The sequence below is a fragment of the Passer domesticus genome, chromosome 5 (genome assembly GCF_036417665.1).
Source record: "Passer domesticus isolate bPasDom1 chromosome 5, bPasDom1.hap1, whole genome shotgun sequence".
NCBI lineage: Eukaryota > Metazoa > Chordata > Aves > Passeriformes > Passeridae > Passer > Passer domesticus.
This window is the reverse complement of record NC_087478.1, coordinates 3,905,256-4,974,094: the sequence shown is the minus strand read 5'-3', so window position 1 is coordinate 4,974,094 and position 1,068,839 is coordinate 3,905,256. Positions and strand designations below refer to the sequence as shown.

General features: G+C 39.4%; 5 protein-coding genes and 8 long non-coding RNA genes across 55 annotated transcripts; 8 read left to right on the top strand and 5 right to left on the bottom strand.

Annotated features, from left to right (window-relative positions):
- Window positions 1-8,658: 8,658 nt before the first annotated feature.
- PROSER2 (proline and serine rich 2) lies at window positions 8,659-33,048 on the bottom strand. Its single transcript, XM_064421769.1, has 4 exons — window positions 32,903-33,048; window positions 23,423-23,638; window positions 13,332-13,584; window positions 8,659-12,448 (listed from the first exon to the last, which is right to left on the bottom strand). The coding sequence occupies exons 2-4, from the start codon at window positions 23,600-23,602 to the stop codon at window positions 11,457-11,459; spliced, it is 1,425 nt and encodes a 474-aa protein (XP_064277839.1). The 5' UTR covers window positions 23,603-23,638; window positions 32,903-33,048; the 3' UTR covers window positions 8,659-11,456.
- A 120-nt stretch (window positions 33,049-33,168) lies between these two features.
- LOC135301557 (uncharacterized) lies at window positions 33,169-73,253 on the top strand. 4 transcript variants are annotated; one of them, XR_010363314.1, is made up of 5 exons: window positions 33,169-34,440; window positions 46,215-46,278; window positions 50,317-54,903; window positions 67,506-67,598; window positions 69,581-73,253. It is a non-coding gene; the product is annotated as an uncharacterized LOC135301557 (long non-coding RNA). The 4 variants fall into 4 exon arrangements; XR_010363312.1 differs by lacking the exon at window positions 33,169-34,440 and adding an exon at window positions 42,569-43,377; XR_010363315.1 differs by lacking the exons at window positions 33,169-34,440; window positions 50,317-54,903 and adding an exon at window positions 42,569-43,377.
- On the bottom strand, window positions 51,687-57,398 carry ECHDC3 (enoyl-CoA hydratase domain containing 3). The gene is made up of 5 exons (XM_064421768.1): window positions 57,124-57,398; window positions 56,916-57,037; window positions 54,727-54,824; window positions 53,668-53,868; window positions 51,687-52,196 (listed from the first exon to the last, which is right to left on the bottom strand). The coding sequence occupies exons 1-5, from the start codon at window positions 57,381-57,383 to the stop codon at window positions 51,867-51,869; spliced, it is 1,011 nt and encodes a 336-aa protein (XP_064277838.1). The 5' UTR covers window positions 57,384-57,398; the 3' UTR covers window positions 51,687-51,866.
- LOC135301558 (uncharacterized) lies at window positions 65,142-70,596 on the bottom strand. Its single transcript, XR_010363316.1, has 2 exons — window positions 70,457-70,596; window positions 65,142-66,961 (listed from the first exon to the last, which is right to left on the bottom strand). It is a non-coding gene; the product is annotated as an uncharacterized LOC135301558 (long non-coding RNA).
- Window positions 73,254-76,571: 3,318 nt separating the features above from the next.
- USP6NL (USP6 N-terminal like) lies at window positions 76,572-187,367 on the top strand. Of its 9 annotated transcripts, XM_064421736.1 has the most exons (16): window positions 77,634-78,872; window positions 78,955-79,084; window positions 81,726-81,815; window positions 127,605-127,678; window positions 129,670-129,752; window positions 146,539-146,578; window positions 151,299-151,379; window positions 159,523-159,630; window positions 161,520-161,629; window positions 163,857-163,905; window positions 165,585-165,705; window positions 168,806-168,900; window positions 170,469-170,534; window positions 170,622-170,721; window positions 172,808-172,960; window positions 183,834-187,367. In XM_064421736.1, exons 3-16 carry the CDS (start codon window positions 81,812-81,814, stop codon window positions 185,276-185,278), a joined length of 2,529 nt encoding a protein of 842 aa, XP_064277806.1. In that variant the 5' UTR covers window positions 77,634-78,872; window positions 78,955-79,084; window positions 81,726-81,811; the 3' UTR covers window positions 185,279-187,367. The 9 variants fall into 9 exon arrangements, with proteins under 9 accessions (XP_064277805.1, XP_064277810.1, XP_064277806.1 ...); XM_064421735.1 differs by lacking the exons at window positions 77,634-78,872; window positions 78,955-79,084 and adding an exon at window positions 76,572-76,692; XM_064421740.1 differs by lacking the exons at window positions 77,634-78,872; window positions 78,955-79,084 and adding an exon at window positions 77,058-77,103.
- Window positions 187,368-210,160: 22,793 nt separating this feature from the next.
- Window positions 210,161-235,928, top strand: LOC135301553 (uncharacterized). Of its 11 annotated transcripts, XR_010363304.1 has the most exons (8): window positions 210,615-210,801; window positions 213,710-213,828; window positions 214,009-214,109; window positions 217,840-218,013; window positions 219,311-219,565; window positions 225,434-225,553; window positions 226,867-227,130; window positions 227,961-231,169. XR_010363304.1 is itself a non-coding variant. In XM_064421760.1 (7 exons), the coding sequence occupies exons 2-6, from the start codon at window positions 213,807-213,809 to the stop codon at window positions 225,545-225,547; spliced, it is 666 nt and encodes a 221-aa protein (XP_064277830.1). In that variant the 5' UTR covers window positions 210,161-210,312; window positions 213,710-213,806; the 3' UTR covers window positions 225,548-225,553; window positions 226,867-227,004. The 11 variants fall into 11 exon arrangements, 9 of the variants coding, with proteins under 9 accessions (XP_064277830.1, XP_064277835.1, XP_064277831.1 ...); XM_064421760.1 differs by lacking the exons at window positions 210,615-210,801; window positions 227,961-231,169 and adding an exon at window positions 210,161-210,312 and having other exon boundaries at window positions 226,867-227,004; XM_064421761.1 differs by lacking the exons at window positions 226,867-227,130; window positions 227,961-231,169 and adding an exon at window positions 235,076-235,928 and having other exon boundaries at window positions 210,608-210,801.
- A 4,074-nt stretch (window positions 235,929-240,002) lies between these two features.
- Window positions 240,003-785,554, bottom strand: CELF2 (CUGBP Elav-like family member 2). 16 transcript variants are annotated; one of them, XM_064421752.1, is made up of 17 exons: window positions 785,420-785,554; window positions 785,103-785,167; window positions 689,793-689,835; window positions 689,028-689,063; window positions 547,203-547,238; window positions 371,355-371,551; window positions 340,544-340,626; window positions 317,781-317,829; window positions 308,992-309,126; window positions 298,582-298,661; window positions 293,509-293,667; window positions 291,333-291,396; window positions 281,378-281,512; window positions 262,980-263,111; window positions 256,121-256,318; window positions 253,229-253,372; window positions 240,003-248,468 (listed from the first exon to the last, which is right to left on the bottom strand). In XM_064421752.1, exons 6-17 carry the CDS (start codon window positions 371,530-371,532, stop codon window positions 248,341-248,343), a joined length of 1,485 nt encoding a protein of 494 aa, XP_064277822.1. In that variant the 5' UTR covers window positions 371,533-371,551; window positions 547,203-547,238; window positions 689,028-689,063; window positions 689,793-689,835; window positions 785,103-785,167; window positions 785,420-785,554; the 3' UTR covers window positions 240,003-248,340. The 16 variants fall into 16 exon arrangements, with proteins under 16 accessions (XP_064277822.1, XP_064277823.1, XP_064277825.1 ...); XM_064421753.1 differs by lacking the exons at window positions 689,793-689,835; window positions 785,420-785,554 and having other exon boundaries at window positions 785,103-785,407; XM_064421755.1 differs by lacking the exons at window positions 689,028-689,063; window positions 689,793-689,835; window positions 785,420-785,554 and having other exon boundaries at window positions 785,103-785,407.
- LOC135301550 (uncharacterized) lies at window positions 436,586-438,099 on the top strand. Its single transcript, XR_010363298.1, has 3 exons — window positions 436,586-436,639; window positions 437,831-437,916; window positions 438,055-438,099. It is a non-coding gene; the product is annotated as an uncharacterized LOC135301550 (long non-coding RNA).
- Window positions 610,692-613,743, bottom strand: LOC135301555 (uncharacterized). Its single transcript, XR_010363310.1, has 2 exons — window positions 612,355-613,743; window positions 610,692-612,220 (listed from the first exon to the last, which is right to left on the bottom strand). It is a non-coding gene; the product is annotated as an uncharacterized LOC135301555 (long non-coding RNA).
- On the top strand, window positions 725,487-730,428 carry LOC135301548 (uncharacterized). 3 transcript variants are annotated; one of them, XR_010363295.1, is made up of 6 exons: window positions 725,487-725,756; window positions 726,640-726,706; window positions 727,062-727,158; window positions 727,449-727,544; window positions 727,642-727,752; window positions 727,851-730,428. It is a non-coding gene; the product is annotated as an uncharacterized LOC135301548 (long non-coding RNA). The 3 variants fall into 3 exon arrangements; XR_010363296.1 differs by lacking the exon at window positions 726,640-726,706; XR_010363297.1 differs by lacking the exons at window positions 725,487-725,756; window positions 726,640-726,706 and adding an exon at window positions 726,741-726,911.
- LOC135301554 (uncharacterized) lies at window positions 763,611-774,042 on the top strand. Of its 2 annotated transcripts, XR_010363309.1 has the most exons (4): window positions 763,611-763,845; window positions 764,719-765,007; window positions 771,799-771,899; window positions 773,833-774,042. It is a non-coding gene; the product is annotated as an uncharacterized LOC135301554 (long non-coding RNA). The 2 variants fall into 2 exon arrangements; XR_010363308.1 differs by lacking the exon at window positions 773,833-774,042 and having other exon boundaries at window positions 771,799-772,733.
- Window positions 785,555-908,960: 123,406 nt separating the features above from the next.
- On the top strand, window positions 908,961-977,371 carry LOC135301547 (uncharacterized). Of its 4 annotated transcripts, XR_010363294.1 has the most exons (7): window positions 908,961-909,373; window positions 920,776-920,905; window positions 923,114-923,213; window positions 941,172-941,311; window positions 955,419-955,516; window positions 975,201-975,354; window positions 976,544-977,371. It is a non-coding gene; the product is annotated as an uncharacterized LOC135301547 (long non-coding RNA). The 4 variants fall into 4 exon arrangements; XR_010363292.1 differs by lacking the exon at window positions 975,201-975,354 and having other exon boundaries at window positions 920,776-920,940; window positions 976,544-977,367; XR_010363291.1 differs by lacking the exon at window positions 975,201-975,354 and having other exon boundaries at window positions 976,544-977,365.
- Window positions 977,372-1,037,166: 59,795 nt separating this feature from the next.
- LOC135301220 (uncharacterized) lies at window positions 1,037,167-1,054,598 on the top strand. The gene is made up of 3 exons (XR_010362952.1): window positions 1,037,167-1,037,372; window positions 1,050,786-1,050,834; window positions 1,051,474-1,054,598. It is a non-coding gene; the product is annotated as an uncharacterized LOC135301220 (long non-coding RNA).
- The last annotated feature ends 14,241 nt before the right edge of the window (window positions 1,054,599-1,068,839 follow it).

Below are 1,068,839 nucleotides of genomic sequence, written 5' to 3'. Positions count from 1 at the left end.
ATGGAATTGGGATGGAAATGTCTTTATAAAATCATTTACTAAAGATAGTTTAGTGTCAGCTGGGGATTTTCCTGACTTCAGACTGAAATCAAAAAACAGTTCAGTGAAACCTGAAGTTTAATTTTAAAATTAATTGTTCTAATGCCAAATAAGAACCTCAAAGGTCATTGTGAGTGAAATAATCAGGGTTGAATGTACAGGGACAGACCTTTTAGCAGGGCCTGTTGCAGTAGGACAAGGAGTGGTGGTTGTAAACTAAACGAGAGTTGACCTAAATTAGATACAAGGAAGAAAATTTTTACAGTGAGGGTGATGAGACACTGGCACAGATTTCCCAGAGAGGTGATGGATGCCCCATCCCTGGAAACAGGCAGCATTTCAACCTTTTGTATTTGAAGCTGTCCCTGGTCATTGGAGGGGTGTTGAACTGGGTGACTTTTAGAAGTCCCTTCCCTTCCAACCCAAACCATTCCATGACACACAGAAAATCCCCAGTTTGCATCCACTTTATTCCTGGCCTCCCCACGTGCTGGGCCCACGTCTCGTGCTGTGCCTGGATGCTGGTCCTGCTGCTTGCACAGCAGTTTCACCACCTGACCCACGTGCAGGTTCTTGCTGCAGGGATTGCATGGCTCCCTCTCATGTCTTCGGAAAACTTTGCCTTCCTTTAGAGGGTGTTTGATTAAAATTGTTGGGTGAGCAGCCTGGGATTGATACAGAATAGGCAATTTTGTTTTGCCTTGTTTTGATCAGCATTTGTCACCTATGAATATTGCTGCTTTACCCAGATTACCAGATGTTTATTTTAATTAATGAAATGATGTTTAATGTCATCGCTTCTCTTTCCCTGCAGTGCAGTGACCCACAGGTGTATCTGGGGAAGTCATCCCAAATTCATCCTGTGACAGTGTTGGATGTTCCCTGGGAGCCTTTCTCACGGGATGCTGGTTGAAGGTGCCCTTGCAAAGAGCGTTTCTGCAGCAGTGCTCCCAACCCTGCAAGCAAGGAGTTAAGTCTGGAAAGGATATGTAGATGAAGGAGAAACTGTCTCATGGCTTTGATTACGTAAAAGATTTCTGTTATCTTATCATTCTGTGGAAAGAATTTGGGCGAAAGTCAGACCCTGGCATTTGGAGTTGTCTTCACTGATGTGAGGCTCCTTGGGCTGACGGACAAAGTGTGCTGTACAAAGGTTTGGACAAAGTGTACTTTGTTTGTGTGGGTTTGTACCCGACAATTGTGCCTCCGTTTTGATGGTAACTTCTCTTCCCACATCTCTTAAGCCTCCAAAGCTCAAGGCAGGGACTTGGGGGAATGATGTCCTTCCTATCTATAGGAGACAGGTTTGTGACCACCTGAGGAACCTGAATGTGCCTGAGTCCACATGACCTGGCAGGATGGATCTGAGGCCATCCCAGGCTCCTCTGAGGGGGCTCTGAGCAGCCTGGGCTGCTGGAAGGGGTCCCTGCCCATGGCATTGGGTGGGACTGGATGAGCTTTAGGGTCCCTTCCAACCCAAACCATTCCATGATTTGTGGTGCATCACTTGGAAGCCTGTTGGAGCTGAGGTGCTGTGCTGGCCCTTGCTCTAGGATGGAGCCAGGGTGTCTGGGAGCTCTGAAATTGGAATTTGACCCAGGAAGGTCAGTACTCAAAGGCAGCACCTTGAACTCCAGCTAATGCTGTGGGGCATCTTTCTCTACCCACAATGATGTAATGTGATAAAAAAGCTATAAATCTTCTTTTCAAGAATTGCTGAGTTTGCAGACTTGCTGTAATCTCAACTTCCCAGGCCCTCAGCATAAGAAAGCTCTTGGCCTGTTTCTGTTATGTAGATACAAATTTAACACATCCACGCACGCCTGCCGCAGCGCACACAATTTTATGTAAATTCAGGCTTAGAAAACCACCTCTATTGTGGAGTCTGCCTGCTTTCCTCAAGCTCTCAGCATTTTTCCTTTGGCTGTTCCAGCAGAGCAGTGACTGTGTGCTTGGCAGGGCAGCAGGATGGGCTGTGAGGAGCTCAGGCGCCGTGTATCCTCACCAGGTTGAGTGGCTGTTTTCAAAACCAATCCATCCATAATGATGCCACGAGTCTGCTGTTTCCCCCTGATAAATACATCAATTTTTTCCCTTCTTTGAGCTTCATCACTAATTTTCTCCACACTGAGGCTTTCCTCAGCCATGCACTCTTCTGCCCTGTGGAAAGTGCTCCTCTGAGGTGACACTGCTGTCTCTTCTCAGAGTCCACTATAAATAGGGTTTTTTCCAGCTACTCCAAAGGAAATCCCAGTCTACTGGGAACAGGAAACTATTTGAGCAGGAATTAAACAAATGAGCAAATGTCAAAATATTTACTTGCATTGTTTGAACTATAAACCTTGCTTTTAAGTTATTATTGTTGGGGGGTGAGTGTGCCCTTAAAACACTTTGTGTTTATGATCCTTGTTAGAAGAGCAAACAGTGTAAAAGCCTCTCTCCCTCCCTCCTTCCTTCCCTCCATTACCTGGATCCAAGCCGTCAGGCAAATAAAAAAATGGTTGGGACACTTAAAAAGGAGGAAGACATTTAGCTATTGCTAATGTTTATTTGTTCTTTGACATTTACCTGCAGCAAGAAAGTTTCAGTTGTGCAGGGATAAAGTGGAGTGACGTTTGCTGCCGAGAACAAGTCAGTCAACAGCCCAAGAGCTTGAAAACTTTGCTGTATTTACCCCTTAATTGTTTTGGGGGTGGTTTTTGTTCCATTTTTAAATTATTTATACTATATATATTACATACATATGCACACACATGTATCTGTTCATGGGGAACTAAAAATCAGAAGCTCTCCTGGGAAGCAAGACTTGAATGTGTCAGTGAGGCTTTGAGAACCCACCTGGAGGGAGGCTTGGGCTCACTGCTGTACTATTCCCAAACTGAATTCCTACAAGTTGCTGGGAGTTGCCTCCCTGGGGGGATGGAAGTGAAGATAACCAAGTCATGAGAGGGAGCTCAGAGGCAGCTTTGGCTGTTCCTACCTCTGCTCTGAGCAGCTTTTCAAGTGGTGGTGGGAGCTCTGGCTTCCTCCCTGGGCCCAGGGCAGGAAGAGCCCTTTCCTGGAGGAAGATTCAGCTTCAGTGCACTCCTGTCCAGGAATCCAGCTGAGCTGTTCCCAGCAGCTCACCCCATTCCTCACCCCTCCTGGGGCAGACTTTCTTTTCCAGTAAAAAGATGGACACAGGAGCAAGACTTACACAGTCTAACCCTCCCTTTCCTACTGAAATGCCTGAGAGGGATAAATAAACCAAATTTATTATTCAGGTTGGTCCCAAATCCCACACCCGTGAAAACCAGAGGTTTCTTAGTGGCTGTGAGTCTTAGCTGATAGAAAATCAGAGCAGCTTTTGGGTCCAGAGAAGGCTTCAGTCTTGCTGCAGGGTGACAAACTGCAGAGAAAGTCTCTGCTTTCAGCACAGAGCTGAGGGGTTTGTTACAGGATGCACCAGGAATTGCACACAGTGCCCATTTCCTGGGCTTGAGCTCACTGGAAAACTCATGCCATAAATAAAAATTAAACCTGATCAGGCAAACTAAAATCCATTTAGGAGGCAGGAAATGTTCCACAGTAATGAAGTTTGTGTCGTGAAGCCTGAAGACCCTGTGGATCCTCTGCTCTTGTGCAGGACTGGATATTGGAAATAGAAACGTGCTGACAACTGTTTCCTAATAGATGTTTAAGTATGAAGAAATAGTCTCCTCTCCTGCCACACCAGCTTGTAGGGATACTGTTTTCCTTCTGGTGTCATTCCACCCTCTGAGCATCAGTACAATGGGTGACTTATCTTCATTAATCAGTATGAACAGCTCCTGGCACACATGAGTCTGAGCTTCCAGGCTGCTGGATTTTCTCCTGGCTGCCAAGGAATGCTACCAAAGGGGCAGGTGTGGTGGTGGGAGAGGAAGGGTGATTCAGGCTTACTCCATAAGCCTGGAAACCCAAAGGTCAAGCTCATCTCTGCTCTTTTTCCTTGCCTTAACGTCATGGCCCTTGTTTCCCAGCTGGGAAATGCAGCCCTTGCCCTTCCTTGTGGGAAGGGATAAGCACGCAGAGAACAGATAAAAAAGTTACAGAATTTTCTGATGCTGACAACAACAGAATCTCAGGGAGTTAAGAGCTTCCTCTGAAATTACGGGAAAAAAACCGTCATGAGCATTTGAGGGTGAAGTTGACCTCCCCAGCCCTGTGAGGAAATGAGCAATCCTGTCCTAACAGAGAATCAGGGAGGGAAGGGACTTGCACGAGAAGCCCCAGGCAGCAGTGAGAGGGGGATGCTGTGACAGAGTTGGGCTGGGGGCTGCAGGGCTCTGTGCTGGCTCTCCAGGCTCTGGGAGGGCACTCACGGATCCTGAATCCCTCCTGGGCTGAACAAGGCCTGGCTCAAGGACATGGGGCCTCCCCAGGGTCTGTGTGGGGCTTTGGCAGGGAGAGGGGGGACATTGGGAGGGGGGTGTGCATTACTGGGAGAGCAGGGACATGGTTCTGGGCATCACCTCGGAAAGAGAAGTGTGAGTTTTGTGTTGGTCAGCAGTAACTGAAGCAGCCATGCCTCAGCTCAGGCTGGTGTCTGGGTGAAACTTCCCTTGGCTGCCCCAGCCCTGTCCCCAGATGCTTTTCCAGTAACTCCTGTGATCTTCCATTTGCAAAGCAGGACAGGGAGAGGAAGGATGTCCTGCTGGATGCCCTGCTCAGTGGGATGGAAGGCACTGCTGAGCTGCACTTCCCAGCCCCACCTGCTCCAGGTGCCCCCGAGCTGCCCACGGGGCTGACAGCAAACAGCAGCAGGACTCTGCACTAACCAGGTGAGAGAACCCTTCCCTTGTGCCCCGTGCAGGTCCCGGGCTCAGGTGGCTGCTGGGGCACGTGGCAGGGCTGAGCTGGTGGGCAGGGAGAGGCTGGAGGGCAGCCAGGGTGACCCTGGACTGGGTGCAGCAAGCGCCAGGGGAGGAGTAAGGCCAACATCTGAGAGCAGCAGCTCAGCAGAGCCCCTGGCTGGCTGCAGCACAGGCTCTGGGAATTGGAGCTGCTCCCTGACTCAGTGGGCAAGCAAAGGATTTGATGTATTTATTCATCTTCTTTTAAATTCAAACCACCAACATACTTTTTTTTTCTTTTTTTCTTTTTTTTTTTTTTAACAATGAGGAAAAACCCCCCAAACCCAAAAAACTTTGCCCTTCAGATAAGGATACTGTAGCAGCTGCATTTCTTTATGATACAGAGACATCCCTCTGAGAAGCAAATAATGATCCTGGGTAAGAATCCCTCAGCAGCTTTGGGAACCACTCAGAATTAGTTTGTGGCTCCTGGGGCTCTGTGAAACATTCATTAAAGCTCAGGGGCAGGTGCAAAGACCCATGAACAAAGGAGAAAATGAAGCTGAGTCGCTCCTTCAAGCCTGCCAGCTGGTTTATCTACCACTCCTTGTGCCTGCTCAGTTTAATCCCAAAGTTACTGAAGCCTCTCCTTGTATTCTTTTTTTGGCCAGTTGGAAGGAGCAGCAGGTAATTAAGGTCCGGTGGAAAATAATCTTTCCTGGCAGTTCCCTTGAGGTAAGAACACATCTGAACATTTGGTGATGTAGTCAGGGATGCACCGAGGACTTTTCAGGGAAGGCATTTCCTCATCTGGGAGGAGTCACCTAACATGGGAAGAGAAGCCCCGTTCTGGGGAAGAAAAAAGACCAAATAAAAACAAAACACACAAGACAAGGGTGTGTTCCCGTGGAAGGTTTGGTTCCATCCAGTCTAAGGACCCTCCTTACCACAGAGGAAAATATATTTATAGTTTGGAAATCAGAATTGGGATGAAGACTTGTCTCCCTTTGCCTCTATGAGATGCAGGAATTATCTGAAAGCAAGAGCAGGTGGAGGAGAGCTGATGAATTAAAGGCCTCCTCTCATTGAAAAGGTTGTCAGAGTCCCTTGGGAGGCAATACTGGAAGGCAAAGGAGTTCAGGAAGGTTGGGATGTGCTTCTAAGAAGAAAATTTTAAAGGCACAGGAGCAGATGATCCCACATGCTGAGAAATGTGCCAGCAAGGAAGGAGACCAGGCTGGCTGAACAGGGAGCTTTAGCTGGAAGGGGAAAGGGTGCATATGACCTTTGGAAGAAGGGGCAGGTAACTCAGAAGGAATTCAAGGGTGTCAGGGTATGCAGGGCTAAAGCTTAACTGGAATTTAATCTGGCTGCTGCTGTAAAGGCCAAAAAAAGGTTTCTATAAATACATCAGCAACAACAGGATGGCTGAGAAGGATGCAGGAGGAAACACAGGGACAAAGGATGAGGAGAAGGCTGAGGAACTTCCTGCCCTCTTTGCCTCAGTGTATAATGGCAGGACCATTACACAGTTCTCTGGGTACACATCTCCTGAGACAGGGATGGGGAGCAGAAGGAAGACCTTCTAATCCAAGTGGAAATGGCCAGTGAGCTGCTGCAGCACTTGGACACACAGCAGTCCATGGGGCAGGTGGGATCCACCACCCACTGTTTTGTGGGAGCCACTGAAGTGCTCCCCAAGCCCCCTCCCACCATCCTTTTCCAGCAGTCCAGGCTAGGTGGAGAGGTCTGGGTTGTAAATTGGCAAATGTGACACCCCTCTGCAAGAAGGGCTGGAAGCAAAATCCATGGAAGCACAGGCTGGTCAGCCTGACCTCAGTGCCAGGGAAGGTCACAGAGCAGATCACCCCCAGTGTCACCACGCAGCAATGCAGGACAGCCACAGGATGAGGCCCAGCCAGCAGGAACTTGTGAAAGGCAGGTGCTGCCTGGCCAGCCTCATCTCCTGTGGCCCAGCTGGGATCAGGGAAGGCTGTGGACATGGCTCCCTGCACTCCAGAAGAGCCTTTGACACCATCTCCCACATCACTCTCCTGCAAAAGCTGTCAGCCCAGGGCTTGGCAGTGGCTCTCGTGGCTGGGTTAATCCTGGCTGGGCAGGGCCCAGGGAGTGGTGGGGAATGCTGCTGCACCCAGGTGGCATCTGGGCACTGTGGTGTCCCCCAGGGCCCAGTGCTGGAGCCAGCCCTGGTTAACATCAGTAATGATGAACTGGACAGGGGGATCAAGGGAGTCTGCTGTGCCATGGAGCTGGGCAGGAGTGTTCATCAGCAGGAGGAGGATCAGGACAGGCTGGATCCATGGGCCAAGGGAATGAGGCTGAACACCACCAAGTGCCAGGTCCTGCCCTTGTGTCACAACAACCCCATGGATCCCTCCAGGCTGGGGATGAGTGGCTGGAAAAGTGCCCAGTGGAAAGGCAGCTGGGGGTGTCTGGAAAGGGCCCTGAGCTGTTCCTGAGCTGTCCCAGCCCTGCCTCCCTGCTCCAAGGCCCTTCCTTTGCAGCTGCCTCCAGAGTAATCCCACTGCTGTGCCTGAGCTGTGCTTCCCTGCCTCCCTCTCTGCCAGGAAGAGCAGTGAGTAGCCAGCTAAGGAAGGCTGTGGTTTTTCTTTGCTGGGTTCAGCCACACAACACTCTGAGCTTGTTCAGCAGAGCTGTAAGTTACTCTCTGCTGAGGCACAAACAAGACTGAAAACCTGCCCAAGCTGCTGGATTAACACTACCACCTCCCTTCAGCCTCCTGCCTCCCCTGATCCCTCTATGGATAACACTTTCTGAAGTTGACTGTTCTAAAGGGAGGAGAAACTAAATTCCACATGTGTGTGTATGAAACAGGAGTCAAAACATCAAAAGCTTCTCTTCCCCAAGCTGCAGCCACTTGAAAGGCTGCAGGTGCTGGGGCAGCTGTGAGGCTTCACCTCCAGCACGGGTGAGGCACTGGAACCTCCTCTAAGTTTCATTACAGATCCAGCCAAGTTAAATTCCTGCCTCTGGCTCCAGGCTGGAGCTGGACACAATTACAAAAGGCCACCTGCCCTGCCATGGCTGAGACATGTAACTGAGCCCTGAGGCAGCCCTGGAGAGCTTGGAGACAAGGCTGCTGCACCTGCTGCTGCTCTTTGGCTACCACCACAACCAGCCTCAGGGATAAAAAAGTAGCTCAAGCAAATGCGAAGTATTTCTTTTTTCTAGAGTGATTTCTAGTCTCTCTTTTATGACATATGATGTTTGGACAAATGCTCAACAACACCTGAATACTTACATAGAAATCCTCCTTCAAAAGGCAGAAAAGCAGCAAACAGATGTGGAAGGGATGGGTAGGAATGTTCTCTGACAGGGAACTTTGACCTGTGCAACAAGGAAGACTTCCACACTCAGCAGGACCACACTCACTTATGGTAACAGCCTTGGAAACAAAGATGTTATTCTTCTTTCACATATAAAATTTTCCCCTTGGAAAGGTCATTTTAATAATGCAAAACATAGTGAGAGAGAGGCTTTTGTCTAATTCAAACACTGTTCAGGATGAACTTCACTCTGGCAAGGACACTGATCACAGCTGCTGAAGCCCAGCAGTGAGAATGCACATCTCCTGTCAGACACAGCCTTTTTTTTGTCCCTCCTCCAGCACCTGCCATGACAGGGTTGGGCTCTGGCTCACACACATCCACAGTTGCAAAATAAAAGGTTATTAAATCAGTATTAGCCATTAAGAAAAAGTCACCTCCCTCCTCCAAGGAAGAGTCATGCTACTGGGTGGCAAAGAACACAATGGCACCTCCCATCAGCCATCATTTCATTGGGTTTATTCTAATACAATAGATGATTTATCAGATTTGTGCAAGACAGTTACCTCTAGCACAAAGGGAAAGAAAGTAAAATTACAGCAACATATACACACAAAACAAGATACACAAAATAGAGCTAAATTTATATACAGGTTATTAGCAGCTAGACTTAACTTCATTTAGTACATGGCTTTACTCACTACAGTTTTAGGCACAGAGAAGAATTTATCTGCTATGATGAAGGGCCACAATGAATACCTCGTTCCAAGTCCTCCCTGGGCAGAAACTGCTTTACCTAATGAAGATTTAACTCTCACTTCTCACCAGTTGAGGACACAGCCCTGCACAAAGGATGAGACAACATGATCCAGCTAATTCAGCATACAGCAACTTTAGATATTAAATATCTGGGGTGTTCTTAAGTAGGGTGACATTACAGAGTTATTGAACTAGACTGAATTTCAATGAAACAGTGTCAGGGTTTTTTCCCCCCCGTTTGCTTAGCAAGGACTCTCAGCTGTAAACAACTCAAAGAAGAGCTGGCAAGAAATGATTAGATGTGGAGATTGCTTTGTACGCACTTCACATTCATAATGAAGAATTTGCTTTACCAGGATTTAAAAGCACAAAGGCCATGAAACATTTAAATTTACTTATCAGGTTATGTTAATAAATGATTATGCATCATCCACATGTCAGCCTCCATTGCAGCCTGCACTGCAGCACGTGCTTGGGTGGATTTTCTGTGCTCCCTAGTCTTTCTGATTTAGGACTGCAGATCAGAGCCCAGCAGAACAAGCCTGTGCTTTACTTGCAGCACACAAGCAGCCTTTTTTGCTTCAGCAGCACTTCTCATGTTTGATTATGCATGCCCAAGTGCTCTGCCAGCCCAGGAACGGCCACATATTTTAATTACTGATTGCTTATGTATAGCAAGCCTGTCACAATGAGGAACATGATCACTTACCCAGTGAAAACGCTGAAAAGAATAACTACATAACAGAAACAGCCAGATACCATGACAACACAATTAAAAATTTAAGCAGCAAGCTGATAATTAAAAAAAAAAACAAAAAAACCCCAAAACAAAAACAAAACAAAAAAACCCAAACCCAACAACAAAAAAAAAAACCCTTAACTTATGAGGCAGGTTGAGAATGACACAAAGGTTTTTCCTTCACGACAGCTTGGTTTACAAGTACAGCTCAGCAAGTTTGAAATACTTTATCACAAGAATTACAAACTTGTTTATCACAGTTATGTCAGAGCTCCTCGCCAAAGGGTGTGTCAGTTTCTGCTGCAGCCACCCCTCCTCTTCTTTAAGGTTTATTGCTCAGCTACTCTGGAGAAGGAGTGCCTTGGTCGAGGCTTCAGAAAGTGCAGAGAGTAAGTCAGTTTTTCCCTTTAGAAAAAAATCCAAAACACTGAGAAATCAAAATGTGAAGAAATAACAACAAAAAAAAATGGAGAGTTTGGCATTTGATTTTAAAGTGGCTATTCTTGATGTTTTCAGGTAATACAAAAAGGGAAGGAGTTTCAATGTGGAAGGGCAGCTTTGCCATGTTAAAAAACCCAAAAACATACTTACACACAAAATATATTTTGGGATCATCTTTACCAGCTTATCTATTGAACAAAGGCAAAATACCACCAACTTGGACCATTCAGGGAAGGTGCAGCTCTCCTGAAACTCCACATAGCCTGCAAGAATTTTGGCTGTAACTTCTGTTATGCATTGGCAGGGCAGAATCAAACAAGGCTGTGAACAGGGGATTTTTAGGGCTGTCAAACTACAGGAAGACCAAATGACAGTTTTAGAAGTAACAGAACTTATAATTTGTGTAGTACAGCTACTGTTCAAAACGTAGCAGCTCCTTCCCAGGAACCCCAACATAAAAGAGAAGACTTTTAACATACAGGTCTTGCTTTTGGTACAAAGTTAACTTGTTCCTATGGCTTCTCTGCTGTGAGGTCCTCCCTGGGACAGAGCAGCTGGGGTCACAGATTGTCAGGAGACTCTTTGGCTGTCAGTGCGAAATCCGGCGCCCGCTGCATATCCTTGAGGCTCTCCTGGTGCCTTTCCCTGGACACGTGGCCGCTCGGGTGTGACAGGGAAGCAGGTGGCTGGGAGGGGAGGGCAGACTCCAGGCAGTCACCCGTTCAAACCTTGGCCTGCTCTGCCCAGGAGAAGGTGGAAGCAGAAGCCATCCTGTGCACAGTTTGAGTCAAGGGGAGAGTGAGGGAGCAGAAGACTCCACTGCTGGCAGGGAAAGAAGCCAAGCCAGGTAACACAGACAACAAAAAGTCACAGAAGGGTGTCACACTGTCAGAAATTTCAGCTGTGACATTATCTCGAGCTCCCATGGACAGACAGACAGACATGTGGGCAGGACAGATGGAGCTCTTTGTTTTGGCTTCAGAAAGAGCAAAAGCAAGATTTGCCATTCAGTTTGCTATGTACAACAATACTGCACTGTACACTTCATTGACGAGATGCTGCCTGCTGCAGTCCAGCATTAATTAAATAAAATTCCTCTTAGTCACAAAGAGCAATGAGTATCTCTGTAGGAAGGAGAGCCAAACCCCACTGCTGTACATGACCCTACGTGGTGCCAGTCCTTCTGGGATGAACACAAGTGGCCATTCCACAGGGTCTAATACCTTCCTGGCTTGCCTGAAGCAGAGAACTTTCCCTTTTTTCTTCCAATCCACTTGATCCCAATCCTGTTGGGAGTGTTCCAGCACAAAGCCATGCTATGACTTTCCCCCTACTGCCACAACATTCCCATCCAAGTTAGGCAGTCTCTTTCAGCAGTCCCAGTTTCCGGAGTGCCTCTCTCCTGGCTTCTTCAGTTGAGCCACGGCCGGAAAACTTCACCGTTATCCCTTGGGATCGAAACCCTGAAGGTCTAGGCAGTGAACCCGACCTCCTCCTCATGTCCAGGCTTACACCAGCTTGTTTGTAATCATTGCAGCTTTTTTCTGTGTTCTGCTGTGGGCTGCTGACTTTGTTAGTGGCAAGGGCCACCTCTGGTCTGATTGTTACAGTTTTGCCCATAGGAAGGAAAGGGCTGGGCTCACTTTTTAAAATCTCATGGATGTTTTGGTATCCATTGGTAACAGCCTCTGACTGCTTGGGCTGCACATCAGGCTGCTGAGTGCTTGGGGCATGGTCCACTTGGTCCTGAGCTGGCTTTCCCTTAACCAGGCCAAGTTTTGTCAGGGCTTCATAGCGTGTTTGCTCAGAGGAGAGATCCCGTAAGGAGGAACTTCTGTTACGTGACAAGAAATCGTTTCTGTGCAGCTTCTCCTCCAGTTCAGCTGCCAGAAGAGCTCCCCCATTGATGTTGGCCAGCACCTGAGCCCGCCGCTCCTGGACGTTAACCGCCGCTTTGGAAATGGTCTCGCTGAATTCCTTGCCACTGACATTTGTTATGTTGATGTTGCTTGGGAACCGGTGCAGTTTGGGGGCGGGGGCAGGAGGGTGCTTGGGTGCAGTGGAATAATCACCGTTGGCTACCGGGGTTTTCTTCCTGTCGGAATTCCCTTCCTTGAGGGCGCCGGGGAAGCGCGCCCGGCTCTCCACCTGCTGCTCGCAGATCTTCTGGGCCATGATGAGAGGAGTGGGGACAGAACGGAGCAACTTTGGATGCTGCACTGGAGGAGGGGGTGGAGGGGGAAGAGGAAGAGTCTCGGACACCACTGGTGGTGGTGCAGGGGGGTGTGGGGCAAGGTCAGCAGCTGCAGCTGGCTGAGGGCTCTCGGCTCTCCGAGGGGCATCCAACACTGAAAGGCAAAGCAGCAGAGAGGTCATTAACTCCTCACACAGAGCAGAATGCAAGCTAAAATGCTTCTTTTAGCAGCATTTCTTTCCTCTCCCTACCCTTCTAACTCAACCTCAACCCAAATAGCCAGTAAGTGAAGTCCCAGCAATGGCATCTCTTAGGCACGGCTATAGCTCAAATCAGCACGTTTACCATGTGTCACTATCACAGCCCTCCCTCTGCCTTTCACTCAGTCTGCATGTTGCTTCACTGTGCTTCAATGGCTGCTCTTTCATAAGAGTTTTGCAGTTCTTATTTTTTATTAAAACAGCCAGGAGAGGACACATTATGTCCCACTGTGTGTAGAAGCTGATAGATTCATTGTCCCAACACAGAGAGAACACACTCCATGGGGTGACAAAAACAACATGCCATATGCCATCTTGTCACAAACTCACTGAAGGATCGTATGCCTTTCAGTCCCACACAGAGTAACACTGAAAACAATCTGCTATCTTAAAACTCTTGGAAAAAATCTTAAGAAGTCTTGGAGAAGAGCAGAGTGTGAACAGGTTGGTGAATGCAGTCTGCTTTGTTGCAATGACTGTGCACAACAGTGACAGGTCAGTCTCCAGGCAGAGGACTGAGACAGCAAACCAACTTCATCAGATGCATGACCCCCGTGAGGGAAAAGGAAAAATTAGAAAAAAAGTTACAGTAGCAGCAAGAATTTCAAAAACCCCAAGAAAATTAAAGTCTCAGTCTTTGGAGCTCCTGATGAGTAACAAATTTATCTTGAGGTAGTAAGGATGGTACAAAATTTCTTAAGCACTTTCTACAGGGAACTAGAGTAGGTCAGGACTGGATTCAAAGAGAAAACCCACACTTGCAAGAAACCCAACTACCTGGTTCTGTATCTCTGCTGGAAGGGCCTTCATGGTCACTGCTCTCGGGTGTTGACTGCACCAAGTCAATGATATCTTCAGTCTCTGAATGACTGGACACGTTTTCTTCTGTTGACCTTGGGGACTGACAGTGGATGCCACTGTCACGTAGGGCCATCTCCTCCAAGTCATCTTCTAAGGCATCTATGGTTTCCTCAAAGAACATGAGAACATCCTGTTCTTCGTGAGTTAAGTATTTCAAACTTTCATCATCCTATGGGGGGGGAAAAGAAAAAAAAAAAAAGATTGACACCTTCCCAAAGAGACATTTAGACATTACAATGTTAGAGGACAAAAAAAGGTTAAAAACCAAAACAGCAGCAACTGGTAGTACATCCTTTAGTTTAGCAAAAAAGTCTTCATTTGAGTTGTACAGAGCAAATTACTAAAAGATTATGAAAGCCATAAGAGCTACTAACAAACAAAAAAACAAACCTAAAATAAAAAGCCCTACACACACCTGTGCCTTTGCAGGAGTCAGGATAGCTGCTTCTGATTCCAAACTGGGGCAAACTGTGTTCTGTGTCAGATTCAGGGACAAGGCTTGGGGAACAACATGAGAAGGAAAGGGTGCACTCAGGACAGCCCCAGAAATGTGCTGATTCTCTTTTTGCTCAAGTCCCAAGGGTGACTTGACTTCTAGAAGCAATGCTGGAGCTGAGAAGTGTCCCTGCCACTACAAACTATAAATTATCCAGAGGTATGTAAGAGATTACAAAGAGGTAATAGTAAGGACGGAGAGGGTTTCTGAAGATTTTAACTTTGAGTTACAGAAAGGAAAACCCAAGAACAAATATGAAGACCTGTTCCCTAGCAGTATAGTGCCTTAGGCTATTTTCTTCAGCAGGAAATAATCCTGTAGACCACAGAACTGATAAATAATCACTTGGATTATCCAGTCTTCATTTTCTCTGAGTCACTGCTCTTAATTAACTTGATTAACACATTATCACTATGCGAAGCTGGGCAGCAATGCTCTAACTCTTTTCCCTCCACCCTGGGAAACACTCACTTTTCCAGAAGCTTGGAGATGACAAAGAATGATTAAGAAAAGCACTGCATTAAGACAATGGATACAGGAAAGACATTTCCCAAGAGACCTGTGTAAGTTCTGGAATGCAAGTATATATTGTTGAAAAGCAAGTGAGGTTTACCCTTTTCTGGACTGAATTTCTCCCCTGCCAAGCATATACTGGAAACTTTGCTGTCAATAACTCAATGAGAAGCACCAAGGACACCTCATTGCACGTGCAGACAGGGTAAAAAAGCTACTTCTCAGTGGAGGGCTGGGAGAGTTTAGGTAAATACATAAAGGTATGCAGTACAAATATTCAAGAGGTAGCACGTTCTTGCTAGGGCAGCACAACTTGCTTCAAACTCACCTTGCCTGTTCAGATCATCTTACATTAGTTCAGACTAAAAAAACCTGTGTGCAGCTCTACTTGTTAACTCCTTGCACAAACAAAGTTTTTATCCCCATTTTCAGCACTAAAAATAAGAATGACATAGCTCTGTAGCAAAATAATGCCTATAGATTAAGAAATACAATGTGCTGCATTGTACCCAGTGGCAGTTGATCTCCAAGCACTCAGAATGTTACAGATGAGAAAATAAATGGTTTGAGGCTCTTAGCCTGTGTGGCCAATGAACATTTGGTAGGAGGGAAAGATGTACAGAGGTATGGTTACTTCTAACTTAGTCTTACTATCCACAGTGTACTGTCAGAATAAGTAACTTATTCCAGCTTGCAGCAAATTTGTTACAAAAGCTAAAATTTGGATGCCCTTTGCCAGCGCTGGTTTAAAAGATGAACTTCAAAGGCTGACGTAGTCCACAGCTCGCACCCACCACATGTCAGCTTTCAAAGGCCAAGGAAAGTTTTACAGCTGCACTTGAAAAGCAAGAGACAGACAAGCCTTCCTTTTTTGTTTTTTCATTTTTTTTGTGTGTGGTTTTTTTCCTTAATGGATGTTGCAATCTCCTTCCTTCCCCACCCAAATACTCATAGGGCTGCTATGTCTAGTAGGCGAGAGAATGACAGGAAAGGAGCCCTTGTGAGGTAGCCCTGAGCTGGAGCAGAACAGGACTCCAAGAGCCTTTTGTTGGGGGTGAGCTCACTGCCAGAGCCAGACTTACACAGGCAAAGGAAAAGAAGAGGGGGTTGTATTTAAGACATTCATAGTGGCAACAGATCCAGAGTGTGGTACAGGAATTACTGTCCACCTAAAAAAATCTGCTTCCATATTAGCTTAATTTTTTTTGATCAAGAGCTGAGCAAAGAATAAAGCAAGGAAGCAAAGACTTAGAAAAGCACTTCCTTGCATCATTTTCTGTGCTGCAAGACTGAACATTTTTCCATTACAGGTAAGATTTGGAGGACAGCCTTGCCTGATTTAGCCACCTCTCATGGATCTTGCTGAGTCCCCTTAGGTAAAGGATCTAAATTGAGTAACCATCCCTTTGCAAACACATTTGTAATAAATAGCATACAAAGATGTGAAAGGCCAACTTCATCTCTGTTAGTACTTTGATAATCTTGAAGGGAAACTGCACAAGGAAACAGATCAATGTCACATTTCATCAGAATAAAACCCCCAAACAAACAACAAAACCAAAACCAACAGCTCTGGAGAATAGGCAGTGTTAGGTCAGGGCACTGTACTGAGATGCAAGGCATCCAGTCTGGAGAGAAACTCCCTCAGGCCAGATATGTTTCAGTTTGCCAGCCAAGGAAACAATCCCATTTTAGACACACAATCACAGTAGAAAGAAAAACCTACTCAGGCTGGTCAAACCAAAGGAGCTCAGAGATGTAAAGCAAGCAGTGACTTGCTTTATTTCCACCTGTATTACTTGTATTATAGCAAAGCCTTCAGAAAGATGGGAGGAATTTTTGTAACTTAAAGGTGCCAGTTTTAACTAAGGCTACCAAGTCTTCTTGCAATTAGTTCATTTTCCATATATTCCAAGTACTGGAACAGTTAATGTTCTTTCCAGGCTGGTTTTCCAGGCCTCCTTTTTTCTTGAAGAATCTGTGTTTTTTAATAGTCAAAGAAAAGTCTTTTCAGCTACTTGAGTTATTCACCTCATACTTTCCATCTACTCCCTACTCTTCATACACAAACACACCTCCCTAAATTAAATCTCACATACACCTAACACTACAAACTTTGAAACTACTGTCAAAATACAGCCTGAATTTGAAACTTGAATATTGTCCTTCAGCTTAAAATTACATTAAATTAGGAAGATTAAAAAGAGTGCTCAGACAGAAGAAATTTGGGATGAAAACAGCTGAAATAGCTGAGCATGCTCAGCTGGCATTAATATTTTAGATCTCTGTGCAGCCAAACATTTCCTGCTTATGCCAAACAGGAAAGAGTCTGTTATAACACTGTTTGGTATAAAAGAGGAAAAATAAAGAAGTAAGAGAAAGAATAGAAGAATAAATCTATTTTATAGAAAAGATTCATTGATTCCTTTCCTAACTGTTCAATACAGTTATTTAATATCCAGAGGCCCACAATTTTTCATACACATCTGTAGAAATTCTGAACATCACATCCAGATCTAAAATCCTAAGACCAGCACAGCTTTGACAGAAACAGAACACCACAGGAAATCCCAAGACATCTGCAGTGCTTAAAAAATCTAAAACCTGCTAAGGAACCAAACGTCAATTAGCAAAACACCAGGAGAATGCCAGATTCAACTGATTTATCAATCACTTGACAGCACTGAAGAATTAATAGGCACAATTCCATGAGAAAGAAGTGACTGGGTGCTTCTCAAAAGAACCAAGAAGGGAACAAACTATTCTAAGGTGTAGTACAAAGGGCAGTGTAGCAACTCTTGGGCCACAGTCTGTTAGTAACAAGGCAGTTCTGCTTGTTAGAAGGGGTGAAAAGGAAAGCCCTGCGTGCAGGAACTGCACCAGAACACACATAAAAGCTTTAGCACAGAAAAAGTCAAGTACCTCTGACTAGATTTACAGGAAAGGGAAATGGAATGGATTGTACTGCTGTGTTACTGAAGCTGGAAGCAAGAGAATTACAGCTAAGAACACGAGCTACTACACAGGATCACACCAAAAAGCCCATTTAGCTCAGTAGCCTTCAGCAGCTATGAACAAACAGGAGTAAGAGAGGTTGTGGGAGGTGTTGCTGTATATTTTTTCCTTCCCCAAATCCTTCCAGTTTCCAGCAACACATGGCTTAAAGATTTCCCAGATGCATTGGCATCTGTGTATTTAATAGCCCTTAATGAGCTTTTCTAGCATGAATTTGTCTTATTGTTTGAGCCATGGAAATGACTGGCGTGCACAGCATTCTGTGGCAGGGAGTTCCAGAGTGTAATTGTGTGCTGTGTCAAAAAGTGCTTCCTCTACAACCCACTATCTGATGGTTTTGATAATACCATTTCATTTGGTGAAGAAGACTATAATATTGAGTCTTGTTTTCTTCAGTTTACAAGCATAATTGTACCATGTGCTTCATAAGAGGTAGCAAAGCATATAATCAATAGGTCCTAAGTGAGGAAACAAATTATCTACAAGTACTTAAAAGATAAACTAGATGAGCTAAAGTCATAAACTGACTAAATTACTCCTAACCTACTTTTAAAGAAAGCAAGCTGAATATCTGCTTAAACTCTGAAGACATCTCTTTGATAAACAAAATTAGGCTGATCAGCCTATAGAAATTAAAGAGAAAAAGAAATTGTTAGAACAACATTGAGAAAAACAGGGAGACACTTCAGGCAAAAGCCACTAAATTTTTATTAGTCACACCAAGCTCATTTCTCATGAGAGGGTTATTGACTTGACCAATAGGTGCAAGCACAAGATGTCACATACCTTGATTTGAAACCTTTATGACACGGCCCCCAAAAATGAACACACAGATGAACAAAAAAATGATGCTGAGATGAAGTTACTGCAAGGTACCTGTGCAATGTGTGATTCTGTCAGTTTAAGTGCCATAAAGAGGGGGAAATCTGCTGTTCAGGGATGCAGCTCTCATTCTGGGATATATTAACCAGGGTGATGACATGACAGCACATCCTCATTCGGAACACAGAGTTCAGATTCAGCTGCTGAACTTTGGAAAGGATGCAGCCAAGCTGGACAGGGTCCAGAACAAAGCACGGAGTGCTGTGAGCTTAGCTGCACAGGAAGGCTCAAATAATGGAACACTTTACACTTAAAACAGGGGAGAATGAATGGGTGGTGGGCAGATGCAGCCCTGTGTCCCTGTGTGTATTTTAAGACACAAAAAGTTGACCACCCATATAATTGCTACAAATCTTTACATTCACTGAAGGTAAGACATGTAGAAGTTAACTTTCACATTACAGAAACTTTAATGCAAGTATTCAGTGAAAAGTGGTGAAATATATGAAGAAAACACTCTGGAAGTCTAGGAATGTCTATCAAGCATGGTTTAAAAAGCAGATTTGCCCACCTGCTGGAATAATCTCTATCTACCAGATCCTGCTTTGAAGCACAAGATACAGTTTGTGCACAGAGCCCAAACTGCCTTCAGGATCTGTATTCTCACTGGCACATTTTACAGCAAGAACATTCCTTGCTAGGAGTCAGGCTCTTATTTTTCCAAGGCACACTGCTTCCAGGTCATACTAACGTCAGCTTAAAGTGGATGAAGCATAGCATAGCTCCCCACACCCTGTAAGGAATGGCTTCCACCTGCCCCAAGGCAGCTGTATCCACACAAAGCAAACAGTCAAAAATTCTTCTCATATTTTGTGTATTGTTATTTGGCAAAGTCCTTGGACACACTGAAAGCTCTTGTAGTACAGCAAAGCCTGTGGAGTATCAGTATCAACAGGGAAAACCACATTAATTTTATGAAAGGAGTCTTTCTCAGGACTTTCCCTTGAATGTACCTAAAGTGCAGCTCAGCATCACAAGACTCATTCAAATTGTGAGGAAAAGAGATGGCAGTAGGCTAACAGACACATGATCTGTCCTTTTCCAGAACTCCTAAATCCACACTGGATTTCCAGTGGATTCTCTTCAGGGAGGTTGAGGTAAAGAGATACCAACATGGTGCACTTAGAATGCCAGGTCTGTGGCATCTGAATTAATTTTACTGATCCAAAAAAGGATAAGGATCATAACAAAGAATTTTTAGGCTACAAGAGATGCCATAACCACAAAACAACCAGGTCACCCCAAGATGAATGGCTGAGTGTGTGAAACAAAACAATGAGCCAGCTCAGACTACTCACAGCATAGTTGCTCTTCATGTCTACGTAACCAACGTTCAGAATGTCACCTGTACTGTACAAGGGATCCAGGAGTGACAAACCATCTTCAGTGACTGACTATGAAGTCATGCTAGAGCCAGAGAGGAAGCTTGTTTGAAGAAATAACAATCAGAACAAGCAAAATCTCTTCAGGACTCATGGCCTCTCCCAGTTTAAGCCATTTGATTAGTGATCAAATGAAATAGTCACTTGAACAAATTCTACAAGTCACCATTGCCCCAAAAAGAGTGGTGGGGAACTGTGGCATTAACCAAGGATCTGTCTGATCCAAAAGCAAAAAAATAAAATATAAAACACAGTGTGATCCACCAAGAATAACAAACTCACTATCCCTCAAAGCTATCACTCAGTAAAACATGTTCAGATACAGAAGGTAAAGTACTGAAGTTGTAGCAACAGATCCAAGGCACTGGCACAGCTTATTATTATTGTTCCAATTAGCACAGCTCATTTCAGGTACAACCAGCACCTCTGTCATGGTTTTCACAGGTAGCACAATTGTCCCAGCACATTATTCACACTTAGAAACTAAAGCAGTTACTCATGGCTGAGAATAGATACCCAGTCCAATTATCAGAGACAAGCACTGGAAGAAGGACTGGCTTTAAGAAGCTGGTCTTTGCCTATTCAGTCAATAGAACAAGGCAAATTGCTTGAAAAAAAATCCCCAAGACCTAGTTTTATCTTCAAATTAAGTGTCCTTAAATTGCTGCAACTGTATTTCATGGCAAGTTGATTCTTATACCACATGTCTGGCAGTGTCATTACAGACTGGGTTTTGGAAGCTAGAATTGCCAAGAACAGAGTATTTTTGTTTGCCCTCACCCTTGGGTAAGTGCAACTGATTCTCCATGCATTGAGAGAATATACTTCTCTAAAGCAGATGTATGGATACCTTCTTTTAACAAATAAACCGAAATATGTGTGCAAATTAGTCCTCACATATAACAGCTTTTATGGTTACTAACGTTCATTGAGATGAAGATATCAAGGCATACATTTCTCCCATCTCAACTCAACCTGCTGTGACAGATTTGGCAGAATAAGTCCAGACCTGAACATCTATAATTTCTATGGAAATACTCATAAAATCAAGGCAGCATCTTGCTTTCCATTTCAAAAATAAATTTGGCTTAGATGCCTGCAGTTGTCAAAGATAACTGCAAGCATCACTATATAGGTAAGAGAAGCTGACAAATCTGGCAAAACCAAACTGAAGTGACAACAGCTGACTGGGAAGGATCCCACATACAGAATTTTAAGCCCTTTTCAGCACATGGAAATTGATGTCCATCTCCTAGTCATTCCTAAACTGACAACCAGTTCCCAGCAAGCAGTGCCAGCACAGACAGGATGCAGGACCAGCCAGGAGTCAGCCAAACCAGCTGTGAGCAGTCAGCAAAGGCTAAAGCCAGTCCAAGTGTTTGTCCCTATTATCACATCCCTGGGTTTGTTTGAATTCCACAGATGCAATACAAAGGTTATATTTAGTAACTAATGCAGCTTGACACTGAGAAGCTTAAGAGCCTGTTTTTTTCACAATCAAGTAGGAAGAAACCTGGAGCAGCACAGGCCTGTCATAAGAAGCACTGCCACAGTTCTTTACTTTGCAATGCCATTACAAAAACCCATAAAAATCAAAGCCAACCCTGACCTTTCTTGCCATGTCTCTAGGTGAACAGGCCCAGGAAAGTGATAAATGAAGAGGCAGTTGGTTCATTACTTGCTTCTGTTTCAGGGTCCAGTAAAGGTCCAGTGTGCCTGAAAAGACTTCCCCACTTTTCTCAGAGATGGCATAATAGAAATTCTTTGTCTACATAAAGTTATCTATCCCTTTCTTCTCATTAGGCCATCAAAGCTTCTGCATCTTTTAAACTTTTATAACAAAACTACAGAAACAAGAAGATAATTTCTCTAGAAGCATGTTCCAGCAATTAAGCAGAATTTCCTTCATGTTCAGTTTAACACAGACTCCTTCTCAAATTCAGAAACTGAAATTATGCCTGTATTGAAGACTTTATATTGTCCAGCCTGTTGCTCCACACATGAAAGTTGTCACCCTTACTGGACATGCCACCTACTACACTGCTGGAAGAAAAATCATGGAGGGGATCTGTGGCACCCCAATTAAATTTGTTGGTACACAATTCACAGTCTTCATGCACAAACTCAAACAAGACAAATAAAGGCTCTGTGAACTGCTAATTCACAGCTCTGACGGGAATTGCCTAAGCCTGCAGCTAACTTTTACTCCATCTATAAATTACTGCATTACAGAGTAGGAAGGGATTCCAATTCTAGCTGATGCATCATCATACGGGTTATCACATGGCAGGATCTAGCTGGACTAAGGGAATTTACGTCATTTTCTGACACAGCAGACCTGGGATGAGACTGTACAAACAGACTCATTTATACATAGCTTTGTTATTCAATACTGATTTTTTCAAATGTCTAGTCTCATGCCTGCTACTGCAGCTAAGAATAAAACCAAAGGCAATGTGATTGAGACTATTACTGTGTTAACCTGGAAACTAGTGGTAGAGTAATAAACAAAATTAACTTGCAATTCTGTATAAAATTAAGTTGTAATTATCTAGCAAAGCACTACTTCCACCCTAATTCTCTAAAATTCAACCAGCTTTCATAAACAACATAAACTAACTTCCTGAGTCCAACTTCTGTACTTAATCTCTCCCACCCTGACCCTTCACAACTTTTTTCTAGAACAGATCAGAAACAGTTAAGGAACTAAATTTTGTCATACTTGTTTTGTGTTTTAACTAGCAACACAAGCTGAAGGATACAGTGTCATATTAACAGCAAGTATTTTCAGTAGAAACAACAGAAAAAGGACCTGCATTTGAATTGCCTCCAGGTACCAGAAGGCTCACAAAGTAGCACAAAACCATGAGTGTGTCTGAGCTATACAGATAAATACAGGTTTTGCCACTAACTCTTTCACAGAAAACTACAACATTAAAAGGAAACCACCAGGGAGGGCAGAGAGAAGGAGACAGAAAGCATAATTCTGTATTTAAGACAAGACAGATTTAGATTTCCACTTAGGGCAAGCATGTTTACCAGAGTGCTCTTTCCTCAATTAAAAATGGATGTTTTTCAAATGGTTGGGATGATAAAAAAATACGGAAGGAACCATACCTGCGCTTTCTAGGCTTAGCTTGCCACAGTACGAAGTGTACTGTTGAGTTCACTGCCTGATTCACCCTGCTAATTGGGAAGAATGCAGAAGTGCATCCTACTCCCTCAGTTACTCACTCATGGTTTGAATGGCCACACACTCATACTCACTAATGCGAGCACAGCTTTGTTTATGGTGACATATTTGTTACTCATCTAATTAAGGTGGAATAAGCTGAGACCTTTATTCAGGAGTGTCAACAAAGAGATTAAGCAAAAGCAGTGTGTAGAGCCACCACTATCCTTAAGTTTTTTTTATGAGCTATTTAAGAAAGCAAGGGCAGAGCAGCCCTTACTGCCATTCCTGGTTCTCTGGGAGGAAGGGCTGGAGAGAAGCACTCTCCAAGCTCTCAGAGACAATCAGACCAGAATAACAAGCTGTTATAACCAAAGCTGAGAAGTTATTTCTGGCCTTTGAGTTTAACAACCGAGACAACACCAGCAACCACTTAGGATTAGAAATGGCAGAAATCAATCTTAATGAAACAAAAATCGCGTGATGTGGGACAGAGCTATTAATGTGATCTGTATCACTAAGCACAAGGCTCATTAAACACACTTACCAAGGCAAGATTTCTGCACCTAGCTTGGCTGCCATGGTTCTCCACACTGCCAGCCCTTTCCATGCTCCCATGCGTGTGCTCCGGAGAGATCTCAGCTGCCATTTCAGGAGAATCCACCAGGAGATTCCTGGGCATCACACCTTCTTGACCTATTGATCCCGACGCAGCACAGAATGCCATCGGTGTGTTACGTGGGGCTGCTTGCTTTATTCATGTCTGGAAACAGAGAAAAATGTGGTATGGGGTTAAATCTGCTGGTTATAACACTTGAAAAGAAATGGAAAATAAATGGCAAAAAAATATCCCACACAAGTTAATAAAGTGCATATCTTTATGTCCTGAAACACATCTGCTTTACGGGCGTCTTTTAAAACACTGGTTTTGTTCAAAAAGATGACCAAAATTCAACATAGAAAGGTCTGCACCCACCTCTTGTGCTTCCAAATGAGATGTCTGTGGACAGTTAGAAGCAAGGATCCTGCATATATCCCTGTCCTACAAACTCAGTTTCTGTTTTCCATTATGGCACATCATTAACAGTTATAAAATCCCACTGGCTGAGATACCAACTGGCCCAGCTCAAGTACCTTTATTTGGTTTTAAACAAGAATTCTATTTATGGGATCACATGAGGGAAACAGAACCCCATTCATTTCCTAACACTGCTGCAGTTAACTCCTGCCACTGAAGCAGCTCTATGCCACCTGCTTCTGGTGAAAGATCCATGAGCAGAACTTGGTGCCATTTTTGCATCAACGCATTATAAATTGTGTTTTAAAGCTTCAAGAGCTTTTATTTCACTCAGCCATGAAGAAACAGTACTTGTACATTTGGAAGACACTTACTGAAACAGACATATGCACCAGCATATTCACTGGAGGAAAAGCCCCCAGTTTTTTAAGCTTTCCCAACGCCCAGTTCTGTAAAACCTCTGAATTGTCACCATCTCCCAAAACACTCTGGCAGAACTTTTTGATTCTCAAGGACACAAACGTCATCTTAGTGCACTAACAGCACAAGCAGGGGGTAGGCAAACCATAGAACCTTGCTCATTTCTCACTGCAATACATTAAACCAACCTTTGCAATGAGAAATTGCCTTGCTTGCTAACAGTCCATCTTTTCACCCAGCCTGCCTGTGACCCGTGGACAGCAGTGACACATTCCTCAAAACAGCTGGTTCTGAGGTGCCACGTTATATGCAACCAGCTGGGAAATGGACACCATTCCCCTGACACTGCACAAATTAAATGAGATGCTCCTGCTTCCCAAGTGCTTCTCCCTTTATTATGGCTCAAGAGGCGACACGAGAAGCAAAGTCAAGCCCACATTTCCAATTCAATCGGATTACTTCTCCTTGCTCCCCACAGCTGTGGGCTGAGGGCTGAGAAACCAGAGCCTTCTGGTAAGCTGATTAGTGTTTCATAGCAGTGAGATAACATCTGCCAATACTGAGCAACAATTCCATCCCGCTGATCCCTCCTCCCAGGAGAGGGCTATGACATTACCAGAGGTGCCTCGCCTGCGCCGCAGCACCAACGTGTCCTGTGGGAAAGCTCCCACACAAAGCAGCTAGGCTGCAGTCCAGCAAGTCTTGGAAGCACATCCACAACCCAGAGCACTGGGTTGCCACAACAAAAACATCTCATAGCCCTTCTTATGAACATTAGGTCTAACGATCAAATTTAGCCTTACTTTTACACAAAAAGAACAATCTTCCTTTTTTTCTTATTAAGAGCTTTAGCTATCAATGACACAGTGCATCCTCAGGATTATGGGCTTTAAGTGATGCCCAGAGAGGTAGAAGCAAGCTCATGGTCCTGGTTTTCAAACTGTCAGGACAGGCAGACACAGGAGCACTGAGGCAGCTGCTGTCCCTTTGGCTGCTGCAGAAAGCCAAACAGGAAAACAGCAGCCCAAGCATGGAACAACAGCAGCTCCATCTACAACAAACCCCGTGGTGCTGAAAAGCCACACACGAACACATCCACACAAGAAAATATATGCAATTTTTGGAAGCCAACATTACCAGTGAAAATCTTGACTCCTCTGAAATCCTACACTTGAACAAGCACACACAAATACAGATATAATTTTCAGAAGGCAAGACTCTCAGAGCATCTTGACACCTCTGAAATTCATAGAAAACTCCCACTGACTTCAGATTCCATCCTATGACAGTCAAGGTGATGTTCAGATGGAAAAGAGAGACCAGCAAGAGGTGAGTATTTCTCTGACTGACATTCAACACATGGCAAATGTTATTTCTCTTCAGCACTTTCAAGTGGCAGCCTCAAATTTTTATGCAGGTGTCCCCAACGTAAACTGAATATGCGATGTTTGTTCAGTCCCTCAGCGATGCTGTAGACAATTGTGAGATTTTTAGAACTACACTCAAAGCTGTGAACATTTTATGGACTATATTATGACAGGTCACTCCTGCAGATTACAATAGATATCTAATTACAATTACAGATTACAATAGATATCACAAATAAAACCCACATTTAAAGACTAACCAGGAGAAGATATTCATTTGTGTTACCAAGAAACAAATCAAGAGGCCCAGATTTTGAGGGAGAAGTATTTAAGAGCATTGTTCTGCTTTCTCCAACAGCAATACCTCAGTTTAACCAGGACTAAGTTCATGGTAGGCTATCTGCATTCAGGACAGCAGGAACACCCAGATTCAGCAGCAATAAACATTAAAGCCATGACTTATAAATAACAACAAATAACTCTGCTCCCAGCAAGCTCCCATTACTCATCCTGGAGCTGCAGTTCAGATATTTCACAAAGCTCCTGAACAATGACTAAAGGCAGTGAGTGCAACTGGTTCAGAGAGCCACCCACACAAGAGCCAGTATCAAACATTACAGCACTGGTCCTGCTTTTGTGTTAGAAGCTCTGGCTTCTTTGGGAGTTTTAGTCATTTCAGAAAAGCTTGGGAGCCGTGCAAGGTCTGTGAGCCTGCAGAAAAGGTGTGGGGGAAGATTTTTTTTCCCCTTCTACCTTTTACATCATCTTTACCACAACAAAGGTACATCTCAATAAAATTATAATTCATTTATATACATGATTTCTTCTTCCCCTTTGCTGTGTTCTTTGTGCTTTGAGAAACTCCTACACTTTTGTAAAGTGTCTAGAGCAGCCAGAGCTGAGGTGAGGCTGCCCGGCACTGCTGCAATACATACAGCAAGTTTTACTCACAAACTCCTCTTCTAACCATGGTTAACTAAAGTCACTTCATCCTGTTTATGCCATCTCTATAAAGGGGAAGACTTTATAAGTTCAAGATAGAAATAGTCAAGGATCTAGTGAATTTCCAGACCTCACTGTGTCAGTGGGATTGCCAAGGTAATAGGCAGGGTTCAAAAATGAGGTAACCTTGCTCAGAGAGAAGGAACAGCAGGACAACAGGCAGCTGTTCCTCCTGACCTTCAGGGATGCATTAAATATGAAAGTTGCTCACAATGGGATTTGTTGTTCAGTCATTGCAGCTGGGTATTTTTTAGCTTGGTTTAAGAGATGTGTGCCTGTACCATTAGGGATTAATAATAAAAAAATATCAGATCATGACACAGGAGCACAGAAGTGTGACAGGACAGTACTATTTGGAGAGAGGATCCCAGATATTAAACCAGAAATGCATCTTGGGGCAGATGTGATTCTATCATCTGAAGTGATCACTTCTTGGTTACACTAGAGATAGCTTTCATGAGATATTTAAAACAATACAAGTCACATATCATGCACGTTTTTCAGAGAGCAGAGGAGGAAATTGAAAGATTCTGAAGTTAGCACTGAATTTCACCTCCAAAGATTTAATTTTGCTTTGACAGAGGCAAATAATTCAGAGAAGATGTATTAAGTTGCCATCAAAGATAAGGTGCGGTCTGTCCTTTCAAAAAGGATATTTTTACAGTTTTGCTGACTAAGGTTACTTCTTCACTGAAGCTCAATGTTAGCATTTACAAGGGACTGTTTCTATAGTAGCAGGAGATTGAAAGAATTTTTTATTAACAATCCTGTTTGAAGACTAGCTTAATAGGCAAAAAGATCAATCCCACAAAAGTGCAAGACATTTGAATGCTAAAAATCAACTGCTACATAAGCCAGGAGCCAAAAGTCAGCAGAGAGCACCAAGCCATTAACTGCACAATATACTTAAGGTGAGTTGACAATTTTTAGAAAATTATCATGCATTTTTAAAAGGGCACAAGACCAGTCTGTCCCTTTCGCTATACATACAATTTCTAGAACACTCTCTGCATGAAACATTTCTGAAGGTAGATTTCTAAGCCTCGTTGTACTCTGAGCATCACACAGACTTTGCCTTTGTTCTTAACCAGCTCTTTCTCAGTGATTCAGCTGAAACAGAAGTGGCCAGTGAACTTCAAGGCTGGTTTAATCTGTCAGCAGTGCACAGACACAGCAATGCACACACTGTCAGTCACCTTGCACTCCATGGTGGTGGCTGAGTTTGGAGAGTTAAGCATCTGGAAAAAAACATCTGGAAACACTCTGTGGTCATTAGAAGTGTTACCATGGGATGGGTTTTATAGAAATGATGGTACAGGAGCACACTTTATCAGCCTCTGACAGTTGGCAGCAGAGCAGTAAAACAAGGCAAAGGAGAGCAGGAATTCATTCAGATTCCTGCACGCTGTGGTCAGGAGACCACAGGGCTTCCCAAAACAGGTCAGGTATTTATGTCTATTAACCTCATGAATTTTTCTTTGTATTAAGTGCTCCTGCAACATACCTCTGAACCAGCTGTACAAGACCAGAGCTGAACAAAACCAGCTGACCCATGACATGTCCTCACTGAGCCACTGCTGTTCCAAACTCCTCAAAACTAACTGATGGTTAGTTATGGTGGACACATCTCCTTGTGAACAGGGCTATCAGCAACTCGATTCTTCTTACCTCCTTCAATATGTGAAATACTGAGTAAATCCTTGAGCTTTAGGGGAACCCCTACTCTGTGATATACAGTAAGACTGAAGCTTTCTGGTAAAAGAATAGACCAAGTAACAGCACTGCCTACAGAGGCCAAACCTCACAGGCAAGTTGACTAATTCTAGGAGTACACAGGATAAACTCATGAAATTTTGCTGAACACATAAAAATCCCACAGAATCAGACAGTAAATTTATAAGCTGTTTTTACAGAAAGAAACAAAGCAAAACTGAAGTAGCAACAAGCAGCTGATGTTTGGGAACCAAGGCAAACCAAAACTGGCCAACATGGTTAAATTCTGACTTTTCTTCTCTATATCATAGTGTAGAAGCTTCTGATAACAGTGAGTATGATTCACAGTTTTTGTCTGCTCATGAAAAATCCCATGTGTTTGAAACAGTCATGGCTATTTAAAATCCAGTAACCCAGAATTACTCCTGCCCTTGCTTAGAGAGGGACTGTCAGCACAGTATGGCCAGACAAATAGAAATGCTGATCATTAATAGAAAAAGAACAAAAAAATAAATACACAGACACAGAATCTATGACAGTAAGGTCTACTAAATGAGAGCCAGGCCAACAGCATTTTTTAGACACTTCCTTGGACATCAATATTGATTTGCAGAACAGGTGACAAGTAGGACTGAATAATGTGAACTCGGGGGGCTCTCATGGCAGCCCATGGCAGATATGCAACTACATCAAAGTAATCAGAGTGACAACAACCATGCAAGTCTCCCAGAATTCAATGTATATAACCCCAATATTTTGTTTTAAACTTTCTGGTTTCTGTGGCACACTTGTTACAATTCAAACTTTCCTTTACAGGCTGGGGAGCTACAAAATCCGTTAGTTTTAGAGCTAAAAACAAAGATTCTCTCAGTCCTCTAAATCTGGAAGCTGGAGCCTCAAGAAACACACTGAATGTCATTCATACAACTCGCAACAGAATTTGTGAGAGCTGCCAACAGTGAAATAACTAATCCTGTGTACATACATTTTTGAAAGAACTAGATGGGCAAGGCACCAATTCAGTAAAACTTAAATCTGTTTGACTTCACTAGGACATTCCATCACACGCTTAAATGGTTCGGTGAATTGGATCTCAAATTAAATGTAGCAACCACTTAAAAAGAAAGGAAACAACCACAAACCAACCAATTTTCATCACCCAAGTAATAATTCAATTACTACACTGAATTCTCCAAATCATGCTTTGCTCAGGAACAATGCCTAAGTTTACACCTTTGACCACGTTAATCCAAGCCTGATGATACCAAAAAACGAGGATTCCATACTGTGCTTCATTCTTAACTGGTCTTTCTAGATTTTCAAGAACATCCTTTTTACTGTTTTGAGACCCTATGGTTCAGAGACTTTGTTACATAGAACCAAGCCAGCACAAGAGCACAGCTCATCACTACCTCATACTCCTCTCTGCAGTGTTTGGGAAATGCTCCTTCTTTTAAGGCAGTGGAATACCAGGGCAGGATTTGATGATGCTAACCACATTGGTCCACCCTCAAGATGGGAAAAGATGTGCCCACATATCTTTGCCTTTTCCCTTGCAAATAAATTCTGCTCCCAGTTCACTACATCAGCAACAGCATCAGCTGAATCTTGTTGCCCGAAATGAAGGCCAGTGGCAAAGGCTCCTACACAACACTGTGGATTAAACCACCACAGAAGCCTGAAGTGCTCACATTTCCCACTTGTTCAGAGTGACAGCATTGCCTCCTGCCCCAACTGAAAATAAAACTACACCAGTGACAAGCAGTTACTTTCCTGCAGATTAAGGTCTTACCTAAGGGCAATGATAAGGCTCTCACTGGGACTCTCCAGTTGAGATTTGATGACCAGCAGCTGCCCAGTGGCAGAACTACCTGTGACACCCAGAGCTGCCTCTCCAGTCCTACGTGGGGCTTTAAACACATCCAGATGGTGGCTGAGCTCTCCTCTGACTTCAATTTGCCTTATGCAAATTTCAACAAGGAAAGCGTCCCATTCTTTTCAAGTTACTCTTTTTTAATCTCCCCTGTTAACATCAGGGTGGTGCTATCTGTGACAGCCAACACTTTAAAACCATGAAGTGTACATAAACAATTTCAGGCACAGACGCCTCTGTAATTAGTCAACTTCTGTCTTGTTACAGGTGCAGCATTGCTGGGGTTTAGGGTTTCATTATGTAACTGCTGCTACAGTCATAGCAATGGTGAGCCAAATCCTGTTTTACACAGCATTTAGGATAGCAAGGCAATTTTCAGCCCCAGTACAGCTGTGGCACAGGCTCACAATTAGATTTTAGGCTGCTCTCCTACGTTTCTTCCTGCGACTGCTGTGCTGGTGTGGGGAAGAAAGCAGAGGACATCTGAAGCACAAAACACGGGTGTTTACTTTAAAAATTAGCTAATTTTGGACACTTAATTCCTATGTGAGTACATAAAGGTCTGCCTGCCCAAGGTAAACAAAACTGAAAACAGCACTGGCAAAAAAAGAGCAGTAGAGTCTTGGCCCTGGACTTTACTTGGTGCAGGGATCATCCATACACACCCAATTGAAAAGAATCTATTTAAGCAGTTAGTTATACTGGAAATTAAAATCACTTGCTTTTATTTTTTAATTAAAAAAAAGGAGGAGGGAGGATTTGGTAACAGTAACAGCCTGTCTGGCTGGCTTTGAAAGCCACATTCATATGCTCATTTATTTTCATGCTCCAGTATTTCAGAGGTCAGTCAGCCTGAGACTTGTCAACTGCTCAGGAGTTAAGTTGTTCCAGTTACTATATCCAACCAGCAATCCGTCTGCCAACATTCTTGGTTAATATTTCTCTCAGAGGCATGCAGAGAAAAAGCAGCTATAACTAACAGGATGAGAGGAGTTTTACTACTGACAAAACAGAGATGCAATACAGAAATCTCCCTGCTCCCTTTTAATGCCAGGCATTACTTGCACTTCTAGTCATAAAACTTCATTCTACTCATTCACTCCCTATAGTAAAACCCCCAAACAAATCCTTGAAACGAAAGACACTGCTGGGAAAATCTATTCCATTTCTGAGAAATAAGTAATATCTTAATTTCTTAGAGACTCAAGCAAGCAACATTTTTTTTTCCCCCTTTTATTGTTTAAATATCAGCTCCCTCCTTACAAAACAGTAATTCCTGCAAAGGAAGGAGAAAAGCCACAATCATAATTTTTTTTAAGTAGTGCCTGTACAAGGAAGGCCAACTACAATGCTGCATTAGTCAAGGATCTGTATCAAAGTCTTAAAATAATACCTTTTTATTGGCATAAGCCAGAAATTGCAAAAGCTTTTAAAACTAAGACTTATGCTTTAGAATGAAGTCTTTCATAAAAAAGGGAGGGGGAAGGAAGTAACTGTTACATTTCTGACACTTGTTACAGCTTAAAATCCTTGAAAAATGTTTAGAAAAATTCGGAAGAGGCTGTCTTATCTCTTTCCTATTTCATCTGCGTGCTTGTTACCACAGGAATCATCATCTCTTGCTACACCCATGCAGAGGACCAAGCACAAGAGAGCTCCACTTCCAGCAACCTCCTCTCGCTGCCACACTAGAACAAAAACTATTCAGGAAACATGCCCTTGAGATCCTGGATTACTGAAAATCCCAGGAGTGTTTTTAAGGCTGTGCTTTCTCTTTACAGGCACTAAACCTCACCCGAACCACCTGAGATTAAGATCTTAAGAAGCACCAGCCTTCTCATGCTTACCAGCTCCAGAAGGAAAAGGCACCTGACAGGGGGAAGGGAAAAAAGGGGAAGGGGAAAAAAGTATCCTGAGCTAGAATCTGCTACTGTTTACACCAACAGCTTTTCCAATGGAAACCTTAAAATACAGACAGTCAGAAAGCAAACGGGAGGCACAAGGCAGCCGTTCCTCATCACCCTTAGTCAGGCACGAACAGCATACATCAAAGTTTTACAGGTATCAAACCTCTGCTTAAATATATTTTCTTAAAGTTGCCGATAAGCAGAAGCAAATTTTAGGTTATGCGAGGGAAGAACAAGAAATCCGCAGGGGTAAAAAAATTCTTAACAGCGCAGTAGTGGGAAGCCAAGCCTCACACACGGCAGGGCAGCAGTTTGCTGATAGTTTTTCTCCTCCCCGCCTGTGTACCAAAACTAACGCAAACCCAAAGCTGCTCTGCGGGGCTGTGCCGGTCCCTGTCCCCGGTCCCGCCCGCCGCCCAGAGCCCGCACGGAGCACCCGGCGTCCCGGCCGCCGCTGCTCTTGGAACAGGAGGGAAGAATAATTAAAAATCCATTAGTGAGTAATAAGAGCAGCGCCGAACCACTGCCGTGTCGGGCTGGCCGGGGCGCGCAGCTCCACGGCCTCTCCCCGCGGCCAGCCCGAGCCGGGGGCAGGCGGAGCGGCGCGGGCTCGCCCCTCACGCCAGCGACCCGAGACCCGGCGGGGACGAGCCGGGGCAGCGAGGACTCCCTCAGCCGGGGGCCCGCTCAGAGCCAGGGGAACCCCCCGAGGAGGGGCGGCACTCACCGGCTTTGGGGTCCGCGCCTCTCCCAGCCAAGGGCGGAACGAGCCCCGGCGGAGGACAGGCAGGTGGTCGGAGCAGCACCGCGGGCTCCGCCGAGCAGCCGCCCCGAACTCATGCGCACTGCGCCGGCCGCCACCCACGGCGGGCGGATAAAGCGGCCGGGCGGTGGCTCGGCCCGGCCCGGCTCCGCCTCGCCCGGGCGGGACCGCCGCCTTTGTCCCGGCGCTCGGGGCAGGGCGTGAGGGAGGCAGTCTGCCCTGCCGGAAGGCGGCTGCGGTGCGGTCGGGGCTGAGGGGCTGCGCTGCTCAGCTCGAGCTCTGTGTGCTGGAGCTACGAAGTTCGTCAAGGGTCTGGAGAATCTTGCGAGGAAAGAGGGAGGTGGGCTTGATCAGCCCCGGGAAGAGGTGACTGAGATGGGACCTCATCAATGTCTATCAGTAACCAAAGGGAGGGTGTCAGAGGATGGATCAGGCTCTGCTCGGTAGTGTCACCCCGCAGGAAAGAGGGAAAGGGCAGAAACTGATGCCCAGGAAGTTCCACCTGAACATGAGGAAGAATTCCTGTCCTGTGCAGTGACTGAGCACTGGAACAGGTTGCTCAGAGAGGGTGTGGAGTCTCCCTCACTGGAGATATTCCAGAAGCGTCTGGACAAAATCCTGTTCTTCACCGCTGAGGTCGCTCCCGACCGACCGATTCTGTGATTCCGTGTCCCTGCATGTGTGGGGGACATGGGTCTCCACAGCCGCCCTGTGAGGGCAGAGAGCGGGGAGCCATGGTGGGCACAGTGGGACAGGGGACAGTGACACCCTTGGCTGCCTCAGGGAACCCTGAGGTAAAACCTGCCCTGATCGTGCCCAGGGAAGTTGTGGATGCCCCATCCCTAGAAGCGTTCAAGGCCAGCCTGGATGGGGCTCTGAGCAACCTGGTCTAGTTGAAGTTGTCCCTGCCTGTTGCAAGAAGTTGGAACTGGATGATCTTCAAGACTTCCAACTCAAATCGTTCTCTGCCTCTATGATCTTGTGAGGTGTAAATTGTGTTGGATCTGTTGTCTGAGGGGCTTGTCCCTCCACTAAAATACTGGGAAATGATGAAGGTAAAAGAGAAAATCACTGTCACAACTGCCTGTGTCTGCCTCCTCAGCGGGGAAAAGGTTTACATGTCTTGTTAATCTGTGCCACCCATATACTTAAGAGCTCAATAACAAATATTGCCTATTTGTACTCTTATTTATTACTAATATATTGTCACAGTCACAGGTATTTATCAGGTGATTGTGTCCTCTCCCTTCTTCATTGTGCAAGGCCACAGCAGTCAGCAAATTAACAGTTTGACTTATATTACACTGTAAAAATTTCAAGCTGCTTTCAGAAATCATTATTTTTCACCCATGCTGTGGTGGCTGAAATATTCCTAATGCAAGAAGTACCTCAAAGTGTGGAAGATGGAAATGTTTCAAAAATATGTGGGCCTGCCCAAATAAATGGCATTACAGAACAGGGAAGGGGAAGCTGTACAATGTCGGTCAGTGAGGGTTGACAAGGTAAGAGCATTCCCATTTTTTTTTTTTTTCCATAGAAAGATGGTAAGACCATACCGTTTTTTAAAATGTGTTCTCCAAAGCTACAGGAGCAGTGTCCAGGAGGAAAACAAATTATTAAGACACTAGTTATGTAATTTTTGGTTATGTTAAAGCTGGTGCCTAATGTAAGCTCTTTTGGTTATTCTACAGCTAAGAGAGGGACTTTCCACCAGTTGGAGAGAGGCTGGACAGATCACAGTGTGAGGAAACCTGTCTCTAGTGGTTGTAGTGGGGAAGCCTGAGCAGAGTCATGTGTGTCTCTTGACTGGGGGCCCAGTTTAGAGCTTGCTGATGTTAGGCTAAATGAATCCCATCTTTCTCTTTTATTCTTGGCTCTGTCAACAGCTTGGTACAGGATCACATGCCTGTCCTGTGCAACAACTGTTACACAAGAGCACAGGAGAGGAAAGCTCCTTATTTCATCAAGGAGCAAAGTGGGAGTGGTGTCTCTTGCATACAGCACGGACACCCCAGCTAAGGAGAGCATCTCTGTTCTGGGAACATTTAATTCAAGAATATACTTAAAGGCAAGCATGTACTTTTCAGATTTCCAGTGTGGGAACATCAATACACAGAGGGAGAATGCTTTGAGATTCGTCAAGGTGGAATGTTAGATAACTTCATTGTATTATTTTTGCAATATATTATATGCTAATTTGACCTGCTTGAGCTAAAGTTCTCCTTGCTAAGTAGGACACCATTCTGAGGAAGATTTTACAGTTCCAGGACTTTATTTAGCGCCACAGTGTTATTTTCTTTATTTCTTGATTTACTCTCATCACCTTGTAATATCAGGTGTAGTCTCACATTAAAAATGTGCCCTGTCAACATTTTTCTACCCCAGGTGAGTCCAAAAGGGTTTTTTTGTCCTTTTGATCATCATTTGTATGTTTTTTTCCCCCTCTTTCCTCGTTCTTCAGCATTACTGATTACTAGTCCTGGCACTGAGTTTATTCTAGGAGACCAGCTGTGTGTTGACACATTCTGTCCTGAAGGTGGGGAAATTTATGGAGCACAGTTCCAAGTACACAGCCCATTACTGTGTATTATAGAGAACTTCCCTCCTCTGCTCAGTGAAAACTTGTTATACCAGTTCAAAAATATGTCAGGTATGCATCTCCTTCCTCCAGCATTAATCATTAATTAACATGTGATACTGACATTTCTGGTTGCTACTTAATGTAGCAAAACAGTATTTTATGTGCATTTCTAATTTGTTCTATCATCCTCCAGCCTCAGCGGAGGGTGACACATCCAGCTGTCAGTGTCAGTGTGCTGGCAGTGCTCCCCAAAACAGAGCCACAAGAACAAGCCCATGTCCATAAAACTCCTCTTGCCAGTCTCACTCCTATGCCTCGTGTTACAGGCCAAAATTCATGTTTCTTCTCACAGAATGTGCTTATACTGTTTGCTGCTGCAAATAGCTGAGAGTAGACACACTGAACTAAGCACCTGTGATCAGAAAGGATCTTATTCACCTGGTTTGGACTTTTTTTCACAAACAGTTTTCATTTTGGGTCTGTCTTTTCTTTTTCTCTGTATGTGTCCTGGATTTGATAAGAATTGGTAGAATGGAGCAGTCAGAAAGAAAACATAGACTGATGGGAAGCTATCTGGTTTTTACTTGAATTTCAGTAGGCTTAGAAAGCTCCATGGTTAAAGTTCAGAGCCCCTTGTGTGAGGCAGTGTATGTAAAGTAAAAGAGCAGGCAACAGATAGACAAAATAGGGAAATAAATATGTACTGAGATATGAGATAACCATGAAAGAAACAGGGTTTAGTCAAAGTGAAGGTCAGGTTACATTTACAGCCATTATGGTTGACTTAGTGTTGTGATAAACATGGTATTATCATGACTTGTTATTTGCATAAGAGTGGCCATAGGAAACCTCCAGACAAGAGCATGGCTTGTTGTACAAAGTACTGTACCAACAGCAGGTCACTATTATTGTTTACAATCACTAATCCCACATGAAATGTGCTCTGGGACTGATTCATACAACTTTTCCCCTTGATTGACCACTTCCTTCTTTTGGCTGGGCACTTACAGCCAGAGCCAAAGGAAGGCTTTGGTGTCACAGCACTCCTTGCTTTTCAGTGCCCAGCTGGCAGAATGCATTTCCAAGCAATGAGATAAATTTACTGTAACCAAAACTTGCTGCTTTGCCTGTGACTCAGTAGCAGTTGGATATCCCAGCCCAGATATCGCTGCTGCCTCCCTCTTGCCAACTCCGTGGCTTTTGTTTTGTGGTCAGGCAGGTTTGTGTAGTGAAACAGCTTAAAACAAACAGGACAAGATTGAAAGCTCCCTCCCCAAGTTTGCTGATGACACTAAACTGGGTAGTGAGGTGGACATGTGGGAAGTGACAGCAGTCTTGCAGAGACACCTGGAAGGGCTGGAAGAGTAGACTAGCAAGAACTGTATGAGGTTTAACAAGATTTAACAAGACAAGAGGCAAGATCCTGCACCAGGGACAACATAACCCAGGAACCCATAAGAGGCCAGGCCACACCTGGAGTACTGTGTTTGGTCCTGGTCTGTGTAATTCAAGAGAGGGTCCAAAGTAGGGCCACCAAGATGATCAAAAGGCTGGAGAGTCTGCCTTGTTAAGAAAGACAAAACCACTTAGGTCTTTTCTGCCTGGAGAAGACTTTGGGGAGACCTTATCCAGCACTTAAAGGGTGACTACAAAGAGAGTGGAGGCTCACTCAAGGAGCCACGTGGAGAAGACAAATGGCAATGAGTACAAATTGCTCAAGGTAAAGTTTCATCTTTATATGAAAAATATTTTTTTATGTTGAGAACAGTCACTCACTGGAACAAACTCCCCAAGGAACCAGGTAGAGCTGGAGGTTTTCAAGATGTCACTGGACAGAGTGCTGCATAATCTCATCAAGGCTCCCTTCTCCATGAAAGACTGGACTTGATGATGATTTGAGGTCACTTCCAGCCTGGGCTGTTCTATGATTCAGTGATTATTTTTGGGAAGTGCTGATATCTTTTTTTAAACCCAGATGTTTTTGCATTTGGTTTGGACTGACTGCCGTGGGACAAAAACTTTAGGATGAGGGAGACAGATCTGAAACCAGATCCACTGTTGTAGGGACAGGAATTGTAGGAACCTTTGAGCTGCACAGAGCAACTTCCATCCCCCCCCAGGTGATCCGGGTACATGTGTGGAGAGTGAGAAATGAGTTTGAGCACTGGGTGGTTCAGAGGCAATGGTGGCATCTTCTAGATGGGCACTTCCAGAGAAGTAGTTGAGATACCATCACTTGCTGTGAAAAACAGTCAGGATAGGATCTCTGGAGATCAGATACAGTCAGTGTTTATTTGGCACTCTTTAGGAACGCCTTTAGAGTTTAGCCCTGTTTGTGATTAAGCCAGAAGAATATCTAATTTCCAGGTTATGTTATAAATTAATTGAGAAATGGCCCTGAGGCTGCTGTGGTTCTTTGCCTGTACAGAAGCAGAGCTGGAGGCATTGTGAGCTGTATTTATTAACATCTCTCCAGCCAACCCTCACAGTCTTCCTTCTGCCCTCTGGATATGTAGATTCCCTGCTGTCCCCTCTCCAGTACCTCTTCTCCTCCCTGCACTGCAGTCACTGTCACTGCTCACTGTCCCCAGTCCCCTCTGCCTCCTCTGCCAGCACCTCCACCCCACCAAAGCCTCGGGACCCACCCTTGTTCCCCAGAACTCTCGCTATTGCCCTGTGGTTTCCTACTGCTTCTCTCTCCATGATGCCAAGTCCCTCTTCCTTGCCTGCTCTCACAGGCACACTAGTGAGTTGTCTTGGAACTCAGACCTAATTTCATTCCTCTCCTTACATCTGGTGTTAGTGCACCTCAGTGGTGAGACGAGATTTGCAGGTACAAGGAGAAGGCTGCAGAGGAAGAGGCAGTTCCCTAATGGCTTGTGCTGCCTTCAGGCTTTGTCTGCAGTTCACCTGGGGGGAGAGAAAGTGCCAAAAATACACCCCAGCTCCCCTTAGTACCTCACTTTCATTTAAATTCCAGTTTCAGCTCCTAAATCCTCTATTAGATCTAATCTATCATCTTTTCCTTCAGCAGATCCTACTCTGAGAGCAAATACTTCCCTTTCCTATGTTTTGTTTAGAGGGGGGTGGGGCAACTTTCTCCTGGTGTTGCAGTATCTGGTTAAAAGTGGTCTGATTTTAATAGCTGTTCCTTGGCTTCTGCTATTTAAAACATATGTTTTCTGACATTTAATGATGTTTGTTCTCCCGTACATCCCAACAACTATAAACAACTGGTTATTTTCCAGTGTCAGTGAGTTTGAAATTAATGCAACTTATTTTCCTATGGGTAAGGGGGACCCATATGTCACTGAATTGAATTAAATATTAATTGTATTTCCAAAGGGGAGAAGTGCAACTAGAATCAAAGAAATATAGAAAGCTCTTTATTCTGAGACAGCACAAAATACATATACTTGGAAATAAACCTGTCTTTTTAAATTGCTGTGGGGTTTTGAGGTTTGTGCTTTTTTCTATTTCTTTTATTTACCCTTTGTTTTTCTTTTTTCTTAAATTTTGTTTTAAATTTCTGGTTTGATTTCTTTTAGAACTGAAAGTTAATTCTTCTAATGGTATTCCATTGGCCCGTGATGTGTGCCTGGATGATCTTAATTCCAGTTCCCAAGGACAGGGTGTCCTGTGATACAGCAAGCTGTATTTTGCATTTGAGCTGTATTTTCTGTTTCAGCAGGACTGAATGGTTTATGGAGGAGGAGAGCAGCATGGAGGGGTTCCCTGCAGATCATATTTGAGGGAAGGACTTGCCACTGTCCTTCAGGATATTCTGGAAAGGAATTCTGGTGGGTTTGTGGGCTCTGCCCAGGGTCAGCTTCAAGTCAGTGGAACAAATCCCAGTAATTTCATTAGGAGCTGAATCAGGCCTTTACTAGATGGGGAAAAGGGTTTAGACTTCTGTAGCAGAATGTAGATGGACTTTAGACATTTAAATTTCATCTGCTATCCAAACAGTCTCTGCTTATCAGCCATCGAAACCCACTTCTGCCTTATCTCCTCAGGAGCCTCTCCGTTTTCCATGGCAGTGCAGTGGCTGCACGTGCTGTATGAGGTGAACAGAAGACTTCAGCACAAACTTAACCTTGTCCAAAAGAGTGGCTCACACATTTTCCATCCTCCATATCCTTCCAGAGTGTCCACAGTCTGTCTGGGAATACTCAGGGGTATTTACTTGTGCACTTGGGTTCTGTGACTGTACCTCCATAAAAACTGGATTGGAGGATACCCATCATGGTTCAGAAAGTAAAAGCAGAGATAAAAGCTTCTACTCAAGGCACTACAACAAGAAGGTGAAAGGAGGAAAGAGGGATGGAAATCCTCACCTCCAGATCTTCAGGGACAAATAATGTATTTTACATTGCCATTGATGGATAAAATAACTCACCATGGTGGCAAGCCCCTAATCCCACAGGACAAGGCTATTAGAGGATAATCCTAACCTAAATTGCAACCCTGTGTTTGAGTACTGGTTCTCCTAATGCTCCAGGATACAATTACAGAACAAGGCCTGGAAACCACAGCCTTTGTTCTGCCTTATTGCTTAATTGTTTAATGAAGTATTCACTTCATCTAAGTGAGTGCTTTGTAATTTTGTACTTGCATGCAGCTGGCAGAGGCAAAGTACTGGCTTTTTTACAGAATAACTTGTTCTTTTGGTGGAAGAAGGTACCATTAAAAATATCAGGCTGCAAAAGTAAATAATTTGAGAGATCTCTCCACAAAAAGGAAATCTCACCCTTGAAAATGAGGAATGAAAGTACATTTTTCACTGCTGTTTTTTTGTCCCTTTTCTTCCTTGATGCTGTGCAACGACAGATGGAAGAGGCAGTGGGACAACCAGCACCAGATCTTTCACTAACAGGTCTGTTCTGAGGTCAGGACACTGCTACCATGTGCACCTCTCAAACTGGAATGGGAGAGGCCTTCCCAAATAAACACTAAAAAAGAAGTATTCAAATAAGCCTTCTATCAAGAGAAAAGCAATATTCAGGCCCTTAAGTAAGTACAAAGTCACTATATATAAGTGCAAATAACATGAAAAAAATTATTCTAAAAATTTCTATGGGTTTCAACAGTCTCCCTGTTCTACTCTTGAAAATATTCCTGTGCTCAGGACAATGTGTCAGGCTCCTGAGTAGTTTCCTGATGAAGGTCAAGTGCTCTGAGACATCCTTTCCCCACCAGCTGCAGGTAGGCAGATCTGTACCTCCCACCATTTCGGGGATTTTGATCTTTTGAAGCTTTTCTTCCTCTTTATAACTATAGAAGGAGCTTAGACAATTAGCTCTGGGCTTGGATATCATTTTGGCTGGCAACATGAGCTTCAGACACAGGATATCAGGGGATTTGCAACAGGGTAGGGAGAGAGAATGGCCCTGGGAACAGGAGGAAATAATCTGAACGATGGAGGCTTTTTTGAGTTCCAGCCATGCAGGGCCCTTGCAAATGCTAAATACCAAAGAAACATTGCCAGTCTGTAATACCAAGATTTTCTTCAATAGCTATGAAAGTGTTCTATGAATAACATCAGTACAGACAGAATAGGTGAGGTCACCTGTGTACCTTCCTCTCCTGCCAGCCCTGCCTCTTGGGAGGCTCTGCCTGTGGATCCTTTCCTGGTTCTCAAGGAAGGGTGCTGGGAGCACATTGCTAGAGGGGCACAGCAGTGAGGTGAGAGAGGTGGTTCACTTGGTGCTTTCCATGCAGACTCTGCTGTGGAGGCTGTTCTTATCAAGTCCGTGGATTGCAGATGGTTTCTGGAAGGAAACCATCACACAGTTGCATTTGAGGTACCAACAAACAGAACAGCACAGGGCACCTGGATGTGTATGGTAGATGCAAATGTATATAGTTAATACATTGTTCTTAGCCCCCCAAAGTGACAAATGGATTACTTTTAACTGCTGTGTTCCATTTGAAAACAAGTACAGGGCAAACAAGTTTGTAACTTGTTTTCATGCAACTACCATTTTCAACATCATTTAACAAGTCATTATAGACCTTTTAATAAATTATAGTCATTAACCTTGCCTAGAGTAACTGAGGGCAAGATTTTAATTCAGGCAGTGAAGAGTCTGTCCTCTAGGCCTGTGTTCAAGATCACAAGAGTGGCAGAGCCAACATCAATTCAAGGACCAACAGGAACACACCTGGCTCACAGCCATCTGTTGTTTGTACCTTTGCTCATGCCAGTGCACAGAGACTTCTCAGGCTGCTGTTATCCACGCTCATTCCAAGCTGCCTCTGTGACCTGTTCTTGCAGTTGGAAGTGCTAAAGCCTGAGAAAACCCTGGCTCCTTTGCCTTTAAGGACATACCTGGCAGCTTCTCTGTAGGGAGTTTCCTGCAGAGGCAGGAATCTGACTCATGGCTGCTGGAGACACCTCCTGGAAGAGCTGTCATGGAATAGCCACAGGCAGTTGTGATTCAGTCCCGAGCAGTCTCATTAGCACCTGATTTCTTCATGGCATCCCGTATAAACTTAAATTACCAGCTATTTTTGTATCCTCCATGCAACCAACCACCGCCTTAACAGGAACTCTCTGTCCACATGAAAGAGTGTTTTGGTTTTTGGTGGTTTTTTTTTTTAATTTTTAAATTTGTATGGAAATGCTTGCATAAACTTTCATTTAAACATTTTAAAAATTGTTTGTAATAAAGAAGGAAAAACCCCTTTGCTTAAAACTGATATTATGTAAGTTTTTTTCTGAAAACCAACACTTTAACTTTGTTGAAGATTCAAAACAGGCTGCAAAAGTATTTATTTAGCACATTTTTGGCTTAAAATACTGTCTTGCCAGGTCTTTGTTATTGGTACTTATCACTCTGAGGTAACATTTGCAATTTCAGTTGTTTGCTTTTAGGGATGTCACTGGTGGTGGCTCAATATCTGTGGCTACAGATGGACATAGTCTGAAATGGCTCCTGCCTGAACCAGCTTCTCCCAGTCAGGGAAAGCTCAGAAGTGGCAGGGTGGAAAACAAAGCCAAGAGCACAGGTCACCCCTGTCCTGGCTCTGTGGGAGCACACCTGCACAGCAGGGCTGAGGCTGTCTGGTGGAAAAGGTGTTGAGTCACAGCACCTGGTCTGAGTGGAGCCTTTGTAGTGAAAACTGGCAAAGCAGTTAAATTACATCTTCCACCGGTGAGAGTTGTCCAGAAGCTGCTGGGCACAAAGCTGGCATAACCTGTACCCCATTGCATGGGCTCCTGCAGGTTTGGCCTGGGCTGGACCCCACTTGCCACCTTATCTGTGTTCTGGTTGACGTGGCTGGGTTCACTGCATTCCAGAGCTGGTCGTTCAATGTTGTTTGTTTGAATTCCTCTGCTGCTCCAGCACAGCCCACTGTACTGCTTCTTTTGGTGTCTGAAGTTGTAGATTTCCCTCACTGTGGTGCTTTGAACAGTGAATGTGCTCCCCATCCTTCTTCTGCAGTATGAGAATCTGGGGAGACCTAGTGTTCCCTGAAATTCCAATTACTAAAAATATCATGACAGGTTGTCATGCTGTCTTACTTTCCATGAAGCCAGGAGTAAAACTGAGGCTCCAATAGAGACACCTGGTATTTGTATTTGTTCATATTTACAACAGTGTAATGATTACCTTCACAGACTCTTGCAGAGTCTCACCTGGCCCAAGGGATGGAATGACTCAGTAGGATATCTGCATTACAATTGGAATATTGTTCCTGCTGGGAGAGGACTTGAGAGAATATTTTTATTTTTCAACAGCTCCTGCTGTGCCTTGGCATTTCACTCCATCTGGACTAACACCTTCAGCAGTTGTTTCTCTGCCCAGCAGACTCTGGGCCAGCAATGACAAGAACACTGGTTCATCACCAAGCTGTGAGTAGCACAGCTGATTAATTCTTATCATTCACTGCTTTTAGTGTGTCACACAGAACTTTAGAACTTCCTTTACAGCTGGGGAAACTGAGTCATGGAGAGAAGAGCTGGTGCCACTTAGTTCACCTGCCGAGGTGGGTGGAAGAGGCAGCACTGAGATTCTGGCTGGCTGGGCCCTGGCTGGGAGGCCCATCCTCTGGATCCTATTCCTGAAAGCCTGAGGCATGAAGGCATGACTGTCACACTTCACTCACCTCTTCTACCTGGCTTGCTGACACAGCCTCCTTGGAAGGTCTTTCTGAATCATTTGTTCCATCCAGAACCTCTTACCAAACTACACAGACCCATCTGGATCTAAAATTCAGACTCCTCAGGAAAGGCAGAGCAGTTTTTCCCACACTGAGCTCAGCTGAATGATCCATCTGCCCAGACACAGCTGTACTGCTCACAGGTGTATTCCTTAAAGCAGAACGGGGTCTCCTCTTGCTGCAAAAGATCTCCCTGGAATTTTTTGCCAAGCTGTCTGTCTTGAATCGATTGCAACTGGTCCTCCAATGTAATCAGTGAGGATGCAAAGGCTGGAAAAGCGGGAGAAGAAAGCTTAGACCCCTGACTTGCGGGGCTCCCGGGGGTACTTTTTCACGCGTGCTGCTCGGAATAAACCAGGGCTCATTCCCTGGGAGCAGTCCAGTAGGAAAACAAGGCTGGCAGCACCGGCCTGGCGCAGGTCCCGGGAGCCGACTCAAGCTGCGAGCTGCCATTGCCCTCTGCCGACAGCTCGGTGTACGGTGCCCTCCCTGCAAACTGTTTTCTGTTCCACGGCAAACAAGTCCTGGGATCTGCAGAAAACTGAAGGATCCTCCCTCAGACAGAGGTTTTTGGGGTTTATTCCTTGATTTTTTAAAGTCCTTTCTCACTGTCCATTCTATTTTAGATCCTACTCATCAGTCAATCAATCAATCAATCACATATCAATCATCCCCCATCAAAACCAAGTCCAGTGTAAGCTGTTGTGCAAGGCATGGAGTGTATGGGGAATGGGAGCCAAATTTCCCCTGTAGAGGGACAACTCAAACAAAACATAATGGAAAACTCAGAGATCAGCCCCCTTTTAGCTGTAAGTCACTGAGATACTGAAAGGTCTACCTGAGCCCACAAAAAGGCAGCTCTAGTTTTCTGCTGGAAGTCAGGCTAATTCAAAGCAGAAGTAAACCACAAGTCCTGACTGCAAGGAGAATGGATCACATTGTTGGCATCTTCTTCTTTTTTTTTTAAATTTATTTTATTTTCAATTTTTTTTCATCACAAGGTTAGAAAACTCCTTAGCTCACCCAAAGCTACAATTCAAATGTTTGGGGGTAAAGCAGGCAGAAGCAATGACCTGTGATAAATAGAAGGTTGGACTGGAAAGTCACATTTCTTTTCTCCCTCTGTCAGTTTGCCCAAGGTCATAGTGGGGTTTTGTGAGAAAGCCAGGAAGTGAATCAGTGTTTTTTATTTGTTTTGGTTTTGTTTTGTCAGTTGTTCTTGTTTGTTTTGTCCAGGGCTTTACATTTTTTTTCCCTTTTATTTATGTTTCAGAATTATCTAACGAATTACATACAGAAATATATTTAAATATTATAGTGAATGGGTCAGAAATTTCTAGGACATTTAACAGGTGGGTTTTTAGCCACTGAGCTCTTTACCAACTTTTCTTGTGATAAATTCACTGTTTGTGTTTGTTATGAGCAGTGAATAAATTGGTGTTACATTTTGACCATCCAGTATCTCATAAAGATTTCAGGCTGTCAATGGAAATATTCTTGGGCTGCTTGCTCTGAATAAATGCTCATGTGGAAAAAGACTAAAAGCTTACAGGAACATCCACAGACAGCAAAGAAAAAGGACTTCTATCTTTGACAACTTCCATTTTACTGTGATGAGTACATAGCAGGGACTAAGTGTTTTTTCATAGGCTCTATAAAAGGATGAAGTCTTCTCTTGCTGCTAGATAAATGTTATTTCCCATTTCAAGCAGGAAGGGCTTCTGATTTTAGTGATTCAGACCAGTTTCCAAGCCTATTAGTGGGGAGGAACTATCAAAATCTAAATTCCTGAACTCTAGTGCTGTCATTTTATTAATTATATTATGGCATGAATTATAGCAATTTCAAAAATAAGTAATGGTATTGATAATTAATAATAGTCTCTGGCTAATGAATAAGGGGCTGGTCATCTTTGCAGGGTCCCAATGACAAAGGGGTAAATTATGTCAGCTTTTGTGTTCTCTGCGTGGGTGCTCTGGAGAGCACCTCAGTGTTTCTCTTGCTGGGCCTTCTTTCAGAGAGCCAAATTCTCTCATTACCCTGCTCTTCCATCTGTTATGTCTCAGATGTGTGGACCCATGTAAGAATGAGTAGTTTAGTCATACAAGAATCTTAGCATTCATTAAAACAAAATTAACCCTCAAGGAGGGAGAGAAAGACACAGAATAAAAGTTCTGACTTCACACTGAGATCTCAGAACTAAACCAACAAACAAAAAAAGAAAAAGCACACTAGTGAGTTCCTAAAAGAGAAGGGAGATTAACTTAGAATCATTCACCATGTCTATATTTATAAAATATCCTAACCTTCAGAATGGGGATTTTTTAAAATAGGATTAACTCCCTTAAACAACAGATGATAAAAGTTTTATTGGCATGAGGGTGTATTTCATTAAACAGGTACAAGAAACAAAATAATCATATCTAGACTAAAGACCACATTAGAAGAATGACTTCATGTGTTCATTTCCTTTTTCCTTTCCCCTGTGTTCTATATATGATTTACTAATTCTTTATTGTTTCTTTCCAGAAGCATCACTCACTGTCTACACTGAGAATGATTTTGGGCCAGGAAGTGGAGACGAACAAAGCAGGTATATATTTCACTTTATCCTTGATGCTGACAGGGCAGAGTGGGCAGGGAAAACATCACTCATCTTCCCAAACATGATTTCATCCACTGTAATTGTTTAGAGGAGAACAGGTCTGGAATAAAACCTGAGTGCCACTTTGGGAGACCTCACGCCTTCTCTGTCATCAGCAGCTGAGGCAGCCTGAATGTCAACATTCCCTTATTGCAGGGAATGTGTCCTTAAAAACTCCTTCAGGAAGCAGAGCTGCTTCTGCTCCCCCAGACATGGCCCATTACATCAGAGCTCCTGGCAGGGCTCTAAGGAGCCAGTGACAGACTCAGACACTGCCATCCATACCTGTGCTGCATCTCTGGGAGGGGATGTTCCCTCAGCAGGACTGGTGGATGAGATGGAGACCTAAATCTGTGTTAAATCCAACAGGTTAATCTGCACTGCCATCAAAGTGAGGTTAGAGTTGGGGGGAAAGTTTATTTTTAGTTAGAGTCCACAGCATTACAAGTCTTGGCTTTGGCAGGCTGAAAACACCATCCTGCCTCTAGGAGGGAAAATTAAAGGCTCTCATATTAAGTAGCTTATGAATATTAATCATTAATCAAACACATTTTAGTAGTAGAAATTCCATTAATTATTTTATCATCTGGTTCTGTTTAATTTCTTTATCCATAACAACCATAATCAATAAAATGTACAATAGCCCTATGATGTTCCCAGTATCATGTCTCCAGGATACAAATATTTAAAAGAAATATTAATGCTTTAAAACTCATAGCATGTAAATTAGTACAGTTGGGCACATCAAAGTTGAATGAAACTCTTTTCCCCTTTCCAAATACACAGTGGTATTAGGGGTATATTTCTACTATCTCCTTTTTAGAAGACCTATGGTTTTGACAAAAATAGTTCCCAATATTGACCATAAGCAGCCAGGAGGTGGTACATCATACTGTGGAGAGTGAGAAAGGTACAGCTCTGATGTTTTTTTTCCTTCCTCTGCAAGTGTAAAGCAGGATGGGAATGCATTATTCAGCAGTGAAATTCAGAATTAGTATAATTGAGACGCAATGCCAGTGGAATCAAGACAAATGAATCTTACTCGTTGCAGTATGAAATTTGTCCTATAGCTTTAGGTCATCATGGAAATTTAACCATTTGTCTAGTCTTCTTATTGCTCAGATACAGCAGCCAGCATTTCCATGAGATTATTTAAATATAGAATTATTAGAAAAGTTTGCAGCTACAGAGATAGATGGGTTTTACATAAAACCCCTGCTCTTTGTAGCAACACAGTGTGATATTGAGAAAGATAATGGTCAGAAAGTACATTGCCAGGCTTCTAATGAGAAACTGTTGACAGTAGAATTATCCCAACATTCATCAAAAAGCCAATAAATGTCAAGCAAGAGGCCTTTGATGCAGTAGCTCATAATTCCTGTTCAGAAGCCTCTGCAGTCACTTCAGGGCACGCCGTCATCCTGCATTTCTGCTGATTTTACCAAAAACTTTGTTGCTGAAGAAATACAAGGAGCAGGTGTCAGCATTCCAAGTGCCACTGCTACAGTGCCACGGGTCACTGTGAGACCTCAGGCACAGCACATTTGGCCTCAATTTCCCCGTCTGCAATACAGGAATGGCAACACAGGAATTACCCAGAGGCACTTCTGTGAAGGACATGCTGCTGCCTTCCAAATGCTCACAAATCATGAGCTAGGTGGTAAAAAGTCTGCTGCTGACTCCTGCCACTGAGGTAGCCATGCATTTTTAATGTTAACTACGTCCAGCTTTTTGGGCCTTTGTAGGAAGTATTTTCAAGCTCTCTCCTCCACAGTACAGGAGATTACTTCAAACCAACCCAGGCTGCTGAATTCTGGGCTAGGTGGCCTTAAGGAAACTCCATGAACTTTATGTAAAAGCTTATATAAGCTGTTCTTGGGCTCTGTGGAGCACAGAGGGTATAAATACCTTGCCCATTACCCATGTCTTCTGTTTAACTCTACTTTCAGTACATATTCCCCAGGTGATGTGGTGAGGCAGGTCATTGCCTGGTCCATGAATTAGGAATAATCTTGTGCCTTGTGTTGTCACTTCTCCCTGGGTTTTCATTTGCCTTGTTCATGAGGGGAGCCTGAAGCTATATCCCAAGTAAAACAATCATATCCTCTAGATTTTGCCTTTGTATCTTTTCTAAAATTTCCAGGTAAAAGCTCAAAGCCATTCCTTTAAGGCCTCCATTGACTCTGAGGCAGTTCATTCCATTCATGCTGGCAATTCCTTGCTTGCGTATCATGACTGGTTTCCATTCCAGCTGTTCCTGTGTATATGGATAGAAAATGTGTCCCTGTTGGTCATTTCCAAGGATAAGCTGCATCCTAGAGCCTGTGTGCAGATGGAGTTGCACTTAGTTTCCAGAGCCACATGCTGTTAGGGTGATTTGAAACTAGGCTAATTACCTGGCAGACTTCTCTGCAGAGAGATTCTTTAATAAAAGTGGAGGGGGTGACAAGGGATAGCATCCTTGCTATTTTGGGACAAACTCTTCCCTCAGGCAGCAGATAAACACGGTGATAAGGCTCCCAATATATCATTTGATTTGCTGTTTCTTGGCTGTAGGACTTAATTAACAATTCTGGAACTGCTCTGTTTCCCAGGAATAGCCTGTAAATCCATTAAATTAAACAGTAAGGGCAGATGTGAGCAAAAATAAAAAGCCCATACAAGTCAGAAATGAAAAATTAAGTTGTTTTGTCAGTCTTCGGGGGCCAGTGTTGGAATGTTATAAAACCTTCTGAAGCTTTTCTGTCTAGTGTTCAAGCAAGAGGGAAATGTTCCTGTGGATAGCAACATTTTTAGAACTGATGATTGCTAATTACAAAAGCACTACTGACAGGACAAGGCAGAGTGGTTTGAAACTGAAAGAGGGTAGGTTTAGATTGGGTATTAGGAAGAAATTCTTTAATTTGAGGATGGTGAGGCACTGGAGCAGGTTTTCCAGAGAAGCTGTGGATGCCCATCCCTGGATGTATTCAAGAATAGCCTGGTCTAATGGAAGGTGTCTCTGCTGTGGGGTTGGAATTAGATGGTATTTAAGGTGCCTTCCAATCCAAACCATCCTAGGATGATACTATAATTCTATAATTAAGTAATTACTTCATGAAATAGTACAAATACTGTGAAAACTGAGTTAAAACAAAAATATATTTTCTCTTCAAGATCTGAATGGGGTTAATAATAATGCCAAACCCTGTAGATGGCAATCAACTGTAGAAGAATTTCTGAATATCTGAAAGAATGTGCTCATCTAAACTGTCACTCATGCTTTAAGGTGGCCAGTGAAACCATTTCATTACTGCAGCCAGCTGGAAAGGGCACTGTTCTGCAAAATCAGATAATGTACTTATTTCTAAAAGCCTGGAACAAAAGAGCCAGTTGAGATTTGCTGAGTAGTTGCAAGATAGCCATTAAATATAAATATTTTTAAAAACAATTTACTCTTTCCTAATGCTTTTAGAGCAGCATGTGGGAACAGTCTAAGTGCAGCATCTTACATTTGCAGCATTGGAGAGGACATGATGAAGGTTATTGGGCTCCAGATTTAACTCTTCCATCTCGCAATTGCTCATATCAGCTTCTAACCTATAAAAACTAGGTGAGTTTGTAAAAAACTTACCTTAAAAAACCCATCTTTCCTGGTGGTAACAATAAAAATTTGCATTTTTAAACAGCTAGTGCCAATGATGCACATTTTTCACATTCAGTGTGAAACAGTGTAATGGTCAAATAAAGTTTAAGTTTCCCTTTTTAAAATTAAAACTTGTAGCAGAAATGAAAAATGTTGTTCTTTTGAACCTCTAGATGTTAAAAGGACTTGCTTTGTGGAACTGTGTAATTGATATTTCCACATCTGGACTTTTAGTAGCCATAGGTGGGATTAATTTGAGCTAACTTAAGACATCCAGGTCTGCACCAAGCCCTTTAGGCTGCTTTTACTGTCAACAAATAAAAAAGGCCCATCCTTACTGTGATTCACATGGTCTTGCTTAGACATCTGTTTAAGGATGGGATGGATGAGCCCTCATGATTTGGCTATGTGGAACTTCAGAAAAAATGTGTTTGCTGTGAGGTCATCCCATGCTGATCACCATGGATTGATACCAAAGGCTCCTTTCATCCAGTACTCCCATCAATAACACATCCTCAGCAAATCTGCAGATTCTGCAAAGCTGGGGCATTGGCTGACACCCCAAATGGCCTGGCTGCAATCCAAACCAACCACGATCCAAAGAGAAATGCAAGTTTCTTCACCTGGGAAGAATAACCAGTACAGGATACCAGTACAGGGGAGGAGTGGACTGGCAGAGCACAGTCCTGCTGGAAATGGGCTCCCAGGGGATGCGTGCTGAATCCAAGCCAGCAGTGCACTCTCATCACAGAGCAGACAAAACACACACTGAGCACTACCCACAGGCCTGTTCTGCTCTCCTCTGCTCAAGTCTGGTGAGGCCATATTGAGAATACAGCCCAGTTTTGGCAAAACTAGTACAAAAGGGATGTGGAGAAACTGGAACTGGTCTACTGGAGGGATGCCAAACTGGTTACCCAGAGAACATGACCTACAGGGAGGGTGGAGGAAGCAGGGCTCATCAGTCCAGCACAGAGGAATCTGAGTGTGGTCTACATGCAGCCTGTGACTGCTTGAAGAGAGTTACACAGGTAATGGAGCTAAACTTTCTCAATCATGATAAATAATGGAACAAAGGGGAATGGCCAGAAAATGCTGCTTCAAGGCTTAGACTGAATATTAATAAAAAATTCACCTGGAGGGTTGCAATTGAATACCCAGGGGAGCAGCTGAACCCCTTTTTAGGAAGTTGTCAAGTCTTTAAATCCATGGCTGAATTGCTCCAGTGCTGGTAAAAGCCCAGCTTTGAGCACAAGGATGGACTTCGCAACAAACACACCAGCCTGAAAAGTGCAACTGGGGCAAGACACTGCCTTTCACCCCAATTCATGCTCACCCTCCCTGCAGTCAACAAAACTCCCCAGAGCTGGGAGTTGTACTGATGGTGGAAAATCAGGATTTGTGGGGGACAAACTGCTGACACATACAGTTCACAGAAGATATGAGGAGCAGTGGACAACTGTGTTACAGGCGTCTGTCTGTAACACTCTAACAGTCCTGGAACCCATTATCATACCTACCAGCATCATCTCTGGAATGTGTCCAGGCCCTTCAGTTCTCTCTTAATAACAATAAATAACAATTCTCATCCAGAACTATGGAGGGGAGGTGCTGAACAAGGTGATCTGAGCTCTCTCTCAGCCCCTGTGACTCCCTGTGTAACCTGAGACACGTTAAACTGTTTTTTGCAGCACAGAGTTACTTTTAAAACCACAGATTAAATTCACTGCTATCAAAGAAAATCCATCTTCTTTGACTTTTCTTAACATTTATTACATACTTAGAGTAAATTTATTGTGTCTGGCATTTGTAAGAAGAGAAATTTAACTTTCAGTGAGAATAAAAATATAGTTCCCAAAGGCAACTGTGTGAAGAATCATAAAGCACAGCAAGGTTTGTTTAGGGACAGGACTCATTTCTTCTCCTCCTGAGAGTGTGACCAGACAGGCTTACGCTTCTGAACAAAGGCTTCAATGCCTTCCTGCCCATCTCTCAAAGTCAAATTATCAACCATGACCTTAGTAGTTATTTTGTAAGCAGTGTCAAGGTCCTGGGTTATCTGTCTGTAAAAGGTGGCCTTCCCCAAGGCCAGGACGGATTTGCTGCTTTCACATATCTTCTGAGAGATTTTCATGGTCTCTTCTTCCAGCTTTTCTTCTGGTACCACCTTGCTGACCAGCCCGTGCATTAACGCTTCGTGGGCAGAGAGAGGTTCACCTGTGAAAAGCATCTCCAGTGCCACCTGAACAAGGAAAAATATTGTATTAAGTCAACCCAACTCAGTGCTTTGCTGTGTTTGGGGAATTTCAGCCTCCTCCTTCAAGTACAAGTTATTCTTTTCACAAACGATTTAGATATTTTGGTCTTTTAAACTGCCAAAAACCTGTTAAGAAGTCTCAGCAAAGAGCAGGACTGGGTCTAAAGCTGGTCTCTTCAAACCTGCCTGCTCATTCCAGCTGTCCTAGTCTGACACGGCTGGGTTTCTATCCAAAAGCTCACAACCTCTAGTGATTGCTGTAAGAACTAAAAGAGAAGTGGATCATCTACAAAGTCAAATGACTAAACTTGGTATTTTAAGCTGGGCATATGTGCAGTTTTTGAAAACATCTGTCCTGGTTTTAAGTTTAGTATGAGTGGTTTTAAATATGGACTTTTTATAGCCACATTATTTCAGTCTCCTGGTGCTTCTAGCCTCTGATGCTTGAAGTTTGAGACTAAAAAATTCCCCAAATACTCAGTGACTATTCAATGCTATGTATCAATAAAGTTTTCCAAGACTTCTGGAGCAACTAACCAATGCCCAAATCATAAGAGCTGATTATCCTCATTAGCATCTTTGTTCTGGAGCTACAAACAATGGCAAATTCTTTTGTTAAAAGGTAAAAATCACCAGTTCTGGGAACTGCAGGGAATGTTCTTATTGTTTTGAAAAGTGGCACAGAGAAAAGTATTTCCCACACATTTTAAAAAGGTAATCCTACAGCCCAGAAATACTAACTCAGAAACAGCTGCAACTGCACACGAGAGCAGACTTGGAAAAATCCCCCATGGACTCTGTTTGAACAGGATGTCCCTGCAGATGGGAAATTTCAAGCTGAAGCTTTTATCCAGCAATGGGATGTGTGCAGTTCAGTCACTGCATCTCAGCAGAGCCCTGCTGGGCTTGGACCGTCTGCCTGCATGAATCCAACTGGCTTTACAGGTTGTACTATTTTTTATGCAGTGAGAGATGTGCAGCCACAACCAGTAGGACATAAAACAGGAAGACACTATAGGAGGATTTTAGATGCTATTTAAAGAATCTTGATCTACAGCCAGGCAGATCCTGCTGGCAGCGAAATGTCATTGCCTGGCAAGAATTGATGCCTTAGTGGGATTGTTATCCTGAACTTGCAGGGGTTTCCTCCTCAGGGGAGAACATCATTGGCTAAAGCCCTGAGCTGTCTGTTGGAAAGGAAAGGGATTGCTGAGCTGGTGGGCTGCTGGGACGAGCTCGTGCTGGTTGGAGTCACATCAGTAGAAAGCTGCCTTTCCTAAACAAGAGTTCACCCTTTATTATTTTTCCCAGTCCAAAGAGTTATGGAGATGCCTTTTGAAATAAAGTATTTTGAATGTTGCAGTGCAGGAAAATAAAGTTCAGGCAATGAAACTAAAACTCCTAACATGGGAAACAACATCATGCAAAATTATGAATATCTGGAAAGGAAGTTTACCTTTCTTGGAAGAGATCTGCCCAAGGCCACAGCTGGTGTGGAGCAGAACAGCCCAATGTTTACTCCAGGAGTAGCAAACTGAGATTTCTCACTTGCCACTGCGATGTCACAGCTTGCCACGAGCTGGCAGCCGGCTGCTGTAGCCAAGCCGTTTACTTTGGCAATCACTGGCACTGGAAGTTTCTGGATTAAAGTCATAACCTGCATGCACAAAAGAGTGGTCAGTATGGAAATTCAGAATGACACAATCCTCTTTTGGAAGCCATCAAAAGTACCTTCCTCTCTATTTACCAAAAAACCCCAGACTGCTGGATCTTGGCTCCTTTCTGATGAAAGGATGGTGAAGGCCTGGGGCTTTCACACATGGCTTTTACAGCATTCCTTAAATATGGGCTCAGCAATGTTTCAGGGATCATTAGTACTGGAGGAACTACAACAAAATGTTTCAAAGTACTCACTGTTGTCACATGAGGAGGATTAGGGGTCAAATTCTAGCTCCACCACTATCAAAGGGGATTTTGCCATTCTCTGCAAAGGCTCCAGGATTCACTTTAACTTCCCCACCTCCCTGAATTGTGTCTTAACAAGAACTTGGACAACCAGTGAGTCAGATCTTACTTTCACATTGTCTACTTGTTGTTTAAGCTGATTCTGAACTTTTAACTAAATAAATGCTGGGAAAGAACATTTGCTCACAAGTGATGTGAAAGTGGTTATCCCTAAACTTCTAGAAAAGACATTGCCCAGATACTCAGAGGCAAGGAACACTGGCTAAACTAAGGAACACACCCTGACTGTGTCCATTGTTGGATACATGCACATTGGCATTCTAGCCCTTCTAAGTGCATGCAGAGAAATCCAGGGAAAACCTAATTTCACCAGGACCAGGCATTAAAATAGCAGAACAGCAAAAATCAAGGAATGTGAAGGAATGTGAAGGAATGTGAAGGCATCTGAATCTGTACTTTAGCAAGCAGATGACCAATGGCATCCCTCCTGAAACCAATGCTTGCTCTTAACAGCAGGCAATGGCAGAGACACTCAAGAAGAACTGCTTACCTCTGCACATAATTCAAATACTTGGGAATGATGCTTCACATCATCTTCACTTGACAGTTCCTTTAAATCATGGCCGGAACAAAATACAGGTCCTTCAGCTGCAAAGAATTTCAGGAAAAGTCAGTCTGAAGTAATAAAGAAATCAGTGGTTGCAGCATATCAATGTCCCAGCTAAAGGTATGTCAATGACACGTCAATGTTCAAAAAGGAGTTTGGGGAGGGAGTTTTGAACAGAATTCCAAAATACTGCCTTCTGGGTTTTGTGGTAACTTTAAATTGCTGCAATGCAACATTTAAGAAAAGTAACACCCATTACCACTTTTCAAGGTCTCATTTTACTTATGGAAAAAGTGCATTCTTTCTTAACTCAGTCAGAAAGAATGCACTTCACCTCTGAGCCCAGTTTTGTGTAAGGATGTTCAAAACAGCTCCTTAGTACAACACAAGCTTATCAGCTGGAGCAAGGCTGGAGTGCTCTGCTCTCAGACTGATAAATACACTTAGTCCCTATTTATTGTACCCAGAATTAATTATTAACTTTTGCTAAACAAGCATCAGTATTTTTCCTGTCATGGTGCTGAAGGTCACAATGGAAAGAGAACAAAAAAAGGTTATTCTGCTACAGGAGAACCAGAAGGGTTGTTGGAGTGTTTTCTCCACTACTAAACTGTTATCTAGAGAACCCCCAAAAGCATGTTCAGGGTTTGGGCAGTGAAAGAGAAGGTTTCTGTGGAACCAAACTTTGGATTTGCTAAGATCAAAACACTCTATACAGGTATACAATCTTTACAAGTTTTCCTTTGTCATGTGACTACCTGCCATTAGAATGAACCAATGTGATGCTTTCCAATCCTTCAGAACTTCTCAGGTATGTGTATGGATGTGACATTTCCAGCTACACCTGTGCAGATCAAACCTCACCTATGAATTTGTTTCTTATGAATCAGATTATTTGGACACAATCTATCCAGAAATAACCATACAATGTCAGTCAGCTCATGGGGTTGGCAATATATATGTGGAGATTAATTACATCTACATTTGAACCTCACTGAAGAATCTGCTGCAAAGTCTGTGGTAAAGGCCCAAAGCATTCTCTGAGGAATCTTTTATTTTCTTGAATTTTCTTCTTTTGGTTCTTATTCAGCAGGGGAATTAGAAATAAACAGGAATATGCAATTTCTAAAAAACCAAACGCAATTGTGCTAACAAACTCCCAGAGCACTGTACTCCCAAAGAGCCGTCAGTGTTTCGCAAAATTTCTAACTGCTGTTTGAAATGAGGAATGTGTATATTTAAACTCACCCCTGTGAAATCAGCTCTCTTTTTTCTGTGTGTGTGTCCTAATACACACAGTTTTCCCCTATGTATAGGAAACAGCATGATCCTAAATTAATAAACCAATTTATCTGAGATGTTTGGAAGGTTACCTTAAAATAGCAAGAGGAAAAAAAGATGGCTTAAGTACGTCTCAAGTTTCACTATCTTTAAGAACTCTACAGCTTAATATGTAAATGGAAATAAACTGTAACAGGCTCTGGGCGAGGCTGTTTTACATGGGCTTATGGGTGCCTGTGGTATTGATATTGCAGTCCCTCTTTCACTGGAGTGTTTTTAAAAATAGTTCTGACAAACCAAATGATGAGGCTGTTCCTGGCTCAGAGCAGGGAAGCAGAGCACTTGATTTGCAGAAATCTTTTTTATTACAGCCTATACCTGTCAACAGGGCAACAAGCGCCATCCTACCTTTGCTTGTTCCTGCACAAAACCCCCATTGTGGGGATGTTAATGCTTTACTTTGGTAACTCTCAGAACTTTTTTTTTTCTTAAAACCAATTAACCCTGACCCTAAACTGCCGAGTGTAAACACCCTCATAACCCGACCGAAATATTGACGTGTTCATGCTTAGACATGTTGGCTAAAACCAAAAGCGCAACAAAACCCCAGGCAGTCGTTAGTGCCGAGTTAGGAATGAGGAATTAAGTACACGAAAGGGGAAGCTGGGGTGAGTACAGAGGAAAAGCGTGACAGGGAGGCCTGCCGGGCGCTGACAGCCGCGGGAGACAGGGGAGCCTTAGGGAACACACAGATCCCTTCCCGCCCCGCTTCCTGTAACTCCAGCGAGGTTTGGGTCTCGGCCGCGCGCTGGCCGCCGGGTGCCCCTGCCCGCCCGGCCGGGGCCGCGTACCCGCGATGACGATGACGCGGAGCTCCCGGCTCTTCACGTCGTGCAGCAGGTCCCGCCGCAGGCTCTGCAGCATGGGCAGCGACAGCGCGTTCCGCCGCCGCGGGTTGTTCAGGACGATGGTGCTGCAAAACCCGTGAAACACAGCGGGGTTACGGTCACCGAGCTCCGAACGCGGCCGCGTCGCGGAGCCCCCGGCGCCCCCGCTCACCGCACGCCCCCCGCCTGCCGCCGCTCCGTCAGCGGCTCCGCCGGCGGGGCCTGCCCGGCTCCCGCGGCCGCGGCGCTGCTGAAGGCGGCCGTGAGGCGCCTCGGCAGCCGGCACAGCCGGGCCGCCATCGCTGCGGGCTCGGGCCGGGCAGGGGCGGAGCTCAGGGGCTGGCGGCGTGTCCCGAGCCTGGCCCTGGCCTTGTGCTCCTGCCGGGGTCCAGTCACAGAATCGATTGGGTTGGAAAAGACCGCTGGGACCATCGAGTCCGACCTGTCACCAAACACCACCTTGTCAGCCAGACCATGGCACTGAGTGCCACGGCCAGGATTCCATATACAGCTCCAGACACAGTGACTCCTCCACCTCCCCCGGGCAGCCCCGATGTCCAGTCACTCTTTCTGTGAAGAAATTCTTCCCTGTGTGCAACCCAAGCCTGTTCTGTCACAGCTTAAGATCATATCCTCTTGTCCTGTTGCAGGTTGCTTGGGAGAGGAGCCCGACCCCCACATGGCTACACTCTCCTGTCAGGGAGGTGTAGAGAGTGAAAAGGTCCTCCCTGAGCCTCCTTTTCTCCAGGCTGCCTTTCCCCTCAGCTGCTCCTCTTCAGACCTGTGCTCCAGCCCCTTCCCCAGCCCCACTGCCCTTCTCTGGACACTCTCCAGCACTCAGAAATGTGATAATTTCTTCATATTCCACTGAGCACTTGCATCTGTGACTGTGGGATGGAGATTAGGACTGTGCTGAGAGAATTTGTCAGTGGCACTGGGGTGGGATGTGTCATGACAGGACAGTGGTGTCATGCAGAGAAAATGACATCGCTTTGAGGCCAGAGTAACTGGCATGACATGACATTCAGTTCTGCAGGGCTACTTGGGAGCTAAGAAAATCATCATTTATTCGCTGGGAACCCATCATCTAGAAATTGTCATGGGAAAGGCCTTGTATGTTCTAATTGGTTCTACAGAGTCAGGTTCTACTATCATATATAGTCTATATGATGCATTCAAGAAGAAAAAAAAAAGGCAAATGTGATTTTAAGAGGTAGTTTTGTGATTTTAAACTTCAAATATAATTTTAAAATTCAGAGTATTTAGGGACTTACAGGCACATTCACAGCTTCTCTTGAATATTGCTTATGCTTCTGGTCACCTGTGTTCCAGAAGTCAAGCTAAAAGAGAGGCAGCCATGTGGCTGAGGCAGCTGGGGAACAATCTCCTCTGCCAGGAGATGCTGTGAGGCCCAAGGACCAAGCAGCCTTTTCCCACATGATACAGCTACCCTAAAATGGAATAGATTTATGTCCAGCATGTGCTCATTGTAAATGTAAATCTGTGCTCCTGCTTCCTGATCTCCCTGTTCTCGTGAGTTGTTGCTAAGTACTTGTAGGTTCCCAGATGTGTCTCCAGTTTTTGTCACTGTCTGTTGAACCTCTGCAGCTTTTTTGACTGTAGGGGCAATTGAGGCTTCTCAGTTGTGAACATCAGCTTTATAAAAGAACCATTTGAATTTTGTGTTTAGTATTATATTTACTTACACAGATATTAACAGCTTAGTGTGGAGACTTTCTGCTTACTGATTTTTTGTTGCCTAACACAATGACTCCTCAAATTCCTGGACTTTGTGGCTCTACAGTAAGAGGCACAGTACGTTTATGTATATTTATGTACAATTTTCAGTGTTGAAGGTCACTGTCAGACCTGAGAGCTAATTCTGCTCTGGGCTCTCATGACCATTTTCTTTTTCTCAGGGCTGTTTGTACCTCATGGTCATTCACTGAAAAGTTCTTCCAAAATTTACTTTTAATATGCAGTAGGAATTTGCAGAAAAAAAAAAAAAATTCCATTTAGAAGCAAATGAGATCATATACAGATCTCAGGAGTTTCAAAGTCCCTGCTTGGTTTGGCAAAGGCCAACACACCGAGAACACAACAGGTGTGCTTGCTCTGGGAGGAGTTCCCAATCCCCTGACCACTGACCTCTTTCAGACTTGTGAACACCACCTGATTTTTTTTTTCTTCCAGTTCCTTTTCCATCTGTTTGTCCCTTTTCTGTCCATTTCCAAGGAAAGAGTATTTTTGCGGTCTTCTCCAAAAAGCTTATTTTTTATATAGTGTTTCCAGCTCTCTGGAAATTCAGTTCTTTTTAATTTTGATTGACAACCTCATGTTTCCTTTCACACCCACCCCCATTACAGATTGTTTTTTGGCTGCAGTTTCCCCAGTGCATTTAGGGGACCTGCTGCTGTCTTCTCTGAGAAAGTACTGAAAAAACTTTCCAATTTCAGGCAGATTTCCTTTTCATAGCATTTGCCAGCAGCATTATGGATGTGACTGAGCTCACAGTTTCAACTGGAGACAGACAGAAGCCTGGATTGCAAGTACCAGACAGGGCTTTTTAAACCTTTAGCTGTATAGATCCTCATAAAAAATAAAAAGGGAGATTACAAAGGATATGAGGTGACTTCATCCTTAGATCATTCCAGAAACTATCAGGGTATCACACTGTGCAAGAGAAGATGGTTTGAGATTGAAGTGTGCTGCTGTAAAGCCCTCTGTGCTCTCCATTGTGCTGTTTCTAGAGAGCATGCATGGGCAATAAAGATACAGGATCCCTTCCTTCATGAAGCACAGGTATTTATTTGGGTCTTTATTTCCTTGGCTTTCAGCGAGCCCAGATGGGATGTGAATCTTGCAGGAGCACCTGCTGCTGTAAATAGCAGGTCCACCCAGGGCAAAGGCAGACCTTGTTGGGATGCAGCTGAAATGTAAAATACATCCACATACACACATGTAAATTAGTACATTTATCCATAAAGACATTTCTATTAATTGGAATGCTATGATGAAAACTTGGGAGTATTTTATGGAACATGAGGCAGACATATCCTTAGCAGAGTTTCATGCAAATTATCTCTTGTCAAATGCTGGCATTCCCAGAGGATCTTGCGACCTGATTTTCAACACTGCTGAAGGCATTCAAATCCCACTGGGAGCCAGAGGGGTTTGGTACCTTAAGAACTGAAAGACTGCTTAATTCTGCTCAGGTGTGTAGTAGTTCCAGGATAACAGGGAGAGCAGGGTCCTGTTCTTGCACCCAGGCCAAGGAAAATCATTTATTTCCCCGCTTTGTAAATTCTGCTAGCAAAGAGATAGACTAGTGCATGATGGTGTCTCTGATGTGGAACCCTTCAGGACTGACTAAGCAAAGAAGAAAAAAGATTTTGCTTTTTTTGTTTCTATTTAGCAAGGATTCTGAGCTAAGCCCCACCACCACAGGATGGGCGCTGTCTGTGTAACATTTTTATTGTGTCCTTAGACAATTTGTGTTTTCTATGTTGCTATTAGGATAGAAATATCACAGAAACTTCAGGAAAATACTTAATTGTGCTGGGATTTTCTAAGGGCATGAAACCCTTTTATTCTGTCCACACCTCAAATTCCCATCACCCTGCTACCAAACCTCCTTTGAGTCTTACCCCTGTTTTTTTTTCTTTGAAAAGTCTGGGAAAGGTAATTTGTATATCAGCCTTTTCTTTATAGAGGCTCTAACTATTAATTATGAAGTAGTAATTAAAAATCAGTTACAGGATTAATGTATGGGAGACTATCAGAAATTTTAGTATGTACTTTGAAAGTTATATATATATATTTTTTTAATTGATTATTCTGCTAAAAGAAAGGATTTTAATCCAGTTTTAACTTCATGACTGCCATTGAGAATTTGCAGCAGCCTGTGAACCAGGCTAATCAGTCAGGCTGCCAGTCAGGCTCAGAGCAGGTCCTTCCCTGGCAGTACTGCTGCCTCCTGCCTTTCCATTTAGCATTCCTTCAGCAAACAATCCGGTGTCCTGTTTGCTCTTGACATTAAACATAAAGCTCCCCGAGTCACCGCTGCTGCAGTCCTGAGTTTCTGCTCAGAGCTGCTTCCCAGACACTGTGTGGCAGCACTGCTCCGTGTAATGGGTTGTTCTTATTTTCCCTTCTGCTTGTGCACCAGGTGATCGACCAAAGCCCTTCTGTCACTACACCCATTCCTGCTCCTCTTCATTTGCTCTCTTTCTCTTCCCCACACTCATCTTTTATCCTATATTGTCCTCACTGTTAAAGTGATTTATATTTCCCTGGTGTTAACATTAGATTTTTTTTTGTATGTGAGATTCTTAAGATGTGAACAATGACCAGAATTATAAAATATGTGAGGCTATAACAGGCTTGGAAAAAAAAGTGATATTCATTCCTTCCCTCAGAGGATCTAACCTTAGGTTCCCAATTTAGATACTTAATCCTGCAAGGCTCCCTACACAACCAGCAGAGACGTCTGTCCCTCGCAGGGCTGAGCAGTGTCTGAATGAGCTGCCTGCTCCCAGTGCCTCTCCAGGCTCCTCCTGCTCTCCGGTCATTGCACCGGTGTCGGGTTTAACCCCAGCTGGGGACCCAGCCCCGCGCAGCCGCTCGCTCACTTCCCCCGACAGCATCAGGAGAGAGTCAGAAGAGTAAAACTGAGGAAAGTCATGGGTTGACATAAAGACAGTTCAATTGGTAAAGCAAAAATAGTACACAAAACTCAAGGAATTCATGCCCCACTTCCCATGGGCAGTCGGGTGTTCAGCCATCCCCAGGACAGCAGGGGGATGTTACTGCCAAATGTAACAGTGACTTGGGAAGGCAAACACCATCACTCAAAATGTCCCCCCTTCCTTCCCCTAGTTTTACCCCATATTGTTTGGGACATCCCTTGGGTCAGCTGGGGTCAACTGTCCTGGCTGAGTCCCCTTGCACCCTTGGCCTCCTCACTGGTGGGGTGGGATGAGGAGCACAGGAGGCCTTGACCTTGTGTAAGCCTTGCCCAACAATAACAAAAACATCCATGATCTATCAAGTGATTCCAACACACATCCAAACCAGCCCCATGCAGGGCTCTCAGAAGAAAACCAGCTCTGTCCCAGCCCAAATCATCAGTAGGGAGCCAAGGCAGACTGGTCTGATGCCTCTTGCAGGGCATGTGAGCTTTCTCCTCACCCACATGAAAGGTACAAACGCTGACCTAAGCCCAGGGACCTCAATGGAAGAAGAAAGTACCAGAATCCTCTCAGCCTGATGATTCTCTAACTGTATCTCAGGATTCACTTCCAGATGTCAGTGCCTCTTTGCTGTGGTTACAGACAAAATGTAATGAAGAGATAAATTGTAGCTACTGTTTAGGGCCAAGAGTAAAAGTTTGCCTAAAGTTGTCCAGACTTGGGAACACCCTCTATTGTGGCCTGGTTTTGCTCCAAGCCCCTTCTGCAAATGACAGTTCTCACCACAAAATTGCACCCTCTACCGAGCTTGTTCCTGCCTCTGTTAGTAACTACTTTACTGTAGCAAAATACATTGAATTTCCTGGACTCTGTTTCGTGCTCTTTGACCAATTTTCAGCTAGTTTCATTTTCTTTCAATCCTTTTCATCTCATTACAACCACCATATTAGAATCAGGGAAAATATTAATTTTTCAATTAAATTGTATTTTTATCCAATGAGAATACCAGACTCTTACAAAATGAGCACGAGAATGACAGAATCCTAATAGTTAATGGTTCCTTGGCACCACCAACATCAGAAGCTGCACAGGGATAACACAGACAACATCCACCTCGGGTAGAAAAGTTTATGAAGTCCCAAAAATTAGTTCAGTCAGGAGCTGAAGCCAGTCATGTCCTCACCACACTGGCTCAGGAGGAGGAGAAGGGGGAGGTTTTTATGTGTCCTTGCAACATTTCTTGCAAGGGGCTTGACACAGAACGCTCCTCATTACTGGGTCAGTGGTGACTTACACGTCTCAATGGTGTTTCTACCTTATCTTACATCTTATCTCCAGGTGCTGTGTCAGACCTGGCAGCCAGGAGGCAGGACAAGGAGCCACCAGGGAAGCTGCCAACTGCTCGTGTGCATTTTCTTTATGGAAGGAAATGCTGGGCTGCAGGTTGGGCTCACACCATCCAGCTGGCCCCCATACTCTCACCATACACTTCCATTTTATCAAGGCCACACATCTTAAATTCACAGTGTGTTGGCACAAAGGAAGGGGCGATGGCCTGATCCAACACAGCTGTCTGATATTGTGGAGAAACATCCTGTAACTCTCTGTGTCAAAGTGCTTGTGGTTCCTGTTTCCAAGCAGAGGAAGCAGTAATACATAATGAGCAAAGAAAATGATTCTGTGTTTAGGAAATACTAACCCACAAATTAAAAGGGGCATTTTTATAATCAAGAATTATTTTAGTTTTGAAGGAAAGAGAAAAAGCTTCAGGAAATTATGTCTGCCAGTTCCCTGGATCAGTCAAGGAGATTGGAAGAGATGTTAAAAGTTGCTGGGAAATTATTGCTGAACAAACAGACAGAAATGAATGCTTGCCCTGAGGAAAAGGCTGCAGCTCAGGCTCAGTGATGCTCTCTCTGCTGTGACCTCCTGACCAGTCCATGAGTGTGCCAGTTGATACACAGCTCTCAGAGCCAGCCCTGCTCTCACCCAGCCACGAGCTACGGGCTGTGGAAGGAAGCTGAGACATGGGGTGTTTGTGTTTGTGCCACACAGACACACTGGAGAGAGGATTTACATACGTGGGGAAATGCAGGTTATTGTAACAGTGCATGACAGAATAAAAATAAGCTGTAAAAAACAGATGTAAAACTAACTGTTTACTAGTCCTGTAGTTGAAGAAAGAACCCGAGTTGATTTTTATCCCGAGCACTCCGTGTTGCTTGCCCTCCTGCTTCCTCCCCATCCCTTCAGTCCTCCTCACCCTGAGCAAATGTCCTGTGGAGGGAAGAGTGCAAGCTTTTGGCAGGTCAAACACAGCAGTGAAGCCAATGAAGCCTCTGGCTCTTCTCTAATTTGAGGTGGTAATTTGGGTCTCCAGTCTCTGTCTGGCTGTCGGTGTTCATAGGAGAGGTGGATACTTGAGATCACTGAGAACCCCAGCCTGCTGTTAAATGTAGCAGGAGACAGACAGTCTGATACTATTTCCACAGGAAACCAGGCTAAAATAACCTTCACAATCTTGTTCAACTCCTACATTTAAAATGACACAGTTGTTTTCATGAACAGACTCCTGCACAACAGCAACACTACAGTGAGCTAGAGATTTTCATCATTATCCATCTGTTTTATTGAGAGCTGAACCAATTAGTACTGGAAAGATTCTTAATATGGCAACGGACTTATCAATTATCAATGAACATTTTAATGAAGTAATCCCATTAGTGATTTTTTAGAATTTAATTTATTTTAACAGCTGACTAACTAGTTTATCTTTGTTTTTATTTTCACTTTTTCATTCCACTTTTATGAGAAATTTGGGCGTGGGCTTCACAAGACAGCAGGAGAGACGTACATGCTGATTTCTCCCTCTCTTCTCATCAGAGGCAAGGAAATCAAATGCTTCCTTGATTTACATCCTGCTTAATCCCACTGACATTAATTTACCTAAATCTGAGTACATGATTTGTTAAATTAGACCTGTACAGTATGCAAAATATGAGGGTTTGGCTAGGTCTCTTTGAAATAATGTAGCTTAATTTATCACTTACTTTTAAAACTTACTTTTAAACAAGCCACCTGCTTTTCTCCTTCATCAGTGTTTATATGCATAGTTCTGGAGGAGGCAAAAGAAGATCATTCTTAAGTAGTAAATTTATTTAAATTTGGACTTCAGTGATCCTTGTGGGTCCCTTTGAACTCAGGATATTCTATGATTTTTTAAAAAAATTTCTTCTTGTTTCAGGAGTACCTTTTGTGCTTGGCATGTTCAGCTCTGGCAACTCGGGTGCCTTAGCTGACACTACTATTCCCAGCAGGAAACCTTCAGGGAGATGAACAGCACATACTTGGACACCTGAGACAAATTAAATAGGATTATATTAATTAATTGCAGTTGCAAAGATTTTCAAGTTCTTCAAGTTTTTCATGAACATACAGATTTGGCTGTTGACAGTGGCACAAGGTTTCATTAGAATTGCTGAGGATGGAAGAGTTCCTGACTTTGCAAGGCAGCTGAATCCCAGTTCAGTTTGAAGCTGGTGGCTGGATTCTTACAGATTTCACTGTCATCAGGTTTCCATCTGCCAGTTTGCTGGACCTGGCACAGCAATTTTCACATATTGACGCTTGTGGCAACTCATGACAGTTCATGTAAAATCTACTTTCAGCTTTGGGATGTGCAGTGCCATCAAACTGGACTGGATCTAGATGAACTTTAAGGTCCTTTCCCACCAATGCATTCTGTGATTCTGTGATAATATCATCAGTGCAGTCTCACAGCCACAACAGTACAAAAAGGAATTTAGACAGCACCTTGAATCCCCAGTGCTTCCAAAATTACAGAGGTACATAATTGCACAGCTTTTTGATACTGGAAGATCAACTTTGCTTCAGTTCACATTAGCACTAATCAGTTGTCTAGATCTGGACCAATCCATAGAAGTGAAATTACAGGGACATTAGGGAGGTAGTAAATCATGTTTATTACATCAGTGCCTAAGGCTGAGAAAGTACAAAGCTCTCCCCAGGAGACACTGTACTCCCTGCTCCAAAAAAGCTCAGAGCTGGAGAAAAGCAGCTGAATATGTTTATAAAATGAAGGTTGTAATTTCAGAAAAAGCACATAGTACCTTGGTGATGTTAGAGTTGGTTTGAGAATACAAACAGAAAGAGGAAAGAAAGGAGAAGAGACACTGAAAAGAAGATTGTTGGAGTAACAGTCCCAGGAGTGAAATGAAGCTGATCTAAGAGATTTTGAGCAGAGGGGCTGGAACAAACAACCAGTGAACGTGGGTGACTTCAGCACTGCAGAGTGGCTCTGGGGGTGGCTGTCACTCCTGCCTTGACAGCTGCTCTCATGGCTTGCTTCTCCCCCATCTGAGAGCTGGTTCCCCCAGCTGGTTCCCCCAGAAATGGGGATTGTTCTCAGTATAGGTGTGTGCCAGAGCATCTATATTTAATTTTTTTTTTTTCCCTGAACTTACTTTTTAAGCAGATTTAAGGAGTGAAACACAGAGTACACAGAGGGACATTTGCAATATCATGTTGAAAATACTGCCCCAGATCTCAAGTTTAGGAACCAAAGGTGGGTATCCACTTGCTAAACTGGAGAAACTCTAATGCTGGTTTGAAATGAGATCTGGCTGCTCACAGCCTCATTGATGAGATGTTTTGATGCCTCCTTGTTTCTTCACTATATCAGCTCTAGGCCATCTCAGGATTTGACCTGTGCTGAGGGAGTTCTGTAACACACTGAGCTGTCAGTTTCTTCCATCTGCTCAAGCAGGGATTAGAATTTGTCTTGAGGAATCCCCATTTTCCTTTTTATAGCTTCACACTGATTCACCATGGGAAGGGGTTCAGTTATGAGGAATGTTGCAGGCTCTGAACTACATCCTGCTCAGCTGCACACCTACAGCTTCCACTCATTTGTAAAAAAAGACTAACATGGATGCAAGAGGGTAATTTGGTTCTGTTCCTGTTATTAGACCTGCATGACTTGATCTTACTCAGAAATAGTTTCTGGCTTTTGGACGCCTGTTATTATCATTAGACATCTTTACTACTCTTTGTAGGAAGAGGCAGGCTTCAGATGAAGAATAATTCCCCATATCCTCAAGTTCTACTGTTCCCTTTCCAGTTATGTCCAAACATGACAGCTGGAACAAAAGAGCCAGTCTCCTTTCTTTGTATGTACAGGTAATTTGTAAGTGAATTCTATCCAAGATTACAAATATACCAAAAAATGTGGAGGTTTTTTTGACCTATTTCTTTGATCCAATTCTAATCCCCCAAAAGGAAATCAGGCAATGTCCAATCCTGCAATAAAAACCATAAGGAACAAAGGATTATTTTAATGCATTTTTTAAAAGTGTACTTACTTAAAAACTTTAGGTATAGTTGATGCAGCTGGGGGTAGGAGAATGCAGTGGATGAGCCCATCTCAGTGCCCCTTCCAGCTCTGTATTCTATGATAATATGATTGGGAAGAGGATAATTATCAGCAATATCCAGTGTGAATGCAGGAGCAGATTTGGAGTGCTGCCTGATTGCAAGGTATTTGTCTGACACTCATTGTCATTGCATGAGAATGCTTTAATAAGCATTGAAAATATTCCATTACATGGACCATCTCTGGTAAAAATACACTGTCTGGTGTTTTGTGCTCTGTATAAATGCCAAGTATTTAACATCAGTTGCTACCAGTTGAAAACAGTAAATCCTGTAAACCCTTGATTCTTATTTGCAAGAGAAATACCAAGAATCTTTCAGTTTTAAGATTCTTTAAGAATCTTTAATGTAAACACTTTCTTTTCAGTATGGATGAACAATGACAAATGGTGTTTTTTCTATTCAAAAATAGATAACGACCTTATAATCATAAAAAGGACTAATGAGACTGATCTTTTGCTACAAATGCAGATCCTGTTCTGGCACCTGAACAGCTGAGTAGGAGGTAAGAGTATATTTAAAGACTAGATACCACACAGAGCAGATTCCTGTTTGGTTCTTGTACTGATTTACACTCAGTTCTCAGCACTTCAGATTATATTTTCCAAACACTTTACTTTTCTCCATTTACTTCATCAAAGTCATTCAAATCTGAATTTTAAACCTGTGTTTCTACCGAGTTGTCTGGAAGCAGATTCATTTACCTAATGTAAAGGTGAGACTGAGCACACAGATTAAGACACCTAAATTTAGGTGTCTGCACGTAGGTGCTGACCTGTGAGGCGGCTGCGGAAGCTGCGGCGCGGCCGGGAGCCACCGCGGCTCCAGACTCACTCACTGGTGATCAGATCTCAGCAAGTGCTCATGGAGCTGAGTCCCAGGTAACCAATGAAAGTCTGGAGAGTGGGTTTAGGGTGGCATCAGTCCAGTCACCCTTAAGGGTGTATCATGATCTGCCTCATGCCCTCCCAAGCCCTTTGAGTGCCCTCCAGCCCTCAGAATGGGAGCCCTGACACCTGGTTTGCACACAGGCACATGCTCTGTGGACATAAGGACCTTAACCTAAGTTAAATGAGATCCATCCCATCCAAGGAAGAGATCCTCTCAGTGGATTTCATACAGGAACAGGCTGTAGAACAGAGGTCAGAACTCAGGATAAGCAGTCTCACAAAAGCAGTGGTTAGATTACACCTATGGCCCCGTTTGTCTATGGCTTGCTTGGAGCCTTTGCACATACCAGGCTCTTCCCAGCTCTCCCACAAAGTCTAGAGAAGAAGAAAAAAATATTTATGGACAATAAGGGTGTGAGGGTGTGGCCAACAATTCCTTCTTCCCATGGAAAAGACCTGGGGTGACTGATGCAGGACACATGATTGTCCTTTTCTATCTCAATGCAACTGTTTCAGAACACAATTACCAAGAAAAGGCTGATGCAGCTTGTGTGACAGATTTTCCTGACTGTGTGGAAAGTCCAGGATGTATTTTAGGTGTCATTTAATTAACTGATACTGTAGCTACGTTTGCCCTGCCAGAGGATTTCTAAACTCTTTGTACCATCTAATTTTAGTTGAGAGACTGTACAATGAACTTACTCCATTTTCTGCATTTTCTCAAATTCAGATTTCACCCTTTATCTAAACTGGAGCAGCAGCAGCCTGTGTATTTTCCATTACCTCCTCCCCTGCTTTTAACAAAAATTCAACTATGGGGCAAATCCTTGGCTGGAAAGTCTATACAGTCCAGGATCTCCTTTGTATAAAAAGTTACAAAAACAGGATGTGTTTTATTTGACTAGAATGAACTTAATGGTCATGGGTCGTTTTAATTTTTTTCTTTTTTCAAATTTTTTTTTTCTCATGATTTTCAAATGTATTTTGTTTCTTAAATGACAGCAAGAAGAAAATGTATTTTTCTTAGCATTTTTTCTTAAGGATCTTAAGGCACTTTACTGGCAGTAATTTGCTAAATATTGCAGCCTTCCTATCTAGTGAATATGTCACTACTGGCCTTATCTGCTTTCTCAGCTTTCAGGCTTATTTCCCTCCAGTGGGAGGGAAGACCTGGGTGCTTTCCAATCTAGAATTATTAAGAGGACAGAAACACCATATATTTTTATGTACTTTTTTTCCCCTTTTTTTTATCACTTGTATTTTTCTTCACTTGTCTTCCCAAACTGAAAGCTTGATAATGAATTCTTCTTTTATTTCACTGGCATACTATTATTTTCCTTTGTATTTAAGTACACCCCAGCAAGTCTCCAGTTTGCCCTGATCCATTCATTCCCTCTGGAAGGGTTTTCAAGTTTTGAAAGTTCACCTCAGGAAGATTTCATAATAAGAACTGAAGGAAAATAATATAATCTTGCTTTAAAACACTTCCTTCCTCTGTTTTGCTGATGAATTATAACAATTCACAATACCATCTGGCCAGCAAATGGTACAGAACTTATTTCATTGTTTTAACTGTATTTGTTTCTTTTGGTTATAGAGCCCATAACATGAGGATTCCTCTGCTGCTGTTCTGTGATGAGACCCAGAGTACAACATGAGATCAAGGTGTGTCCAAATGTCTGGAACAGGGCTAGAAATAGCCCTGGCAAATGATCTGTAGACTTAGATGGAATTAGAACGTGAGTACTGTGGTGGAGGGCAAAATGCACATCTGAATTTTCCAGCTTGATCCATTTTCTAGAACCAGAGGAAAATCTGAAGAGAAATCTGATTTTCTCAGGGGAATTTTATAGAAACTTCTTAAGCTCATAGACTGATTTGAAAAGGAGAAAGGAACCTGTTTTTTTTTTTGAATCTGGTTTTGAATCTGGTTTTGACATAACTCTGAATAATGGAAATAGAACTGGACAAGACATTTTGAAGAACTTTCTACAATCCCAGTTTTGAGGAATCTCACAGAACAGTTAATGAAGTTGAGTAGTGCTCAAGCTCAAGTCTAGAAAGGACAGCCTTCATCCCAAAACCTAACTGACAAACTAAACATATCCAGGTCTAAATTTGATCACCTGTGGATTGGGAGCATTAGTGGTGTTACAAAGAGGAAGTTCCACACCTGAGCCTCCTCCCAGATCACCTGCAGCACCCAGTGCATGAGGGGAATGAGACCTCAGGGTTTCTAGGTCTTCCCTCCCAAGCACATTTGGAGCTTTCCAAACAGCTCCACACTTTCCAGACTTTCAATACATAATTTGAGGCCTGATTCAGTGTGGATCACAAGGTGGTGCAATTTCAGTGAAACTACTGCTTCTTATCTTACAGCTGTTAATTTACTTGTTTGATTTTGAAAGACTGTGAAAATGGAGAATTACTCAAAACAATCTCTAGTGACTGTGAATGTTCTTACAGCTCTTACCAGAAGGTGAATGTTATGGTGTAAAGGCACAGAGCACTCAGCAGCAGGAATTCACTGTCTGTCCCACGAGCAGGTGCCAATCCTCAGGGTCAGTGCTGTTCCACACAACCTTGCTGAGAAGTGTCATGCTTGGTGTTGATTGTTTGATATAGATCTTTTGATCACCAGCTTTTTCATATAAGCTGTGGCCAGACAATAAAAGGCAAAGGTCAGTGCCACATTAATGACAGAGGGCATGAAGTTCTTAGAATTTATTTTTAGTTCACCAAACCATTCTAGTCCTGAGGTTTAGGTTATTTAAAGCAAACACTGCTGTATACCCAGCACATGGTATTTTCTCCCATGTTTCCTCAGTTCCACATGCTCATGTCACTTCCATGTGAACTACAGCATAATGCAAAGCTGTGTTGTATTCTTTTAATTTTTACACTGAAGGATTTCAAATGGAACCTAACATAATTAGATTACATGTAATCTCTTCCCATTTTGATCCTATTCTCAAGAGTGTTTGCAAAGGAGCTTACTTGAGTCTTAAATGCACAACTTGAAATCACTCTGACGGAGATGAATAAGAGCAGCACGCTCTTAGGAAAACATCCTGATGTGCAGGACAAAGCCTCATGGCTTTATTCAGTGAAAAAGGTGTCTCCATGAGCAGTGTCTGCTTCAAAATCCTCAACACACAATTTTTTAAACTCCTGCACAAAACCTACAGCAAGTTGATTCAGAGTCTTTCCTTATCCATTTGTCTCATGAATCAACATGGACTCCTATTCATACCTGCTCGTGCCAGGGCTTCCACAGAGCTGTGTGCTTTCTATTCAGGTGTCAGCCATCGAGATAAACTGCAGTTCAGAAGGGTTTTCAAACAGGCATCCCCTTCCCGGGAGTACATTAAAAGGGATTATGCACTGCCAGACAGCAAGTCTTGTCAGGTCAGGGCAAAACAACATTTTAAGCCGATTGGCTCATATATCTCAAGGTATGTGTGTCCTTGCACAAATTCACTTTCCCCTCAACCCAGTATTTAAGAAAATCCACATGTCATGATGTTGATCGATCTGAAGTGTGGTCAGAATGAAGCCACTTATTATCCTGAGGTTACCAAAGGAGAAATGTCTCCAGATGTGATAGTAAATTACTGGATTGTAAGGAAACTTTGAGGAAAACAGACTGTTATTTGGTAGTTGATGCCTCACCTTTCAGAAAGCTGTTCTTTGCATAAAAAGGATAAAGCATGTTTACGTTTCAGAAGTATTTGCTGAAAGTTTGGGAAGCTTCATCCTGCTTTACATTCTCAAGCTGGCTTTGTTTGCCAAAGGTGAGGGGTGCCTTTATTAGCAACGGTGGCTGTGTGCAGGGACCTTGGCTTCCCTACAGGATGAAACCAGGTACCTGATGTGAACATCAGCCTCAGCAAGATCTGTGAGCACACCTTCCTCACCAGCCAGGAACCTGAGTAACCTCATGTCCCTGTGCTTGAGCAGCCTGACCCTGGGAAATGCAGCAGTGGCCCTTCCCTGGGGAATGAACTCTGTTCCTTACGGGTGTGAAACAGCTTGAGAGAGCATGCCCACCCTCTCGTTGGCTTGTTTCACTCTACGGTTGCCATATGGGCTTAGTTAGGGAAAAGATAACTGCGACAGGACTTCCACTTCCCTGGCAAGCTATTTCTGCAGTAAAGGCTTCGTAGGAAACCTTCACGCTGCTTTACCCCGAACAGGAGGCTGACCCAACACAGATGGCTCAAGGCACAGGGGGAAGAATGTGTTTAAATGCAAAGCCCAACTTGCATCCCCCACTTCACGTTGTGCTACATAAATTCTACATGAAGCGGAGCTGGGAAAAGACTCTAAATATCACATTGCTGGAAAAAAATGATTTTGATCTTTCGCAAGGAGCTTTACCTGAATGAACTGAATATGTTTCTGCTGCATCAGTCATTCACATTTGTCTTTCTGCTGGTTTCAGCAGCAAATGGAAAAGGTCATAAAGATTTAACTTTTGCGCTACATTAAACAAGTAATTACACCTTTTTCAGGATCCACTAGCACAGCACAGAGTATCGAAACGTTTTATTACAGGCTCTTGTTTTCACTTGCTTGTGACTTCATGAAAATGATTCCCTTTGAGACTTTTAGATTTGTTGGTGTCTAAGAAATTATTATTTCTGTTAACTTTGAGTTGCTTTTGACATTCTGGTGGTTATGAGTGAGTGATAATAAACTTTAATAGTGATTGTGCTCTGAAAGCTGACTATAAATACTGTCATGAGATTCCTGGTTCCTTGTCTTACTGTAACTCTACATCAGATCTGCACTTTACAAGAATGTATCCTTCAGTGACTCTCCTGGAAAATCACAGTAAAGCATGCAAAAGATGAAGCTGACATTTTGTTTTGTTGTGCATCATTGCCAGTAAGACCTAATCTTCTGTCTTATCTCTTTTTCTTCCTCTGTTTTATGTTCTACTTTTCCTTGATTTGAAAGCTGTATGATTTGATTACAGTTTTTCCCTCTTTTTCACCAAATCCCTTTGCCTTCTGCAGTGGGAGCAGGATGAAATCCTGTTAACAAGAATTTAAAACTGAGGTTCAGGCAAATATCCCAATTCATGTTTTAAAGCCAATCCTATGCATCAGTTTAGATACAGCCACACATCTTCTTCAGCCAGGCTTTCTGAGTTTTGCATTTGCTGTGCACAGCCAATTGTGCACTGTCTATGTACTTGATGTAGAAAAGGATCTCTGGGAAGTTCTACAACATAGGACAAACAGGTAAGTGACATGTTTTTGGTGTTGTGATGTTTCTCAGTGCACTGAAAAACTACTTAGTATTAAGGAGACCTTTAAAAAAGGGGTTTTGTACTGTGTAAGGGTATTAAATGTTGTTCTTTGTGTAGTTTTCATAGAAAAAGAATCTTGAAAGTTAAATCAACATATAAAAGGAGAAAGAGAAAAGACATGAGAGAATATTGAAGTAACAGAATAAGACAGAAGGAGGTGAATGGCAAAAGGCAAGAAAATGCTAGAGAAGACAGAAAATTTGGGAAAAAAGGAAGGAGAATTAAGAAAATCTGTCTTGACAGACAGAGGGGACAGAAATAGCTCCTTTCATCAGGCAGCAAGCACTGCACACATTCAAGTCTGATTCCCATGGCAGGAGCTACCAAAAGCAGGAAGAGAGGCTTGAATGGGTGAAAGCTGAACTTCAACAAACCAGCAGAGCCTGTGGACAATAGGACTGGCTGAGGGCAAAGTGAACAATCCCAACCAAAAGGAAAACAGTCATTTAGGCAGCCAGAAATAGTGAAGCAAAGGGCAAACCCTCTAAGTCTCACTTGACTCCTGCTTTTAACAGAGCCCGTCCTATGTAATGCAGCATCTCCATGTGGGCTGATGCTCCTGTGTGTGTACAAAGAAACCTCTGCCTGAATCATCAGTTCTGCAGAGCTCCTGGAAATGGCAATGACATGATCAGGCAAGGGATGGGCTGGAAATAACACCTGAAACCCACCACTTTCATTTTGGGGAAAATAAACAAAAGCAAACCCAGCAGGTGGTATAGCAGCTGAGTGCACTTCAGCTTATAAAATACTGAAGATCTGGAGCAGCTTTTTTGGGAATAAAGAAGGGGCAGAGCCACTCTCATCTGTTAAAAAGATGGCTTGTGGTCTTCCTGAAGAGACTGATAAAGGATTTAATCACTCTGGATCTACTGTAAATTGTGCTGAGTTCTATTGGATCTGTGTTCAATAAATGAAAATGAGATGAATTTATTAATCCTGGTTGTAATGTTGACCCCTCATTCTGCACCTTTTGTACAGCTCCAGGGCCTGGAGTTGTTACTCAGAGGCACGTGGGTGCCTTATCCAGCATGTGGGATGTCACCTGAGAGCTCCTGGTACCCCTCAGAACTCTCTGCTCCCCACAGGCACCAGGGACTCTCCTCCTCTCACATGGCTGCAGGTGTAGCCCTGGAGTTGTGCCCAGCTCTGTCATGTTAAAGTCATGATGTTCTCCTGCTGCGTTGTCCCAAAACCTCCAAAAACAACTTCTCTTGCAGAAAGAAGGAACAATTAAATGTTTTCTCTTCCTTTACTTCCCTTGGCTAGGGCATGGAGGGAAGTCAGAGCAGAGGGAAAGGGCCTGGCTGGGAACTGTGTTGCTGGGAAGCATTTGGGAAGCCTCTCTCCAGCCTTGGGGAGCACAGAGGGAGTTTGGGGTCATCATCTGCCCCATCCAGGACTGGGATGTGCCCCACACCAGGAGGAAGAGAGAGGTTCTCCACTTCCATTCTATGATGTGAAGCTGTGTTCTATCCATCTCCTTTTCTAAATCCTCGTTTTCCAGGTTCCTGACCTTCTTAGGCATCAAGCAGTGGGAGCTGTACCTGCTCTGCCAGCCACGTGAGTGACCCCTGTCCCTCCTGGCCTGGAGAGGTTTGGCCATAACATCCTCCCTGCTGCTGTGCCTAGGGGCTTGCCCACAGGAAACTGGAGCAGCCTTTATTATCCAAGAGCTTCCTGTGGGAGTCACTCCTCTTCTCAACTCACATACCTGCTGCCAGGGCAGAGGTGGGTTTTCCCTCCCAGCTCCTCATGTTTTCTCCACGCAGGTAAAACCACAGGGTACCTGGTGGGGTGTCCCCTCTCTCTCGAGCAGGGGGATGCCTGCTCCTCATAGCAGAGACTCTGGTCTCTACTGGTAGGGCATGGAACATTTCCTCTTTAAGCTCCTCTGAAAGTTTTTGGTGGCCCTCTTTAGTTGCCTCTCTTAAATTCCAGAAATCCTCCGTCAGTCTTTCCACGGATGAGATTCAGGCCCATAATGGGGCGGAGATAGTTTCTTCATGTGTCTGGAGTCTGCCAAACCAGAATGCCCACTTCTTCTTCTCCCTCTTCCATGCCAACACTCCCAAGGACTTGGCACATGACGACATGTTTTGTGTACACTGGACGCTGTCTGGATTATTAGGGAATTGCTTGTTATCTGAAAAGATTATCTCCAGCACAGCTAATTCTCTCAGGCACCAGGTACTTTCTGAGTGTTCCACTTGTCTTGGCACACTGAAAAGTCTTCCTTGCAAAGGTGTTTCTCCCTCATATCAACAAGAGTTGCCTCCAGAGGTTGGGAATTCCTGGTGTTTTCCTGATCCTCTGGCCAATGCCCACATCCCAGGACAGGGATCCCAGTTGCTTGGCTTCATTACCATCCAGTGCTGCACTGTTGGTCATAAGTTCTTGCCAAATATTCAGTGACTTAAGTAGAGATACTCTTAAAAGAAATAATTAAAATCAATTCCAAAGGGAGGAATTATTGGAAATTATATCACTCTCCTAATTAATTTTTTTACAGTATTGTTTTAATTAATCAAAAACAGTGTATTAGTCTCAAGCAGTGTAATTTTTCACTTTAGCCAGCATGTTGCTAAGTTTCTTTTGACAGACTTATTGTTAGATCAGCAAAACTTTCAGTTTTGCTAGACTAAGCCTGATAAGCTTCAATGAATAAAGGAAAGCTGGACAACAAGGATCCAAAATTTATGGCCCTCCAAGGACATATTGGAGCAACCAGAAAAGACTAACAAAGACATTACAGCCTAACACTGTAGACTCTGTCAGGGAAAAATTGATTAAAAGGCTGAAAAATGTGGATTAATTAGCAGTAGAAGAAAGAAACCAATAACTAATAAAACAGTAATTACTGAAGAGAGTTATGCAATTTAGAACCAATGAACAATACTTTGCTGAAAATGTGTGAGTGAAAAGTTTTGGAAATGGAGTGCATATGGCTGCAGTTATCTGCTATGCTGGGAATAAAGTAACACCTACTCCCCGATACTATAAAATAAAGAGTTCGGGAGTTTGATTTATCCCGATGTTTTGGGGTCATACTGGAGCCCAGAACTGCACACAGGAGAGTGGGTGTCCATACTGAGAGCCTTGGCAGCACAGCCAAGGAGTTTCTGAGGGCACCAGGCCGGTTTTGTGCTTTCCCCAGCTTTGTCCCCACCGAGCTCGCGGCCCCGGGCCGGCGCCTCGTCCCGAGGCCAAGATGGCGGCGGCGCGGGTCAGCCCTGTGGGAGGGGCGGGGGCGGGGAGGGTTTCCATAGCGGCGGTGTCACATCGGGGCACTTCCTGGTCGGAGGCTGCCGGTCCCGGGGCAGCGAGCAGGGACGCGCCGCTGGGGAAGGCGGCGGAGGGAGGCCCCGGGAAGAGGAGGAAGCCGAGCAAAGGTACGGGGCGAGCTGGGGCTCTGCTCCGGCCATTGTGCGGCCCCGGGATGGCCGGCTGGACCCGTCCATTGCGGGGGTGCGGGGGGGCCCGCGCGTGTGTGTGTGGAGGTGCCGCGCCGGACCCTCCATTGAAGCGGGCGGGTTCCTCCCGGCTGAGGGGAGGCGGGCGCTACCATCCTCCCCCGGGGGGGGGCGCACCCCCCGCGAGGCCGGAGAGGTGGAAGTGGCGGGAGCCGGCTCCCGCAGGGTACTGAGGTGCTGGGATTGTTCCATTCCCAGCGGAGGGGTGTGTGTTTTTGGAGGCTCTCTGCTCTTTCTGCTGGGGAGGGGGCGCCGCGGACGCGGCGGAGCCGGGAGTGCTGGGGGAGCCCGGGGGAAGCCCTGTGGAGATGCCCCTGGTCCCGTTGTGAGGTTGGAGTGAGGTGTGGCGGCGTGAGGGGCCGCAGTCAGAGCGGGGCTGGGGGGCTGCGTGTGTGGGTGTGTGCTCGAGGGAGTCACGGCTGTAGGTCCGACACGTGGGGCCTCCTTGAGGCCCCCTCCTCTGGCCATGTGGGAGGCGACAGTGCCGCCCTAGTCAGGAGCAGGGAGGATTTCTATGGCTGAACCCTTTAATGTGACTTTCTGGCGCCGCTGCTCTCTCTGTACCTGCTCCCTCCTCTGCTTTTTGTAATACTTCAGGTATGTGGTGGAAAGTGCCAGGCTGGCAGCGGTGGGCTGGGAGAGAGGGCGTCCCTCAGGCTGTGCTCAGCCCTGGCTCTCCATGGCCCTCTCCCAGCCCTCAGCCTCCCCTGGGACTGCCAGCAAAGAGCCAGTTATTATCAGGTGTTTCAGGTTCTTTCTGTAGCGTGGATGGCTGCCTGTAGAAAACCACCGAGCCACTGAGCTGCCAGCTGAACCAGAGTCAAGTGGTGACTTAAAAGTCACTGTCTCCCAACTCCTGTACCAGTTGTTCACCCTCATATGCTCGAGAATAACTTTCTTTGTGCCGTTTGCTGCTTGGAGGAGGCAGCTGCACTGAAAACTGGCTGTGAGGGAAGCTGGTTTTCAGCTTTCACTGAATTACAGTGCAGTAAAAACAAATCCACATCTGCCCTGTTCACAACAAATGTGTCTTGTGGTGGATCACTTCACTTAGGATAATTATATTAAATAATTGTTTTCTACGGTTTTTTAGCTTGCTGCGTGCCCTGCAATCTAGAGCTGCTGTGTGACAGTCGAAACTCCAACTCTGCCAGGCGTGTGTGTATTAAACGCAGCGGCCAATCAGCAGTGCCTGAAACTAAAGGCGATTTGCCTCAACGCTTTGTAGTGTAAATATTCCTGCTATGAACAAAGGAGGGTGTGTCGTTGGGCTTGTTTCATTTGTACTTCCATGTGCTTCCTCATCTGTGGCCAGTCAGTGATTCTGTGTAGGTTCTGAAACAGTAGCAATTGCACTTTGTTGTGAATTGTGCATTTGTGCTGTCTTGGGCATTTTACTGAGCTGGGGTGCTCAGAGGCTTGGTGCTATTTTAGGCATTTTTGCTATGTTCTTTTTAATAACTGTGCTCTGAAGTGACTTAGTTTTACTCCTTTTAAACTTTTTTTTTTCTGATTATAAGTTTTAAGTTAATTCAGCTGAGATGCAGTGTAAAATAAGTATTTAGTAGAACTGCCTTTTAACCAGCTGTTCCTCTGCCCTCTGATTATACAGCACAGAAACCACCAATTTCAGACTTAATGTTTTGCCAGCCAGCTATCTGTGCAACTCTAAAACATAGTGCTTCTGAAATCTGCCTGTTTTCTGTGAGGGGCCATAATGTTTGGTTTAAAGAAGACAGTAAATGACACTAAAATACTGATTTTGCAACACAGGCTCTCCTTAGACTGTTTTGTCTTTGTGTTTAAGCAGGGCAGTTGCACACTGCTCCTGTGATTCCTGGTTCTTGGGAACTGGGGGTATAAATTCTTAATGTTAACTCCTTAGTATCTAACTTAAACAGATCCTGCAGTAACACACCCAGGCTAGACCTGAATCTTTAATTCCCAACTTAAAGGAAAATCTCTTCTCTGGGTAGAGTCCTAGAAGAAGAGTCACAGAAGTACAATATGCTGTCATTTGCTTGCAATCTGGCTCCTGCTAACTATCCTCAAACAGAGCATTGGGTAAAAAAGAGACCCGGCACCAGCTATGGAGACAGGTAATTGAATGTATTGTGGGTGTGTGTGAATTTGAAGTTGCAAAGAGCTTCCCTCACTGCAGGTATTCCTGTCAAACCTCAGCTCAAGTGCCAGTAGTCTCACAGCTGCTGGAGGTGGTGCTCCCAGGAGTGAGAGAGCAGATGTGTGTCACTGGAGGAAACATGAGGTGGAATACAAGGGTTAGCTCTTGAGGAAAAGACAAAGATCAAAGGTATGTGTGGGTGGGTTGGTGGTTTGGTTTTTTGTTTTTTATTTTTATTATAGCCTTGTTGATTGCAAGGGAAATTGGAAAGAGTATCAGGCACTGCTTTGAATTAAAAGTTTTTCCAAGATGGTGTCTTCCAGAAAGACACCGAACAAGTAATAGTCTTTATTTCTGTTTTGTAGTAGTTGGTAGTATTTCTGTACAGGAGAGAATACTGCAGGCATTGAAATAAATCAGGTTGGCTGAGAAAGTGAAATGAAAACAGTTTAGTTTTGAACACCATCCCTAGGTAAAGGTGTTGTTATTGCAATGCAATAGCAAACAGGGACTGTCTGTTTGGTGGTGTTGACTTTCAGTACTGCTTGCTCTTGCTCAAAAATTGTACTCAAAAAAATAATTTGTACTCAAAATTACAGATGAAAGAAAAAACTTCCTTTAAAAAAAGTTATTTACAAGGGAAATTATATAAAACACACACGTAGTGTTATTTCAGAGAAAACCAGCTGAATTTACCAGAGGTCTGCATTGTGTGCCAAACAGATGCTATCAATGGCTAAAGAAAATCCTTAGGCACTGAAGGCAGGGCAGGAGCAGCACTTTGTGGCTGGGAGTCGGGGGTCAGGTCGCTCTGGTGCACTGGAGCCTTCACTTTTCACACGTTTAGGTAGAACAGAGTTTCTGTGTCATCCCCATCTCGTTTCCTCAGGGTTACGTGACAAGGTTTTTATAAGCAACGAGGGTGCATAATTAAGCTATTATTAGCCTTAAGTGGTTTTCAGAGCTGCTGTTTTGTTTTTTCCTAATGAACAGCCTTTTCCTGTACATACACACAATAAAATGTCATGTAACACGATGTCTCAGAGGCAAAGTATTGTTAGTTTGTATTTACAAAACTAAGGTGAGATAATGCCTTTGGCAAATCGAGTTGAATGGGAGACAGTGGTCTTCCAGTTGATTTTGCATAAGATTAAAGAAGAATTTGGGCCCCAGGGTAGTGTGAAACTGGGCAGAAGTGCTTTGGACCTGGTTTGAGGGGTGTCTGATCCATTTGATGTTCTTAACGTAAGAGGTGTTATTAGCCCAGTAAATAATTCAGTGTCATGGGAGTTATATTTGCTAATTTTGACACCAGTAATCAAGAGGAAGCTGACAAGGCTGCAGTTCTAATGATATGTTTTAACAGACACTTCATGTTTGATTGGGCTGTGTGTGCTTAAATATTTAATTTAGCAACGTTCATGGAAAGTTGACAGGGCCTGCAGTTCAAACTGTTCTTCACTGAGGTAGCATCTCACGGCTTTGTGTTCATATCTGCTTACTTTGAATGTTTCTGTGTGGATTTTTTCAGCTGCTTTCTTTCCCTGCTCAGTCTCTTCCCTGTGTTACTTTTTCAGTGCAAAAAGGTTGGTTGCAATTTTCAGTCTGCAGCTTTACCAAAGGCTTCCTTTTGGCAGTTGGATTTCTTTTTCTTGTGGTGTGTGTGGCTTTGATGTTTATTTTTTTTTAAATTGTTTTAGCAGTTGATAAAGGAACCATCTTGTGATGTCCTGTGATAGTTCCATGTACTTTTTTGTGCCCTGTAGATCTGTAAATATTAAATGAAGTCCTAATTTAGGAAAAGTTAAATCTCTTATGTCTTTTTGCATTTTACTTTGCTTTTTTTTGAGCATGAAGAGATCAGGAGAGTTGAGACTTGAAATCTGAGTCAGCACAAGATATCTTGCTGGATTAGCACATTTGGTGAGGTTCAGCAGGTTCTAATTTGTTTTGAAAAGAGGAAATGTATCACATAATATTCCTTAATTTACAGATAGTCTCTATTTGTGCAGGTATTAGAAGAAAACTCTGTATAGCTTAGTAGATATGTTGGATTTCTTCTTTTCATCTCACTGTGAATGAAGTTTCTTTCGTTTAACTGTTCATCAGACTTGGATAAACTTGCTGTTAGCAGCAGGAGGGAGATTATATAATAAATTTTTCAAAATGTACTTGCTGTGCTGTCATTGTTGGAGATTAAGTTCTCTATATTTGGCTTCAGGGAGGGCCAGGCTTATTGTTAGTGAATCCATATCTGCCCTACTTGGGTATGTTTTTTTGAAATCAATGAGGAATTGATGAACTGTAGGTTTATAGTTGCTAGGAATGGTAGCTCTTTCAGGTTTTGTTTCTGAGAAGGAAATGTTTGATGTCAGTGCCAACCTGTGCTTGTTCAGTAATCTTAATTGCGTTTCTTGTGTTTCAAAAAGTGGGGTTTTTTACATTGTTTTGCCAGCTGAGGTTGCTGAAGGAAAAGACCACTTAGGAATTTTCAGTTACTATATCTGTGTTGTAGTCTTGCACTTTTAACTTTTTAACTGCTCCCAAGAGATAACAAACATTATATTTTTATAGCACTTTTTTTTAGCACACACACAAGTTTGTAATGTGATTGTTAGAGGAAGGTGCACGTTTTGAGTCCATAAACAGCCAAATATATCCATAACAGTAAAGCTCCCCAGTCATAACAAACACAGCTCTGTTTTCCTTTTTTTTTTTTTAACAAAGAGGATGAAAAGAGAGTAGGAAAGACAGTTTATGTGTAAACATATATTCTAGTGATTTGAAGTTGAAAAAATAATTTGTATTTTTATTTTCCTCCCATCTTCAGGACATGTATACCTCTGAGAAACCTTCTCCAACAAAATACCTTGCTTCAAGACCTCTCTTGGATTATATACAAAGAAGTTTCCAGTCATGAGTAAGTAGATTTCTTTCTTTAAGAAAAAAAGAAACCCTGAGGTTGTAGTTTAGAAGAACTGTACTTCTGTAGTAGCTTTTGGGAGGTGGTTATTCCTTGAAAATATTCATACTGAGTTTCGTGTCTTCAGTCCTGTAAAAATAACCAAATAAACGTGAGAGTTGGCAGATGCCATTTTTAATCTGCAGAGTTTGATCAATGTGTGCTGTGTAGGACTTCTCTGTAGTCTGGTCTCCTTTTCAAGAAGTTGAGTTCTGTAACAAGATGATGTTTGTTTTATTCAGTATAAATAAAACATGTAACTTTGAGGGGAAAATGCCTTGGGTTTGCTAAGAATTCTAAAATTTGTGACTGCCTAGTAAATTAAAATAACTGGTAAAAATCCAACATAAAATGAACAGACTTCATTTTATAGGAAAAAAAATAAATACGCTACTCAAATTCCAGTGTAGAGGTTTGATCCCAAAGGAATTCTGGCATGTATTGAAATGATCTGAGCCACAGAAAACTGTGACTTAATGTCTGTTATGGTGGAAAAAAACAGATGAAAGCCACCGGAAGTTTTGCTTTAGATCATATCTGATGGGTAAGATAACCTCTTTTTAGTGAACTCTTTTGAGTATTTGAAGGTCTCATAAGTTTTGCAGATGTGAGACTTCTTCATGCAGCTCTTGTCAGCAATGTTACTTGGCCTTGTCTCATGGAGAAATAAGGATAAAACTTCATTTGCACAGGAACTATATTTGTAATGTAGCTCAGCTTCAACACAACTGTACTGAACGTGCTGAAGGAAAAGCATCTTGTTCATAGGATAATTATATCCTTTCTTAGTAAAATAAGACCATTTGAGTTTCTGGGAGGAAATGAGTAAAGAAAATTGTTGGTTCAATTTCTTGTCAAACTAAATGAAAAATGATTGCTCTTGACATCTGGAAATAAAAAAGAATGATGAAGGAAATGCTTGCTAAATGCAGCAGAGGAAAAATTACACCAAAAAATGCTCCGAAGAGTTTCTGAACTATAGGGTTCATGCTGGTGTAGGTAGAACTCTTGGTTTTTACAGATTTATTTCTCTTTTCTTTCATATTGCTATTCACACTTGTTTACTTTATGATATGTAAAATATTTGCTGTATTGCACAGAGGACAATTTTCCAGGCAGTTATTCAAACATCCTGATTTGTCAAACACTGTATGTGAATCGCCATTTACAGAGCTTTTCATGTTTTTCACTGCCTTATGTTCAGTCTTCCACATAACAAATGAGTGACTCTCAGTTGCTGTGTCAAGTGTGACTCCCAGGGTGCTGCTCATTTGGCTCCAGCACACACAGACAGTGCTAGAGCAAAACACCCTTGGTGTTTGGTCAGGTTTTGAGCTGATTCCAGCCTGGAGGGTTCAGCTGTTCCTTAGGAAGAATGAGGACCCTTATTCAAATGCAAGACAACGTTTTGGCAGTGCTTTTTGTGGTGGTCAGTAGTGATGTTCTTCAATGCAGGGTGCCCCATTTCTGTGGTAGGGTGGATGCTGAAGCCTGTGTTGTGATGGGCTTCAAGGGCACAACACAAAGTGCCACTCTTTAAAAATATGGTTTAGAGAAGATTCCATGTTTTCTGTTTGGCTGATGTTGAATTTCTTAGTTTATGGTTTACTTGAGAGAAAGTTGAGCTATAAGCAGAGTCCTTAGTTTATGCTCTTCTTTCCTAAATATCTCACTCAATAAGGTAAGTACTATATCTTATGAAGCTGCATTTATTTGCATGGTTCTCTATATGTGTGCTTATTCACAAAATCTGTGGGCACCTAGAATAGCTAGATGTGTTAAAAATTGTGGGAGTCTCTAGTATTCCAAAATTGTGGGAGTCTCTAGTATTCCAAAATTGTGGGAGTCTCTAGTATTCCTAAATTGTGCATCACCTAGTGTCATTCAGACAAAAAAATCTATCTAAAATGAGGTAATCTCAGCCTTCAGAAGGCCACTAAAAACTCCAGAATGCTGTTATGTGCAGGCTACATGATTGAATCCTGCTTGTTATTTTCTTGTGATGTACTTGATTCAGTATATATTGCCATTGCTCTTTGTGAAGGGCTGTCCTAGATGCTAAGTCCTAAAATGATTAAATCATTTTTCTAATATCTGTCCTAAATTTCTTCACAGGCACATCATATCTGTTTGGGTATTTTGCCAACTTTATTCACTAGATGAAGTAATTTCTACCATATAATATTTGTTGCTTACCATATAAAATTTGTTACACAAAGCTTGTTATTTTATTTAAATGCCTTGTAGAAGTAAATCTGGATACTTAGGAAGCACACACATGCTTATTTTTAAGGCCGTGATCAGTTAATTTTTTTTTTGAAAGTGAGTGAGAGTGCTGGCTTTTTGTTTAACTTGTTTAATAGTTACCAGGTGTGTAAGTGCCTGCTTTGGATCCTGTTGTACTGGAACTTTCCCTGTGTTGGGGAAGAGCATTGACAAAATTGCAGAGTTCATCATTCATGGTGGTGGTTTGTTGTTGGACAATACAAAAAATCTGTTTAAACTGAGGCAGTCCCTGTTAAGGCTTTTATTTCTGTGGAACAGCTTTGTAAATGTCTGTTTTCATAAATAAGGGTAAGACAGATTTGGATTTGAAATTGTGCTTTTCCATTGTATGCCTTACAGTACACTGAGGTCAGATCCTTAAAGGGTTTGTAATAGTATTAAGTGTAGCTAAGTGAAGTCGATTATTGATTTGTTTTGTATTTAAAATAACTTGTCAGAGAAATCCTGGTGGATGCAACTTGCCTAGAATGTCCCACCACAGAAAGAGTTGATTTAATCTACATTTTCTCCAGATATTTAGTGGCCAGAAAATGTGTAGTGTCATGATAAGTTCTTAATGTTATAAACTCTGCTCTTTATTTTTTGGGAATTTTCCTGTTCTTTCCTCCTTTGAGGAAAGGTCAGTGCAATGGAATTATTTGAGCTGGTATAATGAAACTGAAGGCTAGTGCATGCTATTGCAACAAGCTGCTGACATCTTCATTTTTTCCCCTTAAATGCATAAGATGCAGTGCCAATTTATAATACAGGATATTTCTTTCCTGACTTTGTCTTTCTGCTTCTAGGTTTATTTGTAACACACTAAAAACTTAATGCTTCATGCATTTGGGCAGATCACTTTCTTTGTGCTTCACTCCCATAATTCAGGTTTTCTTTCTGCTTGACTGAGGGTGGGAACACATTTTGTGTGAGAGAACACATTTTGACAGATGCTGTGCAGTGTACTCTTACATTCTGCAAATGCTTGGTGTGGCCTGGTAATGATGGGGCAGCTTTTGCCTCACCAGTTCAAATCAAGTCCACAATGGTGTGATTAAAGGCTGCCTCTGTTTGATGGTTGGTTACATACCTTGACCTCTCATTACAGCTCTGGCTTTCTAGTCTGTGTTCACAGAGGAACCTTGTGGTTTTGGGATTTCTGAAAACATAGATTTTGTTTCTTTTCTTCTGTGTTCTCATGTGTATGTAAAGAAATAGTTTTGGCTGTCAGTTTGCCTGTTCATGAACAATGAACTCGGGAACTAAAACAATGTTAAGGTCAGCCAGGTCAAGATGCAGGGCTGTAGTGAGTCCCTCCAGGCCAGGCTGGATGAGGCTTGGAGCAGCCTGGCCAAGTGGAAGGTGTCCTGTCCATGGCAGGGCATAGGAACTGGATGATCTTAAGGTCACTTCCAACCCAAACCATTCTACACATTATTATTTCTGTGCTGGCAGCTGAGGAAAGTGTTCTGGGTGTCTCTAGAGCTCCCTGTCCTAAGGAAAGTCTGTGAGTTAAAGCTGGCTCATTTTTCCCCCTCACCCCCCAATCTCCCCTCCTGGTGTGTCAGAATGAATCCGTAGTGAACTGAGGACCAAGTCAAACTGTTCATAAACAAAATACTGGGAAATAGTTTTTGTTTGTTTTACCTGAAGTGTAGGTGACTGTACATTTTATGTAGTGTGGGTAAAGTGTTGCAAATAATTAAAAAACTGAATTATTTGGTGGAAGAGGCTCTGTAGTCATCACTTCTTTGCAATGAGCTGAGATTGAATGAAAGAAAGGAGAAAGTCTAGGTTCTGATTCATTGAGACAACTGCATGCTGGGAAGGAAAGCTTACAAATAAACTAAAATACTTTATATATAATAATGAATAGTTAAAGGATGTCAGATTATGTTACATGCTAGATTTTTGTTTTAGTTTTGAGCTATGAACCCTGAAAGCCAATCATAAAATACAAATTTGAAGCTACAGTTAGGGTTTTCATAATTGTTGTGATTTCACAGCAGAGTTATCTTCTAATCTTCTTAAATACTGTGACTTGAGAAACAGAGAAGAAGCTCTTGTGTGTTCTGGGTTATCTTTCCTAAAACTTGAAATAGTAATTCTCTTTGAAAAACTGAAGATGTGAATAATAAAGAATTGTTGGATATGGGGGACAAAAGAGCCACAATGCAGATTTGTAAAAGGTGACTTTGATGACTTGTGAAATGTTGATAACAATTTTTAGGAGTTAAATAATAGTAACCACCCTGAAACTCAGCTATGTGAGAGAGAAGAAAACCCACAAGACTTTTAAATAGTGAACTACTCTATATTAATGTCCCCTAAAATTGTTTCATTGATAATATCAGTGTTTAATTTTTCCTCTTCTTTTATTAGCTGTCCAGGGAATTCACTGTAACTCTAGTGACACATGAGAATTTGCATCAGTAGCAGTACCCTATTAACTTTTTTGTAGTGGGGTGTTGAAGCATGAAAAAGACACGTTGTTGTTTGGCTCTGCAATCTTGCAGTAGGAGAATTTGTCACTCGCTCTTGCTTCACTGTTGCTCTTCTGTGTTGTGTTAACTTTTCAGATCTCTTTTTTAGGGTACTGCTACTTGCTGCCCTATCCCCTTTATAGGGCAGCTTGTACCTGGTGAGACTGTGAGCAGCTGGGCTGGAGATAATTTTCTGACTCAAAATACAGATTCAGAGATCAGAATTAATGAGTTACAGAAACCTGTGTTGTCTCAACAACCAAGTTTTGAATGAAGTTTCATTAGAAAGGTTTGGGCTGCAGGAGCCAAGGCTGAACTCAGAGTCTTAAAATTTCATGACCTCTTTAAAATGTTGTCCCTGCTGGTAGTGGGTCGGTGTCCTTTGCCTGCCTGAATTCCTGCATTCTTCCTTGTTACAGGAGCATTCATGAGGCTGGCTGGAACTGGGGGGGCTCCCTAAGCTCTTGCCGGGGTAGCTGCAGCCGTGGGTGCACTGCTGCCCTGCAGGGACAGCAGTGCAGGGGTGGGGATCAGTGATCTGGGGCTGAGATTCTGGTAAATGCTGGTTTTGCCTTGCTGGAAGTGTGCATGGAACTGTGGCTTGAGTTGTTCAGGAATGTGGTAATCTTGGGCTTCCTCTATGCTGAGCAAGGAGAGGCATCTCCAGAGGGCTAATCAGATCTTGGATGACCCAGTTTCTCACCAATACTGTAATGAAACTGCTCCTCTGAATGCACAGGGTGCATGAGTAGCAATAAAATATAAACCCAAATACTTTGCACAAAACTGATGTATCACATGTGGGAAATGCAGGCACGTTACTACTTGTTGTTTCAATATTTGCATTTTATTATATTGGATTTTTATTTATTCAGTTGACGTAATGATGCAGCTTCTCAGACCTTGTGCATTTTTTTCTCGTAGTACAGTTATGGAAATAAATCAGAACACACATGAAAGCTTTTTGAAATTTGTCTGTATTTAAACAGATTTAAAATTATTTTTAAAATTTGTTTTCATAATTCTTTCTTTGTTTTTGGTCACATTTTAGGATATTTATGGCTGGTAAGTCATTGCTTCCCTTGCACTTAAAATTTATTTTTAGGTCAAAGACACAGATTATCAGTTTTTGACTTTTATTTTGTCTTGTATTTACTTGAACAAAGTAAGTCTTCAATCTCCATAGTATGAAATGAAGCTGCATCTTTGCAGGAGGTTTCAGTTACCAAAAAATGTATTAATCACCTCCAGAAGCTGTGTTTGCAGGTGGTAGGTTCAATTCAGTAATGTCACATTTATAGGGCTTTGTTATTGTAAAATATTTACTGTTTAAATTAATCAATGTATAGTAAAGTTAAATTTATAAAACCCTTTGCATGCACTTCAGATACATTGACTGAACATCTTTTAAAAGGTGTTATATTTATTTTTTAATTTCTTTTTCTATAAAGGGAACTTCAAATCTATCTTCTTTCATTTGGGCTTTTTCCTGGTAGGTTGATGGGGCTTCTCTAAATAAATTAGTGCACCGTGACACCTCCTTTTAAAGAGATGTAATTTCTGTTTGTAAACCAAAATGTTGGCACTGGCAGGAAATTATTGTTAATTTTGAGCTGTGGCAGGAAAATTACCATCGTTAATGCTGTTGGAGTTCCAGTGTTTTCATATACACACTGTTCCCCAAACGTGTCCTTTTTAGATAGTTGCACTTCACGTTTATTCTGCCATGTTTGTACTGGAAATTAAGGTTGGATTGTTTACAAATTATTTACTTTATGATACTCTAGCTCTGTGTATCTCTGAAACAACAGGGATGATATAAAGATGGTTATGATAGTAATTGATGTATATTTAAACATTCATTACATGTTTTATTTGTGATATATAGTTTATGTAATTATTTTTTCTTTACAATGTAAAATTACATACCTACGTTAGAGATAGTAAAATTCTTCTATTTATGTGCTTATAAATAAAGGAGAATAATCTTTTAACATTTGTCTGCCTCTGTTTTGATTGATGGCCAGTAAGGAGTGCTGAATTATTATGACTAATTGGCATACACAGGAGTACATGCCTTTGGCATGATAATATTCTCCCATTACATCGTTTTTAATTTAAATCTTAGTCTTTGGGCCCCTCTCTGTGCTCCTTTATACAGAACATTGCACAATGATGCCTTTATCGTGGGTCTTTGGTGCTCCTGCAGCAGAAGGAGTGAGTAGCACAGGAACACTGTAACCTTGTTCTCTGGAGTGAGTATCAAGTATCTGCCACTATGTAAGCAATTCATATTTCTGGGATCCTATTCATCCTGTGATAAGTTGAGGGTGGTATTCAAGTGCATTCCAAAGGGGGATAGGATGCAGAAATTCCCAACTAAAATACAGATGAAAAGCAACAGTTACAAATGTAGATGTTTGGGTGGGCACCCCCTTCTCTGCATAAGGCACTGCAGTCACAGAACAATGTTGCAGTTACTGCAGGAGGACTTTTAGAGGCTGCAGTTTTAAGCTTCCTAATGGTGGTGTTATTTCCTGTTGGATCAAAGAATTCACTAAACAGCTGAATGGGATGAAAGATTAGAAATGGACTGAAGAAGAACTTTGCCAACAGCAGTGTTAAATGAGGTGTTCACAGGACTTTCCTTTCCTGTCGTGAGTCATGTTGATTCTCACTTTCCATACAAACGATTGAATCATATGCAGCACTGTGTAGGAAAAGTGAAGTACTGCTGCTCAGTGGTGTAGCTTTATCACAGCTATGAAAAATAATTGAGCTGCAGTCTCATTTTATGTTGTTATGCATGTTCATATTCAAGAAACAAAGCACCTGATTTAAAAGATGTGTGGTTATTTTAAGCTAAATTGACTGTGTTTCAAGAAAAACTATTTTGACATACTTTACCCAGCTACTGATAGGAAACAACTTCTTTGATTTGTAACACAGTTGGAAAATATTTGGGGTTGCTGCCAGAAGTGGGGTTATGTAAGTAACATAGCGAGATTATTGGCTCCATATTTGTTTAAGAGCTTTTCTTTACTTCAACTATCCAGCCTGTTATCCTTTCAGTATTTACAAGGATTGCAGATGTTTGTGGTAACAAAGTAGCTGCACTTAAGTGATAGGATTGATATCCTATCAATCAGCGGATTATAAGGCTTGTTTAAGCTCTCATTGCAAAGGACCCTCTCCCCTACAATTAAGGTATTTTAATTCCTAAAGTTATATGGGAGACTGGCAAGATAACACTGGAATTTTTTCAAGGCTATTGGTAAACCTGTTCCTACCCTGCTCAAAATTTCTGAAGCAAGCACAAATCTGTGTAGAACTCCCAAGTTCTTCTGGTTTGGGAAGCTGGCATGGTGTGTTGTTTTCTTTCTTCTCTTCCTTTTTTTCCTCAGTTTTATTTTGTGTGACATAATGGTCTCCAGAATGGAAGGCATACCAACACGCTGTAGAACCTCAGTGCTTTTGGCCAGGGCAGTCATTAATCTAACAGATCACTAATGTAGAAGGGCACTTTGTTTTAATAAAGCACTGTGGTTTGCCATAGGAGAGGATTCCTGAAAGCAGTCTTTCTGTTTTAGCCTTGAAAAGCTCTTTGAAAACCTGCCTAATTCTGTGGTGGAGTGCTGAAAGCCTTACTCAGAGCTCTTTTGAGCACAAGTCAGACCTGCCAGAATTTTTAGGGACATAGGGAAGTAAGTCTCTCACCAGAATGTTCTGTTGCATTCAATAGAAAGCTTTTTCCTTCTCTGTTTTCCTTTGTAGTAGAATTTATACAGCATTATATGAGGAGTTCTGTTTTGTGGTGCTACTGTGTCTGAGTTGTACAGACAGTACAATGGCATAACCTTCATTTCCTGCTCTCCCCCAAATTTAGCTTTGGAGGTGACACTTGTGGGCTGCAGCTCTGAGTTTGTGGAGTGATGCTGTGCTGCAGCCATGCTTGTGGTCAGGCTGCTCTGCAGCCCCTCTTTGCCTTGGGAGCTTCAGTGCAGTTCCAGCTCATTTTATATCTGACTGCAAATACTAGGCAAGCTTTTAGCTTCCTCTCTTCCCCAGTTGCATCAAATTACTGTAAGAATGTTTAAAGGATATCATGGTCTTGGAGAGCAGGAGGGAAAAAAATTGGTCTGTTGCTTGCTGTAAAAAGATGAGTTACAAATTGAAAAGTGTCAATTTTGCTTTTTTTCTCCTCATTTCCTTTCCTGTCCCCCACCTCCCTTTTCTATGTCAGAAGCAGTGACAAAAATATTTGTATGTTTTGCTCTAAGTATGTGGTAGGAAAGTTTTCTTTTTAGAGCAAAGGCTAATGAGTCACTTTTAGTGACATTTCAATATTTATTTATTCCTTCTGCATTAAAACAAACTAAAAGAAATAATATTTATGTGAAACTCACTGTAAGGCTCTTGAGTATTTTTCCCCCTCTTGTTAATGCAATCAATCAAGTGGAACATCCATGTAGAAGAACTAACACAATTTGTGTTTTTGTTTAACACTGTATAATCAGTGGATGATATAGCAAGGCCAGGTTACCTGGATGTTATTCAGTGAGATTTAACAAGGATAAATCCCTGCAAGGGGGAATGATGGCACTTCTGTTCCTGTAGCACTGGTGTAGTGCCTGTGGGAGTTCAAATGCTGAATGCAATACTGGGTAGTGATGACCCTTCTTGTCTGGACCGTGGCAGTTGTTGGCTGAAACTTGGCATGATTTTAAATTCTCTCCAGCTACAGAGAACAGTAAATACACTATAGTTTTCCATCTGCCAAAGCTGGGACAGTGTTAGTAGGTTCCTATGTTCTTGTTCATGGAATAAGTAGGTAAGATTTTTCATTTGGATAAATTGATTGTCTTAAGGTGAAGCTGACTGAAGAAGTCTCAGATGCCCAAGTGTTTCTACCATTTTTTCATTGATGAGGGAATAGAACTGTTCAACAGTGGGAGCGTGCAAGTAGTCACAGTTAACATGATTGTCACATTCAAGTACTAAGCTTGGATTTTTAAAACACATTAGTTACAATCTGCTTTGAAAGGCTGCATTCTGAGTGGACACAGAAGGAGAGCAGAGGTCTGAAAGTGAACAGGTAATGGTGTGTCCCATTGGAACACGAGTGCAGGAAGCAAACAGACCCAGGAACACTTCCTTCTAAAGGAGGGTGGTTCCCTTCTGCTCTCAGTGACCTTTGGCTTAATTTCCATTGGCTACTTTTGAAATGTTGAATTTGTTCTTCCTTTGAATGTGTCTCTGTAACAGTTTTTTCATTGCTGAGGTAGGTTGCTTTTGTGGGATTAGATTAGCCTACTACAGAGTATTCAAAAACTTGTTTTAAAAGTTTTGATTTTTCTTGCAGAGACAGAAAGCCACACTGTGTGCTATTTGCTGCACAAACTATGGCTGCAAATACATGGGCTTAATAAAAGTAGTGTGTACTTTGCAGTGGACTAATAAGGTTTGATGTTCTTCCTGCCTCTCTGCAGCTGCATTTTATTACTTGGATTAAATATCAGCCTGGAAATGTACATGCAGTGAAGGATTTAATCATGCTAACAAATAGCAGTGCATAGAGTTTTCTAGTTTTTTTTTTGCCTCAGGGAGGTACAAGATTATTAGTCTCATTTATATCCTCTTCAAAAGGAAACCGAGTAAGGGTTTAAATTAAAAGCAAAGTTTTTATTTTTGTTCTTTCTTTGAATTGAACACATTCATTTCTATCAGTCTATGGCTGATTAAACTAATGAATGTACTTTGACTTCAGTATTAGCACATGTAAGATAGTAATAGTTTTGATTTTTGTTTAATATAGCAAATCCAAAAAAAGTCTTTAAAGACTAGTGTGGCTTCTTTCTTTGTGCTTAGGTTTGACAGAACATTTAATGATATCCTTTAGCTTAAGATAAATTTGTTGATTAGCACTACAGCCGTGGCCCAAATCCAGGCAGTGTAAAATTGCTGCATATTATTGGGGAATATATTTTAAATAGTTTTTGTTATTGTAATTACAACTTCATTAATGTCTGATTTCTTTTTGAGACTTCTAGTATGGGACTTTTTTCTTCTCAGAAGAATCTTCATTTGCAGCTAAAGCTATCTGAAAACTTGCCATCTAATATGAGGAAGACTGGGAAATCCTGTGGGGTGTGTGCATGCACTGAGATGAGATCTTGTGCTACCATCTTCTTTCTTCCTCCTGTTTAAAAAAAACAAACCACCAAACATTATCAATCATTTAAAAAGGACTGCTTACAGACAACCTTTTTTTGGGGGTGTGGGGAGTAGTGGTGGAATTCCATTTGCTTTGTTGTTGCTTTTTTGACCATTTATTGAGCCTTATAAAGTGACCATTTGGCCTTTGAAAGCCATGGTGTGAGTGTGAAGAGAAAGAAATTGAATTAATTTGACGATTCACAATAAGAATCTGTGATTCTATTCTTACTCATTTTCATAAGGCTTTGTAGCTTGCTCGAAAAATCCTAATCACACAGACCCAAAAGACATGAGTACCCCTGTGTATAAGGAATTCTCCACTGCTGCCTGAGCTGTTTTCTTTTGCCAGGTCTTTATGGGTTAAATATCTAAGAGTTTTTGGAACCCTTTGAACTGTTGTTAAATGATGTTAAATAAGTTTAGATGCACTTGTATGTCTAAACCTACAGTTCTACAGAAAATATAAGAGCAAAGAAGCAGCAATACCCTTTGGTCATGGAGGTGACAGGTATAAAACACATTTATTGGGAAGAAAAAATAAATTGTACATCTATACATGCTTTTTTCCTTCTTGTATTTTTTTTTTTTGAAGAGTGCATCAAGACTTACACGAGCACCAACTTCTGATACTGATCTCCATTAGTGTCTGGTTTCTGCTATCAGGGTGATAAAAGTGATTTACACAGGCAGTTCCCTGGGCTTCACCATGGCTCTCTGGGAGACTCTGTCTGTCTTGTTACAGTCTAGAGCCACGTGCAGAATGTGTTGTAGCAAGAGCTGAGGGGGTCAAAACTGTGCAAGAAGGGTGACAGTGAGAGAACTGAGCAGGGATGGGCTTGTGCAATGTGTAGTTTTCCTTCACTGTGTGCTCTAAGCTCTGCAGAATGTGCCCTGTGTTTCTGCCTTCACTTTTTCCCCCAGTTACAGCATTTGTTTTTCTGTTTTGGGTTTATAGGGCTTTTTCCTGGAACAGGTAGAATTACTTCCATTGACCATTTATTGAAGTTTTCCATCATCTGAAGTTAATGAACAGCTTTCTTGTATGTTTAAAGTGTAAAGAAAAACAGACTGTAAAAAAAAAAAGCTTTCTCTTGAAATTATTACTTTTCCAGCCTTTAGATCAAGCTACTTTCTCTTCTTTAGAAGATGCCTTCTAAATAAGGCTCCTAGATCTCCATCAGTTTCTTCTAAAAACTGCAGTGATAGTTTAATGCTTTAAAATTAGTAGCAAACCTGCTAGAAATGAAGAAAAAAAATATTCCTAAGTGGATGCAAATTCTGTTGGGTTGAGCAGTTACTGACTCTGAAGGGCCATTGAGAAGACTGTGAGGATGTTTATTTATTTTTCTGGATACTTTGCAAAATGCATAGCCAAAAGCACTCATTTTTGAAAAACTATGTCCTGAATAATAAATGGAGTTGTGTCGCTGGTGCAAACATTTTTACAAGAAAGGCTATCAGAATTTCACACAGAATTCTTGAGGGCATTAGGTTTTCTTCTTTTTCCTCTTTCATGCTTCAAAGAATGATCTGTAGAAAATAATGAAGATTAAGAATTTAAAGTTTCAGAGATTTATGGGGACAGTTAATTATTGATTTGGAACTCTAGAATTCTTGTCCAAGTATGATAGATTATTGAAAATTTAGTAAAAGCTTAGGCTTCAGTTCAGAGATTGGAAAATTAATTCAAAATAGTAGTGAGAAACAACAGATAACCTACTGCATAGCAGCTGTAGTGATAATTTTTATTATGATATATTGCCTGTCTTAGAGCTCAATGCCTAATTGTTTTGAGATAATAATTTGAAGACAGGAATTGACAGGAGTATCATAAAACAAAACGTTTCTGGGGATAGTGGAGATAGCTAAGGTGTATGCCTTAGCTGCTGAATAGACTTTGTCTGAATTCGTTGTTTTTGCAAGAAATAAACAGGTGTGGGGTTTTTTGTGAAGGGACTATGCAAATGTTCTTATAATATACTTTTCCTTTTATTTGATATTTAAAGACTCTTTTCCCTGTTGCTTGACTTGTATTTCCTTAATCCTTTCATCTACTCTTGAAAACTTTTACCCCGCATATGAGAGAGTGGTTCCTGACGGGAAAATCATTTTCTGAGTCTCTTTGCTAAGATGGGAGGGACAATGAAGCAGTTGAAGCAGTTGTGCCATGTGTGGTTCCTGAAACTGCAGCTTTTAAAGCAAACATTCCAATGGGTCATCAAGAGCAGGTGCCTTCACTTTTGATGGTGCTGGAGTTTTTACAGCCCCTGTTCCAGACAGCCCTGCCCACAGCCCTGCTGACTGTCGGGTGCTGAAACTCCTTCTGGGTGTTACAGCCTAGAGAGGAGGGTCCAAAGAGCAAATGCACCCTGCTCCCTTGTAAATCCTCTTCTCCTGCTCTAACGTCAGACTTTGCTCTATTGCAGAGCCAGCGTCACCAGAAGTTTGTGTATTTGTTTGCTTTCTAAAAGACTTGAGGCTTGATCCTGCTGTCAGTGGCAGAACTGCCCTGGGCTAGGACCTTCCTGGCCATTTTGTTATGGGCTCTCCATTCCCTGGGGTGTCGGGACTGAAAGCTTGGCATTTTAACCATGTGTGCAGTCTAGGGGATAGGGAAAGGGACACAATTCTGGCTGAGGGGAACTCAGGGGAGGATGATGAAGTCAGACCTTCATAGGTTTCTGCAGAGATGTTGGAAGTAATCAGTATGCAGAATATCTGAATTCTGGACAATTCAGGTCGATAAAAGATGGAAAAGAACAGTGACAGTGATTTACATCTCCACTCTAATGTGTGCAGGACTGCTGTTCCTATGAATGAAAGCCTCGAGCCATTGCAGTGGGTTGGGTTTTTCTCTGTTAGTAGCTTGTACATCTTTCTGTAAACGAGGGCACAACAAGCAGGCACTTTTTGGGTAGCTGCAGTGCTGCCTGGGAAAACCCCGAGGGTTCTTGATGGTTTTAATAGCCTAGACAGAACGCTGTGAATATATAGACATTACAGATTAGAAGAAGAGAGTGAAAGAGAAAATATTAAGTCTTCCTCAGACTTAAATTCTGATCTTCCCCACCCCCTGTCAAATACCTTTGACTAATACCCACTGAGCCATCCTTCTGCAGCATCGTTTGTGCTGTAAATGTGTTACCTCCTGGCAATATGCTTCATGAAAAAGAACTGCATCCAAAGATCAGTTAATTATAATTACGTTAACGGAAGCATTTTTATTCTGAATTATGGTAGCTGACTAATCAGGATGCAGGTCATTTTTTTATTATGCTTGGGAGAGATCAAGGGCTGTACACAGTGATCCATAAAATCTCATCTTGGTTAACTGTTCCTTCCAATACAAATGTATTTCATCATGTTGCTAACATGTGCATGATTTCTGTATTCCCTGCAATTTTGAAGTCAAGGAAGAAAGCAAAATCCAAGAACATCATCAAGCACATATTGCATAGCAAGCTCTCTGTTGAAGAGGAAAAATGCTTGGCAGAAATTGGTGGTCTATGCACTGAATATGTAGCAATACTTTTTTCTCAGACAGAATCTACTGAAATTGTTGCACTAAATTTATGATATGGTTTCTTGGTGGTTCACCTTGTGTATCCGTGTCAGAATTGCTGTGAACTTCCATCTGGTGTATCCTTGCCCACAGTGGGTGTTTTATCAGGATGTGTGGTCTGAGAGGTGGCAGTTGCAGTGACAGATTGTATGGAAGTATCAGTTAGTTCAGTATCAGTCAAAGATAAGAGTGAACTATAACCAAGTTCTGACTCACAAGTAACAGATGAAATGATACAATTTAGTGTGTTTTATTTCTAGAAGTCTTTTTGGTATTGCCTCTATACGAAAGCAGGTTTACTGTTGCTGTCTTGGTGTATAAATTCACTTGAGGAAACACAAATAGCAGCCACCAAGCTTACTGTGTAATTCTTCAAAGTTTCAGTAATTTGTTGAAATTTCTTATTTATCATGCCTGCTTCAGACTTGCACCATTTTCTTTACATTGCATATGGAATGTTGTTTACATTTTCCTAAATTATTTTAAGGCTTTATGAGTTTTTTCAATTTTTTTCTACATGCCAATTGTCACAATAAAGAAGAGAGGGAAACTGCTGTGCATACCAACTTTGGAAACTGTTCCACATTGAGGAAGGCAGGTGTGATGTGAAAATGACTTCCAGTCCCGAAGTTCTCGTGTGTCTCTCTTTAAAAGGGGGGACAGGGACCTGTGCCAGCAGGGTAAGGGACAGTTTGGAAGAAAAAGGAATGTCTTCCTTTTTGCAGTTGGGAATAGGTGCTGAAGTGCTTAATTTCTTCCTTTTAGAATAATTTTTCACAAAAGTAGGTACAAGTCATGCCTTCTAGTTCTTTCTTCCTCTGCTGCTCCTGCCCAACTGTTCATCTTTGTCAGTCCACCATCCTCTCCTTGTTCCAGCACTTGAGAACGTTGCTGTAGCAATGAGATAATCAAGTTCATTTCAAAATGAACTGTCAGATCTGCAATGTGTATTCTTGCTTTGGAAGAACAAGTGGATGTTATTACTGAATATTTTATTCAACCTTAATCTCTTTTTTCTTCCTTTCTCCTTCTATCCATAAAATGTTAATATAAGGATGATCAAAAGTTTAGTAGTTCTGTAACAATTGTTTTGTGCACCATGAAGTTAGAAGTCAGTTTTTAGAAAAAAATTGTGATGTAATATAGTTGCAAGTAATGATATACCTTTGGTTTTATATATTTGGCTTGAAGAAAAGTTGTTTGATTACCCAACTAAATAAAGAACAAACACCTCATGGTGAGAAAAAATTCTTCCAATAGCAATTTTGAGCCCTGGATTGTTAAATAACAGACCTCCAGGTAAACCTTACTGCACAACCCTGCATTTTACATCGTACTTAAATGTTCTGAAATTATACTTGTACTGGAAGGGTCTGCTTGTGGTGATCTTCTCCAAACCTCTCTAGGTATAAAGTCATTGTTCTTAAACCTGGAATTTAACTTCAGGTCCAGGAGTTAGAAATTATTCTTTATATATGAAAGCTGAGGATTCTGTCTGTAACATTGAAACATGGAAGAATGTTTCTTCAAGCTTCCTCTTGGGTGGACAGTTGAATGTTTGCAGAGTGGGAGAAGAAATCAGACAGCCTGGCAGGGAGGAGGGTTCTACTTGTCTTTTGTTTTAACTAACCAAATAGGATAGAACTTTGGGTTGCTCTTCCTTCTGGCAGAGATTAATGGGCAGGCTGTGAATGAGACTGACATAACAGACATAGTTTGTTGTTCCTGTGCTCTCTGTGATTCAAGAGACTGACATGGACATGGATAAATATGCCAGTAAATCTTAAAATCTGAAATGCTTGTGATGAGCAGCTGGAAATGGAAAAATGGAAAGAGATGACCTCTTCTCCCCCCCATCTAACACTTAAGCAATGGGAACAGAAGGTCTAAAGGCCAGAGAATGTGGCCTGTGGTTTGTTTTCATGTTACAATTTTCAGAACATGTAGTTGGCTTCCTAAATTGATCTCTGTGTGTGCGAGGCCTCACAGTGCTGCGTAGGAATTCAGTTTTCTGAAGTGTTCTCAGAACCTCTTCAGGTCTGACAGTTATTTAAAGTGATCATATAAAACATGATTCCTCTGGATTTATTTTTTTTTTTGGTTAGCTCTGCAGAGGCTTTGACAAAAGGCACTTCTGAAGAGCCTTTGTATATTTTCCAAATGTCATTAAAAATGTTGCGGGGCACATACAGCAATCTGCCTGCCTAAAATTACGTGACACAAGTAATGACAATACCTTTGCTGAAGTAGTTCTCTGGGCCTCTGGTGGTGGGTGAGAGAATGCCCGAAATCCTCCCAGGATTTCCAGCGTGCCTCCCGGTGTGTGAGCATTCCTGTCACGTACAGAGGTTTCTGTTCGAGGGGGGAGAAGAGCAGCCCAATAAATGTCTTTAGCAGGAGCTTGCTTGTGCCTGATGGAGTTTTTGCAGGCTGGGTTTAATTTTAGTTCTGTTGGTGGGTCTGACGCTGGCTCTGCGCTGCACCGGAGTCTTTCTTTAAGCATTACGTGAAATTTCATGAACTGAGACTGACTTGAAAAGAGGATGCAGCCACACTTGTTAGTGACTGAGCCTAGGGGAGCGCGCTGCATCTGTCGCACTCGTTTCAAGGGTTTTTTTTTTTCTTTAGCTACTTTGTGAATGTTTCCTTTCAACTTTATTTAGAGAAATCAGTATGTGTTCTCTGCAGTAAACAATTCTAAAATGTTCTGTAGAAATACGTTTAGGACTGCTTGCAGTTTTTTGTCTCCTTGTGCTGAAGTCACTTTAAATCCATCACCCCAGCCTCTAGAGTCGTCAGGCAGAAATCTTGTTGGGGAGGTAGATGAGTTCCTCCTGCAGCAGTTTTGCTTGAGCATACTGAAGACAGCCATGTAATAAGGTGTAGTAATGAAACCTGTTGGAATTTCAGAGGAGCACCTTATTCCTTTGATCTTGCTAAGGAGCAATGATTCAAGTGCTACAGATTGTAAAGGATCTGGTGTCGCCAGCAAGACGGAGAACAGATGCTGCCAGGAAAGGTAAGAGCAGCTCTGGGATATACTCAGTGCTCTCAGTAACTTGCTGTGAAGCAGAAATATTTTGGGAGTTTGGTTGTAGTTAAATTGCATTCTTCATACATAAAAATGCTCTTTGTTGTGGCATGTACAGCTGCTATAATTTGGCTTAGAACTATATTAAGCCTAATTATTATCGTTTTTGCAACTGCTGCTTTCCCAAAGAGAATCCCAGTGACGTTTATCATGCGGACAACTGAGTTTGTCAGCATCTGTAACTGTTACTGTTGTACTCAAGATTTTCCTTTTTTTTTTGTTTTTGTGGTAAAAATGTTTTTGTTGTCAGGAGAGCTCAGGATGTCAAAATATTAGTCATATTCTGTGTAATCCCATCAGAATAGTTTTTAGACTCTTACTGAGAATAAGAGCAAAACCAGACTTCTTTAGTGCTTATGAAAATGAGAGACTAGAAGTGTACAGCTGCACTGCTGGCTAGGTTTTACAGTTAGATTATTTCTAGATTACAACTAACTTCAAAATCCAAAATGTCTCTTGCAAGTATATGAAAAACTACTTGAAATAATCAATGATTCTTTGAATTCAAGTGATGTTAAATGCTGTTCTTGTTTACTTCAGTGTGTTGAACATTTGTTTTTTCTTTGCTAAAGTATTGCCATCTTTTGTGGTATCTGGCATGCATCTAATGAGGAACCGATTAAACACTTCTTTTGTCTTTTACATCTTAATTATTTGCAACTGCTAAACATTTGGTTTGTAGAGGAACTAAATAATTTGTAGGGATAATTTTAAAAATTCATTCTTACTAGAATTAATTTGCTAGAACCTGTTTATTTTGTATTGAATAGGTTGTGAATAATTTAGGATTTACAGCATCTGCCTGTGTCATTTTTCTGTTCTGCCCTTACGTGTAATGTGTGGCTATAGGCAAGAACCTTTATTTCAAACCAAATAACATCAGGCTGTCTAATTGTAACAAGTCAGGTAATGAAACACCTCTGTAAGTAAACAAGAGAAGTGAAGGTAGAACTGGGCTCAGCTGTTACCCTCTTATTCTGAAAGAAAAAAAGGTAAGCTTCCTAATTATTTCCTTAGATTTTGCAGTGATTGGATGAACATCCCCCCCAAGAGCTGTATAGTTTCATCCCAGTGAATTACTTGACTTCAGTGCTGTTCACTGTTAATTTTTGATTTGTGCTGCTTCCAGAGGAGGACGAAGGGACAGAAGCTCTGCTTGTTTGTTCTGCACGTACCTCACTGGTCAGGCAGGATTTTTATAGAACTGCTGTAAGAACTGCTTAAAAAATGTAACACCAAAACACATAAAAATTCTTATTTATAAGAACATATTCAATGGAATTGAAAGGGAAAGCTTTGAAAAACATGAGGAAATGCTCTTTCTCAGTTCTAAAGCTTTCAAGTTTTTTTTTGTTTGCTTTACTCCCTTAGTGAAAGACATTAATTTTGGTCATTGTTTGGGAGGTATTCTCAAGCTGCTACTAACTGAGCTAATTAGGTGTTAGCTCCTACAGAACCTGGTGATGCATTTTGCTGAGCAGTATTAAGATCTTAACTTCAAAAAACATTCAAATGTATTCCAAAGTAAACATTTACAAAAGATGCAAAATGCTGACAGGTTTTGATGATCAATACAGTAATTTGAGTAGACATTAGGTTTTTTTTCTTCACAGCGTGCAACACTCAGCATCTGGTGTACATGAAGGGCTATATTCTGCAGAAATGACTCATTCTCAGTATTGTTCTCAGTAAATGGAAAAATGGACTGGTAAAGAAAGAGTTGCTAGGAAGCCTACTGTGAATGTGAGGTGAATCCATTGAGACATGGGGGATGATGTGTGAGGTGTTTACCAAAGTGCTTTCAAATTGGCGTTACTAAACTGTAAAGACTGTAAATCCCACTCCTCAGGTCCATCCTCCTCATTCCCTTTAAAAAATGTTTTCATTAGAATATAATTTCTTGGGAGGTAAATGTTACAAAGGAGCACAGTGTATTAATTGCACATTTCATATGTAGTATCAAGTTTAAAACTTCTTTAAGACTGAAGGTCTTAACCAAGGAACTTTTTTATAAATAGTGCATAAGGTGCGGGGGGGGGGTGAAAGGATTCCTCTGCCTTCCAATTTTCCCAAGATTTATTTTCAGACTGAGGCTTAGAAGCACAGTTAATAGCCAAGAGAGTGTCTTTTTGCATCCATCATTCAACATCAGAAGCTTGTTATAAGGTCTGCAGTAAGCACAGCTACTGTGGAGATGAAAATTCAATCCCTGTAGAAGAAATTCCTGCAGAATGCCATTTAAAAGAACCCCATTACTAATGCTTCATGAGCTGAAATGTGGATTTAATGGGGTAGCTGAAGAGCTTGACAGTTGTGGAGTCTAATTTTGGTTTTTTATGGACCAGTCTGTTTTCATTATGGCAGTGACCTATGCCACAGGTTAAATTAAATTTAATTTTCTGTATCATAAGAGTTTGATAAATAGGTGGTTTACAAGACTAAATCCCACACAGAGTCAGGCAGTGTGAGCATGAGTGTCCATCTTGTCTCCCAGTGCACGACCTGTGGTTCTGGTTTTGTCTTCAGTTTTTGGCTGCTGAGGCTGACATCAGAAAATCCTTCAGTAGGCCTGAGTCTTGCTTAGTGAATACATAGAGGGAGCTAAACAGGAGGCTTTGATTTATAATGTCTCCCATTTCCATACTTCTTTAAATCTTGTGCTGTTTAAAAATTGAATTATTCAATGTTTTTAGGAAAAAAAGTCCTATAATTGATTTCCATAGTCTTCCAATTGCAGTGAAGCTGAGTGTGTAGAGTTTGTTGTTTGGTTTTTATGGGTTTAGTTTTTGGGAAACTCCAGACCCTTTCCATGTTTAGACAATACCGGATTCAACAGAGGGGAAAATTGCCACTAGTCATTTATTGTCAGAGGAGCAACACTTTACATGCCATGTAAGTCTGGAGGTGAACATGAAGTTGTAAAGAAATTTAAGAGGTTGCCATTATTTTATTTATTAAATTGAAAGTCTGCTTTGAATAAAGTGATAAATCATGGCACTAGAAAATTCTCTTGACAAGCGTTGTGATTTGAAGCCAAACATTTTATGAGATCTGAAACCTTTCTGAATTTTAAAAAATAGTTCAGATGTTACTTGTCCTAGAGAACTCCATGTAGAGTATAAATCTACTAATTATTTTCTTCTTTTCCATCACTAAAATCTTGGTTGAAATCCAGGCTGTATAAAATTACTGAAGAAATACTCATGTTTACTTCTTTCCTCCCTTCTTCCTCTTACAGATGGCTACAGCAGAACTTAATTGGCAACATCACCTTGATGTTAGGATATAAAAAGAGACGTTGTATTAAAACACTTCTAGCAGATGGGACAACTAAATTGAAATCACAGAGTTAAAAAGGAATGCAGTATTTCAGTGTGAGAGAGAGAAACCTGAGAGAAAACTTCAGTTTGATACTATTTTTTTTTAAGAATGCAAGAGGAGGCATATGTTTGGTCACTGCACTGGTTGGGCCTATGACGTGTGTAAATGTTGGGCCAGCCAAGGATAACTGTGCTTAAATTTCCCAGCAATAAATGATTCTTGGAAGTGACTGCCTGGATTCAGTGCAGACAGTACTGTGATGGTACCTTGTATTTCACACTTAAGACTTGACAAGAAATAAGCAGTGTTTGTTTGGCTTTTTCCTGTGGCCATGGACTATGTTGATTAGTTGCAAGATGGAGAAAATAAAATAAAGGTCCCACATCAAGTAGTTATGGTGTTTTCTCTTTACCTTTGGTGATAGTAGAGGAAAAGTGTATTCAAATCAAATTCATTCCATCGAGGCTTCTACTGAAATATGGGAAACTTTCTTAAATCCCTTGATTTTTCTGTTTGTTGTAGCATCTTTTCAAGGAAGACTGAGAGTTTTGCCTCTTAAGGGAAGTTCCAGAGTTACCTGAATTTCTTATTTTGTTTCTTCATATAATACTGTTATAATCCAGGTTGAGTATTTTAACTGATAAATACTGTATTAGAAGTAAAGGTTCCTCTAGACCTGTATACCTGTCCTTGAATTACTTCATTTTTTTAAAGGAGACTTGCCAGAAGAGCCAAGTTAATAAAAATTAATGAGCTCTTCAGTGAGCTGCAAGCAGGCAGTTAAAAATATTTTTTTGGTCATTAAATATGAAATTCTGCTCACAGGAGCCAAGAAAATGTATTGTAGTCTGCAGCTCATCAGCACAGGTACACAGCTTCAATTCACAATTTACTGTGGCAAAGTTTCCAGCAGTGTGACAGAATTTAACTGTATTTCAACAGTTCTGACATTATTTGTGGTGAAGTTTCAGCTGTGCTTTCACAAATAATGAATCCTGGCAGAAATTACTCCTCCTGCCTTGCCTGTGCTGCTCACTTGGCCTCTCCATCCCAGTTCAGATCCCCACAGTGCTTCTCCCGTGTTTGTGTAGCCGTGCAGTGGTTTGGAGAGGGACACTGCACTTCTCATTCCTGTTGAACTACTGTAACCTTGATCAGTTTAACTAATCCACCTGCTAATTTAACTAATCCATGCTGGTGCAGTTCCACAGAGGTGCTTGTGAGCTCCAAGGAGGAGCCAGCAGTGGGATGTGAGTGAATCCATGGGGACAGCCTGGCTGAGGCCAATGGGAAATGCTGCTGGGATTTCCTTCTGCTGGAGTGTGAGGAATTCACCTCAGGATGATACAGACACAAGCAAGTAATAACACAGCTGGATCACTGCACAGCTGGACACACAGTGTGTATCCAGAGTGTTTTTACCTAATATACTCTATTTCTATGGCTGGCATTTGCTATGGCTCACCTTAAATAATAGTAACTTTCATGGGTTACACATACATCGTGGCTTTTCTGTTGAATTTCTTATCCTGACATTTCATTGCCTTTTTACTTCATTTGAAATTTTATTCTTCTCCTTTGTGTGATGCCAGCTGCAGTGATTAAGAAAGGTCCTGGTGCTGCTTCACCATATGTAGCTGCTAATGGCTTACTTTAGTGTCTGTGTATTTGGTTATTAGGTAGGTAGCATCATTAAACAAAGTCTGTAGATGTTGTATCTTGGGAATTGGTGTGTGGCGTAACAAAATTAGTACACACAGCTAGAATTCATTTAGCTGTGGAGGAACTACAGAGAAGAGAGGCACTTGCTTGTTTTGTCCTTCTGCAGTAATGTTAGTTACCTGAAATGAGCTAATTTACAAGCAGGTAAGCCCAGCAAAGGCAGCTCATCCCCAGCTTCCTACTGTGATTTGTTATTCTAGAATGTCTTGGGGAAAGTGTGACCCTAAACCGATGAACTGTCAACTGTAATATTCTCAATAATCCTGAAATATAATATTAGGATTCTTATTTGTAGCATGTGAGAAATGTGGGAGCTTAACATAGAATATTCCTATACAAGTAGACTTGAACAAGAAGGAAGAGTAGGGAATGGTGCTGTAATGTAATGGGGAAGAACACAACAGGTTTGCAGTGATGTTTTTGCTGGATGGGACAGAAATTCAGTTCTGTGTGCATCAGCACAGCTGTTCTGGCATCACTGAAGCTGATCTGACTTGCTGTGTGCGGGGATCTGCAAACCCTGTCCTGGCTTCACTGCAGCAGGAGGCACCTGGCAGCTGGGTGAAAAGACCAACTGAAAACAAGGTGGGTTTGTTGGGTTCCTTGAAAGAAGAGGACAATTAATGATTCATTCAAGTTTTTGATTAACATTTGGGAAGATTAATGACTTATATGGTTTTGAGCTTGAGCTGGTAGGATGAGTATATTTGGCTCTCTGTTTTCAGTGATGCTCCAGCTGAGACAAAGATTCTGTCTTGCCTGAGGCATTTGTCCACTGTGTTTGCAGTAGAGCCAAGTTCTCAAGCCTGGATCTCTGAACATGGCCAAAAGCTGTTTGTATCCTTTGCTTTCCTTCTCTACTGGTTCTTCTGCTTCTGTAGTGTGGGAAATTTACAACTAAGACATTCTAGTTTTGGTTTGGAGACTTCGGGAAAAGGCCAGGAAGCTCTGCCTGAAGGATCTAGAAAAACAAGCCTTATCCTCAGTCTTGCATTTTCATAGCTCAGGTGAACATATTTTCCTGATCTTGATTTTGGTGGGATGGCAGTTGTGCATATGCTGTTTTCAAGCATATAGAACTTTTTTCTTGTTGGCTGTCAAAGGGTAATGCTGATGTTATTTTACATAAGCAAGTATATTGCTTTCCTTGAAGAAAAACTTGTGCTGTTGCGACGTGCACACTTGAAGCAATGAGAGATCATCTAATTTGTTTTAATATGTTAAGTTCTTCAGGTTTCAGTATTTTATCCTCATGTTTATGGAATTTGGAATTCAGTGTTAAACATGAATGTTGGTGTCCATCTTTATTAATTGGGAAGCTGGTACAGAATTTATTTAAAAACCTTGAAAAGGTGACAATTTTTTTGTTAAATTGCAATGGGTATGATTAAGCAGTGGTGCAGAGATAAATGCTAATATGTTTCCTTGTTAGTTTTCAATAACTTGGAATGTGGTGAATATTTCAAAGTGACAGGGTCCCAGCTGGACATTTTCTGCAACGGGTAATTATAGCAGTTGACTGGCTTAGAAAGTGCTTTGGTGTATATTGACATTCACAACTTCCCTGGACATCTTATCTAGCTTCTTCAAAGTATTTTTGTCCTGTTGAGCTTCTAGATCTTTCAGTATAGCTTGTAAGGAAAACATCCAGACTTCTCCAATCAGCTACCAAAGCAATTTTTATTTTTTATTTTTTTAGTTAATCCTGTCTAACAGCAAATAAATATAGAGTTTTTTCTCAGTGGATTAGCTTCCACTGTTTTGTCCTTCTGGTTGCAAGTCCAAGCAGTTTCTTTTAAAGGAAGTTATCTATCAGCATTAGTATGAAACTATCCATAAAAATGTTAATTTGAACTGAATTTCCAGATCAAACAGAAAATGTAATTAATGTCAGTTAATTAAATTCTTGGTGGAAATGGGAAAATAAGTACACAGAGGCCCAAGACTGCTGCTGTCTCCTTGCTAATAAAGCAGCTAACAAAGCATTTTTAGCAGTACCTGGAGGGGCCAGGTCCTTGGTGAAAATAATTTCCTCAAGGAACAGATTCTGCTCCCTTCTGCTTTTTGTCCCAGGTGATGCAGGTTTTTTCCCCTGCTGTTATTTTCTGTAGCATTATTACACGTCAACACAAACAAATAAAAGGAAATGGATGTGCAGGCACATGATTACACACTGTTCTCCAGGAGAAGAGCATGACCCCCATGTCAGGTGTCATGGTCCCTTAACTCTGCACCCCAAGCTGGGGTATAAATCTTGGGACCTGCCACAAGGGCTCCATGTGTGCAAGTGGGCTTTGGTGCAAAATGAGTCTGGGCTGACTGGCCACAGCTCCTGTGAGCAGATTGTGGCCACATGGAGAAGCTCATGGATATTCAGCTTGTGGACTTGGCATACTCTTGTTTGCCTGATACCTTCAGCCCAGCAGTGGTGTCCTCAGCTTGAGTGCACACTGCCCATGGAATTGGTGGCCAGAGCAGTAACTCTGCAGGATAGGATTGACCTGTTCCTTTAGACTCAGGGTGTTCTGAAGACCTCGGGGGTTTTGCAGCTTTTAAGGCAGGTATCACCCTGATTCACACAGGTGAAACCCTACATCCTTGGGGAGTGAAAGCTGCCGTTGATATTTTTCCCTCCGTTCCCACTGTGTGTGTCCTAGTTGATTTTGTTGTTTGTTTGGTGTTTGTTTGGTTGTTTTTTCTTTGTTTAACAGTAATTGTTTGTCTGGCACTGTTGTGCTTTCTGGACATTAGCACAATCTGGATGCTCCTCTCCTATGGCACATTAACCACACAACTGCTATAGTCTAATCCAGATAATAATGAAATTTAAGTGGAATACTAGAAAAACAGTATCTTTATTTCCCTGTGCTTTAATTCATCATTGCAAAATAGGGTTCTGTTAAAGGATCTAAAAATCAAATGTCTTTTTCTTAGCTTTTTCTTAACTTATTAGCATTACAACTAATGTTGTAGTGGTATAAGTGATGTCTGCACCTTCCCTTCCTTGCCCCACTGCAGGCACTAGTTATATCTGAACATGGAGTGTTCAAATGTAACTTCTCTGCCTATTATTTTTTCAAAAGAAAATAGAAAAGTCCTGTAAATTTTGTGGGCAAATAGGATTGTACAAAACTTTCTGCATTTATTGACTGGAAAATATTTTTATTCCCTGGAAACTGAAGGGGAAATTGGTTGTTTTTTCTTTTCCTTATTTTTAGATGAGACGTTTATCTTTCGGATGTACTTAATATACCAAGCAAGATTAATATGTAAGCATTTGGAGAGGAACATGAGTGTGAACAGGCACGTTTCACCATATTGCTATGTGCTAACTTTTCCCCCAAAATATTTTGACTACAGGGCACTCGTCAAGCCCTTTTTTGTCTCCACTTAGTCAGAAGTATCTTAGAGAGGTTAAGGCTGAGTTTCAGGCTTCCTTTTTAGAAATAAATGCTTCAAAGTTTTAATTAATAATTTTGCTTTACTGATTCCTGTCACAGAATGGAAGTGAAGCTTTTGTTGCTAAACCTCATTTCTGAGTGGGAAATAGCAGGAGTCTGAAGGACACGGCTATAATGCAGTTCACAGGTCTCAACTGGAATGTGAGAACTTGCCTTGCTCTGAGACTTCCTCTTGCTGATAGAAAAGGAAATACTGTTTGTGCTAATGAAGGGACTTTGGTAACTTGAATATGCTGTGATCTCTCCTAGAGAAATATTTTCTGTTTCATTTAGGGTCCCATTGTTTGGATTGGTGGAACAATTCTTCATCACTTTCAAGTGTTGGGTGTTCCTGGGATGCTTCCAGGGCTCCCCAGTGTGCAATCTACTGCTGATTTCAGGCGTTGCACTTTGCTGTGTGATGTATAAATGGCTGCACCATTGCTCTGTGTCCTAATTTTTCTCCTTCTATAAAGAAAAAACCTGACTAATCCTTTCCTTTTTCTGATGCCAGCTGTACGTTGAAAAGACTTTTAAAATGTTTTGAAAAATTTCCCCATCTATGCTGCAGCTGCATCAAGTCTTGAAGCCACCATGTCACATCACTGGGTAAAAGAAAATGTTGTGTTCACAGACTGTAGTGTGGATCACACATTGCACAAATCAAAGATATGTTTTTGTCAATTCTGTGCCGTGAATTAGTACTCTGGCTGGGTTTTGAAATACGTGGGATGAATGCTAGTCTGGAGCTTGCCAAATCTATAGATGAAAAAGAAAATAAGCTACACAGACTCCAATTCCCACTACTATTTAGTTTATAGGCATTGGAATGACCTTCTAATCTGTGCAGTGATAATTGCCTGTTTTACATAATGTGTAAAGCTTTGCAGAGGAGTATTTGTAGTGATGGAACATGTATTAAAAATCATTGTCTGGCAACTAATAAGAATGTAAAGCCATTCTATAAATAGTGCAGATAAGCTCTAAAAGGAGGAATGAGCAAATATACATAGGCAAATCAAAAGACAGCTGGGCTGGGCATTTAACAGAACAGTGGCTCGTGAGCTGTGTCCATGCTAGCAGGGAGTGAGGCACTGGGGGCAGAGATGGACAGAGGAAAGCTGGGAGTTCAGCATTCCTCTGTATTTCAGCAGTTTTTTCCAGGCTACATCAAACCTTGGGTAGAACATAACTTGGAGGTAGGAGTGCATCTCCCAGATAGTTGAACCTGGAAGGAATCCAGCTTTGCATACTTCCAAGTCTCTTCCCAGCACAAAGTGGAGAGCAGTAAATAGAGATGATGTGGAGCTTTGCTCCAAAGTGCTCTTCCAATTTAGACTAAAGTGTTATTTATAGAATTGTGTGGAACATCAGTAGTCTTTTATCCCAGATTTATGATCTTGGCATTGGATAGAATAGCCTAATGAGGCTTTTCTTGGAAATAAATGGAATTTCTGGTGGGCTTGATATTTCAGGGGCAGAGGGGGATCGAGGGATTATGCTGTAAAGCACTGAAGACTGACATTTATAACTTGGGTTTTTATATGCTCTGCATCTTGAGATTAAGTGTTAACTTAATGGCAGAGTTTCTGTTTGGCCACTGTACTGGGTTTACCTGGCAGTGTTTTGGTTGCTGGGGCTGCAGAGGTGGCCAGGGTCTGCCCCTGGGCTGGACACAGGCAGACACAGCTTGCTCCAAAACAGGCCCATCCTGGGCCAAAGCTGAGCTCACCAGTTAAGCTGGTGACACCTCTGAGATAACATAGTTAAGATATGGTAAAATCCACAGTGCAGCAGTTGTGAGAGAGGAGAGAGATAAAAATATAGTGGGAATTAACTCTGTTGAGCCCAAGGCCAGTGGAGGAGCAGGAGGATGTGTTTAAGCACCAGAGCAGAGAGTCTTTGGCAGCTCTGGAGAAGACCATGGTGAGGCAGCTGTGTCCCAGCAGCCCGTGGAGAGAGCAGAGATCCACCTGCAGCTCCTGGAGAGCCTGTGCTGAAGCAGGCTCCTGGCACAAGCTATGGCCCTGGAAGAGGATCCCAAGCAGGCTCCTGGCACAAGCTATGGCCCTGGAAGAGGATCCCAAGCAGGCTCCTGGCACAAACCATGGCCCTGGAAGAGGAGCCCACACCAGGAGCAGGTCTTCTGGCAGGAACAGCAGCTTGTGGGAAAGGCCCCTGCTAGAACAGTTTGTAAAGGATTGTATCCCTTTGGAGGGATCCCGTGCTGGGGCATGGGAAGAGTATCAAGATTAAGGAGCAGCAAAACCCAAGTGTTATGGGCTGACCTATACTATTTTTAATTGCCAATAAATTAGTTTTCCCAAGCCAAGTAGGTTTTTTCTCATGAGTGTAATTGGTGAGTGACCTCCCTGTTTATCTTGATCCATGAGCTTTTTCTTTTCATCTCCCCCAGTTAAGTAGGAGGAGAGAGAGCAGGTCACTGGGCACCTGGCAGCCAGCCCAGGGTTAACCCACTACAGCAATGCTGGAGGATGTGGACAAGCTTAAACTTTGCAGTCCTCTCTCTGTTCCTGTGAGTTCTCCCCAGTCCAGGTTCCCTGGAGCTGCCAGTGATGGCAGCATGAGCAAATTCAGCAGCTGGGCTTTTCTGTTGTGGGTTGCAGTGCACTCACTTGATCCTGTTCACCAGCTCTGCCCAGAGCAGTAACTTCAGCAGAGTGGGAGACAAAGAACAGTGATGTGGTCAACAAGCACTGTAAATCCAGGACAGGATGTCTGAATGATGTCCTCCTGTCTTTGCCTTTCTGGTCTCTTAATGTACTCCTAGGTAAAATCTGTCAGTGTTTAAAAAAAACAAAAACAAAAATAAAAAGAAGTTAATAAGCTTTATAACATTTCCAGCTGCTGGTGTGTAGTAATTGGTTTTGAAACAGTATTAACTGGTATGCTAGTGGAAGTTTTGGAGCAATTTTGGCTAGTAAGTGTTAGAAATTCTAAAGTCATTGCTTCTGTTAGGAAATGTCAACAAATTATCCCTTGCATATATAATATGTGATATAATTTCATTATATGAGGAGCTTGGAGAAGAGATAATCAAATTAAGGCTAATGAGAATGTACTTGAATGTGAGGTGGCTGCAGGTGGGCAAGGGGACACAAAAAATCTGATAGTCACATCATTTCAGTGGCTTATACATATGGCAGTTCCCTGTGTCATATCCTTATATCCTTAAAACTTGGAGCTACCTAAAAGGTGACAATAAAGTTTTTAAAAAGATGCTAATTTATACCATATTTGTATTCTTTTTGTGCTGGTAAGTCTCAGTTGTGTGTTGGAGAAAACTGCTTTTCAAAGTTACTTACTGTTCATAGACTCTGCACACTAACTTGTGCCATAGGCTGTTCTTCTCCAGTTTTTTTTTCTATTTCTTCTTCATCTTATTAAGAATGTGCACTTGTTTTGCACCCATATTTTGCTTCCATAAGTTCTCATTTAGGCTTTTTCTATTTTTTTTTCTTTCATTTCAGCATTGCCTGTGTAAGCAGAGAGCTACCACATAGTGCTGATGTAATATACAGGTGTGAAGGAGGAAAACAGGTGCAAGGTGGTGGGAAGATTGGTACTCAGATTTGCTGGAATGTTGTAATCTCATACCCCTTACTGATGATGACTTCATGCTTTAACTTGACAGCTGATTCCATTCTAGCAATTTGGTACATCATCCTCTTAAAATGTCATTCCTTAGCTAAAACATCACACTTCCTCCCCCCTGCTTTCTGTCTCCTCTTTTCTTATTGTTTGCATTTGTACTGTCATTAGGTGTGACTTCTGAATTCTCACCACTCTGCTTCTCAAGTCTCAGAAGGTGTTACATTACCAGGAGCAGTGACACAGGTCACTGCCTCGCCGTGGGCTGTGTCGGGGTGAAGGCTGCAGTGTCTGAGCTGAGCAGCAGTGCTTGGGCTGCACTTCCATCAGCCCTGGAGCTCTGGCTGCTGCAGCCTTCACCTGCATCCACAGCATCAGAAACGATTTGGACTTCTCAGAGAGGAGGAGAGCCTCATTGTATTCCCACCAAAGGGTTTTGATTTAGTAAAGCCTGACTGAGTTTCAAATCCATGTATTTGTCTTGTGCCTTTGCTTAAAATCCTGTTTGTAAGAGAAAAAGTGACTGAGTCTTTGTTGGAGCTGGTGATTCAGTGAAACACCACCTGGGCTCAGTAGCACCTGAAGAATAATGGCTGTTTGTGATACTGTTTTAATTGAGAGAGAACTTCCCCAGGGTGTACAGCTGACTCATTTTTCACAGAAACCTGTCATCAGTGTGTCTGAGGTGGCCTGACTGTTACTCTGGGATTAAGCAGCCTCTTGTACCTCAGGTACAAAGTACTCTCTGATGCTTTTGTTTTTCTACATTTATAGCACATGATATCACAATAATGTGAACCACTGGTTCCTGTTGTCAACGCTTAGGTTTTGTGTGCTCTTCAAAAACAGTGGGTGGTGGCAAATAGAGTATGTGTGAGTAATTTCATCATGTTTAATAGTTACACCCCTGGATTTTTCTCTGCCAAGGAAATAAAGTGAGCTAGAGAAGGAGAAAGTGTGGAAATTCTGCTCACTATTTAAGCAGAGTAAGGTTTATACTGATGACTAATGCACCCTAAAAGCTGTTGTCTTTAGTGTGGATTATAGTAAAACAAATTGAAGTTGAAAATTATATTTCTTCATTTTCCCCAGCCTTAAGAGAGACTGACTTGTTTGTAAATTCTTTCAAGAATTTGCTGTCACAACAAGAAGTTTGTTGTTAAATTGAACAGTTTCAGAAACTCTCAGAACAGGAGAAATATTTGGTATTTGGTAGTTTTCATTCACTTTCAGACTTGTGTGATAGATGACAACTGTACGTCTGCTGAAGAGGGAAGAGTTGATGAAAGGCTCTTGGATTTTCATCCAGTTTGAAGCCCTTGCAGTGATAGTTCCTTATCCTTCCAAAATGTTGTAATTGAAGGAATGTTCATTATGTTCATCCTCTTTGTTTCCCATCCTATTCCTTTCAGGAATATGTGTACAGAGATGGTTTTGGTTTGCTGCATTACAGTTCCTTGCTTCAAGAAAAGGTTTTGGCTTTGGTTGTAGTAACATCAGAAATGCAAAGCTGTCATTTTAACATGTACTGAAGAAATGTTTTCAGTGGTAAGAGGGAACCACAATTCATAACCAAAATACATTTTTCCTTTGCAAGTAATTTTGGATTTAACTTCACTGATGAAAATTTCACTGAATTTGCAGAATTTCCATGTGAGGTCAACAGATTTCAAAATGAGCGTTGCCCCTCCCTCATGGGAAGGTTTCCTGCCTGACCACTGTGTCTACCTTTCCAAGTCAAAAAAGGGATTTAAAGGCCATATAGGCTCACGCAGAGCTTTGATCTCTAAGTTTTCTGTCTGCAGCTGGTTTTAGTTAGGGCTCAAAGCTGTTGTCTTGTGGAGGTTGGTTGTTTGGTTCATGCCTGAGGAACCAGTCTGCCCTGTTGCTCCTGGTCCATCTGAGCTGCACAAATGAGGACTTGAACCCTCCCCAAAGTGCTGAATGTCTTAACTGCATGTCTCCAGGCACAGCAGACAGTGGGTGGATGTGTGTTTAAATCCCAGCTGGTCTGTTCCTCCTTCTCTCTGGTGGAGAGAGCAGCTCATGTCTGCCCTAGGGGAGGGTTCTGCAGTGGCTCTGCTTTTCCCAGGGAACAGGATCCTGTTTGCCAGGTGCAGCTCCACAGGCTCAACCAAGTCCTGACTCTTCCTGTGGATTTTAATTCTGGATATGAAATTCACAGAGGTTGAGAGGGATCTGTTGGGAATGAAATAGGTTATATGGGCTGGACTGGAATCCATGAAAGGCTTTATTTGTGTATTGTCCTAGAGCTAATGTTGATAAACTGGAATAGGGATTTCCAAAGTACTGCATCAGTGTTTGTATCAGCTGAAGTAGGCTTTCTCAGTTCAGTGAGTTTAAAAGTGCTTTTTAAAATTTCAGGTAATTTTCTGCTGAGATATGAGAATCTGTGACAAGTAGATTTTTCTGGGTTACGTGTGGTTTTCTTTGGTTTGGCTTTTTTCTCTAATCGAGTGTAGTGGTTTTAAAGCAGATCATCATTAGTAGGTTCAGTGCATTATTGACTTCAGCATAAACAAATGGATTTTTTTCTTGATGGCTGTGTATAAGGCTTAGACTAGAATTAACATCATGTTCGTTTTGCAGTAGGAACTTGTTAAGGTGTTCACAGCATGTGTTTGTAGTTCATTTTGCATCAGTACTGAAATAAAAACACTGATTTTGGGAGAAGTCGCATTGAAGACTTCATGGTGGGTTTGTGTTACTGAAGTACCTTGGTGCTTATCTTGTTCTAAGCCAATAAAAAGGTGTGACTGATATGCCTGCCTGTTAATGCACTTATTATTAAAGTTACTGTTTCTGTGCAACAGCAGTATAAATTAATAATTATCATCTTACATCAGCACTGGATATTTGTAAAATGTTTTCAGAATATCCAAAGAATGAGCCAAATGCTGCCTCTTGCTGTGATCTCTTACTGAAGGAGATTTATAACCTCTTTGGAAAATTCTGTTCTGATCCTGTATTGTCCTTTACAATCAAAGATTGAAACAAATGCCTTTTCATTTTCTTTTTGTGGTCTTTTTCTGCTACAGCTTTGTGCCTGCCTCTTAGTGGTGCTGACATCTCAGGGTTGTCTGTACTTAACTGGAGTCAAAAATTGGGGAAAACTACCAAGACCTTTTTTGGCACACACTCCTAAGTTTTTGGGATTGATTACATCTAAAATCTAATTTGGTGCCTCCTCTAGCAGAAAAATTAAAGGTGATGGATATAATGTAGGCAGAAGGTTTTTCTTACTGGTACAGTGTTTTCTAGATACACAGCCAGACAGTTTGTCATCTTTTTTCTTCCCCCTTTCTCTCCACCTTTGGGTTGTTTTATCTGAACTCTGAAGTTGTTCTATATTGACAAAGGTTTTAATTAATGCAAACAAGGTGGAGGCAAACAAATTCATCCTGGTATTGCTAATTAGCAGTATGAATGCAACATGGCTGTGATTCGGTGGGTATGGCATTGGGATTTATTGCAGCTGCTCTGCTGGGCTTTGCCTCAGCTGGGGGCTGGGACCAGGCACACAGGACAGCCTTGGAGGCCTAATTCCTGTTTTGCATGGGAAGTGCCATGGCTGTTTACTTTGTTTTGTTTACTAGTCCTCAGTCAGTGAAACTGAAAACAACAGAACCTTCTTGTCTGCCACTAACTTCCTTTTCTCATAGCAAAGATGAGGAAACTTCCCCTGTTTCTGCTGCCATTTGACAAACTTGTTAACCTTTCAGCTGGTTGTCTCTTGCTCCTCCAGCCTTTCCTGTAACCACTTTATAAACATAAAAAACATGGATCTACTGCTGCCTGACACTTAAAATGATTTCACATGTTCAGAGGGGATTTCAACATCTTAAATGTCATTTTAATTTTTAAGTTAATGACAGATATTGTAAGCAGCCAGTTATTCAGCTCCATGCTGTGTAGACATGACTGATACAAGAGGGCAGGTACCTAAATTTGCCTTGATGTCTTTCTGTGGACTTACTCAAACTTATCACAGAGCCACAAAGAGGAGGTTTAGTGTCATATGAGCTTCTTGGTGCCATTCAGACTTTTCAGAGGATTCCCTTAGAGGATCCTATTTGTACTTAAGGTATTATTACTGCAGTTAAAATGTTTATCATGTTTATCTGCTCAAAGATGAATAGCTCAGAGACAGAGTAATTGAAGAAAGCTGTTCAGCTACGGTGAACTGAGCTCTAGTGTGTAACTCAGTGTTTTTTTTGTGAAATGCTCTAAGTATGTTGGGATTATATTTAAAGTTAAACAGAAGGGCCTTGCTCACAGAAGCTCCTCTCACTGTTACTGTGCTTTTTGGTGGTTCCTTCCGTGTATCCCAATGGTAGATGGAGGGATGCCTGAGATCCACACTCTGGGGTATGGATCACAGCAGTCTGTCTAGCAGCCTGCAGTAACTGGAGTAACTTGTGTAACGTTGCTGAAATAAAGCAAGAAATGCTTTTCATCCTGCCACAACTTCCACAATATTTAAGATTTTATTTTCCTGTCGTATATTGGGCTGAAACTGAATTTAAAGCTGGAAAATGAATGCCAAGGCCTCCCCTTGCTGTGTCCACACAGGCAGAGCAGCAGCTCAGCCCTGGGACGCTCAAGTCAGGGTGTGAGCAGAGGCTGCAGGGAGGTTTTATTGCACTTTGGGGCAAGGACTCATCTCTTGTGCTTCACGTCATCTCTTCCAGGAGCAGGCAGAAAAGCCAAAGGCTGGTAGTACACGTGCAGCTGGACAGTAAAATGTGGGGCTTTCAGGAGCTGCTCATCTGTTGCTTGTTTGTGAACGCTTTCTTTTCCAAAGTCTCATGTTTGGGCAGTGCCAGTTGAGCAGCAGCAGCTCGGTGCCAGCCCCGGGGCTGTGGGCACTGGGCAGGTTTGGGGAGCTGCTGCTGCATCCCCCTGGGGCTGTTCAGGTTCTGCTCCTGCCACCTTCAGTCACAGCTGGTGTTTTTCTGTTTTTCTGAGCTGGCTTGGAGCTCTTTGGTCTTGTTAAGTGGTAGAATAGCATGTATTACAAAAACAAACCCTCCTTTTCTTCCTGTTGTAATCAGTTAATCGGCTGTGTAATTAAATGATGAGCTGGACTGTGGGTATGGCAGTGTATTCACAGCTCGTCTGTGTAGAACAATTCTTATTTGAGCCAGTATAAAATGACACCAATGTCGATGAAATTTTGTAACTAGAGACGTGTTGCAGCTTCTCTGGCCCTAGAGAAGAAATAACCCAGCTTCCTCAAAAATTAAGGACTGCCCTCTTTTAAAAAAACTTCATCCAGAGTCTGTATGAGTGTTGTCTTGGTGATGTTTTAAACTGGGAATAGACTTCACATCATTAACGCTGAATTTTAAAATATAATTATTGTTTGCTTCATTAATTCTGACTAATGCAGAGAGAAAAATGATTAATCAGGAGACTTAACATAATTAGTGCAGTGTGGCAACTGACTACTTAAATATAAGTCTGTTAACGTGGGAAGCATAGCTCTTGTTATGAAATGTTCTACTTTGTGTCAGAATTGAAAATATTAGAACCATTTTACTCTTTAAATTGATATAGTAAATTGTAGTGCTGTGAAAACATTCATATTCTACCACTAATTATGATGTTCAAAACAGGAAATCTGAAATTATGTCGGAAATAATGTCAGCATTTCAGAGATTTTTTAAAAATGTTATTTTGATTTATGTTGCTGGGAAAAAAAATGTTTTATATGTCATCCTGATATATAGCTTTGGGGAAGCAAAGAAGAAATTTATGGCAGAGAACTGCTATGTTCAGTTTTGCTGAAAGATGGTTTTGCTTGTGTGTTTAGTAGCCTGTCTTGGTTAAAAGAAGTATGAGCAGCGTCAGTGTACAGAAGGGATATTTTAGTTCTCAAAAGCCTCTGGGAACTGCAGGCATAATATACTTTCAAAGTACAAGGAATTAAAAAAAAAAGGCATTTTCAACGAAATTTGTTTATAAAATAATAACCAGTACCTGAAAAGCCACTGGCATAAAAGAATTCCTTGACTTATAATATTAGGTTGAGGGTAAAATTCCTGAAATATTTCTGCTTTTCATCTGTCAATACTACTTCTGAGGTCAAGTGTCTGATCTTACCATATAATGCAGCAGATGATTTGCAGCATATTTTATTAAGACATAATTGTAAAGGCTAGGACTAGTGCTGGGAAAGGTCATGGATTTCAGGGGGAGTGTGGGAGTAATACTCATGAGCCATGGATGAAACAGATTCTGTGTTACAGAGGGATCAGTTCTAGCCACAGCAGGAGTTCTAAGAAATGTAATCTTTTCGTGGAAGACCATAAAATGATCTGCAGTAGTGGAAAACCTCCTGTGTTTTCCATGAAGGCTGTGTCTCTGTTGTTAGAACGTGTGTCGCACACCAGGCTCGCGGTGTCCCCTGGAGCCCGGGGTGCAGATCTGCCCCCACGGCCACTGCAGCAGGCCTGGAGGGCTGAGCTCAGCAGTGTTTGCATCTTCTGAACACACAAACGTGTAGGTGAGTGACCACTTCTGTGTGGCCACAATGCTGCTCTTTCATGGCACTGGGGAAAGAGAAAAAAATAGTGATGAAAAGGCCAGATACCAGCTACACCCTTGGGAAGAGAAGAACAAAGGATGACTTGAGCTTAGACATAAGACATGAGCTAGTTGTGGCACAAGTCAGACCAGTCTTTGCATACTGGCAAGCCCCAAATTATACCCAGCCTGAGTTTTTACATTGAAGTCTATTAAGAGCTGCCATAAATGTTCCAGGTTGTGTTGACAGAGGTTTGGGCAGGAGGGTGGCTTGTGCATTGGTTTTGTCCTCTTTTTCTTTCAAGAAAGGAGCATTGTTCAAAATTGGGCTTACTCTTTTCAGTATAGCTTGTTGAAAATTGGCAATTATGGTTTCTTCTGGCTTTGCAACTGATTATGTTAACCTTCAGCAAATTAATTATCTTCTGGCTCACGACTGCACACAACACTTTGTGAAATGGAATTACAGTAGAGCCCTGCCAGATCTTGTCACTCTACTTTGTAACCCTTGTGGGAACTTTCATAAGGCTCAGCAGTGAGGTGATGACATGAGCACTCCAACTGCAGCTTCCAGCTGGTTAGGTGTAGGTACTGCTGATGGAGTGATCTAATTTTAAGGTGTAATTATTTACATGAAACACACAGGAAAACAAATTACAAATTAAGACTAATTAAATGGCCAAATTATATTTTATTAGAGTATGTTCCTTTTCTGTTTGATTTCTGTTTTATTCTGTTTTGTTTGCTTTTATTGCTGCATTAACTAAAAGTGTTTGTAAGGCTGTGTTATTGAAAATAAAATGATAGGCATATTGCAGTAACTGATCAATATTGGTGGTATTTCTGTAAGCCCTTTAGTCCATTGTTGCTTAAAAGCAAGATGGAGTATTTGATTGAAATTTTGTGCGATACATAGAATTCTAAATTCTCATTTCATGTCTTGACACAGGCTTCCTCTGTGGAATACTGCTTAGCAGAGCTGCCTTGATTTCCCTGCTCTTGCTTTGAGTTCTTTGGAGATCACTTTAACATTGATTTGAGAGGGTTCTTAGTAGCAGTTAAGTCTACTAATTTCCAAAGTGACCATTTTCCATTGGTGAATGTACAGTGTTTGATAGGGGATGCTGCAAAACTGCAAGAGTTCTACCATAGTGAAACTTAATTTTTCATTAAGATGAGAGTTCAATCATGTGTCTTCGGGGAAGTTAAATCTTTGCTTTCATATTTTTCACTCATTACTCATGCTGTAAAACTACAGTAGTGTCTACTCTGAATGCTGATTATTAAGAGTGCATGTGTTTTGCTGTTGCAATGGGCTTTTTTTTTAGTGGAGAGCATAATGAATACATTGATTTTCCAAAGAGTTTTACTCTAGATTTTAGCTTTTTCCTTTTCTTTGGAATAGAGAGAAATTTCAGTTAAGCCAAAATCTTACCTTTTCTGTCTGTAAGCCTACTTGGAAAACACCCGCAAAATCAAACATGCTAAATTTGAGAAACCTAAGAGAAGTATCAGTACAGATCTCTACTATAGTTATAGTGTACATATGTATGTGTGTGAGTAATACGGCTTATTTCTGTCTGGGATTAATGTGTGGTAGAATAGCAGCAGTAATGTTAAAAAGCAAATTGTTTTCATGGTAAAGGGGTGAGAGAGTTAACCTGGGACAATGCTTGTGTTCATTGCGTGTGAGTTCTTGTCATCCTCACCACAAATATGCTCACAGATAAGGAAACAGAAAGTAGCTGGTTTCAGTTCTGTAGTTGTGTTATGAGCAAAGTGGAAGATATTTCTGTGTAGCAAGAGGATTGCTGTGTGTGTCAGCAGTAAGAAAATGCTGTTTTTGAGGGAAATGTGCCTGGTAGTAGACATGGCACTGGCTTAGTCTAAACTCACACTGCTTCCAGAGACTAAACTATTGACACCTGGGCTTGGGTGGGCTCCACCAGCAGTAATCAGTGGTAAAGACAAAGGAGCTGCTGCTCATTTCCAGGCTCAGTGCTCTGCCACACGATATGGGGAGGAAGATTAAAACTTAAAACAATTGAAGGAACTGTTCTTTTTTCAGTCTCTGGGGAAAAAAGAATAGTTCAACACACTTGATCAGATCTCCTGTTCCTGGCATTTTAACACTTCTCTGAGTGCAAGAAAATCACAAAATGGTTGAGGCTGGAAGAGACCTCTGGAGTTATCTGGTCCAGCCCTGTGCTCAAACAGGGCTGTGCAGAGCTGCTTGCCCAGGACATCTTATAAATATCTCCAAGGATGGAGAGAGATTCCACAGCCTCCCTGGGTAACCTGTTCCAGTGCCACTGATCATCTTTCAGCTGGCTTCACAAAGTGTCTGGTAGTGTGTGTGCTCTGGCTTGCTTAGGTTAGGATATGGAATTGGCTGGTTCCTGGCTGCAGGCATCACACAGCAGCAGAATGGCAATGTGAGGGCTAAAGTCTGTGCAGGAGAATGGCTTTGTGTGTTTGGCCTGGGATATTTGGTACAGAGATCTGGTTTTCAGGTTTTACTCCTGAATTTTTCTACTTTTATCAACAAAAATGTTGTTTTCAACTTCTGAGATCCTATGTGTTTCAAGTTCCCAAGATCTTGAAGAGTAAAAGAATGTTGATCAGAAAATATGTGAAATCTCCATCCTTTAAGTAGGGAATTCCAGTTACAGAAATCTAAACTGCATTTTTAGTTAGCTAATTTTGTGGTTTCTTAGGTAATAAGCCAGAAAGAGGGTACTTCAAGCCTCATTTCAAGTAAGTCCTTTCAGTAAAACTTTTCCTGCAGCACTTGGAAAACACTAATAAGAATTCTTGCCCAAGAGTATAACAGTGATGTGTTACAGGAGCCCTGGCCTCTGAGGCTGTTTGTTCAAATCCTTTTGTTTATTATGAGCTGGAATGCAGGGCTGTGGGCTGGGCTGGAGAACACCAGCATGGTGCCTTCGTGACACTTGGCATTAACAAATGGCATCTTTGTTCCAGCCTCTGCAGCTCCTGGAGCTGTAGAGGGGCAGTGTCTGGAAAAAGGAGCACGTGTCAAGTGGCTCAGTTGTGTGGAGCAAATGCAGCAAGTGGAGGAGGAGAACTTTTCCCCCGGTCATTTTTGATAAACTGATTTAGAATATGGTCTAGAAGCAAACAGATTTACTTCATGAAGACTAAAACAGAGCTCTACAAGGACTGGGAAGAAAATGACAGTCTAAAGACTGGTAAAGTGTTGTGTAAAATTTTATATACTGGTCTTTAATTGTTTACATTGTGCTGTTATTATCTCTCATTTCAAATTAGTGATAACTGAGTTTTAAGTAATATTTAAGGAATATAATTATGTTTAATGGTGGAAGAAATGTAGCTCAGCTTGTGGAAATACATATTTCAGAGGAAGTGTTGCTATGCAAAAAGGATTGTTTTTCTAACTAACTAGTTCATTTTATGCTAAAATCTCTTCTATGTTTTAGAAATTCTCTTTGCGTGAGGAGAAAGTATAATAAATGATGCTTAATCCCTTTTGTTCAGAGCAGCTTTAGTATTGGTGTGCAGGTATTTACCAAGATTCTTCCTTTTGAACATGGTGTACCCACAGCAAAATACTATTAAGTGTACGTCATGGCTTTTATTTCGTTGTTTATGGGAATGAACTGGAAGGAAAATAAACAGCCTGAGTATTTAAAGGACTTTCTGCTATGACCAGAGAGTTTGTTTATTGCTCTGATATGTGCTTTGAATGTGTAGATGCATAGCAGCTGGTGGTGGTGCCTGCAGACAGGAATTTGTGCCAGTGCAGCTCTTTGAGCAGTGGGATGTGTAATGTGCAAACAAGCAAGAATTTTAGTAAAGTAATGGGAAACAAATTAACATTTTCAGTTCTTTTGGGGTTTTCAGAGTGCTCTGCGGTTTGAGGGACAATGATGGTGGGATAAAGGACAAAAAGGGAAGCAATTGCTTTTCAGAATTTGGGATGAGGTTACACAGGATGCTTTTGGTGTATTGAGCCTCAGCCCCATGGAAAGAGGCATCACTGCTGAGGGTGCTGGTCCACCGTGGGTGAGCCTGAGCCAGCGTGTGCCCAGGTGGCCAGGAAGGCCAGTGGCATCCTGGCCTGCACCAGCAGTGGTGTGGCCAACAGGACCAGGGCTGTGATTGTCCCCCTGTACTCAGCACTGGTGAGGCCACACCTCAAATCCTGGGGTCAGCTTTGGCCCCCTTGTGACAAGAAGGACATTGAGGTGCTGGGGCATGCAGTGAATGGAGCTGTGATAGGGTCTGGAGCACAGGTCCTGTGAAGAATGACTGAGGGAACTGGGTTTTTTTATCCTGGAGGAAAGGAGGCTCAAGGGGGAAACTTACTGCTCTCTGCAATTCCCAACCAGGAGAGTAGCCAGGTGGGGCAGGGCTCTTCTTGCAGTAACAAATGCCAGAATGAGATGAAACGAGTTCAAGATGCATTGAGGTGGTTTAGATTGGATAGCAGGAAAAATTTTGTTCCCAAGAGGATTCTCAAGCACTGGAAATAGGCTGCCTAAGGAAGTGGTGGAGTCGCCATGCCTTGAGGTATTTGAAATCACTTGGAGGCATGGTTTAATGGTGGGCTTGGCAGTGATGGGTTAATGGTTGGACTCAATGATCTTAAAAGTCTTTTCCAACCTAAACAAATCTGTGATTCTTCTTCAATTTACGGCACATCTGTAGGAGGCAGTTTACTATACTGCTGCTGATGCATGAGGACTGCAATGTGTCTTGTGCCTACTACTCCTTCATTGTAAGGAACTCACTGAGGCTCTTGGTGGTACTTATTTCTTACTACCTTCATGAGGGAGCTGCTCTGTGGTTGTTACCTTTGGCAGGTGAGGTACAGCCTAGTCATTTTTTAGGCTGTTTCAGAGAGAACAGCTCTAGTGAGTTTGAGTAACCCCAAAGGCATTCCTATAAACTGCATGACTACTTTTGTGGGACTAGAGATGTGTGCTCAGTGGATTGCACATGGAGATCACTTTTAAAAAGGCTGTGCCTTGCTGGTTTGCAGTTCTGTAGCTGAACAGGATTAGAAGCCATGCAGGATTAGACAAACAATTCAAAATACAGGTGCTTAGTAAACCTTGTAGAGCAGCAGCTTTTCTTTTTGTGGGAAAGACCAGTGTTTTATTGTCTTCTGGCCATTCCTCCCTCAGTGGCAGCTGAGTTCTGCCAGGCTGTGATGAAAGCCAGGTGTAACTATGGGCTCTGTGTTAGTCACCCCAACCAGGAGCAGCTGAGCTCCTGCCTGGCTGTCACAGGCTGTTCAGCTCCTTCTTGACTGCTGGAAGCATAAGGGATAGTCCTGCCAGTTCCCACTCCTTTATTCTGGAAAACTGGGTTACTGCAGGGGTTGCAAGAGGGATCCTCAGTGTTTAGCTCAGTGATTTACATGAATACAAAATGACATTGTTGTAAATTTCCCCCCCTACCTTCTCTGTACCCCCACCTTAGAATAAATGTTTAAGTGGATTTTAGGGGGTCCTTGGGTCAAGATTCTCTCATGTCTGTAGGTGACTCCATCCACAGATACTCCTCATCAATGTGGAACAGAAGAGAGAAGATGGCAAGAAAGATGAAAGCAAGAGTAAAGCAGGATTTTTTTTTAGTTTCATCAGATCACGAAACCATATCTCTGTTTCTTGCAAAAATCTCTATATTTGAGAAGTTTTAATAAAATTCAGAACTCAATTTTTACATCTATTTGTAGGCCACAACCTTGTTTTTTCTTTACTAGTATTTATTTTTACCTGGATGTGTTGTTTTGCTGTTAAATGTCACTTACGACAGTTAGTGTCTTCCAGGTAGTTTAGCATTCATTAATAGAGCATAGTGTTATATACTTTTAGTTTGCATTATGTCTGTTGCTCCTGAGGAGATTCAGGACACTTGGGAATTTTCACAGTGAGAACATCCATTGGAATAATGTCCCCAGGACAGTGGTAGTTTCCCCAAGAGTGGACACTTCTAAGATTCAGCTGCACTGGGTGTTGGACAGTCTTGTCTAGACTGTGCTTTGGCCAAGAAAGCTTGGGCTGCATGGTCCGTGAGGTCCCTTCCAACCTGTCATTCTATGATTGATGGCAGGGTTTTAGCCATGCTTACTTGTATCTTGTAAGCCTGACTGATTTTGTGGGGGCCATAAAAGAGCTGTTTAGCATGCCATTGTTGACAGAATTTATCATCAGGTCCCTGCAAGTATATTTCCCCATTTTTTAGTTCAAATTGGTTCTCTGTACTAATTAATTGACTATATATTAATGTTGACCTCAATTGAGATGGCATTGTTTCCTGTATAATCTGTAATGATAACTTTTAATTAGTAAATTTACTCATAATTGTATCATAGCTTTAACTGCTTTCACTGAGATAACACTGAACAAAACTGATAAGACTTCAGAATACCGGTTGTCTTCAATTTCACAGTGATGCATTTTTGTGCCAAAGAATTTTTCTTGTTCCCATATTTAACTTTTACTTTATCAGGAATCAATGTGTAATTTCTAAGTTGGAGGTATTTAAATATTTCCTCTTATTAAAAAAAAAAATCATGTCTAATGCTTATCTCCCAAAATAAAAGCTCTTGCCCCCATCTCAAGCTGTTTTCTGGGTTTTCAGTATGGATGGATGAATGAAACATTCAACTATCTCAGTGCAGCTGGGAGGTTAAGATGATTCTGGCAGAAAGTAAAGAGGATTACTTTAAAGGCAATGAATATGATAATTTACACACTAACTGTAATTGAATTGTCATGAGACACAGAACACGCCAAGCTTTGATTCACACATTGCTTATGCAGAGGAAGGGATGGTAAGCCATGGCCACGTTTTCTGCACAAATCAGGAACTTGCTTTCTGGTGCAAATACAGTCTGGCATTCTTATAAGCAAAGGTTTAAACTTTTTTCAGCTCACACTATTGTTCTCTCTGTGTTTTTGAAGATCTATGCATGTCCTTTTGAGCACATTTTAAAATAAAAATAGAAACCATTTTCAGTTCTGTTTAAAAAATGTATCAGCTATGTACTTCGTGAATGTATTGACTACTGTGTAATACAACATTGTCTGCTTATATTCAGCCACACTCTTTCACTCTTTCTCAAATTAAATCTAATCTCTTCTACTTGGAAATTAATGATAGGACTTTTTAATCTATTTCTTCAGCAGCAGGTGAGCTTTAAACTTTAAACAAGGTAGCTTTTCCCCACAGCTGTCCATTGGCAAAGTGGAGATTTGGGTCAATCAGTGCTTGAAGTTGCTGAAGGAATGTCATGTTTCTAAGGAAGTTAAAAGTTTATTTTTTAAAAAGCCATAATTAGTCTTCTGTAAAGACTTGCTGTAAGCACACGTCTGCCTTCCAAAAGGAAACACAATTTAACTTTGGTTACAATTCCTTTATCTCCTCACTTTGAAAGTAAAACCAGGGTTCACCCATTGCTTTCTGTCAGTGTTGAGTTGGTAGCTTTAGTGGACATTGTCAGTTCAGCAGACACGCTGTGTCAGCTAGTAAAGATTAGGAACCAGATGTTGTAATTGTGCTGGGGGAGTAGGTGGTGCTGGATGCCCTGGCAGTGGTGTGAGGTTGTGTCTGTGCCCCTGGGTGTGACAGGGCTGGGGAGGGGCTCTGCAGGGCTCTGGGAGCTCTGTCTTGCTCAGAGCTCACATGGGCAGCCAGGTAACAGAGCCCTGCAGTGGCTGTAAAGCTGTGCCAGAGAAAAACAAACCAGAGACTCAACTTCTTTGTGTGATGAGTGCCCTTTCAGCTTAGGAATAAAGGATCCAGCACAGGAGGAGCAGTGCCCTGCTTGGACGCACCAAAGTCTGAGCAATATGAAATGATTCTACTCACCCCTTATCTTAAAGGGAGGAAATTATTTGTCAGTGTTGTAGCTTAGAGATGTGAAGCTTCTAAATATAGCAGATTGAGTTATTTTTTTTTCTCCCTCAAATAACTGTGTAAATACATGCACGCTGGTTCTGCTGCACACTGGAGAAAATGACAGAGCTCTATGTATTATTAATAAACAGGAGTAATGGGATTGGCAAATGATGGTGACAAAGGGGGCCAGGTGAGGGTAACCAAGTGTGACTTCTGGGGATCATAAATGAAAGCTTTGAAGAAGCAGCCAGCCCTTCCCTTAGGGAAGCTTGGGACAGGCAGTGCTGTTGGAATGCTGGTGCTTGTGTCTGTGGTGGGTCATACTGAGGTTCTCCTGGTGTTCCCCCTGGAGAAAGGTGGGGTGAAAACAAGCAGAGACCATGTTAAATCTCTAAGAGATGCCTTAGCAGGCCACCTTGGCACAACTTCTTGTCTAAATGTTGAGAAATATTAACCTTTATTAAATAAACACTAGGTTTGAACAAATAATTGTGTTAATGTCATACGATAGAAAACTGTAATATCTGATCTGTTTTTCTATTCCATAGCCCAGATGGTTGGTATGTACAATTCCTGAAGTTCATTATGTTGCCATGAACTAGATAGTGAAAAAAACCCACATGCTTGGAGTTATTTTTATAACAATGTTAGATTGAAATATATTTTAAACCTTTTTCAAGCCTTGCTTTATCTGAAGTTCATTGCTTTTTAATGATCAAAAGAATTTGATGCTTGAATATTTCACAAACTTATTAATTAAAGCTGATTTACCTCATTGCTTTGATATAATTCTATTTGGGATATTGAAGTACATTCTGTTGTTGGATGTTCAGAATAACAACTTTGCCTTTCTTGGCGCTCTCTGTTCCTGTCCATGTCCTAGAGATGGTTTCTGCTCAGGGAATAGGACTGAGCAAAACTTGAACTCCACTCACATAGTAAATGCTGCACCTGCAGTGTCCTTATGTCCAGTGCTTACTCACACACTGGGTTTTGGTTTTTTTTTGTTTTTTTTTTTTCTTTTGCCTGTCAACCTTCCTGTTGTCATATCCTTACACTTATTCCAGCTCTGTGTTGCCCAAGTTGCAGATCTGACGCTGTAATGACATCCTTCCCTGTTTTCTGAGAAATAAGTTGTAGGCAGTTTCTAAGAAGCCATGAGGTATTTCTTCAGTATTCCAATATCTTTACAAATCCTGTAAATACTTCACAGTTTTGTTTTAAGCCAGTAGTGAATGCTTCAGCTTTCTTTATTAGAATGTTTGTGGAATTGCCAATTAGCGGCCTTTAGTACTTTCTTCAGTCTTTCAGTTCGTGGGTTGTGGAGAATTATTTTATTACTGTGTTTAATATCTACATTGGTGGAAAATCAGAAGTTGTCTAAACTCAGCAATTAAGCAACTCTGCAGTAACTCTACTTTGTTTTGAGCAGTATTCAGGACATGTACCAAGGTCATATTTTGCTTTGACACAATAGCTTTGGCATTTCTCCATTGAAGTAGTCTCCCTGAAGTTGATTTTCCAAGTATTTGGCTACAGTTCTTTATTCACAAGGGGGAAAATCTGAACAACATTATTTTAATTCCTCTACAGGTGCAGATGCTGAGCAGGATGCTGCTGTCAAACTTGCCCAGGAACGAGAAGAGATAGTTGCCAAGTATGACAGAGTAAGTGAACTTTTTAGTAATTTAAAAGACATTTTATAATGAATCTTCATAATATGTCTGTTTAAAAAGTGAATCATCATTCCAGCTAGCTGTTGTTTAAAATACTCTGTTGAGTACTAATCTGATGTTTAATGATACACTGGCCTCTGGGTGAATTAAACTCTCTCTCCAGTGGGGATATTCTGGATAATGACTCAATTTCAGGTGCATAGCAAGTTACTTTGGGACTATTTCAGGGAATGTATTGTATTAGAAGTAGTGAAAGTGGGGTGTTTGAGGATGCTCAGTGTATCTGTGAGATTAGAAGGACTATAATTTTACTTTTTATTTATTTAGTCTTTGGCTATGGTAGTACAAACACTGAAATCATAGTACAAAAATTAAAAGATGAGTGAGCTGTATTGTTTCTCATCTTGTTGAGGGGAGGTAAAGAAATGCCCTGGTTGTACCATGTTTGTTCTTGGACCCCTTGTCAGGTAGAGCCTGGCACAGACTGTGCCTAGAATCCTTACGTGGTAGTCAGGAATTTTTGTTACACTTACAGACTTTTTAAGTGTCAGTGGAGTACAGAGCAACAGCTTTGTAGAGTTCAGGGAATGTTTTATGTGCCAGATTTACTGGTGGTCTGCACAGTGTGCAGTAAATGAGTGGCTCACCTCGGACTGAGGAAAAACCCGATTGTGTGTGGCAGGCTGACACCAGCTGCTCCTCACAGCTGCTCAGTCACTGCCACCTCAGCTGGGCAGGGGAGAGAAAAGGTAACAAAAGGCTCCTGAGTTGGGATAAAGGCAGGGAGAGATCCTTCACCAATGACTATCATGAGCAAAGCAGACCTGAGTTGAGGAAATCTGTTTAATTTATTCCCTATCAAATCAGAGTAGGACAAAAATAAAATAAAAACTGGATCTAAAACATTTTCTCCCCAACCCTCCCTTCTTCCTGGGCTTAGCTTTGCTCTCAATTTTCTCTACCTCCTCCACCTGAGCAGTGCAGGAGGATGGGGAATGGGGGCTGTGGTCAGTTCATCCCACAGTGTTTCTGTGATTCTTTCCTGCTTGGGGGTTTATACTCTTAAGCCTTAAACTCTTCCCTTTTTCCAGTGGGGATCCCTCCCACAGGCTGAAGTTCTCCATGAGCTGCTCCAGCCCTGCTCCCTCCATCAGGGTCAGTCCTTCAGGCACAGGAGCTCCAGCACGGGTCCCCCATGGGGTCACAAGTCCTGCCACCAAACCTGCTCCAGTGTGGCCTGGGCCATGGCCAGTGGCAGGTCCATGTTGGAGCTGGCTGACTTTGTCTCTGTTGGATGTGGGGGAGGCCTCCAGCAGCTTCTCAGAGAAACTACCCCTGGAGCCCCTGTACTAAAACCAGGCCCCCCAAACCCAGTTCACTGTGTGTTCTGAGGGGTGGCCTGATTTCACAGCCAGTAACCTGTGCACAGCCCACACCAGAAGCAGGCAGAGCTGAAATGCAGTTAAACTTCTGCAAGCCTTTTGCAAGATTGGCAGCTGGAGAGCAGGAATGGGACATGGATGAATGCATAATTGAGGGGAAGACTCAGTGCTGCATTGTTTGACAGCTGCTGCAAGTCAGCATGCACTGTCTGCAGGATGTGTTCTTGCAGGTGATAGTTCAGGAAAGATGGACTTGGGAAATGAAAGGAGTAGAGGGCACTCTGGGGACCTTGATGGATTATTGTGGAGTTTAACAGCAAGTGTGGGATTACTGTGACTGTGGTTGAAATGTATTTTGTGTATAGCAGTGACTAAAAGAGATTTCCTGTGATGAAAATGTTTGTAAAGGCTGGCATAGGTGTTCTGCTCTCTTTCTTCTTGGTTGGTTAGGTGAGGACTGGTGTTTTCCTTCTCCTCCTCTAACCTCCTGCCACCATGTCCCAAAGGTTATGCTTTCAGGGGTTGAATGCTCCCTTATGTGTCTTTATTTATTGTGTCATGAAATATAATTTGGCTTTTTGTTTTTTCCTTGCCCTTTAGGGACGTGAGGGTGCTCAGATTGAACCGTGGGAAGATGCTGACTACCATCTTTACAAAGTCACAGACAGATTTGGGTTTCTACAGTAAGTAGCAAGCCTAAAGAAAATAAGATTAAAAGTTTGCTACTATGAATATTCAGGCTCTTTATTGTATTACCTATTTGGTGAAAGTATTATTTTGACTTTAATAGATATTTTGGGAACTGCTGTGTAAGTGTTACTGCTGGCTAATCTTTCACTGTGCTTTTCAATTCAGTTTCTATCTGGGTTTTTATTTCTGTAATTTGATCTTGCATAGGGAGTGAAATGTTTTAAAATATTTTATTGGGGAGTGAAAATTGATAGTCTACAAAAAACATATTCCAAGCTAAATTGCAGATAAATTTTGGTTGTGAATAACTTAGTTGGATGTAAACAAACTTGAAGTTCTTGGAAGGATTTATAAAAAAATTATTAAAATGCTTAATTTAAAAAAATATCCCAACACATTAAGGTTACTCAATGGTTGTATATGAGCAAAAGTGTATCTCCGTCCATAAAGGATGAGTGTCTTTTGGCTTCATATATTTTTTTTAACCTTACTGAAATCTCTGCTGATTTGGGACCTAATATTGAATCAACTTTAAGTCAGAAAATGCCAGAGTCCAGGTGCAATTCCCCTACAGGTGCCTCCTTTGTAACATAATCTGTTCCTTTTTGGCAAATAGAGGATTAGAGTATTACATTGTGTTAGGGTTTTTGTGGTTGGCAGATGTAAATATCCAGCTTGCAGAAACTGAGCCAAGCTGACTTGCTACTTTTGGTGATATTAGGACTCTCTGAGGTTCTTGGTGTTTGACATTTTTGTTTGAATATATGAAATGCAGTTCAAGTCCAGAAAAATCAGTGATAAATGGAAAACTTAGTAATACCTATGTAATTCATAGTATTGGGAAGGGGATGTTTATATTCTTTTTTTGGAGGACATTTTTTCCTTCTCTTCTTTCCTTTTTGCAACGTTACTGTTTTTACAAGCTGTCAGTTAAAAGTCATCTTTACCTGCAGACTGCTTGTGCTTCACTGGGGTGAGTTAATTTGATGTGTGACATTCAGAGATCTGTTTCACACAAAGAGGTCCTTGTGGTGGTAAAGCCCAGCTGCAGCACCACGTGCCTGCAGTTGTAGCATTCCTAATGCAGAAAGGATGTCAGAGTTATTTCATTTCTGAAATAGAGGCAATGGAAGACACTGCAGGGTTCACCTCTGACTTTGGTATCCTTGAGAACTCCTGAACTTTTCCTGTTACCTGTATTGTGGTGCTTGCATTTTTATGTGTTAGGTGTAAAAGATGGTTCCAAGTTCTCTCTCCACTTGCTGCTGCTGTTCAGTCGTTACCTCAGATGTTCCTCTTGCCCAGGAACATCTCTACTCACCAACACAGAATTCATTCTCTGTATAGTCAACTTCAAGGGATGAAAGCTGAAAGATTTAAATTACATAAAGACTGCACAGGTTAACAGTGTATGCAGATAATCTCTTCACTAACTGTGCCTATTTGTAGCTTATCCATGTCTTGTTACAGGGCAGATTTCACCTGGGAGTGCTCTCAAGGCTGCGTTATGATTGCTTAAGAGAAATTCAGCTTATTGCAAATGATGTTTTTATTTTCCTGAGAAGCAAAATTTCTCCTAATAGAAGAAATATAATTAGGATAAACATATTAACTGTATTTCCCTGAAATGACAATTTATATTGAACTATAGATTTTAGCTATAGTCTGGGTCATGTCATACTTTGATGTCATTCTGGGCCTGCTGTGTCTGAAAGAAACTCCTGTTCTATGAGAGTTTGAAATGCAGCAGGATGTACCAAAAGCCTCAAATTTGTCATCCCTGAGAGCCATAATTCCCTACAATCTCTCAGGTGTTTACAGTGTAAATTAGCAGACAGGCTGATGCACACTGAAAACAAAATCTGGGGCAGTACCAAATTTACAGTGTCCTTGTTAAAGTCTACAGGGATTTGTAATCTTGTTTGTATTGACATCTTAAAATACTAAGAGAGGTGTCTTTTGTGTCAGAAGGGTGCTGGGTGTGAGGAACATGATACAAAATTAGGGCTTGTTTTCTCAAGTACAATAGGCTTTGATTACTATCAGTGGTTTTCCATTTTTCCTTGTTTGTGTTCTGTTTGCAGCTTTCCTTGGCTCTGTGAAAGGGCATTCAAAGTTCATCTGATTGCTGATAGGGCAGGAAAGATAATTTTGGGGGAATGAAGCACTCAGGCTGCATGTGTAATGTGCCACTAGATAGAATAAGGGAGAATGTCAAGTCTAGAGACATTTCAAGAGTAGTTTTGGTCTACATGTGCAATTCTTCTGGTGCCCCAGTGCCCTTATTTGTGTGTTAAACTGGGAATTTGTAAACTTGGGGGACGTGAAGACTTAACACTTCTTGTTGTCTTCTTGCCATACCAGTAGAAGTGGGCTCAGGTTTTCCTCAGAGAGGACTGAGAGGGAAAGTGCTTTTTTATTTACCAGTGGAGAAATTGGATTGTGATTGGAAACAGATACATTTCCCTTCAAGTAAAATATGTCACTTTAACCTATTTATAAGACCCTCGGTTGAGGTATCTGGCATCTTCGGTCAATTCTAAGTGATGTAGTATTTACTGTTTACAAGTTAGGTCCATCTTTACCCAATATTGTCCTAAATTTTTAGTAGCTGCTGCCTTCAGAACACAGTTTAATTTGTTTTACTGCAGTACTTTATTTTGCAGTTCTGCAAAGGAACGTGAATGTTCTAGTTAACTCTGGATATTAAAAGGAAAGTGGTGTGGACAGGTTATTAATATTGCTATTTAAAACAAAAAAAAAATATAGCTGAGTTAATACTTAATGAATTTAGGGAACAAGAAAGTGTATTCAGTGAGAAGTAGCAGAGCATTATAATAATGAGACTTATTTGAAATGAATAAAGGGAAGTTTTAGAGGGAAGTTGGATGTAGGAAGAAGGTTTCCAGCAAAGCTAAGCTGAGAAATAACCTGTGGGGAGCCCAAGGGGACTTGTCTCTTGAGATGGTTAACAGCAGAGTGTGCAAAATAAAATGCAGCTAGGAGGAGTTTGTTCAGTGGCACTGACTAAATTGTAGCAGTTATGAGCTACTGTGCTGCAAACAGAAATTGTACAGTAGAGGCATGCAGGAACCAGAAAGAGAGAAGCTCTCATTATTAGCTAAATTGTAGAAAATGTGGCCTTTACCAGCTACTGTTGTTGCAAGGCTGTAGGGAAGTGGTGGGTTGTGGTTTATTTAAGCCATGGGGTGTTGCAGGCAAACCAGACTCAACTTGGAGAATTTTATTTCATAATTTACTGCCAGGTAACACGACATACTGACTGCTGACTTGGATGCTGGGCAGGAACACTCCAAACATACCACTCTAACAGGCACCTAGAGGAAACACCTGTCTCCCCTCTGCCTCCAGGACAAACTTCCCTTGCTTTTTGTCCTGGGTTAGCCTTGGATCACCCCAGTTCCTTTGGGGAGGTGGCAGGCAGTGCAGGAACTCCTGCACATGATGAGTTATTTCTGCTGCTCCTGGTTTTTTACTTATTTTCTCCTTCTGCTCCTTGTGTCTTACATGTCTTCCCCCACATGGTGTTCCTCCCACTGGGGGTACATCTCCAGCCATGTTCTCAACATCCCCTTCCACATGTCTCTTCTGTCTCTCCAATTACTATTGTTCCTCTTAATTAATACAGACTTCTTTCTGCCAAGTGCTGTTGATCTTCCTCAGTGTCACCTGATATACATGGAATTGAATTAATACATCAATTAAATAAATATTCATATAACATGGAATAGCCTATTAACAAAAAAACCTCTTCACTTTTATAATGTTTCTTTCAGAGAATCCCATGTCAGGGAGCTTGTCTTAGTCATGACCATGAGTATTGACAGAGCAGACCAGTATATTTTATAGAAGCCAAATGTGGTTACCAATAACCCTAAAAATATATATATAAAAAAGCAGCAATATCCCTTCCCAGAAAAACCTCAGGCATGGTCCTTATTCAGTGCAATTAGTTTTCCAGTACAAATCCTGCTGCTGATTCCACATGACAGTGCAGCACTGCTGAGCAGTCAGGCTGATGTGAAAAGTGCCATTCAATTCTAAAATGAACATTTTTTCCTCTGAAGTCCAGCACCAGTGTCTGTATATACAATCTGCCAGTGTTTTGATAAGATTGGATATTCTTTTCCAGAAAGTGCAGGAGATGGAGGCTTTGGGCTGTGCCTGCAGCTGATGGAAGCCCAGCAGCCACTCTCTGGGGACTCCCATAGGGCTCAGATAAGGCTTAGCCTGTAATAGATGACTTCTGCAATCAGGTATTTGAGGAATGGGAGAAATGCCTGAGATCTCTTCACAGATAGTCATAACAAAAACTGTTTAAGCTGATTTTGGAAATGAGAAGGCACAATGTGTTTGGTATTTATAAAAAATCAGGGGTTTGTTTGCTTAGTTTTTAATTTTTCCTTTTTTTTCCTCCCCTCTCTTGTTGGATAGGTTGTATCTTTTTGGTCAGCATTGTATGAATGTTGACCCTGCACCCCACAAAAAAGCAGTTCCTCTCTATCCTATCTTGGAACCTGGCTAAATTTTAAATGTTCTAAGTATTTTCAGTGTAGACTGTTCTTTCACCAGCCTTTTTCTATACCTTGTAGATAAATTCTATTTGCATTTTTTCTATCAGCATTCATTGATAAGGGAGTAACTTCAGGGAAAAAACCAAAAACAAGAGGAGTTTCTGAGTGTCTTGAAGCTCATAGCAGGCATTCCAGTAATGCCTCAGGATGTGGGATTTCCCCCTTCCCCCTCCTGGAATTATTTAGTTGATTTGGTGCTACTTTGGAATGGTTAAAAAAGCTACTAAAATAAATACCTTATTCCTTGGGTAGTAACAAGTTCCCTACTACAACTAGGAATGTTTTAAAAGGTATTTTATTTCTTTAAACTGACAGTTTATGTAATGTCTATATTGATTTGTCTATTTAGAAGTGTATGAGTTATTTTTATGTCTAAAAATTATTAAAGTTCTTACTAGAGTAAAAAAAGCAAGAAATTCAAAGGACAGTGTTTTTATAAGTAAATAAGAATTTAAGCTTTAACTGACTGTCATTGAAGCACATACTTAAAGATGTATTTTTCATGACTATATCCCTATATTTATTTTTTATTAAACTCACCAGTTAACTACAAGGACAAAATAACTTGATTTCCTCCCCTTCTTCCCTGCCCCACACAATGTCAAGGTTGAATGGTCACAAGAGCATTGGCTGATTGAAGTTTGCAAAACAGCCCAAACTTTGTCCGTGATCCTGAAGTAGGGGAGAAGCTGAGAACAGCATTTTGCAACTGTAAAGGTCAACACCAGTTTAAAGAGCTGATCCTCTTTGGGCCCCTTCAGCACCAGGCCAAAAGTCAGAGCAGGATAGGCCAGATGGCCTCACTGTCTTCTAGAATGGTACAGAAAGCTAAAATTTGAGCAAATCTGGGCAGCATCACCAACACACCCCTATACTCCAGGTCCTGAGGGACTTTGTAGTGAAATTTGTAAAGCATTGAACAACACCCCTCTGAATAAAAAATATCAGCCAGGTTCATTTGTTTTGGTACCTGTTGGAACTACAGATTTCAGTCCTTCAGTCATTTGGGGATCAAGCAAAAATATTTTTAAAAAGTAAAATGTCCCACACTTTTCATTTTTAGCTGTGAATTAGGATTGATGTTATGTGGTCTTTTAAAGCATCCTTGTGTGTGTGTATTCTTGATGATTCTTTTATATTTCTTTCTCTGTATATCACTCAGGTGAGAAGGAGGTGTTCTGTTTTCTTTTATAAGAAAATGAGATCTTTTTTGATCTCAAGACCACAGTTTTGCTTTTCTAAGTAAAATAAAAAAATTGGTTTTTGGAATTTGGAGCAGTTACAGCTCAAGTCCAAATTTTACTACTCCTCATTGGGAAATACAGATTCTGACCTGAATACTCTGACTAATATATTGTGGAAAGTGTTTTAAGTGTTCAGACATTAATAGTTACAAAGTACAAAAAACAGAAGAAACTGCAATTTATTTACTGAAACTTTCCAAAATATTTTTCCCACCCATTATTCCTGATGAATGCCAGCAACAGAATTGTTCTGGTAACTTTTGGTGATGAGCTGTGAAAGTCATAGCAGACATGACATTATTCAAAAAATTAAAGAGTACTTTTATTTCTTCAGCCTGCACCATATCAGTTCTTTTGAGACCTTGTTATTATCAAGATTTGTGTTAATTTGTATTAGTATTTGTTATCTTATAGCAATAACCTATATTGTCACAATTTGTGGTCTGACCTGGGTGATTCACTTTAAACATGTTTTTCCTTTTACTACCTGCTCAGTAAATGGAAACTGGGGTATATATTTGGTGTGGCAGATGCTGTTATGGTGATAAATATTCCAGGATCAGCATAGTGAGACTGTTTGGAGGTTTATTTTGCAAAGTTGTTCAAGTGGGGTTTTATCCCCTGAAGACTAAGGAGTGGTACAATAGAAGTACTAGTGGTAGAAAATACAGATGTGTTCTGCCCCTCACCCCACTCATGAGGCTCCAAAATTTGGGTTAGATTCTTGTGTTACTCTTACAGTAGCTCTGTGCTGATTCTGGTGGAATTGTACAAATTCACAGCAGCTGAGAATGTGACTCATACCCTTAGTCTTTATCCCATGAGCCTGTTAAAGCAGAGAACACGGTTTGAGAATAGTTTGCTAATGATGGAGCTTATCACATTGCCAGAGGCACTTTTCAAATAGCAGAATTCATTCTTTCTTTTGCTGACATGAGACCTACCTGTTCTTCTCCATCAAACTTCACTCTTTAGCAAACCTAGTGCATTTTTATTAGCTCCAGTGCATTCCTACAGCGTGCTCCAAAAACGAGTTAGGGGAGCAAAGAAACTGAGAGCTCAGTCAAGGATTGAGATACTCCATTAAATATCTCCAAATTAAACTATTGATTTTTTTTTTCTCAGTATTATTATTTTACCCTGAACTTTTTGATAGGGAGCAATATGATGAGCAACCAGTTATCCCCTCTTGGATTCTCTTTCTTGGTAATTTGTCTGTAGCCTTGCTGGAAAATAGTCCTTGTCTCTGAAGGATTCTGTGTGCCTTCCTTAGTATTTTCTCCTGTGTGCCTGTTGAACCACATGTCCAAGAGCAATAACTCTTGCACAGCTCTCCCTGCTGATCTGGGTGGGTGCATGAGTGAATTCTCTCCAGATAAGAGTTGTGAGGATAGGTCTCTGAGGGTTCTTGGCAGCAAAAGAAGTTATGCTGAGATTTTAGGTAATAGAAAGAAAGAATAAGCACGGTTGATGTAATTTGGTAATAATCAAGTGGCATTTAACAAAAAATAGGGATTTAATATAATTGTAATTTCAAAGTCTTAGTAGGAGAGTCATGGAATCAGGGTTGGAAGACAGGATCATCAAGACAAGCAGTAAATCCAGCACCATCACTGTAACCCCATAACCACTAAACCACATCACCTAGTGCCAGTTCCAGAAGCCTCTTAAACACCTCCAGGGATGCTGACTCCACCACCTCCCTGGACAATCTGTTACAATGCCTCACCACCTAAAAAGTGAATTTTTTTTTCTAATATCTAATCTAGTCTCCTCTGCCTCAGTTTAAGGCCATTTCCTTTTAAGGCCATGCAATCTGCACATCAGAGTTCAAGGAAAGAGCTCCAAGGCTACAAGAAGAGCTGCAAAGTTACTGTTCACAGAGACATGGAGCCACCATTCTCAATTTTCTAGGTGCAGTAAATATTGCCAAACATGTTAAGTGATGTGGTGATGTGCTAAAATAGCAGTGAATTGTTTATTCTTAACAGTGCAATTATAAATGTCAGTCTTGCTGCATTTTGTTTATGCTGGTCATTCAGCAGGGACTTGCTGTCATTTTCTTCTCAGCTTTGTGAGACAGGGTCAGACTCTCTTGTCAGGAGAGTGGCTAAACTCTTCCCTCCCTTGGGAAGAAGTGTGCCAAGCTCAGCCTCCTTCAGCTGCCAAAGTCAAATCTTTATTTTAAAAAAAGTTCAGGTCTCTCTTATTAGAGAAAAGTTGTGTTTCTCTTTTTCCTAAGTATAGAAATGTGCCTCATTTTGACGTCTAGAATTTTTCATGAGACATTATAAAGATTTACCATGAGAACTCTGCTGAATTCTCTTCTCTCCATCGGAATCCTGTATCACGTGCCATGGTTCTGCCTTCTAATATGTGATACACTTGCCTTGACTGATTTTGCTGCAGAATGTTCATTGCTAATCATACTGAGGAACTGCTGTTAAAAAAAAAAAACAAAAAACATCACACAAATTTCAGCTCTATTTAACATTCTTTCCTTTTGCCCTAATAGACCCTGAGGATATTATCTTTATTTTTGAAGAGAAGTGGTAGTTTTCTTGGATTGGTTATTAGATTCAAAATGCCTTTTTTTTAGGTCCATCTTCCCAGCATTAGACAAATCCTTTTTTTTTTTTTCTTCTTCTCTTTGCATGCTTCCACAGGGAACTACTTTTACAATAGTATTTTAATTGCATTTCTGTATGACAAAACCTGTTTTGAAAACACAGCAAACATGATTTATCACTTCTGGAATTCCTGCTAAGTTGAAATGAATCCTTGCTTACTATGCATTTGTGAAATGGTGAGACTGGTTCAGAGACCAGGATAAATAGGTAATTTCATTTAAACATCCTTGGCAGTGGAAGAGTACATTGGATATGCTGTAAAATTTGCTTAGTTCTGTCTATTCTGACTCAATTTACAGCTCTGCTTCCATGATGGAAGTGAACACTGCTCTGTGAATTTGTCTGCACTCTTGGTGGATGTGTTGTGAATCTTCTCTATCCATTCGTGCATTTGAACTTGTGTCCAAAGGCATGAGCTGTCCCTGGCAGTTTGCAGTATTTGCTTCCTCAAAGTGAGGTGTTATTTTTGCAAGAGTCTGTGGTCAGAAGTGTTGCTTTAGAAGGTGTTTTGGTTACTACAAGGAAGTCTGCATTGCCTTTGTTGTTCACTTTTTCTCACACTTGTTATTTTAACAAGTGTCCTTTGTCAGCCTGATGGGGAAAAGTGGTTGTGTATTCAAAGCTCTTTCATGAAAATTGTCCAAACCAGATGTAGCAAAGGGAGAGGAACCAGACTTTCTCTCTGGTGGTCACCTGTGAGCTTTGCAGTTGCACATATTTGCACACCACTTGGGTATTTAGTAGTAGGACTTCACCAGAAGGAGAAGTGCCTAAAAGTTACGTGTCTAGAAGTTACTAATGAATTTTTCTGTGACTTGGACTGTGCATTTCATTTCTTTTGCATCAGTATTTAAGATGTTCTTCTGTTTAGTTTTTTGTCTTCCCTTTCCCCTTGTGTTGTGGTGATCTAGTGTGTGGTTCTTCTCTCACTTTCATTTCATGCATGGTCATGCTGTGGAAGGAAGAAATGTTCTCTTGTTATATGCTGTAATTCAAATTTTTTTTTTCTTTCCTAAATCTGTGTCACAGTGTTATCCCTTTCTTTAGCTTAGCTTTATTCTAAGCTTATTCTTAGGACTAGAGTAGAAATTTGAATTTCAAATCCATTCTTTCAGCTGAGTTAGTCCAGGCTGTCACTTCAGCAATCCCCTGCAGATATAGAAGGAAATGAGATGAATGTAGTCCTGCAGATTTGATGGCAAACACAAAAATAAGCTGCAGGATAATTCTGCCAACTAAGGACAAATAATGTGTTTTTTTCTTAACAGCTGCTGCTACTTGATTTCAGTGAAAGATCATCCAGTGTGTACCAGGAATTCATAAAGTACTTCCCTGTATGGAAAGAGCTATTAGCAGAACTGAAAAAAATGATTGACTATGTTAATATGATTTAATTTATACAACATTCATAAAGTGATATGCAATGGCTTTGAGTTACTGCTTAAGCTCTAAAACATAAGTATGTAGCATAATCATTATTACCTCATTTATTTCCTACTAGATTTAGCATTTCCAGAAGATGAAAGTAACTGAATGTAGGGAATGGCCAGAGTGTGTTCCACTGGCACAGGTTGTAAAGGATGCTAAAAGGGGGGACAGTTTTTAGAAGTGCAAAGATGCTGCTACTCTTGACCCAATGAAGGACTCACCAGAATGGGATTTGAGACCACTGAAGTTTATTTCCTCAACAAAGCAAGTGTAGGTACATAATGCTTTGAACTTCAGCAGTGAACAAGTATATCTTGCTGGAACAATACCATCTTAGGTAATTTATGCTCAAATATGCTTTGCATGGTACATGAATTTTAATGCAGATGAAGTGCCAACATGCAAACCATGGATCGCTGTTAATTTATGGTGTGAGTGATCTGCACAGGGAGGAACCTTTGAGCAGCACTTCAAAACAGGAGATATGTGTTTAAGGAGAAAATCCTAGGTGTTTTAGACATTTATCAAATGTAAATTAGAAGCAAGGCATTCTCTTTCATTTGCCTTTTAGACTCTTGGGAATTTTAAGGTAGCTTAGGCTAATTTTTATCTTTCTGTAAAAACTAGATTCTGAGAAGAATTTTTAACCTCAGTGTTCATTTATGTGCAATTAAAGTGACATCAAAAATCACTAGAAGTGCTGATGTGCTCAGTTCAGCAGATTATAAATTTTCTCAGAGGTGTTCTGATTCCATGCTGGGGAAACTTTCAGGCTTTCATATAGAACATACCTTTCCACTAAAAACAGAGGACAGCACATAGTTTTAGCATTTGGAAGTGAAAACACAGTTCTATTTTTTGCTATGAATTTTGTGATAATTTTTCATATTAGCAATAAAAACTTAACAGCAAAATCATCTTCTTTCAAGCAGTCAAGCACTTTACTGAAAAATCACCATTTTGAGATTTGATTGAATTTGATAAAACTTGAATTTTATTTTGTCTCATCTCTTACAGTTCACATTGCTTGAGACTTTCTGGACAGGAGCTGCATGTTCATGGCACTGTGCTGTGCAAATTGGCAGCAACATCCACAGAATCCACAAATAATAATTGCAAATAAAACCTAGTCACAAAATCACATGTGGTACAACCTTTTGCCAACATTAAATTCTTTCTTGCAGCATGTTTCCTGATAATTATATTGTGGAATGTCACACTGGCTTATCCCATATGTTAATTAATTGCTTTGGCTTGCTTATGAATTTTAACAAAACTTCTGAAAGCTGTTTTTTAATCTGCTGTAGTCACTACCCCCATACTGTGCAGAGGTTGTTCAGTGAAAATTCCAAATGAATGATTACAGTAACAGAGCTCCAATTATTTTGAGAGACAGACTCAATCAGAATTGTGAGTCTGTAAGTACATTGTGAGATAGAAAGAAGGAAGTGAGCCATAGAATTTTATCTGTGAAAAACAACAGCTTTCTTACCTTCTCCTTAATATTTTCAGAAATCTTTTCCACATATTATTGATTTTGAAAGTAACACTTTTGCTTTAATTTCCTTTGAAAAGCTGGAAGATTAAAGCAGTATTCATGGTCAGGATTCCTCTGCAAATTACCTTGAAGGTGTGATTCTGTTGCCAAGCACTGTTGTACATATCCATAACACCCCATATTGCCCTGACAGCTTTATGTGCCATGCATCAGACACTGAGGGGGAGGCAGACTTAATAGAGCACCTTGTTAGTGTGTTTATTGCTGTAGAATTGGTTTCCCAATGTGAATATTCTCATTTTTTTTGTGTCTAGTAAAGCCATAGACTCCTACAATTCACTCCTGACAAAACACACAATTTAAAACTGTACCAGTTTGGGAAGTTTACTTTTTCCTCATGTATCTGGATACTGTAATGGTGCAAGCTGTTACTTCAGCAATCTGAGTTTCATATTGTAGAGCAAGACAACTCCATTTGTACTAAAGCTCTTTGTGTTCAGACACCTGTCAAGTGAATTCTTCCCTTCTCATACCTTACCTGTGTATGACCACTCTTGCAAATTCATTTCACATCACTTTTGGTTTTGAGTTTTATACCTTACTGATGTTTTTGTGGATGATTCCTACCAAATTTATTTATCATGAAGGTTTCAAAATGATACAGATGACTATTTTTCAAAACAGTTTTTTAAAATTCTTCAAACTCCTGGGTAACAGCAAGTGTGTTTTCCTCATGGATTTAAACACTTAGTGTCACAAATGACAAGCTGAATGCACAACATTTGTTTTTTCTTGATTAACTCAATGAGACCATGAAGATCAGTGTTCTGCAAGAAACTTCTCACAGATTATATTGAAAATCTGACAATAAATATAATTTCAAAATACTTTTCATTTAAAATGAAACTGTGCAGTGGCACAATGTGATGCTATTGCACTTAGAGGAGAGCATGAGAAAATAATTGAGTAATAGTTTGAGAAAACCTTTTGCATAGGTACTGCTTTGCAGGCATTGTGAGGATTAAACATTTTAATGTCCGGGTTATAATGGGTTCAGTAATATAGAAACATTGAATATAATTGACTTTTTAAATTAGATGACTTGTGTGTGTCACAGTTATTGCCACAAATATTTCATGCTAACAAGCCCCAAAGTTCTTCACAGTGCCCTGGCCAGTTCTGAAATAGTAATTGAGAAATAAAAATATAATATACCAAAAGATTTTGAACATTGCAGTTCTTCAGGCAATTAAGCTTTGTAGCATTTTTGATGTTATTGTGGTCAATTTTTGCCACATTTTTTTTCCCCCAATGAAAATTTTGTTGTCAGGCATTGTCCAACTTGTAACTGTGAAGTAACGAATTGATCCTCTGGAATTTGGAGTTCTGGTGTAAATGGTGTACCAAGGTTTAATAGTGCACTAAATATCTTCCATCCTCAGCTGAAGCTGCAAAGGACAGAGGAAGCTTTACATTTCTTAAACTTAAGCCAGACCAGAAACAGGAAAATGCTGTGATTTGAGTCAGCAGGGAGCATACTTGGGATTCAAATACAAATGCAGGAAAAGAATAAATCTGTTGATTGTGTAATATAAGAAAGTATTTCCTTGTGTTTGTATTGAACAAATACATCAAAGTGGTCTTTAAAGATTACTTTAAAGATTTAAACAGCAGCAGTGTGTGGGGGACTCTAAGCTTTTTAAGTCCTAGACTTTTCAATTTATTTCAACTACCACTGTTACTCAAGGAGGCTAATTACAACACATGCTGTAATGGTCAAAACCATAGATCTGCATATTTAATGTTCAAAAATGACATGTTTATGCATTTGACATACTTTTTTTTTAAGTTTTCTTGAAAAGTTCATGCAAACCTGTGTTAGCCAATGTGTTGGATTTGAAGATGTAAGATCCATTAATCTTTACAGCATAATAAAAAAAGGCACTTTCAATCAGGTCTAATAAATGAAGTCTTGTCTTTGACCTTAGAGACCTCCCTAGAAGGTGGAAGTAGTCCAGACTGAAAGATGGGAGGATGGCTTTGGGCTGGTGCTGCACATCACCACCAGTGAGGACCATGGGTAGAAATTCTAAGTTCCAGTCAGACCTTGGAATCCAGTATTTACTTTCTTCCAGTGAGACATCTTTGAGGAACCTTGTAGTAGGGTGACCATCAGGCACCTTACTGTATCTGGGGTTTGATCTTGCAGTGATTTGCAGCTCCCAGACTTGGAGACAAGATCTTCAGCCCTTTCTCTTAGTGCTGTGGCTGCAGAGCTGCTTGGCAGTGACAGCAGAGCCCTGAGCTGCTGTTGGGTCCCATGTGGCTGCAGCTGGAGCTCTTGTCTTCATGGCAAGGCACAGACCAGGTGCAGTGATTGTTAATTCCTGGCTCATTCAACAGCTGACTTTACCTATTCAGATTTTATTTAGGGGGGACAGCAGAGTGTTAAGATCTCATTTCTGCTAAGTGAGACCTTATTTTCATTACTTCACTTAAAAGTATCCCTGTGACTCCTCTTTTGGATATCCAGGATTGTATGGTTCCAAGCTAATTATGTTAATCAGTTCTGTTCTCTCTGGATCCCCTAAATGAATATTACTTCAGCTATTAAAGGAAAACAGTAATCTTAGAGCAGAATATAGCTATATTATGTTAATACTGTTCACTGTTTCCCTTTATTATTTGGTGAAGTATGCAGATAAAAACCAAGGAGAAATGCAAGTTTAAATAGACTGGGAATGGTTGGAGAAGATTCATTTTTAAAAGAAATAATTAAGGTGTAACAATGTTAGATTGGCTTGGCTGGGGAAGGAAGGGAAAGATGCATGATTATAAAGAAAAAACAGAAGGTACAATAAAATAACAGGTTCATAGACATTAATTGATTTTGTGTCTGATCCTACCTAATAAAAGAAAATCTCTAAGGTTTCTGCATAGAAAACACATTAAATGGAAATATATTTATGTACCTTTAGGGGCTTTGAGAGAGTTTGTGTGCCTTCAGTCCTTGCAGGGTAGATTTTAATATTTACATATGTGAGGCTAGAGGCATAGTTGATGCCATTTTGTTAATGGGGAGGGAGATCTCCAGGAATTCCTGCATGTCCAGTGAGTTTCTGAGCAGCCCCTGGCAGTTCATTTGGCTTCTGTGCTGTTTGCCAGGTGCTCAGCAACCTCTTGGGGAATAAAAACAGGGGGCTGCCTTAATGTGCTGCTGTGGAATGCCAGTGTAGAGACATTTGTGCAGAGCTGTGCAGCTCAAAAAAATAATGAGTGATCTGGGCATAAATCTGATGTTGGATTAATTTGGTGTCTGCTTCCCAGGACATGAGGGCAGCCTTTTCCTACTCAGGAGGTTCATGCCTTTTCTTTGTACACTGATGACAACTCGCAAAACTAGCAGAGAGCAATTCCTTAATAAATCGCTGGAACTCATTCTTCCTTTGTGAGAAATAAGATTTGGTTAATCTTTCACGTGATCAGCTTCCATGCCAGTGTGAAGAGAAGCTGTCAAGTGGTACCAGTTCAGCAGAGGAGCTGCTGTGGTCGCTGTGAGTCCACAGGGATGTGGAGCTGGCAGATCCTTGCCTTGCAGGCTGCACTGGAGGAAAAAGAATTTGTTGTGCCCAGCCAGCTGCTGGTGTGACCTCGTAGGGCTGGAAGAATGAGGCTGCTGTGGGAGGCTCGTGGAGGGTAGGCAGGGCCAGCAACTGTCACTGAAGAATTGGAAATTTTAAGTGATGTGAGAAGGCCTAGCAGTCTTTGTGCATCAAACCAAACAACAACCACCCCAAGCAGATTGTATTCAATTCAATTTTTTATTCCCCTTTGCTTTTTCTTTCCACTTCAGATAAGCTTTACAGAATTTCTAGGTGATACTAGGCATACAAAGGTCCTGCTTTCAGCTGATTTAGTTATATGAGAGTGTGCACAATACTAAAATTTTGTTAACATTTACAAATAACTCTGACTAAAGGTTGTTTCTAGTGTGTTAGATGTTGATCAAGACTTTTTTTTATTATGTTGTTATTCAGCAAGAAAACTTTCAGATATTTGTTAAGTGCTTGTAAATGAATGAATTATGCTTTTTGCAATGCTACTCAAAAGCAACAGTCTTGGTTTTAAAATTAGTTTCTGAGCTGTGGACTGGAAGATTTGACTTGTGTGTGGTGTGTGTATTGACTTGTGTGTGTTATTAAACTTGTCTGTGAAGGTGTTGATGGGAGCAAGTTTTTCCATTAGATGAAGTGGTTCAAATGTATTTCTTCATTCTGTATTGCCTTATTTAAATATAACTTCTGAATCTGAAACAGCATCTTATAAATGCAATGAGATTGAGTACAATTCAAGTGTTTTGCATCAGAATGTTCTTACACTGACTGCAGCCTTAACTGCTGTAGCCTTTGCCAAGGTCACCCTTGCACAGGTCGAAAATATTGGTGGTTAACAGCTTCTCTGTAGAAAGCTATCATGATGTGGATATGAGGTTTTTTTTTCATAATATCAAGACTCAGTAGGAACTTTTAAAAGTGTTTCTCGTGTTTCCTGTGTTTCAGTCCTTTTTAAACATGGTTTTGTTGGGTGTGTTATTTATCTGACCTCAAGAGCAGAAGGGAGTTGCTTGTTACAATTGAGCTGCTGTGTTTTCAGAAGCTGCAGGGGAAGGCAGGCTCTCTCTTGGCATCAAGGTGGTCCAGTTGCTTTTGAGAGGAAAAGCACAAATTTTTTTGCTAAGAAAAACAGAAATCAGAGACCTCAGAATGAAATTAAAGGAATGGAAAGTCTGAAGATGTATCAGGTCAAAGTTTGATCTTCAAGCTTTCAATTTCTAAGCTGCCTTTTTAGGCTTAGGGTAAGAAGTGAAAAGACTTTAATTTTTAGTATTAATTAGGTACCTAGTAACAAAACCAATTTTTTTCTTCTACTTCCTGCTTGTTACTTAGAGTGAGATTTGTAGTTTTGAGAACACGGAGAACATGTGAGTTAACTCTCCTAAGTCAAGCAAAGTCTCAGTGCCTTTCCTTGAGCACAGTAGTAAAGGAGGAAACTTTTTGGGTTTTTTTGGTTGGTAAATCAGCAATATCAAAATAACAATAGTATGGTCAAAGAAAGCAAAACAAAAACCATTTGGGTTTCAGTAGTATAGCACAGAGTGCATTTACAGAAGATAAGTTTTCTTAAGCTATGCAGTGTTTTTCTTAAGTTATGCAGCTACTTTGATTTAAAATCCTTAATATACTAGTTCTTCTTTACAGTTCAGAATTCTTGTTCACTTGTTACTACAAATTGCTGGTGTAAGTGCTGACTTGTAAGAGTCTATACAGAAATGATTTTGTGCCAAGAAAAACCAAGACTAATAAAAACTTTATCTTTGTTTTCAGTCCAGAGGAGCTTCCTGTCCATGATGCAGTGATAGAAAAGGTAAGTCCACTGTCCTCTAGGTTTTACTAGTAAGTAAACATTTACAGATTTACAGCTTTTAAAAACATAAATCATTGTGAAATGAGTTGATGAAGCATTTTAGTGATTTGCATTTCTAGAGAAGCACATTCTAAGACCCCTTAGAGCTGTATCCTTGAGGCCACATTAACTCACCCCCAGATCCCTGGAGGCCCACTTGTTTTTACATTTGCTCCTGTCAGTGAGAGTGAATATTCCCCTCCCATTCTGTGGCCTAGTGAAGGAAATGGAACTGCTTAAGAGCTCACACCCAGCTCTGCCCTGAAAGAGTGAAAGCTGTGGTCCTGTGCCAGGAGCTGCCATCAGCTGTGCCGGGGGATGGATGATGTGAGTGAGGTGGTGGCACTGCCACCCGGGTCTGTGCTGCTGTCCTGAGGAGCCTGGGCTGCTTTGGGACATGGTGACAAATATCCTGCTGCCACCACGGTGTGGGGACCTCCCTTGTACTGCTGAGTTGCTGAGCTGGGTGTATTTCAGATGTGCAGGTTCTGTTGGCAGCTCCTGTGTGTCCTAGTCCAAAATTCCTTCTGCTGCTGGAGGGTTCTGGAGAAGTAGTTTGACAACTGATGTGTTGGAAATGTGGAAAAAAAAATGGGGAACTGAATTTCTTCTTGTCTGGGCCTAGTTACTGTTGGTATTTCCCCTTGGTCAGTCAGGTCTGTGGTTACCTGCAAGAACAAATCAAATCAGAAAACTGATGATAAGGTATTGAAAGTTGTAAGTTTAAGTTATCCCTCTTGGTTGCACAAATCAATAGAATACATGGAAAAAGGTTGGAATGACTTATTTCAAGGCAGCTCAGCTCTTTTGAGTGTTAAGAGCAGCAGTGCTTCTGCAAATTAATTATTTTGTGCTTCAATTATATACTGAAGCTAGTAAGAGATGCTTACTGTGAAAGAGTAGAACTTGTAAGTCTGTTTTGTTTTGCCTTGGTTCATGTGTGGTTTTGCATACACAGCCTGCAATAGTTGCCTTTTCCTGCCATGTTTCATTACATTCAATAACACAGTGAGTGTATGTATAATTTCATTTCCATCAGAAGGACACAGTAGTGGGGGGTGAGTCTCTGAGCAGAAATATTAGGCAGCTTGCAGCTACTCTGGTGGATGTGTTCTGAAGCTCTGATTCACTGTGGCTTTGTAGTTATCCTTAAATTATTTGAGGGAAATAGTGTTTTGGTTCTCTGTCCCAAATTCTCTTTGTGCTGTCTCTTAAGTGTCAGCATAGAAACTCTATTTATGGAGTCAGTGTTAAATTGCATGTCCTAGTGTGTTTTAATAATCATCCAGTGATGCTCCTGCATTAGACTCCTGGTTACACTCCTGATGGTATCCTGACCTCTGCTGGTCTGAGCTTTATCTGGCTGTCAGAATCTGCAATTTTCAAGATACCATCCATAAGGATTTCTGTGTTATATTAATGTAGGCTAAGATTAAAAGCTTTCTGCACAATGTCTTTTGCAGTCACTTGGCAGAACTATTTATGCTTTCCTTTTGCCTTATGAATTAAAAAAAATATATATTCTTAACTCAAGTTTTCATATAGTTTGCAACTTATGTAAAAGGTTGATATCCTTGTGAATTTGGAATCTGTTCTTCACACACAGAAACCCCTTAGGCTGGGATTTCTGTGTATTTTTGATCATAATACCTTTACTCTGCATTAACAGTAATAAATACTCATTTTGGTGTTTCATTACTTTGCTGCACATTTGATGCCTTAAATGCATCAAATCATTGTCCTACATTATGAACTACTTAACCTTGAGACGGATCCTCAGATAAAACAAGGGGAGGAAAGATTTTCTGGAGGAGGAAAGGAGACAGAACTGACCTCAGGAAATCTGGAGTCTGTGTCTGACTCTGATTTTGAAATTCTGTGAAATGTTTTGTAAGTATTTTTCAGTTAGGTTTTGCCATTGGTTTACTTGATTATAAATTCTCTGGGGAGCAGTTCAGCAAGTTCAGGTTTGTGGGAGGTTTCTGCTGAAGCTTTGTTTTAAGCCTCAGCCCTTGGCACATGTGCTCTCCAGGCAGGTGGAGTGCTGCACACGAGAGGGATGCTTGGCAACTTCCTGATTTTTGTGCTTTCACTAGTGCATTGTTTGCTGACATGAGAGTAGAAACCAGCTCTGCTTCAATTAGGGATTCTGTTACTCCCAATGGCAAAAATGCTTCAAAGTGTAAAATGTACTCAGAAGACAGATAAATGGATTTTTTTTTCTTTGTTTTTTGGTGACAACTACATAGAACTTGTCTGAAAGAGCAGTAGCAGCATCCCTCTGCTCTGCAATGAGCTGCCTCAGATCTGTCTGTGTTTTCAGTGTTGTACCTGTTAGACATAAAAGTGAACATAATTCAGACAGGGAAAGAAATAGCTAAAAGTTTTCAAGAACTGAACACAAAAATAATTGCTATTTTGACTACAGTAGCATCACTTGAGAATGGGTAAATTGACACAAAGACATAAAAGCTTGAACAAACATAAAACTGAAGTGAGCTTCTGGCTCAAAAGACCAAAAATCTTGAAAGCAGATCAAACGTACAAACAAAAAGACTGTGAAAGCAGATAGGGTTTTATTTTTCTTACCAATTACATGAACAACCTGTTGAGGGCAAAGACCTTTCCTGACTTCCTGTTATTCCTGCAGTGTAAACTATGCCTAAAGAACAGCTGCTTTAAGAGATGTTGAAAATGCTCATTCCTTAAAGGGGTTGCAAGTGTGAAGGAGAATCAGAAACAGTGTAGTGCGAAATTGGAAACAATAGTTTTTCTAACCTTCCCCTCTAAAAAGTCTTAAGAAATGTATATAAAAATATATAAAAGGTTTTTATTTGAGGTATTTAATTTGAGATATTGCACAATACAGCCAGAACCTGAACAGGAATGTGGGCAGTTGATTGCAACATGAGTAGTTAGATAAGGTTGAAAGAGCAGAGGCACTTTTTTTCCCCAGTACATTTTTATACTTGTGTAAGGCTTAGAGAATTTGAATTAATACAAAAAATAACTTGAAAATCCAAGCCAACTTCTTTCCAGGATTTTGTGGATGTATCATATATAGCTGGGGTGGACCTAAACTTCATCAAGTTATACTTCTGCTAATGCAAAGCTTTGGGCTCCTGGATTAAAGAAATGTAAAAAGTTAAAGAAGCCCATTGTATTTCATTGGTAGCCAAGAAAGAATGCACAAATTCTGATGGGTAAAAGCTAGAAGTAAAATTAGGATTCTATTGGGACAATAAGTAGTAATTTTCTTTTATATTCCCCCCAACATTTTGGATGCAATTGGCTTTATAAATACTTAATGAAAGTATTTATAACTTTTCAGTATCCTGCAGAGCTTTAAAATGAAACTTTTACATTGTTACCAGATTGAATCACTAACCCTATGAATATCCTTCCTGTCTTTATTAATCCCTGGATTTGAAGTTGGAGGTAGAGGGGCTGTCCTTTACAATAAAACTAAATACTTTATTTTATATTCAACTCTGAAGAGAAAGCAGTAGCCACACACATTCATTTTTCTGCTCTAACCTTTCCAGTCTGGATCTTCTGCTCCAAAGCTTTATGAGAGAGTTGAAATAGTCTCATTAAAAACATGTAACAACACACAGCTAACTATTAACTTTATACTATAATCAGAGATACTTTTCAAAATGTAAAACTGAGCTGTAAAAATAAGTGTTAAAAGACTTATCAGTGGAGCTAACAAAATACAGATTTCTGGTTGTGTGGTGCCAAAGTGCCTTGAAATTCATGGGCTAAGATGGCTGATTCCAAGTGCTTGTTTGGTTCCCAAATTTGAGAAGTTGATGGCAACTCTAGCAATATTTTTATAGACAGAAGGGCACTCTCTAAGGTAGTAGGGCTGTACTTGCTCTACTGCTTAATTTAACTATTTACTTTGAGAAAATGGCGTTTGTTTTGATTTGGATTCTCATTCTATCACCTTGTTACTGAAATATTCTTGTCAGTAATAAAATTTAAGCTAATGGATCTTCAGAAGAAATCCTTGGTGTTAGGTTACAGGGTAATTCAGGTGAAAATGTGCCTGAATTCTTCAGAAGTATGGCAAGGATTTATAGCTTTTAATGTCTAAAAATTAAAGCTTGTTCCCACTTCTGCTCCTGGAGTGTTACTCTTGCATGCATTTGTTTTTGTTCATTTTTAACTGTGTGCCTTTTAAGAAGGGGTGGTTAGTGTGATCACTTGCAAACAGAAGCTAATGATGTTTAGGACAAGTCTGGGGAAAGAATATAATTTCAGAGACAACTAACTTTTCAGTGGCTTGCGGCAGAAATTATTTGCCTGAAAACTGAGTATTAAAACAAATGGAAGTTGGTGGTTTTTTTTTTGTTGTTTTTTTTTTTTTTTTTATAAATTTTTTTTTGTAGCTTGCCAAATATATAAAAAAGAAACTTTTTGAAATCTTGTGCTTAACCTCCTCTTATAAAATACAATTCATCCATAGTGCTGAAAATAACAGTTTCTGCTTGGTTTTTGGTTGGCTGTTTTTTGGGGTGTTTTAAATGAACTGATGAAATGAACTCTTTGCTGTTCTCAGATGACTGAATAAAAAATTCGTAATGCTCTGTTAAACTTTTTCTTGTGTAGACAACATAGACAACTTTAAATGCATTTGTTTTGGAGATACTGAACATTTCTAATTCCTTTTCAGCAAAAGAACCTTGAAATCGAAAGAACTACAAAATGGCTTAAGATGCTGAAAAGCTGGGAAAAATACAAGAATAGTGAAAAGGTAAAATTCTGCATGGCTGAATGTCACTAGCTGTCATTTCGGAAAGAATGCATACCCTGAAATTAGATTGCCTATGTTTGATATCTGAAAAAAAAACCCCCAAACCCCACCCTGAAAGAATAAGCCTTTTTTGTTCTTCCGAAGTGCAATAATACCTAATAACCCAACAGTAATTACCAAACAAAATTGGTGATCAAATGCAAGGAATTGTGTTCATGTGTGCAGAATAATCTGTGGACAGAGTGGGTCGTGTCAGGTGTGCCATTAAGTGCTAAAAACTTGCTTTAAAAGCTAAGTGGGGACTTCCATGTGAGCAGTTTATTTGCTGGAATTGTGGTCTTGGTCATCTTAAAATTATGGAAGAATTTCAGCTTGAAAAAAATTTATTGAGGGGCTTTATTCCAGCACTGGGCTTTGGTGGGTTTCATATCTGGTCTTGGGGCTGTTTGGTGGATAATGCATGGAATCCCAAATGCAGATTCCTTCTTCTCTTACACAGCTTAAGACTTGTGTTAAGCTGTTTTAACACAAGAGAGCTTAACACAAGCTGGCTTTGCATTTTCTGTTGGGGCTTCTGTTGGTATAGCTCAGAATGTAGAAAGTCCATTTTCTTAAAATATGATGTGAATGCATGAAAAATAACTACTTTTCCCCCAAAGTTTTTTCTTATAATCCAACTTTTTGTCCTGCCATTTTGTCTGGGAGGCGAAATTAAGGGTCTTAACTGTTGTGGCTTTGTTTGTTTCTCTTTTGTTAATGTAATAAATAAGGAGATTTAAGATCAAATATGTTCCCAAGGCAAAGGGACAATAAAAAACCCCTCCATAACAGCTGCTTTGTTTGCAAAGAAGCTGTTAAATATGACCTTTCAGGTAACACAATAACCACATGTCATCTAAGCAGCAGTGGTTGTGCTCTTCAGCCATTGGTGACATCAGTCCACGAGACACTGAGTTAAATAAATAATCCTCTCTTCACCAGGCATGCAGAAGGTCTGGCAGATCAGCTGAGCAGAAAGAGTTTCAGTTCATGTAACAAATTATAGGCTGAACTATAAATAGGGGCTGGAATAATTCAATATGTTCATAAAGAGATGAACTTCACTTGAGGCTAGGAAAAATTTTCACTCATTGTGGAACTCCAGTGAAGCACATGAGGTTTAAAAAACAAGGGTGTTTTCCTTATGCCATTTCTCCTCTTATGTGCTAAGTGAACCAGAAGAGAGACAATAAAGAATCAGCTGCCTCCTCCTCCTGAGCATCCAGTGGAAAACCAGACATTATTTGTCACTGCTCTTTATGGAAAGCCTGGCCATGTTCTCAGAACAGTGCAAAACTCACAATTAAAGGCAGTTTTTATCTGGAAGTGTGTTGGAAGAATGCACCAGCTTTCCAAGCTCACATTCTTGAAACATGGAAGGAATTGTTCCTGAGTCTCGTTTTCTGTCTTCCCTTGACTGGATGAAGTGGTTAATGTTAGAGGAACAAATTGCTAAAGAAAATGAACAGCCTGTGTGTTACAAGACTCACATCACCTGACACTGCCATGGTTTCTGTGCAGTCAGGCTGCTCCTGAAAGAGTATTCTTTAGAAACAGCACTGAAGGGAACGTTGCAGCAACAACAACAGTGACAATGTTATAGGATTATAGATTATAATTGAACTGATATAGATTATAATTGACTGATGGCTTGGTTTTGGAAAATGGCACATTTGAGACATGATTGTGCTCTTAAGTAGGTAGGGAGACTGAGAGAAAGTGATGGTCCCAAGTATACAGCAGATATGTAGAAAATACAGGACTTTGGACAGCCTGTTTGTGATGAGCCTTCATAACATACAGCTAAGAGAGCTCTGCCTTGAAGGAACATGTTCATACTGTACACATACTGTAAATCAATCCATATATATTCCATTATTCCAAACTGTCATATGCTTAATTGCAAACTACAGTTTTCATTCAATACTCTGGCAGAGCTGCTTCTCAATTTTTTTTTTCTTCTGTCATAACTTCACAAAGAGAATTAATGAGAAAACATTAACACACTGGTGGGTGTGTTGTGTGCATTTGAGATGCTTCACTTTACATCTTCTCCTGGTCTTGACTCCTGAAGAATATATATATACACACACAAGGATGGATGGATGGATGGATGGATGGATAGATAGATAGATAGATAGATAGATAAAAGAAATAGATGAGGCATCTGGAAACTTCATACTGTTTTCGCATTAGAATTCTTGTGCTAAACCTTGTAAAAAAGGTGGGGTGGGAAATAGAGATTAGGAATGTATGCCCATGAGGAACTGGAAATAGATGGAAGAATTGTTATTTTGAGACCATAAATGTGCCAAGCTCTACCATATTTGGGTAATAGTTTAGAGGTAGTGAAGTATGATGTAATAAAGTGACCCCATGTACAGCTTCATAAACAGTGTAGAGTGACAGAATCATGGAATGGTCTGGGGTGGAAGGGAACTTATTCATCATTGAGTTCCAGCCCCCTGCCATGGGCAGGGCCACCTTCCACTAGACCACCTCCCTCAGAGCCCCTTCCAACCTGGCCTTGGACACTTGCTGGGATGGGGCAGCCACAGCTTCTCTGGGAACCTGTGCCATGGTCTCACCACCCTCACAGGGAAGAATTTCTTCCTTATGTAGGAGGTTTTCTTGTTGCCTTTATGTCCTTGGCCAGATTGGATCACACCAGGGCTTCAGCTCTCTGACTGATCCCTGGCTGCTTGGACAATCTCTCTGTATTCCTCCAAACTGCCTGTCCTTGCTTCTTCCCCATAGGCTTCCTTTTTCTGTTTGAGATTATCCAGGCATTCCTGATCATTCATAAAGGCCTCCTGGTGCTTTTGTCTGACTTGCTCTTTGTGTATAAAACTCCTTGATTCCTGTGTGGTTATTTAGGCTTCTCTTTCAGTGGAGTTTTCATGGTTCTTACAGATACCACTCTGAAGTGTGTAACTGCCCTTGTGTCTTGGCTTGATTGATATTTGTCAAAATAAAGCTTTCATCTCCCCATCAGTCATTTCTCATGCAGGAAGTGTCACAGAGTAGCAAAGTTTGTGTTTCAGCATGGTCCTTCTCTAGTTTGTGCTTTTATTTCCTATTTGTATTCTACTGCTTAGTAGTTCAGGGTACAATCAACCACCCACAGATAGTAAATCCTTCCTGGCTTAGTATGATCATAACTTTCAGGAAAGATTAAATAAAACTGTTATATGTTGTATTCCCATTTGAGTATTTCCACCAAAGTATTTCTGTCTTTCCCTGTCTGCCTTCATCTATCTGTGATTGAAGTTGCCTAAATTGAAGGGGAAAGGAAGAAGAGAAACAATCAGGGTAGCTGCCATTTCCAGCTGTTCTGGCATTCACACACAGTGTAATAATCAAGTCTCCAGTTCGTTTGAGGTCTGAACACAGAGCCTTAATGAAGAACCCTCTTTGCATTCCTGAGATTTTTGAATGAGATGGAGCAACTCTTCTGTTTGCACTTTTTCTTCCCTTTTTGCAACCCACAGAAGCTGAAGAACCTCTAAAGGCAGCAGCCTTTATAAATATATTTTCTTTTCATTATAAATATACTTTCTTGTGAGACTTCAGATTTTAATTCTTATGCTTCTCATCACGGATTCTTTTTGAGGTGGCAGAGTCCCTTTGCTGCTTGTGCAGCTCTGCCTGACAGCTGAGAAAGTTTTATTTTCAAGAAAACAAACTTTATATCTTGCAGGAGCAATGAGGTCACTTGCCACTCTTCAGGCCAGTGCTGTGTGACAGTGGCCTCATTTCTCTTTCCAGAAACCAGTTGGGTTTATGAGATGGAGAGATGGAGGCCAGGCAGGGAAGGGGAGGTTGTATGTTTTCCAGGTGTTTTTGCATCTTGGATATTATGGTCTTCATTGAGATGATAGCTAAATATTTTTTTTTTATCTTCTTGCTTTATAAGGATTTTAGTTCATTCTGTATATTCAGTGTTCTTACAGGTCCAATTAGTTTTTGCATGAGAAGCTCCTTTGAATTCCCACATGATGTGGCCTTATTTAGTTTCAGTTTCTCCTACCTACTTCAGTATGAACAATCTTATTAATAATTGCAGGAGTTTGACTGCTGTCCTTGTCTGAATATCAGCTTAGATGTGCTACAGAACTTAAACCTGTATTTTTATGTATCCTGTGTTTATATAATTACATGTATCAAGCATCATTTTCTTTTTTCTATGTCCTGTGCTGATGGAAGCACATCCCAGATCCTATAACCCCATTCTTTGAATGATGAATGTTTTCATAGATGTGTGTTTTTATCTGAACTCTGAGTTTATGTATTTGTGCTTTGTTTTGAGTAATTATTTTAAGAAAGCCTTAATCTGCACAATTTTTTTAAAATTACTCAGTATTTCATCTTCCCAGAAGCAGAAGAAAAAAAGTAACTTTGTGAATTTTCTACTTTCTGTTTTAATTATTAATTCAGAAAGAGCAGAAAAGTAGATGAGAGCTCTGCAAGTGTATAGATACAAGCAGCATTTTTCAGCAGATTTTTTACCTGGTATTACATAAGGACATAAAAGACAGCAGAGGGCACTAGCATGGTGCTTATGGTAAAGACATTCAGCTAGCTAATAACCAGTGTGCTCATTTATATTTTCTTTAACTGTTTGGTGACTGAATGATTATCAGAAATGAACTTTGCAGTGAAGTGTGTGTGAATTCCCCAAAACTTCCCAAGATTCAGCACAGCTGTGTCATTTTCACAAAACTGGAGCATTGCACAGGGTGACAGAAAGATTGGGCTTGGAAGGGGCCTCTGGAGGTCACCTTGTCCACCTCCAGCTGCCCAGGACCATGTCCTGATGGCTTTTGAGATTTCCAAGGTTGGAGACACCACAACCTGACTGGGTGACCTGTGCCAGTGCTCTGTCACCCTCACAATGAAAAAAAAAAGTTTCCTGATGTTCAAAGGAAATCTCCAGTGTTTCAGTTTGTGCTCATTGCCTCTGGTTGTGTGAGCAGGCACCACTGAACAGAGCCTGGCTCTGTCCTATTTGCACTCTCCCTTCAGGGTGGTGCAAAAACAAATTGAGAAGATCCCTCTGAGCCTTCTTTGCTCCTGGCTAAACAGTCCCAGCCCTCTCAGCCTCTCCTCGTGGCAGAGGTGGTCAGGTCTCATCATCTCTGTAGCCCTCTGCAACATGTCCATGTCTGTCTTGTGTTGAGAACTGGACACACCGTGCTGAGCAGAGGAAAGGATCCCTCCCTCAGCCTGCTGGGAATGCTTTTGTCGGGTGCAGCCCAGGATACCACTGGTCATCTTTGCTCCAAGGGCACTGTGCTGGCTCCTGCTCAGCTTGGTGTCCCCCAGGTCCTTTTCTTCTGAGCTGTTTTCTGGCTGGTGACCCCTGCAATGTTCTGGTGCCTGTGGCTGTTCCTTCCCAGGTGCAGGACTTTGCACCTCTCCTTGTTGAAGTCTGTGAGGTTTCTGGCAGCCCATTTCTCCAGCTTGTTCGCATCACTCTGGGTGGCAGCACAACCCTCTAGGTGTATCAGCCACTCCTCTCAGTTTTCCATTGGATATGAATTTTTTCACACTCGTTTCCATGTTCTTGTTTGTGTACTGGAGCCCGTGCCAGACTGAGTGACATTTCCCTCCTCTGTATCAGATGGTGAAAGTCTTTGGTCTTGTGTTCTGCTGAGTCTGTAGGCAGGATCTGGTAATGGGATGACTGAGAGCTTTTTCTCTGCCTCAATAAAATAATGGATGGAACCGCAGAGTCAGTTGAACACAAATCTAAAATGGTTTGCAAGAAGCTGTGAATGTTATTTGGGTTTATTCTGCCAGGTAGTGCAACAATTCAGAACTTAGCTACTAAAATTGTTTGCTTTCCTCCTGTTTTTGTTTGTTTGGTTTTTTCTTTTTTTTTTGTTTTTTTGGTTTTTTTTTGGCATAGCTGTAGTTGGCTGATGAAGCTGTTCACCTCTCTGTCCTTTCTGCTCTTTTAAAAGTTATGTTTGCAACTCACTTTCCAAACTTTTCTGTAAAAAGTGTTTCCACAGTTCTCTCTCTGTTTTTACTTACTGCTTTAAGGGCTCTTCTAGCATTTGCCTGTTTCAATCTAGGCACTGCAGAAGATGGGAAAATTGTAAATGCCATGGACTCCTCTGAAACTGCAAATTCTTCTCCTTCAGTTTTATTTTACAGAAAAACCCTGAACAATTCAACAATTTAGATGGATGGTTTGAATTGCTTTAATTCTGGATAAGAAGCTATTATTGTAAAGGCTTATTTCTGGCCTTTTATATCTACCTGACCTTCTCCCAAAATATTCATTTATACAACAACAGTAGTCTTGAGAATTTATTTTTCAACCAGTTGTCTTCATTAATAACCTTTTGTTCTTGGAGACATTTGAAAATAAGTTAAAAAATTATCATTAGCTGACAAAAATGTTTGTTGTGAAGGTACTGTGTTGCTGCACATGGGTCTGAGGAATAAAACTCTCTGTCACTGAGGACATAGATCACTGCGTTTTTTTCCTCATAGTTTTCTTCCAAATTTCTAGAAAAGATGTCGCAAATTTGGCTCATTCTGCTTTCCTGTAGACAGGCCAATCTCTTCCTAGGACGACTCCTCTGCACTTGGGGGCGTTTGGCTTTCAAAAGACTGAATTTTCTTCTGTCCCACAAGCAGGTACCTTTGTGTCTGTTGACACACACTGAGATCCTGTGTGACCTGAGCTCAGGGTATCCATTGTAGAGAAGGCTGCTTTGGAGCTCTCTATGTTGTTCTTCATCTTTACAGAAGAAACTCTACTGGCACAGCTGAGCTCACACTGCAAGTGTTGCTGCTTTAGCATTCTTTGTATTAATGCAACAAAGTTTTCTTCATGAAGCACAATTTTTTTGTGGACAGCCTCCAGGATGGCTGTTGTATCTTATACAAGTTTGTTTTTCATTTGAAAAAGGAACAAGGGAAGAAACCTTATTTGTGCAAGAGTTAGAGATTCTGCAATCCAGACACAAATCCTTGCTGGCATTAAAGACACCTTTAAAGAACTGATATATTCCAAATGGCAGGAGGGTTGGAAATACACTGCAATGAGGGGTTCATTTATTTCCCAAAACTGGAGATGTGAAATACGTGAAAAGAAAAACAGTCCTGTCTTTCAGGAGGACATGTCTGTAAAAATATTTCTTACTACAAACATAACTTTTATAAAATATTTAAAGGATGTGGTAGCTTTGTCAAGTAAAATTTTTAAGGTCTAACTTCCACTGTGGGATAAATGTGAAGAAAAAATTGGACAGTGGCTGTGTGGTTTGTTCTCTTTTAAACCTAATTGTCTCCTTGTGTGATCATTAAAATAATGATAAAAACATAATTTCAGAAAGGTTAAGTTTCTGTGTCAGAGTTGCCTTTTTAATTTTCCTTGTCTTAGTTATGTCTTCAAAAGACGATAACACCTTTTTGTGTTCTTTTGTTGGTTTTTTTGCAAATGTTTTAATATGCTTGTAGGAGATTGATTATTAGTTTAGAAATAGAATGTGAGATCTGTTCACTTTAGAAATGGCACATTCTGGTTTTTTTGTGACCTCACACTTTGCTTCCTTGCACACATACATTTGATCATACTGTTGCAGTACTGGAAGAATTCAAAAATCAGTTCTGCTTTTGGGTTTTTACTGATAATTTTTAAAGCTTTGTGATTTTGCTGCTTGCTTTTTTGCCATTTCTATTTATAAACTGTAATTACAGTGAGTTATTTGTGGCTTATCCTGAAATAGTGTTGCTAAGAATCTGATTTTTGGGATCTAAATTAGAAAATTTGCTGAGCAAAGGTGACACAATTTTGAAAGACCTTCCTACATGCAAAAGTCCTGGCCTGAAAACATCACCTGGGATGGTTTGGCCCATGTGCCTATTTTGTCCCTGTGCCTCTGGATTCTGTCAAGAGGTCCCAAATGGCCCTGCTGGACATATTCCTCAAAACACACTGGAACTCTTTGCCTCCAGCATGTCATCCCTTTCCTGGGGTGCTTGGTGTAATCCCATTTTTCTCTTCAGCATGTTGTGCTTTACTATTCCTTTTATTCAGAGCATTGTAAATTGTGCTGCATTTTTACCTTCTTTTATTTTTTTGCAGTTTCATAGGAGAATTTACAAAGGGATCCCACTGCAGTTGAGAGGGCAAGTCTGGTCTTTGTTGCTTGATGTTCCTAAGATGAAAGAAGAAATGAAAGACTTTTATACTGTAAGTTTGTAGAATTTCTACTTAATATTAATTTTAAAATATAAGATACTAAAGCTACAGGCTTTATTAAGCCTTTGCTGTTATGCAATGTTAAAAAATAAATTGGAAATTACATTGCACTCTACTGCTTGTTTTAGCTAGGAAAAAGGCTGTGTATTCAAAAGCTGAGCTGAGATTGAGTCTGAGTAGATGAGGATTCTTATGAAAGAAGAGGGATGTTGATATTGATGTTATCTAAATTTTGGTGTCTGCTACCTTCCTCATATTTCTTGCTCTTTAGTCTAACAGGCTGCTTTTCCTGACTAATATATTTTAAGTTCCTCAATAAGACTAGTGGGAGATCCAAAGGAGGTAAAATAGGTTATGCTGAATAATGAGTTGTGAGAAAGAATGCCAAGTAAAATTAAAAGCATTTAAAAATAGGTGAAATAATCTTCAGGAATTACTAATGTCATCTAATGCTCAGTGCAAAACAAAGAAATGTTTGTAGTTCAGATACAGAAGTAGAAAGAGTTTCTTCCATCATTATCTGATTTGTGATATACTCATCTTGCTGCTCTCTATTTTTATTTCCTGAAGTGATATGAACACTGCTCACTGCAAGTGTCACTAACAAACTGCACACCTTAAAGTCAGAAGGATAATACATGTTTATTGTAGGTCAAATAGCTTCTTTCAGTTCTCTTTGCAGGAGAAATTCCAGTTAATAACCTTCTGTCCTTCCTGGTTCTCAAACTTTTGGTACCTTTCTGTTCTTTCACACATGAGGCTGCCAAGATTGCAAGGGCTTAGGATGCTTCTTTTCCTATATTCCATCATATCATAGGTGTTTAAAACTAGAAATTTTCCCTTTGCTGCTTTTCCATCTGTGTGGGGGACAAATCCTTCTGGGTGTTCAGTTTAAATTGTACTGAAAGGTGCACATAGCTGAGATTGTGGTTAGTGTTGTGTTGGTTCAATGACTTACAAGTAATTCCTCATGTGCCTAAAGCTTCTGGTTGTGTTCAACAGACTTGATGCATGTTATTGTTCCCTGTTTGATCCCTTTGTTATTATCATTTTTTACTTTACTCTTGTTTTCTTGCAACCAGAGTCTGTAGAGTTTTGTCTTTTGATTGTCTGTGGTATTCTCTAATAGTCAGAAGTAATGTTTTAAAAATACCACATTGAATCCAGGGTCTTGCAAACTCAGCTTTTACTGACAGAAGTGAGAATAAATGAATGAGAGACAAGAGAAAATTATTGTTAAGTGCAAAAAACAAGGTGTCAGTCTAAACCTGTGCAGGTTTCATAAGTATTCAATTACAAAAATGGATTTAATTATAAAACACTAAAGCAAGTGCTTAAAGTAGACATACAGCTAAATTAGATTAGAACAGAGAGACATAGGAAATTACTAGAGAAATGTCCATTATCTGTATTTAGGCAGCTATATAGCTGTTACTTCTGCTCGAGAAAAGACAGAAGTATGAAACCACACTAAATCATTTGCTTAAAGCCTAGTCTAGAGCATTTGCATGTCAGGTTCTTGTTCCTGAGTAGCAAAATTAATTTTCTTTCTCTAGTGCTCTGCCTGCCTCAGAAATGACAATAAGAAATTTAAAATGCTGAAGCAGCCTTAAATATGGGTAGTGAATGATGTGTCAAAAACATGTATATTATGGGATTGGTCTTTCTACACCTTTACTTTGTGGCTGTTTCTGACTCATAGAATTTGTACATGTACACGATTATTTTGGAAGTTAAAACTGTTAATCTTGTGAGTTGCTATTCTGTATTGTTTTAAATCCCATGGTGGCAATTCATTCAACACAGCTGTACAGTCAAGCAGGTTTCTGCTTTTTTCAGAGTTCACAATTTTATACTTCTGTTCTTTCCTGTGCTCCCAGAAATTGAAGTATCAAGCACGAGGGTCTTCCCCAGACATTCGGCAGATTGACCTCGATGTGAACCGCACGTACCGAGACAACATCATGTTCCGGGACAGATACGGTGTGAAGTAAGTAAACTTCCATCTCCCCAGGCATTTTAGCCTTCCTTTGGATTTTGTATTCTCCCAGAATTTAATTCAGAACCAAATAGAGCAGTCTTTTTGTATGTGAGCATTTAATTATTTACAACTATGGGCCATAATGCTTTAGGATTACTTCAAAATGTTTGGTTTTGTTATATTTTTTGCTGCCGCTAGAGGAGGAATATTAGGCAGCTGTCATCTTTAAAAATGCTTAATAGTGAAAAAAGTGGGGATACAAACATCAGTATTGTTGCTTGCTTGCAGCATCAGCACCCTGCTGAGAAGAAGAGGGTATTTTTCCCCTTCTGTCTCTGTATTAGTTCAGTTTTTAATCTCCTTTTCTTGCCAAGGTACATTTTATGGTAGTCTGCTGTTCTCAAAAAGTGGTACTCAGAGCTGTGGGCTTTAATGTGATAAAAAAAAGAAACATTTTCTTACATTATTATTTTACATATTTTGTGGAAAAATCCTGAATCAGGGGAATTTCTTTGAAGGCTGTAAGGAAGGAGCACAGAGCAGAGATTCCCAGGCTGAGGTGGTTCCGTGCAGCCAGTGCAGTTCTGATCCATTTGTGCAGGGCTGGCAGTGCCTGTGCTGCTCGGGCCTCTCTGTGTTCTCTGCACACGTTTTAGGTGTCAGCAGGAGCTCATTGTCCCCTCAGTTTGGGGTTAACACAAGCAGAGCCAGCTGCAGTCCCTGTGGCTGTTGTAACCATGCCCTCAGAGTCCACAGGAAAGCCTTTGGCTGCCTAAAGCAATTTCACACTTGGAACAGATCTCAGAATTACTGTACATATATTATGCATTTCTAGCAATGCCTCGATGAAAAATTCAGAAATCATTTCACATAGCAATGAAATAAAATCCCCTGGGTGAGTCAATTGCTTGTTTGACTTTTAAGTAGACTGCATGTCTTGGAAGGTTCATTGTTTTTCAGGTCTTCAGTGCTACCATCTAGTGTAAATAATGCTGAAATCACTGTTGTTCTGTGTATGGAACTGTGACTGAGATTGAGCTCCTACGCTCAGTTGGATGTGGTCAGCTGAGGGTACAGGAGGTTCCTGTGTTCACTGGGGACCTGTTAGTTTGTCACTTTACAATGAGGCTACAGCTTAATGGCTAGTACCTTGTTACACTTTTCTTTGGTTACTGAAGAAAGGCTAAACTTCAGTTCTGCAAGAGGGTAAACCAAAACGCCACAATTCAGGTGTTTTGATAAAATTCTCCAAGTGTAAATCCTCTTCCCAAACAAAAATAAGCACCTTCTGGCTTAATGCTTTCTTTTGTTTAGTCTGTTAATAGCACTTTCCATTCATTGATTAGTAACAGGGAGAAAATGTCACTGGACAGAAAAAGGACAATATGGAAAACTCTGCTGTTAAATTTTAGCAGTTTTACTTGTAGATGGAAGTAGGCATTCAGGTATCCAGATTCTCTCCTGAACAGGTGACAAAAAGTAGCTGTGAGTTTAAAAGTGGAGAGCCCTGCAGTGTTTGTTTCATACACAACTTGGAAAGAGCAGAGTTGTGCTGGCTGGTTTGGTGTTGTTTGGGGCTTTTTGTCTGGCTGCCTTCTCAAGTTGGACTGTTTTGCAGAAAGCAAGGGACCTCTACAAAGCTTTTTGTAATTCTGGATCTGAAGTACCCAGAAATCAACAGAGGGCTGAGCACAGGATGCTGAGCCAGAGTTAATATTGTTTTTCTTCAGTTTGACAGTAGCAGTCACTAGAGCAGACTTTAATTTCAGTGCCAAGATTAAGACACCTTTGTGGCTGCTTTGTGTATTTCACATCTTCACTTCTACATCTCTGTTTGGAATCAGTAACAGCTGTTAGTGTTCTGCAAGCACAAAAAACAAGTTTGGGGAGTTTAAATTTTGGCATTCAGAATAAATCAGCGTTTGAAATGTCACCCATGCAACGTTTCACTTTACCTGTCTGTAAAAGTGATGATGTGCCACTACTCCCTTCTAAAGTATATTGATACTTTTTGAAACATTTCAACATGTAAAACATCATAAAGGTGCTAATTACAAAATAGGCTTGAAATCAGAAGCACTTACTGTTGTCAAATGTGGTTTATCCTGTTCTTTAGTGCTAGACAAGTTAAATTAGGAAAACATGTTTCCAAAATGCAGTTCACTAATTCTATGTTTTTCTCTTTTTACAAAAGATAATACTATAGTTTTTTCATTTTCTGCTCTTATTTCTCCAGGCAGCAATCTTTGTTCCATATTTTAGCTGCATATTCCATATATAATACGGTAAGCTGTGTTCCTTCACACTTAAATCTGGTTTCTCTAAATGTGCTGTAAAATGATAACTTGCATTTCTTTCTCCCTAAAAAAAAAATCAACAAACATTTCAGAGACCATTGGAAGTACATAGAAAAAAATTATTTGTTGACATATTTTGAGCTGAATTTAAAGCATGTGAATTATGAGTTTTTTTGGACAGACTGAACTATTGCTTACAGTCTGTAATAAAAATGAATTTGTGTTGTGCTGAAGTGTTATGTGACTGATATTTCCCCCATTATATTATCTGCCTCCCTGCCATTTGAATGATGGGGAGGAAAATACTGCAGAAAGATTCATGTTGGAGTCCACAGGTGTATTTCATAATCTGAAAGGTTTTAAAAATTCGGAATTAGTTTAAAAGGTTGCATCTTCTTTACATAAGTGCTTGGTCTTGGCTGCAGTCCTGAATGGGATTTACTGGAGTGGGGTTTCCAGACTGTATCATAAGGGTTAGAAGCTTATGTATTTGGTAATGTCTTTTGGCTGCATGCTAAAAATAGAAAAAGAAATGCCTTCATACCCACATTTAACTGTGGTTTAACTGTCCCCATTCCTTGGGCCCATTCTGAGCACTTCTGTGCATCTTCCATTTTATATCCATCAACAACTCCCCAGAAGTCAATATAAAATATGTTAACCGTAGAAGAGGAAAGAGAAATTAAAGCATGTACTTGAATTAAATACTGGTTTGTTTGGATTTTTTTTAAGTTCTAGGAAATGTAACCTTTCTGTCTGACCTTTTCTACCTCGTATAAAATATTGGACTGGTATTTTCAAGTTGCATGAATAATTATGTTTAAAATCAATCATCAAAGTGTAATGAAAATATTATAGTGAACTTTTTATTTTGCACTTCTGTTGTTGTATTTTTCCTCTTAATGTGTAGCAGTTCTTGTGCTTTGGTTTCATCTCTAGAACAAAGTTGTGCTAAGAACTTGTAAACCTGAAAAAACTTTACAGTTTGGTAATTGTCCTTACAAATACTTCATTGATGGGGTTATCTTTGCAGCGGAATGATAGTGACAGCTGGTTCCTGCCATAAAATTCAAAATTAATAGCAGAGGAAGTACTCAAATTCAGTTTTGGAACAATAATTTTTTTCTTTGGGTTTATTACAGTTGCTTGCTATTGGGCTGCTAGACTTGAGCAAGTTTATAGTTACAGGTCACTGTTGAAAAATCCCATGTTTATCAGATGGTACCCTGACTGTACACAAGAACAAAACCAGATACTCTCACCCTCCATAAAACCCCCCAAATTACAACTAAATGAGAAATGCATCCACTGGACAAAATGATGATACAGTAACTTGAAAATATTAGTACTGATCAAGGATTTTGTTCATCAGTAGTGAATTCTAATGAGCAATCAATACTTCCAGGTTAATTTTCAGTTGGAGGGTTGTGCATCATCCCTTCTATCTATCAATATTTTTAATGTTTAAATATGAAGTGTGTTTGGTGGGAAGCTCTGCCATCAGGACAGGCCTCATCTTTCCTCCACTAACTCAAGGAAAAGCTAAAAGCTCATAGCTATGAGGCTTTTGTTTCCAGCAAAATACTTTTTAATATTTCCACTGTATTATTTACATATTTTAATATTTTTATATTAATATTTTACTATTTCCACGGTATGATTTTCAGGAAGTTGGATACTGTCAGGGAATGAGCCAGATCACAGCTTTGCTCCTGATGTTCATGAATGAAGAAGATGCCTTCTGGGCCTTGGTGAAACTTCTGTCGGGTCCAAAGCACGCCATGCATGGTATGGAGTTTCCTGTCAGTGCATTTAGGTTTCAGCCTCTCCTATTTAAGCTGTAAATTATTTGAAAATGAAACTGTTCTGTTCTGATTGGTCAAAAATAAAACATAATGAGAGCTTTGTACTTGGGGGAGGTATTGGATGTTACTGGAGTTCTCATCCATAAGAGAGAGTAATGGTTTTTATATGTGATATCTTTCAAATAGTTCTTAATGAAAATCAGATGGTTTCCTCTTCTCTTATTCTCTCAGGGAATGTAACCAATTGAAAACTGGTTATGTAGATATCTATGTAGTAATAAAATAGTAGAGGAAGCCTAATACAGAATGTGTTAAGCAATATTGCAGCTGTGCTATCGTTTGGCAGGAGAGGAATCTACAGTAAAAAATGGACTTGTGTCTAGGCATGAACTTCAGGCTTCTCAGATTTATCTCCACCTCACACAGAATTTCCTGCCCTCATGGTATTGTTGCTCTTGTGTTATTGGTGGTTCTCATCCCATGCCAGATTTAGTATGATCTATGCATATTCCATGGCTATTGGTATGGAACAAGTCCAGGAATTCCAAAACATTTGTGATGCTACAGTTCTGCTGATTCAAAAAAGCTGTGGTTCTTGGAAGCCTGCAAAAGTAAATGTCATCCAGAACTTGGGCTTTTTAGCAAATTTCCACCAAGCTCTAGCTGCTTTTACCTGCTGAAGAATTTCTCATTCTGTGATATCTCCTTCCCAGGCTTTTCATTCTTCCTGGATGTTCTCCAAAACACACAAAACAAAGGGATAGTTTGTTACTTTGCTGTTTACAGTTCTGCAAAACTATTGACTCAGGGGGAGGAAAAAAGGGTGATCTGATGTCAATGTCATAAATGAAATTTTGAGTTCATCAAATGTCAAAAGATTTTCTTGGAGCTTTACACAATGATAATACAGACTAAAAGCATCCTACCAAAAAAAATTCTATAGATTTCATGATAATCCAAACCTGTGTAACTGCAGCCATATAGAATATTGAGCTCCTCAAAGCTCACAGAAAATTCTTACTTTGGGGGAAGTAAGTCAAAGTCAGGTCCTTATTTACCAGATCATGTGCATGATAAACAAGAGGATAAACACAGGCAGATGAGTTGCTTGAGATGTTGCAGACCTCCCTCCTTCCCTCCTTTATTCCTGTCACACACCTGTCAAGTGACAGGAGAGGGAAGGAGGGAGCTTGGAGTAGCCCAAGGCTTGGTGAGCTTCCCCACAGAGCATATGAACCATTGTGTCACAGCTTTATTATGCACACTGAAACTGTTTTGGAGTGCCTGTTAGGCAAGTTTGCATTTATAGAGGTTGATAAAACTTTAATTATAACTCATATGTTCCCAATTTATCATTTATTTAATGTTGCCAGCTAGTCTAAGGTTCTGCTTTCAGCAGGTTGGACCAGATAATCTCCAGAAGTATTGTCCAACCTGGATTTCCTGTGATTCCTTGAATTTATCTGTTTTAAATGTCACTGTGCATCTGTAAATATCACTGTAGATTCTGGAAAGGAAACTTTAAACTCAGGAAACTGACTTAACTGATGTCATATTACAGTTTGCACTTTCTATGTTCTTCTTTCTGGAAAAAAAACAAACTTAAAGCACTGTCTTTAAAGCTGAAAGAATTTCAATTCCAAATTGCCAATATCCATGAAGAAAAACTTCTGTAGTTACGCTTGATGCCACTGACCATCAGATAGTTCTCTGAAATGGGCATCTGCCTATGGAAATAATGGGGATGGGCTAAGAAATTCAATTAGAATCATACTGGCAAGATTAAGATGGTTAAAAGCTCCTCCCCACAGACAAGGTTTTTCATGGTTTTTTTCCATTTTACATGTGATACAGCAACCTGGAATTCTTTTTGGGTGCAGCCCATTAGACAGACTAATTTCTAGTATAAAACTACTTGAAATGAAGAGATGAATTTGGCCTCTCTGGTATTTCATATTGTATGGAAGATGTTAAGTCTCTAGATGATAAAATACAGACATCTGACCCTGAAAATTATCTGCTTTTTTGGAAGCTCTTTCCATTGATCTTTCTGTAGTTTTAAAAATTCAGGATAATGAGTTGGTATATGTAAATGTAAAAGAGCAGCCTTCCTTGGAAAAAGAACCTTTATTGTTATTGTTGATGGCTAATTAGCTTTGATGTAGTCACTGTTTACAGTAAGAAAAAAACCAAATGCCTTGCCTGTGTTATTGAAATTTCCTAATATGCAACCTGACATTTAAGTATTGTAGAATTTGCATTTGTATCTACGAAATACTAAACTTTTGTGAATCTGAGGTTTTAAATCTTGTGTCTTGGCGACTGTGCACTGAATTGCATAATTTGGACTAGAAGGACTTTGCTTTTTGGTTTGGGACTCAGTCACTCTTATTTTTTTTTAAGTTACATGGCTGCTATGGATCTGTACTTGTTCTTTCAGTTTTCATACTGCTTAAAGTATATTGGAGTTTTTTTACAACTCTAACTCTGCTGATACCTCAGCTGGAAAGGTGTCTTAGAGTTTTCCATGTGTAATCACTAAAACAATTAGATGGGTTTTTTAATGCCCTTTGTTTCAGTCGTGTGAGCTCAGTCTTTAGTTATAGGATATAATCATGGTATTTGGCTTGCTAGAATATCCCTCTTGTCTTTTTAATGCTCTTTTCCTCAATGCAGACAGTTCTAGTAGATACCTGTGCTGTTTACCCTTCTATCATTAATTTTCTGGGCTATAATTTCAGTTTTAGTGGGTGAGGGTTGTGATTCTTTGCTTTGGTTTTCTTTTAAAGAATAATTGTAAATGTGGTTTCCACATGATCTTATATTGGTTTGACTAACGTAGGACTGATGGATCTGCTGTCATTTGTCATTCTGATGTAATATTTGTCACTAAGGGAATGTATTGATTGTAGCTGTTTAGGCAGGAGTATGTGCATATCTGTATGGAGACATCAAAATATTGTTATGAATATCTGTTCAGATCCAATGGTCTTATAGAACCATAATGTTCTTGGAGCCTTAATGGCTTTTTTATGTCATTTTATAGTACAAACACCTGTTAAGTGGCCATCTTCTTTTCTTAGGTTTTTTTATTCCTGGCTTTCCAAAACTGATGAGGTTTCAGGAACATCATGACAAAATACTGAAGAAATTTTTGTCCAAACTTAAGCAGCATTTGGTAAGTATTTATTTCACTATGCAAGCCGTGCACATTTACAACTTTCTACCTTTGTTTCAGTTCAGGTGAACCCACTAGATAAGAATAAGGAAACCTCAGGAAAAAATGTCAAGTTTTAAGAGGCAGAAGTGCTGTTGTTTTCATTACAGACAAAGTTATGGTGCATCTTGACAAAGTTATGATAAAACTGGATCCTAAGAATTATTAATTTGTGTGTCTATCTCACTTTGGACCTCTGAGCTAAGGACAGTGTGTGGTTCTTCTATTTGGCCTTGTGTGAGCTTCTCATGCTAGAACATTTTATCAGGGATTTTTTTGTATGTTTAGCTTGTGGTTGGTTCATCTATGGACAGAGCTGACTTTAGGACCAACCAGTTTAAATTTCCATTTAAAAAATAACCTTTATAAGAGGTGTTAATGGTCCATTTAAAATACCTCTATTTTCATGAAGCTACATGTTGACTTTTATCTTTTTTAATGCTTTTAAATAGAAAATAATATGCTTTTTCTTAAATATTGGCTAAGTATTTAATATTTAGTCTAAGATGTAAATTATTTTTCAAATGGGAGGAAAATGCCCTTCCAGTAGGCATCAAGAATTTCATTTTACAGTACATTGGTACTGCCATAATACATCTCCAGTTCTTAAAAAGTAGTGTAAAAGATGCTCACTTGCAGCAACATCATTTTTCTCATCTCTTCCTGTGAATGTGTCACTAAAATGAGCCAGTATTAACTCCTCAAAGACAAAAGTAAAGCCTGCACATAAACCAAAGGGATTTGGCCCATTGTTTATTCAGCATTTGTATAACCAAGATCTCAAATTTGGTGCTTAATTTTCGCAAAGCTGAATCTGGCAAGCATAGAGTATGATTTTATCCAACAGTTAAAATTCAGGATTCCTTAACTTCTCAGCTTTTACTTTGGCTTTTCTTCTTGCTGTGTAAAGGATTTTGAAGAGCTCCACGAAGCTGCAGAGAAGCTTTAGCAGTCTTTGAATATATGTCATACCTCATGGATTATCTGTGCTCTAGGGGAAATCAGGCCCCTTAATCAAGAAATAAAATTCCTTATCAGCCTGCATCCTGTTTGAGGCCCACTGGTCAAAGAATTTGGTTGTTTTCCAATAATTTCTGGTGGATATGTATTTTTGTAAGGAAGTCCATTCAGTCTTGGGCATGAATTGTCAGCCTTGCTACAAAGAAATGAAAGACTTTATGGAGCCAGTGCCTGAACTCGGGTTACTCCAGAATACGGATTTATTTTCTTGAGAGAGGATTTTATCCTCTGCTACCTCTGTCCCAAAAACATGATAAAAGTCTAGGATGTATTAATACTTTAGCACCTCTAAGTGCATGTTCTTCAGGTGGTGAAATTAACAAAGAAAAGCTATAAAAACCAGAATTTGCCTCTGTTGGATTGAAGTAACAGTGTCTTATATAGTTAAATTAATTATTTATAGTGACTATTGAGTACATTAGCCTCAAGGGAAAAATGTTTTTTCATGGAGAATGCAAGGCATTACTTGGATTTTTGAAAGTATTTTTCAACTTCTGTGTTGTTTGCAGGACTCCCAGGATATGCCCACCAGCTTTTACACAACCAAGTGGTTTTTTCAGTGTTTTCTTGATCGTGTGAGTATGTTTTTCTTTCTGTTGCTGTTTTTAATTGTGACTTGGGGCAGACTGTTTTCACAGCATTGCCTGATTCTGTCATTGCAGACTCCCTTTACATTAAGCCTCAGGATATGGGATATCTACATACTTGAAGGAGAGAGGATTCTCACTGCTATGTCTTACACAATTCTGAAACTGCACAGAAGTAAGAAAGAAATCTGTCAAACCTTTGAAACTAAACAGAGTTTCAGCTAGTTTTGTTCTCATTTTGTGTAATTTGACCTTAATGTGTAAAAATCTTAGTTTCCCACGTGCCTTATGCTGCTTCTGACAGATATTTTTAATTCCTTATGCACAATAAGTTAAAAATCTTAGCTTTATAGTTGTGTGTGTGTTGTGGGTTGATCTTGGCTGGATCCTGGTGCCCACCAAGCTGCTCCATCCCTCTCCTCTTCAACAGGACTTGGGGAAGGGGAAAACAAGATGGATTTTTCCAGACATCAGGGCAACCGTGGGGAAAATTAACTCCATCTTAGCTGGGCCTAATGCAGTGTGATTGTAAAAAAGAAGTATTTATTAGAGTAAGAAAGTTATTTGGACCTGAAGTCAGTTGTATTGCTGACTAAACAGTGGGGAAAAGTGTGATAGTTTCATGGTCTGGAAAATGGCTTCTTTAGCCACAGGATTTAAATTAATCAAAAAACACACAAATAATCAAGACTGTGCCACTAAGTGCTGAAAATCTACCAGCAAATACCTCAGCAGCAAGGAATCACCAGTCTGTGTCACTTTATACCATTGTTTGTCCAAGAATGTAATTAAAATCCAGAATGTTTTTTTAGTCTGCCTGTGTGACCTTCTCCTTCATCTCTTGACTTTAGGTGAAGTAAAATTTGAGATTTTGAACAGAACTGTCTAAAGCATCTGTGCCTGGTTCCCCAAAGTGACTTGGCATCCTAAAGTTCCAAGGACCCAAAAAACTTTTGAGGGTGGATAGTGGCTTCTAAATAGATTTGAGCATTTCTAAGGATGATACCTTGTAGCTCAACTTTGGGACACTCCTGCTTAGCTCATAGAATCAATGTTTCAATTTCCTTACTAGTTTATCCTTCTTGAACTGAGGTGGTGCTACCTCACTGTCTCACTGGGCTGAATTCATTAGTTTGTTCATAAACATAAACTTTGAAAAATGGAACAGGTTACCTTCTACATTATTCCACTTGAGAAAGCTAAACATTTAGAGGCAAATCATTAGGCTCAACGTTTTTGTTTCTCTTCTTAATTTGCAAATAGATATCTACTTGATTTCATTTTGTTTTTATTCACCTCTCATTTAATGGGAAGACCTGAGGAAAAAGACTCAGTGTGAATTTGCTTGCTAAGCAAGTATACAGCAACTTCCTCCATGATCAAACACTGAGAGAACCTCAAGGCAGCAGAGGAGATGAGAGGGCTGGCAGAGAAGCTGGCAGAAGACAGATTCTGATTTGTTTTCCAGTTTCTTGTCTACCCTCAAAAACATGGATGGTATAGGTATTCAGTCAGTGTCATTGTGGAATACATGCCAAGAGCATTTTTATTACAGCACCAAAACAGTTTTTTTAAGGTTTCCATATTGAAATGATACATCTGAAACTTTTGATGGTGTACAAATGATGAAAAAAGAGACTTAGATATGCAGTTACAGCCTCTCAATCCACATGGCCTTACTGCTGTGTTAAAAGGGAAACAGAAATGACCTGATAATTGTAAAATGACTTTCAAAATATGACCTGAATTTTCAGAGAGCCTGAAGCAATGGTTCTGAAGTGTGAACTGCCATCATCATTTCATTGGGAGTTAATTCAGTTGTGAGTGAGGGTGCTGTGAATAGGGATTTTTAAAATGTTTATCTGCTTTTCAGAGCTCCTCATAAGAGAGATGATGTCTGTTGTACAGATCCTCAGCAGTGGTTGTAAGCTGAGGATGCAGGCTGACAAATAAAGGCCTGAAGCTGTTGGGCATGAGAAGGCTGAAGGAGGGTGACTTGCAGTTAGTTTTGTGAAGGTGCCCCTTTATGAAAAACAGTCCTAAGTAAAGAATAATGTGTAGAAAGGCTTTCCATGGTGACTTGCAAGTGAATTTTTTAATGTATTTTTAGATCTCTAGTTGAAGAAATCTGTTATCTGCCTAATTATCAAGTGTTTTTCCTTCTACTTTGAAAACAAAAGCACCTCATGACTAAAGTACATTTTTGAGTGTTCATTATCAAGATGTCTTAATGTATAATGTAATATTTTCTCCTTATATAGAGCATCTGATGAAATTACAAATGGAAGAGCTTGTAGAATTTCTGCAGGAGTCTTTAGCCAAGGATTTCTTCTATGAAGACGACTTTGTAATAGAGCAGCTCCAAAATTCTATAACAGAATTGAAACGAGCAAAGCTGGATTTACCAGTAGCTGGTAAGAAACTTGCAAATATGCAGAGTTAGATATTTGGAGTTATTCACACATTGGTAATTTTTTAAATGTTAATTAATGCTGTTGAAAACTGTGCAAATATTTTCCTCTTCATCACTGCATAGATTTGGGGAGTTTTTACCCAAAAATATTTTACAGTGTAAAATCACCACTTTTCCTTTCATGAATTTTCCTCTTCTTTTGGTGTTTTGTTTATTGTTTTTAAGGTAATGGCAAAGCACTGTGGAAAAATACCATATTCTGGTAATTTTATTAACTTGAATTTATAAAACCTTTCAGATAGAGGCTCTGATATCAAGGTTTCAAAGTGTCTGAAACACTGCATTGTCAGAAAATCCAGAATGTTTTGTAGATTGATTAGATGTGGACCAAACTTCAGGCCAAATAGCTTCTTCTGTTTGTCAAATCCAGATTTGTAATTTTTTGCAAGTGATAGACTTGCTGGGTGTTTAATGGCATAGTTTTCATTATTTCTTTTTAGCCTTTGTGCTTTTTGGTTCCAGATAAGAGATGGTTGCTTCATGTGACCTTACTTATGAAATGTATAAGATTTCTTCAAGATTCTATTCTTTTTTCTATCCCTATCTCCATAGTTTTTAATTAGAATTTTTCTTGTGATTACTCAGAGTACTTTTACTTTATCCTTGCTAATTGTAGAAAAGTATGTGAGAAAATGTTTTTAAAAAAATTACAAACATGGCAGAATTTGCCTTGAAGTAACTTTGTTAAGTTGCTGTGGTTGGCTTTCAGAAGTTAAGAAGTGTCAGAATAAAGGTTGCCTGTGTAGCATTGTTGTGATAATTTGTTCTTTCATTAATGAACTTAATTTTTTTGTTTCTGTTGACATTATTTATTGCATGTAGTATTGGGCTGTGTCAGATCTCCTCATCACAGGTAAATACCTGTTTCACCTGCTTCTTCAGATCTGTTCTTATCGAGTACAAACACTTCCTGTGTATTTGTTTCTTATTTTGCTTCTTCTCAGAGTTCCCATTTCTCTTGCTCCCTATTCCTGTGTTTTGCCTTGTTCCTGAATTTCTGTACAATCTGTCCAGCAGAACTTCTTCGACCCACAACAGGTCTAAGTCTACTTTCTGCCCTTTTCATCTGTTGCTTCCCCTATCTCACCACAGCATTCCTATCCTACCATCTCTCCAGCCTTTTCCCCAAGCTGAGTTTCAGTTTTGACTTTCTCTTCAGAAGAAGAAGTTGCTCTTTGTCCCCACACTTCAGCCAGGTGCTGTCTCAGGTGTATTGTGCAGTGGGTGACAAATCTGAGCAGCTGTGTCCTTCAGCATCAGTGCCACAGCACCATGTTACAAAGAGATAGATCACAGGAGTCCTGTCTCTTCAGTCCTAAATACAGAGCTCTCCATGGTTGTGTTTGAACAGTGAGGGCTTATCCCAACAGCTTCACTTGTCTGTAGACACATAGATTTTTTTTTTTATGGATGTGGTAAAGTAAATTTCATCAGTGAAAAGTTCCACATGAAACTGTGGTAGGGGAAGAATTGGGAAAGATTTTTGTAGTTTGCTGCTTGATGGAGTAAGTGTATCTGAAATACATGCATGTAAGTCACATTGAGATTTTTCTGTGGAAAATACAGAATTTACTGAAAATTTTCTTGATGCAGAAGGCAGAAAATCTGTTCCTAACTTGTTTGTTTTAAGGCCCTTGTTTTGGTAGAACATAAAATGTCTTCAGATGAAAGTTTGAGAATAGTCTGGATTTTCACAGAAAATTCAAGGAGGATTTAGGTGACATAAGAATCACTCCCCTTGTGACAGAAAATATGAGACTCACTGAGTCTTCTTGTGGATACCAAGAGCAAGGAATGGTGGCTGTGTCTTCTTCCTGAGACACTTTAGCAGTGGGATGCAGCTGTTTGGTTTCACACCATGCACACTTAGGTGTAACTTCTGATACAGTGAGCTGACAGCATGCTAAGTGTTTGAGCCACACTGGTTCTTAATTTTGGTAGCTAAAGAAAAATCAGTAACAAAATGTTTTTTGTGTGTTGGTTTTCTTCCCCTGAACATGAATGAGAAGGTTTAATTTTAAAACAGGAAGAGCAAAGCCAAAGTGAAGTGTGTTGGTGCTGGAATTGAGCTTTTTTCCTTCTTGATTTCAGATTAACCTGGGCAAGCCTTTCTGTGTGGTATGTTTTTGCTAGGGGTAGAAGGGAACATTGTTTAACCTTTCACAGACTAAAAATAAGATGCCTTCAGCCTAACCCTTGGGAATCTAGCTGATTTGTCTGCTCTTATTACTTGAGTGAGTCTGCCTCATTTGTTCTTGGTATGAATTTAATAAGCCTTTGGTTTTATTTTTTAAAGTTTTCTGCACTCTCCTAATTTTGGTTTTATTGATCACTGTCTTCAAGCAGTATTCTTTTTCAGGTTTTGAACATTCTCTAGACATTCAGCTTTGCTCATGTGTTGTTGATAAGATACCAGGTGCCCTGCTCAGCTGGGCAGAGGAGAGAAAACAACACAAGATTTCTGGATCAATATAAGGACAGGGAAAGATCACTCAGCAATTGCCATCATGGGGAGAACAGACTTGACTTGAGGAAATTAACTGAATTTATTATCAATTATATCAGAGTAGGATAGTGAGAAATAAAACCTTAATAAAAACCTTCCCCCACTCTTCCCTTCTTTGTGAGTTCAACTTCACCCTAATTTTTTTTCCACCTCCTCCTTCCCAGCAGGACAGGGGGCAGGGAATTAGGGTTGTGGTCAGTTCATCTTACATTGTTTCTGCTGCTTCTTTCTCCCAAGGTGAGGACTTCTCACACTCTTCCTTTTCTCCAGGGTGGGGTCCCTCCCACAGGCCAAAACCTGGCCATGGAACCTCCATGCAAATATTTGTCTGGCTCTACTCTCTTTACTACCTTGAATTTCATGGTTTTTCTTCTAATTTCATCTAAAACATATGAAACTATTAGAGGTGATACAGCCACAAAAAATACCAGCTTTCTCATTTAAGTATTCACTGTAGCCTGGGAAAATGTTTATTTTAGTTTTCTCAGCTGAAATCAAAGCACTGCTTCCTATCTTGTACTTTTTTTTATGCTGAGCAAAAATTACACCTTTAAGAGCTAAAGTAAAAATGCATGTTAGGATCAAGAAAAAAAAAAATCTTCATCTTGCAGTTGCATCAGTATCAGTCATCCAGGAATAGCAGTGAGCTAATTAAGCTCAGTGGAATTTTCCATCTGGCATCCTTTGTTAGGCTGTATAGATTTTCCTGCCCTAGTAGGGTAAGCTGCAGTAGGATATTAAAAGAGGTAATAACTTTTGTGCTACTTTAAAGTGGATGTCTGTTTATGTCTGATGTAGCTTTCTCTGGCTCACTTCCTCCATGGCTGCTCTCTCTGAATTAAGGAGCTTCTTGTTCCCTTCAGAGCAGAGAAGGAAGGGACTTTTTAAATATTTTCTCTCCGACAAAGCCCTTAAAATGCTCAGCCAGAAGAGATGGATGTTCAGGGATCTTGCTAATTTTGGGTGTCAGTGTTTGGCACTGTTTTTACCATGGCTGTTTTACTTAAAGAAGGCCATGGACTTTTCTTCCTTTCTGTGCTGATTCCTAGTTGAGTGCTGACCAGTGCAGGGTAGCCCATAGCAACTCCCAGCTCCAGAGGGTGGTTTGGAGCGCCAGTGCTTTTCCTGCAACCCAAGGTGGGCATCCCTCTATTCCCATGGCTCTGGAGACAGGGGGCTGTGTGCTAAGCACACCTGACTGGGGAGCTGGGGTTTTTGAGACCTTGGAGAAAAGAGGCTGTGACAGCTGTACATAAAAACTGTCCTTGAAGGTACTTCTCTGACCCAGCCTCAAAAAGAATAGGCATTTGGTATTTTCTGGATTGCCTGGAATGGGATAAAAGATGTCCACACCATGGCTGGTTCTTGAAGAGCACTCTCACCTAAATCTGTGTGAATTTACATCTTCTACTGGAGTCAGATCCAATGTAAATTCAGCAATCTCTTCCTTAATTCAAGGGTGATGTTAAGACCATAATGAGAAAAATATTTTTGGTATACACCATTGATTTCCAAAATTCCTTGATGCAAATTCTTTCCTTGTCTGTTATTTAAAACAGCAGCTAAATTCTATAAATGCTCACAAGATATGGATAGAATTTCTAGCTTTGCTGTAATTTTTTCCTGTAGGACTACATGAATAATGCAATGCTTAATAAACAATATTTATATATGGATAGATTTTTATAGTGTCTGACTTTAATAAACAGAAGTGCTTACCAGTGAAAGTTCCATATTAAAAATATGTTGCTGAAAATAGTTTATTAATCCAATGTTTTGTAAACAAGACAGCCAGGCCCATTTTCAAGGTGTGAAGCCCCTCAGGTCTGTTCTTGAAACAGTTTCTCACCTGTGTTTTAATATAAAGGTCCTGAAAAGGGTGGCCAGGGGACTCCTGGGTTGGTTTTTTATGACTGAAAGTTTAATAGACTTTGCAGCAGCTGAAGGCCTTAAATCAAAGACAGTGGTCTTGTACCTTAATTTTAAAGCATTATCGGCAAATTTGGAATCTGCCTGTGTCCTTGTGATTAACACCAGCTTTAAACTACAGTTTTTCTAGTTTTCCCAATCTTTTCTGTATTCGGGGAGAACTAGAAAAGTTTGAATCTTGCATTTGCCATAAATTTTAAAATGTTTATCTGATATTTATCTTTGAAGTTACTAAATTTGTTATCAGTATTTTTTTATTCAATGATCTATTTTACACAGTCTTCAGTCATAGTGCAGAAATGTATACTACCTCAGTAATCTATTAAATAATATCTGTTCTCTGCTGTTAATGAGCCTTCTGGCAGCCAAAGTAATAGAAATATGTAAATCAGCTTGACTTTCCTGTTTCTGATGGTGTCTTTCTTTTGGTTGTGTTTTGTTTCAGAGGAATTTTGGATTTTTCTCTTGTCCTTCAAGAATACACAAGTAGCTATTTCAGACAATGCACTTCATGCTTTAATAAACTAAACTGGTTTTTTCTGCCTTGTTTCTTGTGTGATGCAATGACTTTACAATACTATGAACTAAAATAATATGTGGAGTTATACTAATACAGTTAGTATATATCCTTAGCAGTTTTAGACTTTGGCTTTGCATCATTTAAAAATCTTTACTGTTTCAAACTTGCATGATCTTTAAACACATGATCCAAATAGTTGTGTTGGTCATTGTTCACATTGCTGTTTAAAACTGACTTTTCAAGGAAGTACATTTTCTGGAAGAAATGTGGAATTAGGAAGCAGTGGTTAATTTTAGAAATGTCTTTTTTGCAAAGGCACCTTACAGATGTGCAGCTGATCACCTGTATCTTCTGGCTAATAACCAAATCTGTTAAGATGTCTGTTGTTTATCTGAATGCAGATGTTTATAAAATAAGTTTTCCTTAGTGTCAGTACCATAAAAGTGACACAGCTGCAAGAGAGGCAAACAGTGCTTTTAGTTCTCCCTTCAAGTTGTCCAGCAGTATTTCATTTAGCAGCTCCTTTGCCAGTGATGGCGTATAAAGGAAGAAGGAGCAGAGGTTGACTTTCAGACAGCAGCTAGAGCTTCTAGTGCAGGCACTCAAGTTTCTTTAAAATTCTCTTGGTCTTGTAAACTGAAGAAGATGGGATGTCACTGGTCGAAAATAAACACAAAATTTCAAGTTGTCATTTTAAGAGGTTTTTTTTTTTATGACCATTACTATCCTTGAAAATTGTGTTAGAACAGTCAAAGTGCATGTATTCTGGTGCTGAAATTAAGGACTAGACTGTTATTCACCGGAGAGAGCACTTAAAGCACTTTACTCCAATTATATGTCTGCTACTCGATGCACGAGGCTGTTAGTGCCTCCTGAAGCAATTATCTGTAAAAGTCTTGTAGTGGAGATCGACTTCCACTGGGTGGTGGCCAAGGCTTGTTTGAGCAGGAGGAAGTAAAGAGAGGCAAACTTTCTTTAATACGGCTTGTCTTTCTTATCTTTTGGGGAACAGTCAGATCTGCTCATATTTGCTTTGCTCCTTTTCATGTCAGGGAATATGTTTTCCAGCTACAAACAAGCACCTGATTGTTCTTGTTTTGCTTAAGTTGTCTCCCTCTACTTCCACTGCTCTCCTTCCTCACCCATTTTTCACCACATTTCCTTTGTTGTTTGCTTACTTTATGCTATATTGCATAGAAATAAACTAAATCACTACCTTTTTTTTAAAAGGAAAACCAGAAAATCTATAGCTCCTGCTCTGTAAACTCTGATACAAGCTATTATAATGTTTGTTTTTGGGAAAAGCCAGTAAACCTACTAGTCTAGAAACCTACTCTGTTGAAGGAAGGAAGGAGAGAAAGATGAAAGTAGAGACATCCATATATCACAGGAATACTGGCAACTTGGGAAGAATCTCATTGCCCAGATTGCTTCGGAGGACAAAGGGACATTTTGATTATTGTACAGGTCAGAACAGTCACAGCTGAACTAGACAGCTTTGTCTTAACTTCTGGTTTTAAAATGCTTTCAATTCTTGTATGTAAACATCACAGATTATAGAAAAGCATTTGTCCCAAAAGTTCTTCTTGTAGAATTTGGCAATTTCTCCATTTCTCAGTCAGACAGATATGTCCAGACAGTGAATTAACTCGGATCTTGGATCAGCAACACAAACAGATACTCAATTGAATTTCCTTTAAAACATCCAGCTAAAATTCCTTCCTGCTCAAATCTGAGGAGTTTGAACAGTGAGTGTATTGAAGTAGTGCAGGAGATGGTTGAGAGCTGTGTGTGAGGCTTTAGGCAGATTTGGAGTGGAAAAATGTTAGATAAAAGAAATGGGACTTGAAGGAATTGGTGCTTTTGCATGCTTGTCTGGCGAGCTGTTTGTGTACCTCTTCAGGTAGAGATGTTTGTTGTGACTTGGTTTCTTTTGTTTGCTTTTGCATTATGGTTTTTTTATCCTCAGCTTTTTGCTTTTATTATTTTTTTTTCCTTTCTTTCTTGCTAGCATGCAGCATCCTGGGTTTCTTGCTGTTACTGCTGATAGTGGACTGCTTAAAGCATTCCCAAACACAGTTGGCATGCTCTTGTGCATTTGAAGAGTGTCCCATTGTAGTCCTGTGCATGGTGGTAATTTGGTTATCCTCTACTTGTTTATTGTGTGAACTTTTTTGGAACCTCAGGAGTTTTTATTTGTTTGGGTGGTTTTTTTTAAGTTCTCATTTCTTTGGAAGTGACAACTCCATGTGTGTGGGGGTATTTATATATGATTTGTACACTTAGAATTAAGTAGCCATTTTGCAGTTTCAGCAAATTTCCTTTAGAAGATGACTGGTTACTGGTTTGTAAGATTTTTTTTTTTGATGTAACATCATAGATCCTTACACAATTCCTTTCCTTCTAGTGATTTTTATGGCTGGAGGTGATCAGTGGAGCACCTTTGAACCAGAACAAGTCCTGTTCTGGTAGCCTTGACTCCTGAGTTGGTACCTCCAGCAATGTGGCCTTGCTTAGTTCCACAGGCAGATGTGGGTGACTGAGCAACCAGTGCCCCTTGTTGGCGTCCAAGGTCAAGTTAAAACAAGTTTTGTGGAAGTCCTGTGGCTGAGGTTTAACCTGTATTTCTTCTTTTCCCCACTGAGCCTTCTTCCACACATTCTCATTGTTCTGTATTTTGTTTTCCCTGACAGCACTGAGCTCTGGTGTTACCAGCCTATAAACACAGGATCGTGCTGTTAAAATGCAGAGGTTTTCTTCTAAATGAATTATTCTCTTGCAACACTTTCCTTGTTGCTCAGGATGTGAATTAATGTTGAATTCTAACAGTTTCACTACAGACATGGCAAAATTTCTCTGACAATCATTTTACAGCTGTAATTCATGTTACAGGATACATCATCTAGACCATGCAGCCCACATAGGGTGTTCCTTTACCTTGAAATGAGAAGGAAAGGTGACACAAAGCAGCCTTGATAGAATTCAATAAAAATGTCTGCAGTATTCTCACTTGGGTTATTAGAGCTTAATGGTAATTAGGAAACCTTAAGTGTGTGAAATTAAAAACCAAAACCTCACACAAACCCGACTTCTGTAGTGCAACCTAGTATATTTAAAGGATCTCCTATTGCTCTGTAGACATTTCTTAGAGTAAAAGCTGGGAGAAAATAAATCAGTTCATGCTTTTGATGACCCTGGGCAAATGAAGGAAGCATTGCAGCTACCAGAGAAACTGGTCTTCAGGTTTTTATATATATGACTGGAATATTTTAACTTAAAGTGTGGAAGAGAGTAAACTCTTTTTCTAAAACATGTCTTCTATACAAGGACAGAAATTAAATACCTTAGTGATGCTGCAGAGCCATTTTCTTGTGCTATTCCATAACTACTTTGGATCTCCTGGAGACTGTAAATGGATTAGCAGCCCATAAAGATTATTTCTGTATGATTTAGATGGCAGGTTTTTGGTATGTATTTTGTATGTAGCAAAGTATTTTTTCTTAATGCAGACTTCATTCTATTTGCACATTCAAGATTAGTAAGACTGAAAGCACTGCCAGTTTAAGTATCAGGAATATTTATTATATACAGAATTCATTTTTATTTAGGAGACAAGATCTTCAGCTTTGCCTAACAGTGTATTTGAGGATGCAGATGGAATTAAATTATACAAATGCCTCTTGCCAAACAGAAGCAAGCTCAGAAAGTGAACTCCTATTCATAAAGACTAAAGCACAATTTTGGAGAGGCTGGTGCAGCAGTCAGTGTATTGCAGAGCTGTTACATCACCTCTTTTCCAGCATCCATGCAACTCCTTCCTTTGTCCCATCATCTGTTCTTCCAGTGGAGGAGCATTCCTTTGCTGGGGGGTGCAGGTCTGAGAGCCCTGTTCCAGATTTTATTTGGGAATAGTGGGGGCCCATATGGAAAGAGACCAAACATCACACTTGGAATTGCAAGAGCCCCTCACTGGAGCCTAGTGCTGAGGCTGGCCCCACCGTGTTTGCTGTGTGTGAAATGAGGTTTCTGAAATTATTTCTGAAGCAAAGGGTGGGTTTTTGGTTTCCATATGACCTTTGGCACTTAGAAGGAAAAAATCAAGAAAACACTAGTTTAATTGTTTGGCAAATCTAGGCTGTTTCTATTAAGTTGATTTATTTAGTTATCTTGTGGTGATGGCACCATTGTGTTCTTCTCTGCTGTCCTCCTGCAATGGCCTGGCTGGCTCAAACTCAGAGTTTTCCTTTTGTTTATATAGCAACTGATCCGTGCTGGTAGTTTGTTAGCTGTTATAACAAATAACAGTCACCTTGGCTGCTGGCTTTCCTCAGTGTATCTGTATCATGAACCACTCATCAAAGATTGAGCTCCTGCTCCTGCCTGTATAAATGAACATAGCTCACTTGTAAGTACAGCCCTTGTCAGGGAGAGACAGTTGTGTGTTTTCACTCCTGTGAACCCTTAAAGACAAACAAAAAGAATTTAAATTTCAAATAGCTAGAAAGTGAGGTTCTAACTCTCTGATCTCTGATGGGAGGAGATTCTACAGTCCTTGCCTTAGGAAGAAGCAGGGATTAGACAAAATTATTTTTACCAACAACCATTTATATAATTTATTTTGCATAGCATTTAAGCAAGGGTAGCCATTTCTTTTTTCCTCCTTACAACAAAGCTTCTGTTTATAAATAGATACACAGTGAATAGGACTTGTTTGGTAATGCTGACTTTAAAACTTCTGTGTTTTTTTTTTTTAATGCTGAACATCAAATGAATTAAATCTAGATTAATACATTTAATAAGAAGTGCATGACCTTTTCTTCTTATAATGGGAAAGTAATGGATTACACAATTGAATAAGTTATATGCAAGTAGATATGATAAAATACTTTTGCTGTGATTATGGAGGGCGTTGACTGCTAACGAGAAGGATTGCAGTAGAAAATTTGATGTGAATTGTCCTGTGAGCAGCATGGAGCCATGAAACACTTCTTCACTGTTTCTGTATGTCACTGTGGGTTGCTCCAAGTCCCCACATTGTTGATGTTCACCACTGGCTGTTTCAGTGTGTTGAGCTCCAGTCTGGGAGAAGTTTCCATTCGTGTCCTTGTTCTGTAAATGATGTCCTTGTGTCCTGCAAAACCCGCCCATGGAACACTCAATTGAAACCATGACGTAGCCAGTGGTGGTGTCAGCTGCTTCAGTTGTTCTGTATTGATAAAAAGCTGAACTGAAAAAAGATTCTGTGCACAGAGCCTTTTACTGGGGGTTTTTCATACTGAGGATGAAATTTCTAGGCAGGAAAGGGTTTAGGGGGAACAAGGTCTTAATTGTGTAGATGTTAATGAGGAGGTCCACCCAAAAACTGAAGTGAGAGACAGTTCAAAGATGTCATCTGGGAACTTTGTGCATGTGAGGGAGGACCTGATGATGTGGCTTGCTAGAGGTGAACATTAAAGGATGACTAAATGGAAAGCAATCAAATAGAGAGTGATATTTGGAAGGATTTTTAAAGTAGACAAAGTATTTTGCTTAATGTAACAATGTGAGGAGGGTTCCTTACAGAGTTGGTACTGTAACCAACATGCCATCTAGGAAAATGTTTTTTTTCCAGCAGTGTCATGATAGAGCAAAAGCTTGGTGAGATTGCATCAGGTGTAGGAAGCAATAATGGGTTGGGATAAGAGGCTAAAGAAAATCTGTGTTTGTGTCAGTGTATAGAAGAACCTTTGAGGTGTTCAGCAGAATGGTGACCCAGAGGGAGGCCCAGTTAATTTCTAGCTATTTGTGCTTGCATGACAAACAGATCAAAGAAGGCTTCTGTACAAATGTTAATTTATGTTATTCCTGTTCTTGTTTTAGGTAAAGAAGATGAATTTCCAAAGAAGCCACTGGGGCAGATTCCATCAGGACCTCTGCCTTCTGTGCTTAACTCCACTCCAATGCTTAATGGACAGAACAGTACTGGTACACAAGCAGCAAGACAAAGGACAGAGAGAAGACCATCCACAGAAGAAGAACCAGAAAGTTCACCAAATGACCGAAAAAGAATGAATTCTGTGGAAAAGAAACCTTCATTAAAACAGCAAAAGATTCGACCAGTAGAGACACAAAACAGTTTGCCTAAGAATGAGGTGGACACCAGAAAAAAGCCTCAGCCAGCAGAGCAAGACAACTCAAGTCTATACAATAATGCAGCTGCTAATCAGAATTCTAATGCTACTTCCAATACAAGAAGGGAATTTGTACCTAAGTGGAATAAACCGTCTGATATCAAAATAATGGAAAAGACAATGAAACTCACTGCAGAGGTGAAAGGGAGGCCAGTAAACCATTCTGGTTTGGGCCCACCACCAAGTCCTGGAGAAATGCAGCCTTTGAATGTAAAGCAAAAGGTGAGGGTTTTGGATGCTGATGAAGGTAAGCGAGGGTCTAATGCTTCTCAGTATGACAATGTTTCAGAGGATGAAACTGAGGACGAGAATGTTGTTGAAGAGATGCTTGAGAGAGCTCATCCACAAAGTCCTAGGCATGTAGCATTTTCTAACAGTCCAAGAAAGCAAACAGAAAAAATACCAGCTCCATTAAAAATACCCAATAACTACACCTTCACTTCACAACCCAGATCTCCAAAATATGCATCTCAGTCTGATGGTCCATCTCATGGAATGAATGTAAAGCAGCCACTGCCAGGTTATAGTAATCCCCCTACTTACTATGGGAATTCTCCAAAGCATGTTTCCAGTATAGGCAATGCAAGTTCTGCAGCTCTGCATTACCACGGGAATCGACCCAGCCCCTCTGGAAGGCCATACGCTCCTTTGATGGCGGTAGATTATGCCCCAAATAAACTGCAAATTAATTCCTACCCTGCCAGTCGCCAAAATGCTCTTCCACCAGCCCCTGCTCAGACAGAAGTCGCTCCTGTTGATGCATACACCAGCAACTCGAGGTCCTCCCCAGGTGTCAAGTTCATAATCCCTCCAGCAGATTATTTACCAGAGGAGAGAAAGTGGCCGGACGCCGCCTACGTCTACAGACACGAGCCCTACAGGCAGCCCTGGAGCCAGGACCTCAACAAAGGCCACCTGGATAACTTCCAGAAGTACCAGCATTTTCAGCCAACACCTTTACAAGAGCGCAGTCTTCCTGCTGTTTCTGTGGATAGTCCAGTGAGATACAGGACTTCCCCAGCCTTGGAAGAGAATGGTTCCCCACAGTACCAATATGCAAACCCATCAGCTCAAGCCCAGCACTACCGGAACAGAACTGATGGATTGTCTGTGCACGAGTCTGTGCTTCTCTGAGAATCTGGCTGTGCTTAGTAAAATGGCAAGAACCAAAACCAGTTGAACAGTACTGTGTTAGTAGTAGTCCTCCTCAGTTCTCTGAAATGTGGATGGCTCGTGTGAGTTCAAAAATAACGACACTATTTCAGAGATGTTTCAGACTTTGGTTGAAAGCTGGTGGAGTTCTTGGACTTGCATGGAAGCTACTGGAAGTGATCTAATGCACATAGACATAGCAATAAGCTCATATACATCACGTGGTTCATGCTGTCGTCGCTCCTTACATTTTAAATAACTCGTGTTACAATCCTTCTGCCTAAAACCTGTAACACACTGAAAAGTTCTGACTGACATTGTTAATGCACTGTACAGATGTGTGCGTGTGTGCGCCTGTGTGAGTGTGCACTTACAGTACACAAACTCATATGGAAAAGAGCTAAAGAGTTTAAATTTAAATGCATTTAACTTTGGGCAAAGCTTGTGAAGTACTTTTATTTCATATTAATTTTTCTTTGTAATTTATTTGAGAAGCCATTCATTTTGAATGGGAATTTCTGTCATTTTTATACAGCTGCCTCAGCATCCCAGTATCTGTTCTGGGCAGGAGAGATGCTTTGGGATTATTAATTTAATCATATGTGAGAGTTAATTTCCTCTCCTTTGACTACTGTTTGTCATTTTCCTCAGCAGGAAGGAGCAGGCAGGAAAAATCAGATAGCCAAAAATGTCTCTCTGATCTGGCTAAGAAATGGTGCTTAAATTCAGGGCAGTGTTTAGGAGTTTTTTAAGTGCATCAGAAATGGAGAATTTGTACCTTCTAACCCAAATCCACTTTCAGAATGTCGTTCTATATGCAAAAGCCTGGAGCACAGTGAGGCTAATGCCAGATACAGAAATGGTGCTGCACCCTTCACTTTTTGCCATGCTGTGCTGTCAGACTCAAACTGGTTGCAGGGCCAAATCTCACAGGTATCAGAGGATTGCACAGCTCCTTGACACCTCTGTGAAGTGCACGCAGGAGTTTGAGCTTTGCTCCAAGCTTGACATTCCCTGAGCTGTGTGAGTATGCAGTGTCGCTTGTCGAGAGGATTTTGTTGTGTTTTGCCCTTTTTCCCCCAAATTGCTGGTGGGCTCCTGTCTGTGGTGGGGCTTGTGCTGCTGTGCTCGCACTGCACGGTGTTCTACACTAAAATGACCCTGACTGTGGTTAACAGGAACCTTAAACTCCTGCTGATGTAAGTAATTCTAATTAGTCTTTGCAGCCTTTTCTACTTCATGCTTCCCTTTCTGTTTTGACTGTGAATTGGGGGTGGGATTAAAAGCAGGTGAAGAGGCAGATGTAGGATGGAGCTGCAGGACACACCGACCTCTCCCCAGGAGCTGAGGCAGAGGAGGGTCTCACCAGGAGAGGCCCTTGGAGTGCTGAACAGAACTAAACATTGGTATCAACACCAGTTTGGAAGGTTGTCCTGTTCCCTTTTGTTTTGTAAGGTTTATTAACTGAAAACATAGAAATGGATATTATTTTTTTTTCTCCTTTAAAGAATGAGCTTTAGTGCCTAATATTGCTGCAGGTTGGCTCTGTAAGTTTTAAGGTACAGAAGTAAAACAATTTTTACAAATGGAAGTAACATTTACTTAGTATGTTTCAAAACATTTTTTTTTTGTGTATATAACGTGTCTGATGTAATTTTTAATAACTGGGCAATTTTATATTTTAAAAATTGCAAACTGCAGCGAAGTAACTGTAGCCAAGCACTACACTGAAATCTTGAACTAAAATTGTGAAGATAAATATGACTTGGGCTTACTTTAGTTCTGATTGCTTACAGCAGCTTAGAAATGTATGTATATAATATTGTGGCTAAATGTAATAATCTCGGTGTTTAATGATGATTCTGTAATTCATAACGAAGCTGTACAATTTATTTGTGCAAACAACTTGAGGCTCCAAAATATGTATCAGCATTAGTAAATACTGTAGATTTTTATATATAAAATATATACACACTATTTTCTTATTTCATCTGCAACAGTTTTATAACTGTGTACCCTATTTTGATGTGACTGTATTTTTAACATGTTAAAATAATAATAATTAAGCTTATGTTGTTTTGTCTTTCTTCTTAATTATTTGATTAGTTCCAGACTGGACTTTAGCTATTCTCAGCACAAATAGTTGCTTTTCATAAATGAATCATGTGTATATATATGATGTATCCTATTTAATTTGTACATGTTTATTTTTAGACTGAGCAATGTGGATAAAATCTATATAGTCCTTTTGCATTATTGCAGAAGTGGCAAGATTATTGATTATAGTTTATTACACTGCTAAACCTTAGCCTGTCATTTGCAAAAGCTAGGAGCATAAACTGTGATCATTATTTTCTGGTTTTGTTCTAATAATCTCACCCAATATCACTTTCAAAGAGAATTCTTGGCATAAGGAATTTGCAAAGTTGCATCGATCAAAATGCAAAATAATAGTCTGACTGTAGTTTCTGTCTCTCACATGTTTGGAGGATGCTGTTGAGTTGTTTGCTTTTTTTTTTTTTAAAGAAAAGCAACCCAGCCTTTTGTCATCTGTAGTGCAAAATACATTTTAATTTCATTTAACTGGACAAAGCAGACTCAAGGTACAGCCAGGTTTGAGTCTGTCATTCATACCAGTAACAAAACCCACTGGATGATGCAGAGTGAAGGGAGACACAGCTGTGCCAGGGCCTTGCTGTGGAGGGGCTCATCTCAGTGTCATGGATTAGAAATCCTCACAAGAGCTTTGCTGTCACTGCTTTCTTTGATCTGAAAACAGTGGAGTGGTAAGTATCAATATAAAATATTTGAGACCTTTTTTTTCTTCCTATGGTAGGTTTAATAATTTTCCAAGATCTCTGCTTTGAGCTGTATAAACTGTAAGTTTCTTGTCCAAGTTAGTTGTCATGGCTTTCTTTGTGTGAGAAATTCAGCGTAGGGATTTGGAGAATTAACACAGAGGAACACAGAAGACTAAATAAGGAGACATGTCTAACTTCTGTATGGCAAAAATTTAGTGAAATTAAACTAATTAGGATTTAAAGGGGAAAGAAAGGGCCTTGAGTATATGCTGTGGTTGCTTTTCCTTTCACTTGGATGCTCTGCCAGATTAGATCTAATGACTTCAGTGTGGTACTGAAGCATTTAGTCTTGTGCAGTACAAACTGTTCTGGCCATGGAAGAAAGACAAGGAGGATGGTATCTCTGGTACTCTTAACCTTTTTGGTGAGTGGGATGTGATGGCAGGATCCAGGTGCTTGCTTACCTGTATAACCAAGTTTTTATGCACTGCAAGTGAAGACAGAAGCCATCTCTGCTCCTTCCAGGGGATGATTCTGGCATCAGATTTGGTGATGAATCTGAATCTAAACATCCACTTGCCTGGGCAGCTGAGGAAGAGAATATGACCTCAGGAAAATTCTTTCCCTTTCTCCTGATCCACCTGTGGCTAGTCTGTAATGCTTTAGGAAACGCAGCACAGAGGAAGGAGAAAACCTGTTTAGCCAGAAGTCTGCTAAGGAGAGTATTCCCTCCTACACCTGCTGATCACTACTTAAAGCATGATATTGCTTGCAGTTGTTTCAAAATTACCAGACTGGAGTGGACAACCCTGTTTTTCTCATGGCCAAGATGTGTAAATGCCAGTTACCTCTGTAATATCTGTCAGCAGGATGAATCCCTTGTTGTAAAAGTAACTGTTCTGTCCCCACTATCAGTAAACTTTCAAGGCAAAAAGCCAGAGAGTTTTAGAAATCATGGAGGATGCAGAACACAGAAGTACCTCATTGCTAGTCAAAGATACAACATTGTAATAAACCACAGAATAATTCCAAAATTAGATGCAAACAGTAAACAACAACGTTGAAATGTCAAAAGACAGAACAGCCTTCCAGTGTGGGGAAGCAAATCCAAAGCTTCCCTGAGGTACATAGGCATTTTCCAGGGTGATTCTTCTCAAGAATCCTATCCTGAATTTCACTTCATCCTCAATATGACTTTGAAATGGACTTGCAAATTGCAGCCTTTTTTTTTAATCTCCCCCTTGGGTGGCATTACACTGCATGCACAAAGAAGAATACTATTTAAAATATGCCATCAAACGCCCACCGTTTCATTTCCAGCAGAGAACATTCCACTTTCGATACTTCAGTGAGAGGAAAATATAATCTTTTTTTGTAGTCCTTTAAATACTGCATTTTTGTAAAGTTCTGTAAATGTAGCATAGTTACAGTTTAACAGCTGCTTAACCAAGTATTGTTCAGATGCTTGGTTAGAGATCCTCTTTAGAGGATCTTTAGATGGCATGAAGCTACTGCATAATTTGCTGCAGTTTCTTTTTTCTTCTGGGCAATATTAAGACAATCCAAATGCTTTTAGTGGCAGAGTTGCAATGAGGAGATGACTAGGCCAACAACTGAAATTGGAAATATAATTGGAGTCATTTTGGAATAGCCTTTAAATGGTTGCCAAATCCTGGGAAAGACACCATTTTCTGGGTTCTTTGTGCCAAGAGAACTTCTTACTGCAGCAGGGAACATGTAGGTCTCTCTCCTGAGTGATTTGATTCTCTCTGCTCACACCAACTGCTTTTCTTTGTGCTTATGGAGTTAATATGTTAGTAGAAAATCAATGGAACTTTTAGAATGAATGATGAGAAAACAAAGCTATCTTGTTCTGACTTTTCTTTCTTCCTTTTTTTGTTTGTTTGTTTTACTGATTTTATTGTCAGCCTTGTCAAGGTGAGCTGTGTGTGATGTGATTCTTCTGTCTTCTTTCTCTAGTAATGTGCCAATGTGTTTTTCAGAGGTTTTGTGATGCCTTTTTGCTGCTGTTTCTGCTGCATATCAGAGGTTATTGTTTGCCTCTTCAGCTTTTCCTTTCTAGCTTATGTGCAAATTAAGGGAACAAAAATTATATTTTCAGTATTGCAGTTGGTCAGAAATTCTCCAAGAAGGGTAATTCCTGACAGAAAACAATTTAATTTGGCAGTTGGTGAAGGATGCTGTAAGGTGGAGACTTTTGTACAAGTCAGTGGAATCCAAAATTTAAGGTTGCTTCTGCTTGAGGACAAGCACCAAAATATATGGTTATATTAGACACAGGCCAAGGAAGAATTTTTTTGCAAAATGCTGTGTCCTGCCACAGAAACATGCTGGCTTGGAGCTACAGCTGCCCTGCCAGTCTAATAAGTTTGATTTGGTTAAGTAAATAACCTGTTTCCTGCTAATGCTTTGCTTTTGTCAGATTTTTCTGCTGGAAATGAGGTAAAGAATTGAAGTCTGGGCTGGGAAATGGGGTGCCTGAGCTCCTCCCTTTAATTAGGAGAACTGAAGTTGGCTTTTGGTTCAAACCATCCACTTCAGTCATTGTGTTTGTAAGTTCAGGAGTATCTTTTAGAATAATTTGTGGTATTGTCCCTTAGGACTTGGGTCTTTTTCAATAACAGAAGGTCTGTTAGATTACTTTCTGTGCCTTCTTTTTAAACTGCCCTGTTCCCATATTTCCCCAAAGAGAGCTCAGATCTGGGAAAGACTCCATAGGTAGTAAATTAATCTTAGTGGGTGATGGTAGATCTCCAGTGCTACCATCAGGTGGGTTGGATGGTATTTTCAGGCACCTTAGCACTCAGCATGAAAACTGGGGTTTTGCAGTACAGGTAAGTGGAAAAGCTTTACTGGTGCAAGGCTCCCCTTGAACTCAGCAGCAATGTGTGTTTTACAGTAAAACTCACACAGCTTTGAAGCAGAAGGGCTGGTTCTCAAACATGGTGATGCTTAACTGCCTTAACCTTTGGGAGTAGAGTTCAGTAGAGCTTGTTTCTAGCAACACTGGGGTTTTGTTCCTCTGAAATTTCACAGGGAAGGAAACCACAAGGGTTATCAAGTCCAGCTCCTGGCCCTGCACAGGACACCCCAAGAGTCACACCCTGTGCCTGAGAGCAAGTGCCCGCAGCAGCTCCTCATATGGCCTCCAGACCCTTATTACTCTCCTTTGGACACTGTAATAGTTTAATATCACCCTTGCATTGTGGTGCCCAAATCTGCACACAGCACTCAAGGTCAGCAGTATCCTGGCTGAAACACATCCTGGAGAACGTGTGCTCTCAGAGGAGGAGGAGCTGGGTTCATTCTGGAAGTCAGCACTTTCAAATTCCTGGACACATGAAGGTAATCTAGAACAAACTTGGTATCACGTTTATGTTAAAGTGGTTTTAAAACAGTGCTCTTGGCCTCAGTGTTAGAGACAGCTCACCCAATCAACCTTCCAGTCTCTAAAGAAAGCAACTGTCTTAGAAGATCTTTCTTTGATGTCATTTGTTTGGACTTTGTGTCTGGAACTCCTGAAACCCTTCAGAGTGCTCTCCTTTTTTGTTCCCCAGGTTTCACAGTGTCAGGTTTTTTTCATCTGAGTTTTTTTCAATTCCAGTAGATATGTCCACCTGTTTGCTTCTCCAGTGAATGAGTTTTCTTTCAATTCTTGTGTCAGCCTGTCAGGAGCCTCATGCTTGGTGTCAATTCATTGCATTCTCCAGTCCATCCCAAAGTCTGTCTTCAATTTGCAGTGCTGTCACTTTGCTTTGGAGAAAACACTGAAAAAGGGACAAAGTACATAATTTGGAGATCATAAAACAGAAATGATGAGTGTAAAAGCCAATCATAAGCACTTTAGAAAGGTCTGTCTGGTGGTTGTGCTGTGAGCAGCACCTGTATCATCAGAAGTGACAGAGGTGCTTATCTATTACCCTGCTAATTGGAAGGGCTGGGATCATCAGTGGCTTTGCTGAGCTGTTTTCCCCAGTGATACCTAGCTTGTGTGGGAGGTTGTGTCCATGATTTGACAATTTGATGCTGGTCAGCACAAAGGAGCAAGTCAGCCTTTGCTGGATGGCTGAGAATAGAATTCTCTGTAAATATTTAATCACACATAGTGAATAAAGAAGGAATAGTCACTCTTTGCCACAGATTGAGTACTCTCACAGCTACAGAAAGTAATTTGCAGCTGCTGGAGGTGTACAGAGCTGTACCCCAACTTTTTTGATGCTGTACGTTGTGATTTGCTGTGAAATGTGTAAAAGTGCAGCACTTACCTCTGGTGTGCTTTTTGCCATGCAGTTGTGCATCCAGGTGGGGAGTGTCCATCCTGCCTGCTCCCATTGCTTTCCTGCTGAACTCAGCTGCTGTTGGGCACACCAAGTCTGACAGGGGAAGAAATTACCCCCTTGTCTGCTCTATTCATGGCTCCTCCTGGGTGCTGGTTGTTTATTTATTTTGCGACAAAGCTTTACAATATATTCGGTTTCCACATCTCCTGGTCTTCCCTGCTCTGTCCAAATTTTGCCAAATACTAAAGAGAGGGGAAAATCATGAATTCTGGAGTTAAGCAACTGCAGACTTGACCTGCTGGAAATTGTGCAGCTCTGTCTGCTCCCCACAGAGAAAAGTTCTGGTAGCCGAACTTCAGAATGGAACAAAATAGTTTTGCTCTTTAAATGCCATTATAAAACCCCATGATTTCAGTGACTGGGTGGGGTGTCACGCTGGGCACACATTTATCATTGTAAATGTTATGTCTGAAAGGCTTTGAAATGCTTTCAGAACGTGTGATTTTGGGCACATAAGCAGATCACTTTTATTATAACCTTCATGTTGCACTCAATAGGGTTGATCAGGTGATGTTTTTCCCTGTTCATTTAAGTGGTTTCTTACAGAGGCCTTTGAGTTCCAGAATAATGTTCTGTGCAACCCTGATAATTACTTTCTTATTAACTGGAAGGCCAGACTCCCTTGTCTACCACCCCTTTTAGAAGTGAATCATGTTCTGATATTAAAATGACCCTAAGCTGAGATCTCAAGTTTCCTTTCCAGCTGAACTAATGGGGCTTGTAGGAGGGAAGAAAAACTTCCATGACTGCTAATTATCCTTGGATTGGATTAATAAAGGAAAATTACTTAACCACCCATCCAAAGATGGAGAGTTAGCTTACCTAGGAAAAGACTTGCCAGCTGCTAACAAGGTAGTTGCACTGGATTTGCCTTTTTTAAAGATACCTTGGGTGCATCCCCTGAGTACTGTACCCAGAAGGATTCATCCTTGTGTGCTGGAAGGGCTCAGCACAATCTTAGCTGGCAAGTTGGCCACCTCAGTGGATGCCTTTGGAGCTAAACCAAGGACTGTGTTTCCATCTACGAACCTGACCATGACCTGTGGAGGCCATTGGGGGTTTATAAATAATTTTTAAGGGGTTGATCTTCAGAAAAGAAAGGTGAGCTGTCTGAACTTCTCTCTTGATTCTTTTCTCTTTAAGCAAAACAATAGGAGTGAATTGCTGTGGGGTTGGAATTGTTTCCAGCCATAAGAGCAAACAGTGCTCAGACAGTGCTGAAGGAGCACTTTCCATGATGGTGTTCCTATAAGGGAATTGCATTTAATTATTTTAAATTATTGAAGCAGGCCAAAGGGTTGTGTCCAACCTTTCAAGTGACTTAGTACCCACTATTCTTCATGTAGTTGGAGGAGCCAATGTCCATGTCTCTTAGGAAGGCAAGTAAGAACTGTCTTTATATCCTTGGCATCTAACAGATGATCAGTTTTACCATTAGCATAGCTGAGCTACTTTATAAAACCTCCCCAGCCTGCATTTTCTGTCTGACACTTCGTTGATAGTGTTGTTTATATGAAAAACCTGCAGCCCTTTTATTTTTAACTCCTGTGTTAATGATGGGGATGCTTAGGGAGAAATTCCCTCTTTGCTTTTTTGCTTTTGCTGTGAAAAAATAATAAATGCTTGTCAGCCTAACAAGATGTAAAGTGCCTCCCCTGCTCTGCAACATTTAATTCCTGAGGTGTCTTTGTAACTGCACTTTGTTTTGCTGAACAGATTTTCTCAAATATTTTCTATCACATCAACTTGTGATAAGTCTAGTCTGACCTTTTGGACTTATTTTTGGCTCAGGGCATTGTGTTTCAGTCACTGCCTCCTTCTTTCTCTCCCAGCTAAGAGCTGAATAGACCTAGAGGATGCTGGTTGTGGGTATACCTGAAATGCAGCGAGCTAACAAAAGAAAATGAAAATGGCTCTTTGAATTAAAAAAGCTTTATTAGAATGTCAGCTAGAATACTTAATTATCTTAATTAGAATTCAAAGCTATGAAGAACATTCTTAAATATTTAAGTGCTCTCTGCCCTTGTCCATTAAGTGTAGATCTTTTCTTTTCTGCCCTTGTCCTGTGCAGATCTTTTCTTCCAATTCTTAAGTCAACCCAGCCATGTTTTTGGGGTTACTGCAAGCTCTGAGCTGCCCCTCTCATCCACAGAGAGTTGTCCCCACGGGATGTTCACTCTCTGCTCCTCTCAGCAGGTTTAAACCTCTCTGATGAGTCTTTCATAGCCAAGTTTCTGCTCTTGGCCCTTTCTGCTGCCAGACCACCTTCTGCTCGTGGAGCTCTGTCCCGTGCAGGCTCAGGAACCTTCATCCTCTGCTGACTAAGTCCTGCCCACCCCATCTCTGTCTCCTTGACCATGGGAACTGAGAAACCACCTGGCACAGAACCACAGCAAAGGCTGGGGCAGATTGGGATGGGTCTTGCCTGGTACCTGCCCAACCTTCCCTGCTTCTTGCTTGCAGCTGGGGAGTTCCTCCTGTCCTCGGGAGGAAAGGCTTCCATGGCAGACCAGTCCTCCAAGACTGCAAATACAGAGTGCACGAGCCCACTGAGCTCAGCAGAGCTGGGATATTTACGTGTGAGAGAATTTTCCATAAGCAAATTGAAAAACCCATCAGTTTTTGAATGTTTGGTGCCTGAGATTAAAAATTTTGAGTAGGTCTTTATAACTGTTATTGATACATTTCATACAGTGCAGAGTTGGCACTGTACAAATAGCTCTTCCTGTGTCTGATTTCCATTTTTCTTTTAAATTGCATTTCTTTAATCTTTAATTTCACTCAGTATTTGGGTGGTTTGTTTTTTTTGGGTTTTTTTGCATACACAGATGTGGGATGATGCTTTTATCTCTTCTCAGAAATACTGAACTAAGTTGGTTCTCTCTGAGTTTCTCTGTAGGATACCAAATATTTTCCTCTCTTCAGTATAGATGAACCTGTTGCTCTGGAATACATTTATTAATTCACATGGAAAAAAAAATTTTGTTGTTATTTTAATGGGAGTCTTTTCTGTAAAGATGTTGTTTAAAAGCTTGTATTTGAAATGAGATTTTTATTGTAACTGCTCCAAGAGGACCCTCATAGCCTTGACATCTGAAGTCTTCCAGAAGAAGCTAAGTGGGCTCTGTGTTTGAAGTGGCAGCACAATGCAAAGATGTAGCAGGAGGGAAACATATTGTATTAATTCTAACAAACTTCAAGAAACTTATAATATCTATGAAAGTTCTTCACATCTTTTGTTCAGAGGTGTCAGATACAAAGAACGTTGAAATCAAGGACAAAGATGCCACAAAGGCTTGTGTGAGATGGAGGACCCAGACCTCTTTATGAGAGTGAGACAACTTCTCTTGGGCTTCTTTCAGAGAAATAACAATAATAACAATAATAAAAAGCCACTCAGCAACATCTCTGAACACAAAGGCTGAACAAGTCTCTGTCCTGTGAGACTGAAATGATTATTTAATAAGTAATTAAATCTAGTCAAGGACAGTTGACACACGAGGTACAATCTGTGTTTGTGACTTTGGTTGCCAGCTCAGGTCATCCCTTGTCCCTAGACAGGCAGGATCAGACTGTGTGTGAGTGCCCATTGTATTTAGAGAGAAATTATTGACCTGCCTTGCCTGTGAGTTTGGGGTTTTTTAGCAATATTTGATGTGGGTTTTATGAGTTGCAGAAACTTTCAAGAATACATCTATTATTAGGCTGTAAAAATGGGAACAAATCAAGGGAACTTAGACATCTTCTTGTTCTCTGCTTCTAGCTGATTAATCTTAAAACTTACAGCTGAGGACCCTAAATATTGTCTACAAAAATAAATTTACAAAGGCACTGACTTCCAAAGAGCATTTACTGTCTCGTCTCTGCAAACTATTGAGAATTTAACTGATGCTGTTCAATTGGTGACTGTGCTACATATCACAGGTCTTTACAGTTTTTAAAATTACTTTTTAATGCCGTATGCAAATACTTTGGCTCAGTAAGTGTGTTGATATGAAGCACCCATGAAATGAAGCTTTTGTTCCCAAGCAAAGATCAGTTGAATTAAGACCACTATGACAGACAAGAATTCATAATGCTTTGGCTTCCAGTTCTTTGTTGAAATCTTCCTGGTTCCCAGAAGGATTTCTTTGTGTTTAGTTATTTTTTAATCAATTTGCCTGTATTATGATCCTTCCAAAAAAACCCAAACCCCAAAGTCAAAACAACAGCAACAAAAAAACCCCCAACCCTCAAACAGCTTCTTTTGTAAAACTAATTTCTGATCATCTAGTGCTATCTTATCTGTTTGTCATCTACAGAAACTTTTTACATGAGCATCTAGAACATTGATAAAATATTAAATAATATTGAGCCAAGAGTTATTCCCTGGGGAAATCTGCTGGGAAAAGCCCCACCAATTCCTGTCTCCCACTAATGCGATTACATGAAGTTGCCTTTTGATATCAGTGTTTACAATTTTAACATTAATGTCCAACAATAAAGCTGTACCTGACACTTGGGATTTCTTTGTTTCAAGTTGCCTTCTTTATTATGCTGAATTCTTGAAGTTTATAAAGTTTTCATTGAATTTTGTACTCTCCATTATTACTTGTCTGTATTTTCAACCTGACTGAAACTCCTCACCATTTCCTGCTCTGCTTTTTAATTTTTTTTCTTTTTTTTAAGTAGTTGTACTTTAACTATATGTATTTTTTGCAGATCACAACTTTTTACATGTCTGCTGGGCTTGGGTTTTTTTTGCTGTCAGGTGAAAGACCTTTATTTTTTCCCCAGAAACTCTTTATTTTGTTATGTAGCTGCAGGCCATGTCCAGCACTGCTTGCTCCTGACAGATTAGCTTTCCTTTCTCTACATGATACGCTGATTTTTGTAGTATAGTTCACTCTGTTGTCTCACCACATCTGGTTGTGTGCTCAGATGTCAGTGTTTTACTGATCATAACCCTGAGTATTCAAAGACCTCAGAGTCAGGGTCAGAATATCTTGGAGGACTGAGCCATAGGGTGTTCACTTGCCCATCAGGAGCTGAATTAAAATCTGATAATGATTTTGAGAGGGAAACAGCATTAAATACATTTCCTGTGTACCTGGTGTCTTTACTGGCTGGTAGAGATATATAAAGATATTATAGATGAGATGTAATATAAGAAAAAATTATTTCTTTACCTATTCCAGGTGTAAATGTTTTAAAGACAGTAGTCAGGTATATGGATCAGCTAGCATTTATCTGGAAGGAATATTTTGCATAACATTTTGCATAATATTTATTTACATCCTCCTCCAGAGCTGGGAATCCAGCTGCAATTGCCATTGGAATGCACAGATAGTGTTAACAATACTGGTGCCAGGAAGATTTTCTTATCCTTCTCAAATTGCCAAAGGATTTATTATCCTTTACAGCCAATACTTCATGGACTTGTGTTATGAATGTTTGTTGTTTAGAATTTGTCACTGAGGAAAGGCCAATTCCAGACGTGGTGCTCTAGATTTGTGATGTCGTGCAAAGCCCAGGTTATTTTTCATAATTATTAATATTGCTTTGGTGACAGTCCAAAGGTGAGTTGTATCTGCTCATCTCCAAATGACCCTGTGAAGATGAGCAACATTTGTAATGACTTTGGTCAGTGGCTTCTTAGCTGTTCTAAGTAATTTCAGAGCCCAGCCAAGGGATTTACGTTTCCATAAACAGATCCCACCCGCAGAAACTGTCTGAGCTTGAGGGATCTGGAAGAACTGGCTGTTCCATCAGCGTGTCCAGAGCTTCCAGCACGGGAATCAGTACAGCTCGTCTGTGAACTGGGAAGGCACCCCAGGTGGTGACATATAAAAAGGACACAGAGCATTCCCTTTCTTTCAGAACATCTCTCTCTCCTGCTGGCATTGGGTGATGCATTTTAAAGAGGATGGGTGATTTTGGTCAGAAGTTTTTCTGAAATAATTCTGTTGAATATATTTCCAAAAAAAAAACCAGAAAAAGCAAAGCAGATGCTTTTCTCTCTCTCTCTCTTTTTTTTTAATATGAACTTTTAGAATTTCTTTTGTTCAGAGTTACTGAAGGCTTTGAATTTGCTTTTTTTAGGCGAGGGAGGGGGTAGGGGACATGGGCACAGACACATGAACGGAGGATTTTAATTTTTAACACTAACCTTAAATATTACCAGGCTCAATCAAACCTTCTCAATGGGGATTGCAGAATTTAAATAGAGTTTTTAGACCTGCAGCTGAGCAGGCTTCACCTTTGCCGATGGGAACAGCTGTGGTTTGCTCCTGCTCCTAAATGAACTCTGAAAAGTAAATATTTCCATGGGGCAGTCCAAACAAAGGGGTTTTGGGGGGGGGGCGGGGAGCAGAAATTGTTTAGACGCTCTTTTAGGAAGTCTGGATGATGATTTAGCTGCTCACTGCTGCACTCCTCTGGGAGTGCCTGATAGACCCATTCCCAGGGGTCCTGAAGATTGGAGCAGATGGAGAATCTGTGGCATAAGAAAAGCAGGTGTTGCTGCAGGTCTTACAGTGGAAACATAGCTGGAGTACTTCCAGTATCCCAGGGATGTCCTGTATAAATTAATGGGAGTTTGAAGGAATACCATGTGAGTGAGGAAGAATTGGCTACTTTGGAGGTTACAAAAAAAATTAAAGCTTCATCCTGCTCCTGGAATTTGCTGTCCTGCAGGAGAAACTCCTGGGAAGAATATGCCTGAATACTGCCAAGGGCAGACACCTGGGCAGTTTCTTCAGGATCCATCCCTGGGGACAAGCCACAGAGGGCAGCAATGTGGGTCCTCTCCTGTGCCAGCAGAATGATGGAGGAGGAGGAAAAAGTCTGGTTTTCCAGTGGGGAGGAGTAGGAGTATTTGTAGTGTGTGTGTTTAGGCACACAGCAAGCCTGGAGTGGCTCAGTGGAGCTGTGCTGGGAGCCACAAGCTGCTCCCAAGGGTGGCTGCTTTGGGAAAACATCTTCCCAGCAAGCACAACCACTCAACGCTCCATCAGGAGCTAGAGGAAAGCTGGAGTACATGCAATACATCCAAACCACCTGCCCAACAAACAGAAGGAGGAATCAGATGTGATGGACAGCCAAGGAGAGGGAGAAGCTGTGATTGCCCTGACCCATTTGGGGTTTTTTCAGAGCTTTGAGAGGATTTTCCTTTGAAGATATTTACCCTAATGTTTATATTTTCTGTCATCTCATGTTTCTGCTTATGATTATTCACAGCAGCTCAAAGGTGACTTCAGCAAGACCCCTGGGCCCATGGTCACTTCCCTCAGGAGCTGCTCCTGCTCTTGGAGGCAGTTTTATGGTTCTTGGGGAGCTCAGCTCTCTCCTCTAGAGCAGCCCACTGGGGGCCCAGGTGCTTTCTGCTCCTGCTCTGTCAGCAGGGATTTGAGGAGATGGGTTTTTTCCCTGGCGAAATAGATCGACTACGTTTGACATTTAAATTGTCATGCAGAATTAACCTGCCACTGAGATAACAGGAGGAGGACAGAGCAGCTTTCTCTTCCAGCCATTCCCCCCTCCCCGGATTTTCCTCCAGAGACTTCAGTTTCTCCTCTGTATCCTTCTCCCTGTCCAAGTTTGCATCAAGCCAGACCAAAGAGCAGCAATTCCTATATGAACATTCAATTAGTCCCATATTTAAATCTTGTCACTGTGACCTAGTGAATTATGCAAAGGGCTGGATACCAGAAATCAATTGAGTTCTAATTCCCAGCCCTGGCACCGGATCTCTCAGCATATTGCTATAGGCAAGTTATTTCAGCACATTTTCTCTCTCCATTTCTTCCCCATAAATTGCACATGTTAACATTAGGTGATGCAGCAGCATCACAGATGTACTGAGATATTTGGGTAGAGGAATTACAGCAGCACATCCCACTCTTACATTGTGTGCCCAGGTCTTTGCATCAGATGTTTATTTAAAAATGCATCCGCAGCAAAACATTTGCCAAACAAAGGATGATTCAGGCTTTGTCTAACTTCCATTAAAGATACAAGGTCTGGGGAAAATATTTCAAATTATTATCATATGAAAGACAGTTTAAGATGAAGAAGAGGTTACAAGAGAGTAAAATACTCAGTATTTTCTATCCCAAAATGCTAAGTTATCACTTACATGCAGTCCAGCACGATGGCAATTCAGAACCATGGGGGTCCTTATCTCCCATGGCTCATGCAGAAATTATTGCGTATGTTGTTATCAAGAACAGCCTGAATCCAGTGGGAGAGGCTGCATCAGTGAGAAGGGTGCCATCACATGCAGGGCCTTAGGATTTTTTTTGAAGTTTTTTTCCACCTTGATGGAATGTTTTTAAGAATGGCTTTGTAAAAAGCCAGCACTAAGTCTACAGTGCTCTTCAGTGAAGAATTTGTAATGCAAAGGAAATGTAAGTATGATAGAGAAAAAGGAAGTATTATACCAGTTTACGAGCCTTTCATGTTGGTTTCTTAGAAATATTAGGTGAGTACTTTGTCTCCTATTTGCTCTCTGTTGCACCCAGTCTGGTTCTTCCCATCACACTGCACTCACAAGTTAATCTCTGCACTTTGCAGTTGTTATCTGCTAATGGAGGAACACAAGTGACTTGTGGCAGAAACCTAAATGGTATTTATATAAAAAACTACTGGAAAATATCTACTTGTGATCAGTGTTTCCTGAATGGTTTAAAATGTCATCTGAGACAAAGTTCTGTTCAGCTGTTCCCCAGTGTGATATTTTCATGGTGCAGAATTTGTGAGGCGTGGGAGAGCCAAAATGTGAACTCATGGAAGGCAAAGACTTTAAGCTGCTTAGGTGGCTGCATGAAATAGCTTGAAAAAAGCACAGGGCAAGGAGGGAGGAATAAATTATGTGGTTTAACTGTCCTTAATTTCAATTAAATATGGTAGCAGTGAAATTGGAAATGTAGTTAGCCTGATAACTTCCCTCTAACGAAGCATCCTTGGTGTGGCTTCCAGGGATCCAAGTTCACTGTCCACATTGCTGAAACCTCTTTGTGTCACACAGACCTCATCTGAAATCAGCAGTTTATTCATGGCTTCAACAGCTTTTGGCCACTTTTTGCCATCTTAATGCTACCTTGGTGAAGTCAAGCTGTTTGCACATCTTTTCCCTCCAGCCCTTAGTGGAAACTTTCATATGGATGTGAAATCCTTTGCTGTGAGGTGATTCATTGGGTCGGATATGTAATGCTCTCCTTGGTCTCTGATTGTTTCAGCCAACTGATAAATAATCAAGAACCTTGAATATTCCTTTCTGTCTGTCTGTCTGCTCAGAGTGCTTTGTTTGACTCAGTAATTTATGGTGAGTGCATTAAAGCCAGTACTGTAATGTCACACACATGAATTACCACAGTACCTTCTGTCACCTGGGGGCTTTTTCAATGCCAGGCAACAGACATGTCCCAGGGCAGGGTGTGTTTGGGCTTGTTGCTGCTGTTGTCATTTTGCTTCTCTGCATTTTTAAGTGTTCTAATTAAACAGACTGGAAAAAAAATCAAAGTTTTACACATTCTTCCAAAATCCAAGGGCATAATAGCATATAGCCCTTTTTTTTCTTTCTCAACCTTATAATCTTAAATCCAAACTGTTAGACCTTGAGACCTCTGTTATTGTTTTGTGATTGGCCAGGTGAATGCAATGAATGTCTGTGGAGCCAGGTCCTTGAAGAAGAGCTCTGAAAATTGGGATTTTCTCCAGGAAGGTCAGTCACAGAGTCTCAGCCTAGGTTGGCCTCCCCTCCTTTTGCCTCCTGGCAGTGCTTGCATGTCAAATGATTGCACTCTCAAACCGTGAACTCCAAGGCCTGAGCTCCCACTGCTGCTTGGCAGGAAGGAGAGATCTTCTGTATGGAATTAAACAGCCTCCTCTCTTCCTCTGATTTAAAAATCATTTTAAAAAGGCTTTTCTACCCCACATCTTCTACACCCTGCAAGGCTGGCAGCCTCTGAAAACAATTAGAAAGAGACCCTTGAAGGCAGGATCTGGACAATCTTGCAAGAGACATAATTTTAATCTCATAGAATGTCTTGGCACACTGGGTGAAAACAGGCTTTGTCCCTGGGATGAGAAACGATTAAAGCCAAATTCTGTCTTGCAGTGATTATGGAACAGGCTGAAGTACAACATGAGGCATGGCTAAATTGGTTGTCTTAATCCATGGTCTAATAGACTCTAAAATATCTCTCAGAATGGGGAGAGATCATCTGTTTGGGTGTCATCTGCATGCATGTCCTGACCAGCCTGACCTGACTTATATCCCCAGGAGCCTCTTCTTCCTCTGGCTTGACTTCAGCCCACTGCCCTTCCTGGCATCTGTGGCTGTCCAGCACCTGCTCCTGCCTTCCCCCAACACACAAACACAAACTCTTCACTTCTCTCGTGCAGCCTCTCCCTTTGCAGGCAGATGGCTCTGGGCAGGACATGCCACCCTCCTGTCTCCCCACAGGATGCTGCTTTATCCTCTGGCTACACACCTACCTGCTGCTGCCTCTTCTGGCAACCTTTCAAAAAGCTCTTCAAGGACAAACCCCCCAAAATACAAGAGATAATCCTAAAAAGGAAAGTCCCCTTTCCTCTCATTTAATATCACCCTAATACATCAGAACAAATACGAACTATTGTACAGTAATTTTAACCTCTGTTTAATCTCTGCCAAGCCTCACTGGTTTGAGCTGGCCAGCCCCCAGAGATGAGCTGCTGGGACCCCACCAGCCCTGTGAACAGCAGGAGGTTTCACACAGGGATCACACTTTGCTTCTGAGGCAGCGGCAAAGCATGTTGCTCCTGGTTTTCATCAGAATCATTAGCCAAAACTTTGGAATTTTGTAAAGCTGACTGAGGAGAGAAAGCCCAAGAGATTGTTGGCACAGCACAAATTTACATATTGAGTGTACAGGGTCAGTTCCTAGGTACCCAAGCAGAACCAAACACAAGAAATGTTCCTGATTAAAACTCCAGACCTCTCTTGTCAGCACTGCAACCCCAACCCCATCACATTAGGGTTCCTTCTACACCTCAGAGCTGAGTGATGAAGGATTTGGGTTCCTTTAGCTGCCAGACTCAGGTTTTATCAACCTTGTCCAGCAAAAATACTTCCCAGACACCCAGAAAACACCTTCATCTGCTGTTCTTCAACATTGAGAAGACTCAAACATGCTTTGATTTCAGGTGAGGATGTGCCTTTGTGTTGACTGCAGGTTTGTTTGGACATCAGTAGTGAGTGCATGCAAATCTGGACACTGAGGGTATTTAGTGTGCTTTATAAAACCATAAATCACTTAAAAATGGGAACAAGAGAGGTGTTTTCCTAGCAGAGAGCTCAAGTGGCCCTTCTAGGTGGTAATCTGTGCTTGCAGTCTGTCATTCAGCCCAAAGCCATCTCTGCTGCACAGCTCACTCTGCAGAAGTGGAAGTGAAATAAGGAGCAGAGATGTCACCAGACATTTGATCTAATGCAAGCCTATGTCCAAATCTTGCATGTGTGGATTCTTCTTTTTTTTTGCTGTTAGAGTTTTTGTTTGGTTTTCATGTTTGTTATTTCCTTTTTGTTTGTTTGGTTGTTTTTGTTTTGTGGTTTTTTTTGTTTGTTTGTTATTGTTTTTGTGGGGGTTTTGGTGGATTTTTTTGTTTGTTTGTTTTTTGTGTGTGTGTGGCTCTTTTTTTTTTTTTTAATAAGCTCACACACAAATCTTGATCATTGAGACCTGCACCAGTAACTACACATGGACAAATACAATCTGGAGCTTTGCTGTTGTGGCTGCACCAGTTTAATGTGGTCTGGTACACTGATTAAGGAGCTGTGGTGTTTAGAAGCCACTTGGCAATCAGTGGGTTAGTTTTCATCATCTTTGTGTCTGACAAGAGTGTAAGTGAGGAGGAGATGAGGCACTGAGATAAGGAGAAGCTTTTAATTCATTTCCTAGGTGACCTAAATTCAGCCCCTGTGGCCATCATGTCAGTCCCACAGTCTTGTCTGCTAGATTACTGATGTAAGTAATGGTGACACGTGTATTTATCCAATGTCCTTCTGTGTGGCTTCAGGAAGGACATCTCAGGGGGAAAAAAAGTTGCTTGGAGATTTAATGATACTTGTCATCAGTTCTGTTTTCCATGAACTCTGGTTTATCCTAGCACTGAGAGAGCATCTGACAGTGTGTGCCACAGAAATGTAGTGTGTTTTTCCTGTGAGGGTGGCTTGTGCTGTGGGAGATCAGACACCTCTTCTGCTGCTGAGGCAGCAAACGTGCAGAATTGGTACATGACTTACTGAAAATAATGCAAAATGCAGAATGGCTGTACAGAGATTGGCAATCCCAAGCCTTTGTGCAGGGTCAGAGCTTTTATCAGGGCTGCATAATCATGCAATATCTCTCTCTCTCTTTCTCTCTCTCTCTCCCTCTCTCTCCAACTTTAGATTTCCTCCTGTGCTGCAGCAGTTTTGGGAGGGGAGGTGATGTGTCCCATCTCCTGCTCTGAAAGAGGTGTCTGAGCTGCTGGGTCATGAGAGGAAATCTGTGCAAAGCATCCTCCCCTGTGCTTCATACCCAAGGAAAAGCTGAGACTGCTCAGGGAGCTTAAGCACAGAAAGACCTAATTTGCAGATCCCAACAGGCATGTACATGACATAGATGCAAACCTGCACAGTCCTGCTGAGATGACAACATTTCTGAGTTGCAGCAGCAAAACTCCAGATAGCTGGGTAATTACAGTGGCAAAAATTATGTGTTTATGGCCCTTCAGGAGCCTCAGGTGATAAATGTTCTGTGGATTGCACTGCCACATTTGAGTGCCCACACTCTGTCCTGGTATCCTGTGGTTCCTCCTGCCATCAGTGACACTTTGGGCATGGTGAGTGCAGGCTGCTCTAGCTCTGAATTAACTTCTCCAAAGTAATCCCAGTTTTCCTGTCTGCTTTCCACAGGTCAGCCCAGGCTCAGCAGTGACTCAGCAGCACACCTGCCCTTGCACACGTGACTGAACATCTCCTGCTGTGTGTTTCATCTCCAGCACTGCTACTTCCTAAAGTTACAAGCAAATAAAAGTCATGCTTCATGAAAAATAAATCTTTATAATTTAGGTCTCCAGCACCACCTGGTCTTCCATCCTCTCCCCTAACCTCTTCCTGGATAACATTTCCTGTGCTGATTGTATTAGTGTAGCATGGAGTGAAGTACAGTCAAAGGCTAATCTTTTTGTGATTGAATATTAGATTCCTCATTTCAAGAGGCTCTCACAAACAGCTTTTTGTCAGACTGATGGAAGATGGCAAGGATGGAAGAGAACTTGAGGGAAAAGTACATGTCTCTTCCCAAGGGTTTTATTCTCTTTTCCTTCATAGCTTTTACATTGTGGCAAATAGTATAATTTAGAGTTATAATTTCAAAAAAGATGTTCATTACTGAGAAGGCAGCCTGACCAAATCTTCCTCAGAAGACACTTAATTGACAGTATTTAGGACTGACAACACACCTGCGATGGATTACCAGCAATTCATCCTTGAAGCAGAAGCAAAGGAAGAGAAGGACAAAACAGACAGAAAGAAAAAACCTGGAGCTGCAGAATCTAAAATGGAGTAAACATGCAGCTGAATAATAACTGATCCTGTGCTTCCTGAACCCTCTTTAGAAGTGTATAAAATTTAATATTAAAACCCATTAATTGCTATTTTTTGCAGGATGAAGATCTAGTAAAAACACTGCTGCTCCTCAGGCAAAGCCAGTCCTTTACCCCTTATGTAGAAGGTGGGACCTGTCCTAGGGACTGCTCCTCCCAGGACTTTCCATTCTATCTTAAAACAACCCTCTCCTCTTTCTTCTTTTAATCACTTTTAATAGCTCTATGAATTGCTCTCCTCTCCCTACTCCCAAAAGAAAACATTTGCATGCAGGTTAGAAAGGGTGGTGTCCAGAACGGACCTGGCAGTTAAAGCAAAATATACAGATGATGCAAGTAAAATATAATATAACAACACATAATACCTGTCCCCAACCACCACCCAGTTCTGGAGGGTCTGACTTTGATTATGTCTCTCCTTGCACTTTATAAGTCCTCTATTTTTACATGGTTGCTGCTGCTCAGCCTCAACAGTTGTACTTTTTATGTTAGGAAAAGCAGGAAAAGATACACTCTGAATTCTGGTTATTTTTGTTTATCGTGGGAGGGAGGATTAAAGGTAAAGTTTCAGAACTGTCCTCTCCCAGAAAAGTAACTTGGTTTTACTTGTGCTGCTGTCTAGAAAATAAAGTGGGATTTGGGATGTCCATGAGAACACAGGGCTGAACAGTCAGCAAAGCAAAGGGTCTCTGCTTTGTCACCTCACAGCTGAAGATCTTGCTGTGAATTTGGCAGGTGAAGGGGGGAGGGACCAAAAAGATTCCTCTGCTGTTTGTGTGCAATTGTGTTTGTATTTAACATAGGTTTTAGCACTGATACCCAGGAGGAAAGGAGGATTCTGTCCAGAAACCCTGAGGAGGTGGAATTGTTTCCCTGCAAGCCTGGGTGAGGAGCCTGCAGGAGAGGTGAGCTGGCATGTGTGTCCCTGTGTGCAGCATCCTCTGTGAGCTAGCACTGACCTGACTTTCTGCTCTGGGAGTGCTTTCTTGTGGGGGTGCCCTGATCTCTCCTTGTCAGCTGGAGGCAAGGCAGCCTCTGGATTCACTCCCTGCAGTACAAAAGCCTCAAAACAAAACACTATGTCACCTAATTGCGAGAGCTGAAATTATTTATGGACCTGGCCTTTGGAGTCAGAGTCTCAAACTTCTTTAATTACCTTTGGGGATCTGTGCACAGGATACCATGGTGATGAGAATAATATTTGGAATTCAAGTCTTGTCTAGTGTGCTTTAGCAGCTGGAATGGGCAAGCAGCTGATTATGACCATAACAGAAATAATGCCAGAAAACTACATGCCCAGAGTTTGGAGTATTGGCTTTTTAATCAGATGCATAAAACTCTGGTTATCTTTCTTAAGCCCTTCTGGAAACAAAATTTGGAAGGAAAGCTCCTGTTCAATATTCAACATCCTTGTGCAGTGTGAATCTTTACCTATAAAGCTCCTCACCAAAGGAGGAAAGACTAGAATGTAAATTGTTGTCTTGATACTGCTATCTGGAGCATTAATATACATCCACCAAAACCCCAAAACTGAACATGCAAATTATTCCCATTAAAGCTCCATACCAGCATTGCTGAAATTAGTCTGTATCTATCATTGCTTGATTCAAACTTTATAAAATCTCTGGGGACAACTTAAATGTTTAAGGTGATTTATTTCTCCAGGGAAGCCATCCAGACTCATTAGCAGACCATAGCAATTGTCAGAACTGATGATATCTGGAGGCAGCTGCTGTTTTCCAACTCACCTCTAAGGATCCACTGAGGCACAGCTACACAGGACTCTCCATGGGATGATGTAAGCCTTGGAAGCACAGGCATCCCACATTCAGCCAGATCATAGCACAAATCTATCAGCCTCAGCCACGTGGGATTCATCTGAGCAAACAAACTGGTTGTCTAGTCTTGCTTTGGCACCAAGGGGAAATTGGCACATTCAAGGCATGATTCATCTTGCCCTAAAGCTGATATCTAAAATAAGTCAGCTGAGCACGCTGTAAAAGTGCCTGTTTCCCTTCACGGCTACAAAGGATGGGAGGCTCAGTGAGGCACAGATGTCTCCAGCGTGGATGTTTTGAATTAGGCAAGATGAGTCCTGTCTGTGCTGTATTTTTTAAAAATGCCCTTTGTGATGGATGCTCAGGTCTGAAATTGGAAGTACAAGTTCAATTATAAAGTACAGTGTCCTCAAGGGCCCTCAAAGAAATGCGTTTGCTCTGAGTTCAACCCTGACCCAAAGCCCTGATGCATCTTTTCCCAGAATTTAGTGACTATAACTTGACAGACACTCCACTGTTTAGTCCTCTCTATCACTTTCATTTAGCAACTGAATTCAAAGATTTAATGGATGTTTTTAGAGTTTACTCACATTAAAATTGTTTGGACCAGGTAGCATAGACATTTCCCCCTTCTTCCACAAAAAGCTCTAGGTTTTGTAACAATGAAAACATGACTTTGCCCCAAATGGCTGCTTTCCTAATTTCCCCCCCGCATTGTCTTGTGTCATCCATAACATTTTGATTGTGCCACACCTCAGAGGATAAGGTTTTTTTGAGTAGTTTGGAACATCTTGAGTTTTGATTTCTAATCAATTTACACTAACAGCTATGGAAACCAGTATAACAAGCCAGGCCTTTTCTGTCTCTTTCTCTTTCTTACATTTGGAAAAATAAATCTGAGCAGCGACGTGAGTCTTGTATAATTACTCTTCCATTTGTATTTCTAGACTTGTCAATCTGGCAAGCGCCATAGAGAGGGATTAAAAGCTTTCTCCTTCACTCTCAATCAGAGATTTCATTTGCTTCCGTGTTTTACAGTAAATATAATCAGTTCAGCAGGAGATGGTTTTGTTCTCTGCAGTGATGTCTTCCTAGTCAAGGGAGCTCTTATTAGCAGCCTGGATGTGAAGTCAAGTGACAGGAGCCCCCCACACCGAGTGCCACTGCAGCTGCAGGCAGAGTGATCAGGGCTGGAGTCCCCGTGGGACACCTGCAAGTGTGTGTCCCCAGCAGGAAACCCAAAGATCTCCACTCCTCCATTTCTGGCTGGGGTTTAGGGGCTCCAAATGAAAGTTGGAGTCAGACTCAGCCACCTTCCAGGTAATGCCATAAATCAGTTGCCAAAAACAGACCGTGCAGATTAACCTTAACTCCTGTTTAGTCCCAAACACGGGGTCTCTGGGAAGCTCCTCCAACCAGCCACAGTCCACAGCCAGGGACACTGGGAGTTCTGCTCTTTTGCCCTGGAATTGGCCCCAGTTTGGGGGGAAGGGGAGGTGCTGGATCATGGCAAGGCTTGGCTGTGGGATGGAGGGGCTTGTACTGCGGGCCATCAGTGTGGATTACAAATTATTCAGCTTACTGTAGAGGAGAAAATAAAGGAATTTTGAGTAGTGAAGAATGCATGGTGGGCATTTAGATAGCTCTAAGTTTAGACAGCAGCAGAGCAGAGAATGCATTTAAGCACCTGAATTCCACTGGCACCTCACTTAATTTGTCTTTGTCCTTTTTTTCACCCTGACTTGCAGGCTCTGTGCCTTGATTTCCAACACATAAACACAACACAAAATACAATAAAAAGAAATTGGAAACACTTTGGTTAAGCCTTGATGACAGCTGGTATGTAAATGCAAAGACTTCAGACTGTCTCTCAGTACAGAGCAACCCTTAGCACTTAGTTGTTTATAATTTTTGCATGGTCAGACCCATGGATACACCAGTGCTTCAGTGCTTTCACTGACTGCTTCATTTCTCAGCATCTGAATTCGAGAGCAATGTCTGCTTTCATGCAATGTAAGTCCTTTGCCAATCCTTCATTAAGCAAAAAGCAAACCTACCCCTAAGCCCCGAGGATTTGTTTTTTCCCCCTATATCTTTTCCAACAAGTCTGATCCCTTTATGAGCACAAAATGGCATATTTTTTACTTACTGACTTTGCAAAAGTCAACCTAAGAGTTGATATTTCTATTCTTTCCCATTGTCACCACTAATAAACATTCCGTGGTGGGGCCTGAGCTGACAGGAGTGATGAAGAGACGGTGTGGCACAGAAATACTTGATCCTCTGTGGCTGTGCTGACAGCTGGTGTGGACTGGCACGGCTCCAGCGGAGATCTGGCCCCTGGTCCTGGATTCATACAGGGAATCCATCTGCAAAGGCAGAAGCCATTTTACGGACTGCATCTCCCCTTCAGCCTGGCAGGTTTTAACAGCCGATATCAGGGTGCTGTTGCACCACAAAAGGTATTGTAGAAACCCACAATTAAGAGCAACCTCGCTTCGTAAAGCTCTTAATTTAAGCAAAGAGCAAACGGACACCAGAGCACGCCGGGGAAAAGCAGCCTGCCTTTCCAGGCAGGTGAGGCCTCCAGCGCTGCGCTCCCCGATGGGGAACGATCGAAGCGAGGAGCTCGGCAGCGCTCGTCAGGAGAGGAGCGGCTGCAGCCGGGCAGGGAGCACCGCACCCCGCCCGGCGAGGCCGCAAGCTGCTGCACAGCCCCTCGCCAGGCAGGAACGGAGCGAGCCAAGCGGCGGCCCGGGAGCCAAGCGGCGGCCCGGGAGCCAGGAGCGCCGCTGCCGTGAGGGCCCGGCCCGGCAGCCCCGGCCAAGCCGGGCCCGCAGTGCCCGCTTCTGAGGCTCGCAGATAAAGAGGCTGTGCCGGGACCACTTCGCACACAGCAATTAACAGGGAGAGACGGCACCGAGCAAATGTTCCAACTGCACGTCCAGGAGGTGCCAATATGTTTTGCCGTTCCGCGGTTGTGTTGTGGAGGCGGCGGCGGGGCTGCTGCGCTGAAGGGTCTGCTCGAGTTGGCATTTCTGCTATAAACCTAATTTATGAAAGGGGCTATGATTCGGCCGTTTTTAATTAACGAGGGGATTAAAGTTGGCACATGGGCACTGAAGGGCTGCTTGTTGCCAGTTTATTTATTTTTTTTTAATCCAATCTGTTAGGCCCATCTCAAATAATATTCTTTGTTTCCACTCGCCGGGATTGACTTGAAAGACCTTTAAAGATCTCTATGCATATGTGTGTGCTTATATTTATGTGTAAGAGAAAATAGTTTCATCAAGGTGAAGAACCACATCAGAGTAGGTGAGCAGGTTGCTGAAAGATCCCACATTCCCAAAGCTACCATAACTCATAGCAGCTCTGGGCTGGAACAGGGAATGCAGAAGCAGTTGCAAATTTTTTTGCTGAATTTTGCAGAATGTTGTCCACCTGGGACTTGCAAAAACTTTTCCCCAAACTTAGGCATCATTTTTATGCACTATACTTTGATAAATAGATATTGGTATTGCACAGCTTCAAAAGGAGCCAGGCAGCTGCTGGTAAGTCCCTATTAGAATACATAAAACCATGTAAATTCAATGATTCTGTAAGTAGTGTAAATAGACTATATTATTCTAAATCCCAAAAGTTATAGGGCCATAAACCTCTCAACATAAAAAAAATTTATTCCAGTTCTCTGTTATCCCAGCCACTGGAAAGTTTTTTCCCTATGTTTAAACGGAATCTTCCTCTTCTTAATCCTATTAATTGTCCTGTCTGCCCTGGACCTGGAAAACAGACTGCCCCTTCCCTTTTTCAGCACTTTATATGTACCAGAAGGTCATTGCTTTTTGGCAGTTCTTGCTTCTTTGGGCTTTCCAGCTTTCCCAACAAAGCCTCTGAAAATTTGTCTATCCTTAAAAAAAAGGTGTCTCACTTCTTTCTAGCTGGTCCAGCCTTTCTGGGAATGATGAAGATTTTGGGTGAAGTTTCAGCAGAATCCTTACTGCTGTCCCTTCGGGCTCAGCAATTTTGCACCTCTCAGTCCCTCTGCTCTTTCATGGATGTTTTCTCAAGCATCACCCACAGATGACCACGATACATGGAGTGTGCAACTGGACCTGTCAGGAGGAATGGCAGGATCTCTGCGTTTGTGAAACTGCTTCATACCAACACCCACTGGGAAGGCTCTGCAGCTGGCTGCATTGGAGCTCTGGAGCTGGTTACTGGTGTGTCCTTTGTTGCTCACAAGACCAGAGCTCTGTGGTGATAGAGGGATAAGAGTGAAGTGTAAATCCCTCAGGCTCTGCACTGCTCTAGCAAAAACCCTGTTGGCCATGTGAACCACTTGCCCTGTTGATATAGCTTGTTCTTCACAACGCAGACACCCTCTCTCTCACCAAAAATCACATCCCAGATCAGCAAGTCTGCAGCTTTGTCCCAGCTTTGGTCACAGTCTCTGGGCAGCTCCAGGAGTTGCTGAGCTGGTCTGGCAATGACCATGAGCTGCTTCCCTCTGTCTGTGATGCCTGTCAGTTTGTTGGCCAGTGCCTTCCCAGCTGATGTTCATCTTCACCCTGTGGCTGCTCCCCCATCTTTGTAGGTAGACAAAATGGAAATTCTCCATTAAAGCAGATGGGTAACAAAGGGTAGGTTGTCCTTTTAGTTCCAGAACTCAGGCTGGGTTTCAGCCTGAAGTGACACCTACATTAGGCTTCTCTGTATATGCTCTTTAGCCTTTAGCTTCCAGTATTTTCAGTGGAGATGAATCTGATCTGGGGAGCAGCACAGTCAGGGCAGAGCAGACAGTCAGGGCTTCATTCGTTTGACCCAATGCAGGTGTCATTCCAGAAAAAAAGTCTTGTTTAGGTCTCATGTCATACCTGCCAGCCCCATGCCCTAAGCTTAACTTCCAGTGGAGCTGATTTGCCTTGTGGGCTCTGTTGGGAGCCCACGCACCAAAACCCAACAGTGTTATTTAAAACTGGTGCCTCAGAGCTGAGGTCTGGCCTTGACACACCACCTCATCTGTTTTCCAAATAAAACACTCCAAATGGATGGGGTTTGGAGGATGCTTTGATTAAACCTGCAGAGAAAATATTTTAGATGCTGGATAGATTTCCAGAGATTATAACTGTGCTCTCTCTCTACCTTGATGTGCAACCAGGTGTGTTTCCAGACTCAGTTTTTGGACAGGAGAACAAGTGAAAAGCCATGGAAGTTGTTGAAGAAATCCATGTGCTTTGCTCAAGTCCCTGCTCTATCCGTGGCCACACTTGGAGGCAGTGCTGAGGGCTCAGCTGAACTGATCATTCCCAAAGTGAGAAAAGGGTTCTGTGTGAGCAGTGACCTCAACTCAGGGATTACTTTTGGCAACACACACTCCCCCTGGGCTGATTTCACTCCTTTCAGAGGTGACACAATACCTAGAAGCCAAGAACACTGTTCAAGAAATGTTGCTGCCTTCTGTTCTCTGGATGGGAAAGTTCCTTGCAAAGCTTTGGTTCCTCCCTCCATTTCCTCTCTCCTGGTGGCATCTGGGTGAGAGGGGAAGGGCAACAGCAAGGTGTTCCTTTCCTGTTTCTGATTTGGGGGTTTGAGGAGGGGTATTTTTGCAGGAAGTGTGTCAGTTTGCATGGCCCGGGGCGTGTTTGTCTCCTATGGATGCTCTGGCCCCGGGCAATGAGGCTGCAGTTTGGAGGGGTGCAGCAATCACTGCTCCCCAGCATGATGGGTTTGGCACCCAGGGTAGAGCTGCTCCTGGGGTGTGTGTGTTTGTCAGTTGAAATTTGTCTGCAATTTCCTTGATGGGAATTGAGTGACATGCATTCCCTCGGGAGATATTTCCATGTTTTTATTATTCTTCAGGCTCCTGTGACATTTCCCAAGTCCAGTTGCTGGAGCCTCAGGTTCGATCATCTGCTCAAGGTGCCAGCAGGGATAATTTGCCCCTTCAGCAGCAATTATGTTGGCCTCTGCAGCTCATGGTATGCACAGTTGGGGAGTGGGTTTCTCGTGTAAAACCTCAAAACCCAAAGTGGAAACCTCTGTCACTGGGTGCTCAGTGATACAAGGTCCAGCATAACTTATCACTCCTGTCAATTCCAACAATGGCTTGAAAATGAAGATTAAAAAGAAAACAAAAACTGCTTTTGCTTTCTTTTTAGGTAGAGGTACATGTAAGACTGAAATTTTCAAGCTTTCAGTGGCACGTGAAGTACAAATACAATTCCAGGAATGCTGGCCAGTGGGAAAAGCACCACTTACAGTGAGTTTCTTGGTAAAATCGTGACAGTTGACAACACCAGGTAGCAAACAAAAGCTACATAAAACAAACTGTTTTTCTGAGTGTGTTATCACTGCTTGCACGTCTCTGGCCTGAATATTGACATTAGATCAATTAATTAATATTGATTTAAAAATAATTTATTGATTTGATTAATTAATTAATATTGATTTAAAAATCTGTGGTTGGCTGTGAAAGTTTATTTCTCCCTGGACTTCAGACATCTCTGATGACCCTGGTTGAGAGTGAAGGGTTGTTGATGGATAGATCATGGAGTTGTTTCATCTTTATCACAGTGAAAGGAGAGAATGTCATGGTCTAACTCCAGCTGGCAGCTAAGTACCTCACAGCTACTCATTCACTCCCACCCCCTGCCCCAGTGGGGAGGAAAATTGGAAAAAAAGTAAAAATCACTGATTGTGATAAGGAGAGGTTAATAATTGAAACAAAGCAATATAGAATTATAATGATAATAATAGTAACAGAAAGGAGGGAGAGAGAGAGGAATAAAATAGTAAAAAAGAAAAGTGATGCAGAACACAATTGCTGACCACTCCCTGGCTGATGTCCAGCCTGTCCCCAAACAGCAATCAGAGCCCCTGGCCAACTCTCCCCCAGTTTATGTCCTGAGCATGATGTCCTGTGGTGTGGAATAGCCTTTGGCCAACCTGGGTCAGCTGTCCTGGCCGTGCACCCCCTCCCTGGCAGAGTCTGGGAAACTGAAAATCTTGGACTTAGATAAACTCTACTTAGCAACTGAAATGTCAGTGTGTTACCAACATTATTCTCATCCTAAATCCCAAACACAGCACTGTACCAGCTATGAGGAAGAAAATTAACTCTATCCCAGCTGAAACCAGGAGAAGCCACTTTTTTTGTTGTTGCTGGTATGTTTTTGGGATTTTTTTTTTCATCCTGAAAGTGCATCTACTCCAGTGGTTTGATTTTCAGGTTGCCCTGGGCTATCTGTGCTGTGCCCAGAGGTGCAGATTAATTTGTGGAGGTTCATTCCCCAGCTTGTTCTCCCCAGCATGCAGCTCTTCGAGTAGTTTGCTCCAGGAACTTCTTTTGACTCCACCAAGTCTGGTCCTCTCTGTCCTTGCATCCCTCCATAATGGACCCTGAGGTAGATTTTGAGTATTTTCAATAAATTTGTGTGGGATTGAATTAATTTCTTTCTATTTCTGGCCAGAGGAAGAAAGACTGATAGAGGTACCTGGGATGTGCCACCAACCACTGTGGAAAAAGATAAAACCTATCTTATCTCCTATTGTTGCTTTTGTTATTGATATTATTATTATACTGAGAACCCACTGAGGCCCACTTATTATGTTGTTAAAGTCAACGTTTTCCCTGTGCACTTCATTCTCCAACTTGGGAAAAATACAGAATTTTTGATAAAGTTATGCTGATAATGTTGCTAATTAGTTTCTCATCTTTAAAAATTATGACTGCAGGCAATTGGAGCAATCTCTTTGTTGCAGGACATTGTGGGCTGAAATGTCTGGATGCTTGATATCCTCTGCAGGGCTCTCACTACGTGTTAATTTGTCCTTGCAGCAGAGTTCATTTTTATAGGTCTTTGCCACTCTATTTTACAAATCCATTGTGTCAAAATAGGATCAGTCATATGTGCACAAGATGCAGGCCTCCACCAACACATATAGAGATGTGTGTGTGCACATTCACCCATAAATACCTTAAAAAAATTAATCCTTAGAGAGGTGTGTATACATATATTTATGCACACACACTGATATATTTATATTATTTCATGTTATTTAATGAAATAAAATGTTTAATAAAATTAAATGTTATTTTTTAAAATAATTATCTATAATATGTGCATGCACATGAAATTTGACATCTATTTAGGAACTCAGCATGTGAATGGCTAATTTAACTTGTAGGGCTCAGCTCTTCTAGGGAACATTTCACTCTCATTTCACTTAAAATATATAGTTTACAGCCTCCATTCAACACATACAAATTGCAAGCCTAAGTTGTGTGCTTGCCTATGCATTTTCTAACACTTCCCTCTGAACACTCATTATCATTTACTTTCAATAACTATCATCTGTCATTTTTAAAAGTTGCATAATAATGTGGTTGGTTCATATGAAAAGTGATGTTTGCTCTAAATTCGGCTATGATTTTGACATTGCTGTTAGGTTTTTTTTTTGTAAGCTTGACACCCACAAGCTGAAAAGACAGGTGGTAAGTTTATTTTTTTAAACTTCCCTTCCAACACTTCCCCCCACAATTAAAAAAACAAAAAGTCACATAGAACATTTTCAACACATTTGCTGGAATTTCTATATTCCTTTCCAGCAAAATTTCACTGAGAAAAATGAGAAAAGCTGAGTTTTATACCTCTTTGGATTAAAAAAATTGTACTTTTCAGTTGCTGAGGATTCAAATTATTCCTTATCCAATGAAAACCATCAGTAGAAAGAATATTTCTTCCCTGGTCCTGGTGTATGTCCTGGCTCCTCCTTTGTGCTAAGCCTGTGCATCATTACAAAAAATCAGGTTTTTCCCTCTCTCCTTCTCCAGATGCTGGAGCAAAGTAACAAAAGGGGCTCATGGTGTTGCATCTTCACACAGCTGAGAAATGGGAATATCTTGTTCTGAGCAGCACCTTGTGTCTCCCAGAGCTGCCAGGAGCTACAAGCTAAATGTTCCAAACACAGAGTCTCGTGGCAAATGTCCCAAACATGGAGTTCTGTTCTGCCAAAAAAAAAATCTGCTTGAAATGGCTGAACTGAGTGTTTTTCTTTTCCATCTTTTTGAATTTTGAAAATAGTACATGTAAAATAAGTGGTTTCCAGTGATTGAAAATCTGGGTTTAGAGAATTTTCAAGAACACACTTTAGAAAAGAAGCCATGACATCTTTCATTAAGAACAACTCCAACAGGGATTTTGAATTTTTTTATTTAATTCAGTTTGTTTCAATTTTTCTTTCTCTGTTCTGCCTTTGGTTACTCTCCTGAGGAGCCAGCTGTTGCAGAAGGAAAAGTTTTTCATACCTTTTCCTTCTTGTTTTCCAAGAAACTTACAAGCTGGTTGTGAATCACACTGAAAACGATTCTGTTTTCATTGATGGGCCAAAGCAAACAACAATCCTAAATGATGTTCTTTCTAGGACTGTCCTGACCAAGAGCAAACAAGCTTTCCTAATTAGTTCAGTCCCTGCTCAAAAGTAGTTTGAGGTTATGAGGGAGCTTTTTTACCATTCTGATGGTATTTCTTCTATTTGGAGTCTTCAAGTTTTGTATGACAGCTGAAAATTAGTAAATCTTGGAGAAGGAAACATTAAACACTTGGGAGATTTGGGGGAGCTCTTTTTCTTCTTCCTTTTTTTTTTTTCCTCCTCTCCTTCTTCTATTTCCAAACTCTTTACTGGATTCCACTCAAAATTGTGATTTCTTTGCCTTTTCAGGGTGCAAACTGTTCCTTTCTCCAAGCTCATGGTCATGTGGTGGGAAAAGTGTGGGAATGTGTGGGCAGGAATTTGGGGCCAGAGGGGTTAATTTCTGTGGGGCCAGCCTGAGTTCAGCAGAGGCTGGCTGTGACCTGGAGCAGTTGCCAGCTGCTCTGTCACAGATGTGCAGAGAGCTGGTTGTGACATTTTTCAGCTGTCAGGGCATACGTTATCCCAAATACCACAGGTAATTGCTTTTAGGTTTCGTTGTTTCTTTTTTTCCCCAGCAGTTTTCTGTTTTAACAGGTGGGGATGAGGAAGTGCTGGTGCTGTACCCACCTTGCCCTGGACCCAAGATGAGCTGTGAGGATCATGCATGTTGCTTTTTCCCAGAGCCTGAGACTGAACGCATGGGAGCTGCAGGATTGTGTGCCTTATTCAGGGGAACACCTTCACAGCTGGTTGGTGATGTGATGAGTGGTGTCCCAGTTGCACAGCAGTGAAAAACATGGGAGCATGTTGAGTTTTAGGAGCACTGGGCTGGCTCTGGGTGAGATGGGGCATGAACATTTGAATGCAGGGTGAGCTGGAGAGGTTGTGAATGGATAGTGATGGGAAGGATGGCTTAGGTAATAAACAGTGAGGCTGCCAGTAGCAGAGACAAAAGGGTTTTTTGGATGAAAAGGCAATTATTTAATCAAAGGGGAAGTGGAGGGGAATAACTACCAGAGGAATGACAGATTGGTGCTCTGGAGTTGCCTCCCTCTGACTGGTTGGACCCTGACTGCCTGCCCTACCTGTCAGCTACTGTCTCACACTGCCTGCCCTGCTGCCTCCACTGCTCCATTGCTCCTGCCTTTATTTCACCCAGTGGATTCTTGTCTTTAGACTGTCTGTTTGGTTGTCTGTTTTTCAGATCACCTTCTCCATCAGTTCCCACCCTCCAGCTTGTCATCACATTCGTTATTTTCAGCCCCCACCGCCCCTGCTGCTTTTCTCCTGAGATGTTTCACTGGCCCTGGTTAGCCCTGAATTGCCAAATCCTGACTCAGCTTTCACCAGACAGACACATTTTATGTCTTTATGGGCTAATCATGTCCCATCCTTACATCCACTGTGGCTGAGGATGGGTGGGCAGGTACTGGAGGTCACCCTGGTTCCTGACAGGTGTGGGAGGCTGGATTGTGCTGAAACCCATCCCAGCTGTTCATCTTGGCCTTTCATTTTTACTCTAATACAGCTTCAAGGACAAACCAACACCTCCTGGCCTCCACCAGTTGGGATGGCCTCTCCTCTAAGATCCTTAAGAGCCAGTCTTTGTACCTCAAGGCCAATTTAATGTAAAAGCTTTAGACAACTAAATCCATAATTAGACTTTACTTAGCTCCACTCTTCCCTGCTCTCCCAGCCTTGCTGAAATGGGGGCTGAGCCCACCTCTCTTCCAGGACAAAGGAAATGGGCAACATCACAATGAGGGGAAGTCTACTGCAATAATGAAAAACCACTTCTTGTTAGAAGAATTTGAATTTTGAATTTTTTCCAGGCATGAACCTACCACCCTGGGCTCACAGGGATCCCCACACCCTGTGCCTTCTGTCCTGCTCACCATGGCCCTTGCAGCACTGTGGGGCTGATTACTGTGCCAGGCTGGGTGCCCCAGCGTGCCTGCAGAACTTCTTGGGCTCAGCTGGAGAGGGAGATGGGAATGGTATTTTTGCCTTGAGTCTCTTCCACCTCTGACTAGTTCCCTTTTCCAGGAGATTTTGTATGTGAGGCTTCATCAGAGGATAAAAATTGATGCCTCCCAGCATGTCTCCCACTCATGTACTCTACAGCTGAGAGCTTCATTGCTGGGTGACATGGCAGAGAGCCTGGAAAGGGCAGAGCATCCCTTCCCAGTGATGGGGGCCACCCTGGGCAGCCCACAGCCACCACCAGCAGCTCGAGGTCTCGAGTTCACAGAGGAGGACATGTCCTCCAGACAACTACTGCTTGTTGGTTATGCAGAGCAGGTAATTTTTGCATATCTATTAACAGCTAGAGGAAGGGCAGGAGATGCTTTTATCACTGAAGAGTGATGTGCTGTTTCTCCAGAGGGTTCCCTTGTGCAACACACAGAGGCTCAGGGTTGGCTCAGCTCCTTGTGAGCCCGGAGCAGGATGTTCAAAGATCCAGGAAATCCTGGCCGAAGGGCTCAAGCTGTGATGTTTGGTTATGTTCAGAGGGAACTTAACATATTTAAACTGATCCTGCCATGCGCTTTTTCACAGATAAGAAGTCTCTTCCCAGGGCAGTGAGTGCATGGGATGGCTGGGTATTGCCTGGGTCACTAAAGGTGCTTCTTCCCAACTGCTTTCAGGCAGCAGGAGCTCTGCTGTGCTGGCTGAAAGCTGCCTAGCAAAGGATGTCTTTAATCTGTGCCACATTAACCATGGCCGTGGGGCTTTGCTTTGTCAGGGCATGAATGGGATGCTATCAGGGCAGCCCACAGAGCCATGCACTCAGTGGAGCTGGCTGAGGGAGAAACAAGTCCTGGAGCTCCCAGATTTGCATAATGGGTTTTACTTCTCTAAAGAAAATAGGCTGCGTTTGCCAGGAAAGTCACCTGAGCTACCCTTTAGGCAAAAGAATGAATGCCAAACACATTAAATACAAATCATTTGCTCATCCCTGGAAGTGCTCAAAGCCAGGCTAGATGAGGCTTGAAGCAACCTGGTCTAGTGGAAGGTATCTCTGCCCATGGCAGGGGGTTGGAACTGTATGATCTTTAAAGTCTCTTCCAACACAAACCATTCTGTGATTCTATTTTCATTCTAAGCCTGAGCCAATTATAATCATACAAAAGAATGAAACGTCAGGAATTAAAGCCCAACCTTCATGCCTGGCCAGTCAAGGTACCAGCTGAGAGTCCTTTGCAACTGAAAGCAAGGAAAAAAACATCAGAAGGTGGGATTCCATAAAAGACACACCAGAGTGGGATTTGTGAGACCTGGACTAGCTGATTGGTCTTTGCCATCTTTTTCCACTCTTTGCCTGACTCAATTCTTTGGGCTCCAGGTTCTTTGGTACATGGGATATCTCTTCCCATCCATCTGCAGAGTGGCTTGGGGCTCATCTCTGTGCTGTTGGTGTTATAAGCAGCATTTCCTGCACTGAAAATACTGCAAGTCCAAGAGTATTTTCAGAAATGGATAGAATCTAGAAACAAATTACATTTCCCAGTATTTAATCTGAACTTGGTGAAAACATTTTGCTTTGAACTGTTCCTAACTGAAAGAGGTCAGTCTTTTTAAAATGTTTATTTTTTTTATTTTAAAATTTCATGTAAAAATAACTTTCAGGCAAGGGAAGCTGCTTCTGTTGAAGGTCAGTTTCCATTTCTGTTGCACTGTGACCCTGACACAGCCATCTCCAAGCTGCTTTTCTCTGTGGCTGCAGATGGCTGGGTGGCAGATGTGTTCTCATCTGACAAGTGGCTGGATTTTAGTAGTGGAGTGAGCCATCCCCAGTAGCCATTAAAGTCAATGTTCATCACCAGTTACTTTATTCTAGTGGCTTAGAGAGTGCAGTTTTCATTTCTTGAAGAAGAAACTGCTGAAATCCTGTATCTCCTCTGTCATGTAAGAGTGTGCTGGAGCTTCCATTAATCACTGTAAGTTGCTGAGAGATCATAAGCAGGAAAGTGCATGAAAAAGCAAAATGATCTAAACATTACAATCTTCAACAAGAAAAACTCAAAATCACTGTAAAAATCAACTTCAGAATTTAAAGTTGTAATTATTTTATACTACTGATAACAGGGACATTATGGGTAGAAAAGAAGAGCAGATTCAGCCTCTGAGGGCTCACTGCATTTGCTTGATTGCTCTTAGCTTAAGCCAATGTCATCCAAAATGTACCGTCAAAAAGACATCAAAAGTAGCATTCTGATCAAAAGTGGCCAGATCCAAATCCAAAATTCACATCTGAATTCACACTTCAGCTCTAGGCAGCAATACTCTAAAACACCATGGTGATGGGACTTAGAAGATCCCTCCTGATGCTTAGTTCTTGTCTGGAAAAGACCTTTTAGAAGTTTCACTTCCATATTGAAAGGAAGAGATGGGAATAGAAATATGATTTTGCCTAAATTGCCTAAAAATCTGTTCTTCTCCTTCAGGATGTGGTTTCTAGCTCCAGAACAGCAACAGATGGTAAGGAAAAAAGATCAGCAATAGGAGAACAGGAAACAGCACTACAGAAACTTTACCCTTTATAACACCCCTAAAGGGACCCTTTATGCTGCAAGCCCCTGACAGAGGAACATGTCATGCCTGTTATTTATCTACTTGACCAGGACATTGACTTTTTTACTACAAGAGTCGTTTTCATATTGTTCCTAAGAAATCAGGATATTGTGGGCAGCACCAGAACTCCTGATCTGAGGGGTCTTTTTTGAGAAGAAAACTGAGGATAATATTTGGAGGGTCTCCATTCAAGGTCCTGTGGCCAGTATTCATGACCCAGTTATCAGTATTTGCAAAATCCCAATGGGAGAAGTTGGACAATTTTATTTATTATTATTTTTTATTTTATTGCCTCTTGCTTATGGGCTGAGCCTCATTTAAACATGTTTGTTATTCGGAAGAATCTGCTAAATGGGCTTGTGCAAAACCCCCCCCTTGGATTCAGCTCCCGTGGTGCTGCTGAGTGCCAGGCACCAGGCACAAAGTGCACCATTTGTGCTGTGTCATCAGCTTCCTGTCTTGCTGGGGATTATTGCTTTTCCATGGCTGGATGCTTCTATCTTTTAAAGCAGAACAATCAGGAATAAAGAATGTCAAATGAGAAATGAACTATGAAGGACAAATATTTCAATTCCTGCACAAATAGCCTGTCCTTGCTAGCCCTGGATGATGGTCTGTGAGCAAAGAAATAAAAAGAAAAACATTATCCAAGTACCTGGATAAGCACACCGATTTCATGTTTATTTATGAAAAATAAAGGCAACTCCTGGCCTTCAATCCTCAAAAGGATCATTGTCTTATCTAATTTGGTCTCCTCTGTAGGAAGCCTATTGTTTCCACCCTGTTTCCTGCTTGAAGTTTTGTCAGGTTTCCACTTCCCGTCATGGCTGGTTCAACCATGCAAATGAATTCCTACATCTCGGCATGACATGTCAGTTATTAAAGATTACGCTGGCAGGTCAGAAGAATTTAGAAGTTCATGTTTGTGGCAGGATGTAAGCCTGAGCACAGGGTTTGTGCCATCAGCTTGGTGGAGGTGGCTTGTCCTGCAAAGACTGAAGCTTTTTCAAGGGCTGCAGGTCGGTCAGCCCTGATCATCCAAAACTTTGAAAGTCTTTGTCTCCTTGCTTTGGAGTGACTGATGACAGGTTGGTAGAGGAGATAAAAAGTTCTGTCTGGGGCTCTGGCTGATTAAGAAATTGCTGCTGCATCTTATACACTAAGTGCCAACGAGGGCAAACACAACATGTGGATAGTTTATAACATACTGGTTTTCTGTGTCATGTATGAATACTCAGAAAATTGCTTAAAAAAAGATGAAGCAGTGATGCTAGGAATAATTAAATCACACTGAACTAGAGGTTGGTAGCTATGTAACACTGCTTCTGTTGAACTGGGTTTAGTAATTTATAATTTGTAAATGCAAATATTGCTGACTCTGGTAGTTCTTTGTAAAGAGACCTGTTGCTTTTTTGTCACTGAAAGAACAATACAGATAGATTTTTAACAGCTGGACTAAAACAGTTTTACCTGGCTCTCAGGCACAGGACGATGCTTCTGAAAGCTGCACTGCAGGCTCACATTTGAATGAGGCTCTATTTTAGGAACAGAACAAACTAATTTTTCATTTTGCCATTTATTAGCCAATTGTGTGAAACCATTTTTCATGTTTTAATTCACTCTGCATTAGCAGGGTGTTCATCTTTCTAACCCTCAGGCCACATCATGCCTTACTACTTTCACCTCTTCAAAGAAAGAATTGCAAGGAAAATCTACCTCTCCCCTGAAAATGAGGCACATAGAAAAGGCAAGTTCCCACCTTGGTGAGCCTGGATGCTTTGTGTGTGTTTGGAGTTGTGTTTTCTGGGGAAGCACATGCCATTTTTCCTGCCCTCAGCTCTGGTGTACTAACAGAACTGAGGAACTGGAGCCTTTTCTCTCTTCTGCATTATCTGAAAGCAGTGATCATTAATTTCTAATTGTAGTACACACGGTGTAATCCCACTGCTGTCAGGCTGTGCTCTTGCTTACCCATGTGTAACCTCCAGGAGACACTTTATTACTCTTGATGGATGACCCTGGAAGAGCTCATCTTGACTTTCAGATCCTAAGCTGCATTTACAACCCTGGAAGATGAGAATCTGAAGGAGAAACATTTTGCTAGTAAACAGAGCAAATGAACATACAATAAACCTCTGAGACACAGTAATCCCAGAAACCCATGACACTATTAATAATGGGTCCCTTTCAAAGTGAAGCCACACTTCATGCCCCAAAGCCTCCAGAATTATGTTTGGGTAAACTGCAGACATCACATTCCTTGGAGGGCAATAGCTTGTATCATCCATTTCTCTGATGCAACCTATTTTTTTTTCACTTTATCAGAGATGGATATGGTTCCCTTAAGAATCCTCATTTAAGTAGCTTCAATCTTTTTTCCACTTTACACTTATTGATCTTCTGGGTAGAATGGGCACTCTGGTTAGTGGAAAATTTTAGGGTTTTTCAGTTAATTTTTACTCTCAGGAAGGATCGTAGAATCACAGAATGGTTTGGGTTGGAAGGGACTTTAAATATCACTGAGTTCCAGCCCTCCTGCCACAGGCAGGGACACCTTTCATTAGACCAAGTTGCTTCAGGCCCTGATGGAGGTCTGTGTGCTCAAGTTCCTGGCTTTAATGGCCAGTGCAGGGTTTTGGGCTGGTCTGTGGCAATCCTGGAAAGAGCTCCAACAGCCCTGGGGAGCTGCTCATCTGCAGTGAGCTCTCTCACACTCAGTTTGAGCTTAGAAACCAAATCCCAGCTCAACCACCTTGGCTCAGGTCCACAAAGCATGAGGGATTTCCCTCTCCATCCAGGCAGGGCTGTGCCCAGGAGCTGCCAGAATTGCAGGATCCGTCCCAACCTTTGGGGCAGCAGTACCCACATTCCATGTCAGGCAGTGGGGTGGGATCTTCTCCTGCTGCTGAGTCTCCTTCCTGGAGTTTACAGCTGTGATGTTGGGCCACTGTTGTAATTGTCAGTTTAGCAGTTTTCAGGGCTTTAATACACTGTATTTCTGAAAATTTGCCTTCCTGCTCTACAAGTGTTATTGATTATAATGTGTGTTGGTTTGCAGCTGGAACAGTAATATACTCATAATGGATTTCAATTTTTTTTTACTTTTTATTTTTTAACCAGACTTGGGGGTTAAGTGGATACTACATTATTCCATTATTATAACTACAATATTATTTTTCTTTAACCAGGATTGTTTATTATGCATGCACTGAAGCACAAATGTGGAACAAATGAATCTGATATCAAATTAATGCTGTGATCAGGTTCCCCCCTCCTTTCCTCTTTAGTTGCCATAACAATCTGTGATCTTGAAGCAACAATAAAATTAGAATTGCATTAAAGGTGTTTACATCATGTACACTCTGTATCCCATTATTGTTTTTCACTGTAATAAAAGCATTGAGTGTTTGCTTTGGAATAGAACACCGTTACATCTCTTGCCTTGCCACATCTCACATTGCTTTTTGCAGCCAAAACTTGTTTGGTTTTTTGTTTTTTGTTTTGTTTTGAGAACGGAGACAGTTATTTTGGAATGGAACTTCTGAAGGAGGGATGATTATGTTTTTTAAGATAATGTTTGTCTTTTACTTGTAGGATGCAATTCTGGGTGTGCTACCTTGGGATTTCAGAACTTCAAAGAATTACATCTCTGCTTTTAAATGTGTGGCAAATCTCCACCCTGATGCTTGTGGAAAGTACATCTTCTAGTGGAAAGTATGTCTTCTAGCTCTTTGCCTTACTGACATAAAGCAAATTAAAGGAAGAAGATTTTGTCAGCATGTACGTGTGCGTGGCTCACATACGTGCGCACCAATGTGTGTATGAATTAACTTCCCCTCCTCACAACTGCACAAGCTTCTGGCCGTGGGGAGAGGATGAAAGGAAAAACATGACAGATGTTAGTCATACTGCCTGGTGCATGACTTTAAAGTGCTCTGGTAGTTCAGCTACGAGCGTTATGGAAAAACATTTATGGAATAAAGGGGCCGTTATCGCAGGATCTCGGCTGTGCTGGGCATCACGGAGCCCCTTTACTGCTGCTCCTATCCAGTCTGGCACATTATTCCTTGCTGTGACATCTTTCTGTGTAGCCTTTGTAGATAATCCTTGTGATAAAGCTTCCTCCAGAAAATGGAAATTTTTTCATTTTTAAATACATAACATGATCACATTATGCTGAGACTGGACTTGAACAGAAATACCATGAGAAGATTTTCCTTCTCCACTCTCTAAGCCTGCTGTTCTCAGATGGAAACCACCCTTTGATTTTATTTTTTTTTGCAAGTTTAGCCTTTGTTAGGAACACAGGATCCATCTATTTATGAGCATTGTATGTGAGTATTTCCCTGATTAATCTGAATATAAGATGTTCAGCAGCCAGCTAATTCTAAAGCCTTTCCTGGTGGCACTAACACACCTTTGAATTCTTTATTTCAGATTCTGTGCAACACTGAGGAGAATTCCTACATCAGGCACAGGGATTTGAGGGGGGAAGGGGGCAGATAAAAGAAAATAAAATGCCATGTAGGCTGAGAGATGAATGTAGTTAGCTGTCATAAATCTCTGGAGACAAGATCCCTCCAGAGCTGGATTCATCTAGTGATCCCCTCACTGTCTCCAGTCCTAAAGATCAAAGAGTGGTGGATTAAGTAACATGTATTCTGCAGTGATGTGCTGCTGTTTGCAGTGATGTGCTGCTGGGGATTAGCGAGGTAGGAATCACCTAAATAAAAGATCACAGCACCACAGAGCAATTCTGACTGGAAAGGACCTTGTGAGGTCCTAGTTCAACGTGCTGCTCAAGGCTGGGCCGACTTTCCTGTTAGCTCAGGTTGCTTCAGGGCCATGCCTAGTTGAATTTAGAATGTCTCCAAGATCAGAGACCTCACCTCCTCTCGTGACTCCCATTCCAGAACTTTAACTCCTTTCTTGGTGAACTTTTCCTTCCCTGTATCTAATTGGAAGTGCCCTTCCTGCAAATTCTCGTGCCTGTCCAGTCCAGGTAGCTTTTTGTCCTTTTGTTGTAGGCTCCTGAGGAACATCTGTCTCTCACTTTGGGTTGTTGAACACAGCTGTAAGATCCCATCCTCCTCCACTTCCCCTGAAGCTGTGTCTCCTCCAGGATGAACAAACTCTCTGTCTCAGTATCACCACACACACCATGTGCTCTGACTCCCTCAGCGTCTTGGACAATAACCAAACTGAACTCACTCCAACCAGCTGACCACTCTCTTGGTGGCCCAAAACTGGCCCCAGGGCTCCAGATGTGATCTCACAAGGACCAAATGAAAGTGAGTAACCAATTCCCCTGACCCACTTCTGGAGCAAGGGAAATGCTGTGGGATACCATAGCTACTGATACTGCAGAGCCTTTTGAAACTGGTGCCAGCTGTCAGTGCCAGTGACCTGTATAAACGATGGCCTTAGGCCTGTTCTCACTGTATAAAGTTCACACTGATCTGGGAAAAAAAAATTACATAATTAATTGTTTCAAAAGAATCCAAAGACTAAGTGATGCTGTGTGTGGGTTTTTACTCTTTACTGTGGCATGTCAGGATGAGGGCTAAGGTTTTCCCAGGTGGCTGGGAGTCTCCAGCTGCCAGTGACATTTCTTGGTCTGTTTTGTGGTGGTCCCTATGACCATACTCATTGTCTGCAGGGGTTGCTGTCAAGGTAACTCAGCAGAGTCACTTGTCTGCCCTGGTGACTCACTATAGGTTCTGGAAATAGTATTGGACCAGTTCTCCACGTTTCTAACCAGGCTTTGCACCCTCAAGCATCTTCTCATCCCCTGGCCTGTAGCTCTGCCCTCACCCTCAGCATCATGTTGTAAAGAGAAAACAGAAACAGTCTGAAATAGGAATGGGGATCCTTGCCCCACTGATGTTTAAGGGACATGAAGCATCCCATAGGAAACCTAAGTCAAGTTGCTGATCACTGTTCACACTGGCTGCTGTGCTCAGGCAGGATATGGACCAGTCTGCCTCAGCTGCTCTTGGCAAGGGGGAAAGAAATGGATGGGCTTTTCTGTGGTGGGTTTTGCTGTGGGCACTGGTGAGTAGTGTGGCCAAGAGAGCTATTCTTAATTTCAATTAAAGTGGCTGCTCAAATGTCTTTACAGATGTTGTCCTCAGGCCTTTCTTGGTGTTGGTACCAGTAACTAGGAGGAACCAGCTGGGGAAAGAGAGAGGAGAGCAGAAGATGTCCTGTGCTGGCTCTTGGTTTGTGACCACACAGAAAAAGGGCTCGTGCTGTGTCACACAAGAGAGACACCTCCACGGTACCTGCAAGTGTGACATGGTGTAGCTCTGCCAGTGTCACTCTGTGCCCAAGAAAAGTCCTTACTTTGGAGAATGGAGATCCTTGCAGATGTGCCTAGATTGTCTCCAAGACCTCAAAGTTTGTTCTTGCATGAAGATCCAGCTCCTTGGAGGTGGAATGCTGGGTCTCCTTGCCATTTCCCAGGCAAGATGTTTGTGACTATCAAACCTTTGAGCTTTCACATTTTAGAGCAAATGCTTTATATTGTGAGAATTTACTTTTTTGAGAAATCACACAAAGCCCACACTGACTACTTGATTACTTTGCTCTTCTGATGACCACAAGGTTTGATGCAACATTTTGACATACTCAGAGCTGTATTTGTGCCTTCCTTTGGGTGACCTAGAGCTACACAGAGCAGCTCAGATTTGTAACATGCTTTCTAGTTGAGGGCATGTATTTATTATGGTACAACAAATGAATGATTAATAGTTGCCATAGTGATAATGAGAACTTGGAGTCTTTGAGCACTACAGAGTCAGATTCAAGCCTTGGCACATCTTTGCTGCAAAGCATTCATGGCAGGGTCTTGAAAATGGAGGCTCAGGAGCCAGCATCACTTAGTAACACTTACATCTTAAGGACAAAAATATTAAAAAAGTACAATATGCTTATTGAGAAATGAAAAAAAACCAAACCCAAACAAACAAAAAAAAAAAGTGGAAAAGACTCAGTTCAGGTTTTTTATCGTAGGCATTAAGTATTTTCACAGAATCTTCTTTTTTCTATGTTTTTAAAATTCCATTGAAAGCTGTTGCTTTTTACTATTAACCTTCCCTATCTTCTTTCCCCTGGCACAACTTTGCTTACTGAAATGTTACATGGACAAAATCTCTGCTTTCCAAGATCCTGCCAAAGCTTCTCTTTAATTCTAGGAATACAGTAATTTCTCCATAAATTTACTCACCAGCCACCAATAAGAAGTTTTTTCAGGGATACAGATTTTCTCCCACTATTATCTCTTGATATTCTGTGAAGGAAAATGGCATTCAGGCATCCATGGGACACTGAGGTGTGTGAGGAGCTGCTGAAGATTACAGCTGTTTGTTCAAGCTCAGGCTGGCACAAAGCCCTGTGTATTGAGCAGCTTGTGCTGCACAGTGCAGGGGCCAAAGAGGAGCTTGTTAGTGATGGCAGCTCGTGAAGTTAACCCTGGTGATGTGTCCTGGAAGTCTCAAAGTGCTTCTCTAAAAATGGCAATGCAGGAGGAGCTTTGGCTTGGTTATCCTCCACTGGATCCTGTCACCTTTGCTGCAACATTTACCCTGGAATGAAGGATCACCAGAAGTATAGATAAAACTCTGAGGGTCAGTGTGGCACAGCCCTTTGATTCTGCAGGCTGTCTTCTGAAATCATCTCCAAATCAGACTTTCATAACCCACAGGGAAAAACAGAGAGCAAACTTAGTGGCCATTAGCTACTACAATAATTAATTAAATGAGAGGGAAGGATTCTGAAACCACTACAAGAACTAATTAAATGAGAGGGAAGGATTCTGAAACCACTGAGACACACATTGGCTTCTGGTACACCGAGAAATTCCAGCTGAGAATCTGCAAGATGAGTCAACTGGTATATCCAGGAGATCAGACAAAGAGCAAGGCAGGAGTTATTGTGCCAAGCTAAAGAACATGCACAATCTTATTTGACATCAGTATGCTGACATTGCCCTCTGAGATGAAGTAAAAGTGGTGAGAAACCTTCTCCTTGTGTTACTTCTGCATCCCTCCACTCTCCTTGGGGCTTTTCCAGCTCTGAAGCATCAGGATTCTATACTGTAAAATTGAGGTAAAATTGTTTTCCTTGCTTACTCAGGCTATGGTTTTGGGAATGTGAAGTTGCTGTCAGGTCTTTGGAGTATTGAAGTCTTGAAGACACATTCTGTGCCTGGGGATACCAGCCAGTCCTCACCTCAACAACAGTAAATTAGAGAAAAAAGAATTACATGCAATGGGATAATTGAGGGACAACAAAGAGAAGTAATTTTGGTGTTACCAGCAAGAAGCAAAGCATTAATTATTAGCCAGTACTGCTCTGCATGCAGATACAGAGTGGAGATTCAGTGCCAGCAGATATCTCCCATCAACTGACACAGGCATCAGGCACCCAAACAGCTTCAAGATGTGTGAGTCTCTGTCACTAGCTATTGCCATACACCTGCCTTTACTTGGCCAAAAGTCTGAGGGTTGCTCCAGTACTGGCACAGCCTCAGTCACTGTGATCTCATGAGACCCACGTGTGTAGAATCCTGATCCACAGCCCACGTGTGCTGCACAGGTGGATTGCGATGTTGTCTTTGCCACGTGAGGTGGTCTTGTGGTCTGCCATTCTAGTTAGTCCCTCAGACAGGCAGGAATGGATGTTTGTAGTGGTAAAATGTTGTATGTGAGAGAATTGTCCTCTAATGATGGGTTTCTCCCAAACCAACATTTGGTAACTCACAGTTCCCTTGGGTTGGACACAGCATGCAGCCCAACCTGCTGTAGCTCAACTTCATCTGCAGCCACAGTGGGTCAAGGCTGGATGTTAGGAAAAATGTCTTCACTGAAAGAGTGGTTAAACACTGGAACAGGTTTTTTGGGGAAATGGTGAAATCACCATCCCTGAATGTGTTAAAAAGCTGAGTAGTTATGTCCCTTCACAGTATGTTTTGGTGGGCATGGTGTATTCAGTTGAAGATTGGACTTGACGATCTTGGAGGTCTTTTCCCACCTTAATGATTCTATGATTGTATGAAAATAATCCTGACACACATAAAGAAAAAGTGTGCATGCTATTCCTGAGCTGTAAAATTTTTCAAAAAAGGGCAAAATGACCGCTTCAGTGAGAAGGTTTTTGAACAAATTTTTGTTCAATTAGCACAACTTGATTTATTGCTGGCTGAACCCTCAAACAGCCTGTAATTACAGACCCACAACTGCAAAGTAGGAAGATTATGAAGGTTAAACATATCAAGTCTTTGCATGAGAAGGAAGTGATCAATGAGAAAAAAAAAAAAAGGAGAGTTAATGAGAGATAAAAGGATTCAGGAGTGTGGCAGATCAGTTTGTGCTAGGACACTCTGTAATGAAAGAAGACAGCTTGGCAAATGAAAGCAGAAAACCTTGATTTTGCTCAGAGTGCCATTAGAAACTTAGATGTAGTCTTCACAAATAAATCTCATTTTAAGGGCTAGTGCTCTTTCTTTTCTTTCCCAAATTTACCTGCTGTGTTAATGCAGTGTCCTCTCACATTTGTTGTTGAAAATTAATTACTTGAGTAATAAGGTGATACAAAAAAACCTCTTCAAATAGGTTATAAAAGGCGTTGTTTGTGCTGAAGGGAAGTTGCCCACTGCATTTTAAGTTTGCAGCATGAATAAATCTCTTTGTGTTCTTGTTTCAGTGCTTTCTCCCACACTGTGTCCCACCGTTGTGCCTAGAAGGGATAGACAAATGTAGTCTTTTGGGCTGGCTAGCCTTGTCCCAGAAGGATTCCTCTTAAAGACCATTTTCTGCTCTTTGCAATCTTAAATCCCATGGGAGAAGAAACTTCCCATGCTGCCTCAGAGGCAGGCTTGCCCTCTGTTACATTTCACTTTAAGGAAATATTTTCCTGATCTTCAGCCTTTATGTCTCACTCGCTTAATTCCTTCCCAGTGCACCTAGTTAGATTCCATTGTACAATTCTAAATAATTAATCACCTCCTTCATTCATTTCAAACACTTGTTGAATACAGAGCAGAGACCAAGGATTCCTCATAGAAAGAAAAGAGGGAACTAGATGAGAAAGAAATGGGAACTAGATGAGAGAGGACCAGTTGAGAGGCAAGGAATGGAGAAAGAACAGTGCTCCAAGCATAAAATCCAAACTTCTGGTAAAAGGGATACAGGAGAGCTGCAGTGCCCCGTGGCTGATTCATGCTGCTTACTTTTGCATATTAATTTGGGAAGTCATAACACAGTTCCTCCTGGGGTCAGCTCAGAAGAAGGTGCTTTTGATGCCTGTCAGTCTGAAAGAGAAGCAGTGCCCTTCCCAGGCATGGCTGGGTGAGAGAACATGAAATATGGGCAGTACCCAGTGCACCATGAACAAAAACCCTGCAGCCATCTGGGTGCCCAAAAAGCCTTCAGCAGGTGAAAGCTGCCCAGGTGGAGGCAGTCCTGCATGTGTGCAGAAGCAGAACTCAGGATAGGTAATGCTCCTCACAAACCTGCTTTCCCAAGGACATGAGTGAATTTTGCTGTACAAAATCCAGTTTAAAGGGTTGTGTTTTGGTGGTAGGTTTTTGTTGTTGTTGTTTATTTGTTGTTGTTGTTTTCAGGTTTTTTGTTATTTGTTTTATTATTATTATTTCCTTATACCTTGAAAGCTGAAGATCACAAATTTCTAGGCAAGCCCTGAAGTGCATTCTTAGGGCACACAGGCTCCTTATCTGCAGAAGAACTGTCCCAGATCACTGTGTCCATTCCAGCCAGGACGCTAAAGCCATGTCTCTGCACCAGGATCCCTTCCTCACCCTCCTTCAGCAGAGAACAAGAATTTTCTTCCAGTGCCCAGGGAGGTGGTGGACGCACTATCTCTGGATGTGTTTAAAAAAAGATTGGATGCGGCACTCAGTGCCATGGTTTAGTTGAGGTGTTGGGGCATGGGTTGGACTTGATGGTCTTGAAGGTCTCCCCAGTCTAGTGATTCTGTGAATTCTGTAATCGGTCAGGCTGAGTCTGCCATACATGTGGTGAAACCTCTCTGCCATTCTCAGTGTAGAGCGATGCTCAAACAACCAAGAACCTCAGTAAACTGAGCCCCAGAGCTGGCCACACTAAAGCTGTAATGTATCAGCAGGCATTTTGGCACTGATCCCCCAGGCTGACTCCACAGCCCTGGGACTGGAGGTAGCAACATTTCTGTTCTTTGACAAAGTGAAGAGCGAGGAGGGAGATGGCCAACAGTTAACAGAACACAGTAAGGCTAAAGGAGCTAAAGAAAATGAGTCTGGAGGAGAAGGGGGCACTCTGAACCCGTGTATTAATCCTGTTTGCCCTCCATGCAAAGCCAGGTTGGTGTTGTTTCTGTGAGTTGTGAACTTTTTATTTATTCACAGCTGGGAATGCGACCTCTCATCCCGGAGCTCTGTTCCACCAGGAGTGAATTTATGGCTGGCATATGTTCCTGCAGGAGGCGCAGGAGGTGATTTATGGCAAAGAAATTACATTCTGACCCAGTGACAAGCCATTTTGCTGAGATGTTGAAGACATAAACAGTCAGGCTGTGGCACAATCGTGGATACAATTTCAGTAATCATGGTAGCACTTACACTTGCCCAGCCCACCCCCAGCCCCACTGCTGGTGTTCAGAAGTTGGCTGAAGCTGTAACTCTTTTACAGGAAGCAGGAACACTAAAAGGGAGATACATGGGCTGAGATGGGACTGTGCTAGGCTTTTCTTCATATTGGGAATTATATTTTGGCATAAAGGAAAGCTGTCTAGTAAGCAAGCATTCCCAGTCATGCAGAGGGTACTTGGAAGGGGACAGGCAAGAGGGACATCTCACATGGGAATTTGTGATAGTATTAACTGTGTAAGGCCCATGAAGATGACCATGGGATCCACTGGCTTGGCAAATGGTGTTTACAAAAAAAAAGAAAGTGAACTGACAGTACATCTGCCTACACCACCCAATTTTCTAGGCTTGTATGACCATTGTTTGGGACAGGAGCCTGGGATGTGGGAAGGGGAGGAGAAAGAGTCCTCCATGACCTCTCTGTCTCCCTGTGCCTATGCTGGCCACGGACTTTGCACCTTTCTAGCCAGCATGTTCTCAGTCCCCGGCTGAGTGGTGCTGTTACTATTTCCCCTTTCCTCACCCACATGTTTGCTAGAAACCTGAGGTTTGCTGAGGGTGTATGGTGAATTGCAAAAAAAATCTGGGGTCAGGACAGGAGAGCGGGAGGCCCAAAACCTCGTGCCACAAGTTGTGTTCATGCCTGCAGAAGGGAAGAATGTTTTTAGCTGACTGCAGCAGACTGACACTGGCTGGCCAGGGAATGGGGTGGGTGGCTGCATTGCTGTCACTTGCGAGTGACAGGATCCTTGACAAGGATCTTGGCCATCCTGGCAGTGCTGCAGACACAGCTCTGTCACTATTGTGGGCATGCATAAGCACTCATAGGGATTTGGATCAGTGAAACATTGCCTGAATGTGCTTCACAGTAGGGTGGTGAGCAGATATCCCAGTTCTGATGCCCAGGGTTGCTCAGAATGGGCTGTGTGACTAGTTTTGTGTGCCTGCTAGAAAACTACCTGTTTCCTTTATTGGCACCTCCTGGAATTTCCTTGTTTTTATTTTATTTTAATTTTAAAGTAAAGGGAGAGGGGAATGGCATCATAATGTGCTGCCTGTCTCCTCAGCCTCACCTTAGATTCACTCACATGTAGAAGGAGAAATGCAACCAAAGGCAAGTTCAACATTCATATTTCACACCACTGCATGTCCCATCATGTGAAATTTGCAGATGACAAAAAATTTATGAGGGCTAACCAAGGATGAGGCTGTCATTCAGAGCAAGCTCAGCAGGCTGGAGGAGAGGACCATCAGGAAATGTGTGAAATTCAAGAAGGACAAAGGCAGAGACCCACACCCAGCTGTCACCTGCCAGCAAAGGCTGAGGGAGCTGGGCTTGTTCAGCCTGGAGCAGGGACAGCTTGTGGGGACCTAAGAGTGGCACACTGCCCTGGAGTCTTTGGGGAACTTCTCAAGAAGATTTAGCAGGGCTTTTTGCAATGGCATCTGGCAGGTGTGAGAGAAAAGGGCATGAGTTGCAACACTAGAGGGATCAGGAAAGATACCTTCACCATGAGGATGGTCAAGTAGAGCAACATTGCTCAATGAGTCTGTGAATTTTCTGCTTTTTATTTTATTATTCTTTTGAACAGGAGGATACATGGCCTGGGGATATGGGATGCTAAAGCATGATTACACCAGGATCAGAGACTCAAGGATCACTAATTATGTGATACTTTTGCAACATCCACAAGAAATATAAGTGATCATTTCCTAGGGATCCTCAAGGCCAAAAGCTGAATAGGATGAAACTAATGCCAGAGGTGCTCCATAGATCACGTAAGTACAAGTCCTCAGGGGTCTGGCTTTCCTGTCAGAGGGATATTCTGCATACATCTATCCCCTAAAAAGCAGTTCCAGTGCAGCTGGTGTTTTTATTGGTATGGTACAATTCCCACTTAGGGCCTATGGGACATCACCTGGGGCTCATTTGTTAACAATAGGATTCACTGAATTTCACCTTCAGCTGTCTACAAATTAGACCCCTAGAGCTCAATTTTTCTTTAATAAATGCAGGAATCAATGCCATTTGAGTTGCCCTGGAGTATCCAACATGGCCCAGGTTTAGGAAAGTGAATATAGGCCTTAAAGTGGGATTCAGCTCACAGATCCATTCTTCTAAGCTTAGGGATCCTTAGCTGAGTATCTGGATGCACCAGACTCCTACACTTGTAGTGTTTAGAGCCCTTGAAACGGCCTAGGAGAGCTGGAGGTCATAAATGCCCTATTCATCCTGCATCATGTCTGCAAGCCCTTGGAATCACAGAATTGTTTTGGTTGGAAAAGACCTTTAAGATCATCGAGTACAGCCATCAACCCACCACTGTCCTTTGCAGGGGCTGCAGTTAAACAGTCAGCAGGGTATCCTTGGGCACTGGGGGCACTACTTGAAGTCTCTACTGAGAAAACTCCCTTTTGCTCCTGTTATCTCTTTCAGTCACTGGAAAGTCAGCAGCACCTCCAGACAGGTCCCTCAATGCCTTGTCTTTAGCACACTGCTTCATGAGGGAAAAATGCAGGATGCATTTTGTTACCCTGACTGGTGGAGATGGCTACAGGGTAAAGCAGCAGCTTGTGTCTGCTGGGCTGAGGATCCTGAGCAGATGCATTGGTATCTCAATAATCTCAGCAACTGGTATCTCAGCATTTGGTATCTCAGCAGCTCTGTGGCCTGTGTCAAAGACACCTCTGTGGGATCACCATGGCCTGAAACAGCTCCTGTGCTGTTGCACTGATCAGTACAGCACCTTCCTCTGTTACTGCTGCTGCAGTATCAGGTCTGTTTGGTTAAGGTTTCTTCTGATTCCCAAATCAATTCTCTTCTCTAATAGGCCCCAGGTATCCTCAGGTGCCACTGACTCTTCTCTGCTGCCTCCTTCAAAGCCACAGGGCTTGAACACACATGTGCACCAATGAAAGCAGCTGTGTCTGTTCAGAGGAGGATGGTGAATGAAAGGGTATTTTACCTTCACACATGCCCCCTATTGATCTTTAAATAATATATAACATATAAACAAACATTCACTGCCCTTTGCTTCTACACTAAATTGACAGCTCTATCTGGGTGAAGAGGCAGGACTCAACTACTAAGATTTCTTTAGGCGTATTTATTTTATTGTTCAATTTAGGCTTTTGGAGATGGGAAAACTTCTAGTTATGCTGCAGAAAGAGAGGTAATGTCTAAAATTCTCCTCTTTCACGCACCTAGATGCCAGAGGAAGGATAAAAGGGTTTCTGGTTTAACTCTGTAAGAGTCTGCTTAGCTACCATTTTGTTAAAGATGTGGTAGCCCCAGGTGGCTGGGGCTGAGAGTAGGACAGAGAGCTCTGATGCATTGACATGGATCCTTAGGCATATTTGAGCACACCAGCAGAATCCCAGATGGGATGGGAAATGTGACATTCCCACGTACTGATAAAAGACAGGAAGGATGGCCCAGCCCATGGTTGGCTAGTTTGACATTAATTTGGCAAAAGAATGGACATATTGATATGGGTATAAACACATTAAAGATGAGGTAAACAATTAATGCCAATCAACATGTTTTTTAAGGAGGAAGGGTTGTCAAACTGGATTTCATTCTTTGATGTGATTGTAGGTTTTGGCCGATAAAAGTAATTGCAAAGATGGAATATATTCTGACTTTTGTATGTTTGACAGCACAACAGATTCTGATTTAAAAATTAGCATTCTACCCTATCAATACAAGGCACATAAAATGGATTAAGAATGGGCTGACATGTCAACAAAGAAGCTGTCAAAGGAGACTCGCTGTAGGAGAGTGGGTTTTTTTAGAGGGGGTCTGAATGCTATTGAATATTTTCAATAATGACTTGGAAGTAAATATCAAAACTGCTGATAACATTGGAAACTGTTGGAGGGGACTAGGAGTTACACGGAATTGCTCTCAGTGTGGTTGTAAGGAAGCTTTCAAGTGGAAGAACAAGCAAGCAGACCACACACACAGGAACCTGGAGCTCCATGCATCCCAGAGGGATTTCAGCATCCTAAAGGAGCAGCCCCAAATAATTCTGCTAATGTGGTGTTTTGTGGCTTTTGCATGTTATTTTTGGAGGGGCTGATGCTATCCCTGGCTGTGTCATTCAGAGGAGTAGAGTAGGGATGAAATTTTAAATTTCTGCATGTGGAACCACTTGATGTTGAAATGGCATATCTGGCTCTGGTAACCCAAATTTAGAAAGAATGTTGGGGAAAAAAGAAAAAGTCACAGAAATAAAGCACACAAATTATTGAGGGACTAAAAGAACACTATTGTGTGTGGATGCTTCCAGAGTATGATATATTTATTTTATGAACAAGGGATGAAAAGCAACTTGAGAGCTGCTTATGAGTGCCTTTGGGGGCAAATGGCAGATGTAGAAGTGCTCTTTAATGTAGCAGAACTGAGCAAAGCCAAAACCTACAGGGAAAACATCTGCAGAAGCAAGGGCAGGGATTCAGTAGATCATGCACCTCTGGGGAGTGGTGGACTTCACCCCAGCACCCAGTGCCTTCAGATTAAGATTGAAATATTTTGGTTGTGTATTTGTTGACCAAACATGGGGTGAGGGAGAAGCTGTTGACCTGCATGTGAAAGCTGAGACTTGCTGGTTTACTGTTCCCCTCTAGCCAAGACTGAAAGCCATGGTGCAGTGAGGCTGACAGCTGAAGGGGCTGATGGACCCACCAGTGTCTTTCCTACAGGGCTTCATCTCTGCTCTTCCTCCTGCATCTTTCCAAATTCCCTCCCTCCCCTCTGTGGTCTCCATCCTGAGGCTCAGGAGTGAAGCTACACAACGCTCAGAGCGAAGTTTCTCAGCTGCTGGTCGGAGGGACAGGAGACAATGCTGAAAATCTTGCCTGGTGTGTTCTCAGACAGGTTTTCAGAAGGGAAAACGCCAGAAAAACTTTGTGCCAGAAGTCAGCCCACCTTCCAAACTGACGCTGTCTCCTTTTGCTGGCAACTCAGGAATTTATGCATGTCCTGTGAGCGAGATGTCCCCAGAGCAGCCGGGGAGGCTGGGACATCGCTCCCTGAAGTGCCATCTTGAGGAAACAAGTCTCTAAGATTCAAATGCTCCTTTGTTTATGAAATAAAGTCCACCAGACCTATTGCCAATTGTTTATGCTAAAGAGCACACTCCCATTAATGCTAATGGTTCTTTGGAGCATAAATCCTTGCTAATTGATATAGGAATGTATCCCAGAAGAGTTTACTTTACTGCTGATTTAGCTGATAGATATAAATGTGTGAGAGGGAAATATTAGCATTCATGTAAAACAATTAGGTTATCAACAGGGGCAAATGATTCAGAAAATGACTGCAACTTTCCAGTTCCCTTTAATGGAAAAAAAAAAAAAAAAGAAGAAAGTCTGCTAATGAGGAAAATCAGAGGGAATACAAATATGAGCTAATAATTGTGATTATTTAATATTTGTGTTACGTCAGCAGCCCTTGAAAACCAGGGCAGGGTTCCCCGCTGAGCTCTGTGCTGATGTGGGATGGACAGGACCATCCTGCTGCCCACCAAGACAAATCTACCCTGTGACCTCTCTGGTGGAGCAGTGCTTTTGGCTTACAAGGCTGATGCATCTGGCCACTGGATGTTGAGCTCAGTAATGTTTACTAAATATGCATGAATAGAAGGATACAAGCAGCAGATAGATTTCCACAATTTAATTTTTTTTTCAGATAATATAATGGCATATGAAAAGTGAGGCAGTAATGCAGTTCAAAAGAAAAAAAGAAAGCAACCCCTCTCCCTCCCCTCCCCTCATTCTCCTGGATCTTTCTGCCAAAGGCTGACATTATTGAAGATTGATAAATACAAGAATTATGGCCATTTCCATAAAAATCAATTGTTTAAAATCTACAATTTTGTGGCAAATATACAGCCATTGAAGGAATAATTTTTATCAGTGTACTCAACAGTTTTACCTATTCAATTCCCATTTAATTAGTGGGTTTTGATGTGAAAATGTTTTTGGTTTTTTTTAAGAGAAGGCTCAATACAGGAAACGTACAGTAAGCCATGGATCTTCCCCAAAAAGATGCCTTGACCTCCAGGGTGGAATCTGTGGAATTTTGAGCATATGGGCTTTCATTTTTTAACTCTAAACCTACCTAGAATCAGGAGGAAAAAAAGTCATATACCAAAAAGTACAGTATTGTATTGTTTTATAGCATTTTCTCATTCACATATTTTAGCCATTTTTTGATTTTAGTACAAAACCAAACATATTTGCTTCTTCAAATAGAGAAAGAGATCAAAATTTCTGTATCTTAGAATCTTTTGCTGCAAGTCACTGAATGGCAAGACTTTTTCTCCCCACAGATTTCAGTAAGCCTAATTTTCAAAGTCTCCATTATTAATGAAATATCAAGTGAATTAGTTAACATTTGCCTAGGCATGGTTAAAGACCATATACCCAGGAAGATTTCATATAACAAAAAGCGCCCAATCCTAGAAACATTTTTTTGTTCCATTTAATGCTCATAAAATTTTACAGACAACAGAATCCTTTCTTAAGCTTTATTTAAGAAATCGAATACTATTATAGTTCAATATATATAAGACACATCCAGTATTGTGTTCCTGATAGCAAGTGCATAGATTTTGTTAAGATATCATTTTTATATTTAAATTTTTTTTTATTTGTTACTCAGTAGCACGTTTCATGATCACACGAAGGGATATTCCCAGTGATTTTACTAAGAGCATGAGAGAAAAAACAGAACACAGCAAAGTAGTGAAACTACAACAGAGATGAGGAACAAAAACGATCAGGCAAACTATCAGTACAGTCGATTCCTGATAAGTGAATAATCTGATTGCTTGGTCACAATGCTTTATTCACTTATCAGGAATGATTCACACTACATTTTGTTAAACTGTTTTCCTTAGCCTAATACCTAAGAGTCACACTGGGCAAAGGCACACACACTCTGGCAGGCTATTCTTTAATCAGCGAGTCTTGTGACAGTTTGGTAATTTCCCATGGCGATACACATATAGCTAACAAAGAGACATTTTGCTAACACTGCAAGGTGCCTTACATAATTGAAATTAAAAGCATGTGTTTAAGCAGGACAAACTGTTCAGCTGCATTGCTTTAAGGAACTCATTTTTCCCCCATTGTTGAAATTAAAAAAAAAAAAAAGAAGAAAGAAAGAAAACCCTGTATCTTTCAGCCCTGAGTATTTAAAAGAAACCTAACTGCAGTACAAGTCTTTTATTTTCAGTTGTATTTTTGGAAGAAAAGACCCTTCACAAGCTCTAGTTTCTTTCCTAAGACCAAGTTTGGAGGAAAAAAAGAGAAAAGAAAAAAAAAATAAAACATCCACAGCAAGCTAAAAAAACCCAGAGAGCAATTCTGATTTATCCATCATGCAAGTCAAGACTTACTTAACTGAATCCACTGGTGTCAAAATTATCCAAATCGAGATCATAAACTCTAGAGGTGTCAAAGACCCAGGATATAGTCTGACCATCAGGTTCTGCTTTCCTGCCTGGGCTGTCTGCTACAGGCTCCTGTGGTTTTAGGTTAAACCTAGAGCTGCTTGGACCCCTGACCTCTGATAACAGACCCTGCGGGATGGCACTGGAGCTCGCTGGGGGCTCCAGACTCATCACGTGTTTGCTTCTCGTGGAAACAGAAAAGTGAAAAAAAGGAAAAAAAAATCAGAAAAATAGATCGAGCAGTAACAACCAGGCCAACTCACAAGCCAGCAGAAAATTTCAAAAGTCTTCCAAACGCAGGAACCAACGTTGCTGCTGACACCACACGGATACACCCAGTGCGCCAGGACCTTGTTGGACGGTATTGATGGGGCTGTGTGTGTGTGTGAGCCAAAGCCAGAGCGCCAGAAAGACCAGGGGAGAGGAGACAAGAGGGAGGAGTGTCGTTTGGGTCTCATAAGAGCACTTTTAAGTGGTCTTCGATTCCTGAGCATCACAGAAAGTGGGACAAAGGAAAGGGATGGGGGCGTATGGCTTGAATTCCAGAGAGCACTCACCAGTGCTTCTCTCTCCTCCTTGGGTTTGGTTTGGTTGGTTTTGTTTTGTGTTTTTTTCTCCCCCCCTCTCCAAATTGTAAGGTTTGTATCTGTGATCAGAGGAGAGAAGAGATTTTCTGTAAACCAGAACAACATGGATTTTTCTTTTGCAGCTTTTATTTCATCATGGTAGACACCATTGGGGAAGAGCAGAGAGAATCTTGTGAGGAGGAAAAAATTATAGGAAAGGAAAGAATAAAAAAGCTAAGAGCCAAGTGTAAAAAATAATGAGAAAAAAAGTGCTATGGTATTTCTTTAGTCCCTTTTGAGATTTGTGTAATACTATCAGGCAATGCTGAGAAACTGCTTTGTAAGCCCACAGCAAAACTATCACCCATTGGAACATCAGGGGATCTTTTTTCCATAATTTATTTCTCCTTTTTTTAATTTTTTTTTTCTTCCACTGGCTTTAGTAGAAAGTCTTCCTGTGCTCACTTGGATTTTGTTATATTTTTTAAAGTATTATATGTACAACTGCACATAACAAGCTTGATCACCTGGTAAGATTTTGCAGGCTCTCCCAGCCCTAGTTAAGACATGATTAGTTTCTAGGGAGAGTTTGACTAACGCCATATGCCATCAGATTACTGTGCAGTTTGGAAAAAATCCCAAGGCTATATCCTCCTTTTCTTGAATGTTTCATATGCTTCTGCAATGTAGTGGCAGAGTATTTTTTTTTTAACAACTAGGAAGAAATGATCTCCATAATCCACATTTTCCAGACTGACTGAAATGCCACAGCAAAAAAAAAAAAAAAAAATTCTTTTCAGGTGTCTTCTGTGTGTTTGTGTGCAGAAGGTTTTGCAGTTTGAAGGCTAACAAAAGCTACCTTCAATAGGACTTTGCAGGAAACTCATTTAAAATGCTTCCTGCTCCAAGAGATTATCCAAGTGATAAGGCATGACTAGGGGGAGGAAAAGAGAAAAAAAAAAAAATCAAAGAAACCAGAACATGTCTAAAATGTACAAATCCTCTTTTGCCCCCCAATCAGCTATTCACTTAGGTGGAATCGACTGTATCTTTTGTACACAACCAACAAATAGAGAAAAAAAAAAAAAACAGGCACGTGAAACAGTGAGGTGTGCAGATGTATTACCAACACAGAATGACCACCAACAATACAACACACAAAGTAGAGAGACAAGTATTAGGAAAATGGTTTAATATTGGAGACAGAAGCAAAAAACTGCATCACACAATAACATACGTTACAAAAATAAGTCTGACTGTTTCAACTACACGGTTATGTTCACAATGAGGACAGAAGAATCAGAAAAAACTCTGATCTAAACAGCAAAAAAGCAAACCCCTAACGTTTTAACTAATACATTTATCCACGCAAAGTGACCGAGTACTCCTAATTCTAATTACCTTATTGTGTAACTGCACGATACAGAATAAAAAGTGAAACTTACCGCTTTTGTTAAGACAAAATTCTAAACACTAGATATAAGCAAAGGGAAAAAAAGAAATCAAGCCAAAGTTTTGAATTCTCGAAACAAAACCAACTCTCTTTCTACCGTCCAGAAATCAAACTTGAAAATCAGTCATGATCGAGGGGGCCCACGAGAGTAAGCCACAAAAATTTCCATTTGTTTTTTAATCTCCAGTATAAAAAGTTCCACTGGTACAAAATGCATAAGTACAATCAAGTTGTAGAAATAGGAAAGCCTGCTTTTTTTTTTTGCCTTTTTTTTGTTCTTTTTTTTTTTTTGGCTCAAATTCCATCAAACAACAAAATCCAAATGCATCAATAAAACAGAAACAATACTCAAATGGTCTTACAGTTTCCACTAGATTGCATTAACTTTGGCTTTTCTCAGACAATACTTAAAAACTAGTTTGTAATTCTAAACAAAATGATAGTATTATTAATCTACAAACAACAATTCCCACAGCACGAAAAAAACACAAATACATAGGTTTGTTTTTTTTTTTCTTTTTGTATGACATTATCCAAAAAGGTAATGAAACTACAGGATATTTTTTTCCTTTTGTTAATTAGCACTTAAGATAATAAAAACAGAAACAGTAAAATGATTCCAGAGTAGCACAAGCCAAGGAACTGTAACCCCTATGGTGAAAGAAAGATGAACTTGTTACTCCTTTGAGGACTGCCATTTCATTGCAATTAGCTAATTTGTTTGATAAAACAACTAGTCTAGTCTTTTGATTAGAATTTTGTAAAGCAATTTCCCTTGTTTTACTTCCTCTCTTATTAGGCCCTTGCACCCTTGCAGCTTTTTCCTTTCATTATTTTGAAAGAGAACTGGTAGATAATTTGCCTCCCAGGAGGTGTACGTTTGGGTTTTTGGTTTTGTATTTGAATTTTATTTTTTATTTTTGAATTTTTAATTTTTTTGTTTTTTTTCAGAGATGGACACTTTTCTAAGCAATTACTCATCTCAGTTGCCTGGAAGTACAGAAACATTCCTTGTCTCCCACTGCTAAGCCAATGTCCTGTGGAGTAATTCAGGGCAGCCTGATGCTGAGTTGCACCGCCCAAGGACCAGAGGCATCACCGCTCTAACCGGACTGGAAAACCCACAGGACACACCAGGGCATCTACAAAAGCTTTGGAAATTTAGACGGTGGGTACAATGAGAAAAATTAGTGAAACAGTCTCTAAACAGTCCAAATGATGATCTCATATTATATATATATATATATGTACATATATATAATATAACGTACGTGAGATGATACTTTGAATACGCACAATTGCTGCAAGTAGTACAAAATAGCCCTCAAAGGGTGTAGGAAGGCCCCAGCAGTAGTAAAAACGTGAGAAAAGTATAGATCATTTATTTATAAGTGCATGTGCTATAAGAAGGAAACTTTTTTTGCATCACTAGAGGCTAGTCCTTTCCATCCCAGGGCTCTACATAAAGAAGCATTTAAGTTGGGGATGAGAGACAAGAGTGCACCAGCTGATGTTGCTCGTATAGGGCTTCGTTTTTAATTTTAGGTGGCTTCAGATATAACCAGATAGAACTAGGAGGTGGAAGAAGTTATGGCACTTTATGACCTGTAGCAGGTACTGCTGCTCACACACATTGGATTGGCAATGAATTTGCTGAACCGGTGGCAAAGAACCGAATTTGGTTGTTGGTCACTGTTTGTGCGGTAGGAACGCAACCCAATCAGACTTACAAGGCAGTGAAAAGGGCTACCAGCATCTCTTTTCTGGCTCCTTACAAAGAGCTTCCTCCAGCAAACACCCACATCAGTCACACAGATATTCCCATGGACCACGGGCACGAGTAAAGTTACTCCTCTCTGTACGAGTGTCTGCAGGAGTAAGCCAATATATTGCCGTGACAAATAATGGCAAATAACACCAAACATTACAGTGTATGTAAACTTTATCCATAAAAAGTAGTTTAACTGCAGTGCACACTGAATTTTCACCCAGGAAGATTTAGTGCATCTGATTTAAGCAAAAGTTCATTTATTTAAATTACAAAAATATTATTATTCTTTTTTTTTTTTAATTCCTCAAGGTTTTCAAATGGTGGATTGACCGCTCCTGGTTGGGAGTGGCTCACACAATAGATAATTAAAGAATTGTTTTCTTTTTCTTTTATTTTATTAATACTGAATAGCATATTCCAGCAGCATATTAAAAGCTCTTTAAGAAAAGACAAAATCCCCAAAATCTAAAAAGGAAAACCACAAGTTAATTACTGTTTTAAATAATTTTAGTTATAGATACAGAAGAAATTTAGACAGCAGTAAAATATTTTTGTCCTTCAGATCTGCCCTGTGCATTGTTCTGATTTCAACCATGTATTAAATAAACCACAAAAAACTAAGTATATATATATTTATAGATATAGATATATATATAAAAATAAACAGCAAAATGGTGAATGTATAAAAGGTATTAACACTCAAGACAGCTCTGGGTGGAAAGGGTTAAAAGTTCAAAACTTTCTCACCTTAGAGGTTTCCATACAATATGAAGAAAATACATAGTGAGGTTTGCTTTCACAGCATTGATGTGTGCAGAGTGGTTAAAAAAGTGAAACATGGGCACTTATACAATGTTTTACAAAAAACATCAAAGAGAAATAACAAACAATAACAATTTCAGGCAACAAGACCACAGGATAGCAAGTTAACAAACTTTTTAACCTCTTTTTTTCTTTAAATATTAGGGATTTATACAAAACACATAATAAAATACCCATGTTATCAAATTACTTCACACAAGAAACACACTGAAGCTCTAGGAAGAAAGTACCTTTGGAATTTGGCACTATAGTTTCACTGATTTTTTTTTCTTTAAAAGAAAAACTGATCACATTTTGCTGAACACAAACACACCTAAATTGTTCACAATAAAAAAATGACATCAATGCGTCACAAGCCAACACAAACTTATTCTGGAATATTTTTTCATTTTCACATGAAATTATTTTTTTTAAGCAAACAACTTTTTTTTGTGTTTTTTTTGAATCTTCTTTTTGTTCTTGTTGTTCAAGTAAACCAATTTTAAACTTGTCTTTTTATAAACATAGAACACTTAAGACCATAAGACTCATGATGAAACCACAACTTAATTCACAGAAGCACCAACGTAACACATTTTACAGTAACCTTTCTTCTGTACATTGAAACAGTATAAAATATAGGTAATTTCATGTGCATTAAACCATGGATTGTCTAACTGTGAGTCAGTTCAGCAAAAGGTGACACAAGTAGGTAGCATTTGCCCTAAAACAGGGTAAATATTTTCTTATACTAATCTACAAAAAGTGGTTCTATATATATACTTTAATGAGAAAGTGAGCCACCTAAAATGGCCTTATCAAAAAACTTTACACTGCCTGAAAAATGTAAAAACTATTACAGACCTCTAGAGACTTAAAATCAGACAGTTTTATTTCTCAAACTGTTTTGGAAGTAGTCTGTTAGAAACCAACATTCTGTGCCTCTGGACACATATTGCTATTGTCACCAGTGACCAGGCAGAATGCCAATCCCTGTATAATACTTTCAAGTCTGTTTTTTTTTTTATTTTTTTTTTACGAAATGAAAAAAAAAAAAACAAAACCAAAAATCAACCAAGAAAAAAACCCAAAACAAAAAAACCCAAACAAAACGAAACAAAAACTCCAAGGAAAGAAGAAAACCAGAAAACAAAACTGAAAAAAAAGGAAAGAAAGAAAAAACATTTTGCCACAGGTTGTTTTTAAATCCTATCATTAATTTATCTAATAATAAATTTCAGTCTTGCATGAATGCAGCAATGTTTTTTCACATTGACTTCCCAGAATTCATAGCTAGATGAGGTCACATGCAAATTTCAAAGGTCAAACTAGGTCAGTAGGAGAACCAAATATGATGTGAGGTCAGAAAGACATCAGAAACAATGACGGGACGATGAAACTTTTTTTTTTTTGAGACGCCACAGGGACATGCTAGGCAAACGATGGGCTAACGGGCATGGAGATGTCTAGGGAAAAAACAAGGAAGAGGAAAAAAAGTTACACAGAATCTATGCAGCACAAACAAAATCACTTTTATGGGTGCAGGAGAAAACTAATGCAAATCTTTTATCAGTAGAGCCTACGAGCTGTTCACATAATTTGCATTAACTTACAATACTTGTCAACAAGAACACAATGGAACCCCAAAAGAATCCATCTGAAAGGAGTCAGAGAGAATGGATTCCTCTTTGGGGAGAAAAGAGAGGAAAGAACCAGTTTCTACAAATGTAACAGAAAGGTACAGGGAGAGGGGTGGGGGAAAGGGTCAGACAACTGAACTTTAAACTAGGTAATGGAAACTACGAACAAAATAACCAGACAAATACAAACAAGAGGATAAAAGCATGAACTGCAAAGGGTGGAGGGTTCAACAGTGAAAAAGCGCCCATTCTTGGCACAATTACTCTAGAGACTACTTCAAAGGATCTAGCTAGCATAGAGAGCTGCTCTTTAGGTATCCAATAAGTTAACAATAGGCAATAAATAAATTCCATTATTTCTGAGGCAGTAAAAATTTTGTATAAAAATAGAAATGCTTTTTACAAATAAAATTTACAGGCCTGTGGCTTTCTTTTTTTATTATTATTAAATTTATCTCTCAAGAAACATCAAGTATTGTCACTCATTTTATTTTATTTTTTTTTATTTTAAACCCTGTAGCTTTAGAAACAGATCTCTAAATCTTTTTTACATTAATCCTTTCCAAAAAAACAAGAACTTAAAAAAAATGAAATATAAAGACGACCAGTGTAAAATCAGACTAATATATAACAATACGTTGATTTGAACCGAAAAAAAAATCAGATCTTCTCAAAAAACAAGTTGATGTAGTGGAAAGACTTATTTCAATTTTTGTTGCAAAATAAGTGCTTCAACTGGCATGAGGCCATTTGTTTAACCTATAAACTGCTGGTGCCACCCTGGTAAAATACGATCCATCCATAGAAAACAACTTTTATTGTGTGCTAATGGCACCAGGGTTCACAGAGTTAAATTGCACATTTTTTTGTGTCTGTGTGTGTGTGCTGTTTGGAATTTCAAGACGTTTATTTTTGTTTCGAAAAGGAGATAAATTATGCTGCAAAACAAAATACAGTAACACAACTCAGTAATTACTTGGCGAGGAAATGGGAGCCAAGTGCAGTAAGGACAAGTGGGGAGATGGAAGTGGTAACTGTAAAAATAACTGTCCCTTGGTGAAGGTTGGCTCTATGTTCTTTCTTAAGCCCCCTGCAGAGGACAGGTTTGCTCATGGGACTTACCCTAAGAAAGCTAAAATAAGAGCAGTAAGCATCTGGGGTTAAGATCAGTAAGGTTTGCTGTCATTTTTGGAGCGTTTCAGCTGAACCTTCAAGCGTTTCATGCCAATCTGAAAGCCGTTCATAGCCTGGATAGCAGCTTGTGCAGAGACCGGATTGTCATAGCTAACAAAACCTGCGGGACACAGAACACAGGCGGGAGAGAAAGTCAGCTCTAGGTTAGCACAAATGTCACAAGGCATTTTGTTAGAATTTCATGACTGCTATTTATTTGACACATTCACCTGGCTTTCAATTAGTTCTTTGATCACATTTCATATCCCATTTCCTCTCCTGTTTCCTTTTGCCTTCCTCTTTACCTACATATTTCTTTACTAGCTGGGATGCAGTTGGCCAATTTTGGTGCAATGCAGTTTCCATGTTGTTATTTATATACCTACCTTAGAGACTGAAGATAATGTTTTTCAGTGTAGTATCTACATACCTCCCAGTCTATCAGGAAGTGCTATTTAGGCCAGTCTGCAAAAGGGAAGCTGAAACAGCAAGCCTGGTTCCAGAATCAACCCCCAAACTGCCTAAACCCACTGGCACACCTGAGTGTGAGTTCATGTGTGCTGTGGAATACTCATCTCCTTGGGCTCAGCTAGGACAGTTGCAATATTAATATTTTGTAATTTTACAGCTCCTTCCAGTTCAGGATCTCAGGGTACCTTAATGTTAGTTAATTTAGTCTCTTGGTCCCCAAAGGGGTATGCAAACATCAGAATTAAGCAGCATCATAAAGACAATGGTAGGGTTTGATGAGAACTCCAAGATCTGCTCCTCACATGTGAGCACTAACTAGGAGGATAATGCTTGCTTGGGTAATTCAGAATGGCTGGCCTGGCTCAGATTTCTTTTCCCTGGGAGACAGAAAATGTTCTGTTCATAATATATTCAAATCTCCCTGATTCTGGAAGCTCAAAGTTCATTTTCATATCTGGGCCTCCCACTTGTAATTGCAAAGCTCACCTAACTGCTGCTCTGCCTCAGCTTGGGCTAATTATTACTGCACTCAGCCTGCTGCTGTGCATCTGCTTTGAAATGCTCCCTCTTCTTTCCACTTGAATTTGCCTTAACATATATCCCTCACTCTCCTAAAGCAGGGATGCCACACACTTTTTCTTAACACATGGGCTTCTCAATGTCTCTCTTTCCTCAACCAGCTTCATTCATTTGTGCTTAGTGTCTGTGTACTTCTTGGATTCATAACCTCTTTTTACTTTAACCTATCCTTTTATGGCTCTTGCACTGCTGCTGTCTTCCAACTGCAGAGTCAGAGTGCTATTATGCTTTCCCCACTGCGTAAAATCTTCCCCCCTTCTCAAGGTATCCTTGTCCAGCTGTTCTCCTTCATAGATCATCCCGTGGCTTCACCTTAAATCAGCTTCACCAAATTATTTAAGTGTCTGACAGCTCAGGCTATCTTCTGTTCCTTCCACTCAAAACTACCTCTCTGCAGACCTTCTCCTGGCCAAAGCCAATATGCTCTATCCATATTGTCCTGTGGTTGATTATTTGTTACTTCCTTAAGGAATAATAAATGTTCTTCCATACTTTCCTTGGTTTTAGTAAATCTTGCCACCTCCTCACTTTCCCCCTGAGATCATTCCCTCTTAAATTTATTGCCAAATCCTGAGGAGCTTCATCACTCTCTTCCTTTCTTCCATTCCCCTATTTGGTTCTAGGAGACCATGTCTGTTCACATGACTCCAATCATTATCTTAGCTCTACATCCTGTGTCTCCCTCCATCAGCTCTTGGATTGCCTCAGGGATAGCAAAGGGAACTAGCAGGAGTTGGGAGGCAGCTGTAGCACTGTCCAGGCAGATGCTCCACAGCTGAGGTGTAGCTACTCCTACCTACCTTGACAATTCAGCATTTCCCTCTACAGCTCTCCCGACCTTCACTTTATTCTCTTAAGTGCATATTACTGCTATGAACTTATCATCACTGTTCCTTTCCTTCATACCTAGTTTTATCCACCTGGAAAGTAAGCAAGTGATCTAAACTAGTCACTTGGCATCTGTGGATGGTGAATGAAGAGAAGGAAGCACATTGCTGGCATCAGCTCCTATCATTCAATTCTTATTTGGATTCACAATTTGTCTCTCTACACAGAATGCAATACCTGCATTAGCTTGTTACACTCACATCTTCTTCCTTATTGAGAACCTTCATTCACAAAGCTTACTGAGGAATCTGGAATTCCTTCCCTTTATTTGTATTTTTCTGATTGCACCCATTCATCACTTTTTGTCTGAATTTTAAACCATAGGTTATATGTAGTGGGAATGACATTTCTTATTAATTGTCAAAGTCCCTGTCATGACAATTCTGATTTTTGTTTTAGGTCTTTGGGTAGCTCTATAATCAGGATAAATAATTTTCACCATTCAAGTAACAATTTTGCTATAAGGCTGACTGCATTTCTGCATTGATGTAACGGGGTTCCCCCTCCTCTGCCTTACTTACATATCTCATTTTTCTTATTGTAACATTTATGAAAGGCAAGAGATAAGCTGGAAGAGTGAAACCCTTTGTCTGCTGAATCAAGTAAAGCCTGTGTAGCCTGTGAGAACTCATGGAAGAGCACTTCCAGGTGTAAACACACTGTCCTGTCATCCTCACCACCATTTAATCCTTTGAGCATTCATTTTGGGTTGGACAAGAAAAGAAAATATGCCTAAGTCCTTTTCCTGCACAGAAAAGAAATTTTTTGTTTTGTGAAGCAGTTTTACATAAAGATTCATCACTGTCTATCACTCATTCAGAATGAACCTTCCCATTTCTGCCAGACAGATTTGGACAATCTTTACACCTTTTGGATGTCCAGCCTGTTCTTATCTGTAATTTGACTTCCTGCTCCTTTGGGCAGGAGATTGGAAACTCCAGAGTAGGAAGCCCTAAGCACGTGCAAATTATTACAATTACAATTACTATTTCTAGGAGCAAAATGATCAAACCAGACCAACAAATAAAAAACCCAAACCCAAACTGTACCAAGCGCAATGACCATTAATGATTCAGCAGAGAAATGGGTTCTTCAGTAGCACTATTGTCATAGTTTTGGGTGGGAGAACAGGGAAAAAAACCCCAAAAAACTTTTTGAAACACAAGTATTGGACCAAACCAAAAATTAGACAATTCTTGCTAATAAAGCTGAGGAGGTACATGATGACTATGCCACTACATTAAGCTAGCAGGTCTAATTCTGACTTTGCCTGTGATTTGCAGCATCACCAAGTAGTCACACACTGAATCAGAAAACTCAGCTTCATCTGCCACTTTTGCTTTTTGTTTCTAAAGCAGAGCTCCCTCCCTGGTGGCAGAGTATCTGGGAAGGAAGACTGAGAAATGGAAATCAGTGAAAGCTGCCTAAAACCAAAGAGACAGAGGATTCCTCCATCCGTTGGGTGTTGACACCTCCATTTTCCCTTAAAGAAGATAACTTTGGTGCATCACTAAGTTAGACAATTGTGTCCCACAAACCCAGGAAAATGTGTAAGAAGGTAATCAAAGAGTAAAAGAAAATGCACAAAAAGCAAGTATGGGAAACGATCTGATGAATTGAGCCACCTGCCCAAACTGATTTACATTCTTTCAGCAGTCACCACAATTGCTGCATTTTGATTAACATAGCTTGATTTGTGTTTTCATCAAGATTCCTGGAGACCTCAACAATGATTTTGTAAACCCCAACATACTAACAGAACTGGCTCTAGATCAATGGGGAGTCCTTTTCAATTCCACTTTTCAAATTTGCAAGAGCCTCAGGGATTGCTTTAACCCATTGCAGACACAGGCTGGACTATACTGGTCTAGATATGAATAATTTTTTGTAAAGCCTAAACAGGTGAATGCTTCAAAAATGAACTGAAAAACTGTGGGAAAATGCAGAATGAATGTCACACTCTTTTTGTGAACTGAATCAACTTTCCGAGTGTACTGTCCATTCCTTTTTTGTCATATATACAGGTGCATTCCTTTACTCTGGGAAAGAATTGCCACTTTAAAGAAAATTCCAGTATTTTATATCAACACTTACAAAACTCATGTCTAAGAGATTCCTTTCTCCTTCTAAATCCTCACTGTGTCTTGTGTAAGACCATAATTATTAACTCCAAAAGTTTACCACACACTGACATTCTCTGCTCCACTCCATCAAAGCACTGAACTGGTGCATCTCTGCTATTCCAAAGACATCAGCCCTCCTAATCAGCCCTAAAACTATTTTTATACCAACACATCATCTCCTCCTCTGCTGTGATCTAATTTTCTGACAGCTCAAAGTATTCTCTGGGAAACTTGACACTGATCTTGTGAGGCTCTCTTCATCCCTGCCCTAAGGTAAGGGAGATGCCACCTTCCATAACACACTGGAAGCCACCCACACCAGCTAGAGCTGCACAGCTAGACATCAGCTGTCTGCAGAATATTCTGAACCACATGTACACACCATTCAGCCACTAATTGCAAAATCTGGTACTTAATTCAGAAGAAAGAAATTCCTGTAATGTAGAAGCAATGGGTTAAACATAGAGCTTTTTTAAGTGGCTCAGCTATACAATAGAGAATAATTAGGTATCCATAATAAGGCAATTTAATAGTATACTAAATGACATTCCCCCACATAGGGTGTAATTAGTTTCATGTACTTGACACATTCATGCGAGATGTCAGACTGGAAGATTATTATTGTTTTTTTCATATCCATTTTTTAGTTAGAAGTAGTTTGTCTTTGCATCTTCCTGCTCATTTGAGGATTAACGGTCTATTATTTTTGGAATGATTTTCCAGTATGACATTTCTCACATTGCTGTTAATTTTCTTTCCTGGCCCCTTTTCAGTATAGTGCATGTGGCTTTTACTGTTGGATTTATTAAATTTGACATACCAAAGCACTTGCTCAAATTGGTCTGTTTGTCAATGAAGACTTTAGCAGAGATAACATTTCCAAAAGGCATGAACATCTGCAGAATGTCCTGGTCTCCAAACTCCTGGGGGAGGTGGTAAATAAAGAGGTTTGCCCCTTCTGGACCTTTAGGAAAATAAAATAAATAAAAAAAAGAAGTATGAAAACAGCTATTACAAGTGCAACATTTAATCTGTTTTTCCATAATACTTACTGAAGCTGATGGTCAGAAAGCATTTCACTTTCTGAAGGAACAAAAGTAAGTGGATCATCAAAAGAGCACAGCTGAAATGCAGCTCTTGAGAGCATCCCATCTTGAAAAGTGTTTACTTTGAAAAGTGTTTATTTCATAACTCTACTACAGAAGTAGTTAAATTCATCCCCTTTCTTCAATTTACATGAGTGTCTTTCAATATAATTAAGGTTAGGAAAACAGGTACAGAATGTATTGGCTCTCAAAATGCCCCAAGAACTGCACAAGGAGTCCTCTGCTGCTTCCTACACCTGCATGGGTTTGTCAGTTTAATTCCAGTTGCAGGAACTCATGGAAATGGAAGCAGGTGAGCTCAGATTTGAGTACCTCAGATTTAAACTCAAAGGGCAAGAAAATGGTGCAGATAGGAATAAAAATAGTAAGGAGAAGCACACCTTGGGTCTTAAAAGTCAGTGAGAAAAAGACATTCAAAATTAAATTTGTACTGACTCATTTAAAGATGATTTTTTTTTAAAATATAAATCCCCCACACAAAGATCTGTCTCCTGGAAGAAGCTTTGTAAAGCAAGTCTTTTAAAGAAGTTCAAAATTAAGTAGTTGGGTTGCAATTAAGTGCCTTTAGACTTAGTTCAGTTTGCAAAGAAAGATGTAAACTCAAAGGTGTTTTGAATACTTTCCTTACAGACAAGATTTGAGAAAGGTATTATTTAAGGTGTAGGTTAAAACATTAATCTTAGTACTGATAGGTTATTTTTTTTCTCCTAGCTCAATATTAACACACTGGAAACAAGCAATGGATGCCAGGAAGAGTGTGGTACATGATGGAGCCAGGCGTGGCCTCCATCCAGGCTCCAGCAGCCTTAGTGGTACACAAAGGGAGCAAACATTTCTGCTAAAACCACACCTAGAATAGCCTGATTATATATTCCCTTGCTTAATGGAACCTAAATGTGCCTCAGATGTGATGTCCTTGGTTTTCTGAAGAGGAAAGTGCTCGTGAGATTTACAGAGTTCCTTCTGCAACAGAGCCACAGAGCCTCACCTCTCCCACACAGAATCAGGCTGGCTGCTCTCTCTCAGCCTAAAGGAAAAGGTAGCAAAACTTGCCCAAAGGGAGATAAATGAATTAGATAAAAAAAAAATTCTGGGGAGGCAGGAAAAAAAAAAAAAAAGATGAAATAAACTTGTCACTTGGAAGTTTTTCTTCTTGTCAGAAGTAAACTATCATTCCCAGCAAATAATGTTCTTTAAAATAGTAGGGAAAAAAATTGCTAAATGATTTTAAGAGCATATGCACGAGGCAGTTCACTGTGTTTCAGCATTTAATATTTATATAGCATTTTTGTCTGGTACTTGTTTATCCTCAACCACTCCAGACTCTTCCATCAGAAATCATGGCAAGAGACAAAACATTGTTGACAGTATTCAGCAGTGCAATTCACTCACTTGAACTTAACCACCTACTACTAGATGCAAGATATATAACAAAAACACCGTGTTTTAAAAAGGATGCTGGCAATTCATAAAAATAAAAACTAAGCCTAAAATTGATTTGAATATTTCTGAACAGAGAAAAATTAAAATAGCTAGAAAAAAAATCAAGCTTTCCTTGACTATGTATCTTGCAATAACATGAAATAAACAATTTTTTCTGGTGTCAAATAGTCTATTGTCACTGACCAAAGGGCCTGAGGTGAAAGATGAATGACGAAAACAAAAATGATGGAAAAAAAGATTTAAAAATCCCCTTTCATTTTAAGTAATTCAAGCTTTTAGCAGCAAATGAAGGAAAGACTTGAGAGAAAAATATACATTTTAACTCCAGTGTCCCTATACAATAACCAGCTGGGGGAATGCCAAATTTGTCTTCCTAGGAAACACATCCCATAACAGTACAAAATACTATTTCAAAAGAGGATAAAAAAGATTTCTCTTGAGGATATTATACTAGGTTTATTTCCAAAGCTTATCCTTGGCAAGAGCAGTAGTGACAACATAGACACAGTCTTAGAAAGCATGCAGTATTTTCCTGTCTTTGCAGAATTAGCTGGAAATTAGGACAGGAGAAAGCAATGAAAACAGAAACAACCCCCCTGAAAATGCCTGGGAAGCATGAAGGGGAACGGAAGAGGGGAAAAGGGTAGCCTCATTTTCCTAAACACCTTGTAATTAGTATTCATTTATTCTTAGCAATAACTTCCTGAGGTTTATTTGCTGTCGGTGTGGGGAGAGGGGGGCAATCATTCACTTAGCTGCTTCCTCACAAGACCCACAATTAAGCAAAGAACCACTCAGAGTGAAAACGGATCTTGTCATTAGCTCAAAACCTTAATCAGATTAACTCCACTATGACAGAAAATGGAAACCAGAAGACAAAACTGCATCCACAGAGGGATGATTTTTGTTAGCGGCGCCTTTTTATATGGTAGTTGGTAAATGCTTTTATATAAGGAAGGGATGGGTGGCAAAGCATAACTCGAAGGACAGATGGCTGAAAAGTGAAACACATTAGACATCAAAAAAGGTGACAGTGGCAAGCAGGAGAAAACTGGAGGAAGAAGAAATCACAGATTAGACTGCCTGAGGCCTTCCGCGAAGCCTCCACGAGGAAAAAGCCGCGTGGCACCGCTTGGGCCGGGTGTGCTGGTGCGGGCACTTACCTTCCTTCTGGCTGCCCGCGGCGCTCTGCTGCTGCAGCAGGCTCTGGCTGTAGAGGGTGGGCAGCGCGGCGGCCGCGTACTGCTGGATTCCTGAGTAGGCCTGGGTGAGCGCGTCCATCGTGCCGGCCGTGCCGTTCGTCAGGCCTGTTGCGCCGAGTCCTCCGTTCAGGGCCGCCATACCTGAGAGCATTTGAGCAACTTTACAAAAAACCCAACAATAGAGAAAAGAAATTGCACTTGTTCATTAGTGCTTTCCGAAAGTCGTTGGTATTATACGACACTGACGACGACAGCAGTGCATGCAGCTCGGCACGTCACCAAATGGGACTGAGGACAAAGAAACACGACTTTGGCATCAGGATCACTTCAGCACAAGGGTTGCACAGTCAAATGGACTCGCATGCAGCCTGCTACTGGCAAGTACTACAGCTCCGTGCTCCTGAGAGCCTCTCTGCTCGTCCTCCTTGACACCTGTGCTTCTGCTGTGGTGTCTGAGGCTGGCAGTGTGGGACCTGTTTGACCTGTGTCCTTGTCTGTGGAAAAAGCAATCTGTGAGGAAACCCACTCTCTCTGACCAGGGTCTTCAGCAACAGCCATGACAACACCAGATCAGAAGTGTTCTGCTTATGCAGAGTAAGCAGAGAACCCCGATTAACTGCATTTAAAAACAAGTCTTTTTCAATCTAAATGATTCTATTATAACTCTCTATACAATTACAGGCTTTGTCCCTTAGGCTTGTGGTAGAAAGATGCACTGTGATGCTCTTTGCTTCCACCTTCCTCCTCTAGTTACTCCAGTCACTCCACAAAAGATGAACACCAACACACCCAGAGTGACTAAAAATACTTCGTCCAGACTAGGCATCTTTCATGAAGAAACAAAAGCATTTATTTCTAGCAATGTTTTTCTTCACAAGGGAAGCCGAGTCACTTTTTTTTTAACTTACAGCAATTCCACATCCTGATAAGTAACAGAGTAATTTAACTGGGATGGCTGCTAAAGAGGAAATTTCAGATGGGATTGCTAGCTGTGCAGAAAATGACATCCCTCATCCGTGCAAACAGTGTGGGCTGCATAAGGAGTTGTACTACTCTGATTTGATGGTGGACAAACTCCTGAGCTACAGCTTCCCTCCTCTGCTTCTACTGCTCAGCATGACTCCAAAATGAGTTATGTTGAAGTTAACACTGCTAGCATGTCTTTCAGCAATTCCAGAAAAAGTGAATTTGCTGTTGGAAGTTGAAAGCATGGCAGGGTTCAGAGCCCTGCTCATCTTCCACACACCCAGCCTGTGTCAACCTGAGCAACTGAGAGCCCATCAGGACTGAGAGTCAGAGCATGTTTTCTGCACAATTAGCCATCCCAGCTCCCCAGTTTCTAGGTGAACAGCTCACAAACAACTTAGAGAGCTTAACAGGCCCATAGAGGTACAGAAGATCAGTCACTAGAAAAATGGTAGGGGGCACCCAGAATCACCAGCAATCATTTCTTAGACATTGTCTAATGTTTTGATTGGTAAAATGGTGGGTGAAGATGTGACTGGTGGTGCCATATTAAGATCCCAAAGAGAGGAACAGTAAAAAGAAGGAAGGGGCTTAATTTCAGAGCCATAATAAGGGTTGGTATGTAAATTGGGGAAAAGTGGGGAAATTAAGCAGAGGACACTTTATAGTAAATTAATAATTAAGTCTATTAGACTGGGAAACAATCTTCAAGGAAGATGGAAGAAACCTTATCACATGTATAATTTAGATACAGGAAGAATACTGCAGGGAATTACCCAGCATTGACAGAGGAGGATAAAGATGCTGACCCCAGCATCCTTCTGCCTCTTATGCAGATTTGAAAAGCATATTCCTATGAGTCTCCAATAATCAGGACAATTGCTCAAGTGGCACCTTTTTGGCTCCACCAGACTCTGTGCCAATTAAGAGAATTGTACTGCATAAATTATACCTTTTGATCTTACTATAATTTGTGTGACTAAACACTTGACAGAGATGTGATATTCTTAGCCTTTCCTTAATAAAATGTCTCACTTTGAAGACTTCTCTTTCCCCTCCACCCCACTTCAGAGCATCACTGTACCCTGATGGGAGGTACTGGCTGCCACGGCTTCGAACAAAAAATCCCTGTCAGAGCTCAACAGACCTGGGTATTTCTTGTATAATGGTTCCAGTTATAAAACTGTATTGGGTTTGGGTGGTAGTGGGGAGGATAAAGGGGTGGTTTCTCTGAGAAGCTGCTGGAATCCTCCCCTACATCCTACAGAGCCAATGCCAGATGGGTCCAAGATGGACCTGCCAATGGCCAAGGCTGAGCCCATCAGAGACACCTCTGAGGTATCTTGGTAAAGGAGGAGAAAAAACCCTGTGCAATGGTGACTGCAGCTGGAGAGAGAATGTGTGAGAGAAACAGCCCTTCAAGGCTGATGGAGAAGGAGGGGCAGGAGCTGCTCCAGGCACTGGAGCTGACATTCCCCTGCAGCCCCTGGTGCAGCCCACGGTGAGGCAGCTGTGCCCTGCAGCATGTGGGGGTCCATGAGGGGCAGAGATCCACCTGGGGGTCCATGGGGGAGCAGAGATCCACCTGGGGGTCCATGGGGGGCAGAGACCCACCTGGGGGTCCATGGGGGGCAGAGACCCACCTGCAGCCCATGGAGGAGCCCACACCAGAGCAGTGGATGCCCAAAGAAGGCTGTGACCCCACAGGAAGGCAGTGCTCCTGGTAGGATCTGTGGAGAGGATTGTACTGGAGTAGGTTTGCTGTCAATACTTGTGACACCATGGGGGACCCAGTCTGGAACTGTTCCTGAAGGGAAATGCCATGGAACAGACCCACACTGGAGCAATTTGTGGGGTGCTGCAGCCTGTGGAAAGGGACCCACACTGAAGGAGCAGGTGAAGAGCTCTCTCCTGTGGGAGGGACCCCATGCTGGAGCAGAGGAGCAGTGTGAGGAGTCCAACCCTGAGGAGGAAGGAGCTGCAGGAACAATGTGTGATGAACTGACTGCAACCCCCATTCCCTGTCCTCCTGCACCACTGGGGACAGTAGGTGGAGAATTCAGGAATAAGGCTAAGCCCGGGAGGAAGGTAGGAGTGGGGAGAAGGTGTTTTTAAGATTTGGCTTAATTTCTCATTATTTTACTCTGAATTGATTGGTAATAAATTAAACTAATTTCCCTGAGTCAGGACTGTTCTGCCTGGTAAGTGATCTCACCCTGCCCTTACCTCAACTCACAAACCTTTTGTTATATTTTCTCTCCCTTGTCCAGTTTGGGAGTGGGAATAATAAAGTGGCATTCAAAATATTATAATAACAGTAATAATAACAAAACCAATATCAATAACAATTTTTATAATAAATGTACAACATACAATATATTATATACTAAATATTACTACTAATAATAATTTGATCCTGAGGCTGACTGTTGCCTGCTCTGCTGTTCTGTGCTTAGGTTTGTCTCACTGCTTGCACAGCACTGGTTAAACTAAAGGCTCCTGATAAAGCAGCTTGTATCTCTCTTTTTATTAGAGCGTTGAAATAACTTGATAACAGAGGTAGCATTAGGATACCATGTTATCTTTCGTGAGTCATTGGCCTATTAGATAAACATGCTTTGTGTTGCAATGGGCAGCATCCTCCCCCTCCTTTCCCCTGGAATCAATAGCACTTCCATCCAGATCAGCCATCAGCCAGACAACCCAGCCCACGGCACTGCCCCTGGGAAGGGCACAGCTACTGCTGCCACAGCCCACGGGGGGCACACACCTCCCTCCTGAGCAAAGCACAGCTGCAGAAAGCACCCAACACTTCTCTGTTATTGCATTTTTATGAAATCTGCAAGGCCCAGCTGCTGTTACGCATCTCTGCCATCTCTTTATTATCTCTACCAATGCACCTCAGTCACACACTGAACTCTGGTCCCTTCCTCCCTTCTGTGAAATAACCTTTTGGAGCCTCTCATCTATGGCCTTCTACTTTTCTGAGTTTCTCTACATAATACAAAAGCAACAAAGCTTGGCAAGTCCAAAGGTCTCACAAAGTGCTTTTCAAGCACCTTCAAATCTGTCATGAATAGTTTTATCTCTGTTTTACAGATGTAAATAAGGGGGCAAAAAGGCTAAGTGACTGCCCTGGGGGCACACACAAATATTGTGCCATAGCTGTCCAGTATTCTGAAAGTATGGTCTTTTCTTAATTGCAAAATTCTCTTCCTCCCTCTTTAGTATTTTTTCCTCATAATTTATAATTATTTTTGGTACTTAGAATTCTTACATTTACATGCTCAAAGCAGGCAGTCTAATGTTTTGCCATTTAAAGTTTTAGCTGCTTCAAGAATAACTGAGGGAAGACTAAATCCCCACACTTCGGTACAACTGCTGCCAAAACCTTGGAAACACCTAAACTTACCATACTCCACTTTATTTAAGGCCTCCAGATGTCTTTTTAAAATGCTTCTCTCTACAATGACAGCACTATCAGCCTCCATAGCACAGCTTATTTTCACAGACCCAGACAAGACTGAGAAAACAGATAAAATCTTCTAGTGAGCCCAGTGTGGAAGACATTCTCCACGTGATTCTCACGTGCAGGGCAGGACTTGGCTTAGGCAGAAGAGCATCTCTTCAAACCTCTATATAAATCAATGCCCAAGCCCAGTGCCACCTTCTGATTAATTTTTGGGTTAAGTTCTGTTTGGTTTGTGCTTTGGATTTTCTAATTCCCCAGCTAGAAGCATGTCACTCAATTCCAATTTGCTTCACAGTTAATTCAGGAATGTCCATGGCCAGTGAATATTTTTTATGGGCTTGCTTATGACCCTGGTATAAGCCATGTCAGTGTGGAACATCAGACTTACTGAACATGAGGTTTCCCAAAGGCAATCTCCCAGGTGGGTTTGAGTGTGCATGACTGAGTCCGACATGGTCATCACATTAAAATGGACAGGGGAGGTTATTCTAATTTGAGCAATGCTTCACTATCATCAGCACCATGAGTACCAGAGAGTGATAATCAAATTCTCTTTTAAAGGAAACAATGCCCTAATGCTGAGCTGTGCCAGGGGGAAGCAGTTTCCCCTCTTTAGCTCTCTCTCAAGTATGTATATACATAGACGGACATACCCACACACATTTTGTAAGCACCATACACATATCCATAAAAACATCCACAAAGAAGATTTGGGACCGCAGTCCCTCTCAGTACAAGTCCATGGAAGCAATGGTGACTTAAAACAAACTGAAATTTGGCACCAGGTTGTGAATACATCATTATTACTTCAAATGACACATGCAGATAAGTTTGCACACACATCACCTCAAAATACTTGCTGAGAAAATGTAAACTCTTTGCTTGCAGCCTAGCAAGGAGTGCTAAAAGGAGTGCAACAAAAGGGTTCCCACACGATAAGCTCACAGAATTCACTCCTGCTAGGTGTTGATGAAGGGGTACATTATGTTGGAGTGCTCCAGTGTGCCTGGTTCTTAGTACTTGCTTAGGGAAAGTAGTGGGATGTCATATTTTGCTCTTGATATTGTGATTTTTTTATACACCAAGTGAAGCACAATGACTGGTAATCAGAAAGGACATTTAATTGTTTCTTACTCATGACAGGGTAGCTCTCTTACTACAAGAGCTGACGAGAGAAAAGGTGAGTTAGCCTTCTATGCATGCCATTTCCAGTGGCTTGCTTTAACACCAACAGAATAAGAAGAAAGGAAACTAACATCTGCCATTTTGGGACCTAATACTAATTTTCTTAAGTTGTCCTTGAGTTGTATTTACAAAGAGGTTGTTTGGTGTGAAATGCACATGTCCTTGCCAGAAGCAAGTCCTGTTTTACACGAGACCCCATGCAACCATTCAACATTGCTACATGGACATCCATAAGCCCCCTTCCTTCCCAGCTCCCAACAATACCAACCAGAGATCACAGAACAAAAAGACTGGGTGAGCAGCCAAGTAACAGTGACAGAAAGGACATCATGCAGAGCATCAGAGTGAGCAAGAGATACTGAGGAGGACATCCATTCCTGAGGGTACATTATGATGGGTCATGGACTGCCAATGACCAAATAGATTCCTTGCATTGCAAAAGGAAATGCAAGGAGCAACAGCAGCTAAAGAAAAAAAAGAGGGAGGGGGAAAAATGCAGCTGGGCAAATCTCTTCTGTAACAGGCAAAGGTGAAGTCATCATGGCAGAAACAATAATTAAAAAAAAATCCTCCTTCTTCAAGAAAGTCTTGATCAGGGCTAAGGACAAAGAAGAATGCTCTAACATCTACTGGCATCTACTTAGCTGGAGATGCCAGGGTTTGTTAAGGTGTCATAGGATAGGTGTGTGTGCTCTGGCATTACAGGTGACTGACTGCTCTTTCTCCTATACTTGCCAATTAAAAGACCTGCTTTCATTTTTAAAGCATGTTGCTCTCAAGTCAATTACATAATTCTTACAGATGTTTTAAAGGACTGCCTCTGTGGCACTACATTTCTGAGTGAGGTTTTGTATATTGGGGTGATACACCTCTTGTCAGACTCCCTCAGTGAAAAAGGAGCCTCTCCTACAACCTTGATAAACCCAAATCCCTTGTGACAATTCTTTTACCTTTCACATGTACTGCAGGAAGAGGAGTCTTTATGCAGGGACACAAGGAAATTCACTTTGCAGAACAAACTGTGTGAAACTAAAAGACTCCAGAGAACTACATATGTTGTAGTACTAGTATGGAACTGAATCAACTTCACCCCCTTAATTGGTGTAGAGATTAAAAATCATATTATCACTTTGCAATTGATAGTTTTTGTGGCGTGATTATTGGGGAAGGCTGTCCACCACAGCAATAAATACTCACTGTTTACGGTACCTGCTAGTGCATTAATATTATTCAGTCCAACAGTGGCTCCAGCCAGTCCTTGGAGAGTACCCAGAGAAGTCAAAGAATTCATGGCCGCACCAGCTGTGGAATTAGCAGTTGATGCAGCCACTGAAAGGAAAAAAAGCAAAGGAAAATTAAGACAATTAAGTTTGTTTATTTTATTTGATCACAGAGCAGCTTACAATCACACACAGCAGCACAACAGGGCTACTTGCAAGGAGAAGGAAAAAAGAAAATGAGATCAACGAGACCAATTTTGTTGAACACATTAACAGTGTGATTGTTCATGGGAAGTGTTGATGAGCCTAGAACTGCAAATACTAGGTCACAAAATTCAGTTCTGTTATTTGCAAATATAATACCAAACCAGTACGTCTGGGATCAGACACTTTCTCAAAAGTTTGTCAATCAATCCAGCAACCCAGGCTGATCAGCTAACCAGGCTTTTGAGATTTTGCCACACACCTCAAAGTCCATCATTACACAAACAAGAATTACTCAGTAATTTTGTCATACAACAGATTACTGTTCTGGGCCCCAAACGTTCTTAGAGTAAGTTAAATTATTCTAAGTGAAGACACTGTGATCTAGGACACTGTATAAACTTCATTTAAAGACCTGAAGATTAGAACAAGAAGAACGACCAGGCAAATACAAAAGGTATGTTATTGCAGGCTTTTATCCTGGCCTTTGTACATAGATAGTCAGGTATATGCACCCCTATGATACTTTATGTATCCCCAAAAGCTCTGACAGAGGGGAAAAGATGGAAAAAATGTCCTTGATGCTAGAATGTCAAGGGAATGATGAAGGTGGTGAGATGAATCCATCTAAATTATGTGTTTAGGGAGAGAAAGAGGCTCACTTGTCATAGAAAGTAGTAAAAAGTCATCATTTGGGATAGGTTGGGTGAACTTGAAATACCTGTCTGTCTCACAGAAGTGCCTTCAATAACCCGTGTAGATTAAACACTTAACTCACAGGTAGGTAAAGGTATACCAGATGAATCACACTCATAAAAGCTGCAGAAGCAATTAAGTTTTTAGTGCATCTCCTGAGCCCTACTTTCATGTATCAGTCATAAAGAATTCCTTTTTTTTTTTTTCTTGTTATAATGTTGCATTATCTTAGGAAAAGCAAATATTTAAAGTCAGACTTTTGTTGATGATGTACTGGAAATACATCATGTCTACAACCAGGCTTTTTTTGCCCCTATTCATTACCTAGCTATGAAATAGTTAAGACCACTTTTATGTGATGCTTTTTTGGGCTGTCAAACACGTCAGATTACTCAGTGAACCCTCAAGAAAGTGAAGTCTCTAGAGCTGACAGGATCCAGTAAGAAAGTAGGAGGTAACTTTTTCACTCTGTGGGTAAACCTTGAAGCTCTAACCTACAAATAACCTGCCTTTGCAACATTAAGACCCACCAAAGACAAGTTTTCACACTCTTGGGGCCTCAAAGTACAAAGAACATTCTTGCTGTGGGGGAAGAGAGATTTCCAGACTCTGGTATGCAGTCCTTGTCTCTTAGCATCTGCGATGTTAACTCGAATAATTTCCTATGTTGCAAACAGAAGCAGCTTTGATTATTCAATCTGTCCCAACAAAGCAATAAGAATCCAATAATGTCTTTGATTAAAAAAGTAATAAAAAAAACCAAGTAAAACCCCCACTTTTTTCAATGTGGGCACCAGCAGACAAAAGAGGAAAAAACCAAAGTGAATTCCCTGTGACCAACATTGGTCTGTGTTTCTGCCAATGCTCATTAGCAAAAGATTTAAATGAAGTATATAAAACTCAAATCTGAAGGATCTGATTAGTTTTGACTGGACTAAATTCCATCCATTTTCTGCTTTAGAGGATTATTACCATTTTCTCTTGAGGAAACACATATAGTTAAGAAATTAGAGAAATGGGGACTAGGAAACTGCCTGTAAATTACATTAAAGCTGGGGGCAAATATCTCCTGTGAACAAGAGCCATATGCTTATGGATTGTCAACACATCTGTTGGAGAAGGCAAAAAAAATCTGCTTAAAACCTCCCCTCTTGTGCAGCCCACAGGGAACTATGGGGGCTCCTATTTCTGGCTGCTCAAACACTTGCTCCAGGGCTGGTCCCCAGTATCTGGGGCCAACATCTCTTCTCCTTTTCTCTCTTTTCTTTCTTTTCTTTTCTTTTCTTTTCTTTTCTTTTCTTTTCTTTTCTTTTCTTTTCTTTTCTTTTCTTTTCTTTTCTTTTCTTTTCTTTTCTTTTCTTTTCTTTTCTTTTCTTTTCTTTTCTTTTCTTTTCTTTTCTTTTTTTCTTTTCTTTTCTTTTCTTTTCTCTATCAAGTTTCTCTATTCCAGCAGGCAAATAAAGAGCTGGTGCCTCAGTATTTCTCCCACTTGAAGCTGCAATGCAGATTATCTAGTTTGCCCGAATAAAGACTTGGCAAATACTCACTGTACAATACTGGGTGAAGCCTAAAGCACCTCAGGAAGGAGGGTTATTTTGTTGGTGTTTCTTCTGCTTAGCAGTGATCTGCCTCACAAATGCAATGGGACAATGCTCTTTCCTATTTGGCTTAATATTTCTTTGAGAAGAAAGAAACTGAACACATTGTGTGGTTTCCACCATCTTATTGAACAGGGGGTGAATAGAAATGAAGGGAACTCCTTTTTTTAGGGTGCTTGGAGTGATCAAGCAATCTCTGCATGAGGATTCCTGAGAGACCCCACACTAATTGATTGAGACCTGTATGTATAAAATAAAGGTGAGGACAATGATGAGCTAAAATATTACCATAAAAGGGCTATGAAAGGTCCAAAATATTAACAGAGGTGAAAATTTCTAACAAAATGCTGTATAAAACCAACAGATGAAGCAATGGCATGCCTTGTCCCCCAGAAATCTAAAGGAAGCTGAAACAAAAGTTAAAAGGTCCTACAAGACAAGTGTGAAGGCTTATACCAGCTGAAAGTTTTTACTTTGTGTGCTCCCAGATGAAATCCATCTAGAGACAAGGACTATGCTTCTCCTGTCCTTTGCCATTTTCTAGTTGCTTTCAACTAAAAAATTGTAACATATATTAAACTGAAGGGAAAGAAGAAAAATCACATGCCTTGTGGTAACAGCAAATGACTGCACTACTTTGGGGGAACCTGTATAACTCTCTTGTGTCAGCAAAACTCTCGGGCTCCACAAATGCTCAGAGTAATGGCAAAGGAAGAATAATTCACTGTCAGAATACTTTCTATATTTATGTCTTTTAGTTGTCCAGAAGACAAAAATAGATTGGCTACCTACATAATTTATAAATTGGGTTTTACCAGGTTCCTCTGAAACCAAATAAATGAAAAATAGAAAAAAAAAATCCCAACTCCCTCCAGCCTCCACACCAGAACATTCACAGAGTCACAGAATATGCTGAGTTTGAAGGAACCCACAAGGATTATCAGGTCCAACTCCTGGCCCTGCACAGGACACCCCAAGAGTCACACCCTGTGCCTGAGAGCATTGTCCAAACACTTCTTGAACTCTGCCAGCCACAGTGCTGTGCCCTGGGGAGCCTGTTCCAGTGCCCAGCCACCCTCTGGGTGAAAAACCTTTTCCTGATATCCAACTTAAACCTCCCCTGTCTCAGCTTCAGGCGATTCCCTCAGCTCCTGTCACTGGGCACCACAGAGAAGAGTTCAGCACCTGCCCCTCCTCTTATTGTGCTTCCTCCATTTAACTGAGAAAATTTTTGTTATCAGCTTCAAGCTTCAAGCCAAGAAACTTGGCCTTTGGTTAATGTATTCATTGGCAGAGTTCTCTTTGGTACAGAGAACACGTTTTTATACACACGTGTATACACGTTTTAACTAGTAATGCTGCACTCATGGAGGTCTTTAAGGCTGGAAGGAGATGGCAATTTCAAATATTCTCAAACCATTCACTTCTGCCTCTAAATGGCTATAACACCTTTTAGGTTTTTTTTCTTTTCATTTTTTTAAACAGAAATATGAACTAGCAATTAGCCATTTCTCTTTTAAATTTTAATTTAACTAACACTTCAACACAATTCCTAAAAAAATATGCCAACCTAGAAAAACAACAAGAATTAGCACAGAAACTTCTGGCCATTCTTTTGGCTAGTTTATGTCAATAGAGTCATAATGATTTACATCATCTGGATTTGCCTCAGCTGGAAAACTAAATTCAGGATAACAGCATCTAGGAAAGGCAATGATGTGTAAATATTTCTTTGGCTTTGCTACACACACTGTGGATGGAATTAATTTCCCCACCTTTGGCAGCCTGGTTGTTAGTTTAAGCTAGTCTAGTCAAAACTAGACTGTTTCTGAAATTTAATGGTCTCCAATTCAGACACCCTACCTTTAGATTTCTATTTCAGGTTGGGCTGAATTGCCCTGAAGACCATGTGGATGAGCTCAACTACCAGATGCTACTGGTGCCTTTCCCAGTTTTGCCTCAAGCTTCTTGTGCTGCCCTGGATAAAGCAATTACTATGATTTTTGTTGCAAGACCTGCTAGTTCACAGTTGCTGTCTGTCTTTTAGAAAGCTCTGTCTTGGAGGCACAGGCACATTTCTCTTATTCCTGTTTACTTCCTACACCTCAGACCAAGGAGTGCCCTTTGAAACCACAGACCTATGCTTGTCTGCTTTGACTTGGGCAAATCCCACCCCTCTCATGTCTCAGGCCAGCTGATAAGTGAATCATAGAATCAGACAATGGTTTAAGTTGGAAGGCATTTTTAAAGATCAGCAATGAGTGATCTTCAACCGGAACAGGCTGCTCAAAGTCCCATCCAACCTGACTGTGACTGTTTCCAGGGATGGGGCATCCACAACGTCTCTGGGCAATCTGTGCCAGTATCTCACCACCCTCATCATAAAAAAGTTTCTTCCTTGTATCTAGTCTAAATCTACTCTCTTTTAGTTTAAAAGCATTGCCCCTTGTCCTGTTTCTGCTGACTCTGCTAAAAGGTTTGTAGGCTTTCTTGTAGGCTCACTTTAAGTACTGAAAGGCTTCAATAAAGTCTCCCTGGAGCTTTCTCCAGGCTGAGCAACCCCAACTCCCTCAGCCTTTCCTCACAGGAGAAGTGCTCCATCTCTCTGATCATCTTCAGGAATCCTTTTCCCACAGTGGAGGTCAGGGTCCAGGAAGGCTGCTTAAGACAAAGAACTACATAACCCACCTCTGACTGTTGCACTGAAGGAAAGAACCTATTCCAATCACACATGTGCCACTATGCTTTAGCAGAGAAATGGTTTGCAGTGTGTACTCAGGCTCATTCTTTCCTTACTTTCTTTTGGTAAATGTCTAACTGAAAAAAAATTCCAATTACTTCTCAGCAAAGTCCTGTACCACAAAAAACCGCTGGATCTCTTTGAAACTCCCTGCTCTATGTGCTAACTTGGCACTATTTATGGGCAGTGTAAACTGTGCACTTCTCCATTCCTCTCTACCTTGTCCTGTTCCCTTCCTCATTTTCTAATATGGACATCCTGCCTGGAAATGATACACAAACTGCAAGCCTTGGAGTAAGATACTAAGCACACGAGGCATTATAAACATTCTAAGTGAAGTTTCTTATTGGAAACATTATTTTGGTTTTAGGGCAGGACTAGTGGAGAGAATGGGCAAAAAAAAGCAAGAGCAGCACCAGCTCTTTGCATGGAGAGTTGCTCTACACCCTGCCAACCCCATCCATGTGAAGAGCAGCTATAATGTTTCTGGAGCAGAACCAGATTTCTGGTGCTGCAGAGCTTCAGGGCAGCTCCAAGACTGGCTTAACTATGCTAGGACTTTCCACACAGAGATCCACAATGGTAAGAAACTGTGTCAGCCCTGCTGACAGCTTTCCTTCAGGCAGCCCTTGGTTACACTCCACAATTGTCTGTCACTACGAATGCATGGCACCACAGGAAGCTCAGTGTTTAGTCTGAGTTCAGCCACTTGATTATCACCAGTCACTTATGAACCACAACTTTGTTCTGATTGTTTTACTTAATGGAGAGTTTAAATAACTTAATGTTCAAGTACATCTTTTGCGCCAGTTAAGATGATGTAGTAGTGCACCAGGGATCAATATTGCCCACAAATTTTAGGTTCAGCATCTCTGTGGCTAAGCATGAGAAGTTGCAGAGAAAACATTCTCTTTTGGGACACACTCCTGGCAGATCTGTATTGGCAGTTGTCCAAGTCCAGAATCCTCTTTCTTGTACTGAATTTGGGTGTATTTCTGATTTTGCTGCCTTCCTAAGCTCACTGACTCCAAGGGACAGATGAAATGGATCTGTCACTGGTGCTGACTAAATGGCTGACGTTTACAGGAATTCAGATGGGCAGAACTGGCCAACATGAACCTTCTGAAATTTAACAAGGATAGATGCGAAGTCCTGCACCTGGGGAGGAATAATCCCCTTCAATAACACAGCAGGGGATGGATGGGGCTGGGGAGAAGCTTTGCTGAAAGGACCTGTGGGGGTCTTGGCGGGAGGTGACCATGAGCCAGCAGCATGCACTGGCAGCAAAGAAACCAAACAGCATCCTGGACTGTGGAAGAGGAGCCAGGAAATCCAGGTTTCCTCTTTACTCAGTGCTTGTTGGATCACATCTGAATACTGCATGCAGATTTGGGCTCCTCTTTGCAAGGAGAACTTTGATCAGGTGGAGGGAGCTCAGTGGAAGCTCAGCAAGTTGGTCAGGGGCTCCAGCACTCATCCTGTAATGAGCTGGGCTTGTTCAGGCTGGAGAAGATACAGCTCCAGGTGAACCTAAAGCAGCCTCCCAGTGCCTAAAAGGAGTTCATCCACTGGGTACAGCAATAGCACATGCAGGGAAAATGAGAAGTGCATTGAAACAAGGGAGGTTCTGTTCAAATATAATTAAAAACATTTGTACTGTGAGGGTTCCACTGTCAAGCACTGGAACAGATTACCCAGATTGCTCCACCCATGTCCTTGGAGGTTTTTAAGACTTGTTTGGATCAACCTGATCTCAGAGGAGCAGGGAGCTGGGTCACAGACCCAACTGATGTTCCAACCACAATTATTCAATGGGAATTAGAGTAGTGTAGGAGAAAAGTAGAGAAAGCCAGCTGACACTATGACAGAATGAAAGAAGGCTGAAGAATGAAGATGTGTTGAAAACTGAACAGTAGAACTAGTTTCTGTTCTTGTGTCTGTTTACAGAAACAAAGGTTGACATTGAATATGCCACTTTCATCTGTGGTTTTGGTTCTAAGCTGCCACAACTACACTGTGTGGGTGAGGTTTCTAGGGCCCAACCTACATCTAACAAAAGAAGTTCTAACCTTGGATCTTTCCTTGATGTTTTAGATTCCTCTTAGATTCAGCAACGTGCAACAGAAAATAAAATCACAGTAGAATAATGTAAAGAAAGGATATAAAGAAATCAAACAAAGAGAATAAAGGCCATTAAAAAAAAGAAAATAAAAAATAATATTTCTAACAGCTCCTCAGTCAGCAATAGAAAAAAATTGTTAGATTTTATAAGAGAATTATAAGGACAAAAGAAAAAGAAATATTAAACCCAAAGTAGAAATCTCTAATTTAAGCCAGATGAATTTAAAATCTCTGTTTAGTACACAAAATCTCTTGGGTAAACAAAATATGCCTTTGTCCCTTGCTTAGTCCAAGAGGGATAATAAAGCTAAGAGACAACACTGGATTTAAGGATAATCAGATTAAGGCTGTGTTCTCTATTTTCTTTCTAATCTTTAGTTGCAGTAACCAATGATGCTTGGAACTGTGTCTTGAAAACTGTATCTAAACATGAGGAACACCTGCTGGCCTGACTGAAAGACTAAAGATATTGGACAAAGTTTTGTTGTGTAGGACAAAGTCTGTGCAGAGCTTCTGACTTTGGTTTATATTATCTTAATTTTGTGGTGATACTCTCAAAATGAGAGTAGCCATGAGAATGGCACCCAGCTGTAGGAGGCTGTTATGTAGATGGGAGTCTGGACCACTGACCTGGGGTTAGGAGGGATTTTGCACAGATCTGATCTTATGTATTTAAGGTCAATCAATTGAGGTGTGTTATCTTTATGTAGCACTAACTCAACTGGTTGTTTTGAAGAGGTGGAGGCCACAGAATTTTCTCCCAAACACACAAATGAAATGTCTTATAGAAAGGGGGAATGATTCAAATACAGTCATGCTGGAGTTTATGAAATGAGGATTATAAACACAGTGTGGGGGAGAAGTGGACAAGTCAATCATGGTGCCCGTGTGACATTGCTCTCAGGAATTTACAGTGGTTTCTGGCTGAAATGAGCTCATCCTACGGGCTCTGACTGCAGAAGGTACATTTTAAAGGGGGAGAATAATTAAGCAATGACAGAGGCATCATCATTATTAGATAATCACAACCCAGGGGCATTAGCAAACGTTGAGTGTCTCTAATCCCATGGGGTCTAATTATTCTGTGATAATAACCACACCTCCAAGTTTTAATTTATTCTTGTGGAGAATCTGGAGGGGGAGGGGGAGAAATGGGGGCATTTTAATATTTTTGCTAAAAGAAGATGCAGTTGGCCTTTCACTAGGGCTCATCAGTATTCTGATCTAACTAGCATGTGTGATTTGCATTAAATTGTCTGCCCTTTACTGTGATCTCCAGCCAATCTGAGTATCCACCCTTGCACAGACTGGTGGCCTCCCTGTTGCTAACAGTACCAGCAGGCCCTGGTTCCATTTCTCAGGACAGATTTTGGCAAAGGTGAGGTAGATTTTCCTGGTCTGGACAGGTGTATTTTCCATAAGGTCCTCTGACAAACACATTGCCATTGGTATGGAGAAAGAAGTAAAAACTTTCACATTTTCTGGTATCTCAGAAGTGCTGTCTGACATGTCAAAAAGGAAGATTCTAGGAAGTTTAAGTGCTCTGCTTGTGCTTGGATAGGATAAAATTAAAGTGACAGATGCACTCCAGGGAAAGAACACCAGAAAAGCAAGAGAGCAAGAAAGAGTCAGGGGAAACAAGAATGACAATATAGAAAGACATATACCAATATCACAGCCTTTCTCCAGTATGTCAGTGCCCCTCTGCTTCTTCATTACTCACAGGTGAACTGTGCCCATGAAATATTGTCCACTTCTTCCCAAGGAACAGGGAAAGAGAAGCAGCAGTGAGCAAAGGAGGAAGGGAGAATGCCATGCACTCAACATCTGGTCTCTTTTTTGTTTCTGTGTGCATGCATGTACAAATGAGAGAAAGCATGACAGAGAGGGAGAGGAGAGGAAGGAGTCTTTCCCCATGGTGATCCTTCTAGTTCTGGCTTTCTGAAAACAGGTTTATATTTTATTAAGTCATTTGTGAACACTGACTTTTACAAGAATAAAAAAAAAAAACAACCCAGAAAAACATAAAGAGATGAACCAATTCATTCAAATTCTTTGCAAATTTAGAAGCCAAGGCCTTCAACAATGGGAGAATAACTTTAGGCTCATAAATCCATACTATTCAGCACTGCATGAGTTTTTGAGAGCTAAGAAAGCTTGAGAGGAGTGAAAATCAGGGACACTCATTTTAATCACTTGTTTATGTTAACACCTAACCTCACATTTATGATTGTCATGAAATTACATCATGTAGACCATGGACCTTCCATAGCAGTGCAAAGAAGGAGGAGAAAACAGGGCATGCAAAGGTACCACAGGTATGGCAGACAAACTTATTAGCTGGTTATTTTTGTAGTTTTCTAGTCCTCTGTTCCATAATTTTCCTCCAAACTTATCTATCTAGCAGAAGGTATATTAACAAACAAGGGTTTATTGATTGGACATGTCTTTGTGAATGTAGGCTGGTTTTGTGAATCTTGATGCTTAAAGGCACATTTTCCTATGAGATTTTGAAGACAAAGAAAAAGGAGTAAAAAGCAAGTCAATATTCTTAGCCAATTCCACGCTGATGCTTCTGCATTTCTCAGTGAAGACCATCCACCTCTAGCACAAACTACAAGCCTGAAACACGTTGTGCATCCACCCCAGCACACCACAATGGTAAGTCACCTTTGGTTTTGGGTGGGAAGTACTTTAGAGTGGCTTGGGAACAGAATAACAATGCACAGTGAGCTGGCTTGAGTTCAGCTTCATAGCTGACCATCATATATTTCCAACTGTAACTCTCAATGAAATCAAACCAAATTGAATCACCACAATATGAGGAAAACAAAGAGGAATTGCTGAGCACTTAGGACTCAATGGGGCCAAGGGCTGTGGCTGTGCTCCTTGAAGCACCACTGAGCTCACATCAAAGCCATTTCTACAGGGAACTTCCAGCTGTGCTCTCATGTTTATCACAGCTATCTCACACAATTTGGAGCAGGCTATTGTTCTGAGATGCATGCCCTGATGCTGAAATGACCTCCATGTGGAGCTGCATCAGAATACAGCCACTTATAATTCACTTTCCAAAGAATTTCTGATCTAAAATCAAGAAGGCTCTACTGGAGGCCAGGATCTCCTGCCTGGAGTACAGGTTCCTTCACATGGCCCCTGGTGTGCCTGCAACATCTTTGACACAATTTCAGCACTAAGCATTGACAAACAATATGCAGTGGCATCTCTCCATTAACAAAAAAGAAAAAAAAGAAAGAAGAATGTCAGCGGAGTCCAAGGCTATCATTCAAGGTAAGCAATGTTTTTGTTCTACAAGTGCTTACCACATACACATATGCCAATTCAAATTCTAGTACATGGGAGAGGATGGCCTGATTCATCTTCTTTTTCACCTCTCTCATATATCTGTCTTAAGATAATGTAAACAGTCCTTGGGAGGTATTTGTCTTTCCATTGCAACAAGATATTTCTAAAAGGCTTATCTCATTCAGACACTTAGGAGTCCTATCCATGGTATTTTAGAATAGAGAAGAGCTGAACCATATATTGAAAATTTGAGTTTGTAGTTAAAGGAGTTATGAACCCTGAAGGTGCATGCAATTATTTCCATGGCAGATGGGTTTCTAAGTGGGGTGTGCAAGTACAGCCTCAGTGCAATAGCACATCCACAAAATGCAGTTGTTCACCCCTGGCAGCTGCAGAACTTGAGGATTATCTTGCCTCATGTAAAATTACTCAGCCAGGTCCTTTGCAGACCATTTGTAAAGTCATACTGAGTTCACTGTGACACTGGCTCTTTTCATTCATGTTACACATTTTTGTTCTGCAAACAGCAAAGGCAGTTGAGGGTTTACTTTACTTGGTTTTAAATTCATACAGCTGTTGGAGATATTTTTGTTTGGCCATTGCATAAAATAATTCAGTAGCCCCATATCCAAACAACTAGTTATTCTGAGAGAATCTTAAAACAATTAAGATATTATTAATAATAAAAAGTTGAATAAAATTAAGATATAAAAATTATTATTTTTTACTATTAATTATATTTTTTCTGCCTTGGGTAAACAGACAGAAGTATCCATGGACACAAGCACAATCCAGTAGGATTGAAGGAACAGCGTTGGCAGTAGTTGAAAGCTCCTTCAAATGCATGAGTTTTTCTAAGATTTACATTATTTCCTGGGTATTATGAACTGCAGCATTTTCTGGGCTTGTAACTGCTTGTAAGATATATTACATATAAGCTCACATATCTACCTGTGTAGGCAAGCTGATACTATCATTTTCTTTAGTAGAAAGCAACCCTGAATGAACTTCAAATAGTGCTTCCAACAGAAAGAAAAAAGCTTTTTTTTACAAACTGGGATTCTTGTAGCTTGAAATAGAGATTAAGAGTGGGGTAGAGAGACACTTACAAAATATAATGTATTATACGTGTTATTTGTATACTGCAAGCAAAGTAAATCCTGAAATGTGCTAAGGCAATGGATTTAATACTTTAGGAAGATGATAATGTAATAATGTTTAAAAAACAAACATGTCTCCTGTTGAATTAGATCCTACTAATCCTTGGTTTAGTACTGTATGCTGCTTCCTGAAAGAAAAAAACAAACCTAAAAAAATTAACTAGCACAATGCTTGACTGAAAATATGCACGTGTTTCTGTCCCTTGGTATTAATGGAATTCTGAGGAAACAGCTGGAGATTTCTGTGCCAAAAATTCATAAATTGATAATGTTGATTCTAAAACAGACAGGGAGCTTTACCAAAATGACCCCTACAGTTGTCAGGCAGCCTCACAGTGCTTCACAAAGCAGTTCTGCCCACCCTGAGCCCATTTGGTGCCTGAACATCCCTGAGACCCTTCAGGCTGCACTCACCTGCTCAGAAACCCTTCTGAGAGAATGTACAGAGACCTGTTACAATTTAAGGGACAAATGTGAAAACACGTCATCCCAGCGAACTGGTGGCCTGTCTGCTGCCATCAGCATCCTCCACGTTATCACTGGCTCATTTTTCCAATGAGGACACCAGGGAGAGACAGTTCCAGGGAGGCTCCATATCACCTCTCCTTCTACTGTACTGGGATTCTTTTCCTATTTTTGGCTCCAACTTGTGCTTGCATGCCTGCTTAAGAGTGACCTAATAATCAGATGGGCTTAGTACCAATATATCTCCAAGAAGCAGCATAATCTTTGGGCACTAGAGCAGTCAAAATCAACTCACTGATTGAGGAGCCTAACCACAGACTAAGAAATCTAACACCAAGTGTGTAAGACCAGCTGCCACACAACAGTTTAGAAATATACTTGTCCTGCCACAAATCTCCTTGAACTATGCAGTCCAGTAACAGGCACTGGGATGTAGGCAAGGCAAGGTTTTCTTCCATAGCTTCCTTGAAAATGTATTCTTTTAAAATATTAGTGCTGAGATCAGAGTTAGGGCATTGAAATGCTTTGACCTCCAAGCACTAAGGTAACAATGCTATTTACATAATTAGACTTAAATACAAAATTTAAAAACATATTCTTGGATTAAGTATGTGTACATACACTGTATTTTAAAACATCTATATAAGCTATGTCTTACATTTATCAACTGTATCTTTATCCTGAAAATAATGAAAATTATACTAGGGAAGTTTTTGCAAAAATATTAAAACTTATTTTAAGTGATTTCAAATAATATTCCACAATAATGGAACATGCATTAATTCCACGTGAAATGGCACAAAAATAATCAATTTGTACTACAGCACGACGAGCGCCATTCTGCATTTTAAACTGATCTTTTCCAACATGAAACATCTACTTCAATTCAGTCTTTAGCAAACTGTCAGACCTTCCTGCACACCTACTGGTAGGGTTATTTTTGAATCATCCTGGAAGCAAATCACAACTATCTCAGTGGGTGCACTGGCCTCTAACAAAATGTCATGGTGGCAGCCTTGTGCCACTGATCGGAGAAAAATGTTTTGTACTGAAGTGAACAAAAAGCAGATTTTCTAAGAGTGGTTATTTGAACATTCTCCACTGCTTCTCAGCTGAAGCATCTTGTATATTCTATAAAATCTCTACTATTTCAACAATTGTGCTCGCAACACGAACACCTTCAACTAACAAAGACAATCTTCATACTAGATTAGGGGGTAGAAAAAATAATGAGCCACGGATGATAGCTATAAGTTATAATTCTCTGCTTTGACCAGAGGGAGAGAATGAATTAATTCTTACAGGAAAGGCAGTATAATTTTTTTTCTTTTTCAGTTTATTCTATACTTCAGTCTTCCTTTTTTGGGGACTGTTATTCTTCAATGTCAGCATCTGTCTGAAAATGAGTATTTTTAGACCTTTGTGCTGAGGAGAATTTTTTTTTTTCCAGCGTAAGAGTTAATGGCTGAATACTGACATAATATGACAAAAGCTGTGCTGGATTTTAAGAGATCATTAAAGGAAAAAAGTATCACTTTCTCACTTTCTACCCTATCAGTATTTTTTCCCCAAATACTTCTTCTAAGGTTTACACAGCAGATAAACTTAAAGAGTTTTTTACTGAAGCATGAATAGCTAGTTCAGCTGTGTGAATAAATAATAGTTTAGAGAATCAAATAATCATGAAAATGTCATGGAAAAAGAAGACTCCTAGGTCTGAAACTGAATTAGCTTCTGGTTTAGCAATTCTATCCCTCCACAGCTCAGAAATGATATTGTGTATGTTCATGCAGATAAATTTGGATATATAATTAGCTGTTTCGTCTCTTCATTTACACATAGAAGGGCTTTCCTCCTGGTTACTGAAACAAACATTTATGTGTGAATTTGAAGAAATGAAATGGAAATTATCTCACAGAGGCTGTGGAATCTCCATCCTTGGAGACACTTAGACCTTGATTGGACATGACTTTCACCAACCTGCTCTGAGTGGTCCACATTTTACAGCGCTGTATTAGCTCTGTACCACCCAGGACAGTGAGAACACACATTATTACCCTTGGGAAAATTAGGGTAGTGGGTCAACTGAGGGAAATTAAACATCAGACAGTGTTAGAGACAGATACTTTGATTCTGAGCTTACATGTCCCTCCCTCACATGCACCTCCAGGCATTCCCACCACCCCCTGAATGAACCCTGCATCTCTGCAGGCTCTGGAGCAGCAGCCTCCCTGTGAGCTCTTTGCTCAGTGATCCATTTACAGGATGTGTCAAGGACAGTCTCTGGAGGAGAGAAAAAGGTTCCTGACACTCAGCTGGGATTCATCCTGTCCAAATTGGGATATTTACAGTGTGGATACCTACAGTTGAGGTAGTCCCTCCAAAATCTCCCCAGTTAACAAGAAGTGGAAACTTCCAGGTTCTCACCCAAAGGGAACTGAGACAAACTGGATAATGCAAACCTGGAGTCAGGTAAAAGCTACCCCAGCCCAAATCCTTGTGTTATGAAATGCTACAGGTGCCTGCCTTTAAAACACTATGAAGCAGTACTGGTACCTGTCTTTAAAACAGAAAAAGTATCCTAAGCAAGTGAAATGAAAATAAAGTGAATAATTAATTAACTAAATAGAGGTGATTAAAGTAAATAAAGGAAACAATTATCATATCAAAATAAAAGACAAGAAAGATGATTAAATGAGTCTTCAAAAGACCCATGAGAAACTCATGAAAGACATAATATGCCTTTACCTGGTTTTTAGTCTTCCATGATTTCATTTTAATTTTTATTCACTACCATCTGATAATTGCAAGAAACAGTTACTTTAACCATAGGCAATTTAAACCATTTAATTTTTTTTCCAGGGCCAAGAGACAAAAGAACCTATTTATTGCCTGAGGGGATTTTTACTAAAATGAAAGCTTAATCTTTCATGTTTTTTTAAGCAAAGGCTTTTAAAAAATCATTTCTAACAATGCTGTAGGGAGACACTTCCATGGGTATGCAAAATTGAAATTATAAATTTACAATTATAAAAAAATTAATAGTTTGGGGGATTGTATTGTCTCTGTTCTTTCTGAATGAATACTCTTTCAAGCTTAAGAGAAAGTATTTAGCACATGGAGGAGAACGAATGTCCTTAGACTCTCTTGCGGTCAAAGCTGTTTAGTCAGAATGTATGGAAGAAAAATCATTGGAGTTTAATTTGTTTGGAAATCCTCAAATATCAGCTGTCCCATTGGCTTCTCCCTTCCTGGCCTGTTTTTCTGTGTTGTCAATGCACTGAAGTTGGTCTAACCACTATCTACTATGCACTGATGGTTGCTAAATCTTATTGATGTAAAATTAAGCTTCAAGGTGAATTTTAACTGAAACAACCATCTTTTGGGGCTCTAATGACACATGTTTATAAAGGACAGAACAGGAGATCTTGGTCAAAGATTGATTCAGGGGGGATTTTCAGGGGAGATATATCTGGATAGAAATATGGATATGATTTATGTGGCTGCCATGGTTCAAGGCATACTGGAAGTACACACTTATGCCCATCTCCATTCTGTGAAGGATTTTGCCTTTAACAACATCAAGAAAAGGATTAAATTTAAGCATCTACCTTTGCACTGCCACAAATGTGGGCTGTTTTCTTGACTAAAAAATATTAATTTAATGCATTATCTGGAGAGATGCAAACATTTCTTACTGGGCTTAGTGCAGGCTTTGAAATCAGACAAAATAATTTACACTTATGAAACACAACAAGCTGAAGTGTTCTATTAAAGGAAAACTAGACCAAAAAAATACCCTTAAGGCCTCCAAACATCCACACATTGAAAGGCAGATTTAAATGTTTTCTGCCAACATATTTTAAGTTTGAGTGGAAACACTTTGAGCTACTATGAAAAGCTTTATCAAACTAAATTCATTTTCCATGGAGCAGAGAAGAATCATTGAAGATATTATTCAGGTTTACAAAACATGTAATAGGGTGGAGAATGTGGAACCAGATAAGGAAGGTTAAACTGAAGAACACTTTAACAAAGCTTGATTTTAGGTTGGTTGTGCAACATAAATAGGTCAGTGGACTTATTAGAGATTTTCCAAGCTGTCTAATATTAGAAACACCTGGTGCCACAGGTACAGGTGCCACCTATAAGACTTTCAAAGGCAACTGATATTCTGAAGACACTATCTGAAAGGCTAAATACCCAGAATTTTTTGAAAATAACACAAGTTCAACGTGTTAGCCAAAATCACTAACCTCTTTGGAAAAACCCTTGGTATCTGCTCTACAATACCACCCAGAGCAATAGGAAGCTCTAGTTACCTCAAAGACATATCTGCCCAGCCCAGTGGAAGCACCTGTCTGCCACGGGCCTCTGCAGACCTGGACATCAGATAAAGCAACTCCCAGGTACTCAAGGAGCCTCAAGATCTGGTTAAAAGGGAACAGCAAGTCAGACAGGCTGGGTAAGAAGACTGTGTTGGACAGGGGAGGAGAGAAATGTGGCCTTTAAGGTTGAATCCAAGTTCTGTGTGTACATGGCAAAACAAAGTGTGCAATGGGAACATTCTGGTGCCACTGTGCTGCAGAGCAGCAAATAAAAAGGGAGTTAATTTCCAGCCCCTCTGCACCACAGTGCAGTGCATTGAGCTGCCCTGGGAACTCTTGTCAGTATGGGTCAAGATCTGTTGTGTGTGTCTTGGGAGGACAAGGCTGCTCAGACATTTATCAGCTAAACTGCAGAGATATCACAGAGCATGCATGAAATGCAACATTTCTGCTTCTATAAATGGATGGAATTTGGACAGGTGTAACAGTGCAGAGGGAAGAGATTGCTCAGGTTTAAAAAGAGCACATCAGCAAGCCAAAATTATTTTCCCTCAACCTGCTTCTCAGAGATGTTGCTAATGAATATTATTTTTAGGTCAAGATGATGCTCATGCCAGAAACAGGAGAAATTCACACAGATTTAGTACTAGCCAAGCTTCTTTCCATTTAACCTCTGTCCCAAACAAACAATAAAATTGTAATATAATGGGAGCCCTGGCCAGCACTAAGACCCAGCACCACACTCAGTCCCATTTATTTTTTGCAGTGAAGACAGTTTTCCTTACTGATGAGCTCAGTCTGCCATGAATTACTTTTTCATGGGGGATAAATATACACTTAAACAAGATTAAACAGAAATGTTCTTTAGTGGTGTCTAAAATAATATGAATGTTTTTTAGAACAGCAATAAACACACTTCATGATGCAAATAATTACACCCTGCAGCCTTTATGTAACAATAAGTGGCCAAATTTTCTACTCAGCTACATCACTGTAAACCCAGAGTAACTACACTGAATCACCATCTCTCTCTGTGGATTCTGGAGATTCTGAAGTGTTACCTAAGCCTGAATTTGCCCCAGTTTCTCTCTAGGGTTTTGGAGACATCAGACATGCATGTCTGGAAATCCACATGGTGGTCATGGAGGCATTTCCACCTCTTACCCTGTCTCTTTTGCCCCCATAATGAAGTCAGAATCGGGCTGTGTATTCCTTGTGCATCTGATATCACTTCTGTAACTGTGTACTCAGGACCAGAAGAAAGCTCAATTGAGATCCAGCAAGAGAAAGGGGAATAAAAAAAAGTACTTCAGAAAAATTCATGAAGGGTAAAGGCAATACTTGCATGTGATGGGAATCAAAGATCAGTATCTTGGGGATTAAAAAGAACCACCTCAGCTGATTTTCCTTTGGATGGGAAGAATTTGGTCATGTTCTGAATTCTTTGTGAAAAGTTAATTTTATCTTAAGTTTCCCATGCAATTGTAATTTTCACGCAGAGTTTTTTAAGATGGGTCTGTTAGGCTTTAATGGCCCCTGAAATGAATCTGGAAAGGCAAACATGCCCACACTGGACCACTTGAAAATGCAGTTATTTGCTTGAAAATAACAGCAACAAAGATGTATTCAGCTGTTAAAGGTTCTTCACAATTTACATGAGCACGGACCTCATGACACAACATGGAATCAGTGTTTTAACTACCACCTTGCCCTTGACTGCCGTGTTTGTGTGTTGGAAGCAGGCACTCTGCTCTTACCAGGACTTGTGAGGGCTCCCAGAGCACCAGTCGTTGTGGAGAGAGGGTTTGCATTGGTGGTGGTAGCTGAGGTCTGGGCGGCGGCTGCTGCGGCTGCTAAAGTTGCCAAATTCTGTAATTGTAAAGCGTTCATGCCTATGTGGAGAAGCAATAGGGTTAATTAAAACAGGTAATCATCATCATAACATAATCGTCAAAAAGTGCTGTTTTCAATGGTCATGGAGCTTGGCATGTGCCTTGCCAATAAACTCAATTCTTTTCATTCCCAAGACATCTATAACCTCAATCCACCTCTTACAGTTCCTGATACCTTGCAGTTGAGAGAATGCACCAAAAACACCAGCCTATACTTCAGGAAAATTAAACCTGGATTGTGCGTCTTCTAAGGGAAGTGTAGAATTAAAAGTCATTTAAACCCTGCGTGAAGCCCAGGCACAATATTATTTCCTGACACAACAGGGGATATAAAGAAGATAACTAGCATTTAAAACACATTCAGGACAGGGTCATATAGTTGGGATGAATAAAATTTGTTTCCCATGTTTCCCAGTTTGAATGCCTAGAAACTTGTCTGATTTTTTCTGAATGTTAGTTTGCCCACAAGAGATATTATTTCACCCTGCACACTTTGTATTTCCAACAGAGGAGCTTAACAACAACTTGGACAAAATGAAAAAAAAAGAGAGTTTAAATACAATACTTGGGAAGTATGTTTGAGAAGAAAAAAAATGCAATGAAGGAGAGGTGCTGTCTAGGAATTCAGAACTCCTGCAATAATGGAGAGGGATATTATTTTCAAACACAGATATTGCAGACTCAGGTTAGTACAACCAATAATTTCCATAAAGAGGAATTCTTACTGTCACAGCATTAGGGACTGTGAAATAAACCTTTATATAAACATCTACTTCTGAATAAAGCCACAAATTTAAATACAGCATGTTCCAACAGGCAGGTCAGGTCTCAGGGGAGCATCTAATTTGACTGAGGTTCTAATGTGGGTGTCTCAGTCAATGCCCAAATTCAGTTCAGATGCTGGTGTTTCTGAAAATGTGACACTGTTGCAATGGTGGGAGTTAAGATTTTAGTTTATCCAAGAAACACCAATTCATAGTCTGGAACTGGAACAAGACACTTGGAGAAATTACATGACCAAACCTCTTTAAGGTTTCTTTTGGAGGCTAAAGGCTATCATAAAAGATAAGGCTTTTCTCAAACATTACTAATTCAAACTATTTTGCAAGACACAGTTCACATGTATGCAAACAATATTATTTTTATTTTTTAAAACTACTCATCTGACTTACTGGCTTGTCTTGGGTGTAAGTATTTTTTCCCCCCACCAAAGAATTATCTTCCTTTGTTAATAAGACTGCAGACTATTTCAAACAAGATTTTGGGGATGAAAAAGACTGGGACCCAAATCTTTGTGAACAAAGCAGTCAGTAACCCTCAAAATGAGATATGGAATTCATTTTTATCCTGGACTGATATTGGTCCTTAATTATAATTTACCTTCCTATTTCATAAGGAGACTAGGTAATTCAGCAAAGAATATCCAGCAAACATTGCTGATCTTCACTGAGACTGTATTATTGTGCCATCCTGTAACAAGGGTTTGGGAAAGCAGTGGGTTGCTCTCCTCCAGAGGAATGGCTTTCTATCACCCACTGTTTAGTTATTCATCAAAAGGATCACTCATAACCAGCTTATATTTCTTCTGTGTAAGGAAGAAGAAATAAGGAAGAAGTCCAAGTTCCTTTGGACTTTTAAATGGTATACATGTTAGGATTAAATAATTGTGATGAATTCAGAATGATTCTAGAGGACAGCCTAGGCCAGACAAGGTCAACAGGCAGCAGAGCAAACAACTGCTCTCTCTGCACTCATGAATCACCCTTGCACTTCTGTGGATGCAAAGCAAATACCATCATTGCCTTATTCCACAAAAACTTTTTTTTTTTTAAACAAGCACAGGAGGAACCCATCAATTTGGCAAATGAGTTTCAATGCCCAAAGAAGATGAATGAACAAGTGCTTGGTGCTGATGAAATTGTGTCCTCACCCAATTTGTTGTACTGTAGCAGTGAGTGTAAGACACTGGCCACAAAACAGCCTGCAGGTGTTATAGGGTGTCAGCTTTGGTGTCTGCAGGAGAAAAACCTGCTGGCTGTTGTCACACCTGAGTAAGGGAAGGACAGCAAAGACCCCCACTGAACTGAGCACCCAAATGTGAGTGTTAGCAAGGGCTCATAGCACATTGTCACCAAGCAAGCTCTAGAGCCCATTTTGTCAGCAGTTTTATCATTTAATATGCATCTTTAGGATCCTCTGTCTGCTCAAACATTTGAAAAATAAGTCCTGTCATCACTGTTTCACATTCCCCATGCATTTTACCATCTCTGCTCCCTCTTTATTAGTTTCTCCCATCATTGTCAAGAATGTCAACATCCCATTCGCTTGGAAAAATTTGGAGGAGGGAAACCAAATGCTCTGGAGTCCGACCCCAAAAGACCTTTACCTTCAAATGAGGGTTTTTGGTTCAGTTGAACCTCAGCTAAGGTACAGTTCTGCAGTTCTGTGGGATGAATCTGCTCTCTCATTCTCTCCCCTTTCACACACACTCTTCACACATTTCACATCCTACAGTTTTTTTTTTCAAAACAGTCCCAAATCCCGCAACAGAACTGGACAGCAAATGAGTAGATGGATTTTATTTGAAAGTGCTGCTCACTCAGCAAATGCACCTCTCTCTGAAGAAATGCAAATTGCTTAACGCTGAGGAACAGCCTCATAGGCAGAGCTGCACATGAAAAATGAATATCTTCCTGTAGAGGAATAAAAAGCCCCTTCTGGGTAAGGAATAACTCTTGATCTTCATGATGGAGACAATGTAGGGAATTAAAGGGAAATGATTAAAAAACCCAGATTCACAATACAGTTTGATTCCATTTTTAATAACATGTATTTACCAATGTGCTATCAGCTTGGCAAATAATCAAGATCGCAAAGAAATTCGACTTTCATTTTGTTATTTGGCAGATTAAAAAAACAATTAAATTATGTACAAAACAGATGCACAGTATGCCTTGCTTGAAACTTAAGATTTTTTAAAAAATTATTTATAAGGATAGGGGCATGAAAATTTAATTTAATGTTCACCTTAGGTAATTTTGTGTCTTATTGTTCACAGCAATTACCATAAATCTACATATCAATAAGCGAGAACAGATGTCAGTTGTTACAAGTGCTTGCCAATCAGGCCTGTTAAAAAGTGACAGATGGATGGTGATAGAACATTCTCATAAGGCCTATTAGCACATTCACAGGAAATTTTTGTAGTGCTGCACAGTCACAGATGCAGTTCTGTGAAAACACGGGGAAATTTGAGAGCACGAGATTTACATTTTACAACTTCTTGTGCTGCCTCTGACACAAACTTTCATACAATGAAGTAATTTGCCTCGTTTCAGTCACTGCAGCTTTTCTCCTGTGATAACTGTAAATTTGGAATTATTGGGTATTTGTAGAGGAGGGAAGGGAGTCACAAGCCGTTCCTCAAGATTTCTTAGGCCTCATCAGCTCTTGGGTTTCTAAAACCATAATAAAATCATATTAGAAAATAGCTGAGATTTGCTTACTGCACAAATTCCAAAAAAAAAAAAGCTACATTGAGTGGCACAGTATGCATGGAGAGTTTCAAAGTCAGTGGTGATTATCAGTACCAAATCTGATCGCTCATAAGCAGCTCCCACTGACTTGACTTCCTTTGCTTTGGAAATTTTATCCTTCTCAATTATTAGGATTTATTCCACCTGAATTAAATCCTAACTGCAGCTTAAAAAATGTGGATTAAGGTAAAATTTATCATCTCCAGGCTAAAAAGCAACTATTTGCTAACACTGGCATCAGCCATTTTGGATGCTGATGGTAAAATGTGTATAAAGGTGTGGAGGGTGAGGCTATTTCAGCAATATTCTAAGAATTAAAATAGTCAGGAGACCTACGTGCCACCTCCATCAAACCATATATATTCTGTGGCTACTTTTAGAAAAGCTGCTTATCTGAAAAGTGCTTGAGGTAGCCTGACCAGTTACTGTTTGATTGAGCAAAGCCCTTAAAACAACTTTTAAGTCCACAATTGATTCTGCCCTGTATTTTAAGAGTACATGCTTAAATCTGACTGCAGGTTCACAGAATCATAGAATGGTTTGAGTTGGAAGGGATCTTAAAGATCACCTAATTCCAACACTCCCCGAGCCATTTGTTGACTTATGTAGGATTTCAGCCCATTTTCAGGTTATACATGCTCCAAACACATTCTAGCAAGAAGGGTGGTTTTGTCAATTACAACTTCTTCAGTCCTAGTGGGAAGGATTCATCTGATCTAACTTTGTCCAAAAAAAAGTTACTCACTCAGGCTCTTGTTATAGTCAAAGAAGAGAGAGGGGGTAATGAAATAATCTGACCCCAAAAAAGAATCATAGAACCATTGACTCATAGAACATTTGGGTCAGAAGACACCATAAAGACCATCTAGTTCCAACCTCCCTGCTATGGGCAGGGCCACTTTCCATTAGTCTAGGTTGCTCCAAGCCCAAAGCTCACCTTCCAAGGGACAACTTCCACTATCCCAGGTTGCTCCAAGTGCTGTTCCACCTGGCCTTGAACACTTCCAGGGATGGGGCATTCATAGCTCTCTGGGCAACCTGTGCCAGGGCCTCACCTCCCTCACAGTGAAGAATTGCATCCTAATATGTGTAGTATTTTCCTAATATCCATAAAATAGATTAACCCCAGCCTTGGTAGGATGAATCATCAGCCTGGGAGTGACTCCCTGTTCACTGACATTGCAGGGAGATGGGATGCCTACTTTCCAAACTACTGGGGCTCAGTTGGATGAATTCCATCCATAGAGAGGCCAAGGCAATAAAAATCCCCCTCACCCTCCATTTGCTGGTTATGGAAAGCCCACACACAGCTACAGATATTGTGTCCAGACTTGGCCAAACTTGCACACCGTGCACTTTTACCACCTGAATAAGCACATCTCCCAAGTGCTGAGCACTGCTTTTTCCTCTCAAGGTGCCTCTCCTTCTCCTCTGAGAAGGAGCACTGTGTGGATTGTGAACAGGCTCACTTGCTGCAAACTCTCTCTCTCCAAAAATGCTAAACAGAGTTGTTTAATTTATTAGTTAAAAGAAGAAGAAGGCAAAAAAAAGCTAATTTTATGTGTTGAAAATAACTAGGACTTTCAATGGAATTAGTGTTACAAAAGCTGAATGTTTTTGGTCCCTGAGGTCAACATTTTCAAAACTGGTAGTTATCTTTAAGAAACAGCTATCTCCCTTGAGCTGGAAACAGTTTCTCGGTGACCTTTACTTTTAATATGATATCCCTAAAGAGGTCATAGCAGGAGAAATCCTCCTTCTGTATGGCTTTGCTGGAATGAAGCCATCGAAGAGTCAGAGGATATAAAGGATCCTTTGGCCAATGCAAAAGTATAGAGCTTTTGTGCAGATGGTCCTGGCTTCCAACTGGTCCCTCCAGATCCACTGAGCCAATCCAACAATTAGAGGAAAATATTCAGAAAGCAGAGCCTCACAGACTTTCTCTCACCCATCTGCTCCTACAGACTCTGCAACAGGAGGAAATCTGGCTTGGGTAGTGGAAGAAGGGTGGAATGGATAGAGCAGAGCTCAGGAAGGGCCAGAAGTTCAACCCAAAATGCAACCAAACTGTGAGAGAACTTGGACAGCACTGGGGAAAAGATATACATTGGAAAAATAGAAAAAGTCCCAGCTGCAGAGGGCTTAGGGACCTGAAAGAAAAGGAAAAATCCATGGTTTCTGCTCCTGTATAACTTCAGAAAGTAAAATACTCTGTCTATTCAATGAAATTAGGAGAAGACCTTTTTTTTTTTATGAGTACTGTACATTTTTTATTTCTTGAATGGCCACACATACAAAAATATTGATATATGAACCAATATTTGTTCCTGCCAAAACATTTGACATTAATGGATTGTAGAAAATTTTCCTAGACTGTACATTGTTTAAATAGTGAAAACACTGAAATATTTTCTACAATCATCCTAGCAATAGTAAACTTTCTTTTACACTATCTGTAGGGTAATTCCCAAGCTCTTAAACAGGCAGGTTAGCTTAAATAACTTCAGCTTTTAGGACCTGCTCCGGTGCCAGCCAAATTCAATACAAACATTCAAGCAACATCAATCTCCTTTGAACTAAGCTTCCCATGCAATTTGTATGTATTTGAAGGAGGAATTTTTGCTTGCTCGAAAGGTTGCTGATGTTTAATGTAGCTTACATTGTCTTTTAAAGTAAGACAATCAAACCACATAATGTAATTCATCTACATTATTAGCCTTCCCCAAAGACAAAGTGCAGGCTAGGCACTGAGGCTGGAGAGAAAACACATGAGAGGAAAAATATGAGAGGAAGCACTGTCTTTAAATTAGCATTGGCATTAGAAGATATCAGAGAAGGAGAGCAAAAGTGAGGAAGTGCTCACTATGAAATACATTCGTAAGGATGCATGTCCTTGCATGTTTTATACAGGACAATGAAGCAGACTTTGGCAAGGTAGAATTAGTGCCTGTAATCAAGACCAGGGGATTACTGTAATACCAAAGGCACCACTGCCAGCTCTCCCAACTTTATTACCAGTATCAAAATATTACATTGTTTTCTTTGGCTTGACTCATGAAGTAGAACGATTTAGTGAAAATCTCGCTTTTCTATAGAAATGAGATAGAACTAAACTGCAGAATTAGGCATGGAACCTTAAAGCTTGGAAAGCTAAATGGCAAGCTACAGCTTTTTGTCTCTCAAATTTCAGGATCTTAAATTTTCATTAAACCAGTTTTGTGATTTGCTTGGACTTCACACAATGCTGAATGTAAAGCGGGGTCAGTTGGCTGCTACAGCAAGAACTTTTAGACCTGGTGCTGAGTGTTTAATATCTGTATGTTAGAGAGTGCTTGAGAAAAATCCCCGTTTTTCTTTGGACTGTATTTCCAGCTTACAAACAAACAAGCAAACTCCAATACTCTTAAATGACAAACACCTAAAAAATCCACTCCTTTCACCAAAATCAAAGAACCACTGCTTTTGCAACGTGAGAACTACTTTAACCAGTCTGAGGCATGGTATTAGGGGAAGGGAATTTAAAACTGCACACTGAAGAGCAGTATCTTTGCTCTGCTAGCAAAGAAAATTGCTTTGATTTAAGAAATAATATACTGAGCATAGCAAATAACTCTTCACATGTGCAGTGGGGTGTGTGCTGTGCCCCCTCTGTTCTCTGCAGAGACAACACAAGCTGTAGCAGCACAAATAAACACTTGCAGATCCAAAGGGCCCTAATTTTGTACAAGGGGGAAGCTATATCAGAAGTCCTAATGTAGCAAACCGTGACTTCATCAAGATTTAAGCACAAAAGAGACGTTAGAGCCCTGACATGGAAGTAAGGGTGGAATTTCAATGGCTCATGTGGCTTTTGATCAAACTTTTAGTGTCTGAATTACGTGGTAAGCACACCCATCGACTTCAAGGATAAAAGTTGCACTCCTCAAACACAAAGTTCAAAGAACTTGAAAGCTGCAATGACGGATCTTCTTTAGCACCTCACTCAATTGTGTCTGGATTTTATTCCTCACTTTGAAATGTTATATTAATAGGCAAACTACATGCAATATGGAATTACATATTAGATTCTTTTTTGTGAAATCAACCTGTACAGCTTAAGTTAAAAAACCCTAGGCCTTCACAAATGTTCAAAGATAGCTTCAGCTAGTAATGCAAGCTCTTGCTGCAGACACAGGAGTACTTTCTTTTCCTTTCACGAAACATAATATACAAATTGTTAATACCAGGTGCACTGCATGACAGAGTACTGCCTGATTTCCAAGGAGAGGACATGAGCTCTCAGTTCTAACAATGACATAGTGCTTAGTCTTTGGCACTTTCATGTAGAGATGCAGCTTGGAGAACAATTTTGTATCATTAATTTTACCTTGAACATAAAGATTTACGAGTCACATGTTTTGGGGAAAGGAGTAAACTTCAAGCTGTTTTGATAACATAAATATAAGATATAAAATACATTTTTTTCCATGAGAGGCAGTCAGTCATCAAATTATCCCATAGATGAGTGCATTAGCAATCTAATTTGCAGTTGAAAAAAGTATATCCCTCGAGTAACAATGATGTGCCACTATGATTTCTTAAGATTACTTTTTCTCAGCCTCAAGACCATATGATTTTCAGAGAATAAATCACATCTTGGATTGAAAGCCCATCCTGGAAATACTTGACTAAAATCCTTAGTTTCAACAGTTCTTGAAAACAAAGCTGAATCTACACTAACAGTGAGAAATAGGCAACAAAAACTTCTAAGGTGCACATAATGCGATGGATATCACATTATTTTTCCTCAGTGTTCCAATTCTTTCATTTTTGTAGATCTAACCAAATATGAAAACATTAAAACACAATCTTTGAGCTCAAAACCACTTCCAAAATTCCCCAAGTATAAAACTGTTGCTGAAGCGCTCTGTTCTGTTTATCATATTAAGATACATTATTTTGATGGAAAAAACGCTAGATTGCAAGAGTAACATAATAGAACCAGCAAGCACTGCCAGCAGGTCTGAGGAAGAGAGAATAATTCAGAGATATTGTCATCTGTAGGCCAATTTATATTGTCAGACAGCAGGTTCACATTATTCTCTGATGTCACTGCAATAATGGCATAATATAACGATTGAGCAAAGAATACCTGTGGGGTATAGCTATACAGTGTGGTATATATATACTTGTTAAAGTATTTCAGGCTTCCTTCAAAGCACAACCAGAAGCAGCAAAAGACCAGGATTAAAAAAAGAATGAGAAATGGTGCTCATAAAGACTTCTGAATATTTTAGCCCTTGTTTTGTGATGATGAAGCAAGTGTAATGTTGTATTTCATTGATTCAGCGGGCTCATGATTAAAATAAACTAATGTAGCAATTTAGGGGTTTTGTGATTCTTTCTTTTTTTTTCCCTGTAACAAGAAGAAAAAAAAAGCTTTTTAACAGTTCCTCACGGCAGGCATAATGTGCATCTGTGCTCTGATTTACTGCACATGCTGCCTTCTCTAGCATCATGTTAAGTTAGGATATCAGCATGGTAGGTCACACAGTGGGAATGACCTTTTGCTAATCACTACACATCAGTTACTACTGGCACACAGCTCATTACTAAGAAACCCTCCAACTAGCTGGCTTTCAAATCCGCTCGCACTTTGATTCTTTTTTCCCCTTTTCTTTCTTTCTTTTTTTCCTCCAGACTGAAGATTATACTTTTACATAAAATCTCTGTTGTGTAATTTTGCCAACTAGGGTTCCAAAGTCAAAAAGGCACCCAGTTAATTTTCTGTGATTATAAAAGGAGCCTGAAAATTCATACTGAAGGTAGGCCTGTAATCTTGGGTTTCATTAAAAAGGTCAGAACATTTTTCCTCACCACATATTATTAAAATGTTTGAGGGCTGCCATTAATTTGATTTTTCAGGACATAGAAATCTCACTGGAAATTAGAATGTAATCCTGCTGTTGCTTTCCTGACACTTTTCATAGGGCAGGATACGGCTGCAGGGACTAAGAGCTCTCCTGCAATTTACCATTGGTTACTTTGGCCAAATGGCAGGTGACTAATGCAAGACAAACTGTTTGCACAACCTGGGAGCTCTGGGTTTAATTTCAGTTCTGAAAGAGGGGTGAAAGTGTTTCTATTGACGCTGAACCATGAGCTGTCCCCTGCCAATACATCTGCCACATTTAATACACAACACGCCCCCCACCCCCTGACAATGTGATTATTAGAGGTACAGAATTCAATAGCTTAAGAACACAAAACATAGCAGGAGCAAAATGAAAGGGTTTTTAACTCACCGGCCATTTGCTGAATGCCGCTGAAGGCACCCAAGTTACTGGAGGAAGTTGCTTGCTGCAGGAGCTGCAAATGAACAACACAGCACAGCAATCTATCTGACAGTAATGTAACAAATGAAGATAAAGCTAAAATGAGCTATCATTTCACATTTGGAGTATTTCTGCTTTCCTTTACATTTATATAGTCTCTTGCTTCTGTCTGCTGTTGGAATGAACATCCCTAGAGTCAATGCTGTAAATCCATATTAATGTCTAATCTCTATTAAGAAACACAGAGACACAAGGGAAACTCAATAACATGGCTGCTTTAAAACAATTAATCAATTTATTCTTTTTAACAACCAGGTGTTAAATCTATTTAAACCAACATAGTGTGACTAATTACAACCCTCTGTAGTCTAGTAGTTACCATAACTCATCTCTGTCAATCATGGTCCATTCTTCCCCACCCCCGTGAATTCAGTTTTTTCTTTATTATCTTTATGAATCAAGCACACAGATACTCATTAGACTGGGATTTGTACATATAGCAATTTAGCCTATCTCAGCATTAATTAGCCAACCTCAGTACTAATATATATTTTTAATTGCCGAGTAAATTGCTGTTTATATTACTATATCAAAATATTGTATGCACACAAATGATGTATTTATACATACACAATGCATATATATAGGCACATCCATTTAACAGAATCATAGAATGGTTTGGTTTCATAGAATCATAGAATGGAAGGGACCTCAGAGTTCCTCCACTTCCAACTGCCCTGTCACAGGCATGGACACCTTCCACTAGATCAGGTTGCTGAGAGCCCCATCCAGCTTGGCCTTGAACACTTCCAGGGGTGGGGCAGCCTCAGTTTCCCTGGATAACCTGTGCCACTCTCTCACCACCCTCACAGGAAACAATTTCTTCTGAATATCTCATCTAAACCTGCCCTCTCTCAGTTTAAAATCATTACCCCTTGTCCCATCACTAAATGCCCCTATACCCTCTCTAGCTTTGTTTGAGGCCCCCTTCAGATATGGAAAACTCAAAGGTCCCACAGGCTTCTCTTCGCCAGGCTGAACAGCCCTGACTCTTTCAGCCCTCTCTCCACAGCAGAAGTGCTTCAACCCTCTGATCACCTTTGTGGCCTCCTTTGGATTTACTCCAACAGGTCTGTATCTTTCCTGTACTGGGGGCTCCAGAGCTGGGTGCACTGCAGGGGGGGGTCTCACCAGAGCAGAGCAGAGGGGCAGAACCCCCTGCCTTGATCTGCTGCCCACGGTGCTGGGAATACAGCCCAGGACATGTTTGGCTTTCTGGGCTGGAAGTGCACATTGACAGGTTGTGTTAAGCTTCTCATCCACCAACACTTCCAATCCATCTTTTGATCCATGCTTTTGTGCTTGGGATTGCCCTGATCCAGGGTCAGGACCTTTTAACAACCAGGTTTTATTTGTCTTGAGGAACCCCCAAGTTATCTAAAAGATCCTCAACCAGACCTCCCAACTCCAAAGCCACAAAGGCAGAGGCTGCCTCTCAGCTGTGATGAAGGGAGACCTCTCTTGGCCATCCAGAACCAAAGATACATGGCTGTGGATTTCAGATTTTCCAGCAGGGACAGCACCTGTTTCTCATCTTACAAATGGACTAAGGAAAAGGCCATTTTAAATTGATGGCTTTTCCTGGCCACATTCACTTTCTGTATAAGGGATATGAACCATGCATGGTTAGCACCAACAGGACCATGCATTAAAGCAAAAGCCATTTCCAAATGAAAATGTGGAAATTTGATGATTGAACCACAACATTCTAGTTTAGAGGCTGCACCATATGGATATGGCCTCCACAGTGTTCAGCTGCCTATCTGTCCTCCCCTAAGGAAGAACTTAAATTTTATTCCAGCTATAAAAAAACAGACTCTAGCATTCAAAACCCCCAATAAAAGTAATGGAATAAAATTTTATTTACATTGTTGGGGTTGGAACTAGGCGATCTTTAAGGTCCCTTCCAACCCAAGCCTTTCTGTTAATCTATTAATTGTTTTGCAGATAAACACAGCCAGAAGAAGACACACTGTGTATCCTGGACAATTTAGCAATTTACTGCAGGAAGTTTAGGAGAACTGATTTACCATGGTCCTAAAATAAATAGAGTATAATACAACCACTGCCTCTGAAGTGAACTTACAGCTAGATATTGTGGTGTGAGTCCTCCAAGACCTGTGAGGTTTCCCCAAGTGGCAGTATTGAGCTGTTGCATCTGCTGAGCCAACTGCTGCTGCAAACGCCGCTGCTCCTTGTCCTTTTGGGTGTCAGCAAACTTCACCACGATTGGCGAAGAGCAGCCCTGTGGTTGGATAGATCAGGAAAGAGAGAAGGGTTAAATCACACCAGGTCATGCTCACCTCGTGAGCTCAGCCATGTCCTGTAGGGCCACTGGCACCGGCACAACCAGATCGTTCACCCTTTCTTTGTGACTGGCACGTGTAGGACTGCAAGAACTAAGGTTTTCAGGTTCTTACGAAAAGAGGCTATGGAGAAATTATTGATTCCCCCGCTCTTTTTATAAAGCACCTTTCCTCAGGCTCTCTTTTCCTTCTAGCTATCAAAATTGCTGCCAGAGACAGCAAAGTGTACCAGTCCTCTTTAATTAAGCTTCACAGCTGATGAGATGGACGTGATGCTTTGTCTGCAGTCTGTTTTCGAGGCAGCGCCAAAGGGAGAGGTGTCCAACCTCCGTGCTGCCAGGGACCACACAGCCAACAGCGCCCTGCCACCACGGTCTGGCTGTGCCATCAGGCTCAGTGCAGCTGGTGTGTGCACCCTGAAGAGCCTGGGAGCAGCAGATTTACCTCAGCACCCATTTACATCAGCGAGGCACTGGCCCTGCTCACACCAAGGACCCCCGGTCAGTTCACCCACCTGCGGTCCGCTCCTGGGCACGCTTTGTATCAAGCACCCTTGAGATGTGAACAAAGGGCAGGATGCAGACCAAAAGGGACTAGTTCTGGTGATAGCAGCCCATTCCTGATTGACACCACTTCTTCTATTGCTTCTATCAGCTTCTTGTTACATGGTATGGCAAGGCTGTAAGATGCCTTAGGGAATAGGGAAGCTGTAAGAAAGAGCTAGAGGTCTGGTCTGCAGCCTATTCCTCACCCTTGGGAGGGCTGAGGGACCCTTGGGAAGAAGCTGGAGGACACAGACCAAATGGACTTTTGAGGTAAACTGAATTTCCCTTGGACTTCGAATTGGGCACTCCTGGGCAAAGACACTGAGACAATGAGATGTGATTATGAAAGATGTCTCTGTTGATTTCTCTCTGTTTTTTTCTCTGCTATGAGATGTTTCACATTTTAACCTTTCAAGTCTTAATTTTTTTCAGATCAAGTAAGCAAGCTATATACTGCAATGATTCAGTTCTTCAAATTAATTCAAGCATTTTATGAGTCATCAAATCTGTCAATCCATTTCATACTGACTTTCAACTTCACAGCATCCAATGAATAACTTCCCTTGCCATGCTTTGTTATACTAATTTCTTGTCTAACTTCAATGTGAACACAATGACAGGAGTGATAAGTGACTCAAGTCCAAGAAACACAGCAGTGCTTTAGCCAAAGTGTATAGCGTAGGATGCAGAGCAGGGCTCCACTTCACCTACTCTTCCCACGGCTGCTCTCACAACATTGTGAACATCTTCAGAAACATCTTCAGATGTTCAGGAAACATCTTCCTCAATTAATTACAAAAAGCAGCCATGTACCTTTTCTCTGAAAAACCTCACACCAGGACAAGTGATAAAAAATATTCCAAATCATCAGATAAAATGATGAAATAAACGGCAATAATTATTATTATTATAATAATAACAATAATAATAATAAATGATCTCATATAAAGATTCCCCATCAATGCTGTTCCTTTAAAATTATCTTAGAAAATCATCGCTTTTGGTATATTATTCCACCTCCAATTCTTTTCCTGTGTGTTTCATTGTAAAAATGTCTTTTAGTGTTTCTGTGAGATAGAAAGGAGATCCATAACACTCCAGCAATCAAATAAAGATTATGAAGGAGTCGGCTTGTTACACAATTACCTCTCTCTAGTGATTTTTATACTAATATTAAAAATAAGATCATTTAGAAAAAAAAGAAGAAAGAAAAAGGAGCCAGGGGGTAGACAATGTGAGAGAGATTTTTCTGGTTTTGCTAATAAAAAAAAAGCAAGCTGTTTCTATCTTATATGAGGTACAAGTAACATTATTGGCAACACTGGGCTAAGAACAACTGGAAATTACTGCCTTCTGACTGGATGTACAGGAGAATCAAGTATATTTACAAAGAAATAGAAATGAGTATCAAAGGAAGAAATATTATATGGTTATTTTGGTTTTCAGTTTGGTAGTTCAGCATTCAACATTACAGCTGACATATTTATGAATGCTTAAATGTCAGTAAATTGTATAAAAACAATATCTCTGCAATTTATGAATCTATAATTCATTTTTTCACTGTATGCTCTATATTTCATCGCTTCATCATTTTCAAGAAAGCAAACATTCTGAAGACTGAGATTATATCTAGCAAGTGGCTCTATATGAGAAAAGGATTGTTATTGTTGTATCAAATTTATTCCATGATAACAAATTAGTGTTTTCTACTGGTGCTGCATTTGAATGACTTAAACAAACAAACAGAAAAGAAATAGAAGAGCAAACACTTTAGAGCAGCAATTACATTTTAAAAATCAGTTGATTTCACCAAGTCAGTAAGTCAGGAGGAAAGAGCAGTAAGAGAATGCATTATTCTATGAGATGTGTTCATCTGGACTTAACAACCCCATTGTTCTTTCTTAGCCCTCTTTGAAAATTCATCTTGGTCAATGATATGTGCTAAGGAACTGAAAATAATAAAAAAGGAAAAAAATCTGTAGTAATCGGGTTGAAATGCAATTGTGTACTGCATATCTTCCCCTAAGCCCACTTTTGTTTGCAAAATAGTATGAAACCAAAGTGTCCAAGATGTCTGTTTCAGGCTGAGGTTTGACATGTAACACTAGTCAACCCAATTTAACTTTTCACTAGAAGAGTATTGGCAAAAGTGAGCAAATTTTTTTTTTTTTTTTTTGCCTACAGGGTGATTCTTGTTTTATGCACTTCTATTTCCTAGCTTGAGGGGAAGCTTCCAGCACAAACACAAGGTGCATCTCCCTTCCTCATTCAATGGCTTCATATTTCCATGCCACTCAGTGCCATTTTCTTCCCAACAGCTGGTGCTGCCTTCATATTTTCCTGTTGTCAGGTTGAGTCCCTCCTCCACAGAGAGGGAGGGTGCATGGCTTCTTTCCAAGATGGGCCTCAGCCTAAGCCCAATTGATGCAATGACCCAGATGTTCAAAGGGAAAAATATTTGGAATTGCCTTGCCAATTTGGGGATGTCATTGATGATGTCTCTGAAAGTCTTGAGAAGGATTTTGAAACAAGAGTAACTATTCTACAGAACTAATCACATTAAGAGCATTCTGTCAAAATGCAGCCCCTTTTGGAGTGCTGCATACAACAGAGGACTGGGAGAATTTGTCTGGGAGGTGTTATGTCTTTATTTTACCGTCTTCGGAAGTAGAGCTGTGTAAAATTCATTTTGCTAGATGGAAAAATGCATTAAAACACGTGGAAAATATAGGTAAAACACAGTATTACCAATAAACATTTTCTTTTTACTTGGACTCAAACCCAGCAAACATATAGGTCTGAATTAATGGTGCAGTGCACGGCAGACAAATTACTACAGGTATTATTGCAGAGACTTAAAGTGGCAGTTTTTTCACAATATACTATCAGACTGCATAGACTGTATAACAGCAGCTTTCTAGTAAAGATAATTTCATTTGTTCTCATCTCATTGGCAGATTCTCAACTAAAACTGTATACCCAGGGTCTAAAAATGCATTGCACTGAAAAGAAAACACATTGATTATAAAAGAAGCTCAACCAAATTCAAACGTGATGTTTGGGAAGACAACAGCTTTGCAATGCTGATATCATTACTTGTACTATACAGGAAACAGTTAGTGACATTTTCATGCACTGGCTTGAATTTTATCTTCTCCTCCTCCTTGTCCTCTGTCCACCCTCCCACCCCTGGTGTCCCCCCTTGGCTCGTTACACAAAGCAGCTCAACGACATGACGCAATAATGATTGTTTAGCACCCAGCATGCTTTGGGAGACTAGAGCATTGCAAAGGAAAATCACTGAGAGAAAAAAAAATAAAATTGAAAGGTCCTGGTGGAAAAAGAAATAAATAAAAAAAAAAAGAAACAAGTGCACATAACATCAATGCCACCTCTGAGAAAAATCATCACTACACGAAGATACAGTATACATAATACAGTATAACATGCACTCTCCAATGATAAGCTAGAAGATCCAGAGTAAGTAAAGATTTCATACTTGTGCGGTTTTTTGTGCAAAATTCTGAAAGACCATGACAAAAATCACAGACTGAAAAAAGTTTTGAGATTGCCAGACAAGCTGTGGCATTCAATAACCACTCCAATGACCAGATCGTTAGCCAGCAGCTGAAGTCACGTTGAGTGAACTGGTTTAAAGTTTTGAGCTGCTCATCATGATAAAATATGAAGCCATAGAGGCAGTTTGGAAGGGAATGAAGAGTGTTGCTTGTGAGGGGCCAGCCACGATGGTGCTCTGCAGGAAGTGCCACACTCTGATATGCTCTGTCATCATTAGCATTTTTATTGGCTACATGAAGAAGGCAAAATAATATTAACTTAAAAAGAGATTATATTTGCAGAAAAACACATGCACTAGTAACTCAGTGTGGCCATGTTAAATCTCTTGAGCTTTTTCTCAGAGCAGTGCAAACCACGACACTTAGAAATCTATTTAAAAGAAACTAAGATTTTTCTTAGGGGGAATGCGTGTTAAAAATAGAGGTAATTTACTCATCAGAGATACTTTGAGTACGACTAAGGAGTGATATTCACAGCATTTTTATTTTCTGCTGAATGCCACTGAAAACAGGATTGAGAGCTGTGTTTGGATACCACACAGCAGCCTTATTGTGCTCTTTTAGGTGATTGAGAAAAATAAAGCTTCACAAAGACAGGTAGAGTGAGCTGGTAAAAAATTTAAATCTGTGATTGTCATGTGTCTGATCTGATCCAGGAGAGCATGGCTTTACCATTCGCAATCATTTGCACAAAGAAAACAAAGAAAGGGCAAATGATACAGTACTGTACCTCCATGGTCTGAGACTGGTGCATGGCTTTGATTGCATTCTGTGCCATTGCCCTTGTAGAAAATGTGACAAACGCACAGCCTGTGGGAACAAGGGGACAGGGAGCAGGAAAGACAAAAAACAACAAGACAAAAGGGTTGGACGCTTGTTAAACCAACACAGTCTACGAGAACGGCCACAAGACGACACTGTTCTCAGTAGTACATAAAAATAAACAACTTCTCTAGTTTATTTATTGACAGTGCTGACTTGCTAATCTGACCATAGATGAAAGAAAAAAAATTAGGTGGAGATGGGTGACAAGAAGGGGCTTTATTGAATTTTTTATTTGCTTTGTTTTGTTTTTCGTTTTTTAAATTTGTTTGTTCTGTTTTGTTACTGTTTTTGTTCTTTAGCCACAGGGTTTGAAATAAATAAGGCTTTTATGTAGCCTTTGGATTGCATAGTTAAATCTATTCAGACCATGCATTAACAATTGCTTGCTCTAGCTTTTGTGTAGGTAAACTGTGGATAGTGAATAAATGTCGGCATCACTGACAGCTGAACTGAGAATTTAATAAAGGGGTCCATAACATCACAAATTACTGTGATGCACCAAGAAGTATCATACAAATAAGAATGAGAAAAACACCACTGTGTATTCTGTGACTATTTGTGAAAAGACTCAGACAAAATTCAGTAATGTAGGTGGAATCTCAACATTTAAGAAAATAACATTTAAAAAATAAAAATCCTTATGGTATTTGTTTCTCCGAGTTCTAGGTACAAGTATAATTCTTTGATCCATGAAAGCTACTGCCAGCTTGAACAATTCTGAAGCTATGTGCATGAATAACTGAAAAAATAACTTTTTTTTTCATTCTTCAGCCTTTAAAATCATAGTGAAAAGCCAGTAGGCTAATGCCTGGGCTATTTTTCCACCCTTTTACTATTGTCAGCCATACCTGCACTGGGCATGGTGCAGGTCAACGTTTTCAGTGCATGACTCACTGCCCTTTTGGCTAATAAAAACATTGCCTCCTGAGATTTACATTTTATTCTTCATGCACCCTTGGGCATCTTAAAGAAAAAGACTGTGAAATTAATGCAGATTCAGGCTGATTTTGTAATAATACCATGGCACACTAAAAGCTTAGCTAAAGCAACACAGACTTATTTCACTTGTGATCTCTAATGACTTTAAAAGTGCATTGATTTTCAGCTCCCTTAGCCTTGCACAGTTTGAACTTAGGTTTCAGAGAATAATTTAGTGTTCCACTCAATTTCCTCAAAACATTATTATTATTACTACTTAAAAGATTTCCAAATGAAGCAGATCTAAGCACTGAGAGGCTAAAGCATATTGTCATTTTAGAGCTAATGCATGAAAGCTACATTCTGGCATCAAAAATACAATATTGTTGCCCCTGTGGCCAATGGGCAAAATAAACCATTTTGCAATCCAGCAAGCAACAGATTGTTTGGTTTATGCAAATCAATTTGGGGCATAGAATACCTTTTCTTTTTAGCTCTGTGTGTACCTGGTAAGATTATCAAGTCAAGACTGTATTCACATTTTAATCAAACAACAGTAAGAGAAAGCAATGCCTGATCATTACCCAAAAGCACTACATCTAGTCATGAAAATAAAGTCAATGCATTTTTGCATCATGCGGTATTTTTTTCTCTCTTTAGTGTAAAGGCCCTTGATTCAAAATAACCTAAGCTGGCTTATGTAGCTCTGACTGAAAGATGAGCATCATAAATTCAGAAATAAATATTTTTTTACCCAAACCTCACCACAGCATTGTGACTTTCTGTATTTCTTAGGTAACAAAACAGCTCATGATGTCTCACTACTCTTTAGCCACACTACATAATGCTATACTAGTCTTGTTCAGCAACATATTTCTGTCAAAGAATATGATGTAACAAACCAGCTTTTTGTACAGCAATCTAGACAAAATGTGCAGTAGAAGGGTAAATAATCTACAGTACTTTTCCTATATTCCATATTGCTGCTGTGCACTAAAATTAAAGAGGCCCAAATTTACCATCAGTCTCAAAGTAATCTCTCTTAATACCATTTCTGTTATTAGCATTATTCTTTTCTTGTCTTGCAAATTCAGTGGGGGACGAGCACAAATAGAGATATACTGGAGGGCAGGCAAGGAACCCCATGCAGAGCCTTGAATAATATTGTTGATAATGGTCAAGAAACTGCTTCATTCACTTCTTTGGTTCTCACTGTCCAGGAGTGTGTACTATAGCGACAATTACTGAATGAAGGTTTCAAATACATGAGAAGCATGTAAAATGTCAACAAAAATCAGTAAGACACAGTTTATGCATTTATCACAATTTCTCCCCAGCAGTTCTGCTGTAACTTACTGAGAGATGTTGCAATTAGCAGGTCTCAAAAGAAATGTGAATCAGCAGAGAAATAAGGCTGCATTCCTCTCAAGATAAGCAGACTGCCCCTTCCCTCCCTTAAGCTTTCTCCCTGTTTAACCACAGGGCTCAGCTGCTGGGTGCTTTCAGTGCCCAGCACCACTGCAAAGCCTTCCTCCTCACTCCTCAGCCCAAAACCATTTGCATGGGTCTCGTTGCCTTTGTCATGGAGCAAAAGGACCTTTGTAGCAGATCTCTGTACCAATTTGAAAGAAACTTGTTCTTTGGGCAAGGGGAATGCCTGATGAATGAGGTTATGCAGCTTGAATATGAGCATTTGGAAGCAGCATTCCACAGAGAGGATGGGGCTGCATTTTAATTAGGGTTTGCCAGCCAGAGGCTACAAGGTTAAGTCCCCTTGTTATCTCCATTCAGCAGGCTATTTCCCACCGATAGACAGTGGCCATTTCCACAGTAAATTTCCAATTTACCTCAATAATATGGCCAAAATTCAGTAGACAATGTTATTTCTAAATTATTTCAGACTTTAAGAGGTTGCCATCAAGTGCCCCAGTTAAACATTTGTTAATTTAACCATTCTTCCAGACATTCACATTCAGGGTTATTTTTCAGCTACCAAACCTGAACACTTCACACACAACATTTGTACATTTATTATGTGTGCATATATATTTTATTGTGAATGGAATATGGGATCATATATATTTTATTATGTGTGAACTGTGGACGCCTTTCCTTCATGACCAGATTGCCACACTGGATGGTAGCTTAGCCTATGTCATAGGATTTGGTCTGTTTAACTCAATCACTTTGCATTTATATTTTAGATGTTCAGAAAAAGCTGTTCTGAAATGCTTGTATTTACTGTCATGGTCAATGGCAGGACCTTGATTGTCCTCTGTGGGGCACATATGCATTGAAGGAAGATGGTTTAGTTGAGCATCTAGAATTTAATCAGAAGTTGGTGTCCAAGGACACTGGATTTCATTTTTTAATGTTTCTGAAGGGTTGGGAAAAGCCTTTCCAGCACTCTCTCCCTCACTGTGTCACATGGGTGCAGGTGGTCTTCTGGGAACACACTGCCAGCTTTAGGACCGTAAATCACAATTAGAAGAGGACAGGACTAATCAGATTTCATGCCTTGTGGTGCAAGGAAACAAGAAAGATTTCCATGGCCTCTTACCTCATCCTATGAAACATGGCATTGATTGGCGTGCCACGGAACGAGGTCTTCCCAACCCACAGCTACGAGCAAACTATTTCTGTTCTACCCCACCAAGTCCTGATATTCAATTATTCCCTTCTTACTGGACCTGTGGAGCTCTCTGGGAGGGAAAATATGGAGAGGGGGATATTTCTATAGCTAATGGCTTGAAATAACTTCAGTTTGTACAACCAGCTACCTAGCTACACCAAAAAATAGATTGTTTTGTAAAAACAGCCAACCTACAGGAACCTTGCACTTATTTATCAGCTCTGGTTTCAAAATGTCAGGAATCACTGACAGAAGGAAAAGAGGAGGGAGAGAGAAGATCTAACAATTTTAGCAGCTTCTCCAAGGCTGCCTTCTCACCCCCTACAGCAGATAAATGAGTGACTGGGAAAGGGCTGCTGGAAATAATTTCCTTCTGCAGGTGGAATTGGAGTAAGGCGCCCAGCCCTGGCATGAGAGAAATTTTTGAGCCCATTATCACATCTGCCACATTGGCTGAGAGAACATCTAAACTCACAGGGTTACTCCTTACCCCTCTCCCACCACAAACTGAAAGAGAATTCTGAAAAAGCAGTCAAATGTGATAGGCCTCCTCCTTTATCCTGGCCATCCCAAACCTAGGGCTTGCTGCTTGAGTGACTGAGTATTTGAAATATTTTAAAAAGCTCAGCTCTGCCCCATTTCAGCTCCTGCTTCCGGTGATTCTTTTCATCTCAGGTTTTTCTAGAAGTGTTGAGAAACATTCAGTCAGGAGTTCTTGCACAGCCTAACACAACATAACACCTGCAAGCTGCAAGTGAAGGAGAACATTTTTACATATGGGAGCTTCAGGTAAGGTTCATACCTACACAAGAAACATCCCTCATGACACCACCATGGTCTGCCAAAGGTTTTAAAATGAAGCCAAAGGAGATGCAAAATGCAGAGACATTGTTTGGAAGTCTAAAACCAGGGTTTTGACACAGAAGGAGACCCAAGGGATTTTCAAAGCCACCAAGCAAGCACAGTGCTGCGAGTGCTGGCTGAGCAGCTGGTGCTGTAATGGTTGCACCACAGCTTCCCAGTAACCTGTAAACAAGTTTTTCTTCAATTTCTGTAAAGAAACAAAAGTGAAAAGCTGCCAAATACTCCTGCAAGGAGTAGTTGGGATCCTCTGAGATGAAAGCTTCTATTTAAGGAAAAGATAAGGCTTGAATAAAAAGCTATGGAAATTGAAGTGTGATAAAAATAAGCTCTAGTTGGGTTAAAATGTTTCTAGCTGAGATTGCAAAGTAGACTTTTCCTTTTCCTTTCCTGTGCTAATACAGCCCAGTCTGAAGGAAAGAGCATCCTGGAAAACAGCCTTCTAATGAAGACATCACACAAAAATCTGTCTTGGTGGATAAAAAACATTTCATCTGCAAACTAAATTGTACATCAAATTGTTTACCGTAGTGATATCTCGTTGTTAAATATTACCTAAGACACACAATGACAGGTCTGAGACCAAGTGCAACAATTCAGTCTAAAGAAAATAATTTGAAAAAGCCACAGTGAAGCTCTTCAGTTTATGCATAACAGGCACATAAAGGTAACAAGAGGCACATCCTGTAACTGTGTCTCAGCTCTTCAGCTCTACTGATTTGACTATTGACTGGATGACAGGTTGTAGATTTTAAATTTCCTGAAGTTCATGGTTCCCTAGAAGCATTTCTAATTGGACCTTCAATTACCCACCCTGCAAAGTACAGACTTCAGTAAGTGGAATTTACACAAACCCAGAATTAAATGGGTATCAAAGACCATGTTCTTTAACTGTGCCTCAATGATCTTGTTGGAATAAAGCCTCTTGCAAATTATTTCATTTCAGGATTGCCTCTTGGGAGGGATTGCTGCAAAACTGCAGTAATGGAAATCTGAGATGTAGCTACTGGCCAAAGGCCAGCAGAGACATTGGTCAGTTGGATGTGTTGCTTCCCTCCCAGCTGCAAAAGAGTTTCAGCAAGGGAAAACAAAATTAAATGTGCCATAATGATTGGAAAAAATGAAAATGTTACCACACTGCAGCAAAAGGCATAAGGCACAGAGGTGCTTTTGAAGAGCTATCGAAAACACAGCATTTCCATGTCCTTGCTTCCCATCACTTACTGATACACAATTCAGAAGGCAACCCTAATCTAGGGTGTTCCCAGAGCTGGCACTTGGTATTACTTTAGCTCAGAAAGGAGCAGTAAATATCCAGAGGAAAGAAAACCCCAGCATAAAAGTCCCTCACCTATCCTTCCCTGCAATTAATTGTGATGCAAATACTAATTTTCTTTTACTAATTCATCAAGAAAACCCTTGAATCTGAAAGTTCTCAATGGATTTTCAAGAAATTAAATTGCCTCACCATGGTGTATCTCGCTATTCCGTTTCTAACCTGCTCTTAGAGTAAAGAAAGAATGAAAAAAACAATCCCTGTAATCAATGTCTGCAGAACTGTTCACTTGTCCCATGTGCCTGGTGATGTTTTGTTAAAAAATCATACAATTAGGAGCCTAGAAGATGCAGAAAAATGCATTTTGAGCTTTCTCACAATTTTCATGGTATATCCAACTCTCTCTACATGTTATTAGCAGGTTTTTTCAGTGCATGCTATTAACCCAGTTGACTTCTTTCTGGTATCTGATATATAAATCTGCACTTAGCAATACAGCAGAATAATTTGCTATGTGGTGCTCCTGTGATAAGGATAAGAGGATTTTTTTTATCATCATTACGGATGGTAATAATTCCTAGAGTGATACAGAGATATTGATCCATTGATCTAAAAAAAGCATTTTACAAAGGCAGAGGAGCATCACTACCCTTATTTTAAGCAACAGGATAACAGAGATGATGAGTGACCAACTCACCTATGGTCAATACAGCACATCAGTGTCACAGCTACACAGCTACAAATCAAACTTGGGGATTTCTGGCTACTTTTGCACTCCAGCTCTCATTGCCTGGCTGTCTGTGTTGGCATCTGTGGTCATGTAGACATTACATAGTGCAGGGAGTCAGGAGGTCTGAAAGTTTCCTTAAGCCGTTTACAATGATTTAAAATCTTAATCATCTGAGGCAGTTCACTTCTACTTCTTCATGATAATGAAGCTTAGCACATGATATCACAATCATGAATTTTTGTAAAGCATATTTAGCTCTTCAGAAAAAGTGCTGGATTAAACAACCCTGCAGGCTGAATCCTTCTCTCTGAATAATGAATATTGTACAGGAAATGGCAAGCTTCTTTAGATAGTCCCATGAACCCTGCTCAAGAGGCAGCCAGTCTCCGTGGCTGTTGGGTCCCTGGGTTCTTTATCTCTACAGCCAACAGGGTATTTTTATTTTTTAATACCTTTCACAGCTAGGAATTACTTGCTGCCAGCCAGCTAATTTCACAGGGACTATCCCAGAGCCTTTGGAAGGCAATGCCTTATGGTTGCTGCCTATTCTTGTAGCTGATTGAAATATAGCAAATTACAGGCATAAACAATGGTTATTTCTTTGATGCAGGAGTGAGTAATGATGGGGGAAAACATGACTCAGCCAAAAAAAATTCTCAGTTTCTTTAAAATACACTGCTCCACCACTGGAGCTCTGTATCATTACATTAGCCTCATTTTAGAGCTGAGTTTCAAACAGCTGACAGTAGGAATTTGGAGTGGAAAAGGTGATGGTCCATTATGAGTAGTGACAGCAATGGGTGTGACTTTATTAAAGTTCTGTCAACCCTTGGTTAGGAACTACAATAGAAACCCTTTACCTCAGCACTTACATCACACTCATCACAAAGTGTTACATTGTCCCTTGATGCCACAGGACGGGATTTCTCCTTGCTGCTGGAGCCCATGTGGTACAATACAACCCTAAATCCTGCCTATGAGTTGACAGTAGACTGTTAACCTCCCAGTGGTAAAAGTTGCAGATGTAGTGTAGATGGGCTAAAATAAAAGTCAACCAAAACCTTTTCAGTTTTTAATAAATAAAAAAGCCCAAACCCAGAGTAAACCAAAACTGTTTTACTGAGCCACGTAACCTGGAGCTATTCCTTGCAACTATCTGCTGGTAATACAGATTATTTGCCTAAACCCTTTAAGAAAGCTTGAAAACTGGCATAAATACCAAGGAAGATACTGTTCAAGCTTTTTTCATCTGAGATACCATGAGGTGTACTTGCTAAGAAATTAAAAAGAAATACCAAACAGAGTTTACTGGACCACATTTCCATCTCACTGTTGTGAGCACTGAACTGAGCTCGTGAAGGCTCTGGCATGGCAAGGTTAGGGTTTTCCTCAGACTATTTTTCATTCACCCCTCTGTGTCTGGGAAGGAAGCACATCTGGATGGGTGATGAGAAAATAAATTATGCTTGTGGCAAAGGGAGTTAACATCTTGGAAATGGTAACATGAATTAAAACTCATTAAGGCTTGGAACTCTTTACACAGATTTAGCAGTGTAAATTCTCCCTCCTGAAGCAGTTTTTCACCTTGTGCTTTTTCAGTCAAGCTCCCTCCTCTGCAGATGTCCCTCAGCACTTTTCATTTCAACTGCAATACCAACCATTTTCACAACACTCTGCCTTCTCTCATGGAGTGGTGGTTTTGTGAAGCTGATAAAAATCTGCCTGAAAACCTGGTTGGCGCAGCTGAACCCATTTTGAAGTGTGAACATGGGTGTGTAGAAAGCAATTTGAGTTTAACAAGGCATGAGGCATGAGGGCATGATAGAATATCAGTCGTGATTGTGACCGAAATGAACCCAAGCGGCACAGAGGATGCAGCTCTGCTGTGGTTACTGGTGTGTGACCTACCTGGACTGAGATCTTCAGTCTCCAGCAGGAGAGAACAGCACATTAACTGTACAGCTGTGCTGGCCAGCACACAGCACTGCCCTGCCTGATGCATTGGAGATGTGGCTTAGGAATTTCAGCTCCTGATCGTTGTGAGATTGCTGTTCACAGCAGAACAAAACCACCCCACCAACCTCACTTACTCTGCTGGATTTCATAATTAGCTTTTCTATGCTCCTACTATACTGAGTCTGTTGAATTAAAGCAAGTATGCAGTGGGATTTTTATGGATCCCAGGAAAGATCCATTTCTTTGTTGGGTGATGCTGACAAGTCAATTAAATCTTTTTTTGGGGCTCAAAACATCTGATGTGCAGATCTTGTTATGTCAGCAGTTAATTAGCTCCTTTCCCACTTGTGTCTTCCATCATCCCTTCCTTGTGCTTCTCACACAATGAAATCAGTAAAAATCAGAAATACTTATTTTGCCTCAGTGTTGGGTCTAGAAAGATAATGGCAACACCGCACTCCATCAGTAAACATTCCTTATTGAGCTGCAGGAACCAACTGTAGACCTGTGCCCTAATCTTCCGCAAGGCAAAAGCCTTGATCATGAGGCTTTCCTTGCCTGAAGGGACTGCTGCATCCCAGCCCCAAAAATTTGGGGATCACAAAGCATAAATGTAAGTGCATAATTTTCTTAGGGCTCCCTATTTATTGTAAGAGTGGCTTTTCAACAAGTCCTCTTTGTTCAGAAGTAGTACAGTACATGCTTTCAAGTAGTGCCATGATCTATAGGAATACCTGTACTTCCTTTGCTGAAATTTATAGGTGTTTTACAGAAACTAGAAACCCCCATGCACAAATTGTTGCACAAAATTCTGTGGATCCTATTGCCCACTAGAAACAAGTAGATCCAAAAGTAAAGAAAATAAATCTATACCCATATCTATATGCAAAATGGGTGCTATTATCTTTTTCTGTGCCTTTTGAAAATGTAATAAAATGCATAAACTGTGTACTTTCTATGTATTTGTTTTTCCTATAGATGTGATGTTTTTCACAGCTCCACAATTGAAATTACTTTACTCACTCCCTGTGCCATTAAATGGCTGTGACAGTTTACAACAGCCAGCAGAGAAATGGGACTATCCCTATTTCCTTTTCTACTCAGCAATCCCTGGCACTGATGTTCTGAGAAGGTTCATGCTTTGAGAATAAATTCAAGTCTACATACCATGGACTTAATATGCAGTCTGTATCATCAATATACATTTATCTTTTTTTCAATAGGTTTTCAGAAGGCCTTTCCCTAAAAGGTACTTTTGCACTCAAAAAGGATCACTGGCTTTGAAATCTCCACAGCATTTCATTTCCAAGTTGAGGTTGGCCAGTTGACCACTCTTGATGGTGACGCTTAACAACTCTGCCCTGTTTTTTGGGTTGTGGTAGGGGTGCAAGATTTAAAAACTCTTTTTACAAACTTTTGTCCAGGCAAAGCTCTCAGGTTCAAGCTAACCTCTTTGTTTCTCACTTACAGCAGACCTATGTTTTGCATAGAGTTACAGAAAACACAGGAATGGAGGAGATAGTGCTACAACGAGGGCCAGTTCCCATCACCCTTCATGTCCTCAAGCAGTCATTTACAGTCCTGTCCTTTTTTTTTTTTTTTTTTGGCCTTGTGCTACAAAGCAGAAATGGGGTCAGGGGAGCAACTTTGATTTTGTGAGAGCAGAAAACTGAGGGTGTTTTCTCAGGGTGCAAAGGAACCTTTCCAGCTGACAAACAGGGTGATAACACAAGTTAATATGTTGGCACCGAGACCTTTCTGACACTGGAAATAAAAGGTGATAATTTCAGTCGCTGTGAAAAGTTCATGTGGATACCTTCATCACGTGGGACATATTACAGGGTAACCTCTCGCTGCAGACAGTAGCTCTGCCTACCTTGGCTGTGACATAAAGCTCCCAATTAGCACTTAAGGAAAGAGACTTTACAGGCTGCACACTCACCTCGGCTCAGCCCATCTGGTCCCCGAAGGATTCGGCATTCTTCTATCTGGCCGAACGGAGAAAACATCACCCTGATATCATTCTCATTACACTTCTTCGAAACCATTCCTATGAACAATTTTCTGTCTTCCACAGCTAGAAGATAAGAATAATGAATGAGCAAAGGCCATTTCATCTTTTTGCTGTGATCAATGCTTCATTACCACATCAAACCAAGCTCCAGTCATGTGAGTCTGGCTCTGTAACTGAAGACAAGTCCTAAGGCAAACACTTTATACTTACAACCTCCCTGCCCCCTTCCTTCCCCACCCTAAATATCTCGTTTCTCTCTCTCTCTCTCTCTCTCTCCTTTTTTTTTTTAGTGGTGCTTGCTGTTTATATAACATATTAATTGGCTGTCTTAGTCACTTTGCATACACCTCCCCTTCACGGCTTCTAAAACGAAAATATCCTCTGTTAGAGACACTTTTAAAGATATCTTTGCAGAGATTCTAATTCAGATAAATTCCTTCATCCCCCTCATGTGTGAAAGAAATCATGATGGGGTGAGGGTGAAGAAGGGATTGTGCACGTAATGATACAAACTAATGAAAAATATTCCTGAGAAATGTTTTGAGAGCAGCTGCTGTCTGAGCTTTCAATTTCTGCCAACTGAATGCACAACACTGGATAGCCAGATTTGCAATGACTGCTCTGGAAAAGAATGCATTATTTTTTTCTGCAGTTTTCTTTTAGTGCCACAGCCCTTTGCCCTTCAGGAGGACACAGGATATATTTCAGGACATCACCTGAACACCCTTTGGTGTGTAATGATGCTGAGTTTGCAAAAAAACCACCATGAAAAACGTGCTTTACCTGAATTATTGGTAAAATATTTCCTGCCTGCACTGTCACCAGCACAAGCTGGACTGCTGCAGTAGGATGCACACAGTCCTATTAATCAAACCCAAATTTGCAGGTCTAAAGCTAGGGACTCTTGTCAAAAATGAAAGAGGTCATCAAAACTTAATTCACTCTGGAAAAACTTAAAAATGATAACGCACCCACCCATCTATATTAAACCAAAAATCTAAGTGCTTATTATACAGTACATACACCAGTGCTTTCTTCTTCTCTTGAAATGGCATGTAAATCCAATTCCCTGTTAATGAGCAGACTGTCAGGGTTTGTGGGGAAGCAAAGAGGGAAGGAAAGCTTTACTCCAGAGAGTCTGCAGTGCACTTACTTATTTCTATTATTGTGCAAATTATTTTTGTAATGAAGTATTTTCATTTCTAGGCTTACAAAAAAGAAAAAAAAAAAAAAGAATCCTTCCTTGCTTTCTAACTCTGTCTCCTGTATTAGTATGAGCTTGTCATATGGAAAAAATTGCAGCTGAGGAAGAAGGAATTGTGTCCAATTTTTCTAGGATTTTATTTCTGTTATACTTCAACATTTTCAGTGCATTTAATAATTTCAAGAATAACAGGAAGAGGTTCATGTTTATTGATTATGAGAAGTGTTTGAAGTAATTTTCTCCTTAAATCGCTGACTTTAAAAACTATTTGTAGCTTTTATATAAGTAAGCACCAAATCTATGCATTTTTCAGAACCCAAAACAGAGACCAGCCCCTGCAGACCCAGCTTCTCACTCTACAAGCTTGCAAGAAAATTGGTGTGAATTTAACACCCAGGGGAAGATGTTTTCTTCAGCAGAGATTCCTCAAGACTGAACATTTTCATTCACACTTTATATTGAGGTTCCACACGCAGGTGAACCTCCAGAAAGGGTTAAGAAATAATGAATGCATGGGATGAGCCAGTTATATACAGATCAGGAGCTGAATATGCGTGATTGCCAATAAGACCTGCAAGTTGGGATATATATATATGTCTTATTATGAAGCTTTACATATGATTCATAATATATAGCTGACCTTGATGCTGCTAAATATTATTTTAAGGATGGGAAAGCTGAATTGCTTTGCTCACAGCTACAAGAGGAGTACAGGCAGCCACTTCTGCTGGTGGAAGGATGCCTGTAACCTGGCTGCAGACAATTCCTACATTTCCTTGAGCAATCTCAAAGCAAACTTTGAGGAAGCTCCCTGGCCAGCCTGTCCCCTCAAAACCAGCCACAGACTATGGCCATAGTGCAGGAAAGGTTTTGAGACAAGGGACCCAGTTGGGCTGCCAGGCCTGGATTCTCCACACCACAGACTGAGGTCAGGCTGGGTGAAGCCTTGGTGCCAAGCACATTTCCAAGCATTGCCTTCTGCTCTGTGTTATGAACCTCTAATTTTGTGTCTCTGTGTCAGCTAGTACCAACCAGTTTAAATTTGATCTTAGGCTTGAAATACAGTGTGAAGGTCCACTTTAAGGGTGGCTAGGCTCCAACTCCCTTTTAAAAATAGCTGCTGGCTAAGTTGGACAAATGCCTGCCACAGCATCCCAAAGGAGGTCCCTCGGGTCCTGCTTCGGTGCCAGGACAAAGCCTCAAACCAAAGAGATTCACGTAGAGACTCAAAAGAAATGAGATGTGAACAGAAGACTTTGTTTTAATTTTCCAAAGAGTAGCAGGCGACAAACTCCCCATCGGCCTCCTTCGGTTTTGGTAGTAAAACTATAAATATGCCATTTAACTAACATGATTTGCAGGTTTGCAGCTTGAGGGTGATTTTATAGTAAATTAAACATCCAGCTCCTGTGTACTGTACATCTTAAAAATGCAGATTTCATGAAGAATGCTCAGAGTACAGAAAACATATTGATATGATGACATGCTCTGCATTCAGTGCCATTAGTCAGTCCTGATCAGTGTTGAAGCTTAAGAAAATTGCTATTCTTTTTCTGGCTGGAGGCCCAGCATAAAAAACATTTAAAGTGACAATTGTCAAGATCAAAATGACATGTTTTCACTCCATCTGAAAGAACATCTGATATTATTAGGCTGAAAGAGTTTTTCCCACACAGAGAAAGGAATACTTTTCCACCTCGATAAGACTGATTTTCAGGAGTTATTTCTGCATTTTTGGTCAGCCATTTCTTTCTTTCTGAAATGAATTCTTACCAGCCACACAGGCAAGGTTTGAGAATCAGACAACAGGGTGCAAGAAGTGTGGGTGAAATGTTTTTAGAGGTGAGCAAACTTCCCTCTGGACCTGCCAAGCCAGTGGATTTTCCTGTGTGTGTTGGATATCTCCCATGGACTGAAAAATGAGGATTAAACACACGTGACCCAGCAAAGCACTGAGGCTGGGACAGGTGCTTCTGCTTAGGGAAAGGATGGCAGCCTAAACCCCTCTGGTCTAGCTTCAGTGACCCACAGGTTTGGTCTCAGCCCAGTTGGTTGTTGGCAATGCCAAGAGATCAGCTCATTCAAAGAGTGAGACGTCTCACCTCTCCCAGCAAGGTGGGAAGGTGCATGACAAGACATTTTCTCCCTTTCTTCTCTCTTCCCAAGGGAGAAATGGGAGTCCTTCCCCTGCTAATGAGAGCAGATTACAGATTTTTTTACACTGACTGAGTAGATTGACAGATGCTGTTACCTTCCAGCCAAATCCCAGATCTTGGGCATCATGAAAACATTTAGATGTCCTGAGCTCCAGCTGCAGGGACATCAGGAATGAATGAGCTCTGAGGGGCTGGACAAAGCTTGGGAGCTGCCAGTGCTTTGGGCAATGAGAGCAGGCAAAGAAAAAGGCTGGGGGAAGGATAACAGTGTGCAAGGGCCAGCACATGTACACATATCTCAAAAACATTTCACTGCTGCTTGATAAATCTCTCTCCCACCCTTGGGGTAGGTTTCAACAATTCAAAATCCAGAAAATTTTTTTAGCGTGTGTTTGACATCATTATTTCTGAACCTTGCTTATGGGCTTAGTTGAACTTTCTGACTATTTTACACCACTCTGGGGGAATGAAGGAGATACAACTGTTTGGAAGCAGCAGGTAGAATGGGGTGGCTGAGTGCCCCTCCTTGATGGAGCAGAAGCAGCCAGAAGGTCACAGTAAACAAGGCCTGAAGTTCTGTTTATAGGAAGGAAAGTGTGAAACCGCACAGTTTCTTGATTAACACATTATGGGGTTCACCTTTAATCCATCCCAACACATTACAAATGCAGGTTGGCTGTGCTGCCAGGGCAGATCAAGTGACACATCCAGTGCTAAGCCTGCTGCATTTGGGGTGGGGTTTGCCAGAATGCAGCAACACTGCACAAAGAGGTACAGACACCTGTTTCAAAATGAGTAGAGTTGCTCTTTTAACCCCGTCAAGGTCCAGCACTGCCATCACTAGCACACGTGCCTGGGCATCGTGTTTGAGCCCAGAACTCTGCCTTAGCCATCAAAGGTTATCTGAGATGAAATCTGTCTCTGCTGGGAGGGGAACTTTTCCAACTGAGCCTCCTGTCTTCTGACAGCACCACATCCAGCTTGCAGAATAACATCCTGAAGGGTCTAATTTTTTAGCTTTACTCAATTTGCTTCAGTAATGAGCATTTCTTGCAGGCTGTATTAGATTGCTTGTGTTAACTCAGGAGGATAAAAGAGTAGAGATTATTTTCTGAATGCTACAAAAGAATTAAACCCTGTAATAATTGTGGGAAATCTCCCTGAAGATTCAACATAACTTTTATTTTCACTCTTCTAAACCCCCAAAATTTTGAAATATCAAAATTATAACCCTTTGTTGTACATTTCTGAGTAGTTCAGTCAGATAAAGAGTGAATTTTCTCCCCAGAAGACGCCTTCTCTCTTGAGCAACTAGATAAACAGTTAATAAACAGTTAATTATGTATAAATGGTGTGGAGGATTGGTTGTGTTTTTTTTTTTTTATTTATTTGGTTTTGGTTTTTCTCTTCCCATATAGAAGGGAAAAGGTGAAATCAGTTGTAAGCCTGTGAAAACCCTTTGCTACAATCTGTCAAAGTCACACCTGAATCCGGAGCTGCCTGCATTAATTATCAACTTTTCTATGTGTTAGTGCTAACATATGGCATCTAATTACTACCTCCAATTCGGCAAAGTTGTGCCACTTAGAATTTAGAATTTAAAAATTATTTTTAAAATTTTCCACTAAAAAAATCAATAAAAATAAATTATAAGATTACTCAGCTTCCCTACTTTATTTTCTTAAATAGAGAATTTTGTCATTTTCCCTGAAGCAGTGATGCTTTGATCCATTTAAGAGCTGTCTTCAGGATATGTGCCTGAAAGTATTGACTGTGTTCAAATCCAGATCTAAGACATTGAAGCATTTGCAAGTTGTAGAATGTTAATGGCCACAGACAACTTAGAGTCAAGCAGGTGTTTGTAAGTTTTTCAGCATTAGACTGGAGGAACCCTCTTTGTTTGAAAAAGGGAAAATGTCCTTAAAAGGATAAATACTGTGAGTGATGAATCTAGTAATGGTGGAGCCTTCAAAGTTGAAAACATGTTTTTTTTTGGCAGAAAATCCTCAACCAAAACTTTCTAGACAGGTTAAAACCACCTGCATAAAGGTGATCAGACCAGGATACACTACAAAATTCATCATCTGCAGATCTTCAAGAGATGGTATATTTTTCAACAGTAAGAAGCTTTTCAGAATCCCCCTGGGTAGTCAAATTAATTAAATCTGAGGGCAAGTCTTGCCCCATCAACTCTAGGTGGTAAAAGCTCGGTGGAAGAGATCAAGATTTGCTTCATCTGCATGAGCAGAGAAATGACTTAGACAGACTGTAGTCAGGGAATGAACCATGGGAAGAGGTTGCCCAGAGGAGCTGTGGATGCCCCAGCCCTGGAAGTGTTCATGGCCAGGTTGGATGGGGCTCTGAGCAGCCTGGTCCAGGTGTGTTGGAGGTGTCCCTTCCATACCCATCTCCCAGTTTCCATGAGGTGAGCTTGGTCTCTGGTGTCGAGGGACAGATTCTTCAGGTGACACAGACATCTAAGGGCAGGAACAGTGATGGAAAAGGAGGAGCATTTCATCCTGGGAGTCTCTGGCTTGGTGCTCATTCAAAGTTTTTCACAAGGGACATACTTTGGGGAGGGGGTTATTTAATCACACAGCAAATAGTGTTCTTTGAAAACCTCTGTAAATTGAGTGAGAGGACCTGTCCTTCCTCCCTATGGAACTTGAACAGGTCTATCAATCCTTCACAAACATGCATAAGCCCAGAAGAATTGTAGAATGTTCAACTTGTCCTACACATCTTTCCACAAGAAATTTTTGACCAAGAAAATTGCTTCAGCCTCTTTGCAAACTGAGAAACACCACTTTACTCATAAAATCCATGGATCCTCCCATGACTCAGAAATCAAACAGACTCAAGTATTCCTCAAAAGCTCAACCACCACGGATCATGAAAACCAGGATGCCTTGGCATGTCTTTTTTCTTTTCCCCTTTGAACTTACCAATCTGGTTGAAGAGGTACAGTTTACAGTTTGCTGTTGGCATGGATAATATAGCTCCTCAGATGGATAGCCTGGAGCATATGGGAAACATGTGCCAAACAAACCTCCACATCCCCCACGCTGTTGTTTTTTCTCTTTCTTGATCTCCAAGTGCTGGCAAACTGTCACCCACTCCATGAACCCCATGCCTACGCCCTGCCTTTCTGAGGAGCTGTACCATTATTACCATCATCGTGGTATTAGTTTGCCTTCTGTTTCTCCAGTTGATTTAAAAAAAAAATAGTTCACCACCCCTTGAATATGCCTATCATAAGTTCCCACACCCTTCAGGAATCTAAATTTAAAAAGGTGTTTAATTTGACAGTTGGAACCCTGAACTGACAACTTGTTTTTTTCCCCAAAAATACAAAGAAAGGCAAGAAAAAAAACAAAGGTGAAAAAGCCCAATTCCTTGTGATTTTTATGCCTGGAATAGATGCCAGAAAATAAGAGAGTATTCCCACAGTGCAGACAGGAGTTTCATGCAGATAACCCTAGACTAACAGCAGCAGCCAGGAGCCAGCCTACCCTGCCTTCCAAGCAGGCACTACTTGCAGAGAAGGACAGAATTTGCACAATTCCCCACAGTGTTTTTCCAATATGTTCAATCTCCTTTAGAAAGAAACACTTCAGGCAGTGAACAAGTAACTCACTGGGAGTCAATTTTGGCCCATTGCCTCTTATTTTTCTAATTTGCCAAGGAAATTGAGGTGAAATTTATCTTTGAAAGAAGAACCCATGGAGGCCATACTTAGTTCAGAGGGTTCAGGCCAGCGTTCCTGTGCCTAAGGGATAATTGTGCCCACTGCTAGCAGTAAATACTAGGGACTGGAGTCTGGATTCCAACAGCAATGTTTTCCTTGACCACAGTGGGGCCTGAAAATTTCAGTCCTTCTGCCCATCCATGTGCCTTGGCCTCTATTCTGAGCACTCAAAGACAGCAAGAAATCACTGCAAAAAGTCATTGGAAAAATGTTCTTCACCCAGAGGGTGGCTGGGCACTGGAACAGGCTCCCCAGAGCAGTGGTCACAGCACCAGACTGACAGAGGTCAAGGAGCATTTCGACAATGCTCTTAAGCATATTGTGAGATTTTTGGGATTGTCCTGCATGGGGCCAGGAATTAAGACTTTGAGAATCCTCATGGATGGATATCTGTCCTTTCCAACTCAGAATATTCAATGATTCTATGATTCCAACCTGAGAGAACACTCCCTCCAGTACAAATGGGTGACAGCTCATATTTCCTGTGCTCATAGCCACTTTTGTTTGGAAAGTTGTCATAATGGGAAACCTAGCATAATGTGAAGTTTTAATTTCCTTCCAAACTTCATAATCCTTGGAGAAGCCTGAAAAAGGGATGCACTACAATTAGCAAAAAAGAAGCCTTAAAAAAGCCTTGCGGAGAGATTTAGAGCCCAATCATAATTTACATTTGCAGGTATGTAGATCTCTAAGTGCACGGCTTCTGCCCTGATTACTAATTAATGAGGTGCAAAGATGCCTGTTGGAGGAACCAGCTCTGATTATGTGGGCCTTAAGGGAAAATGAAGCTCTTGCAATCTAAGAAGGCAGATGATATCTTTAACATATATTTTAGAAAATTACAGGAACAAATCAAGGGGCAAAATATACACGTATATATTTTTAAAGAATCACACGCTGCCAAGTTGCACTACCATTCGATTATCTTATTTCCCTGAATATATAAACCTGGCATGTTTAATAGATTTACCTTGCCATCTATTTTGCATGTCATATACATCCACTTAGGCAGTACCCTAGTATTCCAAATGGATATTACTGTCTTTATAGCATTCATTTTTCAATCGTTTTGAGGAATAAGTATACAGAGAGCTCCAAAATGGGCTTCCCAGCTCATAATGAAGCATATGATTAAAACCTAAATTTGGCTCAGATTCAGAATGGCATCATTCTGTAAAAAGGTACTTTTGGCAAATGTTTAAGGCTGATCATATACTTACATAATTTGTTAACACAGGTATGCCTTTTTGTTTCTTTTATTTTAAATTTTCAGCATCAACATTTTATCTCCATCTTATCAATTTCAGGTGCTCCCACAATACCTCACTGTTAGGAGAACCCAAGGGAAGGATGTATGCTGTGCAGTGAGGCAGGTCATGACATACAGCAGGTACAAGGAAGACCCTTTTTTGAGGACATTTCCTTCCTTCTTTAAAGCAGAAGATAAAAAAGGAGTTCAGAGCAGCTCAACACCTTCCCAGCATGTCAGGTGTAGGGAAACTGCCCATTATTTTCACCACAAAAGGAGTAAAGCAAAATCTCTCACAATGTTGTGCTTATTTTAGTTTAGAGAAAGACACAATTAAGTAAAAATAAATTAAACACATACCATTTGACTTTTCACTATCTGCAGGTTTCATCTGAATAGGATGATGCATCTAAAAACAAAAATGAAAGAGAGTAAGGCAGGTTGGATAGTCATAGAAAATCAAGAGTGATGTTTTTAATGAAGGGCTAAAAAGAGACACGATTTAATATTAAACATGTTGAAATTATATAAATTCAGAATAACACTGTATTATAGTCTTATAAGAAAAAATAAAATGGTAAAGGAGTATTTTATAATGAGGAAGTTTAAAAAAAAGATCATTGGGCCCATAGGACTCATATAAATCTTTAATTTGCTCTATCTAGTTTCAGAAGACCTCTAAAGTTACAGCCCTCATTAGTTTATGGCATGCTTGGTTTCTGTTTTACCAACTTTTTTTTTTCCTTTAGCTCAACCACTGCCAAAACCAAGATGTAATTTTCAAGTAATTTAAGAACTAGCAAGCATTTCAAATGCACTCAGAGGAGTTGAATTTGACAAATGAATTTTGCTTGTAATTAAAAAAACTGTGCTCATTCTTTTAGGACTGAAGAAGAAGAAGAGATCTTGATTCCTAAAATAGCTTCCTATAATTGTTTAGTATCTCATATTTTTGTTTTAGTATCCATTACACATTCATTCATAAAGCTTCCACCACAACACACAACAATTGTGGCTTCCATAAAAACTCCAAATCCTTTTTCCTTTTCAACCTCTTCCTCCATTCATGTCCCTCTTAATGTAAAGGAAACCAACCCTGTCTGCAGCGTTTTGTGCTGAACATCCCACCTTGGCACACTCAGGCTGCTGTGTCCTCAGCTTTCTCTACTAAATGATACTGCTACCACACTGAATTGTTGACAGCTCCAATAAAATTTCTACAAATGGTGTTTTTGTTCTTTCAGGAATAATAACAACACAGCAGTTGAGCTCCCTCATGTTCAGAGTTTTCTGCAGGACGCTGGTGATAGCCAGCCCTGAGGCCACTGTGGTACGTTCAGGGAAATTTTATTACAGATTCTCAAAAGCCTCCAGAACTGACCTCACATTGAGATTCAATGTGGGAGATGTTTAAGCTTGCAAAACCCGCCCCCCCATTTTTATTTTATTTCTTGGACTCTGCATAGTTACTGGGATTTGACTGCACAAACCTTCTGTCAGCAGCAGGGTCACTGCCTTTTCTCTCCTCAGCAATTCCTTACCAATTCACATTAACAGGTGAAAAAGATGTATGCTGTTTCTACTTTTCTATCATTTTTCAGTGCAGCGCAGCTGCGTATTGCCTGAATATGTCAGAGGCAATTCCATTTTCCTAATAAAAGATTGTTATGACAAACTCTGGGAAACAAAAACAGCTGAGCAGGAGAGAACATCCATGCCCTCGTATCAAATATGCTTTCAAAGCTGCACAGAAACCCACATCCGCATTGCTTTTGGTGAAGTAACTTAACCACCAGGGAAAAAGTTGCTGGATTCTTCATAAAACATAAAATATTGCTGTGAATGTTTCTGTTGGATTTAGTCAAAGTCCAGAATGCTCCCTGGCCTTGCAAATCAGTGTATTCCCTGAGCTGTGCTTGCACAACTCCCCAGTGTGTCCTAGGGAAAGGCAAAGCCACAAGGTAGATGTAGTTGTCAGGATGCATAAATTTTCTTCAGTTTTAACAATTCTGCTCTCTTTAAATAATTTGTTTCCTCAATGGACTTTAATAGCCCAGCACTTTTCTGCTACCACTCTTATTAGATCAGTTTTATAGAAAACAGGGAACTTCTATCATTCTCTGTTTTCTTTAGGGCTTAAGATTTTTCCTGACATCAACAATACACTGGGCACTGCAGGAGACTTAAAATTTGTGGGAATGTGAGGCAGCGTGTCCACTCAGCAAGCAAAAAAAGAAAGAAGAAAAAAGGTTTAACTTGCTCCACAAGGCCATTGCAGGTTACTGAGGTCTCTGAGGAGCAATGGAGTGGTGACAAAATAGAGGACAGAAAGGCAAGTATTGAAAAGTCAGGAATATGCAGGATATAAGAGAAAAACGCAGTTCAATTTCAGACCTTTTGTAGACAGAGAATCAATCAATTGCTCTTTACAGATGCGTTTATGTGCCCCTAAGAGGAGGTATTTTGAATAAAGGCTATTCTAACAACATTAAAAACCTCTCACTTTTCAAACTGCCCAAACCAGGGAAGCCAACTTTAGACCAAATTCACCTGAAGAAGTTATTTTTGCAGCCCATGGTCACAACACAAAGGTCAGTGTTACCTGAAAAGCACATTTACTGCATATGCAAAGTCATCCTCTTCAGTCACACACCATTACCCAAGTTCATTAACTCAGTAATCTGGTACATTCATGAACCAAGAGGTAAGACTTAACATGATGCTTCAAATAGGTTTTGACTTGATTTCAAAAGCTCCTGCTAAAAACTCATGGTCCTCTTCACACCATCAGGCTGAATTTGGGAATGATGCATTGTGCTTAAAATTATATCAGTGCAAAACCAAGAAAAAAATGCAGCTCAGGCCTGGAGAGTCTAAACTGCATAACACCCCCAGAAAAATGGATGTGATACACAAACCTGGCTTCAGTGAAGAGGAAAGTGGAAAAATACCTTACTGACAGTTTCCTAACATGAGAGGGCTCATGTTGAAGCTTGTTTAACCCTGACCATCACCAATTGATACGTTAACAACCTTTAACACTAGATTCAATAAAACATGCCATTTATAACCTGAAATGGGTTTTACAGAGTCACTGGTTCGCATCTCATTATTAAACTCATTGCTGACCTCTAGAGACAACTGCCGTGACAATACATATTATAAGCTCTCTACCCATAAAATATTTAAAGGTAGGTGTAAAAAAGAAAAGAAAAGAATGACTCTAAGAAGTAGTGAATAAGAAAATTAAAGGGGCAGTGACAAAAGTTAAATAGGTAGTATCCTTTAACTCTACAATGAACAAAAGACAAAATAATCTGTACGTTTTGTATCTCCCTTGTATAACTGCAGGTGAGAAAATAATAAAATAGCTGTGCTTTCCCAGGCCCTCCAAAAGATTACAGATGATATAAAACTGTTTTAAATTAGATGCCACTCACTAGAATCATGTCATCTACTAAATGAAGGATTTCCCGTCTTATCAGGAAGCTGTTATTGTAACTATACATCACTTATGGATCTCAAGGTAAGTGATTTCTCAGTATGTCATGTTGTCACACAGAACAACAGGAAACATTTCCTCCTTTTCTTGGAGAAAGCTTTGCCTATGAAAATACAGTATTTATGAATGCACACTTACAATTAATAAAGAGGCAAGAACAAGAAAAATAACCTCAGCAAGTCATTTATTACCTTGAACATCATCCTGTACTCAGCATACACAGCTCTCAGGCAAGTTCCTTCTGAGCATGGGCAGCATCCCCTGGCAAGCACTGTGCATGGGGATATCAAACCCAGGCTGGAGTGTGGGCTGTGAGGAGTAACCTCTCCTCATCAATGTTACAGAGGGCTCTACTGAACACATGTGTGCAGCAAGCAGGGCATGACCTGCCCTTTCTACAGGTGCTCTCTGTCCATCGGTCTCAAAACACACCATGCCACTGTTTTACATCTGAGAGCAGGCAAATGCCTCTTGCCCAAGGTTGCCAGTGCCTTGTGGCAGTGCTGGCAGCAAAGTGGGAGCTTCACTGCTGCTTGTGCTGTCACAGAGGCCACCCAAAGCCCGGGGCCATGAACGTCACAGCCTCTCCTCGGGCACATCCCAAGCAGGGGTGCTGAGGCAGTCCACAGGAACCAAAAAGGCAAAGAAACAGTTGTGAAACATGCAACCCTGAAAATCCCCCAGAAATTAATGAGAATCTGGCTGCTGGCTATGTCCAGGGCAGCAGCAGGACCACGCCAAGGCCTAGAATTACAATTGAATAGTTACATCTTTTTTCCCCCCTCTTTTTCCTGAGTACATCTTGCTGTATGTAAACATAACGTCATTAGAGGAAAAAAACACAGCAAAGCAGCCCAATGCATCTCAAAGGCATGCCACCTCTCCAGCTTTAGAGCCTCAAAGTCATCTTTTCAACAAAAATAGCAGTACCTATTTACATTCTTGTCAAAGCCATGTGACATCTGCATGGGAGAAAACAAGCCGGCTAAGAGTCTATTTCTGGCAAAAATATTGCAAGGAAATTAGATTAACCTGGGTGGAATTCTATCTGGGAATTTGGAGTCTGTCGTGGTGATTAAGTCATCATTTCTGTCAGATTACTCTAATCGGCTGTCAAATACGATTCCACAACCCCATCTGTAACTTGGCATCCTCGTTATTCAGTCGATGTTACCTTCTGTATACAAAACAAACACCAAACAAGGAGGTGTGTGCAGTCTAGCATTTAGCAGAGTCATTAGCTGTGATTACTATTGTGTGGTTGCACGTTGCACAAGGCGATCAGCTCATGGTTTGTTTTGTTTAGTCAGGGTGTGCTTAAAATCAGGTGTAATCTTAAGCCTGAGGTGTCGGGGGTGAATAGGTAAGAACTGTCTCCAGTTATGGATGAGCATTGGATTGGCACACTCCAAGTCACCACTGCATCAACAGCAACAGCTTAAATCACATTTCAGAGTTGTCAATATATTTGCTGGAAAGGCTTTTGGACACCTGCTTTCCATCAATTTTCTGAGGAGAAATGGGCATTCAGATATTCTGGGTAGCTAAAGACTTCCTGCAAGCAGCAATTTCTGCAAGTGAAACAAGGTTTGTGGGAGGAGGCAGTTGGCACTGGAAATGGTCTGTATTGGCTGCTTTAAGATGTTACACATCAGTATGTTAGTCTTACACATGACTTTGGTGATTAAAAGCAGGAGATGCCTTTCAGTGAAGATGAAGAAGCTGATGGGCTCATTTTGCTGCAGCTGTGTTGAGTCTGTGAAATTTGGATACCCTCAGCATCTCTGAAATTCTGGCCACCTAGACTGAATTTTTTTTTTATGGTCCATTGCAAAAGCACCTTTATACATGATTACTACATCTGTTAGCAGCTTTTATCGTCCATTCCTGCCACTGTGGATGCACATGCCTTGCTCCTGTTATTTCTCATGCCTTGAGGAAGGAAAACCTCTTGGCAAGAAAGGACTCTGAATGCACATCAGACCTGCCTGCACCTTCACTCAGCTCAGCATGGCAGTCAAAGACCACCTCCTGAAAGTCCTCAAAGTTAAGCAGAATGTGACTTTTCACCATCAGAGTTGAGGGACTGTGTGTGGAGAATCCTATCTATGACTCCTCACTCCTTACCACTCCTGTATTCATGTTTCTTTAATCCTTTAAAGCCACCAGCAGACTTCTAGAGATGTTAACCCTTTTCAGACCTGTCCCCTTCCTCCCTTCCCTGTCATCTGCCCTGGCTAGAAGTTTCTAGCCATGACCCAACTCACTTTGGCCCTTACCTGTCACCCTCACAGACATCACAGAGAAACACCACACAAAGTAGAGCTAAACCTCCCCCCAGGCAAAGGGTAAATTTGAAGAACTCAGGTTACTGAGTTGGGTAACAACTAAACCAAACAAAAAGCAAAAGGATTGAATGATGACAGCTTGCATGTATCTTGTAATTTCTTGCACTTTGGGACTTGCTTCTTGCTAGCATTAATCACAGTTGAAGCCAAATGGGACTTCTTTTGTATTTTCTACATCTCAGAACTGTAAAATGTCAAGAGAGAACGTGGGATAGAGAAGAAGAGACATTAGACCTTAATTAAACCCTAATTTTCTTTTTGGGTGTAGGATTATAAATTCTGAGACTTTGGGAATCAACAAGAAAACTGAAGAGGAAGTAAATATTAAAAGAAGCAGCAGAGACAGGCTAAGGGCTCAAAAGAAAAGCACCTAAACAGGTACCAGCATGGAAACCAGTAGGAAAAATAAATTATATTCTTTGCCTAACCCTGGTCTAGAAATTAATTGAAAGCTTTCTCCAAACTTCTGATCCAATTAGTGAGTGCAGTTTAATTAGAGCAGCAGTCCAAGGAAAAAAAACAAGATTAACCAGGTTTCTGAGAATCTCTACTGAGTCTGGAGTCAGGAGGGAATGTATTGACCTACCAGAATATTGGGGGAAGAAGAGAAAATACTCCATAAGCACCGGAGAATTAAATGATTTTCAGTGTCTTTAGGGACCATTGCTTTTCTGGACTATTATGTGCAGATACCTCTATACCCCCGGCTCCACCCCTCATTTCACCTTTTAGCTCCCCAGTTTTTCCATAGGAACTTACAGAGGAGCTCTTGAACACTCATTTCTCACATCATTTAATTGCCAGCTGGTTTTGCTTTTTTAAACCCTTGTGACTCACAAGTAATATGAGTTTCCCAGAAGTGAAGGAGGTGTATTTTCCTATCGAAAAGAACTGTTTAGAATGACTCCTCTAGGGTCAAACTAACTTGAATTACGCAGTCAATATCTGGCTAGTGCTTCGGGAACTTCTCTGGGAACTGGGGATAATCTCCAAGGCCAAATAAGTACTAGTGAATAAAAGAGACAAAGGACTGCTCTCTGGACCTTAAAATAAGTGGTGTGGCACAGCTTGCATTTGCACAGCCAGACTCCACCTTCCACTCAAAACAGGATATCCTTGTCCATACTGTCCGGTGGGAACAGAGTCTAGCCCATGTTATTCCCCCAAAATATGCCCACACATCAGGCAGGGAAGTGCTAATCAGCACCATGCTCCTGATGGCTTCACCAGCACAGGCAGAGCTTTGGATTCCCAGTATTGGTTGAAGTCGTTCACCTTCACTTATTCACGGATAAAAGGAGGAAAAATGTGCATTTATCACTTAGATTCTCACAAATAAATGCAAAGCAGTTTCTGTAACTGCCAGAGCGATGGCATAGCTAGAAGAGTGTTTGCTGTCATCCTTTCATAAATCCCAATTTAAGGGATTTAAGCTGTGTTAGGCATTCATACAATTTTAGTAGTATAAGAATGTGATCTGTTACTTGGCCTCCTAGATTACTGCTAGACATATATACATGCTTTTTTTGGAGAGAGAGGGAGAGGGAGGGAAGGAAGGAGGAAGAGAGAAGCAAGAGAAAATGAATATTGCTGGTGGGTGCCAAATATAGTTCATGCGGTAATGCATAACATCATTATTTTCTATTTAGAGCACAGAAACAAGCATATAGCTTGCTTAAAACAAGTTGTTTTACCGGAGAACACTAAAACCACTGAAATTCAATGGCTTTTGGAAGCTTTCCAACTCAGTTATTTGCAATCCACTACACTCTGTGGTTTAAATTCAAGTTAAATTAAACATTAGTTACGGAGACTAAAAACAATGCCACACTTTAAAATAATAACAAAATATCAATAATATTATTATCAATAATTCTTCATCTAGTGAACCCTTCCACAGTCACCCCCACATTCTGCTGTTCCGCTTATACATTTACTAATTAGGCTGTAGCACTCAGTCTCTTTTAAATGTTGTACCCTCATATAGAAATTAAAAAGTTGGATATCTTAGAAGTGACCACTTCCTGGTGTACAAATAGCTACTATTGCTCTTTTAGCAGTTCTCCTCCATTTATTTAATTCCTTAATTTCTTACCTCCCACACTAATGGCAACAACTCTAGGGCACAGGCGAGCCAAATGAAGTGGAGATAAAGAAGGGGAGGTATGGCCAAAAATTGTCTCTTCAAAATCACATGGAAAGCAAGGTTATTAACTATCTTTTCTTCAAACAAATGAGCCTTTACAGAACCTATTCAATCCTAAAAATAGACATTAAGTGGGATTCTATAACTTGTTGGGAATAATGCCTTGGGGATATTTTGCATCATCCATGCTTAAAAAGCAAATCCATTAGACATCTGAGCAAAACATCAGATATTATTTTAACAGCAAGAGTTATCCATCTCATCAGCAGCAGCAATAACTTCTGTTGACATTTTGCCAATTGAAGTTTGCGTGTCAACGGGGTGGGGCAGGGAGATAACTGAAGTCTCCTTGTGACATTAATTGGCTGGGTTTTACCCCCCACTCAAGGTGATTGCAAGGGGCAAAAACCACTGCCCAGGTTTGTGAGCAGCAAACAGAGCACGGCGAGGTGGCAGCTGGCCCAGCGCCACGCAGGGAAGCTCGGCACGGCCTGGAATGAGGATCCAGAGGGAGGGAGCCAAGCTGTCCGCACTGCACCAGAGCCAGAGCTCCTCACGCTCCAACTGATTCCTCTCCCAACACCCCTGCGAGGTACTCACTGCTGCTATCTCTCAGCAGCAGAAAGGAAGAAGGCGGGAAAAAGGCAGAGAGGCTCCATGTGATGAACCTGGAGTTATTCCACGATTGAAGCCAAGTCTATCAAGCCAAAATCTTGTCATTTTATCATCAGGTGTAGGTAAGACATTATTTAGCAGGCGTACTCCACACAAGCAGGGTTGTTTTTACAGTACTACTCCCTGGCTACCCTATTTGAGAACATAAGAACCTGACGCAGTGATCCAGGGCTGCTGGAGGAACCAAATGCCAGCCAAGCTGTTGTGGCTTTGGGATGTCAGCTAATAACTAATGCAGCCTTGTGCACTGGATGAATTTGGCCAGCATGACCTAAGATGGCAGGTCTCAATTGCCAGCATGACACAAGCCTTCCAGTCAGTGTCCCACTGGACATGACTCAAGTGTTCTGAAGATGTGCTTCCTTCCATTTCCCCAGTTGGGCGTTTGTTTCCAGAAGTCAACAGGAGACAGAGACTTTAAAGGGAGTACTTTCCCTTCAAATCTAAGAACACCCCCTCCTCCCATATTAGTATTTGGAAAACAGAGCCAGAGCAAAGCCAAAACATGCTACCTATTAAGTCATCTTCTACGTAAAGTCTTCCCATGGGAATGACAGAGGTCCCACCACCATCTTAAAAGGGGAAGGCAGCAAAGCAGAGACGTTCTTTCTTGAGTGGTCTGCAAAGGCAGATTTCACATTTCTCCCAGATTCCCCACTTAGGAAGCACGGAATCCTGAGAGCATATTCAGGGAATTTTGCCCTTCTCAGAATCTGTGAAAGCTAGAGAAGAAGTCCCCAGTTAAAAAAAAGACCTTTCCTGCTGCCAAACAAAAATATTCAAGTAGCTCAGTCTGCGGTCACCATTTTAGGGTGCTAATGCTCCAGCCTGGTCCACAGGAAACCCCTCCCTTACTACATAAATCCCTCTGATTCTACATCAACTTCTACGACAATTTTTAGAAATTTGTTAAGAAAACAAAGCAATCCTCTACCCTGTCCTTCTTCTTCCCCAGAAACCCAGTCCCAACAAAAAATAAAATAAATTGTCTTTCAGGCTACCAATGACTGTGAAGAAATTTTGTTTAAATCACAGGTTTTTAAAAACATGCAATGGCTTTTGTAATGCAAAACATAAGCTCAGTTCTGAGAGAGGCCAAAGTGACCAGGATATAAAATGCTTGTTTTGCAGGAGTTTTATTTAAAGACTTATGCTATTCTGTGCTTGCTTGTTGTCCTCTGTGAACTATGCTCTGGGAAAACACCATGTGATTATGCTCATCAATATCCTCTACCTTTGCCAAGCTGGAATTGAGGAGATAACCCTTTAAAAGGAATGACTAGCGACAGCAACATTTCAGAAAGGCAAGAAAGCATAGTCAGGGGATCTTCTGTTTCTTTCACAGTGTTATCTCATCTACACTTATCTTCTTAATTTTTTACTTTCACTCAATAAGAGTGAAACCAGCTTCAGCCACTCCCCCAGTTTCACATCACAGATTTTTCTGTTCATTTGCTAAGTGGATCTTCTGCCTGACTCTTTCTGCAGCATGGAAGGTCACCTTGACTCAACAACGCTCTTGGGCTCCTCTTCTGACAGAAACTAGAGTCTATTATTTTGTACAAAACTCAAATTCTAGGCTATGGGATTTTTTTTTTAATGTAAAGCTTTTTTAAAGTTCTGTTGGAAAGCTCTCCTATTTGCATTACAATGTACCAGCAAGAACATCTTATAGCTAAAAAGTGTGATTGAGCTAAGTCTAAAATAAGCCCCAAAAGCATCAAAATTATAAAATCTATTGAAATTCTACCTTTTAAATTAGAGCAAAGGGTACAATATATAGAAAAAGTTGGCCCTGATGATGTGGGGCCACTGCCGTTTTCACTTTTCACTTAGCAAAGGTTCAGAGAAGTTCTGAGTCCAGAATGCATGTCTTGATTCACAATTCTCTCCTCCCCAGAAGGCATACAGGCAGTCAAATTCCTCCCTGTTACCAAACACAGACCAATCCAGATTTCTTCAAAGGTCAGATGTGAGCCCCAAACTACTTATCAACATGAATGCCTCTAAATATTGCAGGGAATAGTCAAAGCATTCAGGTAGAAAAGAGGTTTTGAATTAAGATGTTAAAAGTCCTACTCTCCTGACTGAGATCAGATGGGGTAAGTAGTACAGTTTTACTGATGAACCAGCGGAGCCATAATATTTTACGCCAAATGAGGATATGGCTCATAAATTCTATTTAAGCTCTCCATGAGTTGAAGTTACAGGAATTTTCCACGACTATCCAGTATCAGCATCCAAACTCAGTGTTATGCCAATAGTCTGCCCTGGCAAAATAATCTGGCTGTGGAGAGAGAATGAAAAAGATAGCTCCGTATTCCATCCGTCTATGAAAACAGAACAATGTTGCCACAGGTCTCCAGTCACAAGCACACACAAACACACACTGTCCACATGAAAATATGAATGTCTGGTTGTGTATACATACAGTTACAAACACCAGTAAGAGTCACGTTGAGCAACCATGTTTTTTTTAACCACCCTTCGTATGAACTCATTCTCTTTAATTTTTTAGCATCTCTGTAGCTAATCTACTCTGCCAGTGCTTTCTTTGGGATGAGGAAAGTGGTTTATATTCAAACTAAACAAGCACTATATATTTATAATGCTAATCTTCAGGAGTTCTAATGCATTTGAATATTTCTGTCAATACGTGTTTTGGAAAGTGAAACAAACAAAAAATAAATGGACAACATTAGCAGAAACATATATTTTTTTAAGAATGAGTCCAGTTCCAGCTGGCTGTGGTGTTTGGACCAAGCTGTGATTAAGATTTCATTAGTAAAAGCGACAGTGCTAGGAAGAGTAAAGCCAAAATCAACCTGCCTCCACCCATCTGCAAAGCTCCAAACCAGCATCTGATCCCAAGCATGAACCTTAATGCCTGTGTCCAGAGACTGGGCCCCTTAATTCTTTTGAAAAAAAGCAACAATGCTTCATTTAGTGACTGTAAGCATCAGTATGTGAAAACTTGTCTTCTTTTACTTATTCTTTACTGCTACTGTACTCAATTAGAAATTTTCTCTGTCTATGCCCCGTGAGTAACATCTTTATGTGCAACTCACCTAAAGGTCATGGAAATCTCTTTGCAGGGATGGCTTCAGGTGGAACAGCTGGACACCACAGAGAACTACCAGGAAAGTCCTCTGATAAAACCAACTGAGCTAAAAACTCTTACATCTTTTATCCTACCTGCTCCAAAGCTAGCATTTAGAGCTACTGGGAAGTCTTGAATGCCTGGTTTCTTGGCATATACTACTTTTTCTGAGAGAGGCTAATGCAGCCTGAGGGCTGTTGCAGTGTCAGTGAAGCTATAGCAGAGGGCAAGAAAAGCACAGGGAAAGAGGAATGGGTGCAGAAAAGAAATCTTCCCCATGTCACACCCTCTATTTTTGGCTCTCATGTCAACAGCGAGGAGGACAAGTGGCAGACAATGAGGGCTGTCATCTATCAGGCCACTTTTAAACTGGGATAAATCCATGTCATTCTTTGCAAAATGACCAGGGTCACAAGAGGCAAGGCACACGTCTGCCTGAACAACCCCCAGAGCCCTCCAGACACAAGTGTGTAAGCACAGCACTTAGACTGACTCTTAGCTCTTACTTAGCAAGATCTTTCTTTTTGGTTAATCATATATTTTTGTACAAATAGGAGGATTCTATATTTACCCAGCATAGCAATTTCTTTCACTTCTTAGCAGTTGGAGAAATGAGAGATGAAAAAATCCAGCAGCTCATCTCGAATGACTTAATGCCAATACAGGATTACTGCCTATCCCATAGTTTCTAATACTTTCCTACCCCAAACACCCGTAAGGACTGGGATTTAACTTTGTATCCTTTAGAAGATTATTCTAATGGAACAGTTACTGGGTATTTTTTCCTGATACTTGATCTAGGCTTTATTTCACCTCTTATGATGGTAAATCCTTGGTTCTGTGTACAATCAAAAATAATTCCTATTTGTCACTGGCATTTGGGCAGTACTTGGCCCTGGAGGAAATAAATGTACCATCTTCATGGATGCTGCTATGGATGCTGGGTGAGGTGCTCCCACAACAGCACTTATTCTCCTCTGTATTCTCTGCAATATTTGAAAAGAATATACTGTATAATAACGCAGAACATTTTCCTCTAAGGTATTGTCAGGAATTTGCCACAAAATAGTATTAGTTACTGTCTGGTGGATATTTGCTCAAGTGATGGTCTAGAAAACAAACTCCCTTCAATCATTTGAGCCATTCAGAGCTGAATGAAAAGATAAATGTGTCATATCCCTCACATCTCTGCATGAGGCTGCAATCCCTCTGAGTGATCCTGGCAGTAGTAAGGAACACTGAGTGTTGTGTTCTCATGGTGGAATCAGGAGCTTCAGCTGTGGAGGTACCAGATTTTCAGTTCATAGCATCATAGAATGGTTTGGGTTGGAAGGGACCTCAAGGCCCATCTCATTCCAAACCCCCTGCCACAGGCAGGGGCAACTTCCACGACACCAGGTTGCTCAAAGTTCTTAGTTTAATCTTATTCTCTGATTAGTGTCTTATTTTCCACAACCTTACTTTCTTCAAACTACAATCCTATGATCTCTATCTTGAAATCAGTGATAAACCTCTATTCATGCTTTCTTAGAGATCATTACAGACTTCTAATTATTCGTTTCAGACACAAGCTTCTTTTATAGTTTCTTTCTCGGCTTTTTCCCTGTGTCTCTCCTTCAGAAGAGAAAATTTCCACTCACTGCAACTTGTAACAGTTGCAAGTGGGAATGGGTGAGCATTCCTAGGATGAATGACTGAGGCAGTGTATTAATCTGATTCCCTGATACATTGTAAATTACATTTGCAAAGCAGAGTTCCTTATTTTAAGCCCTGCTGGCATATCCCCCACCCGTGATGGCAGATAGACCATCTTTGAGTTACAATGGGGCGAGAGCTGGGATTGACTGCAGACTGCTTTAATGCCACTCTTAATGACAACTTGTGAAGATTAGGAAGTTGTCAGAATCAGATATCAGCAAAAGCTCCAGCTTGCTTTGTGAAGTCAGTCTGAATTAATTAATGGGTAGCTTTCCTTTGATATCGCTTTGATATTTGGCTGCAGCTGGATAAAAATCAACCACAAAGGAAGCTACATTTTGTTTACCACTGCTTAAGACTCTGTTTAGCTCAATGTGATTTTTTTTTCTTTTGCAGTTTTTGCTTTTTTAACTTCCCCAGCACAAGGCAATAGATACAGGCTTTTGTTAATAAATGGAATTATGGTGGCATCTTTTTCAATAGTCAGGCTACTGTCTGGTATCAAAGCCATTACTGATTTCAGCTAAGCTGATGGAGAAAAGATGGACCATTCCAAAAGTGAGAAAAACATTAGCTTTCCCCCTCTGTTAGTGCTTTTCCTGTTAAAAGGTATTTGACACTTTAAATGTGAAATCACAGAATAATAAAATCATAGAATCATTGAATAATAGAAAGGTTTGGGTTGGAGGAGACGTTAAGGACCTTTTAGTTTCAACCTCCTGCCAAGGGCAGGGACACCTTCCACTAGACCAGCCTTGTTCAAGCCTTGTTCAACCTGGCCTTGAACTCATCCAGGGATGGGGCATCCACAACTTCTCTGGGCAGTCTGTGCCAGTGTCTCCCCATCCACACAGTAAAGAATTTCTTCCTAATGTCTAATCTAAACCTACTCTCTTCCAGTTTAAACCCATTCCCCTGTGTTGCTATCTGCTTTAGAGGATGCTGGCCACTTGCTTCACTGCCAGCCTAAAACATAAGCTCTGCAACTACATGTCCTGAATGTCTTTCCAGGGTGGGAATTCACAGCCCATTTGAGCTTCTCTAAAGGTTTTGGATATCTACCAAGAAAATCAGATGGACATGCCTGTACCCCAGACTGGTGCTTGCACCCAAATGAATCTCCATGCACTTCTGGCAGCCCCAGTGGCCCCACTGGCCAGAGGAGGAAGGATTTATCTGCACAGCACAGGGGAAGAGCAGACAAAAAAGTGGCTCTTCCAACTAAGTTGATGAAGATGACAATTTCTGCCAGAGAATGAGCAAAGAATAAACTATCTCTGAGTCTGCAAAGAGTGTTTTTAATTAGGCAGAATATGATTGTCCAAAGTGTGTTATTGGAGCAGGAGACTCAATCAGGCCACCCAGTTTCACCTGTTTTTTGTAGTATTATGGGGCGTTTGAGCACAACAGAGAAGACAGAATTTCTGTTTGCTCTATTATCATGTACACTGTCCCTCTGCAGCACAGTGCACCTGCCCAGTGTGATCATGGGGGAAATCTGGCTGGGGCTTCCTCAGCTTCCTGCACCAGCACAGGAGTGCAAACACTCAATGAGCCAGCACTGCATCCCTTCGACAGCAATGGGCCACTAGAGCAAAGGTGTCTGAAGGAAGCAGCACAGCTCACAGGGCTGGACACAACAGCAGGAGGATGCTGAACAAACATTCCCTCTGATACAAACATGCCATGAGGCCCAGGCTCCTTAGTCATAACATAACTCAGATCCACGGGTGCCAAACATTGCTATCAAGGCAGGTAAATGGCATCCAAGGGCACCTCTAATGATGTTTCTTCCTGATGCCTGCAACTCTGTTTATGATTTGCCTTTCTAATTTCACTATTGTAGGAGTAGTCAGACAGCAAGGAAGGCTCCCTGAACTAGATTTTCATTACCAAGACAATTTTAATAGCTCGTGTCGTGCTGCTAATGAGGCTGACTGAAGCACCTGTACTTTCTGTTCCAGATAACAGAAAACAGCTAACACCAGCAGGAGGATAAATAGATGTTTAAGAGAGTGCCTGGGCTATTGTCCTTAGCTAAGCACCCCACCTAAATCTTGGTGAGCTTTGCAATACTCTAGAGTACTCCAGTCATGGCTTCTTGATTTTCTTCAGAGATTTCCATTCTAAAGTGCACAGCAAAATGTTCTCCAAGTCAGTGATTTTTGGGCACCCAGCTTAAAAGTGATATCCTGTGAACTGATCCTCCACCCTCGCTGAGTAAGATTTCTAATTTGGACAAAAAGTTCTGGAGGGATTTTGCAAAGTGATGACCTCAACTGGTCAGAATTAGGGAAACCAGAGGTAAATCCCAGTGTTACATGCCAGAACGGGGATGAGCTTCACATTAGTGAATTTTTCTGAGGTCAAGCCATTATTATGCATTACTTACTTTCCATCCCAATATTATTATACTAAAAAAAAATAAAATTCCTGAACTACTCCAAGAGTTCTCTAAAAAAGCTAGTGTGCATCTAACTGCTTTAGCAGCTGGACCAAAGTGCTCTTGCTTCCTAAACATCTTGATATGGATGTGTAGGATCAGAACCAGCTCACTGATGCCCATGTCCTGTGCAGCTCTGCACCCTCCTGACACACCACAGGTCAGCACCCCCCAAGTAAGGCAGGTCAAGGTTTAGCCACCTTCTCCCAGTGCCTCAGCAATGGATCTTCCTGCACTTCCCTATTCTTGGAGAGTCTCTTCCAAACCTTTGAATCTTATCCAAAGAACAAAATACTTACTAGAGCATGGACTCATATCCAGATATCACAGTACTCGAATCACTGCCCTTATTACCAGGAAACCAAGTGCTTTTCCTTGGCTTTCTCTCACTCCCACCAGAATTTGATACTTTCATACAGCTGGAGCAGCTTCAAGAGGAGAACAGTGACCCTAATCTTTACTAAATCCAGTGGTGAAGGCTCTGTTAGGTCAATCCAAGCTAAATCCTTTCAGTAAACAAGGCAGAAAGGATATGATATGAGAGGATATGATATGCATTCTCCTTGCCTGCCAGAAAGTTACCCTAATGATGAGGCTGTGAATTTGGTGAAGGAAAATTTGACCCTCCATCCCCCAATGAGAAAAAGGGACAATATAAGTATGAACTAAATGTTTTGCTCAATTTAGAGAAATTATTTTCACTTGGTCAATATTCCCCTCTCCCTGCGCAACACTCACCATTTTCCCTTTAAGCTGCAAGTTCAGCTACTTGCAGAGATTCACTGGGTTCTAAGTCACTTTTTTCCATTTTATAAATCTGGGGCTGGTGATCCATTCTGTGTTTCACAGCAATGGTAGGTGCAAATCCAACTTTTCTACTAATGTATCTGAACTTAGTGCAAATATTCATTTTCCCTGAAGCGGCAGAGTCAGTGCAACTTTTTTTTTTTGAGGGGCATGGGTAGAAGTGGTATTTTTGAAAAAAAAAAAATACCCACATGTCTTCTGAGCTGGGCAAAGTGTATCATTAAGATGGGTTCCTTTGCATAGCATTTTAGAGGAAGGAATGGGCCAGATTCACTTTCTCAACATCACTGAGTGTCTTACAGCTCACCTCCTAGGAACAGCTCCCTGGGAATTATCTTCTTTCCCATCTGGAATTTTTATAATTTAAGCAGTTCTATACTCTTTGGATCCTTCATTAAACAGCATTTGGTCATACTATACGGGTACTGAATTAGTTTAATTTGTCATCATAAATCAATCACTGCAAAGCCTTAACTAAGTTAATTGCTCTTTGAATTCCCTTTCTGTTTGTCAAAATCTCTCAGAGTCACTGATATATCATATTCAGGCTATTATTCAAATCATATTGGATGATTACCTTTTTATTACAGGTAATTTTTACAAAATGTTCATATAGTACTGACAAACCATAAGGCTTAAAACAGAGGAGGGAACTGGAAATATCCAAAACACTACTCCAGAAAGGAGAGTGTCAGGACAGTCATTACAAAGAAGCTCATGATGTAAAGCAAGAACCATGAAGATATATGAGGTTTTTTTGCTTCTTGTTGGACAAATGGTATTTAATCAGAAAGTGAATGAGGTTTCATAGTAAGTCATCATGGGTGCCTGCATTTTGGACCAGATTATTCTCATTGTTATTTTTCATATTCTACACCCCTAAATGGACTTTGAGGTTTTCTTACAGCCAGTACACAACCTGTGGGCAACGTTCCCTCTAAGCCAGTCCTGCTTCCCTATGATGTAAAAAATGTTTAATAAAATCAGTAGTGATTCTTACAATGTAAAGATTAAAAATGTTTTCCTTGGCAACATCTGGCAAAAAAGAAAGCTGTGAATATTTTACAAAACAGTTCTTACAAACTCCACCCTGCTTTTAAAATATTAAGACTTTCTCAAAATGGTATTTCTTCCTTGTTAAACCCTTAATCAAATCAATTCATATAGCTAATGTCCTAATTTCATGCCAGAACTTCAACACAAAAGGTTTTTCTGCTAATTGGAATGTACATGTATAAGCCACTTGAAATAAGAACCATGTAAACCATGATTCTGTTAAAAGCACGGGAGTGCAGACTGTGGGCTGTTAATTATTTTTGTGACAACCTTAGGTAGGAGGATATATAAAAAAAAATGCACATAAAGACAACAAATGACCCTTACCATGTCCAATAAATCTAACTTCAAATAAAGAACAAAGACTCCAAAGAGTTTTAGGCGTAGATTTTACAAATGGATGCCCATTGATTTCTGACTTCAAATAGCCTCTGCATGACATTAAAGGTGCATTTATTCAGCTACTTGGCTCCAAGAATCCAACCAACATATAGTGCTCTTGTTTTACCTCTTTGCACTTAACCCTTGCCAGGAAATCTTACCAGGTTCACTTGTCAGCAAAACAGAGCACATTCTGTTTTTAAAATAAAGCATGCTAAAACTAAAACAATGAACAAATGTCAGTGCCATGAAGGCAGTTAAAGCAGTCCCTGAATGCAGCTCTTTGAGGTTTGCCCTCTATACAGAAACCAATTTTCACTAAGCAGCAAATTAGAGCATGGGGGAACCAAGATTATTACATCTAACTGAAGATACAGAATAAATTTAGATGGGTGGAATTTATTGGATTACTCTGTTTAGGGAATAGAAGTTAAACACCTCTAACGAAGCCATGAGATTCTTAATGAAGATGAGACTAGTTAAGGCCTCAGTTCTACATCTCATCCCAAAGAAGCCCATTTCCAAGAACATTATTACATTCAAATTGAGATTTTCTCTTTTCTCCCTTCTGCCTTTTAAAACAAAATCCAAATGAACGCTCCAAGAAAACTTGCCTCTAAGCTGAATAATATAAACCACATCCCTGTGAGCTATGAGGGTATCAGCAACCTGCTCTCATGCTATGTTTGAAAAGACACATCTGAAAATTCACGTTGTTCATTTGCAAGGCATAAAAGCTACTTGTGATGCCAGCACCAAGTAAACAGAAAAGAACTGTCCCTGTTTTGTTGATCTGTATCGTATATCATAACAATATGCCTGTATTCCTCAAACACTGCATATCTGCTTCTCTGCCTAGTAGCAATCGTACATAACAAGTGATATCTAAATACATATTTTGGGAAAGATAAAAGCTCCAATATATGACAAGGAATATTATGACTAACAGAGAGATTATATTAATCATGAATAAAAAGATGATGTTTGATCCTACTTGTGCAGAAAGTTTAAAATTTTTTTTAAAAAATTCTTTTAAATTAATTTTTATCCTCAGGAAAATGATTAAAACCAGAAAAGCCTTGAGATGTCAGCTGGTGACATGTTTTTCTTCTTTATCTTTCTTTTTTGTTGTTGTTGCTGTGAAAAAAAAAAATCTGAGCGAATACAGCAAAGTGCATCATTAACTTCTTATTAATTTTATAATACAAAGGCAATTCAGTTAAAATAGTAGTGCTGCAACTTTAAATTACAGAACTAGCTTGGTATTTAATGAGAGATTTAGCACAGCGGGGTTTCTGTTAAATTAAGTTGTGCCTTCACATCACAGTGGGAAAACAGGTGTATATTGGTTTAGAATTATGGAAATGTTGACTAATTCCAAGGCTTGTAATCAAACAGCACGGCACCCTGCAATATTTTCTTCCAAGATTCTGCATTAATCATTTATGTCTGGTCTTATTTTCTTCATGTCCACTAAAAGGGTGCAGCTCAAAGGAGCAGATCAAGAGCTGATGTTTTCATGTCTCTGTTAAGGATGAAGTTCAAGCAAAAAGCAGAGATAGAGACATAGCACTGCAGGCTTTGCTCAAAAACCTACTTAAATTAAACTGAACATGCAGTCTTGGAAGGGGGATGAATTTCACACTAAACCTCCACTTTTTTGGCTTCTCCGGTGCTGATCCAAAACCTGCTTACTGAGCTACCTGGAGTGAGCCTGCATTTAAGAAATGAAGAGACCAAACCCAGAAATAATCCAGGCTCTATCAATAATGAACACAGAGCTATTCTCCTCCACACCTCTGCAGCAGTGCAGGCCACACCTGAGCGCAGGTAAAACAGAGATGAGTTCCAGCAGCCACAGCATCCCTGCAGTCCCCTGCTCCTGCCTCTGCCAGCTTTCCTTACCTTACTCTAATAAATCACCTGCCTTTGCCTTGGATTTTCATCCTGGGCTATTTAAGGATGCCTCATCTGATGCATGGTGATATTACAGCAAAAGGGGAAGGCACGGATTCTTTTGTTTCCAGGAGACACCTTATTACTGAACCTCCTACTGACCATACCTCACTTACTGGAAGCAAGCTGACACTTGATGCCCAAATGAACCTAATCCAAATTCATCCCCTGTTGTAGCTCTGACAGAAGATTGCTTCCATTTGCTCTGAGACTATTTCACACACAGAACTATCCACTACTGATTCCTGCTTGTTGGGTAAAAGCTGCTTAGCAGGCAAGAGGAACAATACAGAAATTGCTAAAATTCATATAAGGAGAACCCTGCTAACGTGAAGTGTTTCTAGCATGTGTGCCACAACTTTAAAGAGTGCTTAAATGAAGTTATTTTGGGAATAAACAGATGCAGCATAACAGTATCCCCATATATGCTGAATGTCGGCATGCTGCACGTGCAAAATATAGATTCTGTTATATAATATATGCTGAATCATTCTGAAAGACAAGTAGTAGAAATGTATTCAAGTTGTTTCTCTTTACTAGAGGCTTCCCTTTAAAAACGTAGGTATAACAACTTATAGTAAAATCTAAACATCTCTGGCTGTATCGGGAATATTTTAAAAGCCAAAGCCCCAGAGTCATGGGAATGTAGTGTCCATATTTCCTTAAAAAAAAATTTTGTAACCTCACAGTCAGGACAGGAAAAACCATCTTAGAAAGATAAATTTTAAATGACAAAGAGCTAGAGAGGGCTTTAGGGAAAAAAACCTATATTTTTGAACCTTACTTTAAAATAACATCAAAAGATACACTAGCATCTTTAACTGCTGCCTGCTCATTAGCTGTGCAAAAGTCAGGGAGAAAATGATGCCCTGCTCAAGTAAGATGCAATGCAGAGCTGCCAGCTTTGCTACCTGTATGTGAGGAAGCCAGAGAGGGAAATTGCCCCTCTGAGTCACCCACTGGGATAAATAACATCTCTCAGAACACAGCAAGCAGCCTGGGGGACTCAAGGAAGAACAGAGAAAACTAAAAGCAGCTGAAGGAGCTTGGTTTGTTTAGCCTGGAGAAAAAGAGGCTTGGGGTGACCTTACCACTCTCTTCAACTCCCTGACAGGAGGGTGTAGCCAGATGGGGGTCAGGCTCTGCCCCCAGGCAACAGGATGAGAAGACATGTCCTCAAGCTGCACCAGGGGAGGTTCAGGTTGGACATGAGAATGAACTTCACTAAAAGAGTGGTCAAGCTTTGGCTGCCCAGGGAAGTGGTGGAGTCATCATGCTTAGAAGTGTTAAAAAACCCAAATGGATGTGGCACTTAGTGCTGTGATTTAATTGACATTGTGGTTTTTGGTCAAATGTTGTACTCAATGACCTTGGAGATCTTTTCCAACCCTTATGACTCTGTGATTGTATGATTCTAAACAGACCCTGTCTACTTCTAAGGGAGGTGATGAGTAGATCTTGTGGTAGAGCTTGAGGGATGCTATTTGGGCAGGGTGCTGCTCCAGCAACTTGGGATCACCTCCATCCCACCCAGCCAGTCCTCACAGCCATTTGTCTCAAAGCATGGTGGAGAGCAATCACTGCAAGTTGGTTTAGGTGCAACATTGAATGGGGTTAGAGAGCTCTCATCCAAGGGCTTGGCATTTTCTGGCAGTAGGAAATGGAACAAACAACTGGGGCTGCAGAGACAAAGGATGCTGAGGTTCACCCTGAGCTCCAAAGAGGTCTCAAAGGGAATTGTCCTTCAGAGCCTTCCTTTCTCTCTCGAGGATGGCACATCCATCCTCTACACTCTAAAGTGGTGAGACTCCCACTGGGAGGCTTGTAAGGTCTTGGTACTGTCCCTTGCAAGGGCCAGTTGCTGGAAAACATCACTTGAAGAGGCACAACTTTTTTCCCGCTTCCTACCTTTGCAGATTTCCCACTACCATTCCCAGTATTTTCATTGGAAATGACAGAGGACTCCCATTTTAGCTTTAGCAGGGCTCGTAGGAAACTGTCCCACGACAGCACCTCTATGCTGGCCATTTCCATGACACATGAGGTGGATTCCCTGACAGGAAATCACTTGCATAAAGTGAACTGGCCAGATATAATTTTTCAAACACAGAGTGTCCATTTTCACACACACCATATAGGAGCTAAAGGAGATATTGGCCTTATAACTGTCAGTCCAGGCAATGCTCTATTTATTTACACAGTGTATTTATTTTTTTTCATGTCTGTAACCAGACACTACAAACATATACTTGAACACTTCTCCTCCATCAAGAGGGAATATACCTCCATCCTTTATATTTTTTCTCTTCCATCCTCAAAGAATACAGCAGAAAAAATGAAAATGGTGGTACAAGAAGATTTCAGAGTTTAGACATGCAATTACCAGTGATATACTTCTCTCTAGCCCTGTAATTTAAATATAAAATACCACAGGAAAATGCAAGATACAGTTTGTACAACACAATCACAACTGTTCTGAATGCTGGTGCCAGTGAGAGCAGGTGGTGAGGAGAGGTGATGTCAGGAGACAGGATGATCCTGTGCAAGCAGCTACATGGTACCACACTCCCCAACACCCTGAGATGTGCAGCCAGTGCGTTCAGGTTGTTTAGAAACCATGTGGATAAAGGCTACATTTAACAAACTTTGGCTGTGTTTTGTTTTTTCTTCTTTTCTCCATTTTCAAACATGAAACCGCAGTGGTGCAGTGTTTTCTGCCATATGTTTTCTCTCCTCCCTCCCTCCCCCTTAAATAAATTAAAAAAAATATCCACATTGTACTTTGGCCACTGTCTCTACTCAGCAGGAATCAGTACCCTTTCCAGAGAACAGCAGCTGCCTTTGGACATGATGCCATTGCTACAGGACTGGCACCAACACAGGACAGACCATCAGCTTAGCCACCCTCCTTGCAGAGATCAAGATCATTTGGGGCACCAAGCTGCATTGAGAGCAAAAGGGCTATTCTTCTGGCAATAAAATAATTAGGATCAAAAAGTAAATGTACTCACCCCAGGTAAAGTTTTAATATTGTGCAGTGCATTCTGTGCCTCAAGAGCAGCTTTTCTTGTATAAAATGTTACGAAACAACAACCTATAGAGAGAAATGAAAAGCTTTCAGAAATTAGCGAGTATGATTTGTGAGAGTACAATAGGGAGAGAGAAAAAAACAGTGGTTGAACAACACATTATGAAAGCTGGAAATGTGAATTATCCTGAGGCGCCTGAATGACATGAATAAAAGAAAGCTTGTATGATTTAAAATAAAAAGTCCCCCCCTGTGCATTGCATCTATAGCACACCTGCATTGTTAGTGAACTGTAATCACTTAGAAATTGTTAACCAAAATCCAATTGGCTTTGTACATTGTAAATAAGGTTATATTTTTCTGAAGGCTCCCCATTATACTTTGAATATAAGCAACATGGCAGGCTCAAGCAGCAGGAATTCATTGTTACATTCCAAGCAGAAAATCAGGCTAAAGCAGGACCTTATTTAAAGGGCCTTATACAAAAGAGCTAAGGTTGGTTCCCCCACTTCTTTGAAACCAGGCAGGACTGGAGGTGGAACACTCATCTCAGTTTCAAGAATGAAAAACAAGCTACAGGTGAATTCACCACTGCTGGGATAGTGGAGGCTGCTGATGGCTGACAGCATTAAGGGAGTCTCTGCTCTCCCTGCACCTGCTGAATTTTCAGTAAAGCAGGTGGTTTTAGTTGCTTTAATCCTGTGGTTTCCCTTTTGACAGCATGGTCCAGCCAGCTGTGTGTGGGACCAAACTTGGGTTGCTATCACTTTGTCCATTGCAAACACGTAAAGCAGCCTTTGCTGCAGCACACACAACCCAGGCAGCTTCTCCAGCCCCAGGATGAGGTCAGGGCTCACAGGCAGATCCTCAGGGAAGAGCTATAATGTCACAGGCAGGGGACAAAAAAGGGTTTGCCTGTAATGCCCCACAGCAATGAAGTCTGCTCCTTGACAGATGAGATGTGTGCTGCTGATGGGGTGTTTGGTGCTATGGGGAGAGGCAAACCATTCTGGGCAATGCTGGCTGGGGGCAGAAGTGGCTTCTGAAGTAAAAATCTGCTACACATGAAAGAGGATGATGCAGGTCTTACTGATGAATCAGAAAACAATCCTGTTCTCTTAATCACAGTCAGAGATTTGTTACAACTCCAGAGAAATGTCAAAACCAATCAGTAAATAAAAGAAACCCCAGCTTATGAGTCTTGGTGCTCCCTTGGAGTGTGACACAGATAAAATAATCTGTGCTTCAGGCAGTGAGCAAAGCTTGTATCAGCTCCCTAATGTTGGCCAAGGTGAAACATCCCAGCCCACCTGACATTCCTGCTTGTGTTCAACCCTGCAGCATCCCCATAGTGGCAAAGGACACAAAGGAGAAGGTGTGCACAGCAGCCCACAGCAGACATTGGAAGCAGCCATGTGGAGGTGGCCCACTTTGGAAAGAAGGGCTGAATCCAGAATGGCCCCTCCACTGCCCCTTGCTTGGCTCAAGCTGTGCATGGCATTGGGAATGCTCCCTCTGGCTCTGCAGCCAGGCCAGTGACAACCATTACCTCGGTAACAAGCAAAGGTGACCATGTATTGCCAGCTGGAACACAGCAAGTTTATCCCTAATACACAAAACCATTTGCAGGCACAGATAAACATGGGCAGGCAGGTAATGCAGACTCAACACAGCTGAGAGAAACATTTTTCATACTGCCAACAGGTTCTTTAAAATTTCACACTTTATGATGGAGATGGTTTAATAATTATTTCAGTAAGCAGGACATCATTTGCAGGGATCTATGCTAGAGACAGGCACAGCCTGTTAAGGTTTGTGCTTCCTGTGTTTCTAAAACTTCTGTTTCACTGGAAAATTCTGAATATCTGAATTATTTTACCCCAGATGAAAATGAGAAAAAAATTCCAAGTTTGTGACATTTAATAGTGTGATTTTGAGACAGTATGGCAATATTTTTCTATCCTGTCAGCCAGCTCCAAGTCTATCTCCTATTGTTTCTTTGTTTGGTTTGTTAGCTTTTTAATATAAGGCTTTTTAACCAGCAGAGAGGATTCAGAGGAGAAAATATCAAACTGTAATCACAACTTTGCAATGGCCATGTCCTTTTCCATGGGCCTGAAGAGTTTTATTTTAGATTTCAGCTCAGGGGGTTCATTCTGATAAGGAGAAATTTAAAATCTATTGGTTTATCATTCTTGGCACTACTTGAAAGAACTGCACTTGAAAGATGAATATGCTGTGAAATACCCTTTAACTGGTCATTTTTAGGAAGTAATAGCTCAGGAGAGAAAAATGTTTCTGTGAATGAGGGCCGGAAGAAACAGTAGCTTAATGGGAAATGTGCAGGTGTTTCAGGCAGGTCATTGGACCTTGACAAAAATAGAGACTTCTGAGCTCACAGACTGACACATCTGAAAATGCATATGAATAAAATTTTTTCTCAGGATGCATTTGGCTCAAAACTTCTTAAATAAAACAAACCCCACAACAAGAGCTGATTTGCTGTGATTTGAGGGGGGCATGGACCCCCACTTGTGGACACCTGAATTTGAAGGTATCTGCTACAGAGGTCAGGGCTGGACTCAAAAAAGAAAATATGGCAACAGAGAGGAACAGAAAAAGCAATAGTCCATGTTTCCCCAAGGAAATACTGTAGCTTAGCCTATGGATTTTCCAGAGGTGCTGCAGCCAGGTTACACAAGTTGTATTGAAGATGCCTCCAGTGCAAAATCCTTTTGGGTCAGTACACATTAAAAGTACCTAATTCAGTTTTTTCTGCAGGAATATTGGAGGGGAAGATGCCTGTGTAATAGGACAGGGCTAATCTGTGCTTTAGGACTGGTAGCTGTCCCCTGCTGAAAGGCAAAGAGGCAACGACTTTCCTTCCTCCATTTCACTAAAAAAATGTAATATTGCCAAAGACAAACAAGTGGCCCAGCTGGAAAAGAAAAAATATGTTTCTTACTGAAAGAAAATGAAAAAATACAACCCTTCCCTTCAGGTCCCATGCACATATAATTGTTTCATCACCAACAAACTCGACAGCAGCTTGAACCACAGCTAGACTTTTCTGACTTCCAAATAACTCAGGGCCTGGCAGTGATAACCTTCTCCTCTCCTAGTCAGGACAGCTTAAAAGGTGAATTGGTTTGTGGACATGGTTCTGCCAGTCCTCAACAGCCTGAAATACAGCCCAGTTTAGCTCCACATGGGTTAGTGTATTCTTGCCCACAGGCAGAGGATCTCATCCTGCCAGTCAGTGCCTCCAGAGCAGCAAATCTCCCACGCTCTGCTAAGCTGGTTGTGCTCTACTTGGAACAGTATTTACTACAGCGTAAGGCATTTCTTCTTTGTACCTTGAAAAAAATACTGAATGAATCATGCAGATCCCTACAGTCCCTTAAGGACATCGGCAACAACTTCATGGCTATCCTGCCAGATGCTTGAACAGACTGAATAAAACCTGCCACTCCATGCTGCTCGGTGTTTAATGGCAACAAATGGGATGCCTGAGAAACAGCAGCAGAAAACAGCCCTGCTTCTTAAGGCATCCGATGAGCAAACGCTGCAGTGTGGACACTACAATGTTCAACTTCAACACCTCATTAAAAAAAGGGAAAAGATCTCTTACTTCAGCTTGTTTTCACTCTCTCTTTCTCTCTCTCTTTTCCCCCCTCCCCCGCCCCCCCTTCCCCTTTTTTTCTTTTTTCAAAGCAAATTTAGTGCCAGAGAAAGACCTCAAGGTCCCAGCCATTGGGAGAGAGTTGACACATTCAATTCTCCATGACACATTCAATTCACAAGCCCTTGCTCAGGCTGCCAAAGGCACCAATTAGCACCACTGGTAGAGATTTTATTTATTTAATTTCCACAGAAACCTGTTTAGCAAGACAGTGACAGGGACAAACAGCCTCATGTATGGCTAGAAACAGCTTTACATGAGTCACTGTCAAAGATGGCAGCAATGGATTACAGGGGAATCCAGCCATTGGTTCACTGAAGCCATAATTTAGAAGTGAGGAATGGGAAAAAGATCAAGTGATGAGGATTTTCACACCACAGCAGCCATGGTTTTCTGCTGGCAGTGAACTTGGGTTTCTGGAGGACTTTGTGGAACTATGACAAATTGCAGTTTTCACCATGGAACTTCAAGACTTGCCATTCCTCTTGTAAGCAAGAGAATTTTTTCAAAGAGCTGCTTGTGACCCTATGCAATGGGGCTTCTCCTGACATGTGACTTCTGCTCTATGACCTGAATTTCCCTCCCAGCAGAGCAGTCACAGCTTTGTTGGGCTGCAAGGTCCAGCTCTATGACATCTCCAGGAGCTCTGCCATGCCATTATTTTTGTCACTTTCTCCCAATTCAAACACAGACTAATTATGCTGTGAGAGCTGTTTACATTCCTAATTTTGAGTAAGTAACACAGGGAAGCTCTCCTCCACTTGAAGATGTGGCTTACACAGTCCTTGTTGGCATTTAACGGCACTGGGATCTGTGTAAGAGGCTTAATCTCTCAGCCAGGATTTCATGCCTGAGTGAATATGGACACCTCCATCTTGCTTCGGGTGAGAAAAAGTCTTTTACAGCTCCCTAAACTGAATAGACAATTCCTGTGTTAAAGTTACCAGGAATTACACATGTGCATCTATATGAGAAAATAACCCTTGGATGTGGACAGGAATTAAAACACGCTCCACAAGATGCTCTAAGGTTTTGATTTGCTTGAAGAAAAATATTCTGCAATCTCCCAGGCCCAAAAATTTAACTTTTGGGAAATAAAAAAGATAAAGGAGGTAAAAAAAAAGCTCAACCCATATTTATTGGTCTGATATATTAGTTTCTTTAGTTTTCAACTGTCAAAATGTGTCAGTTTGGATCTCTCCTGTGTTGTGCATATTATCACCTGCTGCCAGTACCTGAACCCTAACCATGGGGTATAGAAATACAAGAGCTTATCAGGGCGCCTGCAAAGCCTGCAACAACTTAAAAGTATGAAATTTGCTTTACCTTCTAGACTAATAAAATAAACACTTCAAAACAGCTATAATGATTATCTGATGATTGAACTCTGTATTCTTTTAGCGAGTAATGGAATACTGGCAGACAAATTCAATTCAAAATACATTCACATTCAGGACATCAACAAAGTCATCATGTTGTGAATTGAAAATTCCTTTAAAGGCTGCGTTTGAATTCTAAGGGGCTGACAGATCAAGGGACTGAAGGCCCTGGAAGGCTAAATGAGTGAAGTCCTGCTATGTTTCTTTCTTTCTGTGAATGAAGCTCACTTTTGTGTGTGCATTTGCAAGCAGAACAGGTGCTGGCTTCATACAAGCCTGGAATCTCAATGGGGACAGTAGCTTCTTGTCAATCCAGCACAGCTCAAGCTAGTTTAAGTTCTGGAGGATTTCTTTTTCTTGTTTTTTTCCCTACTCCAAATGCTTCTCTCCTCATTTCCACATTCACTCATCCACCACCAAAATTTAAACGCTACACTAATACAGGGCAGCCTTTAACAAGGTCTCTTGCATTCCAGCCATCCACCTGAACTCTGGAATTCCTGCTCTGTACATCACAAAAAGCTGCCTGAACAGCGCGATTTCCAACCAAACACACCATGACCTGTAATGTCATTTTCCAAAAGCCAGTGAAGACATTAAAATCTCTTTTCCACTAAAGCCACTGAGAAGACCTATTTCTACTAGGCGTTCAGGTGTGTGGTTGGGCAATGAGACTTTTCACTTTGCTGACTTTTTATGCAGTGCAGTGGGAGCCTTGCCTAGCATTTCTTCTGTGCTACAGATGTTAGTGCAATTACCTAACCTGCACTAAAGACACTGGTCTAGTATTAGGAGAGGTGTTTCAAGTCTTAGACATTTTGATTGGGTGGTTCCGTACAAAACCAGAGAAAACCAGAAATGTCTGAATAGCAAATACAGACACTCCTGACAAAGACATCCAGAAATAAAAATCCTGCTATTTTTGTAACTCTGCTTATCAGAAGAAGGTGGCTAAGGTAGGGGTGTGATTTGATTCCTACCTGCACCAGCCTCATGCTCTATTGCCTATATATTGCTCTCCTATTAAGTCATGGGGGAGTAAGATGGAAAGGATTCACTCCTGAAGCCATCCCTGCTAGAATTGCCGAATACAGCAGAAACTAACCTTTAATGATGCCGCCTCCCAATTAGCTCAGGTTTGCTAATAGTTTGATATAATTGGCACCCTGATGGAAACCGTATTACCAGTCCTGTCACCAGCCAGGAAATCGCATTGCCACTCTAATGACAGCACATATTATAGCAATGCCACTTCTAATATTAATACATTAGCTGAATGTAGGCAAGGGCTCACATGTGAGAAGGATTCACAGCTGGGACGTGCCAAATTCCACCCTGTGCTCTATTTTTCCTCCGGGTTGCAGCATTCAGGGTGGCAGTGCCCCAGCCCCAGAGTGCCCCGCATCGCACCGCTCGCATTAAAGCACAAATGCTCCAGGCCGGTAACAGCCCCGTAAATGGCCACTGAAAAATGATCCCATGGAGCTCAATTTTTTCTCTCCATGCCTTGCAAGTTATGACGGCCTTTCTGTTAATTGGCCACAAGTCCTAGTTTGCTGTCAGCCTTCAGCTGCACCAGGGAGCTCTTTTAGAGGAGTCGCACTCTGTCATTCCCGTACCCTTGTGAATACAAATGCTCTCTATAAATGTCCTCTGCCTACAAAATGGAAGTGTTTTGGTTTTTGGTGGTTTTTTTTTCTTCTTGCTTTTTTTCTTTTTTTTTTTTCCTTTTTCTTTTTTTCAACCTAGATTAAATTTGCTGCATTTTCAAGCCTTTTGGGAAAGCAGCTAAGAACTAATATGCACTGGTTCATGTCCCACAACACTTCCCTACCCATTATTATGTAAATTTTGACTAAAGTGCGACACAGATAGAAAAGATATCAAGGGCAAAATTGCCAGAATCGACTTTTCTTGCTCTCTGAAATAAGCCACTTATATTAAACAGTTTTAAATGGCTAATAGGTGTACAAGTATCTGAAGCATTTCAATGTACAATTTTTCATACAGGACAGTGACAGCTTTTGCAAATTCCTGAACTCTCCTGCTGCCAGTCTAATGACTGGGAAGTGAATGGCCAGAATGCTGGAATTCTCTGTTTTACTTCTGAAGGAAGGGGCCAACTTCCACACCTGCACCTTGGCAAGACTCATATGATATCTGCACTAGATGGTGATAAAGGAGTAAAAAAAAAAGCAGATGCAGAATTATATTCTATACAAGGTGGCAGGGTAAATAAATACATACACAAGTCAGGTTTATAGCATCAAGGCAATTTTGTGTCATTAAAAAGTAATCTGTCTCTAAAGAAACCACCCCTGCATGCTGGGAAGGAAGCTGAGCTTTATTGGGCTGAGCAGCGGATGAAAGACGTTGCAACACAACCTCAGAAAGTGGAGACAGAGCTGAGCAGTCAGTGGCACTGAACCTGCCCATCAGCACTGCATTAACACCCTGATCTGCAGGAGGCCTGGCCTGGAGTGTTCCTCCTTTGCCAGCCTGTCCAAGCACCCACCCAATGCAAATCCCTAGGGAAAGCCATGGAGATGGACAGTGTCAGGCAACCATCAGTGGGAAAATCAAAGCAGCAGCTCAGTGCCTCCTGTTGAGTCCATGTTTGGTCCATTCACATTTCTAGATCTCAGGGGTGGAGAGTTATTGGGATCTTACACATCAGTCCATATGGGTTACAATAAAAACTGCTTGTCAGAGCTTTTGAAATTCTCAAGTGAGTAGGACAGCAGTGAGAGAGGGTGGGAAAATGGCATTCCACCTCTAGCTCTGTGAGGGGGTATCCCATGGGAAGTTACTGCACTTCCCACTTGTAAAATATAGGAAAGAATACACATAAAATACAATAATTTTTTAAAAAACTTGAAATAGTTTTACAAGGCTTGTAGCTATGTATATATATTGTATCAAGAAAGAAATCTTTAAATTGGGGAGATATCAAAATGAAACAACAACAACAAAAAAAGAAAACACAAATAATTATGTATTTCTTTTACTGCTTTGTAATTTTCCCTTCATCTTTTCTTTCTTCTCTTCCTTCTTATTCTTGCACTAATGATCCTTCATCTTTAATTCACTTTCTTCTTCCCTCAAATAAATTCTTATTCTTTTATTTGTTGCAGATGGTTATTGTTTCCCTTTTCTTTGGCCAGGTAACAATTACTGACTTGAGTTTACTGGCTTTAAAATGAACTAACATGTCCTCTGCACAAGTTAACCCCTAAGTCTGAACATCTGCTAAATACATCTTTGGATGCAGTAGGGGGAGAGGGTTCAGAGAACAGATGCTTAAAAAACCAGAAACACAAAATTAAGATGTCCTCCCTTATCAATCCATTATTGCAGCAGAAAACTGCTGTGACACTGTATCTCAGTTCAAAAAGACTCTACAAAGATCATGTTTACATAAATCAACATAGGCAGGGATATATCTTTCCCTGATGTAATTTCAAAAGCCCCATTGTCTCCAACCCTGGCACTCACTAGTAGCAAATCAAACTTCCCAGCACACATGTCTTATAGTCCTGGATTTCCTTCTATTTTTTCTTTCACTTGAATTCTTGAGAAAGATCACTGAAAACTGGCTTTTCCTGATAAGACTTCCAGATCACTGCTCTGATGAAACCTCTAATTGCACTGCGACTCCTGAGAAGCCACTTGAGTCCTAGTTCAACTAGGAGGCAACTCTGTAGGGAAAAATACTCAGAATAGAAGAGCCTTACCATTAAACTATCCCTTCAAAAGAATCAAATCTTTGAGAGTTATTTGCAATTTATAAACTTTCCCTATGAAAAACCTATGTTCTGTGCTGGAAATTATCTTTACTGGTTAAATCCCAAAGGCATCCTGGGCTGCATCAGACACAGCAGGTCAGTGGAGGTGAACCTTGCCCTCTGCTCAGCCCTGCTGAGGCATATATGGGGTTCTGGATCTTCTGTTTTTCCCCCAGTAAAAAGATGTGGACATACTGGAGGCTGTCTTGTGAAGGACCATGAAGATGAGGAAGGGTCTGGAGCATGTCTCATATGAAAAGCAACTGAGAGAGCTGGGACTGCTCAGCCTGGAGAAGAAAACATTGGAGGAAGATAGAAGCCTTCTAAGTGGTCCAATGACAGGACAAGATGCCATGGCCACCAATCAAAATACAGGAAATTCCATTTAAAAATAAGGAATGACATTTTTATTCTAAAGGTGATCAAACACTGTCATGGTTTGTCCAAACAGGTTGTGGACTCCCATCATCCCAAGAGATATTAAAATCCTGACTGGGCACAGCTCTGACAAACCTCCTGTAGATGACCCTGCCTTGAGCTGGGATTGGATAAGATGAATCCCAGAGGTTCCTTCTGACCTCAGCCAGATTGTGATTCTGTGAAATGGCAATGAAGGAATTTAACAGGCTTCTGACAACAACCCTCCTAACACAGCTTAACTTCCCCAGAAATATACTGCAAGCTTATTTAACTCTAGCAGACAATATCAGTTAAATTACTGTTTTATTGTTGTACCAGTTGGGAACCAGCTCTCACTCACTAGCAAATTTCACACACTAGATGAGTGTTTTTTCATAGCAAGAACACAGGAATTAGGTTTTTTTTCCTTTTTTTTTTTTAGAGAAACAGAATAAGATACCTTATAGTATCTTCTAGTACCTAAAGAGGACCAAGACGATATAGGTGGAGAGGGACTTTGACAGGGGTGTGTAGTGATAGGACAAGGGAGAATAGCTCCAAACTCAAAGAGTGATGGTTTCAGTAGGGTATAAGGAAAAAATTCTTTACCGTGTGGGCAGTGAGACAGAGGAACAGCTAGCTCAGAGAAACTGTGGATCCCTGGAAGTGCTCAAGGCCAGGCTGGATGGAGTTTTGAGCAACCTGGCCTAGTGGAAGGTATCCCTGCCCTCAACAGGGTAGTTGGAACAAGTTAATCTTTAAGGCCCCTTCCAACCCAAACTATTTTATGTTTCTGTGGTGATTCTATGAACATCCCAGCATGGCAAGTATTGCCAATAAAAATGTCTTCTGTCATACCTTTTTGTCATACCTTGTTTTAAGAAATATATTGATACATTTATGAATTAATGATAACACAATGCATTTTTTTAAAGTTGTAGTTTATCCAGTCCTGCTGTATCTGACATGAGGTTTTTTAAACCCCACTGACAGCTCTAAACCTGTCAGCATGTGTCTTCTAAGGACAGCATAGGAAAAGCTAGAACTAGCAGTACAAAGAGAAAAAAAGAAAAGAAAAAGGACCAGGGAGAAGGAGTTATAAAAGAAGGTCCATAGTGGAAAGATTGCTATTGCTGACACTTCATTCATTTACAAAACAACAAAACCAACAACAAAACCTCAACCCTACCCAGAAACCTGGCAAGAACTTTGTGCTTGGGGTGTTTTCAACATTTAGCTGGATTTGGAAGAGGTAGATATCATTTTTGCAAGATAATTTAAAATCTGACCTTGGATAACTCATTTCTAGGAATAAGGTGTTTAAATTCTTCTGAAAATAACATTCAATGCCCATCTGAATCTTTCGATACCTAAATGCTTTTGAACAATCTGGCCTTTCATCTCCCTGTGCTCTAGCTTTTCCTTGTTAAATAGAAAGAATAAAATGTTCTGAACTCAAAGGAGTACTCTGAAGAAAACATGAAAAAAATAAAAATTGAGGTAAAAAGACACAGCCATCGTAGTGACAATGAGTAACAGCAGAGCACTATGTGCCAGCGGCAGTCTGTCACACTTCCCCTGAAAGATACCTTATAGGAAAGGGAAGAAATCAATACAAGACATTTGAGATGGCTTAAGGGATGCTTGAGTAGCATGGGAAGAAATTCTAGGATAAATATTGCCTCTAAGTGCCCTGAACTTGAATCAACAAATTACTGTTTCCTCCAACACCTCCCCTGCCCCGTATTTTGCTGCTTTTGGCCAAGTCACTGAGTTATGGGCTCCATTCTTGGCTGGTGGAAGAACTGGCAAAGCCTCTACTCTGAGTCATGATTGGCTACAACATACACGCTATTTTAATGGAGATAATTTTCAACTATTTTAATTTTTTTTTCCCCCGATAAATACATTTCCCCATCTTTAAAACCCAGGTCTAAATCCATTGTCTGAAAGACACAGTGAAACACTTTAAACTCTTTCTCGACTTCAACATCATGAACCCTTGCACATCTCGTATTGATTTCTAGGCATCCACAGCTCCACTCTCACAGGGTCACAGCACATGTCAAATCTTTCCTGCATTGCACCTTCAAGCAGTGTTTCATCTAAGGAGCTTCGCTTTGCCTGAACTTGTTAGCAGTGACACATTTGTTCCCCAATTAGGCTTTCTTTGTAAGAATAATAAAAATGAAATAGAAGCAATTCCTGGCAACTTTTCTATCTTTCTAGTCAATTGAAACAATTTTATGCAGATGAAGATGCAGCTCCACAGAGCCTTTGAACTTTAAGCATCATCTTTACTTGGCTTTGAACTCTCAACAGGGCCCATGATCTTTCAAAGCAATGTACTCTGCTGTGGAAACTTCAAAAAAGAGGGAAAATGGCATGGTTAGAAAGAAAAATGCAAAAGATGGGTTTTTTAAATGCTTGATGCTCCTGGAAATAAATAAAAAAAACAACTGAGTGGTATCTGAAGAAGTGTATTCGGCACTCAAGTGTTTCCCTAATTAATTGTTTAGATGAGTGCTAAAATAAATGCAGCAGCAGCAAAGATAAACAAACCACTTTAGTAATAAAGCCATATATTTGTGCAGGCACACAAAAATAAATGGCAGCACTTAATGAGCACAAGCAATGAGAAGGAAGAACACACTTCATGTGGGGGATCTATGCTCAGAAAGCTCAAGCTCAGAGGTATTTGAGAGATATCTCACAACCACATCCCAAACAGCCTCTCATTTGCCTCTTGCACAGAATCTCGTTTTGCACAGACTAACAGTGTAAAAATGCTAAGTGTCCTGATAAAGAATTATAGCTCATGTTTCACCTGACCTGGGCAGCCTGACTGGGGCAAGGAGAACACTTCTCGGGTTTTCCCAGATTGATTTCTATCCTAGTTAGTTATTATTCCTCTTTATTTTTTTCTGATGATTAACTAATGTAAAATCAATGAAGGGAGATACAGAAGAGACATGTAACACATGTGCTTCCAAAATGAGAGAGAAAAGCTAAGATGATTCATACAGTCTTTTCATTCTGACTGGAAAACGAGCTAGCAAAGTATTAATACTGGGGGAAAGTGTTATCTTGTACATCCAGGAAAGCAGTTTTAATAGAATTATATAACTGTTAGAGGCAGGAAAATTCAGCTAAGCTCCTCTCCCAGAGAGGACAACATTACACTTCCACACATAATTCTTCCACAGTTTTATCTTGTTCTATCTGTAGATTTACCAGAATCAGACTTTCCACAATTTCCAAAAAAAAATTATTTTAATATCTCACAAGAAGTATTTTAAATATGCTTTTCAGAGCAAACAGTTTCAGTTTTGCTTAATTTCCCATTGCTCTTTATGTCATGAAATATTGCTACTGCTTATCTTTGTATACATGATTTGACAAGCAGACCAAAACATAAAACCCCACATGCCATAAAAATAAATATGTTATTCTCCCCAAAAGCCTTCATACAACTCACTATTTCTTGCAACTATCACCATGTATGCCCTGGAAAACTGAAGAAAAAAACTTAGTCACAAATATTTAATATCTATTAAGGGAAGGGAATATTGAGACTGTTGGATGAGCCATAGGACATGTAAGTCTGTTAGTTAATACCAGTTCAGAGAAGTCCAAACAAGAGTACCATGATCTATAGGTTCTATGGCTCTCCAAAGATCAAGATGTGGCATTTAATCAGAGCAAGATTTAAAATAAATCTCCAGCAGCCTGTTTTCAAGTTATGACAAGAGAAATACTTGGCTCTAGAGGTACAGGCTGTATGACATGATTGGCAACTTATCAGGACAAGAAGAGAAAGAAGCTGGATGATTGGCAACTTAATCAGAGGGAGAAGGAAAAATAGAGAAAAGGAACAAAACGAGTGCCTAAACAGTGATGTGTTGGCTCCTGCGGCTGTCAAAGGTGGCCTTGAGCAGGCAGTGGCAGGAGGGCTTACACTGAAGCTTGTCTGCAAAGTAGATGAAACTATTCAGTGTTCCTTGGCATCAATAGCATGCGGCTGCTGAATGTATCTAATCACATTTGGAGAAGCAGGATTCTCCATGGTGCTTTCCACAGGTCACCATGGCAGCCACAGGAACACATCCAACAAAATATCATGGGCGCACAGCTTCACTACCAAAAAACTCTGAGAGCTTTAGAACAAAGTCCCCAGTCTTAACTGCAAGCTAAAAAAAATGTATATAAAATAAAACCTCTGATCAATCATATTTTAATACCAGAGGTCCTTGAGTTAACTTTACAATATAACCTCGTCATTTATTCAACAAGTTGTTATTGTGTAAAATATTTCTGTTGAGCCCAAACAATGCAAAATTTTCCTGGATGGGAACTGAGAAATGGTGGGTTACAGGTTAGATTGTCAACGATTTTGCAAGCCTTGTAAACACCAGTTCTTACTGGGAACAAGCACCACTTGGTCTTTTCACAAAAAGCCCTACTCATAGATGACTTGTATTTATTAACAGAGTACAGTGGATCAACAGAGAAACTGCAAAATAATGCCCTAAAAATGTGAAGTTTCTTTTCCCACATGAAATGGGATGTGGGGAAATAAGGATGTGCTTGGAGGGCAGACTTGTTAATATTGGGGCCCCTCTCTTGTACAATATTTTGTCTCTTGCTAAGACTTACTAGGTAAAACTTAAAGATAATTTCAAGCAATTTGAAATCATCTATCAGACTTCAGCATTACTCATTGTTGCATTTTGTATGCCAGAAAGATAAACCATAATATAGAGCAAAATTATTTCTGGAACTGCATATTGCACATTTTCACTATAAAGCATATCATAAGCTTTGACACAGAGATAACTAAGCGATCACTTGTCAACCTCCTCTCATTCCATCAGTCTTAAAAATTAGGATGAAGAAAGCTTTTCATGTGCAACAACAGGCTACATATTAGTCCTGCAGAGTTATAAAAAATGTGGAACTAAATATCAGACAAGCCCAATTTAAAATGATGAAACACTTCTGAATTCTAAAACAATTAGGCTAATTTACAACACATGGCCTGATACACTGGAAGTTTTAATCCTTTTATTTTCCTTTTTAAAAGAGGGGACATTTTTTCATGCTTGTCATGAATTAGTACAATCAAGACTTTTTTTTTTTTTTTTTCTGAATACTCTTCAAGAACAATTCTTACACCTCCTAAATAACTTTGTGGAAGATTCATATTTTACCTGGGAAGGGATAAACAGAAGTAAACTACAGAGTTAGGAACGGCAAACCACGACTATAACTGGAGAAGAGCATCGTCTCCTTTTTCTGTGCCTTTTCAGTAATGCTGTGCTGCAAATTTACTCAGTTTTCACCGCTAGGTCCCTCATTTCTGCTTGTAAATCAGGTATCCTGGGGTGCTCTGAAGATTAATCAGATGAGGGTTGCAGTTTTCTCCTCTGCTCTTTGTGATGGTTTCTCCCAGAAAACACATGCATCTTGAATATTTCTGATCCCTCTGGGGATGAGATTTAAACAAACACTGACATTGGCAATGCAGCCCTGCTTGATCATGGTACTAAAAAGTCATTAAGTGTGTTTCAATATCCACTCAGTTATTTAAGTACCAGTCTTTTAAGACAAAGAGAAAACTGGAGAAACCCTTTCCTTTACCACAAGACAATGTTAGTGATGGCAGTAACATTGCTCAAATCTGACTCTGAAGAATATTTTGGCTCCTTTCTTACAGAATACTGACATTTAAAGGATAAAATATAAAACAAAAGATACAGGGAATTCACAACACCAAGGCTTTCCCTTTTGCAACACACATGGACAATGGATTTTAAATGAAAGTCCCGTTTCTCTACACTTAAGGGTATTAATATTTTAGTATGACTGCATCTGTGAATGAAGACATTCAAAAAGCCATTATGTTTTCAACTTAGGTTAATAATAAGGCTATTTTTCCACCCACTCTCTGGCACAGCTGTAATGTTCTTGGCCTCAAGTGGGAGGCAATGTGGAACAAGGATTAGCAAGATGGATGATATACAACATACAGTGCCAGTTCATATAAAATATTACTAGATTGGAAATGACTGTTTACTGTCTCAGTGATTATATGATCACTTTTTTTCCTTCCAAAGAACATACAGGATATAGTGCTCCTCTGTGCCAATAAAGCTTAGTGCATAGAACCTGGGTAATGACAAATTAATTTTTGAGCTAAACCTGATGAAGGGGTCGGCCAAAATCCTAGGCAGAGTTTATCCCCAGTACTATTTTACATGACAGAAAATGCATCCCTCCCATTCATCAATATTAGCACAGAAGAGAGATTATACAACAAAAAATAAATAAAATGGGGGGAGAGAACACAAAAAATATTAGGACTGTGTGTTTACAGTACAATAATAAAACATTTAATCATTGCATTTAGGGGGGGAGTTGGAAAGAGTGCACCATAGTCCACTTCCAAATAAAATCAGACAAAACATTTAGGAATGCACTAAACAGAACAAGCATAGATTTGGCAGAAAACAGAGTTTTTTTCATTCAAGTTAGGTTTCCAAACCTGAGACCTTTACATCCTGGAACTCAAAATCTTTCACCTATTCTAGAGACCAACCCCTATGACAAAGGCCACAGTACCCCAACGATGAGCAGCCAGGGATGCTGATTCCTGGATCTTGGCATATTTCTGAACAGTCTTACCTCAAAGCAGAAACCACGTGGGTCAAGTGTTATGTCTGATCCAGTCAATAAAACTTCTTTAACCACAAAGTCAACACCAGTTGTTTAAATACCAAGCGCTCAGCAGTTCCCGTCCCTCGGACTACTGGCCACAGCCACTGCCAAAATATCAGCAATACTTCAGAATTGAAAAATGTTTTCTTTAATAATTTTAGTGAGAGAGCATTTTCATATGAAAGAGAAACAAGTGTGTTTCTAAATGGCAAAATCATTTCTCATCCCTAAGCAAAGATCCTCTGAAAGCTGTGTGCACAATCCAAACCACCTCCATTTTCATGTGGTTTATTGATTTAATAAAGCATATAAACGGGCTTATATCGTTATTCTACCAGCTGCAGATGATCTAGATTCACTGAACAAACTATTCCCACAAAATTTTTTCATTGAAATTAATCTTAATGTTCACTCCTCCTTCCCCCACAAGCCAACACTGAGGCACTTTGAAATGCACATTAGCTACTCCAATAAATAAGTGAGCAATTCTTGGTTTTCTTAACCACGCAGGGCATAAGTGGATGATCTCTTTGCATGCCCTGGATGATGAAAAAGGCATTAAGTATTAGGATTTTTCCTGTTTGGGTAGCCCTGTGAAAGCCAGCCAAGTTTGCAGGCTTGCTCTCCCTATAATTTCCAAAGCGTCAGAGTTTCCATGAGCAGTGCCCCTCCCAGTCAGGTCACCAAAGCCTCAGCCCTGCATGCCCCAGCCTTTTTTTTTTTGCAGGGCTTTGTTCCAATACTGGGAGCAACTGCGCAAAGTTTGAAAGTCTGCTTCTTTGATACACTTGATCTGGCAAGTGTAGAAGAAATGCTGTTAGATGAGAAGAAGAAGGAAAAAAGCAAGAAGTAGGCACATTCCCTTCTCCTACGCGCTCTCTAATGATCTTTGTGCTTTCTTCTTTTAATTCTTATTTAAAATTTCAGCCCTTTACAGTAAGATCAGCAAGAACAGACCTTTGCTTCACCAAAGATGCACAAAGCCCTTTTGTTGAGGACATGGGTCCAAAACTGTGGCGTCTGGGCTGTGCTGCTCTCAGTGCAGGCACATTGTCAATCCTTCTTGCTCAGCTCTGCTGTCAGTATTTCAGGACAAAGATCATCCTGCCAATCTGTTTGTACAGCATATTGTACAATCTGTTACATGCATCTGCAATACAAACAGTAAATGATAATAAGAGCATGTGGATAAGGCTGAAGCCCCAGATTTTGGGTGCCTTTGTTATCTGTGGCTCATGGACCCTGGTCTGCAGCTGCACTTTTGACTTGCTGCATGTACACAACATACCACGGGCACTCGCCATAAAATCTAAATGCTGCCTATTCCCTATTAAAAATACCCAAATGGTGGTTTTCCCCCACTTCCTCTTATTTCAAGGGAGTAATTCAAAAGTTAAAACCATGACCATACCAATGGGAACGAGACACCACATTACCTTTTGTAATATCCTTCTCAAATACAAAACAAAGCCATGAAACTTAGGGAGAAAGAGGAACAGCTTGTGCCAGATGTCACCTAACAACTGTTCAATCATGAACACTACATATAAATGTATGAGAAAAAAATGCCTACTCTTAAACATACTGTTCCCAAAAATCACATCTGACTGCAACAGTAATAATGTTTCTCATCCTTACTAAATATTTGTCTTTTTTTTTTTTTTTAAGATGGCCAACTCTGCTGACATTTCTGCACAGAACGTGACACTCTGCTCCTTGCAGCACAGATTGCCAGACTGCTGCTTTACATGCTGATTTCTCTTTTGTGAACTGAGACCTTGAATACTTTCACGGGGGAAAAGCAGATCAATGATTTTTTAAGAGAGCTGAACAATTCCGTGTAATGAACATCAGTTAACACGGGCAATTACTCGTTCTTTTTCTCCCCCAAAACAACACCACAAAAACAAAGACGAGATTGTAACTCCTTTGAATGGCATGTGCCTCACTGACTGTACCAGAATGCCACCCACGTGCAGAAATACGGGTGGGTGAAGTTCAGGAGTGACATGTGGCTTGTTAAAATATGAGTAGCTGAATAAAAACTTTTGCCATTTGATTCAGCCAACAATAAAGAAAGTTGCTGTAGAAACTATTCTACTGTTTCCCAATTTTCATAAAAGATTGGTTCAAACCTTCTTTCTTTGTTGCTTTTGTTGCTGAATGAATGGAGAATAAAAGGTTGGGGTTTTTTTTTTCTAGATTTCAGGGTTTCTTTTCTTTTTAGAGAATGCACGTGAAAGGAAAATAAAATAATATCAAACATAAAGAAGACACAGGCTTCAATGGGAATTTTGACATTCAAAAATATTCTACAAAAACATCCAATATATCACATTTTCTCCTTAATGCTTAAAACATAAGTGTTGGAAAACTATGGCTCTCTTTATCCCTGGTTTGAAGCATGTTTCTGGCTATGTCCCTGTGTTTCCACACGTCTGAGTTTTCTGTTTATATCATGTGAATATGTAAATGCAGCTCATTTGCATTTCTGCTTTTATGTAGGAAGGCACACCAAATACCTCTCTGGATCTCATTGTGGTATAATGCAAGACTGAGAGTCCTGCATGAATAACAGCATTAAAAATACCACCAGGATTATTCAATGAAATCCCCCTGCCATCACTGCTGTTATTTGTGGAGGGCTTCCAAACCCCAGCGTGGCTTACCCCCAGTCCCTCCTGAACACCTAGACAATGCTTGGCTCCATCACTAGTGCAGCCATGACCCAAACCAGGTACCCCCAAGCTGGGAAGGACACTCATGCCAAAATCACACCTCCCTTAGGCACTTAGAAAAGCACTGGTAAGAGGGGTCTCCATAAAGAGCCTTATTAAAGGGCTCGGTGATTCCATGCTCTGCACACACACCAGTGCCTGTTCCCAGCTTCCAGGCTGCTGCTGTTCAGCAAAGCAGTGAAGGAAATGCTTTCATTTTAATCACTTGCTGAAGTCATCAGGACTGTGTGCTTAGTTGAGCAGGGGTCTTTATGAGCCAAATATTATTCTTAGTAATAAGGAGACCTGGCAATACACTAGATGGAGCTTTTGATAGTAAGTAACATTAATTCAATTAAATCCTCTTACAGCACACACTCTCCAGCTAATGCAGTTTACAGTGAAATTTTCTCTGGCACTCATTTAAATATAATTGCTGCACTTATCTTGTCATGAGGAAATTTCTGAAGGTTACTTGTACTGTGCATGTGTAAACCTACAAGCTACACTGACCTTTAGTTTTGAGATTTTTTTTTTAACTACTTAAACTGCAGCATCTAAATGATGATGATGATAATAATAATAATAATAATAGTTATAGTAATAGTAATAATTCCCTACTTCCACACAGCACCTTTTAACTCAATATATGCCCAAGTGAGAACTAGCAAGTAACACAGCACAGAAAGGCATCACATGCTAACTGGGAAGAAAAGCTAAAACTGTTGGAAATAAAAATGCTGGGAGATGACACACTTGGAAACCTGAATTTTCATAAAGTGTTTTGCACTGTTCTGAAAAACATGAATGTGTTCTCCATGGAGACAATTTCATATTTACCTTTCATACACAAGCTGGCATTAAATTAATAACAACTATGGGGCACTTGAGCAACCACTTTGGCATCATTTTCTGTCTGAATCAGAAAAGAGGTTCACATCCATTGATCCAGCAGACTGGTTTTGGTGACAGTCCCAGCTGTTTTCCTAAGGGTAGCCCAGTGATGTACTGGAAAGTTGTCTCAATCACTTACAAAACTGGAAAAAGGGAGGTGTCAGACAAAAAATCCTAGCAAACAAATTAAAACCCACCCAAGCACAAAGCAAAACTTCAGTGTGTGTGCATAACTACCCATAAATCAAAAGTCTTGAGACTTAATATGAAATATGGGAAGGACAAATGTAGAGATAGGAAGAGAAAACTGCTGAACATGATGGAAAAGAGCATTTTGGAACACCCTACCTATCCACAGTGGACATTGCAGGCCCTTGTCTTGGGTAAACCTTCCTTGACAGTTCTATCATAAGTTATTTTTCTTGTCTTCTCTTTCTCACAATGAGAAGCATCTTAAAGATTTACCCAGTTTTATCCTTTGAAACAGAGAAGAGATAGTGATTTTGGGTCACTCTGCACCAAGCAGAGAATAACCAAGCAATGAACACTGAAGTGCTGACAGCCATGGGAGGAGGGAAATACCAAATCTAAAGGGGAAAAAACAACTTCTGAAGCCACTCAACCTCTGTCCTGAGCTCAGCACTGCAAAAGGAAACCCTGCTGCCTAGTTTTTACTTCTCTTTGTGCATGGGCAGGTGTGTGGAAGGGTGGGGAAGATTTGACATGTTTATTTGAGACACTAAGGGTCATCAAGACTTTTTTTTTTTATTTTTCATATTAAATAAAAAGAGGGACCAAGGGCCCTACTTTCCCCATTTCCTTCCTCCTGCTCAGACTCAGATGCCTGCCACATTAAGAAACACCAAGCGATTTTGCTCAGCTCTTATGGCACACAATAGCAGACGTTCAAGGGAGAACGTGGGACTGCGAAGCATTTTAAAACTCTTACATAAAATGTGGGCTACAGGAGGCTCTCATTCAGAAGCAACATTTTCCCTTCCACTGAGAGTTCCCCCACACTCTGGTGAAGTGAATTAAAATTGACACTGAGAAAAATCTAATTGAGCCAGAGACAACACAACAATTTTCACTACAGAAACTCAAGTCCTGGTGGAATTACTTCAGTTAATATAGTCCATTTTAAATCTACAATGATTTTTATATCCCATGATCTGCAAATAATAAAGGAAGATTGTTGTTTAAGACTCATTGCATTAATTAGGAGTAGCACAGGAAGAGTGAGAGCCGGTGCCTTTGGGTCTGCTCCACACTTGTTTTGTAACTGCAGTTCTCATCAGATCCGATTAATATGTGAATAAACTAATGCAGATCTCACCTGGGCAGTGTTAACATAACAAAATTTTTGTGTCAACCAGCTCAGGGATTCATGCACTGAAAAGAAAGGGAGCGCATTTGATTTAGGCAAAACAACACAGCACAGAGAGGACATCATTCTCTGCCTGCTCAAAGTGACTCAAAAAATTTGGGAAAAGTCCCCCCAGGCCTCTGTATCTCAATTCTTCCAGCTGGTAAAAATGGAGTGATGCTATTTGTCTCCCTTTGTAAAACACTTGGAGATGTCTGGCTGTAGCAGCAGCCGTGCTCCTTACGGTGCCACACTCATCCTTGCAGCAAAAAGTTTCCTGCAGTACATTATATTAATCTACTCCCTATTGTGGTACAGCTCCCTAAAATTGCAGTTGAAGGCATGACATCTTGAGCTATGAGGAGAGTTTAATTACTGTTTGAAACATAAATTTTCCCAATTCAGTTGGGTGAATAAGAGACACGGTTTATTAGAAAACATCTTCCACCTCTTTACAGCTCTTCTTAGTCCTCTAAAAGAATGCCTGAATTGGATGCAGCAGTTATTTTAAATTAAAACCACAAGGTAGTAGACACTGAAGTTTTCTCTTACACAAATAATAACGAATTTATGCACCACAGAGTTTAATCTGCAGAGTGGAAGTCTAACGTCCCACTTAAAACTGCATACTCATGGGCATAGATTAGACAGTAATTAGGTTCAGTGAGAAACTGAAAAGATCCACTGGAAACATTCAAATTTAATTTATTCACTGGCTTGTCTCAGAGTGTTTTTATAAGCAATTAGAAAGACACAGATTCCTGAAAATGCATTCTTTCCCAAGACAGATGGACCAGGAGATTTATATGGCATACACAGCCTTCCACCCACAGCTCACTGGCTTGAGTTAAGCTCAAACCAGGCTTAGAAGCCACTACCAGACTTTATCCTTGGGGAGTTATTTGCTATTCTTTTGAAATATGCTGATGGTTACAGTGCACTATGAAACCAATGTCTTAAAAAAAGAGTAATACTGTAACTGGCACAGCACATCCTTTTATAGCATCTGTATCACTGAGGATGTTGTGGGTCCTGCCAGACCCAAAATAAGCCCAAATCTGCCCTCTTGATACCCTGATCCCACAAAAAAATACAGGCTGACATGGTCTGGTGCAGGGAAGATGGAAGTAATGAAATAGTAATTAATTTACACTGCTATACATGTTATACATATCTGCTTTTAATTCATTTCAAAATTATAAAGAATAGCAGACATCCTTTCAAGGCCCTCCTGGGGTTTAAATATCATGTTAAGAATTAGCACAATTGATGACATATTTATGCTAAAATGTTTTATGTGGTCTTTAGCTTTTTATTGTGACCCTTCATTGTAATATTTATGTCTCTCACATCATCTCAGCAATGACAGAAATTCTTAGTGCCTTGGAGTCTCTCCTTCTATCTTTTAACGAGGAAATCTTCCTGCAATGTGGGTTTTAATTTTAGGCTATTATTTATTTGTGCATATATGTGCACAAGCACCTGTGACTGATTTTAGTGGGGTGAAAGGAACAGAAGATAAAAGCAATAAACCGCTGGTTTTGCAGTGGAAATTAGAGATTTGGAAACTGCAATACACTCAAAATCCATGCTCATAAGGCTGCTTCCCAATTACACTTCATTTTTGACACTGCTCAGTTGTCAAATGTTTTCTTCCTTTGAGATCCTTGCCAAACTGTGTGAAGATTTCAGACCAGTCCCTACATCCTCTGGAAAATCTCCTTCCGTGTTAGGAGCAAATGATCTTGACACTAGAACAGAATAGAATAAGAAACACTACATAACAAGAGAAGGGCTCTGTGGTTTGTTTTGAAGCCTTTGTCTTTTAACAAAAACTCACATAATTTTTTATGTGACGAGTAGATAAATAGTGTGTTTATTCACGTAATAGAAGATTGGAGGAGGAAAGAATTTCAGTGCCATAACATCAAAAAATGGTCAAGTCTCATTGATGTGAGCTTTAATAGGCAACTAAAGACACTGGATACCATAAATATCAAACTGACAGTATCTGGCACTTTTATAGATGTATATATCTTAAATGTAGGCAGCAATCTTGAAAATACTTAAAATATGTCTGTGTTTTTGTCTGAGTATTATATCTATTGATTAATTCCTGTGTGCAAGTGTGTGCATGACTTGACTTAGATTTTTCCATGCATTACAGTTTTTTTTCCTTTGAGATTATATATTTGAGAAACTGAGGTTTGGCATACTATTCACATTCAACAAAGCAATTTGGTTTTTTTCAATTTTACTGGCAGTTCAGGCTGTTTTAACTGCCTGCCTATGTGGGTTTTTTCCCCAATGAAGTGATGTCATTACAAAAAACAGATAACACATTCATATTTTATGAAGATTCAGGACTCTTTTTAAAAGTTGTTCTAAAATATTCTATAAATAAATGCTGGATGATGTGCCGAAGTTGTCAACGTTATAGCACCACTGAACTGAAACTCAAAAATTCCTTTTCAAACACCCCTTTACTGAACTTGTCTTCCCCCCAAGTGTTTATCAGACATGAACATTAGAAAGAACCACAACTGGAATATGGAGTCCTGCTCCTCTTATGGTTGGTCTGTACATGGGTTTTCTATCAAATTAACTAAAAATATTAATGTAGTTAAAGTTAATACTTTTTTTTCTTCATAGATGTAATTAATAATGTGCTTATACAGTCTTAGCTTACTTTTTAAAATTCATATGCAGTTGTAAATCATAGTTAAGCTGCTACAAGACTGCAGCCAATGAGCCCCAAAGTGATCTACTTTAATCCCTCAGAGATGTGTTATTTTTATTAACTTCTTACAGCAATACCTAGAGTCCTCATTTCTGGACCCAGTTCCCACTGTGATAAATACCATAAAAATAGGAAGGGAATAGATGCCTAAAAATAAAAATAGCTCCATTCTGCTCCAGTCATTCACACACTGTATACAGGAACTTCAGAAACAAGGCTAAAAGAAAGGTTTCTGTGCTACCTCTGTATTTAAATAACACAACTGAAAAATCCTCTACCCAACTCCCCCCCACCATCCTCTAGTCTTCCCATTCTGCAATCACAGCCCCCTGCTCCTGTTACAGGGTCTTTACAAATATCTTCCATTACTTCTGCTCTGGCTGGGTTGGGATTGCTGTGATATTTTTTGCTGTCACAGGGGCTGACTTTCTTGCCATTGTCAAAGAAGGGAGTATACAGTGAGACTGATTTAAGTGGGCAATGGGGTTGCAGTCAAGTATGCAATGGGATGTTACCCTGATCTGCTCCCTCTCTTCAAAGCAATGCAAAAATATCAGGGAACACCAATCTCAGCCCTTCTTGGTGCTGGACATGGCTAAGCCACTGACAGCTTGGCACCTTGTCCTGTTTATGGGCTGAAACTGCACTTGGACACGGGGAGCAGTCGTGTCACATCCTGTTCCAGATGCATTCTTTCAGAACACTAAATGGAAACAAGCAAAAGGAAAGTTTCTTTTGGAACTCTTCTCACTGCTTCTTCTGGAAGACATTCTCTACTCTGCAAGTAGAGGAAGAAAGTTTGAGCTGAGAAGTCGAATTTTTTACTGTTGGCCTGCTGTTCCTCAGTCTTAAGTCTGTGCTGTGCAGTCCCTGGGTTTAATATTAATTGAAAGAGCTTATCTATTCCTGCCTTTGGTATGCACTTCAACATACTGCAGAAACTTCAATTGTATCCCCTTACAACTTTTTCTTTCCAAACCAAGGTACAGTCCTGTATTCTTCCTCAGCTTTTCCCCTTTTAGCTTTCTTGTACGTCAATGTTTGAAGCCCTTTACAAGTTAACCTTTGTAGACCTTTCACCATGGCTCAACCCTTCCTGACTTCATACAAAACCATGCTGCTCTTCTCTGGACCTCTGCCCTTTTCTATAGAATGGTACTAAATATTGGTAACTGTAGTTTAAACATGATTAAAAAAATCCTTCTTTAAGCGGTGCAGTATTTCCTTGAAGGCTCTATTCAATGCTTCCATTTATACAGCTCACATTTTCTGTGCCTTTTTGACCACACAGATACAAAACATCATCTCAGTCCTTTTATGATATGTGCACTCTTCAAATCTGCTCCTGCTCTCAAATCTTTGAAAAATACACTCATTCAACACATGTGTTCACTCAAAATAAAATTTACTCTTCTTGCTCATGGTTCATTTTATACAGCAGAATCTCTTTGTGTTTGATTGTTTTCTCCAGGTTATCAGGTGGCTTTTCCCCCATCTAGTCCCTTCTGCATGATCCAAAAAGTTGGATAACAAGTTGGTGGTTCATTCTGTCAAAGCCATTTACATAGAGAGTGAAAAAGTATTGATCTCCAATAACAGTCCCTGTTGCTCTCCAATCATCATCCCCTCTCTTCCCCTGGCCCGTAACCTTTCCCCATTCTAATCTGCCCTCGATCATCTATCCAGCTCCTTTCCCCATTTGGAAATGGGTCCTTCTCTGCTTCACCAGCAACTGCATGGATTAGTCTCCTGTGTGACACTCTGTGAAATGCCCCTGGGAAATCAGCTTGATTTATATAGATGATTTCACACCTGTCCGCTTTCACAGAAACTTCTTGAAAAACTCCATCAGATTTGTTGAGTAAGAATTATATTTTCTAAAAATCAGCTCACATCTGGAATATATTCTATAATGCTATTTACAACCCATTTAAAATTATAGATTTAAGATTCCTTAAGGTTTAAATTTAAACGCCCTACAGTCAGAAACTTCAAGGTAAAAACTAAACTTTAAGTTATCCTTCACTCTTCTTCCCCATTGTACTTATATTTACTGACATCTGGCTTTTGCCAGTTTTTGTTGTCTGGAACTCCTTATAGTGTACAATGCACCTGCTAAAAAATAACATGCAAGGCAGGAAAAGATTTCAAGTCTGCATAGTAACAAAATATCTGTCAGGCACCATCACCAAAATTTAGTCTAACATACACATGCACAATGGCTGTGGGCACATATCCTGCCATTTCAACAGCAAATGTGCTCATGGTGCAACTCATCTGATCTCAAAAGCTAAACAGTGTTCACATGGGCCTCTGAGAGCATTCAAAACACAGAATAAGACATGAAGTGTAAGAAACCCTGGCTCCTGGAGTTCTGGCTGAAAGGAGCTTTTAAAGAGCATCTAAAACAGTTTTGCCAAACACAATGTATTGAAAGTGCCTGAAGGAGCATTGTGTGTGGTGTCATAGGGGAAGTCAAGGAACAAGGAGCAGCTGGTCTCAGCTGCAGGTTAGGACAGTCGGGATGGAAATGTGTGACAAAGTGAGTGCCACAGCTCTGCTGCTGTGCAGGACTGCCTGAGATCCCTTTGCTCCTACTGTACCAGACTATTTTGGAAGGTCTAAACTGAGGCTGAAATAGTGCTCAAGCAAGCCAGGTAACTTTCACCTCCTATAAACATCTCTCTATTTATATATATATGTAACTATGTATACCTATACACCTCCTGGCCCACCTGGTCTCTCCTGTATGCATCAGATGAATGCCTCATTATCAGATTCCTCTGCTTGCTTCCCAGTAGACTTAAATTACCATGTTAAATAGGATAATAATAAACACTGGCCTTTAACTACAGCACATCCTTGTTCACTCAGCAGCCTCCCTCTAATCTGATAAAGGGTCTGCAAAAGGCTTCAAGGAAACACGGAGTCAGTTGTTACACAGGTGGTTCTCCCTGCTTTCTGCAGTGTGATTACTACGGCAGCACAAAGAGATTCAGGCTCACAAAGCTGGTTTAGAGGACCTTGATCCCTCCAAGAATTATCAGGTATTGAAGCAGAGGCAAGGTGCCAAAAGGACATAGTGGATCTGGCCCAAGACTCTTCTGCTGCATTTCAAAAGACAAAAGTAGCCCTGTGCCATCTGCTTGCTTCAGCACTTGGACTTCAAAACCGAAGTAGCCAAGGAAATCTTTCCGGCTTAGGAAAACAGTGGGGAGGAAGAGAGATCTTGGTGGCAGTATATGCTGCCTTCACACAGAGCTTGCTGCATTTGAGGTATTACAGAAGCTCTTTTTAACAAGCACCCTGGAAAAAAGTAATCTATTCACCCAGAATAAATTATATAAAGGGAGCAAGCTAGATTGGGAACAGAGAGGGATGATCTCTCGAGACTTCAAATCCCCTCAGCCCCCAGAAGCCAAAAGTGCCATTTTATTTCAGTGGTAGAGAATTTCCTGCCCTGTTGTTTTGAGTTTTTGTTGTTTGCGGTGGGGTTTTTTTTGTTTGTTTGGGGGTTTTTTTTGTTTTTTCTTTGTTTTGTTTTTTTGGTTTTTGCCTTTGTTTCACTTTGTTTTGTTTTTTGCGGTCTTTTGTATTTAGTTTACCTAATGCCCTGGATTTCTTTTGTTGCAGAAAGAGGAAAAAGCCTTACAAAACAACAAAAGATAAAAACGAAGTCAAATTACTTTGCTGAGCTCTTTCACACATCCAAAAGAAGCAGAGAAATGCAAGCTCTGGAAAGGATAAGGAATTTCCTAGAATGCAGCTATTCCTGAAGTTTCCAATTAATAAAGCCAAGCTTCAGCGTTTGCAGTAGTATCAATATATCTGTGGAATTAAGATGGCTTTCCTCTGGTTTTCCAGAGTGAGGTAAACTTGGCTTTCTACCTGTCTTCCTCCAGCCTCAGCTTTGCAGAGCTGGCAAGCAATACAAAAGAGGAGGAAAGACATGAACTAGGCCGTCTGTCGTTGGAGGGTATGAAAGACAGTCTGAATAACAGCAGGAGAGAGAGAAGCAGCCTATGGTTATTTTTGACAGAATTGGGAGAGACTCAGATTGCAGCTTCATAAACAGTTCATCAGAGAAAAAACTCGGTCCAAATTAGAGGAGCCCCTTTGGCCAAGCTCACAGAAATACACAACCCTTGCCTGAGAAGAGAGAAATCTTTCAAAAATCAAAGTGCTTTTCTTTAAAGAGGAAAAACTAACTGCTTCCCCTGTGTGGTGTAGTAACACCAACTTGCATTCCTGTCATTACAACTCATGGCTTGCAGCATATTCAGAAAAAAATTTCTGTGTGACACCAGGCTGTGAATGTTCTGCCTTACACAGAGTCACAATCATGCAATGAAATGAAAAACTGACTTTTTTTCTTCCTCACCCAACCATGAGGTCCCTTTGATGGACTGCTCTACAAAACTGGAGGTGATACAAAGGGTCAGCAAGCAGAAAAACGCCTGGCACAACCCAAATCCATCCAGCTCAAATTAAATAAAAATGGTTGTTTTGTGTGGGTATTTACACAGAAGAGGAGGGTAGAATTTCACTCCACATCACACACGTGATTTTTAATGTTGTCCTGTACAGAGACAGGAGTTGGACTCTGTGATCCTTGTGGGTCCCTTCCAGCTCAGGATATTCTATGATTCTATGACCTCCAAACAAAAAATGAAAATTCAGTTTCTTTTTTAAATGCCTATTAGATAGTATAGGTGAAGTATTTGTCATGCATTGTGATTAAAAGAAGACTGTAGGATGTTTCTCAAGGCAATTTTCTGTTTGTTTCTAGCATTCTTAATAATCTCTCACACCGAATCCTTTGTGCAACTGGATTAAGAAAATAAAGATCATTCCTAGTCAAGAGATATCCACAAGAAACTCAAGAGGTTTTTAGCAACCTTACTGGCAGATTCAGCCAGGAGGAAGGATAGAGCCAGCAAGGAGATACACTCCCCCAAAGCTTCCGAGGGAAAAGCTGACCACCAGAGGAGCTTGCTGCTGGTACCAGAGAAAAGGAAGTCTGAAGGTGATTCTGCCTATCTTCAGGATTAATTTCATTTACTCATTAATTAACACATAATGCCTGAAGTGACAAGCATAATCTCTGCATGGCTGAAAAGAGTCCAAGCAAAAAGCATCCCCAAAACCCAGCCACCTTTCAAAAAGAATATTGTATATGGGGATTACAAACATTGATAATTAGTCTACAATGATTTGCATGATCTATGCTTCATCCTTATGCCTTCCAGCTGCCTGATGGACAGGTACAGTGATTCCCAGAAATGGGTATCAATGGGTTTCTTCTGTCTAACCACAATATCATTCTCACTTCATTTACTGCTTAGTGGGAAGGCATTGCTGTGACCCAGGAATCAGCTCCTTCCAGATGGACAAGTCTCAAAGTTCAGCATTTTAGTGATTTAAACTAAGGAGGAGTTTGCTCATCCATAGCAGCCTGGACTGCAGAAAATCCAGTTGTTTGACCTCTTAATGCTCTCCTATCCAGCATTACAAGAAAAAGACATTTGGTGAGGGCTCTGTGCTAACACAGTAGGGGGGTACATGCTACAATACATCAATCCTGGGAAATGAGGTGGGAGCGTGGGCTGGAAGCAGAACTACACTGAAACACTCCAACCAGAAATACCTTCTGCTTCTGAATCACAGGATCATGGAATGCTTTGGGTTGGAATGGACCTTAAAGAGCACCTAACTCCAGCCCTCTTGCCATGGACAGGAACACTTTTCATTAGAGCAGGTGGTTCACACAATATAGCCTTGAACACTTCCAGGGATGGGGAAGTGGAAGAGTGATCCAGTACAAACACTTGATTAGCAGGAAGGTACAGTGAGCTGGACCCCCTCCCTGACACTGGTGTGAGATCAATGCACCAAGTCCTTTAACCAGAACTGAGAGATGCAAACAACCCAAAATAAACCATGGTCACTCTATGCATCTGACTGCTCAAACTGGGCAGCAAAAAGAAGGCACTGAGAGGTTCCTCTATCCAGTACCAGGAGAAAATGGAGATATGCTGAGCCTTGGCAGTGCTTTGCCCAAAAGCACAGGAGCACCCAAGGCTGAGCTGTGTGCCTCCCACAACGGCAGGCACCTCTCATCTCCAGCGAGGGCTGTTTTTGTTAACTTTGCTGGGAACCCACAAAATCATTCTGTGATATTCTCCATAGCATGTGTGCTCTGAAGGTTTTTAGAGTCAGTGGCAGGAGTGCAGTAAGAAGCAATAAGTGTCTAGCAACCTTACAGCCAGGCACACACATGCACATCCAGCTCTGCCTCTGAGCTATGCTAATTATTTCTAACGGTAGCAACGTACTCACGTACCAAGCCCGAATGAAAATATACAGCTAGGTAGGGAGGAAAATGCATTCTGTGAGCCAAAATACTCACTTTCAGTTTACACCTAAGCACGTGTCACACTTAAACAGCTATAATGCACAAAACTCTCATCACGTACCTAAATTTGCACAGATATACATAGCGAAAGGAAGGAATATAATTAGGGACAAATACTTTATGTGTGTATAGAAAAAATGCAGGAAGGAAAACTAACGCATTCATTTAGAACAATATCAGTGTCAACATGACTGCAGCAAAAAACCCAGATTTTGGAAAAAGGGCAGGGTGACTATTTGTAATTTTTATTGCTGCTGGAGCAATGATGTGGCAAGAACCCACCACCATAATTTTTCCCTTCTGCATCCTTAAAATATTTCCCGCCTGGGGTGCAAAGAGAGGAAATGAAAGGAAATAGAAAATTATATTTTTCATGAGCGAATCCTGGGAAGCAACCTTTCAGGTTTCCACATTTTTGGCAACAATAATTTAAACAAGGAGAGCAATATTTTCTTATTTTTTGCACAGTTGTAAATGCATACTTCCAGATAAAAGACAATTAAACTTCAGTTTAAGAAAAGGAGGAAGGCAATATCCGATAGGATTCATGAGTCCTCTCCTTTTAGGACTGCTGCATAGCTCAACACAGCATACTACAAAACTGAGAGCCCAGCTGCAAACCTCTTTGGAAATGCTGAAGGCAAGCAAGATCATCGGGAAAACAAGCAAACTGAAAGCAAAGAGAGCATTACTACTGTACCTTTACTTTGGGGAGGGTTCTGACTTCTGTCTCGGAGAACATTAATCTGGTAGACAGCTCCATAAGGCTCAAAAAGTTCTTTTAATTCTTTTTCTGACCACGAACGGGGAATCTGTCCAACAAACATCTTAATGGCATCTGGGTCTGGTTGGTCTGAATGATCCAAAGCTCCGTTCATCTTGTTAGCTGTGCCGTTACTAGAAAGTGGAAAAGGAGATTAAAAAGAGAAGACAAGTTAGGAGACTACGCAGTTTTCGTGTGGACTAGATGCAGAAGATGATGTCAATTGGCACAAAGCAGAAAAAAAAATCAGTGTTTAATTAATAGCATAAGTATTTCGAACAAAAAACAATGCTATTACATTTTTCATTTAGTCTGGTTTTCTCTGCAGGCTGCTGCTTAATGTCATTATATAAGATGAGAGCGGCACAACACAACCCAGGACTTCTGCATTTTAAAGTAGAGGATAGTGGCAAATAAGTGCAGATTTCTCTCCATGGCTGTTGTAAACAGAACTGCAGTGAATTCTCACTGAACTGGCTACTGGCAGAAACCAGGCAGTGCGTGTGTCTATGTGTGTGTGTTTTGTAATAAAGTCACATGAAAGGAGTATGAAACACTTGGCAATCTGTCAGATGACTAATGCAAGATGCCAGCGATGAATCTGCAGATTGTGTGAAGCATCCATGTGTGCATCAAATTAGTCTGATATTGCCTAGAATGGAAAACACTCCAGCTATGTGGCTGGTTGCTGCCGATTAGTTGCCTACGCTCTTTAAAAAGGAAAAGCAGTCTGGAGAGACCCAGTTTAAAGCATAGTGTTTATTGCTGCCATAAAAAAAAAAAGCACAAATCAAAAAGAGACGGCAGTGACAAAACTGCCTACATCGTTGTGGAAATGAAAATGCTGCTTCAGAAAGTTTTTTTGCCCTGTAAAAGGAGATCAAATTTTTGAACACTTTCACCCCCTGTAAATTCTTAGCCTATCTGATCTCCAGATGTACATCCTAAATCCAAGTTCAAAACAATCACACTTTTGCAGGGAACTTTGGAACAAAATAATCTGATAAGAGAGACAAATGATAGATCATGATTTAGGAGAATTCATACTCTTACACAGAAAGTACATAATTTTAAATAGTGAACAAAAGTAAAAATACATCACTTCCTCCCCCCTCCCCCCCTTGCATTATTGATAATTAAGGACAGTAGTTTCAACTAATTACTTGGCTAGAAATTCCAAAAGTGCTGATGATTTTTGGATGTTTCAGTTTCAAGAAAGAACACTAATGATGCATGAATTTTCAAGCATCCCCCCATCTTTCCACCAGGGAGAGGGGGCAAATGGCCTGTATGCAGCAATGTCAGAAGCTGATCATGGCAGAATTCAGGCATTTCAGAGCCACCTGCCACTTTCAAAAAAACTTGGCTTTAATTAGAATTTCTCTGTTTGATGATTGTTCAGGAGTGAATGCCCACCGGAGGACTTGGAACAGCTCAGAATCTGCACAACCAGATGAAAATCATATTTTACATGTGGAAAAAAAAATCTAAGAGTGGCAAGAAGAAAACAACCCTGTGCAATTCCCCTGTCTCACAGCTATAACCTGTGTGAAGACAAATTATTTCGTTTCATGTGTTTCATCTCCTTGAAAGCATAATTCACATTAATATGTCCGTATTAACTTTAGCACTTTCCCTGCTTACAGGCAAGAAGGAGAAAGTTATACTAAAGGCACATTTTACAGCACCAGCAAGAAGTTTGATCATCCCTTGTGAAGTGCTTTCAACACGGTTCAGCAGACAACAGCATTTATCACTCTCATAAATGGCTAAAATTCCTATCTACTCTAACAGGAATCTTGCCTGAGTAAGAGACTCCAAGATTTGGTCCAAACTTTTACATTACATCTCATGTACAAATATCTTGTCTTGTAAATGCTCTTCATTATGAATAAGTTCTGTAGGTCATAAGTTCACCTGCAGGAACTGTGACTTCTCCAGGCCTTAGAAGCTGCATTTCCATACAGAGACAACACTTCACCCTTGGCTTGGCTAAATCAAGCCATCCATCCCAACAACCACCCCCTTAAAATTGCCAAGAAACAGAAAAACCATGACTGACTCACTTGAGTGAAACTTCATGGGAACAACTTTCAAGACTTTCATGGAGCAGTAGGCACATATGTGACACTTAAACCTCTAAATAATCACTCAATTATTTCTTTTCAATTCCTATTCCTCTACATAAAACCCAATGTGTCAAACAGCCTGCCTACTAGGGAGGTTGAAAAATCCCTGACCCACAGCTTAAAATAACTGTGGAAAACGCTTATATGTTATTTTGAAAGAAAAGGTAGAAGTTTAGTTAAGCTCCCAGCTCTGCCCTGGGCTTGGTCAACTATTTTCTTTCATAAATTGGCTTGACTTTTCACTTCATTTATTCTCTGTGTTGTTTGTATTGAGTTCAGTTTTAAATTATGCCCTTCATCTGTTCTCTCTGTTGGATCCCTTCTTTAAGAAATCCATACACAATTGCTACTTAGCCCAGAATTACAGCTAGGGTTATGTTTAATAAAGAATAACAAGTTTATTCCTTTGCCTTTTCCTTCACCAAAACCACCTTTACCACCAAGAGCCCCACAATTTCCATTGCTAATCAGCCAATTTTTTAGGAAAGCACAAAGCCAAACACTAACACCTGTTTTCTCAGGTTAATGGCCCTATTAGCATCAAGTTCTTGCTTTGAGCTAAAGGTTTAGGCACAGGCCAAGCTTTCTTCTAATTGCACAAAACGTTTAAGCCCTTTTTTATTTTGTTGGGACTAAAGTTGAATTACATTGATCATATTCCTTAAATGCTTTATTGGCTGAAGATGGTTAAAAGCTCTGACTCAAGGCATCAGTACCATACACTATGATGCAAAGCTCCAGGGGACAGGTTTTGTCACTCACTGCCTGCATTAACTTGAGTAAGTCATTAAAACTTCTCCAAACTAAATTCCACCATCCATTGACAGCTCTGTCAATCCACTAACTCCTGCAGAGTTAGGGAAAAGCCAAGCATAATTTAGGCTTTTCTTTAAAATACTTTTATACCACAAGGTAGGGACTTGACTGAGCTGCCAACATTTTGGCGGTTTGACAGACAAGTTCAGGCCACAGAGAGGGCACTCATTTTTACAAACACAGCTGGGCTTCTTCCTAAACTGCACTGCTTTTGATCTCAGTGCAAACCAAGGCTCTCAGATACCTCAGAGTGGGAATCCAAGTCTCACTGTTGGGATTTTGAGGAGCTCATGAGCACTGTTGCAGCAATGACACTTGCAGTAGTATCCTCACCCAGCTTTGGCAGCTGGTGTAGGACTAGAGCCAATGCAGACAAAATGAACAAATGAATAAATCAGCAGAGAGATAACATTGGGGGGAAACCACCTATTTTATAGATTCTATGGATCTGATCCCTGAAGTGCACTGGAAGGATCCACTGAGGAACAAAATTATACACCACACCTGCCTGAATGTTCAGTTTGTCACAGAACTTGTTGGGTCCATACAAAATCCAGCCAAATATGCTTGATCCTTTGCAAATGATCTCTTCTAAGATGAATTCCCTTATCCTCTCCCAGCTTTCATCTTCACCCAATGGACATTACTGCTCTGCACTAAGACCTCTTGGCTGCTAACAGCTGTAGGGTTTTTGCTTCTTTCTCATTGCCAACACAGTGGCTCTCAGAGGAAGTGGCTTCTTCCTTCCCCCATCTTCCCTTCTCCTGTACCCAAGAAGTAATAAGACAAAAGGGAAACTACATGTAAACCTTCCAGAAGGAAGCAAAGCAAGCCTTGTGAAAGCTTAGGACTATTTCTTGAAAGGACAAGTGTACAGAGATAGCTGTATCTAGGGGACACTAATGAGAATGAGATTCCTTGGTACTTACTGTCAGCACCCAAATGATGATGAAAGAAATAAGGAAAAGAAAGAAAGAAAGAAAGAAAAGAAAGAAAGAAAGAAAGAAAGAAAGAAAGAAAGAAAGAAAGAAAGAAAGAAAGAAAGAAAGAAAGAAAGAAAGAAAGAAAGAAAGAAAGAAAGAAAGAAAGAAAGAAAGAAAGAAAGAAAGAAAGAAAGAAAGAGAAAAAAGAAAAGCTGTAGCAATCCTTCCCTCCATGGCAAATTTAGCCCATTGGACTCAGGGGTGACCCAGCACATCATCTTCACTGACAAGGTGTCATCTGTATCATAGAGAGCAGCCTGAGGGCAGAGATTAAGACACTGAGTCGCTGGCTGCTTGTGGTTGCTGCCAGAGCATCCTCTCTCTCAATTTGTGCCAATTTTTCTTCTAATAACCTAACTACCATTCCATCATTTCAGCAAGCTGACAGGGCCACTCTTGAGGAGATAGAGATTGTTTTAATATCCCTGCTGCTTCAGCAGGAGTACCAGAAAAAACCTAGTAGATGCCCTCTTGGTCTCTCCCATTCATATCTTTAATTACTGCAGGACTGCTAAAGTGAACTGCCCACTCAGGACAGAGAGGTAGCCTTCAGAAACAACGTCTGAATCAAAACAGACTCTCTTAAATTCATCACTGTTAAGAGCTTTGGCATTAATCCACGTTCATTTCCATTAATTATCCCAGTGTCAAGTCAGGTGCTGAAAAACAGCTGTTAACGGGGACCAAACGGATTTACATGATACCTGTTTGCCAAATCTGTTTTTAACCCTACCCAGTACCTTCCTACTGTTCTTTTTTAGTGAATTCATATTGCAACCCTCACCCTATTATTGTGGTTTTACCATTTTGTTGGGGATTTGCCTTTTTCATGTTCCATAGTATAAGATATTTGAATTCCCTCTAAGAGCCAACAGAACAAGAACATGATAAAAAACGAGTTCCAAGTGTAATGACAACTAAATCCAACCCAGTGCAGAGGTATTTACAGGCACCAAGGTGTTACAGTAAAACAGCATTTATATCTGAGCTGTGGCATCACTGCCAGGATATCACACAAAGTGACAAAAGGGACAACACCCGTTTGAAGGCTTCTGACTGCTGTCAAGAGAGACAGCCAAGCATCACCTTAATGTACTCCAAAGATCATAATTGCTGGTTTACGAGCAAATTTTGTCTGGAAGGACCCAAAAGGGCTTTATAAACTCATTGTTTAGAGAGGAATGACTTCATCGTAAGGTGACAGACGGCAGCTGTTTAATGACATGGAGCATTATCGCACAACAATTTCAGCCAGGAAGGGTAGAACAATACCGTACCCAATTGAAAACTGCAGGGGGCTGCAATTTATAGACACAGAAGGTAATTACCTACATTGGATTTTGGCCAGCAAACTAAGGGCCAGAACCTCTGACAAACAGAAAAAGAAGCTATGCAACATTTTAATGCTGTAAATGACCAGGTCTCTGTGTTTTGGGGGGAAAAAAGTTATCTCCAGATGCCTTCTAGCCCATCAGCATTTTCGCAGCACACTTGCTCAAAAGCAGCTCAAAGAAAAGATGATGTTTCAAAAATCATTAACTGCTTCTGTTGTAGTGTGTTGTAGTTTTTGGCAGAACTATTAGACTCTAATAACAGTTATAATTATTATTAAGTAACACATATCCTAAATAGCAATTGCTAAATGACCCTGACATCATGCCCAATGGAAAAAAAAACCTCATATGGTAGGATGTTCAGTTCTACACAGGCAGTACAGTCTACAAAATAATTATCTCCAGGCTTCCCTGCACCTATCAGCAGGGCTAACAACGGAGCAGCTGTAAGACTTGCAATCCATCTTACAGCCCCATAAAGACTTTAACAAAGAGATGAGCAATTCTTCATCCACCCAGCAGAGAGCAACCGCACTTGCACTCTCACACACACATGAATTACATGAAAATCCTGATGGCTTTTAATACCTGACATACAATGCTCAGATTTCATTCTTCTCCGTAGCTAATAATACTCAAGTGCTTGTGTAAGCACTCAGTGGTAAATGCAAAGATGTTTTAAGTTTTGCTGCCTCCACATTGGCAGAAATTTTCTCTAAAAGTGTAATTTTTCTTAAGAGAATGAGTTACTTTTTACTGCCCTGATAATTTAAAATCCACAGGAATTTTTCTGGTGAAATCAGAGATTTCTTGTAGCTCAGCTTTATTAGTTCTCTCCATGTAGTAGATCATACAAACCACAGCAAAAAACTGTTAGTACAGGGAATACTTTTTTTCTGATCAATTCCAAATTTAGTACATGTAATCAGTTTAATGCCTCAGTTGCAAATTTTAGGTAAGGTAAGAAGGTATTTTATCCCAGAGGAAAAATATTTGAAAATATGGGGGGAAAAAATTTCCTACCTTGAAAAATGTTTTGATGGGTAATAAATTTGGGCTGGGAGAAGGAGCAACAGAGGGAAGTTGTCTTTCAAGCAGATAGGTCAGACTGCATGATACTAAGGGCAATATGAATTGGAAAATGTACCGAACAAAATACAGACTAGAGAAACATCAGAAGAGAGCTGATCCCACCTGAGATAAAACTTGTTATTTCTCAGAGGTATAGATGCAGATTCCTTACCAGTATCACAGAAAGAAATCAAGGATACAAAAGGAAATCATAGTAAGAGCTACATTAAAATGCAGTTCTCTTTTCAGCTGGAGGTGCACATTGAAGCACATACATTCCTTTGTGCTTTAAGGCTTCTCACCTTCCTAAAATTAGCCCTCAGAGTTCTTCTCACCAAAGTTAAATATTCACCTCCAGAGGGGGTTGGCTCTCAGGTGTTCAGCCTCTGCATTCCTGCACCACTTCTATTACAAACCAGTTTGATCTAAGGCAGGGGTTTCGACTTAAACCCTGGACACCCCTTGTGTACATGTTTAAACCTACCAAAAGATGTCATTCTAATGTTGTGCTGTGGGTAATGGTTCTTGAAACCATAGAATCAAGCTTTGCAAAAGCTATGTACATCTGCTACATCTGCTTCAAAAAAACCCTTACATGCAGACACATCTTAAAAAAAACCCCAAGTCCTGCATGTTTCAGACAATCTCAACTCTTACTGCTACTGTATGGATCATTTTTTTATTTTTTATTAAGCAAATTATATTTTAGAACACGCAGTAGGACTTAATGATGTGCATATGCTTTTGTGAGTGGAGCAATGCATACAAGTTAAAATACATGTAAACAAGAGTGAATGAGTGGAGAAGCGAAAGCAAACAGAGAGGGGAAGAGGTTTGTCTTTTTTAGAGTCTTCTATTTTGGAAACGAACTAAATATCACTGCTAGTTCATCTAATAGCAGAAGCAAACCATTAAACATGCCATATATACAAGTCTGAAGTGGGCAGCATCTTTTTGTTTATGCTGATAAAACTTACAGTGGCCTATTTTGAGTATCCTGAAGGATTTGCCTACAGTAGCCTATAGATTTTACTCAACTGAAACTAGTAGAAGCTCAACAGCCAGTGACAGATACCTGCCCTTCAATGGCTGAAGAAAGTCAAAGCAAACCCCACCCCAACTGCTTTGAATTCACTTCCCCTCTTATTCAAGTACAGACAAGAATCACAAATTTGTGGGATACGTGATAAGAATGACTGAAAATAAGTCCTTGAAAATATAAACTAAGAGCCTATGCAAGCCCCAATCCTTGTTCTTCCAGGCTGCTGTAGGCTTTGGGATGGAATTAGTTCAAGGTTTGATGAGGTCTGCTAGACAATAATGTTCTGCAACATAAAGCTCAGCTTAGGCAACCACCCAATAATCCATTTTGCTTTCTGGGCAGAATTTGTTCTCTACGTTAAACACTTGAACAAGATTGGGAGTGTCTTCATCAGGTGTAAGGTGGGTGCATTTCTGAGAAGAGTCCCATGAGAGTTAAGACAGAGAATCATAAAATAGTTTGGGTTGGAAGGGATCTTAAAAGCAGTCCATTCCAACATCCCTGCCATGGGTCTAGCCTTTAACTAGACCAGGTTGCTCTAAGCTCCATCCTTGTCTTGAACACCTTCAGGGATTGGGCAGACACAGCCTCTCTGGGCAACCTGTGCCAGTGTCTCAACACCCTCACAATAAAGGATTCATTCCTTATAGCTAACTAAACCTGCCCTCTTCCAGCTTAAGGCCATTTGCCCTTGTTCTATCACTATATTCTCCATGAAAAGTTCAACAGATATTAAGTAATGACTTTTAAATATCTGTTTTCTGTTGACCAGCATCTGCACATCTCATTTTGACCTGAGATGTTAAGTAATAACAAAGACTTCTAATTTATAATTTTTCTGTGTCTAAACTAACCTCTGTTATAGCAACTATTGCAACTTACTGCTACATGCTTGAGCGCCTCAGCAACTTTTTTGGGGCATTAAGATCTGTGCTCTGTCTTAAAGGGACTGTAGTTGAAGAGGGCTTTTTTCTCTCTATATCACTATAAGATGGACCGAGCTTGAACAATTACAGTTTTGGAACATGGATTGATGCATTTTTTCACATGAAGTTGAACCTGGAGTAGCTGACTGCTCAGTATTAATGGTGTGGATTATTAATGCCTTGCCTTGCTGATTACACACATTTGCAATGAAGCACACTTCTTTCTGTGTGGCAGGAAACATTTATCGGTATTATTTTTTTTTAAAAGCACAACGGTATTTGATTACACCCAAATGCTTATGTATTTGTGACATGTCAACAACTGAATTAGAATAGTACCAGGCTTTTAAAATGCAGGACACGTAGGACCATCTGTTTTCTTGTCAACAACCTCAGTCTCTCTCTCCCCATTTCAAACACTTACTGCTCCAAATTTGCAAAGTTGTTACTCAAGTCCCTTCTTCCTTTGCCCTCCAAAAAACTTCAAAGACAGCAATGAAGCTTCAAAATTTTTTTCTTTTACCTCATAGTTACTGACATGGCTATTTCAGCAAGTTTTGTAGTCAGGCTGGAAGATATCTGCAAGTTCTTATGAGGTTTGCAAGGTCTTATTTAGTTTATGGCAAACTCTGTCCTGGAGTTGAGATGAAGGGCATGAGAAAGGTGTTCTCCAAACATTTGTTTTGAAATGCAGCCATTTCTGTGTGCTAAAATCAACCAATTATTGCAAGAAGTAATTTAGAGTTCAGAGTTTTTCAAGACTGTCACCCACATGTGTACATACACATATGCTCAGGCCTGGTCCCAGCCGAGCTCCCCAAAGTGCAGGGAATCATTTTCATGGGCCCAAAAGCCCATAAAGGAGGAGGCCAAGAGCTCCTGCCTGACATGGCTGCTTTACCTAAACAGCATCCTTAAAAAGGGAATGGAAGATCACAGCCCTGCTCGTTTTAAGGGTGCAGACAATTTTGTTCAGCCACTTTTGGTTAGATCTCAAGTAGACCATTTGAGGAAGCTGTGACATTCAATTTTCTTGCTTAAAACAAAAAAATCCTGTCAAGCTCAGCCAGGGTCTCCCCTTCTACAAATCTGAATATAAGAAAAGATCATTGTCCAAAGTGTGATGCAATTGTGTTTTAACAAGTTAAGCATCATTATAGCAAAATCCCCCTCAGCTGATTCCTTTTTTTAAACCATTTCTTCATTTTTTTGACACCACATCTGGCATATAGAATACAGATGATCATTTGTTTATATATCTGTCTAAATGCCTTTTCCAAACACAGCCAGATGGAGCCTTTCAAAATCAAATTAATTTCAGATTAATTCACTCTGGACCCACTCCAGTTTCATGACTCTTTGCTTTGAGGCACCATCTAAATTGATTTAGAGTCACGAACTTAAGAGAGCTCAAGTCCTTAGGTACAGAAAAAAAGAGATCCTTCTTGCATACTGAAAGAGTCAGCATATCAAAAGAGTCCATGATTCTAAGTTTAGGCTCCTAAAATAACCTCCACCAAATCAACATAAGAATGCCTTAGTCTACATAGTGCCAAATTCATATATAAAAAACTTCATATTTCATTCCAGAAAAATCACTTTAGAATTTACATCTTCAATGCCTCCCTTGCTGAGTCCAATAAAATTTATTGCTCTAATTAAAAAGCAAAATAAAAAAAGCGTGTTGCTCTAAACCTTGCAATAAGCAGTAGTCATGGAAAGATAGGAGACAGGTAATAAAAATCTCCACTGCAAGGGATTTATCTAAGGAACTATAAACAAATGTAGCCTGCAAACACTGTGGGCTTGCATACTGTCAATCCTCTGTGGATGCCTTTATTATCTCACTTGTTTCAATTGCAATTTGGGTTTCCATGGAGATGTAACAGTCAACTCTGGAAAATTATAAGATAAATGTCAGGCAGTGATAACGGTGTTAATGAAGCTTCATTGACAAGCAGAACTATGCTTCAAATAATAGGCATATTTCTATTAGCATATGTATAACCTGTCCAGAAAAAGAGAGAAAAAAAATCCTAACAACAGGGAAAGACAATATTAAAAAAATTAAAATTAAATTCTGTGTATAGATGATACAAGACACACAATGGAACATTGCATCCATGTGAAAGGATGAATCCCTAAGAAACAGAAGAGATGCGGATTCAAAATTTAATTTCCCGATTCCCCCTGAAATTTCTGCACTCAGCTACCAGGCTGAAAAGGCACTTTGCTGACACACGCAGCCACATTCCTGCATGGTGTGACTCTTGTTTCCTTGCAGCACGGGGCTGGAAGGATCTGCTTCACCAGGCACTTTGAAGTGGCGGTTTCATAATGCGCAAATACAGCTGCAGCGGGCTGTTAGAAAGATGCCGACCTCAGTGGAAACACGAATAGCGCACACACCAGCACGGCCCCCAGAGCTCTCGGGTGTCGTTCGTGCTCAGATCAGGGTGGCTGCTCCACCACATCTTGATACATGATGAGTTTAACGTGATACTGCCGGGGCAACAGCCGTGAGCGCTTCAGATGACAGCACCGTGTGGTCTTGACCTGCTTCTGTGTTAACCAAGCCTGTAAAAGCTGGAGAAGCTCACACTCATCTGTGAGGGGCTGTAGCCAACTTTTTTCTTCCCACAGATGGAATGGTTTTGGTGAACTGGAGGTCAAAGAGGTGACAAAGGGGATTTCTGCAGACCAGAGGGAAATGATGCTCATCCTGCTTTGTTTGAACGAGTCAAGCTCTTCATTTGGCCAGGGTGGATTTCCACCCCGCCAGGGGAAGGGGAAAGAGTTTGGCTACACCTGTACTTGAGGGTTCATTTTGACAGTTTATCAGAAGCCAGGAGTAAGGCAGGAGTGGGGCAATCCTACCCCAGAGAACAACATGGAAATTTTTGTAGGTGGGTAAAATAAGCTAAGATTTTCACTGCCTATGAGGCAGTATTGCCTCTGTTTGGACAACAAAGAGGTGCTAGAGGTTAGTCCTATCTCTTCTCATCCCACTATTTGGCCTTGGAAATTTTAGTCCCTTGCCTGCCTGTGTAGCTCTTTCAGGTAGTGCCAATTCTCCCATCCCCTCCTGTGTCTTTGAAAACAAGGTTCTGGTATGAGAAGAATGTTAGAGGGGCTATATATTAAATGAAACAGAAAATGATGAAACAGAAAATCAGAATCGGGCTTGGTTTAACAGCAGTGGAAGGTGAAATCTTAAACACACAAGCAAACAAAGAAGAAAATATTTATGCCTCCAAAGGCTTGATGTTGAAGCATGTGGGCAGGGAAAATTTCAGGAATTGTGGGGAAACACTCAAATGTAACTGCAAAGTATATTCTTATGAAGCTGCAGCTCAACCAAATATCTGCATGCAGGACAGGAAACAAACTGACTTTGTAATTTCCATGAAAAATATAACTGGGGAGTGGGGTTGGGGGCAGAGTTTTTTTGCTCCTCTTCCCGTCCTCTCCTCAAAACATTTCTGTTCCTCCTACCTTGTCTAAATTCTGTTTGTTTAGTAAAAGCAAACATGAATGTTGTCTGGAAAATACTTCCCAGTTCTCCAAGGAGAAGTCATCTTTGTCTAGACAGGTTTTAGGGGGCAGAAAAGGAGTCAAAAAAGTGCCCAGTCCTTCTGCAGAGCAGACCTCAGTGCCGATCAGATTGCTGGACAACAACAACAACATCAATAGAGGGGTTTTTCTTTAAGTTGTATTACAAGGAAGCAAAAAAAAAATTCCAAAGTTTCCCTTTTTCTGATTATTTTCTAACTGCTCCTCAATATAACAAATGAGAAAAATCTAAGTACCTCATTAAATTTCTACTAAAATGTCAATAGTTAGAAAGTGGTTTTCCCCAGTGAATTTTCCACATATTTATAACTCACTCTAGTGCTTTTTAGAGGAGTAGGAAAACCTCTAAAACCTCTAAAATTAGTGGTAGTTGATTCTATGTAGAAGGACAAGTACTCCTGCCAGCTTTGTGGAAGACAGAATAATGAGTAAAACTAGAGTCTGGCTTCAACTTCAGATGGGCAAAACATACATGCTCCTGTCAGGGTCAAATGGTGACAGAACCAGGTCCCATCAGACATGCAAACATGATTTGTAGATTAAGGAAAATAAACTGGATGTGCAGACAGAATACTGAGCAATTTTTTTTAATGAAAAATACACCCATGCATGCCGTGTGGAACACATTGTCTGCACTACAAAACAGGCCAAGTTGTCTTAATTTCTCACTTATTGAAATCTCTAAATTCCATTGCAATGTGTTCTCTAGCAAGTACAAAGGATTCATTTTCCTTTGTATCTTGGATTACCAACAATTTTACTTTTATGTCCAAACAGAGACCTGCTACACAGAAGGTCAGAAGTAACACTGGCAGACAAGTAGTCAACAGCAACTCTGAGTTTTTAAAGTAAACCCTCATTATAGCTTCAGATTTTACTTAGCCCCTTATTTTTTCTCTATTATTGCAAATAAGATATTTTGCTCTGTTGGCTGTACTGTTCTTTTGAAGCTCACAAGAAAATAAACAACTACACATAATTAGGGAAGGAGCAACTTGCCCTTTAAAGCATCATTCAAACAAACAAAATGAGAAAAACTGGTTTAAATTTTCCCAATAAACATACCCTGAAAAATCCTAACAAAAATACATCCTAGCACATACACTTGCACACACACTTCCCAAGTCATATGGCAGTCATTTATGGGGATGCTTCTGACCTCAAAGATCTTTTAATTGCAAGTTTGCAGGACACTCTGTGCAAATGCAGCATTGGGAAAACAAAAGAGGGGTGCCATTTGGAACTGTTTTGCCAAACAGAAAGGAAAATACAGCTTGAAAAATTGCCAAAACCCCATGTTTTTAAGGTCATCATAAAATAATTGAGGTAGGAAAAATTTAAAATGATGAGATAATGTCTAAACTGTACTTTTTGGATATAATCTTATCCTAGTAGATATTTATTTGCTCTGGAGGTTTAATTCACAAGCACAAACAAACCTGGGTCCTAGGGAGTAGCTGACACTTTTGCAGAAGAAATGGGAAAAGAGGAGATGGGGAAAAAACCAGGAATATCATTCACATAATTTTGACCACCCCATAATTTACAAAGACTCTTAACTCCAATACCCTTGTGCAAGAGAAAAGGTAGTTAAACAGTTGTGGATGTATTTTTAAGCTCCCTGTGACATACTCGACCTGTGGAAACTTGGCCAGCTCAGGTTTGGCTGGCTGTCAGAAGCAGTGTGAAACGCAGTGTGATTTATAGAAATCTCTGTCATCACACCACAGGGTTAATGTCTTCCCTTCTTTTTTCTCTTTCCCTCCTGCCCCTGAAAGTGGAAAACTCTTATTTGTGATGACAAGTCTTTGGAAGGCTGGAGGATTAGTAACACCACGTGGTTCCATAAGATATCTAGCCCTTTTCCAACTGTTTTTCCATATAACTCCTCTCTGTACGGTCATTGGCACCTTCGCTCAACAGATGGAAAAAGGGAAGAACCTGCCCCAGGGCAGGTGGAGGGACCAGTGCTGGCAGTGGAAGAATACAGACCTAAAGCTCACACATCTCAGCTACCTAACACAAGAAACTGAGGGAAATCCAAGCATCAAATATGGGATTTTAATAATATGAGCATTTATTTTAATGATTTGAAGGCTGAACCTGCTGGGCTTGTCACTGTAAGTAAGAGATACGGAGAAAGAAATGATGAATCCTGAATTTTCATTCTGACTGCCACCACTGGAGAGCTGTGGATTTGTGCTTTTTCTGGTCTAAGGCAGGGAAGGATATGCCCTGTGCCCACACAATCACTCAGGATAGGCAGCCACCAGCTGGGCAGCAGGTCAGCTCTGAACACCGAGCTTCATTCGAGCAATTTCAAATTCATTGAGGGGTATTACTCACAGATTATTTTAAGGCACATCAGTTTTCTTGATATAACCATCCTTCAGAGAAGACGAAATCTAAGAGAAGAACAAAGCTGGGAAGTGTGTCTAATGGTAAGGAGCAGGGAACTGTGCAACAAAAAAACTGTTTCTCAGTCACACTCTTTCATAAGTCTTTTGCCTTTGCTCTGCTTATCTCCCTCACCTTCGAATTATGATCCCATGCCAACAAAGAATTCTAAAACACTCAGAGGAAACCACTACATAAATGCTGAGCCATAATGTTATTAAAGAAAAAAAAACAAAACAACTACCCTTTCATGATATATTTTTTCTTTTAACTTGATGTAATTATAATTTTTCTTTTAAAGGCAGTGTTTGAATATTACGAAATACAGCAGAAGTACTTTCCAAAGCCACTATTATTATTTGGATTGCAAGAGCATCTCTGAGGCCCCAAACAATGCTGCCTGCTTTCTAAGTAGACATAATTTTATTAGTAAGCCCAGATGTTTTCCTACTATTTTCATAGTTAGGAAACATGACACACTCACAGACTATTTTAATAGACAGTTAAGAAATAAAGGGGAGAAGGGGACAGAGCATGTCTGAGTTCACTAGCCTACAAAGTCAGGAATTTTTAATTTACTGTTTTCTACCAAGCACCTTCATTAATTAAAACCCAAGATCTTTAATGATTCTTTAATTGGCTTCCATCTTTCCATGACTGGGCTGAATATCAATACAGTTGGCTGAAACAGTTGCTGCTCTACTAAGAAGGTCAGAGAATCTGGGGTTTCCTGGGCAGAATGGGAATGTATTCCCTGAAGTTTCAAGGTAGAAGGGAATGCAACTCTAATGTGCCAGCTCACGTCTCATTACTCTATATTTTCTAGGCATTTATCCAGTAGATGCCTTGCTATCCTTTCTTATTTAATTCAATGATGCATTCTTCCATAGAGTTGCACTAGGCTGACACATTAATTAAAACTACCTTGAAATATTAGCAGCTACATAGCATTTGATTGGTAGGAGAAAAATAGTTGGGTATGAAAATTAGTATTAGCTTTTACATAAAATAAATTATTATTCAATAAATTTTAATTGCCTGGGGCATTTTTATGAACAACAGGGATTAGCGAATATAATGTATACAATACATTGTATATGTAACAGAGAGAATAATCAAGCCTGACAGAGTACTTTTGCTTGTTTCAGAGCACATGCACAGCTCACACAGAGAAGGAACAGATTACAAGGAGCTTCCCCGTAGCCACGCGCAGCTGTAAAAGCTCAGAGTCAGCAATGGCAGCGCACTGACAGTTAAATCAAAACTATACATCCTTGAGGAGCCATTTCGTCTAAATCACAGCTTCTGATTCCTCATCTTATGTGGTCAATGGGCCTGCATTTCTTAAAAATGGCAGCACTGGTGGAGATAGGAATGAGGCTTCAGGAGAGCTGTTTTTGTGAGCTCTGTTCCACGAGTGCAGCAGAAATGTACACAAAGCTTTACAAATGACCTCATTTTTACTAGGAAAGGACAGCTCAGCTCTGTTCTACATTTTCCTGAACTGAAAGAAAGGCCCCACAGCCAAACTGTCATGTCTAATCATTGTGTTGCTGGAGAGTGTTTAAAACAAACAACTTTTTTCTTTTTTTCCTCTCTCTTTTAATACAAAGCCGTGGAGCAATTGTTGTGTTTTCAGAGTGGGAGCTGCGTTTTTTATCACATAGCCAAGACACCAGAACAGCAGTTCTTCCCAGTGCAATGAACAAGCTTTATAAGGATAAATTTTCACCTCATTAATGATCTGAGCTGATTATTCCCTTCCCCCACTTTTCCTTTTAGGTCATGGATCAAATGTGACCCACTTTCCTTGAATGCTTTCCCACCATCTATTTTTCTCATTAGAGTAGAAAGCCAGTTGCTAAGGACACATTACAAAGCAGCCACGCAACCACTACACATCTACCCCCCAAACACACACACACACTTTTTTTCTCCCCTGCCTTTATGATATTTCCCCCCTCTCATCATCCACTCTCAACAAGGCCCCGCTTTACATTCAGGAAAGCCAACAACAGAACTGCTTATAAGGACAGGCTTAGCACGAGAATAGGATTTTCTAATGACTACAGAGACTCCTGGGGCCCTTCATATTTAAAAAAATATAAAGGCAGCAGCCTTGGTTTTTAATTACTCCTAATTCTAAATCTCATGGCCTTAAACACAATAGCTCTTTCAACTCTGAGAAAAAATGACACTAATCAGTAACAGAGTCCCCTGCGCAACCTGCTAGTCCTCTGCTGGCATTGCAATGCTTGCACTGCTATGATTTTTCAAGGTTGACCAATGAGTCAGCAAAGCCAAGACAACTTAAAGGCATTAAATCATGCAACCGAAATGTTTCTTTCCAATACACCACTGGATGGGTTGCAATTACCAAGGGGAACCACTACAAGGCAAATATTGTAAGAGCAGAGATAGAGAAAGTGGGAATTAAAAGAGATGGTGTTCATTTTGCAACAAATGAGCCCCAGATGTTAAGGTATTTGTGATTTAAAACAGCCCCTCAAAACAACCAGGTAAGGAATGTAATTAAAAAGCCTTAAAGTTCAGTTGCTGAAGCTCAACAGAAACAAAATGAAAATTTAATTCATCTGCTCTACTTCCCTCCGAGTAGCTGACTAATCTTCCTACTTGGTGCAAAGTCCTGTGAAATGGAAGACTTGTGTTGTTCTACAGTGCTTTCCATGAAAATCCTTCTCCTTGGCATTTATAAAAGAAAAGATGTCATTCTAAGTGTCTCACTGAAAAAATTAAACAGAAGTATGTAACACTGCAGCTACTTGGATTTGTCTGTTTCAGCTTTCCATGTTATTTATTACACTTCCCAGAAAGATTGTGCAACACCTTGATGTTTCTATAACCAATACCTCATTCCTTTACAAAGAGAGGTACACTATATGATTAAATGTTTCACATATATAGATTCACATCTAAATTACAGTTACACAGTGGAGAAGATTGAGGATTTGGTCACAACCTGTATTTCTACTTCATACCACCCACTCTTTTTCCACAGAATATCCAGAGCATCCTTTCTCCTAACTCTCATAGAGATGACAGAAATCATAACTGCAATGGGATTTTCCATTTAGCAGGACAATGAACACGTACATCAGAGCTGAATTGTGCCACTGACACAGTGGAAAGATTAGAGTCACGAGCATCCAAGCAAAATGAACCGTAAATACAATTACTGTTGAACTATCAATGAGCAAACTAAGCATGGATTTCAAGCAGTGGCAGTCTAACAGCCTCCTGAAAAGAAGAATAAAATCATGTTGATAGCAGGAGTCCCTGAATTCAGACAAAAATCTCAATTTTTGGATTGCAGGAAAAATAGTCTAAACAACAGACTTTTAATACCAAATGAGCTGCCCACAAGAAAGGCAACCCTGACACATGGCTGAGGCTTCCAGGCACCTCAAAGAGGAAGTCCATCAAGCTCCTTAGATGTGCACTGAAAGCATGGAAAGCTTCCATTCCCTGGAGGGAATTGAGGGGAAAAGCCATCATTTTTCCATCTGAAGCAAGCAACCAAACCTATTTTTCTGGACATTCAAAGGACTTTCTGTAAGTTTGACCAGATTTTCTTCTTTATGCTACCCCCTATTCCTCTACTTTCCTTTGTATTCAGAGGGGTTTTTCCTATCACTTCTCTTTTGAATTGTCCTTAACATAACTTATATTTGCATTTAATGCATTTGTTAATCATTAAACTGATGATTCCACTAAAAATACACCAATAAGTAAGGCAACCATTGCGGCTGGCCCTTATTACTGCATCATTTCTAGGCAGAATTCTGAAATCAGATTAAGTGACAGCAACTTCAAAGCATTTAAACATCAGGTTCCTAGCACCATGTTTTATCATTTCTGAACACTGCTTGAATTCCCAAGAACTCCCTTCCAGTCTGAATAAGTATTACCCAAAAATAAATGTGCTGTAACCTGTTGATCTCTTTTCTCTTGACTATTTTGTCAAATTGCTTTTAAGCACCTGTGATAGTCTCCAGCTGCCACTGCAGCTTCGCCTTTGCTTAACTTCATAAGAAGAAACACACGAGTCATAGGCAGGAAAAAGTCATCTTATCCTTGAATCCTTCCAGTAGCCAAGGCAGAACTGTCCTCTGGAGCGAGCTGGTTATCTGTTTACTTGATGAATTCTGAAAGACAGCCTCCATATCCCCCAGCTGCCAACAGTGGCTGAGATCCCACCAGAGCTCCTGCACAAATCAAAGTGAGGACAGCGAGGCATCAATTTTTGCCACTCACTTCTATTCTGGAAGAGATGCCAGGCAGCAGCATTCAGCTGCTCTGTTTTGTTGTTTAGTGCCTTGCATCATCATTCCACTGGTATATACAAGCAGTGACTGTTTTCCAAAGGGAGACATGGGGAGCCAGGTTACAATGCAGAGAAGGACACTCATTATTGTAAATTAAAATCCTTAAACAAATCACCAACAGTGAAACAATCTCTGCTTCGATTACACTCTTAGCTAGCACATCCAGGCTTTTCTTGCTTTGGCCAGAAACACTGAAGCCATGAGTGATCTAATCTGTAATCATGTTGTTTATTTCAAATTAGAGATAATATAAAAAGCATAACAGTGAGTATATGTATATTCATAGCACCACTGCAGACATCCAAAAGGAACTCTATTTTATGCCTGCTGCTTTGCATTTTAGCCTCATTTCTTCCCCTTTTACAGTCTATGGTAAATACAATATTTGCTTTTAGAGTTCTGACTCTCCGGGGATTATAAAGGAAAAGTACTTAACACAGAGATTATCTTTCTGGTGTTGCACTGTACAAATGAAAATTGTTACATTAATGGCACTATACAGTCATGTTCAAACACCATTAAGTACCTCTCCAGAAAACCAAAGGAAAGGGAATGATGAGCTCCAGCACAGTTCTGCCTCAACTTGCAAGTATATTTGTGTTTCTCCCTCTCTCACCATGCAAATGACTCTCTGGAAAGGAATCTGCAGACTTTATTTTCCTTTCATTAACCCTTTATACCCTGCAATAAGAGTTAACAGGAAATATTAATATTTAGGAAGCACAGACAGCAAATTCTCTGAAGAATACAAGGTCTGCAACACTGCTACAAAACCTGCCATTGAAATTCTGCCCAAATATGGATTTACACCAGCAGCTCAAATTGAGACCCACTTTCACACCTAAACATCCCAAGCCTGGGTGTCTGCTCTGGGTTTAAAAGCATGTAACAAACTGTCTTCAAACACACCAAGACTCACTACTTCGTTCTTTTTCCTCTTTCTCCACGGGTTTAAGACTTATATTTAGTTGCTTTAAATCTGAATGGGTCAGATGTATATCTGCTAATGAGTATTGGTAATTAAGGTTTCAAACCACACAGCAGCAATCCAACACTTTCATGTTGCTGATATCTCTCTATACTTGTGTATATTTTCAGAGCTATGTCTGAAAGTTCTATTTGATTTAATTTCATTAAATTCTTCAAGGCTAAAGTTACTTGTGAAAGCTCAAAATATAACTAAGTGTGGATTTTTGTCCTTTTATTCTTCACAAACCTATGCAACTGTTCTGTATATTACACTTTCACTTAGCACAAAAATTTAGAGATTTATAAATTTCAGTTATATTTTTTGTATTTTGCCATGCAATAAAGTGAAAAACATAAAAGATTATTACTGAGATTATCATTAATATTATTTATATATTCCAGTGCATAGAAATACTACAGCAAGAACATTTACATGTGCTGAAGAAGCTTGATTATAAAGCTTGGCTAAACTTATTGGAAAAGCTGCAATCATAGCGCAGTTACTTCCGAGAAAACATTTTGGGAAAACTCAGCATATTTCATTTTCCTCTCATAATTCCCCTCATAATATCTGTCTAGCTTTGTCAAGTGCTTTGAAAGAGCATCTGAGAAAACTGGGACTTTTACAGGTGCAAAATATGTCAAGGAATGTAAAAAGAAATGCTCTCCTTTCCCACAGATTTCAATTTCAGTCGTTCACAAGAATTGGCCAGGTCTCTGTGAGGTCTGCTCAAACATAATTTCATTTGTATGTGTCTGCTACCCCCTGCACAGTGTAGGAAATAAAGAAGAAATGAAAGAAAGCCTCAGCATGTTCCTGAAATTAATTTTCATGATAGGAGCAATTGAGTCCATCTACTAAGGTACTTATAATTACATTACATTGCTACTTGGAAGAAAAATGGCTGGCTATATTCTAAGAAAATATTAACCCCATCAGCCCAATCACAAATCACTACATTTAATGTATTCTTCCTTTTATTAACACCCACAAGGTGCCCATTAGAGGCACCATCACTGCTGTCCTAAATAATTTCTAATTATCAGACGACCAAAAACACGACAGAAATGCTATTTCACATCTTTGAATGAAAAGCTCTTTGCTTCCAAAAGACATGTCAGCACTGGATGATTTACTCCATGATTTTGTTTACTGCCTTCAACTTTCATTAGTGTTAAAAGAGCTAAGATTGTTTTCTTGACTGCTGAGATTTCCTAGGAGAGAAGAACCACACAAACACTGAACTCTGTGGGCCAGGGAAGATAAAAGGTGAAAGGCAGGGTGCCACGTCCCATGGCTTTGCTGGGAGGTGGTTTTGGGTTGTTTTGTCACGGTTCTGGCTTTCTAGAGAATAGAGAAGAAAAAAGGCAGGACCTGTGCCATGATTTCCCATGCCTCCTCCTACTCCTGCCTTGCCATCTCGCCCCTCTCTTGCATTGGGTTTGGTTCATACTCAAGGATTTTCATTGTCCCATATTCCTGCCATCCCAAAACAAAATAAGCAGGAATCTTAAACATATAAAGTGCCTGAACTCGTTCTTTTATTCCTGGTAGGCGTCTCATTGAGATTTTTTTGTTCTTCTAAAGAGTGATTGAAATTAATGCTTGATAGATTTTTTAATAAAATATATTTCATTATCTAATTACAACTCTAAGATTTTGACTAATTTTTCAAAAAATACTAGGAGCATTTTTCAGAAGTAAAACTTTCTATCTGAAGAAAACAACTATTTCCTAAATCATCAGTCACTGCAAGATTGATACATGTTTAATCCCATTCAGAAACACATTAATACCCTCTCAAACTAAAACAAAGAAGCAAAGTATGACAACAACATATTATTAACAAGAGGGAATTAAAACAGTTAATCTGATGTTTTGCTCCTGGAATTTTTGTGCATGACAGCATGACAAGTCCCCGAGCATCCTGATCTCATTGGATCTGCTTTGATTTAGGGTTTGGAGCTGATGACCCCAGAGTTCCCAACTTTCATTACTCAATGATCCAGATATCAGCACCCTGCAGAAAAATTCCTGGAGAAGAAGGAGACAATTTAGGAAAAAAGTGTGCTTCCTTGGAGGAAACAGATTTATTTTTTTAATCAGATTATATAAATTTTTATTTATTGTAATATATTGTAATATTGTAATTTATTGTAATATTTATTGTAATATTATTTATTCCCTGGCGGTGCCATTATGCATTAGTGAAGCCTGACTCTCCCACACAGAAAAGGTGGTACAGACACTGCTCCCTCCAACCTCCAAAATGCTTCAATCTTCCACGTCTTTGCACTTCAGCTCTGTGCCTGCTGCTTGCTCTGTACACACATATTGCAATATGTGATCAGGAAGCCTGTGATACCCATTCAATCATGGGAAGCAAGAGCTGGAATTTCTGGGGATAGCACTAATTTTCTCAGGCACTGGATGAATCATAACCCTTCAATATCTAGAAGAGTTATGATTCTATCTATCCATATCACGGATGTAACATACACCTTCTATTTAGAAGCTCTGTACATGATTCATTACCATGACACAGATAGATAAGAGAATCTATGGCTTTATTATCCAGGAATTGTACTGTGGAATGATATTTTACTAGAGAAAATGCAAACATTATTCTGCTAAACCTTCTCTGTGCCATTCTGCAATGTTGTTATTAACATTCACACAAAACAATAAAAACTTATGGGTATTCACAAGCAGTTGTTATATCATTTATAAGACAATGATAAAGCTGAACACTATAATCGTAATTTGTCAAAATAGAAAAAAGGGTACAAATAGAAACCAAAATCAATTATTTAAACCATGATGAGGTATCAGCAAAAAGAACTGGTTTTCCATTAAAATTATGCAACTGGTGTGCATGATACCCTGAAACCAAAAAGCCAAACACTAAGGCCAAGACCATTGTTCTGCATCTCCTCAGCCTATGTTGGAGTGAATGATTAAAAGCTTCTATTTGATATGGCTCATTACAAACAAAGTATATGAAAAAATACTGTAGTGATTCCCTGCGTCACTGCCCTCATATTGGTGGGTCAGAAAAAGAAGCAAGCGAGATTTCCCCAAGGAGCTCATTTTGGTTGCAAACTAAAAACAACTTTCACAACCTTCTTTTAGCTTTCAGCCACTTGTCAATACTTTGCAAGAAATGGTAAATGATTTCTAGGCTGAAATCATCCATTGAAGACAGCAAGCAACAAGCTATGAAATTTAGTAACTCTCTTTCACCTTTCTTTCTACAGGACTGGCCTTGAGCAGGAAAAAAAAGCATGTTGCTTGAGAATCAGCTCTTCTGAAGCCTGTGTACTACATGCAATTCAAGGGCCAGACCATGCCTCAGTCCAGAAAGCACCATAAGGGAATACATTCCCAGGCCTTATCTTCTATTTGAGCAGCTTGAGAGCCAGAAAAATCATCATACTGGCTGTATTCCTTCTGCACACAAACAGAATGGACACCTCTTATGCATGTGTAAACAAAAGAAGGGTCTATAAATCATGTTTTCTACATATAATTTTGTAAACTATTTCCACTCAGAATACAAAAGTGAAAAGATACACCTCATTTTTCAAAAATGAAAGGCAGTGATAACTTATTTGTATATAATCTGTTCCTTACATTTTAAAAACATTGGGAACATTATATCTAAATAAATATTTATCACTGTATCAACCCTTCCTCTTGTTCTTGGTCAGACTGTAAACCCAAACCATACCTTAGAAATATCTTAACTACAAACACGCATCTCAGCAGTTCACTACGCATGGAAGCAAGTCAAGCAAAAACTAAATCAAGTGTCTCCCATCTGAACAAAAATCTGGTGCAATTCACTTCAAACATGCTTCTCTCTTGGCTTCTGAAACACCACTTTGCTGCTCTCTTCTCGGTCCCCAGTCGCCTCTTTGCCAAATGTAACACATATTTATAAGAGGTTAAAATAGAAACAAAACACTACCAACAACCAACCAAACAACCCAACACTGCATAAGGGGGAGGACAAACAGTGGAGCCAGACGTAGCAGCTTGCTTTTACTGTCTCATTGCTCTTGGGAAAATGCAGTAGTGGCTTCTGAATATTAATTGAATAAGGAGCCGTGCAAATTCCAGCTGTTGCCCGTGCACTGGGGTCTGGAAGACGGGTGTTTTCTCAGCCCCTGGTTTCACTCCTGGACTCCCAGAAACTCTGCACATATGTAGCCCTGTGAGTTGCACATTTTAATTCTGTAATCCATCTGCGAAACTCCAGCTTCCCAGACTCCAGTGGCATATCAGAATTGTGGAAACTGTAACTGGGATGAGAACCATATTTAGGGAGGCTCTCCCCTACAAGCTGGGGGTACATATGGCAATAAAGGGAGCAGGTTGTTACAGAAGAACATATGCAACCCCCACTTTTGGGGGGAATGTGTTTAACCAAGCTGAAAGGCCTTTGGGCAAGTTTGCTGGACAAGAATTGCCTCCCCTGATTTTCATGGGTTTGCTACTGAGTTACTCACACTCAGGGAGCTCCCACACAAGTCATGACCTTAGATGGCTGTTCTGTAGTGCAGTGATGTCCAGCATACAGGATCACCTCAAAGGACAGGGACATCACAGCTGGGGACCACTTACACCCACACTCAACTTGCAGGCATCAAACCAGAGGGAGCACCAATCTGTAAAAAGTGCTCACCACCCGCTTTATGGAAAGAAGGAAAGGGAAAGAAAAAGACAAAAGGGGTACTTTGAGGTGTCCCATGGCAAGTCCTTGCATCGCTGACCAGTTTGAACTTTAAAGGACATGTGGAAGTACCAGTAAGTGAAATCAGGAAGGTCTTTAAAAAGATTTTTTAAATGGCTGGGGTCTTTATCATGTCACATTTGCTGGGTACTAGTACAATTTAATTTGATTTTAAACCGTACTGTTTGATGAAATGTCCTGTTCTTTAGTTCAGTGAAGTCAAGACACAATAAATGGATTTTTAATGGACGAAAGTTCAATTTCTCTGGCAGCAGAGGCACATGAGGAAAAGAGACACAATGTACAAATGATGCACTCTGTGCTGACTTCCGACCCCAACCATTTCATGACAGGTATAAAAATGAAATACTGGGGTGAGAGGAGAGGGAAGAAAAAGGAGAGAGCTTTAAATGGCAGCAATGCTAATAGCTAAACAGCATAAAAATTGTTTAGAAACAGAGGTTGATTTTCTGTTATAAAAGCAGCACACCTGAAAAAGAGCTAAGAATATTATTTTTCTTTTCTTAATCTTCTTTTTATATGTTAGCTACTATTTCTGTTCAGTGTTTGGCTTTCTGCTTCAGAGTGTGTGGCTTAGTAAAGTCAAGTAAGGTGTTTGGAAGGGGAGAAATGTAATGATATTATTAATCTCTATATTATGTGGTAGAATCCTTAGTAGAATATATGCAAATAATTCTCTTCCTTGTTTCTATTCAGCAGGAAATTAGTTCACCATTAGAAACATGGTTCAAGGCCATGTTTCCTCACTGCTGTTGGAGAAATGAATCAGGAAACAAAAATAGCTCTGATGGTGCTCGTATTTATCAGGACTTGACTGAGCTGCATTAATTAAATAATGAATCTTTAACTGGAAAAATGATGCTGTATATCTAAAGCTCTGAAAGACCATTACAAATTATTTGAAAGCTCCAAAAATACTTCAAAAATCAATTAAATGTTATTAAAACTGAATACAAATTAAAGACCAAAGCACCCATTGCTGCCTATTTACCTCAGCTAGTTCAACTCCAACTTTAAAAACCTCTGCTCGCTTGCCAGATACAGATTGTGGCTTTTAACACACAATGTCAACAGATTGCAACTGCTCACTCCTGCTCAGTGGCTCTGGGCTTGGAAATGCTATTTTCAGTGTTTTCCCAGAGAGGAAGAAAGCATCAGCATTTAAAGGTATCCCCACAAATGTTTATCTTTGAAGCACTGTCACTAGATCTGCCAGGGGAGGCCTTCCTATGACCTCACTTACCCATCATGAGGCAATATTTAATTTTCCAGTTTAAACAGGAGGAGATACTCTACAGTTTCTGTCTTTGAACACCACTTGTCATGGCAATTAATGAATTTCCTTTCACCCATTGCTCCTGCCTTCTGCTCTGCCAGATGTCCCTGACCCCGCTGCTCCTCCTGATTCCAGCAGCTGTGGGGCTTTGGGGTTGGGCTTTTCCATCTCTGCATCTCTGCCATTTTTGTCCCTCAAACAGAGCTAATTTATCTCAGCAGCCAAGAACTGGGCACACCTTCCCCAGGAAAAGCTGACCAGAGGGGCTGGCACTGGCCTTTGGTTGGCCATGTCAAAGGCAGTGGTGTCTCTTGCCCTCTCCCATGAGTGCCCATGGCTTTTAAGACACCTTCTTATCCAAACTTCCTGATGAAGGACAAAATTTGCTGCTCTGGGAGTGATGAGCATGTCAGATCTGGAATGAAATGGAACTTTCTACAGAGAACATCAACAACACAAACCCAGTTATTGGGGGGCTCTTCTCATTGCCTTAGGACTCCCTGATTACTCAAGATCTTGTGGTCTCACATGCCCCCAAGGAGTACCAAGAGGTTCCTATTTCTTTAAGGACCTGTTTTCTCTACTTGATTAAAACATTTTTAAACTTTTCAGCAAAATAGTCAAATTTACACTTAAACCTTCATTTCCCTAGCAATTCCTTCATATACATACTGTGCTTGTTTACAGCAAACCCACAAACAATAAGTTCCCTTTTCAGATGCATTCATTTGCATTGTACATTAAATGGTTTATAACAGAGCCACATCATTCAAATGTTAACTGAAATTATCATTCTTAATTCTCTCACACCTTTATAAATTTTTCAGCTCACCTGTCTTCTATTATGAAATGCAATCTGGGTACCTTTATTTTATTTATAACCAACAAAGTGCAGAAAAGCTATGCATAAGTTCTGTCAATATTTTTATGAGGTTTGGTGCCTTCCCTTAGAGAAATTACTGAAGCTTTTTTTCATGTTCACAACTAACTTCTTCACAGAAACAGTAATGTCTTTTCCCCTGCAGTCACAGGCAACAGCAACCTTTAAATTGCTAAGGGAAAGACATTTTGAGGTTTGAGAAACACTGTGCAGAAGGCACAAATCGCTGCCATCCTTAGAATATCTTTGTATATCCTAACCACAGGGAGTTCATACCTGAATTACTGCAAAAATATTATGTCAGGGGCTCCCTGTGGGCCTCTAGTCCAAAAATAAGTATTGATGTAATGTGCACCTAAGAGTTCACAAAACACAGGTGCTAGAGGTGTCTGGAGCAGTGGTGATTCTTAGAAATGCTCTGGAGTGTTGCAGTATCTTTGTTTCCAGGCAGAAAGAGAGGGCTGCACAAAATAACATAAGATTAATCATTACGTTAAATTATGCAACAAATTCTAAGCCTGTTGTAGACAGTATTGTGCAGACCAGTGTTTTTTTATATTAGTAAGAAGTGTGGATAGAGTCAATGAATCCACATTGTCAGCAAATGCTAAAGGAATGGGGAGACAGAGCATTCTGGTGAGCTGCTAAATCAGTGAGGGAGGAAAACCCCCATTTCTTCTGCAGTGCAGCACTACTAAGAGTTCTGATGTATTTTAATTCTAGACAGATGAAACTCATGGACACCAGAGGAGACCACAGTTTTACAGAAGACAGCCAGTCTGCTGTCATCCTTGGTGAGAGGATCAGCTGGGAGAAACATCAAGTAGCTCCTCAAAATCCAAACATTCACATATTTTTTTGTTTAGAAAAAGCTTATAGTGGACTTGCTCCATTATTCCTCTCATGTGCCATTTCAGTTAAAAGATGGGTATCCAGCACACTTAATCTAGAAGTGTGCTAAATATTTCACCACCTTTCTGCATATCATAATTTTGGACTTAAATGAAAACCAATTCTTTAAGAGCTTTAAACATTCTTTCTAATGGTATGTTTTGCTTTATATCTTAAACTTTCCAGCTCTGAGATGAAGGTGGGAATTGCATATCCAGGAAAAAGTAAAAGGGATAATATACACACATTCCACAAATGGATTCAGTCCTTCCCTTTTCTTTTAAGTGGGCAAGTTACTCTTAACATTAAAAAAGCCAGCAATTTCTACAGAAAGTCAGCCAATCAGTACATCCCCCACTCCAAGGGAAAAAAAAAAAAGGAAATATTGATGAACTTAAAGTGCTTTTTTCTCCTAGTTAAAGGTTGTACATGTTCAGATCTTTAATATCTGCATTTCCCAAAAGGACTAATTTTCTTTGGACTGCCAGATTTTGGTTATATGTTGTGCCATCAAAAACATGCAGAGCACAGCACTGTGTATATTCCATGACTGGGTTTTCCAGGCAATCAAGTGTAGTTCTGGCTTAGATTCTCCCAGTTTTAAATGATTTTGCTTAACCAAACAGTACTGATGTGGCTAACTGCTGGAAACATAAGCTCAGATCTCAATCCCACTAGACTTTAGATCAAGAAAGAAACAGGTTAAACTGGCATCCTTGCCATGGACCAGACAGTGATAAAAATTAGTCTCAGGATTTCTACTCTATTCTAAACTCTGCCAGACATAGCTGTCTCTTGAAATACATATCCAAGAAAGTAAATTAAATAGAGTGACCTGCTTCCAAGCTGGTGTGCATTCCTATCCTAAATCACACCTCTATCTAAATTTTGCCCACTTGCCTTACTGCTGATTCTCACACTAAATCCCAAAAAGCAGCTGAGTTGGTCTCCTCCCTGCCCAAATACTACAGCTCAGAACACAAGCTGACAGTCTTCCATGCATGAAAAATATTAAACATTTAACTCAGGAGATGATGTATGGAGCTTCTCAGAGACAGTGAGAAGTGGCTTTGGGGCTGCTACCAGGAAGATGATGGAACCTTGACAAAACCATACAAACCAAATCCATTAAATGTGGGATGCCATGAATCCCAGACTCCCCTCTTCCTTCTGCAATCCAAGGTCAGCACCTAACACATGGTACACCTGCACGGAAAACCCTTTAAACCTTTAAAAAGCCAAGCATCTACAGACAAGAGCCACTTGGAATTACAATAGTGAAGACTGTGACTGAGGACATATTCTCCCAGCATAACTTCTGCCAAGAACTTACTGAGATTACAAAGTTGTTGGAAAAAAAATTTATGGAGAATTGCTTTTTGGAGTCATCTTGAATTAATAAATAATAGGTACCTTCCTGAGATAGCTGTTTTAGAGCTGCATACAGCTGGATGAAAACTAGCACTATGGTTCAATTTATTTACCATTAGTTTCTTTCTCTCTCTCTCTCTCTTTAAAGTCTAACGCACAATTTCAGAATACTGTGAAAGCCTCCTTAATTTGCTTCTGTATTGTGTAAAGCAGATGTCCTGCCTTTGCAAACTGATTAGTAAGTGGTTTATATTATTCCAGTGGTTGTTATCATTATTGCAAAAATGTTGAGCGAGGCTGCTGTCTGCTGCTTTTAAAAACATCTAGAATGACAGACTGCTTCTTTCAGAAGTGATACAGGTGTACAAAACCACACTTTTCTGGAGAAAACAGACAAAATAAAATTCTACAAAGCGGCCCATCATGTTTCAGGTAGAGAGGTATCTTCAGGATCACAATATATAGAGTATAAAACCAGCACAGGCTCTGGACCATGACTCAAGACCTGGGTCTTACTCCAGGCCCTTGTACACTACTAGCAACTTGGTCTTTGATAAATCTTTTTCCTGGCAAAAAATCTCAAATGTATTATCCTAGTAGCACCTAAAACATTTGAAGCAGCCTTCTGTAGTGCCTACACTTCTTCCATCACCCGTGAAAGGCCCCCCATGGATGAACATTTAAGGCAGCTACAATCGTCTGTAAAGTCCAGCTGGGGTGAGTCTTGTCAGGAGTTGCACAGGCAGCTTAACATTCAAATTAATTGTTTTTGTTGGAGAGGGTGAAACAAAGTCTGGATCTCTTATATGTTTGTTCATCAAGCGACTGAAATTGATTGAGCTCTCTGAATACTACTGCACTAGAAATTAATACTAATTATAGCTTTAAAAGGTTAGATATGTTAAATCTGCTTCTACATGTCCTAACAGTCTGAAAAGCAAAAAGAAAGGTGGGCATTTAGTTGGTTCTGAAGATATACTTCACTGCTGGCTCATCCCATAGGAACCAAGAAGTTCTTCCTGTTGCATGTCCAAACACAGAGTGCAATAGGGGTGGCTATAAATAACTTATATGCTGCAAGAACCACATATTACTACAGCAATCATTGCAAAATACAACTATGTGGTTTTTGCTTCTACAGGACGTGACAAAAATTTCTAACTTGCTCACTTTGGGTCCCAAGTTGTGCAAACCTCAAAACAAGGGCATTTCGTTAGGAGTTTTTTTGTTTAACTTCATACAAATAGTTCTTAAAGCAGGAGGAACTGACCTCTTCTCTTCTGTCAGCATTCAAATTTCCTGACTGCATTGTTAAACAGAGAGAGCCTGTGTCAGCACATATTCACAGGGTAATTTTGGTTGGAAGGGACATCTTGAGGTCACCTGGTCAAGCCACCCTCAGAGCAGGGCCAAGTAGATCAGGTTGCACAGGGCTGAGCAGATATTTCAGTATCTCCAAGGACAGTCCCTCTGGGTTCCTGCTAAACTGTTTGACCACACCATGGTGAAAAATTTTTCTTTTATCTACATTTGCCTTTCCACACTAACGCCTTGTGCTTGTGGCCTCTTGACCTAGGTACTCTACTCTGTGCACCTTTGTGAAAAGGAAAGTATCTTGCCCTGTTTCATTTGTAACCCGTCAATAAATAGTTCAGAACACCTTTAGGACTTCCCTTTCCCCTTCTCTGCCAGGATAAGGCAGCTCTTTGAGCCACTCCTTCTACACCATGTATTCCAGATCCCTAATTCTCTTGGTGGCCCTCCACCAAACTCCCCCCAAGCAGGCCTTGTACACTGCCTTGTCCTGGAGAGCTCAAACACAGAGTACAGATGTGGACTCAGGTATCAAATGGAGAAACACTCTCTTTTTCTGGCACATTGCCTTCCCTTTTAGGACACCCTAATATTGTTCTTCTGTGCTGCAAGGGTGCAAAACTGACTCCTGTGCCACTTTCTGTCCAGTCAGACCTTCCCCCAGGGCTTTTCTTGTCCCATGGAAAGACATACAGCCACAAAAAGTTAGATTGCTTATAAGCACAATACCTAATGCCTGTATGATGAGATCAAGGGCAGAAGATCATAGAATCATTTAGGTTGGAAGGGACCTTTAAAGATCACCTTGTTTCAACACCCCTGCCAAGGACAGGGACACCTTCCACTAGACCAGGCTGCTCAGAGCTCCATCCAACCTGGCCTTGGACACTTCCAGAGGATGGGTTGTCAACAATTTGTTTGGGCAACAAGATGCCAAACCAAACCAAAGTGTGGCAACTTGTACACAGCTCTAGATAATTAAATATTATAAAATCTGGATAAATTTTTCCACCATATACCTCACACACAAAAGATACAATTCAATTATCTTGTCTTGACCCAGAAATACATGGACTATTATTGTAAAGTCACTTTAGGACAATAACATCAAGACAAATTATTCTTCTTAAGACAAAGCAGAAGACACTCTCTATCCCTTACTCAGAAGTGAATCAAAGGCCCAGATTCTGACACACTCCATCTCTGCACATTTTCAAAGTACACACACAGAGCTAAACTTGGGTTTTAAAATGAGTCACTCATAACCAGCAGTTCACAGGATTTTCATCTTGAAGCCTTTCAGAAGTATCTTTAAAAAAAGAAAAAGCACTTTATAAAATACTTCAACAGAATTTTTATCTTGGGGCTCCAAGAAAGCATTAGGAGGTAAAATCTCAATTTTTCTACCGCTACAAATGTCCTCCCCATTTTAAAGACAAGTAAGCTTTCCAGTTACATACAAACCCAAGAATAACTCTAGCTGCTAAATCAAATTTCTGATATGAAAGAAAATAATCTTCAAAATGTATCAGAGAAAGCAAAATGAATGCAGTCCTGTCTGCAGAGGACTAGAAAAATTCAAAAGCACTGTTGTTTACCTCAGATTACCAATTTTCTTTAGAAAACCAATTTCTCAGTGAGAGTGCAAACTTGTCCATCTACTGAGGTAGATTCAATAAGGGTGAATATATATTTTCAAGCATCCCTTAATCAATTAAAATTTTGGTGGTTTTTGATGGTTGGGTTTTTTTTTGTACTTTGATGCATGTTACAAAATTATACCCAAGAACCATTTTTGCTCTTCCCTTCTATTAGCAGTTAGCCTGAGCTGTGTTGCTCAGGACCGACACCAAAATCTGCCTCCTAATATTTTCCTAATCTAACCTGTTCCAAGATCAGCCTCTCTGCAGATGCACGTACACATGTGCCTATATGTGGTATAAAATGCACTCAAACAACCACTTCCACAAAGAGCATACACCTTCTTGGCTGACAAAATTCTTTTTTCACTTAGGACTAGGAGAAAGAAGCTCTTCTCTAGACATTCTTCTACTTGTAAACAACATACCTTTAATAAAAAAAAGCCCTGAAATTTAAAGGCTACTATAAAAAATATCAACATTTTCACTACCCTTTTGTTTCAAAAGCACAAGTAGCCAGCCCAGATATTTCAGTGCAGCCATTAAATCCGAATGCCTTTTGAGGCAGAATTCTATGAATGCACTCTGGCTTATAAAAAATGTATTAGATGATAGCTCTGAAAAAGGCTCTGAGGCGTAACATGGTCTATCATGTTGTGCATGCATGAGTTAGCTTTTACAAGATCAGAACCAGAAGCGAAGATGAATGCTATTCATTGTAAGCCCAAAGCTTTGGAAGTTCAGTATTGCAGCGCTCGGGGGTGAGTACTAGAGCTATTCAAAAAAAAAAGACATTCTTTAGAGAATCGTCCAACTTTTAAATGTTTGGCACATGTGCCCACCCTCAATTCTTGATGGTGCAGAGCTGGGGCTGCAGCAGAACAGGCAGAAGGCCACTGCCTGCTGACCACTTCTCCCTGCTCCCCACAGCTCCACTGAGCTGAATTTGATATGAGAAGGTCAGCAGTGTTCTTGTTAGTAGGTTTTAGAAAGTCAAATATCACTTGACAGAAGAAAAGCAATGACTTCACACTGGGTGTAAAGAGGAACAATTCTGGCAAGGACTCATCCACTTACTGTCAAAGAAAATTACATACAATTTACTATTTTGACATTCTAGAGTGTGTTCGACACATTATTAGGATTTGGAGGTCTTAAAGAGAAGCAATTCAAATGAGCATTAAACTAAATGGATTTTCTTTGATGAAATAATGATAAATAATAATACAGATGACTTTGGTTGTTTGCAAAATAGCTTGTTCATAGTCAGCTGCCCACACTATTTTGAAAATATCCCAAAGCTCAGGACAAACCTTTTTTCAGCTGTTAGATGCTTTAAGGAGCTAACAATGAGTTATTATTCTTATTATTCAAACTATTATATGTATTATGTGACAACATACCTGGATAAAATTGCACAGAATCCTGAGAAATTGTATATTTCAAAAATTATCTTTGTTTTTTGCTGCTGACTCCAAGTAACAGAGGACCACAGCTGACGAAAGCCTCAACGTGGCAATGTCCCCACAAATGCACCCTCCTCAGACGCCTCCTCTGTGTTTTCCCTTGTGAGCCAATCACTCCTCTTTGCCACCAAGCTGATGTGTCAGCTGTGGCTTTCTGAGTAGCTCTGAGTAATGGGATCAGCTAATGTTGGGCACACGGAGAAATTCCATATCATTCTCCTCTCTAAAAATACCGCTGGCTGCCGCTAGAGCTACTCAGCAGTGATGAATAGCTGAAGGGACAAGCAGGTCTCTAAATTTGCTTCATATCTGACAGCCCTTCATCAGATATGGGTAATGGATCCTACTTACTGCAGACTACTGTATACTGCAAGGCACTTTCCCACCGCGAGAATATATACACTCGGTATGGGCTTCCTAATGATCGCGATTTTTTTCTTGCCCATTAAGTCAAGCTGATTACACATTAAAAAGGTGTTAGTAAATTTTGAAACGTTACTAATTCAGGCAAAAAAAAAAAAAAAAAAGGCATGTTTGGTCTTCAAATGCACCTCCACGCCTCTATCAGAGAAGGTCTCAATTGACTTCTAGGGATTTGCCTCGAGTGTTGCAAGAGTGCGCATCTTATAAATGCACACAGCTAATTATCTTCAATGACTTTAGCAGATTCACTCACTTAATACATGGGTATATCTTTCCTGGGTATACAGCATTACAGAATTTTATTTCCTGAAGGTCATTTGATGACTTTATGTGATTTTTTTTGTGTGTGTGTTTGTGTGTGTGCATTTTTAATAAGGTCCCATTTCTGAATCGGGAAAAAGAGCATTCAGTGAGACAAAGCATATTTACTGCATATCTAGGGATCTCCAGATTGGCAATTATATCATAATTGTTTTTAAATTCTAAAAAAGGGGGTGGAGTGGGGAGGTAAGAGATAATTAAGTCACATGAACAGGACCCAAATTGCATTTGCTCTCATTTTTGTTGTGAACAATATCAGTTTAATTGAATCATCTGTAATTCTTCTTACTTATTATTTTTTTCAGCCTGCAGGAATGCACACAAGACATTATGAGAGGCTGGCTGGCAAATGTCTTGAGAGCAGAGATTGCAAGTATCCATAGGATTTTCAAGAAATCAGCAGACAAGACATGTCCACGTGTGTGTGTGTGTGTGTGTGTGAGTGCACAAATGTGCCAGAGAGGGGGGAGAGGAGGGATGGCCTCTGGCAAATTGGTGTCTGTCAGCTAGCAAACCTTGATTTCATTATTAATGTCACGGTTCACCACACAAAAGCTTTCAGCGAGTATCAGCTGCGCTACACACACACATATACACACCCATATATGTATTTTTGTATATATATGTACACACTGGCTGCCCTCAGTTAAGATGGCCTGTCATATTCAATGCATCACTGAAACAATGCAATGGACAGAGTCTCTCCTAACTTGATTAGCAAAGCATTTTTCGGTAATAATTGATTTGATTAACATTCGTTTCTGTGTTTTTAATAAAGAGAAAATCTTCATGATTTAAATGGCTTTGCTTAATGGAAGAGACTCTCACTGATATCATATCAAATCATGTTGCTTGCAGTCAACACTAGAACTACAGAAAAAGCTAAGGAAATAATTATAGCACCTAATCCATAATCTTTCTATTTCAAATGAAGGATTCCAGCATATGTGTGGGCTTCATGAACTGAAATGCCATCCTTAAAAAACTGCATTGCTGAATGAAAGTGGAGCAATTGGTGTAATCTACTTGGAGATGTCCAAAGCATTTGACATCCTTGTCTCTAAACTGGATTAGATGGATGGGCCACTCAGTGGATAAGGAATGGGCTGGATGGTTGCACGCAAGAGTTGCAGCCAATACTTGGACCTGAATGGGGACCAGCAAGGAGAGGTGTTGCTCAGGTGTTAGAATTGTGACAACCATCTTGTTTGGTGACACGGGCACTGGACTGAGTGCAGCCTCAGCAACACAGAGATCTGTGGTAGGACATGCTGGAGGGAAGGGAGAACATCCAGAGGGATCTGCACACGTTGGCCCACACAAACCTCATGAAGTTCAACAAGTCCCAGTGCAAGGTCCTGCACGTGAGTCAGGGCAGTCCCAATCCCAAGCACAGGCTGGGCACAGAATGCCCTGGGGAGAAGATGTGGGGGTGTTGGTGTATGAAAAGCTCAATGTGACCTGTCAATGTGCACTCAAATCCCTGAAAGCCAAACGTGTCCTGGGCTGCACTGTAGGGACAAGGACCTGCTGGAGCAAGTCAAGAGGAGGCCACAAAGATGCTTAGAGGGCCGGAGCACTTCTGCTATGAGAAAGGCTGAGAGAATTTGGGTTCTTCAGACTGGAGAAGAAAAGGCTGGGGAGACCTTAAGCCACCTTCCAGTACATAAAGAACCCACAGTAAAGCCAGAGAGAGACTTCTGACAAAGGCTTCTAGTGACAGAACAAGGGTAATGGCTTTAAAATGAATAAAGCAGGTTTGGATTGGACATCTGGAGGAAATTCTTTACTGTGAAAATGGTGAGGTACTGGAATATATTGCCCAGACAACCTTTGGGTGCCCCATCCCTGGGAGTGTTCAAGGCCAAGTTGGATGGGGCTTGAGTCAGCCTGGTCTAGTGGAAGGTGTCCCTTTATGGTTGAAACTAGAGCATATTTAAGGTTTCTTTTAACCCAAACCATTATATGACACTCTTACAGAGAGCAATGCATAATTCTCCTTTTAGAGACTGAGTAACCTGACCAAGGTAATAACCTAGGTCTGAGGCAAAGAACTGAAATTAATCTGGGTCTGCTGAGTCTCTTAATAGTCCTGTAACAACCAAACACTATGTCCCTGTATCTTTTCATTACAACTCATTTAAAGCACAAGTTTTCGACACTGGGCTGTGGCATTCTTGGTTCCCCAGATAGTAAGCAGCAACACAGTGAAAGCTTAAAAATAAAAAGTGCGTTTCGTTCCTTTCCCTTGAAGAGCACTAAAGATTATGGGAGCATTTTTACTTCCCTATCTAAAACACTTTTATGAAAGTCATTAGATAGTTTTGTTTCTTATTTAGTTATAAAATATGAGGCCGGATTTTGCTGTTCTTTACACGAAAATGAATTTACAATAATGCAAAGGAGAAGAGGAAATCACTACCAGCTCTGCCAGCCTCACTGCTCAGGTAGGTTAACATTGCTTCTGGCAGTCCTAGAAGAGTGTGCAGAGCCAAAGTCCACACCATAAATAGCTCCTGTGACAAAGGCGTTTTGTAAGAGACACCTTTAATGATCTGGCTATTTATAGGTTTCAAACCAGGACAAATGATGGATTCTTTGGCAGCTGCTTATCCTTACCCTTGCTAAGTGTATGGGGAGAGACAAGGAGAAGGTCTAAGCATATTTTTTCACCTTTAGCCTCTCCTATCACCTACTGAGCAAGGACTACCTGCTGAGTGAACTGATGGTGAGCAGGATGACACGCAAAGCCTAGGAGCCTGCCAGGAGCACTTGTGTACCAACAAGGTGCACTTGGAAAACAAGAGATCCTGCAATGTACTTTCAGTGGTGTTAAGCACACAGAGCCCAAGCTATATCCAACATGTTCAGCTCCCTATAAGCCATCCAGAAGATGCAGTCAAGTATCAGAAGTGTTCAACATAAACAATCCCAACAAAATCAATTGAGTCTGCTGTATGTCAAATGACCTGCAACACTAGGTTGCTCATTTAGGTGTCTAAACACAAACCAACAAATGACAGGCTCTTTTGAAGTCAAGTCCTTTGAGTGTCATTCCCCAAACCTTAAAGAAATGATTTGACATCTCTTTAGTTACAACAAGGGAGCTCGAGATGCAAGGAGTTAAACTCATGAATGCTTCTGTGCTCTGAACACCTTGAGGGCTGATTTGTACAGATACTCCAGCCTATCAAACCACAATGTAAAACTGCTGCCAGAAGATATTCCTCAGCTTTCTACACTAGGAACTATCCAGTTGTTTCATTAGACTGGTCACAGGCTAGAAAAACCTCAAAGGACATCACTGTACACACTCCTGAACAAACCTGCAGGATGGACAAAAGTGGTTCTTGCAGAAGAAATACTGGAGTAGTAGTTAGAGAACAGCTGCTGAACAGGGATTAAGTCAGCTCCACTGCAGTCAGAATGAACAAAGGCTTTTTGCTACACTCTAATACACACATATAATATGACTCGCTTTATTAGTCTTTAGAAATCAGGACCCTTCTAATATGAGGCAGAGTTGCTCGGTCAGCAACATGGACAAGAGCCCAAAAGTCAAACAAGTACGCTTCTATATACTCCAGTAATTTGCCATTTTACTTAGCTTAATGAATTTTACAGTGCCTAGGAGCATAGAAATGATGGGTTATGAACTCAACGATATATCCTCAGATGCCTCTTGGAAAGGCAGCATGGAGCACTCTGTGCTTTTCTGTGCTTATGGACGTGCATATATATATATATACACACACAAACACATATGTACGTATGTCCATATATATTTATATAAGAAGCTGGGTTCTAAATGATGAAATAAAAGGTCATTAGACATGGTTAAAGTACAAGCTTGATCTAAGATAATGCAAGCAGCCCTCAAATCACTCCCAACCCCGAATAGCATTGCTCTTTTTAGTGCAATATATAATGCAGTTGAAATGGAGCTGGTAAGATAATGGTGCTACAGTGAACAGTAATAGTGGACAGGATACACAGAATATCAAAATAAAGTGAAATCAGAAAAGAAGCCAGCCTATAAAAAGCTAAGCTAATATTTGCTTCTGCCTTTTTTCTGTAGGCAGATGCAGATGCTGATACAGATCATTAATGCTCTTAAATTGTCATCATGCTAAGGTCAGTAGTAGTGTACGAGGTTGTTTGATCATATCATCGTAAAATGCTTCTGAAGTGTGCTGTACCTTTTTTCTTTTTTAATGTCTGGTTTCATTCACCCTTGACCACCTTTGTTCTATTCTAAATCACGACAGAGATGGATTGAGGGAAAATGAAACAAAGTCCAAGACACACCTGCTGCATCAGATCCTTGAAAAGTATTGAAGAGAACATTTGCAGAGGGCTCTTAACTGCAAAAACTAACAAATACACCAAAGTCCCATATATATTCCATTCCCCCTTGTTCCCCTTTTCTGTCTCTGAAAACAGAAATTGCTTTCTGAAAAAAACGTTTTTAATGGTAATGGGGTTCCAAAAATTAATGGGCTTTGCAGACTGCAGAGCCCCCAAATCTCACCCAAGAAGAAAGACAAAGGAGTCAAGTCCAAAGGTGATCACTGGCTATGGAGAACCTGATGTGTTCAGGGAAACAAGGAGGCCAATGCCCAGAACATGAGAGAGGCAATGTCTAAAACAGGCCACATGTGTGCTCTGAGGCTGCTCCTGTAAACAAGGAGGGGTGCCCTGGGTGGAAGGGCACACTCAGGAGAGATGCTTCTAGCCATGGTGGCAAGAGCATGACAGCCACAGCAAGGCACCAGAGGGACAGCAGAGGAGCACTGCTAAGAGCAGGCTGCAGACATGAATGGAAGGACTCTGAGAACCCAAAGGGTTTCTTGTTTATTTTCCAGGAACCACAGAAATTTGGTGTCTGAAAGAACTCAGACCTCATAACTTATCATGAGAAATGGAAAACAGGTTTTTTGAACATAAAATTCAAATTATAGGGAAAGCTTGCTTTAAACAGACAACCATCAGATCCTGACTGACTTGGGCCCACAACAATTAGCCCAGTACTGAACTCTCTATGTGTCATGGGCTGTCATCAGCAGATGTATTTCACAGGTGTTTAGTTTTGCTTACTCACATCTAAGCAATTTCATGATTTAAAAATCAAAGCTTAGCGACTGAAACAAAAAGTTTGAAAAAGTCCCATTTTTCAAGCTTATTGCAGAAAACTACTTTGTCTTCTAGGAAGCTACTAATGGTATGCATAAATGATTTTCCCATTTCAGGAAAAACGTGAAATCTCATAGTGCTAAGAATTGCTTCTGATGGTCCAGAAGGCATCCCTTCTCACCCCATAATCATTTGTAACTGTAAAAGCCTTAATGAGTAAAGCATCATAATTTCCAATTTTAACCTTCTTATTCTCTTCCCTGAGGTAAGAATGCAAAAATAACATCAGCTGGCTTCACCCAATGCCTAGAATTGCTGCTTCTCTACATAATGCTGTATTACATTCATGACAATAATAATTCACCATATTTAAGCTAAAAGGTGGTCACAGCACCCTCAGGAACCCTAGGAAAAACCACAGCCAGATAAACCTCCACTACAATTCAATCTGAGAAGGATCTGTCCAGTAATAATATTATATATCTGTATCTCAGTGGTTCCTCACTCTGCTAAATTAAAATGTTCATTACCTATGCTTTTAGAACTTTCAGCATCTCTAGAATGGCTCTGTACAGTATAACCTTGGGTTTTAAAGAGATGAAGGACTGTCATATTTTCAAATACCCCATCAGAGAAACCTCCAGTTATAACCCAACCCACAAGGAGTCTTTACATCCAGTGCAGAGAGAAAATTTCAGCATAAAATGTACAACCAGTGATGGCACTATCTGGTATTCAGCACACAATTTCAAGGGTGTATAAAACAAAGTCTGAAGCAAAGACAGGTAAAAACAATATTGAATTTGTATTTTCAAATTAAATGTTGCTTCTAATTTGATAAAGAGAAACAAGTGACATTGGCTGGCTGGCAGTTCCCAGTGGTTTAACCCCAGCTTCATTACTAGTATTGGAATGGAGCATTTTTGGATTAAGCTATTTTCACTGTTATTTAGTTCTGCTATAGAACTTTGCATGCAAATATACTGTCTTCACTGCTATGTTCTTAAACTGCTGTTATGATGAACTGTCCTTCTTAAAACTTGATGCAATTTCCCAGTTTGCTCCTGCCACTGCTCCCATGTCTTCAGCCTCTAAGTTCATTACTCATTCTTGTGATGTTTCTTCTGCTGGCTAGGATTATCCCAGAGAGTTATTTGGGTATAAGAAAGCAAATGAACTTAAATAAGAGGTCAAAGGCTAAGACTGGCATAAGCTGTCTTGGGTAAATGACTTAACTTTACCTAGACAACTGTTTCTCCACAAAAATGCAGTCACAGCATAGGCAGAGCCACCTCTTCCCCTCCAGTCTAGCTTAGAACAGGCAAACCAGACCCTCTCAGCAGTCAGGGAATCCATTGCTTGGGCTCTGCTTCCTTTCCTTAACTTTCTTTCTATTGAAGTTCAAGGTCTGCCAGGCTACAATAAAAACCAGCCGGGGTCTGCTCCCTATGATACGTGTAGGGAATCCTGCAGGTATGACCAAACATAAGAAAAATTAACTAAAAGTTACAAATCTGTGGATAATGCTCTGAGAAAGGCAGAAAAATGGCTTGGTTTGGGTTGTGAGTCTCTTTGCTAGAGGAACCCTTCTGTCTCTTTGAAGCAGCCAGCAAGTAATTCATGACATGCAAAAGCTTCTGATTGTAGTGGAGGAAGAGCTCAACTCTTGGTCCAGCCAAGGTGGCTCAGCTTTGCTTGAGCTCAGCTTTGCTTGAGCCACCTCATAAGCAAACACAGAATCCTCTCAGCCCTTCTGACTCAAGCTCAAACTGTTAATTTTAAAAGTGCAGAAGCAAAGAACTTGTTCACAGATGATTTTCAGCTGGAGCCAGCAGAAAAAGGTAAAGGAAAATAAAATGTCAAAACTTTTGATTCATGTCCCTCAGTAAACGTGTTTTGCAGTAATATCACCATTATTTTCAAAAGCCTTGAATTTAACTCTTCTAGCTCCCCAAACTGACACAAGAAATAATGGTTTTCCTCCTAAAGATTTGTTCTTTAATCACTTTAGTTGTTATTTTCTGCACACGTAGGAATGGAGTTCCCAGCATTGACAGTCAAAGAACAGTGTAATTGTTGTTTACAGAATACTGTTTCACAGGAGAGGAATGGGAAATCTCTAGATTTATAGAAACTGTGTGGATTGCAGCATTTTATCTGTCTTCAGACTGATTGGCAAAGGATGTAATGTCTTGTAGCATTGTGAAACACCAAATCAAATAAAAGAGGGAGGGTGCTTGAATTAACTCCTTATACACCTTGCTTTTAGAAATCATTCATAAAACTGAACACAACATTATCTGAACATAAATACAGCCTCAGTATACTTTGTTGGCAGTGACAGCCAAGATCAATATTGGAGACCAAATGCCAACAGTAAAAGGGTATGTCAGTCAGTATTTCACTGACTAACTGCCCTTATCTGAAGCTCTCATGCTTCACTGGGTGAAAATACAGCCATTGATCTTAGTGTCACAACTCAAATTCTTCATATATCAACTAGTTTCCCTCCCATCCCCCCTTCTCAGCAGAATTTCTAGGCCACTACTTATTTTTATGATCAATATTTCTATCACTCTCACATGAACTACACTTTTATTATATTAACCTTTAAGTACAATTTTTAACATATCTGTTTGGCGTAGTGTCACATGTTTTAACTCAACATCTCTTTTACAATTGCCAGAGATACAGATGAAGTCCAGGTTTCTTTAAGCATTTGTGGCAGAACTACTCTGATTAGTAGATAAATCTACCCTGTGCAGTGCCCGAGGAGCTCTCTGTGGCTGTGCAGGTGTGCTTTCAAGGATTCAGCTTCCCTTTCCAGGAATTCACAGCTCAACTGTCAGAATTTTTCTCCGAAGAGTTTTTCTTAGCAATTGATCTGACTGCTTTACCTTAAAGCATTTAAGTGTTGGAAATTAGCATGACAAAAATCCAGCCATGCAAACAGTCCTGAAGGAGATTGAGTGTTCTGCTAAACAATCCCGAGTAGTAGGAGAGGGTTTAATGTATGTAGTGTATATGGATCAGGTCTCTGGCTTGCTTTATGGTCTCTGGATTTCACTTTTCCTGTTTGCAAACTGCAAATATGAAATACAGCCTACTTTGGTTAATTACTTTGGATTTAAAAATCAATGAAACCATATTCCAGAACTAGTAAATGTAATTGTCTGATCTACATTAAATGCTCTGTGAGATTACTCATTAATAAAGCAATTGAAGTTAAATGCTTTGAGATCTTTAAATAAAAAAGCATTAGATGGATGATAAAAAATATACAGACATTGTAAAATATATTACTGTCTTAAGGAATAATATTTAAACTAAAAATTTGAGTGAAATTATTAAAAACCACAATAAAACTCCCTCCTTCTCTGTTACAGTAACATAACACTTCTCACTAGCTCATTCACTCAACTTAGTGAAATTTAGTGAAAATTACAGCAAAGTATTACTCCTGTCTATCTTGGAACTAATACAGACAGGGTAATTCCTTGATTATTTGATTATCAGGGAGAAAATCCTTGAGCTATGTGGGTTTTACTGCTCCAGAGACCTTTTCAATCTTACTTTAAGTACTACCAGGAACTAAAATCAGTGAGATACACTCAGCAATGCACAGACTATTTTTTTTTAATTATTATTATTTAAAGTTTCAGTGTATTATGTTAGGACTACAATTTTAATGCAGAAGTTGATGTCTCCCAAAGGAAATCATTCTACCCCAAAATGTTTCATCAATTATTGCGTTGTTCCATCATTATCCAAATTGTCAAAGCAATTTCATTATAAATCCCACATAAAGTAGCACTAAGGGGTAATGGCAAAATGGCTTTGGTCCCTGTAGGACAATCTCAAGAAAAATAATTTCAGGCAGAGAGGAAACAGTGCTTTGTTCTTGTGCTGTGGGAGGGAAGTTTTTCTTTCTTGGCTACGCCTCCATGACAAAAAATCCCCACAAACGGGGAGTACTCTAGCAGGAAGCAGGGAAAACTGCACACTATACACAAGTTGGCTCATTTAGGGATCCCACAGCAAAGGTTTAATGACAACGGGACTGATTGGAGCTGGATATGTAAAGAGGTTTAATTTCTCAGCTGCAGAGAGCTCTCCAAGGGAAGAATGTGGTGGGAGGATGGGAGGAGAAAAGAGCGTGTGCCCACGGGCCAGCATGCACAGACGTAGGATGGAGACGTCTGTTTGTACATAAAATACCTCTCAGTTACAGTCAAAATTTTCCTTTATCTGTCCAAAGTTGTGTATTTAGCATTAGCACACAGATTTCAGAAAGTGAGATGTATGGGCTGCTTTCTCTAATGGAAGATAAAAAGGTATAAGATGAGGATTTCCTTCAGAGCAGGGAGAAGTCATGAAAACACTTATTTTTTGAAATGAATTCCGCAAAATTGAGTATTAATTGCACAGCATCCTTGTACCTAGGTCAGGAGGACAAAACACATTAACCTTTTTTATGGTTAGAAACATCTTTTGGGCAAAGGAGTGGCAGAGAAGGTGCAAAGTCAAAAGGAAATATAAATAAATAAAAGGGCAAGGAGAACTCTACAGACCATTAAATACCCACTCCTGCACCAGATAAAATAACCATTCCCTAGACTGCAAACAGTACAGAAGAAACTTAAAACATGAATATACAAAGAAAACAATCCTGTTTTAACTGATGAACACAAAGAGAGGCAATAAAGTGGATGCTGGTTGGGGGAATTTTCATTCTATTTCTAGCTTTTAAAGAAGGAAAATCACTTCTCTGGGCCACTACAGAAGAATATGAAAAATTACTGCAGAACGCACAAGGGAATTTTTGAAGCTTACTTAACATCTAATGAAGGGTTTGACGTTCTTGTGTGAACACCACCACAACAGCACCTAATATTAATTAAAGACCAATTTTTATATGGCTGAAATATCACCTTCATCCAACTATACTTACTATAGTTTATTCCAAAGATATCTACTGGCAAGCTTACAAGTCACTCAGGCTCACTCTTTAAAATATACTTTTACTAAAATGCACTAATTAAACTTGCCAGATTTTTAGGCCTTTATTCCCAGTTATAAATAAAAATTCCTTTTATTTCAAGGTTCCATGCTGCAGAAAGCCTCAGGGTAACATAAAATTTTAAGTGACTGGATCAATGAATACTAGATTCCTAAATGCTTTCTGCAATTCTGAAATTTCTGTGCCTTAACCAATTCAGTCTCTCTGTCCTTTTGCTGTACTCATATCCCACAATGGAGACAGGATTTAAACCTCATATTAGGGATAAGTAGCACTGTATTCCAGATATAAAATACATCATCAGTGACTACATCGTATATCGGGCCATCTCATCAGCAAATATTCAAAGAAATAGTAAAAAATTAAATATGTGAATGGAGTAGTGACAAAAATTATTCTGCTTGCCTTTCTTCCCTTCTAGATAAAAAATACTTAATACAGAGAAAAAGAAAAAAATGTTGTATCTGAGAAGAAAACTCTTACATTTGCTTTTCTATCCTATTGTCTATCTTTGGATGCCAGTAGAGAAACATCAGTGTCTTGGTCATACTGTCCCTGAGCCTGTTTCTGCCAGAGGCAGTGCCACCCCAACCCTGAGAATGACACAAAAGCTCCTGAGGTGTTGAGTACAGCGTGGCTGGACCTTCAAGAGGACTGAAAGAAACTTTTCTGCCTTCCACCTTACAATACAAATATTTCATTTTGGCACACAAATACAGATTAAAAAAAAAAAGAAAAAAAGAAGAAAGAAAAAAAAAAAAGGAACAAAAAGACCAAACCCATTCTTTTCCCCAGTTAAGCACAAGTCCTACGTGCCCCTGTGCACACAGACCAACCTCCCTCTGCTTTCAAGTTACTTTTCCTGTTTACAGAGAGAGAACAAGTTTGAAACCAAACCCCAGAGTAGGATGTTAGAACCACACTCAACATTTTGCAAATCAATTTCACATCAGCTCATGTTTTTTTGAGTCATTAGGGTTTTTCCCTTACTGTGCTCAAGGTCTTGGAGCTTGTTATTACTGACTGCCATAAAGAAAAACATGTAAAAAAAAATTATATATATATGTATACATATACATGTATGTATATATATATATTGTAGCTATGGGTCCCATAATCAGGGAGCAGATTCCTTGTTGGATATAAGGGTTCATCATGCACCTGGCACCAGCCTCTCTTTGGGCCACTCCAACCCACCATGACTTCTATGTGTCTATGGATGCATTTCCAAATCTCTCCAAAATGCCCACTGCTCTGGAGCAGCTGAAAGCATCAACCTATTTGTGATTTTTCAACATTTACAGCAGCCAAAGAGAACTCTGATGAGTACAGTTTAAATATGGGATCTATTGAGGGAGAGAGAGAAGAAAATAATTTATATCGAACCAACTGGCACTGTCCATCAAGATGCTTCATGTGGTCCCTAAAAGCACAATTTTAAATGAAAAAAGTAATACATGCAGCAATTAGATACCAGCAGGGTGTGACAGGTCACTAACCAATAACAAATTGCAGTGAACCAGGGAGAGGAAGGAAAGACAGATTACAAAATATCAATAAAACTAATGTGACTGTCATTGATGGGATTAACTCTCTCAGACCAGAAGCTGAAGCAAAAGGCAAAGTTGATATTGTATTTATTGTCAATTCCCCATCTGTACTTGTCACATGAAATGGTCGTTTTGCCAATCTTTTTTTGCTGGAAAAAATATTTTCAAGAACTAAGAAACAATACTTCAAAGGGGAAAAAATCAATTCTGACAGTGGTGAGACAGGCCTCTGTCACGGGTGATAAGAAAAAGGACATTAAAAAAATGTAGATATTTATATCACATGACACAAAGCACTTTTCTACAGACATGTCCAATTTGAGTTACTTTATTGCACAGTTAAGGTGATGGCATATGTTATCGTTTTTCCCCAAGAGCAGAAAGAGATACTTATATTTCAGCATGTGAAATATGCTATCACCAGGCAGGTTGGAAGGAACTGTATTCAATTTCTACAACCACATTTTTGTGAGCTGGCATTTCATGCACCCTAAGCAAAGGGTGAGCATGCTGAATTTGAAGGATTCCACTTCTCTGGTTACACGTTTTCAAATCTGTTTTAAAGAGGCACAAAATGTTGGTGATAACTTTTGCTACTCTCATGCTTATATCTAAGAATACTGGAATGCTGGAATGTGGAGAATATACTCTATAAATCTATTTCTAAATGCAAAGCATGGAGAGGAAAACAGAAATCCTTTTAATTAGTTCTTAACTTGCTTTTTGAGTAACACATATGCAGGGGATTCAATTGTATTTTCTCTTATTGTTAGTACTTGTGAACACTTGTGGTTCATTGACTGAGCCTCATTACCCCTGGAGATTGTTTGTTCATCTGTTTGTCAGAATTTAATTACTGGAGCACAACCACTGGTATAAGGATGTTCATGCAAGAGCCTAATATTTTTCTCTTCTCCATCTAATGTAGGTCAATTTTCTCTCTAAAAAATTACTCTTAATCAGCTTGTCACTGTGCAGAACAGCACATTTCATATGAAAAGGAGGAGTCTATCAGAGGCACAAATGCTGTTCTGCAGCCATCTCTGAAAGTCTACTTTCCCAGTCTAATGAATGAAGAACTCAGCAACTCCTGACTTTTTATTCAGGAACACAAAGCCAATGGCTCTGCTGTACTCTCTGGTCACAAACTCTGCTTTCCAGCTCCATTGCTGAAGCAGAACTCCCCTGAAAAATGCAAAGGCAACACTACAGGTGACAGAAAGGAACCACAGCTGACTTCTTGGAGGCAGCAGCAGTGTGCTGTACTGCCCACTTGCCCTTGACCAGTAATGTCTGCCCACAGTGCCCCCCAAAAAGACTCCTTAGAAATTTAGCTCAGAAGACACTGTGCAAATCTCACACAGCTCTGAATAATGCACCTGCATCTGTATATTCAAACAGACGAGAAACCAAACCTCACAGCTTCACCTTTTTTTTTTTTTTTTCACTTAGGGAGAAAACCACAGGTTCACATTTCACCAGGCTGCCACCCAGCTTGAGTTATTACCTGCAAATACGTACCACAAAAATGAAGGCAAAATAAGTAAGAATCTGCATACCATATTTCAACTATTGGAATAGTTTTAAGGCCCAAATTTCCAAAACCTAGACAAAGTATAATTTTTTAACAAATATATTGAAAAAAATATTAAAATAATTTCAAAGCCTTTCTTAATAAGCATGCAACAAAAATATTGTATTAACTTTTCCCTCTTGAACATCCTCAACTATTGAAACACACTAAATTCTAACAGAAATCAACTCACAGAAAATTAGTGGCATTTCAGTAAGATGTAACATTCTTCCATCACAGTTCTGCCTGTTTTTTTAGGTAGGAAGATCAATTTTTACCATTTACTAATAAACATTCAAGCTAAACATAAGAAAGTCACTGAGACCATTAACACACATCAACAAGTCAAAGTGAACCATTTGATATCCATAGAGAGTATATTTAATTCTGCATTTTCTTCAGCATTTATTGTGGAAACATACCTCTCAAACTGAATCCAAACCAGTGTCTTGCCCCTATTTTACAATCACCATAAATGAGGATGGTCTTATAGTATTGCTATTTTAATGGCACTACTTAGCAGCATTCAAGGGAATAGAGTAGGATGCAAGAGGCTGAGAATCCTATTTGAATGCATAATAAAGAAGCATCTGAAGTTTTACTAGGTTTATTAAATTGTTTATGGCTATTTTGATAGTAGCTGTTAAATTAATTGTCCTAAAAAAAGTTAAAAGGAGAAAGAAAAGAATAGGTAACACTGGCTATATTAGTACAATTTTTATATGAGTCTAATAACAATGATACACTTTATTTTAAAAGCTCTGATTCTTGGAGTCTTATTTATATGGGTATCTTGGCTTTCATTTTCATACAAAACAGCCACTGAATAAAGCTCAGAGTGACATGAATTGTTAAGGTTCAGATATCAATAGACAACTAAAAAGGATGCAACTATTTTAAAAACTTCTCCGTTTTTAAGCCTCTGAAAATCTTGTGATGTCTGATTCATGAATTTCAGACTGGCTACACTGACATCTCCACTTCAAAGCTTTCTTTTTTCACCATATATCTAGACTGCAAAAATTAATTTCCTGAATCTTCTGAGTCATTTCATTTAACAATTTAAGCAGACAAACAATGCAGGCAGCCCTTCCACTGCCCACTGCGGCGAGTCAAATTGTGCAGATAAACAAAATGATTACCAGGGCATGCAGGAGGGAGAGAGTCAAAGAGCTGCCTTTACTGGTTGGTTAAAAACACAATCTAATTAATTGCCAAGCAGCTGTCTGCACTGTCTGCGCTCAGGGCAATTTAGAAATAAAAGGATACCTGGTGCACAGGACATACACACCTGTATGGGCATGGGAGGAGAAGGAGCAGGAAGGGGACAGCTCAAGTTTATTTTCCATCCCAGAGCCAGTAAAGCCTGAATCCCAGAACCTGCAAAGGTTCATTGCAACAGCACAGATACACCCATCCACTGCTTAAGAGGTTTGGTTTTTTTTGTTGTTTCTTTTCAGGCTCGTTTGTTTTCTTAATAATTCAACCCACATATTTGTGTTTCTTCCAAAACAAAATGATATAAACTGGAAACATTTTTAAAAATTCTCCTCCACAGCTAATTACTGATGCTGAGGATTAACATTCTGTGGCACTTCAGCTTTAGTTACTTTCCCTAATTAATGTCATATTTGCAAAGATCTATAAAAACACTGTTTAGGTAAATTATGTGCATTCATTAACTATTTAAAGCCTGTGTCTATTTTTTTTTAAGTATTTGGAATGCATCTTGAAATTTCTACAAATAACCTTTAAAGCCTCAAGGGATCTGTAAGGGCTTTAAATAAATGCCAAAATTTCATTAATTGTTCAGACAAAAGTTGCTTCTGTCAGGCATGTTGAGAGCCCTTCCAAAATGCACACATGAATTTATTTCTAAATACTTACATGAGGAACTTTTGATCCTCGCGTGCAAAATAAAAACTTCTGTGACAATGTCCAAGAGTCACCACACAATAACAACATCTAAGCTGTTATTAATAGAAGTGTGTGGGTAAGGGTGATTTCATTGCTCTGGGTGGGCAGACAAACCATCTCTGATATTCTTTTCCTTGCACAGCCCACAAGGCGAAGGCACCTTTTCTGTGTATCTTTGTGTAAACTGTGAAACGTGGAGCAGTTTATTTGGTGACAGAGGATTTTCTGAAAGCTGAGACATACAGATATTGCCACTGCAATGGAGTAAGATTTTTTTTTTAAATTTTTTTTTAAGACTACCTGCCTATTTACAGCCCTGGTGTGGGCTTGGCTGTTACAGTTTCAGCACTTGTCAGTAAGCCAGCTGAACCACAGGAAACCCTCAGTACTTGTCCTGGCCTGTTCAGCTTAAAATAAATGTTGACATTTCAGTAAATGCTTTTCTTGAGAGGGTTAACAGCCAGCATCACTATGGTCCCCTCAAGGCTAAGGCATCCTTGGGATTTTTGTAGCAAATGTATCTTTTTGACCCTGTTTTTTTTTCCCAAAAGCATTTTTACCATTGTGACAAAGACAGTGCTGCAAAGGGAGAAACTGCACCAGGCATGAGGAAGGAGATGACAAACCCCATCCAGGCCAGATGGTGTCAAGCAGGCTGGTTCTGAAGTCTGTGATGATGCCTTTGGGTGGTGGAGCCAGACAATGGCCACAGGTGCTGCTGCACACATGAGCATTGCAAACCTGTGTGATGGTTGTGTGGGGCATGGGCTCAACCCCACACAAACCAAATACCAGGCTGCACAACAAATTTCTTTGCTTTTTTAGGTTTTCTAGAGGAAAAACTGTGTGCAGTCCTGACCTCTGCCTGGGACAGGGGATATACACAGAGGGAGGAAAGTCACTCTAGACAGGTCCCTCTGCCCTCTCTACCTTCAGCTTCCTTGCAATGGTAAACAAAACCTGTTACTGTTTGGCAAAGAAGAGGCTGTTTTAAAGACAAAATTTTAGGACCAAGTTCTCAGACTGTAAATGTGACAGTAAATCCACTTGCCCTCCAGCACTACCACCATGAGATTAAACACCATCATAGTCCATCTCCTGGAGATTAGAAATACCTTTTGTGATAACCAGTAAAATAAGCATCACAGCAGGAGAGCTGTGGGAACAGGAGTCGTGTCCCCCTCTTTTCTTCCCCTCCAAATTAGTGCAACTCACTTTGTTCATCTGAGGCCCCACCACCAGAGCTGGTTTCCATGGGGGAACTCAGCCAGTACAAACCAGTTACAAACCAGTCAACATCAGGGGGCTGCAAGCAGTTTCTCCTGCCATGCCTAGCACCCTATTCTGACTGCACACCACGCTTTGTCCCACAAGTGCACACTGCTGTATGTCGTACATTCTGCAAAGCAGGTCCTCTGGGGTTTGCAAAAAGCAATGGCAACAAAAAAAATTCTGCTGAGAAAAATTAATCACATGCATATCAGTCTACAAGCTGTAGCAAAAAATGAAAGAAAATTAGTGAAAAATATGAATTTATATAAGTGTGCATAATTCAAAAAAAGCACTCTTTATTTTTCAGCCTTTGGAATATGTAGAAAATATTCTGTAAAGAATGGGACAATTTAGCACATCATTTACAATCTTAAATGCTTTCTTCAATAGAAACAAAGGACCTGTAATCACACTGAAAGGTATTTTAAAAGACAGCAGAGCTTGTGTCTGACCCAAGAAAGTAGGTAGACCTCCACTGCCTTTTAATCAAAGAGAACTAAATGAGAAAAGATAACTGTAGAAATAAGGGATAGATACAATGAATAGCCTGAAAGATTAAAAGCAGATCGAATTCAGTTATTACTTTTGCAGAAATATCAAAGCTTAATTATGCTGTTTTCACACATCGTTATTTGACTTACAGTGGAATTAAAATGAACACAATTAATAAATACAAAGTATTCAGTTAAAACAGAAGCATGGGGAACCATTCTACAACTGCTGCTAAATTGTAGCAGTGCTTTTTCCGCCCTCCTATATCATTTGTATCTTGAATATATTAGCTTTGAGTTAGGCATAAAGAATTTCATTATTATCAGTCACAATATAAAAGCAGGCTCTGTATAAACATGTAGGATTGCTCTGGCAGATACATCTAAGATAGGCTGCAAAAATTCAAGAGCAGGAACAGCACAGAGCACTTTCCATAAAACATTCCCCTCTTGATCGCCATTTAATTATAGTGTCTACTCTGTTTCCTTCTCGATTTCATTCCTTCCTCCTTCTCTTCCACTAAAACCCTCAGTGCCACACATGGCTGTGATGGTTTTAGTGGCACATTATTTGGCTGGGACCGTTTCTAAGTACTCAGCTCTCCAAGGGGCAGCCTCGTCACGCCCAGGAGTTGATTTTCACCTGCTTCAACAAACTGACACCATCACCAGAGCATCACACCACCTGCACAGCACTATAAATAATGAACTGCACAGAAATGATCCCTCTAATCTTCTGATTACACTTTCTCCTTCCACTGGAAAAAGCAAACATCACATCTGATTGCTAAGCAAGACAGTTACAAACCAAAACCAGCATTTAAAAATATCTAAAAATTCAATTTTACTACAGTCACTTGAAACACAAAGACATCTTCCAATACAATAATTGGTATTTTATTTAAAATCATTGAGAGGTCAATCTGACAACTGCAAATATACTTTTGTTTTTCAAAATGAGTCACAGAGAGGCGAGGGGGGGTGGGGGGTGGGGAGAAAGGTTGAAGAAGAGAAAAAAGTTAAACCAAATCTACCTAAACTCCTTGCAAATCTCTAAATACATTTTCCTCTGCTCTACTTTCAGAAATCCCATTCTACTTTCTACATTACAACAACACTCTCTTCTTGGCATTAATATTGTGTTCAGTGAAATGCTAATATTTTTCAGTTCACTGTCAGAGAGAACTAAATCTACAGCAAGCTAATCTGCCATAAAGTCATGTTTTATACACATGACTACAAATTGAGTTTTACACTCCATGGAAAGCAATCTTCCATCTTTAAGGGTATCATGAGACAGAGAATTAGATCTATTCTTCTGACATTACTAAATCATAAGATGAAATATAATTTGACGTGCAAATGATATTGTAAACCCAAGGCAATGAAGCACTGGGAATATTTTTAGTACTAAACTTACTTGTTTGCTCAGTATTAAGAGTATTTTTGAGAAAATTAGCCTCCATTTATAATGGAAGCAGCATTATATAAACTTTTTTTCCATAACACAGGTCCTAGACTAGAGACTGAGAGCCTGTATAAATTTATTTCTAAATTGGGCATCTGAGTTGAAACATGTGTTTCTCATCTTTTAAGGTCCTGAGATGTGAGCACTGGGAGTCTGTCACAACTACAACTTCTATTTCAGATACTCAGGGTAACATGTTTTGAATCTGGATGTATTTAGAGCTACTTTCACTTGTCAAGTTTCCAAACAACTTAAAAATAATCAGCTAATGTATTTTTTGGTTTACATTGGGAACAGGGTTTTGGTCACTTAATCCCACTGAAGAAAGCACGGGAAAGCTGACAAAGGGCTTATGGAGATGATTTTTCAGGTAAAAGGAAATACCACTGGAAGGACTGTTAAGAGCTGCTTCCCTACAATAGTAGATGTTATCTTGAAAGATAGAAATGATCTCTCCAGAAGCAACCTTGTCCCTTAGTTGTATTTATAACTCCATTTCAGCAAGGTCTGGAGGGGAACCAGTTTCTCCTTGTAACCCTTTGGGTACTTGAACTCAAAATGCCTTAATACAGTACTGTCCTCTCCATCATCAGTCAAAGAGATGCCAAGATGTCCCAATATTCATATTCTGGCCTTGCTTAACTCTATTCTTTGCCAGTTTAAGCTCATTAATCCTAGTTTAAACCAGAAGGGTCAGTATCCCCTTTTGTACCACTATATCTGCAAAACAAAGTAAGTAAAGAAAAGGCTTTCTAATGCTTTTTCAAAATAAAAAAATAAATAGTAAAAAAAAGACACTAGAATCTGACTAAGACTGTTTAAACAACACAAATGCCCTTCAGGAATCATGTTCAACATGGTTACTGGTTACTTGTGGTGCTCGTTCTTTCTCAACCCAGAGAAGGGGAAAGTTACATCAAGTCCACCTTCTATTCTACTGTGTTGGCCTTCTTGCCTGTTGGTGTTCTCTTCCTTACTTCCACAAGAACCAAGTGGTCAACAAGTGTCAATTCTCACCTGACAAAGTGGCCTCTTGCATTATCTTCTAAAGAACCAACCCCTCTATTTTGATGATCTCCTTCAACAAAAAAGACGCTCTCACTTTTGGAGGTGATTGCAAGTGGCACAACCTGAACTGCAAAGCTCCAGCTGCCCTCCAGCTCTTTGGGGAAATCAGCCAGGCAGGACAATGGAAGGAGAATGACATCACTTTGCATCCATTGCTTCATTTTGCATCCATTGCTATGCTAATTTGTGTACGGAATAGGAAATTATGGCCAATGTCAAACACTACATTTAGTTTGCTGCACATATTGACATTGATGGGATTGTATCATGTGGCATCCGCATCACCAAACACATTCCTTTTCATGGAGAAATGAATTAGAAAATATTGCTAATTGAGACATAGGAGCACCTTATGGCAGATTAAACCCTTGGTACAAACAACTCTTTGATGTTTATATAAAGTATTTTTTCAAGAATAAACAAGATCATTCTTTCACCAAGAGCAACACTTTGAACTTAAAATAATTCCTTTCATCAGAAGACTGTGGAACCTTTTACAAAGATGGCAGAGCATTTTAAGTATAGTTTTATACAGGGAGAAACTGAGGCCAAGAGACATTAAGGGAGTTATTTGAATTTTTATCAGACAGTTAAGAATACAACCCATTTAGCCAGATTCAAAACTGTATTTCAAATGAGACTGTGCTGATATAAAAGGAAAACTTCAAGCCAAAATGCACTTTTCTTTGACACTGTCTTAGAAAGTTATTTGCAGAAGTCTGAAGAAAGAAATGTCTAAAGACACAAAAGTCAAATACACAGGATCCTTTGTCCACTTAAACTTAGATGATTGTGAATGTTTTCACTTTTTTTTCCCCTCCACTTTTTAAAACATCTTAGAGGGAAAACCCATTCTTCACCTCTTTGCCAGAAGTTATTTTGCCTGTGGATATGATTAACACACATGTATTTATGAACAGAGACACAACATGCAGTGTAGGCTATTAAAAGACTGTGATACTTTATAGATGGGTATTATGCATTCACATGCAAAACAATTACAGAAATAGAATTGCTCAAACAATGTGTACAGCAGAAAAGAGAAACAGATCCAAATTTCAGGTTGTTCTTCTTTCAGCTCTGAAAGATGATGCATATGTTCTCTTTTCCAATGAATTTTAAGGAAATGAATCCTGAGTATTTGATACAAAGGGTGGAGGAGGAACAGTGAACAAGAAGAAGAAGAAATATGCCCTAAAGCTGTTCAGTTGTTACTCTGTAAAATCCTTTCCACTCACACAAAACTGCTATTTTGGTGCTCCAGGTCACAGAACAAAATCCTGGGGTTTTGAGAGCATTTGGGCACATGGAGGGAGGGAGGGAGAAGAAAGGTGGCCAAATGGGTACGTGGGCAAAGATGAGGGCAATCAAATCTCATGCTTTATACTGTGTAAGAGCAAGGCTCAGCTGTGAATAGAGCTTTACACTTCTGAAACTTCAATCAGCAGAACCCACTCTTAACCATCAGGTTAAGGTCACTACAATTACAAAAATATAAAAAATACTGGTCTTCTTCTGGAAAAAAAAAATCTTTTATTTTCCTCCTCACTTGCTTATTCTTTATCCTTTAAAACTGATTGCATTTAAACCATAATATTTTGCTTTTTTTTCCCCAAAACTTAATATGTCTCCTATATTTTCTGTTGTTTGAACAATCAGTTTTAAGGTAATTAAGGCATCTGTGAGCCGAAGCACAGTCTGCAACTCCGGGTATTAGAGCACCTCTGCTATTCTTACTGAAAGGACCATACACAGTCTTACTCTAAATATGATGTTTTTCACAGAGCTCTCATGCTGGCAAATTTCAGTTGTATTTGAGAAAAGTTGGTAAACAGGTGAAGACCATGTCAAATCAGAACTAGGGTTTTCTTTGATAACTGGTTTCAAAGGAAGGCTTTGGGAAGATACAAGAAACAGAAGGAATGAGCAGTGTAAATTATAAATATTAAATTGTTTGGAATTCAGGGTATTTCTTAGCTGCTTATATCTTCCCCTGTCTACATTCCTTAAGGATCATGCATAAAGGTTGCAGCTGCAGACTGCTCTATCTCACAGGCCAAAATTCTCAGCAAGGAAATCCCATCTACTTCAGGATATAAATAAATAAATGAATTTCTTGATTCAAATAGAGACATCATAAAAGGAACCCCCTTCCCCCATACAAAGCCAAACCCCATCTTTTCACAACAGTCACTGCTCTGCTTGTTTCAGTCTAGTGCATTGTTATTCATACCCATCCTTTTTCTATAAATATTTGTCTTGCATTTGTCAAGACTTATATTTAAAAAATGAAATTCTATTTGGGGTTTTACAGTATGGGAGGCTATTACATATACATTATCCTTATGTGCACCATTGGGGAGAATAGATGATTTGTGAAGTTATCTATTATGGGGAATAATCAAGATTAATGAGCCCTATGGCACTTGCTGAATGCCTCCAGAGATTTATTACTCAGGTTGTTCGTTTTTCTTGTTATGTTGGTGCTGTCAAGAGTCCTATAACAAATGCAAACACAGACGTGTATTAATTGCAAATGTGAAACAAGGCTACTGTGATGTTGCTAAATACTCACAGCTCTGCTGTTTGTACAGCATCTCCACTGCTCTAGGATTCCTTATCTGCCAGGTTTCTGATTAACTTTCCATTATGCTATAAAATGCAATATTTTTAAATGCCTAAAAAGATAAAGGGGGAGGGGATTAAAGAGGAGAGGGAATTCTGTTTCCATCTTGTACTTAATAATGCAAACTTTGGGCAGAACTGAGTGACAAGGCCTGGGCTTTTCCTGAAAGGCTCTGCAGACAACTCTGGAAGACCTGATCTTATCATAGGTACCTTTCAATACAAGACTCTTCAAACTCAAGTTATTGTGGCAAAAAACAACTTCCTCGAGAAGCACACGAGCTCTGTCTAAAGATGCTGTTACAACACACATCTATCAAGATGTTAATGCTGCTTTCTTCTCCTGACATTCCTGTTTTTCCATGGAGGTGTCAGGTGCCAGAAAACTCCCTAGTATCAACAGGAGGATCACTGTGACCCCTGAGCCTGTTAAGATATTTAGTAAAAGCTCAGTGTATCCTGGGAAATTTAAGTAGATGCACCTCTCTGAATATAAAAAAACACTCAAGAATTGCTCCTTGTTTATTTTAAACATCTTTTTCCTGTACTATATCTCCTCATCAATGCCATGGAGCTGCACAGCCATCAGGAGTTGCCATGCTTAACAGACCCCATCCATCCTGAATGGACAAAATTACAATATTTCAAAAAATAAATTTAGGAAGAAAGACCATTGTAAAACAAAAAAAACCAAAAAAAACCCCAAAAAACAAAAACAAAACAAAAAAACCAAACCAAACCAAACCAAAAAACCACCAAAAAACAAAACCAAAGCAAATAAAAGGGAAGGATCAACATTGCCTTAAATATTCAACATTACCTTAAATATTCCCAGCACTGCCTTTAAGTTCAAGCAACACAACACAGACTTAAATGAATGACAAAGCAGTCCATGAATGCTGAGGAAGTGACAGCATGTGTGTCCCAGTGTCACAACATCCGTAGCTTTACTCCCAGAGGAAGCAGTCGCCCTGCCAGATTATTTCTTCATTAACACGGATGTGGACAGACACCTTATCCCTTCCACCTCCTCCCACTGGATTTACACAAGAGCCAGTTCCCAACTGCAAAAATTCACAGGTCTGTCCTGGGCTCTCTGGTGTGAGCTCAAAGCAGAAGGTGTAGAATTTTCATGTTTATGCATTCATATATAAAAACACGTTTCTACCTCCCAGGCAGATGTTTTTCTTATTCACCTCGCTGGCATCAACACAGAATGAGTGGGATGATGCTAATAACTCAGCACTATTAATGTACAGAAGGGTAAAATAATGTAGCAGCAAACAGTGATATCATGAAAATATATCTAGTTCTCTCTCAAAATAGCCCAGTGTATGAGGACCTAAAAAACCTGCCAAATTCTTCCTTAGTGGAAAAGAAATTCAACAAAATCTATTTAAAACAAATGCGTAGGTGCAACTTCAGGTTTGGAAATCACCATGTTTCAGTTTGAAAACTTCTGGGAGAGGCTACAGGAAAAAAAGAATAAGATCTTTGAACTCTCACTATTATTTTATTTATTGTCACTTATACATTTTCTCTGGGTTTTGTGGAAGCTACTAGGCTAGGTCAACATTAATTTTGGTGTAGTAAAGCTGTTCAGATGCTTTTATACAGCTTGTGCTGTAATTTAAATAGCTGTTAAAAAAGATTTAGTCCTCTTTTTTAGTCATATCTTAAGTTAAAATGCATCATAGTCTAGCTACTAAGCATTGCTCCAGGAAGAGAAGCCCTCTGTCTATCCCTTGGAGAATAATTTGCTATAAAATCTCAAATCCTCCTCCTTCTGTACTTTCTACTCCTTACGTTCATGACCCTCCAGATTTAGAAGGCAAATGTTGAAGATGTTATGTTTTTGTGAAACCTTCAGGAGTGCTTTGGATGCAGCACAAGATTCATTAGCAGTAGAAACAAATACCTAAAATTGAGAAATGTAGGAAATCCTTTAAAAGGACTGGAAAGGATATTCTTTTCATTAAAGCACAGGTTTTAATTCAGATCAGAAGCAAAATGCAGCAGAGGTTTGTTTAATTTATGTCTGAATTTGGTACCTAAGTAATTTGCCATGCTGGGGGAACAGGGTCTTGCAAGATTTAGAAATGCAAATCAGAGAGTCAGCCCTGATTTGTAATCTGCTTTCATTTCTCTCTTAAGATTACGAAAAAAATGCAAAAACCTAGTGATACACAACAAGGAAATAATAGCATAGTCCCACATGATTTTTTTTTCCCCAAAAATTAGCTGAAATAGATGTGCATTTATTGGCAGATTAAAAACAAACAAAACAAAAAACAAAATAACCAAACAACAAGCAAACCCCATGTTATTAAATAGCTCAAGAACACCAATGCAGTTCTTTGCCTTTGGGTGCTACTCTGTCTTAGTGAAACAAGTTTTTGTGTGCTTGCTCCCCAGACTGATAGGTACTGTCTGAACAGCAATTTCCCCATCTCCTTAAGTGTTAACCATTTGCAGCAGTAATTTGTATAACTTCAGGCAGTAAGTTAACATGAGCCAGCTCTAGCAGAGAAAATTCAGAAATATGCAAAAATGGAGACAACCATTCCTGCTTTTGTGCATGCAGAGTTAGTAAGTCCAGGGGAAAACCCCTTCTATCTGTTTGGAAAACCAGGAGCAGAACAAGCCTCACTGCATGTATTAGCAGACTGCCAGTGCACTGTGGATGCCCAGAGGACTAAGACAGTGGCAGGCAGATTCTGCCATCAGCCAGGCAAGATGTCACGCAGTGCAGGTTGGATTCCCTGAGTCAAGGATGAGAAGAAGGGACAGAATCATTCCTTAAATTCACACACACTGCCAGCTGGCAGAAATGAGATCACTTCTCTTTAAAGCACCTTCTTTCAAAGACTTCTCAAAGTGTGAACAGCTCCAGACCAAACTTCACTGATAAGCTGTTATGGGAATATCAACCAATTTGAGATCCTGTCTCTGTCTTCTCCATATCTCTTGTATTTGCGGGGTGCCCTTGTGGCAGGAAGGAATGATGAATTTGACTCCGTATTCTCAGAAAGCTAATTTATTATTTTATGATACTATATTATATTAAAGAATACTAAACTAAACTATGCTAAAGAATACAGAAAGGATACTTACTCAAAGGTAAAAAGATAATAATAAAAAACTCATTACTCTTTCCAGAGCCTTGACACAACTTGATCCTGGCCAATAAGTCAAAACCATTCACATGAAACCAATGAAACAATCACCTGTTGGTAAACAATCTCCAACCACATTCCAAAGGAGCAAAACACAGGAGAAGCAATGAGATAATTATTGTTTTCTTTTTTCTGTGAGGCTTCTCAGCTTCCCAGGAGAAGAATCCTGGGTGAAGGGATTTTTCAGAAAATATGAATGTGACATATATCCTCCCATAAATACCTAGAGGTTCCTCTGAACCCTTCTCCTCTTCAGACTGAACAAGACCAGGTCAGTTGCATGGCATGACAGGAAGACAAGAAGCAACATATTCAAGTTAAAAGGAGAGTATCCTACTGAATAGAAGTAAAAATATTTTCCCCATGAGGACAGTCAGCCTTTGGAACAGAAACAGCGTGCAGTCTCCATCTGGGGAGGTTTTAAGACGCAGGTGTATCACACGCTGAGAAACACAGGCTGATTTCACAGCTGACCCAGCTCTGAGCAGGAGGTTGGACTGGAGATCTCCTGAGGGACCTTTGAACCTCAGCTACCACGTGATACTACTACTACTACTACTACCAACAGCAGGAGCAATACCTTATGAAAATGAGAAGTGACAAGAGAAAGCCATCAGATCATGGAGGGATGAAACTGAAATGTCAGAGAGTATGAAATAAGTGCATTCTTATTCAGGGGCAGCATAACCATATCTCGTGCACCCCAGCAGCAGCTCGGTCTTATGTGACAGGATAGAAAGCATCAAAGTTTTTTACTGTTAATAAATTATATGGTACTTACTAGCAAAGAACAATTGTCTTGCAGAGGCTAAAGATCACCAGAGCATCTCAGATTTCATTCAAAAAATCTGTCCCACTTTGCTACAAATGGCAGTTTGCAGCAATTAATGACTGTGACTTTTTGTTTAAAAAATGTCATACTAGATGTAGGAATGAGTGATGGATATTTTATAGTGCCTGATAACCTAGGCATCCTGAGAAGATACAAGATTTCTCTGTACCTAGAAATAGAGGAGAAGCCTCAATGTAGGTTACATCAAATTGCAAACTCAGCTCATACTTTAAATACAGTAAAGTTATTCTGGAAGAGCTGATATTACATATGCATGACAAAACCATAAAAGAGAAAACGAAAACAAGATAACATACATTTGAAGGGAAAAGTTCTTCCACAGTAGCACCCTCCACTCTTTAAGATATACAATTAAATATGCAGTTACAAAAGTAGGAGTCATCCTGAACATCACATCACAGTGGCTGAAGCTACAGAAATCTTTTAGCAGCCCCCAAGGAAGTGCAGTTAGAGTAATTTCATATTCAGTGTAGCATCTGCGAACACCAATGAGGTCAAATTTTTGCAGACCCTTTAGTTCTGCTTCCATAGGAGAAGCTACTGCAGACAGAGAAAGGAAAACCCCGTGAGTGAATGCTAAATGTGTGCTTTGGAACCACTTCCTGTTCAAACAACTTGTGAGACAGAGACTAAATTATAAACAGCCTGAGACAATAGATTCTAACTTGTTGGCCAATTTGATTCCCAGGTTCAACTCCACATTTTAAACCCTTAAAAACCAGATAAGCTGGTCAGACACCACCAGAGTATCTTTACTCTGATGTGCTTCAAAGTCCAGGGACCATCAGTGAATATCTCAAACTTATGAATCATCTCCAAGCTGCAGAAGAAAGAGTAAAAAAAATATTTTTTTACATCCTCAATGAGGTTTTCCCAAAATCTAATCACTGTGTTGCTTTCAATCATTTTAACTATGTCAATGCATTCACTACAATTCAAACCCTACGATGGGGTCACACAGCTGGCAAGACAGACCAAGGAAAACATGAACTGTGTGTCACTGGAAGTGCAAAGGGCTCACACATGCCAGAAGGGAGCTTTGTGTGATTACAGAGAAAGGCAAATGGATGACAAGAAGATCTGGCTTAAATCTGTAAACAGCCTGGTTTCATTTCATAAAAAATCTTGGAAATTCAGAAATTGTATAACATTTGTTATAATGTTTGTAAGAACATTTTTGCAGGCTGCCTGACTGCTGTCTCTTACTCTTTAACAATGCATATAAAAGCCATATTTAATATATATATTTTTCAACTGAGAAGTTGATGCAATTACCAAAAGTTATTGACTAAAAATAAAGAATAGCAAGCCAGCAGATGCAGAGGGACTCTGCACAGAGCCCTGACTGCTTGCAAGTATTGAAATCATAAACACGAGGTCCCTCCACCTTTGCTGTGCACATTAAAGTGGATATTTCCAAGACTGGAAATATTCAACTCCTTTCCTGAGATACCTAACAACACCTAAAAGCACCACTGCACAAAGAAATAAAGCTTATAAACCATCTAATGCTAATTTATTTTTCAGTGCTGTGCTTTTCATTCTATGTCCACACCCGTGCTGTACTTTCAGACTGTGCATTGCAGTTCTAAGAGGAAGCATCACCCTGATCTGAATATACCACCTTGCCTTTTAACTTTGCCTTCTTTCTCCAGGTATTCTGAACACAGAAGCAGTAAGGATCACGATTCCACTGCAAGACACAACCCATGTTTCACATGGGAAAATTAAGGCACTAATGCTCAGATGGGTTTCACTGAGCTGCAGAAGCCTTGGTAAATACCACATTAGTAACCCAGACACTTCCCCTTCTTTCTACAGTCAATAACAAGAAACAAGGGGACCAGACATCCCTGCCACAGATTTTTAGGTAAATGGACTTCTCTTTCAGGTTCTGTGAGGTGTGGAGAGTATTAACCCTGTTTTACATACTTTCTGCACAGAAATGTCTCTAGGGAAAGTAGCATCAACCAGACACTTTTTCAACCTACCTAAAAATCTGACTTAGCCCCTGCAGAACTTTCCTCACTGCCATGCAGTAGGAACAAAAAAAGATTTAAATCTGTAAACATTCCCCATTAGAGAAGAAGTGCTAGGTCACCAGAAGATAAAGGAATAAAAGCAGGACTCAACTCCCAGACTCCACTTTCAAATGCCAGATCATGTATTTTTTAAATCCTCTTTAGCTTCTATATTCATCTTCATGCCAAATGGTACAGTCTGACTGACATTGACCTTTCATGTATAGGAAGCTACACAGAGAGAAATGATGTGGTCATTAAATTCCTAGTTTCTAAAATTTTGGCCGGAATTAAGATCCAATATTAAGTCAGTTAAATAAGATTGTCAAAAAGAATGAAAAACTGACTAATATATATTAAACACCTGGCCTTTTCTTCCACTTTTTTCCCCCCAAATTTTTCCATCTATTCTTGGCCTTTAGAAAAAGGTGGCAAACACAATTCACTATTTTCTCAGCAAAACCTATGTTTTCTGTCACAATGTGAACAAAGGACTTTTTTTCTTTCTGGTTTGATGGACTAAAGAAGAAAAAGTCTTAGAAAATGTCTGCCTCTGCCTCTTCCTCTGATGGAGGAAAAAAAAATTGTGGGCCATCCAAAGAGAAAGAGTATAGTGAAAGTGCTGAAGATTCTTTAAATGGGAGCAAGAGCTTTAAGCCTGGTGCATGCAGGTCAGTCAGCACTTTCAGAACTTAAGAAAAGTATTTTGAGAGAGGTGAAATAACTGTACAATGATTCTGTGCCAGGCACTATCTGTTTCATTAGAAAAAGAGATAAAAAATGTTTTGATCAAAGTTGCTTCGTCTTTCTATGCTTGCTAGAACCACCAAAACACAGAACAGAAGTGGAGGTAGCCCCAGCTTGCAGCACTACAAAACTGGCTGGAGGCATCAGTAAATTTGGATGATTTGGGGTGCTTTTCTGATATTTTGTTTTTCTGCCTTTAAGTATCAAATACTACCTACACCTACAGACTATGTTCAGCTTGAATACAGTTCTGCTAAATCTTGTGGGGTGCACAACATTTGGATCTTAAATGTCTTAAAAGTACCACAAACCATGCAGAATCCTCCCACAAACAACAACTAAATAATTCTCAGAGGATCCATGGGGCTTTTACCACTGCCCATAAGTAAACTGAGGCACATACAAAAGTCCTCCCTAAAGGCTTGGGAGCTCTGCAGGTGGAGCTGCAGCTACAACTCACCAGGGACTTATGTTCCTTACCTTGCAGGCTTCACCTTATAGGCTCCAAAGCACAAATTTTCATAGCCTTTAATAATTTTTAGGCTTGGATTCTTTATAAACAACAACTGAGGCAAAAGATAGGTTGGCAGCCCCCCATGTGAGCATTCACTGGAGCAATGACAGGAGTGTCTGGGTGTGGGACCACTGGGAGATGCAGACCTGGGATGCAGCATCCACCCCAATGCCCTGACTGACAGAGATGCTGGGCCTGGTTTCAGTGCTGCACAAGGAATGGTTATTGTGTCATACAACACAGTCACAGAATGGGTTGGGCTGGAAGGAACCTTAAAAATCATCTTGTTCCAAACCCCCTGCCATGGGCAGGGACACCTGCCATGAGACCAAGTTGCTTCAAGCCTAGTCTAACCTGGCCTTGAACACTTCCAAGGATAGGAATCCACAACTTTACTGGGCAATGTGCTCCTGTGTCTCACTGCCCTTACAGGAAAGGATTTCTTCCTAATACCTAATATAAACCTGTCCTCTTTGAGCTTAAAGCCAGTTCCCTTTTCCATATCGCTACATGTCCCTGTCAAAGTCCCTCCCCAGCTCTCTCCAGACCCCTTTAGGTACTGGAAGGTGCAATTAGGTCTCCCCAGAGCCTTCTGTTCTCAGGATGAAAATGCTCCAACTCTCTCAGCCTTTCCTCCTAGATGTGTTCCATCCCTCTAATCATCTTGCTAGTCTTCCTCTGGAATAACTCCAAGAGGTCTCTGTATCATGGTCTTTTCCCTCATCCCATCCTTTAAATACATGTAGTTCCATTTATTTACTACTCCAAACCCTGTGACTTAATTCCTTTTTGCCAGTGCTGCCCAACACAACAGGATCTTGATCCCCTGTTTGAGCCCAAGAGCTGTCGTAAAACAACAGCTTTAATCTGTTTTATCCAGTCCTAGTAAATGAAGTTTTAGCAGGTATTTTTTTGCCTGCTCTACCAACTAGATACTTCATAAAGTGAAACAGAATCTCTGCTTCCTTCAGGGCACCTGCTTTCAATTACAGGAAACATACGGCACCTTCAGATTTTTCAGCTTTCAACATCTGTGCTTTCCAGGTACGATTTGTTGCATTCAAATTACTGCTAAAGCTGCAGAATGGTGTCGAGCTTCCAGGGACATGCTTGAGAAACACTAGAGATGGACAGAAAGTAATGGTTATTTGCAATTGCTTTTTAATGACTGATTAATGCCTGTTCTGAACCAAATCCTTTAAATTGTTTAGAAATCTCACCTTGCTCCTCTTGGAAACTCCATTCAGCCTCAGCTTGATTAGAAACATCACCTCTACCCTGCAGCAGACGAATATACTGGCATTGCTATCCAGCCAAATACACCAGTCTCACACCTTACTCCAAAAGATAACACTATAAATAATACCTCTAAAAGGGAAAACAGCCTGTTGTATCAGTCAGGCACAGCTGGTCACCACGCTGGGATGAGACAGTGACAGCCACAGGTTTAATTCTGCACTAGGTTAAATCTGTCAGTCAGGGACACACACATGCACACAGATTTATACCCTCCCACCTTTTCCAAACAGGACTGGTGCATACAAACCAAACCAGCTCAGCTGAGCAACCCCTCAGGACTTCTGCAGGCTGGTGCAGTATGACATAAACCTGAGTGTCTGTGCCTAGACACATCCAGGTGCACTGATGGCAAGAATCTCAGATTAACCAGCACCGTGGTGCTCCCTGCTCCTGCTGCCAGCCCAGCCTGCTGGCTCCTTATTTCAGGTATTATCACATCATAGCCGGTGCTTGCCAAATCACACAAGCTAAAATAGAACTTCATTACTGCTTCTACTGGGCCTAGCTGAGGAAAAACTCGCTGGTTCTATGGAACAGCAGCCCCAAGGACTAACCAGGAGACAGAAGGAGGTAAGGAGAAGCAGCAGAGGGAATGATGAACACTACAGTTACAAGGAAAAAACGGGGGGGAGCATTTTCTAATCTAGACCTGGAGGAATAGATTTTCATGGATGGATGGATGACAGATCTGTGGCAGAGCAGGACTCATGGGAATACAGTGTGGAATACACTCTCCAGGATCAAATCCAGTTGCTTTGCTATATACTAAAGGCTACTGGAGCATTTAGGTATTTACACTCTTTACAATTATATTTGTATTCTTTTATGATTTATAAATACATTATATTATTTCATATTTATTTACAAGGATCATCCTTCTGCTTAAGGTGAATTTAGATCCAGTGGAATTTCACTAAGCTTAAAATCACAGGAGATTACTATGGAGGTACCTGTGCTGAAGGAGTGCCCCCCTTCACCTCTTCACTGTGTAAGCAGCTGATAGGGCTGTGTATGTCAGAGAAATTAGGAACAGAGAAGAAATCAATTATTGTGCTTAGAGAAATAATATCTTAAGAGGATGATTTTAGACTTGAAAAAACTTAGAAAACTAGAAAACAACTTGGGTTTAATTAATGTAAGGCAAATCTTCCAAATTAATGCATACCAAACTTTCCAGACCATAAGTATTTTTTCTTAGATCAGCTACTTTTGTGTAAGTTTGTATCACAATAATGAGCAGAACATTGTGGCACCTACTAGTTTGTTTTATACCTTTTAATTTGGATTAAACTCTGGACTTCTGTTTCCTCCAGTTCTACTTCAGGAGACTGAAGCAGTAGGATGGGATCCAAGTTCATCTTTGCATTCCAGGCAGACTACACCTCCTACATTTGGTTCAGGACTTTTTCTAATTTAATTATGTTTGCACTTGGATGTAAGTTAAGTCACAGCTCAACCATTAACTGTGCTCTGCTGTGGCATCCACCCTCTATATTTGACTTCACTAACTGCCTAATGTTTTGCAGTGAGTTTCTGGTAAGTATGTGTTTGCAGATTTTCATGACAGACTAATAACATCAAAGGAGGCTCCAGGAACGTTTTAAATAAATATTATGTGTATATTTTCTCAACAGTGTCTGCCTACCAGCACCTTTGGAGCTACATAATCTTATCTAGAGTACGTTTGCATTCTGTTTGCACTAATCAATGTGGTCCATTGCTACTGAGCAAACTGTTATTTGATTAAAACATTATGCACAGCGTAGTTCCAGGACAGACAATCATGTGGTTCTGAAGAGGCAGCAGTTTCTATTTCTGTCTTGCAAATTTCTGCTTGCCATCATCAGGTATTTCTTCATTAATCATAATGAATAATGAGTAGATGAAGGCCTTTACCTGGGCCAGGAACTTCTTAAGGCATTGTGAGAAACTATGTGCTCTCCTGCATTTGTCTTTTCCCTTCTCTATTGTTATTCCCTATTTAGGCCTAGGATGGATGCCTGGAATGTAGGTCCAGCTGTAAATGATTGGAATTTGCTATAGCTTCAGAGCAGGAATCTTCCCTGACTGTGTCAGGAGATGACAGAACATCAATTCGGGGAAGATGCTTGAGCTTGGTGGAGAGCAGATGTTACGCATCTTAACTTTTTCTGGTAATTTATTATATTGTCATCTTTTCGGCTGCTATCAGCAGATGGTTGAACAGTTTGGAGTGGTAGCCAAACTGAAAAGAATTGAGTAGTGCCACTGAGTGCATTAGACAGACAAGACCTGATTAGGGCATTATCTTCTCATACGAAATATGAAAATTGAATTCCACACTTGCCCATTTGGACATGTCTCATTTGATGTATAACAACAGTACAGTCTAAACTATAGCAGTCACCTATATATTCCATATAGGAAATAAATTTAAGCTAAGCTAGTTACTAGTAACAGCTGTGAAAGCACAGGCTCTGAAACTCATCTGCTACAGACAAATCTCTAATCTCTTTGGCTCAGATTTATTAAATTTATGTGTGTGGGATTTCCTGTTTAGTCCGTGAAGAGAAATAATCATTTTAGAGGGTAATTCAGACTTCAGGTGGACTAAAACGGAGGTAGAAATGTTTTTTCCATTGACTATAGAGGCATCCTAGGCCAACTGTAAGATAAATACTCTATCTGTGAAGGAAGATAACAGCTTTGTTACAGCAATATCATGAAGATGAATAGAATACATATGGCTTAGAATAATGATAGCAATTATCTACCTCAGTTAGATAAAATTTCTTGTTTTCTCTTCAACTTGCCTGCTAATACTACACCAATATGCACCTGCTCTGTAAAGGCAAAGTTATCTCTTTCTATTTCAACAGCTCAAGGTGTTGTTACCCAAAGACCAGAAAGGACATCCTGTGTCACCCATCAAGTAAGGGTACACCCAAAGAGTGATCTCATTCATGTCCTGTAGCCCAGTGATGCCAGAAATAGGGCACAGACTTTGTGCTGAGCCTGCACATCCTCAGCCCCAGGCACGTCAGTCTTGCCTACACTTGTATTGCCCAACTTGGAGCCTCATTTTAGCCGCTTTAGCTGCAGCAGCAATTTTCTTAATGGCCAGGTGGCTATTGCCTAATATATTTTGTTTTTGCTTGTCTTTGCATAATGATGTGGTTTATGTGCACTTTTTATACAGACAGCAGTAACTCGCAGTTACTCTGCACAGGATGAAATATTTATGATCCCAAGGTAACAACAGAGTGCAGAGGAACACAGACCTGGTATCATAATGGAGAACTCTGAAGAGGCTATACAAGGTACAGTGCAGAGGAGTGGAGGCACAAGCAGATATTTGACAGGGCACAGCCTGACACTCAAGACCCCAGGGCTACAAAAATTCACCTACAGCTGCCTAGCAAAATGCAAATCTGTGGTTTTAGGGTAAGAGAAAAAGTACCAAGCTATGTAAGACATCACATACATATTGAATTGAAGGAGTTGCAATCCAAGGGAGAATGAGCAAGGTGTAAAAGAATGTTAGAAAACATATTTTAAAAAAAACCCCAAAAACAACAAACCCAAACCAAACCATTAAAACAGCCAGAAGAAGAACCCTGAATAAGGATTAGGAAACCATCAACATCATGCTCATAAAGGCAAAAAGGAAGAAGAAACCCCCATTATCAAGGTACCCCTCCCAATGATGCCCTTGGTATCTGACTACTTGCCCTCACCACCTCTCAGCTCCAAAAATTAAAGCTATGAGTAAGGATGAGCAAAACACCTTGGATAGGAGTAGACAAATGTCTATATGCATCTCAAATGTGTTATTGAAGCTTTCCTCCCCCATAACAGTGTTCTTTCTTTTCTCTTAATAAGTAGATGTGGATTAATAATAATAATAATAATAATAATAATAATAATAATAATAATAACAACAACATTTGATGAGACCATTAAATTTCAATTACACTAACAAAAAATTTTGCCTCTTACACAGGGAGCACATTTCACCTGCCTCTAAGAAGATTTTGTATCTGAAAATGTTCAATATTAAAGCTAGCCTGATGACTTCATTCCTTTTCTAAGACAATCAGACCAGAAACTCACAGCTCTGACCAAGAAAAGAAAAAAAGCAAAAAACCTACAAATTCTTTTAGCATGAATGTGACCAGTTTCTATCCATTACTGTCTTGTTTTCCACTGTATATGTTTACTCTTTCCATATGTACTTGCACAGTGATCACACTCCTGTTAGGCACTGCAGAGCCTAATCAAGACAAAATATTTCTAGCCTCAACTTGTAGGAGTCATGGCCTCACACATCTTTTTTTTCACAGAGGAAACCCCAGCACAGAAACAGAGCTTATTCAGGAAGTTTACAGTGAGACCTGATGTGACATTTAAGAGGAAAAGAGCAGCCATGACAATTTTATGCTGATTTCAAACGTTTGGGTTTGCTGCAATAGTTGTTGAGTAGTAACAAAGCAAATTGCAAATACCATAACAATCATGATAATATGTTAATAGTTTTAATTGAAGTAATTTCTGCAGACAATAAGAATTATACCCTAATGTGTTAATTAATATGATTAGGATATGTTGTGAAAATGAGGATGTAAAATGATATCACATGGTATCTGGAAAGGCATATACAGAGGCTGGCTCCTCGAGGTGAGATTTATGGACATTAACACACAAGGCTTCAGCAAGGTAAACAGCTGTTTCGATTTTAGTTATAATGAACATTAACTCCACATCCCCATTTCTGCTTAATTAAACCTCTGTCTCTGCAACCGATCAAGAGCAAACAGCAAAGGTAACAGGCACTAATTGGGCCCTGTGCAATTTCAGCCTCAGCTTGGAGCCCAAGTGGTCTGTCTGAACCAAAAAACTCCTGCAAAATATAAAAGTTTCTCTGCTGCTTCTCTCTCCAGCATTCCCAACAATTTATTCACTCAAAGCCAAACAATGCGTATGCATCACAAAAAAAAAAGATCATATGGAAGCACTGCAAAATGTACAATGTGAAAAAATAAATTAAATGCCTTTTCACTGCTGTGCAGCTTGTCACTTCCTTATTATTGCTTATAGAACGTCAAGTAATAAAAAAAAACCCAAACCCTGAACCCCTAAGGAATCAAAAAAAAAATACTCTCAGGAAATCTCCTGCTGGACATCTGACAGCCAGCTCCTGGGCATTTTGATTAATCTTCACCCTCCCCAAGAGAGGATCACCACTGTGCCAGCACAGAGTTAACCACAGAACCATGGAAGAGACAGAGAAGGAGGCAGCAAGCATCCTGCTCTTTAAGAGCACGTAAAACCCCCACGAGATGCATCTACTAAAAGAAAGAGCCTCAGGAGCCCCGGTGCTGTATCCCAAATGTGTTCTGAAGAGCCCACAGCCTCCCTGTACAAAATGTCCCCCCATCCTCCTCACGACATGCATCAGTCAGCACCAGGGCAGCTCCATCTGAGAGAAACTGGACATGACAGAGCACAGACTGCTCCTACCACACTTACTGAGGGAAAAAATAAAAATGGAAGGACTTATGCCCCAGAGGACACCAGATAATTTTACATTATTCTGTTAACGAATCTTTAAGACAGGATAGAATAAGAAAATGGTTAAAATACCTCACAGCCCCTCAGATGTGGAAGTGACAGCTGCAGCCTTTCTTCAAGTGCCTCACTTCACGAGCATGCTCCTCAAGGTTTCTTTCTGACCTACAACCTTTATCTGAGCTTCCTTTGTGGCTTAGCAATACAAGAAGTGTCGCTTAGTCGTTATGCTGAAACCACTCGCTCCCTGGTTAACTTTTCTTTCCCCTTACAGCTGAAAGCTTCAAGTTCACAAATGTATCAGGCAAAAGCTAAGGAAAACACCCTGTGGTTCTCTACAAACACACAATAACCTTTAATACAAAAATGCATTTTAACTTGAGGTGGAGGAATAGGCATTTGGGATTTACATGCACAACGAGGTTCATCTTCAAAAAGCACCATTTTGTAGCTCTCTGAAGGAAGTGGTAAATACTGTGCACTCCCTCGCCCCTTCATGGGAGGCTGGCTACCTATGCCCTGAACTGAGAGCAGACCTTAAGCATAAATCACTTAATTACTCCTTTTATTTGATACCCAAGTACCTTGTGCTAATAAAGTTAAGCATTAAAGAATTACAATGTGACAAATTATACTCCCATCTCATAAAAAAAATATTACCGAAACAGAGCCGGATCTGAAAGGCTCTCGACAACGTACAGTGTAGGGCTAATTTTAGATGATTCCTCAATCACTGGACAGTTTGCAGTGTACACAGCCAAGCCAGCTCAATCAACTGGCTTCTATCTCCATGACTCCAGGTCACATTATCTCATGAATGAACTGTTATGTAGGTCAGTCAAGAGTCATCTAATTGGATGCACGTTTCAGCCTTGGCATTTATGCTCTAGATATCAAAGCTGCAGACAACTGGGTAAGTCAAAAGAAAATATGAAGGAAGGGGCTGTGATAATTAGGCTTTGTTTCAGACAACAGGCATGGGAAGAGATGCTAGCAGAAACTTGTGTTTAGCCATTTTTGTTCTTACTGCATATAATGCAAGTGGAAAGCGCAGGAGCAACAGGCTCAGTAGCAAGGAGCTTTGCTGGGTCACAGGTTGGAATTTAGTCACAAATCAAACTCTGTCCTGCTAATGTCCCTCAGCTTGGCTGGGAGGTACATTGGTCTCTGCTGAGGCATGTACCAAATATGTGTCTGCTTACTTGCAGTAACTGATACCACCGAGTCTCCATGCAGAGGCCCCCGAGCGGTCATCAGGAAGGAATATTTTTGGTTGTTCCCAAATCAAGGTGGATTCTAGACAACAACAGAACTGAAAGTTTCCATTCTCCATCGCCAATCTGAGTCATGCTTGTACTTAAATGATTTAAAGAGCAAGGTCTTTGGGGAGACTTCCCAGCATGGCTCGTGAACTGTTTGTTTAGCTTTGCAAGCAGAAAGCTGATATAAAATACACTGGAGTAGTAATCCTGGTAATATTTGGGCAAAATGAAGAACATCAGACTGGAGATGCATGATGAAACTAAAGTGAAAGAGTTCTTGCTTTACAGAAATGCTTTGACAGACATTTCTTTTCACTTCCTCTTCAATCCAAGCTATGCTAATTTAGACACAAAAACAAAATTGCAACTGATTAAAATTGGGTTGGCGGTAGTTCCCGTATGAGGAAACACAGAGCTCACAATCAGATAAAAGCCAAGCTGTCTAAATGCAGCCCTGCCTGTACTTTATAGCAGTGACCCAGCAGCTATTTACTAGTTATTTGTGTATTTTCATTTTTCAGAAACAGCTCACAAAGGATTTTCTCCTCCTTTGTGCTCCCCCAACTTTAAAAATAATTTCTGGAATACAAAGGGTTAAAACTACTGAAGTGAAAGCAAAATGCTCAAGGCCAAGTTTTCCTGCAGCCTGTGTACTTGGTTGCATTTTCATCTCCTGTGTCCTGACAGCTGTTATCTTCAAGTGTGCTTCGACATGCCCACTGCTGTTCCAGCAGTCTTTTTGTTTACCTCAGAGCTTGCTTTTAAGAGCTTTAAAACCTTGATGCATGTAGGTTGTAGAAGGGGGATGCAAGAAATGACACTTATTATACAGGAGGTATCTTTTGCTCTCTTGTCTCCACCTGCTTCAAAACAGGGATTTTAAAAAAGATTCCAAAGTATGTTAAAAATAAATAAATAAATAACCCCTCAGGTAGCCCTTTTTAACCTGCTCCCCATCTCCAAAAAAGCCTTTGCTCCAATGTTCTCATGTCCCAGCAACAACTGCATCACACTCACATAGTGTGACTCCTAGGAGGATGTGAAAGTAGGTACAAACATCTGTTAATTAAGTCTCAATTTGCAGATGAGATGAGTAATACACGAATTTTACAAATGGATATGCTGCAGCACACAGCAGTGAATAAAGCTGGCCAACTTTAGCACAAGACAGAAGGAGGCAGCCCAAGTTTCCTTGTTCTGGCTATTATTATTTTAAATAAAATACAAATAAAATAAAAGCTATATAAATGCACCTGAGATGTTGACTTCTAGTCTACAAAAGGCGAAGTCAGAATAATTTTCCAGAAGATAAATACAGATATCCATACAAACAAAAACCCCCACAAACTAGTAATTGATGAATAAAATTGCATCAGGTTCAATTTGCAAGACAGAGTATTAATGTATTTTTAATGGCTGAACCAAGGGAAGGTCATTATACAAAGTTTTAATTCTAGTACATTAGTGCTGCATTTATACATTAGCAGTTAATGTGATAATGTCAAACTCTCCACTTGTGACATCATAAAAAATAAGGGATGTTTTTTATTCTTTTGGACAAAAAAATAATCAGAGCTATTATTAAGCTTTCCTTCTCCAGTCATTGAGTGATTGTTTATGCTGCTGTATCAATTTTACATGCAAGATGAAAACTATAATGGAAGGGCAACAGATGCTAAAAATGTAAATCTTTGGTAAATTGCACAATCAACAAAGGCAGACAGGGTTTTGCTTCTGTTTTCAGCTGTGGTTGTTGTTGGCTTTTTTTTTTTTTTTTTTTTTTTTTTGCAAATGAAATAATTTTAATGCTCCTTGACCTGCCAATACCATTTTTAACGGAATGCAGGAAATAAATTAACAGTAGTGAAAAAAACCCAAAAGTGAATGTGAAAGTCAGCTTGAGGAAACAGCCTCTTCAGCAGAGATGTTTTTTGGATTCTTGAAAAGCCACATGCAAAATTCTGACACTCAGCACTGTTACAAAAGGCTGATAATACTCAATGCTAATTTAGGGTAGTTCAGGATCAAAATTCAATGTGTTGAGCCCAGTATGCAGACACTCTGTATATCCACCAAAGGCAAAGTATCCTCCCAGGATTAGCACTTACAGCACAGACTATTCCCCTGAAGATCTCACCTAGATCTTCCTATACCTAGCTTCTAAATCAAGATGGTTGTGTGTTATACTACAAAACTTTAGCTTCCCCCCTCCAGCCTGTCTTCCTCATTCACTTTCTATAGATTATCATTCAGCAACATGAAAATTTCCTGAAGGTAATTACCTGGCTGCAATTCAAGACATTAATAAAAACTGCAGTTTCCTTTGGCAAGTGGCTGTGTTTGGGAGGGGTGGAGGCATGAACGCAGGGTAGGTGAACCTGTGCAGGCTCTGCCACAGCCTCTTTTGACTTGCCTCTTACTTCCTACAAGTGCTTTTGCCCCACTTGGGATTTTGGCAGGGGCACTGTGTTTCTCAGGAGTTATCTGCTGCCTCTTGGATTGATTTTTTTTGGTCCCCCGAGCTCTGGCAGATGATCTGCTGTGGATGATGCAGGGCTCTGCACAGCTCGGCTGTTGGGACGCTCTGGGGTGTGGTTGGGGCTCATCACCTCTGCAGGCACATGGTGGCAATTTTGCTAAACCACATCCTAATGAAAAAAGGGAAACTAGGTCACAGTCTTTGCTTTCACTAGTAAGCAGGTGGGGGTTTTGTTCTTTTCCTGACATTTTGTCTTTCCTGCAACTCTGTCACCTTTTCTCAGGGGTTGGCCTGATTCACCACTGCAAACTATCCCACCTGAAGGCAGGTTTAGCTTTGCTGTAGTCAGACTAAGAATATTAGAGAATTTTGACCACTGTGCTCAGAGCAGCATGGAGCTGATTAGAGCAGAAATCCTCAAACGTTCCTGAGTCATTGGTGACGAAGATGCCACCAATACTTGGACCAAAGCAATGTTGGATCACATCTGGGTTTCTTTATCTTCAGATGGCTGCATCTGTGGCCCTGACTACCACTGATACCTGTCTTTATTATTTTATTCTATTATGAAATGGCTTTTCCCCCAAACCCCCTAAAAATATAAGTAGTAATGACATAAGTTTTCATTAGTTTACATTATTCTTCCCATGATTTTCCTGACCCATTTCTTTTATCCACACTGTTAAAAATCTGCCATACCTTCAGTACAGTAATTGTTTATAGTTGCTTTACCTTGCAAATACTTTCTCTTTTCTCACAGTTTGGTGGGTTTGTTTGTTTGTTTGTTTGTTTTGGAGGCAGGTGCTTATAGACTTACAGTAAAGTTGCACCAATGTTTTGAGGACTGTTTGAATCTCTAGTCACTTTAGAAGCATAGATGAAGGAATATTTCAAAGATTTCTTCCTTTTTAACAGATATCCAGTGCTATCATCCCTTCTTGTGGGCACTGAACTCATGCCATGATCACTAATTCTCTTGTCTGAAAAAGTATGTAGGCTTATGCAAAATAAAGTAAAATTTACCAGTAAAGAAGCAGCTGACATCTTCATAGTGCCCACTAAATTATTAACTAAGCATGCAAATGGACAGCATAGACCTTCTTTTGGGACAATTTATGCAATTATGAATATGTAAGTTGTATTTTCATGTTCTGTTTTGACCTCTGCTTACTGAAATGTTGACAAGGACACATATTTTGACTGCAAGTCATGTTTTTGATGCATCCAAAAATACACAGTACAAATCAAAATCTAATCTGGAAGGACACAACAAATTATATTGCACAGGAGTCTTGGGTTTCCCTTCTAAAAATGGGCAAAGTAAGTTTTCAGTCTATGTGGCTTCAAAGAAAATAAAATTAAAATATGAAAGAAAGTTCCTAAGACAAAGAAACATATATGGTTAGATTTTAAAGTTCCTTTGTGTCACAGAAATCTGGTATTTCTCCATCAATTCAAAGACTCCTAAAGGCATGATATCATTTCTTATCACCTGAACTTAGCAGCATCTTCCCATTTTGCAAATTGTTTTAAGTTTCTCTAAGCTCTTTGATAGTTTTCATTTGCAGGGACACATGAATGGAAGCCTTCTTTGCTAAACACATTGTGAGCTCCATCCAACACAAAGATCAGTGCCAAGAGCTGCTTTATGTCAAAGTCTGACGAGGAAGGTGTCCTGGTGGGACTGACTGTGGAAGAATTGTGCCTATTTTAGTTCATTTAGCTTTTAAACACACAGCTTCAGAGAAATGCAAAATTGCCCCCTGCACCCCCCAGAAGGCAGCCTGAAGTGGCTGCAGCTGGGCTCCCAAGGCACTTGCAGGCAGATCAGGAAAACATGCAGACAACAGTATATGCTACAGAATGGTGCATCTCACAGCTCACATCTCCAGCACTCCAGGAAGTGAGGTAAGCAAGGTGATTAATATCATGGAAAGAAATCAGAAAGCAGGAGACTAAAAGTGAATAAAATAAAATAAATAAAAAAAACGCCGTCCACATTTATCTAAGTTCCATCAAAACTCAACCTGCACAAATTCTCTCCTGGCTCCCTTTGCTGTGAAAGTTTTACACCAGAGCTATTTGTTGCATGGGGGAAAATGCAGCTGGAAAAGAGATAAGAAAGGCATGAAAATGGAAGGCCTTATGACAACCATGCTTGGCTTTGTATAAGGATCACGTTACACTGGATAAATCAAGTGTAATGGTATGTGATTGGGGCAGGTAAAGACTGGAGCACTAAGGAGTACAGCTGTGGTTTAATGCTTTCCTCGGCACGCTGGCAGCAGGGTTTCCTTATCAGCCCAGGTTCGCTGACTATCACAAACCTGAGCCAACCAGGAAAAATTTCCATTACAGAATATTTATAGGGCAAAAGGTTAACTAATACAGAGAAGTGGGGCTGAACTCGCTGCAGAACACAGTCAGGGAAAGAAATCTGGAAAAATTGAAAAGGCTGAATTTTGGTACAGAGCAAATGCTAGGAACAAGTTTAGAAAAAAAAATAAATCACTTGGACTTAAAATTCAAACTGAAGTTATCACATGAAAACTTCTAGAAAAAACCCCAGAATTTCTAGTGAAAAATGAGATTATTTAATGTCCAACTATGGCCAGCAGAACTACGTATTTTAAAAGGGCCCAAGTCTGAGCACTGGTTACTCACTGTATGAAAACTGAAAAAAAACCCCCAGTATCTTTTAAAGATGGCACTTTAAAGCTCTGAATTATTTTGGGAAGGGCAGAGATAATAATGGTGATTGTAGAGAATTGTATTAGTAATTCTTGCCCATAACTAGCAACTTAGATATAAGACACAATGATCAACTAACATAAAAGGAGAAGATTCACACAACTTTACCGAACTAGGATACTTGGGATTGGAAAAATTTTGGAAATTGGTAAATTGATTTTAAAAATTACTTGAAGCTTTTGAAAGCAGAACTTGAACACAGTGCACTGAAGGCAATAACATTTTCCAGTTTTTAGCCCAAAACTTTTGACAAGTTAATAAAGAAGGAGAAAATATCACATTTCTTTTTTTTTTCATTGAGGTGCTTATGCAGTTGAAATAAACACACAGCACATATCAAACTTCCTTTTTGCTTGAGTGTCTCAATTGTTATTTTTTTAAGCCTATGATCTTGCAGTGAAATTAGTAAGCAGAAACTCATCATTAGATTTACCAAAAGATAAGTTTTAACTGATGAGACCCAGATGGGAAGCATTATGTTCATTCTGTAGTTTGAATCTAAATGTTAAAAACAGGAAACCAACTGAAAATTCAGTTTGCTCATGTTTTTAACACCTTCTTGCTAAGCTTAATAAGTTTTGCATTGTGCAATAGGAATTACTGGGCAACAACTGCTACACCACTGCCTGAATTCTGACAGATGAACCAAAGTTCCAACAGCAGTATTTAAATTTCTGAATTTTCAAATGCTTTATATATTGTTACATTGTCTCAAAGCTACTATAGAAAACTGAGAACTAGGTTCATGTGTGAGAGAATTGTAATTGGAGATAGCTATATTAATAGGTATAACATGGAATTTATGTGAAAATAAAATACTTCTGGAAAGTTGGAGAAGGATGAGCTGTTTACAAGCTATTAGATTCCTGGGATTTTGACACATTTGTCATTTTGCAGGGGTTCTGTGAGGCCTTCCCACCACACCAGCACAGTAGCATTCTCTTGTCCTTTTCACACAGCTCTGCAGACCTTAAAGCTCAGGATGAGCACAGATACCAAGGCAGGCACATGCTCATGGTTGCAAGCACTTGTGGCGTGGTGCTTTCTGTCTCCATGCTGGAACAGAGCTCCACATGTGAAAGTGAAGAACACAGCAACACGAGACTCTTGTGAGTCATCACCACATCAGCATTCTCCTTTCTTCGCCCCCAAAACATTTGGATTATGGGAAAAAATCAGTTCCCAGTGTACTGCACCCCACAGAGCTGCTCTGTAAGCTGATCCAACATACTTTGAACCAGGTTTTATGCAGGAAAATGTCCATGAGCTGAAACCTAAATCTTCCTGGAAGCATGTACTAGGTCTTCCCTTTATCTGCCAAGAAGTCAGGAAGGTTTTGTAAGAGGGGATAATGTAGGTGTTTTATAGTTCTTGATATTTTCCTGTTCCTTCAGCAGGATTTTGAAAAAGACAGTGCCTTTTGCTAGCTGCAAGAGCACGAAAGTCTCTGGAGAAATCTTTAGGAAAGAGAAGGTTTGCTATTCACCAAAGACTCAGCAAGAGCAAGGCTGCCTGTCCCAGCCACACTGCTGCCTCTCCCTGGACTCTCTCCACCCTGCACAATACTCACACACAGAAGACTAGAAAACTTCCATCTCTCCCATTGCATAGCACCATCATGTTTCCAAAAAAACATGAAGGGGAAAAAAAAAAGAACCTGAAATCGCACAGATAAAAAATGGAAAGCAGCTGAAAGTATTTATTTCAAAACTTGATTATTTAAAGCATCACTCACTTTTGTCCCCTCCAGTTAATGGACAGGCAGGGTGAGATGCCTCTGCCAGAAGATGGATAACCTGGCAGGTCCCCTGGACTGTCCTTTCACCTGCATGGTCAGAGACAGCAGAGACAACCACGAGCTCAGGGCCAGATCCAGCAGCTAGAATTGCCTCAGCAAAAACACCCAACAACTGAGGGACATGACATGCATCCCTCCCACAAACCAACCAGCCGCCTACTAAAACTCCAGTTATCTGCTTGAGCAGCAAGGTTTTGTACAAATCCAGTCTAATGCCTCATGAAGCAACAATTTTTAGCACAAGAGCAAAGCTCTTCACCATATCTGGTCCTTCTTAAGACTATTTCCTCCTACAGCCAAACCAATTCCTATACCCTCATGTGGTTACAACCTCCTAACACAACTTGAATGCTACTGCAAAAAGTTTGGCTGACTCCACAGATCACCCATGACACTTGTGGTAATTGGTAAACAAGAATGGGCTGCACATGGCCCAACAACAAATCCAGAGATCCTCAGGAAGAACAGCAGGTGCAGTGTGGAAAGCAGAAAAAAAAAAGTAGCAAGTTTTATATTGAAGTTAAAATTTAACGTGTCTACTTCAGAGAGGCTGCATTAGGTTTATGCAGCAAAGCAAGCGCCTGATGTTAGTGCACTGGCTTTTCAAGAACTATATGTAAAAATAAATTATGTCATTCAGTTTAACTGAAAAAAACCAAAACAAAACACGAAAACAAAAAATCCAAGCACAGAGCCACAAAGGGACACAGTCAACAAATAGATAAAATATTCCTTGTTGAGGTAAACACAGAATATAAAACAAAGCCACCACCCCAAAGAGGCCCAAGAAACTCTTATCTCAGTAGACCCAGACAGCAGCATCTGTCTCCGTCAGGAGCTATCAGGAAATCTGGCTCACCCTGGTCCCTACCTGGTGGCAGCAGAGCAGACACATTCAAGGCATGGCAGAAAAGAACTCAAGAAATCATACTCTATACTACTCACAGCCAGCCTTCCAAAACCTCCCACTCCTTCCCCATAGGAAACCAGAAGTAAGACACTCACTTCTCTAATTTTTTTTTTCCCAATAACGAAGTTTAGCACTTCTGAGAAACACCCAGGATAATGTTGCTTCAGAAAGTGCAAGTAAATAACAAGCAGTATCTTCCAGCCCACAGGGTAATAAGTTACACCCACAATCCTATTTAGCACTTTACATAATTCACAGTTTCTCTGGTTACATACTTCGTCAAATATGACATCCAGCTGGGAAAGTTGGTCCACTTTATTGTCATATGGCAGTTGCTTACTTTATACCATCCAAATATCAATTAAAAAGCAAAAGCAGAAATGTAAGGCAGCTATCTTCGTATTTTCATGCCACACTTGCATACATGCACACAAATACTTGCTGTCATTCAAAGAGGAAAAATCACCCTGCCTGAAATGTAAACCAACTTTACACTGTTAGGCAGCAAGTGCAGTTTCCAAAAACCTTGAAAAAGAGAACAATGAACAGATATACTTAAATTCTGCATCAGCTATTTTAATGGTGCAGTTTTTCAGATAATAGAAATTAAATCATAATATGCTGTCAAATAACAGATCTAGCTCCCAGAAGTCAACATGCCAGCTTTTTAAAAATACAGCATATGGATGCACAAGCCTTTGTGGATACATATGCACTTAGCAAATATTAGAAAAATCAATCAGAATCAAAATGCAAACTCACTGAAAAGACTAGATGCCTTGTGCTATTAATTTCTAATTCTAATTCTTGATTTCATTCATCAGCATTTATATATGCACCAGTACACTACTGAGGCAGTTAAAATTAAATAAATCCCATTCTTTTCCCCAGAAAAGTAATGGATTCTAACAGTTGTTTTATTGCAATGAGAGATATTAACATGTAATTCTACTCCTAACTCCAGGTTATAATCTAAGTGGATCCATTGATCACTTGCAAAAGGCAACAAAAAGAAAGTTTTGCTTGATGCTGATGGCAAATAAAATCCTGACCAGATTGTCCACGTGTGTCAGAGGAAATCCATCCAGTATCCGAGTACTACACAAATATTTTGCCACTGGCTAAGTCAGAATTGTGGCACACAAAAAGTAAAAAAATACCAGGAAAGGCCACATAATGAATGTACAACAAACCCATATTGCTTTTTACGAATGTAGCAAATTCATTACAAAGGATTTTACCTCCAACAAAATAAAGCAAGCATAAAAAAATCCAGAGGAAAAGATTTGTATCCGAGGAGTTACCTGAGGTTTCTATACTATTTTTCATGCCTAGCTCTCACAGCAGGTTACAAGTGCAAGTGGAATCATCTGTAACCTACAGATGGATGGAATAAGGTTAACTAGGGCAACAGAGAAAGTCAGCAACATATTCCACAGAAAAAAACTGCCTCTAACATGCACTGCATTAACAAACAGCCTTTGGAAAAGTAAATTTTACACCCATGGAGGGGGGAAAAAGGTTTAATTAATTAGTGGGTTGTACCACTATCCATTTAATGCACGCAGATCCCTATGGTTTGAATCTGAAGTTACATATGTGTATTGTATACACACAAAGTGAGGCAGTTTAGAGGGGAAAAATGGAAATTAGATAAGGAAAAAAAATTGTGCTCCTTAACTCAAGCACTAAAATCACTACAAAAGAGTAACAGCTATGAAATATTTAAGAGTCAACATTAATATCATTAGACTTCAAAGGATATCACCTTCTCAGCGCCAGCTTCTTGCATTGATCATCTGCAGAATGAGCAGCTTCACATCAGTTTGTTTGCAGAAGCTTCTTCCAAACCACATCAGCCAGAAATGAAACACTGGAATCCTCTAAAAGCCATAAAATGCCCTTGCAGAGATCGGCTCTGCACCTCCTCAAGCCCACCCCTGTATTTCTCAGGAACTTTGTAAATAATTTAATATTTCCATGGGGAGAATAGGAACGCTCTTTAAGAACAAGAAGATATTAAACGCTAACAAGGAGATAAGAGGCTTTTGAACATGAAAAGTTATATATTTGCAAAGCCTTCTTCCAGTTTTCACATAGTCTTTTCTCCATATGTAACTGCAGTGGGTAGAACAGCAGTAAACATTTAAACTGCATTGCATTATTGTGCATAATAAGAGCTTGACATTTTTATTTTCTCCAAGGAGAAGCACTGCCTATATGCTCTCTAGTGGATGAACAGGGTTTTTACAAGGTCCCTCCTTCCCCCTCCTTTAAATGTGATCATATATGAATTGAAAAGCTTTTATTCTGCCAGAATCCCAGTCCAAGGTTTTGTGTTTCTCTAGCAACGATGACACACTAACAACTGAAGCAGGGCAGAGAGCAGCTTCTCCCCAATCTCGCTACAGCTTCAGGTGCCATCCGTGTCAGAGGAGTGGGAACACCACATAACTTTTGACCTGGACACTGTCAAGGACCAAGGCTAAATGGATTAGTATAAAACTCTTTTAAGACATGTTTTGAAGTGTATGTTTGCCATGGGTATCCATACAGAAGTCCTTCAGAGGCAATTCCAGACCAGCACAAGTAACTGCATTCATCCAGAAATCAAATACCAAGTTACTGTGGTATCAATTCACCATGGAGGGGGTCTTCCCTTGCTGTCTGCCTTGCATCCCTTCTGCGCCACACTTCTCCAGGGCTCAGAAGTCCCAGCTGGAAGGAAGGAGGCTGTTAACAAAGTGTTTCCTAGAAAGAGTTTGTTTTTCATGAAAGCGTGTTGAGGAGGGATGCAAGGAGAAGGGACCCAAGTGTGACCTAAATAAAGGCCACCACAGTTTCATAAAAAACTGCTCCCTCACACAAAATAGCCAGCAGTCGGGAAGTTCATATGATGATTCACTGCTGCAAAAATAGGTATCTGTGCTTTAACCATTTCTGGGTAAACTGAAGGCTTTAGGCTCCAAGAGCAATGGCCTTTCATCAATCTGTTAAAACAAACTACCCTAAAGATGATCAGAGTTCTCCAATTTTAGCAGAAGTATTCTTTGAGAAATCCTCTCCCCTCCCAGACAGCAGGTGCACAGGCTGCAAGAGCCCATTTTCCTTTAGATTAGCTGTATGCATCACCTCTTAAAAATTTATAAATCACTTAGCTTTCCAAGAGCCAAATTCCCAATAGAGTAACTGGAATTACAGCCATGCTAGCAGTAAAGGAGGAGAGAGTTTGTTAGAGTTGGCATAATACAGTGACCAGTACTATAAATTACTTTAGGAAATGGCTGCTAATGCCTTTTCTGTGCAGGCTTGGGGGGATACTGCAGTCCACCTCTGTGGAAATTAAGGAATTTTAGTAATCTGAATGGAGAATATAAGCTTCTGCTCATCTGAAAGCATTTTTTTCCACCTAGAGGGCATAATCACCAATTACATCTAGAGAGTACAAATTTAATTATTTTTATTAGCTAATATGGTTTCTATCAGCAAGGAAAGAAAACGCACTCTCAGAACTATGATCAGAAATTAGCATGTTCACAACAAACAGCTAATCCTTGCTAGAGGAGGCACTTCTTGGGACAGATCCTTAGAGCTGGCTGATGAAGAGGTCCTGAAGGAGGCTTTGATGAACAGTGAAAAAACCAAAACTGCAGCAACAAAGAAAACCCTGAAACCCTTCTTCATTCCTTCTCATCTCACCTTTTCTTTTCTTCCTGACTCTGATTTCTGAATTTTAAAAGTCTTCAAAAATATATTTTTGTATTTTGTACATTCTGCACACTGAAAGCCATGTATCTCCCCCTTTTTGGCTTTTGAAGTCTGGCATTTTTGTAGACTGTCTTACTCTGGGACTTCAATTTTGTTTTGCTTTGAAAATATTCATTAAAACAGCACATTTTTAAAATGCCTCCCCTTCTTGGTTTCTACCCACATCCCTAGGTCTTTCCACATTGTCATCTTGCCCCATCTCAGATGCCTGAGGCTGTGTAAGTCACCTGGTTGGCTCCTTCTCTAATCAGGGACAGAAACTGGCCCTCCAAGGTAATTTTTCCGTCTGCTGTACACCAGTGGCTCAGGAAGAGATGAATATCCAGCTCTGGGATGCCCTTTCTCCCCGACCAAGGGGCACAGAGGAACCCAAGATTACAGACTCAGATTTCTGAGTTGGCTGCTTGAGCCAGGGCCAGTAATTCCTGTTTTAAGCCCTACATGTCCATGAGCCACTGTGATATAGGGATCCATAAGTAGGAAACCACCTCTGTAGCACAACCAAGCACAGCATGGGTGAATACCTACAACACTATGGGGAGGTGGTGTTGCAGCTGGGCAAGATGGAGTTCTGCTAATTATCACCCCAATATCACCTGGGGCAGAAAAAACACATCAGTGCTGGTATTCTGCAGTAGGCACAGCTCTGTTGGAGCCTGGAACTTGAGTGGCTCACTCCACAGCCTCTGCTATTGTGTCTTTTGTCAGCACAACCCGTGGCAGCCAGGATTAAAGCCTGCTGAAGGTGAACCTCTGAAAGCAGCACAGACACAACCCCAGGTCTATTAAGTGCCAGGAACCACCTGCTTTGCATTGCATTCTCTTGAAAGTACAACCATCCATCAGGTTTGTCTTTTCCTTGCAAGCATCTCTAGGGGAGAGGTAGAAACACGAGTGCTGCAGTGTGACCTTCCTCCAGCTCCAACTTTTTCCTTTCTCTTTACTTGTCCCTCGCTCTGCTCCAGAGAGGTGCTGCCTGACTCAAGAGCTGCAACCAAAACCGTGCTGCAGCACCTGTGTGCAGGGTGAATCAGCACCTTTTCCCCCCAAAAAAGGCTGCTAGGGGAGCAGGGGCAGTTACATAAGGCTGCAGCAGCTCAGGACAGTTGATGTCAGAGAGATGAGGCAAGAGAAGCACTGGCAAAGTGCATCAGGTGCCTCTCACAGAGTCCTTGCCAGGTAACCCTTTATGGGGAAGTGCACAGGCCACGCTGAGCAGTAACTCACATTTCTCATCTCTTTACAGCAAAGGCCCAATGACTTCCAGCCCTGTGTGAGGTGGAGGAGTTGGAGCTCCCTTCCCACTCCTGGTCTTGTGCAGGAAGCAGCTGCTAATTGTCCAACAGCTCTGGAGTGATGAGGGGGGGCTGACAACCCCTTCGAGGCATGTCCTGGCTCCTCCACACAGCAGGCTGAGACTGAGGGAGCCAGGCTGCACCTTGCTACAGGAGCCGTGTTGCTCCTTAAGCATCCCTGAAGGCATCATTATATCCACTGTCATTAGGGCTCTCTCTGCTCTATGGGAAGGGAAAAGGTGACTAACGACTGCCACAGGAGAACATCCAGCTAAGCACCTTGCCCACTGCACTCCAAGCTACAGCTGGATCATTTGAAAACACCCAAACTGTCAACCCTCTATCACATATTATTTTAATTGACTGCCATTTCGGAAACATTTTCCAACCTGGGAGTTTGCATCCTACTTCCAGTCTGCAAAGTCATCACAAATCCTCCCGAGCGTTTTCCATTTTCCATATTCTTTCTCGGTTTTAGGTTATGCATTTATATTTATTTCCAAAACCTCTCACAAAGCTCCCCTCAAAGGGGGCTGGAATTTGCTGCTCAGAAGCATGGCATGCATATTTGTATAGCAATGCTGACCACATTCACAAGGGACTGCTTGTGATCACTAACACACAAGACAGGAGGATTTTCCATGAGACTTCTTTTTTTTTTTTTTTTCCCCTTGTTTTTTTTTTTTTTTTTTTGGTGCTGTATTGGTTTTGAGTGGTTTTATATTTTGTTGGGATTTTTTAAATCACAATGTAGTAATCACAAATCCTGGGAGGAGATTTACTATCTGCATTACTGTCTCTGAAGCTGCCCTTTTTTACACCTTTAAACACATCCAGAAAACCTGTTCTTCACTCCCTGCCAGGATCTTTCTGCTTCACCACTCCCAACATGTTCCTTTTTCATCACTCCCTCCCCCTTCCTGCTCATTTGTTTTAGTAGCTCTTCCCCAGGACTCTGCAATTCTTCAAACAGTTCCTTTTGGAGGACAGCACCTCCTTGACTACACTAAAATCCCTCCTGAAAACACATCTGCTGAACTGCTTGTAAGAAATTAGTCCTGAAAATTGTGTGTCTCTTTATATGCACCCGTGTGCCAGTTTTCCAAGCCCAGATTCACCTACCCAGGTGCACCCTAAACTTCAGCTGGGAACAACGGATTAAGAACGGGGCGAGAAACACCTCTGGTGGATCATTCTGAACACCTAAGATTTAATGTAATAGAACTATTAATAATACATAAGAAAAGAATTATCCAGAGCTTCTTAGTCAGAAAAATCTACAGCTCAAGTCCCATCTGAATCAAAGAAAGATTTTTTTTTTTTCCTGTTCACTGGGACATGAATTAATACCAAGTACATAACCTACATTTCCAGTTGAACGTGCAGCATTGCATACAGCCCTCGCTTTATATTTTAGCTCCATCTTCCAAGTATAATCGTCTTAAACTTGCACTGAAATGCACTTGTCATTTGCTGCCCATTGTGACAACCGTCAAGGCTTTTTTTTTTAAATCCTGTTCCCTGTTCTGTTGTTCTGAATCATTAACCCCATCTCCAATTTTAGTATTTACAGCCCTAAATTGGATGGATGGCTTGTTTTCAGCACAGGAGCCCAGATTGCAATTGCTGGTGTCTCTCTTTCTCTTAATTTTCAGCACGATGTGCACAGGGTTGAATTCTCCAAGTGGTGGGAGGCAAAGTGCTTAATGCACAAACCGGACCACATCCTCAGCCCTGGACTCAGTGGGGCCCTACATCATTAAAATTAGGCACTTAGTTAAACGCTTTGCTGAATCAGTGCCAATAGCCCAGGGCCTAAAAGCCCTGAGCACCTTCTTTAAAAGCAGATCTTCTCCCCACTCCACTCCAGTGCAACCAAAAAGTTTCCAGCTCACACGAACTTATCTTTGCTCTCTCAAACGGTGTCTAATTCAAGCTTCTAATCTTGTGGCTTTTTATCTTATTCATTGCTCCCTGAATGTGGAATTCACTATCTATTTTCAAAAGGGAAGTAAGTACAACCACTGTTTCCTAGACAACAGAAGAGCAAAATTAACTCTTCCCTCACCCCTCCCAAAAAACTGACAGAAATATTAAGTTTTGATATGAACCACAGCAAAGAGGAGTTACCTCTGAAATAACTGAGGTTATAAAGCAGTGCATGGGGGAAAAAGAGAGTGCCATGCTGCTATGTCACCTTGCCTTTCACTCCACAGACCTTCACAAGCAAAACACAATTAGCCTGGGCTACAGAATCTACAGACTCATCTTGACTTATGGTAATTAGAGCAGAAAAAAGAAAATTTAAAAATTTTATTCATCTAGCATGGGTAAAAAATTCCTGCTTTTGCAGCAGGGCACACAAACAGAAAATTACAGTTGATTGTCTTTGCATGACATTTCTGTGCATACCAGCAGTGATCTCTTCTCTGAGGTCACCAATGACACTCCCCAAGGGAATGGCCTAAAGTTGTGTCAGGGGTGGTTTGGGCTGGATATGAGGAAAAGTTTCTTCACCCAGAGGGTATTTGGGCACCTGGAAGAGGCTCCCCAGGGCAGTGGCCACAGCACCAAGCCTGACAGAGTTCAAGAAGTGTTTGGACAATGTTTTCAGGCACAGGGTGTGACTCTTGGGGTGTCCTGTGAAGGGACAGGAGTTGGACTCAATATTCCTTAAGGGCCTCTTCCAACTCAGCATATTCTGTGATTCTGAGGTGCAAATCACAGAGCTGCAAAGAGACAAAGGTCAAATTAAGCACCATCTTGATAACTCTGTGATGGGTGGTCACCCAGCAGGATTACTGGTCTGTCTAAACTCCTTTGCCTTTATAACCTGGAATCCAGTGATGCCTCATGCTGGGGAACCTGTACCTGCCTTTATATTATGTCCTTGTGAAACTGCTGGTCTGCACCACTCTGAGGTGACACTAAAAGGGAATAAGCATTTTTAGACACCAATAAAATGAAACTGTTTCAATTTGTTTTATATTGTAGTGGTTTGCAGTTAGTTTTACGAGCCTTGAGAATCCTCAAGTCTTTCATGGTTGTGTTCTGTACACATTTGCTTGGGTTGAGCCCATGCACAGCCTTACAGCCCAGACCAGAGTGAGCCTTGAGACAAGCCACAATCAAATAAAAGCGATTTGGGGGAATGTTTATAAGAGATGTGAAAAAGAGATCAATTTTTTGTGTCAGGGAAAACTCTGAAGACACCATACAAGTCCTCTGCAGGTATGTATTGTGCAATAGCACAGTCTGCAAGTCTGATACATGATCATAGCATGGTTCACGTAATTCATGGATGTTTTTGAGGAAAACAGCTACAAGATAAAGAGCATTTGCAGAATGATTGGAACAGCAAACATGGGAACACTATTATAGACTTGTTCAGTTGAGAAACTGGTAATATCAGCATCTCCTCAGTTTCCCAGGAGTCAGTACCACATGCTGTCTGGTGTGAAGAAGAGAGATAACAAATTTCTTCTTCCAACAGAGATATGTTTGGGGTTTTTTGCTCACTTCCCCTAGCCCCAGTGTACAGCACAGAAATCCATCATGCTTCCCAGCCTCTTCCCCTTTACCAAAACCATTGATGCTTGTGTAGAGCTGCACTGGTAAATAAGGAAAGAAAAAAAAAAAAACCAACAAAGAAAAAAGAAGAAAAAAAAAACCAAACCACAAGTGTATGTTGTAAAGGAGGGAAGAAACTGGTTTCATAATAGTTACCCAGTAGTGCTTAAATACAAGCTTGGACACAACACATTCATATAAACTGTATTAGAGCACTTGTATATATATATCTATTCAGGCACATTTTCCTCCTTTCCAGGCCATGTTGATCTGCAAGCTGCCCTGAATGTCAGAGACATCCAGGGAGGGCTGCAGATAAGAATTTTAGACTTAAAAGTACAACTCACAAAATGCATTATTTGGCTGTCAAACCAGGACTTGCTAAATTAATGAAGCATTTTAATTCCCAGATCAACAGAAGCAAAGTTAATTTTGTGAAAGTGTGCTAGATTCCAAACCTATTACTATTAAGACTAACTTAAACCTCATCTACATTCTTCAGGGAACAGGAGAGGAGAATAAACAGAGGTGAAATTAAGCACAAATGTGAAGCGGTATTTTTTTTTTTTTTTTTGACTGCAGTAATTTTGAGGAAAGAAACTTAGAGGCCTGTTAGCACTAATTCCTAATAGACTGGTCCATTTTCCTGCAGCCTACCAGATGCCATTTTCTTTATGCACCCTTCTTTTTTTTCCCTTTTCACCCTACAACAACCAGCAAATGCATTTGGTTTTGCAGAGGTTAAGCCTGTATCTCCCAAATTATTATTTGAGTTGTAGGAGCTATTCAGACCTTTCATGGGTCAGGGTCCCCAAAATTAGGTTTTGTATAAACACAGTACAAAGAAATGGTCTTTTTTCTAAAGATCTTGCACGGTCTCAGGTCTCAAATGAGTCTGAAATGAGAAACAAATCTACTGAACAAAAGGAAGAAATGCAGAACTGAATGTGTAGCCTTCCTTTAAAGGAACAATTTTACTTTATATTTAGAAAAGGTATGATGAATTTGATGTTCTAAGACAGAAAGTTTTGGGATAGGGGGCCAGTGATGGGACAAGATATATGATCTCCACAGGCCAGGGAAGATTTAATTCTGAAGATTTGTCACTGTCCTTGTGAGTCCTGAGCTCATTGGCTTTGAGACAGAGGGATGGAGAGGCTCTACTCCTTTCTGCACTGCACAGGAAAACACCTAACAATTTGGCAAGCAGGTGACTTGGTTGACATGGAGACACCAAGGTTCAAGTTTCTCACTCAAATCAGGCCAGTCCAGACAGTGGCCCACCTGGTAACTTGCTACCTCACCTAGATCCATCTTTCACCTGCTTCCACCCCTGAGGAAAGGATAGTTCCTTGATAGAAAGCTGGCAGACTTCTACAAAACTAAATGGATAACACAGATATTTTGCAATGAGAATATTTTCACCACAAGTTCCCAAACCACATAAACCCTAAGTCTCCATCATCACTGTCAGCATTTGACAAAGAGCTTCTGAGACAAGCCTGCATTTGGGATGCTTCTTTTGCTCTTCTTGAGACTTCTGCTTTCTAGTTGGCTCTAGGGCTCAGCCCAGACAAATGGGTCAAATGGGACCAGCCAATTAACACCACATTCTTCACCTAACTTGACTCCAATCAAGATGGATTACATAAAGACAAACCTGACACAAAAATCTGGTCTCATTTCTGTGCAACACACAGGTGTCCCACCAGGCCCTTCAGAGGAAAAGGCCTGAGTAAATATTTGACAAATCCAAGATTTATCAGCCCCACTCAGGCATTTTGATCAATCAATGTCTCTAGGATAAGAAACAGTGGGACCTGAAGGGACAAATGCCCTCCTTGTGGCAACCATGGAAGAATTGTCATCTTTTTATACTGCATTAATCCCACAAAAAAAGGTGCTCACAAAGATACTTTTAGGGATAGGATCTGGGTTCCCTCTACAGACACCAGACAAAAAAGCTCCTCAGTGGAATGCAGAGCAACATTTGGCTCCAATAAGACATTTCAGAACTGGAGCCTCTCATTCTCCAGTGATTATGGAGGATGCCAAGAAATAAAATCCTCCTTGGAAATACCTCCAAAGGCTCCAGGCTGCTTCGAAAGGACAGTTTTATATTAAGATGAGAGCACAGATTCAACTTTTCTGGGCTTCAATATCAAATTTTCTTTACCAAGACATTGACACACTTCATAAAGCTGCTCAGGGCTCCTCAGAGAAAAAGCACTAAGTTAAAACTAAACCATCACTACTTCCATGGAAAATGAATATGAGATTTAACAATGTATTTCTGTGCTTGCAAAAATGGGGAGGAAGACTAAAATAATTGTCCTGATTTTCAGTGTCTAACTTTAGACACCCAAATTTGAAAATTTAGGTCATGTGACAGTCTATGCTATTTAAATCTCATCCTCTGGATTACTGCAACATGAAGCAACCTTTTACTGTTCCTGTGGTTATGATTTTAAAATGAAAACTGTTCAGGGCAAGAAGTTTTTCCCTGTATTAAAATGTTCTGAAAACTCCATCAATGTATTCATCAGCACTAGGAATGACAGCAGCTTCAAACTTGGTGCATTTTATTTTGGAGAATTAACCATTAAGAAAGGCCTCTGTGTGCCTGGAAATGCAGCACCTTTGCCAAGTTTATCAATAGACAGAGGCAAAATTGCTGTCAACCTGACCTGGACAATTGCAAAGGGTTCATTATTCATGCTCATTCAATTTCTGGCCATTTTGCTGAGACAAGGATGATACTCAGTGCCAATTGAGATGGTGGTTTGGACATGGACACTTTCCCACTATAAACTGGACCACATCCACTGGCTTATTTCATGCACTGAACAGCTGTTGCAAGAAAAAAAAATCCTGATCCAAGCCAGTGTCCCAGAGGTAAGGGATCCTGTAAAAAGAAATGGCATTCAGATGTAATGTTCATAAAATTATGTTTCAATTTAAATGGCCATTTGGGAATAGAGAAATACAAAGACTCCTTTTAACCCTTTGCTTTCTAGCTTTGAAAATAGCCATGCTCATAGAATTTTGACCCCAAAAGCCCAAAAAACTGCTCTCTCATGCAGTTTGCTACATGAAGTTTCAAAGGAGGGACAGACTTTCCTGAGTGTGTAACTAAGACACAAAGGTCAGGAGGAGAAACTGTTAAAAACCTCCCTTTTTATGTGGGGGGTTTGAATGGTACTCTTGAAATTGCATTTATGATGAACCATAATATTTTAAATATGATATAAAATATAAATATATTTAAATGTATTTATATAATATATTATAGATGTAATATATATAAAATATTTATTTAAATACAATATAAAATAGAAATATATTTTAAATAATATTTTAAAGGTGTGACACTACTATGTGAGCATAATCCCAACTCTTTGGTATTGATTACATAATAAAGATATGTGACAGCTTCTTGCAAACATTTGCATTCATTATTTCCCACTATTATTCAGGTCAAGTATCTTTATCACTAAAGCTGTAGAATAAACCTTATTTATTTTGGTTCATCTGTTTGCTCCCTAGAGAGAAAACGGCACACACAATTAGAAATTTAAAAAAACCTATTTTGCTTGCATTTTCCATGCATATTTAAAGAACCTTCCAAGAACACAACAGTCGGAAAATGGGAGAAATCGCATTTCCTTTGAATCATTCATGTAGTTCTACGCCTTGAATGTAAACAATTTCTTCTTTACCTCTTCTTATTCATATTATAGACCACCCGTCATACTGCAACAGCATCACAGTAGTTTCCAGAAGTCCAGTAATGTCAGAAACACAGGAATACAACAATCCTCAGCTTGCCTATTTACCTTGATTTCAGAAAGATGAGTACACATGATGGTAGTGGAAAACACCAGAAGTGAGTATTGTCATGTTGGAAAATGCCTCCCCTGTTGTGTACCTCCTTCTTACCACTCTGGTTTTCATACACTTGCCTGGTCACTCATGCACAGCTGCAGAGCAGGTCACACGTGCTCTAAAGCAATACCAAGGTTTTCTCTTTCTCTGTGAACTTTTAAAGAACTCTTGAGCAGGTGAACTGCAGAAAGACTTCTTTGAAAATATGTCAGTGATGTCCTTGCAGATGTCCTGGGACTCAGGACATGAAGTGCCTTCTGAAGATGGGATTGGGTCTCCCACATGGTTTCTGAGCTCCAGAAAGCACAACCTTTATCTAAGTGCAGTCACATATGGTTGTAAGTGTCTGTACACCCATAACGTCTGCTTTAATTACCCATGCAGCATATTGCATGCTTATATTAATGATGCCTTTACATCTGTAATGCAAAAACAGGAGGCACAAGGACGTTTAGAAATGCTGTAGGATTTCATATCACAGCATCAACCACAACGTGTTTCTGAACAGACCAGTCTCCAGCTCCTCAAAAAAACCCACAATGCTCCTGTCCTCTGAGCCTCTGTGGGGCTCCACCTTAGTGGCATCCAAAACTCAACTGAAAGGCTCCTATTCCTTCTACATCCAAACGCCTGTATAGGACATAATTTTGAAATAGACAGGGAAGAAAACCCAAACTCAAAAGATGTTTCCTCCCCCAGCATCTGCCAGTTTGTTTACCTACCTCTGCTTGAGCTTCTTGGCAAAATACGAGGCATATAATGCTGTGAAAAACCAAAACAAAATCCAAGTCCATTGCGATGGCAAAGGACCAAGAGGCTGGGAACAGGCATCTCCTGGCCTCTGCTCGTGCCATCCAATGAGTCTGGATGCACTTCCTGTCATTCAGGTGTGCTTTACATGTAACTGTTCACATTCCAACTTTTTTTTTTTGCTTGTTGTTTACACTGTATGCTTGCTAAATCAGGGACTTGTGGGTCTTTGTAGTATGCTTAGATAGGCTGAAGAGGAAAATGAGCCCATAGGCATCCTGTGGCCATCAAAATGCAAAATATTAATAGTTTCCAATAATCCAGTCTGCCTTCACCAAGTGAAGACAAACATCAGAAAATTAGAAGAAAAAGAAAACTCCTGTGCTTGGTTGCTCTAAAGCAATCACTGAAGACCAAATCAAGCTCATAAGGTCCTGGTTTCACTCAGACAGGGTTGTTTTTTTACCAGTAGCTGGTACAGTGCTGTGTTTTGGATTTAGGCTGAGAACAGTGTTGATAACTCACTGCTGTTCTGGTTGTGGCTAAGCAGGGTTTACACCAACTCACAAAGACTTTTCAGTTTCTCACACCTCCCCACCTGTGACATGGCTGGGGGCACAGGGAGCTGGGAGGGGACACAGCAGGGACAGCCCACCCCAAGTGGCCAAAGGGATATTCCACACTGCATGGTGTTATAAACTGGGGGCAAAGCTAGTTGGGGGCTGCTGTTCAGGAACTGGCTGGGCTTTGGTCAGGGGGTGGTGAGAAATTGCATTTTGCATCTTTGTTTTCTATATTCTTTTATTATTGTCATTCTTTTTGCCCTGTTAAACTATTTAAAGCTATGAATTTTACATCCAGCTCCCCCATTCTCTCCCTCATTCTACAGGGGGAAGAGGGGGAATGAGGGGGAATGCACAGCAAGTGGGTTAAACCACATGCTCTAAGTTGTTCCTTCTTAGATTTGCAAACTGACAGGTATTATTAAGCTTGGAGAGAAAGAGAAGCTAGCACACCCCAAAATTAAGAGACACACAGGAACAATTGCAATGCACATGCTATTGGATAGATTATCTTTAGGTCTCATACACAGTAAAGTCAAAAGGAATACATCTTCCAGAAATGTAAACATTCTCTTCCAGGGTTGTACTTGTTTAACATCCACTGCTGAATATTAGTTGCTCCCCACGTATGGCAATGACACAGTGCAGTTAAGCAAACACCACTACTGCACAAGAGGGTCAGTTTTAATACAGGCAAATGAATTAAACTAGACATAAGCAGGTTATGAAATAATGAGAGAGTTGCCAAGAATCAAAGAAGAGATTGAATTTAACCATTATTAAAATGACAAAACTTGGGATCACCAACTGTAAACAATTTTCATCACCTAATTAAACAGCCCATTAGTGTTTTCAAAAGAGATGGCTGGCGGTGGCCACTCAGAAAAACTGTTGACTTTGCAATGGTTTGTGCTCTCAGTTATGGAGTTGATTTCAAACAAGCACTTCCCCCATGCAATTCATTGCAATCACATCAAATCCTCTGTCTAATGCTGCTCACGCTGGAATCCAACCTGAGCCTGTAGTACCCAGCACTGGGGCTGCATCTGACTGTGCAACACCAACCACCCCAGGGATGCACAGAGCACAGGAGGAGGTGAAAGCACTGCCCATCACCTCAGCAACCTTGCTGGCTTAAGATTACTTAGTGTGCAAAATAATAATATTCATATACATATATATTATTATTATAAAGGGGCAGGGAAGAAACACTACACATCTAATTTTGATTTCATTCTTACATCGAGTTAAACAATATGAAATGACCAAGCAGAATCTAAAGTGTGTGCTATGAAGTTACACTACCAACGAAAAATGAAAAACCCTAGAGAAAAGTTAATTTCTATAAAAATTCTGAAGTATGCTGAGTCCCCACTGACAAGGAATGTTGCAGTTGTGAACAATGCTCCTGTCCACCAAAGTTTCTCAGAAGTCTCTAACCACCCATTGGCATCAATTTAGAAACAATCACAGAACGATTTTGGTGTGCAAGGACCTTAAAGAGCATCAAATCCAACCTCACTGCCCAGGGGCAGGGACATTTTCTACCAGACCAGATTGCTTAGAGCCCCATCCACTCTGGCCCTGAAAATTTCTAGGACTGGGACATCTACAGCTTCTCTGGGCAGCTTGTTCCAGTGCCTCAACAACCTCTCAGTAAAGAATTTCTTTCAACATCTAATTGAAACCTGCACTCTCTCAGTTTAAAGCCATTACCCTATGTAGTCCCTTGTTCAAAGTCCTGCTCCAGCTCTCTTGTTCCAGTCTTGTTCCAGCCCCTTTTGGTACTGGAAGGTGCTAGAAGGCTTCTCAAAAGCCTTCCCTTCTCCAGACTGAACAGCTTTCTCAACTTTTCTTCTAGTGAAGGGCTTAACCAACTTTCCCTGAGTACGTATTCAGTCCCAGACACCTGCTGAAGGGATTTGCCAAATGCTTCAGTGTGATCTGTGGCAGAAAACTCAAACATTGCAATTCTCTTCTGTGCCACCACCCATGCCAGGAAAGATGAGCAGAGTAAGATCTGCCTGTGGCATGGACAAGGTATTGTAAAAGTTCCCTGGCTATCCATAGAGAACAAAAAATTAAAGAGGGAAAAGATTTGCTGAACTGCTCCAAATTATTGTGAGCCATTGTTTAGAACAAGCTTTTTCCTGTCTTTATCTCTCTTAAATAGAACTGTATCTGAAAATATATTTGTTTATGCAAATTGGACATCCCTCTCCTATTTGAATTAGCACCATAAGTACATTGTGTATCAGTGCAGACATACTCAATGTATTTAATGTCAACACTACTAGCAATGATGGAGATTGGAAATACTGCTCTGCTTGTTGGCCATGGAATAAATTTGCCAAACAGAATCACTGTAGCTCTAAAGTTTAAATTAATGCAAGCAACACTGTTATCAGTAGTCTTTAGCCTGCCACTCTTAGCTTCTAACAGAAACATTTAGGAATAGGAAGCATTACATCTGGCTACAGCTGCATATTACATGGTCCATTGAGACTTAGATGCTGATGGCTGAACTGAATAACAAACAGCTGGGTATAAATGCAAAGATCAGGGAATCATAAGAAAATGCTTGTATGGTATCTTTGAAGCCTCAGACACAATGATACTGTATTAGTGCTATTAGCATCATGGAACAGAATAGCCTGAGGATCAGCATTCAGCTCCTCAGTGTGGGGAAACAGAAACTTTAAGGCAGGTAGCAGCAGACTTCCTTCTGACCGCTGTAATATTTATATTCAAACAGTGTATTTTATTAAAAAGTTGGTTGTGAAACTAACATCAATCCTGTCTGCCGTGCCAGGCAAAAGTCAGCCTTCCTCAGGAGTTATGGGACATAATTCCTCTCCATCCTTGGGAAAGTCCTCAGAATCTTTTAAAATTAGGAAGCATATTTTCAGGGCCATTGGAAATGTACAATACAAACATCTGAAAGGGGACAAGCTTGATTCAATGCAGGCACAAGCCAATTTACTGAAAATTGTGTTCCACTCCCCCATAGGTCTAAGAATTGCTGAGAAGGAAAACCAAGTAGCAGTTTTGGTGTGGCCACAGTGATGGGTCTTCCCAACTGTCCTCCAGGTGTTCCCAGAAGCACAAGCTGCTGTGTAAGCCTTGCAACTCAACAGCTTCCACTGGAAGAGGATTTTATTTTTGAGATAAAGAACAAATGAGTGTTATTCTATTAAATTTACTATACAGACTTCATGTTGTCAGGAGTGACACTTGATGCGACTGTCTGGCCTACAAAGCTATAGCACAGAAAGCATCAAAAGACCTCTCGAAGGCAACTGAAGAACAAAGACAAAAGAATCCTGAGTGTGGCAGAAGAGAAGACCTAAAAATTGTCACTAATTGGCATAAGGGAAGAAAAAAATAGCTTGTAGGCCCTTTTATAAATAGACTGCTTGTTCAGTAAGTGAATGTGAGTAGTCTGGACTTGTGAAACCTAGAAACCTGTTTTCCTGCCTAATGGGACATCCTACAGCTCAAAGGGCACTTTGTTAACTCTTGTCCAACTCTGCCAGAATTAGCAGGGAGGGCAATGCCTGGGGAAGAGGATAAGTACCCAAGATGAGTGAACATAGATGTATAATAAGAAAAAATCAAGAACATCTCTCCTTGTAGCTCCTCTCATAGAACATGTCTCCCTTTACTGAAGGCCTTTAGTGAATGTTCCTATCTCAGGAATACGGCCACCCACATTTCTGAAGCAGTTTAAATATCAAAGAGATCCCCCCAAAGACTTCGTGAAAGTCCAAGGAGACATAGTTTTGATTCCTCAGACAAGACTGAACTGGCTTGCAACTGCATTTTGGATTCCAGTGGAGAAACAAATATTCAGGAGGATGGTGGAGATGATGGCAGTGATTTGTTGAGCAACTGCAATGCTAGGTGGTGTTGCAAGCAGAAAAAGAAAATACATTTCCATCCTGCTAGAGTTAAGATGGCAGATTTATGATAAAGAAGAAAGAGAGAAAAAATGATTCTTGAAAGGGAAATTGAAAATTATAGAAAGACATCATAGTTCCTGGGCCTCAGGAGATGACAGAAAAGGTGTGAGGTGCCATGGTGTAGAAGAACACCACACATATGGAGCAGGCAGAAATACAGAATTTGCATTGTGACAGAAATCCATAAAAAGAATTAAAAAAAATAAGAATAAGAAATAAAAACAAAACCAATAAGAAATCAGAAAAATAAAAGCAAAGTGAGTTATTTTCACTAATTAGAGTACCAGTACCCTTTGATCTGTCCAGGTCTTCATATTATTATGTAAGAAGAAATTCCCACCACGATGCCAAAGTGGATTTAACTTCAGCAAAGAAAGTTGCTTCAGCTTCTCTACTGGAAACAGCCTCTGCCAATGTTGAAGACAGCTCTGAGAATTCAGGAGCATTAAAGAGGCTAATGTACTTGAGCTTTGTTCTAATTACTTTTCTTAATAAGTTTTGCTGGACCACTAAGAATAGATGCTGTCCTGGGAACTCCAGCACTCAATCACTACAGTGTTCCTGGGCATAACTTGCAGCAATCAGGGACCAGAACTTGGAGGCAGAATTACCAACTTGGGCAGCAACTGTGTAAAGTATGTGTCTCTAGCTGTCCTTATTGTCACCTGATTACAATATGATGTTTCCCAGAGCCCTTTCCACATAATGTTAGATGGTCATAAACAGATACCTAATAAGACTTACACTGTTTCATCTAAATTATTTTTAGAATTGATTTTTAGCAATAACTGTGAACCTAGGAAGGGCAAGCAAATTATTACTTCCCTTACAATAATAAAATCAACCAGCCTGAAAGAAGTGAATACACACTAATTTTAATCCAGATTATTTGTGCTTCTAACAATAAATTCCTACATTCCTGCATATATTCTCATGGATTTACAGGCATTCTGGACCATTCCTTATTTATCTATTTATTAGCATTGATGTGATCATTCAACACCTCTATGCACACTCCTCAATGCAGTAAATAACAGAACCAATAACAGCATGTGCCTTTCTATTCAAAGGCACTTATCTACCTGGTATTGGAGAGAAGCTCCACTTACAGAGACCATTCAAATGCCCCCTTTATTGGAGGGAAAATCCAATCCTAGTCAGAACTGAAGTTCATAAGAGAAAAATGAAGTGTTATGAACACTTATGAACACCCAAAAATGGGTGTTATGAACACAGGTTATTGTTACGCTGTGATTTCATTAATTTCTACTCTGAAAAGCATACTACAGGAAATCAGGATTAGCTGCCTCCACCTGGAAACCTTTATTTAGGTTTCCAGTGCTTGTTTTACACGGAAAATCAAGGATATGTATTTTCCTTTCTACTTTTGGTTCTTCAGCTACTGGAATAAAGATGGTAACACTGATGTAGGGAAGAGATGTTTTATTGAGATGTGCAGTTTGAGCAGCAGCACTAAAACTCCTCGGTGTCCAGGAGAACATAATGAAAACAGCATTTTCAGTGTTGCTGTTTTCCTCCTGAAAAATATGGCTGCTCCACAGCATGGTGTGGTAGGATGTTTCTACACCCATGTTATGATCTGTCTAATAAATCTTCTAATGTTGCCAGTTGTGAATTAAATCTCAAACCCATTAAAATATTGTAAATAAGCAAACAGAGTAATTACTTCAACTTTATTTATACTGATCTGAATTACAAATTTTAGTTTGACTAGTTTCAATGGCAAGCTAGTAGAAATAACAGCACTAGCTTGATTATCAAAAGGCCTTAATTTTCAGTGAAAATGCTCTACTGCAGGCTAACAGTGCTGGTTTCCTGTATCTGAAAGCTACAGTACTGGGCCTTATAGTTTGATTTTTAGAAGCCTTATAATGAGGGTGGAGAGGATATACATTCCATTCTTCAGCTGCATTTTTGTTCCACAAAGACTGCAATTTTCAGTCTCTTGAAAATGTAATTATAGATAATGTTTGCATCAGTGGCAAGAACACAATGAGCACATGGGGCATGAAAACTCCACTCAAATCACATCCTCTTAGGTTACGAAGCTTGTCTTTTGCCAAGAGTGGAGGCATTTCAACAAGCTAATGTTCAGTATGAAAAGAATTGTGGTTTATACCAACCTCTACATACATTCTGCTTTTACTTTTCCCATTATTCTACTTTTTGCACAGGGAACCTAAATTAACCAGAACAAAGATTAATTGGAGTCACTTTGAAAATTTGAGATCTATAAAAAAAATTGAAACACAGTAGCTAAAAGTGTAGAGGTGTACACCTCAGCACACCTTGTTCAAATGATCATGCCTTTTGCAGTTGCAAAAGTAAATCTAGATCAGAACAAAAAGACAGCAAGTGAAAAGTTATCAAGGTTGCATGAGGAGAAGTCACTTGAAGACAAACCAAGCAGCTTCAGTTTGGAAATGGGACTGAAGGCTGCTTCAAAGCTAACATGGTCAAGAATTGCAGAAAGAGAAATCAAGCATCTGATTTGTTCAGAAGACCCAGAAGAGTAAACTATTTTAGGGTAAAATAAAATATATGTATCTGATACTAAAAAAAAAAAATCTGTATCAGAGTTCTGCTTCATGTAAGTTAACTATATTGTAAGGAAAAAAGATTTGTGCTTCTCTATTTAGCAACTACCTCAGTAGTAAACCAGAATCAGTCTGAGACACAAGTGATCTTGATTCTACTGCTGTGCTACTTTCAACATATCCATCCCTTGGAGTGTCTTGAGCTCCTTGACTAAGAAAATAAACCCACTTTCTAAACAAGGTTTTACACCCAAGAAGAAGAACTTACACAGTGTCCCCAAGCCCCAGAGCAGTTCCAAGGCAGACCCAGAGACTGATGCCACAGAATATTCCAACCAGCACAAAGGATGAGAGCAGAGGGCATTCAGCCAGCAGAGAACCTCCTCCACCTAAAGCCCACAATTTTACTGCAAGTGGTTTGATGCCATTAAACAGATCAAAATGACTTTTTAAAAAGAATTAACAAAAATAAAAATAGGAGGGTAAATCAGTACCTTTAAAGCCCTGAAGGCAAATCAGGATAACCTCACAACACATGGTTATCAGCCATAACCTTCCTTCCCTTTCCATAACTTTCTCTCCATTTCATAGAGCACTGTGACTCTTAGCGCTAGGAGCCAGCACTTGCACTAATTGGGAGTCCTATCATGTAGCTACCAAAATACTTCTCTTCCAGCAGCCCCGGGGAGAAGCTCACAGTTGTGTTTCATAAGCAAAGAGGAGAATCAGACTTAAGCTCTTGTCACACTGAATATGTCCAATCAACATAAATTCTTTGTCTTTATTTGTTCGCGGTGCGTTTGGATCACAGATACAGAGTGCTTCGAAATCAAAGGGAGCCTGCCCATCGACTCAATGAGCTTTGGATTCAGTCCTTAATTTATTTAAAACAACCAGTCTTTCTGGAACCTGAATATTGGAGCTGATTCTAAACCACTCATTTTCATTGAGTTTTACCACCAGTTTCATTGTATAAAAAGTCAAGTGCTTTGAGAAAAGGTTGCAATCTGCTGAGGCCCCTGTGTCTTCCGGCAGCATCATGTACCTTGGTGCTGTATATATTTACTGTAAAGGGGAATGCTGTTAATGATGAAAGTCTCACCTAAAGAAGAAACTGCTCACACACAAGGTCTGTCAAAGCTATAATTTGGGAGGATTGCTTAAAATGTAAATCCTACTGAGTCTGACCAGGTCTTCTTTCAGTGCTCAATATTCCTGGCTGAAACTCCCCAGCCTGTCACATGGAATTAACAGATGCCCTTGAGAAAGGCATGTTGTGTAGATCCACAGTGATTTGCATTGGGTAAGTAGGGCAACTTGTGGTTGTGAGAAAAAAGAAAACAACATGATAGTATTGTATTTGATTCACAACTTGTAGACAAGACTGCTTAAAAAAATAAAGCTGAAAGAACTTACTATAACATCCATTACAAAAATGCAAGAAAAACTACTATACTTTGTCAAGCAACAGATCCCCAGAAGACCTAGAAAATCACAGTCAGGGCTGATAATTTCAGTCTGCTGGGTCAAGGAACACAGACCAGAAAAAGGCTGGTCATGCTTTCAGGGACCTTGGAAATTTGAATCACTAACTGGATGGTAAGAATATAAAATCATTAAGCACTTCAGATCTAAATTCTAGGTGGTTCTCTCCCAAATTCAATAGATTGAATTATTACTTATTATTACTCTTACTTATCAAAGAAGGAAGAAAACAAAGTAAATGTTTTACAGGTATTTGTAGGAACTTCATCTACCAGAGAAGCAGAGAAGGAATCACAGTGGTGTTTTTGTGGATATTGAAATGATGGTGGTAAGGGAGAGAAAAGCAGAATGGTTCTTAATTCACAAGGTAGAAAAGAGCAGGGAAAACTTCCTGCTTGAAACATGGATGGATCAGAGTAGGCTGAAGGCTTCTAGCATTTTAAACAAACATAAGCTGGGCAAATTGTATATTTCAGGGACAGAGAAAAATATAGCATGAAGTGGTAAGAGACTGGAAAAAGAGTTTTAGCTATGTTGATGGATTTTTAAAGTGCTACATGCTATGCTTCTTCACTGATAAAAAAATTCAGCAAGATCTATGAGAGTTTTCATTATTTACAGCATGTTATAGAATTGCATAAAAAGGCTGTTTGCTGTTCTTGGCAATGTGATTATTTGCTGTTAAATATTTACATCTTTTTTTTTTTTTCCCCCCCCAAAGAGTTTTGGGAAAGAAGAGGGAAGTTGATTTATTTTTAAGTTTCCATGAAGCCTTCCAGGTTCACGTCCAGAAATTATCAGCAGCATTTTTGCATTTTCTGGGATCTGGGGCTTTGCTGAGCTTAAAAATAAAACCTTCATTCCTGTTAGTACAAATGATGCTCCACTTTTTAAATATAACATTAATTTTAAATAATTATTTTCTCTGCTAAGTAATCCTGAATTTGCATCTTATATGAAAGCCTTGCCTAAATACATACCTTTTTCTGCTCCACAATATTAATTTGGCCCAGAGGCCTGGCATCTCTTAACTCCAAATTCACTCTGTATATGTGGCTCCAAACCAAACAGGAAAATCAGAGGCCTGAGTGGCTGAAGTCAGCAGCAGTCCTCTCTGCTGCCTTTCCCCACTTGAGAAGAAATGGAGAGCCAAGGGGTGCTCAGAGATCTTCAGATCCTCTGAAGGCCAGCAAAGTAAAGTCTAAGCATCTCCTGATGCAGAGGTGAGGACAGAGAGAGCAAAGAGGCACAGAATCAGCCAAATAGGCTCCAGCTCCTGCAGAGATTCCAGGTAGCAATATGGGCATCTGAGCAAGCTGAAAATTGCTCCTTTCTGAATTCTAGAGTGTATCTGTTGCTACAATTGGCCTGCTGTCCATCAGCACAGACAAACAGGCAGCAATGAGGCTGCTCCAGGACCTCTTCCCAAATCTGATAATCTGTGCACGTGGGGAAAGAAAAAGTGACTTGAAGGAGCCTGTAACAATACTTTAAAAACACAGAAATCAGCCAGTGTTCTTGAAGACTCTTTGGACCACATTAAGCCTTGTAAGCAATATTTCTTGCTGGAAAACAGGTCTCATTCCTCAGTGAATGTTGGTTCCAAAGGAAGGGTTTGCACTAAAGAGTTGCTGTTGTCTTACTTTCTAATGACAATGAGAAAGAACTCCTTGTCAACATCTATATGGCCAGATTGAAATAGTCACTGCAGAAAGAAAAAAGGCTCAAAAATACCCAGTATCAGACCCTAAATCATTATGTTGTGCAATAGATACTAAAGCATATACAAAGCTACATTCTATTCCAGTGAAACACCCTAGGAACAGCAAAGACATGGGAATAGTAAGAAGAATATACTGGAACCCTGAGCTTTTCCTATTCTACACAGCCTTGTCTTGAAGATAAATAAATTTGGTCTACCAAGTGAGATACTAGGCTGCACTTAGGGAACAATGAAATCAGGCAAACCCAATTGTTTTAAAAATCTGTAATATAGTGCTGGACTTCCTTCAACTATATCCGAGCACAGTTATGAAGCTGCTGCATTTACTCTCTTCTCCACAGACAACAAACCAACTTAAAAGGGAACTTGTACTCTATCTTCTGCAGCCAAACAATAAAGATATCTGTGAAAGCTGAGAGCCCTCAGGCGTTGAGATGAATCCTTCTCTCTGGCAAAGGGAAAAAGATTTGACAAGAGGAGTAGAACCCCCCTGCCCCTACCTGAGATGTGTGAACATGCCTCAAAAGAATACCTGCCCAACTCAAAGTGACTCATCTTCCACTTCATCATCAAGACAGGCACTCTGCTAGCAAGGTAGAACAGCATCTGAAAAGTTATTTGCCTCATGTTTCCATGCTGAAGTTCACTCTGAGGCGAGCAATGAGAAAAAGGCTGCAAAACCCACGTACATGACTGCAATTCATTGCTCAGAGCTGGGCAGCCTGGCACGGGATGCAGAGCCCAGCATTATGCATTCCTCATTCAAGCCAAGCTCCTGGAAGCCCAGCGGAAGTTTGGCTTGAACAGGGACTACAGGCTATAGCTGGTAATAAAACATCAGATAATAGTGCTTTACGTGTCCAGAGAGGTGCTCTTTTTCTAAGAATTGCTTCACTTGTCATTGATTTTTCCACATCCTGCAAAATTAAATGCTAATTTTATTCTTTCCTCTTCCCCCTGGTCCCCTCCCACTCAATACTGATCTCCAGAAGGAGCTGGCAACACTGAACCTGCAGGAAAAGCCAGTGCTCACCTGGCAATCCTAAAAATTCAGTACTTCGAGGAAGAAGTTGAATGACATGGGTCAGATTAGGACAAGGGTAATGACTTCTGCATTTTTTTTTCCTGGAGAGATCATCTAGATTATTTGTGGTTATTCCTTAATTCAGCATTTTTGGTTTTGTGGTCAAATCTCTGAATATCTTCCCAATCAAGGTATTTTCTGGAATCAATTTTAAAGACTAAATGCATACCTAAAGTAACAGTCACTGTGATTTCCTGAACTCTTTTTTTGTATCTCTGTTGTTTTTGGTTTTTGTTTTTGTTTTTTTTTTCTTCTTTGTTTGTTTGGTTTTTGTTTTGGACAGCAGGGGTTTAATGTACTTTGGATAGGGCCATTAGAATATGAGAAACTGGTTTCTAAGTAATAAGATCTTGAAGAAAAAATGAAACTAAATTAAGAACAAAATTGAAAGTTCATTTAGCGACTAATGAAATTATCAGCTTTTCTATATGTTAATAGAGAGACATTTCAGATAAAAGAGTATTTTTATTTCCCTGCAAGACACAACAAGGGGATCAAGTTCACTAAAACTCATGGTGAAATCAAGACAAACCACAGCCATGTAACTTGCAATTTCTAGAGCATCTTGTATGAGAACAAGGTGTAGAACAGGGTTTTCTCTAAGCAATAGCCACTGGGCATGGAGTATGTTTGACAACATTTCAAACTTCTAATGCTTGTTCTACATTCCATCTGTGTTGAAATATTAAAAAAAAAAAAGCATTTATTGATAAAGGGCAGAACCAGATGTCTCTCACTAGCAATGAATTGCAGGCAAAGGCTGACACAGCCAAGCAACTGAATGAGCCAGGAAAAAAAAAAAAAAGATAGAAGAAGGGAATAGAACACTTCATTTTGTAGATTTTCAAATGCAGTTATCCTCTTCCAGAAGCTAATAATTTTCAACTACTAGGCCTGTTTCAAGCAAATGAAGTGCACTTATCTCACACTAGGCCAGAAACCATCACTGGACCAAGTGCCCCTGGAGTCAACAACACAAGTGGTAGGTCAAGCAAGCTGTGGATGTTTGGTTTTTTTTTTTTTTTTCATTTCTGAGCAATTCAGTGGTGCAAAGCTTTTGAGGAACAAGAAATGGGAAGAGCACTTACATATTAAGCAAGAAGACGTTGTCACGCCTTTGGAATTAAGAGGACGATGAATTTTCATTATTTTTCAGGGTTATGAAACAAAAGAGATCTCTTGTCAGCTGTGACTTCCAATCAGACTGGAGCTGCTTCAAAGCATATAGGAGGTAGGAAGGGAACACAAGGGAAAGCACAGTACAACCTGGGACTGAAAGGGTCGTAGTTCTGTCATGGAGACACCCAGCTACACACACCCGCTAAAGGGTGCCTGTGTCTGGAGATTCCTCTCAAAATCTCCACTGTTGTTTAGAAGTGAGTACATTTAAGTGGAAAGACACTGAAAAAGTTGTAAATTAATGTTGCAATGAATTGCTACCTATGACTGCTGGGACAGTGTTAGGTGTTTCTGCCAAGACTACATTTTCCTTGTCACACTAACCCACATGGAAAAAAGAAACAATAATAATAATGTAAAAAAAAAAAAAAATCTGTAGATCACTAACGCCATTTCCCTCAAAGAGCAATAGCTACATCTCTGGAATAACCATGGTTGTAAACTCTAAAACCCCAGGGTAAGATCCACACAACAATTTAAGAAATGAGCAGGGATGTGAAAATCATAAAGCAAAATTCTCAGGTCGCTGTTGCTGTTTCCCTGGCAAACCTGAAGTGGCTCACTATGCACAGGCTGAGGGGAAATCAAGGACATAAATTCCCTGCATGTTTCTCTGCAGAGGATGGGTCCATCCCTGATGCAGTGGGGAGCAGGGCACAACTGGGCACAGCTGGGCACGGTGTCTCCTTCCAGGGTAACCTGGACACAGCTCTCTAATTCCAGACTAAGCTGAGCAGAAGTGGGCAGGAGCACATCCCTTCCAGCCTAACCACAGCCTGGAGCACTCACAGGCATGGACTAAGTCTCTCCACAGTACTAAGCCCCAAGTCCTGCCCTCAGCTGTGACAACATGCTGCCCCTGATAGTAAGTGATGGGTGAAGTCACAACTGGTGCAGGATCTTTCTCACAGCTCTTACACCAATGTTTATTTCAGAGCATTGCTTTTGAACTTGACTTTAAGTATTGCCACCATTTGGCAGGCAAGGGAGAAACCATCCCAGGGCAGAGAACACACTCAAGATACTCAGCCTTCCTCAGCTGAGTAGTAAGAGGCAAGAGAACGCAGCTGTTCTCATCCATAGAAACTATTTTTTTATATTTGTGTAAATGGAAAGGAAAAAAAATTCACCAAACAGGCACTATTGGTACAGTAGGCAACTCCTTTGTGAATTGGCTCATTTAGGCATTAATTTAAACACAGTAATTAAGATTTAACACAAAACAGAAGCTGCTTTCAGATGTCATTTTGAAGGCCAGATGATCTCCTCTTTATTAATATTATAATTTTAAACTATTGTCAGCTGAATTTTCAAGAATCAAGCTGTGAGCAAAGAGAATACACTACTGAAGTGTGTCCTATTTACGTAACCCAGTCTCAATAAAAATGAGAGATTGATTATAAATCTGTGATACAGAGGATGGAGAACTGCACCACTAAATCTCAGGATGCTTTATCTGGACCTTAGGAGGGAATTTATACCTTCAGCATCTGCCATTCACCTTTTCTATTTAACACCATATGGAAGAACACAACAGCATTTAAGGCAACATATTTCTGAAAACCTTTATGAGAAAGCCAGCAGCTTACTGCAAATGAAAAATGAAATCCTGAAGGGAACACAAGCCCTTCTCCTCCTTTCCGCAGTCACAGGGAATGCAGGAACGTGTTGGAAAGCAATTAAAGTATGATGATTCTAAAGGGGAATAATTATTTCACAATTACTTGAGAACATTACATTTATTGCTCCAATTAGTTTTTATTTTCCAAATAGGCATTCTTGTTCCTTCATTTTTCTTGTACCTATGAAGGTTTTTCTTGTTCTCCCACTTCTTTGCTAAGGAAAGCTCAGCCTTGCTTTCTACTTATATTCTCCTGTTTTGTGACTTTAGCCTCTGGTTAACCTTGCCCTGCCACCAGTTTGTTTTAATCAAAGGAAATCATATGAGGAGATGGAATGTACTTTGCAACTATATGAACACACAAGAAATAAACCCCTATAGGAAACAGTGTGTGGAAACGAAGGAAAAAGAAAGAAAATCAAAACGTTGCCTCTCCACTTTAAAAAGAAGTTTTTATTTGTTTAAATAATAAAACAATGATTTCTCTGTAGAATATTGTCTTGCCCAAGTGTACTCTTTCTATTCCAGGTGCTTTTAAAAAAGAAAATATTTTGTACACCTTTCCCCTGTATCGATTTGGTCAAATATTTTTATATTAATCCATGAATTAATCATGAAATTTGAATAGTCCAAATGCTCATAAGATATCAAACATCCTAAAATGCCAATGAAATATTTAGAGTTATCAAAGTTGTTAGAGCAATCATAACTGATGATTAATTTGGATGATGAATACGTGTGGGGGAGGCTTAAACTTGTGAGATCGTATCATAGGAAGTGAAAGATATATTTAAATATTGATGTGCTAAGAGTTATCGTAGGTTAACTTCTGAATGAGATTCTAGAAAAGATGATGGGGAGAAGGACACCATGAAATTGTAATTACTTAATAGACATCCAAAGATATATTTTCCTTTCTGAAGCTTCTTGGCACCAGTCAAAAATTTTCTTCTTTTTTTGCTTTGCTTTTCCTCAAGGAATGTGGCCCAAGGAATCTGTCACACAAGTAATTTAAGTAAAAGTCATATTACTTAAAATAAAGCTATTACTGAATCAAAGATAGAATAAAGTGCCAGTATAAGGATGAGACTGTGGTCTTAAAAATACCTGTCTATTTTCAGTTAGAAAATCATGATTTGATATTCTAGATATAAAAAAGACCAGAAAGTGGGGGGAAAAAGAATTGACAGGATGTTGAGTTTCCCTGTAGTTAAGTTTAAAAACATGAATTTGTTATCTCCAGATTTTTGCTAAAAAAAAAAAAAAAAAAAAGTCCTATGTTGCAGCTTTACTGCAGTAAATGAAGTTTTGGATTTTAAAATGCAAGCATGTCCTGTGAATGATGACAGTTCTTATTTACTAAAGAGCAAGTACAAACAAAAAGTATCAAAAATTGGTCTTCACTGGCTTTTTAATCAGCATATTGCACGTATCTCAGATTTTGACTCATTTTTGATTAGAAGAGAAAGAAATTTAAAGGCTTAATATTTTTTCACATTATTGCCTTGTAACCCATGCAGTTGCACGCACACTGTTGATGCATAATGCACTTTATTGGCAAAAATTAAAGTAAAATTTGAGTTTGTTTCAGTAGTAAGAAACACTGATACTCATTACATGAAAGGTAATCCCAGGCACTGAAATGCGGAACATGGAATGGAAAAATCTTCTGTGGTATTGCGGAAATCAACATGGGGGGGTTACAACGAGGAGCATTTAATCCTCCAAGCAACCACTTCACAATCATCCAGTTGGCATGTACATGTGAGCCAGTGAAATCAGCAAATTACATTGAACTCAGATTTTATAACCTCACTTAGTAACCATTAACCCTCTCCTACCCTGTCCAGATACACACACACATTTCATCTGTATGTTTCACCTACGTGTGTCGGAGTGTTCTCCTCAGAACTGCCTCTTCCCCACAGTGCACAACAGCGGTCAAACAATTCCTGATCCTTCCCAGAGCACTCACCAAGCAGGGCTCTTTGCAGGCATTTACCATGGTTAGAGCATCTAGCTTGCCATCTGTCCTCAAAAACAGAAGTTCATACATTTTTATGCTTCATATCCTAGAGTATCTATTTTCCAATGACATGTCATTAATTAATTTTTACTAGTAAATTGCCATTCAGTCACTAACCAGGTACACTGATGCCATGCATGCAGTTTAATTATACACAGTCATGCTCAATGTATCTGATGCTCTATTTTATTTCTGTTTAGCTATATAGTAACAGCAGCAAAATTTGAAAGCGAGCAGCATTTAAGAGTCATTAACATTCTCACAGAGGTAAAAGCATTTTAACTTTGCAATTATCAGGCTGGCAGCTGACTTTCACACTAGGTATGCACTGAAAGTTATTCCTTGAAAAATCCCCTTTTTCTCTCTCATTGAAATAAAGGATGATTTTGAAAATAAATCCCATTGCAAATATTTTTTTAAGTGTGCAAAGAAGTGCAAGTGATATTGTATGCTACCAATTTCCCAAAACATCTGATATGCCACCGGCATATTAAAAAAACAAAAGTCTAGTTTTACCAATTTGTGCTGCAAAAGAGAAATGTTACAGGTACATTTCGCTAATTGCCTTGCTCCAAACCAAGAATTTCCTTTCTGCTAAAGAGTGAACTGAGCTACAGGAATGGCTGGAGCAGATGGCGAGGTTAAAAGTTTTGTGCAGCGTGGTAACTCGGAGCGTGCTCTCGGATGCTCCGCGCCACCCCGCCAGCGCTGCTGGCGGCTCGCCGCTCGCCTGGGGGGGCAGCTGAAGGGGAAGGTGCTCGTGTGCCCCTGACCCCTGATGCGTAATCAAACTGCATCCTCCTCAGCACTGATTAGTCCAGAGAGCTGGGGACTTGCAAATAAATACATGTCACCACTTGGCTAAGAAGGACGAGATAAAGATGGTTTTAAACAGCGAATGACAGAGTATTAGAAAGGCAGCGCAGCAAAGCTCTCGCACACAGCGTTTAGTTTCAAGACTATTTTTGTTAGGAATAGAAGCTCCCTGAGTTCATGGCAATTTAGCCTCAATATTAATTTGCATGCATGACACAGGGTCTCTTGAAATCATACCATCTCCACAGTTAGATCAGCAGCAAAGCAAGGTTTGGTTAATACAAGGAAGCACATCATGTCATGACCACTGATGATACAGGAGGCAAAGTTTTTTCCTTCAAGAGAGCACTTAGTTACCCCTCCCCCCCAAAAAAATGCATGAAGAACCAGCACCAACCCTACAAGGATTGTGCATTTAACAACTCTATTATCAAACTTCTGGATTTCAAGATCCACTTAGGAGCTGACATTTCTCTAGACTAATTTTTGTATCTTTGGACACACATTAAGCTCTGCATCTAATGAACACTGACTGTGTTTCAAGCTGTGTTAAGATATATTATGGATGCTTCAGAGAGAAAAGGAGTATGAAGAGAGCAATGCAGAAGAAATAGTTTGACGTGGTACTCCCCCACCTCGAGGGGTAAATTGGAGATAAAGTTATATAAGCTTAAGTGACAACAGGGCATCATCAGCCACAGTTAATAGTGCCTTTGAGCTTGGAGATGTTTGTTAGCAGGATCTTTTCTGACTGCCTGGAAGGACAGCAGGTAGAAAGTCTAATCAAAGCTGAGATGATGAAAACAAGGGGAAGTTTGGCTGTGGCAGGTCCCTACAGAGGGCTGCAGAGCAAGAGATACCAATGTTCAGCTGCTACTTTGTACCCTAATGGGCAAACATCTGCGATTCCTCTGCAAAACGGGAGAAATTGACAGCACTTGTACCAAAACTGACTAACGCAAATAAACTCTGGGATTTTACAATGGGAAGAGCAAAACACAGCACAGAACACCTTTGAATCTAAGACCACAAATTTAAGACAAGAGGCAGCGTTTACACACTTTGCTGTCCTTCAAGGACTATAAAAATAGTGTAAGTCATCTGCACCAAGTAGCTTCCCCCCTGACTCTTGCCCCTCTCCCACACACTCACTAAACCTCAGCTGTCTGAACAACTGGTCACTACTGAATGTCTCCATGCAGAACACTGCTGCTGCAAGGGAAAAGCATTCCACCTCTGAGAAAGTTTGGTTACCGGTAAAAAAGGCAATAAAAGTCTGAATAGCCTTAGATGGGGGCACAGTATGCAACCTGATTTGTGCAAATTGCAGGTGACACTCTCTGATGCACATACGGGTTTATTTACACTTGTAACTTAAGTGCTGCCTCAACCAGAACAGCTTCAGTGCAGAGTCAATGCCAAAGCCTCTCGCTTCTTTCTAATGTAACTCAAACCACGTTTGTCATCCCGATGAAAGAAAAAAAAAGCAACAAAATAAAAGATATTTTGGATACTGTAAAACAATACAGCACAGTTCTCACACTTCGTATCTTTCAGCAGATGTCTATTTCATCATTTCTAGCTTTTACTTTTTCATACAAGGCTTAGGTTACCTGAAAATACCTGCCAATTGGCAATGCCCAAGAGAATGATAATAGAAACTTTCAGACCGAGATTAACAGAGCAGAGCCGGGCTAGGGGAATACTTCTCCTTCTGAAATTCCAGCATTAAGCGCCTTCCAATACATCTCAGCCCCACTTCAACTGCATGTAAAACAACCATCCTCACCCTAATTAACACTCGCTGTACCAGGCAGCCGTCGGGGACGGTACGGGGGGGGGGGGGGGGGGGGGGGGGCAAAAAAGCCCCCCAAAACCGCCAAATCCTTGCATTCTGCCTGGTACTCCCAGTGGATGCTTAGTATTTCATCTGAATTTGAAAACTGATTAAAATTTGCCGGGGGGAGGGGGAACATCTTTATTCTGCCGGCAAGGGGTGCTAAGACACGGGTGGGTCCGGGCTGCCTGCAGGGGACAGGTGTCTGTGGAGGGCTCCGCTGGGCACGGAGGGGAGAGCGCTCAGCTACGCGCGACCGACGCGCGTTTCTCCACGTTGCATCATCATCATCATCATCATCATCAGCCGATAACCCCCGCGCCCTCCGGCACCGACCTGCGGGACGCCGAGCACCCCGGGAGGGGGCACGACACGGAGACCACCAAGTGACTTGGCAAGGGGGGGTGGCTGGGGGTACGAGCCCCCCTTCCCCTCCGCGGAAGGGCGGGCGGTGCGGGAGGGAGCCGGCCGGAGCCCGGGGCTCGGTGCCGGGCGGTACCCGGGGCCGGGGCGGGGGGGGACCCGGCGGCAGCCCCGCCGCCACTTACATTCTGTCAGAGACCAGCAAGCGGCCGTCGACCATCATCTCCGGAAGGAAATCCAGCTTGAACGAAGAAGTCATGCTGGGCTCCGGGGGCGCCGCGGCGGTCGGCGGGAGGATGCGGCGGGGCGCGGCGGATCCCACAACTGCGCCGGGCGGCGGAGCGGCAGGCACAGGTGCGGAGGCCTCCCCGCGGCAGCCGCCAGCCCCGGCAGTTGTCACATTTCTCTCCCCCTCTCGGTTTTTTCCGCCAATCCCCTCCGAAATCGACTGCTGAGGCAACTGTCGGTGGAGCGCCAGGTGCTGAGCGGGGAGGCGGAGCCATCTCCCCGCTGCGGCTCCCCGTTAACCCCTGCGCCCCCGCCGCCCCGGGAGAGGCCTATTGCCGCCGCCGGCCCGGGGGCCGCCCGCCCGGGGCTCCGCGGCTCCGCCCGGCGCGGCTCCGGGGGCGGCGGGACCCGCCCGGCGCCTCGGCAGCGCTGCCCGGCCCCGCGGCCGTGAGGGGCGAGCCGAGCCCGGCGGGGCAGCGGGCCCGCGGCGCGGACAGCCCCGGGCGGGCTCTGCCCCCTCACACGGGCACGGCGCTCCCCGGCGCGGCCGGAGCCGGCCTGGGGGCACTGGGAGTGTTTGGTCGGGTTCTGGGTGCAGGCTGTCTCTCCACTCAAACTCCTGCCATTCAGACCTTGGCAGTCTTTTGAATGCTCAGAGTGATGTTACTGGCTGGCGAGAGACCGGTAGTAACTCTGTCCTCGCTGATCAGAAAGAGGGATTTAAATAACTAATGTAAATAACTAATGACGGAAAATCCTTTCTCATGGCTGTAACCTCCCGAAAACCCGCTCGCAACCTCGCTGCTCTCAGATTTGGCCGCGCACAGAAGTGTCACCACCAAGACGCGCACAAAATTCCACACATACAAATAGCTGGAGGCCCCCCCTCCACGCCACCGCCCCCTGAAAATCTGTATAAATTTTCCTTTCCAACTCCAAGACCTACTTGCATCAATACAAAGCCGCTCCAGGCAAAAAGAATATTAACATATTTACGAAGATTACTAGGTGATCTGAGCAGTCTAGACAGACAGAACGTTCCTCTCCATTGTGTGTGCTTCTCCATCTGAATCTCTCTCTAGATTTTATAATTTGATTTGTTATGGGTAATCAACACTTGCAAAAAGTAGCAAATGCAAATTAAGACCTACTATGCTTAAACTTTGCAAAGAGCATTCTAATATAAAAATTAAATTGACCCATAAAGAATGTGTTATCAGTCAGGCCAAGTTTTATTTAAATTTTTACCATTGTTGATTTGATAGGAAAAAAAATACAGAATGGGCAAGTTTTTAGAGTCCAGTTTATTGCACTAAAAGACTTACCAATTTTAAAGAGTTAAAAAGGAAGAAAACCCCCTCAGGCTGCTAAAATTTTTGCCTACTTTGCAAGACTAAAGAAAGAAAAGGTTCACTTGGCCCTCAGCATAATCCCCGTAGGACAGCTGCAATCCTGAACAGATATCTATAGTGTTATTAATCTGCTCTCCTCTATATGTTCGCATACTGTCCTCGTCACCATGGCACCTAAACATCCCCATAGAAAGGCACAAAGCAAAGCTATGGCTCCTCTTGACTAAATTCATGGTGATTCCTTTACACCACCCATCCATCACAGCGCAGGACTGACTATACAGTGGATAAAAAAATTAAGTGCAAAGTCCAAATGAAAGGAGAAACCAGCACAACTTTCTCCAGCTGGATGCAGCCACCTGGTCTTTGATCTGAGGCCTCCATGGTGGTTAATCCGGCCCAGAGCAGAGTTGGATTAACTTTCAATTTCAAAATCTTGCCACTGCAGAAGGGACAGGTTTTAGCTCAGAAGAAATACGGGCAGCTCAGTGAGGATGAAGATATTCTGTTAACTAAGAAGTCTCCACCCCCACTTCCCCCTGTGCGGCTGGATCTGCACCTCTTCATCACAAGTTTTTTTGGTACATGCTAAATCGAAGGGACTTCAGTCTCACCAGCCTGTCACTTCCAAGGACCACAGTCCCACTGCTGCTGACTGAAAAGTAAATCCACGCTTCGCACAGGATGCGAAGAGGGAGGAGGAGAGGATCACAAATAATTTTGCTTAAAATCTGCATACGGAATAGAGAGATCTTTATAAATTTGCCCCATTATGCAAGGTGTAAGTGCTTAAAAATGCTTCATTAAAACGTATGTTCTTTTGAAATATTTATTTTCCTTTTAATTACATGTGAATTAGCTGGAAGAAGCTGTAGGGAAGCCCTCTTACTGACTTAAGCCTTCTCAGCAGTTTGTTAAATTCTAGCCTCAAATCCCTTGAGGGAATAGTGGATTCAAAGCAGCTTTTAATCATACTATAAGGAGGGTGAAGTAGTATGTAAGTAGGTCATAGAGAAAGCATTACAAGTGCATAGGTTATTGCTTTATTTAACAACTACAGTGTAACACACTTTTCAAAGCACATTTGCTTTTGCCATTTAAAAGTTAGAAGCAGGAACAGGGTCAAATGCAAAAAGGAACCCTTTCTATAAAAGATACGGAGATACGACTCAAGGAGAGCTTAGAGGGAAAAATTGCATTCGAATAATTTGGTTCTCAAACATAAATTATGTAGTGTCTATGTATGAATTAACTCTCGATGGCAGAGGGTAAGTGGCAAGAAACAAAAAATCCTGATTGTTTCACACACTCTTACAGGCTCAGCTCTGTTATTTGTAACACTAATGCCATATTCTTGACTAGCACATGTGAACAAAATAGCAACTTCTATTAAAAATTAAGGGAAAAGTGGAAGCTCTGATGTGTTGCTACAGTACAGAGGGAAATGGGAAGTGAGAGTGGCAAGTAAAACTGCATTTATTTTCACAGCATAAATCAGACAATGGCTCTAAACACTGGCTTAGAGGAGCTGCATTATTGCTGCCCACCAATATTAAGTTTTTCAACTGGTGGAGCATATGGCAGTTTTGAGGGAGGAACCTAGAATTTGGCATCATCAGTTCTTGGGCTTTAATCCTATTCCAGCTACAAATGCTGCCTCCTATCCCTCCTCCCCTCATTTCAGAGGCCCAGACCCTGTTTGGCTTGTTTACTCTGTGTCCCTCAGTTTCTCCATCCATCTGAGCAGGGCAGATGAAGCAGTTTCACCTCACCTTTGCAGATTAGTCACTGTTCAAGCAGCTTTTCAAACACAGAACTGCATACAATTTCTCCAAACAACTCAACCTTTGAAAATTGCACACCTCTTCAGAGAAAAAAAATGAAACAAACCAAGAAAAAAACCCAAAAAGTTCAGCTGCAGAAGGCCAGGACTGAGCTTGTGTGTATGAGCTCACTCTGACATCACTGCCTGTGGCTTCTTCAGTGAGTGACAAAGAGAGAAGACACCCCCTTCCTTTCCAGATCCCAGAGCCAAATCCAGAGTGGAGCTCACATCACATCCCCCCTCCAGACCCCCTCCTCACCCTATAATTAATTGCCATTCTTCTAATCAACTTGCCCCCAAGTTTTGGGCCAAGGAAATGCTACTGTTGGAAGCACTTCAAGGGAAAGTTTCTGAATGACTTCACTCTCTCCCAAGCCTGCAAGGCAGTATGAAGAGAGTTCAAATCCTCTGCTTTATTCCCCCCTAAGCCAATGAACATGCTTGGGATTCTGCTTATCTCTGGCATCAAAGCAAGTTTCTAACAGAGGCAGCAGAAGCAGGGCTCAGCGACCACGGTGTAAATTTGGAGCGGGCTCGAATGACTCCAGTGGAATCACTCAGGATCTTCCACTAATGTGAGGGGAAGCAGGAATCTGATCCAGCTAGAGTTGGTGAATGCAAAGGAGGTGGTTGCTATCTTCCACAGAGAAATAACCTTCCAGGCAAGCCATGAGCCTGGAAGTAGTGGTGTGACTAAGAGCAGGCAGTACTAAGAGCATTTTGGTTTGTGTAATGGGATGTGAGCCTACCTGCCTACAAGGGAGGGAGCCCATCAGCTTAACTCTTAGTAGCAGACTTCTGGAGGGACAAGAAGGGGAGGGGGCATGAAGAAACAACAAAGCAAAGCACACGAGCACTTGGGCAGGACTACAGAATGGTGTAAAAATCATTAACAATTAGAGCAAAAAGTAGTGCATTTCCTTGAATGGTAAAAAGTAATGGGTACAATTCTAGACCATTTTACCATATGTGATTACCTGGAACAAAACTGTCTTTGTCAGTTATGTCTAATATTGGAATAAAAATTTGAATTATGAAATCTTAACCTTTCAGTAGGGATTTTGTATTTACAAAACCAGTCTTCCATTCATTTTGAGAAATAAAATAACCTGCATATAACTGAAATCCTCTTAAAAAGAAAATGAAAATATTGGTTAAAGGTGATCAATGAATTTTAAGTATTTAAAATAGTGCTTGTGTGACTCCCTCCACTTCCGTAGGCTACTGTACCTCATCAGTAATCTTCAGAAATAAACGTCATTTAAAATTAGTCCTGTGAAAAGGTCCCTCAAATTAAGCATTTCTAGAGCTTTCACTTGAAGCGCATTGATATTATGTAAACTTGGTTGCTATAGTAAAACTTCCCACTCACTTCTCTTTTTTTTTCTTCCTATTTTATACCAGTGATGAGGTGATTTCATCCCACTGTGGGTAAAGGGCCTTTGTTCCCTTTTGTGGGTAATAACTCAATCTTTCCGAAAACAATTAGGCAACAAATTGTGGCACAGGGCGGATGCTACATGGAATGGAGGGTTTTTAGGAAAGGCCTTTAATTTAACACCCTCCTTTGTGAACAGCACCAAATACACAGGACAGTCAATCATCACCCTCAGGTCCAGTCCTGCACAGGGCTGGTGCTGAGCAGAAGCTGCCCAGTAACCTCTGCTCCAGCTGGGCTGTCCCTGAGCTCAGCACTACATTAAGAGAATACTGAAGGAAACCAGAAACAAGCAAATTTTTGGAAGACTTAAGTCTTCTTGTCCTGTTGTTTATTTGCAATCCAATTGAAGAGCATTACTATTGATCCACAGGTGTTACCTTTGTGTTAGTGCCTTGTGCATATAGACACAAGACTAAGGCTTTTGTCAACCCAGTATTATCTTGACTTGGCAACAGACATTTTTTTTTAATTCTTCATTTTTTTTTTTAATGGACTCCCTTATCTTCTCACCTGCTAACTATCAACAACCACTCCCCAAAAAGGAGAGAAACTGGGGTACTGCAAACACTGACCAGACCTGATTTCCTACTAGAGAACAGACATGTTATTTATGGTAGAAAAAGGCACCTTTCCAAACAACCCTGGAAGAGGGAACTGAATAGTCTTGGATTTGGCTATTATATTATCTTCATGTGAAAACCTACGACTTAGGACAGGACAAGTCGCACATCTGGTGCTCTTGTGTTGCTCCATCCTCACAATATGCTCCACCTATTCCTTCAAAAAACAGAAGAAAAAATCCACTGTAACTAAAAATCTTCCTCCCTGCCATCTACACTCACAGAAGAACTGCTGGAGACACAAAAATCTCTCTCATTTTATATAAATTTGAGTTTTCTGGAGATTTTTGCCATTCTGGAGAAGCTGGTTATTGGGAAAGAGGCAGGATGAAGGAGGTAGATGGTGAGGATGGCCTGGATCAGGAGGTGATGCTGGAGGGCATCTCCAACTCCAAACACCACAGGCAACGATAAGTGTGAACTTCTAATGTGGCATCAGCAAAGAAAGAATGTGAGTAAGGGACATCAAAAGAGACAAGAAGCCAAAAGGAGACTTATTTTTAAAAACAAAATTTAAAGACATCTGAGGGGCTTATTACAATATCTGCATTAACCTACTGCACTCCACTTCTAGCATCAAGATCCTTATAAACTTAACCTTCATCCTCACTTCTATCACGTGTTTTTCTTTCTTTTACACTGCAAATTATTGGCTTTCACCTTAAACACAAATTGTGGCATCTTTAAGGCAGGAAATTTCACAGGTCTCATTTTTTTCATTTGCTCATTAAGTGCCTAGCATACATGTCAATCCTCAAAAGCAACAATCACCCTGAAAATACGCAAAGAAGCTATCTTTGTTTCACAGACAGAAACCATTAAATATCAGTCATGAAGGACACAAAGAAAAGGCTCCAGAAGTAACTATAAGGCATTTGGATGTACAGAAAATTGCACCATGCCTGGTTTTAGTAGTTTGGGGGTTTTCCCCCTTAAATTAATGGTGTAAGAATTACCACATAAAGCAGATCAAAATGTCCACCTAGCCCATGACTCTGCCTCTGATAAGGGATGGAAGGAGAAAAAGCATGAATATGGCAAGTGATCATTCACACCTTCCAGCAGCTGGTGGCTGAGGGACTTCCTAGAATCAAGAGTGACATCTGAACCATGATGTTTAACAAGTTCAAGTCACTGATTCAGTTTTCCTACAGATTCTCTGTCCGAGAGGAACATTGATGAAATCAATGATTATTTTTTCCAGATATACCTGTTAATTGTGCTGTTCTTAACAATTTCAGGGATTTGGGGCTCAGTACAACAAAGAGGAACATTGATTTTCTTTTCTGAACCAAATAATATAACCCAACTTAGTGTTTAACATACAGTGTTTCACTTTGAAAGGTCACAATAATTCATCGGCAACTTTTAAAGAAAAACTCAACCCCTTGACACAAAAACTTTGTAAGGGACAAGTGCTGGAACCATGAGGTTCTTGGGGCAGGCATCTAGTTAGGCATTGTTTTGTGAGAAAGGCTCTTTAGGAAAAATTTTGGTCACTTTGGATTGCTTTATTGAGGGGTGGGGGTTAACTGAGTTTAATGTATGTTCATCAGCCGTGCACAGACAAATCTCCATATGATTCATTGGAGCAGCACTGCAGAACACCTGGTGTTGCCAATGCAGTTCTGTTAGTGTTTTGTTATTTTTAAAGGGGTTATATAACTCTCTCATTAAAATTAAATGTGGGCTGAAATGATGCAGGCAAATTCTCAAGCTTCAGAGTGAGCTTCTTCCTCACAGTTTAGCAAAAGATAAATCTTTTTTAAGCAGAAGAGAAGGAAAATGAAATCAAGAGGTTGTACCACTGAATTTAGAGTCTCTAAAATTTTAAATTTTCTGATAATTCTCTGTTTCTTTTCTAGAAGCCCTCAATCCCTCAGATGCTGACCTGCAGCTTCCAGGGAGGGCATGTGCTGGATTTGAATCTTAAATTCAGTCTGTAGCACAGCCATCCTATCATCCACAGGTATCTGCACGTGCGAGGTTCAATTTCCAGATGATCTGTGTTTGAATACCATTACTTTCCACTCCTCCATTTAATTTCCCCTATCGTCTCTCTGATTTTCTAGATTTTTTTTTCCCTCTTCCTCAAACTCTCTGCTCTCTCTTCCTCCTGGTGACAGACTGTTGTCTGGCATCCTCAAAGGCTGCTCTTGAGGATGACCTGCTGATTTGCTGCCATGGGAACTCCAGAGCAAGGACAGCATTTACCCCTCACACACTGAAGGGCACAAGCAACAGTTCCTTGTGCTGCCCTTCTCGCTGGTTAAAGTTTGCCCTCCTCTGTTTCACAAGGGTCATTGGAAAGCTGTGCCTTAAATAACCAGAGTGTTGCAGCCTCTGCAGTGTCCAGCAGCAGCTGAATTATTCGGAGGAAGGTGGAAAAGTCTAATAACCGATGTGAGTATGCAAACTGCTTTTCAAAACTAGTGGAGAAAAAGCTTGGGCAACAAAGCGTGAGAGTTGAGGAAAAACCCTCTGTCATATAATTGCAAAAAGCATTATATTCATATAAGTGTTGTATTTAAAACTTCATGAGCAATTTTATTGGTAATTTTATTTCTTTGAATCAGAGAGAGTTAACTTAAAAATGGGTTGTTTTACCTGAATAAGGGACACAGGGTAACTCATCAGCACACTGAGTGTGCTACATGGAGAGATAAACAAGTAGTTCTCTCCATTCCCCTACCCCCAAACACAATTTTGTGTGTTTTAATTGAAATTGAAGGATCATTTTTATTTGGCTGCATTTTACAGGGCAGCTTGTGATCCACGCTGTGTCAGCCTTGTCAGTGCACTGGCAGATTTGCAGCCCCTCAGTACTTTCCTGCAAGCACAGGCTCATAACAGCCTAATCCAGTAACGTGGGCTTAATGCACAATATAATTTCACGAACCACCTAGAAAGTGAGTGCAAATCTGGGAGTCAGTGCTTTCCAGAAATGTCATTTAAGTCATTAGTTTAGAAATGCTGAAGATGGATCTGACTGATATTAGCCCAAGGAATGGTCACTGATCCTTATACTATCAGAGAAAATAAAGTTGTGTGTGAGAGCAGCTGAAATCCTTTTTACATCCCGCTCGAGCTGATTACTAGTTATGCTATCTCAGTCTCAAGACTGGAGTGAGAGATGAGAAAATTAGAGTCCAGATCAAGATTTATACAAAATTTGGGAGAATTCCTGACCATTTCCATCCAATAAAGATAGTTAACCTTCAGTGCATCATTAACTTACTGAGAACAGTACTAAAGCGACTTTAATTGACACATTTGCTTCTGCTGCAGGGTGAAATAACACAGAAGCAATACAAAACATTAAAAAAAATGTATATAAAAAAAAGCTTTTTGTCACAGCAAGAATGTTAGAGGGGGAAAACAAAAAAAAAATCCCGTTTTTATTTCCTCTGTGAGGATGCCAGCAGTCTTGTTTCATAAACTCCAGTGATTCATCACCATCCCAGGCAGCCAATCATTCTGCAGGTCAAGTAGAAATGGGCTGTAGAGCCAGCAACTCCTGCTGCCCTGATAATGCATGTCATTCCAGGCATGGCGACATGCTTTCTCAACAACTGCCATTTTCAGTTACCTTTTCTATGGCTGACATACAAGTAAATGTGTTGGAAGCAGTAAAACAGTCATAGGAAAACAGTTGCAAAGACAAATAGCACCTGCACGTGATAATCTCTAATGTCATTAGAAAGGAAAGAAAGATGTGTTTTGAAATAGGATTTCTCTCCTCTGAAAGCATCCCTTGACTTGGGGGGTTATGTGTGTGTGCGTGACTGACAGGGGGCTTTCTGTAGGTTTTTTTTTCTTGAATTAACATCCAGACATTCGTCTTGGTTAAGAGATACAACTAGAGGAAAAGGAAAAAAACCCCAAAACCCAACAACAAAAACCAATGCAAAACTCAAACACCCAGCATTAAATATAAAATCTTGCAAGTCACTTGTGGAAAAGGTTTTGTACAGCTGGATTTTGTTTGAATTCAATAATGCTAACTTCTCTAATTGAGGGAAAATAAAAGGATTCTCTTCAGTAATTTCTTTTTAGTCTTTATTCCTTGTCATCTAACTTACATTTCATTAACTCCTTCTTCAATAACTGTCCTCTGAATCATATGTAGTTGAATACTGTTTTGCAGATGGAAACTGAGTGGGAGTTTTAAGGGCACAGGATTATAGAAATACACACCCTCAATGAAAAATGTTTAAATTTAAGTGCATACATGTATGTATGCACACATATATGTATGTATTGGTAACAGAGCATGTGTAATTTATATACATGTACCATGTAAAGTCCCTGTGCCTGAACACAAATAGAGGAAAAAAAACCTGTTCCAAATAACAGTGCAGGAACCAGATTTCAAATGCATAAGATTATCCATATTAATTTATGGTAATCTACAAATGAATGCAGCAGAGACAGTACAGGTTATCCAAAATGGTACTTGCATTTATTGAGAGACGACCACAAAATATCTTCACGACAGATTTAGTTGCATCTTCTAATACCCCCTGAATTAATATCATGCAAAATACAAAGTACAAGCTAGGTTTCCCCTTTGGAATGACTGGCTCTTGAAATGCCAAAGGAAAGCCAAACGTTTCTCTCCACACAAAGTCCTCTTAGACATCTTGCTTTCAGATTTCATCAACTTAGGTGTTTTCAGGGCTGTAAGCAGTGAACTTTCCATCAGCAGCATCTTCAGCTAATTAACCCTCCTGATTACAATAATTAGTATTGATTCACTCCTGAATGACTTCTTAAGTATTCAAGCACAATCTACACTTGCAGTAAAACTTCTAGATATGAATATTAATTGAACACTTGCTTTGTTTTTCAGCCCCAAAGGTATAGTTTGCAATCTTATATAGAATAGAATCATAGAACGGTTTGTGTTGAAAGGGACCTTTAAAGGTCATCTACTTCCAACTCCCATGCCATGACAGGGACAGCTTCAAGCAGATCAGGTTGCTCAGGGACATGTCCAGCTTGACTGTGAATGTTTCCAGGGCAGCCACCACCTCTCTGTGCAACCTGTTCCAGTGTTTCACCAGCCTCATTGTGAAAAATTTCCTCCTTATGCCTAGCCTGAATCAACACTGTTTTCGTTTAAAGTCACAATCCCATGTCTCATACCAGCATGCCCTGCTAAAAAAATCTTTCCTATAAGCCCCCTTTAGGTACTGAAAGGCTGCTCTAACATCTCCCTGGATCCTTCCCTTCTCCAGGCTGGACAACCACAAGTCTTTCATCCTGTCTCCTTAGGGAAGGTGTTCCAGACTGACTGCTTTTGTGGCCCTCTGGATCTAATCCAACTGTTCCATGTTGAGGACTTGTTGAGGACTCCAGACTTGGAAGAGGTACTGCAGCTGGAATCTCATGAGGGTGTGGTAGATGCAGGGAATCACCTCCCTCGACCTGCTGGCCACCCTTCTCCTTCTGCAGCCCAGAACACATTTGGCTTCCTGGGCTGTGAGTGCACATTGCCAGCTCACATCCAGCTTTTCACCCCCAAGTCTTTATCTGCAGGGCGGATCTCAATCCCTTCATACTTAAATTTGATAACAGAAACATGTCAGTGTCATCCTCTCTGAACAAAGAAAATATTAGCATGTTGATGATTGTGGCTCATGAATGTGAAAGTAATTAAATAATAAATAAATACACACAGACTCCAGGCTAATAAATGAATATAATTCAATTCCATATCCCTATGGAAGCATGGAAAGCCATGTCCCAGGCTAAGACTTGTCTTGCTCTTTCTCTAACAGGTAGGACTGAAGGTGTTCATGTTTTGACATTACACGTGGTCACTGCAAGAACAAATAACAACTCATGTAGAGTCTGAATTATCTCTCTTAGCTCTGTTGTCGAAACAGATGTTGCCAAGTTTGACAACTACAAGGCACCACATTGCTTTGTGAATGGGTGAGATTCAAAGCAGGCAGCACTGAGGACACCTCTATGCTCAGGCATAAGATCTCTAAACCTATGCAGTCTTTCAAAAGCCATTACTTTCGTTAAACATGCTAAGAAATTACTCGTGTTACAGCTTTGCTTCACCTTCTTTGATGTTAATAATAATTGTTATGGCTCAGAAAGCAATATTTCAGTAAATATGCATAGAAAGATTATTTTTTTTAGTAGGATTCACACAAACTAATTCAAAAATCAGTCTTTGATGTGAATGCAATGTAAGAAAATACCCTTAGAAAAAACCAAAATAATTTTCAATCCAAGACAAAAAAAAAAAATCATTGTATATGTATTTTATGCAACATTTTATCTGAAAACATAGAAACTACAGTAAGTTCAGGAGGACCTCACCTGTGAGCAGAGTGCTTAGGGAACAGTTATAGGATTGAATAGTCCTTAAAAGTGGTGGCTGGTTTTGCTGCCCAGGTGTCTGTTGGTAGCTGCTACAGAAATGGCATTCCCACTGCTCTGGGCTATCCCTGAAGGGGAATTTCCGCATAATTGAGAGTGAGGGACTCACTTTATTGCCACTCACAAAGGGCAGTAGCTGCTAGAAAGCTCAGGCTGCTGCAACATGACATGATAGAAAAATAACTTTATAAAAACATGCCACTGTTTCCACCCTCCAGTTCAGGCAGAGCAGAGCGGTTGTGAATGAGTTAATGTTTGTCTTGAAAGAAGTTCTCCCAAGGAAGTGAATTATGTCATGGTCCCATAATATTAAACACCATCCTTGCTTTCTTCATGTTTGTGCACAACACACAGCATGCAAGCACCTGATAATCCATAACCTCTTGGCTTCTCAAGAAGTATTTTATGTGATATTACATTTTTGTTCACATAAACTCCTTGCTATTGATTTATACCATCTCAAGTCTCATGGGAAGAAGACACAATGACAAAAAAAAATGCAAAACAGCATAGCAAATATTCAGTCTCCCCACCAAATATTTTTGTGTTGAAATGTATGCTTTAGAGAGCTCTGATTGCTACCGATAAGTCTTCAATGTCTTTTTGTTTTAATTAAGGGGTCTAAGAGACCCCTCAACCATATAAATCATGCACTAGAGTCCAGTTTTTTAAAAAAAGCACAAAATCTCTACTATTAATTGATCAAAGCAAAAACCAGAAACCACTGATAAATAAATCTTTTCTCACACAAAATCATTAAACTTATTGCTAAAAGCAATACATTTACTTAACATGTAAAGTATTTAAAGACTTTAAACAGTTTAAGAAACTCCACAGAGTAATGACAATTCATTTTATTTAAGACATAAGCTACTGTCCAAGTAGTAACTCAAATTTTTTCAAAAGCTTTGTAACAATTTTTTCTCACAATGCATAAAGTTCATTTTTCCAAATTCAAACTCAAAATTTTTAACTGTTTTAATGCTAAACTATGGTTCTCTAAACAGAAAGATAATGTAAGAAATGTCATATGAATAATTTGTCTGATTTGGATAGGAATCATTCAGGTAAATTATTCTGTCTGACCTTAAAAATTCTAATGTATAAAATGTAATAAAAATGGAAAGTCACATGGGCTCCTACTCTGAGATCTAATTTATCATTTTTATTGCATTTTCATTATCTAAACAAAATTAGAAACAGTATCTTCAAAACAGCAGTTAAAGTTGATACGATCGGGCATAAAATCAAGCAAAGGCACATTTGGCAAGTATGTATTTCCCAGATTGACAGCAGTATTGTAAGCTTTCAGAATCAATAAGTTTTCTCACCACTGTTAAAGGAGAGGTTAGTAATAAATCTGCAACTTAATGCAATAGCCATAATTGTAAGATACAAACCTCCCCCTCCCTGCCCTATTAGCAGCAGATATGAACTGAAACAACCACCACAAAACAGGCAACGCACTTTATATTCTACTGTACACACAAAAAGATTAAGGGAAATGAAAAAGGGGCTGAGAAAAGGAAAGGAAAAAACCCCCAAAACAACCCAAACCACCCCATCGCCAGACATACATTAAGCTAGTTTGACAACACCATTGTTCAGCTGTCCCATTGTCAGACCAAAAGATGTATTCAATGCTACAACGTCTGCTAGCAAATAAACAAAAGACTACATTTTTCAAAGCGGGGTGCCAATTCCAGCATAATTCTGTGTTTGAGTGTGCGTGTGTGCGTGTCTGCGTGTTGTGTGTCTCTGAAAAGAGTAGTCGATGCTGGCCTCCCGCTAAACCTGGGAGCATTATTAGAGAATAGATGTGGAATCCCACATTATGGGAGTATTTAGGTATTTTTAAAACATCTTTGGGCGGTAGAGACTAGGTAAAGCATTAGTAACTATTTACATAGGCTAAGTGAAAATTAAAGTGGTATTTAGGGCACTAGCTCTAATATGGAGTCTCCCTGAGCTTTTTCCATGCTTATTCCATGCCCAGTGCATAATAATGAAGCAGGCAGAAATATTGCAAAGGAGGTGATAAAAGAAATACCAGCTCTCTTTTAGGAAGGAAAAAAAAAAAAAGAAAAGATAAATACATTTATTTTTTTCCCCTCCTTGCCCTCTCCGTACATTTGTCATTATACATGAAATGTGCGACCCGAACTAGTGGAAAATGCTACTTGCACCCAGCAATGCCTGTCTTTTCCTTTAAATAGGGAAACTACTTAATACACAGCACGGTTATAGTTGCAGCGGGCCCAGGCAACTCGAAAGCACGCGTTAAAACAAAGGAGACAACATACCTTAAAAGCAGCTCCTCATTTCTCATAGTAACAGCGGATTTGGGACAGCGCATGCTTTCTGCACCGATATTCTCAACAAAAGCCAGTTCAGAAGTGCGCTCAAACATCAATGCCACAGTAGCTACTCACTAATGGCTACTCTTTCTCTCTTTCTCTCTCTAGTCAGACGCTGAGTGGTGGAGCAAAGGGGCCCCTGCAGATTCACTAAGCAGAAATAATCCTCTCTGACAAGTTATGTTGTCTGGGCATATTTTACATTAATGCACTGTGCTGCCTATAGGGGTCTTGTTTGCGTTCACTCTAGCCTAGCTGGTGTTAGCTCTCCTAATTACCAGCCAAAAAAAAAAAAATTAGCAACATTCCCCCCCGTCCACCGTTAAAACAGAAATAATAACGTGTATATATATATATGTACACATATATATCTCTGCATATAAAAATGAAATAAAAGGGGGCAGAATTTATGGGCAAATGAGGAAAAGCTTTCCCCCTCTGGAAGGATGTATGCATGGTATGAATCTTTTGTTTGCCCTGCGAACTCAGTGAATACAGGGGCAAAGAGATGCTGTGGCTCGTGAGGCTTGTGCACTTTAAGGGAATTGGGTTAGAGGCTCTTTCTGGGGCTCTGGAGTCGCAGCTGGAGCTTTTGCTCTCTCCCTCCTTCCCTTCCCTGTTCAAGGCTGAGTGGCTTTATGGGACCTGCCAGCTCACATCAGAGGGATTGGGGAGTATTAATGCAGGCACCTGGGGATCTTCCTCAAGTTTTCAGTTTTTCTTGGCAATTTTAACCCCTGAAAAACTCAAGTCCAAAATCCCTCCAATTTTGACCCCTCCAAAACACAACTCGGTTACCAAGTAACTGGGTCTGCTTTAACCCAGACCCTCACGCTTGGCTTTGGCACAGTTCTCACAGATGGGGAAGGATGTTGCATTATTCAATGATTTACTCACTTCCTATGCATGAAAGGAACTATAGTGTGACACAGATTTCAGGGAAACAGCCTCTTTGGCCCTGTTTGGGAGATCCGCCATGTGATTTGTAGGAGCAGGTTGTGGTCTTCCCAGTTGCCAAGGTAGTCAAAGAGAGTTTTATTTTCACGTCTTGGTTTCAGCTTCTGCTGTGTAAATCTTTAAACCATGCAGAAGGATGGTTGGCTTTTTTTTTTTTTGTATTATTTTAATTTTTTTTTTTTTAATGTACATCAGATACTTGAGCAGGTGCTTATTTAGTAGACTGAAAAAGTCAACAAGTCCTTGATGCTCTTTTCAGTCAAAAGCTTTTCTGCACCACAGTGGCAGTAAAATGTATCTTAAAAATGACTGTAATTTCCTCTCAGGTCATGTTAACTTAAGGAGGTGCAAAACTCAATAAACACGAATTGTCCAAAATTGACAACTTGTCAAAAAGTCCAGTCAGGCTAAAAATTGATCTACACTTCAAAATTTTAATTCAGCTTTCGTGAGCTTTTGGCTATGTCTGTGGCTGGTCCTCAGCTTTTTTCCTACATTATATACTACAGCCTTAAAATATACTGCTACGAAATCCTGATGCACTGCTACTGCTGCTAATTCCTTAACAGAAGTTGGTATTTAGGGGCTTGATCTTTAAACTTGAGTCTGGGAATGAAGGCAAAGAGAGAGCAATCACCAGGATAAATACACTGGTAGCAAGATCTTGCCTTTCTGATGGCAGCTGTAAACTTCTATTAAGGTCATAAATTGTTTGCAACAGAAACGATCCTTTTGTTCTACACTTCTCATTGAGCACTGTGAAACCTTGGGATTAGTTTCAGTCACTCTGATGCAATATTTGTCAAATGACTAAAAGACAAATTAAAAAACAAACCTGGACATAATCTACTTTTAATGGTGTAGAGAGAAAGACAGCACCTTAGGAAACATGGATATCATGAAGGACTGCAAGTTAAGGGAAGACAGGTTCCAATTTTCTTCCCTTTTCATCTGCAAAACATGACTGGGATTCTAGTTGCTCTTGCAATAAAAAATAATAAATCATTTTAATGATTAGCAAGTCAAACCAATTCCATGTTAAAATGTCATGCTCCAAGGTCAACTGAGACAACATAGCTTGTACTTCATGCTAAAAATATCTGAACAGTCATGGAAGGCGGCCAGGAAAATACTCAACCAACATGACAAATCCCATACCTCCTGCCCCAAATACTAAATCCATTACTACCATTTCGGGCATGGCCACCAGCACTCCAGATTTCAGCTCCTTTACTGTTCACCTCCAAATGACTTGTGCCCAGCACAGCTCATGGTGGTGCCCGGGCTGCTCCAGAGCAGTCTCGGGCTGCTGAGGCTGATGTATGAGCAGCAGCAAATACCAGGGTGTGCTACAGAGTACACAGCTGAACGGGAAGTGTCAAACAGCCTGATGAACTGCTACAGTTTTCAGAAAATATGGCAAGGATCAGCATCTTAAGACACTACCAGCTGAGGGAACAAAGCTTTCTTTTCAGGCTGGAGCAGAATGGCTCACACAGAGCCCTTTGGTGGGGAATCAATGGGCTTCTGTTGGGCGGCTCCACGCAGTTGCAAGTTCTTGATCATTTCTGCACTTAGAAAGAAGGAGAAGCAGCAGCAACAGGAGATAAAGTGAAGTATTATGGAAGGACTCATCTACAGCCAAAGGAATAAATAAAAAAGAAAATAAAAAAAAAGAAAATAAAATCTACAAAGCAGTAACACAGACAGACGAAAAGAACCTACGCTTTCTATCACACGTAATGAAACGTCTGACAGAACAACATCTGCAGAGGGATCACAGCTGCTGAGGATGAGAGGGAATATGAGTATTATTTTTCAATTGTAAGATGTACTAAGCAGGAGTCCCTTTAAAATAATATGGCTGAAGGGAAGATTAAACCAGATGCACAGGGCTATCTGGCTTCTTTCAGGATGAAAGTCCAGCTGTGGGTTTAAATTCAACATTTAATATGAAAATTGATTGTAGATTCATAACTGATATGCATATATTGCAGAATGCTCTACACAAATTACATACAGTGGAAATTTGATAATTTCATCGCCCTCTATTTAATGGAAACCCAAGCCTTCCACGTATAGCCATGAGTTTGCTAAACTAATTATGTGATGCTGCAAATCCTTGAAAGGCAACAGGAACAGCAGTCATTTACACAAGCAAAATGATCAAAATTTCAGAGGCAAACCAGTAACAACGACTAATTTATGCCAATTAAAAGTGTCCCTTCTGCTCTCTACTTCTAGTTCAAATTATTTCTTGACCATTCAATTTGTTTACAGTATTTTAAAAGTATTCAGAAGCCCAAAATATAGTGGTGTTTTGCTACAATATAAAAGTCTTTCTACCAGCCAAGAGATGGACTAGATTTCATGACAAAGAAATGGTGGACAAATGTCCAGGACAATGGACCAAAAATCATGAGTGCAATCATGAGAGGCATAGAAAGCTTTGATTCATGTCCCCATTTTACCAAGTGTCCCTGTGTCAGATCTCATGCAAACCAATTAACCTCTTGCTCACATCTCCATCTTTAAAATGAAAAAATCCAATAAACTCCAGAGCAGTGTGACCATAATACAGAACACTGCAAGATGTATAAATCAGTGCTTTATTGTGGCTTGCACAAACATTTAAAATACCTCTTCTCCTCAGAAGAGGCACTTGCAGTCTAAATCAGTTATCTGCTGTTCTCTGCAGTTATTTAGGCTCAAATCACATTTGTTTTGTATAGGTGTGAAAAGCTACACTTTAATCTGATGGCATTTTAGTGTTTCAGGTGGTTAAATCCCACCTTTGAAGCTGAGCAATTAGTCTAAGCTAGTCATCTAGGGTTTCTCTATTGTCACTGAGGGGAGATTAGTTATACTAAAGAGCATTACCACATCTCTCCATTGACTACAAAGGGATTAGATCCCTAAATTTTAAATGCATATATCAGGCAAGACGAATCCCACCAAAGTGCCTAAAGCAAAGGTGAGAATTCCCATGTTCCTGTTTCAGCATCACCAGCATGTGCCCATCCCTGTGCTCCACAGCACTGCCCATCCCTGGGCACCCCGTGGCTGCTGTGCAAGGGCAGCTCAGACACTTTGAGCCTGCCTGACACTTCCAGGGAGCTGCAATCTGCCTGCAGGATGTGTGCAGCAATCAAGTTGCAAGACTGCCAGGTCTGAAACAGACTGGTCCTGAGGAGGGGAATGAAGATGCTCACAGGGCTGGAGCACCTCTCCTATGAAGTCAGGCTGAGAGATCTGGAGTTATTTCCTCGTGGAAAAGAGAAGGCTCGAGGAAGATCTTACAGTGCCTTCCAGTGCCTGAGGGGGCCCACAAGAAATCTGGAGAGGGACTTTGAGCAGGGCATGTTGTGATGAGACAAGAGAGAATGGCTTTACACTGAAAGAGGGCAGGTTTAGATTAGCTATTAGGATGATATTTTTTACTGTGAGGGTGGTGAGGCACTGGAACAGATTCCCCAGAGAAGTTGTGGCTGCCCCATCCCTTGAATTGTTCAAGGCCAGGTTGGATGTAGCTCTGAAGGATCTGGCCTAGTGGAAGGTGTCCTTGTACATGGCAGGATAGTGGAACATGATGATCTTTAAGGTCTTTTCCAACCCAAACAATTTGGTGATTCTATTCATATGTTAACCCTATGCAAAGTTTGAAGTAGAAAGGAAATTGGCCTCAGCTTCAGAAGTGGAATCTTTCCAGCATGCTTTCAAAAAGCAGACAGTTCATTTAGGTATCTTCTCCTAAAATCTAGAATAATGAGCAACTCATTCCCTGCAGCTTTTGTGTTATTGGAAATAGTGGAACACAAGCCCAGGTATTATTGTTAGAATAATTTTGCTCTGGATCACTTAATTGGTGAATGTGAATAGCAAAGAATTTTCTGTAACTCAGAAGGCTGTATCTCATCACACTTCACCTCTGCTCTAATTGAAATTTTTGTTCATTTTTACCTAGAACAAATCATCACACTTTTGTCTCTGCTTCCTTTGTTGATTTTTGGTTTTGATTATATAGCCTTTAACATATTTGCAGATGGGAGATCAATTGTTGTCCTCATCTCCAGCAATCAGACATCTAGGGTACAATTTCTATCAAGAGAGCAGAAACACTGTGACATTTGCTATTTGTATTATGCACATACATACAGGTGGAGATGTTTCTTTGGTGTTCCAGGCTAGGAAAACACAAGTCACAGAGACTCAGATCCTCACCTCTAAATACCATTTCATGGTGAAACCATATTGATCAGCTTTAGAGCCATTCGTGCAGATGTGGCCAGGTCTTCAGGACAGGTACGACCTCTGTACACCTTGTGTGTTTTAAACATACTCACAGTATCTTTGTGCTCAGGAAAAGGAAGATTAGTCTCAAGCTCTTGCAGTAGAGATACAAAAAATCACTTTTTTTTTTTTTTTTTTTTTTTTTTTTTTTTTTTTTTTTTTTTTTTGGCAACAAAACCAGTCTGAAATTTGGCCCTTCTCCTTTTGTCTCCTTTGGTAGATATTTTAGATTACATGCCTAGATTTTCTGTCTGAGTCATAGGGGTGCAATTACTGTTGGTCTGCATGCTGCAAAAGGTCTTTCCTAACATTTTTCACTTGGGAGTATCCAAATAGCATCATGAAAATTAAATAGCACAGACAGAAAACACATGAACACAAAATGTTGAGTAAATGCTGAAGATTAATACTTGGACAGCAGGGGAAAAAATTTTTGCATTTAAAGCATATAGCAGGACTGGTACCCATTGCTTGTCTGCAATAGAAGAGGTGTGTGCTGCCTGCCTTGAGCATTCAGCAGTGCTGTCTCTGCATCTCAGCATCTGGGAGACAGGAGGAACAAACCTCTCCTATCTACCTAAAAAAAAGTGCTCCATTTCTTCCCCCACCCTAGACAGGGAAGAGGGAAAAACTCTCAGTTTGTGCAGTTCACAAATTCTGACAGAGAAATGCACTTCAGTGTGTTTTTTAAAGACAATACATCACTTGAAACAACTTACAACTGGCCAGGCTGTGGTTTCAGACGTGGCTACTCTACAAAGGAAATAAAGTATTTGGAAAGATCCACATGTCGTAAGAACATCTGGCCTGCAACTAAAGGGAAGGAGGAGAAAGCTGATCAAAAGAGTGAAGAGTAACAGAAGAGGCAACAGAGCACCAGATCTGAGAGAAAGAGAGAGAAAAGGCAGAGACAGAACAAACACAGCTGGTTACAGAACCATTTATTTTCTGCTTTAATTTAAAATCTATTTAAAGCATAAGCAGAACCTGCTCTGTCTAAACAGGAATATCTTTATTTTGCACTTGTAGTAATGCCAAGATCATGACTCTAATGATGTGGGATATCAAGGACCTTGAGTTCTTGGGAGGACAATCTAAAGAAAGTGAGCATGCACAATATATACAAATGTATGAGCTGTTTGTATTAACACATATCAATGAACATGAAAAATGTTAATAATTACAGATGAGAATTTAATGGCTACTCATCCTCTTAAACTAAAATTAGAAATAGAACTACATTTAGCATTTTTATTGAACCTATTTTAAAATGATCTTATGGTGCTCTACACAGAAGGTTCATTTCACACATCCATGAAAGGCATCCAACAAGTAAGGATGAAAGTGGATATTTAAAAACAAGCTCTCACCAGAGAAAGTGATGCTGAACAGAAACTCACATGCAAGTAAAAAAAGAGAAAGGAATCTAATTTCTGGGATTTGGTATCTAGACAACTGGATGCATCTACCAAGAGAACATTTGGCAAAGAATGGGAAGTGGAAATTGGACCTTACACTGTCCTGTGACACATGTCCAACATGAAATAAAGACTTATGGGGAAAACTCATCATCCATCAAGTTTCCTGAAAGGGCAGGTAATATGGTATTGTCCTGTGTGGAAGGGAAACAAACTGCAAGTTGAAAAATTCAAACCAGATTAATTGATCTTTGGTTGTAAATACTGGTTGAGACTGCTTGATTCATTACATGGTAAAAGTCAGATGTTCTACTTAAAAATGCTTTGAAGGGAAGGAAATGTATCACTTCTATGTTGGCATAAAAATAAAAGTAATAGCTACAAAATAATTTTTACTATTTTAAAAATTAATTAGCACAGAGACTTGTTTCCTCAGCTGTTATCCTCACTAATCAGTTTTATTTCATTTTTGAAAACTAAAATCACCACAATTTTAATATCTTAAAGTCTCAACCTAACATTTTTTTGTTCAAAGGACACTCTTCCTTTCTTCCTTTTTGTCTTTAAAAATCTATTAACATTGATTAAAATGAAAGAGCTAGGATATAAATCTTCAGCTAGATTTACAACACATTTTTCTTTGACCTTTCTCATGTCATCTGACACTTGACAGTTTTGTGCGAGATGTTAAAAAATGACTAGCAATTTTTCGTGATTCTAAGTGCCCAAACTCAGAGAGTTTTGTAGGGCCTGTAATTCAGAGTTAAGATCCTGCTTTGTGGGAAGGAAGAAATAAATCAGACCCTGTGAAAACACCCAGAAGATGGATGCATTTCAAAACCTCTGATGAAAATTTTGCACAAACTGAGATTCTAAGGATAAGGAATTCCTTAAAATGTCAGAGCACAAATTTTTGAAGAAGGTATCTTTATTTTTAAAAAAAAGAAAAAAAAAAGTATCTTTATCAAAGATCTTCATGAGGGGATTGAATTCACCCTCAGTAAGTTTGCAGAGGACACTGAGTTGGATGGGAGTGTTGATCTGCTGGAGGGTAGAAAGGCAGAGCCTGGACAGGCTGGATTGGTGACCCAAGGCCAGCTGTATGAGATTTGACCAAAGTGCAGGGTCCTGTCCTGGGGCCACAACAACCCCACACAGCTCCACAGACTTGGGGAAGAGTGACTGGGAAGCTGCACAGTGGAAAAGGACCTGGGTTTGCTGGTCAACAGCAGCTAATCCTGAGCTGGAATGTGCCCAGGTGGCCAAAAAGGCCAGGGGCATCCTGGCCTGTGTCAGCAATAGTGTGGCCAGCAGGACCAGGGAAATGATTGTCCCTTGTGCTCTGCACTGGTGAGGCCACACCCTGGATCCTGGGATCAGTTTTGGGCCCCTCACTACAATAGAGATGTGGAGGGGTGGAGATTGTCCAGAGAAGAGAATGGAGCTGGGGAAGGGCTGAGCACAAATCTGATGAGGAGCGGCTGAGGAAGCTGCTGGTATTTGCTGCAGAGAAAAAGAGGTTCAGGGGTGGCTGTCTCACTCCACATCTCCCTGACAGGAGAGTGCAGCCAGGTGAGATTGGGCTCTTCTCCCAAGTAACAAGGAACAGGACCAGAGAAAACAGCCTCAGGTTGTACCAGGAGAGGCTGAGATTGGATATTAGGAGAAACTTATACAGAGAAAGGGTTATCAAGCATTGGATCAGGCTCTCCAGGGAAGTGGTAGTCGCCACTCCTGGAGGTATTTAAAAGGCATAGAGATGTGGGATTTGGGGACATGGTTTAGTGGTGGGCTTGGCAGTGCTGGGTTAATGCTTTGATTCAATGATCTTTTCCAAGCTATATAACCTATGATTCTAAAGTCCAAGTTGCTTTTATTAGTTTGTCATGCAACTAAAAAATGACACATACATTTTTTTTATAATGAGCCAACTGGGGAATGTTGTTTAAGAATGTCTTGCTGAGATAGAGTGTCAAGATACCAAAACCTTGCTGAAGCAATGGAAGCAATGCAAGAAGTTGGGTAAGTCCACTCACAAATAGCCATGGCAGGGAGGCTGTGCACAGTAGATTTACATCTTTCAGTGGGTGATGTAAATGTATCCTAAGGCACAATAAAAACTAAGCTTTCCCATAAAGATATGATTCCAGTTTGTGATCAAACTGGATCCTAATTCTGAGTCCCAAAGTGGTGTACTTTGCATGCCAAAAGTCTTTGCCAGTTCCTTCAGACATGCTTTGGTCTGATTAATGTCATTTAAGTTTGGGAACTTAACAAAGAAGCCCACAAGCATAATCAATCCCCTTTGACTTCCAATTCAATTCCTGCTCAACCCACCATGGATCTCCCTCTGAAGAAGCAAGAAGCATAGGTGAACTAGGGTCAACCTCAGCATCTCAGCTGAGCCTAAATAACGGGAGGATGTGAGGCCTCTAGGTCTACTTTGTCTAAAAACTCTGATTCTGGAATAATATCTAGGCAATGGTTGTGGCCATGGCCATGGCATCCTGTTTTAAAGTAAGCTGTGCAGTGATGCCCATGGTTCTTTCTAACCCTGCTGCAACAAAGATATGTGTGAACTACAGATGGATAAGTGGCAGCTCCAAAGACCCTTGAGATTATCCTCTGGGAAAAAACGAAATACAAGAGACTCACTCTCAGACACCTTCTACACCACACATAAGCAATGAATGCTTTTCATTCAAAGAAAAATGATCAAAACACATTTGATCAACCACACCATCACCAAACACCACCAGACTTCTTAGCATCTCATTTCCCATAATCAGATAACATTTGTCAAAACCACAAATTTCTGTGTCATCAGCAGTGGGTTTCTCACAACACATGCCATGTTGCTCACCTGACAGGCTCATGGAGCCCCAGGAGACTTTGTGAAATGAAATGGCTGCAGAGGGAATGGCTGGAGGCCTGAAGGGACACACAAGAAAATGAGTAATTTGCCTAGATTCCTTCCAGTAAGGAAATGCTGCAGAGCTGCAGAGAGATCTGTGCTTTTGGGATATCTGGCTGTGTTCTTGAATCATTTGGCACTGTGGCTGGTGCACGCAGCCCTGTGGGACCCTGTCCACATTCATCCCTGCAGTGCTAGCAGAGTGCTCAGTGCTTCAGCAAAACCTGTGCTCTGATCATTACAAGTGCCAAGAAGTCTGTTAAACTGTTTATATATTGCAACATTAAATGCTTGGTAAATTGCCACATCATTTTGTGCTTTCAATGCTCTCAAATCCACATCATTCATCTTTCTCCTGCAAGGCCAAGCCCCGCCAAACTTGCTGAATGCACTTAGCTCCAAATTAACACCCTGTAAAAACAGTTCCTCCCTTCTTCTCAAATGCTGTTATATGTAAAATCTACACCCAAAGTTAATTTCTTGCTGACCTTCTGCTGATTAATGCAAATTAAATTACATGCTAATTGCCCCAAATGGTTTGCATGCAGCCCAGAAATCAGCTCTTTTTGATGGTGGTAAAAGATATTTGCGATTTTTTACACAATGGTTACATTAAGCCATTGTTAGTCTTACAGCATCTTAAAAAGTCAGATGGTTTTCTGGCACCTTTTAGAAAGCAAGGAAAAAAACAACCTAGGAAAAAACATTATTAAGTTCTGATCCAGTCTTGTAGAAACCTCACTTGTACCTCATGGGAGGAATTTTATGGCTCGTTCAGAGCTCAGGCTCCAAGATGCATTTTACAAAACCTTGAGCCAGTTTTGTTAAACCCGTCACTCCCTAATCCCCTTGTGCTTGTCAGCAGAGCACACAGGCACTTGATTTTGGACGTCTGATTTGATAACGGGTGGGGGAAGAAGGGAGGGAAACAGGGACTGCTATTTTTGATAGATCCTACAATATTCTGGCAATTTAAGGGAGAACAAGGAATATTTCAAACAGTGATGCTGGGCAGAGAAGCTCTTAGGAAGGGGCTGTGTATTGTGTTCCAGGTTGTCAAGGTTGTTTTGGTACCAAGTCTAAATCCCAGTCATCAGACCTGATGTTTGATGATTTTCTGGGGCTCTGGTTGGCGTTTGGGAGGGGATCAAATGCAGCAGCAGATAGTGCTTAGACCCTCAGCAGTCCCAGGAGTGGCTGACATCTGCATTACAAATGCATTTTGCATTTACATCCAGCAGAGGGGATAAAAAATAAAATTTGATTGATGTCATGAGGAAGCTGGGGAAAAGAAGAATCCTAACTGTGGTGTTCTCCAAGAGAACAGTATCTGCTTCACAGGTGCTGCCATCAGTTGTCACACTCCACTCCATAGTTTATCCCAAAGTAGGTGTACAAGGTTATGTCCATTTTATAGAAGAAATTGTGACACAGAAATGTGAAAATTGATTTCCCCCATGCAGAATGAAGCAGGGCTGAAAACTGATTTAACTGGGAGAAGATGAAAGCACCCACCTGAGCACTCAAATCTAAGGAGGATTTAAGCCCCATCTGTCCTATCCATGGGCAATACATGCCCAGACCATAAAAGCACACACCAGCTGCTCCAGGTGCTCCCAGCCACACAGAACATCCCTAGCCAGGCAGCAGGACATGAGACCTGGCAGTAAACAGCCCAGATTCCACCCAGGCCCTAAACATTAGATCATAGCAAAGACAAGGGAGGTTAAAGACATACACCATGGTTATTCCTGTTATACTCATCCAAGGAATGATCAAGTGGGACAAACTGATAAAACATGACATATATGTGGTAAACCCTAGTGGATCTGACATCTAAGAATGTTCACTCACTTGGTTTTTTTTGGTAGTCTTTTCCATTATTGTTCCAATTTTAATACAATTTCTCTCTTCCTTCCCTAATATCCATGTCCCTGTTTGACCTGATTTTGGTAGCAAGCCTCTTCCTTTCTTAGATATTCTTGACTTTGACTTCTGTCAGAAACTGAGGCTGCCAAAATCCCTGCCCCCTGCACTAAAGAGAGTACAATTCACTTGATTTTAACTGTGAGTTCAAAGAAGCTTAATAAGCAATACCTGAGCAATACTCCTCAATTTAGAGATGAAAGTGTGGCCACTACCACCAAGAGCTCTGCCCCATAGCACCAGCCCTGAGGAGTCTGTGGTGTTGAGAAATAAAAGTATTCCCTCTCCAAAATGTCTCCTGAGCAGAGATTGTTGTGTCGCACTCCGTTAAATTATGTGTGATGGGTCTGTCTCTAGGATTACTCTGTAGAAGAGACAGCGTGGAGGCTGCCAGATTCATTAAACATCTTCAGTGGGACTTCATGGGGGCCTTTCACTTACCCTGAACAAACAACAAACACACCCTTTGTGCTCAAGAACAAAGGGAGTTTTTGCACTTTTGTTTGATGTCAGTCACAACTGGAGATTAAAGCTTCTGCTCTGCGGATTTCAAAGTTGTCTCCCCCCTCCAAAGCTGCTCCTCTCACTTTTTGCTAGGCACTTCAAAAAGGTTTACAGCTATAAAAACCCAAACAGAACAATATTAATAACAATCAGCTTCAGAAATGCTACGTATTTTTGGCATTTGAATGCATTTCACTCATAGATACAACTGAGAGAACGAAGTGCAGGAGTAATATATGCAGGAACTCTGTTATTCTTAATCACGTTGCATTGGGGACTGGAAAAGTGGATTTGTATAAAGGAATTTGTGTGTTAAGATTGAAGCATGGTAGGCTCTGACCCACTGAAAAAAGATCTATCCCTTCTGAATCTGGATTTGGGGAACAACTGTTTCTGTTTTCCTAGCAAAGGATGCAAGTAGGAAAACATTAAGCCCCCACAAAACCAAGTCATGGCTTCTCTTAAAGCCCCCATGCTCTGATGAGGGTCAGAGATGGATGTTCACTAATATAGTCTACAGATGGCTTAATTTTGGATGCCATTTCTGAACTGCGCTCTATGTACCTGTCACTGAACACCCATCTTTCAGAAAAAGCACCCTACACTAAGCAGGAAAGGTTAGACCTCTTTTCATCTCAGGGACAACCCAACAAACAAGAGTCCACCACCCTCATGTATTTCTTCAGGATACCTAAAGGGAAACAAGGAGAGCTGCTATAAAAGGTGCAGGAAGAAGAGTAGGTTTGGGAAAGAAACAAATCACATCAGGAAATCAAAAGAACCCTTTGGAATGTCACAATGAACAACCAAAATTAATGCTTTGATTGTATAGGAATCTCTTTCTCACCTCTGATCTGTAACACTTAATAATTTTGAGGAGTGACAGGAGCAAGTGACCGATGAAAAATGCCTTTCAAAGCAAAGGACTAAGTGTTTATACAGTTTATCTGGGAAAGAGGATGTACATTTTAGCTCTCCTGGTTCTAAAGCCTCTTTACGGACTGCATGAGAATGATTTTATGTTTCTTATAATTTTACCATAATCCATCAGTAAGGAAGAAATGCCTCTGCTTCCCACCTAAAACAACAGATTTTATGGAAAATGGTTGGTTGTTTTTTTATCCCTCAAATCATCATTTCCTATTGCCTTTAAACTAGGTGCCTGTTCAGTCTTCTAGATCTTTCTCACATTGACACCACACCCCCTGTATATTTATTTCTTAGAGAAGTTGAGCCATATGAGTTGTTACATGCTTTTAACCAGATGCCAGAACATGGCTGATCAGAAAAAAAATATAGAAATGTGTGCAGTGATTTGAAATATGCCAAACCAGAGGTTAATAGAAGCATGTGTGGATTTGATTTCTCATTTAAAGCCCTTTCTGTTCCAGTCACATTTAGAAGTGTTGACACCCTCAAAAAAAACCCTGTGCTATTTGGAACTTTTTCTGGGGCCTAAAACAACTCTTTCAAGAAATACCAAAGGAAACTGTATAAAGCTGAGAAATTAGAGGATGATTGGGGAAATCTTATGAGGGCATAATTTTTGCTTGCCAGTTCTTGCACTGGTCCATCTGATGGCAGCCAAGTATCTTATGTACAGTATCTGCGTTTTCTGATAATACTATATGAAGAACAGGCTACAAAACATATTTCAAGTTCTTCATGTTTGAGTATTTAGGAGAAGATTATGAATTTAACAATTAATCAGAGGCCCACCTTACTTCAGTTGCTTAGTAGTTCCAGTATGAAATGATCTAATTATCACAAGCAGCAGTAAACATGGTTAAATCCTTGATTTTGTGTTAGCATAGTCTCTTTTGGACATAAATTATGCAGAAAGCCTCACCAAAAGTTATGAGCTGATGTGTATTGGTAGCACAGTGCCTTAATGCACAGCAGCCCTGTCATTAATATTAGGCTTGCTTTAAATAATGAAACAAAAATAAAAATGTTTCCCAGAGGACACAAAGCATAAAGATGTAAAGTCAGAGTGTAGGCAAGAAAACAAGCTGTGTAGTTCAGAGCATCTTCATAAGCATTAAGCAAGCAGCCAGGGGATGTACTTGAGGGGTTTCTATTCCACAGCAGCTTTCCCATTCACTTCTGTGTAGTTTAATATTGGAGTTGATCATATTGAAGTCCATTGTTACAATCTAAGGCAGTTTTACAATATGCAGATCACTCTCGTGCTGCAGATTTCTTGCTGTACCAGAGTGTCTTAACCTCCTTTTTCCAGTTCATAAAGCTACACTGGGAAGGAAAGAGAGAAAGATTCTACTTAGAGATGGGGATGGCTGTTATAGGTATGGGGTAGGAAACGTGCCTGGACCCAAGTTGCCCACTGATGGCAATTCAGGGAAGGCAGATGGCAAGGGGAAGAAATGAGGACACACACAGAGTGAGGGTGGTATCCTGACCAGTCAGGATGAAGCCAGGGAGAGTAGACAGATCCGGTAGGACAGAAATGCTCAGAGACCCCACCATCTAAATGCTTGCTGAGGTGGAAGTACAGGAGTGCCAGTAGAGACATTTTGCAAGAAGTTTTTTTAGATAATTTCTGACTTCTCTCATCAGCTTCATCAGCTCTCATTGCTTCTACCCCACTGCACTTCTAACCCATGAGCACAGGATACTCACGCAGAATAGATGAGAGCTGGCACCCCCAGTTCCGTGTATCACCAATGCTTGGGTGGCCTTCAAGGTTGGCCAGGTGACTGTCCCCCTGAGCTGAAATGCTTGTGTCTAGAGGGCATCCAACTGCTCTGTTTTATCAGCTCTCAGGGCTGGAAAGAAAAACTTGCCAAGTTTGTGTGCTTGGATTGAGGCACAGCGCAAGGAAATAGGCAGACAGCACAGCATGGAAAATCCAATCCTTGGCCTTAGTGCCAGGCAGGATAAAAGACATCCTATGCTTTTCCAGAGTCTGAAATTCATACAGCATAGATCACTTCAAGAAGTCAAAGGGCTCTGGCCTCTAGGAAAGGATTATCTAACATTTCATAATAGGAAAAGAATCTATTCCATATTCTGCCTAGTGCAGTTCAACTTCACTTTATTGAAAAGTTCTTTAAAGCTCTTGACCTCTACTTTCTGAAACAGAGGAAAGATAGGAAAACGTACGTTCAAAACAGATTATGATATTCAGCTGCTCCTAGAAAATTCTCTATGCAGCACCAGTAGATCAAATTATTTTCATTATATCATTTGGTCACAAAGAATAGTGACATAATTAGGGAGCTACATAGCAACAGTTTCCTTCTGGTAAATTTGCTGTAGCTAATTTTGTTAATAAGACTGATAATTGTTTTACGCTCATTCAATATGTTAAGTTTACCTAATACTAAAACCAATCAGAACCTTTAAATTAATTTTTGTTTCATTTCCAAAGGAATCAATGTCATTATTAATCATAAAAGGAGTGCAGAGTCAGAGGATGATAAATCTCCTTTGGGCTTATTTGACTTTCATATTTATGGTTTGGATAAGGTTATTATGAAGGAATTTTCAAGAAATGATTGAGGATAATATGCCCTTTTCATAAGAAAAGGGAGAAGAGTGAGCTAGGAAACATTATGCTTGGATGCTGTGCTACTATCAGCTGCAGGAGAATGCATGCAACTAATCTGATGTCTTTAAGTTCTGCAGAGTTAAGCATGGCAAAAGTGTTGAAAACAAAACAAACTGCTCAGACTGCCAGAGCCCTAAGATGTGCAATTTTCAAACCAATATGTTCAGGAGTGAATTTGCAAGAAAGCAGGAGAGGAGATTTGGGGCACAGAACTGATGGGATTTTGTATTCCTGGCACTGGTGGGTTTACTTCTAGAGCATTTGCACAAACATTCACTCCCATTACTGTTGCTTTTGTTGCATTTCTAGCTTCACTGCAAAAAACTTACCCCAGGTACAGCTATTTGAGCTGTACTTCTACAAGTGACTCTGTGGTAATGTGGTGAAACATCGTGGATAAATGTGCCCAGTTTTCACAAAGCCAGTGCTGCCCACATCTCTTTTTACATACTTTGACAGGATAAGGTCAATGCCCATTGGCTGTGCAAGGAGTGGAGGATGTCACTGAGGTTGCTGTTGTCACTGTAACATTCCAGCTCGGCTTTGGGAGCTGGCAGTCCTTGGTGCCTGTGCCAAGGAGCTCCACGCTCACTCACTCACCATTAACTCCATCCTTTAAAATCAGCACAAACAGTGCTCCCAGTTTAAGTGCAGTGCTGGATTTTTACTACTGTCTTGAAAGGGAGAACACATGACTTGTTATGCTGAGATGTCGGTAATCAGATTTTTTTCCTAGAACTCATCGTGCTTTCTGCTGAAGAGGATTTTAATAAAACCTGAAAGCAAACCATGCTTGAATGTGGGTCTGAATTCTGCCAGTATTTGTATTCTTTGGTTATTGAAGTAATCTCCCAAACTTTAAGATCCGTGAAGTGTGTAGCAAATTCTCTTCTGCATCCATCCCACTTGAACAATGTACCCACAGAAACAAAGCAACAAAACCCAGACACTCCCTGAACAGAGTCTGTTACAAATGCTTAACATCAAACCAGCTTTCAGCAAACTGGTTTTGGTGGATGTCCTTGCCCATGGTAGGGGTTTGGGAACTAACTAGATGATCTACAACAACAAACCATTCTATGAATCCACTTTTCTATTCAAATAAATATTCTATTCTACCAAATAAATGTTTTCTGAATATATATGATGGAACACATTTCACTGATAAAATAACAAAATGTAGATTATATTAATATAGAAAAAAACTCATCAGGAGTCTTACAAAACCATCCTTTGTCTTTCCTCATATCTTTTAAGAGACAAACCTATCAAAGAAAAATGTTATGATAATGTATTACCATGCTGAGTTAATTGTCAGTTGCAGGTTACTTAAGTGTACCTTAATGATATGTTTAAAGCCTTATTTTCAACTCTAATAGCTATTAATGGTAGCAAGAGAAAATGAAACCAATTTTCCCTAGCTTAAAGTGGAGCTCTATTAAGCATAAGTGAACAAAATTCTAAATATAACAATTTCTTTAGGTATTTCAGCTAATGGGAACCCACAATGTCCATATTTCAGTCTAGCTGCATACTACTTCCCAGGAAGCACTTACATAAAATCAGTATTGAGTATGTCAGTATCACAGAAGTTGGATTCATTACTTCAAAGATATGAAATCATTCCCAAGGACCAAAACAGCTGAACTGAAGGGAGAATGAAATTCCCAGTGGATTAGTTCAGTATGAAAACCCAAGGAGACATTGAATCTTGTTTTTAAGGATTTCTTTCTCCACAGACAGAGAACAACATTTCATAGATGACCTTATGCACGCAAAGCTAAATATAGCTTAAACGTTTCTAATGGCATTCAGAACATCTAGAGTTTAGGAACTCATCAAAGAAATATTTTTGAGTGCTACAAAGTACATACCCAAATAATTTCCAATTATTTCAATTGCTCTACTACAGTCTTCTATCTGCTTCCACACAAAGGAGTGGGCTTTTCCTGTCTTGTGTGATTTAAAAGAATATTACAGTCTTGAATAATTTTTTGTCCCATAAATCAAGCAATATGACCAATTTAAGATAGAAAAATCATCAACCTAGATGACCTTCTGTCCTGGAGAAGCCATGGGTGTGAACAACTAATTGCAAGGTGCTTGCACGTTTTTCTAGAAAAGATGTTCTTTCCTAACTCATAAGTCAAAATAAATAAGATTGAACCTTTTCAATGGGAAATGGCACAGATGACAGCATGACATCTTCCACACTATCCCATGCTGGTCCTTCAAACCTGATTATTTTATTAAGGTATTTAAGTGTCCAATAATTTCATAATAAAACACACAGAGAAAATTGTTAGTAATGTGAAAATCGGCCCTTGTCAGTCATTACAGGTTCAGCAACTTTCCTTTACATGACAAAAAAAAAATTTGTACTTTCATTACTGATTTGCTTCTTGCATTAGCACTTCTGAAACAGGCCTGTGAAACCTAATTCCTCCTATTCCATTTTCATTAAGAAAAAAAATTGCAAGTCATCTTCTGTACCTTGGGAGCAAGGTACTCGTTAGGAAAAGCTGTTTCACTCAATCATCAGGTTTCAATATTCTTAAATTAAGCTACTCCTAAATCTTACAGCTATATACTTCACTTCAGTAAAATCACTCGAAAGAGGGAGATTTTCAATGTCAGAGATGTTGCAGTGTTAAATATTCTTTGTGGCTATTCTGTTGTGCAAGATGCCAGAAATAGGGTATGAACCTCCCAAATGAGAACACATGCTTTTGTTTATGGATTTTTAAGGCTAAATTAGGGTTGGGTTTTGGTTTCGTTTTTTTTTTGTTTTTTTTTTTTTAAATTAAAATCAACCATCATACAGAACCAGATAAGCTTTATAGCCAACTTTCTCTACATCTACACATCTGAAAGAACACATGTGTAGTTGTTTGTTGCTGCCTGCTAAACAAACAACAAAACTTCCAAGAGAAGGTAAACTCCCCTGAACCTGAACAATCCTACCATGTGCACGTAGTAGGAGGCAACACATGCTGGAGGCAATGGTGGCTGGATGAAAGATTAAATAATGAATGTGATTCCTAGAAGTAGGAGCATACTTTTTTTTTTCCTTGGGAATAGAACTCAGTGCTATTTTTTCTCATGTAAAAGAGGGCAATATTCTTGGTGTACATGCTCCCAGCATTCATTAAGATTAATGAAGTAGACACTAGTGAAGGAAGACCTTCAGCATCAGCTGCCAAATTGCCCTCTTCTTTGCAAGGAAGGTCTCACCTGGGCAAGGATTTGAAACTTGGATGTTCGCATTAAAAATCTGATGGTTTTGTTAACCAAGGTTTCCAGGTCCATTTGGGGTCTTGCTGACATTAGGCTGCAAAAGAATGGGTCAAAGTTCAAATGTTCCTTCCTATGGAAGCCTTTAGTAAAAGGAGAATAATTTACACAATTTGAAGACAAAGCAGCACTCACACTAACTACTGTCATTATCTTTAAACCCTTGCCAAAAAACTGCAGATTTTCACTCATAAAGTGAAAGAACAGAAGAGAGGAAGGAGGAAATGTTATGCTGTGTAAACAAATACTCTACCTGAAGGGGAATAAAAAAAGCACCAAAAATGCAGTCAAATATTTACACTTGTGAAGATTCAGGCAAAACATCAAATCAAGTTGTACTGTTAAGAGCCCTGTTCTCTTCCTCTCTTTCTTTTTTTCTTTTTAATTTTATTTTTTTTTTGCTTCCTTTTGTGTGTCCTTTTCTGCTGCTCCTTTTTAACATTGAGAGCTGCAGCTACAGAGAAAGGTCATCTACAAAGCCACAGAGATGGAGATGGTGGCCAAGGATCAACCTTGTGGAAGGAGTTACAGCAGCCTGCATGAACCCTTTACAAAATCCATTCATGTTCCTAAAAACACAACCAAAAGTTTTGGTCTTTGTTTTACTTCTTGTATTTTATAAACTGACTAAATTATTTTGGAAACCCCTTCCTTCCTGTAAAGCAAATAGTATGTAAGGTCTAATTTTTTTCATTGATTTTTTTTTGTGTGGAAAATTAAGTCCCAACTCTTTGGAGGTATGTCAGGTTGTATTTCTAGTAGACATTTGGTGCAGAAAAGGTCTGGATTAAAGGTGCCCAAAATACTACAGAGTGTTCTTCAGGTCATTCCATAAAGTGTCTGTGTGTCTGACAATCACAGTAACACACTCTCCTGCTGGAGTCTGTGTCTACCACCTAACTTCAGAGTAATTGCTCCTCAGCTTGGGGAGAAAATGAAGCAAACAACGCACTATTATTATAATTTTAACAAAAAATACTAAAATCAATATTTCATAATGGTTTCAAACATTTCTTAACTGAGGGTTATACTCCTCTTGACCAAACCAGCAGCAGAATTTTAAAATGGCCAAAAGAATTGGGTTTTAATATATTTTGGGGAAATAAAAGAATAAACAATATTTCCAATTGTTTTCCATCACAATCTATTTATTTTGCTTTTCACTGGTATTTTTTAAAACATCACCAAATAATTAAAACATTCAAAAGAATATATTTAGAAGACTGTCACATAAGAAGATGACATCTTACAGAAAGGGATTTCTCTGTATATACAGATAATTGATAGTTTCCATACCACCACATCTATCTGTGTGTTTTACTTTGAAACAAAAACTAATTTCATAATAAGCAGCTAGGGCTAGAAAAAAGTTTCAGTGGGTCACACTTAATCCCCTCTTTCATCTTTCACCAAATCAAACACTTGCTTCAAAAAAATACTTAATTGCCAAAACAAAACAATTAGTAATATCAAGCAAAGCATTGTCTTTCCACACTCTCCCTCTGGTGCATCAAGATTCATCTGCCTGTCTCACAGATTTTCAGATGCTCAGACTGTCCACTCCTCTTAAAGATCAATGAAAGCATCAATCCCTCAGAAGATCTGAAAAACCTGAAACATTAGGGCTGCAATTGGCAGCCCTAATTAGTGGATACTTCTGAAATATTGGGCATTTCAAAAATTTTAAAAGGAGCTATGTGCACGGTTGCCACACTTTAAAAAAGTGGGGTTTTTTTGTTGGTGGTTTTGGTTTTTTTTTTTAAACTTTTTATCTAAGAGAAATCACAGCTTTACCAGTGCTAGAGAAGTTAAGGATGACATGGCTATCAGTGCTGCTCTGTGTAGAGGAGCTGCAGACGCAGTCTGATCTATTTTTTTGCAACACAATAGATGGGATTTTCCATAGAGCGCCAAGAGGCACGAAAGCAAACCAGGAGCAGTGACACAGCTGCCCTACACAGTGCACACAAGTGCTCACAGCAGACATTTTGCCTCATTCACATTGTCTGGCCTAAAATCTGAATCCTTCCCCCGCACCATCCTCAGACGTACCTATGGCAGGAGCAGCTGCTAGCTCAACACCCCAGATTCCTCTTGGCAGGCAAAGGGAGGCCACCTTTGTCTGCAGTAAGGACAAGGTTGGCAGATTTTATTTCATGTTGCCTTGAATAAACCCACTCCTAGAAAGGGCACCAGCACAATTTGGGAGCCTGTCAAAGTCCTGTGTTCAAGCTTCCCTATGAACACTGCAAAGCAGAAAAACCTATTTGGCACTGAAATATATATATATAGGCATTGTTCCCACTCACTCACACACATATCACCTCTATGTTCCAGACATCATGAGCAGGGAGCTGAATATAGGTGTAAATTCTTTCCTACAGCTGCTTTATATTCCAGAGAGACATAAAAAAGACTTAATGTAGAAGATAATCAACCTTCTCATTCCCGCACTCGTGTGCGTATTATGTGAACAAACTCCTGAGAAAAATGTGTTATGGATGCTTTATATGTTGAGCAGCTTTACTGTTACTCATAAAGCAGCTTTACAGCAGTGTCAGTGATTTTCTTTGGTATATTAGTTTTATTATTGTAGCCCCCATTGTCCCTCCTCATGCACCTTAAAGACCAAATAGCCTACAATCTCCCTTAATTATATCAGTCTAAATAAGATCAGAATTTTGTTCTGTTGCTTCATTTCCCAGAGCACTGTTAGTGTCAGTTTAGGTAACTTTTCAAGTGATTCTTCCACAATGAAATTCAATGGACTTATTTAAGTTCAATATGTTTTAATATTATACTTTCGATAAAGGAGCAAGCCTGTTTCCCCTGGCATGATTTGCTTTGTAGTGAATGGGCTATCACACATCACTGGGCACACTTTAACATTTTTGTTGGCAGCACAGACAGTGGACTGAGTACAACCTCAGGAAGTTTGCCACCAACACTGAGCTGCAGTCAACATCCTGGAGGGAAGGGATGTCATCCAGAAGGACCTGGACAGGCTTGAGGGATGGAACTGTGCAAATCTCCTGAAGTTCAACAAGGCCAAGTGCACCTGGGTTTAGGCAATCCCAATCCCAAGCACAGGCTGGGCAGAGAATGGATTGAGAGCAGCCCTAGGGAGAAGAACTTGAGGGTGCTGAGGGGACATGAAGCTCAACAAGACCCAGCAAGGTATGCTCACATTCCAGAAGGCCAAATTAGTCCTGGGCTGAATCAAGAGAAACGTGGCCAGCAGGTCGAGGGGGCTGATCCTGCCCCTCTACTCTGGCAGGGTCTGGTAGGTCTCTGTTCTGGGAAGAAGGACACATCTCATGTTCTCAAAAAGGACAAATCCAGAGGAGGACATGAAGATGATCACAATGCTGGAGCACCTCACTTATGAAGAAAGGCTGCGAAAATTGGAATTAGTGAGTCTGGAGAGAAGACCCTGGGGAGACCTTATAGCACCTTCCAGTACCGAAAAGGGTTTTGTAAGAGAGGTGGAGAAGGGCTTTTTATAAGGGCATGGAGTGACAGCACAAGGGGCAATGGCTTCAAACTGACAGAGGGCAGGTTTAGATTAGACATTAGGAAGAAATTCTTTACTGTGAGGGTGTTGAGACACTGGCACAGGTTGACCAGGGAATTTGTAAATACACCATCCTTGGAAGTGTTGAAGGCCAGGTTGGGCAGGACTTGGAGCAGCCTGGGACAGTGGAAGGTGTCCCTGGCCATGGCAGAGAGGTGGGAACTAGAAGATCTTTAAGATTGTTTCCAAAACACACTATTCTGTGGTGCTGTGAATTACAGCAATGTAATAAATGCAATCCTTTCACTTTCTGTGGTTGAACAAATGAACAAACAACCCAAACAAACATTCCTCTCCTGAAAGCGCAGCTCCTCAACTCAACCCCCAGAATTTATATTCCCCCAACTATTCAGATTTTATCCAGGTATCCAGATACTTCACTACCCATGGAACCTAAAGGAAATTATACAAGTGATTGGCTTCAGGGTTATTGCAGTTCATCATTGTGCTTTCCAATCTCCAGGGTCTCAGTTCTTACTTGAATTGCACAGATTAGGTATAGTGGCATTAATGAAGTCACTGTCAATTTATAGAGATGTAAAATTGTGATGAGATTCTGCCCCAAACCCAACCAGTACAGAGACATGGCCTACCAATGGAGGCTGTACCTCTAGCTGTACACTATTGTCATTTTGTATACTAAATTGCTTTTAAATTGCAAAACCTCTATTTTTAATTTTAAGTTAGATGGATATAAACATTTAGGCTGTAAAGTGAGACTTGAATCATTAAATATTCTCCATTTGCTTATAATCAGATTGAGAAGGAGCATTAGATCTTTTGAAGCTGCTCTTGAGCAAAATAAGAATTATATATGTAATGCATCATCACACCTGATGATTTATATAATGCAGCTCTCATTTCTTCAAATTATCATGAAGTTAAAGAAAAAAAACCCAGTCAGTCTCCACTTTTTACTACCCACCTTAATTACTTAATACTTTCAATAGTCATTCCCTAGATCTTCTCATTCCTACCTGTAGCAGTGAGGAGCAAAGCAGCCTATATTAATCTCATTCAGGCATCACTTACTGCCACTTATATAATTGCATTTTAGACAAGCAGAAGGGTTTTGGAGTCTGAAAGTCATCAATATCTCATTTTTATGTGCTCCAGACATGAGGAGCATCACTATGTAAGGCTAAGAATAAAACCAGCATTAGAAATAATAATCTGGCCTTTGGACTGTTGCAAACTCTGCTGCAAGGTCTGATTTTTGCTGTAATTCTAAAAATAGGTCCCTGAAGCATGAACCCCAATTAGATAGCTAAAAAAAAAAAAAAAACCCAAACCCAACCAACCAAAAAACAAAACCTCAACCAAAAAACTTAAACAACAACCCAAAACAAACCACAAATAAACCCAGATCACTATAGAATAGCTACTGGAGGTTGTTGCAGGTAGTTCAGGAGTAAATCCAGCACCAAGAGAGTGCAATCCCAGTATAATCACAGCAGGATTTGTTTACTACATCCCTCTCTTCATTCTGATAAAAATGACATGGTAAAGTTCATAGAACTATCAAAAAACTTTATACTTTAAAAACTAGAAAGCGAGGGAGCAGTCACAGGGATTGTCACTGACTTGGTGAAGTCTTCCTTTCCCCTGAAGCGTGTTGACTTCACTCACTGTGTCACACTCCCCAGGCTTTGATCCTGACAGCTTCTCTCCGAACCAGGCTCCCTAATTTTACCACATGTGTGCATACATTCATCTTCAAACTGTTGATAAAGTACATGACTGTTGTCTGGATGTGATCTTAGATCTGCAACTTCTTTGTAGGGCAGATTCACATTATAATCATGCAAAGCAGCTTAGAAACAGTGTTTTGAAGAAAGAGATCTTAATAATTAATTCTGTCTACACAAGTCCCCTACATCACTTGTAAAATCAGTATATCAATTAGCGCTGTTTGTGGCAGTTTTACAGGAACAACAGTTTTCTCTCCCTGGTGCACTTGTAGGAAAGCCTTGTGCCTCTGCACGTCCTTCTCTCCTGTGATGCACCCCAAGAGCAGCTAATAATTTTGTTTTAGAAAACCACAGCCTTGGAAAAGCATTTCAATGAAGGTTCAATGCTCAGAAATTGCTAAAGATTCACGAGGGTTTAGTGATATTCTTATGCCTACACCTGTATCTCTGACCCGGCAATAAGAGTCACCTGAAAAACACTTGTTACAGTGCAAACTGGTTAGTAGCTAAATCAAAAATAGCATTTATTTACTGTCATTTCAGAAGGATTCCATTTCAGCTGCAAGGACTCTCATGTTTATGAACATACCACAAAACCCTGAAACAGTTTATGTTTATTTATGTCCAGAAGTTGCTACAAATAAAAAAATTGGTTCTAAGACATAACAGTTCAATGGCCCTTCTCCAGCAACCTTCAAAAATCCCCAGCATTTTAATTGAAGAGACTTTTTTTTTTTTTGGGAATTTTTTTAAAGCTGTATAATGCAAGAGAAAGAAGTTGAAGCAAAAATGTTTGCTCAGTTCAAACAGCATCACATGATGTACGTTCAGGATGGCATGCCTTTGAAAAGGCACAGTCAAAAGTCTGAAGGCTTCAGTATATTCTTCATCTGATATCTGTTTTGGATAGGACTTATAAAAGACACTCTGTGCTTTGATCAGGGAGTTATATTTAGAAGAACTACACAAGCCAAATTATTTTTCCAACAGATTCATGCCGTGTTTTCTGTCCACTGACTACCCAAATAAGTCCCTGGATGGTGATAAATGAAGGCAGTTGCTTTAAAAAGCAGGGAAAAAAGAAAGCATGGCCCATCACTAATCAGATAAAGCAAGAGATATTATTTATACTGAGGATGTACTGTTTTCACACAGCTCCAGAGGCCTCAGTTTCTCAAAACACTGCGCTCATCTCTAAAGGCAGCGAGACTTAAACAAATGCTGACATGCTTTGCTGAAACATGGCCTTGAACCAACAGTCAAATTAAAAAAGTGCAGAAGACACCAGGCATCCTTTGAATTTTATTCCTACTTAATGGACAGACAGGCAGAGGAATAGATAAGATACGTGACTGGAATGTGCGAGGAGCTGGGAATACAAAACAGAGAATCTGGTTCCAACATCTTTTGCAATACTACTGGGGTATTTCCCCCCCTTTAAGATAATTTATAAATCTATTAGGGTAAGAAATGAATTTTGTCACATTGAAATGATTAGCAGATGATCCTCATGGAAATCAAAGAACTATGTCTTGCATTTTTAAACCAATGGTAAAAGGCCAAGCTACCATGTTAGCCTCTTCTCCATGGCCTGAAAATTTTGCAGAATGTCAGGACTGCTGGAGTTTTTACAGTCTGCTGTCACATTGCTGACTGTTGCAGCATATTTCGACATGACAGGGAGTCCTCTCAGACAGGGTCGTCAGAGATCTCATTGTTGGTTTCTAATAAACAGAATGTTAAAATTTCCTATCTACCTCTATGCAAACAGAGCCTCATCTTAAAACAGGAGACCTCTTTCAGCCCACGAATCTTTGGCTGTATTTCTACTTTGTTGTCTCTCTTTAGTCTTCTAATTCCATGGATTTCTATAAAGACAGCTTTAAAAGATTTGAGAAATTTTTTTTTAGTTTAAATTTTTTTATAACCATATTTAGTAAACTGAACAAGCTCCTAGAAACTTATCTGAATGACACATTGAACCATAGGTCAGAAATGTAAAAGATAAGTACAAATAACACACAAATTTTTCAAAATCTGAGTTGAAAGAAAAATTGTCAACCATTTCATACCATATGTAACACTGAAACATGGTAGCTATTAATAAAAAAAAAAAAAAAAAAAAAAACAAACAAAACCAGACCAAACTTTCTGTAACTCTGAAAATCAAATTATTTTAAAAATAATTTCTAACATCTACTTGAATTTCTTAGCACAGAGAAATCACCTGAACTATTTATTTCAGTGGAGCAACAACACTTTAGAGCAGCCTGAGGATGTGACAGGTACGAGGTCTATTATTACACTTGGATTTAACCAGATAGAACAGCTTTCAAAGTGCATTACTGATAAGGGATGGTTTGATACGAGCAGCCTAACTTTATTAGAGGCTCAGCTGATTCTGAGGCCCAGAAATAAAGTAGCTGAAAATCCTCCCTGTTATCTTTGATAACTTCAGTGCTGTATAAGAACAGGAGACTGATGAGATTCTGATAAATAACAACCAGCATTAGAGGAGGGAAATCAGTTATGTACATTGCCATGAACAGATTTCCCAGTCCAAGGATATTCACTTCCTAAACATAGGCAGATCTGAAATCCTAAAGCAAGGAAAACTTAAATATTCAGAATCACTGTAATCCCAATATGATATTAAAAAAGGAGCAGAACCCGTGTTTGTCTCAAGCCTTTCCAAGCTTTTATGACAGACCAGCTGAGGAATTTCTTACCTTGCTGTCTTCACTGCATGTACTTGGAAGAAGCTCAATCGGATATGGTTATTAAATAATTCTCACCTTCAACAATCAAAACTCCAAAGACCCATTAAACTGATGAAGTTAAGGACGACAACCTTAAGTGTGAAACATTAAAAAAAAAAGTTGCACTCTTGACTGAAGCAGGCAGAGTTACTTACAAGGAAGGCTAATCCATTCGACCTGCTAAAGCTATATTTCACATTTGATTAAAAACATGCCACTCTAAGTACACAGAAAAGGCTGGAGCATGACGGAGTTGGGCCACTCCTGCTGTAGCCAATATTTTCTGTGAACTTGCAGGGAACTGGCAGAAACATTAATCTTCTTTCCATCCCCTCTCTCCCCCCGTTAAATCCGCTGCTAGGAAAACACTCTCTCGTGAAGCCCATGGGGAAGATGTCCCTGCTGAGACAGGATAAAAGACTCTTACATGACTCTTACTAGCCTGTATGGGTCCATCAGTGGCTCATATCCAGGAAAACAATCTTATAGTCTGTTGATCTGTGAAAGAGCCCTCCACAGATTGCAAGCGATGAGCCAGCCCCATCTAGTTCCCGCTATAAACACACCTTTGCAAAATAAATGTGTGACTGGCTCTTTGTGGTAATGGTTTACTGGATTCTGCTATCACTGTGATCACAGAGAGGTAAAAAAGATAGAAAGGACTATTGAAAAATATACCTTTTTTTTTTTTAATGCCCTGAATATTCTTAATTGTCTTTAAATTCCCTGGTGTTGTAGGACGTTAAATGCACTGGAAATTCAAATTGGCATCTAGCATCCAAATCACTGAAAGAAGAAATGCAGCAGACTAGAAAATGAAAGAAGAAGCCAAAAGACAAAAAAGTCTAAGCACAGCTGCTGGCATATTTCCCCCTTTTCTCTCCTGTTTTGCAAGTCACACTCTTTTCTAATTTGCAAGGAAAGAAATTAACCTGTAACAGAATGCCACAGTCTCTGCCACACAACAGGGGTTTGTTGCTTTTAAGCTTCAGAAAAAATTAATCATAACTTGCAAATAAGTGTATTCTCTTAATGATTTAATGGTGCCAGCCCCTTTTCTTGTATTGAGTCTGTTGAACAATTTTACAACAAATAAAGAAACTTTTCCAAACACTTGAAATATGTTTGGGCTTTCTTCTTTAATTAATGGAGTGTATCTGGGTCACTCCATAATTTAACCCCTTGTTGCATTTCAAGGCTTCACATCCTTTAATCTGGTGTAGTAATAGATGCATTTATTACTGGATAGTGCTGTCTTGAATGGAAAACAACAGTCATTGAGGAATTTTTGGAATCATAGAATCACAGAAAATTTTGGGTTAGAAGGGACCTTAAAGCTCATCTTGTTCCAATCCCCTTCTCTGGGCAGGGACACATGTTCAACACCCCATCCAACCTGGCTTTGAACACAAGGATTGAAGTGATGAATCTCAAAATCATGTTTTATATTTATTTGGCCTACGTCATCAATCTTAAAAAAAAATTAAAAGTTAAGATCTCAGCAGGCTGTTGAGATAGCCTGGGAGAGAATACACCTGTCTTGAAATGGAGCTGATAAGACTTTGAAATCATGGGTAGCCTATAGACCTGGTTACCTCGAATGCCTTTGGTCGGATGTGTCTCTGAAGGGGTAAGATTCTACTTTTAGATGTATATTAATTTCTTAACTATGATCCTGGGAATTTGTAAGACTAGGTAAAAGACCAAAGTAACAAAAAAGCCCCAAATCCTGGCACAAGAGGACAAGATTCCATTGAAAGGATCTCATGGTCACCCTGTACTACTTTAGGACAACTATAAGTTTTTGCAGGTTCATAGAGCTGGAATAAACTTGACTAAAGCAGAATAATCCTGAACTTCACCCCAGTATTTAATTATGCAAACATTAACAATGGGACCAAAGAAGCAGTGTATGAGGAACCTCAGATATGCAAACCTTATCAGAACTGCAAACATCTCTTTTGTAGGGGTCCACAGTACAATCAGAAAAAAAATTTGTCCCCATGAAACCATGCTGAACAAAGCCAGCCCATGACCTTTGAGCATGTCTCTGATGTTTCATAGTTATTTGTGGTAAAGTTCTTATCAGTCCAAAGGATCAATGATACTGAAATAGGGCAAAGCTGAAACAGTTAAGACATCGAGTTCTTTTGGATTTGTACGCTTTTGTCTCCATTACCCACTATAAAGGATGGTCTTGATTCCAAATGTAGCCTCCAATAAAGTTAAGACCTCCCCTTTCTTCTGTAATATAATTAAATGCTTTTGATTCAGCTACGAATGCCTGTGAACAAAAGATAGATTTTTCAGGAGTACTTAAGTTGCTAAATCTTCTGGGAGCCAGAAATTTATTGGTAGTGACTAGGATACGAGCCCCTAAATGCTTAAACGTTTTTCTGCTATAAACACAAGTTGTTTTCAAAACTGTACTAAATCCAGTGCTTCCCTTTCCGTCTGTGAAATGTAATTGCTACAGGCTCACTGGAGGGAGGATATTTACTGGGCCACAGTTTAGTAAAGCTTATCTGCACAAACACACAGGTAAATTAAGGTGGTTTGACTTAGAAAAGCAACACCACATTTTGGTTTTGTTGTTACACTTTCAAATAGAAGGTGGACTAATGCTGTGGAATGAGGCCAGTACGTGGCTTATTTTGAAGATAAAGCAAATTAACAAAACAATGTGAAAAGGAACCAAGAAGCAAAATGGTGGAGGGGGAAATGATACATTGTGATTTGTGGCAGTTCTGATGGGATAAATTCAGTCCACCTCATCTTATTCTTATAGATTTTAATTTTGCAAAGATGAATAAAGAGTGAAGTTTTCCATCAGGGCATGCTGACAAATTATAACCCTGTGTATCTCTCACCCTGCTTTAACTGCATTTCCAAAATTCCTAGTGTCATCACTTACCCAAACAGACTATATTGCAATACCTGAGATATTGCTTAGTCTTTTTTATAGCTTTAGTTGCTCAATGATCATTTTCCTCTAGCTTGTAAAGATTATCTATGCATTCATATTCCATAATTCTACCTTTCAGAGCTATGAAGAGTTTAATTTTGATTTCTTTGAAACCAACTTCATGAAAACTGTTTGACCATAAAAACTAATTAGCAAAGACTCTTGGTGTTAATCTTGTGCAATAGACTATAGCTGGAGGATGCAAAAAGACCATTTCTTCCATAATAACTGCAGCATTTAATCATCTTAAGATACACAGCAATGCAAAGGTAATGACATTTTTATTTTATCTTTTTATGATGGGACTCATCAATACCACTATCCATTTTCTCTTTTTTCCCTAACATCTGCTTGCAATATCCAAGCAAAGTCTCTAGAGGATCATACAATCATTTTCAGATGCTAGTACACTGAAAATGAGGATTTTGAGAATCCAAGAAGCATTGATGCCATGCAGTCTAATAATATAAAGGTTAGCTGTGCCTTTGAATTATTTGCATTACAGGCAGTTGAGAAAGACCTCCTAAAAATGGGGTGTGGTTTTTGAGCTGAAAAGAAACATAGAATGTCTTGGGTTGGAAGGGACCTAAAACCTGAAATAATTTAGTTATAGCCTCCCTTTTTAGGGGGTTTGCTCCATTTGTGCTAAGTTGATGAACAAACTTTCAAGGAACTTTTGAGAAAGAAAATCTTGGATGAAAAATCTGATACCACACATCCTGAGGGACAAACAATTTTCAGCAGATAATAGCAATGTGATTCCTGGTTGACTTATCCTCTAGGAAAAAGCAAAGTATAATGCTATATCAATCACAATCCTTCTGTGGATTGTAATCCCCTCGGAGACTTAAGGAACTAAAGTTTTTTAACAGCAGTTGCCTGAAACTGCCTTGATTGTAAAGACCAGAGCAGCTCAAATCTGCAAACTTTGGTGGCTGCATCAGTACTTCTTAGGGAAAATCCTGAGAAGCTTCACTAGCCATTATGCAACTCCTACATTGCTTGCAATAAATTCTTTTTATTGTTTGATATTTGCAAAGTACCAACAGGGTTCTGCACCAGCAGGTAAAGGCATGAAGAGAAATTCCTTGTCACAAAGAGATTGCCATTTAGATACACAGTGTACTGACAGAGGAGAGTGTAATGGGAAGCAAAGAGTGAGTAGAGTAATTGAATGATGCATTTAAGCATACATTTTGTTATCTCTGTGGGGTTTTATGTTTGTTTTCTTTTTGACTTATTGAATTCGGTGTTCATACTTTTCAATCATTCATTACCTCAACAGTTCTCTTGTGGTTTGAGTAGATTAGGAAATGAGGACTGGGACAAGCTAAAACTAGGGAAAGGGTGGGTATTTTGTTAAGCAGAGGCAGCTCACATCACTTCTGGAATACCTCTTGCTGCTTACCCATCAGCATTTACCAGGGATCTGCCTGATGGAGGCTCTGCTCTGCAGAATGGGTTTGTTCTTAATGCCAGGCAGTGCAGCCTTTACAGACCAGGTGGTTTCCTGCAGGCTCTGCAAGTTGCCCAGCCAAAATCCAGCCAACCAAATCATTGGGATTTGGAACATAAAATGAACATAGGCAGAATCTGTCTAATTAACTTGACAAACCATGGAAAATGGGTGATTTTTTTAGCATGTGTCAGTCTATTATTCTGTGAGACAGCAAAATTGAAAGGGTTTAAGGAATTATTTGTTTTTTTACCTTCTCATAGTCAAGACTCAAGGTGGTTTCACATAACTTTAGACCTTTTCTCCATTGTGCAAGAAACAATCTATACAATCAATTTTAAATATCTTCCTTGGAAAAAGTTTGGGGAAAGTGCCTTCTTTTCTCTAAGAAGCACTGAACAGCTATTCCAGATGAGGACATCTGCAGAACTGGTATCAAATATGCAGATACAACACGGTGTTGAGATTTATGGAATGTCTCAATCAATACTCCATGGGAACCATGGGTCAACAAGCATTTCAAGTCCAAAACAATGCCAAACCTAAACAGACCTATTCCAGCAGGTCTATCTATAAATATTCACTAGCAATTTAGAGATGAGATGGTATTTGAAATATGCAATGTTAAGGGAAAAAAAGCAAAATTTAACATACATTAATAATTTAGAAAATTTCAAGTGTTGAAAGTGGGTAAATTAACAGGTAGACTTTGCAACATGGTGCCCTATTTTAAAGAAAATTAATAGTAAAATGAAGAGGTTGAGTATACCAAGCTACAATGACCTGACTGTCTCACAGCTAGGACAAGCAAATATCTACAAGAATGATTTTATCCCATTTTTTAGCATCTATATAAGTAAAACTTCTCCCAGGCAAGGTAAGCAAAGTTTGGCCATTTCTTCAATATAAAATGCAGAAAAAAAATCTATTTGGAAATCTTACATGGAGAGTCCTAATTAGCCAATCAAGTTGTACTTGTAATATTACATATTACAGTCTCCTGGGACTAAAATCACATTTCTCTGTGTGTTTGTCCCTTACTGGGAAAAAAATATCCCAACACACCAACCTGACTCTTATAAGTTTTCACCATCCAACCATTAGAATATTGCAATGAAAATAAAATCTTCATGCTAAAAATGGAAGCACAGTGTACATTCAGGGTCTCCAAAAGCTGGCTGAAATCTTGTTAGTCAATATTATTCCTTCCTGCTGGGGCAGAATTCTGTGTAAGCCTTACATCCTCAGAAATGTCAGCTCAGGTTCAGTTCTGACTTTTAAATACCAGTGATGCCCAATCACCTTTCTGCATTGCATTCACAAAGAAAAAAAGTTTTCAGGACAGTACAGGTGATTTAGATACAGCTTAAAATGGAAGACACTGAAGTCACCTCCATTTATATTCGATGCTGATGTAAACCACAGCATGTAACATTTCCAGTTGCTACACACAAATCTGTCTGGACATTTGGTGGACTCTTCTGTCCATGCCTTGTTTCAGGGGCCAATTATCCCCAGCAAGGTGATTGTCATTATATGCCAAGAGGTCCTCAACTGGTGCATTGGACTATATAAGTGGGAAAGCATCCTCATATTTAGGATAACTCTGTCCTTTCAACTATTTTTGCAACATTTTATTTCAGATACACCCAGAATTGTAAATCAGTAATGTCAGAACATGCTTATCCTACAGGTTTAGGACTTCTTCTCAAAGGATCAGTTTAATTAAGTGTGGGGGATTTTTTTAATCTCATTTCATAACACTGAGGGGGTTTTGGGTGGTTTTTTTGTTTGTTTTTGGTTTTTTGGGGTTTTTTTTTCTATGAAGAGTGAAAAAATAACTTCCAAAACAAGTATCTCACATTCTGAAAGCTCTTTTTGGAACATATGGTCTTATCCTTCAGAAATTATGTGTTCTCTTGACACAGGCTGTGACAATCGAGTTGCACATGAAGTACTGCTATATTATAATTACTCGGTTATGCCAGGCTTCTCAACAAAACTTTCCCAGAAGTTCCTGTCACTCAGTTTTTAAAGTGCATTCAGAGGTTTGAAGCTTTAATGAGCCTTGATAGAGTTAAGTAAAGGTCCCACCCAGCCTGTGAAGGAAATCTCGCTCCATGCTGAGCGCCTTGGCAACAGTGAGCCCCGGGCAACAAACACCAAGTCTCAGGCAACTTCCAGAGAATTCAGAAAGCTTCAAGCTAGAAAAAAAGTAGCCCATGAAAATGGCATCAACTCACACCCATCTCCCGGGAACAGATGGATCTGTGACATAAAGCTTTGTGAACTCAGAATCGAGCCAGGCTGGAAGCGTGGTACCATGTTACAAACTCTGCTTGCATTTCCTCAACACCTTCCTATAAAAAGACTCATTATTGACATTATGTTAATACATTTCATGAGGGTCACCTCGTAGCCTCTTAACTTAATAATGGAGTGAATTTGGCTGGTGTATTAGCTGGTGCCCATGTGAGTAGCATTTTAAATCTAAATCTGAATTTATTCCATATGGAATTTGCATCTCTTCCAGATCAATTTTGTGCAACTGCAAACCCTGTGTTTTAAAGAGCTGTGCCCAGTCACTTCTCAGTGAGGTGCACAGTTTCTGATTTTCTCAGCTCTCTCTTTGCCATTCTCTTTCCAAAATCCAATGACTCCTCTCCCAAGCCCGCATAGAAAAAAAATAAAAATTACAGTGCTAAGCTGTGACAGCTCACTTCAGCAGAGCAAACAAAGCTACATTAATCATATACATCACCCTAATGAAAAGTAAATACAGTTCAGGGCTGGACATATTCTGAATAAGCCTCTGATCAGAGGTGCTGCCCTGGCCCATGGACTGGAGCTGTAGAAAACAGTCAATCTTCAGCCTGGCATCGCTGCAGACTGGATCCACAGATGGGAGCTCTTCATGGGTCAGCAGCCTCCAAACCTCCCACTTCACAAGATGCAAATAGATCCTCTGAACACACCAAGGAGATTAGCGGAGAAATAATTCCAGCCTGTGGCCAGATATTCATCCTGGGGACCTGCCAGACTTTCTACTCAGCCAATCCATTTTTAAAGACAGCGTCTTATTAGCGCCTTACAGTTCTTGAATTACTTTGTCGAGTCTTTCTAATGAGACAGCAATCTGTCCAAGGGTATTAAGAGAAGTAAATGATAGACCTTTACTTTCTGATTTGATTACACAGGTGTATTCAAAGGTTAGAGGAATGACAGCAGACTGGAAGATAGGAAATCTTACTCGGAGCAGTTGTTGGCTACATTATTTGAGGGAACAGTCTTGCAAATACTAGAATTTTGGCTTTAAAGAGAAAGACGATCTTTTCTCCTATCTCCCCTAACAGGGAATAGCTACAGTATATTCACCTTCCTCTTCCACTGAACCCCAGTACAACCTTCAGTCTTACATTATAGAACTTTTTGTATTCATATTCAATCTAAACAAATTCAAACTGTCTGCATCAGCTTTTTCTCTTATTTGCATTTTACTGACCTCTAATTAAACCAGTTCATCAAGGTGCAATTCTTAACATATATTTCTAGTTCTGCTTCCTAACATACAAGCAGTATGATAAATACTCCAAGAAAGGTAATTTTGTATTTTATTAATAACTAATGCTCAAAATGACACAACACATTTTCGCTTTACCATAGCCCTCAATTCATATGCCTTACTTTTGCCAAATGGTTTGCCAAGTGTTACCACACAATGGGTCACTTTCATCACTACAGTGATGCATTATTTCAAGCAAATGAAAACTGTAATCTCAGTCTCTCTGAAATAATGGCAAAGACAAAAGTGAAACTTTCTCCCTTAACTCCACTTGTCTCCAATATGGAACCTGTTCCATGGGAACCCTGATGCATAAGTTCCCTTTGAGTCAGCAGTGAAAACAGACAGGAATGATTCATATCTCTCCAATATGGAACTGTGGGATGAATCCCTTCACCTGAGAAGGTGGAGAGCTCAAGCTTGGCTTGCTTCAAAGCCAAGTAGGCATAACACAAACACCAGTTATGAATCATGCAAGTGGGGAACCACACAGAAACTCAACGTTTCCTACGGAAATGAGGCGGTTCGCATTTTCACTTCCATACCAGAAAGTTTAGAATTTATATTTAAATTTTTTATTGCATGCATTTCCTGTCTTCTTTTTTAGGTAGTTTTTTTCTGTGTATACCTCCCATAGAAAAACCCAGTTAGAAACCTCCATTCATAGTTAAATTGCAAAGCAAAAAACATTTTCAAAGCAACCCTTTTATGTAAAGCACAACAGAAAGGATATACTGAAAATGAGAAGCTTCTACCAGAAAAGCATGATGAGGACCTTAGTTTTAATTCCTCATGTATGGTTTGGGTCGCGATTTTCAAGAACAAGGTCCTGTCTGCATGGATTGTGCATTTGGGTCATAGCCACGAGGCATCATGGTAAAAGCAACACACCCTGTCCAGGTTGCCACTGCAGGAGCATCCCAGTATCCTCCAGCAGCCTCCCTAAGACACAGCAGGCTAGGTTCCTTTGGTCTGTGGATATGGGGATTTGTGAAAATAGACTGTAAAATCATTCCCAGCTGGCAATTTTCCTCTAGCATCAGAAGTGCATCCAACATGCAAGGATTGGATGTGCTTTATTTCTATTTCTTTTTTGTCTTTCAGTGTAGAACTCTGTGTTTCCTGAACTTGAGCTCTTCCCCAGCAAACTCCCATCAGCTGAGCAGTATCATGTGGCTGCCCTTCTCCCCAGCTCCCTGGTCATGGGAGCACAAGTCACAGGTTATAACATTAATTGGTGCAGCGTCTGAACAAGCCTACAAGATTCACACAAGCTCTGGAAGAAAGAAACCATGCCAAAGAAAGAAATCTCTCTGTGCCACATCCCTTTGATGCCCTCCACCAATCCAGCAACTTTTCAGTAATAACATATTGTGTGCAGACACAAAACCCCACACTTTAAATAATAGTCTTGTTACAAATTTGTAAACATAACTAAAGAGCAATAATACCTCCCTTCACTGCTTGTTTTTGGAACAGCTGCTGTCACTGTTGCAGACCATCTGCAGACAGGAAGGTAACTTAGCAAATACTTCCAAAATCCTTCTGCTTAATGAGCAGGTAAGGAGTGACAATCAAAAGCAGAGCTGCAGCAAGAGATGCTTGTGCTTCTCTGTTCCCACACTTTTAGCTCTTAAGGCTAATTTAAAGCTTTTGTTGATGAATTTGACCTGGGCTGGTTAAAGCCAACACGGCTCAACTGCCCTGCTGCTTGTGCAAGCATTTCCATAAGCACCAGAGGGATGCAGTCTAACTCAATCACTCTCTCTTCAGCCTTTAAAATAAGTGGTTTTATTTTTAAATATGAAGATCAGTCATTTGCTCCATCTGATGATCCCTCTCAGAAGATCTAAATTCACTGCTTGGCTTACTACCGAGCTCTCCTGAGTTCACCCTCCGGATTCTGAGGCAGGGCAAGAAAGACATCCTGGTGGTTTTGCAAGGAATGAGACACAGACAAGCTCAAGGAAAGGAAAAGGGCTGGGATGTGTAGAAAAGTGCTTGTTGTATGGGCAGCAGGAGGCAGCTCCAGGCGTGGGAGGTGAGAGAAGGCAGCACGCTGGGAGTGGGAGAAGGCTACAAAGAAAGTCAGCTTTGAGAGAAGAGAGTGAGGAACATAAGGAATATCACAGTGTGTGGGATGAGATGAGAAGAGGGATGTAGGTTTTTGGAGAACTTTAAAACAATTATAGGTTTTTACCATGGGAGGTTCTGTTTGACTAGATCAGAGCACTTGCTTCCTTGTTACGTGCCTTGAATTGAAGCTTTCTTTGAAAGAGCTTGCTAACACTATTCCATACTTTCAATTAACATTTTATTTAAATGCTTTAAGATAGTTTCTAGATATATTAAAGGCTTACTGATGAAATCTTGAATGTAATTTACATATCTAAGTCACATTTGCATTCAATAACAAGACAGCTTTCCAGTATGGAGCATGCCATCAATAGCCCCCTTTTACTAGCATCTTGCTGAATTTCCCTAGCTGCAGCCTTCATTTCAAATTCAAAAGGTTACAGATTTAACTGGAGGGGTAAAGAAAAAAAAAAGAGATAGTGATATCATCAATGATAGTCATCTTTTCCAAATATTAAGGGTATGCATTGTAGAGTACCATTTAAACATGTACGTAGTTCTTTCACCACTTGGACATATCCTCAGGAGTTTCTCAGGAGACACAAGCCTATTTTTTATTTTAATATTCTTTGCCATTAAAAAGAAGAGGAGAAAGTGTTCATACCTTTCCTACAAATAAAGCACACAGTGTCAGTATCTTTCCACAGTACCTCTGCATACTTCCTTGTGGGATTTTTCATTATAAAATCATATCTCAGTTATCAAGTCTCAGCACCATAAAGCACATATGGGATGTGTGATAAAAGCCCTTTTTTCTTTTCTTTTAAATTTTTTTTTCAATCAGGAAACAGTGGTAAAAGAGACTGGTGGTGAGGCAGATTTTTTAGGAAAGCACATTTTGAGAATTTCTACATGTAATGAAGTCTAAAAAACCTGGTGTGAGAAGCAAGTGATGAGTGATGCATTGATGCCTGAGAGCAGCAGCCCACTGGTGAGAGTGTTGCACAGGCAGTACTGGACAGAGGAAAATCATGTGCAACTGCCTCTAGTTACTCTGAGATGTTCTCACACAGCAGAATATTATCGAAGATGGGTTTGATGGAGGTTTTGGGCTTTTTGTTTTGTCTTTTGTGTCCTTTTCTCATATTACTGTGATTTTTCTCATCTTAGACTTGATGCTTCACCACAAGATTTATAGAGACCATAAATCCTATAAGCCTCCAGAAGGTCAGAAGAGACCAGCTTTGATGAATGCAGAATATGGGGCAGGGGGAGAATTTGTGGCCTTTCCTTATTTATTGGTAGTCTTTATTTCCTTATTTATTGCTTTTGTGGACTCCAGATACAATTCTTTAAATCTGTGCTTTGTCTTGCAGAATTAATAAATTAATACAAAACTAAATTTATGAGAGGAAATATGCTTTTTGATTTTTCAGTTAATCCAAAGAAGGCATCACAGCTGAAAGTCAGAAGAAAACTGGACATTCCTGTCTCTTGAGAAGGTAGAATAGGAGGGGTTATAAAAGCCATAAAAGCACAGAAAACAAGGATGAAAAGCATTGCTTTATTCTCTAAAAAGAGGTTTGGGATGGAGTTGAGAATATTTTCATCAGATATTTCTTTCCAAGACTGCTTGGAAAGACTGTTTTGCACTGCAGATGCCAGATGATTCCAGATGAGACAAACCACTGCCTTTCTCCTGAACAACACCTCTTACACTGCTGTAAAGATAAACAGCTCCTGCCCCGTTTTCTGTTATCCAGAACCATTAACAAAGCCCCACAGCACTCTACAAGCTAATAAAATATCCCCTACTTCAGATAAAAGATTGAAAATCTCCTAGAAAGCAGCAACCAAATTCACATGCCAGACTTTCAACATCTGCCTGAGCTTAGAATTCTTTTTCAAATGGATGAATAACTAAAAATGTCTGCTATGTCCCTGGCACAGTAAGATGAATTCAGGGTGGGAATTTTTTTCCCATTTATGTCACATTACCTGATGGAGCGGCTGAAGGAAGTCAATCACTCACAAGACAAAATGGAAGGCAGAAGAAATGAGGTTGAGTCTCTGGCTGCCTCGCTCTAACTACACAGCACCACGAGGAAGTACAGCTGACAAAGGTTTTCTCAGCTCTTTAAAGAAACTTTTAATTTCTTTTTTTTTTAATCTCCTCAAGTCCTTACCATTCATCAGAAATGTTTGGGTTTTTTTTTACAGAAAGACTTCAAGCAATCAGTCTAAAACTCCTGCATTAATTCTGAGAGGTTCAGAGACTGGAGAAGTACCGGGGTTGTGGCACGAGTTCACGCATAGCTCCACCAAATCAATAACCCCTTTAAACCACATTGCTCTTTTTCACCTTGCAAGTTTTGAAAGAGAAGACATAAGTTGCTGCTTTAACTGAATGTTTTTCTCATATGATTTTTTTTTTCCTATTTCTGCATGTGCTGCATTATCCCAAGGGATTCTGTGGGGTTTTTTTTCCCTGCTCCAGCTACAGAACTGTTATTTCCAGAGGCATTCTCCTTAACACAGAGGGAAAGCATCAGCACTACATCATTTCTATAGGAGAAAGCTAACAAGAAATGCCAATTAAAAGTTTCTGCTACTGTACATTCCATTCATAGTGGAATGAATACTGTCTTTGGAAATAGAAGGCAGGTGCCATACACAGCTCTGGACACGATAGTGCAGCTCCTCTGAAGAATAGGTCATGGGGGGAAATCAATAAATAAAGTACCTTCATCATTAATCATTTTCTGACTTTTTAAATCAGCCAGATAATTTACAAGTTATCCACCAAGTTTCTTTTCTTTTCTAGTGCTCAGCTTGCAGCCCATGCTTTGGTTGCATGAGTTTTTGCTGATACCAGGACCGGCTGCAGCACTGAGCCCAGAGCTCCTCTGGGGTCACAGGGGCAATATCTGTTCTGTTATTAGAGAAATTACTCAGGGCAATTTCACAGTTCAGCAAAACAGACTTATTGCTTGCATGCACTGTGTGTGCATGTCTTAACAAGCACTTGAAGTTTTTCTACCTTTGTTCCTTTGTGCAAACATTCATCCTTAGCAGCATTAGAAATGTTAGTGAGTATGGCTTCTTTTCCTACTTTAACAAGGAATTACTACCTTGCATATAATAAGGTTTCTGAGGAGTTGGACTTCCCCTCTCTTCTATAAATTCAGAGACAAAAAAGTAAACTCTATGCTTAAGAGAAAAACAACAAAAAAAGCAACAGGTGTTTTTTTAGTAACCCGATTACTTTTATTATTACATTCTGACTATTCAGTGTTAGCAGCAACCATCTCTTCTTGCAGACTTCTTTCCAAATTCAATTGCTCCATCCCTGTTATCTCTCGAGAAATAAATAGGGGCAGGACCAGGGAAGAGCAATGCTATTTCTGCAATATTTTATTTTACTTATTCTCAATGAAAATGAGAAGGTCTTTTTTACAGCTGCACAGCCTGTAATGTCAGATCCAAGCAATCAGCTAAAAAAAAACCCCAACAACTCACAGTCACTTTGCAGGTTTGAAATAAAAAAAAAAAGAAAAAATAAAAGAAAAAAGAGAAAGAAATCAATTCATGTTGTCAGAGCCTATCTAGAGTCATATTGTCTCCAGCCATTGATAGAAAATGAGAACATCTGGGGATTCAATTACTCATGACATGAATAATAATATTTCATTTTTGTTAAATGAAACTTTATAGTTGCAGGAACTTCTGCTTACTGCTCCATGCAATCCTGGAATGAAATCTGCCAGCAACAAGCCACAGTTTCTTTGGCATCCATGAGCACATCCGTGCAGGTGCATCTGTATCCCCCAAAAGAAAACTAAAAAAAGAAACCAAATTTTGAACAGCTAGTTAAAAGGTAGGCTTCTGAGCTTCAAGCACAGAAGGTTTCCTAAATGTCACAGACACCTTTTAAGATCTTGAATTAATAGCCTGGTTCAGAAAAGCACATTTATCCTTTGAACCAAAGTCAGTGGCACCTGTAGTTGTCCAGTATATTCAATTAGCCAAAACTATTCCCCTAAATAGTATTGGAGTCATTTAGGGCCTTCTTTTAAGCTTCCAGTTTATGACTCTCAGTTCATGTTTCAAGAGGATGCCAGCAAAACTGAGTTGCTATGTGTTTATTCTTCTTTCTTGATCAAGTAGAGCTGTCTATAGTCTTAGTGGCAATGCTGGGACCAAATCAAAGGATATTCATATCACCACAATGAGTAAGCAGCAACACTCATGCTGAAATTGCACTGACTTGTGCAATCACTTTGATATCAGCAGGACTGTTCTCCAAAATTAAGTGTGTGAGCCTTGTGGCATTTGTATCTAAAAGTTCAGAAGGAAAATATACAGAAAGGGCTGAAAGATCTCTGCTTGTAGGGTTGGGGCTTTTTTGTGTCAGGTACAGCCTAGTGTTGTTTTTCTTTCTTTCTTTCTTTCTTTCTTTCTTTCTTTCTTTCTTTCTTTCTTTCTTTCTTTCTTTCTTTCTTTCTTTCTTTCTTCATGGGCATTCATTAAGGTTAGATTACAGCAAAAAGCCATGATTTGCATCCAGTTTATATCACAGCTTTGCAGAGCCTTAAACATCCCCTGCACAAAATCATGCTGGAGCTCTAAAAGTTACAAAGGGTCTGGATGAAAAATATTTTCCATTACAGCCTGGAGATGAGAAGTACCACGCTGGCACTTTGCTACTGTAGAAGTGCTGTGTAGGGCACAACTTGCAAAATGCTCTGGGAGAATGTACACAGGAAAGTGGGGTAGGTCCTCTGTGGCTCCAAACTGGCAAAGCCTCCCTGCCAGTAAGAGAATTACAGTGGTGAGACACTTCTCCCAACACTGGAGCTTGGAGCTCTGGGTTAGCTGCTGACCACAGGAAAACTTTAGGGGTTGCCTGCTTCCAGTGGGAAGATATAACCAGAAAAATGGGTATCACCTTACAGAAGCAATCTCAAGTCAGCATCCTCAAAAAATAAAAAAAACAACAGGCAGCACTTACTGCTTGCAGGTCTCGTGTCTGGCTTTATGCAACATTTCTATTCCCCCTGCGCTCATTGCCTTTTAAAAATGTGTAACATTTATGGACTCCAGTAAAAATGTTTTTAATATAATGTAGATGAAGTATAAAGTGTTAACCTTGAACACCAGGGAATGCGTTAGGGTTTTTTTTTTTCTAAACCTTTTTCAATAATTTACTGAGAATTGTCTAAGATTTGCTTTTAGTTTATAGCAAATCTTTTGGAAACATTCAAATAGTCGCAATTTTTGTAAATGCTACAATAGCAGTGATTTCATAAATAAAAGCAATGCTCAGAAGGCAGAGAATGTTGAAGAGAGCTTTAAACCAGAGTCTCTGCTGTCTTAGGGAGAGCAGTGTGGGTTTCCTGATATTGCTCCATCCATGTCTCTTGCTACTGCTCTTCTGGGACCCATGGCAAGGATGGTGCTAGGAATTCTGTATATAAGCAGTTCATTCCTAACTATTTATAAAACATATGATATAATACTCTATATAATATATGACACATGCCTTGTTCATACTACAAGGTACTAAGGTACTTAGCAAAGGTACTAAGATAGAGCTTCTCTGCCGTGTTACCAAATCTCCACTTCAGTTGCTGGTTTGCTTGTGCAGAACCTGATGTGTTCTTCACTTCTCCTTTCCCCCAGAAATTTATATTTACATGTACAGTTATTCCCACAAGTCGCACTGAATTTCTAAATAACATTATTCTGATGGTTTTAAGGGCTAAAAACACACTTAAGCAAAGGATACATCCACCTGCAATGGTGCCTTTCTCTCATTCAAATTTCTTTTGAAAGGCTTATTTTTTGTTCAAACCCAAGAAATACCATACTTGTGTCAGTCAAATGTTCTCCACAGGCTAATGTAAATTTAACTTAAACCAGAAAGATATTGCAGTGCTATAAGTGGGACATATAATGAACCTAAATAACTGCTCAATCTTGTTAGTGTGGCCCTCATACACCTTCTGTGTTTCTTCAAGCCCTGCTGCTTAGCATTCATGCTGCCTGATTTGAGACTAAAATTAGATTATAGGAATGCGTGCTTTTTACAAGAGGTCTTCTATTTGTTCCATAAAGTATTTAGTACTCTTTAGGCACTGTATAAATAAAAATAATCGCGATCTTGGAATTCACCTTCAGGAATGGAAATGAAGAGATCTAAGTCCTTTCATTTCTACTGCACGTTATCCTCATTGGGCACGTTTAGCAACGCTTTGTAAAACTACTTAAAAAGATGCTTGGAAGTCTGGTTAAGGTGAATAACAGAAAAAAAATAAAAAAGAGAAGGGAATATGTCTCTAGTTTTAGATCTTCACAATAGGGAATAAAAACAAAAGCTCTACCAGACTTTTAAGATAAAAATCTGCTGTCAAATTCATTAACGTTTTTGAGATATGCCTACAGTTGCTGGGTAAAAATGGTTGTGGGTTCCAAACCAGGACTCTGAGTAAAATCACTTACACTCAGTTATAAGATTCAAAGGCTATGTGTAATTATGAACTCTTTCAGGGCTGCTGTGATTTCTGAGGGCTCTGCACTGTGAGAAGAGTTCCTGCATTCTGGGTCAGAGCTGTATCAAGTCCAACAATGATGTCTGTCTGACTTTCCCCCCTCCTTCCCAGGAGCTATATTTAGGACTTAAGTACGAAATATTGAAAGTTTTTTTGAGGTTAAGCATGCCAATGTCCTCAAAACTCCAGCAGGCATCAGCTTACGTCACTTGGCACTTTAACACTTATAAAAGTCTGGCTGCTCACCTTAAATTAAAGCTATCATCAGGTGAAACATTTAGTCTGTTCTTATTCCCCCAGGCTCCATTTACAGGCAATGGAGAAAGAAAAACAATTCCCAAGGTTATTCACCTTGCCCTGAGATGAAGCACCTATTTTTCTCCATTTCTCCCCTGGTTCTTTTGACAGAGGACTTTTGTGATAGCTAAATTTAGGCAATACGAATCCTGCCATTGGTATCTTCGTAATTTTTGAATGAGAGTCATCAGTAAGCACATATGGATAATCACCTCTATGCTCCTTAGGCTCCTCTTAAGATTTTAAAAATATCTCTTTAGAAAGGGATCAGATTGCACATAAGTGTGTTTTAAGATTATCATTAGCTGTAAAAAACATATTTCAAAATGGCTGTAAAACAACAACAAAAAGAGGCATGCCAACAGCAACTGCAAGAAATAGCTCCATGTTGCATTTTAAGGATACTGAAGCTTTACTTAAGAAAAATAAAAATCAAAATAGTAAAGAGACCTCATGCATGATTTCCTCAAAACCTCCAGATTTGCTTGTAATATCATCAAACTTGTTACCATCCCAAATAATTACTGTAATTTATATTCCAGTCCCTCAAAGACCAAGCACCATCAGGGCATTTCTCTACAGCACATACAATAGAATATAGACAGTCCTGCTTCCAGTACAGAAAAGCAGCTCAAAGGTTAGATGAAAGAAGCAACTCTTCAAAATGAGCATCTGAGGCAAAGAAAAAGGTCAAACATCAGATTTTTTTTTTTTTTTTTTAAATAAAGACCTGATTAGTTAAATTCAAGTCTCCTCATTTCAAAATAAGTACTTTCTTTAGAAAATAGCAGGCATCCAAATTATGGAAAATCTGATCTTTAAGACAGTTGACTTGAGAACATTTAAATATCGAGGGCTGGAATCTTCTTCTTTTCTTTTTAACGATGAGGTTTAGGAAAAGATAGAAGATGAGATCATTTCCAAAAACTAGCTCTGGATTGCTGCATATAGTTTGACATTCAAGATATTTTAATATTATCAGCTAGCACTGCCTGCCATCCGGGATGAGCAATGTTTTCTTGACCAATTATTTATATGCCTCTAAAACAAGAGTGAGTTTTGAGAAAGGATTTATTTGAAGGTGGAAAGCAAAACTTCTCCATCAGAAGACAGGATCACAAATGGACTATGCCAAATACCTGCTTTATGTAAGGGAGAATAAAGCTTCAGTAAATGTTATGTGAGGGTATGGAAAATTCTGTCATAGTTTGGCAGAGACATGCCTGGCGTAGGCGGGTGGGCATTCAAGCCTGACATAACTGGCAAAGCAGCAGTGGTGACATGAGAGGACATGAAAACATGAGGGGTGAAAGGTATGACCTGGTGTTCTCAGAGGGAGAGAAGTTGCTTGCCAGAATATCTCAGCTGGGAGGGAACCAAAAGTACAAACACAGAAGGCAACCCCAGCTCCCACCGTCTGTGCAAACCCAGTGAAGACAGCAGCTGAGATGTCAGGCTGGTCTTTAGACCATGCCCCTATTACTGTCAGGAAAAAATCCTTTTCATTTCATAGTAATTAAAATGCTCATAGATGTTTTATTAACTCACTCTACAGAGCCACAAAGATTTTATAATTCATCCAAGCACTTACAAGTAGTTACTTGTGTTAGGCTGTCAAGACAGAAATGATTCAAAACCTTGTGTACCGAGCTTCTTGGAAGACATATCATTCCCTAACACAATGGTATTAGAAAGACTGCTGACAGATAGTGATCAAGAGATTTCATTTTGCTTGTCATATGGTGGGTTGTCAATTCTTCTTTTTGCTTTAGATAAAAGCTTAGTTGCATTAGATTTCAATAATGGTGAAGTTGCAGGTTAACATTTTTCAAAAGCACCAAAGTGACTTCAGTACTTAAATTCTATTTTCAAAATGCTGTAGATACCTGAGAACAGAAGTCTCTGCAGTAAATGGAACTGAGACATTATTAAAGAAATTTATGAAATGGTGGGGAATAAAACCCCAACTCAAGAGGGCCAAAGTTTGTACCCTACTCCAGAAAGGTTTAAAATACATTAAGCTTATAGATGACTAAAATTCAAGGACAAGCCAAAAATTTACATTTCCATTTTGAACATACTTGCTTGTTTTAACACCAATGTATCCACTGCAGATTTCCTCCCACAGTTCTAAAAAAATTTCTAAATGACAATTTAAAGATGGCCTTCACCTCAAAATACAAGATTCCCTGAGTTTTGCTCAAGATTTAAGCAGGTGATTCAGTGATATTTCTACAAAGTTTCCCATTAAAAATATATATGCAAATTATTAGTTTGATTTTTTCCTTTTATTTTAACAGCTTAGAGGAGGAAGTGGCCATTTAAACTTTACTCCCCCCTTGAGTGAAATGAAAAATTGAACCAGTACATAAAAGTGGAAAAGTAGCCCAGATTTCCCTTCTGTTAATACTAACCTAGTATTAAGCAAATAAATAATCCATGTGGTTAGTCTATATTTAAAATATTTGTTCTTCTTTAAATATAAAGTAACTTCCACAGAAACAAACAGAAGTGGCTAGAGACTGAAATCATTCCTTTGAAACTGAAGCTGAGTATTTTCTCCTTTAAGCTCCAAACATCATCTCCCTCATGCCCATAGGGCTTCACACTGTGCTCCAGGACTCCATTCATTCCCTGCTTTCCACCACTGCTGGGCTCAGAGGCTGGCCCAGGAAAGGCTGGTTACAAGCTCAGCTTCCCCAAGATTTTTATAAGTTTATCTCCATTCATTGATTGTAATTTTTTAATGGTGAATTTCTCAAGTTAAACTCTATTTTTTCTAATACTTTTGGTTTGCTGTTATTGCAGGTACTGACTATGTAATGTTGAGAGCAAACACATTTGAAACACAACTGCCATAGCAGCTATAGAGCATCTAAAAGGAAAAAAAATAGGCCAGACCTTTATTAAATTTTAAAAGTATGCCTTCACTACACTCTTGTAAAGATCCAAATAGGGTATTCAAATCTCCAGAGATCACCAGTATAATTTCTTTATCATGTTCCATTTAAAATTTAATTATGTAGTCTACAACAAGAAGTATCTGAGTACTTTAAATAGGTCATGCAATGAACAACTTAATATTATTGTAAAGTTTTCCTTGTGAAGATCTCTTCTTTGATGTGCTGTTGCACACAGAAAGCCTTTCTTAGAAAAAACAATATACATTCATAGCTATAATAATGTCATTTAATATAAAAATTGTAAAGCTTCTTTATCACATTTAAAGTCTGAATTTTCAATTCATTCTCTAGCCTGAGCTTCCTGAAATCATCAGAAATAACTGGTAAATTAGAACTGACACAATATAATTGTACTGAATATTTCTATATCTTTCTACAGGCAAAGTTAATCTATTATCTTTCCTACTAAATGATGTCCACCAACTCACATTTTTCTATTTTTGCCTATCAGTGATACACATACTTCAGTGGCAAGAGGAGGGTGATTTCTTCTTCCTTTAAATACAATCATTAGAGAACCATCAGCAGTGTTTAATGGAAAATGAATATATTAAAAAGCCACACTTACCAAGACACTTTGTCATATTTGTTTTTTTTTTTTTTTTAAATGCACATATGTAACCTCTCTTGGTTACTACTGAGATGAGAAAATATTCAAAATATACTCCTCTGTACTTCTACCTAATTACAGGGCTTTATGAGAGTGAATCCCTAATTCCACCTCTTTAACTGAACTATGAAAAAATCAGAAGGGGTTTTTGAGGCTTTTTAAAATGACAACAACAACAATAAATAATTAATGCCACCAGTGCCTAAACTTTCTTGACAGCCAGACAAAATATTCCAAGTACAGAAACATCTGTTCACACTTATGCCACTTGCAGTGAAAACCCTTTCACCAGGTTTGTGAGTGCATGAAAATGATTTGATCAATCCTGGCCACAAATATATTCAAGAGTAATCACTGCTCTGGAAAAAGGCATTGTGTTTGCTTGAACAAAGAAGAGTTGGATTTCTGGTGCTACAGGGGAATTGCTGTGCCCCACTGGACAAAATACAGTGATGGGAATCCCAGCAATGATGGGAAAGTGGTTATTAATTTTGTCATTTCAAGGTGCAACACCTGAAATTTTATATGTTGTAAAGTGGTTTCAGGGTGAAGGTGGAAGAAGATGTGGGGAAATTAGACTATTTCACTGTTATGAATTAATAATAGCAAAATGAGTCACTTGACGTTTGAAAGAAGAACAAAAAATATTAGATTACTACATCACAACATAAGATTAAAAACCCCAAGGAGCTGTTTGCTTACAGAAATTAGGAACAGGTGAATCCTGGAGAAGAGTGGAGGACAAGCCAACCTGTGCCTAACTGGAAACATTTGTTTTAAATAATGACAAGATCATTTGGTTTAATATTTATAACACAATTACAATGCCTTGTGCACATTGCTGGTATAATCTGATTTTACTTGTGACATCTTACTGCAGTTGAAAGTAAAGCCTTGTGGTAATAATTCAAAAAGCACATTTAGACAATCATTAATGGCAAGTACGAAACGGGATGTTTATTCAAGCACTTATGTGTCTCATTTTAACTTTAATTTGAAGTGGAATTCATTTCTGCAGTGTAAGAACTCCATGTTTCCAGTATATTAGTCCTATAATACCTCACCAAGTGCAGTGAAACTGGAATTTTTTTTTTCTTTTTTTGGTATATATGTGCGTGTATGAAGAAATGCAATTATTTTTCAAGGAAGATGAACAAAATCTTTGGTGTCTGGTAGGCCTGATCAGTGGTCAGCTCTTCAAACACATGGCAAAATTTCACCAGCATATTTACTAGCACAACCACGGAGGCCAAGAAAAAGATATGTATCTATTAAATGAACAAATCATATAAATCACATTAATTTGTACACACAGAAAGGGATACATTACACAGGAAGAAGTCATCATATAAAATGAAAATATGTTTTTACAGTTTATCAATATAAAAAAGTGAACTATATACACCACACACCCTCCAAAGAAAGATAGATATTTTTTCTCTGCCTTAGAATCAGAAGCATCTTGCATGTATTATCATGCTTAAAGAAAACTGTTCTTCCTGTTGAAATATTCTTTTTATATTATATGTTGTTTGAACTAGAACACTGCTTTAATCAGAGGATAGCAAAACTCCCCAAAAGCATAACCCCACTAAAACCCCTTGCACCTCAGAGTGCAAAACCAGTGGCAGAAGGTACAAGAGGGCTGAGAGCATCTTTTTTTAACTCACCAGGCATTGCTGACAGATTACCATATCAGACTTTTTTGTTTCCCTTCTCTCCACCCTTTTCTCCATCTGCATGATTACAGCATTTTATTGCATTCTCTGACAATATGTAGACAGGTCTCTCTTCAAAAACCTCTATCACAGCCTGGGAGTCTTGTCTACTTCTATTATTTTATGAAAAGCTTTCTCAGCATAGAAGAATTTGGTCTAAGCTGCTTTCCAAATGAAAATGCCTTAAGATCACAGCTTTTTTTTTCCTCCTACCTCCAAGTTTCCCTCCTCTCATCCCTCAGGTGAGATGTAAAGCACAAGCCAAACCACCTGCCACGGGTATAATTGCACAGCTGGAAGGAAGCCACAGCTGGGATTTTTCTCATCAGGTGCACGACTGTGCTGAGCCTCAAAGCAACTTCAACCCGTTGCTTTAAGCTGTGTGGGCCTGGCTGTGCCAGTATTTCAGTGTCATTCGTCTGTCTGTGGCATGCAGGGAGAGTTCTCCTCTCTGCACCCCCTGTTCTCAGTATCCCAGCAGTTTTCCCCAGGAAAAGGATCATGTTCTGCCTCCAAAGGTCGTGCTTCTTTCAGCACCTTCCAGACATTGACACACAGATGCAGTTTAGAGCAACTTGCTTACCTTGGTAATGTTCCAGATAACTCTGTGGCAGTCTCTCTGAAAGACACAAAGGGAGGGAAACTTAGTTTGTGTTTTAAACAGCTATAAAATTTTAAAGATGCCTTTGTAGTGCTTGTGTTTTATAGGAGTGCAGACACACAGCCACAGCTCCGTACGCAAACGCGTCACTGGCGGATGCGGTGCCCCCCTGATCATATACAAAAGAATGTGAAAAAGCAGATGATGGAGTGTGATCTAAGGATCTATCAAAATCGAGTTCTCCATGGTACAATTACTCATTTTTTAAAGCATAAAATTATCACTATTTCAAATGCCAGCACTGCATGATCTTACATAGACAAAACGTAGCACTGGGCCAATTTTCCAGTGGAAAATGTTCCCTTTTATTTCAGTGCTGCAGCAAAAGCAAGGCATTAGACAGTTCTACAATCAGGTTGTGCACTGAGAAAATACCATGTTAATGTTAAATCTTCTTATGCTGGTCCTAAACAACAGCTATTTTCCAAATATGTGACTTTCCATCCAATTTACTTGTCTGAAACACTTTTGTGGGTGTGCAATTTGTTTGAGGGAAGCTGAGTGCAAGACAGTGAAAGTGGGCTAATGTAGTGGTACGTCACATTAAGGTACAATTAAATACATTATCATTACTTATGTACACAGGCCTTAAAATACATCACAGATTTATCACCACTGCATGTCCTTGCTTCCCTCCCCAGTAAATTTGCCTAGACCTTATCCAAGAATCAGGAAAATAGCTGGATAGCTCCATTTCTCATTTCTCTCTCATACACAAGACAATAAAACAGCAAGAAGGCATAAGGGGCTTTATTGTCTTAGACTTGACCAGATGCCTATCTCATTGCACAGTCTTCTTATCCAGTTACAAAATTTATATCCAATATATAGATTTTCTGCATGAAAGGTACCTGGTTAGTTCATACCGTTTGCTTCAGCTGAGATAGAAACTGCAAAATTTCACATCTGTAGATGGAACTTAGGGTATGGAACAATTCTCAACATAATATTTTCTTATTATTTACAGCAGAGAAAATCCTTCCATACACATTTACAGTTGGAGGGGAATCTTTTTTTGTAAGGGGAGGTGGTAGTAATTAAGATAGGTCCCAAAATCTTCCTTGCCTAAGCAATTTCCAAAACTATTGACTTAGTGATCTCTTTGTAGTGAAACAGCCCTCTATATTTTTGTTTTAAGAGTATGAACCTTATATATACACATTGAACCCCAAAGGCTAATTTATTTAAGAATCCAAAGGAAAAACAATAAAGAAATAAAGTTTTGAAGGCTCTTCTAGAGTTTCCCCATGTTTTGAAGTCACTTGATGGGGCAACTACAGAGTTAATACATTAAAACCACAATAATTCAGAGCTCCTCTTCAGGAGATCTTTCTAGATCTTTCTAGCATTTTTAGCACTCCATGAAATATGAGCAGATATGAGGGTCTAATTTTTTTAATTATAATTTTAAAATTTATTGGACATCCCACAGTAACACCCTTTTTCCCTTAATGGTTACACAGACAGTTGCAGTCTCCATTACAGTGTCAGAGGAAATGAAATGGTCCCTCTGAACACACACAGCTTTGCATTTTCAGAGTCTCTGTCTCCAAGCTGTGCAGTTTACTGGGCACAGAAGGTTGCCTTAAACCTCCCAGTGCTTTGCTTCAAAAGGCACAGATCAGAACTGTGTTCAGTGGTTGCAAAGAAGATTAGGCAATAAATAAATAATGGCTCACATCCTTTTCTTGCATGCACCATTCAGCAACAGTCCAGCAGATATTTAAGGCCCCTCAGAAAAAAACAGTTCCCACTCCAGCTAAGGCAGACAGGTGCATATTTAGCAGGTGTCTGTGATGAACAAAGTCCATGGTGTAAATGACATCAAAAGTGAGAGCCAGGAGAAAGAGCAAGCAGATGTAAAAAGATAAGAAAATGAAATTAGAGTAGAGCAATATAGACTCCATTTCTATGGGGTTATTTGATACAGCTGTACATTTTAGGCATTTTATTTTCATTAAACTACTGCACATTGGTATCACACCACCCTATTTTCCACACCCTACTCATGACTTATACACTTCAAAGAATTAATATATTTTTTTCTAACCTACCAAAGAACCAAATCACTAAATGGTTCCAACAGTCAGGACATTTCCTCCTTCCACTGTTTATCCCAGACATCATCTCTTTTCATTGAATTTTTTTTTTTTTTTTTAAGGAAATAACCTGGATCTGGGCATCTCTTTGTTTCTTCTTCCAAAGGGGCTCCGTAGCCTTTAGCTACCCATTACTGTTCCAATAACAGAATGGCACAAACCTTATTGCTTTAGGGTATGGCAGCACATTTTATAAAATAACAGTTGCTCATTCAGCTTAAAAAGACAACCAAGATCATGGGTGCTGCAGGAAGCATCAAAAAGCAGAATCATGTAGGATTAAAAGAGGGTGTTAAACTGGAACCACACTCTCAGTTTCTGAGCAGCGCAGTGACTGATTGGTGCATCTAAATTTCTAAAGATTTTAATTCTTGTTAAATAACTGTCTCTGCAAAGGATGTTAGCATTGTGGAAACAATTATTAAATAGTCGATGCAGTGGTAAAAAAATCTGAATGTGATCAGAATGTTAAAGACACTGCAGGTCCTTAACATACATTTTTAATATAATGAATTTTGTTGCAAATTTCACATTTGATCAGATCAAATTCCATTTTTGAGCAAAAATATGTAAGGTAATGGGTTTTGAAATACAGATCCAACTCAAATAAAACTCAAAGTCACAATAAAAGTCTGATTAGTTCCTAACTATCCAAAGATTTCACTGCTTCTCATCAACTCAGTAAACACTTCTACCATAAAAACAAATTAACCCCACGTTAGATTATGAAACTAAAAATATTATTTCCCAGAAAGCAAACACAATTATCCCCACCATGCCATTGAAAATAAATGATACATGGACTGCTGGAGATAGTTAATGTCCATGGTAAGTGCTCCTATAAATATCAGGAATTGAAACACCATTCTATAAATATATTTCATGGGAGTTTAAAAAAGAAAATCTTTTGGAGCAAATTACTCATCAAGAAAACCCTTAAAGTTTGTTTAAAGATAATAGATACTCATGCTGTAGTCATTCAAGAAACTGAAACTAGACCTGCACAACCAATTTTCAGACCCCTAGTACTCCCCAATGACACACACAATAAATATAACTCACAATTTACTGTATCTACAGGAAGCAAAAAAATATTGGATGAAAACAAGAAGATAATACTCAAAGGGAGAATGAATATAAGATCATGTATTTTTACATTCTGCCAGAGATATGAAAGGATGACCTTGAAAAAGAGTGAGGATGGAAACCTGAATTCTTTGTCAGAGCTGCACTGAATTCCATTGAAATCAGCCCCAATGCAAATGAGATGAGCTGATGCTCAACAGTGCTAAGGCAAGGAGAGAACCTGGCTGAAGACCCTGGCAAAGCTGTGATGAGCAAGGTGGCATTATGGAAGAGCAGGGCAGCATTTCCAGGAAGGTCATGTACCATTTCTAAGCATTTTGTGTTCAGCTGCAAAGGACAGACTTGGGACAACACGATCTGTACATATGAAGATGTAGGTGCTGTTGAAACCAGGAGGGTGCTGGGTGGGAGGTCTGCACCCCAAGATATTGCACCCTCCCTTGGGGATCTCCAAAGAAGCAAAGTTACAAATTGCTTCTGAGACCTGTGAGGAGCTTTGTCCTACTGCAGGAGCTCTGCACTCTCGAGAGGACCATGCAGCTCCTCTCAAAGCCCAGAGAGCCAGTGTGGGTGAACCAAGCACCACACACGCATTTTGTCATTTCTCTCTACAGGCTGAGAAATCCTGCCTGTAGGATTGGAGTAGGATGTATACCAAAGCAGAAAAGTATAAATATTTTAGTCAAAACCTTACAGTGAAGTGGAAGTGGGAAGATCTGCATAAAGATCAGCAAACAGACTTTACTGCCTAATAGTTCTGTTTAAAAAGAGTTGTTCAGAAAAACTCTTCATAATATCTGGAAAGTGTTGTGTTTATATTAAATGTTTTGTTCACTGAGCAATCATATGGTGCTCTGCTCTCTGAGGCTGACTGGCAGCTGTTGTTACCCACCTACATGCAGGATTTGGTACAAAACAGCTCTGAAGTTTGCAACTCAATATTTTGCAGTTTGCCCAGAGAAGCTGTGGCTGTCCCATCCCTGGAAGTGTGGCAAGGCCAGACTGGATGGGGCTTGGAGGAACCTGGTCCAATGGAAGGTGTCCCTGCCCATGGCAGGAGGCTTGGAATGAGATGATCTTTTAGCTCCCTCCCAACCCAAACCATTTGATGATTTTTGCTGTGTTTCTGCAGCAAGGTAAACTGAGGCACAAGAGTCAGGGCAGGTTTTAAAGGGCAGCTGAGGTCATCTGGGCTAAATGCATGCCAGTAACCTGAGCAAGTACTGAGTTCAGACCGTACAAGTCAAGACTACATTTGTAAATCTTCTTTTAGTTCTGCAGGATCATGACCCTTAGTGATTTGGAAGCTTTAGGTCTCCACAGAGAACAACTTTTGTTCTGAAAAGGAAAGCATATGGATTCTAGCTAAGCAATCTGTCAGGGTGCTGGGGAAGATGCAAAAAAAGGCAACAACACATTCCTGCAATCGTGTTACCGTTCTTCCTTCTTCCATCTCACACTTCAGGGAGAGGATTAAGCCCGCCTACGGCACACAAGGCACATGAGGACAAGGGCGAGGCTGGAGAAGGGATCTGCATGGTGTGCTAACACAAATGCAGCTCAAATGCATGCAGAAAAGCCCCAGGATGCAAAATAAGGGATTCTTCCGGTTTGGAAAGAGAGGTGTCCTAACCCTGAGGTCTTGGTTTTAGGCATCAGAACCAGCAGTCAACATTTCAAGAAGGAGGGTTAAAAGGTCCTCTCCTCTCCAGGATGGGTGAACATCATCCCTTTGATTCACTGGGAAGTACAGAAGCAGTAACTTCCATTACTTGTGCTCATTTTCCTTAAAGCACAAAAAACTCCAATGGGTTAAAAGCTGGTATTTTGGATTTGGATGAAGCATTCAACCCTTCACTAAGCAGAGTCCTACCACTGACACAAGCATTGATCTTACTGGATGGGATGTATTTATAAACAGAAAAAAGCACATGTTGAAGAAAAATGACATATTTTGGATGATCACTTGAAAAGTTATAGGTTTATTTTCCAGGAATATCCACTGGGCATAACTGGATAATGCCAAGCGTGCTGATGTATATAACAAATTACAATAATGTTGATAACTAGGAAGTTTTACCTTGAAATATTTCCAAATATTTCCAAATATTTCATAACCATAAGTTGTTCTTTGCTTTGGTCCAGGGGAAAATCAGACTTGCCAGAACAGACAATTTACCTGATGGTTTTGACCATTTTTTCCTGGCTCTGCCTGTTCACTGACACTGCACCACTGACTGAGCAACACAAGAAAATTGGGGTGGAAAAGGCTCTAAAGTTTGTTGTTGAACAGCACCCCTCAACCAGACCACCAATAAAGCTTTTTTAATTGTAGGATCCAGACACATTCTCTGCTCCTAGACATGCATCAACAATGTGAGAAAAGACAGCCACTAATTGTCCGTATAAAGCAGAACTAAAGAAAAGTTTACAAAGGGATAAGAAGGATTTACCACTCAAAGCAGGGGAGAACAGCTGAAGAGGAACTTTAAATTAGCTTTAAAAGAAGGTTGTATCAGGAGGAATATAATTACTTTCTTGGAGTTTCACCAAGACTTGGGAGTCAATGCCTCTACTCTTGCAGAATGGTGCAGTGGGATTTTTAATGACCACAAATGGTCAGGACATTGATTTTACATTCCAGGTGAAAAATGGCACCTCCAAAGACACATTGTTGTCTCTGCTCTTCCTAAAATCACATTGGGGACTGCGTCTGCCTTGACTGGGAAGAATTAATAGTGTGTATTGAAATACCATTGTGAGACACAAGATATTTCACTGGTCTTAAATTGGATGGTTTCTCAGATTTGTTAGCGTGCAGCAACACAAACTGGCTACATTTGGATAAAATATCGGGTTTAAATTCTGGATTCAGTTTTGCTATGATTAATTTAATAGATTTCAAAGAAGACTGTTTTTTCTATATCACATGCTCTTTACACATCTTTTTGGTAGAATTGTTCCCTATGCCAACCAAGCATCAAAATGGTCAAAAGCAATTTAATCTTTTAAAACCCTAAACTATTCAAAACTATCAAGATTTCAAACTGATACTTCTGTAAGTATTTTATCTTTCACACAGTAAGCAGCAAATAAATACAATGCCATATCCTCACACTGAGCTTAGCTACCTAACAAGGATCACACTTTTGCAGCAGAAATTCTGCATAAACAGTCTCTGAATGTGCTATTTAAGTACAAGCTAAATACTCTTTTTTTAGGAAGTGATGTAACAAGTTCATATGTAAAAATCTATTTCTATGCAATGTGACATTCTGCAAGATTAGCTGACTGAGAGAAAGGACATGAACAAACATGCTTGTTGTTTTCTCCCATGATTATTTTTAAAAGTCTCATTTCTCAGTATTCTAAATTTGTTATTTTGGATTTTTTTTTTATTCCTCCTTAGGTATGAGGAAAGAAATCTCTATGTAGTCAGTGATAACCACCTGCCACAAAAAATGTTAAATTCCAGTGTACATCCTGTGTACAAATAATACCCCAAAAACCTGCCCTCATCATTGTGACTACTTTATATATTTTATAAAAACTTAAGCTTTGATTTACCCTGAACCCAAACATCTTTGAAGACAGCAATGTTATAACTTACAAGTCAAAGCATAATTCAGGCCAAATTCTCACTCCTTTCAATTTAACCACCACTCCCAGCTAAGATTTTGGCCCTTTATCTAACTACCCACCAAGGACATCACATGAAACCTCAGTCATACATCTTTTGCTGTGCTATTAAAGAGTAAGATAGAAATTAATAGGTGGGAGAAACACAGCAGTGTCCATTTCAGAGGCTGGTAATGAGGGCACAGATGGGATGCAATTCAGCCAGGGTCATCAGGGAGAAATGCCAGGGCATGGAGAGGAAATGAAGATCCCACTCTGGTGCTTTGCTCCAAGGTCAGACCCTGCCTTTGTGGATGTGGCTGTTGCTATGTGTTTTCTCAGGCAAGTGGAGCATTTTGAAAGTTAAGAAAGCTTGGAAAGCTTGGAAACGAAGAAAGAAAGCACTGTGGGTACAGGATTTGTCTCTCCAGGACACAGCAAGCAGCAGGAAGAACATGGGGGAGAATCCACCATGGTACTGACTCCAACACCCTCACCCTGTTAGTACAGGAAGAGAAAGAAGTGATGCACAGGCAACTGCCTCAGGGAGCTCAGCAGGAGGAAAATACCCTCTGTCTCTCTCTAAAATGCAAAGAGAGATCTTCCAAAACAGAGCAGATGTTCCTCCCCATATGCTCATTGAACCTGCTGTAATCTCCCAGGGTAGAAAATCTTACACGTTTGGTATTTGACTGACCTGTGGCTTGTGCTACCCTGCCACTGGTGCAGTGATACTTTACCACCATCTCTTCTCACTGCGCCAAGGAAAGGAGGGGAATCACACCCAAAGTCTCAGCAGGAACTTTGGGTCAAACTTAGCAGTACAGATATAGAACTGCAGGAGAATTCTGGGTCCTGTGCTAATTGTACAGAAGAATTCTGGAGCCATAAAATGGTTTGGGCTGAAAGGTCATCCCATGGGCAGGGAACCTTCCACTAGACCAGGTTGCTCAAAGCCCCATTTAACCTGGCCTTGAGCACTTTCAGGGATGGGGCAACCACAGCTTCTCTGGGCAACCTGTGCCAGGGCCTCACCACCCTCATAGGGAAGAATTTCTTCCTAATATCTGATATAAAGCTACCCTCCTCAGTTTAAATCTGTTAAGTCTTCTGTCACAGCCACTCCCCAGTGAAGAATCCCTCTTTCTCTTCCTTGTAAATCCTTTCTGGTACTGGAAGATGCTCTGGGCAGCAGGGAGCCTTCTCTTCTCCAAGCTGAGCAACCCAAGAAGTCATACATTTACAAGGTTGCATGAGATATATACAAAAAGACATAGAAATTATTCAAGTTCTATGGATGGTAGTACCCTTAATTAGATTAATTCCTTAGTTTCTGACCTGTTGTACAGGGGTTCAGTAAGTATCTTCAGATATTTAAGACTTTGTCATACTTGTGTAGGGTGAGAGGCCCATTTATGTGTACAATTCACACAAATGTCTTTATGATGAGCCATTGGTTGGGTCAAATGTTGATGTCTTCAGTGATGAATGCCAAAAAGAAAAAGACTGTTTTCTTTTAAATGCCCGCACCTCACTCTTCCTGCCCATTTTCCCCTCACAAATCTTACAATGTCAACAGTTCAAAACTCTAGTGTTCCCTGATGTCAGATGTTTTCACTAATATACACAAACTTCAAGCCACTCAAAAAGTTTGGAGGCTTTATTTAAACTTATTTCAGAGAAGTAACTTGATTCTCTGCCAAGAAATGCCAAGCTTGGAAATGACATCTCATCCTAGTCTCAAAATACTTTACTGAAGCTAAACAACTTGGATACTTCAGCTATTATGTATTCAAATAGTCACTCATTTTCTTAGCCAATGCAGACTGGGCTGAGATGGGCATTTGGGGATCTCTGAAGTTTTGTGAAGGAAGGACTTCTAGAACAAAGTGAGATGCTAAGTATCGGTACCTTGGGAGAACCAGCCTAAGTTAGGAAGGGGATGGTATTGTTTGACCAGTTCAGTATGCAGAAATATAGGAATGGCATTGGCAACTACCGGGGGAAAAACCAGAGACAAAACAAAACAAATTTTAAAAAAACCCCACGACTAATAGAAAGAAACCTCCCCAAAAACAACAACCCCACTGAAAATCCCACAAATCTCTTTTCATGCACCAGCTTAAATGGTTAGTTTCTTTTTGCAGCTGTTAATCAAGGGTAAATTTGCTTCTTAGCTCCTTTCTGTCCTGACATCTCCTCCTTGTAATCTAAAATAAAATGATGCCAGGTTGAAACATGGGATGGAAAGGAAAAATGAAGAAAGGACTCTGAACAGGCCTGCCAGCCAGGAGTCTGTGTCCCATTAGCTGCAGTTCAAAACAGTCCTCATACTATTTCCATAAATACTGTGGTATCTTCTGGAGTATCTCAGCACAAACTGCAACAGATGTTGGATGCTATTATTTCTTCATACTTGCTCATTTGATGTTCATCTGTTATTTTTTCCACTTTTTTCCCCTCTTGCCACCTGTCCTCCCACAAATCAGAAATGTTAAAAACAAAACAGTCAACTTTTGTTCTTATTGGTGCATCTACCACTGCCCAAAATTAATGGGAGAGGAAAAGAAAAGAGATTAAGATCTAACTCCCTGTCTTATTTCTGACCTTAAAAGGATGGGTAGAGTTTATTTTTGACAACCCTAACCAGAGAGAATAAATCTGCTGAGCTGTCCACCTCAGGAAATGGAAGTATACAAGTGCCATTGTTCTCTAACAAGTTCATAAATAATATTACTGAACAATATAGCCATGGTGTTGTGAAATTACGATATAAAGTGTTTTAAAGTGCAAGTTACCCGTGATATAAATCTACAAGCAAGCCCTTTTCTCCCCAGCCACATCCAAACCCAAAGATGTTAAGATAGTTCTTTAATGGCAAAAACTATTAGACTGCAATATGTAGCAGGTTCATCTATTAATCATCAGACCATTTATGTTCTGTAATTCTACCACAGTTAAATAACATGGACTACTAAGTACCTGAATCGGCTATTAGCAACCATTCCTGCTCATTAAAACTCACTTATTTAGACTTTAGCAATGGTAAATGTAACCAGCCCTGGAGGAGTGTCACAGTGCTTGGAAATGGCACATTAAGCTTCATTTACCCAGCTACACTCGAAGGCAGAGGGGGAAGGGAAAAATACAGTGACGGTCCGTAACAAAGCTCAGGAGCTTTTTGAAGCTGCATTAAGAAAATGACAAATCTTACAAAGAAAGCCATAAAGATTCCTCAAGTACAACAGTTCGGCAAGGAGCTATTTATCATAGTTTGTTGAAAAGACTCCTACGTTTGATACTATTGGACTGTGAGAGATGATTATTAAATGTAATTACAGAAATAGCACAGAAATAATAGTTTATTGCAGAGCATAAGCAACACTGTTTTAACAAAGAGGAGTGGGGAACATGTTCAGCATTTGCAATGGTATCATTAGCTTTTCTGGGAACACATACACAAATGTATACACATTTGATTCCATGTTGGCTTCTACTAACCAGAATTATCCTTCAAGAATTTCTGATTTGGGTCAATGAATCTGTCTATATGTGGAGTGAGGAAACAGGAGCTAAAGTAGATTTCTATTTGGGTGTCAGCTTTTATTCCTTTCCTACTTAACACAGATTTATTAAAAAACAATTGCAGACTGCTGTCAAGAAATACTGCTTGCATTTGCTTATTAGCAGCCCCATAATAGATACATTTTTGCTACAGTGCTGCCATTTGAAGTGAATGATTTATTTAGAGCATGCCAGTTATCACAAAATTCTTCACACAGTAAAACAACAAGTTTTGATTTCTTATTGCTACCTGCAGGAATGAGTTTAATTTCTATTACACTTACACCACAGCATGTTTGCTTGTGTACCCAGCCATCAATTTATCTTTTCTTTTTGCTGTGAAGTGATTCCACCCAATTTCTTTTCACTCTTGAATATATCTGCCACTCACTTCTTGTGCATTATTGTCCATCTTGGTGAAATCCTTTTCATCAAAACCATACAGTTCTTTCAGAGAGCCTTCTCTGCTGATTTGGGGTAGGTATCCACACTTTTCCCAAATTACAAAGACAAAAAAAATGAGAAGCACAACTTCTTACAACTGGGGCTATGGTTTGTGGCAGCAAGCAGGGCTAAAAACCAGCCCTGTCTCAGCAGTTCAAAAGCTCCCTTCTGGTCCACCAAGTGTTAGGCTAAACTAACTCTGCTACTGGCCCAAGACTGAAACATTTTTCAAAACTTTGTTTTGGAAAGAAGGCATTCAGCAACAGATGGGATTTATTTATTTCTGGGTAAAAGGAACAGCCTAACACAGGTTGGGAACATGGGAGAGCACCCTGGCACATCAAGACAAAGGCTGAAAGCATCTGACATACTAAGGAGATGCAGAAATTATCATCACAAGACCATGAACAAGTTCATCGATAACGTGGTGCACACTGACCCCTGCTCCTTCAGTAATGATCTGTTTTGGAGCAGGAAATGCAGCCAGAAGTTTTGAAGCCCAGCAGCTTCCTTTAAACATCTGTACTCCCTCCTTAGTTCACTGTATAATGACAGCTTGATGTTTTACAGGCGAGGCTGCACTCAAAAGCAGGAGCTGCGTGCACTCAGCTGAAAGAAGGAGGTGAGGCTGTAAATCAGGTGCAAGAGAAGAAATCAGAGTCTACCTCTAGGCACTCGCATTTCTGGATTTTGTTCAATGCAGCATTTTCACATTTTCTACAGACTCATGGCTTACATTTTCAAGGGGTTTGAATCTAAAAAAAACTTGTGGATAGATTGCTAACAAAGATTTCCAGCCATGCTGCAGAATCCTTGGGAGCTCGGTACTGCTTATATTGAGATGCTTAAGAAAAAAAATCCCTCTAACCATCTATCTGCATCAGGAGATACACAAGGGCATTTGGGAAAGTCTCCCCTGGTCCCACCACATCACTAGTGTAAAAGAAAACAAGTTTTCCTTTTGAAGGTTTTTGACTCCTTTGTAACAGACAAATCATTGCTGCAGCACTTTCCAGCTGACAATTATCTTGCCATAATAGCCGTAAAAATAAAATAAAATCAACACGGATGGAATTCGAAGTAGGAGACCTAAATTATACTTAACTATACTCATAAAACTGCACCTCTGCTCAAAGTTGCTCTGCACACTGCACATATGCCAGGATCTCTTAATCTGCTGCTGATGTGCTGCATATTGAAGTCATGTGCAATTACAGTTAGCTATAATTAAGAACAATTACTACTTTTATTTCTCCACTTGTTCTTTAAAAAGCACAGTTGTAATAAAACTCCCCCCCACACCTTTTTTTTTTTTTAAAAAAAAGGTGAATATAATTATGCATCCCTATAACATCTCAAATAATTAGTTTCTTCTGGAACAATTTTCATTCTAACTGTCAGATCTGCCATCTATAGTCAATAGAACACATTGTAAAAAAATTCTATTATTAACCTTTTTTCACCCCGTAAATCTGCAAAAGAACTTGAAGAAATTGAGGAATTCATTGCTTAAACATTGAAAGACCAAATGCATCTAACACCCCTTCCCCAGCAATACCTTCTTAATCATGCCGAAACATTATTATTGTTATTATTGTGCTAGCTGACTATAATAATAATAAATTAAAGCTGGATATAAAAGATATTTGGCACCTCTCTATACTTTATAGGCTACTTTCCAGCCCTATTCTCATAAAAGAATCTCTCTACTGTATCTTTGTTTAGAATCTTCCCGTGATTACTAACCATGCAGACTGCAGGGAAAAGTAATTAAGTTTAATAGAAGCCACCCTCATTTTTGAAGCTGCCCTCAATTTAAGCCATAGAAGGAGAGTAATTAAATTTAATGCGTGCCACAGCTTTTAAATGAAGATATGGCATGTAAAATTCTCTCACTCTGTAACACGTCTTTTCCGAACACTGCAAAATAAGTGTTGTGATGCAAAGATAGCAAACTGCAACCACCAAGTGATGTTAAGCTTTCTTTTTCTACTGGCCGTCTCTTCCAAAGGGGGATGCCTTTGTGTAGATTAAGAACAATGTAATCTAAATCACTGCAATTGGGAAGCCTGCAGTGGCTTACCCATCCTTTGCCCACATTATCTGCTTTGATAAACTTTAGATGAAACTTGCAGCAGGGCCCACCTTTTACATGTTTTTAACAGATGTAACAGGTTTCCAGCTACACCTCTGGCACAGACATTGTTTACCAAGATCCTCCATCAAACTAGCTGCAGTAGAAGCAGGAGCTAATGACATTAATTTCCAGACAGAGCTACAAATCTCCCGTGTATGACTTCAGTCTTAAGTCACCAGAAGAAAAAAAAATTAAATTAGATAAGGCTCAGTTATTTTCCCAAAAAATTGTCATACTACTTTCACATAAAAATTCAAATTGCAAACCAGGACTAGTGAAAATATTTCGCCCTTGCAAAGAGGAATTTACTGAATGAGGAGCTCTGAGACTAAAAGAGAGTCATTTCCCTTCCCCAGCACTGCAGGTTCCCTCTATATGTATAAACAAATGCTTCCTTGCAGAGAATCACAGAAGTTTCATCGACTGATTTAATATAAGCAGAGAATTTAAAGGCTTGAATTACTGTGCAAAAGAGAATATAGATGCCTGACAGTCTTTGTTCAGAAGGTTAGACCAAGATACTAAATTTATAATTAGTTCACAAAAGAACTCCCAAACTACTTCCATGCAGCCTCCTCTCCTGAACACATATTAGTGCCTATTACTGGGCTTGAACAAAACTTCTGCACTGAAAATGAGACCAGACTTGGAGAGACAAAACCTGAGAGAGATTTGCAAAGGTCTTTGGGTGCAAAGGCTCCCCCGAAAATCAAGGGAGTGGAAAGAAATGAGAAAGAAAGAAAAAGTAGGGGAAGTAAAAGAAGAGAGAATAAATAGATCCTCTCTTTCAGTTTTTAAACCCACCACAAATCTGCCGGGCACTTTCTCAAGAGAGGGGTTGAATACTGGATTTTAGGAGTGTTGAGCACTGGCACCTTTGTCCCTGATGCACACCCAGTGTTGCAGGAACATCTCTGTACACAGGTGAGACACACCCATTTCATCTGGCATTCATCTCTTTACCAGATTATCAAAAGTGAACTCCCATTATAGTAAACAAGAGGAAACCAGGGTTTCATGCCTGTCTCCCTGACAAAACCCATGATCCTCTATCCATTAATCCACAGGCTGTTCAATAGGCGGATCCACACTTCAAATCTTGAAGCCACTGCTAATATAAATTGCAAGCAATTTGAGAAAAAGAGACTGAATGTATATCTATTTTTAGTTTAAAAGAAAGAAGATATTTGTTTATCCATATCATGACTAAAAAAAAGTTGGAATTTTTTGGTTTTAATGTAACAAAATAGTGACAAAATTGCTGTTTAAATTCTAATTTTTACTCAATTATATATTAAAGTGATCCTACCAGATGCTGGAACTGAAGCAATATGATTTTGCTATATTTATATCTAAGCTGCAAAACATTTCAACATTTACAAAGAGAAGAAAGTTCTCTGCTAATGCCAGGAGAAGAATAAATTCAAATGCCATTGCACATGATGGCTCTTAATAGCTGGCACAGGGGGAGGAGAAACATCTCTATAACAACAGTGTTAAGGAAACCTATGGCAAATACCACATCACAACAAGAAAATTTTAAAAAAAAGTGTTTGTGGAGACTGTTAACATGAGGACATAACATCCACATGCTCTCAAATGCTGGGATGGATGCAAACCAAGGCAAGCAGTGGTCTATTTCCTCCTCTCCCCTAATCTGAAATGCCTCTTCCCATCCAAACCACCTGCTGTTCATGCCTTCTGCTTTTCTCACACATTTCCAATCAATACTTAGGCCCTTCTGCTGCTGGCTACCAAAAAGACAACTCCCACTCTCCTCTAATATGCCCTCAGGAGCTTCGGCAGAAATATGGGTTGTGGACTGGCTGGCCAGAAGATTAGGGAGAAAAAAAATTAAACCAAACACAAAATCAAATCTTCAGGAGCCTCTCTCCTCAGTTCCCACCCACAGTGATTGCTGGGCTAAAATACAGCCCCCATCCCTCATCTCATCCTCTCTTTGAAGGTTCTGGGTCTCGTGGGGTCCTGCTGCAATTGGCAAGTGCTCCAAATGTTGGTGGGATGCAGCTCAGCCTGTGATGCCAGAGCAGCAAGGCTACCCCAGGGCACCAGCATGCGCCGCTCAACTGGTTAAAAATTGAAGCAGAGCAAACGGGAAATTTTCTGACAAATGCTTCGAGATTATGGAGCACACATTACAGCTGTAACCACCCACAGTTCCCTCCTACAGAACAGAAACACTGACAGCAAAAGCCATTCACTGCAGAAGCTGAAAAATAACAAAAAAATGTAGCAGCGAGGATGAAATTGAAGCCTGTAGGTATTTTCTGCAAGAACTTGTGCAAAGAAAGAGGGGAAGTTTGCAAGACACAACAGAAGAGAAAGCACAGTCTTGGTTTGCAAGTTCACAAGATGTGCCAGGGCTGGTGTGCAGACCTGCATTAGTTATGGTGTTAATCACCCATTTCTTACTCAAGAAGGAAATTATATTTCTGTAATTTATATTAAATTATGTACTGTAAAATGGTGCAATAGTGGGCGGGAAGGGAAGGACAGCCTCTTCTTTTTGTTATTAAAAATAGCTAAACTAGACAAAACCTTAGATAACCTTAGTTTAAAAATTTTCCAGGTTTCCGAGGACAATGGAGCAAAAGAGCAGGGATTCAATGTGGCATTCAGCAGGGAGAAGGTCTGAGCCTTCTGAAATGCTCTTGAAAAAGAAAAAATAAAAGATAAAATAAAAGCAAAAGTGTGTGCTTTCCACCATGGAACTAATTTTTTGTGTTCACTACTTGCAGCGATCATTCAGCTCTATGGATCAAAAAAATCCTACTGCTACCAATGTTCGTGGTCAATCAGCAGGATATTCTGTTTCAAATATGAGATCTGAAGTTGTTTCTTTGATTCTTTTTCAAAAGTGCGACATAATTTTCCCCTTCTCCCAGTGCCAATCATGTTCAGGTAAATGTTACAGCTTCTGCAAGTGCGAATTAAAGACAATTATAACCTGGCTAACCTACTCCATCATTAAAATTCCTGGCACAACTCATTTGCCCGTGGAGTGGAGATTTGCTGCTATGATATTCACTTGAGTAGGGAAATGCTCATCTTTAGATACTGTGGACATGCTGATTGTTCTGATCAAAGAAGGCAAAAATGGAAGTGCTTATTTGCCCCTGTAGGAAGGAGCACTGCAGTATAAATGGAAGAATTTATTGTCATCTAAGTCACTAATACTATTTGAGGGAATAGTTTCCATCTGTTCCAAAAATAGCATCACAACACATGTGTGTTTAGGAAAATTAAAGATTTATCTTTCTGGTACCAAGTCCTTGCAGGGGCCATACCAGCTGCATGAGAGAAAAGTAGACCAGTGAGTTAAGGGTCTTAATAGAAACACCTTAGGGGTACTGTAGTTCCAACTGATATTAGGATTTTATTATGTATGAGATCCAACTTAAGTCATTGCACCTCCCTGGCAGGTGGAAATTGGGTGCAACTCACAGGGCTTTAAACAAATCAATGCCAAAGAAAAAAGTACTGAGAAGCAGGAAAAATAACAATCAGCAAAAGTCCTTTAAAAGCAGTCTCAAATGCAGAGAACAGAAACCTCCAGCCCAACCCTCCTGTCCACAGCAGACAGCTGAACAACAGCTTATTTCCAGATGGGGAGTCTCTATTAGTGAGAACTCCCTACAGTTGCTTTGTATTATATATAAATTATAGCCTCTTTGTTCCAGAAGCAACTCTTTTTGTTGCATTTACAGACAGCACAGAGCACAGCTACAGCTTTGAGGTGATGCTGTAAGTGTTTCAATAGGGAAAAAAACCCCCAGAGCCAAACAAGGAATGTTTCAATAGAAGCAAAAATTTTCCTTATTGAAGTTTTAGCCTATTTAAAGTCTTTACTTGTTTAGGTTTAAAATTTTATAGTAGACACAAAAGGATAAGGACATTACCCCCAGCTCAATTTTTCAGGAAGGAGGGGAATCAGAGCAGTTCTGCCATCCTGCTGAGAGGTGCAAAGCTTTCTTAGATATTATTAGTTTATGAAGCCATAGGCGACGCTCCTCATATAAAAAGGGTGTGGGAGGTGTGGAGTGCACTGGCCTATTTGAGCAATGGGGACATGTCAGATGAATGAGTTGCAACCACCTGAAATCCTTAATAGAGCCCTGATATCCCAGGCCTGGCTGCGTTCCCTTATGTTTGTGGGCCAGATTGCCATCAGTGAAATTTGAGCCGGAAGACAAATCCCACAAACAAAACCCCCACTCCTTTTTCATTGAAACATGACCTTTTCATTTCACAAAATGTGTGTCAACTTAAATCTTGTCAGCCCGACCCCAATCTGTCCTCTTCCCCGGTTCTGTGGAGCTCTTTGCAGAAGCCATTCCCACCCCAGGCTACGATCTCGTCACATCTCATAAGGGAAACAGGGCCAGGTCTTTCCAGGACTGCAGGAGACACATCTGAGGGAAACCCAGGAAGTTCTTGGTTGTGACTCTCACACATAACATGCCTTGAATTAACACCAAATCCACACCCCACAGCAACATGAAGGCCATAAGACTTCTAAACCTCATATTTTAAATAGAGAGGACTAGAAATTAGAATAACTTTTTAAAATTTCAGAGACATCTCCCCATATGCACAATAGTGACAGCTACATTATCATCTGTCAGCTACTGAAGTTCTCCCCTCATACTCTGATATTATCAATATCCATGAGATTTTGCTCATCTTTTTTAATAAAAAAGAAAAAAAAATCAAACCCACAAAATCCCCCAGAGCCCAGAAAGTGGACTGTTCTTGCTTTTTCCCTTCCACTGCTGAGGTTTACCTCCATACTTCTACATCTTTTCCTGACAGAAGTCTCACTGGCCCTTCCTTGTTTTACTTCCAACAATGTGCCTTTTTAATTTTCTTCTATTTTTGGAGCTTTGTTAGTCTGGTTTACTCCCAGTACTCAGTTCACAGTCACCTCCTTTCTTTTTCACTCGCCTTTTACATCATGTTCCTCTTCCCCAGCTTGCTTTATTCTGGCAATTCTGATCTGTCTTCATACACTTGCCTCCAGAAATACAGTTTCCTATTTCACCTCCCCTACCATCAATCAATAAAATTCAAACACAAGTATTTCATCCATTTCACAAAACTTTTTCAGTATATCAGGGCTGTTTCATAAAGCCCATTTTTTCCCCAAACTGTGTCAGCAGTGAACCTGGAATATACATAACAACCTAGTACACAAAGTATATTATAATACATATGCACAATATTATATAATGCATATATAATATATATTATGCACAATGTATTACAATATTCAGCTGTAACAAATTGGTGCTTCAATTACTCCTTACTTCATGTCTGTGTGTCACAGACTGCTCAGATAGAAGATCTTTTGACATAGACTGTACCCTCCTTTCTATTCAGCAAGTGACAAACACACAAAATCCCAGAAGACAAGGCTAAATATGGAGCTGGTACATAAGGAACAGGCAGTAATTTTATGTATGACTCTTTTATAAGGACTCAGCACGGGTATTAGGTGTGCTGTTAATGTTTTGAATCTTTCAGTGCTCTTTATCAGAAAGGTTCCCCCATCACTGACTTAGGGTGGAGAAAAAAACATGAAACCAGCAAATATAACAGAGTTTGATCCTTCAAAAAAAAACTTTCACCAGAAAAAAGAAAAGCATTGGAGAAAGATCGATTTTCAAAGTGAGACATGGAAATCATAAATTCCTGTACTCTGTTTTAAAGTGTTTTCTACAACAACAAAAGCACAGATCTGTCTTGTTGAGCTGTATAAAGCAAGCCAGCACATGTGAATTGTAGCTTTTTTAGCTATCACTAAATAAGCTCTACTTGTTAGGTTTCTAATCACAGGCTTTCCACTGTTTTCTTTGGTTATTATGTGAGATGCATTCACAGGGATCTCAAAGAACAGTTGGAGCACTACAGATATAGTACGTGTGTTCTCTGAAATTTCATTATGTATAGATTAACACCTCCAAACAGGCACCATCCCACACAATGGCAGCTACAAGTGGAGAACAACAACAAAAAAAGCAAAGCCATAGACTTCAGACTTAAATATTTCCTTGGCTTGGGTTTGTTTTTCGAGTTGAGTTTACATACATGAAGGATTAATACCTTTACACTTATTTTTTTAACAAGCCGTAGATCTTTCTTTTCGCTATTATTTCCCTGAAAACAAACAAAGATTTTTATCCAATGATTAGGAATTGAAGAAATAAACAAAACCAGATCATGCCTTCACCAGTCTCCTGTGATTTCACTAGGAAAAAAATCACTGAGAACTTCACAAAAATTCTACTCTGCCAGGTGGTTGTAAGAGCTGAGAAATAACTTGTCCAATCACAATATTAGCATTCACAGGAAGCTCCAGAAATTACATATACACACAGAGGGTTATTTAACTGCACGTTCTTTCATTTCCCCTGGATGAAATCGCTACCACGCTACAAAGAGATGTAATTAATTGGCACTGCAAACACACACAGACACACACAGGCAGCACCAGCCTGCCTGACCTGCTCCTGCGCTCAACCACTTTAGGCACACAGACCATTTAAGTGGGGGCATTTCCTTGCCCTCCCCATCTCCCAAGTCCATCCAGAAATAATAAGTGACTCTGAAGTTGGAAAACTAACTGCATTTTGTGTTCAAGGCAGCACTGCTCCAGCTCACACTCATTTTATATTGTAGAATTGTTGATGCTGGAAAAGAACATTAAGATTATTAAGTCCAGCCATTAACACAGCAGTGCCAAGCCCATCACTAATCCATGTCCCCAGGTACCATATGTCTTTAAATCCCTCCAGGGATGGTGACTCCACTACTGCCCTGGGCAGCCTGTTCCAGTGCTTGACAACCCTTTCAGTGACAAAATTTTTCCTAAGATTGAAGCTAAACCTCCCCTGGTGCAAGTTAAGGCCATTTTCCCTTGTTCTATCACTTGTTACTGAGGAGAACAGACCAACCCTCACCTGGCTGCAGCTCCTGTCAGGGACTGCTAGAGAGGGATTAAGGCACCCCTTGAGCCTCCTCCTCTCCAGGCTGAGCTCCCTCAGCTGCTCCCCATAGAATTTATGTTCCAGACTCTTCCTCAGCTCCATTCCCTGCTCTGGACATGCTCCAGCCCCTCAATGTCTTTCTTGCCCAAGTGAGGGGCCCAAAAGTGAACCCAGGATTTGAGGTGTGGCCTAACCCATGCTGAGTACAGGGAGACAATGTTGCTATTAAAGACGGAAGCAAAGATGGCATTAAATACCTCAGGCTTTTCCTCATCCTTCATCACTATATTTTTCCCTGCATCCAGTCAAGGATGGAGGTTCTCCTCAGCCCTTTTGTTGATGTATTTATAGAAGCATTTTTATTGTCTATTATGGCAGTAGCCAGATTAGTTTCTAACTGGGTTCTGCCCCTTCTGATTTTTCTCCCTTTGTAACCTCTCAACAACCTTTTACTCCTCCTGCATTGCTTGTATCTTCTTCCAAAGGTCACAAACTCTCCTTTTTTATCTCTGACTTCCAGGTAAAGCTCTCTGTTCAGCCAGGCTGGTCTTCCCCCAGCTTGTCTTTTGATATATAGGGACATCCTGTTCCTGCACATTTAGGATTTCCTTCTTGAAGAATGTCCAGCCTTCCTGGTCAGCTTTGCAGTTCAGGGCTGCCTTCCAAGGGACTCTCACAGACAGTACCCTAAACAGGCCAAAGCCTGCCCTCTAGAACAATTCTGCTGACCACTTTCCTTACTCCAGGAATCTAAAACTGTCATTTTGTGATCACTGTGCCCAAGACAGCCTTAGACCATCACATTACCCAACAGTCAATCTCTGCTCTCAAACAACAGGCCCAGAGGAGCACCTTTCCTCACCAGCTGTGTCAGGAAGTTCTTCCACACACTCCAGGGACCTCCTAGACAGCTTTCTCTCTGCTGTGCTTTATTTCTGCTGTACACCTGGGTAAGCTGCAGTGCCTCATGAGAACATGGGCCAGCAATTGTGAGACTTTTCCAAGCTCCTTATCAAATTTTTTGTCTCTCTCTTCATCCTGGTTGGGTGGCCCAGAACAGATACCCACAAGGATATCTTGGACCATTTTCCTGATTCTTACCCATAAACACTCAGCCCTGCTGATCACAAAATCCAGACAATTAAAACACTCCCCGGCCTACCCCATCACCTCTCCTTGCCTCACCTTTCTGAACACTTTATTGCCATGCATTGCAGCACTCCACTTCTGTCATCCCAGCACATTTCTGTGACGGCAATTATGTCATTCCTGCTGCTCCCTGGCTTCCAGCTCCTCCTGTGTGCTGCCCATGCTGCAGATATTGGTGTAGATGCTGTTTCTTTGGGCTGATCCCAAAGGAAATCTGATCTCACCACCTTTGTGGACAGAAATCCCAACTGCTCTGTGACCATTCTCAGACACTTCCATGGTTTCTAATACATCAACTGTGTTTTTGCTACCACCTGGATTTCCATCCCCTTAGAAGGCAGAACAGAGGACTCACTAACACATTGTCCCTCTAGCACTGGTGTACTACCCCCAGTTTATCTCTTGTGAGCTTGGTTTTATCCCCTTCCCTCTTCAAATCTGGTTTAAGCTTTATTTAGTGAGCCTTGCTGACTCCTGTGCAAAGTTCCTTTCCCCACTGTAACCACACTGTTTCCATCAGCCTTGTGTAACATAAACAGATCCATGATCAAAACCTCCAAATTCTGCCAGAAATACGAGGCTCAGAGCCAGGTATTGATATGCTGGCTCTTCCTGTTTCTTCCCTCATCATTCCCTGTGAGTGGAAGGATATGGGAGAGTACTACTTGTACTCCTAGTTTCTTATCCATTTATTCCAAGGCCCTGAAGTCTCTTTCAATCACCCTCAAACTTCTCCTTTTTTTTTTTAATTGTTGCCTACCTGAAAAATCAATACTGAATTGTAATCACATCCTGGCTTGTACCAGACCCCAGCCAGACTAGGAAATTGTTCATCCCCCTGTGCTTGGACCCTGCAGGGTGCCCAGACAAAGAATTATGGCATATCTGCTCCTATGATCCAGCTAAACACAAAAGTGGGAGAAAGACAAGGGGTTTGGTGAGTGACAGAACCAAAGGGGCCTTGTTACCCTTTGATTTATGTGTCAAAGTTGCCCTCCCATGCAAATTTTTGAATACCTCATAAACGTTGATATCCTGACTTTACCTTGTAGAGGCCACTTTTTCTCCTCTGCAATGCCCGTTATCTTCAGGAAGTGGCAGAAATTAAATATATCTGAGACCTCTGTGCCTGTCAAATTTGGTTAAACTGTATTAACAAGTGTAAAAAGCCATAGAGACAAGAGATGGGAAAATAGGGGCTGACAGACAATTCAACTATATAATCCCTGCATCTGCAGGGGAGAAAAAAAGAAAAGGAAGGTAAAGGAAAAAAAAAGAAAAAAGAAAAGATAAGAGAAGCAGTAAACTAAAACCTGGCTCCCACAACATGTCAGGAATAACCACACACCAGATTTTTCCTGTGGTCAGTCATTTACGTGCAAACTCTTCACCTGCAATCAAAGGATTCAAGGATCTTGCACTGAAGGAGGGCAATAAAACCACCCCAAATATGAGAAGAAGGGCCAAAACAAAGCAAAGCCAGATCTCAAATATCACAGGAAAACCCAAAACTCTTCTCTGACTGACAGCTGACAAGCTTTGGATCAAGATGACAACCAGTCAGCCTATGATCAATGCTTTGGGCAGACTATGGTGAATATATCATCAAATAAGAAAAATGTAAAGCAGTTACTAGAGGTTAAAGGTGAACTCTGCACACCCAATATGGCCCAGCAATTTTACCTGGGGAGCCCTGAACAATGGCTCCATGCATGTGTTTGATTTCTCTTTGCTTGTGCTACAAGATTTCACCTCTGATCCAACAAAGCTCTTAAGCATGTGGTTAACTTTAGGTGCTCGGCAACTGCAAGTGAAGGGGGAAAAAATAAAAATGCTTTTGCACTTAAGAGCTCGTGATTTGTTAATCTTGCTGCTGCCTCTGGGCCTTTGTGAAGAGAAAAAAAATCTGAAAGGAAAAAAACCCCACCAATTTTAATTCTGAGCTTCTCTATGAATATAAAGTTGGTTGTGTTGAATTCTGTCATAAACTGTTAAATTTAAGTGTATGAAATTGTACACCAGGCCATCAGGACTCTTTATTCCCTCCACTTGCTGTGGATGTGAGCAGAGGATCCAGCCTGTGCACAGAGCCTCCGTGTGAAACCTCCCACCAGCAGCAAGGCTCCAGCACCATTTTTTGATCGCAGTGGATCAGCAGGATGGCTAAAATCTTTGCTGATGCTATAGAATAAAAGAAAAAAAAAAACGGGGGAAAAATCCCAGTATTTGCAATCCGGGCCTGATCACGCAAAGCTGCCGGAATTCACCCCAGTTTCAGAGGGATTTGCTGAACAGGAGGCTCGTGCCTTGGTTCAGCCTCGCACGCCTCGGCTGGGCCAAGACACACCATCTGCTTCCCAGCAGCACTTGCTGAAAGTCCGTGGGAGTTCTGCCTCCAAAGTGACAACGTGATGTGGCCCATTGTCCTCCACAAAGAGAGCGCCTACACTCTTAATGGATGTCGTTTCAGGCAGGCATTTTGGGTAAGAGAGAAGGAAAAAAAAAATTAAAATACTGCTAAGTGAATTTGGTAGCTAAGGATTTTGATCTGCATTCATTAGTCATCATTATTCCCAGAGATAAAAGATGATCCTGATTAACCTGCAGGAATTTTGACCTACCCCCACATGAGCCTTCCATTACTGTCTCTTAATTCTGCTTCATCTTAGTGGGTACTACACTCTCCCCCATTCACTGAGAGAGGAGAAAGGTCCATTCAGGTACATTAGCAGAGACAGAGATTTAAGATGTGCAGCTATATCATCCTGCTGCAAACTTAATAAATAATCTACAAATGCTTCACCTGGCTGGAAAATTTCCAGACATGGAAAATTTCCAGACAATGTTTTTTGTAATTCATTATTTCCAAGTAAATCTCTCAGAAAGAGAAGGTTAACCCTTAGAAACATATATCGTGCTGATACAACTACATATTCTGTTCTCCTGTTAGATCGATTTCTAAGTCAATTTGAACAGTGTAAATTATTTTGGAGAGGTATACATCATTGCAAAACACATTATGGGATTTCCTGTGCACCTGAAGCCAGACAAAATGCCCTAAATGATCTTGCTAAGACAGTTTGAAGTTAAACTCTCTTTTCTTTCTTTTTTCTTCCCTCTTTTTGTTTCTTTGTTTTTGTTGTTTTTTTTTTAATTTGTGCTTTGCCATATTCATTATTGCTTCCCATCAGTGCAGCTGACATGGGTTATTGCATTAAATATGCCAGCAGACAGACTTCTACCTCTTATAGACTGCTGACTACATACTACAAATGTTTATTATTCTCAATGCACCAAGTGCCAGCTAAATCAATAGTTCAAAAGCCTTGTTCAATTCAAATGGACTTTACAAAGTACTGCACTGTAATAAATACACATAGTCAGAATGTTTCTCCAATTGCTTATATGACACAACCCTTATCACATAAAGTAATACAACCACCACGTTTTTCTGACTATGCAGAGTCCCAGTTAAGTCAAGAATGAAATTATCCTATTAATCACAGATGAATGGGGTGCATTGGCAATGGCATCTAGTAAATAAAGTGATAAAAGAGAAATACAGTGACAAAAATCCTCACAGAGATCACTCCTAATGCGTTGGGCACTGTAATGATTTGGACTGGTCTCCATTTCCTACTCAGCAAAATCTCCTCACATTAGTGGTTTTATAGGTTCCAGAGAGTTTAAAGAACCATCAAGACAAAAGATGTCTACTAAATTGCAATGAAATCAATTAATTTTCTTCTCCTAGATTCCCTCCACATCCACATTAATGGTCCTGCTTCACAAACCATGTCCTTGATTTGCGTGAAGTTTTACTGAACCAAGATCAAGACCAAGAGATATTCAGCACCAGGATAGGCACTCTCAGGGACTGAAGGATCCAGGCTAAAGGGTAAGACTCCCAGCACAACCTGCAATTAAGTCAGTCTAGTTTATTTATACAAAGATGATGGAAGATCTTAAACTTTTGCCCTAAATCATTTTACATCATTGAGCTCAATCCAAGTCCAAGCCCAGCTGAATGTTTGAGGATCACAAAGATCCTTAAAGCTCAAGGACTTGCTCAAATTTATTCAGGCTTTAATAAAATTCCATGCAAAATAAGAATACTAATTACCACTGGGCAATTCACCCTTTCTTATTTCTGTTCTATTAGCAGATTTCAGTCAAAACAGAGCAATGACTCCAGCTCTCTTAAATAAGTTGGCAAAAGAGTTATCAGCCAGGGATGGCATTGTAAGTACCAGCCTGCCCACTTTCTATCAATCAGATACTACTGGCAGAGCAATAAAGAAAGAGTGAGATAAGAGGAAACATCTGTCAAGCAACATCCTGGACAGGCGAGAAAGAAGGAAAGCTGTCTGGAAAAAGAACAGGATAACAACAAAAAATTACCAGCAAGTAATTTTCCCAGTGTTGTACATTCCTTTTTCTCTCGGTCTCTGAATAGAAATTGGTCAGATAGCCCCAGTAGTGAGTTTGCTATTTGAGGCAACTTCTGGCTGAAAGGATTTTTTAGTGACAGATCATGTCTGAGGAGCCACACTTTGGCTGGTTTGACAGCTTTCAAAGCAGTTTCCCAGCACTCGAGCCACTTGAAGGAGGCATGACACTTCACATTTACAAGGTACACGTTAGATAGCAGCAGCCAAGCTGATGTGCACAAAACACAGCAGTCCTAACCCCTGAGGAAAAAAATGACCTCAAGGTTTTGGTCACTTCTATGGGCACTTGAAGCACAAGATGATTACACTCTTTATACAAAACTAAAGGCAGAAAAGGTGATGTCTGGAGGCATCTCTAATAGCTGCATGGGGAAAAAAATCTTATTTTCTTGAGGTTGTTTTGAGTAGCCACAGGATGAGCAGGCTGTTGAATGCCCTGTGCTTATTACAAAAAAATTTTGGGTGGTAGTGGGAAAAGAGCTTGAGTTGTCCACCAATAGAGATTAAAATGTTGAGAGATCAAGAAAAAGATGTAAACTTCATTCTGATGTATGTAAAAAGAGATAAGTGTGACATCTATATAAGCTTCCAATATTCTTTGAATTCTCAAGCTCATTTTATTCAAGGTTATTTATTTGCATAAGACATTTAAAGCTGAACTTCCACAGCATAGGAAGGGTGGGTCTGATAAATACAGGGAACTGTGTTTGTTGCCTTTTTTCTTTTTTAATATTAGTTCTTGACATATTTTATTTTAAAACTGGTAATTCCTAAATAAACTTAAAAGAAAAAAATGCATTACGTAATTGTCTGCTGAACTGAGAATAACATTAAATTCATGTCCCTTGAACTGTCTTCCTTCTATCACTGGTCCTGCCTTATAATATAATTAAGATATTATGGAAACTATATAATGTTATATAATAATAAGAAAAAAATCCACCCCAAACTAAACAAAACCCTTCCCTCTTACATTGCTGAGTTTTCTCCAAATTTGCTTTTGGTTAGGACATACTTAGACTGGAATCTCTTATGAGTCTCACTCTGGCTGCTTACACATATAAATAGACTAAATGGGAATGAACCAGAGAGGAGTTTTTTTCCCTTTCAGTGTATAAGGAAATAGTTTGTAAATACTATAATGCAAGGCATTTTAATTTAAAGATGATAAAAACAAGACATGAAGTATAGCTAAATTTGAACTGTCAGCTCACCCACACTGCAAGACAGATACCACAAGAGTTTCAGGCTCGGGTTGAATAAGATTTCATGCTTAGCCAGGTCAAAGTCATAAAATTTTTAAATGTATATTTTGGAAAGACAGGATACAGGATTATCAGCTCCTTCACTTTTATTGCAAGTCCCATGGTAGCACTTAGCAGGATGCTTTTTTGTTTTGTTTTGTTTCCTTTACAAATAAGTTTCTAAGATTCCCTTTAACAGGGAGAGAAAAACCAAAACCAAAACCAAAACCAAACCAAAACAAAAAACCAAGAAACAACCCCCAAACCAAATTAGCAACTTAACATCCTTACATACCTCCAAGCATTCGAAAGAATATCTTTCTAGTTTCTTCTGAGGAGCCATGCCATAATGTTTTGATGAGAATCTCCTAACAGCCTCATTACCTGCACTGGAGGGGATGGATTGCAATCCTCATCCAGATAATGCCTGCTTTGCTCAGCACAATTTTGGCTTTGCCATCACTTGGGAGAAAGGAGGTATTTTTCTTGGACACTGGAGGGAAGACAGCAGCTGGTTTTCAGAGTGACAATATTTCAGGGTGCAACCATGGCTGTGACCCTGGATCTGAGTCATGACCTGGACCAGGCTCACTGCACAATGGGAGCTACTTCCAGGAGTTCAACAACTTCCAGCATCTATTTACTCCTTGTTTAAGAGTCTGGGATTGCAGTAAACCATGCGTGTCCCTTAAGACACTCATTCCTCAGAGTTTACTGGGTTTGGATTGCTCCAGTGTTTTCTACCTCAGGGATTTTCTTGCTTTTAAATGTTTCCCACAAAAGACCACAGTTGGGAGTTAAAATATCCATTCAGGATTCCTCCCTGCCTCACTCCAACTCCTTTCCTCTCCCCTCCTGAAGGGGAAATAAAAGCAACAAGGCAGCTCAAAAAGTCCTGCATCCATGGGTCCTTCTTCAGCTGCATTATGGGAAGTGACAGTGTTTATTTTCCATTAGGAGGAAGTGCATTGCTGTGCATGGAAGGAATTAATTGCTTTCCTTTGATTACCTAAAGGCTGACCACCTGTGGGTACAATCAGCATTGTTTTCATCTCTTGATGTAAACAAGAAAGTAATTGAAAGCCTGATGGGCACCCAGCAGTAAAGCAAACGAGTAGGAAGGAGCAGGTCCACAGCAGCACTTTGGCCTATCTTACTCTCCCCAGTTGCTACAGACAAAGGATTTAGTACTTAAAACAAAGGAGAATTTTTCTTACAAATTGGGATGATCTCAGTTACCAAACTGACATTATGTTCTTGAAACTATCTAAAGAAGCCCATTTTTCTCAGAGCCGCAGAGTCACATTCAACCATAGGTAGATGTCAAAAAATGCTTCAAAGCTCAACCCAGACTCTTGCTCTCTTGCAGCTCAGGCAACGTGGGACTTGCAGCTACTGGGACCTTTACCTGCACCTGATATAAGGCAAATTGTCAAGCTTTTAAAATTTTTTCACTAGTTTTTATAAAGTAAATTACATGAAGACCCTGAATAACTGTAAATTATACAGGGGTTGTGTGGAACATTAGCCCTGAAAGCTTGTATAAGCTGATACTGAAACATGCTCACAGTGACAAAAAGAGCAAAACTGAATAGATGGTAAGGTAAGAAACCCAGCTCTGTTTCCTTCCTGCCTCCAGTCACGTACCCTATAGTCCAATCAAGCTAAATGGCAAATTCAAGTGGCTACTTCACATCATAATCTAAGAGAAAGAAACTAAATTATTGAAAAAAATACAGATTTTGCACAAAGAAGTATTTACTGATGAGTGTTATTTGCTCAGTCAAGGATCTTATTGTCTCCAGATACAGTATCTCAGTACTGCCATCCCATCTACTGGACAACATTTTTTCAGTGCATTGAGAGAACTGAAAAAAATCCTCACATGGAAATTTCTTAAGAGGAAGTCCATGTGTCTGGATATGCAGATAATGTCTGAGCACAGATTGGGTAACAGCAAAAAACCAAACCACTCTTCTTTTATTGTCTCATCAGTCAGCCAGACTGATGGGTTCTCTCAACATGTTCCTTTCTGGATGCTTTCCTTGAGCCTTTCCTGCATCAGCAGGGGCAGTTTCCAAAACATAGGCTACAGGCACATGACTCAAAGTTTTGCAATACAACAAATTCAGTGAGAAAACATGGAAGATAAATTATCATCCGTGTGGATAATATTTATTTGTTTTTGTTGCAGCTCAGAGTAGCCAGGCTAAAAGTGTTCTCTCTGCAGGCGAGTCCTAGTACAGCACTTCAGTGTGGGCATGGTGAGAAGATGCTCTTTTGTCTTGAAAGACACATACAGAGGTGTGAAGGGGAAGGTGGGAAGAGCACCTGGATCGCAGGAACATAAACACAGAGTCCCCATATTTACAAAGCTCAGTGGAAAATAGGATTTTTCTTTCCACAAAAGTAACTTTTAGCACAACACTGTCTACCCAGAACTGGTGGAGTTTCAGGCACCAAGTTACCACAAAGTTACGACACAATTAGAGAGAGCCCAGAAGACATCAGAGAAATGGTCCAAGTTTCAAATGGTAGGACCTACAGGTAGCAAAAAATAGAAGAGCTGGAGGTGCTGTGATGATCTGGAGAGTAGATGGGCAAGGGAAGCTTCAGCATCTTCAAAAGCTACAGATATGCTTCTGTATATTTCAAATACAGGAAAGGCTGCTAAAAAGAGGAGAAAAATATGTTCCCTGTGTCCAGGTGACAGGAATGCAGAATTCACATAACTAAACTTATTTAGTGGCAAATGTCTGACTCTTTACCAGGGTTCATAGGTAAGCATAAAGGTTAGATCCCAGTAAACACTGACTTTCCTTATGGTCTCTGTCTCCTGGACCTTTATTTCACATGCATGAAGTCAAATCCTACAGTCCAACGACAGGCTGCTGTCCTATAAAAGAGGACTGGCAGCATCAGAAGTGTTTAGGTTTGGCAGCTTAGCAGACACAGGGAGGCATCTATGATGCAGGCAGACTGCAAGGGGAAGGGAAGAAGTAATTAATCAACTGCAGCTCCAAGATTTTCATGTTATATATAGGACAAGATTCAGAATGAGGTGAAAAGTTACATGACAGCAGAGGCATTTTTTTACATTGGAAAACTAAGACACATGGGAGCTGAATTTCTACAAAGCTGCAAAAAAAAAAAAAAACCCTCTGGAAATTTTATAGAATAAAATATAGATTTAGGGGAGTAGTAAGAGGAATGCACAGAACCCAAATGATGAAAGAGATCTTTACATGCTGCCACACACACAAGACAAAAAAAAAATCACTGGTCAACAGTAAATAAGTTTTTTATTCTTTCACAATTATTAAGGTGGTCTGGATATCAATTTTTAACACAGATTAATATAGATTCTGATCTGAAAATCTTTTCATGGCTGCTGAAGCAGTAACCATGGACAGGACAGCTGTGTTATTCCTCATGCAATGGCAAGTACATACATCATATTTCACCTAGCATCATTGTTCACTGTTCTGTCCAATACTGCTCTCCTGCCAACCCTGATTTTTTGCCAGTTTTTTTTTTTTTTCCTCAGCTGATTTATTCACCCCAAAGCCAGATCTTTTAGCTAAAACAAAATCAAAGTGAAATCATCTGCTTCTCCAATTTCAACAGCTGTACATTCCAGTTTTGCAGGGAAAGAGAAGAGAAAAAACTATCCTGCTGTTATCTACTAAAGGCAAGACACCTTACAGATAAGAAGCACCTTCAACAAGCATGGGTGAGTCCCTTATACTTTCTGGAAAACAATCTAGTGACAGGTCAGTGAATCAATGTTTCCCTTGCTGAGGTCAATACTGAGCAGTGTAGGATTTGTATAGGCAATCAGGTAGTTGATTAGATGCAGTGGTGATCACTAATGCTTAAGCTATTTACCTTTGAGTGACTGTTCAGGGAATGTTGCAAATGCTCTCTTGGAGGGAATCACAGGGTGAATTTTTTATAAAATGTCCTTCTGACACGCTACACTTAGAGTTTTGACTAAAAATATTTTATGTATTTTATGTTTGAAATACTAAGATGAAACAGATTTTAATTCTTTCCTGGACTAGGAATTCAGAGAGAGGTCATAATAGATTGATGTGATTAGAAAAAGAAATGGGCAAACTCCAAAGCAAAAGCTTTATGAATATATTATGGGTTTACCTCATTTACATCCCTATAAAGCAGTAAGATTTTAGAATCCCAGTTCATCAAGATGAGCTATTGCTTAGGTGCAAGTAGCAGCCCCTGAAACAGGTCTCTGTTGCAGCTGCATTCAAAAAATTGACAAACTGAGGCACAGGAAATTAAATTATTCTGCACAGATCACAGACACTGTTTGTGACATTTGACATGGAAACCTGACCCCGAGTGCCAGCCTAGGAACATGAGCCAGGAACTTAAGGAAGGTTTGGTAAGACTCTCAGCATGCAGGCACTCACATGCAGGGACCTCTTCACCTCTGGAGGAGAATTACGGGTTTAGGTAATGCCTGTGTCCAATTTCTGCTGAAGTCAGTTACACACAAATAAGTTACCCCTTTAGTTCCACAGACAGGTGAAAAGAAGAAAGAAAAAAGAAAAGAAAAGAAAAGAAAAGAAAAGAAAAGAAAAGAAAAGAAAAGAAAAGAAAAGAAAAGAAAAGAAAAGAAAAGAAAAGAAAAGAAAAGAAAAGAAAAAAAGAAAGCATGTGTATGGAAGGAAGAAGACAAAGGCCATCTTGCACCACAAGGAAACAGAACAATTAAGTTTTACAAGCTCTCTTTTCCCCTGCACCCCCCATGATTAATGACCATGCTTTACTTGCTTTAAGGAGTGGGCCCAAGGCTTGTGTATCAGTTTTTACAATCTGTTTTTAATGTGGAAAGATAATAACTGTGAAAAACGGAGCAGGCTGTATAAAAATTCTCTCTGCAAATGTGATTACACATAAAACCCATAAAAATTGTACAAAGCGATGGATGAACCAAAACTGAACAGCTGTAGTTTTTCATTATTTTGGAACTGAGCAGAAAGAGTGTATGTATAGAGAATGACTTCAATTTTTTTAATCTTCTGGACTTAATTGAATTATACATCTGCTGGGAATTTAAAATTTCAGGAGGAATATCACATTTCTGCTAAATTGAATTCTATATTGCTGAAATGAAGAACCGTCTGTGAAATATTAGCAATAAGGTTAACATATTTCAATAAACCCCTAGCAGTATAGTTCAAAATAATGTGGCACAGTTTTACAGAGATACACATATATAAAACTTACTGCAACTAAGATCACTGGGAACCTCAAGACATTTTTAGCCCAGAGAACATATTAAATAAAGTGTCATGACTTTTATGTTTATTTTAGGTGTTAGACAAATAAATTAATGACTTAACCACTTTATGGGTGCTGCAGAATCCATGGCTCTGCTCTATTTTGTAAAATGTTTTTATTTCTGAAGAAGAGAAAAAAAAGCCCAATACCAAAACCCAAACCATAAAGTGCTCCAAATCTAATGTAGCTAGAGAGTTCAATATTGTTTAGGGGAAAAAAATAGAAAGAAAATGTGCTTGGACATTTCTCAATCAGTGCAGCACACAGATGAAAGAGAATGGATAGACTTTGCAGACAATTTTGGATGTGGTATTAAACCCTACCACAAAAAGCATTTTTTGAAAGATATATTAAGCTATTTTATAGTGTGAAGAAGTCATCTTAAAACTGTTTAGTTTTATTTAAGAGAGAAATAACATGGAGAAAAATGGAGAAGACGGGTAAAAATGACAGTGAATATTAACCATGTACTTCAGGTGACAGAAATAACCTCCTGGGTTCAGCTGAATGCCATACCTGCTGCTGAGACAGGCTCTGTCCTTGTAGGTGCTCCTTCACAACCAGCCCCTTTAGTACTAAAATGGCAAATGGTCTGCACACAATCTTGATGAGCCAGAACTATCCCAGCTGGGGCAGGGTTACTTAAAATCCTGCTGCTGACCAATTCATCCCTGCAAGAATGTTGGGTTGGGGCATTCCCTCCCTCCTGTGATTTCAAAGAAAACTCTCTAAGGTGGGGTAAGCTCCAAGGGGAACATCACCAATATGGGAACATCTGTGTCTGGGGCCAAAATGCTACATTTTGGGGCAATTCAGTGCATGGCCTGATTGAGCAGGTGCAGTGAGATCTGATCTAACAGGTCCCAGGTGAATAAATCCCACTTCTACCCTGCATGGTGCTGTCTGCCAGCCCCATAAACATTGTAGGGTTAAAACAATGAAAACCACCCCTGAAATGCTGGGTTATCTGCAGTGCGTCAATATGGCTGCCACAAACAGCCCAAATTGCAACACATCTTATTAAACACCCTGGCCAAAACCCAGTTCTCTTATCACGTGGTGTCGTTTAAATAGAAGGTGTCACCAAAAGAGTTGTGTTTACTTGCTGAAGAAAAAGCAAATGAGTAATGTAAGACATTGCCAGCATTATTGTTAAACATGCCAATTTTTTATTTTTTTTTTTAGGAAAGGGTCAAGAAAGCTTGCAAAATTCTCCCTGAAGATACACATATACACACACACGAAAAAAAGAAATTGTTATTGCGACAGAACAGCTTAATTAATAAACATTGATTGTGCTCATTGACTGCTGCAAATTGTATTAAATATTAACAACAACATTTTGTATATTTTATATTACTCATGAAAGTTTTATACTTTTGCCCTACAGCAGCCATAGATTTTACATAAACTTGCAATGCAAGTGACAAATTATTAAATAGTGCTGGGCACTTCTATAAATATTATCTGCACATTATTATAAACATGTTATGATGCCTTTACTTATATCTGTTTGTACTGTGAGGGTGGTGAGGCCCTGGCACAGGTTGCCCAGAGAAGCATGGATGTCCCATCCCTGGAAATGTCTGAAACCAGGGAAGATGAGATTTCAGCAACCTGTTGGTGAAAGCCATGGGGGCACCTCCAGCAACCAGGAGTTGCTGGAATTAGTTGGCCTTTAAGGTCCTTTCCAACCCGAACTGTTCCATGATTCTATGATAAGAAGGTCATTTTCGAAACCAAAAGACTTCAAACCTGGAATTGCAGCCTTGGAACTTGATGGCAATGTTTAAAAGTCCCAGGCTGTGCAGTGGTGAAGTCACTGGGCACTGAGGCTGCTGCTGGGCACATCATTTCTGTGACACCAGCTCTGGCTTCACTTTATGGTGCCTGGAACTATTATGTCTTTATTGATCAGGGTGATGGAAAACACGAGTGATGGCTGCAGATCTGGGGACACACTGGGGACAGTGGCCATGCCATCACTTTGCAGCAAGGCACCACACTGTCCTTGGATGGAGGGCAAGCACAAACAGGATAAACAATCTGTTGAAAGACTGTGAACTCTTCACTGACCTTCAGAGAGACAAAATTTCTAAGAAAATATCATCTTTTTCCACAGTGGCTCACCACCTCTATGCTTTTCATTAAAAATCACTGAAAGCACTCCTGCAAACAGCCCAGCTTAAAGCATCCATCCCTGCAGAGGACAGCAACAGCTGTGGAACAGCACACAGCCTCACCACACAGAAAGAGTTTACCACAGGAACAAAAATACTGCATCTAATCCAAAGTGTGAGGAAACTGAGATAGGGAAATCATTATCCTTTCTGGAGCATTGCCAGGACAGGGCCAGCACATGTGAGTGTGTCACACATCCACCATCTTACCAAAATAAAGAGGAATTCCACTGATTATGTGTGACCAGGCTCTAAAGCATTCAGATCTTGGAGAATGATAGCTGAATGGAGTGTTCTTTTTTTCTATTATCTTAGCTTTTTTTTAATGTCAGTAATGGAAAAATGGTGCTGCTAACGTGCTTTTTTCCAAAGGGATAGTGTTAATGGAGAAATAGTGGCATCCAGGTTTTATTAATTAGTCTGGAAAAGCAATTTAGATGATGGGACATCTGCAGATGACAATAGCTCATTTAAGTCTGTTTTCATAAATGGAAGGTTTATCTTCTCTCTATCCTCCAATACATCTCACCCTTCAATTATTTCTCTCTTTGCCTTTTTTTTTTTAACAAAATAAAGACCAAATAATTAAAAACAGACTAACCTGCAGTGAAAATTATATCAATTAAAGTTTTTTGTAATGAGTAGAGGTCAGAGTCAAAAGCATTTTCTTTTTTTTAAGCAATATAAAAACTTTGAGACATGAAAGATTTTGAAAGGTTCAGGTAACCAGTCAAGGGATGTCACTGACTTTGGATTTCAGCTCTAAGCAAAATACAAGTTACAATTACAAAATACGATTTTTTGAGGCACATTCCTCTTCATGGCACTAATTCTACAGAAAGCATTTTTTAAGGTGACCTTCTCAATAGAGATGAGACAAACCCACACCCTGGTGATGGGGGGATTTTTGTAGTGTTTGCTTTTTTATTTTCCTGTGCTTCATTTCACAATCTGAATTCCCCATTAAGAAATATTTCAGTCCTACTGTCTACTACTGTACAAATTTAGGCAGAGACAATTACACATAACTTTTATAATTATAATTTATTTAATTTCTGAGGACCACAGAAATTTTAAAAAATCATACCATGCCTGAAATCATACCCCCTGAAAAATCCCCAAGCAATAAATCACCAAATAACCCTGGAAAGTCAGACTCTGTGTCCATTCCTGCTACTATGTGATTCATTATGTCCGTTACCTATTTCCACAAAAATATTGGAAAATATATTACCCCCTACTGCTTGAGAACTGAAAGGGAAGTGTTTCATATAAGCACACGTAGCAGACCAGAGGGCATGCTCATTCCTGCCAGAGAATTTGACAGGTTCAGTAAACTATTTATGTACCTGTACACAACACCTCCAGACACAGACAGTGAACCGAGTGGATTCAACCATCTTTACTACTGGCCTGTAAGTAAATTAAATCTGCATCTTGACCATGTTGCCTGGAAGAGGTTATTCAATTATTTACAGGGCAATAACAGGTAACTGCACTTTACAGCAGTTTGTAGACAGCTACTGTACAGTTTTGAACTAAGAAAATATGAACTGTGGCAGCCAGGATACATTAGAAAAGAGTAAAAAAAAATACCCTGCAAACTCAGAAGTATTTCTCACAGTGTTTTTTTCCAAGGCTCCTCAAGTCCCTGTGTCATAGCTATCCTTGTCATACAGTCAGCAGAACATGAAAACAGGATATTGCTGGAATACCATCTGATCTCAGAATTTGAAGGTTGCCCTGTTTCATCCTTAAAGCCCATTTTCAGGGGCTCAGGTTACCTCTGTTTCCCCTTCTCAATCTTCTGAGTACATTCTCAGTTTTAAGTGTCAAGAAGAATTGGAATATGAGTAGCAAGAAACTGAAATCCTGACCAGGTCAGGAATTTAAGAGTCTAAAAGAATTTGGCAGCAATGTCACTTTAAATAGACTTTTAGCCACCTGGACAAATCTCCTTGGATGCTCTTGCTTGTTGAAGTTGCCATTTTCCTTAGAGAACAGTAAAAAGGACCCACAGTTATTTCCCTGTGTCTTCCACACTCTACCACACCTGCTTTGCTCCAGACAAGCATTTACCATCGGAAGATTCTTTGGGACACTTTTTTCATGAGAAATTTCAAGTCAATCTGTGCTGTAGCATTGCTTAGGTAGGTGGGTGTCCACATGTCTGCATGCAAATCCACGTGCTCCAGAGCAGCCAGCTGGAACGGGCCACACAGGGATTTACAGAGTTCTTGGAGAATTAACACGCTGGTATAGGATGCAGGAATTATCAGGGCGATGGAAACTGCGAGTGCCCAAAGCCACGGGAGGAGCTGAAGGTCCCCGCTGGCTTCCTGCCCAGGATTCAGGGCAGGGAGTGGGATCACATGAAACACAGCCAGCACAGCTCTGGCTGACAAGCAGGGCTCCTTTTACTTACTGAGTGTTGCTGATGAGCAGCAAGTTGCAAACAAATCAGGGTTTCGGATTTGGATTCCGTTTATTAGATGCATCCCTTGCTGTATGTGGCCTCACCTCTCTACACCTCAGCTCAGAGCTCACCCATGCTTGGCTCCCACCACCTTGTTCTGTAGTGAGCCATTATCAGCTTTGGCTTCCTTACCTTCAATTTTGCAGCTTTATGTTCCTAAAGGTGTCACTGGCAGGCATGAACTGTGGCTCTCATTCTGATCACAGCAGAATCCAAACCCTGCATGTCAAGTCACCTGCCATCTCTGTACAGTGTGTTTAATTAAGGGGCATTGTGTGAAAGTAGGAGCTGGGAGAAAAAAAGTTGAATTTGCCCTAATTGCACATCAAAATAAAAAATTATGCTTATTGAGAGAAATCAATGTAAAAGGCTTTTCTCTGAAGAGTGAGCATAGGGCTAAATCCTTGGGCTCATTTATTTCAATCAGGAAGAGAAATGATTGTTAAACAAAGTTCCCAAAGTTCAATTTTTTCACTTCCAGATAATAACATTTTCCCACTGTTAACTGAAGCGATGCAGAAGGCTTGTGCTTTTCCATTTTACATTTCTTGGAAAGTTTATTTCCTTTTCAGAGAAAATTTTTACTGGCTAGAGAGTATTAGTTTACTGTTTGAGGAAATTTTTCAGGAGTTTTCAGGGTGGGTTGATTCCCTACTCTGGCTGACCACAGAGAAATCATCACCTTTTTTGCAGCACATCTTTACATACCTAAATTCTCATGTGTTTTGTTTTGTCTAATATATTGGTGACATACAAGGTGCTTGGTTTTTGTTTTTTTTTCCCAGGATTTGAAGGGCTAAAAATAGCAGACATTTCCCTTTCCTATAGAAAATATGCACTATCCCCTTAGATCATAAAAACTTTCCCCTCCCATCAGTAAAAGAGCTCCCACCATGACCAATGGATTGCCACTTTGCCCAACTGCAGCTGTTCCAGTTTGAAGCAACACTCCCTGGTTTAACACTCCTCTCTCTCTTCAGAGCAAGCCAGAGAGTTATAAATACCAATTTTGCAATTCTGGAAAAGGAAAATGGAATAAATTTTAAACGATGTACTATGCACCCTAATCTCAAAGACAGGTAAAGTTAAAGAGGTGGTGAATGCTTCAGTGTAAAAGAGACACTTCTGCCTTTTTGAACACTTTTAAGTACCTAAAGAGCTTGAAGGGTTTTATTTGGAAAAACCAGAAAAATCATGCAACAGTTAGTGAAATCAATAATTAAAATCAGGTATCATAGTACCTTTTCATTGGTGTATAAGCACAAGTATTTAAGAAACACACTACACTGATAAAAAATATGTTTAATTAATAAGATATTCCTACTTCTCAGGCAGGGTCTTCTATAGTGAGACACATCTCAATTCTCAGTTTAAACTATTTGGGTATGATATTGGAAATAAGTGCTGAAAACACAGTAATGGATTGAGCATGGAAGATAAAAGACTATGCACAGCCATGAGAATTGAACTTACTCTGCAATAAGATTGTTTTATCTGCCTGGATTCACAGGACTAGGTTAAGAGCCGGGTGGGCTTACAGGTGTTAAACTAGCCATTGGCAGGCTATCATGGCTTCTCCAAACACAGAGGAAATATTTTTCTACTTCACAGCAGGAGCTGCATGCATGAAAAATCTCAGGCAAATTGGATTTATCTAACTTTACTTTTCTTCTTCAGTGAAGATGTGGAAAGATGATGATTAAGCAAGCAGTTTGCTCCTACATTTTCATTCCAAATTGTTTCCACAGGCTCAAGTCTCAAATGACATGTGCCTTTTTTGGCTTGTCTAATGTTGGAGTAAGTAGATCTGTGCATCCCTCTCCACACTCTGAAAGACTAAAATTAGGTTTCAGGGCTTGAGATTGCCTGGATGACTTAGATTCCACTTCAGCTTCTCTTTTGCATAGATAACTGCAGCAATGTTCTTTTCTAAGGCAGACTTGCTGCTTGGAGTTTCTAAGACTCATCACAGGACTGAAAACAAACCTTTACACTGGGTGCAAGACAGAGAAATTCATAGGAAAAGAATAAAACAGCACTTGTCTTTAGATTGTTTGTGTCTGACTGCTACAACTCCATTTAGAAAGAGGACAAAAAAGAAGCAGCCTCTCAAATTGCAACACATTTTAAACTATTTGCCCTTTGGCCTGTTGGTGGATGCTGGATGTTATAAATGCAGCCACACAGGACAGCCCTGATAAACACAGGCTGCAAGCCTGCTGATGTCTGTCTCTGCAAGACACTTAAATAGCTCTGACTTTGCTTTTCCAAAGTACTAGCATTGATGAAAGCAGATCTAAAAAGTAAAAAAATAAAAAACAAACCAAAAGCCAGAAAACCAAACTCAAACAAAACAACAGAAAACCCCCCAACAACCCACTCTCTTCCAATCCCAATCCAACAGGGAATTTAATTTTCTCTCTTAGATATAAATAGCTTTGAATCTCTCTCTAAAGCAAAAACAACCTGTAGGTAAAGAGTATGAAAAAGGATTCACCATTAATGAATACTGCATGAATGTACTCTCCTTTTTAAAATCCTCTCCTGCTGCCATGAGCAAGATTTTGTACTAAAAACACCCTTATCCTGAAAAACACAAACAACAAAATATTATGAATTAGTGGATTTTTACAACTGATCTGTGAATACTTCAGCTCAGGAAATGAAAACAAACATTATTTAATATTAAGACTCTTGTGCTGCTTAATGTCTTAAGCTCATACCTACACATTAAAGCACCATGTAGAGTCCTCCACTCTGTCAGAAGTTGTGTTCATCACTCATTCATGTGCTTCATGTACAGGTATTGGACTATCTTGCTTCTTCAAAACTGAGTATTTGGCTCAAATTACTTCTCCAGGAAGGGAAAAGACCACCTGTAGCAGGCTAACTGGACTCCTTCATATACACAGCTCACACTCCCAGGAAGCACGTTCCAGCTACAAAAAATCCCTTCTGGAACACATCTTCTGATATAGAACCTATCACTTCTTAATAGGAAGACGTTAGCAGCTTCATCACCTACATATATTATCTTATTTTAAAGACATGAAACCCCCTACTTGTGCTGAAATTGCTTCTAAGTGACAAATATGAATAATCTCCAAGGACTTTTGCCTTTTGCTTTTCAATGATTTCCTTATACTCATTGCAGTTTATTTTAATTAAATTGTAATATGCTCTGAATTTAGGTGCTTTTTTACAGAGCCCAGCACAGTGGCAGACAAGTCTGTCTGGGTTTTCTGAGCCTAGCAGTTTACATGAGAATTTATAGATAGAGATACCCCATTTATACATCTCTCCACAATTTTTCTGAAGTACCCTTGAGCAAAAAAGGAAGAAAATTACAAAGTAAAGATCTAATTTTAAAAAAAGGGTTTGGCAGAATACGCAAGGACCAAATCAGCCTCTTTGTATTAAGCTGTCTTCAGGGAGTGATTTATTTTTTTTTGGTGACTGTGAATTACTGTTTTTAATATAAAATCATAATCGTGTTAGTTGTTTGCACAAAGTAGCTGGTGTGAGACACTGTTCCATCCAATCCAAGGACAGCATCCCTCATGTCCAGAAGCCTTTTGCTCCTACCTTGCCTTTGGAACTGGGATAACCAACCATGGAAACAGCCCAAAGCATAACACACCCCATACCTGTTCTTAAAGTACAAGGAGAACTGGACTCATTCACATTTTGGAGGATAAATTGGATTGTGACTAAATCTACCCTATTCAAGAAGTGAAGAACACATCAGGAAAACATTTTTATGACCCCATCCAAGTGCTATTGAGTTATGTCTTCATAAGTCTTCATTAATATCATCTTGATTTTCTAATACTGAACAGAGGCCCCCAAGATACTAAATAATTTCTTCAGGGTCACACAAGATGCCTATTGCCAGCTTGGAATGGGAACCCTGATTCACATGGATTCCAAGTGCTATGCCTTGACCTAGTTTGATCTATTGATTAACCGTGCAGCTTTGTCTCTTTATCAGTCAGATGAGCAGTTAAACTCTTGTCCTTGCAATGAAAGGAGCTGAATACTGTTTAAAGGCAATCAAATAATCCAAAGCTATTTGGTTATTGCTTCTGATATTTGTTCTGGAGGAGTAATGAAAACTGGAAACTCTAAAGGGAAGGTTTGAGATATCGACTCGCTCTCACTTTAGGCACTGTGTCAGGCCACACATTAACACATCCAGGACTCCTGGGCAGTTATACAAAAAGGAGTTGTATGGCATTGCCAGATTTTCACTAAGAAGAAAAAACAAAACAAAACAAAAGAGCCAGAAAGTATGCTGCATGAAAAAATTTGGACAAACAGGCTTAATTTCTTCTTGACTAGGGCATTTGGGAGAGCTCTCTGCCATGAACAGGTTTCTTTTATTTGTCTGTGCTTGTTATGCATCAAGTAAAATGTTAAAGCCAAACAACACTATTGGCAGTGATTAATATTATTTTTGTTTTATTCTGATAGCTTTGCAGTCTCAGTGGCTAAAGAGGATCTTACCTGTGTACTTGCTTTTTTTGTATTGTTTCACAAAGCTATATAATTTCTCTTTGGATGGACTTTAGACAGATTGTTTTAATTGTTGTGGGGTTTTTTGTTTATTTATTTATTAAACCTAAGAGCCATTGCTACCAGCAATCTAAAGAACAAGAAAACCTCTCCGATTTTGGAAGCCCCAGGTCTGCCCTGGAGAAAGGCCAATAGCATCTACAGAAGAAGAAGCAGTGGACAAGTTGGCTTTCACTGTGCAAAAATGAGATACATAATTTCTAATTATTTTTCTCTGACTTTTCACATCTGATACAGAAGAGACCAAGGCCCTTGCAGAGAAAAAGCTGAGTTCACCTTGTACTTCCATGTCTAACTTAGGGCAATAAGAGGCATCCAAGAAAGAGTTATTGATTTACTCAGTTTTTTTAATTCTTTCCCAAGTAGCACAGACTATTCACTGCTTTTGGTTGCCATCTAACAATAACCAAAATGACATGTTAGCCACAAGGCTAAGCAAATGTGAAGTGATGTGAATAGCTTTTCAATTGTTCATTGTCTGAATAACTGCTTGATACAGCAGAACTGCAATTACAGCTGGAATTTTGCTCCATGTCCTTTGCCTACATTTTTGTCACCATGCCCCGTTTGATCTGAGCGCTTTGAGCTCTCACACTCTGGGATTTCTGGATCCCTACTCTTAATCACTTATAACTTCATGGAAGTCAGAAAGAATTGTGTTTGGTTGAGGGAGGGTAACTTCTGAAAAGGGGCAGGCAAGTCCACTAAAATGCGATCTGGTTGTGACCCCTTTTTGTTTTCTACTTCCATATAACTCACAAAGCTTTGTCCCAACCACTGAAAACCACCTGCCTACTTCTCAGCCATTCTCAAAGCCATCAAAAATAGCCTGCACAGCCGTGGAGAAGCCCTGGCTTTATGTTAAAGTTGAATTTGAACTAGTGGAAGACTGACAGCTTTACAGCTGGAAATTACTGATGGAGTCCGCCACTGAGACGGGCAGAAGAGAAATGTAACTAAAAGCTCTGACTTTTGGAGTAACCCATCCTTGGTCGCTCTTTGTAGGCAGGGAAACTGTTTTTTGTGAAATATGGGACAGGACTGAGACAGGCCTCACTCCTGGAAGTATTCAAAGTCAGGTTGGAAGGGACCTGAGCAACTTGGCCTAGTGGTGACATTCCTCCCAGCAGGGGGATTAGAAATAGATGATTTTTAGGGTCACTTCCAACCCAAACAAAATATGATTCTATGAGACATCAAGGCCATTACATCCAGCCTGCGTTCTTACCACCTGGGCTCTGGGAAATTGTCAGATCCATCAGCTTGTGAAAGCTCTGATGGCTAAAGCTGGTTTGGCTTGTGAAAAGGAAGATGGTTGAATTAAAATACCTTCTGCTGTTCACAGAATTCACAGAATGACTAGGTTGTAAGAGACCTTAAAGATCATTGAGTCCAACCTCAACTAAACCATGGCACTGAGTGCCATATCCGGTCTTTTCTTCTGTTGGGTCTCCTCCAACATAAAAATAACAATACTGTGACTATTTTTCAAAATTAGTTTGACTGTTCGTGGTTTGAAACCAAATGTTTCATAGTTCCTACTGACAAAATCATGTTTTCATATATCTGATAATTTCTTCCACCAGAATTTAGCACTGGTACTGCTTTTTCACCTGCTGAGAAGGCCAGCACAATATATGGTACTTGTTACAGTTAAGTCTCCCAGCATTTTGTGAAGTTCCTCTGTAACCAAGACTTGCCTTCAGTGGAGCTTCCCAGCATCCTGAAATGCAGCAGTCTCATTAAATTACTTGCAGAATCTCCTCTACCAGGGTGATGTCCTGGCAGTGACCAATAAAGCAGCAATGACTTGTTGCCTGCAGATTTTGACGCTGACGACTGGAATCAATTCCACTCTGCTGGGCTTGCTCCAAACCGCTCCAAAACATGAGAGGGATGAGTGGCAGTGTGCCCACATGGGGAAGAAGGAAAGCAAAGAAATCACTGAACAGTGGCACTGCAGCACGAGGATCAGAACACAAACGTTTACCCAAAGTCAGGAATGTTCCCTCCCTGTCAGAGAGCGGGTTCTCCACGGGCGTGGTGCCGCGTGCGGGGCCATCGCAATGGCGGGAAGCCCATCCTATGTGACAGCCACGTCACTCCGGTGCCACATGCCTCTTTACACCTGGTCACACTTGTTGGCACACGTGCAGAGCCAGAGGATTTGAACAGGTGAGGAAATGGAAGGGGCCAAGGGTCGGTATAAACAAGGCTGCCAAGTTGACATGCTGCATTACAGCAGGGGCTTGAGGAGCCTTTCGCTGTGTCCCAAGGATAAATGGAAAATGCATATATGCAGTGCAACTGCTGACATGGACTGCATTCACATGCCTGACTCAGACTGGCACTGGCTGTTGAGCGTAGAGGTCATCTGGCACCCAAAAAGAAGTGAGGAGCCAAAAGCAGCCAGACCTTATGAAGCCTATTTGCTTTCATACCAATGTCTAAAGAAAAGCACCCAAAAATGGATAACAATTCACTCAAGACACTCTTCTCCTTGTATTACCTGCAGTTGGTGACAGACAACTCTGCTACAGCTGATAATTGGATCTCTAAGAGTGTCCTGCATATTTCCCCCACTATTTACTAATATAAATTATTTGTAGGACAGTAGCATCCCATATTTCCTATTCTTTGTTAACAGTGAACAATACAGCAGCAGTGCCACTTAGACAGAGGTCATCACTATGGATTCCCCAGTTCTGCCCATTTGGACAAACTTGAAGAAACATGATTGTCTGCAAAGTTTTTCCCCAAAATACATTATACCAGTCTTTTTTTTTTTTTTTTAATTAATTCTTCAAGCCCTAGAAGTGTGTGCCCCTTTAAAAATGGACAAGACAGCTGTGGGGTTGGTATCAACAAATACATTCAACTTGGTTTTTCACTGTGTGGTAAATTCCTCAATTTCTTCAAGTATCAAATTTCTCAATAAAAAATGGAAACAAAAGGAAAAAATTCCAAATATAATCTAAAAATCTGTGGGCCTAGCATACTCAAGTTGTAACAGACAAATATTTGAACCAACAATATGTCGTTTACTCTCTTCTCCCTCTGAGCCTGGCAAAAGACTTTCTTACTGTGCCACCCAAAGGACTGGAAACATTAAACTAAATTAAAGCAACTTTTCTTCCTTTCTCCCCCGTGGATAAACATGCTTTCATAAACTGAGCTTTCAAACATTGCTAGCCCTCACCTAATAGTAGTCCTACAGATAGGATTTAATCTGAAGATAGATTTTGCTAACATTAGGGAAAAAAGCACAAGCAAAACAAAACCCAAAGCAACAGCCTTTCAGTGCACAGGCAAAAATCTACTTCCACAGATCTTGTTATTATGTACAATTTTGTTATATATGATGCTCTCTCTATATTTATATAATATGTCATTAAATACAATCATCACTCAATGATTAAAGCAGAAATTTTAGACTAGAATGCCCACCTTACCAAAGAAGTGTATTCTGCACAGTAGCTCTATGTTATTCACCCTGGTGGGTGGAGTCTGGGACGGAGCTATAAAAATCCACATATTAAAAAAAAAAATATTTGTAGTAAGTAAGAATGTATTTGAGGTGCCAGTGTCTAGAGGCCTAAAATGAGAACCAGGTCTGATTGTGTTGAATGCTGCATAAAACACATTGCAGGAGAAACTCCATCTTTTGCCATTTTATTGAAAAGAAGAAAAAACCTGGAAGGGAAACAGCCAGGAAAAAAAAAAGTGAAGACAGTCACAACGTGACACATACTAGGCAGAGGCTAAACCATGACTAGATGGAATAAAGGCAGCTGGGATTTTAAATCATCTATATTTATTAGATCATATATTGCTAAGATTACTGTCTCATGGGAAAAAGAGGTGAGAGACATAATAACGCCAGTGATGATTAAAAAAAAAATCCAACTTGACATTCAGAGTCCAGGCTGAACATGCAGTTAAAATAGGAAGCTGATGTTCCTTTACATACTCAAATTCCTGCAACAGCACACTAAGAAGTTTGAGCCATCTACTCCACAGCTTCCAAAACCTCAACTTACTGTATTTTCCAGACACTAATACTGTACCATAACAGAAATTTTAGTGCCTGTGCAAACTACAAGGTGTTCCTGCAGTGCAGCTCATCTTAAAACACTGAAGCAAGGTATGTGATTTGACCATCCTTTAAGAGGCAATTCCTTCATGTCCTGAAGCACAAATAGTCTAGTTAAGCCTGTAATTTGGGACACCCCTCTGTTAATCAGAAACATATCCCTTCTATGAATGAAAAATGAAAATCTGAAAGAAAAACTAGGTTTCCTATGGGATCTCCTCCAAGCGAGATAAAAACTGCAGACAGAAAAAAAGTCACAAGTTTCCTAATTTTCTCATATTGTTGTCCTTGCTGTGGTGCAGGTATTAATTAGAGACGACCCCAGGCATTTAACTTTAAAACAGCTATAATTTAAATCTCTGCCTCTAGAAAAAACCCTAAACCTTCTGAGCCTATTTTCAGTACAAAAAATAGGTGAAGAGATCAAATAAAAAGGGCTTTTTACCTGAGATGTACTTGATGGTGTGCTTTTATATAGAAAGAAAATTAGTTTTACTTGCAAGGATTTAATCCAAACATATATTCACAATGTATAGCAGGAAATTCAGTCTTCTGATATCTGATAGCACATGCATATACAATGATATAACATTGTGACATATGTAACATATAATGTAACAACATGTCCAGAAAGCTCAGAATATTTACATTAAAATACTTATAATTGGCTATAAAGTTCATTTTTAAAAGACGCCACCAAAAGACGCCACAAAGATAACAACACAGCTTGATATTACTTTAATTTTGATTTAACAATGTGTAGCTCAGCACAAAATCTCATTCTGATTTCACTTCAATAGTGCAGAACTTGTCATTTAATCTTACTTCAATAAAATATGCCTGACATCAAGATCCATATACATTGCTTTCAATACAGCCTATAAACACATCTCTCTTTGTTTTAAATGGAACCTCAGGGTACAAAGCAATACAACACAGAAATAATTGTGCCATTTTATGGTTGTGAAAGCCATGCAACGTTAAAAGCACAGCTCAACAAATTGGAATGATACAAACATCTTTATTACACACAACTTTAAGAGATATATATATATTTTTAAATTCATGTGCTCATGATGAAAGAGCTAATGAAGAGATGAAAGGAAAACAGAGGTTATTTTCAGAGAATTAAAATGCTCAGCACGGCCCAGAGACAGCAATAATATAAAAATATACGTCTAGGGACTTAGTAAATTCACCTAAACAGGCTGGCATCTGCATGAATGGAAACACAATTGCTTTTAATATCAAGCCGTCAGCCTGTTGTGTTTCATAACGACAAAGGAAATTCAAACAAGACACGAGAATCGCTCTGTAATTGCAGGGGAAGCACAGGCAAATGCTGCCTCCATTTTATTCCGTGCAAAATTACCAGAGTTCACGTTGCGTGGGAGCCTTTTCTGTTCTGACACAATTCAAATGATAATTAAAAAATTAATGGTAAAACCACCCAAAAAGCCCCGTCACAACCTAAGACGGACCTTTGAACTGTCGGTAAGAGGCATTTGTTCTACACACTGCCCGTGGTCGGAAGCTCAGAGTTACTAATCCTTTTTGCCCAAGCACCTTTTCTTTGAATCATTATGTTCCTAGAGGTAAGACCAGTGCCCACAGCCCTGGAGGAAAGGGCTTAGCTGGAAAGCAGCAGCTAGAAGAGGAAGGATAACTTTGTGTCTATTGCAGCGGGCTTTTCTCCACAAGACCTGGATTACCATTTTCATTTTTGACAGAGGATTTCCATGTCACCTTGGGCAAGGTACCTAATTACAGCCATTCATAACATGGTAACAACTATTCCCTTTCTCTTTTGCCTCCCCCAGCCATACTCTCACACAGAGGAGCAGTGTTGGATAATGCACATCCACTGCCAAGCACCACAAATCCTTTTGTCTACTTCCAACCCTAAGCATCATGTTTTCAGTCATCAACTCACTTGTGTGTGCACTCAGGGCCCATCAGGACAACTGCTGAAATATGTGCTAGAGAAACCTTTTCACTTCTTCCTGTGTTTCTGTTTATTTGTATTTAATTAAAAAATTAATTTTTTTTTTTAATTTTTCATTTTTTTAAAAGTTAGTTTGGTGGAATGAGGAACAATTAAAAAAAAAAAAAACAAACCCAAAACAGCACCACCACCACCAACAACAAAAACAACCCAAAGAGATGAAATTACAAAGCACAAATCATTTTTATGAAAATTTCTGGTGGAAATTTGCCCCTCACCACAAGACAGGCCCTGGAGCATGTCCAGAGAAGTGCAATGGAGCTGGGGAAAGGTGTGGAGCAGACATCTGATAAGGAGCAGCTGAGGGCATAAGAGTTGTTTATCCTGGAGAAAAGGAGGCTCACTGGGGACCTTTTCACTCTGACAGGAGGATGTAGCCAGGTGGGGATCAGGCTCTGCCCCCAGAAAACCAGTGATGAGACCAGAGGACATGGCCTCAAGCTGCACCAGGGGAGGTTCAGGTTGGATTTTAGGAAAAATTTCAAAACTGAAAATGTGCTGAAGCCCTGGGACAGGATTTCCAGGGAAGGGTGGATTCACCATTCCTGGAAGCATTCCACATAATGACTGGACCTGGCACTTTGCAGTATGGTTTAGTGTGCATGGAGGTATCCTGTTAAAGATACTTTTGTGCAAGCTTGGAGGCCTTTTCCAGCCTGAATGATTCTGTGATTCAGCCTCAATGTCCAGTTCCCAGTCTCAGTTCTGGCCTCCATTTATCAGGTAGATAATGGCAGTCCTCCCTGTGTCTCCTGATATGGACACACACTCACCCAGCACCACGGAGCACCGTGGGATCTTGCTTGTCTCAATACCCATCACACACGCCTTTCAAGGCGAATGCTTTCCTCCCAGTGAGAGATGTTTTCTCTCATTCAATTGCTCCAGCGTATGAGCATCATATGGATATAGTCGATTCCACTATAAAAGAGAACTGCAACTTTGAAAAAATGGATCAGACACTGGTTTGATCTAAGATGACGTGCAGTCCCTCCCTGCCTTGGACTATACTTTTCTCAGACATAAGCAAACTCCAGACTCTATCATCTTTCCTTTTCACAGCCCACTCAAGTCCAACAGATATAATTATGTGCAAAGTGTCTGTGATTTTTAAATTTCTGACTATGCCATCATTCTTTGAAGCAAAACTGAGCTGCGTTTGCATCCAGCATCCCCCACAGCTCTCATGAGTCAGTGGAACAACTCGCCCTGCATCCTCACAGATCAGATCCCATTTATCAATAATTTGTAGCCAGATACACAGAAGATCGCTTTTTCTATTATCCCACTTGGGTCAAAACTGTTCAAGAGGCATTGATCAAATGTAGATGTGATAAAAGAAGTGACGCTGTCTCTTTTACCACAATCCTCCATACTGTGTAAATTGAAATAACTCAGATTTTCCATCTTAGATTTTTTTTTTCCAAGAGAAAGCAGCAAGAGAATCATTGTTTTGGCCTCAAGGCATTCATCAAGCCCTCTCATTTCTTTCTGGAGTTCAGCAGAGTAGCCACTTTATCTGCTGTGTGATTGGATAGATTTTTTTTTTTTCCCCAGGAAGATACTTCATTTTAGTGTATATGGAAGGTATATTGCACATAGAAACCAGGGGAATAGAGTAGCAAGGCACTAAATCTATCTGCTAAAGAACATTTATTCAAAGACAACCACAAGGCTCAATCTAATTGACAATTTCTGCTTGGGGCCCGCGATTAAAATACGAAGGCTGCTGCAGGTAAGAGCAGGAAAGAACTAGAGCTGCCATTGGCAAGAGCCTGCACAAGAGCTGTCATGACCAGCAGTTATCACCAATTTGCTTTTAGCACCTCCTATTAATCAAGATGTGATGAAAAAAGGCTTCAACTCAACAGCAGGGTTGGAACCCAGGGGACAAAGGTGTTAGGGAGTGCAGGACAGGGGTTTTGTTACAAGCATTCTCTGGAATGTATCTTGGATATACTAAATATGCACCTGTAAATTGTTGGGTTTTACAAAACACTCTAGGCACATAAAGCCACACATTGCCTGTTACTGCTCTGCATAAGCTCATCAATTCAATGAGATTCTGCATAAGGATTTTCTTCCCTTTGTGTCATCTCTGTGAAAAGAAGAAACAGTAGGCAGAGGAGTTAAGAGTCTATTTCTGTTTTTGAAGAGTTCTCTGTCAATTAACCCCAACAGATGCTAACTATGCCATGCATTTGCTGTGACTCACCGAGTGAAGCATTTTCTGAACCCAGCGTTGAGGCAGCAAATATTTAATACGTTTTAAAGCCAGCAATCAGTGGAAAGGAGATGTGGTTCACTGACCACATTCATCCGAGAAAATTCAAACACTTCACACCTGCACCGATTTCTTGCTCTGCTGGAAGAGATCCTTGTGTGCCACACCTACTTTCTCACACCACCTTGGTGAGAATGGTGGTGCCCTCTCCCAGTTTAATGATGCATTTTCCTGGACATTGTTCCTGTCAAACTCCCTTTACAGGAAAATACCTGCAACACTGGCACTAAAAATACGATCAGTCCTTAATTCCTTCATGAGTTGCATGTAGCTCATTTAAATGTTGATATCCAACCTAACTGAAAATGAATAACGGTATATATACTTACCTTTTTTTCTTTTATTTTCTTTTTAAAGAAGTGAAAAACGGAGCCTTCACCAGATGCTTAAATATTTCCCGGAGTTTATGGCAGATTTTGAAAATCACACTGAACTTAATGGGGCCACTGTCTGCTCAGACACCTCTCTAAAAATCACTGTAAATCACACACACACACAAAACCCATGTAAATTAAACCCTTCTTCTGTTCATGTCTTCATTTGACAGAATGAAATTGCAGTCAGGCATTTGGCAAATAATTACATGAATACAAATCTCTAATACAGAGACTCTCATAAAGAAAAAACAACCTGAACTAATATTGCATTGGAGTCACTATTGTGGTTACAGAGTAGTTTCCCTTGACCTAATTTAAAAGGTGTTTTTTTTAGACAGACATATTTATGTGCTTCAAAGCCTACCCTAGTTTAGTGGGCTCAGAGCTGATGCTGGTCTGCTTTTAATGACAGTTTTGCTTGGAAGTTCAGTGTCTCAGGCACCACTGAGATTTGATGACCTGAAGCTGTAACAATTTGTGACTTTTATATTTTAGCTTGAGAGCTCCACACGTATGACTGGAGACCAAATGGTTCTGCTCAGTGCCTAAACTGTCTTTACAAGGTTGTTTTCCCCTGCTTGCTGGGCTAATACAGCTACTGTATGTCCAAACTACCCTAGAGGACAATATTTATGGGTCTGTCATGTGTAGTCTGCTCAGATTTGTGATTTAAAATTAATTTCAGTTAATATTTGAAGAAGAAGATGGACTAAGGGTGGTGAGAAGATCGGGGAAGGAGAAGAGAGACTTCCAGTCTAACTTCCCAAATGATCAGTGATGAAGGCTATAGGGAAAACCTGCTGGAAGAGAAGAACCTATGCCAGGAAAAGTTTCAAAGCCCTGAGAAGATCAGATGGAAAATTATTTATTACCTTTATGGAGAAACTTCTCTGCACCCATCATCCTTTATTCCAGCTTCAGGATACAGACCAGCATTTGACACCTACTTTTCCATGTCTTCATGTCAAGCAATTTAAGAAAGTTTATAATTGCCTTTACTTTTAATAAGAGTTCACTTTTTAGGAAGTAGAGATATCCAATTTATTGGGGTTTTTTTTTCCTTTAAAATGGGTTAGCTGAAAAACACATGCACAAATACCTATCAAAAGACTTAAAGCATGGAAAGTTTATCTCTGTGCTCTCTAACAGCTGCAACTATCTTCATTCATACACATTTTTGAGAGGAAACCAATTATGTCAGTGACTTACTTCTCTGAGGACTCTCTTCCCCCAGCTAACAACCCTTGATGGATTATTTGAGGAAAAAAAGGGGGGTTTAGTTTGAACCCAAGAGTACCCAAGAAAGCTGGAAGGTGATTAGAGTGAGGTTTGAGAGTTCAAAGCAAAACATGTTATTTAATACCATATAAAATAATTTCTGTTCTAAGAACTAATTAGGAAAGTGTGTAATGAATCCTACCTACTCTTCACAGAGTACCATTTAATTCCAAGTGTTTCCAGCTTATTTGTGGTTTTTAGAAGTGGACTAGCATTGAAAAGTCAGCCATCTCCTCTGGAAAATACATATGATTACATTGCTGCTTACAGTCCCACAGCCTACTGTAAGCAGCATTTATGGAACTACTGTCATCCCACATCATCTCTGAGCCTGTACATGATGTGCATGCATGTCTATCCATGACATGTTTAAATCTAGGAACCACAATTCATTTGTGCTTTGGCAAGTGCTGCAGACCCCCACCTAAGGAGTGATGTTATACTAAGAAATATAAATAGAAATAAAAAGTATAAATATAAATATGTTTGGATGTCTGCTCACATTTCAGCAGAGTGTTTACAGAGAGGCAAGGAGTTACTTTAAAAGGAAGGAAATTCAGTTTTACCTTCCTTTACACTCACATATTATACTCAGGTTACATTCACATGGTCTCCACATCCCTGGTGTGGGTCAGAGGTTATCCTGGTCCATCCTGTGCCACTGCTCACAGTCACACATCTTGGGCATCATCAACTGAGGCCTCCTGGCACTTCCCAACATTTATCTATGCTTATCTTCCTCAGCAAGTCCTCCATGACTTGTTTCAACTCCCAGATCTTTTTCTCTTCATCTTCTTCCTTTTAAGTCTTCTTTTTCTCCTCCTTTTCCCCAAGATAATTTCTTTCCAGAAACACATCTTTTCAGCCTCCTCTTTGGAGGCCACAAATGTCTGATATTTCAGTGGATCTTTGAGTAACCGGGTCCAGTGGAAGGTGTCTCTGCTCACAGCAGTGGGGATGGAACTGGGTAAGTTTTAAGGTCCCTTCCAACCCAAACCATTCTGTGACTTTGTGAAAACAGTTTCTGTGCAGAAGGACAAGAAGTGATCAGCTTGCTAATTGATGCATCAGTGCTATCTCTATTAATTGGAAGATTTAGCACATTCCACTTTTTCCTTAAGTCTGGATGTTCACAAAGAATTACAAACAGCCTGCAGCAGTTGCTGAGAGGAAGCAACAGGCTTTAATGCTTGGCAGTGCAAAAGTTCAAATCTGGACATCCACTCCCCCACAAATCCCAATTATCTTGCTCATGTTAGCATTAATGATTATTTTCTTTTGGCTGCAACTGTTGTCAAACATGTATTAACTCATCTCCTGCAAGTACTTCACTGCAAAGTCACATGGTTTGGAGCAGGATAATGATAAAAATCTGTTTGTATTTGACTACAACCCTTGTTTACAGATTATATGTATGTTGATAAGATTGTTGTTCTCTGCTGTTTTTATTAAGAGGTGTAAGGCAGGCATTAATCTCCTGATTTATGAGTATCAGCACTATGCATTAACTCTCCCTCTGCTAGATAACCTGTTGAGCTGCTGCTACATTTCATAAGAATCCCCACAAGGCAGCAAGCATAACTCATAAACTAGATACATCCCTCCCCTCCAAAATACCAAACACATTTAATCATGCCCACAAATATTAGCTTTAGCTTTATGTAAGCCTCAAATGAGCACACAAATCTTACTATCACTATTTGAAGTCTAAAACACTGGCAAGATTCCTAAGTAAGTCACTGTGATTTTGGAGAACACTACAAAATTCAAGCAGAGCAGTAAAACACAGCCTGCCCCAAACAATCAAATACATTGCTCTGCCAAACCAAAGTTCGCAGGAAAGTTAAACACAGGATTAGGAACAACTGAGACTCATGGAGAAGAAATGCCAGGAGAGGTTCACAACCTAATGAAAGTGTACCTCCCCAGGCTGAGGGCTGTTTCTGGTATGATATGCTTGTGTGAAACTCAATCATCAACACTCTTTGAAGTCAAGAACGGTTAAAGGTGGCCAACATCTCGAGGGAGACGCCTCAGCAAAAAAAAAGTCTTAAAAACTTCCCAACCAGTGTTGTAATTTTGGACTGTGTAGATCATAAAAAATCCCCACAAAACCAGTGCTTCAGCTAATCTCAGGATGCAGGAAAAAGGCCAGACACTCTTAGGAGCTCAAATGCCAAAAAATAAGAGCATGAAGGATTTTTAAATCACTAGCCATCACTTTTCCTGTCTCAGCGACTGCCAGTGAGCAAGAGGATCATTTGAAAACTTGGCTATAGACCCTCATTTTCATTTTGTTTCTTTTAAACAAATACTTCAGCCTAACAATCTCCAGGACAAACACAGCTAAACAAAAAAAATTCCCCACCCAAGCACTGCCTGATTATTAAGACCTTGGTTTGGCAAAGAGCTTTCTTCGACAAATAAATGCATAAATATATTGTCTTCATACATAATCTGGGGACATGCAGCTAGAATTGATTAACACTGGTATGGAGTCTTAAAAATAACAGGTCTTTAAAACAGCAAGCCATGAGCAGGAGAATACAAAAGAACTTGAGTTAAAATATTTTAAATTATATAAAATCTTTCCATGGAGCACACTGTCAGAAACCTTTGCAAGCTAATTTCTTCTGTGGGTGTTGGGAGGAGTTTTATTTGGTTTCTATAGTACACATTTGAAAGGACCATGAAAATTTGGCCCAGAAATGGGACTGATGCTTTCCATTTGGAACCAGGAAACATTTATAATACACATAGCCCAGAGTGAAGGAAAAACATCACAGCTGAAGCAGAAGCGAAAGTTTGGTCAGAAGCAGATGCAGATTTTAGAAGAGTAGTTCCTATATCACTGGGAAGTCAGAAATCTTTGTGTGGTTCCTGTTTCAAAAACTCATGATCTGACAACCATAAAAAAAATTAAGGCCTCAATGCCAGTTCCAAGATTGTGCAATAATCTTAAGGTAAAGAAAGTTCCACAATATGATTTTATATAAATTTTAAAAGAGCATATTTGCAAATTTCTGCATTTTTACCTTGTGACTGAAAAAAAACCTTATTGACCTGAAGTGTCAATGTGTACACACAATCATCTGTGCCTTTTCCCTGAGTATTTACAGTCCAGAAATCCCCATTCACATAATCATTTTCCTCGGAGCCAAGGACATTTTTAACGATGGAAACTGACAGCACTGGATTCATTATCCGTGCTCCTAAAGATTTCCCAACACCAAGATAATGGGCAACACCACAGTGCCTTGTGACACAAATATCAAACACATCATGTAGGACCTTAGGCTATTACTGCTGTTTCCCACCTCCTCCTACCACTGACAACACTGCACAGAAAATTAAAGTTCACAATTTGTATTGTTGCTCTCTCAAACAAACAAGAATCACAATAATGAGTGAAGACTTGAGGGGAACAAAAAAATTAGTAAACCCCAATTTTTTTTTTTCTAAACTTTACCAACCATGTTTATGTAAAATGTTTTGATTCTGTTTGAAGTCAAAAGTTGTACTTTTTCCACGGGAGGGAAAGGAGGAGTGCTGAAAACCATCTATTTGCAAGGAAGGAAGGTAAAGCTGCAAATCAGCAGGAGTTTAAAGGGACAATTGAGTTAAGAATCATTCCTGCAATTTGATTCAGTTCACCACAAGTTTAAGAGCCACTCAAAGGTTCAACTCAGGTTTTGATTTGACCCCTCAAATTTGACATTTACAGACTTAGGTTGACTATTTCTGATTTCAAAATGAAATGAACACTGTAGTCCCTTTCCACCCTGTTCAGGAATCAGATGTGTAAATACAGTCACATATGAATGTCAGCTTAATCCCTCCCACCTTTTTTGAACTTCTTGTTCAGCTTCTGAGATGCTTGGCAAGGAGGAGGTAATCTCAAAAGTACTAAATTGTCTTAAGCTTCCTGAAAATAGGCAGTCAGGTAAAGACAGAAAACCTCTCAGGCACAATGCTTCAACAAGGACACTTTTAATCCTTTATAACATCAACACCCTCTCCCCCCCCACACACACTGTCCTCCAAAAAAAACCCTAAAGGAGATCCTCCTTCCCCAGAAAAACCCCAAAATAAAACCCATGCCAAAGCAAATGAAATAATCAAAAAGATAACGAAAATAATAATAATGAAAAGAAAAAATCTCCACTAAACAACCTTAACACTGAAACCACCAGAAACAGCAAAAAATCCCAAAGCGGACCCCCCTGGCCCCACCCAGTATGAATCTGCATCTGATTCAGCGTGACACAATCCAACCGAGATACACACATTATCCCCAGAAAAAGAAAAGATTTCAAGGACTCCAGCTCTTGCAGAATTAATTTTTCATTCTTAATGTGTAAAAATAATGTGGAGAAAAAATAACTTGCAATATTAAATAAATAAACCTTGGATGAACATACAGGTCCTTCCACATAAAAATGGAATTAAATTAAAACCAAACCTATATCCAAATTATATCAAGGCTCTCTGTGACCATAATTCACAATATTTTAAGTGCACATCAAACTTCAGAAAATTTGAATTTCAACCTACAAAAGACTGTGATCTTGAAATCTTCAGGACCCTGTATTTTCTGGTCAGCCTGATCTAATCCTTTACCTCAGAGAGAGGTCTCCATTTAGCTTTGATCACCATCACATCAAGCTCCCAGGAATTAAATGAGAATCTTGTTACATTAAAATAAAGTTGTTTATAATCAACCATGCACAAGCTGTTGGTATGGCTAGCTGCCACATAAATCAAGGTTAAAACAGACCAGGCTTAAAGCTGAAATATAACTAATATGACATTTTTCCTTCAGACATTTGGTTAGGCTGACAAATTTGTAACTCTGTAATTTACACAATGTCCCCATGACATGTGGCAGTACAGCTATTGTGTACGGAGATTTTTATCATGGGAAGGGGGAGGGAGGGAAGTCTGCATTTTCCTTATGCAAATCTTTCTCATAACAATGCCAGAATACATGCTGACCTGCTAAAGTGTACAATTTTCTCGTGTGAGAGTACACAAAGTTCAAACGGGGATGGATAATTATTTTAATTCAATGCAAAGTTACCCAGTGAAACTCATTGGTCCAAAAAGTGGTTAAGATCCTGTATACAATGCTGTTAAAAAAATAAGTATATTCTTTAGTAACATAAGGCTTGAAAGGTTTGCTCTTTCTTTTGTTCACGCATTGCATCAATAAAGTAAATGTTGTTAGAATTCAGTAGTAGGAAGGAAAATTCAATGAGTAGGATTTTAATGCTATTGTATAACACCATTTGTCTCATTGGATCAGACAGGAGTTTGTTTTATGTGACCTTCCATCCCTAAGAGGTACAAAAAACCTCCATGGATAGTGATATATTGCCAAATAAGGAAAGATTCTCCTTGACCTCAGACAGTAATTGGTCAAAACAGGAGGACTTGTATCGTTCCCCATCCATTTTAATGCTATCTGATTGTAGATGTTCTCATCACCCATAAAAACGTAATTTTTTCCCCAATTCTCAGGATTTGGCCTTCAGAGTATGTACTGGCACACTATCCTGTGAGCTAATTGCCATGTGGGTTATTGGTTTAAAATCTTTCAAAAGATTTTTGTTTCTCCTTTGTGTTATGAAAAAATTCAAACAGCAGAAGACTCAAGTCACCGTTTCTGAGCAGCGCTGGCTATTCTGTGCAACCCTTTGCTTCTGTAATTAAACTCTCCTCAGAAGGGAGCCCTTCTGGGTCGGAAACTTTCAACTAACTCCTTCTGGAACCCCTTGGTTCAAGCACATTTTTTACCATCTTCCTGAAGGAATTCAAAATTGGCAGCTCCTACTGAGGCGATACAAAGATACCATATATAGGTAACTGCTCTGTTCCAGATCATCACATCTTAAGGGCCCGTCATACATACTGATTATTCAGCTTCCTCCCTGCAAAGCTGATTTTATTCCAGTGCCACATGAAGCTTCCAGCTGCTGAAGAAATAAAACATGCCCAACCCTTTGCTGCAGAGCTCATTCTTCTTCCCCATCCCACTTTCACCGCGTAGATTTGTGCAAACTTCCTGTGTGATCTGACTGCTGGTGTGTATTATAAGAAAAAGTGGAGGGAGGGGAAGAAAAAAAATAAATGCAGGACTTGTTCTTTCCTCCAGACTGTCACATTTTATGGTGTTGCAACCCGGAGCCCAATGTTGTTTCATGTCCAAATCCCAAGCTCACTGTATACATGGCTCACCTGCACCAACACAGCTTATTTTCCCCCTGTTGTTATTGCAGTCTCATAATACCTGCTTAAATTTAATCCATGACACGAATTGCCCATACAAGCTATACAATCAACCTTGTAATAACTTGCAGAGTTTTTAATGGGAAAACAAGGCAAAAATTAGTATAGTCAAATTAATACAGGTACACAATACATTCAAGCTGGGTTTCTGTACTTTAAAGGGCATTTTTTTAAGGTGCTTTATTTTTCTTGAACATTGGCTATGACATTTTGGGGATTTTTTTTGCTTTTTGTTTGTTTGATTGATTTGTTTTGTTGGGGTTTTTTCCCCTCTGGAAATTAACCGTGGTCTTCTCCTAGGACTTTTGTGTATGATGCATGCCCAGTAAACATCCGTAATTGCAACAAAAATAATTCTGGCCAAAGTAATTTCTCATGTGCATGTGAATAGGACAAAGTCATGCCTCCTGGAATTGGACCTGCAGCTTCTTCCATGCTCATTCTTCTTTTTACCTTTATTCAACCACACAAATGTGAACAAAATTTTCTCTGCAGCAGATCAGATTTTTTTATGCTATTTTGTCACGGCAAGAATAATTGCCTATTTCTGTTGCTGGACAGTCTGCTGTGCCTGGTTGTACAGCATCTGCAGATAAGATGCAGAAGAAAGGATGTAAACTACAATAACTGCATCCCAGGCTGAGATAGAAAAATTCAGATTGTTGTTTACTATAGAAACTATTGCTACAGAAGGTACTTTTAAGTTAGGGGACATCTTAATGAGCAACTTGCTTTTTCTCTCAAGCATGAAAAACTGAAACAGCTTTTAAATTCTTATGAAAAAAATTGAGAGTAAAGATGAGGAGACCACAAAGTCCACATAAAATAGTGATCTAGCCAGTTTTGGGGCATCATGTATCAAGACTCTGCAGTTACACTTAGAATAACTGCGCGCACGATGTAAACTCTCACTAAGCACAGCTTGTAATTAATCTCATGCTAAACAGAGCAACTTGCTGCCCACAGATGTAGCTGTGATCTCAGTGAACAGCAGGGAGATCTAAACTCAGCTAAGAGCTGTCCCAGAGCTAGATGTACAAAAAGCTAGATGTACAAAATCATGTTGTTCTGGTTTAAAAATACAAACAGCTTCTGCAGGAATGAGAAAACACCCAAAAAACAACAACCAAACCCCCCCCCACTCCCCCCAAACTAACCCCAAACCCAGCCCTCTGCCCTCATCACATTTATAAAAATCAGGAATGTTCAGCTCAGATAGGTAGCAAGAAAATACTTTGCAATAAAGCAAATTTGATTTCTCCTATCACTGCTTCCCAATAATTTAAAGTTCATATGCAACTTATGTAGTTAGTTTATTCAGCTTGTCTGCAGCCTACAGTGTCATGGGTTTAAGTTTGTTCATAGGTTATGGTAAATTTATTAGTCTACTTGAAGGCTAACTAAAGAGTAAAGAGTTGGGTCATCTGTTTCTTTTAAACAGGAATAAATAGCTAGAAAATTAAAACTTAATGTAACTTTATTCCCAAGAGGTTTTCAGAGTCCAGACTTCAGATAGAGTAAAACTGGGCATCAAAAACACAGGCTGGAATTAATTAATACAGTAAGTACTTTGACCAAGACTTTTTTTCTTCTATTAGATCCAGAAACTTTATGTATAAGAAGAAGGATGTTAAGTCTTCTGCAAAACACATGGGCTTCAACTCCCAGTTACTCTAAGTTTAGATCTTGCTCAATGTAGCTTTGTCAGTTTGAGCCAGCAGGAAATCTAACCCCAAAAGTCACATAAAAGACCCTGCCAATTAATTCCTCTTGGAGTCAATAAAAGTTTACATCAGTATTTAGACACTTTTCTCCCCATCACCCCATTTGAGACCTTTAATACCTATCTTCCCCCTTCCAAGCTCGTAATTCTTCCCAGGCTGCATAAATCCTTTATTTTGGCGTCTCCAGGCGAAACCTGACCCCAGTCAACAACATTTCACAACTCTTGGCAAGGTCAGTTTTTCCAGCAAGGGGGAAGTCTAAAGGCTACAGAGACCCCCCTGAGTCTCTGCAGTGCCAGAAACACCAAAGTTCTTCCCCAGGACCACACCAGGGCAGAAAGGATGCCCAGTTATGATGTGCCAAATTAGCCAACATTCCCAGCCCCTCTAATGTAAGGGCACATAGAAATTAGGGTTGAAATACCTAACAGGGATCAAGGACCCAGTAGTTCTTCAAGTAAGTTGCATGGAAATCTATGCAAACCTTACAGTAACTAGAAACCACCTCTGATTAATATGCAGTAACCCCTTGCTTGCTTTCTTAGAACAAAGATTAATTACATCCTAAGAGATTGAAATGTGTAAATTCATCGCAAAAAATGCTTGAAGGTGATTTTAGTTACTATTTGCAAAATTACGTAGTCTCAGCTTGAGATCTGCCAGTGCCTCCTAGTTCAGGATTAGTGTAAGAGGTAGAGTCGTGCTCGGATGACACGTGGAGATTAATTAAATTGTGGATTTATAGCCTATTCTTTGTGGAGAACAGTTATTAAGACTACATATTTTTCAGAACTGAAATGTCCACTGCTTCAAAGGCTCATTTAAGTCCTTTCTATAAGATTACTGTTTTCTTTGGGACCTGGAAATCAAGAATCCAATATAAAACTCAGAATCTTAAAACTAAAGGAAAAGCCCCTAACCTCTCCCCTCCTTTAAAGCTTTTCATAGTATCTTACAAATTCTTGGGTGGACTATCCTTAATCAAATCACTCAAAAGTCATACCAAGATTTTCAACCCCAAGAAAGCTCTGGTTCCATTAATCTACTACATAAATGTACTCAGCCATTCAGGTATGTTAAACTGAATATCAGTCTACTACTGAAGAGTGTTGCAAAATTACCCGAACAAGTACATTAATTCTTTAACAGATAAAAATTATCTATACACCATGTTTCTAGAAGATAACTGGCTGCAGGCAATTTAACTTGATATCTGAAGAAGAAAAAATATCCAGCACAACTGACATGACAAGTTTTCCCCATAATCTGAAATCCATCCATTCCACAAAAGAGAGAGCACAACTGTGGTAATCACTGAGCCTCCCAGTATTTCTACCTTTAGAAAAATCTTCACTTTTAAAACTCAGTTGTAAAAAGCAAATGAACTGCAACAAAAAAGTCAGTGTCTGCAGGTCAACAGGTGTTCAGTAACAAAGTGGTCCACTAATACCAGCTCGGGATCAATTCAAGAACAAGTGTCCTATAGTGAATGATGACAACATCCCTCTATATTCAAGGAATGAATGGACGTACCCAGATGAGGAAAAAAAAGAGGATTTCTATCACTTGTGATGAAACATGAGGAAACACACAATCAAATAAAAAAAAATATGAGAAAGTTATATAAAAATGCAATTAATATGAGATTAGGTTTACGGGTTTTTTAATTAAGGAAAATTAGAGTATAATCAGTAGAAGCACGTTCAGCTTCTCATTTAAAAAAGGTTGGATGGTAACACTTGGGTTATTGTAAGGGGTTTTTTAAGTGCCACAGAGCATTTTTCAGGAATATTACAGCTCCTGAAGTCTGAACAGGTTTGTTGGGAGACAATGATACCCATCAGACAACATCCAAAGGGAATAGTTATTTTCCTAAGAGATAAGAAATTCATCTCTTGCACAGGTCAAGCTGTGGAAAAGCTTAGCAACAAAGACTACAAATCTGTCTGGCTTCACCTTCCTTTTCTCCCTCCCTGGTACAGCATCTTGGGACTAGCAGAGGTGCAAGACATCTTTAATGAAGTTCTCTTCAAAAAAACCCAAAGCCTAACAACTCCTTGGAAAAAAAGCTGGTGAGTGCAAGGAATTTGTGTGTGCCTGGTCCTTGGTGCTATCTTGCACAGGCAGAAATAACAAAGAAGGGGTTTTAGTAAACAAGCAACAAATTATTTACCCTCAAAAGAATTAAATTCTAGTTTCAGTTAAATCATTGTTATGAGGGCAGGTGATGAAAAGCCCAGCACAAGGCTGAGCCCCAGTGCTGGGGCCTTTATAGGACAGAGCTGTACATCTGTACAGCCATGAAAATCTTACAGTCAAAGTAAATAAAGCAGGTATTAACAGTTCCATTTTACCTCTGGGAGCTGGAGCACACAGAGATTAACTAACATTTCCAAGCCAACACAGAAAGCCTGGGAAAAGCATGAAATTACAACCTCATCTCAAGGACAATATCAGGCTGCCACTGCCCAGGTACCTTTCCTGTGTACAGGCAACTTCCTCCTTATTTCTATTCCATTGAGGGCAGGACTAGACAAAGCCTAAAATTGGAACGGGTGGGTTAGGAAAGACTTGCAGGAGTACATCAGGAGTGTCAGTGATTTAAGAGATGAAAATGAGGAAATGGTAGAGGGAAGTATCATTAAGTAAGGTGTGAGGGAAAGGAAGATTTTGTTATTTCCTGCTTCCTGCAATATGGATGTTGCACATCCTACCTGTGTAACTGGGTAAGAAATTACCAGTCAGGAATGAAATTCTGGGATATAATAGATGAAGAAACAACACAACCCCCATCTCCTCTCAAGAGGAGGGAACCTGAGGTCAATGGCTCAAGGCCTTAGTAGGGAATCCACTCCAAACACTTTCCACATGTCCTAAAACATGGATACAAGACAAATTTACATGCAGAAGAAGCTTTCCAGTGCATTGCTTTGTTAGAAACTGCCATCAGTGTGCCAAACCACAGAATTTCTTTGCTGACAGATGTTCTGTACTCAAAGTTAAAACTGCAAAACCAGTCAGATCAATTCATGGAGTAAGGAACCATCAAGGAAAAGCCATAGCTGCTGGCACAAGTCCCTGAACTGCAGATCATTGGCAGAATGTTACTGCACCTCACTGCCACAGACTCTGGCCAGACAGCTGTGCTGCTGGTGCAGTAATTTCATATAATGTTTTAGGGGTTAGGACAATTGAAATAATTAGGCAAAGGGACATGGCAGCAGCAGTAAGTAAACCTCTTTGTGAGAGATCATTCATTTGAATTGGATGTTTAAATCCCCCATAAAGCACCTGGAAGATTTAACAACTCATGTCCAAATGAACAAGATGTAATGAGGTTGTACACAGGCTTGATATGAAAAGTGGATTGTTTTTAGCAAAACGGTGGAGAATAACCTCTTATTGAAAGGAGTGATAGTGAATTTTAATCAGGGAAAAATGAAGATGCAAGAATAAATCTGCACAGGCTTAGAGCAGGACTGGATGACTTGCTCACCCATAAGCAATGAATGCAGGAGTGTGTTACATCCTAATCTGCTGTTTTCTGTTATCTTTACTGCTTGCATCATCCCATAGATCCTGGCTTTTTAAGAGGGAAAAAACCCCCAAAAACCAAAAAAACAAATCAAGAAAAACTGCCCATATTGTCCTTGACACAGTGCAAAGGAGGAACAAATAAAATCTGAAAAAAAAATTAAAAATTCACACTTCGATACAGCTCTGCCTAATTTTTCATCCCAGTATTATTCACTTGAGTGACTGTAGAGTTAGACATTCAAACTGAAAGCAGAAGAATCCACACCATGTTTTGCTGTTAATGTTTAGTTTATCAGAGCTTGGCAACAGCCACCATCCCCCTGGTGATCCTCATCTGTGTCACAACTTGGGACACGTGTAACCCTCACTAACACCCCTTTCAATGCCATCTCTAACACATCTGCATTTCTGGATTGGTAAACTGGAAAGCCATTTCTAAAATGTGTTTTTAGTTATTACAAGATACACACACCCTCTTTCCACACTTATTTTTTTTTTTTTAAACCAAGCATATTGTGGCAATTAAGAGGGAATTTGTATTCTCCACTGACATCTGAAATTCCATTTTCTGTATTTCATGGTGGAGATGTTGTCCAGCATTATGTCCCTGGGCCAAACTTTCAGGGCTTGTTTTCTTTTGTTTTTTGAGTACTGGATGAAGAGAACATTGTCCAGGTCCTCAGAGTAAAACACAAGTGAAATATTTTCTTTTTTTTAGTCTTTTTTCCAAGCATTTGTGTGTTGGGAGTGTCCATGCATTAACTGGTCTGTTCAGGTACTGAATACAATACAGAATGCCTTATCTTAAGCTTTGCTCAATTTATTGTTCTGCCAGATTTTAGCTGTTTTGTCTGCTTTCTTCCCCTCCTCCCCAGTTAGAACATTTTGAAGCTATTTAACCCACCTCAACTCCCAGGCAGTCACAGGGGTGGATGTAGGAATAGGACTATTTGCCCAAAACAGGTCATAATGCACACACCAACAGAGCTGAAATTACTCCTCCTGGGCTGATTTGCCAAGCATGAAAAACACTTTTTTTTTTTTTTTCCTGAAAAGCCAAACCATTAACAGGCTGTTTGGATGGTGTGTGTGGTGGAAAAAGACATTTTGGAGAGAACATTTGAATTGGTACATCCGCCTGACACATGATGTGTGAAACAAGATGTTCCCAGCTCCACCTGCCAAGTTGGACCGGCCGGTTCAATGGGACTTGTGAAGTTCCAATCATCTGCATGCAGAGCAGACACCAAGATTCCCTGCTTCCCAGGCTGGGGGCTGACCACTCCTCTGAGTAAAAACTCCTACTCTTTCCTTGGATTTCACCTTGAGGTTGCAAAGCCAAGTTAAAACCGACTTTTAATCTTTTTTTTCCTAGCAATGTGCCATGAAAAGGTCACATATTTCTTCAGACAGGAATGCAGAGGGGTACAAGGTCTTCCCTGCATAGGTAACTTATATGATTTATAGTGCTGAATTTAGCCTTGTTGGAGCCAAATTAAAGCAGAAAAGCAACAGAGGAGATGTGGCCTTGAGAAATTAATTTTTTTTTCTCCTTTTTGTATCTCTTCTTGCCAGGCTACAGCTTTGCTTTTGCTGCTGCAGGGGCCCAGAGCACCGGTTGCTTCAGAAGCCATTGTCCAGTCACCTATGAGGAGCAAAACCACATGCCAGAAGTTCTAAACAGGGATAAGAGACTTTTCTCGAATCAAGGCAGCTGATTTTGGTCCCTCTTATGCATTAGGGGGTCTCAATCCCAGCTCCCATCTCATTTTGAGGATGGCAAATGAGATTTCTGTGTCTGTAGAGGGCTGGGTGAGCACTCTGTGTTTCCTGGGAAAGCTCTGAAGGATTTTTCTTTTTTCTTTTTTTTTTTTTTTTTTGAAGCATTGAAGTTTTGCCAATCTCTCCTGGCCCCAAGGAATACAACAGGACATGGTGCTTATTGCAGTCCCACTATGAGATCAGGCAGTAGTGTGTTCATGTCACAGCATAGATCTTATGCAGGGAGCTTATCCTAAAGGAGACAACAGGAGGAAAAAAAAATAATCCATGCTCTTTCCAGTAACTTTGGTACTCAGACCACTCTGAATAAATCCAGTGAAAGAAAATGCACATTAAACTGTGTTTAGGGCTCTTGCTGAGACTTACCAGAAATTATTGCAGCTCTCACTGTCCCACTCCAGACAGATACAACCAAAGAGGGAGGCCTGAGGTAATATTATATGCACACATCATATTGCCATTTATTTTATATCTCTGCTAGCTGTCCCATCTTATCTGGGTGAAGTCCAGCAAAATCCCCTGTCGTGCTCCAACACAACCTCTCTCTCCTTTTAGGCTTCACCACCAGCCACAGCCTTGTTTGTTACTATATTTTACCTTTCCCTTCATTATTGCTTTATTCAGAGGCCAAGGGAAATGCTTCCAGCGGGTTTGGGGAGGAGGGCACAGGAGCTGTGCTCAGCTGACATGGGGTAACCAGCACCAAGGCTGCTCTGAGCCCCTGGGGATTATGAAGTCCCAATGTAAATATTCCCACCTGCATCCTCCAGTCTTTTCCCAGACAATCAGGCCCCAAACTATGATGGAGTCACAGAATAAATTATGGGGGTGCAAAAAGTAAACAAATTTGAGAATTTACCAGTGTAGGACACCAGTTTAGTGGTGGCATTTGCTATATCAACTAATTTGAGTTTGAAAGAATTGGTTTGTGCACCTAAAATAAACACACAGAAACATTCTTCTATTTCTTATAAATATTAGCTACAGGCTTCTTTGGGGACACACTAAAACCAGGGACTTCAGAGGCCTCAAACAGGTTGGAAATTGGCCCAGAGAAGTGAAACTAAAATATATAAGAAAAGTAGAAGTGGTATTGCAGTTCAATAAGTCACAAGCCATATGAGCTATGTGATGACTTTCAGCCCTTTTTCTTTTTTCTTCCAGTGATCATTCTGCTCATATTACTACTCATATTACCCATTGCCTTTTGCCACCTCTTAACCTCCTGCATCCTGCAGTGGTGCTGCACAATGTCACATCTGTGCAGAGCTGCTGCTCTCATCACACACAGAAAGTACACAGAAATGTCCAGACTTAATCACATCTTCGACCTGCTCTGTGTCCATACAGCTGCAGTCTCCACATTCACACACAAAGTTGGGAAACTTCAGGCATGCTGTAGGGGAAAAGTGCCTGGGAGATATTTCTTTTACAGGTATGGAAATGGGTTTTTTAAAAAGAGAACAGGATTCTTTGAGAGGACGACATTGTCTCTTCCTTAAATCTTGACTTTCATGTCCTCTGTGCCATCCTTCAGCTGCACAAACCTGGCATCACCTTGCTTGTCTTTCAGAGTAATCAGAAACAGTCTCACAGAGCTAGATAAAACTTAAAATAAATCCTAGAATAGCTCTCCTGGAGCACACAGGCTGAAAGGCAACACAAAGGGGGCTCTGCAGAGGCATTCAGTGGCATTCCCTGGTGGCGAGCCCCAGGAGCCAGCCCGGCTCTGGTCCCTGCTCGGCTGCAGGGAGAGCCCCCAGCCCCGATCCACTCCCAGCCCTGCGCTCCCCATCCCTCCCAGCCCCGTGTCTGAGTCCACACGGAACTTCTGGAGTCAAATACAAACTCATCATTCTGTGCTGACAGTCCCAAGCGACTCGAAAAATGAAATAAAATAAACTTGCAACAAGCCCCCTGTGCCAAGTCTCATGCCACAGGCAAGGGTAGAGGGTCTCAGTGCCTAGTCTGACCCAGAGGCTCAGAAAATGGTCAGAGAATTTTAAACTCCTAAAATAGAAAGTTCAGTGAGGGGAAAAAAACCCCTTAGTCATGTAAGTAGACTTTATATTTTGACTTTTCCACTTTCAGTTCAGAACACAGTAAGTTCTTTAATAAATTATATCAAGAATCTAAAGTATGCTTCAAAATATTATTATTACGTATATAGCAAAATAATATCACAATTCATAGCCCCCAATCCCTGTAATTTACTCAAAAAATATTCAGTGCAGGCAGCTTCAAGTTTTGCAAAAAAAGCTGAGGGCTATCTATGCAACTTTACATTTAAAGTGATTTTATAATTTTGCCATCTACACTCCCAGATGTTTCCAATGTCTTACAGAAGTTTCTGCAAACTTTTATACGTCTACATTCTCAATAAGGCAAAACCAGGCACTTACAGCAGCATTAAACACAGACATTTAACACTTGGATATTCAATATCTGCTGCAAACATAAATGGGGATATTTTTCTCCCATATCATTTTGCAGTTCAAATTATAATTTTTCACCAGGCAAATTAAAAAAAAAAAAACAAAACCAAACATCAGTGCTGAAGGTAAAAAAGTAGCAACTTTAAATGCCAAACACATGCCCTAAGAGAGGCAACAAAGTGTGGAAGTTTCAACAACAACATGAAACAAGCATTTCAGCCTCCCTTCCTTCCCTCAAAACTATTTTCCTCTTCTTGATCAACTTTCATGCTGTTTGTTTTTGCTCTCTGGAGTTTCCCATTCATTTCCATGCAGAGCACAGCAAGGAAAGCAGAGAGTTAAAGCTGCAGTTGCAACTGGTGTGAGCCTTTACTATTAGCTTGAATTTACAGAGCAATCTCTCCTTAAAAAGAAATAAGAAAAAAAAATTCCTCACTGCACTGTAACACTGAGAAGCATATTTAAAAATTCTCTCTCGGGTCTCTCTAAACATCTGTTCAAAGGTTTTGCTGTATCTTAAAAGGGCTCTAATTACCAGAAACTCCTTTCTTACTTAAGCCCAGGGCTCACATTTCGATTATAACTCAAGATCCAGTTAATTTAGGGCTAACCCCAAAATGCCTGTACCAAACAGAAGAAAACATAGGCCTACCTTAAAACTTTCCAGCTTTTCAGAGGATCCAAGTCAGAGATTATAGACACCATTGTAAGAATAACAATAATAAAATATGTATATTAAAAACAAAACAAAAAAAAAAAAAAAAAGAAGAAAAACCACGGCAGGGAAGGCTAACCACAAAAGCAGCAAGTACTCTACTCAGTGTGGGAATGACAACAAACCCAGCACAGCTCTTCCTCCTTCTCAAGCTGATAAGCACTTGTCCCAGCTTCTCTCCACCCCCAAAATCAATCTTGTGCTATATTGCTTCACAGTCCCAGTTTCATTTCTTCACCACTACCTTTTAAAGCCCTTGTAATCTGCTCCAACTGATCAAATTTGACCTTTTTGTAGTCCACTTTATTCCAAGCACAGCCCTCAGTTAAATCTCTCTTTATTAACACCGTCCTTCTTGGCTTTCTTTTGGAGCAAACACAGCTCAAGCTCGAAGCCTCCAGTCTTTGCCAGCAATCATTTACAGATTACTGCAAGCTGCAGCCTTCTCCTTTTGGGTATTTCCTTCTACCTTTGAGGTTTGTTTTTATATTATTTTCTGAGGGCTGGTGGTGGTCTCCCTTTCCCTGTTCTGTGCAGGTTGGAGTTTGACACTTTTAAAGGAGGGACTTTCTAAAGCAACTCCTCTCCCACCCTTCCCTCCTCCCCTTGTCCCTCACCCCCATATGGAGAGACAGACACACGCATTAAAAGCAGTTCACAACCTTTGGAATACAGAACAATCTTTCTCCCCCCTCTCTGTCCTTTAAATCTATTAGAATTGATAGACTTAAACACAGAAGCTGTGCTTGAAATGCACTGATCTAAAGCAAGGCTGCTATTATGGAGGAATAATAAAAAGTCTAATCATGCAAAGCCAGATGTAACCCTTTGGATGTTTGAAAGGGGTGCAGGTGCCTATATAGTTCCATTAAATCAATATCTTTTTTTTTACTACTTAAAAAGTAAATGGTAAAGCATCCTCCAGATTAGTGTGGTGATCTGAAAAGTTGTGTAACTGCTGATAGTGTGTATTTACTTAGGAAAATCGGGTTTATTGGCTTCTTTTGTGTTTCTGTAATACTTTTTGACATTGATTTTTCTCTATTTCGATATTTCTTTTGCATTTTTTTCCTTCTAAATGTTTTGAATTCGTACTGTAAATGACAGTAACCTCTCCTTGAGCTCCACCAATTCATTAGGATTTCTGGAAATTCCCGAATTAGAATTCTTATGGGGGGAAAAAAGCAAAACAGTACCTTATGAAGTGTTCAGTCAGAACCAAACTACCCCAACTGGTAGATACTTCCACTCTGGTATTTATATCACAGGCATATGCTCCTAGTTTCCCTCTGCCATCAGCTCTTTCACTCTCAAAAAAAAAAAAAAAAAAAAAAAAAAAAAAAAAAAAAAAAAAAAAGTTAAGATCAGCCCTTGTATGTTAAAAGAAGCAGTATTATGGTGGTCACAGAGAGATTTGGGAAATCTGGCAGTATGAGACACACTCATGGAACATAATAAGCAATATTATAAGACATAATGAACTTTTAAGTCTTCCACTGCCTCCTTCTTTGGTGAGATAAAAACTTGAGTGGTGCCTAAACCATTTCAGGCTCCCTGGTCTGCTGGAGGCTGGGTTTGAGCAGCCTGAGCCCCCCTTGCCGGCTGCACAAAGGCAGCTCAGCCTTGCCCTGGCCAGAAGGTGACACCGAGGCTTCCCACCGCCCAAAAAAAAGAGAATGTGACCATTTTTCCTGCCAGACAGCAGCCAGCTGATAGTGGCCAAACAGAAACAACCAGTTTTAAATTACCCTGATACAAAATGCCTTCTTTGCTGAAAGGCCAGAGCATCGTTGACCCCTCGTTTAGGAGAAACACTGAGTCACCTCCTGCCAGATGAAGCTCCCAGCCCTCAGCCCGTGGGGCCCTATCTGCTGATCAGGTTATCAAGTCAGACCTCAAGTTCAGACTTTGGAATCTCACATCCTCCCCTAGGCAATGCTTCCAACAGCTTTGCTTTGTCTCAGAGGGGTGTAGCGAGGAAAAACACATCAGAGACAGCTGATGGTGGGATTGCAGATCTGGGCCGGGAGGGTGGAGGACAGCTGGGGCTTACAGATGTTCCACCTCTCTCTTGAAACCTGCGGGCACAGGGTGTTTCTCACCTCATACACACACATCTCTGAGCAATTCTGCAGAGATAAGGCTTCTATCCAGCTCTGGAAACTTTGGGCCCTGTATTTGTTTAACTACAGGAGGTGGGCAAGTTGCTTGTAATGGAAAATTAAATTCAGTTGTTTCCTTGTGGAACCGAGGAAACTTTTTTCTTTTTTCTTTCTATTTTTTTTTTTTTTTTTTTTTTTTTTTAGCATGGAAAGTAAATAAAAAGAGGTTGGTCAATATCTCTTTTATTCCTCCCAATAGTTTGTAAACCACTGTTATAGATGTTAATCCCTTATTTGACCCTGAGGAGCACATCAGTGGTTGCAGCACACTGCCTTTTCTCTTTCCACTCTACCCTATTGCCACATTTGCTGGTTTTAGAGCTGCGCTCACCTATTTTCCCATGCAAACTTCTCTCTTAATATTTCATATCGTGTAAACAAATTAAGAAAGGTTTCAAGCTTAGCTTGCAAAAAAACCAAAAATCAAAATACCCTGACTTCTTCTGACACATTTTCAAGCCAAGTTTGTGTCCTTGTCACATCCTCTTGCAGGTCAAGGTGAGAAAGAGGCAGATGTTTTGTCTTTATACCCCACTGCACCAATTTACTCAGTGTCTTACTTTGTTCATCCCAAAATTCCACAACCTATGTCTATTTCAAGAATTGTATCTCTAACAAGTACATGTTATACTTTCCATAGATACATTTTTCACTGTCTTCCCACAGAAAATGCTCCATTATTTCTGCCAACATATCCACATGAAAACTGTAGTGCAGGAGTAAATATACTTATTCCTTTCCCTTTTGCACTTCTCGTGGTTATTTGTGTTTTTTTAATCTCAAATTCTTGTGTCTGGAACAAAAGCCATATCTCCGTTTTGCAGAACCTTGGTGGCATTTTGCCAGCTTTTCCTACAACACTGAGGACAGTAACTATGAGCCTTCTAAAAATAAAACTACGAGATCAAGTTTAGCACAGAGGAACTTGCGACAGGCAATGGATTTTCCAAAACAGCCTCACGTGTTTCATACAGCATGTAGCTATAGTAGGAGAAAACAAATAAAACAGAAACAGAAACTCACTGTAAAATTATTTTAACTCTTGTGCTTAGATAGCAGACTCCAGCCCAGCTTCTAGCCAAATGTTTTTATCTGTTAGGGCTGAGGACTTTGTATTCAAAACTTTTATTTTTATGCTTTGAGTAAAGAAATTTCCTATGATCTTCAGCTTGTTTGCCAGGAAACCACCAGCACATCTGTGAAATATTACTTAAGCAAATTTATTACTGGTAGCCAGAAGGCAACAACCCTAAAAAATTTCTCTACCTGCTTAAATCCAGCCTATTGTGGAATTTGTATCTTTCATGCCATGACACGTTCCCCCAGTGAGAACTTATCGGTTCTCAGTTAATATGATAAAGAAGTACAAGCTTTCCAAGATTTTGAGTCATGCTAAAATAAATATATAGATACACTTTTGAAAACAGCATTCCTGTATACACACATACACAAAAGGATCTCTAAGCAATGTCATCATCCTTAGTTTAGACAGCTGTGGAGTCAAAAAAGTTCCAGATCAGCTAGCTACAAACATTTGAAGGTCAAGTACAGGACAAAGCGTTTAAAAAAGCAAAAGCAGTTATGGCTACTGAGCATTAGAAAGATGATTTTATGTCATGAGGTTCCCCCCCAGCTCTTTCTTTACCAGAATCCTATTGGACTGAGAACTTCACAGTGCTGGGCAAGATAATAAACCAAGTACAGTAAGCAGTTTGGGTTCGTTATTTAATCTCCTTTCAAGGGTGTTATCTCGCTCAAAATATTTTAGGAGCCAAGGAAGGTCTGCCAGAGCACAGCCTTTTAGTCAGGGTGCCCAGCAGCCAGGTTATCAGGCAATAATAGATAAATAAATAACCTTCTAACATCTTCCCAATACATATTTTCTGTTGCTGTTTCATACAAAGCAATATTAGGTTATTTGAAAGAAATCTTGGTCTTTTACCAGGAAAACCTCACTCTCCCTGGGGAGCCTGCTGTTAAACAAAAGCTCAGCTATTAAAGAGTGGCCTCCAACTTCAGGGCTGCTGTTGGGGGCTGATAAAGGCTCTTCTCCAGACTGTCTCATGCTGTCCCTCCCCATCAGCCTTGCCACCCCCCTGCCTCTCCTCCTAGTCCCTAATGCCTCGCCTTTTAAGCAATGGAGTGACTAATTGAAAATGCATTCCAATGCTTTACAAGCAGCTTTTTCTTTCCTGCTGACCAGCCAAATGTTTTAAAGTTGGCAAGATGCTGCTTTAACTTGGGAACTTGAGCGCTGTTCACGGCCTGGATGTGTGAAAAAATTCTGGCTGAATTTAATAATTCTGATGGAAAAAAAATAAATTAAAGATCTTACTCCTAGAACTGGTGTAAATAAGTCCAAATATTATTATGAATATTTAAAGCTAGTCCATTCTTTCTTTGTGAAATACACAATTTGGGGGACAAGAAATTTTAAGTCCCAAGTCTAAGAAATTCCCAAAGTCATGCACTGGTACTTGTGCAGAACCGGAGGAAAAGCAGTCACAAGCAGGCATAAATCCAGCTGACAATTACTCTTTGGGAATTGGGAACTGCAACCAAAACACCCCGGAGACAGCAGTCGCTGTTTCACTGCAGGTCAATGGCCAACTGGGCTGGGATTCAGCACATCTTATCACACACTGTAACTTAGAAGTTGGCTTCATCCAGCAGCTGCAGAGATTGAAGGGTTTTGTTTCCTTGCTGATTGTACAAAGCCTGCACTTTAACAGTTAATCATTAATCTTAAATTGCATAAATGTGTCTCATACTTATCGACTTCTCACTTTTACAGTCTGCAGAGACAAACTTTCAAGAGATTTTTTTTTTATTCGTGATTGTGTTTTTAATGGATTTTCAAGTACTTTCAGGTTTTGCTCATGACAACTGCTGCAATAAAAAGCCTCTCGAACAAAGATGTGTTTTGTGTCTATTCACCTAGCAGAAAATCACTATTACGACATACTTCATTATGAGAGAAATGCTTTCCAGCCCTTCTGAAGAGACAGTCATCCCCAAACTCCCATCAGCCTAATTGTTTTTAAGGTGTTTGTAGTTCACTTTAAACACCATATGAGCCAAACATTTACATCCTTTGCTGAATTTCTCTTTACTGGCCAGAGGGAAGGTTTCTTCATTCTGCAGTACTGGCAGAGCAAGAACACTTCTGTAGTCTGAGTCAGGGCTTGCCCTTCCTCACCCAACAGAAAGAATGAAAGAGAAGAAAAGCTCCTTGTATTTGCCAGACATGTTCAAAAAGAGCTCCTTGCACACCCCAATCTGCTTCTTTCATTCCATTTGGCAGAGTCAGGGGTCAGATTTGGTGGAGAGGAGAAAAGCAGCCATTAACTGTTCCAGCACCGCAGCAGACTGAGGAGCCTAAGCTGACACTGTCTGTCTTTTCATTTCCATTCTTTTGGTGCCAGGTCATACAGTGAGCACCAAGAGGTCCTTATGAAGCCTTATGAAAAGGTTATTGTTCAGGCTGCCTTCATAACATAGCCCAGAAAATAAAAACTTTGGTGATGACCTTAGTAAGTGCTTTGTTGTGAAGGCCTTGTTTTCACACGGACCACAGCTGCATTTGCACAGCCCCAATGCCACCTCATGCAGTGTTGGAGAATAAATCTAAGTGTAATTAATTTATGCTGAATGCATACTGTAAAATGTTTAGGAAACCATTTCCTAAGAGACAAAAGAAAATGTGTCGCTCCACATCCATATCTGTCTTTTAATAGACTCTTCAAATATTTACCTCTGGTTTTCTATCCATCACAGAAATTCAAGGAATAGGATAATTATTGGTAAGGGACTAGGTGGAGATGTTCAGTTAATTCCTCTCTCTGTCTTCTTGACATTGAGAAAACTGGTTTTTTATCTGTGTCCTACTTTCCCATCTGGGAGGGACAGACACCACCCTAGCAATCCACAGAGCAGAACACTAGGAACTTAATAGAAGACATAGAAATTGGCAGCTTTATGAAATTCCCTCCTTTCCAAAACTGTTTTAAGTATAAATCAACTGAAATGGTGGTTCATCATTCAGTGTAAAAGAACATGATCTGTTGAGACAGATGGCTGCTACCACTTCAAAAATTAAAGAGTTGCTGTAGCAAAGTAAGGAACCCTGAAGATTTAAATAAGTGATATATACCATACCCCTTAGAAAGAAAACGATTTAAAAGCTCCAAAGTCCTAGAGGGAAATAAGGATGGAAAAGTAGCAAAGGGGAATAATTACTCAATTAAGAAAGTGGTGAAATAAATGGTCCATTTCTGATATTCATATTTATTAAAGTACATTCAGGCACATGATTGTGACATATCAAGCACAAACACCTATTTTATGCACTGAGCTTATATCTGTTAAACAGAGAGAGAGGTACAAGGTCCCTTGTGTGCTTTGCTATTGACCTAAAGATGATGACATGTGAGTAGGGAAGGAGAAAATGCTTCAGATGCCAGAGCAATCCCATACATATTTCATGTAAAGGCATGGAGGAGAACCCTTTTAGCCTGTGTCTGAACTGCACCAGCACAGCCTGAGTTTACCCTGATGCTGCTCAGGATTCAGGATTTGCTGTACTCACTAGAAATAAAACTGTTTCATTTCCCCTTCCTATTACAAAGGCTGGGAAGAGCTGACAAAACAGGAAGGTAACTTTTTGCTGTAACAGCTGGCAGGAGATTTTTATAAACACAAAAACCAATTAAGTGTCCTGATTCTGGGCATGTAACTCCCCTGGAGCCTTTGTTTAGAAGTGCTTATCTGCTTGCATAGGCACAAGCATCCAAAAATCCATGTACAGGTGTGTGTGTGTGTATCCAAACAAAGCACCACAGAGTGCACTGAAATGAGCTGTTGCTCTCCTGAGGAAAAACCCAACACGTTATCCCTGTGAAAACAGTACTGGAGAGAGTTTCATAACAGTATTACTTCATCAATAGAAGGCTGGCATTAAATTCAGTTCTAAAGGACAGCTTATCCATAGAAAAAGTTCACTCTAAAGGTTCTAATTCAGGGAAAGTCAGAAAAAGCTTTTTTTTTTCATTAGGTATTGAATGCAGCTGTCTACATTTATTACCTAAAGAAACATTAATTTCTGAAAAAGCAGTACCATATTTTTTTCTTTTTTTCTGAGGATCGCTCATTTTAAAAAGGAACATCATGTAAACATACATATATTCATTCATTCATTCATTCATTCATTCATTCATTCATTCATTCATTCATTCATTCCCATGTTGATGATTCCATTACTTCCTACATCTGTTCATAAAAGTCTTGTACCTTGCAAAGCACTAATAGCTATTGTAGCCCAGGTTAAATTATTTATATACAATGGGTCATAGTCACACACATAATTTGTTTACAGGAAATACTTTTTTTCCATTCAAAAATACTCAAAGTCTCATGCCACACTTCTCTCTCTTGCTGACCTCATTTACACAAGCCCAAGCATGTTGGTGATTTTTCTCCCAGACAGGGCCTAGGCTGTGATTCCAATAAAGAGAAGCACAGGTCCCCATGTTGAAAATAAAACATTTTTATTGCTTTCTAAACCTGGGGCATAAACATTCATTGCTTCATCTGACAAAATACAACCAATAAAGACTGCAAAAAGAGTGAGATTAATAGAAGCAGCTTTCTAGAACATTGCACTACCCTCTAGACACTGGAAGTCTTGAAAATTGCACATCGTAAAGTTTGGCCTGTAGGAGAGCAAGGAAAATTCCCTTCTTTCCTCATTTGGGTGTTCAGCCTAAGCAGATCCACACTTCTCTGGAAGCTGCACAAGACCTAATACAGGCTGAGTCTCCCAAGTCTGTACTGGATTTGTTACTAATGATTCATGGGGTGTCCTTGGGAAACTTCCTCCATTTCACAGGTTCCTGTAATATCAGGCAAGCAGAGATCAGTGGATCACAAAATCATAGAATGCCTTGGGCTGGAAGAGGCATTAAAAAACATCTTATCCCACCCCCCACCTGCCATGGGCAGGAAACCTTCCACCAGAGCAGGTTTTTCAGAGCCCCATCCAACCTGGCCTTGGACACTTCCAGGGATGGGGCAGCCACAGCTTCTCTGGGCACTCTGTGCCAGGGCCTCCTTTCTGTAAAAAATTTCTACCTAACATCCAATCTATTTCTACCTCTTTCAGCTTCCCATCTTACATTTCACTGCTCCCCCATCTGACAGAAATTGAGAGGACTGAACTACAAATTGTTGCTCAACAGCTGGGAAGGAGTTCAGTCTCTGCCTGAGGAAACCAGGAGGGGAAGATAGTGCTGCTTTTCATGGTAGATTCTTCAGATAATTTATATTTCTCTTTTAGTTTGTTGCTTGTCTTCAAATTAGAAGTTCCAGCTGTTGCTAATCATTCCTTACCCAGTAGTTTGAAAAAGCTTTTTCCTCTTGCAGAAAGAGGTGTCTAGTCACTAACCAGGCTGCTTTAAATACCCCCAAGACTTTTTTTTTTTTTCTTAAGAAAAAGTTGCTTACTTCCTTAAGAAGTAAGCAACTTTCTTTTCAGATTATGTATGCTGAATCTAAAATTCACATTCATTTTGTGATGTCAATTGTGAATTCAGGCTTCACATTGCCATAGATATCACAAGCTGGCACAACACTGGGCCTAACACTTCTCCCAAAACACAATCATCTAGCTGAGGCCTGTTTGGGATATTAATTGGTTTGTGTTCAACATAGTTAACCTGTGCTCTGTTGGTCATGAACAGCCACAATCTTCCCTAGACTGCCAAGGGATGCAAAATACAAAGCCTTGAGTGGCATTTTCCCATTGAAATGCCATAAGGGAATGGTATTTTTAAAGGAACTCCTAGGTTACATTTGTTACATTCTTATTAGTCAAATATTTTTTGGCCAAAATTTTGTATCTTTTCTTATATTTCCCCTTTTGCTGACAGATTGAGCAGCCTGTGCATATGTGGGGCAGCCCAGCTTCCTTTTCTGACCTGGCATTACCTTAACCATGGCCATGGTAAGGCAAATAAAAATTCCTCTTGAGGGCAGATTAAACCAGTTTACATATTTGAGATAATCCATTCCCAATAAATGCTTCTAGATATCTAAATTTCTATGAATTTGAAAGAAATTTCATTATCCTCATGTGATATGAGCAAATAATTCTGCAATGTTTCAAATACAAAACCAAAATATATGTCACCCAGGATCTAGAGAAACCTATTGCCCACCTCCATCTCTCCTGATGTGCTACTGAAAAAAATTTCCCTCTGGATAGTGATGACCTATACCAAGAGTTTGTGTACAAAAGGAAGTATGAAACTACTTTAAAAGAAACTGTTTTAACTGAGTGTTCAGCCCAGCATGGAGAGGCAGTGCCATTTTTTATCCTCACCTGTACATGCTGAATATTTTCCAGGTCTTGCTGAAACAAAAGCCTAGTCCCCATCTCCCACCTGGCCCCTCTCCCCCACCACCAGAGGTGAAAATGATTTTTGTGAAACCACCCAAACTGATATTCCAAACTCTTGTGTGAGCAAAATTGTCATGGGAAGCTATCCTGACCTTGATGTCAGGACAGTTTTTGGACATCTGGAATGGAAAACCAGTACTTGAAGATTAATGTAGCACAGAATCTTTCTGCTGTAAAACCAGGAACAAGACTGGAGGAGTAGAAGCTGTAACTTCATCAGCCACCAAGTTGGGCAGAAAGGAGAGCTTCACCAAATCAATGAAGTGTTTCGGATCAGGATTTAATCTGTAGGTCTGCTCAGAGGAGAGAAAAGGGAAGGTGCTCTCCCGTCTGCAAGCATTGCATGTGAATTTTTGAGACCTATCATCTAAAGCTGAGAGACTAAATTCAGTGTGTATGGACACTTTCTGAAAGACTGCCAAAGGCTTCAGAAATAGGAACATAAATTGAAGGTGAACAAAACTGCAATTGAATCTATCTCCAGCAAATATAATTAAGAAAATAACCTAGTGAATGAAAAATACATTGGACTTTTAGAAATCATGTCATTTTCAATAATACAAGAAAAGGGGTCCTAAAGGCAGGAATTCCCAAATTAAATAGTGATAGAAGAATCACTTTGAAGTAGATAGTCTATCCCAGAGCCAAAGACTATTCCTGCCTTACCAGCAACAATACCAGTATGTTCACAGTCCTCTGAGCTATAGCACTGCTGTTTGCTCCTGGCACACCTTCAGCTTTTCCCACTTGGTCATAGTCCTGACAGCCACCCCCTGCTCTGCCTCTGGCTTCTCTACTACAACCTAATACATTTCATAAATTTTCATTTTTGCCTATTCCTCCTTTCCCTCCCTCATTTTTTCTTGCTCTATCTCTATTTATCTAAAATTTCTGTCCATACTACTGGGACGGCATAAGCTTCCAGCCAAGGGTATCATCTTTCCTCACTGTGGAATTATGATAATCTAATGAACCATGAATGAAGAACTGTCTATTTTCCAATCAGTTTCATTCAGGATTCTTCTCCTTTGGAAAATTATCTCTTTGAAAGCACCAGTATGTGAATGACTAGCAGGTATGTACTCACTTTGCTGTACTGAATGTAATCATGTCATGATCATTCATCCTTAGGCAACACAGTCCAGGGACAAATCCATCTTTATCCAACATAATGAAGTCCAGGAGAGACTTTGTTTGCATTGAGCACAATATAATTTATGTTTGAAACTTAAAAACCCCAAACAAATCATCATCGATTATTTGCTACCAAGTGCATGGATACAGTAGCCTTGACTGAGAAAATGAAATAATTGAATCCTAGCATGAGCTGGGTTGGAAGGGACCTTAAAGATCATCAAGTGCCAACCCTGCCACCCCGGACAGGGACACCTGTCAGCAGATTGCCCAGTCTCCTATCCCACCTCCCTTGAACACTTCCAGGGACGGGGCCATCTCCCATCACACCTCCATGTGTTACTGACTGGTGCTTATGGAATAACACATCCTGGGGTTTGATTTGTGTCTCCTGCTTGAAACAGTTGAGTAGAGTGTGCTGGTTTTGGCTAAAATCAGCACAGGGGAAGCACGTTTGCATCACCACGTCACAGCCCTGAGGGGTGTGCACTCAGTGCAGATGCAGGCTGTGGGTTTAGTGCTTCTCCTGCCATCCATTGTCCATGACCTTTTTGACCTGCACAGATCTTCACAGCCTCTGGGCACTTCCTATTCCGCTCATTCATTAATTCCACAAATTATCTCCATTTCAAGTACCCTTTTATGGCAAGTATATTTTATGTTTTGCAGAGACCCATCTTTCAGATTTCTCTTTTTGAGCAACCTGGTGTGACCTCATGGCTGTCCCAACTTTGACTAGAGACTTTCTGAGGTCCTTTCCCACCCCAGTCATCCTATGATCCAAAAATCCTCTCCACTCCTTTTATTTTTTTTCCCCACTCCAGCCATTTTCAACTGTTTATGCGTACAGGTACCAAATCTGCTTATTCTAATCAGCAGTGTTTCAACAAGATAACATTATCAGATTTTTAAAATATAAATTCCAAGTTCCCTTGATTTTAATTCATGATACAGAAAGAAATTACCTCATGTAAGAAATAAGAAAATATATTTCATTGATGAGCAAGTAAAATTTTGAGTTTAGATTGCCTGGACCTTCTAACAAATTAGTTTAAAATCCTCTAGGCTGTTCCAGCTGTGATTTGACTGAAATATGAGCACTGTGTGTGTGGTTTACCAGCTGAGGGTCAGTCTGTCAGTGGGGAATGGGGGGAGACTGAGCTCCAGTACATCTTAGCCAGGTTACATCTTTCACAAACCTGTAAATCAGGCCTTTTCCCAACATTCCTCAATCCCTGAAACGTCTGCTGTGCTGTGGCTGTAGCCTGCCAGAGCCATCCTGATGTGTCCTGCCTGTCACTCTCCAGCTTGCCACATTACTGAGATAATAGGAGGGGCAGCATCTGCTCCCCTGCATCCTTCCGGAGCTTGAGGAGCAAGATGTAGTGATGAGATTATTAAAAAAATAAGAAGAAAAGGGAAAACAATGGTGTAAGGCACATGTTGGGATCTTCTGAGGATTGTGCAGCAGCTGAGGCCGGGGGATCTGGGGGATGAGTCATTTCAGGCAGACACAAACTTTCCCCAGCACTTCCCCACCTTACATGAAAGGAAAGGCAGTCGGAGCCAGACCATCTGGACAGCTCTGTGGGAGCAGAGCCTGCAGAGAGGATGGGGCCGCCCGCGATGCTGAGCTGGAAAGAAAGCAAAACAACTTGCTCTGCAGACCTTCCCCAGCTCACTCACCAGCAGCCATCAGCTGATTTACACCAACGAGCACTTGCAGCAATTAACCCTTATTATCACTCTCCAAACGGAAAAGAAGGTCAAACCAAAGAAGAAAAAAATATGAGAAGGGTGACATTAAATTAAATCTGTGATAGGGTTTCAGAACCATTGCCATTGAAATCAAGAGAAATTTGCCACAGAACACACAGCATAGGTTGGTAAGTGCTGTAAAGGTTCATAGTGTCCTACTGTTGTCACAGCACTGTACTATAGTCACAAAGGGTTTAGAAGTTAAATTTGAAATAGAAATTCATAGGAGAGGGAACTAAACAAGCAGGATAATGTGTCACCAGAAAAAGGAGATGTGCAGAGCTTGACAATTTGTACGACAATTCCAAGATGACTTCCTCATTGATCAGATTTCTTTTGCTACACAAGTCTTCCTCTGTGCAGATTACTGTGAAGCAGTCAAAATTAACATTTGTTCTTTTATTATTAGACTACAAAATTTCCAACGTTCATAGCTTCCTCAGTTATCACTTTCCATTAGCCCCATTACCCAATTAACTATTCTTTGTCTTACAATGATTTTGGTTCTGAATTACCCAGCAGTAAAACATACAATGGAAAGAAACTGGTAATTGTAGTATGGAGCTATGCTATTTATTGAGGAATGTGTGGACCTATCTCATACTAAATACAAGCTAAAAAGAGGAAAAATGCCTTAAAATTTCTGTAAATGTTACCAAATATTTAACCATACCTGTTCCCACATGAAATATATTCTCTCCCACACCCCAATATTTATTGCCTGTGAAGACTATTAAGGAAAGATTTATTCTAGTTGAATAAACTAGGCAGTAGCTAAGATAGAAACTGTTGGCTAAAACTATAAATTACTCTAAAATGACAAAGGACCTTTCCACACAGCCTAATAAATTGTAGAATTTCTGATACACAATTCCTGTATTAAGTTATTTCAAGCCTTACATGTAAGTAAAGGACTGTTGGTTTCATCAAAACTGGGATGCGTACTTGATGACACCAGGTCTGTTAATTTTAACTTTTGACATAGAGGCTTTATGAATTATATCAGTATAATTTTGGAAATTGCAATGGAATGTGACAACCATCACTGCTTCCCTCTTACGGATTGCTGCAGAAAGTGGCTGTGTCCACCTATACCCTTCCAAGTAGATTTGGAATCTCTTAAGTTAAAAAAATTAATTATGGAAAAAATGCTATACAAATTAAAATATATTCCAGTTACCTCTGAAATGATCAGTACTAAAAGGGTTTTAAGGTACTAGAAAGTTTTGGAGTTTTAAAACAAAGAGCATGAAGGGGTCAGAAAAATATTAGAAATAAGGTTTAGATTAAATGAATATCATAAGAATGTATTTCTCAGAGAAAATATTAGTGGATTCATATAAATTATCTTTCCTTCTAACAGATATGTTAAGTTCTGATGTAAAGTGGGTCTCTGCTGTTCAATATATCAAGAAACAAAAGTTCAGGTATGTGCCCTGACAGAGGCAAATTTCTGTTGTCTCTAACTTGGCAGAAATATAGGAAATGTAAATATAGCGTAAAAGCCTCACTGTGAAGCTGGGCACGGGTACACCTCAAATCCTAATTAGTTTATTGATTAGGTCTATAAAGATTGTGTCCTGTTAACAAAAAGGATGTGTTATCCATCCTTTGCCTATTGTAGTGCTGTAGCAGTTCCAGCAAGTTTAGCATATAGATTTATACTCTTGTCTCTACAGTCCATTTATTAACAAGTAGCTCAGAGGATTTAGCTAACCCCCATCTGGTGACTTGAAAAGCAGAAGTGCAAAAATATCAAAGGAACAGAAATAAATATCATTTTAACTGGTCTCCATCTGGCAATTTTAATAATGGAAATGCAAAGTTGTTAAATATGGGAGCTATCCAGGCTTTGTGCAAAAAAAAAAAAGAAAAATTGTACTTAAAAACGTTTTACAAGTCAAGACAGGTTAGATAAGAGTTTAGCTGAGGGTCGACAAACTTCAATATCACAGAAATCTGGGTCACAGTTTACCCTAGCACAGAAAAAGCATATTTCCTCTTAAGTAATGGGACTTGCAGCACTTTCTTCTAGGTTGGAAACACAGGCTGCACAAGGAAATTTCTAAAATACTTCCTTCTGCAACCGAGGATGTGGCATTAATTTAAATTTTTTAAACACTTTTACATTCTCAAAAATGTTTTCTTTTAGTGTTTGGTAGCTGAAAGGGTTAAGGTGGCTCAGGAAGAGCCAGATCTTGGGCTCATTTGAAAGAATAAAAGAGAACAAACCCTCACTGACTATTTTAGTTGATTCTTACAAACCAGATTTGCATACTTCATTAGGAAACTTGGATGCTGGAATCATCAGTGCTACAACATTTAATGAGATATATTTTCAAAGTCAGTCTAAAACCTTTGCACAGCAGGTTTGGAATGATCATGGTTTGCATTTTTCTTCTTTTTTTCTTTCTTCCCACTTCTCACTTTTGTTTTGTTTCACTTTGAATACTTCACAGTGTTTGTATTTTGAAAGCTGGCCTATTTTCCCTCACAAAGCAGATTCAGTTTGTGGTGTAAATGCTAAATCAGCATGTGTCAAACTTGTTAAACCTTTTTTATGCCAGGCCTTGAAGGACCTGATAAAATAAAGCTGTAAAGATATACATTTTAATAAAACATTATTCATGCACTGTTAGTCCACAAAATATTCTCATGTACTATATAGAAATGAAAAGCAGCATTTCTCTGGCCTAAAGCTAACTTTTTATTACTCCCTTGGTAATTTTTCCTTCTTTAATACTACTTTATTTATTTATTTTACAATAAGCCTTCAGAAAAGGGGTAGCATTTTTCTCAACACTTTTCCATGTGGTTTTTGTTTTTTTTTTTCCCCCTGACCTTTTACATCATCTATAGAATAATTCAATAGGGATGTGGAAATCAGACAGAGGAACTGCTGGAAGCAATGTATGCTGATCAAAACCCAGAGAGAGCAGCTCTGTCGAGAACACAACTGTGGTTGTGTGGTTCAGACACTGGCTTGGGAGTCACGAGATCTGGGTTTTCTTCCTTAATCTGCCTGACCTCTCTGAGTGATACCAGCTCTCTGTTTGCTCAGCAGGAATGATAATATTTACATTCTCTCATTCTTTTGTCTATTAAAATGATAGTGACTTGAGAATCCTACTGTCTTTTGCAGTGCTCTGACACGGTGCAGTTATTCCAGCTGATGTTTTCAGGTATTACCATCAGGTAAAAATGCACATGAGGGACCCAAGCATCCTGCCCTCATGTGTGACTGCACTCCTGCAGGTCTGAGGAAGAAAGCCCTGAGACAAGGAGGGCTCCAGTGCTGGCCTGTAGGCAAAGCCAAGACTTTATGTGCTAGAAGTAATGGAGCATGAAGTTTTACATTTCACAAAATCATAGAATTATTTGGGTTGAGAGGGATCTTAAACACCAGCTGGTTTCAACATTCCACTAGGCTAGGCTGCTTAAGGCCCCATCCAAGATGGCCTTGAATGCCTCCAGGGATAAGAAATCCCCAACATTTCACAATATGCAAGTCCTTTAAAGCACTGGAATGTCTCAAGTGTCCAGTACTGGCAGCCTAGGGTAGGCTTTCCCAAGACACCCCCTGGAAGGCAAACTATATTCAGTGATGTGGAATTACCTCTAGCTCTCATTCAAGGCATCTCTTTCATTGGTCTGGTTTTCTGCTCTTTGGACCATTTTCACTGTTGTGACTCATTTTTCTGCCAGCCATTCATTCAACTGTATCAGTGAACATGAACTCTGTGCTGCTCTCAAGGACATCATCAGATTTCCAGGCTTTGAGAGCTACAGAGCTACAGGACTTCCAAAATTTGATCTCCTGGATGTCTCCTTCAGTGGCTGGTTTTCCTATAAAGGGTCCTCTGTTAGAAGAGCAGCTACCATAGAGAATTCCAGCCCCATTAGACCTAAACTTCTTTCCACACTCACTGCTTTGTGGAAATCAGTATAACTTCCATGGATATTTGCTTCCTTTTGTCCTTGCAGACCATGCTGCTGCTGACTGACTGAATGACTAATAGTCAAGATTAACATCTGGATTGATAAAGACCTTCAGGAAGAAGTAAAGAATTTCTCTTCTGAGGCAGTAACAACCAGTTGCTGTGCAAATATCAAGGAGTGTAACTGGGTTAACTACAAAACCATAGAAAACCACAGAAAACCACAAGGATTGAAGGAGATAATTATCTTTAATACAGCATGACAAAGTATAATTTTCTCTTATTATGCAAAAAATGAGGTGCATGGAGCAAAAGGCAGAACTGCTGTAGGTAATGTAGTTCATCTCCTCCACTGTAGGCACTGGTAGCACAGAGCAGCTTATTCTTTCTTTTTCTCCCCATGCCTGAGAGTATTTTTTCCTGTCTTGAAGGAGTCCCACTGTTCTTCCCTGCCTTCCACACCTGCTCTCTTCTTCTTTGCTGAGCTACAAAGTAAAACAATAAACATTCAAGGCACAAAAATTCACATTGTTTGGCTCCTAGTACTCAGAAACCGACAAACTGAGAACTTTTTCTAACTGAGCCTTGAGTTCCTCCTTCAGCAGATGAACTGCTCAAATATAAAAGTTTAATCCATATTCTGTCATATTTAGAGGTGATTTGGGCTGAGGATTTCAGTGGGATTCTTGCCAAAAGAGCAGGCAAGCAAGGAGTGCTGGCTGCTTGTGCAAAAGGGAGCAGGAAACAGTCCCAGGGTTTGGGAGGTGGGTTTTGCTGCACTGGCATGCTGGGAGATTAATGCAAGCCACTTAGCATCTCCTTCCTCCCCCCTTGCTGTGCCCTAGGTTCAGGAGGAACAATGACATTTTTCTCCTTTGTGCTGATTTGAAAGCTACTGATGAAAACTGCTACTTAAGGGTTAGTTAGAAATGTACAGAGGAAATTCTTGGAGGGGAAAAAGAAAGAAGAACAGTAAATATGCCTTTCAGTCCAAATGTATATGGCTTTTTTTAAGGCAGAAAAAAAAGTGCCTTTCTCAGAAAAATGATGTTTCCAGGAAAAAAAAAATCATTTTCACTTCACTATTTTTTTTTTCTCTTCCGACTGCAAGAACATGTACGGAAAATTCCTGGCAAGTTCTAAAATCAAATTAATTCCTTGTTTTGCTAAACATATATTTATACAATGCTTATACAATTCACAAGCAAAGATGTTCTTGAAAGGAAAAACGGGTTGATTTACCATATCCCTGGCAGTGGAGCTGTTATTACCTTTGCTGCTGCTCAGAGAAATCTCAACAGGTCATAATGTTCCACTGTGTGTCTTAGACCTGAAGGAGCAAGGGAATTCTCATTCATTTAAAGATACTGCAGTACTGCCTCCATAAATTCACTCAATGGGACAAGATGTAGGCCTAGCTCGATGAGGCAAAGATAGTGTTTTATACCAAGTTTTCAAGTTTCATTCTAAATAGTCATTGATTTTGTGGGTATACATCAGATTTTTATGTTCTTCTGGATATCATTGTCTACAATTTCATCCTTTACTTTACAAAGAGCACCAATTGACTGGCACCCAGATTACATCCTATGACATCCATCTACTGTGGCTTAGGAACTTGCTATAAAGCAATAAAGCACTTTTATTTCATATAAAGAATGATTTATACTGAAGTAAATGCCTTAAGTGTAACACATCCACACTGGGTAATGTTATCACAGCGTATATTTCTTCTCTAAGAGTTAACCTACAATCCAACTTGCTTTGCAATGAATGTTTGCATAATGTAAAACAGCCACTTTGATACTAATAGAAATAAATGGCTGAAAGAACACAAAAAATGGAGAGCTTTTGCTTACTATTTAAATGCTTTCAAATATCAGTGCTGTGTGAAATTCTAATACACTCTCTGCAACAGTCAGACAGTAAAATGGTTCAAAGATTAGAAAATCACTTAAAAATATAATTAATACAGGAGCACAATTCTCTGTGGTTTGTAAGATGTGATGCATTTAGTGTAGCAAATAAAACATAGCATAGGACAGTCATCCACATGCATTATACTTCTAATCCATTAAAATATGTACATAGATTTACTGTATTTGCCTTACAAACTTTGTATTTTCTGCTCTGGATTTTGAAGAGTGACGTTTAATTTAATTTTACAGCTTCTTTGCTGTCATTGAGGTTTTTTAGTTAATTTCTTCAGAAAATTTGTAGTTTTAAGCTGACAGTAATAAACCTGGAAGTTAAATATGTAAGAATATGTCCTAGAAATGTTTATCTTCTTAATGATTTGTAGTAGAATGAGTAGAAAGGGACAAGAGGATGTTGTCTAGTTCAACCTTCTACTCAGTCAAGGTCAAGTTTACTTTTCCATGGGCAGTGTCCTGGTTTTGGTGCCTAAATCTTCATACTGATATTTGATTAAAGGTTGAAGACTAGAAAGATGCTCTTGCTTTCAGCAGTCAGCTGTATCCTGAGCAAATCTGTGCATTGGTGCTTTGAAATAATGGTGTGTTTCCTCAGGGATCTCAGCTTCTGAAGCCATTATTATGTTTCTGTCTGCTTCATGAAAGTTTTGTCATGAGACAGTGTTGTTTTGCTCATTTCAGAGGAACTCAGTTTTTAAGGATTTCAAAATTGTCAGCACTTCTGAAAGTTTGACAGTTGCCTGAAGTTACTCTGCATAAACACTAAGATGCTCCCACAGTTAATACACTAAAAACTTCAGGTCAAGGCAAAAAATATTTTGTGAGAAATCTAGAGCAATCTGGAACTCGCTTTATAAATCTTGTATTTCTATTTTTCAGTTCTGTGCAGTGGTCTTAATATTTTCCATACCTTTATATCCTATAAGCTAATTTCTGAGTCCAGTAAGAAAAAGAAGAACCAAAATTCTGAAAATTGTAGTTTCTACAGTTCTCCAAGCTCTTGCACAAGAATATTGTTATGAGACCAAGGAAGATGCTATGCCCCAAAGTTAAAAAAAATAAATCACACTGGAGGCTTTCACAATATCAATAAAGATGAAAGCCTTCATAAACTTTATTGGATCTGAGTTTTCAGACTTTGAAGATATTTATTCAGGCCAAATAATTCTCCTAAAGAGAGTGCCTGGCCAGAGTGATGAACAATATGAAGTAGATAATTGCAAGATTAAGTCTGAAAGCACACTCAGAAGCCTAATTCCTTTTCATTGGACACCATGGAGACTTAAAAGGATAATATTTAAGACAACCGATAAGTCAGCAAAGAGGAAGAAAATTAATGATGGGAAAGAAATTAGAAAATAAATGGTGTTTGGGAAACCGCAAATAATTATATATTTACAGCTGCACTTTGGGACTTAATATATCAGTGTTATGAGTGTGGTGACAAAGTGCTGGGGTGTTAGTAAGGAGTGGAGTTAAAGGGAAGCAGACACAGACTCTACATGGCAGAGCTGGTCCCTTGTAGGGAAGAGGTCCTGATCAGCAGGACCAAGGCAGCTGAGAGCCTTTGTGCTCACAGCCCTGTGCTGCTTCTGCTGCCCAACACTGTGAAATCCTGAGGAGCTGAACCTGCTGTGAGCAGGACCTTGGGTGGACGAGGTCCCTTCTAGCCTGAATTAACATGTGAACCTATCCATGGTCCTAGGATGCCAAGGGAAAACTGCCTTGGACACAAGGTTGACGAGAGGTTGGGACACACATATGTGAACTAAAAGCCTACCTAGAGTTGCACTTGAAAGAGGAACAGGAGAGAGGCACTAAGGCACACCAAAAGTGGCCACTTTTCCTCTTTCTAACCATTTATGTGCTTTCAGACCTTAATTATAACATGCTCAATCTGACGCTAATTCTGTGTGAGCTGCTGTGGAGTGGGTGAACAATACTTTCCATTAAGGTGTCGGGGTCAATGATATGGATAATTAGCTAGCTCCGTGGTTCAATACATTAATTTTCTCTGAAGTAGTAGTAAAACATATGTTGACTCTTGGTAACCTCGGTGTAGGTGTTGCAACCTTGTAATGGATGTGGATGCAATAACCTGCTTGAGCTTGTCTGCTTGAGATGAGGTGTTTTCTTAAGTGATGATGATGAATGCTGCTCTTCTAGGGAGTCAGGGAATGTCATTAAACCAGCTAATATTTTGCTGCCCTCCCATGCAGAGCTGGTATTGCTAAAGGGCAGCAGTGCTGTCAAATCCTTATAGGCTTGAGCGGGGAATAAAGCAGAGAGAAAACAGGATGAAAAAAGTAGATAAAGGGCCTAAGGTGAATTCAAGCCTAATACACAGTACGTTGAGTTGTTTTGTTTGCTTGCTTTTTTCCCTTTCTCAGTAAAAGTAGTTCAATAGTTATGGTTTTGTTTTTTCCAGCAGCAGAACCCCCCCTCAACCCTCTCCACACTCCTCAGTCACTAACAGAGTTCATTGTCTATCAATAAAAGCATTTCAGATCTCTCCAGACCTGGAGACACCAGGCAGAGTTATTAGTTCTTCTCCAGCTTATTCCAAGGTGCCAGAGTTCAAAATGAAAATGTACAGATTGCTGATAGCCATGCCAGAGCCAGAGAACTGCACAGATCTGTCCCTGCATCAGTTTCTGCAAATATATAAACACAAACCAGCACATCCAAGGATATAAAATTGAGAACAAATGCCTTTGCAAAGCATTTTTGTCTGTGACAGGCCCTTAGAAACTAGAGGGCAATTTCTCTGCTGATGTAATTAGCACAGTGTTGTTAAACTCCATGGACCTGTACCAGTTTAGAGACACATGAGATTTGACCCCATTACTTTATTTAGTGACACTTACAGTAATTTCAAATTGTCAAGTCTGCACTGCTATATTCCAACAAGTAACACCTTTAAACTCTGCTAATAACTTTTCCTCATCTAAAAGTTCTACAAGCAATTGTCTTTTTTTTATTATAAAACTTAAACCTTGAAAGATGATCTTTGAGTTTTCTGTGCAGCAGTTTATATCCCAAAGAACACCAACACAGTTTAGAGACTCTGAGGCACAATTATCCACTTTGTGGATAATTGTCACAGTCACAGTGAGGGTGAATGCTGGTGGGACAAATACAACAATCATTTTAATGAAATATGAGACAAATACATTTAGATAGGAAACACAAGCAGTGAGGTTTGTAACTGTTAGGTAAAACCTCTTTCTCCAAAAGAGAGTTGTTAATCTAAAAGGAGCAAAGTGGAATGGATCACGTGTCTGCAAGGGAGGAATGGCCCAGTGTAGACTCTGCTGGCTAATAATGGTACTGAGGAGATGAAAACCCTTTAACAGAATATAAACCTCTATTCTACAGAGATCTGAAGCACTCTTATGGACTTAAAAATGTACTGCCTATTTTTGAGTGCTCCTGTATTGCCCTTCTGATGTACACAGTCCTGTCTCCAAACTCCTGTCTCCAAACTTCTCTAAATGGCAGGTAACCTAAAAAAAAAATTCCAATTAGAGATATTCTGGGATTTAATTTCCCTTATTGCTTTGAATGGCACAAACGGTGTTCTGTGCTTATGTGATCTTGAACTGTAAGATGAAATACACTCAGATGTAATAATGAAATATCATTATTTTTGAAAGGTTTTTTTTTAATATTCCCCACTCATCTCCAACCAGTCTGGTCATTCAGTTCCTCTGTAGTAAGGAAACAATACAAATTTAGGCTTTTGTACTTCTGCTAAAGGATGATCCAAATTCATATAATAACACAAGTTAAACCCCAATAAAATCCTTTGACTTTACCTAGAAGCATTTTAAAGTGTTAATGTGGACTCCTTTCTTTCATGCTCAGTTTCACCATGGGCAAGGCTGAAGAAGCCCTTCCTATGTCCTATGTACAGTGACCTAGAACTTGAAATCAGAAGATCTTAGAATATATTGAATTGGAAGGAATTCATCTGGCTAATCAAGTCCAAATCCTGACCCTGTGCAGGGCACCCCAAGAATCACACCCTAATTAAACTTCATGTGGTTGGTGATTGCTCATCTCTCTAATTTGTCAAGGTCTCCTAGTTTGCTAGCTAGCTTAGCCAGCACTGTGAATAAGTATTTCAAGATATCCTTGCTATCATTTTTCTGACATAGTGCTGGCAGAAATTCCTCTGAATAATCTTTTACTGGAGAAAACGTTTCTCTCCTCAGCCAATGTCCTGCTTATCCATTGTGCACATCATTAGCAAATTCATTCAGTCCATAACTCTGAAGTGAACCTTTGTGCTCTATTGTGGTAATGTGTTGGAGAAAAAAGGAAAATATGGAAGGAACATCTAGGGGTGATTCTTTCACCCCAGGCAGAATTAGCGTTCTCTGAACTCAACATATGTTTATCTAAAACGCTCTTAAAGTCTTTGGTGGAGGAGATTCAGAATCTTCTCAGGCAACCTGTTTAAAACCTTAATTGTTTTTACCTCTAAAAAGTTCTCACAATGTCTCCCTTTCTGCAATTTAGAGCACATTATTTCTTGTCACATAGAAAATGGGTACCTGTAACAATTCAATCTTCTCCCCTATTCAGCCACTTTTTATGTATTTGAAGACCACTAATCTTGTCTCAACTTGGTCTTTTCTCTTGAGGGAGCAATCTCAACTCTTTGATTTCTAATAGGTCAAGTTTCTACACCCCTAATTACTCTGCTCTCCCTTTACCTGATGCAAATATTTCTTGAAATGTAAACTGCAGAGGGAACACCACGCTTCAGCTACGACCTCATTCATGCCAAATAGAGCAGAAAGATTATGTCATGTATCTTACAGAGATTATTTCTGCTTGTACATCCCCTAATAGTATTTGGCTTTTCTGCAAAAGTGTCACTTTGCTGATAGTATTAATTTCAGAGATCCTCTCTTATATTATTCTCCACCACTGCTCTTTTTCTGCAGTGCTGCTGATTAGCCAGTTGTTCCCTAAAGTCATCTTAGGTGTTTCAAACTGAATCTGCAAATTCTTGAACTCATTTAGAATTCCCACCGTCCCAACTGGTGGGGCCTGTTTTCAGTGACTTTGCATATTCTCTCCTAATAAATGCCCTTTATTTTCTTCCATAAGTCTTGAGTACAAATTTCCAACCATTTTCTTGTCCATTTTATAGGAGTTTAACCCAGCCAATGTTTTCTTTCTTATCACGATGGTGTCAGGTGAAACGCTGTCAGACACCTCACTGAAGTGGAGACATAGAGCATCTACTGCTCCTGCCCTATCTACAGACCTGTTACCCTCTCAGAGGAGGAAGTTGGTTTGCCAGGATTTCTTTCTGACTGTGCTGGGCCTGGAGTTCATCTCCCCCCAGCTGCCCTGACAGTGCTCTGGTGCCCAGCAGGGTGCTGATAACTCCCCAGTGCTTGGGAGCTGCTGGGCAGAGCTGGCACAGCACCAGCGCTGCCTCTCCATCATTCCCCCTTCATCTGCAGCCTGGGGGTGCACAAGGTCCTGTGAGGGGACACAGCCTGACCCAAACTGCCCAAAGGGACATTCCATATGATGTCTGCTTAGCAGTAAACTCTCAGAAAAATGGAGGAGGAGGGAAATTAATTATTATATTTGTCTCCCAGATTGGCTTCTCAGGAAGTGGCTGGACTGATAGGAATTGGAGAATAAATCTTTTCTTTTCCTTTGCTTCCATGCACAGCCCTTTGATTTTGCTTTACTAAACTACCTTTATCTTGAGCTGTGAGGGGTCTTTTTCCATCTTATTCCCCCTCCTCCCTTGCATCGTGCTGAGGAGGGGGGTGACAGGGAAGTTTGGTGGGCACCTGCATCCAGCCAAGGTCAACACACCACACTGACAAATCCATGTTGGCTGTCACTCATCTTTTTGTTATCTCCTAGGGGCTTACAAATTGTTTGCCTGATTATTTGCTCCTGGATTTTTCTAGGAATTGAAGTTAAGCTGACAAATCCATCCTCTTTCCCCTTTTTTAAAAAATAGTCTCAATAATTGCACTTTTCCAGTATTCTGGACACCCTCTCCCATAAGCTCTCTCAGATAACCAGTGACAGCTCTGAGATTGTCCCAACAGCTCTTTTTCTCTGATAGTGCTCACCTTGGGGTGTATTTCCAGAGGCTCAGTGGCCATGAAAATACATAACTAATATAAGCACTTATCTTACTTACTATCTGTTTTTCTCATTTGTTCATGCCTTTAATTGCTTTGCATATTTCATTACATCAATCTCTTTAATAGAGGCAGAAGCTAAAGTGGCAGTAGACACTTGTGTTTCTGTCCATAGATTTCCCGCTCAGATTGGCAGCAGAAAAAAATCTATTTTTACTCTTCTTGACTTCTCCAAATTTCGAACAGTTTACTCTCATGCTGGATTCTGTCTTTGACCTGGATATTTCTGATTTAGCCCATGATTACTTTGTGTTGTTTTTTTAATAGCCTCCCATGAGGTCTCTGACAAAAGCTTTTGAAAAAATCGAATGGGTTATGTCAGTTGTGTTTTTAGTAATCTGGCGCGACGATGTTATAAACACTCATCTGCCACATTTAAATGAGGAGTTAAGGCATTTCAGGCACTGATATATTTCCATCTGATATCAAAAGGCATTTCTGATCACACAGATCTTCAAACATTTATTTATATTTACTTTTAATAAGCACCATAAAACCTGTTTCAACAAGAAGCAATTTAATTGCATCATTGCATTTGATCAGATGAGCATCCTGTTCATTATAAAGCCTACCCTATAAATAAACATAGAAAATACAAATTAAACTTCCTCGTTAAAATGCACCCAACTTAACGTCTCAATTCTTTCTTTACATGTTGTGAACTGAATTTTTCTCTGGCATAATGTACATGCTGAAATGTTGTGATGCATATTTACATAAAAATCCTGCTAATACATTGCCTGACTTGGAATGTGCCCCCATTTCAGCCATCAGCATTATTACACTGATGTAAACCACTTGCACTCCAGCAAAGCTGATGAGACAGCTGAGAACTGGAAGAGAACATAAAACAAGAGCTCCATTTTGCTTATAACATAGACATTTTCATTCAGTCCAATTTTATTTTCAGGAATATGTCAGTCCAAATTTGCAAATTTTGAATTATTGACATTTGTATTCCCAAAGGACTAAATAATTTTTAGCATTCTGGTGCACTTAGACCTTGTCAGTTGCAAGAGTTAATATTAAAACATTTTGCATTTTCTGCTCTCTAAACTGCGTGGATTGTGTAGGAAAGCCCAAACAGCACAGATCTACTCTTTCCAATAGCTGTTAATGATGTGGAGTGAATACAGGAGTGGGACACTGAACTAATCAGTGGTATTGGACATTGGTGAGTAGAAACCACTGTATTAGTGCCTAAACTGAGCAGTGATCCATGTCTTCTAATTCTGGGAGATAGTTATATTAAATTGATTTGAAAATAAGTGGATAGAATCATTATGCCTACATTTATAGCTAAGCTGATGGAAATCAGATGGATTTCAGTTTTGCAATGCACCTCATAAATTGATGCTGAGAATCCCAATAGAGACCTCACTGCCTGCTTTCTGTCCACCCAATAAACTGTGATTATTGGATCATGATGACATTTGTTCTGAGATATATTAAAATGAATTGACATAAACCTACACAAAAAAGGATGCTGAAGCAACTTGGAGATGCAGGAAGCTGTAGAGCTTATCATCAACTGATGTGTGTTCCAAGGAAGGATTGCCATGGAGCTATGGATATCTGCTAAAAAGCATGGTTTCTCAAAAAGCAAAGTCAAAGTCATACAGGATTGCCTAGGATTAATTCTGGAAAATGCGCTCCTTTTATAAAAATAACTTCCAGAACAGAATAAAGCACTCAGAGAGTTCATGAGACAAGCAACAAAATGGGACACAGTAAAGCATGAAGGTGTGCCCTTGTGGCAAACACAAGGCTGGTTTATTTCTGAGACATCAAGAGACTCTCCTCACCAAGTGAGGCACTGGGAATATCTTACTACAAACTCCTAGGCAATGAATTAATGGGTTTATTAGGTAATTTCACCTGGATATCTTGTAATAGAAAAGCGCACATGGTAAAAATAATAATGACAATAGGTGTAAATAATAAGAAGTAATTAATTACAACATATAAGTTTTTCCTCAAGAGTCAGTGCTAAATTTTTATTGCTTGTCTCAGCTTCCAATACAGGCCTATGCAATATCCAACTCACAACTGAAGAAACAGTGATTTAATAAATAATAGAAGTGAGGATACAGATCCACAGAAATGCAAGGGAGCCTTAAACCCTTGAAATAATAAATGTCCTACTGGCATCAATGTGACTTAGGTAGTCAGTGCCCTTGGGAAAAGAAATGTCTTTAATGGAATTTTTTTTTTATCTCAAGAAATATTTTCCCAAATAATACTTTGAAGCTTTTCCTCAATATGTATGGCCAGAAAAGAAGAATTTATTGAATTTTAGAACTTCTAATTTAAGCTTTGATTTATTTTAATATAAGCAATAATTAAAAATAAAAGTCTTTCAGGCAAACAGTTTTTCTGTTACTTCTAGGCAGTCAACATTCAAGTATTGTGATTGTCAAAGCAGGAGAGAAATCAATCTATATCTCTGATAGAGGTTTCTTTTAATATAAGTGACTATTAAAATTGTCCACACTTTCTGCCCCTATATCCATCTCCTTCTTCTGGAACGTGTGCTGCCTGTGGATGATTTAGCAGCTGTACTCTTGTCCAAATTCCTGCATTTCCTTGGGCTTACACCTGGTAATTCCTGGGTCCATGCAAAGAGCAGCTTCTTGGCCCAGACACCTTCCTGCTACTCCATGTCTCCAGAAACTCCTTGAATTCTTTTGGCATGATTCATACTGAAGTTGTTGGGATTCTGTAATTTTGATTCCTGTGACATCTACAGTGCTAGTGCCACATCATATAGGTCAATTCATTAAGCCTGGCAAGAAAATAAGTTTCCAGCTCTGGAGCCGCTGAATGACAACAGGGCTGTCCAGCTGTTTATGGTAAGGAACCCCTGAAGTAGTGTGTATATCAGAAACAGCATTGGTATGAAACAACTGTTTTCCAAATTAGCTGAAATGCTGAGCTAATCTGTCCTCTAATCCAATAAAAATATGTATTTTCAATAAGAGGACACCGAGAAACTCTTATTAGTTTAACCACATGCATCAGACATCATCTCCCTCATTAGCAGTTTGGTATAACAGACGTAAAGTCACTGGAACAGAACATGTTTACAGAATAAATATCTCCCACTTTGAAAATAAATATCTTGGCTTTGGCTCAGCATTTATTTAGCAGTGGGAAACTGCTGTCCTGTGACAGTGTTCCATTTCATTGACATTATCTCCTAATGATGTTATAAGTGGGGATAAGTTAACCTCAGAAGTTTCAGAGGTTCAATTTTCATTAGGACAAGCATCTAAAAACTTTGAAAACCTATGGACTGTTACTCCAACTCTGATTGTTTCTCCTGTTTTCTGGTAAGTGCTTGTCTTTCTTGGTCCTAACCTCTGAAAAATCTCCTCCAGGTAATTTCTCTGTCCCCGTTTCCCACCAGAAGTTGTGGCTGATGTGGCTCTGTGAGATCCTGCACGGGTTTGCTCTGCTGAGGGCACTACATTTCCTTGACTTTTTCAGTGAAATAAATAAGATCACAAAAGTACTTTCTCTCAATAACCTTCAGTCTGAGGCCACAGCACAGCCATTTCCTGCAGCACACATGGCTGGTGACACACACAGATGGCCCAGGGTTGATGCCTTGGTTTCAGGCATCAGCATAAACACATCATTTATGTTCCCTTTGCAACCACAGGAGTCAGCTGGTGCTGGAAAGGACTCGAATTTACCTGACCTTGATGGAGTTTGTCTGGAAAGGTTTTGTCCTTGTTCTCACACTTTCTTTACAGTTAAGTTCATCTGCCCCTGGTGTTTCCAAGAATCATTTCCTTTCCTGTGAGCCTACTTAAGTAGAATCACTTTTAAAAAAAATTTGTGGAGTTTTTTGTTACAGTCAAGGAAGACAGCCTTGAAACTACCTGCAAGTCTGATACCTATAAACAGTGGATTTCTCCCCCTTCCTCTAACTGATGACTTAACCTCAGTTTTCTCCCATCATGGTACCCTTATAGTATATGCTTACAGTGTATACTTTTGTTTTGAAGCAAATTTCAGAAGTTATATCCCAGTTGCCGCTTTTCCTCTTATTTCAGTCTTCTTTCAAACTGCTGATTTCAAGTGTCTATGTCCTAGCTAAGTTTACTCACTATTATTTTTGTCACAAATCAGAAGTAAATTATGTTTAAGCAAGACTGGTAGCTTAAAGTGTCTCAGTTCTTAAGGTCCCAACTTGTAAAATCTTACAACTGATCAGCACCTCTTATCCTGAGCATCAAACCTATCAAAGAGTCTCAAACTGTCTACCCCAGCCATGGACAGGGGGAGCATTAAAAATACATGGATCTTTCAGGAAAATTAGTCTACAAAACTACTCCTTTATTTCTCCTAAAAGTTTCTGTCTCGCACAGACATTTCATTCATCAGAATGCATGCATTAATCAAAATAAACAGCTTGTGGATGGGGCACACTGACATAATAGATGTACTTAACTCCAATTAAACCGAGCAGTGGGCACTGTAACCTCTCTCTGCCGGTGCTGCAGCAGTGCATACAAATTATGTGAGGCAGGTTTGTTGCTGACCATTCAGTACAGTCTGGGCACTTAACACCAGCTCAGGGACCAGGACACCTGGCCTTTATCATTTGAAAGGGAAAATCTTAAAGAAAATGAAGGAAAAGGGTTAAAACTTAATGTTTAAGATCTGCAAATAAGGGTGTGCACCTTGAAAGTCATACACATAAGTGTTACCTTCCAATCTTTCTGATGCCTGCAGATTTATAATACTATTGTCAAGTCCTGTGATTTAAGGTGAGTAATGTAAAAACAGAAAAAAAAAATTGTCTTTTATTAAAACTATGAATTTTTAGGTCCATAAAACCTTGAAGAAAAGCAGGAAGATGTGATTTGAGTGTGTGCTATAAATTCAAAAAACAATGAAAAAGTGAATCCTATATTTTCTCTTTAAGTCTTAGGTTCAATAAGATGCAACAAAAAGAATAACATTATGTCTGTATATAATATAATAGATGTCCATAAGAATGAGACATTATTGGCCTGGTATATGGTCTGAGCTTTGTCAAACACTGAGACCTTGCCACAGACTGATAACATCCTATTATTTTTATTGAAACAGTTATTTTTTTCTATTACCTCACCTCCATCTCTCATGTTTACTGTGAAATATGGTCTTCTTCAGCAATAAAGATTCATATACCTGTGGTTATTTTGTCATTTATATGCAGTTCTATCATCCCTTGTTTTAATCTCTGTTTTAGGGGCTGTTCTGTTTACTACATGGCATTGATTTTTGAATTAAGCTCAGCAAAAAGTGCTACTACATCAACTATATCTTTGAATATTTGAATATATTTGTTTGCTTAAACATTTGCTTAGTCAGACAGCTCTGAGGAATTGTTTTAAGTACAATGCTTGCAATTGACAGATGACTTTTCTCTTGGTGGATTCTAATTGCTCGTAGCCCAGTTGGAAAATGTTATTGTATACATTGATTGTTTTTTTAAAACTAAGAATCAGTATTTAAAAAATAAAACAGGAATTAATACTTCATAAGCCAGTGTTCAATCTGCAAACCCAGTTGGAAGTAATGGAACTATACATTTAAAATTATGTCTGCAAGAGTCAGAATTTTTTGATATGTACCTCTTACCTGTAATACTTCAGATCCAGTGTTATAGCTATAATGAAATTCTTAGTTGCAATGCCCTGAAGAGCATATTGAAATAGTAATGAAAACAATAAGAACAGTAACAATATGGGAAGTACTCTTTTCAGTATGGAAAGAATACCAGAGGGTTTCCTGTATCTGCAGGTTTAAACCTCTCCCTTTTGGTCCCACCTCACTCTCCTTATGATCTTTAATAATTTGAGTGTGGTGATTGTGAAGAGTATTAAGAAATTATCATTACGCAGGACAAATTACAGTGTGAAAATAAAGTGATAAGGTGCTTGCAACAGCATGCAACTCTTTGCTGAGAAACCTTTGCTATTCCTCATGTTGATATTGCCTTTACAGAGGTCAGCATAACAATAGTTGCTTTGATTTTTTTAATACACACACACTGTTCTGTGTAAGTACATATTGATTTCAATAATACTAGAAAATTCTGATCTTAATCAAGAGCATGCAACAGAAACAGTACAAATGACCCAGCAGTAACTAAATAAATAAACTTCACTGCTCTTTGTTATCTCAAAAATCTACATATGCGTTTAACCCCCCAATTTCAGAAACAGAGAAAATAGAGAAAGTTCCAAACAAAAATTTGCATCAAATAATAAGACAGAACACATTTAGATTCTATGTGGAAACACACAGGAGAAAACAAACACTGTTGTCTTTGTTTCAAAAACCAACATCTTGATTTTCCTATAAACACTAATCACATACATATTAGGTTATTATATTGGAAGCAGAGACTCCTGGAATAGTTTATCTTGGTTGCACATTTCCTTACTTAAATAGGAATCATTCCTTTAGGCTAACCAGAATTGCAAATGTCAGATTCCTTTTGAGTTTTAAGAGATTTAAGGGGTAGTGGGAAGGTATGAGAAATGTACTGAAAGTTCACAGTCACTAGCAAATCTTGGAGGCTATATCACACAGACAAACTGTATTCTTAATCCCTCTCTGTTCCATAAAATGAAGGACAAATATTTAGTTTTTCCTGATTTTTTTTAGCTGCTGCAGAAAATATGCTTGTGATTGCCAGAGGTATGCAGAGAAAGGATGTCTGTCATTTATTGAGGTTTCAGTGCCAGCCTGCAGTTTTTAACAAAGGGATATGGCACCTTTCATAGACCCTGAGTCTCAATGGGAATAAAAAGGGATTTAGTGACTCTGGGACCCATAGCAACCAGTGCTGAACAGCATCTGCTATATCAGGCAGCACACATGACACCTTCACCAATTCTAACCTAGCTAATGATGGATGAAGAGACAGGCAGCTGACAGTGCCATCCTCTTCCACTTTGTCACAGGGGCTACAAAGGAGCTGTCATGCACAGGCAAACCTTCTGACTAATGCTCTCATTGCCTATTTGCATTTCTGATCCACACTACTCAGATTGGTTTTACTGCATCAAAGTTACTCTGATTGGATGTTCTGCTGAAGAAACAGCAGCTGTTTCAGATCTGAAATAATTAAAGGTGCAAAGACTTCAAGTGGAAATGTCCACTGGAGGAATGAAAGCTGAACATAGCAGGGAAAAATCACTTCAATTTGAAATTATCATAAGTGATTGTCACCTTCAATGACTCTATTTGCCCTGTTTACATTTAATCCAAATTCTTTGCTTCATCTTCTAAGGCACTGAGCATCACTAAAATCAATGAGACTGAAGGTGTTGGAGAGATATTTTTACAGGGCATGTAGTAACAGAACAAGGCAGAATGGTTTCAAACTGAAAGAGGATATGTTTGGATTAGATTAGGAAGGAATTATTCGTCATGAGGGTGGTTAAGCACTGGAAGAGGTTGCTCAGAGAAGTGGTGGGTGCACCATCCTTGGGAGTGTTCAAGGTCAGGCTGGATGGGGCTCTGAGAATTCTGGTTCGGTGGAAGGTGTCCCTGCACATCACAGGAGAGTTGGAACTGGATGATTTGAAGATCTCTTCCAACCCAAACCATTCTAGGATGATTCTATGATGATGGTGACATTAGGGAAGTTATTAAATTCCTGCAGGATCAGCTCTAAGGGCTGAGATAATAGCAAAGGAAAAATGTTTTTAGCTTTATCACATTGCTGACATTGTACAGGAGGTGCAGATACCATTAATTTCTCCCTGAAATACTCCCTGTTTCCTCTTCTACCAGTGGGATTTTTCATCTTCATCTGAGCCATATTTAGTGAAAGACAAGACTCATCCTGGATCACTGTATTACAAGTCATAATCACCTATGATTCCTTGAGCAGAACATTTTGCATTTGCAGGTGAGTCATTACTGCATTATGTTCACATCCAAAAGTGCTGCCCATGATGAAAAATCCCTTGTGCCAGGCACAAACACTAAAATAAAGCCCTTTCATTTAAATTTACAACTTATGTGGGTAAGACAGATCAGACCTAGGAGAAAAATAGGCAAATTTAATATTGGATGAATTCCACTCTGTCCTGATGATAGGTTTTTGGATGGGGATTGTCTTCTTCAATCCAGAAAGGCCATCCTCTGTCCCTTATCTTAATGTGGCTTGAGAAAAACTTGAACATTATCCTGGGTAACTAAACTACACAGAAGGAGGATATGTTGCTCTTGCAATGACAATTAAATTCTTTCTGCAAGGATATTTTTCCCTGTCCACTTTTCAACCAGTTTTAGGCTTCTTTAAATCCACAGTCCCTTTTCCCTCCATTTTAATGCCATTCTATTCAATGTCTACTGTATCAAACCAGCTTCACTTAACATATTACAAAACAGATAAATAGCTTAGATTTTTGTTCCAGAACCAACAGAAATATTTTAATTTGAAGCTGCCTTCATGAAATACCTTTATAAAGTTGTGGAAAATAGAGTTGCTAAATCTCCAAGCCTGTCTCTAAAATCTCACTGCCAGATGCATTAACTTAAACAAACTCAGCAACATCGGCTTTTATATTTTTTTCCACTTCCAAATCAACTTTCAGAAATTAAAGCTTCTACCCTTTGACAGTTAATTCAAAGACCTTTAAAGGCGATCTCTAAAAATGACTTCCAGTTTGACCTGAACAGAGATACTGGGATTTAGAGAGTGCAATTGATAGGATTAATACTTCTCTCTAGTAATCCATGTTAAGACAATTAAAACAGGAAAAAAGTGAAAATAGAGTAAGGTGGAAGATTCAGGGAATAACCTCTTAGGCTTAGCTATAAATTATCTAACATTTTCTCTGCTATATGTTTTTCTGTCCACATCTTTTCTGAACAATAGACTAGACATAACCAACAGGCAGTTCAGTAATTTGTACCCTAAGCTATAACACATCACAGAGAGTGCAAATGGCACTCTTAGGGTACAAGAAGTGTGTGCAAGTAACAGGCAAGCAAAATTAAATGAGAGCCTTGCTGACTGGAAGGTGAGATCTGTTAGAGTCTCAAGAGCTTCCTCAGGGAGCTGGTGGGAGCTCTGTAGCTTTGGTCATTTAAATCAGAATGAACATTTTAACAGAGAATATACTTCAGGGAGCCATGAGTGATATTTAAGGCATCATTTGCAATACATCTAATACACCAGGATTTTGTAAAGCCAATATAAAGTAGTGTGTGAGAGAAACAAAGTAAAAAACACCTGGAAACAAGATTATACACATCCCATTTCAGCACTGGAAATTCATCCCTCCCTCTTTTCTCCAATAAATTTATAAGGCTGTCCTATATATATAAGGCTGTTTTAGCCCTTGGGGATGTGCCTGCAAATCTTTGCACTGTCCCACACCTCACCAGTGAAGGGCCCTGGTACAGCAGCAGTAAAGCTCTCATATACTCTGGCAAAAAATATAAACTAGTCACATATTTGATTGTGAGGGCTGGTCATGGGGTAATAATACAGAGAGTTGTAAATCTCATAATTTCTTTCACGCCTTCCTCCTCATTGTAGTAAAAGTGTGCTGAAATGTGTTCTGTGTCTTGCACCTCCAGAGAGGCTCTGATATTCCTTTGGGAAGAAAAAGGACCCAAATTTTGGAGGTGAACAAAACCGAGTGATCCCTGTAATCCCTGGGCAGATCACATTTAGAGACCACGGGGTTTGTGTTTTTTTCCACTGAAAGCGGAACTTTTGCCACAAAGTTTTTTTTTTTAATTTGTTTTTTCCAAACACATAGTCTTCTCTAAAACATAACAAGAGAATCTCCAAAGCCTGGATAGGATATCATTGAGGTAAATTTGTGTACAGTTTAATTTGCTTTTAAAATAACCCAATTAGGCATATACCACGTATGGGACTTCACACATTAGGAACAGTCCTACTGGAGCCAAAAACACAACTCCCAGCATCCTGTGCCATTGGCAGCTCCTGGAGGAAGGGGACTGGTAATAGGATCTCTGTTTCCTTGGAGATCACATGCTTTGAAACTGCTCAAGCAGTATCAGAATCTTCTGCCTGTAATACCTTAATCGTTTCCATAGAAAACACTTAATATATGTTAAGATATCACATGAAGGATGAAGCCTTTAGATAACCAGTAAATAACAGGGAGTTAATAGCTCCTGCCATTCTGGTTTCATGGGACTAAGGCTGAAGGAGAGAAAAATGGACCAAGAAGCTATTATCAGATTTTTCATATTTTATGCTTGAAAACGTTTTAATTTCAGATTTCAAAATAGTGTAGCATTTATAATTACAATCAGCAGAATATGCAGAAGATACACTATTCAAAAGAAGAAATAAAATATGTTCCTTTGAGAAACATGTCGTTATTACTCTAAGGCAAATTAATTTTATTAATATCAGATGAGAGCAAGGTTACAATTTCTTGGTTTTCTTCGGGCACTGTTGTGTTGTTAAAACACCACAGAGAAATCTCTGGTGTGGAAGGAGCTTATTTTGGCTTTCCAGATTCACATCCCTGACAGAAGTTAGGTGACTCAGACGCTCTAATCAATCAGTGTGAGCTTTCTCACGGTTCCCATGGCTGTGGGATATGGGAACCACCACGGAGTTCAAGCACTTCCTACTCATGAGAATTCCAACTCAGGCATGGCTACAAACCCAACAGCTGCCCAAGGACTGCCTGCGAAATCCCAACGCCCTCTCACAAAAGGCTGCAGATGTAATTGGAGCCCAGTGTGAAAAGGGTGACTTATTCACCGCTGCCTTTTGTCTGCAGTGTTTGGAGTCACAGGCATGACCAAGGAATATGTCCCACGGAGGCCAGCTGTCTGGATTCATGCCAAAAATTTACATTTCCTTGTGTTGTTTATGGAAGAAAGGGTTGATATAACCTGTTATGCAAAATGCACAGCACAAAGAGAGCTCATCTGAAAACAATTTATCCTGCCTTGGAGGAAAAAAGTATAATAGCAATTATTATTTATGAAGTATTAATAAATATTTTTGAAAGGTTTCTATATTTTTCAGGTTATGATTGCAAAGCCTTAAAATCTATTGTCTGATTATTTTTCCCCCAGTCCAAACCTGCAAATTTTACCTAATAGGGGCATGCCATTTCACAGGAAGGAGCTTTCCATCAAAAGAGAGTCTGAAAAAAATTTTAACTGTTCTAATTAAACTCCACCAGAAATTCTTCTAAATGTCTTATAGCTGCAGAAAATTACATTAATGAACACTTGGATGCTGTAGTCCTTCTCAACACACTCATATACCCTCAGTGAAATAAGAAAAAGTTTTTGTTCTGTCACTTATTCCTATGAATGTCTACAAAATGAATTCTCTGATGGTGGAAAATATGCCATGAAAATGCAATTAAAATTGGTGATAGTTGCTGGATTTCTTTGGTTAGATGTTAAAAACATTCTGACTCCAACTAAAGGACAAACTGGCCTCCATTATTCAGTGTTCAGTACATGGAGATAAAAATGGAAGACAATATCAGAACAGCACTCAGACGCCAATGTTTAGCGTTTCACTGAGCCAAATGTGGTGTCTGTTATTTTATACATCTTGGAAAATATACTTTTCTTCTAATTGGATGGCACAATAGCAGATATAGAAACAAGAATGATTGAAGTTAGAAGGGACCTCTGGAGGTCTGGAGATGCTTGGTTCTACTTGGTTCTCTATTTGCTCCTTTTTTATCTTTGGGTTTGGCCAGCAACAGCTCCATGCAGGGCTCCTGACATTTTTGTCTGCTTTTGCATTTGATGCCATGGAACCCTCTTTAACTTGGATGAGGAGAACCTTCAATATGAAACAGATTTCTTGGGCTCTCCTTCCCTCCAAGGCCTCATCTCCTGAGACATTCTGAGCTGATCTCTGAAGATGCTAAAGTCTATTCTCACAAAATTCATCATTGTGAGCTTCCTTTTCACCATCCTTTCTGCTCCCTGGTTCCTGAACTCCAGCCAAGGCTGCCTTTGATTTTCAGATTAATTGTTGGTGCTTATGAGGTTCCATCAGAACTCAGCTTCTTGCTGGGAGGATTTTATCATCAGTGTAATCCAGGAACCTCCTGGATTGCTTATACCTGTTGTGTTGTCCCTCCAGGAGATAACTTCTCAAATTACATTTTCTCTAAATTAGGACTTTCAGACTCTGTCAATTTTGAGGGTATTTCCCTGCTAAGCAGAATCTTTCTGTGGGAGAGCTTTCAGAATGGGAATCATGGCCTTATAGAAGTTTTTTTTTGTCTCAGTTTTGTAAAAGCAGTACCCTGACAGTTTGGGCAAGGGCACAGCAAAGCCAACCTCAATTAACAGGTACGAAAAATAATCTCATCTAGGTAACACAGGAGGGATGCTATTTTTGGTCAGTTCAGTAAACAAGGTAATTTTGCCATTGTCCAAAGAACTGCAGATGATTTTCTATTTGTGCAGATAAACAGAAAAATTGGAAAGTTCAAGGTGAATGCCAAATACTTTTTTCTTTTGAGACATCTGAAAGAAAAAGTGAATGTCTCTAATTATGTTCAGAGAAGAGCAAAAGCAATTAAATATAACTCCAGCACAGTTCCAGGCATGAAGTTATGTCAAACTCACAAATACCCCTGCTAGAAGTAAGGAGGGACCCCTAGGCAAGCCCAGGTTAAATCAGAGTGTGATTCAGATTCAGAAAAATTGTCACCTCTACTGTGACTCTCTAGTGGTTCAAATACTTAATTAGGGAGGGAAATAAGAGTAATGATTTTCAGAAAGTAGGTGTTTCTCAGCAGTCCTGACTTCCAGCCTGTTGGACTTGCATGCAGAAAAACAAGGCATTCAGTCAAGTGCTGTTATGTAAGTGCAGCTCTTAGACAGCACTCCATATACAGTATATATTCTGCAGCCAGAGTGTTTTAAGCACTTGGAAACTGCAGAAGATGAATATGGACTCTTTCTAAATCCATATACCTTTGGAAACAGAAACAAAATGAAGTATCAGTGTAAGTAACATTAAGAGGTGAGAGGCAAGGTATAAAGGGAGAGGTAATATCTTTTATTAGAATAACTGATAGTGTCAGAAAAAACAATCTTTCCAGAACAAAAGCCCCTTAAAGCTTGTCTGTTTCTTCTCACTTCCATTAGTTTGTTTCACAAAAGGCATTACTTCTTCCTACAAATCCCATCTCTCTTCTGTGCTCAGGCAATCACTTAAAAGAAGGTATTTCACTTTGTTTAAATGTTTCTGAATACTCAAAGCTGTTTCCTGCATGGTGAATAAGTGTAGTAGTTGGCATATGGAGGATTGTCATTTGAATAGGGCTGAGATTTGCCCTTTAAAGGGCAATGGGAAAAAGAAAAAGGGATGAAAATAATTTTTAAAAATATTAATCTTTTTTAACACTATTTTTTATGTCTCCAGCAAACAATGATTTCCACACAGGTTTACTCATCATTGGAATTTTTGGATTGTTATGGTTAGAAAACACCTAGAAGATCACCAAGTCCAACCCCTGATGCAGCTCAGCCAAGTCCATCACGAAACCATGGCCAAGTGTCACATCTACATGTTTGATAAAGGTTTTCAGGGATGATGATGCCACCTCTTCACTGGGCAGCCTGTGCCAGGGCTTGGCAACCATAGTGGTGAAGAAATTTCTCCTAATATCCAATTTAAACCTTCCCTGGCACAGCTTGAGGACATTTCTTCTTGTACTCTGCTTAAGTGCAGAGCTCAGTCCCCACCTGGCTGCACCCCCATTCAGGGAGTTCTAGAGGGCAACAAGATCTCCCCTGAGCCTCCTTTTCTCCAGGCTGCCTTTTCCCTCAGCTCCCTGAGCTGCTCCTCTTCAGACCTGTGCTCCATCCCCTTCCCCAGCCCCACTGCCCTTCTCTGGACATTCTCCAGCACCTCAATGCCCTTCCTGGGCTGAGGGGCCAGCACTGGACATGGGATTCCTCAGCAGTGAGGACAGGAACCCAACCACTGCCATGGTCCTGCTGGCCACACTTTGAGACAAAGCAGGTGCAGGAAGTTGCTGCTCCTCATGAAGGAAGGCCCAAGAAACGAATGCTGAATATCTTCCACCCAGTGACACTCAAAATATATTGCAGACATTAATTAATCAAATTCTGATGCCTTTTGCAGGCTTAGACAAGTGTTTTGCACCATGGTAACAGAAGTGCAGAAACCCATATTTCAGAGAATGTTATGCAAGAGTAACAGAGGACACAAGAGCATATTCTCCTACTCATATGGATGGATCCATTTTCCTAAGTTGTGGGGAACATAAAATCAAGTTTCTTATAAGAAATGGGAAATTTTCATGTTAGTATTTTTCATGCATTTATTTTAGTTAACCTTTTAACTGACTGTAATGTTTTTTAAGGTTGAGTTACAGTATCAAGGCAGGCTGAAAAGCCACCAATTGATGGTCACTGTGGTTGGCACACATTTCATTTGCCTTTTCATATTTATCTAGCAGATGTCCACATCTGAGCTATCACCATAGCCTCTCACCATAGCCAGACCTAATGGTGAAGAAAGGTATTTTTAGGCTGCAGCTAAAATGAATCCATCTTAAAGATTTATTTTCATAAGAGTTAAATTGTGGCTGAGGAACATATTTTCTTTGTATTCTATAAGGGTGGCAAAGAGTGGGGATGAACAGCTGAGATGTTTTCTATGCACTGTAGATGCCTACACTGATCAGATGAAACCCATATTCTACTGCCAAGCTACATCAGCCCATCAAGGAATGATTTCTTCTTTAGAGCTCAATCCCTTTTCATCTGCTCTGTCTGTGGTATTCAAATGTTTTATGCACACTATGTCATCCCTCTGAAAACCTCATGAATGTTATCTTTTATTTATGCCTTCAGAATTGCTGTTGATTATATTATGGCAATGTCTTAAAGGCTTAAACAAGATCAGGGCCATCTCTGCTTGTCACTGTCCAAGCAGAGTGGCTGCATGAAAGGCAGGCACCCAGTATTTCTGAGCTTGAGATGCGTCCCCATTTCACACTCTGGCAAGATCTAAATTTGGGTGGAAACTCCTCCACAGCTGCTGCCCTGGGTTCTGAAGGAAGGAGAGTTTGTGGCACAGCATGGCCTGGACCCCAAGGTATGAGATTGCAGATAACAACCTTGGTCTGCCACAACACAGTTGTGCACAGCAGCTGTAATGTGGCTGGGAATGAGACTCTGCCCAAGAGGGAAAACGAGTTACAAGATTGGATTATGTCACCCTGGTGCTTATGAATAGAAGGAGACCAGCCACAGAGAGATTGATCACCCCACAAAGTTGTTAGAAGGGTCTAAAACAGAAGTAATCTTTTAACCTGCAAGACATTCTTCTTTGATCATACACACATTTTATTCTTTAGTCTTAAACACCTTGCCCACAACCACAGAGCAGCTGTGAGACAAAGCTATAACCCAGGAATTATGACACAGAATTTTAGCTGAGACTCGAGTTATAAAATCTGCAAACCTGTGGGAAAAGGATCTAAAACATATTGAATGCATTCAATTCCTGCATTTACTTTGAGAACTCTAAATGGGAAAGAAATAATCCAGTGAGTTTCTTTAAAAAATAATGGGAAAAGCCTATTCCTTTAATACGTGTCCAGAACTGTTGCATGATGTGTAGTGCACAGACATGAATGACTCTTGATATTTGATTGTTTTATTACTTCCATCTGAGCTAACCTTCATTACTTGGATTTTACAAATTTAAGGACTTGCCAGTATGCTTGCCAGTTAAATAAAGGGCACATCTAAGGTCTCTGAACATCTGGTCCAAATACTTAATCATCTTGTTGCATGAAGGCTGGTATTTTTATCTCGTACCCTGATAGGGTCTGCATAATTTTTTTTTCACAAATTGGTATTTAAACCTCAAAACCTTTAGCTAACTACATCTGTCATTGATATTTTATTGTTTAATTTCTTTTTATAGAGCCAAATTACATCTCACCCACATACAGCTTGCACTTTACATGTCTAATTTGTCGACATGTTCTATAATGATAATTTCATTGATTTAGAAAGTGACATTATGAGCAACATATGTTCAGTTTAGCAGTAAACCTTGTTAAAGCAATAATGTTCCATTCTTCCCCCCACTCTCCCCAAATTCAAATATAACCCACATTAGGAGGCAGCTGAGTCATTTAACTGCTTTGATTCTTGTAAATATAGAAACCTGCTAGCTGTTTAGCTTTACACTTTGGCTGCATATATTTCCTACTTTGGCTTGCTAGGAAAGGACAGTGCAGAGATTAATTGTGCTACAGTACTTGGTCTAAAAGCACAATATGTGTTCATTTCCTCTGGAAAAGACACTTGGAAGGCAAAATTGCTCCCTTGGAAAAAAACAAAACCAACACCAAAAAAACCCAAAATCAAGCAGGACATGCATATTAAAAGAACATAATTGAGGAACATCAATTCACAGACAATAAAGACAAGATGCCCTATTACTTTCTTTCAATTATCCTTAATATAATCATCAAGAAACAGACCTATTTTCATATTACTTGTGAAACAGCTAAGTAATAAAAAGGAATTATTTTTATAGACTCCAGAGCTAGTTGAAAGCTTTGCCATCTGTACTGGTGTAGGGTGTTTCCCCCAAAGTGTTTAAAACCTGACTACATTTTGATCTGTTAAAACAGAGTTTAGTGATTTCAGGATTAGTCTGAAACTTCACACTGGAATCTCAGCTTAGTTTTTGCAAAGACATTTTACAAATACTTTACAAATCACTACAAAACCCACTGAAGCCTATAATGCAATTAGCTAAAAAAGGCACAGATCTCTTCTGAGGAATAGAAAAGGAATAACAACACACAGGAAGTCACATCTTGTTTCAATTTTGAAAAGGGAATCCACATTAAAAATAGCCAGAGAAAACAATTATTACAGTGTAGTGGCCCAAGAAGAGGTCTGAGTCAGGAGATTTGTCAACAGAGATGTTATCTCCATGTTGTGAGCACACTTGACTTCAGCAGATCACTTTTACCAGGGGGTCAAGTGTCAAGAACAGATGACAAGAGCCTTTTTCCTCTCTTGACTGTCCCGCTCTCTCTGTCTCAGGTACAAAAAAAACCTCACAACAAAAAAAGTCTCTGTTCATTTTCTATACACAAATTCCCTTCAAGGGATTTTGTAAGGATCAATTTCAGAATATACTTTAGAGGTGAAAATCTTTTTACTTATTTATGAAAGCTTTTGCTGTGTGACTGTATTTTTCACTCTAAGTGGGTTGTTATTAAGTGAAAAAGGCATGACTATGCTTCATTCACCATCTGGACTAACATTGTAAGTTCTCTTCTAAGATTTTCAAATCTTTTCACATCACATTTGAATGGATTAATAACACATTTACTGGGGGGAATATTTCCCTAGATGTGGTTTTTGAAACTTTATTCTTGCTACTGAATTTTCTAATGCATGAGATCATTGCACCTTGAGGTTTCTTCTTTTTTTTCCCTTTTTCATTCACTGTCTTTCTGGTTTTTCTGTCTTTTTGCTTCTCTCTCTCTCCCCCATCCCATTAAAGAGAAGGTTTCTAAAGAAATGTGGAGGTTTTTTTTCCTCTAGAGGAAGGAGTACCAACTGAAATATAGGCAATACCTGTTTCTATCAAGATCAATTTACAAATTCTAGAATAAATCACACATTTCTTTTCACAATTTCTCTGAAAAGAAGGATTTTGTCAGAAGATTTTTGTCAGAATGAAGGTAATAAAACCTTTCTCCACAATGAAAAGAAGTGACTTTCATTATTTTAATACTAGGGGAGAAAAGGTGTTTTTGCTTTATGGTACTTAAAACAATGCAAAAATCTCAGAGGAGATAAGGCAGCCAGCGATTTTCACACTGAATATGTCAGGTTGCTAACTTGCATGGAGATGGATGAACAGCCTTGCCCTTCATAAATTAATCTCAAATTAGTTGTCACATGCTAGCAGCTCTGGGTAAAGCATCTCTCTTTTTCCTGCATAAAAGTGATGCCTTTGAGAGCAGAATATTTTCCTCTCAGTTTACTTAATTCAGGAAAAAAGAATGAAGTGACTTATTTGAAAGAGAAAACAGTTTCCATTCCTCTGTATTCCTATGTGTTTTAAATATTAGTCCCCAATAAACAGGGTTAAGTCTTGCCCTGAGGCACAGTATGCTACAGGATTAGCAGCATGTTTACACCTGAAATGCTTGTAAATTTTGGGATACACTGTTCTTTTTTATCAATGCTCTTGGCATTTTTCTCACACCCTATCACACAAGATGATGAAGTCACGTTAGCATTTATATTCTCCCATTAACACAGAAGCAATAAAGTGCTAGAATACCAAATTTGTACCTGGTTAAAAGCTGATGATTTAATCAACCAGATGTATCTGAAGAGTCAAACTTAAGACAAATATTTATTTTTTATCATATATGATGATGGATATTACAGAGTGATGACACTGATTTCATACACGCATGGAATAACCTGAGTTGGAAATGACCCACAAGGATCATCAGTCCAACTCCTGGCCCTGCACAGGACACCCCAAGAGTCACACCCTGTGCCTGTGAGTGCTGTTCAAATCTTTCTTGAACTCAGGGTTCAAGAGGTTAGTGCTGTGGCCACTTCCCTGGGAGCTGTTCCAGTGCCCAGCCACCCTCTGGGTGAAGAACTTTGTCCTGATATCCAACCCAAACCTCCCCTGACACAGGTTCAGGCCATTCCCTCTGGCTTTTTCCCTGGTGAACACAGAGCAGAGATCAGTGCCTGCCCTTCCTCTTCCCCTCAGGAAGAAGCTGTACCTCCACTGAGATCTATCCACAGTCCCCTCTTCTCCAGGCTGAACAAACCAAGGCGCCTCAGCCCCTCCTATGGCCCTTCACCACCTTCATGGCTTTCCTTTGGACACTTTTTGGTACCCCCATATACCACTTATATTTGTTTAACGGAGAGAAATCCACAGTGATGCAGAGAGGAAAACTTACGGAATCAGAGTGGGCAAATTGGTTCAATATATTTTATTTATATATAGTGTACTTTTTAACAATGCTTTGGGATTTGTGTGCATTCTTCTGCAGGACTCTTTTTAACCAGAGTTCTGAAAGTCTCCCACATAATCTCACATGCTGGCTCATATTGCTTGTTTAAGGCAAATGAAAAATCCTCTCTTCTGGTTTCAGCTTGAAGATCAAAAAAACTGTGAAAGCACGTTATTTTAAGAGCATGTCATTTTTTGAAGCATTGTGTCAAGCACTGTAATCCATCTGGGGTGCACAAAACCCTGCTGGAAAATCCCAGGTTTGTACAGCAGACCAAACACTGCAGTGGGAGACAGATTAACGCTGGCTGTAACAAAGCCTTTCACCCTGAGAGAACCGATTAAAACCTCGGCTTGATAATGAACAGGATACATTTCCACCTGAAACCTGTCAATGGGTTCTGTGTGAAATAAGTTGAATGCACTCAACAGGAGTTTTAGCAGACAGTTTGTCCCATTTCAAAAATGTCGCAATCTAAAGAGAAAAGCAAATGGATCTAGATTCTGAGCTGTTTTCCACTCAAAGGTGTGATCTGGTAGTTCAGACTTGAAGAAAACAGCTTGAGACAACAGCTCAGCACCCAGCTCTAAATGGTTGTGGGCACTTTGTGAATTATCAGGAACTTTTTGCAGCCATGAGGATCTGGAGACATAAATGAGACAAGGCATATGGAGAGTGTAATCTTTGTTTTGGTCAATTGGTGTATTTCTGCCCACCTTTTGCTTTAGCAGCTCTGGTAATGAGTAATTTAATGGTAAGGAGTAACCTTACCATTGTAAATACACTAAATCTTCTCACAGATTTATGTTTTATCAACCATAAGGGCAGCTTTATACATATATGTTCACATTCAAATAAAACAGCTGAATGCTTCCTTTCTTACAGTTTATGCTTTTCTTTTTTTGATGGGGTGTGCTACTGAATACTCAACTTCTTCCAGAATATTATGGTCACTGCTTCTATTATCCTCAGGAGATAATAGCACTTCCTGTTCTTCAAGTGGTAGATTTAAAACTCACAAAGCCCATTGTCAGTCAGTGGAACCTCTTGTCTAAAACTCTTCCATGAAATTCAGGAAAAATATTTAACTCGCTTACCCTTTATTTGCTGAAGTTGTCTAATAACAACAAAATATCTAGATATTACCCTTTGAAGAATATGGCTCCAGCTCTCCATCACAGATCTTCAAAGTGTTCATAATGATGGAGTGCTAGAGGGGGCTCTTGGGAGCCCCATCTTAAGAAATCCTCCTCCACCTCAAGAGTAGGTGTGAATTTTTCTGTCTCTGATGGAGTCCACCCCCTCTTTGTGTACAGCTAACTCTTTGCCAGAGAAGACTTATCCTTGGGGTTTTGAAAAATGCTTCTGAAAAGCAAATTGTTTTTGCCTTTGGAATAGCCACACCACAAAGAAGGATTTTGCTTCCTACCTTGTTTCAAAGAGCATAAGTTATTTATTTAAGCAACATGTTTAACTGATAGGCAAAATAGTTGAAGTGCATGGATTTCATCTGTTTGGCAAGAGGTGTATTTGAATCATGGGTCTATCTCAGCTGTGAGGTTTTCTGGGTGTGCTCAAGGGTGTAGAACACCTTTAAAAGCCTTGGCAGGACACTGGGCATAAATCTCCACCACCTTGCACTGTCCAAAAGTTTTCTGTGATAGAGCTATAGTTCTGGTTCAAAGATTCGTCCAGGAACTTTGCCAATTTTTCATATGTTATATAATGAAAATACTAAAGGTTAATATCTGTACACATAACTTACATCCAAAGGTCTTGTGGTATGTAGCTTACACTGTCAGCAAAATGTGTATTGGTCAGGATTTTTTGAAGAGACTCAACCTCCTTGAAATATTTCAGACAAAGCATGTTTTCATTAAAAATGTTACTAAACAAATAGAACTTTTCCTTGAGTTTTTAGCCAAATTTTTGAGCAGTGGTTAGCTCCAATCATCCAATCTGAATGCTTTTAACTGAAAATTTGCAGTCAGATCAACTTGAAATTTGATTTACCATGACTTTTCAGCGTTCATTTGAGAACAGATCCCATTTAGATAAGAGACTGCTAAGCAAAAATGAAGTAATTGAAGAAATGTGTAGACGTGTGAGTATTTGCTTTCACCCCTTACCCACCCCTGGCTGGTGTGAAGAAGCACAATATGAGATGAGGATGTCTGAGTCCTTCTGCTGCAGGACTGAGTCTACCATCCACATGTGGAATTTTTCCATAGGTCACTTAAAATAAAAAATGGAATTTCAACAGGCAGCTGATGTTTCAGTATCATAACTAAAGGCATTGCCTGATTCTGCCTGCAGTTAGGGACATGTATTAAGTTGCAACGTCTTACAAAGAGCTTTTATTTAAAAATCCATAAGGATCATTTGATGCAAAGCATCTGTTTGCTTTTCAGCAGTGCATAACTGCAAAAGGGGACCTAAAAATGGTTTTTCACTTGTCAAATCCTTTGGTCTCTTCATCCTATTGTGTCATTTGGAGCAGTTTCTCAGCTGCTCTAACCTGTCTCTTGCTGCAGTAGGACCCTCATGGTACTAGAAAACTTCCATTAATTTATTTACACATCCACTTTCCATGTAATCCTTTGTCCTACTAAGATGGGACTGTTCCTTTTTCAGCCATCAAAAAGCCCTGAATGACAAGCAGATTATCTGTGTGCTTAAAAGGAGAAGAAAAAAAAAATCTTTATGACTTATGGGTTTAGTTTCAAAACTTTGACACAAAAGCATTGGTCAAACCTAGAAATAGCAGCTCTGAGATATATTTATCTATATCTATATCATCTGTACCTATATCTGTCTATCTATATTTATATCTATATCTATCTATATATCTATATCTATATCTAATCTATATCTATATCTATATTATATAATCTACGTCAATCTAAACCTATATCTATAGCTACACACACATATATTTTTTTTCTTTAAGCAGTTACTGAGTGTTTCATGGTTGTGTATATAGAGCAGTTTCAACTTCCCAGTTATTTTGCTGTCAATTAACACAGATAAATTATATCACCTGCAAGCAAACACATAATTAATATTTTAATAGTTGCCTACATTTGAGTGTAGCCCAGGCCTGCCTCAGTTCTTCTGGATGGAAGTTTTAGTTTATGTCATTATCAAGTGAAATGTATCAGTTTTCAGATGATGTAGGTTATTTATCAAATTTTCCCTTTTTCTCTCTGAGAAATTACAAAAGGCTTAAAATTCAGATACAGCAGGTTGCCCTTAACAGATTAATGTCCAGCTATTCTACTGGAAGTGTCCAAGGCCAGGTTGGATGGGGCTTGGAGCAACTTGGGACAGTGGAAAGTGTCCCTGCCTGTGGCAGAGGGATTTGAAATAGATAAAGTTTAAGGTTTCTTTCAACAAACAAACATTTTGTGATTCTGTGATCCTGTGATTCCAAGAACTGTCCCATCTTCCATTTTAACAGTAGCATAATTGATTTGCATGTCTTGCATTAATTGGTTCATTATCTACACTTAAATACAGTTTCTAGGAAAGCAGTCCTTAGAGATGTCTCAATTTCTTATCCAGACATGGCAGAAATATCACCTTTATCTCTTCCTCATGCAGTGAAAGGCTCTTTCACCCTGAAGTTTTGGAAGCATGACTCTGCAGCTTGATTTTCCCAGCTAGGGAAGAAATAGCAATGAAGAAATCTGCTGCCTCTTATGGGAGGGAAACTTTATCAGCAGATGAGCCACAGTGAAAGGAACTGCAGAAATCAATGCTGAGATGAAAAGGAAGTTGTCTGTGTCAGCCTCTGGACTCACCACAGCACTGTCCAGGACTTTGCTGATGTGCAGGACAGAGCATGATGCCTGCAGGAGAGTGTGAACCAGGACAGAGCATGATGCCTGCAGGAGAGTGTGAACAGAAGCCACACCTACACCTTCAGAGAAAATCATCCTGGTGTTTCTGTCTTTCTAGCTGCACTCTTCCCCAAGGAAGAATGAGGAGAAGGTCCCCGCCCCAGCACTGCAAAAGGGGGAAGCTGCATATGAGTTGGGTAGGGGCTCCCCAGATTCATCCAATGCAAATGGGTTTCCCTTAATATGGTTGCAAAGACATCCCCCTGGAAGTAAGTAATATGGAGCCTTCAGTTCCATGGAAATTGTTGTCAAATTGGGAGAGGATGTTTTTATGCAGAGTGCATCTCATAGAATCACAGAATCATGAAACAGTTCGGGTTAAAACTGACCTTAAAGATCAGTTCTAATCCTCTGCCATGGGCAGGGACACCTTCCACTATCCCAGGTTTCTCCAAGCCTTGTCCAACCTGGCCCAGGACAATTCCAGGGATGGGGCATCCACGCTTCTTTGGACACCGTGTGGCAGGGCCTCACCACCCTCACAGGGAAGAATTTATTTCTAATATGTTATTAAAAGCTACCATATTTCCATTTTAAGCTCTTACCTACCCATCTCCTGTGCTGGGCACGTTTTCCCTTGCACACCCAGCTGTCTCCTAGGCTGAATCCATGTGGAAGAGCTGAAGAAGATGCAAGGACAGATTGTCCTGCTTTCATCAGCTTTTGCTTAGATGCTACCCAATGCTTTTTCATCCTGTTTTCCTCCTGTTTGCTGTCCATTGAAACACTCAGTGAATTGGTTTTCTATGGACAAAAGCACCCATTTATTATGTGAATTGAATTCCTGAATTTTAAAGTAAACTGAAATGATGTCTTGAACATCAAGATGGATTTGTACTTGCAGGAGATGCTAAGAAACCTAGTGTTTTTTGTAATACTGAAATCCCTCTAGATGTCAGGTCCTCCTGCTCAAAATATGGATATACTTATATTCCTCATACATATTGTATATATCTGCAGCCATCTAAATCCTTGGATGTCTTTTGAATTAAACAACCGTTTTGCATTATAATTCATGTACATTATACTTCTTATTTGCTGTGCAAATTAAACTCTCAAACCACTCTGAGGCTCATGCCTACCAGGATATCAATGTTTTCTACATATCCCTGTGGAATGTGTTGCAAAATATTCCTCCATCTTCTAAATGAATAGGAAGAAGCACATTATAAATGATATATTTACCTGCATATCCATAAGATAGAAAGACACCATGGTGTGAATTTTATCTGTAAGCGCTGTACAACCCATAATGAAAATTGGTTACGGGCCTGCTGAAAATGGACACAGACTGAAAAGTGATTTTTTAGACCAATTTATTCATAAGTAGTAGACAATCTTTCATCAAAACTAGTCAAATAATTTTTTACTTTCTTCCACCTTCAGTTCTTCCACTAATAATTCCTGCTGATTTTATGAAGATCTCCCCAGAATTTCCCTGGTATTGTGCAGCCAGGGAGAGAAAGAACTTCTCCACACTACAGTGTTTGCACAGCACACTTGCTGCAATTCAGTCTTGCTTATATATTCAACATGAAGTTTAGCACCCAAACAGGCTGAAATACAGTGACAAGACTATATGCAGATCACCCAGGATCCTGCAAATGCTCAGACGTGGGGAAGCTTTGAAGATTCACTTTGATCAGCACTTTAATACTAATGCTCATTAAAAAAAAATACTTCTAGCATCTGGATTAAGCAACTTCATGCATCAGAAGAGGGAGTGGTTTACAACATTTACAGATTATGCTCTATGAAGCTAATGTAGATATTAAGAAGTATTTATGGATTTTATTTTCATAGATGGTAGATATTATTGAGTTATGACTTGGCAGGCACAGCCTGATTTTGGCATTTTTATTTTCTGTACCGCAATTTACATTTGCAGAGTGCCTAAGGTCTGAGACTGAGACCTTAATAAGTCAGGGAAAAATCAATGTGAAATGAACAGAGGCCATAAAAAGTAATGTATGAACAAGATAGATCATTAATGATATAAAATCCTGTCTAAGTAGCAAAAGGTAACTTCAAAGCACTGCAGAAACATATTTTGAAAGGCAATGTTTTGTATGTTTGACTACAATTTTCAGGAGTGATGTGCTTTTGATAAACTTCCTGACCATAATTTGATTATATTCCCTCCTTCTCCATCCTCCAGCATGGATAAAGAAAGATTGGAATTTTTATCCCAGACTCCATGGAGTTGTAAAACCCAAAGAGGAACAGCAGCCTGTTAGGATATTTGCATCATCCAGTTATTAGTCCAGAGTGAAGAATTTATTTTCAGATGCTTGGAACCTCATCAGTGCCCACTTTTGAATAAGGGTAAGAATAAATGAATACAAAGTATTTAACTTCTCTTAAGATGTAAAGCAAAGAATGATTATCTGAATATTGTATTTGTGCTTACATTTCTATTTACATCTTGCATACGAGTTCCAAACCATGCAGTGTTGTTTAGGATGTGATTTGCCATTCACCTAGAAATGCTGAGGGCTGCAAATGGGGACAGTCCCTCTCTTCCTCCCATTGCCAACCCAACCAGTGTGTTCCCATCACTGACCTGGGGAGCAAGATCAGTGGGTGAATTGTAAAAAAAACTGATCTTGAAAACAGTTTGGCATTGAATCCCCACTCAATACAAGCTTTAGTCAAAGAAGAGTTAGGGAATTTACTAATGATGAGATGAGAAAATGGTCTCAAGCTCCACCAGGGGAGGTTCAGGTTGGACATCAGGAAAAGAGTTTTCACTGAAAAGGTTGCCAAACACTGGAAAGGGATGACTTGAGAAATGGTGGAGTCACCATCCCTGGAAGTATTCCAGAAGCATCTTGATCTGGAATTTAGTGTTATGGTTTAGTAGAGATGGTGGTGTTCAGCCAAAGGTTGGACTTCATAATCTTGGAGGTTTTTTCCCAACTGAAATGAATCTATAATTCTGTGACTCTGTGAATGCATGGGGAAAGGGGAACAATCCCTTTTGGTGACAAACCCAGTTTAGTTATTATATTAAAGTTATCAGGTGATAAATACCTCAATTGCCTCTGCAGCGGGGCAGTTGTAGATAAGACACAGAAATACAGCCATAGGCAGTTTCCAGTGATATGCATGAATGTAGGGGGGACATAATTTCCATTACTGTTAATTTAAAAATATGAGCCAAAAGAGTTTTCAATTTTGCCTCTGCTGTTTGATGCATAATCATGATACCCTGTTAAAAAAAAAATGAAACTTGTCCTTTCCTCTCCTGTAACTCAACTGCATAAACAAAACAGAAGGCAAAGAAATTTGTCTCATGATTTTAGCTGCTAAAATATTTGGTGTTTCTTTAGAGGTTATTGCCTTGGCTTCCTCTGTAGTCAGCAGACAGAGATAACTTCAGAAGAAAATAATTCCATGTGTATCAGACGTGTGTCCTAGTGAGGGATCAGCTGTCCCTGCAGAAAGCTCATTTACTCCCCATGGTAAGTTCTAGATGGTTGAAGTTACAGTAAACGAATCCAAACTGAGTGACTGTACAGGCGAGTTAATGAAGGTGTGTAAGCACAAAGTTCTGACAAATGCTCAGAGAAATACTGAAAGATTAAAGAAGCAGGTTTAAAAAATACATTAATCCTTCAGTTACAGGAGTCTTAGGTGCGATTCGTAGCAAAAGCTGCGAGAAGTGTAAGAAATGTTTTATAAAGTTGATGGTGCATTTTAACAAGCTGATATCATCTGCAGATCATCAGTGTTGACAAGGTTCCTAAAAAGTATTTTCAGCTCTGTATTTTTTTTTTCTTTTTTACTGAACATTTTTTTAACAGCTATAAAAAGTTAGAAAATACCTTGTAAAGAATTAGACACCTGCTGTTTTCAGTAAGAAAGTTCAACAAATTGCTAACTAAAGTGAAGGAATTTATACTAGAAATCAGGTACTTAAATTCTAATCAGGCTTCTTACAAACTTCATGTTTTCTATATCTTTGCTTTCTGACAGATGGAAACACCATTATCCTCTGAGGGCTGATGCAGAACAGGAATTCTATCACGCACTATATTTAAGCAAAGAAATATAATTATTTAGAGTTCATATAGACAATGCACAAATAGCATTGATGGTATCTCACTTAGATTTTTTTTTTTTAAATCCCAATTTTTCATCTCAAGTAGCAAGAATTACTCATTTAATAATCTCTAGACAGTCTGATGAAAATAAGACTGGTTATCTTGCTGATATAGTAGATGCCAGGAAAAGAAACCATCGTGATACAAAACATAGATTCTGAGCAAGTTTCATCAATTTCAATGAAATAAGGGAATTGTCATAACAAGCAAAGACTGAGGCTGAGAAAATGCTGTTCCTTGCTTAGGAATGTTCCGCCTGCCATTACAAAGAAGCACAAAGGTTTTTTGGTATCCACTCTGACATGCTCATTTGTATGGAAAGTGATCAAAGGCATGACAATAAGTGAATCAAACACAGCAACTAACTAATGAACTGTGCTGGTCTAGAAGCCAAAATATCCTTAGGGGGAAAAAAGTCAACATTTAATTATAAATTAATATATCATGCCGGTTGGATGTGGTGGTGAGTCTCAGCAAAGATCCTGACACTCAGATTTCTCCTCTCATTTTCACTCAATATCATCCCACCACCCGCAGCCACTCAACCTCAGGAGTTATCTCCTCAGATCTTCCAGGATTAGTGGGATATGTGGGATATACAGCTTGAAGAGTGTGTGCACAGCATCCCTCTCTGTGAGACAAAGCACCAGAGTGGATGAATTCACCAGGCAGTCTGATCCTCTGTGTCAAGCCTGAGGTAATGTCTATGTTATCACAAGACAAGAGGCTGCTGAAAATGTCTTTAATAAGGAAGTGCAGCGTAAAGTTGGCGACATGTTGTTCTTAAAAATCTGCATCATTTGATATGGAATACTATATCTATATTAGATACGGGATCTTATGATTTCCAAAAGGAAAATTAGATCCCTACTACTGAGACAGAAGTTGCCTTCACTTCCCATCCTAAATGGTGTGGTTTAAGCAGCTCCCACAGTTTACTCTGAGTCAGTGGATGGAAAAAATTCCTTAAATATATAACCCTTTCTGATGCATGGATTCTGTGAAGATGCTTCACAGTTTCTTGATCCTGTCCAATTTTAAGGCATTTTTACTCGTCACAGTGTCAAATAGGTATGAAAATCTTACCTGCATATGCCCCTGGATCTACCTACACATAAACAACGTGCAGATAGTTATAGGTGGTGCTCTGTCGCTGTGGCTCTGCAACACAATATCCACAATAATGGTGACAGGTTTTCCTATGAATGTAGCACTTAGTAGGGCAAATGATTCAGAAAGAAAAGCTGTTAAAATCTGAGTAACCAAGGAATACATGGCAATTTTACACCATTAAATAAATGGCTTTCACTTTCTGTGGGAATGATGGGTTCTTCCAGACACATGTGGGTTAGCACAACTATGGACTTACCAAAATCCTGTCAAAACTAGAAAAGTAGACTATTTTTTAAGTTTAGTTCCTATCAGATTAGAAAAAAGAAGCAAGAGTAATAACAGGAATTCCTGAGGTGTTAGGAGCTTCTTAGCAGAAGAATACAGGAACAGCAATGGGCATATGTGGAAAGTGCCCTATTTACAAATTTGAATGGATAAATTGAGGAATAATGCTTGTGGAAGCACATGGGCCAACTCTATTTCTGTTTCAAAGCTCAGAAAGTTACTGTGCTGTTCCCTCTATGAGCAGAGGGCAAGCCTTGCCCCAGGAAGGGTGGTTCCCATAAAGCAACAGTCAGTGACTATCACAGAAGATATTTCTTCTTTGCTATGTCTATTTATTGCACCAAACACAAATCAGCAGAGATGACTCCATGTGGAATCACATTTAGAAACAGCAGACAAGGAAGCTTCCATCAGGGGTTTTAGTGCTTTGGGCTTGGCTAGGATTTTTTTCTATGCTTTTTCATAGATAGCTGGTACTTGCTGACTGTCACCTCCTCATTATGCCTCATGACAAGCAGCAATCAGAAAAGTTTGTTCAAAGCTCTACCCTACATCTGCAATGGGCTCCAACAAAGGGCAGCTCAGGAGGAGGGGCAGCATTCTTGATGATATCTGTCCAAATACTCAGCCTGCCTGTGGCAGTCCCATCACATCCCATTGGCTGCATTTTTCTACACTGAAAGGTCATTGATAATTACAGAGCAGGGCCCTGTAATTTTTCATTCAGGAATTAAGTAACAATAATTGCTAAATATCACTTGGGAGAAAAAAGGAGTAGATTGAGTACATAAAGGCCATGCTCAAGAAACAGAACACATCTATCAAAGGAAATAATTCTCTGAAGTTATAACTGTAGACAGTGAAAACTTAAATGCTAGGTCTGGCATGAATTGGTTTCCGCGAGAAGTGCAGAAGGAAGAAAACACACGTGAAATGTCCTATCTTCTTCTAAAGACAACTTTTAAACCTGGGTTTTATAGAGAGCATTTTTAACAACAACCATATGAGTGTTTGAAGAGCTGGTGGCTCACTGGGAGTCAAAGGTAATTGCGCATCTGACACCGTCTGGAATGTCCATTTACAGACAATTTAAGGATCCTATTAGAATTACTGAATTCCTGATATGTGTAATATCTTCGTGAGAGAGTTTCTCTGAAGTTTTCTAGGCTGCTTTTGCACACCACCATTTTTTCCCCTGAGACATGAAATTTTAGCTTGCTTGTGTCCAATTGAAATGGCATCTCAAACTTTGCTTTCTGTTTGTTGTCATTTTGGTAGTATTTTGTTTTTCTTGCTTGCTGCATTCCCATGCATTCAGTGCAATTCCCTTCAATTTCATGCCTCCTGCAGCCTTGCCTATCACTTTTCTCTTCACACCTTCATCTTCTCTGCTACCCTGCATCCACCTTCGTATGCCCTCCCAGTTTCACTGCCATACAAACTTTAAAGCAAATTCACATAAGTACCATCACCCCATTTTCCTTCTCAAAATTCACCTTTAGCATATTTACAAAAACTTGCCACATGCTAACATAGCTAGTCATCATGTTGACCAAAAACCTCATTATTTCTTCATATTTCTCCACCTAACTGCTGAGTATTTGTATTTGTAAAATGCACATTTTCTTGGGGGCATCAAGTGTCTTTTTGTTCTCTTTGTGATTTGTTTTGTCCATCTAACAACCTGCTTTAAATGTTCCATTTGTTTCCATTTTCTGGTGTCTTTTACATTCAGGTTCACATAAAATACACCAGAAAAGCAAATTATTAGTTCTGGTTTAGGGCTGTCAGGAAGGACTCATCCACTCAAACAGGACACCCATGAGTAAAGGGTTGGATATAATGCATTGGAACCAGTCTAACTGGAATATCTGCTTATAAAATAATAAACAATCCACTGGGCCACTGAATGCAATCTGCTCATCACAGGCACCCACACCATATAATCCCCTTCCAAAACTATTTAATACCCCTTCTTAAAACCTACTAGATTTCCCATTTCCTTTATTATTCTGTCTGGAAGACTGTTTCAGAATCTTACCCACCAGAGGATTAGAAAACTTATCTAATTTCCAGCCTAAATTTATTCATGGGCAATTTATAACTATTTGTTCTTGGACCAACATTGTTCTTTAGTTTAAGCAGTTTTTCTCCCTGGTGTTTACCCACCTGATAAGTTTATAGAGAGCAATCACATCCTGTCTTCCTCTGTGTTTTGCAAGGCTAAACAAGCCAAACTCTCTTTGTGTCCTCCTGCAAGGAAATGCTCTCTGCTATGCTCGTCCTGACAGCCTGCTGGTGTCTGCTCCTGTCTGAGAGAACCTTCCTCACACAGCAGTGATCACAGCTGCATTCTCTTCTCCTAGAGAGGCCTAAACTCTATGGAAAGTGGCAAGAATAGCAGAAATAATTCTCCTCACAACTTTTTCTACAGTTTTATCCAACCACCCTCTATAAATTTTTTCCAATCCTATGGTTCTTTCACTATTTTACCCACTTTCTCTTTTTAGATTACCTTCATTACAGTTTCTATATTAATTCCACCTTTTTACAACAGAATAATGATTTCCCATCTGGTAATAACCAGAGTAAACAGTTTAGTAAATTTCAAATTCCCCTTAACTAGACAGGTATCTTGCCACTGACAATACTATATTTGTCCAGTATTTTTAATTTTCTTTTTCCTTCAGAAATATTTTGCTATTTTCTACCAAATAGTTCCTCAACTATGATGCCATTTCAAATTTATGGTTTTTCAAAATCCATTTCTTAATCATATAATTAACCATAACTATTTCCTCCATATATTTTACTTAACTGCCTTAACGGGTTCCTCATGTGTGATTGTACAAGTTGCTACTATTAGATTGTGTGTTTGTAATTATAGCAAGGTGGCCTCTCAGCTGGGGATTTGTTTCTCACCTTTTCCAGCTGCAGCTATTAATTTTAAGACCACAATTTTTATTCAGGTGTCTTTCTTTGCTTCTGTATTCTGTGCCTGGGATCCAAACAGATCTCAAGGTCTTGGGCATTTTGTGTTAAGTAGGAGCTTTTATAAGGAGTTTTGTCAGATTTGTTTGTCAGTTGCTCAAAATCATCAATTCAAATCCAGCATGTAATTTCAAACTTTTTTGCTTTTTAACCTTCACAATGGACAGTGCCAAAATTTGACAAATATTTCACCTGGTTCACTCTTAGGAAGTGTCTTAAAAGACACTGTGTATCTGGCACAGTCAGAATGAAGGGAAGACCCACAGATGATTAAAAAGTGCAAAAATATGTCTGTTTTTTATTTATTTTATAGCCCTGCATTACTAAGTCAATACAAGAGGGACCTAATTTCTCCACTAACCTTGTCTAATGAAGACTGAAATTTAATAAACATGTAAGAAAGCTGCATCACCATGAACTAAGAGACTTCAAAATATGACATTTAGTTCATTATTTATTAACCTATCCCCCAGGAACATGACAGAGGGAATGCAGACTATCCATATTAGAAGCTGTTTCATCTCTAAGAGATAATGGAGGCCCTATTTCCTTTGCACAAGATTTATATACTAAAGAGGAAATGAGATGCAAAATTTATACCACTCCTGATTTCTTTTTTCCCATAGAAGGTAGAAAGAACATTCCCCTACAGACTGAATGTGGTTAGAGTTGTAGACTTTAAAAGTACATGTTTATAAAAATCAGAATTTCCTATCCAGGAAAAAATTAACAAATGTATATGTGGTAAAACAAAAGCAATAGAGAAATATCCCTTTAGACATGAAAATTCTTCAGAAAATACACAGTTAAAAGAATGGAGACACCTAAATATGCCAAACCAACTCTATTTACCAACATTTAGAGAATAGCTGAGCTATAAAAATCACCTTCAGCCAGACATAGAAATTACACTTCTGATGCAGTATGGCTACTCCTATTTCTCTTCAATGTATTTAATTTTAATTTCCTGGTTTACAAGTAATTCAAGACTCACTCTGATGAGAATCACAACTTACTGAGAGTAACCATAAAGCAGAATAATTTTTACTCATTCTAGAATGACTGCATTTCAGCAATGTGACCAGGGTCAGAATCTGGCACACCCTATTAACTTCCATATCTGTAACACTCTTTTCCAAATTACTGACTCTGTCCTGCAAACTGAGCCCAAATGGCAACCTTTGTGCCTAATGGCAGTGCCCCCAAAATCTGCAGAATTTCAGCAAAGAGGAGAAAAGCATTTGCTGACATGCATTAGCTGCAGAGAGCAGATCACAGTGCTAACATTTTTGGAAGCAATTCTGTGCTAAGCTGTTGCTAAGTAGACCTGGCATCTCAAACAAAATATGTCTTGCATCATTAAAACACAAGTTCTAAAACATGAATTTGAGCCATTCATGTGTCCATGTGTGCTAGACTTCTTGTTACAGAGGATGATCTACAAAATAAAATCTCATTCCACTAAACTGCTTTGATTCTAAGGTATGTGAATATACCTGGCTTACTTTTTCTCATTGTCAATGAAAATGAGACAGCAAATTAAAGGTACAATTGTAAGAAAAAGTTACAAAGGCAGGACATGAATTACTTTAATACCTTACCAACTGAGCCACTGGTACTTCACAATTCATGAACAAATTTCCTATTACTACAGAGTCATGCTTTTATTGACTGGTATAAATACACCATTTGTATCTTTTTTCATCCTGCTGTGTTTCTATTTTATTGGAAGTGTCCTGTAACAGGTATAACATCAGCTCAGATTACCAAGAAATCTATAAAATAGCTTCCTGCTACTACCTTTGGTGCAGATTGAAAGAATACATTATGATCCCACTGAGTAAATGATAAAAGCTGTTATTCACCGGCAAACATGATTTATCCTCACCTGTTCAAGATTCTGAATGCACCCACTTTATTATTAAATTATGAAAACATTTCACTCACATTGATTAGGAACACAGATACATTATTAAAGAGAGGCTATTAGGAAGCATGTGTTTCAAATTTAAGTCCTGAGGTTTGTGACTCATGGCAGGACCACATATATTTCATGCAAATGGGAGTGGACAGACACAGCTTCATAAATGTTCCATTGTGGCACCACAAATACATGATAACATTTTTTCATTATTGATTATAAATTTGAAAATGACATTGTCTAGTTCAAATTAAGTTTTCACTCAGTGCCGCTTGTACATTAAATACAGAGAAAATTGTAAAAGAAAATTGGATTTTAAAAAATGATGATTTCTATTTCTTTAATAGAGAAGAGGGTTTTTTTACCGCCTCTGGTACACTCTTGGGTTATAAGACATCCCTTTTAAGACATCTCTCCCTTATGATTAGTTGCAGAAGTAATTTCTTTGTAAAGTTGCTGAGTATTTTTTCAACACATAGGATAATTAATTAGAACCATGAAAGGTATGGACACAAATGGGGTCTATTGATCTTAGTACAATAAATGATGGCTAAAATTGTGAAAAGCATTTAATTTTAAACAAATTGTGTTGTTAACAAAAATAACAGGTCAAGACCTGAGAGGTTTGCAAACTTTACTGTGGGTACCTCCTAGTCAACACCAGGCTTAGCATATTTGGCCCTCTACTCACCAAATACAAAAGATACAATAATGACATTATGAAGACAATTGGACAAAGCATTTGGATTAAATCTGAGTGATATTATCTCAGAGAGGCTCAGAGCTGAAGGGTTGATAGAAAACGTCTGTAACTGTGGGTGTGTGTATATGTGTGCACATTTATTTTTTATATTAAAAAGGGAAGCATATGGAAAAATATTATGCTGAATGCTGATGCCCTGTGTGCTGAATAATTTATGTCCTCCCTGTCTTCTTCTGGTTCCCTTCACACTAATGACTGGCTTAACGCTGATGTACATCAATTTACAACATAACAATGTAGCTTTGGATTGCTTTCAAGTCCACATTGCTTTAAAAAGCAATAAGAATACATGGAGGCATAAGAGCTTTGCAACTAGCAGTGACAGGACTCATACCAGGCCTTGGACAAACTCTGCATTATTAGTTGTGAATTCTTTCTGGTTTTATTGAAGTTATCTTTTTAATACTGCATTAGTTTTGAAGGGTAAAATGTGAAAAATATTTTTTTTTGTATTTTCTTTTGCTGAAGAGCTGTTCAGAAGCTGCCTGTATTCACCTTAACTTCTTGCCTCCTGCCTGGTTGGTATCTAATATCATCAAAATATTTTGTGTTCTTTCATCTAAATGCTGACTATTAAAGTCCTTGCTGGGCACTTAAAGCAGATAAAATGATGATGTTTGCAGTACCCAATGGTGAAACTTTACAAATACCCAAGCTATCTCTGTAATTTTTACAATTATCTGATGAAGTTTAGTGACCCTTTGCCTCTCTTGATGTTTTGATATGGAATCTTCTAAATCCATTGGATGAGAATCCTGGAAGTTATGTCTCAACTGCCTCTTCACAAATGCAAGATAAAAACCTTCTCCAGTTCAACCAATAAAAGAGTGAAATACTGCTCATCATTTAAAGGCTCATCTTTGTTATATAAAATTCTAACAAAGTTGATTTGTATCAACTGAGATGTATTATATTTACAATGATTTTATGGACTGTAGCGACAATTTATTGTTCCTTTGGTACTGTACAAAGAGAACACTAAAAGTCACACATAATGCTTGGAACTAACCTTAATCTCTGAAAGGGGTTGGAAGTACAATCTTGTTCATTTCAATGATGATAGGGTAAAGTATATAGTTTATTGCTTTTAAGCTCATTTAATTCACTTGGCTTTCAGGAAAGAGGTCTTGCAAGGTGTCACAGCAAAGCCATAAAATAAGTGTGTTATTTCCAGATTGGTGATGTGAATGCCACAGCAATCCTGCACAAGACTGCTACAAAACAGGTGGTGTACTTGGATGCAAGGCATCTTTAGCAAAGTAACATTTTAAAACCATTTAACCTATTTTCTTCTCACTCAGAAAGATGGCTGTCAGATTGTGAACCTGCCACTGAAAGGAAAAAAAATGCACGGGATTGGACAAGGCACCTGCGTGGGTTTAAAAAGTGTTCAATCCATTAAGCACATCCTAGAGCTGAAGGCAAGGTGAAATATCCTCCCCCTCTTCTCCCTTCTGCTGTGTCCATTGTGGTTGTGTGATGCAAATCTCACTTCATTACAGCCCATCCCTTGAGGACCCGGGGCAAGAGTCATTAAGGTTACTGGAGTTTTTGTTGTGCTCTGCATCACAGGAGGACTGTGATGGAGGACTGGTAGAAGCACAAGGTATCTGAATTATTTTATGTAAAGAAAGGTTAAGTGGAAGAGAAGACAGGTAACTGTCTCCTCAGAGTAATGAACTGGCAATTCACACCTAAGGTCGATACTAAGCAGGGTGCAGAACTACAGTATTGCCTTGTTGTCATTCAGATATTTTTATATGACAGGAAAATTACACTATTTAGGCTGGGGCAGTGCAGGAGAAAATCAAGCTATCATTACCAGTCTCGAGTTTTTTTATTACCATTGGACTTGTGTGGGAGAGCAAAAATGCTCTTTCTGTGGGCTGAAAATTATTTACTGTGTGATCATTCTTTCATCATTATTTTCCTTTATGCTGTAGCAGTAGCTTAAACAGTATAGTTAAAAAAACTATAATACTCTTTTGGAAAGGAAAATTCTTGTCTCTGTTCTACCTAAAAAATTACATCAGGAGTGCAATTCTTCATATTCCACAGGGATGGCAATAAGGACTTCACTGATTTCAAAAGAAGCTTTTGGAGCCAAATATTCAGCCAATGCAAGTCTGTCAAGACACACTTAATGAAACATGATTGTTTATCCTAGCCAAGGACCTGGCCTTTCTCAAAAGTGAATCTTTCTAGGGTTATGTAACTTGATAAATCCAGTTATGTTCATTGCCAATGACAAAACCAAAGTATCGTTACATTACTCTAGCTAAAGATCTGAACAGAAAAGAGTGACTAAAGGCAGATTTGAATACTTGAGAGACGGAAATCAGGATAAATACAGAATTACTAGGAAAGTTAAGCGAAGAATCTCAGGGGTTAATGTTGAGGCCAGTGATGTGTAGCAGCTTCATTAACCGCCTGGTTAATGAGACAAAGTGCACACTTAACACATTTACAGGTGTTATAGAACTGGGAGGAGTGATGGATGCACCAGTTGGTTGTGGTGCCATTCAGAAAAACCTCAGCAGGCTGGAGAAATGGGACAACCTGGACCTCATGAAGACACTGAAGGGAAACACAGAGCCCAGCACACAGAGATGAACAATTCCACACACCAACCCATGCTGGGGTCCAAACAGATGGAAAGCGGCTTGGAAAAGAAGGACCTGTGTGTCCTGTGGACCACCAAGCTGGCCATGAATCGATGGTACACCCTTGTGGCAAACCAGACCCCTGGTTTCCCCAGCTGCCGTGGGCAGAACGTGTCCAGCAGGTCCAGGGAGGAGATCCTGCCCCTCTGCTCAGAAGTGGGAACACCTCTGGAGTGCTTTGCACAGCTCTGTGCTTCCCAGAACAAGACATTGACATTGACACTGGAGGAAGTCCAGCAAAAGGCCATTGAGATGCTTAAGGCATTGGAGCTCCTCCTAAACTGAGAGAGGTTGAGAGAGCTGGGGTTATCCAGCCTGGAGGAAAGAAGGCTCAGGTGACTGAACAAGAAGCCACAGACCCATACTGAAGTACAGGAGATTCCATTTAAACTCTTTTAGTGTGACTGTCATGAAACTGGAACAGGTTGCCCAGAAAGGTTGTGGAGTCTCTGTCTTTAGGGAGAGTCAAAAACATTTCTGGGCCTAATCTTGGGTCATCTGCAACAACTGACTCTGTTTTGAGCAGGCGATTTAATAGAACAGAATCACAGCATGGTTTTGGATGGAAGGGACTTTGAAGATTATTTTGTTCCAACCCCTCTGCCACAGGCAGATGTCTTCCACTAGACCAGATTGCTAAGAGCCCCATCCAACCTGGACATGAACAATTCCAAGTCAACTAAAAGGTGTCCAGATCTCTTTCAACTTCAACAATCCAGTGATTCTGCAACACAAAATCTTTAATGTGAGGAAAATGTGATTTAATTTTATCATCTCGGGTTTAATTCCTTCCTGATAATATTTTATTATCTCAAAGACATTTGCATTGAAGAATGTCCAAAGCAAAATCTACAAGAGTCATTCCAGGTTTCAAAATCCCATATGCTGAAATATAGCAACATTTCTCTTTAAAAGGAGGGAAAACATAGACCTGTACAAATCTACTCTTCTGATAGACAACATCAATGACAATTTAAAATAATTTAATGAAGTTTAGGATGACAATATCAGTTAATGTATAATTACAAACTGTAGAAAGCAGAATACTTGATACAAGCTTAATTTGTTAGAACATGTTTTGCAGCCATAGAAAATTTACTAGATGTATAGTCAAATTTGGCTGAAGTTAAATTAGGCATGCATCTTGAGTCTTGGTTAAATTTTTTTCTGCTGCATCCTCCTAAACGGGTATAAGTAATAATAATAAAAAAGCTGGTACAAGCTGAAGCCTGCAGCCTATATCCCATTATAAATTGCACTTCAGATTTTCTAAACTAATTGTTAAATTTAGAACTAGCAATTAGCACTGCACAACATTTACCAACAGAATTAACTGTATCACTTGCTATCAAGCTCAATTACATTTTCAAATGTCCCAGACTGGTAGCTCTGATGCATTCTAAGAAAATAAAACCCAGAAATGGGCCAACAGCAAATTGTTGTGACAAGATTCACAATATGTTCACAATTTTTTTTTTCTTCTGTTTCTGCTTTGGGTAAAAGTGTAATCTTATGGGTTAAAAATGCAGTCTTACCTGAGCAGTGTGAAATTTTATTGCAGGCTGGTGGAAATAAAATGTAAATAGTTACTTTATGAGAGTTCCACCACTTGAGAATTGTATGTAGCAACTTGATAATTTTGAGGAGTCCTTATTAGCAAGTACATGAACATTGCCAGGAGATGCTACCTGGTGTTGCTTTTTAGTGTGATAGGGTATGATTCTGAGAACTTCAAAAGATATTCTCAACAAACAGCCAAGCCTACAGAGCAACTCACAGCTGGATTTCCTGCTGTGTTTACTTAGTAGAGCCAACCCTTAGGAAGCTTTTACTCTGAAACTGTATCAAGACTAAAATTCAAAGTCACTTACTCCTGATAAACCATTCAGAAACACAGAGTTGAACTAAATTCACTTGCTTCCAAGGCAGAAGGAGTGAAAGGCCTTAAAGCTGCAATAAGATGAGCCAGTCACACTTTGATGCAATTATATCTGCTTCATTATCAGGTTCTCAATGGGAAAGAGCTGTCTACAAATGTTGCTGAGGTGTGGATCCTGATAGTCACCACAGATATGACATCACTCTCATCTGCCAGATCATGGTCAACTTGTCACCCACCAAGACTCCCAGGTCTTTGTCTGCAGAGCTGCTCCCTGCCAGCTCAGCTCCCAACTTATCCTGGTACTTGGGGTTATTCCTCCCCAGGTGCATGACCCTACATTTGCCCTTGTAGGACATGATTAGGTTTCTCTACACATTCTTCAACGTGAGAGACTGACCCCCAATCAAATTCCTGCTGAATGGCAGCACAGCCTTCAGGTGTATCAAGCCACTCCCCCCCAGTTTCATGTCACCAGCAAACTTGCTGAGGGTGTGCTCTATCCTTTCATCCAAGCCATAGGTAAACAAGTGAAATAAGACTGGAAAAGAGAAGCTAAATAAATATTGATCCCTGGGCAATACCACTGACTACAGACCTCCAGCTGGATTCTGCTCTGCTGATCACAACACTCTGAGCTCTGCCATTCAGCCTCACTGTCCATTCATCCAACCCTAATTTCCTGAGCTTACCTATGAGGATGTTATGGCAGACAGTGTTAAAATCTTGCTAAAATTGAGGCAGACAACATACACTGCCCTCCACTGACCCACCCTGCCATGCCATCACAGAAGGCTGTCTGACAGGTCAAGCATGATTTCCCCTTGGTGAATCCACACTGACTACACCTAATGACCTTCTCTTCTTCTGCATGCTTGGTGATGACCTCCAGAACGACCTGTTCTATCACCTTTCCAGGGATGGAGGTGAGGCTGACTGGCTGGTTGTTTCCTGGGTCCTCCTTGCCAGTTTTGAAGACAGCACTGGCTATCCACCTGGAGTAGCACTGGCTTTCCTCCAGGCATCAGGCACTTCTCCCGTTTACCATGACTTTCAATCATGTTTGCAAGTGGCTCAGCAAAAACCTCTGGCAGCTCCTTCCACACTCATGGGTGCATCCCACCAGAGCCCGTGGATTTATGGGTGTTAAATCTGTCTAGCTGACCTCTAACCCAACCCTTCATGACCAAGGGGAAATCTTCCTTTCTCCAAACTTCTACCCTTATCTCTGAGGTCTGAGATTACCAAGGGATGAGCTCATTTTCATTCTAAAGTCTTTCAGTGTTAAGGACCAACATTGTTCCAGGACTTGTTTATGTTTCCTTTTCATCTTCTACCATCCTTCTCCTTCTCTTGGTCATATTGGGTAGTCCCAATGCCTGTGCCTTTAAACCTGGCACTCTTCAATACCTCCCTTTTCCTCCACTCCAAATCCCTATGGAAAAAGAAGTCTCTACCTTCAAAGCTTTGATATTCTTTTCCAAATTGTCTTCTGACTTAACCTATTCTCTCAGAATGAAAAGTAGCCTTTTGACCTTATGGGTAACATCTTTTCCCTTTCTCCTCATCTCCTTGACCTTATACCTATGACCCAGGACTTTTCCAGGATATGAGCTCTGGGAGCACATACATTTTCAAAAAGAGGGATGTGATGTAGTTTCCTAGCATTCAATCACTTAAAAGTACCCAAATGTCATGTGTACACTCCAAAGCATAATAATCCTGTTCTGAGTTCCAGAAATGCTGATGGAACCTCACATATGATGTGCCATTTTCATATTAAAGATTTATTCTGAAGAAATGTTCTCTACAGTGTGTTTAAAATTTATTTCTGCCAATGTGTAACACAGGATTTCTCTCCTGTATTAAAATAGTCAATGAATGATGCATGCAAAGCAGTAAAAAAACTCATTTACTGTTATTCCAAGATGTATTGATTTATATGTAGATCTGTTCAACCCTTTTTAATTTGACCAGATGAAGAAGCTTGGCATGACAACCTTTGGAAGTTCATGTGATCTAACTTCAGTTGTCTCCTGTGTCAATATCTAAACCCTGACTAATTTCTGTAACCTGACTTAGTGGTTACAGGGAAAAAGACATTATTAGAATGCAGTTCATATCTAGCAGTACATTACAGGATGTGAATCATGTCCTGAAAACAATTTTTTTTCTTGAATGTAAAGTGAATTGAGGATAATTGTCCCAAGAAGCCTACAATTAGCCTGACAAATCCCTCCAAAATTTTTTAAAAGAACAAGCTTACCTAAGAGGACTGTGAGTTCAAAGACAAAAAGAAAAGGTCTGTCAAGTGTTGCATCTAGACAGCACTCACAATTATTTAGGGAGCAAAATGCAAATGGCAAGTTGCAATTTTTGAAGGTTGTCAGAGGTCTACTTATGCGTTTTCCTGAAATCCTAAGTAGTTACCAAAGTTAGAGGTTTAATCTCCCAGAACCATTACACAGACAAAGAAGAGAAACAGGCTGTTTCAAAAAGTGGTTTTGGCCTAGAACTTTGGTACAAAACCTAAACTTTTATAGGCAGGACCTGCCTCTGGAAGACCTTTTCTGTTGACTCTGTGAAGGATATTTTGGCATAATTTGAAAATTGGCTCAAATTAGATGTCTAATCTGTAGACCTGAATCCCACTCCTAACATGTGTGGGGTGAACATGTGTTTTTTCTTGAGTAGAGACTGATATTAGTAGGGCTTTTCCACCAGGAAATCAAATCCACATCCATTGTCTAATTTTAATTTCTTGGAGTATGGACCATGCTTCATCAAAGTCAGGCTGTTAAGAGGAAAGCACCTGTGTCTCCATAGTGCATAATAATATAACTGCCTTTACATTAGGGGTTATTATATATTTTAAATTATTATTTTCAAAATATATAACAACAATAACAATTATTATTATTACTGTTTGCATTACTATTACTATTATTTATTATTCCTCCTATATTATTTTCACCAGAAACCAGAACTTCAATGGAGGATTCTGCTATAAACATGGGTGAAACCAAATAAGGCTTGTAAAGCTACTTTCCTGCACTTCTACACAATATACATCAGGAATCTCAGCCTATCATCATCACAACCAGGCAGTAAATTGAATTTGAATATTGAGATTTTGTCAGAATACTTTTAAGACTTCAAAACTGCAGGCAGCAAAGAGTCTAACACATCTGTAGGGAAGATGTGACGGTTAATTACACTCTGAGTATCTTATTTCTACCTCTGAATTTGTCAAGCTTCATCTCCATTGCCTGGATCTTGTTATATACTTTTCTGCTAAATTAAAGAGTCAATGAATATCAGAAATTCTTCCCTCTGCAAGTATTAGACTCTGATCAAGTCGGTTAACTTCCCCTTATTAAGTTAAATAGCTTGAGATTCTCTCACTTTAATTACTGTACAAGCTCAGACTTTGCACTAAGTACCTGTTACAGTAATTCAAATCAATGAAAACCACTGAAAAAATATGAACTTACATACTACAAAAATAAAACAGAATAAGAATAAATCTTTCCTGACCATCCATCTTCTCTTTTCTGAATAGAGGAAAGACAAAATGTGTGTCACACAAGAGAAATGACAATAGTGACAATAAATGACATGGGGAAGTTTACTGTGTACCGAAACTAAAGAAAGGATAATCAAAACCTAAGAAAAAGAAAGTGAAAACTAAGGAAGCGAATGTCAAAATGACAGGAAAACAACATAGAAAAAATAATAGTGTTTTCTGTTCTTAAATATTCTCCTCCAACTTATGACACAATTATACACCAATGAGTAAAATTTCCTCAGAAGCGTGTATTTTGTAGAAGTAACATTACAAGGTACCAGTGTGCATAAAGGAAAAATGCAACACTGAGAGAAATTTTAATAAATGAGATTTTTTTTCATTCTATCTAATAAATACATTTTAAAAAGCTGAAAATAGTGAGATGGTTAAATGAAACTCAAGTTTGGTATGCCTTCAAGATCTTTTGATGGATAGATAGATGAAACTTAAGTCAACAAACCTAAAATCAGTGCACTAATTGTAATGAAATGGAACATGTCTCTGAATTATTCAAACTAGAATAGATAAACAGATATGATTATGTAACTAATGTTGTCTTGGTACCATTAGTCATATTTTTCATAGCTTTGGTTTACAAAGCAGCAATATATTTTCATGAAATCCTAAAATCAGTCTGAATAATTTTGATTTATAATCAAACTTTGCTATGGTATAAATATTTGAGTTACATATTTTAATTTGAGTTTCATAAGTGCTTTCCTTTCAATTTGTGCGCATTATTGTTAGAGTGAGTAAAGAAGGAGAGTGCCTGGGTTACCAGGAGATGCTGCAAGTCAGAGACAATTATGCCTGTAGAGCACATCATCACAGGGTGACTACTTTGGTGAATCCTAGTAGGGCAATGGATGTCAGGTGCTGGTTTTCCAATAGCTGCATCCAGAGTCCACAGAAATTAGTGGGAACCTTTGAGAAGTGCTGGTTTGGGGGTTTAGATATTGGAAATTGCCAAACAAACCCAAACATCCAGATTCATTTAATGTCTGATATCTCACAAACCAGAATTTACAACACAGTGAGTTAGGACAGAACAAACGACTCAAAATCCCTCAAAGTTCTGAGCCAGCTGAATTTTGGCACCCATAAGCAGCATTGCAGTCTGTGATGGAGTTTTTCAGTGGCTTTAGTGTGTGTTTGGAGCAACAGCAAACCCCACATTTGAACCTGGATAACATTGGCATTATGGTAATGAGGCTCGACGAGCATCTGGGCAGTGATTTGGCTCATGGAAAAAGAAGGTTGGTAGTGAGCAGCCTCGAATGGCTGACCTCCTTTTGACATGCACATTACAAGCCATCATCAAATTTGACTGTAACTAAGTGCCAGGGGCTTCCAACAAGCTGTTCTGAGGTTGTTCATTTGGAGTCCAAAATGAATAACTTTGATATGGCTCATTCCTGCAGTACCACATGTTTTCGAAGCACTAACATGATTTGTAGGAAATTTAAAACTGTGCACAGTTGATCATACAGACTGGATTTCCTCCACTCTGTCAAGCAGAGTGATTTGTCCAGAGAGAAGATGTTGGACAAGGTTTGAAGGGAAGCTGCTGGTGTTCAAAAGACAGACTTACAGGGTTTCATTGGTTCATTCTCTGCCAGTATTTGATTTAAGACCTTCGCACATCAAACACTGATCAGCAAAAATTGTAACATCTGGATTTAATAGTTAACTATATATTCAAGACTGTTCTTTATTTTCCATCCCTGACACTCTTTGGTATTGTCCCTAGGTGGGAAGAGCAGCAAGATTAACACATAACATGGCACTTGAAGCTCAGTTGGAAAACAACAGGAATAGTCAAATAATGCACCAAGAAAATATTTCTATGTTTTGTGACTGGAGAAAACACACACATGTGTGATTTTACTTCTATAGAAAAACAAGAGCAGGCTTTTTACATAAACTTTGAAGAAGATTGGAGCATATCTGACACACAATAAAATGGCTTTTTAAAGAGTCATTATTCACCTCATTGCATTGCATTTAGAAATGCAAGGTAAATTATGGTCAGTTTAAACTACATGAAGCTGCTTCTTCACTTTGAGCTGGGATAGTAGAAAGCAATTCCAGGGGCTGCTGTAAGAAGTGGCATAAATTCTTTTATTATATGAATACATGACACTAGACTTCCTAAATAGTACTAGATGTGAATATATGGGCAAATGAATAAAACTCAAAGATCACATTTGGCTTCAGATTCAGACTTTAAATATTGAAAATATAGAAGTAATTCCATTAAATGTGTTCCCATCCCAGCCAAGGGAGAAGCATTTGGTAAAGTCAGTTCATCTTATGTGGGTACAATGGCCTTTTAGACACCCATAGTGGGGTGAGAAATGTATACCTAAGGGATGAATCTTCATCTCACATTGAATCCTTACCAAAAGTTTGCCACAAACCAGAACGCATTATTTACATTAGCGTTTTCACTGTGCACAAACAACAACAACAACAATAATAATAATAATAATAATAATAATAATAATAATAGCAACAATAACAATAAAAATTCTTATGCACATCGTTAAATTGGGGAACAGATTTGTGTACCACATAAAGATTATTTGTAGGCTGTTTTCAAACAAGTTTAGCCCTGACACAGTGATAAGTTCAGTTTTTCTGTACAAAATGCTGTCTGGACTGTCCTGTTTACTTTTCAGTTATGCTAAACCCAAAGGATGCAGAAATTAAATTTCTCTTTGCTGCTAATTTGGTTTTCCACTTTGGGTCCATCCTACCCATATCTCTTACTTCTACCATATGTCCATGACCCTGAGTGAAAGAGACCTGCAGTAATGAAAATTATTATTAATAACAGTAGGCAGAGGAGAGGTTAACATCAAGAAAGATATTGGTCAGAAACTGTGCAGTGCTGGTTTCAGCTTAAAACAGAATAAATCTTCCATATAATAAGCTATATTAGCAACAAAAAAAAATCAAGTAAACATTCATAGATCATGGCTGAACTATGATAATGTAGAGTTGAGAAAATATGGTCTAGTCTGTTTAAAAATCTGGCCATGCTGCTGTGCACTTGCAAGTTTCTCAAGCAGGAAATGATGGAAAGCTCCACTGATCTCAAATAACTCAATTGTTTTTCTTTTCTAATCAAATATCTTCATAGTGAGGGACCAAAAATGCATCATTCAGCACGCAATGTGGTTGTGAAAGCATGAAATATGGCACTTCACTGTTAATGTAATATTAAAGATTAAAAATGTTTATTACCTGTTATTCTTCTCTTAATTGTTTTGTGTGGAGAAAAATAGAAGTTGTTGCTTTAATGCATAAAAACCCCTCAATGTGCATTCATAGCAGAGAGCAAAGTGTTGGGGCTATGAAAATTATGTAAATGATGAATTCCAGTGAAAGAACTTTCAAACCCTTAGGGTCTTCAAACAGCATTAATTCAAGAAATTAGATACAAAATTTAACTTTTCATGCTAATAATGATTTCATAAGGAAAAACTCGTTAGTAAAGGTGACAAATATGAAGTTCTATTCAACATTTAAATTCAGGAATCTTAGTATGCGCCCCTGGGATATATTTACTCAGCCAATGACTCTGATGTTATTAAGTAATTTATTTGAGAAAGTCTCCATTCATGAGTTTACATAAGAACAATATCAGGTTTACAAAGGCTTGTGTTGTCAGTTTAGCAAATACCTAATTCACAATGACTTTTGCTTAAGATTTTCATTAGGTTGTTCAATATTGTTTGATCATTTAATGTCAGTTTCATAAGATCATAATTTTCCCTATACGAAAAGAGGAAATTAAAAGGAGAAATAAATTAAAAAGTGTGAACTAAACTTAAATTCAAATCAGCTTTGCCACAAAAGACAGGAGAACAGTGTCAGCACTTGTGATTGTACCTTGCTTGGGTATAAACTATCCACACTTAGCAATTTAATGTTTTGCTGTGGTATATTTCTATGCCAGCAAAACCAAAAAATATATTGAAACATGCTGAACATATCAACATTGAAATGTTGCATTATAGTTCCATTTTTTCAGGACTGATCAGTCATGTGACAGTCTCAATTTCTGGCAGCATTAGTTAGGGGGTTCATTAATTGGATAGGAAACAAAAAACATCCTAAATCTCTCAATTTCTATGGCTATTTTTGCTGAAATCTATGGCCTCCAGCCAGTGTTGAGTCAATGTGCAATGTAACTAAAAATGACAATTCCTGCAAGTCAAGGAGCAGACAGAAATAGCACAAGATATGAAAATTAGGATGGCTAAAATAATCAACAGAATATTTGTCTTCCTTCAGAAAATGCTGGTTCATCAATACAGAACAATTTCCCAGGAAATGAGCTGATTTTACCCAGCTTTCTAATGAAATACAGGCAAGCCTTGAAATCTTCATTGTCTCCAGGCTAGATCATTCACCATCGCTCCTCAGAGAGCTCCCTGGTCCCCAGGCCCCTCACGGGGCTATGCTGAAGGAGCTTTGATACAACAAGTGTTGGAAATCACCACTGGTTCCTGTTACAATCTGCCTCCATCACTTTTTCTCCTCCTCAGAATGGTTCTTGGTCTCCCATCACCCTGGTTCCTGCATTCAGGTGTCTTTCCACCCTTGTATCTCCAACTTATTCAGGCTAAACTGGGAACACATCAGCCTTGGTGTTTCCATATGAGAGATTCAATCTGTGCTCCAAGGGTTGTCTCTATCCCTTCATTGCACATCCTAAGACAGCTGAATCTTAAAGCACAACCTGCCTGTGTTCTAAATATTTTGCTCTGCAGCAGCACCAAATCCTGGCCTACACCTGGTCAGGAAGAAAATAATATCCAAATAATATCCAAAATAATATCCAAATAATATCCAAATAATATCCAAAGTCCACATTAGAGCAATTACTAATTAATTACTAATCTGATTGAGACATGAGGAAGCAAAAGTATTTTTCTGGCAACAGATCCCATGACAAATGAAAACAGGACATACAAATAAAACATGGAATGACTCTCTTATCTGTTACCCACCTTTCCACCACACTAGATGACTCTTTAATCTTTAACCTCTGTTCTTAACTGAATACATATATAATGTGAGGGAGCAGGCAGGCCAAGTTAGATTTGGTCATATTTATTAACACATAATATGTGTTAATAACACATATTATTAATAAGTGGCAGTCAGTCAGTTTTAACTGTGTTTGTGTGTTATCTTGCAGAGTGGTTTTCTGACATTTTAAGGACTTCTGAAAGGCAGAAGGTCTCTAATCTATATAAAAATAATCTCCACTGGTAAATTGGATAGTCAGAGGATAGGAGTGGGTACTCTAAGAGAAATCACAAAGCCCGAAAAGTAATGATCTTGGAAAGGACTTTCATGCAAAGTAGGAACTCTCAAGAGGGAATCAAAAGTCCTTATTGGAAAACTGTGAATAGAGGAGATGAGAAATGACACAGAATTAGGCAGGAATTCATAAGTAAAGTAGGATGTTGAAACTATGAAGTTATTTTACTGGATCAGTACTAAGGCTCAATTTGTGTAAGGGAGAGAAGGCAGCTAGAGATGATTTCATATACAGAGAGGAGAGACAAGAGGGATTTGGCAGCATAATCTCTGAAAGAAAGTTAATAAGGGGAAGTATCTGGAAGTAAAAAAAAAAAAAATCACTGTATGCTGCACTTACAGGTAGGTTACCATTCACCAAGAAATATTACCATCCATGTGATTAGTGCTGAAAAATAAAAGTAGGAAGCAGGAAACACGGAATGGGTTAATGCTTTTGTAATAAAACCCATTCACACATTTAGGAGGATTGGTTTTATTTCTCCAGAACCACCACCATCAGAAGTTTTTGTTATTAAAGCATTAGGTAAAACTGAAGTTTGCAGCACAAACAGGAGTAGAAGGACTGGTTTCATAGAAGTTATAAAAGCACAGGAAAACAATGTAATCTGCATAATGTGAGTACCTACATGGATGCAGAAAGAAGTAAAGACTCACGATTCCCTTCCTTTCTTCAAGGTTAAAGATTAACTATTCATGGTACTGGTGGTTTTTGCTACCTTCCTGCTAATATCTTTAATAGCACACATTTGAAATGAAGTCTTTTTGATGGCTCTTAAACTTGAGTTGGATGCAATGCTAGTGAGGGAAGATGTTTTCTCATATTTATAAGTGATCTCATCCTTATCCTATTCCAACTGGACTGTAGAGAGCTGCTCCTCAGACTCGAGGAGGTAGGATTGATTCAAATGCAGGAAATTGAGGAACAAGGCCTGACACGCCTCTCTTCATAGCAAACCAAATAACAAGTGCTACTTTAGCATAAGACTTGAAACAGAATCAACCCCAGCAAGTAATGATCTCTCAGTCTGTAACTCATTTAAAAACCCAAAGTAGAAGAAATAATATTTACCCATTGGATGAAATTACCAAGTATTTCCCAGCAAAATTAATCCCAAACATTGTTAGACCAGCTTCCCTTACTGGATCAATCAATTGATTGATCTGTCTCTATTTATATCTATGTGTATATAAATATATTTACGCCCTCCTACAAAGGTTGTTGGGGTTTCCAGTAAAGAACACAGCATTTATTTACAGAAATATGATGCAACCTGGGTGGTTAGAGCCCGCTATTTAAGGAAACTAACTATGATTTATAGCAGCAAATAAATAAGACAAAATTTGTTTAACATACCTCAGCATTAAGTATCTCATGCATTAATTGTCTCCAAAGTCTGTTCCATTTGTTATCTAACAAGGTATGCTCCATTATTATTTCTATCCAGTTCATTGCTTCATTCTATCTGTTCTTTCAAAATTAGCTTGTCTAATCAGAAACTGTTTTGGCTGGTAGTTCATTTCACATAAAAAGGAGGAATTCTTGTTTACTGAGAAAGTAATTGGATTATAATTTTGAAAGGAAAGAAATATAGATTGTAATAAATTATTTTGTAAAAAATACATGGGAGCGTGAAAACTAGCAAACCCAAGACAAATTAAAAGCTCTAATGAATGAAAATGCTATAAATAGAACATGAAACTGGAAAGAATAATTCATCATTGTAACTTACCTACTCCTTGTTATTCTGTTGAAAAGAGCTGAATATCTAAGGAAAGAAGAAAAAAATTGTATTTCTCAAATGATCAAGAAAATATTTATATTAGCTGTCACTTTTCTTCTAACTCTTTAGCTCTTGTAAATGTAATTAAACCTTTATTACAGAAAGAAAAAGTAAAATTTAACCATGTTTGGGAGTATACAATGCCATTTAAGTTATTAAATTCTGTTGATACGTTTACATGGTCATAGGTAGACTAAAGTTGAATGCAGGACTTTGAGGCCAGTATATATTTAAGTGACAAAAAGAAAATGCAGAATACAATATTCAAAACACTGACCAGTATACTGGGGCTGTTTATAGAGCTGGTTCATCATGTATATTTTATTGCTTATCAACATTTCAATTAATATCAAACTGTAGGACTTTTATTTTTTTATTTTTTTATTACTACCTAAAAATATTTTGTTGGTAATCCTACTCTTTTTTGCACGTGTGTTTTAAATTTCTTTTTACCTAAAACAAGTAAAACCATGAGTATTTAAGATATGAGAAGTAATGGGCATGAGCTACAAAAATTGTGTAAAGGAAAATAAAACACACAAAAGAATGTGTGAAATTGTAGCAAATAAGATTTTAGAACTTAGAATATATATGATATGATATTATATGATATGATATATGATATGATATGATACTGTTACATACAGTAGAAAAATCAAGTGATTGTTGTAAAATTCTGAAGTGCTAGGAAAAACTTGTACTCTCAGCTCTCACCTGTTCAGCTGATTAACACCTTGAGTTCTTTCTGTTTGTAGACCTAACAAAAAAATACAAAATTAAATTAAATACACTAAATTATGTGAGCTAAATTGTTATAGATTTACATTTATTTAGCCTGATTTTATTTATCTGAAAATCATTCAGGTTTTCCTTTTATTTGAATTGCATTTATGATACCAATTCAAGCTTTGATCTTAAATTACACTTTTGGGGCCTGAAGTAATAACAATTTTGGATTACAAGGATCCAGTTCTTATCTACATACCAAACAGGTTGTTTATAGTGCAGTTTGTTCAGTGAATATACTCAAATTTTGCACTGAGAGATTGATAAAGGTAATCAGCAAATACCATATTGGCTTAGAATAAAGATGAAAGCAAAATGCACCTGACTCAGTAAAGATAGGAGTTAAATGCCAGATTATCCACATAAGTGTGTCAGTAAGAGGAATTTCATGCATGACAGATGCTAGAATGGGCATTAAAATGGTCAGGACAAAAATCATTAAGTGCCCCAATAATGCACATTGGGCTAAAGCAAATGTAGCCTGTCACAGGCAAATTCCCACCAACTTCAAAAAGTTATTTGCATGCTCAAAGTGGGGATTATATGTGAATGAGATAAAAACATTAGGCAGGTTATTAATACTCACTTGAGATGTCTACTCTACGTTTAGAAAGCAAAATCTTATCATGCTACCAACACCATGAAACTCAAAAGGTGTCATGAAATGACTGGATGGAATTTTATTTCTTTCAAAGAAAAGTGTAGCGACAGAGGATGATAGCCATAGCCCGCGTCCTACACAGGCCTTGCCCATCAAAGCTGCAAGTAAAGAAAGTTATTGATGTACTGAGAGGTAGGTGTTACTTTTCCTATGCTGACTGATGTGGAGCTTCATTGAAGAAAATGATATTATAGACTCACAGAATGGTTTGGGGTGGAAAGGACTATTAAAATTCACCTGCTCCAACTCCTTTGCAATGAGCAGGGACACCTTCAACTGGAGCAGGTTGCTCAGAGCCCAGAGCAACCTGGCCTTGAATGTTCCCAGGGATGGCATTATCCCACTTGAGGAAAGAAGTTTTGGTACCTCAGCCAATGGCTACTTAGGAGAACATAGGGATTGAATAGCATTTGGGTATGAACAACACAGAAAAATCACTGTTTTTCAGTCAATATGAAATATTTAAAGCAGAGAATTTCCGTTCATTAATCTAAATACAGAATAGCCTTGTACCTGCTCTCCAGATTCTGATCATATGAGAAAGAAGTTTGACAGTGATGTAGAGACTCTCAGGCTGCCCCAATCATCAGCTTTGAGTTTCTGATTTAGGGCAGGGAAAGCATAATCCTACTTGAATATGCAGTCCATGAAAATCCTCAGCTAAACATTGGTGAGTCCCAAAATCAAGGCAAATAAACTGTGACAAGAGTCACAAATGTTTGGAATTTTGCTGTTTGTGTTAAAGTGATCCAAGCTGAGCATACCAAAAACAAGGATGAAACTACCAAGGATTTTATTATTGAAAAAGTAATATTAAGCTTAGAATTATTGGCATATGTTTTTTAGACTGGTGGGTTTTTTATATTTTATGTTTGGGTATGCATTGTTGTGGCTTGAATATCTCCCAAAATTAAATCTTCTGGTGTGGTGCCTGTGTGTTGTTGCCTTGATTAATTAAGTGAGCCATGAACCAAAAGTCCTTTTTCCTTCCCCACTGGTTGTTCAGTTTATGTGTATCCATTTCTTGTCTTTCGCATTTGCCTCCTGTTTGTCTGCTGTGCCCTTTCAACTCCTACAGGATCCATCCTCTTCCCTGCCTGCCCACACAGAACCAGGCTCTCAAAAGAGCTCTTCAATACCACCATAATGAAGGTTAAACCAAGATAAATAAAAACCCTCACAAACCATCTGTGAACAGATTCCTGTGGTGCAGTCCCAGTCTTTGACCGACCCACATCAGAAATCAGATGAGAGCATAATTTACATATTAAAAAAAATTAAATTAGATCAATTTTTTAAAACCTAGATAGTATGAGACTGAGGATTCCTTGAACAACAGCTCTACAACAAATTGATCTGTCTGCCTACTACATTCAAAAATTGATTTTCTCTTCCTGAATGGAAACATTTATTTGAAAAGAATGAATTCAATTTGTGACACATTCTGTAAGTGTTCTGCATCTGATTCTGAGGTTTTAGAATCTTTTAAATCAATAATAAAACAATTTTAATTTGGCTTAACTTTGTAGGGCATGTGTACTTGTAATTTTCAAAGATTATTAGATAAGGAAATGGTCCAGGACTTAGTCCTCTAAGTCATCTGACTTCCAGTTTGTCTGTTTTGGGCTTCTCAGTCTGATCAGAAAATTCCTGGGTTTGAATCAACCTTCATAGCTCAGACAAACAGAGTCAGACTTTTGCTCTGAACTGTCTGAGACCACCAGTCTGTGAAGAAAAATCATCATGTTATTATAAAACAGATACAGTCCAATAACAAATCTGGAGATTTAAACCTATAAAGCTTGGGGCTATAGCCACTACCTCACCAGTGAGCTCTGTAATATCCCCATTCCCACATCTCCTTCCTCAACAATTTATTCTTGCTCCAGGTGAGCTTTAAGAAATTCTTCAGCAGCACTAAAAGCTTCATGCAGTTCAGGGACATAACAGGTTAGCTAGTCCAGGCTACAGGTATTTCAAGATAACCCCTTTGTGTTGGCACCACAGTTATTTACTGGTGCCTGAAATCCCTTTCCCTTCAAGAGTTCTTTCACAGCAACACCAGTGATACGACAAGAGGACATGGTCCAAAGCTGCACCAGGGGAGGTTTGGGTTGGACATCAGGAAGAATTTCTTCACTGAAACGGTGGTCAAGCACGGGAAAGGGTTGCCCAGGGAAGTGTTGGATTCACTATCTCCCTGGAGTGTCCAAAAAATGACTCAACATGGCACTAAGTGCCATGGCTTAGTTGACACGGTGGTGTTTGCTCAAAAGTTGGGCTTGATGATCTCAGAGATCTTTCCCAATCTTTATTCTATGACTCTAAGATGCACTGTAACATTGGCATAGTGATGATAACTCCAACTAGATAGTCTTGTTACTTTTGGCTATCAGAGCTCACTGATTGACAACCTTGATTCAATTTAGTCACTGAATTACATAATTAAAATTGTAAAAAAGGAAAAAAATTAGGGTGGAAGGAACCTCTTGAAATATCTGGTCCAATGCTCACATGTTGCTCCCAGTAAATGAAAGTTCTTTAATAAACTTCCACAGAATGTGACTCCAAGCCCATTTGTCACCTCTTGTAAATGCAAATGAAAATGTGTTAAACTATCCCGATGGTGATTTAAGAGTATTTGCCACCTTTTACAAGAGTGCAGCATGCAGAAGGTCAGATTACATGGGTCAGCTGGCCAGAAGTGTGTCAGCCACGTGCAGTCCCCTGGGCACAGGCAGCAACATCAGCATGTCCACAGCCAGCACCCAGGGAGCCCGGGGATGAGTTCTCAGGCTGCACAAAAGACATTTCATACTGCTAATAATCCATAGCTAGAGGTAAAGGTTAAATGCTGAGCATTATTAGGATACAGTCCTTTATACTTCATTTAACTAATTGAATTTGTTTAATTAACAATTTACACACCTGGAGAGAAATATAAAATCTATTGTGCTGTTTGGCATTCTGCCTAAATTGGAAATTACCTGTACGTCCTCTAGTCCATATTAAATGGGATTTACTTTGGACACAATTGCTGTTAACAATTAAATGGGGATTTTTTTTTTTGTTTGTTTTTTGAGCTCCATTTTCTAGACTGTCACTCTGGTAAATTTTTTTATCCTTCCACACACCTGAAAATAAATGAAATCCAGAAAAGTTAGATGAAAGTATTTTTATTATTGATTTTAAACTGTGCTTCTCTGTGCATAACGTAAATTTTCACCCAGATACAAAAGTGAGAGACAGAAATGTGCCAGCCTATTTCACATTCGAAGCAGACACACCAGAGTCACAAAACCAGATTGTTTTGCCCGTAACTGGAAGGCTGAAGAGCAAAATCTCATTAAGATTGGTATATGGAAGGAGGTTTACAAGCCATGCATATCCATGAACAGGTTAGTTTAAATGTCTGAGAAATAGATGGCTTTTCAAATATGTGGCTGACAGTCATGGGTTCAGAAATACAAACTAAGATAAACTAAAAACTTGATACTCAGAAATGAATCTGTCTGGGAAATGGTGTTATGGAGAAATGAATCTGCATTCCAGGAAGACTGCTCCTTAAAACCAGTTCTGATCTTCCCATGATTTGGTAGCATGGGTTTATCCCTGGCATCCCAGGTGGATTTGGGTCTGATGCATGTGTTCTCACACGGCACCTCTGAAAACCTGATTTGCATGAAGTAATGCTTGCCTAAGGTATTTAAAAGATTTGTCAACAGGAGGAATATTACTGCTGAAGGAATATTCAAAAGGCTTAGGCTTTCATGCAGTGCACTCTGTAAAATCACACTTGCTCATGAAAGTAAAGCACATCTTTGCAGTGGTTATTTCCAATGGCATGTGGTTGGTGCCATTTTCTCATTTTGTTTGGTTTACAATTGTCTGCTATATGTATTATTTGCCCCTCTTGCTTTCTAAACCTTCTCAATGCCAGGTAGCTTCATACATGCAGAGGAGAGGGTGGAAACAGAACTTACCCTTGATGTTTGCTGCCAGCCCTTAGGCTTCTCCTGAAACCTAGGAGGAAAAAAACCCCAAGACTGGGTTCTAATGACCTTGGTTTTTTAGTTTGGACTGATATCTCATGGGTATTTATTCAATACTTCATCTGAAAAATGAAGAATCACCTTATTGAATGAATTTCTAAGCAGGTAATTGTTGGCCTGTATCCTCTGATAAGGCTACATTAGTCTTGACTGGATACTGAAAACAGTGTAGATGTATGAATTCATTTATTTAATTATTAATTCAAGGTTGGAACACTAATAGAAAAGTCAACACAAGCTATTGCTTTGAAGATATTAGGCAATCAAAATATTCTGGTTTTATACGGAATAAGTTACCAATAAACAGCACACAGACCAAATATAGAAGAACAAAAGACACAAAATCATTGCAAAAGAAGTCCATTTTTCATTAACTTTGTCATATATGAACTCAGGTATGTTTGAACTTTTCAGTCATTGCAGTGCATTCAAAAAATAATACTGCAAAAATTTCCATTACTTCAATAGAATCTCCATTGTATTAGTAAGTGAACTCTCCAGTGGCCAAAATAATATCTGTAAATACCCATGAATTTTAACCCAAAACGTGGCAACCTGGCATGATTAAAAGCTTTAGATTCTCAAAGAGCAACATGACTAAAGCAGGACTGTAGCTTTGAGTGGCACCTCACTGGTTTCATTTGCCAGTATTGTTATTTTCCAAGGTAATATTTGATTTACAAGAAAAATGCTTTTAAGTCCCACAGTAAGTCCTACAATGTATCCACAAGTATAAAACCCTCAAATTGCCATCATTTGTCAAATGCTAAAGCCATACCTGAGACTATTCAGTGGCAAAGCAGGAATCTAATGATGTCAGCAGGAAGGAGGGAGGTTAGATTTATAGGGGTTTTAGAGGCGATACCTCTTGTCTCTCCTCCCTTGTCCCCCTTCTGACTCCCTTTAATTCAGCATTTTGACCACAGTAATGCAGTTAAGCTTCAGTTTATGGCACAGATGCCTCATAAGTCCAGTCTCCATGATTTCATTGAAAGCTCTCTCATGTTAGTAATTTGAATTTATTTTAAATTCTAAATTATTGTCAAGACGTTGAAATACAGAGCTTTAATGTTAACCCAACTCTCTCCTATGCTACTCTTTCCCTCCCAAACTGTCATGGTTTTTCCCTGGCTTACACAATAGTTGCCTCGATTTTTTTTTTCCTGGCTATAGCTAAGGTTCAAACACAGAAGGAAGGCATTTCTGGATGGAAATAATAATGAATGCCACCTGGATTTGAAATATATTAGATGTGAATGTGAACAATACTTTATGGATAGGTGATTACCTCAAACTAATGTTTTCTATTTTTGTTTACTTAATATAATTCCAAGTTATAAAATAAAATTAAAAAAACCTTAGGTGGTCATTCACAGACTGTGGTCATGGGAGTCTCCTAGCACAGAACTGTTTTAGTCAGCATTGTCCAAGAGCTATGGACTGCCAGGTGCAAAAATCTGATCGTCCTAAATAAGCCAAGTGTTGTTTTTAGTAGTTAACTTAATTTTGTAAAAATCCTAGCTCAAGTACATTCAAGGTTTTGTCTACCATTTGTTTCAAGAGTCTGGATCAGATCCTTAAATCAGAGCCAAATGTGAATAAAAGCAGTAAATTCTTTGGCAATAAATTCTCAGTAATCTGCATTACTCAAAGATGGGACCTGCTGGAACATCTTCATAACATTCTTTTGCCTTCCTTCCCCTCATGTGCAGCATATTGCAGTAATCAATTAACATGATGGAATATTCCTGTGCTGAGACCTTCTTGTAACTCCCATATGGTCGGAATTTAATCTTAATAGCACAGGTTTTTTTTTTTTTTTTTTTTGTTTTTTTTTTTTGAAGCTGAACTCATCCTGTGCATTAGTGGTGATGGAAAAGTAAGATTTTAGAGTGATATTGTTGTTTTCAGCCTGTTGATGTTGAATATTTTGGAGAAGTTTAGTACTGGGACAGGGCTGAGCGTCGTTCATCTGCATGCAAACCACCAAAGTGGGCAAGCAGAAATGGAGGTGCCTGTAGCAAGCTGAATTGCTGCTAGCATAGTCCAGGGTAAGGAAGCAAAAAGGACCTTTGCATGATATCCACAGATGTTTTACTCAGTGGTGAGATGTTCAAGTCCCAGACACACACACACATGGAAGATCCAGCTTTCTCTCTCCAGGGGCTAGGGGCTGACCCTGGTTTTGGGTGGTACAAATATGAGGGTCAATCAGGGAATAAGGAAGTGTGGCTCAGGAACATAGGAACAGACATAGGAACAGGGGAAGGAGCCAATGGGGTCTAAAAGCTTTTTGAGGGACACTTCTTGTTTCTCCTAAAAACTAGGGAATGCCCCTCCAGGGTATCCACAATTCCCCCTTTTTGATATTATTAAGAAAGCTTCTCTGAAGGATCAACTGAATCAACACAAAATGACTAAAACAATCAAAAGCGTTCATAATACAATTTTCAAAATGCAAAAAATTCTGAGTCCCCAGTGACTAAAAAGATTTTCTTGCGCATTAGTGATGACGGAAAAGTAAGATTTCAGAGTGATATTGCTGTTTTCAGCCTGTTGGTGTTGAATATTTTGGACTATTTAGGTACTGAGGACAGGACTGAGCATTGCTCATCTGCATGTAAACCACCAAAGAGGGCAAGCAGAAATGGAGGTGCCCAGTTCCATCTCTTGCACTTGAAAATGGCCTTGCTGTACCTCTTTAGAGCAAACATATATAAGCAAAGCTGTTGTTCTCTTGATCTTGTTTATGTAATTTGTTTGCCTTTGTAACTCAAAAGACTGATTCCACTGTAACAAAGTAGGAAATTCTAGCTTAAAACCTGAGTAATACCAGATAAGCCTCAGTTCATACAAAGACAGGTCAGTAGCTGATCTTGTGTCTCTTTCTGGTTTTAATGGTTCTCTAGAAGAGTTTAAAAATGTTGCAGGAAGTCATAACTGGAAGTTTGTCTGAGTGCACTCACAATGATTATAAAGTTGAATTCCTAGAGGATCACAACTCTGCAACCAGTGACATCAAAGCTCCCTGACCAAATTCTTCTCTAGGAGTTGTAGAAATTGAATTTAATGTACTGAGTATACAATAGTCTTGTAATAAAACTTATTACGAACAAATTCTGATTTTTTTTTAAGCTCAATATCAAATTTGCCTTCCACAATCTTTAGGTTTTTTCTGTATTGAACAAGAAAATACAACACAATGCCTACTCTTCTTTCTGAATAGATATGGGGAGGTGGAGAAATTGCTTGGTCCATGTATATTCCAGCAGAGGGTGGCAGTACACTACCACACTCCTACAGTAAAAGAAAAGTTGTGCAGTAATATTTATGCCTTCTGTCTTCAAGGGAAGAATACATCCTGCAGATGAATATGTTCTGGGAGATGGGAGATGGGAATTGGACTGGGAAAGTAATCCCCAAATCACTTCAGTGACCTTGCTCAATCCACTCAATCTCCATCTCTCTTTCATCTGAAATATTTTTCTTCCGTAATTACCATCAGCTGATGACTACAAACCGTGATAAAGCTCCCGAGAATAATTGTCTACGAGAATGAATATGGATATCTGAAAATGGGAATCTCTCCTGATTAACTGATGATACCAGAACCATTAACTTCATCACTAACAGCAGAACAGTCACCAACAGTGTCAAGCAGGATAAACTCTGGAAGGCAAAAAGGGGCACTCTGTAGCAGGAAGGATTTCCACGGCACTATGGACATGCTAATGGTCTCCTGCCTTTCCTCAGTCCAGTTTTGCTACTTTGTCAGAAGAGCAGTCTTCAAAATTTGAAATACCTTGTCATCTCTTCAGCAGAATGTGGAGTTCTCTGTTACTGTCTTAGATTTCCCTTATTTTCTTAAATATTTTCTTGGGGGGGAGGGATTGTTTTGTTTTTTATAGAAAGCAGTTGGGAAATTGCTCATAGGCCAGCAAAAGAGGCAGAGTGTATTTTTTTCCTCTTGGAAAAGTCTTCTGGTTGACAGAAAAAGTAGCAACTGGTGCAGCCTACTTTAAATTACTGCAGTAAAAGTACTTTAACACATTGTCAAACTTCAGACCTTGGTGACTCAAGTTTCTATATTTTTTGGATGTGAAGAAATTTCAGTATGAGAAGAAATCAGTGCATAATAGGAAAGAATACTCCTTCATTATGCAAATAATGAAAAATTATTTGTATACAGAACATGATTTCTTTAATGCGCTTTTATTTCCCCTCAAGAATTCAAACCAAAGGATTATGCAGGTCAAGAAGAACTTGAAGAACAAAAGCCATTCATGATCAAGCTCTCAATATGGACTTACATTAGTAAAAACATTTGAATAGCATTTTTATAATAGTAATCTAAGTAGCTTATGTTAACTTCTTTAGTAACCAAAGCCAAGAATAATTTTTGTGCATTCTTTCAGTAGAGATTCATTATTTAAATATGTAAAATATGGAGGCAGTGTTCTGGAACTTCTTTTTATTAAGAGGAAAGAAGCTGGAAATGATGCCAGGAAATTTAGGTGAGAAATGGCATGCCTCTTCTCAAAAATAAGAGATTTTTTCAGAGAATTAAGGGAATGAAATATTTCCAGTCGAAATGGTTGTTAATAATAATTCCTTAGCTTGATCTACCTTAGTAGATTTCAAAGTGTTTGAGACACTTTAGAGTAACCTTTTCACCTGTGAGTAGCTTCCTGTATAACTTCTTGTAACTTGCCCAGCTATTCCTACAGGAGGTGACATGATTTTCATCAGGGTTTTTAACTAGCAATTTCCAAGCATAAAGTGATGACATATGAAAAAAAATAGCCAGGGTGATCAGAAGCTCAAAAACATTGTCTGGTTATCATTAAGATTACTTTATGTATCGCTTTATGGGTCTTTGAGGGACGGGGGAGCAAGGTGTGCAGTGCTGGAGTCCTTAATGGCTTCTCTACACTATTGAACCCTACCTGGTTAATAGAAAACCTTGTAGCAAAATTTCATTGAAGAATAAACAGGACTATAGGAGAAAAAGGAATTTTTTTGAACATTCATTTTAATGAAAAAAAAAAAAACTGGGAAAGAGAGAGAGTTTCTTGAGATGAACCAGCTTGTCTCATAGCAGAATAGATTAAAAATCTGTTTCACTCATCTAACTCTGAAAACCCATGATTGAAAACTCTAGCCATGAGAAGTTACAATACATCATGAGAAAAAGGTGAGTCAACGTGTAATGCTTCAATTATAAGGTTCTCAGGAGTACACAGGTGGTATAATAAAGAAGGTCATGGTCTTTCCATCAGCAGTATCCCTGGTATGTCTGCAATTGCCTTGAATAGGAAGCAATAATATTTATGCTTGTTATAAGTCCAAAGTTCAGAGGAGATCAATCTAATATTCTGGACAGTAAATAATGATTTGTTGTGTAATGAGTACTTATGGTATTTATATGATCTGGTCTGTGTGGTGGTCATCTGGACCATGGGGGTGATCAATATATGTAATATATATATGACTTTTAAAATATCCTCCCCCCATGCAATGGCATTATTATTTCAAACAAATGGTTCTAAACACAGATATTTTTTTCCCCATCCTTGACCTTGCGACAGATCAACAAATTGAATAGGTTCCCAGTATGGCTGCCCACAAAATCTACTAAATTTTGCCCTGACCCGAGAGTTTGTGGAGTTGATTCTATTCCCAGCTTTGTCATCATCTTTACTTGTTAGGCTATTCCCCTCATCTTTCCACCTCTGTATTCTGCTTCCACAGCTTTTATTCCCCACTTTGCTTTATCTGTTTAGACAAGAGCTTCTACTGGCTCTTGTCTTTTGCTGCTGTTGTGGCTTTGGCCTGAGCCAAAACTCATATTCAGAGCCTTGGAAGGAAATTTCCATTAGGAATTAAAAATTATTGTAATTTCAGGTGATTTCTTGATTTCTTCAGCTCATATACATCTGTTACTAATGACATGCTGACCAACACAATGTAGTCACAAATGTGAAATGGCACAAAATATATTCAAGAGTGGACTGTTCTCCAGTGGAATAGGAATGTGACTTTTAAGCACCCTCCAATTAAAGAATCACCTCAAGAAAACATCTGTTTGACTAGAAAGGTAGGAACAGACTGAGAAAGGAAATGCTAAAAAAACTTCGTTTTCCATTCCTGTCTCAGATTTCTTTAGTTCCTAGGCACTGGGCAAATTCCAAAAGGAGTAGTGAAGTAGCAAAACTGGCATTGAAGGAGCACAAGCTCACTTTAGGCATAAACAGCCTAACAAGGAGTTCTGCACTGGTGGTTCAAAGAGTCTACAGGTCATTTCTCCAAAGGATTCCAGCCAGTGTCCATGGCTATCCATGCACTATGGTGATCTATTTTATCTTCCTTTTCTGGTGTCTTCTGCCCCTGTAACTCTGATGTTAAAGTGGCAAATTCCTTGAAGTACCACCCTCTACTTTCTTGTTGGTAGTTCTGTAACATGGCTGCTCCATTTCTTTGGTGGACATTACACATAGATAAACTACTCCCAAAAGGTTTGCAGTAGGACATGCAACAGCTTCGAGGAAAAACAACAATATAATTTCAATTCTTTAATTATCAAAATGGTAAATACAAGATAGATAGGATTTTTAACTTCCCTATACCTGATCAATTCCCAGCAAATAATGGCACATTATTTTGAAGATATTTTCAATGTATTCAGATACATTTATCACTCAGGGTACTCATTGAATACACATACCTGATGCGGATTATTACTGAGGGAGCCTTATTACCTTTTTAATTTCCTGATCTTGTGCCATAAAATTCTTAACCTTAATGATATATTAATGTAATTATTTTTTGCATTTTAAAATTTTATCCTAATTTAAAATGCAGTTGAAGAAGTCTTTGGGATTTATACAGTAAGCTAATACTATTGACAGATCCAGTGTCCTTTTACCTCTAAGGCTCTTTACTAAGTTAGCAAATGAGAGGGTGCTTTTAATCACCTATTTAAAGCTAGGAGAGTATCCTGAGAGTTAATTGCTATCATATCATCATTCAGGACAAAGCAAAATCAACATTATTTTGTAATCATTGATTTTCTATATCATTAAATCCAAAATATTCATAATTAGGCAGAGAACTAGACATGGTTAATACAACTGGGTGGCACTATCAGATTTTACCGCTACTCTTCCCCTGGCTTGTCTGCTGCAGAAGGGGAGCAAGCTCTTTTGTTCAATGAAAAATGCCCATCAGAACTCAGAGAAAGCCAATAGAGATGATGCTGTCCAACTTTATCTACCTGTCATTAAGATTTTTGAAAAGAGACAAAAATGTTGAATTCCCTTTGACATAGTCTAAATCATTACAGATTTGTTGACACTCACACGGTTGCTTTGGTGGCAATAGAGGAAAGTTTTCAAAGTGGTTGTCAGACAAGAGGAAGATGTATTTGTGAGTGGAAAAGACAAAAGGGAAAATAGATTTACAGAATATACAGAAAGTTGCTTTCATTTATTTTTTCCCCTTTGTGTGTTTTTTTAAACTAAGAAATGCCATATGCTCTAAAGAAATGTATGAGACAAATACAAGCAAACTGCTCATAAAATTCCATTTTTAAAAAAATTTCTGTTCCAGGAACACCTTCCTCATCACTGGAGTGTTAATTTCATCTGTTTGACAGCTGTGGAAATAACCTATGTCTTTAAGCAGCAAAACAGAGATAGGAACATTCACATAATGAAATCTATTTTCTATTTGAATCTAAAATCTAAGTGCTGTCCCTTTAAAGGAGACCTTGCTATCTTGATAAAGAAAACTAATGACGTGGCCTTTCTGGGGCTAGTCACATAATAGCCAGGGTGACAAGGACCTCTATCACAGAATAAAGCAGAAGATAAATGAGATTTTTCTAATATCCATTTCACCCATTGTTCACAAGTGTCATGCGATACAGCTTCTATTTATCATGAGATAGTAGATACTGGCCACTATTTTGTAAAGGAAACCTAAATTACAGCATTGTGTTATTAAAAGCCTGTAAATACTCTTTAGTCCCTCCCGTTCATTTTGTAACTGTGCCAAAACAAGTGGGTTTTGCTTTATTATTATTACGTTTTATTTATTTAAAGGACCTAAAGGACATTTCTTATATTTATACTGGATATCCACACAGCTTTTAGCAATAAAATGAGAATACATGTTTCAGTCAGCTTGCCTGAAAACTAGTCCCACCTGCCCCAAGAAGAAGGGTATTTCACCTAGACTTCCTTCTCTAGCTCTCTAGGTCTCTTTACACAATCACAGAACCACAGAATGTGTCAGGTTGGAAGGGGCCACAGTGGCTCATCTGCTCCAACCTCCTTGCCCATGCAAGCTTATCCCAGAGCACAGAGCACAGGATTGTGCCCAGACAGTCCTGGAATATCTCCAGCAAGGGAGACTCTGCAGTCTCTCTGGACAGTCTGCTCCAGTGCTTGGTCACTGCTCAGGACTGAAGTTCTTTCTCATGTTCAGGTGAAATTTCTTGGGCATCAGTTTCTTTCTGGGCATTGATTTCTGCCCTTTGCATCTTCTTGTCCAATTGCTCAGCACCGCTGAGCAGAGCCTGGATCCCTCCTCTGACACCTCACTGCAGGTACTGAGAAACATGGGTGAGGTTCCCTCTCAGCTGCCTCTTTTTGGACTTGAGCAGTCCAAATTCCCTCAGCCTTTGCTTATCAGAGGAATGCTCCAGTCCCTTCATCACCTTTGTCACTCTCCACTGGACCTGTTGCAGGAACTCCAAGTCTCTCTTGTCCTGAGAAGCCCAGAACTGGACAGAGCACTCCAGATGTGCCTCACCAGGGCTGAGCAGAAGGGCAGGGTCACCTCCCTCAGCCTGCTGGCAATGCTTTTCCTAATGCACCGTGGGATACCAGGCCACAAAGGCTCCTGAACAGCTTGCTGCCACCAGGACCCCCAGGTCAGCCCCCAGCCTGTACTGGTGCCCACCTGGAGTTTCTGGCTGAGATCCCCTTAGTTAAAATATTTATCTGATCTCCAATATCTATGCCTTCAAAGAGAATGTAACCTTCCATGCAAATAAAGCATACGGTGATATTCAGTCTGTTGGAATTCACACCCATCAACAGTCTGAAACAGTGAACCAGAAATCCAAGCCCCCCAGTTTTAGCTTAATCTGTGGGAGGAGCTGTACTGATACTTCAGTATCCATGATATTATACAGACATTGATTATTATTCTGGTGAACAGAATGGGGCTTGGCCCACTACATTTCAAAGGGAGAGCAGCACTGGAGAATGAAATGCAGAGGAAAAGAAGTTCAGAAACAAAGGATGTAGGGAGAAAGAGGTGGTGAGGTGAAAGAGTAGCCAAGAGGAAAGGTGTGTAATGTGGTTATAACAGCAGCCAAATATAATAATTTACACTGTGCCAGATTTGCCCCTTGGTCAGAGTGACAATGAAAAGAAGCTTCTGTGCAAAACAGGGGTGGTTTATACCCCAGTCTATTGACCCAGTTTCAAAATATGATCTTCCCTCTCATCTGAATGGCTGTGCTTTGTCCCTGGGGCTTTTCTAAACCTCTGGCACCTTGCAGCAGGTGCTGAATTTCTTTCTTGTGCACTTTCCGTTCAAATAAATGGTTGGGAAAGCTGTGTAAGATTTTGATTGCTGTTTCAAAGCATGAAAGGGTCTGTATAATTTACAACCTTTACTCCTCTATAGTCACCTCTGGGGTGTCAGGCAGGCCAGCAAACTATCAGCAAACAGTTTTCTGCACAAGTTGAGAGGAAAAGAAAAATTCTAGTCATGGATATTGGCACAAATCCGCTCTCATGAAAACTCCCACTAAATCTTTAATGTCCAGGGAGAACACCTGAAAAAGCCTATGCTTAAAACACTGACTTGCAAATTGGATTCCTCAATTTAGCTACAAATTTCCATTGTGACCAAAGGAATTGTGTTTCATTTGTATGTCTCTGCTTTTCTAGAAAGAGTATAAAGCTTTCTGTTTCCTATTTGAAGCTACAAGCTTTGGCAGCTAGGGGTGGAAAATATTTTGCCCAAATAAAATGCCTATAAAGATAATAGCAATAGCTGTCTCTCAGGCAATGCTCTTCATCTGCAGATATTAATGCACTATGGAAAGTGTCATTACCTTAATTTATAAAAGCAGAAACTGAGGCACAGGAAGGGAAAATTACATGTCCAAGGTCATGACAGGAACATCAGTCTGATCTCCCAAGTCCCTCATTTCTGTGCTTTGCTACGTCCCACAATGATGTCTTTCTGGGACACATGGAGTAATAGTGATGATAATGAGCACACAGATATCTCCTTTGAAAGGTCTCATCATATATCTGCCTGCATGCAACTCAATTTATACACCTTGGAAGGATGAAGGCTGAGTCAATATAGCATTAATGCAATACCCTGATGGCTGTTAGCTTCAAAGACATCTTTTTCATGAGAAACAAGACTTTGAAAGGAGAGCAGTCACGATACACATAAGTGCCACCTTTTAAATTATGATCAAAGTTGAAAAGTGGTGTAAAGTTGTCAAGAGACCTATATATTGGTTTATAGACTGTATTTACTAGATCCATCGTTTCATGCATGGTGTTTTTAGCCTGCACATTCTAGTGATAGAAGAGGAATTATCTGTTTTTACTCTTGGGACATGAAGTGGAACAAAGGACAATGATGCAGTTCAGATGTTATAATGAACAGAACAGATTTAAATAAGTTCCTAGTACTGACCTAGACTTACAGAGGGTCACCAGTCTGTCAGTGGTGTGAGATTCCTGACTACCTTTTGGATCTGGGCCGTAATATTGTAAGCCTGGGTGCCTTGTCCTGTCCACTGCATCAGCTTCTGTCTCTAATAGCCTTTAACTTTAAACTTTCTTTAAAACATTTAAAACTTCCCATATCCCCTTAGAATTCTTTGGTTTAGGTTAAATAAATCTGGGCAAATGTATACATTGCCATCATTACTCTTTGGGATCTTCCCAGAAGAACTAAAAGTAGCCAAAGAAGTGCAATTGAGATTTTTGTAGGTATTATATTGTCCTTCAGAGTGGTTTCTGTCCCTCTGGGAGCTGTGTCATCTGTGGTTTCAGTGGACAGCCTTTATTCCTTTTTGGTGGAGACTCCCAATACAATCTAAGGCAGAGCAGAGCTCCCTGAAAACTCTGCTTGTTATCTGGCTCTAATTTGATAACAAGCTGCTGCTGATGAATAACTCAAATGATTTTGCCCCTTCCCACTCCTGATTTTCCTTGTGAGGACATCACATAAAGCAATGTCAAAAACAGTATAAAAAGTCAAAAGATCTGCTTTCAACTTTCTCCTTTGTCCCCATACCCTCCCATCCCTGGTGGGGGGCATTTAGATTGTCCTGACACAATTTCCTCTTGGTGAATTTATGCTAACATTTGTAAGTACCTAGATGAGTGTATTTCCACTAAGTAGTTCCTAGAGAATAACGAGGTGGGAGATATTGTAGAGGTTGTCTTCAGCAGCTGTGCCTTGGAGTGGAGCTCCTTAAGACTGTCCAGAAGGAGAAACAAATAGGAAGGAAGAGGTCAGAGCACTGCAGTTACAGGGAAAAGCAGGATTTGCCATTTGGCCTGTCATAAGCTGGGTAAGGGAAAGGATGGTGTAAGGCACATCTGGGACTGCCTTAGGAGAAGAAATTAGGAGCTGTTTAGCTTTTTTGAGGATCCTTATTTAAAAGGTAGTGACCAACAGAAGGTGCTACAAGAAAGACTGTGATTACTAATGATTCTCCATCATCAGTAAGTTTGAAAAGCTACAGCTGGGGGATGCCTCAATTAGATGGACATTCATTAATGTTTAATACTGAATCATAATCCCACAGGAGCAAGAACCATTCCATGTGCAGTGTATATTTTCTTGAACCTGCCACAATAATAAATATATAATATAATTTTTTCTTTACATGCACACTGCAAAGTGTTCAGAAAACAGAAAAAGTTGTATTACTGCATGCTGCAAGGCTCTCAGATACTGTGTTAGAGGTGGTGTAACAGATGAATGGAATTGGAGTTTTCCAAGAAAAACTTCCCTGGGAAAAAAATTACAACCAATATTTTCTGCAACTTTTATCTAAGACAGTTTGGAAGACTTTGCCACAGTCAAAAATACAACATCATGAACTGAAAATTATATTAGCTCTTAAAAGAAAATCAAGACATTTAGGTGTTATATTTTGTTACCCAGTGAGACTTTCATAACTTTCATGCCAATCACTAAGAGACAATACAAAGAAAATAATATTTGCTTCTAGACAATACATATTTTAGTGGTTTATGACTAATTATAAACCTGGAAAGGTGCTGTATGTGACACTGCTGAAGCTTATTCATCACAACAATGTCAGAGAAAGCAATTTCTGGAAATGTTGTTTGTTATTTAGTTTGTCTTGAGTTATAAAATGGAATAGAGAACAATTTCAGACCCCCTTCAGTTTGCACAGATTTCTGCTGAACACAGAAGAAATATCATTATGATTTGCATGTGCAATACAGCCTGAAGAAGTTTCTTGGCAGGGCAAATGATCTCTAGGCTACTGCATTGGGGCTGTAATGGCATCCAAATGATCCATTTTAAAGCTACTTCTATTCTCTACTCTACACCAGGAGAACGTTGTGCAGTTTCCTTTGTGCTCACAAGGAGTTATTGGTCTTTCAGAGTGCACTATTGGTGTTATAAAACACTGTACATTGATATTTCAAGGCAAAGGAACTAGAAGGTTGCCTGGAGAATATTTAGTGTTATCTGCATGTGATACTTGTCTCCATAGGTGACTGACTGGGATCTGAACACAGAACTGAGAACACAAACTGCCCTGACAGGAGGTGTCACAGGAGTTCTGTGTGTGCTGCAGCCACAGAATCTCAGCATGGCTGGGGTTGGAAGGGACCTTAAAGTTCCTCTGGTTCCAGCTTCCCTGCTGTGGACACTTCTGTGTCTCTGTGGGGCATGGTGCAGGGCTTATTTGACACACTCAGTAAATTAAAGAAATATGCACAGGAAGGGGAATGAAATGAAACCAGAATTCAGATGGAATTTTGTTGGAGATCATCACAGGTAAACTCAAAGACACATTGCAAGATGCTTATTAGAGTGCAGTAAGAGAGAAAGAGCTCTTTCTGCACAGGGTTTGAGCCTGAGTGTCTTTTCAGAACTGACAAAATAAAATAATGTTGTGTTAAAGAGGTAAACAAGCAACTCTGTTCTCTCATGGTTTTATATCAGGTCTTGCAATATTTGATTTTTTTTTCCCCTAGCTTAATGACTCCAGTGACTTGAAAAGAATATCTGTTTTTATTTCTTTATGGTTGTGGGAAAAATCTTTTCTCACCTCAAGAAACTTTAAAACTGTAATATCTCAAGAACTGGGAAGGGAGCAAAAAGCCTGCAGACAAAAAGACTATTAAAATAACTTTTTGGAGTGAACTCATGATTTTTATTGCTTGGAGTCAGCAACATGGGGAGGTATTGTGTGCTTTTTCAGTTCTAAGGAATGATTTCTCTCTGTACTGACCTGAGTGTTTTTTTAAGCTGCTATGTCTGAAGCTGCTAATAAAACATTATCCTCAGAAAACAAGTTTACATGTTTTAAAACTCCACTGCAATTACAGTCTTGGGGTTCAGCTTCTCTGAAAAATCCCTCTCATTTTGTTTTGAAGGAGTTGGGTGGGAAGCACAGTGCCAGTCTGGGCTGGCAGAGCAGGGGCTGGGATGAAACTTGTGCCTGTGGTGCAGAAGGGTCTGAAGCCTCCCAGAGCAGCAGAGTCAGTGAGCCACTGTGGTCACAGGGAGAGCCTAGCAACCTGGAATCTGCTGTGCATGGCTACAGGGATGTTGTGAGGATTTAATTAACACTTGGAAAGCGTTCTGAGGTCCTCAGATGACAAGGTTTACAGAACTCCAAATGACTGTTATTATATCCCCTCTGTGTTTGTGGTGGCAGATAGCCAGCAAGAAGAAACCTTCAACCAAAACCAGGCATTTTTCCCAAATCCTTTGTTATTCTAGGCTACTGTTGGAAAAAAAAGGTGGATCTGTATCCAATTTAGCGAGTGTAAATTACAAGTGGCTTTGTTGGGATCCCTCTGTACTTTTGAGCATGATACACATAGCCACCAGCAAGCTGTCTTGCTGCCTGAGTATATACTTATTACCCAGCTAAATCAGAAAACTGGGTGAAAACTCTAATATTTGAGTAAAACCCATCTATCTGTGACACTTCTTTGATAGAGAATACCACAAACAAATCATTTCCTCCATCTGCAACTTGACTATTTTTGAAAACAGTGTTCATCTTGTCAGACCCCAGCATATATGCTGAAAACAAAACCCAAACAAAATAAAACCCTCTCAAAGCAATGCCTTGCACATCACTCTGGATTCTTCCCTAGGAGAAGTTGAACAACAAGTAGCAGATCTTAACCAGGGGCCTTAAGTTTTGATATAAAACTACCCAGGTTTTGTGATAATAATATTAGAACATATCTATAATAGATTCTTCTATTCCAGATGCACCTTCATGTATATAATCCATGTGGATCTCTTGCAACTCAGGGTGTTCTGTGATTCTTTGAGTCTATTATATCTGCACAAAGAATGGACACAAAGACTTTTCTAGCAAAAGAGCCAGCAATAAATCTGGCTTCATGCACTTAGGCCTTCTTTTCAAGTGGCACAACTGCATTCACTAACCAGTGAGTTCCATAGGTACCAGCTATTTTCAGTCCTGCCTTTTTGCAGAGCCTCAGGAGAGGGACTCAGTTAATGCATAAATACACACGTATGTGGAGAGCATTAAATCCTCCTTTCCAGCAAACTTCCTCTCACAATTTATCCAGCTTAAGTGATATTGATGTGACTTATATGTTTCTATTGTGTTTTTATGCTAAAAACATTTCTACAGTGTAAACACATACAATTATATTGCAGATGACTGATTCATTGCTTTTTCCAAATTGATCTATACCACCATGCAAGGCTATTAACATAACCAAACTCTGGATCTGATTTTATTGCAGAACTCAAAGCTGCTTAAAAAAAGTAGATACAGAAATGTTAATATATTCAGCAGAAGGTATTTTAAATAAATATCTGTCAGATAGTTAAATCTGGTGTCTCTCTAGTGTTAATTATAGAGCAATCAGAAGAGGACAGGGAAAAGAATATTTATTGCAGGTTGAAAAGCCAGTTATTAGGTCTGTATCACAGCAAGCCATGTGGACTTACCTTTAAAAACTGGCTTTCTGATGATGGATTGAGTTCTTTATAAATATTTTTCAACCCATATTTGAATTAAGGATTGTGATAAGTAGAAGGGAGCTATTCAAAACCAATTAAAAGCCACAGACAGAAAAAATACTCATCTAGAGCAGAGAATGCAAGCATTTGCCCAGCTTCAAAGAGAAAAATAAAATCTTTCACAGTCAATGAGAGCCCAATAACCTGAAAACTATACTTTCATACAGCCCAAACACGTGAGGCATTTTGACAGCTAGTTCCCATGAGCTTCCATAGAACTTGTAATTCCAAAGACATGTATGGATCCTGGCTTGATGTCTTCCAGGATCTAAAGTTACAAATGTGTTGGTTAGAACCAAAATTTTCATCTGTGCCTAGGGAATTTTAGAGCAAATATGTCTGATTTATCTCAGTTGAGACCTACAGCTCACACCTGCATGACCAGAACCAGGTGCTGGAAATTAGCAAAGTGGCAAAGTTGTGATTCTTGTGTGGGGTTTGTGATGAACAAAACCAATAAAACTTCTCACCTGCTCAAACAGAATGGAATTTTTACTTATCAAAAGTAAGTTGTATGCAAAGGAAGGTTCAGCATTTGCTGTCCCCAAAAGTCCTGTATGCTGCCTATTTCTCCTTGTGTAAGCTTGTTACTAATTGTCCTGAACTCAGTAGGAAATCTGTGGATCAAATCAGGTGAGACACAAAAAACCAAACATTTCTGGCAGAAATTGCAGAAAAAAGGTACCCACATAGGATTTAATTTGTGGCAGCTCTGTGATTTGCAAGAAATCAAATATTACAAATGAAGTTAATATAATTACTGTCTTCCTAGTGCTGTCCTGGCTACTGTGAAAAGCAAAGTGCCACGTTCCTGCAGGGTTGGAAAACCCATTGATATTAACAGTAAATGAACTGTCTTTGCATCCCAGTTCTCACCAGTACGAAAGACATGGCTACAGTGACAAATCCAGCCTCCCCCTCCTGCACATACATGTTTTTAAGACCAGAGGCACGCAGTGAAAAAGACCACTTTTTGCTTTTCCATTTCCATTACAGAAAAGTGTCATTCTTGACTATTCTGCAGCACAAAAGTCACAAAATCCAAAAGTACTGTATCCAAAACCATGAATATAATGCATAGTGATTTCACAGTGCATCCACACTCCAAAATGCAGTCTCCTGATGCTGACAGAAAATACTACACATATAGAAATGGACCAGACTGTAGGGTGCCTGATAGCAGCAACATTTGATGATTTTGGTCTTTCTGAGCACAACTTATCCCAGCTGATACATTGGTAAGAGCTTTTCACATTGGTAATGGCAGTGTCTCTGTGTTTCCTGCATAATTCTCTCTTCTCCAAGGTACAGGTCACATTAAAATAGACATACAGATTACTATCCAGGCTTGCTGTTCTTTTCATGTGATTTTTCTCCATATGTATCACATGTTCTCCCATCATGAGATAGTACTGAAGTTCGTTGCTGATGGACTTTAGAACTTGAGGGCTAGCAAAATTCATTGTTTTAAAGACTCTTTTTAATCTGATTTTCCAGCTGTCCATTAGACAACTGGCATGAGCATGCTCCTATAAAAAGTTTAATTCTCTCTCTTGGACAGAAAAGCAACTGCTAAGAAGATGCTTAGTCACTTACATTTCAAAGGACACCTCATCTGATGTGTAATTCTTCTGTGGTTAGTTGAGTCTTTGTTATTCATTTTGTCCCATTGAAGACTCTTAGGAAATTCAGTCTTACATGAGCATATCTTACCTATTGCTTGAAATTAATAGGATTGTGGATTTTAAAACCATAGGAGATCATTATGATTAACTAGTTCAAGCTCTGCCTAGTCTGAGTTCCTGCACAGCACAGGTCATACTTCATCCAGGGATTTCTGTCTGAAGCCCAGCTCTGTGTTGTTAAACTAAGATGTATGTTTTATAAGCACATCTGATCCAGATTTAAGGACTACAATAACACTTAGTAATTTGCCCCAGTAACATATCTCATTATACAGTTAAAGAATAAATGAGTTCCCCTTTATTCCTTGTTTGAACTTTTTGATTTCAGTGTGCAATTACTAGACCTTTTCCTGCCTCTGTCTACTAGATTAAAGGCCCCTTCAAACTCAGCATAAGTACTTGTACAAATAGATAGTGTGATTTAAGTTACTTGCAAATCTGTTCAATTGAGCAGCTAAACAGAAATTTCCTTTGCTACCAGTATTTAACTGGTTTCTTTAGTGCTGTGGGTTTTTTTTCCCTGAGTATTTTTTTTTTCAGAGAAAATACTGTTTTATTGGTCACAATATTGTTAATTTATTGATTATTTTTTTAAGAACAGTCAGGTCAATCGAGCAGCTTTCAGCAGAAGAGTCACAGCCACAGAAAACCAAAAGAGGAATCCCTAAATTGTCTTATTCTCCCTTCTAACACTGATAATGGATGATGGTTCCATAGGCAGGCTGGCTGTTCCAGGCACTAGGCCAGGCTGCTCCAAACCCCATCCAGCCTGTCCCTGAACACTGACGACTTAAAAGATCTGCTGTAGGCTCTGCACCATCCCTGCCACCCCAAGGACACCAAAGGACATCTCAAGGGACCTTGAGTGTCTTTCTAAACAAGAGAATCCTGCCAGCTCTGTCTGAGAAGTGAATTGTAGAGATCTCAGCCAGACAATAGAGGCTCTTTCTGGAGTCACTAGGGAGAAATGGGCCCCTTCACAAGATAGTCCCTTTGACATAAAAAATTTGACAGTTTGGCAGAAAATTACTGACTCTTAAGAAGTGTCCCTTCTTTCTGTAGACTATGCAGGGAACATGCATGATTTATAGAAGCAATTGTTAGATACCTGATTTAAGGAACGCGAACTTTGTTCTCTGTGACCCTCACTTGTGCCCTTTGAGATAAAATGACATCCTTGGGAGTAATCCTAAGCCATTTACACAAGGTTTCTGTCCTTTCATGAAAGAAGTGGTCATGACATTAAAAGACAAACACCAGAACTGATTACCATCCATATTTGACATACATTAAAAATTAACTGAATATTAATTTACAAGACAAAGCATGACATAATAGGCTGTCAATATATTCAATTTAACATGTACAACATATGACCAAAGAAACCTACCCAGGGGATTGTGCTGCCTGAATTCCTCAATAAAATGGCAACCTTTAGATGTATTAAATATACATTCTGGGGGGGGCGGAAAAAGAGGTAAGAATGAAAATCTATAGCTGAGAGAAATACAAGCCCAGAGGGAAAATTCAAGATCTGTTTATGTGTAATTGGGTTTTGCTTTGTGAAAATCTTGACAGCTAGAGGAGCTGCCTCATTGCATGAGACTGTTAATCACATTCAGGAATCTACATGCTGCTAACTGCATACAAAATTCTTGATTTACAGCCTTTGCTCTGGTTTTACCTCATTTACACCACACATCACCCTATAGAAGTACCTCAGCACACATGTGGGATTTAAATTTGAGAATTATCTCAGTATCTTAATGACTAATCCTGAAAGATGAAACTGTGAGTCCAAGCACTGTTGCACACCCTGAAGTAATTTGAGTTGTGACAGTCTGTAATTCATACTGTAAATCAATGAAGCTAGAGATATATTTTTTTTAATTTGGCTTAGGCCTGTATGTGTGCTGGATTAATAAAAACTAGTACAGACAGATAAAATTTTGCATTAACGTGTTAGTTATAGCAGAGCATAGTTTCATAATCAGTAGTTTACAAGTTACAGTACATCTGTAAAGGGAAGGCTGCAGTCTGAGCAGAAAATCAGCAGCACTCTGAAATATCAGCATATCATGATCCTTCTGACTTTGGCAGCAAAAAAATAAGAGAACATCAATGAGATATGGATTGGATACCAGTGAGCTTCATCCTTTCAGAGTCTCTCTGAGCTTCAAATTCAGTGCTGTTTGCATCTCTGTTGTCCTTTCCTATTAGTATTTCCTTGCTCTGCCTTAAAGACCTTGTTCTCACCCAATCTGATATTTTGTTCCTTAGACTACTCCAAACCTGAATAATTAGGGAGTTCTGTGGTGTAGATTTCACCTCCCTAAGGCTGAGGATGTTTAACCACATTGTCCCCTTCAAAATGTTTACCCAAGGCTCATCCTTAAAAGCAGCTATTCCAAACCATTAAATTAAGAGGTGTCAGCAGATAGCCCCAAAAAAATAACAGATAACAGGCCAATAGATTTAAGGGATACTTATTTGAGGATTTCAATGTCAAATATTAATATTGCCTTATAGAACATTTGGAAATGTGAACCCTGGGAAAAAAGAAGCTGGAGAAGAGAAAATCCACCTTAGTTTGTACACAATATGTATGATTCATGGGGAGATGCCTCTTAAATGTAGAGCCAAGTTCAACTTTAAATGCAAAATTCTTAGAGTTTGGAGTGTTCTGAGCGAGAATATCTTGAAGATGAAGCACTTTATGCCTATTTCTGCAAGTCATGGGCCAGAAATCAGAGTTTATGGAGACAGCCAGTGAAAAGTGGTTAGCCAAGGGATTTCCACCTTGCCTTGGGAGCTTTTGTTCTTGCAGTAATGTAAATGGAGCAATGGAAAGGCATTCTCATCAAAATGCTTCAGCCCTGACATCATCAAAGCTGTGAGGCACCCAGGTTACACATTCCCAGCCTTGGGGTCTCACTGGGCACATCAGCACAGTGCAAAACCAGAAGTTATAGCAAGGGATGTCTTCCAACACTGCACAGCAAGCATTCTTGAGAATATCTGGGCAATTAAAGTCAAGTACTGAGTAGGGAGATACCTGATGAATGTGGCCTTCTTTTCTGGTAGAATCCCTGGAAATAAGGAAAACTGGATCATTGAGTGGGATTTGGGTTTTTGAAGCCTTAGTTCCAGTTTAGGTGGAGCTGGGATTTAGGCATTCCAGTTCACACTGTCTGCTTTAGACAGTGAGCTCCTCAAAAGAGTGACCTTCAGACTTGAAGACGTGTCACCATTTAGCAATTAAATAGGAAGGTCTTGGTTAAAACAGAAGGGTAAGAAAAAAAATCCAAGATTCTACTCCAGATGAGAAGGAGACTTAGAGGATTCTGGATGTGTATTCTGCCACACATCATCTGGCCAGCTTCAGAAATGTCATTTTTTCTTATTTCTCAGCTTCACTGTATAGACCGAAGGAAAATTTTCATTCTTGCAAATGTTGTGTGTAAAGTATATGTATTATTCTTTAGAAATACCAACACACTAGAGAGAAGCAGCTAATATAAAACCTTGGATGAAAAGCTTTTATGCTAAACAGAACTTCAGATTAGCCTCTATGCTTAAATTTCCAAGTGTAAAAAACTGAGATAATACTCTTGCTTACAGTCTACAAGGGACTTAGAGGCCTGGAGAGGATGGCAGCTTATATAAGTATGATATATGTAATGATATATGTAACATAAACAGAGCCTACATAAAACTTCATGAAATACTTAGAACTACACAATGTAGGTAGACAGTGCCTTAATTTCCTTTTTTGAATTTCACACCAAACTTTACAATGGTACCAGTGCAGATTACATTACTGTTTTTCCAAAATCCATTACAAAATAATTAAAACCTGGAAAATACTTAAGTTGGACAACCCTTTAATGCAATCAGTTACTAAAATAAATCCAAAAGCTGTCATTGTGATCAAGGTTTTCAGCAATCACTTAGCTGTGTCTGAAACACTTTCATACAGTATTTGCTTTTTATCTCTGTTTAAAAAGTGGACACTGACATTAAAGCCTGTTGCAGACAGGGTCTGAAGTGAAATCCAGTTCACTGCCTAACACAAGACAAAGAAGTAGAACAGTGTTAGTGTCATAGTTACAAGATACTACTAAAAAAAAAGCAAACAAAGCCAACAAAACCAATAATTTTGAAAAAAAAGGAGAAAAAACCCAAACAAACTAAATTTTTATGGAATTCAGTGCTTTGAGCTTATGAAAATAGTAAAACAAAGAAAGAAGTCATAACAACTTGTCTGTGTCATGAAATAAGAGCAGCAGTTTCTACCTGAATTAGTATAGTGGGAGGAAAACCACTTTGGAGGATTTTGTCAGTTATAGAGAGAATAGTGGGATGCAAATATCTAATGAATATTTAAATAGTGTTCATCTGTTGTTAGCTCTTTAACTCAATATAAACTTAACATTCAGGATGATTATATGCAGATTTTTCTCCAAGTGAATACATCATAATTGTATGGAAAAATACTCCCAAATATAAATGGTTAGGAAAACATGAAAAAAAGAGAAGAAATGTGTATGATGTGTGAAGAATTCTGCAGATATTTTAGGACAGTGTTTGGGAAGACTGTCTTCAAAAGGTAGCCTTCCTTCCAGAAGGTTAATCCCATCTCCATACAAGAGTTTAAATGAGTTACTTTGTTGAGGAGCTTGTTGCTGTTCACTGAATTCAAAGGGAGCCCTACAGCATCATCTCTGTCAGTTTTAAAGTTTATGTGATCACCTGAAAGCCTCAGAGTCCTCCTCCAACTGCTCTGTTGATGTTTGATAAAGACACACAGGGCACTGAGCACATCTTGGCTTCACCACAGAGCTTGGAGGATGGAGCCACAGAGCTTGGGAGACATCCAACTTGGAAATTTAGAGTTGGTCAGGGATTGACCAAAAAAAGTTTTCCCAAGGAAACAAGAATTCTTGTTTGAAACACATGATGGATTTGACAGGAAATATGTTCTCACAAAACAAGTAAAAGCAAATGTCACTCCAAAACTGTTAATAACTGGGTGGCTAAGGGATGAATCTGAGTTATGAAAATTAAAGTTCAGATTCCTGATTTGAATTATGTAAGGAGAAAAATTCCTTTTAACACCTTACTGGAATACCCTATTACTGTCCCATGAGGACTGCCTCTATGTCTTTGAAAATCTTTACAGTCTTAGTTTAATTTTTGTTTGGAACACATAAATTTCTGGAATCTCATAACTTTTTTTCCCTGAGCACAACTCCTGCTTGCTGTAACCATAACTTATGAGGCAGCCAACAAGGAAAAAAAGAACCCAAACCAGTATTAAGTTCTGCTGCATCTAGACAAGAAATTTATTCTAGGACTGATCCAAAAGCCACTTAAAAGCATGAAACATTTTAAGGGGTTGGATTGTGCGCAGGTAGATTTCACATAAATGCATGCAGTGCTTATAGATATACAATATGAAAACCACACCAATTTTTCCTGAATATTGAGATATATATCAGTTGAACAGAACAGCTCAGAATAGAAATAATGTCTTTTTTTATATTTAAATATCTCTGCACACCTAAATGCCATTCCAACAAGCAGAGATGACATGTTTATGTACAACTATTTATGAAAAGTAGGTGCCATTTGTTTATGCCAATGAAAGACAGGGAGAAGTACATATATGAACAGGTATATAAATTCATTAAATTGCTTTTTATGTGCACATCCTCAAACGTAAATTTGCAATTTGCCAATCCATCTTCTTCCAGACTCCTTCCAATATTGCAGCAGTGGTGAGAAATCCAGAAATCATTATCCAGCTTTCAATCAGTATCTCACAGGCTGGGCTAACTTGCTTTATCTTAATAGTAAGATAGTGACTGGCAAGAGCAATAACACTGAGATAAGACTGGATTCATATCGCTCCTTGTCAACATTCTTGGCACGCTGCTCGTTTTTTTATTCTTGAATAGAGACCCAATCAATCCTAACTCATAAAATTACTGGTGGCAATGTCTGGAATGTTGTAGAAGCTTTAATGATATCTCAGTTTTAGAGACGTTTGGCTCTCATAACTTTTTATAGAACAGTTTGCTAAAGGATAAGCTTATTTAAGTCAGACAGAGAAATATATTTCATGAGGTGTTCTCACATCACTGAAGACATGTGAAAGGCTGTTTGTCACTGCTGTCTTTGCTCAGGCCATTGCTAGGGTAGCACATCTGCCCTTTGTGGGATTCTGGTCTGGCAGGGAGTGAAATACTTGTTAACAGCAGTTAAAGGTGGGTCTAAGGAAATGAGAACCTTTGGTTCTCATCTACTCCAGCACCCAGATCTTTAAGGATATAAAACATCTTCAGTAAACCATTCTCTAGTCTTGCAGCATTCCAGGGCTCTACCCGAAAGCCACAGTAAGTCCCAGCTCTGCCATGCTCCCTGCACCAGGCTCTGCTGCAGCTGGCTGGGGATGTCAAGGATGGTATTTTCACCCTTAGGTCATGCAACAAGCCCAGTCTTTGGGTGCTGGCTGTGAACTTAATTCAGGAACTTTTTTTTGTTTGTTTTCTTTTATTGTATTTTCTTTTTCTGAAGTACACATTACAACCGAACTGACAGTGCACATTTTAACAAGCCATCCATTAATGGCAGTGGACACTGGTCCAAATGCAAGGAAATTAATAATTTCACTCATTAAATAAGTGACTCAAGGAGTAGTAAAAATAGGGACAAGAAATGACTCCCCTAAAACACAGCTCACAGTCATCATGCCTGGCTTTTTTTTTTTTTTGCTAAAAATAAAAGGCATACTCAGTTCAGTTTACTTCAATATCTTATACTTGTTTGAGATTTTGGAAATACAATATACTAATCCATAAAAAAATCACACTTCTGACTTCTCACAAGGATTTTGGGGAGGTAGACTGCCCTGGAAATTTTTAGGATGATGTTTTGTTTTATAAATTCACTTTGTATTTGTTAATTAAACTTCTTTTGCTTTTGAAAGAAAAAAGTCTTCATGACTCTTTGGTAGAATCCAGTATTGGTCTTTTATCATTTGAAAGTCGGGTAAAAGTATCTAGAAAAAAAATGGATACAAGACTGTTTTCTTAATTAAACACTAAGACTGCATTATAGAGTCTCACACCACACTGTAAATATGAAATTAGGGATCCTAGATGAAATGTCAGAAGCTTTTTCTTATGAGTTTATATCAGCAACTTGATTATCATATTGATTCTGCATATCAATGAGATAACATCCCACAGTGTTTATTCTTCACCCAATTGCTTTCTTGAACATAATAAAATTAAATCCAATATGATATTAAATGTAAACATACAGTGATATTATATGTAAATATCCATTTAAATATCTCTCTGCTTATTGATATTCAAATTCTTTCTGCAAGTGTAACATTGCTAACTACAATAATATATTTTTCAACCTTCATCCAGAGACTGGAACTAAAAAGAGGATAATCTATTTCTATTCCTTTCCATAATAACAATGCATTATTTATGTAGAAGGAAATGAAAATAGTAAGTCTATTCTGCCTGAACTACACTTCTTAGCTGATCCCTCCTGATTGGTCTTGGAAAGCAGAATGGAAAAAAGAATGTGATGCACATGCTAAGCTGGAGCTGGCCAGACTGAGCAGACAATTTTTACCCTGCCCTCCACAAATCAAGAGCTATATTTAGACTGTAAACTCCTGACCCAGGCAACCTCTTTGTTCTGTGTTTGTACTGAGACCAATACTATGGGGTCCCGTCCTTGTCACTGGACTCTTGTGTAACACAATAAAACAACTAAAACCAACTTATTTTCCGTTTTGTAGAACTGGTGGCCTTGGTGTTGTGGGTTTGTTTTGTGCAGTGACATTGTGTGTTCTTGGGATGTTCAGCAGTGACTCAGAAAATCATCCTGTGCTGTTACAACACCATCATTACTGGTGCTGCTAGTACCCACAGGTGGGAGCCTGAATTCCATTTTTTTTTTTTTTTTGTGAAATGGAGCATTTGTCCTGTCATTTCTCTGTGATATTAAGTATTTGCAGTCACCAGCCTATGACAGCTCCCCACAAAACCTTGTCTTTTTTCTTTCTATGCTGATTTGGTTCAAATATCTACCCAGATTTTTCTATTACTAAAACAGCGGTAAAAAACTTCACAGACTGACTGAATGGTTACAGTTGGAAGGGACCTTAAAGTTCATCTGTTTCCAAGCATGTGCCATAGTCAAGGACACTTTCCACTAGATCAGGTTGCACCAACCTGGCCTTGAATGCTTCCAGTCACAACTTAATGTTTTTAATAAAATATATATAAGCCAATTTCAATTACCAAAATATTAATTTTTTCCAGGTAGTAAATAAAGGACAGACTTGACATTGTATTACTCCAGGACAAAGTCAACAGGTGTCAGACAATTTTTATTTTGAAGCTTTCTTATTCAACAATGCAAAGAGAATAAGGAATGTTAAAATCTCTAAAAAGCTTTCAATTAATTAATAATTAGAGGAATGTAACTGTTTAGCCAAAATACTCAAAAGAGCACTAGAAAGTTGTTCCAAATAAAGCAGCTTATATCCCACTCTAAAGGACTGAATCTTCCTTACTTGAATTCCTTTCTGTGATTTTTTTACTTCTTGCGTGGACAAGGGGAAAGCTGAATCAATCCACCAAAACTTCACAGTTCAAAACTAAGCAACAGAGCAGTTGAGCAAATTTTTATTCCATTCAGAATTGAACCCAAAGAAAACTGATGATTTAACAAGAACTAATCACAGAGCAGGAAAAACACAAGGTTTCTTTTTTGTGCTGTATTACAGCTTCATGTAATTACACACCTGAAATAAAAATTATGGATATGGACTCATGTTTGGTACTTTGCCTCTTAATGCATGATATTACACTTGACTTCTCCTTTTGCAATTGTCAGTAGATAAGAACATAATTGCTTTCTTTGTCTCATCTTGCCTTTGTGCTCCAAGCTCTCCATTTTACATAAGACTATTTTCCATGTTGTAGTGGTTAATGTGTTGTTACTTTAACAGTCCTCACAGTTTACTATCACTTTTTACTTCATAAGTAAATTCTCTCAAATGCTTGATTTGATTGGTTATCTTAATTGAATTCTGTGAAATTGATGTGTAATCTGGATATTGTTGTTAGTCCTAACATGGAGATTTTCTAGCCTGAGAGCAGTCCTTTGCTAAGAAAAATTTCTCTGTTAGAGACACTTCCTTTGTTAGAAACTGCTCCTTAAAATGCTTGATGTTTTGTTTTAAAAAATAAAACAACAAAAACCTATTTGTAAGGTCATGGAAAATTATAATGAGAACTTATCTACAGCTAATTTCTCGGATCACATATTATATAATACAGAAACTGTTATAGAGAATAATTATTTGATGTTACAGGTTATGTAGTAAGTGTTTGGCTCCTTTTTGATGTTATCAGAAGAATTTGAGTGGCAGAGGCAAATGTGTTTGCCCAACATATAATTAATGAAATGGGTGCTGTTTGTTAAACACCGCACCTCTGAAACTTAAAAAAAAACCCCAAACCACAAACTTCCAAACAGTAGAATTTACTTTTTGTTTACTAATTTTCTGTATAATTATGGGTCAGTCAAGATTTCCCAGATGAAAATGTATAATCCCTTAAGGTGATGAGTATACCTTAAGTGAATGAGGGCAGCAAGAAAAAAGTGTATCAGTTTTACATTGTGAACCATACAAGCTTAAAATTAAAAAATGTCATCTCCTGTGTGCTAAATTTATGCTCTCATATACCTATCAAAGGGAATTTCTAGCAAAGAATTGATCCTAAATACTTTGTCTATAAAGAAGTGGAAAGGGATTTAGCTCATGGAAAGGTTTGGCTTCACATTTTGATTTCAGCAAACCAAATAACCTCAGCTTATCCCTCCACTTTCTCTGAAGAAGTCCTGACTTCCCATGAAATTGTGAGCATTATTGAAGGATTGAAACTTGATAAGGTGTGGGGCTGGGGGCATGGAGTGTTTGTCTGAGGAATATTGTGTGCTTAGAGATTCAGCTCAGGGTGTCTGTGAGATGAGGATTGCTCTAGAAAACAGCCAGAAGTTTTGTCTTTAAATCTCAACTCTTTGGACTTCCGAAAGGTTGTGAACTTTTATTTTCTCCAATTCTGTCTCCAAAGCAGAATATTTCCCGTGTTTTGAACAGATTTGAATATGCTGTTAGGACTGGCTAGACATTGATTGTGAAAGCTGTAACAAAAATTAAACCTGATTTGTGTTGCACCCTTCCAGTTTTAGGAGTAGTGATTAAAAATGTACTGATTTTTTTTTTGAGATTCAACAGGCACAATTTCAAAAAACAAAAACTTGTGAATGTAGTAAGGCCATTGAGATGCTTAGGAATATAAGCTTAAAGAAAAATATTAGAGATACCATCATGCCATTTTTCAAGTTGATCCAGATCACAGTAATTCCAGCACAATGCAGGAATGTTATGAATGGTTATAGACTGCTGATAATTCCTTCTGTCCCCATGTCTCTCTGGTGACTTCTCTACTGGTAATTCAAGACAGCCTGAACACAGATAGCACTGCATGGCTCATTTTGATACAGAGGAACTCTGTTACCTTCCAAAAACATTGTGGCTGTGATGCCTTGTGAAGGCTGACCTAGAACAGGGGCTGGATAGAGTTAAAGTAGGGATTTATTAAAAGGCCTCAGTGGATCCACCTTGGGCAGCACAAGAGCCCAGCCAGGGCTACACCCAAGAAGAACCAAAATGGTCACAAAATGCATGACCAGTCACGGCGTCTCACATTTTTATAATTTCTGCTCCATTTGCATATTGGAGTTAATTGTCCAGTTACAGCTTTAGCCCATGCAGTCCCATCCTGCTTGTTTTTCTCTCTTCAGCCCATGTTGTTTCTGCTCTTGGATCTGAAATTTGGATCATTTGTCCTTGGTCCCCAGCTGGAGAAGGAATTATTTTGTCTCCCTGCTCTGTGCAGAGAGCTCACCATCCCCTAAAATATGAAGCTCAGAACTGCACAGTAAAGCAGCACAGAATCTGAAAAATATAAAGGCATCAGCTGCACCTCAGACTGCCCCAGCACAACTGGGTGCCAGATTTGTGTGGGAATATTGATGTTGACAGCACAAAACTGTTTCAAAGCCATCCTGTATCAGGTGCTCTTGTGATTCACTGGTCCCTGGAATGAATTGAACTCTTCCAAGGAAAAATCCTCTCTTACTCTTACTCTGACTGTCCAGGCTTAGCTCTCCGTCATCCAGCTCCTTCTTCATGGGTACAGTTTTTCTTGGAAAACAGAGGAGTCACCTGAGAAAAGACACTTGTGGCACCTCAGAAAACTTGGCATCTAGAGACACAGGGAGCGTGATGTTCACACAGTGCCTTTACTTGGAACCAGACTGAAAAACCTCCTGAGCAGAGAGATTAAGCCAAAGGTGCAGATTTGAAAGCTAATACAGGTAGTCATTAGGCACAGGGCCCAAGTGGGGTATAAAACACCACCAGACAGCTCTTACACTATGGCTTCACCAAGGAAAACCTAGGTAGTTTAAGGAGGTCAACCAGATTCAATTGATGGGACACCTGAGGTTGGGACTGAGCTGTGTGGTGCTAACTGAAGTGGTCATTTAAATGAGACCCTTTGCTTAGATTAAAAAAAATAAAAACAAAAAAAATCCAACAAAAACCAAACAAGAAAACAACCACATGGAAAGTAATTCCTGCATTTTGTTGTCCTCTTTGTTCATTTTTCACCTTTTGAAGCTGTACAAAAGCATCTTGGCATTTTCAATATGATTAACACAGCCACAGAATGGATTTGAAGTCAGAAGGTAGCTTGTCCTAAGATTGCTTTTAAAGAATAACATGCATTGTTTCAAGGTGTCAGCAGTGTTGTGCATCATGTACTAAGCTCTCCCCTGTCTTCCTGTGTTTAAAGGGATTTCAGAATAGATCTTTTAACTCCAGGTGCATGAGTCAGAGTTCACATGTACAGCAAAGCAATAACTTGTTGCAGCCTGGAAGGAGGCAAAATTTCCAGGTAGATAGTGTCAAAGAGGTTTTACTGGATCTTTACTGTTTCAGTGGCTTTAATAGGTGAGTGTAGAGCAGACATACTTAGTTTAGGAGTTTAGACTGGTTTAGGAGCCCTTGGATTTGAACTCAGTTTCTACTCTGTAGACTAGACTACAGTCACCTTGACTTTATGCACATTCTCACCCCATGCCCCACAATGTCAGCTGAGTGTTTTTCATCATCATATTTTGATAAGGATGATAAAATACTTGCTATTACATGCATTTCAGAGTGAAATTCCTGACCAGTTCTGCAGAATTATTTTGGATTATGCAATTTTTATGCCTTCCTTGAGTTTTATGGCAGGTCCCAGATGAAAGCCCTGGAAGTAATGCTTTCTATTGTTACATCTTTATTATAAGTAGCATTGATAACTCTACTTTAAGATTGAAAAAAACACACATAAAAACTGAGAGAGGGAAAAGATATGTGGGTTTGCATTAGAGACCATAGAACACCAATAAATTAATGATTTTATGTGTGATCTGTAGAACACTTTTCACTCACCAGTAATAAATGTTATAGATTTGTTTTCATATTTCTAAAAATTGATTTGCAAACATTTTATACAGAATTTCTTGGCCATTAAGAGGTATGAAATTCCACATCATCTGAAAAAGCCCAGGAAAAACTATTTTGACATTAGAGTCAATCAAGAAACCATACGACGAATTTATTTGAACACTTACAAATATAATATTTCCTTTCATTTGTTTTTATTGAAATAACCTTTTGTGACTATTAATAGCTTTTACATAACATCAGTTTCAGAAGCCTGACCTAACTCTAGACACAAAGTTAAATGTAAACTAATGAGCACTTAACTTTCCATTACATAAATGGACATTTATCAGATGACAAATTAAAACCAATAAGACACCAAGACAAATGTGCTGTCAACAGCATTAAGATGGGTCATTTTCACTACTCCCCTCAACTGTACATTAATAAGCATTCCCTATTGCAGTGTATTCAGGGCTTTGATATTGATTTTTACAGCAGTCCAACACAAGTCAAAGTTTATAGCATGGTGTTGAGTCCCACAAGAAATACTGTAACTGTGACTGTGCTTTTGAAGCCATGATATGTATAAAAGAGAGAGAAGTCAAATATGTATAAAAGATATTTAAGGAGAGCATACAAAAAAATTTATTTTGTACTTAGGCTCCTTTTTAGAAATGTGTTTCTAGATATTTCAGCATTGTGAATACACTAAATATTCAGGCAGCACAGAAATGAAAAGGTTAGTCTTGCGGTCTATTTAAAAAAATGAATAAAAGAAAGAGTTTAAGGCAGTTTGCTTTAGCTCACTTTACAGCTAATTGATTTAATGCACATAGTTTAACTGCAAACTTAGGAAGTTTTCATTTTTATTTGACAAAAGCCTTTAATTTCTTCAAGAAGCAAATTTCTAACAGGAGATGATCAGTTTAGTCATGCCTCTGAAGAACATTTTTTACAGAATGAGGATTCAGCTCCTACTGATGTTAACCCTTGCCTGAATCCTGGGAATAACATCTCAGCCTTAATGAGCAAATGCCACATATGATAAAAAGCCTCTGATGATGAGCTGAAAAATACAGGTTCTAATTGAGCAATGAGATCTAGCCGAGTGAAAGACATTTGTGGAGTGGATTGTGGATGCAGTTAATGATTCTTAGTGCTCACTACCTGTGTTCATCATGCCATGAAGAGGCAGAGTTCACTGGCTGTCAGAAGCAGAGGATGGAGAATGGAGAGATGTGGGATTTCTGCCACTGACTCGCTAAGTGAACATGTGAAATCACTTAACCCAGGATTAACAAGACACCTGTGTGAACAGCCATTGAAATCTGGTAAATTAGTGTCATAATTTAATGCAGAGAATTACATATGAATCTACATATCTAGGCTAGGAAAAGTGGAGAGAAGAAGGCTTAAATCTTACTATGTGATACTGAGGGATAGGGCCAATTTTAGCATGTGGATGAAATCCAGACACGCTGAATAGATGAGACCTTAAAACACACGAGGACTGGTGTGTCCATAACCAGCTTCTGTTGGCAACATGAAGAATTCCCTGTGAAGGTGGGCAGGTTGAATTGTTTTTCCTTAGGACTAGAAAACCCTAACTGGGGAAACAGCATAAATTCTAATTTCTGGGGTGGGGTGGGGGGGAAGCAATGCTTTTTAAATTTTAAATATTAGAAATATCTCAATTTGTAGCATCAGAAATTCAAATTGGGATTGATCTGACAAAAGGTGAGTGTTTGTCTGAGCTTGTGCTTTGGAGCTTTGAGAATCTAGGCTCCATGAGAGTCAGTGGAGATTAGGGGCAGGACTTGTCTAATGAAATGTAGCTGTCTAAAATAGGATGAGACACTTGGATGTATTGACTGTCTCTCTCTACTAAGGGAGTTTGGAGTTACTTGGTGAAATGCTGAAACCAATTTGTCTGTGTACATCCAGAAACTCCTGTGTGGCTGGATGAATTCCAGCTTGTGCAACACACATATAGTAAAAAAAAAAGCCCAATGTTTTACATTTCTTTTCTCTTATAGATACCCCTGAAAACACTTTCAGGAGCAGCTTGTACTTTTCAATTAGTATTTACTGTATTCAGTCTGTGATACTTCAGTGGGGTCCAATCACCAGTGGGTGGTCTGCCAAAAAAACAAGTTCGTTTTAGGCAGAGATGAAGACAGTCCAGATTCTACAAGGGCATTGTAGTTTTGCACATAAACCCAGTTAAGAGCATAAATACATCCTGGAATGAGTTGCTGGAGTTTGAAACTACTCCCAGCTTTGTGCAGCTATCTCTATGAAAATCTTCCCTGTAATTTCAGTTTCACAAAATCAAAAAAAGCCTTCTATCTATTTGAACTTTCATGGCAAAAGATTGGTTTAATCTTAAAAATAACTCTGTGGCCATTCATAGAAAATAATTCCATCACTTGCAATGCATTTTTAGGGACTCAAGGTCTGTGTTTGACATGTGTGGATAGTGGAGAAGTTTTGACCTTGTCTTTCTTAACCAGGTAATGTAGGAAATATTTCCTGCTATCACCTTAATTCTTGTCAAACTTTAGCCTCTCCCTGGAACTAATTAAGAAATTTTTGTGTAATTAGCCCTTGCTTGATGACATGTTTCCATAGGAGATGCTCAGGTGTCTGTTGTTGATGGTTAATGGTTGTTGATGGTTAAACAGCAGGTTTCTGGGTGCCTGTAGAGCAGTGGAAGCAGTGAGTACTGTTTTAGCACCAGGACTTTGTGTTTGTCATTGCAACTCACTTTTCACTTTAATGTTAGATAGTTCTTTCAGTAAAAAGATTTAAAATGAACTTAATTAGGCTGAAATATGTTTTTTTCTCTCTAAATTTTCTTATTTGTAGAAATGTAAGAACTTGCTGATTGATGCTTTCCCTGCTTGGTCACTCCAGAAAAAAAAAATGTGAGGATGCTGACAGACTGAAATGTTAATGCATTAAAGTGAGTACTTTTTTCTTTTACTTTAGTTTGGAAATTTACAGTTTGCCTAAGTGTTTGGTTTGGAAAAGGAGTCAAATGTTTCTTTAAGGAAAACCTCATGGTATGGAAGTCCTTGTTTCTATTTTACATTAAAGATTAATAAAGCTCTTTAACCCTTTAACTCTTCTTTAACTATTTGGTTACATCCTTTAAAGGAGGCTGCTGCTGTCCTGCCTATTGTGACTTACCAGAATGGTTTGATGTGCTGCTGAGTGTTTTTGGAAAGAACTTGTGATATATCTATTTTTCAGCCAAATCAAAAGCAGTGCTAGTGGCCTTGCTAGGGATGACACTCAACTCTGGGAAACATGAAAGACCTTTTTGAGGACCAAATATTTATCTTCCAGGTAGGCTAGACAGTACTAGGAATCAGGTGTTTCTGAAGCTTCCCCGAGGGAAGTTTTTTGGGTGTCGTGACTTTGCAGAGCATTTCCATTTCAATAGACACACTGCATCCACATTTGTGACCAGGAGAAACATAGAAATGTCTCTGGGGAAGGCTGTGATCTCATGAAGGGTTGTCTCAAAGAGGATTTCTGCATGCATGCAGAGAAGGTCAGAGGCTCTGCACATTCCCAGGAATGCCTGGCATGTCTCTCCTTGCCTGTGAGGAGGCCTGGGAAAACAAATATTTTTACTTTTTCCTTTGCCAGGATAAACAAACCATGGAGCTCATTGGAGGCCAAAAGAAATTGGGCAGATTTTTGCTTCAATTATGGCAGAGCACTAGTGAGAGCAAGGATTTCCTGTCATGAAGTAAGAAAACTCCCCAGGTCATAGATCCTGGGCTCTGTGCGAGCTGGCAATGCTTGAGATGTGCTGCACAAAGAGCTCAAAACCTCCACTTTTTGCTCTTTCAGTAGCTTTTCCCTGAACTGTTTGCAAATGTACACAAGCTTTTCTTTGAAGGACACTTCAGTTCCTCAGTTGGCTAAGACAGACTTGGGAATGAGTAAATGACCTTGCAGAAAGTTACAGCTTTCAGGATTTTCTGCTCCTCTCTTCTTTTAGCCCATTTTTGCCCTCAGTGAGATGTATCTGCCTTTTCCTAAGCTGTGTCACAGTCAAAAGGATCACCAGTACCAAAACCCCAATTTTCTAGGAACATCTCCATTACTGCAGAAATGTGGTGTTCCATTTAGATCTCACAGGCACGTCCTCGGGGGTTATTTTGAGAGGTGATGGTGGCAATACCTTGTCTTGTCTCCACAATGAGTCCACTCAGCACAGGATAGTTGACCCTTTCCACCTGGCCATAACTGAGCAGGATTTGAGGTTATGGACCAACCACTGCCCTGCTTTGGTTGTCTGGCTCAATGAGCTGCTCTGGATGGCTGTTTTAGATGAACGACTGATTTTGGTGATTTGAAGATCATCTCCATTCCATCACCAGACACGACTGATTCTACAAACCAGTTGAACAGACAGCACATCTTAATGAACCAGTAAATATCAGCATGAATCATCATGAATTCTCATTAGTCACAAACTGTTAATTAGCTGTGACCTCTGTGGCACATGTACAAATATCTCTTTTCCAGACCTCTCTCCTAACAGACACATAATCATAGGATCACATAATGGTTTGGTTAGAAAGCACCTTAAAGTTTATCCAGTTCCAACCCTCCTGACATGGACAGCAACACTTCCACTCTCTCAAAGCCCCATCCAACCTGGGCATCCAACCCATCCAAAGCCTCTTAAAGATTGTTCAAAGCCCCATCCAACCTGGCCTTGGACACTTCCAGGGATGGGGCAGCCACAGCTTCTCTGTACAGCTTGTTCTCTAGACTTCCAGTATCTCACCACTCTGAGAGTAAAGAATTTCTTCCTGATATCTAACCTAAATTTCTCCTCTTTTATTATAAACTCATTCCCCCTTGTCCTATCATTCTATGTCCTGCTGAGACTGATTTTCGATGGAGCGCCATTTGTGGGGTGCTCCACAAATCCCTCTCCAGGTTGTAAAAACCAGAGGGATAACTTGCCATAACCACATATTTATATGACTCTAAGCCTTCACCAGTTATCTGACTGTTTGTTCCTATTCTCCAAGAAAAGCTTTTTAAGGCAAGAGAGTCTGAAGGCAAGGCAGCAGAAGGAAACAAAATCCTCCATGGTTTGGGCTTAAATCTGTATCATTTCACAGATGATCTGAACCACCACCAAAATGACATCATCTAGTATCTTGTCTTACCAAGACCAGCCCTTGACAGCTCATGGCAACACAAAAACAACTTCAGAGAGAAATGGAAAATGGGAGGTGATTTCTTTTCTCCCATACTCATTAATTTGCAAACAGATCTCCATTAGACAATCCCAAAGCTTAAGATGTCCTCAGCTCTCCCAAATATTGCTTACATTTACTATTATTACTACTCTAGTTATTCTTGTTAGTTTAACACCATATCTAAACATCCCAAGTTGATTTTGAAGGGAGTGTGGATGGAAATGTGAGGGGTTTATTTATTTTTAATAAGGATAAGCTCAGGCATTAGAAACCTACTCTGTTTTCCCTGTTTTCGTATCAGTCCCCAAGCATGCTTCTACCACCATCTTACAAACTCAGACTGACACCGAGCTGATAAATTGACAGAAAGTATCAAATGTCAGCTAGGGCTCTGATTCCCTCTGGAGGCTCCTGGGAACAAAGTATGAACAGATTGTTCATGCCAGAATACCTCATTATTTTAAGCAAATTGACTTTCTTATTGACTACATTGAAAGGTTGTACACTACTTATAATTACCAGTTCTACTTAATTTTCTTTTGTAAAAAGGTCTGTACTCTCTACTTGACAGTATTATTTTGATTAACCTACTTTTTGCCCCAAGAGGCCATTTAATATTTAAAAAAGAATGGCTTGATTGTACAGATGTATAGCACATGCACACGATTATTGTTATAATCACCCATATCTAATCTGAATGGTGAAGTGCATTACACTACATTTTGCAATGAACTATGAGATTTTGTAGTGCTGGTGAGGTTAACAGCAGTATACACATAAAAAAAAAAAAAAAAAAAAAGTCCTGCAACTGCAGGAACACAAAGGGCAATCTACCAGAAAATACAATGGTGTGATGTGAAGCAAGAAGATTAGAAGATGTGTTTCACACCCCTTGATTTCAGTTTGTGACTATTTTATGATCACTATATTTGGCTGATGTTTTATTGCTAATAATAATATGATATATTAATTTTTACATTCTCCTTGCTACTGCTATCAAATCCAACTTTCTCCCACCTCTCGTTTCAAAATGACAGAGTAATATGAACTGAATACAGTTTGGCCTGGTTAGATATGGTCAAGGTAATTGCTGGAAACAGCTTCTTGGCTTTTTGAGATATGAGAGAGGCATTGAAAAGAACCTGCTGATGCAGAAACATCTACCTGGAATGAGGGCCAGTGAAATGTCACTTGCAATCCCATTAGAGTGATCCTGGTTGACTACCTCACACTGCCCTAAAGGAAGCATTTTCTCTCCAAACTAGTTCATTGAAAATTAGGGAAAAATTATGACTGGTTCAATAAAAATGAGGCTGTCAAGGGTCTAAAGCCAAACATTGTACTCTCTTGCATTCATAATTTTTTTTTCTTCTAGATTTTTCTTTCCTTGTATTCTCACAAAGCAGTGTGCCTCCCTGCTGGCATTAAAGTCCAGTTCTGATTCTATTTCAAATTGATATTTCAAGCCAAGTAATTCAAACCCAAACTTTAATATTTTCCACATATCAATTTTCTCTTGACACATTAACAAGTCTCTGTGAAATGCTGTTTTACTTTGACACATGGCTTCATAAAAGTGACCTCTTCCTATTCAGATATTGGCCCTTCCTATGTTTATCCTGTTGACATGAAAAAGTCTTGATATGATTAGAAGAATAAAATCAAAAGTGAAGACCAAATTAGAATGTATTTTCATCATTAAAAGGTAAAACTCTGCTTGCAGGATCTTTATTGCCGGTAATGAGGCAAGAAGTAAGAAGAGCCCTGCTTGGTTTTCAGATTGCAGTCTGTGTTGGCAAGAGGGGGAAGAGAAAATAAGACTCTTTTCACTCATGAGCGGAGAAAATTGGATCTGGAATCCATTGGGAAAAGATATATAGGAAGCTACAATGTCATTTTACTGTCACTTTTCAGACAACAGGCACTTTTGGGGAGCTCCAGTCAGAGTTTGAAGGAATGATCCAATAATCCACGTGCACTTCTAGGGTTGTTGTGCTAGGGAGTGAATGACTGCAATTAAAATGACCCTCAGATGCTTCAGAATAAGATTTCAGAGGTTTGTAGTGAGAAGACTTAAAAATGTTCGGCTGCTTTTCCTACTGCAGAATGATCAGCTACCTCTAGAGAAATGAAACAAGACAGGCACAGGGCCCTCATTGAGGAGACAGAGATCTGTAGCCATTGCACTGGGACAGACATTATTTTTCATATATTTTCAGACACTGGGAAAGTAATTATTTTTCTGTAACTGTTTTGTCACAAATTTCTAAAAGCAAAACTTGGGGAAATAATTGGCTCCCAGTAATTTTTCACGAAAATGACATAAAATGATAAGTATTGCACTTTCACACACTGTATGTGCTTGATTTAGCACAATCAGCAAATAGAAAATCTGTGGAGGTGTTGCAAATCTTCTGGTATTTAGTTGTAACACCAAAAACGTGCGGATTATATGGGCAAGTAGGGCAAGATTCAAACCAAGCTGTAGAAAACTAAATTGGGTTGTGGGTAAAACTTATATTCTGGGATGCTGTACTTTAATGACTAAATACCATTCTTTGTGGAAAGTTATTTTGCTGAGGTGATTTTTGAACAACTTGTATTTCTCCTTTTTGACCAGACCAGACCATACACAATTATTTGTGGGCTATCTGCTGCATAAATTCCAAGTAGACTAATGGGACAATTTCTCAGCTGCTTGAGTTGCCCAGGTTGGTAGGTCCAAGAAGAGTGTATTTAACTCTGACATAAGAGAATTCCTCATTAAAAAAAAAATTAAAAATGCTACATATAGATTTTTTTTTAACTTGTAGACTTGATTTTACAACTTCTAAAAATTTAGTGATCCTTTAATCAATACAGTTGAAAGAATCTGGGGAGAAATTCAGCTTACCTGAAAGTAGACAAAGACTAAGTTCCTTAAAAATAGGTTTCTAGTGCCACCTGATGCATCCTTGAGGATCTGAGTTGCACCAGGAGACTGGCACATATAAGACAAAATATATGATCCCTGGAGCTTTCTAGAAGAACGTCTGAAGGATATGCTGGCTGCCTGAGTCCTTCTCAAATAGCACCACAAAAGTGCCCTATTTGTGAGCACTGAGGCTGGATCCCACATCTCCAAGAAGCTGGAAGCTGAGGCACCCAGCTGCAGTCTCACTTATAGATTTTGACATTTAGAAGTCTTGATTTGAACTGAATTCTGCCTGCCTTCCCAGGGTTGTGAAGCTCTGCAATTCCAAATGAAACAAGATGCTTATTTGCATATTTTAAATACTGGGGGTTTTTTTGGGAAAAGGGAAGAGTTCAGTCACATCCATTTGGCTATGGCAGGTCTGCTAGGAGCCTGGAAGGTACCTGATGGGGATTGCAAACTTGGGAGCAGGTAGCAACATGCAGTGCATGGAAAAGTCTGTGCTGAAAATGTCCAAAATCCTACCTGTTACTCTGAGTTTTATAGTGTAACTACGAAATGTCACTTTACTAATGCTAAAATATATTCTGCAATTGCAGTTATGTTCTAAATATATATATATAAGTATATAAAGTAAGTATATAAAAGCAAGTGTTCCTTATTGAATGTACAAGAATTTATTGTCATCTAGGGTGCCATACCACTTAGATCTTGTAGATATCTCTGTGCTGAACTATATATGAATATACAGGGGTGTGCCTGTACCTAAAAACACAGAGGTGCATGTGTAGTAGGTTTAACTGTACACAAGAATTATTATGACTTATGAAAAACTAACCTAAAAAGAAGCATCTCTGCAGAGGCATAATGGGGCAGTAATAAATCAGCTCAGTGCAGCTCACTGTGCTTGTATGCTGCTTTTTCAGGGAGGCACCTCTGCTCTTTGCGCTTAAAATGTTAACGGGGGAGCGAGGCTTTTACTACATCTGTGCTCCAAAATGTGTGCAGGGAGAGGCAGTTACATAACTCAGCAGCTCCAGGAAGGTCTGTGCATTCAGGCTCTGACAGAACTATCTGTGCTCTCCGACCCTTGTGCCTGTGTTATGCCCACACCCACTAGTTTCAGAGAGGTGGAGCCAACATGTCAGAAAACAGAAAGGAAGAAATATCAAGTCTGAAAAAAAAAAAAAAAGCCTGTTGAAAAGACTTATTAACCTACTTGTGCAAGAAAGATTGGGGGAAACTTTTTGTGAGGGCATGTAGTGATAGGACAAGGGGGAATGGCTTTAAACAGAAAGAGAGAAGGTTTAGGTTAGATATCATGAAGAAATACTTTACTGTGAGGGTGGTGGGGCTCTGGAACAGATTGGCCGGAGAAGCTGTGGATGCCCCATCCCTGGAAATGTTCAAGGCCAGGCTGGTTTGGGCTTTGAGCAGCCTGAGATAGTAGAAGGTATCCCTGCCCATGTCAGGGGGTTGGAATTCAATGGTCTTTAAGGTTTCATCCAACCCAAACCATTCTTTGATTCTATGAGTCCATAGTTCATACGGAATTTACACGGAATCTCTTTCATGAATGTCCAGCTCTATGTAAATGCACTGTACATGCAGAAAATGGAATTCTGTTTTGTCTGACATTACTGATGATAGAAACAGGCACGCTGCTGGCTTTTGGTGTGTCAAATCCTTGCTGTCCTCCTCAAGCCACTTGTGTGTCACCAAGTTACCCATGCTGGCTTGTCATAGCAGCTCAGCCTGCATAGAAAGACATGGCCTCAGCGGAAGAAAATTAAGGTCATTTCCATCACTGAGCATTGAGAGTGGTAGCAGGAACAACAGCAGACCGTATACCTTCGTTCCTGGGATGTTGTTCTGCCCACAGGGATGTGGGCTATTTAACTTACTTTCCAAAATGGCCAATAGACAGTAACAACTTCTGACTGACTCATAGCTCTTCAGGTCCAAGTATCAATTTATCGGGTTGTCTGGTTGCTCATGCATTCATAAAGATGGCATATGATAAGTGACTTAAAAATACCTTAAATATAAAGGTATTTTTACTTTTTTTAAATTTTTTTTTTCCTTCCAATGGCATCTGTGTCTTTTCAGAGACAGTAAATCTGGGGGCATCCCAGGATTTGGAAATGTCACAATTCCCTTTGCATTGAAAGCATTTCACAGTATACAAAAAGCCTACTATGCCATAATGGCATTTTATTATGTGTACAAAAATTGTATTGAGGACTGCCTTTGTACACCTATTTTTGTTATGTCCTACATTGTGACCTTGCTTTCTGAGCAGCTCAGGAGATGGACTGGGACAGTTGAATAAAATATAGTCCATGAAAAGGAAATATATGGTGGAAAAATTCTCTTCAGGAACTGTGTAAATGGGAGTTCTGTGAGATGGTCAGAGAAAATTAGGCTCAGAAACAGTATATTTCTGGCAGGAAACAATGCACTTCCACACTCTAACAAACTTTTCTAACTTAGGTTTTGTTGTCTCCTTCTTTTGAGCTCAGTAATTGAGGCATCTGATTTTCACTTTGAAAGCAAAAATTCCTAGATTCAAATTTCAGATGAGCTGGCTCCATCGCAGCTGTCTTGGAGGCATTTAAATACCACATAGAAAAGTGCACTTTAAAATCCAAATGCTCCCTCTGAGTGTTTGCAGGAGGTGCTTATGACCCTCATGATCTCCAGAGAAAAGTTCCACCAGAACCACACAGTATCTGACCAGGGCTCCTCCTGTCCTACACACTAAATATCTGTAATTAAGAGTTAATCATATTCTCTGCCCCAGCCATTCCCTGCCTCTGCTTCAGTTCTTGGGCTGAGAAATATCCAGTATGGATTCTGAACTTGTTGTTTCACTCCTCCTTCTTTTTGTCATTTTATGCGATTCATCTGCTGGCTCAATCGCAGATAAACTAGCACAAATCAATGAAAAAGATTTCAATCTTAATTGCCACTAATTCGTAATGGACTAATTAACTGAACATACTGTATCCTGCAAAGCTTCTGTCCTTTGTTCTGCAGTTTTACTGTGCCATGTTTAATTGATTCGGGTAGCAGCCTATAATGGACTGCAAGAGCTCTCTTCATAAAATAATAAAATAGAAAGAAATTGTAAAGAAGACTGACTGAATTGCATGTGAAAAAAGGCACGTTTCCAGCAGCTGGATGGAAATGTATCTTGTAAATTTTACCTTGGCTCGTAAAGCAAACACCTTTTACAACAATCTGCTCAGCCACCCCCTCCTCCACAAAGCCAGCAGATAAGATTTATTGGGGAGATGTAAGAAAGAGAGAAGGATACATTTAAATTGCTCTGAACTAAACTGTATTCCTAATAGCAGTGGTATAAAGGCAGACAATTGCCTGAAAGATGTCCCAGCATCATCAAAGGTATATGATGTTGCTGCTTGAGCACATGCCTGCTCCTGTTACAGAAAAACCTGAGGAATTATTCATTCTTCTGAACATTGCACAAGTAGAAGGATAAATGATATTTTATTAGGGCACTGTGATTTATTAGACCCTTCAGACTCTTTCACTGCTTTTTTTAGAGATTTTAGACAGCTCACTAAACTCTGCCTATAACTGGGTAAAGTTAGTTGTCACTCAAAACTGCTTTTTCTTTTGCCATTTGGTTAATACTTCACCCTTTGTAGCTGAGGTTTCACAAGATCTTGAAGATATTTTTCTTTTTTTTTTCCACCTGTTTACATAAAATGCTGTGCTCCAAGCTCCTTATTCATTTCTATGTGTCACATTTCTTTTTACACAACTGCAGAACTGTAATTTAATTTGTGTAATTAAAAAAAAAAAATTTTTTTAGAACACCGTTCACTTCAGATATCTGAGATATGGTGCAAAAGCAGTACTGGTAGAGCTGAAGTATTGAATTATTCTGGTGAGACATGGACTGGAGGTGCCCATGATGGGGTAAGAAACTCTTATACAGGTTTTTCAGCTGGAGAAAATGTACCATGGAAAGACACAAATGAATCAGACAGAAAAAAAAAAAAAAAAGATAATGAGCTATTAGAGCTGTTGAAAGGGAAATCCAATTGACTGTCATCTTTATACAAATTGTGAGAGTCAGGCTTGAAGTTACAGTGAAGAGATCTGAGAGAGCAGAGATAATACTGCTAAAGTGCAGGGTTTTTTGGTGCTTTTCAGCAGAGCCTTGTCCCATGTGTTAAATTACAGCCCTGTCCTACTTTCCCATTGAACAGCACCACGGAGATGCATTTTAATTTACTTGTTCCTTTGTGGCGTGTAGCATCCACTTTGTACAGAGATGCAAATAAATATAAAAAGTGCAGGGAAATAGTGAATCTGAATCTTTGTGCCTTGTTTTGAGCTGAGACCCTCTCCTTTCAAGCTCTGCTCCCTTTCTCTGCATGCCTTCTACCTTGTCATATTCAGATCATGCCTCGTTTAGCTGAATTACTCAGGTCACCTTAGATTAATTATGCAATTTGGCACTGATGCTGCTGATCTACCCCTATCTGTGTGCTGTGTCAAAGAAGTCATAATATAAGCAGGATTTAAGAAGATATCTGCTACCAAACAAGAACACAGACTAGGAAATCTGGTATTTGCTATCACCTTGTTTCTTATGATGAATTAGTGGATGTACTGAAATAATAATCCTGTGCATGTGCAATTTTGCTCTACATTTTCCAAACCCCATCCCTTCAATTCAAACTCCCATTCTCATTAATTTTCAGTGTGTGGTGCTGAGATTCAACTGAAAAGAGATCCCAAATATTTGCCTAGAAACCTCTGCTGTCATAAAAAATCTTTGAATAAGAGAAATCAATGTTATTTAAAATATTATCTTCTTTTGTAGGCATTGCAAGTTAACCTGTCCCCAGAAATCCTAATCCAGCAACACATTTAAGCATCTACTTGCTTTAATCAGCTGCAGCAGTGAATAGGATCCTTGAAATGCTTAAATTTCAGCATATACTTAAGTTTCATGCTCAGTTAAATTCCTGGTGTATTATATCAATGCTAAAGAGTGTCACAGCTTAGAAAATCACAATCACATTAAAGCTGGATTCTTTCCTTTGCTTGCCTTTTTATTGTATGTTTAATATGTAACATTAATATTTATAAGCATATGGAAGGCATATTTACAAGCACTTCCCTGTAAATAAGATGCTTGGAATTATTATAGCGTTTCTTGGTTTTATTTTTCTTCATCATTTTATGGTGTCTGTTTCTGTATTCAAAATTTTTTTTCCTGAACTTTTCCACTTTAGGTTTACCATTCCTTAAATACACTGAAAGAAGCAGCATCATTATTTCTTTTCTTGTTTGAGCGTTTCTCTATCTTTGTTTCCATTGACTTATTTCACTTTTTTCTTTAGTCTTTTCAATTCCGTGTTTTCTACACCTTTGGCTTTTATTCAGGCTTTATTTTACTTTTTCATACTTTCAAATTTTTTTTCTAGTTCTGTTGCTTTGCCTGGATTCTCATGTGCATCAATAGTGGCAAATAATTAGCAAACAATGTGGCATTTTATTTGGCAGAGACCAACAGTAGAGAGTCCATTCCTTCAACATTTCTGACAGGGGGGGCTTAGGAAGTGGAATGAAAAGAACAGTGTACCCAAAAGATATTTTTCAATGTCAGACTTCCGTAAATATCTGCATATCTAAAGGAGTAAGCATTTTAATTTCAAAGCGGAGTCTTTTCCCAAAAAGAAATAGAAATTACCTACTGGTACATTTAATTTCTGGGGAATGCTTTGGAAGCATTAGAAACCTGCTTCCATTGGTTTTACCCTTTGCTGCTTGGAGATGAAACTAGGAATGTTAAAAGTCTTAAGAGTATCAACGATCCAAAAAGAGCCTAAAAAACCCCAGTGTGGTGAAGTTTATTTCTCATTTAAACCTCTAACGCCTGAAGGCTATTTTATTAGGCTCTGAGGGAACAAGAACCATTTTAAGGTTGTTTTATAGATGTTTTTGATGCTTATTCAGTCATCTTAAAACCAAGAGGAGGAAGGGGATTTTTACTACGCTTCACACTAGTAGTGATTGGAAATATTTTGAACAAAGTTAAAAAAAAAAGAAATTAGATATATCAGTCCAGATGCAGCCCCCTGTGAGACTCCTGTGGTGCTGGCTTAGCTGTGAGGCAGGATAGCACTTAAAGCCAGACACTGTGGAGATGTGAGGCCTCACTCCTGGGTGAGTCTTCCTGGGTGATTTGCCCTAAAACCAGGGACTTTATGAAATCTCTGCTGCAGTCCTGTAAATCCCATATCCTTGTAGAAACGCATGCAGCCAGGCTGCCAATTTCAATGCCTCTTGAGAGCTTCTACTCTGCAGAAAATTCTGGCATAAAACATTTTCAGACAGATTCAGTCTTTTCTTTTTCCAAAAGAACAAGGATTTACCCACAAATTGGAAGTGTTGACTTTTGTCTAAATTGTTCTTAACACCACCCATTTGGAATAATATTAAAAAATAATAGGAGCAGCAGATTGTTCTCGTGCTATTATTAAGTATAAGATGATAATTATGTATATTCCCAGGATAAAAAAAGCAAACCTCCTATGTTCCAGTCCTGACCCTCCCTTTAATATGTCACATTACCCAGATTAAATTGTATAACCTCTCTGTCCCTTAGATTAGCCTTCTGCAAGAATATGGAACACCATGCTTTGAAATATTTTTCATTATTTAATTATGAAAGTATGATTCTGATGCTTAAAATTTGTCCTTTTTTTTTTTGTTTGTTTTAACAAGAAAATGTGAGTAAGGTGGGGGAGGGATTTTTTTAAATTGGCATGTCAAGTCTTTCAGCGGAATTCTAACCTGAAATGCTGGCTCTCTAAAGGGATCACTAGCTGCTGCAGCAAGCCTAATTAAAGCAAATATTGAATCAGACAAGTTTTACATGGATGTATAGTATATTGGTTTTTGGTTATTCAATGAGAAGTTTGACTAACCTTGTTTTCACTGACCTGTAAAAAAAAAGAAAAATTATTCCCTTTAGGCTTACTATAGTGAAATCTTATAATTCCTCATTTCTACACACAAATACCCTCCTCTTCCCTGAGAAATCCTTGTAATTCGTGTAGACAAAGGTGCCTTTCAAAGTTTGCATTGAAAAAAGAAATACAAGAAATAAGAAAAAAATCCCTCTTACTTGAAAAATATCTTGGGTTCTGTTTATGATCCTGCATATGCCCAGCACAGCTATAAATGTTTTGACCACAAATTCTATGTAAACTGTGTCTTGAGTTAAATTCTTGTGATAATACCTGGGGCTTACTCTGCCTGGCAGCTGAGGATAATCAAAGCCTTGCTTTGGATAGAATCAGAGAAACAATCTATATTTTGTCACTGATGCTTCAGTGCAAATAAGCAAGTAGGACATGGAGGCAATGGTATCTTTTCATTTTAGAGGGTCTGCTTTAGAGCTGCCTGACACATCGTTTAACATCCATTCCAGAATGCAGCACCCTCTGCTTAACACTGAACGCTCATTTCTGCCTGAATCTATCTGAATTCTTCCTTCAGGCAGAGACCAACCTGTATCCCATGGTACTGGGCAAATGGAGAGTGCACGTGTCTCTCCTGAATGGACTTTTTCCTTCAGAGCCTTATGCACCACCAAACAAAATAATCCGTGTCAGAGGTACAAGGCAATCATTTTATCTAAAGCCACCCACTCCTCTTTTGTTTTCTTGAGAACATTGTGTGCTTTTTATTTTACATCCTCCTCTTCAGATCTGCAGATGTGAAACTTTAAATGCAGGGTATTAAAAAAAAAAAAAAAACAACATGAAAATTACAGAGCTTTGCAGTCAAGCACTATGTGTCTGCAATTCTACAAGAGAAGAGCAGAGATAATTTTACATTTTACTTACAGACATCCATGTGATAAAAAGAAAAATAATAACCTTTTCCACAAAAAAAGTCAAAGATTGCTATCTGCGTTTAATACCAAATACTAGAAAATGAAAAGTGCATTAGTTCCTATGAAATAGATAAGCCCTTAAAATGAAGCTCTAAAGGGACATTTCTATGAATAGAGCAAACTGTAAACAGAATATCAGAAAATGCTTCTGAGCTGCAAAGGTAGACACAAGAAATGATACAATGTGAACTCTAAACTTGTCAGAAATGGGTACTGTATTGGAAAACCAGCCAGAGGAACAATCCATAAGAAAATCCTCTAAAACCTAAGAAGAGTCCCCTCCGTGTCTAATTCTACAGTTATCTGATAAAAAACCTGGTACATTGCACCCTGCAGTCACACCTTGCTCTTTTTGGGTTTAATAATAGATTGCAGTTAAAAGTGCGCCTGCAAAACTCACTTTTTCTTCAATGGGCCAGAAATTCTCCCTCTGATACAAAAGTATTCCTGGTATAGGATATATTTGGCCTTGTATCTAACATACTCAGAAATAAAAATTAGTAGCTTTCCTTTCTGTAAATGTCAGGTTTATTATAAGCTTAATATATTATTATTATTAATTGGTTTCCAATAGCACTCAGAAATCCCAGCAGAGACTGAAACACAGAGATATTCTTTGTCCCAGAGATCTGAAAGGATAGTGATAAAAAGGGAAACAAAGAATGAGATTTGTCTAAGACTGAAATCGGTGAATGGTCTTGGCTGGGTCCTTAGGTGTCCTGATCCCCATGGATTTTCTGCAAACCACCACTTTTTTGTAGAAGTTTTATGGCACCAAACTGTGAAGCACAGACACTGGAGTGAGGCTTGGAGTTCTGAAGAATAAATGTATTCAGAGTTCAGGGAAGATAAGAGTTACATTTATATGCATTCAAAGGCAGATGGACCAGAAGCACATTTATTTAAACTCCCACATTAATTTAGATTGACATAAAAATATGGAATATACAACACCTCAGGAATAATTGACATCTTTACCTGTATGTTTAGCATGAAGAATGACTGATTGTGTAGATTTTCCATGGAAAATAAACTGATTTACTCTCAAAATGGGCCAGTGCTGCACTGGGTGATGAGGCACAGATTTCCCAGAGAAGTTGTGGATGCCCCATGCCTGGAATTGTTCAAGGCCAGGTTAGGTGGGGCTCTGAAACCATTTGTGCCTGGAGTGCTGCTGATTTTAAGAAGGTGATGAGCTCTCTGGTGGGTATAAAAGGAGCCTATGGTGACTTTGCTGTAGTCAGCCACTTCACAGAAACTGGAATGAAATTCCACTGAAAATGAAATACCACATTTTGTACATGGGGCTGAGTCAAGCTAGAGAACCTTTGGAAGAATAAGGAAATGTGGCTTATGACAAATGAATGAAAGAAATTAATAACCTTTTGTGGGAGCAGTAGTGGTCTTCAGATACCAAAATTACTGCTGCAGGGTGAAGGTGAGGATTCTATTCCTCAGGTCAGTGCTGGAAAGGATTAGAAATTAGTTTCAATCAAAGCAAAGACATTTGGGGATAAAAAACCTAAACAAACCCTCTTTTCAGTTGTGGGTAGGGAAACATTGAGCAGACTGTCTGGGACACTGTGATGACTCCATCTCTGCAAATCTATGAGAAGACCTTAAATAAGCATCTGTCAGGACTAATACATCTGCTGTTGATGCCTCTCAGGGCAGGGGATAGATGAGAGAGCCTCTGAGATCCCTCCCAACCATATGAGGCTATGACACAGAAATGAATAATTCACTTTTTATATTTGCAGAGATGTGAAAATAAATAATAACTGAAAGTCTAATCTTAGCAAAACTCAGAAGACTAGGGAAAACACATATAAATCATTGGTACTAAAATAATTTACACTGCATTGCAAAGGTGCTCAGCACCTAGACAGTTAGGCAGCTTTTCATAATACCTCAACTGCAATTCAAATGTCAAGTGAAAACAGACTTGCCAAGTCTACCAACCAACAATTCTGAGACTTTCTAGGTGAATTGCCATATGAATTTTGAAAAATAGAGCAAGTAAGGAGGAGAAATAGTACCTCCTATCTTGTAAAGTGTCAGATCTTTGACTGTACATGATCCATCATTGTGACAAAGACAACATTCGATTAATTTACAGTCAATTTTATTGCTGAACCTACTTACTGCATAGTCTGTGGTACAATTTAGCATAGCCAGGCACTCAAACTTAGGGAAGAAATGGATATTTGAAGTATCTCTCCCCCAGAATAGCCCACGATAGTTACCACCATCAGTACTGTTTACTCTGGGAGCATGCATTGAACAAAACAAGGGCTGCCTACAGCAGATTAAAAACAGATTAAAAACATTTGTTTTAAAAAGGTTAAACTGCATATGAATAATTTATTCAAAATGCTCTATGTAATTAGCAATACAGGAATTATTTGGTAATAACTAAACCATTACTGTGCACTTTCTGCATGAGCATAACAGCCTCTACTGCCTGTCTGTGAAAGTGGTATAAGAACTCAGCAGCAGTTTCTCAGATAACTGCTTTTGCACAAGCACTTTTGGTGCTGCTGAAGCTATTTTGGCTCAATTAACAGCACCAGGTGCCCTATAAAAGAATATTATTTTTAATTGGTTTTAATGCTTCTTTCACTGATTGGTAGGAGTTCAAACCCTGTCCTGAAGGGTTGGAGCTACAATTCTTGTGCCTAAAGCTTTACATTTACCATTCTTGGAGTGATGCCTAAATAATGCATCTCTTTTTCTGGCATATCCACATTTATCTCAGGTTCTAAAATGCTTTTAGTCATAATTTAAAAGCTTCTTTCTGTGATGGACATCACCCTTAGGTTTATAAGGCTTTTATTGTGGCACCCCATTAGAGCTATTGTTTGTTCTTTTATTCACCTTCGTTCAGTGCATATGTGGGTGAAAGGGCTGACACAGACATTTGGTTTGTTTTGAGTGCTCCCATCTGTGATTCACAGGGTGTACAGAAGATCAGGGAGGTGAGGGAAGAGTAAGGACAAAGAATAGTCTGAAATCTTGGACAGAAATTTCTCAAGAAATAGCAAATGGCAAAAGCTAAACTAAGATACAAGACAAATTCTTCCTTAAACATTTTCAAATAAGACTTCTGATTTCAGAAGCACAGACTGTTTTTGGTTCCTCAAATGTCACTGGATGATGAAGGCAGAAATTTCCAGAGTTTCTTCCATCTCCAGTTTAGGCTTTATCAAACTTGACTGAACCTGTTTGTCTCAACACCATTGCCATCCTTTATTATTTGGGTGCATATGGTGGGGTCTCAGGAAAAGTTTCCAGGATTCTAAATTTGAGGACATACATCAATGCGTACCTCTGGATGTTTTACTTCAAAGGAAGCTTGTCTGGTGTAGACTGTGGTTTGGAGATGTCAGAACAATGTCCAAGAAGGCATTTAAAGCTCTCTGCTTTTTGGTGTAGTGGTCTAAACCCTAACATTCATCTGCCAAAGGGAGAAATCTGATTTAAGGGAGTGTGTGGGTGAAAGGGGAAGGCAGGAAGGGAATGCTGCAACAGGCAGCATATAAAGAAATGAGAGGTGCAGGGCAAACCCCAGCCAGCTGAACACTGGACTTATGGCTGGACACAAGCATAGGACAGAGAAGATACAGACAACAGGGTTTTACTGTCTAACTGTGGTAAATCTGCCCTGATGGCAAAGGCCAGGTTCTTAACAGCTTCTGTGATTTTGATGTAGTGTAGCATAGAGGATTAGGCATTGGTATGAGATGAAGAAAAACACTCCTTCTGGATCAGTCCAAATGGTGACCAAAACTTGACTTTTCACTTAAGAATCACAACATGGCCTGGATTAGAAAGGATGTTAAGCATTGTCTAGTTCCCCCTGACAAGGACACCTTTCACTATCCCAGGTTGCTCCAAACCCCATCCAACCAGGCCTTAAACATCTCCAGGCATGGGGCAGCCACAACTTATCTGGGCAACCTGTGCCAGGGCCTCACCTCCCTCACAGGGAAGGATTTTGTCTTAATATCCAATCTAAATCTACTCTCTTTCAGTTTGAATCTATTCCCCCTTGTCCTGTCACTCCATGCACTTGTAAAAAGTCTTTCTCCACCTCCATCTTTGCCTTCAGGTCACAGTTAAGTCTCTTTCCCAGTTTCAACAATCTTTCCAGCCCTTTAACACAGATGTGATGACAGCAACACAAGGATCAGTTCTCTGCTAAGGTGTCATAAACTAAAAGTGTCCATATAGACACTTGTGAGCAGCTATGAACTGTACTTTACTCTTCCATTGTCTGTAAACTGAACAGTTTTGGTCCTTGTTGTTTGCTTGTTTTTAACTCTTCCTGAAACTTATTTAATGAAAACTTTATGTATACATGTCTGTGAAGGTTTAGGATCAGTTAGACTGTGCATTTTGTCAAAAAAATTCTAAGCAAACTTATTTATGACCTTCTTTGCTATCACCCATTACTCACTGCTGAGAAAGCCTGAAGAACACTTTGCAGATATCTGAGTTTTGCTGTTTGTATACTAAGCTGAAACCATGCACCAAATTTTCAAAAGTAATGAGTATACAAGTCCTGCTGATTCCAGATGGTGGAAGAACTTTGTTGATCTATGAAGTGAAGCATATAATAAACCACAGAACATCCCAAAAGGAGGCATTGATAAACATTACTGAAATTACCTTTGTTTTTCTCCTTTCTAAAATTCATACCCATGCTGCTCTCTTGAAGGGACATGTATTGATGAGCCTAAATTTGTAAAGAACTGCAGACAACTATAATAAAGGAGGACCAGGGAAGACACTTCCCTTGGAAATGTGCACTGTTGCTCTGCATTGTATCTCACTGTCAGCTTTACATTTCAGAACTGAGCATGACACCTCAAGCATGCCCGCTAAACCAAATTTGAGTAAAAATTCATATTACAGTGGTTCTGCTAGCAGGAAACCTCTATTAAGGATGTCCAATTTTGCTCCAATGTATATCCCCCATGCTTTAGTGTGTTGCAGCCTGTGTTATTTCCCTCTGTGTGTCTGTAGGCCTGCTAAGATTTATAATGTTTAAATATTCCATTGACACTGCATTGGAAAAAAAAACCCAACTCTGCAAGCATGTTGAATGTACATGAAAATTTCTCCTATAAGAAATCTGAGGAATCTTCTTTTTTGCAATATATTCTACATAAAGCAGATCCTGATGCTGCTTTGCATGTTTCATGGGGTTTTTGATAGCATCTAATTTGCCTGTACTATCTACAGCCTCAATAATAAAATGCTCTTCAATTACAAATGAAAAAATAACAGAGAACTAAGTTATATGTTTGAGATAGTGATGAATTCTATAAATTCAGTCCCTTTGGTACTTTCAGGGAGATACATTGAAGAAAAAAAAAAAAACTTTAAAAAATAAATGTCATGTTCACAGACTACTTGTCATCACCTCTTCAGATCATCTTACCTTTTTGGCTTGTGAGGTAAATTTAATTTATTATGTGGAAAGCAGACTTTTGGACAGAACTTAGGCCTTATTTCCTCCCTGTGGCCACTGCTGTCTGGGGTCTTGAGCATTTTTTCTGTCTTAGGGAATTCTGTCATGTGGTGAGGGAGTGAAAAGCACATTCATAGCCCTTTGCAAAATTCAGTTCTTTTCATTGGTTGCATCTGCCTTAGAGATAGATTTTAGGGCCATGTCATAAATGTAATGGTGTACGTGTATGTATCTCCCTTAAAATGCCTCATTATATGTCTCACCTCAGCACACCTCAGCTGGAATCACTTTCTGAATTCTGTGCTAAAAAGAGTTTTTTTCCATAGTTACATGAATAAAAATTATAAAGGTAGATTTTGGAGAATTACCACATGTAGTCTATGGCTAAAATATTAGGTATTAATATTAAAAAAAAATCAATCCTTCCTGCTAAGTATTCAGTATAAGAAAAATGAAAACTTATCTAACACATGTAATATCTGAGTGATGTTAGAAGTCTCTCTGAGAAGCTGATCAGAAATACTAAGTGAAACTAATTTCTTGCACTCTAATTAACTTGATTCTCCAACAGGATGTCCTTGTACAATGGAAGGGAAGTAGCCATTCCATTGTCCTACATCTAAGAAACTTATGTTTCTCAGCTTTTGTCACATTATATAGTTATTAATGCACATTGTATACATTTTTGTTTAAGAAGCAGCAGGTTTTTCCAGTATAAAATTAACAAAATAATCTATAGTTCAAGACTCCTAGCAAGATTTCAACATCTAAGATCCAGCTTTTTACTCAGAGCACAAAACTTCAAACCTGAGTGATAATGGATTAGCTTCTAACAAGCATCCATTAATTACTCTGTTCTCAATATTAAAGCAGTCACAGTGACAAACCCCCCGGACTACAATGCTTCATCATGCAAGAGCATCTCACTCTTTGCTTACAATTTCCCCTCATACCATTCATTTCCCCACTGTTCCACCAGAAACTCTGTTTTGGTAACAGCTTGTTGAGAGAACTCCGTGTTTTCCAGTATGTACTTGAAGAAGATTAATGAGTCTTACTAACATGCCAAGTCAATCTGTTCCCTGCTGTCAATCACCTCCCATAGAACAAGGATGTCTGTTTCACTGGCTATATTTTCATGCAGATACCCTGCAAAAGTTTAATTAAAACACTAACCACAACCAATCATGAAATACACTCCAGAACACAATTTAAGAAATAATTGGATGTGTATTAGATAAGCCTTTTTATGAAGAAGTTTTCCTCTAAAGAGTAAGTGAAGACAAAGGGAAGAATAGACAATATGAACAGTTTGACAGTGATTCTTATGATTTAATTTTGATTTCTGCTGTTGGAAGGTTCAGCCTGCTTTAAAAAAGTGGTATCTACTTGCAACATCCTGCTTGACTATTGTCCAAGAATAAATAATTTACATTGAAAAAGAAATACAATATTGCTCTTAGCTTGGCAGCTGGAAGAGGGGGGTGGAGGAGAAGAAATTTTGTAAATAGGGAAAGCAGATGATTTGTTTTGCAAGACTGACTTTTCATGGCAGCAGGCAATAAGGTATCAGTCTATATACTACTACATCAGTTTTTCAAGAAAGAAATTAAGAAGCAGTGTGGGAATTTCTCATTCTCTTGTATTCTGTGGAGTTCCGGTGTGTGCTATTACTGGTGCAAGTCAAAAGCTGTAGAGTGGTATAGTGCTCCCTACCCTACATTACATAAAATCTGAAAAAGTGTAGCCTTCAAGTCTGAAAGAGCTAAATTTGCCATATTCCAGGTTAATTATAAGTGATGCAGAGCACGGATGAATTAACCAGCACAACCAGAGCTGACACAGTGGAGGGAATTGTCCTTTGAGAAGGCAGTTATGGGAGCCAGGGGAACCCCTAGGGGAAGTCAGTAACGTTTGGGGAAAAAAAGTGAAGGAGTGGAGCAGAAGCAATGAGAACAAAAAAGATGGAAGTTCATTTGTGGAAGACTGAGGACCACTTAAAGAGGACAAACCCCTGAAAGTCTAAAACCCCTTTTTGCTTTCATTACTCAAGTTTTGCAGTGATTAAGTGCTATCCTCATAACATGAAATTAAAAAAAAAAAAAAGTAGAGGTGTAAAATATGTAGAGATACATGTGTATATTTCTAGAACAGACTGCTAACAACAGTAATTTCTCTTGTCCACTGAAGTAGATCACTTTCTAATCTGTTTTCTAGTTAGCAAAGAGGTTCAAATGGTATGAAAATTCAGAAGGGCCCTGAAAAACATAAAGAGTTAAGGAACTGCACATACTTTTAATGCTGAAACACATTTATTTTTTTCGTAAACAGTAAATGTTGGTGAATGGTCTAATATGAGACTATTAAGAACAAGGAATGGTTATAATTGTGGATGTATTACACCATTGAGGGAAGAAAGCAGCAGTCACATAGCTTGTTGCAGAGAAATATATATTTTCCTCACACATCACAGTCATTGGAAGAGGAGATTATTCCCATCTTTTGTAGTGGTTGGAGGTACAGCCCAAAATATTGGAAAATGTTTCAGTGGACAAAATTCCTGCAGGGTCATGGAGCTTTGTCCCTTGCCACTATGGCTGCAGGTAGTATCTCTGGGACTGTCCAGAATAATAAATTTCTTTTCTGTTTTTTTTTGTCCTGCATCTGTAGGCCAAGAACTTCTGATAGATCCAGGCTGTTGCCAGCTGACTTTATTAGGTTGATTCCCAAAGTCCTTTTGGATGCAGTTTCTTATTTCAGTCCTCTAGTTGTCTTGAAGTTTCTCTGCTAGATAATCTGCTTTTGGTCCACTAGAGCAAGATGAATTTGTTTGGAATTTGAATGATGAAAGTGTCCTGTATCGATGTCTCTCCTTTCTATATATCTGTAGAAAAAGAAAAAAAACCAAAAAACAACCATGCAATTCATTTGCATGATTAGTAGGGCAGAAGATAATACACCACATCAATATGCAAAGAGGGACTACTGAGGTTTTAAGTAGTTAATGGTCCCAAGCAAGTTGGGTGAGGACATCAATTCCTGAAATGATCATGGGAAGTTTTGGGACAAAAGGGAACATGCTGTTGCTGCAGTTGTCATGCCCAGAGTGCCACATATATCCAGTCCTTTGGCAAAATCCACATGCCCCTCATTCTTGTTCCCTTGACCAGAACGTACTCACCAAGGCCATCTCTTGGGCTTTGGAAGAGGCCTGGCTGTGCCTGGAGAGGTCTGGGAGGGTTATGTCTTGGGTGATGCCACCAGGTCTTTGTTTGGAAGTGGGATGAGCCAGAGGTGTGTTGAGAGTCCCTTGATGAGGTGGCCCCAGGACTTCTGTTGGACACTCAGCTCTGCCTTGCTGGCAGGAGTCTGTGAAGCATTCCATGGTCATCGGCCATCCAAACATCTTGTGAAAATCATCTTAAAATGAAACAGCATATCTCACAGCCCTAGCTGATTTACCTTTCTCTAAAGGTAAATCTTTCTTCACCTTCTCTTTTTGAATTAAGCACTGTTCTGTTGATAGAAGCCTCAGCTTCAGTCTGGCTTCTCAAAATAATGTTTAGTTTTCCATAGAGTTTTTCCATTGGTCTTCTCAGACAGAAACCCACTCCATGGTTCCAAAAATGGCCAACTTCAGTTCTTCCCCATGACCTTCTGCTGCTGCAACAGTGAATGCAGAGTTTCTTCATAAGGGGTCTGCTGAAAGAAAATATTCTTGGGACTGACAGAGCAAGAGAAGTTTCTACAATGCTGTTACATCTACAGGAGATGTAAAGGCAGAACCTGTGTGTAACAACCCCACCATTAATAACGTTTCCTCCCAATTTGCCTACCTGGAACACTGTGGGCTCAAGATGGAAAATATGCAACTTGAAAATGTGCAAAAATTGAAACCTAAGTGTGTGTGATGGCTTTGACATGATTTGTGTCACTTGAGAGCCTGGTGGCACGTGAACACGGGGAATAACTGAGGGTTGTGTCCATAGGGAATAAGAAAGAGTTGTCTCTTCAGATGTTCTATGCACTGGGGTTGCAGAGCAGGGGGCTACTGAGGGAAACCTTGAAGGAGCTGCAGAGTCCAGAGTGCTCTGCTGAATCCAGCAAGGGAGTAGTTTGTTTCCTCTCAGTTTCCCAGGACTTACTGGACTTCTCTCCAAGGTTATCGTTCCCTTTTTCCATTCAATATCAGTAGTAAAAACTTCTCTTGTTGAGTGTAGAATGACATTTCAAGAGTTTATTGACTAAGTCTGCATATGCATTTCTTCCCTGAAATTTCCAGTGGGATATCATGAGAAAAGATTTACAAATCACATATTCACAAATTCACAGACTATTTTGAGTTGGTCTTCTTTTTTTTTTCCTATTTTTGATGCTTTGAACTAGGGTTTTTACTGACAAAACCAAAAAATGTTCTTATTGATAACAGTGCCTGAGGCACAGACCATTGGAAATACCATATACATTAATAAGGACTTTGATAATTTAAGTATTGAATAACTGCAGATGCCCAACATATGTTACATGTTTGTGTTGAACAGTGTGGTTAGGATATGTCTGGATATCTGGTATGTGAGTTTCATGTATAAACTGCACTTTAAATTGTTGATTATATCCTTAGGCAAGTTTTAGTGAATTAATAGGACTTGTTGATTTGTAAAAAATAATCATAAATCCAAGTTTGCATGGTGCTGTCAAGAATAAAGATTTACCTTAAAGGTGGCAAGTTTTAAGTGAGCAAGTTAAAACACATAAAGTGTAAAGTATAATACGAAAAAACTGACAAATCTAAATTATCATTAAATCACTCCTCAGATAATTAATCCACATTTACGGTCACACTTTTCAACAACATGAAGGGAAGGCCAGATATTTCTCAGTCATACAAAAGGTTGTAAGAAAAAATATCCACCTTTCATTCCCAATGGTTCTCATTCCTCCTGGAAGACACTTTTTTATAACCAAGAGAGATCAATAACTTGATTTATCTGAATAACACATTTAAGCAAGTCAAAAAACCTCTGCGATAGAAGTTAATGAGGACTGGCTGTCCAGGGGATTTTTAACAATTCATTTTTCTTTAGTGAGGTGAGAGAGGTTCTGCTTAATTCCAGCTTTTCCCTCTCTGTCCTGTAACAGAACAAGCATATTAAATTGACCCAGAATTACCTGTTCTATTTAAAAAAAAGGACAGGAAAAATGCTAGATATGTTCTCTATTTGCCTCACTGCCTGATAAACAAGAGAAAAACAACTCAGATGTGCCAGGTGCAAACTTACTGCTGCTTTTCTGTGAAATTTAAAGACGAGACTTCAGTAAAGGCCATTCAATAAATATCTGCTGTAGCTAATCAGAGCAATCTGAATGCTGGAACTAGCTTTGCATGTCTGCAATGGGACAAATCAGATACCTGCTTATAGCACTCCAGAGTTCCCAACACTTGGGCTCTAAAAGACATAATCAAAATGTTTCACAAGGTGTAACTTGCACAACTTAATAATTAAAGAAACGTCTCAGACTCTGTGCACGTGCTCCAGCAGGAATGGTGCCACTCAGAAATAAATTGCATGTCTGCTTAAGATGCTTCCCCAGCAGTATTAGAATCTGTCCAGTAAAATGATACGAACTTAATTTGCCATAGTACTAATTTACATTGCCATTAATGAGAACACAAGTTTTAAATCACAGACATGGAAGTACTATTGTGCATCCAGCTTATTTCGACTCCACTCAGGGTGATAAGGCATTCTCTAGACAATTGTAATTATGAGTAATTTGTAAAAGTAATATGAACTGCTTTTTATTACAGGCAATAAAAATCAATTCTTCATTCAATTATCTTTCCTGGCTATGATATGATAGCTGCCCTGAGTGAGTGCAGCAGAAAAAAAAAAAGCTGAGCTAAGTTCTAAGGAAAATAACTATTAAAGAAAAAGAAAATAGTACTGCTTTAAAAAAATATCTAAGAATACTTAATCTCCATTTTGACTTCTTGTCACAAAAACATGATAATAAATGCCTGAAAATATTGCTGTAATTCTTTTTCCTTGAGACATCAAATTCCCATATATTGACATTATTTTAAACATAGGACCAATTTCATTGATTCAGTAGGATAATTCTTGTAGTTAAGAGGCAGCAAAAGTATAAGTCTTCATAGAATCAGAATGGTAGTGAAGGAAGCATTTTGGATGTAATTAGTTTTCATGCAGTAAAACTTGTTGAATTAGAAGTTAAACATTAGCTCCAACTTTAGGAGGAATTAGAACTTAAAAGCACAGATACCTTCTATTTAACAATACACAGGGATTTAGGCAGGAATGTTTTTCACACAGAATGTATCTGGGGAAAAGTCCCTCTTTTTGCTTTGTATTTTTTTTAAATTTCAAACTTTTGAATCAGAGGTGTCTGGAAACAAAATCAAACAAGTGCTTTTGCATAAAAATCCCATTAATTAAAGTGATTTTTTATATTTAGAATAATATTTTTCATTAATTTTTGGTTTCAGGGCAATTGAAATTGAGAAAAAAGAGTGTCAGATTTCCTTTTGAGGGTGGGACCTGATTTTGTTTATTATAACTTCCTCATCTGCCATAAGTTTAAGATTTTCATGGAAGTGATCAACTGAGCCTCCAGTGCAGGAAGATTTGAGGATGGGTCACTTTACCCCAAAAACTTTTCTCTCCCTTTTTAATAAGGAAATGACAAGGTACATTTGTTTGAATTTTTATCTGGAATATTAGAAATGAACAAAGACTGTTTAATGGGCAAACTATACCAGGATTTTGTGAATCAGAAAGGTTTTTGGGGAGCTCATTTTTTACCACCTCTCTAACATAACACACCTCTGCTCAGACAGTGAGTGAATGTCAGCTTTAGTCAGGAGCCATTTCTGGAGCACTTCATTAAAATAAATCCATATAAAATACATGGTCAGGGTCATCTTTTCCTCAGTCTTTCTCAAATCTTCAACTGCTTACTTGTAGTGCATCTCCTTCTTTTAAATTGTATTTTTAAAATTTACCTCCTTCTCTTGAGTTCTGTATGTCACCTACATAGAAGGGATCAGTAAGGAATTTTCTGATTAATATTTATAAAAAAACTTGTTTGTGAATATTTGGGAAGAGTGAGTTTTATGATGTCATGGCAACCTCAAGTTTGTAGTAAAATTTTCAGATCCTTCTCTGAAAAGACCTTTGTTAATTGGCAACCTGTACCTATAGCAACAGAAATACACTTCCTTCAGTTACATTTTTCAAGCAAGTTTTTCTCAGGAAATCTCAAAGCACAGATTTAGAGGAACATTCAGTTCATAAGTAAACAAGGAAATTGGAGTAAACTGGAGTACAAATTTGCTGCCATCAGTCGATTGTTCTTGAGTCCCTTTAATTGTTCCCAAAATTCTGATTTTAATCAGATAAATTTGGAGTTACACACCCACAAGATAACAACATGAACTATTTCAGAGTAAAGTGCTAGAGTGAATATACTATTTTCAAAGCATGATGTGTCCAGCTCTGGTGTCAGCAGCAGGTCCAGCTCTCCTGCCTTCAGATGTGATTCTGAAGAGAGCACAGACATAACCTAACCCCAAAAACTCTCCAGTGCAAATTTGCTGCATAAAAATGGGTTCTCATTATACTGGCAAGATCCAGTTTTAATATTGGCAGGTGTAATGAAATCTCCCTCTGCATCACCGTTCCTGAGCTATGCCATTCTTGTTACTGCACTCCTGAAACTCTCTTAAGTAGAGAACTCAGCATTTGCATAAATTCCCTGAAGATCTATGAAGAAAATGTTCCAAGGCCCTCGGGGGCTAAGTCTGTCTGGTGAAGTATATGAATAAATCTGTCAGTTTTGAATCATTAGGAATGGATGGCTTTAGGGTTGATTTTAAATGGGTGCCAGTATATCTCAGGGTTTTCCTAAAGAGAGAGGATGGCCAGGATAAGCTTATATTTTTCTTCTTGTTTGGATAGGGTTAATGAGGGTGTTACCAGGAATTGTGTGGGAGTTATGGAATCAGAAAACCACAGAATCATTTAGGTTGAAAAAGAACTTTAAGATCATCAAGTCCAGCCATTAACCAACACTGCCAAGTCACCACTAAACTATGTCCCTAAGCACCACATCTACAAAGTAAGTAATTTGTAAATACTAGTTAATCATATTAACACAGAAAAATAGACACTCAAGCAGCATCTGTTGAATGTCATAGCATTTTTTCCTATTTTGTTGCAAGCAGGCTAGGTGGCATAAATCATTCCTGGCTCTGTTTGCATTTTTATTTTTTTCCCTGTAAATTAAAGACAAATTATATAGGTGAATAGAAGGCAGCATTTTAAAGCGCTGAATTTATAGGTTTGTATTTTCTCAAGCGCATATGCTTTGGTGCTGCTATTGGGAATATGGAATATTGGTAACATTCTCATGAAAGTAAATAATTTAACTTCTCTTAGAAGCCTGAACTTTCAGACTGAAGGGCATAGATTATGGCCAAAAGACCTTTCAGTCCCTAAGGTAAGGAAGGATGGTCTTGTACCATCAGTCACAAATTTGAATGTGCTGTATCTGGCTCTTCCTAAGATTCTGTGTGTTATCTTATGTGCATTTAGGTGAACAGTTTCAAAAAAGTCCACAATACCTGTTCATCAACAATTTAGGTCTGATAAGTTGACACACTGAGCACTTTGGTCTGTACATTATTTGACCTGGAATTAAAGTGAGAAACATTTCCGAAAGTCAAAGTTGCTTGACTGCTTTAGGGTTCACAAAACAAAAGCAGCAAAATGTCCCTCATGTGTGCTGACCCAAGGTGCTTAAACCAGCAGAGCTCAACACAGAAATACAATTACAGTGTGATCTGAAAGGTAAAAGACTGGGGGCAAGGAAAAATCCTTTGTCTTCCCTGGCTTTCACTGACAGTGAGGAAGACCTTGCTGTTCCTTGCCATCAAAATCTTTGTTTCAGACTCAATTTATTGGGGCAGTGATACTTAAATGAGGCTTTCCAGCAAGTCATCTCTAGGATGTCCCCTCCAGGCTGCCGCAGAAGGGCTGGTTTGCCACTGAGCTGTGCAGGGAGGTGAGGAAGTCCCCAGTGTGATACCCCAGGGGATGTATTGTGAAACTGCATTCTATAATGGTGGGCTCCTATACACCCAAACACATATATAATTCAAAAAACCCAAAAAACCCAAAACAAAACAAAAAAAGAAAAAAAAAAAGAAAAAAAAAGAAAAAAGAAAAAACTCAACAAAACCCAAACAAGTTCTGAGCTTTAGAAACAAGGGAGAGCACATAGATTGCCTGTGAAATTGTGCATTTATATTTTGTATGAGCAAATAACATTGAGACCTTGTCCGAGAATAAAGGTGCAGATCCTCTGTTGTGTAATAAGATGGTCAGATATTCTAGATTTTCTAGAATATTCTCTACCTGCTCACATGCAGCAGTCAGACTCATGGACATGACCCACCTTGGCTTCTAAGATAAATCCTGTCCTGCTTCACACAATCAGCTCTTACAGTGATGTGTCCATTAAAAATGCTTCAAGGTGCTAATCCAGAGCAATCTTTTCCCTTTTGACAATTGTTAGAGAAAGAAAAAGTACAGTTTCTTGGTAACTACACAAATCTGCTGAAATCTGATCTTTCCCTTTCCTATTATTGCCACACTGAAGATTCCATTTTCTTTAGGGAAACCTCAAGAGGCAGCAAACTAGTTTTGAACTATTGCCATCACCTCTCTTAGCTGCCTAGATAACACTGCAAACTGGGATATTTTTGTTGTTTAAAATACATAAAAATAATAAAAAAATCACAAGTGCAGAAAAACCAAGAACAATTTAGAGATGACTGCAGTAACATTAAGAGCTCTGAGCTTGTCCAGCTTTTCCTGAGGAGCACAAATAGACACAACTGTGATAAGAAGTTTTGAAAGAATATTTTATGTATATTCTGTAATCTGTTTATTAGATGTCTCATTTTGAATAAAGTAAATTTGTTATAAATTAATAATTTTATACATAATTTAATGGTTTCTGTGTCTATTTCTTTTCCTATCCCATTAGACAGATAGGTTGTTAATTTTGTCCTGACATTTTTTTTTCATCCAGTTTTTCAAGCAGTTCGTTGCAGCTATGAATTTCCAGAAAAAACAGGCTCCGGTGGAAAAATGCCAATTCTTCTTAAATATGACATTCTGAAAAAATATTCTGAGAAAAATATCTCCCTTTCTTTCTTTTCCTTGAAATTATACTAATGCAGGTTTCCATCAGAAACGAGCCTGACCTCCTGCCAGAGTATCTGAGAGAAGCTCACATCATCTGTGACTCTGGAAAACCCCAGCTCATTGAGGTGTTCAGACTCTTGGCATCCTCTGCTTCAGGACAGTTTGGGCACGTGGGCTGCTTCAGCAACAGGGAACGTGGAGTAACTCCAGCTTTTACGAGGTTTTTCACTTCCCAGGAAATGGGATACAACCTAGAAATACTCCCCAAACAGTAGTAAAGGATTGAGGATGCTAAGAGATGTCATTTGACCCAGACAAGACAGCATTCATAGTCTTGTCTCATTCTCAGCTGGAAAGCTCTGAATTTTCCCTGTTCTTTTGTCTATTGCAACACTGAGTGGTACCTTACAGCTTTTCTGGAGTTCTGGAAATACCAAAGTGAGCCTCAAGGCCCACAGCTCTGGGGCATCTCAGGCTCACAAAATTCCTCAGATTCTCCATATGGTTGTACAAGAAGGCCTGGACTGCCTTATTTCTAGTTCATTGTTTGATTTTAGGCAAATATATACTGAGCCTACATTTAGTTTTTAAGGATATTTCTCCTTAAAGTAATGAAGAAAAAAAAAAAAAAAACAAAGGAAAAAAAAAAGGAAAAGGGAAATGGAAAAACAAGCCAGGCACTGGTGACTGATTAATTTTCTTTTGACACATTGTTTGCCTAATGCTTTATTGGAATAGTATAACATTTGCATGAACAAGAAATCCACAGACATGGGCTTTTAATAATCAAACTGCTAACTTAAGTGTCATAGCAGTGTTTGGGTGATTAATGAAAGGTGTTTATAGCACCACTTATTCTGTTTCATTTCAGCAACTGTGCAAAACTCCTTACAGGGTGTATGACATGTTGCTCCCTTTATAGAGCAGTCTCCATATGTTCATTAAGGTGGAAAAAAATACGGAAGCTTAATGCAGGTGTCAGCTGAAACCTGCAGAGGATCACTGCTTCATTGGTTTGTGCTTTCTTCTTTGATTTGCAATTAACATATTTCAGGACTTCAGACATGTTTTGCCTGTTGTCCCTGGGGTACCATCGTTCCCTTTGTGTGGTTTGATTTCTTTCTTCTTTTTTATTTTTGCTTTTTAAGTATTACATTTTTACTGACACAAAGAAAGATATCAGAGGGCAGAAAACATTCTTCAGTATCTACCTGCAACAGGATTGCATATTAGGATATTTGCTTCTTGCCTACTTTTTTTTTTTTTTTTTTTTTAAATCACACAGTTGTCTTAATGCTGAGGACCTTGAAATCCCATGGGAAGACCATCTTAAATAAGGAATCAAAACAATTCAGGCTTCTCATCACAACTGTGAATTGAAAAATAAGCACACACCATGTTCACTCCCCTAACTGAGACACTTTCTGGGGCCTGTATTTAATGATGAAATGCAGCAGGATTTATATTTGTATGGTAAGTAATGAGCTGCATTACGTGGGACTGAACTACTGCAGCCATCCCGAGAGAATCCAGTATGGCAAAGTTTCAGAAAATCTCTGACTGCACTTCCTCCCTCTTGCCTCCTGCCTTCTGTTGCCTTCTCCTCCTCTTTTGGGCACCTCTGCTGTGTTGCAGCAAAAGAGTGAGCAATATTAATTTGGTAGGGCTTCTGCCCTGACTTGCAAGGTTAAGAATGAGAGAAAACAGCTGAAAAACCATCTTCTGTGGAGGACTCAAATTTCTTATCCTCATGAGAGTGGATGGTGAGAAAGGCTGATGTCCGGGCTAAGCTACCACAGGTCATTCTTTCTGTCCTCAAGCTGGCCAGAAATCCAGATCAGAAACTGCTTTTGCATATTGGCAACCCTTGTGCTGGTATTTGAAAGGAGGCAGTTGTCATGCTTAGCATTTGCACATTCAGAAGCTACTGCTCCTACTCAGAGGGGGAAGTTAGTCATCCAATTTCTTAGGGAGAGGGGGAAAACTGGTTGCATTTACAGGAGTCAATGTACTGACCAAAAAACATGGAAACAGAGAGATAAGGATAGGTGCCATGGGTGAGTGAAGACATTTTTTCAGAATTCAGTGTTATCTCACAGACTTTCTACATCCCATGCTGTTTATGCCAGTATAAATGTCAGTACAGTAAAAGGATGCATCATCCATTTCTTGGAGATGATAATATCAGCAGGGCTCATTTCTGTGTTCTTCACATGGCTTCCTTTTGAAGGTGCCTGCCTCAGATTTTTAATATCAGTTTCATCTATAAATATGGGACTGCATTACACATACACATTCTCTTGTGTATACATGTCCTTTGATTCTTTTACCATTCAGCTGAATTAATTGTTATGATCAAGCAGGGGAATCATAAGAATTGTCCTCTTGTTTTCACTCTCAGGCCATTTCCTAGTACAATCCTAGATCTTCCTTAAAATATTGAAAAAGCTGACACTTGTTAGAGAAATTATGAGCTACCCCTTTCTGAAACACTCATTTTCTATCTTCTAACTGTAAACTGATTTTAGTGCTGAAGCTTCTAAAGTGCTAAATTTGCCTTGACCATTACTGTTATTGCTGAGGAGGTAAGAATGTTTGAAAACATTCATAGAGTGGAAATCTTTAACATTTTCTTTAAATGGAGAAACTTGCTATGTCTTAGGTTGCATGCAAATTGAATGGATGAGCCATAGATGTTAGAATTCAGTATTCTTATGTTGAACCTGATTTTTGTTTTTATGGGGCATTTTGCAGAAGTTCCATACTGTAAAAAAACTGCTGTGGCTGCCATGACATGGACATATAAGTGTGAGGATATTCATTATTCCAGATTTCTTTTATACCTGATGTATAAGATCTGCCCCAATAAAATTATTAGGCTCCTTGTCATAGTTCAGGTAAGAGGTCTGCATGTTAAACAGATGAGATTACATTGGACTGGTGTATCTGTGCAGAGTTGCTTGTTGTCAAAAGGGCCTAGGTACAAATTTTGGGAATTTTTTTTCATCCAGAGAGAGTCCAGCCCATGAAACAAAAGATATCTGAGCCTGGGTATTTTCTTCTTCTCAGCTTATCAGCAACAAACTTTGGAAATGATATATGCATGTATGACATAAAATGCTAAAGAATGTACTGAGCTCATTTTCCTCCTGAGGATCTTTCAAACCAGGAATTTCGAGAATAGCCTGATAAAAATGTGTAGGTTCATTATTGGATCTCTAATGTGTTGCTGTCCCTCTAATTGTTGTTCATGCTTATTTTCATCAAATTTCCCATTTGAAAATATTTGACTGATTCTGTACTCAAATCTTTCCATTTTCTTCTATCTGGCTAGGTAAGGAAAGTGGGAATGGACATGGAGATTAAAAACCCTGCAATTTTGTTTTTAGGCTATCTTTCCTTTGGGAAAGAACTTGTTGGTGAATGACATCTGCTGTTACAACAGCTCAAAATTACAAAACATCTCTTTACATAACAACATCTTGAACAGATTTCAGAAATGTTATTTGCAGGGAGTAGTGTAAGCCTGGGTGCGCTGTCTGTATTACACTTTTCCTCTTTAAAAGCAGTATTTAAACACACAGTGGCCAGAGTAATTTATGAAGTAAACCCTGAAAAATTCTAAATCAGGATTAGTGTCTATTAACTCTATTAAGTTCTATTTGGCAGTCAACCAAAGTGTCAACTGAGCTCACATTCCTTTTTATCCGGTAACTAATACCGGAAAAGCCACATGCACAATATCAAGTGAAAAAAGGTGTCCAGGGTAATGTTCCAACTATCAGGCCAAATTCTCTGCTGGCATAACTCAGTATTTCCAAGCCAGATCTATTAGAACAACCCGCCTGTCTCAAATTAATTTTTTGTATTCACTTTTTAATAAGCAACTTTCCAAGAAATGAGGGTTTTTTAGCTGCATGACTCCTATTAAAGTCAATAGGAGTCATGTGGCTAAAACCCTATGTGATGCTTGAATTTATTGGAAATTGGTATCTGCTGCTGAGAGCACTTCTATTGTTTGGTCTTCCTGCCCAATCATCACTTTTTGCCTGGCCATGTAGCCCCTTGTGCTCCTACTTGCTGGAATCTCCATGCCTAACCTTTCTATTCCTTCCCCAATATCCTTTCACACTAAAAATAAAAGTGCCTCCTCTGTGGAATCATTAGTGCCTCATGCCCTTTTGTTTGGATTTTCTGTGCGCGGCCTCTTTGTTTGGCCTCGGCTGTTGCTGAACTTTGCTGTTGGCTGCTCTGAATCGTTGCATTGTTCGTGCAATCACTGACGTTTGCACGATCCTGGGTGGATGAAAGGTGCTCTGCACACAAAAGCCTGGCTCCTTTCAATTTCATTCTGAAATGATAGGGGTTAAAATACCTCCAAGTGGGTCTGATATCACTGCTTTACTGAAAAACGAGTTTCTAGCAGGTGTTATCAATTATTACCTGGGAATTTCTTGCTTCCCCAAAATGATGTTATTCAGCTGGAAATATGTTTCACTGCAGTTTCTCTGAGGAGTTTTAATCAGTGTGAATGTGGGCTGCAAAACCAACCCTTAGAGCATTGTTGTAGGATTTACTCAACAATAACTAAAAGCAATGTGTATTTTGTTGAAAATATCAAACCAACTTTTTGCTTGGTTCCCTAGACATGTTATATGGACATGCATATGGACAGTACTCTAATTTGTATATTTAGAATATTCTATAGAATCATAGAATGATTTGAGTTGGAAAGGGCCCTAGAGATCATCGAGTTCCAACCCCCCTGCCATGGGCAGGGACAGCTTCTACGAGACCCAAACCCAAACCATTCTGTGATTCTGTTCTGTGGTTCAGTAATATAGGTTTATTCTTCTTCAAAAAGTGTCTCTGAACATCTGAGTTAAAAAAAAAGCAAAAAAAAAAAAAGAAAAAAAAAGAGCAATCTACTATAGTTTACAAAGAGTTTTATGGACACTATACAGGAAAATTGCTAATGATTTCATCTGAGTGTTGTACAGCTCTACAGTAAAGGGTAGAAGCTGTCCAGTATTCTAAAGAGAAAGTGTAATTCAGATTCCTTCAGGTATTATATTAAAAAAAAATCTTAGGATTGAAGGCACCATTACTCAATCAACTTGCGAGCCAGTTGACTAAAGTAAGATGAAGATTATCTTCAAGGAAGACCTTGAAGAGCAATGGAGCACTGAATGAATACAGAACTCTTTTTGGGACAGTTATTGCTGAAAATTTCATATTTTAGCTTGGATGTACTATATAAGAAAACCCACAGTGTTTCCATGTAAGAAAATTTTGCATATTTTTCCAGGCTCTTATAGAGTGAAAAAAATCTTTAAAAATATTTTCTTTTTATTCATTGTGTGGCTTTAATGTTTGTCTAGGGATCCCAGATCTTCAGAAGCTTATTTGTCTATCACAGGTGCAGTTCTTGTGGTGCAAATGTCACTCCTTGAACATCCTTCTTTGCCCTCATTATTTGGGAGTGTGCTAAGATAAAAGGAGTCCTTTTCTCTTATGCCTCTTTCCTTCCCAGTCTTGCTTCTCTTACAACCAGAATAATGTGAGTTAGTGGCAAGTGCTGTGACTATATTTCAGGGTTTATCCTGAAAAAAATAGATTCATGTTCTTAATACATTTTCTTGGTAAGGCTGCTGCTGGCCGAGTGAAATTGCAAGTGTGTTTCCATTTGACAGGGTTTGGAATGACCTTTGCTCATTTTCCACAGGATTTTCTGTGGAACATTTACCATAGCCATGTTTATCAAAGTAGTTTTTTCAGATTTTCCACTTTTTTGAAGTCCAGTGTTTGCCTTGAGAAACACTTTGTTAGTAAACAAAAGACACCAGAAACTATCAAAGATAATTGTGTAAGATAAACACATGCAGCAAAGCTGCTGATAGTAATATTAACATTTTGTAACGGAAGAGTCGACCAGAGATGTGTTTTTTAAGACAAATTAAGAAACTTTTCATTAAGAAAAATATTTTATCTGACGCAAATCTGACCTGAGCTAAATTTGAACTGCCCTGGAGAAAGCAAAAATCTGTGCCACACTATGGGACAGCCAAACTAAGCAATCCCCCAGATAAAAGATTTAGCACAAAGTTAGTTTTAAACTAAAGAAGACCAGCACTTTAATCTTTTTGCTTGATTTCCCTTTCAAACACAGTCATCCATTTAGTTCCCTGCTGTCCTCATGAAGAATTTCCTCACGATGAAATCAGGGTTCGGAGATTTATTATGCAACGAGCAGAGCAGGTTCAAGCTGATAAAGGCTTCCTGGGTGAGTGAAGGATGCTTAATGCTAGGAAAGATACTCTTTTAATGTGAGGTTCTTGACCATTTATTACATAAAAATGTTAATCTGATAGTGTTTTTAATCTGCTTGTTATCAGCAGCGGCTGCTTGGTGTTAAAGACAAGATAAAAGGCAGAGCTGAAGAAGCAGATTTGGGGAGCACTTGCTCAGTTAACATGCTGGATGCAACACACCTGCCTCCCATTTATCTGCTCTTCCAGAGTGAGGAGGAGAGGGATTAGGGCTGAGATAAGGCACAGCTTGGTGGGCTGATTGGGCAGCGCAGTGCGCGCGCTGAAAGGACACTGCGCCACAGATAAGCCGCGGTAAATGTTGGGACAGTCATTTCCCAGCAAGCTCTGCAGAGCAGAGGATTTGCTTTACATGCCATTTCGAGGGGTTCTCCGAAAGCAGAATATTTAATCCTACCTCGCCCCTCCACGTCTCCCTCCCGCCTCACAAAACCTGCAGGATTTATGAAGCCAAACTTCCTGCAGATTTTCTGTCCGTGTGTTTCCCTGGGCTTGTTCCAGCTAATGTATGGGCTGGTCCTCCCTGTGAAATCTTGGCAGGCAAGATACACTGTGATTAGTCCTGCCTTTTGTGCGTGTAAAACCAATTGCTGGTGTAAAATATAGAGTAGCTGTCAAACTAGGCTGAAGTCTCTCATGGACTCAGGAGTTATTGGTGGCCTGGAGGACAAGCACTGTAATAATATAAACCTTGTATTCTGAGAAGACCAAAGTAAAGGTTATCTCTGTCTACAAGACAAAAATACAAACTTTTTCTTGCACGATTTGGCTCAGCAGTTAACTTTTCATATTTGAGTTGACGCAAATATCTGCAATCAGTCAAGTAGCTGGATAACAAAGAGCTCACCCATTTCAGAATATGTGGGGGATTAAAATCATTGACCCTAGGATGAAGCTCTGACCAGTCCAAGCTTTTCTTGCCTGAGGAGACATGAACTCATTTCCAGCAGTGAATCCCACATATTTCCTACAACCTAGTAGACTACCATAGCAACCAGCCACATTTTTACGTTGGGATGATCTGCTTTTTACCCAAAAGAGATATTTACAGTTATCATTTCTGTTGAAATCAATAAAAAAATTCTTCTTTGGCAATGCAAACTCACACTGCTGAGAAACTTCCAGCAATGTCGTGGGCTGATGGTAAGTTCACACAGCATTTGGTCTGAATGGGTACAGCCTGTGCAGGCACAAGCACACTGTGTTACTGTGACTTCAGCAGGAGCCATGGATGCACAAGCTGGGTGCATCCAGGAGCAATCTACACATTAGGCAAATAAAGCATTTGAAATGACTTTGAAGTGAACAGGCTGATCTCTGCACAAGTTTTGGTGTAGTGTGGATGTGAACTGGTCAGTCACAGAAGAATGGGTAGAACTGGACGGATGCTGTGTATGTGCTGCCCAACATCTCCTACTCAATGGATTACCAGAAATCCTGAATCACACCTTGTAGTCAAGCAGGATTTCTCTATCTTTGAGAAGTCTTGTCTAGTGGAAGTTGTCCCTGCCCATGGCAGGTGGGTTGAAACAAGATGACCTTTGAAGTTCCTTCCAAACCAAACTGTTCCAGGATTCTATCCACATGTGCTAAACCCAAGAGAGACACATATTAACAATCCTACATCATAGTTATTTAAGTTTATGAGGGAAACAATGGTTAGAGTGAACAAAACTCCCAAAGGCAGAACAAAACAAACGAAAAATCAAGTGCTTGTTGTTAGCCAGACATTCACTTGCTGATCCACTCAACTGCATTTAAAAATGAGTATGTGCTGGGGAGGTATATAACCAATGTCCAGAACACCCAAAGTTCTACATTTTCCCCAAAAGCAATATTAGCAGAAGGGTTCACCAAAGGAGCTGGACAATACCCTGGTGTAAAGACTGTTTAAATTAGGGTTTTCTTTTGGATTCAAATCTGGAAGATACTTGCTCAAGCACCAGATAGAGAAGCCTCCATTGATGTTGCTTTTAGATTGAGAACTTCAATGTTTTCTCCACACCAGCTGAGGAACCGTGTGTCTAGACAGTGATCACTGCTAAAGTTGAAGACTTGAAATCCTGCCCTATTAATTTAACCTTGGGAAAACAAAAAGTTTCTAATGGTCATAGCACAGAGCTTCCCAGAGTCCAAAGAGTATTTTGACAATGGTCTCAGGCATGTGGTGTGATTCTTGGGCTTGTCCTGTGCAGGGCTAGGAGTTGGTCTGATGATCCTCATGGGTCCCTTCCAACTCAGGATATTCTATGATTCTGTGATTCTACCATGGGTACAAACCTCTGGTCTCAGGCAGAGGACTAACAAGATTGATGATTATGAAACAAACTAGAAAATGTCCAGTACTGACCTCCCATAAATGATCTCAACTAAGTCTATATTCTCTTCTCAGGCAGTCATCTGAATAAAGAGACTACCAGGCACTAAATGGGTTAAAATTGCTGTGGCAGCAGAAGTACCTTGTGTGACAGAAGCTTTGGTCCCTCTGAGGTAATGGAGGCTGTTAGCAGCTGGATCCCAACTGATCTCTAGTGGTAGGATCCAGGGAGGAGAGAAGAAGCAGAAAAACAGACAAAAAGCCCAAGTCTTTCTGCATCAAGTCCTATATCCAAAAGCAGATTGGAAGTCTGTGCAAGCTGCAGTGAATTGGAGTAACGTGCATTGTTCGCCAGTTCTGCTAAGTAAGCAATCAATATATTTACTCCCTGGATATAATACAATTTTGCTGTTGTGACAGTGCTACTTCTACTACTCTGTGAAGAAAAATGAATCCATGTAGTCTGTGATCCCTATCTGGTCAGAGCCTTCACTCTCTGGAAGATATTTTTAAAGATAACCAAAAAATCATAAAGAACACTTGTGCTGCACCAAAGCCAAGAAATTCAGACACACAATGGAATTCAATGACGAGTGATTAGCCCAACCTATTTTACTGAGATACTGCCAAGTCATCTGGATGGTTACAGCAGCCATGCATCACTTCTGCAGCCCTTACATGTAGCAGACAGAGTTTCCAGTAGATTCAGATGAGATTCAGCTTTTTGCTGAATTTTACTTCATATAGTTTTTAAAGGAAAATCTTATCTTGTCAGGTTTTTGGTTTTGCTTGTTTGTAGTTTTGTTTTCAATTTTTGCTGTTCATGCTTATTCAGGTATCTGGCTGTATTTGAATGTCCTGAATGCAAATTTATCTACTCACAGAGCTCAGGCTCAGGCTAATCAGCAGATAGCAGTCACAAGATACTCTTCTATCTCATTAGCAATGGAGAAGGGAAAGAAGAAAGGAAGGTGGGAGTCATGAGGAATGGACTTACAGCTAGAAGTGAAAAGAAATCATGATGATGAGACATGTTTTTGCAAACCTACATCTTGGAAAAGAATTTTCTGCATCTGCTGTAGGATACTATTGGAAGATGAGAGAAACAGAAGAGGAGAAACTCTTTGCTGGGAATCTCTTTAAGGACTTTGTAAAATCATGGCAAAACCAGCCTAAAGGAACAGTCTACTTTTTTTTACCATTTCAGTTTGTTATTGGGAGATTAATGAGAAGAGCTTGAAGTAGAAGATTAATGTGGTCTATTCTTATAACATGCTCCCCTCCTCATAAATCTCCTATTACATACACACTAAACAGCATGTTGCTTCACCTTCTCTGAGACACAAGTCCACCAACAGATCTCTTTCATTTGCTCCCCTGTACTTCCCAGAAGTCAACACCCTACTTAAATAATACCTACACCTCTCCCAACTGATATTCTCTTCTCCTTTAGCAACACATCACCACTAGTAATGAACAAAGAGACAAAGAAAGAAAAAAGTTAGACTCATGCAACTATCAGGATCAACTCCTGAGAGTACAGATATTTAAATACAGTGTGGAAATCAACTGAAATTGTTGATTTCAAATTAATCAGTTTGATTTTTGCTTCTCTCTCACTGGTAAGTTTTGTGCTTAATTTTCTCTTTTTTGTCTTGAGAGGGACAGATTCACTGTTCTTTCATTCTCAATCTCTTGCTCTAAAAGAGTCCACGAGGTAACGTCACAGATGGCCACCACCTCCTCAGGTGTCAAAGGGAAAGCTCCCATAAGAGGAAGAGTTGACAGCCCAGGTGGACTCTCATGTGCTTGAACTTCAGCACTGCAATTATAGCCCAAATACAGAGGAGAGGAGACACATCTCTCTAAACACCTCATCACTGCATTCCCACAGCGTGCCTGGGAGAAGAAGAAATCATAGCTGCATTTTGATGTTATACAAAGATAAAGAACCAGCTAGATGAAGTGATTTATTTAGGGTCACTCAGAACATCTCTAGTTGAATCAGAAGCAAAGCTTCAGTACCTGGAGCCTTGTTCCAGTTAACAGTTGTATCTGCCCAGGTGACAGACTACACTTTCACTCCACAGAATAACAAAATCAACTCTCCTGAATACACCCTGTTAGAAATGTTGTCCCCTGTAGCAAGATTGCAAGAGATTCACAAGCCTCCTACGTGCACAGAGACCAGAACAACCCTGCCAAATGCTGTCCTAAATTATTCTTGTGTAAAATTCATTGGGTACAAAACAGGAATAGTAGAAAAGGCGGAAGGAGATGAGCTGTTCTTGAAAGTTTTTTCTTATTATGCAAACACAGAGTCCAAAGATTTTCCAGGGAATTGTTGTGTTAAATAGCCACAGTTGTAAATGGTGAATTCATAAATGAATACAAATGTGTAGCTGTCATAACTGGCAGATGACACTTCCTGAAGGATAAGCTTGTACTCTTCCCCAGCGAAGGCGGCATGCAAGAGTTTCATCTCCTGAGACTTCTAATGTACAAATTCTTTGGCAATTCTTCCTAAGGCGGAACTGTTTTTAATTTAGAAGACGTCAACCTACTTGTACTACTGGGAGAAATTAATAAGCCAAGGATGCAGGTTGGCTGTACTGTAATACTGAGTAGATATGTCTCCATTAATTGCAGGATTGCCTGTGCTCACTTAAAAGCTGTTCTGTCTCAGAGCTTGATCGTGTTGCCTGTGCTCAGATAAAATTCCCTTGAGCTTCTAACACCTTTCCTGCTGCTGACCCCTCAGGGGTGGGTTTGTTTCATGTCTGCATGCTTCACATGCTGAACCATATATTTCTTCTCTCTGTATAGCACAGATATGAATATAGATAACCATATGTCCTCTAATACTAAGCTGTGTTACTCTAATCTGTTCTAGACATTTAGAAAGGCAATTAAAGCAAAAAGAATCTTAAAGCCATATTCAAGTGACCTGGCTTATAAACAAATCTTTGGATTTATATTTTCACTGTTTGCTATAACCAGGGCCTACGTGGGGCATCACTAAAACCAACTTTCTCCCCTGAGCAGACGTGGGCACTTCATGTTTCCTGAATACAGCCTTGATAAATGGGGTAGAGTAAGTCTGTGACAAACAAAGAAACAAACAAACCTCCCCCACAAAAAGAAAAACAAAAAAAACCCCAAAACAAACAAAGAAAAAGAAAAGAAAAGAAAAGAAAAGAAAAGAAAAGAAAAGAAAAGAAAAGAAAAGAAAAGAAAAGAAAAGAAAAGAAAAGAAAAGAAAAGAAAAGAAAAGAAAAGAAAAGAAAAGAAAAGAAAAGAAAAGAAAAGAAAAGAAAAGAAAAGAAAAGAAAGAGATGTTTAAATTCACATTTCACCTCACAGACTGGTACTTTTCTACCAATTTATGACCCTTCTCCACCTGAACTCTTCCAAAGGCCCTGTGCAGGAGAGAGGGGGCATTTACTGGAGTTATCAACTCATCCTTCAAGTTGGAGGAAAACCCTGGTTTAAAGGACTGAGTGCAGTATTTAAGCTTGCAGATATTCTGGCAGATTTACAATGTGTGCATGTACATGAGGATAACCAAAGTCCTTCAGTTTTCCCTATCCACTTCTCTGCATGATTATTCCACCCCAGGAAGCAATCTATTATCTGCTGGACTGACTTATTCCCCACATTTAGTAACTCTATTCATGCTACTAAGTGAATGATGCTGTCTAAATACCAGACAGATATTATGTACAATTAACTTCCTAAATCTGTTAGGCTAACAAAAACTTGCCAGAATTAATGCTGTGCTCCCCACACATAACCTATGTAAATGTTTCTAAATGAAATAAAGTTAAATTAAAAAAAAAAAAAAAAAAGAAAAGAAAAATAAAAAGAAGAAGCTTTCATTCTTCAGTGAAATTTTGTACAGTTCAACACACTCCCAGGCACAGTAGGTAGTTTTTTCATTGATTTTTTTTTTCTGAATAGGGATGAAGTCTTCCTTTGTGTACAAAAGGAGAAGATATTAAATTTTGAATGGAGCTATATTTAAGAATATAGCTCCATTCAGAAGGTGCACTAACACCAGAAATTCACCAAGAGTTTTGTTTAGAAGGTGATCTTCTACTAATCTGAGTATTCTTAAGAATAATTTAAGCAAATGGAAAACACATTATATTAAATTGCAATCAGCTCATTTAATATTATTTGAATATTTGTTTTTACTGAGTTTGATTAGAGATTTCTAGTCAGGTTTTGACCTTAGATAGCTTAAAATGATGTCAGTGAAACTACCCCAGATTCCCACTGACATCAACAAAACAAATTTTCACATGTTTGCTTGGTTTTTTTTCTGGCCATTGGAAAACTCTGCATAAATGTTGGCAGCTTTTCATGGGAACAGTGTTATAACATAACCTTTTCACATATTACAAAAATCTCAAACAAACCACCTTTATAGAATTTCTTTCTTTATGGTAAAAGTTGTCTAAAGGATGTACAATCAATACTTTGCAAAAATGAACTCTCTTTAAAAAAAAAAAGACTAACCTTTCAGGTCTGCAATTATTTGAGTAACAGAGGAAATTTCACACCCCTAAGCAGGAGCTTGCCATTGACTTACAATTATATCCTTTTAGAGTGTGGTCTAGTATTTGAGATGACACCAGACCAAGACTCAGATGTTTCACTGAATTATTTATGACCTGGGACAGTTACACCTGCTCTCCCTGCCTTTCTCACTTCTCACTCTTTCTATGTCACTCTTTTTCCATGGGAACTGTTTAGGTAAAGATTTCTTTCTTTATGTCCAAGACCAAGCACCAAGAAGCCCTGGATTTAAGCAGGAATTCTAAAAAAGGAACATCAACAATAAACAACATCCACTACACAGTATAAATGGCTGAAAATGGTACATAGAAAAAACAATGTGGAAAAAATTAATTTGGGATATTTAACGTTCAGAAAATTTGATGATTCAGTCTAATTGGGTGCATTAAACAAACTATATTCAAGGGATATGCTCCTGGCATGCTGTAAAAGCCTTTTCCCCCCTTTTTTAAAATGAGAAATCTGGTTAATTAAATTTACTTCCTAAACAGCTTGTATTACAACAGTAGAAAATGACAGATGTCTTTCATAAAATTAGTCATATTGTGGTAATTTCCCCCTCTCCCCCAAACATTGTGTGATTATGGGCATATTTTCTCCTGTTAGAATCTGTCATAATTGGTAACGAGGATCATGCAAAAATGTTCTGAAAGGTGTTCTGCATGAAATGTAGAAAAGTTTTCCTGTGACAGATTTTCTCATTGCCACTTTATTCTGTAGGCTGCTAGCTGCTTGCAGAAAACTGCATAATTTTAAAGGCTTATACTTATAAAGGCCAATCATGTATTAATTCATTTGGTATTCATTGAGAGACCTTTAATCATGATGGATTAATTTATTATAAATGCAGATATAATATGTTATTTCATAATATCACTACTGTAATTTAGCAATTAAACAGTCTGTTATTATTTCAATCACTGCCCAGATCTGGATCATGATACAGTGTTTTGCTCCACGGTGAATTATTTTATTACATATAGGACAATGGATTTTTTGGAGAGTTAACCTCTGGGAAAGCAGAAATATATAAGGTAATACTTGGCTCTGATATTCTGCTTTGTCTCTGAGATGATTAATCTGAAATACTTGGAGCCAGCAAGTCAGAAGCTTGCAGTGATTACAGGTCTGATCCAAAGCTGGCTGAAGTCAATGATGCACTCAGCACCTTGGACCCTTTTGTGAGTGAGTGGGGTGTAAATACTTATCAGGAGAAGGATGTGGAGAGGCCAAAAATCAGGCAGGTGCACCAATTAAATGCAATCTGAGCTAACAAGCAGAAATGGTCAGATACTACAAAATTTAACCTGTTGTTTGAAAATTTAACCTGTTGTTTTTTTGAAAGCTGAGCAAGTGCTGACCTGTATTCCTGTTCCACTAGAGAGAAAAATAGAGAGCTTCCCAAAGGACCTGGGATGAGGCCATTTTACCTCCATCCTTAAACTGCCTTCTTTCACAGTTCTTATGCCTTCTGATGCTTTCAACTCAAAAGAATAGGTGCACATTTATGCTGATCCAATTTTACCAGTGTCAGATGTTCAGATGTTACTGTGACCCACCTGGAAAGACCCTGGGGAGATTTTGGATCAGAAGAATAATTTCCTTATTACAGATGTGCAAACTATGGTACTTGGAAAAGAAATACCTTGCTTTGGTACCTATACTACATTTGGAAGGATAAGAGATAGAATTTCTGGAAAATTATTTTCAACCATTTCCCTTTGTCCTAACCATTTGGCCTCATTTTTTGTCCAGCATGTACTGTTTTTATGTTAGAATTGACATCATAGCAGCATACAACTGATACAACTGCACCAACTGCCAAAAATTCTAAAGACTTTTCTCTTTTCTTTTTTCTTTTCTCTTTTCTTTTCTTTTCTTTTCTTTTCTTTTCTTTTCTTTTCTTTTCTTTTCTTTTCTTTTCTTTTCTTTTCTTTTCTTTCTTTTCCTTTCCTTTCCTTTCCTTTCCTTTCCTTTCCTTTCCTTTCCTTTCCTTTCCTTTCCTTTCCTTTCCTTTCCTTTCCTTTCCTTTCCTTTCCTTTCCTTTCCTTTCCTTTCCTTTCCTTTCCTTTCCTTTCCTTTCCTTTCCTTTCCTTTCCTTTCCTTTCCTTTCCTTTCCTTTCCTTTCCTTTCCTTTCCTTTCCTTTCCTTTCCTTTCCTTTCCTTTCCTTTCCTTTCCTTTCCTTTCCTTTCCTTTCCTTTTCCTTTTCTCTTTCACTTTCTAGTTCTCTTTTTTGTGGTAGAAGTTACCAAATCTGTACCTCTGGCTGGACACTGGAGAACAAATTGATCTGTTACCTTGAGCTCATTTTTTAACCTCCCTTTATTGACATTTAAGTAACTGATTCTTCTCCATCATTGTTAGCTGTCTTTTCTCCTGCCTGTCAAGAGCTTGCTAAATTAAGATTCACAGCCCAGGATAGTTTTCATATGAACCCAAAAGAAGTCAATATGTTTACTTAGATAAATGGTTATTTTACAAGGTAGTGTAAAATGCATATTTTTCTGTGGTATATAAAGCCACAAACCACAATCCATCATGAGTGACTCATTTAATCTCTGATGTATCAATAGATGCCTTCTTCAAGGAGCAATCTGGAATAAGTGGCTCACATTAGGAGATCTGGAAAAAAGCTGCACAGGGAGCAAGTGAGGAGACCGGAATCAAAATGATGGTAATGTATCCTTGGTCATAAGGCAGAGATCACAAAATCCTGTTAAAGCCTCCAGTGTATCACTCTCCCTTTCCAGGATTCACGCCCTCAAAAGCATTTTATGCTGCTTTTCCTTCTCACATTTGGACTGGATTACAGAGCTATCTGCAACCGGAGATGAGGAGCATTTTTACAGGCTAACAAATCTACTAGAACCAATGGTTTTAATCTCTCCTTGGCTACAGAATCAAAGCCAAGTTCTTTGCAGGTGCAAATGGGATCTGCTCCACTGCCTTAGGTGGAGTTTCACTCATTTACACCATTAAAGAATTTGGCACTGAGGATATTGAGATCAAAAGGTTCCAGTTGGCAAGGAGATGTGCAGAAGAGAATCTGTCTGGGGAAATATTCTGAGAAGACTTATCTATCCTGTGAAAAGAGAACGTACCTCTCCCTGGAGCAGTCTGGTATTGATAAATCCAAATTATGCTACATTTTGGGACATCTCCTCTGACCCTGCTAATTCTAAACTGGGCAGTTTAGAAAGTCTGCCAAAACCCAGCAGAAGGAAAGCACATTGGTGTGCTCCTCTATGTGCATTTTTACATTATCCGATCATATGCACATTTTATGCTTTTATTTTCCCCTAACGTAACAATTACTGGTGGTCTGTATTGTTCATTTAATGAAATGAGGTTTGGAACATATCCTGCCATAGCTGCTTGCACAACACACACAAAAAGAAGTATCATTACTAGATATGTCTGCATGGTGCCACTACTCCATTGCCAGAAGCAAATTTCACCTCATTTGGAGTTCTTGCACATGCAACAAAGCCTTTGCCATTATTGTTTCAGAGAGAACTAAGAAAGATCTGTTTATTTGTTAACAATAATTTTGGGAAATACAGGAAGCAGTGAAATATAAAGACTAATTTAGAAAAAAATTATCAAAACTAACATTTAAAGTGAGTAGAATAACACAATCCCCAGTCCCTCACCTGTTCTTGCTCTGGTAAATATATGCAGCTTTTCCAAAAGGACAGCATCAGTGTATTTACACTTTTATATCTTTGGATGCTTGTTCAGAATCCAATTTGCTCCTGGACAAGGGCATATTGATGAGTACCTGGACTGTTTATTTGGATGGACGTGCTTGCTCTGAAAGCCAGCTCCACTCCTGCAGCCCTTATCCATTCTCAATAGCTCTGTACCAACAGTCAGCCTTCTTTCCTCTAAGAAAGGCACAATACTTGTCTCAGCCTACACTCTTTCAGGTAGCAGGAGGATTCTGCACCAGGTTGGATCAGGTGTTTGTCCAAGTCCTGTGTTCATCAGTGGATCTTAGTGGCTGCCTAGAGCAGGCCATAAGAGCAAGCCAAGCTTACAGTACTTTCCCGTCTTCCCAAACTTCCTGGCTGAGGGATGCTCTGTGGATATATCAGCACACTGAGTTTTTATTACACAGGTTAGGATGAACTTTTATACCTGAAAGCATCCTACTTGATCTGTACAGACACCTGCCAGCAATTATTCCCACCTCTTCTCTTCAGGTCCCCTCTAACAGGGTGGGTAAAGTCTGAAACTGCACCTGGCTGAAGTTCAAATCAGGGTCTGTGAGCATTCTGGGGAGAACTCACCCTTTGATCTGTGTTTCTGCTAGTTATGTCTACACTGATATAAAGATCCAGACCAGGAACGTGGCCTAAGGACCATTTCCTGGCCATTCACAGACCTTCAGTCAACAGCCTCCTCCCCTGCAGAGCTTTGGGTTGTGCCAAATGTCACTCTCTAAAACATCCCAGGTTTTGGGCTGGGGGACAGCAGGTACCACAGACAGGGTGGATGCTGGCAGTTCTGCCTGGGGCTGGGGGAGTGTGTGTGGGTGGACTTGAGCTGCACCAGCTCAACAGCACGTGGGGCTGCAGGATGGTCCTTGGCTGTTTTCTTCCTAGGACTGACAGAACCCTAAAGATTTGTCCACAACATATTCACCAGCAGCAACACGAACCACTACTACCACCAGGACTTTCAAAATAAATTTTATCACCTTTCTAAGAACAAGTTTTCTTGCTCTGGAAAATTAATTTTTAGACAATGAATAAAGCAGCATAAAAAAAAGTGGAGGCATGGAGGATCTTTCAAGATGGTCCCCAAACTAGTTTTGCAGCATGTGAAAATTAATTCCTTTTGAAGTGTTTCCTGTCCTGCTCCAATGTCATTTATTCTGTCCTAATGTATTTTGTGAAAGTCAAGCAGAAAAATACATTTATATAAGACAAACCACTAGTAAGGGTCATAGACTTCCATTTTTATTTTAATAAAATCTTTGAAGACTAACTCATACAATTTGTGAATCACACTTCATGAGAAAGACTTCCCAGAGGTTTTTAATAATTTGAGGTATGAAGCTGACTGGAAATACCAGAAAAAAACCCCTGCTTCTGTGTGCTCAATCTTGTATTCAACCAAAGATAAGTAGCTATATGACAAAAGCATATTCTTATACTGATGGGAGATAAGAACATAAAGAAATTTAAACTATGACAATGTTTTTCTGATTAATGGTGCTCAGATTGTCTTCGTGTACAGAAGGGGCTGATTATCCTTGTTTAAATTTTACAGATTTTCCTTGGACAAACACACCAGCTGATGATGTTTCTATCTTTTTCCAAAATAAGATATCTATGCAGTAAATTAGGAAAAGTCCTGAAAGGCAAGAAAAATGTAGCTGAAGAAAAGGAGTACTAGTATTGACTTCCAGAGCATCACTTTTTTGGCTTATTTGAAGTCAGAGTTCTCAATTGTGCTGCACAGAAACAGCAGCTGGATGATTGTGTGTCAGCAGTTAGAACTGGGAAATGCCTCATAGAGAGGCACCGTATAGAACATTAGAGATGTCTAAATGTTCATATTCTTCATTATATCTGTTATTACCTGTCTGCACAAAACTTTGAACTGCTGCATCCTTGTAAGCAGGTTTTAAACCTTTTAAACCAACACAGGGTGCTTTGCTGCAAGAATGAAGTTAACCTCTACTACTTCCTTATGGAATATGGTTATCCCTGGTGCAGGAATTCCTGCCTGAAATGATTTTTTCTGTGTGGTGTTAAAAAGTTGTACATGTTGAATCAGTAACTTCTATTATTCTCAATGACTAGTGGGGCTCTAGAGGCTATTGTTTGCCATTCTGGGGCAGATGCTCACCAGATTTCAAGGGATCACTCTGATTTATATCAACAGAAGTTTTGGCATGTTTATGTGAGGGGAACTGAAGTTGTTCTCAAGAAAACTGGAAATGAGCACTAATGTAAAAACCCCTACATTTTAATGTAGTTCTGTTGTGGGTATAAACATGTTTGTGTGCCCAAAAAAAGATAGTTGCTGGGTTTACTAAAGTGTTCCTATTTTTCCAATGTTTATTCATAATTAATTTGCTAATAAAGATTTCAGCTGTGGTGGAGTCTTTATCCTACCATAACAGGAGTTCCTGGCTTCATAACTTCACTGGAGCAACCCTCATGATGAATATGAGCTGAAGAATAGAAGCCAAATCCTTCTAGGCTCTGCATATTTGTGCTTGCCAGAAAAATTATGGCCAGTCGAAGGAGCAGGAGATGGAAAGTAGCCACCTCTGCTTTGGCACTTCTCAGAGCCCACTGAGGCCACTGTGCAAGCCTTTATACTTGGACCTACAGATGTACCTTCTGAAGCTGGATACTGGAATTGGGGGGCAGCAGGGACTGCTTATTTATGAGTTACTTAGCAGTCCCTGATGCAGCAGTTGCCATAAAGGCATAGCCTCAGTGCAGCTTATTCATACTCCTGGCAAAAGTTATCCTCCTGGGAAGTGGTGTTGCTGGCCAGAAAACAAGAATACTTTACTGCTTCTCTCACAGAGTGTGAGTATATTCACTCTGGGGGCAGTTTTAGCATTTGGCCCTGTGCCTGGACATCATTACTATTGGGCACTGGCACTGCACGCAGCCAAGCTGACCAGAGCCTGTGCTGAAAAGATTACATTCTCCCAAACCAATATTTTCAATTTGGCCCTCATGCTTCTGACAGCAGGAAACTTTTGGAAGCACCACAGTTTGTGTTTGCTGTAAGCACCATTACCTGAAAAAATCCTGGTGAATATCAAGAGGTTTCATGAAAACAAGAGGATGCAGAAATGCAGTCCCCTCTAGTGAGGTGGGATGAGCTGAAGTGGAGCTGTTAATATGTGCTCCACATGGCACAAAAGCTCAAACCACATTTAATAAAAGCTCTTCAAAAAAAGCACCTGGTTAAAGAGTTTGGGGTAAACCACCAGAACCTTCTTTAAATACAAAGGAGAATATTTTCCTACTTATACTGCAGCTTTACCTTTTATAAACTCAAAAATATCATCCTATCTATAATTGGGACTGACAACAGACAGCAGCACCACATGTGAGTGTACCCTGAATCTGAAAGGGGAGGGAGCTTTGAGTTTCAAGATGCAAGTACTCCCATTCATGTCAAAACTGCAGTTAAGTGCTTTGCTATATCTGGGCATAAAGAAATATAAAGCAGCTAAAAAAATTCTGAATATCACTACACTTATGCCATCTCATGTTGCTGGATTTCTAGAAACTGTATTTGTTAGTTTTCTGGGCAGAGGCCACTGACTGGAAAAAAATGTGATGATACTCCAGCAACAAAACATTTTCTTACTTGCTGAGCTTAAAACATTTCTGTGGTTGCAGTGGCTTCTATGGGACTATTCCCATACCATAATCTTAAGCACATAATTAAGGGCTTTACTGGATCAGTGCCTGAAAAACCAATGCTGATTTCTATTCAATGCACATTATGTTAGGGACCATTTGTAAGCTCATTAAAATGAACAGAAAGGATCCAGCAGATGCTGGGCCAAGCCTGGTCTCAGGACTTTCATCAGAGAAACAACGTTGTCTCTTGTTTACACTTCCACGGGTCACTGAGTTCCCAGACTTTGAGCCATTGATTACATCGTATTATCAATTAAGTTAGAGATTTGCCATCAGCTTAAATGGGTACAGGGTAGAACATAAGGAAATAAACAGCAGAATCATGTTCAGTTTGTGATTCTGGGTATTGGGTAATTAGAAACAAACAAAAAAATCAGGCATGCTCATGAATTCATGCACACAGAATAGCCTCTGCTTTAGTGCACTGTGTGTGCTATGCAATGTGTTTGGGAATGAACATTGCATTTCTGTGGAACAACATTGGACTTTCACCCTTCCTCCCCTTCCCTCAATCCCCAGACTCATAAATCCTCCATTTGTCTCACCTGTAGCTACAATAAAGCCATTCTCAATGGTATTAACATCTGCCGTGGTCATTCTTCTGGGGTGAGAAAGGCAGAACATTTTCATTGCTCGTTCATTTGTGAACACTAGTTAAGTAAAGCTGTCACTTGTGTCCAATTATGGGTGAGTATTTTATAGCACAGTCTCCTTCCTAAAGCTAAACTGACACGGCCAAGCCCCATTTTATAGGCATCCTTAAATTCTTCCAAGCCATATTTAAAATCCTTATGCTCAGAGATGGCAGGTGCCATGTGTTTTCACAGCTACATTAACAAATGCAATTTTGTGGCAACTTGACCACGCCAGTGAAGCAGTAAATTTCTGTAATCTCTGTGGTTAAGAATTTCACACAGGACTTTGCTGGGAATGTGTAAAGCCTGTTAGTACAGGAGCATGATGAAGATAAAATTAAAACATCTTTACAATAAAAGCCAAAGAAAAGAGTGAAGGATGGGGATTTTTTTGTTGTTGTTTTTTGGGTTTTTTTGCTGCTAGAGCAATGAAACGTGTCAGAGGAAAATGCTGAAAGAGAAAAAAGTAGCTTCACTGAGCTCACCCAGCCTACTCTCCTTCTCAAATGACTGCCGCCAATTTAGGTGAGAAGAGGTAATTTGGCTTACACAAATGCTAACACAGGCTTATCCTAAAGCATAACTGGGATGCAAAACTTTATAAATATCTTTTCCAAACATTTGCACCTTGTTACAGTACACATGTTGTCCTCAAAAATGTTTCTGCAGGCTTAGGGAGATGGTAGCCAAAACCTCCCTAGTCCCGAGTGTGTGCAGGGTGTGTTGGTGCCTCTGCACACCAGCGCAGCTGTTTCACTCACAGGATCTGCATTTTCCAGCATGAGCTCTGTTATTTGAGCTGAGACACCTTGGTGCTACTCAGGACAGCCCAAGACGCCCCCAGCTCCAGTGCCTCAGCCACGGTGAGGGTTGGGAGAATAATTCACCACTCCCAGAAGCAGAGGGTCTGTGCAGCATCAATGGATCATTGACTTAACCTGCTTTGGAAAGGGATCTGTGCTGAAAAATGCGGCTGATACCACTTTCCCTTCTCCTGAACATTTCACCCAAGTCCTCAGGACTCCAGAGCAACTCTGAGGGATACCACTGCCAGAGTAGAGTATTATACACCCAGACACAGAAATGAGTTTCTTATCTCCAGCAGATCCTGAGACAGATTTTGCAAGAAGGTGTCTCAATTACCAGCAGAAAACAGATGAAAACCAGCAGTTGAATCCTGTAAAAATTCATACACTTTTTTTTTTGACCTGTAAGTCATTTCAGCAGATATTTCCCAGATTTCCTATAAAATCATGTGAGCTATAGATTTTTTTTTTCTTTAAAAAAGAAAGATGTGATTCCAGCATAATCACCTCACTCCAGGGATTGGATCTCTTGGAAAGTAAAGAAAACAAACTGCTCAGAATGCAATACTAGCCAGGGAGGGAATTGTATTATGGATTGCTCACAGACTCCTTCAGCAGGTTTTACCACAGGGTTTGGGCAAAATTCGTAAAGAGCACAGATCAAACAAGAAAACATCTTTGAATGCCTATAGTTTGTTGTGAGACAGAAGTACGCTGAAAGATACACTTAGCAGATACACTCAATCTCTTAAGACTTCACACAAGCACGGAGGGTTGGGGAGATCAGCTCACACGCTTCTGCACGCTGTGTGGCTGCACTGAAACCAAAAGAGCTATTCACAGAGTGGCCCTTTGAAGTCAGTGGACTTTTGTCATTGATTTTGAGAGGCCCAGGATTTCATTCGCAGTGTGTAAGGTTAAGCATGTGTATAAGTCCTTGCAGGATCAAGGCTTAAATGTGTAAACCTGTTCAGCAAGAATACCCAGCCTTTAATGTCCTGTGAATGTGGTCTCTTACTTTGTGACACTGGATAGGCAGCCTTTGCTCTTGAGTGCAAAAGCTTCATTTAGTATGCACATGTCCTTCATAAATCAGGGACTTAGAGCGCAGGGAAAGAAAGGTGTTGGTAGAGCCGCGAGCTGCTTGTTAATGGAGCGCCTATGGAAAACATCAACTGCATCAGATTGATTAAGAGCCATTATTAATTGATAATTCTGTCTCTTGTTATCCAAAATGCAGTCCACGGGCCTGCTGGACTGCTCACTGTGTTAGTAGCGGGTACAGAGTTTATAAATTAATCATTGGAAACAGCAAATGTGTCAGAGACCCAATCCTGCGTTCAGCGTTCTGTTATTGTGTGAGCAGTTCAAGTGCACACATTTTCTGCTGGCTTCAAAATCTGACCGCTCCCATTGTCTGAATAAAGACTATTTCTACAAAACATTTCAGAGCTCAGGTTCAGAGCTACCTCAACCATGTCTGGTGATCATAGGATCATTAAGGTTGGAAGGAAATGCCTCCATGATCATCAAGCCCAACCTTCCTTGACTGAACATCACCATATTGAGAAGTGGATCAACAAATGAGTGGGCAATCAACCATTTTATGCTTAAATGAATGGCAAAATCCAGTTTTTCTGACTTAAACCAAGCCTACAGTTAATCTTTAAGAAGGTTACTTAAGTGAAGACAGGAATGAATCTTAAAGGGAAAGCACATTTGTCTAGTGGTAGAATATGTTCCTATTGCTGAATGTCTCACCTGTCTGGTGGGATTTTATGTGTCCAACAGCCATACTATGAATTTATATCACAGAATCACAGAATATTCTGAGTTGGAAGGGACCCACAAATATCACCAAGTTTGTGGCCCATACAGGGATTGAACCCACAACATTGGCATTACTAACACCATGCTCTGATATACATATTAATATATATTTATGTGCCGACACATTTAAATGTTCAAATTAACTAGATTTTCCTTGAGTGTAAACCTGACTGATGCTGGTTATGGTGATCCTTGGGTATCATTTCCTCTAGACCTTGCAAGCGAGGCTGCTCTGATGGTGCCTCCCTCAGACCCTTTTAACCCTCTGCTCAGGTGGGCTGTGACCCATCAGCATCACCCACAGCCCTTCATGTCACATACCATGGACTTGGACATGAAAACAATTGCATGGGGCCAGCACAGGGCCAAGAGGACACAAAAAACCCCTCCACAGATGGCCAGGGGGACTGAAGGTGTGAGGTACCTTTGGGAAATGGGGGCTGCTCTGCAGAACACAATTTTTGCACTCTTAACACAGCTTTAGCTGTAAAAATGTAGGAAGACAAAATATCAGTCTGAAAGCTTTCAAATGCACAAAGAGTCTTCTGGATAAGAAAATTTACATCAGGAGCATCAACTCATTATAATACTTGTGCCTAAAATAGGTAGACTTCATTACACTCATGGAGTTTCCTGAGTTTGGGATTTTTTATAGCATTGCAGCATGACTTTTAAATGCCACTGGCCTACTAAGTAGAACAAATAAACCAATCACAGCACCTCCTTTCACTAGATCAGTTCAGCTTAATAAAATTAACCGCAAGGAAAAAGATTAATTAGATATTAAACACATTGCCTGGAAAGCACTTGTGACAGCTTCTCTCCAGCCGCTCTGGAGGACTCATGGTATATATGAGTGACATTTTGTCAGTGATGTATGGATGTGCCTATGCAATCCAGTCCCAACTGCACCAGGATCAGCCTTGTTTGAAGCCCACTGCCAGGTATATGAGGCTTGATAAGACAATAGTTTTTCAATATATGTAATTTATGGAGTTTTAAATCCTCTGATTTCATGAAGTAGTTACAGGAGATATCTAAAGTTGGGAAAATTTGAGCAGGAGAGCAAATTAAATGGTTTGAGTTTTGAACATGATGTCTTTCCGTGGGATTGTAGGAAAACAGATGTCAAAAAAGCACCTGGCTGTTTCCTCTGACTGTAATGAGAGACAGAGGTGGCTCACTCACATATAGGTATCCACATTATAGGCATCTAAATTTGGATGAGATGAATCCTATCTCTGGTGCCCAAATGTCATGGACAGAGCAATCACCTCTATGGGTAACACAGAGGCAGTTGGAGATTCCAGACTGAGAAGGAAAATTAAAAAAACCCAAAAATATATGTACAGAGCTTTTGGGTTGCTCCCACTTTGTTGCCATCCACAAGGAAGATGACAATAGGTGTGAGTAGGAAAGACATGGCTTCAAGAACTCAGAGCACATCAGGGCAGGAACTGAGTAATCAGGCCATGGGACATGCAAAGCAACCCCAGAAAGGTATTGGGTGATGATAATTATGGTCTAGAAATGAGCTCTCTGGGCTTCTAGTTCTCTTTTCACTTTGTTTCCTTCTTGCTATAATTTTACTGTTTACCTTAATAGCTAAAATACTTATTTGTATTCTTAATTCCTATCTAGTGATCTGATAAATACTGTGAGACCTATTGCCTTGGGGGTGATGACAATCACTAGTAGTTTTAGATTATTTTTAGGGTTCTTTACACTCTACAGTTGGTTAGGGGCCCTAAGGACTCTGCAGTGAGCCACGTGCACATCACAAGGAGATGAAGGACATGTGACTGGCTGCCAGAGTTGTGGGAGAAGTGTGTTTAGGCAAGAGGTAGCCCAATATGTTATCAATCAGGTAGTGAGGGAGGATCAGAGACCTGGGGTCACTCTGAGCCTATGTACAGGGTTCTTGCAAGGATGGTTCTTGCTGGAAGAAGACCATGGCTAATATGTTAAATCAAATGGAAACAGAGCAAGCCCCTTACAATGACATAAATCATTTGCAGTTAAAAGAGAAATCTAAGAATCTTTTACTCCTAAAATGAAATGAAAGAATCTGCAGTGATTAAAATCTAAAAATTTTACCAAGATTCTGTCACACTTGAATTGAGCTGACCAGAAATGCAACGTAATGAATAATCTCGTTCAGGGAAGGAGGTGCTACGACATTTTTTATTTATTCTTCAGAGTCCTAAGAAAAATCTGGGAATTTGCCTTCTCCCAGGAGAAAGCAACTGATGAAATCCCATCATGATTTCCCATGGCAAGTCTGTGATTTACCTTAATTTTACCTGCTGTGTGCAACTCAGAGACTTGCAGTGACTTTATATGGAATGTTAGAGATGTGGAAGAAATACAGAATTATGCTAGCTTTTTGTTGTAAATGAAATTCACACTTATGTTATCAAAGTTTCTAATTATAAAATTTCTTTAATATTTTATTAGTAGGAGGGGAGGGAAGATGCTAAAACTTATGGTATTTCACAAGTAAGGTTATGGGTTGATTTCTGATTGGTTGACAGGACCCTAATAATAAAGCTCATAATTTTATACTACATTCCTCTAGTGATGATAGAAATTCTTTGTGCATAATAGCACCATTTCTATTCAGGAATCTTGTTAACAGTTGTAAACTCAGATTATCATTTTTATTAGCCTAGTGTTTTCTTATTTCTCTGTTACTGACAGGAAATTACAGCAAGTTTTCTGGCTTGCTTTTCTTTTTTTGTTACAATGAAAGCAGTTGCATTCAACTAGAAATTTCCAGGCACTGAATAGAGGACAGTATTGCTAGAAGCCAACAGCAATTTAAAGTGCACAGATTAATTAAAAATATACATATTTAAAGACTACATTCAAAGAGGATGTAGACTGGTAGATTGGGTTAGGGTGATTGGTTTTTTGGGTATATGTACAGATATAGCATTTTTGTGTTTTAAGAATTTAGGAATCCATTCGTGCCACAAAACTCAGAATCTAAACTCAGCTGTGCTATGTTTTCATATTGCCTCATAACAGTAATTTTGACATCACCTGTGTGACCAAAGACCCCTGGCTAACCTCAGGCTCTCCTTCCTGCAGCTTCACCCATGGCTGAGATGCCCACCATGGAGAGTGGGAACAAACCACCATGGACTTCTCATGACTTTGGCTGATTAGGAACCTCAGATGAGAGTATTGGTAGCTGTTTCACCCCATTAGGCCACTTGAGCATTGTAAAAGCACTGTTTCTAGGAGAATGTGAGACTATAAATGCATAATTTACTGACAACAGCCTACAGTTTATTCATATTACATCAGATACGCTTCTAACTGTCAGTTGATACTGAGTGAATAAAAACTTATTTCCATAACAAGAACACTGAATTCAACCCTTTTCTTCTCTGGTTATAAATGGATGGGAGTTTAGGATTACAAGGGACAAAGCCTAATTTTCTGGGCCTCGCAGACCTTGGTGTTGGTGTGGGGGAAGGCAAGTTTTCAGGGCAAAAGCAAGATGTGGGAGCTCCAACGCCCTCATTTCACAAGCCAACAGTATTTTCTGCACAAACAAAGTAAACCTTCAGAAAAGTACTGCAGTGCTCGAAACTGAGACTGAAATAGGGAGTGATGAACTTCTGCAAGTGCAGCACCCTTAACCCTCTGCCCTAACAAAGTTTCTGTGAGAGGGTGTGATTTTCCATATGGCACTGGCACATCCTCTCCCCCTCTCCATCGACACGGAAAGGACTCTGTGTTCAATCCCACTGCTCCTCCTCTCCACCCTCCTTGCACAACTTCTCTCATGATATCACATTATGCATTTTGCAAAACAGACCTTTGAGTCTGGAAAGTCTAATGTATCAATGTGCAGATTATTAGTTTCAGGATACCTCTTTAAATAAAATTAAGGAAAAGAGCTCTCAAGGAGATAAGAGGACTAAATCACACTGGTTTCCTAACTCTATTCAATTTCTCCTAAAATCCCCATCCTATGTTTAAAAAGTTTTCATCAGCATGACCACAAAACACCAACTAAGTGTAAGAATAGTGCTTATTCTGACTACTACAGTAAAATCTACAGGATCCAGCCTTAAGTGCAACAAGAATTAATTGCAGTTGAGAAAACAGAGATAGTTCAGCAATCATAAGATCCAGTCCTGCCAGTACTCAGCAATTTTCTCTTAAATACAGGACAAGCTCAGCCTTCCTGTTGATTTCAGTAGATGTTGTACATATTAATACCTGGCAGAAGTACATTCAGAAAGCCTGAGAAAAACACACCATCTTTCAAGTTTTGTAAGCTTAAACACAAAGCAAAACACATCTCATTTGCTAAAAAAATAAAATTATAATGTGCTAGTACCTGAAAAACACTAGAAAGGAGACCTTGGAAATCAGTGTACTTGCAACGTGTATAATACAGATCTGATTGTATCTGGCAGGCTGGTATTCATAGGAGCTGATCCACAGCATCAAACTCATTCCTTACAAAAGCAACGCCTGGTATTTCATCTCAAAGTTTGTCAGCTTCTTGCAATTAGCTACTACAATGGTGTGATTAGATATGGAGTGGAACACCCCTTCCCCCCTTCTCCAGAGGGAAAATGCAAGGGACAGCAAGAACTTTACTCAGCATCAGACAACAATAAATCCTGGATACACTGACCCCACTTGATGAAAGTGGAAAAAATATTTATTTATTTTTAAAAAAAGTTTCAATGTTGCACTTCCCTACCTAGTAAACAGCTGAACAGGCAGGATGATACCCAAGACCATCTCCTCCACCCCCATCTCCACCCCCCTGTCATATCAGTGCTTCAGGCAACGTTCAGAGGGAAAAAAAAAATCACAAACACAACCCCCCCAACTCAAGTATCCGTTCTGATAGGAGCATGGAACAGTAACCAAAAAACAATCAAGTCCTCATTGTCATAGTGCGACAATCACAGCATCTCTTCTGTTGAGCAAATAGTCAATTCATAGAGAGAAAAGCATCATGAGGACAGGCACGAAAGCTGTTATTCCCCATTTTAAGTAATAGGAGAAGGTCACATATCAAGCCGTTGCACCTTTTCATTACCTCCTAACCCTCCACAGCAGGGGAACCGCACTTATGACTGCGTTAGATATACAAAAGCTTTTCAGCTCCAAAAAAGGAAAAGAAAAGATGAGGAAAGGAAAAAAAAATAAATTAAATTCGTCTTACCAGCACGTTACAGCACCAACTTGCTTGAAGGAACGTTGCCTTTACAGGTTTCTCTTTTAATTATCCTGGAAGCAGAAGGGGGAAAAAAAAGAAGACGACGAAGCAGGGTTGTTAAATTAGTGTGTGCTCGAATCTTTTCAGTTTGTCGCAGAGTAGAAAAATACCAAAAAAAAAAAAAAAAAAAAAAGAAAAGAGAAAAAAAAGGAAAGGGCACTCAAAGAAAGAAAAAAAGCAAAAGAAAGCTCAGTAATTTAAATTTGCTGTCAGTTCAGGCAGCATCGCTCTGTCCCGCCCCTCTTCCCACTGGGTTCTACTACCTGCAGGGCTGCAACTGACAGCTACTGTGCAAACAAAAAAAAAGGCAAAAAGCATGCTGGGACCATGCTGTCTGCTGTCTGAGTCTCTCTCCACTTCTGATGACTGAAAATCATTAGTGAAAAGGTTCTGTTGTTGTTTGCTGAGATTTTTAAGTTAGGTTCTTTGCATGAAATGTAATTTATTTTTAATTGATGCGGCGCGGCACGTGACAGAAACTGGTGGTTGTGTTTCTCAGCTCTCCTCAGAATGGAAACTAACCTGAACAGATTGATTTTAATAGTATAGTATATGCAGAATATACACAGACATTTACTGTGTTGCACTTTGCAGGGATGCAGTCAACCCTCCCCACAGCATCTTGGACAAAAATTCTTATCTGAATAGAAAGTCAGGAAAATATTTCAACAGAAAGCAGTAAAAACTCTGGTCCTCCAAAAAGTTACCAGCATTGTTTTTGCTCTGCTTTTAAGTTTTCCTTCTGAACTTTTTCAAATAATTTTTGAGAACAAAAAGTAAGAGAAGTCAGAGGCATAATGAGCAACCAGCACAACACTTGTGTGAAAAGGATGAACTAATAATCCCAGTACATAAAAAGCTGACTTTATACTGATGTTTGAAACCATTTTTGACAGTCTGTGCTCCTGACTATTAGCAGACTGCATACATCATATGAGTGTGAACTATTTGATGAAAACTAACAAGAAAAACAAGTATAAAAGCTATAAATGCCATTTTTAATAGCTATTTTAATTGTTGTTAACAGGCTTGTAATAGCAGGGGTAAAATCATAGTCTCAAAACAAAAATAAGCATAATATATAACTTTTAAATATAAATGTATTCACCAAAATATGGTTCTCTCCTAATTACAAAATAAAATTAAAAGACTGAAATAATTATTTTCCTTAATACTTTAGTAGTAATTGCTTGGATCCCGCCACAGTAAATATGCAACATTTGTATTCAGTTATTACTCTACTTATGTGTGTAACCATAAAATAAAAATGCTGAAATGTTTAAACTTAATTGAATTAATCTCAGTTTTTACTCAAAGTTTGGACTGGAAGAGATGCATGCATGCTGAACGTGACTATCAAAGACAATTGGCTCCTAAGTAGATTTTTAAAATCCCTGCAGAAACAACCTTCACTAGCCAAAGTGGATCCGATAAGGTGATTCCTACTACCAGGAATTGCACAACAGGGCTCAAGGTGTAGGGTCTGCCCTACAGCCTTCTAAGGCTGCTGCTCATGAACATCCAGCCATGATAAACAGGTACCATTGTCAAATTTAAAGTTTTTTTTTTTTCTCTTTTAAGTCTCCAGACCCTTTTAACAGGGGATGACCTGAAGCCATTTCTACTGTTGGCAGAAATCTCCTGCCATCCCAGACATGAGGAATAAATTGTCATGGTCAAGAACCACCTATTTGCAAAGTTCACCAGGATCTTGTAGCAGACTTGGGTTGTCTGCAAAAAACTTTTGCCATCCCCTGTGGATTCAGTACCAGCACAGAGGAAAAAGACAGCATAGAGAGTTATATTCCAAATTTAAATAAAAATGCATAAGGACAGTGAATATAATTTAGAAGAAGGGCAACAGTAGATTCACCAAGTAGTAAGAGCAGAAATGCAGCTTTTTTTCCACTATAATTTGATCTCTGTTACACTTGTGTGGCTATAAAGACCTATTTCTGTGCTTGTAAACAATGTTTGTATGAGTTTTCATCCAGGTTTGTTGTCTCCTGCTGCCCTGTCCTTTGTTTCAACCAAAAAGCTTTCCTTTTTTTGTTCTTGTTAAGAAATAAAAATGGAAAAAGGTTAAAAAAACAAGTGTTCTTGATGATTTGACAGCATTTAATCCTTATTTTGGTATCATCATGCACATGTACACACACACATGATTAATTCCAAAATTCCATTAAATCCAACTAACTTATTATCCTTCTATATCTCCCTGCAAAAGGCAAGGGGGGGACTGTTTTTATTGCACTTGGCATTTTAAGAAAGGCCCTCAGACCTTCAAAAGAGAAATAATTGAACTTTGTCTTTAAAGGAATACAGTAGTGCACTAAATAATAAAAACCTAAGAAAGCTGGGTTTAGCAAGGAGATGCCTTCAAGGCAGAAATTTGACTAATTGGTTGAGAAAACTCACAAAAGTTCATAAATGCAAACCTTTATAGAAACACCTTACTTATGGTATTAAGTTGAAATAAAAATAGTGGTAAAACAAGCCATTAATATCAACCTTTTCTCTTGTAGTGTAGGACATGAGAAAACACAGGAACAGATGCTGAGGTGTTTAGAAGTCGGTGGAAGTTTCATTCACTTTAGGGTTTTAGTAATGCTGTATGCTAAAATTAACCATTCAGTGTCTTTGTTAATATCTAATTTTGATAAAGGGTCATAGGCTTTAGACTGCAGAAGTAAATTAGGTACTATCCAGAAAAAATAGGCACCCAGAGGGCACAGTTCATAGAACCTGGAATAGTTTGTGCTGGAATGGGAAAGATAATTTTTTTTATTCATGGTTCCGTAGTCAGTTTTTAACGAAACAGTCATGTTAGAGAAGCAGTAATTAACAGAGGTTTCCTGCTATATAATGCAATAGAAAGTATCTAATTAACCTTTGTATGCTCTACAAAACGCCATCAAATGAAGCATTTTCTGGTGTTGTTTTAGTAAGGAATATTTTTGCCTTTAACTTCAGTGGAGTTATTTGATAGTTTGTTTTTGTTTTGTTGTTTGTTTTATTGGTTTTTCCCACATGTTTTGATGCCATTGATCATCAAAGATTAGCTCCTAAAAACACAGAAACCATTTTGTAAATTTCAATTATTTAAAAAACCCAATATCCAAAACCAAAATTCCACCAAACCTTTGGACCCCTTTTTGCACTATGACTAAAAGGACTCTGCTATACTGTGATAGGAAAAGGGTTGAGGAAGAAGTTTTAGTATGAGATTAGTTCCAGTATTAAAAACAAGTCTTGCAAATTAAAAATACCAAATGAGACCAAAAAGATCCTTTCCTTCTCTAGGAAAGTCTTTGTAGCCAGATTTATGCAAGTGGCTTCACTCAAATAAATAAACCCCTGTGTCTTCCTGCTCACTCAGCTCTACTGAAATCCTTCACCTCTGTAAAGAGAATTTTGAGGTGTGAATTACACAGCTGAGAGAGATAAATGTAATTTTGTGTAATTCTATTTTTAGAGGGAGACTTGGGAATAAACATGGGCCATACAGCCAGCTAGGACTTTCAACATGGGGTAGTTGCACATCTTAAGATTTACAACTTGTATTAATTATGCCAAAGTAATGCCCAGCCTCCACTGACTTCACATACCGTATTTCTTTGTGTACAGGCTAAGCCCTCTTTCACACTAATTGCTTTCTCCTGCAGCTTTAAATTGAGGGTGGTTTTCTCATACATTTAATTGCTTTCCTCTGCAGCTTGCAAGGAAAAGGTAGTTGAAGGTGGCTTCTAAACAAAGATATACTGTAATTAAAAGCTCTTTTAAAGAGAGCTTTTCTGTACAGCACCTGCTGTTAATGGAGTACTTTGTGTACAGTTCTGTGGGGTCTTTGAATGCAGTGCATTATTTCAGAAGAAGCGTGTTGTTGGAGGATTTCTACATCTGATGTAGTGACCTATATATGTTAATCACTGATGCTGGGAAAAGAAAAAACAGGAGACTTCTCCCTTCCCCAGACAAATCCAGCCTATAAAAATGGTTTGGTAAAGTGGAAAGTATGGTTGTAAACTTCTGATTGTGTTGTGGATAACAATCACTCAATTTTATTTTTTTCCCAGCTGAAAAAAACCACCTTGCTACAATTTCCATTAAGAGATCATGATTTTATAGCACTTAGTTTTGCTTACCAAAATTTCTTCTCCAGGAAGAAAAGATTCTGCAGTTTATGTGATTTAATAAATGACAGTTACACATCTTAGTCCTTCCCTGTTGCCTTGCCTTGGGTTGAATCCATTTTTCATACCTGTGTTTCTGTCCCCTTGGTACATCCTGCTGTCTTGCAATCAATGGCAGCTGACTTAAAAAAGAAATCTCTATGGAGTTTAATGCTTTGATAAATTAATCCATCCTTGTGTGTTAGCCTTCCAAATGTTCATTTCTTTAGAATAGTTTGTGGTGTGAAAGTAAAGCCCTAAGACAAGAAAGACAGGCAGATGCTGTGTATAAATTCCTGCTGTTTTCACAGAAGAAATAATGTGGAAAATAAGGGTGCCAGCTTATTCAGAATGTGTTTTGGGGTTTGCTTTGATGTTTGGTTTCAATCAATGGGTGGTAACTGATGATTCAATGGAAATAATAGCTAAGCAGAGAAAGAAAATTGCTCAGCAATTTTGTAATGTTGCAATAACAGTCTTGGCTCCAAGGTGAAAGGGGATGTTTTCCACGGTGGTGTAAATAGGAAAAAGAGAAGAGATAACCACACTCTCATTACCAACATTAAGTTCAGGTGTTCATAACTGACTCCTGTATTTTCTTCTTTACAGCCTCTGAGCAGAAAGGGACTCTTTAAAGGGCTCAGGAGTTATTTGGATATTTCTCATTGTTATAGACAGGGTAAAAAAAAATAATGGAAAAGGCATGTGCTAGGGCCATACTGAGGTGGTCAACACCAAAATTATACAGGAGTTACTTATCTTGTGTTTAGGAAATGCCACAGTAAGTCAGACAGCAATGGGCCCTAAATATTTTGTCTGAAGTCACCACAAATGCATATTTCAAATTTTTTTCTGATATGTATCTCTATATACCTCCAGCAAGTTCTCCCCAAAAGAACAGCTTCCAGACTCATTCAAGTGTATTTTCATAATGCACACTAATGAATAATTAATTCTTGCACCAGCACTGACCTATTGCTGTTTACTGAGACTGCACAGAATGGCTCCCAATGTTCAGAGTCCCATGCCTTCTGATGCCCATCTATCTGTACCTCCTCCAATTGAAACAGCTTGTCAGTTCAGGCACTACATGTTGTCTAAATACACTTTTCTTCAAGGTTCCAGCAGCCTGTTAACAAGGCTGTTGCACCTGCTTTAACCACACCTTTATTAGTCTGTAATCTCGGGGTCTCTAGCCCTTTAGGATTATGAAGCTTATTCCCTGGCAAGCATCACTCCATCCTCTCAGACACTAAATTAACGTCCAAGAATGTGATCACTTTGATGGGACCAGCTGTTTCTTCTGCTGCCAAAGCACTCCAAAGGCTTTGGCAGCTGCCCTAAATGTGCTCAGCAGATCCTGACATGTGCCATCGGAGTGCCTGCTCCACCGAAAGGCGCCCAAGTGTGCAACACTGACCCTCACATCTGACTCGTGTGTCTGCACCTTATTGAGAGGATCTGGGAGCAATCCAAGAGGAATTCAGGAAGTGGAGGCTGTCAGCTTCTGAATGAACACCTTTTAGATTTTGAGCTTAAAACTTAAGAGGTGAGAAATATGCAAATATGCAGGCAAAGACAAGATTTTATATTTGTTGAGCCTGCCTGTAAAATCTTCTTTATCTTTTGCAATCTTTACAAGAGGATCAAGGAATATCAGACCAGTCAGAGAGGTATTATTTGCAGGGCTAGGAACAGTTCTTGTCAAAGTTTCATGATGTTTCCTTTTATATAGCCCTGTTTTCAGCTGCTTATGACTTTTTATTTCACTACATTCAGGGATTAAATTTTTCTCTGCTTTTCTTTTGCCTTTGATTGCTGGAAATCTTCAGACAAATCAGGCCAGTTCTAGTGAACAACTAAGCCAGGGCAAAAGCACCTGAGCTGACTGTTGCATTTTCTTTCAGGAGGTTTTTAAAGATTATGTTTCTGACAAGATTTAAGCAGGGACTTGAAATTTGTCCATGGGGTGGCATTTATGTCAGGGACAACAAAAAAATACATCCATAAAATTATAAAAATGAGGGCTCTTCTGAAGAAGATAGCAACAGGACGGACAAGCTATATCCCACATAGTTTAGGTGATGGTACAGTGTGACTGTACCCCTAATACCACACTGGAATTCTACACTAATTCCACACTTCCACGATGGAAATGCTCAAGACCAAGTTGGATGAGGTTTTGAGCAATGTGGTCTAGTGGAAGGTATCCCTGCCTGTAGCATCAGGGTCGGAATTGGATGATTTTAAAGGTCATTTCCAATCCAAACTGTTCTATGATTCCCTGATATGGATTTTTGCAATGCCCCTTGGTCTCAAGACTGACATCCACTTCATTCACCGCCGTGGATATGGCCATGAGCACTTAAACTGTTCCCAGAAACTCTCTGAAACTAAAACAAGAGAAGCAAGGATGGAATGGAGGCAACATATTAGGAGAGCAAATCTAGAAGTGTATTCAGATGGGCAGAAGGAGTTAGGAGGAAAAAATGCCTGGAAAAAGAGAATTAAAAGGAGATGGTTGTGCAGAAGAGAATGGGTTGGTTGTGTAGGATTTCTTGCCTGAAGTAAGGCATGAGCAGCCAGTCAATGGAATTGGTTCAGACATGGAGCTGCACTGTCAGAAATAGGCTGGATGGATAAATAGAAGTTGTGCAGTGAAGGACACGTGATAATGTAGCATTGGTCACCACAGTTTCAGAGGAAGGAATGAATCACTACAGAGATCTTAACTCTAGTTTCTCCTAACTTTTTGAAGCGCTCAGTTTCTATAAACGGTTATGTTCTTAGATAGCATTTTTCTTTGCTAGGAACTTTACAGATTCTTACTTTTCTCCCTGGTTTGAGGTCCTTGGTGTTACTGAAAATATGAGTTAATTATAATAAAAGAAAACATAATAATCAGCCAAATCCCATTAAACTCTTAACTAGTTTCTGTGCCCGCTACTTACTTGGTCCTCTGTGCCTCTTCTGACAGCAGAGCTTTGCCTTGAAGGGCAAGAACATTCCATCTGTTGAGCTCTGAGGGTGTAAATGCTCCTAAAAAGGAAAATATTTTTCTCTTTGTTGTATATGAGAGTCTGGAAGACCCAGCGTTGCCTGCACTGGAAATGGATAATCTCCATCTCCCTCATGGCTAGCTGTGCACAAATTGTGTCATCTCGTACACAAAGGGCAGATCCGATTGGGGCATATGTTATCATATAGCTGCAGTCACACAGAGGCCCTCAACATGAATACCATTAAAATGTGAAACGCTCATAGATTATTTTAGGCTTCACAGAGAGCCATAACAGCTACTGCAATAAATTAGAGCAGTTGCCAGGCACTTGTGTATCAGTGCACCCTAGCTGTCACTTCACAGGCTGCAGTGTCTCTGCTGTGCTGCTGTGCCACCGGCACCTTCCCGGGGCCACAGCTCACACGAGTGGCTCCCTGCAGGAATTGTCTTCCAGAGATGCTCCCGTGGTCTCCTGCTCAGGGCTGGGGACACACATAGGGAAGCAAAATATGTGCCAAACCCCAAGTGCCTGTCTGAGCAGGCTGTATTTTCAAACATCACAAAGTTCCAGCCTGACTCCCATCCCAGATCCCTTCTCTGTCTGATGAGGAAGAATGGGATTTTCCTGGTTTTTCTGAGAACCAGTGATCAGTTTGCCTCATGCCTGTACCATCAGAAATCTCTTCCCCTTTTATGCAACATTTAATGACCATTTGCCACGCAGCAGAAAGAACAAAGACCTTCAGCACAGACATTTCCTTGTGCAACTGCACTACTGGTCTATAGTTCATTTTTTATGTTTCCTGTGCAAGATTATGGATTTCTATGTTGAATTTAACATAAGTAATGAAACACATGGATTTTGATTTTAGCCAAACCTGCTTTGATTTTAAAAGAAGCAGGTGATTTTTGTTTTCACTGTATTTATTTCAATTCAATTTTTGAATTTAGGTAATTCAATTAGTTATTACAGCACTCAGGATAGATTTTTTTAAAGATTTGGCCTCACAAATGAAAGTCAGTAATCATTCTTAAGTGTTGTACATAAAATAGGAATCTCTCACTGAAATGGTTTAACCTAGATTTGTCAGAGGGGAAAAAACCCATTATGTAAATCAGGTGTAAATTTTGATCAATCTGAAAATTTTTATTTACTGGCAAATTCTTCTGGATGGTGAAATATTTAATAAAAATGATCAATTCAGAATTAAGATAATTTAGACACAAATGTCACTTGTTTAACTAAAAAAAATATGTAAAATTTGAAATGCAATATCATTATGTATATAATATTTCATTATATAAAATCTCTTTTGGATACAGAAGATTTTGCACATTATCAGCAGTTTTTGTAAATGTATAGTACTATATCCATATTATCAACATGTAAGGAAAACCCTAAAGATATTAAATAACTTTTCCATAGAGACAAAGAAAGGGACAGGAAAAGGATGGATCTCTGAACACAAAGCACATTTCCTTGGAAGGCACTACTATTGTAGAGGTGGAGCTGTAAATAACAAAGTCATCAGGTAGGGCTGATCTTCAGTCATATGTAGTGATCATTAATATTAATTAGACTAATATGACTTTACCAAAAAACTGTCTATATGAATGAAAACACTGGAGGGATCCCCTTCAGGAGACTGGATGAGTTTGAAACAAAACTTTACTAGAAATTGTGTTTTATCCAATGGGAAAGCTCCAGTCAGTAGGAAATAGCACAAGAGACAATTGAGAAAGGCTTGCTGTACTATGTAGTTTTATTTCCAATTTTACCAAAGTTTATTACTGCACAGCTCTAAAATTGCCTGCTTCTCCCTTCAAATGCTAAAGATAATGTTTTCTCTACATGTGGCTGCTACACTGACTGCTAGATCTTGATTCTGATCTCTCTAAATTCATCTTATTCTCTTTGGCCAACTACAATGGAAGTATTAGTAAAAGAGGAAAATGTGTGTTTCTGGAGGGACATGCCCACTTTCACATCACTTATTCAAGCTCTCTTATACAAGACTTATTCAACAACTTCTTTATTGTGCCCTTAGAAAACAATTGTCCCTGAAGGGCAGGGGGAAAAAAAAGTCTTCTCTCCTTGTACTTTGCCCTCTGGTTCTGAGCCGCTTTCATTTAGAGATGCTCTGCCAGATATTGCCACACACAGAACTCCAGCGTTTCATCTTGTTTTATGACACTCGTGAATTTTGCCTAAGTCTTTAACTCAACAATATTTTTTTCTTTCTGCTTCACACTGCAAATTTATCTCTAACTTAAAAGTTTTCTCTCACCTCAGATCTCTTTCAATAACTCTGCATTTCAGGCTCTTTTTACTTTCCTCACTTTGCTAGTCAACATTAATTATTTTTTCTCTGGTGGGATTAGCTTGCAATTTTCTAGGCTAAACACAATTTTGTTTTAAGCCCAGATTCCTAACCTATTCAGGTCCTCTTGCATTATTTCACTGGGGTTGATAACCTTTACTGATTGTAGTACCATCTGCAACTTTCATTAGTATTCTGTTAGCTCTTTTCCCCTGGACCAAAATGAAGACATTAGGGCCTGACCTGACTCCTGCAGTATCTGGTAGATACCTCCCAGCAACTTTCAACTTTGTTTTTCACTACCAATCATTTAGAACTCTGTAGACAGATTTCAATGTAAGTGACAAGAAAAAGATGAGTGGGTGGTGAAACAGTGAAGGCCTTGACTCCATGTAAGCCCTGCCCAGCAATAACAAAGACATCCTTGAATTATCCACACTATTTCCAGCACAAATCCAAATCATATCCCCATTCCAGCTACTATGAAGAAACTCATTCTACCTCAGCCAAACTCAGCACAGCTCTTTTGAAATTCCTCTGAAATGTCACATACTCCTGCTTGTTTACAGTATCTGTAAATATTGTTTCAGTAGATAACCATAGTTGAAGGCTCATTTACCTTTTTCTCTTGTAGAATGAGGTCTGGGAGTACCTGGACTTCTATCTTTGAAAGAACTTCACTTGGAAGGGAGTTGCTGAATGCTTCTTGAGGAGCTGGGCCTTCTTCCATGAGGCAGGGCAAGAAGCTGCCAGTGGTCCATGCTCTATTGCCCTTTGGCTGCACATGAAAAGTCTTGATAGCCCTGACAGGAGAGGGAGTGAGGCATGGTATGGGGCATCTGAGCTGTGGTACACTATAATGTGAAATCCTCAAAGGAATCCCCAAAATTTCCATAAGTCTTTTCAGTAGTCCTGTAGTCCTGTAGATCTGTGCATTCCTCAAAATTATTGGGAGGCCAAACTCTTCCTTTTTAGGGACTTTACTGATGCTCACACACAAGGACCAAGGGTATACACACCTGGGACAAATCCCAGGCAAGGTGGATTACCTACAGCTCTAGATCAGACCAGCAGGTTCTGGAAACTTGCTGCTGTTGGAAGGTGACCTTCCAGCTTTCCAGAAATCTCTTTCTTCTCAGCACATCCTTGTGTTGCACTTTCAGGACACTGCAGGAAGATGGAATGGCTCATGGATGCTTTCAGCCCATGTGTCTCACATAGAAAACTACTTTGGAAATGGTACAAAGCCATCTGTATTGGCTTGGGCTGGAATGTTCAGGTTTCTGTCACGGAGATGATGAAAGGTTAGCCTGAGTCTTTACCACAGCCTAGTCTGGCTTTATGATTTTAGATGTTTAAATCAGTGTGAAACATGTTTCCCTCTCAAAACAGTGCTTTGATCTGAAAAGTTGTTTTGGTGCTCTGGCTGGGTACAGGGAGGGCTAATAGACCATGGCATCAGCCTCCTGCTGAGAACTCTTCTTCATGCTCCTCATAATACCAGACCAGCTGGACCATGATGCTGACTCCTTCAAGAGCAGCTTTAGTGGAAGAGAGATAATAAATGCTAAACCCACAGTCTAATGGATGTTATCTCACTGATCCCTGGGCAGGAATACAAGCTTAGAATCACAGTAGCATCAACTTCAGCCTTTGCTACGTGTAAAAGGTCAGAGTGCAGGTGGCTCTTGCAGAGATGGAGAAAGCAGATAATCTACTTAGAAGCTTCCCTTAGAAGTGTTACAGGCTGCTTGGCTAATAGGCAGGATTGCTTTTTAATGTCACGTTGGGATGTGTACCTGGTGGCTGTACAGACTAAAGAAATAGAGTAGTCTCTACATAGCTGTAGATGCTGCAGTAGGAAAGGATTCTTCTCCTGTCTCATGCAGGGACACCATCAAACCATGGACCTGTGAGCACCTGCTCACCGAGCCACCTGGAGAAGTTCAGTGTCCTGGTATCCCAAACCTGGGTCTCTGTGTTTCAGAGCCATCCTGGATAACTGAGGAAAGTGTCTTTGCAGCAGGAGGAGCCTTGGGAGTGATCTTCTAGGTGACCCAAGGGTGTAAGTGAGGAGCTGCTGTCCTCTGAGTGCTGGCTGAGGAAAGAGCAAGTTCACTGTTCACAGCCTCTGTGAGTGAGGGGAGCAATGGTGCTCCTCCTAGAAAATGGAAATATTTTCTTATATGTGTCAGAAATACTGTATTGGATACACAATCAAGCACATCCTTTCCCCTGCTCAGAACAGACTCACATCCTAAATCCCACCTCTCCCCTTTCAAAGGAAAAAGTCAGAAGGAATTTCCCTCCTCACACTATGAATTTCATACCAGGCACTCTTGCTGTTTCCCTGGCTATAAGTGAACTCCAAGTCAAAGGCTTGTAGGGTATGCCTGCCTTGGGCTGACCCCTTTAGAGACTGCCATCCAAAATGAAGGCAAATCAAGCCTTACATTAACAGCTTAGAGACTTTAAGCTACCAGGAGGAAAACCCAAATGCAAAAAAATCCTTCTGCAGTGTTAACTAACCATAGCATTGATGGATCTCTCTCAGCAAAATATAGAATTGTTATCTATACTATCAGTAGTTTTGCAAATATTAATTAGAAAAAGGTGTGAAGTCCACAAGAAAAATTTCCTTAAATTATAACAGTGAGTGGTTTGTTTAAAACAGAACTTATTAAAAGGTGGGCTGGACAATCTGTCATTAATAGACCATTTAACCTATTTATTATATTACCTATTTTCTAAATTAAATTAAAACACTTTCACAAATTTCACTTTTAAATTACTCCCTTTAAACTCTCACTTTGACTTATTTCTGGATGTATAACTCCGTCTCTTCTGAAGACTCAGGGATACTGAGAATAAGTGTGACATGTTTTAGCAACAAGTTCTTCATCAGCAAAAAGCAATACAAGAATCTGCAACGTTTGTGGTGAGAGCGGCTTGGTTGGTGCAGGAGCAGAGGAGGGACACAACAATCACCTGGCTGGAGCATCTCTCCTATGAGGAGAAGCTGAAAAAGCTGGGGTTATTTATCCTGGATGGTGACAAATCTTTTTGCTAGGCCTGTAGTGAAAAGAGAAGGGATAATGGCATTAAATGAAAAGAAGTTAGATTCAGACTAGACATAAGGAAGGAATTGTTTACGATGAGGGGGGTAGCACAGGCACAGGTCACCCAGGGCAGCTGTGGCTGCCCCATCCCTGGAAGGGTCCAAGGCCAGGCTGGACAGGCCTCTGAGCAAGCTGGGATAGTGGAAGGTGTCCTTTTATTGGTCACTTCCAACCGCAATTATTCAGTGATTCTATGATAATATAGTCCATTACCTCAAAAATTGAGCTCTTACAGTAATGTGGGCTTTCTTTTGTATATAATGAATTTGATCAGTTTCCAAAAATCCACAGTTTTAAGAGACTCTGCTAGTTATTTTTGCAGGAATCTATTCCTAAACATGTCAAAGCTAAATTTATCACCATTGTAACCCAGTGTGACTGGTAGAATTACACTGGAGGGTGATCAGGGTTCTGTGCATTTAACAGCATTTCAGGAAACTACACTTTGGAGAGGCAGCCCTGGGGTTTTTTTCATGTCAGTCTTTTCTTTTTATTTTTTTATTTTTTAATTCTTTCTCTTTACATTGTGGAAATGATGAGGAAATTGCTTCTGTGCTATTATGCAAAATCTTATTTGTCAGTCTCTTCAAAAAATCAGGAAATATTTGAGAAAGCTAAGGAGGAAGTTCATACCAGCTTTAGCTAATCTGCAGAAAATCCGGCCTACATGACTCCTGTGTCACTGCTGCTCCTTTCATCTATTCTTTATAAGGAATCTATTGAACTTTAATTAATATGAAAAATTCAGGTTTTCATCTGATTTAAATGTGACTGACTTCATGCTGCTACTAAAAGTGGAACAAAGTCCAAGTGTGCTGAAAACAATGCTGAATATCTGGATTCAAGAGAGAATCTCAGAGCCCACAGAAAGTGTAATCTTGCAGATCTGTAATGCTGTGTAACAGATAAGTAGAGGAATGCTAGAAAGTCATTTATATAGATCTCTGTGATAAGGATAAGAGAGTGACACATGAAATATCTATATTATCCTTAGCCTGGAAAGTTTTCTGAAAGCTAATCTCATTCTTTCTAGTCAGGTTGCAGCTTGTTGGAGGCCAGGATATGAATTAATGCTGTCTGAGTTCAAAATAGAGAAGAGACATTCCATGGAATACAATGAAATACCTCTATCCTCTTTTGAGGATGAGCAGCATGGGGACTCTTTAGGGTCTGAGATGTAGGAAGGATAAAATGCTTGTGCCTGCATTTCAAAGTGCTGCAGAATCTATATTTTGATTTAACCTGTTTGCAAAGCAAACCCCAAAATCTGGAGTTAGATACATAAGCCATGTAACAATCAGAGTGATCCACAGGAAAATACTGACAATAGAATGATCTCTTTAGAAATTAGACATTTTAATCAGGCCTGCAGTCATGTGTCTGTGTCTCCACAGAGATCCTGCTTGAAAATCAGAACTGATAAATGCTGTCCTGTTTTTTTTTTTTTCCCTCCAGATGGATAAGCACCTCAGATTTTATTCCCCCTTGAATCTGTATAGATTTGAATTGTCATTTAAAAGTGATAGCCTTCAAAATTGTTCAACAACATAAAAAATACACTCAAAACTCTCATGAGGATGGCATCTCCAAGTGAGATTTAATCTGAGACTGTGGAACTCAGGAGGCACAGCTCCCCCAGCTTTCACACCCCATGTGGGGCAGGACTGTCACCTCACAGGAAGTCCTGGCTGCTATGGAGACACAGCTGGAATGATGTAAAGTTGGATCCAGCTACCCAGGAGAGCCACCAGATTGCAATGGAGAGGGAAACACCTGCATCAAATGCAGGATTATTTGCTTGGATACCTGTTGGTTTCTTCTTGTATTAAGTTCCACATATCTGTTTCTACAAAGTGAGCTGCTGTTGTGGTTGGCTGAAGCCAGGGAGAAATGTGCGGAAAAAGAAGTGTAAAAGCAATAAATGAAGACTGGTGCTTATGAGTGAAATGAGTAACTAAAATCTACCTCTAAGCATTCCTTGAACTTCACTGGTGTGTGTAATTTTGGTGGAAAGAGAGTTGTGCTAAGATCAGATGAACTGAATCCTCAAAGTGCATTTCTCTCTATTGACTGTATGAACCTCTGGAGTGATTGATGTGGTTTAGTGGTGGACTTGGCAGTGCTGGGTCAATGCTTGGACTTCATGACCTTAAAAGTTGTATCCAACCTAAAAATTCAATTGTTCTAATTGGTCTTGCCATGTTAGTGGTGACTCCTGCAGCACTGTGATGGTTCCTTCTTGAGCTGCAGGACCTGTTTCCTTGAAATAGAGCAGGGGATAAAAAAGGAAAAAAAAAAGGTTTATTTTCTTGATCTTGTTAAATTCTTCAGTTATAAGAGGACTCATTAAAACAACATCTTCAGCCTATTTACAATATAAAGAGCTAATTCTTGATATAAATTTTTGGGTCCACTATTAACATTTTCTAGACAAACAATATCACTTCAGCAGGGTCTGAGCGTATTTTAAACAAAGTACCTTTTAGTATCTGCAAAATGCTTTCCTAGACCTTTACTGATTGAAACAAGGCTGAAACCTTCTCCCAGAGCCCTCAGATTTCAGCAGGGAGGGAAAGGTTAATAATGTTCACCTAAAGCTAATGCTCAGCTTTAGTCCAGTATCATGCTAAAGCCAAGAGATTTTTGGACTCAGGAATTCATCCTCTGATTGCCCACTTGGAGCAAAATGTTATGAGGCATTGGCGTTTCTTTTTGTAGCAAAATCACCACTAAAGCTCCCTCATATTTAAACCTGAATTTGACCAAGAATTCTAAAAAAAATAACCTCATGCTGAATTAAAACTATAAGAATATATATGTTATAATTCCAGCACCTTACAGGACAGCAAGTAGAATAATGAAAACCTTGGTGTCACCGAGCAGTTTCAGGAAGTTTTCTGCACACAAAGTTTTTAAGTCTAAAAATTTGATAAGAAAATATCAGTGTCTGAGGGTTTAATACAGTTGATTAATCTCTGCCATTTTTTTCAAATATTATTTTACATGTTATAAATATTGTCCAGTCCATATTTTGAAATAATTCTCATTATTTTGCAACATTTGTGCCTTAAATGCTGCCAATAGAGCAAGAGCCATCCTAAACGTTCTTTCTCTCCAAAACCTGACATAAAAAGCACATATTTACATAGTGGCTGACATGGTGGAAACAGATTTAGAAATTTTGCAAGTTTTGTGTGGGTTTTTTTTCTCCCACAAAAAGAAGGGAAATTTCAAGGTGGAGCTACTGACAAATTAATTTGTAATATTTATCAAATATATTCCCAAAATTGAGCAAAGCTAACATTTTATTACTCTCAGGAAGACATTAAAAACCTTTAAAATTATTATTGGAATTAAATAAGACATTTAGTCACAAGATATTTGTTTCAAGTGTCCCTCAAAAACTCTCAGCATAAAGAAAATCCAAACAAACATACAAATAAACATTTAAGTCTTAACTAAGGTGTCCCCTCTAAGCCTTTTTATTGTGGATGGGAAATATCTATTCCAGTTGAAACAATTTTAAAAGCTGCTGTGAAGATGCTTCTCTCTTATAGTGTCATGGAGCAAAATTTTTCTTTTTACAATAGTTTAATCACTGTAAAATATTTTACAACGAATGGAACTACATTGTGTTTGACTAGGCTAAAGAAAATCACTGTTCTACTTGAAACTGAAACCAAGCAGGCAAAATCAGATAAAGATTTTCTCACACAGGTGTTGCTTTTAGATGATTTTTGTTGAATTAGGATTTTATCCATTCTGCTTTTATAAGAGGAGACACAGGAGACTTCTTTCCAGATTTTCCTGCTGGAGCAAAAGGAACAGGCAGTTTGAAGTTATTTTAATGTAAAAAGGAAGGCAGGATGTGCAACTGAAACAGGCTGAAATTCTGGGTGAGGTGAAATGGTTGTGGGTGTTATGACAGAAGATGACAGTGGCAGAGATGATTCTTTGCAGCCTTGTAAATGATGATTCAGGATGCTCTGTGGAAAAGCTCTCCTGGATAAATGGCCTGTGGATCGTCTGTGGTGTGTATCAGGTTTGGGTATACAACAACTCAAAGGATAAATCCAAAGGCATCCTGTGGATAATGTAAGGAGGAAGATCCAGTTCTTCAGTGCACCACTGTGGTTCCCCTGAAAAACAATGCAAAGTGAGATAAATGGTCCCATTAGACCACTTCTAAAGACACAAAACTGCCCTTCTCTCTGTTTGGAAACTCAAGAAGCTGCATTAAGGTCTCCTTAAAGAGTCACAGGTTATGTGTGACAGACCCTACAGTGCAGGGAGGGTGGTGGTTAACTGGCAGGAGCAGGATCCCTTCACATTGTCTAAGAGCTGTAGGTAGGAAATAAGTGCTAGCTGAGGATTTTGAAAGTATTTGAGACAAAACTTCATTGCAATTTCATTGCATTGCAGCTAGGCATCATCTTACTTCCATGCTGTGTGTCGCTGGTCACACAACACTCAATATAGTGCCTCCAGTTTTATCAAGGAGGTGAAAAACTGTGTCTGATTTTCTGGTGTCAGATTATTGTCCACCTCGGTGTCATACTGAAGGGCTCTTGCCAAAGGTGATGCCCCACACTAAACAAAGAGAGATCTCTGCATAAATTGGTTTAGAAGGTACAATATTGCCTGCCAGGCCAGCAGGAGAGCAAGGATTATAACCAGCAGCTCTGTTCCCCCATTTATGAGAGTATTTTTTTTCCCTGAGTGTGTAACAGAATGAGATATCTGCAAGTACAGCACAAGGCTGGCTGTTGTCTTGCTAGGTCTTTTAGGATTGTTTCTCTTATTTGACAACTATGCCTACATACATTGCAAATGAGGGTGCCCATGAATGCTATGTTTTGTAAATATATTTAATTCACCTCTTGCTACTGAAAGCATAGAAGGGCTTCAGCAAAAACAAAACATCTGTGATCCCTGACAGAGTGACTTAAAAAGAAAGATTAAAGCTTTAAAGGATGAAACATGTAAGAAAGTTAATTGAAACAGGTGGTTGCAGCTAAATGGTACTGTTCAAACTTTAGCATTTCATGGATCAGTAGGAAATTTTACCTGACTACAGTTTTAGACATGCTTCAGAAGGCACAACCAGGGGCTTTACTGGTAAGGCTTTGCTGAAATTTAGAAACCTGTTCATAGTCTGCTGATATTTGAGCTGGCAATAAAGGAAAGAGTCAGACCACACTGTTTAGAAACAGAAATTACACAAAACCTCCTTGCACTATATAATTGTGTTCAGTGCCATATACTTTAGCTAATTTATCTCTGTAGTTTTTCTGAATTTAGACTTTCTTCATCCATCTTGCTGCTTAAACAATGAGTTATTTCCTTGCATGCACTAAAGGCACAGAGCAGGAAGTGATTTTTGCTGTTTATAACAACAGGTTTGAAAATGGAGTTTAATAGATTTATGAATGGCATCATTTTACAGGGTCACCTAAATCCATAAGGGACTGTTTTCAATGATGAACTTTTCTGTTCTCTTTCTATTACTGCAAGGACAGTCAACAGGATACAGCTCCTGTTCATTTGGCTTCCAGCATCACTCAATATCTGAGCACTTGAACAATCAGAAGGGAAACATTAAACAAGTTGCAAGTTATAAAGTCATCAATTATGATATATAAAGTAGACTTAAAAAATAGCACAAGACAAGCTATTTAAAAATGTTTAATATTGTTGGTTACTGTGAGGTGCATCTTCCTTTTGTATGTCGACCTTGATTTACTAAGAGTAAATATTTACTTTTACAGTCTCTCCAGGGCTGGAAAACTAGGAACAAGCAATCAAAACTGAATGGTCATTTTTGTAGTCTTTCCTGGAGCTCTGGGAGTTCATAGAATTGTAGAAGGGATTGGGTTGGAAGGGACCTTAAAAATCCCCTAGTTCCAACCCCCTTGCATGGGCAAGGACACCTTACACTAGACCAGGTTGTTCAGAGTCCCAGCCAACCTGGCCTTGAACATTTCCAGGGTTGGAGCATCCACAAATTCTCTGGGCAACCTGTGCCAGGGCCTCACAACCCTTTGAATAAAAAGTATTCTCTTAATGTCCAATTTAAATATCTTTTATTTGAAAACCATTGCCCCTTTTCCTATCACCGTCTTTGCAAAATTACAACTACTAAAGAGACACATCCAGTCCTGCAAAAATAACTGTGTGAGACAAACTCTTAATGGCAAGAAGAAGAAGAAAAAGAAAATATTCAACGTTAAAAACCGTACTCTAAGCCAAGTTCCCCACCATGGATGCTTTTGAACATAGATGAGCTTTGCAGCTTTGTCAGTTATCCCCAGGCTGGGGTGGGGGCCAGAGCTCAGGCACCAAGGGAGGTTCTCAGGCTGCAGAAGCTTGATCAGATCCCTCATTTCTGGTGGGAAGGAGCAGTGCTTGGGAGTAGGCTTTAAAAGGTCAAGCCAGCAGCAAAGGTTAAGTCCAGTGTCTTTCTGACAATCTGAGAAGCAAAAGCCTGTGTGAGCAGATAGGCCTTCAGCATTCCCTGGAAAGCTGGCTCCTTAGCCGACATAAACCTGCCAAGCTGGGCTGATGTCAGAGGGGTTATTTGTCAGCTGAGTGCTGGTCCCCTATGAGCAGCAAACTGCTTTGCTGGGCAGGAAGAAGAAAGGAGTTCACTGTCTGAATTGTGCTAAAAATACACCAGATTTAACCCCTTCCCACCAAAACCCAAAGGCAGTTGGATCAGGCTGAGCAAATCTCCAGCAAGTACAATACACACAGGGAGGCACAGAAAGGAGATTAGGATCCAAGCCACAGCGAGGCTCACACAGCTGTGCAAAACTTGAACTGGACCAGAAAGGAACTGGAAGCAGCTGTGAGGAGAGGCTGAAAAGGCTCCCTGGAAGATGTATGGATGTGTCAGCAGGCAGGATCAGGTAACAGATGTGGTTTGCAAGGCTCTCTGCTGCAGTGCTGATCAAGCCCACACACTTAGAGCAGCTGAGTGGGACGGGTCTTTGGAGTCAACCCGAAAAGGAGCCGCTGCCGAGAGGAGGCTGCTGTGTCAGACAGGTGCTGAACAAGGAGACTTTGTGTGCTTTGCCAACAGGCACAAGGAGAGGCTTTATCCTGGAATCACAGCACTCATTTGCAGGAGGGCGAAGTTCAAATTCAATCGTGGCACTTTCTGAATTTTAAATACGCCAACGCGGGTCTTGTGCTGTTTCAGCACCAGTAATGATATAAGAATTATTTATAAGGTAACAGGATGGACAACACAAAATCCAGCTGAAAACATAAACTAGGCCAAGGGTTTTGACTTTCTCAGTGGTCATACTGATAAATAAGCCTTTATAAATAACTGAACTAGCAGCTGTCTTCCCAGTTATTAATTGGCATCCATAAAACTGATGGCCTTGCATAAGATCTTTTTTTCAAAGCGAATGCAAAATTCAATGGAAAATGATATTTTGGGTGCACTTAAGGTGTTCTTTCACGGTGTATAAGATTGCTTTAATTCATTTGAGGAGCTGGCTAACTTTAAAAGTACTATTAAAGGAGGACCGACATATAATACAATGGGTCAATTCCAAAATTTGCTAATCCAAACAAAACCTATTGTTACTAGATCTACAAAAGGCAAATTAAAGAAAATAAATGCAATTTAATCTAAGGAAAGAAAACTATACCTAATTTGGCTCTGTATTTTTTTAAGCTAATTCAGGGATGTGCTCCAAGCTTGTAAGGAAATACTCAAAATGCCATTTTAGAAAATGCTGTGTAATTGAATAATGTGGAATTCATCATGATTGTGCTCATGGAGACACCTAGAAAAAACATGTGACCCTGCATGCTGAACAGAAGAGAAATAAATTATTTTCTAAGAAAACTCTCAAGGACTGACAGCAAACTTTTGTGGTGCCGAATACACAATGTACATTACCGGCCCCATGAGATATAAAAGTGTAAGTTATCCCCAGAATACATCCAGTAGCTCCAGCTGTTCTTATTCTGCCCTGAATACTACCTTTCAAGGATTTCACAGTGACAGCAACACAAAAATTATTTTTTGGAACTTGTCTTTTGTTATTTTATTAAAATATTCAGAAATACATTTGATTCTTCCAAGAGGTTTTCACTTCACCCAGAAACAAACGAAATCTACAACATTAGATAGTGGAATATTTTTTATTGGATACAACAAGATCATTCAGTAGTTCTAGAGTCCCACAAAACAAAACAAAACAAAGATATCTCTATTGTTTGCAAGGGAAGTTGGGTCATGTTCTTATCAATTGACATTTCTTGACGATGTACTGTGACATAGATAAAGGTGGCCAGTCCTGCAAAGTGCTTGTGAGACTGAATGTCAAATGATTATTTTTCTAGGTGGTTTTCAAATATGACTGCTTTTGCTTTTACCTGTGTTAGTTGTGTTCAAGATTAGAGAAAAACATAACCAAACCAAACCAATAAATGAGATGGGTAGTGGAGATATAGGATGTAAAAGTATATAAGCTTCAGGTCTTCCAAAGACTATAACACCACAAATCTATAGAGAGTGACTTAGTGAAAATAAGATATCCATGAATCTATAAAAAGTTTCCCCCCCCAACCGAGTGCCTCAGTTTGGGAAATATTCAACACAGGACACTTAGAAGTCAGAATTCAAAAATGTTCTTGCATCAGCTGAGAGTACACCTGGGAGTTAAGGACGGAGATGTTGAAAATAAATGACAACCTCTCTCCCCTAAATGGTGGGAGTCCCGAAGAGTGCCCAGTCTCTCCTAGGTCATTTCTGATGGACTTCTGAGCTCCACGCTAACACAAATTGTCACCTCTGCTCATAATCTTGATTAATTCCAAGGGAAAATGCTTGGTTGTTGGCAAGATTGAGTCTTCCTCCTCAAATCCACCATGGATGAATTACATGCAAGAGAGAGTTCCCATCCTGCACAGATACGTCTATTTGAATTGACACTGAGCTGCTTCCTCAGGCAGGAATTCCTGGAATTAAGGTGCAATATGTGCATGCACCATCGCATTCATCCTCACAAAAATGTGATTACACCTTGCTTGACACCATCTTACATTTCCAAGCTTTATGACTGCAAGCCTTGTTCAGGAATGAAGTTTTTTTATGGTTATCCAGACTGCAGCATATGTTAACAAGGATGTGAGGTAATAATTATAAAACTTATTCTCTCTTTATGTCTTTAGTTTCAAAGCGACGCAGAAATATGTGATTCAAAATGCTGTATTTAAAGGATGTCTGCTAGTATTACTTGTACCTATTCCTTGTGCTTTCTTAATGCTGGAATTGTCACGTTGCTGGGGTAATCAGGTTCATTAGTGTAGGATTCACCCTAATTAGGGTGAAATTGTTGTGTAATATTGGCTTTCTCACAATTATCATCACTCTTAGCAAGTGCCTTAGTTACCCCCACTGTTGCTGGAGAGAGGCACCTCCAGGAGATAATTCATCCTGGTGTCTTGGATGGTGATATGTTTCAAAGATAAATTCTCTGTGTTCTCTGAGCAGAATTAGAAGGTGGTAGAGGTGAGAGAGTGTCTTTTCTTCCTCCAAGCAGGAGTCTCTGCACTACCTGACCTGTGATTTGCTTGGCATTATAAAGGCCAAAATAATCAAGTCCATGCATCAAAGACCTTTTGAGTCAAAAGCTCTCTGCTTATGAGTCATTAGAGTCCTAGGATCAATGGCAAGTGTGGTTTCACAGAAAATAGGCATCACAATAACCAGATTTAGGGCCCTATGCCTAAAATTAGGCATCCTGTTTTGAAAATGTTGGGTTTAGCCTCTAGTTTCCAGTTTAATCACCTATTTAATACTTCACATGCCTACGTCAAAGTGCTGTGAGATTTAATTAATTTTTGTAAGGATCTTTGAGATCTTCAGATAAGAGGTACTATACTATGTAAGTGCCAAGTATTACTACCTTACTGAAGAGACTTATCACAGAAAAGGTTAAGGTCAATTAACATTTTCTTGCCATTTATGCATGTATTTTCAGATCACAAAAAGAAACTGGTGTCAATTTAGTTAATTTCTCTTGTATTCATTTTCAAATGAGTTATTTATAATTGATATAAGTTGAAGACTTGGAGATCATCAAAATGGCAATAAATTGTACCCTCCTTATAAGCTTCTAACACCCTATGGTTTTAGCCTGCTTTGTTTTAATTGAAATGTGAGGCTTTCAATTAGACATTATAATTAAAAAGTTTCAGGATCAAATTATGCATCTTTTAAAAAATGGCTCAGGCAAGCACTAAAAACCCAACACAAAACCTCTCTATGAGTCCTTGGAAAAGTCTGTATAGGCAATGCTTCCATGGGGTTTTGAGTATCAAATCTACAGTTTAATTGAAGCAGCAAAAAGGTTTCGATTTTTTTTTCCACAAAAACTGTTGCTTTACTAGATATCTGAAAAAGGGACATTTAATTGATGAAAATTAAAGAAATCTCTTCTGAAAATCATATTTCAATACTTTCTTAAGCACACAAATATTCTCACATGCATTACTGCAATCTTAAAGGAATTGCACTAAAATTTTTCAGAGAATGTCAAGACTCTCAAATCCTAAAAAAAAAAATTGTCAGGATTGGGATAATTTTTAGAGACAAATGCTGTGAGAATCAAGTTGAGAGACATGTAGATCAAACTAACTACACTGTAAATCCCTTCCATTGCACATGGAATATTACAATTAAAACTATTCCATCTTGCCATCATATAGTTAAGATATTGCTTTACATTCTGGCCATTAAGGCTGCTTGAGTTAAAAAATAGGAAAAAAAAATAAAGCTTAGTCAAGAACATTTTCATAAATAAACAATAAACAGAGTTAATCACTGTGCTGCTTCTAGAGGGGTCATGTTATTGGAGTATTCAATAAGCCAGGTGTTTTTCAAAAATACTTTTGAATCCTGAAGGTATTGAGCATAAATGTTTAAACATATATATTTGCTGTTCTCTAATTTAGTACTATACTATTCATTCACTCAATTTTCAAAAATATTTTGGGAAACTCTCATATGAATTAGGTGACTAGTCACACCTGTTTTTTCTTTAAATCATTCTCTTTCTTCTTAAATTGTATTATAATCTCAGAGGGTGCAAATATTAGTTTTGTTACTAATTTTCTGAGAGCAGGTGCTAATATTTTGTTGCTACTAGAAAGATGATTGAAGTTGTGATTTACTCATGCAACTCACAGAATCACAGAGTCACAAAATGAGCTGTGTTGGAAGGGACCCACAAAGATCACCGAGTCCTGCACAGGACACCCCAAGGGTCACAACCTCTGCCTGAGAGCATTGTCCAGACACTTCTGGAACTCTGCCAGGCTCAGTGCTGTGACCACTGCCCTGGGGAGCCTGTTCCAGTGCCCGACAACCCTCTGGGTGAAGAACCTTTTTCTAATATCCAACCCAAACCTCCCCTGACACAACTTCAGGCCATTCCCTTGGGTCCTTTCCCTGGTCATCACAGGGCAGAGATCAGTGACTGCCCTTCCTCTTCCCCACATAAGGAAGTTGTAACTGGCTCTCCCCTCAGTCTCCTCTTTTCCAGGCTGAACACACCAAGCGCCCTTGGCCTCTCCTCCATTGGCTTGTCCTCAAGGCTCTTTGCTATCTTTGGTGTCCTCCTTTGGACGTTCCCTAATAGTTTAATAGCTTTCTTTTATTGTGGTGACCAGAACTGCACACAGGACTCGAGGTGAGCCCTCCCCAGCACAGAGTAGCGTGGGAGAGAAGAGCTAAGTCTTAAGCAAGTGGAATTTACTCATAGAATAGAGGAGATAGAGAAAAAGAAAAATCTTTAAATATCTTTAAAAAGCTGAGGAGGAATTTCAAGGACTATGAAATAAATAATACAGAGAAGGAAAAATCATTTAGTCCTGTAAAATGCTGAGATTCCCATATCTTCAATAGCTTCACTGGAGAAAAGTTGTGAACCTTGAAGTAAAAAAAACCTGAATTTTTTATTAGTACATAAACAGCTCCAGAATAATTGATGTAATAAATAATGTTAAAATCACTTGACAATAATTCCTTAATGTTGTTCTTTTGCTGAAAGCCATGCAGATGGAGGCAGGTGAAAACCTCCAGGTCATGCACACTGACCCCCTGTGCATCAGGAAACATTTTACTGTGCCTAAATTGAACCCAACTGCAATTTGTCTGACTACCACAAAGACATCTATGCTTGACATGAGGACACCACGGACAGAGTAACCAACACTTCCTCTGGTAATTTGTTCCACTGTTTAATCCCATTCTCTGTTTACAGCAGGTTCTCACTTTGCACTTTGATTTGGCTTGGTTCAGCATTGCTCTGCTACAGCTCCCTCTGCTAGATGAAACAAACATTTAAAACTCTGGTTTCCTGCTCCTGGATGTGCTTATCACATCACCTCTCAACCTCCCTTCAAGCCACGGCTGTGCATGTGGAGTTGCTCCAAGGGAAGAGGATGGAGTTAATCGAGACAGGACAGCCATTCTCAAATGAGCCTGGGAGGCTGTCCTAGGAAAAAACATCTCACCTCTAGAAGAAATTACCCTCAATGGGAAGCCAAGTAATATTTTACTGGTGAAAGTAGATTTCTCTGCGTTTGAGGAGTTGTGTCCTGCAGCCACAACATTTTTATCAGGGCAAGCAAATTCATATTGGACACATACATGTGTGGACTTAAACAAAAGAAATCCTGTAACCCCTTTAATTAAGGAAATGAAAGCTGTTACTTTCTAGCATTTAAATAAATTCACCTTCTTAAAAAAATTAAATATATATATATATATATAAACCCAACAAGAGCAAGCAAGATTATTTGGCTACAAATGCCACATAAATATTTGGTATCAATATTTAGCTTCTTCTCAAAGATTTGCATTGTACTTCTGGTCCAATAACTCACTATGACTTAATATTGAGTTCCTGTTACACTGCAGTACTACAAAATTTCAGGGTTAGTGGTTTACCAGGATGCAATCCCCAATTCTGTAATGTTCCTCACATTAACATGTTCAGCTAAATATACAGATGAAAATATCTGGTTTTCTTTGAATGGACCCTGCTTGTCAGATTGCTCTGCAGGAAATCCTTGTCACTATCGTTATCTATCTTTCTGCCAATAATTACCTATTTTTTGGCAGCTGTATCATGTTTACTTTTCCATCACTATGGAAACACTGAATTTTCTCAGCCCTAATATAGATTCCTGCAGAATCCTACTAGAAATGCTTTCACAGAGTGAAATGATTTCTGTAAGCATTTTTTCTGATGTCCATTTAATCTTCAATGTTTAAAGGATTTTCTGTGAAGCTATTCTTTTATCACAGTATTACTTGGTACTTTTCAAAAGAATAAGCCTCTGGGTATTTATAGACCCATATATTATGGACTTTGTCAGAGTTTGGGCACCAGAGTGCAAAAGAGCTGCTCAGACTCTTATTCAGGATTGTGGCATCACAAACCAACACCTTCATTTTTCTTTAGCTCTGTGATTTTTTTTTTTTTTTCTAAAATACTATGTAGAATTTAAATGCCTCTTTTCTTCCTAATCGTAATAGAGAACAAAACTGCTCAAACTGAGATCTTGCTTTGGAGACATTTCTGTTGATGTTCCAAATTCCAGAACTCTTCAAACTCTGTATGTTTGAAATCTACTTCAGCTGAGGTACTTTGTTGGAGATGTTTCAGTTTAGGCACCAAATGAACTTTCTGCTCCAAATGCATGGCCAGGGCTGACTCAGCAGCTCTCACTTTTGCAAAAGAAGGAATTCTCACTTTTCTCATTTTTCCACCTCCCCGTGCCAGCTCTCAGCCACATGCTCCAGCTGTTTTTCACACACCAGCTCTGACATTTGTCTGAGTTCTTGATGAGTCATTTCACCCATTAAAGCCGAAGAAAATGAACCCAGCAAAAGAGTGAATAAATTCAAGTTGGGTTTTTGCAAGCTAAATTAGCTCACCAAAGGGTCAGATAAGCTCTACAGATAGAAAGAAATGCCTTGAAATGAAATGAGCTGGGAAAGGGGAGGAGAAGCTAAGGGAGGGAGGATCAATACTGTCTTTTTAAGCAATGGAAATATGTTGGGTTGACTTAGAGGACCTTTCTGCCTGCAGCCTTCGACAACAACTTCCACAACTCTTTTGGACTGAGGATTTACACACTGCCTAAACCCATCTGAAGAATTATATGAAACAGGTGTTGTAAATCTCCTTGTGAGGTCATTTTAGGCACTGTAAAACCTAATTTGCATAACAAAAATAATATGTTTTGTCTCTTAATTACTCATACCAAACTCACAGTCTCATCAAAGATGACATTCAAATGTGTAAAAGTGGTTTATTTACATCAATTAGTGCTGGCTGATATTTCATTGTTTGAATTTACATCCACTTAATTCCTATTTATTTTTTACACATTTTCCATAAGTTCATGTCACTCTGACAATCCTGAAGTTTACCAGATGATTCCTTGCATCCTCTCTGAATATTATCACATTACTATCTTTTTCAGTCTTCAGGTTTTTTGCTGATATTCCAGGATCTATTAAGAATATGTTGTTAACTGAAATGCAATGCAATTAATATTTCATTGAATAAATGTAATGTGTGAGTTGTCCGTTGATAGAAAAAGTAATATATATTAGGTGTTGTGTTATGTACTCTTCAGTTATTAATGAATTAAGAAATGCTTCATCTTCCTCAAACTGAATCTCCTACTCCATCATAATATACCTCATTTCCCTAAATGAGTGTTTATTCTTCTGAATGAATTCCAGACTGTTTTTAAGACCTTGAAAACTTTATCCTGGGGAATAACATAAAAAAACCTTCAAAACATTCTCACAACTGAGAGGAAATGGCATTTCTCTTGGGTTTCCATGGGATGAAGAGTAGTGCTGAAATCAGAATATCTCTGGTTATTACTGTATATCTTAAATAAATGGTTGTACTTTTAAGGAAGAGTTATGCTATCTTAGTTCTACAAAGGACTAAGAAAACTCTTACAACAAGGGAAAAACTGAGGTAGGATTAGACCATGAGTATTACTGTATTGCACAATATTTCCAAATTAAGTCATATAACAGCACGATGAACTTTTCAGGTCATCGATTTTCTGCACATTCTTGTTAGGATACTGTGATAGGTGGTCAGAAAGACTCAAAACAGAAAAAAAAAAAAAAAAAGAAAAAGAAAGCAACAGAAATAACTGAAAAGTGTTGTAATAATTGCAGCAAACAGTAGCCCAATGAGCTACAGACCACTTTAATCTCCCTGCTCCTTTCAGAGATACATTACTTTGGACTATTAGTAAAAGATGGGTGCAAACAAAAGTGCATTTTTTTTTTAAAAAAAAAAGATCATACAGCATAATTTTGAATGACCAGCAGCAGGAAAGCTGGTTATCATAATTTGCAAGCCATAATTCTCTGCAAAAGAACAGCTATATTTAAATTCAGTGACTTAACCAAGAATATCAGTTTCAAAGGCAAGAAAGTAGAAAGAGTATCCTTATAGTCCTTGGAGGACTTCAAGCATCACTTCTAAGCCCTCACTCCCTTTCTACATTCTATCATAGTATAGGAATTCCACAATGATTTATAAAAGGAAGATTTTCAAAGGCACAAATGGGAGTCAGGTGTCTGATTTCCATCGACTCAGGCACCCAACTCCCATTTGTATTTTAAGAAAATCCTCCCTCAGAGACGTGAAATATAAAGTAGTAAAGTAACTTGTGTTCTAAGGCCAGGAACATTTGCCTTAATTTTTTACATAGAGTTCCATTTTGGTTTCTTTTGATTTGATATCAAAGTCAATAGAATTCTGCATTTTAAAAAAGAAAGACTGGATGATCTAATATCTTTGACATTGCTGGTTTCTGTGGTTTTCTCATGCACACAGTGGGATGTTAAATATGAAACTAAGTAATTTAAAGACAATTCCCCCCTTTCAGTCTGTCCTCTTGTTTTTGCTTTTTAAAACAAATGTATAGTTTAAAAGGAATATAAAACAAACCAGCTGACACATTTTGGAGTCAATGGAAGCAAACAATGGGCAGTAGGAGAATAGACAACTTGGCCAAAAAATTAAGCAAATGTAAACAACACTCTTATCAAATGTATTTTTTTAAAATTTACTTTCTTGTTGTTGATTGATTTTAATTTTTGCAAGAAGGGAAATGTGCTAAAATTACTTTGGTTTGAATAAAATACCAGATTTTTAATTTAAGAATTCTAATTTGCATTACCTATTTTTACCAAAACACATGCATTTCAGAATTTCTTAATAAATGCAAAATGAAGTTACAATAAAGTATTTTTACCAGTTCCCCTCCTCTTTTTAAGGAATTCTGCTAAATAAAGTCAACTGTAATATGTCTAGGTGTAGAGATGGATTTCAGCAGTTCTCCCACAAAGTCAAAGGAGGTACAAAAATTTACTTTCTGTCTGAGATGTGTATTCATTAACAAGCAGCACATCAAAAATCCATTAAAAATACTGTCTTCAGACTAGGTCTCATCTTCACCTTTGTTTTGTAATAGTTTTTCTCCTGCAAAACTGCTAGACAGGATGACAAAACAAAAATTATGCAAAGTATTGGTGCCCTTCTTATTTCTATATGGCAGAGTGATTTTACACCCATATTTCTCTCTCTGAGTCACTCTGCATCCATTAATAGGATCAGGTGGAAGGGACTTCTGGAGGATGTCTACTGTTCAAGCCTGTGGTTCAAACAGGATCACCAAGACTGTTGCCTGGGACAACACCCAGATTCCATTGAAATATCCCCAAGGATAGGGATTTCACCACTTCTTGGTCACCCTTTTTGTCTGATCAGATTAATTCATGCCGCCCACTTTGAAAGGAACCAGAGGCCTCCTTGTTAGGTGACACCAGGACACGATTCAGGTGATAAATTTTCCAAAGGTCATGCCATGTAGGAAATATGGACAAAATCACAACTTTTGTTTTCCTCTCCCTGCACAGTCCTTCCATAGTACTCCAACAAGTTTATACCTCCCTCATGGCTCTTGTGCAGATTCAAAGCTTACAGCTCATACCATAACACTCTCTGGTGCATTGTCACATGTTTGCTTCCTTATTTCAGGGGTTGAGGACTCAAAAAACCCAACATCCCAAACCTTTCACAAATGAATGAATAATAAATATTAATGGCACAGATATGCCACTTTTCCCAGAACGACAGCCAGACAAAGAAGGCTGTGGAGGTGGGGAGGCTTGGCATGTGGTTCATGTGGCTGTGGGACACTGGGGTGAGGGCCAGAAGTGTCTTCCAGGACAAGGTTACTTGATCATGTCCATACAGAATTCAGAAGGTTGCTGATCTAACTGAACTCACTGGCAGGTGTAATTCTCCACCCTAAAAATGCCTGGTCTTTGCTTGACCAAACTTAATGTATAATCCTTCATGCTGTTTTCTTTTCCTTCTGTCAAAGAATTCAGGAAGGACACTTTTGACAATACAGCAGCCTGAGTCATCCCTACAATGAAGGAAATTCAAGTGGAGGAAGTGGGTGCAAGAAGTTTTTGCTGGTTGAATCAATTGTATCTTCAGTTCAAACAACTGTGATTAATTTGTGTGGGTCTAAAAAAGGAAGGGAACTCACTCAGGGAGTGAGGAAGTGTCAAGATAACGCACATATCTGCCTTCAGAGTACTCTTGATGCTTAGAAATGCTGCATAGACATGCAGTTATCTCTTCCCCTTGGTTTCTCTAAGGGATGCAGAGCCTACATTTCATCAATATTAGGACATTTCCATAAAAGAAGACGCTAAACAAAATGCAGCTGCTGTATTTGACAAAGGTGTGTTTTAGCTTTGAAATATTAAAGAAACAATTTTATTTGCCATCAGAAGCCCACTGAGTTTTAAAGGAGGCTGAGCACCAAATAGTATGTCTTACTGCCTCTTTTGTATGGAATAAAAGTGCCATGGGTTAGAAACTTGCTTTAATTCAGGGAGGGGGAGACATCAACAAGAACAAGATCAAGATAAGAAATCCCAGTGCAAAGGTCGAAAGTCCTGAACATGAGGGAATAAACCATTACATTCAGAAGTACATTTTAAAAGGAGAAAACATGCTAACAATCTGCCCCAAAACAATTTGAAATCAATAAGTGTGTCAGACAAAGGACAGAATAGAATTCATGCTGCTTTATATATTACATTAAAACAGCAACAAAATCTTAAATTTTGATCGTTTTATAAAACAATAGAGAAATTGATTTTTTTTTTTTTTTTTGGAAAGGAAAGAAATAAAAGAGAAAAAGAAAAAAAATGAAAGAGAAATACCCCACCAGCTGTTTCCTGGCCAAGAAAACCACAGGGGCTCTTGCTCTGTACTACAGGAAATGGCCAACTTCCCAGGGTAGTTTAAGTCCCCTGCAGCCTGCAGTGTCAGCAGAGTTGGTCATTTACAAATCAGTGGGGTTTTCTTAGAAGTTTGTTTGTCTTCAAATGAACCCACCCGCCTTGTGGCTGGATTGTTTGAGCTATAAATAGAGGAGAAGTGCATCAAATTCTTTCAGAGTGAAACACAAAAATATGGGTAGTGGGAAGTGTGAGAAAGAAGGTGCGGGTCAGCTTTTTGACACTGAAAGATAAAGATTGGGAAATAATCTTTTTTTTTTTTTTTTTTTTTTTTTTTTTTTTTTTTTTTTTTTTTTTTTTTTTTTCCTACAGAATGTGGAGTAAGCAAACCTCCAAAAGAGCATTCCTCACCCACATCCTGTAAGGTCATGTTCAGATGATGGGAACTCTAGGAACCTGACCTCCTTCCTTTGCCACCCTTCTTCCTTTCATATTAATGAGTTTGGACCCTTAAAGGGTAATTTTGTTGAGTCTGTTGAAAGTATATGTATTTGAATTCTTACAGAGGGAGCATGTTACCACCTATATGCCAAATAGTTTTAAATGCTACAAAAAATTCTTTGTTTTTTACCAAGACAATGAGTCCTGCTGGCCAATGCTGCTCTTTCTGCTCGCTTATTTAAACCAGAATGCTCCTTTCTGTTCATTTCACACTGCTTGCCTTTCAATTTCACAGTGCCTTCTAGTTGAGTTTGTAAAGTTGCCACTGAGGAGCCCTGCTCTATGTCTTTCCATGGAAAGACAACAGGAATTGTTCACAGAATTCACACTCTTTTCCTGCTGCAACATATCCTGACAGATGTGTTAGTTACCACAGCAACAATTAATACTAGATTTTTCCATTTCTTTTACTAATAAGAACAATCAGTAGCTCCTGAAACATTTTCTGATAAATTTGTGTCTCAGATTTAAATTATGAAATGTAAAAATCTTCTTGATGATATGCTCTTGCTAACATTTAAAAGAGTAGAAGATTAAGTGTTGGGTGATTTGGATGATCTGTATGTTTTTGCTCTCCTTCAGATGGGGGCTTACATGACATTGGCCTGTTTCTGCTGATGTAAAGTAGGAGACCTAGAAAGGGAGTTGGCTAGTCCTATATCCATAAATAAAAAAAAATAATTAGCCTTTCAGTGTAATTACTCAGAGAATTTAAATGAGAGTCAGATACACAAGAGCTGTTCTCTGGGTTGGAAAGGTGAGTATAACAATATAGGGAACATTAAATGTATCCCAAACTTCATCTCTCACCACAAGTCTTCATGCTATAAAGTTCTTGAACCACACATCAGTGACAGCAAATGCAAATTTGGATCGTTACATTGGTCTCGGTGAAGTTACTATACCACTGCATGTAGGTGAATTGAAAGGTAGTTGTAGTAAAAGTTATTGTTCTGGAAAGAAACAATGGTGATCAATTAAGAAGGAATAATTGAAAAAGGAAAGACTATGAGCTGAATCAAGAAACCAGGCATGGATGAAAAACTTCTACAGGAGTGCAAATACTGAGTAACTCCACTCAGGTCACAGATCATGAACTTGTGTTCAAAAAATGTGTCAGAGTGGTTCTTAGGGACATGGTTTAGTGCTGGGTCTAGCAGTGTTTGGCTAATGTTTGGACTTGACAATCTTAGAGGTCTTTTCCAACCTACATGGTTCTGACTCAGCGTGGGTGTAAGGGAAGCAGGGAAATCTCCAGTCCTGCCATGTCCCAGTTACCCCATCAGTGCTTGCAGCAACATCTACAGCCTGGTTCCTCCTGCCTGTTCCTCTGGTTGTTTTATGCTGTGTACAGGCACTGAGGGTGTCCCATTTGACAGGGTTTACCTCATTAATTTCAGGCAAAATCAAAGTTTATGGCCATCCCTTCCATCCTCAGTTTAAGGTTCTCCCCCAGCAGTTTGGGAAAACATTGGGGGAAATGTGAAAATAGGTCCTGTCTTTTGCCAGCACTACTCATTCATCAACGATCAAAGAAGTAGTCCAGGCACTGCACCTAAATAAAACTTGTTTTCAATTCCTCATTCTCCTGCTTTGCTTAGAAAGAAAGAGTGACTTGGTAAAACTCTTTCTTGCCTTGCATCAACAACCACCAAGTAATTGTATATAGATAATCTTGTGAGCTCCTGAATAAATGGAAATATGCATCTATATTGGGATTGTGATGGAGAAGTATAGTCATTAATTAGATGCCACAATTCTTTAGTGCCAGGAAGAACAAGCCATTACTGAATTTGAAGTGATCCTTGTATTTCCTACAATAACACCTTGTGGCTGGAAAACTCAGCTGAAAAAAGAGACTACATATTTTTTAACCTTTCCAAAACACACTCGCTAACATACTCTAATGCTTGAGAGTATTTAAGGTCACCTGGAACAGCAGCCTTTACATTTAAAACAGATGTGCCCATATACAGCTGTGAAGAAATGCACTGCTTTGGGTTTTGTGTAACAAGCACCAGCACTTTCCAGCTCTTTGCCATTTTGACACTTAGAGCTTACACACAGGACTGCTTTGCTGTGGGATATTTTGTACGTATTCATAGAGATTATTAAAAAAATTACTTTATACACAGCTGTCTGCAAAGGCTGGTGCATAAAGATAACCATCCTAACTAAACTCGTTATCCTTTGCAGCCTCAGTTCCTCCCATTTCCTTGCTTATTTGCGCTGTATTTACCAAGACTTAACACCAATGGCACCCTAAGCTTGCCAGTTCATCACTACTGGATCAGCTGTGCTCTGCAGTGAGAGGTGGAGAAGAATTACTCCACAGCCTTTTCTTGCCCATGTGCTGTGCTAAGCTGAGGTGAAGTAGGCACTTGGCTTCTTTATAGTGTGTGCCTGAACCCAGGTTTTGAGTAGCCACAGCAGAGACATACAGAGGAAAGCCAAGTTATAATCCAAACCTTCACAGAATCATAGAATCTAGAGTATTCTGATCTGGAAGGGACCCACAAGGATCATTGGGTCCAGCTCCTGGCCCTGCACAGGACAATCCCAAGAGGCACACCATGTCCCTGAGAGCATTGTCCAAACACTCCTTAGGTTCTCTCAGGCTTGTGCTCTGGCCACTTCCCCAGGGAGGCTGTTCCAGTGCCTAAACACACTCTGGGAAAATAATGTTTTTCTAATATCCAGCCTAAACCTGCCCTGAAACAGTTTCATGCCATTGCATCGGGTCCTGTCACTGGTCACTAGAGTGAAGAGATCAGTGCGTGACCCTCTTCTTTCCCAGATGAGGAAGCCTCTTGGAATTATAATCCACCACATATTGAAATTTCCCAAACATAGTAAAAAGTCCTGGTCTCCTGCTTCTTTAACATAACAAAACTACATTTAAAAATATTTCCAAAATAATGTTGACACCACAATTTTATACAGGGTTGATGAAAGATCAATCCTGCCCATTGCAGGTGTGCTTTGTGGAGGAAAGGAGCAATGTGTGGGCCTTGGGAGGCCTGAGCTTGGTACAGCTGTATTACCATGAAGGCAGTCTCTCAACAAGCACAGATATCCCTTCCCTTTCTGGTTAAAACTGGCATCATAAATCAGAGAACAAGAACAGAGCTCAGAGAAGAGTTGTAGTACAGTGCTGGTGGTATTGGGAGTACGTTGGTTTTCTCTTATCTGTCTATAGTACAAAAGAGTTTGATCTCTTGAAGAACAAGATGATTTAAAATACCCTTAATTAATCAGGCTCATCTCCATGTGCTGGTGAAGTTCACACCCCTAACAAGTGCAGGAGGTCAGAGTGGTTTCTCAAAACATTTTCCTGACTATAAAACTCAGACATTCATTGAGCAATGGAGTAATTTCCTCATCCAGTGGATTTTAGAGGGGCTTCTCCTCCCACCTGAACATCTGTGAGTCCATCCAGCTCCTGTGTGTGTGTGTGTGTCAGATAGCAACCCAAAAACACACTGGTACTCAGAGGGATGGAATCTTCTCTGAAAATGCATAGAAAACCTCAGAATGGCTCTTTGCAGACTCAAAATGAAAAAAGATATCCACACAAAAACTTAGGAAGAATTATTCTTCAAGGCACTTTACACTGCAAAATATAGCAAGTAAGTCCTGTGAGAGTTGCCTGGGGTGCCAAGTCTGCCTAAGACAAAAGGTCAATCATGAAAACTGGAAAATGCATGACTTTCACACAACCTCTGGCATCCAATTGAGCTATATATCCAAAATCTACAGTTTGAACAGAACTTTAACATCTTGGATAGGATGTTCTGGCTCTTTCATGCCAAATCAGTTCTCTTTCTGTTAGGTGGCCTGGAAGCAGCTGCTAAAATTTGCAACATCAAAACTTGGTTTTGGTTGCTTTATAAATGTGAGAGGAACTAATGTTTCATTTAAAGTTAACTAAATCTCTTTGGACTTCTGCGTGCACAGATTTTGGGCTTAACCCATGGAAATGAATATAAGAGTAGCAGAAAAAACACCCAAAATTAAATAGACTGGGATAGAGGGATGAAGAAAATGAAGTGAAATGAAATATTTGTTAACTGATTCTTAAAAGCTTTTAAGGAAAGTTAGGTGAAATCTTAAGAAAGAAACAGCAAAGGCAAGACAGCAAGTCAAGGAAAGCAAAGCAGCAGGAGAAACAGAGACTAGGCATTGACTTTTTCTTTGTCAAGCTATTACTGTCTCTCTGTGGCAGAAGGACTGGAAGAATAAAAGTAAATGTCAGATCAGTTATGCTGATTTCTGTCTATTGCAGGTATTTTTCTGATCTTCATTACCATAGTATCATAACACTTTCCCATCTAACTATTTATCCTCACGACACCTCTCTGAGGAAGGGCACTGCTATTATTCCTATTATACAGCTGGAGTGAGCTTGGGTAATGGAGCATATTCTTAGCTGGCATAAATTGTCACAGCTCCATTAACTCTGGTGTGAGAGGACTTCATGGAGTTTAGGATCTGCCACTAAATGAATCTCCCTTCCCCCTGGAAGCCTGGGGAAGTGAGAGACAGCAAGCCCTCAGGTTTTCCAAGCTCTTAACTGCCTCTCTGCCCATCCTGCTTCTGTTTGGATAATCTGTGATCTTTGGGCCAAGCCCTGCTGGCTTTATTCTTGCAAGACAAGTCAATGAAGTTTACGTGAAATTATTCACATAAAGCCTGCAGGACAGAGCTCGTTAGGTGGCATGGATTGTGCACCACAGAAAGGCTGAAACTGTGGGAACACCCCACACTCCATTCCTGTAATTCTCTCTGACTTTGGAGAATTACAGGAATGGAGCATGGAACTGTCAAGCAACAGTGCAGGGTGGAAAACAGAAGGAGCACAGAGAAATGTGCAAACACACAGGGATTCTGATGTGGAATTAAACCCCAACGTAGCAAGAAAGTTTGAATAAAAGCCACACAAATTATTTACTTTCCTCAAACCTAATTCAAACAAATCAACAAGACAAGAAAATTGAAAGGGGAAAGACAGTGAGCTGTGTTTCTCACAATACAGGTGTCTCAACTCTAATGAGTCTACAAGATTTGAGCTGGTATCATGAATATCACCAGGGGTGATTATAGCTTGTAAAAGTAGACCAGAGAAAGAGACGTGCCTGTGTGTGTCTTGGGCTGTAATTAAAGCCATAAGCCATCAGCAGCAAAGAGGCCAGCTGCAGCATTTCAAACCTTTCCTACCCGAGCATTAAAAATAGATTGTCGCACAATAATAATAAAAAAATGCCTACTCAAAATAATTCCAATAAAAAAAAAAATTTGCACATCTGATTACTATAATTGATTTCTCTTCTAGATATGAATAAATGACCCAGGCTAAATGCCAGTTCCTTGCAAAGAATTTCATTTAAGCTTCAGTGAATTGAAAGGCTCAACCAGACTCAACATTTCCAACTTCCTAGCAAGTAGCAGAAAATCTACCTGACAGTTGCCATGGAAACACGAACAGGAAGAGCTAACCACCAGCCTATAAATCCACAGAGAAACCTTTCTTAATTGGAAGGCCTTTAACCCACACATTTTTCTCATAGCTGCAGAGCTTATTTCTAAAGAGATTATTAAATTCCTCAATTGACTTATGAAGGATGCTTCCCACTATATTACTGTGCTCTAGGTTGCTCATTCTTTATATCTGTTTCCAAAATTACAAAGCAGAGCTAGGATGATAAAAGTTAACACAGATGTTTCAATGAAAAATCCATATGATGTTCTGAAAATAACTTCAGTGGTAATGTTCTACTAAAAAAAATAACCAACCAACCAAAAAAAACCAACAAACAACACACCAGAAAACTCACCATAAAAATAATAAATTCAAGAATTGACATGGCATTAAAGAGATGAGACATCGCAACATTCTCTGCTTTGGGTTCTAGGAAATTTTTTTTTTTTAATGGAAGAATTTCAGTGGGAAATATAACTGAAAATATGTGAGGAATCATTGCTTAAGTCTATGAATGTTAATTATACAAATGCCCACACACAAGCACACACATTATCACACTATCAAATATATGTGAAAATAAGCTAATCTTAAAGAAAATATGAACAGAGTTGCTCATCCTTATGTCATTTCCTTCAGCATTTTGAAAATTCCATCGATATTTTGGCAGAGAGATCACACATTAAGTAGTTTCTGTGCCTTGGCTTTCTGCAACGTCATTCTCCTATCCAGAGTTGGCTGAGCTTTTTGAAAGGCTGGCAGCTATTTGGGGCTGAGACTGTTGCCTCATTTCTAAGAGATTCAGCAGCCCCATGTAGTTAAATGCATTTCCCTTCTCCCATCTCTTCTAACCAGAGAGACAATAATCAGCTACAGGCTCAGAAAGTCTTATTTGGTAAGAGTTTTTATAGATAGTCAAATATTTGTTTTGTTGGTTAAGTGGAAAGACTCCTCTTTTTCCCTGCATTATGCCACATTTCAATATTTTTATTCTTCATCTCCAGATTCTAAGGACAATAGGAAAAAAATGCACTATGCACCAAGAACTTATTCTTAGTTCAGTCAATTGGAGTACAATTGGGTCCTGCTGATTTCAATGGAATTAGGATTCTGCTCAGTTTGTACTTGGAAATAGATAGAAAGAGGGGAGAGAAGAGATGGAGAAAAGCCTTTTTTGCCATATTTTTTTTCTCTTAAGCCTACCTGGATTTTGGATTAAATATTTAACCCTTGTCCCTCCGGTATCATGCATCTCTTTGAGAAACTGAAGCACGCTAGGGCGGGTGGGGCAGCAGCCACAGATGCTCTTCCAAGGTTACTCTGATGCCAAAAATACTGGTGCAGCAGTGTGGAATGGGATCCAGCATGATGCCAGGGTGAGAGCCACATGCTCATCACCTCCACCATCCTCTAGCTCCTTCTGCAAACAGAGCTACACTTTGAAGCCAGAAATTGTGGAAGGTCCCACTGCTGGGAGCACCAGAAGAAGGAATTAAGGCCAGGGCTGGAGTAAACCTGTTGCCATTTACCAGCTGGGTGGAACCAACTTTCAATGGGATTTATTTACTCTGGGTGATGCTCATGTCAATCCTACATGCAACATCTGGTACCAACATCCTTGTGCAAACCCCCAGTTTTAAGGAGAGTCCCTTTACCCAAGGAACATTTATGCCCTTAAATTTTTGAGCCTTTACATGGTATGTCAGCAACTATATAGGGGAGAAACCTGGATGTTTCAAATGAGTTTAAAACAACAATGGACTCTCCCTTCCTATGCGTTCTGTGGTAGTTTTAGAAGAAAATCTGAGTTTACTTAGAAATCATCCAGGGAATTCTGAGACTGGTGGCTACTGGGCAGAAAAGATTCTCCCACAATGAGGATTAGATAAGAGATACATAAATTACTTAACAGTCAGAGGGCAAAACGCTACCACTAAAGTGCTTCCACTCCTCCTTATCAAATCACCTCAGTTTTAGCTTGACTTGTCTTCCTCCTTGTACCATTTTCTATCCCTGAGCCTCTCTTGAATGAGTACAGCCACAATATTTGCCAGCTGTGTGCATAGTAAGCAAATGGCTAAATGGGTCTGCTTCATGGAAAAAAAAAGCCACATATTTTCAGGCATGCAAGTTTTGGAATGCATTTTTTATGTTACAAAGGATTAAAACATGACTCTGTTTCTCTACCTGCCCTAAATGAAACTGAACATTCACACAATGTTACCACACTACTTGCATGAATGGGACTGACAGAATTTCATTTCTTAGTGCCAAGTAACACTGTGTAAATACTTTGGAGTAAATTAACATAATGAACACTGTATTCTGCTGCCTGAATGATTGTTTTCCTCCCCTCCCCATATCGCTGTTATTATTAGAATTGTTGTATGACTGGGAGAATCTTTTGAGGGACAAGCTAGCTTTGCTTAACAACTGCTTCTCCAAGTCCATCAGGCTGGCAACTGCAAGCCTATGATTAGCTTAATAAAAGTTAAGGGAAAATTATAAAGTGAATGGAAAATACTAAAGGTGCTGTGAAACAAAACCATAATTGGGTAGCAATACTCCAGTGATGACAGCTAGAAAGCATCTGCTCCCTGCAGCATCCTAAAGTGCTTGCAAAGTCTGCAGAATTCTACAGAAAAATCCACAGCCATGTAGTCTCCATGCCTACAGGGATTTACAATACCCTGGGGAGTTTTTAAGGGATTTTTAAAGTGACTTAACTTTCATATATCCATTTTTTTTCCCCTAGCTGTCTGTCTTGTTTTCAAATGTGGGTGGTGTGTTCAGCAGATTGCTGTTTTCTAGTGCTCTCTGTACCTGTCTTCTACCATGGAGGATACAGGGACTCCATAAAGAAGACAAGATTTCTGTTCCAAAGAACTTGTTCTCAAAGGCCCAGACTCTCAGGCCATCTGATACCTTGGAAGTGTTTTTCCTTTCTGTGCAAGCAACGGGACTTGAGGGAACAGCATGAAGCTCTGTCAGGGGAGGTTTAGGTTGGGTATTAGAAAAAGATTTTTCACCCAGAGGATGGCTGGGCACTGGAACAGACTCCTCAGGGCAGTGGTCACAGCACTGAGCCTGACAGAGTTCAAGAAGTGTTATGCCAACACTCTCAGGCTGACCTTTGCAGGACCAGACTTTGATGATCCTTGTGGGTCCCTTCCGACTGAAGATATTCTATGATTCTATTATATTTCTTAGGCTATTTCCCAGCCAGAAACTCCAATTAATTCTTTATCTTGCACGTCATCGAAAGAAAATTACGTCCATACACTCCTTTTAACCATATATGGTTACTTGGCTTATATCCACATCTGCAGTGCTTGTGCTGTCAAGATCTCTAGATTGTTTTAAGAACTTTTAGCTCACCAGCCAACATATGGTGGTAATCTTCATTTTGGCCCAGATTAGTAAGGAAGTCCAGGCAGCTTCATTTTTTCTCTGTTAATCTGAGAAACAAAAATCCTGTGTTGGATGATGTTTCATGACAGGGAATGAAATTTCAGTGTTTGCTTTCCTTTTTTTCATCAACACTGAGCTGCTAGCAGAAATCCTAACAAAGCAAAGGAATGTGATGCATATAAAAACAAAGGAAGCCATAGCCTTGGAGGTCTCTAAACTCATCTCAGAACCCATCACTGAATTATCTGAGAGAGGAATTCCACTCATTCTCAGGACTGGGCAGTTTTTGAGTTCTGGATTGCAGGTACATTGGCCATTAGCACTCAGGAATTGATGTGAATGAGTTAGGCTACAATGGCTGAGCTGCGTAAGTAGATTATTAACTCTCCTTAAATCTTCACCTGGCAGAAATTATTTCAGTCCTACAATATTTCTGACGGAAAGAGAAGCAGGGAAGCACCTCCTACACCTCCTTCTTCACTGCCCTGGGTGTCTGCAGAATTGTTCCTCTCACATATTGTCACTCCTCTCTGCTGATGGGTTGCTGATGTGCTCAGCAGTTTTTCCCCTGTCTTATCACAGAGTCATTGCCACCATCACTGATGGCTCAGCCTTGGCCAGTGTTGAGTCCCACTGATGTTGGCTCTGTCAGACATGAGGTAAACTTCTGGCAACTTTTCAAAAGCCACCCTTTTAACCCCTCTGTTACCAAACCTTTCCCAAGCAAACCTAATACAACTGTCTAGACTTTCATCCTGCCCTCCAAGATACAAATCCTCAACAGGAAGGAAATTTTCCCTGTTATTTCAAGCTGAGATTCAATTGTATTTGTATATTTCAAAAGCACCAAGTACATGGACTAGAGTTAATAATTTTTCCTATAAATAAGAACATGAGAAAGATTTACAGTGGCAATTGTTAAAAAAAAATCATAAATAAAAAGATGAAAAAATAATGTGATATACATAGAAGCAATTGTTTATGATAATTATGTTTTGTTTCCTGCTATTAAATATTTGGCTGGGTCTCTATCACTTCTTGAACAGAAAAGTTGTCTACTAGCAGTAATTATAATTTTTTTTCCAGGCTAATATTTGAATTGGAGTCTCAGATATTCACTTTTTTATTACCTGACAGGTGACTTCCACAATAAGTTTACATTTCTCTCTCTTGTCCTCAACTGCAGTTCAGCTGTGTTTGATATTTTCAGTGCCATTTAATACCTTCTGCTGCTAATTCCTACAAAATATGTAGAATACTTCCAGATTCTGTGTTTAAATATTTCTCTTCCATAAACAAGGTCAGGCACAAGGCTCCAGGAAAGAAGGAGCAAGGAGGCCGACTGATTTTTCAAGGCTGAAATTTTTATAATCATAGAATAATTGGGGTTGAAAGGAATCTTTAAAGGTCACCCAGTTCAACCCCCCTGTAATGAGCAGGGACATCTGCTGGACCAGGTTGCCCAGAGTCCCACCCAACCTGACCTTGAATGTGTCCAGAGGAGGGGAATCCACCACCTCTCTGGGCAACATCTCACCATCATTATAGTGGAAAACTTCTTGCTTATGTCTATTCTGAATTTACCCTGTTTTGGATTAAAACCATTACCCCTTGTCCTGTCACTACAGACTCTGATAAAAATTTTGTCCCAATTTTTCTTTTTTGTCTCCTTGAAGCCCTGAAAGGCTGCTCTAAGGTCTCACTGGAATTTTCTCTTCTCCAGGCTGGAAAACCCCAGTTATCCCTTTTTTTCCTCACAGGAGAGTTGTTCCAGACCTCTGATCACTGTTGTGTCTCTCCTCTGGACATGCTCAGGTTCAGAGCAGAGTAAAGAGTAGGATAGTTTGGTTCACAAAAGGATCATTTAAGAGCTGATACTATAAAGAAACTTTAGATATTAATGAGAATATGGTCATTCAAGGAAGGTCAGATGGACTATGAGAAGATAAATTTTGGAGATTAGTAATCATTTCATGTGAGAACATTTACTCAGTCTTTTTAAAATTTAATGAAATGCACTAAAACCAGCACGTACAGGAGAATAAGAGTAATGCTGAACATTTTCTTACAAATACACAAAATATGTTCCTGGCCTGTAAGATGCCACAATCTGTATATATATACCTTTGATGAAAAGATGGAAAATTGCAATTTGCTCCTGTTGGAGCTCTGTAGCATTCCTCCATTTTACTCTCAGCTTTCTGAATGCTTTCAAGTGATCTGTCTAAGGAAATCAATGGCTATTGACAAGTTCTCTAATTACATTTACAAGCCAAGATTCTTAGCCCTCTGACACTTCTTTAAGCGATTACATACCTTCTAACCTCTTTTGCTAATGATCACCAATGTATGGATCTGAGGCAAAAATCAAATTATGTCAAAAAACGCCCACTTGCCTTCTGCACAACAGTGCTGTGACTTGGGATCTTTGCACTGTCACAGCAACAAAAGAGCTGATGGGTGGAAAATGCAGCTGATCATCACAAATCTTTCTTCCAAATTCATGCTAAGTTTGCCATGTGGGTTTGGCAGGGATGATGGAGTTTGAATGGGGTTCACAGGTCAGTTTTAAAACAGGCTGGCCAGTCTTTTTGTCTGACAGATCTCTCTGTGGCTGGAATAAATAACCAATGAGGAAGGAACACAATATACAGATTAAATATTTTCACACATTTCCTGCCACTTAGGATGTAGCCTGAAGCACCAGAGCTGTGTTCCTTTGGCATTGCTATCTCTGCTGTCCTCAGTGTAGCCATTTGTGTTGTATGAAACTTAAATATTTTCTTAAACAATGAAAAATAAGACATTTGCTATGTAAGTAGGATACTGAACCAGGACTTGGGACAAAGGTCACAGTGTTTATTTCATTAAATGTTTAAATTTCAGAGGTGAAATGAAACTTTTCAGTAGTCCTTTTACTATCTGAAGGGAGCCTACAAGAGGACTGTAGAGGGACTTTTCACTTGAAGTTTTTAATTGTAGTATTGACAGGATGAGGGGGAATGTCTTTAAATGGAAAGAGGGAAGGTTTAGATCAGACTGGGAGGAAATTATTCCCTGTGAGGGATGTGAGGCCCTGCTGACACAGATTGCCCAGAGAAGCTGTGAGTGCCCCATCCCTGGAAGTGTCCAAGGCCTTGTTGGACAAGGCTTGGAGTAACCTGGGGTAGTGGAAGGTGTCCCTGCCCATGACTGGAGGACAGGATGATCTTTAAGGTCTGTTCTAACACAAACCATTCTATGACTCTATAAATCTATGTTTCTATGAAAAAATTCAGCAGATCCATGCCCAGTACATGGCAATGGCTGGGTCACAGTCTGCTGGTGATGTTGGGAGTGAAAACCTATATGGAGAATTGGAAGTGGACACCTTGACAGCTGCCAAAACCTTTGACCACTCTGCCTTTGGGTAGCAGAATCATGGTACAACAGTTGTCTGCTTTGTCAATCTAGTTTGTCAAATTAGATGATTTAATTTATTGGGAAGAAAGAATCTGAAAAAAAAATGTGGCCTCACTAACTTTAAAAAAGAGTCTGTATTTCTGGTAAACTTTATATTCATTCATAGGGAAAAAAATATGCTCGCAATATCAATTCATGTTTTATTGACAAGAATTCCAAAACCTCTTTCAAAATATGTGCATGAAAATTCTATTCCTGCATGGTCGTCAGGTGAAGTGACTTTTCTACTGATCACTGTCCTTCTGAGACTCATTACCTTCACCTAAATCCAACAGAAATACACTAAACTGCAAATGCCTCAGCTCTGAGTCAGTGGAAAGAGTGAAGCCTGTGCAACAGATGATCAGAGAAGCACAAATATCCAGAGTACCTGGCAGCATCTGCTACCAGAAACAGTTCCTGCACCCCCTAACAACTGCTACTAAAGCCCTTTCTGTTTAGTAACTCTAACTACCTGACAGCATCTCTTGCTCTGTGTGCGGACTGCTGATTCCATTTGCCATAAATGAAGATATTGTGTAGGAGGAAAAATAAATTGTTACATGCCTTTGGGTTTCATTAGATTTTCTTTTCTCTCCTACATGAAGGCTTTTGTAAAATTCCAAAGGAAGTGCTTTTTTAAAATATTTTTTAAATATTATTTTAAACACAAACAGTTGCTTCAAACAGATACTGAATATTCAAAATAGAATGCAAAACAGTTTCATGAAGCTGGAGGATTACTAAACTGCATTGGAAACTACCAGTATGTGCTGCCAATAAATCACAGGTGTCCAGAGTCCATAAACAGGTGTAAGAAATAAAATATGATATGTTTGATAGATTTGAGGTGTGCAAACCTGTGTGTTCCTGCACACTTGGCAAGACTACTTTTCTTTTCAGAGAAGTGCAAGGCAGAAACAAAATCCACCCCTGCCATAAAGCTGAAAAGAACCTCTGTTTTATGAGGGAGGCTCTGTGGACTCTGCAACTAAGCTCTCAGTCTTTCACAAATGGGTATTTTGTGCTCTCTTTTCCTTCAGCTGGTGAAGGGAACAAGGGAAAAGTGATAAAGAGGTAAGGGCAGTTAGCAGTCTGCTCTGAGACTTGACAACCCAGTGAGTGGAGGGAGATGCAAAAGGGGAAGAATTTGGGCCAAAGCTATTCTCCATTTTAAGTGAAAAAATTATATTGCCTGAGTATTTGAAATGTCACTGTTTCAATAAAATTTTTTTCATCTTGTGCTGTCTGATCAAAGGTGAAGACCACCTCAAGTGCAAGTTAAATGTTAATGCTTTTTCTTTTCATACACTGGCTTTCTGAACATTTACAGAGCAGCTGTGTTTCTTTGCACTGCAATGATATTTTGAGCCATTTCAAAAGAAAACAAAATCAATTAAGAATTTCACATTCTGGTTTAGATTGGTCTATTTTAAATGCTACACACTGTGGCCAGGGTGAAGACCAGATGGGTCACGGTTCCTGTGAGTGTATAATTTGCTGTCTTATCTCCAGAGTCGGGCATGTACTTTTTTCCTTGAAAACTCCAATTTGTCTCTGTTTTGGTGAGAATCCTTTTTTGCAGATTGGATGTGAGGCTTTGTGTCACCTTGGTCTCCCTTAGATGTATTACCTCTAATCGAAATTTTCAATTCTGTTCACCTCTTGTATTTACTTCTTTCACACTTTCCTGTTGCATCCCCATTTTAAGAGTCAGTTTGGAGCATCCCACTAAAGTGTCAGCTCAGAGTTAATCTCAGGTTTATCTTGAGATTCACCCCCAGTCCTCAGAGATTATTTTTTTCATGGATTAGACTCACACCACCTTTAGCTCAAGTTGTTTTTAATTTACTTACTAACATATCCTCCTGGTCAAGTATATTCTACCCCATGACAAAAAAAACAAGCAAACAAATAAACAAACACACACAAAGTCTTTGAAACAAGTTAAAGAGGCTGTTTTTTTTTCACTGCTTCTTACAGGGTCTTTCACATGCCCTCTGTAAAAGTTTGGCTCACGACCCTGCTGGATTTAACACAGATGCACAGACTAGCTGGAAATGGGAAATTAACACACAGCTTGGGAAATCTCTGACACAGATCTGAGTTCCTAAGGCTTCTTTTTCCTCACTGAACACCCTCCTGTTTCAGTGCAGGTGTAAATCTGGATAGCTAGCACTACATGCTGCCCTTCTCTATTAGAGGCACCAAGTCACACCAGCCTTTGGTCTATCTGGACCCTACTGGGTCCAGAGTTTTTCAAGAAGTTTATGCAAATTAAACAATAAAACATAACCATTTTACTTTTTAATTTTTTCTGGTTTTGTGTTACTTTATTTTATTTTGTTTTATTTATTTATTCCCATTATATTGCATAATATTTTCCATTACTCTTGTTGCAAGGCTGTGTAATAAGCCAACATGTAGCACACAGAGAAAAGTCTTTGCCAGATTTCCAAGACACATCTGTTGGGAACTTTGTTTTTTTCTGTGTACATGGACAGTAAATATGCCTGTTCCTTTGGTATGGAAATCATCTTCAGGCTGTACCATCAATATTCATTCCATATCACACCAATTAACAAACTGTGAATAATTGGGAACTAAACATGAATGCATGAAGGACCATGATCACCCAGGTAGTGACTAACAGGGACTTGTTTGAAGTAATCACACACAGATTTAATTTTAAGATGGTTGATTTGTTTTTGTTTTTGTTTTGTTTTTTTTTTTCTATTTTCCAGAAAGTTGTCTCAATGTTAATTAAACAATTTAGCCCATATTAAATTTTTTTAGAAAAGTGTAATTGTTTTAAAAAGCTGTCTTTAATCACAAGAATAGGTCATTTAATCAAAAACAAAATGCTTGATTTTGCCAGCATCGTACTCTGTATATAATATGATGTTCTAAATACCTTTTATACATTTTGATATAATCAAAATGATGCTTTATATTTCAAAGAGTTACTCATCTGCTTGAATAACACTGTAAAAAGAAAAAGAATGAAAATTACTAAACAAACCTAAAACCCTCAAAAAATTCCTTACCTGCATTTTTTTTGTATTTTAATTTCACATCAGCATCGTCTTTGAAATTACATGGTGAAAGAAGATAAAGAGCATGAAAAGCTGTCTCTTGTGGCCTTTTTAGAACTTTGAGGAGAGTCTTGATCTAAATTGGACCCGAGAATCATCAATTTTGATACAAGAATATTGACCAGCCTCAAATGATGTTACAATTTTTAGGAGTCCCAGCTGATGCTCAGCACAATTCAGAATGTAACAAGGTTAAATAAAGCAGTTTTGTGCTTTTCGTTTGATTATTTTCCAGAAAATTACCTGCAAAGAATGACATCTGATATGATGGGAATCTCTCTCTAAATAAATGCTTTGATGTAGAAATTATTTATCATATTTATTTAACTAATCAGTATTTCCCATTCTTACTGGCTTGACATTTAAGCAAAGTACAAGTCTCAGTTGTGGCTGTAAAGAATCACTATGTCTCACATTTTTACCAGGAGTCATTCAAATTATTTTAATGGCACAACAGTTTGAATCAAGAAACTTTTTGAGCTGCAGTCTATGAGAAAGACTGCTTTTTCCCCCTCTTTTTTCCTGTTTTTTTTTTAAATTTTATTTTTAAATGATGGTTTCTAATTTACAACTTCAGAGTAGATTGTTTTATTTTTTTCCCTTTGATTTTTTATATTATATTTTACATTCTGTATTATATGTAATATTATATATTGTACTGTCAATATTTTAATGTTTTTATTATTTTTATTTTAATATCACGTTCTGTTTTGTATATTTCATTTAATTTCAACCTCTCATTTAATTTAATTATCTTAGTTTGGATTTTGGGGTGGGTTATTTGCTTTTTTTTTCCAGCTGCAGTGATTCAAAGACATTGCCCTGAAAAGACAGAGTTCTTCCAGTTATAACATGGTCAAATAATGATGTTTCATCTGTTCCACTTTTGGAAAGCAGGAATATAGATGTGCCTGCTTTTCAAAAATATCATAATGTTTGATTTCTTTCAAATGAGCTTTCATATTGCAATACCTCCCAACAATCATTTTATTTAATACTTCATTTGTTAAGACTTTGAGGTCAGAGATATATAGCTGATACTGAAATAAATCCAGAGAATTCACCTGGAGCTTACAGTGCACCTCCCTACCAGCGCTGGCTTTAGTAGTACATAATTAAGCCAGAACAAATGGGCAAACTTCATAAATTTGGGGAATATTGCCTTCCCAAGGAAAAGGAAGCCTTGAGAAGAGATCTGAAACAGAATATAGAAGAATCCCTTTGCAGTTTTTGTTTTCTTATCTGACTCTAATGAGTCAGATGTGTATTTATACTTCATGAGGCCACATTTGAATTATCAGGTAGTGTCCAGCAGCACAGTTCCAGAGCTGCAAGGAAGGACTGCTGGAAAATGTGGATCCAGACTTGGGGAAGAGGCTGGCAGGATGTGCCAAGCTGCAGAAATTATCAGGGCAGGATGAAATGTTAAATGGGAAAGCAAATTGCAACTACTCCTGACAGATTCACCAGCAGGAGAGGACGCCAGGAAGCAGGAGGTCACAGCAAAGTGAGGGGTTTGGAAGAGGTGCTGTAGAATAAACAGCAAGAAAATGTCAAAGAAAACCAGCTGCTTGAGGAATGAGAACATGTACAGACCCAGACAACAGCCAGCATTTAGAAATGAATGCTGTTTTGCAGGAGTTTTCAGCCCTGAGTCGCAGGGACAAGCAGAACATCTCACGACTCGGTGCCCAGGAGAGCAGGCAGTGACAGAGCTTGCAGGGACAGGCAGCACCTTTCAACAGGCCAGCACAGACAGACACAAAACCAGACAAGTTCTTGTACTCCCAGACCTTCTTCCAGGGGACAGAGCTGGCAGTGACATAGAGGAGTTCTGCATGGGGCTTGGCTGAAGAATGCTGAAGTAAAGAAATTATTTTTTCATTAAAAAATAATGAAGTGCTTATAAATTATAGACAAAACATAGATCACTTAGGAAAAAAAGTGAATGGGAAATGTAAATACATAGAGGAAAGACAAATATAATTGAGAATGCATAGCATGAAACTAATTCTGAGTAAAGAATTACGTGATCTGAAGTTTATCTTTAACTGGAACTGATCAAGTCTGTTATAGTTACAGGAATAAAAAGGCAATATTTGGTTTAAAAACATGTTTAGCCTAGGTTTGATTCAGAGAGTGTACAGACTGAAGAAACCTAGAAAATGTAATAATGCAAATATAAGAAACAATTATCCAGTCTCAGAAATAATAGAGAATAAATTTGCAGGGACTGCAGCAAAGTATGAGGCATTGCAGGAAACCTTCAAGGCTATCAGTGCAAGATGGGATGGGAATTACAAAATATCTCCACTGCATCTTTTTCATTTAAATGAGAACTTTCTGTAGCTGATGATGTAGTGCTTAGAGGTACTGGCTCCCAGACTGCAAATTATGATAACCTGACGTGATTCATGATTGCAGAGAGGTGTAGAAGAAAAAATGATATGTTGAACTCTGGATTGCTGGGGTTAGTGATTGATGGCTCATCCCTACAAACATGAAGGAGTAACATCCCTACAAACATGAAGGAATCCAGGGGCAACAGGGCAGGGGGAGGAAAGCCAGTGCTTCACTCAGAGAAAGGATGTCCTGCTTTGGTTCCTCCTAGGGCTGTCTCCAGAGGAAATCACCCCCGTGGACTGGAGAGGACACCCATCATGGGCCAACAGCTTCTGGATCACCTTGCAGACTGGCAGGATCATGGAACTCATGATCCAAGTCAAAGGAAGGGACACCTGGGCTCATGCAGGATGGAAAACAGCATTTAAATAATCAATTACTATTCCCACTAATATGAGTTTGCATTATTGAGGAATTTAACTTGAAATTAAGTTGGTTAAATATGTCTCAGAATTAGAGACATATTTAACCAACAAGGTATTACAGAACTCTAAATAATAGGGATGGTCTGCAGCTTCATAGAACTTGAAAGCATGAGAGAATTATGCATCCCAAAGTGATATGAGCCATCCAAATATACTTGTGAAATTGTCTGGGAAAAAAAAAAAAAGCTATGTTTAGAGTGCTTCTAATTAAAATTTTGATATCTCAAAGAGACTCACAATTTGTCCTTACAAACTTAGCCTTTAGAAACTGAAGTGAAAAGTTATTTTGTTAAAAAAGAAAAGAAAAAAAATAAAGGCAAAAAAAAAGCATAGTTCTTTCTGGTTCCTCTCATCCTGCAGCAGAAGCCTGAGCAGATCTTCTAAATACACTCAAAACCACTGGAAAAAGAGTACACTGAACCTGTACTGTTGCCAGCTTTGATGCCTTTGGGATGCATCTGGCATGCAGAGTGGTGTTGCCAGGTTTTGGCAGAGCAATTTCTCCTTACTTTCACAAAATACTTGAGCCATCAGCCCTCCCTCTCCTGCCCTGAAGGAAAGTGCCAGGACATGAGCCAAGCCCAGGTTATGTAAGGGAGAACCTGCAGAGAGGAAAAAAAACGATTGTGAAGAGCCACTAAATATCAATGAGCAATGATGGAGAGAGAGGCAGAAATGCTTCTCAGGAGCATTTCCAGTATCACTCCTGACAAACTTAGTGGCCACTGCTTGATTTGTGCTATAATAAACTGGAACCCTGAATTAAAACTTGCCCAGAGAAGCTGTGACTGCCCCATCCCTGGAAATGTTCAAGGCCAGGTTGGGCTTGGAGCAACCTGGGATAGTGGAAGGTGTCCCTGACCATGGCAAGGGGGGCTGGAAGGAGATGACCTTAAAGGTCTCTTCCAATCCAAACCATTCTGTGCTTCCATGAAAAAAAATAGAAAAAGAAGAAATGGAGGACAGATGTGAGGTGGTAACACAAAGATAAATGAATAAATAAACAAGCAAAAAACGTACGGTGTTATAAATGTCTCCTAAAGTCATGATCCTAAGAAACCTTTATCACACATAGGCCATTTTTTTTTACCCTGAAGGTGATGTAAGTTACTTCTTGCTAGGAATGCTGGGCTTTAATATAATTTGAAAATAGACCTCTTAAATAGGAAAAAATTATAATCTGAGTGTCTTGGAAAACAGAGTTTGGTCACCAGTCTGGCAAGCTGGTGGCTCTCCTGAGCCCGAGTTCATTTTGGCATTTTCAAAGGAAAGAAATGTGAAAAGCTATGACAAAAACATCTTAAGGCCAGCACCATGAGGGTGGTGGAAATTTTTTAACAGTGGGGTAAGAAATAGCAATATTTAAAGCAAGGCACTTATGAGCAGATGGATGAAGGGAGAGGAGCTCTGAAACAGTAAATGAGCAAAGATAGGCACTAAAATGGACAAAATCAGTGCTCTGCTCATTTTTCCAGTGTGAAGGTGAAACAAAGCTGCTATAAAGTAGTTGAACAGGCCACTGGCCTTTGGCTGCTCTGTGCTTCACATAAAATAGAGAGAAAACAGTGACAGGACTTGGCTTATTATATGTTGTAATAGCTCAGAATTTTCCAAGCTGCAGAAGATCAAGCATTCATTAGTCTTATTTTCATTCCTTCAAGTCTTTCCTTTGGTGTCTTTTCCCTCTCCCAGAGATTAAACAGACCAGAAACCAGAACAGCCATCCAAGCCCTGCTCTCACCCCACTCATGAGTGGCACATGCAGCCAAACCACAACTACTCTCTGGATCTTCACCTGAGGTGAAACCTTTGAAGACCTAATTTATCACATCAAAACTGCAGCTATTTTCTCTCTCTGGCCACCCTCTCAAGCTATGCCACTCAGCTCCACCCTCTCCCCCTAAGAGGCTCAAAAAAAGGAGGAAGAATCTGTCATTTCTAGAAAACCTGGCAGAAATGTTAAAGGAGGAGAGGGGGGATTCTGGCAGCTCCAGCACCTCCCATTTCCATCCCTCCCACTTTTGTGTTCCTCTCCCAACCCGTCAGATCACACAGGAGACAACAATAAAGAAGGAGTTTTCCACCCTCCATGGCACCTTCCCTGTCACCATTGAAGGAAGAGGTTATTAGAGTGATAAATCATGCAAACCCAAATCAGCCAAACAAAGCTATAAAAAAGCCAGCAGAGACAACAGAATGGGGAGGGGAAACTGTGGGGAGAAGTTAAATAACCTATTGTCCAGAAGAGAAAAGAAAATAGATAAAATCACAACATAGAACAAAAAAGACTCAAGCAGGGAGGTGCTTACAAATCACAGGCTTCATGAACAATGAAATCTATAAAGGAATATAAAAATACACTCTGCATTTCTAGTCCTGTTTTATTTCACCCTGCTTTGAAGACTGCAGCTAATTTAGTGAGTTACTGGGCACCTCTGCCTTCACTTTTTTTTCCACTGCAAAGTAAGAATTAGAGGGAGGAAAGATAATGAACTCATCTAAATGGATATTGTGATATTGTGGCTTGATTTCAATGGATACAGATATGTTAATGAACAAAATGACCTAAAATCTTGCATGTGGGTGGATCACATAGAATCATTAGGGTTGGAAAAAAATTCTAGGATAATCAAGTCTAAGCATTAACCCAACACTGCCAAGTCCAGAACTAAACTATGTCCCCAGGTGCCACATCTACACATCTTTTAAATCCCTCTAAGGATTCTGGCTCGTTCATCTCCCTGGGCAACCTCTTTCACTGCTTATCAACCCTTGTGGTGAACAAAGTTTTCCTAATATCCAGTCTAAACCTACTCTGGCACAACCTGAGGGCATTTCCTCTTGTCCTGCCACTTGTTACCTGCGAGACGAGGCCAACCCCCACCTCACTACAACCTTCCTTCAGGGAGTTGTAGAGAGCAATAAGGTCCCTCTGGAGCTTCTTTCCTCCTTTTCTCTCCAGGTTAAAATCCCTCAGCTTCCTCAGCTTCTTCTTATCAGACTTCTTCTCCTAATCATTGATAAGATTAAACTTTCCACAGCCCCCAAATTGGAAGGTCACACCCAGATTTCATTTTTGGATCTGTCCCTGAGCTGGGTGTGGGCACTGTGTCAGTACCACTTGGTATGACTCAAAAGCTGGTCAATTGTACTTGTTCAGTGGCAGGGATGGTTATTCATCAGCCTTTCACCTTGTGCCACAGCCTTGCTTTATTTACTAGTTCTCAGGTGGCTGATAAGGACAGCAATGAGAGCACAGTAGCAAAGGTTGATTAATACACACCAAGATATGGAAATGGAAATTAGGAGGAAACAAAAACTCCGAGGGTTTAAGTCACAGTGGCCTGATGTGTCTGAATTACAAAACAATAAGAAGTTACAGAGCCAGTAGTCCAAAATCCCTAAGGCATAGGTAGTTGAAGGTGTAGGAATTACTTTCAGAAAGTAACGATAAAAATGGTTCACCTCACCGTAAGTTCTGTCTGTGCAATATAAAAAATTGAAACAAGTCTCAAAAGGGAAAAAAAATATCAGAAAAAAATTATATGGAGTAAAGTTAAATTATGGGTTGCCAAATGTAGTTCTTGTGGAATAACCTGACTGTTTTTCACTTATTAAAAAATCCCAAACTACACTGATTCCCTCAGCAAAGGGGCATGAACCATACAAAAGTTAAAGCTGAAGGATAAACTAGGAAGCTGCTAGTGAAGAAGGAGAAATGTGGGGCTGCCCAAAGACCATTTCGCAACAAGCACTCCTGAGGCTGGAAATATTCAGCCTGAAGAATATTCAGGCTGAGAGATGAGCCTAAGAGCAATTCTAAATTGATACTTTGACTAGCAATCCTGGCATAGAAAGTGAGTACATCAATGAAGCTCACTGATGACACAGAGCGGTTCAGAGCATCTGCAAGGAGCAACTGGGTGAACATGAAAACATGAGTGAGAGCAATTTAATGGAATTCAGTAGTACAAGAACATGCATCTGGGGGCCAACAGCAAAAATTCTTCCAGAAATGCCGTGTTCAGTTGGAAATGACCAATGGAAGCTGATGTGGTGGTACAAACAAATACTACTCAAATGTAATGCCATGGAACAAGGCCCTGCTGAGACAGGAGACACTGCTCTTATATCTCAAAAGGAAGAAATCCAGTCGTCCAGTGAGAGGAGCAGTGTGGACACCTGAGGAAATTAGGTCTGGGAAAAGCTTTCTGAGTAACCATAACCTGTCATTAATTATCCTGGACTAGCTATTTCATACTCAAACTATTTTAATTGGAGTTAGTATTGTAAAAATGCTTCAGAAACCACATAAATATCTGAATAAAATCTAACATGGTTTGGTTTTGGGAAGCTTTGTTTCCTACAGCATAAAGTACATAGGGTCTTGACAGGCTCTAGTCTTAGCCCTGTCCCACTTATAGGTGTGCTGGGCTGCTTTGGATAAGTTGGTTATGGTTTCGCATTTCTGAAGAGGAGATGATGGTATTTTTTACCTGTATATTTAGAGATTCACTGCTAAATAATGGCCTCTTAGGTATTACTTTTGTCAGAACTGTAAGTATCTCAGTTATCTGTAGGGAATGTGCTGTACCATTTAAAAGGATTTATTTCTTGAAGTTATTCCTCACCTAGCAGTCAAAGTACTTCCCTGGAACTTGTCCATATCTATCTAGACAAATAAAACAGGGTTAAAAATGGGAGGTTCAGCCCTCATGTAACCTACAAAATTCTCCATCTTGTGTTTTTGGTCCTGGGCTAATTAACCCTCTCCCAGTCACTGAACTTTCCCAGCAGTAGAAGGGATTCTCTGTGGAAGAATCCTACCCCATGGGCAGTTTTGGTGACAATCACTGCATGTGGTGGGCTGAAAAATATGTGTGGTAAGAGTGTGAGGCATATAAAAGGTCTTGGCAGTAAAAAATGTTCCTGGGGCTGTTATATTGAGTTATATAGAGATCACCACAGTGTCCAGGGGCTGGCACTGCAGATGTCCTGGTTGTCCTGAGGTTGAACCTGAAATCCTCACCTGTGTTTCCTCAAAACATTCTGGGCTGGAGGAGTGGTGGATGCAAACTCAGGTGTTAGAATCTAGATATATTGACTGCATTATCATATGCAAGAGATGTAAAAAGAAACCTTTAAAAAAGTAGTGAAAACCAGGAAAAATGAGCGTGACAGATATCAAAAGACTCCACTATTCTTTAAGCAGGAGGGGTAGATTTTAATGCCAGGCCTCAAGCAAGAGACTGCTTGCCTAATTACCAGAGAAAGTGAAAGCAGCTGCTGCTAAAGACTCCAAGTTAGAGGCAAATGGTGAACTGAGGCATGGAGAAGTTAAGTGGTTTGCCTTAGGCCATGGAGGGAAGTGGTGTCAGACCCAAGATTAAAAATCACAAGTTTTTCTCATCCATCTCCAAGCTCAGATCACTAAAGTGTACCATCTGGACATGCGTAGATAAGTATTTGGGTCTGTCTATCATTCCTATCCATCTTTAAAATAAACTTATAGCCTCTTACAGTTTCATATAATGCCCAGGAAAATGCTATTTTATTTAAATGTAGTTTCCCGCACAGCTAATATTTCAGAAAAATAATTCAGGATTAATGTCATGCCACAGCCACTGGAAAAAATTATGTTCCAGCAAGTAAGGATTTGGGGTTTTTTGTGAAACATAAAACAAAAGCTTTTTAGTGGAAAATGATAGAGAAATAGATACAACCAGTTAACTTCAGCTTGTTACTGAAGTAGTTTTTTTTGAAAGATGGGGAAGAAGTGAAGTGAGATAGGAAACTTTTGTACTGCAGTAATTTAGCAAAGAGCAGCAACAAAAACAGCCTCTGCAAACACAGTAGAGAAGAGCAGCACAAAATAAACTCCGAGTAATGCTACGTCAAAATGCTCTCCATAGTTACATAATATTTTTATTTCTATTACCAATGTTGAGGCCTTTGTGGTCCCAAACCAACTTAAACTCACATGAAAAAGATCTAAAGCTATCTTTGCACCCAGCTTCTCAACCTTTTTGTTTTAGTTTTTCTTGAGAGTAACACATGCTGACCTCTTGTACTGCTTGGCAGCCTTTTGCTATTCAACATTTATAAGAACTCTTTCTTTGCCAAAATCTACAGGTATGATTTTTTCCCTTATATTTAAAGTCCTTTCTTTATGACTTACATTCTACTAGGGTATAGCAAAGCCTTTGAACACAAATCAATTCTTATGGAAGGAGAGATGTTTGGATATTCTATTTAGATTAGCAAGGGATAAGATCTGTTTACTTTCTCCATGAAACTTTGGGATCCAAAGGAAACCAAATCAAGTTTTAAAAATAGCATATTACCATCAAAATTTGATTTTCGTATTTGAGGTTCTCTCATTATGTAAATCTGGTAGAGACCTATTCTCATCTAAAGGTTCTGTGCCAGTTTTGGCTGGGGTAGAGTTAATTTCCTTCACAGTGGCTGATATGGGGCTACATTTTGCATTTCTGCTGAACACAGGGTTGATACTACAGAGATGTTTTTGTTATTGCTGAGCAGGGCTTTCAAGTGGCTGCATGGGGCTTGGCTGCTGGCTGGGGTTAAGCCAGCCAGGTTCTTATGCAGAACACACAACTGTAGAGCTTGAAAATTGTCTGGGAATGTTGAACACAGCATCACTTAGACGTGACATATTGATAGCTGATGTCAGGATCTCCCCACACTGGAGAAATAGCCAGTGACAGACTGGCAAATGCAACAACAAAACCATCTCCCTGAAAAGGAGGGGAGGATGCAGCTGGCAAAACCAGTGAGTTTTTGCAGTTCCCCATTATTTTATGTGACAGGTGGATTTTTGGCTATCTGCTCTGGGTAATAAAGGCACAGTAGCTCTACATGGATTGCTCATTTGGGCACATGTACACACACCTGCAAGCACACAGGCACACCACCTTTGATAAATGCAGGTACATAAACCCCAGTTCCAGGATGAAATCTCAATGTGGCGAAATGTTTCACCATTTACTCAAATCCCATTGCAGTATAAAGCTGTTGTTTAAGAAATTTCCAAAATTGTGGCTAGTACTATTATCACTGCAGTCAGTCTTCTTATTGATTTCAATAAGCTTTAGGTTGGTCCCTTGATACCAATATTCTGGATCTACGTCCAGAGATGGCATTGCAAAAACAAAGCCTAAGAATTTCTTCTCTCCCACAGTCCTCAAGAGATAAGTTCAGCTAATCACTGGATCAGAAACAGCAACACACAATTTTTCCCTTAATAAATTCAATGAACTGAAGCATTTTGTGAGTCAGAAAAGTGGTGTGAGGAAAAAAACAAAGCACTATTCCCATATATTTATATATATACAAACACACACATATATATGCACACATATATACTCTTGATCCTCCAAGCAGAACATTCTTCAAACTGTTAAAATAATTTATAAAATTGCCCTCATTGTTCCAGCATTTTAACGCCTTGCAAATTATTATTTTCTGTGTTGGGGAAAATATGAAAAGGCAAAACCAAGACAAACATTTTACTGTTTATATTTTAACTGGCTTGGTTTAAAATGGATTTACTTTGCACATTGTTTGAGCACTTAGAAAATGCTGTAAAGGTGCTCAGTGACAGAAAAATGATGCATAGCTGCCTGCCTGTGACAACATTTTAGTAATTCTTTGAGGCATTAGAACAGGTTTTAACTCTACATCCTGCAACAACAGTCCCTGAGAGGGTATTTACAGTGTAGATACCTAAATTAGGAGATTTGTATACTGTGGCTCTCTTTATACTGACTGAGGTGAGAAAACCTCCTCCAGAGAACAGTTCAGAGGAGAAGCAGAGTTTAAGTGCCCTGAATGTGCTAAGAAAATGATTCCCAGAAAAAGAATTAGAGAATATTCAGAATGCAGAACTTATTTAAAGGTTTGGAGTTTGGAATTGAAGGACACAAAGGTGAGAACAAACTTTGTCCTTATTACTGCACTGAATCTCTTTTTCTCTTGAGAATGTCACATAGTCTTTACTGACTGTGTGGAACACCGACATTCTTAGTTTTTAAGCAAGTTCTTTTAAGGGCTAAATATTTTCTGTGAAGTGTTTTGTAAAGTGCTGAAGCATAGTTAGTCTGAAAAGCTTTGTGTTTCAAGTGAAATGTCTCAGTCTTAGAGCATCCACTCCAAAATGACAAAAGACAGAACTGAAGTTGCCTGACTCTCATTTGAACCTCCAGCTGCAGCATGTGGTGTGACGTGATGCTGCTGCTTTGTCTGAGCTTTCATCTTTCCTCAGATAAAATACTTGTCCATTGCCCACTGCCAACAGACTTCCAATACATTTTGAGGATCATGACCCCTTTTTTACAAGGAAAAATTATTCTTTTGTCCAACAGCATGTGTTTGGGAGTGGTACAAATGTTGTTTGGAAATTCAGAAAATCCTGCTACAGCACACACAGAAATCAAGACATTTCCTAAAAGTGCGTCTCAGGACTGTGAGCTCATTGCCAGCTTATACAGAGTTCTAGAAATAAAAAATAAACTTAGCACAATTTTTTTCCTACTTATATCTACAGAAAGAAAATTAGAAATTTATGAATGACAAGAAGAAAAATAGTGAGCATGTCAAAGAAGGTTATGAAACAATGTCAGTTGAGCAATGTCCTAAGACCCACCAAAATCCAAGCCCCAAAGTTATAAGCATCTTGTAATGTTTAGTTTAGTCCATATCTCTACAAATTGACTAATTTTGCTTTGTATGTGAAGGTTGAGAGGTGGTCATCATTTACATGTGTAAATACTTCTGATATATAAATGAGAAAAACAGAGTGAAGTTAAGATAAAAGTCTAAATAAAGGGAAACATCCATAAATAACACATTTAAATAAAAAAAACCCAGAACCCAAACAACCCAATACAGAAAAATCCACCTGACAAACATACACAATAGAAGGAATGACTGAATATATTACTAAATGAAAAGCGTGTCAAAATGCATTAGAATGTGTTGCAAAATCAAGTGTGCATCCCTTTGAACCATATTTCAGCATCTGCAACTGTGTAATGTGGTAAATGACATATATCACCTGCTGATTGAAACACATCACCTGGTGAAATAACAATCAATCTGTGTGTCTGAAACGCAACTCTTCTCCTAATAAATTAAATGCAGAGCAAGCTAAAGCTGATGCAGCAGTTACCGAATTATGCACAGTGAGAACTGAACTCATTTTACCAGCTACTGAATCTGAAACCTAAAGAGCTGAAACTGATACAGCCCATCAGACACATCAGCTTTCTGGGAAGTGTCAGTCATAGGGGCAGGTTGAAGCTGCTGTCAGAAAATGTTTAGGTCAACAATGCTCTCTGTAACAGCCATTTGCTTCAGCTGATGGCAAAGGTTCAGGATCAGGGCATGACTGCCAAGATCCCAAACATCTGGAGTTTGATATTCAAGCCTGTCTGAGTGTTAACTGTAGAGGGAGAGGTGTTGAAAGGCCCATTTAAACACATTTTAGTTTAATGGAGCAGGGGAGAGCAGCTTATTGTATTTTCTAACTCGTTGAAGATGGGCGAGTTGAAAAGTGGTGGGATGGACAGCAATGTGGTTTTCATTTTTTATAAAAAATAGAGGCTCATTCAGCAATACAAATAACATTTGTGTCAGTCACATGCAAACTTGTTTACACATCTTGTGGAATGGATACAAATATATAAATGAATATGTATATGTACAGATATATACATGTATATATGGGGGAGCAAAAAGCCTCATTTGGTTTTGTGTTCTCTGAATATCATGGAAAACTGTGATGTTTCACAATATCAAAATGAATTCAAACCAGCTTTCCAGTTGGGTTTCACACCTTTTCAAGCAATCTGATCCAGCTTCACCCACACAATGAAGAATTTGTTCCAATTATCCAATCTAAATTTGCCTTATTTCAGTCTAGATCCATTTCACCTTGTCCTATCACCACATGCCCTTGTAAACAGTTCCTCTCCAGCTTTCTTGCAGACTTCCTTCAGGTACTGAAAAGCTACAATAAGGTCGCCCCAGAGCCTTCTCTTCTCCAGGCTGGGCAATCCCAATCCTCTCAGCCTTCCTGTGTAAAATTCTGTGAACAGATTCATTCTTGATGCCACTCAGTGTCCCGTTTTGTTGAACTTTTAGTTAATTGTTAATTTTTACTTGTTGAAAGTATTTTTTTTAATGTATGTGCAAATAGTTGGTTATTTGAGACGATTGACTCAGGGTGGTTTTCCTCCCTCTGACAACAAATGCTGATTTAAGGAGCAAGCTAAGTGTAAGTCAGAATCTATCAGGAAAATTCTCTGAAGTCATTGACGACTTAACTGATCAATAGGGCTGAAAAATATCAGAGCTATCACTGGCTGAAAGACAAATTCCTGGATCCCAAATGACATAGAAATGACGTTCCAGCAAAAGTCCAAGGTGTCTGTGTCACGAGTCTACACAGGTCTGTCTCCAAGGCTTTTAATTAAGATTAATATTGTAGGTTTCATTAAAGTAAATTAAGACTAATTCTGGTGAAGTGGGGGATGCTGAAAGGAAGTGATAACCTTGAATTAATTTACCTTTAAGAAAAGACCTGGGGAGGAAAACAAGGTTGCTTGATTCCATTGAGCAAGAATGGCATACTTTAAAGGAGGTTTGTTTTTTTTTTTTTCTGGAATTCGCATAAGAGTCTAATCAGACTTCTGGTTTCTGTCACATTAACCTAAAATTCACAGGATAAAAGCCACCTTGTCCTGTCTATACTTCCAATGAAACAAAACTTGGAAAGAAGTTGATCCTTTTAGAAGCATGGAGATGAATCCTTCATGGGTCATGGCTCCAGCACAGGATAATGGCAAAGTGTTTCCTCCCTTCCAAATCCTCAGCACCAGCCTGGGAATGTTCAGGACTGGCAAAACCCCTACGAGGCTCTATGTGACAGCAGGAGGCCCTCAGCATTTCCAACAGCTTGGCAAATAAAGCATGAGTCACATTCCCCTTATGACTCTGGTTTAATTATTTCTCTATTTCTGCAGTAAAAATTTGAAGGGACAAATAATGGCAAGTTCCAGATGCTACCAATTTTCAGGAATGGTTTTTGGGTTTTGAAGTAGTTAGGCAAAGTCCCACAGTGATATCTGATAGAATGTCTCTGAAATACTGGATTTCAGGCTCATTTTAGGCACACCCCACCCACTGGCCTGGTGGCTGGGAGAGAAGGAGCTGTGAAAGAGGCTGTGATCCTCCAAGTCTCAATCTGCCTCATGGTCTTCTTCTCACCCACAGAAAATGCACCATGCACACCACCCTCAGCTTCTCCCACGGCTTCAGCTCTGCTGCTCTGGGGGTGGATGGAGGTGGGAGAACGGGAAACAGGCCTGACCCATTTCTCTGTTCTCTTATCAAGGCTGTAGAAAATTGGCAGGAGGAGAGAAGGAATGGGTTTTGTTCAGGAAAGTGAAATACCACCCAGACAAGGAGGAAGGTCTGATTTTGGTTCTGTCTTCCTGACTGGGGAGTATCCAGCACCTTCCAGGGCAGAACCCAGAGAGTGAACCACGATTTAAGAAAATCAAATGAGTGAGAAGGATTATACATTTCCATTTAGCTGGGAGCTAGACACATCCTCGGCAACACAGAAAGGGATTTACAACTTTTAACGAGCAGCACTCTGTAAAAATAAAATTACTTCAAGCACAGCATTAAAGCTTTTCTCAGAAAAGCTCTAATGTAAATTTTATATGGAGCACACTATTGTACTTGCATTTGTTATTTGAATTTGTTATTTTATTAAAAAGCAGAGCCTAATCAGGATTGCCTAGTTTCAGGGAGAAAGGAATGGGATTAAATATGAAATAACAGTTGATTCAGGATTCCTACCCACTCAGGAGGCTTCAGAAATGTTCTGTCATTTTCTAGAGATTTATATATTAAAAGTGTCTGCCCCATCATAATCACTTAACATGCTTTAAAAAGCACATAAACACACAGGGGGTTTCATTATGGCATATGGGAGAGAGATTTTTCTCAGCATTGGTCCAATTTTACTCACATTATTGTCAAATGCTAAATGTCCCATGGACATCAGGGGGAGCTGAGCCTTTTGAAAAAAAGCAGTGCTTTATAAAAAGCATAAAGCAAGCAATCTGCAGGAAATATAGATTTCCAGTAAGCTAGGGACCAGGTCTAGACTCAAACAAATACTATCAGAAGGTATCTCCAGTTAGGAGAATTTTTTTTCGGTGGCAAAAAGGAGACAAAGTTCAGATGGAGAGTTTGTGGTCCCAAGATAGATCCAGGAAAATTTTTCCTTTCAATGGCCATAATTTTGAAGAGATTGTGTCTGTTCTTTATCACCCCTCTTATTCTTCCTTCAATTTCTCTCTTCTCACACCCACACGGAGAACTTCTAAATCTCAGCACGAGCCTGATAATATCTTCTTCTCTTTAATGTATGTTTCTGTGGAAGGGAGAATCAGCAGCTATTAGCAGCTTGTGACTGAATGCTGCGTGAGGCTCTCTTTGTAGTATCCAATTGCACAGGAAAACACAATTTAACAGACAATCACTGCAGCAGCCATGCTGAAAGTACAGACGAGGCATCGTTCCAGTCAGTGGTAGGTGAGAGAGCGTCAGGTTCAAGGCTCAAGGTTTCCTCACTGGCAGAGCTAGTTGGAAGCAGAGGCAAACATTGGGCCCATGGCTGAGGTATGCTAAATAATTTTTTTTTGCTGAAATTAGATTTCACTCCCATGCCACATAATGGTTTAATATGTTTTATCAAGCTTTTGGCACCACCCTAGTGAAATTCCATTTTATGGCTTGAAAAACCTGTTGTCTCCCCTGACCTTCTGCATAAAGGTCTGGAGCACCAGTCCTGTGAGGAGCAGCTGAGTGAGCTGGGGCTGTTCACCCTGGAGAAAAAGAGGCTCAGGGGTGACTTTATTGCCCTCTACAGCTCCCTGACAGGAGGCTGTATCCAGGTGGGGATCAATCTTTTTTCCCAGGTAACAAAGGACAGGGAAAGAGGAAATGGACTCAAATTGCATGAGGGGAGGTTTAGATTGGATACTAGGAAAGATTTCTTCATGGAAAGGGTTATCAAGCACTGGAACAGGCTGCCCAGGGTGGTGGTGGAGTCACCACCCCCTAAGGTATTTAAGAGATCTGTAGGTGTTGGGGACATGTTTTAGGGGTGGATTTGGTAGTGCTGGGTTAATGGTTGCACTCAATGATCTTACCAGTCTTTTCCAACTTAAATGGTTCTGTGAGTTTATAGCACAAAATGATTCACAGTAATTCCTGTGTTAAGCCTGACGGATGACTTCTGGCTGAGTTAGATTTCTTTCAGAAAGATAGTGATGTCTGATTTTAAAGTCTTCAAAGGGAGGTAAAACCAGCACTTTTCATATAAATTCTGATGGTTTACAGTTATTATTGTTAAAATCCTACCCTGTTCTCATTTGAATTTGCCTTGCTTTAGTAATAGATTAAGCCTGCACTTACAGAAATCCATGCAGCTAGGGCTCTCACTGCAGCACTCATGTTTGAATCAGTTTTTGTTGCCTACTCTGCAATTACAAAACTTTTTGTCTGGAGCTTGGACAACACTTCTGCCATTATAACCTAAACTTTCCTGTCAATAGCAAGCCTTTTAAAAATGAAGTGTTTGGTCCTTTTCTGTTCTTCACTGAATGTCAAAAAACAGATACAGCATGAGGGGGTTCTGCTTAAGCTCACACAGAGAGCATTCAGGCTCAGAAAGGAAACCCACAGTTGCATACAAACAGACTGCAATTTATGTTGGGAATCTGAAATCTGATTATAAAAGGAACTAAAGGAAAATGCCTGGTTTCTTAATTTTTCTAAAAATTACTAAAAACAATTAAAAATGTGCCCTGGTTGTGCATTTACCATTTGGATGCAAATTATTTCATTCCTGCTTCTTAGAGTGAGCATAAATAAGACAAAAAACTTACTGGAGGTAAGCACACCAGTGGAAATATGAGCATTGCCCTGGTGCAAATAATGTGGGTGATCCTAGGTTTAGGTACAGATGCAGGGGAGTAAGGATGATACCAGTATTGGGTTTGATCCATAACACATTTCAAAGTGAAATCCAGCCCATCAAGAGTTAGATTATTAATTGAAATGCACTATTTCAGTTTGACTCAAGCTAACCTGTAATGTCTAATATAATGGTGAATGTTACTTATTGGTTACCCAGCTTGTTTTGAAATAATCTACTTTCCTTCAGTACAGTTCTACTAATGTATTTAGTAATACAATACTTTTATTATTCTTAAATACAATAATGATTGTATTAAAGAATAATAAAAGTGGCTGTTTGCATTTGGTGATATTTTCAGATACAAGAACCTGGAAATTCACTACTTTTTGAGACCCTTTCTCATTTGTAGGAAAATAAATTTTATTTCTTCCTCACACAGGTACTACATGGATGCTTTTGAGATGCTGAGATATTACAGTGGCCCCAGTCTTGGAAGTGAGAAAGAATATGGAGTCATCCAGCACAGCAGTTCTTGGAAATGAAATAAATTCTGTCATTTATTATGTTTTTCCCAATAACATCTGGACGTGGTGATAAGGGATCCACTATGTGAAGAGCTGTAGGCAGTGTAATGGAAAAACTGCCCACCACTGTATGAGGTTTGTTTCCTGGATTTAGATATGAAAGACAACTGGTGGATTTGGAAAATGTGGAAAAGTAGAAAAACAACAAAATGTTCATGTAAACATGGTCAGCAGGGATCACAGCCAAAGCTGCAGAAAGCTATTTTGAGCTCATTTGGGACACTTCTTACATTCAGTGCCTCCCACATCTCTGTGGTCCTTTTGGTGCACTGTCTACAACAGAAACAGGAGCCAGGTGGGGTGTGTGTGTGCCTGGCTTGCTATGCTAAATGACATGCAGGTTTGGGCAGGTGTTTGCAGAGGGCAATTCAGACATTTGCAAGTCTGAATTGAAGGTGCTGCTGTGCTGACTTGGTGTGCCCCACCAGATGTGCCACAGGCCTGGTGTGCTAACGAGGTTAAGAAGATTTTAAATGAAACTTTTTTATCTACCTGTGGGCCATGGAGCAACAGTGGCTGTGTTTGCAAAAGAATGTGTGGCCCTTCCATTTCAGCAAATATTCCTTGTAGATACGAGTTTGTTCAGACCAGTTCAGAAAGAAAATCTTCATGGAAAAAGAAAAAAAGTTGAGAGTCATAAAAGCAAGTGCTGTTACTTGTGGAATATAGATGACTTGAAAAGTTTTGTTCAGTTGGGAAAAAATAAGAAAAATAACACAAAAAACCCATTCCACAATATCAGTACTGAGCAGTGCTTGTTTTCATTTAATTTTCAAGCGGGTTTTGTTTTAAATTCAGTAGAGCTATAGACCAAGAGGCTTTGACATCCGATTGAAATGCACCATGCACAAAGGTTAAAGGGCCCTTCCTGGAGAAATGCTCAAGAGCCCTTCTACTGCTGCTTCCTTGACTTGTATTTCCTATTTAATATACCCTGTCTTACTATTGCTTACTCTGTATCCATCTGAACTTAGCATCATGCACGTTCTATTCCTGCCCTTTTACGTGGCTCTGCTTGATAAATCTTCAGAACCAGCAGGCTGGGAGAGTGAAAGTGCAGCCACGAGCTGCTGAGAGTAAATGGCAGTGGGTAGCACTTTGGGCTGGGGCAGTGAGAGTTCACTGTAACTGAGCATAAATTGACAGAAAGGTGTTGGCAGTTTACCATTGCTATGATAGCTGCTATAAGAGTATGTTTCTGGGTGCAAGAAACACTTAATGAAATGACCTGACCTGTGTTATGTGGGAGGTTGGATTAGATAAATGTAACAATGCTCTAAGAATTAGTCTATGAACTATGGATATTGCCATGAAAAAACCTTATGAGCATAAATGGCGAATGCTAACATCCCCCAGAATGAGCAATAAAAAGCAGACTATAAATCTCATTAGCACTCTGTTCTATTATCTAAGTTAACCACCATCTGTTGCATTCAATATATTTCTTAGCTTTAGGTTTCTGCAATCAGTCTTGGATTTGTGATGCGTTTCCCAAATTGGTGAAATAAAAATGGATTGGCCCAAATGAGAAACAGCATATAAGACTACTAATTATCAACAATCTATACTTCAGCATCAGATTTGCTGGGGCAATTTCTTCTCTCTACTGCTCTCATTCATGGCAGCAATACAGAGAGAAATTATATTTAAGGAGTTTATCTTTACCAGTAACAAAATTTTCCTGATTGTAATGAAGATACTTGTTGAATATTGATATAAAATAGCACTCTATTTTTCTTCACTGCAATTATGGAAATGACTAAATTTAGGGAGAAAGTAGAGTCTCTCTGAAGGTTTCATTAATGTCTGAATATTATACAAAAAAGTTTGTATCTCTTCTAAAAGAAACCTTCAATACCTGGAATACAGAGGATGGTGGTGAAATTAAATTAATTCCTCTGCTAACCCAGCAAGTGTATTGATAATGTACTGCATGATTATTTAAAATGTCATTAAAAAGAATTTTATTAAGGTTTTATACTGCCATCTAGTATCTAAGCACCTCCCTCATATATTCAATGTTAATAGAGAAATTCCTCTTTGGGATTTTTGGAGTATCAGTCCCTTGGTTTCTGGAGAGAGGAATTACTTGATTTAATTCAAGTGAGTAAGATAGAATATGAGAATTTTCTTACCATTTTCTTAACACTGCAATCTGCTTTGACACTCTTTTGCTATAAGACTTTTAAAACCAGAGGCCACATCCTTCCATGTGATATGCAAATGAATTTTTTTCATCTTTCAGGATCAAGCTCTAATATGATTGGATTAAACTCTTGGTGATTTCTGATGGGAGTTGAAAGACTCCTTGATATCACCAGTCTGGGAAAAATTAAATGACAAATGGCATTTTTCCAAGGAGTGGGTGTTAAAGTGGGTAAAATCAGTAAAGTGAAGGGACTCCAAACAGTGCAATTTCTTAATCCTCCGCTGTCATAATAAGAAACAAAAGTCTTCATTTTATTCCTAGTTTACATTCAGACCTCCTGAACTTAAAGCAAACAGTGAGTAGTGAAACTTTTCTGGCCATATTATGAGGCTGGCTAGTCACTGACTATTATATTGTAAAAGGCTCTGCTGATGTGCCTCTCAGTTTTACCCAGTAACACACCTACCATCTGACACTGTGCAATTAGCCTGCTCTTCTAGGGCCTGCTAGAAACAGCAATAACACTGCATCAGAGGAAGATCATTATCCAAGGCACCTTGCAGACACTAAATATGCACAGTTCTGCTGCATTTGCGGCCCACGAAGGATGAAGGCACCAATAACTGTGAGGTGCTCAGCCATTCATTTGCATAGTTTCAGGGAAAGCCTGGCCTGTCAGGACTTCCCACAGCAGGCATGAAAGAAAGAAAAAAAATATAAATTCACCAATGTTTTAGGCTTTTATTATTTTTTTTTTTACCCTGTCTCCACAGAAGTGAATTAGTTCATTTGTTTGGACCGAGTGAAACATTCAGTATCAGCAGAGCGTGGCTGGGTTCCCTCAGTGTGAGTCAGTGTTATTCAGACCCTGGGCTGTGTTTTTAATGCCTGTCCTCACATAAAAGACACAAACCTTCCTTTAGTGCTCACTTTGCCAGGAATACTGCAGGTGAGAAATGTGAGGAGGATGTGCCCTCGGATGCTGCAGGATGAGCAGGGCTGGTGCCCAGCTCCCAAACCTGTTTATAGGAGGCTCCTGTGGTGGCTCAGAAGGCTTTACCCCCATGTTCACTGCAGTGCAAATAGCAGCCTGGAGCTTTTGTTCCCCAGTTTATTCAATATTTCTTTTCCAGACTCAAAGATTACCAGCTTGAGGATCTCAACACTGCAGAAAAAAATCCTCTTTGTGCTTCCAGACCCCTGTGTACTCTGCAGTGTGTGTTACCTTTGATTTCCATGATCGCAGAACATAAAACGAGGACAAAAAAAATCCCTGCAAAAATTGCTGCAGAACTAAAATATCAACACAATTTCCCACTTGTTTAGCAAGGACCATGGTCTGCTTTACCTGAGAAAATCCTTTCTGCAGTCAGCCCTGGGATATTCCCTGGGGGTCCTTGCTACCCCTGTGATGGGAACTGGAGTCTCTTAAGAACAATTCTTTGCTGTGCTGAGGATAAAAAAAAAAAAAAAAAAAAAAAAACGCCAAAAGCTGAGGATTATAGATCCATTTTACAGCAATTGTTAATCTGACTTTCATTAACAGTTAAAAATCATGCAGGGGAAATATATGAAAATTACTGCTTTCCAAGTAGATCTGTTAATTATTATTAGTCAGTATACTTATTAGGTACCGATGGAAACTTGGCACTCAATAGGTACCTATTAAACTATGTTAGAGAACATCATATTAATATTTAATATAAAAACTGCATGAATCATCTGTTCTTTTAACATTGGGCCATATCTTCAGCGGGCATGATTCAGTCCAACACCAGCAAGAGAGCTGGTCAGTTTGTGCAGCCTAGGATCTGGTTTAACATTTGCTACATGAAAAACAGGATGACATTTCTTTTAACTTTTTACAGAAATTTGGAGTTTGCTCTCTTGTTTGTTGCCCATCTGGCCGAATTGTAATTAACAGAATTTAGAGCCACAACACTGAATCTGTTAGACAGTCACACAATCAGGCGAATTTGCAGTGTAATTAATAGATGCAGGGGACATGATCTGCTTAAGATCACAAGGTTTTGGATGCAGTAGCAGCTCAGATTATTCAGGCTGTGCTGCCTTGTTTCTAAATAACACCCTGTTTTAAATAAGACATCCTCCCATGTGTTCTTTACACTTAAATCTGTGGCTGTGTCAGGACAAAAAATTCAATGTGATCAGCATCCTTCAGCCTGCTCTTATGACCAAACTTAGCATCCTGGTTCATGACAATTTAGACAAGCTCTTGCAGATCAAACAGGAATAGCCTGAGAAGTTATTGCCTCTGAGTTCCCACCCTTCAGCTGGAATGGGCACTTGCACATCCAGTTTGCTCAGTGTAAATGTATGAGGCCCTGCCATGAATTGCCCAGAGATGCTGTGGCTGCCCCATCCCTGGAAGTGTTCAAGGCCAGGTTGAATGGGGTCTGAGCAACCTGGTCTAGTGGAAAGTGTCCCTGCCCATGGCAGGGAATTGGATTTAGTTCATCTTTAATGTTGTTCCAATCCAAACCATTCTACTGTAAATCATCCTCCATTTCTGCACTTTGTTTGGACATGCAGTAATTGCCACCTGCTGAGAGCTAGTTTTGTTGATAGGGATAATGTTGCCATAAATCACTTCAGATCAACTTTAAGAGCTTGTCTTCCTGCCCTAAAATTCTGACTCCAAAGGCAAGCTGTTTCCCTTTAAGGATTTAGGCCACATTAACTCATTGAGACGTAAATACTCATAATTTTGCAGCTCAGTTCAGGCTTTCTGACCTTGCCAGCTGTGAGCTGAAGATATTTGTCAGAATTCTAGGGCTATGTATTTTTCATCACTTGCAGTAATTTAACAATTGCACAAATCAGTTCAGTATTTTATCCCTAGTTCATTTATTTATGACAATTCTGAAGGGAAAGCATTAGGTACTGTCCCTGAGATCTCAAATACAATCACATGGAGATTAAGCTGTGCACAAATACATTCATCCAAATGCAAATATATGCCTTAGTTCAGAGGGCCCAATCCTAATTTGTGCATAATATATTACTTTGAATAATAATTTTCATTAGGACAGAAGTTTCACAGCCCAGCCTGTAATGAGGGATGGCTTTGTGAGAAAAGCAAACAAAACTAGAAACTTGAACTACGTGTTCTGGAGGACACTAGTGTAAAAAGAAAAAAAAGTAATCTATCTGATTTATTCAGTTTAATTTAAGGACTACAACTGACTAATTCAAGAGTTTAGCAGGTTTAGACTTCCTGTAAGGTTCATGTAGAGAAAGGCTCTTTCAAAATTTGATTTGGGCCCTATGAAATCTGGATAATTCTCTAGTGAAGAATATCTCCTGACTTTGCAAACAAGAGAGCTATGTAACAGCTAAACTCATGGCATACGGATACCTCAATTTAATACTTAAAGTTAACATTAGATGAACTTGCAACCACAGACCAGTTGCAAAGCTTAAGAGAGATTTTTCTGAGAACATCAGTGAATCTTAGTTAACATCTGTAGAATTCAAGAAGCCCCAGGTGTGGCCTCACCAGTGCTGAGGAGAAGAGAAGGATCATTGCCCTCAACCTGCTGGAAATAATTTATCAAATGCAGCCCAGGATACCATTAATCTTTGCTGCAAGGTGACCTTTCTGGCTCCTGTTCAACTTGGATTCATATGTCCTTTCCTGTCAGGCTGCTTTCCAGCTGGGCAGCCCCCAGCGTGTACTGGAGCCTGGGGTTGTTCCTTCCCAGGTGCTGGATTTTGGATTTGTTGAACTCCACAAGCTTCCTATCATCCCAGTTCTCCAGCATTCAAGGTCCCTCTGGATGGCAGCACATTCCTCTGGCATATCCAGCACTCTTCCTGGTTCTTTATCATGTGCAAACTTGCTGAGGAGATGCTCTACATCCAAATCAGTAATGAGCATGTTAAGCTGGGCTTAAACAAAGCATTAAGATTCTTCTGTACCCTGTGTTGACCCCCAGGGTACACTGGCCTCTAACTTGGCTTTGTGCCACTCTTCCCCCTTCCCTGGACCTGCCTTTCAGTCACTTTTCAACCCACCTCACAGCTCTTCCAGCCACACATCAACAGCTTAGGAATGTGAAATAGTGTAGGCTGGAAAAGACCTTCAAAATCTTTGTGCATTTGTAAATGGGGAGTTCTAGTATCAAGATAGGGAGAAAGAGATCGAAATAAAATGCCTTTTAACAGAAATATTGACTTTGGGAAATAATCAAATATGCATTGCCAGCCTCGCTGATTGGCTCTGAATGTTATGGAACTTCCTTGTTTATATATTTCATGTGATGAATTTCTAAATGATTAGCTACAGAGACACAGATATGTAATGAACAGATGTGTAAGAGGATGCTATGATTCTATAAGCATAGCATAATTACAGAAAACCTCTCAACCCTCTTAAAAATAATCATCATATAAGTGGTTTCCTCTTAAAATCAAATGTTTTGAGAATATATATATGTACTAGATATATGAATATATATATATATATGTGAAAAGGCTGTAAAGACACCAAATCTTTTCTCTACCCAAAGTCTCAACTTCAATTTCAAATCCCTCCTTGCTAAAGTGTTCACTTTTTGCTTTGCTAGTAGCCAAATGTCACTTTGACTTGGTCGAATAGCAGGGGCAGAACAAGAAGAAAATTGTTTTAGGAAGTCTGGGCTTGCATCCTGCTCTCTCCTGAGCTTCCCATCTCCCTGAGTCTGGAAGCAGAGTGTTTCCTGCACAGGATAGCACAACACCAGGCTTAAGCCTTAGACAGGGGACATGAACAGTGATCTGTAAGAAAATCAGGTACTTGACACACTAATTTTGGCAGCAATGTGGCAGAAATGGTACAAGCAAGGAAGGATCATTCTTTGACTTAAATAAAAGAGCTTTCAAAATATTTCTTCCAGAAAAGTAAATAATTGTTTTTATATTATGCTGGTGCCACAATTGTAAATTATCATTGGCTTCTTTTAAAACCATTTTAACACATGTAGATCAACTCAGGATTTTTCCCGCATGATGCTCACTTTGAGAGTTGTGTTTTGGAAGCCTCAGTCTTCCTTGTCCCTTCAGTGGACAGCTGTTATTATATGCTGAACTCATGTTGTCTCTGGTTTTGTCCTCAGGAGGCTGTAATTCCACGGAGAAGGAAATTCAGCTCATGTTCTTAGAGGAAAAATTCAGAGGAGCAAGAAGGCAAAGCAGCCATGTGTCAACTTCAAACATCACCAGTTTAGCACAATTAAAATGCAACTGTGCTTTGGGATGACCAGGCATTTATTTATGTAAGGAAAGGGATTATTTTCTCTAAATCAGTAAATTAAAAAGTCACCATGAATGATTCCATCAGTCAAAAACTGTACACAGAAAAACCATATCCAGTGTAGATCTCTATGAAAGGCTCCTTTTATGAGCGACAATAAAACATTCAGTTTGCACCAAAAAAAATCTTATGGGCTCTTTGAGGAACAGCCTCCTTATCTCAGCCTCCCAAGATGGACTGGACCAGCAAAATTAAGAGTCACTTTGTGGCCATGCCTGATGGATTGTGTCTGGGTTACACATCTGCTTGCATCCTGTTGGGCATCTGATGTTGCACTCTTACAAATGGCTGAGGCAAAGCAGAAAGGGGAAAGCTGCCTCTTGGCTTTGTTCTGGCTCCAGACTTAAGGGGGATTTGGGCTCTTCAAGGAAAATAAGAGCTCAGAAGATGGTGACAAAGGCTTATTAATACAGCGAGAAGGCACAGACTGAGAGGTTGTTTAAGTGTTGCCTACTGGGAAAAAGAAGGTGCCACACCATCATATCAAGACTTTTGTAGGGAAGGGAGAAAAGACTTCTTGGAGACCCAGAAGGAACAGGCTGGGGTCTGCTGCAGCTCAGCTGCTAAAGAGCCTGAAACCAAGAACCTTTTCCACAGGAAGAGTTTTCTTTACAGGAGAGAGAACAGAAATCACACAGCTTAGTTTCTGTTGTAGAAAACAAGATGAAAAAACGTTTCAGAGCATACAGAACCTTCTGCTGCTTGTGGGAAAGCACTCTTAAGGAAAGAGTCAAGCCTCAAACCTCTGTCTGAATCAATGTCCTATCACAGTGGAAATTCTTTGACTCTTTTATGCCTTAGAACTTCCATCTGCAAGAAGGGAATTTATCAGCTGCACAAGACTGCTTCAAATAGAATTAATTGATGTTTGCACAGTGTTTTGCAAGGGCAGCGTTTTATTGTTGCTTATTTGTTTATCCATCAACCCATGTTACTCTTTCATCTCAGTAATAATACTCTGCAAATAGTAGATTTTTTCAAACAGGATAAAATCAGGGCATTGAGCATAAAACCACTCTACTTACATGTATTGACCATGGCAGGAATATTTCTAGACATTTCCATAAAAATGTTAGGGAAAAGAAAAATAAAACAAAACCAAAACACTATGAAACACAGTTTGGACCTTAGTCATATTGACATATTTTTATTTTCACTTAAATTCCTCTTAATTAAAAAAATGACATGAAATTAATACAGATTAAAATAATGGGAAAGAACAGAGTAGTGACCTCCTGAAGGAAAAGGAAATGGCACTGGTCACTGTCAGTGGGGTATATTTCTCCTGACTATGCTTTCTGCATGTTCTGTGCCCAACCTTCATTAACTGTCTACACCATTTCTAAAGGAAATGACCACTGGGCTCATTTCCTTTAGACATGCTTTGTTTTGGGAGGTCCTTGAGACAGAGCTCTGGATCAAAAGGATAAGGTGTTCCTAGTATTTAGTAATGGATTTGCATTTGAGCCACACAGATCTGTATCTGTAGGCAAACTCAAAGGGAAAATGTTGCTCCCTCTCCCAGTGTTGTGTTGGACAGCAGCAGCATCCTGAGGTTGCTGTGAGTTGTGGATTGTCCTGTAATCTCACAGGAACAGGCAATGTTTGTAAGCAACCTGAATTCAGCCCAAATTTCCAGCATGTTTAATAGCATATATAATTCTGTCTCAGGAACACAGAAGCCTTCAGACTGCTTCTGAAGTCAGCCAGCTCAAAAGCCATGCAGGAGTCAATACAAGAATTTGATTTCTCATTGTTTTTCTCATACTTTATAATTTCAGTTTTTTCAAATCTTCTACAATTTTTAAAGAGTTTTTGTTGCCCTTTGTTTGTCTGTTTGGTTTTGGTTTTGTTTTGTTTCGGCCTCCATTTCTCTGTGTTTCTAGAACTGATCAGCATGTTCCAGTGGAGTTTGTAACCGTCCAATAGAAGAAATGCCTCTCTGTACATGTTCTGTATTTCATAGAGGCACGTAATACATGGATTGTACTAACATTTAACTACAACCAGGGTTTCTGCATAGATGACAGTCTGTTGTGCTCCCAGCTTCCAGCTACTGGATTGTGTAGAAGCTTTATTTTCTTTGTCACACATCTGTGTCCTTGCTGCCTGCACTGTTTGCTTCTGACCGATCAATCAAGCAATCAAGGTCGCTTTGTTTTCTGTGTACCCCTGCCCAACCATTAAATGGGTTGCAATTCAATTATTGTGTATTAAAAACTTGTAATGTATTGTATTAATAACTGTAATACAATTACAGTTCTGAGTCAAAGTCAATTAATGCCTATATGATTGTCACTGGTCCACCTGCATTGTGAGTGTAATAATTGAGATCCAGATCCTTAAAGGGTCTGGTAAGAAGGACATGCCTTTTATGGGTTTATATCTGTTTACTTTTGCTGCTGATAGCAGCCTTCTAGTACCTAAAATGGGCCTACAAGAATGCTGGAGAGTGACTTTTTTCAGGATCATGTACTGATAGGATGAGGAGTATGGCTTTAAACTCAAAGAAAGAAGATTAATTTTAAGTATTAAGATTAAAGTCTTTACTGTGAGGGTAGTGAGGCACTGGCACAGGTTGCCCAGAGAAGTTGTGGATGCCCTAATCCTGGAATAGTTCAAGTCCAGGTTGGATGGGACTTGGAGCAACCTGTTCTAGTGGAAGCTGTCTCTGCCCACAGCAGGAGGTTGGAACTAGCTGATCTTTGAGAACCCTTCCCCAAGCCATTCTGCACTTCCATGGTTGATGGGATTAAATCTGAAAAAGACATTTCAGCTTCTTCATTCAAACTTCAGTTCATGGTCCCCAAACAGGTTTTAATTATTTTGCAGTTTTAAGATCTGGAGTATTCATTTTAGACTCAACCTCTTCTAATGGCTTATGGAAACTTAGAAACACTACCAGTTTGTAAGTCATAATGGGAAAAGGGCTGCTGTTTGATTGGGATATGTTTATTTTTATTGTTTCTAATCATTAGCATGGCATTTATTCCTGTGTCACTATCAAAATATACTTCTTTCCACTGATGTCAGGTGCTTGAGGCAGTCTCACAACCCATGGTTCCAGGAGCAGCAGAAACAGGGCATCATTCTTGTCCCTCAGAAAGAGCTAAAAAAAATGTGCAGATAATCTTTGACAGTAGATTCAGAGTCTGTATTTTGTTCCCAACTGATAATACAGGATCAAAATCAACAATGTCACCTATTACTTTTAAGATTGACTTTACACACAGTACTTACACTTGAAAACCAACATTGCTTCTTCCTTACTCTTGTGTTGAGGATTCCCTCTGAAACCCCAAACTCTCTTCGTTTGGAAGATACAGCCACAAGATCTGACAGAAGCACTGCTGAGAACAATATAGTGCTTCTTTTCCTTTTAGATTTGATCTTAAGAAAACAATGCACATTACAACAATGCAAAAATAGCATTCTTCTGAGAACAATATTGGTTTTTTTCCCCTGAAAATGCACAAGTGTACCAGAAATTTCTAGGTTTTCACATTTCAGCATACAGGTCATAATATATACAGTAAAGATAAAATTGCAGGAGGAAATCAATTCTGTTATCATTTTAAACGTATGGTTCACTACAAGTAAACATATGTTTCTCTTTCTCCTTTTTTGTGCACTGTAATGAAGTTTTAGGTAATAAAATGTGTTGCCTGAAGATAAGAAGTACTATCTAAAACACATTTCTGTCAATTAAATTGTCTTCTATTACTTCCATTGAACCACTAGCGGACTTCTGATTCGACTGATTTTTAAGAATACTGAAGAACACAAGTCATTTGAATTGGAATGCTCATTGCTAATTTATGGTGTTTAACCATAATGGAGATAGAACATAATACTTGGGAAATTACTTTTTATTATGAATGAGTTCTAGCATTTAACTTTTGCTTTTTTATAAAGCTATATCTGCCAGAGAACCTTCAATTTTAACTTGTACTGTTTGTCTTCTTATTTAGTGTTTTGTCCCAGTAATTAACTATAAAATTTGCAATGAAATAAGGCGGAGAAACTATCCTCCCATACATTCAACTGTCTTTAATGACCCCATTGAGATAATCCAATACTTAAATGCCAATGAAGCTGAGATGCTTTAAAGGTTATAATGAACTAGCACTTATTTCAATGCACACTGTGGTGAACAAGTGTCCTTGCAAATGTGTAGCTCATATAATATTTTTGCCATAAGAGAAATAGCTTATGAGAATTAAGTGCCATGGATATTTAACACTGTGCTTATGAACATTCCCAGGCAGTGCAAGTAACATAAACACATTTTTATTCAAGGTTTAAATTCTCCTCTGTCTCCTGTCAATAACTTTCTGAAGCCTCAAAGGATTTTGTTGCATCTTTACATTGGTGTGCTAGAGGAAGGAGTGATTTGAGTCTTTAGCTCTCTGCATGCTGCTCTGGAGAGCACATTAAAACCTTCATGTCCCAAAACCTGAAAGTGATAGTGTGGGTGAATGGCTGTCTGGCAAAGAGGACTTTCTTTTGAAGGTGGTGGCACTGTTCACATGATTTCTAGTTGTGTGAGACAGTTGGTAAAACCAGATTAATCTCACTAACTTTTAGTTTTCTGGAATTTACACAATTCATCCTCTAACTGTATAATTCTGTTTGAAAAGTGTCTAGATACAACCTAATTATTGTCATGAAGAGAAATACTTCCAGTTTTTCAATCTTTCTGTATCTGAGAGAGGCTGTGGACTCCCCATCCCTGGAAGTATTCAAGGCCAGGTTGGAGGGGACTCTGAGTAACCTGGTCTAGAGGAAGGTGTGCCTGCATATGGCAGGAAATTTTAACTGGATGAGCTTCAAGGTCCCTCCCAACCCAAGATATCCTATGACTCCATGATCTACACTAGGAAGAGAGGAATCAAAAGTTCCTCTCCTTTCTATTGTCTTGTATAAAGGAAATCCACACAGTCACCTCAGGTAAGAATACCTGCATTGGAGCTGTGTATTTCCTCAGGCAATGCCCATCCTTAGTGTCTGCTCCAAATTGGAGCCTGAGATCTTTTTATATCAGACAGGAGAATTAAATTTACACAGGGCTTGTTTGGGGATTAATACCAATTGAAGTTGAGGATGAATCACCTTTGGAACTGCCTTTTTTTTTAATCATCTAAAGGAGGAGCCTAGATAGCTGCCTTAGACTGGGTACTTTTTAGATAACTATAATTAAATGAAATGAATCTCAGCCTAGAGTACATCACCTACAGACTCAGCATACAATGTGCATTTCATGTTTCTGTTGGTGACAGCAGGTTGCCTAAAGATCAGAATTATACAATTCCTTCCCTGCCCTGATTTTGCCTGTTACAGTAAAAAAAATGGGCAGAGGAGGAAGGCAGAGAGGTGGCAGCAGGCGGGAGAATAAGCAGTAAAGGTATAAAATTGCTCAGGTCTACTGTGACCACCCCCAGTTGCAGTACAATTGCAGCCTGAGGACTGCAACAAAAGCTGTGAATAGTTGCTCTGGCTCTGTGGTAGCAGATGGTGGGGATTGTGGTTCTCTCAAGTGCTGATGGCTTCCCTTGAGCAACACCTTTTAATTTTTTTTTTTTAATGTTACAGAAATCAAACATGTATTTTAAGTGTGCAAAAATGTAACCTTTCTTTCAGCTTCAAAGGAAAGGGGCAGTGGGATCACCTCATTATCTTGTGTGGATATGAGTGGAGGAGATATTTGCTAAATATATATATATATATATATAGATATAGATATAGGTATAGATATGTAACAAGTGAATACTTATATATTCTTTCTCCCTTCTGCTCCCCCTCATTATTCAACCTGTGCTTTAAAAATAAAGAAGAATGCAGAAAGAAAATTTCTTATGTGTTACTCAGGCTCTCATCATAGATATACAGAAAAAAAAGTGAAACTAAATTAATTTGGGATGTGATATTAATACTGAAATCTTTACAAATCCTTACTGGTACATATAGAAGAAGAGGGATTTTTTAAAACCTTATTAAAGAATAAAATAGTGCATGCTTAGATTTTATGCATCTCCAAATAAATGGACATCTTAGAGATGTCTAGTTTTCAGAAGACAGAGGACTGTCTGTTTTCCATTGGAAACTGAGACTGCTTAAGGCTTCTCAGTTTAGCCCCTTTAGGGCTTCTCTATTTGTATATGTAAAAATCAAAACAGTGGAACTCAGTAGGAAAATCAAGAATGTCTAGAGAAAATGTTAATATTAGATATTCAACTAATCTAAAATGTTAGCAACCCACAGGATGTGACAGCTTATGTAAGTAGGGAATCGTTCCTTTAATCTTTGTGAAACAAACACTTTGAAGGCAGTTTAATCAAGATATTGCAAGAGCACTGTTTCAGGAGTGAATATAAATTAAAATTTTTCCAAAAAGAAAAAAATATGAGAAGAACTTGTTGCAAGCTAGATTGTAGACAACTATTAAAAAATTATCACTCAAGCTATAAAAGTTTTTTTCAGAAGTCATTAACTGAAGAGTAGTAACATTGAATTTTTTAAAAAAATCGCTGAAAGCAACGTGAAGGAATGAAATAGGATGCAAAAAAGAAACTTTTTTGTTCTCTTTGCTATTGACAGTTATATAAGAGATGACACAGTATTCTTTCACTTCCACAAATTTATGCAATCTTTCCTATGAACTACACTAACAGGGCTGAGAGATGATATAGCATTGAGACAAGCACTGTGTGATCACATCTGCTTCCTCTTCTCACCCCTCAATATCCTTCCCTTTTTCCCCCCTGAAATCCTCAAGGAACTTGTTGCAGGAGCATGGTCCCAAGAGATAATGTTCTTGCCATAATGGATGACTTTTTTTAGCTAAAAATAATGTAACCTGATTGATTCCTCCCATTGCAAACCCCATCTTTCTAAGAACAGTGAGAACTCAAAGAGTGAGAGACATTGAGGTATCCAAACTTCCTCTCTTTTCAATGCTATAGCTGAAATAGGAGTCTGAGAAAAGGTGGCAAGGAATCAGAAAAAATGCTAGGTTAATCTCCCAAGGGCTGACAAGATCCTGAAAGGTGTGGCAGGAAGAGTGGACCTTGAGTTCAGCAGTGCAACTGTGACTTCTGCAGTACTCAAGCTTTTGTATTTCCTTCATGGGCAACAGTGAGTCTATAAATCTGCAGGATAGAAAGCCTGGAATCACAGCTTTCTATACAAAATTGTGGGAGAGGAATATTTTCACAACAAGCTACTAAATAAACATTTTCTGGAGAAAAGTTGCTGCTTTCAGCTATCAACATTTATGAGTAGGAGTAATGAGAGAAGAAACAGAGGACCATTGGAGGATGCAGTTGGTTGGAACACTTCTTGAGCCCATCTTGAAGCTCAAAAGATTTTCACACACTTTTGGCCTGAAAGTTTGAGTTTTACAATGTGTGTGAAATGAAGATAAAATTTTCACTGTTATTAGGTTAGCTGCACCAAAAATGATGGCAAATGTATGCTAGCATGTAACATGAAGGCCAGACAGGCTTTGGTCACCCTTTCTTTGTGTACATGCATTCCTGTCTCCCCCTGAAATTTTAAATACTATCAATAAATCTGAAACTATCTTCCCACTCCTTACCTCAAGTACACAACAAGGAGTTTTCACTGGCTTAGACTGCATTACCATTCTGAGGCGCTCTTTATCATTTCCTTTGTGTTACTCTGTTTACTCTTGGTGCTTTGAGCTGCTTTTAATTAATTATATTGAATCCAGAAGTAATAATATAGTTTGGTGAAAACGCAGTCATAAAACAATCTCATACTTTTTCTGTTTTATTCAGAATTTAGTCAATAAATAACCATGTACCCTTTGGGTCATGAAGTTATATGCGATTGTGGTACTTTACTCTCACAGTTTCTACAGCTCACAACAGACTCCAAATTCTTAATTTAAAACAAAATCATGCTTACATAGCTTGGGGAAATATCCTTTCTAACAATGAAAATTGAGGATATTAAAATATTGATTAGATTATAGCTCAGAGATATATATTGCATAAACTTTCCAAAGGGTGTCTGTGTAGAAACTGGAACATCAGTCATCACTGTAAACTCAGGATGTCAAGCTCGTGTCAGTGTGTGTAGCCATCCAGCTGTGTAGATGTCTAGATCTGAACTCTATGGTCCAGTATGGACCTGAACTTCTTTTATAATCATAGAGAGAAGAGGTACTTAAAATACATGTTTCATCTGTTTTATTATGGCTGGCTACCTCAGGATGAGTAAAGTTCCCATTTCTCTCCCAGGTCTCTGAGAGCCAAAAGAACCTCCACCTAGTTCAGGTATAGACAATTACTTTGTAGGCAGTTAGAATTAGGTGAGTGAAAACCTGCCTGAGGTGTCTAAAAGCATGAATGAATTTTTCTTTACAGCCACTCTTCTTCAGGAAAAAAATTGTTATCTCTGATGTGGAATAATATTAAGTTTCATGCATGGAGAACACAGATATAAAGGATTAAAATTCAGTTCCAGAGGTAGGGAGGTTCTGATACTCTAGTTTATGTGAAGGAAAATCCCATGGGAAAGTGCTTCACAGAGATTTCTGGGACATCTAAGATCTGAATATCCAGACACAGATAACAACTAAACTAAAGCCTTGCCTTGACCTCTTGCTGCACAGCTCAGTACATTCAGCAATATGTTTTACAAGGTGTGATGATCAGAAGGGAACTAAAACTGAAGTTTTAGAAGTAAATGTTAAAAGAAAATGTAGAAGTAAATGTTAAAAGAAAACATGAATAACTAATCTTATTTTTTCCATGTTCAGTGCTAAAGTTAGTTTTTGCAGTTGAGGAATGTGATCTTGAAATTGCAATGGATGGTTCTATGAAAAAAATAGTGGTTAATGATAGTCAAAAAGTTAATTGCAAAAGTAATTAAGAATTCTTAGGAAAAAAAATTTAAAAAGAAATAAAAAAGCAATAAAATAAAACCCCACCATGAAGCACAGTGGAGTCACCCTTCATACAACATGCAGTAAATGGTTTCACTGTGTGTGCTCGATTCATAAATTTGAAATGGTTCACAAACTTTGATTGGATACCTCGGGGACAGAGTATTCTTTCTTTCTTTGATGGAAAAAGCTTAAAGGATGAAGACAGCCACATGAAAATGCACGATGTTACATGGAAAATTAATTTGTGTATTAATATAATCTAAAAATGCTTGCTAGTCTTATTCTAAATTTCTCCTAGAACATCAAGAGAATAATGGTGAAAATAGTAATTATTAGCAGACACTGTTCAGTGTTGCATTTAACCAATATTCTGAGAACCATTCACTGGTATGTGTATTAATACTGGGTATAATTTTTAAAGTCTTCTAGTGTTATGGTTCATCATTCTCTTTTCTTTCATTTTAAGTATTTTTTGATTTTGGATTATTCTAAGGAAATAATGCAAGATTTTCAGATATTGTAAATTTATGCAACTTTGTAGGGTTCATTTGCCATGAGACTACTGACACTACTGAGAATCTGGCTAGACACTTATATTAATTTTTCTTGTTTTTTCAAACTTTTTTTTATCCTTGCCTGTAAATAAGACATTTTTGTAAAGAAAATGATCTTTGTTCCTTGTCGAGTTTCAAAAGAGTGTTTTATCTTACAGTGCTCTTTTACTAAGATGAGAGAATCATGTACCAGATCACAGGGATCCTCTACATAGTTTTTATGTCAACCACAGATGCAGCTTTACTGTGCTGATGTTTGGGTACCCCAAATGAGAACGAAGAACACAGTCCCCAAAATCAATAAAGAAAGAGCAATCACTTCTGGTTACTGACACTTTAAAACCCATGAATTCTTTGCTGAACTCTGAAGATTTTTTTCTCAGCAGAGAATGAGATAATAGATCTAGACACTGCTTTGGTGGGTCTTCTCCTTTATGCAGGCTGAAGATATTTCAGATCTTTTTCATTTTTGAGCCTCCTTCCTCTTGGTCAATGCTTTCCTGGCCCCAGGGCCGTGTCAGACTGTGGGGTTCACTCCAAAGCAGATGCATAGCTGACTTTCCTCCAGCAACAACCAGGCTGAAGGAGCAGGATGGAAACTGAAATATACTCACATGGAGCCAGCTGTGAACCCACATATGAGTTCCTGCAGTGGTGAATGTTCTCATCTGAACAAGGATCTCCTGTGGCCAGGTTGTGCATAACACATGAAACTGTGGAGTGCTTGCTGCACTCATGTCACACCCTGCCAGAGAACTAGCTCAGCACTGAATTCTTTTATTTCTATTAAATGTTCAGAGTTAAACCTAATAGTTTTGGTACCATTTCATTTTATGCAGTAGCCATAAAAATTTCATCATTTCATACTTACATGCTAATGGTTGGTAATACTGCATATAGCTGTAAAAATAAAATGAAATAACACCTAATCCACAAATTGGATGAACGATAATCACACTTTAATATTACAAAATACCTCAGTACAGGGAAGATATTAGGTATTTGTCCAGCTTTAAGTAGGTTTTTATGATATATTAAAAATATACAGATGACTAAGTGAATTAGATCAGAATAAAAAAAAGACATAAATATCTATATTTATCTAAAAACTACAATGAATAAGAAAAACTAAAATATAAAGTTAAATGTGAGTTTAACTGAGATGGATTTTAATAATTCTGTCTTCTTGGTGTCGTCATTATAGGTATGGGCAGGATGCTGTTACTTCCTCCTGAAGTTGTTTCTTCAAGCCCAGCTCCCCCAGCATCTTCTGAAGGTCAATCACCCCAGTTCCTGCTCCCCCCCACTCAGTGGTGACCTACCACTGAATTCATGTCAATTTTTACCAATGCTTTTCTGTTTTGGTGTGCCAGGACTAGATGCACAATTGTAGCTGTGGGCTAGTGGCTGCTGATTAGGGAGGAATATTACTTTTTTCCAATTCCTGTCTCTGCTCCTGTACCAGCAATCCAGAACACTTTTCTGGCAGGGTGTGCTGATGTTTCTTATTTAGCTATTGGTCCACCAGCACCTCCAAGTCCTTTTCAGCAGAGCTGCTCCCTAATTGTCCAGTGATTATTCATATAACATGCAGAATTTTGCATTTTCCCCCTTATTTTTCCTCTAAATATATTTGTATTTAACAGTCACTTAATGACTGTTAAAAGTCATTAAGTTCCTGTTGGCCCTGTCCTACAAACTCTCTAGATCCCTCTCAGTGGCACCATTGCCCTGGAGCTCAATGACAGGTCCCCAGTGGTGCCTCAGAGGGTTTGTGAAATAGACTGAACAAAAATAAAATAGCTACATAGCATTTCACATCTTTCCACGCAAAGCGGCAGTTTTTTACCGTAGTAAAAAGTCCTTAGGTAAGATGTTATAGATTCCCTGGGTTTGAAATTTTGCATTTTGGTTCAAGCCCTCTCAGCTCAGTAGCTGAGCTTGCCACAAAAGCAGTATATAGTGACTCAGTGTAAGTCAAGAAATATATCATTCACTGCACCAAAAAAAGGAAAAAAAGTTCCAAGAAAAAACACTTGGATCCTCTCCTGCAGCCACTGCTGAAGCGAACAGTGAATAAAAGAGAAGAAAACAAAACATCACAAAGGAAAAATCAGCTCCTCTTATGTCTTCATCATAGCTGACTAAAGTTAGATTTCAAAGTATTTTTCAAGCTGTTTGGATACACATCAACTTGTAAGGGTAAAGGGAAGAAAAAAGGAAAGGAAAGCTCACTAGCTTTTCAGCCCTGAGCGCCAATGAATTATATTTTTTCCCCATGTTTCCTTGCAAGGTTGCACTCTCTTTTTTGTGCAGTTTTATTTATGTGGCAAAGTATTAGCTCAGCAGTAAGCTAACAGCCACATGGAGTTATGAGAGGACGCATTTGACTTTTCTGCTGAAACATGATATTCTCCATGAAACAATCGTTTGTACAGACGAAATAATGGTTCCTGGGAGAGCAAATGTCTCAGGGGGCTGGAATGTGCAATTGGGCTTTCATTTTCTACCTCAGCACTTTGCATGTCAACCAGATTAGTAGTGACCTGAAATTCCCATCTCACACTGTAGCAGTTCCTTGTGCTTTGCCGTTTATAAGGGAGCACTGGGAATGGGCTGCTGCTTCTCATTTAGGGAACAGAAGGAGAAATCAAACCATTTCCCCTCTTATATAATATAATATAATATAATAGAATTATAAAATCACAGAATTGCTCAGGTGGGAGCAGTCCTCTAAGACTATTGAGTCTGCCACTCCTTGGACTTGGCTATCCAGCCATTTTTTTCACCTTGTGAAGAGTACACCCAACCAAGAGGTTCTGCTACAGCACAAATAAAAGCTTTTATAAAAACCTTAGTTTAAACCCTTGAGTCCCTGAGGAGAATGTCTGAATGCTCCCATGAGGCCATTTGGGCTGTTCTCCCTCAGAATCATGTCCTGACCATGGCATAATCAGATGCTTCACCCTCCAGTTTCATAATTCTCTGTCATCTGCTAGACCAGACCATGAAATAGCAGTTTGAAAAAGCAAGCCTAAGGTATTTCAGTGAAGTCAATAGCTGAACATGATGTTTTTTATCACCAGAGTTGAATGAAGTGATAACTCCTGAGTCCTGCAAAGAGCTTTTACTAAAATTCCTGTATGAACTCAACAGCAACTGGACCATTCAAAACCATCCATCTGTCTGGACTGTCCATGTGTGGCTTGTGGTGGTTGGAGCTGTTTTACAGAGGATACATGGAAAAGTGCTCTAGAAAAAATGTAGAGACGAAGTGCCTGTAACCTGTGTGTAACCTCACTGTCAGATGGCCTGTTTGCCAACTGTACTACACAGAGGGATTTTAGGCTTAGTCTCACAGTGTTCTTGTTATATTTAGCTGCAACAGGAGCTTAAATTTAGTTACCCAATGGGGAAACATTTGGTCTAAGGTCCTTTTGTAATCCATGGAGAGATAGAGTAGTGTTCTGGAGCATGTGTCTTAATCTAAAATAAATGTTCACAATGAGAAGGTTCATTTACGCTTTGGAAGCAGTTATTCCTTTCCATTTCCTAAAGAAAGACTGCAGACAACTGGCACAGACAAAACCAGAAAACTTTTTAGTTTATATGGGATGAAATAAGATGAAACTCACCCATAGCTTCTCAAAACTTGCATTGTGTTCTTAAGGTCCCTTTGGCTTTACAGAGCCATCTCAAAAATAATTCAAGGCAAACTGGTGTTTCCCATACAATTTTAACCTGTCTCAATGGTAATATTTTTGCACCTCTGTAATGGAAAGGAAATCCATTAAACAAATGGAATTCACAGGGCAAAAGAAAAAGATCAAAAGTTTGCAAAGCAGGATGGAATAATTTCAGGTAAGGTCATGGAACCTAAGGTGATTTTCAGTACCTTTGAATATCCAGAACTCATTGCTACAGCATTGATTTTTTTCAGAGTAAGACACATCTACCTCCCTGCTACACATCTTTCTGCATACAGCCTTTTGCTCCAAGATCTGTGTGTCTAAGTCACAGAACAAGCAGTTGCATTTTTGATTGAGGGATTCAATCCTTACTGAGTGTGTCTTGAGTTTCCCAAACTTTTGGGAAGAAAACACCAGTAACAGTGTGAGAATGTGGAATATCCCTGCAGTAATTGGCAGCCTGGAGCAGTTTCTAAGTAGGTGTTTATTCCTCTGTGCTGTGGGAAAAACAGTCTCTGTAAAGGTAAGGTGTCCCATATAACAGTGTTTCAGTTAAGTCTTGCTAAGCAAAAATCAAACTTTTTGGTCGCCTTCTCAAGGTCTTTCTAAACTTTTATTTTCACAGGTTTTCTTTTCATACCATGCACTTTTTTCTCTAGCCTTGGTAAAAATTTTTCTCAGTATAAAATTTGCCTGGTAGATATAGAGGATACATCTCAGAAAAAGATTTTGAAATGAGGAAGAAGAGTTGTAAAGATTTTATGCTCTTCCCATCTCTCAGTACCTTTTCCTGTGCCACCTCTCAGAGGGAACCACCCCTCACTCTGATGGTGAAATGTCTCCTGAGCATCCAGATGATGTCTTCTGTTTGATAAACACTTGGGGAGTTGGATAAGGGAACAGCTTAAAGCAAGCATGGCAGAAATAGCAGCAGACCAATTTCTCCGAGGATGCTTGAATACCTGGTTATAATAGAGCTAAATTTTATCTGTTGTAGTGTCCTGATGTATGTATTGACTTGTTTTCCTTTGTGCCAAAAACTTTCATGGTGTCTTCATTATCAGAGCTCGTGGAACAGGGCAACAGTTGTTTGAACTCAATCTGTGTCTTTGAATTTGACAGGCACGAGAGGACAATTGCATGAGGCTGTTCTTCAATTTTAAGTGACAGTAGGTATGTTCAGACTGTCTGTGTGATCTGGATCAGAACCAAGGGCTTTGTGATTTTCTGTCCAAAGTTGTCACTGCATTTAGAGAAATCTAAATGCGTCGCAAAGACATTCAAAGTGATTAACAATACCCATAAGTAAGTGATAAAAGTCATTCCATTCGGGCTTCCTATCTGCTCCTGAGGTAATAGCTGCAGGAACAGGCTGCTGACTGAGTTGAAAAGGCAGTAGATTCTCAGTTTATTCTGGCAGTGAGGCAGAAGGAGCAAAATTCCTCACTGTCTCCTTGTTCCTCGATTTTCTACCATTATAAAGAGTCATTTTCAGCAGGATCAAAAAGTCCTTCTTCCTGATGGTGTCCCACATCCTATTATGGTCTTTTTGATGTGAGAAATAAGAGCTCCTCACCCTCCAGGTGGACATATATATATATATACCTTCCAATTTTTGGTTATTTATCTTTGCTGGGGACACAGGTCTTATTTTGGCTACTGTTTTCTTCCTTACCAAGATTCAGGTCTGCTCTTTTTGGTACTTTTCCTTAGAAAGAGTTTATCCAGCTTGCATCCCAGCCAGATGAAAAGTCCTGGGTATTCAATACACCAATAAAGAGAAAGAGATTTAATCTAGATGGTTTGAATAGTCCTTCAGCAATTCTTGCCTTCCTGAGGCAATGACTGGAGGTAGATATTTGACATAATCTATACTCTGGCCACCTGCTTCTCTTCATAGACCATCATAGAGCATCCATAGGACTGAAAATAAGGTCTTGGACTGCTGTCTTCAGGACTATGCACCTAAAATTCTACTGTCTGTCAATCTCAGGTAACTGACAGCAAAAGTATTAGATCTTACTCTATGTCATATCCTACAGCCCTAGATTTTGAGGCTGGAGGGACACCCACGAACTTCATACCAAACCAACAGGAACCTTGTCAACATAATCCAAAATTCCCCCTGTTGCATGGTGATAATTTCTCTCTTTCAAAAAGCTGTAATTTTATTATTTCCTGTAAAAAAGAGGGCACTGGAGGTTTTCAATATTCAAGATTCCCTTGCCTCCCCAGTTTGTCTTGTCATTGTTAAATCTTATCTCCACTTCTTTGTTTCCACTATTCTTTTTAAAGAATCATAATTGGTACAATTATCCTTGCTATGAGAATAATTAGCTAAAGCTTTTTGACACATTAAATGGGGAACATTGCATTTTAAGCAGCAGACACTGAAACACAGAAACAATACTGCTTTGAATAGGACCATAGAGAAGAGGCTCAGGTGAAACAATTGCTAATTTTAGCAATATGAACTTTTACCTTTATAGGAGAAAATTAATCTCACAGTAGTTTTTGGCTATGAAATAGAAAAAGCACTTTGGCCTCCTTTTAAAATAAACCTTTGATATTTTCAGTGATGGGAGATGGTTGCAGAGTGAATCATCCCATGATGTGTCCAAAAGAGCCTCGCTCTTAAAAGAAGAGGGTGTTTAATTCCTCTCCTGTGTGGCTGAGTAAGTAAAATACCACCTAATTCAAAAAACGTTTTCCAGCGACTCTTACATTTTAGATAGAATCTCTGAACAGATAGCCAGGCAAAATCACATTCAAAAAAGAAAAAAACCCAAACCAAACAAACAACAACAAACCAACAAAAAATCCCCAAACAAACAAAAAAAAACCTCAAAAAAACCCTAACCAAACAAACAAAAAAAGTGATTAAATTTTAAGTACTCCAGCATTGAAAACTCTGTTCCATGTTTAGCAAAACTGATTATAAAGAACAGGTACATAAAGGTGTCTTTATGATATTTGAGTGCTGTCAGGTGAGCCTTGGTACCTGCTTAAACATCCTTCCCCTACTGCGTGTTATGAGAATTTACATTACCTTTGGCAAGACTGTTTTGAGACAGTCACTTGTTCACCTTCCTGAGGTATTTCAGTTTTCCAAAAAGGCCGCTAGAAAATCTGTAGGCCTGACAAGGATGATTGGTATAAGTGGATTATGGTGATGAACTGGTTTAGAAATCACCACATGGATGCGATAGGCCATTTTTTTTAGTTAAAAAAGAGATTGAAAATGTGATAATTCTGTTTAAAAAGGAAGTTTTAACTGTTTGCTAGAACTGATTTTGGCCAGCAATGAGTTTCAATGTTGTTATATAACCCAGTGGTTGACCACAGTAAGTAGATGATGATATAAGTTTGATGGAAGTAATTACTATCAACTTACATAACTGTCACCTTAATAAATTGGAAAATAACATTAAGGAATTATTAATACCCAGCATTGTTATGTCTAAAAAATAAACTAAAAGTGGCTTAATGAACAGTTATTATCTTTGCAGGTTTTCCTAGATTGTTTCTTCCAGGAAATGTTTCACTAAAGAAAACAGAAAAATAACTTTGATTTTAGCAATAAAGAACACTGGGTTAATTTCTACTTAAATAATTTTCTGACTTCTATACTGACATGTGAAGCAAACTAAGTAAAGCTAAGAGGTGTTACTCAGACTCTCATTAAACGGAAAGCTAATATGGGCTTAAATATAGACCCTGGGATTTGAATTCCCAAAATGTGCTTAAAACAGCTTCAGCCATGGGTTAGGACTTAAAAAAACTGAATTCACTGCTTGCCATCCTGGTTTATTCAGCTATGCATTGTGATACCTCAGCAGCCCAGGCAGGAAACATGTCCTTGGGGAATAAGAGACTCAGGGCTGCTTTTTTCATCTAAATGTTTAGCAGAAAAGAAATCCAGCTTCTTGCCCTGAACTTTTCATATAGTTATTAAAAGAAGAAATATCAGTCGGGTTGAAGCACATTATAGGACCGAGAAATATTTGATCAGTTCCTGGAATTGCTGCATCTGTTCTGCAAACTTGAGCAGATTACTTGATTTTTTGTGTTGTAATGACTGTAAGTACAACTGGGGGCAAATCTTGTTTTAGTCCCAAGTAAGATTACATATCCCCAAAGCAAATCTTCAATTCTTCACTCATCACAGCTAATTGTGTTGTAAATTCTATAGTGCAAGGATTAATTATTATGATGTTCTTTTCATCTAGCATGTTGGGCCATAACTGTGCTACCAGAGTATAAACAAAGTACAGCAAAATCGCAGATGCTTTAGATCCCCAGAAGAAGACTAAAATTTTAGTAAATGTTCTTGGTTCTTGATTCTTAATTGTACTTCACTTGGCCAGATACTTAATTCTGTTTTGTTTTGCCAGGATATTTACTACTACCATAACTCTCTTCAAATTTTCATAAATTTTATAAGTGTTAATTATCTCAGAGATTTTGCACCCACTGATGATTTGTCCTCAAAGAAATGTGCAGTTTAATTCTGACTGAATGCCCAGTTGATTGCCCTTCTAAACTGGAGATTTCCAGAACCTGTGCTGTATCATTAACAGGACACTCAGTTTCAGAATATGACTGAACTGCCTTGCCTTTTTCTTTCTTTGGAAGGTGTGTTCAGGTTCTCCCCTGTTAGAGATGCTTTTCAACTTCTGTCACTATTTTGACATTTTGATGCATCGCTGGGGAATGCTGAAATAGTTGGTTTGACACCGGTGTCACAACCTTCCATCTTTGCGTGAAAGCATCTATTACTGTATTTCCACATCTAACCACAATCTAGACACTCATGACAAACCACAATAGTCATGTTAGCCCAAGTGAAGGAGAGAAAAAGAAAACCTTCACAGCTCACTGGAAAATCACCTTCACTGTGCTAAAGGAAGATGTGAGTGCTGATGTTCCACAGAGTCCCTTGGAACAAAAGCAACTCTCCACGCTAAAGGACAGAGACAGATGATGTGAAAAAAAAAAAAAAAAAAAAAAGTGACATTTTTGGGTACATGGGGAAAAAGAATTGTAGGAAGAATGGCTGTGCACTACAGCAGGTTGGATGGGTTTACGGAATCTCCATTCTTGGAAATTTTCATAACTCATCTGGAAAATATTTCAGTCAACTTTATCTAGTGTCAAAATGAACTGTCTCCATTGGGCAATGGGGTTGGAGTAGATGAGGCACAGTCTGCCTAAAGTACTGTATTATTTCAAGATTTGACTGCCTCTCTTGTTTAGGAAAGAGGGCACTTCCATGACTGGCTTTGACTGAGTGTGTAGCTTTTAGATGATTAGACTACGTGAGATAAATTCAATTCTAAGGCTGAGGAAACTTGGAAGAATGTGAGAGAAATGTGAAAAATAATGCTAGAAAACTGACACAGTTCAACTACCATGAGAGGAACCTACGTGCTCATACACAGCAGAGACCACCAGGAAAGACAAAATTCAGAAATTACGTGTAGGGAATATGTACTGTGATCTCTGGCATCAATAGCACTGGAATAAAACAACAGGAAAAAGTGTGATGAAAAATTATTGTCTTTGGTATCAGAAGGCTTGTATCAAAGCCAGCTTCTATAGCAGGTGAGATGCAACCCACCCTCTTGGCAGAACTGAGTCTTCCTGGTGAAAAAAATAATTTATTCCTATCTTAAGGAAAGGATGTTTCTTTGAAATCAGTTCAGTTTATTTTCTCCTTATAAAAGCAAGAGAGAGACAAAACCATTTCAACAGCACAGTGCAGTCCATTTCACATCTGCTTCCCTTTCTGGACATGCTTCTTTCTACCCATTCACCACAAGGGGGAATTAAGACAGCCATAGTTCTAATTTAATTCCCTTGGGATCATAAAGGGAGATGTAGCAGAGGCCACTGTCTGCATTAAGTATTGGTGCAGAGTAGCTATTCGATGTAACTTCCTATCCTTAGTGAGCATTGATTTCTCCATGTAGATCCCCCCTGAGCTTTCCATGTTTCAACACTTTGTGAATACCCTTGTTTGTTATCTTCAAGAGAAATTAATTGCATTTACCAGATGAAATGTAAAGGTAAGGAGATAAAAATATGTTATACCACTATTACTTTAAATTGCTCCTTAATTTTTAAATAATCTAAACAATTCAGGTTTTTTTTCCCTTCTCAGTAGTTATTTACGGACTTTTATTTTACTGTTTTACACCCAGCAATGTTTCTATGGTTTTCTTCTGGTAGCTTGTTTTTTATATATGTATATTTTGAAAATTTGGCAGCCATACAACATTTCTTTATATTGTGCATGCAAACTATCGGATTTTTAATGAGATAGCTATGAAAATCTCAGAACCAAAGACATAAGGAAACTACTGTTCAGAATTCTGCCTTGTCTCATTAAAAGGAAAAAGAGGACACGTCCTGCACATCACTCAGTTTATAAGCTCACACTGGATAATCACAGAAAATTTTTAAGTCTGAAGCTCAGCCCTCTCTCTACTACTGTAACTTGCTGTCACTTGTTACATCACCCATAAAATTATTAAGCAAGATCCTTGGGCCACTAATTATTTATTTGCTCTGCAAAATGCCCAGCTCATTGAAGCAGCTAAATTGAATAATAATGCTAGTGAGACAGTGGGTGGTTTTGATAGAACCAGTTTACTGTCAGAGGGAACTGTTTGCAAAACATGCTTTGATTTAACATAAGCAGGGCAGTAAAACACCCTATGGTGCTTTCAGAAAGGGGGGAGATAAATTTGTGATATTGAAAATTATTTTATATATGGATGTGTTCCCAGCTCTTAAAAATCACATTTAATTTAGGATTTTCCTAAGCAGGCATTTTAAAAGGTAACCTCCACTTCAGGCACAGACAGCAACAGGAGAGTCTGATTATTCTACCTATAGGCATATCTGCTCTAGCTTTATTTCAGATTATCTTGCTAAAAATAAAACTCTGTGCACTACGGTTATTCCTTCATTCTTCTATGTGTAGAATGCATATAGTGATATGGCGGCAATCCACCACTGGGAGTTCATCTTCATTACTGATTTTACTGAGATGTCTTTAAAACAAGGTCCTACCTCTTTTCCCACACAGTTGTGTTTGCCATTGCCTGTTTCATCTAAGTGTGACTCCAATCAGGCATCTGTCCAAAACGTGGGAAAGATTTAAATTCATACCCTTCAAAAATAACTATAATTTTGAATTTTCTTTATGTGGTTCTTCTGAAATAACCTTTCCTGGTAGAATCCAAGAATATGAGGTTTGTTGGGTACTAGTTTAGTATCTTTGGCATTTAACTGCAGCGATTCTGAATTCAGATGCACAGATTTGCAATTATAGTCATTGTAGGAGATAAAATATTGATCTTTCTGCATATTGGTGTGCATGCTGGTACTTGATTTGGGGAATATGTTAACGTGAAAGACCTCAAAATGATGCAGTCAATTGCAGAGGTAACCATTGGTGTCCTCAGTTTCCTAATTTTGTATTTCTTTGTGAATAGTCTGTGATTACAAAGGAAGATACCAATTCCTTCCTTTCAGATGTAACTCTGTATGTTGCTTAAAACAGTTGTCAATATTAAAAAGAAATGGTTAATGTATTCCTTGCTGCGCATTTCAATATCTACTCCCCATTAAATTCCTAGTGGTCAAATTTCCCTTTGGTGTATTGGCTAAAACATTTGTTAGACTGACAGATATGGATATAATTTATAGATTTCTAAGTAAGAAAACAAGGAACATGCATAAATATAGATCTCTACAGTAAGAGTCAAGAGTGTGAGGCAATGAATGGATGCGCTTGGATGTACTCTGCAAAGTTCTGGTGTCTTAGCCACAATTAGTTGATGAAGTTTCTTTAGCTTTTTAAACTAATATTTCTCATTGACTATGAAACCAACAGCAGGTTGGGAAAAGAAAGCAAAGCAATAAACAGCACCTGTTTTACAGAACAATTTGCTGGAATTAAACTCTTGTTAATGTATAAAACAATCAACTGTAAACGTATCCAACAATAACAACAAAAAAAGTGTTGAAAGATGATTAATCTTAGAAGTCTGTTGCACTAGCACAGGATCTCAAGGGAAAAAAAGCTTCATATTGACATTTGACAAAGCTAATTTTAGTAACTGATAATTGATGGATGTTTTTCTAGCCTAATCTGGTTACTTGATCTCTTGATCTCTGCTCTGTCTCCAAATAAGGTCCATTTATTTAATTTTACCCAGAAGCCTGATTATGCATCATGAGCATGTTTCCATTAAAATTTGTAATATCTAATGCTTTCTGTGTCATTTTCCTAGAGATATAAATGCAAAAGAATCACAGATAGGCACAGTACCAAAAGGGTTCACAAAACCACCCAGAAATAAAGATAAAATAAGGCACCTGAATTCTCTCATTAACTAGAACTCTCTAGGTGGAACCTCTACGTCTGAGAGCACAGGCTGTGGTCTTGAGAACACGACTGCACCAAGAGATACTGCATCAAGAGATCTGCAGTGAAAACCCAGAGGAGGTTTCTAAAAATGAAAGAGAGAAGAATTAGCAGACAGAGAAATGGGGAGACTGGGGCCAGGCAATGAAACCTATAAAATATATGTAGGTGTGACACTTAGGAACTGGATCAGTGGTTGCCTTGGCAGTATTGAGTTTATGGTTTGAGTTAATGATTTTAAACATTTTTTCCAAAATAATCATCTTCGATCTTCCTTACTAGTACCTGCCCCAACCCTTGGCAGTCAGAGCCTTTAGGAGCTCTACAGGCACAAGCAGATTTCAGGTTTCCTGTTCTCAGTGAGGCAGTTTTCTGGACAGGACCACTCTGGGATTTGGATCAATGAGGAATCACTCCTCCCCTGCTCCACAGTTTCCTTGGATCCTGCTTGGCTCTGTAGCACAACCAAACCACAAGTTTAGCACTTCAGCCTCCCAGGTGGGAGATGTACACCGTGTCCTGCTCTCCCTGTGAAGTTATCAAAAGGCTTTATGCAGGAGCTCACTTGACTCCATGAAAGCAGAGAGATTTTCTTTAATCAGAGCTAAGTAGTCCTTTTTTCTGCTGGCTTGAAGTGGGAGCTCTTTGGAAGATGGTTTTTACTGTGTTGCTATCATTGCCTAAGTAGGGGCACAGTCATTAGTAATAGAAAGTAAACACTATAAAAGGGGGGGGCAACCACTGTAAGCAGGCCAACCTTCAAGTAGCAATTTTAATGAAAAAATTGTGAGTAATAATGCACTAAGAATCTGAACCCATACAAATAACAGAAAATATTTTCAATGATGGATAGAGGAAGGAATTTTAATGTTTGAGTAAGCCATTCTGCTAACATCAAACTAGAGCTGGTCGATGTTTTTCCATTGACAGGGAAATTAAATGGACAAAATTTGTTTACTGCAGGGACTACTCAATTTTCTAGTTTCCACTGAAATGACCCCTGTCCCCTATATACTGTGGCAGTTTGAATGACAGTTTGAATGAAACCTTGTGATTTGACTCACAGATTGCTTCAGTGTTCTGTTAATATGTGTTAATAAATTGGCCTCACAGCACTGACAAGGTAAAAAATCCCAAACATATTGGGAGTTGAAATGCAGGGGTCTCTCAAAAATCTATTTTACTTGTGTCTGTGCACGATCCTGGCCCCATACAGGTAAAACAGGATTACCTGAATACCTGTGTCCCAGCTAGGGAAGTGTTTTAGCCAATGTTTAAAGGTAGTCAAAATTTTAATTACAGTGAAAACATTGGAAATAACAGTCTGGTTATAGCCAAAAATTATTAAAAAAGAAAAGGAAAAAAAAAAACCCAACCAAAACCCCAAACAATCTAGAAATCACATCAATTTTCTAAATGCAATTTAGGACTGGAGCATTTTTCACACTCCTTTTTTTTCTTTATTTTTTTCCCTTCTTCTTTCTCTGTCTTTCCCCCTGTTTTTCTGTTATTTCCTCTGCGGGGAAAACAAAATTTCTAAAAAAAAAAGAGTTCTTTAAAATTCTTTGACATTTATCAAGGATTTTCAATAAGAAAGTAACTGACAAAACAAAAATAAATGGGGAAAAATTGCATCCATAATCTAAAAATTCCAGCAGCCAAAGTATTGCTGTTTCAGCTTTAAGCACAATGACACTTGTGATGGTGTTGAAATCTTTCAGTTCCCACCCAGAATAAACTAACTTTTGTGATGGGGATAATAATTTCAATTTAAAGGGTTTATTGGTTTTTTTTTTTTACTAAAACAATGGATTTTTATTGAGATACCATCATAGCATTATTTGTTTTGATGGAAACTAGAATAAAACAATAGTAACTGAAATAGTTGACTTATTATTCAGAATGCAAATTCTTATTTTTATAATTGAGTTGATGTTGAATTTTGGGATACTTTTCTGAATCTATCATTTTACTCTTAAAAAGACATTGAGAAATTTAATAAAGGCATTTTACAGAAACTGAGTAATATATTTTTTAGAAAATATGCAAAAATTTAACCTCTTGAATGATAAAGGACATTTTATGAGGGTCAACATTTGAGGTGATTTGGTTGCTAGGAAACCATCACTAAAGGTGGTCAGAAAAGCAAATGTTTTATTTCAAATAAGACCATTAATTAATGTGCAGGTACTGTAAAATATATCAAATATCTGTTGATGTAAGAGTATATACAGAAAAGACTAGGATTCAGTTTAGATTATTTTAGTGGAAATCAAATAGCCTCAACAGGTACAGGGAATTCTCTTCATTAGTTAAAATGTATCTATAAATGCAAAAGCAAAAATAATAAGGAGTCTAACCCTGATTAAAAATGCATTTTGCTTGTTGTTGCATTCATTAATTGTATTGCATAAAGAACACAAAATAAAAGATTTCATAAAAACCACAGCTGCAGACTTTGTCTTGAGTGTGAAGTCTAGAACTGTTCAAAATGACCTTGGAAATGAAAGAAATTACATTATCAGAAAAAAAAAGGAGAAAAAAAAATAAAAGAAGGATGAATTCTCCTGTAGGGTGACTGCACAGTGAGAGGAACTTGGGCAGATACACTAAAAACTCAGCAGGGTTAAAAATCCAGTCTGGGGTTTGGACTTCCTTGTTGGGGATACATACCCCACACTAAGAGCACAATTTCTTCTTTTTCAAAATACAAAACCTCACCAAAATTCCCAGTGCAGCCTGGTTCCTCAGCTGCTGACACCAGCAGCACCTGCAGAGGGTAATTAGGATGTCACCAAACGCCGGGGAGGGACCAACACCCCGGGGGTGGCACCCTGGGGTGCTGGGGGCTCTCACTGCTGCTCTGCCAAGGGAGGGAGCAAAGTGACACCTCAAGAGCATCTCATGTTCCAGCTGGGAGAGAAGGCAGAATGGGGAGGAAAGGAAACCAAGTGCACATCTTTCAAACCTGACACTGATGAATGATTTAAGTCCCTACTTGTCCTTCAAACATTAAATGCTTATGGTGAATTTTTAAAAGTGCTTCCTGCCAAATCAGAGTAGGGTCTGTGGATCCTAGCAGCCTTCATAAATGACATTCAAGCTTTACTCAATTATAATATTTCCATGTTTATTTACTAGATATAATGTTGCATGCTCATTGTTAAATTCAGAAAAAATGTGATTTATAAATGTTTTCTGGGGCAGAGTTGTTTAATATTTAATCCTTATTGCTGACAATACTCTTTCCAGGGTATGAAATATACTGTTTGCAAATCTCAACACAAATCTAGCAAAACTATTAAAAATCCCCCTCAATATCTGCACTGTTTAAATCTTTCCATTTTAATAAATATACTTTTTAAAATATTCCCGTTTTCTTCCGAATTCTGCACTGTTTAAAGCATTCCATTTTAATAAATATACTTTTGAAAAGATTCCCCTGTTTTCTTCCAAATTCTGAAGACTGTGAGCTTTATTAAAATCTTCTTAAGGCTTTAAAAATCTGCATAGAATTTAATCGTGCAAATGAATGGAAGTTCGCAATATTTGTATCACAAAGATTTCTGTCAAAAACCCACAGTTGGAAATAACATGCTGTTTGTCGTGTAATTGTTACTATTCACTAAAGCAGAAAAAGCAAGTGCAGAGAGCTAAAGAACTGACAGCCTAGTCATTTAAAACTACAGGTTGTCTCCTGGATGACAATAGTTTTCCAAGTAGAGCCTAACCCATGCCGAGAAGTTGCTTGCTGGAAGTATATATAGGGTAATATTTTAACACTTTAGTTGAATGGAGATTTTTTTTTCCTTAAAAAGTAAGGAAATGTTACTCAGAAAATGTGGAGAAGGCAAGAATGGCATATTATTTTCTTTGTCTTTTACTTCACAATGGTTGTTTATGCCCAAGTTCTAAATTCTAGATTAATTAGATTAATTGTGGAAGTTGATTTAAACCCGAGCTGTGAAGCAGTGTAGATGAATTTAAAAGAGACCAGTTTTCTGTACTGGAAAACCTCTGTAACTTAAGTTTTCTGGGCAATAATATCCCATCTATAAAACAAAGATAATAATTCCTGCTTGTCTGTTAGGTAAAATTAGAATTGAGGGAAAAATTTTTTTTTAGAAAGGTTGCAGAATTGGGTAAATGGCAGATGAAATTACTATTTTTTACACATAAGTAAGAAGAAAAATGTGTATGTTTTCATCAAAATGCTGAGCAGATGGTCCTTAATTTTTAATTTGATAATATTGAAATGACAATAAAATCAGTAAAAATAACAGTAAAATCAGATACTTCATCTGGCAATATTATGACCTATGGCTTTTTATTAGCATAAGCATACCCTCCAACTGCATTTGCAGACAAGTGTTTTTGTCTGACTTACAGTGATTCTATTAAAATTGTTAAGGATTAGATCTAGTTGATCAGCAGTGACTGAGTGGAATTAACATTTTTTAATTGTAATTGGATAATTAATGGTTGAAGCAGGGATCTACACAAAGACAGGCTGCTCCCCACTGAAACCCAAACAAAGAAAGGGTGACTTGGTGTAGCTTAAAGAGATTTTGAAGTGGTTTAACAAAACCTCAAAAAATAGACCAGAGCTTTGGAAAACGCTCTTCCTAGCATTGCAATGAAATAAAAAACCCCCAAACCAACAAACCACCTTCTTTGAATAGAAGGGTTTTCTTTGCTTTGTGCTAACAAAGCACGTTGTGTTAACAAATCCCTGGAGACGCTGTAGTAACTCCAGCTCAATTTGAAGGTAAGAAATAAAGCACATTAGATTTCAAGAGGATTTGCAAAGCCCTCAGCAGTTTTGTCCCAACTGCTACTACCATTTATTTTTGTGTACTTGCTTGTCCCGGTTTATCCCATCCAGCTTTAGGCACCTAAATCAGACTCCTGGTCATGGGGCAGGTTCTTGTCTCAGGAACATTCAGTTGTCTTCCAAAGTTGCTGATTTTTTTCTGTTGACCAGAGAGAAAGGTGTGGCTCCTACCTCAGGTATGTCATTTGAAGTGACAGATCCAATCTTCAGTGGTTTACTCAGGTTATGCAGGTCTTAGGTTCTTGCAGAACCTCTCCTTTATTGATGCATCACCTGTCTATATTTTTCATTAGGTGTTGCTGTAAATGTAATTCTTGCTTCAAGTTCTGTTGGCATCATCTCTATTAATTTCGGTATTTTATGTGTCTTTAAATTTGGACCTTTGAAATTAATAGGGATTTTTGCACTGGCTTCAAGGGCAGTAGGGTGTGATCCTCTCCATCCTTTGAACTTTCAAGCCCTTTAAAAATCAATTAATTAACAGCATAAGAATAATGAAGGCTAATTTTTTATGACCATGAGTAGGAGATTTTAATAAAATTGGATTTGATAATAACTGCATTTTCCTGTCTGCATTTGTGCAAACATTGTAATACCAGACACAGGGAATTTAGAGGGTACATGAGCAATTTTGGTTTTAGGGCTGCTTGGTAGGTGCCCCAGAATGTTGTTGTCCTTCTTGGCCAGGTGTTATCACAGACATAAATTTGGATTTCATCAACAAATAAATGGAATCTCCATAATATAGTCCTGTGCTGTGTGAATAGTGCAAACAGAACACTGTTTGTATTTTAATTATGAAATATTTTTGAAACTTAATTATGAAATATTTTAAATAGCAAATGTTGTTTTTAAAAGTTTTTTAAAGCCACACATGTGTGCATCTAACTGACCAAAAAATAGAACAAACTGGCTAGCAAATTATTTTTTCTGTATGACATCAGATCTTACAGCAAAGTAAAAAAAAAAAGACTGGCACTGGTGTGTCTTCACTTATTACAAGTACAGAAAAAGTATTTCTATATAATTAATTCTGAAAGTAAGGTTTATATGTGTTACTAAAGACAAGACATTCATTCCCTATATATTTCTTTGCTTTCAGCTAGTAATCTTTCTTTGAAATACCATGGAAACAAGCAAATATGCCTCATTAAATTTTCCTTGCAGGGAAGAAGAGGGAAAAAAATACCAAAACAGAAAAAGCAGAGAATTTTTAAATCATGAAGTAGGAAAGAATAACATAGAAGGGGTGATTAAATTGCCCTTCTTAATTCTTTCAGGCATAGTAGGATAATTTGCTGGAGAAAAAAACATTGCAACAACTTATTTCTTGAATCACCTCACTTGTAGTTGGACTGCTTTCAAGCTGAATACTGCAGTATTACTTCACATTTTACAGTCTTGCTCATGCTGAGACATATGAATCACAGCTGATAACAAACAGTCCCTTACTATTGCTAAAATAATGCTTTCAAAATTATTTTTAAAGGTTTTTCAAATTATTCCTATAAAATAATATTTTTAAATGCAAAATTTGCATAAATTTATGTCTATCTGACATTTTATACACAGATATGTTTAGAATTTGCCATCAAAACCAGGGCCAGATTTCCAAAGAGACACCACTAAATTCAGTAAAGCCATGCTGATATACAGCAGTTGAGGACTCAGATAAGAAAAAGTTATTAAACCAGAATTTGCAAGTATATTCTTTAATAAGGGATTTGAAACTGCTTTGTACTTAGAAGCAACTTCAATTTTTGGCAATATACCTTGCTCTGCCTTCACATGTCATTGAGATCCCAGTGAACTGGTTGTGAAAGATCCACACACCCCTGTTTGCCCAAAATATGTCCTGTAGCTTTAACTCAGGTGATGTCTGAGGAACATGTCTTGAAATTAAACTCCAGTCTTCAGAATATACCCACAATCTTAAAGTCAGCTTGGTAGTGAAAGGGATATTGATTTAGCTGAGTTAGTATTTTGCACCCTGAAATCACTTTAACAGCAGAAAGATCAATAAATTACTTTCTCAGATCAGTCTGTGTTTTTATTTAGCTGGCGGGAGGTGTAATTCATTTCCCAACGTGTTAATTTCTAACAGTGCAAAGACAAAGATCCTCAAGACCCCTTTTCACTGAGACAACTCCAAAGCACATGGAGAAATAATGCCAGCTGCCCACCAGTGTGAAACTGGAGAGAGCCAGAGAATGTCCAGAGACAAAGAATGCCCAAACACCACAAGGACTGTGGGAACCAGCACATCCTACTGCTCCTTGAGCTCTTGTATCTGGGCTGTGTTCCCATTTAGAACAGCCCAGGGTCACCCAGACCCCACAGCTGGTTTCACCACCCCTTGGAAAAAAGCTGAGAAGGCCTAAGTTGGTGAATTAGCTGGGTGAGGAAGAGCCAGACTTCATCCATGCATGGCCTTCCTTGGAATGGTGTCCACCCTCCCACACCCAGGGAGATCCAGTGAAACTCCATCCAAAGAGTTTTTCCCACTGAATTCCCAATTTCTGTCTATCTGAATCAGATTTATGCAAGCAGCTCTGTGATCCAGTTCCTGTATTAATCCCAGGCCATTTTCAGAGGAACAAAATGTTTGAGTGGTAGGTAACAGATTAAGCAAAAACTTAGTGATGAACTAAATCTAGAAATTGATTTCCAATGAAAGGCTCAAAAAACCTAAGAAACATTCCCTCCAGAGGATCAAAAATGTAACAGCATTAACCCTGTGCCAAGAAAAATGATAGATCTATTCAAGCAAAGAAATAAGTCATGTCAAAAAAATATCCCCATTTTGAAAATAATTTGGTAAAGCATCTCAAGCTGTTCAGCCCTGCTGCAGCCACATTGCTAAAGGGTGGAAAGGCAATAATTGTCTTGGGTTTCCTGCCATGTCACTGCCTTTTTGCTGATCCACTAAATCCAAAATGCCATTGTCTCTGGGAGGGAAGCAAGTGCCTATAACAACATTCTCATGTGCCTGTAGACCTGGAGAAAACTGGGTACATCACAGCCAAACAGGTCTTTAAATAATTGGTCAAAAATATTGTGTGGGATTTTTTATTCAGAAAAGTATTCAGGTTTTATAATTCTATTCTGATGACTGAAAATTACAGCTCTCATCTCTACCTTCTATGAAGGTTGTTCCTTTTGAAAGGCAAAAATGTTAGTCTGAAGATTTTAATGGTAAAATGTGCTACTCTGGTTATTTAACTTCCTACATGACAAAAATCCCTTTATAACCCATGAATTTAAGCTTGATATTTTTGGTTGAACTAGAGCACATCCATCCTAGTGCTAAGGAAAAATTATTGGAGAGATCTTCATTCTTGATGGCCAAGAAGTGATGCAAATTGAAGTGATGGAAATGAAGAGAGGATGAGAGGGCTTCAGTTGCAAGGAGAAGGTTGAGAGCCATCTTACCAATGTGTACAAATAGCTGATGTGGGAGTAGGGAAGACAGAGCTGGACCTTTCTTACTGGTGCTCAGGACAACAGAGAGAGAGCAATTCAAAGAGAGAAAATTCCATGTAAATTTAAGAATACCAGGTTTCTTGTATGGGTGGTCAAATGCCAGACAGATTGCCCATGTTGCAAGTCCCTGTCCTTGAGGTCATTCAAGTCCCATCTGGATTTAGTCCTGAACAAGCTGCTGCAAAAACTTTTTTGAGCAGGGATGTTGGACAAGATGCTCTCCAAAGGCCCTTTCCAAATTCTTGTCTTGTATTCCTGTACCAAACACTTCTTCCTGTAATCTAATAACCCACAGCAAATAACAGCTAATTACCCTCCAGAATGAAAATCGGCATTTATTTCCTATTTAATTTTATCTTCAATTTCTAGCTGTTAGATCTTGGCTTGTGCCTGGCCACTTGATTAAAGAGCTCTCTTCTAGCTGCTCTTTGGATACTCTCAGATCAAGCCACCTGTTAACCTTCTTTCTGATAAGCCAAAGGGTATTTCCACAAATAAATACTCCATGTTCTTGGTTAAAATGGAAATTGAGCCCTTAATCTAGTCAATTTGCAGGAACAGGTACTTTACTGTCCAAGTGCAATCTGAACAGATTCTGACTGTTGAACTCACGTCCCTCTCTGTCTCTTCCGACTCGTAATGAGTCAAGATAATAACATGCAAAAAAAAAGAAAAAATCCCCAAAGCAACAAAACCATGACTCCCACCCAAAAATGATCTCTACTTCCAAAGCCAGCAAGAGATAATAAGCATGATATTAGGTATATTGAAAACTTTTATGATTTTGAGATGATATGCAGATGACCTGGAAAAGAGTCAGCCCTGAGAAAGGTCAGTTTTAGGGGCTAAGTTGTAGAATCTTCCTGGTCCATCTTTGGCTTTTTATTTTTTTTCTGATTTTTGGCAAGAAATACATTTACATTATTACTGGCTGTCTAAGATACTATAAACAGACAGTAATAATTGAAGATATACCCAGTTCGAAGGGTAAAGAAGAATATGCAACTAAGGCACATTGAATAGGCAAATTGATTTGCCATTTTACACTAGAAACACAGTGCAGTAAAGCTTCTGAAATCAGTGGTGTCATGCAACTTAAATAGTTGAAAAATTCAGCAGTGCATCAAGCCCAGCAAACATCCAGAAACAGGGAGATTCCTTTAGGCTGTATAATTAGTTTTTCTCCTTATTTCCAGCAGTCATATTTTTTTGTTTAAAGGACTCTGGGTGCTATAGAAAAAAAAGCGATTTGAAAATATATTTCATTTTTGCTGTAAACAGCATTCAATTAGTGTTCATAACAATGGGCTTTGTGGCAAATCTTGAGTGTGCTGTTGATTAATGTCAGCTATGAGATGGTGCAGGATCCTGAATGTCAGAGCTTCTCTCTGAGTTAATTCTCAGCTTCCATAGTCTCATTATTCAAAGTCCATCCTGAATTTGGACTGAAATTTGAGGACTCCTGCCACGAACAATACACACTATTTACCAACCCAACATTCCACCACTTTCTTCCATCCAGTATTTCATATTGATTATATTCTTCTTTTTATTTCTTCTACTTTTTCTAAATCTTCACTACATAACAAGAGTTAAAAAGAATAATTTAATGATTAATCACAGCCTTGCTCCCTGTGCCAGGATCAGGGTTTTTTTTGTTAGTCTTTAGCATTCCAATATGGTGGAAGAGAGTTTTGTTTATGTGTTTGCCGTTGTCTGTTGTTCCTGCACCTGTCTACTCCTCTCTGAAAATGAAGTTTATTGTTTTCTTAGTTTATTTGTGTAAAAATCCCAGCTCAATTAGATTACCTTTTTAGAAAGGATGGAAGACATAAAAGTACAGCTGCTTAAGCAATTAGCAGAGCAGCATGACATGAGCAAGCCTAGAGCTATTGGAAACTCACCTGGCTTCAGATGCCATTATAAACTCAGAGTTTGGTTCGGGTCACTGGGAGGGACAGGACATGTTGGAGCAGAGTCAGATTTGCTGGTGAGCTCCTCTCTATGACAGGAGCCATTTTTAATCCCTTCCTACTTGAAATACATCTATTCCAACATTTGGGGTGAAATCCATCTCCAGGTTAATGCAAGTGTCTACATGTTGCTCTCTGAATGTTGCTGGGTCTGTTTGCATCACTTTTGGAGCAGATCAAGCCAATATGACAGCCTAGAAAATTAAATATTCATTTGACCAGCCTTTGTGTCTCTAGTTTTAGGTGAGCTGAGCTGTGCAGTGTATTTAGGAGGTGACAGGTGGAGACTAAACTGAATCACCTTAAGGCATCTTGAATGGCATCAAACCTCCGTGTTGGGGGAACTGAGCACCCTTTTTGTTTGTGTTTTCTGAAATCAGTCTTTCTCTGTTCTACTTGCATGGAACCTTTCTACATATTTGGCATTAGCCTTTATCCAATTTTAGTTTACACATCAGCAAGATCAGAATTATTCAATGCTGAGAATCATGGATAATCTAATACAAATTTTGTTGTAGAAGATTCCCAAAGCCTCCTCAGGTTAAATAAGCACATTCACATTATTAAGATTATGATCTTCCCCAGCTACTTTGTTTCCTTTACTGAGGACTTTAACTTGCCTATCTAATTCCAGGAGGGAAAATAAACAATGCCCACAACTGAAAGGATAATAAATTTCATCATAAATCAATAAAGAAACTTTTGGGAAGAAGGACATTCCCCTGTTTTTGTTTTACAGAGAGCAAAAAAGACAGAGAACAATTAATGAGCAGTGACACTTAGGAGATATCCAGTTAGCCAGAAACTCAATTGAGTCCCTTGAAACCTGTTTTCCTGCCTCAGCCACCAGCCCATGTACTTCCCCAGACCTCTGCTCAGTTTCTCAGCAATAACAACAATTAGGAAAAGCCCAGAAATCACTTAATTAATCTCCACAGATTTTTTTGGTTTTCAGTAGGATGTGGGGGAGAAGAAATGAGAAAAGAGCAAGCAGAAGTGAAGGAAGAAAAAACACAGTAACTGAGAGTTTCAGGCAGTGGTCTAAGCTCTGGGGAACAGAGGTTAAGTCACTGTTTGGCATAATTTGCAGTAACTTGAGGTGAAAAACTCTTCAGGCAAAGTGAATATCCCTGAATCTGACCTCCTCTGCTTTCAGGATAGACAGACTTGTATTTAGGGATAATCTCCTGCAAAAATATGGTTCTTATCACAGCGAAGAGAAAAAAAAAAAAGTGACAGGGGACTTAAAATAGTTTCTATAACATGAAATTGGTGTCCTCCATTCTCATCAGTGCTGAGCTCCACTTCCAGAGAAAGGATGAGTTTGCAGCAGCTCCCACATGTACTTGTTCTGAAGCTGTACTAGGTCATCTGCTGCTCTCAGCTACAGATATATTTTGCAGTGGCAGCCAAAAAAAGGTCATTTGTCAGAGCACAGTGAGAGTGGGGTGATTACTGAGCCTTGATTACTGCTGTAATACAAATAAAGAATATTAATAAGCTAAATTACATTCTGAGTCCTTTTACTGTAGCTTTTCAAGAAATAAAAAAGAAGACGACTGGATTGTGAAGGCATTTCACTAATGGTTAATGAATATTTATTACTTTTGAAGAAGAAGAAGACTGTGCCAGGGTGCTGCATAGCCCTGTGTATCAGTGGTTCATCCTTGCATTTTTCTTTCCATCAAGTGCCTTCATCAAGGTCTGAAGGAAATAGCCTTTTCATTTTAGGCTGCACAAATAATACACATTCTGTTTGAAAAGTCCTGGAAGAAAGCACAGCATCTCTAAATCCTGTGATAAAGCTGGTGAAAAATCCCAAAGGTTCCAATCTATGTTGGACCATCAGAGACTGATAACACTGGAAGGGAAAGTGACATTCCCAGTGTTTCATTAGATCTAGGGATAAGTAGGGGCTGTGCTGGTTTTTGTTGATGTAGAGTCAATTTTTTTCACAGCTGCCAGTCTGGGGCTGTGGTTTGGATTTTGGCTGAAATGGTGTTGATAATACAGTGATGTTTTCATCATTACTGGGCAGAGCTTACACAGAGTCATGGCCTTTCCTACTCCTCACCCCATTCCACCAGCGAGGGGTTTGGAGGTACATTAGGAGATGGGAGAGAACACATCTGGAACAGCTGACCCCAGCTGGTGCCAGGAACACCCCAGAACATATGGGGTCATGTGTATTTCATGAATCTTGACAGAGAAGAAGGAAAGGGACAGGGAGGAAGAGGGGTAGGGAGGCATTTTTACAGATGGCATTTGCCTTCCCAAGTCACTGTTATGTTTGATGGAGCTCTGTTTTCCTGGGGATGGCTGAACACCCACTGTCCATGGGAAATGGGCAATGAATTCCTTGTTTTGCCTTGCTTGTGCACAGCTTTTGCTTTACCTATTAAACTGTCAAACCCTCAAACCATGGGTTTTCTCACTTTTACTCTTGAAATTCTCTCCCCCACCTCTGTGTTGAGGGACTGGAGTGAGCAGCCTTGTGGGGCTGGGCTGGCTGGGGTTAAACCAGGACAGGGCAAAAAAGTCCTTTGCCATAGGCACCTTCAGGAATAATCCAAAAACTTATCATTGAGCTCATCTCTCTAGAACTTATAAATATTTTAGCAGAACAGGAAGAGTTGGTGACCCTTGATACCTTTTCATGGAACTAATAAACTGTCAAAAGGCTTTTTTTTCCCCCCCTTTCAGAATTAGGTTTCCAACTTGCAGTGACTCAATCCTTCCAGAGAGCAGTCTTTTCTTAATGTGTCTGGATTGTCTCCTTGCATTCAATGTAAGATCTGAGGATTTTTGGGGGGAAAAAGTAAGAAAAATACCAATAAAAAGGAGGGGCTATAGTGGTGGACGAAGTACTTTTTAAGTTAAATTCCATTTTCAGGTTTAGAAGGAACTAGATTAGAATCAGATGCTTTGCTTTAATTTTCCATAGCCTAAGTGGACGGCAAATACAGCCCATAATATTTTTGTTCACGCTTGTGTACTCACTAATATGCCTTTGTGATAAAGGCAGAAGCAATGCAAGACTCACAGACAACCCTTTTTTAAATTGATCATATACTTTTTAATCTTTCCCTTTTTTAAGATTTCATAAAATGTCAGTGTTTTATTTTTTCCCAGTTTACTGTAAAGTTGTCTGTAGGAAAGGTTGATTTTTTTTTTTCTTGCTTGGGATTTCCAGGGACAGATTGAGATTTCTTTAATTAAAATACTAAGGGAAAGAAACAGAATTAAATTTCTTGAGTTTTAACTTTAATAAACACCAGTTTATTAGATGCTTCAAAACAACCCCCCTTTGGTGTCTATTTCAACATTTTGCTTTTCTGCATAACTGTCTGGTGCAGTTGTGTCTAAACAGCAGCAATTTCCCTTTGCACATAACCTTTGGTGTAAATGAGATCACTCAACATTATAAAACCCAAGTAGTGAAAAAAGCAAGGTTCAAAGCCCAAAGAACTTAAATTCCTTTAGTGAATAAGTAGTGACCACTGGAATATCCATATAAAGATGAAAATGTGGATCTGCAGTATGCACAGGTTCCAGGGAAGGTTGAAAGTTCTCTTCAGCAGAAGTGATGCAGTAGAAACACAATTTAAACATCAGTGTTTTCCACTGGAAAGCCCATCTGAACCCCTACTTTTGATGTGTTGGATAGTCAGAACGGACATCCAAATTGTCCAAGGACTGAGTGTACCCAGTTCTCACCCTGATGGTACATCTGTGAGTCTTGGGGACCTACAGTTTTGGCCCTTACATTTACTATGTAATAATTATACATCCGTACTTCCTGCTTTTTCTACAAAGTGATACATGACCAGGCAAGTGCTGGCTGCAAATAAAACCCCAAACCTGTGACAGTTCAGATCACAACAAAAGAGATTTTAAGGATTATACCTTTACCATCTAGTTAGACGGTTTTTAATGCACATAAGGGAATTTTATTTACAAATCTGTTTAAGTTGTATTGGACATAACAGCATCCAGTTCCTAGTGTTCTATTACATAATTACCCTGTCAGGCCCTCTTCCAAAGATTTCCTTAGCCTGGCAGTTTGTATTCTGTCCTCTAAGATCCCTGAGCATTTTATATGGGCACAGAAACAAACGACAGTTCCAGAACACTCCAGTGTGTATTTTTTTAAGAGAAACAGGTCTTACGTAAAAATAAGATGTTTCTGCAGTTTAGAAACTTTCCTACTGGCCCACTTATATCTGTGACCTTCTCAGTTTCTATGAACACTGTAAGACACTCTCTAGTTTTTAATTAAAAGTTTTTATGATACTATATCAACTTCAATTATCCTGTACTTCTTGCCTTCATCCTTCCTTCCCAAAACCACCAAACAAATGCTCTCTTCCCACGACAGCTGGATATTGAGGGCATTTGTTGAGAGTAGGTCTAAAGCCTCTCTGCAGTCCATGGAACTTTAGCACATGTTTAACTGCTGTACTAAATTGCATTGTACTGATCTGATCCAAAGCCTATTGATGTCAAAGGAAGAAAAGCTCCCATTGACTTCAGTTAGATTTCCATCGGTCTTTTTTTAAGGGAAAATGATTATGCACTTTTCCTTTTAAACATTTATGATGAAAAGCGTCAGCAAATAAAAATTTGTGAATAGACTCCCACAAAACAAAAGTGTCAGGAGCTGAAATACTGGAGCAGATGGTCTTTCAAGATCTGTCACTCCACCAGCATTGTACAGTTTAAAGGCACTGCATGCACTCAGTTTTCTGAGAGGGTGTGTGGACAAGAAACTGTTCTCATTCATTACTTTTTAGTGAGAGAGATTTGATCTTGGAGCCAGATGATGACTAGGACCCTTTGCACAATGTTTTGTGTTCATCATTCATTGCATTGATACAATCCTGATAAACTTTCTGAAAGAAGATTTTAGGCCTTTAATGTGCTGTCCTTTTCTGTTTAAAACCAAGAAATTCCCATTTAAGGTTCCACCACATTCAAAGTTTAAAATAACATATATGGAAATAATGTATTTTTTTCTTATATGGCTTTAAGTTTTTTATTTAATTAAATCAATTTAAAAGAGCTTTTAAGATAGAGATCTAATATGTATGAATGACATAGAGCTGTAATGTCATGAAGCTCTGTCAAAAGAGAGTTAGTTTAGATGTTAGGAAATGTTTTTCACCCAGAGGGTGGTTGGGCACTGGAAGAGGCTCCCCAGGGCTGTGCTCACAGCATCAGCCCTGAGTGAGTTCAAGAAGTGTTTGGACAATGCTCTCAAGCACAGGGTGTGCTGCACAGGGTGTGGATCAATGATCCTTGTGGATCCCTTCCAATGCAGGACATTCTATGGTTCTGTTTTTCCAAATGAGAAGGAGTCAAGTCTAGCCAGTAGAAGAATTGGGAATGGATGATTCATATCTTGAGCTTCATGCCCCAACTTCCAGGGAGCATTTTGCTTCCTTTCTGTATTTAGCACACTAATGCCTGCTTCCTTCTCATCTGATCTTAACTAGAACTGAAATGCCCAATTTTGGAGTGTAATCAGTTAAGGTTGTTTCTGTGGTCAGCTCATTCATCCCTGGTTATCTTTCTCCAACCATAAATATGATTGCACCCTTTGGGAATTAGCAGCATGTACTTTTAGGATAAGAATGCCTGTAAATAAAAAAGGGATCACTTGCACCATTAACAACAAATCAAGGTCAAAATCAAGTAGAAAAGGTCTGGAGAAGGAGAAAACTCATAGGCTTGGAAGCCAATTTCACTGATGGAAGCTATCTATAGCTGTGGAGCTAGTGAGAAAGTTCCTAAACGTTGGCAAAAATTTCTTTTCCAATTATACCAGATAAAGAATTTTATTTGACTTGCATTTTCATGGAAATAAACATTTTCATACACCTAGAGATACGCACTGTTACCTTACAAAAAATCTAGATTTGAGAAGAGTTTGTCACCTATGCTTTTTACAATATTAACTTTGGCTTATTTATGCTTGTTTTCTTTTGGAAACTTTCTGTTTAGAGTAATTTTAGCACAACTCTGATGAATTGTAGGAAGTTAAAGATGATACAGGATAGCCTTGTTTTTACAGAGTTGAAATATTAAAATAGTTGTGTCTTAATGATAAATGTATTAATTCAATTCCTATGCAGTGTGCTAATTCAATAGGCAGTATTAGAACTGTGTGTGCACAGGCCCTCTAAGAATTTATCAAAGTGATGACATTTATAACCTCCACTATTGCAGACAAAGTTGAAAGTAGTTAATAATGCTTAAAAATAATATTTAAGCCTTTTAGGTAATTTTACATACCTAAAAAATTGGAAAAACATGTTGATCAGGGTTGATATTTCCATAGAATTTTTGATACTCATTTGCATTCAGTAGTAGAGGATATATGAATTGTAATATAATTCATATACCTATGATATCTTCATCTGCTCATCATTTTGATGCTATTTTTTTCTCATTTATTTAATCTAACTTCATTTTAATATTCTTTCGTCTAATTGTCTGTATCATGTTATTTAATTTATCATTCTTTAAATTAGTCAAAGGAGCTGTTTTTATCTAAATACACACATATATGGATCACTTCCCACTCTAAAAGACAAAGTAAGTTTTTAAATTCACTACAACACAAAACGTTATTTTCACTACATATTATAAACCACTCCCTGGAATATAACATAATCTTGAATTCCCTTTAGCAGTTTTCAACATCCACATCAATCTTGTATAAGAGAAAATATGACAGAATCAATATTGTGATGATAAACTGTAAAAAATTGCTTTTGTCTGGATTCAGTAGAAATCACAAGTGGTCTCACTCAGCATGGGAACATTGGAGCCAACTTCTTAAAATGAACAGTCTGTTGTAAAATAAAGCTAAGTTCATGTTACGTGAAAGTGAGTTTATTTCATTCTTTGTTGTTAAACAACCTTTTAATTCTCTTTCCCTTACTGGATTAAGATTTTTTCCTGATAAGTGGGTTAATTTGGGATTTTAATTGATATACTGCAGCTAATCTCCATCATATCACAAAATATCCTAGCAATATTCCATGGGCAAATCCTCTATATGTGCTCTGGAACATGTTCTGACAAATATTGACATCCACTGTGGCTAAAATACAAGTCTGGGGTTCTCCTCTCTAAAACTAATAAAAACCACTTGATGTGGAATATGGAGATATGACTCTTCCATAACTGATCTGCTGGAAAATTCTTACTAACCAAGATGACCTGTTATCCATACAAAAAAGTGACAAAATAAATAGCAGTTTCAGGAACTTTCCAGCTTTGTTGCCCTTCTCTGGAGAGGCTCCAGCCCCACAATGTCTCCCTTGTCATGAAGGACCCAAATCTGTCCCCAGGATCTGAGGTACAACATCATGTTCAAGGTCCTGGGCTATCACACATCAAATGGTGGCAATGCAGACAGATTATCCAGAACAGATTTAAGGCAGAAGATGTATTTTGTGCTTAGATATTTACCTTTTGCTGATTGAAATCCCTCAAATGAAAAATGTTTTAATCCTGCCATGGAATCAATCAAAAATTTTGGTTGCAAAAGTGAAAATGCAGTATCCACAGCTCAATGTAAGGAAAGGAAAAGCTGAGAAATGATATTGCTGAGCACAACTCCCTGTTCTGGTGTCTCCAGATGGCTCTCTCAGACAATACTGAAGTGGCTTTGATCCCAGCTCTGTGCTGAGCTGTCAGGACAAAGACGATGTGCAGAATTAGGGCTGTTCTAACGATCCAGTCACTTGCACATGCAGTGCAAACCTGGGTTTTTGAACACTGTGTTGTCCATGTGCTCTTAAAAGTGTCAGTCAGAGATATAGATCTAGCCAGACTACACACTGCCTGACAGCACAAGCCTGATTTGGGTAAAAAATAAATCCACAGAGCAAACAGATAGGGTAGAATTAATCTCTTTTACTTCTAGCTTTCAAAAAGTGATCTGTCTAGTGTAAACTAGTCCTCTAATTGCCTTCTAAAGTTAATGGAGAGAGAAAACATATTGACATTTCCTATGTGACTCGGGATACATTATGCAATATGAGGTTGTTGAAAATGCTAGTTCAGGTATTTTCTCTTAAAATGACATTAGGTTATCTCCATTCACACAGAGATGATATGTAGCAAAGCCTTCTGTTTATTCTCTGAATGATTTACAAGACCTGATTTGTGCTGTTCCTGTTTTGCTTCTACGTTACTTAAGGTGAATTAATCTTCCCTAATTTAAATGCCTCATACCTACAACTGAACTAGAAGCCCGGGCTCCATTTAATATTCACAAACAAATCCGCATTTTTGGAACATGCTTATTTGGACTAACACAGAACATGTTTTCGGATTAAAATAAACTTCTGAAAACAGCAGTTTCTCCTTACTCATTAGAAATGAGAATAAATGTATAGCTCAGGTGATATAAGTGTTTGAAGTCAGATGAGATTAAACCCTCCCTTAAGCTTGCCTTTTGCCAGGGTCTAACCATTGCACTTCATGAGCTGCTGACTTGGCTCATAACCTGTGTGACCAGCAAAAAGTTGGAAAGCAAGGAAAATGAAAACGTCACTGAAGTCGCTAAAAGATGACAGAAGAAAATTATATTACTTTCTTTTTAATAAAGGGTGACATTACGTGCTGACTCTTACCAGCTCTTTTTTAGGAATCACTACAGCATAATTTTTTCCTCTCTTCTTTCATATCACAGTTAACCTATGTGCAAATAGGGAATAATCTAAAACTCTGCAGAGACCCTGTGGTTATTTCACTGCTTGCACAGTCATGACAGCTTGTGCTCTGGGACTTGCGTATTAGCAAGGTTAAGACAGTCTTTTCTTCCAAGGGTAAATGTGGATGCCAGCAGCATGGAATCTCAGAAGATTCAAAAGAAGTCTGCAATGATGACAAAATGAAGACACCTTGGACTACTCTATTCCAGATCATTAACACTGTTTAGAAACCTGAGGAAATTATTGTGCTGATCTTAGATGGGCTACAAATCTTGGAAAGGTAGAGAAGGTTTAACAACTTGGTTAAAGTGTGAACAGGGAGTATTTAATCTACAATTCTGAGTTATGTTTACTATGAAATGTAAATTGACATAAGAAATGTACCTTAAGAGGTACAAAAAAATATTTTCCCATACCCAAGTAGTTGCTTAAATTAGAACCACAGAATATCGTGAGTTAGAAGAGATCCACAACGGTCAGGGAAGTTCAGCTCCTAGCCCTGCACAGGACACCCCCCCGATGATATTAGATTAATAGATTAATTGACTGTAGAAGGATTCTAGATAATTAAATGTGATGCTAACTCCTAGAAGGATATGTCTGACAAGTCAGTAACACCCATGTTTTTGATTAAGATATATGAGAATGTTTTATCAGTAATTCTTGGAGACCACAGTTGCTAAACAGACACAATCCAATGGAAATTAATCTTCTGACAGTGGATTATTGACCTTTACAGTCCCACACATAACCTTAGATTTACATTTCAGGAGCCACCAGGAAACCTAGTGTGCTAATCCATTTGGGGAATCTTCACAATGCAGCTAAGTTCATAGAGAAAACTTTGTAACAGGTCAGGATTTGGAACTGTGATTTGTTATTCATGTGCATAGTGTGACTGGGCTGATCTATGACAGGTGACAATTTTTTATTCAGGCAAGGGAATATGTGGTCCCTGCTTCCTTTTAGATTAAGTGGATCCCACAGATCCCATATCAATCTCCCACTTGCATTTAGCTGCCTCAGAGAGAGCTGCATCCCACAGAGGTTCTCCCTGTGGATTTGAGATGCAGCATTGGGGATGAAAGACTAATGAGCCAACAATGTGGTAAAAAAGAACATTTCCTGTGGAAATGTACAGCTCCTCCAACAGGGCATGCACACATTTCTGTGCTCAGTAATCTAAAAAGTACAAGCTCAGTTTTATGGAAGTGTTGAGGCGACTTCAATTTGCTTTTGGGTGTGAAAGAATGGATTAATTCCACAAGGTTTATATGCTGCACCAGTTAATGAAATAACTCTCGCAAACACGGATGGTCAGTAAAGGAAAAGCTTGTAAAAAAACCCCAAACCTTTCAAATCCAGAAAGCATGAGAAATAAAGCCTCGTGACAAAAGGAGAAAAACATAAAGTTTATCTGTAAGTGAAATACATGCAGGCACTACTGCAAAGGAATTCAAATGTGTATATAATGAGCAGCTACACATGCACAAAAGTAGCTGTCACACACTATATAGTATGCATAAAAGCTCCAACAAGTTGCACAGTGTGAGGAATGGCTGCTTCTGGATCAGCGCACAGTCATTTAGCGGCTCTCTCAAGCTGACAGCGAGCGTACCGGGCCCGACACACATGACTGCCCAAGAAGAGTGTCTCTGGATGTCAGCCTGGTGAACGTCAATGAAACAAGAGTAGAGCAGAATCAAAACAAGTTAACAAACCAGCAGTGAGCTTGTTTCTGCTGCAATAACAGAACCATAGGCTAACCCAGGCTTTCTTTATAAAACTTGTAAGGCTATGTCAGTGACCTCGGAACCACTGACCCGCAGATGCTGGATACAGTGAGGATGAAAGGGTTGGTTTTCTTTATCTAAATTCTCTCTTTTTTTTTTTCTTCCTTCTGAATTTCTAGGTGTCTTGCACTCTGTTCTGAAGAGATTGAAATGCTGGCTATTGTTCTCCCTCAACCTTCACAATAAATCCTCTTTTGCTTGCTTATGTTGGTTAAACACCATTCAAGATCTGGGCTAACAAGCATTGTTGGGTAGTCACTTCTGATCATTTTAATCATCCTTTTGAAGGCTTGGATTTATTTTATGGTTTTACAATTCTGTGTCACAAGATCAATTGTCTGCAACGACCTGGTTGTTTAATATGTATTGGGTACTATCACTGGAACCAGAAATCTTGGCGGGACCATTTTCATGGATACTCTGTAGAGTGAGAATATAGTTTAGTTTGATTAGCAGATAAAATTTTTGCAAATAAGGAATAAGAACAGGTCACTTCAGGGAAAATGGGCTATGAGTTCTTTTTTTTTTTTTGGTAGCTAACACTGTGCATATCCTACTACCATAGCAAGGTTAGAATCAAAGTTGGAACCTGGTAGGGCTGTTTGGCTGGAAGGAACTTTCCTCCACAATTTGGTATTCGAGAAATTTTTTTTCCTATATTATTTTCTAAACAACCAATTTAATTTTCAGGATAGACAGCTGTAATTATCCCTGGAGTAAAGTCACCTGCACCACTATAAATTAAAACTAGTTTAAGATCAAGTTCAGCAAGTATTAAGAGACTGGAATTTGTAGGAATTGCAGCAAGCCCATGATGAGTTCTCCAACAACAGAACTGCTGTAAACACCAATTTAGTCAATTCAAAGCTATGTCAAGGATTAAATTGCAATGCCACAGTGACCTCTAATTCAACTGATATATATTTCTAATATTTTCCTCACTTGAGAATGTGCATTCCCTCTTCTCACTGCCAAAATGCTCCCTGATCTGCCAGAAGCTCATTGCAAAAGTCACTATTGTTCTAATCAAGCTCTGATTTTGAATTTGAATTACTTAAATGTTTGGAAATGTACAGTGAATAGTCCCCAAGACCCAAAGTTCTAACAATACAGTCAGTGGAGCATGCTGTCATATCCAGCTTCAATGAATTTTAGAAGGGACAAACTAATTAAAAAATAATGTGCTGTGCACGTATAATTTTAATGTGGAAACCAGAAAATGCACAGGGCACCTTGATCATATGGAAAACACTTATTTTAAAGTCTATTAAAGAGTTTAAGATTAAAAGGATTCTTATAAGTTCAGACTGATAGACACAATCACAAATACATCTCCACATCTGCTCCATTTCCACAACTGAATTAAGGAACATTTTCCCCCCAATGAGTTTAATTAACTTTAAGAACAAGCTAAATTAGTTTAAAAGGCAATTAGAATGCAAGCGTATAAATTGTAATTAAAACTGCATGCTGTTTATAGATATTTTTTTCTAAATATTTAAAGAAGATATTTTCCAAATGAAAAAACAGAAGTTCCTCAGTCAGTAAATAATTCAGTTCAGAAAAAAATAAAAAAAAATCTTTTTTACACATGTAGTTTAAAAAAAATCTATTTTGTTAGAAATTAATATTTCAGAATATTATATCAGCGTCCCACTGGAAAATGATGAGCATTTGCTTTTCAGATTTTTTTTTTTTTTCTTATGGTGAATTAAGATTGGTTCACCATTGGGTCTGGGGATATCAGATTTATTGGGATGTGTAAAGTATTTCTGAGTCAGTTTTGCCTGAACTTTACTCCTGGCACTGCTGGGTTAATGTTGGGACTTCGTGATCTTAGATGCCTTTTATAGCCCCAATGATTCTCTGATTCTTCCTGCATTTGATGTGATTAGTGCTTTGCACAGTGCTCTGCTGTTTTTCCTTTATATCCTTTTTCCCTCCTTTTCCTCTGTGTTCATCCTCTTGAGGGTATCCCCTTATTGGTGTCCTCAAATCTGTATAGTTAGGCCAACCAACTTTTATGAGGTTTTTTTCTCACTTCTAGTCCCTTTAAACAATGCAGCTGATGTGAAAGGAGCACACATTGGCCCTGTCCTCCAAAAGGGGGTTTGGAGTTCCTTTCCCAGCAGTCACACACTCTGTGCCCACAGGGGAATCACTTCACCTCTCGGTGTTCATCCTCTCTGCTGGCCAAACATATTTTGGTGAATTGGCAACTGCCTCTCAGTTTGGGGCATTCCTGGGAAAATCAGGGTTTTGGCTCAGTGAGTCACGTCAGGTATCAGAAACAGAAATTACTACAAGTGGCAAAAAAAAACTGGGAGTGAGAATACATCTGACAGAACATGAATAATTGCATGAATATCCATTATAAAAATATGACACTCTGGGGATTTCTAAACATTTTCCTCAGATATCACATAACCTGGGGGGTTGTCTTTAAGTGAGTAATGGTGATCACAGACTGTTGCAAACTGAAACACTCTGTTATTTGTTCCCTTGCAGCTTAATGTTATCAGAAGGAAAATTCCTGCTGAATGTATGGCAGACAGGATACAAACATGACAGGAAAGGGCTCACAAGTTGTTGATCTTCAGCTGTAGAATCAAACCACATGTTTAAAAATTACTATATAAAACTCTGAGTTGGAATGTCAATGATTTATGAAGCCTAGGTTTGGTTTTGATTTTGTTCCCATGTTTCAAAATTAAAAATCTGATTAAGAAGTTCCACCTAAATTTTGTGAAACTACTGAGATAGATTTCTGACTACAATAAGCTATATTCAGCCAAAGTAATTTTCATCTGAGAATAAGGACTTTTATTGAAAATCAGAAATTCAGGTTGCAAGAGTACACTTAAAATATCTGTCACAGTTCCCAATTTTTACAGCTTAGAGTGACTGAAGTTCTTGAAAGTGTAGGAGTTCTAAAGGATTTGAGACAGTTTAAAAATCTGTCATTTGTTAGCTTTCTAAAAGAAAGATACATGAATATAAAGAATAAGATAACAGCACAAAAGGGCTTTGTAACAGCCAATGAAACAAACCTGCACATTTCACTAGAGATATAAATGTTACAGTTTTAAATAAAAAATGGATAGAAAATGAACGACTTGTTCTTTCACTCTTCAAATTGGTGGATTTGAAGGGGTTAGTCTTGTTTCTAAATCCAAAGAATCTTTCTTGTTTGTCTTATATGATCAAAAAAAGATAAGAGCATTCAGGTGGAAAGATGTCTACTGTGTATAATAAGAATAGTTTGACTTTTCACCACAACCCTTATTCAGAGCAGGGATACTTCATAAGAAGCTTATGAATTTCTATTTTAATCCACCAGCCAATTTCCATTTTCAACTGTTTGTGAAACAACACAAGAATTTCACTGGAAAGTTGGTTTAAAAAAGATCCCTAAATGTACCAAATTAATTGTGGCTGGGTTCTGATTTGAGTTGACCTGAAGATTGTGGCACTTGTCTTCAGGAAGAATGTTAAATCTGGTCCATCTTTAAATAAAACCAATCACTCAGGGCACACACACGGACCATCAGGAAGGAAAATCCTAATTGCATCAGCCTGTTGACAAGTTACAGGACACGTAAAGAGAATCAAGCATGTCTCAGTTGCTGCGCCCCAGGGAAAACCCAATGTAGATTCAAGAAATAATGAAGCAGTGCCACTAATATCATTTATGCCACCACAAAGGAGGAAAGAGTTTTCACGCTTTTATGTGCTATAGGGACAGAATTATATTCCTGCCTTATATCAAATTTATTTTTGTTACCTGGATATTTGGATGGAAGGATTATTGAAGACATAATTGACATTTTGTGAAGCATCAGATATTGTGTATTGTCCAGCATAACTAAACTGACAGCCTGAATTACTCACAACATTTCCTATCAACAATGTATCTTAGAGTATTAATTGCTGTAATTAAATTAACAATAAAATATTGTATTTATTTTTCATTATATATCAGATAAAATGGATATATCAGATATAAATGGCCTTGGGAAAGGGTTTTGGAATAGCTCTTAAATCTCATATCAGAAAGTTTGCTACCACTGAAATGTTTTTTCTCTGTGGTTTACTGAAATAGGTATTTTTTAATTTTAAAATTAGGCTGTGAAATATAGGGAATAAAAAAAAAGGAAAATAAGTGAGAAAAAATTTTCAGAAAATTAGAAAAAAATGTATCTGCAATTAAATAAAAAACCCCTTTATATTTTTTTTTCTTACAGCTGCAGCCTTCTTTTTTTTTCTTTATCCCATTAATTTCTTTTATCCTGGAAAATCTGTATTTACTTCATCCATTTATTTAAGATCTATTGGGAAACCAGGGATGGAAGAATGGTTCCATATTTCCAAGAGGGTGAAAATGTCAAATGTTCTAAAGTTGTCTCCTCTAGTTGCTGGAATATCTTTGCTTGGGGATTGGATTTTTTATTATGGACCTTTTTTTCACATTGAGCTTGTAATTGTGAAAATAAAAATGTCCCCTCGACCTTCATCTGACAAAGGGAAAGTTTTGACAAAGACCTCAGAAAAGTGACATGAGAACACCTCTATAATAGTAAGCATGTATCCATTCATAATTGAGAGAAAACCTTCATTTATTCAGAGCCTTATTTAGAATCTCATTATCTTCTTCTAGCCTTTGATAATAGGGTCATGGGTTGCTAGAATACACTTTGAGTTTTAAAGTAAAATGCAAATTAACAGTGTGCTTTCTCTCTCCATTTATGCGAACTTTATTCCTACAAGTACACCACAGCTTCCTGATGACTGCTGCTCAATGCCCATAGAAGTTTTCATCCTGTGTTAGTACAGAGAATTGAACCAAAAGGCCTAAATGAAGGTCATTTAGTGGAAACAATCCCATTGATTCCCTCCAACTTCAGGAGTGTGATCTTAAATCTTCACATTTATGTATGGAATTTGCTGAGTACACACTGGAAAGAGACTCCAGGTAATAGAAGACAAATTGGCTCACTATTGTGGTGCTTTTTGTGGAATTAAAACCTTAGAGTGCCAATTATGTGTAAGAAGTGCTTCTTCCCTTGCAAAGCTTTAATTTGTCAAGTTAAATGGTTTTTCAAAAATGAAAATAAATTTACTTTTCATAGAGAAGCTTTGAACTCAGTGAGACCTAAAGAAGAGCTTATATGCCCAGAAACCTGTCTATTTTTTTCCAGCTGTGTCAGTTGGGGTGATAAGAAATATTATCTCTCAAGACTTATTTGAAGAGTAACCACAGTGTCATATATTGGGAAACCAGGAATCTCCATCTATTCAGTTCTTTGAAGAGTAGATTATTTGCACTCTTCATGCACAGAGAGAAGATATTTTTTACAGTAAATAACTCACTAATCTAGCATGTCAGGATCCAGTAGCTGGGAGCTGCAGCTAGACAGATTCAGATTGGAAATAAGACATCCATTTTTAACAGATAGGAAAAATTGCATCAGCTTTCAGCATGAGATAGGTGTTTAAGACAAGAGGGATGAATCATGCTCTCGTAATGTGTCTCTCTCTGGTTGTTGAGAGACCCTAGATAACCAGGGCAGATGTCTAACTTTCAAATGGATAAAGCTAGGTGAGATAAAGCTGAGTTTCTTAAATTGAAGAAATATTCAGTGTGTTTCTTTGTTGTGTAACAGCCTCAGCAAACAATAGTTTAGCTGTAGAACTTTGGAAAATTGCTCTGGAATATTGCTGTGATTTTGATAACTGGGGTAAGTTTAGGAAGAATTATATGTCCCAAAGTATTTGACTGCATCTATGTAATGAAATGCATTCAGTTATAAATGGGGATTACAGTCCTCATGATTTTTAAATCATTCTTCAGCTTACCTCTAGAACAGAGCAGATCAGATTTGTTAAATCAAATCATCTGAATAGTATTTGCATGACTGATTTCTAAAAGCATTAAATTGACAGAGAAGGGAGCATGAGTTATGCATTTAATACAGATTTGCTAATGGTAATGCTGGTCACATGACTTTCAGATTATGTGCCATAGAGATTGTTCATGATCTTATCATACTGAATTTTTTTCTTTCAATGTTTCTTTTACAGGGCATGAAGATAGAGAATATCACTGAAGCTCAGCAAATATATGACTATGAATCGTTGTGTAAGACAGAAGGAAAGTTCTCTCAGGATTTGGAGGACTTCTGGCAAGGAATTTTGAGTGAGACCTAAGAAGTTCCCTGTTTGTTCCCTATAAAAGGAGAAAAATGCAAACACATCTGCTTTATGATTGTTCTTATATATGGAACTTAAACCACATAGGTACAAGAACAGTTTAACCTCCGTCTCACATGAAAGTGTGAAAGTCTTCCACATGAGAAGGTTCTCGGTTGTAAGACAGAAATTATTTCATTATCAAGGGGGACAATTCAGTTCCATGTCTCCCAGAAGACATTTCTTAACAACCATATTAAAAATCAGGCTCCACACTATGTGCTGACTTCATTATTCTTGTTTTTTCAGGCACCTGAATCCCAAATTTATGGTCTTGTGGTCAGAAAAGTGCCTTAGGAAATGGAAAATGTGTAGGTAGGAGATTTTCTAAGTCTAGGAGAATTGAAACTCCCAATTTTGGCAGGAAACAAGCTGGGCTGCATATGTTTAAGGCCACTGAGAAAAGATCTTTCTCTTTCTATTTTGCCATGTGCCAAAACTCCAGAAAGGAATGGGAAGTTAAGGAAATATGCAATTAAGTGATTGCCAACAGCCTTTTCTCTAGGCTTATCTGGCTCCTTACAGACAGCAAATTTTCTGTATTTATTGTATCAGGACATCTTGGATGATTTCACAAACTACAACTTTATTCACACATAAATATGACCATATATGAAACATCTATATAGTATTTATTTATTTATTTATTTATTACCTACAGATATTTTGATATTCCCTGCTTTGTCACCTGAAATCACCTTTTGTGTCTGGTTCCCTGATATAAACTGCAAACTCAAGGCAGACTCTGAGCTTTCCCTTGTTTCCATTCTGCAGTCATGGAATAAAAGCGTTAATCTGGTCATTTGGGGCTAGGTATTCTAACAAAATGTTTATAAAATATGTCTCTAAGTTGTTTTTGGTTGCAATTGTCTACAATGCAAATATAGAGGAGATTGTTTTAAAGTTATTATGAATTTGCATTCTCTAAACAAAGATGCTCAAACATACTTGCTTTTCATACATGCTTTTCAGAGCATAGGACTTCACAGCCATCTAAAAAAGGCAGACACCTAAAATCAACAGTCTGCTTCTACTATTTAGGCTTGAATTTCCAAAAAAAATCCCTTCAGAACAATAATGTGTCCTAAAATAAATGTTCAAAGCCTGCTAGAGATACTGAGAACAATTTATCCTTCAGCCACTTAATTAATGTATCTAAAGCCACAGCAGTCAGCTGATGTAAGATTTGGAAGAGTTTATTTCTATATGAATTTGCAAAGAGCCATACCATTGACATTGAAGCTCTGATTATTAAAGCTTTGCAAGATGAAGAAGGATCCTTGTAGGAGATTTATACCACCTCTGTGGTGAGTACCTGGGATGGATATGGAGATGCTCCTACAGTGAGTCACTTGCAGAAATAACAAGTCCCTTCTTGACGTAAACATTGGGATAGGAATGGTTACAGCTTCCCTTTGATGGAAATGTTCTTTGGAGCATCTTTTATGTATTGAAATAATATTCTTAATATATAAGATAACAGCACCCCCACAGTGTCACACGAAAAAAAAAAGGTTTTTTTCCTAACAAAATGAACGTTTTATGAAAGTGTATTGAAATTGACTTTCAATGGGCTGAACAAGGTACAAATCACAGAGAACATCAGGATGTAATTACACACTTATAGAGAAGTCTACCATAAAAAGAAGAGGTTCTGTTGTAGTTTTTCCCCCCTGAAAAATGAAAATGACAAGCTCAAATTATGAAGTCTACTGTGCACAATCAAGTGTGAGGAAGTATCAGCTTACGAATCATTAGCAGCCCCAGTTTCATGAACAGAGCATTATCAGCCCTGTGAGTGAACAAAGCAATTGTCAGCTGCCACCCTCTCTCAACTAGACAATTAAAAATTTCATGTAGTGCAAAGTGAAAAAGTGAGATTAAACTCAGCAATGCTCTTCCCCAGCAGACGCAGAAAGGTCTGTCACCCTGCCCAAGTGCAGCCCCTTCCATGGGACGTGCAGGAAGAGCAGCATTAACATTCAGGGGATGGGCTGAGCAGAGAGCTGAGCATGGCCAGGAGGACACCTGGGTGCTCTCCACGGGCTTGGGGAAGGTTATTCTGGGCAAACCCTGCCCTGCTGGTGAGGTGAGGGTGAAAGGAGTGGAGCAGAGGCAACATCTGCCTTGAACCCATGCCAGCTTGGAGAACATGGGTGTTTTGAGGCAGATGGGACTCATTTCACTGCTGTTTAAAAAAAAAAAAAAAGTAAGCAGCTTGACAGGAAAATATTCATTGGTATCCTTGTTACCTGTGCAGCTCAGCAGAGAAGAGGAGCCCTCCAGCTGGTGAGCCACACTCTTCCATGTGCAGGCTGTGTGTGTAAAGGCATTTGCAGCTGCACTCCTATTGTATTTCCTTGTATGGATTGCTTTTCAGCTTTCCTGCTAGGGAAGAAAAGTCCCTCTGTGCTGTTTAATCCCCTAAAATATCAAAGCACAGCACCAAACAGGATCTAGGCCTTACCTTACTGCGTTCAAGTTTATCCATCTGTGAAATTAGTATAATAGCATTGTTCTGCCTCACAGGGATATTGTTCGTCTGCTTGTTTCTAAAGTGATGCTCCAGGCATGTTTTGAAATGCTTTCAGTTTCCAAAGTGCTTCGTTGGCCTTGGACAATAAGAAGAATGTGTTAACTTTGATTGTCAAAGACAATGGATTCCTGCACTGGGCTGTGAGTCAAAGGCTGAGTGGGACCTGGAAAGCTTCTTTTGGCTGCTGCAGGGGAGCACTGACACAGAATCAAAGAATGGTTTGGATTGAAAGAGACCTTAGAGATCATCCAGTTCCACCCCAGCCATGAGCAGGGACACCTTCCACTATCCTAGGTTGCTCCAAGCCCCATCCAACCTGTCCTGGAACACTTCCAGGTATGGGGCAGCCACAGCTGCTTTGGACAAATGTTTGCAGTGCTTCATCACCGTCACCACAACAAATTCTTGCTAATTTCTAATTTAACCCTGCCCTATGGAATTTTAAAGCCAGTGTGGCCCCACTGCTGCTCCCATCTCACATTTAGTGCAGCAATACAGACTCTGCAGCAGAACTCACAGAGATTTGTAGACCCTTCTCTTGTGCAAAAACATTTTGAAGACCATTAGGAAACAGGATCATTAAGCTGAATGCTGAAAGGAGAATTACAAGTATTTTGCAGCCATCACTGCAGGAGGGTGTGCTAAAAAACAACCAGCCTCTGAGAGACCCCAAGATCAACGAAAAGAACATTTTTTTTCAACTGAAAAAATAGGTTGGAACCCACCTGTCACACAGTGAGTTGATTCTATGAGTCACCCTCATTTCCTGATAAGTGTTTTATGTTACTAACATTCAATTACACTGGAAGTTATTTAGGGCAGAATAGATGTTTATGCCTGTGAAAGTTTAGTGCAGCAAGATGTTTGTTCTGAAGCTACTGGAAGATGAATAATGGTGCTAATAACAATAACATATTTAAATCTGAAAGTGCATTTGTTCATTTGTATTCTTAGATCTCTGATCATTGCTTCTCCAGAGCTTCTTGCTCCGTATTTTTACTTAATGGAACTGTATTCCTCAGAAAAGCTGCTCTGAAGGCTGTTTATTTAATAAGTGAGTTGCCTGACTGAGTCAGAGCTGAGAGAGAAAAGGAGAGAGAAAACACCAGCCAGCTGAAAAGCCAGGAGAAAGCAGCAGAGAAAGATGGTTTTGTAACCCATATCTCCCTTAAGGCTATTCATGCAATATTGTTTATTTCACGTCTGCAAAACTGGGTCTCCCTTTTTTGGAATGCCATTTCTCCTGATTTCAAGGTATTTATAGCATGCAGACATTCTGTTTGATTCCCTCTGTATTCCTTATTGACACAATAATGCTGATTCCCTTGGTATTCAATGTAAGAACAATCTGTGGGTTCCTGTTTGAACATTGGGGAGCTCAGTATCAATAACCTCAACTTTTGATAAGTGATGAGTCTCTTCCCTTCTTGAAAGGTCCACTGTAAAAATAATCATATTTTCAAAATTACAGAACTAATTCTATTTGCTTTCCATCTTGCTTTGTTTTCCATTTTCATATTTTTTTTGTGGATGGCAAGAGGCAGAAACTAATATTTTACTAAATAAAAATTGATTCTTGCATAACAGGACTCCTGGAGCTAGGCGTGTTGGAATAAGAAGAAAAGCAAATTTTGAGCCTCATGAGCAACAGTAGCATCATATCATTAAATTCATGTCAGCTGAGAGTTTGAAGTAATATTTCAAAGGAACCGAATGTTTCTAAGAGATCAAATTCCATTAATGAAAACAATTAGATATTTATGTATCATTTATCTCTAGGAGAAAATTAGGGACACAAGCAATTTCCTAGCAGATATGAGCTATGGGGTTTTTAAAGATTTTTAGCTACAAGAGTTATGCTGCTGTAGCCATGTAACCACCTCTGAAAACCAGAACTTGTGTCATTTTAAAATGGAAGTTTAATGGTTTTTATGACTTATCCTTCAAAACTTGGATTCTCAGCTTGATCATAATTTTATATTTAATTCCAGTCTGTTCCAAAGACTGCAAGGGAACCCTCATCCTAGAGAGTCAGTCCCACCAATTAGTACCCACTGAATACACAGCATTTAATTGGTTAAAACAATTTTTGGAGATTTGCATCTGTTTTCCAAGCCTGTTTTCCTCTATATACTTTTGGGGTTTTTTGGTACCAAGCTAAACAAAGAATTTTAAATTGTGCTATCAGTTTGAAAGTCAGTCCCTTAATTTGGGGTGTCTTATTAAATTAGGGGTTAAGATATAAAAACAATTCACAGCAAGTACTCTATACAGCACATATCTAACACTGTGTACAGGGAGTAAAATTAAAACATGGTATGAGTAGTCAGAGCAATTTAAACTATTCAAATGACTAATAATTGTCCTTTTGTTGCAGGGTCATGTGAATTTTCAGTTCTTCACTTTAGGATTCTTTGACATTTTATCTATTTTGTGTGAATTTTTCCATATTCTGTTTTATCCTCAAAAATCTGAGGACAACCATCTTAGACTGTAGATTAATCATTTAATATATTGCTTTTATTTTACCTGGATTAGTGGTAAAGCCATATTTGCTGAACTGAGGTGTATTAATCAGATCTCAGAGAACATTTTTTTTCTGCCTGTAGGATCTGCATATTTAAATTTCATTTGCTCTCTGAGAAACCTGTCAAAGTCTTTTATTATATCTTTAACATCCTTTCACTCAAATTAAATATATTCCATTATATCTTCAGTGAAGTAGAAATACTCTGAGACTTGCACAAGTTTTAATTGAACATTTTTAACAGTATATCTAATGCCAAAAATGGTTTAAGTAACAGATTTTTTTCTCGTTTTAGTAGTAAAAATAGCTACTGGAATGATAAATTCTTGATTGTTCAATAAGTTTAATTTAAAAGTTTTCTTCTCACAGTGCATGAATTCTAGACCTCTGAAAATAATTTCAAACTTATATCCCAAATTCCTAAACATTTGGACTGAGCAGCAGATGATGAAAATTAAAACTCTGATATTTAAATGCTTTGTTTAAATTAGGTCCTAAATATGCTATTACTGCATTTAAAAATGAGCATCTGGAAAATGCACTAGGCTTTTTTTTATTGCTCACATGATTCAGTTTTTATAACCTGATTCATGTCTCTCACAGCTGATCATAAGTATTAGGGATAATCAAAAAAAGGATTTTTAAAAAGCTGAAAATCTCTGCTCTTCTCTATCTCATCTCTTTTGTGAAATTCTTTAATTAAAATATTTACCAGCAAAGCTACCAAAATCAATATGAAATTATAAATATTTCATACACTCCACACAGGCTTTCAAAAATGTTATTTTCCTTAATATTCTGGGAATATTCATTAGTTCTGAGATAAATATTAATTTCACAAGATATTCTTAATGTAAGAAATAGAAAATTATCCAGATAACTGACATATTTCCTATGTAAAGAAAACAAGCATCTTAAGATATGTATTTGTTTCAGCACTATATTTGTCATTTGGTGCCCAGTGACAGGACCAGAGGCAGTGGATGCAAAACCAAAACACAGGATGTTCCCTCTGGATGTTAAGGAAATACTTTTTAACTGAGAAAGTGACCAAGCACTGGCAGAGGTTGCCCAGAGAGGTCTTGGAATCTCCTACCCTGGCGATATTAAAAAGTCACCTGGAAGTGGTCCTGGGCCACTGGCTCTAGGTGGCCCTGCTTGAGCAGGGGGATTGGACCACTTGTCCTCCCAAGTGGAGCCACTCTGTGATTCCTTTGGTATGGGATTACATTAAAAAAGTCATATTTTGTGCCTCCATTGAAATAGTGCAAAGCAAAATGATCAGAAGTGTCCATTGCTGCTGGATGCAACCATAGATGAGAAAATTGAAGAATCACAGAAGGGTTTGAGATGGAAGGCATTTAAAAAATTATCTAATTCTAAGACACTTGTCACAGGCAGGGATGCCACCCACTGTGCCAGGTTGCTCCAAGCCCCATCCAATCTGGCCTTGAGCACTTTCAGGTATGGGGCAGCTGCAGCTTCTCTGGGCAGCTTGTGTCAGAGTCTCACCACCCTCACAGTAAAGATTTCTTACTAATTTCACACTGATATCCAATCTAAACATACTGTCTTTCCATCCAAAGCCAAAGATTTTGCTTTTTGGAAGCTTTCTCTGTATCTTCAGTGTTAAAGAGGATAAATAAAAAATGTATTGAATGAGAGTCTTAATCTGGCTTATGATCTATAAACAAAGAGTGCCTGACTTTTCAAAGAGTTTTCTTTGCCCTGCTGAGGAACACACAGATATTTTGTGGCCAATCTAACTCAAACATAGAAAGACCTGTTTCAGAATTCATTATATGCCTAAATTCCACTTTATTGTAGTAATTTTGTTATGATACTGCTTCAACTTCGCTTTGTCCTTCAATGGAGCTCCTCAACATTTTACAATGGGTTGTTTTATCTATGACCTCTGCCTTCATACCTTCTTACATTACTGCAAGCAATTGCCATGTGTTAATCCTTATAGTGAGATGAGACAGTCTGTCCCAAGAATACAGGGCTGGAGGCACAGTGCTGTCTCCTGAGCTGCCAAAATGATGAGATTTTAGGGACCTGTCTGCAGTGCATTGAAGAGGTGTGTCCAAGAGACAGCATATTGACAGAATCAATATGTTATCCATCTACCTGAGGCAGGGAGGATATAATAAACCAAGACAGTTGTAATGTAAATCTTCAGCCTAGCTGGTCTTTAGACCTTTGTCAGCTAACTGTCTGGCTGGAAGGAATTAATGGGTATTCTATATTTCATCAGTGGGATTCATCTCACCTAACTTTAGGCATGGAAGTGTGAATTATCAAAACCTGTTAGTCACTCAGGAATAACAAGCTGAGTTTTTCTTAAGAAAAAAACAACAAAAAAACCAAAAAAAAAGGCAATTCCAGAAGACAATTCAGACCAGTGTTTGGGATAGCTGGAAGGAATCACACACTGGAAATTCCCATATATCTCCATTCACAACAGGTGGCAGCTGAATGACTGCTCCAGAAGTCTCCATGTGACCTGGGCACCCCTGACTCCCTTCAAAGAAAATGGAGCAAAATAGGCCCCTTTTAAATGCAATTCATCCAGCCAAATGCATGCAGATGATTCATAGCCTTCACGGGGCTTTTCCTCAATGATTGTTCAGGAGCCTGGGGAGACTCAAAGATCTCTGTGCTGTAAGGTTTTATTGGCTTAATGAATCCCACCAGGGCTCTTGCCATGAATTGGGCCCAGAGTTATTGGGTTTTTTCCCTTCTTTTTCCAGTCACATAGGAAGATTGTGGTTCAGCTAAATATGATATCCAGAGTTCCTGGATCCTGTAGGAGCATCTCAACACATTCTGTGTTTTCTTCACTTTGCTTTACTCTTCCCCAAGTCCTGCTGCTGCCATCTGACAGGATTCATTCCTCCCACTCTGTGACCTTAGGAATCACACACTTTCAGCATATGTTGTAATCCCTAATCCTGTGATTCTGAATATCCTAACTCTCCTTTCAGCTCCATTGTTCAACCACTCTATATCTCACTGGCTTAGATTCACTTAGATTTTCTGGCCTATTCTACTTTGACACTGTTGCTAGTTTTAGCAAATTCTTATCTGTGCTTCTCTCCTATTTCCCTCTCTCCTCTTGCACTAGTTGCCATTAAATCACTGCCTATATCTCAGAGCTCATAATCTAGAAATACTATGTAGATACAGGAGGCTGAGATTACCCTTGCTTTTGTGTGGCATGCACCATCCAAATCAGTATTGTCTTCATCTTGGACCACAGGACACCCAAATTCTGGCTTCTGTTAGGATAGGATAGTAGAATTACTGAAATAAATTCCAAAATGTATGATATGAATAAAATTAAATAAATTAATATACCCTAAATATGCTGAAAATTGGCTTATTTCCTCCAGAAACAAAGTATTGTAGTTAGTTTTGCCTCAGAAATATAATATATATGTCTGGAAATATTTGAACTACAACTGTCACATCTCTTTCCTCGGTTATGCTCAGAAGAATAATTTGCAGTTCTGCATTTTCACTCATAGGTGGCGATAGAAAATTGATATATTATTTACCACGCTTTTGCTTAAAGATGATCCACAGAGACTACAATAAAGCATAATGAACTTTTCCAGACATTTAAAGTGATGGCTTTTTCTTGTTTTGTGCACTAGGACATTTGTATAAGGTCATTTTAAATTCTCTCTGCACATCAAATATACCATATGTACCTCTCTAGACAAATATGTAGGAAGAAGTCAGCCTTTCTTTCTTTCTTTCTTTCTTTCTTTCTTTCTTTCTTTCTTTCTTTCTTTCTTTCTTTCTTTCTTTCTTTCTTTCTTTCTTTCTTTCTTTCTTTCTTTCTTTCTTTCTTTTCCTTCCTTCCTTCCTTCCTTCCTTCCTTCCTTCCTTCCTTCCTTCCTTCCTTCCTTCCTTCCTTCCTTCCTTCCTTCCTTCCTTCCTTCCTTCCTTCCTTCCTTCCTTCCTTCCTTCCTTCCTTCCTTCCTTCCTTCCTTCCTTCCTTCCTTCCTTCCTTCCTTCCTTCCTTCCTTCCTTCCTTCCTTCCTTCCTTCCTTCCTTCCTTCCTTCCTTCCTTCCTTTTTTTTCTTTTTTTGTTCCATTTTGCTTTCACTCTTTCATTTTCTTTTCTTTTTATACAGTTTTTCCTATTTTTCTCTCTTCTGCATATTCACCTGCCAGCTTGCCTACTTCCTTCCCTTCCTCCCCGTCTCTCTCTCCCTGAATTCCTCCTTACTTTTTTCCTCCCAACTTCATTCCCTCCCTCTTTTCCCCTTTAGAAAAAGAATTCAAGAGGGACAAAACAGAGGGACTGTTTTGTCCCTCTTGAATTCTAAACAAAATGGATCCAAGGGAGCACTCTGGATCTATGTCCTCTGTGTGTGCTCACAGATGCTGGTACCTTTCCCTTTCCCTCATGTATCCAAAAATGTAAATGGTAGTTCCCAGTGACAATACCAATATGTTCGCTTTCCTATTCACAGCTGTCAGAATGATGCAATAAAAAAAAACCACCCTGAACTTTATGGTAAATGCCTCAGGGTAAATGTAGCTCACATATGCCATTACAGCATCTCTTTGTTTTGTTCCTTGGAATATAAATGCCTTCATCTTGAAATACCTTCATATTATCTTCAGCTCAGAAAAGAAAAGGTAAAAAATATCCCTTAAAGCAAAATACCTTAAATCTTCGTGTTCTACCTAACAGGTGATCACAATGGAAAGTATTCACAGTGCTAAACTAGAATATTTCACCCAGGCTGGAAATCACACCATAAACTTCCTTATGGTCACAGTCCTATTTGGTGACTGAACTTGCCCTCTGGAATAGTCATGTGGCCCACTAGGAAAAATCTGCCTATCAGATCAATGAAATTAAAATTATTATAAAATTATATATGTATACATATATATATATATATATATATATATATATATATATATTCATCCTTTTAGAATACTAGTTAGAATATTAGATGGACACAGATCTCTTGACACTTAACTAAGGAGTAAAAGTTAGGGCAATAGTTGTAGAAATCTCCTTTTTACAAATGGTGGATAGAGATTTTAAGAGAACAAGTCAGACCTGTGCTGGACTAACTCAAGTTTCCAGCTGATCCAGCAATTACATATGTCCAAATAAAGCAAAAATGCATCAAGATTTACATTTCACAAGCATAAACTTGTAATGGGCAAAGCATCTTTCAGCCATTCCCACTGTTCTACTTCCTACATTAATTTTAAGAATCAATCTTCCTGTTGCTAAACCAGAACAAATCTGACAGACAAGTTACTTTGGAATCACATTTCCCACTGTGAACAACACTGGAAGTTTTATAATGAGGAGGCCCTAATAGACTCAATAAAAACCTTGAAGAAAATTTTCTTCCTGACTTGGCACTGAAGGCTGAGTTGATCTTATTAATTTTGTCCTCAAATGTACACTAAAACCACTTTGTGGAAGGTTTTGTTTTGGTTTTGTTTCTTTCTTCCTGTACAAAATATTGCATGATTCAATTTTCAGAGCATGAACGAGATGATAAGAAAATATTCCTAGGCTGGACTTTTGCTCTCCTGCGTCTCCTGGAAACAATCCCAGGCTCCAGTAAGGGAGTTCTCCCAGCCCTTGGTGGCTACCTCTTGCCCACTCCAGCTGTTCTTTGCTCCTCAACCAATTCTCAGATCAATTTTAGGGCAGCTTAGTAATTTTGTGACTGATTTGATATGATCTGTTATCACTTTTTTTTGCAAGAGCTCATGGGAAGTCTATTTACATGTATCTTGGTGTGGAGTATCAACTCCAAGACAAAACAAAACTCTGCTGGAGAAGCAGACAATACACAAATGCCTACCTACAAAAAAAATGTGCATAAACTCTGCTCTCACTGGAGCTCATCAACACAGTCCAGCTGCTTCTTGTTTACAGTGAGGGCAATGTTTTCCCTTACTGGAATAAATATGTCCAGTCTTTTGTAGCAAACATGAGAGCTCCCAAGAGCTCTTTCAACAAATATTGAGAAAGTTATGGCATGATGAGAAATAAAGCTAGAATGAAGAAATGAGTCTGAGGTGGGGTTCAGCTCCACTCTTAAGTCCAAGGCTGATATTTTGATTTCTGGTTTTAGTGCATCTCTAGGAAAAGCTGTGCTGTTCTGGTGATTGAGTTGAGACCATAATTAGAAATATTTTTTGCTCAGCTATCATATTCATCTTTCAAACTTATGAATGTACAGATAATGAAAGTCTTAAGTGAACTCATTAGTCACTTATTAATATTAATGTATTTCTTCAGCAAACAACTCTTATCAGTGTTTTGTCAAAATAAGGAATGGTGAATATTAATATAATATAAATGATCTATAACTTTGGCCATGCTACTTTCCAGCTATGAGTAGAAGGAAAAAATGTCTGGAAAGGGGAGGACAAATATAGAATGGAATGGGTTCAGTATAGAAATTATGAAAATTTTAAGCACCGTTTTCTAATTCCTCCCCCACTTCCAATCCTTTGTTCTTTCTCTTTTGTGTTTCCTCAATTCTCTAGCTTAGAATTAGGAAAATTCTGGATAAAAAAAGTTCACTTTTCTCAGAAGTTTTAATTTTTTTCCCTAAATTATTGGGAAAAGCGATATTTTTTAGCAACAAGTAAAAATAAACTGTCCTCAAAGAATGTAAATTCTTGACTAAAAAATATCCCTTGTTAGAGAAATTTTGGCTTCCTTTCACACTTATAGGCTTCAGATCACTAGAATATCTCAGTAAAATGAAGATGTAACAGATATGAAAGTCTAAAAATTTAAATTTTCATTCATATATTGTCTAGTATTGAGGAAGTAATTTGAGGACTTTTCAACTTTTTATTTAGTTCTGAATAAATCACTTGTTTTTGTTAAAATTACTCATTTTCTTCAGAATCTCCTTCACTGCAGTACTTTTCTTTTTTGAGATATAGTTTTGTCACCTTTCAAGGGCTGCAGAAATTTCAGTGGAGGTGAAAGAATCCTATTTATAAGCTTCTTCCAGTTTTATTTTGTGACACTATCTTCTCTCAGAGATCTTCAGTCCTTGTTCTGAGAGAAAGGAGATGAGACCATTCCTCTGCAGCTGTAATCACAAAGGTCCAGATCACAATATTGTCATACCTCAAGATTTCATCTTCAGTGCCATGACATTTTTTCTATTTTGTTTGGGTTTTGTTTGTTTGTTTGTGGATGCTTTAAAAAAAAAATTTTTTTTTTTTTTTTTACATAAGGTTCTGGTCTTCAGTTTTATTTCAAGAAAACTAAGTTTCTTGGCCCTTTGGAATGCAATTTCCTCTTGGAAAATATGAGTTATTGGAGTCTCAACATGTTAAAAATGAGCTAAAATGTCCCACACAAGTTATGTTTAAGTTCCTTTTTAATCTTTAGGCAATCTTTCAGTCATCCTGAGCTTCTGACCTTCCTTTAGTTGCGAACAGGTGCTCAAGGAGGTTATGTTATTAATATCAATAAGTCCAACATTTTTCTTCGATAAAAACCCTTTAATAGAATTTTGATAATGTGAATAACCTTCTGTTTAGATAAGAGGAAAAAAAATAAAGAACTAGCCCAAAGATCTGTTTATCTCATGTTCAATTAGAAAATGTCTTTTCAAGGAAGGTTTTTCTTACCTCAGCTATAAAATAGGCCGAGATTTACCACTTGCAAATTACCCTTTGGGGATTTTCTTTGCTTCTTTTTCGCCCTGCAAATTGCTTTCAGAGTTTTTGCTTGGCTTTGAAAAGATGTATGTCCAAAAATCTATATGCTTTAGGATGTGGACTGTCAGAGAAATTAAAAAAATACATTTAAATGATTCTTGAAATTCTAAAGAATCAATCCTTAATTAAATGTCAATGACATGATGTTTTTGTGAATTTGAACCCACTGCAGTTTATTCTGCTTTTAAAAATCCCTGCCAGCATTCAGTGTTTATTGGAATCAGATGGAAGCCAATGGAAAAGCCATAAGAGGGCTTTTTAAGCTAAGCATGGGTACCTTTACCCTGCTCAAAGGGTGCTGGGCTTGTCAAGGATCTTGATTGTGTCCCACTCACAGACTGTAAAGTGACCATTATTCATCTAAAAAGAAATCTCAGACTGTGCCTGCTCCTGAAGACAGAGATCCCCTGCTTTTGCTTTAGGAATTGGTCAATGATTGAATTTATCATGAAGCATTAGAGGAAGGGCTTCTGTAATAAAAGTCAGAAATTAAGCAGCAATCTCGAGGTCTGCATCTTGGTTTTCCCTTGGTAACACATTTATTGAAACACAAAACTCTGCAGGGTGGTGAGTGCACTTTTGCAAATGTGCTGGCCTTTCCAAATTAAGTAAAAGTGCGCAAATTTTAGAAGTGATGAAGCACCTGCAATAACCACTAAAACCAAAGGAACCTGTGGATGTTCAGCATTGGTTTTAAAACTTCACTTCCATTTAGGTTTCAATGGTGTAAGAGCTATTTGAGGTACCAAGAAGGAGACTTTTAGATGCACCATTACTGTATGTAGGAACAGAACACCACCGCAGAATCTGGTGTGATCTGTGTTTCTAAATCTCTGGCTAGATTATACTAAAACTTGAAAAAAAAATCTCTTTAAAACCAATCCTCCAAAACACCTGAAAGCTTTACTTACAGTTAATCAAAGAAGGTGGTGACTACATGCAGAAAATGCACAGAGGGGCTGCTAGAAAGATCACGACAGAAACGCAGAAAAAGAGATTTCATGTCTTCAGCAAGAAGTCAGTGGGCCATTTTGCTAGAGGGACAGAGAGACAAAGGAAGCTGAAAACCAGCATGAGGAAAAGAGAAACAGGAGGCCTTCATAAAAGATGTCACAATTAGAGATCAGCAAACGTAAATGATAACTTTTTTTCTGGATTGCAGCAGAGATTTCACCTGATCATGTTCAGTGCAGTTCCCAGTCCTGTGTATGCCTAATTAAAAGACACTAATTTAAGTATATCATAGTTGAATTATACCAGATAGGGTCAATCACAGCTGCTAAAATAATTTTTTACAATTTAGCCTACAGCAAAATGTTAGAATTCATGCCCCCAGCATTCTGGCAGTCAGGGATATCTTGGGTTGCTATTATGTCAACATGAGGAAAATGTTACAGATTTGTATTTAATACTACAAAGTAGCTCTCAAAAGACAGTGATTTAACAGGAGGGGATGCATTCATATTAGCAGTACAGTGACAAAATGGTTAAGAAACAAGACATGCAATATAAGGAGCAAACATTACATTTTCTTAAAGAGCACAAGCATTTAAAAAAAGTTCCAGGCTCTGGAACCTAGTCAAGCTGAATTACAGTCAACAAACCTTTCTCTTCTAAGAAAGGGAAATGAAAGAAAGCAGAAATTGTGACAATAGTTTTTAAAATAAGGTTTTTAGCTGGAGCTACAAAAGTTGAAAAGTAGCTGAAAAGCTGTTCTGAGGAATGGAGTTGAGTACGAAATGGTGTCAAAGACACACTAGAAAGACACCACTAGAAACCTATGCATGGTAAACCCAGGAGACTAAAGCTGTGACCCAGACTGTTAAAATGAGCAGGGAATTAGGCACAGATATTCTGCTGAAATTAAATTGTATCTGAGTTTACCTTCTTTTCATTAGGGGTCTGCTAGTTATTGCTTTTTCTGTTTACCTCTTTTCAGAAAAACCCACAATGTTTGAGTTGATCTGAACTGAGATACTTTTTTCCCCCATGTTAAAAGTCAAATAAAGGTTTGCCTTGTCTAGGAAGATAGCATTTTCCTTTTAAAATAAAGTAATCAGTTAGAAATGTGAGAGTATTTGAGTCTTGTCTTTCACTTGCAAGCACAGAGTATTAGATGCTAAAATTCACTTTTCTTCTTCCCTGATCTGAATCATCCTGTCCATCCAGTTAGGGGAAGGTCCATCCATGAGGCTGAGTGTGCTCAAATCACCTCTTCTCAAGTGCTTGTTGCTCTCCTCCACTTGCATGAATGGCATTTTCAATTGGCTACAAAAAAAAACAAAAACAGAGACTTCCATCACACTACTGATTGGACTGTCCAAGAGGAAGTTAAATCTATGCCACACATTTCATACTAATTCATGTTTGACTGTTTTGTTCACAGAAAGTCAATATCAGTATTTAAACATCAGCCCCCCTGGTCAAAATAAGTGGTCATTCCAAGAAAACTTATTAATATGAGGAGGATTTCAGAGCCCCTGATTCTCTGGGTCAATGTCTTTCATCAAGATGAGGTGAGACTGCACCCTCCACTGTGCAGTGTTCTAAGGTAACCAATTTTGGTATTTACAAAGAGCAGAGAATTAGGAAATAGAAATGTAAAGGAGAGTCTTAGCCAATCCAGAAAGAAGTAGATCATCTGAGTTGTGGGGAACTTGATTTGAAGGCCAGTATAGACTTGTGGATCCATAACTTGTGAGGAAAGGTTTAAGATGCATGTTAGGAAGAATTTCTTCACAGAAAGGATGAGTAAGAATTGGAATGGCTGCCCAGGGAGGTGGTGGAGTCACCATCCCTGGAGTTGTTTAAGGAAACAGAGAGTGCCTGGATCTGGCAGTCTCTCTGGGTGACAAGGTGATGATCAATCATAGGTGGGACTCCATTATCTCAGAGGTCTCTTCCAACCCAATTGATTCTGTGTGAAAAAAACACTTCTTATTGCCCATCTGATCTTAAGATACACCAGATGGAGTATTCTGAACAATCTCACATATTGACATGACGAAAAAAGGAAGTCCTAAATAGTTTTCCTGCAAGTATCTACACACCTAAGCTCCTGGTGTAGTCAAAGAACACGTATTGAGAATTCAGTGGATTGACGGACTTAGTTATTTTGCCTAAATGAATGTATCAATTGCCATTTGAGGTTGCTTTATGGACCCCTCTTGGCTTTCCCCTGCATAGGGTTTATGTCTCCTACAAGGACTGTGTCATGTTTGTCCAAGCTCTGTACAGGTTACAAATCCTCTAGGATTTGACTGGAAACAATGATATTTGTGGTGTTCAGATTATCAGCTCACCCTGAATCAGTTATCTAGACAGCATCCAGTTGCCTAAATACAGTCTTGTATAATTTTAGATTCCCAGAAGTATCTTGCTTGGCCTCTAGCTTCTGCTTCACAGTGATGTCATCTTCCATAAATCCTATTTGATATTTTCCAGCCCAGTAAGAATGCCTTAGGAATGTCCCAGATATTTAAGTTTCAGAAAGCCTAAACAGTTGAATTCTACTCTCATGAACAGTTTTCGGGATACAATGATTTTCAGCTGTACCTATCAGGAAATTAATTACTCACATATGGATGCTTAAATATATGTTATGTAATCTTGAATGGGATCCCACTCCAGGAATCACTCGTGGATCGTTAGAATTCTATATGTTAACCTCAAGCATGCTGGCTATCAGAAAAAAGTCACTTTCAGTCCCATTTCCAGCAAAGCTCTTGTTAGGGACATCTTGTTCTCAGTGGAAAAATATAGAAATTGACATATAATGACTAAAACATGTTTATATAGACCATATAGTTAATTTTTTAGCAACAGAACTGGGTGTATATTGCAGTCCAAGAGAAACTTGTAGATGAAATGTCACTGAAGCTCATTCCTGGAGATGGGAAACCAATCTTTGGTAGCAAACTGTTTATCAAGACTGTATGTTTTCCACTTATCTTAGTGCAAAGCTTCTTGTTAATGGTATATAAACAAAGTAAAACATACTTGAAGGAGAAAATATGCACTTGCTATGGAATACCAAATAGTGGGATTTTGCTCATCACCCAATTTTAATGGGAAACGCCTTTGCTTTTTCAATCTCCATTACGTAGAGATTGTTAGAAATGTTCAGTTAAAGGAGTGGACTTGATTTCTCCTGAGCCAGTACCACTGACATCCAACGCACCTAAAACATCCAATGCATCATTCTCTGGTGGATATTTTCCCTCTCTCTCCTTTCAATACAGTCAGCAAAAAGTGAAGAAAATATTTTTGAATCTATTGGTGGTTCTATCCAGCCATTCATCAGTGTCAAATGTTCCACTACAATTCAAGCTGATGGAGAAACCAGCCAAAGTCCACTCTAAAATTGTAAATCAAAGACATTGTTTTGAGGTCAGGTCAGGTCACAGCACTGGAAGCATTGACAAATTCAGGTACTTGTGTCCCCTCCTTGCTAGAGAACTAAGGGCAAACAACTGTACTCCTCATTCAGAAATTTTAAACTTGAGACAATATCACATGAAAGATCAGGGCCAACAACTTTACATCGATTTTTTTGGCCTAAAGACTATTGTTATAGTCAATCTAAAATTAGATCCTAGTCACTCAAAGAACAGGACATCTTTCTTTAAAAGAACCTTTTTAAAATCAGATATTTGACATTTAGTAGCAGGAGCAAAACTGGAAAAATGAAACATTTCTCTGCATATGCTTTCTTTTCTCTATAGGAGATAAGAAGACAAAAGAACCCTGATCCTAAACAAAAGAAAATCCGATGTAGACTTGGATGGAATAGAATATATTCTATTTGGACTTGGATTGAATTAGGTAAGAGACTTTGAATATGACGGAAAGATGGGGTCTTGGAACAAATTAAGAAAGAGGACATTATTGAAAGAAAGATGTAAGTATCTTTCAAAGGGAGCTTTGTAATATTTGGAAGAATAAAAGAATCATTCAATACTTAACTAAAATGGATTGAGATTCCAGTCCTTTTGGGGCTTGTCTATCTCTAGCCTTAGTTACTGTGAAATTCCTTGACAACAGTAATAAAGCATTTACACTGTGAGTCTTGACTTTTGCCCACCTGAAAGATTCTTCTTCTATTGACTTAGAAAGCTTTGGGGGCAAAAATTGTGTGAAGCAATGAGGCCATTCAATATTAGACAAAGGGATAAAGCATACAATACTGGAGACATATTTTCCCTTTCCCTATGAAATATTTCATGTGGAAACTGCTTCTTTCAACACGGCAGACCTTGTGGGAAATGACCTGTACACTGGATAAGTTGACAGGCACAGTAGGGGATTTCATTACACCTCAGAATCTGACTGGCACAACCAGCTCTCTCTGGCTCTCTGTAACCCCTGGCAAGTGCTTGGAATTGAATCTGTAAATGTTAATCAATATTTCAGGCCTATTAAATAAAAAAAGGCATTGTGGAAATCAAAGTGCTAACGGCTAGCATGATGCCCTACACTGACTTCCAGGCCATCAGAAAGCTTGTAGGGAGCAAAAGAGCAAATATTTTAATAAAACAATTACCTCTACAATTTCAAACCTGCAGAGGAATGTTACATCTCCAACCCTATTGCTCTACCTTGATTTTCATTTCAAACAGATCAGTGAACGGGAGCAACTCAATACAGATATTTAATGAGCCTTTAAGGTGCTATCCTAAATCTTGGGAAAGTAAAAGCCCACTATGTGTTTAAAACATCTGCAAGCATATCCATTTCTTCTCAAAAATGAAATGGGGCAGAACTGTATCCAAAGCCTAAGGGAATTTCTCCTTGGATTTCAGTGGATGGAGGCCCTGAGTGAAATTCATGGGTGGGACTGATTTAACACAGCTGCAGACAGCCACACCATAGGCAGCTGGGGTTGTGCTGGTCACCTGAGGCTCACTTGGGAGAGAAATGAGAACTTCTGAAGTGCAATTTATTTCATGCTAAAGCCAATGTCTAAAATAGGTCAAATGAATTGTACCTTAAAGCCCTCTGGTCTCTGAAATGATTATGAAGAGAGCCACAGGTAGCCAAAGCAACTGAGCAGTAGTATCCAAAGTCAGAGGAGATGAATCACCACATTCCTGTGTATCTTGTGGTACGTGGACAAAACCTGACTGGAAAAAACAAGTGAAATTGTGCAACCCTCAGGCAAGGGTGTAAAAGGGTAGCAATGGAAAAAAAAAGTTAAATAATTTCAGGATATTAAAGTACTTCCCTGTGGTGAACTTTGAAATGGGTCAATAGGGGTATATGTATGTGTCAGAAAGACCCACTGAGTGAAAAATTAACTCTAATTTCTTCTTCATTCCACAAAATAAAACAAAAAATCAGGCAGAAAGTGGTAACTTGCTGCAGAATGAAGTAGCAAGTCTTGGTTTCTTCAAAGTCCTGGTAGATGTGGTAGCTGAACATTGATATGAACAAGACTAAACAATGCTTGTCAACTCTGAAATCATATCCTGCCTGTCAGATGAGAGGCAGCCTCCAGTTTCTTTCCTTTGCCTTCAATAATTTCAGGAGAACCAGGTGCTATGACCAATTAGAAAGGCTAGATATAACTTAATTGCAAGTTTTCCAGTTGTTACTGAAAAAAGTATCTCCTGCAAAAGTGAATTCCCACTTCTTGGCAAAGCAATCGCCATGCAGTGTTAAAAAAACAAGCAGGGAAATTTTGAAATTCTTTCAGATTTATCTTGAAATTAAAAAAAAAAATGCCACTGGCAAATTTGAGATGGCGATGTATTCATCTCATTCTGACCAGTGAAGAAAAGATAACTTTAACATTCCTTTACTATTGCTGTATTGAAAGGAAATATGAAGTAAAAAAAAAAGAAAGAAAAAAGAAGAAAAGAAAATAAGACTGCTATTAATTTGTTAAGATGCCATGAGAAAAGTAAAGAAATTGGCTACGAATGAACAACTTGTGTAATTGCTGGATACCTGTGCTATTCTGTGTCTGTAAACAATCCCTTTGTAAACTGGGTAAGGATTTTATTGGTTCATTACATAGAGCCAAAATTTTTATAGACAGGTCCAACTATTCAAAAAACAAACTTTTAAGGTGAATTTGATCATAGGTTGTATTCTGTTCCTGGGAGTGGTTATTTTGGTGAATGAGTTTTGTGGATACTTTTGTAAGGTGAAGAAGAAATATCAGAACTTCCTCAGAAGAGTCACAAAATCTCTACAGCTGTGGGAAACTTAGTTCCTTGCAAGAATGGGCAGAACTCTGCAGGGTGGCTGGTGTTCACAGGAGACCTTTTGACCTCCTGCCCATGAGCCTACAGATATCCAAAGGAACAGAAGGAGGCAGAGGACCATTCCTCTCTGTCAGAGCCTCAGCTTCTGACACCGCTGGTGAAGTTTTACCCCTAATCTTTTTTTTTTCATTTAATTTTCACGTTCCCTCTCCTGTGTTCAATAAAGCACCTGTTATTTAGAGCTCTCATCAGCCTGCTCCCAATCTAATGAGGCTGCAGAAAGTTTGCCTGCAAACTCCCACTCCTTCTGTCAACTCGATTGTCTGGGGATGCCTTGTGAAGCTATTCATGCTCTATCACCACCTCCTGCTTCCTCACCTTCTTTTCCCTCTCCTTAGCTGAGGCATGTGCTTGCCTGTCATCTCTCCTCATGTCATTCCTGCTGGGTTGTGTAAGATACAAAAGCTACAAAAGTACATTTAATTTACTAGTGTTGTAACATGGGCCTTCCTCCACAGTGCTTCAACTATCCCCACTGTAATTTGAGGATCTGTCAAATTTTCACAATGACAGAGCAAGTTCTCCCAGTGCTCTGGTTTTCCTTTCTCTCCAGGTCTGGCTGAAAAATAGGAAGTCTGGAAAAGGTAGATTTAAACCCCAATAAACAAGGAAGGGCTTTGAGGCTGTGCAATCAGGATGGATCATGCAGCTTAGAGAATTAAGAGAATATTCCTTCAAGAGGACTGAGCCACTGATGGTGCCATATGTGAAACTGCTTCATGGGGATCAACATAAAATGTTCTCTCAGAAAAGCTGTTGTTGAAAGTGCCATGAGAATAGTTACTGAAAAGTTAACTCTGTGAAAGGTGAATGATGCACTGACAAGCCTGTGGCAAGTCATAGAATCCCAGGATATTTTGGGTTGGAAGGAACCTTAAAGATCATCTTGCTCCAATCCCCTCCCATTGGCAGGGAAACCTTCCACGAGACCAGGCTGCTCAGAGCTCTCTCCAAGCTGGACTTGGACACTTCCAGGAGTGGGGCATCCACAATGTCTCAGGGCAACATGTTCAGTGTCATGGATTTTGGGAACCAGGCTTACAGCCTGAGGATGGTGTCTGTGATCTACCAGAGACATCCTGCGAGGGGAGTCCAGCACTGACATGCTGGCTGTGGTGAAGGTCTTACTTATTGACCTCCCAAACCCACAAACCCTCAACCTCAAGTCCACAAGGCCACAAACACTCTCATTGGTACTTTGTTTCTCATGGAATTTGGAAAGATCTGCCATGTGAATGCAAGCACCATTATAAATGAGAGGAAGCAGCAAAGTTTTCATGGATCTGAGATGAACATTTTTAGAGAAAACCTAGTAAATGAATGGTAATGTTGTCATTAAAGTGTTAAGGCTTGAAGAACCCACTATTAAAGCCATAATAATGATAATTAACTCATGTTATTAAGCCATCAAATGCTGTTGCAGCCCAAAAAAGCCATTCTTTCAGCATGCTGCACACAACAGAAATATTCCTCTGTAAACCATTCCTAGCTCTGATCACTCAGCTCTTCCTGCCTGACTAGAATCCTGTTCCTGCTTTCTTCCACCTATCTTCTTGCACCTAGGCCTTCTTGCTTGTCGCAAGCTTATCTTCAACCTGGTGCCTGACCTAAATTATGATACTGTCATCCAAATCTGTCTTTCTTCTCTCTGCTTTTGCTGTCTACTGCAAAACTGAGAATGAGTAAAGTTTATAATTTTATTTCTATTAAACTGGTAGTTCAGAAATCTCTAATTTGAGTTACTCAGGAAGGTCTGACATGGTCTGAGTACTCCTACAGGAGCAGAATTGTCTGGCCAAGTGAGGTTGAAGTACCTAACCTAAGGTTCATCGGCTGAAGAGCAGACTGGATGAAGAAGTGCTCTTTACAGAATGTAGGTTTTACTCTTCTTGGATCATTTGTCTTCAAGATTATGGAAAGATAAGCAAAGTTGTAAAATGGATGAAGTGGTAAAGAGTGCAGAAATGCTGCCAAATTCCATGGGATATACTGGGCCTGGCAGTCTCCATCCCTCCTGAGTTTCATTTGTGCACAAGGAGAACATCATCCTCTCTTCATGCCTCAGAACTGTTGAAAGAAGAATTTGTGATACAGATACCACACTCTGTATGGCTGTGGGACACAAATTGTAAGATTAAAATATGCATGCAGAATTTAAATAGAGGTCTGTTTATACAAGCGTTTGGTTTTCTGATTCCTTCATACCAACAATGAATGAGACCTCCAAGGTGAGAGTAACAGCCAAGTGACACTGAGATGAGTTTAGGGGAAGAGCAGGTTTGTGTGAAGGCTGGGGTTATGCCTGAAAAAAATCTGATTTTTTTTTTGTAGCTGTAGAATGTTTACACAATACAATGTTTATGGAGAAGGTCTGATGTTGTGTCAATTCCTGATTTCTCTGTCGTGTTTGATCTTTGGACGGATCTTGGTACAAAGTCAATATTACCTGTCCAACAGAGTGACTGCATAAAAGGCTCCCTCTGTATTTAGAATTTACAAAATTTTCTGCAGTTTTGAGGGTGGTCTATAAAAATAAAGGCTGGAAAGAAGAGGGAGGCAAATCAGGCAGCACTGTTTGTGTTTCAGCAAGGAACATGGAGAGATGGTAGAAGGAACACTCTGACTGTTTCTCACAACACATTCCAAAAATATTTCCAAGGATTTAGTGGTCATATTTGTCCTCTATTTGACTCTACATTGACATATATGACTCTAAAGGATAGGTTTTTTGTATTTACATATCTAGTATCATTTGAGTTGATCAATTATTCTTTTCTTGGCTTCTCCTCATCAATCTCACACAGACCCCACCAAAAACAAACAAACAAAAATCTGCCTACATTTTTTAGCAATTTGAATCCTACCATTTTCAGATCAACTAAATCACATGTTGGTGACCAAAATTTCAGCAAGAAATGAATCATCTAATTGATACTCAGAGTACCTCCTTTTCCCAGACCCTCCAAAAATTGCTCCAAGGTCTGTTCTTGGCTACCTCCAGGCCTTTCTCTGTTATTTGACTTGATCAAAAAAAGTTTATAAAAGTGGTAATTTGGGACAGGTTCCCATCCTATTGATACCCACTGAGAGGCAATGAGGTTTAAAGTGTCAAGTAAGTAATTGTAAGATATTTCCCTATTTGCAATTTATACAAATATAAGGGAGAGTATATAACCACAAAATACAATCTTATTGCTACAAAAGATCCATTAAAAATAATATCAGAAATATGAGACTCAGAGTAGTTATATGTAATCCACTTTAAAATGCTGAATATTGGGACATGAACTAAGACTTTATGGATTTAGAGCAGGTCATTAAGAAGTTATTTCATCATTAAAGCCATAGTCTTCCTTTCCTTAGGAAACAGATTTTAAAATTATTTTTTGCTTCAGAAGGCTGCTGAGTGAAACTCATATAATGACATCAACTGTCAAACTTATCATGTATCAATTATATTAACACCTTCTTTAGAAGTTTCAAACATGTAAAATGCAATTTACTATAAAGGATTTCAACACCTACTGAAAAGAATTCAAGAGCAGTGAAATACTGCATTTAAGCATGAGCTTTGGAGAGTTCAGGCAGTTTCTCTGCTCCTGCTTGGAAAACTAGTATGCTGGGGAAATTGGAAATATTCTTCAAGATTAATAACAGAAAAGTGAGAGAAAATACCTCTGTTTATTCAGGAGGTTTGGAAATGTTCAAATGTAACATGGATGATGATCTGAGAGATCAGCAAAGCAGTCATTTAGCACAAAACCAGCGTCAACTAAAATTTAGTAAGAACTTGTTTATATGTGGTTCTAATTCAATTCCACTATATGAATGATGATCCTTCTTCTCTTCCTTTTTACTCCCCTAAAACAAAAAAAAAAAATTCTGTTGAAATTAATGGAAATGTGTCTTTGCAAATCTTGCACATGTTAGGGGGAACAGAATTGAGGGCTTCCTCGTGGTTTTTGGAAGTAAAAGTTTTTTGAATAATTTTCCTCTCTGTCTGAAACTAACATATGAGGTCTTGTAAACACAAAAAACTTTCCCATTTCAACTATGATATTGCTATATCATTGAACATCATATGTGAAATGGTTACACAAGACCAGGTTGGATGAGTCTTGGGGTAACCTAATCTGGTAAATTTTCATGTTTCCATGTTTTAATAGGCCCTTATCTAAAATCAGCTTCTGAGCACAAAATCAATAGGTCAAAAATTGTTACCTGGATAGTTCAAATGACACTTATCAAGATTTCTTTTCTTTGCCTCCATTGTATTTCAAAGGCTTAAATTAACCCACATGAATATGCTTCTCCATCTGCAGCTGCCACTCATTTTCTCTTAGGAAGGAATTTTGTGTTCTTCCGTTTCTAGATGGTTGACAGAGATGTCTGGTTTGCAGGGAGCTGGAAATGCTTAGTATTATAAGGACTCCTTTCAGATAATTCCAAGTGGGACACCTAAAAACTCACAAAGGTATTCAAATCCCAGAGCAATTTTGGAAATCTTAGCAATGTGCTTTCAACAACAAATGGCACGAATCTTGTTTTAGAGAGCTTTCTTCCAATTGCTTCTACCTGGAAATCATGATTCTAAAGTGAAAGCTCTTTGAAAGCTATTCTTCTTCTCCCCAGGTACAAATGAGCTATTTATTTATGACTGAAGAAGTGTTTTCCTGTTCAGCTATAATTTTTTTTTTAATATAGTTAAGTTATAAATAACTATTGTAACAAAGCCTTAGGCTTCTGAGCTCCAGATAAGGCTGAATTCACTTTATGAGAAGCAGAACATCTTTGGACAAAATGCCTAGAATGAGAACGACAAAGACAAGTAGATTATGTAATGTGAACACAAACAAGCTTCTTCCCCCCTTCAAATTGCTGTCCATTGAATTCTGTACCACGCACAAAGCACAGCGTGCATTCAAACGAAGCTCTAACGTGTCATTGTCACTACCTTGTGCTGCATTATTTACTGTGGAAGATTTCTGTGGGGAGAATTTCACAGCTGAGCATGATCTTGCTCTGTTGTGAGTAACTGTAAAGCAATTTTTGTTTCCAAAGAGCAAGGAGAATAAAATCAAGAGACAAACATTTTCCTGTCTAATTATGCTCGTGTTTTCCTCACATGCACCCTTTTCCACAGTTCTTCAAATGAGGTGATCAATATTAAGACTGCTGAACTGATAAAGGTAAAGTTTGCTCCTATGTAAAGCCATGACTTTGCACTTCTAAAAAACATTCAGTTCTTTATAAATATTAGATACACTTGAGCTCTCAACATAATCCTGTGGTCTGGGGACTTGTCGTAATTCTTACTGAAAAACAAATCAACACCCTCCACCTTTGAAATCTGTCTTTTATTGTAAATGTTCCCATGGATTGGAAGAGTTTCTCTAAACAACAAATTCTAACCATATTGCTGTATATTTGACTCCAAATTTATCAAATAAGTGTGTATTTAGGCCTTCAATAAATGATCATTCCAGAAGTTGCATGAATACTGTGGCTGGTAGGAAGAAGCATGAAAGAGTATTTACTCCTTTGAAACTAGTGGAAAAGGATAAATTATTTTGCCTTTGTTTTCACTGAGCCTTGACACAAAGAGTTTTAGATAATTGATGAACTAACCAGTTGCAAGAGCTTTTGCCACCCTCAGATGACCACGTAAATTAGGGAATGCAATAGATACAGTTATCATTTTGAATAGATGACAAAGAGGAAAGCCAGGAATTAAGGTAATTTCTCATAGAGACTTTCTCTGTTATGATCCCTCCTGGCTTTGTTGCCTCTCCTAATCTGCGTTGCAGTGATATTTTCATTGGAAAACACCTTTTTCTCTACAATACTGTGCCTGATTTTTGGCATCCAGAAGAATCTCAATAGAAAATGCATAGTGAATTCAGAGGCATGCAGTTCTGGGAAGGAGAAATACTGAGTTTGGGTTACAGGCAGATACATTCCTATTTAAGATCACTACAGAGAGCTTAATACTTTCCTGTAGACATGTGCCATTCCTGTAGACATTTAGTCTATATGGAAAACTAGTAATTTACAAAGGTTAAGACTTTGGAGAATGTGAGTACAATGGATACTTTTAACAACAGCTGTAAGGACCTGGTGAACCCCCAAAGTGTCTGCAATGTGTGGCTGACTCATTCAGAGCTCAGGAAGATGGTCAGGACAGGGGACATTCAGCAGCATGGTCAGAGCTGAGAAAAGTGTATTACAAACTCCAGCTACCAGCAGGATGTTCTGATGATCCAGGCAAAATTACAACTTCTAGGAGGGAAACTGAGATCTGTCAGGTATATAACTTTAGCTCAGAAGTTCAATAACTTGATCATTACCTTTCCATGCTTTGGGGCTGGCTTTGCACTGGCTGCTGAGCCCTGTGTTGCACTTTTGCTGGACTTGAGCTGGATAAATGACAAAAATCTCTTTAACTTAAAATCACAAGTGCAATAACCTGTATTGGTATGATAATATTATGATAAATGCAGTTTTGAAAAGGTTGTAGTCTCAGGTGATTTAATCTCTGGCTTTTCTTTTTCCCATCTAGGATGGTTTGTAGGGCATCCACGATTGTGTTTTCCAGGCTTTTTCACCAGGGAAATAAAAGACAGAATTCTGACAGCACATACTCAAAGCACTGTGCAGACATTAATTAACAAGCGAGAGAAAGTGGTGAAAAGTTTCAATGCTTCTGTCTTGTCTTGAAAACCTGAGCAGAATGGCCCAAGCTTCTATGGAGTAGCCAACTATAAATGCCAACCGGGAACAGCATGACAGTGATCAGGCTCCAAGTCTGCAGTCAAACTGTCAGTGGCATCTAATTAGCAGAGTTCTAGATCAAGAATAAAATGTGTTTGACTCTTTATAAATATGATGTGTAAAAATGTTACATAATGACATGCTGCTGCTCTACATCCCCCTTAATGTTTTGACAAGGGGCGTCAAGTAGTGAAAAACTGCAAAGTGCCAAAGTATTTCAGCAACTGAGTGTTAGTGGCTGAATTCTCCATTTCAATTTCTTATGTGCCAGGGTCCAGAAATGGGCCAGGCTCTGGGGATAAGTGAAGGTTGTTCAGTTTAATGAGCTGTTAGATTTTTTATTTTTTTAACAGAAATTGGAATATGTATAACATGTTAGAGAGTAGACTTCAACTGACAGAGGCAGTCGAAATGTATCTGCGGGGGACCCAAGCCCAGAGCTACTTCTGCAGAATGCCTTCTTTATACCTAGGCACATTGTTTAAACCAAAATTCCAACTGTTGGCTGTTAAATGTGTGTTTCATGCTTTGTGGATGCTTGGCATAGGATCTGCACGTCCTCTGCTTTGAGGAAATCAAAGACCCCAAAAGGAGAATTGATTATCGGAATAATTCCTTCAAGAAAATAATAAAGTTATGGAAAGAGATGCACTTTGTAATTGGCCCTTTTCCTTATTTCCAGGAGAAATTAAGCTTTGCATAACTCACTGGTAAATGGGAGTTTCAATCTACCCCAATCTACAGTGGATTTTTGGCACTGTAAGAGTTAGAATCATAGTTCCATTCTGCTGCTTTAGTAGCTGAAACAAAGAGGCACTCAGTTAAAATCTGTGCTGTTCTTCAAAGATCTTTCTTCTTTTAACTAACAACAGATCAAATCTGAAATTAATAAACTGTTGTCTTAGGTACTATAGTTATGCAACTAAGATAAGTGAGGTAAAAGCAGGTCAACCACTGCCTCACCTTCTCCTTCTCTAAATACTGTAATCTCTTTGTCTAACAGAAATGTTATGCACAAAAACTCAATAATCGTTGTGAAACCCATGGATGATACAAAGAAAAAGCACTGTGGAAATGCTGGGAAGAAATCAATCACTGTCTTCAGAGCAAAGTCTGAATATTGTACAGTGAATTAAGCTTGAGAAAATTGAATGGAATAAAAAACCCAAAGTATTGTCTTGCTGTTCATCAGTAACTGACTTTCCAGTGTGTTCTCTAAACAAACCTGGGACCTTGTAGAAAAACAGTCATGTAGTTAAAATAAAATAAACAGGAGAGGCAAGTAGATATTTTGTGGCTTTCTTCCTAAGGTTTAAAGAATAGTGCTTTTAAATATGAATTTAGTTAAAATAATTTCTTTTACAGCTATTCAGTACATGCAATATATAAAGGTATTGTTCCTATGATTATATTTATTCATCATGAAATACTTTTTGGTGAATTGGAGGAAAATGTAACTGATGCAAGAATATTAATACATTAGTAATTAAGGTATTGAAGAGGCTGAGATGCAGGTGGCTATGTCCATGGAATATAAATGCCAGATAATGCAGCACAAAAGTGCAGAGTGACTAACTAAAATTACCTAACTGTTACAAACTGGTCTCCACAGCTATAAAGCAAAGATCTGGATCTTTGCTCATTTGTGTGAGTTTTATGCTTTGGGAGCTGCTAATTTACACAGATGTCAGAGAAAGGAGAATCAGCCCAATTATAGTCTGAATTTATTGTGCCATCACATTAGCCAATTTAGCTATTTCAGTGATGACCACATCATTAACATCTTTTCAGGACAGCAATAACAGAGTCATTTTTATTGCTGTAATTAATATTGATGGGAGTGAAACATGCAATATAGGTACTTGACTCATATATATTGCAGAAAACTATTGCAAATGTAAGTAACTTCCCGGTAATTTTTTCTTGTTATTGTTAGTTATGCAAACTCATACTTGTCAAAGTTATTTCAGGTAATTCCATATAATTTATGCTGAAATATAAAAAAAATCCTCAACATAAATTTCAGCTGTAGCACAAAAATCTTTCATGAGTCACAGAGAAGTAACCCTGTCATCTGTCTTAGATAAAACATCTAACTATTAGAGTTTCAGGGTTCCCTAAGGAAACTTATGACAGAATAATAAAACTATAAAGAAGGAAAAATATCCCAAACATTCATTTTGGGGTAATCCCCAAAGAAGAAAAGTCCTTCACCTGCAAAATATTATTGAGCAGGAAAACAGTGAGTGAAAGTTATGTTTTTGTATTACTCTAAAAAATAAAGGAAGCTGGGAGAAGACTTTGGTCATATTTTACTTTTATAACGTAGAATCATAGATCATCTGTACCTACTACTTTTGTCTGTCACAAAAAAGGAGAGACTTTTTATAATTAATTTTAAATTATATAATTTCTCTCATACATTTGAAACAAATTTTGCAGTTACCTGATTTAAATTATGATAGAAAATACATGATTTAAAAACAAGATTTTTTTTTTCAATAGAATATTTCAAGAGATTTTTTTTTCATTCTGTATTTCCATGGCACTACAAAATTCCTCAATGAAGGCTATAAGACTGACTTTGTCCAAGTCAGAATTAGACAGCCCAAATTCTAACTTGCTAACAAACATGTGCATTCACAGAAATATGGAAATTGGCAGTTTGTAGCCTATTCAAACTACTTTACATTTGGATCTTGTGCTTAATACAATTGCTATTTCTTTCCTTCTAAGAGCTTCTTTCATGTCCTTGTGTTGGTAACTGGCATCTGTTTCCCATGGGAAAATATTATCAAAAATTTCAGAGAGTATATTTAAAAATATTCTTAAAAATGGGACTGGTCCACAGCTTGTTCATGGTGACATGAAAATACAGCTTGTTCCACCATTTTACATCAGTCAAGCCTGAGAAACAAAACCTCAGTGTTTGCAAGAAACTTTGAGAGAGGAAGATTTTTTTAACCATAAAGCACCATGGCCTAACTTCCTGAAAAGATAAATCAATTTTGTAGGGAAATAATTCCTCTATAAATCCTGAAAGCTGCTTATAAGACAGTTTCCTTGTATGTGTTTATTTCCTTTTTCAAATACAATGGCAACTGGCTATTTTAAAGTGGAAATTCAAGTGTTTTGAAGAGAAAATTTGCAAATCCCTCTGCATTTTCTGCCGTACTTTCCTTTTGAATAAACATTTAGTGAAAAAAATAAAAATATTTGGAACTGCAATTCTCTAGGAAAAGACGAGACATTATCAATGATTTAACCAGCACTGAGCTATTAAACTGGATTTTGCAAGTAAGGAAGGAAGCAAATCCGCCATCCTTATTTATAGGAAAATTCCAGGATAAATGTCTTTTACACTGAAAAATAATTTCTGTATTTTTCAGACTTTTATTTTCTTGGACTAACTTTTGCAACAGAGGACAATTTATTCACATAATTTTCAGTGGAACAGAAACCATCTGGGTGTGTTTTAAAATTTGTTAGGATGCCCACAAATAGAATAAGAATAGCAGTTCCACTTTAATGTAAAAACTTTCCCCTGGTCTGGGCTGAATTAGATGTCCTGCTTTCCAATGATCTATGCTGTCAAAAGCTTTTTTTCTTTTTTTTTTTCCCATTTCTTATTGGCTTTGTTTTCTCCTTCAGTTTTAAATTGTGAGACAAATAAAACTGGTGGGGAAAGAATCAGATAGAGCAAGATCTATTACAAAGCCAATGACAAAATCTGTATCAAAAGTTTTAAACTAAACTGGAGTAAAGTAGATAATACCAAAGAGATGATTAAAACTGGGGAAAAATTGGAAAAAGCTAAAAAGACATTAAAGTTTTAGGTGCCAAGTTTCAGAATTCATGTATTTTTCAGCTAAGATTATTCTTACTGCTTCTTTATTTCCATCCTACAAGACAGTCTCCCCAAGTGGTTCAAAATGGCATAATGCTTTAAAATGTACATAATGTTTTATCTATATGTGATTTAAATAAAATTATGACCATTACAAATGATCCTGGTAGCTGCTATAACTGGGTTTTATGTTTGTCATAAATTTTTAACACATAAGAAAATGAATCAAAATGTATCTCCCCTATGGTCGTTAAATAATAAGTCTGCATTGCCTATCATACTTAGGTATCCTATTTTAAAACCTTGTGAAGAAAAGGGATGTAATTAGGCTGATGGATATTTTTGATAAGGGAATAGTAATGTCTTTTTCAATGATAATGCAAAAGGGTGAAATTCCATCTAGTCATTCTGCTGACTTTTATTACTCGGGCATTACACAAACGCAATTTGGGGAAATGAACTGAAGGAGACTCAAGTGAATATTTGGAGAAAATTAGGTGATCAATGTGGTGACAAGAGGTAAAGACATGTTTGATGGCTCAAATGCTTTCCCATGCTGAGGTGAAGACAATGCAAACAGAGCCTAAAAAAATGGGATGGAGGAATACATGGTCTCTCTCTTTCCTCACTATTCACACTGAAGACCTCTTTATGTGCCAATTTTGATAAATCATTTGAGTGCAGTATAAGTTTCACCACTTTCTTAATATATTTTAAGTTCTATAAAAATCCCTGGAGCAAGATGAAATTTATTTAAACCAATGTTGACACTTACAAGTTTCAGTGGTTTGGGTGGACACAGTCCACTACAACTCTTTGAAGATCTTTGTAATTTCCATGGCTCTTAAATCCAACACTTAAAAAGGAAAACACCCACCTATTTAAAGCAGGATAACTTCACTTTAGCTGACCTGTGGTGTCCAGATCTGCCATATGGGACCTCCCATTTGGTGCTGGCAGGGCTGGATAAAGTAAAGCAAGTGCAGTGTTGCTACCTTTAGAGATTGTGGATTTTTCAAAATATCTAGGGTGGAACATCCTCATCTGACAAAAGTCAAAAGAATTAATAGAGTTATAGAATCACAGAATAGTTTGATTTAGAAAAGACAACAAAAAGATCACCTACTCCAAGCCCCCTGTCATGAGCAGGAGCATCTAACCACCTTTCACTAGATCAGGTTGCTGAAAGACCCACACAGTCTGACTCTTGTACTTCTGGGGTTCCCAGACAAAGAAAGGAAAGGTGAATCTGACTCCATGTTCTTAGAAGGCTAATTTATTATTTTATGATCTATATTATATTAAAGAATACTAAACTATATTAAAATATACTATACTATACTAAAGAATACAGTAAAGATACAGACAGAAGGCTGAAAGATACTAATGAATCTTGTGACTGTCTCCTGAGAGTCCAACACAACTTGGCCCCAGTTGGCCAATAAGTCAAAATAATTCACAGCAGAAACCAATGAAACAATCACGTGTTGGATAAACAATCTCCAAACATATTCCAAAGCAGCAAAACACAGGAGAAGCAAATGAGATAATATTGTTTTCCTTTTTCTCTGAGGCTTCACAGCTTCTCAGGAGAAAAATCCTGGTGAAGGGATTTTTCCAGAAAATATGACGGTGACCTCAATGACTGAGGAATAATCCACAACTGAGCAACCTGTTCCATTGTTTTGTTACCCTTACTGTGAAGTATTCCCACTTTATATTCCATTCAAATAGACCTTCTTTCACCTTAATGCACTCATTCTGTTTGAAAGCATTTTATACATGGACTAGGTTGCAAATATGACAACTCAGTTTGCTGAGAAATGGAGGATCCAGCCAGGTAAGTGCTCACTAAGTTCTGATAACACCTAAGCTGTTTCTCAGGCTTGTGTTCATCTGTAGAAGTTGGAATGAACAAAACAAACAGTGGGTTTTACAATGTTTTTATGCTTTAAGTAACTCAATTAGTTTTCACAAATTGCTCCAAATTACATAGAAAGAAGAAAACCCCACATCAGTTGTGTGCAGACAATTGCATAAATTGCTTGGTTTCAAAAATAATCTTGTCCAGACATTTCTCTGCTGAATTTAGCAGGAGATTTTCTACCTCCATCAATGTGAAGTCAGCCAGAACTTTTAAAATTCCCACACTGAAAGATGAAGAAGCCGGGCCAAGGAGGTAATTTTTTAAATACATGCCTAGGACACAAGACATAGCAGTGAGGTAGTGTTTAAAAATAATGAATTCTCTTAGCAGTCAGTGGAGAGAAACAGGCATTCAAGAGACATTTCAGCCTAAACCAGGTAACTCAGGTCAGATGAATCACCCTTGGAAGCATCTTTTTCTGTAATTCACTATGAATGAACATCCTATCTACGCTGAGTAGTTCAGAAGGCAGCACCTAATTTTTAAATGCTTATAATTTAATGCAATGAATTCCACCCTCATAGCCAAAGATTGATTAAAAAAACCCAACTGAAAACTCTTAATGTCTTCTTAAGTTATATAGCTTTGTAAATGGAACAAAGAAGGATTTGAACATTGCTCTTGGTTTCTCAGAATCAAAATAACTGAAAAGATTCACTCAAACCCATCAGTCTTTTTTGGTGCTTTATTCATTTAGACAAAAGGAGAAACTATTCTAAAGAGACATGAAATGTCATTTAAGAAAATAATGTTCTAAAATGCAATGAGACTCTGGGCAAATTTTAACTCTCAGAGGGAGAAAAAGTAAAATAAGAAAGCCTATGTCTTCAATAAACACTTATGCAGCAAGTGGATACCCTGAAATTACTAAATTAAGAGATATGTGCTGGAATTAGATAGAGGATGCCAAACCTTATAGAAGTGTTACTATTCTAGCTTTGAAAAACACGGCTAATTTATATTTTGTATATTTGTAAAGGTAAGGTTGTTTGTAATACAAATCAAGGATTTGTTTTGCAGAGATTCCTCATTGTGGGTTAACACACTGTTAAAGAAAAAAATGAGCACATTTGAAAGCCTTGTAAAAATTACTAGAAAATAAGATTACTACCAAAATAATGTCTATAGTGGTTTCTGGTGAGAGAAGATTTAATACTCAATAATTACATTTTTTTTTTCTCAGAAAAAAACATAGAACTTAATATCTGGACAGATATTTTTTCCAAACTTGACTTTTCTAAATTTCAAATATTTTCTGTGATTCTCAATGAATGAATGGTTCAGTCCATAATGAGGGATGTAGCACCCAGGAACAGTAGCTTGAGCTGCCCTTGGTTGGAGGGGTAGTGGAGGATTCGGGGTCCATGGGAACCTTGGTGGTACTGCAGGAAAGAACTTATAGTGCAAGGGCTCCACACCATAGTCTGAACTGGAGAAGTGGAGCAAGGCAGGACCTCAAATTGCAGGGCAGAAGCTCTCATTAGTCCCCCTCATGCAGAGAACAGCAGGTTTTACATCCAGAGTTATTAGGAAAAGACCTTGGGCTTTGTAATGTGGGGTTATTAGCAGTGGACTAACATGTAGGACCAATTTTATTTTCATTTCCACTCATGTGCTTAGAGTGCTTCTAATTTGCAGCAGAATAACTAATGTTTGACTCTGAGCTTCTCTGAGATCATAAGAAAAAGGACAGTAATTTTTTCCTGCATTATCCTTATTCAGTAGATTCTAATTATGACTCTTGACTACCTTGTAATGAAGTCCATGCAATTCTGTAGAACAAACCCATCAGTGGAAAATTAGAGCTTTAATTTGTGTATACTTTCTTTGAGATGTAGAGTTACTTCGGGATTCTTTTACTCTCTCCTATTAAGTCTTTATGCATAAAACCTACATTAAAAATTTGAAAGCCTTTTGGAATTCATCCCTTTAATGACAAACACCTGAAAGTGAAGAAAACTATAATGATTTGCTTTGGATACATTTCTGGCACTGGATTTTGACAGCATTTTCTCTAGTTTTAATATCTCAAGTGGGAATAGTGGGGACATATAAGAGGGCATTTTTCCATTGAAATAATTTATTGTAATAGGAAAAAGGAAGATGATACCAGAACTGCTCTTCCTTTCTTTGTCCCTCTTTCATGCCAATTTCAATGACATTTAAAATATTTCTTTTGAACCCAAAGGATGTTAAAAAGAAAGCAGACAAATATAATATTTTTTAATAGTTTCATGAAGTAATTTTTCCTTTATTTGTTCAAGGCAGATATTTGCTCACTTTGACAATTTTTTAGACTTTTAACAAATTTCTCATTATTTGGGGTTCCCAAATATTTTTTGTTTTCACCTGCACTCTCCATTACTCTGACAATAGAGGGATGACTATAACCAGTGCCTCAGAAACATTTTTATTCCCAACATCCAATGATACAAATTAGAATGAAACTGAAAATTAGCGTCAAATGTAAGAACACACACTCAAGATGAGCATCACTCTGATTCCTCACGTGCATTTTTTTTATTAGACATGTGTCAAGTTAAAAGAGTGGAGACTTGCAATTTGGCAATGCAAGTGCAAGCCTGAAGTCCCACTTGATCTGTGAAAGTACCTGTGATTAAGCACTAAATTGGATGCTCAGAATACCCAGGTGTGACTCCAGGTCATTAGTTTTCAGTCATTCACTGGATCACTTTGTTCTCAGGTCACCTGCATGGAATAAGTAAGTCTATAAATATTTAGATTTTTAAAATCTGCCTGAGCCTCTGTCTCCACTAAATAATTCCCAGCATGCCTGGCAGTCTCTGAGCTGTCTCCAAAGCTGCCACTACTTTGGCAGGGCTCAATGTTTGACTGCCAGGTCTGCCCAGGACACACAGCAGAGCTTTCCTCCATCGTGCATCTCTTGAGGGGGACAGAGTGATGAGCACACTCAGAATGAGAACACTGATTTTTTTTTTTTTTTCCAGAGCTGATGATAGGCATTTTTCTGCAAAATATCAGGAGAAAGAGGAGGAGGCAGAAGAGGAGGAGGAAGAGGAGGAGGTGACACCTACATTTATAGAGGGTGCAGAATGATGTGCAAGACTTTTGAAAGCAGAAGGCTGGGGTGAGTCAGAATCTCTTGGGGTACCATTGTGGAGCTGAGACCTCTCTGTTTCTGCTTCAGGGGGTGTTGATGCAATTTATCCAGTGCTTACTGTAAGATGGATAAACAGGGAAATTACAGAATCATAGAAGTATAGAATATGCTGAATTAGAAGGGGCCCATCAGGATTATCAGCCGTAGCTCCTGGCCCTGTACAGAACACCCCAAGGGTCACACCCTGTGCCTGAAGGTGTTGCCCAAATGCTCCTTGAGCTCTCTCATGCTTGGTATTGTGACCACTTCCAGGGAAGCTGTTCCAGTGCCCAAACAAAATATTTTATTGATATTCAACCTAAATCTCCCCTGACTCAGCTTCAGGCCATTCCCTTGTGTCCTGTCACAGGTCACAAGAGTGTGAAGATTGGTACCTGCCAGACATCCTGTGGGACATCACTGTGCTGAAGGCACTAGGACAACCTGGGAGCATTGTGTCACATTTTACTCTTGCATCTGTGGGTCTGTGATGGGAGTTACATTTGGCTTAATTGTGCTTTACCTTTATGCACCACTTTTATATAGGTTGGGGTCCTCTGAAATTGCAGAAAGTTTTCCCAATCAAGAAAAAAATGTTCAGTATCCTGCCATCATTACCTAAAATAATTAAAAGGAGAAAAAAAGCTTGTCTTACTCCTGCTTCACAACAACTTTGATGCTGAAGAAGGGATTTCTTGAGAATACCTAATTAAAAATAGCAGAAAAGGGCAATGAATGAATTATCCCTCTAGTTTTATGAAGTCAAAAAATAATCAGTGCCAAATTAAGAAGTTATCTTTTGTATAATTTTATAATTATAGGGGAGACTTTCACCAGTCTGCCCCTGGCATCAACTTTGTCTGCTATTTCATCACTTAGGCTTCAACGCTCTCTTTTCCTTTCTATGCTAAACAGTCAGGGATATTTCTCATTTTGGAAGGCAATCAGCAAAGCTGGTAAGAGGGAAGCTGCAAATATTTCAGAAATAATGAGTAGAGAATTTATGCATTGTCTAGGCCCTACGGTGCATGAATGAGGCTTTCAAGCTCCTTGCTTTTGCACGATATTTTTTGTTTAGTTTCACGAAACAACTCAACCCAAATGACAAAGATTACTCCCAAGGAGATCAATGCTCTGCTGCATATGCAAGCACATGAACCCACACAAAAAGCATATGTGTGAGATTTTATATCTTCTTTTCTCACCTTTGACCAGCTTTAGTCCCTTTTTTACAGACATCTAATCCTGGGACTCTTATCTTTTAATCAAATGCTGGAGCATTTGGACTCCAAATACACCTTCCACTCACATCTCTGTTCACTCAGTGCAGTAACTGCTGCTTCTCTCCAGCACCAGTGCCAAGCTCATCACATCTTGGATTTGTTTCTGCATCTGGAACAGAAAGCCTAAAGTTTAGCTCTGTCTGGGCTGCTGTGAGCAGTGCTGGCTGCACAAGTGAGATCTGATGCTAAAAACAGATGTAAGCCAGAGAGAGCTGGTGTTTTGGTGCTCACTGCACAAAGGCAATATGAGATGCTTAACATGAGATGAAGGAAGGAAGTTGCTACAGAAAGCCTGGAGTTATTTTTTTCATGACACTGAAGTATTTTATACATTACTTGCTTGGAAATTTTGCTTGGGAATTTTTGAGTTATATCCAAGTGATTTATGAGGTTTTACTAATATGCAGAACCAAATATCTCAAATAAAATCATTATGGTAAAATCAAACATTTAACTTCTCATCTGTTTACCAAGATTCTATACTATTAAACTCTAGAAATGTCTTTTGAAAAGACGTATTTGGGTGTGTTGCCAGGATTACTATGTCAAATCTTTTTATGGATCTCTTGAATTTTTACAGTCCTATGGACAAAATGCTGAGCCCCACTGGCCACACCAGACTGTGTGCCTCTGCAGCACATTATGAATATTTTGGAAACTGACACCAGATGCATTAGTCCAACTTCAAAACAATTCTGTTTTGTAAATGAAGCTCACTTTTTATCATTAAGTCACCATAAAATGGATGGAAATCAGCAGCTGAAAACAATTCAGAAGACAGCTCTCATTTTCAGAATGTGCTCACCAAATTAGATGCTTTGGCCATACACAAAACCAGGTTAAGCAGGGGCAAAATAAATGAGGTTAATGTTATTTGAATTTTTGAATCATGGCGAATCCTGGAGGTCCTTTGAGATAAGACCCCTTTCTGTGCAAAACAAGACATTCTCCACTATGGAGAATTTACAGATTAAGCAGAAAAGGAGAAATTGTTTTGGACCTGGGTAAATAGCTGGAAAAAACCTTTGAAAGCTTCACAGTTATCTGGCAGGAAAGCTTGGAAGCCAATTCCAATGCTCCTAAATTTCCAAACCACTGACCTGTCATCCAGAACATAAATATTAATATTATGACCATACCAGCCCTGTACCACTGCCATTTGCTGGCTGCTGTGCACACACGATGAAAAAGAAATTAATGGAGTGGAATTTTTGTGCCAGAGGTAAAAATTTTTTCTGCCTGACCCCCACAGCTCCTTCACCAGTTTTTCTCCATAGATGTTATGTGAGTAGATGGAAAGAGAGTAAAGTGGTTTATCAAAAACTCAAATAATTACCTAAACTGCCAGTCCAAATGTTAATAAGTTCCCAGTTAGATATTTTGGTTTTAAAATTGCTGAGTCTGGGGTTTTGCATTGTTTGAGGTATTTTGGTTTTTTTGTTTGTTTTCATTGGTTGGCTTAGTTTGTTTTATCTGTTATTTCTTTGTTTTGTTTTTGGTTTGGTTTTTTTTTTGTTTGTTTGAGTTGTTTTTATTGGGGTTTTTGTGGGTTTTTTGTTGACATTTTGCAGGTTTTTTGTTTGGTTGGTTTTTTTTGTTTTTGTTGTTTGGGTTTTTTCTGTTGTTACTAGGGGCTTTTTGTTTGGTTGGTTGGGTTTTTTGGTTTTTTTTTTGTTTGATTTTTTTTTTTTGTTCCATTTTGCAGTTTGTTTGTTTCTTTTTTTGGTTTTTTTTTTTTTGGTTGGATTTTGGTTTTGGTTTTGTGGTGGTTTTTTGTTTTTTTTTTAAATTTGTTTGTTTGTTTGTTTGAGGTTTTTCTTTTCTTTTTCCTGCACATATCTTGGTTATTTTAGTTTATTCTAATGTGCATGCTCAGCAATTAATTTTTCGTGTTTTCGTGCTTTTCATCCTTCAAGCACAGAAAAGAATTATAGAAACAGAGGCTATATTCAGATTCAAGAAATAAGGACTTATGAAAGAATAAATTATTCCTGATATTACCATGTAATTGTGGGGGAAAACAATTCTGAAGATGACAAAGCACTGGAACTGGTTGCCCAGAGAAGCTGTGGATTTTCCATTCATAGAAGTGTTCAAGGCCAGGCTGGATGGGGCTCTGAGCAACATGAAATAGGGGAAGGTGTCTCTGTCCATGGCAGAGGGTTGGAACTACGTGACTGAGGTGAAGTTAATTTCTAGACTTCCTCCACTGTATTGGGTAAACCTCTGTTAGAGTAGGAGGTGGGACCCTTAGCAAATGCATAGACATATCAAAATATGAACACAAAAAACACATATATAACTCTCACTTTCCCAAAAATGAGAAATGATAAAGAGGTAACAATGGTTAACAGGTTTTCAGAGGTGATCACAACAGCCTAGATGCTTTGCAATATCAAATCAAAAAGTAGATTCTCCCTATGAGTAACAACTGGTTCCCCTTCTGGTTCCTGACATCAGCAATGAAGGATGTGTTGTGTTCAGTCTGGTTTGAGCTTTATCTACAGTAGGCTTAATTAAGATCCAGTGACAGAACCTCTCACAGGAGGCAATACAGCAGTCAGGGTGAGCAAAGTTTGGCACTCCTGAATGGATGTGTCAATCTGGCATCTCCCTGTGCATAACATACACACATTTATCCTAGAGATAACTTAGTGGTAATAAAAATTGATCCTAAAAAGCTTTTAAGGTTACTTTCCATAGTCAAATCATATTTGTTTTATTAGTATTTGTAAAGAACTGCGAACGATCTGCAAAAATGATGCAGAAGATATGCAAAAAATATCTATGCAATTTTATGTGGATTAATGATTAATTTTGAACTTCTTGTCTCTTCTCTGTCAAGCGTCACTTTAAACATACATTTAGGTGATTAATTAATTACCATAATCTCATCATTCGTGCATCATTTTGATATGCAGTGATCTGATCAATTTTATGCTATGAAGTAAATTACACCTGTTCCTAAATAACACTTTTAATACATATTAAGACCAAGGGGCTGACACAATTCTAGTTTTTAGTTCTGTGCACTAATTAAATTTGTTCAGCTCAAACTTAAACATCTGTGTCTGACTAGAAGATTATTTCTTTCCAGGTAATTTTTAAGGGGGAAGGAGTTGGAATGGGAATGAAGAAGAAGTTATGAAAAGGGAATCTGATGATTAAAAGTAACAAAACTAGCCATGTTTTTTTTCTGTAGGGTTAACCCAGGAGCTGTCACAGTGGACTAGAATAGCTGAGCTGGTGTGATTTATTCCTGTGTGTTGCAGGAGGAAAGGAAGATTTGATCTGGTGCTGCTGTGGAGACAGGAGGAGCAGCACCAGCCACAGAGTAATGACACCAGTGGATGAATTCAACAAGCAGAGAAAATGTGTCTGCTTATGAGTGACAGGGCAGACACAGCTCCTTTCTCACAGTTAATGTTGCTGTTACCCAGCATTTCCATCTCTGCCGCTGACTGAGCAGAGATGTGACTGCATTTCCTTCCCAGTGCCCTAGTGCTTTCCTTACGAGCTGTGTGTGTGAATATCCTCTGAGAAACTCTGGCTTTGCATGGCTGGCTGGTGGCTCTCTGCAGGCACAGGGTCCTGAGCCTGCCCCTGACCCCTTTTATTTCTTCACCTTTTTCAATTTATTATACCCAGCATTACCAGGACTGAGCTTCCAACAGAGTTTTAAACTCAGAGTTATAGAAAGATTTCTGAATACAGCTGGACAAAAGACAAAACACACAGGTCAGTCTTGACCCTACATTTGATGTCAAGAGCATTGCAAAGCACGAGAGACTTAGAGACTCTGTCTCAGCCAGGGAAATAAAATAGTGGTTGATTTTATATGGGTTACAGCTCCAGCACTGGTTTCCTATAAATAACTCACAGATGTCATTTGAATTACAGTCTTCAGCAAATAAGGGGGCTGCAGGCATACCCAGGAGCCTGTTAACAAGGAGATGACAAGCTTCAGGCATCTAATTGCTTTAGCTCATCACCAGTAAGACACTTGCAGTCCTACAGCTAATCTGACCAGCAATTGACTGAAAATTGAATCTAAACCAGGAGAGTTATTTAACCAACTTCAAAGGCCTGCCCACTTCCAAAAAGAAACCCCAACCCTCTATCTGTTCAGCCAGCTGCTATGCAAGAGAGCCAAAATCTTTTGTGAATTTTCTTAGCACTTCTTCCTTAGCACCTGATGTCGGCATAGAACAGTCCAAACACATGAAGCTAATTGCATTTCCAAATGCCATGCAGACAGATTACTAAAATATCTTCCAAAAAAACAAAGCAAATCACCACCAGACCTTGTCCTCCTCCAGTTCTAAGAAGCAGAATAAGGGGACAGGACCAAACATATATAATCTAACATTTTGTTATATTATAGTGGCTTGAATGACTTGCCCTGACATAGCAGCCTTAACTCTATCACGTAGGATTGACATTTCAGGAGTATGTGCTCTTTTTCTCTGGAAAATAACACTAAAATATTATCCTGAAACCATGAACTGAGTGTATTTTTCTTCTTGAACAGATGTGACAGAGATGCTTTGAAGCCCAAGCCATATAGATATGGGGCAGTGAGAAAAGGCAAATAAGCTTCCTATTTCTATATACTACTGGAGGAGGCTGAGGTCTGCAACTTCAGCCCTGTACTATTACCACTGATCTCATGGGATTATCTCCCATTAGTGGGATCACTCAGGGAAGAGGAAACAGCCTAACTCCTTCCCAGTATTTTAAAATAATAATAAACTCACATAATCTGCAGCTGAAAATGCTGTATGTTTTGAAACTTTTAAGGATAAATGTTGCAATTTAGCTTTTCCCCACAAGAGTAGGAATTTCCTGCAGTCTAATCCTTTTGTCCTGGGAATTGCTTCTCTTCATGATAATCAAATGCATTCCTCATTTCCACTGCAAGCACAGGTTGGGCATGCCAGCCCAGCAGAATGCCAAATGTGCATCCAATTTAAACACATAAGAAGTCCAGCTGAAGTAAATTGGACTTTTCAAACACCTCATGCTTATGTGTTAAGATAATAAGAATTACTTACAAGTACAAGCATTTGCAGGATCCCTCTCTTAGCCCACATCTTCCTAACTCCAGCTTTGTCACAAAAAACAGCTCATTGGATGTGCTCTTTTCATATGACTGGCCTATTCTTAAAGCTTGAGGAAATTGTGCTACAAACTCATTGAAACCCTTTGTTGCTTTCAGTGACCATGCAAACCCTGTTCTCCATTCACAGTGAGGAGCTAAAATGGTAAAAATTCTGTCTCAAACAAATTAAGATATGTAAACACACTCATTCCCCATCAACAGCCTTAGCCTGTGAACCCAGAGAACATTTCTATATCCATAGAATTGCACAATTGTGTGCTTTCCTTTCCAGCAGTGCAAACTTAGCTTCTCTCATTTTCATCATTCTCAGACACACACAGGTATTCAGTACAATGCCTTTGCTACACTGTGCTGCTCTGAGCCTCATTGTCACCTTCCACATTGAGCAGCTGACACTCTTTAGAAAAAGGAAAGGACACAGAAAAAGCTGTAAAATGTTTATAAAAAAAGAGTATGGTCAAAAATCTTTGATATAAAAAATAAATCATTATATTTAGCAAACGTTTCACTTGCTGGTAGAAAAGTCTCAGGGCAAGAAGAAAGCAAAAGCCTTTCTTTCTTGTAGACTTCAATGGAAAAAAAGGAAAGAAAGCTTCCTTCAGGTTTTTAAAGTTCCTAATAAGAAGTGTTTGAATGTCTATTGTAATTTGAACAAATGTCTTATTGTCTAAATAAAACAGACTCCACAAGAAACACTTCCTCTATTATGGATTTTTCAAACACTGAAGGTGATTTTTTCCCCCTCTTGGCTGTATCTGTTGTCCTTCCTTCAATATTAATACTGACACTTCTCTATTAACTCATTAAGCACTTGTGACACTGGATACAAAGACTCCATAATTACTATCCTTGCAATTCCACTTGAAGATTTCCACCAAGGCTGAAGTGTCTTGTTTTAGACACCGTACAGACAAAGGAAAAAACAGTCCTTGTCCCAGAGAGCATTGTATTTCAAAGGACAAAGCTGACAAAGCGACAAAGCCAACAAAGAAAAAAAAAAGAGTTAAATAGATTTTCCCAAGATCATGCAACAGGGTTGGCTTTTTTGTTTGGGTTTTGTTTTTGGGGGTTTTTTGGTGTGATTTTTTTGGTTGGTTTTTCTTTTCAGAACAGAGGTCAAACCCAGTTCTGTTGACTTTCCATTAGCTTCTCATCTACCTCTTCATAATCCCATATAATTAATCTCCATCTATTTCAGAGTGTTTGCACTCTCAGGTCACATTCTTCCAAATGGCTTCTAATGGTCAGGTCATACCTTACAGAGTTGTGACCTGCAAGGGCCGGAAAAAACTACAGAAGAAAAACAAATTCAAGGAAGCATTAAACTATGTCAGTGTCCAGCCCAAGCTAGTACGGTCTTGTTTTATTATTTTACAGGAAAAAAAGAATCCACCTCTTAAAGAATAGGAAATCCTAAACTTCTGTCTATTTAGTAAAGTGTTCTGCTGCTGTGCTGCTCATCAGCGTCACAGTGCATTGCCATGGGAAGGGGGACATAGGGAGCCCCATCCTTCAAGGATGTGAGGTCAGCCCTAAAAAAAGGTGGAGGTTTTGGAACTAGTATGTTAGGACTAGGAGATATTTTTTTCAGCTATATGTTAAGTACAACTTTAAACATTTAGTTCCCTGTGCCCACTGTTTCTAAGCAGATGGGCTGCAGGTTGTAGGTGGCTTTGTGGAGATCCCTGTATTTCTGACTCTTTATCCACCATCATTTGAAAAAAAAAATCAGGATAACACTTGTCAAACAAACACCTCTCAGCAACTGGGCAATTAACATTCTTTCCTTACAGCCAGGATCTTGCAGCTTGAGATGCTCATGACCTCACTTTCTCCCAGTCTGTGAGGTGAGAGGTACCTGAAAGGTGCAGTCAGGCCCTGGGGAATAATTGGCCATAAGGGAAACAGCAGGATGCTTAACTTGTACCAGAGCATTCAGAATTAGACCTTCCCTATGTAATTGCAAAATAGGAAAACCAAACAGAAAGAATAAATTATTATTATTATTCACCTACATCATAAAAGTTTTTTTACAATAACAGTCCTCTTTCAGCATGAAAGGCTGAGGGCTGAGGTCTGTGCCCTTGATCTGACAAAGTTTAGGAGCACAAGTTCTTCATCAGCATTTCAGAAAGCCACAAGTTGGTGTGACTTACTTAGTGGGGTGCCCAACCAACACCTGAAAGTACTGAGCTGGTTGTCTTTTGGGCCTTTGTCTTTGAACTAACTCTACTCTTTTGACTCTTTTTTACCTATGGTGGCTCTCCCTTAAAATTACCATGATTCAAAGAAGGAAATTTAAAAAAAAAAAAAAAAAAAAAAAAAAAGTAATTGGATTAAAAGAAGGGAAAGAAAAAAGCATACTTTTGGCTTGGCATCTTTCTCTTCTATTTTCTTGAGGCTTTTGCTACAAAATAATACTGTTGCATATGTTACCATCTGGGGAATGTTAAATTACTGCTTTATAAGGTCCAAAAGTGTTATTATTCAATTTTAGAAAATAAAATTATAAAATAAAATAAAAATCTTTCCCAAGCAAAAGAGCACTGGAATAATTTCTAGAACTCAGTGTAAGTAATACAAGACTTCATTTTGATATACAGGGAAGGGATATTTGTAACAGCCTGACCAGATTGCAAACAGATGTTGGTAGAAACTCAATCCATTATTAAATTAATTTACCTTTTCACCCTCAAGAGACTGTAGAACACAAAACAGATATATTTAATAAAAATAAAGTTTTCCAAAAAGGTTCAGCACTGGAGTGCATACTGTATGACAGTGCCAGAACCATCTTCTTCTCACAGCTCTGGACATAATTGATTAAATATCCCAGCCCTAAGAGATTTTAGTCACAGATGGTTTCAGGGGCAAGAGATTGCCTGGGGAGGAACTATGGGAAGTTTATAGGGAGAAAGCAGATGAACCAGCAAAGCTGATGTTACCCTATCCATGTCAATGTCCCAGCTGATGGACAGGTGCAATGAACAGCCAGTATGGATTGTGATATCCAGGACTAAAAAAGAGGTTTCAAAAGGGTGACTTGCCTGTTGGCACAGGAAGAGATTTGTATTTGATCATAGAGTGCATGATTCTGTTGAGCATTTCTGGGTGTTTGGGAAGAAATAGCTTCTGGTGAGAATCTAAGCTGCAATTTGTCACTTTTACTGTTCTTTAGCATAAAGTGGAAAATACTAGGAAAAATTCAAAGGTGCTTAAGGATTGATTTTATGTCTACCAGAATGTGATTGTCAGGTTATAGCAACATTCTTATTGCAGGTGTTCAAGCAATGCTGAAAGAAAATGTAAATATAATGTTTAGTGAACACCCAGCTTATAGAATTAGACAAGAAACTAGCAAATAATGGTGCATAAGCCTGTTTGCTCATCTGGCACAAGCCTGGTATGAGCTGGGCAGAAAAATAAAGCAGCAAAATAGAATGTAGGATCATTTAGGTTGGGAAAGACTTATAAGATCATTGAGATGAGCCATAAAAGAGACCTTTAATTTAGCAGTAGGGACAGAAATATCTGCTAATGTTAGAGTTACAGATGCCCTGCCTGGGTCATTATGCAGCTTAGTAAATAACCCACTAATGTGCAGGTGTCCCCTGAACACTGTGTATTTTCTGACATGCTGGGGTAGCCTGTAGAGAGTGGGGTTCACACTTTGGGCTCTGTTTGAAGTCCACATAAATTGAAAAGACTGTATGCCAGGTGCCCACCAAGCCTTTCTACCACTGCACTCCCCATTCTGAGCTGGACAGGGCAGAGAAAATAAGATGGGAGACAGCTTGTAGGTTGAGATATGTTTACTAAAATACAGATACATTTACTAAAGCAAAAATGAAAGGTTGTGCATGCACAGGAAAAGCAGTGGGGGGAAATAAGCATCAGCAAGTGATGTCTGGCCACATCCCAGGAAGCAGGGCTTCATCATGTGGAGAGGGTGCTCCCGAAGGCAAACATTGTAAATAACAAATGCCCCACCCCTTTCTCCTCCTTTTCTTAGATTTATGTCAGAGCAGATGTCACATGGAATGTCCTTTGGGTCCCTTTGTGTCCTGGCTGTGTCCCCTCACAGGACCTTGTCCACCCCCAGCCTGCGGGTGAAGGGGGAATGCTGGAGCTCTGTCCAGCAGTTCCCAAGCACTGGGACATTATCAGCACCTTGTTGGGCACCAGAGCACTGTGAGGGCAGCTGGGGGGAGGTGAACTCCAGCTCAGCCAGGCCCAACGCTGCTCTGATAAGCAAAACTCAGCTTGGAGTGATTCTTGCACTTGGGAGTGCTGCTTCCTAAACAGGTACCTAACAGGAGTCCATGCTTAAACCCAAAATGCCAGTGGGATGGGAACTAATTTACAGTTTTACTCAGCTGGATCTTGCTAAACTATTTTATTGATCCCTTGGATTGTGCTAGTTTACAAAGAAGCATGAATGTAAATACCTTAATTTGGGTATCCATGCTACCCTCTGTGTTTTTGTACTTGTAATCTCTTTTGCCAAGAGTCCCTTTAAGAGCTGGAGATTTAATTTGAACTGAATTCTTGAAAAGTGATACAATGTTTCTGAAGGGCTGTATATGGCAATGCTGCAGGGATGAATAAAAAAAAAAAAGAAAATAAATAGTTTAAAATGTTCTTGGCTAGGAATAGGACAAAAAGTGTATTCTGACAAGTAATAAGATTTTAAAGATAACATTTGGGCTGTCAGGAAGGGTTTTTATTTAATGAAGTGATGACTAGGGGCCAGGCTCATTATTTCTATCTTTTCTTACAAGTCTAAGAAAAATCCTTAAGGAAGATAGAAATGGGAAACTCTTTCCCCCTCTTTTCTTCCTGCCAAACAGGGAAGGATGAAAACTGAGCCTCGAACCAGCTCCCTCCAACCTCCGAGCTCGCTCCAAGAGCTCAGGCCATCAGCATGATGAAAATCTGTGAGCTGGAAGCACCTGTGGAGCTAAAACCTGGTGCTCCCATATCCTCCTGCATAGCCAGAGCATAGAGGGCTTGGAGCCCTGTGGAAGCAGATTTTCCAGAGAGCCATCACCACCCTCGGTTCCATTTAGCCTGGATTAATGTGACATCAGCCACTTTTCTTTTCCTTCCTTCCTTCCTTCCTTCCTTCCTTCCTTCCTTCCTTCCTTCCTTCCTTCCTTCCTTCCTTCCTTCCTTCCTTCCTTCCTTCCTTCCTTCCTTCCTTCCTTCCTTCCTTCCTTCCTTCCTTCCTTCCTTCCTTCCTTCCTTCCTTCCTTCCTTCCTTCCTTCCTTCCTTCCTTCCTTCCTTCCTTCCTTCCTTCCTTCCTTCCTTCCTTCCTTCCTTCCTTCCTTCCTTCCTTCCTTCCTTCCTTCCTTCCTTCCTTCCTTCCTTCCTTCCTTCCTTCCTTCCTTCCTTCCTTCCTTCCTTCCTTCCTTCCTTCCTTCCTTCCTTCCTTCCCTCCCTCCCTCCCTCCCTCCCTCCTCTTTCTGTGTGCCTGAACTCTGTGAACAGAGCTCCACCTTCCATAGCTGACTGGATTTGGGCATTTTTCATTCCAGCCTCGTGTTCCCAGGACTGGTCAGCAGAGCCTGTAGGATGTTGCAGTTTGACTTGCACTCATCTGGAGTGAGCTGCTGCTGCCCAGGAGCTGCTTCTTGCACAGATACCATCCTGGCAGCCCACAAACACTTTAGACAGTACTGGTTATGATTATCAGGAGTAACTGGGCAGTTCACAGGACTGGAAATGATCTTTATATTTTGAAAATGCTAATTCCTTCTCGCTGCCATTGATTAGTCAGTTTATCAGCTCACTAAAACCTAAAATCTGAATAATCCTCACACAATTTTAGAAGAGGAAACAATAATAAAAGCTTCCTTTTCTCTTCAGAATTGTGGGGTTTTATTTTAATAATGTAATGAGCCCAGAAAGACTTATGCTCCTATTAGAATATAAAATAAACCAAATGGAACCATTTGTAATCAGGATTTTATCTGAGCAATGTTCTGTCTGTATCACCCACTGCCTGTAAGATTGTGTTCCATTATATTGCAGCGGTAATAGGAAAGAAACTAAACTATTTGCATCAACAATAATGCAACCAATTTTCAAGACTTGCATGTCAAAAATCCATTATTCCAGACATGATTACCTGGAACTGCCAATAACAATTGTCACCAATTACACTTTTTTACAATGTAGCAGGATTTTCATTTCTCTTTCCCCACCCCATCTCTTCTTCCTCTTTCTTTTTGTCTTTTTTTTTTTTTTGTCTCCGTCATTTAGATTAGAACATCACATTTAGTACAAGAAGCAGATGCTAATATGGAAAGACAGAACATCTCAATTTTCGCACTGTTAATTCAGCTTACTGAGCCAATTTCACAATTCTCACATTCCTCTAGTCCTAAGAGAAAATGCTAATTTAGATTGTTAAAACTGACACAGGTTAGGGTATAAAGGATAATTAGCATAAGATCCTACACAAAGTGTTTTTAGCACCATTAATCAGCTCCCACCTATGCATACACATTTTTAGACAGAAGTGGTGTTGAATAGTTCTGAAAAAAAAGCCCCTAAAATATTCTGTAATACTTAAAATAAAAACCCTCACCCCCCCCCCCCCCCCCCCCGTAAAATTTGGTTGGAAGCAGTTTCCGGTGAAAGTACCTAGCATGCAGCTAAAACAGATCTTTTATTTTACATGTGAAAATTATTAAAACTCATAAATGCATTCTAGAAAAAAATACCTGCATGATTTTTAAGATTGTAGGGGATGTGCTAAAATGAAGGAATATGACAAAATGGTTCAGCTAGTTTTTCCACTTTCTCATCCCAGAAAACTTGGTCAGAATTACACAAAAGTTTAATTCTGCATTTCACTCCATTTCATTTATACACATATATTTTATGTAAATTAGGTTTTCATTAGGACAGACTAGCTTTATCTTCCTTGAAAATACTACTTCGGATGGAAAAATCCAATATAATTTTAGAAAGCTTCATCTAGAAGCATTTTCTACTTAAAATTTATGTTACAGCTCATATGAATTATTTTAAATTATGTATTCTGTTATATAATCACCAAAATGATTATATGAATGACACTGGAAAGAATTCCTAAAATTAATAAATGAAATAAAGATACTGGGAATATTAGTTTTGGAGAGTGGAGTTTTACAATTTGGTTGACTGTCTTGTTGATCATTATATCAAGTTCCATAAAAAAACAGTGTCTTTCTTAGTCAGAAAAGCACAGAAGTAAAAATTCCAGCTGCCAAGGACAAAGAGTTTTAGGCATTTTAATGCTAAAGCAGACAAGTCAAGTAAAATTATTGTCTCTAATTGGCACTTCCACAAGATGTACCAATTTTTACAGTACCCACAGAAAAGTGGCACTTAAAAAGGTGAGAAATTATTTCCTGCCTTGAGAAAAAGAAAAAAAAAAAGAAAGAAAAAGAAAAAATCACATGCTTTTCTAATCTGGGCTTTGCAGAGGGAAAGACTGGCCAAGCACTTCAAGGTCTGAATCAGCAAATCACTTAAGCACACACTGCATTTTAAGCATGTGCATATTAACACTTGACTATTTTTATTCTCTGGCTGGCACTCTTAACTGCTTTATGCTTCTGTGTGTGCCCAGTTTAGGTGAGCATCCAGTTTTGGATGGGATTCAGCTTCAGATTTTGACGATTTGTTTTGATTTTGCAGGGGTTTCTGTGGGAGTAAGAAGGATTTACTGCTGTTGCACCAGCTAGAATGGACACAGGGCTGATTCAGCTGCCTACCTACATCTAATGGCACTGCAGGTAACTCAGGTCATCTTGACATCTAATTCCTGCTAAAGAGGGTCCTGAGCCCTGTGTCACATCTGCCAGCCCTGCAGATCTCAAGGGGTTGTCGTGTTAAGTGTTGGTAGGTACCTAATTTAGCAATTCTGAGAAGTTATTTTCCAGTACAGTCAGAAGGGTTTGAATAAGTTTGTCCTTATTCTGACATATACAGCCAATTCAGAGACCCACTTGGAGCTGCTCCTTCAGGAGGCAAAGGTCCCTGCATGTCATGTGTCATTTTTGTGAGCACCATGAGAATGTCTTAAAGACACTCGAGCATCTCAAATAATACTAAATGCCTGTGTGGTCAACAAAACCGAGCTCTGTGGAGATGAAAATTATCCAGCTGGTCTCTCATTTGACAGGCTGAGGAGCTTTATAGGCCCTGCAGACAAAAATGAGTCTGTTCAGTTGTGAGCACTACATCCCAGACACCTCATCTGAGGCTGGAGCTGCATCCAGTCCTCGGAGATAAATCCGCTCACCTGTGAACAGACATCTGGTGCCATTTCGGGTGCCAGGAGCTGTTAAGGCAGCTGTACAGACCTGGAAAATGTGATGCAGAACCTGAGGGAGACCTGAGGGACACCTGTGACCTTTAGGAATAGTAACTGGAGGCCAGCACACAAGTTCAAGAAAGGAATTGAATTGAATTTAATGCCATATTAACAGGCTTACACAGAAGCATTCATTAATGCACCGTGGTAAACCAGACCTGTGCAATCAATAGCCTTACTTTCACCAGAGGTGCAAAATAAGAGAAGGACTCTAGGAGGGGAAAATATACAAATCAGAGTTCACAAAGTACAATTCACCTCTCCTGCTGTTGGTAGGGCAGGATAGATTTTCATTAGACAAACGTTTCTGGGGAAATAAACACAGATATTGTTGAAATGATTGAAGGAATTTTTCACTCTTTTTTATGGCTCACCAAAACAAACAGATCTCATCTCCCAAACCCAGAAATCTTTATTTATCAGAAGTAATCTATGCTCCAAGAGACTTTTTAAATGTCATGCAACTCCTTTGTTCATTATAAAGAAGCTCTTATTGACCACAAGTTCAGCTTCACAATGGACAGTGCACAAAGAACAGATACTTTACACTGGAACCTTAATAAATATAATTATGAGGTCTGTGCTGAAAGAAAGAACAAATCATCAAACTAATTTACACATTGAAGCTGATCATGTGGCAAATAAAGCCAAAGGAGGAAATTCTCAATGTATCTAATGGACCCCAGACTAGCTGGCTGACACAAGATCAAATCTAAATTTATTTCAGTTGCAATGTATATTGGTCCATGATGCAATTAAAAATGGGTACTGTCCAGTCTGTTTGGTTTGTTTTTGTTTTTGTTTTTGTTTTTCCTAATGACCAGTGAATTTACTGATTTATTGAAAAATAAAGTTTTGAAAGATTTTAAAAAATCTCTGGAAATGGAGGCAAAATCAGTAATTATTTTCAGCCATGAAGACAATTAAAAAGAACCTGGACCCTTTGAGAATGTCATATTATTTTATTTTACTATTTAAAAATGCGTGGTTTTACTTTCACCAGACTAAACTGACTTCATGTTTTGGAAGAATATCTTGTACTTAAGCAAATCATCTACACTGACAGAAAAAGATCAAGTAATGACATCAACTAACCTTAGAAAGAAAATAAGTAAATTTATGCATTTGTATTGATGAAACACTTGAGCAGAAAAAATTGTGCGATTTTTTTTTAGTTTTGCTGAGACATTTTGCTGTAGTAAATTTCTCCACTTTTTTTTGTGTGGTTTGGCTACCAAACAGAAAAGAAACTGAATTATTCACCCAGCTCCAGTGCCAACAAGTATGTCGATTAGTGTTAAGTATTGTAGTTTTTTTTATTCAGCCATATGTCCACTTTGGCTAAGATTGAGGCCAGCTGCTAATTTTATACAAGATATAAACAGATGCTGGGTAGCAAATCTTCATGTTTCCTTACCTAAGATTAAAACTACCCATTTACAAGGAAAATTCTTCCTTTAGTGACTGCTGCAGGTCAGCCATGTCTGTGGTAATGACCATTTCAGATAAAACCACCTTTCTACTCTTGCTTTCATGGATGCTTTTCTTTTTACTTCCTTCTACATGGCTCACGGAGGAGGTAAATATCCACAGGCACATACCTGGGAAACAGGAATTTTTTTTCATAGACTTTTCACAAGCAACTCCCTGGATTCCGTTTCCAGATGGAATATGAAGGCACTCAGATGTCTTGAATAGATTTTCATATATGCTGGTCCTTTGCCAACAGAAAGACCTGGAAACAGAAGAGTTCCTAAGTGGATGCAGCATCCAGAAATATTAAGCCATTAGGTAGATCAATTTCCTTCTCAGCCACCTGCTTGGGGATTTTGTACAAACATTGCCCCCTGCACACTGTGGTACACAGACCATTTGTTGTCTTGAAAAACTCATCACAAAACTATTTATGCTTGTTTATGTAGACCATAAAACTCTCAAATTCTACTTTTTTCTAGTGCAGGACTATCCTGGGGCTAATTTCCCATTCTCTCTGTTTGAAATCACCTTGTAAAAGAGTCCTTTTTTTTCCCTGCAAAAGCTTAATGCTCAAGCTTCCAGAAGAAACAAGCTATATAATGGTGTTTGACTTGCATATCTCATAACTAAATGCTAATTTAAACAAATGCAAAAAAAACCACAAAACCAAACCAAAACAAAAAACCAACCAAAAAAAAACCAAACAAAAAAAAAACAACCCCTAGAGGCATGGTTTTGACTTTTTTTGGGTTTTTTGGGGGATTTTGATTGTTTGTTTGGGTTTTTATAATTGTTTAAAATTATTATTAAAAAAGAGCTACTCTGCTCTGGAGCTGACACATTTAGGACTGCACAGATGTGTTAATTTTTCTGGAGCTTACACTTTGGGACTACACTGATGTGCTAATTTCTCATAAGCATGGATTTGGTGCTTATCTCTGTAAAGAATACATAGAATGATAACTTGATTGTACTTCACTGTGTGTTCAGCCTCATGCAAAAGTCAAATCCACTGCCTTTTTCTAAATTACTTCCTCTCTTGATATATGGACCTTATTTACAGCCTCCCTTTGTGCAACCATAACGCCATCACACAGGGCTTAGGTTCTGAAAACCGTAGCAATTGCCTGAAAATTGATTTGATGTCTTTTGCCCATCCCTCCCTCAGGTCCCTCAAGACATTTTAATATGAGCCATGACATTATGATGGATGAAATCTGGCATTTTACTGTAGCAATGCTACTCCCATGTGGAAAATAACAGCTTGTTCAAAGCCCATCTTCCAGCCAGATTTAGGATATACACTAAGCCACATCTTCAGTCTCCCCCTTCTCTCTACTCTTTCACAGTATCCTTTGCAAACAGCTTCATTTTGTATATCAACCTGCCTCAGCACCAAATTCTTGCTAATCCTTTACAGCCTGTGTAGCTGCCTCAGAGCACACAGCTACAGCTACACCCTTTCCCTCCCCAAACTCTCTTGGACAAGAAACACACACAACTAATTCAGCTAATTCACTGGTAATTACCTGAACAGAAAAGGAATCTGGTTAATATGTGGAATTAATTCACTGTAAATCATCTCTGACAATGTGAAGCTCCTGGTGAACTGTAAGTGCAGTGATAACAGGTTACACACAGACTGAAGCAATGAGCCAGTTCTTGTAGATGTTCATGTGTTTAATTTACCCAGCTAAAGTCCAGGCAAAGCAAAGAGGATTTTGACTTCTGGGTTCTGAGGAAAAGTGAACTCATTTTAGATAACTAGAACATTTTGGAATATCTAGTGTTCATCTGGGAAAACCTATTCTGTCATCAACTGTTGTAATTGCTTATTTTGTTCATAAATAAAGTTGTAATCACACTGGAAGGCATTTTGCTTCTTATTCAGCCTTAAATTCCTGAAAGCCCGAAGTGGCCATCTATTTTTGTTCATTAACATGTATGGTCATAGATAAGCTGAACCCTGAGTTTTCTCCACTGACAGTGATGGGAATGCAGCATGACTAATTCAGATGTGGATGTCTCTAATGAAAAGGAAGCAGCAATACCAAGCAGAACTGCCTTCCAAAACTGGCCAGGAAACCTCAGCAGGAAACAACATTTTTTGCTGAAACACAATAATAGTGTAGGAGGCATTGCTCCATTTCTATTTTCACTGGAGTTTACATGGTTTTTGTTGATTTGAACTGTTCTCACTCACTGTTGTCTACTGGGAAATGTTGTTAATTTTTAAATAGGAGAAGGAGTGTACTGCAAAACTATTAGAGATTCATTTAAAACTGTTGATGTATAAAAGATGCAGGTAAGTATCAAGGAAATATTGTGAACATTTCTGTGTAGGTTGGTGCTTAGTTGGCTCTGGGTTCTTGGCACCTCAAATGTCAGGATCTGCCTTCTCTCAGTAATTACAGAGGTGGTCTTCAGAGGAAAAATGGGTTGTGTCAGGATTTTGAGGACAAGAACAGCCCTGAGCACCCCTAGAGGGGTCCCTTTCCACCCCTGCCCTTATCCTCTGACCTGGGGCCATCAGGCCCTGTCCCAGTGACAGGTTGGATCACACAGCTCTACCCCACACACCAAATTCCTGCTTTCATTTCACTTCCAGCAAGGATTTGTATTCTCTGCCTTGTGTGCACATCCCAAATCTCTCACTGAAGAAACTGTGGAGAAAAAAATGGAATACAGAGTGGCTGAGGAATCTGAGTCAAGTAATCCCTTAATTATGAAGAGGAGAAGAATTGCACCCACTTTTCTATTTCTGCTGCACATTGCACACTGAGTCAGCAACTTCCACAAGCCATCTTTTTGAGCCCTAAAAATTTGTACACAGATTTAAAGTGCAAATGAGTATATTTGTATGTGAAGCAGATATTTATGACTCCAGTACTGAAAAATAGGGTTTTCTTGTCTCTTCTGCCTTGTAATGTACACACACTGTGAGACCAAATATTTCATCATCACATGTTATCTTAACAGACAGTGTCTTTATAGTTCATGGAACATTATTGAACTATGTGTTGATAGTTGATTTGATATTAGAAAAAAAACAAAGCCTGAGAAAGGCTTTTGCCATTTGTTTCATTCCATTTTTTCTCTGCTGCCCTTTAGCAAATCTTTAAATTTAGTTTAGCTATTTCATAATCTGGTTTCTCCTCTTCTCTTCTCTTCTCTTCTCTTCTCTTCTCTTCTCTTCTCTTCTCTTCTCTTCTCTTCTCTTCTCTTCTCTTCTCTTCTCTTCTCTTCTCTTCTCTTCTCTTCTCTTCTCTTCTCTTCTCTTCTCTTCTCTTCTCTTCTCTTCTCTTCTCTTCTCTTCTCTCTTCTTCCTTTAACAACCTGAGAAAGTCTTGCAGCTGAATGCAGTATTAATTATATTTCAAAGCAAACCTTTTATTCATTTGGGGACAGTCTGTGAAACAGAAATCTGTGACTGAAGCTGCTGCCAAGCCAATTACTGCAAAATAACTCAAATATGTCTTGACAGATTGCAATTTTTCGTATTGTTAGATTGTTTATTTTTTAGATCAAAAGGTTATGCTCACTTAAATTAGACTTGCATTTAAATATTCCATAAATTTGTGCATGATGGATCTGTAGGTGCATGTAGAGAATAAAGATTGAGGCCACAAAATTGCATTCAACTAACGATGAATATTATTGATATAATTCCACTTCTTTTTTAGAAATCATCTACAAATATACTGTAAGAATCATAGATTCATAAATTCTGGAACTAGAAAGAAAATCACAGTCTAACTTCTTTCACAAGCAGAGGAAATCAAAGAGAGCTTCTTGTGCAGTCATTTTTGCATCAAACATGTTTTACAATATATTAAGATGTGACTTAACATCTTTTGGTGGTGGAAAATCCACTGCTTTCCCAGGTAATTTTTTCTAGCTGTTAAGGATGTATTATTATCAAAAGGAAATCTCTACTCTATTTATTTATGTAATTACCTGCTCTTAAAAAGGAACAAAATCCTCCCAGGCCAGACTGTGAATCTTTGCTCAAATGTGAGAATTCCTAAGAATGTCAATGGAACTAATACTTCCAGCAGTGCTTGGTGTAAGCAAAGAGGATACACCATGCTTTATGAATTTGTTCACTTTCAAGTCATCTGATGAATATTTTATACAAATATATGACGACCTATTGATTGTTCATGACATATTTGCTGTCACAGTTACTCTATTCATAAACATCCAATTGCAAAGCAAAGTAAGAGATTTAAATCATACACAGCTATTTTTGTCTCCAGAAGAAATAAAGCTTCTGCAGTGGGAAAAAGCATACATACATCTGTGCAAATACACAAACATTTTTGATCTGTCTCCTATTCTAAATAATAAACTGCATTATTACTTGTGAGATCTTTTTTCACAGTAAAATTCACCCCTAAAAAGTCCTTAGTCAGACTAACATTTGTTGAGTTTGACAGCATTGCCTGAATTCTTTTATTCTTTCTAGTTACAGCTCTATCTGTATTTTGGACTTGCTCTTTGACACCACATTTCTTCAGCCCTTAACAAGCTGAGAAATTTCTGGTCAGCAGAGCAGAAAACAAAGAGATTGCTTCATGCACAGATTGCAACACTGCTCCAAATAATCGTCCTGATTGAGCTTTCAGATGTGGTGATTGATTATTGAACACATGTGTTAAATGCATATGGACCTTCCAAAAATATAGAGTGTTCCACATCTGCCTTGAAATTCCCTGACCAGAAATGGAAGAATTCTGACATTAGCTTTTTTATTCAACCTACAAAAAACAAAGAATATGGAGTTTGGCTTGTTTTGTATTCTGGCAAAGAATTAAACATTATTATTGGTCCTGCATACATTTGTTTAGAGCTGAAGGGAAAAGTTTCTGAACTGGTGGACATCCCTAAATGCCTCTGACTTCACTGGATTCAGAGCTGAAAGTTTCATCTCTGTAGCTCTGCAGAGTCCAAATGGAAGTGGCAATTGGTTATGACAGTAGTGAGCAAACCTCTAGCCTCCCCAAATCCTTTTTTTAAATAGTTTTTTCCGTACTGAGTAACCTTATAGATATTAATCTGTCAAAAAGAGGGAAAGAACAATGAATAGCAATGAAGGAATTAAAGACTGGTAAAGAAGTTTCTATATTCTCCAACTGTGTATTTTTTTCATTTTGTTCTTTTTGGATGAGCTTGAGCAATGCACAACATCTAAATCAGATCTCATCTTGCCTCAGCTCTTTGAGAGGCTGATGAATTAATTTTAGTTTTTCTTTGAGATGTACTTTATAAAACCTCATCTCACTGAATAGGATCTCAATACTGAGCTGTCACATCCTTCGTGGTAAAACCCCTTTACTCCCCAGCCCACAGCCTGAAGGACAATGTAGACCAGGGACTCTGGCACTGTTTCAGGGAGGCACCATGGTTTGGTTTTGGGGTGTTGTTGTAGTTGGGTTGGGTTTTTTTGGTTTTCTTTTCCCCAGAGGGCATGAAGCAGTACCTAGTTTGTTCTTACCCTGGAACAACTGATTTATAGTGGATCTTGTTCAAGGGAAATCTCAGAAAGTATTATAGAGGAGACTATGACTATATTTGTTTGCATTTTGTGGGCTGTGATTACTGCCTCTGACTGGTGGAAAAATTGACAGCTTTACATCATTCTGTTAGTCCCACTTCCCACTTCAGCCACCTGGCATGTTTTTTTCTTTTACACTTTGGATTATTTGTAGTAGGATGCAGAAATGATAATCTGTCTCAATGACTGCAGAGGGGCTTAGGTGGGTGGTCTTCAAGGCACTCTATCATCCTAAAAAAGTTACATAAAATCATCATCAACTCATCTTGGTAAGAATACTTGGAAAACATGATCCTGACGGTGAGAGATTCTACTTCTCTCCAGATAAAATAAAGGAGGAGAAACTGGAGGTCTACAGAATGGGCTTAACTCATCAACAGGTTAACTCACCCTATTTAAGAGCAATTTTGTATCTGCTGAGCAGTCCAAGAGATGGACACACTCAGAGGGCTTGCTATAAAACTCTTGCAAGCCCTTGAACGTTGCAATACAGCATCTGTGCTCTAAACCTGCCAAGTATAACCCCTGAATGGTCACCAGGCTATTGGCTCCAATACTAAAACATATTGAGGAGGAGTGGAAGAGGAGAAGGCAATCCAGGAACGGGAGAAGCTCGTGCCAAGAAAGTGTCACACAGATATATAGGAGCCAATTACCTTTGTAATTGTGTTTTACCAATAAAAGCCAACATTGTGTCCAGATTCCTGTAAGATCTGCTTGCTCCAGTGACAGTTTACAAGTGCAGTTAACGAGTTAATGGGAAGATACAAACTTTCATTGAAGGAGAATGACTGTGTAACACAAAGAGGAAGAAAAATGTGGATGTAAGGAGAAGGCATCAAACTCTACCAGAATTCCTGTTAACCCCCTCTAAGACAATTGGATACAGAGCACCTCCCAGGAAAAGTCCTTATTAGCATCTGTCTATAGACTGCTCATTAGGTGGAAATGAAGCTCACAGTGGAAAGGGGCACCTTTTTCAAGGTTTTTTTTAATTAATATATCCTTGATATATTAATTTATATCTTTAAATAAGATATCCTTGATACCCACAGGCCAGTCTTGCAAGTATAATTCCAGAGCTTTTATCAGCAAAACAAATAAACTTAAATAAAACTCTGATAAAAATGGTTCATATCTGTGGGTTTAAAGAGCAACTCTCACACATATAACTTCAAATTAAAATGCCACACCTGTAGTTAAAATGTTCACATTCAGTGCAAGTTGCTGAAACAAAAAGATAAATCTAAAGTTATTAAAGACAATAATAACAGTAGTGGAAATATCTCTTCCAACCTAGAAATTCGGTGATTCTGTGATTCTGTGATTTCTGATCCTAAAAGACAAACTCAGGGGCTAAGATTTCTACTAAACTACATTTGAGTAGTTGATCCAAGTTACTTTTGTAACCTGCATTATCATACTATTCAGATGCCTCCATCTTGTCATGCATTTGTCTCCAAAGCAAAGATTTTACTAATATTATAAGTGTTATTATTGCCTTTAGAGACAGGGCATGGGAGATGAAGTTTTAGCTATTTTTTTCTCAAGATTATGTAGCAAAAGACAGAATTAAAATACAATATTAAGTCTGATTTTGTGCCTTGAACAAAACACATCCTTTTATTCTGGATTGCCTTTATGGTCTGATTTCAGGCTGTTGCAGAGTCCAGCCTTTCCCTCTGCAGGCTCTTCCTTCCTCACCATTTCATATGGACAGCCAGAAAAGGGAGTCAACACAAAATCAAAGAGCATTTTTCAAGTAATGCAGTAAGATTATTTTCCCTAAATTATGTAGTTACTGATTGATTACCTGGAGAAGGCAGAAGAGATATTGGGGGAAAAAAAATTAATGATGAAGAACTTGGGAAGTTGGAATTTTTTCCACATGTATAGTAATGATATAGAAAATTTTCACTAGGCACATGCCTTGCAGTCTTGGTCTGTGGATGCACCAGAAGCAGGGGACACATCCAGGACTGATGACCCAAACTGGCCAAAGGGATACACCATACCATATAATGTCATGCTCATATATGTATATAAAAAAAAAATATACACACATATATATGTACATATATATGTGCATATAGATATGTACATATATATGTACATATATAAACATACATCTATAAACTGAGGGAAATCTGAGTGGTGAGCAATTGCATTGTGCATCATTGATTTTGTATATTCTAGTTCTGTTGTTATTATTATTATTATTAATTATTCATTCGCTTTTATATTTTGTTAAATTGTCTTTATGTCAACACACAAATTTTACTTTATTTTCCTCCATTCTTTCCCCTATTCGTTCCCCCATTCCACTGCAGTGTGGGAAGAGAGCAAGAGGCTGTGTGGTGTTTAGCAGCCTGCCAGATTAAGCCAAAACACTTACTAAATGTAAATCATCTTTAATTATGCTTATATGTTCAGTCAGGGAAGAGAGACAACTCTTTTTGAAGCACCATATGGAGCTAATATTTAAAAAATATTTTCAGCATATTTCTAATAACCTTTCAGTCAAAACTCCTTTGAACTATAGTCCTAGAAACTTCACCTGTAAGAGTTTTAGATTTCAGGTATTTATCTGCTTTCATTAGATGGGATTGCAGGGAGATTTGCCTTTGATCTTATCAACATCACAACTCTGAATGTGCAAATTTTCAGGTGTGCAGACCCATGCAAGGATATCCTCATCCCCTGAGTTCCTATTTGTGATGACCAAGCCAGATGCTGCAGTAGAAGAAGCCTTTCATGAAAATAACCATAAGAAGGAGAAATCTCTGGAAATCCAAAGATTAAATTTTATTTTGCCATGTATATATGGCCCTGGCAAGAGATTTTATGTCCCAATAATTGCATCTTGCAAGGGCTTTTTGGAGAAAGGGTTTCCCCTGGCTTTGTACATGTATTCTTGGTCTCAGTGCAGGTATTAATTCTGTTTTGTCCAGCTGTGTCAATCCTGAGGTCCAGATGTGTATTTATTTTGCATCCAGGGATGGAAACCCTGTATAGAACATCTCATCACCTGTTTGTGTGGGAAAAGAACAAATTGTAAAGCCAAACTAGAAAATAGCTGTGATAGTCTACATATCTTCTAGATCAAGGGCCACAAGTGTGGCACCTGTCACAGATTGCATCTGTTCCAGGAGATATTTGGTTACTGAAAGTCAGGGGTTAATAAAATAACATGTATTCTGGATTTTATGTATATATAGACACAGCAATGTAAGTAGCAAGTTACTTTGTGTATCGAAGAGTTTCAATGTGTTCTCTATATCAGTAACCCATATGAAAATTTATCAGAGAAGAAAGAGAACAAAGACAGAATAGTGTAAAACACATCTGATCAGGGCAAACACTATAAATCTTCAAACTGATGATGTTCGTGATCTGTTTAACTTTAGTTTTCCACTGCACATGATACCACACCTCCTTGGGAGATGTGAGAAAATATGAAAAGCTGTCTTAAATTAATAATAAGTCTATAAATATATAAATAAATGTTATGTGTGTATACATACAGAACTAAGATAACTGCTATATAAAGTAACAGAGAAATAGACTTAAAAGGATTTTGTTCAAACTGTATTAGATCCTTGCTCTAAATATTGAAACATTCCAAATTTAAAAAGCAATTTTTCCCCCATTCTGCCAAAAAAAATCTATAGTCCCCAGCAGCTGAGACAGAGTCAGAGTACCTGTCTGTACTTGGAGTTAAATTTGCATACATAAGCTTATTGAAGCAGTGTTGAGAATATTTCTTACCTAGTGACTTGCAGGTGTTCTGTAAGACAGGATTTACTTCGTTTTCTGCATCGGCTCTCAGGCATTAAATTCCTTGAAAATTAGTTTTAGTGTGTGCACTTAGCAAATATAGGGAGACACTGGTCAAGTGGCCCTAAAGCTTCTTCCTCTTTCTGTTACTATCCTATGAAATGGGATTGCCTGGGAGAAATTCTGGTGCTTGGAGCTTAATGAAACGAAGTATGTGGGGTTTAATACACTTGATACCTAATTTCCACCACTCCCATTGATTTAACATTATCCTGTATTTTGTGTTCTGCAATTTCATAGGTTTAATAATTTGATAGAGTTTATTGCCAGAAGGTACCTTTAGATCATCTAGCCTGGCTGCTTGCATATCATAACCCATTATATTTCACATGCATGAATCATTTTAAGCTCAAAGACTACATTGAAGTGGAAGCCTTCCAGGCTTCAGAAGACTGCATCCTGTGCTGCAGACAGAGAACAGGAGAGAAGACATGTAACAGCTGTGTCCAGGTGGCTGCAAACACAGACAATGGATTATTTGATACTTCAGAAAAGGAGAAAAAGAACTGTAAACACTGCAAGCTGATTGTGTATGAGGACCAAAGTTTCTGAGTCATGATAGACTAGCTGGAATCTTGAAGTATGAGGTTTACTTTTGTCCAGTTTTAATCACTGAGTTTAGATTGACAGTTTAAAAGCAAATCCTGAACAAATTCATGGCTGTGCTGCCACCAAACAGCTACAGAAAGAGAGCAAGTTCAACAATCCCAACATGCACCTCCCTTCTGCTTGCAAGGCTGGAAAATGGGGATAAAGCAAGAGAATTCCTATATAAAGCTCCTGACTAAGTCGGAGCTAAAGATTTTGAATATTTATATTGTCATTCAAAACTGCTCAAAGTGTGTGACATCTCATCTCTGTACAGCTGGGGTTCTGTCCTTTGCAGTCAGCTGGAGCAAAGGCTGTTCAATGAACATTTTGCCATAGCATTTGAAGTTTCAACACAAGCTCTAATTAAAAGACATAAAAATCCTCTTGCCTTTCCAAGGTTTCATTTTCATGGTTCCACAGGAGTGATTTAGAATAAATCTACTTTATAGACTGTATAATAAATAAGGCCAATCTGAAAATCTCAAAACAAACTGAAGTGAGGTAAGTAGGTTATAAATCTGGAGAATCTAGTCTGCAAAAGAGATGGAATTTTCATGGGTTTAATGTGTGATTAAATTATTTTTAGCTGAAGGAAAAAATAATCATACAAGACAAATATCGAGATGCATAATTAATTTACTAAGGAGTGTACCATTCCAGATGTATGTCATAAACCACAAAATCTGCAGCCTCTGCTCCTGCTGTGGATGACACAGGCAGGGGAGAGGGTTGCTGAAATGATTGACATCCTTGGAAGTTTTAACCCCTCCATCTTCCACCAATAATTTTTAAAATTATCACTGGAGGGGTATTAGCACTGGAGTGCCAAGGATAATTTTGAATGTATAAACCTATTCCCAAATAAAATGGCATCTTCCAATGTGGTTTTCATTTAGTGAATGAAATCTTCCAGGCTTGAATATGACAGTGATAAAGGATAATAATGTGCAGCCATATCTTGAAATTCAATCCATTTCAGTATTCAACAAGCTATTGCCACCTGCTAGAAGAGGAAAATTCATCATTTTTCCTTACCCAATAAAACAAAATCAATAATTGTGGTGTGTTTCTTGCTCACCAGTGTTTCTTCCAAGGTATTCTAATCTGCATCTGCAATACTTTATTCTCTGTATATATAATTTTTATAATTATTTCTCCTCTCATATGCACACCTGCAAAATAACATTATTTGAGAAGCTCGACTACCCTCCTCTTGCCTTCGTAAACATCTGACTGAAGGCACAGGGAGTTTGGGGAGTGCAAAGAACTAAGAAATCCAACTTTACCAAGAATAAAAAAACCTAAAACTTTACACCTGCCTGCAGTAATTGCACATTGTAAAAGAGCTCTGATTTCCAGGAGGACAAAACAATCTTTCAACACACAGGTAAGTGTTAACTGTGGAGTGGATGGTGTGGTGATTCAGGGCGCAGCCCTGCCCTCCCAGGTCCTGCGTGGGTCGTGCAGAATTTGAGCCAAAGAGGAACAGGTTGAGTGCAGGTGTTTGGGGAATGAGGAGGCAGCAGATGGAAGGGCTGACTTTGCTGGTACTCCTAGTAAAATTTAGCAGAATAATTTTGGTGACTTTTATATTTATTGAAAACTTTGCAAACATGCAAATTTATGTGAAATGGAGTGAAGATTTATTCTTAAGGGAAATTTTTTATAAGCATTTAAGGGTTTTGTCCAGAGTTTCTGGAAGTTATTAAAGCGGGAGGTGGTGTCATCTTTGTGAAGGAGAAGGTGCTTGGGAAAGGCCTTTTCACTGGGATCTCTGTGATAAACTGAAGTGGAGACCATGTGAACAAGGACTTTGCTGCAGTATTTTTACAGGGATTCTGAGATTATTTTCTTTCCACTGCTGATGTGGAAATCATAGAATCATGAAATCATTAAGGACTAAAAAGACTTATGAGTTCATCAAGTCTCACCATTAATCCACATTATATAGTCTGCTGTTAAACCACGTCTCCAAGTGCCACATTTCCAGGGATGGTGATTGCACCACTTCCCTGGGCATGCTGGGGAACATTCCAGTGATTGGCCACCTTTTCAGTGAAGAAATTATCCTCCTGTGAAAATGGTTTAGTGGACATGAATCATAGAGTGAACCCAAATTTTGGCATCAAACTGCAGGTGGGTGACCTGTCTAGAAGGACTGAGGACTTACCACTACTCTTAAGTAACATACAGTTTCCAGAAAGGACTGGGATTTTAATATTAACTATGCTGTCATTTTACCCAAATGCAGCAACACTCATATTATTCAAGCAAGCAACTCAATTTCATATTGCTGCTCTGAATCCAGCAGAAATGGGCAAGAATTGGAGTTACAAGTAGCTGCAGATGGTACGTGAGTGATCAAACTGTTCCACAATGCGTCCACTTAGAGATATCTTTTAAGGCTTTAGCCTTGATTGGCACATTTGCTATTTCTTACAAAAACATTTCATATGATCCAAAACAAAGTATGATCATAAGCAAAAGAGCAACAGCAACAATTTGGTCAATCAGAAACAATTTGTTACGATCAGAATTAATATGATGCATGTGGCTCTAAATTTGAAGCTCCAGCATTTTACAAGGATAATACTTCTGCTGGTAACAAAATTTGTACACACACAAACTGCCAGATCTTTTCTTAAAGTCAAAGCCAAGATCAATCTTTTCTTATCTACTTGTTAATGACATGTACACTGTGGGTAAATATCACTCACAGTTCAGAGACCTTTGATATTTAGTCTCTGCACTGTATGTGGAAATCCTGGGGATGGAATCTCATGCAATCAGACTCTGTTAGGGAATTTGGATTTAAAAATTGAAAGCTTATCAACAAGGAGATACCTAATCTAAGCATTGCTGAGTCTTCCTATGGTGTCTCTAGTTAGTTTTCTATCCAGCTTCCTTACTCTAATAATGATATATTGACAGCTGGATTGATCTCAGCTAAGAGTCTAATGCATCTGAAAATTTTCAGGGTGAGAGCAGGAGTCATCCTGACAAGTATTGAAATGTCTGCACTGCAATGCTGTTGGCTAAAGAAGGTGATAGGAATCGTGGTGTAAAACATCCCTACACTTAATCATCATCATTAATTACATATCGGCCTCTGACCTTTCTAGACATTATTTCATAATTACTTTAAAGCATCCTGCAGATCATGAAATTTCCCATAAGTGCTTTAGGAAAAAAATATACATTCCTTCTCCAAAAAATATATTTTGGTTAAAGTTTCTTCCTGAAATTGTCTTTATTAATGAAAAATCTACAGAAAACCATGGACTTTCAGGTGAGTCTGGAAAAGACTTTTAGGCAGACTTAGGAGTTTCACCAGGTGGTTTTTAAACTTTTTTTGATTGAACTTTACTGAAAAAAATGTTCATGCATCAAAAGGACAAAATAAGAAATCAGAAAAAAATATTAGTATTTTTTAAAAAGTAGAATATATGTAGAATTTTTAATTGTTGAGTTATAAATAAAGATAGCAGCCTTTTATTTGAATAATGTAGACAAAAAGGTAGGCATATTTTTGAACACAAAGAAGTGGGTTTTAAAGCTGAATTCAAACTAAAACCAAAATATTAGCTTAATTAAATAGTATCAGGTCACGAGTATAGAAAAGGTGATTGCTACTAAGGAATGTAAGAAATGTTGTCAAGGAACACACAGATATTGATGGCTGAAGGGAGAAATATTATAATGTACCATAAAGTCCTGGCAGATATAATCCAGGTTTTTGTAATCAATCAGGACTTGAACTTTAGTTCTCAGACAGTTTTGAATAAGTTTTTGTAAGTATTTTTCTTCTCACACCTGAATCAGTAGAAAATTATTGTTTTGTAGAAGATATAATTTCCCCAACCAGAGGTGGTTTTGTCCATTATTTATTGTCTGCATGACCCATTCCTGTGTTTTCATTTCACAAGTACGACATTTGGTGAAATTCATGAAGTGCAATATGTTCTGCAAAAAGACAAATTAAAGATCAAAGGCTTTATGAGTCCACTGTGAAAAATTTACTGTGGTTGTAGTGGAGATGCTTTAGTACAGTTGAACTTCTTCGGCTATGATCTAAATCCCTTTGTCATGTTTGTGACTTACAGGGGGATTTTTTCCTGATGAGTTTAGAGACTTCCAGACTGTGAATGGTTGGAAGAGCTCTGAGCAGATATGATCTCCCCATATAAGTTTAATGTATAATTAAACAAGTCACTTAATCATATTGTTCATCGATCTCCCCCGCAGTTTCCAGGGCAGGATGGCCTGTAACACATTGTGCCTGTGATGTGTGGAAATAATTCTTGTGATGTATCTGAATGTTTCTTTTACAAGAATCTATTCCCCTGGAAAAGTGCCTCGTTGGATAAAATTCCCCTTTTAATTATTTAGGTAGGCATCATGAGTGTTCTCCTCAAAGTAAAAATATTGGTGTCCAAGGACGTGGCTGGATAACACAATTTTTCATTATGTGTTTTGGATGTGCTCATGGAAACAGATGTGATGGTTTGCAGGTTTTTCATAGATTGGAGTTGGTAGGTTGTTGATTTTGTTCCTGTCTTTAGTGTTCAAAAAATGAAAATCCTGCTAAAGGATTCCTGAAAAATGTAATGATGTTTGTTACAGAAGCAACAATGGATGTCAATAAAAAATCCAGATTTCTATAACAGATGGTAAACCTGAAATATTTTTATCTTAGATACAACATACACTTCGTGGTATGATAGCTAAAAAAAATAAATCTGCATTAACTTTGATATAAACAAGTTATTTCAGATTAGAGATATAAACTATAAATAGAAACTGATATAATGATCCTTATTAAAAAAAAGAGAGAGAGAGAGAAAAGCTGTAGACAACTATCAAGTATATCAAGTATAGAATTTAAAGAAATATTCCACAATTACTCAGAAGAGCACTCCTTATAATTTCTACTTCAACATATTTTTATGCAATACAGAGCAGTGTAATTATTTTTATTTAATAATGACAAAAAAGTGATGATCTGGCCCAGATTTGAATGTTTCACCCTAGTGAGGCAGATTCATTGCAGGTATGGAAAACCAGCACCAGCAGCACCTGGCAAACTGTGACCAAGCCTGAATGTGAACCCATGTAAAATTCCCTCACTGCTGCTCTACCCACTCTTCAGGATGAGACTTTCCTGGGATCATTTCTGTGCTTTTATGTAGGTTAAATAGTCTGACATCCAAATAGGAATATCCAAAGAGGAAGAGACTGGGTTCTGGAAGCAGACTGGCGGCAAAAATTAATATTCTCATAGGCAGTTTGGAAAATTTAACTTTAAATCAAATTCATCTCTCCAAACACATGGATAAATCCTGTTCAGATGAAACAAAAAGTAAAGGAGTGGGGGGAAGATAGCAAATGAAAAACAGAATGCTTAAAGAGAAAAATTAATTTATTTTCTTTCCTGTCCTTTCTAGTTGAAAACTAGCCCTGGATAAACAGTTTATGATAACTCTTACTTTTCCTTCTGTTCACTGCATTTTGTTTAACTACCTTGGAAAAGGGGCTTGTGTAGACTTTTAGGGGAACAATGTGATTCAGGGATATTGTGAGGATCACACAGGGCCATGTGAGCTCCCAACATCACCAAAGGTACAAATGGGTTCAGACCTGCTCAGACACAGGGATGTCTGGCAGCCAGGGTTAAATGTGCTAAATCCTAAAGGTACTGAGGAAACAACTGTTGATGTTGTTGCCCAGGTGATTTTTTTCCTTTTCTTCCTTTCACAAGTGTCCGTAAGAGAACTTTTTATTTTGGGTTGAGCAAAATGACACATTTTATTTCAGAAAAAAAAACATTCCCTCTCTCCTCCACCAGCTATGTCCCCATCCCTCTAAGATTCACACTTAGCTCAAATTTTATTGTTGTTTTTGTTGTCCAGTTGCTACCATCACTGGTTTTTTACCAATTTGGCAGCTAACTCTAAAAAAAAAAAAAGATCAATTTTTCACACAGCTTGACTCGGGAGTATACGTTGGTGCTGGGCTTTAACCAAACACGAGGCTCTCAATGTTCCCTTCTTGGTGCGTGCTTGGGAAGGATCTCTCCTCCACCAGCCTGTGCATCCTTTATTGCTGCTGCAACAAGGGTGACAACGTGTGTCAGGCCTGGGGGGAGCTGATCCTGGCAGCAGACACACACTCAGCTACAGCCTGCTGTCAATTTTACCTGCCCACAACTCCTCCCGGAGGCCTGAGCCTGCCAGAGTTCACAAAAAACAGGACAAACAGTGCTGCTTCCTTTTTTTTATTGTTATTATTTTTTCATGAGGCAATTCAGGTGCTCACAAAACAGGTTGAGCTGGGAGAGAAGACAAATGACAAGTGATAAGGGGCCACCTGTGAGAAGAGATCTTTTCGTTTTGCTATTTGCACGTACAAGTGGAATTCATAGTTAACTGGAACAGAACAAGGAAGAAATAAATTCTCTCTGATTTATACTTTGTGTAGGACAATTTTGGGATCTCGGATGTCAGGTGTTAAGCTGGGTTTGCAAGCTATTAGGAAGACAACATTCACACACATCCTCATGCCAATGGGAGTGGCACACCCAGTTATTGGGAAATGCAGATTTTTCCTGTCTTTTTCAACCCTGTTCAGAAGGGAGATATTGGCTATAAGAAATCAGACCCTTATTTGAACCTGGTGAATGTTCTGTCCCTCTTGAAGATAACAAGCAAGGTGTCTCTGCACAAAATGTCCTCGGTCACTGGTAATTTTCTGTGCCTTTGACTCTGCAGTGTGTTGATGAGAAGTTTGACATCATCTCTAGGGGAAAAATTCTAACTGATATCCTGTTCCAAGAAGCCTTAAAAAAAAAAAAGAAAAGAAAAAAAGAAGAAGAAATAAAAAAAGATGATTTTCTGTACAAAACATGCCTTAGCACCTTAGGCATTGCAAGGATCCCAAGCCAACGTGCTGAGGCATAGCATAGCAACCGTCACCAGGGAAAATGTCAAAACTCTGTGACATGCAAAAAAAGAAAAGAAAGCAGGCAACTGGGGAAAGTTCCAGCTTCCCTTACATCTCTCAGAAATTATTTAATTCCCACCTCTGGTGGATAAAATGCAGTTATACTGCATTGAATCTAACATGACAAAAAGGGGAGAAAAATAATGGGTTTGAAAATATATGAAGTCATTGAAAATATTTGTAGAGGGGGATGTAAACTTTGAAAAAGCAAAAAAAAAAAAAAGAAAACCCATCTTTTGGTACCATAATGCAAAAAAATATGCTAGTTGTCTTCCATAATACATTTGCTCCCTAAATAATAAGTCTTCTTTTTTGCACCTCAGATCTCCAAAGAGCAAGAACCATTTGTTCTCCTTTAACGGCTACAAAGCTTAAGGCATGTATTGTTTAAAACAGATATTGGAGAGGGATTTTGTCAAACTTACAACATTTGGTGTTCTTTTAGTCCTTGCTTAGGGGATGATGTGGAGAATCTCATATTTTACTTTTGAGATTGTTTTTAAACAAAGATGTACAGAATCCCATGGCAGGAATCAGTGCATATGCAGATCACATGTAAGAACATGAGGACCTCCATCAACTGCTTAACTCTGTGACCATTTTTCTTCTGAGATATTTTTCCTTTCTTTTACCCATGATCAAGGAATTTGACTGCACTGCAGCCTTTTTTTCATTTAGAGGTACCATTTCATCTCAAATGAAGAAATGAAGAATGAAATCTTTACACCACTGCCTAAAGAGGGCCTACAGGAAAGATGAGAGGGACTTTTTACAAGGGCATGGATGGATAGGACAAGGTGAATGGCTTTAAACTTAAAGAGTGCAGATTTAAATTAAGTATTATGAAAAAAATCTTTAATGTGAGGATGGTGAGGCCCTGGCACAGGTTGCCCTGAGAAGCTGTGGCTGCCTCTGGATCCCTGGAAGTGTCCAAGGCCAGGCTGGACAGGGTTTGGAGCAACCTGGGACAGTGGAAGGTGTCCCTGCCCATGGCAGAGAAGTTGAAACTAGATGACTTTTTTAGTTCCTTCCAACCCAAACCATTCTGTGACTCAATGCTATTTCCTCTTGGCAAGCCCAGTTGATTTATGCAAGGTAGGAACCTTGCATTATTATTTTCTAAGCAGTAATTACCAATATGACAAGCTGAAGCCAGCTTTTTACATGGGCATTAGGGTACCCAAAGTAGATATTTTGACCCTTTCCATTCCTTCAGTACTAAAACATTTAAAATCTCTGAGCAATTTTCATTTCTCAACCTGGAGAATATTTTCCATTAACTCTGCCAAAGAAAATTGTAGACATATTGAAGCACTGTTTTGTATTTTTTTCTTAATTTAATCCTTGTTTTATAATTATTTACTTTCCTCTTGAATCATTGTCTATAGAACTTTGACACTTATTGACTAAATAAAAAATCTTGAGGTAAAGTACTCAGAACAGAGAAGAGAACTGACTAGGACATTTTTAACTCTAATTTTGAAAACAAGGTTGATCAGCTGAAAACAAAGTATAAAAAAATCTCACTTTTTAAAATCTGTAAATTTAGACTATGATTAGTAAAAGAGAAGATGAAAAGAGGTGTTTATTAAGAGAATATCTTCTAACTGTAGAGTTAAAAAAATAAATATGTCACATCACTCTTTGATAGAGCTCTTCTTTAATAAAAACCCTACTATTTCTCCTAATATTTTTTTTAACCTTTGCATTCTCCAGACTCGCATTGTATGAAATAGTTACATTTACCAAAGTTTATTTTCTGTGTGTGTGTACAGTCATTTATATTTTATAAGATTTGGTCCAATTCAGAATTGAGAAAACCTTAAAAGCATCTTAACTTGCAGTCCTCATCAATCTCTAAATGTGAGACCATTTTAAAATAAACATAGATAGTGTAGTAGGGAGAAGATAAGTAAACAAGCAATCTTGCTGTGAGCTGTTCAAAATTGTTCATGTTACAGCAAATTTTCTCTCTTCTTGTTACAGTCCTGATGGATGAATGGTCCTGGGAAGACAAAAGAGAGCAAGTTTGGAACACACCAAGAACCATATCTGGATAATTCCCTGCAACTGGAAATCATTGAGACAAATTCTATGACTACATCTAATCAGAAACTCAATAATTTTATGGCTATTAGCACCACAAACTAAATCTGCAAGGAATGGCAATCAAATATCACACTTCAAGGCATAAACTAATTGTCCAGCAGGTCAGGAAATTATGTGTTGCTCCTATGTTGAACAAATGCTTAGATGGCCTCTGAGTTTTCATCTTTTTTTCCTGAAAATAAAAGGCAAAAACCGAGAACTGAATGAACACACATTGTTGGATGGAGGAAAGAAGAAATACAGCTTTGTAAGGGATGAGATAAATGGTGTATTAATGTAAATCTCCTTGTTCTGGATAAGCCCACTATTTAATACATAACACCTTTCCACTCTATGATATTCTTAAATAACTTAAATTAGAGCTGTGCCCGAGAGAAATTAAAAGAGATATGAAGAATCAAGGAGTATTATTTCAGGATTGCTGGCAGAAATTTTCCTATACGAGAGACTCTTTTTTCTATTCATTTCCATTGGTGGGTAAAATCAGAGATGATGATGTGACCCCAGCTTTCCAGGGTGAAGCTGTTATGACAATTAATGGGGAAAAGAGAAGGATATGTCAGGACAGATCCACATCTCTATACAGGAACATATATTGGGGGCTGTATCCAATTTTTCTTTCTTAAAAGGCACAGAAAGAAGAAAATAAAGGAGAAAGCATCTTGCCTTAACATTAGGACGCCTCTATTTCATTGTTTGCCTACAGGGCTGCCCTGAATCCTTGATCCCATTCCATCATAATACAAGCAGCAATCATTTTTTCTTCAAAGGACAAAGTGTGGCCACTTATTGGGAAAAAAAAAAAAAAAGAAGAAAGGAAAATATATGCCTCTCCTAGCTCAGAAGGTCTTTACTAGGAAAAACCACCATTTGTGGGAGATTTGCAAGGACACATCTAAGTAGTGGTTATCAGGAGCTGGGAGGGTCTGTGAGAGAAAGGTCAAGTCTATACATATCCTAAGCATTTGCTACTTGCTGTTGCCAGGCAAAGGTTAGCAGGCTAAATGAACCTTATGTCTAACCCCATGTGGTATTTTTTGTGTTCTTATCTGAACTCCTGTCATGCTGAGCAGAGCGGCTCACACCTGACATTTTTCCCTTTATGGCCTTTTAAGCTACTAAGTCTGATTGGTACAGCATCCTCAGGGAGTGGGAAAGATGCGGGGCAGGGGGGAGAAGGCGGCAGGCACTTGTAAGTCAGGAAAAGGATATCTCTCCCCCATAGGCTTTCAGTCATCTGTAGGCTCTTTCTCTCCGTCCCTTCCCTCAGTGACTGAAATCTGAGGTGGCACTCTGATCCTCAGTCTGCAGAATCAGTGGTTTTGGTGGATGTCCACAAAAAGTAAAAAAAAAAAAAGCCCAGAAAACAATGATAATCTCTGTCTGTTAATGAAACACTTAAATCTTAGATTTTAATCACATGTCAGGATGCTCAAAGTTAAGGTTGCCACAGCAACACTACAATAAAGCTCTTTGTGCAAAGCAGTTAGTGAAATGCATAGTTTAATTAAAAACTGTCTCAATTAACTGACAGTTTTCATCCCCCCTGCTTTCTCCTCCCTCTCTGAAATGTCATTGAAATGGGGAGAAGGACAGGAGCCGTGGTGGCAGAGCCAGGCAGGCAGGGCATGAGTTTGGGTAGTGGTGTCAGAGGCCAGTGCAATGCATATAAAGCTGTCTTTCCACCTGTGCAGATCTCTAAATTCATCATGAGTTGGCTGAAAGAAAATATTTGCCAGGGTCTATGTGTGAAAAAACCCTCAAATTCTCTCCTGCTTTCTGCATCTTTGAAGAGTCTTCTGCGGATGTTAGGATGTTTTGGGGACACAAAATATAGAAAAGTGCAAAGAGAAAGTGGGAACAACTTCTGGGGTAGCAGCATTGTCCAGTGCTTAGATGATTATAAATGGCAAGCACTCACTGACCATGGGTGGCATCAGTCTGGTCTGTCTCAAAAGAGAAAAGAAATTGGGATGATGCTGCTGCTTCCTGCAAAATGATACCACGGTGCTCAGTTTTTACAGGAAGAGTGCCTTGGGATCCTCAAAGGGCAATTATTAGAGAAATGTCTCATTAGCATGACAAGGTGATTTTTCCTTGTGCTTTGTGCAAGGCAGGTGTCACTTCATGTTCTCCCTCACCTCCCTGTTTGGTTCCTGCTGTGCTTTGCTGCCCCTTGGTGAATCACTGGTGTCCCATGCCAGCAGCAGCAGGTCACACCTGGCTCAGCCCTGATACTGAGCAGGACATGGTGAGTGCTGGGCCGTTCAGCATCCACCTTCCCCCTTCCACTTCCCAGGCTGAGGTCAGAGCCTCCTGCTCCAGAGGCAGCAGCCATGGCAGAGCAGCCCTTTAAAAGACTGCAAGAGAAGCAGATTTGACGTGGACTCATGGGGAAGGAGCCGACAGAAATGAGAAGAGGCAGCCAAAGGTCACTCTGGCCTGCCAGCTGTAAAAACAGTCCAAGTGACATGGCAATAAAATCCAGGTTTGGGAGCAACCTCCTCCAGCTCCTAATGGTGCACTCGCTTACCCCTCTGCACTCCTCCCTGCTGCCTGCAGAATGCCAACATGGAGAGTAAGGAAAGCAGCAGGAGGTATAAGGCAGGGAGCAAGGGTTGCACAGAGGGAGAGGAAACTCTGTCTGGCAAAAGCCAGGGATGATGGGGGGGTGCAGCCACTGCAGGACGCAGAGATCCAGCTTTTTAAGTACATTTCAGCAGAGCAGGTTTGCTCCTAAGAAATCTAATATCCTTTGGGTCAGTGCAGGCCAACTGTTAGATATAAAGAATTCATAGCACTTGCAATCCCCAGATGAACCATTTTCAATTCTTCATGTTTCTGCAAAGCCGTTGTGTCGATCTATCAGCGGTGGCTGTGCTCCATAACGAGGGCCGTCTCCTGCCTTAATGCCAAAGTGTAAATATTGCATTGCAGCAAGCAGCAGTAGATAATGCATAATAATGAGATGGGTTTGTTAGATGATGTTCTAACCAGAGCTTTTGGAAACAATGCATCAAGTTTAAAAAAAAAAAAAATAAACCCAAAACTAAAGACAGAGAGCAAAAGAAAATATTTTCTCCAGAAAAATGAAATAGCCTTTGTGTTGGATGTAGAAGTGAAGTAATCACTTACAATTTGGAAAAATAGATAACATGGTCAGAAACATGAAGACAATGATAAAATACCAATTCTGATCTGATAAGCCATTGGAGTCATCAGTATAAATTCACTTAGACACCAGCAGCACTCTAAACAGAGTTGAATTTTCATGCTGGATAAATGTTTGTTTTTGTATAGTCTCTCTTAAATAATGAGGCAGGAATTCTAACACATGATTACACATGATGAAAAGAAATATTGTTTGAGCCAATAGTAATCAAGAGTGAGCTTCATGATTTTCATAGCTAATTTTTCCAATTCTCATCAGTAACACATTTTTTCTCCCTCAAAAGGCAAGGTACAGCACTGTAATGCCTGTCAGTCTTCTCGCTTTGCAACCCACAAGCACTTTAGAAATCACTGAACCACTGCTTGGCAGAGGCCAACAAAATCACATGAATGCAGTGTGAGTTATCTGGTTCATGCATCTCCATCCAAGAATTTTAACAATGCGGGCCAAAAGGAAGGGCAGCTTGCTCTCTTTTTCATGCATGATATGCTAAAGTGTCTGTGGCAGGAAACAAGCCAGTGGCCAGCGTTCAAGTTTCTCACTGCCGAGGGGATGTGATGTTTGCAGGCGCCCACACGGATCCCACCTGGCTCCCTGATGCTCCCTTGTGCAGCTCTCAGAACTCAGATGGGATCCAGGACTGACAAGTTGCTAAATACCATCAGTTTTCATGGCGAGCAATGGGAGCTGGTGGAGTTCTGCATCTCCCAGGATTCAGCTCGGAAGATGCCAGTAGTTTTACATTTCCATCCGCTAAGAAACAGGCTGAGGAAACATTTTGCACAGATCAGCACACAGACTAGGCAGCAACATCTCTTACTATAGCAGGATAAGGATCTATAATGCCAGAGGCTCTGCAGGATGCATTTTCTCACAGGCTGTGATAGTGCTGTTTCCAGGTGTTTATTCCTTTCTGAGCTGTCCAGGAGAACAAGTATTTGGCAGGTAGTTCTGTTATTAAAAGGTTTTTCATAATTAACTTTGCACTAAGAAAATGGTTTATACAAACCCAGTTCAATCATGGGAAAACCCAGAAACTCCAATAGTACCTAAATCTTTGAAATATCTGTGCTAAGTCTGGGATTTGTCTCATCCAAATTTGACCATCTAAGATTAGGCACCTTTACCAATCATCTAGGTTTCCTCACTAGTCCTTACAGAAATAATATGTCAAAGGCAAGGGAATAACTCTTTCTTTACACCCTATATATCTACATTTGGCCAATAATAAATTGCCTAAACACACTATAAAATTCTTCTCCACCTAATTTTAAAATCTTCTACATAGGTTTTTTTTCCTCAGCACAAATGAAATAAGAATACAATGGAGTATGAGCACCTAGGGGGATATTTAGCATAAGCAATGAGAAAAACCCCAGTGGTAGATCTTATTCCTCAGGAATTCAGTTGAGAAAAAGAAGTTTACTTCAGAAAACAAGACAGTTCAAGCCATGACTTCAAAAGTATAACAACAAATGGGCAACATTTGAAATGCTTTAAATGGATTGAACCAGGGAATAAACTGATAGTGTGTTATCAGGAAGCCTGACAATAGAATCTAGCGGCTTCCTGGGTATATGGATTCAATTTTATCCAGACAAAGAAGTAAAGAAACAGGAGTGATTAAAAAAAAAATAAAAACCAAACCCCAAAAAAAGAACAAAAGAAATCCACAAGTAACTGAACATCGCATTTCCTATTTTTCATTTCTCATTGTAAGGGAAATTTCTTTTAAGCACATCTGATGGGAAAAAACTAAAAGACTCCTTGAGCTTGGGTACTCCCACTAACCACTGTGCAAGAACCCTAAAGCTTATCAGACACATCTTAAAACAGATTACCTTATTTAATGGTACTTTTCTTATACACTAAGAATAGACAGATAAAAACCAAGAAGAATATTCAAAGTCAAGACTAAATGCAATTTATAACTGGTAGTATGGACATAAAATATTACATAACGCTTCAGTTTCTATTTCCACATGAAATTGGTGTATTTTCCATACTGGACTGGAAACTAACTGGTTACTATTATCCTGCCTATTGCTATTTGGCAGTATGACCTACTAGCAGAGAAAAAAAAAAACACTCAACTGATTCTTTGCAATGTTGTCAGCTGTAAGAGTGTATAAACACTTGAATAAAGAGTATATTTTACCCAAGAGTGGCAGAGTTGCTCTGTCACTGGTTTTGTCAACCTGGTTTTTTTTTTTTTAATCATGTATATCTTCAAATAGCAGAGAACAACAACTTATAGGTTATACCTTTATCTGTACATTCTTTGAGCTAAAACAGAATAGAGTTCACCCATCCTCCTGCATCCTAAGTCAGCAGTTCACCAGTTTGAGAGTTTACTCACCATATAAAAATGTAGTTACTATCTTTGCTTTGTTAACCAAGACACATTTTAGGAACAGAACCGTTTTTGTTCCAGAATGCTTCATCAGTTAAAAACACAGAGAGATTTCAGATACAATATGATTATGGAAAACAGTTATTTAAATCCAAACATTTTATTTTCCAATGTTCTTTCCGTATAGGTTGTGTCAAATACCAAATCTCCCTAGAGTCTGAGACTGCTTTATTTGACAGAAAAACTAGATTTTTGTCTTAATCATTGTGTCTGAAATAAAGAGACATATCTGATGTCACAGATATAAAATTCTAAATTACCCATGAGTACTCTTAAGTATTTCCAAATTATTATTTGTATGCCTTAATGGACTTTAAGTTTTGATTTTAGTGCCAGAAAAAATCTTATATAAAATAGTCTTCTGTGATTTCCACTGGTCAAAATGTAGGTACTAGTAAATTTGTAGACTTTTCAACTTGTCTAAAAACTTATTTAGGTATTTAGTTTTGTATTTAAAGTACTCTGGATTCTGTCCAGTGACTACTGCTGTGAGTGGAAGGCTTACATAAATTCACATATGTCTTTAAAGGAAAAAAAAATTGCTTTGGGAATGCTAAACATCCATAGAAATTAATGAGTTCTGTTTAAAATACTGTCAAAGGTTCATCTGGGAAAATACACATCACTTGGATAACTTAAGATGAGCTCCTGTATTAAAACAGAAGACATTTCACTGCTGGATTCTAAGAAAATAATGAAGCTTTGTGCTCAAAACGTGTGCGTAGAAGCCAAGAAATTTTCAGTTTTATTATCAGATCAGCTAATGACTCCCAAGGTGGCCACAGGAGCTTAATACATCTCTCTCTGTCTTTGTTTATATATATATTTTTGTAGTACATTACTAGCTTGAAAAAGAATTAAAATGCACAGTACATTTGCTTTCTCTTGCAAATTTCTCAGGGAAAAAATATCCCAATCCAAAACAAAAATTCCTCTTTTGTCAAAACCAAAATAAAAAGATAAAAAAATAAAAGCAACAGTAAAATGTTTTATGTGAGGGATATCTTAAATTAGATTTTGAGCTTATCACAAAAATGTCCATGATATCTGCATTTGAAGGATAAAAATATCAGAATGAGCCCTTTCCTGACAAAAATTATTCAGTTTAAGCAAGAACTTTCCAATTAATGTGTATTTCTATTTAAATCCCAGAGCGACTTCTATCAGGTATTCATTTCTGAACTTCCCCAAATGATTTTGTTACTGCAAATTGGTTTTACCATTCATTATTGCTCTGCCTGGGAGGAATGAAAGAAAAAATATATGCACAAATAGTCTATTAAAAAAAATATGTTTACCTGATCATAAAACATAATATATTTTATGAGCATATTCAGTATATTTAGTACATTTTAAAACATAAAACTGTGTGTGCTAGTTCAACATTTTGGGTGGCAATGCTGTTTATTATTTAGTATCTGCAGACACAAAAGTTGTTTCTGACAGTATGAAACACAAGAAATTAATTGTATTTATAAAACAAGTGGAGAAACCATTGTCCTCTGAACACCTTCTGTCAGAAAACACCCAGGTGTATAACTGAGACAACCATTAATACTGGCTTTGAGCTTATATTTCTAGAGAAACTGATACACAACTCTGTATCAAACTGCTTTTTTTTTTTTGTCAATAGAACCTGGAAGCATCATGTGTCTTCCAGGCTCTGCAGAAGGAAGGCTAATAGAGGAAGAAAAAGATGTTCCTTTGCTGTCAGAGTGCATCACGCTTCTTCTCCATCCTGCAAAGTGGAACCTGTGGCTTGAGGAGCTCTGATTGTCACATAGGGCAATTGGGCAATTGGTGGTGGTTTCACAAGGCATTTGTATGAGTGTCTCCAGTGAGCTGTGAGATAGCAGGAGTTCATCCGTGGGCGGCTGGAGCAATTCTAGGCTTCAGTCGAGGGCAGAGAGTATAAAATATTTAAATTGCCTTTTTCATCTCTAAAATATCAAGGAAAGTAGCGGCACACTCTGGAGAATGAGTACTCAGTATCTGCTGCTACCACCTGATGAGCCTCTGGTATCACTAGATCTTTTACATTTACTGAAATTGCTGCTCGCACAGTGTGATTTCCTTTCCCACCCTCTAACAAAGAGCATTTTATTAACAGTTTGTGGATTTGCCAGCATACCAGGATCTCAATATTTCATATCCATGTTTTATGATATTATGTCTTGCATAAGAAAAGTTCCCAAGGTGAATATTAAAATATGTCATGATACATGGGAAAAGTAAAGAAAGCTGAATGCCAATTCTTATTCATTTCAATATTCAGACAACCTGCTTCTGTCTCCTAAAGAAATGCAGAAAAAATCCAAAAGTTGGTTGGGCAGTGGGCCTTTGAAAGACAATGTTGGACATTTTGCTCAGAAGTGTCCAGCTTGACATTCAGAATTCCAACTGAAGTGATCATAACTGCTTCAGGGTCACACAAGATATCTAAGTAGTTTCAGACTCACTACAGTGTTATGTTGATACCAGAACAAATACCTTGAAAATCAAGGTGTTTTAGTGATGATGTAGAAACTTCTGTCAATGATGCATTCTTTCCTCTTTTTGAGCTGTAGATTGCTTAGGTCTCTACCTGAATGATAATTGTTCTGACTTCCATAAATGAAATTGTTTGTAGATCTGACCTGATCTGGAATCATTTTTTCCAGGAGGAAAGAGCTGATGGTTGGATCTTCTTGTGTTAGCTGTACTATGGCAACAATTTCTTCTAAACTGAGAAGGGATAATTTCTCAGTAATGTTCATTACTGAGAAAAGATCAAAGCAGAGCAAAACATTCATAGTGAGCAACATCAAGGCTATGACCTGACCAGAGCGCCTGATATGGTTTAATTCCATCTGGCAGCTCAGACCCACACAGACATTCACTCAGGTGAGATGGGGAGAGAATTTGAAGTAGAAAAGTGAGAAAGTCCATGGATGGAAATAGAGAAAGCTCCATAGGTATTGCAAAAGCCTCACACAAGCAAAGCAAACAAAGCTGAAGAGCTGATGTGGGTTTCCTGCACCCGGTTCTGAGCCTCTGATCACAAAATTCTAGTACCTCTCAAAAATGTATATTTTCTTGGTATATTTCGAATAAATGGACTGGAAAACACAGGAAAAGTAACACTTAGGAATCTGAGCAAGGCCTGGGTAAAATGTGTGTGAAGAAAGGATATTCCTCAAAGATTTAGAATTCATGCATTATGATAGAACAACATGATCACTCACCAAGGCAAGAAAAAAACAGATTTTTATAGCCAAAACAACACTGCCCATAAAATTCTGACATATCAATTTAACATTGTTATTTGCTTCTGCTCTGGAATTTGGGACTGATGCTGTTTATGCATTTCCAAAAACATCTTGAATTAATATTCAGTGTTTACTGAGCCCATTGGATTTCCTGATATAATTTGCATTCATTCACAGCAGCAGAGACCTTGGGAGAGCCAGTACCAAAGAATTAAACAGTAAAACAAATGCTTTGATCTGTTAAAAAATAGGATCTCCTTCAGCCATACTATATGATCATCTGTGAAAAGAAGCAAAAACAAATTAGACACATCCTTTCTTTATTCTGTTAATAAATAAAACAGTGTAACTCCAGTTAAGAGGATATGTTAATGGCAGCACATTTGAATACCAGTGCTTACTGATTATTCAACAATTTTCCATGATGAAATCTTCAGCCTCACCATGCTCATTATTAAGGGCTTCTGAAGCCAAATACCCAGCAAAAAAGGATGCATCTGTAACAGTAAAAGGTGCATTGGGAGATCTGGGATCCAAGCCTGTCCCAGAAAGAAACCTTTTTTGGTAACCTTTTTTATAACTTTGGAGAAGTCATTTAATCTGGTTGTGCCTGTTTTTTGTCTAGTAAATGTCTTGTTTGTTTACAGATGAGATTGTAGCAGGAAAATTGGGAGCTGTTATATAAACTCGTATCTATACAGCAGATGTTAGAATTGGCCAGTTCTGCCTGTTAGGGTCTTTTTCTTCTACAAATAAATAGTGAACCTTCATCTAGCAGCCTTCACCCTAAAAATCCAACAGAAAAGAAATTAATAAACATTTTTATATAACACTTTACATTGTCCTTGTTTGTGCTGCCTTCCATGTGAGGGTAGGACCAGTGTTACAAAACTTACATGGTCAGAGAGAGCCTCCAGAAATCCTTACACAATGAAGCTGTATGCTTACATCTCACATCAAATTTCTCTGTGATGGACCAGAGTGAATTTTCAATATCTGAATATTAATGAGGCCATGTCATCAACTCACCATGTGCACTGAAGTCATTGAAAGCCATAATCTGATTAGGATAAACTGAGGGCTGCCTTGTAAGAGCAGAGTTTCCATCACCAGAATGATCAAGATACCTCATACTCCTATTCTGGAATCTCTAAATTATATCCTGGACTAGGTCTTAGACCAAAGTCTTCACCCAAGAAAAAATTTACATACCTATAATATTCATATCCCTTAATATAAAGTTTAAATAAGTGTTTCACATTCTCTGAACACTTTTCCTAGTTAAGAGACAGCTGTTCATTGGATGTGGTGCTATTAAATGGCATTGCAAAACAAGTTCTTATTTTTCTTCAATGAAAATAAACTCTTTTTAAGGCAAACAGATTTTGCATCCGTGAGATAATAGTCTAACAGTGATGTACAAGTTAGGTAAATAATGAAAGATATTGTCAAATTTATTAGAAAATATTGAGAAATTCATCAAATGAATTATTCAGTCAATGTTATAGTACCTATCTCTGTAGGGATTTGTACCACAAAAGTGTCTGACAGCCTCTAGAGTAACAATAGTTTTTAGTGTTAAATTATTAATGGTGCTTTTATGCCTGAGGCCATATGGAATACTACATTTTACCTTTTATCTAAGGATCTCATCATGATTCACAAAAGTTAAACTTCAGAATATCCTATAAAGAAACAACCTGTACAGTATCCTTGTACTGTATACAACTATAGACACAAACCCAGCACTCACTCAAATTAACTTGATTTTTTTATTCTTTGTGCTTTGACTTAAATCTTAAACTCTCAGTTCCTGTAATTTGTGGAGGAACCTCTAGGGAAAAAAACAAGTCTCAGAATCTCAGAGTCCAAATCATTTCCAATTGACCATTTCATCATCTGGCATCTTTTCTTTAGTACCCCAGAAGTTAATTAACTACCCCCCTTTTCCAACTCTGTACCAAGTTGGAAAATCATTGAAGTAAGGCCTCTCCTGAGATGTCTTTGTGTTTAAACACATGGACATTTCCTTTGATATAAACTACTAAATAGATGGGAAACCTGTGCATGTTTTAAATAATGATGCAGTTTTCAATTACTAGGTCAATGGTACCAGAAACTTCAAGTAGCATTCATAGGAGATTTATGAGTCACCTTTAATCTCTACTAAAAATGAGACATGTAATATGTCCCAGAGTGGAGCAGAAACCCCAAATTGTAGTTTACAGCAGTGAGCCTGTCCATCCTACTCTTTAGAGATGGATGAAACCAACAATTCTCTCAAGTCCTCAGTAAATTTGTGCTAGCTTTTGGGAACAGCTTATATCACTTGCCTATAGCAAGCCTCCTGGTGATTGCAATGAGACTTTCTAGCTTAAAAAATAAGCAGATATCCATTTTATTAAAGACTTAAACTGAAGTGATCTTGTCTGAGCTACTAGGAGTCTGTAGCAGAAACATTTCCCATATGCTTCAGCTACCAGGTTGGTTTTGCTGTTTCCCTTTCTTTTTCTATTTGAGAAGCACAAATGAATGTGCCACCAGCCTGCCAATGCTGTCTGAGCAGACCTAGGGAAGCAGAACATCAGTTTTATATGCACATGTTCAAGGCTTACCAGCGTCTTGCCCTCAGCTTTTTCTCTTGTACAACAAGCACGATCAAAAATACAGAATCCAAGCAAAACAAAAGCCCACAAAGCCTTGCCACACAGCCTTGTGGAAGGAACCTTTCTGAGCAGAAGAAAGTGGAGATGCAGCATCTCTGCTGCCTTTCAACTGAGAGGTTTCACTTCTGATCTGGACACCTGAATTGGGAATTGCATCTGTAATAATAATAGCATCAGGCAGAGTGGAGTTATTTTTAAAAGAACTGCCTGCAGGCCAAAGGGTAGCCCCTAAGAGGAAAAATCAGCTCTGCCCTTTTTACATTTAAGCCTGTATAGCACTGTCATGGCCTGATAGCACCAGCCAGTCCTCACTGCACATAAGCAAAGGGGCGTGAAGAATAAATGCAAGGAAAAGATAGGAATGCATCTGAAGGACATATATCCCTGGTTCTAGAGTTAAACTTGGCATTGTTGAAGCAAAGCCCATCAGAAAAAAAGATGGATGGAAAACTTCTCTCCATTGGCATACCTGCAAAATTAGAAAACATGAATTCCAAAAACAAAGCTTTCTATGAAGGTTTTGATTTGAATACCAAAGAAAGAGCCTGCTGCCTAATTTTGCAGCTGGCAACCAGTCCCCAAAAATAATTCTTATTTTCAAAATTTCCAAAAGATGTAAAAGTGAAAAAAATATAGGAGGCATCTCATAGATCTAAGATTTGGATTTCTGCACCATGGATGTCCAAATAAAGAAAAAAATTAATCTTACCTCCAATGCCTAGTTCATGGTGCAGCTGCAGAGGTCAGAGCAGAAAGAAGCAGGGATTCTGTGGTAGTATCTGTGCTTGCCCAAAAGTGAAGGAACACAGTAGAGAGCTACAGAACATTCTAGGGAAAGGATTCACATGATCTGTGATCACAGTTTGGCAGGTGAAGAAAGATAGAGGAAGATCCCCTAGCTTTGAGATCATCCCAAACTTTGAAGCATCCCGAACTTTCTGTGTAATCACAGACCCATTGTTAACATGAGTATTAGCAAACACTTGCAGTTTGCATTGTACTTCTTTAAAGGATGATTTGAAATGCTTCCAAAGTTCAACCTGGATAGATTAAATAGATTTTTTAAAGATATGTAGAAATCCTGAACTCACTCCCAATGGCAATCTCAGATGACAATAAAGCAATTTCTTTGTGTAAGTGGTTTGTTAAAGTTGTATGCTTAATATAAAATTCTAGTCGTTGCACTGCTATGTTGCTTTATTTTCACAGCTTGGCATTTTGCATTTGTTAACTGCTACAAAGAAAGGACAGTGTGTTTTGAATAGACATAAAGAACTAATACATGTTTGCTTCTAAACGATTTTCTATAGCTACAAAATAATATTGACTGCAGACTCACAATTACTCATAATTCCTTTGAACTTACTCGATAAAGTGCTATTTAATATACTGATAATTTACAGGGATTGGACTAGAAAGGGACAGAGTAGACTCCTGATGTTAAATATTGAAGCTTTTATTCTTCTGATGCCTTTGCAGTGGCTGCAGGAACTGACAGATCCCTCAAAAAACATTTGTCACTGAAATAGTTAAAGGAATAAATACAACCTCAAAGAATTACAAAGGTAGCAAGCCAAAAGTGAGTTCCAAAACACCAACTGTAAGGAGAACAAAAAGGGGATCATTTCTTAGCCAATTAATATCTACTTAGCAGCTTATGCCCTGGTGTGCACATGTAACTCTATTTAATGTTAATGAAAATTATGTGCATGCTAGAGAGAAGGCTAAACCCCTTAAAAGGCGTTGTTCAAATGCTTCCAACAGATACAGGTCAAAGATTAATCATTCAATTTGGCTTCCTCTGCATTACAAAAAAAAAAAAAAAAAGATTTACAACAATACAGAGTACTAAACTGCAAAAGCTAGTTACAAGTATTATTCTTACTATATTTTTTTTCGAGTTTTCAAGCTGTCAATGCCATTTCATTTCCCGAGTAAGAGGAAAAAATGCCAGATTACTGCAATGAAGTGTTTGAGGTTACTTGCACAAGTGTAAAGAGAGCTCGGAGTCAGACATTCAGCTGTCATTAAACAAGATTTTGATTTTTGCACTGGTTAAATAAACAGAAATAAAAAGTGAAGCTGGAACAGAGGGTCCAAAGACTTCAGTGATGCATAAGCAATAACAGATTTGTTCTGTTTTGCTGGATTTGAGTAGCTCTACTAGGTTGATGGAGTTAAATAAATGGAAATATTGCTTATGTTTGAACATCAATGCCCTAATCACCACAACAGGCACCAACATAAACCCATTAAAGCACACTTCACCAGATATAATTTCCACTCCCAAATGTAAATGTTATTTTCTCCATTCAGATGTAACCAGAAACTGTACATGAACAGTTGACAGAAACAAAGGGCTCAGATTTCTGGTGGTCTTTATCTCACATGGTCGTGTATGGACTTGATGTTGAAATGCCACTTAATTGTAGATAACTAAGGCTGAAGTCATTCGAGGCCTTGTATTTCTACTTTCACTAGGCATAAATATCTTTAGCAAAATTCAAGGAAGAAACAATAGCATTTATTAGTCATATTCTAATGGAAATTCCTTCTTTTGGTCAGATGAATTATACTTTGAAGTTATTGTGTTGAGGGTAAGGAAAGTCCAGCTAGGTAGTTGAAAGGATGGGGAAACATACAGACTTAAGATTTGATTTAGCTGCCTAAAACCAGGCATTCAACGTTATTGAAATGCCCTGAGATATCCAAAATATCTGTTCAGGCCTGGAAATTACAATGCAGGACCCATGGGAGAACCCCACACATTCAGAAGGATGTCAGATTCCACGAAAGATAAGATGGTACCAGGTTTCTGTGTTTGAGAAACCAAGGAGTGTAGGAGAGTGCCCCCTAATGACAGAGTGGCAAAGCTAGCCTTTGTCCCCCCAAAAAGGAAAGAAGCTCAGAAGTTTCTCTCAACAATCAGGTGAAAAGCCACCTTCTAAGACCCCAGAGACTTCACTAAAACCTTGCGGTCACCTAATTGGATAAAAGCCAAAAAGTCCCACCTGGGCCATAAGGTAGAAAAAGAGGAAGACAAAAGAACTAAACTGCTTTTGTGAAGGTGTTTCTACCAGGGGCAGACCTCTGTACCTGGCTCAGATTTTCTGTTTGTTATTTTGCCTTTTATTAAACCTTTTTGTTTCTAACACTGCAGCAAAAGCCATCCTGCTCATTATTTGCCTCCAAAGGTAATAGCTAAACTATCCTTGGGTGTATTAAGTTCCCTTTTGAAGGTTCATAAACCCTGGCCCGACAAAAAAGAACTTAATAAAGGTGAGCCCCAGACAACTGCATTTTGGAATGTGAACTTGCTCTACACAGCTGTCTGCACAGCTGTTGTAAGTCTAAGAACTCTTAAAGCCACTGAAGATCTATGGACTGACCTGTTTACTCACACATGGGAACCAAGTAAGGTTTGAAATGCCCAAATTATTCTTGTGTATCTCCAGCTGGACATGGGTTTTCCTTGCGTTTATGGCATAGCTTCCCAGACTAAGCTAATATTCTGGAGTTCATAATAAATTCCCTTAGGAATGGCATTAGGAGTTTGGAGTATTTCCATGGGCGGAATCTGTAGTCAACACAAGGATGGTTTTGAAAACCAATAATTTCAGTCAACCTATATTTGGTCATTTATGACCAACCTTTCCTCTGCCCACCTCCCACCAAACCCCACCCCCCCCCCAAGAAAACAAACAAAAACCAAAATTCCCTATCAAAGCTGACATCCCAAAATACCCTAAACACTAGAATACCTTTAAACATCCAATATAACATTTTTTTTCCTTTCAAGTTAAATTAGGCAAATTAAATTAAATGCACCTCTCTCCTGGGCACACAAGTATTGCCCCTCTAAAGACCCACAAGTCTTCATTTGCTGCTTCTAGATTTTTGTGGCTGACTTATGCCAGTTACTCACCCATCAAAGACATCATGTCAAAACCCAGATTACATTGTCTGAGGACCTCGAAAAACAGCCCTAAATCAATAGTAACTGTGGCCTGGTAACATTAAGAACTTTAAAGCACTGTAAAAATTACTCTTCCTTGCTCACTTGCTGTGGCCTATAGAATAGGCCATGGGATGGACATGGGGTGAAAACTGGGTTTTGGTTGGTAGGATGGATGGTTGGTTTGGGATTTTGTTTCCCTGACAGAAAAAATGGCAATCTTAATAAGTAACTTTTGGGATAAATTTCATATTGATTTAATGATAAGGTCTTTACCTTCAGAAATTTGTGACAAATGTTAACTAAATGAAAATGTTTTGCCAAGCAACAAAGTTTGATATTGTAATTACTCTATTAAAAAAGACACTTACTTGTCAGCCAAATCTTTAAGGACTGCATTGTACTGTATTTTGTCTCCATACTAACCCATATGTACGAATAGAAAATACTGGTTTGTTTGTAATGGAAAACAATTACACCAAAAAAAAGGGAAATGTTAGGATCGAAAAGCAGTCCTGAAATCTACTACATCATCACAGTGGTTTGCTTAAAGTCATTTGCTATTTAGATGCAAAGTATTTTTATTCCCATGATTCCTTAAAACCTGCATCATATTTCTATGTCTTTACTTTGCTCTTCACTCTTAATGTAAAATTAACTCCAGCTCGACTGCTGAGCTTCTGACTAATACTCTCATATCAGCTCCAGTTTTACATTTCAGAATTTCTATCAGCTGTGCAAAAACACTGTCTCCTGAGGGAAGGCAACAGTTGGCATTTTTAAAACCCAGAAGCAAGTGTTTGAGTTTGATGAGGCTATAAACTCCCTGACTGATGTTCCGTGCTCAGCAGGAGAACGGGGATGAGGAACAAAAGAGTCTCCAAGGAAAGGGTCTGCTCTGTGTCCAGACCCACTAAATCCTTTGCTGCTTCCTGAGGTTGCAAACAAGGCTGCTGATTACAGGCAGTTTTATCCCAAGGTCTTTATTACTCTTCCTGACAGTTTGAGATAATTTATCAGTGGCATCTAATACCTTAAACAATTTTGGCAAGTTCTGTTCTTGAAAACACTGCAAGAAAGAGTTGAGGCTGACAACACAGTATTCCACAAGGGCAAGCAACCCTTTAATAAATCCAATATTTCTCTATAGAATATCCCATCAGTGATATTTCAGTAATGAAGCATTATTTGGCAGATTCAGAGGACTGCAGGATAACATAGCATGGCTCTGGAAACAAGCTTTCAAGCCTCAGGAGGTCAAAATGACTACATCTTTTTAATGGGTAGGCATGGAGCAAGGCAATGACCTAAGTGCTGTGAGAAATAAAGAAACATTCTGTCATTGCTGCCTTTCTGATTAACTCCCTGGCTTTCTCCTGTGATTACTGGAGATTTTCCAGTCGAGGAACACCTTCTGCCTGACACTGATACATGCTGCTTGTGTGACATGAGAGAATGTAGGAAGTTGTCATCTGCTCTCCAAGTGTAAAAAAAGTGGGGAATATTTTTTTCTTCAAATCCATAACACAAGTGTTGCTATAAAGGACTAGATTTATGCTTTTGGCCAAGCAAGAGGAAAAGAGAGAAAAAGAAATTTTGCTGCTGTTTGCAGTGGTTAAGAATTTATTGTGAAGCACAGTTTAATGCAAGTATTTGTACTTTCATACAGTTCTGAAGTTCTTTGTCAGTCTACAGAAAAATGAACTCTTTTGTGAGACTTTCAGGATTGCACAACATTGTAAAATGACAGAAATGTGTCCAGAGGTGTTAATTTCCAGAGACTGCAGCTATCCTCACCAAAGACATCTGATGCTTTCCAAGTACAGCAGCATAAAGTATTTATTCAGTCTGTTAAAATTTCTATTTAAACTATTTCACCTATGCTGTGACACATTTGTTTCCTTAAATGTGCTCTTTTAAATAAGCCAACATTAATTGACACTGTGTAAGAGGGTTCACACCTGGGTTGTACTCATTTCACTTGGAAACACATTTTGAGACAGGGGGGTTAAATATTCCCTTTTTTTAAAATGTAGGTTGGCATCTTTTTAGCAGAAGTGTCAGACAGTGGAGATCTTCATGTAACCTCTTTGGTGAGTGAGTGCTTGAGGTTTCCTCTGTGCTTGTCTGAGGTGAGTGTGATTCATCAGTGTGCCAAGGAGTTACTCAGACTTTTAGCTCAGGAGGTCTTGGGTCAGGCATCAGGATGGTGTGTCAGAACAGCTGAGCTCACTTACAGCCCTGGTGCTGGAATCAGGAAAGGTGACAATTGGCAAAAAAACCTCCAGGTCTTATTCAGACAGTGTAGAATTGAATAATTGAATCTCTTTCTCTCTGCCCTTTCACGCTATCCTTTTATCCAAAACCCACTCTTTTGAGCTTATGACCAATTTCCATGCCATGTGTGTAATTTGCTAATAAAACTTGCTGATTTTTTGTGAGCACTCTGATTTTTGCTGTTCTTTTTTAACTTGAGCATTCATGAATCTTGGATACTACCTTCCCCTTAAGGGTGGGATATCACAGACAGACACAGGTTGCAGTCCTGGATTGTTCTCTAGTCTGGTCTGTACAGCCAGCCCATCAACTTTCTTGTTTGGCAGAAGCTGGAAGTGAATTAGAAATGTCTTCAACAATGCTGTGCTGGGCAGGCTCACACCAAGGCTACACAAATTTCCACCAAAAATCTAGGATGGATGCAAGTTTCCTCCTTATGCACGATGAAACAGAGGGCAGAGCTATTTCTGTGTCACCATCAGGAGGGAGTAGATTGTTGATATTGGAGTAATTTGATTTAACACACAACCAAGCACAAATAATCACCCATCTCCTGAAGGATATGAGTCTTGTGACAGAGGGGATATACAGCATGGAAGGAGACACAACATGTTTTTTTTTTTTGTTTGTTTTGTTTTGTTTTTTTTACCTCACAGAAGCAGCAGCTACAAAGTCTGACTATGCTGGAGGAACAATTTAGCCAGGACTAAAACATAATGGTGAGAACATAAGAACAGCCACACACACAGGCAGAGGGACCATATAACCCCCTGAATCCTGTCTCTAACAACACTACAGAGCACATGTTTAGGGAGGCACATGCACAGAATCAAGATGCAGTGACCCATCTGTGGAAATTTCAGATCAGGGACTTCTAAGGCAAAGAGGGTATTTTTGTAGTCAACAGATTCTATGGATTTTTATTCCATGGATTTATAGGTCAGTATTCAAACCTGTGCATATTCATTTACCATCTCCAGTGCCCAGAAATATGGAGTTCACAGATTTGCTCAAAAAACTTCTCACACACTGTGTAAAGAAGGATCTGTTTCTGTTTTGTTTGACTGCTTCACAGTGTCAATATGATCACTGCTTCACTAGAAGAGACACCTAGCAGTCAATCCCTATTTACATTTAACAGTCCATCCCTGACATATAGGATAGATTTCTATCATACCACTTTCAGTCTTTCTCTATTTTTTCAACATTCAGTCCTTTTTAAATATTTTTCAGCATTAAAACTTCTTAGTCTATTTAGCTGTTCCTCACACAGAAACAACATCACATCTTTGATTCAACCTTTGTCAATATTTTCTGGTCCCATTTTACTTCTGGTATGTCTTATCTGAAAAGGAGAATTGTGCTCATCAAGGTATTGGCATGTAACAGTTTAGTAAAGAATAACAAAATTGTGTACATTGTCATCTATTTTTTTTCTAATAATTTTCCAAAATGCCTTTTCTTTTTAACCTCTCCTAAACACTGATCAGTTGTTTTCAGCTAAGTATTGATTATAAACTCAGCATCCAAATTCTGTGAGTGCAGTAAGTTTATCATTGTATGTGTAAAGTTCACAGTTTTGTCTCTCTGGTGCATTTCTTTGTGTTTATCAAGACTATATTTAGTTTTCATTCATCATTTTTCCCTGGTTATTCTGTAGTTTTCCATCATCCTGATTAACCTGAAGATTCTGAATAACACAGGTGACCAACTACCTCCACTGTCACTTGCAGTCTTATCAAAAATTAATCTGTTGAATAGAGGCAGTCCCAGTGTAGCCTGGATGAGACATTTCTAATTCTTTTCTTACCTATTCTGAAAGAACAAAACATGAGAAACAATGCTGTCTGTCAAGCAGCTCTTCATACTTCCTACAACTAAATTGGGATAGATTTGTTTTGTAAACTCTATGACACACTTGGAAAGTTCTATTGACATTTAAAGGTCCAAACAATTTCTTTTGCTATTAAATGGTTTTGATTTCTTTTGAAGTATCCAGACAGTGCTGACTAAACTGCCTTTCCAAAACTCCCTCCAAAGTACTTACAGAGCAATCACTCTAGCAAGGAAGGGACAATAGTCTGGGAAGAAGATTACATGCTTCATGTCTGTGTCTGGCCATTTTATGGCAAAAATAACAGGAACAACACAATTAAGATGTAATTAGTCCAGCAGGACAGAGATTGCTACAAAGGTGTCTGGGAACTTGGCAATCTGAGAAAGGCCAAGAGAGTCTCTAGAAATCGATCTATAATTTGCTTATTTAGATCACAAGCTCTTCTGGGTTCACACAAGGTCAAGTACAATGACCTCTTTGGGGGCCTTAGAGTGCTAAAGAAAAAGAAATACAAACATATTTAATGATAAATATAATGACAAAGGTGATCCCCAGAGAAGAATCTGAGCTAGGTGAGGAGGATATGTTCTTTCAGGGGCCATGAACTTAGTGCAGACATAATAGACTAAGTTTCAGTAGCTCATAATCCCTTTAAAGGAGCATTTGATTATGAATTATAAGCTTTGGCCTTATTTAAAAACAGCAGCAGTCGTTATCCCTTGGGCACAATTTGTAGGTATATACACTTACATTTACTCCTAAACTGTTAGTTTATTAGGTTAATTGGACAGCAGAAGATATGAAAGCTCTGCTGTTTAATATTCCAAGTTTGGCATCTTGACCTTGGGTATTGAGCTTGGTTTCTTCCTGTCCCACGACACTGTGTAGAAGCAGTGTGAGCACTAACCTCTGGAAATAACCATCCTCAGACTGTGGGGAGAGGAGCAGTTAACCATGGACAGAAAACCCACATTTCAGGGCACCTTTGAACACAGACAGCTCTATCCTCCTGAATTTCTTGGAACTCCTCAATCTTTGTGTTTGGTAGCTTGACGATCCTTTTGCTTCTTTTCTGCCAAGGTTGGGAGTAAATCATGAGACAGAATTTCTTGTTGAGACTCAAATGTTTATTAGTTCTTACCTATGTTACAGTCTCTCAAAGAGTGATTTCTACAGCACTTCACTCTTACAAATGAAAAATAGAGGTATATCTCTCTTTCTCTACAAGACTTTTAAGGATAAACTGTCCAATTAAGAAATGAGACCTAAATTATTTTTACTTTTAATCCAATAGCCAAGCACCCATGCCCTGCAATGTGGACTTTTTTATCCAATTACACAAAACCACCTAAACCCATGGAGAAGGTGGTGAAGAAGAAGGTGAAGAAGAAGAAGAACCATCCTCCACCCTAAAACCTCCATCTTGCCTTACCATCCTTCATATATATTAGCGTATTCTAAACCCTTAAACTCTGAGTTTCCCACCCTGTGGTATCACACAATTCTATTCAAACTCCACACCAACAATCCCAGTTCTATCATTCAATTTTGGAAGCCTTCTCCACGGCCTCAGGTCAATGAAGAATTCTCTTGGGGGTCAGTGCCTGGCAGCACCGAAAGTCTCAAATTCTCAGTAACCAGGGTTCCAACAGTAGTCCATGGGATCAGTGATGTGGGAATGACTGGTTTGGGAGCAGTGACCTGGCCCAAGCCCTGTGGCAGCACTGACTTCCCACATCAGCCCTTGCCCTCAGAGGATTCAGCGTGGAAAAAAAAAGGCTGCTGAAAGCTGTGTCTCCTTCAAAACTCTACACCTGCAATGAAGACAAGCAGCACTGCACCAGGCTAATAGCAATAACCTCAGGGAGCAGTTATGCTCTCATTTCAAACACTTGAAAGAGGAACAAAAAAGCTATGAAGTTGCTGTTGAAGTACAATTAAGATGGTGTTTTTCAAGTGCAGGGTAACCTTAAGCTGGAGAAGCAAGAGAGTTAAAATGGAAGCACTTATAAAGCAGTAAAAGCTCCTCTGCATGAGGCACTCTGCGTGCACAAAATTACAGGATTAGAAACCTTTCAACCAATCCAGTGCCTCTCTAGACAGAGGTTTGTAAAGGACTTTTAAAATGTTTTTCTATGAAAAAGGAGAATGTGTGTAAGTAGCCAGAAGGGTGGTTTGGCTCAAGGTAGCAGAAATCCAGACCGCTGCATTTTGAAGCTTTACTTGAACTCGTTTAAAGTGACATAAAAATTATTGAAGCATGTGGCTCCAGCATATAATGAATTTTTTCTTAGACCAGATAAATCTTGAGAACTGCTTGCAAGCAATTTATATCTTCAATTCATTAGTTGCCACCAGAAAACCTGAGGAAAATTTTCTCTTTTGGTGACAAAGTCAATTCCAAAACAGAAAACTCATGGGTTCCCACTTTCAAACCCTGGGCTCCACTGAGGGAAACCAGTCCTCGCTGAAGCCTTCAGGATCATGTTTTAAATTCCTTTACAGTTCTGGGGGAGGAATACATTTCTATGCAGATATAAACTACAATGGAATTTGACTTTAGGAGAGGGTTTGGGAGCATAGTATATTTTTTGAGTTCAAATTTGAAAAGTCCCAGGTTATTTTTGGTAAATTATTTAAGAAATATAAAGCTCTTCCTGTAGCTTTAATTTGTTACACTCAACAGAGCTGTCTATTACTCTCCATTAACTAATAAGGAATCTTTGAATGACTACCTTTATTTGAAATAGCTACATTTTAGACAATTTTAAGTGGGTCAGATTAATCCCTCCGGAAATAATACATGACATTTCATGAATATATAGCATATCTAAATTAAATAAAAATATTCTCATTTTATTATTTTAGAATGTTAAGCATGGAAAATATAGCAATTTTTTTGTTGGCTTATTTTTTTTCCTGCAACAAATAAGAAATGCACATACCAAGCAGGATTAAAATACATAAATGGTTTGGGCCAATTACTAGATGAATTTAGGAAAACTGTTAATAGCGCTGTACAAAAATCAGTAATACTTCTTACTTATAACTCTTTTCCTTTCTGAGGTGTTCTCAGTCCAGAAATGTCTAAGGAAGACACTGTCTAATGAAATAATATCCACTTGAATCTGAACATTATTAAATCTACAGAATAATGCACAAGTTTTGTCCAATGCAACCTGTAAGTTTTAAATAATTACTAGACTGATATAAATATTCCAGATGCTTTGAAAAATGTTAATTGCTTAAGTATCCAAAGTATCAACCCCTAACTGAAAGTACAGTAATGTCAGATTTGATAGAATTATGGTTAATTGAGATTAAGAAGTAACCGTGAGAAACACTTTGCCAAAACAGTATGAATTTATGCATTTGTGATTACAGATGTGAAGTTGTAAATAATATACGTAACAACAGATAACATGGGAATCTAATAAGTCTTGTGAAGTGTGTTCAGTGGGGAATCATCATCACATTTGAGAACACAATGCTGTGTTCTGTGTGTTGACACTGAAAAATTAAACTGCTAAAGCCACTGTAGAATCCTGGAAGCTCTGGAAAAGGAAACTCTTTTATCTCATGAGTTACAGGAATGGCAAGTGATTTCATGACAGTGGGATTAGGAAAGAAAAGACTGGGTGATATTGGAATAGAAAACTCAAAACACAGCATCAAAAATTAACCAGTCAAATATATTGTTGCATCTTAGATGTCTGTGCTCAGATATTGCAATTTTCTTTGCAAATGCTACAACTTACACCAATGCAATTTACTATCCTCACTATGGAAGTAAACTGGGGAAATGTGATGATATGTGGTATTAAGATATCAGACCAAGTGATCCAGTAAAATCATAGAATCACAGAATGTGCTGAGTTGGAAAGATATCATCAGGATCATAGAGTTCAACTTCTGGACATCCCAAAAATCATTCCATGTGCCTGAGAGCATTGTCCAAAAGATTCTTGAACTCTGTCAGGCTTAGTGTTGTCACCACTTCCCTGGGTAGCCTGTTCCCAGTCATCCAGACGTGATGAACCTGTGAATAAATTGTGTCTAATGGCTGATAAAAGCCACATGCAATGGGGTATGCAGACCTGAACAGCAGAGGAAACCCTACAGAGATTCTTGGCAAGATTTCCACACCAGCTGCTGCTTGGTTGTGGAGGGGTTTGTGAGGACGGATACAGTAGAGAAAACAGAAAAAAACCCCAAAAAACAAAAAACCCCCCAAACAAAAAAACCTGAAAAACCCAGAAACTGTAAATTAAACTTATCAGTGATGTTGGGTCTCAAAAGCTCAAAGGCTTCCAAAGAGTTTCGTAGATCACCTCTCATTTATTTTGCTGTCCTCAATGTCTCCTGCAAAGCTTGAGTTCTGGAAGTGCTGAGATTTTTGAAGCTGGCCTCAAAAGTGAGACTTTGGTGTTGGGGCCAGAGAAAAATCCACAAGAGTCAGTCAGGCCAGAAAACCTGGAGGTTAGATAGGTTGACATGTTATTTGAACAGGAAACATCTTGCAGTAAGGAGCTCCTGGTTGCTTTATATTTTCAGATTTATCATCAGAATCAAAACAGCTTGAAGCAGCACTTATGACTCATTTTCAGTGCGGAACAAAGCCATAAGTTAAGCACCACATGCTATGAGTGTAACACATAACAGGCCTCTGAACTACATGGAAAAGTTTTACTCAGTTTTCAAGTGTCAATCTAGTTTACCTTTTGCCTAAGGCTCTGTGACACCTTGACATCTGTAATCAGGTTCATTTCTACCCTTACCAACCATTACAAGCTGTCACTCTTCAGCGTCTCCACTTACTATTCCATTACTATGGATTTAATCTGCAGTTTTCTATGCACTAAATTTAAGACCCGGCAGTTTTCATGTATTATTCACTTCCACTTGCTATACTTACTAAACAGTATATGTTCATTTGAGTTAATAAATCACCACTCACTTTCCTCCTTGTGTTTCCCAGAACAGAGCTGTTACTCAATCTACCTCTACTGACAGAGGCTTCAGAACTTTCACAGATTTCTCTGTATTCATGAACCTATTTATCATCTACCTGTCTTAAATATTAGCAAAGTAAGCTTGTTGGGAAGGCTTAGGCTGTAATCTGTTGGAGGTGTGTGTGAAGACCTACATATATCTGACTCAAAAACCAGGTGAAATCTCTCCCTGTTGGTTGTGTGACACCCACCCCAATTTGGATAATCTGGAAGTTATTGATATGCTCACCAAAGAAGAACAGAAAGTAAATTATCTTTCTTGTGTGTCTCTTACAGATAAAGAAGGGACCAAAGTCTGAAGTCCTTATGTTGAATATCTGGTTTTGCTCTCATGTCCTCAGGAAGACGTTGCTGGAGTTGGTGACTGGGGTTTTCTGTTCCTCTGAAAGGATGTGCTTGACTCCTTCAATTCCACTTAGCGTGGTGTGGGTTGGTGTTGGAGGTCAGAGCTGGGTGCAGCCAGGTCCCAGTGGCTGCTGCCTGTGGCTTCAGTCAGCAAAAAGTTGCTATTTCTGTAATCAAAGCTGAGCTGCCAGTACCAAAGTGAGCAAATCCATTCCACCAGAGTTTTGCTGTGTGATTCACTTATTCAGGTCTGACCCTCATGCTTATTTCCCATGTCAAGTATTTTCCTTTTGTCTCTATTAGAACATGTCCTGTCCTATTGCAACCATTTAGCTGTGTCGCACAGTTTATTTGGCATAATGTGACTTTTTAAAATTTAATAATGTAATCATTCTTGTGTCAGACAAAAAATATTGTGTCACATGAATCTTTGCATAAAGGCATTGGACATAACACCATTCATGAATGTTTCCTCATTATCCTAATCAAACTGAGGCTTTGAAAAACCAAAGAACTAATCAGAAAGTTTCAACTCCTTCTTTAGAACACAAAAAATTTAATTTTTATAATATTATTATCCTGTATTTTTATAATGTTTTATCAAAGTAAAACACTGGCTTTTGACAGATTTAAAGAGTGACAAATTCAATTGATTGACAATTCAAAGAGTTGACCTTTCATTCCTAAAAATCTGTTTCATTAGTATGACAAAACCCCCTGAATAGAAGCCTTTTAAGCAACAGGAAGAAAATAATTCTTCTAATTCTCAGTTTGAGAGGAAATACAGACAATTATATGGCCAGTGACACTAGTATGAAATCATATTTTCAAGCACAGCTTGTTGGAGCAATCAAATCACTTAGGTCCAGCTCATGAAAGTGCCTCATGTGCACCCTGGATTAGAGACATTCAGATAACTAAACTCTTTGAGAAACAGGAAAGCATTCTCTCAGAGGGGGAAATTAATAATAGGTACCTTTGTCTAAGGAAGGACATCATCTGGACATCTTTTGGGATTATTTTCCAAACTTTTTGGACCTTTTGGGATTGTGTTCCTTCAGGAACTGTGAAGTCAGGTAGTTTTGCTAAGGCAGTTTTGGATAAACCCTCAGAGTCCTGTTTACATCTGTGAAGTGGGGATAACACAACCTTGCCCGCCTTCAGAATGGCATCATGACACACATTGTCAGACTGTGAGATCTGTGCCACTCATGAGATATTTGGGGCTTAAGCCAGACATGCAGCTTCATTGGCTTCCAAAATAATAATGATAAATGAATGCAGAAGCACATTTTGGATTAATCTGATGCAGAGGAACCCTGCCCTGTCATGATGCTGCCCTGTCAGAGTTTGGAGCATTTGAATGTGTGCAGTCCATCAGTCATGGGGGAGATGTGGCAACTATTAATAGTAGCTAGTGATAAGAAAACATGGTATTATAGAATTCAGCAAGATTTCAGAAACTTAGGAATTGAATTTTCCCACTTTAAAAAAATCAATATAAGCCTTTTGCTTTGAAGAACATGCTTTAGGACTATCCAGCATAACATGATAATATTTTATGCAGTAATGAACAAGAAACTTACATTTTTCTTTATTTTTTACCCTTACAAATGCCAAAACTTGCAAAGAGGTAAAACTATGAAAAGTATATATTAATTTATAACTTTATATGTGCTAATGCATAAGTAGGTAACTACAGGAAAAGGAGGACTAATTAACCTATTTTCATCATCTAAAAGAAAGGCACAGTTTTTAGGTTCCATTTAGATATTGGAAAAGGTGGACACCCTTTGAGAATAGTCTGTCTAACCCTAAAATATCTATTCAAAGTAGTTGGGATAGTCTCATCACCCTTACACAGCTAAAATAGGGCAGATGAGTCCCATCTGAGGAGATGACACAGAAATAAGGTGTGTCTACAAGTCCGAATCCAAAATAAAGAACTGTAATACTCTAAAGCTGCCATCAGCCAAAAATGTCTACTATTAAAAGACCTTGTTTCCTCTTGCTAAGGACTAATAATAAATGCTGACCAAAGACTGAAGCAAACTCCCTTTTTTCTTCTAGCTTTGTTAATCAAGAATGGCAGGATTGTGGGAAATGGATTTGTATGTAGACTTCCCACACAGGACCAAAACCCCACTGCCAATTTATGTTCAATGCAAATCCTGTGTGTTCACACTCCAAGCCTAAGGAACCCACACTCAGCTGCAGAACCAAAGAGCTGTGTCTCAGTTCTAGCACAAAACTAAGAACAACATGTGGGTGTTTACTTGCAATGGACTGACAAAGCTACAAGACAATTCTGTTTTGCACATTATTGCTACAAAACTTATGTGTATGTATATATGTATATGTATATATGTATATATGCATTCAATTACAGGCTGAAACTACTCTTTTACCAGCCTGGGTTATTTTCAACTTTCAATTCTAATCCTGCAAGTAAAATTTAAGCACAACCTAAATGAATTCTCTAAGGAATGGTGGATCTGGTGTGTCCAAGTGTGGACTTGTGAACTGTCCAAACCAGACTTGTCAATGGAAAGCAAAGAGCAAGGGGGGAAAAATGGAATGTGCCATGTGTAAGGACTCAGCAGAACCAGACTTTGAAGGCCTACCAGCGCTGTTGGCATTTGCAGTGGAGCTCCCTGCTATGTTCTGGACCATTTCTGAATGGTGACAGAGTTTGACATCTGTGCCTATTTATTATCTGCAGTTTCTTTGTGTTCAACTTCAGTCCTTGGTGCAAGGTGACATTTTGGAACCAGTGTTTCCATTAACTCAAATAAAGAAGCACGTTATTTCTGAAGTAGCCATATCTATTTTAATAGAGATATTTAATGACACCGCACCCTCCTCAGTAAAAAATGACAGTGACAGAGTAAAATCTTCTTTCTGCACTATATAACTTAGAAAAGAAGACAAGAATAGGCCATAAAAGCAGGATTCATGGGAAGCTTTATCTAGTTTATCACCAAAGAAGGTGGCAGGAGTGAGCCATCATATGTTTCTAAAGAATATTTTAAAACAGGAATGAAATAGCAGTTATTGGTAAAAAAGCAGGTAAGCCTTTCAGCCTTGCTAAATATTAGCCATAAATATTAATAGTTTTAAAAATATCTAAGAAGACAATAAAGAGTTCCTTCAAAGTAAGGAAAAAAAGGGAACTGTTTGATTTTTTAACCAATCCTTATTCTTTATAATGCAAGCAAAAAAGACAGCATTTGCTGAGACCTTAGTAGAATGAATTGTAATGTTTCCTTTTTTAGGGAATAAAAGAAATCAAGCTTCAATATTAGGAAACAAAAGCCCAAACCAGCAGAACACACAAAATTTTTGGCTGAATTTCTGAAAACTGCATTACATCTATAGCTTGTGGGTGGATATTCTACTATCTCATACACTTTTTAAAAAGTTGGTTGTGTGGGTAGGGCTTCCATGATTTGTTTTAGACTTTCCTATGTGAATTCTCCAGTGTCTGATTAGAAGTTACATTGCTGTCTTCTTCTCACCAGTTGCTGCTCCTTTGTCAGTCACTGATTTCCCTATGTCAGACCTTCATTACCTGGTGACCACTGTCCCATCTTTAAATTTAGGTGAAATGGGCCAAAAAATTAAAAAATAGCCAGGGAGGAGTGAGAGAAAGACAGACAGATAGAAAAATACGGAGTTTTACATAAATACTGAGCACAGTCCTGTTTCTCTTCAGAGTCTGAGTTATGTGCTTGAGAGAAAGATTTAGAGCACTGATGCTGAAGAGTGATCAGCTCCCTTATTTACTTAGTGATCCTGGAAGCCTGAATATCTTATAGAGATAACAGACAGAAGTAGGATGGCACTGAGCAGAAATTCAGGGTATTTGCATCAATTATCCAGAATAAGAAGGAAAATTACTATCCCTTCTGTTCTCATTCTTACTCATGTATGACACTCACTGCCACAAAGGCTTCAAACCTCATCCTCTGTATATCTTGCAGCTCCTTCATCAAATAAAGCATGAATCTTAAAGTACAGTGTATTTAGTACACAGTCATAATTAATTTCTTGATTAATATCCAATATTTACAGAATGTCAAGGAGAGTTACTTCAAAAAAATCCCAGTATCTGATGAAGTAGGTAGCACAAAGTCACCATTCTGGAGGAGCTAGATCTTTAATTGTCTGGAGCTTGCAATGTGCATTTATTCATAGGTTAATCTAGAAACACTAAAGCTAGCATTTCCTCATTTCCCACTGCATTTTTTTTTTACCATAAGTAAAATTAAATATAATAGCCAAGACCTCTGTGGTAACATTGACTGTAAGGTTTTAAACCCAGCATCTCTGTAAATTTACCTTTAAAAATAAAAAGACTGATGAAAAAGTATCAGGAAGAAATGAGAATCTGGCTGATGTAGATGAGACCAATGTGGTTTGACACATTGAATCAATATAGACTTACATAGGAGATTTTTAGAAAATAATTTTTGCTTTTCCTGACTTGTGATTTTAATGATTCCTTAGTCCATAATTTATTAGATTAGCCACGGGAAGTAATATCTCTTCCAAGAGATCAAAAAACAATTATTCAAAAGTGTCCAGTGAAAACTGATAGTTAAAAATCGGGTACTGATTATCTAAAGAAAAACTCACTATGTAAGGGTACCTGTACCTTGCATACAAATCATGTATAAACCCTCGCAGTTGTGAAAAAATCTTGACAGACAATTGCTCATTAAAATCTGATAATTGTAATCAGGGTTCTTTGACTCCCTCTAATTGGTAACAACAGAATAAAATAATCTGTGATTTTGGCATTCTGTCTGTCTAATGCATCTCATAAGAATTAGAAAGCAGTATCTAGAAAAAAACCCCTGCTTTATTAGTTATGGGATTTAAAAGACATCAATTAACTTCTTTACTCCCTGCTTCTTTCCTATAAAAGACAAGGCAATTTGTTTCCTTGATGTGTGAGCCGTCATCAAATCTAAATTCACAGCAAGAACACTTCTGAGATAGCCCAAACTTATCATAAGGTTAATGAACCATTGCACCAGTCCGACCTAAGCCATTTGTCAATGAATAAAATTGCTCATCTGCTATTGTGCAACACAATTTGTAATAAAACTGCCAAAATAAGAACTTATTTATGTTTCTCTTTAGCACAGATTGCTCCTTCAGATTGTAAAATGTGTGTATAATAGGTCGGTAATGCAAGGAGGGTTTATTATTTTCCAGCAGAAGCCATATATTCTGTGTGAACCAGTTTTTGATTTTTGGAACAGAGGTGTTCTGTGAGAGCAGACTTGAACCTTCCACATTTTGAGTAATTTCTGCTGTGAGGTCTATCAAGACAGTTTAATACAGGATTGTATATGGATTGTACTACCCAGAAGCTCCCGGGGAAAATCAGGGCTGAAAAAATAAGCATAGCAGGTCACTATCACCATGTTCTCATGCTAGTCTGTTATTTTTTGCTTTCATTTAGTTAGTTATTATACACCATAACCACAAATTAAGCTGACTGCAATGTATTAAGGTTTGGAGGTGTCACGCTTGGAACAGTCAACAAAGGAAAATTGCTGATAAATTACCAGAGAAGAGCAGTGAAATAAAATATCTGATGTTTTCTGTTGTGCAGAAAGAGACATGGACATACAGCAGTCGAGCCATGGACACTGAGGGTGTGTGTGTGACCAAACAGTCTGGGACACAAGTGCTACAGAAACTGGGTAATGATCATTTCATTCACAGGAATTGCTGCCCCCTTCAGTCACAGGTGAACAAGTCTTCGAGGTTTGAACAGAGGATAGAAGCAAATCAAAGAATTTGTCTTAGACCTCTGGGTCAGCAAAGGTGAAAAATGAGGAAATGAAGCGTAGGACACTTGCTGTGGCGTTCACTTTCAGATTGGCTCACCTGAAGTGGAGAAAACCTTAGGAAATGCTGCAAAATGCTTCCTCTCTCCTTCAGAATTTTGTTGCAAAGAGAACAGCACCCACAGGGCTGCTTAACTCTCCCCAAGTGACCAAGAGCTGCAATACAAGAGCCCACCAGATGCTGAGTGAGTGGTGTGGCCCATCCTGTGAGTAGGGCAGCCAACATGCCCATGGAACTCCAAGGTTAAGTTATATTTCCTCACATGATGTGAAAATCTTCCTGTGCCATAATGTGCATAAAATAACTATCCATAAAAAGTATATTCTGTATTATTTTTGTCTATCTCTGAAATGACAAACACTGTGAAGAAGCAGCAGCAGATCTTCAAGAGGTTAGAAACAGCCCTGTACTGTTCCAACAAAGACCATTATGTGCAGGACAGTGTTTCTACTTTCTCTCTACACAAAATTGTTGCTATGGCTCACCATAAATGCTCAGTCATGGGAGTAATTTGTAGCAGAATATGGGATGTAGAAACTTCCCCAAAAAAAAGAGTTATCCTTTAGGCTTACTGTACTCCCTTGTACTCACACTTGTTGCTTAAAGTTTTTGCTTAAAATGTCACTTTGGAGTTCTCAAGATTATCAGTGATATTTTTCAATCCAAGATAAGTTAAATGTATTGGGTACTTCTGCCCCTAAAACCTACAACAACCTCATGGTTCTTGTGACAACTAAGAAGACAGAAATTGAATACTTGCACAATGTTTCTTTGTTTTTCTTCCCCAACAATTTTTCCATTCCTTCAGAGCACCCAAATGCAATTTTGATTTATTTCTTTCCTCTGGGCTCAAAATCAGTCAGTTACAGAAACAGGATACATCTCCTAAAGCTTCTTCAAAGATGTTGCTGACTCTATATTTGCCAGAGGAGAAAAAAAATACAAAATCAGGGATATAGAGGCAGGAAAAATATAGAGGCATTATGTTCAACACAAACAAAGAAATTCAACAGTAAAAAAATTATAAAGGCCTGATGTGTTGAATTCTAACTTCTTATAGCACAGATATATGCAGTTTTAAAAATCTGTTCTTTATTGATATGTAGCATTGTGAAAGAACATGTCTATCATTGCTAACCATGGAGAATCTCAAGCAACATATTAAACATATTAAATTATTGTGATAATCATCTTTACTATAAAAAAATATTCTCATTTTCATCTTGACACTTCAACATGTATCAGCGGACCCTGTAGTATCAGATTTTAAGAACAATCTCTAAGCAAAGCATTATTTGTGCTTACTTGTCCTTAATAACTGGAATCAAATTCATCCTTTGTAAATCTTATTTATAACAGAAAGACAATGATCTGCTGGAATCTTTCATAGTAAGGCTTGTAAGGAAAATTGGCTAGTGTAAGGAAGTATTTTCTATTCTGAGGACCAGAGCTGTTCTTAAAATAGTCAAGGATGGGATTTTTTAAAGCAGTCTTCAAGCGTTACCCAGCCAATTTAGCTGTGGATGAGGGGCTCATTTTCAAACCTCTTTGAAAATCCCAGAGTTAATTATCAGTGCTTGTAAAACTCTTTGAACCTTCAAGATGTTTTTTTTAAAAAAAAAAAAAAAAGAAAAAAAAAGGATAAGTGCCATGATAGTTTGTGTTAAACACAGCTTGTAAATTATATAAATCACACGTAAAATCCCTGAATAGATTGATCCTGTTCTGGGAGTTTTCCCTGTAGGACATGTATAAACAGATTTAGTTACAACTCTGGTTGGATAACATCATCTTGCAGAGCAGATCATTGAGAACTACAAAGCAAGAGAGACTCTGAACTGACCCTGAGTTAAACATCTGAGGATTTCACCTCACTTTCAACATCGTGTTTAAAACACACAAATTATATGTTGCATTTAATTTTTTTCTGGTAAAGCTAAATGATTGTGCTTAGAGGTCATTTAGGTACTAATAATTCATGATCTACCTAATACAAGATTGAGGAGAAAAGGACTGTACCACATTAATCCTCTTCCTAAAGTCAGAAATACCACAGGGAGCTGATGATGGGCTGATGATCTCTCTTAGGATCTGCAAGAGTGGGGGTTGGTCTCTTTTTCCAGGCATAAACTGAGAAAAGAAGAGGACACAGTCTTAAGCTGTGCCAAGGGAAATTTAGGTTGGACATTAGGAAAAGGTTTTTTACAGAAAGAGTGATAAAGTATCAGAATTGTCTGCCTGGAGAGGTGGTGGAGTCACCATCCCTGGATGTGTTTAAAAAAAGATTGGAGGTAGCACTGGGTGCCATTGTTTAGTTAAGGTGTTAGGGCATGGATTGGACTCAATGACCTTCCAACCTAGTGATTCTGTGATTCTGTGATTCATCTAACAAATAACACATAGTATTAAAACTCACATGATCATGACAAAAGAGAAAAGAATTTACAGAAATATATTATTTCAGTGCATTGTTGTCCTGTATCTTAGTTTAAAAAAAGATTACTTTTAAATATCACATAATGAGCAATTTCCCAGTCCTTTCCTGACATCTTGGTTGTTACAATGGATATTCATTTGGTAGTGTCCTGAAAGTGTTGGGATGCTTAAACAGCATTAGCTTTTTGGCTTTGTCAGTGCTGCAAGGATGTTAACATTGCCGTTTGTGTGGAGCGCCATAAAAATCACAGCAGATGAACCAAGGTACAGATAAGTAAAACAAAATCTTTATAATCATTGTTACAAAACCAGTAAAAGGCTTTAAAGGTTCCAATTATATTAGACAAATTATAGCCATAGCAGAAAAAGCCACCATGTTCTCAAAGCTTTGTTTTCCTCAGATCACGTAGCCAAAGTGCAGAGAGGCACAGGAAGGGGGTTGCAAAGGAGGTAGCTGGCTGAAGCAATCCTTCTTCACACCCTGTCCAAGACCTCAATCAGTATTACTCCTCTGGAACTATCTTTGCTTTGAATCAAAATGCAGAAAAAAGCTCTCACTGTAAAAAAGGGAAAGAAACACAAAATCTTTCACTGCGGAGGTGGTTTCTTTGATACCAAACGTACTTGATTTAAACACTTCTGTTTTCTTCATAAACCAAACTGGGTTGAGAAAAATGAACCTGTTTGGTACTTAAAGCAATAACAGACCTTTCATCACCACATAAATAAAAACATGATATTTAACAAATAATGTCTATTTCCTATGCAAAGATAACATTTAGTTAATATATTTTAGCACCATTTAAGGTGTTTTCTTTCTGAACCCAATAGAGCTTTTGTGCTGAATTCCAACCTGAGGGCTTCTACCACAGCAATCACTCTTTATTTTACATATACTCCCCTCAATATTCTCATGGCACAATTTCCATACTGCCTGCAGTTATATTCTAGAAAACCACACTGCAGATTTTTATGTCTGGGAGCTAAAAGGCTCTTGGATGGTGGCTCATTCTTGCATATGTATGTACACTCTGCATGTAGTGAAAGAACCATTTGAGCTTCTGTGACTCGTCATTTGTAGTAGTACTGGCTTCTGGGTATAAAAGACTCAGAATTACAAAGGTTTGCAGTAGGATGTTACTTAGCAAGTACCTTCAGTTTAATATCCAGCACTAGGGAACACTAGTGGTAAAGTGAGACCTTTCTCCAGGGAGAGATTGCTGTTAAAAAATGTATTAAGATGCCATGGCTAAGCATTTCCTAGAAAGGTATTATTTTTGCTGACTGAATAAGTGTAGTTCTTTGTGGCTCAGCTTGTGGATGCTCAAATTTGCCATGCATTCACATACATGGTATGAGCCCCTGACCTGCCTTTCCTGCAGAAATTTCAGTTTAAATACACATGACCAGTGACCAGTGTGTCCCTGTGGCCAAGAAGACCAATGAGATTCTGGGGAGCATTGGAAAAAGCATTTCCATTAGGTCCAGGGATGTGATCCTGCCCTTCTACTCAGCCCTGGTGAGGCCACACCTGGTGTGTTCCATGCAGTCCTGGGCAGCTCAGGACAAGAGAGACATGGAGCTCCTGGGGAAGGTTCAGTGTAAGCAGCAAAGATGATGAAGGGAAGGAGCTCTGAGGGAGCTGAGCCTGCTCAGGAAGAGAGGGGTGAGAGGAGACCTCATCAGGGCTTGTCAGTGTCTGCAGGGAGGTGTCAGAGGATGGACCAGGCTCTGCTCAGTGGTGCCAAGGATTAGGACGGGAAGCAGTGGGCAGAAACTGATGCCCAGGAATTTCCACTTGAACACGAGGAAAAACTTTGCTCTGTGTGTGACTGAGTACTGGAAGAGATTGTCCAGAGATGCTGTAGGGTCTCACTCTCTTGAGGTATTCCAGAACTGTCTGGACACAATCCTGTGCCCCGTCCTGTGCTAGGACAACCCTATATGAGCTCAGAGGCTGGACCAGATTACTCATTGTGGTCCCTTTCACCTTAATCCATTCTGTGATTCTGTGAAAGTGAATCCTGCAAGCTACCTACCACAAGTGTACTACCTGAATTATTTTTTCTTGAATTTTATGTACTTAATTGCAGATAATTATTAAAATTATGACAATCAGTTGAAGGATTATACTTTTCCCATTCCTTTTTGGTCCTAAAATTGGGTGATGCCACAATGAGAGATAGAGTTTGTCCTTCCTATTACTTAAATTTGGAGAAATGCTTGACTTGAAGAAAAATTGTCAGTGTTTTGGTCATGAATGAAGTCCTTCTCAAGGAAAGTGTGCCCATACCAGCAATTCATATTCTTATCTTTTTCACTTAGGTTTGTTAGTGTAGTTTTCTCTGGGCATCTATCCAGCCTGTACACATAGTGTGTCTTCAGAACTTTGTGTCATTACAAAGGCACACCTAGATAAATGCAAATTGGATAAATGGATACAGCATAATAATAAACCATCATAAATTAAACAACAACAGCAACAAAAAGGGAAATCGTGTGCTTACTTTAGAATAAATTTCACTTATTGTATTTGCAAATAACCTCCCATTCCTCTCTTAAGCCTTAGTTATACCCCCCCATTATAGGAAATTCTTGGAGTTTTGTTACTGAAATGTTTACACAGTGGCAAATCGTTTACAGGCTCTAACTCCATTCCATTCAGCATAAACTCAACAGGGGAGAAATCCTGGCTCTGTAGCAGTCAGGGAAGAGGATGTGGGAATTTCAGCACCCTGCAGCCCAGAGTAATTTTGCTGACTTCACTGTACCAATATTTCACACAGTAATGTTTGCAAATGAAGGTAAGTTTTTTGAGTGATGCTGGAAAACGAGGCAACTAAAATGTTTTAAATCACTCTGGTAAAAATTCTTGGTGTTGAAAATAAGTATTTACTTTAAAAATACATCATCAGAAACTAGTTATCATGGGAGGTAAGTACAAAGTTACGGAGAGAGTAGAAAATATTCTAGTAGAAATAATAACTAGAAATTATAACACCTAAACTATTAATACCTAAATTATTACCTTAGTTATCTTTGACTATACTGATGATTTAATAGTGCAAAACACAATGGTGTTAATATTTTTCCCCAAATAAATTTATAATCTAAATATAGAAAGAGAATAATACGTGAATGGTAACTGAGGAAATTTGTGTATTTCTGGGTCAGCTTGGTCACTGTTGTATTGAGCTGTTATCTCCCATGGACTGCCTGTCTGAGTTAAGTGAAGCTTGTGAAAGTAAGGGAACAGAAATTTTATAAATGCCTGAGATATTTCCCCACTTTGTAAATACTTTGTGGCCAGATCATTCTGTTTTCAAAGTCCTTGACAATTTCAATCTGGAAAGTATTTTTCCAGATTGAAGGCTGAGTTCTCACAATGTTCCACAAGACCAAATTACACTTTACTCTCTGATATGTTGCACTGGCCAAGACTTGATTTATTTATCTTCATATTATAAGTATTAGTACCAAGTAGCTTTTGTATATATGATTGCTTCTAACACCATGGGCAAGTACTTCTTCAACTCAAAGAAAGAATAAATATAACCAGATTCTTTATCTCAACTATAATGCTGTTGCCATACTGCAACATTGGTGCCTGTTGTGTTTGAGTAGCAAAAAACCAGCCTGAGCAGAGCCTGTCTGGTTTTCTGTTCCAGTTACAGGACTACAGATGTTAATTTATTAACTTGGAAGTCAATTCTCAACCCTTTCCAGATTTCTCCTGAAAGAACTGAAGGAACTAGCAGGTAATATTGGGCACGGGTGGAGCAAAACAGTGGTGGTGAGAACAGTAAAATAATGTAATTTGTGACCTGCCTTATGAATTAGATAGAAAAGACTTGTGCAGCCCAATACCTTTCTGGTTTTTTCATGCATTTCCCTCATGTTTAAGAGGCTTTGCTAATAGCCACCAGAAAATAAGGCCATGAGATAATGAGTACCTCAACTTTCCCCATGGCCCAGGGAAGCAGATTTCCTATTTCCTTCTGAAGAGGATCCACATTTTCTCTAGTCTTCTTTTTTACCACGACAATACCTAAAGAAGCTTTTCTTTTTTTTTTTCCTTGACATCTCTGGTCAGATTTTATTTTATGCAGGCTTTAGCATTCCTAACGTGATCCTTCACTGGTTGGACAATTTTGAGCTTTGACAGGAAGCCAAAGTATTTTAATATAAAAGTGGTTCATTTGTGAACATCTAATAGATATTTTGTATAGGCAAAATCTAATTCTTAGTGGCCTTCAGGTTTTATACAGTTCTCCTGATTATTTCCTGTGAAACTAAATTCAGAGATGTGGAGATTTCATGCTGAGATGTAAAAATAATAGCCACTGATGAAGGGTATACTGCAAACAATTCTTTTGCTTTATTGGTATTTTATTGCTCACCTGTGTTTATAGAGATTTTTCTGCTTTTCTTCTGAAGTAGTTTGCAAAGGTCTTACTGTATTGCTTGTCGAGTTAATGGGCTTGCTTAATCATCATGGTTTGGAGAACAACAAAGGAAACTGCATGTGTCCCAATTTATACTGCAAATGGAACAAATGTCTTCTGTAAGTATAAAAGGATCATTTCTTTTAAAGAATAAAGCCCTTTGAAACCAATTAATAGTTGACCTACATAGTAATGCACATATCTCCATGTTTTTCTCTCTTTTTTTTTTTTTTGTGGAAGTCATTTTTCAGTAGCAGAAAAAGAGTAAATAAGTATGCGTGATCATCCACTTCTACAACAAAGATTTTGAGGTTAAATATTCAAACATTTTTTGTACCATTTCTATAAAATTCAGTGCATTTTGTCTTTTTAACCTGCTACAACAGTAGCTGAAGAAAATAGTCTGCAACAAATCTTTCCTGACCTAACAGTTTCCTTGGTCTCTTTGTGCAGTTTACAATGGCCAGCGAGAACTTGAAAACACACAAACTGATCCTTTCATTCTAAAGATCCAAATCCCCAAAACATTTGTCTAGCTGGAAGCATTTTCAGTCTGTGATTCTTCAGCACACAGGCAGGGGAGTTCTATGGAGGCTCATGGGGAGCAGCCCTGTGCCTGCACAACATTTTGTTTGTTGCAACATCCTTATATCATTACCATCCTTGCTTATAACTCCTGATGTGTGTCATTGCTATTCTTGCTTACAGCTCCTGATGTGAGAAAAGGAACTTGGAAATATGAATTATGGATTTAATAAAAACATAGTATGTATACTGGGACAGAAGCAGTGTGTTAAAGGGATAGCAACTGTGCTGGCTGGTTTAGTGGCTGCAAAATCAAGGAAACCAGAGCAAGAGGGGCCTAACATTTTATTGTAAGTGGACGATGAAAGAACAGTAAATGGTGAGATTTTGGCCAACAGGTGTGCTCTGTATGGCTAATTAAAAGAAAGCTCTCTCAGTCTACTCCAAAATGTGAGGGTTTGTGTTGATCTCACCTTGTAAACAACTGCAGCTCCTGAGCTGATCATAACAGACTGTAGTCATGCTAGAGAAGTCTAATGTTAGTCTCTTCCTGAAGGTTTTTTTTTTTTTAATTAGAATAAATAAATATGTGCTAAAATGTTGAAGCCAGGCTTTAGCACTCACATGACAAGGCAAGTAAGTTGATGAACCAAAATATCTGCACTCTTTACAAAGAGATTAAAAGTCTCAAGCGTAATGAGGAAAATTAAAGATTAAACCAAAAGTCACACTTCGAAACACTACAGAGACGAAAGATTGCAGAATAGGAGTGGCACATTCCAGTGTTGGTCAGGAATAGAGACTAGAAACCGAAAGTAAAATCCTAAACATCAGAGTCATGAAGTTCTGTGGCATTTGTCCAATATGACAAGGGGAGGACAGCACTTCAATTACTTTCAAATTGAAGTTATTGCATTTACAGATGAGATTGCATACTTGCCAGAGCTGGAAGGTAACATACCCCCGTGCTCTAGTCTTATATACCAACTAGAAAAATCCAAAAACGCTTCTGTTTTCCACCAACAGTCCTTTGACCCAAAATTTATCTCCCTCTGCCTGTTGAATCCTGACTGGGTCTGATGAATGCTTTTGGTACTAAATCCCATCACCATTTGCACAGTATCTTTGTACTGCTTTCAAGAACCTGTTAAATGAGTGACTCAAAAACAAACCTGTTACACAGATCAGAGATGTACAGATGAATGTAATTAAGAAGGCACTTCCATTCAGAAGGGGAAGAGAATTGATTCATTGGCATTATAGGCTGAACAGCCAAATCATTATTTTCAGCACTGTATGTACAGATATGAAAAATGATATGGCCCTTGTACAAGATAATCCTAGGTACTTAAATGGGACTGTAAAAATCCATACTCTTTGTTCTGCCCATTTGTAGACAGGTGACTACCTACAGAATAAACCAGTGCTTTCGTCTCAGCTTTCCTCTTGTCCTGCTGATAACATTCTTTGTTCAGTTAATGGAGCCATATTTTACAATTACACTGGAGACTTCCCTCAATTTCAAAGGGATGCAGCACTGCCAGCTTTGTATTTGCATTACATCGCCTTCAAACACAATTTTTGGATCACTGCACCCTGAGCTTATTTTCACTTTGAATCATTGTCTCCTCATTTACCCTTCTTAATATTATCTGTAAATTATTCTTTTGACATTTTGTGTTATATGGAACCATTACTCATTGTCAGTGATTTCTACCTGACCCAACTGCTTTGGCAGATATTTACTGCTCTGTCTCTATATGACTGTCTTCTACTCTAGATTATTATTAAAATTAAATAATATAATTTTCCATTGATACATCAACTATAGGATGCCTACACATGATTTCATCTGTATCAGCTGCAGAGGCAAAATGTAATAATTATTTCACAGACTATAGCAATGCTGTTTAATACTTCAGGGCATCTGCTTTCAACCTGCAGACTGTGTGATGCTTTTGAGACCCTCAGAAAAGTTAACTAAGAAAAAATTAACACAGTTTCTAGGCTGATATTCCCTACACAGACATTTGTATACCAACAGTGAAGTTTTCTCAGAGGTCCATAAAAGGATTCAGCACCACTGGTTTAACACGAAAAGTAAAAAGGAAAGACTCATCAAGTAGGATCTGAAGGAAAGTGCTTACATAGCCAATGGAAATTAAATAAAATTTCAGTGAATACTAAACCTGCTCTGTGAGGAAGTAATAAAGGATCTGTGCCACCAGTAGAAATATGCTTCATAATACCTTTCTTTGCCAGCAGGAATTCCTGTATGCCAAGACAAAGGAATTTTGGATTAACTCCCTAAAATTTCTTCCAAAAGTAAGGATCAGCTGGAAGGTTTCTTAAAAAATAACAGAGAGAAAGTTTTATGCTCTTGTCCTGTGCAATAGCTGGTTTATAATTAAAACTTGTGCCACATAAACTATTGAAACATATGTGTAAATCATTAAATGCTGCAAGTTTAATTCTTCAAACTCCTGCCTCCTTCTAAACTAAGATGTTAACCCATGTCACATACTCTCCACTCTTCCCTTCTGAGGTGGTTCATGGGAAAGTAGGGATGGACACAGAGATTCTTCATCCGAGATAGTCCAGGACAGAATTTGTCAGACTTGTTTTAGACTGACCATTCCAGAGGGAAGGATCACAACACAATGTTTACTTGATTTTGGAAACGTGACCTCCTTTTTACATCTTCTGAGTTCCCTTCTGTTTGCAAACCTAGGAAGACACTGAAGTATGTCTTTCCAGCAGCAAGTGACAAAAAACCTCTATAGAGCTTATGTTCAAACTATTAGTGCTCTTGCAACTTGGCCTTCTTCAAAATCACTCAGGGAAAGTGCTGCTGCTGAATACATCAAATTTGGTGCATTTCAATAAAAAACACCAAGGCCTTCAAGTGCAGATGAGATATTTTGATGCATGTTTCCTTAAAAATGTGAGGGACTTGAAAATCTCAGAGGGAAAAATCAGCATCATGTGTTGTGGCTGTTGCTATGGTAACTACACTTTTTGCTTTTATTCAATAACAGTGTGAACTAGCTCTAAAGCCTGTGCAGCAACATGACCTACTGAAGACTAAATTACTAGGGTTCTACATACTTATACACACTTTCTTTTTCCTTGCATTTTGCCCAAGAATAAATGGATTTTAGCATAAAGCTAAAGATTCTGGTCAGCTGAATTCCTTGCATTATTCACTCTGCCTCTTACTTTGTAGTTCATAAAAATAAGAGGGATGAAATTATGGAAAAGTAGGGGGGTGTTCACCAATCCAAAACATTCTTTTTCTTTTTCTTTTTCTTTTTCTTTTTCTTTTTCTTTTTCTTTTTCTTTTTCTTTTTCTTTTTCTTTTTCTTTTTCTTTTAAGTAGGGAAAGCTTGGTTTGCAAGCATAACAAAATTCCCTTGCATTCAGTTGCACTTTTGTCCAAGATTTAAAAAATTATGCTACAACATTTTCTCAAATGTTGACTAGAAAATCTTTTTTCAATTAATATGTTATTTGTCTCACAGTAACACATATAATCTCCACTTGATTTTGGCTCCATTGAAGACTGGGCACACACAAGGAAAATAAGAGCTTCTAGAAAAAAACTGCATTGCATAACTTGGAAACATTTTTTTATCTGCTGATCTTTCAGAAGCTGGAGGAAGGGAGGAGAATGGCAGTGCAACAACTGAGATGCAGGTGTTCACATAAACATAAAACTTAAAAACCCAAATATCTTTTGTATTCTATGTAAAAGGCAAAGTAGCTCAAGTTTTGTCAGCAAGGACTTTACAGGGATTCCAAGAACTTTGTTTGCATTTCTCCAGCATATTTTTGAGAGGACAAATGAGTACAGATAGGTAATCAAATCTCTCTCTGGGGGAGGAATTAAGCAGGAAGAAGCTTCTGATGCTGACATAGTTAGTGAGACACGTTTGAATCCCAAATTCCTGTAATATGTATTTTCATCCCAGAGCTGACAGAAAAAAAAAAAAAAAAAGGAAAAAAAAAGCCCACTCAGAAGGGTTTTCATTTCCTTCCTGCAAAACATTCCTAGAGCCATTCCAAACCATTCCATCTCTCACACTTCTGAAACATTTGATGTGCATCTGTTGAGCTGCTCCAGTCAAGCCAGGACTACAGCCAATTTTCCCATATAGAAACAACATAACACAGAACCTTGGCTTATTGAACATTATTTATGACAATACTTTCAAGAACTCAGTTGATCAAAAGGGTTCTAATACTCAAATCCTCCATATTTCTGACCCAGCTTCCCTCAGACATCAGTGTTCCATCTGTGTAGTAGACTTCTAAATACTTTTCATTTTTTTGCTCAAAATAGCTTCTGAAAGAAAATACACAGAAAGTGAGTACTGAAGGAAGAGCAGATATTCTGTTTAGAATAGAGCACAGAACCATCTTGGTTAGCTGTAGATTTCCCTAGAAAATCACAAGCCTTCAAAGGCAATTTGAACACAGATATATGTACAAGGTACTGTCACAGTAATTCACATTAATTTACATTTCCTCTGCTTTAATCAATTGCATTATTTTCTGCATTAAGAAAAATACTTTTTTCTTTACTGCTTTCCAATAATTCCTTTATTTAAGTCCCTCATTGCTTCTCCTCTCTGTGATTTGAATTCAGACACAGTGTTGGGAGCAGAAGAGTCCTGTAGCTGGTTTGTGCAGGAGGCGTAGTCAAGAATGAAGGTGTAAAATGTCAAGTTATGTCCCAGTGGTTTGTCTACCTTCATGCAACAGCTTATAAGATGATCTGTAAGAGGCAGAATGCTTTACATAAACTATTTCCCCTTCTCAGAACACCATTAATAGTTGCCCTTCTCTCTATTTTCCACATGCCACTTTCACCACGGCAGAATCTGAGCACCTTCCCATAGTGCATGAGGGAATATGAGCAACATCTGTCGCAGGTGGTTTGCTCTTTATCTCATCTTCTCCCCAGAGGGAGCTCTGTGTGTAGTGGATAGGAATATAAATTATAGATTATTCCTCACTTAGTCAAACCAGGGGAGAAGAAGAAGAAGAAGAAAAAAAAAGGTTTTACAGAGACTGAAATTTGTTTTGTTGTTTTTCCTAAGTGAATTGTTAAAAGGAAAGTCAGTGGCATATGAAACTTTCTATTCAGCTTCAGGTGAAATGTTTTGGTTTTTAGGAACAGACAAAAGAAATGGGAAATGAGAAGTTAGATTCACAAAACTTTGTGGAGAAGACACTGGTAATGCAAAGCCCTGCTTGTGCTGAGCAAGTTAATGATTATAATAGCCCAGAACATACTCAAGTCACTGCACATCTGGGTTCCAGATGATGCTCATTCACTAATTCACTGCTTAGCAATTCTAATGGGAGGAAGTGAAAGGTCTTTTCCTTGGAGTTTATGGCATTTTCTTAAGACAGGATATCCCTTTTTTTGTGATTTTTACAAGGAATGGTTCTTTTGCTTTCCATTCAAAATACTGAGTAATGCATTAAAAAATTTCAAGATGACAAGAATCACATTTATTCTGTGCATATTTTATGTTGTTCCAGAATCCATATTTAGAAGGAATTATTATGGTTTTAGATAAAGACTATTTCTCTCCTACCTTTTGACTTATTCTTCAGGAGTTCTTGCATTATTGTCATTTTTTAAAGCATTTACCTGCTAGTAAATAATACCTTACACTATTTTTCAAGTTGTATTGTTACATTATGGTAATTATTTTTTCCTGGGCTCTAAATCAAAGAATCTCCTCATGGGGTGAATTCTTCCTGGGAGGGATTTTAATGCCAGAGAGGATCAGGAATGATATAATTAGCACACCTTGGAATTCCATAAGCTGCACTGATTTACACCTCCAGCCAAGTGACATTCTGAAATGCAGGAAATTGCTTCTTACCATCAAAACCAAGGAGATCTCTGGGCAGTGGAGCTGATGAAACCTTTTTTTTCCTGAGGAACTGCCCTGTGCCTTTTTCTTTATTCCTTCTTTGACTCCAACACTGACATCTCCAGCCCTGCTCTGTACGCCTTGGATATTTCCACGAGTCAACATGAGAGGAAGGCTAAGGCTGGCTGGGAGCTCTTCATGTGCTCATTGTTGTGGCCAAACAGAATATTTACCAGCTGAGCCCTTTCTGCTTTTTCTTTACTAATTTGAACCTAGGTCTTCTATTTATTTTCTGAGAGTCACACAAATTTATTTCTCTTTTAAATAACAGTGTTCCTGACAAATTTTGGTTGAAAGCAACCAGTTTTCTCAAAGTTTGTTGGGGTGACGCTACCTAACAGTTGGATACATTCAAGTGAATTGTTTATTCTTACATTGGAAAGTAGTCTATAAAGGGAAATTATTTCAGCTAAACCACTTCCAAGATAATCTACCCTTAAAAAATAAATTTCAGGATGTCAGGTAATATTTGTGGAACTGGAGGTTATATGTTTTGGGGTTTCATTTCTGAAACATTAATACCATTTGAGCATCCAAAAAAACTTTATTAAACTCAGCTTTCATTCTAGCTAGTTTAAAATTACAGGTATGAAAGGACACTGTCTTGATATAGTGAACAAAAAACCAAACATCACCACAAGGTACTTTCTTGTATTGATGCTCAGTTTTCAGTTCTCCTGTTAAGAAAATTAGAAAATAATGAAAAAATAATAAAAAAATAAGAAAAAACCTCAGAAAGTATATGGATATATCTATCCATTAACTATCTTTCAAATTAAACACTCAACTCAAATTCTGGCAACTAGATGAATATAGCATTTATCTTGAATTGGGAAGCAAGCCCATCATTGTAAATGCACTTCTCTTCTGAAAGAATTCCATTTCCCCCCTTCCAATGTGAATTTAGTGGAACTGTGTCACTCCAGGCTGCTCCCTCAGTCATAAATCTCTCAGGTCACATCTGATTTCTGTTCTCCATTTTCCAGTTCTGTATTTTTCTGCAATTTAACAGCACAAATGTTTTCTCACTTTGCTAAGAAAAAGGATATTTATTTACCAGGGAAAAGTCTGTTATTGATATGTTGCAATCATTAGTAATGCATAGATTCTTGCTCCTCTGACTAGGATGTCTGGGAAGAAAAAGGGTGATGCAAGATGCATCCTGACCATGTCAATCAAAATATGTTTTGATCAGCCTTCTCTCTGTCAGTCTTTCCTTGGGGTTCATGACTGCAGTGCCTCAGAAAAATGGGGAGCTGATTTTATTATTTTTTCTATTTTTTCCCTATGATTACTGCATATTTTTCATGGCAGACGGACTGTTACTACAAAACAATAATGTCACCGAAAAGAAATTTACAAAGCAGAATTTTCCTAAAATATTTTTAACCTTTTTAGCAGCCTGTGTATTCCCCCCATAGAGACCTTGTTATTACACAGTAAGTTCTAGGATGTAGAAACAAGGATTATATCCACTCTGGATAACTGAGATGTGTCTGTTGTTAATAAATCTTATTTGAAAATACAGAGCTCCCTAAATCTTTGTGGATCCAGCATTTGGATACGGCCCTGGCTGCTCTCAGATCAACACCTTTAAACTGCTGTGCTAAACCAAATATAAATGGCAGTTCCATACTCACAAATAAAAGGAGTCTCAAGTGTACCTTTGTTTTTACCCCCATTTACATTCTGATTACAAAAAAACATAATTTCCAGTGTTAACATCAAATATCCTCAAGCAGTATAAATCTTAATTACTGTATGCTAGAAGTAGCACTAACAAACACACGAGGCACTTTACAAGGACCAAGTGTGTCCCTATGTACACGTAAAGAATTTCAGCAATTCCTTTCCCATGGTTAACAAGACCTAAATCTGCTTAATGGTGAGTAATCTCTAGGAAGCTATATAACATGAATAATTATTCAGAACTCTTCTTTTTTACAGTGTTTTTCCTGAAAACATTCACACTAGATCCAGCTTCTGGTGAACTAATGATCTGTGAGTGACACTCGTCATTTAAAATTATTCATAGAACAGCTTAGGCTGAAGTTGTGAGTCTGGATGGTCCTGGATTCTGGGAACTCAGGTGCAGAGATGCTTTAAAACTGTTCAGCAGAAATCCATCACCACCTCATTTATGCAGGAGAAAGCTTTAAAGGAAAGACACTTGAAATGTTTTAATCAGAGTTTGTGTTTCTGCAGGCAGGGAATGCAGATAAAACAGCACTGGAAATGAGAGTTACCCCTCCTCATCTTAACAGCAAAAGTGGCTGAAACATCACTTGCCTCAACTAAACTTCTTCGAGCCCATCGGCTAGAAATAAATGATAAAACAGGAGTTTCAAATTCCCTTCTAATTATTTTGCATTTCTTATGGTTGGGAGGGCAATATTTGCATATTCTGGATTTGCAGGCAGTAGGACAAGAAAATGACAGCAGAAGGCCAAACAGTCACAACACTATACACATATACAATTTTTTATAGTTTATAATACTTTTTTATTATTTTTTTAATTTTACATTGATCTAGAGAAGTAGTGAGCAGCAATATTTTTCTCCTCAGTTAACTTCTTTGGGCCAATAGTGTCTGCTTGCAAGGAATGACAAACTGTTTTATTTTAAGTAATTTCTGTGCAGTCCAATGCATGTTGATTAATCACCATAAAAGATTTGTTCTGTGTTTTTCAGCATCTTAAAAGAACTAAAGTTCATGAGGACTTTCACAAGAATTCATAAGAATTTTTAGCCATTTTAACCTTTATTGGCAGCAGACAGAACACACTTCTCTGCTCCAAAGCTTTTCAACACCTCACTTAAAATAACAAATTGTCCTCTTCTGCTCTGGGATTGCCCAGCCTGATACAGGGATAAATTTCTCCTTACAACCTGGGGACATTTCTTTTCTTTCTTTGGCCTAATCCACTGCCAATCCTGTCATTATTATTCACTGAAGAAAATGTCACAGCTAATGTACTGTACGACCATGATTTTAATTCAAAATTACTGTATGGACACTTCTTCTTTACTACAGGCTATATATCCATACACATGAAACCTTTATCCATACATATATAAAAAAATGAGCTCACTGAAGCTGCTTGGGTACTTGCAGAAGAATGTCTTTTCAGGAGGAAATACTCAGAAATATGTTAAATTCTTCCAAATTCCCCTCCAGCACAGCAATGTATTCCTACCACATGGACAGCCATGGTGGGACTCAAAGAACAAAAAACAGTTTTGAAGACACAAAGATTTGGTATCAAGATGTCTTGACTGTGCACATCTAATGCACACTAGATTATATATATATATATATATATATATATATATATAATTTCTATTATATAATATATATATTTAATTTCTATTTGTTTTATTGAATTGATATCACTTTATTATCAGCAGATAGTCAAAATCCACAGTGGCTAATACTTCAGGAAATTTTGACATTTTGATAATAAAATTTATGAAAACAAATGAGAGAAATCTTGTGAAATATTTCTTTAAGGTTTTGTTCATTGCTATATGTAATTTGGAACTGGAGAAATTAAAATTAGGTTTCTATATTAAAAATTTCAACTAAGCAGACCGATTTAAGGAAGATCCTTAAGTTTTTTCCCCGTTCTCATCTCCCATTGGTCCAAGGGAGAGGTGCCTGCTTAGCAACTTAGCAACTTGGCACTTAGGGTCAAGTGCCAAGAGGAGAAGGTTTCCATTTTGTGAGCAAGCTTAATGCACCTAATCGTGTGCTTTGGGTCCATCCATCCCATCCTGCCCACGAGAGAAAGGAGCCTGCAGAAATCTCTGTCTTTAGCACTTCCTGCAGCAGCTCCTTGGCTAATCCTTAATGGCTTGTCATTTAATACCTGCTCTGCTGGGGGATTTGATGGCCATTACAGCAGCTCTTTGCTTGGCTACCTTGTGGCTCAGCCCGAGCTTTGCACAGCTTGGCAGCTCCATCCCTGCCCGGGAGAGAACCAAGCTCTGCCTGGTCAGGCCTGAGGTAACTCAATAAGGGAGTGAAACACTCTGGTGCACCAGGCTGGATAACCATATGGCTGGGTTTGTATCTCAGCGAGGGCAATCACAATTTCCTCTGTATCATTTCCACCAGAAGATATAATAAATTGGCTTGGGATTGCTTACCTTGAGAAAGCCATCCAAGCTCTCACTCCGTGAGGGAGTGCAAAACTAAGCAAAACTGCAGCTCTGTTTCATTACCAACATTTTGCTCAGCTCTAATATTAAAACATTTCCTTCCTACTTTTATCTTTCAGTTGTCACCTTCCCTAGCAAGGCACCATTTTCTTTCATCAGGGCTTTAGAAACAGTGCCAATTTGTTTCCACCTCCTCTCTGTACAGCTGTGATCTTTAATCCCTGGTATCAATCTCTTTTTCTGTGGTTCCTGCCTCACTCTGTAACCCTTGAAACCTTGGAGCAAATGAGTCTATTTTTGTCTCTGGAGATTTGAGGGCAGATAACACAGTTATTAGAGACATCTTTTTCTTGCTCTGATAATGATGATCTGCCTTCAGTAATTTTTCCGTGTCTAAACTGCCAGTGTGGCTGGAGGAACACTGACATGTTTTTTCCTGGGTGTGTAGATTGCTACTTTCTCCTTCTCCCCCCCATCTCTTTTTTCTATTTTTTTTTTCCTTTTTCTGTCTGATCTATTTATTTATTTCAATTTTTGTTTCATCCAATCCCCTGCTATAACATATCCATTCATGTGTAATTTAGAGCTGTCAACATCTACACTAGGCTGCTCAAATTTATTGCTGACCACTGATACGGCTATAATTTCATTTTGGTCAAATACCTTAAGCTCTCCCACATTCCCACAGTGTATTTCTTATACCAGTGCCCCAGGAAAGAAATCCCCACTGCAACATTTGTGCAGCTTTCCTGGATTGTGGCAGAGAGACTGAGTTTGGACACACTGGGAATGACCTAATAATCCTTTTCTTTCTCACAGGATCACAGCTAAGCATAAACTGAGGGAGGAGAATGTGTTTCAGGTAATGACAATCCCAAAATTTAGAATGTCAGAGGATGAAAACCACATTTGCAAAACCCTGCAGGCAACTTGTGCAATCTGAAGGACATGAGGGATGTGATGTGATGGATGGAATGCATATGATCCATGAGGTCCAAGCGGAAAGCTTCGTTTAATATTCAAAGTGCAGCACCATGAATTATCTTCAGCTTTGGAGGCTGAGCTTTGGCTTGCACTCTCCTGCCCACTGATAACAGAGGTTTTGTAATGAAAAGATAAAAGAAAAAAAAGCAACCAGAAAATAGGAACTCATTTGTGATGTAGTTTCCAGTACCAGGCCACCAAAAACCTGATATATTTCTAATAAAGTTTGCTTTTAAATACTTTTTTCAGAACTCTGCTTGGTTTTGTTTGTTTTTAATTTTTTTCTATAGGTTTCCACAATCCTTTGTAAATCTAGATGTGCTTGGCTGAAAAGAAAAACAACTCTTGAGGAACACTTGTTTTCTGAAAAACACATTCTCAGTTTTGACTCCAAACATGGTTAATTAGAAGTTCACTTTGTACCTTGAAATAGAAACATTGTTTAGGATCATATCCTTTAATACTTTTTATTTCTTGTGTGTAAAACTAGCACTCACTGGAACAAGAATTTATTGAAACAGTAAGAGTAAATGGTAGATGAGGAACTGAGTTTGGTTGAAAAGGGAAATTTCAATCATCAGTCAAAAATTATTCTTAAGAATATATAAGACATTGGAAGAACTCAGAGATATACATTTCTGGAGAAAAGGCTCAATCAGTGCTAAAATCTGAGATCTCCTGCCTGGAACAGTCCTTTAGTTTCAGAGACAGAAACAGGTGTCTCATAAACTTCATTATTTCTAAGAGAGTTAAAGAACACGCAGCATCCTAATATTTTTATGCTGAAGTCAGTAAAAATAATTTTATCCTCTAATAATGTACCTTTTGTTTATTAATACCTTTTGTCAGAAGTCAAACTTTGGATGTTTTAAATTTTTCTTTCCTAACTCTCAAAGTCACAGGAAATGAAATCTTTTTTTTCCCCCACTCTTTTGCTTACATCCAATAACTTTTTCAACAATGATTCTTCACTCAACGTTTGGCTGGCAGTGGGATTTTAATTTCCTAATCAACCAGAGTGAGACGTGATGTTCAGCCTTCATTTTAGTCATTTCAGGAATTCAGTGGGTTAAGAACATTTGTAACATTTGTGTCTCAGTGGGATGCACAGCTCCTGACTCACATTATGTAGCACCACAGCTGGATTACTGCCACTTTAGGTTTTCAGCCTTCCTTGACCATGCATTGTCTAAATTCCTGGTTTGCACAAAATTCAGCACCTAGAATGGCCACTTGCATATACTGGCTTATTACATGGAAGTGGAGGATGCTGCACAGTCTTCCTTTCAAATTTATAATTACTTTTACAGCACTTGTATACTCTTCAAATCTTGTTTCCATCTCCACTTACCTCCCTGAACAGCTGATCAGTCACTGTCCTTGTAATTGAGACTAGTACTTGCCCTTTCTTAAAGATTTGATTTTTTAAAAATTAAACTCCTTCCCATAAGAGCTGTGAGAAACTTAATTTTTTGAGCTTTTTGTATGGTTTATTTTGGATGCCTTGTCTTGACTTCTCTAGCAGAATTTCTGTTTAATTGTAATGTAGTTTAAGTGTATAATGCCATGTGTTGCTTCTGCATGAAGTGTGCTATATAAATGTAAATCAGCTAATTAATTCATAACAACAAGTATTATAGCAACACATTGACTGTCATGCTCTGCAGTTTTCCAGTTGAACACTGTGTATATGCTTTGTTAGTAGAGGAATTGCAAGCAGGAGGGTTAATAATTTTTAAATCTAAATAGTCTTGGCTGTTTATGCAGCCAACACAATTGTCTATGTGGAGCCTGTACAGATAAAGAGGCCAAAGTTTCTACTCTCAGCCTAGGTTCATTGAATCGTATAAAGGTTTGGGTTGAAAGGGACCTAAAAGATTTTCTCTTTCAACCCCCCTTCCATGAGCAGGGACAAAGTTGATGACATTCAGTCTAAATGTGGGAGAAATCACCTATTTGGATGCTTTCAAACATCACCTGTTTATGAAATATGGAAAATAACTCATTTTCTTCTCTGAAAGAGAGACCTATAGATAAATTGACTTTTGTAAGTGGAAATACTGAACATGATCTAAATTCTCAATAAATCGCTCTGAGTTCAGCTCTGTCATTCATTGTAACAGAATGTTACAAAACCCAGTAAAATTACACTAAAATTACTCCTCTATGTCTCAGCGGCTTCTAAATCCAGTTTATCTACAAGATCTAAAATTCTCTGGAGTTACAGCAAGCTTTATGTAAGCCAGTATTTGACAGATAGAAAACATGCTCCTTTCTGAGACAAGGCTGCATGTTGGTAACTACCTGTGTAGATTATCAATCTTTCTCTTTACTTAGAAATGCAAAAGTTTTATTTAAAAGTATTTAATTTTAAGCTACTCAATTTATAGGCAAAAGATTCCTTGAGTGCTTGCAATTCCTTTCATATACATCCAGTATGCCATGAAATCCATGGGGATGCTGCTGTGTTTGCATTAAGGATCACAGAATCAAAATGGTTTGTGCTGGAAAGGACCTTAAAGCCCACCCAGTTCCACCTCTCTGCCATGGGCAGGGACACCTCCCACTATCCCAGGTTGCTCCAAGCCCTGTCCAACATGGCCTTGGACACTTCCAGAGATGGGGCAGCCACAGCTTCTCTGGGAAACCTGTGCCAAGGCCTCACCACTCTCATAGTGAAGAGTTTCTTCCTGATATCACATCTAAACCTACTCTCTCTAGTTTGAAGCCATTTCCCCTTGTTTTGTCATCACATACTCTGTCAAAAAGTCTCTGTCCATCTTTCCCGTCAGCTCCCTTCTGGCCCTGGAAGGCCTCAGTTAGGTCACCCCAAACCTTCTCTTTTCCAGGCTGAACAATCCCAATTTTCTCAGCTCTTCTTCACAACAGGGCTACTCCATCCTTCTGATCATCTTGGTGGCCTTCTCTGGATTTGCTTTAACAGGTCTCTGTCCTTCCTGTGCTGGGGAAACCCAGGAACCCAGGTGGGATCTCACCAGAGCATTATTGAGGGTATAAATCAGGCTGCTTTGAGAAGCACTTCACAGCAGGGGTTTTGTCACTGTCAGATCAGTTCCCTAAAGAGAATTTACAAGTGAGAAACAATTTCTCTTCAACTTCTCAATGAAGAGTGTTGGTCAGTTCTGGAAAAATAAACAGAGAGTAACTGAAGACACTCAGATTTTAGACAGTTTACAAGGAAAAAAAAAAATATATGCAGATGCTTTACACAAAAGAAAACCTCCAAAATATTGTTCTTTATTACCACTAATTTTTATGCACTACATCAGGTTGTCTGATTTAGAAGTAAAATGGTTGATGCTTAAACATTTTATCCAATGTAGGGACAATTACAGCTTTGTGAGGCAGCTTCTCAAGGTTTCCTCTCTTGTTTCACATCTCTGAGCAAGTACGCAAAATCTGAGATAAGAAACTCCCTTCCCAAAAGCAATGAGTGTAAGCTGAGAGCAGAAACATCCTTCCTCTCTGAATGCTGGCAGCTGAGTGATGCAGGTTGGCCCTTGCACAGCTGCCAAGTCAGATTTGTCCTGTATCAGCTTCTCACAAACAGCACCGAGCAAATGCAGTGGATTAAGGCACACGAGGGGCACCAGGATCTAGAGGAAAATGTTTGAGAGACTAAAGCAGCATTTTCAACTGGAGTTGTTTCTGTCATTTTCCTCTCTTTCACCAATAAAATATGTCTTAAACTGAGCATTGGTCCTTGCAACACTTGCTAAATAATATCAGGAGTGATACATAACCTCCCCTCCCCCAAGTGGTTTATTCTCCACCAGTATTCAGAAACTCATCAGAAAAAATCCCTCCACTTCCTTTATGCTATCAAAGCTTTCCTCAATTTATCAAAGTTATTAATAACCACTCTCCAGTGTAACTTCAAAATAAGTGACTTTTTAATATGATTATGCTTTCAAGGTCTAACAGTTGATTAAATACTTCTTGTACGTGCAAATGTGCTTATGTATTCACACATATAAATCCACCTGGGTGTTATACAGAGATCATACACACATGTGCATATTTTTCTGTGCCTCACCATTTCCAGACACCTTTATAAAGCAAAAGCAAATGCTTCCTTCTTAGACACAGAAATTAATGTAGCTAGGAGGGAAGAAAAGGAAAGATCCTAAAAGACTTCAGTTATGGAGAAATTTTCCAAGTGAAAAATTTAAAAAGACTCAAGAATATAATGTTGAAGTAACTGTGTAATTATGCAAACCATCATATTTCTTTCTACTCTTTTGTTGCACAGTTAAATTAAATATATGAAGGGTGCAAAAACCCCCCCAAACAACAAAACAAAAAACCAGCAAACCAAGAATGATTTACATTGTATGAAGGCAGTTATACACTTCAGATTGCTAAAAACATTATCTTAATTATCCACATATTATTCTCAGAAGAAAATCATTAGCTTTTTCTTTATGAGAACTGTCAATGCCAAAAATACTTCATTCCAGAAAACTGAATTTGAAGAAAAAATATTCAAAGCAACTTATATTTAAGTCATGAATAGTTTGCTTTGAATTTTTTGTTTTTAAGCACCTGCAAATTAAGTTATCCAGAGATAGGAGGACCTTGCTCACAACATCTGTGAATCTCTGGAAAAAGAATGATCCCTTTGGCCCATTATTAGTGGTGAGACCTTATGCTTAGGACAGGACTTAATTTGGAGCAAGAAAACAGCAATCTATATCCTCAAACTGAGGAGTTATGCATTCATAACGAAAGTTATGAGGAGGTAGAAAAAAGTAGCTGCACCTCATCACAGACCTTGGTATTAAATATTGAAATGAACAGACAAAGGAAAGGCTTTTTAATCAGTACACCAGATGAAGGATGACCCTGGAAAACATGTCTTGGACAAGGGCAAATAATGCTAAAATTAGGAAATCACAATCTGAGGATAGACATAAAAGTTTAAATGAGCCAAATCAATCTCTTCTTTGTGAATTCTTAATCTTTAAATATATGAAATTTTGTGCTAAGGTGAGATCTGGCCATGGGAAGAACATGGGCATTTGTATGGCTCTTGCAATTTGGCTTAAGGTGTGTTTTCTAATATGACTGTTCCTTGTGTTCAAAAGATGGTGGAAATATTCCTCTCCACTTCTCCATTTAGCTCTCCATTGAAAATGTTTCTTAACTCTTTTATTATCTAAGGTAGATAAGAAAAATCTCCTCCTGTATGTTTGTACAGCTTCTGGCCCCCCTGAATCCCAATTTCCGGAAGTAACTTCTGAGTATTATTACAATAAACATGGATGCAATAAGATACTTGGTCTTAAAGGGTTCAGAGACTAATAAAAAAGAACAACAACAAAAATAAGCCTGAGGCTGTGAAGCTTTTGGTCCTCTACTAAGTGAGATCAAGCTCAGAGATCACCCATCCCTTGTATTAAAGACAGTGTTTGTTTTTGAAACAAATACTGAGTGGAGAGTTCAGGCATGAAATTCAAACCACTTGTTTTCCAAGCTGCTCTTATGGAACGTGACCTTCTACAGGGTCAGATAAGGCAGGAGAAGTGTGAAAATATGAAAGGATCATGGCAATAACCAAAAAGCTCATCACAGTACAGGATCACAGCCCCAGAGCAGGGAAAGAGCTCAGGATTCAGTTTAACAGATGTGTTGTTATTAGCAGTGGGGCTGGTGTCTAGAAATTGTAATGAATGACTGAAAACATATAAATGGAATGTAAAAAGACTGTGAGCTGCCTCTTGAGAAAGCAGATTTAGATAATAAATTAATAAACTGAGGTGTGTTCTATTCAGCAGTTCTCTGTGAGGAAGGCTCTCCTGGTTTCTGATTCCTTTTTACAGCCTGCTCATGTCACTTAAGACAGGAGTATCAAAAGTTGCCCATGATATGGAGTAGTTACATGATGCTGCATAAAGTCTGAGACACCTAAGGTCTTCCAGCTGTGGTGAGAACTCAAAACCAAGAAATGGCCTCCCAAAACTTTGGTTTTGACTTATCTTTTTGGGGCCTACCACATCTTCATTTCCACCACAGTTCTAAGGGTTAGCTGAACTTTCAAAGTATTATCCTAGTGATATGTATGCATGATAGTAATGAGAAATACATTTTCCCCAGATTTTAATTAAGAAAAAAAAAAGAAAGATGATAACATTGTTTGTGATACAAGGAAATTTGTGATCACTGGCAGGTAATACTTGATTTATTCATTCATGAGGAAAAATTACAACACAACATACACTGTATGAAATTAAGATAGGATCCTAAACAATGTTATCCTTTAATATTTCTAGCTTTCCTGTGTGTGTGTCATAGAAAAACATGTGTTATTTACCCAATGGACCAGAGCATTTTCTCTGAAAAAGATGAGCTTGTAATGGAAATGCTGACACAACCTCAACTACAACAGCATGAACAAAGACACTTTAATAACATTTTTATTGCTGTAACATCTTTTAAAAAATGAAACACCTGGGACTTGTGCTTAAAAAAAAATAAAAACAAGAGCAGAATTGCAAGTTCTGCTCTCTTCACTTGATGGGAAATTACCACAAGTCAAAAGACTGAAATGTTAACTTACCTTACCAACATTTAAGATCATTCAAAGAAAAAAAAATATATTTATGCATGCATTTCCCTGGAAATATATTGCTGTATGAGCTAACATTTAGAAATTTCTAATTTTTTAAGAGCTGCTATACCTTCACAGATATAGAAGTCACTGTGACAACAGAAGAGTTTACTCTTCTTTACAATTTAACTTGGAAATTACAAAACAAGACTGATGAGGATTTTGTGACACACTAAGGATGATATTCAGGGACATATTGCTATATGAGATATATCTTGAGAATGTTGTGCTAACACTAAAGCTATGAGAAGTTAGTAATATCTTTATAAGGACCGTGTTGCACTGTGTGTGAAGTGTGTTTCTAGGAAATGGTTCAAGTACCACTTGGATCTCCTTCCTGGAAAATCTCAATTTTTGGGATTATTGAGGGAGAAGATGAAGAAAACAGACTCAGGTGCCAGAAGGTCAGAGGTACATTGTAGGATTGTATCTTGCGGTACTGATGTTCCTTAAGAGTTGCACTTCTGATCAAATTATCACCGCATTGTTTGAGAGGGACAAAATTGAACAAGTCATGTTAAATACTCTTTTACTCAGAAGTTCAACAAACATCCAAGCTCAAGCCCCCAGGCTATAACATAGATATTGTCAGGGCCCACCTAAGAGGTTCTCTGAGTCTTGGGCTTTATTTTGAATTTTATTATAACTTCCCTCTGATGCTGACATCATCTAAAAGATGAGGGATTGTACAAGGAGCAGACAAATTGTTGCAATTTTATAAAATTTCAGATTTATAAGCTCAGTGAAGAGTTCAGGAATGTTGGGGTTGTTCAGCCTGGAGAAGAGAAGGCTCTGGAGAAACTCTAGAGCTGGAGCAGACTTTGGTGCTAAGAGTTACAGAGGGACTTTTGACAAGGTCATTAGTGACAGGACAAGGGAGAATGGTTTTAAACTAAAAGGAGAGAAGGTTTAGATCAGATATTAGGAAGAAATTCCTGACTGTGAGGGTGCTGAGGTCCTGGAACAGGTTGGCCAGAGAAGCTCTGGGTGCCCATCCCTGGAAGTGTTCAAGGCCAGGCTGGGCGTGGCTCTGAGCAACCTTGGATAGTGGAAAATGTCCCTGCCCACGACAGGAGGGTTGGAACTGGATGAGCTTTACAGTCCCTTCCAGCCAAACCCATCGTATCAGTCTGTGATTCTTCTGTATCTTGAAGCTTCTTATGAATCTGACAGCAAGTGAAGACACCTGGTGGACCTTAATTTGGAAGCTCCTGTTGCTATTAGGGGCTGCTTTCACCTCATCTAAATTTAGTTGTGCAATAGTCAGTGTTTAGTTCAAGATTCAGTCCTGTTCTGGCCAATGTTCTGGCCAATGGATGTCCTACAATAATGTTGAAGACAAGCAGAAAGCCAGTCTCTTGATACAACCTTTTGAGGGAATCTACACAAATTTTGTGAGATGCCTGTGTTTTATATGCTTTATATATGCTTTATCTATATTTATATGTTTTATATGCTTTATATTTTGCCTTAAAAAAACCTTTTTTTGCTCTTTACAACTGCAAAACCTAGTAAATTTTATAAATAGCAGTTTCCTATAAATCACCTGAGTGTTTAAAATTTGAATCCCCAGTGATCACACTATGTTCCTTATTAGTGGTTTGAATAACACACTGAAAAAAAACAATATCAAGAGCCTAATATTTACATGTGTCTGGACTCATTCTTACCATTGATGCTGGTGAGATCTGAGTTCTGTACATATCATCTTATATCCTTCTTACTCCTCTAGGTGTAAAATGACAAAAATATTACTTCTCTAGGGCAGAAGATGTTCTGACATCATGGTCAAAGTTTACACAGTCCTCAGATAAGGTGCTGTAAGTTTAAAAACCCAGACTGTATATTTAAATTTTTAAAGTTACTTTTAGTGTGGTATAAGGAAAGAGTGACAAAAATGTAATGATAGGTGTGTTATAGCTTTTATCATTACCAACAAAAGGTGCTACAAGAGCACAAGTATTGGATTCAATGCAGGGATCCTCCGGCAGACTCCATTTCAGTGTACTGAATTCCATTTGAATGGTGTTCTATGCGTTTAAAGTCAGGATTCAAACTTTATTGAAATGCAAAATTGCTGGGGCAAAACTTATTGCAGATGACTGGTTTGTTTTACTGTCATTTATTTGTCTTGGCTTTTGGGATGGTATCAGATTATTGTGAGTCTTCATTAAATTCTATCTAAGCAATTGAGTTTTTACACTCTGGGAGTAGTACAAAAGTACCCTTTATTGGACCATCTGTGCTCTCTCTGAAGCATTTGACTCAAAATATGATCCAAAAAATGCATATTTTTCTATTAAGTCATACCTGATTATAAATGGGAGATTAAAGAAAGGAGACAGCACCAACATGGGAACCACAAACACAGTGATTTATATTTCTTGAAGAGCTGCTGCTGTTAATTGTGCAGAACAGGACATATATTTATAGACTCCATACTAAAGCATTCAAGTCAATAAATTCTAAGAATTTCCAGTGTGCCTTAAGAAAGTCTTAATTTTGCTTTCCCCTCTGCAAAGCAGTCTCCTTGAACTTCATCTTTAAATAGCATGTGAAAAGAATTAATTTTTTCAATAGTAATCTGTATTTCCACTCTTATCTGCTTACCAATTATAGATCTTTGAGAGAGGTTTTAGAAAAAAGGAAAAAAAAAATCATCCAAACCATCAATTTTCTGATCTTTCTTTTTTGGGATAACTGTTTTAGCTAACTACAAGAAAGGTGATTGTATAATTCACTTAAAGTGGAAGAGTTCCAAGAGGACAAAATTAGTAAGAATTACTTGAACTGTCTCAATAGTCTGGTGATTTCATTGGTGGTGGAGGAGTTTTAAGTTCAAGTCCCAGGTCTACATCAAGTGCAGTTAATGGTGAAGCTGTACTGCATTGGAAAAAACGGGGGAAAAAATGCTCCATGAGTAGTAAATTATTTCCTGTGTAATATTTCTATTCAGCAAACGTATGTGTTATCAAGGTTAATTTAGAAGTCATCTAAAAAATTCATAAAATAGTTTGGACTTTTTATACTTTTTGCTGAAATACATATTTTGTACCAGCGTTTTCCTGTTCACTAAGAACAACAAGCAGAGCTGAGAAACTTTCCCATACCAAAGTTTTTTCTCAGTAGAAGTTAAAGAATATAAAGTCACAATTTTCAATGAGTGCCCAGAATTTTGGAGTATAAAGATAATCCCTAAATCTATATATTTTTCAGTCTATATTTCTGATTAAATAAAACAGTAATTATGGAAAAGAGAAGTTCTGTGAAACAAAGAGGAAACAAAGTACTCTGAGTAAATTGGAGAGAAAATTATCAGGATGAGCGGTAGCCATGTCTTGCAAGTTCCTACTTGTGTCCAAAGATTAAGTAAAGCACCATCAGCATCTTATTTCCCTTTATTTAGCAAAGACTATGGAAAACCTGGTAAAACCAGTCTCCAAGTGTCCTGAATCCTTATCCATTGGTCTTGCAGTTACTGTGTATCATTGTGTATCTCCCACAGGTGAAAATTCCATCTAGTCTCATTCTCCTGTGATGTCTGTCATTAAAGACCATCTGGTCCTGTCCCGGCCCAGGAGGGAGCAGAAAGATCATAAATGCTTTGAATCCCTTCAGATCCTCAGTCACAGGTTTATCTCTTGGTCAGTGAAGTTGGGGTTGCCCCATCCCTGGGTGTGTCCGGTGTCAAGTTGGATGGAGCTTGGAGCATCCTGATCCAGTGGAAGGCGTGTCTGCCCGAGACAGATGTGTCAGAACTGGATGATGTTTAAGGTTCCTTCCAACCTAAACCATTTTTTGATACTATGGTTCACTTTATGGACAGCTAAGGAACTTTATAGACTGCCTGTGTATCTTGACTTTTTCCACAATAAGCACATATACATTTTTGTGATTCGTTGCTATGGAGAGGACAGTTCAGTGAAAAATAAATGCACTGTGACTGTATAAATCTTCTGGCAGAAAGTAAGATCTTCTGAGATACTTAGAAACAATTTAGTATATATTTTTTCACAATACAGAACTTCTTTGCCTCAACACTACAATTACAGCAGCTGTTAGTGTCATGAACTGAAACGAAAGCACTTTAGTTAAGATTAGCTTTTAGTTTTCTTCCAAACATGAAATAGCTCAATTATAAAATTTTCCATTTTTTATTTTTTGATACTTCTATACCAAACCAAATAGCCCCTTCTCCTCCTTCATAAATTGTTCTAGGGGAACCATAGTTTCAAATATTTTATTAGCAATGAAAATACAAAACAAACGCAGCACCCATTTGGATGATTTAAAAGCACTTGGTCTAAAAAACAAGTTGCTGAATAAATAAATGGGTTCTTCAGACACAGTGTGCTTGTTAAAGCAGAAATCTTGGCAACAGCTGCGATTGCTGTTCAAAAAGTGTGAAGCTATCTTTAAATATACAGATAGCTTTATTTAAATCCCTGGGAATTTGCATGTGTTGAAGTTAAATTCTGCTTAAGTATTGTGCTGAACTGAGTCCACAAGTAGGAAACACAATTTTTAATTTAAAGTATCAGATAGATATAAAATTTGAGGTAGACACAAATCATTCAGTAGTCCTTGTTATTCCAGCCATTAAGGTAGAACAGCAAATAAAATTGCATTTACATGTTTGCTGAAACGAAGGGCTCCTTCTTGTTTATATCACAGGCAGTCAAACCTCTCACTGAAATGGAGATTGGACACAGAATGGGCATTGTAAATAACTTCCTTTTTGTTGTGATAAATGGAATCCATTTACAAGTCAAATGAAAAATGGGTAAGTGACCATGTATGTCCATGTAACATCTGTGTGCTCACTGGGAAATCAAGTGACCCTGCTGCTGTTGTTCATCCTTTTCACTGTATGACATGTCAGTCACATTAAGTGTTTAAGATACTTCTAAACTCTAGGACTAGCTAACAATGATTAGAAATGTAGAAATTCTATTTCTTTGAGATGTCCAGCTCTGACATAAAGTTTAAAACACTCAGCCCTGATCTGTGTAAAAATGCCAAGGTTGTCTTGCGTTTTGAAGCTATGAGTCTCACCAGTTTTGCCAAACATTTTGTGAGAAGTAGCATCTTTTCTATCATATCAAGAACGTCCTGTTTGGGGTTTTCTGAACTAGGGCTGCAGAGGGAATAGTCACAGTTTCAGGATTTCAGCATCGCAAGTCCACAAAGAATTTCATTTAGCAATGAAATATCATAGACAAAAAAGTTAACAAAGCATTTTTTAGTTTCGAAAACAAGAGCGGATTCCTTTTTATATTTCATCATTAAAAAATACTCTTTTCCTAACCAATCCTTCACAAACTTGTTTAAAGACAGCTCTTGTTACTGTCCCATTCATATGGTGTACATTTGCTAATATGTTTTGGCAAATTTTAACTGCTTATACTTATCCTGAGAGCAAACTAGTGGGAATTTTAGATGCTCATATGTGGAGGAAAAAAAATTAGAATAAAAGAGTCCTGCTGTATTTACATGGGTAATTAACAACATCTAAATTATACATAGAGTAGGAGCTTCCCCTTTAAATATTTTCCTGCCCCTTGTTTTAACAACAGCCTGAAAAAGATCCCTGAAGGTTAAGAGAGTAAGAGGCAGGGATAGCAGTGTCCCTGCACTCCACTGAGGACAAAGATTCCAGCTTTCACACTGTTCTGCAGTACTAGAAATAATAGAGGAGAGTCTCATACATACACATTGGAATATGTACAGTTGTCTCATTTATATGTTTTCATATACTTTAGAAATTGTAAAGCAAATGTTCCCTAGTTTTCTATTTATAGATAGGAAAAAACTTTTTGTTTATTTGAGTTCATATACTAATGAATCCAATGTCCAGTAAAAAGCAGAATATTGTATCACACTTCATATCTTCTTTATGTGTCTAAAACTAGTGAGATTCTTTTTGTTCATATATTGATGATGACAGTATGATTTTTTCAGTTAAAGTAATAATGAAATCTTATAAAGGGTTTGGTAATAATGGAAAATTTTCACAGTGATTGGTCTAATAAACCTATGCCAACAGCTCCCTCTATGTACCATATGAAGGATGCTAGCAAACACATAGCATGTAATATGTATTTCTCTTCCAGAGAAAGATATTATTAAGGAAAAAGAATAATTTCTGCATCATTTAATTTTGTCTACAGTGAAGATTAAAAAAGTTTCAATAAAAAACATTACTTGGTGTTACCTGCATAATTATAGTGATGCGTTTTCCTGTTAAAAATTTCCTTGATAATTTACTGTATAACTCTGGCTAATTCATTCAATTTGCTTCCTAATCCCATTTGACATGCATAGATTATTGTAATGCAGATAGTTCTTTGAGTACACAAAATGGAACAATGCAATAAAAGGACAGTAACTAATGTTATCTGTCTGAAGCTGGGAAAGGGAAGATGAGGGAGCATGGAGGATTATCTCTAATGAGAGCTGTACATCTGCTTGAAAAAGAGTGATACACTATTAAAAGAAGAGCAGCACTGTTAACAGGAGACAGCACTAGAGGAGAAATCAAGAGGGTTTTATCCTCCTTTAACTTGTTGCTTGTTTTCTGTGTGGCAGTAGACAGATGCCTTCCTCTCCCTGTCTTACCTCCCCTTCCTCCCTTTCCTGTTTAACTCCTGAAGTGCCAGAGTGGCTGAAATGTGTCTGTTACTATGGGCTGGGCTTGTTAAATATAATTTAACTGATTACTGTGTGTCGGGTCAACTGAGATAATCTGTGTACTGGCCTGTAAAAATAATGAAAAATAAGGGTTTTTTTCATCTATTTCACAGCAGGTTATAACAGGTGACATTAACTTGCATTTTTCCATAGGCTGAAGGCTGCTTACAGTCCCTGGTGCTCAGATGACACACAGGCAAGTTGTTAAACTGCAGCCATTTGACTGTGACCCTAGCCATGGGTGCTGCCTGCACAAATTTGTCTTGATAGATGCTTTTTGCCACCAGCTTCCTAAAACTAACAGCAGAATTAGCAAGTCCTCTTAGACCTGAATTCAGATCGATTCCACTAAGTACTTTTTACTTAATTAACAGAAAGTGATCTGCTTGCGAATCAGGGAGAAAAATAAATTAAACTGAAAAACAACTAACACCTTTTTTTCTTCTCTCTTCTCCCTTTTTTTTTTTTAAAGGTCTGTAGGGACTGTTAGGGGTTATTGGGACTGGGCATGTCTGCTTGCCAAAGAATTTATCAAGTACATTAAGGAGTAAGAACAGAACATAATCACCATGTGCAAGTTTATCTGGCAGAGTGGGTCAGAAGTGCACACCACTGTTGTGCTGTTGAAGTATAAAATGAAGCTTTATTTTATGTGGAGTTGAGGGAACAGGAGGGAAAGCAAGGCAAGGCAAGGCAAAGTCTTGAAGGGTTAAGTTCACTCTGCATGCTCTGTAGTTCTGAAATGATGTTTTAGAAATTACACATGGGATTTGACCACCAAACTGTGTATGTGACTGTGTTCATATACGAGCCCAGGAAGATTTTCAGTACATGTACTTGCACAGTTGGACAAGGGATGAGCCAAAGCTCAGGGATCCCTTCTGAAGTACTGTTCCCACCTTTCCACTTTTCTTCTCAGTGTATAGGCCCTTCCTGTGTGGTTTTACCGTACTTGGATTCACAAACTAAGCAACTTCAGAGATGTCCCTTTAGACAATTCCCTCTTCTCCTCCCTAAAGTTTGCAGGATACAAACCTGCTACTCTCATCTGTAATTATGTCTCTTAATTTACTGACTCCTGGACACTACTGTGGAAAATATCCTTTCTTTTTCCTTCCTAATACTACATCAAGATATCCATGTACCTTAGAAAATTTTCAGCGCAACTGAAGAGTCAAACAGGAAGAAAAGCATTCCAGTCCCAGTAAGTGAGGAACTCATGGTCCAGACCACCCCAGCACCTTGCAGTCAGCTGTCCCTTCTGAGAGAGATGAGACTATGGCAGTTTTCACGGCAGCCAAACTCCTCCATCCCAGCCATCCTGCCAACACCTCTCATTTGGCTCTTTTTTCATCCCTTGCTGTCTCCTGTTCTCTTCAAACCAGTGCCCCTGTGTCACACACTCCTCCAAATGCCATCTGTGTGGTTTCTTTCAGACCACTAATGCAAAGCCCTTGGATAGCCCCCTATTTACTTGCTTCAGAGCTGCACTCAGAGGTCCCACTGCCTGAAACACTGCAATCAAGCTGACAACACAACCAATCAAGGTCTGACCTGCAGCCGTTTCCAAGGAAACTCAAGCCACTGCCACAGAAACAGATTGTACACAGTGGAAGGAAACATGTATTTTGGGTGAAGGGGAAAAAAATAAAAAGAGCCATTTCAGGTTTTTTTTCCCCCCCAGTACTTCTGAGTTATTACAAAACACTTCTAAAATAATAGTAATGAAAAATGCTCTTGTTAAGAAAGATTGAGTGATGATGGCCATGTAAGTACTTAAAGGCAGGCAAAGAGCCTCCAAGAAAGACCATGAGCTAGAGCTGACTGAGTGGTTGCTCCTGATTTGTTTCTGAGTCACTTTATAAGCCTTGCAAAGCCTTTGCAGAAGATTTTCAAGTCGTTAAGTCCATAGTTCCAATGAACAACAAGTCCAGATCAAAACAGGATGAGTACCTGAAGAAGAAAACTTTGACGAAAACAACAAGGTTGTCATGGCCATGCTGGAAACCCAGAGAAAATAACCTAACAGGCAAGGCCAACTCTCCTTGAGGAAACACCACCACCACATTTTACACTGATGAGTCTGCTTAGTGGGTCTGTTTATCAGTTGGGAAAGCTATTATTTTTCCTTAGTGGTACAATTTACTATCTATTGTGATTTAAAATTTACTTGTAAATCATGTAAATTCAATTTTGTTTCTGAATCAATGTCCAGCTGTTTGAACACAGGGTGCATAAAGGAATAATCATATTCTTTGTAAGGATGGTTGATGGGTATATTGAAAGTCTGTCCAACCTGTCCTTGAAAACCTCCAGTGATGGGGCTCTGTGCCCAGAGCCACTGCTTCTCTGGGCAACCTGTGTCAGGACCTCACTACCCTCACAGTAAAGAATTTCTTCCTAATATCTAATCTAAACCTACTCTCACTCAGTTTAAAGCTATTGTCCCTTGTCCTGTCGCCACACACCCTTGTAAAAAATCCCTCTCCTGATTTCTTGTGGGCTCCCTTCAAATACTGAAAGGTTCCAATAAGGTTACCCCAGAGTCTTCTCCTGGCAGAACAATCTCAATTTTCTAAGCCTTTTTCTGGTTATAGACTCTTATTTCCAGGATGTGATTAGTTGCATCTCAGAGTAGACCAAATGGACCAAATGGACCATGTTCTAAAGACAGGTCTCGATTTCCTCTGGTTCTGGAGGGAGCCCAGAGTGCCTCACTCAGGGTTGGATGTCTAACTCCAATTCTCTACGTTTAGCTAGATAATTCTCCTCATTGACTGGTAGAGTGGAGCTTGGAAGAGGGTTGCCAACATCAAGAAATAAGTACATAAATTTCTTTGAGATCCTTTGGGCAATTTGAGAGAAGAACTTTGGGAAAAAGTTGAGGAGGTTTTGTTGGGGAAATGAAAGTCTCCCTTTGCACTGTTCTACTCTATAAAGCACTATCATGGACGATGCAGAAAACTGAGGTTTTTTTTGACTTTTGGTGGTGACTACGAGGAAGGAATCTCAGTAGGACAGAAAACGGAGCTAAAGGCTTCCTTTTGTGGTTTTACACTGACTCTCTGACTCTGACAAATACAGCTGGACATGCATGGCTAACTCATGGAATCTGACCCAAACATATGTGCAAGAAGTATATCATAATGAAATAAATATTAATTAAAGCTCAGCCTCATTATATGCATGGTTTGTGACCCTGGGCAACTGTCTATGATCTGCACCCAGAAAAAAACCCCAAATACCAACAGAAACAAATATGAAGAGAAAAAAGTTGTATATTGGAGGGAAACCTGACTACAGCAAGCAATATTCAGACCAGTCAGTATTTGAACAACAACATGCTTCTTCTGAAATGTGGATTTTTTTTTTCAAGGAAGGAGTACTTTTCTTCCTATCATAAGTGCCCATTGCTCTTCCTTAAGTTCAGTTCTCTTCCAGGCACTTTCTGCTTTCACAGTTCTGTTCTATCCTGTATTGTGTCTGTAGTGCAATATGTGACAATTAATAAGAACTGTGAATCAAAGCTTCCAGCTATAATGAGACAGAAGATAGATTAATTAACAGAAAAAGAGCTTTTGGGCAGGGAGAGTTAAAGGAATCTCAGTCAGACTGCTCACATTCTAATGGTAATAAGAAGATAGTTTTAACAAGAATAGTCTTGAGTTTCTCATAGGGCTCTTTCTAAACCTCTGAATGTGACAGTTACCTTTTACAGTGCCCATAAGATACATCAAATGGATATAGGGAAATAAGATCAATCTTCAGTTTTTAGCCACACAGTTTTATTTTTCTTCCTGTTGTCAACAGTACACCATCATACATGGCTTTGTCTCAAATGGAAGGCTTTATGTTTTGGATCTCTTACAATGAAAACTCATTATTCTGCTTATGAACAGTGTGAAATGACTTAGAATGCAGTCTCTCTATGTCCATAATTTGAAGTCAAGCATGTTGTTCAGACAGAACTGAAGGCAATGTGTTTGTGGTCCCTAGTGGCTGAGGAATAAGGGAGGAATTCAACTGCATTGCAATTAGTGTAATCAAAAAATTATGGATTTGGTTTTGAATCAAGATGCAGACAGAAGTAGCTTTTTACAGACTGCAAATAGTTAGTTCAAATTTGAGTTATGAGAAATTTTCTAGGAGCCATTTAAGCATTGCTCTTTATGTACTTCTCAGCAGAGTTTTCTCACTTTGCACAAATAATTTTTGGCAATTTCAAATGGCCATTGCCTTTTCACCATTTTACAGTTCTAGCAATGTCTCGCTGCTCTGAATTTCCAGTGGTTCCTGTCATGCCCTCTTAAGGAGCAGTTTATTTTAGATAGTTGTATTAATATGTGTCTGAAAGGGAAGAGAGACCTAGAGCTCCTTTTTTTGTTCCAAGAAAGATGAAAGATGTGATTTGATTTCCTCTTTCTTTCAAGATTTCTCACAGTAACATTTATAAATTATTAAAAACAGTGATGTTGCCATGTACAATATGATTTAGGTGGATGCACTTATCACCCAAACTTTGTAGAGTTCAAAACTAACCAGATGTCTTAGACCTGGTTATTTTCAAGGTTTCTGGGGTATAGAGCTGCTGTCACTGTATCTGAATTTGGATTTGAAGACTGGACCATGTAATCCATCAGCTCCTCGACAGCATCACAACAGACAGGAAGATAGCAAATATAGGCTTATAAGGGTGGGGGATTGATCATTACTGATTGTAAGAACCATTAGTGATTGTAACTGCTTCATTTTTTACATGCAGACAGGAAAAAATACCCAGAGATCTGGCTTCCACTCATGTGTGTTTTTGTGTGTGTGTGTGTGTGTGTGTGTGTGTGTGTGAAAGCACTGAGTGCCTCTGCCTAGGAAAAAATGCAAAAAGTGAAGAGCCAAAGAAGACACAAAAGCCAGCAGTTCTGGTTAAGATATTTACCTTGAAGGAATGTCCTGAAGCTTTGTCATGCCTTTGATAATCAATCTGTACAGCTATTGCATGAAAATGGAAAGAGCACAGAAGCAGGCAGTTCAAACCAGGACTCCCCACTTCTACATGACCACAGCTCAAAGTTTTGCTTCTCCATTCCCTGCCACATCTTGTTTTCCTTTCCTTGATGACTGTAGATTTAGGAGCAACAAGGAGTCTAATCTTAGGAGGAATGAGATCTCAGCTCATTCATTCTTCTGGTATTCCATCAAATGCAGGAGTGGTTGGGGATTATGAGCTCCTACCCCTTCTGGGGACAGTGAAGTACCCAGGACATGCATTAACACACAAAAGATAGGCAGAACTGTGTCTTTCTTCTCCAGCTGTGTCATAAGAAGCACCTATATCGGATTGAATTCCAGGTTCATGGGGAATCTCCTCTGGTGATCTGGCTGAGATGTTCTGCTTCACAGAGCTGAAGTTCAGATGTAACATGCAGATGTGATACTAACCTGTTCTACATAGCTCCTTATTTGATATCTTCTGTCTAAGGTATGTGGCTCTTGCCCAGCACTAAACAGGGCACTCAGGTGTGTAATTTTGGTATTGGATTCTGTTTTTCAACCTATACACCTTAAAGTTAGTCAATACAGTTCACATATTTTGTTGGACCTGCCCCTTCATTTGCCAGGTGTTGTGAACTATAAACCAGTGATAATTAACATTTCCCAAACCTGCAGAAAACTATGAGGATAGTTACATTAAAGAATGAGAACTGCTCAAAGTCTGAGGTGACAAACAGAGCAGCATGGAAAGTATTTTTTTTTTCTTCCTTGTTAAAATTCTATAGAATACAACAGTGTATCTGCTCTGTGCTGAAATGAGAGACATCTGTCCCACACTGATCAGGTCAGGTCACTCACCAGGCTTCAGCTATACTGTCACCTCCATAATTTGAGCCAGTCAGAGACAGATCTTGCACTTTTTATCTGAGTGCCTTAGTTGTGTTTGAGATTGAGTCTCTTTTCAGTTTACCATAGGTCTCTGTTATATTTTCTATCTAAAGTGTTTCTTTGAGCACCTCTGGACAAAGTTGGGTTGTGCACAATAGACCTTTAATGAACAGCTACTTAACTTACCAATTAATCTTAACAATTAACTCTGGGAATTGTAGCCTGTCTGAAGATTTTTGCATTCATAAAGATATTTTCTCTTTGAGAATTTTTTTTTTCACAGGTAGAGAGTATTTTCTAGAATTTCTTTTATTTTTAAACCAGAAAAATCTTTCTCAAAGCTACCACTAGGTCTAGCAAGATAGATATTTCTCAAAACAGATGACAAAACATGTCTTTAATTTCAGCTTTCTTCTTACCTCTGTCTTGGAGAAAGAAATTAACTGGATGTACAAAAACACAGTTAAGAATTTCTGATCTTTGTTGAAATCCAGCCTCCGAGTATGTTTAGGAAGATAAACAGGAACAGATTGCATCAAATTTACAGAAAAGAGAAGTAACAACACATTATGCCACCAACTCATTTCACTCTGACACCAGGGGTCTACCCACTGGACACATTATATTTTCTTAAAACACATTGATTGAATGCAGTGTGAGGTTTTGTTTGCTGGAATTCATTGCTTAGAATTGTTCCCAGGCTATTTGCTATTATTATGCCCTTACAATTTCTTTGGCTGTTTTGCTGTTTCTCTAGTTGATAACCCTGTTATTCCCTCATGCTTAATCCTCCCCTGGACTCTGCTGCTTGATTGTATGGGGGTGTTATCACCACTGATTGACTGCCCATGTCTTTTAGTCCCTTTCTGTTTGTGTGGGTAGGGGGTTGAAGCACTGAAAAGAGGGATTAGATGCAGGTTTACAGCCCGTAACTCTGCACTTAGGTGACTGATGTCATGGTAATTAGACTTTTCAAGTTCTCTGTAATGCCATGGCATGGTTATCATTGCAATTTAAAATCCAAATGAGTTCCCTGCATCCTGTAGTTATTTCCAACATATTTTTATCTTGCTTCTCTCCTCAGTGAGTTAAAAATCTCTTCTACTTCTTTAAAGAATTTGTGCTGGTCTCTGCCTACACCTGATTGTGTCTCAGTTGTCACAAAATTCCTCTCCTGGTTTGCATAATCATAGGTTTATTCCTTTTTTCCCTCTTTTTCATCATAAATTCTTATGTGTGGTGTCTGACCTGCCTGAAGGAAAATCACCACATTACCTGCAAATGGGCTCGGCTGCTTTTGACACCAGGCAACTCTCAGATTGATTTTCAGCAATAGTTATTCACACACAAACCTTAACAGCCTGGCACCTGTGTATCTATCGACCCCTTTCGGTAGCCCTTGTTTCTGGCCATACCCCTGGGTCAAAGAACAAACGTCTGCTGTCGATTCCATCCGTTTGCCAGCATCTCTGGGGAATAAAGAGGGAGCACAGCTACAGAATCAAAGGTTAGGAAAATTCATTAAACAAAAATAATGAATCCCTCAGTACCGAGGAACCAGTTCAGCAAAGATATTTAATTACTTGCTGGTCTTTACTCATATCCTCTTAGTGAGGTACGTGTTGTTTATGAACTTGTGGTAGATTGGAATCAAATAGAGTTTGAATTCAGCATTTAAGATTAAAAAGGAAATGGAAAAGAAAAAGAAAGAAAAAGAATGCTTTCCAGATTAAATTTCTGAAACTATTGTGGCAATCTTTATGTAAAAAGGTTTCAACTATTTTTGTCATAACCATCTGATAATTTTGGTTTTCTTTTATGAAGGGACAATTCCTGTTGATATCTAGCAGTGAGTTATGAATGCTCCTTTATCAGCTGGAATAGGATATCTGTGCACATAAATTTGCCCAAGTGCACAGCCACTGAGTCCATCCTTCTGTCTACTCTGAATCATTTTAAAGACAATTGTATTTTCATTTTGAGTTAGCCTAGGAGGAACTTCCAAGGTTTGCAGCTCTGTTTATTTCTTTATCTCTGCTAAATAATGCCTGTGTGAAGTCCTGGAAAGATGAGCAAAACGCAGCAATACTCAAAAAATTTCCTTGAGAGGCTTCTGCCCCCCTGTCACCTTCTTTTATGTATTTAGGAATTTCCTAAATGGGAATTTGTATCTTTGTCAATGCACAGTTCCTTGCAATCTTTGTCACAGATTCTTGGAATTACAGAATGGTTTGGGGTTGGAAGAGAACTTAAATATAATTCATTTCCAATGCCCTGCCATGGGCAGGGACTCCTTCCACTAGACCAGGCTGCTCCAAGCCAAATCCAGCTTGGCCTTGAACATTTCCAGGGATGGGATATATGACACACAGAAAAAGAACAAACAGAATGAGAAGAAACTGAAAACTTTTAGGCAAATACCACCATTTAGTCAAACCGGGCTTTCTGATGAGTGTAGTGTGCATCTCTTTCATGAAATGTCTCAGCATTTTTAATCAAGGCTAAAACATCTAATCTTTTTCTGCTGATTGTCCTCATCTGAATGCCCCACGCACTGTTGGTTGACTGCCTCAGGAAAGGGCAGGTGGAGATGAAGGGCATAAGAGTCATAACACATAATTTAAATGTCTTAACATTTATTTAAAGGTATTAAGATCTGAGAGATACTTGTGATCAGCTAGACTGGAGTTAAGTTTTTGGGTCTTCTTTTTTTCCCCTGTAGAATGAAATTTTCCTTATTAGCTTTTAGTCAGACAGAGAGTGAGTTATGACATAACTTATCCACCAATATCTTTTCAATAGCACTGTGGGGGTTCAGTGGTTTATTGGACTGTAGGTCCATTGGGATCCAGGAAATAGAGGATTTATTTCTGTCACTTACTAATTGCAAATTATCTCTATTTCTGTTCAGTTTCTTTTTATTGTCTTCCTGCAAAATGGAGAAAAAGATGTGGCTTGCTTTGTAAGAAGTCTTCAGGATTCCTGGCATCCTGATATTTTTGAGCACCTAAGATTTTAAAGACCCTAGTTACTTTGTTGAAATAAGACCCTTCAAAATTAATCATACTTGAGAAATCTGAGTTCATTTTCTACTTGGCTTATTATTTCTGTGCTTTGCACAGTCCTGTGCTACTTCTGTCAGCATGAGAAAGCTCCCATGAAGCAACTTTATTAATACATCTAAGAAATAAAGCACTGTTGTTCTCACATTTGATAGCATAAATCTCTTCAACTTCTCCAAAAAACATCTGTGTCTGCTCCAGTAGATGATTCGGACCTTGTTGTACATCCTGTGATTGTTATTATGGAACATTTCCAGCTGATCCCTGTTTGGAATATAATATAAATACAGACAGCAGAGTTAGCACACTTCCCTCAGCACCAATCTTTTGAGATTCTTAGAAGATAACTTCTTCATAACTTGCTTTTGACCCAAGGATTTTGTTTGATAACGAAATAAAAAGGTTGATCCTCCTGATAATACCATGAATTTCCTGAAAAAAAAACCAAACCAAACAAACAACAAAACAACAATCCTTTTCTCTTTTTCTCTTTTTCCTTCCATTTAAGTCTGTAAGAGGTTGTCTGACATCCATTACCTGACACTGGACAGATTTATAGGATGTTAATGCCCTTTACATTACTTTTCAGCTTGTCAGAGCTTAAACTCTGAGCCAAGTTCTCTTAAAAGGAGACCAAAAAGAAACAAAAGTAATGATGAAAATAAATATTATGGACAGCCTCTTGAGATAATCTGTTCTTCCTTTATTTTTTCTATATTTCAGTTTTCCACCAATAAAACACAAAGGATAAGAAATATATCTGAGAGTCATGGAGCTTAGGGGACTCCAGTGAGTAATATCTGCAAAATGAAGTTGTTTCAGAGGTGCATTCTTGCCACAAAAGCATGGGGTAGCCTCTGCCTATCCCAGTGCCTGCTATTGCAATACTTGATGGTTGGAATCGTCCTTTGAAGGTTGTTTTCTGACCTGTATGAAACTAATTTAGTGCCTACCAGCAATTACTGTGCTGACTGCTCTCTCCTTTATATAAAGCCATATTGGCAGTGTTTTGGATCACCTCTGATGCCTCAGAGACAATATGTGCACGATGAACTCTCATATAGCTCCACTGCCAGTTTCTTTCCAGCCACACCACAGCAGAGTGATGAGAAGCCAGAAGTAAACTTGCATTGCTCTTCCCTACTGCCTGTTTGCTCTTGGGATGTCAAAACATTGGATACATAGGGGTTTTATCTATTCTATCAAATTTTAATGCTGTCTGGCACCAAGACCACCCTCTTTGCTATGACTCACATTCACACTCTTAAACCCTTTTCCTTCAAAGATGGCACAGTTGCTTTCCAGTTGTTTATTTGAAATAGTCCCTGCTCTGTGCTAGATCTCAGCCTGTGTTTGGGAAATTCTTGGAGGATATTTGCTTCCCCTCTTGGAAACATTGCCAGAGATTGCTTTAACAGTCTAGTAGCTTGAGGAACATTTTCTGGTATAATCTCATTTAGTAGTGTTGATGGTGCCAGTCTGCAAGCAAAATCCTTTTCTGAGCACATCATTGGATAATAATGCACAAAGATGTCTCAAGATGGTCCATAAAATGATTATAATACTTGTACTATCCTGTTTGTGTAACACCTGAAATTTTAGGGGCCACTATTGAAAATGTTGGCCTCAATTATGAGCTAAAACTTAAAAGTAGGGTTAGAGGAGAAAATTACTGTACTGGTTTTGGTTGGGGTTGTTGTCATTTTCTTCACAGCAGCTGGTTCAGGGGCTGTGTTTTGAATTTGTGCTGAAAACTGTGTTGATAACACAGGGATGTTTTTGTTTATTGCTGGGCAGTGTTCACACAGTACAGGTCATTTCTGCTCCTCAACCCACCCCACCAGTGGAGAGGCTGGGGATGCACAAGGAGCTGGGAGGGGGCACAGCCAGGACAGCAGATCCCAGCTGACCCCAGGGATATTCCATAGCTTGTGGAACCATGTTCAGCAATAGCAGCTAGGGGAAGAAGAGGGGAGTGAGGGACATTCACAGTGATGGTGTTTGTCCCTAGCTCACTGTCATCCATGATGAAACCCTGCTTTCCTGCCTGACCATGGAAATCAGTGAATTAATTCCATTTTTTGTTTATGTGTGCAGCTTTTGCTTTTCTTTTTAAACTGTTTTTCTCTCGACCCACAAGTTTTCTCACTCCAAGCCTGCTGAGTCTCTCCCCCATCCAGCAAGGGGGGAGTGAGTGAGTGAGCAGCTGTTTGGGGCTGAGCTCCTGCCACAGCTAATCCATGACACTGATTGACTGATGTCTCAGGTCTGGGATTTCTGACATGCCCTACTAAGGCTTCTTGACCATGTCAAGATGTGAATAAGACAAAATTACACTGGATAGAATATCATGAAAGAGCAAGAAATGTTCTGACAGGGATTTAAACCCCCTTGTTTTGTAAGACATTAGCCAATTTTGCTGAGTGGTGGTAGAGAAGAATCTTCTGCATTGGGGCAATTGTGCCCCAAACACTTCCTTGTTAGAATAAAATATCTTTATATTTGCACTTGTCTATGTCACACCTATTTTCAACAGTAACAGACAGGATACTGTTTTTTCTCTACAGGATAGATGATCTTTTTGGACACCTGAGGAGTGACAAAAGCATACTTCAGGTAAAAACAGAGGGCCCCTTTAACTCTGTCTCTACTTCCCTAAATTTCCCCAGTCCTAATGTGAAATAAAAACATGTCCTGGAGTGACTCTACTAAGAGCAAACTCTTTCCAGACTGGCAGGAAAAAATCCACCTAATCAGAGAAAAGTACCAGATCAAACAATTAAAATTTAAAAAGCGAGCCATTTTCCTGTCTTAGAGATCCAAATTACCTAATGAAATGACTGTGATCAGTAGTTAAAAGAGAAACAAAACAAGAAATGGCCAAATTAAATGGGGGAGAAAAAAAAGGTTAAAAAAAATCATTTGTGAAGCAGACAGATAATTTCAAACAGCTTTCATACCAGGAATAGGGCACCATTACAATGAGAAAACCTTTAATTATGTTGTAAAGGTCTGATATTCCACTGAAATGTCATTTCAAAATAAACTTCTAACAGTTAATTATCAGTGATATTTAACTTGTGGGAAAATTAAATATCACCACATACTCCTGTGATCATTTTATTGCTTTTGTAGACATTTTAATATTTTAATGGTTTCCAAGTAACAATGAAAAAGGCATGCCACCAAGTATGTTTTCTTGGCTTTCTGTAGATAATCATATAACCTTTTCTTTGTCTTCTTCATACAAAACAGACCTCTGAGTCAGCGAGGGACAGGACTGAAGGGAAAAGCTTTGGGAATAAATATGGGAATAAACATTGCTCTGATTCTCTTAGCCAGCACGATTCCTGGGAAAGAAGTTTTATTAACTGCAGTAACTGGAAATAGAATGCTGAATGAACAAATATTGAAGCCCTATTAGCATTCAGCTAGAAAATCAGATGAATGTGCAGTGTTCCAGTTAGTGACCTGTGTATTATCCAAAGCTCATAAAACGAACCAAGCGGTCGGACCCAAGGATGCAGCGACCCTGATCAGGCACAGACTGGAAGGCTGGAACAGGAAACCTCCTGTGCTCCTGTATAAATCAATACTCTACAAGCTAAAGGACTGAGATTGTCAGGAAAAGGTATGAATTTTAAGGCCAGACGTGACTATTATGTGAATGACTATTCAATCAGAGGTTTTGATTGAATTGGCTCTAGAAATGGATGGGTCCAACTCGCCTCAACTGGCTGGGTGTTATTAATCCTTCTCCTGGGTGAACCAATGCAGCATGAATCATTAAAGGGGCTTGGCTCAAGATGGTTGGTTTGTCCCTCACTGCAACAGTTATTTGCCAGCTTTTAGCTGTTGCTTCCAGTTTCAAATATTGTGCCACCAGGAGCTCCAAAATAAATACTATTATCTTAAAATATTCCAATCATCCTCAGATGAACATTATAAACAAGAGCAGGAAAAGGATAGAAGAGCAATTGTGAGATATAAACAAGAGCAGGAAAAAGGATAGAAGAGCAATTGTGAGATCCTTATAGGCCTTACTATTGTGTTGAGCATTAGCTGAGATGCTTATTCAAATTCTGATCTCCAGGGGCTTCATGTAAAGTTAACTGGAAGGCAATTTTTGACAAAGTCAAAAATCTCTTGCATGGACTCACAAAATGAATAATGTCACCGTGATATTTTCTGAAAAATCCTATTCGCCAGGATTTCTTCTCCTGGGAAGCTGAGAAGCCTCAGACAGGAATGAAAACAATAATTATCTGATTGCTTCTCCCTGTTTTGCTGCTTTGGAATGTGGTCTGGAGTTTGTTTGCCAACTGGTCATTGTTTGATTGGTTTCATGTGAATTGTTTTAACTTAATGACCAATCACAGTCCAGCTGTGTCAGGACTCTGGAAGCAGTCACGAGTTTTCATTACCATTCTTGTTAAATCTTCTGTCTGAATCCTTTCTCTGTTCTTTGTATAGCATTTTTTAATATTATGTAATATCATAAAATAATAAATTAGCCTTTAAGATCATGGAGTCAAATTAATTCGTCTATCACCTTGCCCTAGGGACCCCTGCAAACTCAAGAAATAGTGACCCCAGTGTGGCACTGATCACCCCTTTGTGGAGTCGCACCACAGAATAACTTTACTTGTTCCTATCAACCTATCTTCAGAGGTACTGTGAGACTGAATCTTGCCATGACAGTGGGAAATCCATATAATATTTCTTCAGAGTGTGAAGAAAGCAAAAAATCCTCTAAGCTAGAACGAGCAGTACCGTTGTTGACTCTTTTAATGTGAATAGACTTCTGCATTTTTCGTCAGGTTGCATGATCTCCTAAGGTCATATTGCTTAAATGCTCAAATGTGCCCCAGGTTCTCTCCTTAGTTCCTATTTTATAAAATGACAAACATGCCCCAGCAGCACTCTTACAATACAGGTAGCAAAAAACCCATTGATGCTGTTAGACACAAAGTTGACTTCTAAGCAGGAAGATTAGCCAGTCCCTTGGAAATTATACTATGAGTAGAATAGCAGAATCATAGAATGGCTTGGCTTGTAAGGGACCTTAAAGATCATCCAGCTCCAACCCTCCTACCATGGTGGATTGGTACATCCTCACCCATAAAATGAAGTTTTTCAGAATACAAAATAAAAAGGTGCTGTAGGAAGTGTTGTATTTGCCTTGGAGCTTCCTGGTAGTAAACCTTTTATGTTCCCCTTGTTCTAAATTCTGTTCAAAATCTCCTCCCATCAAAGCAGTTGGAGGTCTGTCAGGTAATTCGACTTGTATGCAGGCGGCACCACAGATAGCGTCACTGGCATTTGAGATTCCTGCTATTAAAATGAAGAGCTAACTCTGAAGAGAGAGGCAAAAGAATTTGCTAGAGCACTTTTTCTTTGGTAAAGAGCTCATGATAGTGTCCAGAGGTCTGTTAAAATAATCATAGCATTTTGTCCTTCTTTTTCTGAAGTGCAGATCTGCTTTCAGTGAGAGATTAAGAGACTGGCAGCCTTGGGAGTTTGCTGGTTTGGACAGTTTCCAGCCCCAATACCATCTCCCATCCCTACCCAGGAGCAGCCATAACATCTCTTTTCCTCCAAAAATCTTTTTTGTCCTTAGTTCTAAATGCCAGGTCTTAGCACTAAGCCAGATATTGAGGGAGGTGTGAACTGGAGTCAATTGATCTATGTGGATTTATCTCTGCTAAAGATTTTTTTACCGTTATTTGTCAAACAGAGTCTCAGCACTTTGTGGGGCAGAAGTGAAGCACAAACAATCTAGAGTGGAGGTGAAGATGGGATTACTATCTAAACCATCTCATCCTTGACACTGGACTATGCTATTACTTCATCAGAAAATTTCACTTTACATCCACCTTTACAAAGATATGTTAAACTATGCAAACTAATGGCTGTAGAGAATTGTACATTAATTTTTGCAACCTTTTTATTTACCTCTTTTACCTCCGCAAAAGATTGTAGTCTCCTATCCCTCCAAATTGTTACAAATTCACATCTCATGTATTTAATTCTTTGGGTCCCCAGAAAAATTCTGTTTCAAATAATGAGCAGCAGAATTAGATATGAAAGCCAAGGGAGAACCAAGCACTTGCTAATGAAGGGAGATGGTTTGGAGTGTTTTGAACTACCTTGTTCCATCAAGGTCAACCAGATTAAATTTCCAGAGAATGTGGACTTCTGAACAAAATCAACAATTGCTTTCAACCCATTTTGAAACTCTTTCAACCCAAGCCTTAAAACCCACAGAGATATGTTTCTTGTCAACTTTGTGTTTTGAAAGGCATTAAACAAAGCTTAAACTAAGATAAACAATTGTCTGATTTCTAAAGTAAACAATAAATTGTTGCATGGGGAACATTTTTTGGTGCATTTGTATTATTTTTCAAGTTGAAATAATATTATTTGTGAGCTTATAAACATATATAAAAGGTTATACAAACATTAAGAAAATTAAAAAAAAATATTGAATATTATATGTTGGTTAAAATTCTGATTCTAGAGGTACTTAAAAATAACAATAAAAATAAACTCAATTTAACTTAAAGTCATTTTCCCCGACCTTCTTTTGGTTTGAGAGAGTGGCAGTGAATGACCCAAATCTTAATATCTGGTAATAGATGAGAAGTTTTCCTGGGAGTGAGTCTCAACTGGCTGAAGACTCTGAAAGTCACATTGTTTCACTGAGAATATTTTATTTCAGAGCAACAAGAAGCTTTATGTGCAGAATCACTGGCTTTTCCACAATTGCTGCCATCTCTAGAGTGAAGTTTGCAGGAAACAGTGGAAAGAAAGAATACACAGTGGCTCATAACAGAAACTATTGGGTGAAAAACTTTGGCATGAATTGAGCAGAAGAGAAAACAAAATCAAAATGATCCATCTTAAAATCTCATGTCTAAATCACAGTTCCTTTATGTTCACTGCATTAGTGGTTTCAACCTTATACTTTTTTTGCCCTTTCTTTAATGTGATATTAAGGAGGACAGTTGAAGTTATTCTGAGCTAAATAGTGATCAGATGGTTTTTTTCCCACATTAGTAGAAAACAGAACATTCAGAAATTTGGTACCATAAACTTAGTCCCTCTTTTCCCCAGTTTCTCCACTCATGCCTTGGTTTACCCAGTTATTTGGAAAACCTCTGTAAAGGATGTAGTCAGAACAGTTAAAGAGCAATGATTTAGGAAATTAAAATGAAGAAGACAAATGAATGCTACCACTGAAAATTCCTGAGTAGTCCTTTTCTTGCTAGAATTTATATACCACTAAAGACAGAGAAGACACATATTGGAAAAGAGAAGGTTTCAGAAAGACCTTTTAGACTTCCAGTACCTCAAGGCACCACAAGAGAGATGGAGACGGAGTTTGGACTAGGGCATGTAGTCCTAGACAAGAAGAAGAGGTTTTAAGATGAAAGAGAGTAAATTTAGGTTGAATCTTGGGAAGAAATTCATTGCTGTGAGGGTGGTGAGGCCCTGGCACAGGTTGCCCAAAGAGGCTGTGACTGCTCCATCCCTGGAAGTGTTCAAGGCCAAGTTGAAGAGGCCTTGGAACAACCTGGTCTAATACAAGGTGTTCCTGTCCATGGCAGGGGTCAGATCTAAGGTTCTTTCCCACCCAAACCAGTCTAGAATTCTATAATTCTATATTCTCAGGCAAGTCTGTACACACACACACACACACACACACACACACACACACAAAACTGAGGTCAATGGATCTCCACCCAATTATGCCACTTGTGGATAATTACATCAAAATGGAATGATGTTGTCTTACATCATCCTCATTAATTCTGTCAGCAGCATAGAGCATGATTTTAAGTTGAGAAGCAGCTTTTTTTTTCTAATCCTGTCAAATGAAAGGCTGAAGTAAAAGAAGCAGCTGGGTGCTCAAGAAATTTGGGCAGCACCTTGGCCAGGCATGAATTATATTGTAAAAAACCCCGTGGTTAACAGCAGAAAGAGTGAATGCAAACAATGCTGAGAAAGGGTAGGAGGTACTCAGAAGTAGAAACATTGTGAGGTATAACTGCGAGACTCAAAGGACGTGAAAGAACTGGTTTGACTTTCTGTCCTCCATCTGCCAGGATGAACTCCTATGTACAATATAGGTTGCCATTTCCAGCACAGGTTTTGTGGTTCTAACCTTCTGGCAAACATAAAAGTTGCATTAAATTGCGAGCCAAACTCCTGTCAACAGCCCAAGGAGAAGGATATAGCTCTGGCTTCTCTAATTTCGCATACAACCCAGATGGAAGCACAAGCATTTCTATGTTGAAGTGCCAAATAACTCTCACAAGGCTTATATTATCTTTTCTTCGTCTTGCCTCAGACAAACTTCCCTGCTTCTGGGGACTCCACAGCTGTGTGAACTCCAGAAAAAGGCTGTGCCTGGCAAGCCAAGTCCTGGGGATTTGCTTTCCAGCTTCTGTAAAGAGGCTTCCCTGCCCTCCCAGTCCAATCAAGGACTGTCCAACCAGGAAAAGCAGCTGCAGAATCTTCACGGGTTCTTTAAAGCAATATTTTAAAGGCAAGGCACCTCATTTTCTTGGAGCAAGATGCATTGCAAACAAGAGTACACCAAAACAATAAGGTAATAACTGCCTAGGAGAAAAGTGAAGAAAATAATATGGGGAGGTTGTAGAAGGGGAATTGGAATTTAGCAGAGCTGATAGCTTTTAAACATGAATCTATGTTTTAATTCCCTTGCTTTAACCTTGCCTTTGGCATCCTTTCTTCTGAAGAACATGCAGTTTGAGCTTCAAGTTCCTGTAAATCAGAGGATTAAGACACAAAAGTGGAGTATAGAATGATTGTTACACCAAAATCATTAACATCAAATACAGTCATGCCTATAAATAGTGATTCATTAAATATACTTTGAGTAATATTGGCTAACATTATCCCTTATTTCCTCATAAAGCCAAATGTTGATTTGAGAAAAGTGACCTCCAAGTAAGGACTATATCAACTAAATCCATCTTACATTAGTGCTGGATATGCTTTTTTCCCCCCTATGAATAAGAATAAAAGTATTCTTTATAATTTGACACCATGATTACTGAGTTAGTATTATTCAAGGGGTAGAGAAATAAGAACTAGGTAATACAGATTTTTCGTTTGACCAGGCAAGTGTATGAAGAATCTGGTTTGTGGCTCAGTCAATAATAGGAAGACATTTCTGATATATCAATCTATTCTGTGTATTAGGCTGCAGAGGCATTTTGCTTCCTGCATTCAAAATCAAATTTTGCAAATCTTGGCCTCCCTCAAGTGGCTAAATTCTGAGTAAAAATTCCTTTGGCCTCAAATATCCTGATTTGGATGTGGGAGAGAATGGGGTGGTCAACAATCTCTGTGAACTCTGTGTTATTGTACAGAATGTGCCTTTTCCCACATGATTTCAAGACTAAAATAGCCACCTTTCTGTTCTGGGACACCTCTAGAGCTTTTCCTACAGAAGACTTAACTGCAGGAAGCTCTTCACACCTCAGCCCAAATGGGCCTGGAATCTTTAAACATCTCTCCTTGCTCTCATGCCAGAGAGAAGATAACTTGGGTTTTTCCTTGCAGAAAGAAGGGTAGTTCTTCCTGAAAGAACACTGATATAATATGTTGCATTGGAATTCAGAGTCAGCCCTCAGCTCAGTCTACACACAAGTATTTGGAAAAAAGATGCCCAGGATTACAGCTGGGGCCATGGAGACTGTTGGAATTCAAGGAAGAGCTAAGATCATTTTTCAGTGTTACACTATATTTCCAACAGTAGCAACCTTAAACATAAAATCAATAGCCTGTCCTATCATAAATTTCATCCATTCTCCTTAACAGGTTGCATAGAGTGTCTATGTACTACTGTACAACTTAAATCAGGAATAAAAGAACACATCCTTTTTTTTTTCCTTTTCTTTTTTTTCCTCAGAGAGGTAGTAACAATAAATTCATGAAAACTGTAAAGATGTTAAAGCAGGCAACCATATGGAAGATATCTGTGCTTGTGTGGGTAAAAGGTCAACTTGTTTTGATAATTTTTGATTGCACTGAGTTGCACTGATGCTCTCTTAGGCATATGAGGGATATAATTTAATGTCATTCAAGTTAGGTTGAGATACCTTGAAAAGTAGCTGATTTGAAATATGACTCATAAATCTAAATAACACTTCCTTGATGACACATATATCTTTTACAGTTAAATTATTTAGTTAGCAGAGAAAAAAAAATAAAGAATGGCAGGGAATTTTCTGCTTCATTCCGCCCTGACTGCAACAATTAAGACTCTCTTGTTAGTACCTGTCTCTAGAAGTTGTAGCATCATTTTGAAAGCCACTAGATGTGTATAGCAAGGATGTAAAACCAGAATCAATGGGCCTGGGAAATTCTTGACAAAAGTAAACCTTTTAAAAAAGAATTTAGTGTTAAATTAACAATTCAGGATTTATAGTGGCAACTGTATGGATTTCTATAGACAGCTATTTTTCTCACAAATAGATTTTTAATATTTCAATCTTAATTTACATTTGGACATTTCCTATTTGATTCCTACATCTGGTGACTGCTCTGAGAGGAGCCACTTTGGCATGGCCCATCATTTCTGAAGAGCCTTCCTGAGAAATCTCATTTTTTCCATTCTGCACAAGGTGACGGGCTACTAACTTGTTGCTAACTGAGGACAAGGCTCATGAGTAGCTGCTGGGTGACCTGAAGGAATAAACCTCAAACCTCCAAAAGAAATAAAGTCTTTTACTGCCTGACTGATGGATGATAATAATCACACACACTCATGCAGCACTATTATTTCAGCTGTTATTATTTCAATGTGTAAGACAGGGATGAAATTTCAGGCAGAAATAAAAAAAAAATATTAATAAATAACATCTAGGAATAAGTATCATTCAAAAGATAGAAAACATCTTAGAACAAGAGTAACCTGCACTGCTCCAGATCCCAACAATGATTAAATAATTGGATTCAATTAGATAAATTTAAAAAAAATCTAGGAATGATCAGAAGACTGAAGTCCCACAGAAAAAAAGTAAAGACTGATTTTAAAGGATCTAAGAGAAGAGCAGGAACTAGGTACTTGATAAAAGTAAAAAGATGGGAAGAAGCTACAAAGCTAAATTGAAAAAATGTGTTTTTCTTGGCCACAGCAGTCAGGACATGTGCAGTGGGTGTTTAATTGCTAAAACAAAGACTAAAATAAAGAACATTTAATGTTAACAAAAGGTTTTTGTGATAAGGTTAGTGAAGCACAGATTATGTTTTCTCAATTTCTTGGAGTGTTCACCTGCCTTTTTAAAAGGTTTTAAAAACAGGCCAGAAAAGGAACAGTGAGACACGATATAAGTATTGTTCATTTAATCTCAAGAAAATTATTTTTCCAGAAAGCCTTTTGCAATCTTTTAAAGGCTGAAGAATCTATGGCTGAAAAATAAAAAACAAATTAAAAAACTGGATTTCTTTCAGCACTTAGTGCCATTTCCGGTAGCTGACATTTGCCACCCTCAGCACAACTCCTGTCAAAAAAGAAGTAAAAATTCAAAGAACATGTTCAGTCTTTCACCTACTATGCTTTTTATAGGATAGCAACGAGGTACCTCAGCAGCCAAAAAATGATGAGCTGTTTGAGAAGAAAACATTCACTGAGTGAGAGGGAGAAGGAACTCACAGGGAGCTCACAGTTCACTGAGCTGTTAGACACGTTACCTGTGCCTGCAGGTCCACAGAGCAGATAATCAGCCAGCACAGGCTGTAATCTGGAACAAACCCTTTGTTTCACATTAGTCCTAATACAAACCCATATTGCAGATAAGTGCTGCCCTCTCAAAGACCATACATAATCACAATTTTCCCAGTTTCTGCCACAGCTTGTTTTGTGCATCAAAGTCATCTTTGCTTTACTTTCTGTTCACCAAAGATTGGTGCAAGGAATGTCACAGGCTATTTAGCAGCATGCAAGTGAGAAACTCAGACATGTCCCACATTCTTGATTCTGTGTGCTGGCATCTGTGACTTGCTTTGTGTCAGAACAGAGAAGCAGTGAGTTCGTTGCAATCTGATTTCTGAGTGATAAGATTTGGTGTTCCTAAACATTCCAAATATCTCCTGGTTCTCTCTCCCATGTTGATCACAAACTGCCACTGTAATTTTCCATTTTTCTCAATCTCCCATCAATTCTCAGATCAAAATGGTGTTGGGTTTATTTTTTAAAGCAAAAAAAACCCACCATCAGGCTTTGTAATCTCTGCCTAACCAAGAGAACAAAACTGCAAAACTGCTGTTCTTGTTCATACTTATCTAACTTTTTTCAGATCTTACTAAATGGCTCCTCAACCACTTCCTGCAGCCCCAGGCTCCTTCTTGGAGAGTTAATAATGCACAGTGCAAATTGTTTATACTTTGTCGCTTTTAATTTCATCTGCGGTGGAGGTGGAGTGAGCTGTGTCTCCCAGAACAGCTCATAAGTTCTGAAGGTTTATTTGATAAAAAATTAACAGAAACTCTTTTAAAAATAATTTTCACTGTCATAACTACAAAGAGAACTTGTAATTGAAGCCTGTTATGATATCACCTTCTGAAGGCAGACAGACTCCATTTACAGCAAGGAAAAGGTTGCATTTGACATTTTCTCTTTTCAGGGTGGCTCTGTACCAAAGCTGGTACAATTATCTGAGTTCAAAACTAATAGCAGCAAAACCTGACATACAGTACATTCATTTTTTGGAGGTGGGAGCATGACTGGCAGGAAAATAGCTGATGTTGCTGACCTCTGGGTTTTCATCATTAACCTTGAGAACGTATGAGCCGTTAAAAAGGAATAGAAGATTGCTGTCACCATTCAACAGTTTGCTTGTCTGTGTGCTCTAAAAAAAGTCCTGCTCTTGACACTAAAATCCACTTTCTCATCCTACACTGGCAACAGATTCTCTTACTGAGATGTAGCACTAGTCTTCCACCCACTGACCAACTGACTTCTCACTTTTTTGACATTCCTGAGACCAAGTTAATTTGGCTGATGGAGTTTTTACATACAGAAGATTCAATCCAAAGCCCATGAAGTCAATGAAAGCCCTATTTATTTTGTTGTTGTACCAGGCTAGCAAAGAACAAATGCTCCTACTTCAAGTTATTCTACATTAAAAGGACAAAAAAAACAAGCTACCCACCAACCAACCAACCAACCAACCAACCAACCAACCAACCAATCAACCAAACCAACAAAGAAACAAAAAACCAACGACAATAACCCCACAACAAGCAAAAAACAATTGCCTGTGACATAAAGGAGAGGGCAGTTAGAAAAATGTTCACTTGATGGGATTGCAGCAGCATTCTCCTAACAAAATGACATTCACACTGTGTCAATAGCAGTCAGACATGTGGAAGACACGTGTGACAGCCTGGTTTGACACTTCCCAGCAGGGTGGGAAATAATGAATTGGACCAGCTCAAGGCTCAGGACAGACCTATAACACAAGCAGAAAAGATGGTGAAACTAAAGCAGGTATCTAAAACTCCAAAAACTGGGATATAGATTTTTTGGTCCTCCTGTGAGCAGAACATGGGAAGGGTGGAAACAGTAACATTTCCTGGTACATTTTCAACCCACTCACCACAAAATCAATTATTATCCTGTGTTTGCTGAATGTCCTCCTCCAGTACCATCAGTCAGAGCATCTAACCTGATTTTCCTACACCCCTGTAAGGAAAGAGAAGAGTTCAGGAAGATTTGCTGCTACCTCAGCAACTCTGCTGTTTATCCCTAGAGCTGCCCATGGTACCTGCTATATAAAATTGCAGCAGTTTTGGGGATGTACAATGCCAACTGCTTTTGATTTCTTCAAGGAAACTGTTTTTGTGCTGTCTAACATACAGAGGTCACAGAGATGTCTCTAAAAATGCATGTAAACTCTGGGGAATGCCACCTGAAACAAGAAAGGATTTTGAATTAACCTATTGAGAAAACCCCACAGTTTTCTAAAAAAAAAAAAAAAAAAAAGGCACATCTTTGTATATTAAGAACATGTCTTAGTTTTCAAAATGGATTAAGGGAAAGCTTTTTCATTTCTTTGAATGAAATTTCTTAAGGAAAGATGTGGCTCGTGTCAAAATGAATGACTTTTACAGATCTTCATGATTTTTCTTTTAACATTCAAATGTGTATGTCTCAAGAAATATCACGGTACAAATTTGTACTCCTAAATACAGCTCTGATCTTTCTCTGCCTACACCACCTGCCATTTCAGATTTCTGGAATGGAACAAGAAAGAAAACACATAGAGAATCTTCAGGTTAATCTCTCTACTATTATATTTTTTATATTACTGACTTCTCTCTTGTTGCCTTTCTGTACAACTTAATCAAGTGTGTTCTGTTTATTCTCTATACAGAAACACTCTTCCCCACCACCTATGCTCCTTATCTTTTATGTTGTCCTTTTTAGGATTTTCTTATTTCTTTCCCTTACTTTTTAGAATAAAGTGATCAAGTTCAAATGCAGTACTCATGGTGAGTGAATGCAATGTTATTCCTATAATAGCCCTAATATTTGATAAGGATTCTTCATGAAATTTTAATTTATCCTTCAGTCTCACTTCTTTTTTAATCACTGTTAAATTTTGAGCCATTGTCCTTCACTAAGTGTCTTTGCAGCCTTTCCTCTCTCACACTCAGATTTCTCATGTTCCAGCAACACGTGTTGCTGTCAGAGCCCCCTGATTAAATAAAAATAAAAATATTTAGGGAAAACATGTCAGGTTTGACAAGAACTAACCCCAAAAGCATAAAAAGAATGACTTTGTTTCCAGCTCTAGAATAACCAAAAGTTTTACTGCTGAGAAGTCTGCTTAGGCCCTGGTAACTTGAGGTGAAGTCCTAATTCTGCCTAAAATCAGATGTTATTTTATGATATTTTTAGCACTGATACAAGTCTGTTATTATCTCCTCAGTCACCAAATTGTACTTTGCCTCTCTGTGTTGATTAAAAAAGCATCTTAAATTGTTAACTGAGTCCAATTCAGGTGCTAAAAGCACTGGATTCTGATTTTCATGGTACAAGGAAACTATCTTATACCTAACTTTAATAAAACTTTGCCACAGGTTCTGTGGGATTGCGTCTCCATGTAATCCTTCTGAACAAATGAAAGCATAAATTATAACAAAGCTATATTTTGATTTATTTTTATTGTTCTATATGTGCAGGCTGAGCAGATGTCACCAGTCTTATCTGGTTTCACGTTAACCTCACCTCCATTGGAATGTATTTTCACATGTATTCACAGGTGATTGAAACACACTCTCTTTACAAGGAAAACAAACAAAACAACATAAAAAAATACTTTTTCATTTCTTTCAGAGATGCTGGAACACTCCAGAATGTTTTCTTCTTAAAATCCACATACATCTTATCACCTTCTAAGAGCATTGTACTTGACCAGCAAGGCTACTTCTCAGAAAAACAAAAAATAAAGTGCTTGTGAATAATTTTGAGCCTGATAAGCCCATATGAGAACGCTGTGCTTGGCATACTTGACCTGCCATGAATCACAAAATTTAGGAGACAGCTTCTTCCTTTAATGGAAAAGGTGGCTCTGATGACCATATAATAATATTTATCCAAAATCTTGCATTATCTTTTATCCCAGCAATGAGATTTATGCAGATGATTATATGATTAGACACGTCAATGGAAGTCAATAATGCTCTTTGTTTGGCTTTTGTTTGTTTGTTTGAAGTGATTTTGAAGAGAACACTATAGTGAACAAAGATTTAGATTGAAAGCTCTCTCTTAGAGATGGCCAGGACTTATGCCTTTTAGACAAAGCAGTTTCTTACTTCCACCTCTGCCATGAGGTGCCCCTTGGCACAGGAATATTCTCACTTTGTGGACTACACAAATGTGTGTTCATCTTTGTTGTTGATGGACAGGAGATAGAAAGCTGAAATTAAAGACCATCCCTATTTTCTGGCTTTTCATGAATTTTCGTCTGGATCACAAAAAACATTGAGTAGTGTCCTACAGTATTTCCAATTGTTGTTGACCATACACAATAGCAGTCTCCTTAAAGGAATGGTTGAGCTCTTTTTCATCTAATTGCTTATTTTATTACTATAAAATTTATCCAATTGCTTTTTTTAACTCTTGTATTACATAATAAAAAATAATTTAAATTAATGAACCCACAAAATTATGAGACATACAGAGAGTTAGATTTCTGCTTTGCTTTATCAAGTTAGTCCCTTTATCCCCTGGAAGCTAAGATGAAGAGTTGTGGGACAGGTTATTGTGTGTCTGTTGTGGATCAGTGTGGCTTCGTTGACTTACATGTGCTGAGAGCTGACTGCACAAACTCCTACAATAAAAATCTTTGCACCACTCGTGTATTCACATAGTTCTCTCTGCCTGTACTCAGGGAAGGGAATATTGGCATGTGAAGTTCAGCATATTAGCAAACAATAATGAAATATTGTCATTCACTTGGTTAAGCACAGGATGGAACAAAGTCAAGGGCTTTATGAAGTTTTTGGAGTTCAGATGCTCAGCTAGAATAAATCAATATTGCTGTAATTTGCTCTGTTGAGTTTCATAATCTGCAAATCAGGTTCACTGCTAGGCATTCTTTCCTCAGCTACATCAAAACAAATTGCTCTTTACTCTGATTTAATCCTGACTGATTTATTGAGAATGATAAAATTTTAAATCCTGATAAAGAAAGTAAGTTTAAAGATGGCATTTAGGTCCTTCATATTTTTGAGCAAAGAAGGATGGTGATTGTATGGCTCCTGATTTCATCTCAGTTTCATCCTCATTCCCCTTAGGTGGATAAGTTATTCTGCTTTATGCATACATAAGTGTCCTTTAAGGCTCTCTTTATTTCATTCTCTAGCCATATAGAAAGTAATGAGGTCCCCAATGAAAGCCTTAAGGGTCTCCTAAACAATCAGGGAGGAACAAATGGCTGATATGAGCCCTTGTGAAAACAGCAATTTGTTCATTAATCATGGAAGTAAAGCCTCATCACTGGAGAATTAAGTCAGCCTTATTCCATGGATAAAAACGAAAACACCTTCAACATGAGTGAAACATTCATCATGGTAAGCCTGTAAATTCCATGTAATGGCAATGATTAACCCTTTCCCTTTCTATTTTATGAAAATCTTTCTTGGTACAGTAATTATGACTGATCAAATACCTTCTTTCCATCCCATAAAAAAAAAAAGGTGAATTAATGTAATGACCCTGGAAAGTGTGTTTAATCCTTTTCTACTCTAACTTGGGGTTTTGAGCATTAGAGTTTCCTCCCATTATTAGCAACAGCTGAAATTACTTTACAACACTGCAAGTTATGTAAAAGAGAAAAATTTGTGAGATGGAGCCAAACACTGGTACTTGTTTAGGAGCATACAGGTTGTTGGAAACAGCCCACAGTTAGGAAAAGAGCCATTAATGGCCTCAGTTATCAGTTTCTCCTCAGCAGCTCCCAGTGAAACATCCACCTTTTGCAGGATATAATTTTTACTAGGTCTGATCCTTTAACAAGCTCACCAGCTGGTTACAGGGGCCCACGTAGGAAGGAGGGTGGGCAGCTGAGATTCAGTTTCCTTGGATTTAGGCTGGTGTTGAGCCATTTCCTTAAAGTAAATCATACAAGTCTGTGTAATATATAATATAGTCTTATATCACTGAGTTAAAATTGCCATTTAGAGTTCATGCTCTTGCACTTGAATATTGCCTTCAACGTTATTACATAATTACCTTGGATCTCATTATGATGGGTAAATATGAAACATGGGGCTATTCTAGGGATTTGCTGTGGAAGATACTGTGGCAGCCTTTATTTAGCAGGAGAGAAAGTTCATATGAGAAAATTCACAATTATCACATGCATGCATTATGTACAGCTTGAAATAAAAATTTAAAAGAAAACATCATTGTGAAGAAAAATATCTAAAAACTAACAGTATGGAGTGAGTGGACATAAATGGAAATACACAGGGGATGGAATCTGGCTTTTCATGGATGTGAACCACAGAAAACACCAAAGGAGGCAGTTGCAGCCTGTTAGAATGGAAATTCTCACCATGTAAAGGAAGATGATTTTGCAAGAAGGACAAGCTGGAATACACTCCTGAGGGGCTGTGGAAGTCTCCCTTTGAACAATTTCTAAACTGCAGCTGGACACATCTGGGCAAGATGCTAAGCAAGGTGATTAAAGTTTGAAGTTAGTTTGTGTTGTTTCTTTTTTTCTCCTTATTCATAACAACAATTTTGCAAAATTTGTTTTCCTGGAAATTTTTAAAGTTTTGTTGCATTATTAATCTTCACAGGGTTTTGTTATACAGAGCCTGTCTCTCCTTGAAATGCAAATAAGTGAAAACTGTTGTAAACACCGGCTATCAAAACATCTCTTTCCACCAAATCTTAGTCTTATTCTGCTACAGTGTTCTGTCAACAGAAGAACAGGGCTGAACAGAGGGGAAACACAGACAAAGATCCTGGGGAACCTGTGGAAACCAAACCTAAATCGCCAAAAATTATCTTCCACTTGCAATGTAACTAATAGATTTGAAGGGACCCATGGCACGTAGGGTGGCTGAATGCATTCTCCTCTTTCCCTGCTATGAATTCTGTGAGTATAAATGATAGTTTGGAGGAAAGGGAGATTGCTGTGCAGACTCTGCCTTCTTTTTTGTGCTCAGCCTTTCTTGTACCTTTCAGGTCCTTTTTTTAATTTCCTCTTCCTTTTCTGGATTAAAAGCTGAATGATGAGGCTTTATGTTAGAAAAGTGACAAATATATTATTGAAATTTTCATCTTGAATTATCTTCACAAGAATGAAACTCTGAATATTTGTTTTTAATTTCCAATCTCATTTTTAAAATAAACTTTTATAGGTGTTGCTGGATTCACCCAGGAATAGGAAATTTGACTCACAGTCAATTGTTCCCTTCATTGTGTGCTTGGGGAAAAAAATCATATACACAGACTTTTTTATTTCTTATAAGACAGTTTTATAGCACTGCATGTTATATGAATGCTTCTGAACAAGAGTAGAAACAAGACACTGAGTTAAATTGGTGAGTATGGATGTTATCATCAACAAAAAAACCTTCTTTTATTAATGTTATGCAATTTTTTTTCTGAAAATGGGTTTTTCCCTTATGTGTTCAAATAAAGATAGTGTTAATTTAAAAAAAAAAATATTAATAGAAGCCTTAGAAGAAACAAATTAAAATTTCTCCTCAATGAGGAAACCCTGACCCAGAACTTATTTTCTCAACAAGTAATCTAGAGAGTGATGCACTACAGCAAAAAAAACCCAGTCACTGCCGGTCAAAGTACAGATATTTTTAGTGCAGTCTCTCACAGAAAAAGATGAAGTCTGGTTTTGTTATGCAATATCACTTAAATAAATGGTTACTTCAGGAAAGAGTGAAACTTTTATAGCTCCTTGACGTAACAAGACACTTCCACAAGGTTCAATGGAACTCATTGATTGTACATAGATAATATTCCCTAAAAGCTACAAAATTCACATGTCGTTTAACTCTAGCTTTAATTAAAAATTGACAGCCCCAAATATATTCCTCTGGCAAAGGGAAGTACTGAAAACATATCTGTTTGTGATACAGTGATGGAATTTTAAACAAAAAATAATGGAAATAATGGTGTTACAGAATTGGACTTCTTTCCAAAACTGAATTAATCATTGCCTTTGAGTGATCTGTAGATTTAGTAAAATAAAACCAAAAAAACAAACCAACCAACCAAAACAAAGAACAAACAAACAAATAAAACAAAACAAAAATTAAAGCAACAAAAAACAACAACAACAAAAAACCCATAAGAGCCCACCAAAGAAAGCAAAAAAAAAAATCTAAAAATAATTTCAAACCATTTTCTTCTGTTCTTAATATTCATTTTACATCTTGGAATTATAATTTCTAAATATGAGCTGAAAAAGACGGTTCAAAACCATGTAAGTCAAAATCCCAACAGATCTCTGCCAAAAGTACCACATTCCTACAAAGCATTTCACTTTCAATAAAGGCAGTTTCTCTAGATGATATTTGTAAAAGGAAAATGTTTTCTTATCAGAGGAAAACAGGCTGTGAGAGGCCAGAAAACATTGAGTTAATCCAGACATCTGCCCCTTAATGGGATCAGCTGTACTGTGTCACTTTAACTCCTGTTTTCCTCTAAGAAATTTTCAGAAAAGGTTAAATAATCTATTCTTGTACTTTGACACCCTGGCAGGAAATTTCTTTTACTGTATGAATAATTTTTTTTTCCTGATGAAGTCTAACTTTTTGTTTGTGTGTTGCACCCATCATGAACATGGCACACTGTTGTTTTCCAGTCCTTCTTGCAGAATTATTTTCCCTATACTTGGGATAAGTATATATATATATATATACTTATATATATATAAGTATATATATATATATAAGTATATATATATATACTTTTATATTATATATATATACTTATATATACTATATATATATATATATATATAAAATAACAAAGCCTTACTTGTTAAGCTTAAATAACTACAATTTCTTTCACTCTTTCTTCAGAGGTCATATTATCTAGATGA

Excerpts from the sequence above, each read along its gene's own strand:
- USP6NL (XM_064421733.1), top strand. The coding sequence starts at position 99,330 with ATGATTCAAGTGCTACAGATTGTAAAGGATCTGGTGTCGCCAGCAAGA. Across the intron at positions 168,901-170,468 it reads CCAAACTTAAGCAGCATTTG|GACTCCCAGGATATGCCCAC; the intron begins GTAAGTATTTAT and ends TGTTGTTTGCAG. Across the intron at positions 170,535-170,621 it reads TTCAGTGTTTTCTTGATCGT|ACTCCCTTTACATTAAGCCT; the intron begins GTGAGTATGTTT and ends CTGTCATTGCAG.
- ECHDC3 (XM_064421768.1), bottom strand. The coding sequence starts at position 57,383 with ATGGTCCCAGCGGTCTTTTCCAACCCAATCGATTCTGTGACTGGACCC. Across the intron at positions 54,825-56,915 it reads CCGCGTCATCGTCATCGCGG|CTGAAGGACCTGTATTTTGT; the intron begins GTACGCGGCCCC and ends AATTCTTTGCAG. Across the intron at positions 53,869-54,726 it reads TATTTGAATTATGTGCAGAG|GTTATGACTTTAATCCAGAA; the intron begins GTAAGCAGTTCT and ends TTGTGCATGCAG.
- PROSER2 (XM_064421769.1), bottom strand. The coding sequence starts at position 23,602 with ATGGCATTCTGTGCTGCGTCGGGATCAATAGGTCAAGAAGGTGTGATG. Across the intron at positions 13,585-23,422 it reads GGTGCAGAAATCTTGCCTTG|GATGATGAAAGTTTGAAATA; the intron begins GTAAGTGTGTTT and ends CCCCCCCCATAG. Across the intron at positions 12,449-13,331 it reads CAGCAGAGATACAGAACCAG|TGTTGGATGCCCCTCGGAGA; the intron begins GTAGTTGGGTTT and ends TTTGCCTTTCAG.
- LOC135301553 (XM_064421761.1), top strand. The coding sequence starts at position 213,807 with ATGTTGGCCTCTGCAGCTCATG. Across the intron at positions 213,829-214,008 it reads GTTGGCCTCTGCAGCTCATG|GTAGAGGTACATGTAAGACT; the intron begins GTATGCACAGTT and ends CTTTCTTTTTAG. Across the intron at positions 219,566-225,433 it reads TTGTTGGTTATGCAGAGCAG|GATGCAATTCTGGGTGTGCT; the intron begins GTAATTTTTGCA and ends TTTTACTTGTAG.
- CELF2 (XM_064421744.1), bottom strand. The coding sequence starts at position 497,576 with ATGTTTGAGCGCACTTCTGAACTGGCTTTTGTTGAGAATATCGGTGCA. Across the intron at positions 371,552-497,469 it reads AATGAGGAGCTGCTTTTAAG|TAACGGCACAGCTAACAAGA; the intron begins GTATGTTGTCTC and ends TCCACTTTCTAG. Across the intron at positions 263,112-281,377 it reads GGGAGCCCTCACAAGTCCTG|TGGCTGCATCAACTGCTAAT; the intron begins GTAAGAGCAGAG and ends TTTTCCTTTCAG.